Source organism: Schistocerca serialis, chromosome 8, assembly GCF_023864345.2.
Source record: "Schistocerca serialis cubense isolate TAMUIC-IGC-003099 chromosome 8, iqSchSeri2.2, whole genome shotgun sequence".
In the NCBI taxonomy this organism is placed as follows: domain Eukaryota; kingdom Metazoa; phylum Arthropoda; class Insecta; order Orthoptera; family Acrididae; genus Schistocerca; species Schistocerca serialis.
Genome location: NC_064645.1, coordinates 371,677,589 through 372,831,021, shown reverse-complemented (window position 1 = coordinate 372,831,021; position 1,153,433 = coordinate 371,677,589). Strand labels below are relative to the sequence as shown.

The 1,153,433-nt window shown below is 42.4% G+C and overlaps 1 protein-coding gene across 1 annotated transcript; it reads right to left on the bottom strand.

Moving 5' to 3' along the window:
- Positions 1-428,304: 428,304 nt before the first annotated feature.
- Positions 428,305-1,055,276, bottom strand: LOC126417022 (lachesin-like). Its single transcript, XM_050084912.1, has 9 exons — positions 1,055,198-1,055,276; positions 647,367-647,500; positions 629,174-629,381; positions 547,692-547,862; positions 528,205-528,333; positions 476,848-476,986; positions 432,482-432,630; positions 428,452-428,514; positions 428,305-428,330 (listed from the first exon to the last, which is right to left on the bottom strand). Exons 1-9 carry the CDS (start codon positions 1,055,268-1,055,270, stop codon positions 428,305-428,307), a joined length of 1,092 nt encoding a protein of 363 aa, XP_049940869.1. The 5' UTR covers positions 1,055,271-1,055,276.
- Positions 1,055,277-1,153,433: the final 98,157 nt, after the last annotated feature.

Below are 1,153,433 nucleotides of genomic sequence, written 5' to 3'. Positions count from 1 at the left end.
TAAACCAATTGCAACGATGGAGCAGTTCGCCAAAGCCGGAACTGGCAGTCTGCACCACGTCCAGAATACTGTGTTTAAAGGACCTGGAACGAGAGAGGAATCATTACCATCCAAGTAGAAGAATCACCAACCGGACTACAATCAAGAAAACTGTCAAAACTACACGCCTTATCGGGCAGCAGCGGCATGGCGAGGAAACGTACACTGCCTTTACATACCCAACCCCTGGGGCAGGTAACTGGAGCGTTAGCGGCCACCAGGCAAGAAAAATTACATTGGTTTAACTAAACAAATTGTAACAAGTTGAGACTAATGACCTCAGCAGTTGAGTCCCATAGTGCTCAGAGCCATTTGTAACAAGTTGAACGCAGTAAATAATAATGAGTCAAGGAAAGCTAATCAGATCCGCCTTCCCCAAGCACTCCACTCTCTGCTCTTCACCTACGAGCAGCAACACGAACCCAAGTCACTAGAGAATCGCGAGATATCACAATGGTGGAGGTTTCTCTACTTGGATTGAAATGCACTCATCTTAAGGCTTGCTGGATGCGGTTTATGACGAAGTCGTGCACCCTCGTGACCACAGCCATTCCATCTGGCAGAAGAAGAAAAAATCGCAACCATGCCAACTAACCGATACCGTCTGGCCCGCAAAAGAGGACGGAAACCTACAAACAGCAGCAACGCGTACCACAGCATGGCTCAACCTACTAATGCCGATAATTCCAAGGGAGAATACAATCAGTTTGATTAATATAGAAAGTGATATATTGACTGAATGGTATCTCAAGGAGGAATGTCATGTTACTGTAACTGATCGGCGATGGTACTGCAAAAATCTTCGATTGTTATTGCCTCAATTGAGAGAAGTTTAAGACAGCGAGAGGTCTAGAAGGAAAAAAATGAAATTGGAGCGAATGAAGCACTTAATGAAATATTTTGGGACTAGTACTAAATTGAGTGATGGATCGAACAGGATATGTGTACTCTAGAGATAGAACAGTAGGGACAAGACGTAGAGAATATTTTATTGAGGGGACAGTGCTTGGAGCAAAAAAGAAATGATTAATTTTCAGCCTGTCATTGAAATAAAAATAAATGACAAGAAAGTAGACGCACTGCTCGATTCAGGAAGTAATGTGTCGGCTGTTTCAGTAGGTTTTGTACATAGGGTAAAGAATAAGAAATTAGTATTACTACCTGTAAATGGTGTAGAAATTAAAACGGTAGTTGGTGGTTTAAGTAAGTCGATAAGGCAAGAAGTGCTCTTGGAATTCAATTCGAGGAGAATCATTTTTGTATAGGATGCTTTGTAGTGAATTGAATTGTAAAAGATGTGGTGCTGGCAACAGATTTCTTACGTAAATATAAAACTTCGCGTCACTGAGTAGGAAGGTGCTTGGTTTTTCAAATTGTGGGTAGGAAAAGGAAAGTAAAATTTGAGAATCTTTTGACGGGGGACAAACAGATAGCGCACAACATAATACACATGTTTGGAATGAGGAGAACACTATGTGTGACAAGATAAGGGAAGTGGCAGGAGCAGTGAAGGGTACATAGGAGGTACAGAAAAATGATTTATGTGAATTGTTGTGCCGTTATGAGTACATACTTGTATATTCTGATAGTCCCGTTAAAATATTAGACTTCGATTACTCCATTAAAGTGAAGCCGCTCGAGCCGATTAAGATCAAGCCTTATATAATTCGAATTGCTGATCGGGAAGCCGTCAGGGCCAGGTTAAGGCAAATGCTAGAATTGGATATTATACAACAGTGTGGGAGCGATTATTGTAATTCCACTGTAATTGTAAGGAAAAAAGAGAAATCGGTTAGAATCATGTTAGACGTGCTTAAGATAAATAAGGTAATTGTGAGAGAACTCGACCAGCCTGGTAATACGGAGGAACTGCTGCAAAACTTCAGGAACATGAAATTGATGTCTAGTGTTGACTTGACCTCAGTATTTTAGCAAGTTCCATTGCCAGAAAAAGCAGACGTTACACAGCATTCTTATTCGAAGGACGAAGCTGCATGTTTAAGGCTTTACCGTTCAGCTTCACGATTTCAGTGGCTGTATTTTTGAGAGCGCCAAACCATGTCTTAGGATAATGCTTAATGAGTAAGTTGGTGATATACGTGGACGACATTGTAATAGCGACGGAATCGTGGTAGGAACACTGTAAATTGCTGGAGGATGTGCATATGGCCTTAAGACGAGAAGGGATGACGTTAATGATTGCCAAATGCGTATATGTCTCTCTTACATCTGAAGGAATTTTGCCGGGTACCGAGAAACTAAAATCAATCAGGGGTTGTAAAAGTCCAACCAACACAAAGCAATTAATATCGTACCTCGGATTATGTGGGTTCTATCGAATATTCCTGGGGGATGGAGGAATGAAAAACCCAAATGTATGTAAATTATTAAAGAAAAAGGTATCCTGGAAATGGACCGAGGAATGTGAAAAGATATTTCAGAACGTAAAGGATAAACTGTGTGCGAGCAAGATGCTCTATTATCCTGACGTGACACTTCCGTTCTGTTTGTCATCGGACAATTCAGGTTATGGGATGGGCTGCGAAATCCTACAAGAAAAACAAATCGACGGGAAGATACAACAGCGGAGTGTGGGTTTCGCCAGCCGCATGCTCAACAAACACGAATGCGGGTACAGCATATCAGAGAAAGAAATGCTTGCAATCATGTATGGATTCAAAAAGTTCCCTATGAATTTGGAAGGTAGAGAGGTAACAGTGCTATCCGACCATAAGGCCCTTAGCTTTCTGCAAGACTGTAGAATAATAAACGACCGTTTGATACGCTGGGCAATGTTCCTGTAGCAATCTAGTTACGAGTTACGCGCTACATTAAAGGGACCGAGAACTGTATTGGCGATGCTCTGTCGCGGCTGCCCGTTCGAGAGGAAGACAATGAAGGGGAGGGAACAAAGAACGAATTTCAGCTGCTGTACATATAAGGAGTATCGGCGGAAAAGCGAATTCGTGCGGTCTGCAGGGATGTTCCAAGACCGCCAAATGATGACCCTGAACTGAAGAACATCAAAATCAGCAAGGGCTACGAAAAAATACGGCGCTATTTCCAGATCCACAAGTGTGTGCTGTTTCGCAGAAGAGACGAGAAGACGGATCACTGGAGACGGTGTTTCCTAGACTAAAATGTGGAACAGTTGATAGATTACGTCCATGTAAGTCAAGGGTCATTTCGGGACCCAGAAGAGCACGGAACTTAGAGAGCAACACATCCACATTAATAACCTCGGCAGACGAGTACGCGCAAACCTGACCCCCCTGTGATCGATCTCAGAGAGTAAAATACTGAACTACTACTCAGCAAGGCGAAATGCAAAGTACGATACCGACCAAGGTAGAAGAGTTATTGGCGGTTGACAATTTTGACCCGCTGCCCACAGGACGTGGTGGTATGAAGTACATATTTGTTGTTGTGGATCTCTTTTCAAAATTTATTCAACTTTATCCGATACGGAAAGCCAACAGCATGACGCTTATAGCCAAATTAAAAAAGGATTTCTTTAAAAACGTAATCAAACCAGAAAGGCTGTTATCTGACAACAGATCCCAATTTACAACAAACATTTGGAACAAATTTATGAACGACGAGGGTATAAAACACATTAAAATATTCGTGTACCACCCGGCGAGTAACCCTTGCGAGCGGTATATGCGAGAGGTTGAACGACTGTGTCGGACTTAAGCGAGTGAGAGACACTCAGTGGATGGAATACGTACGTTCATTGGAGGACGTTCTAAACAGCCTGAAAAGTAGCGCAACTGGATATTCGCACTTAGAGGTGATGACGGGAGTCAAATCGAAATTTCTATTAGCGGAAATTGTGGAGTTCCCGCAGCGCCTGGCTGAGTCGTCCGCTGAGAGGGAGCGGGCGGTAAACTCTCGAATGGAGAAGTTGGCAGCGGAAAGGAAGAATCGGCATTATGGGCGGCACAAACCTATTAAATACAAAATAGGTACCCAAAGAAAAGCCCAGCGAAGTGTGTGGAGAAATAAAAAAATTGTTTGAGCTGTACTATGGGCCGTCTGTACTGGCAGAACGTCCGCCTCCTAATGCTTACCGACTCAAATACCCTCTTTCAGGAAAACTTCTAGGATTAAGAAATGTGACAGAATTGAGACTGTACACTGAGAAGGGGAAAGTAGTTTAAGAAATATGTGAATCTGCGTGTTTTGGTGCAAGGTCTGTGCAATTGTAAAGTGATAGTTTAGACGCACATATGGGTGAGAGGAGGTCGAAGAAAATTATTTGGTGAACGGTATCAAGTCAAAAATCCGTACACAATATGAATATAAATTTGGTTTTTGGGGGTATATAAGGGATTTATTTAGGCTGTTTGCAGCTAGGGTGTCGATTTAATTATCATATCATTCAAGACAAGCTGCACGGTCCTCAATGGTATCTGTTCTTTCGGGAACAGATACTACCTTCAAATATAGTTAAAATATGGCTACCCAGTCATTGACCTTCGTGTGCGAACGCACACGCTATGCCCCCACTGGTACGGGACATGGTAGATTAATCTGCCACTAGTATTGAATGTAATGGGCAAACATCTATTAGGCGCACTACAAATGTAGTGGTGTGGAGATGTTGGAAATGTGGGTCTCACGTGGAGCGTGCAAGGGATAAATCCCTGCAGGCGCACTATCCTCTGTGCCCTCGGTGGCTCAGCTGCATAGAGCGTCTGCCATGTAAGCAGGAGATCCCGGATTCGAGTCCTGCTCGGAGCACACATTTTCAGCATGTCCGCAATGATGTATATCAACGCCTGTTTGCAGCTAGGGGTCGATTAAATTACCATTTTATTCCTGTTTTGTTGATCGGAATTTAAAAGAGCTTTGGAGGACTTACACTCAAATAAGGCACAAGGGATAGTTAACATTCCATCAGAATTTCTAAAATCATTGGGGGAAGTGGCAACAAAACGACTATTCACCTTGGTGTGTAGAATATATGAGTCTGGCGACATACCATCTGACTTTCGGAAAAACATCATCCACACAATTCCGAAGACGGCAAGAGCTGATAAGTGCGAGAATTATCGCACTATCAGCTTAACAGCTCATGCATCGAAGCTGCTTACAAGAATAATATACAGAAGAATGGAAAAGAAAATTGAGAATGCGCTAGGTGATGATCAGTTTGGCTTTAGGAAAAGTAAAGGGACGAGAGAGGCAATTCTGACGTTACGGCTAATAATGGAAGCAAGGCTAAAGAAAAATCAAGACACTTTCATAGGATTTGTCGACCTGGAAAAAGCGTTCGACAATATAAAATGCTGCAAGCTGTTCGAGATTCTGAAATAAGTAGGGGTACGCTATAGGGAGAGATGGGTCATATACAATATGTACAAAAACCAAGAGGGAATAATAAGAGTAGACGATCAAGAACGAAGTGCTCGTATTAAGAAGGGTGTAAGACAAGGCTGTAGCCTTTCGCCCCTACTCTTCAATCTGTACATCTAAAAAGCAATGATGGAAATAAGAGAAAGGTTCAGGAGTAGAATTGAAATACAAGCTGAAAGGATATCAATGATACGACTCGCTGATGACATTGCTATCCTGAGTGAAAGTGAAGAAGAATTAAACGATCTGCTGAACGGAATGAACAGTCTAATGAGTACACAGTATGGTTTGAGAGTAAATCGGGGAAAGACGAAGGTAATGAGAAGTAGTAGAAATGAGAACAGCGAGAAACTTAACATCAGGATTAATGATCACGAAGTCAATGAAGTTAAGGAATTCTGCTACCTAGGCAGTAAAATAACCAATGACGGACGGAGCAAGGAGGACATCAAAAGCAGACTCGCTGTGGCAAAAAAGGCATTTCTAGCCAAGAGAAGTCTACTAATATCAAATACCGGCCTCAATTTGAGGAAGAAATTTCTGAGGATGTACGTGTGGAGTGCAGCATTGTATGGTAGAGAAACATGGACTGTGGGAAAACCGGAACAGAAGAGAATCGAAGAATTTGAGATGTGGTGCTATAGACGAATGTTGAAAATTAGGTGGACTGATAAGGTAAGGAATGAGGAGGTTCTACGCAGAATCGGAGAGGAAAGGAATATGAGGAAAACACTGACAAGGAGAGGGGACAGGATGATAGGACATCTGCTAAGACATGAGGGAATGACTTCCATGGTACTAGAGGGAGCTGTAGAGGGCAAGAACTGTGGAGGAAGACAGAGATTGGAATACGTGAAGAAAATAATTGAGGACGTAGGTTGCAGGTGCTACTCTGAGATGAAGAGGTTAGCACAGGAAAGGAATTCCTGGCGGGCCGCATCAAACCCGTCAGTAGACTGATGACAAAAAAAAAAAAAACCTTTCTCCTTATTATATTCTTCATAACATTACATCTTTTAGCGACTTTCTATTTATACATTTTCTTGTTGATTTTCGGACTGGTCGTTCTGTAGTTATCGAAGACAGCGTCTCACGATGACAGTTTGATGATTCATTTCAGAATGGCGACCGGTGTAGACTTCTCTTGACAGCTGGCTCCAGGCAGAGACAGATACTGTTCGGCTAAAATGGGCTGTATTTATGCGAATTCAGTTGCTACTGCTTCTGTAAGAGCATCGCGTTCCCTCCCCTAAACAAAGCAGAAATGAGGTGTGGGAAATCGTTGTTGGAAACATCACATCGTCGTGTCCCAATATTTCCGCTGCCAGCGGTACCACAGCCACACACCCGAGGCTGCGCCGTGCTTTTGTAGCTACACTGCTTTTAGGAGACCCATTGATGATTTCGGCAATCAAAGCATAAGCGGAAAATGGCTTCTTATGCATGAATACACACGGGCTCCTGTACCTGAGGTTTGTCTTTACCCCTGCTTTCATATTTTCGTGCTAAGTAGATCATGGAAATGTTATAATAAGCCAAGCGAAGCCATGGCATAATAGATTTCAAAATTACACTGTCTTTATAGGAATGAGGAGTTTCACCACACGACCGGCGAAGAGAAGGACATTTTGATAAGAATGACGCAATGACGAAATGCTAAGACATCAGAAAATAGTTTCCATGGTGAAAAGGCAGGTGGTAAAAATTTTTGGAAGTTTTTGGTAAGGTCTTATGAGACCAAACTGCTGAGGTCATGAGTCCGTAAGCTTACGCACTAATTTAAGTAAAACTAACTTACGCTAAGGAGAACACTCTCACCCTTGCCCGCTGGAGCTCTAGGACCTCCGACGGTGGGCGCCGCGCGGACTGCGACAAGACGCCTCAGACCGTGTAGCTATAGCGCGTGGCCTAGGTGGTAAGACCTGTGGGGAGCATAGACACAGGAATTCATGCGAGAAACATTTGATGGCGACTATTGGAAGTGGTATCCTGAGATCAGGAGCCTAGCACAAGAGAGAAATTCAGGTTAGGCTGCATCAGACAAGTCAGACTGAAAAAAAAAAAAATCTGTGTACATATACGAAGCCTTGTATGGTACAGAAGGGGTGTGAACAGCGTCATGTGAACAGCGTCAGATTTTGAGTGACCTCGGTGAAGGACACGGAAATGAATCATAACTTTGTGAAAGAGACTTGTATCTGACAGAACTTGAGAGAGACGTCATCGAAGGTATTCATGTGACCTCACGTCGAATCGAACAGTACCCAGATTTGTTGGCCATTCGGAGGTGACAGTGATCCTTTGTTGCACTTTACTGGAACATTTGGGCGGGCCAGGTGTTTGCGGATAACGTCTGACTAACGCAAGGGAATATTGATGTTCTCAGCACGAAGTATATTGTAAGCCTTTCACATCCTGTCATCCGACAATAATTAATATAGGACTCCCTGTAACACGGTGTGCCATCCCACGCCATTGTTTGGAAACTGCCAGCATCGTGACTTGGGAATTACAGGAGTCGCATATAAGCTGCGATAACACAAAGGGCTGAGTCTGGAATGAAGCCAGTAGGGTAGATTGATATTTTAATTACCGTACGCAAAGAGACCATTGGAGACCATTGGAGACGGAGTACTAGCTCTGATTGGGAAAGAATGAGGAAGAAAAGCAGCGTGCCCTTTCTATAGAACCATCCCGGCATTTGCCTTAAGCCATTTCACTACGTTTAAAGTGGAATGTTGACCAGGAAGCACGGGTTGCTTATGAAGGCCATCTGAATGTGTTCAGCGGTTCTGCACAACCGCAGACGGATATTGGCAGTGAGTACTGGGGTGACAAGCGGAGAGATGCCTTTCTTCCAATGTTTAGGAGTGGTTTAGCTATGTTGCTGATTGTGTCACGGTTCGGGAAGCCATGGAGTGTGATTCTTGCCACAGCTGGTAGTGACTGAGGGAGGTCTGATGCCACAATGGCACGTCACGGATTTCCTACGTCCTCTCATGCGGTGTACTGTGGAGCCGTTCTTCAACTGGACAACGGTCGTCCACACATGCCCCGCGTCTCTAGGAACCGTCTGGGTGATTCTGAGGTGCTTCAGTGGCCGACATGATCCCCAAATCTGTTCCTCATAGAACTACTGGGGCAGGTCGGACGCTAATTCCGTCCATACGCCAGTTTCCAGGACCTATTAAAACAGTCTTGGGCAGCTTCCATCAGGAGAGGATACAGCAGCTTTATGACCCTCTTCCCAACAGAACCAGCGCATGCATCCTGACATAACGGGGTACAACGTCATACCTATAAGTAGAGTTTTGTTCAGAAGTTCTCTGAAAATTTAACTCAGTGTTATAACCGCTCAAATGACATCACACATACTTGAGTCATGCACGACTCGTGTTCATCCCATTAATTTTTTGTCATCTTCTATTACAGTAGTGCCGTCTCGTTTTCTTATTCCATTTACTGGCGTCACTAACTTCCTGTCATACTTGCCCATGAGTGGCAGCAGCAGCGCGTATCCATAAGCTTACTGTCGTACCATCTCTGGAGCGACCAACAGCATTTCTGGGTCATCGTGTGTGGGTAGTCAGTGAGTGAGAGACGCACCAGCAGTGCAGTCGCGACGGGGCAGCAGTCGCGGACGGACCAGCAGTCCAGTCGCTCGGCTGGCGTGGAGCAGCAAGCACACCCCCGTCGCGCGGAGTCGGGCTGGAGCCGCTGGCGGCGTGCACGCGCAGTTGGAGTGTGAGGTGCTGCTTGCGAGTGCTGCGAAGTTCGTCGCTCACCGGTCTTGGACATGAAAGTTGAGTCCTCACTTAACTTACTATCGAGCCTCAACCGCTTACATTTCCTCGTTTGATCCTGGTTCTCGCTTTTGGGACATTCCCGCAAGAAACTTGTGAGTATTTAAGTCGGCTAAGATTCCAGTCGTCTTGCTGTGAAATTGAACTTAATTTATTCCCTGTTACGGAAGTTCACCAGCAGTATCTTCTGCCTTGTGGCCGTTGACGTTCCGGTTACCTGCCCTGGTCGTTGACGTCATTTTAGAAAGTGTATTTTCCTCGTCGTGTTGTTGCTGTCCAGTGCGGCGTGCAGTTCGACAGCTGAGGTCTTGTTGGTCGTTGTGGGCTCCAATATTCTGCGTGCCGTGTATTGAAATCTTGTGGTCGTTTTGCTGGTTGCGTGGACGGGAACTGATTTGGTTGATTGGTCAGTCGGTTGTCTGTCGGTTGGGTCATTCAACAAGCTGCCTGTCTCACCTAAACAGGCGTTAGTGTTACAATTCCAGGCTGACCCTTGAAAGCCGGCCGGAGTCGTCAAGCGGCTCTAGGCGCTATAGTCTGGAACCGCGCGACCGCTACGGTCGCAGGTTCGAATCCTGCCTCTGGCATGGATGTGTGTGGCGTCCTTAGGTTAGTTAGGTTTAAGTAGTTCTAAGTTCTAGGGGACTGATGACCTCAGAAGTTAAGTCCCATAGTGCTCAGAGCCATTTGAACCATTTGACCCTTGAAATCGTTTGAGCGCCGTTCCTTGTGTGTTATGTAGTAATTGCCCTGTTTGGATTTTAGTTATTTGGCTGATGTGTGGCTTTCAGCTGAGTATCCATATCTCTTAAATTAATGTTATTGTTACATTTTTATATGCAGCGTTCAGCCGAATTTTACTGTATAAGTTTTGAGATAATGCCTTCTGCCTTTTAGATTTAAAATATTACTAGGCCTTAAGCCATTGAACATATTTTGTTGATATGTGGCCTTCAGCCGAGTATTAATATATCTTAAATTAATGTCCTTGTCTTGCCCTTGAGACATGAGATTGTTATTCTTCGTTTTATATGAAATGTTTTAAGATACGACCTTCTGCCTTTTGAATGAAACTCCTCTCATTGCTTGATGTGCGACCTCCAGCCTAGTTCTATTAACATTCAATTGCTAAGGCATTCAGCCGATTAGACTGAAAATCTAGAAAATATTCTTGTGCGAAATCTCCAGAAGAGCCTTGTATTTCAATTTTGCTTAAGCCTTCTGCCTTGGATTTTGAATGGGGCCTTCAGCCGATCTAATCGAAGGAGGTCCATTAAAGTTTTGAGTGTTTCGTATCCTTGTTGTAATACTGTGAGTTGATAAATGAAGTTTGTATGTTGAGTGCAACTGACAGGAGCTCATTTTGGCCCCTTTCCACAACCTAATCCGCTCTGTCCTGCTAGCCCAGGCATTTCAATTCTTTCAACCCAAAATATTTAATTTCTTTTCTTCCACTCAATCTGGGTGCTTAACTTTTTTTGTCAGACTTCGTGAATCAACATACATGATTCATAATCTTGCAGAAAAAGAAATTAGATTTTGAGGATGGAATCTCGTCAAGAAAGCATTGTTCCCCGTAAATTTACAGCGTTGCCACACTGATGGCAAGGGTTTCGTATTTTTCATGCACGCATTGCCTGCATTGCCTTATCGTTTCCCGGCACTTCCTGTTTGTTATGTTCCCAAAAGACTTCTATCGCTGTATTTTACTCAGCATTTTTCAGTATCGGTTGACGCAGAAAACGTACGCTTATTCTGCGTTTCATTTCGTTATTGTGAGTGATATTTGCCATGCACAAAACTACATGCACAGAATTTTGTTTGTCTATAGAAAATATTCGAGCTGAGACGAATACCAAATGTAATATAGTATTGTACTCATAAGGCATGTAATATATAATTTACGCCGATATTCTCAACTGAAGTCGTATTGAGCAAATGAAAATAAAAAAAATTGAAAGGAAAAATATTTGCATAATTTTTTTCTTTTAGAAATGTTATACGTGTATTCTTTTTATTTTACTTGAACCTGTATACCTCACAAGATACAATCTAGGGCAGATTTACTTGCAGGTGTTTCATCGTATTGTTTCCTCGACAGAAAATACCGTAAAGAATTAAAAAGAAGGTACTGAGGAAACAGAAGTGGATAGTGAAAAACAAATGCGGGTGAGAAAGAATCACTCTGCGAGAAACATTCCAGAGTCGTGTACCCGGCTTTCCACGAAAACGGGTGGATATTAGGTTCTACATACAAAGCAGATAAAACACGGAATAGGCAGGGCAATTTAACAGGGAGTCACAGCTGCTTTTAACTTGGCGAGTTCGCCACAAGTCATAAGAGTTCTTAAAAACAGTCAGAGAACAGACACCAGTTCTCAGCAGTAACTCTCGAGGTACACTTTTCCAAGAATATAAACAACCGCAATAGCTTCGTCTGCAAACCGGAACTTTGATGCAGACAAAATACGCGGATCTTCGCGTACATAAACTTTTTCCCTATTCCAGGATACCCAAACCGCGTCCTTGATATACGAGGGGCAACTAAATACTGAGTTATGTTATTATTTCACAGAACGTAAATAAAACACATCATCTCCTAAATAATGGCCCTCAGATTTAGCGCACTTAACCAACCGTTTCAAATTTGAACTGTAATAGTTATAAACTTTTCGTGAGAATACACTTTGCGAGTTTATTACAAGTAACAGCTGTGTTTTCAATGTTTTCCTACTAACCATGGAGGGCATAAATGTTCCAAATAGTTTGTTGTTAGTCACTGATTATTTTGAAATATGTGTGAGAAAATGTGATGCTATGATATTCAAGGCCATAATATCAAAAACTGTTTATAATTATTTCTGTTACGAAAAGGCATTTTGTTAATATCAGTAGTGGAACGAAGATAAATTTTCAGTGCATATTCTTCCTCATCTATTGACACATCGTCGGGTGCAGTTTCTGCAGGAAACCAGGAATCGAGCGTCGAAAGGTGTTCAGCGTATTTTCCTCTTCATATGTGGAAATATTGTTAGAGAGTCAGCACCAATAGACACAGTATAACACAAACTTCACCCGTCGAACAAGTCTTCAAGTCTTCGACTTCGGTGTATTCGCATACATTCCCATATCGCTTGAGTTTCTTATTTCTATCTGTGTCATGTTGTAACAGTCTCAAATTAAAATCTGTGTCTACCACTTGATTCTGGCCAAGGTTTCCAGTTGCTCATAAGATATAAACTGAACTGGAAATCGCTTACCAAATATTCTAAATTGGGACTAACTCTGTCCCAACACCACATCGTCAGGTATTAGGCCAAAAAGTCTCTCATATGGGTCATTATTCCAACTGTCCACAAGAAGTTGTTCCTGCAGTGAGTGAAACATTAATTTTCCCAGTTAATAAAATCGTTTATGTGCGGTCCACGGGAAAATAAATTTGTTGTGGCCTAATACCACCATAAAGAAATTTATTTTCACAATTTCTGCAGCTAACCACTTCACTAGATCCATGAAACAGTATTTACCAAACTAGACGCTCCACCCTAGGAACCTCTTCCCATGCCATGAGGAATAGTCAACGTACTTAGAAGCACCTAGTGGGCGACTCCACTGCCGCCATCCTTCAGCTCTCACAACACTTCTCTTTACTTTGGGAATCCTATCTTGTTCTATAGCAAGTGATAAGTATCTCTAATACGTAATTACACACAACACTTTATACAATGGTGAACCAAAACATTGTGACCACATGCATAATGTGTTGATCTACCTCTGGAACGCAGTACACCACAGTTCTGCTTGATATGTGTTCAAAGCAGTCCTTGCGTATTTTCCGAAAGTATGTGGCAGCATTGACCTCGTGTAAGTCACACAAACCCCATTATTTAGGAGATTGGACGCGGCCGATGGCATCCGGATGCATTCCGTGAAGTCAGAATGAGGTGAATTAGGCGGCCAAGATATCAATTTCGATTTCATGCTCCTCAAACCACTGTAGCACCATTGGAGCTCTGTGAAGTGAACACTTATCCTGCTGGAAGAAGTCATCAACATAATGTGATGCATGTGGTCCACAATAGTATTCACGTACTCACAGCTGCCACGGTGCCTTGGATAACTACCACATGTCCAATAGAGGCGTAGGTTATTGTCTGAACAGCCAATTACTTCCGCCTTTGGCCATGGGGCTGAGCACGTTTTGAACAGCTGTTCATCTGGTTGACGGCGTATCCAGACACGACCATCGATATGTGTTATCAGAAACGTGATTCATACGACCAGTTGACTCGGTTCTATTGATCAAGGTTTAGTCTCGATGATCCTGAGCCCACTGCAAACGCAACTGATGATGGCGTTGGGTAAAATGAGAACGTATGGGTGTCGACAACTGTGGAGCCCTGTGTTCAACAATGTACACTGAATTGTGTAGTACGAAACGTGTTTGCCTTCACCAGCATTACGTGTCTGGGTTTGCAGGTGAGCAAACCTCCGACGTCCAAGACTGCCATCAGGCGTGGAAGTGTAATACCTTGTTGTTTCTAAATGGCTCCAACGCTTGGTTCCAACGCCCTTCAACCTTATTCCATGCTCGTGGCAGTAGTGTAGAGGGCTGGTCCTTGGTTCGTACAGTCATCGGGATTTTGTCGGCAAGGTCGATGCTGTATGCCTGTAAGCCACAGAAAAGTGTAGCGGTTGTATATTAATTACTCGTACTTACACAATTGTCTTCCCCAAACACAGGTGGCTTATGTGCTCTTTCTGGAGACTAGAAATCTACTCTGTAATAATCAGCATGGGTTTCGGAATAGACGACCGTGTGAAACCCAACTCACGCTATTCATCCACGAGACTCAGAGGGCCACAGACACGGGTTCCCAGGTAGTTGCCGTGTTTCTTGAATTCCGCAAGGCGTTCGATATAGTTCTCCACAGTCGTTTAATGAACAAAGTAGAAGCATATGGACTATCAGACCAACTGTGTTATTTTATTGAAGAGTTCCTAGATAACAGAACGGAGCATGTCATTCTCAATGGAGAGAAGTCTTCCGAAGTAACAATGATTTCAGTTGTGCCGCAGGGGAGTGTCGTAGGACCGTTGCTATTCACAGTATACATAAATGACCTTGTGGATAACACCGGAAGTTCACTTTTGCGGATGATGCTGTAGTATATCGAGAGGTTGTAACAATGGAAAATTGTACTGAAATGCAGGAGGATCTGCAACGAATTGACGCATGGTGCAGGGAATGGCAATTGAATCTCAATGTAGACAAGTGTAATGTTCTGCGAATACATAGAAAGAAAGCTCATTTAGCTACAATATAGCAGGTTAGCAACTGGAAGCAGTTAATTCCATAAAGTATCTGGGAGTAGGCGTTAGGAGTGATTTAAAATGGAATGATCTTATGAAGTTGACCGTCAGTAAAGCAGATGCCAGACTGAGGTTCATTGGAAGGATCCTAAGGAAATGCAATCCGAAAGCAATGGAAGTAGGTTACAGTACACGTGCTCGCCCACTGCTTGAATATTGCTCAGCAGTGTGGGATCCGTACCAGATAGGGTTGATAGAAGAGATAGAGAAGATCCAACGGAGAGCAGCGCGCTTCGTTACAGGATCGTTTAGAAATCGCGAAAGCGTTACGGAGAAGATAGATAAACTCCAGTGGAGGACTTCGCAGGAGAGACTCTCAGTAGCTCGGTACGGGCTTTTGTTGAAGTTTCGAGAAAATACCTTCACCGAGGAGTCAAGCAGTATATTGCTCCCTCCTACGTATATCTCGCGAAGAGACCACGAGGATAAAATCAGAGAGATTAGAGCCCACACAGAGGCATACCGACAGTCTTTCTTTCCAAGAACAATACGAGACTGGAATAGAAGGGAGAACTGATAGAGGTTCTCAAAGTACCCTCCGCCACACACTGTCAGGTGGCTTGCGGAGTATGGATGTAGATGTAGATGTAGATTGAGGGCACAGAATGTGAGCGGGCAATGACGTGTGCATTCCTGGCAGTGGAGTGGTGGCGCTGGCTCACGCTGTTGGCTGCTACATCATAGGCGGACGAAGTCCCTGGTAGCGCCACCAACAAAACCACTGCGGTGTGATGATCAGACCAGTCAAACGACTGAAAAAGCAAAAAAAAAAAAAAAAATTGTACATACGAAGCTTTGTAGGGTACGGAAGGTGTGTGAACAGCGTCAGATTTTGAGTGACCACTGTGATGGTCACGAAAATGAATCGTAACTTTGTGAAAGAGACTTATCAGTATCTAACAGAACTTGAGAGAGACGTCATCGAAGATCAGTGCCCCAGAGAGGAGCCTTACAGAAACACTTGGACTGCTTGTTGCCTTTCATAGGAAGGCTGCAACCCCCCACTTAAGGCAGCGTGTGTCTGCTGAGGGAACCAGGGCAAACTGCAGCAGTGGCTCACCGCTATGATGATGGCTGACGGTATGGTGCTAGGCAGTAATGATTAAGCCTCCTGGATGGTAAAAGTCACAAAACTCGATCAATCTCGGCGCGGCGTAGGCACTGCAAGTCTCAATGGCTTAGTCTCTCCAGTAGAACTTGATCTTCATGGTAGTTCAAGGTTGGCTAGGGGAGTGGAGGGTCTATCGAAAAACCTCTGCTCTCGACGTGACTGCTGCAGCAGTATAGAAATTCACCAGGACAGAAGAGGTATGTATGCTGGGCACACTCGAGTGAGCTGGTATGCTGTGGCAGCAATGATACCACGAGTCATGTTTCTCCCATTTGGTCAGCTCTCTTGGTCGCTCCAAGGTTTCTCTGCCTGGCATTTCACACACTCTTTTCTGCAGCGTCGGTAACAGAACAGTTACTCTTACGATAGATCTGGGCTTTCTAGCCACAGACTATGCAGGCACCGTTATGACGACGGCCTTCTAATACCATGATGTCATTGGCACTACGTTCACTTACATCAGCGCTCAGTCAGTTCAGAGTACTGCAATAGCTTCGTTATTGACTGCTACTCGATCAGCGTTTCTCTGTTGCTGTCATTTCACGGTCACTAACTCGTCCGCGCTGCTTCCGGCGTATCTAGGAAACAATTTTGAGAATATTTAATGTCCGTCGAGCAGTTTTATTCTTAAAAAATATGTCAGTGGTTACATAACACAGTTTACGTACAAACTTGAAAGACAGCAAGGCTTTCGGGCTCGCCTTTCTTTCACCTGAGTTATTGCCGGCTGGAGTGGCCGAGCGGTTCTAGGCGCTTCATCCTGGAACCGCGCGACCGCTACGGTCGCAGGTTTGAATCTTGCCTCTGGCATGGATGTGTGTGATATCCTTAGGTTAGTTAGGTTTAAGTAATTCCAAGTTCTAGGGGACTGATGACCTCAGGTGTTAAATCCCATAGTGCTCAGAGCCATTTGAACCATTCTGAACTTCAGTTATTCAGATCATGCAGACGTATGCAAATGCGGCACTTATATCTTGTTCGGACGGCACTGTGTCCGATATGATGCGGGGCCCTGAAAATTGATTCCTGTCAAGGAGAGTACATTCTTCGGATTCTGCAGGTATCCAAGACGATGTTTTCCGTGAACCTTCCTATGAGATCCATGTCTATAAGGATCCCGAAAATAACCTGCCTCGCTCGCTGAAATTGGCCCGTGTGGCAGAATACCCGACGCACTTTCGCTGGGACAGACCTTTCGTTATTTAGAAGTCAGATAGGGACCCACACAAAGTGGTTCCCACTTAGGAAGGGAAGCAGCCAATTACCTAGGAAATCTACAGTGACATCAGGAGATGTACCAGGGGGCATCTGTCATAGAAAGCTGCGGGAATGGAGGAATGGACTTTGCCTGTCTTCTGGAGGTAGGTTGTATTGAGACCGGAGATTCATGCGATTGGCGTAAAGAAGCGCTGTCGCCTTTCGATTGGCAGTTCTAGTTTTTCGAAAGTCCTCCACATGGAGTGTTTTGGGAAATGATAGTAGACAGACTGGGAGAGGGATTCGGCCTTAGACCACGAGCTGAGTCTGGTCAGATATTTGGTCAAGAGCCGTGATTCATATTGGGTAGTTGAGCTGGAGATGCGTTCGTGGATCTTGGGATGAGAGGAGGAGGGTGAAGTCCACCTTTCGACTTGATGCAGAGTCGACCTGGGCCCAGCACTGCGGACTACTGCAGGTGTATGGTATGCGGTTTGCAGTTCTGGCAAATTAGTAACCTTTAATATGTATTCCTGGTGTCCGCAGCATGCTATTTAAAAAATCATCAGTCGCTATTCAATTTACGAGTATCGTACTAGCTTGTAACTTAGTAGTTCACAATCACTCTTAACCAAAGTACGTTCAGTTAGATCGCTGTATCCATTTTTAAAGTGGGAGGCATAGTGTAAATTATTCTACCCATTGCTCAGTTCTGTCAAATGTACATCACTACGTATTTTATTGTATGAAACAGGTGCTTGAATTTAATAAATTTTTTTAAATCTCGTTTTATGTCTTATTTCACTCTTGATTCTTTGTAATAGCTATACCACTGTTTTGAATGTCATCTCTTATTCCTAGATCGTTTACTAATTTTGTTCATTCATGTGGGGGATAATAGAAGTGATTTTTGTGTGTAATACCGATGTTAACTTAGTTTCATTGCAAAGGCATCAAGTCAGTCATTTTTTATTTATTTATTTACACGCCAGGTTCCGTAGGAACAAATTGAGGAGCAAATCTCCAAGGTCATGGAACGTGTCAGTACATGAGCTTACAACATAAAAGTAATAACAGATAAAAATAAATGTTCATGAACCTGAAAATAAGTCAGCCCATAAGTTTAAGTAAACGCTATCAGCAATACAATAAGAATCAGCTTAATTTTTCAAGGAACTCTTCGACAGAATAGAATGAGTGACCCATGACGAAACTCTTCAGTTTTGATTTGAAACCGCGTGGATTGCTGCTAATATTTTTGAATTCGAGTGGTAGCTTATTGAAAATTGATGCGGCAGTGTACTGCACACCTTTTTGCACAAGAGTTAAGGAAGTCCGATCCAAACGGAAGTTTGATTTCTGCCGAGTATTAACCGAGGGAATGCTGCTTATTCTTGGGAATAAACTAATATTGGTAACAAGAAACGACAATAAGGAATATACATATTGAGATGCCAATGTCAAAATACCCAGACTCGTGAACATAGGTCGACAAGAGGTTCGTGAACTCACACCACTTATTACCCGAACCGCCCGTTTCTGAGCCAAAAATATCTTTCTAGAATGGGAAGAGTTACCCCAAAATATAACACCATACGACATAGGTGAATGAAAATGAGCAAAATAGACTAATTTAGTTGTCAAAGTATCACTCACTTTTGATACCGTTCGAATAGTAAAAATGGCAGTATTAAGTCTTTGAACAAGATCCTGAACGTGGGCTTTTCACGACAGCTTACTATCTATCGGAACACCTAGAAATTTGAACGGTTCAGTTTCACTTATCATATGCCCGTTCTGTGAGATTAAAAAGTCATGTCTTGTTGAATTGTGTGTTAGAAACTGTTAAACAGAGTCTTACTGTGATTTAACCTTAGTTTATTTTCTACAAGCCATGAACTGAGGTCATGTACTGCACAATTTGAAACCGAGTCAATGTTGCACACAACATCCTTTACTACCAAGCTAGTGTCATCAGCAAACAGAAATATTTAAGAGTTACCCATAATACTAGAGGGCGTATCATTTATATATATTTAAGGAACAGGAGCGGCCCCAACACTGATCCCTGGGGCACCGCCCACTTGACGGTACCCCACTCAGATCCCACATCACAACAGTTTACAACATTTTGAATAATGACCTTTTGCTGCCTGTTGCTAAAGTAAGAGGTGAACCAATTGCGAGCTATTCCCCTTATTCCGTAATGGTCCAACTTCTGGAGCAATATTGTGAGATCAACACAGTCAAATGCCATTGTTAAATCAAAAAATACGCCAAGCGTTCGAAACTTTTTATTTAGCCCATCCAGTTCCTCACAGAGAAAAGAGAATATAGGATTTTCGGTTGTCAAACGACATCTTAAGGAGAACTGTACATATGATAGCAAATCGTGTGATATAAAATGATCAATTAACCTTACATACAAAGCCTTTTCGATAACTTTTGCAAACACTGATGGCATAGAAATAGGTCTACAATTATCTACATTATCCCTTGCTCCCCTTTTATAAAGTGGCTTTACTACTGAGTACCTTAATCGCTCAGGAAACTGACCATTCCTAAAGGAAAAATTACAAATGTGGCTAAATACAGGGCTAACATGTGCAGCACAGTACTTTAATATTCTGCTAGCAACTCCATTATAACCATGACAGTCCTTAGTCTTCAGTAATTTAAATATTGACTCACTCTCCCTCTTGTCTGTATCACAAAGAAGTATTTCAGACTTCAATCTCAGCCGGCCGGAGTGGCCGTGCGGTTCTAGGCGCTACAGTCTGGAACCGAGCGACCGCTACGGTCGCAAGTTTGAATCCAGCCTCGGGCATGGATGTGTGTGATGTCCTTAGGTTAGTTAGGTTTAATTAGTTCTAAGTTCTAAGCGAATGATGACCTCAGAAATTAAGTCGCCTAGTGCTCAGAGCCAAGCCATCAGTCTCAGAAAGGCATGTGCTAAGAAATTTATATGATTTCCTGTAGAAACTAAATTTTTATTTTATTCACCAGCAATGTTCAGAATATGATTGTTAAATACTGTTCATTTATCTGATTTATCATTAACAGAAATATTATTATTGCGAACTGTCCTTATATCATCGACCTTTTTCTGATGACCAGACACTTCCTTCACAACTAACCATATGGCTTTAATTTTATCCTGTGAATTAGCTATTCTATTTGCATACCACATATTTTCTGCCTAGCTAATAACGTTTTTAAGCACCTTACAGTACTGTTTATTATGGGCTACTGTAGCTTTATTGTGACTACTTCTAACATTTTGATATAATTCCTGCTTTGTTCTACATGATATCCTTATCCCACTAGTCAGCCACCCGGGCTGTCCATTACTGCTAGCACCCCGTTTAGAACGTTTTAATAGAAAGCAACTCTCAAACAGCATCTGCGTTTAGGTCATTTATTGCGCACAGTTTCACAGTAATTTACCTGAAAGGTGGTTGTGTACCGTAGAACATTCCAGGGCAGGGGTTAATTATAGATATCCACACATTACTTTCCCACTGTAGCACTTCGTAAAGTGAGGTCACTTAACATGGCCTATATTGACTTACTATTGTTTCCTTGCTGGGAGAGTTAATGAAACGTATCTGTGAAACCCCTGAAAAAGTGAAATTTAAAAGGTTCGATCTGTTTCGGTATATGACACTATTATTGTCATACCCCGTCAGCCGTTGATCATCCTCATTCTAGAAAAAAGTTATAATAGCAACATCACGTAAAATACATGTTCTCACATCATTTGACGTTATCATTATAAATATTTCTTTTTCCGTGAGGATGATCGACAACCCCAGTCGGTCCTACATAAACAGTTTCGTCAGCTTTGTGTTATGAATTTTGCCAAACATATGTACACTTTTAACACCTGGAAAAAAATTGAGGTCCTACCTCTGTCAACATCAATTACATCAATATGTTTTCCCAGATTGTGGACCACATTGACGCTGGAATGGATCCCTAATCTATTTCTGCACTGCTCAGGAATGAACACCATTCTTTGCGGTGCCACGTGCCCTTAGCTTTATCAGACGCTATTCAATCTCGCGCTGGGCAGTAGCCACATTCTTCCCCTACAGTGTATGTTCGTAATGTGAAAACAGTACACAGGTGCCAAGAGTTGTTGTTGTACTGAAGACATACGTAAGCACAAAATGATTTATATTAATTACTTAGTGTAAATAATTATTTACCTGCATTTATGTTAATCGTCTACAACAGTTCAGCACCCTCAGTGCAAGGAAGGGTGGCTGTCTGCGTGGGTGGCACAAACATGTAATAGAGGCAAAGTGGGGAGCCCAGGAGCCTATAGAGAAAGGCAACTGCAAAGGTGACAACTTGTTTACAGACACACCTGCACTGTGTAGCACACCAGAGTAGTGACTGGCTGGCCACTGAATTCTACTGGGCTGGCTGCTTGCACTCTCCATGTTTGCTGACGCGGATTCTCCACTGAATGGTGGTAATTCCGCTACGTAAGCCGGCAGTGAGATTCCCACGCCAGCAGCGAGTGCACTCGACAAAGGCGTATCTGATATGGACCCGGATCGTGCCTGGCTGCATCACGGAGCGGAGCGCCCACATCTAAGAGATGCCTGTACTGCGATGACGGATGATGGTGGCTGTGTGTGTGGACAGCGAACCACTACCCTCTGTGCATGAATCAGCTGTGCTACTGCCGGCGTTGATCTGGGAAGGACGGCCGGGGCATTGGACGGTGTTGGAGGGGGGGGGGGGGGGGGGATGAAGAGAAAGTTTGGTATGCAGAACTGTTGTCCTCCTGTGACCTTCAACCACTGGCTTCTACGGCGCGTTCAAGTGGTGACCTCGTCCAGCGAAACCCTGTAGTCCAGGTAGAGCTACGAGACTGAGAACAATTTCATTACAAAATCATCAATACTTGGAAGCGGCGTGCTTTTTTTGCATATGGATCACTACCAGCCACGTATCCTAATACGCCACTTCCACTGTCAGTGTGGAAATTTGCCTCGCCTCCTTGCTGCAGGACCCTATACAATATCACTTAATTCGCTGTTTCAGCAGGTGAATCTGCCTCGCAACATCACGTCGACCTTATTGAATTATTACAGTGACAACATCCGGCACTTGCCTGCTGTCGGCGCTGCTGCAGTACGCCGCTCAGGCTCACACTATTATGTCTCTATCTGGTCGGTGCGCTACATTAACCGCCCCTTCTTCCCCACGTCTGTGAATTTGACCCAGTCCCTTAGGACGACCTTCAAACCAGTTTCTTATTATGCGTCATGTTCGTACAAAACAGAGAAAATTTAACGAAAACAACTGGCGGCTTGACCACATCGGTCAGATACAGCAACCAGTCTTACTTACTACGCTACTTATTGTTACTTTTCTTATGAGAGTATTTATCACAACTGTCCTGCCCTTCTGGAAATTTTAACGTTCGTGGTTTCTTCCGTTGCTTCTGTGTCTCTTAATCCAAAATTTACAACTCTTCTGCATTCACACTACAAGTTTACACTTTCACTGTTTCTTACCCTTTAGGGACCCAGTCTGCTGGGATCTGGGCGAATTGTGGTATAAGCCCATGATCAACTGTCCACCTCAAATAAATGAATAAACAAATAGAAAATACTAGCACAGCAGTTAGAACCACTGTGGTGGTCAGTATCACTGTTATGCATCATTGTCCTCCTTAGAAACGCTCATTGTGGTTCATTACCTGAATCAGAATTTACAGAGCTCTCTCGAGCGCGAATGTGCCGTTAACATCCTTCTTTTATCGATCAGCCGGAGTATTTCTTCTCTTTACCCAGAGTTTCCTCTCAGGTACTTCCCTTGTACTGATGTTTTCCTTTCCAATTTCTGCGGTTACCCTTTTAGACGTGTCCATTACAGTGAAACTAGACTTCTTACTGAGCTATTTCATATAGCAGTTTCCTTAGCTTCAGAGGATACAAGCATATCTCGTCATTCGTTAATCTATAACTGGGAAGGTGAGCATTCATAACATAACCCGAGACATGGGGTGTTCACAGCGCCCTACATGAATACGATACTGAGGTTTCGATTAATTTCTTAAATGATTTATTAAACAATAAACATTGCATTTAGTCTCCTATTAATTCATTTAAGTACAATTTTGATTACTAAGCTACTCGAATAATTATGCGTAACTGATAAGTCAATAATATGTGTGAAATGGTTTCAAATGTTCGTATACATACTATTTTTCAAATTAATCCAATAAGAGAAGCTTTAACCATTTTAAAATTATCGAGAGATGTTAAAAGAGAAAGCAACAGACCTATTTGTATGACTTAAAACAATAATCCACGTCAAAGGTCTAGAGAAAAACATTTCAAAACTGAACATTTTCATCAACACTGGAAGAAGATTCTGAATCGGTACATTTACTAGAGATATTTTTTATCTGATTTAAACACATACACTGGTTGCACTTGCAACAGATGAACTTCGCTTTTTTGTCAGCGTTTCTTGGACAAACTGTGCATCTTCCTGATGCACGTTTATTACTTTGAACTGCTGGAATAAATTTTTCCGTACTTGAGGTCTTAGCTGCCTTCAGCGTAATGGATATTGGTACAGCCGAGTTTTAGGCTCTTTTTAAAACCTGAGAATGCACAATCTCCTGCCTCACCTGTCTTGTAAACTACCTTCTTTCCACAGCAAAACTGTGGATGTTACTCTTCATTACAACTTGAGTATTAATGCAAGCAATATCTACCATCCGAAAGAACACCGCTAATGGCCGTCGTTTTAAGAACCTTCCACATCGCAGCGCGTCAGCAATCGTTAGTTAACATATTAAAAAAACTAAAAACCCGCCTCGATTGCGAAAAAAGCAATCGAGGCGGGTTTTTAGTTTTTTAATAGACCATCGTTTTGTTTTTCTTGTTACGGTGTATGTTGCACACAGCCTGTCAACTGTATCAACACCGCCTTTTGTAACGTTGTAGAAGGTAATGATCTCAGGTTTTTTCCTTTCACCTGTTGTTTGTCAATACTCTTGGAACTTGAATGCATTGTTGACAGCAGTATAATATTTTTAAATTTTTTAGGTACGTAAGATGTCCCCTCTGTAAGCAAAAATTGTACTTGCAGTTTCTCTCCCTTTTATGACAGTCAATTCAGTAGGAAGCTGAGGGTTACTTTTCTAATTGTGTCAACAAATGATAGCCGCTTTTTCAGTAATTCTTCAGCAAGCAAGATACTAGTGTACCAGTTATCTGTGGTTGTTATTCGTCCAGTTCCTTGAATACCCTCAGTAAGTCTCAAAACGACTTCTTTACGTGAATTAGAAACCTAGAAAGGCCCTTCAGGCTGTTCTCCCACATACATTTCTATTTGAGATGTATACCAAGTCCTTGCATCACATAATGTCTGTATTTTTATTCCGTATTTAGCATGTTTGCTAGGAAAATACACCAGAAAGGGACATGTACCTTTGAAGGGAACCAGTTGTTCGTCAGTTGTGGTATTCCTTCCAAGGCTGTAGGCATTTTTACAGTTTTCGTTGATCAAGTTGAATACTTCCTGTATTGCACCCATTTTATCCGTTTCCTTACGTTACCTCCTTTCACGAATATTATCAATTCTCATACACCTCATAAGGAAACAAAAATCTGTCCAGTGACACAGTATTGTGAAATATTTGTACTCCTAGTCGCTGTGAAGAAAACAGTTCTTGTAAATTCATGTTAGCTGCTCTATAAGAACCAGCAATTATAAGTAGTCCAATGAAAAATAGTATTTCCATTACATCTGTTTCCCAGCATCTATTTTCCTTCTTGTAGAAGGCCTCAATGCGATCAATTTAAAGGTTGGTGCCTCTGCTATTGAGCGAATAATTTGCTCGTTTATTAACACATCAAACCATTCTACAGCAGTCTTTCAGTCTTTAGCAATTAGTTTGGCACCAGGAAGGTGAGTTACTATATTTTGCTTCCTTGTTATGATATTGTTAGGATTAGGTGTAGTCATGTAGTCGTCCATTTAGCTGCTTAATTCTTACCAAGCATAATGCTTTCCTGTGTGGCTGGAAAGGAGGAAGCTGTATCTTCACTAGCATCGTCATCAGATTGATCACTTGCAGTTGCATGATCGCTTTCTTCGCACTATTCTTCTTCATTCTCATCCGAATCTTAAAACTCTGGAATCACACAGTCTTCATTAAAAACTTCCTCCAGCAGCCTTCTAAGACGTTTTTGCTCCTCCTCATGTGACATCATGATATACACTGGTCAACACAGAAAGTCGTACTACTAGGTAGGTGGGGTGTTACCACCACCCCAGCGTTTAAACCTTGTTGTGCACAGTCATGCGTACTTTTAAAAACACGAACAAAGTTTTCCCAGCAATGTGCATCCCTTTGAACAAAGGGAAAAAGGCGCTCAACAGTGTGCCAAACATGGTTCACTAAATTGCAGTTAACTTTCACATCTGGAGTGCTGTGAACACCCCATATCCCCGGGTAAAAGTACATCTGCTTCCCACTTCCTTGCGCACTGGTTCTTCCTAACTAGTCTCTCAAACTTCAGACAACACTTCATCACTACTAAATTGTGATATGAGTCTATAAATGCTCCTGGGTGCACCTTACAATCTAATATCTGTTTGCAGAATCTGTGTATGAATATGATTTAACCTGATTGAAACCTTCCAGTATCTCCCAGCCATTCTCTAGTATACCTACCCCTGTTGTGATTCTTAAGAAGATTATTGGTTATTACTAATTGGTGTTTACTACAGAACTCAATAAGTCTTTGCAATCCCATATTATCTAGTAAGCCTTTCTTCTACGCCTTCCCCAACAACCGCATTAAAATCCGCCATGACAGTTAGTTTCTCTTCTCCCTATATTTACTGAATTAACCCTTCAACGTCCTCACATACTTTCTCTGTCTCTTCATCTTCGGTTTGCGAATACGGCATGTATAACTGAACTATCGTTTTAAAGTTGATTTGCTGTTGATTCTGATGAGATTAACCCTATCACTGTCTGCACCTACCTTCCTATTCATGACTAGTCCTCCTTCCATTATATGATTTCTGCTGCCCTCGATATTAATCTATACTCACCAGTGGCGGGGACGTTTTGTTTACTAATCAGAAACGCTACTCCAGGACCACAGGTGTAACAGCTAAGACATCGATACATAGAATACTGAAAAGCGCAGAAAATTGTTTAATAATTATATTCGCTAAATAGAAATTGACATTATTTAACAAAAAACAGTTTCTACTCTTGTTTTAAATATTAACTGGAAAAGTTAGTGAATATTTCTGTTACTCAAACTTTCTCCAATACCATTAATAAGTTAGCATCACTGTTAACATTGAAACTCAAGTGGAGAAAATAGTTTTACCTTGTGCGAAAGTTATTGTCCTTGATACGAGGGCTATCCACAAAGTACATTACGTTTTGGAATTAAAAATAAATAAAGTACTGGAAATTTTTTTTATTATATACAGATTAAAGCCAAACTTAAATACTACTTTTCTACGTAGTTGCCATTTAAATTAAGGCACTTATCGTAGCGATGGACGAGCTTGGAAATTCCTTCGTCGTAAAATTCGGCCGCCTGCGCCTTCAACCACTTGGTTACCTCTTCTTGAAGCTGCGCGTCGTCATCAAAACGCTGCATAGCTAACCACTTCTTTATTGCTGGGAATAAGTGGAAGTCGCTCGGTGCCAGGTCGGGACTGTACGGCGGATGAGGAAACAACTCCCACTTAAAAGATTCGAGAACTTCACGAGTGGCATTTGCCGTGTGGGCCCGGGCGTTGTCGTGAATCAGCAAGACCTTTGAGCCCAACTTTCCCCTGCGCTTATTTTGTATTGCTCTTCAGAGGTTGTGCAGAGTTTGGCAATACCTTTGAGAGTTTATTGTAGTGCCTCTTTCCAGGAAATCCACAAAAACCACACCTTTTCCGTCCCAAAAGACAGTCGCCGTCATCTTCCTTGCCGACATTGTCTGCATGCATTTCTTGGGTTTTGGCGGAAATTTGTGTGCCCCCACTGCATTGCATGCTTAACCCATGTTTCGTCACCAGTAACGATGCGATCGAGTAATGAGTCGCCATCTTTCTCGTAAGCGTCCAAAAACGTTAACGCTGCAGCCATTCGCTGATTTTTGTGAATCTCTGTCAAGATTTTTGGTATCCATCTTGCTCAAAACTTGTGGTAGCCAAGCTTTTCGGTAATGATTTCGTGCAACAAACTTCGTGAAATTTGTGGAAAATTCATAGAGAGTTCCGTTATTGTGAAATTACGGTTTTCATGGACCGCGGCATCGACTTTTTCGACAAGTTCGGCAGTCACTATGCTGGGTCTTTCACTTCGCTCTTCGTCGTGAACCTTAGTTCGGCCATTTTTAAATTTTATGACCCATTGACGCACTCCACCTTCAGTGACTATGTTGTCTCCATTCACTTCACAAAGCTGCCGATAGATTTCTATCGGTGTACAGTTTTTTGAAGTCAGAAACCTTATTACAGCACGCTCTTCACACTTCGCGGCATTTTCAATTAACGCTGACATTTCAAACTGTCGCAGTAACTCAACGGAGTACAGCACGAACCTCTCACTAGCATGGCAGGATGCCGACTGAGCGGCGGAATGCCATGACACCAAGATGGCCGCGCTAGCCCCGCCCCTAACGGACACAAACGAAAACGTAATGTACTTTGTGGATAGCCCTCGTATTACAAATATTCAGCAATTGACACTAAGATTATATAATAACAGATCATTCATACTGCTCCAGATGACAGTAACTGTGTTTACAAGGAATATGTAATTCTAATGAAAGCTCACACAAAAATTACATTGTCCAGATCGCACAGAACACCGTCCAGCCTTTTACAAAAGGTGAATGTTCGAAGTGGTCCAGTCTTACACGTTTGGACCCTTGAGTCAGGAAGTAGTAACTCGAAAGCGACACTGTTCCATTATACCATATTATAATATTTGGCTCCAACTCGAAATATAACTTATACTGGCCAAGGCCAAGCAGTTCTCTTCCACTCATTTCTCTTGAAGCAGCATTATAAGTAGGACTAGGGTTTGTACTATCTAAAAATGATTATTATTTGCTGGAAAACTATGTTCTACACCAATAATTTTACAAATAATATGCAGAATTATATAAAAATGTCATTCCAGTATTAATAGGACAAAAATTTTTTTGTTGTACAATGAATTTGTTAGTCACTTTGTGGTAATCTACTATTTATTTAAGAATAAAATGTACATGAGAAGCAACCTAAATTAGACAACTACATTTTGAGATGCGTTTTATTAACAGTATCAGGACATAGTTAACTTAAAATGTATGTTTTGTTTAGTTCGTCACCTATAGTTAAACTTATGAAGAGATACCCTTCGTTTTCTTCTATCACCTTTTCCATTTACTTTGTCACTTGTTTCCAACATTGCTATACATAGGTTCTAACGTATTCACAGCTTTTTTCAATTACTCCATCTTCTTCACTAGTGGCACTTTTACTTGCTCCAAAACAGTTATGGCAGCAAGAATAAATTCAAAATTTCGTTTCTATGGACAAATATTTTCCTGGTGTTTCAGCATTAGACATTATTTATTACGGTAGTACAATTGATGTCGTTTCACAGCTACAGAATGAATCAATGATTCGTCTTACAATGTTTCCGTTCTGGCAGTAATAGTTGCTGGGATCATTGCAGGACCCCAATCTTGTCAAAATTAAAGTAGGTGATAAGGAAATATCTGGAGCTAACAATAAAAACCCTGCAACATGCTGAGCACTTCAAAAAATATATTCTCATATAGCCAATAAATCTGTCGTAATCACTGAGTTTACCACGAATATTTGCTGGAACTCTGCGTAAGGCATTGGATATGTGTCACGTGCACCATTCTACTGTACGATGCTTTGGTGAATCGGCAGCTTTCATTATATGAGGCTTAGCATCAGTTACGAAGAGTAGTACATTGCATGCATAACGCATTCGGACCAATTTCCACAATATCTGCACTATATCTTCCCTTTTAAACTGTGGTTTCGTTAATACAGACCCGTATTACTTATTTTCAGCCCTTTGTCTCATTTGTTGCACTGGTTTTTCGTAGCTTCAGCTGACGTAGTCCTTTCTTAATGTGGAATAATCTGGAAGGGATTCGCTTCAGTATTCTATAATTCACGAAATTTTTAATGTTCAGTTTTCTTAAAGGAATGTTAGCACAAAGGAGAGCTGTTCAAAGTTCTTCACAGAAAAGTGACTATGATTGGAGGAATTCTCCTAAAGCATTAGCTATAGTGTTTTCCCATTTTCAATCCGTTGTGACCCAAGTGCCACATGCTGCTGAATGTTGCATGACCTATCCGCACTTACTGTTACATCACTCACTTTAGAATAGAGCAATATACCCGTGGTCTAGGGGTTGCCAGCACGGTAGCTCAGCGTGTTCGGTCAGAGGGTTAGCTGTCCTCTGTAATAAAAAAACTGAGTTAATCGATCAACAACGAACTTAAACGGATGTCTTACGACGTCCGCCCCGAGCACATGCAACGAACAAACACGAACAAAATGAGATTTTTTTTTTAAAAAATGGGATAGCGTCTTTGATTCATAATCAAAAACGTCTTCGGTCCCGGGTTCGATCCCCGCCACTGCCTAAATTTTGATAAATAATCAGCATTGGCGGCCGAAGACTTCCGGCGTAAGAAGTCAGCCTCATTCTGCCAACGGCCTTGTCAAAGAGAGCGGAGGAGCGGATAGAGGTTCAGGGCACTCTCTTGTCCTATGGGTGGGAAATTGCCCCTAAAGGCGGAAGAATCAGCAATGATCAACGACATGAGGATGCAGAAGACAATGGAAACCACTGCATTAAAGACACGTAACGTGTATCCACAGGACATGTGGCCTGTAATTGAAAAAGTGTCATGATGATCTCTCCATTGGCAAAAGGTTCCGGAATTGTCCCCCATTCGGATCTCCTGGAGGGGACTGCCAAGTGGGAGGTTACCATGAGAAAGAGATTGAATAATCATCGAAAGAATAACGTTCTACACGTCGGGGCGTGGAATGTCAGAAGCTTGAACGTGGTAGGGAAACTAGAAAATCTAAAAAGTGAAATGCAAAGGCTCAATCTAGATATAGTAGGGGTCAGTGAAGTGAAGTGGAAGGAAGACAAGGATTTCTGGTCAGATGAGTATCGGGTAATATCAACAGCAGCAGAAAATGGTGTAACAGGTGTAGGATTCGTTATGAATGGGAAGGAAGGGCAGAGGGTGTATTACTGTGAACAGTTCAGTGACCGGGTTGTTCTAAAGAGAAGCGACAGCAGACCAACACCGACAACGATAGTTCAGGTATACATGCCGACGTCGCAAGCTGAAGATGAACAGATAGAGAAAGTGAATGCGGATATTGAAAGGGTAATGCAGTATGTAAAGGGGGACGAAAATCTAATAGTCATGGGCGACTGGAACGCAGTTGTAGGGGAAGGAGTAAAAGAAAAGGTTACAGGAGAATATGGGCTTGGGACAAGGAATGAAAGAGGAGAAAGACTAATTGAGTTCTGTAACAAGTTTCAGCTAGTAATAGCGAATACCCTGTTCAAGAATCACAAGAGGAGGAGGTATACTTGGAAAAGGCCGGGGGATACGGGAAGATTTCAATTAGATTACATCATGGTCAGACAGAGATTGCGAAATCAGATACTGGATTGTAAGGCGTACCCAGGATCAGATATAGACTCAGATCACAATATAGTAGTGATGAAGAGTAGGCTGAAGTTTAAGACATAAGTCAGGTAGAATCAATACGCAAAGAAGTGGGATACGGAAGTACTAAGGAATGACGAGGTACGCTTGAAGTTCTCTGACGCTATAGATAAAGCAATAAGGAATAGCGCGGTAGGCAGTAAAGTTGAAGAGGAATGGACATCTCTAAAAAGGGCCATCACCGAAGTTGGGAAGGAAAACATAGGTACAAAGAAGGTAGCTGCGAAGAAGCCATGGGTAACAGATGAAATACTTCAGTTGATTGATGAAAGGAAGAAGTACAAACTTGTTCCGGGAATATCAGGAATACAGAAACACAAATCGCTGAGGAATGAAATAAATAGGAAGTGCAGGGAAGCTATGACGAAATGGCTGCAGGAAAACTGTGAAGACATCGAAAAAGATTTGATTGTCGGAAGGACAGACTCAGCATACAGGAAAGTCAACACAACCTTTGGTGACATTAAAAGCAACGGTGGTAACATTAAGAGTGTAACGGGAATTCCACTGTTTAATGCAGAGGAGAGAGCAGATAGGTGGAAAGAATACACTGAGAGCCTCTATGAGGGTGAAGATTTGTCTGATGTGATAGAAGAAGAAACAGGAGTCGATTTAGAAGAGATAGAGGATCCAGTATTAGAATCGGAATTTAAAGTAGCTTTGGAGGACTTACGGTCAAATAAGGCAGAAGGGATAGATAACATTCCATCAGAATTTCTAAAATCATTTGGGGAAGTGGCAACAAAACGACTATTCACGTTGGTGTGTAGAATATATGAGTCTGGCGATATACCATCTGACTTTCGGAAAAGCATCGTCCACACAATTACGAAGACGGCAAGAGCTGACAAGTGCGAGAATTATCGCACAATCAGCTTAACAGCTCATGCATCGAAGCTGCTTACAAGAATAATATACAGAGGAATGGAAAAGAAAATTGAGAATGCGCTAGGTGATGATCAGTTTGGCTTTAGGAAAAGTAAAGGGACGAGAGAGGCAATTCTGACGTTAGGGCTAATAATGGAAGCAAGGCTAAAGAAAAATCAAGACACTTTCATAGGATTTGTCGACCTGGAAAAAGCGTTCGACAATATAAAATGGCGCAATTTGTTCGAGATTCTGAAAAAAGTAGGCGTCAGCTATAGTGAGAGACGGGTCATATACAATATCAACCAAGAGGGAATAATAAGAGTGGACGATCAAGAACTAAGTGCTCGTATTAAGAAGGGTGTAAGACAAGGCTGTAGCCTTTCGCTCCCACTCTTCAATCTGTACATCGAGGAAGCAATGATGGAAATGAGTACACAGTATGGTTTGAGAGTAAATCGCAGAAAGGCGAAGGTAATGAGAAGTAGTAGAAATGAGAACAGCGAGAAACTTAACATCAGGATTGATGGTCACGGAGTCAATGTGGTTAAGGAATTCTGCTACCTAGGCAGTAAAATAACCAATGACGATCGGAGCAAGGAGGACATCAAAAGCAGACTCGCTATGGTAAAAAAGGCATTTCTGGCCAAGAAAAGTCTACTAATATCAAATACCGGCCTTAATTTGAGGAAGAAATTTCTGAGGATGTACGTCTGGAGTACAGCATTGTATGGTAGTGAAACATGGACTGTGGGAAAACCGGAACAGAAGAGAATCGAAGCATTTGAGATGTGGTGCTATAGACGAATATTGAAAATTAGGTGAACTGATAAGGTAAGGAATGAGGAGGTTCTATACAGAATCGGAGAGGAAAGGAACATGTGGAAGACACTGGTAAGGAGAAGGGACAGGATGATAAGACATCTGCTAAGACATGAGGGAATGACTTTCATGGTACTAGAGGGAGCTGTAGTGGGCAAAAACTGTAGAGGAAGACAGAGATTGAAATACGCCAATCAAATATTTGAGGACGTAGGTTGCAAGTGCTACTCTGAGATGAAGAGGTTAGCACAAGAAAGGAATTCATGGCGGGCCGCATCAAACCAGTCAGTAGACTAATGACCAAAAAAAAAAAAAAAAAAAAAAAAAAAATACGAATAGTTGAATATACTTTCTCACTATACTGAGACATGAACTGTTGTAACTTTGCTTATAATTTTCCTTGACTCCATGCATTTTTTTTCTGAACGATACTGCACACACTTAGTAGTGCAACAAGACTGAATAACAGAATGAGACACTTGTCTCCAGCCTTTGGTCAAGAATTGCTTATACAGCTACCTGCTTATAGAATAACGTTATACTAAACAAATTCACTGTAGATTGTGGGTAAAGTCCATATTGTGCATTTAAATGAAACAGGGGAGAAAGGTAGATAGTCACAATAATCCAAGGAACAAAATGGGGATGAAAAAGAGAAATGTAACACAGAAGAAAGAAACTTCATGAGAAAAGCTCTCCCATTCTTGAAAACATGTGCAATATGACCAAGAAGTTACTGAAATGTGCTATATCACAGAGAAATGATCATACGTGCATCAATATGTCCTAACAAATCGCAGTATTTTCCTTAGTTCATTGATAAAAAAGCAATTATATGTACTTTAGTAAAATTCCTGTTTTACCGTAAATTATATCACCTATCATCAAAACTAAGGGTCTATTTATTAGTAACCAATACACTACGGCACAGGGAATTTGCAGTACCACTCGCAGCCAAAATCAATTGCTGCATACATATTCGCTGCACTTGTGCCATTCTCAATTGCGTCGTTACCTACTCCTTGCTCTTGTTACACATGGTCCCAACATGAGTCGGCTGCTCTTACTGGAGATTAGTTCCACTCTTATTCAGTCTGACTAATTCCGTATATGCAAAACTGATGCCATTGTTACTGAGTCTGCAGTACAGATTTTACAAAAATATTTTTAAACAATTGAGACATTTAAATTTAACAGATCTATTTCTGACATTTAGATTGGTAGTGTAACCTACTCCTTGCTCTTGTTACACATGGTCCCTACATGAGTCGGCTGCTCTTACTGGAGATTAGTTCCACTCTTATTCAGTCTGACTAATTCCGTATATGCAAAACTGATGCCATTGTTACTGAGTCTGCAGTACAGTTTTTACAAAAATATTTTTAAACAATTGAGACATTTAAATTTAACAGATCTATTTCTGACATTTAGATTGGTAGTGTAACCTACTCCTTGCTCTTGTTACACATGGTCCCTACATGAGTCGGCTGCTCTTACTGGAGATTAGTTCCACTCTTATTCAGTCTGACTAATTCCGTATATGCAAAACTGATGCCATTGTTACTGAGTCTGCAGTAAAGATTTTACAAATATATTTTCAAACAATTGAGACATTTAAATTTAACAGATCTATTTCTGACATTTAGATTGGTAGTGTAACCTACTCCTTGCTCTTGTTACACATGGTCCCTACATGAATCGGCTGCTCTTACTGGAGATTACTTCCACTCTTATTCAGTCTGACTAATTCCGCATACGCAAAACTGATGCCATTGTTACTGAGTCTGCAGTACAGATTTTACAAAAATATTTTTAAACAATTGAGACATTTAAATTTAACAGATCTATTTCTGACATTTAGATTGGTAGTGTAACCTACTCCTTGCTCTTGTTACACATGGTCCCTACATGAATCGGCTGCTCTTACTGGAGATTAGTTCCACTCTTATTCAGTCTGACTAATTCCGCACATGCAAAACTGATGCCATTGTTACTGAGTCTGCAGTACAGATTTTACAAAAATATTTTTAAACAATTGAGACATTTAAATTTAACAGATCTATTTCTGACATTTAGATTGGTAGTGTAACCTACTCCATGCTCTTGTTACACATGGTCCCTACATGAATCGGCTGCTCTTACTGGAGATTAGTTCCACTCTTATTCAGTATGACTAATTCCGCATATGCAAAACTGATGCCATTGTTACTGAGTCGGCAGTACAGATTTTACAAAAATATTTTTAAACAATTGAGACATTTAAATTTAACAGATCTATTTCTGACATTTAGATTGGTAGTGTAACCTACTCCTTGCTCTTGTTACACATGGTCCCTACATGAGTCGGCTGCTCTTACTGGAGATTAGTTCCACTCTTATTCAGTCTGACTAATTCCGCACATGCAAAACTGATGCCATTGTTACTGAGTCTGCAGTACAGATTTTACAAAAATATTTTTAAACAATTGAGACATTTAAATTTAACAGATCTATTTCTGACATTTAGATTGGTAGTGTAACCTACTCCTTGCTCTTGTTACACATGGTAACTACATGAGTCGGCTGCTCTTACTGGAGATTAGTTCCACTCTTATTCAGTCTGACTAATTCCGCACATGCAAAACTGATGCCATTGTTACTGAGACTGCAGTACAGATTTTACAAAAATATTTTTAAACAATTGAGACATTTAAATTTAACAGATCTATTTCTGACATTTAGATTGGTAGTGTAACCTACTCCTTGCTCTTGTTACACATGGTCCCTACATGAATCGGCTGCTCTTACTGGAGATTAGTTCCACTCTTATTCAGTCTGACTAATTCCGTATATGCAAAACTGATGCCATTGTTACTGAGTCTGCAGTACAGATTTTACAAAAATATTTTTAAACAATTGAGACATTTAAATTTAACAGATCTATTTCTGACATTTAGATTGGTAGTGTAACCTACTCCTTGCTCTTGTTACACATGGTCCCTACATGAGTCGGCTGCTCTTACTGGAGATTAGTTCCACTCTTATTCAGTCTGACTAATTCCGTATATGCAAAACTGATGCCTTTGTTACTGAGTCTGCAGTACAGATTTTACAAAAATATTTTTAAACAATTGAGACATTTAAATTTAACAGATCTATTTCTGACATTTAGATTGGTAGTGTAACCTACTCCTTGCTCTTGTTACACATGGTCCCTACATGAGTCGGCTGCTCTTACTGGAGATTAGTTCCACTCTTATTCAGTCTGACTAACTCCGCACATGCAAAACTGATGCCATTGTTACTGAGTCTGCAGTACAGATTTTACAAAAATATTTTTAAACAATTGAGACATTTAAATTTAACAGATCTATTTCTGACATTTAGATTGGTAGTGTAACCTACTCCTTGCTCTTGTTACACATGGTCCCTACATGAATCGGCTGCTCTTACTGGAGATTAGTTCCACTCTTATTCAGTCTGACTAATTCCGTATATGCAAAACTGATGCCATTGTTACTGAGTCTGCAGTACAGATTTTACAAAAATATTTTTAAACAATTGAGACATTTAAATTTAACAGATCTATTTCTGACATTTAGATTGGTAGTGTAACCTACTCCTTGCTCTTGTTACACATGGTCCCTACATGAGTCGGCTGCTCTTACTGGAGATTAGTTCCACTCTTATTCAGTCTGACTAATTCCGTATATGCAAAACTGATGCCATTGTTACTGAGTCTGCAGTACAGATTTTACAAAAATATTTTTAAACAATTGAGACATTTAAATTTAACAGATCTATTTCTGACATTTAGATTGGTAGTGTAACCTACTCCTTGCTCTTGTTACACATGGTCCCTACATGAGTCGGCTGCTCTTACTGGAGATTAGTTCCACTCTTATTCAGTCTGACTAACTCCGCACATGCAAAACTGATGCCATTGTTACTGAGTCTGCAGTACAGATTTTACAAAAATATTTTTAAACAATTGAGACATTTAAATTTAACAGATCTATTTCTGACATTTAGATTGGTAGTGTAACCTACTCCTTGCTCTTGTTACACAAGGTCCCTACATGAATCGGCTGCTCTTACTGGAGATTAGTTCCACTCTTATTCAGTCTGACTAATTCCGTATATGCAAAACTGATGCCATTGTTACTGAGTCTGCAGTACAGATTTTACAAAAATATTTTTAAACAATTGAGACATTTAAATTTAACAGATCTATTTCTGACATTTAGATTGGTAGTGTAACCTACTCCTTGCTCTTGTTACACATGGTCCCTACATGAATCGGCTGCTCTTACTGGAGATTAGTTCCACTCTTATTCAGTCTGACTAATTCCGCATATGCAAAACTGATGCCATTGTTACTGAGTCTGCAGTACAGATTTTACAAAAATATTTTTAAACAATTGAGACATTTAAATTTAACAGATCTATTTCTGACATTTAGATTGGTAGTGTAACCTACTCCTTGCTCTTGTTACACATGGTCCCTACATGAGTCGGCTGCTCTTACAGGAGATTAGTTCCACTCATATTCAGTCTGACTAATTCCGCACATGCAAAACTGATGCTATTGTTACTGAGTCTGCAGTACAGATTTTACAAAAATATTTTTAAACAATTGAGACATTTAAATTTAACAGATCTATTTCTGACATTTAGATTGGTAGTGTAACCTACTCCTTGCTCTTGTTACACATGGTCCCTACATGAGTCGGCTGCTCTTACTGGAGATTAGTTCCACTCTTATTCAGTCTGACTAATTCCGTATATGCAAAACTGATGCCATTGTTACTGAGTCTGCAGTACAGATTTTACAAAAATATTTTTAAACAATTGAGACATTTAAATTTAACAGATCTATTTCTGACATTTGGATTGGTAGTGTAACCTACTCCTTGCTCTTGTTACACATGGTCCCTACATGAATCAGCTGCTCTTACTGGAGATTAGTTCCACTCTTATTCAGTCTGACTAATTCCGCATATGCAAAACTGATGCCATTGTTACTGAGTCTGCAGTACAGATTTTACAAAAATATTTTTAAACAATTGAGACATTTAAATTTAACAGATCTATTTCTGACATTTAGATTGGTAGTGTAACCTACTCCTTGCTCTTGTTACACATGGTCCCTACATGAGTCGGCTGCTCTTACTGGAGATTAGTTCCACTCTTATTCAGTCTGACTAATTCCGTATATGCAAAACTGATGCCATTGTTACTGAGTCTGCAGTACAGATTTTACAAAAATATTTTTAAACAATTGAGACATTTAAATTTAACAGATCTATTTCTGACATTTAGATTGGTAGTGTAACCTACTCCTTGCTCTTGTTACACATGGTCCCTACATGAATCGGCTGCTCTTACTGGAGATTAGTTCCACTCTTATTCAGTCTGACTAATTCCGCATATGCAAAACTGATGCCATTGTTACTGAGTCTGCAGTACAGATTTTACAAAAATATTTTTAAACAATTGAGGCATTTAAATTTAACAGATCTATTTCTGACATTTAGATTGGTAGTGTAACCTACTCCTTGCTCTTGTTACACATGGTCCCTACATGAATCGGCTGCTCTTACTGGAGATTAGTTCCACTCTTATTCAGTCTGACTAATTCCGTATTTGCAAAACTGATGCCATTGTTACTGAGTCTGCAGTAAAGATTTTACAAAAATATTTTTAAACAATTGAGGCATTTAAATTTAACATATCTATTTCTGACATTTAGATTGGTAGTGTAACCTACTCCTTGCTCTTGTTACACATGGTCCCTACATGAGTCGGCTGCTCTTACTGGAGATTAGTTCCACTCTTATTCAGTCTGACTAATTCCGTATATGCAAAACTGATGCCATTGTTACTGAGTCTGCAGTACAGATTTTACAAAAATATTTTTAAACAATTGAGACATTTAAATTTAACAGATCTATTTCTGACATTTAGATTGGTAGTGTAACCTACTCCTTGCTCTTGTTACACATGGTCCCTACATGAATCGGCTGCTCTTACTGGAGATTAGTTGCACTCTTATTCAGTCTGACTAATTCTGTATATGCAAAACTGATGCCATTGTTACTGAGTCTGCAGTACAGATTTTACAAAAATATTTTTAAACAATTGAGACATTTAAATTTAACAGATCTATTTCTGACATTTAGATTGGTAGTGTAACCTACTCCTTGCTCTTGTTACACATGGTCCCTACATGAGTCGGCTGCTCTTACTGGAGATTAGTTCCACTCTTATTCAGTCTGACTAATTCCGTATATGCAAAACTGATGCCACTGTTACTGAGTCTGCAGTACAGATTTTACAAAAATATTTTTAAACAATTGAGACATTTAAATTTAACAGATCTATTTCTGACATTTAGATTGGTAGTGTAACCTACTCCTTGCTCTTGTTACACATGGTCCCTACATGAGTCGGCTGCTCTTACTGGAGATTAGTTCCACTCTTATTCAGTCTGACTAACTCCGCACATGCAAAACTGATGCCATTGTTACTGAGTCTGCAGTACAGATTTTACAAAAATATTTTTAAACAATTGAGACATTTAATTTTAACAGATCTATTTCTGACATTTAGATTGGTAGTGTAACCTACTCCTTGCTCTTGTTACACATGGTCCCTTCATGAATCGGCTGCTCTTACTGGAGATTAGTTCCACTCTTATTCAGTCTGACTAATTCCGTATATGCAAAACTGATGCCATTGTTACTGAGTCTGCAGTACAGATTTTACAAAAATATTTTTAAACAATTGAGACATTTAAATTTAACAGATCTATTTCTGACATTTAGATTGGTAGTGTAACCTACTCCTTGCTCTTGTTACACATGGTCCCTACATGAGTCGGCTGCTCTTACTGGAGATTAGTTCCACTCTTATTCAGTCTGACTAATTCCGTATATGCAAAACTGATGCCATTGTTACTGAGTCTGCAGTACAGATTTTACAAAAATATTTTTAAACAATTGAGACATTTAAATTTAACAGATCTATTTCTGACATTTAGATTGGTAGTGTAACCTACTCCTTGCTCTTGTTACACATGGTCCCTACATGAGTCGGCTGCTCTTACTGGAGATTAGTTCCACTCTTATTCAGTCTGACTAACTCCGCACATGCAAAACTGATGCTATTGTTACTGAGTCTGCAGTACAGATTTTACAAAAATATTTTTAAACAATTGAGACATTTAAATTTAACAGATCTATTTCTGACATTTAGATTGGTAGTGTAACCTACTCCTTGCTCTTGTTACACATGGTCCCTACATGAATCGGCTGCTCTTACTGGAGATTAGTTCCACTCTTGTTCAGTCTGACTAATTCCGTATATGCAAAACTGATGCCATTGTTACTGAGTCTGCAGTACAGATTTTACAAAAATATTTTTAAACAATTGAGACATTTAAATTTAACAGATCTATTTCTGACATTTAGATTGGTAGTGTAACCTACTCCTTGCTCTTGTTACACATGGTCCCTACATGAATCGGCTGCTCTTACTGGAGATTAGTTCCACTCTTATTCAGTCTGACTAATTCCGCATATGCAAAACTGATGCCATTGTTACTGAGTCTGCAGTACAGATTTTACAAAAATATTTTTAAACAATTGAGACATTTAAATTTGACAGATCTATTTCTGACATTTAGATTGGTAGTGTAACCTACTCCTTGCTCTTGTTACACATGGTCCCTACATGAGTCGGCTGCTCTTACTGGAGATTAGTTCCACTCTTATTCAGTCTGACTAATTCCGCACATGCAAAACTGATGCTATTGTTACTGAGTCTGCAGTACAGATTTTACAAAAATATTTTTAAACAATTGAGACATTTAAATTTAACAGATCTATTTCTGACATTTAGATTGGTAGTGTAACCTACTCCTTGCTCTTGTTACACATGGTCCCTACATGAGTCGGCTGCTCTTACTGGAGATTAGTTCCACTCTTATTCAGTCTGACTAATTCCGTATATGCTAAACTGATGCCATTGTTACTGAGTCTGCAGTACAGATTTTACAAAAATATTTTTAAACAATTGAGACATTTAAATTTAACAGATCTATTTCTGACATTTGGATTGGTAGTGTAACCTACTCCTTGCTCTTGTTACACATGGTCCCTACATGAATCGGCTGCTCTTACTGGAGATTAGTTCCACTCTTATTCAGTCTGACTAATTCCGCATATGCAAAACTGATGCCATTGTTACTGAGTCTGCAGTACAGATTTTACAAAAATATTTTTAAACAATTGAGACATTTAAATTTAACAGATCTATTTCTGACATTTAGATTGGTAGTGTAACCTACTCCTTGCTCTTGTTACACATGGTCCCTACATGAGTCGGCTGCTCTTACTGGAGATTAGTTCCACTCTTATTCAGTCTGACTAATTCCGTATATGCAAAACTGATGCCATTGTTACTGAGTCTGCAGTACAGATTTTACAAAAATATTTTTAAACAATTGAGACATTTAAATTTAACAGATCTATTTCTGACATTTAGATTGGTAGTGTAACCTACTCCTTGCTCTTGTTACACATGGTCCCTACATGAATCGGCTGCTCTTACTGGAGATTAGTTCCACTCTTATTCAGTCTGACTAATTCCGCATATGCAAAACTGATGCCATTGTTACTGAGTCTTCAGTACAGATTTTACAAAAATATTTTTAAACAATTGAGGCATTTAAATTTAACAGATCTATTTCTGACATTTAGATTGGTAGTGTAACCTACTCCTTGCTCTTGTTACACATGGTCCCTACATGAATCGGCTGCTCTTACTGGAGATTAGTTCCACTCTTATTCAGTCTGACTAATTCCGTATATGCAAAACTGATGCCATTGTTACTGAGTCTGCAGTACAGATTTTACAAAAATATTTTTAAACAATTGAGGCATTTAAATTTAACAGATCTATTTCTGACATTTAGATTGGTAGTGTAACCTACTCCTTGCTCTTGTTACACATGGTCCCTACATGAGTCGGCTGCTCTTACTGGAGATTAGTTCCACTCTTATTCAGTCTGACTAATTCCGTATATGCAAAACTGATGCCATTGTTACTGAGTCTGCAGTACAGATTTTACAAAAATATTTTTAAACAATTGAGATATTTAAATTTAACAGATCTATTTCTGACATTTAGATTGGTAGTGTAACCTACTCCTTGCTCTTGTTACACATGGTCCCTACATGAATCGGCTGCTCTTACTGGAGATTAGTTCCACTCTTATTCAGTCTGACTAATTCCGTATATGCAAAACTGATGCCATTGTTACTGAGTCTGCAGTACAGATTTTACAAAATATTTTTTAAGCAATTGAGACATTTAAATTTAACAGATCTATTTCTGACATTTAGATTGCTAGTGTAACTCTCATTTATTTTTCAATGTTTGGACAATGGTGGAAAGGAATAATGTTAAATATTTCAATAACAGTGCTGCCTTATGGTGTCATTCTGTGCTATAGTGACAAGAACATCCCTGCATTTTCCTTTTTAAGCAAAAACACGAAGACGTAACGTGCCGTTTTTGGAGGGGGATTTGAATCGCTACATCGTATCACTTCAATACCGTACATGGGTCTTGTTAACTGTAATTAGCTGCTGTTCCACCATAAATAGCCTCAGAAGCTACTGTAATAGGCTGACACTTCATGCATTCGAATCTCAGTAACCGAAGCTGTTTCCGCAATACAATGTCTGTTGGTGCCTAGAACGTAAGCAGATGACGTGATGAATGGCACCTAGCTCTAAATGTATAAAAGTGAATGTTAATGCAGATGAATAGGAAAAACAAACTCATAATATCTGAACACAGCATTATTAGTATGCTGCTTGACACAGCCACTTCGATTAAATATCTAGTCGTAACGTTGCAAGGCAACATGAAATTGAATCGGCATTTAAGGACTGTAGTGGGAAAGTCGAATGGTCAATTTCGATTTATTGGGAGAATTTTAGGGTTCAAATGGCTCTGAGCACTATGGGACTTAACATCTATGGTCATCAGTCCCCTAGAACTTAGAACTACTTAAACCTAACTAACCTAAGGACATTACACACGTCCATGCCCGAGGCAGGATTCGAACCTGCGACCGTAGCAGTCACGCGGCTCCGGACTGGGCGCCTAGAACCGCTAGACCACCACGGCCGGCAGAATTTTAGGGGAGTGTGGTTCATCTGTAAAGGACACCGTATAAAAGACACTAATGCGACTCACTGCTGAGTTATTTTTAAAGTGTTTGGGATCCGCATCCGGTCGTATTAAAGGAAAACATCAAAGCAAGTCAGAGGAGGTCTGCTAGATTTGCTACTGGTAGTATCGAACAACACGCAAGTATTACGGAGGTGCTTTGAGAACTCAAACAGCAGTCGCTGGAGAGTAGGTAGCGTTCTTATCAAGAAGCATTGTTGAAAAAATTTAGAGAACCGCCATTTGAGGTTGACTGTCGAATTATTTTACTACCAGCAACGTTCATTTCGCGGAAGGATCAGGAATTTAAGATTCGATTAGGGCTTGTAGGGAGGCGTGTAGATATTCGTTTTTCCCTCGTTCTGTTTGCGAGTGGAACAGAAAAGGAAATGGCTACTAACGGTACCAGGTACCCTCCCCTACACACAATATGGTGGGTTGTGGAATATTTCTGTAGATGCAGATGTATACATAGATGGAGATCAAGTAGTCTTAGTAAAGCTTTTTCCAGTATCAACCTGGAAATGCAGTAGGGCATACGTCTGTGGAACAAATAGCATAGATGTTGGCATATCTCATGTCCAGCTGCATAACCCCTGTTTGTTTACCTGATATTTTGGCCGAAACGTATACGGTCAAATTAAAATGAAACAAATTAGCCTTCGGTCACAATTTTTAGTCTTATTAACCAGGTTTCAACACTTCTAAGAGTGCCTTCATCAGAATTTAAACGTTTAAAGTAGCCTGTAACATAATTACAAATTAATGGAAAAAAAATTTTCTTATATAAAACTGTAAGTACTGACTGACAATATAAGGCAGAGACAGTACTTATATGTCAGGTGTAAAATATATAACAGGCCATAAGGGCTTTAGTCACAATATTTTTTTAAACTGATTGTATATACAGGGTGAATCACTTAAGGTTACGCTGGATATATTTCGTAAACCACATCAAATACTGACGAACCGATTCCACAGACCGAGTGTGAGGAGAGGGGCTAGTGTAACTGTTTAATACAAACCATACAAAAATGCACGGCAGTATGTTTTTTAACACAAACCTACGTCTATTTAAACGTTAGTTTTGTTAGCACATCTGAACATATAAACAAATACGTAATCAGTGCCGTTTGTTGCGTTGTAAAATGTTAATTACATCCGGAGATATTGTAACCTAAAGATGACGCTTGAAACCTCCGACGTTCAGTTGCTTGTTGTAACAAACACAGGCCACGGTCGGCGAGCAGCATCTGCAGGGACATGTTTACGATGACGACCGTGTTTACGAGTGTGGCTGTAGTGCACTGTTGTGGTTTGGTCTAGCTGTCGCAGTGTCCGCACGTAGCGCTTGCTGCTATTGTTATTCTGCATTCGTCTCCGCACGCAGACCAACTGTAGTACACCGTGTTAGCAGACGTCTGTGATAGTGTAGTGTTGTTGGAACTGTGACCATGGTGTATTCGAACTCTGAAAAGGTTGAGATGATACTCATCTATGGCGAGTGTCGACGAAATGCAGCTGAAGCCTGTAGGGTGCATGCAGAACGGTACCCGGACAGAGAGCATCCAACGTGCCGCACATTGCAAAACATCTACCGCCAACTGTATGCAACAGGTATGGTCGTAGCACGCAAACGGGTCCGTAACAGGCCCGTCACCGGAGAAGCGGGTGCAGTTGGTGTGTTAGCTGATGTTGCCATGAAACCACACATGAGTACACGGGACATTGCGATAGCCGGTGGACTGAGTCAAAGTAGTGTCATGCGCATACTGCATCGTCACCGCTTTCACCCGTTTCATGTTTCGCTACATCAGCAATTACGTGGTGATGACTTTAATCATCGAGTGCAATTCTTTCAATGGGCATTAACAGAGAATGCGTTGCAGTTCTGCCTGTATACCAATAAAGCGGGTTTCACAAACCACGGGGCAGTGAATCTACGGAACATGCATTACTGGTCCGAGGACAATCATCGCTGGCTCAGACAGGTAGAGCGACAACGACCGTGGACTGTAAATGTATGGTGCGGAATCATTGGCGACCACCTCATTGGTCCTCACTTCATTGCAGTCGCCAAAACAGCTACAACATACATCGCGTTTCTTCAGAATGATCTGCCAACGTTGCTCGAAAATGTCCCACTGGAAACACGTCGACGTATGTGGTATCAGCATGATGGTGCGCCTGCACATTCCGCAATTAACACTAGGCTGACCTTTGACAGGATGTTCGACGGGCGTTTCATAGGACGTGGAGGACGCATTAATTGGCCAGCCCGTTCTCCTGATCTTACACCCCTGGACTTCTTTCTGTGGGGTACGTTAAAGGAGAATGTGTACCGTGATGTGCCTACAACCCGAGAGGATATGAAACAACGTATTGTAACAGCCTGCGGCTACATTACACCAGATGTACTGCGGCGTGTACGACATTCATCACGCCAGAGATTGCAATTGTGTGCAGCAAATGATGGCCACCACATTGAACATCTATTGGCCTGACATGTCGGGACACACTCTATACCACCCCGTAATTTGGGGGACTGATGACCTTCGCTGTTTAGTCCCCCTTAAACATCCCAACAACCACCACCACCACCCCGTAATTGAAAACGGAAACCACGTGTGTCCGTGTACCTCACCCCTCATGGTAATGTACATGTGCGTCAGTGAAAAAGACCAATAAAAATGTGTTAGCATGTGGACGTAATGTGCTGTTCCAGTCTCTTCTGTACCTAAGGTCCATCACCGTTCCCTTTGGATCCCTGCGCAATTCGGTGCTCTCTGATACACACGATCGAACAGCGGAGGAGTGGTACTCAAGCGTCAACTTTAGGTTACAATATCTCCGGAAGTAATTAACATTTTACAATGCAACAAACGGCACTGATTACGTATTTGTTTATATGTTCAGTTGTGCTAACAAATCTAACGGGGTTCCATTTAAAAAACGTAGGTTTGTGTTAAAAAACATACTTCCGTGCATTTTTGTATGGTTTGTATTTACCAATTACACTAGCGGTAATGTTAGGTGACTCACCCTGTATAGGATGGTCGATTGATCGTGACCGGGCCCCATATCTCACCAAATAAGCGTAAAATACCAAAAAACTGCAAACAATGAAATTTGTCTAGCTTGAAGGGGGAAACCAGATGGCGCTGTGGTTGGCCCGCTAGATGGCGGTGCAATAGGTAAAACGGATATCAACTGCGTTTTTCTAAATAGGATCCCCCATTTTTTATTACATATTCGTGTAGTACGTAAAGAAAAAATGAATGTTTTAGTTGGATCATTTTTTTCGCTTTTTGATAGATGGTGCTGTAATAGTCACAAACATACGGCTCACAATTTTAGACGAACAGGTAGGTTTCTTAAATTGAAATACAGAACGTAGGTACGCTTCAACATTTAATGTGATACATATACCTTTGCGAACTTATCATTTCTGAGAACGCATGTTGTTGCAGCGAGATTACCTGTAAATACAACATTAATGAAATAAATTCTCAAAACGATTTCCGTCAACCTCAAAGCATTGGGCAATACATGTAACGACATTCCTCTCAACAGCGAGTAATTCACCTTCCGTAATGTTCGCACATGCATTGACAATGCGCCGACGCATGTTGTCAAGCGTTGTCGGTGGATCACGATAGCAAATATCCTTCAACTTTCCCCACAGAAAGAACTCCGTGGACGTCAGATACGGTGAACGTGCGGGCCGTGGTATGGTGCTTCGGCGACCAATCCACCTGTCATGAAATATATATATATATATATATATATATATATATATATATATATATATATATATATATATATATATACGAATATTTACTGCGAAATGATCAGTCATTGTACTGATATATAATAATCATCACACCCAATGGCTGAATAGGTAACCACAATGCCACAAGTCCATGACTGTTGTAAGAGGTCCGAGCAGATGTAATTTCGATGTATTGCTCATGCGCTGCCTGCGATATGCAAGGTATAAGAGAATCTCTGACCAGAGAGCAGTGTTGACTGCAGTAGGAACTGTGTAGCTGTAGCAGTAAGTTGTTGCTAGTCTGCAGTATGCTCTGGCCTGGTCTGGTGTATCGTGTTGGCTGTCCCGGTCGTGGTACAGCGATGCCGGAGCCTGAGTATTATTGTATAAGGTAAAAAGCTGCCTCGCGCATATGTGGTAATGTTATCCCAAGTCCCATGTAAATGTTTTAAAAATCTCGTAACAATAATTTTTCTCATAAAAAAATGACTTTTAACAACCATTCATTTCAATTAAAGAATTTACTAATTTCTCCAATCCATGATCGTCCCGATAATTGCAAAAGTAAAATCAGTTGTTTCCCTTTTATAAATGACAAATCTATCGGCCAGCATTGCACAGGGCTGTGAGAGAAAAATTTATTGTAAGAGCAGATATATATGCGTTATCCGGCGACTTCATTGAGATAAGAATTTTTCTCTTTTTTATTCAGAATGATCTTTCAGGGCCATGACACAGCACTGCTGACGTCCAAAATTTACCAGGTTAAATTCACAGTCAATTATTGAAAAATTATAAGTGAGTGACAATTTAATTGAGAGGTTAGTTACATTGTATTATTACCAGGTTACTGAATTTATTTTTGTTGGGACGTTACACTCAATGTGAACGACATAATTATAATTTCTACTGTTGAGAGGCTTGGGAATTTTTCTGTTGAGGTTACACTAAACGTGAATATTATTAATGTTAATATTTTCTGTTTTGAGGTTACACTAAATGTGAATGAATTTTGTGCGGAGGTTAAATGAGAAAGAATTTTGTGGGGAGATTACACTTGGCGACAACCGGCCAGGATCGTATTTTTTTTTGTGAATTTCTGAGAAGTTGTCATACATCTGCTCTTATTTACTGAATTTTAAATGTAGTTTGCATCTGGGGCAACGCATTTACTAATTTGTCACTCTTTCTTTCACAGGTCATCGGCAATTTATTGCTCTTTGTTGTAATCGTATGTTTTCTATTTTTGATTTGCCTTTGTTTCATTTTTGTGCTTGATTTTGATTTGTGAAAAATGCCGCGAAAACCTGTCAACAGTACATCGCGTTGTGCAATGGGTGAAATAGCCGACTCAAATAATGTGACCGATAATTCTTGCGACACACAGTGTAATAGTGATAATCGTCTAATTACAGATAATCAGTGCCTTCCGATCACTGGGATTGAGTTAAATCCTAATGATGGGCAAACAAATTCAATTATGTCCATAGTAAATGTAACAATTGATGACGCGACACGTTGCGTTACAATAAAGCTGTCCAGTTTGACACGCCTAATTTGCAAAATTTACGTAGCGGACAGGTAATTGTTTCTAACGAAGGTGAACAATGTATTCGAAGTACGTCAGATTTATTTGATTCCGAGGTAGTGACTAACAGTGCATATCCAATTGGCGAACCTTATCAAGAATCAGAAAATGACCAAATGATTACACAAAACGTGACAAATGCACATACACCATAACACAGCATAGAAAACAAAGTTGTTAATTTTGGCTTGGATCAAGTTATGGCAGTATTGCTACAACAGAATGAAAGACAAGACAACAACTTCAAACAACTTAATGAAAATCTTAAACAATTGAATGAAAAATACGACAACCTTAATGAATCGAAGAAACAACTTAATTAAAAACAAGACAACCTTACTGAAAATTTCGAACAGCTTAATGAACAGAATAAACAACTTAGTGAACAAATTACAGCCGTTGCCGTGCAATGTCATGATACCAAAGAACAATTACGTGAGGAAATTAAAGCTTGTGCTAGGAATAGTAGTGAAGAAATTATATCTGTGGCGCAAGAATTAAGTAATACACATGCAGCCACAACTAAATTACTTAGAGACGAAATTAGTGCAGTCGCTAAACAATGTTCCGAAAATGCCACACAGTTACGCGAAGAGTTTAAATTAATGTCAGCAGAACTTTCACGCACACTGGACGCGAAAGTAGACACGAAATTTGAACAAGAGAACAGCCAAATTGACGAACGTTTTAATCACTACCTACAAAACAGTGAAACGCGTTACCGTAAATTTATACAGGAACAGAATAAGGTAAAGCAACAAGTCATTGAAACAATTACTGCACAGAGACCGGAAGATAAGCGTAAATTGTTTACGAAAGCAAAAACATAAGTAGACAACAATATTGCTACAGTATCAGACGAAATCAAACAATTGAACACCGAAATGCATGATGAAATTTCCGATCTTAAAACAAAAACAGACACACACACATTAGACTTTCAGACAATGACCAACAGACTTGAAAAGTTGGAACTAATACAGGATCCCGATGCCATCAAAGCAGACGTTAAAAAATTGAACAAAACGACGCGTAAAATACAAAAACAAATTAATGCTTGTGATACCAAAAACGATGATTAGGTAAATGCACTGACTGGAAAATATGATGAATTGGCCAGTCGTATTGATGTTATCGAAAATAATAACGACACCAAATCAGACGATACGTCACCAATTTCGTTTAATCAAACGCCCGAATTCCAAAATTTACAGCAGACAATCAGTGAGATAGGTTCGTCCAATAATACATTACGTAGAAAATTGTCATCTTTACAGCAAGAAATGACAGAGATGAAAAATGTTTCAGCCTTTAACACGACACAGCATACGCCACTCTCCGAACATTTCTCACACTCAGACAGCCAGTATAATTTAGGTAATTTACAGAGAGTACGTGACTTAGATTCCGAACAGTCACAGACAAACAGATTAGCATACAATCCTGAAGCTGTTCAGACATTCCGAGACGATAATTTTGATTACAAGCACTTTCTATCCGTTAGGAAATTTAAAGTATTTAAAAATGACAGAACACAGATTCACCCCTTGGATTGGATACAACAATTTAGCTTTGCTTTTCCACCAGCTTGGCCCGTAACGCACAAACTTGAATTTATTTGCAGTTTTTTGGAAGGCGAACCGGCAACTCGTATGAGACCGATCGCGAGACAATGTTACTCCGTAGAAGAATTTCAGAATGCTTTTCTGTCAGCGTATTGGTCGAAGACGACACAGCGCAGAATCAAGGATCAATTAATTAGTTTACCAAGTAATGAGAACTCAAATTTTTCCACTGTCACGCAATTTTTTGAACACATGGTCCAACAAAACCATTACTTAAGTGAGCCATACAGTGAATCTGCACTTATCCAATTATGTATTTCTAAATTACCACGATCGTTAAGAGTATCACTTTTAACAAGTCAGCAGAAAGAAAATATTTCGTCATTCAGAGATCTGTTGAAGCTTTTGGAAGTTCAGCAATCAGATTATTCCTTCATAAACAAGAATTTTTCACATCATAACCAACGCCAACGAACCTACAGTAATTACGATCAGCCACGCTATTTCAATAACAAAGGTAATAGACGCTCCAGGAACGACAACAACCAGAACTTCAATAACAGACAAAATTTTAATTTTCAGTATCGTCAAGATTTTCAGCAATGGCAGACACATTTTGGTAACAATAGAGGATTTTCCCAACAACAGCAACAAAACCAGCCGGTTAGCATACCTAACGAACAATGTAATGTGCAAGGTCAACCAAGCTTTAATGTTTCGCCGCCTACACGTATAGCGTCGGCTCCGCCAAATAGTAACGCACAGCAACAAGGAATCTGTACGTACAGAAAACACATCTTTTCAACTCCTATCGCAATGCGCCGAATAGAAATGACTATCATGACAGACGTAAAAGTAATGAGCACAATTTTCAGCGTAACAGTCGGTCTTACTAGCAGCAGAATCATCCGCAACAACAGATTATCATGAATGAACCAGACAGTCGGTATCATCCCGAACGTAATACGTCAGGAAGAAATAACAGAACAGTACAAATAGTTGAAATGCCACAGCATCCTCCCGCGAATAACAGCACGACAGAAAGAATTTGACTAGATACAGTACAGGTTGCATCAAAATGGTTCAAATGGCTCTGAGCACTATGGGACTCAACTGCTGTGGTCATAAGTCCCCTAGAACTTAGAACTACTTAAACCTAACTAACCTAAGGACATCACACACATCCATGCCCGAGGCAGGATTCGAACCTGCGACCGTAGCGGTCGTGCGGTTCCAGACTGTAGCGCCTTTAACCGCTCGGCCACTCCGGCCGGCCAGGTTGCATCTTCCAGCAACGCAAGCAATACTTTTGACACAGAGAATCTTGTTCACGAAATTGTTATTACTTTTGACGACATCCGAGACACACTTTTGCATGAAAAACCAGTTGTTCAAAAAACTATTTCCCACACTGTCATTGAAGTAAAGATTGGATCATCCAAATTTTCAGCAGTAATCGATTCTGGATCACCTATGTCAGTTATAAATGAAGAAACTTTCAACGAATGTAACAAAGAGGATACCTATCCTACGTTACCATTAGGCAAAACTAAAGTAAAAGGAGCAGTATCTGGTAAAGGAGTAGATGTAAAGTTACAGACACACTTATCATTTTGTATTGCAGGTCATACGTTTCACTCAAATATTTGGATTGTTCCCTTACTGACAACAGACGTTATTTTAGGTACGAATTTTCTGGTACAACATGACGCAATTATTGACTTTCTAAATTCCTATTTAATGTTAAAGGATGAAAATGTACAACTGGCATTAGAATTCCAGCACTCTTTATCTGCAGAAGAACAAACAATTAATCGTACAAAGGTCATTTCTGGATCACGTAACATAGACTGTCATTCCACATTGTTCACAGATACGTACATACACAACTACAATACTCCAGACGAAGCCGACTATGACGTTATGCTGATGATTTCTGATAAAGTTAAACAGAGCAGTGCAAATACAGACGACGAACGTTCAGAGCTACGCAAAATTCTTTTACAGCAAGCTCCAGTGTTTGACAACATTCCTGGTACTACGTCCGGTTTTATGTATGAATTTCAAGTTAAACAGCACGATACATTTAAAGTCAAACATTATCCTGTTCCATACATTCACAGAGATCAAGTTAAGAAAGAATTGCAAGCTATGCTTGACCAAGGAATTATTGAACCGGCAGTTAGTCCGTACATTAACCCGCTCCATATTGTTAAGAAAAAGGATGGTTCACTTCGGCTCGTACTTGATTCGTTCAACATCAACGACATTATTTTTAATGAAACAGATCGCTCACAGACACTAGAAGAACTTCTACAGAAATTTCATGGTACTGCTATTTATTCCACATTAGATTTGAAATCGGGATTTTGGCAAATTCAGCTCCATTCGAACTGCAGAAAGTACACAGCTTTTCTCTGTTTTGGTGACTGTTATCAATTTTGTAAATTACGATTCGGGTTAACAATTTCTTCAGCAGCGTTTATTCGCGGTTTGAATACTATACTTCCGACAGAACTTAAAGACAGAATCACAACGTATGTAGACGACATTCTTATTGCAGAAGCTAACTGGTCTGAACACAATCTGACTCTTGAACAACTGTTACAAACTTTTCGTGCACAAGGACTCACAGTTAATCTTAGCAAATCACACTTTGGCAAAACTTCTATAACATTTCTTGGTTACGTAATTTCAGCAGATGGTATCGCCTGACCCGGAAAAATTCAAGCTTTACGTGACATTACTGTTCCTACGACGAAGAAGCAATTACGCAGCTTTTTGGGTTTAATTAACTTTTTTCGTAAATTTATTCATTACTCTGCTGTAGACACCCCTATATTATGTCAATTGACAGGTAAAAACACTATTTGGTCCTGGGATAGCCAAGCGCAGTCTGAATTTGTGAATCTAAAACAACCTTTGTTGATTGCACCACTTTTATCACACCCAGATCTTACTACAAATTTTTCCATTGCCACCGACAGTTCTAACACCGCTTTAGACACACATTTTTCAGGAAATTGAAGAAGACTGTTCTACAGTAGTTAAAAACATCGCCTTTGCGAGTCGCATTCTGTCACCTGCTGAACGCAATTATTCTGTTACAGAACTTGAAACATTATGTGTTGTATGGGCATTTACGAGATTTTGGCTTTTTCTTTATGGAAGACATACGACCGTTTACACAGATCATAGAGCGATACAGTTTTTACTTTCCGCTAAATTTACGCACGACAGATTAAGCAGATAGAAACTTTATTTACAGGAATTTAATTTTACAATTGTTCATATTCCCCGTACGCAAAATGTTGTAGCAGACGCACTATCCCGTTCTCTCAGCAACAATCAGCAAGACATCGCAACCAACTTCTGCCAAGAAAATTTTAGTGTCATGTATATTCAACAAGTTGCATTCGAAAATTTTATTTCCGCATCATTACGAGACATAGAACAAGAGCAGAGCAAAGACAACGTGTGGAAAGAAATTAAACACCTTTGGCAAGAAAGGAATAATGTTACCATCAGAAACCATTACACTGTACGCAATAACATTCTGTTTCGCCGCTCTCACCCTGACAGCAACAATTGGTTATTATGTATTCCTGACGAACTTGTTAACAAATGAATTTGGTATACTCATTTAAGTTACGCACATTACGGAGCCAGAAAATGTTTTCTTATACTGAGACAGAACTGTTATTTTGCCAACATGGAGAAACGTATTCGACGAGTTTTAGCGTCATGTAAAATCTGCCAGAAAGCTAAGTCAGACACAACTTCACATATTTCTCCGTTACATCCTATTGTACCCGTTAAATTGAGACACATGGCCGCTGTAGACATTTTTGGTCCGATTCCCAGATCTAAGAGAGGTTTTTGTTACATCTTTGTCACTGTTGAACTGACTGCTAGAACTATTTCGAATGCATTTGTAAAACATTTTTATCCCTTGTAGGACATGTATTGAAAGTAATATCGGACAATGGACCACAGTTTCGATCTGCTATATGGACACATATGTTACGAGCAAGAAACATTTCTCCGATCTATATATCCAGGTACCACGCTTCTTCGAACCCTTGTGAACGATTAATGAAAGAAATTGGTAAACTATGTAGAATATACTGCCATAAAAAACATATTGATTGGGATACACACATACTGTCATTTCAGGATGTAATTAACTCGATACAAAATGAATCTACTATGCTATTTCCGACTGTTATTTTGAAAAATGTTGAACCACCTAACAAAATTAAAGAATTAGTATCCTTTCCTACATCTCGTCGACTACGCCATCATGAAATAATTGACATTGCACTCAAAAACATCAAACGTGCCGCAGAGCGCCGGAGAAGACAGCAAAAACAGGTTTGTACACGACGTGACTTTCACATTGGACAGAAGATATTAGTACGTACACACTATTTATCCAACAGAGGAAAGAGTAGATGCAGTAAATTTGAGCTTCTATACGCAGGTCCATATCGAATTCGCAGCATTCCTCACCCCAGTGTAGTACACGTCGAAACTTTGAGAACCAGAAAAAGCAAGGGCAATCACCATGTCGCCAATATTAAACCCTTTATTGAATGAACATACTTTATGATTTATCACACTGTAATGCAATTTTCTGATTTTTGTATGACCACTTATGCAATTCTATCTATGTGATTACTTACTGATGATTATCATATTTTTTCTTGGCAAGTGCCCGGCAAGGTAAGGTTAGCAGGTCGCTTTTCTTGTCGTTATATTTCAGACCGTGCACATTTTCCATTTTTCGTGTATGTATGATTGTTTTCCTGTTTTGTTTGTATGCACTACGAAATCTTTAAGATATAACAAACACCAGTTGACTTTGACATTTTGCCTTATGTTATCTCAATATCATGACTATTCTACAGTTTTTGTCACTACATTGTGAAACTGTGTGTACATTTTTTGCACTTGAAAACTGTCCATGTTTTTGACATAATACGTTTTCTGTCATGCTATGCTGTATGCTTAATTGTAACACTTGAAACAAGTTTTCATTTAATGAGTATATGATTTAAATGCAAGATATTAATCCTTATTCATCATTTTCCGAAAGCAATAACGTGTAAAAGAAATAACTGAAACAAACCACAGTGGATTACTACGAAATGGGAATTTCACCATCAGAATGAAGGAAAGAAAATGCTATATCTTGTCACGAAGAGTAAATGGATCAGAATTAACAAGCATTAACAAGAATATACTATACACATCGTATGATAGCAGTCTTAACTAATTATTTTTCTTTCAGAATACAAGGCGATTGATGCGGGCTTTCAGATAGAACTACACATCTTAGTTTTAGTGATGAAATATGCTAGAAATAAGAAACTCTATACTATGAGTAGTTGTATGAAGTAAATAGTAATATGAAAGTGAATAATGACGTGTCTTTTTTGCAGATGATAATGAATGATGATGAATAGTTATATGAAGAATATGCTAATATGAATAATGAAGTTTTTCTTTGCAGGTGATGATAGTCATGAAGTTATGGTTATATGAATAATGAAGTTTTTGCTTGCAGATGAGAATAATGATGAAGTTTATATATTTACTATTAGTTAAGAGGTGCTATGTAGTTATTTATGTGTTTGTTGCAGTTCGTTTGGACAGTATGCCTAATGTCGCATAGTATAATGACTGAATGTTTTGGAAAGGACAGCTAGAGTACATACATATTGAGTACACGTTTCATTACCTGTTAATTCGAAGTTCACTACTTTTCAGCATAATATGCGTTTCTTCTTTCAGCTCAATAATCCATTTTGTATTTTTTCCAGGAGAAGTTATTCATGAAATTTATGTGCTATAAGCAGTTAGTCATTAAACCTGTTCTAGTTCTTGCATTTATTTTTACCCAGTTGTGTCTATCATTGATGAATGTGATCACATATACTGTACTTGTTTCATAACCATGCTACAGCTGACTCATGACGAATGACGTTATTAATCCTTATTTCCAGCAATAAGTCAAAAGCATATATTTTCGTACCCCAGCAATTAATTATCGATCTCAACGCAATGCATTGCTAGCACAAAAAAATTTATCACCAGTCCGAAATAATGCTGCGAGTTTAAGAGATATTTCTAGTTCTAAATATAATGCAAATTTCTCAGATGTATTGAATCCATTATATCTATGTATTATTGGACCACAGACCTTGAGTAATAGTTACAGTGTGTTACATTTTAAATATGTCCTATGTCACTTGAATGATGAGTTCTGAGTAATACTGAATGATGTTTTGTAATAATGCATAAATGCTATGCCAATAATTTCTGTAAATAATATTTTTGTTATACTCTATAAATGCTATGCCAATAATTAACTCTCATTTTGAATGATGACTTCTGAATAATACTGAATAATGTATTATAAAACTATATGAATACTTTGTAACTGGCCAATGAGTGCCAATAATTACATCAATCAGATGAGTTATGAAAAATGTTTTGTAATATTCAATACTTGCTACATGTTTAGTAACTGGCCAATGAATGCCAATGATTACTATAATTAGATGAATTATGTAAATGGTACGCCATTAATTGATTCTTGCTTTGAATGATGACTTCTGAATTATGCATAAAAATTGTATGTAACTGGCCAATGAGTGCCAATACTTGCTGTTATCAGATGACTTATGAATAATGTTCTTTAATACTCCATACATAGTACAGATATGTTTAGTAACTAGGCAATGAGTGCCAACAATTACTCAAATCGGTTGATAGACTAGTGTAAGTCTCAATGATGACTAGCATAAGACTTAATGTCCTTCACCTTCTGACCTAATTACCAGAAATTACTGCAATATCCGTTTGTTATGTCCATCCTCATGATCATGGAGCACTATATTAGGATTTTGCACTAATTCTACGTTGGTGAAAGAGTATGGATTCTACAAGGATGTGGTGTTGACACATCATGCTGTCCACCACCTTGAACGATGGAGATGTTATTATGGACCTACTGTTTGGTGTACCTAATGTACTACCAAAATGATAACATTGAATATTGATACGACATTTCAGTGTCTTGGCTACTCTGATTAATACTTCAGGGAAGAGAACTTCAGATTGTCTCACTTGGTGTTGTGCTTCTGTAGAAAGATATGGACTTTCAGTGCAGCTCGTGCAACCTACTGTGCTACAACCATGATGCAATCCTTCCCTTTCCCTTCCAAGTTCTTGTAAAATGGTAAAAAAATATACACAGTGCGTGTGCACTTCATGTCATTTGCTAATATGTTTTGTACTCATTGCGTATACATTTTGTCATTTCTTGATATGTTCTGCACTCAGTGCATGTGCACTCTACTTCATTTCATGTTCTGCACTTATATATATGTATATACTCTGTGACTGTAAACTTGGTTAATTAAGTAGATTACAGAAAAATTTGTTGCTCATGGCAAGTCCAATTGACTCACCATCGCTGCCAAATTTTTGCCCCCCCCCCCCCCCCCTCCCAGTGGCGGGTTGTGTAAGAGGTCCGAGCAGATGTAATATCGATATATTGCTCATGTACTGCCTGCGATATGCAAGGTATAAGAGAATCTCTGACCAGAGAGCAGTGTTGACTGCAGTAGGAACTGTGTAGCTGTAGCAGTAAGTTGTTGCTAGTCTGCAGTCTGCTCTGGCCTGGTCTGGTGTATAGTGTTGGCTGGCCTGGTCGTGATGCAGCGATGCCGGAGCCTGAGTATTATTGTATAAGGTAAAAAGCAGCCTCGCGCATATGTAGTAATGTTATCTCAAGTCCCATGTAAATGTTTTAAAAATTCGTAACAGTAATCTTTCTCATAAAAAAAATTACTTTTAACAACCATTCATTTCAATTTAAAGAATTTACTCATTTCTCCAATCCATGATCATCCCGATTATTGCAAAAGTAAAATCAGTTGTTTCCCTTTTATAAATGACAAATCTATCGGCCAGCATTGCACAGTGCTGTGAGAGAAAAATTTATTGTAAGAGCAGATATATATGCGTTATCCGGCGACTTAATTGAGGTAAGAATTTTTCTCTTTTTTATTCAGAATGATCTTTCAGGGCCATGACACAGCACTGCTGACGTCCAAAATTTACCAGGTTAAATTCAGTCAGTTATTGAAAAATTATAAGTGAGCGACAATTTAATTGAGAGGTTAGTTACATTGTATTATTACCAGGTTACTGAATTTATTTTTGTTGGGACGTTACACTCAATGTGAACGGCATAATTATAATTTTTACTGTTGAGAGGTTTAGGAATTTTTCTGTTGAGGTTACACTAAACGTGAATACTATTAATGTTAATATTTTCTGTTTTGAGGTTACACTAAATGTGAATGAATTTTGTGCGGATGTTAAATGAGAAAGAATTTTGTGGGGAGGTTATACTGTTCTTGTCCACATGTGTACTTTCTCTCTTGCTTACGCTAGTGGAGTACACGTGTAACTAACAATGACTCAAGTCACGAGTGTTTGGTTAAAGAGACAGCTGCGGTGACAGGCAAGCACATTGAAACGGCGAGGTCAGAGATAACTTCATAGGTCTCACTGGTACAAGCTTGAACCAAATATACGGAGCTCATTCCGGATCTTACATCCGTGTACTACCTGTCAAATTCCTGTCTTCAGTCTCGCGTTGACAGGCTGCATGTTGACTCTACCACTTTTCTGAGGCAGCTTTCCTGTCCGGCACACCCATCCTGCCGTGGCCAAGCACACCACCCTGTGCTATGCTGAGTCTGCCACTGCTGCTGGTTAATCAACGCACGCCATGGAGTCAACGCCTTTAACCACTGTACGAGCGTCACACTGAATAAAGGAGGTATTTGTTAAATCATCTCTTCTGAATCCCCGACTGCTGTGTTACCACCGTGAGTTATAGGCGATTGCTTGGCAATTAATCAATGTCCGTGCCCCTGAAAGTACAACAATAACGACATGTAGGTAGTCTTCGAAATGTGGAAGTAACGTAGAGTATTTTGTTATCCTGGAATGAGTAACAGCACTACTTCTCGGTTGGATCTTTTCCTATACAATGCCTGCTACAATGACAGTGATACATATTCTATTTCCTCAATATTTTGATGAAATGCTTGTTAATTGTACGGAAAGCTTTTTTTAATTTTGTAAAAATTATTTTGAATCCTAATTTTACCACCGTACAAGACATTCTAATGCTTTAGTTGTATTCGGAAGAGTGGTATGTAAATCACCGACCTGCTAGATGTAACAAGATTCTATTTATTTTCCCATAATAGATTAAGGTGAAGAGTTAATTGAGTTTCCCAAAAGAGCACACTTAATTTTACATTCGTTGTCGGCGAATAGTTACTGCCTTTCTTTCTTCCATTTATGTCATGTCGTTACAGATGCTTTCATGCGATAAATGCATGAAATCAACCAATGCCAATGAAGAGATGACCTGGGTGTGCAGGAGGCTGGATAATATGTTTCGTATCAGCTCAACACGCTCCCTTTCCTAAATTAGTACGAAGAATTTTTCTTCTCTCGGAAATCTGCCGAGCATAGAAAACGTTCAAGTTATTCTGCAGACACTTTCTAATGAGATCTTTTAAGACAGCCTGAATAAATTACGCAACAAACTTTTCTCATTTCCCTTTGATCTTGTGAAATTGGGTTTAAAGCCTCGTTATCGATACTAATTTTCTTTCACGCCTTATTGCTACGCGCTGACTCATTTTGTGTACACAGTTTCTCACTTTATTGTGCTCTATATACTCATATGAAACTGTTTCATTCTTTCGGTGTGCATATTCTCTAGCTCTTCAGCCATCAACTTCTAAATTTCTTATACTGAATCCATACTTTACTTTACTATTTCCAACTACTTATGTATGTTAGTGTCTTAGTATATATGAACATTTATCTTTGCTAGCCGCGCGGGATTAGCCGAGCGGTCTCGGGCGCTGCAGTCATGGACTGTGCGACTGGTCCCGGCGGAGGTTCGAGTCCTCCCTCGGGCATGGGTGTGTGTTTGTCCTTAGGATAATTTAGGTTAAGTATTGTGTAAACTTAGGGACTGATGACCTTAGCAGTTAAGTCCCATAAGATTTCACACATATTTGAATACATTTTTTCTTTGCCGGAATAGGAAGTCTCCAGAGAGCGGAAATACGTTGAAGAAACGATTCGTAATTCATAAATAGCCTATGAACTTTTTTTGTGGATGTGGAACACTGCGACCGTCATGAATAAATGTCCGTAGAAATAGCTACATTCAGTCGCATTTTGTAATGGTTCAACTATTTAATGTACCATGACTGGTTTCAAGCAGCCTAACAATGATAGTTTTTAACGCTTTGTAGATGTGGCAAGTCAGAGAAAACGAAACACATTCCGTGCTTACTTGTCTTGTCGTTTTCTCTGCCAGACCACGGCTACGCAACGAGGAGCATAATGCACCAGAATGGTGCAGTCAGTCATTAAAAGTGTGTACCATCTGACGATTAGTCGCTATGTGACTTGAAACCGTCATGTTAAAGAGAAAATAGAACCACCACATCCGCCCGCGGTGGTCGAGCGGTTCTAGGCGTTTCAGTCCGGAACCGCGTGACTGCTACGGTCGCAGGTTCGAATCCTGCCTCGGGCATGGATGTGTGTGTGTTGTCCTTAGGTTAGTTAGGTTCAAGTACTTCTAAGTTCTAGTGGACTGATGACCTCATATGTTGGGTCCCATAGTGCTCAGAGCCATTTGAACCATTTTTGAACCACCACAAAAGCGACTTGTTTCCGTTATTTTCGAAAACGTTCGTGCTAAATCCTTTAAAGGATGGTGCTATGTCACCTGGAGCTCTCTAATTTAACTACATCGGGAAACGGTCCGGTTTGAAGACAACATATTACATGAAGCAGTGATTGGTTGAGGGCGTACTCGAAAATACATTTACAGACATTGATGACCAGTCCTTACATCAAAACAAGGAAAAGGAATCCAGTAAACATGGGCTCTACAGTACGTAAAGTAAGGTCCTATCGGCCGCAAAATGAAAACCACAGTGAAAATAAAAAAAAATTTTATTCACAACACTTAGACACACCTTCCAGCTACCTCTCTAAATATTCACCGCTCCGACTTATACTTTAGTCGTGGCGTTGTATAAACGTACCAGTACTCTGGTCACAGAAATCAACCACCTGTGCTTTTCGCGAATTCTCTACGCTGGTCTGCCTTTCGTTGTTTGTGCCAAAATGTTGCCTTCGTAGCGAGCGGTTCATTTGAGCAGAGATGAACAACGGATGGAACCTATTAAGGTCCAGCCGGAGTGGCCGAGCGGTTCTAGGCGCTTCAGTCTGGAACAGCGTGATCGCTACGGTCGCAGGTTCGAATACTGCCTCGGGCATGGATGTGTGTGATGTCCTTAGGTTAGTTAGGTTTAAGAAGTTCTAAGTTCTAGGGGACTGATGGCCTCAGAAGTTAAGTTCCATAGTGCTGAGAGCCTTTTGAACCATTTTGAAGTTAGGCAATCAGGCCGTTCCACACGCAATTTCATCCAACACATCTGATACAATTGGCGTCATTTGTCCTCGTAGCGTACCTGATAAGCACGAGACTGCTCAGCCTTTTGCTCGCGTACGATCCCCATGCCCAATCTATGTTCCTCATTCCTGTTTGGTTTTATGAAATCAAGCGAAGAACACTGTTGGCGATATCGTCTCTGGTAGGCCGCTTCAATTTGTGCGCGCTACGACCTCACTGGCTAATTTCAACGCTAATTAACTTGGAAATGGCGCATGCAAAGTTTGTAAATAATTCTAGACAGTTATTTCTCAGCACAAGCTACCCTGCAACATCCTTACAAGCCTTTTACATTGCTTGTGGGCGCCATGTTTGCGAGCATTAGATGAGGTACGAACGATGGTACAAAACCACCAGATTGTGCAATGAAGTGTCAGCATTACTTCGACTCCATTACTGAACACAGGTTTTTATACTAATGATGTGTTCCAGACAGAATGACATAAATTTTGTCCTCCCTGGTGAATACTCTTGATGATGTTGATTCCATGAGCAAATTAAGATAGACTATGTGATCAAAAGTAACCGGACACCTCAAAAAACATACGTTTTTCATATTAGGTGCATTGTGATGTCACCCACTTCCAGGTTCTCCATATCAACGACCTCAGTAGTCATTATATATCGTGAGAGAGCAGAATGGGTGCTCCACGGAACTCACGGACTTCGAACGTGGCCAAGTGATTGGATGTCACTTGTGTCATACGTCTGTACGCGCGATTTCCACACTCCCTAAACATCCCTAGGTCCACTGTTTCCGATGTGAGAGTGAGGTGGAAACGTGAAGGGACACGTACAGCACGAAAGCGTACAGACCGACATCGTCCGTTGACTGACAGAGACCGAAGACAATTGAAGAGGGTCGTAATGTGTAATAGGCAGACATCTAACCATACCATTGCACAGGAATTCCAAACTGCATCAGGATCCACTGCAAGTACAATGACAGTTAGGCGTGAGGTGAGACAACTTGGAATTCATGGTCGAGTGACTGCTCACAAGCCACACATCACGCCAGGAAATGCCAAACGACGGCTCGCTTGGTGGAAGGAGCGTAAACTTTGGATGATTGGACAGTGGAAAAATGCTGTGTGGAGTAACGAATTACGGTACACAATGTGGCTATCCGATGGCAGGATATCGGTGTGGCGAATGTACGGTGAACGCCATCTCCCAGCTTGTGTAGTGCCAACAGTAAAATTCGGAGGCGGGGGTGTTATAGTGCAGTCGTGTTTTTCATGGATGGGGCTTGCACCTCTTGTTGTTTCGCATGGCTCTATCACAGCAAAGGCGTACATTGACAAAGGCGTACATTGATGTTTTAAGCACCTTCCTGTTTCCCACTGTTGAAGAGCCATTCGGGGATGGTAACTGCATTTTTCAAGACGATCTAGCACCTGTTCAATATGCACGGCCTGTGGCGGAGTGGTTTCTTTACGACAATAACACCTCTATGATGGTCCGGCGTGCACAGAGTCCTGATCTGAATCCTATAGAATACTTTTGGGATGTTTTGGAACGCCGACTTCGTACCAGGCCTCACAGACCGTCATCGATACCTCTGCTCAGTGCAGCACTCAGTGAAGAATGGGCTGCTATTCCCCAATAAACCTCCCAGCATCTGATTGAAAGTATGTCTGCGAGAGTGGAAGCTGTCGTCAAGGCTAAAGGTTTGTCAACACCATATTGAATTCCAGCATTATCGATGGAGGGTGCCACGAACTTTTAAGTCATTTTCAGCCAGGTGTCCAGATGCTTTTGATCACATAGTGTATATCAAATTAGCTCGAACAAAATTAAATGCAGCGGAGCTTCGTTCGTCTAAAGGCAAGCTCTATCATATATAGTTTACGAGCCTGAAAAGATGACTTTTTTGTGGTAATCGTCTCTTCATGAAATGTGCAAAGTAATATAGGCGAGAATTAAATGGCTATTACTTTTCTTTCTGAATAATATTACACTTTGCTCACATAAAGGTAATACTTTCCGTTCGCCGCATCTGTGGAAAGACATTTGTTCAATTGAAAATCAAATACACGTAGGTCAGCTTTATGTAAAATGCAAGATCAGACTGTGCAGTCCTCGGCAAAACGCTTTAGAGGAGTACTCCTATGTATGAGATTTACGATTTTAAGTGAGAAAGAGTCACTTTTACATCTGGAAATGCCAGTACCGAATTTTAGCAACTAGTCATTTGAATGTGGTGCCATAACCGTTGTATATTTTCTTCTAGAAGTGTTATCACGAGAGCCGAAGATGGCGCCTTTCTCATCCGGTGCAGTCGACAATAACAACCCCTCGTACAGTAACGCACAAAATATTTCTGTTTCAATAAAAAAATAAAGCAACACATAGTGCACTCAGAGGGTTCAGAAAAATTAACGCATAGCTTTTGGTCCCAAGCTAACCATATGTCTATAAACAAATAATCTGAGTACCTTTTTGCAGGCTTTAACATTACATAGATTTTGAATTTTTAAAATAGCTTATAAGAACAGAGTCTGAGATTAATGAGAGAAGTCTAAGCTGGGATGATATGAGCGGGATAAACTGAGTTGGTAAAATATCCAGTGATTTAGACGCAGTGGCACTTACATTGCTTCAATTACAAGCCAATCTTCTATTTGAAACTACTAATGAAATAAGCTACTCGGGTGATTATGATTTAGTGCCGTTTACTTTTTTAACATCCATGAATACAAGTCACAGTAGTGATTAATGGCTGGAATCGTGTACCGTATAACTAAAGCATTTTACTTTCGTACAAACAGACGTCCATTTTTGTGGAAGACACATTTTAGATAACTTGCCAGCAGACACAAAACGTGTAGCTGCCAATGCAGTTCAGTTTAAGAAGAGCATAAAGGTTAACTGCTCCTACTCCATTAATGAATATCTTAGTGTGATCTACTGATATGTGCGTGTTAGTAATAATATCATAAAAATAGTATAATCTGACTTCAGCGCTAATTCATTGCAGTAATTTGATCACTGTAAACGAGTGATGCAAAAGGATTTTTCTGCTTATTATTTGTAGCCTTTTAGATGGATATATACTTAAAATTTTAAATATATTCGCGTTAACGTATATGGACAACCACCAGCTGTTTAATGGAATCACGGGATCAAGTTACATTCCGGTACATGTTTTCACTATCGTCATTACATTATAGAGATGTCGTTTGCCCACATTCGCTAATTAGATTACATATCACGCATTTCATAACAACTGTAATCGCCGTAGTATCTGTTCCTTCTGGCATGCATGCATGTCACTACCAATTGGTGGTAGGTTTCGAAACACTTTCTGCAGTGAAAACTCTTAAACTGTTCCAGATACTGATAACAGAAAAATGGGAATAACTGGGAAGATAAGTAATAGTAATGGTGAACAGGAATTAAAATCGAACAGAAAACTTGTTTGAAAATGGAAGAGGTAACTGAAGTAGTGAGTTAAGAAATAGTTTGCTGGACACATATACAGAATGCTTTATTGAATTTGAGAAATATACGGAAAACCCCAGAAGTACAATGTTCATGACAGACAACATAATACTTTTTAGGCAAGTAACACAAAATGCAGGATTTAAGGAAAGAGAGAGGTCAGCATCGGAAGCTCGCCCAGGAAGAAAAGGAACGCCACGCCAGAGAGACGAAGGAAGTCTAGGAGCAATGTATCGCGAAGAAGAGTATTCGTAGTCGATTCACTGTACCCTCTCTGAAATTATTATTCGAATGAATAGATGATGAAATTTAAAGAACTATATTTCTGACAGACTTCACATTGTAGGGTCGCATTTATTTATCTTAGAAATATTTACTTCGTACTCGAAACAATTTATTAGGATCGTACTGCGACGTGCGGATTGTTGAAAGTGGTATATAGCTGGAGTTTATGTTGGCGTAACTCCTTAAGCAAATGTAATTAATTTTATTAATTAGCAAAAATGCAGAATGACTGCAGAATAGACAAGGACCGCAGCATCCTGTGCTATGATTAACAAAATTAATTTATTGATAATCATAAACTATCCAGAGCACATACAGATTAAACAATGCCCCAAGAACTGAGCGCTCAGAAAAACAAAATAAGCCTTACAAACTAATACAATTATCGGATTTTTAATTAACTTATCACATTAGAATCACTCAATATTGCAAAAGGGGGCACAAATGAATGTAATATTTAAAAGTCCAGTACCTAATATAATGGACACGAATGTCAATCGATTGGATGCTCTGAGTTCCTTCAGGAATCAAGGTCTTGAACTGAGATATACAAATAGCAACGAGAAGTAAGAGAATACAAGAGACTTGGGGTCAGAACTCATTCCAAAGCAAGCTCCGAACACCCAGCCAAGGCCGACGCTCCTTGATTACTAAACAGATTGATAATGAACGACTAAATTCACTATGACGCCAACGATCTAAACATCAGACCAGAGAGTCAATGAAACCGGACAATCCAGTCCAGTTTTCACTAGGCACAGCTCCTACTGTTGGTACTCCTTCTGTTGGCTACATTAGGTCCAACAGCACAGTATGGCAATAAACATGCACTCCTTTAACTGTCATGCATGAATACATGACAAAGCAGCCACCTATGCACTACCGGCTGCTCTCAATTACTTCGATTTGGGAAGTCCAGCACCATCCGCTGCCCCAGCCGGAACGATGCCTCCTGTTGACAGCAAACAGGAATCATCTTTGGCTGCTGCCTGCAGACTGCCTCACTATCCCAGTACATGTTTCTTACTTCGTATCTACAAGAGGCGATCGTCGCCCCCCCCCCCCCCCCCCCCCGGCTGTTTGTTTAGTAGAGTGCTGTTCGCTAGCCGATTCCCATTTCTCTCTGCTTCACTGCGATTGCCTGTCGCCGACTGATGCGGGAACTCTCAGCTCTTGCCGTGTTCTGCTCTCTGCCTCTCACGCCTTCCGCTGTCAAACCAAATTGAACGCACGCCCAGCAGCGACGATAAAGACGAATGTGGCGCGATTCACGGCACTGCAACCCCGGCGAAACTCTTTTCCAACCCCTCCACACATCACGTAGCAAATCGCAGTGAGATGAACTGTGAACACAGAAACCCTGTAACGAGCCGAAACAATAGGTTACAACTAAGGCACACAGACTGAAACTATACATCAGTCTGGTCATATGCTGGGCTGTAGTGAGGATATAAGGCCATGTACTTGTTTTCTGTTGCCTTATCCTTCGGTATGACCGTTACTGGAGTCACAAAATCGATGTCTGATAAGACCCCCGAAAGTGTAGCATAAGCTTTCCCATGGGTTTCGCATTTGCCTTACTAATTTTTCCGAAATTGCCATATGTGCTGTCTCCCACCTTGAACGTATTTGGGCACCTCCCTCGGTTATAGATGTATGCTACCAACCCATTTTCTTAGGTGTACTACTTCTCCGTAATTTCTTTACGAGGTATTTCTCTTGGCAACATCTTATCAATAGACTATAGATTGGGTAATGGGGAATTCATCAGAAAGGCAAACATTAATCTATTTGGAGTACTCTTGTACATTTCATGTTTGCTAGTGCTGAATGATAAGAATGAGAAGAAAAATTCGGAGTAGGTATTAAAATCCATGGAGAAGACATAAAAACTTTGAGGTTTGCCGATGACATTGTAATTCTGTCAGAGACAGCACAGGACTTGGAAGAGCAGTTGAACGGAATAGCCAGAGTCTTGAAAGGAGGATATATGATGAACATTAACAAAAGAAAAACGAGGCTAATGGAATGTAGTCGAATTAAGTCGGGTGATGATGAGGGAATTAGATTAGGAAATGACACACTTAAAGACGTAAAGGAGTTTTGCTATTTGGGGAGCAAGATAACTGATGATGGTCGAAGTAGAGAGGATATAAAATGTAGACTGGCAATGGAAAGGAGAGCGTTTCTGAAGAAAAGGAGTTTGTTAAGATCGAGTATAGATTAAAGTGTGAGGAAGTCGTTTCTGAAAGTACACTCCTGGAAATTGAAGTAAGAACACCGTGAATTCATTGTCCCAGGAAGGGGAAACTTTATTGACACATTCCTGGGGTCAGATACATCACATGATCACACTGACAGAACCACAGGCACATAGACACAGGCAACAGAGCATGCACAATGTCGGCACTAGTACAGTGTATATCCACCATTCGCAGCAATGCAGGCTGCTATTCTCCCATGGAGACGATCGTAGAGATGCTGGATGTAGTCCTGTGGAACGGCTTGCCATGCCATTTCCACCTGGCGCCTCAGTTGGACCAGCGTTCGTGCTGGACGTGCAGACCGCGTGAGACGACGCTTCATCCAGTCCCAAACATGCTCAATGGGGGACAGATCCGGAGATCTTGCTGGCCAGGGTAGTTGACTTACACCTTCTAGAGCACGTTGGGTGGCACGGGATACATGCGGACGTGCATTGTCCTGTTGGAACAGCAAGTTCCCTTGCCGGTCTAGGAATGGTAGAACGATGGGTTCGATGACGGTTTGGATGTACCGTGCACTATTCAGTGTCCCCTCGACGATCACCAGTGGTGTACGGCCAGTGTAGGAGATCGCTCCCCACACCATGATGCCGGGTGTTGGCCCTGTGTGCCTCGGTCGTATGCAGTCCTGATTGTGGCGCTCACCTGCACGGCGCCAAACACGCATACGACCATAATTGGCACCAAGGCAGAAGCGACTCTCATCGCTGAAGACGACACGTATCCATTCGTCCCTTCATTCACGCCTGTCGCGACACCGCTGGAGGCGGGCTGCACGATGTTGGGGCGTGAGCGGAAGACGGCCTAACGGTGTGCGGGACCGTAGCCCAGCTTCACGGAGACGGTTGCGAATGGTCCTCGCCGATACCCCAGGAGCAACAGTGTCCCTAATTTGCTGGGAAGTGACGGTGCGGTCCCCTACGGCACTGCGTAGGATCCTACGGTCTTGGCGTGCATCCGTGCGTCGCTGCGGTCCGGTCCCTGGTCGACGGGCACGTGCACCTTCCGCCGACCACTGGCGACAACATCGATGTACTGTGGAGACCTCACGCCCCACGTGTCGAACAATTCGGCGGTACGTCCACCCGGCCTCCCGCATGCCCACTATACGCCCTCGCTCAAAGTGCGTCAACTGCACATACGGTTCACGTCCACGCTGTCGCGGCATGCTACCAGTGTTAAAGACTGCGATGGAGCTCCGTATGCCACGGCAAACTGGCTGACACTGCCGGCGGCGGTGCACAAATGCTGCGCAGCTAGCGCCATTCGACGGCCAACACCGCGGTTCCTGGCGTGTCCGCTGTGCCGTGCGTGTGATCATTGCTTGTACAGCCCTCTCGCAGTGTCCGGAGCAAGTATGGTGGGTCTGACACACCGGTGTCAATGTGTTCTTTTTTCCATTTCCAGGAGTGTATTTGTATGGAGTGTAGCCACGTATGGAAGTGAAACATGAACGATAAACAGTTTGGACAAGAAGAGAATAGAAGCTTTCGAAATGTGGTGCTACAGAACATTAGATGGGGAGATCACATAACTAATAAGGAGGTATTGAATAGAACTGGGGAGAAGAAACGTTTGTGGCATAAATTGACAAGAAGAAGGGACCGGTCGGTAGAACATGTTCTGAGGCACCAAGGGATCACAAATTTAGCATTGGAGGGCAGCGTGGAGGGTAAAAATCGTAGAGGGAGACCAAAAGATGAATACTCTAAGCAGATTCAGAAGGATGTAGGTTGCAGTAAGTACTGGGAGATGAAGAAGCTTGCACAGGATAGAGTAGCATGGAGAGCAGAATCAAACCAGTCTCAGGACTGAAGACCACAACAACAACAACAGTGTTGAATGTACACATCAGCCATTCTAAGATTTTTTCCAAGTAACAATGGTCAAAATAATGTGAAACAAGCATACTGGAATGCAGATTATGGCTCAGAAAAGGATGGATTGGATAGCAGCGAATGGTTGTGGAATGTCAAATTCCATCACTGAAACAGAACTGCTTAAATGCTCTCGACGTAAAATCCGTTGAATTATCAGTCAATAAGGTTTAACGGGGACTAAAGGTGCAAGTATCCACCTAAACAAGTACACTCCTGGAAATTGAAATAAGATCACCGTGAATTCATTGTCCCAGGAAGGGGAAACTTTATTGACACATTCCTGGGGTCAGATACATCACATGATCACACTGACAGAACCACAGGCACATAGACACAGGCAACAGAGCATGCACAATGTCGGCACTAGTACAGTGTATATCCACCTTTCGCAGCAATGCAGGCTGCTATTCTCCCATGGAGACGATCGTAGAGATGCTGGATGTAGTCCTGTGGAACGGCTTGCCATGCCATTTCCACCTGGCGCCTCAGTTGGACCAGCGTTCGTGCTGGACGTGCAGACCGCGTGAGACGACGCTTCATCCAGTCCCAAACATGCTCAATGGGGGACAGATCCGGAGATCTTGCTGGCCAGGGTAGTTGACTTACACCTTCTAGAGCACGTTGGGTGGCACGGGATACATGCGGACGTGCATTGTCCTGTTGGAACAGCAAGTTCCCTTGCCGGTCTAGGAATGGTAGAACGATGGGTTCGATGACGGTTTGGATGTACCGTGCACTATTCAGTGTCCCCTCGACGATCACCAGTGGTGTACGGCCAGTGTAGGAGATCGCTCCCCACACCATGATGCCGGGTGTTGGCCCTGTGTGCCTCGGTCGTATGCAGTCCTGATTGTGGCGCTCACCTGCACGGCGCCAAACACGCATACGACCATAATTGGCACCAAGGCAGAAGCGACTCTCATCGCTGAAGACGACACGTATCCATTCGTCCCTTCATTCACGCCTGTCGCGACACCGCTGGAGGCGGGCTGCACGATGTTGGGGCGTGAGCGGAAGACGGCCTAACGGTGTGCGGGACCGTAGCCCAGCTTCACGGAGACGGTTGCGAATGGTCCTCGCCGATACCCCAGGAGCAACAGTGTCCCTAATTGGCTGGGAAGTGACGGTGCGGTCCCCTACGGCACTGCGTAGGATCCTACGGTCTTGGCGTGCATCCGTGCGTCGCTGCGGTCCGGTCCCTGGTCGACGGGCACGTGCACCTTCCGCCGACCACTGGCGACAACATCGATGTACTGTGGAGACCTCACGCCCCACGTGTCGAACAATTCGGCGGTACGTCCACCCGGCCTCCCGCATGCCCACTATACGCCCTCGCTCAAAGTGCGTCAACTGCACATACGGTTCACGTCCACGCTGTCGCGGCATGCTACCAGTGTTAAAGACTGCGATGGAGCTCCGTATGCCACGGCAAACTGGCTGACACTGCCGGCGGCGGTGCACAAATGCTGCGCAGCTAGCGCCATTCGACGGCCAACACCGCGGTTCCTGGCGTGTCCGCTGTGCCGTGCGTGTGATCATTGCTTGTACAGCCCTCTCGCAGTGTCCGGAGCAAGTATGGTGGGTCTGACACACCGGTGTCAATGTGTTCTTTTTTCCATTTCCAGGAGTGTATTTGTATGGAGTGTAGCCACGTATGGAAGTGAAACATGAACGATAAACAGTTTGGACAAGAAGAGAATAGAAGCTTTCGAAATGTGGTGCTACAGAACATTAGATGGGGAGATCACATAACTAATAAGGAGGTATTGAATAGAACTGGGGAGAAGAAACGTTTGTGGCATAAATTGACAAGAAGAAGGGACCGGTCGGTAGAACATGTTCTGAGGCACCAAGGGATCACAAATTTAGCATTGGAGGGCAGCGTGGAGGGTAAAAATCGTAGAGGGAGACCAAAAGATGAATACTCTAAGCAGATTCAGAAGGATGTAGGTTGCAGTAAGTACTGGGAGATGAAGAAGCTCGCACAGGATAGAGTAGCATGGAGAGCAGAATCAAACCAGTCTCAGGACTGAAGACCACAACAACAACAACAGTGTTGAATGTACACATCAGCCATTCTAAGATTTTTTCCAAGTAACAATGGTCAAAATAATATGAAACAAGCATACTGGAATGCAGATTATGGCTCAGAAAAGGATGGATTGGATAGCAGCGAATGGTTGTGGAATGTCAAATTCCATCACTGAAACAGAACTGCTTAAATGCTCTCGACGTAAAATCCGTTGAATTATCAGTCAATAAGGTTTAACGGGGACTAAAGGTGCAAGTATCCACCTAAACAAGTACACTCCTGGAAACTGAAATAAGATCACCGTGAATTCATTGTCCCAGGAAGGGGAAACTTTATTGACACATTCCTGGGGTCAGATACATCACATGATCACACTGACAGAACCACAGGCACATAGACACAGGCAACAGAGCATGCACAATGTCGGCACTAGTACAGTGTATATCCACCTTTCGCAGCAATGCAGGCTGCTATTCTCCCATGGAGACGATCGTAGAGATGCTGGATGTAGTCCTGTGGAACGGCTTGCCATGCCATTTCCACCTGGCGCCTCAGTTGGACCAGCGTTCGTGCTGGACGTGCAGACCGCGTGAGACGACGCTTCATCCAGTCCCAAACATGCTCAATGGGGGACAGATCCGGAGATCTTGCTGGCCAGGGTAGTTGACTTACACCTTCTAGAGCACGTTGGGTGGCACGGGATACATGCGGACGTGCATTGTCCTGTTGGAACAGCAAGTTACCTTGCCGGTCTAGGAATGGTAGAACGATGGGTTCGATGACGGTTTGGATGTACCGTGCACTATTTAGTGTCCCCTCGACGATCACCAGTGGTGTACGGCCAGTGTAGAAGATCGCTCCCCACACCATGATGCCGGGTGTTGGCCCTGTGTGCCTCGGTCGTGTGCAGTCCTGATTGTGGCGCTCACCTGCACGGCGCCAAACACGCATACGACCATAATTGGCACCAAGGCAGAAGCGACTCTCATCGCTGAAGACGACACGTCTCCATTCGTCCCTCCATTCACGCCTGTCGCGACACCACTGGAGGCGGGCTGCACGATGTTGGGGCGTGAGCGGAAGACGGCCTAACGGTGTGCGGGACCGTAGCCCAGCTTCATGGAGACGGTTGCGAATGGTCCTCGCCGATACCCCAGGAGCAACAGTGTCCCTAATTTGCTGGGAAGTGGCGGTGCGGTCCCCTACGGCACTGCGTAGGATCCTACGGTCTTGGCGTGCATCCGTGCGTCGCTGCGGTCCGGTCCCAGGTCGACGGGCACGTGCACCTTCCGCCGACCACTGGCGACAACATCGATTACTGTGGAGACCTCACGCCCCACATGTTGAGCAATTCGGCGGTACGTCCACCCGGCGTCCCGCATTCCCACTATACGCCCTCGCTCAAAGTCCGTCAACTGCACATACGGTTCACGTCCACGCTGTCGCGGCATGCTACCAGTGTTAAAGACTGCGATGGAGCTCCGTATGCCACGGCAAACTGGCTTACACTGACGGCGGCGGTGCACAAATGCTGCGCAGCTAGCGCCATTCGACGGCCAACACCGCGGTTCCTGGTGTGTCCGCTGTGCCGTGCGTGTGATCATTGCTTGTACAGCCCTCTCGCAGTGTCCGGAGCAAGTATGGTGGGTCTGACACACCGGTGTCAATGTGTTCTTTTTTCCATTTCCAGGAGTGTATATTGCCACATGCGCCTTTGTCGTCGACGTAGTAAACAAACAAGGGAACCTGCTCAAGAAGTCCATGCACACCAAAATGTACTTTTCTTCTAATCGCGAATGTGGGAACGGTTCCACAAAGACAGTACATAATCTTTTCAATTGTTTTACAGTCTTGGATACCTACATTCCCTGTTTAGTACCTTGTGGTGCCTAACTGACGTAACAAGTTGTGCATGTCCTCACCAACGTCCTAAAATCTGCGTAATTCCTTTTCCTAACGATCTCTGCACGCAACTTGTACAGCCCCATGTCGCTACTCATTGAGAAATGATGCTAACAGACGATTAACTAGGGAACCAATTCTGTCACAACCACCATCCTTGGACAATGGTTGCCTTCAGCCATACAAAACACTTCATCATTTTGAGATTGTACAGCTTCACAGCTTCACCACCTCCAAACTGGTCAGTTTATCTCACAAGGGGCGCAAGAAATAATTCTCTTCCTGATGCTTTTCAGTGTCCTGAAACAACACCACGAGACGTTGTAATATAGGATTAACCAGTTTAACCATGTTTTTTGGGATTCTAGTATTTCATTTCCATCCACCACATGGTCTCATTGGAAAATTCTACTCAATCTATCTGCAATCACACTATCGGTTTCCCTGACATACTTCAAATTGAAATGATGATATCTAGGTCACCTATCTAGCTATTTTTCATATTATTCTACTCTAGGTAACGCCCAGCTCGAAGCCTGATTGCCGGTTTCGAGTTGAAATGATCTATGTTCGACATAGAACCTCCACTTCTGGATCAAACGATGTGCAATAAAGCATTCCAGAACATGAAATGAAATTAAATATCGTGTGGCTAGGGCCTCCCGTCGGATAGACTGGTCGCCTGGTGCAAGTCTTTTTAGATGAAGGCACTTCGGTGACTTGTGTGTGGATGGGGATGAGAAGATGATGATGGCAACACAACACCAATGCCCCGAGCAGAGAAAATCTCCGATCCACCGGGTGTCGAACCAGTGTCTCTTTGCATGGCAAACCAGCGCACTGACCACTCAGCTATCGAAGCGGACTTCCAGGTCATAAACTGTACATCTGCTTTTTCTCACAGTAATACACCAGACGCCTTTGAAACCAGCCATCTACCTTCTGGACATTCTAGCAGAAGCGCTTCAGCCACCCCCGACAAAGAAGCATGAACGACGGATTTCTCATAACTGGGAACTGCCAATAACGGAACACAAACTAGGGTTTCAATCACTCCTACAAAGTCCTTTTGCTGAAACACCCTCCCCCGCCCTCCACTCAATCTTCCTCCACTCCTTCTTTGACGGCAGTGCCGAAAGATAAGGTGGCTGTGTGTCAGACACTCTATCCATTACATCAGTACAATACTCAATGATAACCGTAAGCCAGAACCTATCCTGCAAGACATACATGAATTCATTGCACAAATTATCCAATTCATTCCACTGTCACGGGGGTAAATAATCTAACTGTACCCCATCTCCCTTCTGTGAAACAACAGCTACTGGAAACACGATACTGTCGAAACGAGAATGTCCCATTCCCGAAGAATGGAAACATAAAATTTCCCTCTCCTCTACTACGGGTTTACCCTGTAATACGAATGACATCAGACACCAAAATTATATCAGCAGAAAGCCATCAGCAATCCTTAACTTATTACTACGTGTGAAATCAGAATTCTTAATTTCACATCCACCCAGCCCTAGCATATGGAACGAACTAGAAAACTTCCTAACTCAATTATACCCATCCACACACCGCTCTGAGTGTTTTGAACCATTTGTCACTTGAAACACTTACAGAGATGCCAGATTCTTGATTGATATGGCAGCACACAAAGAGGGGCGTGTTTCTCAGAGTGTGCTTACATACTTTCTGGGGTGGCGACCGAGCTAATATCCCGAGTTACTCCGTTGTGAAACCGTCGTCTATTCATCCTAGTATCCCATCTTCTCTTGGAAGAATCGCCCTGAGACCTGAGAAAGAAAACAACCACTTTACCTTACCTAGTTAGATCTCTAACCGTTCCCCTTCGAATCCACTAGCTCCCTCACCTTCTTCCCCGGATACTAGTGCTCTCGATTCTATATTTGTTTCATTCAAACTTGAATGTTTGGGGTAACTGAGTGAACATTATGCGTGACCGGTCTACTGGATTAACTCCCTTTACGACATTTGCAACACTGTCTGCATCTATATCTGAAAGACACAGTTTGAGGGAAACTGTTTGTAACTTATTCATATAAGCTCCAAGTGGTTCCTTCACTCCGTATTCCTGATCATAATGTATATAGACTAATTTTCTTGTTCTCCTAGCCGAAATCACATTCTTAAGCAGGCGTACATGAATACTCCTAACGTACTATTTGGTAATTATGGCTTGAGCAACACACTGAACTACACCTCCCTCAGCGCGTTGGTATGCAATCTGTTCATGTCCTAAACCAAACACATTCTTCTCTTCATTTAATGACAACAAGTAATACAAAAACAGCAACGTTGACGGAATCGAATCAATAGGAAACTCTCTTCGTCGTCCTTACAGCGGACGCGATAACTTGGCGAACTGTTTGCCTGACTCTCCAGTCTCAACCCATTGAGCTATTAATTTCCTCACTTGATTGCTATCTCCGTCCTATACCATATCTTCATTCAACTTACTACCTTGTAGCAATTTCTCTCACAACGTATCAGAATCAATTCTACCTATGCCGCCCTCACCAGAAATCCTTCCAATACTTCTTTGCTTACCCCCTCCTTACTTAAGAGCTTTAAATCACTCAACTTGTTCATATAATCACTCACCCTAACTTGTAACTTTCTGAACAGCGCATGGGCGTCACCTCACCTTCAAGAAATTTACCAACTTATTCTGCTTCAATCAGAGCTAATTGGATGGTAGCAGATTCATTATTACTGTCTTGTCGGCCCCTTAATATTAACCACAGCTTCTCCCGCACTACCAGGTGAAGCTCTTGGGTGAATTCATACACTGTACCTGCAGGAGCCTGTCCATGAGTGGCTACCTCATCGACCAACTCATCCCTTCTCAACCAGCTTTCACCTAGGGTGCCTCTAACTGCCATTCCTGCACACCACAACAAAAGAGGCTAAGGACACAGAACCAGGATATCACCCCCTTAATACTGTCACTGTTTCAATGTAACACAACTCACAATGACACTCTAACATTAGTGCGGTGCAGGTACTAATGGGCATGTTAACTGGCTGGTGGCTGTGTTGGTGAAACTTCTTAAGAAAATGCAGTCTGTTTATTAATAATGAGAAACAATTTAGAGTACATGCAGAATAAACAACGACTTAGGCACTCAGTGCACAGAATAAAATGCCAAGAAAGGAGACGATATACAAATTAATGGCCCAAAAACGCAGCTCTCACAAAAACAAAATAAAATTTATAAGTAATACAGATAACGCTCTTTTAAGTAACGTGTCTCAGTAAAGTCACTCAGTATTACAATAAAGGGGCATAAATGAATATAAACGTTAAAAATTCACTACCACCCAATATGATACAGAATGCCAATAAATCAGACCTTCTGAGATCATTCAGGCTCCAGGGGAGTGAATGGAGGTACGCAAATAACAAAGCAAATTGAAAGAATACGAGACACTTAGCACCAGTACTCACCTTAAAATCAAATTCCAAATATACTTCAAATAAAAAGAATAGAGTGGTAAAATTCACACTAGATCATATGATCTATACAACAGAGCAGTAAAGTAACATAATTCCATAGCAAAAGCAGTTTATGATTATCTGAAAAAAAAATTGGAAATTTGTGGTAAGTTCCAATGGGACCAAACTGCTGAAGTCATTGGTCCGTAGGCTTACACTCTACTTAATCAAACATAAACTATCTTACACTAAGAACAACATAAACACCCATGCCCGAAGGACGAATCGAACCTCCGTGTTGGGGAACCACGCGAACCGTGGCAAGACACTCTAGACCAAGCGGCTACACACGAGCGGCTATGATTATCTGACATGGGTAGCGAAGAAGAAGGCGAATTCCTGTGTTTGAGATACCACTATCCTTTTAGAACACTTTAATGAGTAGATTACAAGATTTTTTTTTTACATGGATAACCAGAGTCGGCCAGTGAAATGGCCGTATAAAGATTTACAGAACAGATGATGGCCATTCGATTGGCTGAAACCGGTTATCTTTATCATAAAACTACCTACGTAGGTAATGAGGTGTTTTTGAAGTATGCTAGATTCCGAAATGGAAATTTAATTTTTACTGCTATAATTCAATTCTTTTATCTTGGTGGTTCGTGCATGCCCGCCCAGACGCGGAAGATTGCTGCTTTTCCAGTTGTACGCGCCAAGAGAAGCAGCGCCATAGTATAGTTTAGGGGGGAGCGCGCAGTTTATGAAGTAAAGCCACCACGGCGGCAGTAACCCTTTCGCTGCTACAGAGACGTGCTCCCCGCATTCCCCGCTGTGCGCGATTATGTCATCATTGCATTGCGCGCCTGTGCAGACACATGGTGTTTCGACTGCTTTGACACACTTTATCATTCGATTTCATAAAAACTATTTGGCCCAAAAATTTTATTTTTACACATCTTCTTGACTGATACCTTCCCCCCACAAATGACTCAATTTTGTTTCGATATTCAATGCAGTTTTTGTGCAGCATTAGATGTAGTAAACCATTGCACGAAATATTGAAGAGTTTGCAGAGGCAAAAGTCCATCGCGTATCCTTCCCATATAGTCGATTTTAGTTGTCACTACATATTTCAAAAAGTTACATTAAAACGAATAAAATTCATGAAGTAAGACACTTCGATATTGTTTTTCAATAAAGAAAATAATAAGCACCGAACAAGGTTTGAACTCAGAATGTTTCACTCAGCAGCCATACGCTTTAACCATTACTCTAATGCAGCCTGTTATTCAATGCAGCTCCCGGAGGACTTTAAAATATTACGAAAAATGCTGACAAACACTGTTGGTGTGACTATGAATTACTCACATTTCGTCGAAGTACAATAGGAAATAACAATTACCGCTGTTCTTTATTGCGAAAAAGCGGCTAGTGAAAATGATACAAACACCTTTCCTTGCTATCGCCTGAATTAGGAGGCTTATTGCTTGTTTGGTTTAATTAATTAATAGAATAAGAAGCAATTGGTATAAAGAATGCTTTTTCCAAACTTTCTATAAAAGCAAGTCAGCTATCAAGACTTTGCTTTTGTTCAATTACTTTATTTATGACTGAACGTTTCTAAAATTGAAGACACTCGTCCGTGCTCTGCACTGCAGTCGAGCTCTGGCAACGTCGTTCTCTGTTCATTGGCTGACTGTGTTTTGTGACGTCAGATGCGCAGAACGAACCTAAACTCGGCCGCCGTCATAAATGACGAGCACTTTAGTACTTCATTAGAATACATTAGGCGCAATAGCGGTCCCCTTGCGTTTGCTGCGTAGCCAACAGGCATTTCAAATAGGCCAGCCTTGGCACGCTCGTATGCACCACGCCCAGCACTTACCACAGCAAACACACAGTTCACTGCCATGCATAAAACACTCCGTAGAATACACGCATTTCGCTCCCGGCAGCACTGGACACATTCGATTCACGGAACCCAGTACTCTCTGCTGCTCCAGTCGGTAAGACGCTCCGCGTTGACATCCTCGACCGTCTGTCCGCCTGGCTGCTGCTCCGCTACACGTTTTCTCCTTCGTCTTTCCAGGACGCGGTCGCCGCTCATTCGAATGCTGCTAGTGGTGTTCTGTTCGCTGGCTGATTCACATGTCCCCCCCCCCACTCGCTCCTCCCCCCCCCCCCCCCCCCCACTTTGCAGCCGACAGTTACGGGCCCTTCGCGTCACTCCCAGCCTGACGGCCGTTGTGGGAGAACGGTTCTAGGCGCTTCAGTGGGGAACCGTGCTGCTGCTACGGTCACAGGTGCGAATCCTACCTCGGGCATGGATGTGTGTGCAGTCCTTAGGTTAGTCAGGTTTGTTGTTGTTGTGGTCTTCAGTCCTGAGACTGGTTTGATGCAGCTCTCCACGCTGCTCTATGCTGTGCAAGCTTCCTCATCTCCCAGTACGTACTGCAACCTATATCCCTCTAAATCTGCTTAATATATTCATCTCTTGGTCTCCCTCTACGATTTTTACTCTCCACGCTGCCCACCAATACTAAATTTGTGATTCCTTGATGCCTCAGAACATGTCCTACCAACCGATCCCTTCCTCCAGTCAAACTCCTCTTCTCCCCAATCCTATTCAGTACCTCCTCATTAGTTATTTGATCTACCCATCTAATCTTCAGCATACCTCTGTAGCACCACATTTCGAAAGCTTCTATTCTCTTCTTGTCCAAACCACTTATCGTCCATGTTTCACTTCCAGAAACGATTTCCTGACACTTAAATCTATACTCGATGTTAACAAATTTCTCTTCTTCAGAAACGCTTTCCTTGCCATTGCCAGTCTACATTTTAAATCCTCTCTACTTCGACCATCATCAGTTATTTTGCTCCCCAAATAGCAAAACTCCTTTACTACTTTAAGTGCGTCATTTCCTAATTTAATTCCTTCAGCATCACCCGACTTAATTCGACTACATTCCATTAGCCTTGTTTTGCTTCTGTTGATGTTCATCTTATATCCTCCTTTCAAGACACTGTTCATTCCGTTCAGCTGCTCATCCAAGTCCTTTGCTGTCTCTGACAGAATTATAATGTCATCGGCGAACCTCAAAGTTTTTATTTCTTCTCCATGGATTTTAATACCTACTCCGAATTTACTTTTGTTTCCTTTACGGCTTGCTCTATATTCAGATTAAACAACATCGGGGAGAGGCTACAACCCTGTCTCACTCCCTTCCCAACCACTGCTTCCCTTTCATGTCCCTCGACCCTTATAACTGCCATCTGGTTTCTGTACAAATTGTAAATAGACTTTTGCTCCCTGTATTTTACCCTTGCCACCTTCAGAATTTGAAAGAGAGTATTCCAGTCAACATTGTCAAAAGTTTTCTCTAAGTCTTCAAATGCTAGAAACGTAGGTTTGCATTTTCTTAATGTAGCTTCTAAAATAAGTCGTAGGGTCAGAATTGCATCAAGTGTTCCAACATGTTTACGGATTCCAAACTGATCTTCCCCAAGGTCGGCTTCTACTAGTTTTTCCATTCGTCTGTAAAGAATTCGCGTTAGTATTTTGCAGCCGTGACTTATTAAAGTGATAGTTCGGTAATTTTCACATCTGTGAACGTCTGCTTTCTTTGGGATTGGAATTATTATACTCTTCTTGAAGCCTGTGGGTATTTCGCCTGTCTCTTACATTTTGCTCACCAGATGGTGGGGCAGGTTTAAGTAATTGTAAGTCTAGGGGACGGATGACATCACATGTGAAGTCTCATAGTGCTCGGGGCCATTTGAACCATTTGAGCTCTCAACCTTTGCCGCCCTGTTTTCGTGATATCTCGCGCGTTCCGTTGCCAGAGCAGCTTCAATACGCACAGTCAGCGGCGACGATGATGGGTGTGCCGCAATAGGTTATTTGACTGATTTCTGGAAACTGGCTTAAAAGATTATGTCATTTTATGTTCCTAACGCGCTCTTTCCCACCTGAACTTCAGTATTCTTCTATAAAAACTGAAATGAAATTGAAACACTTTGAAAGTCCACCAAAACGCTCCATTCGATGCATGTGATGCCCGTGACGTAACTGGCTATCTCTCTGCTCCTACTGTAATAACGCTAATTTACAGTGATGTGTCGTTCTGAAAACTGTTTCGGAAAATGGGTCACAAACGGTGTGTAGTACCTTACTGTACAATTACATCCATAAAATCTTCTTAAAAGTGGTTTTTGAGTGTTCCAAGAGAATGAGAAGATGTGAATAATGTGGTAGCACTGGGCCAGCAAATTGCCACCACGTTGACGCACTAGTTCATGAACTTAACTAAAAATGTGGAGCATTGTGAAGTTAACATTAACTTACGTCCGAGATATACTTCCCCACTATTATAACGAAGGATACTGTCATTCAACGAAATTAAACTCCAAGTAAAAATTATCGTTTTACCGATCTACAGCCGGCCAGAGTAGCCGAGCGGTTCTAGGCGCTACACTCTGGAACCGCGCGACCGCTCCGGTCGCAGGTTCGAATCCTGCCTCAGGCATGGATGTGTATGATATCCTTAGGTTAGTTAGGTGTAAGTAGTCCTAAGTTCTCAGGGACTGATGACCTCAGAAATTAAGTCACATAGTGCTCAGAGCCATTTGAACCATTTGAAGCGATCTATACGTCAATTATTCAGTAGATCAGTTGTTACAGTGCAAGACCGTCGAATTTTACAAGATTACGTCCATAGATAGCTGGTTCGTATCTACCCCTAAAGAACACTTTCACTTATTTGTAAAACAACTCTTCAGTCCTTTCATATGAACACCAAATCACAGTTACAAAATTTCACCACACCGATAAGAAACAGAATATTATTGTGTTTTCCTTGCTGTTTACAAAAATGTTCGAATGTGTGTGAAATCTTATGGGACTCAACTGCTAAGGTCATCATTCCCTAAGATTACACTCTACTTTAACCTAAATTATCCTAAGGACAAACACACACACCCATGCCCAGGGAAGGACTCAAACCTCCGCCGGGACCAGCCGCACAGTCCATGACTGCTGCGCCCCAGACCGCTCGGCTAATCCCACGCGGCCTTGCTGTTTACATGTTCTTTCATCTACAGTCGCTGTTCACAGACGTCACGTTCCAAAAGATATTTTCTAGTTAATGTGAGTACACAGTTTTTTACTTTATTAGAACCAATGTCCAGCTAAGATCCTTATTGTTCAAACTTTTGCAGTTTCATAATCTTACATGAGGATAAAGTATGTCTTCTTCAGACGCTAGAGATAGTATACACTCACAAACATCATACCCATTACGTTTGTGTTACTTGTATGTTGTACATGCTTTATATGTCTTCTCATAACCCATCGTCCTACGCCTCGTGGCGCTGTGGGCGTATCGTGTATCTTCACTGTTAGCAATGCTTTCCATAAAATGAATTTATCCTCCGTTGTCCATTTCTCAGACTAACATTACCATGAAGCTATTAGTAATACATCCCAAAATCGACACAAGTGCTACAATCGGTTCTTGCCAACACTATTTTCGTATTCCGCGTGAATGTTTTAAAAAATACATTACCCTTCCAGGCCACTAACATGTGAACATCTCCTCCGCAGCTGGATGCGGTATCTGTTTCCCGACCGAACGTTTGATGGATGATGTGTTTCTGCTGTGTACCTTCTACAGATGAAATCACTTTTGCCAAGAATAATTTCATTGTGTTTTGCGTCGTAGCTCATCTATTAGTCATAACATGTGGACTCATTTGAGAAAGTGGTACAATTCCTTAGTTTTAAGAGAGTTTAATGAAATTTCTGGGAGCAGGGAAAAGAATACATGTCGCTGCATATATCACCGCTCTAAATGGGGACGCATAAACGTATCAAATTTCGCGAGGCCTCCACTATCAGCGTTCACAAAATTCCTTTCTGTTGCCACTTAAAAGTTATAACTGCGTTTTACATTACTAAATAGGTAAACTGTTTGCAAAAAAGTACCTAAAAAACTCGTACCTTCATCTAGCGCCCCTGTAACACGTGTAGAGTTTCGTCTTACTCTTAGTTTGTGACGTCACAAGAGCATCAGCCACTAACGGAGCTCTTTGGATCACGTCACAAGATCTTGATATTTAACGATTTTCAAGCTTTAAGTACATTTTGTGAAAATATTGACAGTATATGTTGCTTACATGTTATAATCAAACAATAATTTTTAATATCGTAAAATATTCAATGCACGACACACGACAACGGTAATCACAGTACAAAATTGTTAAGGCTTCCGTGGCCACTTGTCGACAAAGTGCATATTAGCTTCTGTCTCGGGCTTTTCGGCCGACGTTCATCTGATAATTTTTACCGACGTTTCGCAAGCACGACTGGCTGGCGTTGTCAAAGCTTCAGCCTCCATTTCCAATAGTGAACCGGAGCCGAGCTCGCGGCCGCGGACTATATATACCTGGCGTTCCAACGTTCGAGGGCTTCTCCGCGGTCATTTCCGGTGCGGTTTTCCTCTTGATTTTTTTACCATGTAAGTAGAGAAAGGCAAAAAACTACCATTTCTAGATCTGCTGGACACAAAGAATGGCGAAAACTGACACACATGGACCGATATCACAGGTTCGAATCCTGTCTCGGGCATGGATGTGTGTGATGTCATTAGGTTAGTTAGGTTTAATTAGTTGTAAGTTCTAGGCAACTGATGACCTCAGAACTTAAGTCACATAGTACTCGGACCCATGTGAACCATTTTTTGGACCGATATCTGCACAAACTATCAAACCATCACCCGAGGCAGAAAGGAAGCATGATTCATACGTTCGTAGCGCCTGCAGGACGAATATGTGAGCCGCAGCACCTCAAACGCGAAATGCAACACCTGGGAAGTGTTCTGCGGAGCAATGGGTACTCCACAAATGATATTAGAAGTGTAACAGAGCCAAACACTCGGCGAAGTAAGAAATCAGAAAAAGAAATGTCTGGTACGGCCTTTCTGTCATACATTCCCCGATTGGTGGACAGAAACCGCCGTATATTGCACAAACACGGCGTAAAGACAATTTTCAAACCGACAAGAATGTCTTAGATTGGCAAAGGATATCAGGGACCAACCTGCAATGTCGGGAATATACCGCTTACCAAAAAATGTGTGTGATATCTTATGGGACTTAACTGCTAAGGTCATCAGTCCCTAAGCTTACACACTACTTAAGCTAAATTATCCTAAGGAGAAACACACACACCCATGCCCGAGGGAGGACTCGAACCTCCTCCGGGACCAGCCGCACAGTCTATGACTGCAGCGCCTTAAACCGCTCGGCTAATTCCGTACTACCGTTTGCCGTGCACGTGCTGAAAAGTTTATGTCGGAATGACTGTACGATCAATCAACACCAGGATCAAAGAAAATATGCGACATTGCCGGTTGGGGCAGGTTGAGAAATCGGCCGTGGCAAAGCACGCGCTGAGTGAGACCGACCATGTAATAAAATTCATCGATAGGGAAGTTCTGGCTGTAGAGAAGCACTATCACAAGCGCTTGTTCAGATAAGCTGTAAAATTACACAAACACGGGAATAGCTTCAACAAGAAAGAAGAAAGCCTAAGGTAAACTGATCCTGGCTTTCCGTACCGCCGCGAACGACCGTCGCAGGTGGCAAGAGGAGAACCGCACCACCCTCGGACGTTGGCGCGCCAGGTACACATATTCTGCGGTCGCGAGCTCAGCTCCAGTTCACCACCGGCAATGGAGGGTGAAGCTTTGACAATGCCAGCCACTCGTGCTGGCGAAACGTCACTAAAATTATCAGACGAACGTCGGCCGAAGAACCCGAGACTGAAGCAAATAGGCTGTCTGTCAGTCACAGTACAGGTCTCAAACTTTGTATACAGATCGCTGTTCTACGGTTCACGAACCTATCACAACTGTCGTGAGAACATGGTCACTTTGTCTAATCTGGCAGGTTCCCTGCGCCATGCCAGCCTTTAATACAATGTCCGTTCGACTGTGGCGCGTCATAACGTCCGTAGATTCGCCCAATTCGATTAGATAAAGCAGTTAATATACCGCGATTAAGTGTTGTGTCGACTACTGTCACAACCGACACCAACAGGGAAGGAGAGAAGTTGCGATAGCGAGTGGCAGGAATCTAAATCATTTTATTACAATACTTTATTTCCAAAATGAAAATAAATGTAACTTGAGGTGCTGTTTTTGCATCCTACAAGCAGTTATTGTTCACTATTACTACTCACACAACACAAGCCACGTACTACTCAGTACTGATGTTCTCGAAGTCTGCGAACGAATTGCACCGGCCAGCGATGGGCAGCTGGTTAAATCAACGTTGACAGGGGGCGCTGACCTCTGGCTTCCTAGAGGTGTGGCCCTGGCCGCTCTTTCCATTGGCGCGCGAGTCAAAGCCTTCGTGCTGGTCGCTATGCAGTCGATGCTTTAGGACTGCAAAACAAGATTTTACATTTTGATAGTAAATCATTAAGCAATAAGAAACCAACCCTATACTGTTTTAACCTAGTAAAATTCTAATTAAATTGAAGCAATTCAGAAAGATAAAACACCAAACTGTTGGCTCCACCCCTCTTACTACCGCCGTCAAAGTTGTATCAATTGTTTCGAAGAACATTTCACAGGCGTGAGACCGACTGCATGGTCTTCAGGATACCTCATCCTTGGAAAAGAAGCGAGCGAGTTTAGAATTCATAATCTATGCACATACGTGTGTAGTGGGCCATTGCTGCGCGGGCTGTAATCCGGCTGGGTCTCAAACGCTATCCGTTTGTCACCGTGTCCAAATAGAAACGTGCGTTGCCATCAGCTACGAAAAAGAGGCGGCTAACAGATTGTAAATAGCGGCCTCTGCATCACTTGCTCATCAGGCAGCTGGCGTGACGTTAGGAAAATAAAATCGATGTAGGGACTACAGGAAAGGTCGAATTTTTTTAAACAGGCTGTAGGTTGAAGAAGCAGAACTGGGTGCTAGATGTTTCCGACTTTAAAGTAAGACGAGGGCTTTATGTCTTAATATATTCATCCTGTTTTATTTCGCGATTAGTGGCACTTCTTTAAAGGCGTGTGTATGAAGAGCTGTACGCAGACAGTCATGTGATAGATGCTCGACTCAAGAACCGTTTAGCTACGCATACCATTCCTATTTATTAAATAACGGTAATGATTTTCTTCATAGCCGCTATCGTCAATCTTTAAGATGGATTATATTACAATGTTCATCACTGGGTGGTTTTATTAATGTCGCAAACGCATTTTGCGCTTGATGAAGAGCTAAATTTGTTGATTCTGGAGTCATATTTTCGAGATAATTGTATTATTTCCCCTTAAGACGTTTTACCGTACGGCCTGGTTACATATTGCACGGATAGCTGTGACATCCACGGTAAATACATTTATGTGATTTATTGTTAAAAGTACATTAAGATCTGAATATAGCTATTACCGTAGTTTACGAACTATAAACCGCTACGGATTATAAGAAGCACCTTAATTTTTAAGCTATTTTAAAAAAAATAACGTTTTCACTATTTTTATTATTAGACTGTAAAGCCTGACTAAAAAGAGATTATTAGTATGTTAAACCGAATTGACCTTTAAAATCTCTGTCGTCTGTACTTCATTTCTATCTTCTTCTCCTTCATCTTCGTTACCATCGTTGTCCTCTTCATGTAAAATATAGTCTTCACTGCTATCTAGAGCGTTACTTACGCCGCACTTGTTAAAAGACTTGACAACAATTCCTTGTCTCTCTCTCTAGACTACGACTGCCTTATCCACTGACACACTTGGTCAATTGTAGATCGTTTCAAAGCTTCCTTCCACGTAAATTCATGATGGGTTTCATCCATCATCCATTAGTTCCATTCCTTTCTCATATACACTTTAAATGGTTTATTTATCGAGACAAGAAGAGGTGGCAATTGTGAAGAAAGTCCTCCCAGAAAAACAGCAAGCTCTGTATATCCGCCTCAATTTTTTTGCACGCAATTTTTCAAATAACAGCTAAACTAATCAAAATATCCACGGGTATGCTGCCGGTCTATAGTGTCCAACGAGTACAATATTTCGGCGATCAAACATGTCGCCATCATCAGGTGAACTGACGGACTGAGCTCCTGTGAACGTGCCGGCACGGAGATCCGTACGCTATGGCTGCTCAGAGGGAACTGGGTTCGGTCGCGGCGGCGAAATTCGCACCAATGACGACTTCATAAACCGTGACTGTGGCTATAATCTTAGCAAGGCTTGGGAACCAGCGATCGGGTTAATCAAGAGTAAATCGAGCAGACGTATAGTTGTGACGACCACGGCGGAGAGAGCCATCACACCGACGTCATCTCAGACGCCGTCGCAATCTGTTCCACCGCGCGACCGTGGCGCTGGGCGCGGACGGCGGAGGGAGCGCGCCGCGGGCGGAGGGTATTTAAATCGCCCGCCGCCGCGACCGAACCCAGTTCCCTCTGAGCAGCCATAGCGTACGGATCTCCGTGCCGGCACGTTCACAGGAGCTCAGTCCGTCAGTTCACCTGATGATGGTGACATGTTTGATCGCCGAAATATTGTGCCTGTTGGACACTATAGACCGGCAGCATACCCGTGGATATTTTGACTATCAAATACGCCGGGAGAAACTCAAGAATCACAACAGCTAAACTGATTTAGCACAAGAAGAGAACTCTTCTACAACGAAGCACGTTTCCTTCTCTTCTACACTCTGTTAATCTACAATTTCATACCTCCCTCGTACATCCAGCCATTGTCATGTACCTTAACAACAACACATGACGATATTTGAGAAGATTTTGACAGTGTTTTGAGTTTAAAAATGTTCATTCGATTAAGTTAAATACCGCCAGCACAACAAGAAAGGACAACCGTATAGTGCATTTTTTCACCTTTACTTGTCTTTATAATTACAATTTTAGCAACAGTTCTGTTAATTGGCACATCAAACGTCTCAATTTTGCATTTGGTCCATGATGCTTCATAATCCTATAGCACCAACCAACTCCACCCTTAAAGTCTCTTAAGTTCAAATCGTGCTAGCTCGCGAGCGTGTATGTGAACCATTTTTGTATCAGTTCCAACGTCATTTTTACGGTGTCCTTGAACCCATTTCAGTACGTTATCTTCTAGTTTTGTCTGTTTGCCATTCCACCCTCTATTTGCATATGTTGTCTCCCTCATTTTTTCCGATCTTTTTTACTACCCCGCCAATTGTGAATGGTTTTTTCTGTTGGTGGAGGGCTCTGATTCCATGGTTTCCTGCATATGCTCTTACTTTCAATTTATAGCCCACAACATACGAATACCGTTTATCTTTTTTCTAATGCAAAACTAGCTACTAACAAAAATATTGTACAGTTACCGATAACACAAATCACTTTAAATTCAAGTTCACTGGCACCGTTGACTACAATGATGCATCATAGGCTAGACGGTGTTCTAGATTGTGATGGGGACGAGACGGAGACAGTGTTTTAAAGCTTTTGAATCCTCGCAATTCATATTCGTCTCATCGGTGCACTGCTGCTGCCACGTAAAGATTGTTTTCCCGCGGCATCGAAGAAATGGGCATTTTTTAGAAGGGCGGGAATTTTAAATCAAACACTGGACGTTCTTATAACAATTTCGACTATAAGACACACCTGAATTTTGGAGACAATTTGTCGAAGAAATAAGTGGGTCTGATAGTCCGTAAAGCGCACTATCACACCATTGTAATGGTGCTGTACTACAATCTTGTCTTGAAACTGTGACTGTTAAGCCAAGTAATAAATGATTTTGACAGCAACAAGAATCAATTATCTGAGACGACTTTTAGTTCCCTACGGCACAGAAACTGTACATTTTCCAGTGTACGTGCTTCAGTAAATCCTTATTAGCTAAGTCTTCTGTACATCGTGTAGTGTGTGTGTGAGAGAGGAAACGTGGAACTCTGTGTTGTCCTTTGTTCACCAATCCATAGGGATCCTTTGATAAAGATGATTGGCCTTGCAAGTTGGACCAAGGGTTCCGAAGGAGATATCAGTGCTCCGTATCCAGTCTCGCTACATCCCCTTTGTAGTATTTTGTGACATCTAGGATCTGATTTCCATCAGCGGGCTCAGAATGACCCTGCATACTATGAGAAATCCCTGTTATGTTTTTATATTTTTGATTTACATCTTCATCCCTGTTCCGCGAATTAAGGACGTCTTCATGACTAAGAATACTAATTATGCAAAGTGATGAGTTATTCTGGTTTTTCATGATATTTCATTACCTCTGTACTAGCGTTTCTGAGCTCTTGTGGATATAGACGTGAAATAATATTCCTTTCAGCAATGTAAGTGCGTAGGTGTTACCTAAAAGCACAACAAATCCTCGTCTCAAATGTTCACACTTTGAATGCTGACATTTTTTCCCATATTTAAGTGCAACTTAATTCAACACCGGTTACCCTTGGTGAGCTGCGAATACTGTTTTAAAGCGTAAACTTTTTTTATATAAATTAGATTTACTCTATAATTTTGCAGCTCCATTTTCCCTCTGTGCAGGAAACCAACTTCACAGTTTCAAAGTCTTCACAAGAACGGATTTTCGTTTTCTCAGGACTTATTACTGCGTGTCATCCTCTTTCACCTTTTTGTCGTAGTGCAGTGGAGAAGGATGCGGGTGGATAAACATGGAGATTGAGACTACAGTCTAAGCCACTAGAAAGAGTTTTGTTTTATGAGCGTTAGAAATGACAAACATATATAATCCCTTTACATTATTTTCGTTGTTAATGGATTGATGCATGCTCATTTTTTATCTATCGGAATGAGTACTATGTGGCTTTCTTTTCTTCCAATTTTCTGCACATGAAGTGTTTCCATACAAGTAGAAAACCGGCAATAATGGTAAAGGTAACGTATACAAATTGTAGATATACATCGTACGATCCTCAAAATGGAATTAATATTCGTATTTACAGAAATGATGAACACTGATGTAAGCGCTCTTAATACTGAAATAAAGTAAGGAAGGTTAAACTTTGACGTAGATCGATTTTTTCATCCTAAGTGATAACATCTTAATTTAACTGGAGCAAGAGCCGGAAGACAATCAAGCATCATCTTTTCCGAGTGAGACATTCACGCATTATCAGCAATCGTCTTTAACACAATGCAAAAACCATTGTGTTATCTGTCTCCGGCAGCAGATATTTAATAAATTGTAAACATAAAAGTCTAAAATTGAAATTTCGATGTGAAAGCAAAGCATTTCTGTGCATTAGAAGTTGTAGTGAAACAGTGTAGGTATATTAAATGCGTCCTTACTAATTTCGCTAACATTCGCTTGTATGCCGACATTCCAATCCTGGTGGGGCTGAAATTGAAATCGTCTTCACTTCTCTAATAAGGACAGGAAGTGGCACGTAACGTTTGTAGATTTTTCACTGACATTCAGTACTAATTCTAAACCTCTGCGCACTATAGAATAAGACTGCCTTGGTGGGTGAACCCTCCGGCGGATGTCAATGCTAAGCTCGACGAGGTATTCCATTCGAAGGAATATTATGTGCCGTCTTTTGCCACTACAGTATTTGTTGGTGCATCACATTTTCCCACTTGTGGCTTTACGAGGGCATGTCAAGCGTTATCGAACAAGATGGGTTTGGTGGTCCAGTTGTTATGGTGGGGGAGGCATAATATAGCATGGTCATAGTAACATCCAAATCTCTGAACACAGAACACTCACTGGATAGCGTTATTGTGACACTAAAGTCCTTCTCCATGATCTTCCTTTCACGTCTGCACTCAACGTTGACTTCATTTTTGTGGACGGCAGTGCACAACCTCTTAGAACGAGAGGATATTATACTAATAGATTTGCCTTCCCGTTCACCCGACTTAAATCCCATGGAACACGTGTTGGATGCGTTCGGCAGAAGTATTGCAGTACGTCCGTCCAGCAGTTTTCAACCTCGATGTCAGAGGAATCAGTCGGCACGCCACAAGAATTCCTTAATAAAATTGTGATCGGCATGAGGGCATGTTGCACTTCCGTCCATAGGATCTTACATTCTATTAAAAACCATGTCGCGCTGTTTGTAATATCCCGGAGACCATCGTAAATTACCGTGACATCAATGTTATTACTTTTCCTTTTAATATGAGAGTCATTTCTGTTAGTTTCCTTGCGTATTTCTATCATATCTCTTCTGCATTGTAATGTTGCAGCTATTTATATATCTCTGTTGTATACAGCTGTGTGGTGTGATGTTTACACTCGATACACGTTCTCAAAAATATTGGCTCATTTCTGTAATCATTCCTATTTTTAAGGTATTCAGTTTCAACTAGATCCCTGATAAGTGTTAGGTGGAAGAACTAAATATAATATCTAATACACGATAACCCTTCTATTTCTCTTTCCATTTTCCATCTAATTCATTACAACCTGTACCTCTTCCTGCCGCTTCTGCACACCGTATCCGAGCTCCACTTCACTCGCCATCTCCTCTTCCTCCTGGCTCCTCATGTTCTCTTTCAACTCAACCTGCCCACTAACCATTTTCCAACTGCCTCCCACACTTCCCCTCACCCCATCTCTGTCAAGTCCTCCTCCTGTACTCTCCCTCTCCTGCTCCTTCTCCCCTTCCTCCTACGTATGTCCTCCTCCCCTCTCCCTGTCCTTTATCATTCCACTCCCTGTGCACCCACTCGTCTCTCCCTTTTCTCTCCCAATCTCTCTGCTCAATTTCTCCTCCACCTCTCTCAGTTCATCTCATCATCCCTCTCTTTTCATTCCTCCTACTCTCACCATCCTCTTCCCAATCTCCCTGTCCATCTTCCACTTTCCGACTGTCCATCTCTTCCTCCTCCATCTCCTTCCCCCACTCTATATCCTCCTCCCCCTCCCTCTGTCCATATCGCTCCATTTTCACACCCACTCCAATTGGAGAATACTGTACCCCCACACTACTCCTTTCCAGACAGTAAGATGTATGTTTGGTCGGAATCTATCCAGTGGTTTATGAGGAGGTGTGGAACATGTACATATATGCATTTTTATAATATATTTAGCCAAAGAATACCTCCTTACTAGAGATTTGGTCCTGCTTATGGATGCAATACGGCACAGATTCTGCGTGGAGCGATACGAAGTGTCCTAGACAGGTTTCCGGAGGTACACCTCACCACACATCTCTGCACAGACACACAATTCCCGAAGAGTACTTTGCCTGTGGGCTCCGAGATGACGTCCTATAGCATCCCAGACGTGTTTGGTCTGGCTTAGCACTCTAGCACGATTTTAGTCTACTGACACTGACAGTTATCATGTTGTAAATTGCTGTCACCGCTAATAATGAAGAGATTATTGACATCATCACTACTGCAGATTGCCGGCCGCGGTGGCCGTGCGGTTTTAGGCGCTGCAGTCCGGAACCGCGGGACTGCTACGGTCGCAGGTTTGAATCCTGCCTCGGGCATGGATGTGTGTGATGTCCTTAGGTTAGTTAGGTTTAAGTAGTTCTAAGTTCTAGGGGACTGATGACCTAAGATGTTAAGTCCCATACTGCTCAGAGCCATTTGAACTACTGCAGATCCCATGGGAGCTCTGGTAAATGTTCCCTATAAGTAATATTGGCACTGTATGTTTCCTGTACCCTTCACCTGAATAACGGATTACGCAGACACGATCCTACACCTGTTGTAAGCAGAAACTGATTCATCTGACCAGGCGATACATTTACGTAGAAGAACGTTACAATTTCGTTCATTCCGTGTTCACAGCAGTCATAATTGACTATGTTGTAGGTTCAACATGGCAATACATACAGATCGTCTGGTGTTCAACATTGCGATCTGAATCGTGTGCTGCGAATCAGTTGTGCCTACATCACATTTTTATTCTGTCGTCGACTCCACCCTTCAATTTGTCCTACTACAGAAATCAGCCGATCCCCCAAAATCCATGTTTAATGAAACGTGGAAGTCCAGCGTATCCTGAGGTAGCATCAAGGTTTTCGAATACAGATTACCTATGAGAATGAGTTCGGATGTGCCCTCAATTAAAAAATATTCCTTCTCAAACACAAGATATAGCCACAAGAATCAAACTAGTAACACGATTTGACTGCAACCAGTTTGCAGAAAATTAGCTACGTTCTGAGAACTTGCTTTTTCAAAATGGCTCTGTGCACTATGGGACTTAACTTCTGAGGTCATCAGTCCCCTAGAACTTAGAACTACTTGAACCTAACTAACCTAAGGACATCACACACATCCATGCCCGAGGCATGATTCGAACCTGCGACCGTAGCAGTCACGCGGTTCCAAACTTAAGCGCTTAGAACCGCACGGTCACACCGGCCGGCACTTGCTTTTTAACTGAATTTTCGTAAACCAGAATAACTGTATGTTACATCTCACCATGCATGAAAAATGTGTAAAGCAGCATATCTTATAACCAGGAGCGTTATTGTGAGCATGTGGGCAAAGTCTGTTATCATAGTTCAAAATTATATCAGATAAACCACTTTATGTATAATTAAGGATTCTAGCCATGCCTCCTGCGTCAACACCAAGAAATACCTACTCTGCTGGAAGATCGCGCTCAGCACGTGGAGTTCACAGTAACAGATATAAGTTTTGATACTGATGGCAGTAATAAATCCATGAAGGTTCTATGAACAGCTGTTAGCAAGTAGTAGACTTAAATTCCCGTGGAATGCTGAACGCAAGTCGCCGTAAAATCATCTAAATAGGAAAGTAATTGGAAAGCAAAAATCTGTTGAAAATAGTATTTCAATATAAATCCATATTACTAAAGTAAGTAATTAAGTAACAGTATCACTTGTAATACTAATGATCAGAAAACATGTGGTACACAAAGTTCCAACACGTCAGAAAATAGAACAAAGTAAGGTCTGTGCAAGTCGCAGAACACTGACAAATACTCACTGAAACTGTTCTGTCACTCTGATCAATCAGTAACTAACAGATTATGTATCGAGACTCGCAATATATTCTTACAAAGACACACAACTGAAACTCCAAATGTGAGACACGCATCCAAATCATGAAAGTTTCAGTAATTTCTCGATACCATTAGCGAAAATAATCATGCGTTAATCATACGCTGGGTTTGAATGATTACAAAATGGTATCACATATGTGCTCTTCCTGCACACAGTCAAGCTGCATCCTACCACAATGTCGCGCAGCAAACAGCAACCCGCGCCATCAGACTCCTCAAGAAGGCATACTCCAAGCACGCCAGTACACAAAGAAACTTGCGACAGCATTTACATGGAGGCGGGCCGTGATCTGATGGATCGGTCCTGCTGGAACTCATTGAATACTACCTGAGTACCTCACAGCATGACACAAGTATAATGAAGTTGTTCGCAATCGGTAACCAGGTACGAAATTGCATCATTGCAGAAAATCTGCTTTACCTAATACGCGAAATAATTGAATAGTGAAAGTAGAAAATTAAATTAGCAAATATAACAGCCAAATTTAAACCTTATCGCCGACTCCTGGCTTCCCAAACCTTCAAACACTCCCCTTACAGGATTACGGTAATGCCAGTGAACAGTTGATCGGCTTCGTCGTTTTCGAAGTGCTCGTTTCCGGGCATCGGGCCATGAGGATCTGCTCTTTGGAAAGGTCGCTAGATGATTGCCCCATTTGTGGCTAGAATCAAATGTTCAAATGTGTGTGAATTCCTAAGGGACCAAACTGCTGAGGTTATCGGTCCCTAGACTTACACTCTACATAAACTAATTTATGCTAAGATCAAGACGCACAAGCATGCCCGAGGGAGGACTCGAACTTGCGGCGGGAGGGGCCGTGCAATCCGTGACATGGGGCCTCTAACCGCGCGGCCACTTCGTGCGGCTAGCTAGAGTCGTTAACCATTCGTCTTTGCTCCACTGATGTACTTGCACCAGGCAGCATTTAATCTCATGTTAGGCAATAGTCAGTGTACAGAGTGAGTTTGGAAGAAAGGCACACCCTTCACTGATGACAGTATTAGTTATACTGTCAAAGAAATTTCAAATGAACGTAGACCATTTTCTTAACGGTATCCGACAGGCACCTGTCTGAAAATCATGAGGAGTCTCAGTCGCACGACCTTGTTCACCAGCACTCAAGTGCGAATATAATCAACAGGATCGTAGTGTGATCGTTACTGACCATTTCAATGCGCACCTCACTTGCGTAGTCCCGTAAGTGTAATGTTTATTAACTCACGTCTCGATACTACGGGGGCTGCACTGGTGTACTACACCTCTGTTACTTGTACAGTCAAAACAGTACGGGTAGTATAGTGAAAATCCCATGCGGAGTACGGTGACACGATTTTTATCTATTGGTTTTGCAGTGGAAATTCTCGATCCACTATTCGCGAATACCAACGATGATTTCCTACTCGCAGAGTTCCGGATAGCAGTGTATTAGCAGAGTGTTTGACACATGCAAGTTCTTGAGAAGGTAGACTAGCTACCAGCTCTAGAATAATCACTGCTCAGCTTGGTATTCCACAAACACGTGTGACGCGCACAATACGTGAACAGGGTTTGCAACAATGTCATCTGCAGAGTGGGCAACATCTGCACGTCGGAGATGACGTCAAACTAAAGGATTTCTGTGAATCGATAATTGACACTTAACGTTGGATTCCATGTAATCTGTTCACTGGTGAGGGAGCATTTACATGCAACGGCATCTGTAGCACTCGCAACTGTGACGAGCGGGCAGATGACAATCTGCACGCTACAATGGAAACAAATTTTTTTCGCCGTGTGGAGTGATATTATTGCCAACCAACTCGTCGTTGCAGTTGCTTTAGATAACCATATTAATGGAGTACGGTATATTCATTTCCTTCCAAGTGTGCTACCAGAATGCTAGGGCAATATTCCTCCGCCAATCTGTAGTCGTAAATAGTTCGAGCACGACGGAGTTCCTACTTATTCCGTACGGCCAGAAACACAGTACGTCGCTGAAACGTATCCTGGGGCGTAAGACTGGCCGCCGTAGATTCATTTCTTGGCCACCGAAGTCACTCGATCTCATTCGATTAGATTATTGTTTGTGGGGTTGGCTTAAGCGCGAAGTATACAAGCACAGTGGAGGAACTTTTAGATCGTATTTTACGTACGTGTGCTCAACTAAAGGACCGTATGAATGAGCTCGTATGAACAACACAATAGCTGCCTACAAAAGCTGCAAATGCATTGAAGTTAACAGTGGAAAATTTGAACATTTATTGTTGGGAAATGCACACAGTTAAATTAAAGTAAGATCTCTTTGTTTCATTTACTTTTACCTGCATTAGTCCTGTTCCCTGTTTTATCGTTAGTTTCGTAAGGAACTGTCAAGAACGGGACATACGTTCATACGACATATTTTGTTCAGAATCAAAAATTCTATCAGTCCTCAAAGTATGTAAGTTTCCTCCTAACTCACCCTGTGAAAGAGAAGGCTCAAATGGCTCTGAGCACTATGGGACTTAACATCTGGGGTCATCAGTCCCCTAGAACTTATAACTACTTAAATCTAACTAACCTAAAGACATCACACACATCCATACCCGAGGCACGATTCAAACCTGCGACCGTAGCGGTCGCGTGGTTCCAGACTGAAGCGCCTAGAACCGTTCGGTCACAACGGCCGGCAAAAGAGAAGGCTCTCTGAGTTTTAGCAACCAGTGAGATGATATGCCTTTCAGGTTTCTTAGTGTGTTGAGTTTTCTACATCAAGGAGAGGACTATTTGAATGTATTATGAAATTGCCCCACTTCTTTTTCAAACTGTTTGGATTTGTCTTACTTTGATGACGCACTGTCCGTTTGCTTTCGTTTCTAAATCTTCTTCCAACCTTCGTTTAGTAATTCTTCAGACGATTTACCGACAAAAGTGGTTAGCATTGCCAAAGATTCACGTTCAATTCCCGCCAGCTCTCGTGCTGCTTGCCAGAAAAATCATCAAACACAGGTCGGCCGAAGTTGCCGACACGAAAGCCAACAGGGAATATGTCTTTTTATTTATTATCAGTCAGCCACTTTCTATTTAGATCTTTATGTTAGAAGAGAGACAGTGTCATCGTGCCTATATTCGGAGTCGTTGAGGATAATACGATATACAAAATTGCGTAGAAGATGGCAGGACTTGAACTTGAATGGAAACGGGAGTATACGTTGAAACATCCCCGTTGAAACATTAATGAATTACTGTGCTGGTAAACCCCTTACGTTATTTGTTTATCAAACACCTGAGCAAAACTGAACATACTCAGACATTTCTCTCTTTACTTACTCTGATCATCACTAAAGTGACACACAATATTTTTAGCGGAACGCAATCTGACTTTCAATAATCCCTGAAAGTGGATGGCCCTGACTAACAATAACCTATACCTTTCATGAATCACTTACGTCACAAAAATCTTCGTTACTCAAACTACTACAATACAGCGTGCGCTAATACTGCCAGCTGAATAAAAGATTCTAACTACTGAAGGCACTAGCTACTGATAGGCATAGTTAGCAAATGAAAGATTTTGATAAAGAACAAAAAATGTATTTACCTTAATAATGTTCAAAATTCATCATATATATGTGTATATATATATATATAATCAGTTCATGATATCGAATGTTATAAAGTTACTCTTTCTGATGGACACACGTCCAGATCGTCCGCTCTCCAAATTCTGCCATCTCTCTTCCCACATCCACCATTGCTGGCGGCTCACCTACAACTGCGCACGCTACGCGCTGTTCACATCCTACTGCCCAACACTACAATAGCAAATATTCCAACAATGCAAACCAGCCACAGACTTCACACAGCACAGTTAGTGATTTTCATATGGAGCGCTACGTGGCTTTAACCAACATAAAAACCTAAACAGCCTACTTACAAAGTGCGCTGTTTTGAGAATTTTTATCCTTCTCTCTCTTCCCTTTTGTACGTTTGAACCTCATTCGTTTTAGATTATTTCGAGAAGAGCCGTAACAATTACTGTGTAGCGCGCGTGCACTCTCTCTCTCTCTCTCTCTCTCTCTCTCTCACACACACACACACACACACACACACACACACACACACACATATATATATATATATATATATATATATATATATATACAGGGTTATTACAAATGATTGAAGCGATTTCACAGCTCAACAATAACTTTATTATTTGAGATATTTTCACAATGCTTTGCACACACATACAAAAACTCAAAAAGTTTTTTTAGGCATTCACAAATGTTCGATATGTGCCACTTTAGTGGTTCGGCAGACATCAAGCCGATAATCAAGTTCCTCCCACACTCGGCGCAGCATATCCCCATCAATGAGTTCGAAAGCATCGTTGATTCGAGCTCGCAGTTCTGGCACGTTTCTTGGTAGAGGAGGTTTTATCACTGAATCTTTCACATAACCCCACAGAAATAAATCGCATGGGGTTAAGTCGGGAGAGCGTGGAGGCCTAGACATGAATTGTCGATCATGGTCTCCACCACGACCGATCCATCGGTTTTCCAATCTCCTGTTTAAGAAATGCTTCTGCTTTAGCCTTTTCCGTAAGATTTTCCAAACCGTCGGCTGTGGTACGTTTAGCTCCCTGCTTGCTTTATTCGTTGACTTCCACGGGCTACGCATGAAACTTGCCCGTACGCGTTAAACCGCTTCTTCGCTCACTGCAGGCCGACCCGTTGATTTCCCCTTACAGAGGTATCCAGAAGCTTTAAACTGCGCATACCATCGCCGAATGGAGTTAGCAGTTGGTGGATCATTGTAGACCTTCGTCCTGAAGTGTCATTGCACTGTTATGATTGACTGATGTGAGTGCATTTCAAGCACGACATACGCTTTCTCGGCTCCTGTCGCCATTTTGTTTCACTTCGCTCTCGAGCGCTCTGGCGGCAGAAACCTGAAGTGCGGCTTCAGCCGAACAAAACCTTATGAGTTTTTCTACGTATCTGTAGTGTGTCGTGGCCATATGTCAATGAATGGAGCTACAGTGAATTTATGAAATCGCTTCAATCATTTGTAATAGCCCCGTATATATATATATATATATATATATATATGGGCAAACATGTATATAATCTGTCGACCCACTATTGCACTTTAGAAGCAGACATGTGCAAAACGAATTTTCTTATAGTAATGGTCCGACGTAGAGTGATTCAGCTGCTCCTGCCGCTTCTATGCAACCTGCAATGCCTTAAAAGCTGTGTGCCAGGTTTTCTTGTTCTCTCGCTCACTGTGTGCAAAATGAGAAGCACCTTGTAGTCAAATTTTGTAGGGGCGTATGTTTACGTTGGAAGCATTGTTTTCTGAAATCCTACAAAAGGGAGTCGGTCACTTTTTTCTGTAGGACTATTAGCCTGAGAACTGCAAGCAAAAGAATAAACATAGTTTTGGAATGCATTGTGGATTGCATGAAATCCAGTGGTAGGGCAGCTGAATCACCAAGTAAATGCGGCCATCGAAGTAAACTTTTTCTTCATACTATGATTTTATATCAGTCAAGGTTGGCTGCTGTTTCCTAATCCTTTGCAACGCGCAGCATTCCATCAGCCTCACTGCTTCAGTACGTCCGTGCCCTCCTTCCGTCTCAACTTCTCTTCACAAGGAACAGCCACAAAACATACTCGTGCCTGTGCAGCGGACTTTACTGCACATAAAGACGTGAGCGCGGCTTATGTCACGTCCTGTTTGTGTGAGTGCCTGGCGAAAAACCGGCCGCCTCCCCCCCCCCCCCCCCCCAACACCCAGGCGAGCGCTCTCCGCCCTACCACTCATATTTTATTCTGCCGCTGCACTTTGTTTGTTTCTCCGACTCTCGGCTTTTGTGGGCGGCTATTGTGGGGTCCAACTTGCCCGTGAGCGCGCGTCTGGCTTCTCCGCCGAGACGTATGGAGTACCGGCGAAAGAAACGACCGGAGGTGTTTGCTTTGCCCGACGAGCATACCTAATAATTAAAGGCGCCCTAAGAAACGGCCATATTTTTCATGATTTATGTGTCTTCACGTTGTCAACCATTGTTGTTGGTATTTATAGTTGACTGACCACCATTCATTTGTGAAATTGGGAACCACACAAAGGGAACAATTCAAACGTCAAATGTGCTGTCATTTAGATACATGCACTCACATTCTTCCGCATTCCCTATTCAGTAACACATCATGGTGATTTCGAAGGAGAATATGTCGAAAGACAAAAGTCCCATTCATATAATACTTCTGATAACCAAAATACGTACCATTAATCCGCTGCTCTATGTTGATTATAAGTAAACTACTAATGAAGATGGACTAGTTCCCATACACTGAAAACAGTGGGGTTTTTCCGTTTGTTGCCTACCTAGTTCAAGCATATTCATAATATTAACACAAGTAAATTATTTCTAGTGTACTGAGATGAGGCATCTTCATTGTGTTAGACTTTACCCTGCCATGTTGCATGCTGTATGCATTGAATGTCAAACCAAGAGAATAAATAATGAAATTATCTACTGTGTGAGGCTTCAGTTTTACGTCAACGTAGAACCGCACCACGGGTAAATAACTCAGCCTTGCATTCCAGTTTTAAAGAGGACATAAGACATGAGTGGGTATGAGAGCCGAAATGTACTGTAGTTAGTTTTACCTTGATTACAACCTTATTTAAACTGCTTTCAGTACCACATTCTTTCTTCTATCTAACATTTCTGAATGTTGGTACAGTGTCGAGAGTTACCTATGGGGGTCTCGAGCACGGTGATTTCTGGCACAGTAGCCCTTCATAACATCCTCCCGGCAGTCGACCACTGGGGAAGACACGAAATGTCTGGTGCTCACCGGACCGTGGCTAAGCCGCTTACAGCGGAAACAAAAGTGGTTCTCTGGTGTCACTTTCGGCGGGAAGCGTTGTAAAGAATAGTGTACCCCGAGCAAAGGGAACAGAGCAAGGTGAGCCATCTCCGTTACCCAGAGAGAAAGTGGAGTGGGTGACAAGTGACCTGAACAGCAAATAAACATTCAGCTGTAAGGCAGCGGGACACCATTTGCTACTCAAAATAATGTCCTCTCGAGAATATTCAGAGGAATACAGACTCACCATCTTCCGTGGCAACGTAGATGAAAGCTGGTTTCTCACGATGGGGGCAGGATAAGGTTACGATTGTGGATGGGGCCGTAATCACTCACTCTCGGTTGCTACAACAAATACGTAAACTTTATTTAAAGAAATTAAAATTTTAAAACAATCTCTTGAAAATCACAATTGACTGTATGACGGCTGCAGGCCTATCACAGGAAAAATTCCACCACTTTGAGGCCGAAAGCCACCGACAATAACCTCAAACAACAAACACCTGAACTGAGTTAGAAGTCAGAAGAACAATTCCAAATAGCACGTATTCAGATAAATACTTCGTTTTAAAACAAACTGTAATGCGGTTTTAGGACTTATTACAAAAGAAGTGAAACTATTACTCGGTCGAAGGCCACAGACAATTTCAGATAAGAATCGGCTGAAGGCCTGAATTAGAAGTCAGGAAAACAATTCCAAATAGCACTTGTAAAATAAATACCTTGCTTTTAAAACAAGTTTGCTTAAAAAAGACTTATTGCAGCACAGCTGAAGGTCTTATCACGAAAGAATTGAAACTATAGCTCGGCTGAAGGCCACACCAACAATAATTTGAAAATTACAAATATCCTTAAAGCAAACATCACAATCTAAGGATTCAGGCAAGTGGTTCTCAGTAAGTGTTCAAGGGTCGGCCTGGGAAGGTACCTCAGGCATAAGTTAAGGTGAGACAGGCAGCCGCGCGGCCTCAGGCGCTGCAGTCATGGACTGTGCGGCTGGTCCCGGCGGAGGTTCGAGTCCTCCCTCGGGCATGGGTGTGTGTGTGTTTGTCCACAGGATAATTTAGGTGAAGTAGTGCGTAAGGTTAGGGACTGAAGACCATAGTAGTTAAGTCCTATAAGATTTCACACACATTTGAAATATACATATTTTTTTGAGACAGGCAGCCAAGAGTTGTACTCATGTGACGCGATGTCAACTCAAACTAGGGGCAGTAACCAATCCGCCTAACGTCCGATCACTGGTACAGCGATGGAATATTTTTAGGCAAGGGCGAAGAGACAGACGGCACTACATCCTCAGAAAACACCCAAGGCCGAAGAAAACTGTAGAACCAAGGAAGACCTACCCCAAAAATATATGCACAGTATAATACAAGAGGCTGCCGAACTACACGCCGTGTCGGACAGCATCAACACGACGAGGAAAGGTACACTGCTGGAAAAGTGTGCTAACCTCCACGGCAGGTAACTGTGGCGTTAGCGACCACAAGACAGAAAATACAGCTGGTTGCACTTCACTAATAAGAATGATACTAAACTGAATAATTAATAGAAAAGTAGAGAAACACCGCTGTAACATTTCCCCGGCTCGAAATACTTCATTCGTTGCCGCCAGGATCAGCGGTCTTGGAGCAACAACCCGCCGACCAAAGGCGAGATCTCAGAATAGCCGAGGTTTGCATTAGCAGTTAACTCTCCAGTCAACTTAAACGTCCAGGATTCGGTAGGCAACGAAGTCGTTGCTCTCGCAGCTACCCCTCTCCGATCCCGCAGTGACAGCACGTCGCCAGCGGTCCCGGCTTGCCCTCATGCTGCACAGACCAGCTCGCTGTTCCGCCCCAACCGAACTGATCTCTGTTCGCAACCCCTCACCAAATCTAGTAGGCAGACAGCATTGCTCATTCGAAACCACAAGATACACACGGATCCGGGAAAACAATTCCACCAACAATTCACAATACTAAAACCAGTCACTGTGAAACAACACGGACGAATTATAATTCGGCAAAAAAACAGAGAAGCCAGAAGTGGTCGTAAGACCAAATGCACGTTGTCTGCTGCGACGACCGACCGAACGGTCGTCCCCACTCAAGTCAGGCACGAGAAAGATCCCAGTATAAATCGTCGACTGACAACTTATTGCCATGAGGTCACTTCGATGGGTGGACACACACACACACACACAAACACACACAAGTGAAAGTTGCACTACTCGACTATCACGGTCCATTCAACTAATACTCGCTGAACCCGGTCCTTCACGTGGTCATGCACTGTGGCGACCACATCCTTCCGTCAGACAGTGCATGTGTGTCGCCAGCGGTCGGGCCAGTACTGTCTGTCCGGCCCTCACTGCTGCTCCGTCCCAACTCCAATCTCGACACACGACGACCCGGAAATGCTAGAGGCCGCTACAGAGATGGTACCACAGTACGGGCTATCGATAAGCGCCGGTGCTGCCACTCACGGGCAGGCAAGCCAGCAACTTAGTGACGCCAGTAAATCGAATAAGAAACGAGATACATAACGCAATGACTAGACTCCAAGGAATGTTGTTGTTGTGATCATCAGTCCAGAGACTGGTTTGATGCAACTCTCCATGCTACTCTATCCTGTGCAAGCTTCTTCATCTCTCAGTACCTACTGCAACCTACAACCCCCTGAATCTGCTTAGTGTATTCGTCTCTTGGTCTCCTCTACGATTTTTACCCTCCAAGCTGCCCTCCAATACTAAATTGATGATCCCTTGATGCCTCAGAATATGTCCTACTAAACGATCCCTTCTTCCAGTCAAGTTGTTCCACAAATTTCTCTTCTCAACAATTCTGTTCCATACCTCCTCATTAATTATGTTATCTACCCATCTAACCTTCAGCATTCTTCTGTAACACCACATTTCGAAAGCTTCTATTCTGTTCTTGTCCAAACTATTTATCGTCCACGTTTCACTACCATACATGGCCACACTCCATACAAATACTTTCAGAAACCACTTCCTAATACTTAAATCTATATTCGATTTTAACAAATCTCTCTTCTTCAGAAACGCTTTCCTTGCCATTACCAGTCTACATTTTATATCCTATCTACTTCGGACATCGTCAGTTATTTTGCTCCCCAAATAGCGAAACTCCTTTACTACTATAAGTGTCTCATTTCCTAAACTAATTGCCTCAGTATGACCCGACCTAATTCGACTACATTCCAATATCTTCATTTTGCTTTTGTCGATGTTCTTCTTATATCCTCCTTTCTAGACACTGTCCATTCCGTTCAACTGCTCTGCCAAGTCCTTTGCTGTCTCTTACAATGTCAAGTTTTTATTTCTTCTCCATGGATTTTAATACCTACTCGGAATTTTTCTTTTGTTTCATTTACTGCATGCTCAATATACCGATTGAATAACATCGGGGATAGGCTACAACCCTGTCTGACCCCCTTCCCAACCACTGCTTCCCTTTCATGTCCCTCGACCCTTATAACAGCCATCTGGTTTCTGTACAAATTGTAAGCAGCCTTTCGCTCTCTGTATTTTACCCCTGCCACCTTCAGAATTTGAAAGAGAGTATTCCAGTCAACATTGTCAAAAGCTTTCTCTAAGTCTACAAATGGTAGAAACGTAGGTTTTCCTTTCCTTAAGCTATTTCCTAAGATAAGTCGTAGGGTCACTATTGCCTTATGTGTTCCAATATTTCAACGGAATTCAAACTGATCTTCCCCGATGTCGGCTTCTACCAGTTTTTCCATTCGTCAGTAAGGAATTCTTGTTAGTATTTTGCAGCTGTGATTTATTAAACTGATAGTTTGGTGATTTTCACATTTGTCAACACCTGCTTTCTTTGGGATTGGAATTATTATATTCTTCTTAAAGTCTGAGGTTATTTCGCCTTTATCATACATCTTGCTCACCAGATGGTAGAGTTTTATCAGGGCCTGGCTCTCCCAAGGCTATCGGTATTTCTAATGGAACGTTGTCTACTCTCAGGTCCTTGTTTCGACTCAGATCTTCCAGTGCTGTGTCAAACTCTTCTCCCATTTTATCATCATCTACATCCTCTTCCAAGCAATAAACGGCATAACAACGAGCCGCGCACGGCTCGTTGGACACTTAAATTTTCCGTTTCCTTTTCGACAAATCTTTCGAAATGGGTGGAGGTTCGCCACACCGTGAGAATTAGACCAGCCAGCCTCTGTTCTATGCAGGAGTCGCTGATTGATTGATCCAAAATTGCCATGCTGGTAGGAGGCAAGAGTTTACAAGAATTTGCTGTAACTGGAAGGCGGTTTTGGGGGCTGCCACACGACTGGCCGCAAGGGAGTAACGTGAGCAAAGCTCCAAGCTGAGATGGGAGGCCAGAGAGGCGAGGACCGGGCAGTTTCATTCCGGGACAGCGAGTGACTTGGCCATTCGTGTTACGAGTCTAAAAGTTTTTCTTTTGGAACGTTATCTGCCACGATGTTACGCGGAGTCTGCAAGCACCGCCAATGTAGAGGCAATCCTGCGCACGCCTAATGTGATACTCTGTCGAGCTTCAGAGGCGCACAGTCGCCCACCCCGCACGCAGTCCAAAGTGGTTAAGATGGGACATTGCAATGCGAGAGATTGGCACACACGGCTGGAATAGTTTGGAGAGACCACCAGGTAAAAGTTGAGCGCGATTATTTTGAAGAACATTTTGGACAATTTGAACGAAAGATCTGGCCACCCAGATCGCCCGATATAAATTCCGTCGAACATTTATACGACATAATCGATAGATCAATTCGTATGTAACATTCCGCATGACTTATCTTAGAAAATAGATTAAGGAAAGGCAAACCTACGATTTCAGCATTTGTAGACTTAGAGAAAGCTTTTGACAATATTGACTGGAATACTGTCTTTCAAAATCTGAAGGTGGCAAGAGTAAAATACAGGGAGCGAAAGGCTATTTACAGTTTGTACAGAAACCAGAAGGCAGTTATAAGAGTCGAGGGGCATGAAAGGGAAGCAGTGGTTGAAAAGGGAGTGTGACAGGGTTGTAGCCTATCTCCGATGTTATTCAATCTGTATATTGAGTAAGCAGTAAAGGAAACAAAAGAAAAATTCGGAGTAGGAATTAAAATCCATGAAGAAGAAATAAAAACTTTGAAGTTCGCCGATGACATTATAATTCTGTCAGAGACAGTAAAGGACCTGGAAGAGCAATTGAACGGAATGGTCAGTGTCTTGAAAGGTGGGTATAAGATGAACATCAACAAAAGCAAATACGAGGATAATGGAATGTAGTTGAAATAAATCGGGTGATGCTGCAAGAATTTATTAGGAAGTGAGACGCTTAAGCTACGGTCACGGGTTCGAATCCTGCCTCGGGCATGGATGTGGGTGATGTCCTTAGGTTAGTTAGGTTTAAGTAGTTCTAAGTTGTAGGGGACTGATGACCTCAGAAGTTAAGTCTCATAGTGCTCAGAGCCATGTGAACCATTTTTAGGGACGCTTGAAGTGGTAAATAAGTTTTGCTATTTGGGGAGAAAAATAGCTGATGATGGTCGAAGTAGAAACGATATAAAATGTATACTGACAATGACACGGAAAGCGTTTCTGAAGAAAAGATACTTGTTAACATCGAGGCTAGACTTAAGTGCCAGGAAGTCGTTTCTGAACGTATTTGCATGGAATGTAGCCATGTACGGAAGTGAAACGTGGACGATAAATAGTTTGGACAAGAAGAGAATAGAATCTTTCGAAATGTGGCACTACGGAAGAATGCTGAAGATTAGACGGGTAGATCACATAACTAATGAGGAGGTATTGAATAGCATTGGGGAGAAGAGGAGTTTGTGGCACAACTTGACTAGACGAAGGCATCGGTTGGTAGGACATGTTTAGAGGCATCAAGGGATCACCAATTTGGTATTGGAGGGCAGCATGGAGAGTAAAAATCGTAGAGGGAGACTAAGGGATGAATACACTAAGCAGATTCAAAAGGATGTAGGTTGCAGTAGGTACTGGGTGATGAAGAAGCTTGCACAGGTTAGAGTAGCATGGAGAGCTGTATCAAACCAGTCTTTCGACTGAAGACCACAACCACAACAACTACCCGCTCTCGTGCAACATTTTTTTCAGTTGTGGACGGCTATAGGGTCAGCATGGCATTTCTGCAGGATGGGCTGGGTTGTTTGGGGGAAGAGACCAAACGGCGAGGTCATCGGTCTCATCGGTTTAGGTTAGGGAAGGACGGGGGAGGAAGTCGGCCGTGCGCTTTCAAAGGAACCATCCCGGCAGTTGCCTGGAGCGATTTAGGGAAATCACGGAAAACATAATGCAGGATGCCCGGAGGCGGCTTTGTTCTCTTGATTATTTTTGGGAGTACCATATTTTACTTTACATTGATTGCCTGTAATTATTCTTTGTTTAAATGGTGAATATTTCTTTGTTAAAATTGCTTAAGTATCCTTAAGTATTTTTATTAAAGATAGTGTTTTGTGGGATCAATTGAACGGTAATTAGAATTATATATTAATACCTTCAGCTGCTGACGGTCGTTGATATATATCAACGGAGACAGGTGAAAATGTGCGCCCCGATATGGGTTCGAACCCGGGACGCTCTATACATCTGAGCCATCGAGGGCACAGAGGATAGTGCGACTGCAGTGACTATCTCGCGCACGCCCACGCGCCTCTCGCGAGACCCACATTCTCACCTTATATGTCCACACACTTCATTCGTAGTGTCCCTACATTATATCCATATAAGTGTGCAATTGAACCGTTGTCCTGAATGCGAGACCAGTGTACTAACCACTGCACCATCTTCTCGGTATTTCTGCAGGAGACTTCCTACAACTTACTGAGGCATGGCCACGTCTACTTACTGCGCTACGCGGGGCAAAATAAGGTCCTACACGATATTTGGAGGAATCACATGACTTCTGTCACCTCACTGTATGTTACTGTGTTCCTTTGTTTGCATGAACATTTTTGGACTTCCTTCATTTGTCGAGCAGTTGAATTATTTCACCTGTTACCCTAGGCATCTTCGCAGTTAGCTTCCAATGTTTGTGTTTCCAACATAAGTGATTGCCGTTTTTAGAGATACCACTGCACTTTGAATGAACTGGCTACTGCTGTGTTCTATATAGAGGTAGCCATATCTTTAGCGCACTTCAAACGAGTCACGTCATTGCTCAGTACTTTAGTATTCCCCCACACTTCGACACTGAATCTTCCACTAGATTCTCTGAAACCACTCCTCGTATTACTAAACTGTGGTCTGGGTCTGTACCCGCTCCTAGGGTCTCCTTACTGTCCAGTATCTGATCTCAGAATCTCTGTCTGTTGTGTATGCCAACTACAGTCTTCCAGTAACACCACGCCTTTTCCAAGTATACCTCTCCCTCCTGTTTCTTTCAACAGTATATTTACTTTTACCAACTAAAATTTTTTGGAGAAAAAAATCAGCTGCCACTAAACCTAGACTAAGATTTTGCGCTTAGCCTTTCATAATTTCTAGTTTCCCTATCACATTAAAACTTAAGACGATAGTCGGCTCGTAAAATATTGCATTTACCTTAGCTCTCCCATCATTTTCCCATGTCGCCTTCCCCTTCCCAGTCCGCTTCTGGAGATCAGTATACCGAATTAATATTGGATCTTCTACCTATTGAGAGATAATCATACATTTTTTTCGGTTACAGGCCACATGTTCTGTGGATACACACTACGAGTGATTTCCACTGCATTCACCATCTTTATGCCGTTGGTCATAGCTGAATATTCCACTTTTCAGGGACAGTTTCCCACCCCAAGGTCAGGAGAGTGCCCTGAACCTCTGTTAACTCCTCCACCCTCTTAGAAAAGGCCGCTGGCGTAACGACGGCGACGTCTTACGCCGGAAGTCTTGGGCAGCTGTTGCTGATGAATTTCATTTAAAATAGGAACAGCGGCTAGATTAAATCATGGCCTCAGGACGTTTTGACTAGTAGCCAAGAGGCCAGTTCTGGACCACTAGTGTAAGAACTGTATACAGAGTGTAAAATTCCTCGTGACGCGGGCCGGCGTGGCCGAGCGGTTGTAGGCTCTACAGTCTGGAGCCACGCGACCGTTACGGCCGCAGGTTCGAATTCTGCCTCGGGCATGGATGTGTGTGATGTCCTTACGTTAGTTAGGTTTAAGTAATTCTAAGTTCTAGCGGACTGATGACCTCAGAAGTTGAGTCCCATAGTGCTCAGAGCCATTTGAACCATTCCTCTGAACAGGAAGCTAGGTAGTGCAGTAGCATTCGTGTTGTCATCCGAATCGACAGCAACAGTAGTTCAGCCACACATGCTGCGACCATAAGGAAAATTTTATTTTGCAGGTCCCTCTTGATCACATAATTTTTTTTAAATTTCACTATGGACAGTTTTGGTTACTGCCATCTTCAGATCATAAAATATTCTGATGTAGTATCAACATCAAACTAATCACGTAGGTACATAGTAAGTGCTGACGGCTGACGCTGACCCTGGCCGTCTCGGAGGGAGAAAAGTAGACTGTTGTGGTAGACTATTAAAAAAATTACGCTATCAAGACGGATCTGTAAAATAAAGTGCCAAAAATATGATCACGGACTCATTTTCAGTCTTCATGTCTTCAACTGACCATAAGAAAAAATGAAGAGACAGAGAAAGTAATTGAGATCATTAAAGGGTTACTTTTTAAAAGGACAAGGTAATTTAGAAAAAACATAGGTGACTGGTACTTGGTGGTAGAGGTAGGAATAGAAGACAGAGTTATGGGAGAGTACGGGTTCAGTTATAGGAATGAGAGAACAGTAAGACTAATTCATTTCTGCAATAAATTTCAGTTAGCAATATCGAACACACTGTTCAAATGTCACAAAAACACGAATAGCATTTGGGGAAAGCTCAGAGACACGGGAAGAGTACAAATGGATTATATTAAGGTTAGACACAGATTACGATACCATGTACTGGATTGTGAGGCATAACGTGGTGTATATATACTCTCGGATCAGCATTTACTATTGATGAAATGTACACTAAATTTAAAAGAATAGTCCCAAAGAATCGATGCGGAAAGAAGAGTGATAGAGAGGTACCAACCAGTGATGGAATTCATGTGAACTTCTCTAAGGCAGTAGATACTGCGATACGGAATACCACAATAGGCAGTTCCGTCGAAGGGGGATCGGCATCACTAAAACATTCAGTCACAGAATTTTAGGTGGCGGACGTAAGTACAAGGAAGGCAACTGTGAATGAACTGCAATTATGGACGAAAAGGACGTACAAAAAAGTAGAGGCGAAAACAGAAATACAGCAATAAAAGTCACTTAAGAATGAAGTAAATAGTGTCAGTGGAAGAGCCAAGATAAAATGGTTGCTGAAAATGCCAATCATTATAAACTGAAATGATCTTTGGATGGACGTATTCAGCGCATATAAAGGTAAAAAAAATTCTGAAATTAAAAGCAAAGACATGAATCATAAGATTACAATTTCGCTGTTAAATGCTGAGGAGAGCGTCATTAGGTGGAAAGAGTAGGCTGACGGCGTGTAGGAGGGAGAGAAGTAGTCTGATGTGGTAGAAAGTAAATTGGAAGTCAATATCGAAGACACAGCGGATATAGTATTAAAGTCAGACATTGGCAAAGGCCTTCAAGGTTTTTGATCAAATATTATAGTTAATACAGTATTGTAGCATTACAGATGACACTCTTTCTTTTTATGAAAAGTGGTAACTAAACGACTATTCAAGTTTGTGTGTAGAATCTTTGAGAATAGAGACGCACCAAGAAATAAAGAAGAAGAAAAAAAATATCATCTACCCATTCCTGAACATAGCCAGTATATGAAGGTTTCAGAACTATCAAAAATGGATTTAAATGGCTCTGAGCACTATGGGACTTAACTGCTGTGGTCATCGGTCCCCTAGAACTTAGAACTACTTAAACCTAACTAACCTAAGGACGTTACACACATCCATGCCCGAGGCAGAATTCGAACCTGCGACCGTAGCGGTCACGCGGTTCCAGACTGAAGCGCCTTTAACCGCACAGTCACATCGGCCGGCTCAGAACTATCGTACAGTCAGTTAAACAGCTCATGCACCCAAGCTACTGACAAGAATAATAGGTAGAACAATGGAAATGACAATTGATGATGTATTAGATGGTCATTTTAGCGTTAGAAAAGGTAGTTCTGACGTTGCGGTAGTTAAGGGAAATAGTACCTAAGCATAATGAAGACACGTTTGCCGGAGTTTTTGACATAGAATTAGTGTATTGTGTTATGGGTAGATAGGAGTAAGCTGTAGGGAAAGTCTGACAATATACAGTACGCACAATAACCAAAAGGGAACAGTAATAGTGGATGATCAAAAACGAAGTGCTCGGGCGAAAATGGTGTAACGTAGGTGTTGCGTATTTCGTCCATTGTGCTCAAACAACACCTGGGGGATTTACTCTACATTTTATCAACTTACAGTGTCCCTCATGCCATGTTTACCTTAGCGCTCTTATCTGAACAACATAATAGTAAAACACTTTCTCATTATAAGAAAATCCTCTCTGACACATACCATCATTCAGCCACTTTCCCCAAGTCCTTCTCAGTAGCAGGAGCCTTATTCTGGAACAACTTTATATTCCAGAACTGAATAACATCGACAGCTTCAGAAGACAGTAATACAGGTATATCCCTTAACGCAATAATTATGATTACCACTGTACTTGCACACACTTGCTACCATTGCACATTCTTCTTCGAACCAGATCTTCCTTGCTTCCAAATATTCTTAACTTCCTTTCCCCAAAACACTATATATATGAAAACATCTGCTTTGTAAACCTTAAAATTGTTTTTATATCTGCTGTTATTATTATTATTATTGTTGTCGCTATTTTTAGTATTGTTATTATTATTGGCAGCAGCTGTAGTAGTGGAAGTAATGCTAGCATTAACTTTATTAGTCGATAAGCAGTATTATTTACCCACACTGACGTCAGTTTAGTCATTAAAATTCCTTTAGTTCAGTTTGTCATATTAAAATTTACCTTTCTTAGATAGGTATTATGTAGAAGTGGTACTGTATGTGTGAAACGTTGGTCCGATGTAAGGGCTCACGTCAAATAGATGAATAAATAAATGTATAAATAATGACCGAAAGAAAAGTAAGGTTCTAGATTGAGATGAAAATTCAAGTGGAAACCTTGTCAATGATAAGATTGTGTTGACCTCAATATTCACAGTGAATATGGAAAGAATTACAGAACTTATTGAACGGACTGAAGACCGACCAAATAGGACAGAACACAGACTAAGAACAGGATTAAGGAATACAATAAAAATAGCGCCAAAAATTGTGACCATGAAGCAGACGAAGTGAAGTAGTTTTGCTACCTAGGAAGAAAAAATCAAGAACTGTAAGAAGCACCTAAGAAGTACTTAAGAGGAAACTAAAGCTGGTAAATCCGGCGTCACAGGCTAAATTAAGTATCTGACTTGTCTCAATGGGGAATGATTATTTGAGGTTGCTATGGCATCAACAACAGCAACTGAGGGAAGTGACGTCATGTTTCGGATAAATTACAATGCTTTTCATAGTTTCTGGAGTGTATAATATTGCTGTTAAAAAGATCCAACTTTTTTTTAGTTTGCATTCATAATGAGTCTTCTGTGATTTAAAGCTTACGTTCAGCGAATATCCCTACGGTCTTTCTTTCCCGTGTTTTTGCGTCGACCTACCGCCTAGAAGTTTATTGCATAACTCATCGAAAGAAAATATTGTAACTAATATTACGTAATAATCGTTTAAATATGTGATAGTGCTTTTTAGTTTATCTAAAAAGTAGCGTCGGGTGTGACAAAAGCGAGTGTTGCCATAGATTAATTAGTGTGGGAGAGAAATGTCAGGACTGTGAGTTGATGTTTCAGTGGGATGATAGCACAGCGGGGGAAGCCATTAGTATGTCAGATGGGGCCCTCACACGTTGTAGTAGGTTATGTACTTGAAAAACGAAAATTGTGGAACAGGGGGAATAAATTTCTACCCCTCAGGCTGCTTAAGATATGGAGTATTTTAAATGAGTTAGATCGGAAGGGGGAAGAGAAATTGGGACAAGATTAGGACAAGATTACAAGTAATAACCAAAAGGAGAAAGACTCGCATCACACTTCAGATTCTGGTTAGCAATTGTTTGATCTGTTATCTGCGATATGGGAACAGCCTTTGTGTCACCTCTTACTTTTTACATCCGTGAATGACCTTCCATTTAACATTCAACAAGCAGTACTCGTATTTCTTGTAGACGATAATAGTGTTATAATAAATACCATTCGAGAGAAATCTAGAGAATAGATTGTGAATAATGTTTTTCAGAAAATTATTAAGTGGTTCTCCGAATATGGAATCTCCCTATATTTTATTAAAACACACAGTATTCAGTTCTGTACAACAAAAAGAGTCATACAATTGATGTAGTAAATAAAAAGGAGTCAGTAAATGGGGTAGTATGCTCCAAATGTTTGGTTGTACATATTGACGAAATCTTGTACGGGAAGAAGTATATTATTGAGCTTCTCAAACAGTTCAGCTACGTTCATTCTTCATATAATTGCTAATGTTGCAAACGAAATAAACAGCCTCCTGACATAGCCATTGTATTTATGCTCTATAATGTGTTATGGAATAATTTTCTGGGAAATTCAGCACCTAGAAAGAAAGTACTGGCTGCACAAAGGCGAGAAGTAAGAATACTGCGCGTTGCGCCGAGGTTGTCATGTGGGGACCTTTTAACGGAGTTTGACTACACTGTCGAAACACATATCCACGAACTAAAAGTTTTGGTCATGTGTCCATCATCAAATATAACCTAAAATCATTTCTCCTGCCCAAATCCTTTTATTCCATGCGATAATTTCTATTTAAGAACTGATAACCATTAATAAACAAGAACTTGTTTTAAGTGTAGTTGCACGAGTAGGACTAAAAACGAAAGCACTCATTAATATTAAAGATAATCATGTGTTCGCATACCTTAAAGTGATTCGTTCCACGCAGACGATATTATGATAGTGAACTGTGGACTGTGAGAAACATGTTGGTTGGTTGTTGTGGGGAAGGAGACCAGACAGCGAGGTCATTGGTCTCATTGGATTAGGGAAGGATGGGGAAGGAAGTCGGCCGTGCCCTTTGAAAGGAACCATCCCAGCATTTACCTGGAGCGATTTAGGGAAATCACGGAAAACCTAAATTAGGATGGCCGGACGCGGGATTGAACCGTCGTCCTCCCGAATGTGAGTCCAGTGTCTAACCACTGCGCCACCTCGCTCGGTGAGAAACATGTAAAGCAAAATTAAGAGGGCTTGTAGCAGACAGCAATGGGAAAGCTGAAGTTTAAAATTTCACATTTAGGAAACCATCCATGCATGAAGATCATAATAACATACCGCTGTTTGGCTGTCGTACGGACTCCCACACGGAGAATTTGGAATTGGCATTCGTGTCGTAGAGAAGTAACTAAAATGTTGAATACAAATAAGCCGCCATGTCCGGAGGGAATACCATTTCGGTTTCGCAGGGGACACTCCGGCATTGGGCCCTTCCTTCACCCACATTTATCGTGAATCTCCTGCTCAGTGGAAAGACTCGAGCGACTGGAGAAAAAGCGGAGGTGACTCCTGTATAGGAGACATGTAAAAAAACTGACCCGCATAATTACAGACCAATACCCATAACATAAAGTTGCTGCATAATTCATGAACACATTCTGAGTTCCGATATAACAAATTTTCTTGAGAAAGAAAAGCTTCTGTCCACTAATCAGCACTGATCTAAAAAGCATCGGTCGTGCAAATCTCAGCTTCCCTTTTACGTCTTACAAACCATGAATGGAGAACAACAGAAAATTTAATTATTCCTAGATCTCCGGAAAGCGTTTCACACGTGGCCTCACTGCAGACTGATGACGAAGGTGAGAGGATATGGTTTAGGTTCTCAAATGTGTGAGTGGCTCAGTAGGCAGTTGAGCTGAAGATCAGTGGACATCTCTAATACGCTCAATTGTGAAGCTGGAAAGCCAAAAACAGGTAACTGCAAAGAAACCTTGGATAACAGTGTCCATACATCCCCATCTACATCTTCATCTACGTGATTACTCGGCAATTCACATTTAAGTGCTTGGCAGAGGGTTCATCGAAGCAGAATCATACCATCTCTCTACTATTCCACTCCCAAACAGCGCACGGGAAAAACGAACTCCTAAACCTTTCTGTTCGAGCTCTGATTTCTCTTATTGTATTTTGATGATCATTCCTACCTATGTAGGTTGGACTCAACAAAATATTTTCGCATTCGGAAGAGAAAGTTGATGACTGAAATTTCGTAAACAGATCTCGCCGCGACGAAAACCGTCTTTGCTTTAACGACTTCAGTCCCAACTCGCGTATCATATCTGCCACACTCTCTCCCCTATTACGTGATAATACAGAACGAGCTGCCCTTTTTTGCACCCTTTCGATGTCCCCCTTCAATCCCATCTGGTAAGGATCCCACACCGCGCAGCAATATTCTAACAGAGGACGAACGAGTGTAGTGTAAGCTGTCTCTTTAGTGGACTTGTTGCATCTTCTAAGTGTCCTGCCAATGAAACGCAACCTTTGGCTCGCCTTCCCCACAGTATTATCTATGATGTCTTTACAACTGAAGTTGTTCGTAATTGTAACACCCTGGTACTTAGTTGAATTGACAGCCTTGAGAATTGTACTATTTATCGAGTAATCGAATTCCAACGGATTTCTTTTGGAACTCATGTGGATCACCTCACACTTTTCGTCATTTAGCGTCAACTGCCACCTGCCACACCATACAGCAATCTTTTCTAAATCGCTTTGCAACTGATACTGGCCTTTGGATGACCTTACTAGACGGTAAATTACAGCTTATCTGCGAACAACCTAAGAGAACTGCTTCAACTGATCGATGAAGGGAGGAAGTAAAAAGAAAATGTTGAGAGAAATTAAGGAATACCGAAATAAAAGTCTCTCAGGAGTAAAATTAATAGGAATTGCATGTAAGCGTATTGTCATATCGCTGGCTTAGTTGTGGAGCATCTTTGCGGGCAGCCCCGTCTGTGGAGTCGAGCGCGGGACACGGAACTGTTATGTTGTGTAGTGTGTAGCTCTGCATGTGAGAAGCATCGTTAGTATGGAAGTTGAACTGTTGATACAAGTGCTATTATAGTAAAGTGATAATATATGGAGATGTTTCAGAGGAAAGTGCGTCAGGAAGTAATTGAAAATGAGCAGTGCCGTAAAGAATGTATTTATGTATCCTCTCGTTGTGTGTCGCACAGCATCGATCATCCGCGCCGTGTTCGGTCTCCCGGAATGAACCAACGTAAATCAGTAAAAATCAGTTACCATAAAAGAGTGCAGTCAAGTGCCAGTGTCTTGTAGCGAGCGTGAGGACATGCGTTCGGTCATTGCCTTCCGTATTTATCAACAATCAGCCGCGCCGCCAGGGTTACTTGAATGCTCGTACAAGTGATAACAAAGAAACTGTAAAATTAACTTTACGAGCAGTGTTATGTCATTACTAGTGTCAAGGAGGACTATTACCAGATATCTGTATGTGTGACGAACGTAAGAACTTTCGTTCGATCATTCAGCTCCCGCATCATCAACAATCACCCGCGTCGTGTCGGTTACGCGTACGTTCGTCCAAGTGATATTGTGGACAGATAATCGTCAAGATTGTTAATTGGGATAAACATTTACGACTTAGAACGTAAACAGTGCAACCTGTGATTCCTTATCGTCCCAGAAGATATATGTTCATACCAGACGTAGAGCAGTGTTGTGTTTTGACGTTGAGTGGCTCCCCTAACTCGCTTGCATATTCCGATAGATAATTCCAGGCAAGCCAGGAGCAGTGTGGAGCAGAACAGTACGACCGCTGCGGGATTACGAGGTACATGGTGTGGACAGGGCGCACGGTCAAGAAAAGCAGAAACGAGAAGTCAGTTTAAAGTAACCCCCACCCATTAGTACCCCCGGGCGTGTTACATGCAGGGAAACTGTGTCGAAATGTCTGTATGAAAAATATGAAAAAATTGGAAATAATTGTCGAAAGGACTAACTCAGAATATAGAAAAGAAAGGGTGGTAGCATAAAGGGTGGAATGGGGATTCCACTGACAAAAGCAAAGGGGAGAGCGAACAGGTGAAAAAGTACACTGACGTACTCTGTGAGGGGGAAGACTTGTCTGATGTGTTAGAAGAAGACACAGGAGTAGATATAGAAGAGACAGGGATCGAAAATTATAATCAGATTTTAAAAGAGTGTTGGAAGAGTCGGGATCAAATAAGGTAGTGTATAAAACTTTCCATTCATAAAAATCAGTTATTATTATTAACTGTTCTGAAGTTGCATGACCGAAACTGGTGCTAGGGAAATTTTGAGATCATATGGAGACTTACTCAGGCATATTTTCATTGACCGCCATTCTTGGTTATTTACACCAACAATGTGTTCTGTGAGTGATAATTTTCGGACACGGAATTGCGGATTCTCTTTCGCAGAGAGTTAGTTATTAAGACAAGGGGGAAGCGCGGATTCTCTTTCGCAGAAAGTTAGTTATTAAGAGAAGGGGAAAGCGGGTACTGAAATACTGTGAACAGATGTAGACGTAATTATGTGATGCTTCTGCCAGTTACATCTGTTTGGACTTCTGACGGCAACTCTCCTCTACCGATAAATTCAGTGCAATTATTGAACTTGCGCTTAATTAAGCTCAGATCAGTACGCCATATGATGAGAACCGCTGCAGGAGTAAACTAGTGGTTGAAATCGAACGTCACTCGCTCACCCCCTGGCGTGATTACTGGATTTTCTGAAGAGCATCCAATTACCCATAACAAGCAGGTGGGAACTGATTTTGCTTTCCGGCTGCAGAAACAGCGAGAGAGAGAAGGCATGACTCAACAGCCCTCTGTAGTTTGCAGCTGATATCCCGAGATGCCTTTGGGAAACGTCAGCAAGTTCTCCTTCAAACAAAAAAATATTCACGCAGAGAAAAGTGGAAATTAAAACATCATTTTTTTTAATCATAAGTCTTCTGACTGGTTTGTAGCAGACCGCCACGAATTCCTCTCCTGTGCCAAACTTTTCACTTCAGCGTAGAAATTTCACCCTACGCCCCCAATTACTTACTGCATGTAGTTAAGTCTCTTTCTTCCTCTACAGTTTTTACCTTCTACTGCTTCCACTAGTACCACAGAATAACATTATTCTCGTCAGAAACTTGGGTGCACGAGCGGCTAGGCAGACAGTGGTATAATTCTCGCACATATCGATTCCTGGAGTCTTCAGCGTTTTGTTGATGATACCTTCCGGAGGTCATATGGTGTAGCACCAGATCTATGTATCGTACACAACAACGTGAACAGTCGTCTCGTTTCCAATTCACTCATGATTTCAGATATTCATCTGGAATGTAATCTCCCCCTTCTGCCTTATTCTATCTTAACTCTTCCAAAAGTCTTCTAAAATCTAATTTTTGATCCCCTATCTCTTCTGTATCTACTCCCATTTCCTCTTCTAACACATAACACAAGTCTTCCCCCAGATGTAGGCCATCAATGTACTCTTTTCACCTTTCCGCTCTCCCCTCTTTATTTAACAGTAGAATTCCCATTGCAGTCTTAATGTTACAACCTTTCCTTTTCCAAATGCTGAGTCAGTCCATTCGACAATCATTTCTTTTCCGATTTCCTCACATTTTTCATACAGACATTTCGCCATAGCTTCCCTACACTTCATGTTTATTTTAGTATTTAGTGACTTTTATTATGGTGTTCCTTAATTTGCCTGAACGTCTTTCTTGTATTTCTTCCCTTCGTCGATCAACTGAAGTATTTACAATGTTACCCATAGTTTCTTCGCAGTTACCTTCTTAGTACCTATTTTTTTGTTTCCAGCTTCACGTTTTCGCGTTTTAGAGATGTCCACTGCTCTTCAGCTCAACCGCCTACTGAGCTATTCCGTATCTCAGTATATGTGGTCTCAGAGAATTTTATTGTGTAGTATATCCATATCCAAATACTTTACACGTTGATCCCTCGTGACTACTATCTTAAACTTCAACCTCTTCATCTCTACTAAATTGTGATACGATTCTATATCTGCTCCTGGGCACGCTTTATAATCCAGTATCGTAGGAGGCGTGGTTCTAGTGGAATTGAAGCTGTGGGAAGGAGTCGTGAGTCGTGCTTGTGTACCTCAGTCGATAGAGCACTTGCCCGCGAAAGGCAAAGGTTCTGAGTTCAAGTCTCGGTCCGGCATACACTTTTAAGCTGCAAGGAACTTACAGCATCTTATTTCTGAATCTCTGCCTGACCACGATTTAATCTAATTGAAATCTTGGCATATCTCCTGTTCTTTTCCAAGTGTTTGTCACCCTCTTGTGAATACCGAGCATAGAAATCGCTATTACTAGCTGAAATCTAATGGGGAACTCAATTACTTTTTCTCCCATCTTATTCCTAAGACCAAGCTCACATTGTTCCGGAACCCTTCCATCTACCCCCTCTCCTACAATCGCATTCCGATCCCCCATGACTGTTACATTTGTGTATGGCTTTACAAACTGTATTACCCGCTCATTATCCTCATACACCTTCTCCATCTCTTCATCTTCTACTTGCGACGTCGGCATGTATTTCTGATCTACCGTTTTTGGTCTGGGTTTGGTTTCGATTGTAATGGGATCAGCCCTGTCACTGATCTATTCTCAATAACTCACTTTCTGTCCTACCTTCCTATTCATAACGAAACCTACTCATGTTAAACCATTTTCTGCTGCTGTTGATGTCACCGTATACTCATCTGAACAGGAATCCTTGTCCGCTTTCCATTTCACTATATGTACATTGATCCTTAGCATTCCCCTTTTCTGGGAATGTCTGCATCTGACATTCCACCCCCCCCCCCCCCCCAATTCACGGAACGTTACTCTTTCGATGGTCGTTCAGTCTTCTTCTCAGTGTCACCTCCGCTTTCACAGCCCTGGAGAACCAAATGGGGGACTAGTCAACAAAGTTTTGGCAGCGGACTCATCATGACAAATTTTTGAAATACGGACCACATAAATCAAATAAGGATGTGTTTTGTTATACATGCTGGAGCGCCACATGTAATGTATAAATATACACACATCAAAAAAAGTTTTGCATCGCCTTGGTTCCAAGAGTTCCCGATACTGTACTGAAAATTTCCACCCTTTTTACTGCTGATAAAAAGCACACATTAAATGTAGTACCACCATACAGCGAGATCTTCAGAGGCGTTGGTCCAGATTGCTGTACACACCGCTACCTCTAATACCCAGCAGCACGTCCTCTTGCATTAATGCATGCCTGTATTCGTCACGGTATACTATTCAGAAGTTCATTAAAATGCTGTTGCTCTAGATTGTCCCCCTCATCAACGGGGTTTTGGCGTAGATCCCTCAGAGTGGTTGGTGAATCACGTGGTCCATAAACAGCCCTTTTGAGTCTATACCTGGCAGCGATAGGCTTCATGTTTGGAGAACGTGCTGGCCACTCTAGTCGAGCGATGTCGTTATTCTGAAAGAAGTCATTCACAAGATGTGCACGACGAGGGAAAAGGGGGGGGGGGCGAATTTTCGTCCATGAAGACGAATTCTTCACCAATATGCTGCTGATATGGTTGCACTATCGATCGGAGGATGGCATTCACCTATCGTAGAGCCGTTACAGCATCTTCCATGACCACCAGTGGCGTACGTCAACCACACATAACGCCACCCCAAAACAGCAGGGAACCTCCACAATGCTGCACTCACTGGACAGTGCGTCTAAAGGGTTCAGCCTGACCGGGTGGCATCCAGACACGACTCTGACGATTTCCTGGTTGCTGGTTGAAGGCATATGTGACACTCTTCAGTGAAGAGAACGTGATGCCTATCCTGAGCGGTCTATTCGACATGCTGCTAGGTCCACCTGTACCGAGCTGAATGGTACCCTGGTTGCAAAAATGGACATCGCCATGAAAGTCGGGAGTGAAGTAGCGCATCATGCAGCCTATTGCGCACAATTTGAGTCGTAAGACGACGTCCTGTGACTGTACGAGAAGCATTATTCAACATGGTGGTGTTGTTGTCAGGGTTCCCCCGAGCCATAATCCGTAGATAGCGGTCATCCACTGCAGGAGTAGCCCGTCCTGAGCGAGGCATGTCATCGACAATTCGCGTGTCTCTGTATCTCCTCCATGTCTGAACAATATCGCATTGGTTCACTCCGAGACGCCTGGACATATGCTTTGTCGAGCACAAAGTAAGAATGCGGACGCGATCGAACCGCGGTATTGACCGTCTAGGCATGGTTGTACTACAGACAACATTATCCGTGCACCTCCTTCCTTGTGGAATGATAGGAATTGCTCGGCTGTCACACACACTACATCTAACAGTCGCTGCTCATGCATGGTTGTTTACATCTTTAGGTGGGTTCAGTGACATATCTGGACGTACAAAGAGACTGTGTATGTAATGCAACATCCACAGTCAATGTCTATCTTCAGGAGTTCTGGAAACGGGGCTGATGCAAAACTTTCTTTGATGTGTGTATATATAAACATTATACGGGAAATCTACGTAAAAACTTTGCTCTTCCTTTGACTGAAATCTTAAACCTCCGAAAGTCCTTTATCAGATGATTCGAAATTTAAAATAACGTTGCATTCCAATAACGTCGTGATATATATATATATATATATATATATATATATATATATATATATATATATATATGGGGCTTGAGTGTGTGTGTTGTCTTTAGCGTAAGTTAGTTTAAGTAGTGTGTAAGTCTAGACACCGATGACATCAGCATTTTGGTCCCATAGGTTTTCACATACGTTTGAACATATTTGCGTGTGTGTGTCGGTGGAACGTAGTTAGCAAATGGTTGTATTTATGGTTTATCAGATTATCAATGAAAAACTTCAACGGAATCTGAATTATAAGACAAACAAGCCTCAAGGTCAGAAAGAGGGGGGAGATGGACAGAGAAGTGCCAGGAAGTAAACAAAAATGGCTCTGAGCACTATGGGACTTAACATCTATGGTAATCAGTCCCCTAGAACTTAGAACTACTTAAACCTAACTAACCTAAGGACATAACACACATCCATGCCCGAGGCAGGATTCGAACCTGCGACCGTAGCAGTCGTGCGGCTCCGGACTGAGAGCCTAGAACCGCTAAACCACCGCGGCCGGCAGGAAGTAAACATAAACAGCGGAAAGGTGGAGATGTCAAAGAGTGGGGGCAGCAGCAGATGGGGAAAGGGGGGAGGAAAAGATGGTTTTAAAAATTTGTGAATGAGGGACTGAGAGAAGGGGCAGTAAGAGATCGAAAGAGGGGTAGAAATGATGGAGAGAGTAAGTGATGAAAAGAGGGGGAGGGAGAGGAAGCAGAAAAAGATGTAGACAGAGTTCCAATATGTATTAGAAACATGTGCGTTCTCTTATCTTCCTTCATCGTTTGCAATTAGCCAGACTGAGCCACAGCAACATATAGCCAGGAACAGCTAGTGATTAATAAAAAGAAAAATTCGCTTGCTTTGTTATCATTAAATTTTTACGTAGCAAGTAAAACAGAGCAAACGATGAATATTATAGATTGCGGATATTTCTCGCTATAACTCTGGAATACGGCAGGGAGTACGCTGTTGCTGCATCTGACTCCGGAGTTGAGCGTACACGATGCCGTTCCGGCGGCCTATTTGCTAATGCATCGCGGCCTTCGCTGTGACCGCTTCAGTTCGTTACGGACTCGTGGGCGATGGGACGGCAGCTGCGGTCAGCTGGCCCCGGCTAAAGGGGTGGGGGTGGCGGCGGAATCGTCAGGCAAGGCAAGCGGGCCGGAAGGGGCGGCTCGGGTGTAGAAGACGCCGGGGCAATTTGTGCCGACGGCCGCGTGCGCCGGGCCCCCTACACGGCTACGGGGCGGCTGAAGCCGTAGGCAGAGAAGCCGTCTGGGGACCGCTTCATCGCCGTTAGATAGCGCTGCTCATGTGCCGACACTTTGCCCACACGGTTGGCGCGAGAGCGTGAAGGCACCAGTGACCTACTGACCTCGCCTGTTCCACAGCTACATAGAGTAATTTTTAATCTTGCAGAAAATATTTTATATATTAATTAAGAGCAAGATGTATGAGACAGGCGAAATACCCTCAGGCTTCAAGAAGAATATAATAATCCCAATCCCAAAGAAAGCAGGTGTTGACAAATGTGAAAATTACCCAACTAACAGGTTAATAAGCCACAGCTGCAAAATACTGACCCGAATTCTTTACAGACGAATGGAAAAACTGATAGAAGCCGACCTCGGGGAAGATCAGTTTGGATTCCGTAGAAATGTGGGAACACGAGAGGCAATAGTGACCCTACGACTTATCTTAGAAGAAAGATTAAGAAAAGGCAAACCTACGTTTCTAGCATTTGTAGACTTAGAGAAAGCTTTTGACAATGTTGATTGGAATACTCTCTTTCAAATTCTTAAGGTGGCAGGGGTAAAATACAGAGAGCGAAAGGCTATTTACAATTTGTACAGAAAGCAGATGGCAGTTATAAGAGTCGAGGGGCATGAAACGGAAGCAGTGGTTTCGAATGGAGGGAGACTGGGCTGTAGCCTATCCCCGATGTTATTCAATCTGTATATTGAGCAAGCAGTAAAGGAAACAAAAGAAAAGACCGGAGTAGGTACTAAAATCCATGGAGAAGAAATAAAAACTTTGAGGTTGTAATCCTGTCAGAGACAGCAAAGGACTTGGAAGAGCAGTGAACGGAATGGATAGCGTCTTGAAAGGAGGATATAAGATGAACATCAACAAAAGCAAAACGAGTATAATGTAATGTAGTCGAATTAAGTTGGGTGATGCTGGGGGAATTAGATTAGGTTCAAAAGGTTCAAATGGCTCTGAGCACTATGGGACTCAACTGCTGAGGTCATTAGTCCCCTAGAACTTAGAAGTAGTTAAACCTAACTAACCTAAGGACATCACAAACATCCATGCCCGAGGCAGGATTCGAACCTGCGACCGTAGCGGTCTTGCGGTTCCAGACTGCAGCGCCTTTAACCGCACGGCCACTTCGGCCGGCTTGGATTAGGAAATGAGACACTTAAAGTAGTAAAGAACTTTTGCTATTTCTGGAGCAAAATAACTGACGATGGTCGAAGTAGAGAGGATATAAAATGTACACTGGCAATGACAAGGAAAGTGTTTGTAAAGAAGAGAAATTTAGTAACATCGAGTATAGATTTAAGTGTCAGGAAGTCGTTTTGACAGTATTTGCCTGGAGTGTAGCCATGTATGGAAGTGAAACGTGAGACGATAAATAGTTTGGACCAGAAGAGAATAGAAGCTTTCGAAATGTGGTGCTACAGAAGAATGCTGAACATTAGATGGGTAGATCACATAACTAATGACGAAGTATTGAATAGAATTGAGGAGGAGTATGTGGCACAACTTGACTAGAAGAAGGGATCGGTTGGTAGGACATGTTATGAGACATCGAGGGATCATCAGTTTAGTATTGGAGGGCGGCGTGGAGGATAAAAGTCGTAGAGGGAGACCAAGAGAGGAATAGACTAAGCAGATTAAGAAGGATGTAGGCTGCAGTAGGTACTGGGAGATGAAGAAGCTTTCACAGGATAAAGTAGCATGGAGAGCTGCAACAAACCAGTCTTTGGAGTGAAGACCACAACAACAACAACAATTAATATTTACCGATAATTACCTTTTTTAAATTATGTAAATTTCGTTTCTGGCTTAAGTATTGTGATATAACACTTTCGGCTTTTATGCTACTGTCAAGCATATACAAAAATATAATACCAAAAATGGTTCAAATGGCTCTGAGCACTATGGGACTTAACATCTGAGGTCATCAGTCCCCTAGAACTTAGAACTTCTTAAACCTAACTAACCTAAGGACATCACACACATCCATGCCCGAGGCAGGATTCGAACCTGCGACCGTAGCAGTCACGCGGTTCCGAACTGCCCAACTAGAACCGCTAGACCACCGCGGCCGGCTGTAATACCAAGTATCATGGGAAACATAATAAGAAAATACCAAGGTAAGTGCCGGTTTATCCACCAATGACATTTCCTCATACCACCTCAAGCCTTCTTGTCAATCACCAGTCTTATATTTGCTGTAGTCTATGCTAATTCGCTCTAACATGTTTCAAACTTCTTATATAAGATCTCTAATAACCCTTCTGCTTATCGCTGTGATAAAATCATTTCTTTGGCCAATAGTATTCCTTCGTTGTTATTGAGACATCTGGTCCTTCTCGTTTGAATGGAGTTTGCCTTTAATGTTAAAGACTTGTTGTTGGAGCTTGATATGGAACAGCCGAAGTGGCACTGGGTGCTGTGCCCTGAGGTTGAGCCGAGCACACATTACAATGCATACGAATTAGAGTGAGACCATTGATACACGTCAGTTTTGCGTAGCGAGCTGAGTTCGAAAATGTTTACCTGCAGCATATGATCGAGTCACTTTAATGAGAATAGCACCTATGTTAGACGTCAGTGTGCAGCTAACACTCACATACGGCAGCTGGCAGCACTAGCAGTGGAGGGTAAAAAGGGTGGTGGCCTGATGTGGAACACAGTACAGTCGTTGTCGTAATGCGGAAACGCAGCTGTACAGGGTGTTCCATTGATCGTGACTGGGCCAAATACCTCACGAAATAAGCGTCAAATGAAAAACTACACAGAACGAGACTAGTTTAGTCTGAAGGGGGAAACCAGATGGCGCTATGGTTGGCCAGCTAGATGGCGCTGCCATAGGTAAAACGGATATCAACTGCACTTTTTTCAATATTAAACCCCCAATTTATTATTAAATATTCGTGTAGTACGTAACGAAATATGGATGTTTAGTTAGACCACGTTTTTCGCGTTGTGATAGAGGACGCTGTAATAGTCACAAACATATGGCTCACAATTTAGACGAACAACTGGTAACAGGTAGGTTTTTTAAATTAAGATACAGAACGTAAGTAAGTTTGAATATTTTATTTCGGTTGTTCCAATGCGATACTTTTAACTTTGTGAACTTATCATTTCTGAGAACGCATACTGTTACAGCGTGATTACCTGTAAATACTACACTAATGCAATAAATGCTCAAAATCATGTCCGTCAACCTCAATGCATTTGGCAATACGTGTAACGATATTCGTCTCAACAGCGAGTAGTTCGCCTTCCGTAATGTTCGCACATTCATTGACAATGCGGTGACGCATGTAGTCAGGCGATGTCGGTGGATCAAGATAGAAAATATGCTTCAACTCTCCCCACAGAAAGAAATCTGGGGACGTCATATCCGGTGAACCAATCCACCTGCCATGAAATATGCTATTCAATACCGTTTCAATCGCACGGGAACTATGTGCCGAACATGCATTATGTTGGAAGTACATCGCCATTCTGTCATGCAGTGAAACATCTTGTAGTAACATCAGTAGAACATTACGTGGGAAATCAGCATACATTGCACCATTTAGATTGCCATCGATAAAATGGGAGCCAACTATGCTTCCTCCCATAATGCGGCACCATACATTAACCCGCCAAGGTCGCTGATGTTCCCCTTGTCGCAGCGATTGTGGGTTTTCCGTTGCCCAATAGTGCATATTATGCCGGTTTACTTCACCGCTGTTGGTGAATGACGCTTCGTCGCTGAATATAACGCGTGCAAAAAATCTGTCATCGTCCCGTAATTTCTCTTGTGCCCAGTGGCAGAACTGTACACGCCGTTCAAAGTCGTCGCCATGCAATTCCTGGTGCATAGAAATATGGTACGGGTGCAATCGATGTTGATGTAGCAATCTCAACACCAACGTTTTTCAGATTCCCGATTGTCGCGGAATTTGTCTGCTTCTGACGCGCGGATTAGCCGCCACAGCATCTGAAACACCTACTTGGGTATCATCATTTGTTGCAGGTCGTGGTTGATGTTTCACATGGGGCAGAACACTTCCTGTTTCCTTAAATAACGTAGTTATCCGGCGAACGGTCCGGATACTTGGATGATGTCGTCCAGGATACCGAGGAGCATACATTCCACACGCCCGTTGGGCATTTTGATCACAATAGCCATAGATCAACACGATATCGACCTTTTCCGCAATTGGTAAACGGTCCATTTTAACACGGTTAATGTATCACGAAGCAAATACCGTCCGTACTGGCGGAATGTTACGTGATACCACGTATTTATACGTTTGTGGCTATTACAGCGTCATCCGAAAAAATTGGTCCAAGTAAAACGCTCATATTTCGTTACGTACTACACGAATATGTAATAAAAATGGGGGGTTCCTATTTAAAAAAACGCAGTTGATATCCGTTTGACCAACGCCAGCGCCATCTAGTGGGCCAACCATAGCACCATCTGGTTTACCCCTTCAAGCTAGAAGAGTTTCCGTGTTTCGTTCTTTGTAGTTTTTTCGTTTGATGCTTATTTCGTGAGAAATTTGGCCCGGTCACAATCAATGGACCTTCTTGTATATCAGATGTCCCAACGGGCAGGATCATAGGCTTTTTACCCAAGGGTGAAAGTATTTTTTAATCTTCTTAGTTTGTAGACTGTTCGCGTATCGCCGTCATTGGAGTATGCGATGAAGGGCAACATGGCGCTATCCAAACCCGGCGCCGTGGCAACTGTGATGTGCCTCGGATCATATACGATAGGAGTGAACGACGGGCATAGAGATGAGTGAAGGTGAATAGAGTCGTAACTGATGAGCAACCGACAGCATAGAAGAACCAAGGGGCTATCAACAGTGTCTCCTCAATGAGCGAGCATTGCTGCGTACGGGCCACTGTAGAAGGTGTCTGGTTCATGTAACCATGCTGACTGCTGTTCACCACCCACGAAGGCTGGAATTTTCCAGCCAGTCCACAACGTTTGGTCCACTGAGTGGAGATATGTGGCCTTTGCAGGTGAGCCACGTTCTATGCTGCATCAGAGCGATGGCCGCTGGAGCGCACGGCATGAAACGTCTGAAGGCAGATACGCTACAACAATCGTCGGCAGGGTCCAGGCAGGAGGACGGAGTATTATCGTCTGGGGAATGCTTTCCTTTCATTCCCTGAATGATCTCATCATGGCACTACACGTCGTGGATCCTCGAGCGAGAGTCCTACCGCAGCTACTCACGGCACTGGACAAGCGTGTCTCCACATCCCTGGCAGTACCTTCCAGAACGTTATTCTCTGTCACAACGGTCCCTCGTTGCTAAAGACGGCTTTTCAGCCTTTTAACAGATCGTCACATTAATGTGAGTAGAGAGCGTAATCCGCGAGTAGGTTTCAGATCTGCGAAGTAGTAGAGGCTCATATGTTGCTTTCACGAACTGTATTTAAGCTGGTTACTGCATCACATACTGCTTTATATCACTATGTGCTATAAGAGATCCAAAGATGTTTACCTTTCCTGAAGTGTAAAGATTAGTTTTGGAAGGAATCAGAATCTCGTATTTCATAAAAGTCACTTTGACTTGTGAAGTTAAGTGTTGGTGATGAATGTTGAAATGTCCCTATTTGATCGTAAAGCCGACTTCATTTTACCGAGAACCATATTACTCTTTATATTTAACCTACTTAAGTGCCACATTGGCGGGCTGTTGTCTTGTTGCCTTACGGAAGCTAACCACAAGAGCCAAAGCAATTTTGCTATGGCGCGACTGAGAAATACAGCAATGAATAGGTATTCTCTGCATGTCAGTAAGGTTTCAGGTGCTGAGAAAATCTAAGTCGTCCTGTGCTGGATTGGTGGCTCCTGTGAGCCACTGTGTTGCGACTCCTGACTCATCTATTACCAATTATTACCAGTTGTTGTAAGAAAGGATTTGGGAATTAACCTTTCTATTAATTATTTCCGGAATTGTGGGTTAATGTGCACACAAACGGGGAAACTGCGTCATTACACAGCTAGACCTTACAAGCGGAAAGCTAACACATGTTTAAAATAACCTGTTGCATAGACGAAGTGTTACTGTCATATATTCCTTACGAGTATTAGATATGCAACCCTCTGTATCTTTTAGTTTCACAAAATTTATGAAATTTATTGTTGCATTAATATTTTCTTTTTAATTTATGATTCAGACTGCGCTAACAAATTAGTTTTATCGGGCATGAGAAATATCCACTGCAAAACCAAATTATAGATCCCTATAATTTTTTTTCCACTGCAACGTAGAAGTTCGAAATTCTGTTCAGAAATGCCTACAACCTTCCTCCGAAGAGGGGCAAAAGCGGCGACGATCCAAACACTGGTGTAGGCACATGCCAGTCTCATTGACACTAATTTCACAGTTCTCCCCACCGTCAACGTGGATGTATACCGCCGAGGGGAGGTCGCCATACGTCTCTTTCCTTTCCCTTGATGATTTTGCAACGGTCAGCAATACAACGCTCAGCTTTGAAAGCACATGGTTTTCTTATGGTGGCCGAGTAGATCATTTCGGACACATCTCTGCCGAGATTGGACGTGAAAAGGTATGAGGAGGTGTAATAAAGGGAGTGAATTGAACCACATCGTACTTCCCTTGGGGCGTTTCTTTTCACGCTTTGCTCTGTCGGAAACTACACAGTCTGCAGCAGGATGTACGACAGGACATCGCTTTGACAATCTTTGACACTGATTACGCACCCCCCCCCCTCTCCCCAGACGACTGAACACTGGTACTGCAGTCGAACAGTAAGCGATCTCACGCCTTTGCAGTGTAGCGTGATCATGTATCTGCTGTGGTATAAAAGAAGTGGCAGCTAGAGGCCGTTAACACTGCAGTGGTCGCGTGGGTTACATTTGTAATGCATTTTTGGAAACGTAAAAAAAGAAAAAAAATTCAAACTCCAGTAGCGAAAGTGCTTCGGCCTGTGTGTACTTTAAGGTGGATTGTTGGTTAACCCTCTCAGTATGATTTGTGTGTGTGTGTACCAGGAGCTCGTCAAAGTCGGCGATTTACCATTCTGATCCACCCGACCCATTATGTTTTGAAACACAGTTTAGTTCTTAGTCCTTTTTTTCACTTTGTTTATTGGAATACGTTTGAATACGTTTATTATTATAACTATATATTATCTTACAGCTTATAAAATTATGGATCAGTGACAAGAAGCTGGAATTCTGAAGTGGCTGATGGACACTGAGGACGAGGAACATGTTACTGACTGAAGTTCTAATGACGACGATGATGTTCCGGAAGAGGAGGGCCATCAACCTGAGTCTGAGGAAGAAGGTGAAGTCCCAGGTGAGGCAGCTGAAAATAGTGCCGAATCTTCATGTCATGAACCGTCCTGGAGAAGCAGGTGGGTTCACTTCTACACTGGTGTAGATGAAAAGATCTGATCGAAGACTCCTCCTCTTGATATAGGAAGAACTAGAACTCATAACACTTGTGCCTCCTGGTTCTAAAGGAGCCGCGCGACAGAAAACTGCTATCGAAGATTACATGTCCCTTTTTTTTTGGACGATAATATTATTTATATGGTAACCAAACGGACCATCATAAAAATAGCCTATACCAAGAATATTAGTCTAAATGTCAAAATGGAGAGAGGGAGAGAGAGAGCGAGAGAGAGAGGGAGAGAGAAGGAGGGAGACGCTAAACATAATGATCCACCAGAAATACAAGAAATTATTGGGATTCGCCTGAAGGCTGGAGAGCTGAAAATAGACAGACCGAGCACTAGATGAATAGTTGGATGAATAGTTGACCATCTTAAATATAGAGCAATTGATGCAGTTCATTTGTCTATGCCTGAGCAAAGGTTTAAGTTCCGTATCAGAACTTTGCCATTTGATGACGCTGGTGTCACGAACTTCACATAGAATTTGAAAACCTGGCCCCAATACGAGAAATATTTGATTCGATCCTTACAAACTTTCGATCGTATTTTGTTGCAAGTGCTGAAATGACTTTGGATGAACAGCTTTTGACATTCATGGGACGATGTCCATTTGGGCAGTATATTCCAAGCAACGCCGCAAAATATCGAGTGAAGGTATTTGCTCTTGTGGATGCTCACTACCCACATGTTTTCCACTTGAAAATTTACCCAGATCAACAACCTGAAGGGCTATATGGCTTGAGCAATGAACTTATCAAATCAGTTAACGTAGAGGAAGGTATCAGTGATCATAAGGCTGTCACAGCATCTATGACGACGAGTCCTACATGGAATGTTAAGAAAGGTTGGAAGAAATATTTGCTCAGCAAGAGTGATAGGATACAAATTTCAGAATATCTCAACAGTTAGCATCAAACATTCGCTGATGCGGACGAAGATTTGGAGAATAAATGGGAAAAATTCAGATGCATCGTTCAATATGCCCTAGACAAGGATGTCAGAAGTAAGTTTTATAGGAATAGCAAAGATCCACCATAGTTTAACAGCCGTGTTAGAAAAGCGCTATGTAAACAAAGAGCACTTCACCTCAGATTCAAGAGAAGTAAAAACCTAGCTAACCAACAAAAGCTGAACGAAGCGAAAATGAGTGTAAGGGGAGCAATGAGAGAAGCGTTCAATGGTTTTGAATGTAAGACGTTGTCAAACGACCTGAGTAAAATCCCTAAGAGATTTTGGTCGTATGTGTAATCAGTAAGTGGGTCAAAATCATCTATTCATTCCCTCAGCCACCACACCGGCACCGAAACGGAAGATAACAGGGGAAAGGCCGAAATACTGAATTAGGTCTTCCGAAGGTGTTTCAACGCGGAAGATAGTAACACTGTCCCTCCTTTCAATCGTCGTGCGAACGTCGTAATGGCAGATATTGAGATAACCGATCGCGGACCACAACTTTTCTCTTTGACTTTGAAGAAATCGAAATCATAAAAGCAAGAAATGCAAAATGTACATCACACTGTTTAAAGGTAGATGGGCCACGACTGACACGGTACGGAAGGACAAAGAAAAATTGCCCAGGGAATTTCGCGTGGCAAAAGGAAATCCAACAAATTCTTCAAAGTTTGGTTTCCGCAACCCCCCTCCCTCCCGCCCACTACACATTGGTTTCTTGTGTGCCACAGCCTGCCAAAGTGATGATTTTTATGTTAACAATATGAGACAAAAATTGATGCTGATACAGGATCTCAACGGAAACCAAAAATAATAACGTACCACAACCGTACGAAGAACGGTGTGATTCTAGTTGACAAGATGTGCTTGCTGTACGATCTATCCGAAATTGAAGAAGATCGCCTCTTAGTGTTTTCTATGAATTTCTGAGCCTTAGCACCCAGAATGCACTTTGCATTTATATAACGAACCAAAACAACGCTGCTGTTCGACGTCCAGAATTTATTGCTGACCTGTCTCTGTCTCTGATGAAATCTCTGGCTCACCGAAGATTAGAAAAGAATGTTTCCTAGAAATCTGTCCTTCAAAGTAAAAGAGTTTCCTGGCATTCCTAGGGTGGATAGTCAGCCATCAATTTCAGGAATGGCACAGAGCGCTCCTGTGGGAATCTGCTATGATTGCGAAAATCGCGAAATAGAAGTACATGAAAAGTGTGTATTGCGTACAATAAATCCATTCGCGCCGATCCTTTCAAGACTGTATGTCTTGTTCCGAAAACTATGATTAGATTTGTATGTATACCAATACGTATTTTTTCAAACTAATTCAAAGGTAATGACGTCAGCTTGGTTAGAATTGTGACTAGTTATTAAGATCTTGCTTTTCCAAATACGAGGCAATATGTTTACTTTTTGTTGATATTTGGTAATCAGCATTTCTGGGGGAACACATAAAACACTCAATAAAAACTATCAAAATTCAATGACCTCAATTTTTGTTGTGAAAATGTGATACATATACAATCCACGCGACCACGAACGTTTCTCTTTAGAGCGCAACAACTGCAGTGTTAAAAACCATTCGAGGATATTGGAATAATCGGACACAGTAAAGGATATGTAAGCATCCTCACCCCTTCATTATCTAGTGGACATCGACACGCATGTTAATAAAACGGAGGAGAGGCTTTCCAGCACGGAGTAGATCAGCGACACCGTCTGTGACACTCGCTCTAATAACGTTTCAACACTCCCGCCTTTTGCATGCGGCCAGCAGGTGCTTAGCACCACTCAGCTGAGGCGTATCGAAAGCGCTGCCTACCCCGCCGACACCGAGGAATGGGTGTGCGGTTCTCCTGTACAGGGATATTTTTAATGTGTCCAACAAAGGTGCACGTGTGGCCCTGAGGTTTTGCCGAACTGCGAAACCTTTTGAGGGTGTAACGTGCCAGCCTGCTCTATCAACTGAGTGAGATCTATACGTCCTGTTTTGGTTAGCACTGTCAGAAGACGCACCGTTTCCCGATGTTAACGTCAGTATTACATTACAGTGTCTGTGATAAGTACTCAACGTAAACTGACACGAAATGTGCACGAAAAAGAAAACAAAGCAATTTAATAAACAGTTTGGACATTAGTTCCTGACTTACGTCACATCAAAAGTACGTACTGAGACAATTCACTGGCTCTGAGTTGAGACTAACTGAGGATTGTAAAATCTCTTACCTTTTTAAAATAATTTATACTTTTAGTATTAATAAGATTATGTAATTTGTACTAGACGTGACACTCTAGAATCACGCGCACTGCTCAGTGTCAAATTACTCTAAATAATCAAATACGAGAGCAATTTACTAGCATTTTCCAGCAAGCAAAATTCGCGAAAGTATCTGAGAGTTATTACTGCCTTTGTAAGGCACCTACATCAAATTATCACACTTTCAAAACTATGATATATCCATTTATGATAATACACTGTAGTCATATAAGATTTGCGTACCTATGCGCTTCGGGATTGTCACCCCGTTAATTATATATAATTATTCGAAATACACCAACTATTAATTCATATTCTCTTCTTTCAGTTCTCTATCACGTTGAAACCTATATCACATTGATAAGATGAAGAACATGCACAGTTCAGATAGGGAACAGTAAATATGCGCGTATTTTTTTCATTGAAAATTATATCTTTGGTTGTGTTATTAGCTTGGTTCGCTACTACTGATATTATATCAGAAATATCTGTAACCGCTGAATGCGGTCGTAAAACCAATTACGTAAACTGTTGTTTTGTAGGGCGGGTAACGACAGCCTACTTCGACATTTTTACAAAGAAAATTCCGCGCTGGCTGTATGAATGATTTTTATTACATCTGCGACCAGTTTCGCACCACTTACCGGTGCATCTTCAGGCAATATAAGCTATTTATAACATAGTAACGTTGAACACTGCCCTGTAGCCACTCCCCACCATTTACGTCCAATGTACCGTCATCTGGTGAAAGCGGTAGTTAAAATTTAATGTTCAACGTTACTATGTTATAAATAGTGTATATTGCCTGAGGATGCACCGACAAGTGGTGCGAAACCGGTTGCACATTTAATAAAAATCATTCATACATCCAGTGCGGATTTTTCTTTGAAAAATTACGTAAAGTCAAGTCTTTAGCCCCATAATAACTTAATTATGATCAAAGAACTTCACTTATTATTTCTTATACTCTTCACTTTCATTTACAGTAAGATCATTAGCAGCAGATAAGAAAGAATATCAGGTTTCTTCATATGCAGTATTTCACGACTAACGTACTCGCAAAAATCTTTTTCTTTTTTGTTTGTCCGAATGGTTGGTGGCTTGCATTGCAAGTTGATCATTATCATCAGACACGTTTAATTGTCGCGAATATCTTACGATAATAACTTGTGACAGGACAACGTTTCGTGGAACACATACAGGAAATCTATCAATGCTGAAAACGTTTTATTGAGCTTCTTTATGTTTCAGTCGGAGCGTATCCTTTTTCTGTTTTATTGGCTATTCATGTATTATTTGTACATTTCTTACGACGAATCTGACAGATTGATGGCAAACAGAAATAGTCTCCACTGTCAGAACCGAATCACACAACAAAAGCAAAATAAAAAACCTAAGAGTCATTGCCACTTACAATCTACAGTTATAAAAGACAGCATATTCAGGAGTTGACAGATCACGAAACCAGAAACAAAATTTAAATTATGGTCACTCTTAACACAATGTATTGGTAACTTACAAAATAGCCACACTCGTCTATCCTCATGGTTCCAAAGTCTCGGGGGCTAAATCTTTATATACGTTAGGAAGCATCTCAACTATAAAAATAGCAAGCACATGATGCAGGACTAAATAATAACGTTTCTGGATTACTTGTGGCGAGAGACTGTTACAACATCTATTCATCTCAAGACGACACCACGCTCGGGTATACCAAATTCCCTTCAATCCTCAAACAAAAACAAAACTCACACTCAACTACCCTAGAGCGTACCTACGTTTCCACTAGTTTGCCTTACAAAAACAAACGGAATCTCCATCCGGCCAAGTCAGACATATGTTCCCATACCCCAGAAAACGACATTCAATAGGAATCGCAAAAGCGAACCGTTTCTAGTTTCACTATTGGCGTCGTCACTTCCATAGATGTCCCTAGTGCGTGCTGAAGCATTCAAGAAATAACTTGCCTGTTAACAAAATCTCGCGACACATTCCCTTCGAATACACCAAAATTCCGAGACAGCATTCTCACGCACAACATGCTAACCGCAATCTCAATACGCCGTTAGACTTACTGCACCGAGGCTGAAGAAGATCCACCACATGAGCCCATCCACCTTGTATCGTGGCCAATAGGCGACTACCTGTCTCTCTATGATAATCAAAGCGCGAGCCCTACTTGATGGCGAATATGAAACGATTTTTTAATATTACAGTAATGAAATCTTTGCAAGGCATAGCTGTCGCAGCTTATCTACTGTCCAGATTGCAATATCTGGCGAGCGATCTTTGGAATCAATTGTAGCTGCCACACTCTCCCTCCCTCTCTCTCTCTCACTCTCTCTCTCTCTCCCTCCCTCTCTCTGCTTTTCTGGGTAGCTGTCGACGTGCAGCCATCCCCGTTCCGATTTTCTGCAAAAAAAGTTACACACCCAATACCTAACGGCCTTTCAAAAAATATTTTACATGAGATCCTTTAGTATTACGTTTCTTCATGTGACTTTGCAAAAGATGGAGGAAACCAGTAAACCACTTTCGTACAACAAAATCTTTTGGCGTTAAACAATGGACCCTTCGCTGTTTTATTCACCGCAACCTCCCATGCACATTCCCCAGCATGGCCTGGAAAGAGAGGGACGAAGAAGCATAAAACCGTTTCGTGTTTCAGATCACGTTAATATTCTGAGGAAGGACTTTGAATGGTCCTTAGTGGTTCAGTGGTTCCACCCTTCATAGCGGTGTGAGAGTTGCAGTCACACTTGACACCAAAGGGGTGATATCACATGCAGTGTAGTTACAGCCTGACAAATGGTAGAATAGTATGCGGGGGTGTCAGGAGTGTGAAAGAATGTCAAGAACGTCGCCCTCCTGACTCACGTCGTCAAAATCGGGGTGCTCTAAGGTACTTGAGTGTAATACGTTTTCGACGGTTACGTGCTGAGTAAAACTCTGAGGAACGGGAAAAACCCACCGTGGTTCAACAACAAAGTCAGGAAACTACTGCGAAAGCAAAAAGAGCTTCACTGCAAGTTTAAACGCAGCCAAAACCTCTCAGACAAACAGAAGCTAAACGATGTCAAAGTTAGCGTAAGGAGGATTATGCGTGAAGCGTTCAGTGAATTCGAAAGTAAAATTCTATGTACCGACTTGACAGAAAATCCTAGGAAGTTCTGGTCTTACGTTAAATCAGTAAGTGGATCGAAACAACATATCCAGACACTCTGGGACGATAAAGCCGTTGAAACAGAGGGTGACACGCCTAAAGCTGAAATACTAAACACCTTTTTCCAAAGCTGTTTCACAGAGGAAGACTGCACTGCAGTTCCTTCTCTAAATCCTCGCACGAACGAAAAAATGGCTGACATAGAAATAAGTGTCCAAGGAATAGAAAAGCAACTGAAATCACTCAACAGAGGAAAGTCCACTGGACCTGACGGGATACCAATTCGATTCTACACAGAGTACGCGAAAGAACTTGCCCCCCTTCTAACAGCCGTGTACCGCAAGTCTCTAGAGGAGCGGAAGTTTCCAAATGATTGGAAAAGAGCACAGGTAGTCCCAGTCTTCAAGAAGGGTCGTCGAGCAGGTGCGCAAAACTATAAGCCTATATCTCTAACATCAATCTGATGTAGAATTTCAGAAAATGTTTTTTGCTCTCGTATCATGTCATTTCTGGAAACCCAGAATCTACTCTGTAGGAATCAACATGGATTCCAGAAACAGCGACAGTGTGAGACCCAACTCGCATTATTTGTTCATGAGACCCAGAAAATATTAGATACAGGCTCCCAGGTAGATGCCATTTTCCTTGACTTCCGGAAAGAACTCGATACAGTTCCGCACTGTCAGCTGATAAACAAAGTAAGAGCCTACGGAATATCAGACCAGCTGTGTGGCTGGATTGAAGAGTTTTTAGCAAACAGAACACAGCATGTAGTTCTCAATGGAGAGACGTGTACAGACGTTAAAGTAACCTTTGGCGTGCCATAGGGTAGTGTTATGGGACTATTGCTTTTCACAATATATATAAATGACCTAGTAGATAGTGTCGGAAGTTCCATGCGGCTCTTCGCGGATGATGCTGTATTATACAGAGAAGTTGCAGCATTATAAAATTGCAGCGAAATGCAGGAAGATCTGCAGCGGATAGGCACTTGGTGCAGGGAGTGGCAACTGACCCTTAACATAGGCAAATGTAATGAGTTGTGAATACATAGAAAGGAGGATCCTTCATTGTTTGATAATACGATAGCGGAACAAACACTGGTAGCAGTTGCTTCTGTAAAACATACATCTACATCTACACAACGGTGTGTGGCGGAGGGCACTTCACGTGCCACTGTCATTACCTCCATTTTCTGTTCCGGTCGCGTATGGTTCGCGGGAAGAACGACTGTCTGAAAGCCTCCGTACGCGCTCGAATCTCTCTAATTTTACATTCGTGATTTCCTCGGGAGGTATAAGTAGGGGGAAGCAATATATTCGATACCTCATCCAGAAACGCACCCTCTCGAAACGTGGACAGCAAGCTACACCGCGATACAGAGCGCCTCTCTTGCAGAGTCTGCCACTTGAGTTTGCTAAACATCTCCGTAACACTATCACGCTTACCAAATAACCCTGTGACGAAACGCGCCGATCTTCTTTGGATCTTCTCTATCTCCTCCGTCAACCCGATCTGGTACGGATCCCACACTGATGAGCAATACTCAAATATGGGTCGAACGAGTGTTTTGTAAGCCACCTCCTGTGTTGATGGACGACATTTTCTAGGGACTCTCCCAATGAATCTCACCCTGGTACCCGCCTTACCAACACTTAATATTATATGATCATTCCACTTCAAATCGTTCCGCACGCATACTCCCAGATATTTTACAGTAGTAACTGCTACCAGTGTTTGTTCCGCAATCATATAATCGTACAATAAAGGATCCTTCTTTCTATGTATTAGCAATGCGTTACTTTTGTCTATGTTAAGTGTCAGTTGCCACTTCCTGCACCAAGTGCCTATCCGCAGCAGATCTTCCTGCATGTCTGGGAGTATGCGTACGGAACGATTTGAAGTGGAATTACCATATAAAATTAATTGTTGCCGAGGCGGGTGCCAGGTTGAGATTCATTGGGAGAGTCCTTAGAAAATGTAGTCCATCAACAAAGGAGGTGCCTTACAAAACTCTCGTTCGACCTATACTTGAGTATTGCTCATCAGTGTGGGATCCGTACCAGATGTGGTACAGAAGAGATAGAGAAGATCCTAAGAAGGGCGGCGCTTTTCGTCACAGGGTTATTTGGTAAGCATGATAGCGTTACGGAGATGTTTAGCAAACTCAAGTGGCAGACTCTGCAAGAGAGGCGCTCTGCATCGCGGTGTAGCTTGCTGTCCAGGTTTCGCGAGGGTGCGTTTCTGGATGAGGTATCGAATATATTGCTTCCCCCTACTTATACCTACCGAGGAGATCACGAATGTAAAATTAGAGAGATTCGAGTGCGCACGGAGGCTTTCCGGCAGTCGTTCTTCCCGCGAACCATACGCGACTGGAACAGGAAAAGGAGGTAATGACAGTCGCACGTAAAGTGCCCTCCGCCACACACCGTTGGTTGGATATCGGTGTATAAATGTAGATGTAGATGTTCTCCTACACTTTTCACCGCCAGACACTTGCGCATAACACTTGATAAAGTGCATAAACAAAATAATCTCGATGCTTCCACCCGACAAATGTTAATTAGAGTACAGTCTAGGACGCTGAAGTCAAATGACTACTCTAGTGCCTGTCGTAATTTCCTTAAAATTCACAAGTATTTATTGATAAGTGAATACAGTTCACTGGTGGTGTCTTCCAAACAGTTACGCCGTTTTAATTATTGCTCGTGCCCCCAACAGCGATAGTGAACACGCTATTAATTTTAATAAAATGCTGAAGAACATCGATTGAATTTAGCTAATCGATCAGTCTGCTAAAACACGGCCTATACCCCATGATCTTTCACTCGACACTCGCACGAAATCCTAAGTGTTGGATGCCACAAAATATTCAAAGTCCCGACTGGTTTAAACACTGTTAAAGCCCCGTGTCACTGTTTCAGAATCTATCACCTAAATGTGGTGAAAGTGATTGGAGTACAGCCTGACCGTATCAGAAACTAAGTCCCGTTGGTATTGCAAAAACAGTCCGGTATGGTCAAAAATAAACGGAGTCCCACAGTAGCGCTTTAGCGGGTAATATGACGGCACTCGAATGGAAACAGTGTCCCAGAGCTACTAATTTGCAGCAAAGTCCTGTTTTCTTACAGAAACAATCACCAAAAGACAAAACGCATGAAAAACGTAAGTTCCACACCAGAAATATCCTCAGTCCTGATTCTTCGCGAATTGTTCTGTCTTCCGTTTGCACGCACACGTGAAATTCGGCTGAGCTCAACACTTGTGGAACCACAAAACATATCACCGAAGTGTCGCGTCGAGCAATACAGGGCCGGCGTCGGCAATGGAGCTGCGTGAAGAACTGTGTGCTGGTGTTTTGTGTCGGCTCCCTCGAAATACTCTGGACCCGAAATTCCCCAAGCTACGTCATGTAACGGCTTCCCCTTGATAACCACTTCTTTGGGTAATGTTTACATATAAGAGCAATCTTAATTCAGTTTGCACCATTATATGCGCGCTCAGATTGTCATCAAGAAACATATTACACAAATTTGTAGCTGCAATAGTTTGCCCAGAATCAATTTCTTAATGTTTTGCAATTATCTTTACAGAGAGCGAAAATAGTTTTTGTCCATGTGTGCCACTAAATAACATTACAGTTCTTTATAAAGCACCACTTCCCATATGGATTAGATGCACTGATCAGATCTTACATATATACAAAGGTTAAACAGATATAAGCAAAACTACGTAAAAATTATTAATAAACAAAGACAATATCAAACGTACGAGAGGCAGAGGGGAGCTGTAGAAACGAACGCCGAAACCAGGGTATTCACCTCGCATGATCCGGGCGCAATAACAAGACGTTGACCATGGAAGGATGGAACAGCTCTTGATGTCTAGGGAAGGAAGATCACCATCTCGCAGGCGATATCCTTTGAAGACGTTGGAATACAGATATCCTGTGACCAGGGTCTAAGGCTTTCTACTCCAAGGTTCGTCAGTGGCACTGAGAAACGTATCATTTTAGAGCTACGTGCAAAACTAAAGAAACAGAAGACCACATCAACAATGAACGTGATCAGACGAAATTTATGTGATGAAGACTGGCAGCACGTTCCTTGTGGCGGAGACGTACACAACACTCGAGCTTCGCCGTAAATACGATAAAATGATAAGTCTGCTTTTGAATAAAACATGGGGAAGCTAATGGTCGTATCCCCGTAGCTGTAATACAGTTTCTGCCATTATTGTGTCGGCTCCCTCGAAATACTCTGGACCCGAAATTCCCCAAGCTACGTCATGTAACGGCTTCCCCTTGATAACCACTTCTTTGGGTAATGTTTACATATAAGAGCAATCTTAATTCAGTTTGCACCATTATATGCGCGCTCAGATTGTCATCAAGAAACATATTACACAAATTTGTAGCTGCAATAGTTTGCCCAGAATCAATTTCTTAATGTTTTGCAATTATCTTTACAGAGAGCGAAAATAGTTTTTGTCCATGTGTGCCACTAAATAACATTACAGTTCTTTATAAAGCACCACTTCCCATATGGATTTGATGCACTGATCAGATCTTACATATATACAAAGGTTAAACAGATATAAGCAAAACTACGTAAAAATTATTAATAAACAAAGACAATATCAAACGTACGAGAGGCAGAGGGGAGCTGTAGAAACGAACGCCGAAACCAGGGTATTCACCTCGCATGATCCGGGCGCAATAACAAGACGTTGACCATGGAAGGATGGAACAGCTCTTGATGTCTAGGGAAGGAAGATCACCATCTCGCAGGCGATATCCTTTGAAGACGTTGGAATACAGATATCCTGTGACCAGGGTCTAAGGCTTTCTACTCCAAGGTTCGTCAGTGGCACTGAGAAACGTATCATTTTAGAGCTACGTGCAAAACTAAAGAAACAGAAGACCACATCAACAATGAACGTGATCAGACGAAATTTATGTGATGAAGACTGGCAGCACGTTCCTTGTGGCGGAGACGTACACAACACTCGAGCTTCGCCGTAAATACGATAAAATGATAAGTCTGCTTTTGAATAAAACATGGGGAAGCTAATGGTCGTATCCCCGTAGCTGTAATACAGTTTCTGCCATTATTCAAGTAATTCATTTAACAATAATATTCCAGTTATTAATTTTATGTTGCATAAGTATTAGTGACACTTCTCACATTGCGTTTCAGCCAGGTACATAGTCCCTACAGCCAGGAGGGAAAGCTTCAGGGATAATTAGATTACGTAATGCAGGAGTAAGAAAAATAACGTTGTGAAACACACAAAAAGTAGGTGTGCAAGTATATGGTGACGACAGCGTTGGTGATACCGAATTCTCATGTGACATCATACTTTCGTGTTACATAAAATGTGGATCTGTACTGAAATGAATGTTAATTGTAAAATATCAGTGAAAAAACTTAGACAAGGAATTAGTGTTTCAAACCAGAAAATGATTATTCTGGAAAATACTTCTGGATAAATAACGCTTACATGACATTCTAATCTAATTCCACTTAAGAACAATTCCATACCAGGTATAGGGAAACATTTCTTCTCTAAGACATTCGGGAGGAAGGAGAAAACAAGGTAATGGTCAGTTGTGTTTTACTTTTTTCGAGTAGTAACGACCTCTAAAGGTAAAGCCACCAGACGGGTTGTTCCAGCGCTACGTTAGTTTATGGCACCAAGATTTAAGAAAATGTCAAGGCTCATTCAGAGCATCAGTGGACAAAGAAAAAGTGTTCGATGAAGTGAAATGCTGCAAGGTGTTCGAAATTCTGAGCAAGTTATAAGGAAAGACGGGTAATATATTGTACTGTACAAGAAGCTAGAGAGAGGGAAAGAATGGAAGACAAAAAACGGGGCGTCTGCATTAAATGGTTTTAAGACGACGATGCTAGACTTTCGCACTTACTTTGATCGCTATGCAAATAAGAAGCAATGACGGAATGAAAAGAAATGTTCGAGAGTGTGATAAAAAATTACGATGAAAAGATATCGGAGATAAGATTCCGTTATGAAATTGATATCTTCAGTGATTGTTAGGAAGAACTGCAGGACTTATTGAATGGAATGAAAAATCTAGTGGGCACGCATTATGGATTCAGAGCAAACCGAAGAAAGAGAAACGTGATGAGAAGTAGCAAAAATGAGATTAGCGATCAGCCATCATTAAAATTGGTGACAACGGAAAAGTGAAAGTGCTACAGTGAAAGCCAATTAATATATGACTCATGATGCAAGAAGATCATGGAAAGCGGACTAGCAGATGCAAAGAGAGCATTCCTAGCGAAGGGAAGTGTACTATCATCAAATACAGGCTTTAACTTGAGGAAGAAATTTCCGAGAATGTGCATTTGGGGGCTAGGATTGTAAGGCGACGAATCATGGCGTGCGGGAATAGCGGAACGGAAAAGAGTGGAAGTGTTTCGGATGTGGTGCTATAGCAGAATGCTGAAAATTAGGACTGATGTAGAATTACGACGTTCTCCGCATAAATGACGAAGATGTGTATACAGGGTGGTCCATTGAACATGACCGGGCCAAATATCTCACGAAAAAATTACAAAGAATGAAACTTCTCTAGCTTGAAGGGGGAAACCAGATGGCGCTATGGTTGACCCGCTAGATGGCTCTGCCATAGGTCAAACGGATCTCAATTGCTTTTTCTTTAAACAAGAACCCCCATTTTAATTACATATTCGTGTAGTACGTAAAGAAACATGAATGTTTTAGTTGGACCACATTTTTCGCTTTGTGATAGATGGCACTGTAATAGTCACAAATACATGGCTCACAATTTTAGACGAACGGTTGGTAACAGGTGGGTTTTTCAAGTTAAAATACCGAACATAGCTACCTTTCAACATTTTATTTCGGTTGTTCGAATGTAATACATGTACCTTTGTGAACTTATCATTTCTGAGGGCGCATGATGTTACAGCGCGATTACGTGTAAGTACCACATTAATGCAATAAATGCTCAAAATGATGTCTGCCAACCTAAATGCGTTTGGCAATACGTGTAACGACATTTCTCTCAACAGCGAGTAGTTCGCCTTCCGTGATGTTCGCACATTCGTTGACAATGCGCTGACGCATGATATCAGGCGTTGTCGGTGGATCACGATAGCAAATATCCTTCAACTTTCCCCACTGAAAGAAATCCGGGGACGTCAGGTCGTGTGAACGTGCGGGCTGTGGTATGGTGGTTCGAAGACCAACCCACCTGTCATTAAATATGCTATTCAATACCATTTCAACCGCACGCGATCTATGTGCTGGACATCCATCAAGTTGGAAGTACATCGCCATTCTGTCATTCAGTGAAACGTCTTGTAGTAGCCGGTAGAACATTACGTAGGAAATCTGCATACATTGCACCATTTAGATTGCCATCGATAAAATGGGGGCCAATTACCCTTCCTCCCATAATGACGCACCATACATGAACCGGTCAAGGTCGCTGATGTTCCACTTGTCGCAGCCATCGTGGATTTTCCGTTGCCCAATAGTGAAAATAATGCCGGTTTACGTTAACGCTGTAGGTGAATGACGGTTCGTCATTAAATGGAACGCGTGCAAAAAATCTGTCATCGTCCCATAATATCTCTTGTGTCCAGTGGAAGAACTGTACACGACGTTAAAAGTGGTCGCCATGCAATTCCTGGTGCATAGAAATATGGTACGAGTGCAATCGATAATGAGGTAGCATTCTCAACAGCAACGTTTTTGAGATTCCCCGTTCTCGCGCAGTTTGTCTGCTACTGATGTGCGGATTACCTGCGACAGCAGCTAAAACACCTACTATGGTATCATCATTTGTTGCTGATCGTGGTTGACGTTTCACAAGTGGCTGAACACTTCCTGTTTCCTTGAATAACGTAGCTATCCGGCGAACGGTTCGGACACTTGGGTGATGTCGTCCAGGATAACGAGCAGCATACATAGCACACGCTCGTTGGGCGTTTTAATCACAATAGCCGTATATCAAGATGATATCGACTCTTTCTGCAATTAGTAAACGGTCCATATTAACACGGGTAATGTATCACGAAGCAAATACCGTCCGCACTGGCGGAATATTACGTGATACCACGTTCTTATACTTTTTGGCCAGCGCCATCTGTCCAAAGCGAAAAAAGTGGTCTAACTGAAACATTCATATTTCTTTACGTACTACACGAAAATGTAATAAAAAATGGGGGTTCCTGCTATATGAAAAAAAACGCAGTTGATATCCGTTTGACCTATGGCAGCACCATCTGCCGGGCCCACCATAGCGCCATCTGGTTTCCCCCTTCAAGCTAGACAAGATTCGTTCTTTATAGTTTTTTTCGTTTGACGCTTATTTCGTGAGATATTTGGCCCGGTCACTACCAATGGACCACCCTGTATTTTGAAATCACTGGCAAAAAGGACGGGTGATACGGTGTGTGTTGCGACACCAGGAAATAACAACAGTACCTGAGAGAGCTGTAGCGGATTAAAAACTAAAGAGGGAAGACAGAGATTGGAATACATCCAACAAATAATTGAGAACATATGGATGGCTCAATTGGCTCTGAGCCCTATGGGACTCAACTTCTGAGGTCATCAGTCCCTAGAACTTAGAACTACTTAAAACTAACCAACCTAAGGACATCACACAAAACCATGCCCGAGGCAGCATTCGAACCTGCGACCGTAGCGGCCTCGTGGTTCCAGACTGTAGCGCCTAGAACCGCACTGCCACTCCGGCCGGCTATACATATGGATGCTAGTGCTACGTAGAGATGAAGAAATTGCGAGAAAGAGGAATTTGTGACGGGCCGCATCAAACCAGTCAGATGACTGATGAATAAAAAGAGAAGAAAAACGATCTTTCGGCCCCGCTGACATTAGATGCCTCTAAGAAATTGTAAGCCACCTTAACGTTATTGTTTAGCTAGAAGACAGTAAATATCAGGCTCCTTGGGAATGCTCCGGTAGCTAAGGTGCATCTGATGCCAGCGCAGCCACCAGTAATTACTCAGCGATTCTCTGTGGCGAAGCGGCGATGACACAGCGCCTCGGGGCGTAAATACGTAATGTAATCTGAAGAGCAGAGCGCGGAGTCGGCGTCTGCGTCAGCGGGGCCTCTGGTGGCGCCACCAGCAACCACCGACTTCCCCGCCACAAGCGGCGTCCTTAATTAATGTTGGAAGCTTGTATTGTGCGCCGCCAGGCCTTCGCGGCAGCTTTGTCCCTAGTTCTGCATGCAGACTTTGCGATGCATACAGGAGCCAGAAGCGCAGTTCGGCTCTGGTGTACAAAGTTGTATGACAGATACAAACAGTGACTATTCCATTCCGGATTACCAATATCTGGAGGCCAGCTCCTACTTTGAGGTAAGGTCGTCTTGGCAATTCGTTGCTTTTTCTTTGCGAAGTATGCTTTCCCTAGACAATGTAAGTGTGGTGTGCGTACTGTAAGGCATTCAGTACACACACCATCAGATTATTTGACTTTTCGCTCTAACGAAGTGGGTGAGTGTCAGCAATATGTCTCGTGGTCTTATCGTGGCGTGTTTATCTTCTTCCGTTAGGTCAGACGATAGAAATGCCACTTGCACGCTTAGAGTAGCAGATTGACGGTGACCAACTTTAAACAGAACTTCATTAATTTTCACACACAATTTTTAAAATAATAACAAGCATATAATTACTTAACTTGGTTCTGGATGCTATTTACAATTGACAATCTGAAGTTCCTTTGGTACTGATACGTTAATCTTATTCTCACATATATCTCTGATACTTGACAAAAGTGTCTATACATTAATCCTCATGGCAATGTACAGGAATATGGTCATGTTATTAGGCGCAGACAGAAACTTGACTATAAACTGGTACAGACAAATGCAGAACTCGTACAGACTGGTACAGACTAATGTAGACTGGTACAGACTAGTGCAGACAAATGCGGACTCATTAATCAGAGGCCTGTACACTCCTTATAATGCCTCACGCATTCATGTATCACTGCGCGAGTGTGATCCTCAAGGAGATAAGGTTCTACGTTAGCAATCTCATTGTCTGCGTTACATATTAATACGCAGATCGGCGGAAGCAGAATTTGGTCCGTCTCTATGGCATCGCCATCTCGTAGTGCGGAGATGGACGAGCACTGCGCCTGCGCTGTTGTGCATAGCGGAGCACGCTCTAGTGGGAAAGTTGTGTACGCGCTGACTACGCGGAACTATGTACACAACAGTAAGCTAACTAATCTGGAGCATCATCGTAGAAAACAAAAAAAGTAGGGCAGTATTACTGATATGTTGTGATATTCAGGCAGCGAGGTATTTATCATTAACAATACTAATACTCCCTCACTCATGCTTGAGAGCTGGTGAACCTTGTAATTTCCCGTCCCCCCCTCCTGATTCCACCTAGTGTCCACATTAAAGAATGTCCAGTCCAAATAATCATTAAGCAAAGCCTTTTATGAAGGTTTGAGAAGAGCGAAGATTTATTAAACTTTCTAGTTTACTTAGCTTGTCATGTTCAGATGGGTCTAGTTCTTCTCGTCTAGGGTCTGATTCTTGAAGCTGAAAATCTCACATCATGTCCTCACGGTTGGTCTGAACTTAATAAAGTCGAAGATTGTTGTTGCAGCATTTTCTTTTACGTAAATATATTTTCTCACATTTTAGCATATCAAACAGTATTCTGATTTCTCACATTAACAAACCCTAAATGACACTGTTCGCACAAAAATACATCAGACGCTAGCTTAAGACTCTCTCACTCAGCGGAAATAACAATATTCCTAAGGGTTTACAATTTTTCTTAAGAAAGGAGTTTCTACTAGTTACCGTTACATTTTTAATTGCGATTATTATTTCATAAATGAATCCTAAAATAAACATTATAAACAGAACAAGGTTGTGTAATGGAAAATAGAAATTTTAAGTGATCCAATAATACGTAATTTCAAATATTTCTCAAAAAAAGTTCTCTCTGCAGTCACAGCCACTGCTTATCGATTATAACACCAACACTAAAATATTTTATAAAGTAATTCCATTTCATAAATTTCAGCTTGAAATATAGTACACTGCGTATAAAATTATATGACAGTTTACAGAAGAGCAGCTGGGATAATACTGACCCGTCAAAATATAATACTGTTATCGACAACTGAAGATGAGGGAAAGTAATGCTAGGGGAGGATCTCTCGTTACAACAGCTACAGGATCCTCTTAACGGTCTTTCTTCAAACTTCCTGGTCTCCTGCAACTCGCCAGGTGATCCAGCGTACGATCTCTCTTCTAATTTACCTGGTCCATCTATAATCTCTGTAGCCTTTCTATCAAGACCTTCCCTTCAATTTTACCTTCATGATAATATTTTACTGGTTGTTCTCCTATCGTTCACATGCACCAGCATCGATTCTTTTGCGGTCTCCTTCAGTTTTCGTACTTTGAGACCCATAAAGTGAAATTGGAAACACCAGAGATTTTAGCAGTCTCAGTTTCGTAAGTCTGGTTGAGGATCCGTATTTCCAAATCGGTGTCAGTTTCAGCTGAGCGTTCCTACCCAGAAGAATTCTGCGCCGTATTCCCTGTGTCAAGCCAGCGTTTTTCTGAACTACTGAGTTCGGGTAGATAGAGTGATCAATCCTCACATTGTGATATTCCATCAGTATCTCGTAGTGCCATACCTTTGTCATTATAAACTTGCTGTTTTGCTTATTCAATGAGTACCCAAATTTCTCACTCTCTTCCTAAACTCTATTGCGTAGTTACTTGATTTCTAGTTGTGAGTCTGTACACATAGTGTTGTCGTCGGCGAATTTTAAATCATACAGGCATCGACGGAAAATACTAAATTGTAAACTTTGGTGGCGGCTGGATGATTGTGCGACGGTGCTGCGCAATTTCACCATGCAGCTGACAAGAAATAAGGGACATGTCGATACAATGCTATAAAGCCTTTGCGACCACTGTATGCCAACGAGCCCTATTTCAGTAATGTTGGGAACATTAGGACACGACTCTCCTTGACTGGAGTAGAAATGCCTTCAGTAAAGAGTTCTGCTAGTTCTGCTTTGAACTGAGCACCGACGACGAGCGAAAACATGTCTGGAGGCGCCTCGGACAGAAGTGGGGTGCCAACCTCACTGATGCCTGCCGTACGGTCCGAGAACCAGGAGTGATGAACTGGGGTGACACTTCATTTCTTAACTGGATCTCTTTGGCACCCTTACAGCAGAGTGGTAATTCGACGATATTATGCGCCCCATTTTGTTACCTTCCGTGGCAAACCATCCTGGGCTTACATTTTAGCAAGATAATGCCAGACTGCACAGGAAGAGAGTTTCTATTGGTTGTCTTCGTGTTTGGCAAAACCCACCTTGAACTGTACTGTTCTTCTGAAAACCAATCTATTCAGCCAGATCACTATGTTATCACTGTCACTGGGTTACTAGTCTCGGCAATATGTGTTACCTTCCTCAGATCCATAAAACCAGGCAGTGGCAGCTATATCGTACAATGTCTCTACTGTATTATACATATTGTATAGCCCTCATGTCATGAGTGGTGTAAGCACTATACCACGCAAACACCACTGCCCAGTTTTTTGGCTCTGAGGATAACAACACGTAACTAGTAATCCGGTAATTGTGTTAATGATGCGATCTCGGCAAATAAATTGGTTTTGCAAAGAAGGCTACAGTAAAAAATTGTAGATCGCCTTCCGCACTGAATAATCAGGTCAGGTTGCCGAAATCGTACCTCGTCAGAATGGTCTACGGATCCCTCTCCAACTGAGAACGTTTGGAGCGTCGTGGGCAGGGTCCTCCAACCAGCTCGTGATTTTGGCGTTTTAACGCGCCGATTGGGAGAATTTGGCACGATATCCCTCAGGATGACATCGAAGAACTCTATCAATGAATGTCGAGCCGGATAAGTGCCTGCGTTATGGCCAGACGCGGAGCAAGCCGTAATTTACTTGCTCGATTTCTGAAGCCCTCTCTCTTGAGTAATAATCAAATTGTTCTGAAATTGTATATATCTATTTGTCTGTACATGTACATCAAATGTACCAGTTTCCGCCCCATTCCCACAATTCATTCGTGGTGCGTCTTTTCTCTCTGTCTTTTTTTTTTTTTGTTAGATTATACTCATCACAGACGTTAAATAGAAGTTGTCTTAGTTACGATCTGTGAACCACAAGTTCTAACTTCATATCAGTTACTACCTGCCTTCCGCATGGAACACGCCTATGACACTACTGACTACTAGTGTTAGACACATACGGTTGCTGTCAACAAGTATGGGCTTGAAGATGATGATGTAACATCTTCGAAACTAGTTGCCAATAAAACCAACACCTTAATATAGCTGGAGGAATTTCGTCATTTTTTAACATATATTATACTAGCTGACGTCCCAAGTCGTTCGTTTCAATTATGGATGTACGAAGATTAAATACAACTTGTGATAAAAGGCACCCCTGCCCAACTCCGGTACAGGGTTGAAAAGGACCTGAAATTTTCTCATCTGAACTTCATAGCAACGTGAGCACCCCCACGCCGCATATTATGCGATACATGGCTAATAGTAGGATGATAAGAGCAACATAATACAACAGCCGCTACTTTCAGACAGGAACTGAGAGCAAAGTTATATCTCGAAGTCCTTCTCAGTAGCAGAAACCCCGAATCTTCAACAATCACCCTCATTGTATTAGAAAACTGAATAACATATCCGCTTTCAAAGGATAGTTAATGACATACGTACTGGAGCAACAATTGCTACTACCATACTCTGCATACGCAGGGATTATCCCATAGCATCTTAGTTGCCCTTCAGGTATTCCTCACACCCTAGTATTCTTAGTTAGAGCAGTATACTGACATTTCCCTTCCCCAGAACTATCTATATCACAAAGTATCAATTTCGTACGTCTATACTTTTCATACCTTTCATTAATATTACTGTTGTTACTATTAATATTATTACTGTTATTATCATTAACACTATTAGTGGCAGCAGCAGCAGTATCAGTGCCGTCAGTATTAACTTTATTAGTTTTAGCCTATACTGTTTTTTCACATTGCCTCTACATAAAAACAAATCATTTTATTTCTATTTGTTATTTGTTACGTAATTGTAATGTACAGAGTACATGTGTGAAACCCTGGGCTGACGTGAGAGAGGACCCTAATCCGATACGGTTAAATAAATAAATAGACTGGAAACCAATAAACACGTAAGAGTAACTGAAATTGTGTCTACCTTTCTTCAGCATACAGAATAAATAGGGAAGGCGACAAGGGATGACCGTATCTAAATCAGAGAGATACTAACGACTGTGTTCTACCACCTAAATCTTTAGTACTTGTTCCGGTATATTGTGGTACACACTTGTCCGGAAACATCTCTCTTCCAAAAGGAAACACAGTGACGAAAAAGTCATTGCAATACCAAGGATTTATGCAAGATAAACGACTGTTGATAGGAGTGTTTCTACATCTGAAGTATAATGTCTACTCAAATTTCGTGCCAGTAGCGTAGGTGATGCTCGTAGCGCCACTATGAGGATTCAGATCAGGTTTGCCTTAAATACACTCAGTGAAGGTCATGAGCACTAGTTATCTTTAAGATTGGACTTAGGTGAGTTGCTGTTGCTCAAAAATAACTTCACGGCAACAAAGGCACCATTACCAACAACTCACTGACTTTGAAACAGGTCGTTTAATTGGGATACGAGAAGCAGGATGTTCCTTCTGCGATATTCCAAGATGACTGGTAGGAATGTAGCCACTGTACATGATTGCTGACAGTCGTATACACGGGAATGTGCGGACGCAAGAAGACAGGGCTCTGGGCTGCCACGCGGCGCTACCGAGAATAAAGTCCATAGTGATGTGCGTGAGGCAGTGGCGAATTGCACTGCGTCAGCAGCAGCAATTCGAGCAGCAGTTGACATTACAGTGAGGCACTTTGTGAAGACTTCAGTAGTGTCAAGCGAGAGCTCGTTGGAGCGCATGATGGATGTCTGTTGTGTTTGCCGGTGGAAGCTGGTTCTGGATGGGCGCCAGCTATAGCCGTGTGTTGGTCAGATGGAGCCCAGGTGAGGGCATGCCACCAATCTGTCCGTGTGCTAGACACACTGAATAGATACTAGGTAGTGTCGGAAGTTCCATGCGGCTTTTCGCGGATCATGCTGTAGTATACAGAGAAGTTGCAGCATTACAAAATTGCAGCGAAATGCAGGAAGATCTGCAGCGGATAGGCACTTGGCGCAGGGAGTGGCAACTAACTCTTAACATAGACAAATGTAATGTATTGCGAATACATAGAAAGAAGGATTCTTTATTGTATGATTATGTGGTAGCAGTTACTTCTGTAAAATATCTGGGAGTATGCGTACGGAACGATTTGAATGATCATATAAAATCAATTGTTGGTAAGGCGGGTGCCAGGCTAAGATTCATTGGGAGAGTCCTTAGAAAATGTAGCCCATCAACAAAGGAGGTGGCTTACTAAACACTCGTTCGACCTATACTTGAGTATTGCTCATCAGTTTTGGATCCGTACCAGCTCGGGTTGACGGAGGAGATAGAGAAGATCCAAAGAAGAGCGGCGCGTTTCGTCACAGGTTATTTACTAAGCGTGATAGCGTTGCGGAGATGTTTAGCAACCTCAAGTGGCAGACTCTGCAAGAGAGGCGCTCTGCATCGCGGTGTTGCTTGCTGTCCAGGTTTCGAGAGGGTGCGTTTCTGGATGAGGTATCGAATATATTGCTTCCCCCTACTTATACCTCCCGAGGAGATCACTAATGTAAAATTAGAGAGATTCGAGTTCGCAGGGAGGCTTTCCGGCAGTCGTTCTTCCCGCGAACCGTACACGACTGGAACAGCAAAGGGAGGTAATGACAGTGGCACGTAAAGTGCCCTCCGCCACACACCGTTGGGTGGCTTGCGGAGTATAAATTAGATGTAGATGTAAATGTACACCTGGGGTACGATTTCTTGTGACGGGAGCAGCACTCTAATGGTTACCTCACGCACCCTGACTGCAAATTTGTACGTCAGTCTGGTTATTCGACCTGTCGTACTGCTATTCATGATCAGCATTCCAGGATGTATTTTGCAACAGGTAAATTCTCGCCCAAATACCGTTATTGTAACCCGACAGGATCTAGAGTGTATGGCCTCCCCGACCACGTGTGTCCTGTCGACCACATTAGGGACACAATCGGACGACAACTGAAGCGTCAACACAAACTGCATTTGCCGACCAACTGCAACAGTCATGGAACTCCACCGCAAAAACTGACATAAGTCACCTTTAAGAGAAAATTTGTGGATGTTTGCGCTTGCATTCTGGCAGCAGTTACACCAGTTGTTAACGTAGCAGCATTTCACATTTTCAGTGGGTTTCCTCAAACTTACGTTAAGCTGTGATCTTGCAATGTTAATCACTTAAATATGTTACCTTGACACATGTATTCCCGAAATTTCAATGTTGTTGTTGTGGTCTTCAGTCCTGAGACTGGTTTGATGCAGCTCTCCATGCTACTCTATCCTGTGCAAGCTTCTTCATCTCCCAGTACCTACTGCAGCCTACATCCTTCTAAATCTGCTTAGTGTATTCATCTCTTGGTCTCCCTCTACGATTTTTACCCTCCACGCTGCCCTCCAATACTAAATTGGTGATCCCTCGATGTCTCAGAACATGTCCTACCAACCGAACCCTTCTTCTAGTCAAGTTGTGCCACAAGCTCCTCTTCCCCCCAATTCTATTCAATACCTCCTCATTAGTTATGTGATCTATCCATCTAATCTTCAGCTTTCTTCTGTAGCACCACATTTCGAAAGCTTCTATTCTCTTCTTGTCTAAGCTATTTATCGTCCACGTTTCACTTCCATACATGGCTACACTCCATACAAATAATTTCAGAAACGACTTCCTGACATTTAAATCTATACTCGATGTTAACAATATTTTCTTCTTCAGAAACGCTTTCCTTGCCATTGCCAGTCTACATTTGATATCCTCTCTACTTCGACCATCATCAGTTATGTTGCTGCCCAAATAACAAAACTCCTTTACTACATGAAGTGTCTAATTTCCTAATATAATTCCCTCAGCAGCATCCGACTTAATTCGAGTACATTCCATTAGCCTCGATTTGCTTTTGTTGATTTTCATCTAATACCCTCCTTTCAAGACACTGTCCATTCTGTTCAACGGCGTCCGGAACCGCGTGACTGCTACGGTCGCAGATTCGAATTCTGCCTCGGGCGTCGATGTGTGTGATGTCCATAGGTTAGTTAGGTTTAAGTAGTTCTAAGTTCCAGGGGACTGATGACCACAGATGTTAAGTCCCATAGTGCTCAGAGCCATTTGAACCACTGAACCGTTCAACTGCTCTTCCAAGTCCTTTGCTGTCTCTGCGTTAGTTAGTGTGGCGATTTCTTTCCCGTCAGTGTAATGTCACTGTCTGAAACTCGCATCTACTCTGAAGAACCGAATGACTGTCGCACAGAAATGTATTTTTTTTTTTTTTCGCGTAGTGCTGAGATTTTACTGCGGACGTACGTGACTCTGTGACTGTGGCAGAGGCCCATCCTTATCAAGGGACATCGCAGCGTCGCCGCCTCTAGAGGCGCAGCGGCTAGCAGTAGCGGCAGCCGGCGGCTGCTACGATAAAACGGAGAGACGGCCGCCTCGCATTAATCATGCAGGGAGCGGGCCCGGCCGAGGACAGGCCCGCGTGATTTAGCCCGGACCGTTAAATGAAAGCGCCGACCCCTCCCAGCGTGACAAGAACGACCTGTGTGCTTCACGGCGAATAAACGGGCCATTATCGTGCGCTGTCAGAGGTCACGTTCGTCCATCTTCCCCATAAATAAGCCCCGGCTGCAAAAGCGTTTACTGCGCCGCGCACGCAGGGTCCTAGATCGAGTTTACAGATGCACGATAAACCAAAGCAAAAATTTTATTTTATTTTCTGCGAATGCAGTCCACTCGTGAATTGAAATCAAATGAGAAACGAACATTCAGTAATATTTTATATTTTTTCCATCTCTTATAATTTTCAGACTTTTGACAATCGCAGATAAGACTTTCTCAATTGGACTGTTCATTTGTTTCATTTAGTGTAATGTTGCAGTTTGATTTCTATAGTCAAGGTAGAAGAGGACTTCGGGGAGGATGTGTTTGGATTTCAGAAAAACATGGGAACACACGAGACAATATTGAGTCTACGACTTATCGTACAACTGACCCTTAACATAGACAAATGTAATGTATTGCGAATATAATGAAAGAAGGATCCTTTATTGTATGATTATATGATAGCGGAACAAACACTGGTAGCAGTTACTTCTGTAAAATACTTGGGAGTATGCGTGCAGAACGATTTGAAGTGGAATGATCATATACAATTATTTGTTTTTAAGGCGGGTACCAGGTTGAGATTCACTGGGAAAGTCCTTGGAAAATGTAGCCCATCAATAAAGGAGGTGCCTTACAAAACATTCGTTCGACCTATACTTGAGTATTGCTCATCAGTGTGGGATCCGTACCAGGTCTGGTTGACAGAGGAGATAGAGAAGATCCAAAGAAGAGTGGCGCGTTTCGTCACAGGGTTATTTGGTAAGCGTGACAGCGTTACGGAGATGTTTAGCAAGGGAGTGAGACAGGTTTGTAGCCTATCCCCAAAATTATTCAGTCTGTACATTGAACAAGCAGTAAGGGAAACAAACGGAAACTAGGAGTAAGAATCAAAAGTTCAGGGAGAAGAAATTGAAACTTTGAGGTTTGCTGATGACACTGTAATTCCGCTAGAGGCAGCAAAGGCCTAGGAAGAGAAGTTGAACGAAATTAATAGGGTCTTGAAAGGAGGATATTAGATGAACATCAATAAAATCATAACAAGGCTAATGAACTGTAGTCGAATTATATCAGGTGATGCTGGAGGAAATAGATTAGGAAACAAAGCACTTGAAGTAGTAGACGAGTTTTGCCATTTAAGGCATCAAAATAACTGATGATGGCCGACTAAGAGAGGATAATAGAATGTATACTAGCAATGGCAAGAAAAGCGTTTCTGAAGAAGAGACATTTGTTAATGCCGAGTATAAATCTAAGTGTTAGGAAGTCTTTTCTGAAAGCACTTGTATGGCATGTAGCCATGTTTCGTAGAGAAATCTGGACGATAAATAATCTACAAAAGAACAGAGTATAACATTTGAAACGTGGTGCTACAGAAGAATGCTGAAGATTAGGTAGGTAGATCACGTAATTAATGGGGAGGTACTGAATAGTACCGAGGTGACATCTGATTTTTGGCACAACTTGAATAATAGGTGTAGTCATCGGGTGTCACCTGAGTAACAGATCCAACAGGGACGATTTAACCCCTCTAAAGCTGGCCAGTTCGGCTGTCGGTAATATAACTGTGAAGTGAAAACGAGAACGGGCAGAGCTCAAATCGGCCTACTGTCCGACATGTAATATCGAGGATTACGAAGAAAGGTTGTAAAAATATAGGAAGAAAAAAGCGGAAGGAGTTACTCGTGAGTTCAAAAGTGCTACCAGCATGCATCTGTCACAATGAGCACAGGAACTTAAAGAGAATGGTATGCGATGTTGGAGCAGCTCCTCTTGAGCCATACATTTCTGTACTTAGTGCTACGCGACACTTGATGTGATATAAAGAGCAAAGCCAATGGACGGTCGATGGCTGGAAACAAGTGATTTGCAATGGTAAATCACGCTATACGCTGCGACAGTCCAGTGGAACGGCTTGGGTTTATCGAATGCCCATAAAACGTTACCGGCCATCATTTATGGTGCCAACAGTGATGTACGGAGTAGCTGGTGTTACGGTACGTGTGTATTTTGAGTGGTCATGGTATGGTCCCCTTATTGCTCTTAAGAAATAGCCAAATTCGGAACGACATGAAAATATTTTACAGCACTGTGTACTCTGTAAAGCAAAGGTGCAGCTCGGAAACGATGATTGTATCAGAATGACAGCACACACACTGTGACAAACAGCGCGTGTCAGGCAAGAGGTCGTGGACGACAACATTCTTCATAGATACCGGCCTGAACAAAGTTACGACGTTAACACAATGACCATTCCTCAAAAGACGTTCAGACACCACAGTGAAGGGGTTACCAGTAGAATTTAAGCCATAATAATAGAGTAGGTTAAACAAATCCCACGAGTAAGTGTACTGATACATTTTTCAGACAGTGTATATTGTACGTCACATCAGTATTAAGAAAAGCATCCGACAGCTCTCTACCACTACAATAGCGAATTCCAGAATTACATGTCAACTCCGTGAAAATACTGAAGAACTCTCATGCACCTCTTATGTGTAGAGTATCATAACTGATGATCTGGGTCACCTTTGCGTGCTGCTAACGGACAAGACCCAGCTGCGGTAAGGTAGAATGCCAAAAATGAAGATCCTACGTGCCCTATGGTAGGGACACCCTACTGGATTACGCTGTGAAAAAAGCGCGAGGAGAAAATAAATACAAAGAAACCAACAGTGACGCACATTAGTTGTGTATTTTCTGTCCTTAAGCCTTTGTGCAAATAGTACACAGGTAGCCCACAGAGACTGCGCAAACGATTCAAGACCTACGTGCAATATAATTCTACCACTAGTAACTCCATGGAGGCGAGAAATGAAGATACGAAGTTCTGTATCACACCCGGAAATCGGTCATCACAGGTGTTCGCCGTCCATGTGACTATCGCTGAGGGAACTCGCCGATTCTTTCTTTTTTAACATAGGATTTATAGGCCAGGACTTCTGTTCTCCGTCTATCATGAGAGGGGTAGTCCAGCTGGCCAGTCGCGCGTGACGGGTTTCCGACAGCATCGCGGAAGCATCTTAAGTGTGCTTTTCTCCATGTGTGGCCTCGAGGGAGAGTTCCTTGCTTTCTTACGTGTAATTAGTGATAAAGGTGTACGCTCGAAGGCTTTCGCTCGGTTTTTCTAAGCACAGGTAACCGTTGAGCTATGATTTCGCAAGATTGTGATATAGCTACCACGTATTTACAGTAGGCCTGATACAAATTGTGTCACTGGTATCTTCGATGTGACGTCAAGAGACCCGTCGCTTAAGGTAACCACTGCCTTAATCGGTACCGCCTGGGCGAACGACACAGTCGTTTCTACGGAGGGACCCAGAGAAGTAGCATTTGTGTTCAGACCGTTTGTCCACTGCATAAGTTAGTGCATTTGGCTTCGCCTCTCGGTTTCTCCTACATTAACACAGGCTGCTCTGGTCAATAAAATTCTTCCTGGCTGTTGACCGCACTGTCAATATAAAAAATTATCCGTTGTTTCGGCGACTATTGCAAGTGGGCTTCCTCAGGACTTTGTGCTGAGTGGACTGAAACGTCGGACAATTTTATGTATTGACAATGCGGCCAGCAGCCCAGAAGAATGTTATTGTCAGTGACAACGGCCGCGGAAGCCTACGCATATATTTGAGTGGCTCCTCTTGTCGTAGACCATGACACCTCCCACTGGGAAAATTTAAAATAAAGAATATCCCGTTACTCCTGGTCTATGACACAAAAATCGATGTAGTATCCAATTCAGGCACGATATCTTCACCTTTTAAATTCAGCTTACTTATCTATTCAGACCGAATGAACGCAGGCGTTTCACAGTCTTTGCATTTTTCTATAAACTTCAATTCACATGTATCTTTGATTCATTTATCTACTGGTCTTCGTCATTCCATAAATCGGTAAGCCTTCTGATCCTGGCGCTATAAGTAATCAGGAAAATTTTATTGTCCAAATAACAATTAATTTATTTCTTACAACCGTCTAAATACACTCACTTAAAGAGAAAAATTTATGTAAACAGACTGTTGAAATTTCTCGTATGGGTTGTTTCAGTGGTTTCGTGGTTGCATGCCGATCGTAACGCAAAAATTTGTTGATGTATTTCACTGTAGTCGTTCTCTCCCTAACAAGGTATACTGTCGTTTTGTTTGTCTATGATAACTGAGTCTCTTTCTAGGGCTATAAACTTGTATAAATGTGTTGAGGAATCGACTCTCCTGTAGTGGTAGTAGTCTGTTGATTTGCCAGGAGCGCTACTTTCAGGACATAACTCAGTGTATGTCCTGACAAGAACACTTGCGCTGGATTAATTATGAATGGTTCCAATATTCCTTTTTGCGCGTTTACTACCACTGATATTACTAGATCACACTCGCGCTAAAGTTCGCTAATTATCGTTGTTAATTGAACCAGCTGTTCGTTTATTACTGTTTCTACAGTTAGTTGCTCTATCCTTCGGTTTGTACTGTTTGTGTTTTCGTAAATACACTCCAGGAAATGGAAAAAAGAACACATTGACACCGGTGTGTCAGACCCACCATACTTGCTCCGGACACTGCGAGAGGGCTGTACAAGCAATGATCACACGCACGGCACAGCGGACACACCAGGAACCGCGGTGTTGGCCGTCGAATGGCGCTAGCTGCGCAGCATTTGTGCACCGCCGCCGTCAGTGTCAGCCAGTTTGCCGTGGCATACGGAGCTCCATCGCAGTCTTTAACACTGGTAGCATGCCGCGACAGTGTGGACGTGAACCGTATGTGCAGTAGACGGACTTTGAGCGAGGGCGTATAGTGGGCATGCGGGAGGCCGGGTGGACATACCGCCGAATTGCTCAACACGTGGGGCGTGAGGTCTCCACAGTACATCGATGTTGTCGCCAGTGGTCGGCGGAAGGTGCACGTGCCCGTCGACCTGGAACCGGACCGCAGCGACGCACGGATGCACGCCAAGACCGTAGGATCCTACGCAGTGCCGTAGGGGACCACACCGCCGCTTCCCAGCAAATTAGGGACACTGTTGCTCCTGGGGTATCGGCGAGGACCATTCGCAACCGTCTCCATGAAGCTGGGCTACGGTCCCGCACACCGTTAGGCCGTCTTCCGCTCACGCCCCAACATCGTGCAGCCCGCCTCCAGTGGTGTCGCGACAAGCGTGAATGGAGGGACGAATGGAGACGTGTCGTCTTCAGCGATGAGAGTCGCTTCTGCCTTGGTGCCAATGATGGTCGTATGCGTGTTTGGCGCCGTGCAGGTGAGCGCCACAATCAGGACTGCATACGACCGAGGCACACAGGGCCAACACCCGGCATCATGGTGTGGGGAGCGATCTCCTACACTGGCCGTACACCACTGGTGATTGTCGAGGGGACGCTGAATAGTGCACGGTACATCCAAACCGTCATCGAACCCATCGTTCTACCATTCCTAGACCGGCAAGGGAACTTGCTGTTCCAACAGGACAATGCACGTCCGCATGTATCCCGTGCCACCCAACGTGCTCTAGAAGGTGTAAGTCAACTACCCTGGCCAGCAAGATCTCCTTATCTGTCCCCCATTGAGCATGTTTGGGACTGGATGAAGCGTCGTCTCACGCGGTCTGCACGTCCAGCACGAACGCTGGTCCAACTGAGGCGCCAGGTGGAAATGGCATGGCAAGCCGTTCCACAGGACTACATCCAGCATCTCTACGATCGTCTCCATGGGAGAATAGCAGCCTGCATTGCTGCGAAAGGTGGATATACACTGTACTAGTGCCGACATTGTGCATGCTCTGTTGCCTGTGTCTATGTGCCTGTGGTTCTGTCAGTGTGATCATGTGATGTATCTGACTCCAGGAATGTGTCAATAAAGTTTCCCCTTCCTGGGACAATGAATTCACGGTGTTCTTATTTCAATTTCCAGGAGTGTATATCTGCGGGGCTCTTCCATTCCGGCTGAGATTACTTCCTAATTTGATGCCACACTGATTGTCATTATACCCGGTGAATGTCACCGTAACTACTGTTACCTGTTTCAGCCGTTGTCTGTATTTCGTTCATTTGGTCTATTTTGGTTTTAAAATACGAAACATGTAGCTCGTCGAATGTGTCAAGTAGCACCAGACATTTAGTATACCCTGTCTCCATCTCAACTTTCGTCGTGCTGACTGCCCAGTCAGCCTTTGTGCAACGGCTTGTTGTTGCATTTTACATTCCGCATTGTCTTTATCCAAATTTGTGAGCTTCTGTTCACAGAATCCTTAGATAAGTGTATTAATCACTCTGTCTCATGGAATTTTTTATCGTCCATTAAATTTATGTAACTCACATTTTTCCAAGTTACATATAAATCTGTACCTTGTTTTAATTATCGTCACATGGCTCTAGTGATTAGTAAAAATTCTCAACTTACTTAATAAACGGAATCGTGATCGTATTTAAGTTGTTAATTTTTGTGTTCTTAGGTGACCGGTTTCGACCTTCTAAGACTTCATCATGAGATCTACATTCCTTAACGACATTAGGAATCGTTGGCGTGGAGCAGGTCCATCCATGCAGTCGTGGAGAACACTGCACTGGATGAACTACGTTATTCTCAGCTTCGAGATTGGCCGTGGTTATAAGGAAACTTCCGGTGATGGGGATATTCCTACAGACATACTGTGCTACATATATTACTTCATGTGGAAGAATGTAAATAATGAAAGGACCAGCAGTTTTTCAATGATACAACCCATTCTTTGCCAGTCACCCTAACGATGAAGCTTTACAAATGGTTGCTCTCTCTCGAAGCAGCTCGATCGCTCATCCACAGCTGTCAAACGGGGCTCCGTAACAGACCGCAGCAGTGCGGACACAGATAATTGTTACTTCCCAGCAGTAACAAGCAGCAATGACGTCGAACAGTTGAATCGAGGATGCAGAAAGCCTGACTCAGTGGGGAGTTCCACACATCAAACATGGCTTGGAGCAGACACAGAAAGATTTCGTCAACGGAAGAGATACGAGGAGATTCTTCAACTGGTTTGTGATATTGTGACACAGCACAGGTAATTGTGTGTGTGTGTGTGTGTGTGTGTGTGTGTGTGTGTGTGTGTGTACATGTTGTAGCACAATGTGGAAATTCTGCAGCCAACAAGGGATGAATGCCAAGTTCGTAGCACTCCCTGGGGCGCTATCTTCTCAGAGTTGCATGTGAGACAACTAACAATAAAGAAAGCGTCTCTTAAGGAAGCTTTCAAGACTTCTTGCTCACAGCCATACAGCAGAATCCTTTACACATCACCCCGCACATGTGTTATTGCCGTTATTAGTGACCACTCGGGATCACTGATATCCAGTTGTGATTTTCTTTTTGTGTTGGTCTTCAGTCTTTTGGTTTGATGCGACCTACCCCTCCTGAGCCATTCTCTTTGTCACAGAGTTGCAATAACGGGTAGCCAGGGAAGCCATTACTGCAAAAAGAGATTTTTTGTCAGCTACAGAGTACATATATACTTAACAAAAGTATAATTTCAAGGGTCAATTATAAAAAATTAATTTCTGGTCACTCCGCTATACAATCACACTATATCATACTGACGGATTTCAGACATGTTAGATGCAACATTCAAATCAACATGCAGTATTGAAATTTTAATGTAGTTGTAAATTATCATTGGCAGTTTCCAAAATGAAATTTTCACTCTGCAGCCGAGTGTGCGCTTATCGGAAATTTCCTGGCAGGTTAAAACTGTGTGCCGGACCGAGACCCGAACTCGTGACTTTGACTTTCGTGAGCAAGTGCTCTACCAACTGAGGTACCCAAGTACGACTCACGACTCCTCCTCATAATTTTACAATTTTAGAGCACTTGCCCGCGAAAGGCAAAGGTCCCGAGTTCGAGTCTCGGTCCAGCATATAGTTTTAATCTGCCAGGAAGTATCATTGTCAGTTATTTAGGAAATGATGTTGCGTGGTCATCACCGACGATAACACATAATCGATCTGGAGGTGACGGAAAGACTGATAATTACAACGAATATGAATCTCTAAATATTATTGTTTGTGGAAAAATTAGTCACCTGCAGAAGATACAGTTTAACCGTGTATCACTGCCTCCAGTCTTGATAATGGTCTCAATTCGGCGAGAAGGAGTCCACAGTTTTCTTCAGGCATGACAAATACAGCTAAAGCCACACATACACTGATACGCCAAAGAAACTAGTATAGACATTTGTATTTAAATACAGACATATGTAAACAGGCAGAATACGGAGCTGCTGTTGGCAACGCCTGTATAAGAAAACAAGTGTCTGGCGCAGTTATTAGATCAGTTACTGCGGCTACAATGGCAGATTATCAAGATTTAAATGAGTTTCAACGTGGTGTCATAGTCGGCGCACGAGCGATGGAACACAGCATCACTGAGGTAGCGATGAAGTGGGGATTTTACCGTAAGACCATTTCATGAGTGCGCTGCGAATATTAGAAATCCGATAAAACATCAAATCGCCGACATCGCTGCTGCCGAAACAACATCCTGTAAGAACGGGACCAACGACGACTAAAGAGAATCGTTCAGTGTGACTGAAGTGCAACCCTTCCGCAGATTGCTGCAGATTTCAACGCTGTCACCTTCCTAAACATTCAAAGACAATTCATCGATATGGGCTTTCGGAGACGTAGTCCCACCTGTGTACCCTTGATGTCTGCACAACACAGAGGTTTACGCCTCGCCTGGGCCCGTCAACACCTAAATTGGACTGTTGACGAGTGGAAATATGTTGGCTGGTCGGACGAGTCTCGTTACATATTGTATCGAGCGGACGGACGTGAGACAACCTCACGAATCCATTGACCCTACATGTCACCAGGGGATTGTTCAAGGTGGTGAAGATTCTGTAATGTAATGTAATACGGCTCTGACAGGTGTCACGTACGTATGTATTCGGTCTGATCACCTGCGTCCATTCTTGTCCATTGTGAATCCCGACGGACTTGGGCAGTTCCAGCGGGACAATGCGATACCCCACACGTCCACAAGTCCTATGCAGTGGCTCCAGGAACCCTCGTCTGAGTTTAACCTCTTCCTCTGAATACCAAATTCCACAGACATGCACATTACTGTCCACATCTGGGATGCCCTGCAACACGCTGTTCAGAAGAGATCCCCACCCCTCCTACACTTACGGATTAATGGGCAGCCCTGCAAAATTCATGGTGTCATTTCCCTTCAGCACTACTGTAGATATTAGTCGAGTCCATGCCACTTCTGTGTGCTCGCGGGGGCCCTACGCGATATTAGGCAGGTGTACCAGTTTCTTTGGATTTTCAGTGCAGATAATTAATGCCCGTAGAACTTCCAAATTGACGTTATCACGATTAATTAGTTTTGCCCTCTGTTACAAATATTAGGCGCCATCTTTTGTGCGATAATGCGCGATTCCATCGAGTTGCGACAGTCTAAAAGAGCGTCCGACAAACGACGGACGTAAGTGTGTAGTACGGAAGTTGTCATGTCGGAAGATGGTAGTGGCAACAGCAGACTCATGAAGATATAGTGTATCTTAGTAGTGTTTAGTGTATCTGTGATTGTAAAACAGTTAAGATTTATAGACGCCAGGAAGGCATGTGCCCCAGACAGTAACCCCGTAAGATTGTATGTTGATTTTGTTACAAGTGTATCACCATTCTTATCCATCATCTACCAGAGATCTTTGGAAAAGCGGAAAGTTCGACGGGTCTGGAAGAAGGCCCAGGTCATAGCAATCTATAAAACTGGTATAAAATCGGATGAACATAATTACCGGCTAATTTCAATGACATGGAATTGTTGTATCATGGAACATATTTTGTGTTCAGACGTAATGACCTTTCTAGACTCTGAGAAGCTCATCTGCAGAAACCAGCACGGTTTTAGGAAACAGCGGTCATGCGAGACACAGCTGGTCTCTTTGTGCATAATATACAGCAGGCTCTAGATACCGTCTCCCAGGTTGATGTCATACTCTTCTATTTTCGATAGGCATTCGAATCAGTTCCGCACTGTCACTTGCTCCAAAAAGTGCCCGCTTAAGGTCTATCCGATGACATATGCGGTCGGACAGAAAGTTTTCTAACAGGCAGGGAGCAGAATGTCGTCCTGAACGGGGTACCTTCAACAGAAACAAGAGTAAGATCAGGTGTGCCCCAGGCCAGCGTGATAGATCCTCTGCTTTTTACGATTTACATAAACGATCTGGTTGATGGTATTGATAGCGGCATTACACTGTTAGCCGATGATGCTGTAGTCTACAGGAAAGTAGTATCACACGAAAGTTGTGAACAAATCAGTGGGGATTTGTGTAATGACTGGCAGTTATCTCTCAATATTAGTGAGGGTAACCTACTGCGTATAAGAAAGTGAAAATGCCCATTAATGTGAAAGTAAAAAATAAGTGCCCAGTCTTTGGAAGCGGTAGCATCCGTCAAGTATTTGGGTGTCACTACTCGAAATGATCTCAAATGCAACGATCAGATTACACAAGTGACGGGTAAGACGAACTCTAGATTGCGGTTTATTGGTAGAATCCTGAAGCGATGCAGTCCTTCAACAAAGGAAATCACAATAGTTTAGTTCGTCCAGTCTTAGAGTAATGATCGTCTGTATGGGACCCTTACCAGTTGGGTCCGATTCAAGAGATATAGATGGTCCAAAGATGAGTGGGAAGATTCGTGACTGATACATTTAGGCATCGCGAGAATTACAAATCTCATAGAAAGTTTAAAGTCGGACACACTTGCAGGCGGACGATGCGCTGAACGGAAGGGGTTGCTCACTAATTTCCAGCCGGCCTGAGTCGCCGAGCGGTTCTAGACGCTACAGTCTGGAAGTCTGGAACAGCGTGACCGCTTCGGTTGCGGGTTCGAATCCTGCCTCGGGCATGGATGTGTGTGATGCCCTTAGGTTAGGTAGGTTTAAGTAATTCTAGATTCTAGGGGGCTGATGACCTCAGAAGTTAAGTCCGATAGTCCTCAGAGCCATTTTTGAACTGATTTCAAAAATAAGATCATCACCGAAGATGTAGAGCATATATTATTACCAACAACTTTCAAATCATGCAATGATCACCATTCAAAGGTAAGGGAAATTAGAGCTCGTACTGAGGCTTTCATACAGTCGTTTTTTCCTAGCGCGATCAGCGAGTGGAACAGTGGGGGGAAAACACGACTTTGGCGAGAATAGAGCCGTCCGCCACACACCCCTTGGTGGCTATCGCTGTATATGAGTAGATGTTGATATGTAGATGTATATATAGAAAAGTTGGCAACAAAGGTCACCGACGTTGTTGGAATAACGATCCTGGTTCATCTCAGCAGTAGCCGGAATGAGTGGCCCCAAGCCATGGTACGAAAAAGCCTGAACGAGTGACCCCAAACCATGGCACGAAAAACACCCTCCGTCCCTCCACACACGGAGACTTAAACGACTCGTCGGTGCAATCAACGCCCTTCAGAGCGCCCTGTTTCATGTGCAGCTGTGAGCAATGGCTTTTCGTGAGGTACCTGACTCCAAATGTCAACTGCAAGTAATTAGCTTCGCAATATTTGGGTGGGGACAGGTTGAGATGGCCCTTCATTCGCATACAGCGATAATTTCTGTCGCCTTAGAAACTGTCATTGGAAGAGTGCGACTATCGCCTCCGGCCCACGACCGTGAGGATATTTGGCCGACCAATATTCTTACACGCGTTGTACACCATTCCCTGGAGAATGTACTCTTAACCGTGAAAGGCTGTCTGAAGAGGCATCTGAATGTTCTAAGTCCTCAACAGTGCTATTTGCGTAAATAAGTAGCGTCATTAATACCGTTTTCCTTTTCAAGATTCTACTTGAAATTTGTCCACAGCCACGGGAAAAAAATATTGTCAGCTTTCAACAAATTAACAGGAAAAAAGTTTTTGGTACAAATGTCATTAACACTGAGGCACTGTTTTCTTCGTGATAATACAATTACAGGAAAACATTAGGTTTTTAACTATTAGTGTTGTATTCAACAAAACTCCAAAAGCGAACACAGCCTCGCACAAAGACAGTGCGCCAACTACTAAAGCATTTTTGAAACATTTTCTCCATAGTTTTTCACCGGGACCAGGTTTAAGCCGGAACACAATTGCGCTGAAAACGCGTTTTGTGAGAAAAATGCCACTTAGAACACTGGTTGTTCTTCATATTAGTTACATGCGTACATATGCACGGCCTCTACGTTTATCATTTAGACTAGAGGGATTTAGCGCCTTCGAAAAGGAAAGAAAGATAGACCGCTGGAATTTGGTCGCTGGCTAATTGCAAATCTCCGACTAATCCTGCAAATATTTTTTAGTAATGAAGCCCCATCCACTCTTCAATTTATTGATAACACTCGCAGTGAACTGACGAAAGCCCACATGGCTTTGTGGAGACACATTTTCAGCATTGCCTCTCTGTGCGTGGGTGGTGTGCCGTTGTAGACAATCAGTGGATTCTGCCTCTTATGTCATCGGATCCCGTTAGCCAAAATTTCTCTAAATCCAGGTTCTAGCCTTACTGGAAGAAGTTCCTTTGGCTTCCATGATGAGTGTGTTACTCCAGCGTGGTGGAGGCTTGTATATGCCATGAGGTGATTCATCAACTAATTTCATTTACTCATCAACTAATTTCATCTACCGGAAGATGGAATCGCAGATGTGGTCACACTTCTCAACCGCGACGTTTCCCGGAACATAACCCCCTCAGATTTTTCCCTTTGGTTCAAAGGCTAAGTGTAAAAAGAAAAATAAACACAACTACGAATTCATTGATCGGATTTTGAATATTTCATCCCTCATAAAAGAACTTCAAGAAGACTTCATAACAGCTACAGTCGGCGTTCGCAATAGAATTTGAATGTGCAGTTGTCAGAGTTGAGATATGTGAAAACTAAATATGAATGTAAACATTGGTCTTTACTCATAACGTTCTGTGAGTTTTTGTTTGGCTTACATTCTGGCAGCTGTATCTTAATAACCACGTGTTACGTGGAATGTTTTTCTCGAATTACCATACACTACTACCTCGCAAAATATTTAGTATTACTCCGGAAACACCCTGTATATGTCTCTTATCGCTGATAGTTAGAAACGTCAATTCCATTCTTGATAACGTAAAACTGCTGGTGCTTCCTACTTCTGGAGCTTCGCACGTAAGCAGAAACTAAAAGGTTCTTTTTCCAAAATCCGTAAGTTTCCCATGCTACTCAAGTATTACGTTGTTTCATTCATGAATGGGGTTCCAGTTGTCATCTGTCTTGCGATTCTTCCCTGGAAGACAGCGGTATGCTTTTGGTTAACAATGTACCAGATCATTATTCATAACAGAAATAATTAGCATATTATGCACGGCGAGAAGTCTTCCGCACAGCTACTTATTTGTGGCGTTTCCTACGTTCCTTCGATTTTAGTAGTATATCTCTGAAGTTGTAGATCGCATGCACAATAATGGAAGAAAGGGCTAGTGATACTTATTTTATCGTTTCCCCTACGTGGGTGAATTTTAGCTGTGATCGTTGACTTTTTAATCCTGTTTCCTTCAGTCTCGATTGCAATATTGTTTGAGTTTTAATAAGTGCGACGAAGCAGTGTTCTGACTAACTTTCTACTGCCCCCTGAGATATGTTTAAATAATAATGCAAAGGCAGTACCGTCCTATGATGCATGGCTTCCTTCTCCCAAATGTGGCCAGATGTATTTCTACTTTTATTGCGCAGATTACACGTTAGCTGATAGTGTAAAAGATTTTGATATCAACGTCGTTACATAACTTTTCTGTGTCCTATCAGACGAAGGGACGGATGTGGAAATTATTTTACATACTAATGACCCGTGAATTTACTTTCAAAACCTTTTCTTAAAAATTTACTTCATTTACTAACGATTCATCAAGAACATTAACACATTTAATCACACCATGTGAGCGTGGAAGTAATTTCCAGTGGATAACTGATGAAAACAAAGTAAATTTCTTTAAACAAATTTAATTTTTTTCCCTAAAAGCTCTTTTCTTTAAACAGATTTAAAATTGTAATCAGAAAGCACCCTCAAAATATCAAGTTTCAATTTTATTCAGAGGCAGAAAGAACAAATCTTGACAGTATGAGCTTTCGGGCTGAGAACCCTGCTGCTGCATTTTGACACGGCCGTTGTCACGACGGCTCACAACCTTTGAAAGACTACAATGGTGCAAATCTGCAACACACCAGATAACTTTAAACTAAAAATTGTAACAACTCACACAAGCACATAAACTATGCACCCCGTAGGCTGGATGGTAATGGTACAAAACAATAACATTAAAAAAATTAACTTGCCACCGAAGGTGCAAGTTGATTTTAAAACAAAAGAAAACACTCTTACGGTGTAAGGGTGGCAACTTTATATACTAAAATGAGCATTTAAATAAAATCCCATGAAATTCAGTCTTACATAAAATATACAAACATGCTTTACATTACACATATACCGCCTCTCAAGATGACAGGCAAGATAAAAACATATTTCAGGAATTCGGCCGTTACACTTCAAGCAATAATTTCGTTAACACCGAATCCGACAGAGGCAGCTATTAACGTACGGCAGACCGACAGACAGACAGACAGACACTAAGTGCCTAACAAATGCGGACGAGAGACAGACGAGCAAGGTGGGGACGAGAGACTGACCAAGAAAACAAGTATAATTTAACAAGTAAATGAAACAACACATCGCGAATCACTTAACTTCTAATAAACTGCGATGTCTGGCGAAGACCTGGCGCAGCATACCCAAAACGCGCTCCCGAACCGTCCGCTGCCAGCCGCTTCAACGGACGCAGGAAGGCGCGCCGATCTCCCGTCTCACGGCGTCGCAGCTCGCGCCGGCCAGACCGATGTCGTGGGTTGACTCCTGTTGCCCTCGTGTTGGCCGCGACGCCACTACCCCTCGCTATACGGCGCGGCCCACTGGACTCACGTGGTGACCTCACATGCGCCGACGCTCAAGACGGACAAGTCATGTCGTGTCCCAGCGCGCGACCGACCAACCGATCGATTCAACCGCCAATGACCATTGCCTGAACAAACTCCAGCAGTCTGGCGGCCTAACACACTCCGGATGACAGACAGACACTGACTGCCCCACACTGACCCGGCTGACCAACTGACGACTGGCGAGCTCATAGCGCCCATTAAATGCACGTGATTAGGCAACCTTTCCCCTTTCCCACCAGAGGGAGACACCAAAGCTGCGACTGCCACAGCGGCGCCACCGCCAGAAACGGAGGGCGACTGCTTCACACTACGCGCTGCGGCGCTCTCTTCAAAACAGCTGTTTTTACCACGGCTCAACTAAGCTTTCTTATTATGGCGTTAGTAGATCTGTATGTCTTCTGGGGTAATAACGTGTCCCGTTAATAAAGATATTGTCCACTCGTTGTTTACATTTTAAGCGTTGATTACATAGCACTGTAATAAGCGCGCTGATAACGTATATGAGTGGCCGAGACCATAACAAATATTTAGAAACATTTGAACACTACACGTCCTCTGTTAAATACTTATCTTTGTAGCTGTATGACCTTTCGGCTTGATTCTGTTCACTGAATATTTATAGACTAATGCTATAACATCTGATTAAGCACAAATCTCATTCAAGGGACATAAAGTAGTAACTAGTTTCTTCTCCTTAAAAATGTAGCAGAATTTCGTTGGATTTTTACATATAGATACAAAGTATTCGTTCCTCAGAACTGTGTCGTGTGTGTGTGCGCTCATTTTCGAACTTCATGTAGGCAACTATTCAGAAACTTGGACGTACTAACAACAGCTTCACAATGTACGCTGATCAGCCAAAACATGACTACTGACCACCGCGAAGTTAGCCTGGTGACATTGCGAGCACGTGACGCCGGAAAAAAAAATATATGTAAGCGGAGCGGACGGGGGATCGCCCAAGCTAAGAAATGGTTAGAAAATGGGGTAATACATTGAGATAAGCGACTTTGACGAAGGGCAAATACACAGAGCCTGTGAAAGAAATCTCGAAATCGGCGAACCTGATCATATGTTGACGTGGTACAGTCGTGAGCTTCTCCGGAAAGAGGTAGAAGAACAGTGAAACTACCACTAGGCGCTCAATGGTTAGACGTCCACGACTCTTCGCAGAACGTGGGGTACGGAGGCTTGCCTGGTCTGTAAAGCGTTGGTCTGTGGCATCGCTGCGGAAAAGCACACTGTGGGTGAATGGTTGGTTGGTTGGTTTTTTTTTTTTTTTAGAAGCGGACCAAACAGCGAACAGCGAATTAATGAGTCCCATCGGAGTAGGGATGGATCGGGAAGTGAGGCGGCGGTACCCTTTCAGAAGAACCATCCCAGCATTTGCCTGAAGCGATTTAGGGAAATCACGGAAAACCTAAGTCAGGACGGCCGGACGGGGAATTGAACCGTTGTCCTGCCGAATGCAAATCCAGTGCGCTAACCACTGCGCCACCTCGCTAGGCGTGGGTGCATGCAAAAGTGTTTCAGAGCACACCGTTCTTCGTACATTGGTCAACATGGAGCTCCGCAGAAGAGCACACCTACGTATTCACATGTTGACCCAACGAAATCGACAGTTACGATGGCAGCGGGTGTGGGACCGTCATGATTCGACCGTCGATCAATGAAAACGTGTTGGCTCTTCGGGAGAGTCACATTATTTCTACACTAGGTCGATGGTCGTCTCCACAACCGCCGGCATCGTGGTGAACGGCGGCTTGAAATGTGCAGCGCACCATGGTCGCAGGCTGTTGGGAGCGGTATAATGGTGCAGGAGACATTCTCCTGGAGCGTTGATAGCTGCGAAACATCGGTATCCCTTCATGCTCGATGTTTTCCCCGACGGCGATCTCACCTTTTAGGAGTATAATTGTCCGTATTTCGGAGCGACAACCATGCTGCAATGGTTTTAGGAACACTACATTGAACACATGCTGATGTCTCGGTGACCAGATTCGGCTGAAATAAATCCTGCGGAGCCCATCACGGAAGCTATCGCGTCACCGCGCATGGAAATCAGCGGCCGGTTGTTTACAAGAATTACATCACATTTCCGTAGACATCTGATGCATATACCCGCACAAACCTACCAGTAAACTGTCCAACCCCGGACACGTTGATATGTGATTTATTTATTTTCAATGACGGACATACAAGCTGTTAAGCAGGTGGTCTAAATATGTTGATTCAACAGTATAATCATCGTTGTATTTCATTGTGAAGGGGTACCTACAGTTTGAAAGTTATAACGATATTCACAACTAAATAAGCATTACTCTTACACTGAAAGGAAGAAACTGTAAATAATTGAAATCTGCCTTGCGTATTAATTGTCCTGATATTGACTTAACGTCTCGGAAACCAACTGAAGTAATTTATCATCATCTTATGTGTAACAGATAGTCAGATAAAAACTACACACACGGAAAAAAGTAAGTTAACTCTTTATTGTGTCAAAAGTAGTTGATATAACTGTCAATACATTTGTTTCACTATCAGACTGGTCGGCCAATGGCTTCAAGTAAAAGTGTTTGCTGTTCTCTACGGAGCCATGATGTACCCATCCATGCACCTCTTTGTCATAAATACAAACACCCCACGAATGTCTTTCTAAAGGGCTCCAATAATATGGAAATCGCTTGCCGAAACATCGGAGCTCCATGCAGTCATGGCGATTATCTTTGAAATAATAAGCAACTTACTAACTTGTTTTCTATCTACCTGGTTTACATTTGTCTGCGCTCGTATGTCTTCTGTCTTTCTTTGGACGCTACCTTCGCTATTTCTAGTTTCCCATTGCATTACGTCCGACTCTCGCATTAAATAAAAGGAGTTTTTATTTCTCTGTGCATTTCACTTTCTTTATATTCAAAGGAGTAAATATACCTGCTGATACCCTCCACGTCACATCAAGTTGTCACAAATACAACACACTGAATATGCAAACGCCTCATTTAGTACGATGAAACTGAGAAATTCTTTCTTTGAATTAGAAATGCTACTTGTTAGATTGATGATAATTTCACACAGCCGGCCGGGGTGGGCGAGCGATTCTAGGCGCTAAAGTCTGGAACCGCGCGACCGCTACGGTTGCAGGTTCGAATCATACCTCGGGCATGGATGTGTGTGATGTCCTCAGGTTAGTCAGGTTTAAGTAGTTCTAAGTTCTAGGGGACTGATGACCTTAGCAGTTAAGTCCCATAGTGCACAGAGCCATTTTTTTTAAAATAATTTCACACATTTAATATGTCAGACTTTTCCCTAATTTCCGTATTTCGATATTACGTTTGAACGAAGATGGAGGATTCTCGATCCATTTATTTCATTTTAACAACTTCGGAGTAGCGGTGCACCTGTACCGCAGTCAGAATTCTGAGCCACAAAAAAGCAGCAACATAAAATACAATTTATACACTCGCAGAGCCATTTAAAGGTAAACTCCATTTAGTCACGCTCGGGCTTTAGTACTAGTTTCAGGTGATGCATCATTCTATAACTGGATAACTGCTGCTGTTTGTTTTTGATTACGCGATACTAATTGCAGGACGCTGGCTACGCGAGTCCGTGGAGATTACGTGGATATTTATGCCTTCCCAGGAGCTGCGGCAACAGACTTTTGTTGTTGCAGCCTTGTTCGCAACGAAATCACGCTAGCGACCACGGCTGGGCGAAGCAGAGTATTTGCAAGCATAACACAAACGTTACTGATCCGCGGTTAATTCATAGCTTAGCTATATGATTTTTCACATATAAAATAGATTGAAGCACTTAAGAAATGCAATGTTGTTGGATTATATTTCGTAAATGTACGCACTGTAGCTTATTTTTAAAAAAAGTCTCGTTCCAAATATCTTGGAGGAACAGCTATTAGAAAATAAATGAAAGCTTCGACTCTCCACCTGTTGGTGATAACGCGGTATTCTGTTATCGCCGTCTATGATCTACACACTCAATATAATAGGCGAGTAGCTGGAAAACTGGAAACGAACAAAACTAGTGTGTATGAGATGAATTGCTACGGGAATACGCTGAAAATTTGGATATAAGAAACGAGAAGTTTCGGATACTGAAGCAACGAGGAAACGAATACGGTGCAAAACTAACTAAAGTGAGTTAAACGTTAGATCATCACTGAACAATTTCCCTGGTAATGTCGACATCCTATCCCCTTTCTTCTGAGTCATCTGATTGGTTACATGAGGCACGCCGTGGACTACTCTCCCGTGACAAAGTCTTAATCTTAAAGTGAGACCTATAGTCTACATCCTTCCTGGATGTATTATGGTCTCTGTATTCCTCCAGAGTTTTCAACCGTTACAGCTCTCTCTAATTCCACGGAAATTATTCCCTGATGTCTTAAACAGATGTGCTATTATTCTGTCGCGTCTTCTTGTCAGTGTTTTCCATATATTCTTTCCTTACAACTCTGAGAAGGAGCTAGTTTTCAGCTTTGTTCTGTATCAAGACATCTCAAAGGCTTCGATTCTTTTCTGTTGCAGTTTTTCCTCCTGTTCATTGCTCATATCCATAAAGTGTTATGCTCCAAATGTACATTCTCTGAAATTTCTTCCTGAAATTAGGCCTATGTTTGATTCTAATTGTTGTACCGGAGCCATGGTAGCCCCTGAGGGCCGGCAACCCATATTACACCACACAAGACGAGGTTGACTATGCCCAAGGCGTACCAAAAGCACCATGGTAAACACCGGCTACTTACATACTAGATAATGGAAACAGACATTCCGAGCACAACTTCCTGAAGGGAGAGCTCGAGCCACGGCCTGCAGGAAGTATCGCTACGCCAAAACCTGCTTGGCTGGAGACAACTATATAGGGGCTAGAACCAGCCCTGACGTTCCTCTTCAGTGCCCCTCCCCCCGCCCATCTCCCCCTCTCTCTTCCCCTCCCTACCTCCCTTCTTCCGGTCTCCCTCATCGCCTTGCGCCTGGCAGATCCTCCGTTTTGATCATCGTCAGTGTGCCACGTCAGTGTTGTGTTTAGTGCTGTTTCTCCTGTGCGTCGAGAGGTGTGATTTTAATTGTGTGCTGCCCTGAGGTTCGCTGTCAGTGTTTGTTCTGTGCTATGCCATCCGTCGATACTTTTATGCTCCCGTCATAAAGTGCCTTGCGTTCTTTTAATTGTCCCTGTGTGTGGTTTTTTGTGTGCGCTACTTTTTTACGGTTTTTATCTCAATTTTACAGTAGCCCCTTTTTTTGTCTATTGCCTTCCATGATGTTCCCCCTTTTTTATATCCATGTTCGCAATATTTTCTCCTTTGTATATTTTTAAATGTCTTCTATTGTTTGTTCTCTGTCTTTCGGCTGAAGAGCAGCGCATATGCTGCTGCCAGCCCGCCCCGATGGGGAATTGAATGCAATAAAGGAAAAAAAAAAACTGAAGTTCAGTTCACGCTGGATGTCGACTTCGTGTACTGCGACCATTGAAAATAACGTCTTCGTCTCGGAATTGGACTGTTTGTAGTGTGTGAATGTGTTACCACGAACCTTTGTGGAAAATTAGAAGTGAACTTTTGTTTGCCTCCATTAGGAGACTTTTTTCGTTATTGTTACCTTTCGTTTGAATGTTCAGGTATCAACCTTGTGAACTTAAATCAATAAAAGTTGCGTTTGTGAAAATTTGCGAATTGTCAGTCACAACACTAATAGAATTCTTTCGTACAGGAATGCCATTTTGGCATGTGCTAGTTAGGTTTTCACATCCTCCGTGTGCCGTCCGTTGGTTGGTCGGTTGGTTTTGGGGAAGGAGACCAGACAGCGAGGTCACCGGTCTCATCGGATTAGGGAAGGACGGGGAAGGAAGTCGGCCGTGCCCTTTGAAAGGAACCATCCCGGCATTTGCCTGGAGCGATTAAGGGAAATCACGGAAAACCTAAATCAGGATGGCCGGACGCGGGATTGAACCGTCGTCCTCCCGAATGCGAGTCCAGTGTCTAACCACTGCGCCACCTCGCTCGGTCTGTGCCGTCCGTCACAGGTTACTTTGCTCACTAGGTAGCAGAATACCTTAGCTTCATCTACTTCATGATCATCAATTCTGATGTTTAGTCTTTATTACTACGGCCTTTTTTCACTGTACTCTCAATCCATTTTCTGTACTCATTAGACTGTTCATTCTATTCCGCAGATCCGGTAATTCGTGTTCACTCTTACTGTGCATAACAATGTCATTAGCAAATCTTCTCACTGATGACATTTCGCCGGCCGAAGTGGCCGCGCGGTTCTGGCGCTGCAGTCTGGAACCGCGAGACCGCTACGGTCGCAGGTTAGAATCCTGCCTCGGGCATGGATGTGTGTGATGTCCTTAGGTTGGTTGGGTTTGAGTGGTTCTAAGTTCTAGGGGACTGATGACCTCAGCAGTTGAGTCCCATAGCGCTCAGAGCCATTTTTTTGATAACACTTCACCTTGAATTTTCATCCCTCTGTTCAACGTTCCTTTATTTCCACCGTTGATTCATCGATGTAAAAATTGAACAGTAGTGGCGAAAGATTAGATTCCTTCCTACACACTTTTTCATCCGTACACATCGTTCTTGGTCTTCCAATCGTACTATTCCCTCTTTATTCTTGTACGTATTGTATATTACCTTTCTTTCTCTACAAATGAAGCGTAAAAATCCACCTGGCTGTTTTCAGAACAAAAATAAATAATCTTTGCTTTGTTAAATAATGCACAGTCACACTCCGACAGAAGTAGACCGATAAAAAGCGTTCAATGTAGTGAAAATTTAAGCAGCTGAATTGTATTCGTGATAAATTGTACTTCAGTTAGCATGGAAAACAAATGATAGCTTCAGTCGCGAATACAAAAACCTCCCGCTAATTTGCACTGAATTTAGGTAGCATCAGAAGCCGCTTAGGCAGAAACTGTTCAGCAGAACTAAACAGATCTGCACAGCGCAGTATACCATGACATGTCAAAGTTCGCTGAGTAGTAACGAGATTGTATGGTACACCCTAAACTACGAACCATGGACCTATTTTCTGTAGGCAGATGATAAGGCTGTGAACTACAATGCATGCTCTCTGCAATAGGCGAAAATAAAATCTGAAAACTGGTTTAAACATAAGGTCCGTTTTGCAGGTCGACATTTTTTGTTGATTTCTGCAAAATTCCACCCAGTCAAGCAGAAATACTTGGAGCTCTACAGGCATGCCAAGCTAGGAATTTCTCGGTTATCTACGTGGAATTACTCTGCCATACAACACGTATATGATAAATATATTTTGAGAATTCTTCTTTCAGCAGACAACAAATTCTGTCATCAATTTCTTCTCTTGTTAGACATGGGTTGCGGAAAATACATTTTTATTTTAGAAGTCACAGAAAGCGAGCTTCCTGCAGGAATCATCTCACGCTGAAGAGACAGTACTGCATATTACACCACGCAGTGTATTTATTTTATACAGAAAATAGTGTCTTAAACCGTTCAGGTCTTTAAAACTATATTTTTTATTGTTACTGAGTTCGTGAATCGGTATATTTCCTTTTTCGGGTTCTGAGAGATGAAAGTTGGCACACAAACCCACCATAACTTCCACTTATTTGTGGAATAGCCCAATTAGCAATTGAATATACAACCAATGTCAGCAATTATTTGGTGGATATGTAGCCATGTCTCACATTCTCTATGGCGCTTCCTGTTTGTTCACCCTGGAGATCAGTCCGTGACGTTTCAACTCTGATGTTATCACTCTATCCATTACTCTGGACAGTATTTTTCGTGTATTACTTTCCTCGTCATTTACTCTTCATTTCCTTTCTTTTTAGTATACTTAATGATCTGCAAAATTATATGATATCACATCTGAAGCTGTTTTATTCTGTTCTTTTTTCGTTTTCTTACAGTCCGTTTGAAACTGCACTGTGCTCCGAATGCATCAAAAAAAAAAAAAAAAAAGATTGATTTGAATTGTGACACGTCTGATATATAAGCAATCGCCATGAAGTAACACTTCTGCGGGTCCCCTAAGGTCTTTTCGGTACAGTCGTCTGACTGTAGAGGATGTTTACCACAAGTGACAGTTAGAGAACATTGCCCTGTATATCAGTACATCCAGATGTAAAGTAATGCCACGATTCTGCACACACAAGGAAACAGGTTACTAGAGCTCAATTAGTCGCCCCATTCAGGAAGATCAACAGGTTCTGATGAAGGGTGTTCTTATGGTTTACCACTACCGTCCCAAAGCAGATAGAATTCGCTCACTGCAATGGGAACTCAGAGGTTTTTTAAAGATTTCGTTTGCTACGATTGCTGAATTTAGTTCTGCTTATTTTCACCAGTATTAGGGACGAGGGAAACAAGCGAGTTTACATGTAACGCGTTTCCACCGATGTTATTACCTATAGCAACAGCTGATTTCGCATCAGTAAACAAGTGTGATACCATAGAGCTAGTGATCTACTGATGGCGGCTACATCAAGGCAATGCTGTAGTAACAAATGAGGCAGAAACAATGTCACTTTCCTCACAAAGTGAAAGAGGAGAGAAATTATTGTAATTTACAAGTAAAGTGACAATCATATATGTAGTGTGTGTGTGTGTGTGTGTGTGTGGTGTGGTGTGGGGGGGGGGGGTCGCAGGTGTGTGTGCATGTAATATTGTAGAGCTTTGTAAATCTGATATGTAAGTAGAATATTGTCTGATTCATATAATGTTATTATTATATATTTATGGGCATAATTCTGTAATGAAGGTATAACTGTGTCATGAAGATTGCCGAAGACGGAATCTCTTAAGCAAAATATTTGGAAGTAATCATTCCTGTGGTAAACAAATCTTAGTCATTTCTGTGGGACTGTAAAACTTGGATGGCAGCCAGCAGTTAAGTTTCGACAGTATTTTCCTGAAAGGCACATTGCGTGGGTTACTACAGCAGATGGAAGCTGCCTCATTATAGTGAGTGGAATTGTAGTCCACCAGATGACAGTTTATTTGTTTAACGAGGCAATATAGTAATCAAATGCAAGTTGACTCCTTCTGCAAAAGACAACAAGAGAAATGCTTCGCCATAACTGGTTTCTACATGTGTGTGACAGGAACTTGACACCAGTCTATCCTCAGTTGCTGTTTTCTGACGACGCGTGTCCACGTAAAATGCACATGAATGAGGATGAAACCCCTGTTAATTTAAATAATTACCAGCCATCAAAGTTCTAAGCATTGAAAAAAACATTGCAATTAGCTGATAATTCAATTTAGCGTAAGTTACATAACCTTCGTGGTAACTCATTTCAGTTAACACCAGAAGGTAGAATTAGTTTTCAAAATGTAATCTGATTTAACATACTTACCATAACAATGAACTCTGGTATCTTAATCTCGTTTACAGCACAGGAATTGAGACTTACATTCGTTAAGTCAGTTTATTCAGATGGTAACTAGAAGCCATTTTGTTAGAAATTCTCATTTCATGGTACTTTAGAAGCAGTATTACAAGAGGTAACTCCAGTGCGAACTGTTTTACACTGAGTAACCCATAATATAAAATCGTTAATTATGATGTAAAGCGTGTAAGGAAATCATTGCACGAAAAACCGTATTTGTGAGGTAAATATGGTCTCAATGCAAGCTCTGTTCAATTATACAGTTTACAGCAGTTTTTTCACATCGAACTACTGCTAATACCTATCAGTGTTCATCTCGGTTAGAAAACTGTGGAAGTTTGGAAATATGAATGGGAAGCATACCGATAGTCCTTGGACACTGCAGCAGTGCGGTCGCATACGGTGTCATACCGGGGTATCATTGACATAGGCGACCATGGCCTCGAGCTACATATGTAGGTCTCCAAAGAGACACTGAGGGGCCCTCAGTGACACGTATTGTAAGTAGGCTGTTTATGTTTTCTTATTGGTAACGCCACGTACCGTTCTATATGAAAATCACTGGCTATGCTGTGCGCAGTCTATGGGTAGTTTGCATTGTTGTCTGCCATTGTAGTGTTGGACAGTTGGCTGTTAACAGCGCGTAGCGTTGCGCAGTTGGAGGTGAGCCGCCAGCAGTGGTGGATGTGGGGAGAGGGATGGCGGAGTTTTGAAATTTGTAATACTGGATATCATGAATTGCTATGTATATTATGATTTTTCAACACTATTAAGGTAAATACATTGTTTGTTCTCTATCAAAACCTTTCATTTGCTAACTATGCCTATCAGTAGTTAGTGACTTCCGTAGTTTGAATCTTTTATTTAGCTGGCAGTAGTGGCGCTCGCTGTATTGCAGTAGTTCGAGTAACGAAGATTTTTGTGAGGTAAGTGATTTGTGAAAGGTATAGGTTAATGTTAGTCAGGGCCATTCTCTTGTAGGCATTACTGAAAGTCAGATTGCGTTGCGCTAAAAAAAAAAAAAAAAAAAAAAAAAAAAAAAAAGTTGTGTGTCAGTTTAAGCACAGTCATGTACAATTTTTCAAAAGGGGACTTTTCATATGATACTTACAGTATTAGGAGTAAGTTTCTCATTTAGCAAAACTCTACACAGGAAAACTTCTGGAAACAATAAATTACTCTTTGATCACGAAATATTTACTTGCGTTCTCTCCCATAAAATGTAGAACTGTTTCTTTCCTGCCTTTCAACACCACAGTGAGTTTTTCAGATATGTCCACTATAATATCAACTGTGAAGACACTATGTGTCTTTTTGGTTTTATTCTATTTTTACAAACGCAACGTGGATAAGTAACAACATAACATCTGGAGTCAAGTTAATTTGCTCAAGTGCTGTTTGAAGTCTTTACAATAAGCTAGGGTTTCTTGACTGGCCAGTCAAATATTTCAAGCATTGATATTAACCAGTTTCGTTGATCTACCACGGAAAAGCCTACTTTGCAATATTCCCTCACGAAAGCGGAAGTGGAAAAATATTCAGATAACAGAACATTATTTTCCATCAAGGAGGGAAATGCCGTGTGGCTAGGACCTCCCGTCGGGTAGACCTTTCGCCTGGTGCAAATCTTTCGAGTTGACGCCACTTCGGCGACTTGCATGTCGATGGGGATGAAATGATGATGATTAGGACAACACAACACCGAGTTCTTGGGCGGAGAAAATCTCCGACCCAGCCGGGAATCGAACCCGGGCCGTTAGTTATGGTATTCCGTCGCGCTGACCACTCTGCTACCAGAGGCGGACTGCGTCAAGGATAAGTATTTATGAGAAATCCATTGTATAGTTGGAGGGGCTGGGCATGGCGTACATAATGGCGTAATAGCCTGTTTTCTTGAATATAGCTTCCAAAACATGGTGACAACTTGCTGTGGAAGATATTAAATCATCTACAGAATGGTGTAAGCATAGGGCATATCGCTGTGATTAACTATTGTGAGTTTACATTGCCGCACGATGTCAAATGGGAGCATTATGTGAAACTAACGACCTTTCTTTTCACAACGTTACTTGGAAGCCAATAACAGCAATCCCCTTGTAGTTAAAATTTTATTTGATTATCCATTTGCGGCGCTGACTATTATTAGAGCATCATTTACACAGTATTGTGTCACATGATTTTTATCTTAACGTGGTGAGAAGGGGCACTGTGCTCCAAAAAAACTGCATCTATGTTTGGGAATATGAAGTCACTGAATCGCAGAAATGGTCATAACTAGCTGAACGTACCCATTTCCTGCCAATGATCGGCGTAAACACACATCATAGGATTATGGAGCTACCATGAGCTTGTAGGGTGCCTTGTTGACTACTTGGGTCCCTCACTTCGTGGGGCTTGGGACACACATACAACTCTGCCATTAGCTCTTACCAACTGAAATCCCGTCACAACTTACCAGTCCACTGTTTTCCATTCGTCTAGGGTCTAACCGATATGGTCATGAGCCCAGGGGAGGCGTTGCAGGCGATGTCGTGCTGAGCGGGCCGCTGTGGCCGAGCGATTCTTGGCGCTACAGTTTGGAACTGTGCGACTGCTACAGTCGCTGGTTCGAATGCTGCCTCGGGCATGGATGTGTGTGATGTCCTTAGGTTAGTTAGGTTTAAGTAGTTCTATGTTCTAAGGTACTGATGACCTCAGATATTAAGTCCCTTAGTGCTCAGGGCCATTTGAACCATTTTGTCATGCTGGTAGCAAAGGCATTCGCGTCGGCCGCCTGCTGTCGTAGAACATTAACGCCAAATTTCCCCACACCATCTTAACAAATACGTTCGTCGTACGTTCCACATCGCTTTCTGTGGTTATTCCACGCAGTGTTGTTTGTCTGGTAGCAGTGCTCTCGGTCGTTAAGTAAAGGCTGTATGCCACCTCGTTGCTCTTGGTGAAAGGTGCTGCCTGAATTTGATATTCTCGGCAAAATCTTGACACTGTCGATCTCGGAATATTGAATTTCCTAACGATTTCTGAAGTGGAATGTCCCATGCGTCTTGCTCTAACTACCATTCCGCGTGGGGAGTCTGTTTATTCCCACTGTGCGGCCACAATGACGTCGGGAATCCTTTCACGTGAATCACCTGAGTACAAGCAGCAGCTCCGCCAATGCACCGCTCTTTTATACCTTGTGTACACGATACTAGCGCCATCTGTATATTGCATGTGCATATCGCTGCCCCATGTTTTGGTCACCTGAGCTTCCATCAGAACAGCAATTTCTTCAGACAGTGGAAATGTGTTTTAACAATTAAATGAAGGGATGGTTTCACTATTTTCGTTTTGCATTCACATTGTGCGAACTTTTCCTCGCGGTTGTGTACGAAAGAAGCACCAGAACAGCCCCATTTGAAAGTTGAAGTTCTTGTGGAAACTTCAGCATCCTACAGTGTTCTCAGTTCGTGCAGATGGCAGCTGTATGATTTTATTTCAGTGATTACAAACCTATTCGGACGTACCCATTGGATAACTGAGGAAGCTGCTGTAAGACGATGCCGTTGAAGAAGAAAATGAGTGTACTCAACGGAGTGAAATCCACCTCCAGGAAGTCAGAATTCCCATGCAGTATAGCAACTTATAAATTTCGACAAATTCATGACCCAACTAGATGTGGAGTTAGTTTGTTTGTTGGATGGGCTGTCTTGGTGTACCTAAGGTCTGGATTCGATTCTCACTTCTTGCGACCACTATTAACAAACACAAATAGACTTCCTTCACTTCTGGCAACGCCTAGAGCCCTCTTGCAGTTTGTATTGTCTCTTGATCAGGAAGCAAATATTGTGACTGTGTCAGGCGCCTCCCTTCAAATCTCATGAGGACCGTGCCTAATCATCATCATCGCTTTCCTCACAATGTATGGTGGACGCAGGAGTTGGCCAGAGACTAAAGAAACAGACTGGGAACTTCAGATGGCCAAGCACGTAGAAAAATTAACATATTTTGCGGTGGTCGTTCTAGGTATGCAACATTTATGATAGTGTAGCTTCAAGGCAGCGATTGCCCCAACGAAAGGAGTAAAAACAAATAATCTGTTTGTCACCGGGTTCAGTCCTCTTGCTGAAACCTTTGTTATGATTTTCAGTTTTTCCATTACGTCTAATGCAAATAAACCGAAATAGTGCGAGTTTACTGCATTTATTAATGTTTTCATAAACGTCAAAGAAAAGTTTTGGTCTGAGTATTCAAGGGACGGTCGATGAGCGGTTGTTGTTGTGTCCTTCAGTCCGGAAACTGGTTTGATGCAGTTCTCCATGCTACTTTATCTTTTGCGAGCGTCTTCATCTCAGAATAACTATTGCAACTTAGATCCTTCTGATTCTGCTTACTGTATTCATCTCTTGGTGTCCCTCTACGGAATTTACTCCCCACACGCTCCTCCGTTACTAAATTGATGATCCCTTAATGTATCAGAATGTGTCCTATAAACATATCCATTCTTTTGGTCAAGTTACATCACTTAACTCTTGTCTCCCAAATTCTATTCAGTACCTCTTGATTATTTACTTGATGTAACTATCTAATCTTCAACACTCTTCTGTAGCGACTCAAGTAGAAAACTGTTTATCGTCCATATTTCACTTCCGTACATGGCATCATTCCAGACAAATATCTTCATCAAAGACTTCCTACCATATAAAGCTACACCCATGAAAAATGTTTTGATTCACACCTGTTCTGGGAGTCCCGGAACCTGTGCAAAAATCATTTCCGCCCTATTTATTGCTCGTAAAAAGCACACATTGCATGTTGTACTACCTTATAGCGTGACCTTCAGAGTTGGTTGTCCAGATTGCTGTACACAGATGTACCTCTAATACCCAGTAGCATGTCCTCTCGCATTGATGCATGCCTGTATTAGTCGTGACATATCATCCACAAGTTCATCAAGGCACTGTTGGTGCATAGTTTCGCAATCCTCAATAGTGATTCGCCGCAGATACCTCAGAGTGTCTAGTGGGTCACGTCCATAAACAGCCCTATTCAATCCATCTCAGGCTTGTTCGATAGGGTGCATATTTGGACAATATGCTGGTCAGTCTAGTCGAGCGATGTCATGAAGGAAGTCATTCACAAGATGTGTACGATGCAGGTGCGAATTGTCATCCGTGAAGACGAACGCCTCGCCAATATGCTGCCGATATGGTTGCACTGTTGGTCGGAGGATGGCATTCACGTATCGTACAGCCGTTACGGCGCCTTTCATGATCACCAGCAGCGTACGTCGGCCCAACATAATGTCACCCCAAAACAGCAGGGAATCTGCACCTTGTTGCACTCGCTGGACAGTGTGCCTAAGGCGTTCAGTCAGACCGGGTTGCCACCAAACGCGTCTACAACGATTGTCTGGTTGAAGGTATATGCGACACTCATTCATGAAGAGAACTAGTTGACTGTCCTGAGCAGTCCATTCGGCATGTTGTTGGGCCCATCTGTACCGCGCTGCATGGTGTCGTGGTTGCAAAGATATACCTAGCCGTGGACGTCAAGAGTGAAGTTGCGCATCATGCAGCCTATTGCTCACAGTTTGGGCCGTAACACGACTTCCTGTGGCTGCACGAAAAACATTATTCAACGTGATGGCATTGCTGTCAGGGTTCCTCCAAGCCTTAATCCGTAGGTAGCGGTCTTCCACTGCAGTAGCAGCCACCCTTTGGGCGGCCTGGTGGAATGACTGGAATTCATCGGCTGCCTGACCCCCTCTGTCTAGTAGGGGCTGCTCATGCAGGGTTGTTTACATGTTTGGGTGGGTTTACTGACAGCTCTGAACAGTCAAAGGGACTGTCACAGTGATACAATATCCACACTCAACGTCTATCTTCTGGAGTTCTGTGAACTGGGGTGACGTAAACCTTTTTTGTTGTGTGTATTCTGTGTTAACAACATTCTCTTCTTCAGAATCGCTTCTATTGAATGTGCCAGTCTACATTTTATAAACTCTTTACTTCGACCATTATGTTATTTCAAGGTGAAGAAACAAAACTTTTAAAGCTTGCCTATGACATTGTAATTCTGCAGTGGTAAGGTCTTATGAGACAGGATTCTTCTCCAGTATGTGGCGAAAGGATGTGTGCTATGCATGGTTTGTTGCCAAATTGTATTATTGAACACAATCCTATATTAATGTAACCTAAAGTTGTCTTTCTAAAGAGAATGAGGGATTTGATTGTAAAAATTTTGCGTTGATAATGTGTGCCGGATGCTAAGAAAATCACCACATCCTCGCTTTATAAGATGAATATGGTTCAGGAGATCAAATCATAAACAATAAAACAATGAAAAGATCTAACTATATATGTGAAGTTCTCCTGTATGCCTTACAATCTCTTCCCGGAAGTTCATTTGTAATCCCAAATTTCTTTTCCCCTTCCCTTTCCTTTTCATGCGTTTTATGAAAATATTAGTAATTACAATACATTAAGCAGTATTTGGGTTAAATTACAGTAAACGAAAAAACTGAAAATTAAAAAAAAAACCATAGACCCTTGGATTCCTGTTTTTTGCTCATTCCCCTGTGCCATCCTCTGCTTATAACCTAAGGTAACATAAACAGCTCGTGCCTGGCACGACGCGCCCAAAAAATGCAATTTTTAGGATTCCATACTTCAATCGGAAAAATCGGAACCCTTGCAGGACTTCTTTAATGTACGCAAGTCCGTCTTTCTGTCTGTCTGTTCCACTGTTAAAATCCCTTCCGCTTAGGAACGTGTAGAAGTATCAAGTTGAAGTTTATGCCACACAATGAAGTCTACGGTTCCATGGCGGTGTACAAAATCGAAGCTTCTGAGTCAATGCAATCCTAATACGCGGCCATTTAGGGTCACATATTTCGGTACTCGCTAACTCACATATATGGTACTTCCCGTCGGCTTAGAATCATGAAAGCTTGCAAGATGTAACGTTTCACATTACAACTGGAAAATGGAAATGGAGTCCCTTGCTTCTTGACAGAGCGTAGAGGACCGACGTTGGTGACACGCACCGCCGTACTAGGCCAGGTCCTAATGGAGGTGGTTTACCGTTGCCTTCCACCGAACGTAATGGGGATGAATGATAATGATGACTAAGACGACACAACAATACCCAGTGAAAATCCCTGACCCTGTCGGAAATCGTACCCATGACCGCGTGCTCGAGACGCGAGAACGCGAGACCACGAGCCACGAAGAAGATGAGAGCTAAAGGAAAATTTTTTAAAAATGCACTTGTAAGTACGTACACGAAATATAAATATTTTCGTCATTTTTTACCTGACTGTCTGTCCGTCCGTGCGTTAAGACCCCTTTCTCTCAGGAAAGAGTATACATATGAAGTTGGAATGTACCTCACATTTTAAGGCCTATAGTCCCTTGACGGAGTTACAAATGTAAGCTTGTAAGTCAGTGCAGTCGAAAGGTAACGGCTGTTTGTCTCATGTATTTCGATAATCTTAATCTCAGTCATCAAAACTGGTAGGGTACTGCCCTTTGACCCAGAATAATGAAATCGGCATGAAACAAGTTTTAACAGTACAAGTAAGACATGAAATATTCGAAACGTTTTATTTTCTAATGATATAACAAAAAAAATTTGTTTACTTAAATTTTATCCAACATTAAACTTAAATTCAAAATATTCTCGAAAATTTTTCAATTCTCGAAACCTATATCTTTCCAATATCAGTGTCCGTAATAGGCAATAATCGTAGAGATTTTCCATTCGCGGATGTGTTAACTGACGGTATAAATAATTACGTTTATTGGGAACCCTCACTGTGTGACTTCATCTCGCACCTGCCCAATTTTTTTTTTTTCATATTCCAAACGATTGCTCATCTGGAGCTCCCCATTTCAGCCACTTTCAAATCTGTCCAACGCCTGCACACTCAATAAATTTGGACGAAATTGGTGGTGAGTAGGCTTGGCCCCTCGTCAAAGTCCACAGCGGTCGCTCCACCTCTTGTTTACACAAAAGATAGAAGAACTAACTTTAGAATCTTACTTTGTTCACCGACGTATATTCGTAGTGATCCCCCTTTCTTTACTAAGGAGAGGGTTACCAAACCTTCTGGCGGATTAAATCTGTTTGCCGGACCGAGACTCGTACTCGGGATGTTTGCGTATCGCGGGCAAGTGCTCTATAATCTGAGCTACCAAAGCACGACTCACGACCCGTCCCCACAGCTAAGCCATGTCTCCGCAATATCCTTTCATCCAGAGAAGTGCTAGTTCTGCAAGGTTTGTAGAAGAGCTTCTACGAAGTTTGGAAGGTAGGAGGCGAGGTACTGGCAGAACTGAAGCGGTGGGGAGGGTCGTGAGTCGTGTTTGGGTAGCTCAGATGGTAGAGCACTTGCCCGCGAAAGGCAAAGGTCCCGAGTACGAGTCTCGGTCCGGCACACAGTTTTAATCAGCGAGAAAGTTTCATATCAGCGCACACTCCTCTGTAGAGTGAAAATCTCATTCTGGAGAAAGTTACCAGTAAAAGGAGAGGAACGAGAAAAAAACGTATGTAGCCGTTACGCACGTCAAGCTGAAGCACGACCTGCAGGATGCTCCTCAATTCTTCAGTATCGGCACATTCCTTGCTCTGAAAGTTCAAGAATGATGGTAGCAGTTGTGACTGTATTTAAGTGTCGTCATTGTGCCGGGGCAGCGAGCGTGGCTGTAGTACGGCGTTAGTGTGACGGCGAAGGTAACATACAGTGTTGGGGTTGGGGTGTAAGTAGGCTGTTTAGGTTTTTATGTTGGTAACGCCACGTAGCGCTCTGTGTGAACATCACTGACTGTGGTGTGTGCAGTCTGTGGCTGCTTTGCATTGTTGAAATATTTTCTATTGTAGTGTTGGGGAGTTGGATGTGAACAGCGTGTAGAGTTGCGCAGTTGGAGGTGAGCCGCCAGCAGTGGTGGATGTGGGGAGAGAGATGGCAGAATTTTAAGAGCGGACGATCTGGACGTGTGTCCGCCAGAAAGAGTAAATTTGTAATATTGGATATCACGAACTAATATATATGGTGTATAAAAAGGTACGGCCAAACTTTCAGGAAACATTCCTCACAGACAAAGAAAGAAAATACGTTATGTGGACATGTGTCCCGAAACGCTTATTTTCCATGTTAGAGCTCATTTTATTACATTTTATTACTTCTCATCAAATCGCATTAATCATGGAATCGAAACACACAGAAACAGAACGTACCAGCGTGACTTCAAACACTTTGTTACAGGAAATGTTCAAAATGTCCTCCGTTAGCCCTCACATGCATCCACCCTCCGTCGCATGGAATCCCTGATGCGCTGATGCAGCCCTGGAGAATGGCGTATTGCATCACAGCCGTCCACAAATCGAGCACGAAGAGTCTCTACATTTGGTACCGGGGTTGCGTAGACAAGAGCTTTCGAATGCCCCCATAAATGAAAGTCAAGAGGGTTGAGGTCAGGAGTGCGTGGAGGCCATGGAATTGGTTCGCCTCTACCAATCCATCGGTCACCAAATCTGTTGTTGAGAAGCGTACAAACACTTCTACTGAAATGTGCAGGAGCTCCATCGTGCATGAACAACATGTTGCGTCGTTCTTGTAAAGGCACATGTTCTAGCAGCACAGGTAGAGTATCCCGTATGAAATCATGATAACGTGCTCCATTGAGCGTAGGCGGACGAAACTAAAATGAGCTCTAACATGGAAATTAAGCATTTCCGCACGCATGTCCACATAACATCTTTTCTTTATTTGTGTGTGAGGAATGTTTCCTGAAAGTTTGGCCGTACCTTTCTGTAACACCCCGTATATATATATATATATATATATATATATATATATATATATATATATATATATATATAAAGAATGACTTTTGAACACTATTAAGGTAAATACATTGTTTGTTCTCCATCAAAATCTTTCATTTGGTAACTATGCCTATCAGTAGTTAGTGCCTTCAGTAGTTAGAATCTTTTATTCAGCTGGCACTGTTGGCACACGCTGTATTGCAGTAGTTCGAGTAACGAAGATAGTAGTGAGGTAAGTGATTCATGAAAGGTATAGGTTATTGTTAGTCAGGGCCATTCTCTGGCACGGATTTTTGAAAGTCAGATTACGTTGCGCTATGAATATTGTGTGTCAGTTTAGTGTTCAGCAGAATAGATATAGAGCGAAATGTCTGAGTACGTTCAGTTCTGCTCAGCTGTTTGAAAATCAAATAATGTAAGAGGCTTATCACCACAGCAATTCACAAATTTTTCTAAGAGGACTTTTCATAACTCTCCTCTGCAGAGTGAAAATCTCATTCTGGAGAGGGTTACCAGTAAAACGAAAGGAACGAGAAAAGAACGTACGTAGCCGCTACGCACGTCAAGCTGAAGTACGACCAGCAGGATGCTCCTCAGTTCTTCAGTATCGGCACATTCCTTGCTCTGAAAGTTCAGGAGTTATGGCAGCTGTTGTGACTCTGTTTAAGTATCGTCATTGTGCCGGAGCAGCGAGCGTGGCTGTAGTGCGGCGTTAGTGGAGTGACGGCGAGCGTAACAGACAGTGCTGGGATGGGGGGGATGGGCCGGCGTGGCGTGGCACTGCGCGCGCCGCTATTGTGGGGGCGGCGGCCGCACAGTGGACGCGACCGCAAGTGGCTCTGGCGCCGGGGGCGACTACTGTGCGCCCTGCAGGCCATTAATTGTGCGCCGGGCTTTGTGTTCGGCGGGCGGGGGCGGCGGCGGCGGCGGCGCGCCTGGAGCGTCCGCGGCCCGCACAACTTTGCCCGAGGGCCACGCATGCAACACGGAGAGCGTGCGAGGCCGCCACTGGCTGCTGCATCCTCTGTGTCTAGTGTGGATCTGCACATTTGTATTAGTGGCGGAAACACGAAACATCTATTGTCTGCACGTAAACTACATATATTATACTTCCTAAACAACCGCGACAAATAATTTCCTGACTATATTTTGTTAAAGTGGAAATGTGCAAATACGACACACCACATACAAACGATATCGTGGCAAATATGGCAGTCATTAATTTAGCTTCAAAAATGATTCAACAGTGAAGTATTACCAGAAAACTTTCGTCCCCTTTTTTCACCCCCCCCCCCCCCCCAATTGGGAGTTTTTCCAAAAGCTCTGAAACAGTTATTTTCTTAATTCCAACTGACGAGTGAAAGAGTGAAATACGTATTTTCGTAAATTTAACTTTAAAAATTAGAATGAAATAATTTCGTAAAACATGTCATATGCTACTACACCCTCTTCAGGGATAAATTCTGAAAAACACTGGGACACTTTATTTTTATTTGTAACGAAGAAGACATATACCAATTATCGTAAATGTAGCTTTAAAAACACTTCAGTAGGTTTTTAATAACGATTGATTTCGAAGATACCTTGCAACCCATATTTCACCACAATAGGGGTTAAATTTCCTAAAATACTTATGTTTCTTTATTTCCAACGCAGAAACCAAATTTCGATTTTCGTAGGTGTAGCCTTAATAGCGGCATTTTTCAAAAAAACTTTCATCCCCTAGTTCATGCCCTTAGGGGTGGAATTCCTAAAAGTTCTCCTCAAACGACGTCTACTGTGTAAGATCAACAATCACTGGAAATTTTAAGTTTCACTCGTTTGGGCTGTGCGATCATGAATGAGTGAGTCAGTCTGTCGGGGTATTGTCTTTTATATATAGAGATAACACATAATGTGCCCAATAAGAAAGGCTGCTAATTACAGTGTAATGACAGACTACTGGTGACGCACTGCTGAATAAACATCGGAATATTCCTGGAATAAATATACCCGGTGATCAAAAAGTCAGTATAAATTTGAAAACGTAATAAACCATGGAATAATGTAGATAGGTAAAAATTGACAGACATGCTTGGAATGACATGGGGTTTATTAGAACCACCCCATATTGCTAGAGGCGTGGAAGATCTCTTTCGCTCGTCGTTTGGTTGATGATCGTGTACTCAGCCGCCACTTTCGTCATGTTTGGCCTCCCCGGTCCCCAGACCTCAGTCTGTGCGATTATTGGCTTTGGGGTTACCTGAAGTCGCAAGTGTATCGTGATCGACCGACATCTCTAGGGATGCTGAAAGACAACATCCGACGCTAATGCCTCACCATTGCTCCGGACATGCTTTACAGTGCTGTTCACAACATTATTGCTCAACTATAGCCATTGTTTAGGAATGATGGTGTAGATATTCAGCATTTCCAGTAAAGAACATCATGTTGGCTTTGTCTTACTTTGTTATGCTAATTATTGCTATTCTGGTGAGATGAGGTGCTATCAGTCGGACATTTCTTGAACTTTTGTTTTTTGTGGTTGTAATAAAAACCCCTTATCATTCCAAGAATGTGTGTCAATTTGTACCTCTGTATCTACATTATTCCGTGAATTAATCAGTTTTCAAATTTATACTGACTTTTTCATCACCCAGTACATCTGAAGTTTGAATTGTACAACCAACGACAGGTGAATGTCTTTGTCTGATGAAAAAGGCGTTTGAGAACAACACAGGAAAAAGGATTAAACCTTTAATTTTTTTTGAAACTGAGACAATCCACAGTCTCTAAGTACAGAAGAAATAAAAATCTGAGAGCAGATCATAACAAGTGTATCCAGAATTTGACGTCGTTTCAGATTAATCTTATGAAAAAGCCGCTAACTGTCATAGGGCAAAGGTTCTACCACACATTGCTTTAGTATTTAAGAAGATATTTCCCAAATTTTTGAGTGAAATATTGAAAAGAGGTAAATTATTATAAATGATGACTTATTTATTGGTATTGTTAAGCGTATATAGTTTCGTAGCTAGATACAACTTAGCCTAATGCTTACTCCGCACTGTCAAGACAAACTGTGGAATAATATTTACAGTGTAGAGGTGGCTGTACGGACATGTACGGAAAATTAGTAAATAAAAAAATTATATCTTTTTCTGGCATGGTTGAAGCAGTTATTCAAACTAATAACGGTACCTAGAAAGGTACATGTTAAGTTCTTGGAAATTAAGCTTCTCCAAGCGTATAAAATGTTGAAACAACTTACAGGAATTTAACCGAAGGACGTCTTCAACAACTCTCGATACTTCGCTAGTGAACGCCTGCTGTTTAACAAAGCACAGTGCAACAATAGATCGTTGTACACTAAAGCCTAACATCTTCGCTGACAAGGAACTAACACGAAGTGAATTATATTGCCTTCCGAAAATGCATACGGAAACGATTCCTCTTATATCTATTGTCAGCAATAGTTGTTCTCCGACTCAAAATCACCATTCTACTCTGTTGAGCCCACTAGTAGGTTTGTGTGCAAAAAAAGTTAGAATCTCGCTCGATCTTTTACGTCGATTAGAGGTACAGCGCTTGAAAGACTCAGTAAACATAAATTTGTCTTCCTAGGTAAGCATTATTAAATCTCATTTTCCAAATTTCTCCGACATCCAGGCACCCAAATTGGCGAGACCTTACTTATAATTTGGAAATTACAACAAACATAAAACTATCCGAAACGTAATCCTAACGCGTACACACACATAAATAAATCCCCTTTACACCTGGTAAAACCCGATTTATATGCATACTGTGCACTGATTTTTTGACTTGGTACCGTTCACCAAATAATTGTTTTCTCCCACCTCCACGCACCCAAATGTGCGTCTAAACTATCTCTTTATAACTGCATAGACGTTGTGCCAAACAATAAATAAAATAAAGTAACATATCTTTATGCGACGAAATAACAAATAAGGGTCAATAAACTCAGGAATAAAACATTGCAAATTGTTGTTGTTGTTGTGGTCTTCAATCCTCAGACTGGTTTGTTGCAGCTCTCCATACTACTCTATCCAGTGCAACCTTCTTCGTCTCCCAGTACCTACTGCAGCCTACATCCTTCTGAATCTGCTTAGTGTATTCATCTCTTGGTCTCCCTCTACGATTTTTACCCTTCACGCTGGCCTCCAATACTAAATCGGTGATCCCTCGATGTCTCAGATCATGTCCTACCAACCGATCCCTTCATCTAGTCAAGTTGTGCCACAAGCTCCTCTTCTCCCCAATTCTATTTAATACCTCCTCATTAGTTATGTGATCTACCCATCTAATCTTCAGCATTCTTCTGTAGCCCCACATTTCGAAAGCTTCTATTCTCTTCTTGTCTAAACTCTGTATCGTCCACGTTTCACTTCCATATATGGCTACACTCCATACAAATACTTTCAGAAACGACTTCCTGACATTTAAATCTACACTCGATGTTAACAAATTTTTCTTCTTCAGAACCGCTTTCCTTGCTAGTCTACATTTTATATCCTCTCTACTTCGACCACTATCAGTTATTTTGCTCCCGAAATAGCAAAAGTCCTTTACTACTTTAAGTGTCTCATTTCTTAATCTAATTCCCTCAGCGTCACCCGACTACATTCGACTACATTCCATTATCCTCGTCTAGCTTTTGTTGATGTTCATCTTATACCCTCCTTACAAGACACTGTCCATTCCGTTCCACTACTCTTCCAAGTCCTTTGCTGTCTCTGACAGAATTACAATGTCATCGGAAAAACCTCAATGTCTTTATTTCTTCTCCATGGATTTTAATACCTACTCCGAACTTTCCTTTAGTTTCCTTTATTGCTTGCTCAATATACAGATTGAATAACTTCGGGGATAGGCTACAACCCTGCCTCACTCCCTTCCCAACCACTGCTTCCCTTTCATACTGCTCGACTCTTATAACTGCCATCTGCTTTCTGTACAAATTGTAAATAGCCTTTGTAGTGTAACGACGTAAGTTTTAACCGAAAATAAAACTTCTTATATATACAATATTTAACTATTAATATTATACATCTTTCTCACATTTTCCGTAATCTAAAGTCCTTGCTCTTAGATAGATTCAGTCCTTTTATGACGATATTGTTGTGACTATTTGTCATTTACTTTTAATCATGCTATTATTGTAGTTCATAACTGAATATATGGAGATTACTCCTTTTCATTTAATAGTTGCTAGTAAATAATAGTTTAGTAAGTTCTTTAACGTTGTTACATTAGGACAGAGCGTTCAAATTGTGATAGGTTATTTTCAGTTTTATTCATATACCAGACATATTCTTTCCAAAATATATATTAATAATAAGTTTCTCACAGTAACTAATAGTACTATTTACTTTACGTCGTTCTTTTCCATAATGCTTTATTTATGCATGAGGTCAGGATGAAATCAAGCAAACCTTTCTTCAGAATCTTGGCACGGCTTTCTTTACCTCTGGACACCTTGTTGGGTAATGGCAATTTCTTTAGGAGAAATAAGCGAGAGAGCCCCGTTTGGTGTGTTCTATATTAACACTATTACAAATGTCTACTAAGGCACTCTGCTATGTTCTCGTGAGCCATACAACTCTGGACGCACATGGTCCCTAACATTATTTGGTTCCTACTATCCGAGTAATATAAAATATACAAAATTCCTTCTGACCTAATAAAAAAAATTTCTTCCATATAAAACCCTTTTTAGTTATCTTTCCATTTTGGAAGTACCAGTAGATTATTGTGGAACACTTGTTTACACTTCCTGTTATTTCTTTTAAATAACACGTAACAATCACGAAAAACTTCACATGAATAAACTATGAACGCTCGTCTGTATGTAACATATACTAAATATTAACTTATTTAGGAATGAAGGCTTTAATTTGATCGGCACTATATAATCCTTTAATTACACCTGATGAAGGTTCCATAAGAAGTAACGCTTTGGGATGTACAATCTTATGAACAACATATGAACCTTCAAAGATAAAGAAGAATTTTCTACATTCCTTATTGATCTTCGAACTTTTAGGATGAGATCGTACTAATACAAGGTCTCCTACCTGAAATGAGGGTTCTATAGCATGTTGATTATAACTTTTAATTCTCTGTTCAGCATTTTTAACAATATGTTCGCTAATTTTGTCGCTAGGAATGCATTGTTGGATCTCATTTACTGGTGGCCAAGGAGAGCACCTAGTAAAAGCTCACCTATAATTCGTTTGCCTAAAATTTCTATAGGTGATAATCCTGACTTTCTATGATAACGTCACCTACAACTTGACCTTCATTAATTACTTGAGGGTGATTTATCTCATTATCGTTGTTGTGTAATTTCCAAATCTTAGAGTTATTATTTTGTTGGCTCTCTTTATCTTATGATTGACGTTTTATATAACAAAACCGGATATGATTGTTGTTGTTAAATTTTCGTGGTTCTGAATTATTATTCTTTCGGGAATTGTTACTTCTACCAAATCAAAATTTCTTCCCATTCTCTATTAAGTATATCTAATTGTTCTAAATATCCTAATAATTCGCAAGGTTGTGACCATTCCCTTTCTATCATTCTTTCCTTTACATAATACGGTAACCTACTAATTAGGACTCGTATTAGACGACTTTCAATAATTAGTTCTTCAATTCATTTAGCACGGTTTAAATGCCATTGGAAATAATTCCTATAACCTCCACATCGTTTACAATAAGGAGGAGGGTCTAACAATTCTAAAGTTAAGTGTTGTTGTTTTCCTCTTGACCAATAATTTTGTTTAAACTACTTAACAAATCATCCCAGTCCCTAAATTCAGTTCTACTGAGTACTGCCCATTCCGCAGCCTCTGTTTCTAGATGTCCTATTACAAATTGAATCCATTTTTCATTACTCCATTTAGGAGATAATGAAGTTTCAAAAGCTTTTATAAAGATTGTAGGGTGAAGTTCGCTTCCTGGTTTGAATACAGGAAATCGACTTACTACATTTGAATTTGTCGTTATATCATCCCAACGTTCTGCGAGAAACATAGTTGGATTTTGTTTAGATTGCAGAGACGGAGTTGCGTCGGATTTGCTTGCCGTGATTTCTTTATATGTATTTTTGTCGTCCGAGCTAGCAAACACGATGCGACTGTTGTCTCTGATTACTTTATTACTTCTACTGCTTGAAATGTTCTCATTATTATCGAATTCCGATAACCGTTTAATAATTTCCTGTATTCGCATTTCTATACTGGATACACGGTTAGCTAATATCGATTCTTCACTGTGTTCACGATGTGAACGCTGTTAACCTTCGTCAATATTATTATCTTTGGAAGTCTCAAGGTTACTGCATATTTCAGTAATTAAAAATTTCATGTTTTCTCTTTCAGTATGATCTTTTTCTACTCGATGAGTTAATGTCTCTAATTATACATTATCTATTGAAGAAATCTCTACAGGTTTGGTAGAAACCTCTTTAATAGATTCTAATAATTCTCTACGAACAGTTTCTGTTTGCGTACAAAATTCATCTCGTAACTTCTCGTTATTTTTCTCTATTTCATTTACAACTAAGACATTGACATTATCTAGTCTTTTGTTTAAGTCAGTAATATCATTTCGCATGCGAGCTTTTCCCTCACGCGATTCCTGGATATGTTCTTCTAACCTTTTACAAATACCAGCAATCTTATTACTAAGTCCTACTAGTTTTTCCTGCATTTCAAATTTAGAAGCCTCTATTTTATCACTTAATTCTCCACCGGTTTCATTAAGATGTTCCTGTAACCTGTCTGTAGATTTTGTTGGCTCCCCTTTAAGTTCCCCCTTTAATCTAGCCGTAGATTCTTCGTTGGATTCTTTTAATTTAGCGATCGCCCTAAAAAGGGATCTCATGCTCCTATCGGACACGCATTGCTCTTCGTCTGACATTTCTCTTCCCGACATTATTGTAAGATATTAACTAGTTACACACGCAGACTTGTAATCAACAATCCTATTAAAAGCACACTCCCTATGTACAACACTCCACTTCCAACATAAAACAGACTCACCGGAGACTAATATTGTAGTTTGTAGTTCTCGGTGATCAGTGTGCTGCTATGGGCTGCGGAAGTAACAGCCGTCGATGCAGCCGCTGAGATGCTGCGACCCCGCTCCCGCAACTGGCAGGATGCTGAGTCGAACACCGGAGACATCACTGGCTGCAAACACGCCCGGCCGCACCGTAGACACGCGAAGCCCTCAGCAACACCTCTAATATCAGCCGGAGGAACGCCCCCCCCCCCCCCCCCCCAGCTGACGCACTGGGCCTGTTAGTTTATGGAGAAAAAGGTTGTCGGGGTTTGCAGCGTTCAGCTGCTGCCCAACAGATGCGCCTTCTCGTGGAATAACTGTGTGACCGTACTGCTTGGCTGCGCTCCGTCAGTTGCCCACACCCGCGAAGTCGCCGCTGGCTGGTGAAGGCTCCACGAAGACTCGCGTTGACTTCCGAAGGACTCTTGATGTTTTAATTGTCTCGTACCTGTGTGCCTTAGATGCACACAAGTCCTGTTTATAAGGTCGCCACAGTGTAGTGTAACGACGTAAGTTTTGTATAAATGTTTTTTTTTTGACATATGACCATGTGCAGTCTTCGTCAACCTACGTCAGTTACAAAACACTTCAAAATTATTTAAATTCTTTTTAAATTTGTCTCTGAATTGTTCTTGAACGAAACTGTACTTAAAACATTATCATTTGAGTCGTATGCGCACACTCAGTCGCATTGGTTTGCGCAAACGTTTTTCAATTTAGATGTCGTTTGTTTCTTCTCAGAAATTATATTAACGCAAGTTATCTGCTTTAATAAATATTAAAACCGCATTGAATAAACTGTTAAGACTCAAACTCGCGATAAACGTTGTCAAAAATTAATAATCTTGCCAAATAAATCAGTAAAACGTCTTCCTCGGAACATGTATTTAAACTTTTGTAGTATACACTAGTTTATTATTTTCATATATACTACATACAGACGTGAATATGAGCCTTGACAAGATAGGACTGAACATTTACAAAATAATTAAACTTTCTGTGACGTCATTGTTATAGAAACATTACAAATTCGTATTTTTTCAGTTTTTAGAAGCACGACGCCATAGCTCGGTTTCAGGGTCTTCTGTTGCTCTTTCGCTGTCGACCCGCGACGTATAGTGGCCAGCAATTTTCTCTCTCGTCCCGGCAGTGAAGATTCTGTCTCCGTTCGTTGCGCCGCCCTCTCCGTACATGAAACATAAAAACAAATACAAAACTTTAGATAATTCACAAACATTACAAAAATTACAAAATACATTAACAAAACACTAAATTAAACGTATATTCACCTGAAAACTGGGCTGACACTGGTGGATGGGTGACGCTTCAATTTCGCGTCCCACTACACTTTTCGCTGTCTGTATTTTACCCCTGCCACCTTCAGCATTTGAAAGAAAGTATTCCAATCAACATTGTCAAAAGCTTTCTCTAAGTCTACAAATGCTAGAAACGTAGGTTTCCCTTTCCTTAATCTTTCTTCTAAGATAAGTCGTTAGGTCAGAATTGCCTAACGTGTTCCAACATTTCTACGGAATCCAAACTGATCATCCCCGAGGTCGGCTTCTCTGATTTTTTCCATTCGTCTGTAAAGAATTCGCGTTAGTATTTTGCAGCTGTGGCTTATTAAACTGATTGTTCTGTAATTTTCACATCTGTCAACACCTGCTTTCTTTGGGATTGGAATTATTATATTGTTCTTGAAGTCTGAGGGTATTTCGCCTGTCTCATACATCTTGCTCACCAGATGGTAGAGCTTTGTCAGGACTGGCTCTCCCAAGGCTGTCAGTAGTTCTAATGGAATGTTGTCTACTCCGGGGGCCTTGTTTCGACTGTGGTCTTTCAGCGTTCTGTGAAACTCTTCACGCTGTATCATATCTCACATTTCATCTTCATCTACAGTCTCTTCCATTTCCATACTATTGTCCTCAAGTACATCGCTCTTGTATAGACTCCTTCCACCTTTCTGCTTTCCCTTCCTTACTTAGACCTGGGTATCCAACATAGCTCTTGATATTCATGCAAGTGGTTCTCTTTTCTCCAAAGGTTTCTTTAATTTTCCTGTATGCAGTATCTATCTCACCCCTAGTGAGATAAGCCTCTAAATCCTTATATTTGTCCTCTAGCCATCCCTGCTTAGCCATTTTGCACTCACTGTCGATATCATTTTTGAGACGTTTGTATTCCTTTTTGCCTGCTTCATTTACTGCATTTTTATATTTTCTCCTTTCATCAGTTAATTTCAATATTTCTTCTGTTACCCATGGGTTTCTACTAACCCTCTTCTTTTTACCTATTTGTTCGTCTGCTGCCTTCACTATTTCATCCCTCAAAGCTACCCATTCTTCTTCTACTGTATTTATTTCCCCCACTCTTGTCGATTGTTCCCTTATGCTGTCCCTGAAACTCTGTACCTCTTCTGCTGTAGTCAGTTCATCCTGGTCCCATCTTCTTAAATTCCCACCTTTTTGCAGTATCTTCAGTTTTAATCTACAGTTCATAACCAGGAATTTGTTGTCAGAGTCCTCATCTGCCCCTGGATATGTCTTACAATTTAAAACCTGGTTCCTCAATCACTGTCTTACCATTATATAATCTGTCTGATACCTTTTAGTATCTCCAGGATTCTTCCATGTATACAACCTTCTTTCGTGATTCTTAAACCAAGTGTTAGCTATGAGTAAGTTATGCTCTGCGGAGAATTCTACCAGGTGGCTTCCTCTTTCATTTCTTAGCCCCAATCCATATTCACCTACTATGTTTCCTTCTCTCCCTTTTCCTACTCTTGAATTCCAGTCACCCATGACTATTAAATTTTCGTCTCCTTTCACTACCTGAATAATTTCTTTTATCTCATCATACATTTCATCAATTTCTTCGTCATCTGCAGAGCTGGTTGGCATATAAACTTGTACTACTGCAGTAGTCGTGGGCTTCGTGTATATCTTGGCCACCATAACGCGTTCACTATGCTGTTTGTAGTAGCAAATTACACATCCAAAAAATCTTCTCTTCCATTTCTAGAGTACACATATCCTGTTTGATCCACCCCTCAATTTTGTACTTGTCCCAAAATAATTCATTAAATGATTCTTTCGCCCAAATTTCATTTATTCTCCCTTCTAGATCTCTCGCTATCTTAAGCTTCTTTCGAGTCCACAAATGAGGCACTAGCGATCGTAATGTTCTACCGTACCATCGCCAATCAGTTACAGTAAAATCACATTCCTACTTAAGATACCATACTGTCCAAATATCAGTTACTATATGAGAATCAACATAATTATATTCTCCCTTAAAATTATGGACATAAGTATCCTCAACATCATTATCATGAAATAAAGCATTACTTTTTACTTCCACGTCGTTACAGACACCTTCACAAACAGCACTTCCGACAGCCGCTGATACATCATACAACTCGCTACATAAAACCTCATTTACCTCCGTCGACAAATCACCAATACAAGAACCATTCATAGTTTCACCATCCTCTGCCGTTGCATAACATAAATTATAGCTGCAGAGTCGTGCAATTTCAGAATCAACAGTACCATTAAATTCCGCTGCGTTTTGATTTAAACCTGAGCACAATACCTTTTCCTCCCCTACACATTGCTGCACACATTAATTTCTTATCGCACATCAAATTCAGATCAACATTCATTCTCAAATAAACTTTCAAGATCCACAGATCCATGCATACTCTCGGGTTTACCTTCATTAGCAGAAAGATACGCAGAGATCCCTTCCTCTCAAGTATCATTGGTTCAAATGGCTCTGAGCACTATGGGACTCAACTGCTGAGGTCATTAGTCCCCTAGAACTTAGAACTAGTTAAACCTAACTAACCTAAGGACATCACAAACATCCATGCCCGAGGCAGGATTCGAACCTGCGACCGTAGCGGTCTTGCGGTTCCAGACTGCAGCGCCTTTATCCGCACGGCCACTTCGGCCGGCTCAAGTATCATTACCAGCAGCTACAACACCCACACAAATTCATCAACAGCTGACGAGACTAATGCTACGCCGCCCTTATTAACCTCCTTAACAACTTTCGCCGTCACAATACCACTTATAACATCATTACCTTCATCACTATAATCGTTACAGCTGGTTAGTATCTCTTTAGAATTATGTATACCATCTAACTCTACCAAATTCGGCCGCACCTCAGCCCCCTTTAGGCACTTAGAATCTTTCACTGTATTAAAATTCACGCACTCTTTCGTCTCGTATTCATAGAACAAATCATTTAGCCCTAAATCGTCGTCATCGTCTTTATCGTTATCTCTCATTATCTTAGGATTATTCCTTTGACCTACGATCTATTTTGGAAATTTACCTATTTGGTTCTCATCTCTTACTAATTTCATTTCAAAATTCGGACGTCTTTCTGCCGATTTATTAACACCTATCACATTTCCGTTTACTTGCATCTTATTCATCGCCGGTTTATTTTGCCATCTCGGGACCTGAGATGCGGCGAAACTTTATTTCAAGTTCCTCCATTACGGTGGTTCAATTCGCCAGATGTCGGTCCCTCAAATCTACGTTTTTCGTGTCAGTCCCCGTCACGAAAGTATCCGCTCCCATTACCCCTTTGAAATCTATCATTGGATGTGCTCCTGTTACCGCTTCCCTTATCAAAACTGTTGTTTGCGTTCCGTTGATAACTTCCCGGATGCCTTTCATAGTAATTACTCTGAGTGTAGTTATGATCTCCACTCTGAAAACTATATGTCTGCTTACTTTGCGGTTTAAATTTCAACGCCCGTTCTAATTTTTCTACAAAGTCCAAAAATTCGTCTGTTGAGTTACTAGGACTGTGCACTAGATCCCACTGCAAATTTTCCGGTAACCACCTTTCCAAAAACGTAATTTAGGTATGCACTCCCAGCGGACGTTTCACAAGCATTAATCTCGCAAGTTCACTTTTACAAAATTCTCGTATCGACCTGTTCCCGCATTTAAATGTTGGCCCGTTGAGAAACTAATTTTGGTGTGACGTTTGTTTCGCTTCCCTTCAGAACTTGTTCAGGAAACTGCTTTCAAATATTTCATAGGTAGTGAACGAATCACTGTGTATATTTGTCCACGATTGCAGCTCACCTTCCAATTATCTTTTCACGAATTTTATCTTCGCTTCGTTGAACATACCCCTTATAAAGCCGTGCCTGCATGCTGCTAGAGAATTTACTGGGTGATATTTCCCGTCGTCTGCTAACTGAAGCTATTTCGGATTGAACCGAATCAATATTTAAATTACGTCCACCATATCGGTTTTAACAGAGACAAGTTTTAAATTTACGTCATCCATATCGGTTCTAACAGAAGCAATTTTTGATTCCATGTCGGTTTTAACAGAATTAATTTGGGCTCCCAAATCTCTTACCATTTGCATTAATTGCGACATCAACTCTTCCCCAAATTCATCTCTCATGCCTGATTTCGGATTATTTGCCCTACTAAATTCACCGCTGATCACGCTCTTCCTCTCCGACTTTGGGCTACGCAGCTCGCTTTTATTTTCGGTCCCACATAAAATGGTCAACTGCTTAATGTTAGCGACGTCTACTATTGGCGATTGAACTACAGAATCATACATAATCTCGCTATCAACCAAAGTACTTAGCTTTTTCGTGCTGGATCCTTCTGTACTGGCATTGCTGCCGATGTTGAAGTCGAAGCCGACGCTGAAGATTTCGTAGCCTCTGCTGAGGTACTGCAACGGCCGCTACGCGATGAATCGCCGGTGAAGATGCCGCTGCTGGCTGGAATCACATGGTTTCGATGTAGCCTCTTCTTCCGTGTTGCTTTTTTATCACTCCTAACCACTGCTAAAACTCGGTGCACACAAATTTTGCAAAATTATTAGCTCAGAGCACCCACGCAAACTGCCTAATCTGCCACAGACTTGCGACCTAGGTCACAGAGCGTCGTTAAGTTACAATTTTAATGTCACAACTATTAAAGAAACTTGATATTCAGACCTGAACAGATCTCACATTTAACTCTTGCCTATCGCAGTTCAGATAATGCTTTTGGAAACACTTTGCTGAATTCAAATCCAATTCTAAACTTTCCAGTGTTCATATTCCACAACTATCACTTTCCAGACTCCAATCCTGTTCCCTCACTTTGCAAGATTCTTATCCCTCAACTAACACATTCCAAGTTCCTATCCCGGACGAGCCCCCAGTTGCGAGCTAAAATCCCAAAGAATGTTCGGGCTCAAATGGGGTTGCTCTTCGTCGATATGTCTTGGATCAAACTCGTCTAGTGGTTGAGCCGCACGTGTCGCATTACACGCCCTAAACTAGACATTTGTGACCCTTTGGTTAAACTGTCTGGCTGATGGTAAGTTTGCGAAATACAAGGTTAACGTATAATAACAGTAATAATAATATCGGGAACTAAATTAACGCCCATAAATGATGCAGACTACACAGTTGCGATTTGGTTAGTATAATGTTTATTCAGAAAGCAAACTAATAGCGAAAGTGGTCGTATTTAGAATTACTATTACACTCGACGCATATCAATTTGACACAGTTCGATCATTCACGATCTCTTCGTGAAACACAAGTGCGATATTCCATACGAAAAGTTAGAGTTCATACCAGGCTCGCGGCTGCTCACCGCTCAGAGACTGTCCCGCAATACCACACCACGCTAAATTTTCTAAGTCGTTTCATTTCCTAGGTACCTAAAGACCGACCGGCCGTTTTCGTGTCTCCACCAGCACTATCCCTTTGGTGTCTAAACCAGCACTGTCCCTCTCTGCCCGTCTCCAGCCGCGTTTTCCTGCCGCCGAACATGGTCACTCAACTGACTAGGGCAGTTCCATTTCCTGAAGCCGTCCATCTGATTGGCTACAGCTAATTCCACATTACTTTGCATTTTAACATACATAAATAATCAACGCTTGACCACTTTCACGTTCTAAATAGAGTAATAATAACATCCATTATATAATAAACGTTAAATTCTTTTACAAAAAATTAATACAATTTACTTCTTAGCATTGAATGCTACGGCTAGTAGCCTTGCACCAATGTGCTTTCTGAGAAATAAATAAAGAACAAAAGTAACTATTATGCACGAAATATTCTGCTACCTAATGATTCAATAAGGTGTTATGCTGTTATCGTTCAATGTGTTTTGTGTGGAGTATATGATGATCTGATGTCTAAATAAAAATACTGATAATTTAAGTATACTATATCATTTAAATAAATAAAGTTACAGAGTCGATATAAGCAACATTTGTCGTTTTAATGATGCACTTCTATATGAAATGTCGATCGTTAAGATGGGCTAAAGCGTTCAGATTATAGCATTCAGGACTTTGTTACAAAACTTGTGAATTTCACTTTAACAGTAAATCCTAAACAGTTATAGATATAATAAATATTCAAGTTTTAGTGGGATCTACTTGAAAATTTATTGAGGATAGGAGATTAAAATTACTGTGGCTTGGTTCCCTGCATTACTACAGAAATAAATAGATTCCTTAAATGTTCACCTGTATGTCCGATCTTAGGTCCGCACATGGCTTCTTTTTGGTGTCTATATGACGTAGGTTCTCGTCTGTCTCACTCGCACATTACAGCACTTAGGCCACAATAGACAACAAACGCCTGTGAGTTTCGCCATGTCGTGGTGAAACAGCGCCCTTCGTGGAATCCGGTCCTGTACGATGCGGTTCGTTTCACAATTCCTGAAGGCTGACTCTTTCGGCCATATACGTAAATGAGAGTGAAATTCTCGTTAACTCACAATGTTCTATTACAGTTGTATATAAGTTTGAGTAACTAAGACAAGTGTTAAATTTCTGGCCATGGGTGTAGAAATTGTAAGCAACAATAAATAAAGAGATAAATAATGTCTGTGTGGAAAAAACGGCATTTGTTGAAGACTCCACCCTTCCGCATGTCCATAAGAAGTTTAAATATTTTACTTAAATGAATACTCACTGGCTCGGAAAATAGATGTTCTCAGATTAAGATCTAGACGCTACGACCATTTACTTGTTGAACACATTAATCAATGGAAGGCAGAAAGTGTGGCGACGATAGTTACGATGCCACAACGTAGGTGCTCGCTCTCGTAAGCTGGTACTACGAGAGAAGACTAACTACCCCGCCCACAGCGCCCTCTTGTCCACTCTGTGGAGCTCAGGGAGTGCCGTCTTGATTTAGGCCTAATTCGTCAATAGCAGACGGCCTGGAAATATCGCTTCCACTACCGAGTGGGTCAGCTTGCTGTTGAGACTTTGTATTAGTTACGTTCGATTAAAGTTTGGATAGCAACGAGTATTTGTTAGCTTTGAGATTATATAGCACAGTCATCCTAACTTCACCGGATTGGACATGGACTACGGCTTCACACCTACGTGCTCATCCCAGCCAAAGTTATGTATGCATTTGATATTTACTTGTGTTTTTGACTCTATTAAAAGTGTTAGAGTTACACGCAGTACCGAAGTGCTTCACCTCTCCTGCTCCTACTCACTTCCTTCACTCTCGCCCTATGTTACAGAAGCAGTTCACAGGAGCAGACCCACGCACCGATGTACAGCTATGATTTTAAATTCTTAGATTTGGCCAGGGGCTACCATGTTTCACTTCACTGTTGTCTTCGATATATTTCGACGTAGAGTACATCGTTCCTGCAGATAGTAAAAGTTACTGCAGGTCACATCTGTCAGCCAGTTGTCTTTCTATCTCTCTCTCTCTCTAGTTTTTTTCTAACTGTCATCTGCAACCCATCACGAATATTCCTGTCCTGCACTATTATCTTCGTCTGGGAGTATCACTTGCACATATATGTGGGATGTATACTAGTTTGTCTATTGCCCAAACTATTTACCCATAACTGCTCCATCTAGTACCACTGACGCTACACCCTGATGTCTTAATACATGTCTGATCATGCTGTCGTTCCTTATGGTCAATATTTTCCGTATGTTCCCTTCTTCATCGATTGAGTGGAGAACTTCGTTTCTTATCTTATCATTCCAAATAATTTTCAACAACTTTCCATAGCGCCACATCTCAGCCGTTTCGATTCCTTTCTTTCCCAGTTTTCCCACTGTCCGTGATTTGCTACCTTACAGTGCTGTGCTCCACACGTACATTTACAGAAACCTCTTACAACGTAGGCCCTGCCTTTTATACTAGCAGACTTATTTTGGCCAGGAACACACTCTTTGGCGGTGCAGGTCTACTTTATATGCCCTCTTGCTTAGTTTGCGAAGTGTCATTTTCTTTCCAAGGCAGCAGTATTCCTTAACTTCCTAATTTTAGTTTTATGCTACTCTCACCTTTGCTACCTCGGATTCGTTTCGTCTTTAGTCGATGAGCTCTACACAGGTATGCTGCAGTCATTAAACTGTTAATTCCATTCAACAGATCCCGTAATTTTTTTACACTTTCACTGAGCGTAGAAATGTCGTCACTGAAGCTAATGTTTGATATTTCCTTCATTTTCGTCATTGAGTCATCAAAGTGTAGACTGAACAGGAAGTTCTAAACACTCCATCTCTGTTTTAGAAATTTTTTAATGTCGGAAACTTGTTCTTCGTCTTCCATTTTAATTGTTCCCTTTCTATTCTTGAACTTACTGTGTAATGGCTAACTTCACCTACACTTTATTTTTGGATGCACGAACTGTTAATCGGACTGTGTGATGGATCTCGCACTTTTCTTCCAATTCTATCTTCGGGATTGTGTGGCTAGCATTTATCAGAGAGTGTGATGTTATCATTCGAGTAGCTTAGATTCTACAGCGCTTACACAATAAAAAAATAATGACTGACTGAATAACACCAGATTACCTCTGAAGCAGGCTTGAATGTTACTCCTTCACTGATACAGATATGAAGGAGTGTTGTCGACACTGTCAATACTCAACAGTCGAAAAACTAACCCAGAGCCTGCTGCTATTTCGTCTAAGTAAATAAGTAATATACTGACTGCCTTCGTTGAATCTACACTTGGCTAAATGTCACGTCTACTTTTTCTTGTGACGAGCAAATTAATTCCACATTTGTATACACACAGTTACACTTTCATTAAACAGATGCAAATATAAAATCACAAACATATCTATGCATCAATTCAAATCGGTTTGTTTATACTCTTCAGACTGGATGGTCTTGCGTCAATATGAGTGACATTTATTGTGTCAAATTAATAATGCTTAAAATCTTATGAATCATTGAAGCTGTAGACAACTCTGTACCTAGAAGTAAAGTTCATAAAAAAGTGATACCTTAAAGCGCCTAACATCACTATCGAAATATACGTAATTGAATTTGTCAGTTTCAGTTTCTGTTAATATATTTAACGTGAAGTGATACAAATAAAGGGCTCTTTGCAAAACAAAATCAAATAGAAAAGTTACTCATGGTGTATTAAGGCAAGAATGAAACACGTTTAATACATTCCTAGTAACATCTATTTTCGACCTATTTTGTATCTGTATCGATATTTCTATGTCAATTTGTAGTGTTTCATACACAGTGTTTTATCTATCATGGAAGTTCCTTGACTGTGCATTAATATTTTAGTTACGTAAGCTTTTGAGCGACGTTGTTTAAATTATGCTTGTGGATGTAAATAACTACTGGAATGATTGTTATATAATATAATGGCCCATAGTCAGGGGACGTGGGGTAGAAATAAAATATGTGGGGAAGCCCGTCAACTACGGAAGTAGCCTGGTAGAGTGGAAAAAATGTGGTTAGCGCGCAAGTGGCAACTCGTCATTTGTGACGGGCAAGGAGTCTGGGCTGAACAGTGCCGTGGTTGACATCTCGCTAACAGTAGCTTATCATTGTGGCTCATATTCTTCGAGTTTTTAGGCCAGAAGAACTTAAGAGCTCTGACGAGATTATCATCGGGAATTATGGTGTTCACGATTATCTGAACGCTGACAAAGATAAGTGCCGCATTCTCTTATAAAATGGAGTTTTCCCGCAATTACGCTCAAGAAACTCTGAAGGCTACCAGTGGCGTACCATCCATTGATGATGGCCCACCCGGTGCCATGTCACAAATCTCCTTTTCGGGCACCGTAAGAGTTTGTTCATACAATGCTTAGCTTTCATTACATGGTCCAGCGCCCTCCTCTCTAATGGTTCAGCACAATTATCGGCGACGATTGCAATGAGGTTGTTGCTACGTCATATGGAGGATTCTCCAGGCCAAGCTCAGTGATGGATTTGACATGCAGAGAAATTGAATATTTTATAAAAGTAGTTTGATATAAAGGGCAAATTAAATCTTCACTGACGCATCTTCCAGTTAGCTTTTGCATCATTGGGGGCCACAGTTTCCGAAACACAGTCCGACAAGGACGAGAAAGAAAGCTCTTTGAGTCAAAAGCGTTTACAAAAGCGCCGAAGACTATATATAAGACACAGGTGACACAAGAATCACTGAATTTGCATAATACAATTAGATGAAATATGTTGTTGTTGTTGTGGTCTTCAGTCCTGAGACTGGTTTGATGCAGCTCTCCATGCTACTCTATACTGTGCAAGCTTCTTCATCTCCCAGTACCTACTGCAACCTAGATCCTTCTGAATCTGCTTAGTGTATTCATCTCTTGGTCTCCCTCTACGATTTTTACCCTCCACGCTGCCCTCCAATGCTAAATTTGTGATCCCTTGATGCCTCAAAACGTGCCCTACCAACCGATCCCTTCTTCTAGTCAAGTTGTGCCACAAACGTCTCTTCTTGCCAATCCTATTCAATACCTCCTCATTAGTTACGTGATCTACCCACCTTATCTTCAGCATTCTTCTGTAGCACCACATTTCGAAAGCTTCTATTCTCTTCTTGTCCAAACTAGTTATCGTCCATGTCTCACTTCCATACATGGCTACACTCCATACAAATACTTTCAGAAACGACCTCCTGAGACTTAAATCTATACTCGACGTTAACAAATTTCTCTTCTTCAGAAACGATTTCCTTGCCATTGCCAGTCTACATTTTATATCCTCTCTACTTCGACCATCATTAGTTATTTTACTCCCTAAATAGCAAAACTCCTTTACTACTTTAAGCGTCTCATTTCCTAATCTAATTCCCTCAGCATCACCCGATTTAATTTGATGAAATATATGTGATTCGAAATAAAAGTCAAATTATACGAGAAAAGTTCTAATAACACATAAACAATGAAAATAAATAAAATAGGTAAGGATTCTTAAACATTTCAGTTAAATTCTTGCTTACTCTTGAGTTCGTATTACATTCATTAATAACGGCACACTCGAATATTATCGTCAATAGGTAATTCATTGACTACAAATGAGAACAGAAAACAAGAACTGACTTATTTTTCTTCAGTTCAAACTTCCGGGCAGAGAGCTTGTGGCCGATGTATAAAATTTCCACCTAACGTTTCGTCTCCATCTGCCGTAGACATCTTCTGAGGTCGTCAGGCTACTGCCACTCGGGCACCAGGTACTCTCGCATTTATAGAGCGCATAGAGGGCACCACCATCCGTCACGTGATGCCGACGGTATGCCTATCTTTGGAGGCGTCATCATTCTCAATTAAGAGCAATCGATTGTCATCCTGCTGGCGCAACGTCGACATCCATATTTTGTCCAACTTCAAAACTTCCTTTTTTCTGTTAAAATTATTATGGTGTTTGTGAATATCTATTGCCTCTCTATAATGGGATGTTCGTGCTAGAACGCTTACCTCATTAAAATTAATTTCGTGGTTCCCATCTCGAAAAACATGCTCAGCTGCCGCCGATTTTTCGATGTGTCCTAAGCGATAGTTTCTTTTATGTTCGGCTAAGCAGGTGTTTACACTTCTTTTCGTTGTTCTAGTATATACTTGTCCACTACTGCATGGAATTTTTTACACCTCAGGTGTTGCTAGGGGGTGTCGGGCTTCTTTTGCAGTTCTTAAATATTCCTTTACCTGCTTGGTAGGGCTGAAGATTGTTTCGAGCCCATACCTGGCCAGAACTTTCCCGATACGGACCGTGACTTTATTAATGAATAGTAGGAAAGTTTTCCAGTAGGTGACCGTTATTGCTATGGACTTCTGGCCTCTTTTCTTCTTTGATGGAGGGTTCGATCTATTTTCTTTCTGGTATATCCGTTTCTCATGAAGGCTAACCGTAAATGATTTAATTCATCTTGCAAGTAAGCCGGCTCGCAGATTTTGTTGGCTCTGTCCACCAAGGTTTTCATGACATCTCTTTTTTGCCTAGGATAATGGTTTGATTCCGTGTGGAGGTATCGATCCGTGTGAGTGTTCTTTCTATACACCTTGTGGCCCAGCGTCCCATCCACCCGTTCAATTACCGACACATCAAGGAAATTGAGTTGATCGTTTCTCCGTCGTAAACTGTGACTTCGGGTTAATACTGTTCACATGCACCAAGAAGACATCCAGCTCCTCTTCGCCATGAGTCCACACTACAAATGTGTCATCAGTATAGCGGTACCATTTAGCTAGCTTTTTACTGGCAGTCTGCAGCGCTCGCTGTTCGAAGATCTCCATAAATAAATTGGGAACAGCTGGGTTGAGAGGGTTTCCCATCGCCACACCGTCGATCTGTTCGTAAAACTCGTTGTTGTACTGGAAATAAGTTGTCGTCAGGCAATGTTTAAATAAGGCCACCATGTCAGTCGGAAAAATACCTGCTGTATATGAAATAGCTTCGTTTACAGGCACCATGATAAACAATGACACTACATCGAAGCTCACAAGAATATCACTTGGACTGACGTTAATCTCCCTCAGTTTTTCAATGACTTGCGCCTAGCTTTTAATGTAACTGTCCGTTCTGCCAGTGTATGGTAGCAGCAAGCAGGCGAGATACCTGGCCACCTCTTGTGTGGGAGATCCCATAGCACTCACAATCGCTTTCATCGGGATCTGTGGTTTATGTACCTTTGGGTGACCATATATTCTGGGTGGATTAGCTTCCGTTTTGTAGAGTTGTTTTTTATGATCCGAAGAAAGAGAAGATAGTTTTACCAGTTGATTGGTATTTCTCAAAATTTTGGTTGTAGGACCTTTCTGAAGCTTTCTAATAAGTAGTGCGATCCAAATATCACTAATCTTCTTGTGATAATCTTCGGTGTTCAGCAAAACCGTAGCATTTCCTCTATCAGCTGCAAGTACAATAATGCTCATATCCGCATTGACCTCCCTCAGTGCCCGCTTTTCCGCTAGAGACAAATTGTTGGTAGGTGGTTTCGCTTCGCGTAATATTCTGGCTGTTTCAGTCCCTAATTCATCCGCGGAATGCGATGATAACAAACGGATTCCTGCCTCCCCATTCGCTATAATGTCCTCCGTAGGAACCTTTAGTGGCGTGACGGCAAAGCTGGCTCAAATGGCTCTGAGCACTCTGGGACTTAACGTCTGAGGTCATCAGTCCCCTAGAACTTAGAACTACTTAAACCTAACTAACCTAAGGACATGACACACATCCATGCCCGAGGCAGGATTCGAACTTGCGACCGTAGCGGTCGCGCGGTACCAGACTGAAGTGCCTAGAGCCGCTCGGCCACACCGGCCGGCACTGCAAAGCTGCCTCCTGTCGATAGAACTGAATGATCCTGTTTTGTCAACTCTTTCCAGACATGTTTTGTCTTGCCAGTTCGGATACTTACATTACAAAGAACAGTAATAGATGCTGTTAACAACTGGATAAGCACCATTGCCGCAACAACTGGGGAGACTGACAGCAAATATCAACGAATAGTTGGAACTATTAATTTCGTACAGTAATTTATTAGATGCGAAAATTTGTCTGATGGGGTCCTAGATACATGTGAAGACTGGTAATCTGTCGTCACACTGAACACTTCGCGTTGTCCTTTAGAGGGATAACGTTTCACGGGATACCTGTTTCTTCCAAACACGTAGAAATCCAAACGTTTCCCTTAAATAACCTAATTCACGTATTCACGTGATGTTTAACTTTCTTAAAATACTCGAGTTTTCTGTCAGTTTGTTATTTTCCATTCACCAGTATTTATCTGTCTCTGACGTGCGAAAGATGCTCGTAGGTTCACTGAGGATTTCCTTACAAGTACTGAAAAGAAACGTTCTTATTAAGACGAAAGCACCTCTTGTATTGAGATACGTCCTTTGACACTTTAATACCCACAGGCTTGTAAAACACCTTCGGCTTCCTAGAATTCAAAGCGGCCTACTATATCTTTTATCTTGGACGCAAACCAAATAGCCACGTCCTTAATTCTGTGCATTTGAAACTGAATAGTGGTACGTGGTGAAACTAGTTACTGAGAGGTTTTCTCAGATCCACAGTTCTAATCCTGCTTGTCAGGTACTTGCTCTTAATTTCTCCAAAATGTTGGACACACTTCAATTATTTTGGTATAGTGTTAATTTTATACGAACATGTATTCAATGTGAGCAATACAAAATACAAAGAGGACGAGATTTAACCTCGATTTAAGTGCATTTTTTTCCCGGAAATAATCGGTAACAAAAAGAGATATCTCTTTTCTTAATGATCTGCCTTCTGGCAGTACACATGTTGGTTTCCTAGTTCCCTCATCTACTTACACGACAAGCTTGTTCAGTGAAAATATTTGCAAGTATAGTTTTCATCTGTACAGTCCTGAGCTGTTACTTATGTTTTGGTATTACTTATTTTTTGGTACAAAGTATATTGTGTAGCCAAATGTCTCTAAGAATCTCCACTGCAAGTGAGTTTTGTACGGATTTTCTCTATTCATTCGAGTACCGGTATGTACGTGAGTACAGTGCTTCAACTTTACACCCGTGTTCTCTGTCAGAATTAGTCAGCCAGGAGCAATGAGCGATCTACTACGTGCAGAGGATCTCAGTACATTCGTAGCAACGCCCAGATCGGCGTTCAGCCGAGTGTATCTGCAGATAAATGTTGAAAAGTAACGCGACTGTGTGGCTTATGGAGTAAAAACGCTTCGCTACTTTGTCCTAATTCACATATGAAATGAAAAACAATCCAATAGATGTTATTACTATCACTTCTAAAGCAGTGGATAACGCAGGCATCAATATTTGTGTTCAACACAAATCAAACGAATAGTGGTAGATGAATAGAGGAGTACAGATACGATATGATTTCGTTTTTATTTATTAATTTATTGATTTGTAAGTTCCATTCTCATTGTTTTCCATATATTCAATTAGCTTCCTACATTCTTCAGTGGCACCGCATCTCAAAAGCTTTGATTACATTCTGTGCCAGTTTTCCCACAGACCATGTTTCATTACCATACGTTCCCAGAAATTCTTTCCACTTCACGCAAGGGAATCAGTCTACGGATCTTTTCAACTGTCGCACGAACGCTGAGATGATGAATATTGAGTGACAACTAAATAGAGAATCAGCTAAATTCGTTCAACGTAGGTAAGGAATCTGGCCGTGGTGGGTTACGAGTATCTGGCCTTTCGTATACCGATTACGGAAAACAGTTGTAGCTTGTGAACTGTCTTTCACTTTAACCTGTGAATTCGTAACAGAATACGACCCCGGTTTTTAATGTTCCGAAACATTATCCCTTTATGTAAAATATGACCCGCATCTACATGTACCGGTATATGCCATGTACCTGCCGTTCGCCTATAGGTATCGGCAACCCCTCAGACACTGAAGCTTTACGGGGCTGCACAAGAACAAAGCGTTGCCTCCCCGGACTGAGTCGATGACAACAGGGACGACGGATGGCAGGACAAGTGTTACCGGAGGTCCTCCGTGCCAGCGACCTATTTTCTCCTCCGTGTCACGTGTCCCGAACTGGATCGGTACGAATTTCTCAGCGCCCCGGCTATATGAGACGGCGCAAGCCAACACCTCGTCTGGCCGCTCCACCGGAGCCCTCGGCCAATTCATGCGCCGTATCTTAACAGCCAATCAGTCGGAGCCCGAATAGAAGCCACAGCAGTGGGCTCTTCGACTATCCAGTGAGATCCCGGAACGTACCTAAGCCTCCGTCTTTAGGAATTATCGATGACAAAGACTTCACGTCGCACTACGTTTATTCATTGTGTGTTCCAGGAGTATGCCTGATAGTGTCTGAGAAATTGTATTATTTTTTGTTTAAAAGGATTCTCCTTTGTTATTAAATCTCTCTATCGTGATCGTAATATACCGTTATTTTTTTATACTTATGTTTTATTATTATTTCCTATCAGATTTCTCCACGCGGGAGACATAGTAGTTTACTGGCATGCTTTTCTAGTTTCGTAGTGGCAAGAACTTTCGGATAACACTACGGAATAATTACATGGGAGTTAAACAAGACCTAAACGTCTATGAAACTGAAACCACAATCGTTACAATGGACCTCATAAGCTACTCAAATGTGCATAAATTGCGCCGTATAGACGTCTCCGTAAACACTACAGATCTTCGGGATAGAGAAGTGCCCATCGAAGCGAGTATGAATAAAACGCATGAAATGTACCTAACAGCAGACTTTCAGAGTTTGCCGCCTTTTTAGAGGCAGCTTTTCACATACTGCTGGAATAACGATGCTTTTGAATCTACCGAGATATAGTGCAGGTCATTGATGCTATCAGGGATGGCTATCGGATATGCAGATGCCGTCACTTCCGTAGAATTCACACATCATGTTTTATTCCAAAACAGTACGATCGTGTACATCAAAAATTGTCCTGTAACAATGAAGGGGAGCCGGAACGATGAAAATGACAAAAATAAACGTTTTTTCTTGTTTTTCTCATTATAAAATTATTTGGAGTTTTCTGAACAATACAAATAAAGTTGCACCCTTCTAAGTGAATTCTAAGTGTGTTTTTTATCGCTGCAAAGCTGACGCACCGCGTAAACCGTTGTAGCGACTTGGTGTGTCACCTCTAACAGCACTGTTCGCTGCCCGCAAGCAGGGAATCGTTGCAGAATTAGATAGTATTTTGTTTTCCTACGTTGCAAGGCTTTATCTCTGTGAAAAGTGACTGTTCATATCGGTAAACATAAACGCTATGCCATGTGTGTTGACTTGTGGAGTTTGCATTTTGTTGTTTAGCTGCTCAATTTTGAGTATTTGACGAAATTTGCTCGTACTTGTTTTGCGTATTTGATTTGTGGATATCAATATGCCCCGTTTCTGCAATCGAGTGTTTAAGAAAAGGCACAATGAGTGGAATAAGAAATCTTTTGTTGTTTCAGAGGGAGATGCTGCGCAGACTGCTTTACCGACTAATCAAAATCTATGTGCTAGAACTTCTTCCAGCAAGAAACTTTGTGACAGCAAAGAAAAATTTGAAGACTATTGAAGTGACAGTAATGATGTGAATGAAATAATTAACATTTCCTTGGTCTCTAATATTTTGAAACATAACGCATTATGCCACGTTTGCAAAGAAAGAGGACTGGAATTTAAAATAACTTCACACAAATTGGATTGGCATGGAAAATGTTGTACATGGAGTCAAGTATACTGCAACAAGAGGAATGTAGGAAAAGGATGACATCGAAGCGAGCGGAATAAGGAAGGTAGTCAATTTTTTCTCGTTGACTTCGGATTGTAGTGTATGTCTACTGAGGTGGCAGTGATACACGTGAGTTGAATACTGTATTTGATGCTTTTGAGGAGGACAGAGAATGATTCATGTCTAAACTTACTCACCTCTGTATTAAAGGATAACAGAGAGTATACGGGATGATCGATTGAGACAGAGCTGTAACTAGGTACGATTCAAACGTTGACTCATTTATTCTAGAGAAAGACAAGTTGCTGAAGGTCGATTTTTTTCCAGTGTTCTATCTGGAAGCCTTAGTCACGTCACGTTCTGCGTTCTAGTCGTATGGAGCTGCAATACTTTACACATGATACATTAGATGATTTACGTAAAAATGTGTCGACTACGTTGCGTATAAATATCACTCCGTTCTTGTTCTTCTCAACTGTATGCTATTAAATTAAGGCACTTTGAGATCTGTTACTATAGATCGATATGGTGTGCTAAGCTCCAGGACTTGGTTACGTCTCGAGAAATGTGGCGCACTTCGAGGGGTTAGGACCAGGGAAGCTCTATTCAATCAAGACAGGTGAAGCGTAGCTATTTTCGTCTGCTCGGTTGAGGATTAATTGGGGAGCGATGTTGCGGGGTAGGCTGGTCAATGCCGAGGTGAGGACGGTCTTTTAACGTAGGAGGGCGAGATTGCACTGTGACCACCGTACGCAGAGAGATTGATCGAATACTATGTGCAAGGTCTCAGAAATATGTACAGCGTTGTCTGATATAATTGGATCGTTTTTATGTGTTCGAGAATTAAGTGTGAATGGACGTACTGAGCAGTCATCTATCAATTCTCTAAATGATACATGCAAAGCAGACGAGGTATGATTTAGCTATGATACTGAAATTAGGTTGTACAGAGTTTCAGGGAGAGCATAAGGGAACAATTGACAGGAATGGGGGAAAGAAATACAGTAGAAGAAGAATGGGTAGCTTTGAGGGTTCAAATGGTTCAAATGGCTCTGAGCACTATGGGACTCAACTGCTGTGGTCATAAGTCCCCTAGAACTTAGAACTACTTAAACCTAACTAACCTAAGGACAGCACACAACACCCAGCCATCACGAGGCAGAGAAAATCCCTGACCCCGCCGGGAATCTAGCTTTGAGGGATGAAGTAGTGAAGGCTGCAGAGGATCAAGTAGGTAAAAAGACGAGGGCTAGTAGAAATCCTTGGGTAACAGAAGAAATATTGAATTTAATTGATGAAAGGAGAAAATATAAAAATGCAGTAAATGAAGCAGGCAAAAAGGAATACAAACGTCTCAAAAATGAGATCGACAGGAAGGGCAAAATGGCTAAGCAGGGATGGCTAGAGGACAACTGTGAGGATGTAGAGGCTTATCTCACTAGGGGTAAGATAGATACTGCCTACAGGAAAATTAAAGAGACCTTTGGAGATAAGAGAACCACTTGTATGAACATCAAGAGCTCTGATGGAAACCCAGTTCTAAGCAAAGAAGGGAAAGCAGAAAGGTGGAAGGAGTATATAGAGGGTCTATACAAGGGCGATGTACTTGAGGACAATATTATGGAAATGGAAGAGGATGTAGATGAAGATGAAATGGGAGATACGATACTGCGTGAAGAGTATGACAGAGCACTGAAAGACCTGAGTCGAAACAAGGCCCCCGGAGTAGACAACATTCCATTGGAACTACTGACAGCCTTGGGAGAGCCAGTCCTGACAAAACTCTACCATCTGGTGAGCAAGATGTATGAAACAGGCGAAATACCCTCAGACTTCAAGAAGAATATAATAATTCCAATCCCAAAGAAAGCAGGTGTTGACAGATGTGAGAATTACCGAACAATCAGTTTAATAAGCCACAGCTGCAAATTACTAACACGAATTCTTTACAGACGAATGGAAAAACTAGCAGAAGCCGACCTCGGGGAAGATCAGTTTGGATTCCGTAGAAATACTGGAACACGTGAGGCAATACTGACCTTACGACTTATCTTAGAAGAAAGATTAAGGAAAGGCCAACCTACATTTCTAGCATTTGTAGACTTAGAGAAAGCTTTTGACAATGTTGACTGGAATACTCTCTTTCAAATTCTGAAGGCGGCAGGGGTAAAATACAGGGAGCGAAAGGCTATTTACAATTTGTACAGAAACCAGATGGCAGTTATAAGAGTCGAGGGACATGAAAGGGAAGCAGTGGTTGGGAAGGGAGTAAGACAGTGTTGTAGCCTCTCCCCGATGTTATTCAATCTGTATATTGAGCAAGCAGTAAAGGAAACAAAAGAAAAATTCGGAGTAGGTATTAAAATCCATGGAGAAGAAATAAAAACTTTGCGGTTCGCCGATGACATTGTAATTCTGTCAGAGACATCAAAGGACTTGGAAGAGCAGTTGCACGGAATGGATGGTGTCTTGAAGGGAGGATATAAGATGAACATCAACAAAGGCAAAACGAGGGTAATGGAATGTAGTCGAATTAAGTCGGGTGATGTTGAGGGTATTAGATTAGGAAATGAGACACTTAAAGTAGTAAAAGTGTTTTGCTATTTGGGGAGCAAAATAACTGATGATGGTCGAAGTAGAGAGGATGTAAAATGTAGACTGGCAATGGCAAGTAAAGCGTTTCTGAAGAAGAGAAATTTGTTAACTTCGAGTATAGATTTAAGTGTGGGGAAGTCATTTCTGAAAGTATTTGTATGGAGTGTAGCCATGTATGGAAGTGAAACATGGACGGTAAATAGTTTAGACAAGAAGAGAATAGAAGCTTTCGAAATGTGGTGCTACAGAAGAATGCTGAATATTAGATGGGTAGATCACATAACTAATGAGGAGGTACTGAATAGGATTGGGGAGAAGAGGAGTTTGTGGCACAACTTGACCAGAAGAAGGGATCGGTTGGTAGGACATGTTCTGAGGCATCAAGGGATCACCAATTTAGTATTGGAGGGCAGCGTGGAGGGTAAAAATCGTAGGGGGAGACCAAGAGATGAATACACTAAGCAGATTCAGAAGGATGTAGGTTGCAGTAGCTACTGGGAGATGAAGAAGCTTGCACAGGATAGAATAGCATGGAGAGCTGCATCAAACCAGTCTCAGTACTGAAGACCACAACAACAACAACTGAAATTAGGAAAACATGCTGTCACATGATTGGCCAGTGTCGGACTTGCTGTAAAATTTTTTGCGATATCAGTTGTGATGGATAATATTACAGTAGATCCGTGGTATCTTATCCATAACATTCGTGCATTGGTTACCACATAATGATTGAGCGACAATGCTTGTATGAGTTGGGGAACAAATTTTGGTTGATGGACCGCAACTTCCGGGGTTGCTAGCACCGAAAACGGTGATCCCGTACTTGTGCGCAAAATGAAAAATCACTAGGGATGGAAGGGAGAGTTATCAACTATTGGGTCACTGCGCACTTTTGAGTTTAAATGTAGAGGCCGTCAATCACTTTCGGGGGGTAGTTTGGAAAGTCGCAACAACGCCACCAGGCTCTTCTAGTTTCCTTGTGTTGTGGCTGTCCTTTATTTAAAATCATTCAATGTTATGCTATCGACTGTAAGAATATGATTTACAAGGTGCAAGGTATAGTTTCCTGTGAGAGGCCGTGCATCAGTCCATGTTAATGTCTGTGCAGGGCAGGAATTCTAGCTAGTCACAGGTCTATGGCGCGCTAAAGTACTAGGACTGTGCTTCATATCGACGAGTACGAGGTGACTTTTATAATATAATATTAAAAATATTTTTGGTCTTCTAATATGCGAGTCTGGAGATGTATGTATAAAAGAGAAGCAGGCTCTGATCAGAAAGACTGACGCGTTTCTGCCAACGGCAAAAGGCTCTCGTATTAGCTGAACTGTTCTGAGTGTGACTTGGGTCGACTGAGGGTGCCGTGACGTAAAATGGCTATTTTGTACCGTATAGGAAAATGAATCTTATCTTTATTACAAGGACAAGGTGCGAGTCGGAATACTGTTATCATTGGTCTGTGTTTAGGTATATAATATTAAATGCCCTATGCTTGGTGAGAAGGGTGTGTATGTAGGTAAAAGTATTTGCTTATTTGACTACATGTACGCATAGTTTAGTACATTTCATTGTTCACCGATTACGACTATCTGTGGAAAATGGAATTATTATGGTCTATTGAGCTGGGTTGTATGTGGGGGGCGTAAATGCTTGTACAAAATTATTAGAACCGGGTGGGTGGCATATAAGTAGATTAAGTTCCGTGAAAGTGTGTCTTGAAGGACTGAGCGAGTGGATGACGCGACTCATCTACGACTGTATCATTAGGACATATAAATAAATGTCGGATAACCTAAATTGAGGTCTTTATTTTTCTTTTTATTCATGTGTATGACTCCTGCTTGGAATTATGTTTGTCTATTTGTTGTAAATGAATACTAATATATGCTTAGAAAAGGGGAATGTTTTTTATTATTAAGTGAGTTTTGGCAGGAGTGAATATGCTCTTATATATGAGAATGTTTGAGATTTGAGAGTGGAAATTGTCAGCGCAGCGTGAGTGACGTCTGGTTCGCTGGCTGGGGAAGAGACGGTGTTTACATGTCGAGTTGGAGATGCAGGGGAGGATGGAGATCTGGGCTATTCAGGAATCCACTTGTGCAGTGTATGTGGTTAGACAGTAGCTGGAGAGCAGGTATAGAGAGAGCCCACTTCGGCATGATGGTCCTGGGGCTGAGTGGACTGCTGTTTAGATGGACAGATATGTGGCTTTGAAATGCCGCCGACGGCGCTCGCATTACCGGCGAATGGTCAAGAAAAGGTCCTGTTGCAGTAAATGAGGTCGTTTTATTTCTGAACAGGGTGCCGAAGGTAATGGATATGTCATTCTCGGACTTAAATTGCAGATATCAGATGCGCAAAGATCTGGAAATGGGATCAGTTGAACGATGTGTAGGGTGTGACTAAAGCCAAGTTGGAATTTTACTGTAGCATCCAGGTTCGGGAAAGGTGATAGGTTTCGCACTGGGTGCAGCCATCTTGAATAATGGTAATTGCGTAATCATCTGACGTGATGACAGAACGCTCTGGTGCTTGTGATAGGAGCTAAACACAGTTGAACTTGGAGCCATTTTTGTTAGGTAAACGAATTGTATGATCTTCCGCCAAAATTCAAACTCCCTACCAAAATCGGACATCTTCAATGAGGCTCTGTGCTGGTGGGGATGCACTCCGGACCTTGTGGCGAACCCATGCGCATGATATAAATAATAATAAATAATAATAATAAATGATCATAAATGATAATAAATAATAATAAATAACTGGAGCAGCTATCCGAATGCAGAGACCTGTTGGAGTGTATCAATATGTAAGAGTTAACTCTGATGTCCTCTAGACGACCAAATAGCGACGCAATAGTATGTGTTGGGCGGCTTTGGTGATCAAGTCATAATTTGAGAAGATGATTGATTTGGGTTGGAGTGTTATTCGATGGGATGTAGATTGTTCGCTTAACTAGTTCTGCACATTTGCTTCCTTTATTTAGTTGAGTGAAGATCGATTGACTTGTAAATTATAGCCAAGATCTCGAATATGTTACATGACTTAGACTGGTATTCGAGAGTGGAAATATCATTTTGCGTATGTTTGTTTCTAGTTAGTCAGTGGTTTACAGCATGTTGCCCACAGATGAAGTTCGGTGTTTGTAGAGAATTAATTTGAAGTCTATATCTTGGGAAATATGATGAACTAGTGATCGGTAGGGTGTAGCCTAGTGGATGATATTAAGAAGTACAGCTAAAATCGTCTAATATTATGGGGAAAGTACATGTGTTCTTGCAGTCTATGAGTGTGAGGTTGTTTGTAGAAAAGCGAACAGACAAGGAAAGAGAGACAGTAAGGCGTTTGTGCTAAGGGGGTGATGATACTGAATTTATAAAAAGAGTTCTGAGGGTGACTAAGGTCCGTTGATGTGAGAGGGAAGAATAGCTCTGAGTGTCGGGTCTGTAGAGAGAAAGAGCAGGTTGACGATGCTTTCCTAAGATTGGAGAGCGTTGGGGTATATAGACGCTGTAGGAATAGGAAATTTTTTTCGTATGTTGCAGAGATAACTGGATAAGTACACTGTTTTGTGTCAAAGGTGTATATTCTGTATTGTAAAGTTAATGTGGTATACATTGTGTAGCGTCTGTATATATGGCATTGTAAAGTTAATATTGTTAATGTTATGTGATGAGTAGAGCGGAAGTCGTAAGGACGGTAGAGATATTTCCAGAGTAACAGGGGTCAAGAGAGTGTATTTCCGATACTTAGCTCATTGTCGAATGCCAGTCGTAACATTTAACTGTAAGTATAATGACATCAACGACTTCGGTATTCGAGAGTGCGAATATCATTTTTTGGTCTGTTTGTTTCTAGTTACTCAGTTCAAATGGTGCAAATGGCTCTGAGCACTATGGGACTTAACATCTATGGTCATCTGTCCCCTAGAACCTAGAACTACTTAAACCTAACTAACCTAAGGACATCACACAACACCCAGTCATCACGAGGCAGAGAAAATCCCTGACCCTGCCGGGAATCGAACCCGGGAACCCGGGCGTTGAAAGCGAGAACGCTACCGCACGACCACGAGCTGTGGACAGTTACTCAGTGCTTTACAGGATGCTGTACTTCGAAAAATTTTGGTGTGTTCTTGTAGTCTATGAGTGTGGAGATGTTTCTAGAAAAAAAGCGAGAAGGCAAGGAAGAAGAGAAAGTAACGCATTTGTGTTGAGTGGGAGCGATCGCTGAAGTTGTGGAACAATTCTGAGAGGGACTTCTGTCCGTTGATGTAGAAGGGCTGGTTACCGTTGAGTGTCACGTGTGTAGAAAGAAAGAGCAGGTTCACAGTGCTTCCTTAGGAATGGAGAGCATTGGGGCATATAGTCGGTATTGTAAATTTACTGTGGCTTACACTGTGTAGGGTGTGTATATAATGGATTGTAAGTTAGCATTGCTTATGTTATGGGATGAGTAGAGAGGATGACCGTGTGTGTGTGTGTGTGTGTGTGTGTGTGTGTGTGTGTAAATTGTGGGGGGCTGTGGAGGTAATTTAGCGATCTCTGTAAAAGCAAGCACAGGAAGCCTCAAAATGAAAAGCAGGATGGTACTTCGATAACGGGTCCCTAGGAAATTAGGCCTGTAAATTCGATAAGAAGGAATAAGAATGATTAATCGGTTGTTCTGGGACATGGGAGGGTTGAGACCTTTTGCGTATGTTGCGAGCTGGAAGGGTATGAGGTTAGGAGCGCATTCAGTATTATTTTCTTGAAGTTCTGTTAGGGTAAGAATTTGAATTTACAAGTAAGCTGAGAAAACACGAAAGCGAGCGTTAACTATTTCTGGGGGGCACTATACAATTTCGGAGAGGCTGACTGGGCTCTTTTTTTTCATGGTATGATGATCGTTTTAGATTGTGAGGGGGCGGGGGGTGGGGCAGCACTAGCCTGTGTGTGGTGTGTGGACGGTGTGTGTGTGAACTCGCTCTCGGCTATTCTGAGAAGAGACGTGAAGGTGGAGACGTGTCACAAATAGACCGGCAAGCAATGGAATGCGGCCTCAACATGTGTGTTGGACCGCACTGATTTAGAGCGGTGACAGTCGACGCGCGCGGCCTGGCTTGGATAGTCTTGTTCGGCGTCTACGTGATATGAATTTGTCAGGTGTTAGATGTGAATGCGGTTGTCATTCAGTCATGTTTGAGGGGTCGAAAAGAGACCTTTGAGTGAACTGAGGGCTGTCGGACGCGTGATTTAGCGTGGGACTGGTTGATTGCGCGCGTCTGTTGAGTTACTTTGCTACGCGTTATTTGGACAGATTACGAGTACTGATGATGTTTACAGTTACGTGTACTGCATTATTTGGGAGCAGTTTGATATTGTGCACTGAAGTTAGGAGCTGTTTGCGTGTCTGTCGACTGTGCAACATGACACCATGTAAGTCCGGGCAAGTGTTTCTTGTTTGAGAGTGATAGATGTACTCGATGCCTAAATAAAATGTACGTTAAGTATTTGTGGGACGATATAGAATATGAGAGAGTTCGAGTTGGTTATTATTTTTTCTACTCGGACGTTTTGTTAGATCGAATTGCTGAGGTGAGTAGCTACGAGAGCGCGAGGGATGTGATTGCAGCATGTCTCCGTCTCTCAGCGGTTAACTACAGGTGTGCCGAGCGATGTTCTCGGCTTAGGTACTGCGGGGTGTGCTCTGGCCATGTCCTAGACCGTGTGGATTGAGCAACAGTATTCGGGCCATAGTTTAGCTAGAATATTTACAGAGGAGTATGTCGGACGCGAGTATAAAGGTCCAGGCTGTGACGTGGGCGGTCTCGCGCTCGTGGTGTGTGAGAGAGGCCAGGCCGACGATTTTAAATCATCACAGGTGACTTAGGTTAGTGGCTTCGCTTGCCACAATTTTCTTGTGTTGATAGCGAAACACGAACTGACCATCAGAATTCAAACTTGGCTTATTTGTATATAAAAAATGTGATATACGTTGATGTAGGTTGGTGCACGTTAGTAAACGGCAGTACACATTAGTACATGTTAGCCAACGAACATGGGTCGGTAAGGGCCGTGGAGGTCGCTAGGGACTCTAACTATTTCATTCCAAGTCCAGATGGGCGTGGCACTGGTGAAAATTGATTCCCGGTCTAGGTGGACGTGGACGTTATCCGCGTCAGTGAGGTTAATTAATTGATCAATTTAATTAAGTAGTCATGGGAACTTTGTTACATTCACATGCGGAGGTACTAAGCACGGCGCGCGCGAAGACTCACGTGTACAGGAGTGTGTTTTCGCGACGATCTTCGATTAGGTAAGTGCCGAATGTGGATTGAATAATGAGAGTGGGTTGATCAATTAACTTAGCGAGGGACGTCGTGGCAAGCGCATGTGCTGGACCACTTGTGGAGACGTCAAGGCGGATTTTAATCTCGAGCAAACTTTGGCGATAAACGTGAGGCAGTGCATTGTTTGTCAAGCAGGCGCTGGATCAACCGACCGACCGTTATGAAGGCTGCATCGGCAACCTTCCCAGCGAACAGCTTAGGCGCCAACTGGTCGGTGGGGGCGGACTCCACTGTCCACGGAGACATGTTTACATCGCTGGACCAGCGCGGACGTGCGATGCGAGTTGGCGGCAGTAGGCTGTGAAATGAGCGGCCGCTGGACCGGCAGCGGGCGCATCAGACGGCCGTCACGTGAGGCGACCGCTCTCTTGCCGGTGGCGCGCGGTCCGGTGCGGGTCGGCGGCGACCATATGAACTAATTCAGTTGAACTGGGGACCTCGTGGCGGATGGACTGCGACCTCTAGAATGTGTACAAACTCTGTTGGAGAACAAGTGATGACGGTACTGTTTGAAATAAAGTCTTCAGTCCTTTTACGGCGAATTTACAGGAGATGCCTTACGCTAGTAAAAGTGCACTTTATTATTATTTGACGCGATTTTCATAGCTTAGGAGTGAAACAATAAGTGACAGCGAATAATTTAAACTTCGTAGGAGAGGTGAACCTAGGTTAGTGCATATGGCCCAATTGGGTTCTTTTTTATGGTAGGTGTGACGGATTATCGTGTTTGAATTTGAATTTGTGACTGATTCTTTGCTATCTATGTAAGGGAATTGGCTTTCTTGCCACAAAAATCGACCATCTTCAATAAATAATACAAAATGATAATAAATGCTAATAAATAATAGTAAATGATAATAATAATAATAATAAATAGAAGTACAGTTTTCCAGAGATTATAGCGTGTGAATTTGAATATGGTGGGATTTTCTATGTTAGTGGAGGTAGACTAATAATAATAAATATTAATAAATGATAATAGAATAGAATAATAAATAATAAATGATAATAAATAATGATAATAAATGATGAATGATAATGAATAATAATAAAGAAAAGTATGGTTTTGCAGCTGTTATCGTTTTGGATTGTGAATTTGGGGTGAATTTTCTCGTGGAGGTAGGCTAATGATAATAAATGATAATGGATGATAATGAATGTTAATAAATGATAATAATTAATAATAAAGAAAAGTAAGGTTTTGCATGTATTATCCTGCTGGAATTCAAACTTCCCGCCAGTTTTTCTTCTGGATGCTTAGGTTAGTGGACATAGCACAAGTAGTATATTTTCCCGCCAAAATTCAAATTTATCGCAATTTATTCTGGAGGTTAGGTTAGTGGACATAGCACAATTGGCCTATTTCCCCGCCAAAATCGGCCATCTTGGATGACGTTACGCACTGTTGTCAAGTCTACATGCCACCATCTTGGATGACGTCATCGCCGCCATCTTCAATAAATTTGGCTACAATGGAAAGTGGGGCGGCACATAGTTTGCCCCACTACGTTCCTCGTAGTTCTAATAGAGGAAACAAGGTGTATGATATAAATGTTAGGCTAGTGTATGGCTTTCGTTGCATTGACAAGGGAAGTGAGGCAGCGGCGATATTGTGTGGATTTATGAACTTGCCAAAACCACCAACCAAGTTTGCTGGGATCTTCTGCTGAAGATATTGCTCAAGAAACAATTAAGAAAGCAGTTGAAGAAACTGTGACAGATAATGGGAATTGTAGAGATTTAACTGTTACTTTAGATGGATCACAGCAACGTAGAGGTCATAAATCTCTAAATTGAGTTGTGACAACTACCAGTGGAGACAGATGGAAAGTAATTGATACTGCTTTTCTCTCAAAACATTGTGGATGTAAGGGCAATAGCAAGGACGATCTTAGTGAAAGTTGTGCAGCAAATTTTCACTGCACGAGTGGAGTGATGGAAGTAGAGGGAGTGAAAGCAATTTTTTCCATATCACCGGAGTGGTATAATGTACGATACACTAACTATCTAGGAGATGGTGATTCTACGGGATACAAAGCTGTAGAGGAAATCAAACCTTATGGCAATGAAATTCACATTAAAATACAGGAGTGCACTGGACATGTGCAGAAGTGCATGGGGGCTCGCTCGTACAAACTAAAGCAGACATTAGGATCTCAGAAGCCTAGTGATTGTAAGACCCTTGGAGGAAAAGGAAGATTGACAGATGAAGCAATTGATAGATTGCAGAGGTATTATGGGTGTGCAATCAGACAAAATACGAGAAGCATTGAACATAAGAGGCGAGCAGTATGGGCATTATTTTTTCATGCTGCATCAACAAATGAGCACCCACAACATGCACTGTGCCCCACTGGTGATGACTCATGGTGTAAGTACCAATCAGGAAAGGAATATGCCCATAAAAACAGTTTGCCAAATGCTGTAATTGGTGTAATTAAGCCCATATTCAGAGATTTATCACAACCAAGTTTATTGGTAAACTGTTTACATGGGAAAACACAAAATCTAAATGATAGTGTAAATAAGTTCATTTGGACTAGGATTCCCAAAAGAATGTGTGTACAGATAAAAACATTGAATTTTGGAGTATATGATGCAGTGGCAACATACAATGAAGGAAAAATTATCAAATATTATGTGCTGAAACGTTTAGGTTTCCAACCAGGACACAACACCAATTCCACAATGCGCTTAATTAATGAAGAAAGACTGAGAGGTGCAGGAAGAAGAGACAAAAGCTTGCAATATGCAGAAAAAGGGGAGAAAAGACCAGTGAAAAGGAAACCAACACTGTAAAAATGAGAGGATGGTGATAATCCATCATATGGAGCAGGAATGTATTAAAAAACTTTGGAAGCCATTTCCCATAACCTTAAAATTTTCATCTTTGAGGAACATTTTTTCATATACTGCTAACAGTATATAAATTAAATTTATACACAATATTGTTTACGTCTTTTCCTTCATTTTTACAACTAATTGTAAAAAAAATATATATAATTAAAAAGTTATAGAAGAAAAAGTGCAAAATGTTAGAGAAAAAATAAGCATCTGCTTATAAAATTGTGAAACAAAAACCAATAAATATTTCATAACATGGCACTATAGCTTTGTAGAGAAATATTCACTGAACATGTAGTCCAAATTTCAGACTAATATGTTTAATGGTTTTAGGAAAGTGTTCCTTCTATTTGCTAAAATTAACATGGAGGAGACGGATCGTTCCAGCTCCCCTTAACATAGTATCCTTAAACAAAGAGTCTCCGAGCATTCCTCCTTTTAATAATGGTAGTGATTTCTCAGTGCCATACGAATTAAGACATGTAAGTCATCGTTTGTTGACTAGCAATTTACACTCATATCAAACAGATGTTGTAATGTGGTTGCATTATTTTGTTCTGAAAGCGGTGCTGATATTCAAGACCATAAAAGTGGGTTAAAAGCTGTGAGCTATCTGAGGAAGTTACCCTTGCATTGCTGCACAGCTGTTTCACCAGGTATCCAGTCTAGCTTACCAAATTCCCAACCAGACTAACATTAATTATAATATTTTAGTACTGAACTTATGATAACTGGTGATATATATATATATATATATATATATATATATATATATATATATATATATATATATATATAAAAAGACAATTTAAATATAAAGAAATAAATCAGTTTATATTTGGACATTTATTTTAACATTGATCATTGTTCCGTTAAAATTTCAGCATATCAAACTTTATTCATAACTAAACTGGTGACTTACTTAGCATCGTGAAAATGTGAGTTTGTAATCTTACAAAACACATCAAATAGGAAGAGAGAATTGGGAGACTACGTACAACACTGCATTCATAAAATAACACACGAAGAATGTTGAGACATACCCAAGAGGAAATTAACCACAACCAACCGCGTTTGTAGCGCAATCCTGTCTGTCATGAAATTACCACAAACTGGTATACTAAATTCATACTACCTCTCTGTGATATCTTCCTAGAAAGAATAGCTGAGGGCTACTTTGATGCTTACACCACATGCTTCATGTGTTCGACTTGGTTTACACAAAGAGTGTAGCTCCACAATAATTTTGATAATTAAACTAAATTACATCGAAACGCAATTAACAAAAGAGATACCTCAAACTGGTTACTAACATCTTACTACTAACCCGATGGGTCAAACAATTGTATAAGCACATGGTACTGGTCTCAAAAAGTACACCCCATGTGGGTTGAACATAAAGAAAAGTTGCTATATCGAAAAATATTGTCAAGACGAGACGTGATAATCTCACGCACATTCGCATTTAAGACTGATGATCTTAGTTAGAGTTTCTGATCAACATGTGGTTCCACTTTACTCACAAAGTAGTGACAAAGCAACTACCGGAAAATATTCTGAACTTCACACTCGAATTACACTGCATTTCAGTTTAAGATAACATTAGATATTTTGGAGCTAAACCTGAAACAAAGGTGATTAAATTTTCAATTAGGCTGAACTTAAGAAATCCATTGTCCTACGGACTAAGCAGACACACACTTAGCTGGAGATCTTACCACTTCAGATGCTCGCTGCGGACAGACTGACCTGGGTCCTTACCGAGCGTGCTTAACAGATACAAACGGAAGTGACCAGAGAGGCAGCTTCCTATACCAACATGACAAGGGACGGACAGGACCATACTAAGAATAGAAACCTCTCTGCTTTTAGAAAGCGTAGCTACCTGTTCCGATGATGGTCCTACTGTTCTCTGGCAGACAGGCTTGTCTGCTACCATCAAGCATGTATCTAGAAATACATTTGCTCATTCATCGTCTCACACAGAAGGGAAGGGGGATGACAGTATCTTATCAAATACAGTATATAAAAGTAAGCGGATGTAGGTTCCATATGAGACTGTGTGACATGAATTACATATAAACTGTGTTTTAAAGTGTAGTAGTGTGACAGATCGTTCTTGTTTATGTGTAAAAGTAAGATGTCTCCTCCCAGATAGTCAGAAACGCCACAGTAAATTTAGAAGAGGAATTTATGCCGTAAATGGCAACAGATTTAAGAAATTAACATGAAAGGAATCCAAAAGAGACCTTTCTTAACCCCAACACTCTGGGAAAAGACTGTGCAGGGAATTTTCTGGCCATGTTTGGGCATTCCCAAGCAGGCTTCTCACACCCAACTTAAACCAAAAACGTAAAGAAAAGGCAAAAGCTCACCAGCTACCAGCTAAAACACAATAATTTCAACACATCTTCAGAATGTACCAATTTCAAAGAGAAAAAAACGATCTCTGACACCTATTTAAAAGATAGTGTAGTCCTAATTCGGTCAGCAAGTAACAACAATGGTCCCTGTGCCGTTAATATGAAAACAATTTCTGGTTGTTACCCTTATGGAGGTCACCAGTATTTGCTCATTGCAAGAGCCAACTGATCACAGGAAAATTTAACACTGTTTATTAACAAGTAAAATTTATGAAAATAGCAAAGGTGCCACAGCAATTAAAAAAATATTAAAATAACATCAGTATTATAAAGCACAACATTACAATGCACAATCCGCAATAGCAAAAAAAAAAAAAGATAAAAGAAAAAGATGTTTTACAAAGTGGTTATCGCAAAAAAATGCTATATCTTATAAAATTAATAATTTGTAGAATTAAAATAACTGTGTGGCACTAATTTAATCACTTCAGTTAGTTAGCAAACAGTGATCATTGTGTCATTATACTGAAACTACAATTAATTATGTAATTTTTACCCTTACGGGGCTCCTCACTATAAATATGCCCCATGCAAAGGCTAATCGATCACAGTCCAATGAGCATGAATAGCTATCTGACTGATAAACGAAGCAATGCCACGGGAATCAATTTTCGAAACAAAATATCACAAATCTAATACAACACTCAAAAACAAACATTGAGAAATAAAACAGCTCTGAAAGTACAGTAGTCAACATCTAAAAAAAACACCAATAAATAAAACACCTACAAAATACGAGAGTCATTCTAATAAAAAATCACCAATAAATCGAACTCCTGCAAAATACACGATCAAAGTATCTCTGAAAGAACACATATATATGCATTGGACTAAGTACCATATAATCACTGTTCACTGGCGCACTCAGTGGTTCCACTGTTCCGTGGCACAATATAAGAGGGGGGGAGGGGTTCGTCGCCGCAGCTGTCAGCAGAGATTTTTGTCCATCTGTTGCGTGCAATCCCGTCGTCCCTGCCCTCTCATGAAGTTTCTCTTTGTGGCCCGTGTCACGTACATCTCAATTTGGTTCCATGTTTGTGCTGTCAAATTCGTGCGGTATCCACGTTTGACACGCCAGGTTGATATTCCTGGGCAAGGATGACACTTAATGGCTCTTCTTTGTGCCACCCTTAGCTACCAGAGAACATCGAACTATGATTTACCGTCGCTTGACAGTGAGCATCCGCCAGGAAATGTTGATAGTCGTCGTTGACGTCTGCAAGTTTCTCTGGACAGTACCTGTCAAAAGGCTCCACGCCACTGTATCCCCTATCTTCTGTCGTTTCACTGCTGCCGTCTCGTCACGGTCGCGTGCGTGTGGTGCGTTGCCAGCAGATGGATTTCCACGTGGTGGACCACTCGTCCATCTCAGGTCATCGCCTCCACGAAGGGTCGCACTGGTGTGGCCGGCCATTAGCTCCGGGTGCAAGGGAAAGTGTTTGCCATGTACCCTTCTTTTGTTGTCGACCGCGCTCTCGAAGTGCCCCGGTTGACAGTGTGTCCTGCTGGGAATCCTGCCTGTTTACAACCAGCCCTCCTCCTCGTTGCTCCCTCTGTCTCGTAAGAGTTTCGCCGGTTCGCTTTCACGTTCTCAACTGCATTCACAGAAATTGTTCATCAAAGTTATGTGATTACAAAATGTCATACATAATACCACTTAGTATTGTCTTTCACAATTTTTAAGAACAAATGTAGAGTTAATTTTCTTTATTATAAAAAAGGTAGATGAATCGACAATATAAAAATGAAAGTTAAATGACATGACAATATAAAAAATAAATGTGAAATGAATTCACAGTATAAAAATAAAAATTAAATGAACTGACAACATAATACCTAAATCCACATCACTAATGTGGTTCACTTGCGTTTTAATAAATCAAATGCTACTTATTAATTCACTAAAATGAATAGGATTATGCTTTGTGCAAGTATAGGTCAGGGCAGCATAGGTTTCACATGTTAATTACACACACACATGCACACCTGTTGTCCATACTACAAACCAACTACCCATAAACATGTATTACTCAAAATTCTACTTCAATCCACTACTAATTAATCCAACAAGCTACTTCAGTGCTACTTCAACACAGTGTTTATACCACTACAACATTGTTCTAATTCGTCCTGGTCTTGACGCTCGCGGCATATGTCTTGTCACATGATAAATATCGAGAAACTTTCCTTAAACATACATAGTAAAAAGAACAATGGTTATTTGCACGCCAAAACATTTATACCAGTTGACACACCTGATAAGAGACTCGCAATTATACATTTATCATACTCATATGTTTATACATAAAACAGTAAGACAATTTCATCTAAAATTAAGTTATCACAAGAATTAATCACACAGATGACTCTGAGATGGGTAAAAATATTTTCATCCTACAGATTATATTACATTTTCTTACCCATTTTGCTCCAATTTCGTTCCTTCTTTAAGTAACCTTTCGCTTCCAAATCAGTTATTTCGCCTGTGGTGGTTATTCTTGATTCATTTCTCATGAATGGCAAAATTGTGGTCTCCTCTATTCTGTAAAACAGTTTCATCTTAACATATTGAACTTACAACAGACACAAATGATCCGAATCCTCCTGTAGTTTAGATGACAAATGTTTTGCTTCATCCTTATTACTTTAAACCAAGCTTTCTTTCGGTCCCATAATCAAAATTATTTAATCTTCCTCTTTCTTCAAGAGGGACATTTCTTCAGTTCAACTCATATAGGCTGCAGTGCATCCCGCACCAGCGAAAACAGTAAGGTTTAATGCTCACAGCATCAGGAAAACACATAAACGTCACTTTTCTAGGACAAGTATTAAAGCAGAATTATTTTTCGGGCTCTGGCTCAACATCAGTCAAGACTACAAAAAGGATCCATATTTCCGTTCCATTCTCCATTTGCTACAAAACTGCTCGTCATTTGACTGCCATTATACTATTTCAGGGCCACGTAAACTACACAAACCACATCTCTTCTTTCACCTTCAAGGGAATCAATCTACTTACGAAATCCACAGACAGCACTTTACGTACTCAGCTATAAGGAACAAAAAAGATAAATCATCAATATTGACATATTAGCGGATATTGGGAAGCCATTGGTTAAACAATCGTATTATCGCATCCTGTTTTCAAGATTCCAAACTTACTCATTCCTTTCTCAGAGTTCTCCTATCTTAAAATATTCATACAGCACGCATACTATAGTAACTGATTTATACTGACAGATATAGAATAGAAATAGATAGATAGTAGCACTGAAAGCAGAAGATCGGAAACAACGCTACTAACAGCTGGGGACCTGGGTTTACCAGACCCATAATACCCACAGATCGGATATTTCCCTGAGTTTGCATTAATTCAACACAGATCTTGCTTCTCTCAGGAGCGACTCTTTTCAATTTACACAAAAAAACCATAAACAGCATTTCACTCCTTCACAAAGAAACCTTTTATCTTTACATTTGAACCAACTTAAATCCTAATTGCACAAGGAAAGAAAAAAAACTAAAAACATCACTTCAATCAATCACATAGAAACATCTTTATCATTATTTTACCAACATATTATTAAAAATGCATTTGTCACAAATGTAAACTAATCAGTTGTTTCTCTTCACCGTCCTCTCTACTCCTCACTGTCCTTTCTGCTCAATGTATGGTTTTACGTTTGACACATGGTGTAGCCCTTTTGATTTCTTCGATCGAAGAGTTTCAACTGCTATGGCGTTTTCATGGGGAATCTTCCTTATCCGATACGGGCCGTTCAAGAGATTAAAAAAATTCTTGCAGACACCTGACCGTTTGTTACACAGCTTGTGTGACCTGATAAGAACTTTTTGTCCTACATGAAACACTGTTTATCTCACGTTTTTCTTATACGCCTTGACTCTGGCTTCTGCTGCACGCTTGATGTTGCGTAAAGCTAAGTCAACAATTGCGTTCCGGCGTAGTCTCTGCTCTAGTGGTCAAGGCACCACATCTTTGATTTTGCTCGGGGGCTCCTTGTTTTTTAGCCCAGTGATTGGCGGAAGCTTTGTTGACGTATTAGGCAGCTCATTAATTATGTTCTGAAATCCTTTTCGGTGTATGTCCCACGATCGGTGGTCACGACTGCAGTATAACCTCCATGATTTTCCTAATTCACGCATAATACGCTCACTGGGTTTCGAGCTGGGGTAATATATAGGTTTAATTCTACTCCTTCGAAGCATCCACTGCCAGTACTGCGATCTAAATTGTGGTCCATTATCCGAGATAACCCTTTTCACACGCCCAACTTCATGCAGAAACTGCTTTGCAAATGCAGTTGCCACTGCCCTTCCTGTGGCTCGCCTCAATGGAGTCAGACACACAAACTTGAAGGTTAGCTCCATCGCTACGAAAACATATGCAAAACATGCTTTAGATCGTATTAGTTGCCCAAATAGATCCACGGCCGCGAGGTCACCAAGTTTGCTTGGTATTATTGGGTGCAATGATGGAGCATACGTCACTGTGGCCGCCTTTGCTCGCTGACAAGGTTCGCACACTCTAAGTACACAACGAATACGCCGTAGCATGTTATTAAAATAGCATGTCTCCTTCAGTTTTTCACAACATTTCTGTGCTCCCAAGTGACCATAACTCAAATGTATGTACCATATAATTTTGTTTACGAGTTCCTCCGGAATCACCAACACCCATCTGGAGTCGCCCGCGGCTCGTTTCTTGAATAGTATTCTATTGCGCACTTAGTAGTACTGGCGTATTCCTACATTCTCGTTGTCCTCCCACTTCTTCTTTATATGTTTCAATATTTCGTCCTTATCCTGTTCGTCCGCTATACTCCCTAAAGAGGTGGTAACAAAGTTCTCGAACGCTACATTCTGTAAGTATAGGATGCTAAAATTATTTTCACCGAGTTCCCCTTCTTCTGTGTGAACCAAACCTGTAGGAATGCGCGATAAAGCGTCAGCAATTACATTTTTCTGTCCCGGAATGTATTCTACAGTGAAATTGTATTCCTGTAAGTATAGTGCCCAGCGTCCTAGTCTCCCAAGCGTGATTTTTGTGCTCATTAGAAATTGGAGTGCACGATGGTCAGTGTACACCCTGGTGGTCCTCCCAAATAAGAAATACTTAAATTTTGAGAATGCCCAAACTATCGCGAGTGCTTCGAGTTCTGTCACGGAATAATTTTTTTCACATCGAGAGAGCACCCTGCTCCCAAACGAGATTGTTTTCCAAGTTGTAATACCATCATTTCCTTCCGTTTGAAACAGTACCGCACCTAACCCTGACAGGGAACTGTCCGTCATTAAACAGAATTCTTTTGTTAGGTCGGGATGCACGAGGATGGGAGCCTCTACCAAGGCCGTTTTGAATTTATAAAATTGATCCTGTGCCCTGGATCCCAGACCCACAAAGCGTTCTTCCCTTTTAGTCCACATAGACGGGGTGTACCAAGTACACTAAAATTTATAAATCGCTTATAAAAATTACACGGGCCTAAGAATGCTCGTAACTGTTTTTTAGTTGTCGGCATTGCACACTCCGCTATCGCCGAAATTTTCTCCGGGACAGGTTGTATTCCATTTGCTGAGACAATATGGCCTAAGAATTTTATGTTCTCTCGTGCGAACTGTGACTTATCTAAGTTGACTGTTACACCTGCCTTCTCAAAAACATCCAGTAGTCTGTTCAGAACGTCATTATGATCCTCCCACGACTTTTCCGCGATTATTATGTCATCCACGTAAATTGTCACTCGCTGTTTCAAATCATCAGGCAAAATGCTATTTAATCCTCTTATAAAAGCAGCTGATGAGACGTTTAGTCCGAACGGGAGACGCCGGAATTGGAAACAATTTCCATAACAGAGGAACGCTGTATATAATCTGCAAGATGGGTGTAGCACGATTTGCCAAAAACTCGAACGGAGGTCGACAGATGATAGCACCTTTACCCCGTGGAAACGTTATAAGAGTGCCTCAAGGCTCTGAGGCCTGTCCGTTTCCGACATAATAATTGTGTTTATCTGTCTCGAGTCTAGTACCAAACGAACCGAGTTGTCGCGTTTTGGTACGACAAGCAAGGGTGAGTTGTACGAGCTTACTACCCGCTCAATTATTCCTTGTTCTAACATCTTGTTCATTTCCTTCTCCACCTGGCCTTTATGCGCCGCGGGAATAGAGTATGGTCTAACAGAAAACTTCTGATGGTTACATACTCTGAATTGGTAAGTAAAACCCTTAATCGTCTCCGGAGTCTCAGAAAATACCCGTTCATGATTCCTAAGTAGGTAATACAATTTCTCCTTTTCCCTGTCCGTGGTTCTGACACCCGCGATGCTCTTTCTGACAAGGGAACCTGCCCATCGCACCCCCCTCAGATTTAGTTATAAATTGACACAGTGGATAGGCCTTGAAAAACTGAACACAGATCAATCGAGAAAACAGGAAGAAGTTGTGTGGAACTATGAAAAAATAAGCAAAATATACAAACTGAGTAGCCCATGTGGAAGATAGGCAACATAAAGGACATTGTACTCGGGTGAGCGCCGTGGTCTCATGATTAGAATGAGCAACTGCTGATCGAAAGGTCCTTGGGTCGAGTCCTCCCTCAAGTGAAAATTTTACTTTCTTTATTTTCGCAAAGTTATGATCTGTCCGTTCATTCATTGACGTCTCTGTTAACTGTAATAGGTTTAGTGTCTGTGATTTGCGACCGCACCGCAAAACCGTGTGATTAGTAGACGAAAGGACGTGCCTCTCCAATAGGAACCGAAAACATTTGATCGCAAGGTCACAGGTCAACCGATTCCTCCACAGGAAGACTCGTCTGATATATTCTTTACGACACCGGTGACGGCATGTGCGTCACATGACAGGAATATGTTGTCGACCCACCTAACTGGCACACTTGGCGAATGGGTAAAAAGATTCTTCTACCTTGTCCGATTTAGGTTTTCTTGTGGATGTGATAATCACTCCCAAAGAAGTGATGAAAACGTAAGAGTTTGTCACACAAACTGCATCAAATGAATGCAACAGTTTCACAGTCGCACAGTTTTCCCTGTGCTCTGTCAAAACATACGTTTTTTACGTTTTCAAATGTTTCCATGCGTACACCGTCAAATACTGTATATGTCCAAGCAAATCTGAACATGTTCTGGAATTTTGGAGAGCGAAGTTGATTATGTGTGAGTGCCTGAACTTTCATAATTATCTGAAAATAAAAAATTAAGCTTTTCACTCGAGAGAAGAGTAGAACCCAGGTCCTGTCGTTCCGCAGCTGCTCACGCTAACCACGGGACCACGGCGCTCGTAAGCTAACGCGCTCCTTGATGTTGCCTACCTTGCACATGGACTACTCAGTTTGTATATTTTGCTTATTTATTTCATAGTGCTACACAACTTCTTCCTGTTTTCTCGATTGATCTGTGTAAAGTTTTTCAAGGCCAACTTATAACTAAATCTGAGGGGGGTGTGATGGGGAGGTTCCCTTGTCAGTGCATCAGCAGAAACAACATCTTTCCGCCGCTCACCAGACGTAGAGCGCGACTCACTTACATAGTTCACGAGTAGCTCCAGTCTGGGTTGCGACTCGGTTTGAGCTTGAAATTTTAGGCAACTAATTTCTGACTCGGCACGTAATATGCATTCATCAAATACTAAATTAATTGGCTGATCCCCATCTTGAACTGTCATTACTCGTCCACCCATGTCAATTACTGCATGGTGGGCATTCATAAAGTCATTTCCTAAAATCATTGCCACGTTCAGCATTGGGAGCACAAAGAAGTTGTACTCAAACTCCCTTCCCTGGCAGGTAAAATTAAGCCGAGTCTGCCTTCGGATATCTACGCTCTTACCGTAGATTACGCCCTTCACCTTTATTCCTCGCACTTGAAAAACGGGCCAAGTCACAGTCCCTTCGCATTTTTGAAATGCTGCCTCGCTCACTATCGAGAAAGGGCCTCCAGTGTCAATGACACACTTAAAACATATTTCGCTTACTGCAACTGTCACGACTGGATTTATTACCGAAATTTTAGCACTCGTAGTTTCTTGCAACAAATCCTCTATAATATCTTCCCTCTCTATATACCGTATGCACTAATTTGCCAGGTCACTCATTTGCTCCGATTGGGCGCCTTCTGCGCTGATCGTTTGTCATTGCCGGTTTTGTTCATTTCCATTTGCTGGATTATGTCTAGGGTTAGCCGGCCGAATTTCAACATCATGAGGTGCTCCTCCTACAGTCCTATTCCCACCGTGTTCACCGTAGTATCGATTCTGGTTGCCATAACTGTTGCCTTCACGATCCTGTCCACGTCCTCGATCATTTCCGTTGTTCCACCTGTGTTCGCGACTGTTACCCCAGTTTCTATACGGCTGGTCCCGATTATTGTTCCGTTCGCGTCGCGACGACCAGTCTCGCCGTTGATTAGTACTACGGCCACGACTGCGATCGCTCTGCTGTGCCCCGTAATAACTTTGTGCCTGATTAGGCTGGCATTCTGTTGTATTATGTTCACACTGTTGGAGAAGTGTCTGAAACGTTTCCACGTCCTCTTTGCATCGTCCCGCGAGAATGACGTGGCGCAAGTGCATTGGCAATTTGGTGATGCATATCCTAATTAGTTCCGCAGGCCCGTATGGGTTGTATAGAAATTGATTTGCCTGCGGCATGTGGTCGAATAGGCGTGCTGGGCTGCCGAAACCAGACTGGTTCAAATTTGGCAGCATAATTATGCCATGCTTGACCATACCTTGTGCCGCTTCCGACCAATAGGCGGACAGAAAGGCTTGTCGAAACTCCCGAATGGGGTTGCAGTGACGCGCTGCCGACCTCATGCGAATCGCTGGTTTGCATTCCAAATAGCCACACATATATTCTATCTTATGTGAACTTGCCCAGTCGGGGGGAAGGCAGAACTGAAATTGCTTGAGCCATGCTATTGGATGTATTCCTTTTTGCGAATTTCGAAATATCTCAAACTTTCTCACCGTAAGGAAATGTTTGAAATCAAATCCCCGCATTTCCTCCCGGCGAGGCCATGGAATGTTTCAATTTTTCTCATGTCTGCCCCTCAAAATACATTCTTCCCTGTCCTCAAAATCTCCCTCGTGGCCGGAGTCCCTCTCTGCACTGTTCGTACAGCTATTTTTAGTGCTATTGGCGAGTTCGGAATCACAGCCCATGCAGCTTTCCAGATGCGCCACGCGTTCTTGTAATTCGCCTGTTACAGCTTTGTGCCGCCTGTTCACTTCCAACTTTCCGTTCTGAAATCTAAGAAGCGAACGCACATCTTCGGTCTCTACGACCGCTACCGGTGTAGTATTGTTATCGCTCTCTGTCACCTTCATCGTGCCTACGATGTCCGCCAATGCCGCAATCTTATCATGTATTTGTCTGTTGTCCTCTGCCCCAGTCTGCTTCAATTGTTCTACTTGCTGTTCGAGTGCATGAATCGCTTGACTGTTGTCCGCTACTGTGTTGCTAACGGATGCGGGACAATGCGTATCCACCTCCTGGACCCTGAAGAGTACCTGCTGGTATTCCCTTTGGCATTCTTCTCTCAGAGCTTGGAAATTCCTAAGTAGCTGTTTCTCACTCTCTTTCGATTCCGCATCGCGACTCCGCTTGCCCTGTTCTAAGGCTTGCAGACGATCATCGATTTGTTCAAATGTACGGCCTAATTCCTTCATAATATCACTTTTTATTTCACTTGCCAGATTGTTTATTCTATGTGAGGTATCATCGGACACTCTCTGCATTGACTTGTCGACTTTATTTGTCTGCTGGATTAGCTTTTCGTCTATTTTTTCGCCTAGCTTGCCGATAGATTTTTGAGATATCTGCGTCATTTGTTCGCCTAGCTCGCGGATCGATTTTTCATAATTCTGCGTCATTTTTAGCCTAGCTCTCGGATCGATTTTTCGGATGATTCTTTTTGTTCTCGGAACGATTTTTCTGATTTCTCTGCGTTTTCTTTATTTTGATTCAATAAGGCTTTTATGGGTTCTGCCAAATCAATTTGGTTAGGTGGAGGCAAATTAATTTCTGGCTCTGCTGTGAGCCCATTCGTCCTGTTTTGCTTTTCCTCTGAAGTATTCCCCATCGCATTTTCGGAAACGTCCGACGTGTTAATATTCGAAATCAGATTATCCCCTTGTTCCATATTGCTTAAGTTGTTGGATCACCTACTTTTAGCTAGGTTACGTGTCTGCATTAGTTCAATTTATACCCGGTACGCAACACACTAATCAGACTAAATGTATCCCCTAAAAATTACGACAGTCACACGAAAGGTACCCAACCAAGAAAGCACTTTTTCACACGCAAAACAAATTTATATCTTTGATCGAGGGTTGAGTTGTTTTGGGGAAGGAGACCAGACAGCGAGGTCATCGGTCTCATCGGATTAGGGAAGGACGGGGAAGGATGTCAGCCATGCCCTTTGAAAGGAATCATCCAGGCATTTGCCCGGAGTGATTTAGGGAAATCACGGAAAACCTAAATCAGGATGGCCGGACGCGGGACTAAACCGTCGTCCTCCCGAATGCGAGTCCAGTGTCTAACCACTGCGCCACCTCGCTCGATTTTGATCGAAGTCAGTGCAATTTACAAGCGAGAAAAAAAAACTCATACATATAAAACACACAAATATAGAAAACAAAAGAAGAAAATCAACCCAACGCCGTTCAACAACGCCGTGATTCTTTTGAAAGTCGGCTCAGAAACAACGCAGAACTTGTTTGAGCGCTACAGGGAAAAAATTAAGATTATACAACGATCGCAATCTAGCGTTTCTGAGCTTCCAGAGTCTACCGGAATCACAGAATAGGGTCGCTATGTGTAATGTTGTTGCATTAATTTGTTCTGAAAGCGGTGCTGATATTCAAGACCATAAAAGTGGGTTAAAAGCTGTGAGCTATCTGAGGAAGTTAACCTTGCATTACTGCGCAAGTGTTTCACCAGGTATCCAGTCTAGCTTACCAAATTCCCAACCAGACTAACATTAATTATAATCTTTTAGTACTCATCTTACGATAACCGGATATATATATATATATATATATATATATATATATATATATATATATATATATATATATATATAAAAAGACAATTTAAATAAATCAGCTTATATTTGGACATTTATTTTAACATTGATCATTGTTCGTTAAAATTTCAGCATATCAAACTTGATTCATAACTACACTGGTGCCTTATTTTGGATTGTGAAAATGAGAGTTTGTAATCTTACGAAAAACATCAAATAGGAAGCCAAGATTGGGAGACTATATACAACACTGCATTCATAAAATAACACACGAAGAACGTTGAGACATACCCAAGGGGAAATTAACCACAACTACCTGATTCAATTTTCACCCAAAGAAGTTACGTTTGCAGCACAATCCTGTCCGTCATGAAATTACCTCACACTGGTATACTAAATGCATACTACCTCTCTGTGAAATCTTCCCGAAAAGAATAGCTGAGGGCTAATTTGATGCTTACACCACATGCTTCACGTGGTCAACTTGGTTTACACAAAGAGTGTAACTCCACAATAATTCTGATAATTAAAATAAATTACATCGAAACGCAATTTACAAAAAAAAATCTCGAGCTGGTTACTATCGTCTTACTATTAACCTGATGGTCAAACAATTGTATAAGCACGTGGTACTGGTCTCACAAAGTACACCCCACGTGGGTTGAACATAAAGAAAAGTTGCTATATTGAAAAATATTGTCAAGACGAGACGTGATAATCTCACGCACAATCGCATTTAAGATCGATGAACTTAGTTAGAGTTACTGATTAACACGTGGATCCACTTTACTCACAAAGTAGTGACAAAGCAACTACCGGAAAATATTCTGAACTTCACACTCGAATTACACTGCATTGCAATATAAGATAACATTAGATATTTTAGAGCTAAACCTGAAATAAAGGTGATTAAATTACGTATAAACTGTGTTTTAAAGTGTAGTAGTGTGACAGATCGTTCTTGTTTATGTGTAAAAGTAACCCATTCCATCGCCCAGTCTCCTCCCAGATAATCAGAAACACCACAGAAAATTTAGAAGAGGAATTTATGCCATAAATGACAACAGATTTAAGATATTAACTTGAGGGAATCCAACAGAGACCTTTCAATGTAGTGCAAATCAAATTGATGGATAATTCGAATCGTCACAATCTCAAACTGTCTGCTATTATCTACTGGAGCGATCCGATGTAGTTGGATCCTAAGGAAATACTATTCAATCAGGAAATAAGCAGCTTACAAAATAAATGGTTCATGAGTTAGTACTGTTGTCGTTGAGAATGGTCTGATGCAGCTTCCCAAGCTAGTTTGTCCTGTGTAAGCCTCATCTTATCGGTCTAATACAAGAACCCACATCCACTGCAACCTTTAGTTAAGATCTGGTGTCGATATAATATTTATATCATTTGACACTTCTCTCCATTAGCAAGTTAACTATTTCTTGTTACTTCGTCATGTAGCCTTTCAACCTGTCCCTAGTTTTGGATAAGCGGTAAAAGTCTTTTCTCTCTAATTACGTTCAGTAAACGTCCACCTACTTAGCTGAGTGGTAACGTGTTTGCCTACAATGCAGCGGGTTGGGGCTCGATTCCCGGCCGGGTTGGAGATTTACTCAGCTCATGGGCTGCGTGTTGTGCTGCCCTCATCATCCTTTCATCATCATCACAGACGTGCAAGTCGGCCAGTGTGGCGTCATCTGAAGTAAGACCTGCACCCGCAGCCCGAAGTTTCCCTGATGGGGTCCAAGCCATCAACGCCACACGATCATTTTCTTTTTTATTCAGTAAACGCTTCATTAGTTGTTTGATGTGCTTACATAAGTTTAATTATTCTTGTGTAATAATACTTATCACAAACTTCTATGGTGGCTTATGTGCAACACTTCGGAAGTGTTGCTCGGAGGACCAGTAAAGGAGACAGAGAATATGAGCGCCTCCATTCGGTAGGAGTGAGGACAATACGAACATGACTATCCAACTGTAACGGCTGGTCTAAATGACGTACGAAAAACAGTTTTGTTTCTACGAGGTCGTGGTGGAAAGAAACGCCTCCGAACATTTTGCGTCAAATTTCCTAAGACTTTTTTAATAAAACAAACCTTATTAATATTTTACATCTTTAGTCTTCATGTCGACATATTTGTTTCTCAACATAGTCTCCAGGGCAAGGAACGCATTTCTCCCAAGTAGACAGCAGTTTGTTAATACCTTCGATGTACAGGGTTCGACTTTGTTGACAGGACCACAACTTCATCTGTACGTGAACAGGTTCATCACTATCAAAGTGAAGTCCTCGAAGGTTCTCTTGAAGCTTAGGAAACGGATAAAAATCTGAATGGGCTAAGTCTGGATTGTGTCGAGGATGGTCGATGACAGTTAACCCAACGCGTCCGATTGTTGCAGATCTCGCAGCGCTCGTGTGTGGCCTGGCGTTGTCAAACTAAAGAAGAGGGTGTACCATGTGTACGGCGAACTCTTAGAATTCGTGCTTTCATTGTTCTTGGGATCACGCAGTTCTCAGGCACCGATATACACTGACGGAAAAAAAATCACGACATCTAAAAATATTTAATCTAGAGTGTTAAAAATTCGGGAATACATTTGTCTAGAGAACATATTTAATTGATTAACACTTCTAAATTACTGGTTCAAGTAAGTGTGAGCAGCCGTTGCTAATGTGAAACACTGCTATATTACGAGGGCTATTCGGAATGTGTGGAATGATCGGTCTGGAAAGGGAAACCACTGTGACAATCCGACGAGGCTTTTCACAGACGTTTTGGGCAGTATCTTTCGTATGCCCGGTGATCGCATCAAGACGCTCTTTTCAGTTGTAAGCGTACTTTGAGCGAGTAAAGGCGCCTAGAACAACAGTGTCTCCCTTCAAGTAGGAGGGCCCGCCGAGTGGCTACGCCTTAATGAATGCAGCGCACCTAACACATCTGCCGTGCACTTCCTTCCACATGGCAATTCTCAGCAACGCTCTGCAGGGGCAGTGAAGACGCACCTGCAGCCGTTTCGACGGGAGGTGTTCGACCACCAAAACCACAGCCCTAATTGGCTCGTCCTAAGTATCATCGCTGTTTACATGAAACGCTGGATACGAAGACAACACTGGGGCGCAGGCTACGCGCTATAGACCAGCATAGAGAATTATTGGAAAGCACTGGCGGCTGCCTTCTACGACGATGCTGTTGGAAATTTGGTATAACGCTCTAAGAAATGTATAAATCGGAGCGGCGGCTATGTCGAGTTGTACCTGGAGGGTGTAGCTAAATGTGTAAAGAAAACAGTTTGGATGTTCACTGTGGTTTCATTCCTTACTTTCCTAAGAACCCTCACAATAACCGGGGCAACCGTCAATATGTTGAATTGAACCATTCAAAAGGGCATGCATTGTGTTGTATCAATGCCAAATATCAATCTGTGGGGGTGAGTACCATGATTAGTCAACCCAGGGTGAAAGGTCTCTGTTGGATTCTATTCAAGTTAATTTCTTAAATATGTTGTCATTTACGGCATAAATTCCTCTTCTAAATTTACTGTGGTGTTTCTGACTATCTGGGAGGAGACTGGGCGATGGAACGGGTTACTTTTACACATAAACAAGAACGATCTGTCACACTATTACACTTTAATACACAGTTTATACGTAATTCATGTCACACAGTCTCATACGGAACCTACTTCCGCTTTCTTCTATATACTGTATATAAGATACTGTCATCCCCCTTCCCTTCTGTGTGAGAGGATGAATGAGCAAATTTATTTCTAGTTGCATGTTTGATGCTAGAAGACAAGCCTGTCTGCTAGAGAACAGTAGGACCAACATCAGAACAAGTAGCTACGCTTTCTAAAAGCAAAGACGTTTCTATTCTTAGTAAGTTCTTGTCCGTCTGTTATCATGTTGGTATAGGAAGCTGCCTCTCTGGTCACTTCCGTTGGTATCTGTTAAGCACGCTCGGTAGGGGCCCAGGTCAGTCTGTCCGTTGTGAGCGTCTGAAGTGGTAAGATCTCCAGCTAAGCACGTGTCTGCTAAGCCCGTAGGACAATGGATTTCTTAAGTTCAGCCTAACTGATATTTTAATCACCATTATCTCAGATTTAGCTCTAAAATATCTAATGTTATCTTAAATTGCAATGCAGTGTAATTCGAGTGTGAAGTTCAGAATATCTTCCGGTAGTTGCTTTGTCGCTACTTTGTGAGTTAAGTGGAACCATGTGTTGATCAGGAACTCTAATTAAGATCACAAACCTTAAATGCGAATGTGCGTGAGATTATAACGTCTCGTCTTGACAATATTATGCAATATAGCAACTTTTCTTTATGTTCAACCCACGTGGGGTGTACTTTGTGAGACCAGTACCACGTGCTTATACAATTGTTTGACCCATCAGGTTAATAGTAAGACGATAGTAACCAGTTCGAGGTTTTTCTTTTGTAAATTGCGTTTCGATGTAATTTATTTTAATTATCAGGATTATTGTGGAGTTACACTCTTTGTGTAAACCAAGTTGACCACGTGAAGCATGTGGTGTAAGCATCAAAGTAGCCCTCAGCTATTCTTTTCAGGAAGATTTCACAGAGAGTTAGTATGAATTTAGTATACCAGTGTGAGGTAATATCATGATGGACAGGATTGCCCTATGAACGTGACTTCTTTGGGTGAAAATTGAATCGGTTGGTTGTGGTTAATTTCCCTCTTGCATATGTTTCAACGTTCTTCGTGTGTTATTTTATGAATGCAGTGTTGTATGTAGTCTCCCAATCTTGGCTCCCTATTTGATGTGTTCCGTAAGATTACAAACTCACATTTACACAATCCTAATTAAGGCACCAGTTTAGTTATGAATCAAGTTTGATGTGCTGAAATTTTAATGGAACAATGATCAATGTTAAAATAAATGTCCAAATATAAACTGATTTATTTAAATTGTCTTCTTATATATTTATCTGCGGTTATCGTAAAATGAGCACTAAAGGATTATAATTAATGTTAGTCTGGTTGGGAATTTGGTAAGCTAGACTGGATACCTGGTGAAAGAGTTGCGTAGTAATGCCAAGTTAACTTCCTCAGATAGCTCACAGCTTTTAACCCACTTTTATGGTCTCGAATATCAGCACCGCAATCAGAACAAATTAAAACAACAACATTACAAGGGACGCTTAATGCAGTATTTGGATGATTCTGGAATTGTAGTCAGATGATGTCCTATTTGTGCTCTAATGGAGACGGATGTAGTGATCGAGCCCGCCAAGGCAACACGTCGAGAATCAGTAGAAGATGATGGGTTACAACAGTGGTACGTGAGCGAGCGTTATCCTGTTGCAAAACACAACTTGAAATGTTATTCATGAATGGAAGCATACCAGGACAGATTTTCAGTCGGCATGCGTGTGGTACCCACGAGAGTGCTCCTGCTGACATACGAATTCGCACTCTGGACCAATACTCCATGTGTAGTTCCAGTGTGTCTAACACACAGACAGGCCGGTTGCAGGCCCTCAACTGGCCGCCTCCTAACCAAAACGTGTCTGTCACATGCAAATACAGTACAGTGCCCCAGAGCCATATGAGGAAACTGGTGGTCTTCCCTCTCGGTAGTGCCTCGAGGCCGTCCGGAGCCTGCCTTTTGTGACTGTACATTCCTGCCACCACTGCTGCCCACAATTATGTACAGTGGCTACATTCCTGCCTTGCCTTTAAAATTAAATTTGAAATATTAACAAGGTTAATTTTATTTTAAAAACCCCTAAGCGTTTTCACATACAAAATCCGGAGGCATTACTTTGCAGCATGCCCTCGTAGGACAGCGTAGTTCTTACGGACATCCGTACTTTCCTGGAAAATAGCCCATTAGAGCGTTTATAGACGTAAGAGTAATTTCGCGAATGGTATGTTGCAACATTGTTGAAAACATATACGAGTGGTAACATATGTAGTTGTAAGCCCAGTCATTCCTTTAAAAGAGCATACTCATCGCTCTGGAGCGTTGTAGATGGTATTGAACTAATGCCGGTCGGTCACATGAGCCTCCACCACTGACGTAATTCTTTCAGATGGTGTGCTAATCAGTCATGTAGAATCAGTGTAGTGAAACTGATTACACTTAGGGGAACCGAACGGCAAATAGTACCTCTCGAGGTTCGACGTCGCCACGACCACACCGTGACTGATGTTGCCTAATTTACTGGTGCACCAACGCAGACTGGTCAATTTAACCGCAATGTATGGTGTATCAGTTCCCCCCCCCCCCCCAAATCCCTGTAACAGAGATAAGAACGATGATCATAAAAAGATCGTAATCGACCGGGACTGTACACGAGTGCGACGCTCCTTCGCGAAAGAGATGAATACTGTCAGTAAGCATATCTCATATTCAACTAGTTTCCAAGGGAATGTCGCGAAGCTAGCTGCATGCAGTGGGTATTTGGAGTCTTTTATCTCGCCAAACGCCATTCCTCATGGTGGCTCATAAAGTTTCACGTTTTCAGTAGACCGAACAACACAGTAATTGAGCAATGGCAGACAGGAAATAAGTACAGTAGTCAGACTAGTAGTGGTTTTATCTCTTTTGAAGTGATGCGGATCTTCGAAGGCACCGTGAGGCGCTTAACCCGCAGTATGTTGAGTCTCAAAAAAAAAGAAAACTCTGTCCACAGGTCCTCGCCCGTTCATCGGCACCGACAGACCGTCGTGTCAACCCGCATCACGATGTGGTATGGAGGGTCCGCCAAGGGGTAGGCAGCCATGAGAACTAGACTGAATATCTAACGACAATATAACGTTCTACGAGTCGGGGCGTGGAATGCCAAAAGGTCGAACGTTGTAGGGAAGCTAGAAAATCAGCAAAGGGAACGTTAAGACTCAGTCTAGATTTAGTTGTGGTCAGTGAAGTGAAATGGAAAGAAAATATGGATTTCTGGTCAGGTAAGCACGGGCAATGCCAACAGCAGCAGAAAATAGTATCACAGGATTAGGATTCTTTATGAATAGGAAGGTAGAACAGTGAGTGAGTTACGGTGAATAGTTCAGTGACACGGTTGTTCTCACAGCATCGACAGCAAAGCAACACCTACGACAGTAGTTCAGATACACATCACGACGTCGCATGCCGAGGATGAAGAGACAGAAAGAATACACAAGGGTACTGAACGGGCAATTCAGTACGTAAAGGGAGATGAAAATGTAATAACTATTGAGGATTGCAATACGGTCGTAGGGGAAGGAGTAGAAGAAAGGGTAATGTTAGAATATGGGCTTGGAATGCGAGAGGAGAAATACTAATTGAGTGTTGCAATATATTTCATCTAGTAATAGCAAATACAAGAGATACGAGAGACACGGGAAGAATTCAGTTAGTTTACCTCATGGGCAGGCAAAGATCCCGTAATCATATGTTGGATTCTAGGTATATGGAACAGATATAAACTCAGATCACAATTTAGTAGTGATGAAGAGTAGGCTTAAGTTTATGATACCAGTCATCAAAAATCAGTAAACATAGATGGGGGGGGGGGGGAGTATAGAAGAACAAAGGAATGAGGAGATACGATTGAATTTCTCTGAGGCAATAGATACTGCGATAGCGAATGCAAGAGGCGGTTCAGTTGAAGAGGTATGGTCATCTCTTAAAAGACCAATCACAGAAGCTGGAAAGAAAAAAGGTTGAAAAAAGGTAACTATGAAGAAACCTTGAGTAAGACAGGAAATAGTTGGTTGGTTTGGGGGATTAAAGGGACCAGACTGCCATGGTCATCGGTCCCTTTTTCCAAAGACAAAGAACACCCACAGAGAATAAAAACAAGGAACAGAAGAGATCACAGACGATACAGAACAAGAGATACTGAGACAAAGACAAGACAAAACAAACTAAAACCACACAGAGTGTGACGGTGGTTGGCCGACCATAGACATAAAAAAGGAAAGGCCAACCACTTAGAAACACATTAAAAAATCAGTGTAAAACCATAGGCCAAAGGCCAGAATCAACACAAAACAATAAAATAAAACAGAAACACTCAGAGTAAATGATAAAATCCCCCTGCCCGAATAAAACGTAAAACTAAGTCAGCCATAGTGGAGTCGTCTGTTAAAAGGGCAGGGAGCGTAGCAGGCAGCGCAAATGTCTGCCTGACCACAGCTAAAAGGGGGCAGGCCAGCAAAATGTGGGCCACTGTCAAAGCTGCCCCACAGCGACATAGAGGAGGGTCCTCCCGGCGCAGTAAATAACTGTGTGTCAGCCGGGAGTGGCCAATGCGGAGCCGGCAAAGAACTACTGAGGCCCTGCGAGTGGCTCGCAGGGATGACCGCCACACAGCCGTCGTCTCCTTGACAGCACGGAGTTTCTTGCGCAGTGGCAGTTCGCGCCATTCATCGTCCCATAGCGCCAAGATTTTGCGGCGGAAGACTGCCCGCAAATCAGTCTCTGGGAGGCCAACGTCCAGAGATGGCTTACTGGTGGCCTCTTTCGCCAGGCGGTCAACATGTTCGTTACCCGGGATACCGACATGACCGGGGGTCCACACAAAGACCACAGAGCGGCCGCAACAGGCGAGAGTATGCAGAGACTCGTGGATAGCCATCACCAAACGATAACGAGGGAAACACTGGTCGAGAGCTCGTAAACCGCTCAGGGAATCGCTACAGATAACGAAGGACTCACCTGAGCAGGAGCGGATATACTCTAGGGCACGAAAGATGGCGACCAGTTCAGCGGTGTAAACGCTGCAGCCATCCGGCAAAGAACGTTGTTCGGAAAGGTCCCCTAGAGTGAGCGCATATCCGACACGACCAGCAACCATCGAACCGTCAGTGTAAACAACACCAGAGCCCTGATACGTGGCCAGGATGGAATAAAAGCGGCGGCGGAAGGCCTCTGGAGGGACTGAGTCCTTAGGGCCCTGTGCGAAGTCGAGCCGAAGGCTAGGGCGACGAACACACCATGGGGGTGTATGCAAAGTAGCCCGGAAAGGAGGTGGAACAGTGAAACCCTGGAGCCCAGAGAGAAGCTCTTTGACACGGACCGCTATTGTACAACCAGACCGGGGCCGACGTTCTGGCATACGGACGACCGACCGCGGGAACAGGAGACGATAGTTTGGATGCTCGGGCGAGCTTAGAACATGGGCAGCATAAGCGGCCAGCAAACGTTGGCGTCGGAACCGCAGTGGAGGTACACCTGCCTCCACTAGTACGCTGTCCACAGGGCTGGTGCGGAAAGCACCAGTGGCAAGGCGTATCCCGCTGTGGAGAATCGGGTCCAGCATCCGTAACGCAGATGGGGATGCTGAGCCATAAGCCAGGCTCCCATAATCCAGACGGGACTGGATTAACGCCTGGTAGAGCCGCAACAGTGTAGAGCGGTCGGCGCCCCAGCGGGTGTTGCTCAAGCATCTCAGAGAGTTTAGATGCCGCCAACACGTCTGTTTCAGCTGCCGGATATGAGGCAGCCAAGTCAACCGGGCATCGAAAACCACCCCCAAAAACCTGTGGGTCTCCACCACAGCAAGGAGTTCGTCGGCAAGATAAAGCCGCGGCTCAGGATGGACTGTTCGGAGCCGGCAGAAATGCATAACGCAGGTCTTGGCTGCCGAAAACTGAAACCCATGCGCTACAGCCCAAGACTGCGCCTTACGGATAGCGCCCTGTAGCTGACGTTCAACAGCTGCAATGCCAGTAGAGCTGTAATAAAGGCAGAAGTCGTCAGCATACAGGGAAGCGGAGACAGAATTTCCCACGGCCGCAGCAAGCCCGTTAATGGCTATTAAAAACAGACAGACACTTAAAACAGAGCCCTGTGGCACGCCGTTCTCCTGGACGTGGGAGGAACTATACGAGGCCGCGACTTGCACGCGGAAGGTACGACACGACAGAAAATTGCGGATAAAAATCGGAAGAGGACCCCGAAGACCCCATCCATGAAGCATAGAAAGAATGTGATGACGCCATGTCGTATCGTACGCCTTCCGCATGTCGAAAAAGACAGCGACCAGGTGCTGGCGGCGGGCAAAAGCAGTACGGATGGCCGACTCCAGACACACCAGATTGTCGGTGGCGGAGCGGCCTTTACGGAACCCACCCTGAGACGGAGCCAGAAGGCCCCGAGACTCCAGTACCCAATGCAAGCGCCGGCTCACCATCCGTTCAAGCAACTTACAAAGAACGTTGGTGAGGCTAATGGGACGGTAGCTGTCCACCTCCAGAGGGGTCTTCCCAGGTTTCAAAACGGGGATGACAATGCCTTCCCGCCATTGCGACGGAAACTCCCCCTCGACCCAAAGACGGTTGTAAAGATCTAGAAGGCGCCGCTGGCAGTCCTCTGAAAGGTGTTTCAGCATCTGACAGTGGATGCCATCTGGCCCAGGAGCGGTATCAGGGCAAGCAGCTAGGGCACTGCGAAATTCCCACTCACTGAATGGAGCATTGTAAGATTCCGGGTGGTTGCTGCGAAACGAAAGGCTCCGACGTTCCAGCCGCTCTTTAATGGAGCGGAAGGCCTGGGGGTAATTCGCAGAAGCGGAACTCATAGCAAAATGCTCTGCTAAGCGATTTGCAATGACGTCGGAGTCGGTACAAACGGCTCCATTCAGTGAGAGCGCAGGGACGCTGGCAGGGGTCCGATAGCCGTAGACGCGTCGAATATTGGCCCAGACCAGCGAGGGAGTGACATGGAGGCCAATGGTGGACACATACCGCTCCCAGCACTCCTTCTTGCCTTGGCGGATAAGGAGGCGGGCCCGCGCACGAGGCCGTTTGAAGGCGATAAGGTGGGCTAAGGAGGGATGTCGCTTGTGACGCTGGAGCGCCCGCCGGCGATCTTTAATCGCTTCAGCGATCTCAGGCGACCACCAAGGCACAGCCTTCCGCCGAGCGGACCCAGAAGAACGGGGAATGGCAGATTCGGCGGCAGTAACGATGCCGGTGGTGACAGATTGAACCACCGCATCAATGTCATCAGTAGAGAGAGGCTCAAAAGCGGCAGTGGAGGAAAACAAATCCCAGCCAGCCTTATTCATAGCCCATCTGCTAGGGCGCCCAGAAGAGTGACGCTGTGGTAGTGACAAAAAGAGCGGAAAGTGGTCACTACCACACAGGTCGTCATGCACACTCCATTGGACAGACGGTAAGAGGCTAGGGCTACAGATGGAAAGGTCAATGGCGGAGTAGGTGCCATGCGCCACACTGAAGTGTGTGAAGGCGCCATCATTTAACAGCGAGAGATCGAGCTGCGACAACAAATGTTCAACGATGGCGCCTCGACCTGTGGCCACTGACCCACCCCACAGAGGGTTATGGGCGTTGAAGTCGCCCAATAGCATGAAAGGCGGCGGCAATTGGGCGACCAGTGCAGCCAGGACATGCTGCGAGACATCACCATCCGGTGGAATGTAAAGACTGCAGACGGTAACAGCCTGTGGCGTCCACACGCGTACAGCGACAGCCTCTAAAGGCGTCTGGAGAGGGACAGACTCGCTGTGCAGAGTGTGAAGGACATATATGCAGGCGCCACCAGACACCCTTTCATAAGCTGCTCGGTTCTTGTAATAACCCCGATAGCCACGGAGGGCGGGGGTTCGCATCGCTGGAAACCAAGTTTCCTGGAGAGCAATGCAGAAGAAAGGGCGAAGGCTGAGAAGTTGGCGGAGCTCAGCTAAATGGTGGAAAAAACCGCCGCAGTTCCACTGGAGGATGGTATTGTCCATGGCTGAGAAAGGCGTGAAAGGACTGGGAAGGCAATTTACGCCGCTTGTTCACTCACTGCCACCGATTCAGTACCCGTACGAGAGGCATCCATGGCGTCTGAGGGACCAGCGAGATCAAGGTCCTCAGCGGACGCTAGAATCTCGACTTCATCCTCAGACGCAGAACGCGAAAGGTGCGGTGGGGTCGGTGCCACCGCAAGTTCTTTGGCCTTAGAGGTCTTTCTCTTGGACTTCTCTCGCTGAACCTTGGGTTTCACCGGCTGGGAAGGCTTCACCGATTCAGTCTCCGGGACAGAGGAGGATCGTGAAGCCCTACGCCCGGCCGCTGGTGAGGACTTATGCCACTGGTGGCTGTCATCCTTCCCGCTGGTGGAACCCTGGGAAGGGAGGGTCCCAAGGGAACTCTTACGGGCGAGAGTAGATGAAGAAGTTAGACGCTTCTCCGGCTGAGAAGCGGGGACGGACGTCCCCGACGGGTGGGAGGAGGTTGCTCCTGAGGTAGGTGGTGCAGGAGCAACCTGTTGGGTAGAGCCCCCCACGGGCAAGGGGGCAGGAGGAGTCTTACTGCTTATCGAGCTGGCTGGAAGTCTCGAAACTGATGGAGCTAGCACAGTTGTTGTAGCAGCTGCATAAGAAGATGTTATTCTCACAGGATGGAGTCTGTCATATTTCCGTTTGGCCTCAGTATAGGTCAGCCGGTCCAGGGTCTTATATTCCATGATTTTGCGCTCTTTCTGAAAGACTTTGCAGTCAGGCGAGCAAGGTGAATGGTGCTCCCCGCAGTTGACGCAGATGGGAGGCGGGGCACATGGAGTATCGGGATGAGATGGGCGTCCGCAATCGCGACATGTGAGGCTGGAAGTGCAGCGGGAAGACATATGGCCGAACTTCCAGCACTTGAAGCACCTCATCGGGGGAGGGATATAGGGCTTGACGTCACATCGGTAGACCATCACCTTGACCTTTTCCGGTAACGTATCACCCTCGAAGGCCAAGATGAAGGCACCGGTAGCAACCTGATTGTCCCTCGGACCCCGATGAACGCGCCGGACGAAATGAACACCTCTACGTTCTAAGTTGGCGCGCAGCTCGTCATCAGACTGCAAAAGGAGATCCCTATGGAAAATAACACCCTGGACCATATTTAAACTCTTATGTGGTGTAATAGAAACGTTGACATCCCCCAACTTGTCACAAGTAAGTAACCTGCGGGACTGGGCGGAGGATGCCGTTTGTATCAGTACCGACCCAGAGCGCATTTTAGGCAAGCCCTCCACCTGCCCAAACTTGTCCTCTAAATGCTCGACGAAGAACTGAGGCTTTGTGGAGAGAAAAGACTCCCCATCAGCTCTCGTGCAAACTAAGAATCGGGGCGAATAACTGTTACCTCCATCCTGAGACTTACGCTCTTCCCACGGCGTGGCCAGGGAGGGGAACGTTTTCGGATCGTACTTCTGAGCATTAAATTGAGCCCGAGAACGCTTAGAGACTGCTGGCGGCTGGCCGCCAGCGAGAGATGATGTACCACGCTTCATTGCGGGTCATCCGCCCTGATGCCACCTACTCCGACCAAGTGCCCTCCCCACGGGCGCCACCCAGCCACAGCAAAGGCCACCTGGCAGGATGGCCATTGCCGGGAGTCCTGATGCCCCGGGGAGATGGGCATCTACTCCTTGGCATACGTGGGGAGTGAACGGCGCAGGCATCAGTAGAGCGATCCCTGTGTTGTCAGGGGGCTACAACCAAGAGGGTACATGGCGGCCCCACCACAACGGACTGGCTACCGTGCTGGATGTTAGGTGACATGTGGTCCATGGGCGTCGTCAGTGCAGAAAATGGCCCTGCACAGTGCTTGGCAGAAAGTGCACGCAGGGGCGCATCGATGCCCAAGAGATGGAGAGCGGGGAAGACTGCAATGCAACGACGAATAAGATGGCGAAAGTTCTCAGCACAACACGGACACAATGCACCAAGTAAGGCGCCCTTCCCCAATCGGCTCGCTCTTCGGAAAAATTTTGAGATATGGAGGTCAAACCCGACAGGGGACCATCACATAAGGCCGAAACGTTTGAGACTCCTTTTAGTCGCCTCTGACGACAGGAAGGAATACCGCGGGCCTATTCTAACCCCCGAACCCGCAGGGGGGGACAGGAAATACTTCAATTGATCGATGAAAGGAGGAAATACAAAACGTTCAGCGAAATTCAGGAATACACATATATAAGTCGCTGAGGAATGAAGTAAATAGGAAGTGTAGGGAAACTAAGGCTAAATGGTGACAGGAAAACTTAGAAGAAATCGAAAAAGGAAGGATTGTCGGAAGGACTGACACATTTGTAAGAACGTGGAAGCAATCTTTGGTGATATTAAAAGTAAGGTTGGTAACATTAAGAGTGCATTGGGAATTCCACTGTCAAAATTCAGAGGAGAGAGCAGACAGGTAGAAAGAGTACACTGAAGACCTGTATGAGGGGGAAGACTGGTTTGATGACGTGATAGGAGAAGGAAGAGGAGTCCATATTGAAGAGATAGGGGATCCAGTGTTAGAATCAGAATGTGAAAGAGCTTTGAAAAACTTAAGTTCGAATAAGTCAGAAGGTATAGATAACATACCGTCAGAAATTCTGAAATCAAGGGGGAAATGGCAACAAAGCGAATATTCACGTTGGTGTGTAGAATGTATGAGTTTGGTGGCATACTATCTGATTCTATCATCCAAACAATTTCGAAAATTAAAAGAGACGGTAAGTGTGAGAATTATCGTAGTAACAGTCTAACAGCTCATGCATCCAAGTTGCTCACAAGAATAATATACAGGAGAATGGAAAAGAAAATTGAAGATCTGTTGGATGGTGATCAGTTTGGCTTTGGGAGAGGTAAAGGCACGAATTCGTTGTCACTGATAATGGAAGCAAGACTGAAGAAAAATCAAGACTTTCAAGGATTATTCAGCCTGAAAAATGCGTTCGACAGTGTCAAATGGTGCAAGATAATCGAAATTCTGAGAAAATTTTGCGTAAGCTATAGGGAAAGACGGGTGATATACAGTAACTACAAGAACCAAGAGGGAACTATAGGGGTGGGAGACGAAGAACAAAGTGCTTCGTTTAAAAAAGGTGTAATACAGGGATGTAGTCTTTCGCTCCTAGTGTTCAATCTATACACCGAGAAAGCATTGATGAAAATAAAAGGACGGTTCAAGAGTGGCAATAAAGTTCAGGGTGAAAGGATATCAATGGTAAGATTCGCTGATAACGTTGCTATCCTCAGTAAATATGAAGAAGAATTACAGGATCTGCTGAATGGAATGGAGAGTCTAATGAGTACAGAATGTGGATTGAGAATAAACTGAAGACAGACGAAAGCAAGTAGAAGTAGAAGAAATGAGAAAAGCGAGAAACTTATCATCAAGATTGATGATCACGATGTTAGGGAATTCTGCTACCTTTGAAGCAAAATAACACATGTGATTCGGAGCAAGGAGAAGATACGAAAGTAGTCTAGGAGTAGCAAATGGGAATTCCATCCATGAGAAGTCTACTGGTATCACACACAGGCCTTGTTAGCATCCGCAGACGAAAACATAAATGTACGGGAGGATCATGAACTGAAGAGGACTGTATAATGATTCGAATCCATTTAGATCGTAACGAAACACTAGATTTGAGATAGCCACTTATTATTCATAGGTAAGTTAACAACCAAAATATACACCTTTGCCGTTTACGTGGCGCGCAAGGCCACGAGCTAAGGACAGCCGCCCGACCACAGCGCATTAACCACTGCCATATCTCTCCCTTGCCGCAGCGAGAGTGCCGTTAGGAGCCTTTGGAGGAGTGACCCACTGACCACTGTCCCTTATGTGCAAATATCTCCAGAGAGGGCAGCACTGCCCAGAGACTCAGTCAAATTTAACAACCGAACATACCGTCCGTCAAAGGAGCATTAATTTCTTTCCAGCGTAATAAAACTAACACAAGGCCTGCTAATTCATAGAAAATAACACAAATAAATACACGCAACATTGCCTCCTTCAATGAGGTATTCTGTCGGTAGAGTTTGTAACTGGTACCTGGAAACACTATCACATAAACAAATAAACATTTAAACATAAAAAATGACGTAAAACACTGAGCTTGCTGCAAGGTACGCACAATACAAAAGGGTGGCAGGTTATCTTGTACTACGACCAATGCACCAGGCTGCACATTCTGACTAGTGTCCATCCATTTGGCCCGCTGCTGCAGATGATGTAGGTAGTCAGATGACAAGCGCCGCCAAAAGATCTGGAAGCGTTGCTCCAGTTGTTCCCACCTTGTGAGCAACCTCATTTTGACTGTACCTGGATCTGGCTGAGGGATGCTTGTAATTCAGGCTCCAATCATGAAATAACCTGGGGTGCTTGGGGATCAGTAGGCTGACAAGATAGTGGCGTGAGAGGACGAGAGTTCAAGCAAGCCTCGATCTGGCGAGTAAGGATTGTCAGATCTCCGGAAATTGGACATATGGTTCCCATCTTTCACCGCACGTGGTGCTTGAAGGACTTCAATTCAGTTTCCCATATTCTGCCATAATGTTGTGACGCAGAAAGAATAACCTGTCAGTCGACGCCTTCTTCGCGCATGAAGCTTTTCACCTGCATCTGCCGGTAATGACTGCTCACAGCAGCTTGTAACTCGCGGAAATCCCGTCTAGCTCCAACGAAGTTTTTCCAATTGTCGCTGTACGGGTTATGGCATCTCCCCGCCGTGAAAAAAATCTTCTGAAGGCCGACAGGAATGGATCAGTCGTCATCTTGCCAACTACCTGCAAATGCAGCGCTCGTGTATCCAAGTACACAAAGAGGGCAACGTAGAACTTTTAATTTAATATGGATCCCCGTGAACCTGTTTTCACATCGAACAGTCCTATGTAATCAGTCCCACGCCTGAAGAAAGGCCTCACAGCTTCGACACGTATGGTGACAGGTCTCCCATGGGCTGTTGTGCTGGATTCGCCTTTCATCGCTGTTAAGTCGAGCACTGATGCAGAGCTCGCCGGACTGAATTTCGTCCTTTAGGGATCCAGAACTACTTTCTGAGAGACGTAAGCAACAGTTGACAAACAGCGTGGGAAAGACGAGGATATTTATTAGTGTGTCGTGTAAAATGATGGTTATGTGGCTGTAAGAGTTGATGCTTCTCTTCATATGACAAATCAGCATTTTGTAGCCTGCATCAAACCCATATCAGTCTCATGTCATCGAGGATAGGATGCAAAGATTTGAGCTTGCTATTTTTATCCACCAGCTTTGTGGTCTCAACTGGTAGATTTGCGTTGCGTATATATCTTCTTGTGCTATCCTGACACACCGTAGCAAAGCGTCCTGCAGTTCATTGTGTGGCAATTCAGCAGTTACTCTCATTTTATTTGGAGTCTTGCAGTTATTAATGAATCCAAGACAGTATGCCATTATCCGCTGTAATCGTGGCAACTTTGAGAATCGACAGATGATACCGTCTTTAATTGCTCTTATGATGTGACAGAGGACTTTACCTCTTTCATCTGACAGCTTCTGGGCTGCAGAAACACTAGAGGTGTCTATCACAGGCTACGAAGTGATTTCTTTCTCAAGCTAAGCTGGTACTCCCCACTACAGTCTGTTTTCTTGCAGATCTGCAGGAGACACTCGCGAAGTCAAATCAGCTGGGTTTTCCATTGTAGATACATGGTTCCACATGGCAGCTGCTGTATCTTCTTGTATCTCAGCGACACGGTTCCCCACTAATGTCTTCCACCGCGTGGGTGGAGACGCTAGCTATGCCAGTTCTATATCTATATCCAGCGAGCGAAAATCATGTTATAGTAGTCGCGACAGCAAGAGCGCACCACAGAATTCTAGGCGAGGTACGGAATACTTTTTCAATGGAGATACACATGTTTTCGAGCTTAATAGTTTGACACATGTGATTCCATGACCATTAGTGGACGGTGGTCATGGAATCACATATATAAGCCGTAGGTCTTCTCTGAAGCTTCCCAGATGCGTGCAGTTGTATGATAAGTTTTCCTTCTGTAATGACTCTACGATCAACACGAATATTATCTGTCACACGAACCTCTCTGTATAGTGTCTGCCACAAGCAGTTAAGCTCTTGAAGCAAGGGCTTGTCCCATGTTAAGTGAAGCTACCACAGACGTTGCAGAATGATTTTGAATGTGATAACAATGGGACTGATTAATCCCAAAGGATCAAAAATGGATGCGTGACAGCCAGTACAATGCGTTTTGTAAAGCCGCGGACCTTACGTGCTGGCTTGACATTATTCACAATTTGGAACTGATCAGCAGCTGGGTAACAGAGTAAACCTAACGTTTCAATACCCTCGTCGTTATCAAGCCATAATTTTTTGTTTGAGTTTTTACAGTATATGGGTGCCGTAACCGTTGTTTGTGGCTATGAGTCGTCCTGTTTGTAATTCTTTTTCATAGTTTTCTTTGTCGTGTGGGATGTTATTTAGCCTGTTCAACAAGTGTCGTGGGGCCGCTAATTTTTGATTTTGTGGGTGGTTGTATGAAGTATCTATAATTATGTCCGTGGCTGTTGGCTTTCTGAAGAGTCAAATGTGTGTTTACTGTTGTCTCTCTTTATTTTTATGTCCAAGAAATGTATTTCATTTTGTGTTCCTTTTTCCATTGTGAACTGAATATTTTTATGTATGTTGTTTATATCTGTATGCAGTTTACCAAATTCCTCTGTTGGTTGATCTACCATACACATTATCCCGTCCACACACCTGTACCAGTAAACAATTTTGTGTCTTTACTTTGTGATGATTGTATCGAAGATCGTATTTTCCATGTAGTTGGTGAATATGTTTTCCAGTGTTTCTGAAATTGGGGATCCCATTGGAAGCCTGCCTTCTTGTAAGTAAAATTCCTTTTCAAACTGGAAGTAATTTTGGGTTGTCATCGCTTTGAAGGCTCCAGTTATTTAATTAACATTGTCTGCAGGTAGGTTTTTGTATGTCAGTAAGTTTTCTTCAATTCGTTTTATTGTGTCTGCAGTGGGTATTGAGGTGTACATGTTCTCTATATTGTTTTTGGGAAGCGTAAGGCTTGTGAACAAGTTCGTTTTTGTTTTTCACTGTTCTGCTGTTTTCCATTTCATAATGTTACATTATGATATTGTTCATATATTTTGCCACATAGTATGGCGGTGCATTCATGAAATTAATAACAGGCCTCAATGGAATGTGAGGTTTGTGGAACTCGGGCTGGCTTCTGGGTGTTGGTGCTTTCGGGTTCTTCTGTGTGTATGTGTCTGAAGTCTTTGAGGTTGTTTTACGTATGTCTGGAAGCGTGCTGTTGGATCAGATTTCAGTTTTGTGATATTGTTAGAGGAGGTTTTTCTATATATTGTTCTTTATTGATCAGTACTGTGCTGTTCCCTTTATGAGCTCTTGTGACTTTGGTGTTGTTAGCTTGTAGTTTTTCGTTTAATTCCTTGGTGGTGCTTGAAAGGAGGCAAAAAATCAAAAAATCAAAACGAGGATTGGTACCTGGAATGTCAGAACTCTGCTACAAGCAGGAAAACTAGAAAAACTTAAAAGAGAGATGGAAAAGAATCATATGGATCTCGTAGGAGTTGCTGAGGTAAGATGGAATGGACATGGTGTATATGCCAACTTCAGAACATGATGACCAAATTGTAGAGGAAACGTACAATGTAATAGAGAGAATAATGGACGAAAATAAAAAATGCTGCAAAATAGTAATGGGAGACTGGAACGCCATTGTGGGAGAAGGGAAAGAGGGAAACATAGCAGGCAGTCATGGTCTTGGAAAGAGAAATGACAGAGGTGAATGATTAATTGACTTCTGCAGGGAAAGGCAGCTGATGGTGGCAAACACATGGTTCAAGAACCATAAGAGGAGGCTCTACACTTGGAAATCACCAGGGGATAAATATAGAAACCAAATCGATTTTATACTGGTAGAAGAAAGATACAGGAATGGAATCAAGAAGGTGCACACATTACCAGGTGCAGATGTTAATAGTGACCACAACTTACTTATGGCAGAAATAGAAATAAGAATGAAAAAACTGAAAAAGGCGACAATGGTGAAGAAATGGGATCTAGAGAAGATAAGGTCCAACAAAGAACAAATTACAGAAATGCTGTCTCGGGACTTTCTAAACACATTACGAGACAAAGAAGCACCTGATAATGCCAACGAGTACTGGAATATGCTGAAAGAATGAATCATTAAAGCAGGACAGCAAAATATAGGATATGTAAAAGGGAAAAGGTAAAAAAAACCATGGGTCACACAAGAAATGATTTCCAAGATGGAGGAGAGAAGAAAATTTAAAAACAAGAACACTGAAGATGCAAGGAAGATATACCGAAGATTAAATAAAGAACTGCGAAGAGAAACAGAGCAGGCTAGGAAAAAATGGCTAAAAGAGGAATGTGATGAAATTGAAGAACTGGACAGGAAAGGAAGATACGACTTACTATACAACAGAGTAAAGACTATGACATGGGAACAAAATAGAGCAGGAAGTGCTACTATGGAAATTTTGAGTAAAGACGAAGAGGTAGTGTATAAAGATCGTGACGATGTCCTCCAGACATGGGAAGAATATATAAAAGAGCTATATGACACAAATAGCAAACCAGAAACTCTGGAACTTGAATCACACAACAGTGTAAGTGATGAAGAGAAAGGACCGACCATCATAATGGAAGAAATAAAGTCTGCCATTGCTGCAATGAAAAATGGCAAAGCATTAGGTACAGATACAATACCGGGAGAAATACTAAAATGCTTGAACCACAATGGAATAAGAGAAATATTGAGGTTATGTAATAAAATATGTGACAGTTGTGAATGGCCTGAGGACTTTTTGACAACAGTAATGATTCCATTACCGAAAAAACAAGGAACCAAGAAATGCAGTGAGCACAGGACAATCAGCCTCATTTCACATGCAGCCAAAGTGATGTTAAGAATAATTAATAAAAGACTTGAAAAAGTAATAGAGGAGAATCTCGGCGAGGAGCAGTTTGGCTTTAGACGGAATACGGGCACCAGAGATGCAATAGGGCTCCTAAGAATCTTGGGAGAAAGGTTTATTGAAAAAGGAAGAGACCTATATATGTGCTTCATCGATTTAGAAAAGGCATTTGACAATGTGGTTTGGGACAAGCTGGCGACTGTTATGAGGGAAAAGAGAGTGGACCGGAAAACCAGAAGACTTATGAACTCATTGTACCTTAATCAAAAAGTTTCAGTTAAAGTGAGATGAGAAAGTACAAACTGGATCAGACTAGGGAAAGGAGTAAGACAAGGATGCTGCTTATCACCTACTCTTTTCAACCTGTACTTGGAAAATATGATTGACCAATGCTCATTAGATGACAAAGGAGTAGAAATTGGAGGAAGAAGAGTAGGGTGCTTGAGATTTGCTGATGACATGGTCCTTCTAGCCACAGGGGAAAAAGAATTACAGGATTTGGTGGACACCATTGCAACTAACGGAAAAAAATATGGAATGAAAATTAACACAAATAAAACAAAAGTATAGGCAATAGGAGGAAATAAGGAAATAAAAATTGTGCTGTATGGAGAAACACTAAAACAGGAGCAAAATTTTAAGTATCTTGGAAGCAGGATAGACACCGACTGGAAGTGCACCACAGAAATTAAAACAAGGATAGCAATGGCAAAAGAGGCGTTTTATAAGAAAAGGAGAATCTTCTGCAGCGGTATGGACAGAGAACTCAGAAAGAGACTCATAAAATGTCTTGTATGGAGTGTTCTTCTATATGGTGCTGAAACATGGACTATGAGGAAAAAAGACAGAGAAAGGCTGGAGGCTTTTGAGATCTGGACATGGCGGAAGATGGGAAGAACAAGTTGGATGGACAGAGTAAAAATGAAGAGGTACTGAGAAGAGTGGGAGAGAAAAGGCAGTTACTAGATTTAATAAAGAGAAGAAAAAGAAATTGGATTGGGCATATATTAAGAAAGAATGACGGACTGATAAAAACAGTTTTAGAAGGTTATGTAGAAGGGAAAAGGAAGCGAGGAAGGAAGAGATTCCAGATACTGGATGACATGATGGACGGTACAACATACAGCAGCCTTAAGAAGGAAGCAATGGAACGCAGAAAATGCAGAGGCAATATAGCAGATAACTGATGATGACGATCTGTTTGGAGTTTACTGTTTTGTTCTTTCTTTGACATGGTGATTATGTTACCTATTTCTTTCTGTAATAGTTATTGTGTTATCGCAATATTTATTGAGTTATTCTCTTTTTTCTCTTCCTCTTCAGGATGTTTCCTGTTTCTACAATCAGGTCTTCTACGCAGTGGTTATCTATTTTTGTACTGAAGTGGTGTTTTGGTCCCTTTCTCTAATAGCTGTGTTTCTTTCTTTCTTAATTCTGTATCAGTGAGATATATTAATTGTGCGTAAAATTTGTTGTGGTGGGTGTTTTGCGCTTTGTCATGCTTTTCTTTCTGGTAATTTTTGTTAGTGAGTGTTCTCATTTTTCGTTTGTGTTTGTTCTGTGTATAATGCTTTGTTCTTGCTGTGATGTATTAAATTTTTTGTATTACGTTGATCATCATTGTTGTGTTGTTAATAAATGCTGACTCAAGATGTACGTCATATAACTATCTATTAAGTATGAATAACTTAGTATTTGTTTTAATTTCTTGGCCAAGTCTTTTCTGCAAATGATGTCGTTCTTTGTGCTACCAAATAGTTGTTTCCGACCTTTACATAAACATAGGTCCGAAGTACATTATTTATTTTGCCGATCTGATTGAATTCAATGTATTGGATCGTCTTGTGGAGTCTGAGATGGATTTTCTTGAAACTGTTGTATAACTTGTCGGGAAATTCCTCACATGGCTGTATGATCGTAGTTGCTTCCTTTTCCCGTCTTTCCCTTAGTTGCTTTAAATTCTTGGAGGTATGTACCGCCTATGCAACTAATTGAAGATAGTTTCTTTATTGCCATACGCGTTTCGCTTCATTTATTTGGGAAACATCATAAGTGGCCTGTAATACATGGTTCCTTTTACACATGCAATAAACGTATTATGTAGTAGATACAATATGCTGCTATATTACATTTTTCGTGTCTTTCTCTAGTTTTGTGGGTTAAAATCATGTGTTCCCCAAATCGACATGTGTTTCCTCAAAAGTAAGGCTGTGAAAACGCACCCCGTCCATTATAAATTTATTCAGAGCCGGGATCAAGTAACCTGCCTTACACACAGACCGCGTATTTTTTGAATAAAGATTGTAGAGATGCAGGAAATTGTGTGTCATTGCTGGACTTCAAGACACGAGCCAGCAGAAACCGAGAAATCGAGATAATTCCTGCTACCGAAATGCTGATCTTTAGATGATGTAGTGTACAAATGGCAAAAATATTTACATTGCACAAACTGCATCTGTAAGTAGTTTATGCGAGCTGATTAAGCTGCCACTATCGACAGGTTTTGTGCAACTTGTAATGCCTTCAAAAATCACACGTGAGGTTTTCGTAGTCTCTCTCTTGCTATGTGCTGATAAAAATGAACAGGACCACTTTGTAAGAAATTTGACATTGTCCAGTTTTGTAGTGGGATAAGTTTTCGATTGTGGCCACGATTTTAGAGTTATTCAAGAAAAACGCTGTTGAGGGTCACTGTTCTACCTCTCTCTTGAATAATTTGACAACTAAGGCCTCTGCCGGCCGGTGTGGCCAAGCGGTTAAAGGCGCTTCAGTCTGGAACCGCGCGGCTGCTATGGTCGCAGGTTCGAATCCTGCCTCGGGCATGGATGTGTGTGATGTCCATAGGTTAGTTAGGTTTAAGTAGTTCTCAGTTCTAGGGGACTGATGACCTTAGAGGTTTAGTCCCATAGTGCTCAGAGCCATTTGAACCATTTGAACTAAGGCCTTTAGAAGAACCAAGGAGCCGTTGAGAGAAACAAAGCTGGCTATACATGGAAAAGACTTGTGGCCATAAATGTGTTGTGGAAGAGGTTTCATTGACGTTCTGGGATTCCGAATTCGATTCGGAGGCAGGAATATTAGCGGAATCCGAATCATCACCTTCGGGAGACGTCCACACGAGGTGTTACAGGCGGGTGAACGGCGCGCCCTCTAACGAACGGGAGTTAACCCTGCGTAGCCCCTGGCTAGAAGCTTTGAAGTCCCACGCTACTGAATGCCGACACGGTAACTCAGCGTGTTCGTTCAGAGGGTTAGCTGCCCTCTGTAACAAAAAAAAACTGAGTTAATGGATCAACGACGAAATGAAATGGGTGTCTTCCGACGTCCGGCCCGAGCAGATGCAACGAACGAAAACAACAAAATGAGATTAAATAATAATAAAAAAAGAAGCCATCACTTGTTGTGTGAAAATGAAGCCTTCGATCACGCGCCTTTACAATTCTTTTACAAAAAAAAAAAAAAAAAAAAAAAAAAAAAAAAAAAAAAAAAAAAAAAAAGAATTTTCATCTGGGTTTACACTCATGCATATCTCTCATGGTACTTCAGATTTCTGTCGTGACGACTTTGGCTTTTTTTGTTTTCTGTTATCCTGTCGATTCACACAGCCCGACAAAAATATCTAAGGGTCCAGAAAAGGACGAGGAGACGTATAAAACTGCACGGGATCAGGGGCTATGTTATTTCAGATTCTACAAAACAGAGTCAAATTTGAGAGAGTGTGGTAGTATGACACTAATTATCAATATGACTTTGCCCCTCCTCTCTCCTGGATGCATTCACTTGCTCGGTTGGGAACGTTGTCGTGAAATTTCTGTATCCTCGTCTGAGGCAAGTGACCCATAACTGTAGTAACTGCTCAGTGATATCCTAGATGTTGGGACTAGAATGGATTTGACGTGTGATAGATAGATCTTTGTACCTTCCAGGCCATGGGAGTACATCATAAATTCCGTGTTATGGAGTGGTCAGCGCGGCGGATTGCCGTGCAAAGTGCTCAGATTCCTTTCCCAGGTCGGAGACTCTATCCGCTCGGGGACTAGGTGCTATCATCATAATTTCATCGCCGAAATAGCGTCAACTATGAAGTCTCCCAGGAGGTAGACCCGTCTCCCGGCCTAGCCACATGCGTGGTCCTAACATCATACAGACAAGTCATTGACGAACATGTCGTTTTTGGGAGAGCATTGACCGGCTGAAAAATGTCAGAATACGGTCACAGCAAAGGAAACACATGAAGACGTAGGGCGTCCGATTTTGGCGACAGAGGTCCCACAACTACCGTGAGCCGTGACCTGAAGTCATACCCAATGGTTAACCAGCCACGGTGCCGGGATTAAGACCGCTTTGCCTCTCTAAGACACAGGAAGGATGGGATAGATCGCCATGTAGCCGTCATATCACCGATGAAGCTCATCAAGAGAAGTGAAAAACCGAGATCTATTGGTGAACACAATAAAACACAATTCATCAGTAGGTGATGCTTACCGGTCACGTAACCACTGCACAAGCAGCCGTTTCTGTTGCGATGTTAATGGCAGCCTGCGCACCCCTAGTCCACCTGATAGAAGACTGCCCCAATGGTGAGGGATAACAAAGAAAACCGTAGGCAGTCCACTACTTCTTTTCAGATGGCATGCCAGAGAAGCTGTTATGATGTAACTGGTGGACAATAAGGCGTGGTGGTAGCTAGACTCGGTCGATGGGAGAGGTGACAGCGAATATGCCAACCTACTCATTTCCATACAGTCCAAAATCGGGCGACTATCATATCCGAATGGCCCACAACTCTGCGTATCGTACAATTCGACCAGCCAGCTAAAAGGAGGGTCCCTTCCAAATTCACATGAGTCTACGGTATCTGCGGGTCCTTCAGTCATCACTCAACATCTGACACTGTTAAAGCGTTTTAAACACCCTTGCAGGACAGGTAACCACACTAAACCCGAGCAGCCGGCCGTCAACCTGTTCAAAATGGGTCAAATGGCTCTAAGTACTATGGGACTTAACATCTGAGGTCATCTGTCCCCTGGAACGTAGAACTACTTAAACCTAGCTACGCTAAGGACATCACACACATCCATGCCCGAGGCAGGATTCGAACCGGCCACCGTAGCTGCAGTGCGGCTGCGGACTGAAGCACCTAGAACCGCTCTGCTAGAGCGGCTGACCGTCAAACTGTCACAGAGAATTTCCAGCCCAATCATTTGCATACCCTCCGAGCACGTCTGCTGGGTGCTTCATTGTTTTCATCAGTGAGTGCACATCGGCACTCTATTTACTCGGTCTCCAGTTCCCGTGTCTTGTGCTACCAACACTTTCCCGCTCCAGTTTATGACTTCCGCAGCTCCGCTGGTCTAGGCAAGTGAGCAGACGCAAATGTTATATCGTGATCGATAGTAAGCGTTACTTTTTTTTTTTTTTTTTTTTTTTACGTACCGGGTACTTAAAACTGCTCCGCAGCAACTGACAGAGTTCGATTAGGGTCTATAATTATCGCATGGCAACGAAACTTCGTAGATATTGTAATGCACTGTTGAGGAAACGACTTCACCTCGGAAAAAATCTGGTGAAAATGTAGCGCTGTGACTGCCAGGAAGATGTACAGAAATGTTTCCGTATGTAAAGTATTAGGAACGTGATGTTGGCAAAAACGTCAAACAAGCGAGAAAGGTATAATTTTGATTTTATTATTACCAGCCGCATACATAATTTGTTCAATATGAGCACTGGAGACGTCAGAAAAATGCTTCATCCGTACAAAGAAGTGATCAACGGTTGCTCGCAATTCCAGTCGAATCTGAGCGACGAGTTTCAGTATATAGTTCAGAGTATTTGGAGACAGAACGTGTCCTGGTAGATGCGTTCTTTTAGATATCCCCAGAGCCAAAAGTCACGTGGACTCAGATCAGGAGATCTTGCAGGCTTTACATCTGGAAAACACCTGGAGATAAGACGCTAAGTGAAGGTTGCATTAAGCAGGTAGTTGAATAGGTGAGCGAAATGAGTTGTTACCACATATTGCGTGGAAACAGTGGTTTCCACACAGTTGCGCTCTTACAACGCAAGATTCAGATGCTGTACTAGGAGGTATCGATACACTTGGTAGGCCCTCTGAGCGTATTCTCCCGGAGAACGAACGGAGAATCAAGGTGCTTGTGGATCCACACCACGCAATAACATATAGCGAGTACAATGGCTGCTGGTTAAAAACACACTGTCTAGGCACAAATTCGGCAGTTCTGTGCATATACTGCATCCTGTAGTTTAAAAAGTGTCTTATTACTCCATAGTATACGGACTGAACCATGTCATAAACTTTGATTAGCGTCAGAAATCAAAGAGCAAATTCAGAACATTACTGGCTATCATGTGGTTGCTGCACCGTCAGGATCTTGTACTGGTACCAGAGTAAAATAGACCGCAAAACTTCCCGTACTGTTATCATTGGATGGAAAATTCTCATGACACAGTACGAGCGCTAGCACTTGCTGCATGGTCAGTTACAGCAACAGCAACCACTTCGACAACATCCCTTAAGATAGAGCGCCTTTCTCTTCCAGATGCCATACCAAGGTACACCGCGATTTAGAATTTCATTATAATCTTCTTTAAACTATTTAATATGATGGAACCTCTCCTCATACTTTTTGGTCGGCGATACTCTCTCAATGAAGCACTGTAATTGCTGCCGTCCACATACAACCGTTTCAATAATAACGCACTCTCTATCTAGTTGATATCCACACTCTTCAGTGACGTTATGGCTTGTAAGATGATAGCATGGACGCCAAGCTGGCTTACAAACAGTGTGCAGCACCAGGTTTGCATCTAGTGGCCAAAACTGCAACTACTTTTTCCAGCAAAAATCGGATCGGTATTAGCGAATTAGGGTATCGAAAAATTTTCTCTGACAAACGATAATTACAGCCGACGCTGAACTTCCTTTAGTGGCTGAACATAAATTATAACTATATTCGTAGAGTTACTGTTTGGCTTGTTAGTGTTCCGGTTGCAATGGGTTTATTTGCCGATTATCATTTTTATTTGTAGTTCACAGTTAGCATTGGCGGCCGAAAAATTACGGGATAAAAAGTCAACACCATTCTGCCAACGGCCTTGTTTAATAGAACGGAGGAGCGGACAGAGTGTCAGGGCATTGTCTTCTTCTTGGGGTGCGAAACTACCCCTAGAGGCGGAAGAATCTGGAATGCTCAACGGCATGTGGATGGAGAAAGCTATGGAAACCACTGCATTAATGAAACGTAACATGTATCCACAGGACATGTGGCCTGTAATTGAAGAAGTGTCATGATGTTCCCTCCATTGGCAAAAGATTCCGAAATAGTCCCCCATTCGGATCTCTGGGAGGGGACTGCCAAGGGGGAGGTGGCCATGAGAAAGAGAGTGAATAATCGACAAAAGGATAGCGTTCCACCAGTCTGGCCTTGCTGGGGTTGGAGTATCATAAGGTTTAATGTGGTAGGGGAGCTAGAAAATCTGAAAAGTGAATTTCAAAGGCTCAATCTGGATACAGTAGGTATCAGTGAAGTGAAATGGAAAGATCACAAGGTTTTCTGGTCAGATGAGTATAGAGTAATATCAACAGCAGCAGAAACTAGTATAACTGGAGTAGGATTCGTTATGAATAGAAGGGTAGGGCAAAGAGTGTGAACAATTCAGTGATAGGGTTGTTCTTATCAAAATCTATAGCAAAAGAACATCGGCAATGATAATTCAATCATATAGGCCCACATCGCAACTGAAGATGAAGAGGTAGAGAAAGTATATGAGGATATTGAGGGGGTAATACAGTACATAAAGGGAGATAAAAATGTAATAGTCATTGGGGCTGAAATGCAGTTGTAGGTGAAGGATCAGAAGAAAACGATACAGGTTAGTATGGCTTGCGGCTAGGAAGAAGAGAGGGGAAACACTAATTGAGTTCTGTGATAAATTTTAATTAGTAATAGCGGATACTCTGTTTAAGGTTCACAGGAGGTGACGGTATACTTGGAAAGGGCAAAGTGATAAAGGAATATTTCATCTGGATTACGTCATGGTCAGTTACAGATTCCGAAATCACATGCTGAATTGTAAGGCGTACACAGGAGCAGATATGGACTCAGATCACAATATAGTTGTGAGAAAGGGTAAATTGAAGTTCAGAGGTTATTATGGAAAAATCAAAACGCAAATAAGTAGGATACGGATGTACTAAGGAACGACGAGACACACTTGAAGTTCTCTAGGCTGTAGATGCAGTTCAGTGATAGGGTTGTTCTTACCAAAATCGATAGCAAAATGATTAGGCAGTAGAGTTGAAGAATAATGGACCTCTAAAAAGGGCAATCACGGATGTTGGAAAGAAAAACATAGGCACAAAAAAGATAATTGCGGAGAAACAATGGATAACAGATGAAATAATTCAGTTGATCGAGGAAAGAAGCAGGTACAAAAATGTTCAGGGAAATTTAGGTATTCAGAAACACAAGTCGCTTAGGAATAAAATAAATACTAAGTTCAGGGAGGCTAGGACGAAATGGGTGCATGAAAACTGTGAAGAAATGCAAAAGAAACGATTGTCAGAAGGACTGACTCAGCATATAGGAAAGTCAATACAACCTTCGGTGACATTAAAAGCAACTGTGGTTGCATAAAAAGTGCAACGGGAATTCCACTGTTAAATACAGAGGAGAGGGCGAGTGGGTGGAAAGAGAACATTGGTGGCATCTATGAGGGGAAGATATGTCTGATGTGATAGACGAAGGAACAGGAGTTGATTTAGAAGAGATAGGGGATCAAATATTGGAATCGAAATTTAGGAGAGCTTTGGAGGACTTAAGATCAGATAAGGCAAAGGGATCGACAACATTCCACAGAATTTCTAAAATCATTGAGGGAAGTGTCAACAAAACGACTCTTCACGTTGATGTGTAGAATGTATGATTCTGGTAACATACCATCTGTTTTTCTGTTAAATGTGATACCCACAATTCCAAACACTGCACGGGCTGATATGTGCGAGAATTATCGCACAGTCACCTTAACATCTCAGGCATCTGACTTGCTAACGAGGATAATATACAGAAGAATGGAAAGGGAAATTGAAGACGTGCTAAATGACGATCAGTTTGGCGTTAAAAAAAGTAAAGGCACGAGAGAGGAAAACCTTTCGTTGCGGTTGATAATGGAAGAAAGACTAAAGAAAAATCAAGACACGTTCATTGGATTTGTCGACCTGAAAAAAGTTATCACAATTTAAAATGCTGCAAGATGATCGTAAGTCTGAGAAAAAAGCTATAGGTAAAGACGGACAGTATTCAATATTTACAAAAGCCAAGAGGGAGTAAAAAGAGTGGAGGCCAAGAACGAAGCGATAGATGTCAAAATAATGTAAGAAATGTATGCAGTCTTTGCCTCCTGCTGTTCATTCTGTACATTGATGAAGTAATGACGGAAATGAAAGAAAGGTTAACGTGTGGAATTAAATTTCAAGGTGAAAGGGTATCAGTGATACGATTCGCTGATGAAATTGCTATCCTGCGTAAAAGCGAGGAAGAATTACATGATATGCTAAATGGAATGAACAATCTAATGAGTGCAGGTTATGGACTGACAGTAAATCGAAGAAAGACGAAAGTAATGAGAGGTAGCGGAAATGAGAGTAGCGAGATATTTAACATCAGGTTTGATGCCCACGAAGTGAATGAAGCTAAGGAATTCTACGACCGAGGCAGCAAAATAACCAATGATGGACGGAACAAGGAGGACATCAAAACCAGACTAGCCTGGGAAGCTGGGCATTCCTGGACATGATAAGTCTACTAATATCAAACATAGGTCCTAATTTGAGGAAGAAATTTCCAAGAATGTACGTGTGGCGCGCAGCATTGTATAGTAGTGAAACATGGGCTGTGGAAAAACGGGAACAGAAGAGAATTTAAGCATCTGAGGGATGGTGCTGCAGGCGAATGTTGAAAATTAGGTGGACTTATGTAGTAATGAACGAGGAGTTTTTGCACAGAATCGGAGAAGAAAGGAATATCTGGAATACACTGAGAAGGTGAAGGGACAGGATGATAGGACGATTGTTAAGAGATGAGGGAATGACTTTCACTGTACTACCCGGAGCAGTAGAGGGCAAAAACTGTAGAGGAAGACAGAGACTGGTATACATCCAGCAAATAATTGAGGACGTAGGTTGCAAGTGCTACTCTGAGATGAAGAGGTTAGCACGGGGGAGGAATTCGTAGCGGGCCGTATCGAACCAGTCAGAAGAGTTTATATGTTGCCAGTTTGTGACTTGGAGATAGTGAGTGGAACTGTGGACACTAGAAAAGTGAGTGCCAAGTGGAGAGACCGAAACATTTCCGACATGTTCTTCTGTTTGAGATTATTAGAAGGGCGGCAGCAGCGAAGGCAGCCAGAAATATTTGCGCCTTGGACGGGGAAAATGCCACTGGATAGCGCAGAGGAAGAAAATGTTTTCCTCGTTGAAAGGATAACTTTCCACGTTCAGGGAGATCTTCAGGTTTTGATGAAGATCGTTTAAAGGAATTAATCCACTATGATTCACGTCACTGTACTCGGGAACTGGAAAATGTGACGAAATGCGATTATTCCACCATCGAGCAACATTTACGTGCAATGGGAAAGATTCAGAAGTATGGTGTATGAGTAGCGAATGCTCTAAGCCAAAATCACGAAAGTTGGATGGTGAGCACATGTACATCTCTGCTTATTTGTAATCAGTTGACTCATAAACAACACTGATCATTCCTATGCTTTATGGTTACTGGTGATGAGAAATGGTGTTTTGACGCTACGAAGAGAAAAAGAAAGGAATTTTTTGAGCATTAACAAAGCAGAAACTCTTCGTACAATGAACTGCATGCATCCACAACGGATGATGTTCTGCATCTTACTGAACAACGGCATTGTGGTGTACTCTGAATTGCCCACGCAATGGGGAACTAACATTGTTCACATTTTTGTAAACAACTGAGAAGTGATGCACACGCAATCGAAGAACGAACAAGAATACTGCGTGAAGTAATACTACCACACGATAACGCTCGCCTGCATCTTGCTAGGCTGACGAAAAACCTATAGAGGATTTGGATTGGGAAGTTGTTCTGTACCAACGTTATTCGCCTGATAGTGCGCCGTCAGATTTTCACCTTTCCGCTCTCTAGCGAACAACATTCAAGGAACTTCCATTCCGGATGAAAAATTTTCTCCGAACATGGCTTGGCGAGTTCTTCGCATCAAAACTACGTGATTTCTACAGTCGCGGAATCAAAAAGTTACTCCTGCGCTGGTACGCTGTTGTAAATAGATAAGATAGATTGATAACAGGGGATCAAAAAATCAGTATCAATCTGAAATCTTAATAATCCACGGAATAATGTAGATAGAGAGATAAAAATTGACACACATGCTTGGAATGACATGGGGTTTTATTAGAACCAGGCGCCCCACCCCACATTGCTAGACACGTGAAAGATCTCTAGCGCGCGTCGTTTCGTGATGATCATGTGCTCAGCCGCCACTTTCATCATGCTTGGCCTCCCAGGTCCTCAGACCTCAGTCCGTGCGATTATTGGGTTTCGGGTTACCTGAAGTCGCAAGTGTATCGTGATCGACTGACATCTCTAGGGATGCTGAAACACAAAATCCGACACCAATGCCTCACCATAACTTCGGACATGCTTTACAGTGCTGTTCACAACATTATTCCTCGACTACAGCTATTGTTGAGGAATGATGGCGGACATATTGAGGATATCCTGTAAAGAACATCATCTCTGCTTTGTCTTAATTTGTTATGCTAATTACTGCTATTCTGATGAGATGAAGCGCCATCTGTAGGACATTTTTTGAACTTATGTATTTTTTTTTGTTCTGATAAAACCCCGTCTCATTCCAAGCATGTGTGTCAATTTGTACCTCTGTATCCTCATTATTCCGTGATTTATTCAGTTTTCAAATTTATACTGACTTTTTGATCACCCGGTACTTACGTACGAGGGGGGACCCAAAAGAAACCGGATTTTTGTCATAAAAAATTTATTGATGAACCGTTTTACAAAATTACTTCAGTCACCTTCAAAATACTCTCCATTACACGAGATGCACTTCTCAAGTCTCTTTTCCCACTGTTGGAAGCATGTTTGAAACTCTGCAAGTTTGAAATTGTCCAGTGCCCTTTGCGAAGCTGTTTTAACCGCCTTGACATCGTCATAACGCTACCCTTTTAGCGTTTTTTTCATTCGTGGAAATAGGAAAAAGTCGCACGGGGCTAGATCCAGCGAATATACGGAGCGTGGGGAACGACACACCAGCTCTGAGATGGCAAATAGTGGGTCACTGTAAGGCCGTGTGTGCTGGAGCGTTGTCGTGATGCAGAAACCAGTCAGCTGATCGCCCAAGTTGCGGGCGTTTTCTCCTCGGATCCTCTCGCAGACGCTTTAAAACATCCAAGTAAAAGTGTTGATTAACAGTCGGGCCAGGGGTTACGAATTCCCGATGCACAATTCCACGAACATCAAACAAGACAATGATCATCGTCTTCACATTTGACCTCACTTGCCTTACTTCTTTTGGTCTGGGAGAGTTGGGAGTCCTCCACTGGCTTGACGCTTGCTTGGTTGCTGGGTCATACCCGTAGCACCACCTCTCATCCCCTGTAATAACTTTGTTCAAGAAGTTTGGATCACGTGCAATCTCTGTTTTCAAGACCTGACACACATTCATGCTGATGGTTTTTTGCTCCCGTGTGAGAAGGCGCGAAACAAATTTAGCAGCAACACGTCTCATGTGCAAATCCTCACTCAAAATCCGCTGGCACGAGCTCCAACTGATTCCTGTCTCTGCTGATATTTGGTGGATCGTTTGGCGACGATCCTCGTTGATCTTTTGGCGGACCTTTTCAGTGTTCTCCTCAATTCGCGATGTTGAAGGGCGTCCAGAACGAGCTTGGTCTTCAACACAACACACATCTCACCACGTTTAAAGCGCCCAGACCACTCGAAAACCTGTGTGAAGCTCATAGCGTGCTCCTGGAAAGCTTTCTGAAGCATTAGGTGTGTCTCCGTTGCGTTTTTTTTAAGCAGGAAACAAAATTTCACACACAGTCTTTGTTCTTTTAAAGTTGCCATAACGACTTCGCAGAGGTAACCCGCCAACAGTCAGAGAAACACAATACCACACTTGCACGTTCAGCACTACACTGGCGCCGTCTGCACAGCTGTTTCATGAAGGTCTCTACTAACACCATCTAGCGTGAGAACTCTGCACTACGTCTACGAGTGGCAGCACACTCGGAGTCCGGTTTCTTTTGGGACCCGCCCCGTTTTTTTATATGTCTATGTCATGAAAAAAGCTATATACGTATGCACGAACCCAATGTATGAAGGGACGTTGCACAAAAGTTGCGAGGTGAAAAACAACTCTTTTGGAACGTATTATTTGTAGTTAGCAAGTGAGATGAATAAAGTAAAGAGGATCGCTACTGCAGTAGAGGAGTAATCATTAGCGACGGTTCTGGTGGAGGAGTAGCCCCGGCCCCACCGGTCAGGAGGAGCGTGTGGGGAGTCCAGACCGCTACCCCCACCCCCTATCCGCCACGCTGCTGACTCGGCGCCTGGCCCGCCTTTTCTTCTTCTCCCGTCGTTGCCGGAGCTGCTAGCACTGCCCCGGTCCCTGTTCCTGCTGCTGCTGCTGCTGCTGCTCTGAATGGCAGTCAGGCGCCGCCGTCCTGGCACGGCCAGGGCTGACCACTAATCCCGCGGCCTGGCGCTCATTTGCGGCCCCCGCCCCACCCTAGAGACTTGCTGGGCCGCTGCTGCTGCTGTTTCTGCAGGCGCTGTCTTCCCAGGCTCTTCGACTCAAGCGGAAATTCTAGATAGTTTGTACTGAATCAAATTCAAATGTCCTTCAGTTTTGTATCAGTTTTAAATTCCACGCATAGATACTTAATATAGAATGTCGAATCAAAACACCTTTGAGCTGTCTAAATTTCCAATTGTTAATGTCAAAGGAGGCACCAGAAATCAGTGACTAGTATTCGTAGCTTTCCTCTCGACATAGCAGTCCTTTCAATCATCACTTGTCTGCTTGAGTCGACGAGTGAAGATCGAAGAGATTGTTCTGTCAAAAATCTATGGATACCAGTCACTGAATGCTGGTCCCAATTTTGACCGGACTCGATGTGGGAATCTTCCTACTCATGGGCCATTGGGTCTAAAGATGGCGTATTGTAGCGCCGACACTGGCTGCTCAAATAAAATAATAACTGGACATGTAGATGGCTGGAAATGTTCTGATTCGACTTTTATATTGAGGGTCTGGTCACACCAGACCCATACATGTAACTTAAAAGAAATGAAATGGCGGTTGAAATACGCAAAGTAGTAAGCGCTGTTGAGCAGCGTCTCGGCCACTTTGAAAATGAACCGTTAAGACTTAACAAGTTGGTCGAAGAACAGGCACGCATGATGACAGAGGTTTCCAGGGTTTCGAAACTCAGTCATATTGGGACCGAGAAAGGCTGTTGTCCCAAATGGAGGTAGCGAGCGCGCAGTGTCCGGAGATTATCAGGATCTAAGGTGTAATTTGCGCTCTCCAACGAGAGTTGGAGCGAAACAAACACGAAAATACTTCTGAAATGCAAGACCTGAGAAAGGACCTCGCGAAGGTCGTCAAAATGGTAGACAGCGAATCGGGTGCAGGGATTAGTGAGAATATCGAGAGTACTCTGACGGCTGCTGTGGGCAGCAGCGAAGAAATGCAGTCCTGCTGGAGTTTCAGTATGGACAATACCTAATAAATATTGATCCATGAATTAAATGAAAGTGTTGCAGCTCTCGAAACATGCGCGGAACTTGGCCGAGGGGCGGCCGCACGACATAAAGCAACTAGAAAACGAAGCGCTGAGAGAGATTTGGGCATAAGGACTGATGGAACCGCAACGGCAACGATGTCGCTGAATACATATGGGGACGGACAAGAGATTCTCGGAAACGATCTCCGCGAAGAGAAAGTGACGGAATCCATCACGTCGACTAGACAGAACAGTTTGCGTTTCCGCTACCTCTAACGTGGCGCTGCACCCATAAAACTGAGTTCTTGTGTGGTTTCCTAGCGGGCGAGCAGTTATGACATGGTCCGTGATTTTAGACAAGCTTTCATTTTGACCTGCTGGCCAGAAGCGACACAGTACAGGGTAAAGCATAAGTATTTATGACACCCTTATTGAGAAACTCAGGTTTCACCATTGCGGCTCATCAATTTGATCACATGGTGCAAGTTAATCAATACTTGTATGGCTCGTTCGGACCAGCAGAGCTGATCCGGATTTGTCTAACGAAGTTCCTCGCACATATGCGCCACATAATCATTGGCGCAAGGTGAAAATATGATGTGGAACCGTTTAAAGGAATGCTGCAGGAACTAGAATATGATTCAGAGACATACGCGTCTGATTCCGCGGATGAACTCTGTGGTGGAGACGCGAGACGTGGGCAAGAAAGAGTCTGAGGACGTGACGGAAACAGAAGTAGTAATAACAAGTGGTAATCCCGTGGGAATAACTGGATAAATGAGCGGAATGACAACCGTCATTTTGAAATTAAGACGGTGCAGCCAAATTATCATGCAAACGCTGGAAACGATGTAAACAGAGATCAGGACAGAGACCAGTTACGTAGAGAGCCTAACTAGGATAGAAATGTGGGTGCGGCAGCACGATCTGGGTTGGAAATTAGGCCTGCACAATCCTCGTAATGAGAATGAGCGGCAAGAAATATGACATTTGGACAGTGCGGAATGGAACGAGATTCCTAGCGTCAGTAATATGAGTATCATGTACATGGAAAGCGACGATGTACGGGAAGATTTATTACGAGAGGCTCTGTGCAGGGAAGTGCCAGCCATTACCAGCCATTACGCCCGTTGGCACTATCTCAATTAGAGAGCTGCAAGCAAATTTCATTTTATACACAAGGAGTCCTTATTCAATTATTGGTGAGGGCACAGTCTGGGAATGTGACAAGACCGGAGATTGGCCTGTTCTTCCGGTGCAAGGAGTGAAACTAAGGAGAGCGTTTTACGGGAAAAGCGTGGTGATCAAATAGCAAGCTCGGATTTTCTTCAAAGTCAAGGGTATGAATTTGAGTTCGAATTTTATATTGTACTGCTGATGAGGGTGGCGGTCATTCTGAGGACGGACTTTATGTGTGCGCATGATGCAATAATCGACTTCTATGAACGTTTTATGACGATAGTGGTTCAAGGTAGCCCCGTCAGTTTAAGTTTTTAGAGCATGTGCGGCGCAAAGATTGTGAAGTGAGTTGCCTGAAATTTCCCACTTTTGCACAATCGCCACCCAAAGTTGAGCTCAACGTTAACCAGATGGATGGGTCAGTTTCCGTGCGGACAGTGCTTTTGCCAGTATTCTGAATGAGAGGATTTCCTGTTCCGGAAATGCGGACGCGGTCAGGGAAGGTTTGTAGAAGCACCAGTGACAGTAAACGGTTTCATTGACAGACTCAGGGTACGTGTACACAAACCTTTTTGTCGTGAAGCCGTATCCTAATCCACTTGCGTATCAGGAGGGTGTAGGAAAAGATTTACAAAAGGTGTTAAAGCAGGGAATTAATGAGCGGGCAAAAAGCTCATACAATTCGCCCATATTGGTGGTGCCAAAGCAAGATAATTCTGTCCGTTTAGTGTTGGACTCCTGTCAAATAAATACCGTAACAATGCCGGAAACAGACTGGCTATAGTGCCTGGATTAGCTTCCCCTTCGCTTCCATGGTGTTGTATTATAGTGATCGATCTCCGATCAAGCTTTCGACAGATTTCCCTCGATCAGTTCTGCTGGCGATATACTGCGTTTTTGTATTATGAAAGTTGTTTCCACTTCCACCACCTTCCGTTCGATCTGAACGTATCTTCCACAATGTTCTTTAGAAGATTAAGCAACACACTACCCGGTAATTACATATTCAAATGGCTCCAAGCACTATGGGACTTAACATCTGAGATCGTCAGTCCCCTAGACGTGTAACTATTTAAACCTAACTAACCTAAGGACATCACACACATCCATGCTCGAGGCAGGATTCCGACCTGCGAACGTAGCAGCCGCGCTGTTTCGGACTGAAGCGCCTAGAACCGATCTGCCACATTGGCCGGCCTACTCGGCAATTTGAAAGGACAAGTAACAATATGTGTTGATGACATTTTAATGGCTGCAAAGTCCTGGGAGTAACACAGCTGGGTTCCGAAAAGACTTTTCGATTAACTTCTCATGGTTGGGATTCACAGTGATATAATATTTCTTAAAAGACAACATAGTCGCCGTTGAGTCCATAAAATAATTGAGTAAATACATTTTCTTGCCAACTGGCTTAGCTCCACAGGTTGTCAGTGCACCTGAACTTGTACGTGTGATAGGTTATTAGAACGATGGTAATTGATTTCAGATAGTTTTATATTCTGACATAATGTATCTTTTGCAGTGTTACTTGAAAATGGCTATAAGGCCGAAATTGCAACAGTAATAATAAATATTTTATACAGTCAACGGCGACTATGGTTTCTTTTAAGAGACTTTTCGATGTTTATGCGTACGCTGGGGTAACCGTTAAGCGCGAAAAATCGCAATTCGGACTCAGAGAATGGTTCAAAAGGCTCTGAGCACTATGGGATCCAACTGCTGAGGTCATTAGTCCCCTAGAACTTAGAACTAGTTAAACCTAACTAACCTAAGGACATCACACACATCCATGCCCGAGGCAGGATTCGAACCTGCGACTGTAGCGGTCTTGCGGTTCCAGACCGCAGCGCCAGAACCGCGGGGCCACTTCGGCCGGCCGGACTCAAAGACATTAAATTCTCATGGAGATGTTGTGTCTGCGAATGGGATCCGGCACAATCCAGATGAAATCTTTGCTATTGCAGGATGAGCAACTACCACAAAAAAAACAAAAAAAAAACCTCACTGAGGGGATATCTAGGGCTCCGTAATTTATCAACGGGATTCTATCATCCACTCCACGTCTGTGTTCCCTGCAGGTTAAAGATACTATCTGGATATGAAACCAAAAGGCAGATAACGAATTTATCACCTTAAAGAGTGTTAAATAAAGCACCCCATTTTCACATCGCGATTTTAATCAGGATTTTTGCTTAATGGCGAACTGTTCGATAAGTAGTTTGTTTCTAACAGGTGGAGCAGACGACCCCACGTACTGGAAGACCGGGTGCTCATTGGTAGTGAGCGAAATTATTCAGTAACGGAACTCTAGGCGCTGGCAGTCGAATGAGCGTTCAGAATGTTCCGTTATCACCTGTTCGGTCTAACTACGAGTGTTCACTGATCACCGGTCTTTAGAATTTTTAATGAGCTCAAAAACTGGATAGGGAAGGCTAGGGAGGTGGACCTTGTTGCTGCAAGAGTATCGGTTCACTGTAGAATACAGTCTGGCAGGAAAGAGTGTGATTGCAGACGCCCTCTCGCGCGTTCCAGTAAGGCTAAAACAAACTGAGGAAAGTGATTTAGGAGAGAATAACTGCAGTATCATGTACATGAAGGGAGTTGTATTTGAAAACCATGGCACTGCCTCGCTAGGTTAGATTGGTGGCGAGCAGCACAATACTGGTCCCAACAGCCTGGGTCCGTGGACTCCATTCACCTCGATGACGGAATTTATGGAGACGACCATCGACCTCGTGTAGCAAAAATGCGATACACCCAAAGAGCCACAGATCGAAGGTCGAATCCCTATGGTTCCATGCACACTGCAGTCGTAATTGACGATGTCATTGGATAAACTTGTGAAAAAATTGGAGAGGTTGGCTCCGGAGCTCGATGTTTAACAATGTACGTTTATCGACATGCTCCGAGACATATGTGCGTGCACCAGCATTGTGCTCTTTCGATAGAGATGCCTCAGATCGCCCTCTATCCTTCTTTACAGGGCAGACAAGCCTCCGGACACTACGTGAAGTGAAGAGTCGTAGACTTCCAAGCCTTTGGCGTCTAGTGATAGTTTCACTGTCCTTCTACATCTTTCCATAGATGCTCACGACAGCAGCACGTGAAAATTTCGCCATCCTTGCTTCTATCGCAGGCTGTAAGTAATAACAATTTTCCCTTTGTCAAAATCGATTATCTCAATGGATTTTCCCATTTTCAGAGAATATCTTCGCTACGGTTATCCGCCGCCCGTGTCTGATCCGCTTATATACTTTTGTTACCTTGCCGCATGCCCACAATACTACCTGGCGGTGTCCAATGTCACGGTGGGTATTGATCATAATGTTTGGGCTTTTCAGTGTGTTTTGAGTATCTTGACGCTAAAGATATAAAGTTGCAACATTACAAATTACCAAGAATAAGGAAACTTGTTGCAAGGTCGCAACATTATTCTCGAAGAATAACTTAGGGAAACGGAAAGCATCATTTCAGTAAATATCTGAGGAACTTGGCCCAACTAAAGGTCTAAATTCTTTAAAAATAAACGAACTCAGCGAGAAAACTATATCAAGTAACCAAATTGCAACAAGCGAAATCCTACTCCAGAAATCTAACAAGAACAACCAACTTTCAGGTAGTGTTATTAAGGTGAACGAAGGAAGGAAAGAGGGACAGGATTATAACAGAATAAACAACTCTGAACAGACACTGACTGAAAAAAAAAGAGAAAATGATCTGATGAAATTTAATAATAATTTGATCATGCAGACGACTGAAAACAGCATACACATGAATATTTTAAAGAACACTATGTCCACAGATAGATCTAAAATTATAAAATTCAAGAACAAAAAAGGGGTGATAGACATTTTATACAGATATAATATTACTGAAATTGTTAGATATTGCTACTAATAACTACAGCCTGAGGAAGATCAAGAATCTCCGAGTGATACAAAGGAATAAGCGCTTAAACAGCTACAAGTAAACACGCCCTTGGAGAGGATAAGATAATAAAAAAACGCGTAACTACGTGGAAGGAACCTTCTGGAAGCCGTGAGGATACTAGTTAACAAGAGCATCAACTCTGGAAGAGCACCAAAAAAAATGGCAAAACGCTAAACTGTCGATACTCTTAGAGAAGGGCGAGAAGACAAACTTGGAGAACTATATTCCTGTTGGTAACTAAAATTATAACAAAGCGCATGACAAGGGGATTTATATGAACCTAATGAGCAAGCAGGTTTTCGGGAAGTTCTTTTTTTTCTCTGCTTGATAAAACAACTGACTACAGGGATTTATAGACCATCCAAAAACTCCCGACGTAATGAAGACATGACCAATCATCAAGGCCCTTCAAAATGAATTCCGCTTCAGTCTGGAACAGCGCGACCGCTACAGTCGCAGGTTCGAATCCTGCCTCCGGCATGGATGTGTGTGTGATTTCCTTAGGCTAGTTAGGGTTAAGCAGTTCTAATCTCTAGGGGAATGCTGACCTACCACGTTGAGTCCCATAGTGCTCAGAGACATTTGGACCATGCTTTGAAAATGAATTCACGGTGCATACAGCTCTCTAAATACATCTATGGAAGACAACAATGGTAGTTACGGTGGATGCATACTTTATCACCAGTGAGATCTCAGTCAGCAAAGATGTTCGCCAAAGTGACACCATGTCTCCGAAACTATTTTCCCTTGTCTTGGAAGATGCATTTAGGTCGTAGACTGGGCCAACATAGGATAAAAAAATCAATGGCATCTGTGCTTTGAAGTTGTGCTCATAAGTGAACGCTTAGAAGACTATGATGCAAGAAGAAAGACTTGTTTGCGTCTGCAGAGATTTCCTTGGAAATGAACGGGAATAAAATAAAAATATTCTGAGCGCAGCCAGTTGTAGTTGGAAGCCAATCTGTAGTGGCTGTTGATGAAAACATATATTTGATTACGGAAAAAATGAAAATGCAGAACTTCCTCGCATAATACGACTGTGCTGGGCAGCATTCCAGAAACTATGATTTATCTGACCAACAAAGACGTCACAAATAATGTTAATGCTAAGCTGTAGTATAAGCATATTCCCAGTTACAGCCTAGGGCCTGGGGACTATGACCCTGACAAAGGCAAGTCTGTATATTAAATTTGTCACGAGCCCTGGAGCGACAGATGCTAAGAATCAGCCTCAGGAATAGAACTTTTTCACAAGACGTGTGAAGAAGGATAACAGCAACAATCGTCTTAGAGAGAGAATCACAAGTCTGAAGTGCCAATGAACCAGACATGCAGCTCCAAAGGATTGCATGATCACAGAATTATTCTATGGAGACCATGTTGTCAGGAGACAAGTATAAGAAGACCCCAACAGAGACGGCTAGATGACGGTGGCTGGAACACGATGGTAGCAGGTGGCTAAAAACCGCAGATATTTGACACATATGGAAAACGCCTATAAACACCAGTGTACTACGAAAGCCGGAAGAGGGAAGAAGAATTCCGGATGAGGAACAGCGACTGGTAGCCAAGCATCTTCGTGCTAGTTTATTATGAAACTGAGCTACTTGGTAGACAAATTTTTCATTTAAATACCGTCAGCTGCAACGAGTGATTAAGTAACGCTTTTTAAAGGAAACAGAAACTGTGAAGCAGAAATGTAAACCCGTTTTTGAATGGATGTCTTAAAAACTACAAGGCTAAAGAAAACGTATAAAGACTGGTGTTTTGTAACCACTGAAAACTAATCAACCACACTGGGATAAACATTAAAAAAGTTTTTTTCTGACGAAAACTTGGTAGCACATTTTGAGCGGATTAGGGATCCATTTCAAAATGCTCAGCAAGGTCCCTTAACGGCCTAAGAAGAAATCTGCATAGAGGTCATGGCAAGTGACGAAATCAAAAGACAATTTGTTAGTAAATCACTCTTTGAATTTGGGCGAGGGTGGATGATGTTCAGCACTGAAAACAAGTGCATGTCGTATACTATTACCATTTACTATAAGCTACCTTTGCGAAATCAGATTTTTTGTGTTGGCTACTTTGAAACAAAATGTAGACTTCACGGAAACATAGAAAAAGATCTCTGACCGTCTGTTTATGACCTTCAACCTCCCTTCATACAACCTTTCTCTGCAGGCGCAAAGGAGTCGTAGCAAAACCCAAACTTGTTTAAGATGTAGTATTGAAAAATTAATTATTAAATGCAATGTGTAATAATAACACAGTTCCATTTATAAGTGCATTAAGAAAATTTAATTGTGAGTTTTAAGTACTTCTTACATAAATATCTATTTTGCTTTGTCTCTCTTTCAATAAATTAATCGGTTTTTGGATTCATGCCATCTTTTTCAATAAGCTCGCACTCCCCCTTAGTTTGATCACGATCCTTAGCGGAGCGTCCTCCAAAGGCTGAAATAGCTACACTAAAATAACAATCTTCTTCCTACACGGTGTTGATTCGTTACATCCGGGGTCAGGGTTTTCATCTGCCTCGAGATGACTGAGTGTTCGTGTTGTCCTCATCATTTCATCATCATTCATCAAAAGTGGCGAGATTGGGCTGAGCAAAGGTTGTGAATTTGCACGGGCTCTGATAACCGCGCAGTTGAGCGCCGCTCAAGCCAATCATCCTTATTACCAGATATGCAATTATTTGCTTCTGCCGTGAAAGTGGCGTTCAAACCTGCTTAATTTATGCGTTCATTTTCAAATCTTTTAGTTGATTTCTCCAAACAATTTTACTGAGTGAGCTGTGGCGCCCATTGTGTTAGAAGACTGTTCTGTCTGGCGCCACTGGCTCACGGTAGTATCGACTATCCCTTTTGCGGCCCCGTTGTCATTATCCATGAGGAAGAGTTGGTATCTGGGGGTTGTGTCCTTAGAGGGTCGTTGGCCCGAGAGACAAATCCCTATAGCCCCTTCTTTTTCTCTCGTCCCCGGCCTGCAGTCCCTCGGAGGGTCCCTCCCTGAGGTTTTTATTCCTCGTGAGTGTTCCATCGTTTCTAGTGTCTCGCTCAGTGTGATTATTTTGCTGTGGCCGACTTTTAACTTGTGTTTGATTGCAGTGATTTGAAGTGTTCAACGAATTGCCAGGTGTGTTCTTTTAACTTTATGTCGACTTTTTAACTGTCCCCCAGTTCATGTCCCCACATTTTAACTCCCATCATCTCCATTTACTGTGTTTTTATGCCCCCCTTTTATTCCCCCCCACCCCGCTTTATTCAGCTGAAGACCGGTGGACTGTGCCACTGCCTGCCCTCCCTGCCCATATGAGGCAGGGACATGAAATTACAATGAAGAAAAATAAAAAGACCCGAGAGCGAGGCACGAAGTTTGGGGATTGGCGGTAGTGTTGCGACAAAAGGTAGTCACGAGGTCCGAACGGCCGAAGTCACGAGCGGCGCAAGGAAGGTCTGTGCAGAGCGAAGATACGAAGTACTTTACGGGGTCAGCGTCGACTACAAGCAGCAGATCGACATTACGTCGGTTGGTTGGCGTCATTCGCGCCGGACGACCGCTCGTGGCCTAGTTGCCCTCTTCTATCTTGCATCCATCGGCACCACTGTCCGCCCCCGGTAGCTGAGTGGTCAGCGCAACAGAATGTCAGTCCTAAGGGCCCGGGTTCGATTTCCGGTCGGGTCGCAGATTTTCTCCTTTCAGGGACTGGGTGTTGTGTTGTCCCAATCATCATCATTTCATCCCCATGGATGCGCAAGTCGCCGAAGTGGCGTCAGATCGGAAGACTTACACCTGGCGAACGGTCTACTCGACAGGAGGACCCAGTCACACGACATCACATCGGCACAACTCAGTAACCGCTGGGCGCACCGCGAATCCATGGAACTGCTTGCTGATAAAGGGGACTAACATTCTACAGTACTCGTGGTGATTTGTTTCATTGTCTAGCTGCCCTCCTTATTATTTTCTGGTTTGTACCTAACCCTGAGAGTTTTACTTGGTCAGCTGTTTGGTCGTAAATATAGGGATTAGTATTGTACTAAGACAGTAGTTCTCGCTTGATAATTTGTCCCGCTAATATATTGCCTTTCCTTCTGCTTTGTATCCGATCGTTAATGTTCAAATCAATCAGCTTTTAGTCGTAAATACAGCCGGAACAATTGTACAAAGACACAGGTTGCTGTTAAACAAAAGAGGGTTCAAATGGTACAAATAGCTCTAAGCACTATGGGACTTAACATCTGAGGTCATCAGTCCCCTACACTATAAAACTACTTAAAGATAACTAACCTAAGGACATCACACACACCAATGCCCGAGACAGGATTCGAACCTGCGACCGTAGCAGCAGCGCGGTTCTAGACTCAAGCGCCTAGTACCGCTCGGTCACAGCGGCCGGCGACAAATGAGGGATCTTGCGGTTAGTTTTATCTCTTAACCGGTTGAGTTCTTTGATTGTAATTGCATTTGTATGTCATTAGTTATTGTTGTGTCTAGACAAGACAGCCTAGACACAATGAGAGGAAGCCGAAAGGCACGCGCTAAGTTAAAACAGGATGGCGTGAGGTCTGAAACAGGATACGTAATTAATGCTATAAAGAAAAGTACGTAGCTGCTGGAATACTTAACTTTAATCCATCCTTGTGGTACATCTGGAGATTATGGTGATACAAGTGAGACTCTTTAGCTACATGCAATGTTACTAATGGCGCCTTGCTAGGTCGTAGCCATTGACTTAGCTGAAGGCTATTCTAACTATTGGCTAGGCTAATGAGCAATGCTTCGTCCAAGTAGTCGCTAGCAAAGTCGTCCGTACAACTGGGGCGAGTTCTATTCCGTATCTCGAGACCTGCCTTGTGGTGGCGCTCGGTCTGCGATCACACAGTGGCGACATGTACTAATGGACCGCGGCCGATTTAAAGCTACCACCTAGCAAGTGTGGTGTCTGGCGGTGACACCACATGCCTCCCCCGCAAATCGGCGAACGGTCGTGTGATAAGGCCTCCGCCCGCCGTGGGGAGGATCCCATGTTGACGTATGCGATGAGGTGGGGAGCCTAACAACAGGCGAGGCTGTGCCACCCGCACCCGGCCATTCGGTCCGAGGGGATCTAGGTAACGCCTGAAAACCTAGTCCAGCGTGCACGTCAACATGCGGTGTATGCGCCCGTAAAGAGACAGGAGGGGCCGAAGGGTCGACCTCCATTGCGTCGGGGTATCCGACGCGCGATGACGTCATGTGGTCCGGAGCGGGCAAGAGTTCCATGGTGGAGGACAGCTGGTCACGGGAAGCGATCGGCAGCGCGTGACCCATGGAGGCGCTTGGCGGCTGCAGCGAAGCGTCCACTGCGGGCGGCGCCGGCTGGAGGACAGGCGGCGGCGGCGGAGGCGGCGGCGGCGCGTCGCCATGGGGCAAAATGGAAGGCATCGTCGGTAACACCTGGGGATGAGGCGAGCCATTAGATGGGTCCCCAGGGCGCTGACCGGACGGCACCGTCGCTGAAAGCAGACGGGGAGCGGCAGAACCCGTGCGACGACAGAGGCGCAGCTGATTGAGATGCCGACGCACCTCACTAGAGGCCCCCAAAACCAAATACATCGCGCGGCCGAGGCAGCGAAGAATGCGCCCTGCGAGCCAACGCCGTGAACCTCGATAGTTGAGATAGAATACAACGTCGCCTGGAGCAAAAGCAGAAGTCCGCCGCTGCACAGGAACCTGATGCGGCGGATGCAGCAAAGACATCAAAGTTCGATGAGGACGACCGTGGAGCAACTCAGCCGGCGAGCAACCATCTCGGGGCTGAGAGCGATACGAAGACAAAAAGAGCAACAACGCGACCTCCCGAGAATGCGACTCTTTCAACTTCAACATCTGTGACTTGAAAGTCCGGACCAATCGTTCAGCGGCACCGTTTGACTGAGGCGAAAACGGCGCGGATGTCAGATGTTGAATACCATTGGCCTGGCAGAATGACTGAAATTCTGCGGACATGAATTGTGGGCCATTGTCGGAAACAATAGTCTGTGGAAGGCCATCAATGCAAAAGATAGCAGATAACGCTTGGATGGTGGGAGATGACGTCGTGGAAGACATCCGGACAACAAAAGGAAAATTACTGAAGGCATCTACCACAACCAACCATCTAGCATTCCAGAATGGACCAGCAAAATCGATGTGCAAGCGTTGCCAAGGGGAAGTGGCTTTCGGCCATGCAAAGACTTTCCGCGGCGGTGCGGATTGTTGTTCGGCACACGCCATGCAAGAAGAACACATATTCGTAATCGCAGCATCGATTCCGAACCAAGTACAGTGCTGACGAGCAAGTTGTTTCGTTCGCACTATACCCCAATGTCCTTGGTGAAGAAGCCGTAAGACAGAGGACTGTAACGAACGTGGGACCACGACTCTGGACTGATCATTATCAGAACGCAACAACAAAACACCACGGCGAACAAAAAGTCTCTCCTTGTGAGCAAAAAATCGGCGAACCAACGGATCCTCGATCCGAGACTTGGACAAAGGCTATTGCGTAGCAACAAAACGCAAAACGTTAGCAAGGACCGGGTCAGCAGCTGTAGCTGCAGCTACGCGACGAAAATCAATCGGAAACGATTCGACCACTTCGTCGGTTTCCGAATCAATGAACATGCAAGCAAGTTCGGAAGAATCTAATGCTCTATCCTCAGCAACAGGCAAACGGGACAACGCATCGGCGTTTCCGTGTTTAGCAGTGGACCGATACAAGATATCGTAGCGGTACTGCGAGAGGAAAATAAACCCGCGAATGAATTTCTGCGCTGTACGCGGAGGTACAGGCTAGTTCGGATGAAAAAGCGACGTCAAAGGTTTGTGGTCTGTGATGAGGGTAAAGTGACGACCATACAAGAAATCATGGAACTTAGTAACACCAAACACGAGAGCCAAAGCTTCTTTCTCTATCTGTGAATAATTTCTTTGCGCAGACGAGAGCAATTTGGACGCAAAGGCAATAGGGCGATCATGCGATCCATCTTTGTGCGCAAGCACAGCACCGATCCCGAAATCCGATGCATCTACCATCAACAAAAGGGGCTTCTGGGGATCGAATGGCGTAAGGCAAATATGAGAAAGTAACGCCGATTTCAACTGGCGAAAGGCGCGTTCGCATTCCGTCGTCCAGACGAACGGAACACCTGTACGGCGTAAGCGATGAAGCGGAGCTGAAAGGGAAGAGGCATTGCGCACATTCACTCACACCTTGTGATTCTAAATCGTGTAATGTTCTTGTGACCTCATCACGCAATGCGTGGGGAACACTGCGCGCTCTGAAAAATTGCGGTTGCGCGTTGACTTCCAGTTCCAAATGTGCTTCATAGTTCTGAGCGCAACCTAAGCCCGGTGCAAAAATGTCTGCAATTCTTCACATAGCCGGCCGAAGTGGCCGCGCGGTTCTGGCGCTGCAGTCTGGAACCGCGAGACCGCTACGGTCGCAGGTTCGAATCCTGCCTCGGGCATGGATGTGTGTGATGTCCTTAGGTTAGTTAGGTTTAACTAGTTCTAAGTTCTAGGGGACTAATGACCTCAGCAGTTGAGTCCCATAGTGCTCAGAGCCATTTGAACCAATTCTTCACATAGCCGAGAAACACTGGCGGAAGGCACAGTCTGATTCACTGATAGGACCTGATTTACAATAGACCAGTTAAACAATTGAAATAAATCTAAACCAAACAAGTTCACTGCAGTAGAAGAACGAAGAACGTAAAATGACACAAGTTTTGTTTGTCCCTTGTATGTTGCAAGAAGAGTGCACTGTCCTAACACAGGGATATTCTGACCTGAATAACTATTTAACTTAACATTTGCGGCACGCAACGGAGGCTTGCCCAGTTGTTTGTACGTGTCGTGATTGAGCAATGAAACTGCAGCTCCGGTATCGAGCTGGAATGGTATCACGTGGCCATGAATGTCCAAATCTACAAAATGTTTATTGTCCTGCTGACGACAAGAGCGACTGTCTTGTGCAATTTGAACTGACACTAGACACAACATCACTAGTACCGTATTTTCTACTGGTAGAGTGTTCCTTGTGCCTATACCTCTTTTCCGGCGTTACGTGGTATAAGAAAGGCCACTGGTATGTTGTTATCTCGTAGTTGTGACGCCGCGTTTTCCGTAACCTTGCCGAAGTATGGGGTGTGCGGTGGTTGGAGGCGTCGGCCTGCGTGCGGGATCCCGCGTTCCCCCGTGTGACTGTAGCTGTTCCTGGTTTTATTCTTGTTTAAATCTGTACAAATTTCTCAAAACTCCCTTATTAAATTTGAGCCCAACACTAATAACTGTTAGAGCTACTTATCAATTCAATAAGATGTGTTTAAAGAAAAAGTGCATCCCAAGCTACAATAATCACAAGGTGTAATTGAACGTGTGCAGGCTTCTCTCTGAGCCTCACCCTTAGTAATTTTGCCAAAACCTTCCGGAAAACTGAGACTTTGTGTGGACTTTGAAAGCAAAGTGATCCCATCCTCGTCGCCAAAAACTGTTGTGTCTAGACAAGACAGCCTAGACACAATGAGAGGAAGCCGAAAGGCACGCGCTAAGTTAAAACAGGATGGCGTGAGGTTTGAAACAGGATACGTAATGAATGCTATAAAGAAAAGTACGTAGCTGCTGGAATACTTAACTTTAATCCATCCTTGTGGTACATCTGGAGATTATGGTGATACAAGTGAGACTCTTTAGATACATGCAATGTTACTAATGGCGCCTTGCTAGGTCGTAGCCATTGACTTAGCTGAAGGCTATTCTAACTATTGGCTCGGCCAATGAGCAATGCTTCGTCCATGTAGTCGCTAGCAAAGTCGTCCGTACAACTAGGGCGAGTTCTATTCCGTATCTCGAGACCTGCCTTGTGGTGGCGCTCGGTCTGCGATCACACAGTGGCGACACGCGGGCCCGACATGTACTAACGGACCGTGGCCGGTTTAAAACTACCACCTAGCAAGTGTGGTGTCTGGCGGTGACACCACAGTTACGATGTGAACAACCTGTTGTACTAAGCTGTTCGTTTCCGTGTTTCAAAGACCTGGTCATTACTGGTGTTTTTTAGCTGGATCTTGTGGTTCCGTCGAGTGAGTTCTTATAAGCATTCACAAGTAACGTTTTAAGACGTTCCTTCAGAGCGGTCTTAATAACTGACAATCAGTTTAACTTCGAAAATATTAACAGCCAACTGAAACCAGGTCTTTCGTCTAAATAAAGTTATAAGAAGAGACGGGTTGAGATCCATTCGCACCTTGGTTGCCGATTGAAATTAAGAGGCTGGTTGCTTTGAAGTAAGCCTTATCATTGTTATAATGTTTGCTAATCTGTTTAAGCACAGGTGTGCATCTTAGCCCCGAGCCTCTCGACATACAGCTTTCAGATTAAAAAATTAAGTAATTTGTTTTGAGTAATTGAATCAGTCTTGTCATCAATGGTGCTTATATAGTTTTCATGTGTTGCAGAGGCGCATTCAATAAAACATACTCTGTCCAGCGCGGTAGTAAACACCGCTGTTTTACCCGTTAACGGGTGGGCTGCAGGTCCGGCCGTCTTGTAATCGTTGTCATTTTGTTTGCTGTTTTGCATTCATCACTTCAGATTTATTTTGCAAAGATTAAAAGCATATTGACCTGAAGGTTTAAGGTCAAAAGAATTTTGCAGATTTGTTCATTTTATTATAGAAAATTTTATGGTTAAATATTTCGACTATATATTGTTAAATAAACAGGTTGTGTGAAAACAAAGCTATATTAGTGGGTCATCCCTTCCACGTTTTCCTTAATTCCAGCAAGTACCACGTATCACTGAGCGATTTGTTAATAAGCGTTTCATTGTAGACATAATATCTACAAGTGTGAAATTAGAATCGTGAAACGGCAGTTGTTTCACACAGTTACTGGGAGACTATAAACAAAACAAATTACGTTTTATATAAGTCTGCAGGCTTTCGTGGCCGTTCTCACTGAAGTTAAAATTTTCTTGGTTATTAGGCCGCTTCATGTTTCTTCTAAAATGTTCGATGTTTCAACCCCTCGGCGGACAATAATATTTTGGGTAAATATTCCCCCTCTCTTGCTCTGTCTGTTTCGAATCTAGCCACTGATGACGACCAACCAGTAGCGGTAGCAGGCATTTCAACCAATAACCCTTCTTCAGTATAAGTGTGGAATAGTGCCTTTCTATCCAATGACAGGAGATGAGCTATCAACGCCCTTTCTTCTGCATCAGAGAGGGAATATTAGCCTACGACTATGGCCCACCAATGGTGATCATACGAATTTTAATCAGTACTATCACTTCTCCAGCACGAACGCCGTAAAACTCCCATTTATAACTGCACGCGACACTCGTCTCTGTCAGAGTTCTTGTAGTAATGGACACCAAAAGATCCTGAGGAAGATCCCAGCAGAGGGGTCGAAACGTCGTACATTTTAGATGAAACTTGACGTGGCCTAATAACCCAGAAAATTTTAACTTCAAATTACGTTTTCCACGTCTTAAGAGCAAATAGTGAGTGGCATGACTCACAGATGATCTTCCTATACAACTCTATCATGTAGTTTCATATTGATCTGAAACATTTTCTTAAGTTCGGAGTTCTTTATTTCTATTAGAACATCGAAGTTCAAATCGACTGTCGTACCAACAGCCACATACTCTGATCCTCAAGTGAGTCAAATAGTATGTAGTATTGAAAAGCAGCGTCGTAAGGAAGTAATTGGAAAAAGATTCACGATTGTAGTGAGGAGGTAAGAGTTGTGTCGGCTACCATGCGAGTCAGCACAGACACGAGCAGGGAAGGGGAGAAGTTGCGATGGCTGGTGGCAGGAATCCAAAGTCATCTGTACTGAACACTATCAAATTAATGGAAACTTTCTTTGTATTACGGAATGAGACAATACTTATCTCCCTGCGCTTTCTGGGTCTCCTACATGCATTTACATCGCCAGCCTACTACTACTCTCAGAAATCAGGCTACGTAAAGTATTCCTGCTACTCAGTACTGATGTTCTCGATGTCAGTGACCAGCGCTGGGCGGCTGATTAAATGAGCGTTGACAGGGAGCGCTGATCTCAATGTCTTTCGCCCGGGGAATGAGTTTCTGTGTTGTCCTCGTCATGTCATCATTATTCGGCAAGTGCCGAGACTGAAAATTCAAAGATTTGGAACTTGAGCTGTTAACCACCATGTTGAGCGCCCCATAAACCGGCATCATCACCATGTCTACGTCGTCCCGGAGGTGTGGCGCTCCTCGCACTCTCCATTGGCGTGCGGGTCAGCGCCTTCATGATGTCGCTTCCACATCGAGCTGGTCGGTGTCCAGTCGATGCTTTCGGGCTGCACACTAATAACTAAGGCGTGATATTCTTTGATAAATCAGTCTTCGAACAAGGAAAGAATCGTTCGTTTGTCAGGCATCTACAGATTAGTTTCCTTCTCTTACTTTATGTGTTCCATTGATTCACGAAATACAGTGAAAGCAACGTTTCAAGGGAACAGGAACGGCGATTGATTCTCTAGGTAAATATAACTAATGTAAAGATCAGGAACTTGCAAAGAAGCAGAGACCGTTGCATAACAAGTGGAAAACAAAGTATTGGCCTACAGATCGAGGCATGATGAATGATGAGAGTTTAACTATTATAAAGGGCAATGTGTGAAGCAGTCTACTACTACAGAATATCATCGAAACATCTCTCACAAGACCTGTAAATACCTTGTTCGTTTATAAACAGTTATGGACGAGAGAAGAAGCGAAAGTCAGGTGAAAAGCAAAATCGGAAATCGAACGTCATTTCCAAATATTCCTATACAAAGGAAAAACCTGGAGTAATGCACCATTTTAATTCCCTACCTCTTCTAAGATAAGTGAGATATCATTGCCCCGGAGGCATTGAGGAACAGCTCAAGTTGTTAAAATTAAACAAAGCTCCAAGTCTGCTAGAATATCTATAAGACCCTATAACGAATTGGTGGCTTATTTAGTCTCTCTATTAACCATCAAACGCTGAAGATCACTGGAAATAAAGGCCGTGCGCAGTGAAAGGAAGACATCTCAGATATATAGTTTTGTTACCGTGCCACGTGTTCCCAGCGCCTTCAGGCGACAGTCAACGTGAAGGTGGGCACTGGTCATAATGTTTTGGCTCATCCTTGATGGTCTGTGCAGAACTGCTTCATTTCTTGTGTTATCAGTCTGCTTGATTTTCTGCAGTCCAAGCGCTTTGATTCTATTATGTATCGGTATCGCCACTGTCCGTATGTTCGTATGGAAAGCCTCCAAATGTCCATTACTGGCCATTAATAGTGCTACACCAAGAAGAAATGCGGATGATAAACGGGTGTTCATTCGACAAATATACTACACTAGAATTGACTTGTGATTACATTTTCACGCAATTTGGGTGCATAGATCCTGAGAAATCTGTACCCTGGCCGTAAAGACAGCCTTGATACGCCTGGGCATTCAGTCAAACAGAGCTAGGATGACGTGTACAGGTATAGCTGCCCATGCAGTTCATCAAGAGTAGTGACTGGCGTATTGTGATGAGCCAGTTGCTCGGCCACCATTGACCAGACGTTTTCAATTGGTGAGAGATGTGGAGAATGTGCTGGTCAGGGCATCAGTCGCACATTTTCTGTATCCTGAAAGGCCCGTACAGGACCTACAACATGCGCTCGTGCATTATCCTGCTGAAATATAGGGTTTCGCAGGGATCGAATGAAGCACAGAGCCACGGGTCGTAACACATCTGAAACGTAAGGTCCACTGTTCAAAGTGCCGTCAGTGCTAACAAGAGGTGACCGAGACGTGTAACTAATGGCACCCGATACCATCACGCAGAGTCATACGCCACTATGGCGATGACGAATACACGCTTCCAATGTGCGTTCACCGCGATGTCCCCAAACACGGATGCGACCATCATGGTGCTGTAAACAGAACCTAGATTAATCCGAAAAAATGACGTTTTGCCATTCGTGCACCCAGGTTCGTCGTTGAGTACACTATCGCAGGCTCGCCTGTTTGTGATGCAGCGTCAAGGGTAACCGCAGCCATGGTCTCCGAGCTGATAGTCCATGCTGCTGCACTCGTCGTCTAACTGTTCGTGCAGATGTTGTTGTCTTGCAAACGTCCCCATCTGTTGACTCACGGATCGAGACGTGGCTGCACGATCCGTTACAGCCATGCGGATAAGATGCCTGTCATCTCGACTGCTAGTGATACGAGGCCGTTGGGAACCAGCACGGCGTTCCGTATTACCCTCCTGAACCCACCGATTCCATTGGATACTGACCAACGCTGCAGCAATGTCGCGATACCATAAATCGCAATCGCGATAGGCTACAATCCGACCTTTATCAAAGTCGGAAACGTGATGGTACGCATTTCTCCTCCTTACACGAGGCATCAGAACAACGTTTCACCAGGCAACGCCGGTCAACTGCTGTTTGTGTATGAGAAGTCGGTTGGAAACTTTCCTCATGTCAGCACGTTGTAGGTGTTGCCACCGGAGCCAACCTTGTGTGAATGCTCTGAAAAGCTAATCATTTGCACATCAGAGCATCATCTTTCTGTAGGTTAAATTTCTGCGTCTGTAGCACGTCATCTTCGTGGTGTAGCAACTTTAATGGCCAGTAGTGTACATACTCGGGTATTTATTTTTCCTCCACTGACATTTTCTCGGGGTCTCCGTCCATGGTGTGGATCTTTGGTACTGCACATTAGGTAACTGGGTACATTAGCTAGTGAGTGTTGGAGCTCCCCCACTATGCAGGGTGCAGGAGCGCCGGGACGGCTCACCCTCGCGTTCGGGTCTCGTGGGGAGCTGAGCCCCGGGAGAATCTGCGGTGAGGCCGCGGTCTGCTCGCGACGGCCACAGCGCCAGCCTCCAGCTGCGTCCCTGGAGCTTCCAGTTGCCGCGACACGTGGAGACCGCGTTGTCACACTCCTCCAGCATCCGGCGCCGCACCGAGCTGCATAGCAAGCAGGCGCATCTGGTGCGGGTATCACGAAGGCGTGGCGCCAACGAAGATTCACTGCTTTGTACTTCAGGGGAAGCTAGGTGCATACTAAATGCTCCGACATTTATCTTTCGTCTCTCTTTCTCAGTGCATTTCTTTCGTACACACATGGACAGTAGGCCGCTGTGTGTGTAAAAGCATATTGCCCACGAGCTTTTATCACTGTTTCTCATTTCCGTGTGCCGCCAAAGGATTATTGATGTGGGCGGTCTAACATACATGGTATTTGGTAACAGTGTTATCAAAACGATAGTTTCTGCTTACCATACAGCGGAGATGTTGTATCGCAGATAGGAACAACAAAAAGACTGTTAACAACTAAGCTCTCAGCCAAAAGGTCTTCTTCCGAATTAGACAACGCACACACACACACACACACACACACACACACACACATCCAAGCAAACGCAACTTACATAAACATGACCAAGTGTGTGTGTGTGTGTGTGTGTGTGTGTGTGTGTGTCTATGTTGTCTGATTCTGAAGAAGGCCTTTTGGCTGAAATTTTGCTTGTTAACAGTCTTTCTCATGTGGCTACCAGCGACTCAATATCTCCGCTATTTTCTGAGTAGCATAGTATTGTCGTAATTCCATCGTGGATTTTCCATTGTTTGATTAGATCTGGTAATGTTCAGGAAGCCTCCTAAGAACAGTGGTGTGGTCTACTCGAATAAATGACTGTACCTAGAGAATACAAGACAGTAACTGTTAAAGGTTTTCTGATAAAACGATTCTCAAAATTTGGATAGAGCGTTTGCCACTGATCGAATCTTCTTATTTATAATTATCCTCTTATTTATAATTATAATTTGGTATGTCTCCAGGCATGAAAATTCTCGCTTAAGAAATATCTGTATCCATAATTGTGATTGTTGGTATGTACTAACAGTGGAAAAGATATACTGCAAGATATTTTTCAAGTATTCTTTTCCATTTTATAGAACATTGCAAGGTTTTGATGTCTTATTATTTTTTATTTTAATGACCCGTTTTCAACAACAGTTCACGAAATGCATAAACTTCAAACACAAACATTACTGAAAAACATTTCCATCTTGAAACCACAAGTTTCACTACACGCTCTACTCTTCACAACTGAAAACTGACAAAAGCAGAGTGATCAGAGATATACAGAGGGGTCCAAAAAATGTATCCACTGTTTAAAGGTCCATAACTTGCAAACTAATTGACGGAGTTGTCTCATTTTTGGTGAATGTGTAGCTTAAAGTCCAACTAAAGATATCACTGTAGGTGTTCAAAATGGCCACCATTAACATCCACACACAAACGATGCCGCCAAAGTGCAGCACGATCTACTGACTTCAACGTGTTCAGTTGGATATTTGCACATGAATGAACGATGGATTCTCGAAGTTTATCGACTGTGCGTGGCTTTTGAAGATAAACGATGTCCTTTAGTGTTCCCCACGAGTAAAAGTCCAGAGGAGTTAGCTCTGGGGAACGTGGTGGATACTCCATAGCTCCTCTACGGCTTCAAATTTGTCTCGAATGCGACGAATCGTTAAACATGTCAGTGGCTGTGTTTGATACTCATTTCGCCATTGCCGTTGAACTTCATTAATGTTTTCGTACTTAAAATATCACTTCAAAACTGAGTTCCTTTCTTGAATGTAAGCCTTGCGTCAGCCATGTATACTCGAGTAACTAGGTGCAACTAAGAACAAAACACTGACTATCTCGCGACTGTCATCAGACAAAACAAAACAACCCAATACCACGCTTGTATGGCGATTGCCGGTACTGCAAACTATTACACTACCAAAGATGAGATAACTCCGTCAATTAGTTTGCCAGTTATGGACTTTTCAACAGTGGATACATTTTTTGCACCCCTCTGTATTTAACTATACAAAGGCATTGTTTTCTAATAAAGTCGATATATGCAAAGGCAGTTTTACGTATAAAATGTAATTTTGATCTGATTATTATAATTGACATAAGTGCTACACGTGGACGTAATAAATGCAGAAATAAAAATAATAAACGTCATACACGTTCTTCAAATGTATGAAATATGTTTGACAAATTCTTTAGTACTACAACAGTCGATCCAAAACAAGTCGTAATTATAGATGTTTACGTTTGGGACATAAAATTTAAATTTTAGCATCTGTTTGTACACAAAGGAAAATTAAAAATTAATTTTGTGTGATGTATCTTACTGCAGTGGGTGGTGAGTTTATTGTACTTAACGTGTTGTACAGTACAAAAAAAATCTTATAGTTATTATACATTTGAAGCAAGGCTGCGTGCTTGTTCCAACACTCTATGCACTTCACACGGCGGCTTTGCAGTATGAATGATCTGAAAACTACTAAGGCATGGAGATGAAGTTTCGTTTTAATAGAGTTCTCTTCAACCTGGCGATACTTCGTTCGCAAAGACGTACCCAAGTTTCTCGAGCCGCAGAACCACACAATTCTCATGACACTGCATCTCCTAGTCTAACACCAGCAGAGCTACAACAGGCAGTCAACTGATTTAAAACTGTATGTGCTCACTTTGGTCTTATCGTCAATACCGAAAAACCTAAGGTACTGCTACAACTCATGATTAACTCTCCCGAGTTCATCATCTCCATTTTGGTCATAGCACTGAAGCTGACTGTTCACTTTTCGTACCTCGGAAACACAATGTTACGAATTGGAGCTCGTCATGCAGAAAATGGGAGTTTAAAACACAGAAGAGTCGTGCAAACAGACGTAAATCTGCGCATCAAATTCACGACGTTAGGAGCTGTTGTCATTTCCGCCCTGCAGTATGACTGCGAAACTTTTGAACACACTACCGCCGTGATATGGAAACACTTCAGCGCTTCCACCAACAAAAAGGGATCTTTAACGTTGAGTGGGAGCACGCTGTGACCAAGACAGTAATTTTCGAGAAAGCGTATATGAACAGCCATCATCGCTCATCGAGTGAGATGGTTAGGCCATTACCAGGCCATGAGTAATGTCGGGCTTCCCCGTCAAATCCTTTATGGGGAACTCTGCTTAGGCAATGGACCTCGAGACGCACCTCTGAATCGCTTGAAGGACCAATTAAAACAAATCACGAAGACAACATGGGAAGAATGTGCTGTGGATCGCTTTGTGGAGGAACACCATATCAACCGCTGTAAACTTGTTGGAAGCAGAGTGACAGAGACAAGCCAACAGTGCTGTGCAATTTGTGTGGACTCACGTTATACGCCAGGAAAGGCCTACTCAATCAACAGAAACAAAGTCGAGCTGAAACGCTCATCCTAAGCAGAGAGAAGTTACACATACTAGGGATCGAACTGCAGTCAACAACAAACGATGAAATGGTGTGGGGAGAGAATGTAGCACGGTAGGAGATTTATGGAATGAGTCTGCAAATCTTTTTTTTATTCGCTCTCTGGTTGTTATTTTTATTCTCTCTCTGAGAGCGTGTGTTTTTTTTACTAATTTTTGAAGGATTAAAACTGAGTGCTCGATTGTGACTGCACAGCAAAAGCGCTTCGGTTTGTAGGGTGTAACATGTCGGTGCGCAAAGTAATTATGTCGGCTTACTGCGAGACACTCAGACAGCTGAAAGCACAGTTACGTAAGGTCGTCCTCACACGGACCACTCTCTCCTCCTGCATGACACCTGCCAGACCACACACGAGCGCTGGTATCACTGACATCGCTCATCATCCTTACAGCACCGATTTGGCGTTATTCGATTTTCAGCTGTTTCCAAACATATCCTCGAGTACCTCACTTTGATAGTGATGAACCAGTGCAAGCGGAGGTTAGACTGTAGCTCCATCAATAAAGTCAAACAGTCTACAATGTGAGTATCAACAAACTGGCCTTTTGTTAACACAGTTGTGTGTAGAACTATGTTAAGAAATAAATATAAAGACTTGGAGAATAAATATATAGAATGTTAGAAAGTTTGTTTTATTTCAAAATCTTTTAGAGTTTTCACATAAAAAATCGGAAGTCACATATAAAACACTGTAACAAAAGCCAGAGGCAGCGTTGAACCAAAATTATGCTTCTGTGTAAATATACCTGTACTGAAAGCTGATTTAACAAGAGTCTTCTGAGACCTCCTTTGAGAATGGTTGGGTAAGCGAGACAGATATCCAGCATCTCCAGATACACTATCAGAACCGTGAAAACATTAATTGGTATGCCAGGTAAACACCTTGTTAAAATACGATGCGATTCAGTCTCAATGAAAAGAAGATACCAGTCAATCCCGAGGTGACTAAGATAGATTCACTATACAAGATGAAATTGGATAATATGAACGAAGCTTTCGTTTTAAGACGTTACTTATCCTAATTAATTCCTGTGCTGGAGTTTTTGGAGATTTTTGGCTAACGGATAAAGATTTTTGAAAACGGGGTAATGAATCTTCTAGATAAATGCCAAGAGAATATTGAGATAAAATTTATTTACTCGTTTGATTTCACCTCACACCTGATTTTACCTATAGAAGTAGGGTAATCTGAACCTCTGTATCTAAGAAACGGATAAAGACACCTGGAAAATTTTCCAAGTTCTTCGAGATAGAAATCTTAGGAATTTCAGCCATCTGCTGTGATTAACCGTCTTGGAATGCTCTGATGTATTTTAGTCCTCTGGCTACGGCGAAAATATAGTAATAAAAACACTTATTTGGATTTACCGGAGGAAACGCCCATGAACTAAGGTGCCTCCAAAAATCCCTCAAACCCCTTCAAGCCCACCGTAGATCACATCAAATGCAAAAAGAACCAACTGATTGCTCCATTTGCCTAAGCAGGACTTAGTTTTTATTATTCATACTTTAACCCTGTACCATAGGATAGTGACAACAAGACGATTCTTCTGTTGGATGTACAGATGGTCCCTGGCCTAAAGGCCAGCCAGATCTTTTGACCATACGTAGTAGTCATCAAGAGAATTCGTGGTATGAGCAACGGAAAATCGCGTTTTTGTGAGCGATGTGCTGTAGCTTCCGTACAGATTCTACTTATCATTGACATCGCTCGCGAAGGTCTGTGAAACGAACTGACCAGGACTATTGGCGGATGATATGAATTCGTGTTGCCTCAGTCAGCAGACGTCTTCATTGGTGCACTGTTACGGATACGGATATTATCTGTGAGACATCGTAACAGCTTACAATTATACGTGGTGTTTAAAATTATGACCAGCTTAGCGCATGACCATTTAATCCAAAGAGGCTTACTTTAGTCAAAAATTATTTCTTCAAATACGTTTTGACTGAAGTGAGCCACTTTGGAATAAATTGTCATGCGCAGATCTTTTTACAAGCCACTGATAGGGGTACGGAAATTTTTACTAGTATTCCCTGAGGAACTTTCCCTGTACGTTGTTTATATGCTGTCTTACGATAAAACACGAATTGGATAACATGCATTTACTTCTGCTACGGCTAGGCACATTTTCCATTTCAGACAATTTAATGTTTCTCCGAATACTATCTCCAACATGTACGCTGCACTTGTTTACGTGAATCAACGGTGGAGATGTCGTCGTGTGTGTGTGTGTGTGTGTGTGTGTGTGTGAGTGTGTGTGTGTGTGTGTGTGTGTGTGTGTTTCGTGAGTGGCTGCACGCGCTAGGATTCGAATGCGCGCACACACACACACACACACACGCACACACACACCAGTCCGAAGCCGCAGCTGGGAAATGTGTGCATTGAGCGAAGGGAGGGCATCTTTGTCGCTGTCCGGCTATCTGTTCCAGGTCATTACGTCCGGACTAATGGGGCATGTACAACTGGATCTGATGGGCGGCCACGGCTATCTGCGCCGTGTATCTGAGACGCTCCTCCACGTTTTGTGTCCGGGCGGCACGCAGGCCGGCTAATGTGTGCGCCCACAGCCACGTATGAAGGCGTGTTCTGCTCTAGCGACAGTGCTGCTATCAGGTAGGCAGGCGTCCACACGAGTAACGAGCACAACGCTACCTCGTCGCCATATTATTCCTTCCGCACCCGTATCTAACAGAGGCAGGAAGTCCTAACATATAAAGGAAATGTACACTGCTCTGAAAAACATTAGGACGAGACAGACAAAGATAGGTAAGGTATTAATAACTGGGAGGAAACTAATGAACTTGACGAACATGTTGCACGAGGTTGCCTGTCGTGAACAGCAAGCTGGATTCCAGGCATGAGCTCACGTGCCGAAGTTCAATCTTAGGAGATAGTACCAGCTGGCTGGCTAAGGGCAGTAATGCGAGACACCCCTCCATACAGCAGAACCGTCAGGGGTGGTGCACGGTATACGACACCGCCAACCAGGCGGAAGTGGGAGGGTAACACAACGGAAGATGGCGTGTCGGTTTATATGACGCATCTGCCGGGGATCAACACTAATAGTAGCGAGGGTTGAAATAAATAATAAATTTAAGGCCTTTTCTTTTCATGAAATTGCTTCTTCTGTTGCACCCACATCTGTCTTCGGTAGAGAACCCCCGACCGCGACCAAATCGTCGTAGACACTCCATTACCGTCCGTATTATGAAACTTGAAGTACCGAGAGCTATGCGTCAGGCGTCGACTAAATAAACGGTTGTGGCGTAAAGTGGCTATTACATAGGTCGCTCTCGCTGCGGGCACACCCTTACAAATACCTGATATTTGTGTAATTTCTGATGATGTGCATTTCTGATTTAAGATAATTTTAGTTTTATCTACATTCAGAGAATTATGTGAGGATTGTAATTTTTTTTACTGAAAGGATTGTCAATGACCGAAACCGGTGGTAATAGATTTGACAAGAGAGCCTTGTTTCATGAATTTTTCCGAGCATACAATATGATTCCGTGACGATTTTGCAAACTTTCTGGGATCATGGAGATATATCACTTTTAGGTTAGGCAAATTTCTTAGCTGATAGTATGGAAGAAGGCAACAAAAAAAGTCCAGTAAACGGGGGCTGAGCTACGGGTACTTGCTCCTTTCTGTTACTGTTCAACACATGTCTTCTACTGAACATGCGCCAATAGCTCTTAAGGTACGCAGTTTAGAGCCCAATTTACTAGATAATTTTTTCTTCTGCTGGTCCTTACTACTTCCTCCAAAAATGTGGGAATCATATAGCTTGTAGTAGATCAGATGTGTTTCAAAGTATCGAATATGAATAAGTATTCATAGCCCTTGAGGTGCGCATTTACAACCCATGTTTACCAAGATTTTTTTTCCTTGTTTTGAATCTTTCTTCCACCTGTAGAAGTTGCCTACCCTGCAATCTCAGCAACAACAGTACCGGTACATGTATTCCTCCGTCGCAGGTACCTGACATATTTTCAAGTATAACACTCGACTCGGTAATTTGAGGACCTGGGTCCGTTCCTTAACTTATACATTTACCTGTATCTATTACTCCTGAAACCTTGTAACATCATAATGTTAACTGTCACCTGAAAAATATGTTCATTGGGTGACTTTTTTGTTGTTGTCATTAAATAAGAACTAACCTTATTACGGTAAATTGATATTTTTTTACATTTTGGACCGTCTGACTACAACTGAATGAAACACAATTTTGGTGTGAAATAATACCTATTTTGGCGAGCAGTCTCTTTTTCGTGGTTCCTTGTGAGAGAGGGACGATTTCTATCTTATCATGTCTCTTATTAAGTGTAGTATGGAGCCTGTACTGACGTGTGTTTGCACATGTACCACATGTCTGTTTTCAGGGAAAAGAATAGCTCGCCAAAATAAGTATTACACACACACACACACACACACACACACACACACACACACACGCACACGCACACATACACATACACGTACACGCTCGCCCATACACAAACACATCACAGACACTTCAAAAATTACACTCGAAAGTTGTCAATAACATTCGATCCTTGGCACTAACATCCGACAGTCGGAAAAAAAAATATAAACATTGCATCAAAACGAGTGTTCAGTTCCAAATGCTGTGAAATGTGGAAAAAACCCAAAGTAGCAGATATAAGAAGAGAAACAACACCAAAAATGGAACAGGAACGTAATGTGTAGAAACTCGTCCATGCAACCTGTAAGTAGAATTTAAAATATTACTACATCATAGCGAAAACCAACCACGAGAACTGTTTATAACCTATAGGTACATTGCCCCAAAATGTAAACTAAATAGTAAAATTTGTACATATTCCAAGCCACTGAAGATGCCTTGCAGTGATACGAAAATTGTGTTTCAACGGTACAAGTAAGCAGATATGGATCGTTTTAAATTGTGAGTGTTTTGTGTATCAGATGTTTTTTCGATCTAAGGACATTGGAGCAGAACCACATGTCTTCATCGCATATGTCTAAATAGTTGTCTGGCCACTACTTTACAAAAAAAAAAAAAAAAAAAAAAAAAAAAAAAGATTTTTTCGTTAATGATGCCGAAAGTGAGAAACGGAAAAGTCATTTAGGACCATATTTTGCCAATACTTACGCAAACGTAGTTTCGCTATAACTGGACCTATTCAAACGTAGCAAACGTAGGTATGTCAAACACACATTCTACGTAGCTTATTTACCTGGTCTTTACCGACAGTCTGAAGTCAATATGGTTCAAATGGCTCTGAGCACTATGCGACTCAACTTCTGAGGTCATCAGTCGCCTAGGACTTATAACTAAGTAAACCTAACTAACCTAAGGACATCACACACATCCATGCCCGAGGCAGGATTCGAACCTGCGACCGTAGCGGTCACGCGGTTCCAGACTGAAGCGCCTTTAACCGCACGGCCACACCGGCCGGCTGAAGTCAATACTGCACTTCTTGTTATTTAACTCTTGCCATTGATAACGTAAAAATGATGCTGAAAAATCAACCAGGAATTACATTTGATGCCTCCGTATGCTCTGAACTGCTCATTTCTGTCCGCAGGTGAACTTTGTTCTTAGGGAGATGAGCAATACCTTGTTCAGTATATCAATTTGGTGGTTCGAAGCTGTACAACATATTCCTTACCTCGGTACGTAACCATGTCTGCTTTCAATGTACACTCCAGCTTCAGCTATTACTGCTGCATTGTGGAAGAAGATTCTTAATATCATAGTAGTCACAGAGACTACTTGTTAATTTCGAAGCAGCCATTAAGATAGTCTTTAAACGGAAAACTTAGTAATAAACTGAGTAATACAGGATTTTCCATAGCGTATTCCATTCGTGGAAGTACTTTTTGAAGCAGAGCATCACGTTTAGGACATCAGTAGACTATCGTAAGCTGTTCGTTGTGCATCAAAGTAACATCAACCCGTAGCTGTGCGAGCCTAAGGCACGTTATTTATTGAAATTTTCAATATTATATTAGATAATTCACTGACATCGTGGAATATGCGCTGACTTTTCATAAAGACGTATAAAGAAGCTGTGAACTTGGCTCCTTGTTTGATGCACGTGACACAATAAAATCTGCCTCATTTGTTGACACCCATATTCATGCTTAGGAAGTATCCTAAGACTCATAATATCAATGGATCATGAAGCTATCTAAGTATCTAACCTCTAAGATAAATATACGATATTTCTCTTTCTCCTTTTCTTTTGTAATTAAAATGTCTTTATATTTTAGATTTGCCATTAATGGACAAAGATGCTGCTACGGTTAGAGACACTGGACATCATACGTTTCGCAGCCGTGACACAAGTGACGGTAACAACGCCATGTGATTGCTGGTTACGAAAGTCCGGCGTCTGGGGAACTATGCAGGTAACGATGAAACTGACCGCAGAGGACGTAGAAGTCAGTTATCTTCGGGCATCCACCTCGAGCAGACAATAACAAGATATGTTAAGCCACCATCTTGTCACTGCCACTGTTGCTGCACTCTGATTACATCGCTCCGCTGCAGTGGACTTTGTCTCAGTACGCTGCAGGACTTTCTTAGCAATGCCCCAACACAGGCGTGAGACTCGTCTGCATACCTGTGCTGCCATGACTTACACAGTCTGGAACACTATGAACTAGCTCATGTTACTGTTACGTTTAAGAGATTGCGTCAGTACACGCTTAACTATTGGAACTTCCTTCTGTTTATTATAGAGTTAATTTTTCCAGACGCAAGTATCGGGACAGCTATGAAGTACTGATCTTTAATGGGCTATATCTAGTGTAAAGTGTTTAATTACTGCCATATTTTGCAGCAGTATCGATTAATTCACCAGCTAAATTCGTAGATGTTTCATAATTTTAAAGAATCTGCATGTTTTTGTAATATTTCCGTATCGTACATTGACACTGAGAATTCAGTTGAAATCCCACAGTAAAGCTCCTTTTACACGACCAACTTTCTAGTCTCATCTGACCATTTGATACTTCAGCGCCTCAGATGTCTTACTCCTGTACTAAGCCTCGTCTGTTTCGAGTGGTCTTATTCGATTACACACCAGTGACAAAACTGAGTGTGTGGTGCGAACTGTCTACTGCGCGGTTTGGCATCTGAACGGTGAAACGGAGGTGATGAGGGACTAGACATTTTATGAGAAAATCGAAGTATAGTAACGTAATATAGGATCCTCCAACAATAATAGAGTTTATTAATGATCAAAGCCGAATTCCAGTTGAAGCTCTCTACAAACGTCACGTGGTAAATTTTTTACACTACTGACAACTGGAAGAACAGAATTTCAGAATGTATACAATTATGTGTCGTATGAAATATATACTTTCAAACACATTAAGCAATATTGGGAACACAGTAAATTGCGTCTTTTTCTTTATCTTTTGTATCTTGATTTCTTCTTAAGTATCAAACGACAGAAATTTATATGTCGTAAAATAATGCTGACGTTTTCGTTATTGCAATAATTTTCATTAACACACGATTTTTCTCTGTAAACCGTAAATACGCTTCTGATTTCTCCACTCTTGTAGGAGAACATTATTCTGTGATTTTTCAGTGTATCATGAAAACAAAGCACAATATAAACTACTACAACAGGAACGAGTTTGGCCGGATTTGGTGAACTCTCTACGTTAGCATAGCCGCCATAGGCCCCCGTTTCGGCGCATGCACAGTGTGCAGCAGACTAGGAAATTTAGAGCTCCCCAAAAGGCATAGTGCATAGACAGCAGACGTCATGGAAACACTCGCGTCGTGATTGGTCCCTAACTCACACGCAGGCACAAAGGGTGCACGCAATCCGAAGAGTCAGATATGACCAGAACGTCGCTCGTGCAAAACGGGCCTTACCCTTACTTATGATGTTGACATCACAATGAAGACCTTTTGTCAGCCACTCGAGGTCGTGAGGATAGCTCCATAGTTCGTAAGGAATAAAGTATGCTGTGAGAAATATGGTGGACTTTCATATTTAGTTTTTCAGTAAATCTTTATGGTACGTTAAAGACTGAAACTGATATTTACTTTTCCGTAAATCTTTATGCTACGTTAAAGACTGAAATTGTCACTAAAATTAAGGCAGAGATAACTGTACTATGTTGGAAGTGATTCGAACCAGCACTCGTCACACGCGTACACCACGACGCTGAGTACCATGGTGTGACACGCTCGTTGTCTAAAATAACTGTGACAGTTCCCCACCTCCTCAAGTGGCAAGATACAATTCTATCTTCTGGCGACATAAGCGGCGATCCCAGTTACGGGACGTGTCACTAAAAGAGACGCACCTAAATCTGTGTAAGGACGTCTGCAGGGCAGATAATGAGCTGGCCTTGGAAGACCTCCTTTGTTAGCGGTAGAGCTTGTTTAGTAGCTTTGCGCCCCTGAAAAAGGACACCTTTCGATAATGCACGTAATGCTATTCTTACAGCTCTTTCTTTTACGAGGACTTTTTCTTTTTACCCTCCTTTCATGGGATTTACCTTTTCCGTCGGAGATGCTTGTTAGTATACGTCTAAGCAAAAGAATGGAGCACTTATTTTACTGGGTGACTCAAAAGAACGGAAAATTGTGGAGTGGAGATTAATAGATGATAATAATTACTTTTGCACACAATTATATATGCCGATATACACTGGTGTTGAGTGGAAAGCTACCGAGCCTTATTGAATTCATTAACGCTTTTAAAACCCTAATGAATTTGTTTTCAAAGGCATACATCCACTGAAAAGACTAAATTTCAATTACCAACTGAAGGCAAACATCTCAAAACTGCCATAGTATACAATCACTTCCTTTCAGTAAAGAATATTAAATGAAGTAAAAAAAAGTACGTTTACATTACAAAGAGCAAAACATATGATCGAATGATTATGTCACAAATATCAACCATTAGCTATTGCCATCGGAATAGCCAAAATGGCTGACACTGGTGGTTCAAATTTATAATGGTAGAGGTGGTGGCAGAGGCGACGGCAGTTTCAATACTTCCTCCTTCCCTACAACATATGACGGCGGTTGCCGCTCTAGAATCTTTAACAAGATCATAGTTAACAAGAGATACAATCACCTATCCTGTAACACAGAGACAACTCGCTAATAATTTTGTAAAAAATATACGACAAATGAAGAAATTCTTCTTTAGTTCTTTTTGTAGATGGAAACAATTTAGGAACATTTAGCGTTGCAGCGCGCCAGCAATCGCGAATAATTTAATGGTTATAAAGAGTCCGCCGCGATTTGAAATAGAAACAGGATGTTGACCAAGTTTTCGGGGCGGATAACCACGCCTTCTTCGGAACACACTAAAGCTACAAACTGCCGAAAGAGGCATGGTCCAACATTAATACAGAACGCCTCTTTAGGTAGTCTGTAATTTAAGTGTGTTTTACATCTAAAATCTACGTGATTACTCTGCTATTCACAATAAAGTGCTTCACAGAGGGTTCAATGAACCACCTTCATGCTGTCTCTCTACCGTTCCAGTCTCGAACGGCACGCGGGAAAAACGAGCACCAAAATTATTCTGTGCGAGCCCTGATTTCTCTTACTTTATCGTGTTCTGAAGAAGGCGTGGTTATTCGCGCCGAAACCTACGCAAACAATTTCGTCAACAGCTCTAGCTCGTGATACCAGCCAACAGGTAACTATAGACCGGCCTCAGAAATAAGGTAGCTAGATTCAACAATTTTCACTGACTATAAAGTCCAGTTCGTAAATCAGAAGAATTACATCTTCATTCTATACCCTTAGATACTAAAATGTTTAGAACAGTGACAGCCACAAGCCCACACACAGTGACAGAACTGGACTCATGTAGTACCAGGCAAAACCTTCGTAAATAACACCCACCCACACATACACACACACACACACATATATATATATATATATATATATATATATATATATATATATATATATATATATAAATAACAACGTGCAACCAGGATACAGAGTCAAAATTGTCACCAGATGACACCAAGGGACGTGCACACTAATCGGTTGGTCACTGTGATTTCTCGTAAAATCCAGCTCCCATTAACAAACGCTTGCTTAGAGAGCGCCGACAGAAGGGTGTAACGAAGGTTACTCGTAGTCGAAAACCCACGGGTCCATCCAGCAGACACCACCGCGTCCAGTAGTCGTAAAGGCCAGACCCGACTCCAGCCCGGCACCAGAATGGAGACAAACTGTTTGCAACTTCAGTAGCAGAGGACACGCCGAATACCGTGCGTTCCGCCTTAGTAGCTTTTAACGAGCGACCAACACTCGGCTGCGCCAAAAGCGCAATGAGCAAAGGCATCACTCTTGCCAACGGGCCACTGTAGACGCTCTGCCTCAACAAGAGGCCGCCTCACTTGTGCTCTTCACCACCGTGTCATACTCTCTCTTTTCTCTAGTTCGTCGCAACCCTTTCCCACCTTCCCCTCCGATCTTCCCTTTACCGGCAACAGTGACGCTCTACGTTCTGTTGCGGCTAGAGGGATTCCAAATCCGCGGAAATTACGCGAAATTAAACACGGGCGCATGGCACAATATAGTATTATCACTTGGTAAAGAAATACGTCCATGGCAGAAGCAGGTGACAATTCATATTTGCCACAACTCTAAAATGTAGGAAGGTCACAATCGTAGATTTCTTTTATTTAGTGTTATGCGTTTCAAAGTTTCATCATCAGACTGGAGCTATGGAATAAAGTGTACAAGAAAATTAAAGATGGCAGATATGTACGTAGGAACGTAAGTATGCATCTAAGTATTCCAGATACAGATATTTTAATTAGTGGCTTTCTTACAGTTAAATCAAACTTTAGTAAAAAACTCACGACAATGAACACATAGACTAAATATAATACATACCTCATTTCACATTGGCATTTTGACAGTGCCGTTGTCTATTCGTAGAAACAACACCAAACTGACTGTGGCGATTATGGTATCAAAGACGTAAGCGAAGGCCGGTAGGTGGATCTTAAATCAGTCATGGAAATGAAGTCATTACAGTAGTCGACATATAATAAATGACATACTAAATAATAATTTAGATGGGACTAGATTAATGGCATCAATACGAAGTAAAAGGAACTACTACTAAAATGCAGGGATTTTTGTAATTTTTTATTAGGTTAATAGTTTTTATTGTAGTGATTGAATAATAATTCCCCCTAAATCAGGACTTCTGATGCCTTATCTCATTGTAAACAAAGACATTAGTGAGAAGAACCCACAAATGGGAACGAATTTTTCAAATCTTTGCAGTCTTTCAAACGTTTATATGACTCATGAACTCCTGTCTTACACATAATAGTTTTGGCAATAGTCACAGTCAACATGTCGAATGCAGTGCTGCTCCTTATTCCGTTTTCCAAGAAAAAAGTAATGCAAATCGTTTGATCCACCATTTTCGAAAGTAAAAATTCGCCAAGCACTGGGAAACGCGTGTAAACTTATCGACTGTCAACAATAAACTAAGTTTCCAAAACAGCTGAAAATGCAAATATACGTGAGAAACATGCGTACCAACAAAATACATTTTTTGAAAAATCGAATGTATAAAAGCCTCGACACTAAAAAAATTTTAGTTACTTTGATTACAACTCGTATGTGATTGTTACACGAGAAAAAATTTTGGGAGTTACTGACAGTCATTCTTTTCATTGGTTTACAAAGAGTGATGATGTTTAGATTAACTGGTATCAATAACTGAAAGTCATTTATACAGTTGCTTTCATATTGAAAAAAAGGGTAGCCTGTGCTATTCCATACCACAGTCTATAACTGGAATCTTAAAAGAAACTTGCTTTAACATTACTTGTGAGGCGTTTCGTCAAAAACAATTTTCAATTACTAAGTTTAAACAAGTTAGTTTCATAACGCCAGATTCCGTTTTGTGTTGAGTGGTGTAATGCACAATGTGCAAAAAGAATTGTGATGATCGTAACATGAGTACTTTTCATTGCATCGAATGTAAGAAATGTGTGCACATGTGGTTATGGAATCTCATGCATGCGCGTCTGCTCCACAGCGCTGGAGGGAACTGTAATTTCGTTGCGCAAAGAATCGTTTATAGTCCCTAAAATAATGGAAAATAATACAAGGAAATGTGGCGACAGACGATTACACAGAGGAAACGGACAGATATTACACTATCTGCCATACACGCAAATCTTTCATGCCAATTGATACTGTTGTCCTGCACGCACGGAAAGTGTTCACTAAAGCTAACGGACCACTGGCATCATGAGTAATAAAAACACATACGTTACACGTTTCCCTTAGTTTTTCTTAGATGTATTTTCAGGTGCAGCGCTGAGCTCTACATTTATTTTCTCTTAAAGCTTTGTTTCTAGTATCTTAGAATTCAACTGTTATCCACAGAGATCAGGCTTTTTTTCTAAATTTCTACACTCATGGTCTAAACATGTCTGTCTCATGATGAGACTCCGCATTCTTCAAAAATTTTTTGACTATGACTTCGAGTATGTTGACGTCTGGTTACCAGTTGTAATCAGAAATTAATTAATCCTGCACAAGTTGGTCAAAGGCGTTCATATGTCTACCCGCAAAAGTTGGCCTCCATTTTATTTTGGCTGGCAGTAATTTTATATCGCAACGTATTTCGTTCTCCGTGCTGCCTCCCATCGTGTTTAATACGTGAATCATGAATATTTTAGGACGGCCATAGGAGTTTCTCGATGCAAGTTCTCGGTTCATTATACTGTAAAATTACTTGGGGACGGAATTGTTTTACCTAATAAGGCACAACTACGGACGCCTGCTTCCTCGTCCGTGGCTCTTGAAACGAATTCATTCATATTTAACAACACAGATGCTGCCGCAACATGGCATCTGTCTCGAGAAATATGTTCATCAAAACCCTTTAGGATAGTAGACCGCGTCATTTTAAAAACCTAAAAGAATAGCTCTAAAACTACCTTTCGACCTTCTTGGTGCGATCCTCTACAGGACAGCTCAACTTATTTGTCCTTGAGGGGACCACTGCATAGACGTTTGTTCATCGGTCTTTTTATGTTTTTTGTTTTAGTGTTTTCCAACGATGAAAACAAAGATTGATATTACCAATAATGATGTTGTTCATGTTTAAACTGGCCAGCAAAGCGTGAACGTTCAAAACAGATTGCTTTGCATTGCATACAGTTTCTCTGGGTTTGTGACCGCATCGTCAATATATAAAATTACCAACGTTTTGGTCCCTGTTGCAAGTGACATTCTTCACAGTGTTTTTATTTACTACCTTTGTTTATAGATTGCTTTGTGTACATTAATACTAATCAAGAATGCGTCATCCCTGAAGCAACATGTAAGAGACAATCACACCTGAATTAGAAGAGTTGAAATTGTAATTTGCTACCTCAGAACTGGAGAAAGGCATTTAAAAAATGTTGTTCATTATCTCAGCTAATTCTGGAACTTAGTAAAAATCTGCTGGGACAGAGTGTTGCTTTCGTTTCGAAACAGATAATAACTGGAGGAAATAGCAGGTTTTGCAGCATGCCGTTGCCATACATAAATTAAAACTTCTGTACACTCCATATGACACAGAATACTTAAAAGTTTCAATCTCAAGACTGAACTACGCAGCTGATCTTTAAAATTGTTGTTGTCAATATGAGTCGACAGTATGAAGTGTCGGGAAAAGACTTTTTGCTAAAAAGTCGAAAGACAAAGCTAGAAATTGTTGCAGAAGTGTCTTAAAAATAAAGCGACTCACTGTTTGAAAGGAGTCCGTGATGTGGGAGTTAATGATTTTTCCCAGGGAGGCCACGTAAGTGATGACAGCTCCCGTAATATCTGAATTTTAACCCTGTGTCATTTATCGGACCTACTCTTTTCTCACATGCCATGGTCTTGTTTCGCAGCTATAGCACTACTTATGGGAAGTAAGCAGGTCCCCTCCGTATACCAACAACACTGGCATGCGTTGCTACGCGAAATCTTCAGAGAAAAATCTTCGGAGAATGTATGGACTACTCCAGTTCAGTTCGTAGTGCAACGGAATTTACTGCATAAATCTCATTTAAATAACCAGTGCATGAGGAGTGTGAACTTATATATACATTTTTCAGACAGGGGCCATCATAGCCGCTTAATTGATACAGGATGCGAAAAAATGGTGGAGTGAAAGAGGGGTGGAGGGTGGGGGAGAGCGGGATGCGGAAACAACAGTTAACTACTTGACATTGAATTTGATATGCATGTATCTTTATAATCTCCATGAGTAACAACAGGAACACGAATTGAAAAACAGAATTACACAGCGACCAATGAAAATCCAAGGTCGTTGAACATACTGATTTAATGATTTGGCAAATCCTAGGGGAGGTTTAGGTGAAAGGAAAAATATTACCATCTCACGAATCATGGATGAAGATGACAAGCCACCATGATCGCACAAAGATTATTCATGTGTGGCCAGAGAGGCACACGATTACTTATTTGCATAATCCTTAGTAAGCCCTCGGTCACACAGTTAACGCCTAAGACGACACGCCTAGAAAAACCTATCAGTTCCCATGCTTCTTTCGTGCTGCGGAATCCTTCCGCGTCACACTAGGAAATCAACTGCGGGTGAAGTAGTCACTGTACCACCGCGAAGCAAATTAGTCTGTCCTGTTGAATGAAAAGTTCTCTCCAAATCTGGAAGGCTGCAAGCCCTCTCTCCAAAGCACCAAGACCGCATTCCTTCCAAACACCCACTCCAAATCCGTTTTCCTCGAACACCAGGCAAAAATCTCCTCAGCCAATCGGAGCGTTTTCTTAAATGTTCTCCAAAGACAGTGCTTGTTACAAACAGTTCAGTTCCCCTCTTAAGAGTAATTTTTATAAGATGTTCAATAGCCTGTCTTCTCTCGTCCGTAGTACTCGTGAGGTGGCGTCCAAGCGCACTTTCCTACTTTTTGGTAACGGCTAATGATATCAATTTGCGGTGCTTTTAGAGACACGTGATCATTAACCTCGAAAGGGGCTGGCTCCTGAAAGTCAGCATCAATTCTTATCCAAATTGGAACGAATTTCTCCTGCAACTGCAGGACTCCTACAGTAGAAGCAGACATTGCGGTCAGGTAGGAACATAGGATATTAATATCTACAGAGTGAGCGTTCGGATGCGCAGAACGAGTAATCTGTCCGTAAAGTCTCCTGCAGCTCAAGTCACGTGGTTTTGGGACGGAGCAATTTAGCCCACATAGCGCTTAGCGTAATTGGAGTGTTATTACTTCGCTGGCGCAGACAGATCACCTTCAGAAGTACCTTAAGACCTTGCATACGTTTTTTTATAGACTTTTATCAATCTGATACCTGGAAATCAAGTCAGCTTAAAGATGTGAAGAGCAAGCTATTGTGCTTTGTCGCCACAGTGCGATAGCTTAGATTCCACTTTGATTATGTTTTTTTCGGTACTGGAAGGTGTGACATCCGTATGTTTTTACGTATTCTGTTGCACTACTTAATATTGCCGATTCTCTGATTTAATTAATCATGTTACAATGACACTCTGCAGGGCATCAAAGTGTCTTGAAAAAACAACACATGATAGCTTTGAAGTTTTTACAAAAAATAAACAATTTAAACCACCATTTACACCATTACTTTCAATTCTTCTTTACTTAGTTTTCTGTTTTCTTTCTCTTTTTTCTACACAGAAGTAAAATATCTAAAAAATTTCACTATCTCATCAGAAAAGCAAAATCATACACTGTGCACAACAAAACGGGAGATCAAAGCTCGAATGTTGAAGGAATAAAATAAATAACAGGCAACAATACTTTTTATGTCTTGTACTGCAGTTACTCATATCGTCGAAACTGGTTTAATATTTTGACTCTTTTTAATTTTTCGGTAAAGTGGAATACAAAAACCACATGAACACCGAACTGTCACGAAAAAAACATCGCATTTGGAACTATGAGACTATTGCACCAAATAAGCGAATCACGAGAAATTCTTGATTTTCTGTGTAACCGTATTTGGACCCTTTTTAATTTTTCGGTAAACTGGAATACAAAAACCACATAAATGTTGGAAACTGCCTCATGCGCAAATACTTAGATAGCCACAACTGTCTGAGAATCTGCATAATTTTGAGAATATAAATCAAACGGTCATGTGTAAATTTTATCTGCATATGAACGTAGTAAAAATATGTATTCAACGACAGGCAGTATACTTGAACACACTTGCAGATTTATGTAGCACTTGTCTCTTAAGCACATGGCCAAAAGATCACAGAAGTTTGCTCAACAGTTCATGATTTTATAATATCACGTTTCGATATTTCTCCAACATATAAAGTACCTCATATCAATATTACATTTACAATTATACGTAGGTTTTATTCACCAATGAAAAGTAACTGGTCCTGCCTTCACATTCTTCCCTTTACATCCCTAGCAACAACTGTACTGTACCATAGCTGTTACTAATGCTCAGACGTGCAATAACGTATACACTGACCAGCCAGAACATCATGACCACCTACCAAACGGCCGGTATGTCCACCTTTGGCACGGATAACAGCGGCTACGCATCGAGGCGTGGAAGCAACGTGGCCTTGGTCGGTCGCTGGAGATAGTTGGCACTACATCTGCACACACACGTCACCTAATTCCCGTAAATTCCTGGGAGGGGTGCCGATGAACTCTGGCAACCATTTAGTAACTTCCCAGGTGTGTTCGACCGGGATCAGAGCTGACGAGTTGGGAGGACAGCGCAACATCAGTTGGAACTCGCCGCTGTGTTCCTCGAACCATTCACTCACACTCTTGGCCTTGTAGCATGGAGGATTATCATCTTCAAAACTGCCATGCCATCGGGAATTACGATCTTCATGAAGGGGTGTACGTGGTCTGCAAAGAGTGTATGACGCTTCTTGGTCGTTATGGTGCCGCGCACGTGCACCATTGGACCCATGGATGCCAGCCCCATCACAAAATCGTGTGAATTTGTTGAGAACATTCTTAGTAGATTATACTCATTCCATAGACGTACAGGGTGTAAATTTTAAGTTGACGAACAAGAATCGAAAAATAAGCTTCACACGAAAAAATGTGTAGAATGCAGAGCTGATTATTATCGAGGGGGACCTGCTGGTGCTAGAATTGGCCCACCACCCCACCCCTCTGGGGGTGGGGCGGGAGGCAACTTTAAAATTTCAAATGAAAACCCCCGTTTTGAATAGCAAAATCAGATTCTACATAAAAAAACTACGTACATTTTGTCTTAAACATTTGTTTAGATTCTTCGTAGTAGGCGCTGTAATTCAAGAAAATCTATGTTATCATTTTTGCGTTGATAATGGTTACGCCTAATAAAAAATGTGTTGACTAGTTGGTAAGTAGGATGTTTGGTTAGTCAGTTAGCTAGTCAGATGATTTGTTTGATAATTAAAAGTTGTGTGGCCTCATGACCACGAAACAAAGAAAACTGATCCGAATCTGCGAAAAATATTAATATTTGGTCAACATTTGTAAAACTGTAATTCCTCTGTCTCAAACCCCACCCATTGGAGAGAGAGGGAGAGTTTTAGCTTTAGCGAATCATAATTTACGAAGTAATAATTTATTTTATTTATCTTTAACCATTTTCCTCGCAAAAATGAGAACACCGATTTTCTTGAAATACAGCGTCAACTACCAAAAATCAAAACAAATGGTTAAGACAGAATGCACGTAGTTTTTTTATGTAGAATATGATTCTGCAATAAAAAATAGCGGTTTCCATTTGAAATTTTAAATGGTGCAGCCACTTGCTTGTCTCCCTCCTGCGGTACAAGTGTCAAGGAACTGTTCCCTTTTTTTTTTTTTTTTAATCTCATTTTGTTCGCTTTTGATCGTTGCATCTGCTCAGGGCGGACGTCGTAAAACATCCATTGAAGTTCGTTGTTAATCGAGTAACTCAGTTTTTTTATTACAGAGAGCACGTAACCCTTTGACCGAACACGCTGAGCTACCGTGCCGGCTTGTGGCCACCTACTGCCAGGTACTCCATGGAAAATAATAAACTTTGGATTGTACACATTTTTTCATGTGAAGCTTATTTTTCAAGTTATTCTGGTTTGTCAACTTAAAATTTACACCCTGTATATACTCTATGGGTGGCTCTCACCACACTACCACCTTCCCAGAGCACAATGGTGCAGCCACTTGCTTGTCTCCCTCCTGCGGTACGAGTGGCAAGGAGCTGTTCCCCTGGAAGACGACGGATTTGTGCCCTCCCATAGGCACGACGAAGAAGGTACCGGGATCTATCAGACCAAGCAGCGCTCCAGTTCTGGAGGTCACGTGCCCATTTCAGTCGCTACTGCCGCTGTCGTGGTGTTAACACTTGCACGTTCGTGGCTCGTCGGCTGCAGAGTCCCCTCTTTAGAGGTGTTGGGTGCAATGTGTGTTCAGACACGCTTGTACTCTGCCCAGCATTATAAGTCTTACTACCGCAACTCCCGACGATTCTGCTCATGAAACCACAAGATGCGAGCATGTTATTTTATTACGTCGAATAATAGAATTTACGCCAGGAAAGGCTCCTCGCAGGGTTACCAGACGCCAGGAAATTCACGGGCAGACCCTACACCTTCTTCCGGCGTCTCAAAATGTCCTACCTTTCAGAAACAAGCAGCTATACTTGGAAAATTTACTGGCAACTCGGAAATTAGGAATGTTTAATTGTCTGTCAACCACAGATGCAATTCGTTGTGAGAAGATAGCTACAGTGGCTACAGCCAAAGACCACAGTCATGCATTAGTAACACTGAACGTGAGATGAAGTAACCCAGCATTTTGTAGCGTGTCCTTCTTTACTGGCAGAATATAAAGTGGTAAGTAGCATTGAAGGCCTGTAACACGTATGCGATGCATGAAGGAAGATTTATCTGTGGAAAGAAACGACACAAATGCGATTGAACGATGCGGTTCCAATTATCACAAATATCAAATTCTAATCAATTATAGTATTGTATTGTATTATCGTCATTCACTTTCGTAGGCAGTCGCTTTTTACTTTTCTTTTCCATGTGTCAGGCCGTGGTCGCTATTGTACATCGTTATTGCTCGGAAGCATTTCCATCGTTAAGATATTGTACTGATTTCTCGTAAAAAGTGGTAGAAGTATTAAATCTCATATCGTAAAAAAGAGTTCACAGGTTCGACTTTGTATGAACATAATATCTAAACGACATGGCGCGAAAAGCTATCTCTCATTCTGCTCTCAATGTATACACAATCCTGTAACATAAAACTAACGCAACATGATTAATATGTTATCGCTTAAAGAGACCTAAAATCAATGCAGACGGATTTACCAGAAAGTTCATAATCAGTATTCAACAAGTGAGACAATACACAGACCCGAAATACACATACTTCTGTTTCACAAGTGACAAGTGAAATGAAGTTCTAGAAAAGCAATCCCTCACTTCCCGAGCTTTCGTTTGAAGATAAAACTGAAAGAGATTTAGGGACTATCTTTACCGTTTCTCATGTACACGTCTGTGAATTAAAATCAATATTAGCTCTCTAATATTTGTCCTCATAGTCATTTCCTATGACACGGTTCTCATACAGAGTATGTGTTTCAGCACAGGAGTTTTAAAGAAACGAAAAGCAGTAATTTTTTGCAAGAAAAATAATATCTCTATTACAAGTTTCAATTTGCACTCCTAGGTAAGGCAAAGCGATGCTTTACATCCACCGACCCTTTTTGCATTTTGGCTATCGAAGATTAGGGAAGTGGAAAGTTAAGTTAATTCACAGTGCAAGTCTCAGAAGCCGCAATGTTGAAACGAAAATGCAATGCAAGAAGCATTGCCGTTAAAGTATCGTTAAAGAGTAAGTGTTCCAAGGCAGAAAGAAGCGAGCAAAAAACAAAGCTTCTTTGTCCTCCAGCGACGTGTTCTACTCCTGCACACAGACGTGAGAATATAAAATACTTCCTTCTTTCCTATCTTTCGTCTGTTTGATTTGGACTGTAAAAGTGCTATGGCGATTTTTTAAAAAGTTTTAATTTATAATAGCAAGTTCTGGCAGATGATCATTAATACAGTGAATTTTTCTCTTGTAGATGTTCAAGGTTTGGAAGCACACCTGGCTTCTAAGAAACATAAAACTTCACAAAATGTTTCCGGTACGTCAGATATTAAGTGTTTCTTTGCCTGCGCAGTAAGCATACCTTGTTATCACTGCAGAGGCAACACTTGCATTTCACTTTGTTAATCATCATGCGTCATCCAAATCCACTGATAGCACTCCTAAACCTAATGCAAAACTGTACTGCGATTCTGATATTGTGAAGAAAGATTCACGCACTAGCACGAAGACCGAAGTGATTATTAAAGAAGTGGTCGCTGCCAAAAGATAAAGCTTAGTAGCAATTCGCGCGTCTGTAAAAAAGACAAATGCGCGAAGGATACAACAACCGCCGTCATACCTTAGCAAAAGATCCTAAGGTACCCGGAGAAATTTCCAGTCAAACGTAAAATTTACTAAGCTAGTCTATGTAGCGTCTAGTCGACCAGCAGGAAATCTAAAAAACAATTGACGCAGATTTGCGACAGTTTGACCGTCGTTCAGGCCCACTTTGGAAGACCAAGAAATTAGAATCTCCGGCTCTCAGAAGCAACAGAAAGAGTTGAAAACAAATAAATCGCCGACTCCAGACGTAATCTCAATTCTGTTTTACAGAGAACCCACGGCAGTAATATGTTACTCAGATTGTATTTGTAGAGGAAATTCACAAGGGAGTGAAATAAAAGTGCAGGTGAGTGCCGTAAATAGGTGGGTAATTACAGACGCATATCCTTAATGTCGGTATGCCGCAGAATTCCTGAAAATATTCTAAGTGTGAATATAATAAATTTCCTAGGGCCGGAAAAGCTGCAATCCATAATCAGCCCGGATTTATAAAGCATCGCTCGTGCCAAACTCAGCTTGCACCTTCCTCGCACTATACTTCGTGTTCGTTGCGCAAAATGTACATTGCCAGCAATAGAATGGTTCTGCAGTAAGCTGCAAATACTTTCTCAAGTGTGTTTCGCTAGACGAGAGGAGAAAATATAAAAATGCAGTAAATGAAGCAGGCAAAAAGAAATACAAATGTCTCAAACATAAGATCGAAAGGAAGTGCAAAATGGCTATGCAGGGATTGCGAGAGGACATATGTAAGGATGTAGAGAGTTATCTCACGAGGGGTAAGATAGATAGTGCCTACAGGAAAATTAAAGAGACCTTTGGAGAAAAGAGAGCTCAGATGGAAACCCAGTTCTAAGCAACAAAGGGAAACCAGAGAGGTGGAAGGAGTATGTAGAGGGTATATAGAAGGGCGATGTACTTTGGGGGCAATGTTATGGAAATGGAAGAGGATGTAGATGAAGATGAAATGGGAGATATGGTACTGTGTGAAGAGTTTGATAGAGCACTGAAAGACCTTAGTCGAAACAAGGCCCCGGGAGTAGACAACATTCCATTATAACTACTGACAGCCTTGGGAGAGCCAGTCCAGACAAAACTCTACCATCTGGTGAGCAAGATGTATGAGACAGGCGAAATACCCTCAGATTTCAAGAAGAATATAATCATTCCAATCCCAAAGAAAGCAGGCGTTGACAGATGTGAAAATTACCGAAGTATCAGTCACGGCTGCAAAATACAAATGCGAATTCTTTACAGACGAATGGAAAACTGGGAGAAGCCGACGTCGGGGATGTTCAGTTTGGATTCCGTAGAAATGCTGGTACACGTGAGTCCAAACTTACGCTATTACGTATTTTAGAAGCTAGATTAAGAAAAGGCAAACGTACGTTTCTAGCATTTGTAGACTTAGAGAAAGCTTTTGACAACGTTGACTGGAACACTCTCTTTCAAATTCTTAAGGTGGCAGGGGTAAAATACAGGGAGCGAAAGGCTATTTACAATTTGTACAAAAACCAGATGGCAGTTGTAAGAGTCGACGGACATCAAAGGGAAGCAGTGGTAGGGAAGGGAGTGAGACAGGGTTGTAGCCTCTCCTCGTTGTTGTTCAATCTGTATATTGAGCAAGCAGTAAAGGAAACAAAAGAAAAATTCGGAGTAGGGATTTAAATCCATGGAGAAAAAGACCTGGGAGAGCAGTTGAATGGCATGGACAGAGTCTTGAAAGGAGGATACAAGATGAACATAAAAAAAAGCAAAACGAGGATAATGGAATGTAGTCGAATTAAGTCGGGTGATGTTGAGAGAATTAGATTAGGAAATGAGACACTTAAAGTACTAAAGACGTTTTGCTATTTGGGGAGCAAAATAACTGATGATGGTCGAAGTAGAGAGCATATAAAATGTAGAGTGGCAATTGCAAAGAAAGCGTTTCTGAAGAAGAGAAATTTGTTAACATCGAGTATTGATTCAAGTGTCAGGAATTCGTTTCTGAAAGTATTTCTATGGAGTGTGGCCTTGTATGGAAGTGAAACATGGATGATAAATAGCTTGGATAAGAAGAGAATAGATGCTTTAGAAATGTGGTGCTACAGAAGAATGCTGAAGATTAGATGGGTAGATCACATAATTAATGACGAGGTACTGAATAGGATTGGGCAGAAGAGGAATTTGTGGCACAAGTTGACTAGAAGAAGGGATCGGTTGGCAGGACATGTTCTGAGGCATCAAGGGATCACCAATTTAGTATTGGAGGGCAGCGTGGAGGGTAAAAATCGTAGAGGGAGACCAAGAGATGATTACACTAAGCAGATTCAGAAGGATGTAGGCTGCAGTACGTACTGGGTGATGAAGAAGATTGCACAGGATAGAGTGGCATGGAGAGCTGCATCGAACCAGTCTGAGGACTGAAGACCACAGCAACAACAACCTTCTAGCTACCTTTTACATAAGGTCAGCCAGGTTAGTAGCTAGTTCTATTGTACGAATGCCCTGAGGGGAGAGAGAGGATACAATAATTACAAAAATAACAAAAGAAGAATGCCGCGAAATGTGAATATCGTTTCACAACGCGGTTTATACTGGTAAAAGAATTATGTCCTTTATTAAGTCCGTGCAAAGCATCTGCAGAACACGAGCAGTGGGCTTATTAATAAGTGGTTTAATTCTTGCACGAATGAATGGACGAATGTTTATAATGCCAGGAGCGGCCGTGTGTCTGATTTTAGCAACTAACTGGCACAGTGATATTACAAATATTTTCTTAAAAATCAGGATCACGGCATAGCAATTGTCGAACATCTTTGCATGTACATCTCGGAGGTTTCCGAAAGGACCGATCGGAACAAATAGGGTACCACAAGTTATGAGCTGTTTAGATTCGGAAAGTCTCGGGAGGCAAAATGTTGCGGATACAAAAAAGATGTCAATTCGTTAAGATAAAAAATAAACGTTAACTGCACAGAAAATAAATCCAGTATTATAATTATAGCCTAATGGAGGTTATTTTCCCTCGTATTTAAAGCACAACAGGCCGCCATAAGTATATTTGGCTTACTTTTGACACGACGCTGGTACAAACTGCATACAGTAGGCTGCTCTGTAAAACGACATGCTCTAAATGTAACGACGTTGTACACTAACGATGTACGTGCTCAGCTGATCAGGAATACCTGTGTCATAGCAACTACGTCGTAATTTTTAACGAGCTGTTTTCCGCGTTGCAAACACAGTTACTTCCCCTGTAATGGTTGTGTATCGACAATACGCTACATCCCACGCCGAAACGCCATGGGATCTTTAGCCAGAAAATGACTAATTTATGGTAAATTGTGGTATTGTGGTACACAAAGGACAGCACACGCGCATCGCTGTAAACATTTCATACTCAGCTCTGGGCTGCAAAAGAATGGATGAAAAGTTTCAGAGAAAACTTCGATGACTTTAAATAACGGACAGTAACAAATAATCAACAGCTAATTGCTGTTTGCGGCTGTGATGAAATCCTACTAAAATCTTTTTCACGTTATTCCAAAAAGTTTTTTGATAAGATTAGATTAGATTAGATTTATTTTCATTCCTAATGATCTGTAGTGAGGCGGTCCTCCAGAATGTAGAACATGTCAGAAAAACAACAATACATGACAAATATTTACAACTCAAACAAATAAGTTAATGTACCATTCCACAGGTACCAAGTGTAATGATGGTCACTTTTTAATGAACACTATATGAAAGAATCATTCTACAAATACTAATACACTGAATTAAAATAAAAATATTTCATTTATTTATAAGGTAATAAACGTGTAATACAACCACTATAACACTTATTTACAATGAACACATTACTGCACTGAAATGGTACAGAAGTTAGATTGTACTTACACACACACACACACACACACACAGACACACACACACACACACACGGCGGCTGGTCTGGCCTCTTCTGCCTGATCTTAGTAAGAACAAAACTTTAAAAATTCACAGTTCATGAATACATGCAGGATTTCTACTAGCCCTCGTCTTTTTACCTACTTGATCCTCTGCTGCCTTCACTACTTCATCCCTCAAAGCTACCCATTCTTCTTCTACTGTATTTCTTGCCCCATGTTCTTGTCAAGTGTTCCCTTATTCTCTCCCTGAAACTCTGTACCACTTCTGGTTTAGTCAGTTTATCTAGGTCCCATCTCCTTAAATTGCCACCTTTTAGCAGTTTCTTCAGTATTAATCTACAGTTCATAACCAGTAGATTGTGGTCAGAGTCCACATCTGCCCCTGGAAATGTCTTACAATTTGAAACCTGGCTCCTAAATCTCTGTCTTACCATTATATAATGTATCAGAAACCTGTCAGTATCTCCAGGCTTATTCCATGCATACAACCATCTTTTATGATTCTTGAACCAAATGTTAGCTATGATTAAGTCGTGCTCTATGCAAAATTCCACCAGGCGGCTTCCTATTCCATTTCTTACCCATCAATCCATCTTCACCTACTACGTTTCCTTCTCTTCTTTTTCCTACTATCGAATTGCAGTCACCCACGACTATTAAATTTTCGTCTCCCTTCACTATCTGAATAATATCTTTTATCTCATCATTTATTTCTTCAATTTCTTCGTCATCTGCAGGTTAAACAGTAAATACAACAGTGCTCTCTGTTATAGCACAGTGTCAGGGAGACATTTTCAAACATTTTTCTCCTCTTAAAGGCATATTAATAAGGGCACATTTGGTCTCGTTGATGTACCTTCCATTTTGTTGCACGTTATAAATAACCAAAAAGCGAAGTATGTGATTTGCTATCGCAATCCAGCATCTCCCTTAATACGGAATGATGAAACTGTTGTTTCTTCTGTGTTCTCTTCCCCAAAAAGGTGCGAACAGATTTTGCTGTCTGGACCGTTTGTAGTATGTCCTTCTCAGAGCGTTCAGCCAGAGCGTACTTCGAGCTGCAATGACAGGAAATGTAAAGTCATACTACAGAAAAAAACCACTACAGTAAAAGTAAGCATTGTAGCTAAAGTTAATATATATAAAAGAAAATATCGCTTGAACGATTCCACTTAAAAATGAAATGTAATTATTTTACACTATAGACCATCACAAGAACTACTAATACGTCAATAAATATTTCTAGCTGGCATATTTCATAAACACACGTCAACTGGAAGCTAATGTTTGGGAATACTAACTTTGCGGAAGTAGGCTTCAAGTTTGTGACATCGTGATAACTACAATTATTATATCTCAATGGTTATTACACGGTACTAGAGGGAGCTGAAGGTGGTAAAAACTGTATAGGATGTCATAGCTCGGAATACATGCAGCAGATAATTGAGGACGTAGGTTGCGGTTGTTAATCTTATATGGAAAGCCTGGAAGAGGAGAAGAAGTCGGGGTCCCATGATTTAAAGAAAAAGGGCTGCACAACAAAAGAATAGCGGCAGCAATAACAATTTGCGCACGAGCGCGTCTTATCTCAAGTGCGTACTAAACAGAGACCATGACTATGGTTATGTTATTCTCTGATATAAACAATTTAAGGTCACTGCAAACTATCGAAGCGGTAACAGTCCGTGTCAGTACAAATATTACAACGGGCTGTCTCTCTACCTGTCACAGCCTGCGATGCCGCTTATATTCGATGATCCCAATATGGATGAATATTTCGGTCATCCCAATGTAGATGACATGGGGAGTATACCCGACCCTGCGTACTTTTCCATCTTGTGGTTTGCCCATCTGAGACCCAAGATGATAAGCGAGTCGGCCAAAGATCCCGGGACAAAGTCAACAGGCAGTGCCTCGGATAAGTTCAGGTTATGTCGGCGGAGTGCGGCTCAGTTAACGTTATATGAAATCTGAGGTTACAATGAACAACTTGCTTTAAGTTTAGAATAATTTCCGGGGTAGTCTTTTGTTTGTATGCTTTCGGATATGGATCTGAAACATTACCTTGGCTTTACAAGATATGTTAGTTTCATATCGAAAATTACAGTTTTTGCTTCGCCGTCAGGGGTCGGACACAATCTGTGCGAAGCACAGACTAGCCGCTGTGTCGCCCTAGTGGCGTGTGGCAGTCTCGGTAAACAAGTTCTGTGGAGATTTCCATGGCCGGTTGATTAAATACGACTTCTCAGCTACGAGCAGGCAATTCGCTTACTTGTTTGAGGCTGTTTGTCACGCGCCGTAATAGTCTGTTGTTTATGACCCTGCTGAGATTGTCGGGCGAAGTTCTGCAGCTCGAGTATTATCAAACGATAATTCCTCTGGATAACAAGAGGAAAAGAATTCGCGGTCAGGTCCCTCTCAACGCCGTCTTGTTCTATTCCTTTAATAGCGTTCCCATAGACGAGAAATTAATCCCTGATCTACTTTTCTGCTCAGTTTTTAGAATTGAGACTAAGCAGATAACTGTTTTGCCTAATGGCTCCAGTTCTGCATACGAAGAAAACACACAACAGTGGGTTTTTGTACATGTATAGAATGTCAAGCTCAGAACAAATATTAATCGAGCAATAATAGATGAAAATCTAAATTGGACAGTTATGTTTCCAATTAGTGATTTCAGTGATCTCCTGCAAAGCCTTTCTTAGGAAAGCTCAAGGAGCCTCAGACTGGTTTTAAATGCCTTCGTCCCTTACATCTATGATGTGGGATTCCTTGGCCACATTGCACCGTCATGTGCACAGGTATCCTGGCTGAGTACAGACAAACGCAAAGACTTACATACTCTCTGTCTTGTCTACTGTCTTATGAACGTTCGCATGTTCTCCACATCTTTCCACACCTCACCGCTCGTGTCTTAGCAACATGGCAGATTTACCTGTTCCAACGGCAACAAAATACTTTCTGTCCCACTTTGTCATGCAGCAAATTTCTCGAAGTCCTTATCAGTAGCAGCAACCCGACTCTCGAATAATCTCCCCCATTACATTAGAGAAATGAATAACATCTCCGTCTTCAGAAAACAGTTTATGACATATCTGCTATAGCAGCTTTAATGATTACCATTGCCCCTATACACATTCGTTGCCGTTGTGTACTGTAATAGTCCCAGTTTTGTGGAGCATATTTTACATTAAATTTTATCGTATTGATAATGAACTGTATGTAAGGTAAAGTCTAATGAATGTGTTATATGTGACGAGGAATGTTGTGTGATTCTTTTTTTTCCCCCTTGTAATGTTGTGGTAGTTGAGACAGACGTATTGGAACAGTATAGAAGCGAGGAGGCGGTTGGTGCAAAACCAGAACACACGACCACACGGAGTAAACGATCGGGCAGCTGGCGACATTAGCACAACATTTTTGGCAGGTACAACATACGTGTGGGGGGAGTCAACAATTGATTTGATTTTACGATTCAGTTCCCCAAGTTTAATTCTGGTCCTCACTGGGGTGAACTGTTTAAACGAGAAATCATTTGAGTAAGCAGATAAAGTGGTCTTACCTACCGGAAAATGAAAATTACGAGTGGCTAGTACAACGTCCTTAGCTCACGCGGTATGTCGGTCCAATGGCTGAAGAAACTCTAGCTTACTTTGTTTATCCATTCGGATGGTGCGCGACCTTATTTCACTTGAGCGAGCTTGCCGTGGCATTTGCACAGCAATTTCATGTTCACATCACCATCATTTTTAGGCAGACAAGAGGGTAAAACCTGAAATAAAACATCTTTTCATTGTTTTAATTATTTATTTGAGAAGAAAATAAGTGAATAAACAGTTGTTTTATTAACAAATGGCTCAAATGGCTCTGAGCACTATGGGACTCAACTGCTGAGGTCATTAGTCCCCTAGAACTTAGAACTAGTGAAACCTAACTAACCTAAGGACATCACAAACATCCATGCCCGAGGCAGGATTCGAACCTGCGACCGTAGCGGTCTTGCGGTTCCAGACTGCAGCGCCTTTAACCGCACGGCCACTTCGGCCGGCTTTTATTAACATAATGTACCTCAATAAAAATCTTCAATAAGGACAAATTCCCATCTGCTGATCGTTAGCGTAGCAACCAGCTCAGGATTTTGACGAGCTCAGGATTTGGCACGAGGTCCCTGAGCAGTACATACAACAACTCTATGAATGCCAAGTCCAATAAGTGCTTGCATAAGACCCATTGGTGGGCCAACGCGTTACTGACTTGCGTAATTGGTGAAGCACTTCCTTTTGAATAAATCAACCAATTTATCTGAAATGGTAATTATTTGTTTCTTTGTACACGTACGTCACATCAACTGAATTCTGTGGCCTAAAAATAGCTCATTTCTGATACGTCGTTCTTTATGTTTATTTTCATTTCCCTTAAAGCATGAAGTGTAACCATTTATTGATAATTTATTATGAATTGTTACATTAGTGGTTTACATTATGACCTAACATGTTTGTTGTGAGGTGCATACAAAAAGGATCGATATACGTAACTGACACACATTTCTCAAACTATACTTGTACCTGATGATTTGCCCACACGTATGAATTCTTAATAATTACTTTGTCCTTGTAACAGGTTGACGTGTCTAATAGCATAGTTAACACTGTTTTGGAGCTATTATTTTATATCGTAAAGGGCATCTCTGAAGACTGTTTTGAATCTTGCCATTAAAGAATCCAAGTACGGCAAACAGTTTTTCTTGAGTGTTTAGTGACATGACATTCAAAGTAGAATTTCTTATTCCATGCAGTTTCAGTAGTAACGTTCAAAATTAACGACCACGAGAAAATTATTGAGATCTCATGATTAGATGTGTTGTTTCCAAGTTATAGTATTTGGCAAGCAGTTGTGTGCATCGTTTGGAATTCGATTCACATGGAATTCTCCTGTTGCAGGCTACCGAAATTTCTTAGCTAAAAGTCTCATCAGTCTTACCTGAATTTTCAAACATACGGTATTCTCAGTTTACTATCCCTCTGAAAATACAGGACAGGAGTTTGTGAGTCAAGTTACTGTCAGGAGCACCGAAGAAGTGGTCAGGTCACTGATGACACGATATAGAAGTAATGAGAAACTTTACTGCTGAAGTTTAGAGTCCTACAAGGATACTACATTGGGACAGAATTTATGGTCCGCGAAGTTCAGAACTCAACTGTCGATTCACAAAGCAGGTACAACAAGTCTCAAGGAATCTCGAGAAAGTCGACTGTAAATTTTTCCGAGTATCCTTAATATCCTGCAGAAAGATTATCTTTTTTATGAGCGGCGTGGCTCTTTTCTGGAATGTTCACCTACGACATGTGTGGTCGGCGTTTGTTTCCTGAACAACGTAAAATTTTAGACAAAGATGCTTGTTCCATGAGCATTTCTGTTAAGCGGAAAATATGTAACGATGAAAAAATTCAGTTCGTAATTTTTTAAATTTAAACAGTCTTTTACAAAAGATCGTTCTATAATGTTTTATATTAGCAATAAAAACTGGATTTTTGTGTGCAGGATGTAATTGGAAATAAGAATAATGCGTTATTCATAAAAATAACAACTATACACCTGTTAATTAACATTTCTTGAATCTTTTGTATTTAAATGGAGTGGGTACTGGAACTGAACTAGAAAAGCGATAAAATTACTGAGAAAACTCTCGAACCAGCAATTTCCAGTCTTCAGTGCTACCGACTTTTTTCAAACTTTGTGTATTTTACGCATTACGGAAATGCTAGTATATGCTAGTATTTTATAATATGAATCTGTTTAAAAATTTTCTTCCGCCGGGAAGTGAACATAAGAACTCTATACGGCCGGAAAATGTTCTGGAACAGAGACATACAGCCAGTCGAGAATAATCGTACTTGCTTTGCGTATTGAAGCAGGACGGAAAACAGCAAAGCCGGTTTTTTCGAGAACTTTTAGAGTTACATAGAACTGTTTTTCATTTATGTATTTATTTTCTTAACCTGATCTGATTAGGGCTATCAGAGCACATCGGACCAGGGTTTCACACATACAGTACCTTTTTACATCATTGATACCCAAGCAACAATAATTGTACTATGAAAAATAGTATTAAAATGATTTGAGTGTCTATAGTGGCACTGTGAGTAAATAAGACTATGAACTATTAAAGTTAACACTGGCAGTAATTCTACCACTGCCGCTGCTGCTGCTGCCACCACTAATAGGACAATAAAATTAGTAATGACAATAACACTAACGACAGTGGCAGACATAAAAGCAATTTGTAGGTGTAGAAAAGTGTTTTCTGATATAGTGAGTTACGGGTAAAGGATACTTAAGGAGACTCCTCCGACTAAGAATAATGGAAAATGAGGAAGATCTGGCTGGAAAGAAGGATACAACATAAGTAACACAACACTTGAAAGTCGAGTAAACTACTGGTCTGGTTAATATCTCACTATGAAAGTCTAAGGTTTCAATGGTTGCAGTGTCAGTTAACTACCGAGCAATCACGCTGGCACGCTAGGTACGTACATATCCTTGTGTGAGATGTATTCAGTTATCGTTAACCAACACGTCTGCCGAGCTTAGTACGGTGTAATGCTCACTGCTCGTATAACGTCACTTTACGAATGAATCTAGAGAACGAAACGTCTACACCGTATGCAGCAGTTCCGCCTACACCACTACTGGTAGTTCGTGATCTACCTTGTGTTACGGTACAGGTTTTCACGCACGTGAGTAAACCACCTTCAGTGACGGCAGATAAAACTCTGCAAGAGGTCTTTTGATGTGAGATTTATTCTGTTCCAGGATCGTGATAACTGATGTAGCTGCACTAACACACGCAGCACTAACGAACACGTCGTGACAATTTAAAATGTAAGAAAGATACGCTAACTCTGTATTGACTTATTTTCTATTAGGAGATCACGGGACCACGCAATTCGATCGCTTCTAAAGTCTAAACATATCGATAACCACTGAAACCGGTGTTACCTCGGGGCATCATAAAACGCCCAAAGGACTAAAAGGAAGGACTGGACCTTAGGGCAGGGGAGCATTCATCTTTTATTTTTCACAATATTTATTAAAGTCAATGAACAGAAAAAACAATTGTCATAAGCTTCAAGTGAGAATATATGTAGATGAAGCCCATCAGCGGACTTTCAATACCCAAGCAAGTGTAACAACTCTTTAAATGAGAAAGACAAGACCTTAAAAATTGTAACTTTACACGGGAACTGTAAATAGCTATTTTGTATTGTCAAATAGTGAAGAAATAACATATACAATAATAAAGTCCCAGTAAGAACATTTACACGTAAAGCCCATCAATTAGCTTTAATTACTAACAAATGTATAACACCTTATCAAATGAGGAATGTAATACCTTGTTATAGTAAATAGAAACCACTGCGCGCCCAAAGTGCTATGGTATGTACACTTACAGAGAGTTGTAAAACCTCCCCCAGTTATATTCATTTAAAAGAATCACTCTTCTTACAGATAGTTACTAGTTCACGGTATCTGCCAAGTGTGGAAATGACCGTCCTGCAGAGCGGCCAACGCGGGCCACACTTGATTGTAGCGTTCGGATTCGATTTATCGGCCCGAACGAGGGCGCGAAGTGCATTAGATGCGTCTGACTTCACTTCTCGGATGCCGATATTCGAACCTCCGCACCAGTGTTTCATGGAGTTAGCGTACTGTGGTACATCATACTGTTCAAGAGGCACAATATTGTATGGAACAAACTCAACACTCAGTTTTAGCCGGCCGCAGTGGCCGAGCGGTTCCAGGAACTTCAGTCTGGATCCGCGTGACCGCTACCGTCGCAGGTTCAAATCTGACCGCTACCGTTGCAGGTTCAAATCCTGCCTCGGGCATGGATGTGCGTGATGTCCTTAGGTTGGTTAGGTTTAAGTAGTTCTAAGGTCTAGGGGACTGATAACCTCAGACGTTAAGTCCCATAGTGCTCAGAGCCACTTGAACCATTTGAACTCAGTTTTAGAACATTATACACAAGAAGCTCCACGGCTTGGATGGTAAGGCGGAATGCCGACGCTACTAGACACCAAGCAGCACAAACAGTTCGATCAGAATGGTAGAGCACATTGCGTAGCGTCCGACCGCAACATGGATTACTAAGAGATTTTCGTAACTGAGCACTCGCTAATAAAAATGGTTCATATGGCTCTGCGCACTATGGGACTTAAATTTTGAGGTCCTCAATCCGCTAGAACTTAGAACTATTTAAACCTAACTAACCTAAGGACAGTCACACATCCATGCCCGAGACAGGATTCGAACCTGCGACCGTAGCGGTCGCGTGGTTCCAGACTGAAGCACCTAGAACCGCTCGGCCACACCGGCCGGCTCGTGATAATGGTAAATGGTTCGGTTACTGCACGGGTTTGTGTATTGCTACATTGGTACCGAACTCCTGTTGTTGTTCCCTGGTTCAAATGGCTCTGAGCACTATGGGACTTAACATCTGTGGTTATCAGTGCCCTAGATTTAGAACTGCTTAAACCTAACTAACCTAAGCACATAACACACATCCATGACCCAGGCAGGATTCGAACCTGCGACCGTAGCAGTCGCGCGGTTCCGGACTGATGCGCCCAGAACCGCTCGGCCACCGCGGCCGGTTCTTGTTCCCTGTTCCTGTGATTTTAGGAGAGTATCGCTCGCATGGAAACATTAATCATTTTCATAGAGTTGTGACTTGATTGTGTGTTTTAAGTTATGGTGGTTTTGGACTGACTGGTGTTATATAAATTTTCTTGTCGGTCAAAGTGTCGTTATTCCTGACGTTCAAAACTTTTTTTTGCCTGGTACATTCTGCACTAAATCGCCAAGTCGCTTTCTTCAGTTACTTGGAGCCCGAGAGCTTATGCAGAACAAATCTTGTTCTGTCTATTTTGGTGGGCTATACCTCCAGGCCAAGCTTGTGTTTAACGTAGATGAGATTCATCAGGCAACCGTTCATGTCTGAATTCCACCTATGTTTACCGTCCCACCCGACGATTAAGTATTTGTCGTTTCCGCCTCTTGGCGTGATTTGAAGCTGAATCTCGGTTTGCCGCTGAACTTCTTTGCAATCAGCTATCGGTAGGGTATGGGTCGCTAGGCCAGCCACCTTATCTTTTAGAGTGTTATCACAAATGCTTCTTCTACGCTTCAAATGGCTCTGAGCACTATGGGACATAACATCTGAGGTCATCAGTCCCCTAGACATAGAACTACTTAAACCTAACTAGCCTAAGAACATCACACACGTCCACGCCCAAGGCAGGATTCGAACCTGCGACCGTAGCAGCAGCGCGATTCCAGACTGAAGCGCCTGGAACCGCTCCGCCACAAAGGCAGGCTTCTACGCTTCCAGAGTGTAATTTGATGACTTAAGTTTTTAGTCATTTTACTTCAAGGTTTTCTCTATTCATCAGGCTATCATTGTATGTTTGTGCCTTGCGGGGTGTATATCCACGGATTGCTTAGGAAAGGAGGCTATAGTGAACAGCGTATCGGGCCTGCCCTAAGTAATTTCGGGGCCGTACGTCTGGACCACATTACCCGATGCGTGGTGCTTTCATTTCAAGCAGATTTGTCTTTGTTTCCATTTAATGAACTCCTTTTAGGTAAATTTGATTTACTTTTTGTATATCATTCAAACAAATTACAAACAGGCAAGCAATAAGCATCTTTGATAATTTTTTCATAATGTGAAGCCACAGTCATAATATATTTCTTTAAAGTCAGTACCGCCATTAGACTGTTTTTTATTTGCAGTGTTACGTATACACGATCATTATTTCGGCTTGAAAGTGCCATTATCAAGTGTTTTAATGTTATACAGGGTCTAAGATGGCATACTGTCGTATTTAAAATACACCATTAGACATATTGTCAGTGATAAAACAAAGCAGTAAGCTTTTACCAGAAATATTGACCCTTAGACAAAGTGTCTAATGGTGTATTTTAAATACGACAGTATGCCATCTTAGGCAGTGTATAACATTAAAACACTTGATAATGGCACTTTAAAGCCGAAATCATGATCGTGTAAATGTAACACTGCAAATAGAAACAGTCTAATGGCGCTACTGACTTTAAAGAAATATATTATGACTGTGGCTTCACATTATGAAAAAATTATGAAAGATGCTTATTGCTTGCCTGTTTGGAAGACTGTCTTCCTTTCATATACTTGTTAAAATATTCTGTTTCTTGGGGCATTCTAGATTTTTGTACTTAATCGTTAGTCGTTTTAATAAGAAAAAGAAAAACTTTTGAATAGATTGTTTTATCGATTCGTATAACTCACAAGATTGTTGAAATTTTCCCTCGCAAAATATTTAATATCCTCTTTTAAACTGTCATTTATAGTTTTTGAATCAATGATAAACTTTATATATCTTTGTTTATTACCCAAATGTTGACAATTATAATTACGTAGTAAATCATCCTGGCTTACTTGCATAATTCTCTCATTTAAATCGGTTTTTATTATTTCTCTTCCTTTAATTCTGTCTACCTTTTGGCATTCAGAGGGTGGTATTATATTTATTGATAAGTCGGGACACATCCTTTTTCGTTTTGAACTGAAGAATACTTTGTTTTATAGCTCAGTTATTCGTCGTTATGTTACGAGGGCAGACAACTATCTCCCTACTGTGCGGACTGAATATTAAAAAAAGTAAATCAAATATAAACTACTAAAACTCACCGGCTTTTAACTCCGACATTTAACACTCCGGTGGGCACCTGCGGTACACGCACCGCAAATTTCAGTTTTAAAAGTGTCCACTGATTGATGATAGCAGTCGGCTTCGATGTAATCTAGTACACAACCTTCATCATAGATGGAGTGTGTATGACCTCGTTTGAAACCAGACCACGCCGTCGCTTAGCTGCAACACCGTTGTTAACTTTAGTTCGGACTATTCTGCGTGACTGACGCCATGCATCTTATCATGTAACTATTTTTTCAGTCTTATATGTTTACTACCTGGAACGTGATATTGAAAGGGATACTGAAGTGATCCTATTAGTAATAGATGAAACTTAGGAAAATGAGTTGACGGGTGATGATTCTGATGCCGATTTTGATATGGAATAAGGAGTTAGAGAAGCTGACGACCACAACAGCGAATCTGAACAGTGGTTCGTGGAAGATGACAGGAAACTCCTGCATGTAATGTTAGAGCAGGTAATTACCCATATAATGTTGGAAAAGCAGTGAAAGTATCTGTGTTAGTCAGCCCCTAACTGCAGGAAAAGTGGTAAAAACATCATCAGCATTTCACCTGGGTCAAAAGGAACTGCTAAGAATGGACTTACACATGTATTTTATCTGTTTATCACTGAAAGCATGACAGGAGACATTGAAGCTCGTTCCAACAGACGGACTTTCGAGCTCGAGACTGTAAGGACACTACAGAAAACGAAATTGATGCCATTTGGGGGCCATTGTTTTTAATTATCAAAAAGAAAGGAAATCATGCAAACTGCAGTGAACTGTGGCCAAAGGTAATGGTATGACTATCTTACGATCACTTTTCAGTTCCGGACGTTTCCGTTTTCTTCTTAAAGGTGTTATGTTTGACAACATAATAACAATAATAGAACGAAAATCGACAGGGAAATTGACACCTATTCGTGAGTTTGACCCAAAATTTATAAACAACTGTATTGCTGGCTATAATATAAGCGCATTTATTGCAGTTGATGAAATATTGCAAGTATTCATACTCCGCGAGCTATGGTAACAATTGTATCGATAGTCTTTCCTACGTAATTCGTGTACTGAACGATGGAAAAATACACTGTCTTTACGGCTTTGTAGGTAATCTCTCTTCCGACCTACCTTACGTGAGATATGCATTGAGGCAGTATAATGATCACATACTGTTCTTCGAATAAAGGTTCCCTAAATTTACGCAATTGTGTTTCGGTAGAATTACATAGCCGTTCTTCCACAGACTGCCATTTAAGTTCTAGGGGCCTTTCTACGGCATTTTCGTTTGCGCTACATCATTCTATTTGGATCTCCATCGCGTCTCTTACATCGTTCGATGTCTACTGGCATGTCTACCAGGTAAGAATTCCAAATACTGGAACAATACTCTGGAGCTGGTAGCACTAGCGTCTTGTACGAGATTTCCTTTCCAGATTCACTGAATTTTCCCTCAACTCTTCCAGTAAACTCAAATTTCCATTGGCATTCCCAAATACTGATTTTAGGCAATGGTCCCTTTTCATAGCAAGCATGTCCGGACGGTCGTGGTCGTTGGCACGCCGTTTCTGGAATTCAGATAGAATCCGACCGATAGTTAACATCGAGTACTGGTGTGCCGGTCAGCCTGGATGTGGTTTCTGGGCTATTTCCATCATCCGACGGGGGAATACTGAAGTGATACCAATGTCGCGCCTCAGCTCCACGACACGCAAACATTTCGATACCGTTCAAACACTTTCATGTGCGTTAACACTAGACACAGATGAGTTGCACACATTTCTTCTCAGGGGGGAAAGCGTCAGTAACAAGAACATCCGGCCACCCTCTACTACTGACATTTTAAAATTCACAATAACGTTCCAAGCCCTTGAAGACGCGGCGTAAGGACAGTAAAATTAAGTCCTGTTTCTCATCGCTCCTCAGTATCTCCGCTAGCCACACGATTTGTTGGGCTCACGATGTTCACCACCACTCTTTTAATCAAATAACATTGCTTCGTTACTTTAACGTACATTTCTCCACATTTAATCAGAACTGTTATTCAGTACACCGAGGGGAATTATTTCCGGGTCGTCAGCGAATAGCCTTGTAGTGTTGCTGATCTTACGTAATGCACCGCTGGTGTATATTAAGAGTAATGTCCTTTTGTACTTCCTGGAGGGACACCCGATATTACTTATGTTTCATGTGAAAAAGTTTCCTCAGAATGTAGCGTAGTGTGATCTGTCACTTACATATTCCTTCAGTATATCAGATATTTGCTAAGGTACTTCGGATCATGGTATGTTTGTAGACAGCTATGTCAGTACGTTACAGAATTTTGTAATATTGTTTATGCTCTCATATTATGACTGAAATTCTCCTCTGGAAGAATCACCGTGGATTTCGTAAGAAAAAGGAAAAAACCGATAGTGTGAAACCCATTTCGCTTTATTCGTCCACGAGACGCAGGTTGACGCACTGTTCGTTGAATTCTGGATACTGTAAGACACTGAAACCTAGTTAACAAAATACGAGCATATGGAAGAGCAGACCAGCTGTGTGAGTAAATAGAGGAGTTGTTAGCAAAGAGTGAAGGTATTAACAGTTGATCCTGAATAAAAACAAACGTAATGTATTGCACGTGTATCGGCGGAAATACCACTAAGTGATTACACGATTGCTGAACGATCAATGGAAGTAGTCACATCCATTGAATACCCGTGTGCATGCGTACGGAACGAGTTAAAGTGGAACAACAAATTAAAACTAAAAGCAGCTAGACTGAGATTTTCTTTGGAAGAGTTCTCAGGAAGTGTAATCCACCTACAGAGTATGCAGCTCACGAAACACTCATTGGACCAGTACTTGCCTATTACGCATCAGTCTAGGATCAGTACCAAATATTATAAAGAGAGGAATTGGAGAAGATTCCAAGAAGAGAAGCGCGTTTCGTTGCAGGTATGTTTAGTAAGCGCGAAAGTCTCACGGAGACGATAAGCAACTCCAGTGGCAGATGTTACATGTGAAGTGATCTCCATCATGGTGTAGTTTAATATTAAAATTGTAAGACTGCACGTTCCGAGAATTTTCACCCAACATAATACTTCATCTTACGAAAATCTGGCTAGGAAACCTTGAAAATATGTTTTGAAACAAACTGTCAAACGATTTGTCTAAAAGCGAGAAATAAAACAGACGATAATTTGAATCATCGTACATCATTTCGATCATCATTCACAGGCATGTAAAATTGTCCTCTAACCCATCTTTTTCTTATTTTTAGGCTTAACTTTTCACTAAACATTCAGCAGTATGTCAAACATTTCTTTAATTTATTTTATTTATTACTTCTAGAGCATTCATTTTACGAAACATATGACAGCTTTAATAATGAGCATTGGCGGCCGAAGACTTCCGGCATAAGAAGTCGCCCTCTTTCCGCCAAAGCCCTTGTCAAAGAGGGTGGAGGAGCGGACAGAGGTTCAGGGCACCCTCTTGTCCTAGGATTGGGAAAATGCCCCTAAAGACGGAAGAATCAGCAATGATCAACGGCATGAGGATGCAGAAGGCAATGGAAACCACTGCATTAAAGACACGTAACGTGTATCCACAAGACATGTGGCCTGTAATTGATGAACTGTCATGACGATCTCTCCATTGGCAAATAGTCCCCCATTCGGATCTCTGGGAGGGGACTGCCAAAGGGGAGGGTACTATTAGAAAGAGATTGAATAATCAACGAAGGGATAACGTGGAATGTCAGAAGCTTCAATGTTGTAGGAAAACTAGAGAATCTGAAAATGGAAATGCAAAGGCTCAATCTAGATGTAATAGGTGTCAGTGAAGTGCAATGCAAAGAAGACAATGATTTCTGATCAGATAGTATAGGGTAATATCAACAGCAGCAGAAAATGCTATAACGGTGGTAGGATTCGTTATGAACAGGAAGGTAGGGCAGTGTTACTGTGAAGTGCAGTGATAAAGTTGTTCTTATAAGAATCGATATCTGGCCTATGGCGACAACGATAGTTCAGTAATACACGCCGATGTCGCAAGCTGAAGTCGAAGAGATAGAGAAATTGAAAGGGTAATATAGTAAGTAAAGGGAGACGAAAAACTAGTAGTCATGAGGGACTGGAATGTAGTTGTGTGGGAAGGAGTAAATGAAAATGCTACAGGAGAATGTGGACTTTGGAAAAGGAATGAGAGAGGAGACAGACTAATTGTGTTCTGTAACAGGTTTCAGCTAGTAATAGCGAATACTCTGTTCAAGAATCACAAGAGGAGGAAGTACACTTGGAAAAGGCCAGGTGATAAGGGAATATTTCAGTTAGATTACATCATGGTAAGGCAGAGATTCCGAAATCAGATACTGGATGCAACTTTTTATGCGCGTTATAGCTAGCATGTGAACGGTACTTCTTGGTACTTTATTGAGAGAGATAGCACTAGCTGTTCGTTAAATATTTGTTAATCACTGATTAAGTTTTTCTTGATTACCCTGATTCCTTTCGAGTAATCTCTTTCTTTTTTTTTTTCAAACGCGAGACGTTACGGTGGTCAATTTTATACCTCATTTGCCCATTTCCCACTCTTAGTTTGGGTATAAAAGTTCAAACGAAAATTCTTTGCATAATTTTCAGGAAGGCTTATTCCACTCTGCTCAAACTTATGACCACTTAGAGCGGTACGGGCTCACAGGGCTACCTACCAACAATCATTCTTTCCGCAGATCATTCGCAGCTGGAGCAGAAGACGGAGGAGGGAGAGTGACGTACAAACTACCTTCCGCTATTCACCTAATGTGACTAGCGAAATATAGACATAGCCGCAGATGTAATCGATGTTTTGTGTGTCTGTGTTCAAATTGTTCAAATGGCTCTGGGCACTATGGGACTTAACATCTGAGGCCATCAGTCCCCTAGAACTCAGAACTACTTAAACCTAACTAACCTAAGGACATCACACACATCCATGCCCGAGGCAGGATTCGAACCTGCGACCGTAGCGGTCTCGCTGTTCCAGACTGAAGCGCCTAGAACCGCTCGCCCTCTCCGGCCTACTGTGTCTGTGTGTGTGAGTATGTTTGAGAGAAACATACAACAGGGAGAGAAAGCGATTAGAGTGAACCCAAGATCGGAAGGATGGGGCAAAATCACTACAGTGGTCCGATAATAGATTTCTTTCGAGCTACCGCGCCCCTTCAGGAAATGCCTAACGTGAGAGATAACGTAACCCGGCGCAACAATACCGGACGGCAGCGACACTTTTCTTTTTGCCGCCCGCGCCACGACTTCTTTCCCCCTGAAAGCTGCAGCAGACGTGTCTCGCGCGGGACACAGTGTTTCTTGCTGGCGGACCTCCCCAGCAGCGATAGCTGGCGGCCGCCCCCATTGTCCGGCTGCGCTGGGACAAAGTCGGCCGGACCCACCTCGCCCTCCAACGCCACGGCAGATAAAGGCTCCCGCCAATCAGCGCGTTAGCGGGCGGTGTCGGCACCGCTGTATTTAGCCGCGAGCATTGTCCGCCAGTGCGCGAATCTCTGCCTCATTTATCCAAAGTTTGCCCCTCTGGGAAGCACCCAATCTTGCGTTTCGTTCCGCGGTTTATCCTTTCCCTTAACTACGCCACTATGTAACGCGGCCATTTCCTCAACATCGTTTTGAGTGTATGGAACCCGAAATTTGAACATGTTTCCTCAAAATATCTGGGACAGCTGAAAATCACACAGTAGATCATTTCCTGATCCACTTCCCTCTGCATCACCCGACTTACTCCGACTACATTCCATTATCCTCGTTTTGTTTTTGTTCATGTTTATCTTATATCCTGCTTTCAAGACCATGCCCATTCCATTCAACTGCTATTCCAGGTCTTTTGCTGTCTCTGACAGAATTACAATGTCATCGGCGAACCTCAAAGTTTTTATTTCGTCTCCATGGATTTTAATTCCTACTCAGAATTTTTCTTTTGTCTCCTTTACTGCTTGCTCAATATACAGATTGAACAATGTTGGGGATAGGCTTCAACTCTGTCTCACTCCCTTTCCAACCATTGCTTCCCTTTCATGCCCCTCGACTCTTATAACTGCTATCTGGTTTCTGTACAAATTGTAAATAGGCTTTCACTCCCTGTATTGAATTATAGAAAGTTAAATGGTTTAATAAGAAATTAAAATGCTAAATTACCATTCTACAATAATCTAATTTTTTAGCCACCTGTTTTATTGAATATCAAATGATAAACCTTATAGAACACTGCTTTTGTACTTATAACTGTATTTCACTCTCAGTAATGTACGGTCTAAAACACATATGATAGTAAGCTACCCATTATCAATCATTCATTATCCGATTTCTAAATCTTGGTTGAGAAATGGGGTCATTTCACAACGATTATTAGGAATTATGAGAAATTAAATCATTTATTAAGAAATTAAGATGCTAATTTACCATCCTACAATAATCAGACGTTTTTAGCCACCTATATATTTGATAGTCAAGTGATAAATGATATGGAAGAGAAAAATCATTGGAAACGGAAACTGGGCGTATTTTTGTTCCAATGAAAATAAATGTATCATGGAAAAAATCAATTCATAAAATGATTTGAGGCGAAAATTTCTACAGACACTCACTCAATCCAGAATATTTGGGATAAATTAACAGAAGAAGTCCAGACAAAATGGTTCAAATGGCTCTGAGCACTATGGGACTCAACTGCTGAGGTCATTAGTCCCCTAGAACTTAGAACTAGTTAAACCTAACTAACCTAAGGACATCACACACATCCATGCCCGAGGCAGGATTCGAACCTGCGACCGTAGGGGTCTCGCGGTTCCAGACTGCAGCGCCAGAACCGCGCGGCCACTTCGGCCGGCGGTCCAGACACAAACTGACAAAATAGAACACATAGAAATTAATCAAGACCCAGAAAATTTGAAAGCACATGTTAAGAAAGTAACCAAAAGTAATCGAAAATTACGAACACACCTAATGGTCCACTTCCTATCACAACTCCTACCTTGTCCACATACTTGTGTGCAGCTAACTCTACTGAACACCTCCTCCTTTCCACTTTTCCATCCCCCCTGACTTCTGTCCTGTACTGAATTTTTGTTATATCATATGTCATTTCAATCTGCTCGTCTTTCATGAACCGATTAGCTTCTAATCATATCACACAAGGCTTTAGATGTACTAAATTACAACGAAAGGCATATTCCGAAAGTAAGGTCCGATAGGTCGTGAAATGTAAACTGCAGTGGAAATCCGATAATGCTTTTCACAAGTGTCTTGGATACATGTCTCTAGTGCGACCGTTGATAGCATCACATGTGTCATTTGTATTCTGAGCACACAGTGAGCACATCAAGATTCCCAGAAAACTCGCCCGCCAAGTACGAGTGCCTATGAGAGATTTCGCCTGATTTGATGCAGCCCACACAACACGAGTGTCACGCATTTCCTACTTCACGACGGTTCTCGGTCGCACTCTGCAGGGGTAATGAGAACGCCCCCGCAGCGTTTCCGATCGGAAGTGTTTGATCGCCCTCCATACAGCCCGGAATTTGCTCCGTCTGATTTTCGCCTCTGCTGACATGAATCACTGGCTATGAAGTCAACATTTGGGCACAGACAACGAACTGCAGATCAGCGTAGAGAATCGACGAAAAGTGGAGGCGGCTGCCTTCTATGACGAGGGTATTGGAAAATTGGTACAACGCTACGATAAACGTCTCAGACGGAGCGGCGACTATTTAGAGACGTTACTGAAAGATGTGGGTAACTGTTGCAAATAAAACACTTTCGATTTTCACTGTGGTTTCCATTTTGTGACTGATCGGACCTCACTTCCGGAATATGCCTCGTATTAATTTGTATGTTCGACCGAAAGGTCGCTTCATCAAATGCCGGTTGGATCATGGAATTTTACCATTGATTTTTAACCAAGAAATCACGTCTCAATGACACAGAGATTCGAGAGGAACGAAACATGTTACGGATTTCCTGTTAATCTCTAGATAGCCTTTTTTCCGTTTAGATAACTGGCAAGGGGACGCAAGTCGCCCAAGTGATGTCTAATTGAAAGAGTCGCACCAGGTCTTCAGCCACGCGAAATTATTAGTACCAAGATCTATCCCTGTGATACATGTTGTAACTTACCATGTACCTTTCCCTCCTAATATATCAAGGTAAATATATTGTGTGTTCGTGTATATAATTTATTTGACTAAAATTGGCTGAACTATCATGAACTACAGATCCTGCCTGATTTCTCTGTGCATATGTGAAAGCTACTGCCAGGAACTAGTGTAAGGATTTTGGTACTAGTAACCAACTGCTGTTGGAGTCGGAAAGTTCTCAGGATGCACGAATGTTATCTGTTCCGTGGTTAGTTGGCTGTTGGGTGACATCTCTCAACAATGACTGGAGCTGCGAGCTACTGCTACGCCTTGTAATTGTACTTCAATTACGTAACCATTACGGCACTTCACCTCAACCTCTCGAACCAGCAATATTCTACTGTGTTTCTGTAAAATAGTTAACATTTTTCTCTGTCAACATTCAGATTTGATTTCATTAATGTAGAGTTACTTCGATACATCGATATGTATATATTGCAATGATATTATTCTTATGTGTATTCTTTCTTCTGTCACTATGATCATTGACGTACTTGTAACTCTGACTTTTGGGCCCATAAGCGGCTATTAGAGAGTCAAGGTTTGGTCGTCATGTTAAAAAGACGCCAATTGTAGTCAGTTTATGATATGTGAACTTTAACAGTGAGAAAGATATTTTCAAGTATGTTTTATATTGTGAAGTGATGTTTTGGAACGTGTTAAGTGATATTGCAACAAAAGTAATAAAAAAGGAGTGCAAATTAAATTCGGAGTGCTGATTACTTTTTTACATTGTCCTAACTTGAAAAAGTTTAATCTTCAAGAATGGTTTATGAAACACATCTATAAAACTTTTGAGTATCGCAGAATAACACCTAGGCCTCTTTGCATCCGAGCTTGGAATCATCACTACTTCGACGATTGAGCCATGAGTTCACAACGAGATTAGCGTGGGAAACACGGAAAGATGAGTGCCTCGTTTATCCACTAGATCAAGAAATGACATTATTAACTATGCTCTAATATCACCTGCCACATAATATAACTTTGTTGTTGCCCGAAAATGCAATATTTAGCAGCGTGAGCAACACTACAATCATAATTAATTTTTGACCTTTGTTGTGGCAGGGTTGTTAGAGACTGCAACTGAGGGAGATGGCGCCTTACGACTGCTAGTTAATGGCCGGCTCCTACAACCACCATCGGACACGAAGCGACCGCGCAGTACGCATTACTAGAAGGTTGGGATCCGGCAGTCCACCTATACCCTTAGGATACTTTTATGTTGCATTCTCGCTACTGACACCTCGGTGCTCTCCCATCCCACCCTGCTGCTAGCCGGTAGCATTGCTGCACCAATGTCACAGCCTCACCGTTTGCTACCCACCACCTGACCAGAGTGATAACAGCATTAAAGGCGGAACTGCTGGAGTGGCGTTGGTGCAGCCAATTTCGGATCAAGTTTCAGTGCATACGGCGATGGCTGCAGCTTGATATCATCGCCTGGCAAGGATCGTAGTGGGCATTGGGGTGAGTGGCGATACAGCAGAATAAATGGGCCGGCAAGACGCAGTGGGTGTGAATCATCATATTCAGGCCACGCCAGCGAGCAGCGAGCGATGAGGTGTATTATAAACGCAACCAGAGGGTACGTTTACGCTGCAGCCGCACTGCTGGACCCACGATGCTGGCAGCTGGCAAATCGCATCCAGCTGCTTGCTGGTGCCTTGTTGCGTCCACGCTGCTCAATCGCTGCGCAGTGAGTCAGAACGGCGAAACGGAACAAATTCCCTTCCCCGGTATTTACACTGTAAAAACAGTTGGTGGTACGTAACACTACTCCACATCATTCTATGAATTTAATTTTTCCTTAACATCTTTATTTTCTTTGTAACAAAAATACGCCCACTTTCCGTTTCCAATGATTTTCTCTTCCGTAACGTTTATCACTTGAAATTCAAATAAATAGGTGGCTAAAAACATCTGATTAATGCTGAATGGTAAATTAGCATCTTAATTTCTTAATAAACGATTTAACTTCTCATAATTCCCAACAATCGTTGTGAAATGACGCCAATTGTCAACCAAGTCAACTTGATTTACAAGTCTGATAGTGAGTGATTGATAATGGGTAGCTTACTTTCACATGTGTTTCAGACTGTACATTACTGAGAGTGAAATACAGTTAAAAGTACAAAAGCAGAGTTCGATAACGTTTACCACGTGATATTCAATAAAATAGGTGGGTAAAAAATCTGACTATTGTAGAATGGTACTTTGGCATTTTAATGTCTTAATAAACCATATAACTTCCTATAAAACCTAAATACAGGGAGCGAAAGGCTATCTACAATTTGTACAGAAACCAGATGGCAGTTATAAGAGTCGAGGGCCATGAAAGGGAAGCAATGGTTGGGAAGCAAGTGAGAAAGGGTTGTAGCTTTCCCCACGTTGTTATTCAATCCGTATACTGAGCAAGCAGTAAAGGAGACAAAAGAAATATTTGGTGTAGGATTTAAAATCCATGGAGGCGAAATAAAACTTTACGGTTCGCCGATGACATTGTAATTCTACCAGAGACAGCAAAAGACATAGAAGAACAGCTGAATGGAATGCACAGTGTCTTGAAAGGCGGATATAAGATGAACATAAAAAAAGCAAAACGAAAATAATGGAATGTAGTCGAAATAAGTCGGGTGATGCTGAGGGAAGTAGATCAGGAAATGAGACACTTAATGTAGTAAAGGAGTTTTGCTATTTGAGGAGCAAAATAACTGATGATGGTCAAGTAGAGAAGATATAAAATGTTGACTGGCAATGGCAAGGAATGTGTTTCTAAAGTAAAGAAATTTGTTAACATCGGGTGTAGATTTAAATGTCAGGAAGTCGTTTCTGAAAGTATTTGTATGGAGTGTAGCCACGTATGGAAGTGAAACATGGACGATAAATCATTTGGAGAAGAAGAGAGTAGAAACTTTCCAATTATGGAGCTCAGAAGATTGCTGAAGATTAGATGTGTAGATCACATAACTCATGAGGAGGTGTTGATTAGAATTGGACAGGGGAGAAATTTGTGGCACAGCTTCACTAGAAGACGGGATCGGTTGGTAGGATGTGTTCTGACGCAACATGGGATCACTATTTTAGTATTGGAGGGCAGCGTTGAGGGTAAAAATCGTAGAGGGAGACCAAGAGTTGAATACACTAAGCAGACTCAGAAGGATGTAGGTTGCAGTAGGTACCGGGAGTTGAAGAAGCTTGCACAGGGTAGAGTAGCATGGAGAGCTGCATCAAACCAGTCTCTGGGCTGACGACCACAACAACAACAACAGTTTCTAGCAATCGTTGTAGAATGACGCTATTTGCCAACCAACTCCACTTGATTTACAAATCTGATAATGAAAGATTGACAATGGGTAGCTTACTATATAATGTGTTTTAGATCATACAATACTGAGAGTTAAATACAACTAAAAGTACACAAAAACGTCTTTAAAATGATAGTCACACTGACAGCTTTCTCTGTTTACAAGTGAATGCGAGTTATTGAGTAGTGTCAATGCCGCGATCAGAAGTCACTGAGTTCACGCGGGTGTAGCATAGTCTCAGACACTGCAGGATGAAAAACCGAAATATTAGCGATCAGTGCAGTCTAATGTCAGTCCATAGTGGTATTTTGGTGAACCAGGACTAGGAAGCTCCAAACACATATGAATTTTTACTTCCGTATCTTCAGATTATACTGGACAGTCATCTGCTACAGTTTTACAATAGGCCACACGTTTTGAAAGGCAGATAGTTATTTATTGTGCACATCCTACAATTTGTAGAATATGCATTCTGTTTTTCGAAGTAGAACAGAATAATAATCAGAGTCCTGAGTTATTCAGTTATCTGACGTTCTCCTCTGATTTTTTATCGGAAATATTTGCAGTGGCCTGTAAATAAATCACCGTTACACCAGACAAATTGTCCAGCCGTAAATACTTAGTGCTACACGTGCAAAGCCAGAGTGTGTTGCCACTTATTACAATTAGCGCAAATTATTACTATTGTTGTTATTAAAAAGAATAGTAAGGTGACCAGATCTACAGAAACGTCCGCTGTCACCTTCCATTTCATACAGTGAAAGTCTTTATTAAAGTAAGAGGGAAATTAACCACAGAGTATGGAGCGCTTTGATTAGATGTAAGCTCCACTCGGAAAACGTTATCAAATGAGTTTTGCATTGATCGTCAAATCATTTGCATTCATGTGCTTTAATAAGTAGAAACCTTTACACATGAATTACAGATTGTACAACATGGTGTTATCCGGGAAGATATACGCCATACAGTTCGTCCTAGGAGGGCAGTTGAAGGCGAACCTGAGTAACGGGGAGGCTGGTGATGGCCGCTGTGATGAGCACTGACGATTGAGGTTAGAATACATCAAGATCTAGGTAAATAATTTATATTTTCTGGACAGGATATTGAGGGCAGATCACAGTGCACAATACTGAATATAAAAGTACTCAAACAATTTTACTTTGACAAAATCTGATTGTTGAAAGCATGCCGAATAATAGGTAATAACAGTGTACAGCAATGGTATCCTAACATAACAGTCGTAATAATAAGTCTTCACGCAGAGGAAATCACTGTAGGTCTCTTTTAATTCAATAAATCATTTCCATACAAATTTATTTCAAGGATGTATCGAGGCACCCCAACGCAACTAAACTCGTCTTAAGGTAACAAAGAACTTGCAGTATAATTTTTCAGATGAAGAAGGTAGTCAATGTTGTTTGCAAGTCGCAAAATCTCTTTGTAACTTTCGTTGCAATCCGATTCCATTCACATGCAATCAGATTCAGCAACAGAGACAGGCATATATACTCTGTTGCGAATAATATTAGAATTTGACAAGAGGCTTATGGCATGCATATAGCACTTAGGCGACCGTACAGAAAAAACGGTTACTGTATATCGAGACAGCATGCATACTAAGCAGTTGTATATATTGAGACTGTTTTCTAATTTCTTTTTTTTTTCTTTTTCTTTTTTCTTTTTCTCTCTATTTTTTTTTTTTTTTTTTTTTTTGCTGTCTTGTTCGTGGTCCGATGCAAGCGAGATCTTTAAAGCCTTAATCTGGTCGACCGGATACGTAGTTACTTAATTAATCAATTTCTCAGAAAACTGTATAATCTCTTCTTTCACGTTGTAGCACTTCCTTTGCAAACATTGTTATAAAGGCAGTAGCTGACTTCTTTCCGTTAACCTTGAAACACTGTACCTATCCTCACCGCCCACGAACACTATACTGACGGACTGCATACCCAACCTGCAAAATAAGTATAATCACTCTCCTAATGCGAGAAATTCTTTTACACTAAATTCTGAGTAACAATATTTCAAAGACAATTCATTTGATACATTACCTACAACAAGGAAATGAATGGAGTTTGAGTGAGTTGCAAAGGAATATGTTACATTTTTCACAGTTAACAGTTGTCTCTCTGTCATCCTTCTTCGAACAAACAGAACAGCGTCCTTCTGGAGCAAATTCCTGTTTTGGCATGAGTTGTAGGTTTGTAGACTGAGATTCTTTCCCCCACAAGTAATCTCATCACCATTTTCCACAGCCATTTTATTATGATCATCATCAAGGCACCCATCATCATAGATCTAAAAGCTTCGATGTTCGTCTCCTCCTTCATCATTATATTTATAATTAAGACACAGTATTCTGACGATCTTCTCATATGATTATACACTCCTGGAAATTGAAATAAGAACACCGTGAATTCATTGTCCCACGAAGGGGAAACTTTATTGACACATTCCTGGGGTCAGATACATCACATGATCACACTGACAGAACCACAGGCACATAGACATAGGCAACAGAGCATGCACAATGTCGGCACTAGTACAGTGTATATCCACCTTTCGCAGCAATGGAGGCTGCTATTCTCCCATGGAGACGATCGTAGAGATGCTGGATGTAGTCCTATGGAACGGCTTGCCATGTCATTTCCACCTAGCGCCTCAGTTGGACCAGCGTTCGTGCTGGACGTGCAGACCGCGTGAGACGACGCTTCATCCAGTCCCAAACATGCTCAATGGGGGACAGATCCGGAGATCTTGCTGGCCAGGGTAGTTGACTTACACCTTCTAGAGCACGTTGGGTGGCACGGGATACATGCGGACGTGCATTGTCCTGTTGGAACAGCAAGTTCCCTTGCCGGTCTAGGAATGGTAGAACGATGGGTTCGATGACGGTTTGGATGTACCGTGCACTATTCAGTGTCCCCTCGACGATCACCAGTGGTGTACGGCCAGTGTAGGAGATCGCTCCCCACACCATGATGCCGGGTGTTGGCCCTGTGTGCCTCGGTCGTATGCAGTCCTGATTGTGGCGCTCACCTGCACGGCGCCAAACACGCATACGACCATCATTGGCACCAAGGCAGAAGCGACTCTCATCGCTGAAGACGACACGTCTCCATTCGTCCCTCCATTCACGCCTGTCGCGACACCACTGGAGGCGGGCTGCACGATGTTGGGGCGTGAGCGGAAGACGGCGTAACGGTGTGCGGGACCGTAGCCCAGCTTCATGGAGACGGTTGCGAATGGTCCTCGCCGATACCCCAGGAGCAACAGTGTCCCTAATTTGCTGGGAAGTGGCGGTGCGGTCCCCTACGGCACTGCGTAGGATCCTACGGTCTTGGCGTGCATCCGTGCGTCGCTGCGGTCCGGTCCCAGGTCGACGGGCACGTGCACCTTCCGCCGACCACTGGCGACAACATCGATGTACTGTGGAGACCTCACGCCCCACGTGTTGAGCAATTCGGCGGTACGTCCACCCGGCCTCCCGCATGCCCACTATACGCCCTCGCTCAAAGTCCGTCAACTGCACGTGCGGTTCACGTCCACGCTGTCGCGGCATGCTACCAGTGTTAAAGACTGCGATGGAGCTCCGTATGCCACGGCAAACTGGCTGACACTGACGGCGGCGGTGCACAAATGCTGCGCAGCTAGCGCCGTTCGACGGCCAACACCGCGGTTCCTGGTGTGTCCGCTGTGCCGTGCGTGTGATCATTGCTTGTACAGCCCTCTCGCAGTGTCCGGAGCAAGTATGGTGGGTCTGACACACCGGTGTCAATGTGTTCTTTTTTCCATTTCCAGGAGTGTATGTTTCTCACCATTTTCCGCAAAAGTGATTAATAAAATAAGAAAGTTTGTTACTCTCGTCTGCGATCTTATACCGTAGGATTGTCAAGGAGTGGCGTTCAGGGTAACGGTTGTGCAGGTGGAGTCTTAAATTTAGAAATGTTCAATAATTAGTGATATAACTGGACTTAATTTGTGGCCCATTTATTGTTCCTAATTCCAGGGGCATGAAAAGAACACAAGTGCAACTATTGACAACTATTTGCGCTGGAAAATGGTCACTAACTGAAACCGATTGTTCCACTAAAATTAAATTACGCAGCAGTATCACGCGCTGCAATGTGGTATTTATATGATAATGCAACTGTGCTCTGTGCCTGCACAAACGCTATGGAAAGTCACATCTACTTTGCATGTGCAAAGTGGGAAAGGGAAAGACAATTGCATTTGCTGGAAAAAGGCAGGAAGTAGAGACTCCCATGAGGGCCGCGGTTCTACTTTCTAAGAGCTGCTCTACTTTTAGTAAAGTAAGTTTTAAATTTCTACAAGTTGTTAACATATCTTTGCAGTAGTAATGTATCAGTTGTAGCCATGTCAACAGCCTTTCCGTGTAAATACGTACTAAGTACGTACAGTTATTCAACTTAACCGTCGAAGTATTTGTGTCGCTATTTCTTTTATTTTGAAATTATGGAGGTAGAACAACTATGTTAGACAAATTACCAGGTAAAATTTTGCACAGCATGTCAAAGTCGATTTGTTAGACGTGTACGTTTATATTTGTTCAGAACAGCACTGTTGCTGTGTTACTATATTGTTCCTATGTTTTCCTCTTCTTGAAACGAATCACAGCTATTATTCAACGTTTTCCATAAATGGCAAATAATAATAAGCTTAAAAAGTCCTTTGGTGCACCTGCATCTTTTGAAATTTTCTTATTCATTTACGTTCTGTACTTACGTCAGTTATTTAGTCTTCATCTGGGTAAAATGGTGTTAGATACCGAACGCCGATGACGAGATGAAGGAGAAAAAAAACTGCTGCAAAGACAAACGCGTCGCCTACCTCCTTGGTAACGGGAAGGTAATAGTACGGTTACCAGTGAGTCAAAGAGTCACGGGATCGCTTTAGTTTCGTATGCTGGATTCGGCGTCCGCAGTGAACATCCATGCGGTTTTGAAAAAGAGAGACGGTGAAACAGCGCTCGCTTTTCAGTCTTTCTAAGCTTCTGGTTTGCTTGTTCCTTATCTGCAGTTAAGGTAATCTCATCGTCAGCGAAGAGAACAGTGTAGAAAGTTTTCCCTTCCCTGAACATTCCCATTTCACAGCACTTTTAATTCCACGTTTTAAGGGCTTGTGCAAGAAGTTTAAAAAAATCGACACTATTCTTGCCACAGCTTTTTTGAGACTGAAAATAGAACGTCTGGGAAACTACATTTCCTGCTTCAACCCTTCTAGGCTAATCTATACAGAGATGCTATGTAGGTCTAATATTTGTGTATGACGCATCTGCACTTTTAATGTTGGTGAACAATGCATTTCGTGGAACTGTGTGTTTGGCGTTTTGCAGTTTCAAAAAGACTAAGTTAGTCCCTAAGCCCTTAGCTGGTTAGTTCTCCATGGCATTCTTCAAAGCGCATATCCCAACTAAGCATGAACGGACCAGTTTAGATCCGACGTTCTCTCCTGCTTCCTATCCTGTCACTACTATCTTTCTTGGTGTTAAAATGTATAATCGCGTCTGTTGTGTACAGCTTCATACACAGTGGTAAGGAGAGGTGGGATACAGGTTGCTGTGGCAACTGTCGTCGAAGAAAAGCTCGACAGGAGCAGAAATGACCAGTGAACAAGAAACACAGCAAACAACAGATTTACTTAAGTTACATTTTTATAAACGTTTGGAGACTCATTACAACGATGGAACAAAAAATCAGGTGTTACAGTGTGTTGGCTCCAAGAGAGGGTCGGCAGAGCCGCTGTCGCTGGCCTTCATACAGTGTATCGTGACTGCAGAGGCGCTCATATTCCACAGCTGCTGGCGATGTGGCTCAGCGGGCGCGCTCCACTGGGTCCACTCTAACCTGCACAACCCGTATCAGCAACGGACGAAAATATGCGGTTCCGCTGCCGTAATATGCAGGCAGGCTGGTATCGACATGTGGTACCATACTAGTGTGGTCGGAATCACACTAATTCCTCAGCAGTTATTAAAGTCCTGCAAGTTACAGTTATTTTGTAAACAGAACATTATAGTAGAACATTAAAGCTATCCGTCATTCACTAGGAATTGACCGAGCGAGGTGGTGTGGTGGCTAGCACACTGGACTCGCATTCGGAAGGACGACGGTTCAATCCCGCGTCCGGCCATCCTGATTTAGGTTTTCCGTGATTTCCCTAAATCACTCCAGGCAAATGCCGGGATGGTTCCTTTGAAAGGGCGCGGCCGACTTCCTTCCCCGTGCTTCCCTAATCCGATGAGACCGATGACCTCGCTGTCTGGTCTCCAGCCCCAAAAACAACAACACTAGGAATTCTGTCTCCTCTTAAGTATTAGGCGTATACTTTCACCAAGTCACCGTACCGTATTGCTGGAGGTCTTGTCTTTCCAAACAGTATGTTCCTAAGATATTTCACGTTTTTAAGTTCTTGATCACGTGTTATTTATGAGTTTCTTCATTCTCTCCAGTTTATATCCTTTGTTTACTGTAAGAAACGATATCTGTCTTCTACAAATAACCTACAGTAGTTCTTTAGTTACTTTCCAATACTCATTGCAGGAATCCCAGCGTTGCAAATATTTGGATTCTCACCCTTTTCTTACAGGTGTTTCCCAAGTTCCTCTAAATGCTCTCGACGGCCTTCTAACAAACTTACTCTTGGCTTTAGGTAAAATATTGTGGTCGTCTGTTATCTTTGACTTTTTTTACAGCAAGGTATCCCTCAGATTTTGTGCTACTTACACAGATGATGGCGGGACCACTGAAAAGTTGGGAAACAGTTTATTGGCCGTCAAATATGAACACAGTATGGAAAACACGAAACAAATTTTTGTTGTTTTGCTATACTATAGCATTTTAAATTAATCAAAAGACATTTTTTTATCTTACCTGAGCAATTTCGTGTCCATGCTCAATATTGATTCGGCGAAGCAATTGTGCGAATGTATGGGAATTCCTTTTCAGTACGGTGATTCAATTGTGGTAATGTCTGGGAAGTTCTTTTTGGCATGGAATTACTGATAGTACAAGGTATGGAGGAATCCGCTTATGATGAACAAGTTAATGGAAGCATTTGTACACGTGGGGGTTTAGAATAAATATTAGCAAAACAGAATACCTAGTAGAAGAGGAGATGGGAGGAATATAGCAGTGCCCTAAGGAACTGTTAAAGGCAGTGAAGCAGTTTAAATACTTATTATAGATTATTCGTACCTCGGCAACCTGTGAAGCAAGTGTTGCAGGCAAGTTACAGCAGGAGAGAGGAGCAGTTATGATGCTATGTGGCTTTTTGTGGAACAGGACAGTATCAAAAGACAGAAAGATAAGGGTCAAGCAATCAGTAGTTTAATGTACATTAACATATGGGGTAGAGGAAGAGAATACAGCAGAGATGGATGCAGTAACAAGCGCAGCCAAGATTTGCAGATCAGAGAGTAGAAAAAAAGGAAATTAGGAAGATAATCGGTATGAAACAAGCAGTCGTGAACAGAACTGATGTAAAGTGTTCCACGTGTGACATTTACGACGAAAGGAGAGAGGTCGATTGCCAAAATGAACAATGGTCATCTCTGGCTAGGAGAAAGTGCGATCGGCCGAGAGTGGCATGGAGAGTAGATCTGAAGGGGCATGATGGTTAAGAGTGACTGCGATGATGATATGGGTACTCCCTTAAAAATAAAAGTAGCCTGAATTACTACAGGTTTGAACATGGCTGTTACTCAGAAACCGCGTAGTTTCAACATAGGATTATACAGCCAATAGGTTGCACTTAAGGGGTAGGTACATTGACCTAGGTTTCGACACCTACTAGGGGTGTCTTCATCACAATGGTATGTTGCTAAATCCTGTAAAACAAACGTAGACAATCAGATATGACAAAAAAAGCGCATTAATCAAGATGGCAATTTTAAAGATGCAAAAAAGATTACTTATGTAAAATTAAATTGCTAGAAAGCAACAACCAGAATTAGGAGCAGCTGTGCTGTAGTCAAAAGCTAAAGTAAAAAGTTGTTGCTTTTGCCACGTGTGCCGAGCTGGGAACATGAGACTAATCGGCCGACTTGCTGCCACGTAAACAAAACGAGTTGCGACGCCTATCAGGCGCGGACAGTAACACGTGCCAATTTGAAATATTATAACAGAAATAATAGAAAAAAGCACAGTTAATTTTAAAAACAAAATATCAAGAAAACGAGCTTAATGTCTGTTTAAAAAAACACAGTACCTTAAAACGGTGTTGAAAGTAACCTGAATGTTTCGTTGAGTACTAAAGACATTTCTCTATTTTGTAAAATTCTCGGTTTGTTACAAGTGCTGTGCAGTGTCGCTAGTGAACCGATCAGTGAAATGTAGACGGGCGTTGCTCTTCTTCAATAATACATTTGTATCACATTGTAGATAGCCTACCCGTGGTCTAGGGAAGCCGGCACGGTAGCTCAGCGTATTCGGTCAGAGGGTTAGCAGCCCTCTGTAATAAAAAAACGGAGCTAATCGATCAACAAATAACTTAAACGGATGTCTTACGACGTCCACCCCGAGATGATGCAACGAAGAAAAGCGAACAAAATGAGATTTAAATATAAAAAAAGGGGTAACGTCTTTGATTCATTATCAAAACGTCTTCGGTCCCGGGTTCGATCCCCACCACAACCTAAATTTTGATAAATAATCAGCATTGGCGGCCGAAGACTTCCGGCATAAGACGTCAGCCTCACTCTGCCAACGGCCTTGTCAAAGAGGGCGGAGGCGTGGATAGAGGTTCAGGGCAGTCTCTTGTCATAGGGGTGGGAATTTGCCCCTAAAGGCGGAAGAATCAGCAATGTTCAACGACATGAGGATGCAGAACGCGATGGAAACCACTGCATTAAAGACACGTAACGCGTATCCACAGGACATGTGGCCTGAAATTGAAGAAGTATCATGATGATCTCTCCATTGGCGATAGATTCCGGAATAGTCCCCCATTCGGATCTCCGGGAGGGGACTGCCAAGGGGGAGATTACCATGAGCAAAATATTGAATAATCAACGAAAGGATAACGTTCTACGAGTCGGGGCGTGGAATGTCAGAAGCATGAGCGTGGTAGGGAAACTAGAAATTCTGAAAAGGGAAATGCAAAGGCTCGATATAGATACAGTAGGGGTCAGTGAAGTGAAGTGGAAGGAAGACAAGGATTTCTGGCCAGATGATTATCGGGTAATATCAACAGCAGCAGGAAATGGTATAAGAGGTGTAGGATTCGTTATGAATAGGAAGGTAGGGCAGAGGGTGTGTTACTGTGAACAGTTCAGTGACTGGGTTGTTATAATCAGAATCGACAGCAGACCAACACCGACAACGATAGTTCAGGTATACATGCCGACGTCGCAAGCTGAAGATGAACAGATAAAGAAAGTATGAGGATATTGAAAGGGTAATGCAGTATGTAAAGGGGGACGAAAATCTAATAGTCATGGGCGACTGGAATGCAGTTGTAGGGGAGGAGTAGAAGAAAAGGTTACAGGAGAATATGGGCTTGGGACAAGGAATGAAAGAGGAGAAAGACTAATTGAGTTCTGTAACAAGTTTCAGCTAGTAACAGCGAATACCCTGTTCAAGAATCACAAGAGGAGGAGTTATACTTGGAAAAGGCCGGGAGATACGGGAAGATTTCAATTAGATTACATCATGGTCAGACAGAGATTCAGAAATCAGATACTGGACTGTAAGGCGTACCCAGGAGCAGATATAGACTCAGATCACAATATAGTAGTGATGAAGAGTATACTGAAGTTCAAGACATTAGTCAGGAAGAATCAATACGCAAAGAAGTGGGGTGCGGAAGTACTAAGGAATGACGAGATACGTTTGAAGTTCTCTAACGCTATAGATACAGCAATAAGGAATAGCGCAGTAGGCAGTACAGTTGAAGAGGGATGGACATCTCTAAAAAGGGCCATCACTGAAGTTGGAAAGGAAAACATAGGTAAAAAGAATGTAGCTGCGAAGAGACCATGGGTAACAGAAGAAATACTTCAGTTGATTGATGAAAGGAGGAAGTACAAACATGTTCCGGGAAAATCAGGAATACAGATATACAAGTCGCTGAGGAATGAAATAAATAGGAAGTGCAGGGAAGCTAAGACGAAATTGCTGCAGGAAAAATGTGAAGACATCGAAAAAGATATGATTGTCGGAAGGACAGACTCAGCATACAGAAAAGTCAAAACAACCTTTTGTGACATTAAAAGCAACGGTGGTAACATTAAGAGTGCAGCGGGAATTCCTCTGTTAAATGCAGAGGAGAGAGCAGATAGGTGGAAAGAATACATTGAAAGCCTCTATGAGGGTGAAGGTTTGTATGATGTGATAGAAGAAGGAACAGGAGTCGATTTAGAAGAGATAGGGGATCTAGTATTAGAATCGGAATTTAAAAGAGCTTTGGAGGACTTACGGTCAAATAAGGCAGAAGGGATAGATAACATTCCATCAGAATTTTTAAAATCATTGCGGGAAGTGGCAACAAAACGACTATTCACGTTGGTGTGTAGAATATATGAGTCTGGCGACATACCATCTTACTTTCGGACATGCATCATCCACACAATTCCGAAGACGGCAAGAGCTGACAAGTGCGAGAATTATCGCACAATCAGCTTAACAGCTCATGCATTGAAGCTGCTTACAAGAATAATATACAGAGGAATGGAAAAGAAAATTGAGAATGCGCTATGTGACGATCAGTTTGGCTTTAGGAAAAGTAAAGGAACGAGAGAGGCAATTCTGACCTTACGGCTAATAATGGAAGCAAGGCTAAAGAAAACTCAAGACACTTTCATAGGATTTGTCGACCAGGAAGAAGCGTTCGACAAAATAAAATGGTGAAAGCTGTTCGAGATTCTGAAAAAAGTAGGGGTAAGCTATAGGGAGAGACGGGTCATATACAATATGTACAACAACCAAGAGGGAATAATAAGAGTGGACGATCAAGAACGAAGTGCTCGTATTAAGAAGGGCGTAAGACAAGGCTGTAGCCTTTCGCCCCTACTCTTCAATCTGTACATCGAGGAAGCAATGATGGAAATAAAAGAAAGGTTCAAGAGTGGAGTTAAAATACAAGGTGAAAGGATATCAATGATACGATTCGCTGATGACATTGCTATCCTGAGTGAAAGTGAAGAAGAATTAAATGATCTGCTGAACGGAATGAACAGTCTAATGAGTACACAGTATGGTTTGAGAGTAAATCGGAGAAAGACGAAGGTAATGAGAAGTAGTAGAAATGAGAACAGCGAGAAACTTAACATCAGGATTGATGGTCACGAAGTCAATGAAGTTAAGGAATTCTGCTACCTAGGCAGTAAAATAACCAATGACGGACGGAGCAAGGAGGACATCAAAAGCAGACTCGCTATGGCAAAAAGGCATTTATGGCACAGAGAAGTCTACTAATATCAAATACCGGCCTTAATTTGGGGAAGAAATTTCTGAGGATGTACGTCTGGAGTACAGCATTGTATGGTAGTGAAACATGGACTGTGGGAAAACCGGAACAGAAGAGAATCGAAGCATTTGAGATGTGGTGTTATAGACGAATGTTGAAAATTAGGTGGACTGATAAGGTAAGGAATGAGGAGGTTCTACGCAGAATCGGAGAGGAAAGGAATATGTGGAAAACGCTGATAAGGAGAAGGGATAGGATTATAGGACATCTGCTAAGACATGAGGGAATGACTTCCATGGTACTAGAGGGAGCTGTAGAGGGCAAAAACTGTGCAGTTCAATATCGTGTTTAGGAAGAAACAGACTCACAGATTACAAAAGAAAAACATATCTATTTTTTTGCCGTAATTGAAGATTTTTTCCCTCAAATACTCCTATTTTTCTCGATTACTTCTGCATGGGCAGTGGGTTAAATATGCGGTGGGCAAATATGAAACGAAAAGAATCGTGGACATTATTGTTCACACACGAATAATCAAGACCTTCTTGATTGAGTTATGGTGTTCTTTAACCAAAAGACATTGAAGTATTGTAAACAAAGAACTTTGCACATAAAAACGGTGCGGATCAATTTAGGTGATATGTAACTAGTCCCCAATAGTTACTCAAAATTATTCCGTGTATACACTTAGATGTTATCAGTAACAAAACTGAAAGAAAGTGCCCCACTTAAACAACTTTGTTATGGTGGATCAGTGAACTTTTACTACTATAAGACAAGGTCACCGAATTATTCTCTGTAAACATAAGAACGCAGACAAATGTTATTTATACAGCGAAAAATCATGTACAATTCCCGGGTCTTCTATATGACTACTAACTTCTCCTTTCATTTCCGATTATTAGTATTTGCGATAGAATGTGAATCCCACACATTGCGTTGATTAGGGTTCATGTTGATACTTGCATAGTTAGTTGCGCCTTAGGACCTTCCAAATCGACGTTTGTTTACTAGTGCTTCGCTTGAACAGGGATCGAGCTATTCACGAGACAGCTGGCAAATGCTCGAGTTTTCGTTCGCGCGTCGTATGTTCGTACTACCTCCTCGACGTATCTTACAATTAATGCGCTATGGATTTAAATAATAATAATAACTATAAAAACACACGTACACCTCAGTTTTCTTTATGGTTTAGTGGCAGCAGATAAATAAAGCTCAAAGACTCTGTTCCGTCTATCTATCGAGCTCTCACGGCTACTGTCATGTAGTAACCATCAAGATGTTTCGTCTGAGAGTGAGAGTTATTCTCACCAACGCAAGCTCAGTCACTTTGATATAATTTGTTTATTTGTGATGAGTTTAATTCTGAATGAGTTTTCAAGTCTCAGAACTCTCATTTGCTAACCCCTTGGTAAATTATTATAATTCTATAATAACGAAGAAAAAGGGTTGTAATGGATACAAAAACAAGGAACAGATTTTGCAGGACAAGTGTTTGAGTTATTACTTTACTTGGAAACCTTAAAGGATTATTATTCACACGTATTGTATGAGAACTCACACTGAAAATTTATTGAAATATAAGTGGCTCTTACATGTTACAGCGGAGTTGTACCATTTCCTGCGTTTGATGAAACTGACAGATTTCACGCGTAAGCTACAGCTTTACGTTATGGTTAGTTAAAATTTTTTACCGTATCATCTACATACGCTCTTTACGAGTGAAATGTGATTATGCAAGCAGCGCTCAAAACCTTTATCGAGTTCTGAATCGTACAGAGAAATGTTGAACCTACGTGAAACTGAGTATCGTGTTTTCAGCCTTATTGAACACCTCTTACTAAGATAGGATATACATATTGTGTGTGTGTGTGTGTGTGTGTGTGTGTGTGTGTGTGTGTGTATGTGTGTTTGCGTGTGTGTGTGTCTGTGAGATGTCTGTTCTTTTGGAACGGTATCGACCTCTTACATGAATCGGTGAATATCCGCCATTAATGAGGATAATAATCAAGGGGAACTACATCGGTAGTGCGTGGATAAGTTGAGAATTTGATTTTATCAGGAGACGTACTAGGGTTCCCCGTGCAGCTGCAATGACCACCGTGTCCGGATGAAGCAAAGTTCAGCGCATCTGCGTTGTAAGCAGGAGAACTGTGTGCGAATAGCGGTCCGCAACAAATATTCAACTTCTACATCTTCACCTATACTCTGGAAACGTGAGGCGCATGGCAGAGGGAACTTCCTACTTTAGCAATTATTAGGCTTCCTTCCCGCTCTATTCAGGTACGGAGGGCAGGAAGAATGGTTGGCTGAATACGTGTGCGTGTAGTAATTATTCTAAAGATATCCCCACGATACGTAGGCAGTTGTACGTGTCTATAGTCAAATTTAAAGCTGCTTTTTGAAAGTTTAATAGATTTTCTCGGGATAGTTTACGTCCATCTTCAAGAATTTTCCAGTTCAGTTCCTTCAATATCTCTGTGACACTCTCCCACGGATCAAAGAAACCAATGACTATCCGTGCTGCCGTTCTATATACGTTCAATATCCCCTGTTAGTCCTATTTCATACGGGTCCCTTACACATGAGCAATGTTCTAGAACCGGGCGCTCGAGTGATTTATAATTGTAAGCAATCTCCTTTGTAGACTGGTTGCACTTCTCCAGTAATCTGTCAATAAACCGAAGTCTATCACCTGTTTTACTCACAACGGAACATATGTGATCTTTCCATTTTATATCCTTACAAAGTTCTACATCCAGATATGTGTGTAAGTTGACCGATTTCAACAGTTTCTCGTTGATATTGTAGTCATTGGACACTGTTTTTTTCAGTTAGTCAAGTGCACATTTCCACATTTCTGAATATTTCAAGATAGTTGCCAATCCTTACAGCGCTTTGAAACCGTGTCAAGATATGACTGAATATTTATACAGCCTCTTTCCGACGGTACTTCATCGTAGACAACTGTATCATCGGCCGGCCGCGATGGTCTAGCGGTTCTAGGCGCTCAGTCAGGAACCGCGCGACTGCTACGGTCGCAGGTTCGAATCGTGCCTCGGGCATGGATGTGTGTGATGTCCTTAGGTTAGTTAGGTTTAAGTAGTTCTAAGTTCTAGAGGACTTATGACCACAGATGTTGAGTCCCATAGTGCTCAGAGCCATTTGAACCATTTTCTGATCTGTATCATCTGCAAAAAGTCCGAGGTTGCTATTAATATTGTCTGCGAGGCCATTGATATATACTACGAACAATAAGAGTCCTAAGACACTTCCCTGGGGCTTATTTGAAGTAATTTTTATTTTATTTGTTTATTGACACATCAAGTTCCGTAGGACCAAGTTGAGGAGTAAATCTCCAAGGTCATGGAACCTGCCAGTAGATGAAATTGTAACATAAAAGTAAAAACAGAAAAAAAATAATATGTATGAACCCGAAAAAAGTGAATTCATAAGTTTATGTAAAAGCAATCATCAATGCAACTACAAGTTCCAGCTTAGTTTTTTAAGGAACTCCTCCGCAGAATGGGAGTGACCAATGAGGAATCTCTTCCGTTTCGATTTGAAAGCGCGTCAGTTACTGCTAAGATATTTGAATTCGAGTGGTAGTTTATTAGAAATGGATGCAGCAGCATACTGCACATCTTTCTGCACAAGATTTAAGGAAGTTCGATCCAAATGAAGGGTTGATTTCTGCCGAGTATTAACTGAGAGAAAGCTGCTTATTCTTGGGAATAAGCTAATATTGTTAACAAGAAATGGCAGTAAGGAATATATACACTGAGAGGCCAATGTCAAAACACCCAGGCTCATGAAAAGTAGTCGACAAGAGGTTCGTGAACTTACACCCCTTATTGCCCGAACCGCCCGTTTCTGAACCAAACATATCCTTTTAGAACGGGAAATGTTACCCAAAAATATAATACCATATGACATAAGCGAGTGAAAATAAGCGAAGTAGACTAATTTTCGTCTCGAACGATCAGTCGCTTCTGATACCGTTAAAATAGTAAAAATGGCAGCATGAAGTCTTCGAACAAGATCCTGAACGTGAGATTTCCGAGTCAGTTTACTATCTGAACACCTAGAAATTTGAACTGTTCAGTTTCACTGATTATATGCCCATTCTGTGAAATTAAAATGTCAGGTTTTGTTGAATTGTGCGTTAGAAACTGTAAAAACAGAGTCTTACTGTGATAAAGCGTTATTTTATTTTGTACAAGCCTTGAATTTAAGCCATGAACTGGACTACCTGAAACCGAGCCAATGTTGCGCACAACATCCTTTACTACCAAGCTAGTGCATCAGCAAACAGAAATATTTTCGAGTTACCCGTAATACTAGAGGTCATATCATTTATATGTATAAATAAGGAACAGGAGTGGCCCCAACACTGATCCCTGGGCAACCCCCAATTGACTGTACCCCACTCAGTCCCCATATCAAAGCCATTCTCAACATTGTGAATAATGACCTTTCGCTGTCTGTTGCTAAAGTAAGAGATGAACCAATTGTGAGCTACTCCCCGTATTCTGTAATGGTCCAACTTATGAAGCAATATTTTGTGATCAACACAGTCAAACGCATTAGTTAAATAAAAAAAAAAGAAAAAATGTGCCTAGCGATCAACACCTTTTGTTTAACCCATCCAGTACCTCACAGAGGAAAGAGAATATAGCATTTTCAGTTGTTCAACGACTTCTAAAGCCAAACTGTACACTTGCTAGCAAATCACGTGGTATAAATGATAAATTTTCCTTACATACACAGCCTTTTCAATAACTTTATCAAACACTGATGGCACAGAAATAGATCTAAAATTATCTACATTATCACTTTCTCTCTTTTTATCAAGCTGCTTTACTACTAAGTTCCTTAACTGTTCAGGAAACTGACCATTCCTGAAGGAAAAATTACAAGTATGGCTAAATATAGGGCTAACAGGTGCAACACTCGATCATAACCGTGAGAGTCCTTATTCTTCAGTGATTTAGTTACTGACTCAGTCACCCCTTGTTCGTATTACAGAGGAGTATTTCAGACATCAATCTCTGTAATGCATTTGCCAAGAAAGTTATATGATTCCCTGTAGCAAACTAAATTTTATTTAACTCAGCTGCAGTGCTCAGAAAATGATTGTTAAATATTGTATATATATTTGATTTATCAGTCACAGAAATATTTTTACTACGAACTGACTTTATATCGTCGACATTCTGCTGCTGACCAGACACTTTTTCACAACTAACCATATGTTTCTAAATTTATCCTGTGAATTAGCTATTCTATTTGCATAAAACAAATTCTTTGCCTTCCTAATACTGTTTGTAATGGGCTACTGAAGCTAAATTGTGACTACTTCTAGCATTTTGATATAATTCCTGTTTTATTGTACATGATATCCTTGTCCCACTAGTCAGCCACCCAAGCTGCCTATTACTGTTAGTACCCCGTTTCGAACGTTCTAATGGAAAGCAACTGTACTCCGTTTAGAACGTTCTAATGGAAATCAACTCTCAAAGAGCATGCGAACTGTGTTAACGAAAGCATTATACACAACTGGACATTAAAATTGCTACACCACGAAGATGACGTACTACAGACGCGAAATTTAACCGACAGGAAGAAGATGCTGTGATATGCAAATGATTAGCGCTTCAGAGCATTCACACAAGGTTGGCACCGGTGGCGATACCTACAACGTGCTGACATTTTCCAACTGATTTCTCTTACACAAACAGCGGTTGACCGGCGTTGCCTGGTGAAACGTTATTCTGATGCTCGTGTAAGGAGCGGAAATGCGTACCATCACGTTTCCGACTTTGACAAAGGTCAGATTGTAACCTACCGCGATTGCGGTTTATCATATCACGACATTGCTGCTCGTGTTGGTCGAGATCCAATGATTGTTAGCAAAATATGGAGTCGGTGGGTTCAGGAGGTTAATACGAAACGCCGTGCTGGATCCCAATGACCTCGTATCACTAGTAGTCGAGATGACAGGTATTTAATTCGCATGGCTGTAACGGATCGTGCAGCCACGTCTCGATCCCTGAGTCAACAAATAGGGACGTTTGCAAGACAACAACCATATACACGAACAGTTCGACGACGTTTGCAGCAGCATGGACTACCAGCTCGGAGACCATGGCTGCTGTTACCCTTGACGCTGCACCACGGACAGGAGCGCCTGCGATCGTGTACTCAACGACGAAGCTGGGTACACGAATGCCAAAACGTCATTTTTTCAGATGAATCCAGGTTCTGTTTACAGCATCCTGATGGCCGCATCTGTGTTTGGCGACATCGCGGTGAACGTACATTGGAAGCGCGTATTCGTCATCGCCATACTGGCTTATCACCCGGCGTGATGGTGTGGGCTGCCATTGGTTACACGTCTCCGTCACCTCTTGTTCGCATTGACAGCACATTGAAAAGTGGACGTTACATTTCAGATGTGTTACGACCCGAGGCTCTACCCTTCAATCGACCCATGCGAAACCCTACATTTCAGCAGTATAATGCACGACCGCATGTTGCAGGTCTTGTATGGGCCTTTCTGGATACAGAAAATGTTCCACTGCTGCCCTGGCCAGCACATTCTCCACATCTCTCCCCATTTGTAAACGTCTGGTCAATGGTGGCCGAGCAACTGGCTCGTCACAATACGCCAGTCACTTCTATTGGTGAACACTTGTCAGTTCTAGTATAATATATTTGTCCAATGAATACCCGTTTATCATCTGCATTTCTTCTTGGTGTAGCAATTTTAATGGCCAGTAGTGTATTTATCATCTACATTATCAGCACTACGAACATCCTGACACCTTTGTTTCTTGAAAAGGTTTAAAAAACTCTCTGTTGCTGCAGGATTAACTTCCATACATAATTTGTAATTATATGTGACATTTGTTTGACTACGTAAGCCTTTTAGTGTTAAAATTTGTCCATCGTGGTCTGAAAGGCCATTCACCCTTTTACTAACAGAAGTGCCCATCTAGTAATGAAGACTTAATAAAAATATTAGCTATGGCAGCGCTACTGTTCCCCTGCACCCTAGTTGGAAAAAACACAGTTTGCATCAGATCATATGAATTTAGGAGATCTACCAAAATTCTTTTTCTTGCGCCATCATACACCAAATTTATGTTGAGGTCACCTCGTATAACTAATTTCTGATACTCCCTACAAAGTAAATCAAGAACCCTCTCTAGCTTGCGCAGAAATGCTCTGAAGTCAGAGCTAGGAGGCCTATAAACAACAGCAATTAAAATTTTAGTTTACTAAATTCAATTGCCCCTGCATAACATTCAAATATCTGTTCAGAGCAGTGTCGTGATACGTCTACAGACTCAAATGGAATACTGCTTATTACGTACACAGCCACTCCCCCGGCCATGGTCGCAGGTTCGAATCCTGCCTCGGGAATGGATGTGTGTGATGTCCTTGGGTTAGTTAGGTATAAGTAGTTCTGAGTTCTAGGGAACTGATGACCTCAGAGCCATTTGAAACATTTTTGAACCACTCCCCCACCTTGCAAGGAACTCATTGAAAAACAGCCAGCTAATCTGTATCCTGGTAAAGGAAGGCTCTGAATTGCCAAATTATTTAAGTGGTGCTCTGCCATACGAATAATTTCAGAGTTAACGTCTATAAGCAGTTCACTAAATTTATCTCTAATACCTCATATATTTTGATAAAACATGCTAATTCCTTCTCTACATGGAAACGTGAAGTCCTCTGAAGGTGAGCCCTTAGTTAGAGGATCTTTGTTTAAGCGGGTATACCTATCAGCTGCAGCTCTAACATCAACTACTACAGCAATTTTTCCATGAGTGATCCCACCCCCATCCACTACGCTGTCACCAATTTGCCATCCTCCGCTTCCCATACCAATTGAGGTGTAGGCCATGCCTAGTGAAATCCGATCAACCGATAGACCCAACTGGCACCACTGAAATGTGACCCATGCCCTCTGCCATCAGCACCATCCCCATCCCCATCCTCATGTTAACCGGCCTAACAGCCGCATTACGATCAGGCCGATCATGCCACTGAAACAGTTGCACGAGATGCACATTACTGCCATCGGTTTGAGTAGCTATATTTACCAGGTCACCTGCTACATCATATTACCCGTTCCTATCAAGACTGTTCCCTGCTCCACCCACTATCACTGCCTGATCCCCTTCGTAAAATTCCTACATAACTCGCCTAATCTGTCAGTCACCTGAGCCAACCCTGCACTATGCTACACAGTGCTGGTGACCTGGTAGAAACTCCCTTACACTTGCTACACCTTCTACCCACACCTCTACCGTGCCAACTACCTAGCAGTAGAACCTTCTTCTTTTTTTAGACTTTTCAACTGACCTAGGCCTCCGAGCTGCTGAGGACTGCTGCTTGTTCCCTACATCTACAGCTACAAAAGGCTCCTCTCCATTCAGCTCTGACAGTTGGTCAAATCCATTGCATATACGCAAAGTATAACTGTCTGAACACCACCATCTCCTCCTATCTGCCTTCTTGCCAGCTGCGAGTTACCATTCCCCACCACCATTCACCCTCCTCAACCTACCTAGTTCCTCCTTTGCGCGATGTAACTGCACCTGCAGGGCACATATCTTACGCTCTTGCTTATCTATCAACTTATTTCTAGTACAGAATCTGCATTCTAAGGAGAGGATCCTTCTAGAGTGTCCACTGGCTTCCCCACTGCATTCCCCCCAATGAAAATACTTTGAACAAATCCCACAGAGGAATCTACTACTCGAAAACCTACGACAGAGCCCACATTTCTCACTCATGGGAAAATTTTACGTTTATTGAAAAAAAAACTATACATCTACGTTACCTAAGTTCAGTTACACCAGTAGAACTATTTATAGAACTAACAACAGAGGTCTCGAAATTCTGTGTCTACTAATAAAGCAATTACTTGTATTAATACTACTACAGCAGAGCTAATAACAAAACCAACAAAACTTCACAAAAATTTATGGGTAAAACCATACATTCAAGCAGCCACTGGAACACTCAACGAAGTTAAAACACCGAATTAAAATTTTACTGTATTATTTCACTAGACACAATAAGCAACTTCAACTGAAAATTAAAGCACGAAATTTCCTAAACGACTCCAACGTACAGGAAACTCTAAAAAAAAAAAAAAAAAATCACGAGCGGCCTTTCCAAAAGTTTATTAAATCATTATTTCGCCACAAACAGCACGAAAAACCGCTGAAATTTAATTTAACAACTGTATAACAGTGCACAAATAACTTTTCTCAGTACTTAGCTTCATAACCGCTACAGGTGCAACTGCACGCCGCAAAATGCAAACACACTAGTGAGGCGTGAGGTTTGGACGAACGAAGTAAGCACACTCAGGAATAAGACCACTCGTGTCAAAAACGCAGGAAGAAAGACTGAGATTAATGAAAATACACTAATAAGTTACTTTTACAACAAATATTAACACAAATAAACTTTAAAATAACTGAAGACAATTACTTCATATAATATTGACGAGCAATTTCTGACGACGACTCTCCATCCAAGATAACATGGTGCGTCCTCCCTACCAAAAAGTCCTGTGTTCAGTCAAAAATTTCACCTAATATCCCATGCTATCTTACTTTTGATAATAAGTGCAGATGTGGTACTGAGTCAAATGCTTCTTCCAGTCACACAACACACAAAAGCCCTCTCCATTGATTTCAGTCAACGCCCAAGGGCACCTGATATCACTCTTTTATTTGTGTCTTGAGAAATAAAACACGTTTTAGACATAGTGGCTTGATAATATCAAATTCTTGATTAAAATGGTAGCCATTTCGTCACTAAAGGCTATGATTGCAGATTTTTCGTTGTTGTTGTTGTTCTGGTCTTCAGTCCTAACACTGGTTTGATGCAGCTCTCTATGCTACTCTATCCTGTGCAAGCTTCTTCGTTTCCCAGTACGTACTGTAACCTACATCCTTCTGAATCTGGCTAGTGTATTCATCTCTTGGTCTCTACGATTTTTAGCCTCTACGCTGCCCTCCAATGCTAATTTTGTGATCTCTTGATGCCTCAGATCATATTCTACCAACCGATCCCTTCTTCTTGTCAAGTTGTGCCACAAACTCCTCTTCTCCCCAGTTCTGTTCAATACCTCCTCATTAGTTATGTGATCTACCCATCTAATCTTCAGAATTCTTCTGCAGCACCACATTTCAAAAGCTCCTATTCCCTTCTTGTCCAAACTATTTATAGTCCATATTTCACTTCCATACATGGTTACAATCATACAAATACTTTCAGAAACGACTTCCTGACACTTAAATCTATATTCGATGTTAACAAATTTCTCTTCTTCAGAACGTTTTCCTTGCCATTGCCAGTCTACATTTTATATCCTCTCTACTTCGACCATCATCAGTTATTTCGCTCCCCAAATAGCAAAACTCCTTTACTACTTTAAGTGTCTCATTTCCTAATCTAATTCCCTCAGCATCACCGGACTTAATTCTTCTACATCCCATTATGCTCGTTTTGCTTTTGTTGATGTTCATCTTATATCCTCCTTTCAAGACTATCTCCATTCCGTTCAACTGCTCTTCCAAGGCCATTGCTGTCTCTGACAGAATTACAATGTCATCGGCGAACCTCAAAGTTTTTATTTCCTCTCCATGGATTTTAATACCTACTCCGAACTTTTCTTTTCTTTCCTTTACTGCTTGCTAATATACAGGTTGAATAGCACCGGGGAGAGGCTACAACCCTGTCTCACTCCCTTCCCAACCACTGCTTCCCTTTCATGTCCCTCGACTCTTATAACTGCCATCTGGTTTCTGTACAAATTGTAAATAGCCTTTCGCTCCCTGTATTTTACGACTGCCACCTTCAGAACTTGAAAGAGAGTATTCCAGTCAACATTGTCAAAAGCTTTCTCTAAGTCTACGAAAGCTAGAAACGTAAGTTTGCCTTTCCTTAATCTTTCCCCTAAGACAAGTCGTAGGGTCAGTATTGCCTCTCGTGTTCCAACATTTTTTATTAACACATATAAACTTTAAAATAACTGAAGACTAATACCTTATACAACATTGACGAGCAATTTCTGACGATGACTCTTATTTCGAGATAACATTGGGCGTCCTCCCTTAGCTCAGTCACAAATTTCACCTAGTATCCCAAGAAATCGTACTTTCGACAACAAGCGCAGGTGTGGTACAGAGTTAAATGCTTTTTCCAGCCATACACCACACAGATGCCCTCTACATTGATTTCAGTTAATGCCCAATGGCAGTTAATATCACTAATTCCTTTGTGCCTTGAGAAATAGAATAAGTTGCAGGGACAGTGGCTTGATAATCTCAAATGCTGGATTTCAATGGTAGCTATTTCGTTACCAAATCATATGACTGCAGATTCTTCGTTAGCTAACTTAATATTTTTGCGAAATTATGCTAGAGAGACTGTGAATGTTTAAGCTGTCTAAATGTGTTTACAAATCGAAGTGGTTTCGTGTGCAATAGCACGGAAAGATTTCACGAATGACTGACGTGCCGAAAATTTGCCAGGAATATTCGCTAGCGCTTCTAGAGATCCACCGCAGTGATACCTGCTGTTCCAGCTCGGCAGTGGCGTTAAAAGACACGGGCGTAGGCTATCATCCTTACGTTGGAGATTTCATTTCTCGTTTTGGAGCACAATGCAATTGCGAGCGAAGGGAAAGACAATCCGGAGGGCGTCGCGCGTAGAGAACAGAAGGGCAGCGCCCTTCCGCCGCCGCCCTGATTCAGAACAAGTGGTCCGCGTAAGCCCATTGCGGCTGTGTGCGGCAGACCGCGGCGATTACAGCGCACCCAACGAGCCGAGGTCGGGGATTGGTGGAAGGGCACGGAGGCTGCGCCGGTGAGAAAATGGCTGGGGGAAGGGGCAGGTTGAGACCGTGTCATGCCCGGTGAGAAATCCCGTAATGTAGTGCGGAGCGGGCCGTAAGCCGCGAATCTACAATGCACGCGCCGCGCCGCCGAGGAAAGATGTGAGTGCTCCGTTCCAGTCTCGGTACATGTGTGTGCGTCTGTGCATGTGCAGTTGCCTTCTGCATTGTGAGAGGTGGTTGTAGGGGGCGGAGGGGGCGGAGGGGGACGGGGCAGGGAATAGAACGCGGGGGTGGAACCTCGGCGCCCGAGACGCCGGCGTCCCGACGGGGAGAGGCAATTTTATTGAGGAAATTCTCCGAGGAACTGTATTGTACGCAGAGCGTGGGTGGGGTAAAGTGAGGTAGGAGGGGGGCGGGAGGGGGACGTGAAGGGCGAGCCTCGAAAGGGTTTCTCGCGAAAAGGGCAGGCGGCGGCGGCGGCGGTGGCGCGCCCGACAATAAAGTCGCGGTGAGGGCAGCGCCGAGGCGGCGGGCCTGCGTACGAATACTTGCCGGAGCAATTACCCAAATAACTTACCAGGCGAAAGCCCGCCGCGCCATCAGCTGAGCACCCTCTATTTATCTGTAAGTTGTATCCTCCCACACGTAGTGCACTTCACTAAGGAGCAATCACTCTGAGAGCAACATGACAACGACATCTTGAATGTTACCTGTGTTCATAATATTTCTTGTGACTTGCTAGGTGAAATATGTCGGTCAGACGTAATGTTCAAATGTGTGTGAAATCTTATGGGACTTAACTGCTAAGGGCATCAGTCCCTAAGCTTACACATTAAATAACCTAAATTGTCCTAAGGGCAAACACACACACCCATGCCCGAGGGAGGACTCGAACCTCCGCCGGGACCAGCCGCACAGCCCATGACTGCAGCGCCTTATACCGCTCGGGTAATCCCGCGCGGCTGTCAGTCAAACGGGGAGCAGTTTTAATGTAACATTCATGGGGGTGTGTGTCCTTTACGGTGGTATCCCTCTTTGAACGCATCAGATATAAGTTTAATCCGTGATTATCTTGTTCTTCTCATCCCTTCAAGTATTAGGTGATTTCATCTGTTCCGGTTAACAAGGTCCAGCCATCTACTCCGTGTTCTTCCACTTTGTCTTGTTCCATGTGGCTGTACTCCAGAATTAGTTTTGGAAGTTATTTTCTGCCAATCTGTCTACAGGAGGCGTACAATTAAACTTTCTCTACTTGAGGCCCCCCCCCCCCCATTCCCCATGAAAAACGATTGATCATAGGACAATTAAATTTTGTGGAAACATTTGTAACTACATGCGGGAAAGAAATAACTAATAAACGATTGAAAGAATCACAGTTTCCACATGTGATGGTAACATTTGTTAATTGTGTACCGTGCTTACATTCCAGGTCATAAACGTCTCGTAATGTGACGTCCAATTGCATCTACGACAACCTGCAAACTTAGTAGAGATTGTGAGCGTCTTGCTGGTAAGCCATGTCTATTGTTGATAAACCGTGCCCTTAATGAAACCCTACATCCAGAAATCATACAGGTTCAAATCTGGTGATGTTAGTGCCAACACAGTTTGGAGCAAGCGGCCAGTGATTCGATTTCCCCCAAAAGTTTTTCAAGCATTGTAAAGAAAGAGGACCTCTCCGTATTCCTTTAATGCTTCTGTTTCCCTAAGAGCAGCAGGGCTATTGCTACTGTTTTCATAATACAGACTTAGGAGTAATTCAGATCACGCCACTCCATGAACATCGCATTGGCACAGGTCAATGAAACGGTACAGATTTTTAGAACATAAAAAGCAGACTTGGCTGCACAAGATAGATTTATTTATTCGTATATTTACAACTGAATTCGTCATTTTGCACGCGTTTCGCTTGTTCTAGGCATCATTAGACAATATGTGGAAATTCCAAACTGGTATAAATATAACTTGCTATTAAAGACAATAATAAATCAATAAACTGAAAATAACTAAAGGCTAACAGACATGGATAGGACTATGGAGCACTGAGCCACAACTACGTTTCAGGGGGTGGTAGAGGGTATAAATTTCAGCTCAAAAATGGTTCAAATGGCTCTGAGCACTATGGGACTTAACATCTGACGTCATCAGTCCCCCAGAACTAAGAAGTACTTAAACCTAACTAACCTAAGGACATCACACACGTCCGTGCCCGAGGCAGGATTCGAACCTGCGACCGCAGCGGTCGCGTGGTTCCAGACTGAAGCGCCTAGAACCGCTCGTCCACAACGGTCGGCTAAATTTCAGCTCATAAATTACTGCATCCTAACTGAGATTAACGATAAAAATTCTTGCTATTTGCTACAGTGACTTCGAGATTAATTAATAGTCCCGCAGAAATGTAACAGGCAGATAGTAACTGTAAATGCTTCATTACATCACAGATAAAGTTCTTCCTACTCGTGACCGAGGCGTCAAACGTGCATAAGGGTGCCAAAGGACTTGGAGGTAACAGCCAGAGAGCCACTGTCAGTGCTTTGTTACATCACCTACAAGCATCACGTAGAAAGGTAATGACAGTACGAGAAAAAAAGCTACTAAAGCGTGCAAGTGGTAGCTGGCTTAATAAAACAGGCCAAGTCGTCGAGTAGAAAGAACTCAAGAGTGCAAAATACACTCATATAATGAGCAGGCTAATACACCTATGAAAACGCATGAGCACTAACAACAATAAAGAAACTGCTAAAAGTTTTTAGTAAAAGTATGAACCACCGAAGCTGTAAACAACGCTAAACCGTAAAAACAGCTGTAATACTGATGACGTATTCATGAAGGAACCATCCCATGAACACAGACGTGGTCTGTTTACACCTCTGTCAGCATGTGCTCTCATGCCGCAACTGGACTGCCTCACAAGTATCAAAGCCCTGAGCAGCTATAGGGAGAAAAGGGTTACAATGTGAAGGGCAAAAATTTAACTAAATAATAGCTAAGCTAAGGCTTAAATAAAATAATCAGTGAGTAATATAGATGGCAACCATCATTCGAAGATTCGCTTCACTTTAACAGAATATTCTGATGTTATGAACCGACTTGTTCGTTAATTATATTCGTAGATTTGGAAAAAATTTCACTCTTCCAATAAATTCACTTTTTTGTCTTTTTTACTGACGTGAAGGCTTTAAAGTGGCACAATGCTGAAGACAGACTAAGTACTGTTGGAAATTTAATTTCTACTTTAAAGCTGTTAAGACATAGGGTGTTCATACTTTTGACAGTCTCATAAGTTATGTAGATTTAAGTATGGGGTAACAGCCCAGCTGATTATTGAAGATCACAGTAAGAAGCTTAGGAAAGTTAGACAAATATATAGAAGAGCTTCCACCACCTCTTCCGATGAGCGTCAGCATTGTGTCCTGTTGATGAACCATTTATTAATCTCACAAACACTACACTCAACCAATCACAGTTGACGCTGTTAAACGAAGATTTAAAATTTCAATTAACGCTACGGTTAGATAATAAGGTGGATGCCTTTCTCGTAACCGATGTAAATTTGGGGTTAGACGGAGCCTCAATTGAAAGAGACATATCTATCCGTATAATGGTCAAAGCGAGTGAGATAACCCAGGGAGGAATACACAAAACATCCTCGTCACAAGAACACCGAATCTTGATGGGTATGAAACAGAAAAAGGCAGGAATGATGCCATTCTAGTTAAGGATGATAAAGGTAACTCGGGTGCAACTATTTACAGCCAGACGATATGGCCGAGCGATTCTAGGCGCTTCAGTCTGGAACCGCGAGACCGCTGCGGTCGCAGGTTCGAATCCTGCCTCGGGAATGGATGTGTGTGATGTCCTTAGGTTAATTAGGTTTAAGTAGTTCTAAGTTCCAGTTCTAAGATGAAAGGAGAGCTCACCATCTGCAGCATCATCGACAGGACTGACTGCGGACCTTCGGTACAGAGCCGAGTGGAGGGTCTGAATCAGAGACTGAGACGGTTCTGCGACCGTGTGGGATACAGATTCCTCGACTTGCGCCATAGGGTGGTGGGGTTACGGGTTCCGCTGGATAGGTCAGGAGTCCACTACACGCAACAAGTGGCTACACGGGTAGCAGGGGTTGTGTGGCGTGGGCTGGGCAGTTTTTTAGGTTAGATGGCCTTGGGCAAGTACACAAAGGGCAACAGCCTCAACGGGTGCGGGGCAAAGTGAGGACATGCGGGGACCAAGCAGCAATCGGTATTGTAATTGTAAACTGTCGAAGCTGCGTTGGTAAAGTACCGGAACTTCAAGCGCTGATAGAAATCACCGAAGCTGAAATCGTTATAGGTGCAGAAAGTTGGCTGAAGCCAGAGATAAATTCAGCTGAAATTTTTACAAAGGTACAGACGGTGTTTAGAAAGGATAGATTGCATGCAACCAGTGGTGGAGTGTTCGTCGCTGTTAGTAGTAGTTTATCCTGTAGTAAAGTAGAAGTGCATAGTTCCTGTGAATTATTATGGGTGGAGGTTACACTCAACAACCGAGCTAGGTTAATAATTGGCTCCTTTTACCGACCTCCCGACTCAGCAGCATTAGTGGCAGAACAAATGAGATAAAATTTGGAATACATTTCACATAAATTTTCTCAGCGTATTATTGTCTTAGGTGGAGATTTCAATTTACCAGCTATAGACTGGGACACTCAGATGTTTAGGACGGGTGGTAGGGACAGAGCATCGAGTGACACTATACTGAGTGCACTATCCGAAAATTACCTCGAGCAATTAAACAGAGGACCGACTCGTGGAGATAACATCTTGGGCCTACTGATAACAAACAGACCCGAACTTTTCGACTCTTTAAGTGCAGAACAGGGAATCAGTGACCATAAGGCCGTTGCAGCATCCCTGAATATGGGAGTTAATAGGAATATAAAAAAAAAGGGAGGAAGGTTTATCCGTTTAGCAAGAGTAATAGGAGGCAGATTTCAGACTACCCAACAGATCAAAACGAAAATTTCTGTTCCGACACTGACAATGTTGAGTGTTTACGGAAAAAGTTCAGGGCAATCGTAAAATGCGTTTTAGACAGGTACATGCCGAGTAAAACTGTGAAGGACGGGAAAAACCCATCGTGGTACAACAACAAAGTTAAGAAACTACTGCGAAAGCAAAGAGAGTTTCACTCCAAGTTTAAACGCAGCCAAAACCTCTCAGACAAACAGAAGCTAAACGGTGTCAAAGTTAGCGTAAGGAGGGCTATGCGTGAAGCGTTCAGTGAATTCGAAAGTAAAATTCTATGTACCGACTTGACAGAAAATCCTAGGAAGTTCTGGTCTTACGTTAAATCAGTAAGTGGCTCGAAACAGCATATCCAGACACTCCGGGATGATGGTGGCATTGAAACAGAGAATGACACGCGTAAAGCTGAAATACTAAACACCTTTTTCCAGAGCTGTTTCACAGAGGAAGATAGCACTGGTTCCTTCTCTAAATCCTCGCACGAACGAAAAAATAGCTGACATCGAAATAAGTGCCCATGGAATAGAACAGCAACTGAAATCACTCAACAGAGGAAAGTCAACTGGACCTGATGATTCTACACAGAGCACGTGAAACAACTTGCCCCACTTCTAACAGCCGTGCACCTGAAGTTTCCAAATGATTGGAAAAGAGCACAGGTAGTTCCAGTTTTCAAGGAGGGTCGCCGAGCAGATGCGCAAAACCATTGGACTATATCTCTGACATCGATCTGTTGTAGAATTTTAGAACATGTTTTATGCTCGCGTATCATGTCATTTCTGGAAACCCAGAATCTACTCTGTAGGAATCAAGATGGATTCCACATACAGCGATCGTGTGAGACCCAACTCGCTTTATTTGTTCATGAGACCCAGAAAATATTAGATACAGGCTCCCAGGTAGATGCTATTTTTCTTGACATCCGGAAGGCGTTCGATACAGTTCCGCACTGTCGCCTGGTAAACAAAGTAAGAGCCTGCGGAATATCAGACCAACTGTGTGGCTGGATTGAAGAGTTTTTAGCAAACAGAACACAGCATGTTGTTATCAATGGAGAGACGTCTACAGACGTTTAAGTAACCTCTGGCGTGCCGCAGGGGAGTGTTATGGGACCATTGCTTTTCACAATATATATAAATGACCTAGTAGATAGTGTCGGAAGTTCCATGCGGCTTTTCGCGGATGATGCTGTAGTATACAGAGATGTTGCAGCATTAGAAAATTGTAGCGAAATGCAGGAAGATCTGCAGCGGATAGGCATTTGATGCAGGGAGTGGCAACTGACCCTTAACATAGACAAATATAATGTATTGCGAATACGTAGAAAGAATGATCCTTTATTGTATGATTATATGATAGAGGAACAAACACTGGTAGCAGTTACTTCTGTAAAATATCTGGGAGTATGCGTGCGGAACGATTTGAAGTGGAATGATCATATAAAATTAATTGTTGGTAAGGCGGGTACCAGGTTGAGATTCATTGGGAGAGTCCTTAGAAAATCTAGTCCATCAACAAAGGAGGTGGCTCACAAAACACTCGTTCGACCTATAGTTGAGTATTGCCCATCAGTGTGGGATCCGTACCAGATCGGGTTGACGGAGGAGATAGAGAAGATCGAAAGAAGAGCGACGCGTTTCGTCACAGGGTTATTTAGTAACCGTGATAGCGTTACGGAGATGTTTAACAAACTCAAGTGGAAGATTCTGCAAGAGAGGCGCTCTGCATCGCGGTGTAGCTTCCTCGCCAGGTTTCGAGAGGGTGCGTTTCTGGATGAGGTATCGAATATATTGCTTCCCCCTACTTATACCTCCCGAGGAGGTGACGAATGTAAAATTAGAGAGACTAGAGCACGCACGGAGGCTTTCAGACAGTCGTTCTTCCCGCGAACCATACGCGACTGGAACAGGAAAGGGAGGTAATGACAGTGGCACGTAAAGTGCCCTCCGCCACACACCGTTGGATGGCTTGCGGAGTATAAATGTAGATGTAGATGTAACCACGGACCTTGCCTTTGGTGTGGAGGCTTGCGTGCCTCAGCGATACAGACGGCCGTACCGTAGGTGCAACCACAACGGAGGGGTATCTGTTGAGAGGCCAGACAAACGTGTGGTTCCTAAAGAGGGGCAGCAGACTTTTCAGTAGTTGCAGGAGCAACAGTCTGCATGATTGACTGATCTGGCCTTCTAACATTAACCAAAACGGCCTTACTTTGCTGGTACTGCGAACGGCTGAATACAAGGGGACACTACAGCCGTAATTTTTCCCGAGGGCATGCAGCTTTACTGTATGATTAAATGATGATGGCGTCCTCTTGGGTAAAATATTCCGGGGTAAAATAGTCCTCCATTCGGATCTCTGGGCGGGGACTACTCAAGAGGACGTCGTTATCAGGAGAAAGAAAACTGGCGTTCTACGGATCGGAGCGTGGAATGTCAGATCCCTTAATCGGGCAGGCAGGTTAGAAAATTTAAAAAGAGAAATAAATAGGTTAAAGTTAGATACAGTGGGAATTAGTGAAGTTCGGTGGCAGGAGGAACAAGACTTTTGGTCAGGTGAATACAGGGTTATAAATACTAAATCAAATAGGGGTAATGCAGGAGTACGTTTAGTATTGAATAAAAAAATAGGAATGCGGGTAAGCTACTACAAACAGCATAGTGAACGCATGATTGTGGCCAAGATAGACACAAAGCCCACGCCTACTACAGTAGTACAAGTTTATATGCCAACTAGCTCTGCAGATGATCAAGAAATTGATGAAATGTATGATGAGATAGAAGAAATTATTCAGGTAGTGAAGGGAGACGAAAATTTAATAGTCATGGGTGACTGGAATTCGTCAGTAGGAAAAGGGAGAGAAGGAAACATAGTAGGTGAACGTGGATTGGGGGGAAGAAATGAAAGAGGAAGCCGTCTGGTAGAATTTTGCACAGAGCATAACTTAATCATAGGTAATACTTGGTTCAAGAATCATAAAAGAAGGTTGTATACATGGAAGAACCCTGGAGACACTAAAAGGTATCAGATAGATTATATAATGGTAAGACAGAAATTTAGGAATCAGGTTGTAAATTGTAAGACATTTCCAGGAGCAGATGTGGACTCTGACCACGATCTATTGGTTATGAACTGTAGATTAAAACTAAAAATACTACAAAAATGTGCTAATTTAAGGAGATGTGACCTGGATAAACTGAAAGAACCAGAGGTTGTAGAGAGTTTCAGGGAGAGCGCAAGGGAACAATTGACAGGAATGGGGGAAAGAAATACAGTGAAAGAAGAATGAGTAGCTCTGAGGGATGAAGTAGTGAAGGCAGCAGACGATCAAGTAGGTAAAAAGACGAGGGCTAATAGAAATCCTTGGGTAACAGAATAAATATTGAATTTAATTGATGAAAGGAGAAAATATAAAAATGCAGTAAATGAAGCAGGCAAAAAGGAATACAAACGTCTCAAAAATGTGATCGACAGGAAGTGCAAAATGGCTAAGCAGGGATGGCTAGAGGACAAATGTAAGGATGTAGAGGCTTATCTCACTAGAGATAAGATAGGTCCTTCCTACAGGAAAATTAAACAGACCTCTGGAGAGAAGAGAACCACTGTGACACAAATAATTATGTTACTCTCTTGCTATGGCTTTCGCAGCATCGTTTTATTCTCGCTCTGTGGCTTAACTTATTACATGTTACTGTGACACTGTGTCACGTTATTTTAATATCTACTTGTAATGCTGTTAATATCTGCCATCCTAGTTTTCTTTTTGTATAAAGGTTTCCCTACCTTCCAATCCTTATTGTCTGTTATACACCTTACCATTGCTTCTTGTGTTTTTTGGTGGACTATGGCTCGCCATGACGCTTCCCCTGGTTCTGCTCATGCCCTGCTGAGTGGTGTTTCTAGGATGAGGGTTGCTTATTCTGTCTACACTGCACTGGTGCTACTGACCGATTCGCCGGAGAAGACGTGCCACGTGTGTCCAGGAAGCTCGTTTAGTTTTGGAGTTCTCTTCCACGGTTGTGATGCAACTATTCATACTTCCAGTGTTAACGTCTTTCTCTAGTTACACTGGTTAGTTTATTCAGGATGATAGCCTACGATATGAGGCTAATTTTGTGCTCCAGAATATGAGACATCTAATATCTGCCCTTACGGAGTTTTTAAAGACATTATGCACTGAAAAGTCCGTATACCTCACATGCCAATCGGAGTTATATTTTCTGTTTCTAGCTAGTTCTACAACTAACTACAATATCTGGAACACATGAAGCATGAAAACGACCATCCCAAACTTCATAAATTTTTTATTAAACAAGTCTCAATACGTTTCGTTCTCGTGGGACGTTTACACAGTAGTAGAGGGTGCTCTGCTTGTGAGTCTTCCTGATACACCAAAGGCTTCTGGTTGACCATATCTCGAACTTGTAAGGTGAGGTTCCGGTTTCGAGTTTGGTCCAGTAGACGATAATTACGCAGGAAGTTTCAAAAATATCCTTTTTGTTTAAATTCCTTCGATAACTTTGGTAAAGACATTTTTTTTCCCACAAACCTGCTACAAAACTACAGGCTACCTCAGTTATCTTCTAGTCTTCTTAAACTTACAAAATCTACCAAACAAGGACGAAATATTGTAAACTACTTCCAGTAAAATAAAGTCTTAGAGCTTCGCTGAAAAGTGAGAGATTCATTCTGGAAATCTACCCAATCCTAGTCATGTTGCTACTTGCCAGTGCTATCCACGAGACCTAGTACAGCAGAGTATGTGACTGGGCGTACTTTCCCAGAACCGAAGCAATGAAGAAGGTATTGCTGAAATATGCCTACTGGTGCAATCGGCTGCGCGTTAACCGTCTAATGAGATGTCCGAAGACGGCCTTGTAAGCCGAAAACCGGTAACAATAAAAGTAATATTGTAGAACAAAAAACAAACTGGTGCTTTTCATTTATTACAATGTTGTTCTATCAAGAACAGACAGAAGATTCTGTTAATAACGAGAAATTCATTGTTCTAATCCCGGTCTGTCACACAGTACAAATACGACAGAAAATTTGAGTTGAAATGACTCTAGTTGGTGATTTTGCTAGATACAGTTTTTGGGCAGTGTTTATAGGATGGAGGAAAATAACGAAAAACACACTGGTGACCAAAATTTCAGGACGAAAATATCTATCGCATAATGTAGCGCAACCAAGCAACAAATTTCGATGAAATCTGGACGATACATAGATTGAACTGTTGTAATATGGTTCAGAAGGCAACGGGAAAAAAAGGCAATAAAATGGAATAAGAATGACACTTTTACCCAAAGACATTAATTACACTGGAATCACTGGTATTCATGGTACTTCTCCTGATGTTACAAAAGGCAAGCCATGTTCGTAATAACCTATATGATCGCCAAGGGAGACAGCGCATGCTCTTGAACGTGCTCCCGTGCTGGTTGTTAAGGAGCTGTGGTGATTCGACGTTCGACTGCTCCGCCAGTGTGAACGGCAACAGCTGGGTTGTCTCTGAGGCACGTGGACGCTCAGCAGTGCGTTTCCTCTCAGCATCTCAGAAGTCGTCGACAGGATTCATGTCAGCGGAACGGGCAGTCCAGTCCATTCTCCCATTGTCCTCTAGTTCCAAAAGTTTATCCACCGACACTGTTCGATGCGGTCGCGCATTTTGATACATAAAAATGAAGTTAGGGCCGAACACAACCATGAAAATACACACTTTGGGATGGGGTATATTATCACAATAATCTTCACAAGCGTTCAGTGCCCTCGTCCGTTCTTCCCCCCAACACCATAATCGTAAAGCACTAAAGCCATCACATACGACAGTATCTAGAAGCATTATGTCTCCCCATCTCTCGCCATATGAGGGTATGTCCAGAATTCAGTCCTAATTTCTGGGCTACACTCGTCACAATTCTTCCACCTTTCTCACGTGAAGTAGCCCACACGCAGTCTCCGGGCCGTGAAGAACACCATCGTAGTACATCGTAACTGTTCCCCAGTGACAAACACGGTCTTTCCCCATCCTTTCAGCCGGCCGGGGTGGTCGAGCGGTTCTAGGCGCTACAGTCTGGAAGCATGCCACCGCTACGGTCGCAGGTTCGAATCCTACCTCGGGCATGGATGTGTGTGATGTCCTTAGGTTAGTTAGGTTTAAGTAGTTCAAAGTTCTAGGGGACTGATGACCTCAGATGTCAAGTCCCGTAGTGCTCAGAACCATTTGAACCAAGTAAAGAAAAAACAGAAGTCGTCGGCTCCCAACTTCTCTGTAGCAAATTGATTTATGTTTCTTTCCCTACAAATTCTACAACCTCTCTTTGCGGGGGCGGCCCCATTTAGCACCATAGCCGCACTAGCCTTACGCTGTCATCCAACTTTTTGAGCACAAATGGGAGATTAACTCTCTCACACTTTTCATTGAGTAATTAATACATTACATTATCTAGCTCTCCCTTAAATTTTGCAGAACAGTATATTTTGATCCTGTTTGATAACATTCAAAGAGGCCCTAAGCTTCATCCGTTTGAATCAATGCAGACATAAGCACATACATTGTGGATCCATCTTATTTTGCACGCGCACAAGGTCCACAGACCAGAGAGCGAAGCGTATGATAATTCCGTGTATTATAACTTCCCGAAAGTCTGCGATTTCCGCACCGCCGCATATACAGCATTCAACTGAAGAATTAGTACGGACACATTGTTCTTCACGAGAAGACATTTTTAAAAACGAAGGATGTTGCATGCTACAAGACAACACACACATACACACACACAAATAATGATTTGCCAGGTAACATTCGGCCCATGAATTGCGATCTAAAGTTTACGTTTTACCGTGTAATCCATCGTTGGTCACTCATTTGCCAAGAGCGAATGGCTAGACAGACTACCAAAATACACGCACTACGAAACAGAACATCGCGCGGTAAAGCTGCGTGAATGTGATGCGATAAGGAAAGTATACAACCGCAGTGAGGGTCTAGTAAAAGTGTTGTTGTTGTTGTGGTCTTCAGTCCTGAGACTGGACTGATGCAGCTCTCCATGCTACTCTATCCTGTGCAAGCTTCTTCATCTCCTAGTACCTACCGCAACTTATATCCTTCTGAATCTGATTAGTGTATTCATCTCTTGGTCTCCCTCTACGATTTTTACCCTCCACGCTTCCATCCAATAATAAATTGGTGTTCCCTTGATGCCTCAGAACATTACCTACCAACCGATCCCTTCCTCTAGTCAAGTTGTGCCACAAACTTCTCTTCTCCCCAGTCCTATTTAATACCCCCTCGTTAGTTATATGAACTACCCATCTAATCTTCAGCATTCTTCTGTAGCACTACATTTAGAAAGCTTTAATTCCGTTCTTGTCCAAACTAGTTATCGTCCATGTTTCACTTCCGTACATGGCTACGCTCCATACAAATACTTTCAAAAACGACTTCCTGCCACTTAAATCTATACACGATGTTAACAAATTTATCTTCTTCAGTAACGCTTTCTTTGCCATTGCCAGTCAACATTTTATATCCACTCTACTTCGACCATCATCAGTCATTTTGCTCCCCAAATAGCAAAACACCTTTACTACTTTAAGTGTCTCATTTCCTAATCTAATTCCCTCACCATCATCCGACTTAAATCGACTGGATTCCATCATCCTCGTTTTGCTTTTGTTGATGTTCATCTTATATCCTCCTTTCAAGACACTCTCCATTCCGTTCAACTGCTCTTCCAAGTCTTTTGCTGTCTCTGACAGAATTACAATGTCATCGGCGAACCTCAAAGTTTCCCTACTCCGAATTTTTCTTTTGTTTCCTTCATTGCTTGCTCAATATACAGATTGAATAACATCGGGGAGAGGCTACAACCGTGTCTCACTCCCTTCCCAACCACTGCTTCCCTTTCTTGTCCCTCGACTCTTACAATTGCCATCTGGATTCTGTACAAATTGTAAATAGCCTTTCGCTCCCTGTATTTTACCCTTGCCACCTTCAGAATTTGAAAGAGAGTATTCCACTCAACATTTTCAAAAGCTTTCTCTAAGTCTACAAATGCTAGAAACGTAGGTTTGCCTTTCCTTAATCTAGCTTCTAAGATAAGTCGTAGGTTCAGATTTGCCTCACGTGTTCCAATATTTCTACGGAATCCAAGCTGATCTTCCCCGAGGTCTGCTTCTACCAGTTTTTGCATTCGTCTGTAAAGAATTCGCGTTATTATTTGCATCAGTGACTTATTAAACTGTAAAGTAAAGGTATGCATCGAAAATGTGGATATAAACTGATGGAAGCGACTATCACCAAGGGATAATTCATATCCCGATCACTAGGGAACGACCACCTTGCCAAACGGTGAAGTTAGTCTACTGCTTGGCTGTTATTGTCGTGGATGTCTATGGTGAGTGGTTTGAGGCGATAAAACATGTGGTCGGAAACGTGTGGAACTTTCACGCGTCACAGCACGTGGAGATCGGTAGCAATCCCGCTGTGTAAAATAGGTGGTGATCTGTGGCAGATATTACGACTGAAGTGCTTGTGCAAGTGCAATTGTTTAGTAGCACAACGTTAAGCGCACATTGTTAAAGATGGGATTCTGCAGCAGGCGATCCCTACCTGTTTTTATGCTAACACAACGACATAGCCAATTGCTATTGCAGCCGGCACAAGATCATCGAGACTGGACCGTACATCAATGGAAGCGTGTCGCCTCGTCGAATGAATCACAGTTCTTGTGATGTGAGTTCGATGGTCGTATACGGATAAGCCGTCAAACAGGTGAATGCCTGATCGAAATACAAATTACGCGCTATGAACGCAGGCCGCTGAGGACGTTCTTCTAGTCTTCCACGGTACCTGTGGTAGTAATCATAGGCATCATCGCATTACTGTCCAACAACCACTTGCATCACTTCCTCCTTCATACTTCCCCTGACAGCCATGGCGTCTTCCATAAGGAGTCAAAACACCACATTCGTGTTACAGCGGCATGAGGAGTATGACAGTGAACCGACGGTGATGTCTTTGCAAGAAAATTCGCCTGAAATGAACACGATGGGACACATCCTTGATGCTTGCAACATATGTTCTGCTTCGACAAACCATCGACCAGTCGGGATCTGCGGGACGTTTGTGTATATATCCGGTACCAAATACCTAGGAAAACCTGTCAAGGATTTTTCCAGTTGCCGGCCGCAGTGGCCGTGCGGTTCTAGGCCCTCCAGTCTGGAACCGAGCGACCGCTACGATCGCAGGTTCGAATCCTGCCTCGGGCCTGGATGTGTGTGATGTCCTTAGGTTAGTTAGGTATAATTAGTTCTAAGTTCTAGGCGACTGATGACCTCAGAAGTTAAGTCGCATAGTGCTCAGAGGCATTTTGATTTTTCCAGTCCATGTCAAGCAAGACGGCAGAGGTATTGCGTTCCATTACTGGACCAAAACGCTGCTAAGCAGGTGATCATCTCATCTGGATCATCAGTGAACATCCACAATAAGTTAATATACTGAGTGCGATTTTCGCTCTCTTCCAGCTGACAATGTGGCAAATTTGTACCAACATCGACGTCTCCATCCTCATCTACGTGATTACTGTGCTACTCACAATAAAGTGCCAGGCAGAGGACTGCAATGAACCATCTTCAAGCTGTCTCTCTATCGTTGCACTCTCGAAAGGGACGCGGGAAAAACGAGCACTTAAGTTATTCTGTGCGAGCCCTGATTTCTCTTATTTTATCGTGATGATCATTTCTCCCTATGTATGGTGGTGCCAACAGAATGTTTTCGTAATCGGAGGAGAAAACTGGTAATTGAAATTTCATGAGACTATCCCGTCGCAACGAAAAACGCCTTTGTTTTAATCATTGCCACTCCAATTCACGTATCATGTCTGTGGTACTATCTCCCCTATTTCGCGATAATACAAAACGAGTGAACTTTTTCGATGTCATCCGTCAGTTCCACTTGATGCAGATCCCACAAAGCACAGCAATACTTCAGAATAGGATGGAGTAGCGTAGTGTAAGCAGTCTCTTTAGTAGAACAGTCGCATTTTCTAAGTGTTCTGCCAATGAATCGCAGTCTTTGGTTTGATCTACCCACAACGTCTTCTATGTGTACAGTTTAGGTTATTTATAATTGCAATCCGTAGGTAATTAGTTGAATTTACAGCCTTCATAACTGTGTGACTTATCACATAATCGAAATTTAGCGGATTTCTTTTAGTATTCATGTGAATATCTTCTCACTCTTCTTTATTCAGGGTCAATTGCCACTTTTCGCACCATGCAGATATGTAAATCATTCTGCAATTTTTTTTGTCATCTGATGACTTAACAAGACGATAAATGACAGCATCATCTGCCAACAATTTCATACGACTACTCGGCTTGTCTTCTGTGTCGTTAATATAGATCATATTTATGACACTTTTTTCCAATCGAACTCTATACTTTTTGCGTAAGAAACAGCGTTGTAGAGGACCGAAGCAAAATACTTTCGTAAAAGTGTTGTAGGGTGGATATTGTCCCACTATTTTGTCTTCCGTGCACCACTAATTCGTTTAAGGTTGTTAGCAGATACGGTCAACGAGGTCAAAATATTGTAACAATAGCTTTACTGCTAGGGTCTTATTTATATTTAAAAGATGAAATAAGACGTGTGATAATACGAGGAGTTACCTGTCACCTTTGCCACTGAGAGTGGCCTCTAGCATTTTCTCAATAAACTGTCCGGTCATTCAGGTTTGCGTGAATTACTCCGTCGGAGGCCTGTAACTATTCTAATGAGCCTTTGCTTGTCGCAATGTTTCTTTGCGTACAAAGCAGATAGCGTTGTCAACTGTACATCTTAATGACTCCTCTGGAGATAGTACAGTCCAAGGTTACAACTGGACGGCTTGAATTCGGTGCTGGGGATCTTTAGAAGCATGTAGTATACACTGCAAGGGATACGTCATTCCACGCTGTTTCAGCTCTGCGGCACTGTTCATTAATCATAGTGACTGGTGACTGATGGCATGTCAGGCTCTTGCCAATATATGACCAGTTGCTTTCAATGGGTGTGATAGGTGGAATATGCGCTTGGTTAATATGCAAAGCTTTATTTTCTCGCTTCATTGTGTTTGTTCTCTTCTTTAAATGTGTTACACTATTTTACGTGATTGCCTCAGTGTCACAGACCCCAGCCCATTAATTAGGAGTCGACTACAAAGGAAAGTCTGTAGCATGTTGAGTGACGAGTATGTTACGTATACAACAATGGAAGTGTTCAATTCCGGATGAGACGGATGTGTTGTGCATAGTCGTTTTACGTCTTTCTTAACACTTTCATGTATTTATAAGACATCTTAATGCAATATGTGTATGCTCCGTTATGACAGACGATAATAGCCATGTAATAATCATTACGTAGAAAGGGGTCACTACGGGAAAAATTTAAAAAAAAGAAGAATTGTAGATTACCTAATTCTTGAGTGTTAATAACTGCCTTAGAAATACGCTACTTTACACTAAAATTTCTGTCTACGAAAGCATAAAAACTGATGAAATTTACTTTTCGAGCGTTTACAATGTAGTTGGTATAATACACGATTAAGTCTGTAACATCTGCGTGCATATAGTTAACTAAATTGAATACAAAGCGCATCTCTGGGAGCACCGACTCTAACTTGCCTGTTCATCATTGAGCTTGGGTGACAGATACAGAAATTCCGTGGAACTTCAACTCTACACACAGAGCGAGGTTGCTTAGTGGCCAACACACTGGACTGTCATTCGGGAGTACGACGATTCGAACCCGCGTCTGGTGATCCGGAAATAGGTTTTCCGTGATTACCTTAAACCTCTCCAGGCAAATGCCGGGATCCAGAGTACGGAGTTGACGTTCCATCACTCTTCCAAGTTACTGAAAGATTTATGTTTAGGGAATGCATTAACTGGTGTCCTAAAGACAAGTAGCGGTGTATCTGTATTCAGACATTCAAACATTCAGACTTCAACGTGCAGAATGGTTGGTCTATGCAGTTCTGTACCTGCAGCTGTTTCTTGTCTATCAAGAGTTGTATTTGTATATACTGTTCCATGTGTGCTTACTTCAGTCACAGCAGTGGAAAGCCACAAATATAAGTTTCGTTTTCTACTAAATAAAGTGTAACGTTATTTGACTGTTGCCGTTGGTAAATTAACTTCTTTTCCGGGTCCACCTTCGCGTACAAGTTAAGAATACAACAAGTTCGCTCATGCGTACGTCCTTCGTGATGCTCTACCGAGAACCTGGACTAGCCTGGAAAGACGCCATTGTTCCAATTGTGTGTCCGATATTGCCATTAGCCGCTCCACTATTGGTGACCCTCACTCTGCTATCGCATCAAGGATGGCCGCAACAACAGTTGCCTTGATGAAGGTCTCTCGTGCTTCAGACGTCGCACTGTCTATGTGGAAATTTTAATAATTGGAACCAAACGTTTCATGGCGTGTACATGGAATTCGAAGGCGTGGACGGAAACATTTAACAGAAGGTACTGTATCTGCTGGTGTAAATAACTGGACTAAAGATCTGCTTCATTTCTCACATATTATTAATGAAAATACACAACCTCAGGCATCTCATTTAAAATAGTTATGGGAAAATTATTCGCAGTTGTTTGCTTATGAAAATGAGAACCAAACTTTTCAAGGAAGGTAGAGCGTACAAGGTGATCAGAGGGTGTAAAAAGCGAAATAATGAAGGTGAAAAGATGGGTTAAGTACAGTAGGTGGTGGTGTGTTTGTTACTGTTAGGAGCACTTTATAATGTAGCGAATTGATGTAGATAGTACTTGTCAGTTAATATGGGTCGAGGGCATTCTTAGCAACTGGAATAACGTAATAACTGGATCCTTTTACCGATCTCTCATCTCAAGTGACACAATTGTTGAAAGGATCAAAGAAAAGTTGAGTCTATTATCAAACACATAATGACTTCACACAATTACAGTAGGCGGTGACTACAATTTATCCATGATATGTTGGCGAAAATACATGTTTCAAACCGGTGGTAGCATATACCATCATTCGAAATCGTGCTAGACACATTCTCTTAAAATTATCTGGAGCAATTGCTTCATGAGTCCAGTCGAAAATGAACTGTTGTGAAAACACACTTGACCTCGTAGTAACAAAAAATCCTGAGCCAATAACATGCATCAAAACGTATACAGGGATTAGTGAACACAGGCTTGACGTAGCTAGACTGAATACCGTGACTCACAAATCCACCAAAAATAAAAGAAAAGTATATCTGTTCGTCAAATAAAAATACACATCACGCCTTCCTATGAGACAATCTCAGCTCCTTCCTAAAAAGCGATGTAAATGTAGACCTGATGTGGCTTCATCTCAAAGATGTAGTGTCGACAGTAATTGCAAGTTTTATTCCAAATAATTAAACAAGTGACGGAGTTGATCCCCCTTGTTTCACAAAACAGATCGGAGCACTGTTGCAACAACAAAGAAAAAAATTATTCCAAAAATAAATGAACGCAAAACCCCACAACTTTCGCGATCTTTTACAGAAGCTAGAAAGTTAGCGTGGACATCAAAGCGTGATTCGTATAACTAATTCCACAACCAAACTATATTTCGAAACCTGGGAAAAATCCAAATAGATTCTGGTGGTTTGTGAAGTATGATAGCGGCAAGACACACTCAATGCCTTCTCTGCGCCATAGCATTGGAAATACTATCGATGACAGTGCTGCTAAGGCAGAGTTACTAAACACAACCCTCCGAAATTCCTTCACCAAAGAAGGCGAAGTAATATTTCCGAATTTGAATCAAGAACAGCTTCCAACAAGAGTGGATTAGAAGTAGGTATCTCCGAAATAATAAAGCAACTGAAACCATTTAATAAAAGCGAGTCTTCCGGTCAAGATTGTATACTAATTAGGTTCCTTTCAGAGTACGCTGATGCAATAGCCGCATACTTAAGAACTACATACAACTGCTCGCCCGACGAAAGATTCCAACACAAAGACTGGAATGTAGCACTTGTCACTCCAATATTCAAGAAAGGTTATAGGAGTAACCCACTAAATTACAGGCCCATATCATTATCGTCGATATGCAGCAGGATTTGGGAAAAAGTTTTGTGTTCCGACAATATGAATTATGTCGAAGCGAGCGGTATGTTGACGCAGCCACAGGGATTTAGAAATCATATTCTTCCCTTTACTCACACACAAGCACATCTTCAGTTACACTGTTTGCTTGTAATAAGTGGATGAGGTACTTGTCAGAAAGCTGGAGAAAGCATGAGTAGACGAAGGTTGCAAGAACATTAGGAAGGAAACCCAGAGAAGGAATAAAATTAATTCTGAAGATGTTATTAGCGTTTGGTGAAAAGGAGGTAGAGGGAGGAAGAATCTATGAGTAGTAAACAACCAGTGACGATGGTGATTTGCTGAGTGTGATATTCTGTATTATGGAGGAAACACAATACCGTCTGACTTCGAAAAGTTGCAAGAGATTCAGAAAAGCATACATGGAGGTACTGTGTCACCAAATACATTCGTGTAAAGAAATGAACGAACGCAACTGGAAATGAGAATAAATTTTCGAAACACATTGTGCTAAACAGGAAATAAATGAACTGTCGCAGTTTTCATTATTGAAATAAAGAATGTGACAGCTGCATTCCTTACCGAAACATCTAATATGAGGGACGAAATTATTGCATCCGAACTTTCATATGAAAACTCTTGCAGATTTTTGAAATAAAACATACTCTATTAAGGTTCTACATCTTTATTCTTAATGTCTACATATTTGCGGCCTCTGTAGCTAGAGATCTCTGAATTGCAGCATCACGGTGACTACCGCAACACCGTCAATGCATTGGAAATAGCGTTCAGTAATCGATTTCCGAATTCGAAGAAGTCGTCCACACATGGTGCCCCATCTCCTTCAGCATGACAACGGCAGCAAACAGACGAGCGCTGTGACAAATGCCACAATCCGACACCTTGGGATCACTGTCACCTATCATTCTCCTTACAGTACAGACATGGACCCATCTGACTGTCATCTTTATCCAAAACATGAAGAACTACTTCGAGGATTTCACTTCAAAAGTGACGAAGCGGTCGCAAGCAAAGGTGTGGTTCCATCAGAAAAGTCAAACATTCTGCTGTGACGGTATCAGCAAACTGGGGTTTCGTAGTGAGAAATAAGCGCGTAGTCAGGATTACTATGTTGAAATAAATGTTCAGACATGAAGAATAAAGATCTAGAATGTTAATAACGGTTGGTTTACTTAAGGGTTTTTAAGAATTTTCACATAAAAAATTCGGAAACGTTCCTTTTTAACACTATCTTGTAAATACTGATTCTAGATGTGATGTAGAGAACCTTATTAGTTATTTAGAAACATATGGAAATCATAATCAGAATTGTCCAGGCGTAAATCTTAGCAGAATGGGAACAAAAAGACCAAATAATTGTGACAGGTGAGCCGGAACTGGAGGCTACTGTTCACCAGTCCACCACATAGACGTAAAAAAGAGAACCAGGAATTATTTACAAATCATACTCTCAGTTAGTTGACGTTCAGATTTACAGTATAATCTCGGCAGTATCTGGGGTTACGCCTGAAAATAATCCAGGACAACAGAGTACAGGAGCTAAAAACTGCCTGTAAAGTGGGTTGCAAAACTGCAGATCTGTTAGCTAAACCATATGATAGAAAATAAAATAGACCAGTAACCGAATCTGACGTAATGTGATTGTTTCGTACCTTTGGTGAGGAGGAAGATCTTGAAATACGAATATATGCAATGTGTGGTGGTGTAGTAGATTTATGATGGAAAAGTGTTGACTGAAAACAGTAATTTCAACTCCAAAAAAATTTGGGTTTATCACGATGGTAACTTGTCTCATCGTAAGAGTAAGGCGTTCGACGAAATGGATGAGGAACTTTGTCAGGAAGCTGGAGGAAGCATGAGTATTCGAAGATTGCAGGAACATTAGGAAGGAAGCCCAGAAGAAGAAACAAAAGAAGTTGAAAAGAAGTTATTAGTGTTTAGTGTAAGAGATATAGAGGGAGGAAGAATAGCGAGTCATTTATTGTGTGGCACGAGGATAGAGAATAATGATGATCTAGAAATCGAATTGGAGAATTAATATGACAATGATGAAATGGAAGGCGAGAAAGATATGGAGGAAATTCCGCTAATATTCTTGTAGTCCCTAGTGATAAAAAAGTTTTGAGGAAGAGTCTAAATTTAAATGTAAAGCTGAAAAATCTGAACCTGTAGTAAGCGTGTTAGTGCAAGATGAGGTGATGCATTGTTTTCTAGATTGCGAAAGTATTTCTAGTACACTTAGTTAGTTTCATGGATCATTTGCACGACAAATCATAATAATTTTGATATCGGATAACAAATAAATTAGTAAATATTCTACATACTGACCATTTCTTTTACATACGCAAGCGTCTTACTAATTTCTACCCACACTCTCAAACATTACAATAATATAAAGTTTTCTACAGAAGAGGAAGGTTTTTCAGGGGAAAACATTTTCAGTTTTACTCTTGCAGATTTTACTTTTTTGTCAGTCAGACATTTTATATCACTGAATAAGTGATAAAAATTTTGCATGCTGGTTTGTTCACTCCTTTTTATGCTAAAGGAAACCTTAATGTGGAGATTGGATGTCATTTATTTCTTCTAATATGGAAACTGTGTACATCATTGTTGCTTTTAGACTGTAGTAGATCATTTGCATTAAACACCATGGAACAGCGTCGGGGGGATCAGATAGTGCTACCGAATGTACCTTCCGCCACACGCCATGAGGTGGCTTGCGGAGTAAGATGTAGAAGTAGATGAAATAAATATACTGTAAGACGTAGTCAAAATGCTTAACTACTTAAACAGTGGTCAACAAGAGGTTCATGGCTGTGCACGACATATTATTCTCGCAGCACTTTTTTGAGCAATGAACACTTTCTTACTTTAAGTTGAATTACCCCAGAACATTATTCCATGAAAATGTGCAAAATATGTCAGCTTACTGATATGTCTCTCGCCAAGATTTTCTGTAATTCTTAGTGCAAATGTTGATGAATTAAGTAGTTTTGGGAGTTCCAAAATGTACTACTTCCAGTTTAAATTTTCATCAATATTGACACATATTTTTTTGTTTCCTCCCCATTCAAATGGCTCTAAGCACTATGGGACTTTACATCTATCGTCATCAGTCCCCTAGAACTTAGAACTACTTAAACCTAACTAACCTAAGGACATCACACAACACCCAGCCATCACGAGGCAGAGAAAACCCCTGACCCCGCCGGGAATCGAACCCGGGAACCCGGGCGTGGGAAGCGAGAACGCTACCGCACGACCACAAGCTGCGGACCCTCCCCATTCATTATTTCCTCACAGTGTGTTAGTCTTATTGTTGGTGTAGTACACCCAGAAGGACATAACTGTGTATGACGTGTTTTTTTTTATTGAGAGTGAGACTATTCGCTTAATACCAGACAATATTTCTTTTAAGAACATTATTAACAGCTTTCTCTGTTGCTGTATGTATGCAAGGACTAATTACAATACTAGTGTCATCAGGAAAAAGAACTAATTCTGCTTTTGTATAGTACACTGAAAATCATCGTTTACATATATAAGTTACAATGGCGGAGTTAAGAGTAAGCCTTTTGGAACATGATGAATGTTTGTAAAAAAATAAAAAAAATAAAGGAAGTGGAAATGTTGCCCATAAGGACTTGTAAAAAGTTCTACTACACTGTAACTTTGTGATCATATATGGTCTGAACGGAGTAGACTTTTTCAATAAATATAAATATAAGGTAGGTTTTACTATAGATTTTGCAACATTAGAAGTAGACTAGAAGGAAGTGGTAGGACCAACTCTAGTATCAGTGGAATTAATTATGGTGATAAGTGAAGGGATGGCTGTTCGTTGCTGCAAAAAGACAGAAGACATTGTGTACTATAAGGCCCCAGTTATTCATCGTTTTGTTCTTAATCATCCTTTTGCTATTTTTCGCTAATATTATTTTGGATTTTGTGATTTGAGTATATCCCTTGTAAGGCTCTGTTTACCAAATTTGACATCGTGTATGCCCAAATGTTTACAAAATTGCTAAAGTATTCTTCCTACTATATTTGCACATGTGTGTGGTAACTTAAATCTCATTACCTGCTATCCTTCCTGTCTTATAATTTTGATGACACCATAGTGCTTTGTTAACTTTTAAAAAGAAGGATAAGTTAACATTTTTTTAACCTTTGCATTGATTCAGTTTATCAATGACATCGGAAGCGTGTGTCACCCAAATGGTAGACACGTGGTTTTTTTATTATTTCAAGCGACAATTGATGAATTGGAAAGTGCTGTTTATAAGTGAGTTATTAGAGAGTATGTCTTCCTAGCATTTTGCTCCTTTACGGCCCTTCTTGTTGGTTGTGGAGCCGAAAGTTCAAAATTGTGTATAATAGGTAACCAGTGAATGGAAGTTGATCTGACAGCGCCAATAATGGTCCTCACAGTCTCTAACGCAGTTACAGCTACTTTATTTGCAGAAGTTAGTTTTCCTTAGAGCGCCACAACATTGTCCAGTTAATACATTAGGGGAATGGTAACATTGCTTAATATTTCTGATTCTCCTCCTAGATGTTTTAAAGGCTACTTCGTGCAGCTTATTTACTGTTGGGCCCACCAAGTTCGACAAGATCGTTCCGTGATGCTGAAACGACCAGTCTAATCGAAGATGATACGCAGTATTTACAGGATCCCCTAACACCCTTCTGTGTGCGTCTATCTTATGCAGACGCTTAGCTGAGACTTTTCTTATGTGGGGTTCCACCGAAATCTCGATTTCGAAATGTACTCATTCAGTATGTCAAGGTGACTTGGTGAGTGTAACTTCACAATGATTCATATTTTGTTTTGACAGCTCATATGCGGAATTAGTAGCTGAAATGTCGTGAAAAAACTGGAGCCGGTGCCAAGACTTATCCTGACATACAGGGTGAAAAGTATTTAAACCGACAAATTCTGGGAGGTTGTTGTTGTTGTTGTTGTGGTCTTCAGTCCTGAGACTGGTTTGATGCAGCTCTCCATGCTACTCAATCCTTTGCAAGCTTTTTCATCTCCCAGTACCTACTGCAATCTACATCCTTCTGAATCTGCTTAGTGTATTCATCTCTTAGTCTCCCTCTACGATTTTTACCCTCCACGCTGCCCTCCAATACTAAATTGGTGATCCCTTGATGCCTCAGAACATGTCCTACCAACCTATCCCGTCTTCTGGCCAAGTTGTGCCATTAAATGGCAGGCACTATTACAATTTTCTCTCCAGAGAATTGCCAGATTTGCTGGAAACCGTTCCGCACCCTACAAGAAAACGCATGTGGTTCCAACATGACGGGGCGGCGGCACGTTTCAGCCCTCGTGTGCATCGATTCCTGGACCGACGTTTCCCAGAAACGTGGATTGGTAGAGGTGGTCCTGTACCATGGCATGTTCGATCCCCAGACATGTCCCCTTTGGACTTTTTGTGTGGGGAGAGATGTGCAACCTTGTTTACGCAACTCCTGTTGCATCAGAAGAGGATTTGGTTGCCTGGATAGTAGCAGCAGCAGCAGCAGCAGCAGGAACAATTCAGGTTATTCCTGGTGTTTTCGCCCGTGTCAGACAGAACATCCTACGGTGTAACCTTTGTTTACGTGTCAATGGAGGCTATTTTGAAAATATACTGTAATTTAAATTGGGTTGTGTTAATGTGTTGTCTATTGGTCATAAAAAATGGAAAAGTGTTTGTTGGTTTAATTAATTTGCCGCCAAATAAATCTTCCTCTAACGGTTTAAATACTCCTCATAGGGAAAAATGACATTAGGGAAAAATATTTGTTTTGATGTTCCCTAAAACCCCCCAGAGTTTGTTGGTTTAAAAACGTTTCACTCTGTATAAAGGACGGTCGAGAAGTTTTCGTTCGAAGGCAGTACATTCCAGAATCGGTATGCCAATCAGGAAAAATCACCATGACCGCTGAAACAATCATCCCGAAGACGCACCGAGTTGTAGATACATACCGTGGCCTATGTGTGAAGAAGTGCCTGCCTGCGGCACAGCCTCGTCTGACTTTTTTGAGGGACCGAAGGCGTGATAAACGCATGGGGAGAGGTCAGGACTGTTTGGCGGGTCCTCAAGTGTCTCCCACTTCAATTATTGTGACTTCCGCTTTGCGACATTAGAGATATGGGGACGTAAAGCAGCAGCACCGCTTGTCACGTAACATTCCACAACGGTGGTTTTGAGAGACATGCTGCCCTATTCGCATTCTTCATTATACGACGAAACCCTATCGGTGTTGTTCTTCGGCAGCAAAGAACAGGAAGCGTTTAGTAATAACGCCGCCGTAGTTTACGTTTCCTCATTTACCACACTGGCTGCGGAATGACACAAACGCCACACTAATACCTTGACTACATATATGTTCCTGCATACCTGCATCGGAGTCGCGCTAGGTTCCATATACGCTCCAGCAAAACCCTCAGACCAAGTTTTTTTATCGCCCCTCGTACAGTTGTTTAGGTTCCTATATCTGTTAGCCTTTTGAGGTACCCAAAAACCTCCTTGGATCAATTAGCTTCCAAAAAAGAATCGCATCAACAAATTAGAGCTTTGAGCTTTCTCTTTATACGGCACTGTTAGCTGCAGGATATTTGAAGCTTCTTTGAAATCCAGACTTCGCCAATGTCGTAAGTGTTACATCTCCGCAGTCCCTGCTTACCAGTTACTTCTTGGATTCGAATCAGAACTGGCATCTCCAGTAATTCATAGGTTCGGCTCGGTAGAGCTTAGGTCGGTAATAAGCCACATTGGTTCTTGATTTGACTTATTTCAAAACTGTGATTACTTTAACTTTCTTCTACATCTTAAGTTTCCAGCAAAATTTCATTGGAGGAAAGAGTTAAACAATGTTTGCTTCAGTGGCCTGTAGCTTAAAGGTGTTACTCAAACACTCCTTCACACATGCATGTTTCTCTGTACCTAAGTACTTCAGTTTTATGTTGATGCACTTCTCATTTCCAACATACTGTACGTCGTTTATAGAATCTACATTGTTTTTTAATGATGATAAGGGAGAGGACTCCCTCTGTCCTACAATTATTTCCACGTAAACAATGTATTTTGATTACAAATCACGTTTATCAAATTAGCACACATCACATTATGCCTGCAGCTCTGTCAAGCTCAATACGGGTGCATACTTAATTCTTGTTGTTGTTGTCTTCACTCCGAAGTCTGGTTTGATAGAGCTCGCCATACTGCTTTATCTTATGCAAGCCATTCCATCTGGTCTCCATATAAGGTTTACCACCAATGTACGTGGTATCTACGTACATTGCTATCTTCCTCCTTGCCTGAGTAACGCAAAATATTTCATTAGTTACCAGTGTACACTAGACTGAGTGAAAAGTTTACATGATACTGCGCTTTCTTTTAACTTAAGACTCCTATATTAAACATTTATTGGTAATTACTTGTATTTATCTGAGCACGTTCCTTGCGTTGCCCATTTATTTCAACTTTTTATTGTGCTGGGTCATCGCCTGTTCTGAATTGATAACTAAAGTTTATTGATGTTGGGTTTGTTATATTATGGAAATCTGCATTCCTGATTTGTTTGAACTCATTACTATTTTTTAAAGAAATACCCTGTAACCATTTGTAGAGTTCTTTTGAAAATAAATTTGCCTTTCTTGGTTAAAGAATTATGTTCCTCGTGACGTGACGCCTTACCACTTTCGACTCTTGGCTTGTTTTGCGCCAAACCGTCTTTAGCCTGCATAAAGCGCATCACTTGTTGGTACCGCCTCAACTTATCATCGACTTTTATGAGCTACGAGAATGAAGAGCTGCTGCATAGTTTGTATAGTTTTCTTATATTGTCGTATTAAAGTGTTGTTGATATGTGACTCCTGATGGTCGAGAAAAACTGTGTCCTGTCAAGTCAGCGATTTTGGAACGCCCAGCCTACTGCTGAAGGGCGGGGTGCAGCAAGGATAACAACGACGAATCAGCTGGCCGGTATGAACGTTTGCCGGCGAATGCTAAGAGGAAACACTTACTGTTAAAAAGAGAATTAGCGTGATATGTTTGTTCGCAGTGAATGGTTCTTGGTTTGTCCTTCTAGAATTTCTGTTATAGTCTAGTATTGTTCGCTTAGTGAGACTAGAGAGAAATTTTCTCGAGAATATGATGAGATCGGCTCACACGTACGATACGTAAATTAGTCTGCAATGGGGATAGAACTCAAGTGTGTTCAAAGCAGTTCTGAGTCGTTTGGAAAGATATTTTGCTAGGATTATCGGCCTTTGTAAAAAAATGATTATTTCGCAGATTTTGATGGAGTGCAGACTCGCCAAGCACAGGAAAACTCCGATTTATTGAAGTGTGGGATTAGGTTCTCCTAGTTGAGATTAATGGTGCTTTGTGCTGCTTAATAGCCATGCGGTGGTAGGCGAACCGTGTTTGAATATTTTTGTGAGATTGTCCGTTGGGAAACGTGAAGTCCTTTAGTTATTTTGAGGATTAGGAGTAAGGCATGCACGAAGAAACAGTATCGTTGTTTCATTATTTGGGTTGTGTAGGTGTACGCAAGCACTGGGGAATAGTGGTTTAGCGATATGTAATTGGGATTTATTGTGAGACTTCAGCGTGAGCGTCGTAATATAGTAAATTCCGGAAATCTGGGTGAATGCACTGAATCTGTAGTCTATCTTAAATAGAACGGTCCTCCTACGTAGTAACTATTTACGGAGAAACAGCCAGAAGTTTATTGAGAATTTAATAGCTTTACCCCTGGTCTCTAAACGTCAAATAAAGATACATGTATTAGTAAACACGGTAATTCTGCCTGAAAGAGATCATCGGCTGCCGTGTTTTGAGTTTTCAGTATTAGTGGGTCGCCGCAGTCAACGCCTGAATTGGTTGAGTTTTGTCTGATTATTTGAAGTTGGTTTGGTTGGTTTAGGATAGCTGAAATCGGCTTGTGTCAGTTAGTGTGTAACGGTGCACTGTGAGGAATTTGATTAAGTCAAAACTGCTGTTAAGAGCATTCGCATGACATGGACGCAGTGTAGTACTGTTTATTAGTTTGATTGTGAATTTGTGATACGTTGTCGTATTTTTACTTGTTTGCATTTCTCTTTTGATTTAGATAGTAGCGTAATTCTACACTGCGTAATCACACTGATGTGACAATCTGTTAAAAGCCTGAAGACGCCCTTTTCACACTACGGAACACTGCGAGATATGCTGGCGTAAAGTCAATGAGGTTATGGAAGATAGCGAGAGGAATGTGGAACCATGCTGACTCCTGTCCCGTGGCCTGCTGGGCTGGGTTTCTCGGTTGAGGATGGCTCTAACCGTCCAGTCGAGGTGGTCCAACTGATTCTCTACTGGGTTTAAATCCAGGGAGTTTGGTAGGCTGAGGGGTACGGTATACTCATCCAGCACCCGTGCACACATCGGTCAGTGTGGCATATTGCATTGTACTGCTGGTAAATGCCAATATGTCGAGCAAAAATAAACTCTGTTTAGGGATGAAGAAGGTCCCAAGGAGTAGATGCATACCTGTGCTGGTACATGATGCCTTCCACAATGACTAAATCGCCCAGGAGATGCTACGAAATCATTCCCCACACTATATCGCTCTCCCCTCCAATGATTGTTGCAAGGTGTTTGATTTCAGACGTTTCACGATGATGTAGCGCTAAACGTGACTCAGTGAAAAAGCCACGTGTCGCCACCCTGTGGACATTCAGTTGCGATACTACCGTGCAAATTCCAGCTACTGCAGTCAACAGGAGTGCACTGCCCAGGCGCCTGCTGCGGAGGCTCGTACGCAGCAACTTCCACTGAACATTCATTGGGGACACACTGTTTCTAGCCTCTCGCTTGATCCGGATGGTCAGTTGCTTAACAGTTGCACGATTCGCTGGTACACATCTCCACAGTCGTCGTTTATCCTGTCATCTGTGGTATAAGGTGCACCATTGCTGCCTCCTTTCCAGTTTTGGATAACGCCGTTTTCGAAAGCACAGTGTACATTAACCACGGCAGCACGGGAACATTATGCAAATTTAACTTTTTCGGAAGTGTTTCCACCCTTTGCTCGACGGTCAATGATCATTACCATTTTCGACCTCAGATAATTTGCTACGTTTCCACGTTACGACAACGACTGCAATGTTTGCAGTGTCCATGTAGCTTCCACTGCTAGTGCTCCGACTTGTTGTCTGTGAGTCATTATTGCACGATGACGTCAAACATAGGCAATGCTCACATCAGTGTAAACGGAACACGGATTTGGTAGTCCTGTAGGTGTTCGCCTAGTACACGGTCAAAGTTAGTAGGAATAGATTGTAGTAATTCAAGTGAGTTATTCTGCCAATTGCATTATACACACATCAAAACAGTTTAGCATCATCTCGGTTCCCAGAACTCCTGAAGACAGACGTTCTCTGCGGATATTGTATCACAGACGCAGTCCCATTGACTGTTCAAAAATGTAAACTGAGTAGCGCCGTAACAGCTGTACGATACGTGAATGCCATCCTCCGACCGACAGTGCAACCATATGGTCAGCATATTGGCAAGGCATTCGTCTTCAAGGACGACAAATCACGCCCGCATCGTGCACACCTTGTGAATGACGTCCTTCAGGACAACTATATCGCGCGACTACAGTAGCCAGCGTGTTCTCCAGACATGAACCCTATCGAACATGCATGGGATGGATTGAAAAGAGCTGTTTATTGCTGACGTGACCCACCAACCACTCTGAGGATTGTAGCGTCGCAAGTTTGTTGGTGTCTAAGATTGCTGTGGGAATATATGTCAGTGAATGAGAGTGTGTACATGGGACATTTGCCTCATTTTAATGTTGCATTATATACCTTCTTAAATAACCTGAAAGAGTTACGCAAGCCTGTCGTGGGAAAATGTTTACAGGGAATTTATCCACTTTGCTGATGACGTACGTCTAGATGTGATTGCTATTGTAACAGAACAGTCAGAAAGTGAGCTGGAGTAATATCTGTATCTAAAGATTATTTCCTGATTTATTGCCTTTTCCTTTTCGTTTATTAAACATTACATTAATATTTGTATATCAGAATGAGGTAGATGAGTCTGTATGTAAGGATTGGTGCACGTCAGTTTTGGCACGAGTATGATCATGAATGAGCATTCCGACTGGCAGCCAGTATGGTTAGCCAATCAGAATTGAGGCAGTACCCACTCGTTACCTGAGGGTTAATCAGAGAGTGAGGCCGCAAGAGGTTAGTCTCTCGCTAGCTTTGGACACGGACTGTCATGTTACTAGTGCCAGTCAAAATAATATGTAAAATGAAGGAATATTGAGTTCCTCGCATTTGATACGTGGCATGACTAACGCTGATGTAGTTATGGATAGTTTTGTGAAGTTTGGAAGTTCTAGAACTGTTTAGTTGGACAGATATTCGTGTGTGAAATTTGGCCTCCGTAGTATAGGCGTGGCAATGTTGCAGTATGAAACTACCGAGCATTTTTTGGCGAGTAGTTTCCTTTTTGAGAAATCCACAAGAAGGACCGAATGGAGTAACTCTTGTTAGTGGTGAAATTAACGACTGTGAGATTGTTGTTTAGTTCGGGTCGGGTTTTGACAGATTTCTGGCTGCTGTGCATGCGAAATGAGTGAACGAATTGTGAACGTGAATAAAATAGCCAATAGTTTAAATGTGGACACAATAGTTACGTTTCTTTGGCTAGATGGACAAAATAAAACTTTTTGTGTGGAAGTTTCGGACATTATTTTCCAGAAGTTACTAGTGAAGTGTACAAGACAGCGAGAACAACTGACGATCCGCAGTTGTAGATTACGGGCCGACAGCTGAAAATCGACAGGCGCCATGCTAAGGACGCAAACCGGAGGACGGAGCAGTTGGCAGCTGTGAATGGAATGCTGGCCCTTAAACTGGATAGGTGGAAGCAGGGTCTGGAGAATGGACCTGAAGTATCACCTAGCCGTGCAGTCATCCAGATGAGGCAAAAGATAGGTAACGATCTACTTAATATTTTGTGTGGGCAGAATGGCTGAAAAAAATCAGGAAATTGTAGATGAGAAACTGAGTGTTGATTTAGGCAATGTAAATTACGAAAATGATTCAATGACAGTTGATTTTGGTTTTGATGTATCACAATATAATTACAGTGGATTACCTGAGTCAATTCCATCTAACTACGGTGTATATAATGAACTGGTGGAAGCTGATGCTAAATGTATACTGGTTACTGTTAAGGAAATAAAACGGGGAACCAGAGTCAGTTGACTATGAAGCAAAATACAGTGTGTCAGGGATGTAAATGAAAATTTTGACCATGGTGAATGGGTTGGATTCCGAAATTAAAACGTCACTGAGTTCTGATATTGCTGAAAAAGTAAGTAAAATGGGACTAAATATTGATGCTAAAACGAGTCATATGGATTGCAAAATTAATAAAATAGGTTCAGATATGAAATCTTCCTTAGGTTCAGAAAGAAATAAGCTACACACTGAAGTAGAGGGGCTAATGTCAGAGGTTAACTAAGGGTTCAACAGTTTGACATCTGGGATGGAATCCAAAAGGGAAGATAAAATTTAGAATTTGAGGGATACTTGGAAAAATGATGTGGGTTTGTTTAGTAATAATTTGGAAAGTGAGGTTAATCTGGTTAGATAAGAATGTAACACTGCTATTTTAACAGTAAAAAGTGAACTAACTATACAGATTGAGCAAGTTGCTGAGGACAACCAACAGTCAAATCAACAGTTACATGTAGAATTAGACAAAATTAATGAACAGGTTGATAATGTAGAAAAGCACTGTGAAGAAAGTCAAACTGTGTTAGCAAGAAAATCAAAGAAGGAAAAGATGTGTGTGCAAATATTGGTATCAAGTGGCTAGTAAAATTACTAACATAGAAACTAATATCCAGCAATTCAGTACCAATGTGAATGAGCAATTGTGTGAGCATGACGGTAGACTAACCAGAGTAGAGCAAAATCTTAACAAACATATTGGCTGTGTAGTAACTAACTGTGTAGTAGAACCATCTGAAATTGCATATGTAACTCATCAACAATTTTTGGAATTTGATCCAAACAAGAATGTGCACCTGTCATAATTTGGAAGCGACTTTGATGATGTGTTATCTACAGTATGGTATGACTAGCAAAAAATAGATTCTGTTACATCTAATTTAATGGGAAAAGCTAGAATTTGGGGTAATTTAGCTTCTGATAAGTATGAAAAGTTGGCGGACTTGAAACAGGCCTATTTTGAAGGATATTGGGGAAAAAGGAAACAAATGAAGGTTTTGAATAAATTTTGGTCAGGGGAAAAATATAATTCCAGAAGAGATGACATTAAAAGATTTGTTCAAAAGTGGGTAACTACCTTATCTTATTTAAATACAAAAGTAGAGACAGAACAGATAATCATGGGTATTGAGAAGACCGGTTTATGCATTATCTTGAGCGAGTGGAAAACACCTTAAAAGAAGAGTGAAATAACAGAACATAGTAAACGTCTCCTGTTAGGTCAAATAACAACAGAACTGAGGTCAATGTAAACAGAATAGACGTACAAAGAGGTAACGGTTATAGAGGCAGATACCGCGGGAAACGGGCCTATGTTGGAAATAGGTTCAATGACCGAGTACAATACTTTGATTGCCGTCAGCGGCAGTAGTAGTTTCTTGCAAGAGGGAAAGCTCAAATGAAGATTGTGGGAACCATATTAAGAAGGAACTAAATAATGAAAGTGAAGAATCAGATCAGGAGGTGGAGTTGAATCAGCAGTGCGAAACAGATGAGAGGTCTACCATAGACGGTTGAAGTAGCATTATTATCGGGGAAATATTTGGGGACGTACCCAAGGAAGAGTATAATAGAGGAGGTTGTATATAGGTTGAATGAAGTAATTTTGAATAGTGAGGAACAAGGGTCAGAAAAATAGGAAGGAGTAAATGCTTTTGAAAATTCTGACAACACCTGGGAGGGGGTTGCAGAATTAGAGGTTATTAAAGAATGTTAGAAGCTATAGAAATATTTTGATTTACCAATAGTGGATAGGATAGTTAAAGCTGCCACTAATAATGAAGTCAAAGAGGACCCAGTGAAGGTATGTGTACTTTCCACAGAAGGGGTAGGTTTCGATAGGTGTGAAGTAGTGCAGGATTTACTAGATGAACAAGAAACTGTAACCAGAAAAGAATATATTGGACAACCTATAATCGAGGTGATAGTGTTTGGAGATAAGATTCCTTGTCTAATTGATACTGGTTCAGAAGTGTGTGCTGTATCACAGAATTATGTGAATGTTCTCCCAAAGACTAAACAGACAGTTGTAATGCCAGTGAGTGGTCTGACCATTATTGTAGCTACTGAAAAAACTAGGAAAGTGGTTAAACAAGTGGTCCTATTACCCATAGCTGTACGTGGGGTAGCATTAAACAGAATGTTCTAGTTATATGTGGACTCAGTGTGTAAATGTTGGTAGGTCTGCCTTCTTGCATAAATATGAAAGATAGGCAAATTTTGGGTCCAATGGTGAAATTATAAGAATAAGTGGAAAACCTGTAGTTATTCCCCTTATACGAGGGTCACTCCAATAGAAATGCATACTATTTTTGTAAAAATACAGTTTTCATTCTGCATGTGTGAAAGTCTTACAGTTTTGTAGATACATCCTTCCCGATTGTTTACAAACTTAGTTCAACCTGTTCCCGTGAGTGGCGCCGTCACAGCATGTCTTCAAGATGGCTGCTACACTTTACGTTCGTCAATAGAAAAGTGCAGTCATAGAATTCCTGTGCTGTGAAATCAAGACACTGGGAAACATCCATAAGAGGTTGAAAAAGGTGTACGGAGATGCTGCTGTCGATCGCAGTACAGTTAGTCGGTGGGCAAGCACGTTACGTGGTGAAAGCGGGCACGGCAATACTGAGGATTGTCCTCGCAGTGGCAGGGCTCATACTGCACACACTCCACACAATGTGCAGAGAGTTAGCCAATTGGTGACTGCTGACAGACGCATCACAGTGAACGAAATGTCACGCTACGCTGGGATAGGGAAAGGAAGTGTCTGCAGAATAATGAAAGTATAGGCGTTAAAAAAAGTTTTTGCCAGGTCGGTTACCAGGATGCTGACAGTTTCCTACAAAGAAACAAGAAAATCGGTATGAGGCGAACATTTGGAACAGTACGAGAATGGTGGAGATGAATTTTTTGGAAGAACTGTGACAGGTGATGAAACATGGCTCCATCATTTTTCACCAAAAACGAAGACGTATCCAGTGGTGTGGAATCATGCAGATTCACCGAAGAAAAAAAATTAAAAACCACACCTGCTGGAAAAGTTATGGCTACGGTGTTTTTCGATTCCGAAGGACTCTTGCTTGTGGACATCATCCCAAGTGGAACCACCATAAATTCTGATGCATATGTGATAACACTTAAGAAACTTCAAGCCTGTCTGAGTCGTGTTCGACTACATTAGCAAAAGAAGGATGTTTTGCTATTGCACGACAATGCATGGCCACAGGTCAGTCAAAAAACCATGGAAGCGATCACAAAACTCGGATGGACAACACTGAAACACCCGCCTTACAGTCCTGACCTGGCTCCATGTGACTATCATCTCTTTGGGAAACTGAAAAACTCTCTTCATGGAACAAGGTTCAAATGGTTCAAACGGCTTTAGTCGCTATGGGACTTAACAGCTGACGTCATCAGTCTCCTAGAACTTAGATCTACTTAAACCTAACTAACCAAACGACATCACACACATCCATGCCCGAGGCAGTACTTGAACCTGCGACTGTATCAGTCGCGTGGTTCCAGACTGAAGTGCCTAGAACCGCTCGGCCACACCAACCGGCCGTCGAAGAAGGTTTGAAGATGATGACTCCCTTGTGAACGCTGCCAAACAGTGGCTCCAACAGGTTGACCCAGGATTTTACTGTGTGGGTATACAGGCGCGGGTTCCAGAATGGCGCAATGCAGTTGAGAGGTAGGGAAATTTTGTGGATAAATGAAAACATTGTTCCTAAAGGATGTATCTACACACTGCAAAACTTTCAAACATGTAGAATAAAAGATGGATTTTAAAAAAAAAATAGTGTGCATTTCTTTTGGAATAACCCTCACAGGTAAAAGACAGTGTGTACACAAAGAACTAAGTGATATTGAAATTTGATTCTGTAGGACCACAGATCTAATCAAGGGCTATTATGAATATGGTGAAAGAAAGGAAGTGGATCCTTCTGAGATAGAAAATGTCAGGATTAGGATCGATGAAAAATAGGAAGAATTAATAGATTTGACTGACATACAAACGGATAATTTGTGACAAATTTTGAACATTCATTGTGAAGTGTTTCCAGAGCCTCAGTGGGCGTTGCACTCTATGCAATGCGAAGTGTGTGTTGAACACTAGGTGCTCGAGTTATTGACAATACTATTTCCGTTTATTTGCGTGTTGTCAAACTTCCTCTTCATCATTCAGAACCAATGTCTGTTATCTTCCTTTCGTCCCTATCATTGTAAACAGTTTACGAACAGAGTTTGTGGAGTAGTACAGAGTATAAAGAGAGCCAGTGTCCCAGTAGAAACTACGAAGTGACTAATTAGATGAGAGAGAATTGCCTATTAATGACAGAAAAGATTTCTTTAAGGTGACTATACACTGATATGGAGAGTAATACAAAAGTTTTTGTAACCTGTAAAGATGTTGCAGTGTAGGTAATGTGTTCAGAGGCATAAGAGGATGGCCTGTCAAAAGGCTAGAAGGTTGTTTTATATTTGTGATGACGTGAGAACCACAGAGAGGTAAACTTATGTGTATTTAACATTGTCAGTAATGTATGTTTCCTCGAATACAGTGAATAAGAGGTGTTGGAGAGCCACATAAGTTACCATGAGCCAAGCTTAATATTCTTCTATAAGGGCCTGTTTTGTATGTACTATACATACGTATTGTAATTTGATCATGAGATGATGTAGAGCCACAGTAATCGGCTACCAGATTTTGTACATCTCTATAAGAATTTTTTTTTTTATTTTCTTTAATATTGTGTAAGAGAAGGGTAGAACCACAACGGTGGTATGAGTTATGTTCAAATTTTCTACATGGACTTCTGGTATTCTTTGCCAATAATAGTGTATTCCTTGTGTTGTTGTTGTTGTGGTCTTCAGTCCTGAGACTGGTTTGATGCAGCTCTACGTGCTACTCTATACTGCGCAGGCCTCTTCATCTCCCAGTACCTATGGCTGCCTACATCCCTCTGAATCTGCTTACTGCATTCATCTCTTGGACTCCCTCTACGAATTTTACCCTCCACGCTGCCCTCCAATACTGAATTGGTGATCCCTCGATGTCTCAGAACATGTCCTACCAACCGATCCCGCCTTCTAGTCAAGTTGTGCCACAAGCTCCTTTTCTCACCAATTCTATTTAATACCTCCTCATTTGTTATGTGATCTACCCATCAAATCTTCAGCACTCTTCTGTAGCACCGCGTTTCGAAACCTTCTATTCTCTTCTTGTCTAAACTATTTATTGTCCACGTTTCACTTCCATACATGGCTACACTCCAAATACTTTCAGAAGCGACTTCCTGACATTTAAATCTATACTCGATGTTAACAAATTTCTCTTCTTCAGAAACGGTTTCCTTGCCATTGAAGGTCTACATTTTATATCCTCCCTACTTCGACCATCATCAGTTATGTTGCTCCCGAATAGCAAAACTCCTTTACTACTTTAAGTGTCTCATCTAGTTCCCTCAGCATCACCGAGATTAATTCCACTAAATTCCATGATCCTCGTTTTGCATTTGTTGATGTTCATCTTATACCCTCCTTTCAAGACACTGTCCATTCCGTTCAACTGCTCTGCCAAGTCCTTTGCTGTCTCTGACAGAATTACAATGTCATCGGCGAATCTCAAAGTTTTCATTTCTTCTTCATGGATTTTAATACCCACTCCGAACTTTTCTTTTGTTTCCTTTATTGCTTGCTCAATATACAGATTGAATAACATTGGGGATAGGCTACAACCCTGTCTCACTCCCTTCCCAACCACTTCTTCCCTTTCATACACCTCGAATCGTATGACTGCCATCTGCTTTCTGTACAAATTGTAAATAGCCTTTCGGTCCCTATATTTTACTCTACCAGCTTCAGAATTTGAAAAAGAGTATTCCAATTAACTTTGTAAAAGCTTTCTCTAAGTCTACAAATGCTAGAAACGTAGGTTTGCCTTTCCTTAATCTTTCTTCTAAGATAAGTTGTAGGGTCAGTATTGCCTCGTGTGTTCCAACATTTCTACGGAATCCAAACTGATCTTCCCCGAGGTCGGCTTCTATCAATTTTTTACATTCGTCTGTAAAGAATTCACGTTAGTATTTTGCAGCTGTGAGTTATTAAACTGATAGTTCGGTAATTTTCAATTCTGTCAACACCTGTTTCTTTGGGATTGGAATTATTATATTCTTCTTGAAGTCTGAGGGTATTTCGCCTGTCCCATACATCTTGCTCGCCAGATGAGAGAGTTTTGTCAGGACTGGCTCTCCCAAGGCTGTCAGTGGTTCTAATGGAATGTTGCCTACTCTGGGGGCCTTGTTTCCACTCAGGTCTTTCAGTGCTCTGTCAAACTCTTCACGCAGTATCATATAACCCATTTCATCTTCATCTACATCCTCTTCCATTTCCATAATATTGTCCTCAAGAACATTGCCCTTTTATAGACTCTCTATATACTCCTTCCACCTTTCTGCTTTCCCTTCTTTGCTTAGAACTGGGTTTTCATCAAACCTCTTGATATTCATGCAAGTGGTTCTCCTTTCTCCAAAGGTCTCTTTAATTTTCCTGTTGTCAGTATCTATCTTACCCGTAGTGAGATAAGCCTTTGCATCCTTAAATTTGTCCTCTAGCCATCCCTGCTTAGCCATTTTGCACCTCCTGTCGATATCATTTTTGAGACGTTTTTATTCCTTTTGGCCTGCTTCATTTACTGCATTCTTATATTTTCTCCTTTCATCAGTTAAATTCAATATTTCTTCTATTCCCAAGGATTTCTGCTAGCCCTCGTCTTTTTGCCTATTTGATCCTCTGCTGCCTTCACTATTTCATCCCTCAAAGCTACGCATTCTTTTTCTACTGTATTTCTTTCCCCCATTCCTGTCAATTGTTCCCTTATGCTCTCCATCAAACTCTGTACAACCTCTGGATTAGTCAGTTTATCCAGGTCCCATCTCCTTAAATTCTCACCTTTTTGCAGTTTCTTCAGTTTTAATCTATAGTTCATAACCAACAGATTGTGGTCAGAGTCCGCATCTGCTCCTGCAAATGTCTTACAATTTAAAACCTGGTTCCTAAATCTCTGTCTTACCATTATATAATCTATCTTATACCTTTTAGTATCTCCAGGGTTCTTCCATGTATACAACCTTCATTCAAGATTCTTGAACCAAGTGTTAGCTACGATTACGTTATGCTCTGTGCAGAATTCTACCAGGCGACTTCCCCTTGCATTTCCTAGCCCCAATCCATATTCCCCTACTATGTTTCCTTCTCTCCCTTTTCTTACTCTCGAATTCCAGTCACCCATGGCTATTGAATTTTCGTCTCCCTTCACTACCTCAATAATTTCTTGCATATCATACATTTCATCAATTTCTTCGTCATCTGCAGAGCTAGTTGGCATATAAACTTGTACTACTGTAGTAGGCATATGCATTGTGTTTGTCTTGGCCACAATAATGCGTTCACTATGCTGTTAGTAGTAGCCTACCTGTACTCCTATTTTTTTTATTCATTATTAAACCTAGTCCTGCATTACCCCCATTTGATTTTGTACTTATAACCCTGTATTCACCTGACCAAAAGTCTTGTTCCTCCTGCCACCGAACTTCACTAATTCCCACTATATCTAATTTCAACCTATCCATTTCCCTTTATAAATTTTCTAACCTACCTGCCCGATTAAGGGATCTGGTATTCCACGCTCCGATCGGTAGAACGCCAGTTTTATTTCTCCTGATTACGACCTCCTCTTGAGTAGTCCCCGCCTGGAGATCCGAATGGAGATTCCTTGTGTAATATGTGTATATTGTGAGGACTTTACTGGAGCCACAGAAGCTGGCGAGGACATTCTTCCGAGATTTGGCTAGGGACTATCCTATAGAATAAATGTTCTTTTTAAACGGTATTATGTAAGATGTGAGTAATGTTTCAGTGATTTTATAACACCGTTTTTCTCTTTTTGTAAGATGTACATAGAAGGAGCTGCAGGTCTGCAGGAGGAGGACTGAATTATTTTCACTACTTAATGACTTTGTATTTCCTTATGTAATGTGTAATAATGTTTCTTAGAGCCACAGATGATGGAGGAGATAATTTTTCAGTCTATCTATTGATGTTGTATTTTGTTATTTGTGTATAATAGCTTATTTGTGTCAGGGCAAGAAGTAAATTTGGTTTTCGGAAACAGAGTTAAGATAGAAGTCAGCAGTATTTGTAAGAGTAACTTGCTTAGTGATCAAAACAGATTTTGAAAAATAAAAAGATGTCGGTGGTGGTGCCAATTTTGGGTACTATTGGTTTTTTTGAGGAACAGTTAATTAACTTTCTACTGAAATGATTAGTACTGAATTTAACTACTGTATATAAAACTTTGAGTTTTCGGGGACTATTAATTTGTCTGAGAAAAAAAGCTGTGTGTTAATAAGAAGTAAATTATGGAGGACTGTTAAGTTTTCGAAAAATTTTTCATGGAGTTCTTTGATTTTGAATTTGAGAGCTTGCTGATTAAAGTATGTATGTGTGTTAGAGTAGGATGTATAGATTAAGAATGGACTCGTAGTCATACTGAATATTGCTGATACGAAAATACGACTGAACCTGATACGAGATTGAGAGAGAACCCGATTTGAGACAGAGCAGGTCACTGTATCCCAGAGACGAGCCCATGATGTGACCTGTATGTAAGTTTTGGATAGAAGTGATCCGCACCCATTTTATTCATCGGAGACAGTTATCAGAACCCCAACGTGTTGTCAGAGAAATGTTAGGTAAAGACATTACCACCATATCGAAGTGAATATATTGGTAATAGGAAAGGACACCGTCCACAGTCCCGAAATTATATTTGTTGTCAATTTTTTGGACGCTGATAGAGCGAAGTGTTCATTGATTGCTTTTGCTTGAATTCATTATGAATGTAAAAGAACCTTATGTTTGAGGAAAAAAAGTTTTGTAGTTTCGAGAGTAAATGTAAAATTTTACCGAATTAAATACTTCGTTAATTCAATTATGAAAAAAGGGAGTTCAAGAATAATTTTGTAAGAAAAATGTGATATGAGAAAAAGATGAAAATTTTCTATAAATCAATTTTAGTGTATGCTATTCAGTCCTAGCCCTTGATATTCGATGTAACTATGTAGAATACTGTCATGTAGCTTAGATATTTGGTTAACTGAGGAAATCAAAAAAATGGTTCAAATGGCTGTGAGCACTATGGGACTTAACATCTGAGGTCATCAGTCCCCTAGAACTTAGAACTACTTAAACCTAACTAACCTAAGGACAACCCACACACCCATGCCCGAGGCAGGATTCGAACCTGCGACCGTAGCGGTCTCGTGGTTCCCGACTGCAGCGCCTAGAACCGCACGGCCAATTCCGGCGGCTGAGGAAATCAAATTTTGATTACAACTGTCAGTGTAGTTAACGAAATCTTTATAAATAAAACATAAAACTTGTCCTCAATAAGAACCATAAAATATGATGAGGAGAGATGTTAGGACCTTAGCGAGTGTGTAGCGTCGCAAGTTTGTTACTAGCGGACGTTTGTTTTAGGATAGCTAGCTGCATGTAACTTCAGGGGCTGAGATCTGCTTGCCTAAGTGGGAGACACACGCGCACCTGTCACTACCTGCTGTGGGAAAGCTATCCCAGGTCTCTTACTGTACACGTACATTCATCACCTACAAGAACCTAAATAAATGGTACTAAATATTATTCAAATATTTTCAAAATAGGCACCCTACCTTTTGACATTCAGGAGGAGTTTCAGCTTAATCATCGTTTCAGAGATAGAAAAAATGTCTAAAAAGTCATAAACCGACACTCAGGGAGCTAAATTCAGTTTGGAAGGGTAATAGTATATCCTTTTGGTATTATCTAAAAACATAAACAGAAGTAGCAGGATGCAGAATAAATTAATTGAGATTTTCGTATTAAAACCTTAATTATTTTTCGTTTTCGTAACATAAGAAATCAGACAAGATTGTTGTGGGAGTATATGTCAGTGAATGAGTGTGTACGTCGGACATTCTTCAAATTTCAATGTTGCATTATATACTGTCTTAAGTAACCGTCAAGAGTTATGCAAGCCTGTCGTGGAAAATGCTCACAGGGAATTTATCCACTTTCCTGATGACATATGACTAGGTGTGATTGCTGTTGTAACAGAGCAGCCAGAAAGTCAGCTAGAATATTAACTGTATCTAAAGGATATTTCCAGATTTATTGCCTTTTTGTTTTCGTTTATTAAACATTACTTTAATATTTGTATATTAGAATGACGTAGATGCATCTGTATGTAAGGATTTATGCAGGCCAGATTTGGCGCGAGTATGATCATGAGCGAGAATTCTGATTGGCGGCCAATTGGTTAGACAATCAGAATTGAGACGGTTCCCTCTGATTACCTGATAGTTCACCTGGTTGTGAGGCCACAAGAGGTTAGTCTCTCGCTAGCTTTGAACGCGGACGCTCGTGTTACTAGTGCCCTTCAAAATAATGCTTAAAATGAAGAAATATTGAGTTCCTGGCCTATGATACGAGGCGTGACTAACGCTGATGTAGTTATGGATAGTTTTGTGAAGTTTGGGAGTTCTAGAACTGTTAAGTTGGACAGATATTCGATTGTTAAAATTGGCATTCATAGTGTCCGCGTGGCAATGTTGCAGAATTCCACCACTGAACATTTCTTGGCGAGCAGTTTCTTTTTTGAGACGTCCACTAGACAGACCAAATGTAATAACTCATGTTAGTGGTGAAATTAATGACCGTGAGAACGTTGTTTAGTTCGGGCCGGGTTTGGACAGGTTTCTGGCTGCTGTGCGTGTGAAATGAGTGTACGAATTGTGAAGGTGGAGAAAGTAGCCAATAGTTTAAATGTGGAGTTAGATGGACAAAATAAACCTTTTTATGTGGAAATTTCAGACATTATTTTCCAGAAGGCAATCCATTTTCTTACCGCACGATAAATTTTAATGACAGTTTTTCTACTGAATTTTATTTCGTTGCTAGAGTTGTGCGTCTTCGGTAACTGTAGATATTAGATGGTGCTTTTTATCAACGCTGCTTTTACATCTTAATGTAAATATTTATATTGCAGAGTGGAGGGACATCATCGATCAGACACCGTTCTGAGGTAGGTAAATACTAATTTGCAGCCTGCACACGGATTCCTGAAACCCTGCGACGCCGCAGGTTATACGCCGAATCGCCAATGAGGAATGGGACATTCTGGACCAACAGTGCCTTACTGATATTGTGGACAGTATGCCACGCGAATAGAGGCATGCATCAATGCAAGAGGACGTTCTAATTGGCATTGGAGGTACCTGTGTGTACAGCAATCTGGACCGCCACTTCTGAAGGTATAGCTGTGTGGTGGTAAAACCGTCAAATTTGTGGTTTTCATGAGCAATAAAAGGGCGGATATGATGTCTATGTTGATCTCTATTCCAATTTTCTGTACAGGTTCCGGAAGTCTCGGAATGAGGTAATGCAAAACTTTTTTTGATATCATTAGTTTAGTACCAACTTGTAAAGTTATTTTTGGGGGACGGAAGCTGTTATCTGATTTTAGTGACTTATGAGGAGAAGCAAGTTATCATTTTATTTTGCGGTTTTTGTGAAGTTTTTGTGAGCAGAAGCGTTATTATTTTTATTTTTATCCACGTGATGTACACACGTATTTCAGAATACCTTCTGAGGTATGTTATTGTTGCTCTAGTTTGAGAAGAGATTACAGTATTACTGCCGAATTTTTATGTTATCAGATTACCGAAATGCCTAATCAAGTGATTAAGTGTAAAGGCTTTCCTCTTTGTGTGTGCTCTGTTGGTGTAATTTATCATTTCATAAAGTATTGATTAATGCTAAGCTCATGTTTGCACAATCACAGTCGAACACCACTCCCACACAATTCCTGCATTACATTCATACAATGTTTATCCCTAATTATCATAGCCATATTGCTTGATATGAACTTCACCAAGTTTTCTGCTGGCGAAACACAGCCCAATCAGTTTTATTCCGCTGTTCTGCAGCAACGATTCAATAATATATTGACTCTTTAGGAAAAGGGGTGTTCAATATGACCCTAAAGCACAGAATATTATATCGAAGGAATATTTTCTTTTTCACCAATACTTAATGCTCAAATTCATATCATAATATCTGCCCTCACTAATTTCATTGCGTTTCTGTTGATTAAATTTCCGTGTTTACTATAAGGTAAATATTTAATTCCATGTAGTAATTTTGTTCTATACATTGCTTCTGATACAAGTCAGTCACGATAAAACTTAACGTATCTTGTAACACTACGTTACCAGAATAATTGTGAATACTCAAAGAATGAAAGCTGACTTCAAAAATACATGAATATTTGCTTTTAAACGTGTATTCAAGATCGGGTTCAAGATAGAAATGGGATTACTGTTATCAGGGAAATGGACAACAATATTTTATTTATCTTTATTATTGACATAGTGTTCATACATTAGGAAGTCAAGAATTCTATCCTCATAAAACATAAAGTAATTTTCTTTTATAAAATACACTGTCTTAAATCACTTTCGTACTGATATGGTACTGTTATTATCTACAGCAGGCTTATTTAATGAGTAAAATACTGGACAGCAAGGCGCAATATTTGAGAAAAAAATGAAAATTGTGAAATAAAGATCTGTTTTAAACTTACGGAGGACATGACAAAATTTCCTAATTATCTTTGGCACAGTTAATAAAGTCTTTGTACAATAGTTTCTCTCCAACAGAATACTTTCTTTTAAACGTAAGCTATTTTTCGTTTGCGTGGACGTAATATTTGAGCAGCAGTGGCACAATCTATAGCGACTTTAAGTCTCTCAAAATCTTTAGTCTTTGCCAGTAACATATCTCCACTTTTTAAAAAGTGAAAATAGATGTGGTGTGAACAATAGCAACATCATCCAAACACCATCATCAGTAAGCGGTAATACATTTAACAGGGTTGCGTCAACGTCACACCAGATTACGGCTCTGGGAAATAAGAATAAAGATACATTACCAATAAAGGATACATATTTTCACTGCTTGTGGTAATGTTCAGATAATCATACCAGCAAAGAACTGAGTAAACAGAAGCTATAGTGAACATTACCTGGCTTTTCCTGGATCAAACATTCACGGACGCTGGAAGGAGTGACACAGGTAACAGTTTTTAGTGCAGTGCTGGTAACAGAATATAACGACTCAGGTTTTCATACAGTTGTTGAATCGAACCGTGTCGTTCCTTTTTATCTATTGAAAACAGACTCTGATAAGTAACATTGTAGTATTGAGGCCCACCAGAATTTACTGTCCCTCAGACATGAGCTTTAGAGTTAAAGACTTTTGATTTTCTGAAAAAAAAGACGGTACCTTGTATCATATTTGGTCACCCTGTAACGTTGCTGATATTTGACATTAAAAACGACAGAATTTTGGAAGATCTGACTTCAAATGTTTGAAGTTGAAACATTTAATTATCAAAATGATGACTGATTGCGCTTCGTAATGATAAGGTGATGCTTTGTGACTTAGGCTTCTAGCACAATTCGGAAACTGCCGAAGCATCTGTCGGCGGACAAATATATTTTGACAAAGGAAGTACTGAAACTTGTAGGTGAAATGGTTTTGATCTGGGTGGAATACTTGTCGTGTATTTTGTAAGTTAGAACTGTAGTCAGTTGCACAGGCTAGCTATAGAAACGTAAATAGAGGTTCGTCGCAAAATTTGATGTGCCATAGAGGCACCACAGCAAAAATTTCGAAACGACAAATTACTTCCGTCACAAATCATTTTTAATAAATTAACGCTCGGTATTACGTTATGACTTCAGTTGTTGTTGAACCTAATAACCAAATCTCACTGATTTTAGTAGAATTCTCTGAATTTTTGTTACATCCGATCTGTTGTCATTTCTTGTAAGGACGCTACATAATTCGTTGAACAAGTTTTAGTATGAGAAGAATGATTTCCATTTAGCAAAGGGATCGATTTGTCTTAAGTTTGGCTGTTTTTAGTTCACGCTTTGTGAACGATTATGGTATACATTGAATGTAATTAACACGCTTTGTGGTCATTTATGATATACTTTAAATGTAATTGACTGAAAATCGATTCTTAGCAACAGAATAAAAAATAAATTATGACACGTACTACCTGACACTGTCTGTGTCAGTATCACTGCAGATTATAGCGAAATAGGAAATGAGTACGTGTTTCAGTTGCTTCGATTTAAGTTTATCGGTATTTGTATATTTGAGAAAACATTTTCACAGCTTCATTATTGAGGCAATGAAGTCACAGAGCCAAAAAAATCTCTGCGAATGATGGTTCGTTGTAATCGTGGTATCGTACTAATGAAACTTCCATTGGAAATAAAGTCTTTAGAGTTTTACTAAATACCCAGTATCCAAGCTAAGCATTTTCAGACGTGTCGTCTCTGGCTTTTCGGTTGATATATTCAATTTAGTTTTTGCTGTCAGTAATTGGAGTCAGCCAAAAAAAATACGGCTCCTTACGTCTTTCATATGTCCCTCTGTGTCGACGGAAAGCGTCAATCTATTTCCCGTTGCAAACATAATGGTTATTAAAGCGGAATTTTATGTGTCCATTCGATCAGAGGACAACCCAAATTAGTCCAGTGCGATATTCGATTTATCTATACGTAACAGTAGTGACAGTAAAACACGAAAGAGTAACGTGAGATCCAGTAGCGGTCCATGTGCCTCCCATGGTCCGCGTCGCCATGAAGCAGGGCTAGCCAGTCGCAGTTGGAGTACTGGTTACTAATCGTTTTCTACGCTCCTTATTAATACGTACTGGTAAAACACTTACCACACTGTAGTTGACAGGACAAACAAATTATTCCGCTTTAAAAGTAATTTGGTTTCAAAGTGGAAACAAACCTTCGCCGTCCGTCGACAATGGGAGTAGCATGGAAGACATGGTGAGCAGTATTCTTTTGGGGCTGCCTCTACCTACACAATGAATTAACGAAATTTCTAATATCTACCAAAGCACCAGAGAAAAGTGCCTCACGTCTCTTAGCAGCAGCACCCAGTCTCTGGAAAAGAATCATTACTGGTCCGAAAAAAGCTATGCAAGTTACGACAGGCTATATCACCTAGTGATGGCATTAACTAATACTTATACATTTTAAAAAGAATATTTGATTCGTGGATATTGGTGAGTTTTCATACGTATAATTTTTGAATCGGACATCGTTTGCAGTACTAACTCATACATAGGATGATTCATGAAGCTGCGCATGAGCTGAAGAAGCGGACAGAGGAGTCTAAATACAAAAACTTTAAACAGGAAATTACGGTCTTGAAAGTAATGCTGACCCAATGAAAACTCGGGAATGTGAGCAATAACAAGGATAATCATCACACACGCATCTGTATATGTATGATTGGAAGGAACTAGTAGGAGCTCCTGCCTATACAACGATTGGATCTGGAGGTCTAATTTCATGGTTCCCACACATTGGTCTGTTGCAGCTTGACTGCTTACTTTATTTATTTTGTGAGCTATTACTAAAAAGAAAAGAAGTCGTGTACGTGTCACGAGGAAAACTGTAAAGTCTGTTGTGATTTATGCAATGCCTGGTGTACTTAACGCAGCACCGCACAACTTTCTATGGATATGTCGTGGCTGTATTGAATGGGGTGGTCGCCATTTGAAACGCCTTCTGTAATGTACAGCATTGTTGAGTGAACAATACGATCTTTGCTGAACTTAGGGTGCATGTGCATTGACTTTTCTTGTTGTTTCTGTCAATCATAACCACCACAGGTCAAGATTACTTGTAAGACAGTAAGTTAGTATTGCATAGCTGTACTTCACTCCTCTAGTAGCTCTTTCAATTTGTGCACGGCCTTTTCAATCCTTCAGTACCACAACTCTTTTATCATAACCTGGGGCAGTCTCATGAAAAAACGAGACAGATGGAAAAAAGTAAACAAACTGTTTATTATTTTAAGATTTTAATACATTTATCCCATTGTGAATCAAGACTGTCAGTTCTTTCATGCAAAAATGTTTCCGCTTGCTTACACAACCGTTATTGGCTCTGGAACCATGACTGTACCCATGTCTCCACCTCTGCCTGAAAATCGACGTCCTCGAATTTTTTTCTTCAGGACAGCAAAGATAAGGAAATCGCTTCGGGAAAAATCGCGACTTCAGAAGGATGTTTGATGGCTTTCCAGCGCAACTTCTGCAATTTAATAGAAACCAACTTGACAACGTGTGGGCGAGGATTTTGTTATCAGGTTGCTTCAACTACGCTGCAGAAGTCTTTCTGGAGATTCCTCATACATCAACCACTCTGTCCGGATATCTTTCTATGCGATTTCCTTATTTTTGGAGCCCTGAAGAAATACATTGTTGGCCGACGATTTTCAGGCAGAGGTGGACACATGGATAGAGTCACGATTCTGTAGGCAACGGCACACGTTTTTCTTTGAAGGCGTTGACACTTTTGTCTCACAGTGGGATAAATGTATTAGCTGTTATTGCCATTGCTTTTTAAACAACAAACAGTTTCTTTACTTTTTTCCAATGTGTATCTTCTTCATCAGACCGCCCATTTATAAGACTGCCTTTATAACAGAAGAAGCAAAATTGTATCTGTATGCAGATACTCTGTTTCCAAACACCGTACATTGTAGTGGGGTGTCACCGCCAGACAACACACTTGCTAGTTGGTAGCCTTTAAATCGGCCGCGGTCCGTTAGTATACGTCGGACCCGCGTGTCGCCACTATCAGTGATTGCAGACCGAACGTGGCCCCACGGCAGATCTAGTCTAGAGAGACTCCCTAGCACTCGACCCAGTTGTACATCCGACTTTGCTAGCGATGGTTCACTGTCTACATAAGCTCTCATTTGCAGAGATGACAGTTTAGCATAGCCATCAACTACGTCATTTGCTACGACTTAGCAAGGCGCCATATTCAGTTACTATATGTCTTCTGAACAGATAATATTGTGAATCACGTACCGTCAAGAGCGACGTTCCTCTTTAATGGATTAAAGTTAAGTACGAAACTAATTACGTCCGCTTTCTGAATTATAATTCCTTGTCATGTTCCAGATCTCAAGTCAGTATAGTCCTTGCCTCCTCACGCCAGCCTGCGTGAGCTAAAACGCGTGCATTTCGGCCTCCAGTAGTAACACGGTGTTGGCTCTTCTGCCAACACAACATGTACCTTTTCATACACATGTATACACATTGCAAAATTTCATACTTTTACATTTCCCACAATCAGTGTTCTCTGCAATAAGTTTCTCATTTGTGTAGTGATACTCATGTTATGTGAATTTTGAGAAACAGCTTGCGACGATAGTGGGGTCGAGAACAGCTGAGAATGATGGTGATGGTATGTGTGTGAGTGTGTGTGTATTTTCATCCATTTGTACAAATGTCGACAGTATAAGGACAATAATACATAACACAGCACCAAATAGGTCATTGGAAACAAAATACTGTGCTATGCCAGTTCGTAAAACTGGATGTTAGCCACAAGGAATGGATGAGTGATGCATTGAGAGCATCAGTTCACACATACTTGCTTTCATATAGAGCCTTTCCAATAGACGATTTTTCACTGCCACTGATGGAATGAAGCTGGAGTCTGGAGTCTGATAACGGTAACTGAAGAAAGCACACTGTAGAGGACGCGAGCTGCGTTGGATGAGTGTCTGATGCTGGTCGAGTTTTAATTGACAAAAAGTTAGTTCCTCTACGACACTGGCAGCCAGTGTATCTCAGTCTCACTAGTTTCATTTGAAAATTCCGCAAGAGCCAGCAGATTTGCTACTCCGATTCCAGATCACAAAACACGGCTGCTGTAGCCACTGCGAGGCCTGCACAGACGAGACGTGCGCCTCCAGTCTGCAGAGTCTGCCGCCGGAGGAGTTGGAGGAGGCCGCCGGAGTTGGTGCCTTCTCTGGCGTCGGCGGTGGAGGCGGAGGCGGCGAGGGCGGCGGGAGCGTCCGTCACCTGCAGGAGACGGTGGCGGCGGCGGCGGCGGCGGCGGAGGCGGCCACGGCGACTGCCAGAAACAGAAGCCAGTGAGGGGCGCAGGGCGCCCGCAGCACCGACCCCGACGATGACGCCGCTCCCACTGGCCGCAGCGCAGCCTCCTTCAACCCTGTAGGACGGCCACGGCAATAATTAGCAAACAATGATACTGACATAACCGTACAGGTTCCCGCGGCCACAGTCCGGCTGTGGTATCGCGTCATACTGCTCCATCCTCCCACTTTAATGCGACCACATTGCAAAAACCTGGACAAGCACCGGTTACAGCGCGTGACGTGCAGAACGAGAGTCTACATCTACATCTACAACTACATTTATACTCCGCAAGCCACCAAAAGGTGTGTGGCGGAGGGTACTTAACGTGCCACTGTCATTACCTCTCTTTCCTGTTCCAGTCGCGTATGGTTCGCTGGAAGAACGATTGCCGGAAAGCCTCCGTGCGCGCTCGACTCTCTCTAATTTTACATTCGTGATTTCCTCGGGAGGTATAAGTAGAGGGAAGCAATATATTCGATGCCTCATCCAGAAACGCACCCTCTCGAAACCTGGACAGCAAGCTACACCGCGATGCAGAGCGCCTCTCTTGCAGAGTCTGCCACTTGAGTTTGCTAAACATCTCCGTAACGCTATCACGCTTAGCAAATAGCCCTGTGACGAAACGCGCCGCTCTTCTTTCGATCTTCTCTATCTCCTCTGTCAACCTGACCAGGTACGGATCCCACACTGATGAGCAACGCGCAAGTATAGGTCGAACGAGTGTTTTGTAAACCACCTCCTTTGTTGATGGACTACATTTTCTAAGGACTCTCCCAATGAATCTCTACTTGTCAGCAATTAACTTTATATGATCATTCCACTTCAAATCGTTCCGTACGCATACTCCCAGATATTTAACAGAAGTAATTGCTACCAGTGTTTGTTCCGTTATCATATAATCATACAATAAAGAATCCTTCTTTCCATGTATTCGCAATACATTACATTTATCTATGTTAAGGGTCAGTTGCCACTCCCTGCGCCAAGTGTCTATCAGCTGCACATCTTCCTGCATTTCACAGCAATTTTCTAATACTGCAACCTCTTTGTATACTACATCATCATCCGCGAAATGCCGCATGGAACTTCCGACACTATCTGCTAGGTCTTTTATATATATGGCGACAAGCAGTGCTCCCATAACACTCCCATGTGGCCCGCCAGAGGTTATTTTAACGTCTGTAGACGTCTTTCCATTGAGAACAACATGCTGTATTCTGTTTGCTAAAAACTCTTCAATCCAGACACACAGCTGGTCTGATATTCCGTAGGCTCTTACTTTGTTTATCAGGCGACAGTGCGGAACTGTATCGAACGCCTTCCGATAGTCAAGAAGAGTGGCATCTATCTCGGAGCCTCTATCCAATATTTTCTGGGTCTCATGAACAAATAAAGCGAGCTGGGTCTCACACGATCGCTGTTCCCGGAATCCATGTTGATTCCTACAGAGTAGATTCTGGGTTTCCAAAAACGACGTGATACTCGAGCAAAAAACATGTTCTAAAATTCTACAACAGATCGACGTCAGAGATATAGGTCTATAGTTTTGCGCATCTGCTCGACGACCCTTCTTGAAAACTGGAACTACTTGTCCTCTTTTCCAATCATTTGGATCCTTCCGTTCCACTAAAGACTTGCGGTACATGGCTGTTGGAAGGCGGCAAGTTCTTTCACGTACTGTGTGTAGAATCGAACTGGTATCCCGTCAGGTGCAGTGGACTTTCCTCTGTTGAGTGATTTCAGTTGCTTTTCTATTCCTTGGATACTTATTTCGTTATCAGCCATTTTTTCGTTCGTGTGAGAGTTTAGAGAAGGAACTGCAGTGTGGTCTTCCTCTGTGAAACAGCTTTGGAAAAAGATGGTTAGTATTTCAGCTTTACGCGTGTCATCCTCTGTTTCAATGCCGTTATCATGTCAGAGTGTCTGGATATGCTGCTTCGACCCACTTACTGATTTAACGTAAGACCAGAACTTCCTAGGATTTTCTGTCAAGCGAGGATCTGTGAGTGAGGATCTGGAAGGTAACAACCGGGATTGCAGCCATTCCGACTCGAATTCCGTGTACAGCTGCGCAAGGTTCCTCGATCAAGGATCCATGGACGGAAAAGCCCGAGAATGTCCATTCGCGGTATTGGCGTGCAAATTGCAGCTTTCGTCGCCTGTGAGCAGCAGTCAGAACGGCTGCATGAACCAAGCGCCTGCTGTGGAGCCTCCTGAGCAGCGATGTTCACTGAACGGTCGTTGCGGAGACACTGTTGGTAGCCCCTTAGTTCAACTCGGCCACTGGTTGCTCAACAGTTGCACGTCTATTTAGCCATACACATCTCTGCCACCGTCGTTCACCCCTGTCATCTATGGATTGTCACAAATACATAAAGGAGGCGAGCCTTAGAAGTCGTTAGAGGATAGAATGAAGGGATGAGGAAAAATACTGCAAGCATACAGACGGTGTAGGAAACGGTTTCCACCCTACTCCCATCATCAGGCGACATATTCATGTAGCAGTTAGTTTTGCTCCTTTACGCCAATGATTTTAAGCACCGAGCTACCCAAACAGCCATAGCAAGGAACTAAGAAAGCGAGATAGGCAGGATAGGCGAGATAGCAGTGCCCTTACCCTATGTGGAGAATGTCACTGACTGGGTTGGTAAACACCTTCACCAGGTTCATCGTACCAGTTTTGAACAGCACCATTTTGCCACGCACCGTACACTTAAACTACTGTGGCACGCCAACAGTTTAGGAAGTTGGGTTTTTCCGAAATTGTTCCACCTCTGTCCCGCCAATGCCCATGCCGTTTTGGATGTCAGACAAATAGCTCCGTTTCCGCAATACCGGATCTGACCCACTGCTTCCTGCGACACCTTGGTACGCTCTATATGCCCTCCACTGCAAGTGCTAGCGCCTGCCATCCGTGTGTGGTTATTGCACGTTGACGTCTAACATTGTTGTGTTGTTGTTGTGGTCTTCAGTCCAGAGACTGGTTTGATGTGGCCCTCCATGCTACTCTATCCTGTGCGAGCTTCTTCATCTCCCAGTACCTATTGCAACCTACATCCTTCTGAATCTGCTTAGTGTATTCATCTCATGGTCTCCCTCTACGACTTTTACCCTGCACGCTGCCCTCCAGGACTAAATTGGTGATCCCTTGATCTCTCAGAATATGTTCTGCCAACCGATCCCTTCTTCAAGCCAAGTTGTGCCACAAATTTCTCAGCTCTCCAATTATATTCAGTACCTCCTCATTAGTTATGTGATCTACCCATCTAATCTTCAGCATTATTCTATAACACCACATTTCGAAAGCTTTTATTCTCTTCTTGTCCAAACTATTTATCGTCCACGTTTCACTTCCATACATGGTTAAACTCCATACAAGTACTTTCAGAAACGACTTCTTAACACTTAAATCTATACTACATATTAACAAATTTCTCTTCTTCAGAAACGCTTTCCTTGCCATAGCCAGTCTACATTTTATATCCTCCCTACTTCGACCATTAGCAATTATTTTGCTCCCCAAATACCAAAACTCATTTAATGCTTTAAGGGTCTCATTTCCTATTCTAATACCCTCAGCATCACCCGATTTACTTCCACTACATTCCATTATCCTCGTTTTGCTTTTGTTGATGTTCATCTTATATCCTACTTTCAAGACACTGTCCATTCCGTTCAGCTGCTCTTTCAGGTCTCTGACAATTACAATTGTCGTGTAAGAACGCTTAACCACTACTCGAGAGGGGCGCATGGTAGCCGCGTGGTCTGAGGAGACTTCCCAATGTTCGCACGGCTCCCCCCGTTGGAGCTTCCAGTCCTCCCTCGGGCTGGGTGTGTGTGCTGTCCTTATCGTAAGTTAGTAAGTTAGATTCAGAAGCGTGTAAGTCTAGGTACCGAAGACCGCAGCATTTTGGCCCATAGGAAAAAAAACAAAGAAACCAAAAAACTACTCGAGAATGACTTTCAGGCTGCAAACCTTGTGCAAAGAGCACTCTGAACCTCCAAAACCATTAGTCCAACCGAGAGCGCTGACAGGCTCGAAAAACTGGACCACATTTGGTTACTCATATGACGGAATGAAGTCATCGACCACTATATAATGCTTCCCTTCCTTCCACTCACAGCTCTAAGTGTAGTCATTCCGCCTGCACCTCACTGATACCGACAGAGAGCCGGGTCCGTTAGTTGCAGGATGACCTGGTTACGTCTGCCTGTGGTGGACGGAGGGAGGGTAAACTTCAACTTCGCTTACATCCACTCCTGCTGGTCACAACGTTGGCTGACGGAACACGAGGGCCGGGCATGCATTCCTTGGATGAAGAACTAGTATGTCCGACTGCAAGCGGTTGGCTACGACTTTAGATTCCGCGATGGGTGCTGACGGACCACTCTACACGCTCCTGCGATGCGGACACAGCACACTTGCTACCAGTCGGCGCCGAGTAAGAGACAGACACTATACGAGGGTTGGGACGTTAATAGTGGCAACTATTTATTTACAGCTCGTACAAAATGATACGTTTCTCATAGTTTCACTGACCTTCAGAGTAGTCACCAGCATTGTGTATAACCCGTTGCCAGCGATGTGGAAGTAGTAGGATACCCTTTGCAGTGCCAGTTGCGTTGACAGTTCGAGCGGCGCGGTCTATTGCCTGACGAAATTTTAGCAGTACTGAAGCAAATGAAGTGAAGTGTTTCCTTCAGTTTAGAAATGGAGTTAACTCAAGAGGGCTTAAGTCAGGGGAGTAGAGTAGGTGGTATAGCACTTAGCAGCGCCATCAGTCAAACAAATCAGTAACAGCTTGCACTGTACGTGCTTGAGCATTGTCCTGCAAAATGATGGTCAGGTCCTGCAGAAAGTATCATCACTTCTGTCTCTATGCTTTTCATTTTTGGAACAGAACCTACAACCAGCTTAGAGACAGAAGTGATAACACTTTCTGCAGGACCTGACCGTCATTTTGCAGGACAATGCTCAAGCTGTTACTGATTTGTTTGACTGATGGGGCTGCTAAGTGCTATGCCACCTACTGCACTCCCCTGTCTTAAGCCCCCTTCAGTTCAACCCGATTTCTAAACTGAAGGAAACACTTTACGGCATTCGCTTCAGAACTGCTACAAAAATGGTTCAAATGGCTCTGAGCACTATGGGACTCAACTGCGGAGGTCATTAGTCCCCTAGAACTTAGAACTAGTTAAACCTAACTAACCTAAGGACATCACAAACATCCATGCCCGAGGCAGGATTCGAACCTGCGACCGTAGCGGTCTTGCGGTTCCAGACTGCAGCGCCTTTAACCGCACGGCCACTTCGGCCGGCCAGAACTGCTACAAATTTGTCAGGCAATAGACCACGCCGCTCGAACTGTCAACACAAATGGCACTGCTAAGAGTATCCTACGACTTCAACATAGCTGGCAACGAGTTATACACAATGCTGATTGATGACTACTTTAAAGGTCAGCAAAACTTTGAAACATGTAACTATTTTGTACGATCTGTAGACAAATAGTTGCCACTATTAAAGTTCCAATCCTCGTAAAACTCTCGACAACAAATGGAACGTTAATTTAGCTCTGTCTCATTGACGCCCAAACCTTGACACAGGTTCTCATCACTGCCTATGTAATTGACCGCTCTCAACCTTCGTATAGGATTACATCCAGTGAATATCTACAGCAGAGTAAGCCTGACTTTACATCACTGCATTAAAAACATGTTGACGTAATGTGGAACGAGAGGGAAATTTATTGTATTAGGTTACCTCGGTGGAGGAAGAGGGGATTTGCTGTGGGTGATTGCCTTCCGAATTGTGTCCCACAGTAGAGTATCATCAGCAATTGAGGTGTGGACTCCTACGAAACGCACACTGTGTGTCTCCACTTACTCGCTGGTAGCGCCCGCGTCTCGTGTTGTTAGTGAGTGGCCTCTGATGGCTGGCAGCCACGATAGGACAAACTGGAGTCCACTTTCTCGATTCGTATTGCTAAGATGTTTTAGTATTTCGATGGTTTCTCTGATCTTGGATTTTACAATCCCCAGTTACTTGACAAGTAAGCAGGTTTCATTAAATTTTATTTCCTTGGTACAGTCGTTCTTGTGTTCGATCACTGTACGTTTGATTCGCCGCCAAATTTGAACGTACCGCTTGCGCTTTCGTGCGTACGTTGCTACTGGAGTGCTGGTCTTGCCAATGTACACAGTGGTTATAAAACGCTTTGGCTGCTTTAGCCAGCATAGACGAAAAACTATTTACCGTATGAGTACCAAACTTTATGGGAATCATGCTCTGATTGTGCGTAGCAGCTTTTGCTTTGACAATAACACTAGTGTCATCACTTGCCGTTAGGCGCCGGTACTGGTAGGGCGACGTAGGACGAACCCGGTTTCCAAGGATCAAGAACGTGAACGACACACGTCACTGTGTTCTGCTTCGCTAACGTGTGGTCCCTGCTTTATGGGAGAGAGATGCTTTGGACTCAAGTGTTCTGATGGAGAGAACATATGAAGAAAATCAAATCATTGCCCGAACAATGCAAACTGCATAGCCACCATCACAAGATATGAACTATTATAATTTCTCGCTGTGTGGTTACCTTAAAAACAGTCTTTATCAGTGGGACACTTACAGACGTTGGAGGTTGAAAATGAGCATAGCAAAGGAGGTAGCGTATTCCACGCCAGAAATTTTTCGTGCAGCAGTATAGCACTCTCTAGTGCAGCTCCAGAGTGTCGTGGACCCACATTGGGCGACGTTTGTCATCCCTAGCATCTACCTTGTCATTCGTGGGGCGTCGCACATCCTGTATCTTGTGGCTGCTGTAGTTTCGACACCAACCAGGCGAAGGTGTTTACCAACTCGGTCAGTGACAATCTCCACATAGGGTAAGGGCACTGCTGGTCGTAGAGTATCAATTTCCTTCCTATCTCGCTTTCTTAGTTCCTTGCTACGGCTGTGTGGAGCGCTTTGTGATAAAAATCATTGGCGTAAAGAGCAAAACTAACTGCTACATGAACATGTTGCCTGATAATGGTGCCTATCTCGCTTTCTTAGTTCCTTGCTACGGCTGTGTGGATCGCTTTGTGATAAAAATCGTTGGCGTAAAGGACCAAAACTAACTGCTACACGAATATGTTACCTGATAATGGCAGTAGGATAGGAACCGGTTCCCAAACCGTCTGTATGCTTGCAGTATTTTCCTTGTCCCTTGAATTGTGTAGATGGCAAACATAACTCAACCAAATCGTGTATGTTTGGCATGAAATGCACTTATAGGACTCGAAAATTTTCAAATACTGGCACGTTTGTGAATAATGGATTTATGTCGAAGATCAAATGGACCAAATGGCTCTCAGCACTATGGGACTTAACTTCTGAGGTCATCAGTCCCCTAGAACTTAGAACTATTTAAACCTAACTAACCTAAAGACATCACACACATCCATGGCCGAGGCAGGATTCGATCCTGCGACCATAGCGGTAGCGCGGTTCCAGACAGTAGCGCCTAGAACCGCTCGGCCACCCCAGCCGGCTGTCGAAGATCACTATGATTTCCATGGGTGTAATTGATTCTCCTTGCATGAGTTCTACATTGTGTAGTTCATTCCATCCTCTACCGGCTTCAAAGGATCGCTTCCTTTATGTGTATTTTTGGCACTCCATAAATTACAGAATGAACTGGAATACTGGGAATGACGCTCTTAGTTTGTTAGTATTACTTGTTCAGTTCTTGAGTGATAATGCACGGTTTCTACGGTAACAGTAGCGTTGTCATATATGCTGCAATATCACTATTTTGTTGATCTTCCTTATTTCTTTAGATAGCTGCCCCTTCGTCATACTAAGGCTTTACTTCGGTAGCTTGTACGTAGCAATGTTCAGACAGATTCCTTCCTAATTTTCTCAGCTTCTGTCGTAGATGCGTGCCAGAGTACTGCTTCCTTAGACGCAACGATTTGCTCTTTTGGCATTCAGCCAGCTGGCTGTAATGGTACGTTCCAATGGGCACCGAGCAATATCACGAACGCAAAAGCACTCGCGAGTTTTGACCACTGAGGGCGCGTGGTCGCCGGCGCGAACTGGGCAGAGCCAAGCCATCAGACGTCAGGAGTCAGAAGCGAGGTCAGCTTGTAGACGACACTATTCCTCATGCCCTGTCCAAAGCGTATTCCCGACAGTTATGTCTGTGGAGGCAGCAGGTGGCCTAGTTTGATCGGGAACAAGAGGGCGGTGCGCGGTCCTTTGTGTCAACTGCGAAAGCATGCATCCGACTAAGAGACGATTCAGAATCACTGTTTCAATGGGAAGTGCATAAAGCACGATAGTTATAAAGAAAGCCGGCCGGAGTGGCCGAGCGGTTCTAGGCAGGAACCACGTGACCGCTACGTTGAACCATTTGAAGATATAAAAGAAAGACGAGCATGCGAGATTAAAGGTCTCGATGGGACGAAACACATAAGTTTACAATGATCTATGTAGTACAATTAGTTTAAGAGTTACAGAGCAATAAACGCGAATGTATTACTGTAATTTAAGAAAATTAATTATATACACCATTATAGGTGCAGAGCTGTGAGGTAGCTCAGAAGAAGCGTATTGTAAATAAAAATGCTTATTCAGTATCAAATGTTAGTGTACTTAGTAATTTTCCGCATTATGTTTATAATTTCAGTGAAAATATTATTTGCTCTTTTTTTTTACTTGGTGATGTACAGCTTTAATGAATGTTAAAGGCTGAATTATGAAATACACGGCTGGATCAGTGTTTTTTTATGTAACACGATTGATTTCAGTGTTGGGTCAAATAATCATCGGTTCCAAGAAACATCTCCGCTCTGCATTTACACAGCTGGGATAGCAATTATAACTTGTGGACTGCTCCAATACAAGTGATAGTTTTATGTGCGTCACATATATGTGCTGTCGACAGGAGACACACTTGGGGATGTGCTTGTTGCCGTGTACTTTGAGTAATTTGTAATACAGTTAATATTATATGTTTTAATTTGAAATTAGGAAACCGATGCAGCTGGTAAAGTAGAGGTAATGAGGCACCTGCTGAAACTTATGGTGCACTCAGTCTGATTCGAGAAAATCGGCATAAAACCATACGAAAAACCATATAGCTGGTAATATTTCCCTTCCTCAAAACATGACTGAATAATGGTCCTTTACCGGTATTAAGTGACACTAACTGAATTCTGTTCGGATTACACTAAGAATATCAATCACACAAGATTTGTGAACACATCACGAGATGCTCGATAGAAAGACACGTAAATTTATGTGCTACATATACACGGTGTTCGGAAATATCCGTCATAAACTTGGAGGTGAGTGAGTACGTAATATTTTGAAGAGGAACCCATGTACGGAAACGTACCGTTTCCTTTCTACGATGGTTTCCAATTCAGACGTTTAACTCATCGACATCTGTATCAGGAACTGAATTAGGTGTGGCGCAGTACAATTATTAGGTGACAGATCGAGAGGAAACATAATGGAACTTCCATCAGAATGGTATTGGACTTAACAGTACTACTGTTGCTACAGTATGACACTTCCAAATACGACGAGTGTTGCTGATCTTTGCCCGCATCTCGTGGTCGTGCGGTAGCGTTCTCGCTTCCCACGCCCGGGTTCCCGGGTTCGATTCCCGGCGGGGTCAGGGATTTTCTCTGCCTCGTGATGGCTGGGTGTTGTGTGCTGTCCTTAGGTTAGTTAAGTTTAAGTAGTTCTAAGTTCTAGGGGACTGATGACCATAGATGTTAAGTCCCATAGTGCTCAGAGCCATTTTTTTGCTGATCTTTGACATGTTATCAACTGTCATCGCACTTTTCTTTCTTTTCCTTTTTAGCTTCTCTGGACTTTCAAACATTTCGGACGAAGTTCGACATTGAATATTTACATTTTATGTGGGTGTACGGCAGCAAGTTTAGCGTTCATTAGTGGTCACTGAAAGTAAAAATGTTCGCATTAAGTTATCGTTCTCAGAAACCAGTAAATAAAGTCTGATATAGAGTCCCTTGCTACTACACTTTATTAAGAAAGGCATCCCTGTTACAATAAACGATGGCTCTGTTAGGTTTCTCTGATCCCCTCTCTATACACAAATGATCTGACGAACAACTGAGCAGCAATCTGCTTCCGTTTGCTGAAGACACTTTGGTATAAGGAAAGATTTCATCGTTGATAGACTGTTGAAGGATAAAAGACGACTTAGATATAATTTCTAGTTGGTGTGATGAACTCCAGCTGGCTCTAGACGTAGAAAATAACAAATTAATACAGATGAATACGATAAACTATGCCGTAATGACAGAATACAGCAACAATAGCGTGCTGCTTGAGACAGCCACGTCAATTAAACAGCTAGTCGTGTCGTTGCAAACCGATATGAAATGGACGAGCATGCAAGGATATTGGTGTGACCCAATCTCCATTACTGCTCAGGCGATCCAGGTCGAGTTAAAGGCAGACATCGAATGACTTCAGAGGACGGCTGCCAGATTTTTACTGGCAGGTTCAGTCAACACGCAAGTATTATGGACATGATTCGGGAACTCAGATCAGTATCCCTGGAGGGAATGTGAAGTTCTTTCCAAGGAACACTAGTGAGAAAACATAGTGAATCGACATCTGAAGCCGACTTCAGAGCGATTCTGCTGCCACCAACGTCCAATTCACATTTTGGGTAAAGACCACGAGGATTACTGCTCGTTAGAGGCCATATAGCAGTTTTTCCCCGGCTCTGATTGCTAGTGGAACAGAGAAGGAAATGACGAGTCGTGATACAGGGTACCCATCACCACGCAGCATATCGTGGCTTACGGAGTGCGAGCGAAGATTCTCCACTCCTCTCTGGGGCCCTATTAGAACTATGATATCTATTAAGTATCAAAAAGAGAGCAGCACGAAGTTTGCACGGCGATGCGTGCTAGTCGGTCGACAGAGAAAGATATTATCACGGATATGAGTAAGTGGACAAATGCAAGAAATTTTTTTTAAAAACTCCTTATTATGTAGCTAAAATACCATTAATGCGTGCCTATCTGAAATACAGATGTACAAAAACATTTTAATATGCTCTAGCTAAACGCAAAATGTTATCTACGGAAAGCCTTTTCGCCTTTGCATTAATAGATGAATAAAATGTTATAAGTATGGACTTACCTCCAACAACGGCGAGTTGGTTGTCCGTCGAATCACGTACTGTTCCTGAGTGCAGTTTTATCTCTGAAATTATTACAAACGCATAATGTAGCACAAGATACTTCAGAAACAAATTAACGAAAAGAGCAGGAAAAAGCGTCTACATGTCACATACATGGAGCAGCCATACACATATGTGAATCTAAGAAGCGAGAGCGTTCAATTCGAAATTTACAACGTCATCAACAAATACTGGACATGACAAATGTCATCTGGAAGCTATAAACTTTTGGTGGATAGTATATTCAGCAAAGACCAGTTTTTAAGAGAAATGGAAAGCATGTGTGATAGCAATCACTATATAAATGGTGATAGCAGACCTATTTGCTGATCGTGCTGCTCTGTTTAACATGTGTTGTTATTTTTATGAAGGTCGCTTTATAACGTCGTATAAGATGTGGGAAGGGGCTATAATATTCTATGAAACTAGCTTACTTACAGGTGTAAGGGAGGATTATTTCTGCCAGACTAGACACCTAACCATTTGGGTACGTGACGCGTTACATACGCTACTGCTTTGGCTTAGGAGCAGACGTTTCCCATGCCGATGGAAGAGTATCAGATGTAGTGGAAAAAATTGACGGTCAGGCTAAATTACAAGCTATTAGTTACGGCTGCCACTATCAGTGACGGAGAAAGCAACCTTTACATAATCTTTTGCCTATATTGCATTTACAAAGGACAGTTAAAAAGTGATGACTAACTAATCAGTAATAACTATCTTTATTTCATGTGCATTTTATTTGCGGTTTTAACACAAAGTGAATGTACCAGTAATAATCATCATCCTGTGATATACATTTGCGTAGAAAGCAACATGACTAACAAATTTGGTGCTGCATAACAAAACTGAGCCACATGAAAAGTAATCGCATATGCGAATATGGACAACCATCAGCTGTATGACGGAATGACGATAATGAAAATTTGTGCCGAATCTGGACTGGAGCCCTGATTTCCTGCTTTTCATACTCTTAGGCTAACCGGACACGTTCTACGGACAGAGACAAAATTCCATATATTTCCAACCACGTCTCTAAGACCCGCACTCTTGCATACATTAAGCTTATTCCCACACAGGGGAAACATTTTAATTGAAAGTCACTTGCCGATGTCGAAGCATAAATACCAAATTGCAGTGCCACTGTTGTTCCGAATTACGATTTAGTGTCCCATTGGATATGCACGCATAACCGAAAGACGACCGCTCGCGGTCAGCGGGAAATCTCGGTTGGAGTCGCGATTCGTCACAAATTTTCATTGTCGTCACTCCATTACACAGCTGATGGTTGTCCACATTCGCAAATGTGTTTCATAATGGGTGTGCCACCGCAGTAGCTGTTCCTTCGGACATGCATGCATATCCGAAGGAATGTTGCATTGTAATTCTGAACAACACAGGCACTACAATATCGTGAAACTGAGCCAAGTTGCTCGCAACACTCCTACAAGGCGCAGGTTGAAGAACTAGTTGTATCAGTAAAAATTACATAAATCATTAACCTGCAATTATAAGATGTATAACTTTGCTGCCGCCGTTTTTTCCCCAACATTTGAGGCTTTAATAAAACAAATTGGTTACACATATATCATTAAAAGTATTTTCCATCGCTGGCCACTACTTTCTCCCATCTTTCGGGCAGTGTACGAATCCCGTGTCGAAAAAATTGTTCATCTTTTGAAGCGATCCGTGAATCAGTCTAAATTGTGACTTTTTCATGAGATCGGAAGAGTTGGTCAGCCAGGCCATGCGCCATTGATCTAAACAGGTGATACTTAGAGGGAGCAATGTCTGGAGAATACTGCGGATGCGGTAGGACTTGCCATTTTAACTTTTCCAAGTACGTTTTTACCTCTTTTGCAACATGGTGTCGAGCGCTGCAGTGCTTCAAAATCACTTTATCGTGCCTCTCGCTGTATTTCGGCCATTTGTCTTTTATTGCTCTGCTCACACGCATTAATTGCGATCGATAACGAGCACCAGTGATTGTTTCACTTGGTTTTAACACCTACTAGCACACGACGCCAAGCTGGTCCAAGCTGGTCCTACCAAATGCAGAGCAAGATCTTAGAGCCGTGAATATTCGGTCTGGCCATCGAAGTGGAAGCATGGCCGGGATATCCCCATGATTTTTTGTGTTTAGGGTTATCGTAATGAACCCATTTTTCGTTCCCGGTCACAACGAGATGCAGGAAACCCTTCCGTTTTTGCCTCTGGAGCAACTATTCACAAACACACAAATGCCATTGAAAGTCTCTTGGTTTCAGCTCACACGGGACCCAAGTTCCTTCTTACTGAATCATGCCCATAGCCTTGAGACGTTTTGAAATGGCTTGCCGTGTCACTCCCACTAATCGTGCCAATTCTTCTTGAGTTTGATGCGAGTCTTCACTCAGCAAGGTCTCTAGTTCTGCATCTTCTAAAACATTCTGTCTTCCACCACTATGCCGGTCTACGACGTTAAAATCACCGTTCTTAAGGCGTTGAAACCACTCATGACACGTTCTTTCACTATTAGCGTCATTACCATTCGTACTTGAGAGCATTCGATGAGACTCAGCCGCTGTTTTCTTTATATTGAAACACAACAGTAACAATTCCATAAATGACGAGAATTAGGCTCGTAAACTGACACTCTCAATCAAGAACAACTTTATGATGCAGACACAAATCGACTAATGTTTGAATGAGGTTATGTTGACCGAGGTCCAAGCTAACTGCTTGACGTCTGCGATTTATTTCTTTCGACCGCTACTTACCGTTGCCGCCACATATCGGCAAACGGCGGAAGAAAAGTTGTACACCTTGTATATGAAAGACCAGTTCACCTAAAAGAAAAGAAAAAAAAATACAACGGCACAAAAGCTGACAATTATTCTACAGCCTGGTAGATAGGACTATCGTGAATTATGATATATATAAACGGATATCCCTAAATCAGGTAACTCGTCGAGAACGAAATAAAATGCTTCTGTGTGCAGCCCGACCGACCTGAATGCCCCAATTTAATGCCAGAACATAACACGAGTTATGGTTTTTACTGAGACAACAGATTCGTTCAACCTGCGTCTTGCAGGAGTATGGTATACAATGTGTCTGAGTTTTGTTGTTTCTGATACCACCAAATTACTTATTGATGTAGCTTTCCACACGAATGCGTGTCACTGCATGACGACTAGTATTGGTGTAATCACTGTGTGTTCAACCAGCATTTAATAAGTGCATGGTCTCAAGATGGCTATTACTTATAACCGAAACTAGCCAGTCTTCATATTTTCATTGCCTCATGTAAGTGCGATATTGAAAATAAGACTATCATAATTTCTTTAAAATTTTAAGAAAAATTCAGAACATTTGCCGCATCCGCAACATGATGTTGTTCATCTTGTGGTGTGTCAAATGAAAATGAGTTCAATCTGAAACAGCTGAAAAGGTTGAGAGCAGCGAAGAATGTGAATCAAAAACGAGAGCTCCTATGTAGATTTCTCGGCTTTCCAAACCATTTAATGACAAAAATGCAAATATGCACCTAGCAGTGCTAAAGCGAACCGTTAAACCTAAGTACTTACAATAGTCTTTGCAAACATCTAGGGCTTAGCAGCGATCACAATGTAACAGTAATAAAATACTGTATAGAACAGTCTTGGAGGCATTAAAACACATTCATAACTGGTGACTGGTTTCGACCCGATGAGGATCATCTTTATGTCATACTCCTGTGTCGACGTGTGGAGACGATGGCACGCAGCAGGATCTGTAGATACCCGCTTAAGTTAGTGACATCAGTGGCTGGTATCCACAATTCCTGCTCCGAGCCGTCGGCTCCACACGTCGTCACTGGAGTATGGTGCAGAGGTGATCCACATCGAGTCAAAACCGGTCACCATTTATGAGTTAATATGCTTTTTCTGCGATAAAGCCTGTTATATACAATATTTTATTAAACTACGTATGACGACTGCCGGTGCTTTAGCCTGTGACAGTACTCACCGTAGAGTCGCAGAGTGCCCTCTCCGCGGCCCAGCGAGTTGGTGGCGACGCAGTTGTAGGTGCCCACGTCACTGCGGCTGAAGCGCCTCACCACCAGCCACATGTACACCTTGTAGGATATCCGGCTCTCGCGCACCACGTACTTGGGCCTGCGGCAGAGTGGATGGGCCTCAGGAGACGCTCTGGTCCATGACGTGTTTTTACAGATTGGTAAAAAAGAGGCAACAGCTTCTTCCTGCGAACTATGGACACGTGTCGTCCAAAGCGATGTTACTGATCTGCGTTCTGAAGTGTTGCGTGACGTAAAGTGACTGCATCATGGTATCACGGGAGATACTGAAAGTACCCTTTGCGAAATGCAACGAGTTTGTGCCGGCGTTTCAACATGTACTGGCGACACCCAACACTTTGTTTCCGATATCCAGCGTGAGGAAGACTAAGTCGATCCCGGCAGCTTTTCTATCTATTGGCGACACGTACAAGAGAAACTACCTGAACAGTTTTATATTTATATACTGACACAATGACAGGAACAAATAATATACACGAACACACCAACACACCAACACCCAATCCCACACACACAAACACGCAGGTTACCTACATTCAAACTTACAAGGAGTGACTAAGGTATGGAAGCACAAAAGACCCAACACATTACAGTGTCCAATTTGATGGCACCAACATGGCTTTCGAAAACAATGATCGTCTGTACTCCATCTGCCTCTGCCCCTCCGCGAGACGCAGAAAGCAGTAGATACATACGTTCTTTTTTTTTTTTTTTTTCTTTATTGTATTTCAATTCCCCTATCGGGGCGGGCTGGCAGCAGCATATGCGCTGCTCTTCAGCCGAAAGACATAGAACAAAACAATAGAAGACATTTAAAAATAGCAAAGGAGAGAAGAAGGCGAACATAGATATAAAAAGGGAGAACATCATGGAAGGCAATATACAAAAAACGGGGTGACTGTAAAATGGAGATAAAAAACTGTTTAAAAGTAGCACACACAAAAAGCCACACACTGCGACGATTAAAAGAAACACAAGGCACAGTATGACTGGAGCATAAAGGTGTTGACGGCTGGCATAGCACACAGCGTAGCACTGACGGCGAACCTCAAGGCAGCACACAATTAAAATCACACCTCTTGACGCACACGAGAAAAGCACGAAACACAACACTGACGTGGCACACTGATGTTGATCAATACAGAGGATCTGCCAGGTTCAAGGAGATGAGGGATACCTGAAGAAGGGAGGGAGGGGAAGAGATGGGGGAGGGGAAAAGGGGGGCGCTCGGAAGAGGGCCAGGTAGGGAGGGATGTGGGAAGGAGAGAGTCAAGTATGGGGTGCAGGGTCTCAGGGGAGGGGGGGGGATGGAGGAGAATCCGCTCTGGGAGAAGGAGGAAAGAGGAGAAGGGGGCCCTGGGGAGGGGGGGGGGGGGAACAAGGCCGGGTTATAGTTGGAAGGAAGGGTATATGTCACGGCGAAGTTCGTCATCCGGGAGGGGGAGGCGGTGGAAATTGCCCTGATGAAGGAGATGGAGGGTGTGGAGGTGGAGAGAGGGAGGGATACAGCGATAGAGGCGCGGCAACGGGCGGGGGGTGGAGAGGAAGGAGGAAACCAGAGGGTGGGGGGGATCAACCCTGCGAACAATGTAAAGGATGCGGAGATGTTGGAGGAACAAGAGGAGGTGGGGGAAGGGGATCAGTTCATACAGGAGCCGTGTGGGGGAAGGAAGGCGGATACGGAAGGCAAGGCGGAGCGCATGGCGTTCAAGGATTTGGAGAGCCTTGTAAAAGCGGGTGGGGGCGGAGATCCAGGCGACGCTGGCATAACAGAGGATAGGACGGATGAGGGATTTGTAGGTGTGGAGGATGGTAGAAGGATGCAATCCCCATGTCCGGCCGGACAGGAGTTTCAGCAGGCGGAGGCGGGAATGGGCTTTCTGCTGGATGGTCAGGAGATGAGGGGTCCAGGTGAGGTGTCGGTCAAGGGTGAGGCCAAGGTATTTCAGGGTGGGGGTGAGTTGGATAGGACGACCATAAAGGGTGAGGTAGAAATCTTGGAGGCGAAAGGAGCGAGTGGTACGGCCTATGATGATTGCCTGGGTTTTGGAGGGGTTGAGACGGAGGAGCCACTGGTTACACCAAGTGGTGAACTGGTTAAGGTGGGTTTGGAGGGTACGTTGAGACCTTTGAAGGGTAGGATAGAGAGCCAGGAAGGCGGTGTCATCAGCATATTGGAGAAGGTGAACTGGTGGGGGTGGCTTGGGCATATCAGCTGTATACAAGAGATAAAGGAGAGGGGAGAGGACAGAACCCTGGGGGACGCCAGCCGTGGGATAAAAGATACGGGAGTTGGTGTTGTGGAGGGCGACATAGGAAGGACGGTGCGAGAGGAAGGAAGCGACCAGACGGACAAAATTGATAGGCAGGGCGTAGGTTTGGAGTTTAAAGAGGAGACCGGGATGCCATACACGGTCATAGGCATTTTGGAGGTCAAGGGAAACAAAAATGGCGGAGCGACGGGAGTTGAGCTGGAGGGACAGAAGGTGAACAAGGTTGAGGAGTTGGTCATCAGCAGAGAAGGAGGGTCGGAAGCCACACTGGGTAAGGGGGAGGAGGTGGTGTTGAGCAAGGTGCCGATGGATACGGTGGGAGAGGATGGATTCAAGGACCTTACTGAAGACGGAGGTGAGGCAGATGGGACGATAGGAAGAGGCGGCAGAAGGGGGTTTGTTGGGTTTGAGGAAGAGGAGGACGCGGGAGGTCTTCCACAGGTCAGGGTAGAAGCCAGTAGAGAGGATGACATTATAGAGATGGGCGAGGACAGTTAGGAAGGAATAGGGGCTTTCTCGAAGGTGACGGTAGGTGACACAGTCGTGACCAGGGGCCGTGTTGCGTTTGGACTGGAGGAGAAGTGTAATGTCTTGTGCTGTGATGGGAGTGTTGACGTCCGAGGGGGGCAACTGCCCCAAGTACTGGAGACTAGGAGCAAGTGGAGCGACTGAGGTATCAGCACGTTCCATGACGGTGGGGAAAAGAGAATAATCAAAGTGGGGATCATCGGGGATGGAGAAGACCTCGGAAAGGTGGGAAGCGAAGTGGTTGGCCTTACTGAGGTTGTCTGGAAGGGGGCGATCGTTATGGAGAAGGGGGTAGTGGGGAGCGGAAAGGGAACCAGTAAGACGATGGAAGGCAGACCAGTACTTGGAGGAGTTGATAGGGAGGGTGGCATTGAGTCGTGTGCAGGTCTGGCGCCAGTCCCGGCGTTTTGTTGCTGTAATAAGGTTCCGTACGTGTCGCTGTATGTGCCGGTGGCGTTGGAGTGTATCCCTGTCACGAGTGCGGAGGAAGGAGCGATAGAGGCGGCGGGATTCACGGAGGAGGAGGACAGCCCGCGGAGGGAGAGTGGGACGGTGTGGGTGGATGGTTTTAGTAGGAACATGGGCCTCCACGGCGTCAGTAATTACCGTCTGAAGGAAGGACGAGGCGCGGATGATGTCGTCAGGATGGCGATAGGTAAGAGGGTGGCTTTCGACCTGGGTGGAGATGGAGTCCCGGTAGGCAGCCCAGTTGGCACGGCGATAGTCATGGACGACCTTGGGAGGGGGTGCAGGTTGCGGAGCTGGAGGGGGGCGGTTTGCAGACGTTATGGTGAGAAGGACAGGGAGGTGATCGCTACCTGTGGGGTCAAGGACGGCGACTGTGATACGCCCAAGGAGGTTGGCGGAGGCAATGACAACATCGGGGGTGGTGTTACTTTCGGGTCGGGTGTGCTGGGGAATGGGAACAAGGTCACCCTGGATTGTGGAGAGGAACTGATGCCACCGCCGAAGGGTAGCAGGAGTGCGGCTATGGACGTTGAGGTCGGCGGCAATCACATAGGTGGAGAAGGTGTGATCAATGTGTGAGATGAAGTCATAAGGAAGAGGAGCAGTGGAGCGGACATAGATGGTGGCACAGGTAATGGTGAGGGAGGGGAAGAAGACGCTAAGGATAAGGTGTTCAGTGGGGTCATTGAGGAGAGGTTGTGGCCGGACGGGGATATGCTTAAGGTGGCCAATCGCGACTCCACCCTGCGCACGAGGACCAGGAGCATCAGTGCGGTGGAGGATATAGGGGGAGGAGCGGACAGAATGGTGGGGCTGGAGAAAGGTTTCATTCAGGAGGAAGGCGTCGACCTGGTGGTGGGAGAGGGTGTGCATGAGGAGGTATTTGTTGGAGCGGAAGGAGCGAATGTTCTGGAAGAGGATGCGAGACTCGTGCCGCGCCATGACGGGAAGGAGGGAGGGAAGAGAGGGAAGGGAAGAGACTTAAACTAGGGTGTCGAGGCGGGTGAAGGTGAAGTGGGCTTGGTTGTGGGAGTAAGTGGCGAAGGTGTTCAGGTGGAACACAGAGCGAGCAGCAAGGGATATTTGTTGGAAGGTGTGCGGGCGCTGAAAAGGGTGAATGTTTTGGAGTACAACGGTAATGAACCGGATGATGTCCTCGGCCGTGGGGGGTGGACGGAGGGAATTGTTAGGATGGACAGGAGGATCGACGGGACGAACTGGGACTGTAAGTTCAGGGGTGGCTGGAGGGGGTTTAGCTTTACACTTGTAGGAGTATGTGGGATGGGGGCCATTGCAGGTATTACAGGAAGGAGGAGCAGCGAGGTTGGGGCAGTTCTTGAGAAAGTGGGAGGCCTTGCAATGGGGACAGGTGGGGGGGTTTTTGCAGTTGGGAGTCAGGTGGTCATTGTACATCAGGCACCGTTGGCAACGGTAGGATTGGGGAGGGGATTTGGAGGATTCAACAGGGTGGCGACGGTGGTATATCAGGGCACCCTGGGTGAGGAGATGGTCTATGGACGGGGCGGACTCTGAGAATACCCGCATGAGGTAGGTGGGACCAGAGGCATTGTGGATACGGCGAGCAGAGCGGATGTCCAAGTCCGGGTGGGAGTTCAATTCTACCAACACTTCATCCTCTGTGATCACCGGGCTGAGCTTGGTGATCACAGCGGTGTAGGTGGGGGGGCGACGGGGAGGCTGGGGCTGACGAGGAGTGGAAGCGGAAAGGAAGGGTGTCAGAGAGGCGTGGGGGCCAAACATAACTCGTGGGAGTTTTCGCAGGAGGTCTGTGTGAAATGATGGGGATGGGGACTTGATAAGGACTGAGTCCCTGCGGGGAATGAGTTGGGAGATGGGAGCACCAGGTAAGTACTTTCGTATTTCCTTGGTGAGGGTACGAGCGTCGAGGAACTTAGGATCGGGAGTGGACAGGACAAAGGTGTGGAGGGTGGGGGCCAAGGTAGGGGTGGCAGGAGGAGGGGTGGTGTCCATGGTGACGGCAGGGGGAGGGGGAGGGGGAGGTGGCGTTGATTTTTTGTGGGAAGTGGCGGGAGCAGAGTCGGTAAGGACGCGCTTTTGGGGTTTTTTGGAGACTGGAGGCTGGGAGGAGGGGAGAGGGACGGGGAGGAGAGGGAGGTGGCGGGTGGCAGATCCCTGTGGCGTAGTGGAGGCACCGGGAGAAGCAGCTGGTTCAGTGGTGGCGATGGTGGCTCGGCGCAACGTGATGCGTGCGGGAGATGCAGAAGACGAAGCGACGGGGTCGGTGAGAGAGGGGAAGCCAACCACCTGAGGGGCGGCAGCAGAGGCGGCAACAGAGGCGTACGTGAGGGCGGGGGTAGTAGTGGGAGCTGTTGAGGGTGTGGAGGCTGGAGGAAGGGTGTAGAGGTGTGGGTATACAGCAGGGGAGGAGATAGGGGGGTGGGTAAGTGGAGGAAGGGAAGGGGAGGTGGAAGGAGGGAGGCCAGAGGCGGCACTCCAGGAAGTGACTGTGGGAGAGGGGGAGGGGGAGGTGTAGATGACGGTGGAGGTGGGAGTACTCATTGCAGACGAACGGCGACGGACAGACGGACGTGCAGCAGGCGGCGTCGGCGTCGGCGATGGGCAGCGGCGAACAGCAGGCGGCGTCGGCGTCGGCGTCGGCGTCGGCGTCGGCGTCGGCGGCGAACAGGCGGACGAACAGCAGGCGGCGGCGGCGGCGGCGGCGGCGGCAGCGGCAGCGGTTACGACGACGGCGATGGACAGCCAGCAGGCGGACGGACGGACGGACGGACGGACGGACGGACGAACGAACGAACGAACGAACGAACGAACAGCGACAGCAGCGGGCAGACAGACAGACACACACACAATCTTCGAAGACGGAGATTCCACCCTGAGAGTAGCCCAGGCTTTGCAATCTGACGCTTTCGAAGGAGGGGATCCAACCCTCTAGATGTACATACGTTCCTTCACCTCCAGAAGGCATTCGATACGACTGATGCACAACGTACGAGCGCATGGAATATCACACCATCTGTGTGACTAGATTGAAGCGCCTTTAGCAAATAGAACACAAAATGACATTCTGAACCATCACTTTTCACAATATACAGGGTGGTCCATTGTTTGTGACCGGGCCAAATATCTCATGAAATGATAATCAAACGAAAAAAAAACTACAACGAACGAAACTCGTCTAGCGTGAAGGGGGTAACCAGATGGCTCTATGGTTGGCCCGCTAGATGGCGCTGCCATAGGTCAAACGGATATCAACTGCGTTTTTTAAAATAGGAACCCCCATTTTTTATTAGATATTCGTGTAGTACGTAAAGAAATATGAATGTTTTAGTTGGATCACCTTTTCGCTTCGTGATAGATGGCACTATAATAGTCACAAACGTACAAGTATGTGGTATCACGGAACATTCCGCCAGTGCGGACGGTATTTGCTTCCTGATACATTACCCGTGTTAAAATGGACCGTTTACCAATTGCGGAAAAGGTCGATATCGTGTTGATGTACGCTATTGTGACTAAATGCACAACGGGCGTGTGCTTTGTATGCTGCTCGTTATCCTGGACGACATCAGCTAAGTGCCCGGGCCGTTCGCAGGATAGTTACGTTAGTTACGGAAACAGGAAGTGTTGAGCCACATGTGAAACATTAACCACGACCTGCAACAAATGATGATGCCCAAGTAAGTGTTATAGCTGCTGTCGCGGCTAATCCGCACATCAGTAGCAGACAAATTCCGCGAGAATCGGGAATCTGAAAAACGTCGGATTTGAGAATACTAAATATACATCGACTGCACCCGTACCATTTTTCTATTCACCAGGAATTGCATGGCGACGACTTTGAACGTCGTGTACGGTTCTGCCACTGGCACAAGAGAAATTACGGGACGATGACAGATTTTTTGCACGCGTTCTATTTAGCGACGAAGCGTCATTCACCAACAGCGGTAACGTAAATCGGCATAATATGCACTATTGAGCAACGGAAAATCCACGATGGCCGTGACAAGTCGAACATCAGCTACCTTGGCGGGTTAATGTATGGTGCGGAATTACGGGAGCAAGGATAATTGGCCCCATTTTATCGAAGGCAATCTAAATGGTGCAATGTATGCAGATTTCCTACGTAATGTTCTACCGATGTTATTACAAGATGTTTCACTGCATGACAGAATGGCGATGTACTTCCAACGTGACGAATGTCTGGCACACAGCTCGCGTGCGGTTGAAGCGGTATTGAGTAGAATATTTCATGACAGGTGGATTGGTCGTCGAAGCACCGTATCATGACCCGCACGATCACTTGATCTGACGTCCCCGGATTTCTTTCTGTGGGGGAAATGTTCAAACGTACCTACGTTCTGTATTATAATTTAAAAAACCTATCTGTTACTAAATGTTCGTCTAAAATTGTGAGCCATATGTTTGTGACTATTACAGCGCCATCTATCACAAAGCGAAGAAAGTGGTCCAGCATTCATATTTCTTTACGTACTACACGATTATGTAATAAAATGGGGGTTCGTATTTAAAAAAGCGCAGTTGATATCCGTCAGACCTATGGCAGCACCGTCTAGCGGACCAACCATAGCGCTATCTGATTTCCCCCTTCAAGCTAGACAAGTTTCGTTCGTTGTAGTTTTTTCGTTTGATGCTTATTTCGTGAGATATTTTGGCACGGTCACTTTCAATGGTCCACCCTGTATAAATAATGATCCTGCAGGTAACGTCGGAAGTTTCATGAGGCTTTTCACGGATGATGCTGTTAAATACAGAGAAGTCGCAAAGGAAGAAGGAATGAAGGATGATTGGGTTTAACGTCACTTTGACATCGAGGTCATTACAGACAGAGCATAAGCTCGGATTGTGTCAAGGAAGGGGAACGAAATGGGCCGTGCCCTTTCATAGGAAGCATCCCGGCATTCACTTGGATCGATTTAGGTAAATCACGGAAAACCAAAGTCTGCGTGGCTGTGTTTGGATTAAACCGTCGCCCTCCCGAATGCGAGTCCAGTGTGCTGACCAGTGTGCCACCTCTATCAGTAAGGAGAAGTCGCGACACTAGAAAATTGCGATCAAGTGCAGGAAGTGGCAACTGACACCCAACATAAATCTTCTTTTCCTTTATATTTCCTTAATTATGTTTCATCATGTCTCTATTCTTCTCCTCCCTTCACCATGAGTCTCCTTCATACTCCCTGCTGCCAGCATTCCTATCTAAAATCTGTCTCTTCAATAATGTCTAATTATAACAGTACTTGTGACCTAAGAATATAAACTCTATATGTATGTATTTTTCCAGGTGTACCTTTCAAATTGTTTATTTCACTTTTGTACTAGATGTAGTTTAACATGCCTACTAAAACATATGAATGTAAAATAAGTAGAATGCCTGGTTAGATGTAAGAGAGGGCCTGATGGCCCTAATCTTGCCAGGTTAAATAAATAAATAAATAAATAAATAAATAAATTAATTAATTTAACGCATTACAAGCAAGTACACAGAAAGTCCCTTTATTTTATGATTAAAAATTTCAGAAAAATCACTGGGAACAGTTAATTCCATAAAATATTTAAGGGTATGCTTACAGAGCGATCGGAAGTGGAGCGACTACATAAAATTAAGCGTAAGGAAAGCATTTGCCAGACAGATTCATTGTAAGAATACTCAGGAAATGTTCGCCGTAAACAAACGAAGTAGCCTACAAAATACTCGTTCGACCAGTATTTTAATACTGCTCGCTAGTGTGGCACTCATAGTACAAAGGACAGAAAGAGGTAGTGAAGAAATCCAAAGACGGGCGTTGACATATATGTCCCGACTCGAACTCGGGGTCTCCTGCTTACATGGCAGACGCTCTATCCATCTGAGCTACCGAGGGCACAGAGGATAGTGAGACTGCAGGAACTGTCTCGCGCACGTCTCCCGCGAGACCCAAATTCTCATCGTATATGTCCACACACTACTATCGTAGTGTCCCCACCCAAAACACTCATTACTCGTGGAAGATATTCTTACCAATTTCCGCAAGAGTTCGGGTAGTATGTGTGCATCCACACAGAAGAAGAAGGTCATGGCCACTATTACCAGAACTATATACTTACATGTCTGTTCTTTCGGACATGTCCTAAAGAACAGACAGCATATCCATTTACACTATGTTCCGTTAGCGGTTCGTTTAGTAAGCGCGAAAGGTTGACGGAAATGCTCAGCCAGCTCCAGTGGCAGATGCTGCAAGAGAGGCGTTCTGGATACAGTATTGTCTACAGTTAAAGTTATGGGAACGCATGCTTCTAGAAGAGTCAACTAATTTATAGCTTCCTACAGGAAGTCCTGTACCTCGCGAGAAGACCAACAATATAAAATGAAAGAGATTCGACCGCACACGGAATCTTACCAGCAATCGTTCTTCCAGCGAACCATACGTGACTGGAACATGCAAGAGAGGAAGTGACGCTACTACACCAAGAACCCTCTACCACACACCATAAGGTGGGTTGCGGATTACAGATGAAGATGTAGAAAACCTTTGGCATTCAAAACAGCTTCTAGTATTCTCGGGATGAATCAATACGTCTACAGTTTTCGAGGAAATGTTGTACCATTCTTACCGCAAAGTAGAGGCAAGTTCAGGTAATGATGGTTGAGGTGAAAAGCAGTCATGCGCACTTCACTCCATCGTAGACCACATTGGCTCGACAATATTGAGATTCGAGACTGTGACAACCGGGGGAGATGCGTCAATTCGTCGTCGTCCTCCTCAGTCTTGTGTTAGAAGTGGTCCTATCGTCTTATAATACGGCATCAGCATTGGGGAACAAATATTTTTCCAAGTTATGGAACGCGAATTCTTTACAGACGAATGGAAAAACTAGTAGAAGCTGACCTCGGGGAAGATCAGTTTGGATTCCGTAGAAATATTGGAACAAGTGAGGCAATACTGACCCTACGACTTATCTTAGAAGCTAGATTAAGGAAAGGCAAACCTACGTTTCTAGCATTTGTAGACTTAGAGAAAGCGTTTGAAAATGTTGACTGGAATACGCTCTTTCAAATTCTGAAGGTGGCAGGGGTAAAATACAGGGAGCAACAGGCTATTTACAATTTGTACAGAAAGCAGATGGCAGTTGTAAGAGTCGAGGGACATGAAACGGAAGCAGTGGTTGGGAAGGGAGTGAGACAGGGTTGTAGCCTAACCCCGATGTTATTCAATCTTTATATTGAGCAAGCAGTGAAGGAAACAAAAGAAAAATTCGGAGTAGGTAATTAAATCCATGGAGAAGTAATAAAAATTTTGAGGTTTGCCGATGACATTGTACTTCTGTCAGAGACAGCAAACGACTTGGAAGAGCAGTTGAACGGAATGGATAGTGTCTTGAAAGGAGAGTATAAATGAACATCAACAAAAGCAAAACGAGGATAATGGAATGTAGTCGAATTTAGTCGGATGATGCTGAGGGAACTAGATTAGGAAATGAGACACTTAAAGTAGTAAAGAGTTTTGCTATTTGGGGAACAACATAACTGATGATGGTCGAAGTAGAGAGAATGTAAAATGTAGACTGGCAATGGCATGGAAAGCGTTTCTGAAGAAGAGAAATTTGTTTACATCGAGTATAGATTTAAGCGTCAGGAAGTCGTTTTTGAAAGTATTTGTATGGAGTGTGGCCATGTATGGAAGTGAAACGTGGACGATAAATAGTTTGGACAAGAAGAGAATAGAAGCTTTCGAAATGTGATGTTACAGAAGAATGCTGAAGATTAGATGGGTAGATCGCACAACTAATAAGGAGGTATTGAATAGGATTGGGGAGAAGAGAAGTTTGTGGCACAACTTGACTAGAAGAAGGGATCGGTTGGTAGGACATGTTCTGAGGCATCAAGGGATCACCAATTTCATATTGGAGGGCAGCGTGGAGGGTAAAAATCGTAGAGGGAGACCAAGAGATGAATACACTAAGCAGATTCGAAAGGATGTAGGTTGCAGTAGGTACTGGGAGATGAAGAAGCTTGCACAGGACAGAGTAGCATGGAGAGCTACATCAAACCAGTCTCAGGACTGAAGACCGCAACAACAACAATGGAACTAACCAGACGAAATGGTTACATAATATTTGGCAGTAATACAGCCTTGTAGAGTAACCAATGGGGGCCATGCAACGCCACAGTGTGGCTATTACTATCATCACCGAACCCCTGCCAAGTTTAACTCCTAGGACGTAAGCTCAGCCACATGTTGGAAACGGTGTGAAACAAGTCTCTTCCGAGCAAATGAAATTCGTCCATGGCGCCATAATGCACTTGTTATGGCTTCGGCACTGCGATTTGCTGTTGAGAATTTGCACCACCGGTGAGCCGTTTGGGACCCAAGTTCGCCCTACAATTCCATGTTTATGGAGGTCCATTCGTGTTGTGGTGCTGACAGGGTTTGCGACTGCGACATTCAGTTCTATAGTGCCTTTTACAACTGTTGTAAGTAGGCTATTTAGGTTGGTAACGCCACGTAGTGCTCTGTATGGAAATCGCTGACTGCACTGTGAGCAGTCTGTGGCTCGTTAAACTCATTGTTGGAATATTCGCTTGTGTAGTATTGGACAGCTGGATGTGAACAGCGCGTAGCGTTTGGCAGTTGTTGGCGAGCGGACAGCAGTAGTGGATGAGGAGACAGAGATGTCAGAATTTCCAGAACGGACGATGTGGACGTGTGTCCGCCAAGAAAAGGAAATTTGTAAAAATCTCTGTCATGAATTGATAGATGTATATATGATGACTTTTGAACACTATTAAGGTAAATACATTGTTTGTTCTCTATCAAAATCTTTCATTTGCTAACTATGCCTATCAGTAGTTAGTGCCTTCACTAGTTAGAATCTTTTATTTAGCTTGCAATATTGGTGCTTGCTGTATTGCAGTAGTTCGAGTAACGAAGATTTTTGTGAGGTAAGTGATTCATGAAAGGTATAGGTCATTTGTCAGTCAAGGCTATTCTTTTGTAGGGATTATTGAAAGACAGATTGCGTTGCGCTAAAAATATTATGTATCGGTTTAGTGATGATCAGAATAAGTAAAGAGAGAACTGTCTGAGTACGTTCAGTTTTGCTCAGCTGTTTGAAAAACAAATAACGTAAGAAGTTTACCAGCACAGTAATTCATAATTTTCCAAAGGGGACGTTTCACTGTGGCCCTCTTATTCTTCGTCAGAATTTTCTCAAGTGGCCGACAGTCACGATACTCAACGCACACGTCCGTCCATAACGTGACTTAGCCGATGATGTTCTCCCGCCTTCCTTGTATGCAGTATAAATATTCGATACGATCCTCTCGAAATACCGAACAATTCGCCTATCTCGGTTACGGAAGTACGCACCGTAAGGTCAACAACGATTTTCCCAGCTTCGAATTCACTTAGTTTCGACATAATGCACTCACTACTGCAAGAAAAACTATTATGCCCACGATTGAGACATGCGTTTAGGAAATTACAGAGGTGCCGTTCTTGTCCAAATCCGAGGCTTCTCCAAAGAGTAAGTTCCGATCGGTCGCGAAATGGAAACCACTGGGAAAATCCGCTAAAGCTTTGCACATATGTGTTGGGCAGTGTCTCTAGTGTGCCCGATAATCGTGTCGCGTCGCACTTTTCAGTTCTGAGCGAACGGTGAGCGTGTAAAGATGCGTAGGGAATAGCGTCTCCCGGCAAGTATGAGAGCCTGGTTAGAGATTTCGCCTGTGTCATGCAGCCCACATAACACAACTATCGATCAGCTCCTTCTTCGTGCCAATTCTTGGCCGCATACTGCAGGGGCAGTGAAGACGCTCCTGCAGCGTTTCTAATGAGAAGCGTTTGATCACCCACAATACAGTCCGTAATTGGCTCTCCCTGCGTCTCATCTCTGCTCACAGGAACCGCTGGCTATGAAGACAAAATTTTTCCGCAGACAACGAGCGGCAGACCAGTGCAGATAACTGGCCAAACGCACAGTCGGCTGCTTTCGATGACGAGGATATCGGAAAGTTGATACAACACTTCGACAAAACTCGAAGTGGGAGCGGCGGCTATATAGAGAAGTAAGTGTTAGGTGTTCCTAACTGTTGCAAATAAAACGTTTCTGGTTTTCACTGTGGTTTCCATTTCGCGACCGATCAGAACTTACTTTCAGGACGACCCTCGTATAACAGTGCAACCTGCAGCGCTGGCTATCCTCTCAATTTATTTCAAGTATCTATTTCTCTCGGTCTTTCCATATTTTTGCTGAAACCCTGTACATAAGCACACATGATCAAACATTTAAAGCTTTTCTGACAAAATGACATCATTGACGCAAATATCTAGCAAATATCGTCCTTGGTCAATGTAACATCTATCCACCTAGCTGAACTTCCTGCTGCCTCAATTTCATTTACAATGTACCCAAAATTACGGCTGGCTCCTGATTCATTTTCGTGCTTTCTACTCTTGTATATCTCTATTTCTCGGTGGAGAACACTCATTATTTGATTGTTTTACCGCATTATAAGGATGTAGTAAGTGTAAACTAATAATACACGTTCACTGTAAGATTTATTTGTAATAAAATGGGAAGTTTTCATTTGAACATCCGTCTTAGTTCACTGGGGCATTTTTAATCTTCAATTTTAATCTTCCATTTTTTTTCAGTGCAGTCTGTCGTCTTCATTTGCTCGAAATGTTCAAATAAGGAACAAAATTTTGTAACCTCTTCAATTCTGCTGTCGTTAGGTATCTTGCTGACTAAGTACAAAAACTTATCTCTTCACTTTTACTAATGTAATTCCGTGAACATCAACTGATTTAATTAATCTGAACTCGATTACCTTTCTTCTACATTTGTTGTTCATCTTACACAAGAATATGTGGTAGACCTGGTGCGACCTGTTTCGTATAGTGCATCCTTCCAAAACACACTGACCCAAGTACAGATGGTGTTTCTGGAGGGGACGCTAAGCAAGTCCTGTACGTGCAGAAAGTTTTTTTGCAAAAGGAACGTGGTGCGTTGTTCCACCAGGATAATGCTCGCTCACATACTGACTGTGTAATGAAATGAGCTCTCCAAGACGTGCAGGAACTTCCCTGGCCAACACGATCTCCAGTCGAGCATGTGTGTGACATGATAGGACTCGTCAACCAACAACTCCTACAGAACTACCTGAGTTGACCGTGTAGGCGTGGGATAACGTATCCCGTGACAGTATTCCCCATCTATACCAGAATCACAATCTCCATTGCTGCCCTTGAAGGCTACACACCGAACTAATGTAGGTGGTTCAGCACGGGTCAATACCTGTTACCTCAGAACCGCTTGCGCTGTTGATTTATAAACGTAGTCATGTTATGTACTCTGTATACACTGTTGCAGCAATAAATCTTGTTGAACTGAAAACTTGTAAAGGGATGTATTAACTCTGATGCAGTATAGTAGCATAAATATTCCAATAAATGTCGCTCCGCTAACAAGCCGCTTGCGAGGTAGTTGCGAATACTTCTGGGAGCAGTCGCTGATTTCGGAGAGAAATATTTTCCCAGTTCTTACTGATGTTTTTGAAATGTAAACTATTCGATTAACAACACGTGTAACTGGACTCCAGTTTCACACATCGTCATGGTGCAGGCGAATGGTGTAAAGTCTTTTACTGGCCACGTGTCTGTGCTAGCCCTGTTGGCATGTGTCGCCACCACAGCTAGTTCCCTACTGCAGGGAAGAGGGTTCTCCCTAATTAAACTAGATTTTTTTTTTTTTTTTTTTTTTGCTCATCAGTCTACTGACTGGTTTGATGCGGCCCGCCACGAATTCCTTTCCTGTGCTAACCTCTTCATCTCACAGTAGCACTTGCCACCTACGTCCTCAATTATTTGCTTGACGTATTCCAATCTCTGTCTTCCTCTACAGTTTTTGCCCTCTACAGCTCCCTCTAGTACTATGGAAGTCATTCCCTCATGTCTTAGCAGATGTCCTATCATCCTATCCCTTCTCCTTATCAGTGTTTTCCACATATTCCTTTCCTCTCCGATTCTGCGTAGAACCTCCTTATTCCTTACCTTATCAGTCCACCTAATTTTCAACATTCGTCTATAGCACCACATCTCAAATGCTTCGATTCTCTTCTGTTCCGGTTTTCCCTCAGTCCATGTTTCACTACCATACAATGCTGAACTCAGACGTACATCCTCAGAAATTTCTTCCTCAAATTAAGGCCGGTATTTGATATTAGTAGACTTCTCTTGGCCAGAAATGCCTTTTTTGCCATAGCGAGTCTGCTTTTGACGTCATCCTTGCTCCGTCCGTCATTGGTTATTTTGCTGCCTAGGTAGCAGAATTCCTTAACTTCATTGACTTCGTGACCATCAATCCTGATGTTAAGTTTCTCACTGTTCTCATTTCTACTACTTCTCATTACTTTCGTCATTCTCCGATTTACTCTCAAACCATACTGTGTAGACTGTTCATTCCGTTCAGCAGATCATTTAATTCTTCTTCACTTTCACTCAGGATAGCAATGTCAACAGCGAGTCGTATCATTGATATTCTTTCACCTTGTATTTTAATTCCACTCCTGAACCTTTCTTTTATTTCCATCACTGCTTCCTCGATGTACAGATTGAAGAGTAGGGGCGAAAGGCTACAGCCTTGTCTTACACCCTTCTTAATACGAGCACTTCGCTCTTGATCGTCCACTATTATTATTCCCTCTTGGTTGTTGTACATATTGTATATGACCCGTCTCTCCCTATAGCTTACCCCTACTTTTTTCAGAATGAACAGCTTGCACCATTTTATATTGTCGAACGCCTTTTCCAGGTCGACAAATCCTATGAAAGTGTCTTGATTTTTCTTTAGCCTTGCTTCCATTATTAGCCGTAAGGTCAGAATTGCCTCTCTCGTCCCTTTACTTTTCCTAAAGCCAAACTGATCGTCACCTAGCGCATTCTCAATTTTCTTTTCCATTCTTCTGTACATTATTTTTGTAAGCAGCTTCGATGCATGAGTTGTTAAGCTGATTGTGCAATAGTTCTCGCGCTTGTCAGCTCTTGCCGTCTTCGGAATTGTGTGGATGATGCTTTTCCGAAAGTCAGATGGTATATCGCCAGACTCATATATTCTACACACCAACGTGAATAGTCGTTTTGTTGCCACTTCCCCCAATGATTTTAGAAATTCTGATGGAATGTTATCTATCCCTTGTGCCTTATTTTACCGTCCTCCAAAGCTCTTTTAAATTCCGATTCTAATACTGGATCCCCTATCTCTTCTAAATCGACTCCTGTTTCTTCTTCTATCACATCAGACAAATATTCACCCTCATAGTGGCTTTCAATGAATTCTTTCCACCTATCTGCTCACTCCTCTGCATTTAACAGTGGAATTCACGTTGCACTCTTAGTGTTACCACCGTTGCTTTTAATGTCACCAAAGGTTGTTTTGACTTCCGTGTGTGCTGAGTCTGTCCTTCCGACAATCATATCTTTTTCGATGTCTTCACATTTTTCCTGCAGCCATTTCGTCTTAGCTTCCCCGCACTTCCTATTTATTTCATTCCTCAGCGACTTGTATTTCTGTATTCCTGATTTTCCCGGAACATGATTGTACTTCCTCCTTTCTTCAATCTACTGAAGTATTTCTTCTGTTACCCATGGTTTCTTCGCAGCTACCTTCTTTGTACCTATGTTTTCCTTCCCAACTTCAGTGATGGCCATTCTTAGAGATGTCCATTCCTCTTCAACTGTACTGCCTACTGCGCTATTCCTTATTGCTGCATCTATAGCGTTAGAGAACTTCAAACGTATCTCGTCATTCCTTAGTACTTCCGTATCCCACTTCTTTGCGTATTGATTCTTCCTGACTAATGTCTTGAACTTCAGCCTACTCTTCATCACTACTATATTGTGATCTGAGTCTATATCTGCTCCTGGGTACGCCTTACAATCCATTATCTGATTTCCGAATCTCTGTCTGACCATGATGTAATCTAATTGAAATCTTCCCGTATCTCCCGGCCTTTTCCAAGTATACCTCCTCCGCTTGTGATTCTTGAACAGGGTATTCGCTATTACTAGCTGAAACTTGTTACAGAACTCAATTAGTCTTTCTCCTCTTTCATTCCTTGTCCCAAGCCCATATTCTCCTGTAACCTTTTCTTCTACTCCTCCCCTACAACTGCATTCCAGTCGCCCATGACTATTAGATTTTCGTCCCCCTTTACATACTGCATTACCCTTTCAATATCCTCATACTTTCTTTATCTGTTCATCTTCAGCTTGCGACGTCGGCATGTATACCTGAACTATCGTTGTCGGTGTTGGTCTGCTGTCGATTCTGATTAGAACAACCCGGTCACTGAACTGTTCACAGTAACACACCCTCTGCCCTACCTTCCTATTCATAACGAATCCTACAACTGTTATGCCATTTTCTGCTGCTGTTGATATTACCCGATACTCATCTGAACAGAAATCCTTGTCTTCCTTCCACTTCACTTCACTGGCCCCTACTATATCTATATTGAGCCTTGGCATTTCCCTTTTGAGATTTTCTAGTTTCCCTACCACGTTCAAGCTTCTGACATTCCACGCCCCGACTCGTAGAACGTTATCCTTTCGTTGATTATTCAATATTTTTCTCTTGGTAACCTCCCCCTTGGCAGTCCCCTCCCTGAGATCCGAATGGGGGACTATTCCGGAATCTTTTGCCAATGGAGAGATCATCATGACACTTCTTAAATTACAGGCCACATGTCCTGTGAGTACACGTTACGTGTCTTTAATGCAGTGGTTTCCATTGCCTTCTGCATCCTCATGTCGTTGATCATTGCTGATTCTTCCGCCTTTAGGGGCAATTTCCCACCCCTACGACAAGAGAGTGCCCTGAACCTCTATCCGCTCCTCCGCCCCCTTTGACAAGGCCGTTGGCAGAATGAGGCTGACTTCTTATGCCGGAAGTCTTCGACCGCCAATGCTGATTATTTATCAAAATTTAGGCAGTGGCGGGGATCGAACCCGGGACCGAAGACGTTTTGATTATGAATCAAAGACGCTACCCCTAGACCACGGGTGTCAACTAGATAGGTCGTCCAAATACTACTTGCTGGTCTTCAAAGGAGAGATATTTCCTGATCATAGTCGTTGGAGGAAAGATCTTTAATATCCCGACATGGAGCAGCACCTTTCAGGCGTCTTGTAAGCAGGAACAGCGTAGTGGCCAATGACAGTGCTTGCTTTTGCTCCTGTTGGATGGAAAGAGCTCTCAGAAATGACGGAACGTGGAGGCTTCAGGTAGCTGGAAGTTGAAAAGTGACGGAAATCGCTAGGGTTATGCGCCACTAATGACTACCATTTGATCAGTGCAAATTGTGGAGTAGAACAGTCCACGAGAATACATCGGTTCACTCAGTGCTCAACGCTGAGATTAGCTTCAGTGCAGAACTGTCTGCTTTCCTCCCGTCCTCTACAAGGTTACCTTGGATAGCAGGATTCACATTCGCGAATAAAGCCGTCCCCACTGTTGTTACAGTGCATCATGCCTCGGTATGTTTCGATTCCGTATCCTGTTTGTGTCTGCCGAAACCAGTTTTTATACAGATCACTCTCATTGTTTGCGGTTCCCGTCGGGCGACCGAAGTTAAGCGCTGTCAGGCAGGGCTAGCACTTGGATGGGTTACCATCCGGTCCACCGAGCTCTGTTGGCATGCTGGGTGCACTCAACCCTTGTGAGGCAAATTGAGGAGCTACTTGATTGACAAGTAGCGGCTCCGGTCTCGTAAAGTGACGTGCAGCGAGGAGAGCAGTGTTCTGACCACACGCCCCTCGATATCCGCATCCATTAACGCCTGTGAGCCGAGGATGACACGGCGGTCGGACGGTGCCGTTGGCCCTTCATGGCCATTTTTGGTAGCGGTTAAGCTTACTTTCACTGTTCAGTTTCCCGAACCGATTGGGATCATAAGATGTGGGATGGCAGGTAAAAATTATTGTGGTTTGCTATTTAATTTTTGGACATACTACTTGTTTGTTAGTTTTTCATTCCACATCCTTTTACAAAGGCCAAAATTCTATTTGTGTCAACCGTCAGAAAGGAATGCAAGATCTGCTGTTCACAGTCTTCTGTTGACACGTTTACTTTCCAGCTCTCAGAAACGAAAATCAGTGTTCAAACTCTGTAATAATTATGCAAAGGAGTCAAGAGTGACGACGGTAAATGAAAGTATACTGCCCGTTAACTGATTAGCATATTCTGTCTAAATTTCACATGCACAAGTGTCAGTATTGAAAATCATTAATGCTAGCCTTACTGTACACACCACTCGATACAGTTGAAAGACGATTTCTACCCTTCGTTCAAGGTTATGACAAATTTACTGCTCTCATTAAAGGTTGAGGACAATCTCGAACGCTTTTCACAAGATTTGCCGTAATGTAACGGGCGGCACACAAAGCAGAACCCCAAGAACGAAACACGGGATTTCCAGACAAATTCTTAATCTAAGTAAGTTCACTTTTAGACAGTTTCACGGGGTATACGCGATGTGTCATTCGATCAACACACAACAATGTCAGTCCTCTTCAAAGCCATCCGAGGCATAAGCAGCCACTGTCGCGGACAAAATCACAATACATTCTGTAGCGGTGCGTGGCACCTTTCTGTATCACTGACCACGATCGAATAATTTCCAGGTACTCATATTTCGTTCGTTCTTATTCAGGGTGAACGTTAATAAAACAGACTAATTACATGGACGGATTTCTGACTGGACATTGTACGAAAAGGTCCTATCAACGTGTTTACTGAAACGCGTCTTTACTACTGTGGTGTTGACTAATGACAGTTCTTCTAAGCATGTGCTGCATGTTTCTTGTATGTTGCAGGTGATAGCGGCAGCAGCTGTTGTAATGCAAGATACACGTAATCGTACTTTGGCTTACACCATGTTGGCGGTCCACTTGCATGGAGCTTGTGCTACACCTCGTCTCAGTATCCTTTAGAAACTAGAAACGGGTCATCAACATCTGCTGTACGCTCAGTCTGCAGCCTTCCTGTACGTCCCCCTCCCCCCCCCCCCCCCTTCTCAGTCCGAAAGGACCCATGATCGCACTAACTCCCAAAAATGGCTAGAAATATTGTGTGACGTGGTTAGTGTCAGGTGAAGGCACTTGGTTTGGTATAGCCATGCTGTTTGACCGCTTCCATCTGCTTGGCCGTACATGGACACCATCTCGGCTTCTTTCAGACATGAATACCGGACCATTCGACTGCCGTTAACAATACGCTGCGTCAGTCACACAGCTTGCAACACAAGAAACACACGGCGCGTGGTTCAGATGAACTGTTATTCGTTAGCGCCGTATACCATGGCAACAATCCATTTCCAGAGGCATTTTCACCGGACCTTTTTTCTTCAATTCCAGGCAGGAATCCGTCCCTGAACTTTGTCAGTTTTATTAATGTTCACTTTGTTCATGCTCGGTACGTACGGCGAAGGAAGTAGTCGCTCGAAAATCGTTTCCTGTGTCGACAGCAGTGGCCGGCCGGAGTGGCCGTGCGGTTCTAGGCCCTACAGTCTGGAACCGAGCGTCCGCTACGGTCGCAGTTTCGAATCCTGCCTCGGGCATGGATGTGTGTGATGTCCTTAGGTTAGTTAGGTTTAATTAGTTCTAAGTTCTAGGTGACTGATGACCTGAGAAGTTAAGTCGCATAGTGCTCAGAGCCATTTGAACCATTTCGAGAGCAGTGCCCCGTTGTCACTGTCTCTAACTAGAAAAAGTGAACTGATGGTAGATTGAGGCCTCTGAACTATATCTTTGCGTATTTCTCTTTCTTTGCGGGATTACAACATCAGAGTAAAAGTTAGTACATTTACATAATTACTTTTATCAAATATAGTGCTTTCATTTTAGCTTCAAAAGTTATATTTAAATCAAATTAGTTTTCCTAAATTTTAAGAACAGAAATTGGTTTTTACTTAATATTTCAGAAAGTAGGTGAGGTATATTCATTGAAATATCTACCATATGTCTTATGATACACTAAACATGAATCTAGATGTAGATGTTTCTAACTTCTCTCATCCCGAAAATGGCATCACTTTCGTTTTATCGACCGATAATGTCAGATTGTGATCTGAGGATCTCTGATGCAACTTATTGACCCCCTTATGTACATTGAGAGGTGTCACACTACTCTCTCACTTTAAAAACATTGTCAGTCAGATTAAGGTTCATACTTTAGGTACTGATCTCAGTGTTCCCCAGTACTACATTTGCTATATGTGGTTAATGACTTTTTACATGAGGAAATTATGGACAGAATGTTCTTCTAACTGCCTGTGTACACTGTAGAGAACGGGGACCCGAGGGGCTGTAGTGGAGGTTATGGAGAATAGAGAGAGAGAGAGAGAGAGAGAGAGAGGGAGATGGATTGCGGGCCATAAATGCTGAGTGAAGTGATCAGGCTATGTGAGTGATTACGGGGAGCAGCGCTCAGTGGATTGTATTTGCAGAGTGACTTCTGGACGAAGCCCTAATCTCCTTCCACTGAGGGTTGGAGAGAAGGGCGCCAGTTCGGAAAGTATTTTACCTGGGCCAGGTGGCAATTCATCATGAAGGTAGTCAGCTTGTGGAAAGTGGGTGGAGGAAACCGTATAAGAGAGATGGTCTTAAACTGAGCTTTCGTGCGAACGGTGAGAAGGTCATAAAACTCTGTGCATTTCTCTATTAGAAGCTGTGACAATATGGACAGACCAGATGATGCACATGTTCCTTGCAGGCAAGACTGTAGCCCCCACCCCTGACACCAGGAAGTCACCATGTTCTGTTTGCGAGCAGCAAAAGCATATCTTTAATGGGCACATCTGTCTGGTAAGGTTAATGACCTCAAGTAACATTAGATCTCTCTGCAAATGAGGGACTGTGGTTCCGTCTAGGTAGAGGTTTTTTGCCAAAATATGGTCATGCTTACCATGAGAACGATGCCTCCATAGAGTAAAATCTTCTGACTTGAGAGATTAGGAGTCGCTGATTGGCTCCTCTCAGGATGTGCAAAGTGGAGGCTTACTGCCCCCAAGCGTGGGAACCTGTTGCCGTGCCTGGTTTAGCTACCAGGTCAACAGAACAATAAAAAGGGGAGATTCAATGAGTATAGGATAGTTCTACTGGTATGTGCAACGTGGGGGCGGCTTCGTTTTCCCTAATTCTGCTCCCCTGCCGAGGCCGTGTGGAATGCGGTTATGATTCTTTGTTTTCTTCATCTTCTGGTCCTGCCCTGGTGAAGAACTTCAGATGTTTCCCGAGTGGGTGAGACTTGTAGTGTTTATCTTTTAGTGGACTGGGAGCCAGTGGCACTTTTCTACAGTACCGACAGTGAAGCAGCACATCATATCATGTTTCACGAGGGTAAACGTATTCGACCTGAGTCGGCTTCCGCGGGCATGGATGTGTATGATGTCCATAGGTTAGTTAGGTTTAAGTAGTTCGAAGTCTAGGTGGTTGATGACCTCAGATGTTAAGTCCCATAGTGCTCAGAGCCATTTGATCCATCTGAATCGGCTGTCTGACGTTTGACAATTCCAGCGACCACCGTCATGCTTGTGAGTGAAATTGACCTGGCCAACCAGGAATGGGTACACCTCAAACTGAAATCTGTCGAGATTTCAGGGCTCTGATAAAATCTCCCGCGTTAAGATAATCAGAACGCCAGACCGTATAGTTCACAAATTTTCATGGATGTGTCAGAACATTACGGGTGCTGCAGTACGCCATTCCTCACCCACAGAGCAATGGTTGCTGCTGCCGCCTGAATCAAAGTGAAAGGGCAAAATATGGCTAAACCGCTGTAGGTCGGTTCCTTGTTTTCAGGTAAACCATAGGTTGTGGTATACTTGGGCATAGATGCTTCCATTAGAAGAGAGTTGTGCCTCACAGTGGATTCATGTAAAGAAAGTTAGATTGCGATGAAAAGTGGATTAACTTAGAGGACAGTCTGTATAGGTTTCAGCCCAATGAATGCTTTTCCTATCAAACACCATTCCTTTTCTGATTTGTATTTATCATTTGGTAACATTTATAAGCTGGTTGTAGCTACGAAAGGATTAATAAAAGCCGGCCGCGGTGGTCTAGTGGTTCTAGGCGCGCAGTCCGGAACCGCCGGGCTGCTACGGTCGCAGGTTCGAATCCTGCCTCGGGCATGGATGTGTGTGATGTCCTTAGGTTAGTTAGGTTTAATTAGTTCTAAGTTCTAGGGGGCTTATGACCACAGCAGTTGAGTCCCATAGTGCTCAGAGCCATTTGAACCATTTTGATTAATAAATGTTGTTATTATTTTGTAAACTTACATACTCCACTGTTCTCATTCATACTCCTTCAACTATTCAATTTTTTATTATTTAATGTAGTGGAACACCTGTAATTTAAGGGAGAGAGAGAGGGGGGGGGATAGAGAGAGGGTCTTGGAGAAATACAGCATCCTTGTGGTACATCATCTTTGTGTTCATTGGATTTGTTATATTTCCCGTATCTATAACAATTACGGTGAATTTGTATGGACTCTTAAAAGCATTTATGAGGAGAATAGTTAACCGCTTTCAGCCATGATATTTCACAGCATGTCTCTTTTCACATTATCGAATGCTTTTCTGTAACTTGCTGCAGTGTAAAAACATGGTCAACAGTTGATCATACTTCTCAAAAATCTGATTATTCATCAGGCATTAGCTTTTCCATGACATGTTTAGATCCTGCGTTCAGGATTTTGGCACATAACTTAAAGGATGAATCCAGAAGGCTTTCCTTCTTATTTATACAACATTGATTAAATATGCGAAGGTGTCTTCGGTGCTGGAATGAATCTTCATTTTTCCACAGATCTATATTAATGCGATCTAAACTTCCACCTGTTGTCTCACATCAGTATCGTCCACGCTCTTTGTGACATGCAGTTCAGGTAACGCCTGAACTAAAGGATCATTATGCCACCATTTTTTATAATTACTTTTCCATTCGTTCTCTCCTACATTATTAACCGTGCGTGATCATTTTCTTATCTGTTGAAGGATTTCAGTTTATAAGCGATACTTTGCTATGTAACTCATCGTCTGTATTGTTAATAAAGTGTTCCTAAGATTCTGCGTGCTTTTTCGGAGTTATTTATTTCGCATTATTTTTCTTCTGTTTGAATTATTTATAATTCTCAGCAGAGGAATCTCTTCATATAGTCCTTGCAACCTTCTTGTTCTTCTTTAATTGCTGTTTCAGTCCTCTATCACCTAAATCCTTAGTCCTCCACTTTTCTTGTACTCCCTTCCTCAATACCTCCTTTGCTATGTTCGATACGGTTGCCTTTAAGTTTTTCCCTTCTTCTTAAAAGTCACTTGCGCACAGGTAGAATCTGGTTTCATAGCTGAGGACTACGAACCACCATTCCATCTTACAAGCAGCAGTCGAGTAGTACACGTCAAGGCTGTGGTGTGAGCGGATGTCGGGCTAGAGGTGCGCTTGCCCGTAATCCCATAGCTAACAACCAGTTCGCAAACAGTTCGTGTTGACGTGTCTGGGCTCTCAACACATTTTGTCTGTTCTGCGATAGCTGCACAATCTGCCGCTGTTGCCCTTACAGAACCTCGTCTGTAGATATGAGTAGGTTACGTTGTACATCTGACGCATCTCGTCGAACTTGTGTGGCGATACTACGAAAGGACCCCGGAAGTCCATAGTTTGACCCTTTTCACACACGATCACTTTGATGTAGGAAGCACAAGTGCTCCATTGTGGCATGGTTTCGTGCTTGTTTGACACGTTTGCACCACAGTGAGTCTTCTGGCTGTAAGCATTCCATATTAAGGGGTAGACACAGATGGCGATTTGGTAGCTATGCCACTATGCTATCTACAGACGGACAATGTATAATCCATTATCAGTATATCTACTATTCCCCAGGCGGCACATTCCTTCATCGCATCAAAATCGACGCCAACTGCCTAGGTGTATAAAATATTTTTCCGGCAGTGTAGTATCAAATACTTTCATCCGGGTCAGTTTTCGCTATTAATTATGACTGTTAAAATCTGTTATGTGCGGAAATTAACTACTTTTCTATACTTGTATTTGCAGGACTGATTACGGCAGCTCCCCCTCCCCCCACTCATGACGACCAGAGAAACATTCTCCAGGGTACTCGCGTGTGTAGGCGTCAGACACAGCACTAGAGGGAACCGCCTGTGAGGGTGTGGAGCAGACACCACAGGCGTCGTCAGTATTCCGAGCCACGCGCCCAGGTGTTTGTCCACATAGCACGGCGGGGGCGAGTCGGAAACGGGACGGCTGCCGGCAGCCGTGTTGACCGAGGGGTGTGTCCGCCACCTCAGTCTCGGTGGAGCGCGCGAATCGCACACAGAGGACAGGTGGACAGAGGGAGGAAGAGGACTGTGCATTTTCGGTACCAAAGTGAGGACCGAGGAGGCGAACGGCCTACAGATGTAGGCCGCGGATGCACAGTAGAGGCGAGGCCGATCCGTCAATACAGCCTGCAGCGCGGCGACGCGTCCGTCACGGCGCCGCGTTAGTCATTTGTGCGCGTTAAATATGACAGCTGCCTAATGAGCTGGCGGTCGCGTAACTGGCGACAAGCTATTACTGCCGGGAAATTGATTTGGGCCTAGAGCGCGGCGCCGCCGCGCTCTGCTCACGTGAAGTCTCCTCGCTGGGTCCTGAATTATGGCCATAATTAGCGGACGTAACAGGTCCCTCTCTGGCTGCGCCCTCCCTCGTCTGTTATACGCGCTCCCTCTCCCTCCCTCTCTCTCTCTCACACGTATAACGTCGGCGCCGCCAATGGCGCAATTAGCCACTCTGCCTGCGTTCCTCACTTACGAAGCCATACATCATCGGTATCCAGTGGTAACAACAACACGTAAGCTTTCCGCTTTTATACTTCCTACCAGTGTCCAGTGCTCCATTACTTTTTATGAGATCGTACTGTTTCTGCCAACGGTTTAACATTTGGAATAGTATAGTTCTGTGGCTCCCAATCTGGAGGCACTTACCCACTGAAAAGCAACAAGAAATTGTTTGAGAGGTAGGAAGCAAAATCGTTCCATCGTATCTCAGTTACGAAATCATTTATATTATAAGATCATTTATGTTACAAGTAATAATGTAGGACCCTGTTGATGAGTAAATGCGTTTACAGCTATTACAACAAATGGCCGGCCGGAGTGGCCTGAGGTTCTAGGTGCTACAGTCTGGAACCGAGCGACCGCTACAGTCGCAGGTTCGAATCCTGCCTCGGGCATACATGTGTGCGATGTCCTTAGGTTAGTTAGGTTTAATTAGTTCTAAGTTCTAGGCGACTGATGACCTCAGAAGTTAAGTCGCATAGTCCTCAGAGCCATTTGAACCATTGAAACAAATGTTTGAAGAATACTTTTTCACCTGTTTCCTGAGTCATCACTCTACTGAATACTTTGGTGCATAGTGCCGCGAATTCCTCTCTCAAAGTACCACTTGCAGCCTACGTCCTCAATCATTTGGTGTATCTACTCCTACATCTGTCTTCCTCTTCCGCTTCTACCATCTAAAATTCACTCTGCGGCCAAGGAAATTATTTCCACTTCTCTTAGGAGATTTTCTGCCATCCCATCCCTTCTTATCGTCAATGTTTTCCATGCATTACTATCCTCGCAGATTCTGCGCAGAACCTCCTCAGTCCTTACCTCATCAGTCCACAGAATTTTCAACATTCTTCACTAGTGCCATACGTCAAATGCCTCAGTTCCCTTTTGTTACAGTTTTCCCAGTGCCCATGTTCTACTTTAGGCAAAGGCCTGGCCGCAGTGCGTACACCGGTTCCCGTGAGATCACCGAAGTTAAGCGCTGTGGGGCGGGGTCGGCACTTGGATGGGTGACCATCCAGGCCCCCATGTGCTGTTGGCATTTTTCGGGGTGCACTCAGCCTCGTTATGCCATTTAAGGAGCTACTCGACCGAACAGTAGCGGCTTCGGTCAAGAATACCATCATAACGGCTGGGAGAGCGGTGTGCTGACCCCACGCCCCTCCTATCTGCATCCTCCACTGAGGATGACACGGCGGTCGGATGTTCCCGGTAGGCCACTCGTGGCCTGAAGACAGAGTGCATGTTCTACTTTTATGCAATACCGTGCTCCGAACTTACATTCTCAGAAATTAATTCCTCAAATTGAAGCCTATGTTTGATACCTATAGTAAAACTAAACTTATGGTCCCCGAACAAATTGCGAATCTTGTTTCCCATTCTTCTATACATTACTCTTGTCAGCAACTTGGATGCATGAGCTGTTAAGCTGATTGTGCGGTAACTCTCTTACTTGTTGGCTCTTGAAATCTTGGGTATTGTATGGATGGTGGGTTTCCGCAATCCGAAAGTACATCGTCAATCTCACATATTCTTCACACCAACCTTAACAGTCGTTTTGTGGCCCCTTCCCCCAGTGGCTTTAGATATTCTGATGGGATGTTATATATCCCTTCCTTCTTATTTGTTCTGACGTCTTCCAAAGCTCTTTTAAATTCTCATTCTAGTACTGGACTCCCTGCCTCTTGTTATCAACAGCTGTTTCTTCATCTATGACGTCATCAGATAACTCTACCCACTCTCCAAGAGGCCATCAATGTATCCTTTCAACCTATCTGCTCTCTCCTTTGAATTTAACAGTGGAATACCTAATGCAATCTTAATGTTTCCTCCATTGCTTTTAATTTCACCGAAGACTGTTTTGACTTTTCCATACGATGAGTCATTTCTTCCGACGATCATTCCTTTTTCGATTTCTTCAAATTTTCAATGCAGCCATTTCGCCTTAACTTCGCTGCAATTCCTATTTACTTCATTCCTAAGTGACGGGTATCTCTGTATTCCTGAGTTTCGCTTAACATTTCAGTGCTTCCTTCTTTCATCGCTCACATGAAGTACTTATTCTGTATCCATGGGTTCTTTGCTGTTGTCTCCTTTGTACCTATGTTTTTCTTTTCAGCTTTTGTGATTATCCTTTTTCGAGATGTCCATTCCTCTTCAGCTGAACTGCACACTGAACTGTTATTATCGCAGTATCGATGGCCTCAGAGAACTTCAAGCGTATTACTTCATTCCTCAGTACTTCCATTCCCCATTCTTTTAGGCATTGTTTCTTCATGACTAATCTCTTAAACTTCAGTCTACTCTTCATTGTGATCTGAGTCTGTACCAGCTCCTGGATAGGTTCTACCTGACCATGATGTAAGCAAACTGAAATCTTACCGCGTCTCCCGTCCTTTTCCTCCTACTCTTGTGATTCTTGAACAAAGTATTTGCTATTACCAACTGAAATATATTATGGAACTCAGTCATTCTCCTCTCTCACTGGTAGTACAAACCACCTATTCTGTTGTAACCCTTTCTAGTACTCATTGTCTACGACTGCAATCCGATCCCCCTTGACTATTACACCTTCATCTCCCTTTACGCACTGAATCACCCGTTCAGTATCCTCATATACTCTCTTTGCCTCTTCATATTCTGCTTGCGACGTCGGCATGTATACCTGAACTATCGGTGCAGGCATTGGTTTGCTGACGATCCTGATGAGAACAACCCAATCTCTGGAACATTCATAGAAACTTACTGTGAGCCTACATTCCGATTCATAACGAATCCTACTCCCATTATTCAATTTGCGGCTGCTGTTGATATTACTCCATTCACTTGACCAGAAATACTTGTATTCTTTCCATTCAACGTTTTTACACTTGCTGTATGTAGATTGAGCTTTAATAGCTCCATATTCAGATTTTATACCTTTATTAACGCGTTCAAACGTCTGACATTCCACCTCCCGACTCGTAAAACGTTATGCTTTCGTTGGTTATTCAGACTTTGCAGTCCTCTTTCGGTGATCCAGATGAGGAGCTGTTCCGGCAACTTTTACCAATGGAGAGATCATCTTACCATTTTTCAATTACAGGCCACAAGTCCTATGGATGCACATTATGTAGCTTTAATCCAATGGTTCCTTTGCCATATGCATCCTCAGGCCTTGCTCATTCATCCGCCTGTTATAGACACCAATGGCAGGAGTGTACCCTGGACTACTCTCCGCTCCTCCGGGCTCTTTGACAAGGCTGTTGACGGAATGAGGATGACTTCTTACGCCGGAAGTCTTCGGCCGCTATCGATAACGCTTTTTCACAATTTAGGCAGTGGCGGTTTTCTAACCCGGAACCGAGGACGTTTTGACTTCCTATCAAAGACGTTTCCCTCCCTCCTTTTTTTCGTCTTCGGTCTCGTCATTTGGTATAGACGGACGTCACAGGACACCCCTTGAAGCTGACCGTTGCATACTATACTGAGTTTTGTATTACAGAGATTAGCCACACCATTGACGGAACACGCTGAGCTACGGTTCCGGCTCCCCTAGAGCACGGGTTTTGTTGTTCACATATCTATCCGGTAAACAGTTACTCAGTGCCTTGTATAGCGCATATATGAGAGTAAGAATGAGACACGTAGTAAATGTTAGATGCCTCATGAAAATTTCCTTTCCAAGCTTTTGGTAGAACTGAAGTGGACGAGAAATTGCTGTGTTACTTATTGCGATACAGGCAAACGAAATGATCGACAGGGTAACGAAACAGAAAGTACAAAATGCTGCCGTAATGTGGTAAACAGTTTTACTACTATAATAATTATTATTATTGGCTGGATCTGAGCACTATGGGACTTAACTTCTGAGGTCATCAGTCCCCTAGAACTTAGAACTACTTAAACCTAACTAACCTAAGGACATCACACACATCCATGCACGAGGCAGGATTCGAACCTGCGACCGTAGCGGTCGCGCGGTTCCAGACTGTAGCGCCTAGAACCGCTCGGCCACTTCGGCCGGCTAATTATTATTATTATATTTATTATTATTGTTATTATATACTATTATTAGTGGACAGTATTCAGGTACAAAACAAACCAGTAGCAGCCTGAAGTCTTTCTATTTCTGACAATTCAGAGGTAAGGAGTCGAGCAGTCAAACAATATACAAACAATAAATTATTTATAGTTTTAGCTTGTTGATTTTAAATGAGGTGCAGAGAGTGGTTGAGGCAGCTGTTGCAAGGTAAAGGAGCAGTAAAGAGGCAGCACAATTTGTACAGAGTGGTACCGTATGTTCCTCTTCTGAAAAGGATTTGCCGGCAGTGCTTACAATGGAAGGACAGTTCTAAAACACACACACACATCACACACACACACACACACACACACACACACACACACACACACACACTCACACGCACACACATACACAAAGGCGCCCGCGCGCGCTCCAAGTAACACCAAATGTAGAAGCGGTTGTAAAAATAAGAAGTAACTAATTGTCTAATTGAATCAATATTTCCTGGTTTAATAATACACCGGCAAAAAATAAACATTATATGGGGTTCGTAGCCTCAATAATAAAAACATTGGAAGAAAATTTGTTTCCATTTTAAAGTTTACTTAGGCGTTATTGCTAGTGATAGAAGTGTGTACACGGCAGGCAGTGGTAACAGCTAATATCTGATCGCACTCGTGCATAATGGTCTCAAAAAGTTAGGATACCAGTGGTACAGCTGAACCACACAGCAAAATTCTGAGATGAAAAAACAGAAGACAACAGTGTAGATGTACGAGGCCTATTCGGATAATAAGGTCCGATCCGTTGCTAAATGGAAGCCACTGTAAAAATCAAAAATGTTTGGAACAGTTAGTTACACCTTCCCGCTGCGTCTCTACATAGTCGCTGCTCCGATTTAGACGTTTGTCGTAGCGTTGTACCAACTTTCCAGCACCCTCGTCATAGAAGACAGCCGCCTGTCGTTCCTGCCAGTTCTCTATACTGGTCTGCAGTTCGTTGTTTGTGCCAGAACATTATGTTCATAGCCACCGATTCATGCGAGCAGAGATGAAACTCAGGGAAAGTCAATTACGGATGCTGTTGTGGCTGATCAGTCAAAACTCCCATCGAAAACGATTCAGGAGCATCTTCATTGCCCCTGCTGAGTGTGGCCGAGATATGTCATGCAGAAGTAAACGCATTAAAGGTATGTTGTGTGGGCTGCATGGCATCAGGTGAAATATCGCCTACTTGGCGAGAGAAACTATTGTTTTAAGCATCTTTACCTGGTCACCGTGTTCTGTTCTCAGAACTGAAAGGAGCGACGTGACGCGATCGAAGGGTGTACTAGAGGCGGTGCCCAACGCATCTGTGCAAAGCTTCATCGGATTTTCACTGAGGTTTTCATTTCGTATCCCATCGGACCACACTTTCCGAATAGTTCTCGCACTAATAGCGCGTGATAAGTATGATTATCCTATGAAGGATTACTTTTGTCATGAAGAAGATCATCTTTTCTTATGTTACAAAGTCTTTGTATCAAACAAGTAGGGACAGTAGACCACTCACGGGGAACTAATTTTGTGACAGGCAAACCTGCTGACTCTTCCGTACAACGCTAGGCGTCCGTTGATATTTTCTGGCTTTGCAATGACGAGATTTCACTGAACTAGGAGAGTCTGCTAATCAGGTGTGCAGCATGATACGTACACCAGTAAACTGATAGTGTTTACGGAAAGAAAACTTTATAATGACTGCCTCTAACCGGAGAAAGAAATCTTAGAAGTACAAGAGAAATTTTCATTTTTGAGGGACTACAAACTCTGATTCTCAACAGATGACTGGATTATAGGCAATGCACAGGGGATACACAAACCGCAGAGTGCTTCCTCTCATGGTATAATCAATACAACATCACACATAGTGTCGCCGCAAAGACTCAGTGAACAACTTGCCTCCGACAAAAGTGGTTCCCCATGACATGATCTTCCACCTCTAAGCATTTGATGTCAAGATTTGTAACTGTGCAGTCCGACTAATGTACTTTGTAGACTGACTGTCAGACACAGGTTTTTGCTTCTTTTTATACAACTTGTATAAATAATACATTGTGTTCCGTTTCCTGTGATAAAGTCAGACAAATGTCCTGTTTAAATCATTCTGTGGCGTAATTGTATCTCCCCAAATTGGATTGGCCTGGAACCATTAATTAAAGGAAAGAATACTTCAGAAAGCTACTGTGAATAAGCGGGCTATCTGTTCTGGCAGTGATGTACAAGCTTCTATCTAAAGCTCCCTTAAACTTAGTTGAACAGTAAACAGGTCATTTGATTGGTGAATATCAAGCAGGCTTTAAGAAGGGCAGATCGTGTGCTGAGCAGGTTTGTCGTTTCAAGGCAACATTAAGGATACGTCAAAGTAGCAGTACACACGTCACCTTCGTGTATTTCAAGAAGGAGTTTTACCCCGCAGACAGACAAACCGTATTGGACGCTTTAGAGGAGCTCGCGGTAGTCTGGAAGACTAGAAAACTAATAAACCAGATCCTCCCACACACAGCATCTCAGGCGACGTCTCCTGGTGAAATTTATGACGTTTATGAGGAGTTCGATGAGGAAATGGCCTCTTCCCGCTTCTTATTAACGTTGAGTTAAACTGTCACCAGAGAATAGGGGAAAGAGGCGGAGGGTATGAACATGGGGCCCTCGGGACAGAGAATCAAAGTGAAGTGCCTAGCCTTTGCTGGATATCTAGGTGTCTTCACTAAGACTATGGAAGAAATCACGTTCGAGAAGCACTATCAAAGAAAGACCTTCAAATACAAGTATCTTATGAAAAGATTCAAGTGATGGAAAATTTACATACATATACCAGAAGATCCACACTGCAAACGACCCAGAGGATTGTTTCACACGCATCTTCTTTTAAATATCTCGTAGGGATCATAGTACTGACTGGACAAGGCAGAGAAGCCAGTTACGAAAGAGTCACCAAACTCCATAACGCTTTCAGAATAACGTGGAATCACTACAATAAAAGATAGATATCCAGTAGTGTGAAACCTCGGCATTACCAAACAATTATCATGCCTTAGGAACTACATCCCTAAGAGTCTATTCAGAGATGCATGGAAACCGAAAGGTAGAGGTAAAAATTCTAAGAACAACTTGTTGTCCCACTAATATTAGTGTCATATGAATAGCATTAGAGAACACAATGTCTGTGGAATCACAACTGCAAATCACACGTTCGAACATAAAGCGAAAAGTACCAGTGAAAACAGTTGTCAGAGAACGCCAGAAGCAACACAGCGAATTCATTAAGACGTTTTGAGAAGAGAAGAAACTGTCAGACCCAGCTAAAAAAATTCAAACTTGCTTTTTAACTAGGGATTACGAAGAAAGAAGAAGTACAGGAAGAAGAAGACGACGAAGATAAGAATAGCGGTTACCATTATTTGCAATTACGAGGTGCGTTCAGTAAATGACTCAACACTTTTGCCTTTCTGTATACAGTTTTGTTTCATTCATGACTGCAGTGCACCATACTATTCCCCACTCTTTGGTCTTCAAAACTCTGTTTCTCAACATTATCTCCGCTCATTGCTATGGCCTTACGCCACCTTAATGTGAGGGCCTGTACGCCTGGATGGTATCACATCAATAACCTCCCCATAATCTACGTAATGATTCCCGTGGGGTGAATCGTCCATTAAGCCAGACACGTGGATGTCGGATGGTGCGAGATCCAGGCTGATGGGTGGTTGGGAACGACAGTACAATGAAGTTTTGTCCGGTGCGCAAACTTGTGTGAAGCCTTGCATTGACATGGAAAAGGCGGAATCCGTTTGAATTTCTGCGGCGACGAAAACGCTAAAATCGTTTCTTCAATTTCCTGACGGTAGCACAATACACTTCACAGTTGATGGTTGTACCAGGAGGGAGGACATCAAACAGAATAACCCCTTTGGAGTTCCAGAAGACTGTCATCATGGCTTTACGAAATGAGGGTGTGGCATTGAACCTTTTCTGCCGTTTTGTTTCTGGATCGAAGCGATGAACCCATGTTTCAGAGCTCTTGACGATGTCCGCCAAAAAGCTGTCACGAGCAGCCTCGTAACGTGCAACCAATTCCACACAGATGTTCCTCCGTTGCCGTTTATGGCGAGAAACCCAGCCGGCATTTACCTTTGAGTTCCGCAGCTGGTGAACGACTGTGTCAGCAGTACCAACAGAAACGCCCAGTTGAGCAACAAGGTGTTTGATTGCGATTCGTACATCACCTCGAATAAGAGTGTCCACTCCTTCCAACACTGCAAGAGTCACAGCTGTGTACGGCAGGCCGGCAAGCGGGAAATGCGACAGGTTCGCACGACTTTGCGGCGATGATGATGGACGCCTCGCCCAACGATTCTCAGTGCTTTTGTTCACTACCACGTCTCCGTAGTCATTCTGCAAGCGCCCATGAATATCTGCGATGCCCTGGTTTTCCACCAGAAGGAATGACAGCTGTCTGTTTGGAACGCACCTCCGCTGCTGTCAGCATTTTGAATGCAGCGTTTAGCGCCTCCACCTACCAGAACTTCATGAAACTACAGAGGCTGAAACGGGAATATTCCACTATGTCGTTTAAAAAATTCCGCTCTTTTCAACCGAAATTGGCGGAGAAAAGGAACGTATTGCACTACATATTGAACGCCTCTCGTCCGTTTCTTTATAGTTTTAACAAATTTTTTTAGCCTAACGGACTCAGACGTCTTGAGTGAAGTACAACGAAACAAAAGTAGCAAGTAATGAAGTCGGTGGAAGAAAGTGCTGACACAGGAGAACACAGTTTTAGGTTACATGTGTTAATGTTTCATTCAGTCTCTAAAACGTAAATAGCAATGAAGTTACATATAATTTTTTCTACGATATGTTAGACTATTCTTACAGCTAGATAATCTGCCATAGGTGTGAAAGAGTTTCTAACAAGTCGTGGAAAACTGTTTACTTTTAACATTGTTCCTACTACTGAGAGTAAGCAGTGCCTTCATCTAAAAGTACCTGGAAAAGTTTTGCCAGAAAATAGGTGATTTACGGATTTGCATCAGTAGCTAGAGCCCTGTCACAGTCTCTTGCTACTTTTCTTTTGTAACAGAAAATAGAATATTACAGAGTCAAAAATTCTCACATAAATAATCTACACTATAAAACGAAACGACGTGAGGTTATTTGTTACCTTATTTATTCACTTGAGAGCATTCAACATAGCAATGATTCACAGTAGGTATGCATAGTAGGTATGCAGGTATTTGTCTTAGGATGATAATTTTTGTGGTAAATTTTTTTGTCTAACTATAAGATGGTAGGAATTGCCTCCTTGTCACTTTTTTGCAATGCAGCATCTGAAAACTCTCCATTCACTTCATGTTTGACCTTCACTAACATTGCCACCTCCTTTCCACTCCTCTTTCGGTGAATCTAGGTTAATCCTTTTCTTATAGGCCAGCTAGGGACAACATGCCAATATTAATTCCTTTATCATTGTTTTCTTATCTTCTGATATTACATCATATATTCCCCATGGTTTCTCTTCCTATCTTATGGACATTTAATATCAGGTTTTTTCCCTCCTTTAACCTGAAATCCTTCCATATTCAATACTGTTTTCGCCAAACATTTTTCTGTCGGTTATTCCTTCTGGTTTTGTATCATTTTGTATCATTTTCTTCCATATCCTTTTTTTAGTTCATGGATACAACTAGTGGACTTTTTATCCCAAAATACTTGAAAATAGTTTTGGTTAAACTACTGCCGTTCATTAGTGTCCAAATAATACTAGTCTTATTTTTGTCTTTAATTCTGATACGTTTTCTACGTTTCGATTGATTTAATTACTACATAATTTCCAATCTTCCATAAATTTTCGTATGCCTAACATTTTCCTTTGTAGCATTCATAATCTGTGTAAATTATAGATTAATTTTGGTCATTCACTTTCATACTGAGATTCTGGCTTCACTACTGTACTGTAATGCCCTATGTTAGCAGTTTCAGACAGGCAAGGTTACTTGTAAAAGTCTCTGGTTATATCATATGCCCTTCCCATTTTATGCACCCTTCCCACTACAGGAGTTTCTTCCGAACTGTCTTCTTGGGTTAACACCTTAATACTTTTAATTTTTTAACATTTTCAATTAGGAAAATACCTATTTTCAGTAACTTCTGTGCATTTTTAATGCTTGTAAGAAAATTGTTTTCCTGTGCAGGCTGTTTCTTCTGAAAGGTCAATTTGTGTTGCAGCAGATATCACATTTTCAGAAAGTATAGCAAAGTTACTACATGTCCGCAAATGTGAAAATGACGTTACTGTTGAAATCTTGTTTTCATTCAGTTTTTCGTCACTAATTCTCACTATTTTTTTCTACAACGCAGTTAAACAGAACTGATGATAGGCCACCAACTTGCCGTACACCTGTGTTTCTTTCAAACGGCAGAGATAGTTGTCCCATAAATTTTATCTAAAAATTATTCCATTCCATCTTGGCGTGGTTGTACAGCAACCTTCTACTGCTACTACTTAAAAAACAGTCGCAGGTTGTTTGAAGAACGACGCGGTTCGCTCGGATAGTGAATCATCAGGTTATCTCTGGGGACGACGACATTACATCTGGCGTGTTCCTGTCCCGGGTTACTATAAAAGCAGAACAAGCTTCAAACACGTCAGATTAAAGTTACATAGAAAAACTTAATGTAACTAACTTAAAAAAATTAGAATTTTTCTGCCAAATAGCATCCATCAAAGAAGGTATGACACCGAACAAAACTTAGTAAAAGGTAACCCATACGAAAAAAATATTAAAAATTAATGAAATAAAGCACCTGAATCAGACATGAGCAGAGAACGAAGGAGAAACCGAAAAATGCTTATTACCTCATCGAGGCGACGGCAGCAGTAGTAGCGCAGAACAAGACATCGCGCGCAAACCGAAAACAAGGCGGTGCACTACAACGACCCCAGAGCGCGATCGGCTTTACCCGTAGCGCATTCATATGAATGATTGCAGCTCATGCAGATTATTAAGCTAATGGTAGCGCTAGGCACCCTCTGGCGTTGCTTTCGGGTGTCCATTCAATGTGACAACCGAGTAAAACTCAAATAATAATGAATAAATTAAGAAATTTTATTGTTACTGCCTGCAAATGTTCCACGAATTAGATTTATTAATTTAGATTTTAGACAATTTTTTTTTATCTATACCCTGTCTGCCAACGGAATCAAAGGCCTTTTCGAAACCAGGAACGTGACTACGTTATCTCATGAGTTCAGTATTCTGTGACACTAATGATCGTCTATGCATTGCATATGTCTTCGCTACTGATCTCCCTAGCCAAAAATCATTTTGATGTTTACCTCAGTGACAGTCCAGTGTAATTTTTAACCTGTCTGGCATATTTTATATGAGACTGATGGCAAAGTAATTCCTCTGTAGTTGTTAACGTTTTTTCTATTGCCATTATTATGTACTGGACGCATCAAGAATACATTCCACTCTCATGGGACTTTTTTGTGTTGTCCAGCTGTCCTCGGAGATTACTGTTAACTGGTTTTATATTTTTGGTAGATGCCATTTGGAAAGTACCGCTGTAATAGAGACGTCTCCACTAGTTTATTGTTTTCTAAGTTTCGAAATGCTCCTTCAGTTTTTTAAATAGTCGCAGTTATATCTTCTTCTTGGCTTTCACGAGTGTTCATTGTAGGTTTTTCTATTGTTACAAGGTAAAACAGAGTAGTAACTCTAACAACCTTAAAGATGTTTGCTGATACATCTTTCATTAAATGTATGTACTGCTAACATTGAAGTATTTCCAAGAAATTTAGCAGATGATTTGTCAACACCTTTCGACGTTTTATTGGTGGCAATACATCGCTAACCCACAATGGCCTTTGTTTCAGCACTGGATGAATATTCAGGATATGCATCACCGTTATCAAAGAAAGGATTACTTTTACCTTTAACAGCCTCGCTAAGGATCCATCTCCTTACTCGATTACAAGCTTTCTACCGCCATGGTGACACTATTGCATGGCACTGTGTTCTTTGAAAGGGAATAACACAAAAGGTAAGAGAAAACAATGTACAAGTATATAGCCGACAAATCCTTTCTAGGAGCGCAATGGAGCTACTTGTGTCAGCATGAACTACAGCTGAAACCACAACAGGTAGCATGATGACATTAATTCCCACTAAATTGAGGATTAGCACTTTCTTCCGCTAACCTCTTCAAATGTTAGCTTGATTGCAAATATTTAGTTCTGAATCACATAAGTAGCACTTCATACATACTGTCTATTACCGATGAATGTATGAATAAATTGGGGAATACGTACAATATGTGATCAAAACTATTCTGACAACCCCAAAAACATACGTTTCACATATTAGGTGCATTCTGCTGCCACGTACTTCCAGGTACTCCATATCAGCGACCATATTAGTCGTTAGACATCGTGAGAAAGCAGAATGGGGGCCTCCGCGGAACTCACGGACTTCGAACGTGAACAGGTGATTGTGTGTCACTTGTTTCATATGTCTCTACGCGAGATTTACACACTCATAACCATCCCTTGGTCCACTGTTTCCGATGTGATAGTGAAGTGGAAACGTGAAGGGACACGTGCAGCGTACAGGCCGACTCGTCTGTTGACTGACAGAGACCGCCGACAGTTGAAGACGGTCTCAATGTGTAATAGGCAGACATCTATACAGACCATTAAACAGGAATTCCAAAATGCAGCATCCACTGCAAGTACTATGACAGTTAGGCGGTAGGTGTGAAAACTTGGATTTAATGGTCGAGCGGCTGCTCATAAGCCACACGTCACGCCGGTAAATGCCAAACGACGCCTTGCTTGGTGTAAGGAGCGTAAACATTGGACGATTGAACAGTGGAAAAAAAATTGTGTAGAGTGACGAATCATGGTACACAATGTGGCTGTCCGATGGCAGTGTGTGGGTATGGCAAATGCCCGGTAAACATCATCTGCCAGTGTTTGTAGTGCCAACAGTAAAATTCGGAGGCGATGGTGTTATGGTGTGGTCGTGTTTCTCATGAAGGGAGCTTGCACACCTTACTGTTTCGCGAGGCATTATCGCAGCACAGTCTACTTTGTTAAGCACATTCTTGCTTCCCACTGTTGAAGAGCAGTTCGAGGATGGCGACTGGATCTTTCACACGATCGAGCACCTGTTCATAATACATTGCCTGTGGCGGAGTGGTTACACGAAAATGACATTCCTGTATTGGACTGGCCTACACGGAGTCCTGACCTGAATCTTACAGACCACCTTTGTGATGTTTTGGAGCGCCGACTTCGTGCCAGGCCTCACCGACCAACATCGATACCTCTCCTCAGTGCAGCAGTCCGTGGAGAATGGGCTGTCATTCCCCAAGAAACCATCCAGCACCTAACTGAATGTATGCTTGCGAGAGTGGAGGCTGTCTTCAAGGCTAATGGTGGGCCAATATCATACTGAATTCCAGCATTACCGATGGGGTGAGCCACGAACTTATAAGTCATTTTCAGACATGTGACCGGAGGATACTATTGATCACACAGTGTATTTTTATTACTAACTGTTTAAAACTGGTAAAACGAAGACAGTGCATGCTTTCGAAAATTCTTGACGCACACACACACACACACACACACACAAACACACACACACACACAAATCGTGCTATATCACATCAGGTTAGCTGTTTAACTCTAACTGTCAATTACATGTAAAATGCAAAGTTATTACGATGAAATAGATTTCATAAATTCACTGCCGCTACGTTAGTTGGCATAGTCAGAAAACGCAACACTTGTACGGGCAAATTTCACGTCATGACTTCCACGCTCTGCTGACGTAATCCCTTGCAATTTTTTGTGCGTGGTAGCGTGGGAAATTCAGTGTTTCGCCTCCTCTACCAACGAAACTCCCGAAATTACGAGCCTACATCAACAGTGCCTTTGAACAGACTGATGTGGTCGTGCTGTGCCGAACATGGGAAGAACTTGATTATCGATTAGATATCTGCAGAATGAGTATGGAGGCACGTACGGAGGACTTTTAATAAATAAAAGAACACTTTTCCAGCTTTTCTATGTGTTAGTGATGTCCTGCACCAACATGTGAAATAATATAGATACAGCGAATCTGTGAAATCGCTTCAATGATTTATAAAACCCTGTTTGTTCGGCAGGTAATGATAACTCACAATGCAAAGCTGTCGTCACGCAGGCATAAATGTCAGGTGTAACCATTTACTCATTTACTTTGTTATGTAGGACGTTTTCTTATTTTGCTACACTACTGCCCATTAAAATTGCTACACCACGAAGACTACGTGCTACAGACGTGAAATTAAGCCGACAGGTAGTACATGCTGTGATATGCAAATGATTAGCTTTTCAGAGCATTCACTCAAGGTTGGCGCCGGTGGCGACACCTACAGTGTGCTGATATGAGGAAAGTTTCCAACCGATTTCTCATACACAAACAGCAGTTGACCGGTGTTGCCTGGTGAAACGTTGGTGTGATGCCTCGTGTAAGGAGGAGAAATGCGTACCATGACGTTTCCGACTTTGATAAAGGTAGGATTGTAGCCTATCGCGATTGCAGTTTATCGCATCGACATTGCTGTTCGCGTTGGTCGAAATCCAATGACTGTTAGCAGAATATGGAATCGGTCGGTTCAGGAGGGTAATACGGAACGACTTGCTGGATCCCAACGGCCTAGTATCACTAGCAGTCGAAATGACAGGCATCTTATCCGCATGGCTGTAATGGATCGTGCAGCCACGTATCGATCCCTGAGTCAACATATGGTGACGTTTGCAAGACAACAACCATCTTACCAAACAGTTCGACGACGTTTGCAGCAGTATAGACAATCAGCTCGGACACAATGGCTGCTGTTACCCTTGACGCTGCATCACAGACAGGAGCGCCTGCCATGGTGTACTCAACGACGAACCTAGGTGCACGAATGGCAAAGTGTCATTTTTTCGGATGACTCCAGGTTCTGTTTACAGCATCATGATGGTCACATCCGTGTTTGGCGACATCGTGGTGAATGCACATTGGAAGCGTGTATTCGTCATCGCCATACTGGCGTATCACCCGGCGTGATGGTATGGGGTGCCATTGGTTACACGTCTCCGTCACCTCTTTTTATGCCTGCGGAACCCTACATTTCAGCAGGATAATGCACGACCGCATGTTGCAGGTCCTGTACGGGCCTTTCTGGATACAGAAAATGTTCGACTGCTGCCCTGACCAGCACATTCTCCACATCTCTCACCAATTGAAAACGTCTGGTCAATGGTGGCCGAGCAACTGGCTCGTCACAATACGCCAGTCACTACTCTTGATGAACTGTGGTATCGTGTTGAAGCTGCATGGGCAGCTGTACCTCTACACACCATCCAAGCTCTGTTTGAATCAATGCCCAGGCGTATCAAGGCCGTTATTACAGCCAGAGGTGGTTGTTCTGGGTACTGATTTCTCAGGATCTATGCACCCAAATTGCGTGGCAATGTAATCACATGTCAGTTCTAGTATGATATATTTGTCCAATGAATACCCTTTTATCATCTGCATTTCTCCTTGGTGTAGCAATTTTAATGGTCGGTAGTGTACATTTTGTTCTCAAATTCGCGTATTTGTTTTCGCAACTTCAGTAATTACTTGTGCTACACGCTAATGGGCCCGTTTTAAATTATTACTGGTTAACTTTACTGACACGCCCAAGAAACAGTCTCGTATTTCTTGGTCGTGCTTAGCTGATTTAACTTCGCTCAAACATGTACTGTCGACAGTTTCTTGAGTAATATATGAGGAGACCAAAAGCTGAATGTTGTCAGTTATGTTCTTGATAATTGAACGGCAAAAGTTAAGTTTCATAAAGTGCTGGAACGGCTGCTGTAAACTTCATAGGATACTTGAGTTCTATGGTAAACACAGATGGCCCACGAGTTTTCGTAGATGTAGCGTGACATTAGTTTTGTGCTCGCGATTAACGTGTTCCTTTGTTTGGCATAGCTGGTGCCTTTAGCGGATGCGTTACCAGTGTTATGCAGTATGCATAAAGACGTATGAAGGCTGCCGGCTGGGCGCCTCAGAGGCATCGCTTAAGGTAGCCTTCAATGCCGTCGTGGCCTGCGCCGCCGACCATCAAGGGCCGGCCCGGCGCAAACTTCCGATATTAGTTTCTGTTTACGATGGATATTAGGCGCAGCAAGTGCCTAGGCAAACTTGTGGGCCGGGGACCTTTATTGTGAATCGGTAGGCGGTGGCTGGTAATGGCGTCATGGGGACTGCGTGCATCGAAGGGTCGGAAAGAGGAGTGAGGGCTAAGGGTGGCGAGGGGGGGGGGGGGGTGGGAGGCAGCACCCTGACGTTTACATCTAAGAGAGGGAGAGAATGTGGAAATAAACTCCTCGGTACTCTTCGGTGTTGCTGCAAGTGGGAACATCATGAACCGCAGTGACTTCAGAGCAATTACTGTCTTTGAATAAAAGTGTGATTTCTCATCGCTTTATTCTTTCAGTCACCTCCTATACTATACTCCAGAAATTCTTTCTATGTATCGTCCAGTTTCATCCACCTATATTACTGGCAGTGACATAGCACGCGAAAGTTTCTTTAGTCTTTGCGTTTTCCTAAATAGTCTTATAAAAAATCAAATAACGTCGTTGGCTTTGGTGCTTATTTGAATAGTAAGTCCAGATGTTCCCATTAAAATTATAAAGTCTGAGTTGTGCTTCAAAGTGCATAAACGAGAGGATTTGAAATGGTATATTTTGTCAGCACATAACGTTTAAAGTCGAATGCGACGCTTGTACAATTAAGAAGAATCGAACTGGCCACTAGTAATGCTTCAGGCAGTAATATTCCTGTAACAACAGTCCCAGCCACTTAGTCATTAACGAAAATGAGGCCCACATTTTACTTTCACAAATTGAGAGACAATGGGAAACTTTTTGTTGAAAAATTGGTTACCAACTTGGGGCCTTGCTGTAAGTTCCAGTTCAAAGTCGTTACTGCAGAGTGAACTGCACAAGTAACAACTTTCAAAGAGTTATATGTTAAAAATTTACTGGTGTTAAGTGCGGGTGCTCAAAACATTACGACTATTATAACGCAACAAGAAGTCCGGATTGCATTTCAGACTCGGATCTGAAAAGTCTAGGTATCTGACGAAACAAGTAGAAGAGCATCTCCTTGTTTCTGGAAGACAAACACGCGGGTGACTTCAAAATGCAGAGAAAATGTTAACCCGTCCTTTTGCAAGAACACCTGAGAAGCAAATGGTTCAAATGGCTCCGAGCACTATGGGACTTAACTTCTGAGGTCATCAGTCCCCTAGAACTTAGAACTACTTAAATCTAACTAACCTAAGGACATCACACACATCCATGCCCGAGGCAGGATTCGAACCTGCGACCGTAGCGGTCGCGCGGTTCCACACTGTAGCGCCTAGAACCGTTCGGCCACCCTGGCTGGCACCTGAGGAGCATGACGCAATGGTAAGTGCCAGCTAATTCCCCAATTCTGTTAGTTCAATTTGCCACAATCATGTGCAAATGTGTTACTATGCGCCAGCCTACAGACAGGTTACATCCGTATAATTTGTGAAAGAGTTTGACAACATGTTTCTTAGTTTTAGGAGTGGAAGAGAGAACACGTCATATGTTTATTTATCATGTACTGTGGGACAAAGCGATTCAAAGATAGATAGTCATGGAACGCTTTAGCACATAGTTCATAAGTACATAGTTCGTTTACCACGTCTGGTTAGAAAATTTGCAAACAAGAGAATTAAACACCTAAAAACACAATAAAGATGTCAGTTAATATATGAATAAGTAACATATTACAGAGAATAATTCTGAATTGCTGATACAGAATAGGCCGACTGTGCCGTAAGGCGAAGTTTTCTCAGTTTAACAGTTCAAAAGCAGATTCCAACACAAAGTAGATAGAGAATACATAGTTCCTCGAGGATTCCATTTCTACTTAAATAATTAATTACATTTAATTTCAAGTTCCTGAATATAATTTTAGATTGGAAATACGAACAACAGGCATTCTTAATGAAGAAGCACACAAATGCTTACCCGTCGAGCAGCATCTCTCCCCTGTTCTTGACCCAGTAGTTGATGGTGTTGGGGAAGGCCTCCACATAACATTCCATCTGCACGTCGGTGCCAAGGGGGGCTCCAAGCAGCTGGTTGGGGACCTTCACCGACGGAGCAACTGGAACAAAAGCAGCAAGTTTCGGTCAGAAAGACAGTGATACACAAGTACCGCAAAAGATGCTGCTCTGACACCGTAATCAATATTTTATAGTTGAAATGTTTTTTGATAAAGTAATTGCTGTTTAAAATAGAATAGTACCAACAATGACATAACGAGAAGGAGATATCCAATGTTATATCCTAAAAGGAAGGAAAACTTTACATTTGAAACAAATAACTTGCCAACATCTTTACATGGTAACGTGCTAAACATGGGCTTTATAAATACACTAGCTGCGCCCCGCATTGTTATCTGCGGTTAAGCAGTTGCTTATAAAGAAATTCTAATTTCGAGACCTCCTATCCACGAGTGTGCGCCAACACAAAAAATTAACTCTTGGAGGTACTGAAGCACGAGCAACTTGCGGCCAAGAAGACCGCACGATATCGGAAAACATACCACATTTTGAGACGATCGGAAAATCTGACAGGATACACGGCGCTCACAACGCACTCGTTTACTGAAAGAAAAAGTCTTTTGCGACCGAATAGTGAGTTACAAAATAGTTCAGGAAAGGAAAAGAATAATTTGACTGTTTGCAGTGTGCCTACCACGGAAAAGATCGTAATTACCTTTGTGCATTTGTAAATCCGGAAATTACTGTAATACATCTCTGTAAACAACGTTCCGACACTTCTTATTCTCTTTTACGGTCCATAACTGACTCTTATTCATAGTGATCGAGAAAGACACTTTCAAAGTGAACTGCAAGCGTTAGAAATGGAAAGGCAGATTTGTTGGGATGATAGGAATTTCTGGTATAATATTTATCTTTGTCAAAATAGTTAATAACAATCTACGCATAACATAAAGCATTTGATAGTTAACTGTCATGATAGACTTTTTCGTCACGAGGGTAACCTGTGTGTTAGTTCAGTGTATAGGCTACCTCCATTTCAAGGGTATTCCACATTTGTCCAGCCCCTTCAGCGTGAAGGCATAGTAGGCATAGTAGTCAGGGCATAGTATAAAAATTACAACCCACGACATAAACTATATCCATTGTGCATTAAATTACATGCCAGTTTGCCGGAGTTTTTGTACGTGCCCTCGTACGTAAACACTTTTAGTTCGGGCTCCTGTCACACTTCATTCAAGAGTACTGTGTAATAAGGGTAGGCTCTGCAGAGAACACATCGGTTCTCTGTATGGCGTCCTCAACACTAACTACGTAATACGTAAACTTCATAGTAGAGCAAATATGGTGTCTAATGAAACCTAAAATATGCATCGGAATAAAATAAAATAATAACAGAAAATCAGTACGTTGTTTTTATTGTAGTTTTAATCAAAAAGTCGGTCAATGTGGCCAAGTGGTTCTAGGCGCTTCACTCCGGAACCGCGCTGCTGCTACGGTCGCAGGTTCGAATCCTGCCTCGGGCACGGATGTGTGTGACGTCCTTAAGTTAGTTGGGTATAAGTACTTTTAAGTCTAGGGGACTGATGACCTCAGATGTTAAGTCCCATAGTGCTCAGAGCCATTTGACCATTTTTTGTAATTAAAAATCTATTTGAAGTAGCAGGGAGATCAGTACTCTCTACATCTTTTAGGGATTGGCAAATCACACCAACCGTCTACCGTGCTGATGTTTGGTGCCATTTATGCATTACTCAGTATATAAGGGGAGTCACATATCTTTTCATGAATATTAAAGAAAAATACAAAAGAAAAAAATATTCAGATCAAATCAGTTCGAATAGTCAAAGTATATGGTTATTTATTTTATGGTTTGTAGACAAGATTTGCATATATTCTCGGTTTTCAAGTGGTATATTGAAATGTTCATTTACACTAAACTCTCCTTGTGTGTGGTTTATTGTGTGGTAATAAGGTGGTAAAGTGCTGTGGAAGATTTCTTGTTTACGTAGTGTAGCTGAAACGTTCTATTGTAATCCAAATGTCTAGAAAGAATAACATTTAAGTTCGGTTCTCACATAATTATTTATCCGAAATGAGCACTCCTTAATTTCTTCCTTTAACAAAACTTTTAGAGTTGTAATACTTAATACTCACAATTATAAGCTCCTTTCCTCTTGATCAGGACAAGAGCAAAGTTGAAGTCATTAACGTTACATTCAATAAAATATATAATAAATATCAGAGATAGTTCAACGACAATGTTCTCTTTTCTCATGCAAGGAGGAACGTCTTTGGTTTCTACACACATCACAGTACATGACACAGATTTTTCCGTAATAAAACGTGATACAACAATAGCATACATCTTATGCCTCCCAGTGGTTTCTAAATGTTTTGTGTACAAATATTTTATGAATTAACGTTACCTATGCTTTTTAAAAACGAGCAAAACTGTTGACTCACAATGATTGACTCTGTAATTTTTTACATCTTCTAACGTTAATTGTTAATTGTGGCAGCAAATGAGTGTAGCAGTATCATTATTTTTACTTGTATTGTATTCTATTCCTATGCATATTTCAAATTCTAATAGAGACCATAATTGCTGTACTATTAAGTTTACTTACGTAGTTAATGTAGAGGGCGCTATGTAGAGAACCGATAAGTTCTGTGCAAAGCCTACCTGACAGGAGTCAGAGCAAAAAGTATATACGCCCAAGGGCATGTATAAAAGCTTTGAATTACTGGTATGTAATTTAATGTACAAGCGATATAGTTTCTGTCATGACTTGTAATTTTTTGTGCTATTCCCTGACTATGTACTTCTTATGTTTTTAGCATTATTAGTGGCTAGTTACTAGCCGAAATCTAGATCTGCTTTAGTAAAGCTGGAAAGGAAATTACGAGTGTTCGCCGCTCTCTGTCATTTTGAAAGTCATATCACAGTCGTTAAGCGCATTCAACTTTCATAATGGAAGGTAATTTGATTATATTACCATATTGGATGGAGCATACTGTTGTGCTCATTGGTTGTCCAATCTACCGTGCTGTCTCCAGCGCTGTATCTGTATTTTTCAGTAAAATGTTTGTGTACATTGGCTCTTCCATGTGTGTGTGTGTTTGTGTGTGTGTGTGTGTGTGTGTGTGTGTGTGTGTGTGTGTGAGCACGCGCGCATATATGTGTCCGTGTGCGCTTGTAACATTGGGTGAAGTGAATGGATGACCGAAGCTGCTTTATATAGTTAATGTCGAACGAGTTCTTACAGTTCGTAATCGGATTCAGAATAACGTATGTGAATATCAAAGCTGCCGCATTACATTTGGAGAGATAATTTAATTGCTTTTGAGTAAGTGTTAATGAGATGAGCCGCAAATTTCTCACGTATTTCATGTGTTTTCCTGCTCCCCTTTCCAATATTGCTAATTTGCTACAGGCGGAAGCAATTGGTGTTCATATCGCTGGCGGATACGAACTTTTCATTAATAATTGAATGCGAGATGAGAAACGATCACGCGTCAGTGTCTTTTAACAATATTTTACTAATGCTTTAGGAAGTGAAACTTTTAATGTCCACCAATAGCCAACATCTGTATTAGAGAGAGATAAGGGACTGGATGAGTTTTTGATGTAGTTTTCATGAAGTAGTTTATGTACTTGTAACAATTATATCGATTAGTGGCAGGTTTATACTAGGTAACTATCTACGATCATGGAATGTGTGTTCTTCGTTAGTTAAGGTCATTGATCTGTTTTGAAAAATATGTAAAAATCAGCCAACCGGTTGCATAGGTTTTCTATATACTTTGACCAGGTTTCGTCACCTCTAAGGGTGACTTCATCACAAGGTAAGGTAATTACATGATGAACATATCATCAAAGATGTACAGTGATTTAAGAGCCGAGTTGCGCAGGTCATACATTAAAATATAAAACATAATGTTCCTCAAAAGGTCAAACATTAAAACATAAGTAACACTGGTGTGGTGTGAGGAGACTGAGACTATGACAGGAAGTGCTACCCAACTGCTGACAGTCTACAGCAATATTTGGTCAGAATTTAGCACGATGTCCCTCAGGAGAACCTCTAACAGCTCTGTCAACCTACGACAAGCCGAAAAATTCCATGCTTACGCCCAGATGTGGACCAACCAGTTCTTAGAGGCCGTATTACGCTCTTCAGTTGTAGGAAACTGCTGTCCACCAGTGTAGTAGTGCATTGTCTCTGTTTACTAACGGAGCGATACACCTGGAGTGAGTACACTGATACGGTTGGTGCGTACTACGTAGCGCACCACAACGGACGAGCTGCACAGCGGATTTATCAACAACAATATAATAATCGCCGTATCATGCATCATACGACCTTTGCTCCTGTGTACCAACGTCTGCGTGAGACCGGGTTATTTAGCGGATTACCTGGACAGGGACGCCGTCGCACGGTAAGAACGCTGCAATTTAAGGAAGCTGTCTTCCAGCATGTGAAGGGGCATCCTTCAATCACCACTCGTGCAATTGCACGTAACATGGGGACCAATCAGACGAATGTAAGAACAGTCCTTCGAGAGCAATTTTTACGTCCATTGCACTTACAGAGTGTCCACAACCTGCAACCAGTTGATTATCCACCCAGAGCACAGTTTTCGCAGTGTTACCTAGATCAGTGTGACATGCATCCTACAGTTCCATCCTCTGTGTTGTTTACCGAGGAAGCAACGTTCGGTCGTGATGGAGTCTTCAACATGCACAATTCACATGTTTGGAGTGAGTGTAATCCACATGTCACAGTTACTAGCGCTCATCAAGGGTGGTTCTTCGTTAATATGTGGGCCAGTGTTGTTCGGGACTGTTTAATTGGGCCGTACATGCTACATAGGCCATTAAATGGCAGGCACTATAGGAATTTTCTCGCCAGAGCATTGCCAAAATTGCTGGAAAAGTCGTGCTCCCTACAAGACAACGCATATGGTTCCAACATGACGGGGCGCCGGCACATTTCAGTCATCATATGCGTCGATTCCAGGACCGACGGTCCCAGAAACGTGGATTGGCAGAGGCAGAGTGTTTGTTGGTTTACTTAATTTGCCGCTAGAGAAATATTGCTCTGCCGGTTTACATGTTCCTCATAGGAAGAAATGACATTAGGGAAAAATATTTGTTTTGATATCCCTACAACCTCCTAGAGTTTAAATATATTTCACCCTGTAGGAAGCTCTGATTATAGGAATTACGAGTTAGTTGTTTGCTTGATCCGCAGAAGGGATCCTAATTGCTTTTTGGTTTTGAAGAGTGTGTTACTGTTGGTGGTTTATTGCAGTTTCCTTGATAAAAAAGTTGGCAAAACGAGATGGTTCTTGCTCTGTAGATCTAGCAATTTGTTTGTTCAAAATGGTTCAAATGGCTCTGAAGACTATGGGACTTGACATCTGAGGTCATCAGTCCCGCCGGCCGAAGTGGCCGTGCGGTTAAAGGCGCTGCAGTCTGGAACCGCTAGACCGCTACGGTCGCAGGTTCGAATCCTGCCTCGGGAATGGATGTTTGTGATGTCCTTAGGTTAGTTAGGTTTAACTAGTTCTAAGATCTAGGGGACTAATGACCTCAGCAGTTGAGTCCCATAGTGCTCAGAGCCATTTGAACCATTTTGAATCATCAGTCCCCTAGAACTTAGAACTACTTAAACCTAACTAACCTAAGGACATCACATCCATCCATCCACAAGCAGGATTCGAACCTACGACCGTAGCAGTCACGCGGTTCCGGACTGAGGCGCCTAGAATCGCTCGGCCACCGCGGCCGGAGATTTGTTTGTCTGTACATGTTCATCCACTTTTCCGATTTCCATTCCATTCGGTTACTTCCTTCGTGGTGTGTCTTTTTTGACATAGAGTGTATATTACTGTAGTAAAGTACTTATAGAGAAGGAGACCTTGTAGCTGTATTGCTTGCATAATGTCACAGAGGGAAAGAGAGATGGGGAGAGATAGACAGAGGTGGTGGAGGAACGGACAGAGGCACACAGATGCGCTCACAGCTGAATGAAGAGTTGGGGAAACAGTTGTGAAGTTATTCGAAGGAGAGGGGTAGCAGGATAGAAAAGGAGGGACGCGAGTGGCAACGAGATGAGAAACATACGGTTCCTGTGAGGGTGGATCAACATGTCGCCGGCAGGTCGCTCTCCGCCCTTACGACAATCTCCCCTCTCTCCAGACAACCTCCCCTCTCCCCACTTTCAATAGAACGCCCTGTGACGCCATCCACACTGTTCTGGAACGCGACTCGGCTCCATAATCTGTGAGCTCTTTCTGTCGCACTTCACGTCAGCTCCTTAATGCCCTTCCGCTGTTCCACCTTTCACAGCAGTCTGAATTTCTCTCTCCCCCCTCCATTTCCTCTGCGCTTCGTCGTTTTTCCGACGAGGAGGCTACGCAGCCGGGGCAGGCTTCCTGCGCTCTGTCGACGGAAGGCGTCGCCATATCGGAACGCATATTCTCTCCTTACGAAAAGGCTGGCCCGGTCTTGGGTCTTCTCCGTTGGCAAGCACTGCGGCTTCAATTTATGCAGAGCCAATATTTTCTAGAAATCAATGGCAGAACACCCATTCGATGTAAGCGTCGTATCTCTTTTCCCGAATGGTTGTGATAACCCTCTGCGAAGGCTCTTCCTTCCCCTTATTTTTGCCGTCTACAGATCGCTAGTGCAACCTTGTGCGATTCCTTATATTCCGCTCTCCTTCACCTGCATAATATGTCTTAAATTTATTGTGGACGAGTGGGCTTCTTACTATCTGCTCCCAGCTACGGAAATACTGTAACAACACGACTTTCTGGCTGCGTTCTCTTGTTGAAATATAATCGTTTCCACGTTTTCAACCCGTACTCGACGTTTCTACTCCCTTTTCGTTTCTATGCTTTGATGTTAGGCGTATGTCCAACTGCTACTCTGTGTACCATACCCCGTGAATTTATAACGGACGCTCTTCTTCACTTCTGTCTTCTTGGTCTTCTGTCATATTCGTAAATATTCTGTGTCTTTCCTGCCGTCTATTAGCAATCGAAAATCTCCCGTCTTTTCATACTTGTTCTCTAGGCCAGTATTCGCTTTGGCACTACCAATGTCCATCTATTTTCCTGTCAGTTAAGTGGTCTTCCTTCTGTATGTATTCATGTTCCAGTTGTTTGTGTGTGTTTAGGCATTTAATACGTTTGATGAAAATAAACAGAACAGTTTGTATCTAGACCACAGCTGGGCAATTAGTGGCCCACGACAGGCTTCAAACCGGTCTGCGGAATAAATTCGCATCGTTACTCCTAACTGTTTGTTGAGCATGAATTCCTGTCTCATTGCCGTATGTTGTTCCACTTGTCATTCTCGTATTAACATTAATAAATAATTCTTATCCGTTATGTACATATTAGGACGCTACAACTGTTGAAACTTAAGGTAATTAATAATGAATTAGCTGCAACCAGTCATGGGCACCTTTTTCATATATTTATTTATTTATTACCAAAGGCATTGCAGAATTTGGCAACCGAAGTTTTTGAGGTAGCTATTTTAAAACGTCATAAGTAAACATACGATGTTCACGACGCGTAAATGAAAACATCTGAAGATAGGGTGCACAAAAAGTGAATGATCTTTCGCAAATGTGTGTTTTAAGCCATGTTTCTTGGAATGACGTGTCAAGAAAGGGCTGCCCTTCCCATATGTGCATCTGCCCCCATGCCCCCACCCCACACACATCAACGTACTCGACGTTTTATGCCCTAGGAGCGCTGCTGTCACGTCACGTCACTTGACAAGGCATCCGGCGAGCTCAGTATGCAAATTACGCCTGCGCGTTAGCAAAAGTTGCCCGTGCCTGATCTGGACGATTTTGGCACACCTCCTACGAAGCATACTTAGCTTTATAACGCTGACGATCAGTGCGTATAAAATCACAGCGTTATCTGTATGTAGTCACAGTAGGAACCATTGTACAGAAACTGTTTTCAGACTAACGTTTTTGCCGTTTGCTTGTATCGAGTTTGTCAATACCTGTTGCGTGAAACGGTTGTGCAGTGTGGGTTAGAAAATGGAAGTTATTTGACTAGAAATACATGTAAATATTCTCCAGTTTGATGTAATCTGGAAACATTTTTAAATGGCTTTTTCTCTGAAACTATGCCATTTTATGTACAGAACTGTGAAACGTAACTGGTTCATACTTAGGGGATGTAGGATTGTATACGATAGAAAATCTCATGAGAAGTCCCTTCGCAGCAAAAAGTCTTGGAGGGAAATGTAAACAGTGGAACACTGCGATTTTCATGAGAAGTCTTAGTGACTCAGATGGATAGGTCTCGACGATTCAACAATCCCACGTCATTATTGAGGCAGAGATTTCTAGGAAGGCGGTGTAATTATGCCCCGGCTCTGGATTGTTATTAGCGGATGTCTCATGGCATTTATTGGTAACTCTGAAATCAATTTACGACGCCAAGAAGATATTTTACTGAGAACATTGCCTCCCGAATCGCCAGAGAAGATAGCAACTGAATTCGTCTCAACGAAGAGTAATAATTTTGTAAATGGATGCACGGACCACTGTTTACTGAAGTGTTGAATTAATAAGTGATTAAGACTACCTTTGTCTCATGCACCTTGTTTTGCTATAAGTCACTAACGTTGATAGGGCCCGATACATGTTACGAGAAAGTTCCGAGTTTTCCTTATATGAGAAAGTGAAAGCGCTCAAATGATCAGTTACAGTAATTAAAAGTATTGGTAACTTTTTGGAGCAACGAGTTTTTTTAAACGGCCTTTCGACTGAAGTACTTCTGGTAATAGTTAAGAAATTCAGTCCGATGTATAAGCTTGTTCAATTACAGTCTCATTATCAAGTGAAACTTATAGAGATAATTATCATTTACAGGAACAGCAAATTTACTGGAGAACGGTGATCATAGAAACAAAACTTTAGTCACAACAGTGTCATAGACTACAACGGTGATATTGGGATAACAAGTTTGTTATTTTATGTGTATATTTCTGTATGTGTGTGTATTACTGTTTTGTTATTGAAAGAGTTAATGGGGAATTATGAGTCAGATCAGCTTCAGGGTCCTCCTCCATCCTATGGTCCGTCAATCAGTAAGTCACAGTGCACGTTCAGGAAAAATTTACTTCATTATTATTGAACTATTAATTATGTTAAAGTAATGAGTTTCAGTATCTTAAACTATAGCATATCTGGGATCCCCATGTACAGCTCAAGTTCTGTGATATGCTGAAGTTTACATACAAACTAAGAAAGCTGTTAAATTTCCTTTACTATTCGTCTATGGTCACAAATTCTTGTCATCCGACTACCGGTTTCGGTTTGTAACGACAACCTTCAGATCTGTTTTATAATAACGTGTTCTAATTTACTGCATAATGACAATCTTCAAAGCCGCGCGGAGTGGCCGCGCTGTTTGAGGCGCCAAGTCACGGACTGTGCGGTCCCTACCGCCGGAGGTTTGAGTCCCCCTCGAGAATGGGTGTGTGTGTTGTTCTTAGCATAAGTTACTTTAAGTAGCGTGTAAGTCTAGGGACCGATAATCTCAGCAGTTTGGTCTCTTAGGAATTCACACACATTTGAACATTGGAACACTCTTCAGATCTGTTTTATAAAAAAACATGTCCTAATGTGCTGCATAGACCGAAACTGATAGACTGATGACAAAAGTTTGTGACCATACATGAAAAGTAAAGGAAATTTATTCTATATTCGGGTCACTGTTTTATTCGCGACACTGTCGCAGCTTGGAAGAAAGCTATTATTGTTCATGTTAGTCAAACAGCTTGGTAAGTGTTTCAGAATTACAGTCCTTCATTACTGAAGTGTTAATACCATCTCATGTTCAGGTTATCAGTACATTACCTCTGTTGAGTGGTACTTTGTAATTAACATTATCCTTCTCACTCTAAATCAGACGGCCCACGTTGGTGAGAATTAGTTTGTTGCCCCAACTCGGATAGCAGCTCTGCTCATGACTAGTTATGTTGCTAACTCTTGCTAGTATTTACTGTTGTTGCTTTTGTATCTATTTCTAATTGAAGTACAGATCAATAATTAATTTCAAATGTTCAAGTGTGTGTGAATTCCTAAGGGACCAAACTGCTTAGGTCATCGGTCCCTAGACTTACACAATACTTAAGCTAACTTAAGGGGGGTAGGACGTCAAACGGGCTGACTTGGAGCGCGAGAGGCACCACAGGATATTTTATTTTCTACTGTCTATACTTTTACAAATAAATTCATAAGATTTTGTCAGAATGACCATGAAGGATTCAGGATTCACACGCAAAGCAGTGGAAGTGCAAAAACATACGAAAAGATTTTTTTTTAGATATGAAATTTGTTCATTTTTCACTTACTGTTGGCTGCATTTGTTGCTATAGGTACATTTTTCTTGACAAGTAAGAGAGATTCTTTGATGAATTTTGCACGCCATACAAACCATACCTACAGGTGTATAAAACTCTAGAATATTCCAAATCTATTAAAAACTGTGGTAAAAATTGAGATAATTAACTACAAAATTTGATTTTATCTAAGCATAAAGTTTAAGACGTAACAGCTCATTCATTTTTTCATAAATTAAATTGATTCTAGAGTTTGAGACACCTACACATATGGTTTGTATGCTGTGCAAAATTCATCGATCAGTCTATCTTACTTATGAAGAAAAGAGTACCTATAGCAACAAATGCAGCCAATAGTAACTGAAAAAATGATGAGATTTCACATGTAAAAAAGATTATTTTGTTATGTTTTTTAACTTCCGCTGCTACGAGTGTGAATCCTGAATTCTTCCTGATCATGCTGACAAAGTTTTATGAATTCACTTGTAAAAGTATAGACAGTAGAAAATAAAATGTCCTGTGGTGCCTCTCCTGCTCCAAGTCGGCCCGGTTGACGTCCTACCCCCTTAAACTAAGAACAACAAAAAGTAGTTCAAATGGCTCTGAGCACTATAGGACTTAACATCAGAGGTCATCAGTCCCCTAAAACTTAGAACTACATAAAAACTTAACTAACCTAAGGACATCACACACATCCATGCCCGAGGCAGGATTCGAATCTGCGACTGTAGCGGTCGCGCGGTTCCAGACTGAAGCGCCTAGAACCGCTCGGCCACACTGGCAGGCTAAGGACAAAACACACACACACACACACACACACACACACACACACACACACCAATTCCCGAGGAAGAACTCGAACCTCCCGTGGGAGGCAGCGCAATCCATGACATGGCGCCTCTAACTGCACGGCCACTCCGCGTAGCAGTAGTTAGTTTACCTTTTGGACTATCATTTACTCGGAATTACTTTTGTGCTTTTGCTGGCGACCGCATTTCTTTCCACGACCGCAGCAGTTCTTTCGAATCCCACTAAAGTAACTGACGCATCTTTTCAATACGTAACGCTTCAGGTGACAAATTACACTTCGATTTCTTTCCGCTAACAAACCAAAACTAATGGAACTATTGTTAGTAAGAGAAGTATATAATGCCAGACGGCTGCACACCCTAGACCATTGAAACGGTGTGACCGGCCAACCTTTCTTCGACCTGTGAACTGGACGCAGGGCGCTCATTTAATGTGGACTCGGCAACCAGTTCCAGATTGCCAACAACACGCAAGGATTATGTGCAGCAGTGCAGTCAGTGCAGTAAACGAGACAGCGGCAGAAGTAAATTTCTGGCCAGCTGCCACGCAGACCTGCCTCTAGGTTGGAAACCAGTTGGATGAGTATAATTAATTAAACGTTGATTGTTGCATTTCGTTTTTGTGTGTGTAATAAGTTACTGTACTGCTTAATGATCTCTGATGTTAATTTCTACAATGTTAATTTCCACACGGCATTCTTAGACTGTATCGTTGGTGGTAGTATTCTAATGCGTCAGAACTTCTGCCAACCTAATTGAAATGCTTGACTACTCGAGGTTGTGATGCCGCGCGGGATTAGCCGCGCGGTCTTAGGCGCTGCAGTCATGGACTGTGCAGCTCGTCCCGGCGGATGTTCGAGTCCTCCCTCGGGCATTTATGTGTGTGTTCGTCTTTAGGATAATTTAGCTTAAGTAGTGTGTAAACTTAGGGACTGATGACCTTAGCAGTTAAGTCCCATAAGATTTCAAACACATTATAACATTTGAGGTTGTTATGCGACGTATGTTCACATTAATGCCATTATTATACGAGTATAACATTACACTACTGGACTGAACGATAATTTTCTTGACTGCTTTCTTGACTATTGTTAGGCTGTGTTATTTGAGATTAAAAAAATGGGTATGAGCACTATGGGACTTAACATCTGAGGTCATCAGTTCCTAGAACTCAGAACTACTTAAACCTAACTAACCTAATGACATCACACACATCCATGCTAGAGGCAGGATTCGAACCTGCGACCGTAGCAGTCGCTCGGTTCCGGACTGAAGCGCCTAGAACCGCTCGACCACCGGTACCGGCATTTGAGATTAAATTCACCGTTACTGATTACAATGGAGCCCTATTATATGTGAAGATTACGTAATTACAATGATGTTTTAGAGACTACATTTATGTATTACACTAACGTGGCAGTGATCTGAATGAAGAAATCGACTGCTGAACGTGCTTTTAGATAAACGCACAGTGACTGAACCATCAATGTACACCGTACTTTAAGTACATCATAATGACATTCAACAAAGTTCAGTGACCGATTATGGTGCATATGGCTCTGAGCACTATGGGACGTAACTTCTGAGGTCATCAGTCCCCTAGAACTTAGAACTACTTAAACCTAACTAACCTAAGGACATCACACACATCCATACCCGAGGCAGGATTCGAACCTCCGACCGTAGCGGTCGCGCGGTTCCAGACTGGAGCGCCTAGAGCCGCTCGGCCACTCCGGCCGGCGACCAATTATGTCTGTATCAGTCTGTCCCAAACCTTTGATTGACTAGGTTTCACGATAAGTTTAAATTTACCTTTTTGTGCGTATTAACTGCACAAGTGTACGGAATAGTACATGAAGATTAAGAACTGTGAATGTGAACTAAGAGACAGCGTATATGTAATCCCAAGAAACTAAAGCTCCGACTACTGTTCCCGTCCCACTATTCAGTAGCAGCCGTGCGGCGTTTCATTCTCTGCCGTATGGAGTCATTACGATACGGTGTGGGTGGACATACTATCAATATACCGCTCTCTTGGCCGTAGTAAGCCTTGAATCCGCTACATCTCACTCAAGTAGCTCCTCACTTGGCATTATGAGGCTGAGTGCATCCAGTCCCTGTCTGCAACAAGGGAATGCTCCACACAGTAATGGGACCTGCAGCCAGGTCCTTCACATCGTGGTCAGACACCTGACGCTTCGCTATGAAGACGCACATATGTAATCATGACCTACTCAATGACGAAGAGTGCTGTCGAATGTAGCTTTGAGATGGACCGCTGGGAAGGACTTAACTCCCGTTTTATACTCAATTACATGATGTACTAGCACACTGACACTCGGAATTTTCGTTATTTTGTAACAGCCTTTGTGTTTCGTCCTATTATCATTTTTGTTCATTCCTGTTATACTCCCCACCATCACTTAAGCGGACATTGTTTTATCCTAAGTCACTCACCTTGTCAGGGTCCGATACCTGTTACGAGAATGTTCCCTTTTATGAAAGAGTGAAAGTGCTCGAATGATAACAATAATTAAAATAACTGATAACTTTTTGGAGTAACGAGATTAGATTTTTAAATAGACTTTCGAGTGAATTCTCCAGGTAATAGTTAAATTTAAGAAGTTCTGTCCTATGTGTAAACATGTTCAATTACAATTTCATTGTCAGGTGAAACTTATAAAGATAATTATCATTTATCTGAATAGAAATATTAATAGAGAATAGTGATTACAGAAACAAAATATTGGTCATAACAGTTTCAGAGACTACAACAGTAATCGAGAATGAGATATTCGCTCTGCAGCGGAGTGTGCGCTGATATGAAACTTCCTGGTGGATTAAAACTGTATGCCAGACCGAGGCTCGAACTCGGGACCTTTGCCTTTCGCCGGCAAGTACTCTACCAACTGAGCTACCCAAGCACGACTCACGCCCTGTCCTCACAGCTTTACTTCTGCCAGCACCTCGTCTCCTACCTTCCAAACTTTACAGAAGCTCTTCTGCGAACCATGCAGAAGTAGCACTACTGATAGACAGGATATTGCGGAGACATGGCTTATCCACAGCCTGGGGGATGTTCCTAGAATGAGTTTTTCACTCTGCAGCGGAGTGTGCGCTGATATGAATCTTCCTGGCAGATTAAAACTGGCACACAGCCAGACCGAGACTCGAAGTCGGGACCTTTGCCTTTCGCGGGCAAGCGCTCTACTAACTGAGCTACCCAAGCTCGACTCACGCCCCGCCCTCACAGCTTTACAGAAGCACCCCTGCGAACCATTCAGAACAACAGTAATGTTGGTATAACAACTTTGTAAACAATTATTTTTGTTTCCAGAATGAGATTTTCACTCTGCAGCGGAGTGTGCGCTGATATGAAACTTCCTGGCAGATTAAAACTGTGTGCCCGACCGAGACTCGAACTCGGGACCTTTGCCTTTCGCGGGCAAATGCTCTACCATCTGAGCTACCGAAGCACGACTCACGTCCGGTACTCACAGCTTCACATCTGCCAGTATCTCGTCTCCTACCTTCCAAACTTTACAGAAGCTCTCCTGCGAACCTTGCAGAACTAGCACTCCTGAAAGAAAGGATATAGCGGAGACATGGCTTAGCCACAGCCTGGGGATTGTTTCCAGAATGAGATTTTCACTCTGCAGCGGAGTGTGCGCTGATATGAAACTTCCTGGCAGATTAAAACTGTGTGCCCGACCGAGACTCGAACTCGGGACCTTTGCCTTTCGCGGGCAAGTGCTCTACCATCTGAGCTACCGAAGCACGACTCACGCCCGGTACTCACAGCTTTACTTCTGCCAGTATCTCGTCTCCTACCTTCCAACTTTACAGAAGCTCTCCTGCGAACCTTGCAGAACTAGCACTCCTGAAAGAAAGGATATAGCAGAGACATGGCTTACCCACAGCCTGGGGGATGTTTCCAGAATGAGATTTTCACTCTGCAGCGGAGTGTGCGCTGATATGAAACTTCCTGGCAGATTAAAACTGTGTGCCCGACCGAGACTCGAACTCGGGGCCTTTGCCTTTCGCGGGCAAGTGCTCTACCTACTGAGCTACCGAAGCACGACTCACGCCCGGTACTCACAGCTTTACTTCTGCCAGTATCTCGTCTCCTACCTTCCGAGTTCGAGTCTCGGTCGGGCACACAGTTTTAATCTGCCAGGAAGTTTCATATCAGCGCACACTCCGCTGCAGAGTGAAAATCTCATTCTGGAAACATCCCCCAGGCTGTGGCTAAGCCATGTCTCTGCTATATCCTTTCTTTCAGGAGTGCTAGTTCTGCAAGGTTCGCAGGAGAGCTTCTGTAAAGTTTGGAAGGTAGGAGACGAGATACTGGCAGAAGTAAAGCTGTGAGTACCGGGCGTGAGTCGTGCTTCGGTAGCTCAGATGGTAGAGCACTTGCCCGCGAAAGGCAAAGGTCCCGAGTTCGAGTCTCGGTCGGGCACACAGTTTTAATCTGCCAGGATGTTTCAATTATTTTTGTATATATTTCTTTGTATGTATGTTATTGTTTATTTTTGAAAGGATTAATGGGGAATTATTTTATGAATCAGTAAATTTAAGGATCCTCCTCCTTCCTATAGTCCAATAACCAGCAAACCACAGTGAAATTTCGACCACATTATCCGATGTTTGCTTTCTCGCCAGATAGTGTCACTTTCGAGGTCTAGTGAGGAGCCAGCAAACTACTACAGGTTCAACTCGGCGTATCCTGTCACCTTTATTTTGGTTTGTTCTAGCGCGAACGCCCCAACACACATACGTCATTGTTTGATATTTAAAAGTTTCTCACTTTGTACTTTGTCTGTCCACCAGATTGAATATTGTTTTATGTCTAAAGCATCCAACCCAAAGAAAATCAGCAACAAGACTACCATGAACAATCTTTCTATTTATTTGCAACCTAAGAATTGTTATTTCGATTTCCCGAAATTATAATTAACGTTTTTGTCAGTTTAGTATTGCCTTCAACCGGCTTGTCATTTAAAAAGTCAGAAAATTTGCTCTTAAGAACCCAATCTTTTTCGGGGTACTGGAAACGTTGAAATGCAGAAACGACAGATATCTGCACTGATTTCCATCTCCGTTTCTACAACACGAATCTTTAGCACTATATTCGCTCGGGTATTTTGACATTTCTGGAGGCCGAAAACCTCCTCTGTAGGGAGCAAAAGGATTCTGAAAACATGATAGATTGAAACCTGGACTCGCTCCGTCAGTCCATGAGACCCAGAAGGCAGTAAATGCCGGCGGCCGAGTTGCTACCGTCCTCCTCGACCTCCGGAAAGTATTCGACACAGTTCCGCAATGCCACCTCATAAACAAAATACGAGTATAGGGAATAACACGACAGATGGCTGATCTGACTGAGGAGTTTCTTGAAAACAGAATACAGTTTGTTACTGTCAAGGGATGTCATTCTGAACGTACATAAGTGTTCAGAGGCAAAAATAGCTTGGAGCACGCCAAAGGGGAGTACTGGACTGCTGAGAAATAATTGTTATGAAAAAAAGTAGAAATTTTGGGCCTTTCCGAGTTAATTAGCATTGAAATTAGCCAATAAGGACGTTGCGGGTGAAAATCAAGGCGCCCGCGAGAGGCGGTGTCTCCAAACGTGTTCTTCATTTGATATCCTACAAACCGAAGAAGAGAGCGATACAAAAACTGTCCATCTGACGGTAATAAGGATAGAACACAAGCCAAAGGCTAAGCACTCCCTTGCGGTGTCATCTAAACTATTACGATAATTGACACTAACTGTATTTGGTGGGCCGCTTGAATTAGCGCACGCAAAGCCCTGATTCGTTAACTTCAGTGCTAATTAGCTCGGAAAAGACGCAACGCATCGAATTTTCTTCTTAACAATTATTTATCAGCACATCCTATCCTGCAACACACTCACAGACTTTTCAGTGTATTTCTGACCAATCTGTATATAAATGGCCTAGTATACAACGCCGGAAGCTCCGTGAAGCTTTTCGCTGTTGACGTTTGTTGCAGTCAAGGCCAACTGTCTCACAACGTGATTAAATGTTACTTATTGCGAATACTTCAAGAGAAAGACCTTACTCTATGATCACACATTTGTAGAGCAATAACTGGAAAAACTTGCTTGTATTAAATATCTAGGAGTGCGCGTACGGAGTGTATTGGAGGGGAACGACAACATGAAATTAATCGCGACTAAATCAGAAAGCAGACAGACTCGTTATGAGAATGCTCAGGAAATGTAGACCATTAACAAAGGAGGTAGCTTTCAGAACACACATTCAAGCAGTACTCTGGATATTGCTCGTCAGTGTGGGATCTGTACCAGATTTACTTATAGAGAGAGAAAACACAAAGAAGAGTAGAGCCTTCCGTTACAGGTTAATTTGGTAAACAGGAAAGCGTCACTGAGGTGACCAATCAGCTGAGTGGCAGACGCTGCAAGACATACATTGTGGATCACGGTATGGTATGTTGTTAAAGTTCTCAGAGCGTACGTTCCTTGAGGAGGCAACAAATATGTTGCTCCATCGTACGTGTATCCCGCGAAAACACCATGAAGATGAAATTACACAGTATGAGTCCTCAAGGAGGCATATAGTCAAACGTTCTTCTCGCGAACTATTCCAATTATGTTACAGGTGCTAAATGAAACTACTAAGCGATACTCAACTTTGACAGATTTTATGGCCTGCTCTGTGGGGGCTGACAAGCGAAATGTCACATGACAGCAATATTGTATAATTTTTCTTTACCGAGCCATGTCTGTTACTTGCACAGGGGGTGAGTTTAAGCAAATAAAACATTCAGCCACCATTCGACAGTCTTTGTGGACTCAGGCCGTCATAGCCTCCAGAATGTTTACCTGAAGGCAAGGAGAGGTTATCACAGCAAAACATGGACGAGGCACTGCATGTAGAGACAAAGAGCTGACCGGTGTGGCCGAGCGGTTCTAGGCGCTTCAGTCTGGAACTGCGCGACCACTACGGACGCAGGTTCGAATCCTGCCTGGGGCATGGATGCGTGTGATGTCCTTAGTTTAGTTAGGTTTAAGTAGTTCCAAGTTCTAGGGGACTGATCACATCAGATGTTAAGTCCCATAGTGCTCAGAGCCATTTGAACCATTTTCAAGATACAAAAATCCGTTGCGTGTCATGCGTTATGATTGACGGCGTTTGTGCCCTGGTCGAAGCTGACAAAATCTCCGTGTGACCACTTATGAATTTAAATGTACACATCTGGTAGTCAATAAGGTTAAGTTCAAATGGCTCCGAGCACTATGGGACTTAACATCTGAGGTCATCAGTCCCATAGAACTTAGAACTACTTAAACCTAACTAACCTAAGGACATCACACACATCCAGGCCCGAGGCAGGATCCGAACCTGCGACCGTAGCAGTAACGCGGTTCCAGACTGAAGCGCCTATCACCGCTCGGCCACTCCGGCCGGCAGGGTCAAGGAAAAGGCAATCAAATTACTCAACAAACCTGAATTTATAAGCCACATCTTTCAGTTTATCGTCCTAAAGAATGAGCCGCAGCACGATAGTTCATAATAAATCCATTTACGAAGTAATGGGGAAGTAGAACTCTTCACAAATGAACCTCTTCATAAAAGGTTCAAATGGCTCTGAGCACTATGGGACTTAACATCTATGGTCATCAGTCCCCTAGAACTTAGAACTACTTAAACCTAAGTAAATTAAGGACAGCACACAACACCCAGTCATTACGAGGCAGAGAATCTTCATAAATGAACCTCTTCATAAACAGACGTGATACTTTATCTTAGTACTTATAACGCTTTGTTAATGTTGGGGAAAGGATCTGTGTGGCTGCTCCACGGCAGACATCCTGAACACTGCTCCCTGGCTGAAATCTACCAAGCTGAACCACTATTTAATCTCCTGCCTCACCGTCCGTATCTCCATCTCAACGTTATTGCGACCCTTGATTGGACACCCAGTACAGTCTCCGTCATAAAGTCTCAACACTAGGTATCGCGCTGGCATGTGTTATCAAGCCTGTTATGCCAAAGGCGGACCCTTCAACCGTCTCCATTGCTATCATACCCACGAGGCTGTTGCTTTGCAGGCATCCAGTGCAGGCAGGGGGAACGCCATCAGAAGATACCCGCCAATAAACAGTTCACGTTATGTGCAAATGTCCCGCCCCATATCTCCGACGATCTTGTCGTGAGATAGCGTCAAAGTTCCACACAACACGAGTGAGTGACACCATCACCACCACCACCACCACCACCACCACCACCAGCAGACAGCGAATAGTTGTATACCCAAAATTCCAAAGTCAAGCACTTAACCAATACATCGGATCCCACATGCCATCCTCCACGATAAAGTGCGCACACTACCGGCGGAAGAGATATGACCTGCGCATATCGATTCACACAAAGAGGCAATGGTAAACATCCACTACCGAAACCGCACACATCGGAAGAGAAGCGCGGGGCGCACATTGTATTCATGTGGTCCTCGCCGCTGGGTGTAAAGAATCCGTAAAGAGACGGAGCACAGTACAAACATTTGCGTGTACGGGAATGCTTGCTAGTTACAGGATTGCTCTTTAGCAGTTACCGCTGTGTCTCTAGAGCTCGAATGATTTTGCGGAGGTATCTTTGATGTGTTCCTGGACTCCTTCAGGCTCACATAATTACAGTATTCTCATTGGAATAAATTCTGTTACAAATTTTTATAGTTATTGCAGCTTTTGTCAGTATAGTACATACTTCTTTTCATTCTTCTAAACAAATTTGATTTAGAACATAAACTGCCACAGAGAGTCGCAGAAGAGATTTTTGTTCTTTTTATTCAACTGACCGTTCACTTAGTCGAATTTATTGTTTCCATCACTGTGTTGAAATTGAGAACGAGGCTGTCTGGATCACTTAGTACAAGGGTCACTCCAAAAGAAATGCACACTATTTTTGTAAAAAATACATTTTTCAACCTGCATGTGTGCAAGTTTTACAGTGTGTAGATACATCCTTCCCGCTTGTTTTCAAACCTAGTTCAACCTGTTCCCGTGAGTGGCGCCGTCACAGCATGTCTTCAAGGTGGCTGCTACACTTGACGTTCGTCAGAAGCAACGTGCTATCATAGAATTCCTGTGCTGTGAAAACGAGACAGTGAGAAACATCCACAAGAGGTTGAAAAAGGTGTACGGAGATGCTGCTGTCAATCGTAGTTTAGTTAGTCAGTGAGCAAGCAGGTTACGTGATGAAAGCAGGCACGGCAGTATTGAGGATTGTCCTCGCAACGGCAGGCCTCGTACTGCACACACTCCAGACAAGGTGCAGAGCGTTAACGAACTGGTGAATGCTGACAGACGCATCACAGTTGGGATAGGGGAAGGAAGTGTTTGCAGAATACTGAAAGTGTTGGCGTAAAAAAGGTTGACAGTGGCTCACAAAGAAACAAGAAACTCGGATGGTTAACACTGAAACACCTACCTTTCAGTCCTGGTCTGGCTTCATGTGACTATCATCCCCTTGGAAAACTGAAAGACTCTCTTCGTGGAACTAGATTTGAGGATAATGACTCCCTTGTGCACGCTGCCAAACAGTGGCTCCAACAGGTTGATCCTAAATTTTACCGTGCGGGTATACAGGCGGTGGTTGCAAGATGGCGTAAGGCAGTTGAGAGGGATGGAAATTATGTGGAGAAATGAAAATATTGTTCCTAAGCGATATATCTACATACTGTACAACTTTTAAACATTTAGAATAAAAGTTGTTGTTGTTGTTGTGGTCTTCAGTCCTGAGACTGGTTTGATGCAGTTCTCCATGCTACCCTATCCTGTGCAAGCTTCATCATCTCCCAGTACTTACTACAACCCACATCCTTCTGAATGTGCTTAATGTATTCATCGCTTGGTCTCCCTCTACGATTTTAACCTTCCACGCTGCCCTCCAATGCTAAATTTGTGATCCCTTGATGCCTCAGATCATGTCCTACTAACCGGTCCCTTCTTTTTGTCAAGTTGTGCCACATACTCCTCTTCTCCCCAATTCTATTCAATACTTCATCATTAGTTATGTGATCTACCCATCTAATCTTCAGCATTCTTCTGTAGCACCACATTTCGAAAGCTACTATTCTCTTCTTGTCCAAACTATTTATCGTCCATGTTTCACTTCCATACATGGCTACACTCCATACAAATACTTTTAGAAACGACTTCCTGACACTTAAATCTATACTCGCTGTTAACAAATTTCTCTTCTTCAGAAAGGCTTTCCTTGCTATTGCCAGGCTACATTTTATATCTTCTCTACTTCGACCATCATCAGTTATTTTGCTCCCCAAATAGCAAAACTCCTTTACTACTTTAATTGTCTCATTTCCTTATCTAATTCCCTCAGCATCACCCGACTTAATTCGACTACATCCAATTATTTTCGTTTTGCTTTTGTTGGTGTTCATCTTATATCCTCCTTTCAAGACACTGTCCATTCCGTTCAACTGCTCTTCCAAGTCCTTTGCTGTCTCTGATAGAATTACAATGTCATCAGCAAATCTCAAAGTTTTTATTTCCTCTCCTCCATGGATTTTAATATCTACTCCGAATTTTTCTTTTGTTTCCTTTACTGCTTGGTCAATATACAGATTGAATAACATCGGGGAGAGGCTACAGCCCTGTCTCACTCCCTTCCCAACCACTGCTTCCCTTTGATGCCCCTCGACTCTTATAACTGCTATCTGGTTTCTGTACAAATTGTAAATAGCCTTTCGCTCCCTGTATTTTACCCCTGCCACCTTTAGAATTTGAAAGAGAGTATTCCAGTCAACATTGTCGAAAGCTTTCTCTAAGTCTACAAATGCTAGAAACGTAGGTTTGCCTTTCCTTAATCTTTCTTGTAAGATAAGTCGTAAGGAAAGTATTGCCTCACGAGTTCCAATATTCCTACGGAATTCAAACTGATCTTCCCCGAGGTCGGTTTCTACCAGTATGGATTTAAAAAAAAAAAAATATAGTGTGCATCTCTATCGGAGTGACCCTCGTATATCTACCTCAGCACTTCGCAAGGCACTTAACGGTGTGCGGAGGAGGGTATTTCTGGTACCACTAAATGAAAACCCTTCCTTTTTCCTTTCGCGAATGGCTGATGGGAAGAATAGTTGTCGATAAGCATCTGTAGTAGGTCAAATCTGTCGAATTATCTCGAAGAGGGCATCTCGCGAGACGTATGTGGGAGGAGTTAAAATGTCGTCTGCCTCTTCTCGGAAAGCACTCTCTCTAAATTTCAGTAGTAGGTCTGTCCGTGATGCACAACGTCTCCCTTGTAACATCTACCGCTGGAGATTTTCTTTCTGTAACGTTCTCGAGCCGACTACACGGCCCAAGACGAAACGCGCCGCTCCGCTTTAGATCTTCTCTATCCCTCCTTTCAGTCATACCTGCTAGGGGTCCGAAACTGATGAATAATACTCAAGAATCAGTTAAACAAGTGCTTTGTGAGGCCACCCCTTTAAAGGTCGAATTACATTTCCTTAAGAATATACCTATTATGATCCTTAGCCTTACACCTGCTTTTCCTGCTGTGTTATGCGGTAATTTCACTTAAGATCAAGCTGGATATTTGCCCCAAGATATTTTACAGTGGTTACTACTTCCAGCAGTTTTGCATCACAAGTCGACTTGTACAGCAATGTATTTCTTTTCCTATGTATGCACAATATGTTACATTTCATGGTCAACTGCCAATCCATGTAGCATTCAGCAATCCTCTGGAGACTCTTCTGCACGTCGTTACCGACTTCTGCTATTGCTACCTTCTTATGGACAACCACATCATCTGATATCGGCCTTATGAGCTTCTGACACATTCTACTAGTTCATTTATAGACATTGTAAACAGTAACGTTCCTGTCACACTTACTTGGAGTATCCCAAACATACCTTTTACGCATGTCAATTTTGTTCCTTTAAGAACGACCTTTTGAGTTATCTCTGCAGGGAAGTGTCGATTCCTGTCCCGAATCTGGTCTGATACTCGGTAAACACTTTCTTTTTTTTCGCTAAACGGCAGTGCGGGACGGTGTCAAAAGTCTTCCTAACGTCGAGGTACACGACAGTAACCTGAGCGATGGAATCCACAACTCAGTGGACATCATGCAGGAACAGAGTGAGCTTCGAAAGCTATCGATTTATGGGATACATAACATACTTTTTTTTAATAGAGTGGACTTTAGTTCTCCAAAAACGTCATAATACATGAGCATAAAATATGTTGTATGATTCTGAATCAGATTGGCGCCAACGATATAAGCCTATAATTATGTGCATCTGTCATACGATAATTTTTTTTGCACTCCTAAGTACCCTTCGTTGCTCCGATGGCCTACGACAAATTGCTGGTGGGAAGGGATCAAGATCTTTCGCATAGCTTACGTAGAACTTTCAGGCATTTTATCTGGAACTGATATCTTTAAAATAAAAAGCGATTGCAGCTGTATTTATATTCTGCGGTCTGTTATCTCCACATCTGCCACTACGAAGTTCATACAACGATTGAAATGAGGGACCGCGCTATGATCCTCGGAAATTAGAATTCCGTATTTCGGCCTCCTCTCTGTCTGAGCCGTGCTCACTCTGAACTATGCGCTTCCTTGAACTTGGCTGTGCATCCGCATTTGGTTTCCCGCCGTTGTTGCGGTTATGCCGTGTTTCTTCCTCCTTCTACGTGTGGCAACAGCGGTGTGTAACGATATTAGCGCTGTGTACCATATTTGGTCTTGTGCATATACTTTCCGGCTAGGGTGTGTGCGGGCAGTCGGTCGGTTGGCGCAGACGAGGAAGGGTATCTCCATGTGGCGCAGTCGGCTGGGTTCGCTGGCGGTCAATGCACGGTGTCGGAGAGTGTGTGGAGCTGTCCGATCGCTACGAGCTTCGTGGCTCACCGGCCCAGGATGTGAAAGTTGAGTGGTGTCTTAAGGACCCATGCCACGTCCGTTCACCTTGTGTCGTTCGTTTCGTCGGTTCGCTGTTGGGGAGCTTTTCCTCTGAGCAGCACTGAGTCGTTGTAGCAGTGAAATCGAGCCGCCGTGCGGTGGTGTTTACTATATTGGTTCGCTACAACTGAAGTGCACCAACGGAATTTTCTGCCTTGTGGCCGTTAGTGTTCTGGTTACCTGCCCTGGCCACTGACGTAAATTCAGGCAGTGTTCATTTTTGGGGAGTTAACTATATTACCTTATTTCAAATTCAAGTGTACCAGCGGTATTTTCTGCCTTGTGGCCGTAAGTGTTCCGCTTACCTGCCCTGGCCACTAATGTAATTTCAGGTGGTGACCTCTCCTCATCTGTTGTCGCTGCCCAACATGGTGTGTAGTTTTAACAGCTTAATACATATTTCATTGCGGATAATCACGTCTGTAACAGTTCGGTTTTTGAGTTTTCATGTACCGATTGGTGGCTAGCAAGTCGTTTTGTCGTTCGGTCCGTGACTGTCTCTTGGTTGCGTTACCGACGGATCAAGTGTAGTTGGCTCCACCTCCTGTCTCACCTAAGTGATCGTTATGTTACGAGGACAGCTCCCCCCCCCCCCCCCCATACCCCTGGAGGCTTCTGAGTGCCATTGTCTACACTGTCCTTTACATGGGTGTTTAATGGTAATCTATTTTATCTAATGATATTTTTAAAAAAATATTTTGTTTTTATGTAAATCAATTTCCTTCAGCCTGTATGAGTAAGTTTGAAATCTGGCAAGTGGATAATTTACTGAAAGTTACTGTTGTTGTATTATCTTTTCTTTTATTGTGTGGTCAGCCACTTTAAACTTAAAGGTTTCAGGTATTTTGAATTTTTGGAAAATCAACTGTGGGCCTCCAGCCGCTTAAAACCTTGTTCTTAAATTTAGTTACTGTCGTTACGGTGCTTGTTCATTTAATGTGCTTTCGGCCACTTAAGACTTAAAGGTTTCAGGTATTTTGAATTTCTGGAAAATCAACTGGGGGCCTTCCGCCAAAAAAATGGTTCAAATGGCTCTGAGCACTATGGGACTTAACTTCTGAGGTCATCAGTCCCCTGGAACTTCGAACTACTTAAACCTAACTAACCTATGGACATCACAAACATCCATGCCCGAGGCAGGTTTCGAACCTGCGACCGTAGTGGTCGCTCGGTTCCAGGCTGAAGGCCTTCAACCACTTAAAGCCTTGTTCATTATATTTCCCCTTAAGAGAAAACATAGCGGCCTTCTGCCTTAAAAGATTATAGTAATATATTTTAAAATTTTGAAATTTACTTGTGGCCTTTAGTCGTTTGTTTTGCACCTTGTTCATGTTTGTTCTATCCGCATTTGACTTGAGCCTTTCAGCCTGTATATATTATTTGCAATTTTAACTGCATGTCTTCAGTCACTTGAAATTTATCTTGTTGATATTTTAAGATTTCTTGTTTGGAGGCCTTCAGCTGTGAAAAAATTGGATATTGAAACTTGTAGTTGTAAAGGTTCGGCTATGTGCCGTTTTAGTTCAAATGTGTTATTAAATTACAATAAATTACAGTTTTCGAGTGAAACTGACCGCCACCTTATTTGGCCCTTTCCATAATTCTAATCGCCTGTTCTGCCCTGCGGGTTGAGCGGGCGTTTCACTGTCATTTTCTGTTTCGGTGCCATTAATGTTACTGAGCAACTGGATCGATGAATCCGAGCCGCTCACTGCCCTTACGTAAGGTTTCCTGTCAGACTGTGTGACTAACTTTAACTTTCAAAAACAACTAACACTACAGTAATTGCTCTGCTTCCGCTAATTTTCGCTTTTTGCAGCATTTTATTTGACAATTGGGTCTTGAGTTCTCTTTAATCTGTGACGAAGCTCTCTTTGGTTACGTAGCAATTTTCTAACGCGGCTATTAAAGCACGGTGGGTCTTTCCCATTTCTTAAGGTCTTGCTCGGAACATATGAAGGATGTTTGGAAAATACGGTCTGATCGGACACGAAATTGAAACCACAGTTAAACTCAAAAATATTTTACTCACAACACTTCGCTACACCTTCCAGCTACCTGTCTCCACAGTCGCCGCTCCGGCCCAGACATCTGTCGTGGCATGGTACCAACTTTCCAATGCCCTCGTCACAGGAGGCAGCCGCCTGTGCTTTCCACCTATTCCCCGTGCTGATATGCAGTTCGTTGCCTGTCCCATAATGTTGTCGTCTTGGCGACCGGCTCATGTGAGCTGAGACGAATGTCAGAAGAAGCCAAATCTGGTCTGTATGGTGATGATCACTTCACATCGAAAACCCTAAAGGGGTGTCATCATTGTCCCTGCAGTGTGTGGCCGAGAATTGGCATGAAGAAGGGAATGCATCACACGAAATCAGGCGAAAGCTCTCAGCAACCACTCATACTTGGCAGGATACACTATTACTCTAGACACTTCTATTTGCTCAGAACTGGAAAGAGAGTCATGTCACTATCAACAGGCATACTGGAGACACTGAGCAACACACCTATGCAAAGCTCTTTCAGACTTTGACTGTGGTTTCCATTTCGCAACCGAACGGACCTCACTTTCCAAATATCCCTCGTACTTGTCTAACAACAGGGCATACTGGACGATGCTTTTCAGTTTTCCTATTTTTCCGTCATTCTTGACGTTACTTATCATACAGCTATTCATGGATTCTACAATAATCTTATGATCAATGATATTCTCCTCTACGTAGACTGGTTCAGGCCTAAGATCTAAGACCTTACCTTGACGAGTTGGTACTCTATCAGCTCGAAGCAGTTTTCCGACAAGACATGCAGAATGACCTCACACCAATCGCTGTTTATGCCACCAGTTTTGATACCTGACTCCATCGTTCTATAACTGTAAAACTGAAGTCACACTCTGTTACAAAAGCATGATCATGAAACTTATTCATGACATTCGGCAAGTTCTCTCTGAAGTGCTGTACCACAGCTGCTCCTGACTCAGGTAGTTTAGAGAAGCGTCCGATAAAAATTTTTGGCTCACCTTTCACGCATAACTTCACCCAGATTAATTCACATTCGGAATCTGTGATAATCACTCTAGATATTGTGCAATTCTTAACTGCTATAAATACGACGCCACCATCAACAACTGACCTATCCTTACGATAAATATTCCATTTAATATTTAGAATTCCATTGCTATTCCCTACCTGTTTCAGTCAGTTTCATGGTCGTATACTTTTATTAGGATTGTATTGTATTGTATGGAACCGGGGACCTTGAAACGACGGAGAGGCTTCAACCCCGCTGTAGCCCGCAGCGGTACACAACCCCACTACAAGCTACAGCAGTCCACACTCACCCCACCGTCGCCTCACACCGAACCCAGGGTTATTGTGCGGTTCGGCCTTCCCCCCTCCCCCTCCCCGGGAACGTCTCACACCAGACGAGAGTAACACCAATGTTGCGTGGTAGAGTAATTATGGTGTACGCGTACACGGAGAAAGTGTTCGCGCAGCAATTGCGGACTTAGGGTAACTGAGGCAGAGTAAGGGGAAGCAGGTCGCATTCACCGAGGCAGATGGAAAATCTTCTTAAAAACCATCCACGGACTGGTCAGCATACCGGACCTCGACACTAATCCGTCGGGCGGATTCGTGCCGGGTACCAGCAACCCTTTCCAACCGGAATTTATCAGGATAATTAATATACTTCAGCCTCAGGTGTGATCACGTATTCTAAGACAAAAGTAAAATACACGACGCACCACGAGGGATTTATTAGAGTTCAGAAATATTGGATGATTTCAAAGTGGTTCAAATGACTCTAAGCACTATGGGAATTAACATCTGACGTCCTCAGTCCCCCAGACTTCATCTACATCTACATGATTACTCTGCAATTCACATTTAAGTGCTTGGCAGAGGGTTCATCGAACCACAATCATACTATCTCTGTACCATTCCACTCCCGATCAGCGCGCGGGAAAAACGAACACCGAAACCTTTCTGTTCGAACTCTGATTTGTCTTATTTTATTCTGATGATCATTCCTACCCATGTAAGTTAGGCTCAACATAATATTTTCTCATTCGGAAGAGAAAGTTGGTGACTGAAATTTCGTAAATAGATCTCGCCGGGACGAAAAACGTCTTTGCTTTAATGACTTCCATCCCAACTCGCGTATCATATCCGCCGTACTCTCTCCCCTATTACGTGATAATACAAAACGAGGTGGCCTTTTTTGCACCCTTTCGATGTCCTCCTTCAATCCCACCTAGTAAGGATCCCACACCGCGCAGCAATATTCCAACAGAGGACGAACAAGTGTAGTGTAAGCTGTCTCTTTAGTAGACTTGTTGCATCTTCTAAGTGTCCTGCCATTTGGCTCGCTTTCCCCACAATATTATCTATGTGGTCTTTCCAAATGAAGTTGTTCGTAGTTTTAATACCCAGGTACTTAGTTGAATTGACACCCTTGAGAATTGTACTATTTACCGAGTAATCGAATTCCAACGGATTTCTTTTGGACTCATGTGGATCACCTCACACTTTTCGATATTTAGCGTCAACTGCCACCTGCCACACCATACAGCAACCTTTTCAAAATCGCTCTGCAACTGATACTGGTCTTCGGATGACCTTACTAGACGGTAAATTACAGCATCATCTGCGAAGAAACTAAGAGAATTGCTCAGATTGTCACCCAGGTCATTTATATAGATCAGGAACAGCAGAGGTCCCAGGACGCTTCCCAGGGGAACACCTGATATCATTTCAGTTCTTCTGGATGATTTTCCGTCTATTGCTACGAACTGCGACCTTCCTGAGAGGAAACCACGAATCCAGTCGCACAACGGAGACGATACCCCATAGGCCCGCAGCTTGAGTAGAAGTCGCTTGTGAGGAACGGTGTCAAAAGCTTTCCGGAAATCTAGAAACACGGAATCAACTTGAGATCCCCTGTCGATAGCAGCCATTACTTCGTGCTAATAAAGAGTTAGCTGCGTTGCACAAGCACGACATTTCCTGAAACCGTGCTGATTACGTATCAATAAATCATTCCCTTCGAGGTGATTCGTAATGTTTGAATACAGTATATGCTCCAAAACCCTACTGCAAACCGACGTCAATGATGTAGGTCTGTAGTTCGATGGATTACTCCTATGTTGTTGTTGTTGTGGTCTTCAGTCCTGAGACTGGTTTGATGCAGCTCTCCATGCTACTCTATCCTGTGCAAGCTTCTTCATCTCCCAGTACCTACTGCAACCTACATCCTTCTGAATTTGCTTAGTGTATTGATCTCTTGGTCTCCCACTACGATTTTTACCCTCCACGCTGCCCTCCAATGCTAAATTTGTGATACCTTGATGCCTCAAAACATGTCCTACCAACTGATCCTTTCTTCTAGTCAAGTTGTGCCACAAACTTCTCTTCTCCCCAATCCTATTCAATACCTCCTCATTAGTTACGTGATCTACCCACCTTATCTTCAGCATTCTTCTGTAGCACCACATTTCGAAAGCTTCTATTCTCTTCTTGTCCAAACTGGTTATCGTCCATGTTTCACTTCCATACATGGCTACACTCCATACAAATACTTTCAGAAACGACTTCCTGACACTTAAAACTATACTCGATGTTAACAAATGTCTCTTCTTCAGAAACGATTTCCTTGCCATTGCCTGTCTACATTTTATATCCTCTCTACTTCGACCATCATCAGTTATTTTACTCCCTAAATAGCAAAATTCCTATACTACGTTAAGTGTCTCATTTCCTAATCTAATTCCCTCAGCATCACCCGAATTAATTTGACTACATTCCATTATCCTCGTTTTGCTTTTGTTGATGTTCATCTTATATCCTCCTTTCAAGACACTGTCCATTCCGTTCAACTGCTCTTCCAAGTCCTTTGCTGTCTCTGACAGAATTACAATGTCATCGGCGAACCTCAAAGTTTTTATTTCTTCTCCATGGATTTTAATACCTACTCCGAATTTTTCTTTTGTTTCTTTTACTGCTTGCTCAATATACAGATTGAATAACATCGGGGAGGGGCTACAACCCTGTCTCACTCCTTTCCTAACCACTGCTTCCCTTTCATGCCCCTCGACTCTTATAAATGCCATTTGGTTTCTGTACAAATTGTAAATAGCCTTTCGCTCCCTGTGTTTTACCCCTGCCACCTTCAGAATTTGAAAGAGAGTATTCCAGTTAACGTTGTCAAAAGCTTTCTCTAAGTCTACAAATTCTAGAAACGTAGGTTTGCCTTTTCTTAATCTATCTTCGAAGATAAGTCGTAAGGTTAGTATTGCCTCACGTGTTCCAACGTTTCTACGGAATCCAAACTGATCTTCCCCGAGGTCCGGTTCTACCAGTTTTTCCATTCGTCTGTAAAGAATTCGCGTTGGTATTTTTCAGCTGTGACTTATTAAACTGATAGTTCGGTAATTTTCACATCTGTCAACACCTGCTTTCTTTGGGATTGGAATTATTATATTCTTCTTGAAGTCTGTGGGTATTTCGCCTGTCTCATACATCTTGCTCACCAGATAGTATAGTTTTGTCATGACTGACTCTCCCAAGGCCATCAGCAAACTGTGTGAGAACTGTGATACGGGTGAACTGTGAGAGACAAGAGAACTGCATGAGAACTGTGATAAGTAGGTTTTGAACTTTGTTTGAATTGTTTTTGGAGTTTAGTTGAACTCTAATACCTGTTGCTTCAAAACCAAATTTTCTCTTACAATGAAAGAAGCACCGGGAATTGAGGAATAAGTAAGGCTGCCGCACTATGAGAATAAAAATTCACGTTGTGTGCGCGGACCATGGGATGACGATACAAATCGTCACTTCAAGATTCTTCGTGGTAAGAGACGGCGAGGTGTACAGAGCAACACATTGATTACTCCTACTACCCTTCTTAAACACTGGTTCGACCTGCGCAATTTTCCAATCTGTAGGTACAGATCTATCGGTGACTTAGAACTACTTATACCTAACTAACCTAAGCACATCACAAACATCCATGCCCGAGGCAGGATTTGAACCTGCGACCTTAGCAGCAGCGCAGTTACAGACTGAAACGCCTAAAAGCGGACGGCTTTGGATGATTTATTGAAGAGTTAGAGCGCCACAAGTCAATCAAGCGTTGGTCCGCCTCTGGCCATTATGCAAGCGGTTATTCTGCTTGACATTGATATAGAGATTCTGGTTGTTCTTCTGAGGCATATTGTGCCAAATTATGTCCAACTGGCACTTTAGATCGCCAGAATTCAGAGTTGGTTGCAGGGGCCTGTCCATAATGCTCCAAACGTACTCAGTTGTGAAGAGCTCCGGCGACCCTGCTGGTACCAGGTTTGGTGAGCACGGAGACTGATATTTCTGGCTTTGCAGCCATCATATTCAGGTACAAGAAGCTCTTCTTAGAGCATCTGAGAGAGCTGCGGTGGCAATATGACGTAATGTGATGCGAGGTACCTCTGAGAGATGGTTTGTTCGATACGGGTATGATGAGAAAGACCACCTAAATTGTGGTCTTCCTCCGCGGTTGGCTGCCGAGTTTGGAAGTTGCGCGCCAAAATGATAATCTTCTGTTATTAATATTAGACAAACTAAACAGCGTATTTATTTGCATTTCAAATTAAAGTATTTTTCAGTGGCGTGCTATCATTCAGTGCTTTCACAGTTATTAATAACCAGCAGAAAAATAAACAGCTACTAAACGAAAAGGGAGACGAAGCACTTCTGTGAACTTCGGATCGCACCTAATATGGATGGCGGGCAATGTTGTTCGGCTGCAAGATCAGAGCTGGTCTGGCAGTGTCGGAGGACAGACGTATCGTCTGCTGCGGTCTGTGTCAATCAAGACTTTATTAGTCATTTCTGGTTATTTGAACACATAGTTGAGAAAAGTTTGATAGTAATTACGGAAATACGCAGTTCATTATTGTATTGAAGAACGGAAACTATTTGTGACTCTATAAAGTGGAATGTTATTGTGAAGTTTCTCGTGTTTTGCCAGGAACAAGTGAGTGGCATCCCGTATAAACAAACTTGGAAAATTAGTTATTTCTCAGATATTTGTCCCTCGCCAAGAGTTTATTACAGTCCCAAGATAACGGATGCAAGAACTACGTGCTGTTTTCTGCGCAGGAGACAACAACTATAGATTACTGCAGGATGGTGAACATTTTCTAGAACTTATTCATTCACCTCCGGGCTGTGGAAGCAATCAGGCAACTCGCGTGACTGCAGTCCTAGTATTAATGAGATCAGTGAGTCGTCGTCTGTGGTAACACAGAGGAGGTATGAAGGAGAGAAAAATTCGAGGAAAAGGGTTTATCATATGCACGTATATATCTCCCGCTCTCTCCTTCTCTCTCTTTTTCAACTTGCCGTACATGCCATCCCTGAAGGAAATAATCTTTGAAGTCGAAATGGTTTGGAATTATGAGGCTATACTTTATTAACGAAAAATGAGAACTGTAACCAACGAGCAAACTGTGTGAGAACTGTGTTACGGGTGAACTGTGAAAGACAAGAGAACTGCATGAGAACTGTGATAAGTAGGTTTTGAACTTTGTTTGAATTGTTTTTGGACTTTAGTTGAACTCTGATACCTGTTGCTTCAAAAAAAAAAATTCTCTCACAATGAAAGAAGCACCGGGAATTGAGGAATAAGTAGGGCTGCCGCACTATGAGAATAAAAATTCACGTTGTGTGCGCGTCCCATGGGATGACGATACAAATCGTCACTTCAAGATTCTTCGTGGTAAGAGACGGCGAGGTGTACAGAGCAACACGAGATTACCATGGACAACTGGTGCGGCGAAAGCAGGCAGCGGCCGGCGTTGTTAACACTACGCGGCGCGTTGGAAGTGACAGATTCAGCACACCACAACAGCGGAGTTGCAGCCGGCGGTGCAGCCCACATCTATGAGGATCAGCGACAGTAGGTCGAGGAAAAAATGTAGTGTAAGTGTTGCGCTAGCATATAGCATTGTAGGATTTGTGACTGGAACATTAGTATGAGTAAATTGTCTGGAGAAAAGGAAGTAAGTCGTGATACAGCATCAGCAGACACTTTGGCAACATCGGAAGATCAGCATATCAGGTCTACGCTAAATTTAATTTTGCAAGAACAAAAAATAGCACGAAAAGAATGTAAGCAGGCAGTAAAACAATGTAAAGAAGAATTAAGAAAATCACAAGAAGAATGTAAGGAGGAATGAAGTAAAGCACGAAAGAAAATACAGAAAGGCTTAAAAGAAGTTTACGTAAGAATAGCTCAAATTTATGTATTTATTTATTTAGATATGCATTTATTTTACCTGGCAAGATTAGGACCTTCAGGCCCTCTCTTACACCTAACCAGGCATACTCAGATTGAACGAATTTCAGTTTGTGCAGAACATTATGGACATACCACGTGTTATACAGTATTAATGTTAAAGAAAAAAATAGAGATTATAACAGTAGTACAATTATAATTATAACAATAAAAGATAATTATAACAATCAATAATAATAATAGTAATAGTAATGACTATGTGTGTGAAAGTAAACATATTTTTCTTTTATGAATGTCAGTCCTATTGCTAGTTGGGAATTTTCTCGTTATGTTCTTGCAGCTTGTGAGTTATTCTCATCGAGCAGAGCCACAAGAATGGGGTGAAAGAGATATAGAAGAGGTAGAAAGGTTACAGGGAGAGAAATAGAATGGTAAAGTTCGAAGCTATGATGGAGAGGAGAAAGAAAGAGATGAGAGGGGCACAACAATGGTGGCTATACCGTCTATAATATGCAAGATAACGATATACACTCCTGGAAATTGAAATAAGAACACCGTGAATTCATTGTCCCAGGAAGGGGAAACTTTATTGACATATTCCTGGGGTCAGATACATCACATGATCACACTGACAGAACCACAGGCACATAGACACAGGCAACAGAGCATGCACAATGTCGGCACTAGTACAGTGTATATTCACCTTTCGCAGCAATGCAGGCTGCTATTCTCCCATGGAGACGATCGTAGAGATGCTGGATGTAGTCCTGTGGAACGGCTTGCCATGCCATTTCCACCTGGCGCCTCAGTTGGACCAGCGTTCGTGCTGGACGTGCAGACCGCGTGAGACGACGCTTCATCCAGTCCCAAACATGCTCAATGGGGGACAGACCCGGAGATCTTGCTGGCCAGGGTAGTTGACTTACACCTTCTAGAGCACGTTGGGTGGCACGGGATACATGCGGACGTGCATTGTCCTGTTGGAACAGCAAGTTCCCTTGCCGGTCTAGGAATGGTAGAACGATGGGTTCGATGACGGTTTGGATGTACCGTGCACTATTCAGTGTCCCCTCGACGATCACCAGTGGTGTACGGCCAGTGTAGGAGATCGCTCCCCACACCATGATGCCGGATGTTGGCCCTGCGTGCCTCGGTCGTACGCAGTCCTGATTGTGGCGCTCACCTGCACGGCGCCAAACACGCATACGACCATCATTGGCACCAAGGCAGAAGCGACTCTCATCGCTGAAGACGACACGTCTCCATTCGTCCCTCCATTCACGCCTGTCGCGACACCACTGGAGGCGGGCTGCACGATGTTGGGGCGTGAGCGGAAGACGGCCTAACGGTGTGCGGGACCGTAGCCCAGCTTCATGGAGACGGTTGCGAATGGTCCTCGCCGATACCCCAGGAGCAACAGTGTCCCTAATTTGCTGGGAAGTGGCGGTGCGGTCCCCTACGGCACTGCGTAGGATCCTACGGTCTTGGCGTGCATCCGTGCGTCGCTGCGGTCCGGTCCCAGGTCGACGGGCACGTGCACCTTCCGCCGACCACTGGCGACAACATCGATGTACTGCGGAGACCTCACGCCCCACGTGTTGAGCAATTCGGCGGTACGCCCACCCGGCCTCCCGCATGCCCACTATACGCCCTCGCTCAAAGTCCGTCAACTGCACATACGGTTCACGTCCACGCTATCGCGGCATGCTACCAGTGTTAAAGACTGCGATGGAGCTCCGTATGCCACGGCAAACTGGCTGACACTGACGGCGGCGGTGCACAAATGCTGCGCAGCTAGCGCCATTCGACGGCCAACACCGCGGTTCCTGGTGTGTCTGCTGTGCCGTGCGTGTGATCATTGCTTGTACAGCCCTCTCGCTGTGTCCGGAGCAAGTATGGTGGGTCTGACACGCCGGTGTCAATGTGTTCTTTTTTCCATTTCCAGGAGTGTATTTGATGCCTTTGAACAAAAAACGCTACAAATCTTGAAGTTCAAACAGAAGGATGAAGTAAGGATATAAATTACGAAGAAAAGAATGGCGTAAAAATTGGAAGTTTGTTACTCGGAAATAAACCTAAAGGTTGATCATGAAATCAAAAAAGTTTAATAAGAGTTTGCAGGGTAAAATTGGGATAATATAAACAACAATTCATAGAATTAATAATGTAAGACATGAGTAAAGCAAAGTTATCACGAATAATTTACAGAGTATCAAAAATGACCAGAAATGCTTAGTCTTGATATTTCACATGTAGAAAGCTCTTGCAAAGGAAACAAGTGCGATGCAGGGGAAATTGAGCGAAACAGAGCAAAAAATACTTCCTGAGATGCAGGACAAAATAAAAAACGAAGTAAAAATTTGGTGTAAACAGGAATGAAAGAAAGGCATTGTTCATGTAAGTGACGTAGCAAATCACGCTAATGTGTGTAAATTTCATCTTTTCTCTATGTAGGGAACTATACATCCTGTAGCCTCCATTAGTCAGTTTGAGGGCATCATTCCTGAAAGCATGACTGAACAACAAAAAAAAGAATGTCAGAAGGAGAAGTAAAATAATGGTAACGCGAGACAGCAACACATGTAAAACATATAAAAAGTTTGTTCAACCATTCTTGAATCAAGACTGGTTTTACAGCACAAAAACCAGTGCGTGAGGTGAAGTATTTGTAGATAAAAGGTTTGATAGTGAAAAAGTCATCATATCGCAAATAGACAAGAGTGAGGTACTACAAGGTCCTGTACTGAAGTTCAGTGATATCAAGCTATCAATAAACATAGACTTGACAACCAGCTTCTGACAAAGGCCGATAGCAAAAGGTGGTAAAATGTGTACTGAATTCGTCTAAGAAGGAAAAAGTTACCATTTCAGATCTAAGAAGCATCATGTGGGCGTAGATTACGTGGTTGAATCTGAGAAAGTTGTGAATGAAGTACCTCATTCTAAAACGGAAATACCGCCACTACAAGTATTAGATGGAATGTCAATGAATGAAATGAAAAAAACGTTACGAATACTGATCTCAGGGGGCAATGACGTTCTTTGCATTGCTAGGTAATTGACGATGGGCATGTGCCCGAGTAAGCTGAGAGCATACTTCATTCTCTTTTCCTGTTGTTAGTTCTTTCCTTTCTTTCATTCAGAATTATATCTGTCTTCCGTAACATTTTTCACTATCAAAGTTATTATGAACAAATCTCCTTACACTGATTGTGACAACAAAAAAACCAGCAATGACACAAACAAAGTAACCCATCAGAAGAAACATTTGAATTGGACGAATGGAAAACAGACATTTTACGGAATGGGACAGGCCAGAATATACGAGGTATAGGATTACAGATACACAAGTAAGAGAACACATTATGTAATTATAACAGTACACCTGTACCATATTAATGCACATAACGAAAAACATGGAGTAAGTGGGACAATTTTTTTGAATATTTCAACAACGATACACAAACCCTTAATTCTGATAATATTTTAAGAATGAGAAAGCTAGACGAGGGCAATTACATAGGCTATAACGCAGATGAAATAACGCATTTAAAGAAGCTGAATGCTGCAGAAGAGGACGACGGTAAGACAGTTAAGTGAATGTGACAATGTACAATAGCAAAATTTTTGATGGCGGAAAGTAATGGAAATTCTTAACTGATGTCTTGAGATGATGATCAGATTGTGCCAAAATAGACATATAGTTACTTTTATTATGAACTGAAAGGGCGAAGTGGTTTCCACTGTAATGAATTATGATACAGTGGTAAAGCAGGAATAGTGCTTCCAATGACGTTTACGGTAAATGGAAAGTCTTATTTATTAGGCGACTGAAAAGTCTGCCAACAGTTTATAAAGAGAGAAAGGAGGTAAATGGTGAGTAATAAATTAGGTTACCGAGAAGTTACCCTATTATTTAGGGATAGAGAGGAAGGAGAAATATAGTACTAACGTGACGGGGAAGTCGGCGAATCATTTATTAAGGATAAGGGAGGAAAAGCGAAAGGAAGGTTTAGTAATGGGCAAAGTGGTTTCCACCAGCTATTTTATGAAGTGCAAGGGGTAGACATATTGTTGACATAGGACACAACACTGGTGTGGAAATCTCATAAAAGGCATAAATGTAGTGTTTAAGGTTTAAATAGAACACAACATAATATGAAGTACAGGGAGTAAAATTACACACAGGTTTTGAAATATGAATAGAAGGTATAAAATGTCTTGCTAAGAATTAAATAACTAGCCCCTACATATTACAAAGTCACCTAATGATCAGATATGAACGTCAGCCGAAAATACACAGTCATTACATGAATAGAGTTCCACTAGTACTTTTTGTAGCATCAATTACACTCAAATGTAGAAGGAATGATACCTCATACTTTGGAATGAAGCAACGATTTGATAAATGAGTGTTTGTGCATTGTGCTCTAAACAAGATTCTAAAAGTTTCTCTGGATGTAGCTGTTAATCACAGTTGTAAGCCTCCGTAGGAAAGATTTGAAGAGCATAGGATATGAAGCCGGCTAGCGGTGTAGTTTATTAGCGAAGCAAGCGCTGATCTCTTAAGGAGTGCGCAGTGCAATGCCCTAGCTGTATGGAGCTGTAGCTGTGACCACAAAGAAAATATTGATGAAGCACTGTCGTAGAAATGTAGAACGATGTAAACAGTTGCTATGTTTATAAACACTCTAAATCAAGACAAAACATAATCTATTTCGTATTTACATTGTAATAGTGCATGAAAACATGTTTATTTATAATTTGTTTGTAGCATTTTGTATTGTTTCAAGGAGTTATTCTGGAGGTGTATGGTGAGGTTGGAGGTGGGAGAATGAACTGTTAGTTGTTCAGGTCACCACCGCTTTGGATAGCCTGTAGTTTTACGACGCTAGACTACGTCATTGACAACAGAATCACCAGAATGGGTTGCTGTTATTTGGTGAAAGGTGTGAGTGTCATGTTATTCCGTATACATGTATTGGTGAAATTTATAGGTGTTTTTTTTGTTTTATTTGCAACCATATGAAGTGGACGTCTATATGACGAATTCAAATATTAATAAATGCAGAACGGCATGGTGCCGCCATAATAGTGAAAAAAAGTGCAGAGAAGGTTTCATCGAATTGAAAGGACGGCAATGTGCCGATTGTAATGATATAGCAATTTAGCTTCTTATGAGAAATACTTTGTTGAATTTAATGTACGGCATTACTTTGATAGCAGTTTGACAGCAGTACAAAATTTTGTGATTGAAACTTGGCTAATAGATAATGGACTGCTATAGAGTATTCAAGCAGAAGTGACAGATTGTCAGTTAGCAAAAAGACTGCTAATAACATAAAGAAGCAGAATAACGCTACTTTGAAAATCTTTACTATTAAAAGAATAATATAGCTAATATAGGAAATGTAACTGAAGATTAATTATTTTGGGACATAAGGTTGCACAAAAATCTATTGGCGGTATAAATCACTTTCTTCTAATCACAAAATAATTAATTCTATAATTATAATAGTTTATTAATAATTTGAGAATGAAAACATATAAAGTAGATTCTCTTTCAGAAAAACAATACCGAATTGCAAGTATAGTGGAATGGTCTGGCTCTTGAGTGATGGTAACTGAAAATTTAGAAAAATTTTAGGAAAAATTAATTTAATTGCAGAATTGATTTTTGCTTGCTCAGTTTATAATAAACACTAAAGACAGAATTTCTTACATTTTAGATCGGTATTAAAATTATATTCCAGTGTACACTGACTAGACAGAGCAGGGTGACGTGATTCACCATGTATGATACATGCTTATTTACGATATTCGGGGCACTGAACGATGTAGGACGCCTCACAGACACAAAATGTATCATCTGAATGGATTACTGAGGGTACTGACAGCTGTTCATTGTATTTCTGCAGCTAAGATGTCAGCCATTTTATCATCGATACCTTGGTTCACCTTCATCTCGCGAAGCAGATTATGTTCTTCTGGCTAACAGAGAAAGCGGGATTTCAAGGAAGATACAGCCGCCAAGAAGGTATTACCGATGTCTATAGTGTTAGAAGTGTAAATCTCCGCACGTATTTCGATCATTTTTGTATAGAAGCATCAAATACGAGACTGAGTAATTGCAGTTAAGGTACAGGCCGATCTCTCAAGAAAACCCTTCCACCCAGAGGAGTAACAAAATCTTCATTGCCCGCCTTCCCCGACTTCGGAATGCACAATTCCTAGTGATATATTACATCTCTGGCGAGGGATCTTAACGGTATTCCGTGCTTCTGGCGTAAACATTTTTGTTGAAATGGTTCAAATGGCTCTGAGCACTATGCGACTTAACTTCTGAGGTCATCAGTCGCCTATAACTTAGAACTAATTAAACCTACCTAACCTAAGGACATCACATACATCCATGTCCGGGGCAGGATTCGAACCTGCGACCGTAGCGGTCACGCGGTTCCAGACTGAAGCGCCTAGAACCGCACGGCCACAACGGCCGGCAACATCTTTGTATCCTGCATTCTAGTGTAGTGTGTTGTACATTATAAAAAGTGGAAAGCGATTAGTTTACCAGCTTCTCAGCTCTCAATTCTAGCCGATGAAGAGCCCTTTATGTCAATATTTTCGTTTTATTTCTATGTCTATTTTCGATCTATTTATTGTTTTACTACCGGTAATATTTTAATGTATCATCAGGCTGACTAACTCATCCACTTTCTTCCTTTATGTTTACAAGGGATCGGCTAACTATTCGTTCAGATTTACCGTTCTATGTTTCTCTTCGTTAATCTGTTTGGTATAGCAAGTTTTATGGCTAACAAGGAGAGGACGCCTACTCGTCATCGCCGAATTAGTCCAAATGCTACATGTAGCACGTGGTGAGACATGAAAGTACCCCAAGTGGGAACTTCGGATGGCCAAGCATTTAGGAAATAAAAGGAATTGTGATACGGATCTGTCACCATGTGCACCTTATCAATTGTCCCTGTGACACTCGTTGAGGAAGCGGTGTTTGGTTCAGCGGTAGTCCGTCTTCGGCGTTGTAACGGCCCGGACGTGCTTAGCGCTTCTGTCGCGCCCCCGTTTAATGCGAGCTTTGTGTACATCCGTGAGGCTTCGCATAGCGGTATATTGATTACTGCAGATCACGATGGCTCTTTCTCACAGGAAGGCGACTATCAAGTTCACGTTCGACGCACAATACACGAGAACAAAAGCACATGAAACCGAAAGTTTGATGCGCGTAGTGGTGAAACTAGACCCCCGGGAGCTGATAGGAATTCACCTATCAACAGTAACCAGCGCCGTATACGTCCGCTCCCGTTAGCTGAGTGGTCAGCGTGGTGGAATGCCATGACAAGGGGCCGGGGTTCGATTACCGGCTGGGACAGGAGATATTCTCCGCTCAGGGACTGAGTGTTTTATTGTCCTCATCATCATTTCGTCCCCATCTCTGACGCGCAAGTCGCCCAATGTGGCGTCGTATGCAATAAGTGCTTGCCCTCGGCGGCTGAACTTCCCTGAATGGAGGACTCCCGGTGCACAATGCCGTACACTCATTTTCCATTTCGGCGTCGTATACGCAAAACTCATAGACGAGGCAGCGTGCAACAGACTTATTCGTCGATCCACCGACGGTTACCACTTTTGCACACCGACGGAAACGTGGGTGTGGTTTCTGTTGATCATGCCGGTCTCGGAGTGAGAACGGTACGCGTATTCGAACTTCTTTTCGAAGTTCCTGTGGACTTGGTTATCGCAGCACTTCGCCCTTACGGCACGGTCCTTAATCATGCTGCGGAGTAATGGACCAGCTTCGAGATATATCCCGTACTCAACGGAGTGCGTCTAGTAAGAATTGAGCTCTAGAAGCACATACCATGTTATCCTTCTATACGATCGTCAACCGAAAACTTGCTTTGGCTCCGGACAGGAAGGCCGTGTTCGAACAGATTGTCTTCAGAGCTCCTCGGGACACCCAGCACCCGCCACATCACATTACATCGCTGCCTGTTACGTAAGTGGAAGCACAACGGAACGAAGTGGGCGACGCGCATGACAGGCAGTTGTCCATAGAGTCTGGGAGTATCGCCCCAGATTCCACGTCACGTACGGCTCAAATGGACTTGCCACACCGTCAGCCAGACGCCCCACAGAAGCTGCAGAGCCACGGTCCTACCACGCTCTTGTCGAGGCCGTCTTCAGAAATGGAAGCGGATACGAGAGAGGATCGCACTGAACAGCATTCCTTGGCAGACGTGGAAGCTCTACCACGAATACAGCGGCTGAAGAAACGAAAGAAGAGACGGCTGTCCACAGAAGACGAGCACTACATCCGAGACAACGAACAAGACATTGGGAACGAACATGATTCGTTCCCACCTGCAGATGAAATTTTGTCAACAGCGAGAGTCCTCATCAGTGCATTAGGAGATTGTGCACAAAAAATGGAACAAACTGATGAGATGCAGGAGGTCGACGTTCAGTCATTGGCTCCCACCGACAATTAGTCGGTAGTGAACCTTGTTCACGTCGGCCAATGAGGCCGTGCCGTGTGGTACTGGTCCTGAAAGAACGCTCTGTCGACGACCGTTCAGTAGATGCGTGACTTTCCAGCAGAGCAGAACCGATAAGATGTCACACGTCTACGGTATTGGTACAGTTAACATCAGTGGTATTCCCACCTCAATAAAGATACAAATCCTGCAAGTTTTGTTGCAGGCAGCGGACATCGACATTGTTTTTTTGCAGGAAATACGAAACGATGTTCCAGTTGAGTTTTATAGTTATGACGTCTATCGTTTAACAGGTTACGACGGTAGCGGTGGCACGGCCACATTGTTACGTGAAGGAATAGTGGCGGAAGATGTGGAGTACTTGCCATTGACCCGCGGTGTTGCCCTGACTGTTGGGATACCCGCTTGGTGAATGTTTACGCACCGTCTGGCTCTACCAAGAGACACGAACGAAGATACTTTTACACAAAGGAAGTATCGCCGCTATTTCGAAGACGTAAGGAGAATTATTGTTGTGTATATAGTTCCGGGTAGTCAGCGCATACACTACTTTCCCACTAGAGCACGCCCCGCTATGCACAACAGCGCAGGCGCAGTGCTCGTCAGTCTCTGCATTACGAGATGGCGCTGCCATAGAGACGGACCAAATTCTGCTTCCACCGATCCGTGTATTAATATGTAACGCAGCCAATGAGATTGCTGCTAATGTAGAACCTTTTCTCCTCGTGGATCACACTCGCGCAGTGATACATGAACGCGCGAGGTATTATAACGAATGTACAGACCTCCGATTAGTCAGTCTGCATTTGTCTGCACCAATCTGTACCAGTCTACATTTGTGTGTACCAGTCTATAGTCAAGTTTCAGTCTGCGCCTAATAAGATTACCATATTCCTGTACATAGCCATGAAGATAAATGTATAGACACTTGTATCTGCGATATATTTGAGAATGAGATTAACATACCTGTAGTAAAGGAACTTCAGATTGTCAATTGTAAATAGCATCCAGAACCAAGTTAAGTAATTTTAATGTTTGTTATTTTTTTAATAAATGTGTGTGAAATTTAATGAAGTTCTGTTTAAAGTTGGTCACCGTCAATCTGCTACTCTAAGCATGCAAGTGGCATTTCTATCGTCTGACCTGACGGCAGAAGATAAACACGCCACGATAAGATCACGAGACATATTGCTGACACTCGCCTACTTCGTTAGAGCGACCAGTCCAATAATCTTATGTTGTGTGTACTGAAGGTCTTACAGTACGCACACGACAAATGTATCGTCGGCGGCGACTTCAACTGCGTTCTGCAACCCGAGGACCAACGACCACACTTCGTTCCTTGCCCGGTGCTAAAAACTCTGGGCCGGGATCTTGAACTGCATGACATATGGGAAATGACGCATGGCGACAGCTGCGGATATATGTACCTTAGAAGCCGAGGTGTGGCCTATGGCCTTCACGAGGCTTACATCTGCACCATCACTCTGCCACGACAGAAGACATTGCGCATTATGGGCCCGTGGGAGGTCAACATAACCCACCTGCTGCATGAGAACTGTTTACGGGAGGCTGAAGTCACATGGCGACAATGTCAACGGCGTCAACGTACGCACGATTCGACGCTCAAATGGTGGCTCTGCTACGTCAAACCGGCTTTCCGCAGAACGTTCACATGATATGGCCAAGATATGTCACATTGGCAACGGGCGACTTCCGAATTTTATTTCACAGTTGTAGGTCAGTTGGCGAAACAACCACCGTCTCCCGACCGTCAGCAGGCTGTCCCACGTATCATAGCACAACTGCTGCCTCTTACGGCAGTGAAGATGCAAGGGGTTAAAGAACGTGCGAGGATGCTCGACGGGTTACGCAACGAACGGCCCTCATTACACTGTATACTGAGAAAAAGAAGGCAGTGGCGACGTACACTCATACGGGATTCGAAATGGCAGACAGATCGCGGGCCACGTTACGGAAGGACATTGCACGTGCTTTTGCTCACCACTACCGCACTTTCTATACGGTGGACAGAGTAGGACTGGCAGACGTGCTTCGACAAATGCCAGCGGAAGAGCATCCCACTGAAGCTGACGGCCTTATACCTGATATTACCATAGATTATGTGGACGCAGCCCTAAAGTGTGGTGCGTCAAATAAATCCTCTGGACCGAATGGGCTCCCTCACGAGCTATACCGTAATGGGACCGACATGGGTACAGATGTGCAATGAACTCTTTAAAACCTACCTTACGTGTACCTATCGAGTTCACAGAGGATATCATGATACCGGTTCCAATTGGTGGTCATAGACTAGAAGACTACCGGCGTTTGATATTACTGAATGGAGACTACAATATATTTGCACGTATCCTCCGTGCTCGCCTTCAAGCGGCGATAAAGGACAAAGTACATTTAGATGAAATTTGTCTAGGTGGGAAGAACAATACACATATAGTGCTGAGGGCATACGGGATTGTCATAGCATTGATGTCTGCATGTCGATTACGAGGAGCCCTCGTGACAGTGGATTTCGATCACGCCGGCCGCGGTGATCTCGCGGTTCTAGGCGCTCAGTCCGGAGCCGCGCGACTGCTACGGCCGCAGGTTCGAATCCTGCCTCGGGCATGGATGTGTGTGATGTCCTTAGGTTAGTTAGGTTTAATTAGTTCTACGTTCTGTGGCACTGATGACCACAGAAGTTAAGTCCCATAGTGCTCAGAGCCATTTGAACCATTTTTTGACTAACGGCGCGAACTCGAGAGTCTTGGTGAACGGTATTAGCTCAGAACCTTTCACGATCCAGCGCTCAGTGCGGCAAGGTTGCTCCCTATCGACCATCTTGTTTGCAGTTGCTCTTGATCCTGCACTACACGGCCTTTTACAATGACTTGAATGCGTCCAACTATGGGCTGTATCTTTGCAATGCCGCGCACACGCCGACGACGTCGTACTTTTGGTTAAGTCCGGAGCTGAAATCCAGGCTGCGCTGGAATAGCTTCAGCAGTATGGAGCGGTGGCGGTTAGATCGATGTTTGGAAGTGGGCAGAGGGCAGCCACAAGGGACAGCAGTGTCCATCACCATGGTCCCCACTCTTGAGTGTTTGAGAGCGGTATTCCATGGAAACATACGGCGTACAGCGGCGTCTAACTGTCGACGGCTACTGCGACATATTCACGCATTGGTACAACATGCATTCCGCGACATAGATATGTTCCAGCGCGCACATTATGTCAACGTATATTTGGCACCGGAAATTGTCACTTGCCACACATACTGCCGTTGCCCACCACGATCGGATCAAGACTGCCGTCGGCCTTCGGACATTTCGTAAGTGCTGACGTCCTCTGCAAAATCTGCTACGATACCTTGACGCTGCCACAGAGAGGAGGAGGCACAGGACTCGTAAACGTGAGAAAAAGTGCGCGTGCGCTGTTTCTTAGTACGATGCGACGCTATTGGAGAACCGAGGACGTCACCTTAATGGGCGCTATGATCAACGAACTGGCTCCCCATTCACTTTGTCCATCAGTCAATGTAGGCCACATCACGGCACCCTTCGCACACCTTCGGGACATCTTCGTCGATTACAATTACATTCAGGACAGTTTGCCGGAGTTGCCCACAACGAAAGACATATATCGAAGCTTCCTTGAGCAACAATCTCGCAATGTGGCGGAACAGAAGTACCCGGCGATGCAGTGGCAGAGAATATTGAGAGCGGTCCATCTTCCCTCTCTCCGTACAGAGGTACGTGCATTGTGGTATGTAGTGGTGAACGCCAAATCCCCGAACCGTATCGACTGCACTCAATTCTTCTGGTCGGCACGCCGATATGCCCCCACTGCGCACTCGTCGACTCCGACGAGCACAGTTTCATCTGTTGCATCACAATCGACTGTTGCCTTCTGACATGGTGATCACGGCTGACGACCTACTGTTCCCGGACGAAGTATACTTTCCCACCGCCAGGACAAACGCCGTAAACTGGACAAAGGGGATGGTAACATGTTATTTGTCATAGGCTTCTGGTACGTACTGCAAGAGCAACATGTCATCTTGCGGCGACACGTGAAATACAGAACATGTTTTTCCAGTTACTTGGGTTCGCTATTCACGGCCCCTGCGGCTAGTTGAGGTGTTCCGGGTATGAGAAGTGAAATGAGAAGATGGCTCAACGTTCAAGAACTGACGTTCAAGCCTGATGTATTCAGGGGACTATATTTAGTTTTTAAGTTAGCGAGAAGCCGACCTGGATACTCGCCAACAGGGCCGTTGCAAGGTCCCGTTTTTTTATTTCTTTTGCTAGTGAACTCTTTAAGTGTAGATGGCGTTACGAGCCGTTTTTACGTTTGGATTTGTTGAATGGCACTTTTAGTTTCTGTATGTTGTGTTTAGCAGCTAGGGAAGACAATAAAAATCAATAGACACAAAAAACACCTCAAATAAAACTTAAAAAAATATACAAAATTCCCTTTCATACCTTGGATTCGTCCCCAGAAAAGGAGACGCGGTGGCCTAGCCTTGGGTTTCGACCCCTGCCCACCCTGCCTTCGCCAGCCTCTGTCCTTTTCTTTCCTTAAAAAAAAAGTAACTCCCCAGGATCATATTCTTCTCGTTCAATTTTATAAAAGAGTGCCAATATTTTTGAGCTCCTTGGAAATGGGTACATTACTGACGTCATAATTAACCCGCATTTCACCCTATGCCTATACTTTCTGCGCTTATTTAAATTAATAAAATAACCTATACGATATTGTGGTTAATTTTGATGTCAGTAGTGTACGCATTGCCAAAGAGCACAAAAATATTTGCCACCGCTGAGCCCAACACCGCTTCGTAAGTACACTCTAACAGGGACAATTGATAATGTGCACATGGTTATGGATCCGTACCAAAATTCCTTTTATTTCCTAAACGCTTGGCCATCTGGAGTTTCCACTTGGGACGCTTTCTTGTCTCACCAAGCCCTACATGTACCATAAACTTCAACGAATTCGGCGATGATGAGTAGGCGTTCTCTCCTTGTACGCCCTTCCATCATGTTTTAGGGGCGAAGTTCTTTCATGAAGTCCGTGTAGGAGGCTCTCTGAGAATGAGAAAAAGTGACTGAGAATTAAACGATGGTACTTCATGTTTAAAACATTCCGATCACAGTCGTCTGTTGAAATTTTACTGAGGGTGGTGATTATCTCGAGGGTGAGTGCATCAGACCGGGAAAAAACATACACACAATGAAGGGCATAGGCTCCTCATTGGACAGATAATCGATACAACAGCTACCGTTGGCCCTTAACAAAGACGTTGTTGTCGAAAGGTGAAGTCGTTGTGCCCCATTATACCGAAAGTGTTTTATCCAATAATCCTCCCAATTCGATTGCGTAACTTTTTACGAAAAATATTTCACAGCCCATAAACTGGGAGCTAACCAAGTTTACAGGACTCATAAACTAGCCACGTCGAGGATTGATCACGAAATTATCGGGTAACACCATGTCTAGACTTGATAACAGCATCAGTTACGCGAAGAAGGCAGTCTACAAATTTCTTCAGGCACGTTTTGCATATCTAGCTGAATGTATCCATAAATGATTAGACCGAGTAGCGTTACCACGTTGCAGGGTGCTAAGTTTGCTAAGTTTCACTCATTGTTCCAAATAGTGGCGCACACTTTGCATGGGTTTAATGTCATGTGATTGTAGGTCAGCCGAACTGTGATAGCGGTCTGAGTTTTTGTCAAATGAAGAACGTAAGCATACAGCCCTGTGCAACGCTTGGTCGCCTACAGAGTTGAATTAAGCGTCCTGTTTCATTTTCATATTGCCTAAATGAAAGAGCCCAGGTCATCGCACGGAAAACACGCCCAAAACGTCATAGCTCGACTTCAGACCTGAACTGCACGCTACTGCGTCTTAAACGCCTCATTCGGCAGTCGGTGACTCGGTGTACAACCTCCCATCACGTATATAAACCTGCACACGAATATCTCAGGTCAGTTGCCGTTGGGTATAAATTGGTGTAGGTGACGCACAGTACGTACACTGTTCAAGCCATCCCACCGAAGACTGCACTAGTTAAGATGGCCCTTTTTTGGATTGCCTTAGTGAAATGGCAAAGTAGGGTTTCTTCTTACCTGTAATCTGTGAAGCTCTTGTAGATGATGTCCCGAAAAGCGGGTGTGGTATAGCATTGGCCTCTTCAGAAGACGCAGGCAGGCGGGCTGTGATTCTTATCTGTGGTGTGAGTAGCTAGTTCCTATGAAATTAGTCCCGGAATGACTTTACGATGCGTTTATTTGCTAACACCGTTAACAGTAACAGTTTAATATCATAAAAGAATTCCTTTTACAAAGTTAATAAGTTCCGAGACCGTGGTAGAGCCGAATGATGTAAATGAACAGTACCTGAATACAGTTTGTAGCCGACTCTCACATATGGACAAGTTCAAAGTGCGTCCTATCGCATCTGGAGCGTAGCCGGAAGCTCTTGCTTACATCATAACGCTTCGCAAAGCTTCACATATATCTTCCACAAATTAAAAATATTCAATTATTTATTGAATTTGCAGATGTACTGCATAGTGTTACTGTTGCAGTGAGGCGCTGATGACCCGTAGGCTACTCTTAGTATCAGCTGTGCCAGAAAGTGATCTTAATATTGAATATATAATGGAGTAAAATCGGTGCTTCGCGCTAGAAAACTTGTGGGTTCCATAGATCTTTACTATCGAGTAAAATCCGTTCTCAAGGCTCACTGTCCCGACTGTCATAATTCACAATCGTGCCGTATTTTTTCGGTTGCTACCTCTGCCTCTGTGATAACCAGCTTTCTTCTCACTGCTGACTTATTCTGCAGCACTACTTAATGTATCGAATTAACGAATGCCTGTTCTGTTAGAAACTGATTTTCATTGACGAGGAGCAACACTTGTCTCCGGCCTCTGTCGGTTACGATCTTTCTCCAGTCGCTGATTTTACGCAACGTCACGTGATTAAGTGCCGTACCTCATCGTTGTCGACACGTTGGACAATCTGTGCTCATATACCTTCCTTCGCGATGTGGTCACGTGCAAGTTCAAGCACGATGTCCTTTTTCTGCAGATGTTTACGTCGACCCATCTCAATGCGCACATGTACAACTTTTCAGTGCCATAACATTACACCTTCCCGTGTGTCTTTCAAGGGGTTACCATAGTATTTAATTCTCTATTAAAATACGCCTTTCCAGGGCACACTGCCTTAACGAAAGCATCTTCAGTATTGGGTGGGAGGTCTGCGAACTTCGGTAAGACCCACAGTAACGACAAGAGGATTGGCGCCTAATAGAAAACCAGGTCGTAGGCCAGACAGATATATTTTAATTTTTAGGGAGGATACAAGTTTACAGAGGACACCTAAATCACAAAACAGAAAACTAAGTGGTTCCATTATCTAAATGATACCATTACAAAATCTATCCGAAATAAAGTAACAACAGAAAGTTAACGTGAATTTTATAAAGTTATAACAGTACCACTATTTCTCTATGGGAGTGAACGTTGGGTAGCGACAAAAAAATTTCGTTAGATATACATATACGCACATAGACACATCACAAAAAGTTTTCCATCACACCGGTTCCCAGAACTCCTGAAGATAGACGTTGACTGTGGATATTGTATCACAGACAAAGCCCCCATGATTCTTCAGAAATGTCACCAAATCCGCCCAAAGATGTAAACAACCATGCATGAAGAGCGACTATTACATGGAGGGACTCCGGCAGCCGATCAGTTCAAGTCATTCCACCAGGAAAGAGGTACACGGCTTGTGTAGTCTGTAGTTCCGCATTGTTACTTTGTGCCAGGAAGACGTCTCAACAAGGAAAGTGTCCAAGCGTCTCGGAGTGAACGAAAGTGATGTTGTTCGGACATGGAGGAGACACAAAGGAACTGTCGATGACATGCCTCTCTCATGCCGCCAATGGGCTACTACTACAGTGGATGACTGCTACCTGTGGATTATGGCTCGGAGGAACCCTAACAGCAACGCCACCAAGTTGAATAATGCTTTTCGTACAGCCACAGGACGTCGTGCTACGACTAAAACTGTGCGCAGTATGCTGCAAGATGCGCAAATTCACTCCCGACGTCCATGGCGAGGCCGATCTTTGCAACCACGACACCATGCAACACGGTACAGATGGGCCTAGCAAAATGCCGAGTGGACCGCTCAGGACTGGAATAACGTTCTCTTCACCGATGAGTGTCACATGTGCCTTCAACCAGACAATTGTTGAAGAAGTGTTTGGAAGCAACCCGGCCAGGCTGAATGTCTTAGACACACTGTCCAGCTAGTGCAGCAAGGCGGAGCTTCCCTGCTGTTTCGCAGTGGCATTATGTGGGGCCGACGTTCACCGCTGGTGGTGATTGAAAGCGCCGTAGGGGCTATACGATACATGAATGCCTTCCTCAAACCAAAAGTGCAACCATATTAGCAGCATATTTGCGAGGCATTCGTTCTCATGGACGACAGTTCACGCCCCCATGCATATCTTGTGAATACGTCGTTCAGGATAACGACATTGCTCGACTAGAGTGCCCAGTATGTTCTCCAGTCATGAACCCTATCGAACATATTAAAAATGGTTCAAATGGCTCTAAGCACTTCAGGACTTAACATCTGAGGTAATCAGTCCCCTAGACTTAGAACTACTTAGACCTGACTGACCTAAGGACATCATACACATCAATGCCCAATGTAGTATTCGAACCTGCGACCGCAGCAGCATCTCGGTTCCGGCCTGAAGCGCCTAAAACCACTATCGAACATGCCTGGGATAGATTGAAAAGGGCTGTTTATGGACGGCTTGACCCACCAACCACTCTGAGGGATATACGCCGTATCGCCGTTGAGGAGTGGGACAATCTGGACCAACAGTGCCTTGATGAACTTGTGGATAGCATGCCACGAAGAATATAGGCATGCATCACTGCAACAGGACGTGCTACTGGGTATTAGAGGTTCCAGAGTCTACAGCAATCTGGACCACCATCTCTGAAGGTCTCGCTGTATGGTGGTACAACACGCAGTGTGCGGTTTTTCATGAGCAATAGAAAGGGCGGAAATGATGCTTATGTTGATTTCTATTCCAATTCTCTATACGGCTTCCGGAACTTGCAGAACCGAAGTGATGCAAAACTGCTTTGGAAGGCCAGCAAAAAACTGAGCCACCACATGTAGCTGCCACAGACCGAGAAAGTCCTAACGCAAAGCGAAAACAAAAAATAAAGAACAATAAGTGGTAATTGTGTCATAGGCACCTGCAGGGGGGTTTTGTGCTGCTTGCTTTGGATACGCAGCGCTGCCCATACTCACAGTTGATGCTGAGCACGATTCTCCTGCTGACACTGGGCGGCACGTCGTTGGAGGCGATGCACAGGTAGGCCGCCATCTGGCGACGGTCCAGCCGCCACAGGTGCAGGTCGCTGCCCACGTACGACTCCACTGGAAGGACCAGAAAAACAAGTCAGATGAGAAAACATGGTCGGCAGTTCATACACAGAGTATACCAGAAACGTTTTGGCATATTAAAAGTGTGTGCCGGACCGAGACTCGAACTCGGGATCTTTGCCTTTCCCGGGCAAGTGCTCTACCATCTGAGCTACCCAAGCACGACTCACGCCCCGTCCTCACTGCTTCAGTTCTGCCAGTGCCTAGTCTCCTACCTTCCAAACTTTACAGAAGCTCTCCCGCGAACCTTGCGTAACTAGCTCTCTTGAAAGAAAGGATATTGTGGAGACATGGCTTAGCTACAGCCTGGGGGATGTTTCCAGAATGAGATTCTTGGGTAGCTCAGATGGTAGAGCACTTGCCCGCGAAAGGCAAAGGTCCCGAATTCGGGTCTCGGTCCGGCACTCAGTTTTAATCTGTCAGGAAGTTTCATATCATCGTACACTCCGCTGCAGAATGAAAATGTCATTCCAGAGAATACACGATTTTACCAAGAAAACTCCCGAGGTTGTTTCGGTTTGTTTTCTGAGGATTTTCGCTTACGTGATCAGTGTTCTCCGATGGCTCGTCACAATAATGCAGTAATGATTTATTCGGTTTGTTACCACAGTTACCTCAATTTGAGTGGAAATACCTCCACAACAGCGAAAACTTTTGTAATTTCAATCAGCGATATGCAGAACACAAAGCACAGGCTGACGCAACAGCCCTTAGACAGAAACTAATGTGCAGAGTGTTTGTAATTAAACTTTCGCCACTTGAGAGGGCCATCACGGAAAACGAGTGATCTCTGGAAAATGAAACTTTGTGGAAATATTTGTAAGGACATGCGGAAAAGAAATAAAGACTGAACCATGCAAAGAAACATATTTCATTTGCCACATAAGAAAGTAAAATTTGTTAATTGTGTACCTCATGTACGTTCCAGGTTACTAAAGTAGCTCCATGTGACTACCATATACATCCAGGAACCGCGCTAGAGATACCGTTTCACAAATGTTCACAGAATGTTCAGAATTGCGTCCAGCAGTCTCTGCCATGACTTCTCCAACAATTTGTGGCGCAATTGGCCGTCGGCCTCTCCCTGGAGCAATTCCGAAATCGCTAGTTAATTCGAACTTTCGAATCATGTTCTTCAACTCCGGTGTGGAAAGAGGACCTCTCCGTATTCCTTTAATGCTCCGACACTTGCGAAGAGCGACATCACAGTTGATGTTGTTTAGATGTAATAGCTTTACGAGTAAAGACCTGCCCATCTTCTCCAGACCGACGTCTAGTGTCTGTAGCTATAATGCATAGAGATGCTTATGGCGGTAGTATCGCGTGCAAGACGTATAAAAGGGCGGTGCATTCGTGAGGCTGTCATTTGTACTCAGGTGATTCATGTGAAAAGGTTTCCAGCGTGATTTTGGCCCTTGAACGAGGAATAGAGCTAGAAGTACTAGACATTCCATTTCGGAAATCGTCATCAAATTCGGTACCCCGAGAGCAATTGTGTCAAGAATGAGCCAAGTATTTGGTTGGTTTGTGGGATTAAAGGGACCAGATTGCAACGGTCGTCGGTCCCTTGTTCCAAAACTTAAAAACACCCACACAGAGTAAAAAAAAAAAAAAAAAAAACAGATAATGGAGACAACAGACGACACAGGACAAGAAAGACTCAGACAAAGAACAGACAAAACGAATTAAAATCACACAGAGTGTGACAGTGGTTGGCCGACCATAGAGACAAAGAAGGAAAAGCCAACCACCGAGAACACATTAAAAATTCAGACTAAAACCGGAGGCCAAAGGCCAAAATCAACACATCATATAGACAAACACTTAGATCATGTGATAAAAGCCCTTTGCCCGAATAAAACGCAAAACTAAGTCCGCCATGGCTGAGTCATCTGTTAAAAGTGCAGGGAGCGTATCAGGCAGCGCAAACGTCTGCCTGAGCAGAGCTAAAAGGCGACACTCCAACAAAATGTGGACCACAGACAAAACGGAGCCGCAGCGACATAGAGGTGGGTCCTCATGGCGTAATAAGTGGCCTTGCGTCAGCCGAGTGTGCCCAATGCGCAGTCGGTAGAGGACAATAGACTCCTTGCTAGAGACCCGCATGGATGACCGTCACACAGTGGTCGTCTCCTTGATTTTTTAATTATTTATTTATCGTTTCGTGGGATCAAATTAAAAAGAAGTCTCCATGGTCATGGAACGAGTCAATACATGGAATTATAACACGATAGTAGAAACAGATAATATGAAATATAAAAATCATATTAAGGCGATAAGTCTTAAGTTTAAATAAAGAAAATCAACAATGTAACACTGGAACCCGCTTAATTTTTTAGCTCTTCCAGGAGCTCCTCGACAGAATAGAAGGAGTGAGCCATGAGGAAACTCTTCAGTTTAGACTTAAAAGAGTTTGGGCTATTGCTAAGATTTTTGAGTTCTTGTGGTAGCTTATAGAAAATGGATACAGCAGAATAATGCACTCCTTTCTGCACAAGAGTCAAGGAAGTGCATTCCCCATGCAGGTGTGATTTCTGCCTAGTATTAACTGAGTGAAAGCTGCTAACTCTTCGGAATAGGCTAATTTTGCTAACAGCAGACGACATTAAAGAAAATATATACTGTGAGGGCAATGTCAGAATCCCAGACTATTGAATAGGGGTCGACAAGAGGCTCTCGAACTTTCACCACATATTGCTCTAACAGTCCGTTTTTGAGCCAAAAATACCCTTTTTGAATCAGAAGAATTACCCCAAAAAATAATACCATGCGACATAAGTGTATGAAAATATGCGATGTAGACTACTTTTCGTGTTGAATTGTCACTTATTTCAGATACTGTTCTAATGGTAAATAAAGCAGCATTTAGTTTCTGAACAAGTTCCTGGACGTGGGCTTTCCACAACAGCTTACTATCTATCCGAACGCCTAGGAAATTGAACTGTTCCGTCTCGCTTATAATATGCCCATTCTGTCTGATCAAAATTTCGGTTCTTGTTGAATTGTGAGTTAGAAACTAAAAACTGAGTCTTACTGTGATTTAGCATCTAATTATTTTCCAAAAGCCATGAACTTATTTCATGAACTACATTATTTGATTCTGTTTCAATATTACACACAAGATCCTTCACTACCAAGCTTGTGTCATCAGCAAACAGAAATATTTTTGAATCACCTGTAATATTAGAAGGCATATAATTTATATAAATTAGAAACAACAGTGGACCCTGCACCGACCCTTGGGGAACGCCCCACTTAACAGTGCCCCATTGGGACTGAACATCACTACCACTCTCAATATTACGGAGAATTACCTTCTGCTTTCTGTTCTTAAAGTAAGAGGCGAACCAATTATAAGCTACTCCCCTTACTCCATAATGGTCCAACTTCTGCTGTAATATTTTGTGGTCAACATAGTCAAAAGCCTTCGTTAAATCAAAGAAGACACCTAGCGTTCGCAAGCTTCTATTTAATCCGTCCAAAACTTCACAGAGAAAAGAGACTACAGCATTTCAGTTGTTAAACCGTTTCTAAAACCAAACTGTACATTTGACAGCAAATTATGTGAATTTAAATGCTCCAGTAACGTTGTATATACAAACTTCTCGATAACTTTAGCAAACACCGATGGCATAGAAATAGGTCTAAAATTGTCAACATTATCCCTGTCTCCCTTTTTATAAAGTGGCTTCACTACCGAGTACTTTAATCGGTCAGGAAACCGACCACTCCTAAAGGAACTGTTACAGATATGGCTAAGCACTGGGCTAACATACATAGAACAATACTTCAGTATTCTGGTAGATACCCCGTCATATCCATGAGAGTTCTTGGTCTTTAGTGATTTAATTATTAACTCAATCTCCCTCTTGTCAGTATCATGGAGGAGCATTTCCGGTAACAGTCTCGGAACACTTTTTTTTAAGAGCCCTATGTGATTCCCTGTTGGGACTAGGTTTCTATTTAGTTCACCTTCTGTATTCAGAAAGTGATTATTATATATTGTACATATACGCGACTTATCAGTAACATGGACATTCCCACTACGCAGTGATTCTATATCCTTGACCTATCTCTGCAGACCAGCCACTTCCTTTAGACTGACCAAATGGTTTTAATTTTATCCTGAAACTTAGCTATTCTATCTGCATACCACATACTTTTTGCCTTCCTAATGACATTTTTAAGCACCTTACAGTACTGTTTGTAATGGGCTGCTGTATTTAGATTTTGCCTGTTTCTAACGTTTTGATATAATTGCCACTTTGTTCTACAAGATATTCTTATCCCTCTAGTCAGCCACCCAGGCTGCCTGTTTGTGCTAGTACCCTGTTTTAAACGTTCTAACGGAAAGCGACTTTCAAAGAGCACGAGAAAAGTCATGAGAAAAGCATTATATTTATCATCTACTGTATCAGCGCTATAAACATCTTGCCACACTTCTTCCTTGATAAGGTTTACAAAGGTCTCTACAGCAACTGGATCAGCTTTCGTAAACAGTTGATAACTATATTTAACATGTGTTGCAGCACAAAAATCTTTTAAACTTTGTGCATCATGATCTGAAAGGCCATTCACCTTTTTGCTAACAGAATGCCCTTCTAGTAATGAGGAATGAACAAAAATGTTGTCTATGGTTGTTCTACTGTTCCCTTGCACTCTCGTTGGAAACAATACGGTTTGCATAAGATTATATGAATTAAGGAGGTCTACCAGCATCCTTTTCCTTGCACAATCACTTATACAATTAATGTTGAAGCCACCACATATAACTAACTTTTTGTATTTCCTCTATAGTGAACCAAGAACCTTCTCTAGCTTTAGCAAAAATGTTGTGAAGTCGGAGTCTGGAGGTCTATAAATAACAACAGTTAGAAGTTTAGCTCCATTAAATTTAACCACACCTGCACAACACTCAAACACCTTTTCAGTGTAGTACTTTGAAACATCAATTGACTCAAATGGAGTGCCGTTTTTCACATACATAGCTACTCCCCCACACCACAAAGAGCTCCTAGAAAAGCTGCCAGCCAACCTGTATCCTGGTAAAGGAAGCCTCTGAATTATCTCCTTATTTAAGAAGTGTTCAGATATACCAATAATTTGAGAGTCATCATCTAAATGCAGTTCACTAACTTTATCTCTAATACCTTGTATATTTTGATTTAATATACTAAATCCCTCATTACTCAGATACCTAAGCTTTGTCAAATGTGGTTCCTTTGTTAGAGAGACTTCCCTTAAGCAGGGATACCTATCAGCTGACTTCAATCTAAAAAAGGTGCAGCTCTAACACCCACTACCGCAGGAATTTTCCCATGAGTGATCCAACCACCCCCACCTATCCTCTCACCTGTAAGCTTTGCCAACCTCCCCTTCCCATATCTGTTGAGGAGCACTCCATGTCTCGTGAAACCCGTCCTGCAGTAGGACGGAGTTTGTTGGGCCTGGGCAGGTTGCGCCATTCAGTGTCCCACAGTTCGAAAATTTTGCGGCGTGAGAGGCCCGCAAATCAGTCGCCGGGAGGCCAATGGCCAGAGATGGTTTACTGGTGGCCTCTTTCGCCAGGCGGCCTACATGTTCATTGCCGGGTATCCCAACATGACCTGGGGTCCACACAAATACCACAGAGCGGCCGCAACGGGAAAGAGCATGAAAGGACTCCTGGACAGCCATCATCAGACGTGAGCGAGGGAAACACTGGTCGATAGCTCGTAAACTGCTCAGGGAGTCGCTACAGATAACGAAGGACTAACCTGAGGTGGAGCGGATATACTCTAGGGCACAAAAGATGGCGACCAGCTCAGCAGTGAAAACGCTGCAGCCAGCCGGCAATGAATGTTGTTCGTAGTGGTCTCCTAGACTCAGAGCATAACCGACACGACCAGCAACCATCGAGCTGTCAGTCTAAACAACGCCAGACCCCTGATACATGGCAAGGATGGCTAGAAAGCAGCGGCGGAAGGCCTCCGGAGGGATCAAGTCCTTCGGGCCATGTGCCAATTCGAGCCGAAGGCAAGGGCGAGGCACACACCGGGTGGGTGTATGCTGAGGGGCCCGGAAAGGAGGTGGAAGAGGGAAAACCCCAAACTCAGAGAGAAGCTCTCCGACGCCGACGGTGATCGTACAACCCGACCGGGGCCGACGTTCTGGGAGATGGATGACTGACTGCGGGAACAGGAACCGATAATTATGATGCCCGGGCAAGCTACAAACATGCGCAGCATAAGCGGCCAGTATTTGTTGACGCCATAACCGCAGTGGAGGAACACCTACCTCCACAAGTATGCTGTCCACAGGGCTGGTCAGGAAACCACCACTGGCAAGTCGTATCCCGCTGTGTAGGATTGAGTCCAGCACCCGCAACGGAGATGGGGATGCTGAGCCATAAGCCAGTCTCTCATAATGAAGACGGGACTGGATTAACGCCTGGTAGAGCCGTAAGAGGGTAGATCGGTCGACGCCCCAGCGGGTGGGGCTCAAGCATCGGAGAGCCTTCAGATGCCGCCAACACAACTGCTTAAGCTGTCGAATATGAGGCAACCAAGTCAATTGGGCATCAAAAACCACGCCCAGTAAACGTTGTGTCTCCACCACAGCAAGACTTTCGCCGGCAAGATAAAGCCGCGGCTCAGAGTGGACTGTTCGTTGCCGGCAGAAATGCATAACGCAAGTCTTGGCAGACGAAAACTGGAAGCCATGCGCTACACCCCAAGACTGCGCCTTGCGGATAGCGCCCTGCAGCTGACGTTCAGCAGCGGCAATGCCAATGCAGCTATACTAGTGGCAGAAGTCGTCAGCATATAAAGAAGCCGAGACAGACGTTCCCACCGCCACAGCGAATCCGTTAATTGAAATTAAAAACAGGCAGACACTTAAAACAGACCCCTGCGGTACCCCATTCTCCTGAACTTGGGAGGTACTATGGGAGGCCGCATCTTGCACGCGGAAGGTACGATGCGCAGGAAAATTGCGTATGAAAATCGGCAGCGGACCCGAAGACCCCTATCATGCAGTGTAGAGAGGATGTGATGACGCCATGTCGTATCGCACGCCTTCCGCATGTCGAAAAAGACAGCGACCAGGTGCTGACGGCGGGCAAAGGCCGGACGGATGGCTTACTCCAGGCTCACTAGATTGTCGGCGGCAGAGCGGCCATTACGGAACCCACCCTGAGACAGAGCCAGGAGGCCCAGGAGACTCGAGTACCCAACTCAAACGCCAGCTCACCATCCGTTCGAGCAACTTGAAAAGAACGTTGGTGAGGCTAATGGGGCGGCAGCTGTCCACCTCGAAAGGGTTCTTGCCAGGTTTCAAAACGGGGATAACATAGCTTCCCCGCCATTGCGACGGAAACTCACTCTCGTCCCAGATACGGTTGTAAAGGTCGAGGAGGCAGGGAAGGCAGTCCACTGAAAGGTGTTTCAGCATCTGACAGTAGATGCGACCTGGCCCAGGAGCTGTATCAGGGCAAGCAGCTATGGCACTGTAAAATTCCCACTCACTGAATGGAACATTGTATGATTCAGGATGGTGGGTGCGAAATGAAAGGCTCCGACGTTCCATCCGCTCTTTAATGGAGCGGAAGGCCAGTAGGTAATTCGCAGAAGTGGAACTCAGAGCAAAATGCTCTGCCTAGCGGTTTGCAATTACATCGCAGTCAGTACAAACTGCTCCATTCAGTGAGAGCGCAGGGACACTGACAGGGGTCCGATAGCCTTAGAAGCGTCTTATCTTGGCCCAACCTACGATGGAGAGACTTGGAAGCCAATGGAAGAGACATACCGTTCCCAGCACTCCTGATTGCGTTGGCGGATAAGGCGGGGGCCCGCGCACGCAGCCGTTTGAAGGTGATGAGGTTTTCTATGGAGGGATGTCGCTTATGACGCTGGAGCGCCAACCGGCGATCTTTAATCGCCTCAGCGATCTCAGCCGACTACCAAGGCACAGTCCCGCCCCGAGGGGACCCATAAGAACGGGGAATGGCAGATTCTGCGGCAGTAACGATGCCGGTGGTGACCGAGTGAACCACCGCATCAATGGCTTCGTTAGAGAGAGGCGCAATAGCGGCCATGGATGAGAACATGTCCCAGTCAGCCGTATTCATAGCCCATCTGCTAGGGCGCCCAGAAGAGTGACGCTGTGGCAGTGACAGAAAGATCGGAAAGTGTCACTACCACACATGTCGTCATGCACACTCCATTTGACAGATGGTAAGAGCCTAGGACTGCAGATCGAAAGGTCGATGGCGGAGTACGTGCCATGCGTCACGCTGAAATGTGTGAAGACACCATCATTTAAAATGGAAAGGTCGAGCTGTGCCAATACATGCTCAATGGTGGCGCCTCGACCTCTTGCCACTGACCCACCCCAGGGAGGGTTATGGACGTTGAAGTCGCCCAGTAACAAGAATGGTGGCGGCAACTGGGCTAGCAGCGCAGCGAGGACATGCTGTGGGACGTCACCATCTGGTGGAAGATACGGACTGCAGACTGTAACAGCCTGTAGAGTCCACACCCGAACAGCGACAGCCTCTAAAGGTGTTTGTAGAGGGACAGACTCGCTGTGAAGAGAGTGAAGGACTTAGATACAGATGCCACCAGATACCCTTTCATAGCCTGCCCAGTTCTTATAATAACCCCTACCGATAGCCACGGAGGGCGGGGGTTCGCATCGTTGGAAACCAAGTTTCCTGAAGAGCAATGCAGAAGAAAGGGTAAAGGCTGATAAGTTGTCGGAGCTCAGCTAGATGGTGGAAGAAACCACTGCAGTTCCACTGTAGGATGCTATCGTCCATGGCTGAGAAAGGCATGAAGAGACTGGGGAGGCAGTTTACGCCAGTTGTTCACTCGCTGCCACCGATTCAGCACCTTTGCGAGTAACATACATGACGTCTGAGGGACCAGCGAGATCAAGGTCCTCAGCGGACGCCAGGATCTCGACCTCATCCTCAGACACAGACCACAAAGGGTGCGGTGGGGTTGGTGCCACCGCCAGTTCTTTGGCCTTAGCGATCTTTCTCTTGGACGTCTCTCACTGAACGTTGGGATTCACTGGCTGGGAGGGCGTCACTGATTCAGTCTCCGGGACAGAGGAGGATCGCGAAACCCTACGACCAGCTGCTGGTGGGAACTTATGCCACTGACTGGCGTCATCCTTCCCCCTAGTGGAAGCCTGGGGACCCAAGGGACCCCTTACGAGCGGGAGTAGCCGAAGAAGTTGGACGCTTCTCCGGCTGAGAAGCGGGGATGGACATCAACGATGGGTGGGAGGGTATTGCTCCTAAGGTAGGTGGCGCAGAAGCAACCGGGTGGGTAGTTCCCCCACGGCCAAGGGGGCAGGAGGAGTAGTACTGCTCGTTGATCCGGCTGGAATTCTCGAAAGTGATGGGGCTAGCACAGTTGTTGTAGCAGTGGCGTAGGAAGATGTCATTCACACAGGGTGCAGTCGGTCACATTTCCTTTTGGCCACAGTATAGGTCAGTCGGTCTGGGTTCGTATATTCCATGATTTTGCGCTCTTTCTGGAAGATTCTGCAGTCTGGCGAGCAAGGTGAATGATGCTCTCTTCAGTTGACACAGATGGGAGGCGGGACACATGGAGTATTGGGATGTGATGGGCGTCCGCAGCCTCGACATGTGAGGCTGGAAGTGCAGCGGGAAGACATATGGCTGAACATCCAGCACTTAATGCACCGCATCGGGGGAGGGATGTAGGGCTTGACGTCACATCGGTAGACCATCACCTTGACCTTCTCCGGTAATGTATCACCCTCGAAGACCAAGATGAAGGCACTGGTAGCAATCTGATTATCCTTCGGACGGCGATGAACGCATCAGACGAAATGGACACCTTGGCGCCCTAAATTTGGGCGCAGCTCGTCGTCAGACGGCAAAAGAAGGTCCCTATGGTAAATAACTCCCTGGACCATATTTAAACTCTTATGGAGTGTGATCGTAATGGCAACATCCCCCAACTTGTCACAAGCAAGTAACCGTCGTGACTGGGCATAGATGCCGTTTGTATCAGTACTGACCCAGAGCGCATTTTGGACAAGCCCTCCACCTCCCCAAACTTGTCCTCTAAATGCTCGACGAAGAACTGAGGCTTTGTGGATAGAAAAGACTCCCCATCAGCTCTCATACAAACTAAGAATCGGGGAGAATAACTGTTACTGCCATCCTGAAACTTACAATCCTCCCACGCCGTGGCCAGGGAGGGGAACGTTTTAGGATCGTACTTCTGAGCATTAAATTGAGCCCGATAACGCTTAGAGACTGCTGGCGGCTGGCCGCCAGCAAGCGATGATGTACCACGCTTCATTGCGGGTCATCCGCCCTGATGCTACCTATTCCGACCAAGGGCACTCCCCACGAGCGCCACCCAGCCTCAGCAAGAGCCACCTGGCAGGATGGCCATTGCCGGGAGTCTCGATACCCCAGGAGGATAGGCATCTACTCCTTGGCATACGGGGGGAGTTAACGGCGCAGGCATCAGTAGAGTGATCCCTGTGTTGTCAGGGAGCTACAACCAACAGGGTACATGGCGGCCCCACCACAACAGACTGGCTACCGTGCTGGATGTTAGGTGACATGTGGTCCATGGTCACCATCAGTGCAGAAAGTGGCACTGCACAGCGCAAGGTGGAAAGTGCACGCAGGAACGTATCCATGCCCAAGAGATGGAGAGCGGGTAGGACAGCAATGCAACGACGAATAAGCTGGCGAAAGGTCTGATCGCAAGATGGACACAATGCACCAATAGGCTTGCTCTTCAGAAGAATTTGGAGATATGGAGGTCAAACCCGACAGGGGACCATCACATAAGGCCGAAACTTTTGAGACTCCTTTTAGTCGCCTCTTACGACAGGCAGGAATAACGCGGGCCTATTCTTAGCCCCGGACCCGCAGGGGGGAATGAGCCAAGAATACCGTATTTCCGGCATTACGTCTCACCACTGACAACGCAGTGGCTGACGACCTCCACTTAACGACCGAGAGGAGAGGCGTTGGCGTACAGTTATCAGTACGAAGAGGCAAAAAAGCTGCATCAAATAGCCGCAGAAATCAATGAGGGACGTATGACTGACGTGGGTGAGTGTGGCGAAATCTGGCGTTAATGGGCTATGGAAGCGGATGACCGACGCGAGTGCCTTTGCTGACAGCACGACATCGCCTGCAGCGCCTCTTCAGGGCTCGTGACCATATCGGTTGGATCCCAGACGTATGGGAAACTGAGGCCTGGTCAGATTGGTCCTGGTTTCACTTGAAGGGAGCTGACTGCCAGTCATGGGACATTTATGGGACGTAATCGAGAGGTGAGTTCATGCACAAAATCAAGCACCTGCAACGGTTTCGCAATTATAGATGGCTCTAGAGGCAGCATGGCTCAGTATTTATGAAAGAGACTCTCAACAATTTTCTGGGTATATGCAACGTCGAGTTGTTGCACTACGTCGAAAAGAGCAGGTCCGAAGCGATATTAGATGGTAATTCATGACTTTTCCCCCCTCAGTATAAGTTCTTTTGTGACGATTCCACATTGGAGATCAACATTGTTTGTAGACGTTATAGAAACACTGAGTGGTGCATTTATTGATGGTTGAGCAGAAAGTAGTACTCGGAATGTGAATCAGTGCAAGGAGGAATACTGTAACAAATGTAATGTCCAATTGGAAGAAATTTGTTCGCCATGACCAGTGACCAAAGGAGAGAAAGAGGACTCAAGTTTAATGTAATTGCGACATCGAGGTCATTAGAGATGGAATTCAAACTTGACTTTGTCGAGAATGGGAACAGAAACATGCTGTGCCTTTTCAACGTAACCATCCCGGGATTTGGCCTGATCGAATTATGGAAATCACAGAAAACCTAAATCTGAATATGCGGACGCGGATTTGAATCGTCATTCTCCCGAAAATAGTGACGTGCGAGAAACGTTGCCATTCAAGTCAAGACATGCCGCAAGGGTTTTCCACAAAGAACTGTTCGCGCAGTAGAATTTTTGGGATGAGGGAGCGCATCCTGATGATTCGTCAGTATTCTAGAGTAGGATTTGTGTGGAATGGGATTCAGACTAGGTGTCTTCCTTGAATATTAACAAAATAGCAATTTGACGAACTGAATTCACACATGTGGGCAAGTTTATAGTTCCTGAATCGTAGGCGTTAGAATAAGACAATATACGAAATAAAATTTCTGCTGCGCAAGAATGGTCGACCTCTTGGCGAAAAACACAGATACCAAAAAATGAAAAAAACTTGCAAACAGAACCATATAACACAAGCACAGCCCTGATATTAGTTGGCCTTTGTCATTCATTTACACTTAAATAATGAAGACAAAGTGGTCCAATCCGACTTGTAAAAACCTAACCTGAAACTTTTCACACAGGAAGAATGCACCGAAAGAAATGCGCTGACAAAGTTTTAGCTGCTAAAGCGTACAGGGAGTCTCTAAAACACGTTAAAGTTACTCATATTTGCCTCATAAAGAACCGCTTCTAACAATTGTTTGTGCAGCCATTCCTGCCCGCCGCGCCACGAATCAGCGACAGATTGTAGCCCTGCATAGTGCAAATCCACCGCACATGCTTCAGTTTTAAGCAGTTACAACATTTCAAAAACAATCCAATCATTACTTTTTTGAATAACTGTAGCAGGTTTAATTTTTACACAAGTGACTAGCACAGGAAACAAAATCAAGGCAGCGTAAGACGTTACATGAAGACAACTTACATCAATGTGGACGTAAATAAGTTGACATGAAATATTTAATAACAATTTCTAAAGCACATTTCTTTTGATAACTTTTGAGTAACGTATATAAAATGTGAAGTGTCTACTGAATGACGAAAGGAAAACATTATCTTTACACCGGGCACAGCTGATAAAAGGAAAAAAATAATCCGTTTAGGCACGTCACAGTAATTACTAGTTTTGTTTAGATAGAAGTATGATGGAGTAAGAAATGTTTGTGCTCATTGTTCTGCATATTGTACTGCGTACCAGTCGTACTGTATCAAATTCGTAAAATTTGGTGACACCAATTGATATTGCACAGATGACTGAAGTGTATCAACGCTATTCCGCTGATAAACCTGGAACGACAAAGACCTATCAGAAATTACATTGTCTCACAACATTCTGAAAAATACTTGACAGTGTCAGTAATTTCTATACTGAAGGGCTGAAACTCTTTGTCGTAGGGTCCAACAAAAGCGCCGATCGATTTTATGTAGCCTGTCTGGTAATAACGCATTTCGGAGGTAATATTGAAAACCAATCTCTTCCATTTTTCCAGATTTTACTACGTCGCTTACGAGACTTTTACGTCCAAACAGTCCTAATTTACCTAGAGCTTCCTGAAGACATGTACGAAGATGCGGAAACAGCCATCCACTCATACTTATCACCGGCATTGTTGTATATGAGTGTGACACAGTACTTATCGATTACACAAGCGAATTTGCCATTCTTCGGGCGAAATAATGAACTACGGTTTGCACGCCGTTCTTGCCCAAAGCCTGACTGGTTTGACTTTATACACAGCATGTTAAGGTATAACTAGAAGCTTCGTCTTTGCGTCAGCTATGAATTTTTCTATTGTAGTATCTATTAATATCTTATACCCTACAAGTCTAATTGAAATAAACCTTCTAGTTTTCCGACTTACCTTTCGTACCATTTTCTGAATGTTTTTAAATATGTCGAAGGAACATGGTAACAAGCAGTTTTAATCACACCAGCAATTCAGTGGGCTCAGCGACGTATATCTTCGTCGGTAACTGCACTGACTCTCACGAGCAGTTGTAAATCATTCGAATACTACTTCTTTCACAATTTTACGAGTTTCATTTTGACGAGTATTTCGTACATAGTGTAAATCCTTATTCATTTATACAACTGACGTTCAGATTTTACGAAATGAAAGCCTATTTGCACATTCCATAACTGTAAACGTTTTCTCCCTCCTTCGTTTCACCAAAAGATTTACAGCCTTTCTCTGACACTGAAAGCTTTCACCGTGATTTATTCTTTGGGCTAGCAAGGTACTGTGTTTTTGTTCTGGTCTTCAATTTGTAAAAAAATCATCGCTCGGACTGCAATTCACGGAATCGTGTTATTCACGTCAAAGCAATATCTTCAATTTCGACGCATTTCGAATTAATGTCCGAGAAATTAACTACCAAATAACGCATACATAGATCTTCAGGAGATGTAGACGATATCGATTGAATACCACGTTCTTCATATTAATTAGATTCCACAGTGCTGTGAAACTTTGTAATCTGGACAAGAACGAATGCTGGCGTACATGAAGAAAACACAAAGAAAACGTATTCAGCTTTATCTCATTTGTTAACACTTACGATACCGCAAAGAAAAATCTTACTGATTATGTGTATTAAACGAGATTCAAATGAACAGTAACTGCAGAAAATTGTGCCCGATAAACCGGATAGGAGATGCGCATTACAAATAACGATTGCGTTGTGACGTGTTATCTGTTTACCGATTTGCCGTGAATCAAGGCTATACACACAGCGCGTTGCGCAGGTGCTGTGTCTCGCATCTACGATAGAGGTGAACATTCTTCCAACTACCTGTCGAGCAACGATCATGGCAATATTCAGTTTTACTTTTTAAATATTGGCAGTATATCTTCGCACCTAAAATTTGAAATTGTATTTCTTTGGAGTAATTAAATGTCAGGACAGTCTTCGACATTTCAGATTGGACAGTTCCCTTGTAAGTCGACAACCGCTCGCTTCGCCAACTACTAACTATTACAAACGCAAGCACCAACGAACTAAAATATTAGCTACAAAAAATTAGGAATTACAGATCTCTGTAGATCGGCGTACGCAGTTCTGCTTACGCTCAAATCGTAATACTAACAGGTAAGATTGACGCAAATCTCGTTTAGAGAAAGCAATCGCACGCCCAACATGCAAGCAGGCTCAGTAGCCTCAACACACCGCACTCTTCACATGGTCCTTCAGTATGGAATATGACTGACAAATCATTACACTCAGTGCGCACTGCTTGTGCCCGTCACCGCACACCAGAGTTCCTTGAATCAAATAATCGGCCAATCCTCTGATGTCGGTCACTAAAGCACTATGTTGTGCTCCCCTTCTAATATAGAAACCCGTCTCTGCAAATTCTTCGGAGTCACTGTCCTCCCGGTAGAGAAATATACCATCTACCCTCCTACCATGTTCGTGTAAACGCTCTTCAGCAACGCTTCACATTGATTGTTAATGGCGCTCCAGTTGGCTGGCCACCAATTGTGCCCTCTCTCTCGCAGCTCTGATTGCCACCAGTTCGACGCCTCTGTCTCGCTACTCCCTTTAGACAAGTCGGGCACAAGCAACCATACAGGCCTGGCACCACCCCACAAATCTCCAGCCGCTTACACCACGACTACCGACAGAGGCTATTCTTTCTGACGCCGCATCTCCTACCACGCTGCCAGCGTTTCGCCAACTTCGGCCGCCGCTTCGACCGCGGTCAAGCCCAACATTGATCGCCGGAGACGCTACAGGCTTCCCGACCGCACTAGTGCGGTCATAGCAGTCGATTCCTGGACATGTTTCCCTTTGAGAGTGTACTGGGCCAGGTCAGCTCAGAGTGACACCGTGCTCTTTAAACGAAACACTCACGCGAGATCTACCCCACAGAATGAAGAGTGTTATACATGCGGACTCAGGACAGCAATATTTGATAACAAACACATTCAGAAATGGGCCATTTGGAATATAAATAACTTGGAACTATCGAAGGCAATACACATTAACATAGGTCGGTGTCTGGTCTCCCATTATGTCTTTTGTGAATTCAAGTCACATATCATCATAGAATAACACAACGATTTAACGCGAATGTACATCGGTTGCACTGAATGATCAGGAACGGCGATACATTACAGAATGGCACAAGAAACGTTTCCCGAGAACACCAACATGTTGCTCATCCACAATGAAAGTGGATGGTAATGGTCAGCTAGGACACCGCCTGTATCACGAACAATTTCCGTTTTGTGCCTGTCCACCACATGCACATGAATTTTTGCAAGGCTGGAACAATTGCAACGGGAAACCGGCACTTTGGAAACCAATAGATCCGTTTATGGTCGTGACAGTACACGCCACGCTGTCGGCTGGGAAAGGAAGTCTTCCAAATGGTCGACCAGAACTGTGAACGAATACCTGCAACATCACAGGTTCGGTAGACGTATCCCAGAGCAGTGTCTGGTGAGTTCTCCATGAACAGAAACTTCATCCAAACCGCATCCAGAGGATGAAGGCAATGGGTCGGTCCAGCTGATTTTTCACCACTTATCGACTACCGCGCATAGTTCGATGGATCATTTTTTCCACAAATGAAGGGCATTTCACAAACGAATGTCTGCCCAACCGACGTTTAGAATCAGGAAAACCCTCATCCCACATATCCCCATGGATTTCAACATCGTTTCGATATTAACGTGTGGGCCGTATTATCCATGGTCGTCTGAATATCCCGCGTATTCTGACGTCCCACCTAACGGGTCATAGCTACTTGGCGTTCCTGTAAGGCGTACCGGTGCAACATTTGGAGGCTTGGCCATTGCATATCCATTGGACTATGTGGTTACAGCATGACGGCGCGCTAGCCCATCCTACACGTGACATTCTGCTACACGTTCACCATACATTTGGGGAAAAGTGGATATATGACGATGAACCGATTCGTTGGCCTCCACGATGACCCAAACAGACACATATGTACTTTTCCGGTGGAAATACGTGAAGGATATTGTTTACGAGACTCCATTCCCCTGTAATGGCTGCAGCAGAAGTCATTCTGGACACTCCAGGACTTCCGGGCCGTCTGCATGTGAACAGTGCTCGCAGCTATACTTTGTGCTATGAAACTCGTGGTCATCACTTTCAGCGTATGTTGTAGTTAACGCTGGTGCGCGTTGGTTGATGCACTTGCAGTGTGTGTTTCGACATTCTATCAAAGTCGTTTGTCCCCAAACTGGCACATTTATGGACATGAGCTTATTACCAAATATTGCTCTCCCGTGTCCCCTCTATAACACCCATAACTGTGTAGTAGAAATTCTAAGTCACCTTGTAAAATGAACAGTAGCAAGAGGAAAAACAACACCGGAAAATAACGAGCGGTTCCCACGAAGCGGCTGATAGCAGTACATGAGAAATATAAGTTTCCGAGTTCCTTGCTGTGAACTATAAAATATCATTAAACAGAGAAATACTCCGTATGTAATTGAAGCAAGCCTACATCCTGAAGTTAGATGGCCATCAGAGGTTCTCTTTTTCCTGTAAAAAATTAAAAACATTTTCATTTACATTTGAGCAGTTTTTTCACTATTGTGTGTAATATGTCTCACACCACTCTGAGGAAGCTTATTGGCACTTAAAATGTATTTTTTTTCTTATCTGATAGATTCATATCACAGCACGACAACGAAATGTCCATTTTTTATATTTGTTACACTTACTGTGGAACTTATTTTTTAAATATTTTGCAGCATAAACTTTGAAGGCTTTTCAATGAAAAAGGGGTCACTGGCTACTTTACATTTGGTTTATTTTCGATGGCACATTGATATTCACTAAGTATAGTTACCATATTAAAATTGCTTATGGAGTTCTAAGGAAAGTCACATATCACTGTAGTATGGACAAAACAGAAGTTAAAGTATTTTATACGTGCACGCTGTCAACACGCAAGTAGCTTGCAGCTCAGTCGAGAACACTTCGTAGAAGTAGACGCACGTTTCTCTAATTATTATCGCTAACTGCTGAAGAAAATGATGAAGACGAAGACATAAGAGGCCAATAGTTACATAACGGTAAAGCTGATATACCTAATACTTGATAAAAAGCTTGACAAAAGTTTCTTCGTAACACTTGGAAATAGTCATTTATTATACCAATATAATTCATATTATATAATATGTTAAAGAGACAGTAATTGAAAATTTTTCCATAAATTATATTTTGATGTAGTCTTCATCTAAAGTAATACCTATGCGTTACATTCAGGTTGAAAACTTGAATGAATATTCCAACACTGATACAGACGCTGAAACTCGCACAGATTTTCCGATGACAGCTGTTTCTGATTCTTGAACTTTTCCCGACGTGCTGAATCGAAATTACAGCCGTTCCTGTTGGAAACAAAATAAGATTCCTACAAGGAAAAATCCGCTATTTGCAAAACAAAGTAGCCTCAGAGTCATCTGAAACTAAGAGCTGTTTCAGTTCACAGCTTGCGTATGTGAACAGTAATGAATTTAAAATCTCATGTGATAAGTTTTTATGTAAAGATTTATTACGATTTGTTCCATTAGCTTTTCCTTTCGTAAAAGTTTTCATGTAGTCGATAGATCACCTCCGCTTGGTAAGCACATCCATTCCAAGCCGTAGTAATAAGCACCTGTCGCTTCACGTTTACGCATTTTCGAGGTTTCAGTATGGCGTTGAGCGCAGCGCTTGGCTTCATACGATGGAAAGAAGCCGCCCTCTGCGTTCCCTTTTATATACTCTCTAGTCTGTGGCAGCACAGTGAAGGCTGGCTGGGTGGGGCAGAAAGGACGGAGCGCTACCAGTTTGAAATTCACCACACAATGTGCACCTCTCAGCACGTTTTTGAAGTTTACTCCGAAGAATACGGCGCGCAGAGTATACAGTACAGAAGTAATAAAACAACTGTCATAGACCAAATGTATAAGAAATGGGGGTAAAATAAGTTTGAATTTAGAGTACAGTCCTCTTATGTATTACTATGCCTACATCAGTGACGGTGGTCTCCTCGAAAAATTGCAGTGAGGCGACTCTGTTGCTATAAAGTGGCACCTGTTTAATTGGATAAGATTCGGAAATGTGATCGTCACTTTGAAAAAATGCTACGGGCATATTTTGTCAACAAAAAGGGTAAGCTGTTTAATTCAACAGAAAATAAAATATACATATCCAAAAAAAATTGCTTATCTCAAAGTTCAGAACTTTCAGTGCTCTACCATTTACATAATTTTGATAACGAAACTTGGGAACACCCTGAGGGATGAACAACCAAAATCAATCTAACAAACGGCACTTGATATTTCATGTAGGTAAAATAGTTTTACAGTCATGGTATTAGTACACTGGAAGAAATTTTTGATCGAGACTTGTCATTCTTGGTCTGTAATGTGGAGAAAGTATACTCCATATCCACAGAATTCTGTTCGAGAGAAGAGCGCCTTTTGTTTGCACTATACTTTGAACACAGAGTAGATCGTTGTAGTTCTGGCTAGACGTTAAGTAATGAGGCCGGAAAGCACACATGATACCAACCTTGCGTGAGGTTGCGGGCTCCCAGCCGCAGCATTATGTGCTCGCCGTCCTCCCGGCGCCACGATATCCGAGGGGTTGGCCGCCCTGAGGCCCGGCAGCGCAAGGTGGCGTTTTCACCCTCGGTGACCGCCATGTCGCCGCTCGTCTCTTCAATTAAGATGTCCGGTGGGACTGTGGACAGGAGGAACATACAGGAATTAGATCAACTGGTCAGCCAAACAGTTGGAGCTACCGTTTTCTCAGCACAGCGAATACTCTGCTATAAATGCCGTAAAAGTATTCCACGATCTGTTACCATTACAATGTGCTTTATTGATTGTCCTGAAATTACTAAGAAATAAACGAAGGAAGAAAATGTCGAATTTAACATTCCGTACATGATGAGCTCATTCACATTGTGAGTTTAGAGAGCTAGTTGTGCGTCTCAGCGCCTCTAATTCAATACAGCATTGCACAACGATGAGTGCACTCTTGTTTTTAAATTAGTACCATGTAAACATGAATGAAGCTGTGATCTTTGTTGATATGACACAAGTTACATAAATATATATTTGCTTGTATTGTCTTGTTTCCAAAGGTGTAAATGATATCACAGTATCATGTTTTATTAATATTTACGGTAGTATGTATGTTACAAAGTTTTGTAAGGTGCGAATCTAGCTAGTGTGAGGAAGCGCTCATTTAAGTAGGTTTGTTTGTAAGAAATATAATGTATTTTCAGTTATGGCCGCTTTTAACATAGTGTTGTAAGAAGTGATGAGCATAACCGTTTGCAAGAGATCATGAGCATAGCTAAGGTCGTCAGGTTTCCGACGTATTAAATAGGCGGCACTACTGCCTTTCGTTGTCTTCTTCGAGTTCACTCTTTTGTAGGCAGACACCCTGTTTGCGCGGAGAGTGGGTTGATATGTATGGGCAATATTCAGTAGGGGCTGAACTTAGTTTCTTGGCGCCAGTGCAGCAACACCGTTTCAACACACTGAAACTATTACATGTGACATTGTTTAAGCACAGTATGGAACCAGAATGAGATTTTCACTCTGCAGCGGAGTGTGCGCTGATATGAAACTTCCTGGCAGATTAAAACTGCGTGCCAGACTGAGACTCGAACTCGGGACTTTTGCCTTTCGCGGGAAAGTGCTCTACCAACTGAGCTACCCAAGCACGACTCACGGCCCGTCCTCACAGCTTTACTTCCGCCAGTACCTCGTCTTCTACCTTCCAAACTTTACAGAAGCTCTCCTGCGAACCTTGCTACCAGGGCTACAGATTATATCTAGCCACACAAGCGCAACTGCTGATGAAGGATGACAAATACAGACAAAAGTCCGCGAAGTATATACCAGCATTGAGAATAACAACACTATGAACGACAAAGACGATGAAAAAAAAACGAACGAGGAATGACGAAGTAGATGTATGCACTGCGTCCGATTGTTAATAACGTTGATGGCAGTGTTTTTTTTTTTTTTTCACGTCCATATACTCCACGTCACAACCAGTGTGTGGCGTCCGGCAATTGGGCACTCAATGGTAAGAGAAGAAACTGCCGACATAGGAGATCACATGCAAACGGGGAAAAAGAAACGAGACCAAGGTATATGCTTGGGGTATACCATAATAGGCCATCCCCGAGATGACGAGCGTTGAGTGCCGTCAACAAGCCGAGATGTCTCACGCAAAGAATAGCGGAAACAAACAACTAAAAAACATTTTTGTATATTAAAAAACCTTTTTCTATATTAAAAAAGTAGAAAACAAAAGAACAAGATGAAAATAAAAGTTTTGCAGCAAAGAGTCATCAACAAGGAATGAAACGTTTCCTTTGCTGCAGAAGAAACGCACCTTGAACTTTCCACTGCAGTGACAACACGCTTTATTATCTTGATGCAGAAGAAGCATCCTTTGTGTTAAACGTTCTTTTAATGGCATTGAAGCCAGGCCGAGAAGGCAGAAATTGGCGAGCGCAAGGATGGGTTGAAGGGGAGGAAGGAGAACCTACAAAAAAAAAAAAAGAAAGGACTGATGATAGGTTCTTATACGTATGGTCTGGGTTCGATTCCCACTTCTGTCAATGATTTTAGATAGGGAGTGGAAAAAAAAGTAAAAGAAAGGTGGCTCAGATGGATAGAGCGTCTGCCATGTAAGCTGGAGATCCCGGGTTCGAGTCCCGGTCGGGGCACACATTTTCATCAGTCCCCGTTGACGTATGTCAACGCCTGTAAGCAGGTAAGGTTTTCATTTCATTGTAATTTCATTCTAACCAGCTGCTTGGTCACCGATGGAATCGGTTCTTTCGGACATGTCCGAAAGAACAGATACCATCTTAGTATATATATATATATATATATATATATATATATATATATATATATATATATAGTTAAGACTCACCGGTCACTTGACAATCTTCTTCTTCTGTGCGAATGCACAAACAGTGCCCGAACTCTTACGGGAATCGGCAACGCGCCGCGAGTATTGAGTATAATGGGCGGGGGCACTACGAATGTAGCGCGGGACAATACGTTGAGAATGTGGGTTTCGCTGGAGGCGTGCCAGAGATAAATCCCTGCAGTCACACTGTCCTCTGTGTCGTCTGTGGCTCAGATGGATAGAGCGTCTGCCATGTAAGCAGGAGATCCCGGGTTCGAGTCCCGGTCGGGGCACACAAAATCATCTCTCCCCGTTGACGTATGCCAACGCCTGTAAGCAGCTAAGGGTGTTCATTTCATTGTAATTCCATTCTAACGAGCTGAATGGTCACCGATGGTATCTGTTCTTTCGGACATGTCTGAAACTATATAATACCTTCAACACCATACAGGGACAATGGTTTACCTCACTTAAGAGTTTATTAGTTGACTGAAAAATTAAAAACGGCAAAAATGTGTCAAGGAAAAGGAAAGGGCTTGATATCCAGTCACATTCAGTACTGACGATAGCACGGCGCATGTGGGTGACCAGATTTTCAGTGACTAACAAGTCAATGTTAATGAGGTGCGAAACCAAACGCGTGTTCGTCATGCTTCTCCATAAGGTGTCTTCTATAATTGGCTCAACATACGCAAAAGCATTGTAATATGGACATCCAAACAAGTCGATAGAATGTACATGTGTATTCTTTTGAGAACCTTTCAGTAGCTACTGGACTTTCACACTAATTAAGGTGAAGCTGAAGGTGAATCATAAGTTCATCACATTGAACTAGAGAGCAAACTTCAGTGCATGGGTGAAAACGCCTTAGATCTCCAGTCAAAGAGAAATTAGCGGCTCATCCTTCTGCTGGTATTGTGCACTCAATTTCTTGGGATATACAAGACCCAATTTTGGAACATTTCCTGGGAAAGAAGGTAACAGTAAACAGTTACGGTAACAGTGAAGTGCCTATCAAAAAACTGAAGCCGGCAAGTCGAAAAAAAAGCGGAGACCTATAACGATGTATACGCACGACATTTGCCCACAAATGCTATTAAACCTCGCTAAGCACGCATTTGCAGGTGTTGGAAGTCCTTGCATTCAGTCCCGGTGCCGCTTCTTTCGATTTCTATTTGTTCAATTTGTTTTAAAAGTACGGGAACCGGCGCAAAAGTGTCTTACAGTACAGTGCCAAAACTTATTCTGAGAGTATTGGTAAGCTTATGGAACTAGGGCTCTAGTGCATTTAAATGCAGTATGACTGTATCAAAAAGTTATAATTTAATTTCTGTACTGTCGAAATAAATTACAAAAAAATATTCTGCTGATACTTTGTTACAACCTCGAAAGTAATTTCTATGTGTTAGTCTTTGAATATGGACCATGCTCGTTTAAGAAGAAGAAGCCCACACTACTTCCTGTTAACGACGAATGGCGTCGAATTAAAAAATTGAATGAAGAAGTCTGGGATGTGGCAGCAAAGACCTGCCGGTGTGGCCGAGCAGTTCTAGGCGCTTCAGTCCGGAACCGCGTGACTGCTACGGTCGCAGGTTCGAATCCTGCCTCGGGCATGGATGTGCGTGATGTTCTTAGGTTAGTTAGGTTTAAGAAGTTCTATGTTCGAGGGGACTGATGACCTCAGAAGTTAAATCCCATAGTGAGCAGATCTATTTGAACCATTTGGCATTCGGAACATGGAGCCATTGCTGGTATCCGTGTACAGCAGCTCCAGGATAACTCTCAGAGTGTGGCACAAGCCGTAAAAGGGCGCACGGTCAGCTTTACTTTGAGTGGATGAGTTTTTGGTTCCTGAAGCTGGCCCGAGTACAGCAGCACCGACACCTCTCTGAGGATATGCTGGGGATACGCCACAGCAGTATGCTGATGACACAAGAGAGCTGCCCTGTTGTTTGATGATCCAGTACTTGGTAGGGCAGCAGTCGAGCGACAAAGTCTGGTAATAGGCGACAGGGAAGACAAGTGCCAATTGGTTGCGGGCGCTGGCAGCCAGTACAGTAGCCCCATGTATAAGGAGTGCAGGGTGGACACTGTTAGTATACGTCCGGCAGCTGAAGTCAGGAATATGTAGTCGTTCTGTGGAGAGCTGCCGAGGTAGCACAACAAAGCAGCAGTAGAGAAGGGTGTGAACAGTATGGACAAAGCTGCAAATTCGTGTTGTCAAAAGTGCGTTATCCTGGTGGAGTTCAGTCCTGAGATTGCAGCTAACAGACTGACTGATGTTGGTTTCTTTTTCTGTTGGGCAGACAGTGCTCCAGGGCAGGCCGTGCTGAGAATACACAAGTGGATACTTCTGTAGGAGTGGTACTGATCACTGGTTCACAACACGAGTATCATGCCATTGGTGTTCTACAAAAGCATCGCTTGTGCATTCTCGTTGCGCTTCACATTCGAACTGTGACAGCAGTCGGAGGCAAATGTTGATGGTGTTGAGACAGCAACAAATTTGTGGCTTGTTGTTGCTTCAACACCATCAACATTTGTCTTCAAATAACAGCCACGATCTCCTACCATATCATCATATGACAAAATGGCAGTCGGAGGGTTCAGTATGTTCCTGTTTAAGATTTGTCGGAATGTTTTGAAGATTTATTGGAATTTGACACCAACAACCTTGCCATGTGCTGATCCCATCAGATCACCAAAGTTAAGAGCCGTCGGGCTTGGATATCACTAAGACACGTGGCTGTCCAGGTCGACCTTGTGCTGTTGGAAGTGGGCTGTACTCAACCCTTGAGGGATAATTGAGATCGTACTTAACTAAGGAGCAGAAGTTCTGGTCACGAAAACTTACACCCTACAGTCTACATTCAGTGAAGCCTACAGGCTGAGGGTGACGCAGGGGTAGGTCAGTACTTCTGGACCTTAAAGGTCTTTTCGGACATTTATTTGACTAAGATAAATGGGATGTAGTCATTCAGAATCGTTAAGTTGTGTTAAAATGTTTGTTGGTGTTACATGTATACTCTAAGACTGACAAGGAATAATGCAAATGAGATGTAAATCAGCAGACATGATGCAAATTTACAAACAAATTATTACAGTTTCGTTTCCATCATTTGTTGAAAAGAAAGATATTTACGAATTGACCAAATCAGTAACTCCTTGGTCATGCTATGGCATTTATGCAAGCAATTATTGTGCTTGGCATTGATAGAGTTGTTAAATGTCCCCATGAGGGATATTATTCCAAATCCTGTCTAATCGGTGCTTTAGATCGTCAATATCGCGTGATGTTTGGTGGGCCATTACCCATGACGCTCCAAATGTTCTCAATTGTTGAGTAATCCGGCGGCCTTTCTGGCCAAGATAGTGTTTGTAAAGCACGAAGACTAATAGTAGGATATCTCGCCGGGCGTTATGTTGCTGAATGTATGAAAGGCAACCAAACAAGGTGTAGAAATCTGTCGACGTACCGCTGTGCTGCAAGGGTCACGTGAATGACAACCAGATGTTTCCTCCTATGCAAAGAAATGGCGTCCCACGTTCAACTCCTAGTTGCCGAGCAGTATGGCGTGCAACAGTGCGATTGGTGCCCCACCGCTCTCCGGGGCGTCCCCAGGCAGGTGTTCGCTGGTCATCAGGAACTCGTGACAGAAGACAATTCTGTTCCAGTAAGTGAAGCTCCAGGCCGCTTACGCTTGCATAAAGGTGAGAAGTAAGGTGTTATTGACTTGCTCAGTTCTTGGAACTCTTTCCCCTGAATAAATCATCGAGTTTTTCTAGGATTGTAATCATTTGTTTGCCCATCTGTACTAATTACTCATTAATGAAACAACAAGTTCACTGTTACCAGTCACCGTTTTATTTATTTCCACGACCCGTTTCAAAGGTTTAAACCGCCATCATCGGGTGGATTTACATTAGTTAGTAAGACATTTCTGTGTGTGTTGTGTTACGATTGGATGGAGGAACTTGTGTCACTGCCTAGTGGAAAAACAAGACACTATTTGAGAACATGGTTTTGGATTTCTTCCGACTAAAAATTAAACTGTTATCTAATGGTAAACATAACTTAAGTGAAACAGAGTACCTCCAGTGGTCACAGGCTCAAATGGTTCAAATGGCTCTGAGCACTATGCGACTTAACTTCTGAGGTCATCAGTCGCCTAGAACATAGAACTAATTAAACCTAACTAACCTAAGGACATCACACACATCTACGCCCGAGGCAGGATTCGAACCTGCGACCGTAGCGGTCACGTGGTTCCAGACTGAAGCGCCTTTAACCGCACGGCCACACCGGCCGGCCGGTCACAGGCTCCTTTCGCTGTCGTAACACATCAAATTTGTAAACAAATATGGCGTCAGGAATCTGCTGGGTGCAAGGTTCGTATAGCAGAAGGGAAGACAGAATCGCCAAGCAGAAAGAATATACATCGCAACAACATTATTACAGAATAATTATCTAAAGGATTTGGAGGTGTTTGTTTTGAGGTGTCGAATATATGTGTGTGTACTTCAGGTGGCATATAAATCCGATTTTGACAAATAGCTTAACATTCGTACTCGTTTATAGAATCAGGTGAAATGTTAAAATGACTTAAACTTCATACTTGTTAATAACAATTAGGTGAAATGTTACAGGCCTTATGTACAATTATCATATTGGCTACACCAGTAAAATAATACATAGACGACAATATCTGACTGGGATTAATAGACAGATGTGAGAGGCTGGAAGCAGAAGGAGAGGAAGAGAGAGACACAGAGAGAGAGAGAGAGAGAGAGAGAGAGAGAGAGAGAGAGAAAGGGTGAAAAGAGTGATTGCATGAGAGCAAATATTTACATGAGAAGGGGTCTTACGATTACATATATCAGCTGGCAAATTTTGTTGTTGTTGTCTTCAATCCTGAGACTGGTTTGATGCAGCTGTCCATGCTACCCTATCCTGTGCAAACTTCTTCATCTCCCAGTACCTACTGCAGCCTACGTCCTTCTTCATGTGCTTAGTGTACTCATCTCTTGGTCTCCCTCAACGATTTTTACCCTCCACGCTGCCCTCCAGTACTTAATTGGTGATCCCCTGATGCCTCAGAACATGTCTACCAACCGATCCCTTCTTCTTGTCAAGTTGTGCCACAAACACCTCTTCTCCACAATTCTATTCAATATTTCCGCATTAGTTATGTGATCTACCCATCTAATCTTGAGCATTCTTCTGTAGCACCACATTTTGAAAGCTTCTATTCTCTTTTCGTCTAAACTATTTATCGTCCACGTTTCACTTCCATACATGGCTACACTCCATACAAATACATTCAGAAACGACTTCCTAACACTTAAATCAATACTCGATGTTAACAAATTTCTCTTCTTCAGAAACTCTTTCCTTGCCATTTGCCAGTCTACATTTTATATCCTCTCTTCTTCGACCATCATCAATTATTTTGCTCCTCAAATAGCAAAACTCCTTTACTACTTTCAGTGTCTCATTTCCTGCCGGCCGGTGTGGCCGTGCGGTTCTAGGCGCTTCAGTCTGGAACCGCATGACCGCTACGGTCGCAGGTTCGAATCCTGCCTCGGGCATGGATGTGTGTGATGTACTTAGGTTCGTTAGGTTTAATTAGTTCTAAGTTCTAGGCGACTGATGACCTTAGAAGTTAAGTCGCATTGTGCTCAGAGCCATTTGAGCCATTTGTCTCATTTCCTAATCTAATTCCCTCAGCATCCCCCGACTTAATTCGAATACATCCCATTATCCTTGTTTTGCTTTTGTTGAAGTTCATCTTATACCCTTCTTTCAAGGCACTGTCCATTCCGTTCAACTGCTCTTCCAAGTCCTTTGCTGTCTCTGACAGAATTACAATGTCATCGGCATACCTCAAAGTTTTTACTTATTCTCCATGGATTTTAATACCTACTCCGAACTTTCTTATGTTTCCTTTACTGCCTAATTACTTATACCAAATTCCGTTCCATTCATATAATTACGTCATGCTACGTCGTCTTTTACTATAGGGCCTTGTGTTCGATATTGATAGACCTGTCTATCTTGTCTGTATTCCAGCAAATGAAGGCTCTTTCTTGTATTGTTATAGCTGTCTCTTCCTTGCTACCTTTAGGTATGGCAAAATTGATAGTAGCTTAAGGTTTTTTGGTCAGTTCTCATTTATATTTAACTTGTGAGTTCTACACCGAACTTGTGGTCTAGGTGCAGTTGGAGGTGCAGGTGACAGCTGGAATCAGTGGCCTGTACAGCTGTACCGTACCACGCTGCAGCGGTCTTAGCGGCTGCGTGCCGCCAGCCTTATGCTCCAGGACAGGCAGCCAGCCAGCCCGTGGTTTGTCAAGTACCCCTCCCCCTCCCCCCCACCCGCCATCTCCTCATCCTCCTGTGTGGGGCAGGCGTTGCTTGTCCTGCGCGCAGAACGCACGTACGCATGCGAACCATGCCCCCAACGGCGTGTGGAGCCGCGGGGGGTCGCCCCTGTTGTGTCCGACTGTGGGGAGTCCACGTTTGCGTGTTTAGCGCTCCCAGCCGCCCGCAGCGTTGCTGGAGAGGACGCGTGCAAAGCGCCTGTTCAGCCTGTACGGTGCAGCGCCTACCTAACTCACGCAACCGTAAACCACACAGTCAGCCGCAAAGATTCCGCGGCCTTACATTTCAAATAGTAGGTACTTTAATTACATACTACCAAACATAGGCCACTTTTCTCTCGCGAAAGAAAACAAGAAGTGAACTACATTTGTAGTGAAGTGTCGAAAAAGTAATTTGCATGAATTCGTAAAAACACCTTTGAATTTAAGACACAGTCGTACAAAGTAATAAGCATAGTGTAAAAATTAATAAGTACAATAACCAAATTAGGAAACATGATCCCGGACAGTTTCTGCTCACTAAGCGCAACTACTTTGCGTTTCTACAACGCGATTTTGTTAACGTCTCTAACGCAACGCTTCTTCATAACTCTATCGCTTTCGATTACTGCTGTTCGCGCTTCTCAGTAAACAGCTATCCAAAGCACTGCCAGATTTCAGGGATTCCGTTAAGCCGACCCTACTGTAGGTGCGTCTTAGCAGTGAAGAATAAATAACTCAAATCTTCACGCATGATTCAGCTGTTTGTTTATGGCTTCACATTCCATCAATCTTGTGTCATAAAATGATAAATTTGTGTAAGTACGTTCAGCAGCATATGTGGGTACCGTCAGCAAAATATTTTGCGAATAGAGTGAGTGGCAAAGGAGTAATGAATCTAAACCACATGAATGACGCGGTAGTTTTTCACGCATCTCAGTGTTTATGACGTCATTTCTCCAGATCTGCGTGTCATAAAACGATATAATGTTGCAGTGACATTCAGCGGCGTATTTGGATGCTGTCTGCAGAATGTGTTGCGAATACAGTTGTTAGAAGACAAGCAATAAATTTAAACGTCATGGACAATGCAACAGTTTTACCTCCCGTCTCAGTGTTCATCACGTCATATCTCCTCATTTACATGTCATACAATGATACAATTTCTTAATTACATTGAGCGGCATATGTGGGTATTGTCAGCAAAATGTGTTGTGAATACAGTTAGTAGAAAAGGAGTATAAATTTAAACGTCGTGCAGAATGCGGTAGTTTTTCGCGCATGTCAGTGTTATGACGTAATATCTCCTGAACAATGAAGGTGGTTCTTACCCCAAAAGCAATTACTACTTGAGGTAAGGGATGTGTTTACCGCATTTGGTTGTAGTCAGTCCTGTGATTTAAAAGGATACGTGAAACACACACAGACCCGCACACACACACGCACACACACGCACACACACACAAACACACACACACGTACTCACATATATATATACATAGAAAACACATTTTCATAATATGTATAATCTGCGGAGCGTTCTCTTAATAAATGTAAACAATGGCATACAATTTCTTAAGTAACACAATAACAAAATGTTATCATATATAATGTTCCACGCCTTAACACTGTGCTGTACTTTCCAACTGTCAATAATTTAACTTTTCTTGAATACAGGAATAATATTGGAACTAAATGCAACTCAATACTTCATGAGATATCTCTTCAGAGTTACTACTATTTTCAAATGTTCTTGCTATTCATCAAGGATTACTACGATGCACTCAGGACAAATTAGTTATCATTCTCCTTCAGCATCTTCTGCAATTCTTCTTTCTTTGTTTTTAAGTGTAAATTTGTTTTTCATTAACTCAGTAGGATGTCAACCCAGTTACGCTACCGTGTGAGAATTACATCCCACACGGAACCTCCAGGAGGAATTCTACTTTAATTATGACCACGATGTCCATCACTGAAATTAATCTTACCCTCAAAAGATGACGATATAAACCCCTTCACTAAAACATTCCCCACCGCCATATTTGCAGTATGCTGCAAATGTTCTGGCCACTCCTCTACATTTGAGGCCCTCTCCTGTAAATGTGCTAAGGCACATTTTTGTTGTTTTAAGAAAGTTCGGTAAATTTCAATATAAAGTTTTTGAGATAAGTCGTATTTAAAAAAAAAAAAGTTTCTTTAGAGTTGAAATATTTTAAAATTTCTTAATTGTATCGGAAATTTTATTCTAGAAGATGGGTCACATTGCCCACTTATAAACTGAATGAAAATTTCACAAAACCTCAAATCTAAAACCTCAGAATTATTCCAGTTTATAGATTTAAAACTTGAATGAACAGTTTTTCCAGTTGTAAAGCATAAAAACCTCAAAAATAGTCTATTATTCAGCAGACTGTAATATTAGTGTTATTGTCGCCTTACAACTTCACACAAACAATGCTAATGATGGCCTATAAGATATCTTCCAAAATACGATTACTGAAATTCACGTAAACTGTGATAAGGGATACAAGTTTTCATCGTTTACTTACTGAAATCATTATTCACATTTTTCTGGTTAACAACACTTTGTGAAGCGCTTTTGCGTTTAGTAACTTATTCAGGACCTTTGCCTTAGTCGTGATTATCCATATCATATTGAGAATTGCACAAAGTATTCATAAACAACATTACCCTGGCCCGAACACTGCAGGCATTATTACCACTAACCTGCAAGATTTTGGCACTTGCCAGTGTTTACATGCACACATCTGGACAAAGATGCCGAAGTGGCAGTCTGAAATTAGGACTTCCATTTCTCAGTTTATAGTGGAATTATCAACTAATATGAATAAAGCACACCATATACCATATTTTAAATGCAATAACTTTTGTTCCTGGCCGGCCGAAGTGGCCGTGCGGTCAAAGGCGCTGCAGTCTGGAACCGCAAGACCGCTACGGTCGCAGGTTCGAATCCTGCCTCGGGCATGGGTGTTTGTGATGTCCTTAGGTTAGTTAGGTTTAACTAGTTCTAAGTTCTAGGGGACTAATGACCTCAGCAGTTGAGTCCCATAGTGCTCAGAGCCATTTTTTTTGTTCCTGATAGACTGCACTCAACAATGTTTACAGTCGAGGTCCCCTACACTATAGTACTTCCATTTATTGCAGAGACGTTTACTTTACTCTCATTCGTGAATAAATAATTCCACCACACTGCATCTTTGCTTACGTGGCCCGTTGAAAACTTAACACGCCTCCGTAGCGGATGTCTCTAACGCACACCTGTGCGATGGCATTAACTCGGAGGTGAAGTAGTTCGAATCCTGGTGCTGGAAAATTTTAACTACCAGCATTTTGGACAGCAACGGGAGGAGAGATGGTGGGGTCAATTTCCTGATAATCAGTTCCTTGCGCCAATGTATTGGTTTATATTCCAAAGCTCTCCTCAGTGTCTCATCAAGTGAGGGCATGTGACACAGTTCTCGGTGATCTATCCATCTGATAGGGACGTTAAGCTCGGAGACCGAGTTGGTACGATTCAAGATGGGTACGCTATGTGCCGGAGCCCCTTCATACACTACAACGCAGACCAAACACAACAATATGCAAGCACTTATCAAAGCCATCCACACAATATAGATACAGAGCGAATACTTCATAACATTTTGAGGAAGGCAATGGTAAAGAGCTTCCACTAGGACCTAGCCTTGCCTACAGCGGAGAGGCAAGATTCCTGCGTATTCTTCCCTCCTGTAATTTCCTGAGTATGCCACTACTCTGACTTTGTAACAGAAGCCTCTTCCTTGATTCAGATCCTAACTTTACTCTTCTCCTTGGCCGCTCTTCCGCTATTCCGTTCTTTTTTGATAACGCTCCAGACAGTTGAATCACATTCTTTCAGCAGCTAGATTAAAGTTTTATGCGCACTTAAATCCAGATTACACCCTCTCTCTCTTATAATTAAAATCTCCGGTCTCTTTCATTCAACAACCCTCCATGCACCGTTTTGGTGCCCGAATTTTTTTGCACTGTCTTCATGTCATCATATAATTTCCGTAACCATACTTGTCGGCGTATTCGGTAATCTAGCATGTATGCATCTTATGGAGCATTCATTGGGTAAGTGATGACTAGTTTTACCTGTTCGATCGTCTTCTTCGAGACCTTCTAGGTAGCACGTCAGCGCTGAAGAACATCAAGTGAGCTCTTGTGAGACACAGGGCGTACAATATCACAAACAAAGCGCTTTTCAAAAGGGAGCTCAAGTTATACTCTCAGCAGCTTCCCTGCTGTAATCATGTTGGTATCTCTTCTAGGGGTTAGGAATTTCAACTGTACCGTTAGAAGGCGTATGTTCAATAATTAAATTCGTCAATAATCCTAAAACACTAGAGGAAAAACTCATTTCTATTACCCAGTAGTAAAGCTGTCAGTGATTCAGATCGGTGTTGTGCAGCAACAAAAAATTTTCATCTTCTCCCCATGTTATAAGTATCACACTGGTAGCAAAGAAAGTTTAAAGTTAACCTAAAATCATTTCTCCTGAAGATCTGTTTCATTCGGGGGACGAGTTTCCACTTAAAAATCGGTAGCCGACAGACAGTTTTAAAAATGAAATAAAAATAAAAAATAGCCCTAATTTGTAATTGTAGTTTCTTGAGTAGCACTAATATCTAATTACGTACGCATATCGTTTAAACTTTCTTCTTCAAAATCACTCCGATAAAGGAATAATTCAAATGATCTTTGGAAGATGCTACTAACTAACAAACGAACGGACGAACTTGTTTACGAAGCCAGGTCTATGCATTTCAATATGAGATTTTAGCTCTCTACTCTCTACAGTCTTCAGAAGAAATAATGCGGAAATAGTTGTTGAATGTCATTGCACTTTTTGTGCACAGTCGCAATCTTTTGAGTTCATTTGTACCTGCATGTTAGAAAAGTTTATTTCTTTAATTTTCCGAATTTTGAAATGTGTTATGTCTGCTTATGCTAATTTATTTCCTTATTTTTGGAGCTGGGGTAAACGTATTTGTCTAGTTTCGACACCACCTGCTACGTAATGTTAGATTTATCCTTTGCATTATCGTTAGTTTACTTTGACTCCATAACCACGTTGGGTTTTAGTCACATATGGACTGGTGTGCCAGGCTGTGTACTACGTTAGGAGTTTGTGCTTCATAGCTCGCCGATAAACGTATTTTATTTATACCTTTTGAAGTCTTTGACAAATCTCAGCGATAGTACCACAAAAGCAGTCCGCATCCCACTAAATTATTTATTTTTAATTCTGGTAACCGGTTACGGACGACAGTCAGATCTTCAGACCAGAACATTCAAGTGAGGTGATGAGCTTGTTCACCGCTGAGCAGCAGGTGATGGGTACCAGTTCGTACTCACAGCAGCTCCGTGAATGCGAATATCTTGTCATCTAGAACCTCTGATCTGAAGATATTCCCACGATCAAAAAACCAGTTAACCGAACTAAAATAATTTACTCCGATCAGGACTGCTTTTTTTGATAAATTATTTTATGTAGCTTTTCCTTTTTAATCAGTAACAGGGTGTCTTCCCGTCACTGGTGAGAAATTTATGATATGTATTTTTCCAAATGTTGTCGGTCGAATTATTATCGAGAATTCATTTCTATTTTAGTTCCTTTATTAGCTCAGTTACCTTTCCTTCATTAATTGCACTATAGGTATAATGTAACTCTTTCGAGAAAATTTCTTGTAGTTTTATATGTAGTGAATATGATCTAATATTTTTGGCGCAGACGTGGTGCTGTGCATGAGAGCAGAAATCTGTTAAGTGTGCCATTTACGAATGATAGCATAAGGGGTTTCTGATGCAGTTCTCATTCACTCAAGATGGTTGATCCTCCTCAGACCCCCTGCTCCAGCCATCCTAGGAAATCCCCTTCCCCCTCCCACTTGGGAAATCTACACACACCCCACCTTCCCCTCTCTTCCCTCCACCGAATCTGGGCCACTTGTTAAATGGATCAATAAATTACCCACTCCCCCTCTGGTAAATCCCCAGTCAACCCTCTTCCTCAGGAAAATCCCCATCTTCCCCTCTGACCCCTCTGAGAGATCACACCTGTGTGCTGCACCAGGGCTTGGGCCTTGGACTTTTGCCTTTGACGTTCATAAGGTAAATGAAGAAGTCCTGCCACAGTTTTGGTAACAAATTAAACGAGTAACTAATGAAATTCATTAATTAATAAACCCTTCCCTCCGTTCTCCACCTGGAAACCTGGCAGATAATTCAAAGTCAATGAGGAATGTAAATTTTCGTGGTAAATTTGAATTTTCACTGTAAATTCTAATGATAAATATGTTCCATTGCAGAGGATATAATATTAATAACAATAATATATTTATAACTTATAAAAATTCAATTTGCATATTCCAGGTGTAGAAGGTTGTAGGGTACTCTCTTCATTTCATTATCTTTCGTATACTGTTGCAGTCTACCTGTGACATTATAGTCCATAATGGCCTACCCTGAATACTGGTCCAGTCTAATTCACTACTCCTAATGGAGAGAAAGTCAAAAACTTCTAGGACAATTCAAAAATTGGCCGAGAATTATAAAATCAGTGGTAAAATGCAAATTTTGTTGTGTGACTGCTGGATGTAGAGACGAAATTTTCGCTATTAATGTAGCAGTACTTCTAGCCAGTTTAGCCAATAACCCTATGTGGTAAGGATAGGTAATAACACGACAGCAAACTATCACTGGAGTACAGGGGAGCAGCCGCCTGTTGATCTACAACTGTGCAGCTCCTGGCAGAGACCCAAAGAGGGGTAAAAATATGAGGATAGCGACCCACTGTGTCACTGCTGCTATTTTCTTCCTTTGTTATTTCACCCCCCCCCCCCCACATCCAGTATGGGTGTGATGTTGGCTGTCAGTACCACAAGACTCAGCACTTCAGCAAAGAGAGTTCATAAAAAGAGAACATATGTGATAGAGAAATAAATATGTGAGGAATTATTACATTGAAAGTTAAAAAGGTTAATGACAGACAGTTGAAAGGATGAAGAATGTATATAATTAAAAAACACAGTTAGGATGAGGTGAAAGTCTTCAATGAAACAAACACTGGACCACTGCACTTTTACTGAACATCTGAAGGACCTGTACAGGGTGAAAAAGTTTTCTGTGAGGAGAGAATATGTTCCACAGAGGTTTGGAGATGGGAGGTTTAGGAGACGGGGATCTGTTAGGTGGGGAAACTATGGAGATGATAGGTAGGAGTTCAAGCAGAGTGGGAATACAGATATTGGGAATGACAGATGGTAGGAAGAGTAACACGTGGGGAGGGTAATGGCGCAAGAAGAAAGGTATATGAGTGAGTGTAGAGGGAAAAAGAAATAGGAGCCTGATATAGAGTGGGATAGGTGGGGAAGGCTGATAGTTGATAGGAGGGCTGGTCTGATTGTCTGGGAGAGGGGGTTCAAGTTGCTTTGGGACAGGATATGAAGTGTGTGGAGGTGTAGGGATGGAAAGATGTGTTGCTGAAGGTGCGGCAGCATACCAGGGATAGCAATCAGACTTAATGATGGGATTATTGGAGACTAGTTTTCAAACAGTATGAAAGAGGTATAGGTGTTTGATGTGGGTGAGTAGGGGTGGGAATTTGACGAGATGGTAGGGGATACAGGTGGAAGGAGATAAACGAATGTGGAAAGTGAGGCGGAGAGCATGGCATTCAAGGATTTGGGGGATTTATAAAATTCTAGTTGGGCAGAGATCCACACAACATTTGCATAAAAAAGTATGGGTCAGACCAGGGTTTTGTAGGCATTAAGGATTGTGGAGCAGTGTAATCCCGAAGTTCACTTTCTTAGTAGTTTACTGTGAGCTTTCTGTTGGATGGTTAGTAGGTGTGGGTTCCATATTGTGTGCTGATCTAGGGTTACTCCAAGTTATAATAATGTTTTAGTTAGTTTAATAGAATGGTTGTAAATGATAAGACAGAAGCAATGGAAGTGGAGGGTGGAAGTCTTACAATTATTGCCAGGGTTTTGGAGGGGATGATCATGAGGAGCGATTGGTTACACCAGGAGATAAACTGAGTGAGGTAAATTTGAAAGGATCATTAGAATTACTGGAGTGTTGGGTAGAGAGTAAGAAAAGCAGTGTCATCAGTAAACCAAAGGAGAAGGACTATTGGGGATGGTGAGGGCATGTCAGTGGTGTAGAGGGCTGGAAGGTATGGGAATTGATGACAAAGGGTGGTTAGTTAGACAAGAAGGATGCCATTAGGCAGACATACTGGAAATGCGCACATCTGGAGTTCGAAAAGGAGACTGGAATGACATGTAAAGTCATAGGCTTTTTCTATATCAAAGGAGACATAAACAGCGGATTTATGGGGGTTGAGTTGGTGAGTAAGGGATGGGTGAGATGCAGGAGCTGGTTGTCAGAAGAGATATTGGGATGGAAGCCATTCTGAGTAATGGGAAGAAGATGGCGTTGGTTCAAGTGTTGCTGGATGCACTGGGAGAGGATGGATTCACATACCTTACAAAATACTTAGATGAGGCAGACAGGGCAGTAAGAGGACATATCAGTATGAGATATTTGGGGTTTCAGGAACAATAGGATTTTGGGTGTTTTCCATAGTTGAGGATATCAATCTTGGAGTTGGGTTGCAAGAGATCAAGTGTGATGAGAAAGGAAAGGCAGCATTCTTTGTTGTGTCAATATGTAACACAGTAATGAATGGGGCAAGTGTTGCGTTTTTTGTCGAGTACATATTTTATGTTAGCTGCTGTAATTGGCGTATTTAATTTCGTGTGTGGTATGTCGTGCAGGTATCACTGGGGTGGTGGTATTTGTACGTCCATGGATGGTAGAGAAAGAAGAGAAATCAAAATGTAAGTCATCAAAGATGGAGAAGATGCCAGACACATAGGATAAAAAGTGGTTGGCTTTGGTTAGTAAGGTATGGGTTAAAATGAAAATGAGTGTTTGGCGCCATCGGCCGGGAGGCCCCTTGCGGGGCAGGTCTGGCCGCCTTGGTGCAGGTCTTAGATTCGACGCCACTTTGGGCGACCTGCTATCCGGATGAGGATGAAATGATGATGAAGACAGCACAACACCCAGTCCCTGAGAGGAAAAAGACCCCTGACCCTGCTGGGAATCGAACCCAGGCCCGTAGGATGGCAACCCATCACGCTGACCACTCACCTATCAGGACGGACTGTTATTGGGTTATAGCCAGTGAATCGATTGAATGCTTTCCAGTACTTGAAAGAGTTAAGCATAAGAGTAAAGCATTGAGGCAGGTGCATGTCTGGCACCAGTCCAGGAGTTTTCTTGCATTTAGTATATTCCTGATAAGTGTCTGTATTTACCAGTTACGTGAGTGTATCACAGTAAGAGGACATATCTAGGAAAAGGAGTGGTAAATATGAAGGATTCTCATAGGAGCAGTAGGGCTTTTGGATGGAGGGAGGGGTGTTCAGAATGTATTGCCTCGTTAGTAATGTCAGCTGATGAACTGTCTCACGAGGTGTGCTGCAGGAAGGACACAGCATGAGGGAAATTGTCAGGTTGCTGGAACGACAGCAGGTGGCTTCCAACCTTGGTTTCTATGGATTCCCGGTATGCATTTCAGTTGGTATAGGTGTAATCTTGGATAACTCCTAGATGGAGATTTTAATCCGGTGCATTGGGCTGGGGTTGTTTGAAGGAGGTGGTGAGTATAGCTTGGTGGTCACTTTCAGTTGGATATAGGATTTCTGCAGTGAGGCGTCCAAGAAAATTGGGAGATGCTGGGATGGGTGTGGTGTAGGATGTGATGCCACCACTGGAGTTCTGCTGGGGATCTACTATGGATTTCAAGGTCTGCAGCTATAGTATATATAGGAAAATGTACGATCTTCATGGCTGAGGGAGTCATACAGTATTAGGTCAAATGTACATTGTGGCGTCAGTAATGGTTAGGGTGTGGAAATGAAGGTATGAATAAGATGTTTGGTGAGAGTATTGTATAAGGGTAATGGCTGAACAGGGACGTTCTCATTGTAGCCAACTGCAACTCTGCCTCTGGCCAGGGGTTGGGGATCATCTTTGTGGTGGAGGATATAGGTAGATGTGCAGATGGTGTGATAAGGATGAATGAGAGTTTCCTTATGCATAAATGTTTGGATATTGTGTTGGCACAGACTACGCATTAAATGTTTTTGTTGGTGGGGGGGGGGGGGGGAGTAGCGGATATTGTTGTACAGGATCTTTTGATGGTATTGGTGCCTCGTAAGGGATAAGAGTGGTTTGTATGTATGAGGTATGAGGAGCTTTACACACGGGTTTCAAGGTGGTTGAAAACAAACTACACCTGGTTGTGGGTGTAGGTAGCTTGGACGTTGAGATGGAAGATGGAGCAGGCAGCGAGACAGATTTGTGGAGTATGTGTGGACATTGGAAAGCATGGATATTTTGGAGGACGATTGTAATGCATTTTATAGTGTATTCAACAGTGGGAGTTGGATGGTGGGTATTGCTGGGATGAATAGGGCTATCGGTGGGATGGACTGCGACAGAGAGCTCAGGTTCGACAGGTTGAAGCTTAGCTTTGCATTTTGAAGAGTAAGTTGGGTGGGATTCCTTGCAGGTGTTGCAGGTAGGAAGCGGTGCTAGGTAAGGGCACTGGTTAAGAAAATTTTTGGCTTTCTAGTGTGGACGCGTAGGTGAGATTTTACCATCTGCAGTAAGCCTATGCTGCTACAAAACCCTGCCCCGATGTCTTGGAGTCATGTAACTATTGCATTTGGGAATGCAATACACTTGTACCTATTTACGAGTTGCAAGTCACACCCTAGCCAACATAAACAATGGGAATTGACATGTTACATATTCATATCGCTCGCTGTTTTTCACGTAGAATGGCATGTGATATCGAACAAGATGTCAGAATACGTAGGGCCGATGTGTCCACCTCCCACCTCTCACCCCCTCTTGCTTCGTCTTCAACACTCTGTGGAGGGCTTTGGTTGTCACTCAGCTGCACAGAAGTTCCACGCTCAGGCATTAGTCAACTGTTATGTGATGGAGTGAGTGACAAACCACATGTGTTGGTGAATGTTTAAAATCTGTGGTTCCAAAGAACACTGCTGCGTGATACCAGAATTGTGGATATATTTTCGTGCAGGGTAAATTGCTGAGGCCGATACCTGCCTTGTGGGCTTTCTTCATGAAATATAAGGCCAAGTAGGAGGTGTTTCCTTCTTAGTGTGAAAACCGTTTTCAACAGCAGGGCACAGCTCATATTGCCTCTAGGTACTCCCTCATACGGTATAAAAAAATCTTCCTTTATCAGCGTAATACCTGGTATATCATGCTCCATGGGGCTAGAATACTAAACACATTTTTGGCTCATGACTGAGCGCTAAGAGTGTGCCCTACCTCTGTCATGGGATACTTCCCCACTTTCGAGCTCTCTTAAGGTCGTCGAATGATTCGTCACAATACTGAGTCTCTTAAGGAATGCGAATAGCAACACATAGGAGTTGTAAATATCAGATTAATACCACGTTCACGTTACCAGTTCTGGAATACAGCTGATTTTAGTGCGATGGCTATCTCCCCCTATTTACACGAGAGACTCAAATTTCGTTTAAAGATCTCACTGGAACACTAAAAAACATGAGTTCCGCTACAACTCACAAATGATATTCGTGGTGCTCGCGCTTTCACTTGCAGCCACCCAACTGATAATTAAATTAGTCATGGAAGACCCAATCCAGGGTGAGTAATTTTTTCCAGTTGTCGGATTACACTCGCCGGGTAACTCAAATGGAAATCCCTGGAGGGAAGACGATGTGTCTTTCGATGAAAACTACAGAGAAAATTTAGAGAACTCATATTTGGAACTGATTGCAAAAGGATTCTAGAACCGCCAACATACATTTCGCATAAGAACCACGAATATAAGATACTAGAAATTAGAGCTCATACAAGGGCATACAGATAGGCTTTCTTTCCATTCGTCTATTTGTGAGCGTAATAGGAAAGGAAATGCCTCATTGTGCCATGGGATTCACTCTGCCATACACCGTACGATAGCTTGTGATGTATACACGTATATATAAATTTAGTCTACCTTTTAAGATGTGAGCCCATCCATTTATAGGTATACAAATGTCATGGAAGAATAATGTCTTTTATTTATCTAGAAAATAAATGACGGAACTTCTGCTGCCGTCTCTCAGTAAAAACACTTGTTTTAGCATCTAATTTTCTCATCGCAGTCACTTTTCAAGACGTATGTGTGAGGCTGTAGGTGAAGGATGTCTAGTCCCCGCCTTTCGGTGACTAGGTAGAGAGCTATCACTGTGGGACCAAACCACATGCCCACACCCAACATACAGAAAAAAAGAAAAAAATATACTTCTACAAAAATTTTTTTTGTATATACATTTACACACAGAAAACAGCTCTTTCGTTACCTTTTTTTTTTTTTTTTGGAATAGTTTTAGGAGTTGCAGTTGAAATCTATATTTGAATCGTTCATTTTTCTCTCCAGACAGTAACATGACAGACAGAAAGACGGTATGTTTTCCAGTTCCAACACGTATTTATTTGACTATCGTAAACTATGTTTTTTATGGCTTTAACAATGAGTTCTCTTCCTTCCTGCAATTCATCCTGCTGTTAGCATTCTGGAATTTTAATTTCGTCTCTTATAACCTCATGACACACTGTTGTTTCCTGCATGACACAGTTATTAAAACACCCCTCATGTTTTGCTGTCAGTGATGTTAGATCTTCTGCAACAAGTTCTTGTGGAATTCCCGTATAGCACTTCATGTTTACAACTTTTACAAATGAGTGGCCATTAAACGTAGTAATTTTTTTTTATTTTAAGCTCTGTAAACGGTCATGCCGTGGCTAAGTGTATCACGTTAAGTCCACAACATTTCGGTACGATGTAGCTACCCTTCTTAATCAGATCGAAAGGTGAGTGGAGCTTTGTAAACAGATTTTTCGTGTACGCCTTAATATGTTAAAGTGTCCCAGTCTGTCCTTCCTGGCCAGAACCGCACCACGTGACTAGTCTCCAGTGCTGTTTAATGTAAACGCATATATTTTACATTCCTTAGTTGTAGCTAGATTTCTCCATATACTGTGTTGAAAGACTTATGTAATCCTTGTTTGGACATCTCCAACAGCTACTCCTTTTTCCAACTCAGTTTACATTCTTCCTTCATGGCTTTTGCCTCCGACATGTACTCCAGTTTTCGTTTCTAGACTTAAGTATCCTCCATTTCCAATTTTTCATTTTCGTGCACATAAAACGTTAACTATACTTAGGGGAGTGATTTTTTCAATAGGGAATGGTTTCAGTCCGTTAGACACATTAGTTCTTTTCCTTGACACTTATTTAATAACACTGTTTCTGGGAACCAGACCCAATTCGGACAGTGTCCATATTTGATGGTACAGTGCAGTACAATGTTGTAGATTTTGAAGAATCTGTTTCAAGTGCTTTAATATAAAACATCTGTATAGCGCTTATATAATGTTTTTTAAAGTCGTTATTAAGAATCTCCATATAGTTCACAGGTAGACAATTAAAACTGCATGCAGACAGAACATAGCTTACAAGCTATTTCCACTCTTTGACAGTCTGGCAGAGTTACTTGTTCACCGATCAGTTTATGGGCATTCTTTTTACACTAGTAAACAAACTGCAGAACATTGTTAAGCACCACACAGCAGTTTTTCTGTAAGTTATTAGTTACCTCACAGAAGATGGATGTGACTGACACAGGGTTCAGTGGATCAGACTGTAAGTTGTGTTCGTTAGAGTCTAATACACTTAAACACTCCTGCATAAGGTCAAACACAAGATCCATTCTGTAAATATATATTGTAGCCACCAGCTTGGTAATGTCATGCTCCTTAGCTAAGAAAGACCTGAAAGTTTCTCCTCGTTACGCGCCTGGGCGCTTTGTAAGATCTGTAAGGTGGTCAGCGATAACTGTTTACCTTTGGACTTGTGATTTTATATATAAATGTATTATATATCTATGCTATATATTTAGAGGGCATCCACGTTAAGCAGTCCATTCCCACTTCCTTATTGTTGTGCAAAAGCACGCTGCTGCTGCTTTCTTGGCAGCCTCCTTCCCTGCTGAAGTTGGCGGTTTCATATTAGGTAGTCGTAGAGCTTCATTTCACTAAACATTCCAGCAAAGTCTAGCATTGCGCCTCGTTCAAAAGGTAATACTCGTCTACACGTAGCCGCCGCAATAGTCTAGTCAGCTTCTCCATTACAACATCCAATTTAAACATTGGCTAATTCCACTTTATATGGTATAGCCACTGGATGTTTGTGATTCCTGTGGATGTTAAAGCCACCACACACCTCGAGAAGTGTTTGTCAGTTGGACTGATTGTTAAAGCCATAAAAGAGATAGTGTACAAGGAAATAAATAGATACGTGTTGGAATTCGAAAACTTATTGTCTTTGTATGAGTCAAGTTACTGGCTGGAAGGAGAAATAAAAGATTGAGATGTAGATTTCAGCTATACGTGGACAACTGAATATTCTAAAATAAATAACATAGCAGGCTCTAGTAATCATAATGCAGCTAGAAAGTAGATAAATAAATAAATGCAACATATTGCTGTTTCTAGTGTCTCTATTCGTTATCGATTTATTACGTGGATTAAGAGCATATTGTTACTCAAGATGTGAAGTCCACGTATTGAAGTATACAAACCGTTTTACAGAGCTGTCAAAAGTAGCCATCGTTGGTCAAAACGTAACATACAAATACGAAACTAGATAAACACTATGTTCAAACCACAGTACATCATTACAGTAGTAAATGGGTGGTTCTGAAACAGTTAATAACATCTGTACATTTAAAACTATTCACAAAAGTTTGAAATGAAATATTCTGTACCGTTAATATAAGTACCTGTTATATACAGAGTCATCTATTAACAGGATGTGTTAGGTGTATGTGACAGGCGCTTTATGCATTTCGCACTATCGTCATAACAGAGCACTGGTATTCTTCCGATAATTTTAAATAGTATCCTTTTTGAGTACAGCATTCACATTTTGACAATAACGTTCCTCAAAATATTTCAGAAACCTTTTATACCAGTTCAAAATAGTATGTTTTGCACTGTATTCTTTAAGTTATTATACAACTTATAAAATTTTTCTAATATTCATAAAATGTTAGTCTAACTACAACAGAAAGAGAGGGCAATAACAAGAAGGTATAAATTATTTTAGCCGAGAGGCCAATAGCTTAGCTGTCAACTTCATAACAATTTTTGGCCTAGTGTAGAACTGTGAATTAGATTTCCACTGTCACGTTGGTGGTAACGAGTCAGCATACTAAACTCCTTTAGTACTTGACGTTAATAACATGAGTAGCATCTGATATTGTTTATTGTCATGTAAACTGTTCGAATGTCACCTGCGTTGCTGTTTCTAATTTTTGGCCAACGCTTTACCTTCCTACGAAAAGAATGAAGCAATAATTAATGTTTTTTTCCTTGTACAATTTTCTAAACACATTCACTGTTATGAGAGTTGGCTATTTGAATTTAAGGGAAAAATAAGAAATAACTAGCCCACTCGCATAAAAGAAACAGAGAAATAGTGAATATCTTTTTGACATCTAATCGACATTTAACTTATTTACAGGACGAGCCCTGTAGTTAGCCATATTTATAACTTTTCCTTTAAGAATGGCCAGTGTTCTGAATAATTAAAGTACTCAGTAGTAAAGCCAGTAATAGAAAGAGCGAAAGGAACAATGTGGACGATTTCAGACCTATTTCTATGTAATCAGTGTTTGCTAAAATTAGTGAAAAAGCTGCGAATTTAAGGATAATTAATCATTTCATTTCACATGGTTTGCTATCAAAGGTGCAGTTCAGTTTTAGAAGTAGTTTAGCAACTCAAAAATTCTCTTTTCTCTGTGAGGTACTGGATGGATTAAACGAAAGGATTCGAACGCTCTGCATCTTATTTGATTTAACTAAGGCGTTTGATTGTGTTAATCACAAAATGGTGTTTGAGATGTGGGACCATTATGAATACGGTGAGTAGCTCACAATTGGTTCTCCTCTTACTTTAGTAATAGGCAGCAAAATGTCATTCTCCACAGTGCTGGGAATGGTTATGAAGTGACGTCTGGATGTAATACAGTTAAGTGGGGAGTGCCCCAGGGATCAGTGCTGGGCCACTGCTCTTCCTCATTTATAAAAACGATGATGCCTCTAGTATTACAGGCAATTCTAAAATATTTCTGTTTCCTGGTTCCACTAGCTTGGTAGTAAAGTATAATTTCATGTACTGGCACGTTCCATGACCTTGCAATATTTGCTCCTAAATTTTGCCTTAAGGAAGTGAACGTGTAAAATTAAATAAAAATAAGATGTTTACAAAAAAAAGCGACATTAAGACCTCCCTCACGATGACGTCGATATTCGTCTCATGTGATAATCATTAGCATGAATAATTTATCATCACCTAACTGTTCAAAGCTTTTTCATGAAGCGTTCCCTGGATTCACTTCTATCTTGGAAACAAAGAAACTGTAAAACCGTTTTTTTCGGTTAAAACGTCACGAGAGATTGAATTGACTTTCCGATCCTTTCTAAACGTTTTCCTGTTATTCTAAATGCGAGATCTGTCACCTGCAGTTAAGCCTTGTCCTCGTCAAGGGCCATCTTCAGTTTTCAGTTTTTACTCACATGATTTTAGTAAAATGATTCAGCGGAGCGATAATAAGACTCCCTATAAATTATACAACGCATTTTTTTCCGAATTTTCATAACCAAACGCGCTGTGGGAAATAGGCGAATGAGGTATTTATTTGAACTGCGTTAAAACTCCACAAAGCCCCAGAGCCCGATGAATCTCTGTTAGATTCTATACCGAATTCCTTGTTGAGTCCGCTCCTCTGTTGACTGTCATCTATCCTAGATCCCTCGAAGAAAAGCACAGTGCCCATTGGTTGGAAGAAATCATAGGTCGGACGGAGTGGCCGAGCTGTTCTACGCGCTACAGTCTGGAACTGCGCGACCGCTACGGTCGCAGATTCGAATCCTGCCTCGGGCATGTATGTGTGCGATGTCCTTAGGTTGGTTAGGTTTAAGTAGTTCTAAGTTCTAGGGGACTGATGACCAAAGAAGTTACGTCCCATAGTGCTCAGAGCCAAATCATAGGTCATAACTGTGTACAGGAAGGGTGGCAGAGGTGATCAACAAAACTACCGCCCAGTATCCTTCACAGCCATTTGTTGTCGTATCTTAGAACATATTCTGAGCTCAAAAGGAATCAGATATCTTGAATAAAACGGTCTCCTCCATGCTGAACCACAGCAGTTTCGAAAACATGAATCATGTGATAACCAACTAACCATCCTGAAAGCCATAGGACTAGGCAGTCATGTAGATCCAGTGTTTCTCAATTTCAGAGAAACATTGGGTCCTGTACCGTAGTCAAGAAAATTATAAGGGTAAGGGTTTTATGGCGTATCAGGCGATATTTGTGTCTGGGTTTAAAATTTCTTAGTAGAAGGGACGCAACACGTTATCTTGCATGGAGACTCATCGAAAAATGTAGCCGTAACTTAGTATGGACCCCAGCGAAGTGTGTTGATGCCCTTACTGTTTGTGTTGTAGATTAATGACCTCACGGACAGTCTTAATAGCAGCCTCAGAATGGATGCGGTTATCTACATTAAAGTACAGTCTCAACGAAGCTGCACAAGTGAGTCTTTGATAACATTTCAACTTTTCAATGTGCGCAAAGGCTTGCAACTTGCTTTAAATGCCGAGGTATGTAAAACCGTGCTCGAAAGAAACGAAAAAAAAAACATAGGATCTTAACAACATATCAATGAATCACAACTGGAATCGATAAACTCGTACAAACACCTTGTACAGCACCTTGTAGGGACATGAAGTAGAACGATCATAGAGGCTCAGTCGCGGGTAGAGTATGTTGCAGATTTCTGTTTCTTTCTGGAATACTAGGAATAGGCACTCAGTATCTCAAGAGAGACTCCTTACATGACACTCGTGCAGCCCTTCCTAGAATATTGTTCAAGTGTGTAAGACTCGTACCAAACAGGACCACCAGGGGATACTGAACGTAAACAATGAAGGACTGCACAAACTGTCACAGATTAGCTTGACACGTGGGACAGTGTCATAGGGATGCTGAAAGAACTGAACTGGTAGACTTTTGAAGATAGCAAGCGAGGTGGCGCAGTTGTTAGCACACTGGACTCGCATTCGGGAGGACGACGGTTCAATCCCGTCTCCAACCATCCTGATTTAGGTTTTCCGTGATTTCCCTAAATCGTTTCAGGCAAATTCCGGGATGGTTCCTCTGAAGGGGCACGGCCGCTTTCCTTCTCAATCCCACCACTTTTGAAGATAGACGACAACTATCTATAGAAGTTTCAAGGGGTGAGGACAAGATTATATTCATCACAGCACGGGAAGAGGCATTTGAACAATCATAATTCCTGCGCTCCATACATGAACCTAACGGGAAAAAGCCCTGATAATTGATACAATGGGATGCACCCTATGCCGTGACCTTCACAGTGTTTCGCGGAGTCATATGTAGATGTAGATGTAGAGGTATAGTTTAGCAATAAGAGTTTTAATAGCTTGAAAGTGATCAGAACAGAATATAATTAGTGGTTTGAGGAAACTATTTTCCAAGGTTACTTGGCCAAATTGTATACCAAATTCAAAAGGTGTTATGTAGATTTGCGAAAACATGTTTAATTGGCCGAAAATTTAATTAATGATTTCAGGAAAATTGAAATGTTTCAAGAACAGCTGCTGCTAGCTATCTAAGTGAAGCGCGTAAAAGTAACAAACTTCTTTGGTTTCTCTTGATCGGTATGCGCTTAGTAATAATACAATACTGATCGACAATGAAGTATCTTATACTTCATGCATTTGGCAAAATACTTGAAAATTTAAAATACGTCGAAGGGCAATTATTTCGTGAAATGATAAACCTAGAAGTAAGAAATAAAATACATTAAATTACGCTCTAAATCATGTGCATAAGATGTGGCGTGTATTGAGAATTGGAATTTAAAAGTTTGACTTAGGATTTTAAAATTTTAAATAGTACCAGCTGATATTAAGCTGATGGTGTTTGACTCACGAGACTCTTAACCTCGCTAATGTATCAGTATCTAAGCTGCAGCTCATACGGTTCAAAAGCGCTTCAGGTGTTTCTCTAGTGTATTATATTTCCTACTTTTGGACAGATCGTATCACAAATCTGACCATTTCTCAAAGTTTTCCCCAGTTTCATTCAAATTTTCACCTTAAATCGTTGTTGCAATAAATTACACATTGCGAAAGTCTTCACCGACGTTGTACCACGTTCCGCATAAATAAAAAGTTGCTTGGAAACTAAAGGAGTTGAACGGAGTGGGTGTTCAGGAGATAGTGACAGCAGTAGTGTAGCCAACAGCATGGCTCTAAAACTTCCTTCGGGCATAGTATGTCCTATTATTTCTTGAACAAATCAATTACATATATCTCTAATGCAACTATTCCGACAGTGGATGGATGATTAGCTAGATAAATGTTACAGACAATAAAAATGGGCTTCTGCTGTTTTTCAGGATCTTTGTTTCGAGCACACAGCAACTGAGCACGTGAATTAACATCATATGACTTGTGTTGTATTCTTAAAATGTGTCGACTTGTCTAAACTTTTGTGGGTGTGTGACCACGTCCTCAATGACAGCTATTGCCAAAAAACTGGTCTAAATGATTGGTTAAATATGATGAAGATGCTGATAACTTAACTCACGTATTAACTCATAAAGTTATTAATTTCATATTACAGAATTAAGCAAACGGTTTAAAAGGTGTTTATGTAATAATCGCGCAAAAATTTAAAAAACATTAACAAAACGTATTAAAGTGATTTCTACATTTGTCCAATGCACTTTAACAACGAATGATCAGACACGTTGCGATACGAACTTAAAGACGTTCCACAGACTCTCCTACGTGCCTCTCTGACCACTGTTGCGTTGTGAACTGAAAACTGAAAAGCAAATTTATAGTAAGTTTTCCGAAGTGTCAATACCAGTGTGCTTTATAAGATTTCCATCTGTTTTGGAAAACAGTTTTTTAAGGTATCTTCATTCACATGTTTCTACTGCATCTGCAGCTCTTTAGTCTCATGTACCTTACTTCCTACTTTTTTGACCACAAAGTTTTTATTCTCTGAATCGCATTGATTAAAACTGTACGTTTTCAGACGCGGAATCACTTGGTGGTGAGAAAACTTTAAGCTCGTTACTCAGTTCACTCAAAAGATACGGTCATTTACGTCACATATTTGGAATCTTTCAGACTCACTCGTCAGGTACTAAAGGGTACTTCTCATTGGCCTAAAATCATCCAATACGGTAATAAGAAAGGGTTTGCAAGGCATGTAAGGGAAAAAACCCAAAACGGTAACAAAATATATACTTTTTTTGCCATTGCCCCGTGCCTTTTTCACAGGGACGGGCAGAGGTGTCTGAATGAAATTTCGTTCGAATACTACCGTTTACGATCCCTTGGCAGTGTAAATAATTTGAGCTTCTAAGTCGACACGTCCTGGTATGGCACATATTTTGGTATTCTTAAACTCACTCATCAAAGCCTATAGATAAACTGTCTGTATATGAATATGACGGGTCTGTTGGTTTAGCGGTTAAGGGTGTGCCTAGAAAAATTCATGTCTCGGGGCCGCCTCTTGGTCGGATCACGGATTTTTAATCTTCATTTCAACGTAGTCTTCACGTCTCAGCGATGTGCGGAATCGCCAGAAACAACAAGTCGTTCAGATTGCTAGATAAACTGTTTCCCCCTTTCAGCGGTTGAATGAATGATGTCCAGTAGAAAGACTTGCACTACACTATTTAAGTCACACAAAACTATTACTGTCACCGATGTACGTCTCTACGTTCGTACAGAATCCTACCTGCACCCTGTTGTTTCTTACGGTAAACACAGAAATGAATTTAGTAACGCGTGTAAAAGACAATTTTTGCGTTCTGAAACAGTAAAATTTGTAGCATCAAAATGAAACAAAAATATTCTCTTAGCATGGCATGAAATACTGAAACGCAACAGCGTGATAAAGAAAAGCGTGCATTTTTTTAAGTGTTCGCAACGTATTTGAAGCCTCTAAACAACAACAAAGAGGATGGTCCGGTTCTATCAGTTCTTGTTTCCATTTGAGAGATCAATATTTGGCAGGAGAATTTTCAGAGATGCGCAGATCTAAATCAGTAACGCACGCTGTGTCAGTACCTATCTCAAATGCAGTACAAACTTTAGCTCTTAAAGCTACAGTCCAGCAAGAAGCTTCTGCTGATACCGTGGAGCGACCAAATGGAACATGGAGCTGCCATAGCGCGCTCCGACAGCTAACACGTAACACGCCGCAACTGAAAGGCTTTTTCAGTGGCGAACACAATGGACAAAAACCTCGAAGCTGACGACCTGGCGACGAGCACACGATACCGCGAGCCGCATACGTGGAGTGGTGGCAGTTGTCCTTTAACCCGCTTCCACACCGCATAGAACAGGTAGACTATTGGTTCTCGGTTAATGTCAGGAAAATCAGCTAATTCTGTTGCGTTCAAGTTGCTTTCGTCAACCGCAAAACGGCGAATTTTGATGATATATACGTCCCATAGAAACCAACAGCACTGTCAAATTGTTCACTAATGAGATTGTTGCCTACAAGGTAGTATCGTCGTTGGGCGGTAGTAAGGAAATGTAAAAAAGTTTGTACAAAATTGCATTTGATATTGATGAGTGGTAGCTTTTTTTGTAAAAGCAATATGGTTTACATGACAAATAAAACACAGTATTATAACCTCCGCAAATAATAGTTGTGGCGAACATCTGGAGCACATTACGTCAGTAAAATAGTTGTGGGCAAAATGCTAAGAAGCTATCTATGGGCTTGGGGGGGGGGGGGGGGGGGAGGGGAGATGAGCGAACGAACATGTACACTTGACAGCAAAAAAAGTGGGCCACTGCCGAATACAACCAACATAACGTAGCTATGTTGCAGGTCCTGTAAACACCAAAACCCTGTGGGGTACAGTCGTTTGACTACACACAATGGGTACCGCAAGGGACTACTAAGAGACCAAAGGTCTTTATGGCACTCAGTCTAAGCGTCAACTAATATCGTCATACAAAGCATACTAGAAGACACGTTCTTAGCGATGAGACATCCCATAACACTCATAAACTAACCTTAATTACAACAAGTGACATTCCTAAAGTTCTGAGAAAACGGATTATTTTACATATATCGTACAGTATTCCTTAGTCAAAATTAAATACTTGAGACAATATATGGAGTTACAAAGCTATACGGCAATTGGAAAAAGGTTTTTCGCTCTCTAAAAGGTTTTCAATCCACGTGCTGAAGGTCGCTCAACGGCGAGTGGCTCTGGAAACTGGATATTGGACGAACCAGTAGAAAAACGCGATTAACGGCAACAAGCACGCTAAGGAAATGTCATCATTAACAGCGAATCACCAGTAATATAATTGTTCTCGTAACATATTAACAGCTACGTGAACATAAATTTGAACTTTAAATGATATGACCAACGTCGTCGTACTGGACCTGGATACAAACCCAGCACCTATAGCCATTGCTAACTATGCAAAGCTTTCTTTGTGCCTTATTGAGATCGGATCACTAGGCATAAAGAGACTCGAAGTATAGACGTTTGCACCAGTATCAGTTATCAATTCAGATCCTGAAAATAAAAACGAAAATGTTTGTACTGACCTGGGAATCCTGTCATAACAGTTACCGTCCTGAGAACTACCCCCAACGACGTTTGATATGGTGTCATTCACAAGGAACAAGGTATGCTCATGTTTAAAATTGTAATGCCATCATATAAAGCTTGTCACAGGGATGCGAACCCAGCACCTAATCGGATTGTTAACGAAGTACAGTCATGCTCAAAAGTATCCGAGTGACCTGGATTGCATTTCGCTTGATTCCCATGCAACCCATTATGTGCAGCTGTCTAGCAGGTCCTCTAGTCGCTCCTTGATACATTTGTTTGACTATTGAAAATGGTTCCAGCAAGTCACCACTAGAAAACACGGCTCTGTATCGCAATAACTAATGATGTAAAGTAATACCACGATACTAAAAGTATCAGGAAACACCTCATCACAGATAAGACTGTCCTTAAGGCTTTAAAACTCACATTTAGTGCAATAACTGACATACCTGAAATGTTAGCACTCTCATTATTACGTCAGATAGGTATTGCACGAAGTACGTTCGTCGTATTCATGATTTCCTCATCAAAATAACATACCACACTTGTTATTTAACACAAAATGTCATTAAAAATTTACGTTATTCACGAGCAGCTAATTTAAAATCTGTATGAACTTCAAATGACACGACGAACCGAATCGTTCTGCATATGGATTCTAATCCAGGTCATGCAAACTAAGATTTCGTGACTCACGGAAATTAACAGTCATTCCTGACTAGGCATAAAGAGAGTGATACACCTCGATTTTAGACAGTATCAGTTAACAAATATCAACTTTAAATTACATAACGTAAACATTTTTAACGGTCGCGAATTCCAACCCTGCATCTATTGTCCCTGTTAACGAACTACGAGAGATGTTAAATACTGCTTCTTCTCAAGTAACTTACTTGAAATGCAGTGGGGTAAAGCTTTGTGTTGGACAGGGATTCCAACCCAGATTGTTATCGAAGCATAATCAACTTTGACATATCAGATTTTCTCGGCAGTAGATAGATGTATTAAATGAAATGACGAGACGAAACATTAATTTTTCCCTCCCAGGACTCCAACCCGCCACATATCACTGTTATATTCTAGAGAAAAGGAACGTTAAGTATGGGTTTGTTACACCAGCACCGACATGTGAGCATGTTTGAGCTAGAAATAATATGACAAAGAGGTCAGTGCTGACTAGGAATCGAACCCCACACATATCGTTGTTGACCACACACAAAGAGACGTCAGCTAACGAAGTTTTCTCCACTAGGAGCTCGGAATAACATCCTTGAACTTACAGTGATCTCGCAAATAGTTCTGTGTCTCACTGGGAGTAAAAAACGTCAGATATCGTTAGTGTTGACAACGAATGAAATGCATTACAAATAAAAATTATTATCCACCAGCAGATATGTGTTCTCATGCTAGAGCTTGATAATACATAGTGAAAAGCTTAGTGCTGGGCCAGGATTCCAACCCATTCATGCGCAATATGTGGGGATGTTGAAGAATCTGCAGTTTTGAACAAACAACAAGTTGTAGTCAAGCTGTCTTGTCACGAAAGGATCAAATTCCACGTTAAGGGCGGTCTGAGCTGCATTCCCAGTTCATAACCAATTTTATCGACATACAGAAGCGCAAATAAAAGGTGGAATAAGTGTCCTGTGACCATACAAAGAATTTGTTTCGTCACTCGAAATAAATAACTAGTACTGGTGATAGAGTTTCTACATGTCGCCACTCCTTATTTTATTGTGGTTCCACCTAACGTCTACTTGGTAGAGGAGGAATTACATGTTTAATGTGATTTCAGACCACAATGACATTATACTCTCTTCACTTGGCGTAGCCAGAAGAGAATAGAATCTGCCTCTCCCTATCAAAAAAAAAAAAAAAATCGTCAGAAGTTGGAATCAAACCCAGACCATCGTCATTTGAAACTATCATCAGTCCAACACACCACCAGACCCTCTTCTCTACGACTCATTTCTCTATCTTAACACCTTTGCGGTACACAAGATGAGAATTCTGACACACATGCTCCCTGTAGTGGTTAGCAGGATGTTCAGTACATCCATTTATTTGGTTGACCGAATCGCCATGAACTAGCTGCCTTGGGTACCCAGTGCATACATTCGATTCTATTTTATAATCACCGAAATAAAATAACGCAACTGCCACCTGCACAGAACTGCCAACAGTGTGGGATGCAGAAATTTAAATAGCAAGTGTTCCTTTCCATTTGAGCAACTCTATTGCGCTATCTGTTTCTCGAAACCATCGTGCAGTGCAATAGAAATGCTGTAACTGTCTGTCTCTCAGAAGTCTAGATCCGGCCGTATGCATTATCTCACAGCACTGTGGAATGCCGAAGTTCTGGAGGAACTGTTGTTCATTGCAGAGGTGCTGCAGCTACGTCACAGCTAGTAGCGTAACGGTAAGCGTCGCGGACTGTTGATAAGAAGTCGCATGTTTTATTACATTCGCTACTACATTTTTTTAAAACGCAATTGTGCTGTCTGCTGAAGTTAACAATTTAATGGAACTTTGAACATAATTCTCTTCACTTCTCAACCCAAAATAGTCGCATGTCGGAAAAAGGCTAATTTTTGCTTCATTTTGTTCTTTTCATGTTTAATAGACAGCCAGACAGCAGATGCGTCTCGAAGCTTATGTATTATGTATGGGGAGAGCGCATCGTGCCAAAATTGTCAGGAAAGTATTTTCTACATTAGCTGTCGTCTGGTGGTGGCATTTTATTCTTCTTCAAAACTTGTTTGACAGCTTGAACTCAGAACAAGTTTTCTACAGGCGTGTAAACAATACACTGCATGTGCATTATCAGACTGTTATAGATAACATCAGAGAATTCGCATATATCGTTGATGATTAATATCTCTCTCATGTTTAGTATTGTTTTAACGACACTAAAAGAAACCTTACGAAAACTGTGCGCTGTATTGTAAGAAATGAAATAAAACTACCCACGATAACCTTACGTTAGGGTAGTTAGGTTTAAGTAGTTGTAAGTTCTAGGGGACTGACGACCACAGAAGTTAAGTCCCATAGGGCTCAGAGCCAGCCATAACCTTACGACGAAAGTCTGTTTCAACAAAACTGAGTGTCTGTACACAATTGTGCCTCTATCTGCACGAATTAGTAAAACACCGTTCACTTAGATTTCGATTGGGTCTGTGTTTAAATGGTATGCTGTGTCATACTCAACAGGTATGCAAACGTGGCATTTCATAAATAAAGTTACGCATTCCTAGAAACCTATAATTTGTGTGACTGCTTGCAGCTCTTACACAGAAGGGTTAAAAGCGTTACATTCAGCGAGGCTGGGACCGCGAACCATAGCAGTCACAGTTCCACAGGTCAGCACGTCAACACAGAGCTAGCGGATAGATACGGTTCGCACCTTCCACTTACGAGGACAACAGTGACTAGAACTCGTAAACCGCTATTTACAGCACGAGATTAGTTGGGATTGCCACGTTCATGACTTTGCTGGGCTGAAAACCGTAAATTTACAATCTTCTGTTACACCTCAAACGATAACAACTCAGGTAATTCAATGGAAATGACACGAAAAATCAAGTGAATTTTGAGGCTTAATTCCGTGCACACCAGGAAGTAACTCGTCGATCACAGGGCTGCCAAACATACCTTGCGTTGTTGCCAAATCTCAGTTACATTACCAGCAGGAAGAAGACGAACCGATGTGATCCTACAGTGGGCTGGGAAGTGACCATAGCTGGTGCTTCAAAGACGCTGCTGCTACGGCCTGGAATACGTAATGCGTCTGATTCGCATTTTTTTAAACTAGGTTTAGGGACTGGAGCTTAGTTGCTAATAATACTCAGAAGTGACTGCTACTAAACATCATAAATCAATAACTCTCATAGTTGTTGTTATATTTCTTTCGTAACAGTACTCAAAACTAAGAAACTCATTCACGGACGTTGTCGTGCCTCGCCGATAGTCGAGCACAACAAACAAATAAAATTAAAAAGAGAATGTGGGTGTGTGGGTGTGCGTGAGAGAGAGAGAGAGTGAGAGAGAGAGAGGGAGAGAGAGAGAGAGGGGGGGGGGGGTAAGAAATTGTTGTAAAGAAATTGAATACTGGTATGTAAAGAAATCTTTCATTAAAATGACTGTTTCCACATCATTACGATATGCCGTATTCATGATCTATGGAACAAGTATTAATCAAATCTAATCTAATCATATCATATTGCTGACTATCCATGAAGAGTCATGAATTACCGAAATTTTCGCCTATATCAGTAACCAAATCTAAACTTGAAAATAAAAGACGACAGTTTTTGTAATAAACCGGGACTCCTATCAAGACCCTTTCATCCCTGTTAACTAACCATGAAAGATGTCTGATGTACCTGAATTCAGAAGTAACGAAGTTTAAAGATGAAGCGCATAATGTGAAGTTCTGCGACGGAGATATGAACCCAAGACGTAATCGGATTCTTAACTAAGTAAAATCAAATGTTACGTATCGGTTTTTCTTGCCAGCTGCTAGGTGTTTAAACTAAAATAAAGACACTAATTTTTGTGCCTGAGCGACAATCGAACCGCACACCTATCGTTCTTCTTTATTGTCCACGAATATTACTTAAGTATCAATTGCTTACTCACCAACAGTAAGATGTGTGCGTGTTTGTCCATAAATTGTTTGCAATATGAACAGACATTAAAAATGCACGTTAATTTTCATTAGCAGGCCGGTGTGCACGTGATAGGGCTTAAAATGAAATTATGAATATTTTTGTACTGGATCAGGATTACCTCTGGAGGAGACCTAGAGAAGACTGCAGTCTTGGGAAAAGGAATGAAATGATTGAACTATACTGTTCCGAGAGATTCAGATCCTCGAAAGAGGAGATACGAATTCGAATCACAGTCCTGCACCAAATTTTTCAACGTCTCTAGTTCAATCAAGTACAAGTAAAATAAGAGCCCTGTTCCTTTAGACGGCTATCAGTTCATCAAATAAAATAAGATTTTCTAATGTAAGTAAGTGTACTGGTGACAGTATTTCTGTTTACTCTGACCTCCACGTATGTCATTTTCCAACGTAAACCGGCTCTGCCGTGTTTGGAATGAAGGAATGTGATGTTTAATGCGGATTCAGGATTATAACAGCTTTCTCTTGAGGTTACCAGAGGTACAGTAAATATGTTTGTGCCTCTTAAAGTAAATGCCAGAACCCACGCATTGCACTTGTGATAGTTCGTTCCACCAGACCATTGTGGCCACATTTCCCAGCCTCAGAAGTGTGCTGTAATGGATGATGTTCTTAGCTTACTAAACTAGTCACGGTGGAAAAAAAAAAAACGCGATGCTATTAAATGGTTAAGTAGAAGCAAGCTTCTGACGTGGAGGCTATGCTATTCTCATGTCAGCAGCATGTAAAGACTCTTCTAGGCGTCATAGCCTCGATTTGAAGCCATTTTGAAATTTTCACTAATTCAGGAAATTTCTTAGTTCCAGAAAATCCACTGTGATTATCACCGTCATTATTACTATCATTTGCTTCATACCGCTGCTGGAACACATATGCTTGAAGATCATTTAAGTCCTTTTGGTCATTATAGAAGTAGTTGCCCAAGAACAAGTTCTTTCCCTGTCTACGGAATCCTTTTCATGCTAATATCAATCATCAGCAATTACTCGTAGATCACATTAAAACTAAAGTAATTGATGAAGACGTTACATGATAACGAAAACGCGCTGCCTTTCTTCATTTACTTGGGCCTAGAAATGGCTGTCGAATACTGCCAAACGAAAAGCCAAGGGATCTTACTGCCATCCAATACACGTCGCTGTCGGTTCTTCCATATGATTTGGTCGACGTGACCTGTTTCAAGTTGTGTATGACACAGAATGTTTTAGAAAATCAATTGTTCCTTTGCCATAAATAGAAAGATTTTCATTCTAAGCTATCCACGTCCAAAATTTTCACAATATTAGTTCAAATTTAATATTCGCTTCCATAATGTAAGGAAAGTATTTCACAGTTGCAAAACCCGCATCCGACTCACTGTCCTTACACTTAGTCGCTGGCCATAAATTCTAGCTCAAAGTGACACCAGATTAAATAACCTAATGTAGCGAAGACTGTTTCCCAGTGCTGTTTCGCACCGGAAAATATGCAATTCACTCATTGGGCTCCATAAGTACATTGTAACAGTAATTTCTGTGTATATGCAATGCTTACGGATTGTAGAATTTAGTGGTGCTCTCTCTTCCACTTCTGTGTGCAATATGCCTGACCTAAAGGGGCCGTTTATCATTAAAGGCCCTGGGCGGTGCAACATCATATTGACAACAGTAACATACTTATACCGAGAACCTCATTTTTCGTTTTACCCGATTTTGTAATCATTCAAGTAAAACAACATGACCTTCGACTGGGAGACATTTCGTCCCCCTTTTCCTTCTGTGAAATTTGTCAGTAAGCTATTTGCCTTCGAAACAGCGAAATGCGGCAGAGTACGGCTGGTAAACGATTTACAAACCACGATTTAGTGACGTTAATCTCGATTTATTTAAACATTGGCGTAGCTGAAGGAATTTAGTTTCTTCTTAAATCGTCTTATGCAGCAACGTTCACAGATATCTCAAATAGGAAAAGCTCTTTATCCAGGTACGAAGGTTGTAAAACAAACTTCCCACAGTTTGTGTCAGGTTGATCTTTTCGTCTGATAGCACTGCGTAAGTATTTTGTGTAAGAGGTATTTAAGTAGTGATCCTGTAGCTGTGGGAATCATTGGTAGAAAACGAGTTTCACACTAATGGGTAAAGTAGTAATAAATATTCAAAATGATGATCAACCTAAGTCTGTGTTCATCCACAAACAGAGGCGTATTTGTAATACTGAAGCTAGACTAGGTATCCTAGTCTTCCTTGAGTGGGCATTGGAAGGCGTTTAGACACACGTATACGAGGGTAATCCCAAAGGTAAGGCAAGTGCCAACGCAGGCACAAACGAGAGATCCTTAATTTTAATGGCAAGCAGAAACCACAGTGTTGGCTGCATGATGGCAAGGTGATAAAGAGCAAGACTATGGATATGAAGGTCTGAGGTTCGATACCTCACCAGTCGCACGATTTTTATGTGCCGTTTTACACCTATTTCCCCTGGGGCAGTGTTTGTTGATGTGAAAAATGCCGAGTTGCACTGTGGTCCGAAAGCCACGTAAAACTGTAGGTTCCCCTATTAACTGGCTAGGTAAGTCAACTCAAAGGTCGGATGAAAGCAACAGCATACCACCTCCAACAAGTCCGTACCTATTAAACCACTGTGGTGTTCAAACCACTCTTGCGACCGATGAGTGCTTTACTTTCTATGGGTTCAAAAACTAATGATCTTCGGGTTATTAACATTTTTGTGTTTTCATGCTGTAGCTTTGATACCAGTAAACGTAAGTAACCGGCAGAGCACTGTCACCGTTCGAGTTGTCAAGGTGGTAGACGACGATGCTGTCGACCCCAGTTAAAATTTTGGTCATGGCTATGTTTCAGTCGAATACCTCTATGGGCCTTTCGGCGTATTTCAAGATATACTTTTATACACTTGGTACGCTTCCTAATTGATATCTGATAGAGCTGTATTTAGGAACATGAATCAGATATGTTTTCCATGCAATATATCGGACAACACGTCAGTGCAGCGAGATTTCGTTTATGTGTTGCGCATGGTGCAAGAAATATTTGTTTTTTGCTTGATTCTGTGATAGGTTTCACCCCACTGAATGCGAGCAAGCTCACGAATAGACTGTCAGTAACTGGAATTACGCAATAACGCACTTAAAGGTTGTATTTTTGCATTATGTATCCCGATGAAAATAACTGTAAACAGGTTATATGCCAACTTGCTTATTATCGCGCTTCTCGATGCTTTCCTCAAAAAATTAAAATAAAAATAAAAAGAGAGAGAGAGACAGAGAGAGAAAACAGAAATGTATTTCAAATATCAGCTCAGTGACGCCATGTTCATCTCGTGATGTAAAGCAAGTATAGTTGATAGGTAATATCTCGTTGTACTACCGATATGTTTGGCCACAGGGTCCTTTGTTTTCTCTCTGCAAACAACTAGAACAGAATTCAGTAACAAAGTGGTAAGAACACCTACTCAGTGCGCCAATTAAACACTCAGCCATTCTTGGTTATTTTGTTAATCGTCTGTAATGCAATAAACATCCTTCATTATTGATTTGCAATTACTACCATTGTTATTGTTATTCGTCACCCCACAACAGCTTTCCTATCACTCATTGCCGTTGATGCACGTACGAATGGATCAGGATGAATGGAGAGTGGGATGTTTCGTCACGGAGAATATACACATTTATCTCGGCGTCTTGTGTCAGGGTAATATGAAAATCTCAATAAGAAAAGACGACAATAACACCCAACTATTTCTGTCCACTTAACACCATGACGACAGACAAATTGGCGTCTCACTGTATTTTGATTATAATTCGTTAGCCTTTTTGCGACCTCATTTTAATACCTCGTGGCAGCAGGCATAATATTTTACTTTTTGAACACCGAACAATAACACACAAAGATAGTAGATGGAATGATACAAAGAAAAGATCAGACTCATGGGTGTGGATCCGGTTCATCATAAGAAGACTAAACAGGAGGGAAACATTACGAAAGCAATGAATACGCTGTTTAGTATACATTATTTGCATAGTTCTGAAGAAGAAAATGCGCAGATCTGCACAGTGCCCGCATCTGCACTTTAGTTTCTGTCTTAATGGGCATAATTTTTAGTTTCCTCTCTTCTGAATTATCTAATGAATTGATCATTACGTGGTACAGAATAATTAGGTAACTGTGTTTCTTACAGCTTCCATTCGCACCAACATTTTTCTGCATTCTCGTGCAATTCATGAAATTCTACTTGTATGATCACTAGACCTGCACATAGATGCAATCGATTTCGAGGTGCAAAGTGTTTGTTATCTTACTTTTCGTGACAGGTTGGAAAAGTTGATTTTCAAAGACTTTTATTGTACTGAAATAATCTTTTGTAACAAAGTAACAAGGTAAGTGTTTTACTCGTATATATTTTGTGGGAAACTGTAATCGTGATGGAAGATTACACACCTGAATGTTTGACACAGCTGGTAGGAGAAAACGCTGCATATTAACCAAACCCCGCGCCTCCTCTCCGTATCCTTCTATGACACGAGCACAGGACTCTTCTCCTATAGCGCTACAGAGCTGTTCCTAGCACAGCTGAGAATTGGCAACATCGTCACAAACGTTTGGCAACACTGTGACAGAGCAATCACTTCCACGTATGGTACTGTACTGACTCGCTAAATTCACTTCAAATTCCCTTTCCATTTTAATGACTCGTGGTATATAATCCTCACGTAAACTAAGACACTGAGACAGAAATTTCAATTTTTTGGCTAAAGAAATGCTATTCTTCACATAAGTGACAACTTTTAATACCTTTCACAATGCGTTATGAGGCTGAGCGACCTATACCATGACGAGAGTGGCGTGCTGGAAGCAGTGTGTCCGTAGCCCCGTGGTACCGCCCGTGTCTCGTGTTCCAACGGATAAGAAAATCGTGAATTCTAACCGTGGTAGGAGCAGCGCGTGCGAGCTTTTGTTGTGTATTATTTCATGGAGCTGCGAATTCCCAGAAAAAATTCTGTAACAAAATCAGATGAAAACCTTTACACATCAAATCCTCTTGGCAGTACGACTCAGTACGTTCTGTTAATGGTCGTAGATCTCGGCTTTCTGACTGCCAAGCTGCTATGCAATACAAGCGTCTCTGAAGAAATTCGAATCGACCGTCAACGATACGAAATTCAATAATGTTCTTCACTTAAGACTCTCATGCCAGGGTGATAAGTATGAAGAAAATAATTTGATTAGCAAATCGCAAGAAAATACTTTCAGCTCAAAGTGCAATGGTGAAAAACTTACAATGCTGCACAACAGGTAACGCCTCTTTACGCTGCTGACAAGCAAATTTTGGGTTTCTAGGAATACGTAACTTTATTTATGAAATGCCACATTTGTATACCTGTTGAGTAAGACACAGCATACCATTTAAACACAGACACAATCGAAATCTAAGTGAGTAGTATTTTACTAATTCGTGCAGATAGAAGCACGCTTGTGTACAGATACTCAATTTTGTTAAAACAGACTTTCGTCATAAGTAATCTATAACAGTCTGACAATGCACATGCAGTTTATTCATTACATGCATGTAGAAAACTTGTTCTGAGTTAAAGCTGTCAAACAAGGTTTGAAAATGCATAAAATGCCACCACCAGACGAGAGCTAATGTAGAAAATACTTTTCTATTTTGGCACGATGCACTCTGCCCATACGTAATACAAAAGCTTCGAGACGCATCTGCTGCCTGGTCGTCTATTAAACCTGAAAAGAAGAAAATGACGCAAAAGTTAGCCTTTTTTCCACATGCGACTATTTTGGGTTGAGAAGTGAAGAGAATTATGTTCAAAGTTCCATTAAATTGCTAACATCAGCAGACAGCAGAAATACGTTTTATAAAAATGTAGTAGCGAATGTAATAGAACACGCGACTTCTTATCAACAGTGCGCGACACTTACTGTTAGGCTACTAGCTGTCACGCAGCTGCAGAATCTCTACAAGTGAACAACAGTGCCTCCAGTACTTCGGCATTCCACAGTGCTGTGAGATAATCCATGTGGCTGGATCTAGACTTCTGAGAGACAGGCAGTTACAGCATTTCTTTTGCACTGCACGATGGTTTCAAGAAACAGATAGCGCAATAGAGAAGCTCAATTGGAAAGGAACACTTCCTATTTAACTTTCCGCATCCTACACTGTTGGCAGTTCTGTGTAGGTGGCAGTTACGTTATATTATTTCGGTGATTACAAAATAGAGTCGAATGTATGCACTAGGTAGCCAAGGCAGCTAGTTTATGGCGATTCGGTCAACCAAGTAAATGGATGTACTGAACATCCTGCAAACCACTACAGGGAGCCTGTGTGTCAGAATTCTCAGCTTGTGTACCGCAACGGTGTTAAGATAGAGAAATGAGTCGTAGAGAAAAGGGTTTGGTGGTGTGTTGGACTGATGATAGTTTCAAATGATGATGATCTGGGTTCGATCCCAACTTCTGACGATGTTTTTTGATAGGGAGAGGCAGATTCCATTCTCTTCTGGCTACGCCAAGTGAAGAAGGTATAAAGGCATTGCGGTCTGAAAAGCAACATGATACTCCTTCTCTACCAAGTAGACGTTAGGGGGAACCACAATAAAGTAAGGAGTGGCCACATGTAGAAACTCTATCACCAGTAACCATTCTTATATTAGTCATTTATTTCTAGTGACGAAACAAACCCTGTGTATGTTCACAGGACACTTATTCCATCTTTTATTAGAGCTTCTGTATGTCGATAAAATTGGTTCTAAACTGGGGATGCAGCTCAGACCGCCCTTAAAGCGGAATTTGATCCTTTCATGACAATACAGCTCGACTACAACTTGTTGTTTGTTCAAAACTGCAGATGCCTCAACATCTCCACATATTGCGCATGAATGGGTTGGAATCCTGGCCCAGCACTAAACTTTTCACTATGTATTATCAAGCTCTAGCATGAGAACACCTATCTGCTGGTGGATAATAATTTTTATTTTTAATGCATTTTCATTCGTTGTCAACATTAAAGATATCTGACGTTTTTTACTCCCAGTGAGACACAGAACTATTTGCGAGATCACTGAAAGTTCAAGGATGTTATTCCGAGCTGCTGGTGGAGAAAAATTCGTTAGCTGAGGTCTCTTTGTGCGTAGTCAACAATGATATTTTTCGGGTTCGATTCTCAGTCAGCATTGAACACTTCGTCATATTATTTCTAGTTCAAATATATTCACAAGTCGCTGCTGGTGCAACATACCCATACTTAACGTTCCTTTTCTCTGGAATATAACAGCGATACGTGCCGGGTTGGTGTCCTGGGAAGGAAAAATTAATGTTTCGTCTCGACATTTCATTTAATACATCTAGCTACTGCCGAGAAAATCCGATATGTAAATGTTGATTGTGCTTCGAAACAATCCGATTAGGTTCTGGGTTGGAATCCCTGTCCAACACAAAGCTTTACCTCACTGCATTTCAAGTAAGTTACTTGTGAAGTAGCAATATTTAACATTTCTCGTAGGTCGTTAACAGGGAAGATAGATGCTGGGTGGGAAATCGCGTCCGTTAAAAATGTTACGTTATGTAATTTAAAGTTGATATTTGCTAACTGATACTGTCCAAAAATGATGTATATCACTCTCTTTATGCCTAGTCAGGAATGACTGTTAATTTCCGTCAGGCACGAAATCTTAGCCTGCACGATTGATTCAAAGGGCTCTGAGCACTATGGGACTCAACATCAGAGGTCATCAGTCCCCTAGAACCTAGAACTACTTAAACCTAACTAACCTAAGGACATCACACACATCCATGCCCGAGGCAGGATTCAAACCTGTGACCGTAGCAGTCACGCGGTTCCGGACTGAAGTGCCTAGAACCGCTCGGCCACAAAGGCCTAGCCTGCATGACCCGGTTTTGAATCCATATGCAGAACGAGGCGGTTCGTCGTGTCATTTGAAGTTCATACATATTCTCAACTGGCTGCTCGTGAATAACGTAAATTTTTAATGACACTTTGTGTTAAATAACAAGTATGGTATGTTACTTTGAAGAGGAATTCATGAATACGACGAACCAACTATCTGACGTAATAATGAGAGTGCATTTCAGGTATGTCATTTATTGCAATAAATGTGAGCTTACAAGCCTTAAGGGCAGTCTTATCTGTGATGAGGTGTTCCCTGATATTTGTAGGATCGTGGTATTACTTTACATATTTAGTTATTGCCATTTCTAGTGGTGATTTGTTGGAACCATTTTCAATAGTCAAACGACTGTACCAAGGATCGATTAGAGGACCTGCTAGACAGCTGCGTCATGTAGGTCGCACGGGAATCAGTTGAAATGCAATTCAGGTCGTTCGCATACTTTTGAGCACGATTGTACATCAGAAGTTAAATATCAAATGTTTTCACCAATAGCGATATGCTGGAACCTTAATTAACGATAGAATTATTTTTGCCTGACTGGGATTCGAACCTAGGATCTTGCACCCTCGTTTTCTGGCCAGGAACAGACGATAAATAGTTATTGTTGGTTCACCAGTAGCGAGATGGGCGCATGTTTAGCTAGACATCAGGCGGCTAAAATTTCTGTGCTGAATGGAATTCAAACCCCGCACACGTGGTCATGAAGAAACTTCAACTATCAAATTCTTTTCCAATAATAGCTAGGAATACCATGTTTGTACTTTCACAATGATATGATGGTGAATACTCTGCTGGCTAGAAGTTGAATCCACAATATGCCGTCGTTGGTGATCACAACGAACACAACGTCAAACCCAAATCAGTTTTCACCAGTAGGATGGAGAGGAATGTTTGAACTAGAAAAGATGTAAGGAAACGTTTGTTCTTGTAATGTTGTGATAAAAAACTCATCATCTGGCTGTGAGTTGAAACGAACACGTTACAGCTGACAACGCACGAAGAGACGTTGAAAATGCAACTATTTTTCACCAGTAGTTCGGAGTGCACATGCTAGGGCTTGAAATGAAATAATGAGTATTTTGTGCTGATCAGGATTCGAAACCAGATAGGTGCCTTTCGAGGACGCCTAGAAGAGTTTGCAATCTTCGGGAACACTGAAATCGATTTCTAATCCCAGTCCAGCACGACAATTTTCAACGTCTCAGTTTCAAATAAAGTAAGAGCCTTGTGAACTTACATGGCCATTGGTTCATTAAATGAAATACGTTTTCTAGTTTACGACGGCTTGCTGGTGACAGAGTCTCTGCCTTACGGGGTTTCTCCATCTGTCACAGCTCAAACGAATGCCCAGTCGGCAGCGAAGGGATGTTATCTTTACTGCGGATATTGAACTGCTGATCATACTGGCGTTTTGCACTTGGCGTTACTAGGGGTGAAGGTGAGCTACTTGTTTGTGTTAAAAATCTACGCCTGACGTGAGATGTGAACCTACACGTTTTACACGTCAATGCAAGATTAATCCACCAGACCACAGAACCCCCGGCCAAGCACATAATTATGAATTGCAGATTATTCATTTAGATGTGGATGCAGATGTCAAGTGACGCGTAACAGGAAGGAGAGCGGGATCTGAGAATGGATAGAAGTGCAGAAGTGCAAAATATAAGCGTGAAATGCTTGCAAAGTATTGCTTACTTAGATGTGTGCCACAGTTCGTTTTATCTTATGACCGAGAGATAAGGAAGGACTGTTCTCAGAACGAAGGATAGGTTATAGGGAGGGGGAGATCAAAGAATACGGTTTCATAGGTGGTGAGAGGGATGATAGAGAGTAAAGACAGCAGCAATTAAAAGAGAAAATGTAGCGTCATTGGAAACCGCTAGATTTGTTTACAAAGTTTTGGGGGAGTGTAATAGAAGGGCACTTGCGGCGATAGTGTCAGAGAGAGAGAGAGAGTGTGTGAGAGAGAATAGAAGAGATATTAACTACGAGGTAACATAAATTTTCAAATGTGTGTGAAATATTATGGGACTTAACTGCTGAGGTCATCAGTCCCTAATCTTACACACTACTTAACCTAAATTATCCTAAGGACAAACATACACACCCATGCCCGAAGGAGGTCTCGAAACTCCGCCGGGACCAGCCTCACAGTCCATGACTGCAGCGCCTTCGTCGGCCGGAGTGGCCGTGCGGTTCTAGGCGCTGCCGTCTGGAACCGCGAGACCGCTACGGTCACAGGTTCGAATCCTGCTTCGGGCATGGACGTGTGTGATGTCCTTAGGTTAGTTAGGATTAAGTAGTTCTAAGTTCTAGGGGACTGATGACCTCAGAAATTGAGTCCCAAAGTGCTCAGAGCCATTTTTGCAGCGCCTTAGACCGCTCGGCTAATCCCGCGCGGCGAGTAAACATAATATCAAATCGTTGGCGTATTGTGTGGAGGACGGAGGGTGTATTCATGGATGGAGGGGAAGAGAGAGACATATTTCAAATAACAAAAACTACTGTGACAGAGTCCATCTACGCTGATTAGTTTGTAACTGTGTAGACAGGGTATAAATGAACTCAAAATAGAATACTTAACAAACTGTATGTTCAAAAGAAACCCACTGGAATTAAAAGTGCTACTCAAAGGAAAGCTAACCCATATTGTATCTTTTCTGTAGCCACGCGATCTTCCACTAGCTCCCAATGAGGAAAAATGACGAAATAGAAGACATAACAAAACATTTCAAGAACTCTAATATTTTATCCAGAATCCTTCATTATTTTGTATTTCTATCACGCGTCTTGGCATAGAATGTATAAGCCGTCGGACGTAACAGCCTGAAGAAACAACTTCCTCCCAGGCTTCCAGGATGCAGTCCAAAGAGCGTCCGCAGTAGTTGGTTGGTTTCGTGGCCAGTTCTCTGTTAATGTTCTGGCGACCTCAGCTCACATGTTTTCCATAGAGTTCATATCAGCCGCCCGTGGCGGCCAGTCCATTACGTTGACGCCTATCGTGGAGAGCCGCCGCTGAACAAATGCAGACTTGTGAATGGGAGAATGGTCCTCTTCCAATGTGACGTCCCCTTCTGCGTATAGCATTCGCACTGACGGAAGCATCACATTTTCCAATATGTGGGCATACTACGCGCTGTCCAGAGTTCCTTCTATCCTGTGAAGAATTCCCGCCCCTCTCGCAGAATTCCAACCCCATCAGGTAACAGATAGCCGGCCACTTCTTCTCGTCGTGGTTACATATTCGCATCGATGGTGAGTCCCTTGCGGCCTGTAAACGATTCGTGGACCGTCGTTATTGGTGGAAAACACCTTCTCATCAGTGAAAATGACGTTGTCCCACGACGCCCTCAGATGGAGCTCCGCAAATGCTAGCCGGTATAAAACGTTGTCTTCGCTGAGCTCTTGTTTCACGGCGGATCGTCGTCCATGCAGTCCAGCGTCCCTAAGCCTTCGGCGAATCGTGTCATTGGAGCCGAGGAAGTTGGGCTCCCGCCGCAACTGCTTCGGGTTCAGAAAGGGATTTTCTCTGCTCCTAGACACTAGGTCCCTGTCTTCCTGCTGTGAGATCACTCTCTTCCTGCCTGAGCCAGGAGCCCTGTTGGTGGTGCCTCTTTCAAGGCAGATCCTCCACCATCTCGTTGCAGGGGTATGTGGTACGCCATTTCGTCTGCCAGCTTCACTGATGGAACATCCTCCTTCCTCAATGAGAGCGACGACTCTACCTCGGCCGGCCGGAGTGGCCGAACGGTTCTAGGCGCTTCAGTCTGGAACCGCGAGACCGCTACGTTCGCAGGTTGGAAACCTGCCTCGGGCATGGATGTGCCTGATGTCCTTAGGTTAGTTAGGTTTGAAGTAGTTCTAAGTTCTAGGGTACTGATGACCTCAGATTTTAAGTCCCATAGTGCTCAGAGCCATTTGAACCCTTTTTTGACTCTACCTCGAATAGACCTCTCCCAGGGAGTTATAACGGCAGACAGCCTGATGAGTATTTCTGCTTGCCGCTCTTATACTGATGCCCGCATCTCGTGGTCGTGCGGTAGCGTTCTCGCTTCCCACGCCCGGGTTCCCGGGTTCGATTCCCGGCGGGGTCAGGGATTTTCTCTGCCTCGTGATGGCTGGGTGTTGTGTGATGTCCTTAGGTTGGTTAGGTTTAAGTAGTTCTAAGTTCTAGGGGACTGATGACCATAGATGTTAAGTCCCATAGTGCTCAGAGCCATTTGAACCATTTCTTATACTGATTCCAGGAGAGGAGGTAAACATATTTACTTCAAACGGAGCGGCAGAGGCAGTGGCGTGCGGCGCAGCCGTGCTGGCTCATGCCGGGCTGTTGGCCCACCAACGCCACCTCCAGCTCGCTCACTTGCGTCTCGCCTCGGCCAGCCTGGCTGGCCCGTAGCTCGCGAGCCGCGGGTAGTACAGACCCGGGCCGCATGGCCACGATCACCCCTTGAAGGATCAAAAGTTACACCTAAGCTACCCAAGTCTGTAGTACAGACTAACGCAGCTACAGGTATTATGCTACAACATGTGCAGGCACACCTACAGTTGACGATTTATTCAAATATTTGACGAACAATACTTTCAAAAATACATTCATTTTAAACATAGCTACCAAAAAATACTTCACCTAGATAGCAATAGCATGACGCAGGAAACTACACTTTCTTGTAAGCGCTGTGCATTAGATGTAGCCTTAAGAAAACCTGTATTCAACCACGACAACTAAGCGGAATGTAAAAGTAAACAAATAATAGTATATACTTAGTATATAACACACGTTTTGTGCACTTATAACATGCACTCAGTGTCTCTGAAACAATACGTGCTGCATGACGGAAATTACTTTCTGCTGAGGCACTTCATTTACATCTCAAGGATACACGACTACTAGAGAACATTGCTCTTTACGGCAGTCAATCCACTTGTAAATTAACATCATGATATCGAAGATATTAGGCAACACGTTACTAGGGATGAGTAAGGCCTTAAGGTTTGCAACTAAACATGCTACTCCTAGCTACTACTGAATATGAAGTTGATTATTAACGTGTCTTCATAACCATGTGAGTGGCATTCGAGTCTCAGTCAGCATAGACGTTTTCGTCACCTTATTTCTAGTTAAACGTGCGCACATATCGTTGATGGTGGACCAACATTGGACATTTCTCGTCTGTTCCTGGTTAGACAACGACGGCGGTAGGCGCCGTGTTCGAATCCCGGTCAGGCAATACAACTTCAGTCGTCATTTAAGGTTCCAGCCCCACTACTGGTGACAAACTGTGATATCTACATTCTGATTTTATGTACTTATTCAACAATCCGATTACGGTCTGGGTTCGCATCCTTGTCCCCAGCATTGCATGACGGCATTTCAATTTTAAACATGTGCATCCTTTATTCCTTGACAATGTAAAACTATACATCGTTTTTCGAGGTTAATTACCAAGAAGGTAGTTGTCATGTTAGGTTCCTGCTTTCGTACAAACATTATCGTCATGTACTTTCAAGTTGAGAATTGATAACTGATACTGGTGCAAACGTCAATATTTGAGGTCTCTTTCTGCCTAGTGACCGAGTCTCGATAACACACAAAGCTATGCTTGATTAACAATGGCTTTACGTTCTTGGTTTGCATCCGGATCGGGAACGAAGACGTTGGTCATGTCATTTAAAGTACAACTTCGTGCACAAGTAACTGTTGATGAGTAATGTGCACAATGATATTACTTGTGATTCGCTGTTAATGTTGGGATATTCGTAGAGTGTTTGCCGCCGTTAATCACATTTTCTTTTAACTGCTTAGTATTACATAAAGTTGATGCAAAACCACTCCCTGTTGAACGTTGAACGACGTTCAGCATGTGTTGGGTAAACCTTTTAGACAGCAAAGAACTTGTTTCCAATTGCCAAACAACTTTATAAATCCATATACTGTCTCAAATATTTAATTGTGCCTAAGGATTAGTGAGTGATTTATGTGACAAAACTAGTTGTCCCACAACATTTGAAAAGTCACTTATTGTAATTAAGATTAGTTTACAAACGTTAAGGACTGTCTGATCTCTTCTGTACTATGGTGGTGTTACTTTACATCTGGGCTGACTGTCACAATGACTGGTGTTCTCTAGTAGTCTCAAGCGGTACCCATTGTGTATCTTACAGTGACTGTACTGTGGAGGGTTGCGACTATGTGCAACACAGATATGCCACGTTGGTTGCATACATTCAGGTGCAGCCTACACATTGGAATTCAGGGGTGACCCACTTTTTTTGCTCTCAAGTGTACATCTGAAGATATCAAGGAGGCATTACTGCAAACACGTCGCTAGTAACATATCAGGTAAGGATAATAGCCTATGCAGATGTGCAACAGTAATACTACAGAAACTTAAATGGAGCTCTTAGGAAGTAAGTCGACTTTGTTCTCTGGAAATGGTGATGGATACATTAAAAGGTGCGATGTTCCTTAAAAACTATGTTTTAATGCTCATGTTAGCATCGTATATCTCACATTATGATCACTATACAGAACTAGACAACATAGATAAATGCCTTCAGGGAGGCTGTAGTAGGTAATAGAGATGGTTCTGAGATATTTTGTAGGTGTTTCTTGTACCATTACTTTAGCCACTCATTGGTGTTACCTCAAACATAAACAGTGTTATTTCAGAACTAGCTGAGGACCTGGAATTGCCAACGTATGTACGAGGCATATTCGTAAAGTAAAGTCCAATTAACTGTGAAATGGAAACAACTGTGAAAATCAAATGGAACTTTGCACAGATGTGTTGGACAGTGTCTTCAGTTTGCTTGTCGATAGCTTCACATCACTCTTTTCACTTCGGAGTGCAAAGTGATCTCAAAAAAATCCCTAAAACAACAGTGTCTCCCGAAAAGGATGTGGATTTGGGAGAGATTTCGCCTGAAGCTATACAGCCCACATAACATATATGTCATGCATTTCTTTCTTCAAGACAATTTTCAGTCGCATTGAAGACGCTCCTACAGCGTTTCCAAGGGGAAGTGTTTGATCACCCACATTACAGCCCTTAATTGGTTCCCTCCATTGTTCATCTCTGCTTGGATGAACCGCTGAGTATGAGGACAACATTTTGGCACAAACAACGTAAAGCAGACCAGCGTGGAGAATTGGTGGAAACCAAAGGCGGCTGCTTTCTGTGACGAGCGTACTGGAAAGTTTGTGCAACGCCAAGGAAAATGTCTAAATCGGAGCGGCGACTGTTTAGGGAGGTAGCTGGAATGTGTGGCTAAGTGGTCCGAATAAAAAAATTTTGATATCATTGTGGCTTTCATTCCGCGACCGATCGGACCTTACTTTCCGAACAGAACCCAGTAAATGTTCCAGTTAGAAACCGTTCAAAATCAAAGATCGCACAAAATTTTTTAGATTCAAGGTAACTGGTTGTAACAGTCTTATCTGTCATCTTCAGGTCTTTAACATTTTTTGTAGTAAAACATGTTCACTTTACGCTGAACCTAATGTACAAGATGTCATGTTTGTAAAACTCAGCATATTATAAACGTTAGGCACCGCTCAGATATGTAAAAATATACAGCAACTGGTCCAAAATGCCAAGTCCATATACATAGTGAATGGTTTTTATCAATTACAGCTAATCGCCCTTCAGTTCTTTCAACAACTCCCCTCACGTCTCTACGTACATTCCATCCTCTTTCCTTTCTCTGTCCATGTCGTCCTCTTACCTCTCTCTGTCCATTTCTCCTCTCCTTGTGTCTGTTTATCTCCTAGCCTCCCTGTCTGTATCCTCCTGCCACCTCTCTGCCTGTCCATCATCTCTTCCTCTCGTCCCCCCCACCCCTTTTCCCCGCATATCTCAGAAAACGCTCTCAGCCCATCCTAATAGGAGGATGGTGGATCTTACCGCAACAGTACTTCTTTCCATATCGTAACTAATACGTGTACCAAATATTTACCCGCGACTTTGACCGCGTACGGTCGTGTCAAATATATGTCACATAAAAATCCACTATCTTGCATATGTATTTGTACACATATTTCACCTCTATCTCTATCAAATTTCGCCCTAAGGTTTCATTTGCACGTAGATCAATGTTTATAACGTCGTATATCTTGAACAGTGTTATGCAATGATATTTTTTGCACGTATAGTCAGCGAAATGTGTGGATACCTTCTGAGAAATGCGTTGCAAAGAGAGTTAGCAGAAAAGAAACAACAATTTGAACCGTCATGCAAGAAACGACATTTTTCACGCATCTCAGTAGTCGACGTCGTATCTCGTGATCCATATGTCGTACAATTGTGCATTTTTTAGTGTCATTGAGCCGGCGAATGTGAAAACTGTGTTCGATATATGTCCCGAATGATGTTGCTAGCAAAGAAGCAATCAATGTTAACGGCTTGGGTAATGCACCAGTTTTTCAGGTATCTCTACGTTTATAACGTTGTATCTCCTCATCTATGTGCCGTAAGCTGATATAATTTTGTTGGTACATCACTGGTAAATGTACAAATTGTGTACAAAATGTTTAGCTGCTATAGATTAGGATGTGATAGACTAAAACGTCATGTTTCATGCCGTAATTTTATTGCGCGAAAAGTGGAAACTTAGTAAGCGATGAGGCGTTTTTCTTCCTTCGTCTTAAGGTAGTTATCAACGAGAGAACGTTTCCCAATCGTTTGAAATCACGTGCTAATGCTTGCTGCAAGTCGTTGAGTGCTCTCATTCTTAAATACTCGTTGAACAAACTATAAGTAATGTCTAGTTGTGCGCTTCACTGCTTTACAACGCCACACCGCTTTGACAAGTAGTTGGATCTTACACCCATAGCGATCCAGACATTGATATGTGGACCAACTTTGGTTGAAATCGATACAGTAATTTAGTAGCAGGTGTGGGACATACTGAAATGTATAGATACGTTCTCGTACGTGTAAATCTATTTCTATTGTTTATATGGATTCTCGTGTTAAAGTGTTGCTCTTCCTTCTCTATTTTCATGATGTAGTTTGCCGTGGTCACCGCCGCCTTAAAGGTACTAACAGCCTTGTTCATAGTGAAAGGCGGCATTCAATACCAATATCGTGCAGGTCTGTCGTTTAATAAAGATGACTTGAGGTGCCAAACGAGCGAGGCGTTGCCTCAGCAGGCTCTCGTAACGGGAAAACTTGCGAATGATTACTTCAGACCCGTGGGAACGAATGCGTTTGTTCAAATTTTAGACGTAGAAATGATGGGAAATTTCGAGCAATAGGGAACAGTCATTGTGACTCCTGTCTTCTGATTTTAGGAGGTGTCTGGTACAACTTTATAACTAGTCTTGTTGATTCAGCAGCCCAGCCTCTCCAAATATTTTCAGAGTCGGTGCACGGAGGCTAAGCAGACTGTATTTCGTACAGGGTCAATCACAGAATAAACGCAGAAATGGTGCAGCTGTCACTGAGCTGATGTGTGTTGAGTACAATGTGACGCGTCTGTGCGGACATAGATGACAAGTTATGGTGGTAGCAAGTCCAGATTTACATAATTAGAAACTTCCTGTACTTTTAATGTCATCTGTAAGATGCATTACAAGCCTCTCGCGAGCGATAATTTTGCTAGAATTGAACTGGATTCAAGTGTGGTCTGCCTAACGTGCTCCTAATCTGGTCATGATTCACTTCTACATCGTGATGCCAATTTATTTTGGCATTTCTTTCCTCTGAGAGTCACAAGCCAATTTTTACGACTCAGTTTTTGCTAGAAAATATTGAATATTATCTTTGGTTATTCTGTGAATGTTTGACTCTTTGCGTGTGAGCACATGTTGCTAGACTGACGCCAACTGCTCTCGCTGAATAGTGACGTTTAATACAGTTCTTTCTATGGGGTCATAGTTTTAAGGTTTTGTAAAGGTTCCGTGTTGAAAGAAGTTCTGGAGTACGCTCCACTTCGTAAATAGATGTCCTTTAAGCATTGATCTAGTTCCCTGATGTGCGTATCAGCACACCTTCCCTTCTCCAGTGATCACTAATCTCGTGTACCCCGAAAGAGCAAGTAACTTGGAAATATTTTGTAAAATTATATCCCTGATATGTCGATTTGAAGTATAGTAATTTTATCTCTGTGGTGCGTTTCCTTTGTGATAGAACCTAGAGCCAAATGCGATTAACACCTCTGAGACTTCAGATGACTTGGCATTCAGGGGAAGCATAGGATATTAAGTACTGTTTTGTTCAATAGAGTGCTCGCAACCATGAAAAGTTCATGTTATATGGGGAAAGAACTTCACCCCAGAGAATCAACGTTTGGTTAGTCAATAAATGGTGAGCGTCTTGTATTAGGACTTCACGAAGATGTTCCTAGTTTTACGATCAATCTGGCATCCAGTCGCATTCGATATTGAACCCATAGAAAATATCTTGGGATGTCTGAAACGCTGGATGAAACTCAGTACTCAACACCTCCGCTATATTGTATATCTATTTTTGCTTTCAACAGGCTGTAGCACAACTGATGGAACTTGTGGACTCTCTTCTTCGCCGAGTTGAGATCGAAGTACGTAAAGAATACACTGTGTGGGCGGCGTTTTTACAAGAGCCTGAAAATTATTTTTGCGGTCAACCAGAAAGCGATGGAGAGCATACTCACCATAATTTCCAATCTGCAAGTTGATATTATTCTTGTGCTCACTGAAAGAAAAAGTTCCTATTTGCTACGTACACAGCGGAATCAGGAAATGATGACTATAAACACAAGTTTTGAGTTCTAACTGACAGACATATTCAGTAAAAGCTCACACGCACAGACATAATAATGTCCCTGCTAATAATAATAAGTCCCTATCCGAAACAGCAGTATTAGGTGTTCAGAGGTGGCCTCTACAGTGGTAAGTTCTAAGTAAAATGGTCTATCGCCCTGCCTGACTTCTAATCATCAAAGTTAATTGCTCATCTTAAAGGTGGAAAATAATCTCGCCACTTGCCGGGCGGTTTATTCGACGTAACGGAGCACACAATAACCTTTATTTTTCTTTTCACTCATTAGTATTCAGACTGGTTTGATACGGCCCCTCGTGAATTCATATCCCGTGTCAACATCTTTATCTCGGGCTAGCGCTTGCAACTGACATCCTCAATTATTTTCTGGATGTATTCCAAACTCTGTATTCCTCTACAGTTTTTGCCCTCTACATCTCCCTCTAGTGCCATGGAAGTCATTCCCTCATGTCTTAACAGATGTCCTCTCATCCTCTCCACTCTCCTTGTCTTCTCGACATATTCCTTTCCTCTTCGATTCTGAGCAGACTCATGATTTACCTTGTCAGTAGATCTAATTATCAACGTTCTTCTGTAGCCTCACATCTCAAAAGCTTTGATTCTCTTCTGTTCCGGTTTTCCCACAGTTCATGGTTCGAAACGTAAATTCGCAGAAGTTTCTTCCCCAAATTAAGGCCTATGTTTGGAAATAGTAGACTTCTCTAGCCCAAGAATTCCGTTTTCGCTATTGCTGGTCTGCTTTTGAAGTCCTCTTTGCTCTGTCCCTCATTGGTTCATTTGCTGCCTATTCGTGGTTCAAATGGCTTTGAGCACTATAGGACTTAACATCTGCGGTCATCAGTCCCCTAGAACTTAGAACTACTTAAACCTAACTAACCTGAGGACATCACACACATCCATGCCCGAGGCAGGATTCGAACCTGCGACCGTAGCAGTCGTGCGGTTCCGGACTGAGCGCCTAGAAGCTGCCTATTCGTAGGACACCTTAACTTCATCAGCTTCATGATCATCAATCCTGATGTTAAGTTTCTCGATGTCCAATTTCTGATACTTCTCATCAATTTCGTCTTTCTTCGATTTACACTCAAACAAGATTCTTTATTCATCACACTGTTCATTCCATTCAGCAGATTATGTAATTCTTCTTCACTTACACTCACGATAGCAATGTCATCAGTGAAACTTATCATTGAGCCTTTAACATTGAATTTTAATCCCACTCCTGAAACTTTCTTTTATTCCCAGCATTGCTTCTTCGATGTACAGATTGCACAGTAGGTCATCGAATCTTAATATTCCCTCTTGGCTGTTGTACGTATTGTATGTTATCCATCTATTCCTACAGCTTACCCCTATTTTTCTCAAAATTTCGTGCATCTTGTACCATTTTTTTTTTTTTTTTTTTTTTTTTACTGTCGAACGCTTTAGCCTGGTCGACAAATCCTTTGAATGTGTCCTGATTTTTCTTTAGTCTTGCATCCACAATCAAACGCAACGTCAGAATTGCCTCTCTGGGGCCTTTACCTTTCCTAAGGCCGAACTGATGGTCCTCTAATATATCCTCAATTTTCTTTTCAATTCTTCTGCATATCATGCTCGTCAGCAACTTCGACGCATGAGCTATTAAACTGATTGTGCGATAATTCTCGCAACTGTCAGCTCTAGCATTCTTTGGAATTGTGTGGATTACATCCTTCCGAAACTCAGATGGTATGTCGCCAGTCTCATACATTCTGGAACCAACGTGAATAGTCGTTTTGTCGTCACTTCCCCCAATGATTTTAGAAACCCTGATGGTATGTGATCTATCCCTTATGCCTCATTTGACCTTAAGTCCTCGAGAGCTCTTTTAAACTGTGATTTTAAAACTGGATCCCCTGTCTCTCCTAAGTCGACTCCTTTCACTTCTTCTACCCACCAGACAAATCTTCGGCCTTCGGTGTACTCTTTCCACGTATTCGCTTTCTCCTCTACATTTAACAGTGAACTCGCCGTTGCAGTCAATATTGCTACTGCCGTTGCTTTCAGTCTCACCGAAGATTGGTTTGATTTTCCTATATGCTGAGTCAGTCCTTTCAACAATCACTTCTTTTTCGATTTCTACACATTTTTCATGCAGCCATTTCGTCTCAGGTACCCTGTGCTTTCTGATTATTTCACTCCTCAGCAACTTCTATATCTGTACTCCTGAACTTCCCCGAACATTTTTGTACTTCCTCGTTTCATCGATCAACTGAAGTACTTCTTCTTCGCAGTTATCTTATTTGTACCTACGTTTTTCTTTCATATTTCTGTGATTGCTTATTTTAGAGATGCCCATTCCTCTTCAACTGTAATGCCTACTGAGATATTCCATATTCTGTATCTATAGCCTTGGAGAACTCCTTTCCTTAGTATTTATTCTTCCTGACTAATTTCTTAAATTTCAGCCCATTCTTCATCACTACTTCATTGTGATCTGAGTCATTGTATGCTCCTTGGTATTCCTTACAATCCAGATTCTGATTTCGGAATCTCTGTCTGACCATGACGTAATCTATCTGAAAAATGCCTTATCACCCGGCCTTTTCCAAGTGTAACTTATCCTCTTGTGATCATTGAATAGAGTATTTGCTATTACAATCTGCAATTTTCTACAAAACTCAATTTGCCTTTTCCGTTTCTCGTTCTTTGTCCCAAGGCCATATTCTCCTGTAACCATTTCTTCCACTCTGTCCCCTGCAACGGTTTTCCAGTCCCACATGGCTATTAGATATGCATATCCCTTTACATACTGTATTATCCTTGTAATATCCTTATATTCTGCCTCTGTCTCCTCATCTGCAGCTTGGGACGTCGGAATGTATAGCTTAACTATCGTTGTCCGAATTGGTTTGCTGTCGATTCTGAGTATAAAAAACCTGTCACAGAACAATTCACAGTAACACACTCTCTGCCCTAACTTGCTGTCCATAACGAGTCCTATTCCCAATATACCATTTTCTGCTGCTGTTGGCCGGCCGTGGTGGTCTAGCGGTTCAGGCTCTCAGTCCGGAACCGCGCGACTGCTGCGGTCGCAGGTTCGAGTTCTAGGGGACTGATGACCACAGATGTTAAGTCCCATAGTGCTCAGAACCATTTAAACCATTTTTTTTGCTGCTGTTTTTATTATTCTATACTCTTCTGAGCAGGATTCCTTGTCTTCTTTCCGTTTGACTTAAATGATCCCTATTATATCTAGATAGAGTTTGCATTTCCCTTTTCAGATTTGCTAGCTTCTCTTATCGTATTTTCTAGCTTCCCTACCATGTTATAGCTTCAGACATTCCACGGCTCGACTCGAAGAACATTATCCGGTCTTTGGTTATTCAATGTTTTTATCATGATCACCTCATCTCCGGCAGTCCCTCCCCAGAGTTCCGCATGGGGGACTATTTTGGAATCTTTTGCCAATGGAGAGATCAAGATGAGATTTTTTTTCTTTGCAGACAAATGTCCTGTGGATGCCTGTTATGTGTCTTTAATGCAGTTTTTCCATTGCCTTCGTCATCCTCGTGTCTTTGATCACTCGTGATTCTTCTGCCTTTTGGGGCAGTTTCCCACCCCAAGGACGAGAGAGTGCCCTCAACCTCTGTCTGCTCCTCCTCCCTCTTTGAGAAGGCTGTTGGCAGAATTATGGTGACTTCATATGCCGGAAGTCTTCGGTCGCCAGTGCATATTATTAATTAAAATTTAAGCAGTGGCGGTTTTCCAACATGGGACTGAAGACTTATTAATTACTGATCTCAGATACTACCCCTAGAACACGCAATTTTCATTGTATCAGATTCCCCCAAGGACACTGACAACCTCCGCATCGTTTTCGCTAAGAAAGGGGAGTGACTTTAAACAGAGATCTCTAACCATTTATTAGAGAGCAGACACTTCACTCTGCAGCATGTGTGGCTGTTGGGTGTAACTACACTCCTGGAAATTGAAATAAAAACACCGTGAATTCATTGTCCCAGGAAGGGGAAACTTTATTGACACATTCCTGGGGTCAGATACATCACATGATCACACTGACAGAACCACAGGCACATAGACACAGGCAACAGAGCATGCACAATGTCGGCACTAGTACAGTGTATATCCACCTTTCGCAGCAATGCAGGCTGCTATTCTCCCATGGAGACGATCGTAGAGATGCTGGATGTAGTCCTGTGGAACGGCTTGCCATGCCATTTCCACCTGGCGCCTCAGTTGGACCAGTGTTCGTGCTGGACGTGCAGACCGCGTGAGACGACGCTTCATCCAGTCCCAAACATGCTCAATGGGGGACAGATCCGGAGATCTTGCTGTTTCCATTCGTCCCTCCATTCACGCCTGTCGCGACACCACTGGAGGCGGGCTGCACGATGTTGGGGCGTGAGCGGAAGACGGCCTAACGGTGTGCGGGACTGTAGCGCAGCTTCATGGAGACGGTTGCGAATGGTCCTCGCCGATACCCCAGGAGCAACAGTGTCCCTAATTTGCTGGGAAGTGGCGGTGCGGTCCCCTACCGCACTGCGTAGGATCCTACGGTCTTGGCGTGCATCCGTGCGTCGCTGCGGTCCGGTCCCAGGTCGACGGGCACGTGCACCTTCCGCCGACCACTGGCGACTACATCGATGTACTGTGGAGACCTCACGCCCCACGTGTTGAGCAGTTCGGCGGTACGTCCACCCGGCCTCCCGCATGCCCACTATACGCCCTCGCTCAAAGTCCGTCAACTGCACATACGGTTCACGTCCACGCTGTCGCGGCATGCTACCAGTGTTAAAGACTGCGATGGAGCTCCGTATGCCACGGCAAACTGGCTGACACTGACGGCGGTGGTGCACAAATGCTGCGCAGCTAGCGCCATTCGACGGCCAACACCGCGGTTCCTGGTGTGTCCGCTGTGCCGTGCGTGTGATCATTGCTTGTACAACCCTCTCGCAGTGTCCGGAGCAAGTATGGTGGGTCTGAGACACCGGTGTCAATGTGTTCTTTTTTCCATTTCCAGGAGTGTATATCCCCGATTAACAGCTACTTTTGTTATGTAAGTGATTTCCTAGCTGAGTTAGTTTCTTACAAATGAGTGTCATAGCTATGAGAGCTTATCTGATATAATGTTTTGGGTACTTCGTACGCCAAACTTTTTGTGATTCAGCTGTAGCTTGTTCTGTAATCTTCCCAGCTTGATGAGGCAGTATGTCCTCTTTTCATGATTATGACTAACTTTTTGATATTAGCGCACTTCGGTAGTAATGTATCATCTACGTCTAGTGTTCAGATTGTTTACAGATTAAAAGACAGGAGAAACGTAACGTAATTATTAATATTGTCACATAGAAAAATTGTGTAGGTAATAAATTCCACATCCCTAGCATAGCTGTTCAAATAACGGTGTCATAAAGAACACTTATTTTCTGTATTTGGCTGTCAGTGGAAACCGAAATTGTTATTACACTTTAGACGTCACATCCCTTAGTGAAAACTCTTTTGGTAGGTGCCTAGCTCTGACGTCATCCGAGCCGCAACGTACGCATTCATTTGACTGATGTGGACAGATTGATAGTTCAGTGTGAAGTGTCTCTTCATACTGCCTCACTAGCTGTATTCATATAAGGGCGCAGAAGACTACTGAGCAACATCTGCTACCAGCTACTCTAAAGACAGGTAACGGCATCTGAATAATCCCTTTCTTGGACATATAATAATTAACATCTCTCTCGTTTAATAATTTACAATCCTCCCTAGTTTTGTCTAATTAGTGTTAAGTTTGCTTTAGTTACTAAATTTTTTTTAGCTTAACTGCATTTTAACATTGCCGGCTGGAAGTTTTAGACTGGAACTAATAGTACAACATGACCTCTGAACTGGCACTTTAAGATTCCTTGTAATGATTATTATTTGCAGTAAAGTCTTAAAATTTCCTACAGATGTATTACAGCCTGAATGTAATCGAGTGCTCTAATTAGAACTTTCTATAACTATTACAAATGATACTTTATCTATCATGAATAGGGATGTTTTCATTTCAAATTTAGTGTTTATTTAATAACTGGAAAGCTAATAGAGCTATCTTAACAGAGTCACATAGCCGATCTTTTTGTGTTTTAAACTGATGCTACGAATTTTCATCTTGCTGAATCGTATATTTAGCGCGTTAAATTTTTCGTAAAAATGTCGATTTTGACCAAAACATTGCTTCGATCAAGCTGAGAGTTGTAACTTTTCATTGCAATGTATATTTGCATGTTCTTGACAGTTTTTTTTCTAGCTTCATTATTTTGCGCCACTTATTTTTTTCTTAATGTATTTACTGAAACATTTACATTAGATCGATAAGAGTCCTCCAAATGTTAACATCAATATACTGAGGCATGCAATGAAACAAGTTTGGAAAGGTTACTTTAATTTTTTATTTCATTATTATATCATGGTGCAATACTTTCTACGCCACACACAGGTGGTGTAGCACTGGTAGCAGTGAACTGGGGCAAGTGTCGGCAGTCTCGCTCGCCTCTGTATCTCTCACAACGATACAGCTCTTGTTTCGTCACAATTGAAGCAAGCAAAAAAGCGAAAATCGGATCGAGGAGGGTTAAAAAGGAAACGGACAGATGATCATGCACAGTTAGGAATAGAGGCAGCTAGATAGGGAAATATAAATGAGCTGAACAGTACTACCAAACAGCTATAAATGAATAATTTTTGACTTTAAGAACCAGATACGGGCAATGATGGGGGTGGTGATTATAACCCAAGCGGAACTGCTAAAGATAAGAGGAGCATTTCAAGCAGCTATTAAATAGTGGAGCAACCAAGAGAAATAACTGGGAGATGTTTCAGAAGAACTCAAAGTGGATCTCAGATCTGGAGTCGTACAGTGGCGAAAGGCAGAAATATTTTGAGAAGCCTAAGAAATCATATACCAGGCCTAGAAATCAGAGCACTGGAGCTTGTAAAACCTGAAATTGCTGTTAAACCGCTATACCTCTTACTGTAGCAAATTTGGCTGTAACAGAAATGTTTGAAGGAGTGAAAAATGGATTTGTTATAAATCTGTTAGATTATAACAAGTGGCATGTTATTAAAATGCTGTCAGTACCCAGTATTGTCTTCACCAGAATTTTCTTAAGTAGGGTTAAACATTCACTTCAAAATCGATCACATAAATAATATGCCGGTTTTTGGGCACAACGCAATTATGTCGATATTATTAACACCGTTACAATCATCTTAGAGCAAAGTAATGGCTTTCAGGCTACCATATAACCGCAATTTATTTTATGGCACAGAAATTCCTAATGATGGCTTCAGATTACTTTCATCAGAATCTTAAATAAAACTTGAATGCTGAAATAATTTAATGAAATGGTGGCCATGTCATTATTGCAGTCAGTATTGATGGGTGATAGCAAGAGTTTATTGATCGTAAAATAGGACAAATTAAGCGATATGACAAATAAATCAGGAACTGTTGCCATCACAAATAGAAGCAACAAATAATAAGCCCTCCACTGGATGGCCTCTGGTTGGCAAAAACTAAGGTATATCGGTTGAATCTATTTATCATGGCTCAAAACATGGATAGCGCAATCTGAAGTCATCTAACGCTTAATAGACTTTGGAGGATTTACTGTAGTTATGCTACAGCGGTGTAGCTGAGAACAAGTGGCGAGATTGTGATCCTGATTGCCTTACGAAGCCGGATCAGCAATATTATACCACTTTCTCAATGGGTAGCGCTGTCTCAGGTGAAGGTCATGGTACGCTGCAGCGCCTGTAATTCGCTATCATGGGCATGAAATACGCAAAGTGACGGCAGGCGATCTGTTAGATAGATCGCAATTACTCTCTGATGGAGCAGAGAAATCTTGTCAGATTCCGCCGTGTGACATTCTCGCTCTCCCGTGGTACCATGGACCAATTTGACTCAATTGTAAGGCAGAGTTCACAAGGAGGTGAGAGTTAAGGGTGGGCGGTTCTGACATGAATGAGACAACCCTCGGCACAGTGAGTTGTCTGAGGTTACTGAGTTCTAAACTTTCGATACAACTAAGACTGGACCACAGGTTCCCCAGTCCATACCAGTGCCAGTGCACTGCTACGCTCGGGGTGAGTGTCTCAAGTGCAACCCACTCATCACAAGAGTCAAGACCAGAATCTCCTCTACAGAGTGGACGCTAAATCAGAAGCAACATTTCTTCGCTCAACCGTTTCCATCAAATCTTGAAAAGCGCTCCCATGCAACCACCCCCTTAACGGTTCTGCGTCAATCACAAGAATCCACGAGCCCCATGCCTCCCCTATAGCTCATCTAATTTACCTCCCAGCAATTCCTAACCTAAGTTAAAAATATTCTTTTCCCCCCTGAAGAAGCGGTCAATCTCTGACTATTGCGTTTCTGTGCAGGCAGGAGAGGCACTCATAAATTGTTTTTCCCTCAGCCACTTTAAGCCGTGTGTTTAGAGTTTTCTTTTAGGCCTAATGGGACAAACGTTATGGCATGTGTCTCAGCCAAATTGGTTTTGCGTCCCACCATATATCATTTAAGAGCTGTCATAAATGCTTCATTCCATCCTAAAATTCTTCCAAAGGTCTGAGGTTTCCGAAAAACTTGGCAGGGAGAGGGATGATACTAGCTGATTGGCTCCATCAGTAGCTTCCAGTTGAAGGTGAACGTGGAAAGCTGTGGATTTTTATGGCACCAGCTATTTACACAGTGGGCGATAGCGACACTTTTGCAATGACTTGGCTGGATGACCCACTTCTCTCTTGCGCCCCTGTCCCTGTCATGGCCAGAAACGCCTGACACATAGATCTGGGTAGGAAGTTTTCTGCCTCTCTGGCCAAAAGCATTGCCTGCACACCGGTATGGCAAGTTCAGTCCCCAGTACGTGTTTTGAGATGTTCTTCTCCGTAACAACTCCACGTGGCTCTCAAGCCCCAAATGTCTACAGCAAGAATTAATGTTAGATAACCAAACTTCCTGCTTGTTCTCAATTCCAGAAAATACATTTCGGAGGAGAGTTACCATACAGGTAATAACGTACATGCTCTCATCAATACCCGCTCATGTTGAAAACTTCTTGTTGTGTGACAAAATGAAGTTTAGGGTGTAACAACAACATTAAAGAGTAGCCTTAAATATGAAAAAAGTGAGAGAGTAATTTGTCCTCTCTCAATTTCGGTTTCCACAGACATCCAAATCAAAAAAAATATGTTTTCTTTCCAAGACTATTATTTGAACAACAATGGTAGGTCGTGAAATTTGTTACCTACATGATCTGTTGATGTGTCATCCGTTGTTGCGTTGAGGTGGAATATTCAAAATACTGTTACGTTTCCTTGGTCTTTTAGTCTGTAAACAATCTGAACACATGACGTAGGTGAAACATGACTTTCTAAGTGCACTAGTATCCAAAATTTAAGCATAATCAGGAAAAAAGACTTACTACCTCTTCTGGTTGTTGGAACGATTACAGAACAAGCTACAGTTTAATCATCCTCCAGAGAAACTCAAGCGGATGGGCGTTATTGTCCCATGAAAGGGGATCTAGACCTACAACACTTCTAAAAAGGCTAACATGTGGTAACAGTACCTCATCTCGGTACCTCTGTGACTTTACAGTTCCCTCACACCATCAACAACAATGTGCAGATCAGTACGGCTACTCAGTATGATGCTATCCACATGATGATGCCATCACCACCAAATCAATCTCCCTCCAAGATGTTCCCGTGGTTCTACCAGCTTCCAGCGTCTCTCCACAGTAATGTGCGACGAAAATCGTTTTGCAAACCCAAACGGGATTCATCTGTGAAGTAAACATTCCTCTATTCTTCACAGTCCAGTTGCTGACTCCACAATACACAGGTCTGTTTTCTCTGTGCTGGAGTGAGCGGGATGCACAGGGCCGGACCTCTGGCAGAAAGTCTGCTGTTCTGAGCCTCCCATACACAGTTTGCCCAGATATGGCAATTCCTGAGGCAGCTGCAAGCTTTCAGCGAATGTTCTTGTAGGTGTACTCCGCTTGCGATGGGCAGTTATGGTCAGATATCGGTACTGCTAATGGGTGTTATTCTTCGTCGAACTAGTACTGGCCTACAACGAACATCTCTTGTGTTTCAGCACCATTACAAAAGCAACGAAATCATACTTTGTAACACATTCAAGAATACTGGGATCTCGGACTGTATCTAGCCAGCAACCAGGCGCCCCAGGATTCTACCCAGCAAAACAGGGTCCAGATAGCGTCATTGTGGTATTATAGTGCTAACTTCACCAACGACACTACACTCTGCTCACCATGAACGGACACACAAAACTGTGAAGCGAGTGGTCTCATGCACCATTTGTGTTCATCTCTCAGTTACGCTACTATTCGCAGACTGAAGTACAGATCGAACTAGAAGGACTCTTAGGTAAACATTCATGGTGTTGTTGGGTGACTGACCACCTTCTCTTTTCATTTCCGTTATTTCGAGATTATGCTTAACTTTTGGACGTTAGTGAACCTTAATTTCTAGAATCAATTTCCGTTGTTCTCTATGCGTTACATGGACGCGTGAACTCCTAGGGAGGCAACGTACAATATTGAAACACGGACAAATGAAAGAAAGGTGCGTAAGGTAGAGATGGGGGTTGAGGACTGGGGAAGAATGGAAAGAAAGCCATCCGTATCGTTGTCAGCGGAATACTCCATGTGTTTGGTAATATGTGTGCAAGGAGAACGTAAACCTTGATACCAAACAGGAATTTAAACCTAAATGTAAATGAATATCTAGTGTCTTAATGACAACCGAATATTATTCCGTCTCTAGGAAAAGAAGTGAAGACTGTGAATGTACGTCGCAGGTGAGTGCACTTAAGCAATTTTAAAACTGTTTGCGTTTTCTACGTGTAGGAGGGTAGCAAGAAGATGTGCAAGTGAAAAGAAACGTAAAGAAAATACAGAAGGCAATCACAGCAGAATATTTAGTGAGATATCAAACTCTGGAAAGAAAATTTTTTCCCCTGTCTGCATATAAATCAAGCAATTTATATTCATTGTTTTTTTTAATTGCCTATAGCAAAAGATGTACATCTTCCCCGAGACGAGTTACCAAACTGCAAAAGAACTTTTTGATAAACCTTTGTGCATTGATATTTTAATTAGTGTACAGTCATCATCTGGTTTTGAGTTTAAAAAAAGTTATCTGAAAGAAATGAAGGACGTGAAGAAAACCTATTGCTCGTAACATATAACGGAGAGAATTATTGCATATTACCTCGGCAAACGAATATAAATTCGCGCCCGAAAACAAAAGCAATTTACTTTTCCGTACAGTTGATTGCCTTCCTGTCATCGTAACACTGGGCTATTTGATCAATTTTGACATCTTTGTGCGTCTTCAGTATCCCTTCCTTCAAAGCTTTGGCGTTTGCACACCCCTCGTAGCCGTTTTCTGTAAGGATACTCTTGTCTACGATTTCATGGACATCGATTTCCGATACACTTTGTTTTTGGTTGTAACAGTGAGCTCTCCTTTTTGTCTACTGAATTGCAGAAAGTTTGTAATTCTGATCGACAAAGCTTGTGCAGTGAAGGGAAACCAACGGTGTGGCACGAAAGTAAGGAGGCATAATCCTTCTCTTGAATACCATAGGATATAGCTTACAAAGCCAAAGCGAAAGCGAAAAACTGTCGTAGGAATAGTTTAAATTGGATCGATCATACACGTAATGTTATAGGGAAAGCGATCCGAAGACTGCGTTTTATGGGCACACTTAGAAAATGTAACAGGCTTACTCAAGAGACTGCTTACAGTGCCTTTGGCCGCCATATTCTGGAGTATTGCTGTGTGGTTTATGATCCGCATCTGATACGATTGATGGAGGACATCGAGGAAATTCAAAGAAGTGGAGCTCCTTCTTTATTATCTTGAAACAGGGGAGAGAGTGCTACGGAAATGAGACTGGAATTTGGGTGGCAGCCATTGAAACAAAGGGGATCTTTACTGCGGCAGGAGCCTCTCATAAAATCTCAGTCACCAACTTTCACCTCAGAGTGTGAAAATATTTTATTGGCGCCCACCTACATAGGGATAAATAATCATAATGAAATAAGAGTAATCAGAGGTCGCACGGAATGACTTAAGTGTTCGTTTTTCCCGCGTGCTTTTTGAGAGTGAAACAGTTGCTTCAAGCTGTTCGATTAAAGCTCTACCAGGCACTCAATTGCAAACTGCAAAGTGATCATGAAGATGTAGATGTAGGTGAAGGTAAATTCCAGCTTTACAAACACGAAAACGGGATGGACGCAGTGGTAGAGTGGGTAAAGAAATCTTTTTGTGGAGAGAGATTGCAGAGATAGATGGCAGCAGCGAATGTTTCAGAAGCACTGTGGTGAAATGAAGGATAGCTGTCTTCAGAGAAAGAGCTTGTCTCGTATGCAATGTTAATATGGAATTTGAGTGGATGTTGGTCATAGTGTACTCTAAAGTCTAGAAAATCACAATGAACGGCGAACGAAAATTCACGAGGGAAAGAAAGTTAGCCAAAACCTGTTCTCTCTACATCTCTCTGTTAACTGCGTAAGATGTAAGACCAGAAGAAAAACGAAGCCAGGAGCAAGTGGCAGAAGCGGACAAAAGAAGGTAGGGTTTCAGTGATTATGAGGTAGACGGCATCGAATGTGTATCTGATTAGCAGACTCTACAAAAGTCCTTAGTTCTTAATACTTCGTTTACCTGTGTATAGTTTCCCCAATAATATCTTAAATATATAATTATTCATTCATTATACAATGTATGGAAATAAATCTTTGGGCAAGTAAAATACGCAGTGATTTAAGTAACGTGTTTTATGACTAATGTTAGTGGCTACTTTGTTAACACATATATGAAAAACCATTAACAAAGGACATAGAGACATTAAAAATACAGGAAGTAGCTCTCTCGGAGCGTAAAGTACCTTTTTGAATGCCTTGACATATCTGAATGGCTTATGAATAATTGGTTCAAATGGCTCTGAGCACTATGGGACTTAACATCTATGGTCATCAGTCCCCTGGAACTTAGAACTACTTAAACCTAACTAACCTAAGGACAGCACACAACACCCAGCCACCACGAGGCAGAGAAAATCCCTGACCCCGCCGGGAATCGAACCCGCGAACCCGGGCGTGGGAAGCGAGAACGCTACCGCACGACCACGAGATGCGGGCTTATGAATAATTGATGTGTATATCACTGTGTTGTGTCGATCCAGTCGTCTTCCTTCTTTGTATCCTTACTTTAAAAAGTGGAACTCATATAAAGTAATTGTTGTGTCAAAGAAAAGTCTTCATCTGTAAAGCACCGAAAAAATAGTGTAAAAATCTGAAAATTTCAAAGCACAGAGCTCGATGCAAGACTATTAACTTTGAAATTAAACTATCTATAGCAATCAAACAAGTGTTATAAGGCCAGACATAATGAATTCGAGAGAAACACCAACTTTTAATAATTTTTGTTATTTATGTAAGTCAGAGCTATGAGAATCATTATATAACCAGAAATAGTTTCACCATTTACAGGCCATATATACATATTTTAATAACTGAACAAAGTATGTGTACAAATAGGCAAGGCGTTGATTGTACTACTAAATACACGTAATTGTGTAAGAGATTTACGTAAAAGTCGTACCTCAACTGAATGTTTACCATTAATATTAGCGTCACCAATGAAATATTGGGCAAGGAAGTGTCTCAGGAGCTGCCCATGAAGGCATCAAACTGTATTTTAGATGGAAATGGAGGAGAAGAAAGGTGGGAGATTGTGCAAAACATTTACGAAGGGACACTGTTTAGCAGAGGAACGCGGAAAAACTCAGGTTTTAAAATTACAATACAATGTATTTTATCCACGGTGTTGACGTTCGTATGTATCTAAAGTCGTGTCTTGACTGATCTGATGTGGGAAATGGTAGAGTCGCTACTGAATTACAGGCAAGAGAGTGCCTCAGGAAGTACCCACGTAGGCGTCAATCTCTATTGCAGAAGCGAAGGGGTGAGAGAAAAGTTACGTTCTCCAAAGTGTTTACGAATGCATGTGTTAGGTGGAGGAACCCAGGATAACTCAGTTTCTAAAATACTAAAATTTAAATTAAGATTTTAAAATTTTATGCACGATGTTAAACTTCCGTTCATTTGGAGAACTTTTTAAAGGAAACTGTAGTTTCAGAATAACTAATAAGTTTCAGAAGCAGTGTTCAGTGCCCATTGGTCACTGAATGATCTGAAATTGACTAATCGATCTCCAACCACTATTGACCCTCAGATGATCTGTCAGGAACCCGTAACTATTGCGGAAAAACTGTGGCAATAGTCTCAGGAACGGCATTTAAATATCAAATGATTAAATTTGTAAGCTCTTTAAGTTTAAATAATATCACATCTACAGCTAAATTCACACTTAAATCTTGGGCATAGGGACTACAGATTAACTTCAAGACTGGTTGTGGACCGTTCCACTCTTGGAGAGCACCTGAAAAAATGCCAAAATTTTCATGTAGGGACTTTGATTTCTTTTACTGCAGTACGGAGGTCATTTCTCCATATGTACGTGGGAGTAAAAAATACGAGCTGTCCTTCTTCTAACGTTTTCTATGTTCTCTGTCATTACTCTATGGCAAGTATTCTAACCTGCTCAGTAATGGTTCCAGATGAGGTTGAACAAACATTGCAGCTTCTAAGCGCTCTGCCAATAAAACAGTTTCCCCGCAACTTTATGATTGTCTGGCCTGAGACCCTTACCGTTGTAGGATGGCAATGTGTTAGATATGGTGGCGAAGGCTAGATGGCACTCTGTGTGTTAATGAAGTAGCATTGGCAAGACATACCTTTATTCATTTTAAGCGTTACATTTGAATTATGGTCCCCACATCCTTGGTGAGGGCAGCGGATGCACCATACTCCCTTGTAACGTGCTGGAATCGTCCAGCAGATTCTTCAGGCCATCGCGTCCATCATGGATACTCATAGAAGGTCTCGACGCCTTACACTGCTATGGGCATGTAGTGTAGGTCGCAGAGTTTGTGTCTTCGTTTTATACGCTCATCAGCGTTCTTTATCACGTCTCGGTGCTACAATAACAGATTTCAGTGCTTCAGTTAGTGCTTTTCCATCCTGTCGGGGGTCCTTATTCTTGTGGCATTGTGCTGTGTTGTCAGAATGATATTATGTCTCTCCTCAGTGAGAAAAATTTGGTAAGTCCACGATTCAGACATCTCTCTAGAGTCAAGAGAAGCAATAATTTCCAAGTTGTGTAAAATTATTCGCAGTATCAGCTCACTTCCTGCTCGCCATTCTGATTGCTACACACTGCACTCGTCCACTTTCACTTGGATTAGAGCTGGACGGAGGAAATATTAAGAAAATATTTTAATTTGCCCGTAGTATCTTTCTGTGGTGAGAGAACATTTTGTGTGTGATGCAGCCGATTTAATTTTTTGTAACTGTAATATCTAGGTATTCAGACGAATCTACAACTTTTTAATTTGTGGCTTTTATTGTGGTTAGCATCCTACCTCACAATTTTTGTTGTTTACAACCAGTTGCCATTGTTTAGACTAAGCATATCTTCAGACAACCAACTTCCAGTAGACCATTAGCTAATAGCTGTCATTATGTATTTATGTAGCAGTTCGACACCTTCAGTTATGAGACTTGCGGGCAGATTAAAACGAAAACTCTAACTTGTAATCCTGGCCTTTCATGTGTAAGTGCTGTGCTGATTGAGCTAACTGACCATGACTCGCAAATTGTCCTCACAGTTTTACTTCCGCCAGTATCTCTTCTCCCACTTTCGAAAATTCACATGAGTATTTACAGGAGTAGCACTCCTGGAAGAAAAGGTACTGCGGAGACATACCTTAATCAGAGCTTGGGGGATGTTCCCAGAATGAATTTTTTCTCGGAAAATATCCTCCAGGCTGTGGTTAAGCCATATCTTTGGAATATTTTTTGTTTCAGAAGTTTCACAGGAGAACTTCTGTGAAGTCTGGATGGTAGAGATTGAGGTACTGGCGGTAGAGAAGCTGTGAGGACTGGTCGTGAGTCACACTTGGGTAGCTTATTCGGTAGAGCACTTGCTCGCGAAAGGAAAAGATTCGGAGTTCGAGTCTAGGTCTGACACACAGTTTTAATCTGCCAGGAAATATAATACCAGCAAATAATCCGCTGCAGAGCGAACAATTCGTTCTGAGCTCTTCAGCTATATTTGTAGGTGTCATTGCGTTTGCAACAAATTTTGGTGTTACATTAGCTCATCTCTAGGTGATCATGTGGATACCACACAACCATAGTCACATATCTCATAAGTGTACCATAAGATGATTCACTGTAGCAGACATAGACTTGTTTGTACCATGACAACTATAATGATGGGAGACTGATGACCTCAGATATTAAGTCTCATAGTGCTCAGAGCCAACTATAATGATGATTGCCCGGTATCCACGATTTAATCTGGCCTGAAGATGGTGCAATGTAATACCACAATCGATTTCAGTAAAAGTATTTCTGCGTATCTAGCTCAAGGTGTCATCCCTTCTACGCACAGATGCAGATAGCCTGCCTAAATCGTTTTGCAATTATTTTTGTTCTAGTGGTCTTAAGCGCCTTATTTTGTCCTGTAGATCACGCTTTGGGCTGTTGAGTATGGTTTTCAATGCCAAGTGTCTGATGTTATGTTGCGTTTATGTTGCGTAATGACATGGAGGAGTGACAGTGGAAGTTGGCGTAATAAGTACGGCGCGTGAGGGACCCGCGGAGGTGTGGCAGTTGTTACAGGCGTAGGACGGTGCCTGACGGTGACAAATGAAAGCCTCCGCCAGGCCCGACGATCGAGCCGCACGCCGCCTTATTAGGGCTGGTAATTGCCTATTGAACTGCGGACTTGCCGCAGCTGATTTAACACGCGGGCCCCATTAGCAGGGGGAGTGGGAGGTTGTAGGGCTGCTGCCAGGCGGCGGCTCTTCTGGCGGAGAGGGGCGGAGGGGAGGGAGTAGGGGAGGGGAGGGAGACGCCCTGCGTGTGGGCCTCACACCTCCATAACGCCTGTGCGCTTTACAAAGTACTCCATTTTTCAAGCTGGAAGGAAAAATGCTGATGGCGGCACAGTAGTAATTGTGAAGAATCATCGACAGACGTGGAGTTAACTTCAGCCACGCCCCTGTAAAGTGTATTCTGACATCTGCTGTTCACAATGAATATTGGAAATGAAATGAGCGTATGGCATTGTTGGCCGGGAGGCCCCATCGAGGAAGTTCTTCCGGCAAGTGCAAGCCTTGTATCAGTGGACGCCACATCGGGAGACTTGCAGGCCGTGATGAGGATGAAATGATGACGAGGACAACACAACGCCCAGCCCCCTAGCGGAGAAATTCTCCAACCTTGCCGGGAATCTAACCTGGGCCCGCTTGCATAGGAGGCTAGCCAGCTAAGCAGGTGAAGATATTGAATATTAATGAAGTAGCTGTCAATGTTAACTGTAATCTCACATGTTGGGCATATGATACTGGCATCTGTAGTGAAGTACTGTCTGTAAAACTATGCACAAATGTTCCCTCATAACTTGATAAAATTTCAAAATGGTGCAAAGGTTGGCAATTTGTATTAGATGTTCTGCAAGTCTTATTTCAGTGGACGCCACATTGGGTGACTTGCAGCCCGTGATGAGGATGAAATGATGATGAGGTAAACACAACACCCAGTCCCCGAACGGAGAAAATCTCTAACCTGGCTGGGAATCGATCCCGGGCTCGCTTGCATGGGAGGCTGGACAGTTGAGCAGGCGGACATGTTGGATATTAATGAACTAGGTGACAATGTTAACAGTAATCTCACGTGTTCCGAAGATGATACTGCCATTTGTAGTGAAATACTGTCTGTAAAACTATGCACAAATGTTCCCTCAGAACTTGATAAAATTTTTAAATGGCGCAAAGATTGGAAATTTGTATTAGACGTTCAGAAATGTAGAAAGGTGCACTTCGTGAAATGAAAAATACACAGTGCCCTATGACTAGAGTATCATCGATTCACAGTTACTGGAATCAGTCAACCCATGCAAGTGCCTGAGTGTAATAGTAAGGATACGAAACGAAATGATCAGATGGGCTTATTGTAGGTATGTTATGAAGCAGACTAAGATGCTTTGGAATGAGGTCTGCATTGCTTTATGTCCTTTGGTATAACCTTGAATTACAGTTAATGAGACCAGGATGTGGTGCTAGGAAACGAGTAGTTATAAGATGCAACTGAAATGTCTGAAAGGAGCTATTGGTCAAATGACATAACGAACGCCGGAAGGTCCTTTTCAGGACTCATAACTTCGTAAAATTGGATCATCTTTGCGCATTTGTCAACTTGATATCGAAGGGATAAGTGGAGCGAAATGCCAATATCTCTATAGGTTTTCACGGAAGTATCGCATCGTGCTTCACAAAAGGCAGACAGGAGACGAAGAACAGTTACAGAGCAGGGGAACAATACTAGGTTTAAATTAAAAGCCACTAACTTCCACTCAAAGCATAGCCTTGCAGTGTATGATTACGCCAAGAACCAAATGCTGGTTAATACACACTGAAAATGACACTTCTATTACTATGGTAACAATTGAAAATTTGACCATAGTCAACGTATAAAAGACATAGAGACTAATTGCCCTAACCCTCTCTCATAATATTTCAGCAGCAATCAGCTTTATACCTTTCTGGTTTAAACAGCCATTATCATCTGTGGGCTTAGAACAAGAGTGAGTTTAATAGTGAAGTGTTTGAAAACTAGATGGAAACTGAAAATCTGAAATTAATTGATGATGCTGGAGACCTAACTATTACTCATTTAGTTCGCTGGACTAGAAGATGCACCCCTCACCTTTTTTTAACAACTCAGTCTCATTAGTCACTCAATCAAGTGCGGCGTACAGTGTTAATGATTTCCCCTACAATCAACACAGACCTTGTTTCTTACCGCTGGGGAAGTCGATACATGTGACACGATCACATCCTAATCTGAGACGGAAGGTAAAGAAAGACAACTGAATACGAAGAGTGAAAAGACGCTAGCATTAGATAGATAAAATGGAACTTCAACAACTAGAGAAGTATTGTTCGGATTATCGAAGGGGTTACTAGACGACGCATTTGTAGATGTGAAGAGCAGATCCTTCGCTCAAGAGAGAAATTACTAACAGAGTACGAGAAACACCGTCTGACAATGTAACAAGTGTCTCATAGCACTTGGTTGAGGACAGGAAAAAAAAGGGATGAAGCAGTAGAATCCTTAGATAATACCCCTTTAGCAGGAAAGCCTCGTCCATCAGTAGGAACCTACATTCATCAAATTCTGCAACCAAAAAGTCAAATAACGTGATCAATTTGTTCGAATTTGCTAAACACCTGGTATCAGTATCCAGGAAAATAAATGACGGACTAAAAGGAATAAAAATTTATAATTGAATACCAAAAGAAGACCTGTCGCACGTACTTCTAGATTCTTGATTCCAGTTCAAGATGTGGAAACAAAATATGCAATCAAAATAATGAAACTTGTAAATGTAGCTGGGTTTAAAACAATACACCCTGAATATCTACCTAACTGATGAACAGCTACATTGGAATAGATTTCCAGTATCCTAAAAACGTGAAATCTTCCACCTATGTTGAAGTATGTCGAAGTACTAGAAATAGTGAAACCAAGACCATACGAAACTAGGAAACTATCGTTCACTAATTCTTCTACGAGTCACATAGAAGCTTCGTAGGCGTCTAACCACACTAATTTTTTTTTAAGTAATCGACAGACACGTCTCTATAAAACTGGTTGGATGCAGATCAGGGGTAGGACTAGTAACGATCAGATACTCTCTCTCACACACAACTGATATCGCAAGTGAATGTGAGAAGAAATAAGTAGGTGTAGCTGATTTTTAGTATGTGCTAATGACACTTTGTCGAGAAATACTCCTTTTGAAATTCAAGAGTGTTATCCCATATCGTTAACTTGCGGACCTACTTACCAACATGCTGAACGACGGATCAGATCTACTATGTCTGTTCTTGCGGACGCAACTCTCCACGCTCCTCTAACCTATGTAAGCCTCTTTACCCTTGAAAAACTTTCTCAACCTACATTTATTTGAACCAGCAAACTGCATTCATCTCCCGACCTTCCTCTGTAATTTTTACCTTCTCACTTGTCTGCAATAAAAGTTTTATGATTCCTTCAAGTTTCTGGTAGCGTCCTATTAATTCATCCGTTGTTTTATTCAAGTTCTGCCACAAATTTATTTCCTTCCATATTCCACTCATTACCTCCTCATTGGATCCACTCATCTAAGCTTCAGGAATCTGCTGTAGCACCGGCTACCAAACGCTTCTATTCTTTTTTTGTCTGAATTGTCTGTTGTCTCATTTCACTTCTGTACATGGCTAGACTTCAAATACCTTCAGAAAATATTTTATAACACTTAAATTTATATTCGTTATTAGATTTTTTTCCTTGAGAAACTATTTATTTTTCATTTCTAGCCTCTATATTATATCCTTTCGACTTCGACCATCATCAGTTATTTTGCCGCCCAAATTTCGAGGCTCATCACCTACCTTCAGTGTCTCATTTCCAATCTGATTCTCTCGCATTGGAGAATTCTTGATTTTCGTTTCTTGATTTTCATTCTATATCCCTGATTCAAGTCACTCTCTATTATGTTTAGCTTCCACATGCTTTGCTCTCTTTTATAGAATTACAATGTCATCGGCAAACGTCAAAGATTGGAATGCATCTAACAATTACTTGATGTCGTAGGATGCAATCGTTTCTCAGAGAAAAAGAGGCGGTGCTTCGACAAGCCCGAAAAAAATGGGTTATGAAAGTAGAAAGTGAATTTTACGATAACCGTATTTCTTAACAGCCTTAACGTGGTTCACATAAAAGTCTGTCACTGAGGTAATAAATTACAAAATATGTCAATAATGTTAAAGCTGCATCCAAAGAATTCCATAAGATTTGTACAACCTTTGTAGTTTTAATCTGTTGCACTTTAACACTGAAAAAATATTTAAACTTTTTATATATGCTTTATTCACTCGATTAATCACATCTGGAGCATTTCCTCGAGACTGAAAACTCCATATAAAGGCTCAAGAAACGACAAGTTAGAGAAAAAATTCATAAGGTCACGGCTGACAAAGTAATTTCGAAAGATAAGATGTCTGACATCAAGAAACGGTTTCATTGTTTTTTGGAGCAGTGTAGGACGTAAAAAGAAACGTAATTTCACTAATTCGTCAACTCTCATAAGCTGTTTTGAAGATTGTGCGTCGACCGTTGTGTATACATCTGAGTTCAGGATTTTATTTGTTGCACCACCTCACTGTCACCACAAGCAAAGGTCGAAGTAGATATTAATAAACTGATTGAGGTCACACTGCGGTGAATCCCTCTTCTTGCATATTCGATTAATCTCTCGACAACACTCCAACGTTCCTTTACGACAACCCAGTTCTCATCTCCCGTTAGACAGAGTTAGCAGTTAAGTGTGCGTCAACAATCATCGGGATGCGTCATCCACCGCTATGCGTCTGGGCTAATGAAAGCACCAGCTATTTACTATGGTTTCCATTATGGAACCATCGATAACACGCATGAAGTTTAACGCATATTGTAATAATTAATGAATCATAATGCGAGTTAAATAAAGGGCATGAAAAATTAGTTGAAACAGAATAATAAAAACTTAAGTCAACACAATGGCTTAGTTAATGTGAATACTGCGTATCGTTGCTGTTGTTCACAAAAAAGAAGTATGATAATCTTACATTAAATCATGAAAATTATGTTGTTTTCCACATTAATTAAGAAAAAAAACTACATAGCCAAGAATAGTCAAGATTGTGTGAATAGCGAATAAGTCATCTACGCCGAAAATAGAACTGAAGTCCATGATCTGAGGATTTGTTAACATGAACGTCAGCACTGATACTGTTTCACTGTCCGTCAAGGACCGTCATGAATGTTCTTGCCATTTAAAGACCTCCTGCCGCAAAAACACACTTCACTCGAAAACACGTGAAAACTTATTAGTTACTCCTCAAGATTCCTGCTCAAAATTCTATCGCCCATAAAATTTTAGTTTTGACATGGTGAGGCTGCACTCGCAGCGCCCAGACATTAAGCTGAACTCCTGCTTAAAGCTACCCATGTGAAACCAATGGATTCCTCACAGGTAGGCCGCCAAAGACGACAAGGCACTGCAGTGCCATACATTATCACCTGAGGAAACCAGACCCATTTAGCACGTTCAAATTATGTTTAGCATTTATTTTTAAATTACTCTTAATGAACAAAGTAAGAGCATATGGACTATCAGACCAATTGTAAGATAGGATTGAAGAGTTCTTAGATAACAGAGAGCAGCATGTCATTCTCAATGGAGAGAAGTCTTCCGAAGTACGAGTGATTTCAGGTGTGCCGCAGGGGAATGTCATAGGACCGTTGCTATTCACAATATACATAAATGACCTTGCGGATGACATCGGAAGTTCATTGAGGCTTTTTGCAGATGATGCTGTTGTGTATGGAGAGGTTGTAACAATGGGAAATTGTACATAAATGCAGGAGGATCTGTAGCGAATTCACGCATGGTGCAGGGAATGGCAATTGAATCTCAATGTAGACAAGTGAATGTGCTGCGAATACATAGAAAGATAGATCCCTTATCATTTAGCTACAATATAGCAGGTCAGCAACTGGAAGCAGTTAATTCCATAAATTATCTGGGAGTACGCATTAGGAGTGATTTGAAATGGAATGATCATATAAAGTTGATCGTCGGTAAAGCAGATGCCAGACTGAGTTTCATTGGAAGAATCCTAAGGAAATGCAATCCGAAAACAAAGGAAGTAGGTTACAGTTCGCTTGTTCGCCCACAACTTGAATACTACTCAGCGGTGTGGGATCTGTACCAGATAGCGTTGATAGAAGAGATAGAGAAGATCCAACGGAGAGCAGCGCGCTTCGTTACAGGATCATTTAGTAATCGCGAAAGCGTCACGGAGATGATAGATAAACTCCAATGGAAGGCTCTGCAGGAGAGAAGCTCAGTAGCTCGGTACGGGCTTTTGTTAAAGTTTCGAGAACATACCGTCACCGATGAGTCAAGCAGTATATTGCTCTCTCCTACGTATATCTCGCGAAGAGACCATGAGGATAAAATCAGAGAGATTAGAGCCCACACAGAAGCATACCGCCAATCCTTCTTTCCACGAACAATACGAGACTGGAATAGAAGGGAGAACCGATAGAGGTACTCAGGGTACCCTCCGCCACACACCGTCAGGTGGCTTGCGGAGTATGGATGTAGATGTAGATGTAGATACACAGTTTTATTAAAACTAGTTGTATTGAAATGAGCGCCAACCAGCGTTATTGACTTTATGACCTTAAGAAACGTTCTACATTACATATTACTTGTATATTAATGTAAATATTATACAGTGGAATTATGCAAAACTTCCAAATAAAGAAAACAAATAAATAATCGCAAGTGGAAAACTGCATGAAATCATGAAAGAGCGGAATTTCCTGCTCTTTCACATTGTGCTCTTGGTTTTTATGTGGGACGCACCAGATCTGACGTACGGACGATGTAATTGCTGGTTATCCTCCATCCGACACCGTAATTAATTTTCTGTCGAGGAAATATCTTGCATATCTAACACAAAGACGTTTAGAAAAAGGATAAAGCCATACTGTAATGTATGCGACGTGACGTCACTATATGTGTGATTGTGGAGTACATTTAGTTCTAATCCACTACACTGAGACGTTTTAATGAATATCGTCGTTACTTTGGATCCAGTTAAATTTCAGGTAAATTATATTAGTACGTGTTCACTGTACAGGTCAGCCACAATTCGACCTACTGTTTATGGATGCGGCCGTATTGATTTACCTACAGAATAATTTCAAATATTTCTTCAATCGCTGCTTATGAAATTAGACGGACAATACCGCGGTTCGATCGCTTCCGCATTGTTACTTTGAGCCAGGAAGGGCTTTCAACAAGGGAAAACAAGAGTTCACGCATCATCGTGGTGCATTGAAATCGTGAGGCCGAGATGCACAATTCGATATCCTCATTTCTTACACTAGAGCATTTCAGTATTTTTCTGATATTGGCGAAGTGTTGTCCTTGGCTGTAAAGCGATATTGATGGGAATTAGCCACGGGTCCTTAGCCACGGGTCCTTATCCACCATAAGGAGCAGAGCGCAATCAGAGAATTTCTCCCATTACATGCTTACTTGCATTATCCTGCCTTTCCGGTCAGCGCTCAGCACTTGTCAATCTTACGAGGATCCACCTCGTCGCTGCGATCAGCTATACTCGAAGGCCAAACTAAAGCCAATAACCCACGTACCGGTAAAATAGCAGTTGATATTTGTTAATGGTGGTTCGTTTCACGTTTCTGCAGACGAATCTGTTGATGATTCACTCTGACACTTCATCCGTCTTCTTGGGCCAGAACTATTTTTCATTGCCATTTTCATAATTATTATTTTGTACTTTCGTACAAGCTTCAAGTTAGTGTTGAAAGGGTACAGACTGCAGCCTAGGCAGAAACGCGTCTTCTTGTGAGACATGATTTTAGCAGGCACTGGTCGTGCTGTTATCTTCTGTTCTCCAAATGAAAACACCATGTCAAGAATGCTTAGAAGTCTCAGGGGAAGGGAAGATACAAATCGCACAATTAAGGACATTGTATGTCTAATGGCAACTGTTAAGAGAAACTGAGACTTCACACACCAATCAGAAAGGCAGGCGTAAAGAAATAAAATACAAGTGACGGTACATTGTGCCATCACAACTTTAGGTCAGCTGCTTAGTGTTGGTGAACGTATGGAGTTATTAATTCATTCACAAACCTACACACGTAAAAAAGGTTCTACAACACCCCAGTTCCCCGAACTTCTCAAGACAGACGTTGACTGTGGATATTGTATCACAGACCCAGTCCCTTTGACTGTTCTGAGATGTCACTAAACCCGCCCAAAGATGTAAACAACCATGCATTAGCAGCGCCTATTAGACGGAGGGGGTCCGACAGCCGATCAGTTCCAGTCATTCCACCAGGAAGAAAGTACACGGCTCGTGTTGTCTGTAGTTCAATCATGCCTAGAGGGTCAATACCGCGGTTCGATCACGTTCGCATTGTTACTTTGTGCCAGGAAGGGCTCTCAAGAAGGCTAGTGTCCAGGCGTCTCGGAGTGAACGAAAGCGGTGTTGTTCGGACATGCAGAAGATACAGAGAGACAGGAACTGTCGATGACATGCCTCGCCGAGGCTGACAAAGGGCTACTACTGCAGTGGATGTCCACTACCTACGGATTAAGGCTCGGAGGAACCCAGACAGTAACGTCACCATGTTGAATAAGGCTTTTCGTGCAGGCTCAGATCGTAGTGTTACGATTCGAACTCTGCGCAACAGGGTGAATGATGCCCAACTTCTCTCCCGACATCCACGGCGAGGTCCAACTTCGCAAACACGACAACACGCAGCGCAGTACAAATGGGCGCAACAACATGCCGAATGGACTGCTCAGGATTGGCTTCACGTTCTCTTCACCCATGAGTGTCGCATATGACTTCAACCAGACAATCGTCGGAGACGTGTTTGGAGGCAACCCGGTCAGGCTGAACGCCGCCACACTGCCAGGGAGTGCAGCTAGGTGGAGCTTACCTGCTGTTTTGGGGTGAAACTATGTGGGGCCGACGTAAGCCGCTGGTGGTCATGGAAGGCGCCGTAACGGCTGTACGATACGTGAATGCCATCCTCCGACCGATAGTGCAACCATATCGGCAGCATACCGGGGAGGTATTCGTCTTCATGTATGACAATTCACGCCCCTATCGAGCACATCTTCAGAACGACTTCCTTCAAGATAACGACATCGCTCGACTAGAGTGTCCAGCATGTTCTCTAAACATTAACAGTATCGAACATGCCTGGAATAGGTTGAAAAGGGCTGTTTATGGACGACGTGACCCAACAACCATTCTGAGGGATCTACGCCAAATCGCCAATGAGGAGTGGAACAATCTGGACCAACAGTGCCTTGATGAACTTGTGGATAGTACGCGACGACGAATAAAGGTATGTGTCAATGCAAGAGGACGTGCTGCTGGGTATTTGAGGTACCGGTGTGTACACCAATATGGACCACCACATCTGTGGGTCTCGCTGTATGGTGGTACAACCTGCAATATGTGGTTTTCACGGGCAATAATAAGGGCAGAAATGATGTTTATGTTGATCTCTATCCCAATTATCTGTACAGGTTCCGGAACTCTCGGAGCGGAGGTGATGCAAGACTTTTTTTGACGTGTGTATAATTTAATCTGCACAGTGAGACGAAACAAGTGATAGATGGTTAGTTTTGTGAGCTAAGCAAACTACTTCAGAAAAATAAGCGGCAATGAGGTGGGGTTGCCTTACCGTGCACGTCGATGCAGCCGGTCTGCTGCTTCATGACGCTAGTGTTGATCTGGCAGGTGTAGCAGCCGCGGTCCGACTCCTTCAGCTGGCGCACGTGCAGACGCCACGTTCGGAGCTGGTCGTGCGAGACTCCGACCCGCGAGTTGTGTGTCACCACCTTGTCGTGCATTGTAAGCACGGTCTGGTCTTCAGAACGCAACCAGCCCACCTAAAAAGGGAAAATGCGGAATTGTACCCCGCCTCACAGAAAAATAGGTTTACTGTAATCCATTCACACAAGTCAGTAGGTTGAGAAAGTCAATGGAAACATCCCTTTTCTTCTCAATGTGTTTGCGAATGAGAAAAGCTTAGAGCAGCATATTATGAGGAAAGAATTCCTTAATACTCCATTGCATACTAGATTTCGTATCACGAGATACAGGTGTGGAGAAAACAATAAAATTCAATTGGAAATGTCCTGACATTAATGAAAGTTAACGATTGTTTTATCTAAATAAACACATAATAAAATTCTGAACATGGCTGTCTTTCAGCAACGACTTATAAATTTCAACGGAGAAATAATACAGCCAACCGACACCCCTAAGGCGTCTTCATTAGAATGAAATTTTAAAATTTCATTGAGATGAGGACATACTCAGTTGTGTCGAAAACTAGGACAGCGCACTAAGCAGTTTTTGGCAACGGGTTGGCTGCATTATTTCTCCGTTTAAGTAAATAAATATTTGACGTTCCTGAAATCGAATTCAGCATACTTTCGTTTAAAAGTAAATTACATTTGAGAATGTTATCAGCACTGACAACTGATTCTAATGTACCAAAGTTTAAAAAGAAGTTAACTCGCTCACACAAAAAGGCAAATGGGCGTTCCTGAAAGTCCATAAAGTTTCCTTAATGTCTCCTTTGACAATGTCATTGAGCGCAAGTAATCGGCAGATTCATTTCAAACCACATGTAAAAGGAAGAGCGTTGTCTGACCAAAACACTGAATCATTACATCCAGTTTAACCACGTAAAGCAGTTAGACATGTTGCCCAAACCTCAGTGTTAATTGGTGTCCACAGGTGTATCTGTTATGTTTCAGCTGGACCTATTACTGTGTTGATATAAACATTTGTCGTAGTAGTTTTCATTCAGTATCTCATTCATTACTTTATTCATGTGTTGCGAGTATTCTACTTTGGAGTGGTGTTACTAAACGCTCTATTTCTCAGATCTGAAGACAGTATGCTCGGTTTTCCAGGTAAGGAACATGGACTTTTCTAAGTCGTGGCAGTACCCACTACGCTCTGTGGATCTGAAATTTGGGTTCCCACGCGAAAGGGTATCACCAGCGTCCAGGCTGCGCAAATGCAATTTTTCCATAGTATTAGAGATGCTCCACAGAATATTATGACAGAATCAAAATACCGAGAATGGATTACGAGCAGATTCAGTGCAAAAGAACACGGGTCTAAACAGAAAAAGGTGGTGGGAACATGTAGATAAAATGTATGAAAATAGGCTTCGATCGCAAATTTTCGACTACAGACGTAGAGGGACCAGACAGAGGGGAAGACCACCGAGGAGGTGGCCGGACGTTGTTGGCTTGAACAAGTGAATTCAGATGATGAATGAAGGAAATAATTAATGATAATAATAATAAGACGAATCACTGTGAAGTAAATAAGCATTTTACTTTATGAGATTTACCTGTTACTGAAGTATTCTACGGAAAGATCGGTATTTGACGAAACAGGGAAAGATACTGGGTTTGTTACTTTAAAGAGGAACAGAAATTTCAACACCAGGAAACTGTAACGAAGTGTTGACACAATTGCACGGTACTGACGGATTGTGTAGTCCCGGAATTTAATCCACAGTGTAAATCAATGTGGATTGTAAATTGGTAGAGCGTTCCCGGACTGCGACTTAACGTCAACAGCTTCATGTCATGGCAATCGAAGATACGAACATCGACTTGTTGAAAAACACTCCTTCTAAATTAAAATCTTTTAGTTCCAGCAACATGAGCTTCGTTCCATTACAGTCCGTTCACCACACGACGCAGAGTCACATTATTCCAGATGTAATGTTAACGAAAAATATTGACGGAGTAGGAGATACAGGACTTTGAGCCTCGCAGCTTTTGGCAATGATAATTATCAAGGTGTATTTCTCATAGACAAACGCACTACTACCTGTCTTCGCTGTATGGTTTGTAAGAGCATTAAACATTTGAGTCGTGACACTCTAGCAATAACAATTTTTACTATCACATCACATACTAATTAAGACTGAATCCAGCCAACAACAGTCCGCTGTTTAGTTTTGCGATAATGTATCAGAAAAAGCTGAGAAAGTCCTATGTAAGTTTCGGATTAGCGTCTCAGGAGAATACCATCACCATGTGCAGTAAGACTTCAGCTTCTTTCAGTGGCTTTCTTAAGGTTTGAGACATATTGTAATAGGATTTGGGACTTCAGATAAGTTACATGAGCAAGTGTGTGCACGCGGATCACAGAACCTTGCATCAGTGATTAAGTAACGCTCTTATTTCCCCATAATCACAAGATCTCATTCACCTCATTCCATAGCTGTACCCATCCTTGAAACAAAATCATTCTCAAACTCCTTCTGTGACGCTGCTGACCACTACTGTAGATAGCTACCCTGCACTCTCAGCTCAGTTCAGTGTCCCTTTGCCAGCATGGAAGCACTCCAATCGCAAATCTCATTACTTGTTCCCAAATCTTTTACGTACAGATAATCTCTTCATATCTTTGGGCTACAGTCACGTAATAATGTTTGAAGGACATTTCCCCCATTTGACTCTAAAACTTCATTGTTTTTTATATTATTATAATGAATCGGCCTTAACCCATTATCAAGTACAACTGTGCTGGGAGTACAGTTAGAGTTTGTTGAGTGAAGTCATTGTCAAGGTATGATGAACAGGGTGTCCCATGTAGATAAGTAGAAAATCAATGAAATATAACTATCAGGCACAATGTTGGATTTAGGCAGTTTCCCTCATGCCACTAGGTGAATACCGGTCTGATGCATAAGTCTCGCCTGAGCTACACGATTCGCAAACATTTTGAAAATTTTTGTTCACTTCCACATAAATAAAACTCCACGCAGACAGTTCGGGTGCACATATCCCATTTGAGAGTGTGACGTAGGGGCGAGACGATGGCCATCCGGCTACCCATTGAACTAACCGTTAGTAACCATGCCGACTCTGCTCCGATGTGGGACAAAGGATGAGGACAAGAAGAAGAAGAATATACGCTACAACACACGAAATGCAAGCGAGCTTACATCTTACAAGCAATCAAAAACTCAGAACAATAATGACAGAACCATTGACAGGAATAGTTCCTACATTAGAGTAAGGTAGTTTATATTCGCTCGTGAAAAACAAAACAACTAAGAATAAATACGTGCCTGTACATATATGCCCACCGGCAACACTGGAGGAGGAAAACAGAATGGGCGAAGGAGAGATAGTGGTATAGGTAGAGAAAAAAATGGGAAAACGAAAAGAGACAATATAACTGGGAAAGGCGGAAGCATTTGCTTTCCCGTTTTGCAGAGAGAACTGGTCACATATATAAAATGTGTGATATTTCCGCTATCATGGTTTCGACCTTAAATAATTATCAAGCACAACTTTGTTGGGTGTATAATTGGACTTTGTTAAGAGAAGTAATCGTCAGAATGAGGACCAACTGATGTTCAATTGGTAGCTCAATTGTTTTATGACTGAAACATATGTTTGCTAACGAGTGGTTCAGTTCTATTATTGCAAGGAGAATCATGTAACATTTCACTTCTTACAACAACGGACAGGCAAAATAATCAAAAATTTAAGAGGTAATAAGCAGTTTTACTGGCAACCGTTGTTCGTTTGGAAAAATGGAAATGAAGTCCCATGCTTCTTTACAGAGCATAGGGGAACGATGCGGGAGACCCGCACCGCCTTACTAGGCAAGGTCCTAATGGAGGTGGTTTGCCGTTGCCTTCCTCCGACCGTAATGGGGATGAATGATTATGATGAAGACGACTCAACAACACCCAGTCATCTCGAGGCAGGAAAAATCCCTGACCCCGCCGGGAATCGAATCCGGGACCCCGTGCTCGGGAAGCGAGGACGCTACCGCGAGACCACGAGGGGCGGACTTGTTCGTTTATGAAATAATTTATTTTCTGGTACAATCATGTCAGCAAGATGTTACCGGCTTTGGTCATTAATGGTCAACCATAGATCATACGAAAGAAGTAGAAATTAAATCTTACGCAATGTGCTTTCTCAAAATTATTGTGTTTCAACTACATCCTCATATGATCTAAGGACAGCTGATGATGCCCGAAACAGATACTCCCTTTTTGATATTATATAATATTTTGTGCAAAAATAAACAATTTTTGATAAATATTTGAACTCTCACTGATATTTCCATCACGTCCTAGGGATAACAAGCGCTTGAGATAAAACATTTGTTCGCACTCTGAGGAAGAACCTCGCCACACCGTCTGACAGACGTGCACCTTATGAAGAGAGAAGACCCAGGTTCCTCAGCCAGCAGCTATTGCACGCCAGGAGACACTGACCGATCTTGTTGCTGAGGTGTATGGAAGGGGCGGCGCCTATTCAAACACATTGTTAAACGAGAGATAAAAAGCTATATGCAGTTTACCAAGCAATGGGGCGCTACCTAGAAACTATCCTTTTCAGGGCCTGCATGTGGTATGCAATGGACGCACTCACAGTGCCCAAGGCGCCAACTATTAACTGACAACAGGCAGTCTGATATGCGAGTGAGAGCCGTGTGGCAATAACTTGCTTGTAGTCTTCCTACATGAGATTTGAGGACAATGGAAAATATTTAATGACTATGTTGAACAACAATTTAACGGCTCAGAAATAAAAAATGCTCAGCTAACGGGTCTGTGGCCACGCCCAGGGAGGTAGCTGTGACCAGTCCAAAGAGATCATCCCGGAGGTCATCTGTCGTTGCAACAGCGGAGGCGAAACTTCTGACTGGCATCTGAGGTTGCGTTGTTTGTAAGCAAGAGAAGAAACTGACAGTACAGGACACCTTCAGGCCAACAATTGCGATGGTAAGCATAGCTGCAGAAGCATCTTAGGACAGCGACGTCTCTGTTGCTAGCTATTTGCCGTTCCATGTAACTGGTGATGTTTGAATTCAGACATGTTTCAATCTTATCGTTGCGGCATGCATATCAGAGAAGCTATGATACCTCTCGGCAAAGTGCTAGAGTTTAAATGCCAGCTCCTATGAAGTACTTATCCTCTGATTTTAGGACTATTGTTCAGGAGGAAAGTATATTTTTTCGTATCTACAGCTCGATAAACCCTGAGCCTATTTTCGATGTTAATTATAGTTATTCTGATAATTATGATTAAGTAAAATATTATATGAAATTTCTAAAGTTTGCAGGTATGAATACACATTGAGTAGCGTTTGTATTTGGTTCATTTTAGGTCGCGTATTGCAGCATATGAAATTTAGCCAATATATTGAAATTGTATTTCAATTTGGGATCAGAAGACTATCTACTTCCATTCTCGAGGTATTGGGTTTTATGTCTGGCGTATAATGCATGCTTGGTGTGCCCAAAGTTATGTGCTTAGGGAATAACGTGGTTTTAACAATAATAACCAGCATAATCATCATATTTCATGAACCGTTCAAGATATGTAAATGAGTTTTTTAACGATACCATGTAAAGAGGCACATAACATTTTGGTCAAATGTGTAAGCAGACCTGAACCATGACTCTTTATAAAATTCAGTGCTATCTTCTTTGAATTCTCATAGCCAAAACCGAAGTTGGGCAAATGGTGTATCCAAATGACTAGAATGAGTTCTACTTTTGAAAAAAAAAAAAAATGCTTGAAAGTAATCTGGGATATTCAGACAAACATCTTGATATGTGTAAAAACTGAAGTATTTGACTATTTGACGCACAGTTGCTCCTGATTGTGCGAATGAGGTATCAGATATTTTACCTATTAAAATCCTAGCTATTTTACCCATGAAAAGTTACATTAATGTGATATGTAACTGTAAAAAACTGCTTCCTTCGAATCAAGTAGTTAATTAGGACATTTAGATAACAGAAGAAATTAGGAAGCAAAATGACGTGTCAAACGTCATACTTTATGAACAGAACTGCAAAAGCTAAATAAATTAAAGATTTGGTCAAATGTTTTGTGGAGGGTTCTGTCTAAAAGCGAAATATGAAGTCATATAAAGAAACATTTCACACAAATGATGCTCAAAACTATGTAGAGCTAACTAAGCTTATGAAATGTTTTTCTAACCTATCATATTTTTCTCTTCCACACAAATTGTTTCACAATACATTTGAGCAACTTTCACCAGAAAAGATGATTTATGCACAATTTATGCAGGGTATTCCTATTATTTGAAACATTTTCCTTGGAATCAGCGATGGTTCCTCATGCGATGTCAGTAATCAAATATCGGCAAAATTTCTTGGTAGTTCCATGTGTTTTATGAAGAATTTAGTGTGCCTCATATATTGGGATAGGTATGTAAACACCTAATTTACCTTGGTAAGATATTGAAAACGTACTCTGAGATGGAACGTAAAGAGTATAGATAAAACTTAGTACACACAGGATGTGATGCGGTTGTAGTTAAGTTATTATGCTATCTCAGCTAAAATCTAAGCAGCGGTTCCTGGGTTCTAACCTAGGACACATTGCATTGTTGATTAATAGCTAATTATGCTACTCCTAGACCACATGGATCTTAATTCAGCATTTAGTTTAATTCCGTACTTATCGCATAGCAAAGGACGCTATCCCGGGACCAAGGGCACCTTAATTCAGTTTTCCTCTGAACGTATGCCCTGCTGAAAGTTCGTGGACACATAAGAACCGCTCCATCATAATCTATTGCTAAGAGAGTCACGCATATTTATGTGTGTCCTCGTATATCAGATGAAGATATAAAAGTTCAAATTTTTCGTAAAGCTCCCTCTGTACAGTTCATGCACAACTGTTCTTGTTCGCCTTATTTTCCTACGTGAAACTGATTTTGGTGCCATAATCACGAGCAAAATGATTGTACCGCTTATGGTCGGCAGTCCTAGAAACAGCTATTCGGCTGTTGCAGCGGGTGTTTGTCGCTCGCACAGTACGCACGAGCGTGTCGGCCGATACGGCTGCGTGTGGCAGCTCAGGCAGGACGCGCGATCTAAGTGACAGTCATCAATGCGCCGCCGGACAGACAACGCAGGCAGCTGCCACAGGACCGTGCGCTGCCGGCTAACACCTCCATGCTTCCGGATGACGGGAGATGAGAGCAGCTGACACCTACGCGCCTGCACGCTGGCTTCACGCCGCTGTCGGCATGTCACTAGCCGATTCCAGCGCGCCTACAGTTTCGCCACCAGCAACCCGCTCAACGCCCGGTAATTTCACTACAGCTCCCTCTTCAAAGTCCATTTGGCAGTTCCATTTGTCTTTTACGCTACTGGCCATTAAAATTGCTACACTACGAAGATGACGTGCTACAGACGCGAAATTTAACCGATAGGAGGAAGATGCTGTGATGTGCAAATGATGAGCTTTCCAGAGCATTCACACAAGGTTGGCGCCTGTGGAGACACCTACAAAGTGCTGACTTGAGGAAACTTTCCGACCGATTTCTCATACACACACAGCAGTTGACCGGCGTTGCCTGGTGAAACGTCGTTGTGATGCCTCGTGTAGGGAGGAGAAATGCCTATCATCACGTTTCAGATTTTGACAAAGGTCGGATTCTAGCCCATCGCAAATTGTGGTTTATCATATCGCGCCATTGCTGCTCGCGTTGGTCGAGGTGCAATGACTGTTAGCAGAATATGGAATCGGTGGGTTCAGGAGGGCTGGATCCAAACGGCCTCGTATCACTAGCAGTCGATATGACAGCCATCTTATCCACATGGCTGTAACGGATCATGCGGCTACGTCTCGATCCCTGAGTCTACAGATGGGGACGTTTATAAGACAACAACCATCAGCACGAACAGTTCGACGACCTTTGCAGCAGCATGGAATATCAGCTCGGAGACCATGGCTGGGGTTACCCTTGACGCTGCATCACAGACAGGAGCGCCTGCGATGGTGTACTCAACGACGAACCTGGGTGCACGAATGGCAAAGCGTCATTTTTTCGGATGAATTCAGGTTATGTTTACAGCATCATGATGGTCGCACCCGTGTTTGGCGACATCGCGGTGAACGCATATTGGAAGCGTGTATTCGTCATCACCATACTGGTGTATCACGCGGCGTGATGGAATGGGGTGCCATTGGCTACACATCTCGGTCACCTCTTGTTCGCACTGACGGCACTCTGAACAGTGGACGTTACATTTCAGGTGTGTTACGACCCGTGGCTCTACCTTTCATTCGATCCCAGCGAAACCCTACATTTCAACAGGGTAGTGCACGACCGCATGTTGTAGGTCCTGTACGGGTCTTTCTGGATACAGAAAATTTTCGACTGATGTCCTGGCCAGCATATTCTCCAGATCTCTCACCAACTGAAAACGTCTGGTCAATGGTGGCGGAGCATCTGGCATGACACATTACGTCCGTCACAACTCTTGTTGAACTGTGGTATCGTGTTGCAGCTGCATGGGCAGCTCTACCTACACACACCATCCAAGCTCTGTCTGACTAAATGCCCAGGCGTATCAAGGCCGTTATTACGGCCAGAGGTAATTGTTCTGGGTAGTGATTTCCCAGGATCTATGCACCCTAGTTGCGTGAAAGTGTAATCACATATCAGTTCTAGTATAATATATTTGTCCTATGAATACCCATTTATCATCTGCATTTCAATGGCCAGCAGTGTAGCAGTTACGATTAAAAACGCTGATAGTGGCTCAACGAATCTCGTTACTGATAATGGGCATTGCACGAGTAATAGTAGTTCCTAAACTGTACTTGTATAACGTTGGTCCAAAAGCAGTTTTGTTCCTAAAAATAAATTTTTCTGATCAATCTTCCCACATTCTTGCCGCTCGCAATTTCAATCCATTTATTTAAGATGAACATTTCTCACTCAGGTGTTATTTACCATAATTATCAAATGCTTAAAATATCAACAGTGGGTTGTTATTTTCTAAAATTCGTTCTTTTGCGTACCATTCGTAAAGTAAATATAGCAGAGCTGAATGACTAGTGCTGTCATAAGAACCCATCGTCTTGCATCGTAAGGTAGCTTGTGGAATGCAGGCAAAGATGTAGACATCACGATCATGACAACTATTGCAGTCGAATGAGCACCTTACATCGAAACTTTATACGTTTGTAAATGAAAGAATTAACATATGCAATTGTTTGTTATCAATTAAACATCGAGAAATGTTTGCATGACATGAAGAAGTGGAAGAACTGATGAGTGTATATCGCACTATCAAATCACAGAAACCAGCATTTGTCGGCAATTCATGTTTGCTTGTCCTCAGTTAACTGTGCTGGCGTAAGCTCTCGCCAGCACACCAGTGGGTAAATATGTAGGCGAAGATCGATAGTAGGCGATGGATCAAGAGTAGCTGTCACGAGAGAGGCCAGAGACACCCTGACAAGCAACATGCTGCCACCGCCTTCTCAGCAGAATGTATTAGGCCACCTCAGCTAACCAGAGGGCTTGACTCGACTCTCTAGTCTGGCTGCCGTCAGTTCAATTGTAGAGCGGGCTCAGATCACATCAGTAGCTACGACGGTACATAGAGACCAGATTAGTTACCATAGCTGGACCAGCTGTGAGACTAATATTTCTAATTGCAAGGTTACCGATTTTGTCTGCAAGGGGCCTATTGCCGAAGAGGTTGTACTACACAATATGGTCTCTAATAAAGGTAAGTATCCAGTTCATGTAAATAAAGAACCGCATTAATCCACGTGTGCATTTGTGCCCTAGAAAGAGAAGACCGGTCACCCATAGCAACATCCACTCCCTTGCTTCCTTACAGTATAAGACTCTACTGTTGCGATGAGGATACTACATAAACAAGTTCGGTCGTTCATCACTAAGACTGCTACGGGTCCAAGAGTAACTGACCGTTTGCTCACCGCAACAAAGAAGGCGATGTCTTTTCGCTAGGAATAAAACTCCCCGTACACAGGTTTCTATCCGTCTCTGTCAGGTGTCATAATACGCCGGGTCACATAAATATGGCCCCTTAAGGCACATTAACTAATCGTTAACATCAGTTCTGTAGCTATCCAGAAATTAAGTGATGAGACTAGCCTACAGTATTTATTTTCACACAATGTTGCCATCTTACAGTTTTTTCACTCTTTATCCATCGATTTTTCAGGAAACTACCTAATACTTATGCCTGATAAATTTCTAACTACATATAATATTTCTGCTGGTATATAGTCGGACAACTACGCTCTCATTGTGAGAGTCTCACAGATAGTTGAAAGCTTAGCTACAGGTTAAATCATTGCATTCATACGTTATTTACTTAATTTTGTGGAACAGAGAGTGTCTTATTCGAATGAAAACAAGTTCCAGCCGAGTACATCCAGTTGAAAAATCAAGAATTAATCTTAAAACATGATATTAGGCAGCAAATTCTCCATAACGAGCACATATTATTTATGGCGGAAACCAAGCTACTGAGCAGATACGGTTGGCACACATCGGTATGTTTTGAGGATCCTCTTTAACGCTGATACTAAGATATTGGGAAGAAAAAGCAATTCTCATAGGGCTTTAACGGGGTGTCGGTTGATAGCATAAATTCCAAGTAAGTTTTATCACGAGGGAAAGTCGCAAGTGATTAGTAGCAGTGACATATTACAGTTTCTTAAAACAATGTGTTCATCGAATTGACATTTGATTTGGAATTGCAGCGGTGTTGTTGCCTGGAAGACTGTGCCACTGCCGAAAATGTGGCTCTGGGTTGTAGCCCACTACATCCAGAAGAATTTTAACAATGTGGTTGCTGACCAAAGTATACTACATAAAATGCCACCATGATCGTGGACCAGAAATATCTTTAATTTTACTGTGATAGCGGTTATCCAATAATTTACAATGTGATGCACGCATCAGAACACCTCTCTACACCGCTATAGCTAGTACAGCTTCTGTGGTATCTGATGCTATATTTGTACGAAGATACAGCTACGCAGAGACACCTGCTGTTGCCTAGTAAGATGGCAATAAATGTGGCTCTAGCTGTCGTTACATAATTTCATAATTCCAATGCTAGCTATCCTTGATATATTACACGAGCTGTCTATTACCCACATACGGAATTTTAGTGACATATAGTTGCCACTCTTTGAAAACATTTAAGAATGAGATTATCACTCTTATTGAAATAAAGTGCTCCAGATGCCATTTCTGTTGTAATTTCGTAAACCTACCCGGTTTAGATTCAATTACGGGCTATTTTCTAATGTATTAAGTGACTATCCGGGGAACAGAACATCTATATAATAAAAGAAACATTTATTGCATGCCCATGTTGTACCCGGGATAAACACGAAATACACTTGAAAATTGCTTGATACGAAGCGGAATTTGTGAATAAAAATGCAAGATATTTTCCACAGGCCTGTTTCCAGGCCTTAAGTAAGATTATCGAGAAATGCGACCAGGCTTTCGAACCCCCAGAACAATCTAAATCTACATCTACATCTATATCTGTGTCCTCTTATATAAAAAGGCATGGCGACATGAGTCTCCTACAGTATGGGATAGCACCACAGCTGGCACTCCTATTGCGCCCGATCGATAACTTGGTGGTACAGGTAAGATTTGGAAGGATCGACGTTATGCTCTCTATGGAGGTATCGCAAATAATTGTATTCCACTTGACAATGGCCAAGGACTACTTGGTCGAAAGCTCCTCGCACTGCTAATCTTTCATTCAACGGAGACACGAGTGATTGTTAAACTGTTTCTGAATAATAGGCCGTTTTCCGACATAGTAACAAGATTTTTCAACAACAAATTCCCTTCAAAAGAAGAAAGTAGTAGATCACTCCGAAAAGTTTTTCTCACTGATTTGTCGTTGACAATTTGGTTTCGTCAAACAATTTTCAGTGCCACAATGAAAAGTAATTTTCTTCCTCCCATTTCTTCGTGTGATTTCTCCTCCAGTCTACAGAGCTTGGATATCCTAAATTCCCTTCGTAAGGGGAGAGCAATAGTTCACTTTGCAAAAGGTTTCTGAGAAAATTACATATTCACTGATTTCTTGTTAACAGTTTGGTTTCGTCAAACAATTCTCAGTGCCACAATGAAAAGTAATTTTCTTCCCTGTTTTTCTTTGTGTGCTTTCTCCTCTAGTCTACAGAGATTGGGTGGAATTTCCAAAATACTATTTTAAAGATAATTAGTGGTAGAATAAATATCTCTAGGAAGTACAACATAATTTCTTTTCTTTATGGGACCATTGGCTTCCCAAGCACGGCTAAACTTGCTGTCTTTTATCTAGTCAAAATTTACATACCGAAAAAATCGAATATTAGCGCCAAATCAGTTGAATTCTTTTTTAAATCATTAAAAAAGTGTTGAACATTTTTTGTCAGTCATACTACAGGTCAGCATTAAGAAACGAATTCTGATTTTTTTCCAGTTAGGTTGTTATTTATTTGATCCTTCTTGCTTGTCACAACCGGTTTCGCTTATGAAGCCACTGATAACCTTTAAATTTCCTACATCTCTAAATTAGTAGCGCCTTCATAAGACCATTTGGCTATGGTATGTAACGTGAAAAAGGAGCATTAACAATTCGGCACATTTCGTACAGAAATCGCATTCGTAGTTATTCGCTCACATAAAACACAATATGACTTGAATGTATTCGCAATGCGAATACATTTAATCCATTTGATAAGGCTGTCATTCGCGGCAGTGTCTGTTCCTTCAGACACGCAGGCGTGCCTAAGAATTTGCAAAGTACATCGTGTAACACATTCTGCGAATACCAACATATAACAGTTACTTCTAGTATGCCGCTAGTGTCAATTACTTCACACAGTTATGGTTGACGATTAATATTCTGTATTGTTCACTTACTCGAAATTTTCGTCGGTGGTTGGTGTTAGGATGTTCTCCACATGGAGAATTCTCAAAAGAAGTAGCGTCGAGTGTGAAATCAACTGACAATTCCGCACTGTTGAATGTAAGGTAACGAGAATCCTTACGAGCCCACACCAGCTGAGGAGTACATCTCGCAGACTGTAACTCGTCAAAAATATTTTTTAATCGCCTGTTATTCCTGCCATTCGGTTTGAACAAAGCGTAAAATTTAACAATACTTTGAAGGGTTGTGTAACGGAAACTTTCAAATCAAATGAGCTGACTAGGCTACTAGATGTTACGTGGCAACATATAAACATTAGTGTCAACAGGACCTTCCGTTACGAACCGTTTAGACAATCCTTCATAGCACTGAGAAATTCTGTTCCTTGGGTCAAACTCTGATGCAAGGTCATATCGAGTTATTCAAGCAGCTCTCACGTTTTCTGTTGGTCCGTGTCTCTATTGAACATGCCATGCTACGTCTGCTCATTTTCGCCACAAGAGATGGTGGTCAATCGCTACTAGTTCTGAAGTGGACGGCTCCACTGAATCTCATGGCCATTCGTTCCAGTAACGTTCACAATACGACAGTCACATAGTCATGTTTTTGTTGCAGAGGAACGTAGTGGATGGTCTTGGAAGTACGGATCTCGGGGAAGTTGTGTGAAGTTTTAAAGAGCCTGTTCCTACACCAGTGCTACAAAAACCCGTACACTTCCCGCGATGCACGAACACAGCTGTTCCGTGGCCACTGCAGCCTCCAAATGATGTCCCACCGTCTTCAGATGCGACAAGAAGTCACGCACGAGGCCTGTGACCACGATGTTAAATGGAGATCACTTCTTACGTCACTAGAAAGGAACTGGCCATGTTGTTCAAAAATTCTTATATCTCGAGTGCGGCCCTTCTTCAGAATGTCCGCCAAACAGTAAACTGCTACACTTGTGACAGAATAAAATAAATACAAGAACCCTTCGACTCTCACCCCTGCGTGGCGTTTGTTTAAATGGCTTGTAGTTCTGTGAACTCAGCCGAACCTCTTTTGTTCTATTTTAAACCCACTGCCATGGCTGTATTTTTTGCATATCACAAGGCTGTTTAAACTTTGTCCTCTACACTACTGTGAATCTCTTTTTGAAAGACGTGTATGCATGTTTTTCAGTTATCTCAACATATTTCAACATTGTTAGTTTCCTTCACGGTGGTGTTCTGTTTTCTTACTTTATGGTTGTTCATGAATGACAGCTGATACTCGCTGATCCAATTGTTCCGACATACGCAGGGACATTAAATTACAGCAAGCTTTGTCTCTTAGGACTGATTAGACTCTCAAAGTTAGACAGATTTTTATGTTTAAGGAATACACTATAAAACAGGAAAAGTGACATACCACGAAGGAACCATCCGAATGGGATTGGAATCGCTACATGTGATGTATATCTACAGTAAAATAAATGATTACGATTTCAGAAAAAACTTATGATTTTTTTCAGTGGAAATGGGTTCCCAAATCGGTCAAGTCATTAATGCTTCGGTCTATTGATGGACCTTATGCAAGCAGTTATTCGGCTTGGCACTGATTGATAGTGTTGTTGGATCTCCTCCTGGGGATATGCTGCCAAATTCTGTCCGACTGTCGAGTTAGATTGTCAAAATCCCAAGCTGGGAAAGGCCCTGCTCGTAATGCTTCCAGCGTTCTCAACTCCGGCGACCTTATGGCCAATGTAGGGTTTGACGGACACAAAGATAAGCAGTAAAAACCCTCGAATACTCTGCCGGAAAGAAACGGGGCGTAGAATATCGTCGGCGTATCGCTGTGCTGTAAGAGAGCCGCGGGGTGACAACCAAAGACTGTCGGGCCGTATGTCGGTATCCCAACGCTGCCCAGTGAGTCTCCAACACGTCTTCGGCCTGTAATCTTATTGACTGGAGTGGATTTGCCTCCGTTTGATGAGTCCCGCTTCGAAATCTTCCCCGGGGTCTAGCAATATCGTGTCTGGGCACAGCCAGACAACCAGGGCTCATGGTCACTTGCCCTCTCCCCGATTGAGAACGTTTGGTGGATTATGGGCGGGGCCGTCAGACCAGCTCTGTATTTTGACGTTATGACGCGCCAGTGGGACAAATTTGGCATGATATCCCTCAGAAGGATATTTTACAATTGTATCAGTCAGTGACAGGTCGAATAACCGCATGCATAATGGTCGGAGGTGGGCCAACGCAACGTTGACTCGCTCAGCCTGTGAAATCCTTTCTCTTGAGTAAATCATCCATTTCCTCTGCAACTATTATCATTTGTTTAGCTGTACATGTACATTACATCTACCGATATCCGATCCACTCGGATGATTCGTTTTGCGTCGTACTTTCACTTTTTTTATTCTTTTATTTTCATAGAATGTACGAATAACTAAACCTCATGTTCTAATTTTCCTTGGCATAAGGCTTTATACAACAATTTTTCGTTACTAATTGGACTACGTTGTCCTGTTTGTAAGAACTTTGCAGTTTAAGTTTTGTACTTCTCTTCCGTAGATGCACCGATGTTTAGAGTTACAATACTTCCAGATGCACACATTATTAGAAAACCCAGTGGTGTATTAAGGAATCAGTCGGCGCAGTGACACCATCTTTGTAATAAAAGTGCTTCTCTCCATCACTGCTGTGTTCCTTTATCTACCAGCCAGCATGGGTGTCTATGTAATCTAGTACTGATTTTGTTGCTTCACATTTTTTGGTTCTTTCTATGGATTTTGTAGTGTGATTGGTTTCTTACTCCCCCATTATGCTGGTTCTCCCCAACCCTTCTCCCTCTCCTGTTAGCCTCTCTTTCCAAGCCCATCGGTCCCAATTGAGCCATTTATGCATTAATGTACTATTGCGTATACGTTTTTGAATTTTTTGTATTGAGTTTCATGTGTAGGTCTTGCTGTACAAATTTTCCAAACCGTTGTTACCTAGCTGTTTATTTCGTTCTATGGACGGTAGTAGCGCCACTTTACGGTACCCACACAGCCACACCACCCGCTGGTATATTATGGTAGTTAGGTTTTGTAATGGCCACTCACCATGAGCTGAGCACTGATTGCGAGGACGTAGGTATGTGACGTTATACTTTGTGTGAAGGTAACTGTTAGTATGATTATTTTATTTCTTGAAAATTTTTTGTAATAATGTTGGTATTTATAGTCACAATGACTATTCATGTTTACACATGTACTCACGAGTTTGTATTTTGTTTTGCAGATATCCTGAGGATGGGATGCCCTGAAACGCTCGGTATAAAAATTTTGGAGCAATTTGGCCAGTCCATACCTAGTGACCCATTTAGCACTGACGTAAGAAGTGCTCTAAGTGTCACATCATCTGCCTCTTTCGTGGGCCATGTTCAGGACATCCACAAGATGCTCCAACAACTGTGGCTTCACAGGGCATAATACAGCGAAACTAATAAAATTATGCTATCTACGCCGGAATCATCGTACATCACTGGTGATTACTCTTATGGTGGATATAGCTGAATTAAACTTTGCCGAAGACAGCCACACTTCCAAGTATGATTGCCTTCTATTGTCAACTTGGCTTCACAGCCCGTGACTAATAAAATCTTTTAATTTGAGAGTTAATTACAAATTGTATTCACTATGGTTTGTTATATTTAAGCAAAAATCTGTTTCTGGGCACCATAAGCTGGTATCATCAAGCATACTATTTACTGGTGTGGAGAAGAAAGGACACAAATGGAAAATTGCCTTGGAACAGAATATGTATGAAGACCAGGAGATGGCGAATGTTTATACACCACATCCGGGAAAATGGAGTTGGAAAAGGATAATGGTAATGATGATGATAGTAACAATCGAATCTCTTCAAACATTTAAAAAGTTAGAACCATATAATCGAGAAAAGCGAAACTACATTTCAAATCTTGCGTGTAATATCATATGACTTGCCATGAAAATGCTGGAAAATTTGAAACATACATACACATATACACATGACAAGTTTTCCGCAAAACATCAGACATAAATATTACCTATAATATTTTATTGACATTCTAGAACGTGGAAAAGGATAAAAAATAAACAACCAAAGATTCCACAAACCACTAAATTATCTGTAACTCAAACAATACCGCTGAATAGCTGTAATCTAGAAACACACAGCATTGTTGAGACCTGTCAGTTGTGAAATTACTATGTGACTTTATTTTGCCATCATAAAGAACAGCGGCAGTTGATATCAGGATTCATCAATAATGCAATATGTACATCATTCATGGATAGACGTAAGTATACATGTACAAATAACCCTGTATACAAATATTGCTGAAGTAAATGAAATTTACCAGTTGTAGTATTCGCAGGTGTAGGAAAGACAGCTAAAATAGGGCAGATGTACGAAATATAATTAAACTATTAGCAGGTAACTGGGAAGTGTGGTGTGCCTACTGTAAGACCTTCGGTACACACACCATCAGATTATTTGGCTTGTCGCTCTAACGAAGTAGTCGAGTGTCAGCAACATGTCTCGTGGTCTTATTGTGGCGTGTTTATCTTCTACAGTTAGGTCAGGCGATAGACATGTCTCTTGCACGTTTAGGGTAGCAGATTGATGGTGACAAACTTTAAACACAACTTGATTAATTATCACACACAAGTGTGATCTATGAGGAGAAAAGGTTCTATGTTAGCAGCAATCTCTTTGGCTGTGTTACATATTATTACGCTGATCGGCGGAAGCAGAATTTGGTCCGTCTCTAAGGCAGCGCCATCTCGTAGTGCGGAGACGAACGGGCGCTGCGCCTGCGCTGTTGTGCTTAGCGGGGCGCGCTCTAGTGGGAAAGTTGTGTACGCTCTCACTACGAGGAACTATGTACTCAACAGGAAGATTTAGTTTAAACATGATTGATACGAGGAAGGTATTCTCTGAAAAGGAAGTATATGCACTGACACAACTACATGGTGAGATAACACCTGGAACTAGCTTAATAGCCCGAAATAGCGACCATGGCGAAAGGATAATTTTGATACCAGTCCAGGTGGAAAACATTGTCGTTACCATAAACCTGTCATACATGATGTAAGGCAGAGGACGCGATGTGGACTGACCTTGTACTTGCCCAGGTGGTCCACCACGCAGCTGAGGATGACCTCCTTGCCAACAGGCGCGGTCAGGTTACCAACGGGCGCCACGAACTCTGGCTCTGGTGGCACCAGCCGGGGCGGGGACCACGTATCTGGCACTGCAACAGGTGAGAGGCGGAGCCGGGTGTCAGCCACTGTGCGACTCGAGATCCACTGTGCTTGTGAGCCTGATATAAAAGCCAGAGATTGTGTTCCTTATGTACAGGGATTTCTTACTCACAACAATATGACATAAATGTAAAGTGGAGTTAAGTACACACATCAAAAATGTTTCACACCACCCCATTTCCCAGAACCCCTGAAGACGGTCGTCGACTATGGATAGTGTGTAACAGACGCAGTCCCCTAAAATGTTCAGAGATGTCGCTAAGCCCGCCCAAAAGATGTAATCAATCATCCATGAGCAGCACCCATTAGACGGAGGGGGTCCGACAGCCGATCAGTTCCAGCCATCCCACAGTGAAGGAGGTACATGGCTCGTGTTGATTGTAGTACAACCATGCCTAGACGGTCAATCACGGTCAATCACGTCCGCATTGTTACTTTGTGCCAGAAAGGCTTTCAATGATGGAAATGTCCAGGCGTCTCGAGTGAACGAAAGGCATGTTGTTCGGACTTGGAGGACACACAGTGAGACCGGATCCTTTGATGACATGTCTCTCTCAAGCCGCCCAAGGGCTACTACTGCAATGAATGAATCACCACTACCTATGGATCATGGCTTGGAGGAATCCTGAAAGCAACGCCCCCATGATAAATAATTCTTTCGTGCAGCCATATGACGTCGTGTTACGACTCAAACTGTGCGCAATAGGCTGCTTGATGCTCAACTTCACTCCCGACGACCACAGCGAGGTCCATCTTTGCATCCAAGACAATATGAATTGCGGTACAGATGGGCAGAACAACGAATGGATTGGCATCACGTTGTCTTCGCCGATGAGTGTCGCATATGCCTTCAGCCAGACGATCGGCGGAGACGTGACTGGAGAAAACCCATCCAGGCTGAACGCCTTAGACACACTGTCCAGCGAGTGCAGCAAGGTGGAGGTTCCCTGCTGTTTTGGGGTGGCGTTATGTGTGGCCGATGTATGCCGCTGGTGGTCATGGAAGGCGCCGTAGCGGCTGTATGATACTTGAATGCCATCATCCGACCGCTAGTGCAAGCATATGGGCAGCATATTGGCGTGGCATTCGTTTTCATGGACGTTAATTCACCTCCCCATCGTACAAATCTTGTGAATGGCTTCTTTCAGGGTAACGACATCGCATGACTAGAGTTGCCAGCATATCCTCCAGAAATGAACCCTATCCAACTTGCCTGGGATAGATTGAAAAGGGCTGTGTATGGACGACGTGAGGGATCTACTACGAATCGCCGTTGAGAAGTGGACAATCTGGACCAACAGTGCCTTCATGAACTGGTGGATAGTATGCCAGGACGAATACGGGAATGCATCAGTTCAAGAGGACGGGCCACTGGGTGTTAGAGGTACTGGTGTGTACAGCAATCTCGACCATCACCTGTTGAAGTCTCTCTGTATGGTTGTACAGCATGCAATGTGTGGTTTTCATCAGCAATAAAAAGGGCGGAAATGATGTTTATGTCGATGTCTATACTAATTTTCTGTACAGGTCTCGGAACTCTCGGAACCGAGGTGTTACAAAACTTTTTTTGATGTGTGTGTTTGGCACCACGAGAGGCGGACCCACCAGTATGAAAGCAGGCAAAGTGTATCGCGTTTTCAGTAGAAGGCGCTAAGAGTTGATTGAGTCTGTCAGTGGAGCTCAGAGACTTCGAATGTAGCCGATATTTCGATATTTCCTGAGTAACCTATTACTCATGGAATTCCACCCTTCTCAAACAGCGCAGTTAAAGTGTTGGTGATGTAATAGAAGTGCAAATGCCAAACATAACAGCAGATAAATCATTACAACCAGACTGGGACCGTCGAGCACTGCTGAGGGTGGTTGCATGAATCCCATGGTATCAGCGGAAAGGCTCGTTTGTGAGTTCCAACTTGCTACCAGTATTTCAGCAACCACAATGATTGTACATAGGAAGGAGGTTTAGACGAATGGGATACAAACTTCGAGCAGGTCCTCATAAACAACAGATTTCTATTGCCATTGTTAAGCGACACTTGAGGTGCTGTAAAGAGCGACGTCTCTGGACAGTATCATCATGACAATCAAACATATGTCTTTGAGCAATGTCTGAGGGACCTGAACCCACTGTAACATCTTTGGGATGGGTTGGAAAGTCGACTTCACCGAAATGGTTGAAATGGCTCTGAGCACCATGGGACTTAACATCTTAGGTCATCAGTCCCCTAGAACTTAGAACTAGTTGAACCTAACCAACCTAAGGAGATCACACACATCCATGCCCGAGGCAGGATTCGAACCTACGACCGTAGCAGTGGCTCGTTTCCGGACTGCGCGCCTAGAACCGCGAGACCACCGCAGCCGGCGACTTCACCGAGACACCAGCGTCCAGTATCACTACCTCCTCTACTTTCTGCTCTTGAGGAAGAACGGACGTCCATTCCTTCAGAGGTATTCAGAACCCTCATCAACCAGATGCACACAACGAAGGAAACACGCACTCTGTATTAACGTTCACGTGTAGGTGTTTAGCTACTCCTGATAAGATATTGTGGACTGACGCTATTATACAGTTTGTATATTCATTCTGCACGAAAGACTAAGTACCAGTAATCATTTTCATGAATCACATAAGAAGAGTTTTGTGAATAACACCAGGCTGTAGACTTAAAACGCGACTAGGTAATTAATAAAAAGGGAAACGTACAGGTTTCAGACTTTACAAGAAGCAGTATGAGCACATTTTGAAGTTCATTCTGGCTATGAATAGCCTTCAAGCAAATCTCGTTCACCAGCAGATACTGAAACCATGAATCGGACAGAACTGTCCATAAATCCGTAAGAGTCCTGGAAAGGAGAGGGAGGGAGGGTGGGGGTCGAGATATTTTCTGAACAGTACATTGCAGAACATCCAAGACAATCTCAATGATGTTCATGTCTTAGGAGTTTGGTGGCCAGCGGAAGTGTTTAAACTCCGAAGATTGTTCCTGGAGCCATACTGTAGCAATTCTGGACACGTAGGGTGTCGAATTGCTGGAATTGTCCAACTACGTCGGAATGCACACTGGACACGAATGCTTACGTGCTACCCGTCAGAGTCGTAACCAGACGTTTAAGGGTCCCATATCACTCGAACTTCACACACTCCAAACCATTACATAGCCTGCACCGGCTTGAACAGCCCCCTGCCGACATGCAGGGTCCATGGATTCATGAGACTGTCTCCACACCCATACACGTCCATCCTCTCGACACAATTTTAAACGAGACTCGTCCGACCAGGCAACATGTTTCCAGTTATCCACATTCCATTTTCGGTGCTGACGGGCCCTAGCGAGGCGTTGAGCTTTGTGTCGTGCAGTTCAAAATGGTTCAAATGGCTCTGAGCACTATGGGACTTAACTTCGGAGGTCATCAGTTTCCTAGAACTTAGAACTACTTAAACCTAACTAAACTAAGGACATCACACACATCCATGCTCGAGGCAGGATTCGAATCTGCGACCCTAGTGGTAACAAGGTTCCAGACTGTAGCGCCTAGAACCACTCGGCCGCCTCGTCCGGCTGTCGTGCAGTCATCAAGGGTACACGAGTGGGCCTTCGGCTCCAAAAACCCATGTCGATGATGTTTCGTTGACAGGTTTGCACTCTGACACTGGCTGATGACCCAGCATTAAAATCTGTAGCAATCTGCGGAAGTATTGCACTTCTGTCACTTCGAACGATTGTCTTCAGTCGTCTTTCGTGCCGTTTTTGAATTACGTTTTTCCGCCCGCAGCGGATTCCTGATATTCACGCTACACTCTTGAAAAGGTCGTACGGGAAAATCCCCACTTCATCGTCACCTTGGAGGTGCCACGTCCCATCGCTCGTGCGCCGACTGTAACACCAGTTCAGAGGAATATAAATCTTGATAACCTGCCATTGTAGCAGCAGTAACCGATTTACCAACTGCGCCAGACTCTTGTCTTGTATAGGCGTTGCCGACCACTGCGCCGTATTATTCCTGTTTACATATCTCTGTATTTGAATACGCATCTCTATACCAGTTTCTTTGGCGCTTCAGTGTATAAAAACATTAGAAATGTAGCATGTAGACGGACGTATTTAAAATAAAAGAAAAATTCAACATCATAAACACAACACAACCAGGGGTAAGTACAGTAGTACCAGTAGATCAGTGACATAAAATACACAAGAGAGCAGTAATGAAAATTTGATGTCCAAGTAGAGGTCTGTACGCAAATTGAAACACAAAATTACACAGACAGTTACAACCGAGTTGATGCCAATGGTAATGGAGGCCTCGCAAACTCTTAAAGAAAGTTTTGATACTTGTGGCTTTATTCAAACGTGTGTGGGACTTCATAAGGGACCAAACTGCTGAGGACATCGGTCCCTAGATTTACACACTATTTAAACTAACTTATGCTAAGAATAACACACACACCCATGCCCGAGGCGGGACTCGAGCCTCCGGTGGGAGGGTCCGCGCAGCCCGTGACATGGCGTCTCAAACCACGCTGCCACTCCGCGAGGCGCTTGTGTCTTTCAAACAGTTTGAGAGCAAGGTACGAATGTATTATCAAAATGGTGGAGTAAAACAGGCACACTGGTGGGAAGGGGCTAACCACAACCGATATAGGTGCGCGGAGCAACACCCGAGGCGATTCGTGGTCGAGACGTTAGGTTGTAAGGCCGCCAGGTGGCCGTTCTTAGAGTGCTCAAAGACGTGCCATTCACAGTCACGAGCGTAATAAACAGCCTTCCGTAAGGGTTTGATGTTGTGTGTAGCTGCTTTTCTGCAATGCTCCTCCTGGCAAAGTGATCAACATTTTCATTATGACGACATCAGTCTGTTAATCGAGAGTAAATGGACGTCAATGCCCAAGTTTTGCGCGTCTCTTATGGCCGCCAACAATGTAGAACATATCTTTTGCTCTGTTTGTCAAACGCGGGATGCTGCAGTCTATGCAGCACATTTGGAGAGTGTAGAAATATCACGACGAACTTGAATGTCCGGGTACTATATAAAATGGCCTCCCAGAAGGCAAGTAACTAGGCCGTTTAGATAGCAGATTCAGGTGGAAGACATTTGGTAGGCACCAGCAGAGGGCTGAAGAAGGTGCGACCACACCCACCTCAGACTTAGAACCGTTCGTATAGATATGAAAGTATTGCGGCCATTTTATGCTGAGAGCATGCTCCAAGTCACGAATGATGTTGATCTCCGTTCGGAAATCGAACTGCAGGTATGACACTGGGGCTGGAGTGAAGAAAAGACTAAAAGAAAAACGAAAACTGGGAAGTTATGTGTCCTGTAGAACGAGTAGAAAGAGATGTAAAGCCAACGATTTCATACAAGAAGAGACACGATAGAGAGTCTCCTGTGTTTGACGTTTATAGTCCAGTGCGACTGTGAGCGATATTGCTACATATCCCTCATCTACACAACCGAATTTTCATACAAGCCGAAAGGAGAACAGTAATTCTTTAAATTTTAAAGTACACATTTTAAAATATAACTACACAATGTTAAAAAAAATATTGCATATTTTAAGAGGTGGTAGTACGACCAAAACAAGACAAATAATAAACCTGACACGGGTTCCAAATTGCATAGAGCTACAAACAGTTGTTCGGTAGCAAAGACATGTTTCACAATAACGAAAAAATGCACATCTCTTAAGGCATGCATCTCAGACACCCTGTTCACTCGACAATTACGCAAGAGAGGAATAAATAAACCTCAGTAATGGAAAAAAGACAATTGTTGCAGGCGAACGAAATGCCCTTATGATTTTAAATTGAATACGGTGCTCGATTAACAAATTTACGAACACATATTTATCAATAACCAGTCACGAAACTAGTATTTTCGCGTGGCTGGAAATCATTTACAATATTTCTCATTACATGAAAGCAGATGGACCAATACCCTCACGACCTCGTACATCATATAGATCTACATGTACATAAGTACTATACAATTCAAATTCAAGCGCCTGCCAGAGGGTTTATCGATCCACTTTCAGACTATTTCGCTACTGTTTAATTCCGGAAAAGCGCAGAGGGAAAGCGAAGCGAGCAAGCTCTAGTTCCTCTTGTTTTACTACGATGATTATTTCTCCCTACGTAGGGCATCGCCACCGAAAGATTTTCGTAGCCAGAGGAGAAAGATGTTGACATGAATTTGGTAGAAACATATCGTTGCAACGAAAATTGTGTTTTTTTTAATTGCACTCTAACTCGCGTACGATATCTGTGATACTCTCTCTCCTGTTTCGCGATAATACGAAACGAGCTCCCTTCTTTGAACCGCTCCATGTCCTCTGTGAATTGCGGATCCCATGTGGCAAGGTTGATCTTTTGCATCATCTAAGTGTTCTGCCAGTACAACAGAGTCTTCGGTTCGCATTCAACATTCGATGTGATTGTTCCTATTTAAGTTGTTCGTAAGCCTAATGCCTAGTTATGTCATTGAATTGGCGGCCTGAAGAAATTTCTGATTTATCACGTAACTGAAATTTAACGGAGTTCAAGTGGTTCAAATGGCTCTGAGCACTATGGGACTTAACATCTGAGGTAATCATTCCCCAAGAACCTAGAACTACTGAAACCTAACAAACCTAAGGACATCACGTATATCCATGCCCGAGGCAGGATTCAAACCTGCGACCGTAGCGGTTATGCGTTTCCAGACTGAAGCGCCTAGAACCGCTCGGCCCACAGAGGCCGGCTTTAATCGGGTCCGTTTAGTACTTTCAGGTGGATGACTTCACACTTTTCATTGCACTATACGGATATCTTATCTAGATTATTTTTCAATTGGCTTACGTCGATTGCTACGAACTGTGATCTTTCTGAGAGGAAATCAGGAATACAGTTCGCAAAGCTGAGACGATATTCCACAAGCACGCAGTTTGTTTAGAAGCCGTTCATGAGGGCTGTTGTTAAATGCTTTCTGAAAATTTAGAAATGTGGAATCAGTTTGCGGTCCCCTGTCGATAACACCCATTACGTCCTGTGAATAAACTGCTCATTGTGTTTGACAAGCATGATTTTTCCTGAATTCATGATGACTCTTTGCAAACAAATTGTTTGCATCGAGGTCATTCATAATGTTCGATCACAGTGTGCGGTCCAAGAAGCTAACGCAAATCAACATCGGTGATATGAGTCTCCAGTTCACTGTAGTACTCGTATTTCCTTTCATAAGTAATGGTGTAACTTATGAAATTTTCCGGCCTTTAGGTATTGCACTTTAGTAGAGCGAGCGGTTGTATGTGACTGCAAAGTGCGAAGCTATTACATCAGCATGCCCTGAAAGCAACCTAACTGGTGTAGAGTCAGGACCGGAAGACTTGTCTTTACTAAGAGATTTGAGCTTATTCTTCGAAATATTACAAGTATACATAAAGAATTTTTCCGATAGGACCAACAGCACTCTCATATTGCTTACAGACAATGCTTTTCTCGTTAGGGAAATACCGTCACCGAAAGACCGTCAAGAAATATGCAGCACCTTCAAAAGAGTTTATACCTTGTGGTCTGAATTGTAGCTACCTTGTGGATAAATGCCAAATCATGGAATTCGATTGCAGTGAATTTGAAGCTCTGCTGAAGTGCGACTAGTCCTTAGAACCCAGACAAAAGAACAGCTCAAACACGCAGTGTAATTAAATACAAATCCTTGGAAGGAAGGTGATTTAGTTCTCGAAAGTATATTGGGCACCACTGAAGTTCTTGGAAGAAGACTACCAACTTTTTAGTCGTTAAAAGCGTACGTCATGGGTAGGAAATACTACAGTAAGCTGGCCGTAGATGGTGTTCCAAAAATGGAGAGCATAGAGACAGAAGTGATAACACTTTCTGCAGGACCTGACCATCATTTTTCAGGACAAAGCTCAAGCATGTACAGCTATTACTGATATGTTTGACTGATGGAGCTGCCAAGTGCTATACCACCTACTGCACTCCGCTGACTTAAGCCTCTTGAGTCTAAATTGATTTCTAACCTGAAGGAAACACTTCACGGCATTCGTTTGGGAACTGCTACCAATTCGTCGGGCAATAGACCGCACCGCTCTAAATGTCAACACAACTGGCACTGCTAAGAGTATCCTACGACTTCCACATCGCTGGCGACTGGTTATACACAATGCTGGTGACTACTTTGAAGGTCAGTAAAACATTGGAACAAGTATCTATTTTGTACGAGCTGTAAATAAATAGTTGCCGCTATTGAAGTTCCAACCCTCTCATGAGTATACGAGGCAAAGAGAGACGCGGTACTGTTGTGTTGTTCTGTAGTTCAAACAATAATATATTTAAAGTAAATATAGAAACAAAAATTTCTTCACATATAATGATGAATGCTTTCGGTGCCCAGGACAGCAATAAAATTGACTAGTGAGTTCGAAATGTGTCCGTGATGTTTCGTTCGGATTATTCTTTCCTCCCATCTTACAACGAAGTCGCCTTATCAGAAGATGATACGACAACGTAAGCCTTCCGAAACGTCGGAGACATGTTTGCTATTGTCATAACAAAAATCGCAACAAAATTGTGGTCTCTCCTCTGTATCTTGTGTTCTTTCACTTAGGAAGTACCGGAACCTATTTGTACAATACGACACTTAAACGTAACGTAAAGAATAATACAAACTGCAGATGTTAGCGATTGCATCAGTTAGAGAATGACGAACATTGTGAGCGCTCACTGACGTGAAATAACGTGAATAGCATTGGCTCATGGACTCTGCTATGCAAACGACATTTCAGTTTACTTGAGACATGTAAATTGGCTGTAACTTATAACCGTTAGAGTATAACAGTATTTATTAATTTATTTTTAACGTGTGGGACGAAAATGGAAATAAGTGGAAGTGTAACTAGGATTCGATTCAGAAAAGTAACCTGCTGTTATTCATACGAGACAGTGCAATGGATTTCCTGAAAATCACGCAAACAGAACCAAGATCGCTTTTACGTCAATTTTTCAATACACGAATCCAATAACTCTCACCTCCACTGGAAATATCTGAAGAGTTAGCCTATGCCGTCATGGATGACTTAAATTCAGAGCTACAGATTCCTTAATGCTCAATAAAATACGGATGCACGATGTACTTATACTTTTTCTTGGCGACCTCGCTGAAGTCGAAAATGCGTGGTTGGTATCTCCAGATCAGCTTTAGCAGCTCTGTAGAAACGTTATACATTGTGTCTTGTGAAGTGAATCGAAGTAAATCATTGAGCGCTGCCAGTTAAAGTGAAATATGTCTTCCCCGTTTATTGTTTCTTCTTGCTTCACCTATGTTTCACGCGCATTATGGTTCACAGATGGGCGTTCACGCTGCGCAGTGCTTTGACACACACACACACACACACACAAGTCTTTCTCCATTGCATGTCAAGGAAGGAACACCCTTTCTTGTTTTCTGGTATCAAATGTGCTGCACGTTTTCGGAAGTTAGGATAATGTTTATATTTATGGATTTATTTACGAAGGTCTTTGATATTTACTCTAGACTGCTGACTAAATATTTAACAGGTGTTGGTACTATTAAATCAACATGTACACTCATGTATATTCACATTCTAAACAACTACAGTTTAGTACTCTTATCAACGATATACAAAGTAGAGTGATATGATTAATTGCTGTTGGCTCTGATAAAGACAATATTCCAATTTAATGTGCTCCTTCTTCTCAACATATCCGGCCGGAGTGGCCGAGCGGTTAAAGGCTCTACAGTCTGGAACCGCACGACCGTTACGGTCGCAGGTTCGAATCCTGTCTCGGGCATGGATGTGTGTGATGTCCTTAAGTTAGTTAGGTTTAAGTAGTTCTAAGTTCTAGTGGACTTATGACCACAGCAGTTGAGTCCCATAGTGCTCGGAGCCATTTGAACCTTCTCAACATACTCTTTTCAGTTATAAATGCTTCTTTAGCGTCGTAGCATCCCAAAAGTGATTTTAGTAACCATATTTGAATTGTGCACGTTTCTAAAATATTTCTAATGTTAATCATTGAATTTTATCCCCGATCAACAGCGTCGACATAATGTAAAATTAATTTCGTTCAATCTGTCCATTAAACATTTCAGTATGATATGATCTATCGAATAGTGATAACTTTTTTATGAACACGTTAACTTCGATGTTATGTGTATCACCAGTTCATGTATCAATTTCCACACCACATTAATTTGGTTAAATTTTTGACTTTTTATACAAAACGTGGTATTTGCCGAAATAAACCAAGTAATAGCCGTAAGTAACTGCTTCTTATAATATTATATTTATATTTTTAGCTGGTGCCAAACATCGTTGTAATTACTACTCGTCAGAAACATTTCTCTGCTTTGTCAGTGCGCGAGGATGGAAAGCGAATATTATGTAATTGTATGAGAATAAATATCAAGCGTAGTAATTTGAAATGCATCTACTCATCTATCGGTTTTATTTACATGCATTCAGCTTACATAGTGTACTGAACAATCGGTATACAGATATTTCATTACGCAAAAAAGGTTAAATTCCTCTAATTGCTTCTTGAAACTTAAATAATGAACTACCTGCAGGGAGCTTCCTATCGAAAATGATAACTGTAGGAATGAAGCTCAGGCCTCGTCTAAATTAGTTGCATTCAGTGTCACTCTCGTATTAAATTTTGCTTGTGACATAGGTCACCATTTCTTGTAAATAATAAAAAAAGACAAAAGTACGTAGAATTTCCAGTTTAATAATGCCTCATGTACCAGAACACCGCAATTCAAAGCCTAAATATATGGAAATTTTGATTTTTGTTGTCAGTCAAAACGGAACAATGCTGTAGAAACCTCACAATGCACTCCCGGTGACAGGACATCAATAACAGTGTAACATTACAAACACGCTGCAGAATGGACCGGAACGCACGACAAATGTTTGCTAGCAAATGTTTGGTGCAATTCTATAACTGAAAGTGTTAATACTTTATTTTCTCCTGTGCATGTAGTCCCTTTCCCGTTTTCTGCACTGCTAATACTTCTTACCTTCCTTTAGTTAGTTTTTGGTGGATACTGATAATTATTTTTGCAGAATGTGAAGATCATTCAGTACAGACAAATGTGTGCTGTTAAGGTCTCATCGACAGTTCGCAAAATATTTCAATATCATTAGCTTTCATACGAAGGCTTTCTCTAAATTAATGATTCCGAATTTTTTACGTGAAATCTCTTAAACCTTTTCAAATAACAAGACGTCATTAGAATTCTGCGTTTTTATTCTTCATGTCTGAATATTTCCGGCCATAACGTAAGTATGTCGGTGTGTGAGAAAAGAAGAGTTCATCCACTCATGGAGCACCATCTCCTTCAGAATCATAAAGACAGACCTGTATAGGGACACTACAACATCCGCAACGATTCTGTGCCTTGGGATCACTGTCACCGATCATCCTCCATTCAGTCCCGACTTGTCCGCATCCAGTTTTCATCTATTTTTAGAACTTAAAGAACGCCTTGGAGGACTCCAGTTTCATAGTGATAAAGCGATGCAAGTTTAGGTAATGTTGTTCTCCGTCCAGAGAATCAAACATTCTACAGTGGCGATGTTGAAATACTGGTCACTTGTTGGCAGAAATGTGTTCGCCGTTAGGGTGACTGTATTGAGAAATAAATGTGTAGACATGAAGAATAAAGATCTAGAATGTTAATATCATTTTTTTAATTTTGCTTCACGAGTTTACACGTGAAAAATTCGGAGGTATTGCTTTCCAGCACGTCCAGGTAGATAACTTGCAACAGCTGCTAAATATTTGAAGGAAAGTATTTACATAGCCATCAGCTGTACACATACATCTCTACTCTTTTCCGGTTTCCGTTTCTGTAGCCATCACCAATGAAAGAAAAGCAGTACACCAGTTTCAACAAAAGTTCGTACTACTATAAATGACTCATCAGCAATCGAAATACAATGATGTTCCACAGTGTCAAGTAAAATACACGTAATTTGATAACCCTCGTAAATCACACAAGTAGGTTACAATCCAATGTACAGCAGGTTGTGTAAAGATTGCCAACAGTTATCAGAACTGGTAACTGTATGCAGTCTTACTTTGGACACTCACGTGCGATTTCATGGGACCTGCGATAGTATTCGAAGGCACCATTACAGTTGTGGAATGCTTGAGAATTACTGAGGAAACTTGAATCCTTTCATCCTTGACATCTTCCTTGAGGTCAAATGTACCAACCAGCACGATATACGTTCGTTTCACGCTATTGTATGTATGAATATACACTCATGTTCAGAAAAAAAAACAGAACACCTTGATCGACTAGGGATAGGACGTTCATATTCACAGGACACGTGCATTAGTACGTTCTGGAGCATGTGTCGAGTTCTCTAGTACGCACAGTGTCTGCCATGAGCGCTGATACCTTGTTCCATAAGTGATGGTATCGCACATGTAAGGCGCGAACGCCGCCCGTTGTGGCCAAGTGGTTCTAGGAGCTTTAGTGTGGAACCGCGCGACTGCTACGCTCGCAGGTTCGAACCCTGCCTCTGGCATGGATCCGTGTGCTGTCCTTAAGTTAGTTAGATTTAAGTAGTTCTAAGTTCTAGAGGACTGATGACGTAAGATGTTAAGTCTCATAGTGCTCAGAGCCATTTTTTGAAGGCGCGAACTGCATCTTGTGGTATAACCATCGACGCTGTATTCAAGTGGTTCCAAAGTTTATCTGTGGTGGTTGGCACTGGGTCACAGTGCTGCACCCGTCGTTTCAGCATATCCCACACGTTTTCAATTGGCGGCGAGTCTGGTGATCTGGCGGGACAAGGCAAAAGGCTGACATTCTGTGACAACAAGATAGCACGTGTTCATGCAGCAAAATGTTGTCGTGAATTGTCTTGCTGAAAATGGTGTCTTGCGTGTTATGCAGAAAGGGTATGGCTACGAGACGCAGGATGTTATACACATAGATCACACTGGTCACAGTGTCCTGGACACGCACCAGCTATGTTTTGTGGTTGTACCCAATAGCATCTCATACAACGAGGCCATGAGTTGGTGCTGTATGATCTGTGCGAAGGCAGTCATTGCATGTTGCATGTTTTTGCTATATGACAAAGGTAGGCGGAGAAGTGGAGGACACCCGCGTAACCCATACCGTAATATACCATGACGGACTGTCGACCGTAATATCGGACGATGTGTTACACCGTTGCACTTGACCCGTTCACGGCCCGTGTTCATTCCGTTTCTTGCTTGACAGCTTCTCTTTACGGAACTGTCTCCTCCTTTCTTATTCGATATACTGGCGTCACTAAGTTGCTGGCTTGCCTGCCCGCGAGTGGCAGCAGCAGCGCGTATGGATAAGAGCACTGTCGTATTATCTTGGAAGAGACCGCTAGTATTTGCGGCTCGTCGTGTGTCGGGGGTTCAGTCGGGAGGCAGCCCTAGTGAGGTCCGGACAGCCAGTATTCGCCGACCGCTTGCGACACACATGCACTGCCCGACGGAAGGAGACTGTGGCGGGAACGACCATTGGTTGGTCGTTCTGTCGGTCGTGTCATCGGGCGACGTGTATTTGATCTTTTGACCGTTTCTGGGCCTTGTCAGTTGGTTATCTTGCCGGACGTGGGTCGGTTCCTTCAATGTGCAGAGATGTCGGGTGGCCAGTGGGCAAGTGTTACCTCTGCTTGGTTGGGTCCGAGCCAGTATGCCCGGGTCGCCGTGCCTCCGAGTTCCGATTGGACATGGAGTTGAGTCGGGTTGGAGGTGAAGTGAGGTCCGGACAGCCAAGACTCGCCCGACCGTTGCTGACACACATGACTTGTGTGGGGACGACCTTGGTTGGTCGTCCGGTCGGTCGTCTCATCTGACGACGTATATTTGGTCGCCGACCGCTTCGGGTTCTCTGTGTGTGTCGACTTGTCATTCGTCCTGGTTGTTCCACAGTGACTGCTTTTACGATTGTTCGAGCTATTGTGGAAGTGTTTTCGTGGAACTGTGTCTAGTTTGTGTAACTTCGACTGAGTAGTTACGTTAATGCTGTCTGCGTACTGGAGTAGGCAGTCGGTCGGTTGGGACAGTGCAGCGAGGAAGTCTATTACCGTAGTGTTCCGCAGTGTCTTTTTCCTCGCCGTGTTGATGCTGTCCGTAGCGCGTGTAGTTTGACAGCCTTTGGTGCTGTTCATATTTTTGAGTGGTTATTGTGCCTTGGCTGTTTCTAGACACCAATTTAGAAGACGTAGTGCTGCTGGCATCTTCGTCCTTCGCTGGTATTTTCCGTTGTCGTGCCGTTGGTCGGCGCAGCGGATTTGATAAGGTTGTGGTCGGTCCTTCAGCCGTCCCTGGGTGGGGTTGCCATCCAATTATTAAGTCTTATTCTTGGCGGCCTGTCTCACCTAACCTGTTGTTAGGGTTTCCTCCTCAAGCCGACCCTTGGAACACTTCTGAGCACCACTGTTCTGTTGTTTGTGATTGTGATTTCCTTTTGTCGCAAATACTGTGCCAGGCTTTCAGCCGTCTCTTAGTTTAGTTGTTTTAATTTTAAAATAAGGCCTTGAGCCGATTTAAACTAAGCCTTCAAGATTGATTGGTTTAAAAATGTTTTACAAAGGAGATTTACCACCATTTGAAATCTTTGTTATCGAGGCCTTAAGCCTCAGTTATTCTATGTCTAGTGTGTGGCCTTCAGCCGACTATTTAGGTAAAATTTTGTAACTAAGGTCTTCAGCCGTGTGTATTCCTTAAGGCAATTTTAATAACTTGTGTTCAGGCCTTCGGCCGTATTCTTATTGAATCCTTTTCATGGCATGTTTGATTAAGTCTTTTTAGGAAAATGAAGATGTGTGTTTAGTACAACTAACAGGAATTGATCTTGACCCCTTCCCACAACCATAACCTGATCCGCTCTGTCCTGCAAAACCCAGATTTCACCGCTAGTGACCCAGAGCCGAGAAGGACTCAGATCTATCCTGAAATGCCGTTCAGATGATGTATCGATCATCTTGGGCGTTGGTCTGGGTTGTGCGACCTGACGCATCTCGTCGTGTTCTGCGGCTTTCAGTGAACCATACTTCACACAATCGCTTCCGAAACACTTCGTCCCACACGAACAGCAGTCTCCTGGAGGGATGCATCACATTCTCTCATTTCGCTAATGCGCACTCTTCCAAACCCACTGACATGACGGTACGATTCGCGCGTACGTCTGCGAGGCATCCTGAACGTCTGCCAAAGTCACACTGATCCATTAGTTTCTGTTTATAGCGACAACGAGAACTGCAGCCATTTTAGCGTAATGTGGCATGCCCTGAGATATCGATATTGTCCTTGAACGCGCGGGCCGCCGTGGTTCAAATGATAATCATTACTCCAGGACATACTAATGTACATGTCCCGTGAATATGAACGTCCTACCTCTAGTCGTTCAAGGCGTTCTGTTTTTTCTGAACATGAATGTACTCAACATAGAATGACTAATATTACAGAAATACTAAATATAGAATGAGATCAGGGTTAACTTATAGTAATTAGATTCAAGTGGATGTAGGTTGCAGTAGTTATGTAGTTTTGAAGGGGCCTGCTGTGAACACATCTGTGAGGAGAGTAAAATCAAACTATCCTTCAGAGTGAAGACTACAACAACAACATGTTGTAGAGTAAAATTAGAGCATGAAAGCCTAGTGGCATGGTGAATTTTTCAAGCAGCCGTTCTGGTGGATGATGGCGTATTTGGACATGATGATCGACCTGCTGTAACAAGAAACGTGATTCATCTGATCAAGCTATAGTTTTCCAATACACTACGGCCTTACCTCGAAGATTCTGTTCCCAGTGCAATCACAATTGTCAGTATAGTTGGTTCAACAGGGAAACAAATAGGGGTCGTCTGTTTTGGAGACCCACGTTCAAAAAAGCGCGCTGTATGGCATGCTCCAAGCACTGTGGCTTCGGATCTTACACAGATCGCCGCATATACTACTTTACAGAGAGGTGGTGAGGCGAAGATTTCCAACAACCTGAGGCCTACTCGTGGACTGAAAGCTCCTCAAGCATAGATGTTCGCAACCAAAGAGTGTGCATACGTGCAGGGGCTGTGGAGCATTATCTGGAGCTCACTGGGGTGCCACAGTAATCGCCATATTTCAGGAAGTCATTGGGTACGAGTAACTAAACTGGGGAAGTACCACGGCGCGCAACTGGCGTTCGGCTGAAATCAGTAATCGGTCACTTGACTTCCAGCGTTCGCTGTGTGATGCGACAGCGTTGTTGAGGATTCGACTGCAGCTAAATATTTAAGACAAGAAAGACTGTAGCTGTGACCGATTCTTGTTTCATTCGCAGCCATTTAATCTATACTCTCAGGTTGCTGCCGAACCATTCCCATCGGAGAACACCCAAATATTTGTGATAAGAAAGAATTTAAATGTCATTGTGTTGGCAGAAATTTCATCTTTGGTTTTCTAATGAAGTCACGAAATCGAAGAAATTCATTCTACATCATGCTCTTCTTTGTACATAACACCGAATATTGCAGAAAGTACTTTCTCGCACGTGTTACAAATGCGAAGGTGGAGAGAAAAAAAATATCGTTTGCCAGAACACGAAAACACTTCCTTCGATTCCGTAACTACACGTCTCTAACCACATGACGACAGTGATCGCAAACAATTTCGAACACAATTGTCGCTTAGCGTGGAATCTCCTGAGCACTTTTACGGTTGATGTGCCTTTTACTGACGTTTAGCTACAACAAACCGTACCTAGAGTTTCGTGTTTGTGATAATTCTGTAACTCACCGTTGCTTTGGAGCGGTTCACTGTCGTAAAGCGCAAATGTTACGGAGAAAAACTAAATACGATGATTGCTCTCATAAGTAGCGAGCAAGGGACGTCACGAGCCGGAAGCAGTTGCAGCTTCCTCATTTTAATCACTCGTCATTCTGCTGTTGCTTTTAGGGCGAGATATTGCAGCTGCGCACTTGTAAGATAAGCAATTGCCACATTTCTTTTATAAATCACGCCAAACGTTTTCGCTTTGTATAACTGCACCTAAAAAATGCAATAAAGCTACGAATACATTTTATTTGTGCGTACTCCGAATGCATCATCTTTCAGTAGCTTTAAATATTCTGCACATACTTCAAACGTAGCCGGAGAACTTTTATGTGTTTAAGTTCACGTAGACATGATAATTTATTTATCCACGTAGGTTTCGTAATATCCTTATGAAATGTCATGCACCATTTCCTTTTGTTTTGACTTCCGAGAACACAGCTGATGGTTGCTCAGTTGGCTTCACTGGTCGGGGTGTTGCCTCTCTGACATACTCTGCCTCCATGCGCACGATAATACCACGCGAAAAGCAGCGATGTTTGTGAAGTAACCGTCCCAGGTGTCGAGCCACAACAATTCGTCCTTCCTCTAAATCGCTTTTGCGAATGGACTTTGCCATTTATGCCCTTATCTTTTCAAAAATGATTGGCTGTTTGTCTCTACTCCCAGTCAGAATACTGATAATTCAAAAAAAAAAAAAAAAAAAAAAAAAGGAAAAATGGCGGATTGGATGTCGCTGTAGATGGTGGTCATTGTTATTTGGTTTATTGATGTAAATCTGTAAACCGTGTCGTCAGTTCCTTTGCAAAGTCAGGACGGTTGGAACATACACGGCCGAAATATCAGTGGAAGAAGCATTAGGTCTCCTGACTGTCCAAAATGAAACGGCTAGTTCATTGTGCTGCGAAAGGGAATCTCCTTGAAAAAAGTTCTTGCAATATGTGTAAATAACTGTATTCTCTACGTTTCACCTTTGTAAGAGGCTGTCGATGTATGAAAAACTTCGATGTGCTTAAACCTTATCCTCTCACGATTCATGGAAATAAGAAGGTTATTCGGAAAGTAAGGAACGGTCGGTCGCGAAATGGAAACGACAGTGAAAATACGATGAGGTTTTGCACAGGTGTGTTGGGCATTGTCTCTAGTATGCCCGTCGATAGCGTTACGTCGTTCTTTCTACATCTGAGCACACAGGGAGCACATAAAGATACCTAGGACAATAGTGTCTCCCGCCAAGTTCGAGGGCCTGGTGAGAAATTTCGCCTGAAGCTATGCAGCCAACATTACATAACTGACGTGCGTTTCCTTGTCCAAGGCAATTCTCAGCCGCAGTCTGCGGGGACGAAGATGCTCCTGCATCGTTTTCAATTGGAAATGTTTGATTACCCTCACTACAGCCCGTAATTGCGTCTTGGCTCACATGGACCGCTGGCTATGAAGACAACATTTTGGCACAGACAACGAGCTGTAGGCCAGCGTAGAGAATTGCCGGAAAGCACTGGTGGCTGCCTTCTGTAACGAGGGTATTGGAAAGTTGGTACAATGCTACGACAAACTGTCTAAGTCGGATCGGCGACTATGGAGATAAGTAGCTGGAAGTAGAAGCTAACTGTTGCAAATAAAAAAAAGTTTAATTCTCACTGTGGTTTCAATTTCGCAACCTATCGTTCCTTACTTTCCGAATAGCCCTCGTACTAACTTCCGTTGTGCACTTTGTGAGAAGCATACATTGATTTTTCTATTTATTTGCATTCCAAGAATGTATTTTCAAGAATGGGGCACGCGTCTTCGAGCTAACTAAGCTGAGAGTTGAGGCGTGTTATTCAGAAAGAGCTCAGTACTGCTGGTATAAATTCGTCCAACACCGTGTGCTTGAGAGCGAGCCTTCTGGAAGGTAGTGACCGTTTTGTGGGGGCTTCCGCGCTTGGTATGTAAATGAAACATAATTGTGTGTAAGTGGAGAGCCGCGTGGCCGGTGTATCGGTTTGTCCGGCCGGTACCACGCGAAGCGCAGATTTGCTGCGCTGGAAGCCGCCGGGCGTGGCCTGATTAACACTCACGCCACGCCACACCAGCTTCGGCGCTCGACGCCCACAGCACGGACGTCAGCGGTCTGCCCTCGCTGATAAGCTTATCTCCTGGCCCACCACCACTGCCACGGCAACGACTGTTCCCTTTACCACTTCGGAAAGTAAGGAACGATCGGTCGCGAAGTGGAAATGACAGTGAAAATCCGATGAGGTTTTGCACAGGTGTGTTCTGGTGACGGAGCAATTCAGTACATTATTGCTCAAAGTAGGCTTCATGCCTGGCGAAAACGAGAATTTTAGCATTACAGCATTGGATCTGAAAGAAGTTCCACCACGGTTATTTCAAGATACCTTGATGGCATCGGTAATGGTAATCATTTTTTATTTTGTTACTTAAGAGGGTTGCCCGGAAAGTATTGCACCGCATTGTTTTCTTCAACAAATTCATTATTGAACATAATGAGAAATACACACACGAAAGAGTTGTGTTATATCTAAACACACTATTTTTCCACGTAATCTCCATCCCTTTCTGTGGTCTTTTTCCAGCGCGATATGAGGGCGTGTGTGCCCTTTCGGTACCAACCCTTGTCCTGGTGGCGCAGCCAGTGCTTCAATGTGCGAATCACCTCCTCATCGTCCTCAAAATGTCTTCCACGAATGGCACCCTTTAATGGCCCAAGGAAGAGGAAGTCCAAGGGGGCTAGGTCAGGGTTGTAGGTTGTATGAGATAACACTGGTCAGCCCCGTTTTGCGATGTGTTCAGCAGTCCGCAGACTTGTGTGGAGCTTAGCGTTGTCGTCTAGCACCAAAACATCTCATGGGTTGCTGTGACGCCGAAGCTGCCGGAAGTGCGTTTTGAGTTTTGTTGTAAATAGGCAGTTTAGGTATTTATGTTGGAAACGCGACATAGTGCTCTGTATGAAAATCACTGACTGCTGTGTGTAGTCTGTCGCTGGTTAGACTCATTGTTGGAATATTCGCTAGTGTAGTGTTGGGCAGTTGGATATGAACAGCGCTTAGCGTCGCGCAGTTGGAGTTGAGCTGCCAGCAGTGGTGGATGTGGGGAGAGAGATGGCAGAATTTTGAAAGCGGACGATCTGGACGTGTGTCCGCCAGAAAGAGTAAATTTGTATTACTGGATATCATGAACTGATTACATAGTGACTTTTGAACATTATTAAGGTAAATACATTGTTCTCTATCAGAATCTTTCATTTGCTAACTATGCCAATCTGTAGTTAGTGCCTTCAGGAGTTAGAATCATTTATTTAGCTGTCAGTATTGGCGCCCGCTGTATTTCATTAGCTGGTTGGGTTGGGTTGTTTTGGGGAAGGAGACCAGACAGCGAGGTCATCGGTCTCATCGGATTAGAGAAGGACAGGGAAGGAAGTCGGCCGTGCCCCTTGAAAGGAACCATCCCGGCATTTGCCTGGGGCGATTTAGGGAAATCACGGAAAACCTAAATCAGGATGGCTGGACGCGGGATTGAACCGTCGTACTCCCGAAATTTCAGCAGTTCGAGTAACGAAGGTTTTTGTGAGGTAAGTGATTCATGAAAGGCATAGGTTATTGTTAGTCAGGGCCATTCTTTTGTATGAATTATTGAAAGTCAGACTGCGTTGCGCTAAAATATTGTCAGTTTAGCGTTGATCATAATAAGTAAAGAGAAAACTGTCTGCGTACGTTGTGTTGTACTCAGCTGTTTCTGTATCAAATAACTTAGTGTACCAGCACAGTAATTCATAATTTTACAAAGGGGACGATTCATATTGTTAATGTGTTGACGTATGCTTCTGAATTAACGGCACCGCCACTTGGCGTCACTTCAATGATAATCACACATTCACAGTCCCAGAAGTCCGTGACGATGACGTTACGGGCGGAATTTTTTCTTCTGTGGTGAGTGGGAATGGCACCATTCAGTTGATTGTCGTTTTGTTTCGGGCACAAAATGGTGAACCCGGGTTTCGTCACCTGTCACAATCAGGGACAAGGTCTCTCCCTCAGCTTCAAAACGTTGCAGCAAATCAAGACAATCGTGTTTTTCTGTGCGATTTGTCAAGCACCGTTAGGCATAGCGAGGCCCACCTTGCACACACTTCTGAATATCCAACAGTGCGGATAATTGCATCCACACTTCCTTTGCTCATTGACAGATGCAGAGCCAAATGCAGAGTCGTAAAGCCTATGTCCTCGCGAATGACAGCATCAGCTCGTTGCAACATGTCAGGTGCGACAGGCACGGATGGTCTCTCCGACCGTTGAAGGTCTTGGTGCTCTGCTGAACTGCCTTCTGATGACCTCACACTCTGTACCCAGAAACTAAGTGCACTTCTGTCGACAGCAGATGCTCCATAGACTATGCTTAAGCGTTTGTGAATATTCCCTACAGTTTCTGTCTCTGCAGTGAGAAACTCTACGACGGCACGTTGCTTGTAACGTGCATCACCTACCGACACCATTTTGAAACTGTACTGCTGCTAATCTGTCTGTCGGAAGTGACGAAAACTTGGCGTGCTCGGTCAGGAGTCTTTAAGTAATACATACGTAGCGTTTCACATTCGTAGCATTGTTTTCGGCTGAGAAAAAAAAATGCGGTGCATTACTTTCTGGGCAACCCTCGTAGTTCATATCCAAGTGTTACACGACAATCTCCATTGTCTAAGGTCTACATTTTGTAATGGAGCTTTGTAAAAATATAGATAACTCTTGATATGATCTCCTATGGGACTATGTGAAATAAAGCAGCTCAGAGTCCCTCATTTACCCACAGCAAGTGCGAGCACTGGATTGTATACTAACAGACGTCATGTCAGGATGTAACTGTGGCAGTTGCGTTTTTATATGTCACCGTTATTACACAATCCAACGACTCTTGCAGTCGGTAAACGACGGACCATGAGCTACTTTATTTTACATAATCCCATACTCGATATTATAGCGTGTGTCTGGGGCCCCCATACCATTTTGCGCATGCTTCCATGGGAGCGTATTACGGGAGCGTTTTACGTTATTTTATGGTGTTTTATGTTTAGCGACCGCTTCCTCGCGAAAAATTGCTCGCTATGAATGGTGCCTCATCCTGTTACACACACAGACACACACACACACACACACACACACACACACACACACACACACATACACACACACGCACACAACAATGCAACTGGTCGTGCCTATAAATGAAAGACTTACAGATAAAGTGGTCTTGTCTTTTTAAAATGAAGTCTTTAATTTAACCTGTTGCTAGCTGCATGACTTATGTTGAGGGTGAGGTTTAGAATTGGGAAGCACTGAAGATACACACAAGAGACTCAACAATGTGGCACGCCGAAACCGTCCTCTATTGACAGAGGGAACATGGGCTACGCAGAAATGGCAGCGGATAATGGACGTGAGTCGGCTGCTGGTGTTTCTTGGGGAAAGTCGCCTCGGCTAGCGTCTTACTAGCGCCGGGCCTGTTGTGCAGGTTATTGCACTTACCCGCTTAGAACGGCTGAGCTGCAGCCATTCGTTGCTTACGAAGGAACTCTTTCGGCAGGAGGATGCAGAGAAAGCGCATTAAGCCTATAAACGTCTTCCTGCTGTCCAAAGAAACACCGAAAAGCAGCTCATAAGAGACTGGAGAGCTGCAGATAGTCTCGAGCACTGTTTCTTTAACTTTTCCCACAGCCCGTGATGCGATGTAAGCTGTTGCTTCAAAGTGAGATGACTGGGGAAATTGATGGGGCGTCAGGAAGTCGCAAACACTGCGTGAGATTCTTTAGAGCTGTTGGGAGTAAATCGAGATGGAGTGCTATGTTGTTACCAGGAAACAATTACGCCATTGGCGGACCAACATAAATTTAAGAGGACTGGTTGTTAAGGTTCGCCGGCCGTAGTGGCCGAGCGGTTCTAGGCGCTACAGTCCAGAGCTGCACGACCGATACGGTCGCAGGTTAGAATCCGGTCTCGGGCATGGATGTGTGTGATGTCCTTAGCTTAGTTAGACTCAAGTAGTTCTCAGTTCTAGGGGACTGATGACCTCAGAACTTAAGTCCCATAGTGCTCAGAGCCATTTGAACCTCTTGTTGAGGTTCTTGGCGGAAATAAGAGGAAAGTTGGTTCTTTACTGACTAGAAATTAAGACTCCGTCTCCAAACTTGTCACTGAACGCATCGGTATACCACCGCATTCACTTTGAATTGGAGCAGCGGACAGGGTCCGATGTTGGAGTCCTCTGCAGAGCGGATCGTGCTGTCCTCGACGCCAATCAGACTTTGAGTAAAAATCTGCTCATATCACACCACTGATAATGGCTAGGTTAACTTGTAGCTTCGGCCTGTTACAACCATTACGGATAGCAGTTCAGACATTCGTCAGTGCATTCCCATTTATGGGATTCTTCGTTTCTTTGAACTGACAGGCAGTCACTAAAACTGATGTGTTGTCTGCTCGAGTTGAATTTCACAAACTCACGTATAGGATATTCACCAAATACTGACCCCCGTCGGGTAATGTTTCTCACTGATATTTCACTTACCTACGTCTCATAGTTAATGTTCTTTTTTGCAATTCTCATGATTTCATGATCTATTTAGATGCCTCTTCATTCTCAATTCAAGACATAAAGTCTAAAAATGTGTCTGTGATCATATTTTTGGCATTTTATTTTACAAGTCCATCTTGATCACATAATTTTTTTTTTTACATTTCAATATTGTGATGTAGTATTACTCTCAAACTAAATATGTATGTACATAGTACTCACTTACTATTTACCTACAGGTTTAGTTTCAAGTTGATACTACATCAAAATATCTTATGATCTGAAGATGGCAGTAGCCGAAACCAGCCATAGTGATATGTAAAAAAAAATTATGTGATCAAGACGAACCTGTAATATAAAGTGCCTCTTCATTCTCGGGCATTTTGTAATAAACTAAATGTCTTTGATTCCAGCAGATGTTGCATCTCTTGTCACATAAACTTTTCACTGATAAAATACACTGAAGCGCCAAAGAAACTGGTATAGAGATACGTATTCAAATACAGAGATATGTAAACGGGCAGATTAGGGCTCTGCGGTCGGCAACGACTATATAAGGCAACAAGTGTCTGGCGCAGTTGTTAGAATGGATACTGCTCCTAAATGGCAGGTTATCAAGATTTAAGTGAGTTTGAACGTAGTGTTATAGTCGACGCACGAGTGATGGGCCACAGCATCTCCGAGGTAGGGATGAAGTGGGGATTTTCCCGTACGACCATTTCACGAGTGTACCGTGAATATCAGGAGTCCGGTAAAACAGCAAATCTCCGACACCGGTCGGAAAGAGATCCTGCAAGAACGGGACCAACATAATAGTTCAACCTAACAGAAGCGCAACCTTTCCGTAATTTCCTCCAGATTTCAATGCTGGCCCATCACAAGTGTCAGCGTGCGTACCACCCAAAGAAACATCACCGATATGGGCCTTAGGAGCCAAAGACCCACTCGTGTACCCTTGATGATTGCACGATACCAAGCTTTACGCCTCACCTGGGCCTGTCAACATCGCCATTGGACTGTTGATGACGGGAAGCATGTTGCCCGGTCGGAAGAGTCTCGCTTAAAATTCTATCGAGCGGATGGACCTGTATAGGTACGGAGACTAACTCATGAGTCCATGGACCCTGCATGTCGGCAGGGGAGTGTTCAAGCCGGTGAAGGCTCTGTAGTGGTTTGGAGCGTGTGCAGTTGGAGTCATATGGGACCCCTGATACGTCCAGATACGACTCTGACAGGGGACACGTACGTAAGTATCTCGTCTGAACACCTGCATCCATTCATGTCCAGTGTGCATTCCGACGGACTTGGGCAATTCCAGCAGGACAATGTTACACACCACCCGCCCATAATTGCTACAGAGTGGCTCCGGGGACACTCTTCTGAGTTTAAACATTTCCTTTGGCAATTCTGCCTGCTGGCAGATGTCCTACACCATATCAGGTAGGTGCTCCAGTTTCTACGGCTCTTCAGTGTATATATTCCCCAACTTAAGATTCACTACTACTTCCACGCTATTTCACAGCGTTTATTATTCGTGGTGAATCGATAAGCCGTGGCCATGGAGGTATAATAAAGGATTACGCTGCTACAGCCTTACACTGTACGTTGGTTTGAATGGGGCACCGCCGTATTAGTATGTCAGAATTATTACCACACGATTGCTCCTTGTTCTTTAACTCTCTCTTGTGCACGCAACTATTGTCCATTAATGACAATTACAGTGCTTTATTGAGTAATACGGCGTCGGGAAGACATTTTAAGACGATTTTTTGATTTTATAAGCCCATTTGTTCCAGTTGAATGATGCATTTTCTCATCGTGAATGTAACTTTAATTTGTTATACTTTCAAATAACCAAGAAGAGGACAATGTGGTATGAAAAGACTACTATCATAATACAGCGTTTTGCCTAAAAACTGAGTGCCTATTCCCGGTGTATGTTCAGTGTCCTCTTGCTACTGAAAATATAGTTAGACATATTTGGTAGATTTCCCAACTTTCTTTCGCACAACGTTCACAAGAGAGAACGTCGAGTTGGACTGACAGGGAATATTAAGTTAAATGACAGAAATAAAACCACTACAGTAAAAGTAACCATCGCAACTAAAAATCTTGTATGTAAACGAAAATATCGCTTCAACGAGTCCACCCACAAATGAAATGTGATTGTTTTATCCTTTAGACTATAATCAGAACGTATATGTGTAAATGAAGATTTTACCTTGAAATCTAACAACTCATTATGGTGAAGTTTGATAAAGTTTATTACAGCAAAAGCTTTCTGGTACAGTACAAAATAAGTTCCCTAGATAACCGTTCGGCAGCATTTCCGCACACGCGTTGAGTGTGTCCTGCGTGCCGATACGTGAATTCGTTTCGGTTCATCGCCAAAGGCACAATATTTGAATTTTAATAATGGTTGGCGACTAAACTAATATCGGTCCACAGGGACTAAATGGGCGGAGACATTTCCATCCTGCTAAATTTCCTACCTCGGTTTGAGAGGTTTTCTTTTCAGAAATCATTCTGAATGCATTGCTGTCGTTTATTTGTTATTGTTATTCTTGGTCGTGTCCACCTTTTGAAGAGTCCGCGAGTAATGCCTAGCAACAATGCCATGACTGGTACGCAAATTTTGCGACTATCATGTCAGTCTTCCGTTATAATTGCCTTGGGCGTTATAGATCTGCCTGGCGCCGCCCCCCCCCCCCCCCATCCTCCGTCATAGCTTCCATCTGTTGATACTTGGCAGCACAAGTGCAGACGCCGGCCGGAGTGGCCGTGCGGTTCTAGGCGCTGTTGTCTGGAACCGAGCGACCGCCACGGGCGCAGGTTCGAATCCTACCTCGGGCATGGATGTGTGTGATGTCCTTAGGTTAGTTAGGTTTAATTAGTTCTAAGTTCTACGCGACTGATGACCTCAGAAGTTCAGTCCCATAGTGCTCAGAGCCACTAGTGCAGACCGCACACTCTTGAATATTGAGCTCCTGAAGATGAGTAGTTAATTCTGTAATAACTGTCTATTAAGTTACTATCACGCTGTATGGAAGTTAATTAGAGTCCATTTCAAGTTAGCTATTGAAGATTTCACTCACTTCAATATATTTCTCGAATTTAAAAAAAATACATAACCCAAGGGCATGTTTCCGCGAACTAGAGGCGTAGGTTTACATACAAATTTGAGACGTTTGCGTAAGTATTAAGTGAAGAATTTAGGTTGTTTTCGTTACACATGCTTTAGTAATGCCTTATCCACTCCGTGTGTTAAAGGTTTTAACTTTTGTCTGTACTTCTTTTCAAAACGCGTAAAGTCCATTTCACATATTAGCGATCTAAGGCCTAATTTTTCGGATGTATAAGATTTGAGCTTCAATGTTATTTTAAGTGAATTACGTTACTGTATTGATGGTATACACATATTTCAGTATTTCACATAACATTAGTGACTCTTGTGATCTATAGTTAATGGAATATTATTGTTATTGTCCAGATAAATTTTGTAAAATTATTGTAAACAACCATGAGCAAGAAGTGTTTGAGCTGCCATAGGTAAATTAGTTCTGGGGTTCTATGCAGCGCTTGTGACAAATGGTTGCATTAGGGGAATATAGTGGCATGGGAACTGAGGAAGTAAATGAGTCTTTTCCATGGCATTGTAGAATATGATCAAGGGATAGGATAATAGCCGAACAGGAAGGGAAGATTAGAGCCCTCGATGGTTAACTGGATTGTAATAGGGAGGAACTGATGAGGTTAAGGGGAGAGAGGGGCGAAGACAGGTGGAAAGTGGTAGCAAGGAACAGAGGCCACAGAAATAGGAACAGTGTATGACAAATTCAACATGGGCACAAACAATGTATTTGCCATACTACCTCTATTAACTAAGGAAGAGGCTCAGGTAGACGTTAGTGTAGTTAATACACAACAGACATTCATCAGAAATCCGACTGTTAGAAAAAAGTAAAAAGAAAGTTCTGCTGTCAGGTAGTATCCAGGGAAGAGATGTGGACCAGATCTTGAGGGAAAAACTAGGTGATAGGTACCAGGTCACAAGTTTTTCTTAGCCCAGTGCTGGTCTTGGCCAAGTGACAGACGATGCAGATTAATTGTGCAAGAGTTTCTAGAAAGCAGGATCATATTGTGATTGCAGGTGGAGCGGGAAACAACGCGTATTGATATGGATCTGGGCTGCAATATTAAGTGTGACGTGATAAAAATAACATCTGCAACGAACTATACAAATGTTTGTTTGGCTACTGCTTTCGTGCTGTACGATCGGAACAGCTCTGTCAGGAGGGTCAATGTGGTGCTAGATCAGCTGCTTCAGGCGGCTACTTTGTCAGGTATAGGCTTGGTTCTCCTGCTGATCATATTGCTAGGTTGGACCTCACAAGGCATCCCATGCATCTCAATAGGGACGGGATGATAGCAAAATCTTTAAGGAGGCGGGGGGGAGGGGGGGGGCGCTGAAACTCATGGGAGTACGTCTTCTTTAGTTTAAGATCAGTGTCCAATGATTTAGCATCGAATTAAGTTAAGCTTAACGAGAAGCTCAGACAAGAAGGTTATAGATATGTGAAAATATCACAAGATTCTCGTAAAAGTAGAGGAAAAGATAATGTTGGTACCACACAAGATTCTCATCAAAGCATAGTGAAATATAATGTTCGTATATTGCATCAGAATGCCAGGAGTTAAATAACAAACTAGATGCGCTTGATGTTGGTTTAGAAGTTTTGGAAACTGAGGGTGCAATAGATGTACTATGCCTGTCTAAACATCAAATAGTCACAGATATGGATGTAAGCATTCAGCACATGTAAGTAGAGACACTATGTAGATACGAGGAGTTGCCATATACGTTAACATTTATCATAGCGTGAAAAACTTAAAAACTAAATAGTTTTATGTAGTTCAACATATAGTTACAGGTGCATGTGAGTTCAAACCAAATAATAGTTTTGTTATAATTATAGCTGTGCATAGGTTGCATTGGGAAATTTTATCTATTTTAGGAAAACTTGGGTTCTCTGTTGTGCTATCTGTCTGACAGAGGGATGAAATTATTGTTTGTGGGGATTTCAAGGTAGATTTTCTGAAAGAGTCCAACAGAAATCTTGACCTTCAAGTATTACTTGGGTCTTTCAATTTGACGGCAGTTATTGATTTTCCTGCTCAGGTTCAGGAGAGTAGCACACTGATAGGTAATGTGTTATAGACCAAGATAAATTTAATCAAATAAAAATTTGCCCTGGTTAGATTGATCTACCTGATCAAGATACACAGCCAATTACAGTATATGACATAGCTCCATACAGTTATTCAAAATAGTCGTATGAAGTAGTGTGTTCAGTGAACGATTTAACAATTCCAAATATTAGGGAAAGCTTGCAACAGTTAGAAAGGGATGAGGTGTACAGGGAATATGATGCTAATCTAAAATTTATACTATTTTACGATACCTATGTGAGTGTATTTGAAAACAGTTTCCCTAAGAAAACAGTGAAACATTATTGTTGGAAACCATCTAAACAGCCATAGCTCACTAAAGAAATAAAATATCTTCCAAACAGAAAAAGGAAATGTATCTTATAGCTAGAAGGACTAATGAGTCAGAAACAGTGAAATATAATAAAAACAACTTCACTGCACTAATATAAATTATTAAAAAGTCCAGAAATATGTGCATTATGTATGAGATCAGCACCTCTGATAACAGAAGTAAACAATTTGAAATATTACTAAAAATAAAGCAAGGGAACTCAGAGCATAGGAAGACTATTTCTATCAGCACTCAATGAAAAGTTTCTTAACAAAAAGTCGGAAGTATAAAATATTTCAACTATCATTTCTTATGTTTTGTAGATAAAATAGGATCCAGGTATTCATTACCAAATGCAAGGCTATATAATGAAGAGGCAATATCTATGCAATTTGATAATATTTAAATTCAACCCACCTCCTCTATTGAAATTAAGAAAATAATAAATTTGTGCCAAAGTAAAAGCTCGCGTGTAATTTATGGCATTTCCAGTGGAGTACTAAAGGCCTGTACCCAACAGATAAGCACGATTCTCAGCCACATATATAGTAGTTCACTGCAACAGTAATTTTTCCTCATAGACTGAAGTATGCTGTTTTTAAACCATTGCATAAAAGATGGTATAGGTCAGATGTTAACATCTATCGCCAAATCTTACTTCTGATAGCTTTATCGATAATTCTAGAAAAAGCAATGCGTTAAACAGTAGTACATTGGTAAAAATGAAGAACTGAAAATGTAAATTTGACTTTCGGAAAGGCTTTTCAACAGAAGATGCTGTTCTTGCTTTCACTGATCAGATGTTAAATGCTATGAATAGCCAAACATCATCCATTGGGATACTCTGTGTTGTCTCAAAGGCTTTTTACTTGGTAAATAATGAAAATCTTCTAGCTTGAGTATAGTGGTATAAGTGGGACAGTGTACAAACATTTTAAATCACATTTAACTGGAAGAATGCAGAATGTTGAAATTAACAGTACAAGTAGTCTACACAAATCAACACATTCCTCTACCTGGGGAGGTATCAAGAAAGTCATCCGTAGGGTTTAGTCTTGGGTCCCTTATTGTTCTTAATATACATTAATTACTTTCCACTCTATATTCATGGAGATGGAAAGCTGCAGATTTTTGCTTATGATACAAGTATAGTAGTCACACCCAGCGAACAAGAAAAAGCTGAGAAATTTGTAAAGAATGTCTATCAGAAAATTATTAAGTGGTTCTCTGCAAATGAACTCTCACTAAATTTTAGAACACATAATACGTTCAATTCTGTATAGTAAACAGCATGACACCATTGATAAATATAGACTTTGAACAGAAATCTGTTTCTGAGGTGTCATATTTAAAATTTCTGGGTGTGTCCATTGATTAGAAGTTGAACTGGAAGAAGAACATTGATGATCTGCTGAAACGGTTAGGTTCAGTTACTGATGCTTTTAGCATTATTCAAATTTTCGTGATAAAAATATCAGTACATTAGTATCTATGCCTATTCTCATTCACCGCTTTCATGTGGTAGCATATTTTGGGGTAATTTATCATTAATAGAAAAAGTATTCACTGCACAAAATCGTGTAATCAGAATGATAGCTGGAGCCCACCCAAGTTCACCTTGCAGCCATGAAAATGTTGAAAATCAGGTGGACTAATAAGGTTAAGAATGAGGATGTTCTGTGCACAATCGGAGAGGAAAGAAATATGTGGAAGAAACAAAGAGAAGGCTCTAAATGGTTCAAATGGCTCTAACCACTATGGGACTTAGCATCTGATGTCATCAGTCCCCTAGACTTAGAACTACTTAAACCCAACTAACCTAAGGACATCAGACACATCCATGCCCGAGGCAGGATTCAAACCTGCGACCGTAGCAGCAGTGCGGTTCCAGACTTAAGCACCGAGAACCGATCGGCCACAGCGGCCGGCTCAAAGAGAAGGTACAAGATGATAAGACATCTGTTAAGAATCAGGGAATGACTTCCATGGTATTAGATGGAGCCATAGAGGGCAGAAACTGTAATGGATGGAGATATAGGAATACATCCAGCAAGTAATTGAGGTCACAGGTTGCATTTGCTACTCTGAGATGAAGAGATAGGCACAGGACAGGAATTCGTAGCAGGTCATATCAAACCAGTCAGAAGACTGATGACTGAAGTAAAAGAAAATTATACTGTGTAATGAAAACATATGTTGAAATGACATGTTCCACATCATTAGGAAATTTCATATTCACGTTCTATGGAAGAAGTATTAATGTAATCTGTTAACTTTATTATGTAGTCACATGTGTCTCCTAAGTGTATTATGGAGTGCGAAAGCCCGAATTCTCTGTTGTTCAAATTGTTAATTCTCCTCAGCTCGGGCCAGTAGCCGTGGGCACTTGGTATCAAATAACTTGTATCGTGTTGCAAACAGGAATTGGTGAAATTTATTCTCATGTTGTTAATTGCTAGGCCACTGTAAGTGACATTTCTGGAATTCTAGCAAACTTATTGTTTTAACAAGTAAATTAAATGGTCCAATTTCAATGAAATGGTTTAAACGGTTTAGATACATTAGTTTCACGTTTTATGATGACAAAATTTCGTCTGTCCTATTCAACTTTCGTACCTTGATTTGTGTTTCATTAAACGTCATTATATGTTAATAAATGTTGTTTTGAAACTTGCCAATGTTCCGGGATATGTCAAATACCAGCTTAGCCCTATATATATCCACTTGAAAGCACATGGATGGTGAATATAGTGTCACAGTTTCACAATTCCGTTGCGCACATGTATTCTAGCATTAGGTTTTGAGAGTGAGTCAGAGTCATGATTGTTTCCGATTGAGTTAACTTCACTCTCAGACAGACATAAGGGTTTGCTAGAGCTTTTTGTATTACATTGTATGTTAAAAATTGTTCCTGTTCATTCACAGATGTAGCTGTAGCACTTAAGTACCGAGTGCTTTCCTGCAAAAGATATTTTTGCTCATATGTACAGGTTGGAGTCATTACGAACGATTCAGAGAAATTCGATGAAATTTGAATATGGTCCAAACCAGTGATGTACTTACGCTTTTACAACCTTCCTGTTTTCTGTGCAGTATACGTGTGAATATAACGGATCAGTATGGTAAGACCATACGTGTCTCCCACACAGTATTGTTGACCACGCTACAAATTTCGACACCAAAGCAACGTAGCGGCTGCTCTGACGCCTGAGGCTTAGGCAACCGTTTCACATCCTCGGGTGCAGTTTGCAAACCTTCAGGCACCAGCGCAGCAGTCAGGCTGCATTGGTGTTGAAGTTTGTGATAAGCACATTTGCAACGGGATCATTAAAGTTTCCTGGGTAGCACTGAGGGTGTTACCGATCTGGGACGGTCCTTGAGGGACACTTCTCTGGCTTATTCGCGGAAGTGATCAAGTAACACTCCTGCGTGATGACGCCACAGGTGAGCACAAAATAGGACGGTTGGAAAAGCTTAAGTACCCTTTACTGCCTCGGATCACGTTCGAAATCTGTCGGACGGATTTTAAAGGTCCCTATTGACCCTACCATGTACAGGAGAGAAAAAAAATTGCAGTTGCGCTGCACTCCAAAGGGAGTGTGATCACTTTCAACGAACATGCAGCGCTACAATGACCTTAGAGTTCATATGCCCGAGGTATCAGCGGTGTCAAAGGAGGTAAAGCGCATCTTCCTGCGCCTCAACGCAATGTGAACTCTTGTTTTCGATAGGTAAATGTGCGAGAGTCAGTGCCCCATGGAAATGGAAGGTTTCACTGACCCTTTAAGAAACGCGTGTGATTTCAATGCTGGATGGTGCGGTGCTGACCTCCATCGCAGAGACGTCAAAAGGAGCGGTTAAAAGTGTGTAAAGGAGCTGTGATGGCTTTCCCATCGTGTGACACGTCCACGGTAGCGTAGGGCAGAGTTTTTGTGAAATTTGGTGGCAGTGTGACATTTTTAACTCACTTGGCAGCTCACACGAACTGCTGAGCTGCGACCGTTTCTTCGCATGTGTGGACACCTTGCTGTTTCAAGCGTTGTACTGCCAGAGGGTGACGTTGCAGGGCGTCATCCACTTGCAGCACTACAGAATAAGGTAGCAGGCACCTTTGTGCGTAATTTCTAACTTACACGTCCCAATTGGAGGCAATTATGTCGTTTCGGAAAAGAGTAGAAGCTACCTCAGGAAATATTATACCCTCCATACCAAATGATAGCCTTAGAGAATTTGTCCTTGATTACATTATTATTATTATTATCATCATGATAAATGTTATTGATCGTCAAATTATGCGTTATGTCATAAACACATAGGTCCATAGCATTACAGTGAGGATATCCTCCTCCTCTGCGTATTAACAGCTTCACTCCTGTGCAGAGAATTGTGTTTGGCACTGTTAGGCGACGTGCGTATTAAAGATTTCTTAATCTGCCGGCACAATGTAACAACAATATCGATAGTAAGTAGGTTTATACTATCCAAATGTGTATCTGATTATGAAATGTTTGTTGTTTGTTAATTAAGGTCATTGATTTGCGTCAAGAAATTTAAAGTTTGTAATGTACGTACGAAAAATAGGTAATGTTGTTTAAAATAAAGAAATATTACAAAATATGTATGTTCATAAAGAGAAATATGTATATTGGGAGCTGTTTCATGCTTAGGGAACTTGTATTGTGAAATATAAAAGCTGTAGGGAAGGCCCTCCGCAACGGAAGTGGCTTGGCAAGACGTAAAAGGTGGTTTTGGCCGTCGATCTGGGCAGTTCCTTGGTGGGATCGGTACGCAGTCATTGGATAGCCGTTGTACAGAAAACATCGAGGGTGCCGAAGGAGGCATTTGGAATCCGTTGTGTATGGAATATTGCCTAGGATGCGGATTTGGCTATTGCATGGTGCTCTTGGCAATTAGGAATGGCTCTAATACGATACAAATCCGACGCCAAGACGAAATTATAAGGATAATTCAGCATCAAGAGGAGTGGGTATAGTTAGCCACCACGTCGCTTGCCATCACTACCTCGCCACTGCTCCACCAACTTTAGATTCATAGATATGTATTAGAGCATGGTCCAGATAATTTGTGTGAGTGTTTTTCAACAATAATCCAAGAGCTATAGACCTGTGTTTGAACCATAACGTTATCCTTATCATGAACCGATGCAGGACCCTATCCTAAGTGTGCAGAAAACCGAGTGTACTGTTTCTAACAAGCTAGTAATTTGTTTCTGTGTATTAAATGTGCAAAAGTTCAGTGCCAGGGTGTGTAAATGTCACTGTGTAAAACACCTTCTTCGCAGGCGATGGAAAAGGCACATAAATTAAGATTATTTTAAAGGTAATTTAGCCATAATTGATACCATAAACTATTATTTTTTAAAGGTTTTTCGATCTCAATGTTGAGTAAATTGCTTTAAAGAATGAAAACACAAATTATTCCAAGTGGGGCTATACATGAATTTTGGAGGAATTGAACTTTGTTTGCCGGCCGAAGTGGCCATGCGGTTAAAGGCGCTGCAGTCTGGAACCGCAAGACTGCTACGGTCGCAGGTTCGAATCCTGCCTCGGGCATGGATGTTTGTGATGTCCTTAGGTTAGTTAGGTTTAACTAGTTCTAAGTTCTAGGGGACTAATGACCTCAGCAGTTGAGTCCCATAGTGCTCAGAGCCATTTGAACCATTTTTTTGAACTTTGTTTCTGAAATAATCATAGAGTTTCCTATTGAGAAAGTAGCAGTTTATGGGTCCCCACCATATTCTTTTCATATTAGAAAGATATTTGGAATATGATCACTACTAAAAAAATCTGATACATTTCTATAAATGGGAATATCAAAAGTGTATATGTAGTGTAATTTAATTTTATTTGTGGTAATTATATGTCAATTAAGTCAGAAATCTTTTCATGCCCAACTTCAGTTCAGTGTTTCGTTCTGTAAAATCTCAGTAATGAATCATGGAATGATAGCGATTGTAACTTTTGTTATAACAGTGGGGCACTATATTGCTTTCTGTGATTACGGGTTGGTGCATTAAAGATAACTGCAGCTACCCATAACTTAGATCGCCCTGGAGCGGCGGCCGATTTGAAAGGCCGTAGGTTACATTTTTAACATATTGCTTATTTATTGAAAGTGGCCAACGATATGGGACCGTGGGTCCACCTTGATGCAAAACACTATTGTTTTTTATTTATATGTTACCAAACTAGTTTCAACTACAAAATCACAAGCATCATTGGGTTCTTTCATTCTAAAACATGCAGAAAGCAGCATACTTAAAAACACATCGTTACATGTGTCGTTTTTGGCTCAAAAATACAAGGTGTACCAAGAAGAATCATCCGATTTGGGATGTCTATATTTATGAAACTAATAAATATATACAAGAAATTTTGTTTTTCGATGAACGGCCCACTCACAAAGCATTTTTTATTTCTAACACCTTTTCATAGATGTTCAATAAGCCCTCATTGAGATGCACGGCGTATGTCAATGTGGTATTCAAATTATTCCCCCACTGCAGCGAGCGTATCTTGAGTTTCAGCTTTCACATCTAATGCTATGCGATGTCACAGGTCATTGACCATTGTTGGTAACGAAGGCACATGAGCACAGTTTTTTATAAACCCTCACAAAGAAAAAATCACTTACAGTCAGGTCCAGTGACCTCGAAGGCCAGCAGTGTAAGGCTGAACTATTTGGTCTAGAGCGACCGATCCATCATTCAGTAATCCTTTGGTTTACAAATTACAGCACTTCCAGAAGCCAGTGTGGTGGTGCCCCATTCTTTTGGTGAAAGACGCCGTTCGAATCTGTTTGGAAATGTGGAAAAAGGAAGTTCTCAAGCATATCGAAATATGTTCTTTCTGTAACAGAGTTCTTGGCAAAGAAAAATGGACTATAGGACTTATCACTTCAAACGGCAAAAAACACATTAACTTTTGTAGAGTCCCTCTCATGTTGTGTAACTTCATGTTGTTGTTCCGTAACCAACATTTTCATATTATAATGGTTCACCTCTCCCTTTAATGGGATTGCTGCCTCGTCACTAAACACTAAGCGAGAAAGAAAACTGTCATCCTACATCTTACCAGGAACGAAGTTCAGAACTCCACAAGTTGCTGTTTGTTACCTTCACAAAGAGATTTCAGTAGCTGAATTTTGTTTGGTTTCATGTGTAAACTTGTCGCACACATGTCAGACTGACATCGGGGACATTTTGAGCTGTTGAGATGCACAGCGAAGCGATTTCTGTGGATTCCATGTGAAACCATGGCGGATGCATTCGACGTCTTTGTCAGACACTCGGGGACGGCCCAGCATTTTGCCTTTACAGAAACAACCTGCTCATGCCATCGTCCAATGCTCTGTGCTGTAGGAGGATCGACACCATACCTAGTACGAAAGTCACCCTGAACGGCTGTTACTGACCTGCACTGCGCAAAACATACAACACAAAACGCGTTCTGCCGTCCCGACACCATTTTTAGTAGAACTGAAGAGGGCTCAGACTGCTGCTACCTAGCGGGAACCATATAAAACTCGACAATTTGCTCTTTCCAGCAGTACGTTGTTCACGCTCATGTCTCAAATAACACAATACTTAACATTTTTCAAATCCGATGATTCTTTTGGATACACCCTGTGTTATGTTCAGTGATTCGTTTCATAATACCTTATTTTGGAGTCAATAATAATTTTGTGGTTTAAATTGCATTCCCCGAGTGTAATCAATTATTTAAGGGAACTAGCTCATTATTACCCCATATCCAGTGATTTCTATGTGCTGTAACATCAGTGAAAAGTCATGGTGCGTGATTATCGGCGTAGCTATATTACAAGAGAAAATAGTCGGAATTAACGCCGAAATTGCCAGCAGACGCCGCTTCATGCAACGGATGGAAGATGCCAGGTACTGTGCCACCTTAATTACTAGCCAGGTCGATGTGGTGGCTTTTCAGTACATTGCCAAAGTAAAAAATTACTCGGTTCCGTCCGAGCAACGTGATTCTCAATTAGTGTTTTCAGTAACTATATTGACAAGCGGATCTATATTGTTCTTTAATTAAGCGTACCGTCAGCACAATGCAAGCTCAATAACACTAAATTCAGTAATTACAATTTGTGTAGTTTACATTAACCTAAAACAAGTTCAAGTGTTTATCACGTGTGTTTATGTATTGTGAAACGATTTCCGGTTGTGATGTTTGTGGTGTCACCGTCAGACACCACACTTGCTAGGTGGTAGCCTTTAAATCGGCCGCGGTCCATTAGTATACGTCGGACCCGCGTGTCGCCACTGTCAGTGATTGGAGACCGAGCGCCGCCACACGGCAGGTCTAAAGAGACTTCCTAGTACTCGCCCCAGTTGTACAGCCGACTTTGCTAGGAGAGGTTCACTGACAAATACGCTCTCATTTGCCGAGACGATAGTTAGCATAGCCTTCAGCTACGTCATTTGCTACGACCTAGCAAGGCGCCATTACCAGTTTATATTGAGATTGTTATTAATGTACCGTCAAGAGCGATGTACACCAATTATGGATTAAAGTTAAATATTCCAAGATCTTCGTACTTTATTTGCAATTCTCAAGACATTGTCCTGTTCCAGACCTCACGCCAGTCTGCGTGAGCTTAAACGCGTGCCTTTCGGCTACCTCCGAGTGGCTTGGCTGTCTTGCCAAGTCACTACAGTGTTGTTTTAAATGAATAATGTCCTCCTGCTAGACAATATCAAACATACAGAATTAAGTGCTCCCTGTTCAGTCACTTCAAAGAGATTATCAGTGCTACTAATAATCAAATACAGACGTCCAAATAAGTTTGATACGCGCCATTATCATCATTTTTTCCAAAAAATCCGTGTAGTAGTTGGATCACCATAGAGTGTCTATTCAAACCTATTACACGCGAGAGCCGCTTTCCGGAAGTACGATGTCACATTGTCTAATAATAATACAGTAAATCCGGATAGGGGCATCGCATGATCTAGAGGGCTGTGATATGACACAAGTCCTTCACTCTTCTCTCGCTCCAACAGTGATACTTGTATCACTCGCAGTTTGGAGGAGCTCATCGCAATAGTTTACTCTCAGCGTATTCAGATGAAGGCAGGTAATTAATTTCAGGTTTCTAATACCCGTAATACCGCATTCCTTTTTTTTTTTTTTTTTGCTTTTATGATATGAATAGTGCCACACAGCACACTGCATCAAATTTCACGTTCCTACCTTCAATTCTCATTCACCATTTACGGCGTTTTGTGACCAAATGCGGCCGTCGCACGACTAAACTCATTCTACTTTGACGAGCGACGCCGTTTAAATTGAAATTCCGCTCGCGGTATGTATTCGGGATCGTGTAGGTAATCGATATACCCGGCGGGCCGCTTCGCGTGCTAATTATATGCCCCTAATAACCATAATTGCTCCCACAGAGAGCCATAAAGTGCCCAGGAGCTTTTATTTTACATAACATACGACACGCAGGCTATTAACACTTTATGGCCAGAAAACCAGGGTTTGTTCTTTAATCCTTTATTATCGATGTTGCCATGGAAATAATGTAAATTACACAGTAAAAAACGCTAGGTCCCAGCAGGCAATGGCTATAATTTCTGTTCGCCGTTAAGTGACATTTCAAACACTTTTCTATATCTTCCTAGGGCTGAAAAAAGAACGATGAGAGTAACTTTAAAACACGAAATAAATGTCAACAGTCCATTTGGGACGAGTTTGTCTGCGTTAAGTGCAAACAATAACACCCTCGTGAGGTATCGGAGAATAACAGTTCGGAAAAAAATAGTTAGCTTTAGTGAACGCTGGTAGCGGTGTATTCCTGCATGTTCAGGCGAGTTGTGGCTTCAGTTTTACGCAAGACATATTGCATAGAGACCCAGACGTCTTCTTCAGGTTCTCTTAGTCGTGTTGTTATGTTTATTCGCTTGCTGATCTCCAGCTAGACTGTGAACTGGAAGAGTCTTTCAACGAAAAATCTGAATTTCTTTTAAAGAATGTGTTATGAGAATGGAATACAACACACATTTATTTTTCAAAGTAATCTCTCTACAGTTGCCGGCCCGGTGGCCGAGCGGTTCTAGGCGCTTCATTCCGGAACCGCGCGACTGCTGCGGTCGCAGGTTCGAATCCTGCCTCGGGCATGTATGTGTGTGATGTCCTTAGGTTAGTTACATGTAAGTAGTTCTAACAAGGGAATCTCCCCATCGCAACCCCCTCAGGTTTAGTTATAAGTTGGTACAGTGGATAGGCCTTGAAAAACTGAACACAGATCAATCGAGAAAACAGGAAGAAGTTGTGTGGAACTTGTAACGCCGGAAATGCGTATCCTCCTATTTCCATCTATTGTACTATTATTTTTTTTCCTTGTTCTGTTACCTCAAGATATGACATTTCTGTCTCTTTATATATTGTAATTGTTTTACTGTTTGTATATATATATTTATGCACTCATGTCGATGTATAATTGGTTTGTTTCGTAAATATTATTTGTATTTTTACGCTGGGTCTTGCCTGGGGAAAACTGCTATCGAACGATTACGTCGATAGGTCGTGTGACGAATCAAAGTGTGTAGGATCTTTGATAGTGTTAACTCTGCCGCGTGGGGCGCGGGCAGTAGGGGTCTGGCTGGAGTAGCGAGTGGAGCAGGTGTGTTGTGTGACGCTCCCGCGAGTTGCCGCGCTTTCGGGGTTTGGCAGCATGTAATTGCGCTCGACTCGCGATGATAGTTTCTGACATGTGTCGCGGACGGGAAGCATTAGCTGGCGCACATCAAGAGCCCGTTTCGCCTGGTGACCGTGTCGAGAAGAAGGCGCGCCAACATCCAGCTTCTGCAACAGCGACGGCCGACAATGAGTGACTGTCGCCACCTCCTCGATCGACGGCTTCAAACCTTCAATCAACCAACAAGGAAGACTAAAAGCACGTAAAGTTTCAGAACTGTATGGCAGACCTCAGCTTTTCAAATTGTTCCATTTGCCTCGCAAAATTACAGCAACTTAGCATGAACCTCTGTTGCTCATTGTCCCAGTTGCATTGCCAAGCAGGGTCCCTTCCTTTTCCGAAATGAACCCGAGTGTCGTTGAAATTCAAACGTCAGCATAATTCCATTTCACTGCTTTAATTTCAAAGTTCAGTTAAAGTCTCAGAGCTGGCTACAATATTCAGATTACACAAGCACGAATTAAGAGTGCGAGCTTTGTTACCGTATTTTAGCTTACCTGTGACTGCAGCTCAGCTTGGTACGTACTACATTTTACTATTGTTAATTGTTCAGAATCATTTAATTCAAGATCAAAGTTAAATCTCTTATTTCTAAATTGCGTAGATTCAAGTAGCTTTTGAAACGATTGTTGAGGTAGTCCAAGACTAACTGTATTTTACTGAATTTCGATGTGCTTCAGAAAGAATGCTCACTATTAACTTCAGTCACTAAATTAACTTTCGATTTTCCGGTTTCATTAATTCTTTTGCTAAATTAAGTGTAGCGAAATTTATTACTTCTGACAAACTTTCAGTTTTCACACTACACGTGTCAACCTTCAGTTGCCACGCTTCTAGTGCTAATTATATGTGTAATAACCTTTCTTTTTCAGTTATTACAGTAATTGTCCATAGGACTGGCGACCGTGATTTACCCAAAATCTCAAACATCTAATTACCGCTAGTTAATTGTTAACGTAACGGCCGCACATTTACTTTCTTCATTAACTTTACCCCTTTTCAAAATTAATTTCCACCAGTTTCATTTGCATTTTTCCTTTCATTTAGATGTAACCCTTTCCTCCCTCTTTACCGATAGACTAACTTCGGTGACGATTGCTTTTCCCAAATTTCCATTAGGTACACGCGGTTTAATTTTTCACTGTCATTAAGGTCGATAAGTGAGGGGGGAGGTTACACGTGGCGACCTCGTGACAGGACAATCTTCAAATTTGAGGTTGTTCTGGACACGAATTTTGCATTGTGCAAATCTCGTAACAAAGTACTGGTTACGAAATGGTCGATACGTCAGCGAGAATATTCGTGTGAGGAATCCTAATTAGAGTTGAGATTTTGCATTTATATTGAAAATTATTAAAATGAGTGAAGGCAACAATTACCAAAATTTGGTAGACTTAGGTACGGAACAATCGGTCGAACAGTGGGAAACGCGCACAGCGGTACCCATTGTTCCGGGGCAGGCGGCTAGCATGAAAGATGCGACCACCGAAACGCAACAAAGAGCAGAAATGGAATTCCAGACTTTAGAAAATGTTTCGGAATCGGAAGTGAAAATCAAATCTGAATCCCCTGATGACGAATACGGGGGGATAATGAAAGAGGAAGCCGCTACGGAAGTAAAACCGGTGGTTTCCGGGAATTTAACTGATTTATTGAATGTTTTGATTAACGGAATCAAGAGTCAATCGGCAGAAATTAAAGATCAGGCTGCCAAGCAAGAAGCTCAGGCTGCCGAGCAAGCAGCTCAGGCTGCCAAGCAAGTGGCTCAGTCTGAAAAAATTGAACGAATGCTAGACAATCAGAACAAAGCTATTAATGTTGTTAACAACAATGTTGAAGTTGTTAACACAAAAGTTGATAAAATCAATGACGATATTGTCGTGATTTATACCGAAATCGGTTACCTTAAACAGGAAATGATAGGCGTTCAGGCGGAAATTGCGAGCATAAATACTCGTTTTGATTCCGAAATTAGCAGAATCGAGAAAAGTGTAGGAGACGCAGTTGCTCCGATCATCGAGAATAAGGTGACGGAACAAATTCAATTAGTGAGAAAAGAGGATCAACAGAAGGTGGAAACTTTAAAGGCTTTAGTGTCCGAAGTAGACACTAAAGTGAGGGAGCAGGCTAATACCTGCGAAGAGAAAAAGAGGGAAGTGGAAACGCTTGCGACAACCACTTGCCAAGTAATTACGAGGGTGTCGGAATTAGAAAAGAAACTTGATGAAAAACAGAGCTATGTGCCAATCTGTGCACATAGTTCGGAATTGTTGACGAAAGAGGAGCGGTTCGACCCCTTGAAAAAAGGCGGTATACACCCGACGGATTTCATTAAAAATTGTGAAAGAGTTTTACCCAGATCATGGACTAACGAGAGAAAAATTAATGCGGTTATTGATGTGCTGGCTGGTGATGCCAAGCGTTGGGGCTTAAACCTCGACATTACGAACCTGACTTTTGACGAGTTTAAAAATTTGTTTCTGGCTGAATACTGGTCAGAGCAAAAACAGCAAAGTGTCTGGCGCGAATTTGTCGTATCGAGGCCTTTCGATGCGAATTCGCGCGGTTCGATGAGGGAGTTTTGTGAGGGCTGGATCCGCAAGTTGGAATATTTGCGTGATCGCCGCACGGAATCCGAAATAGTCTGGGAACTCTACAAGAAGCTTCCAGATGATACAAAACGCTACGTAGGAAGCAATTACAGGACAATCAATGATTTCCTGGAAAGAGTTGAGGACGAGGACAATTGGCGCAATAATCGCGACAGTGGTAGAGGCCGTGGTAACAACAACGAGTACCACAGCAACCACACCAACGATAACCATGGGAATAATGCATACCGCAACCATGGCAGCAATAACAATAATGGTTCGGACCGTAATAACAATCGGTACAATGCAAATAATAACCGGAATGACGGAAACCAGTATCATACTAGCGTGATACGGGCTGCGCAGAATAGTAATAACGCCAGAGGGTGTGACCAGCCGCCTCAGCAGTGTCCGGGGAGCGTATCTGCTGGGATGAGACAGGGAAACCATTAGCCGCGCCGGTGAGGGGCCGACCGCGCGTGGAGAAATTTTGGCGGCCCAATAACAGGAGAAAACCCAGGTGTCGTCGTTATGAAAATTCCGTATGGAATAATCAACGGCGGGAGAGTGTGCCAGTGTTAGGAGAAAGGAGTGCGCCCACAAGTAGTAGATCAGCTGTAGACACGGCAGTAGAAAATACATTCACTGTCAGTGAGAACAATTTAAGTAGTGTTCCGGAAATCGACTATAAAGTGGCAGCTGTAATACCCACAGCGGAACTGGAGATTGAGTTTAAGAATGATTCGCAATTGTTGAGAGAAGATCAGATGTCGGATAACACGTCCGTCATCGAGCGAGGGGATGCAGAGAGGGATGAGGTCTGGTTAAGGCAGTTCGGTCGCTTATACGACGAACTAAGAGATTATAGGGGTCTGTATGAGAGAAGTGTTTATGGGGAGCGCGTGCAGGATTTGCCGCGTCTCGTCCCGCAAGAAGATAGTGTTTGTGAAATGATAGAAAGTTCTGGCCCTAATCGGCAGACTTTACTAGAAATAGTTGATGTTAAGGGGGAGCACGAGCAAGATTCGTCGTGTTTCGTCCCGCAGGAGTTAGATGTTGAAGTAGTAACGGAAAGTTCTGGCCCTAACCGGCAGACCTTACCGAAAGTTTCAGTGGTAGAAGTAACCGACCCGTCCGACGCAAACCTCCAGTTTAAACATTGCGAGAGTATTAAGGAGAAAGATTGCGAAAATTTTAGTGATAGCCGGACACGATTGGTAGAAAAGCACATAGATTACAGCGTGTATGAGGTTAGAGTTGACATTATACAGTCAGACGATAGCAGTGTGGGTTGCGCAGATCCAGAGGAAGTAATTGCAGATACTACTGGGCACATTTCTCCAGGTAGATTGTCAGATGAGATCAATCTGGCCAAAGAGGAATCAACGAAGGTGACAATTAGTGAATCGATAGCAAAGCAACACTCACTAGTTGACGAGTTACAGGAAAAGGTTTCGGTATTGGAGGCGAAGCTACAGACTATGCCTCAGGACAGACGTGTTGAAATTAAAACTGTATGTGAACAGAGGCTGAAAAAGCCGCCAGATAAACCGGATTTGGGATCAAAGCCGGATGGTTTTTTCTGGAATGACCTGGATATAGACGAGGATTTACTGTGGGAAAATAAAGAAACAGTCGAGGACAAGTGTAGACAGATAGTAGTGTCTGTTAATATGCACGACCTACAACTAAACGTGTTGATTGACACCGGTGCAGAATTGAGTGCTGTATCTGGGAAAATATTTGAGTTACTGAAAGACAGACCTGGCATCGTAGTTATGCCAGTAACAGGAGTGAAAATTATCGGTGCTACTGGGAAGGCCAGTAAACCGGTCACGAAACAGATTTTTGTCAACTTCGAGATATGTGGGGCACGATTTGAACAAGAGTTTGTCGTCGTGCCAGACTTAACTACGGAAGTAATTATCGGGTTAGATTGGCTATTAAAGTACCGTGCAGTGATTAACTGCGAAAGCAAAACGTTGACATGTACGTCCCAAGATAAAACAATAGTAGTTAGTTTTGACGAGGCAGGAGACGGTGTGCATAGGCAATACCAGCCTATACACATTGTTAACTGGCCGGATGGTATTGACGTAGGTATGAATCTGAACTACTGTAATGTGAGGAATTTCGGCATTGACAAAAGTGTAGAAAGTGAATTGGAAGAGATAATCAAATTCCCTCCACGAATTAACATTAGTATTGGTGTGAAAAAAGATCGTTTGCGAGAAGTAATGAAGCTTAAAGCCGATGCTCGCATACGTCGTCATGACGCTAAAGCGCGTTTTGCTAAGTTTGCAATCGGAGACTTAGTACTTGTAAAAGGTCATGAGAAATCGAGCGAGTTAGAAGATTTAAAGATGTGCCATGTTGCGATGCTTTTGCCTGACCTAGAGATCATTAAAGAACTTGTAATTAACAAGTAATTAATTTTGATTAGACGTTTAACCAACTGAAAAATCCAAGCTGCTAGTTTAAGTTTTCAGCTGAGTCACAGTAGATTAAGGAATGTAAATATGCTTTTGTAACTAGCTGTCAGATTTCATGAATGTGTGTTTTATTAGTCATTCCCGATGTACTTAGACGCTGTTTTAAGTTTCAGGCTAGTACATGCGTGTGATGATGGACAGTGTTGAGTTATCCACTGTGATAGTATTAAGGGACTCCTTGAGATTACTCGGGAGTGAGTTTTTCCGAAAGAATTCAGTGAAACGGACGTTCTGGAAATGCTGTTACAAGGGCGAGAGAGATCAAGCGTGCCGCACAGGCGGGCGCAACAATACTGGCGGGGCGGAACCGCTGTCGGCCTTTGTGCCGCTGTCGGCACTTGTGCCGCTGTCGTCATTTTTTGTACTTGCGAGTACGGAAGGCGGAATTGTTTTTCTTCCCGGACAGATGATGTGAAAGAATTCTGCTGTCAATACTTATGTTTTTTTCGATCTACTGAATATTATTTTCTTGTTTAGCATTAAGTGGACTCTCATGGCAAGCGTATCAATTACGAAAAGGTTATATACAATTTGTATTCTATGTAATTAATAATTAATTTGCGTATTTTGATCTACCTGTTTTTATGACCATGTACTGTGATTAATTTTGCAAATAGTATTCCATTTCTCATAGTGTTACGAATTTTTAAGATTTTGGAATAGCTAAACCATTTTCTATATTTTCTATGAATTTTAATATGTTGTCAACCTGTTTTATTTTGTGCAAGGTGACAGAGTGGGATAAGATTAGGAGTGTCTCCACTCAATTATTATGGTCTAAAAATTGATTTATGGTTAATTAGACGAATGCTAACTTTTGTTGATGTTTTGAGCATATGCATTTCCGCTGTTTCTTTTTTGGGACATTTTCTGAGTCTGTTTACGTTACACGAACATCCTCAAACAATGTGGGGCACGTGTAACGCCGGAAATGCATATCCTCCTATTTCCATCTATTGTACTATTATTTTTTTTCCTTGTTCTGTTACCTCAAGATATGACATTTCTGTCTCTTTATATATTGTAATTGTTTTACTGTTTGTATATATATATTTATGCACTCATGTCGATGTATAATTGGTTTGTTTCGTAAATATTATTTGTATTTTTACGCTGGGTCTTGCCTAGGGAAAACTGCTATCGAACGATTACGTCGATAGGTCGTGTGACGAATCAAAGTGTGTAGGATCTTTGATAGTGTTAACTCTGCCGCGTGGGGCGCGGGCAGTAGGGGTCTGGCTGGAGTAGCGAGTGGAGCAGGTGTGTTGTGTGACGCTCCCGCGAGTTGCCGCGCTTTCGGGGTTTGGCAGCATGTAATTGCGCTCGACTCGCGATGATAGTTTCTGACATGGTGTCGCGGACGGGAAGCATTAGCTGGCGCACATCAAGAGCCCGTTTCGCCTGGTGACCGTGTCGAGAAGAAGGCGCGCCAACATCCAGCTTCTGCAACAGCGACGGCCGACAATGAGTGACTGTCGCCACCTCCTCGATCGACGGCTTCAAACCTTCAATCAACCAACAAGGAAGACTAAAAGCACGTAAAGTTTCAGAACTGTATGGCAGACCTCAGCTTTTCAAATTGTTCCATTTGCCTCGCAAAATTACAGCAACTTAGCATGAACCTCTGTTGCTCATTGTCCCAGTTGCATTGCCAAGCAGGGTCCCTTCCTTTTCCGAAATGAACCCGAGTGTCGTTGAAATTCAAACGTCAGCATAATTCCATTTCACTGCTTTAATTTCAAAGTTCAGTTAAAGTCTCAGAGCTGGCTACAATATTCAGATTACACAAGCACGAATTAAGAGTGCGAGCTTTGTTACCGTATTTTAGCTTACCTGTGACTGCAGCTCAGCTTGGTACGTACTACATTTTACTATTGTTAATTGTTCAGAATCATTTAATTCAAGATCAAAGTTAAATCTCTTATTTCTAAATTGCGTAGATTCAAGTAGCTTTTGAAACGATTGTTGAGGTAGTCCAAGACTAACTGTATTTTACTGAATTTCGATGTGCTTCAGAAAGAATGCTCACTATTAACTTCAGTCACTAAATTAACTTTCGATTTTCCGGTTTCATTAATTCTTTTGCTAAATTAAGTGTAGCGAAATTTATTACTTCTGACAAACTTTCAGTTTTCACACTACACGTGTCAACCTTCAGTTGCCACGCTTCTAGTGCTAATTATATGTGTAATAACCTTTCTTTTTCAGTTATTACAGTAATTGTCCATAGGACTGGCGACCGTGATTTACCCAAAATCTCAAACATCTAATTACCGCTAGTTAATTGTTAACGTAACGGCCGCACATTTACTTTCTTCATTAACTTTACCCCTTTTCAAAATTAATTTCCACCAGTTTCATTTGCATTTTTCCTTTCATTTAGATGTAACCCTTTCCTCCCTCTTTACCGATAGACTAACTTCGGTGACGATTGCTTTTCCCAAATTTCCATTAGGTACACGCGGTTTAATTTTTCACTGTCATTAAGGTCGATAAGTGAGGGGGGAGGTTACAAACTATGAAAAAAATAACGAAATATACAAACTGAGTAGTCCATATGCAAGATAAGCCACCTCAAGGAGAGTGAGAGCTCAGGAGCACCTTAGTCCCGTGGTTAGTGTAAGCAGCTACGGAACGAAAGGTCCTTGGTTCAAGTCTTCCTTCGAATGAAAAGTTTAATTCTTTATTTTCAGACTATTATCATCCGTCCGTCACTTTTTGGGAGTGATTATCACGTCCACAGGAAAACCTAAATCGGACAAGGTAGAAGAATCTTTTCACCCATTCGCCAAGTGTACACGTTAGGTGCATCGACAACATATTCCTGTCATGTGACGCACATGCCGTCACCAGTGTCGTATAGAATATATCAGACGTATTTTCCTGTGGAGGAATCGGTTGACCTATGACCTTGCGATCAAATGTTTTCGGGTCCCATTGGAGAGGCACGTCCTTTCGTCTGCTAATCGCACGGTTTTGCGGTGCGGTAGCAAAACACAGACACTAAACAAATTACAGTGAACAGAGACGTCAATGAACGAACGGACAGATCATAACTTGGCGAAAATAAAGAGAGTAAGCTTTTCACTCGACAGAAGACGTGAACCAAGGACCTCTCGTTCCGCAGCTGCTCAGGCTAACCACGGGACGACGGCGCTCCTCAGCTCACACTGTTCTTGATGTTGCCTATCTTGCGCATGGACTACTCAGATTGCATATTTTACTAATTTTATTTTATAGTTCCACACAACTTCTTCCAGTTTTCTCGATTGATCTGTGTTCTGTTTTTCAAAGCCTATCCACTGTGCCAACTTATAACTAAATCTGAGAGGGGTGCGATGGGGAGGTTCCCTTGTAAGTTCTAGGAGACTGATGACCTCCCATGTTAAGTCCCATAATGCTCAGAGCCAGTTGAACCTCTACAGTTTTACGCTCTTGTGTCAGGGCTGGACAGACTTCTCAGTACAACGTGAAAAGAATTCTTGGGGGAATGTGAGTACCAAATTAAGCACTTCACCCTACACTACGTCATCATCAGCGAACACTGAGTCACAAACGTGCCGCTTTCGGTGCATACAGGAAATGGAATAAGCAGACGTACCTCAGGTGCCCCTGCACATATTCATGCTCCTTTCTTTCATTTATGCTGTCGAATGTTTTGGAACTCGCCTGGCACACACTTTCTTGAATATCAACAATTTGGTGGGCTGATCCGAGGCTAATCTTCATAGTTGTAGCAAAATCAGTTACGGTAATACGCATAGTTTTCCTTATCAGTTAATTAACTCTCGCAGTGTTGTTATCCGTGATTAGACAATGTGTTCTGGGCATGATGAATGTAGAACACTTGCTACACCCTGTTTGAATTTATCTGCCTGCTTGTACACTTGCGTTTGACTCAGATAGTTTTCAGTACAGTGCACTGCCATCCGATGGCAGAGTTCGATTGATTGCAGTCCTATAGCTAACAGAAATCGGACGATACTCGGTAGCACCACGATGGTGAAAACTTTCAAGGGCGCCCCCATCTTGTTAGGATGATACCCAGCATCCCGTTTGCAAAGCGGACTGCCAACCCCATATGATGCAAGTTTTGTCGAAGTTTTGTATCATTTCATACAAAATTTCCACTTATTTGTTGAACTAACGTTGTATTTACAGCTGCCCGTGAATTCGACTCCAGACGTCCTTTACATCCCTTGACGCTCATTGGTTCCTCAAAGCCGGCACTGACATTCCGTGCAACGTACATTCTCATAGCGTTTCTAGGCTCGGTTACTTACGATGGCCGGTATCGTCTTACTAAATTGACTCTCGGCCCCCAAGGATTGTTTAATTAGAAATCTAAGTCCCTCCTTCTTAATTAGGCAGGTTCCGGAACTTCGAGTTTACTAGCAGTTTTCGGCGACAGCTGAATTGTGATCAGACTAGTATTAAGGGGCCTGAACGTAGGTCTCTGGGGGATCGTTCAACTAGAAATCGATAAAATCACAAAAATGGTCACTAACTGTTTGTATTTATTAAAACAAGCCATTTTTACCAGGTTTTCTTAACTAACTATTAGCTTGCGATAGATCGAATGCGAAATGAGTATTACATTGAAAGTTGTTCGTATTACAGCTGAGTGGCTTAAGCCTAATAAAGGACTAACAAATTAGGATAAATGGCAAAGAAAGTAGTAGGAGTTTCGGGTTGTATCTGAGTACTGTCAGCCATATCTACATCCAAATATGTACTCTGCTAGGTGCGGGCTTTCCGATAAGGAAATGAAATGAGGTTGGTTGCCCTCAACTACAATATCAAAAGATTTGGCTGGTTTCGTTGTTTATGGGCTGGGATACGTATTTGCCGCATTACAGGCCAAATACTGCTAAGACTACAGTATACGATAAGAATACACACATGAATCGAATGGTCGAATATTTCTATCACTCGGCAATTGCGAATTATGAAAGTAACATATAAATTTATAAATGTAAGGTTGCAATTAAATAAAATCTGCAGGTACTGTCTTAACGACTTTAAATGATGTGTACGATAGTAGAAGTACTATTGAGAATGAGGTATATTTCCGCAAAAGACTTATAGGTCTCGATGGTTCAGCACTTAAATAAAATATCAGTTGAATAACAGGCAAAGAATAGATTCCTACTGCACGTAATTAGGTATGAACAACAACATAGCTCTCGAGATATTCACTCCTAAACGTACACTACGCCTTCACTGCAGAAGCCACGGGTATCTCACAAGTCCACAAGTCGGCACTCCAAAGTATATCTATCTGCTGCGACCACGCGCAAACCGCTCCACTCTCCAAGTCCTTCCCGAGACTGTGCTTCCGTCGCGCCGTACTGTTCAAATGTTCATATGTGTGTGTAATCTTATGGGACTTAACTGCTAAGGTCATCAGTCCCTAAGCTTACACACTACTTAACCTAAATTATCCTAAGGACAGACACACACACTCATGCCCGAACGAGGACTCGAACCTCCGCCGGGATCAGCCGCACAGTCCATGACTGCAGCGCCTGAGACCGCTCGGCTAATCCCGCGCGATCCGCGAAGTACTGTCCGTGTCCAGCACTCACCGTGTCCTCTCCCGTACTGTTCAGAACTACCCTCAGAGGCCCCCTGTCCTCTCTCCAATTTCCACCCAGTCTCCCCATTCACGAGTTCTGTGATTGGCTAGGACGCTCCCTCCATGTCTCCTAACCAACACCTACCCACAAACGTATTAAAACGTATACGAAATGCTAGATTTACATTTGAATACTTGAAATTAAATGAATAATCCTACGGCTGGACCATAAACACGCTCTAACACACATTATTTATTATATAAACAAATCAAATAAACATATCAAAGGAATAGCAACAAAAGGTAGGCCAGTGCCTAATGTCTCTGTACTTTCTAAAACACAGTAAATATTTAACCAGTTTCTTCATGAATAGTATATATCGGATATAAACAAAGACATAGATGAATAAATATATTTACAAGCATGCTGCTACCGTTTTTTCGTCTGACTGTGGAGAACTTACGGCCTGACGCGATCGAAAGTAATCGGCCACTTTGACCTCCAATAACTCATGTACTATTCAAGATACATGCCTGTAATTCATACCAATTTAGGTTCAGACTGATATCTTCTAAAGACATGTAGATCGACGAAATCGGATCTGCCGTTTGGATTTTCGAAATTAGGTGTTACTTGTATAATTTACAGTCAGATTCTACACTTTAAACTAATAAAGTTATTGAAAATCTGATTACACCATCAGAATCGTCGTGCAAATAATAGTAACGTACACGATTCTTTTTTAATAATCATGATACATCTAGCTACTATTAATTTCTATACGAAGTGTGAAATGTCTGTCATTAAGGTTTCACAAAGTCCGCCCTCTTTGGCACTCCCAGCGACACAGCGTCACAATGGACTTCCCAGCCACGTGGCTGGACAATGCGCTGGGGCTACCCTTCTACTCCGGCTAAAGTTCGGCACCACGTGTTTGCTGCCGGGTCCCGGCTGGCCGATCGGCCAGTGCGGCCACTACTTCCTCCGAACATAGGATATATTCAGAGTACAAAGGCTCGCCCGTTACTTGACTGTGGCAATGGGTATGTCCCATCGCATCAGTTATTATGACTTTTCTCCGTCCCGGTCTCGTATTTTGCGGGGGAAAAACGATTATTTAAATGCTTCCATGCGTGGTGTAATTAATCATTGTACTAACGATTCCTCCGGGAGCGATGCACAGGGGATTTAATATGTTTCTGTAGTCATCATTTAAAGTCTCTCATGTAACTTAGTAAGGGTTCTTTCTCGGATTTGTTTTCGTCAATCTTCAAGAACCTGCCATTTGAGCTTCTTCAGCGTGTCTGTGATATTCTCCCACGTGTCAGACAAATATGTGACTTTTCGTGCGTAACTGTGGCGAAAATGATCTTCGTACATGTGAGGAGCAAGACATCCAATATTGTGAGATTCACCATACAAAAGTATCATCTCGGTATTTTCTACATACGTTGGCTCAACCGTGTTGCTCTGACCCTCACAGACAAGTGAATGGGACTCGAACCACATAAGAGAACCCGTATGGGCGTCAAATGACATGAGCCGATCTGACATAAGCGCCTCCCACCATGACTACACTCTTGCGGATTTTCGGATCTACCTAGCAATTACGATTTCCAACGGCTTTAGTACGGAAACGGTACATTTCCGAACGTAGGTTCTTTTTCTGAATACTATGTACTCACTCCCCTCTACAAGTCCTAATAATTTGTAATGGAAATTTACGACCACCCTGTATAAACATTCACAGTCAGGGCAGTCCTCACAATCACCCTCATTAGCTTTGGGTCCTTTTTCTTCTCCCTTTCATTTATCTTCACGTAGTTTCCTTTGGTTCCTCCACTCTTAATTTTATTTTTCTTAAACAGTTTTATCCTTGTTATTTTTTCTTTGGAAAATTTCTATCCCTCTTTTCCCTTAACAGTGGCTTCCATCCCTTATTCTTCACGGTGGATTAGTTAAGAAAGCTGCTTTCTCTTGCGATTCATCCTTTTCGTGCAACTGTTAACTTTTTGAAAAAAACATTTCACGTTAAACACAAATGAAGAGATATTTACGATCAAAAACAGTCTTGATCACAAATTATTTATCCCAGTGACCTGTTTCGACCATAACTGTGGCCGTCTTCAGACCAATCAGTAAGAACCTCCTTCTGGTGGTAGTGATTTACCACCAGAAGGATGTTCATACTCATTGGTCTGAAGATGACCACAGTTGTGGTCGAATCCGCTTACCGGGATAAATAATTTGTGATCAAGATTGTTTTTGATAGTAAATATTTGTAACAGTATTAATCACTGTGCACCCCCATAATGTATTCAAAAGTAACCGATAAAGAGGTCCGTTTGTCATCCTAGAGTAACCAGGACTGAGCAATCTCATCAAATCAGACCTCCATAGCCAGAATATCATCATTACAATTGGCTGAAACCTCGCCAGCATTATCGTCCAACCTGGTATGCATGACTTTTTTTAAATGGTGTGTTATGTGCAGGAAATTTCAATTGTTGAGGTCCTGTTGAATGTTAGAATTAAAGGTATCCATCACACCCCTATCTGTCTACTACAAATTTGCACGAAAGACGAATTATGGTACATTGATAATCGATTGATGTTTCATTCTCTGGAAAAATTACCAATCTGAATGCCGAGAAAGCAATACAACGCCTTCTCAACCAGGTGTCCTGAACCAACCCTCTTCTTCGCCATGTATTTGTTGTGTAGTCGTCGAAAGTACGAATGGAAGCTGCTATTTGCTGATGGTTGATTCTGACATTTCCAGGTTGTACTCACTAGTGAGCAACTGTAGACAAACACTACGTTTAACTCTGTCTTTGTAGTCGGCGGAATTAATCCTTTGTCGATATCCGTTGCCCAAATCATATATTTGTCTTTTTAGGCCTAACGCAAAGGAATGTGAATGCGTGCGAAAAATCAATTTTTGTACAGACAGAGGCTGTAAAAAAATTTATCAAAAAACGAATAGAATTGCTGTAAAGCAGTTCATTGTTGCACATGTCTCCCCAACTGTAATGTCTGTGAACTATGTTCCGTGTGCACAAATTAGATACGTGCATGACCTCGCCTAGTTCAATTCTTTCCCTTCGTACAACAGCCGTACGTGCCTAGTATACACGGAGAGTTGGACAGCCTTAAATGTACCTACTGCGCTCTAACATAAGCAAACATATGACCATAGTGGGAAGCTATAAGAAGGGAGTATAGTTGTAAGACTACCGTAGGCTGTCGTAGACTATCAAAAGCAAGCGTAGACTACGGTAACTTTTCCCAGTAGCTTTGGCCAATTGAGATCACAACCACGTTACATGTTCTTTAAGCCTTTTGCATACCTGTCAGCCGTTACCTCATTCCGATCGCTTTGTTTACATTTCGAGATCAGTGCCTTATTAGATTTCCCTAGAACATGGAAGCGGTGACCCGTCTAGATACTGAGTGAGCGTACGTAAAGGGCCACATTACCTACAGAACATACGCTCATCAGCCAGAACAATATGACCACCTATACTCGTACAATAGATGGTACACCCACCTTTGGCACGGATAATTGCAGTGACGTGTCGTGACACGGAAACAATGAGGCCTTGGTAGGTCAGTGCAGGGAATTGGCACCACATCTGCACACAGATATCACTTAAAACATGTACATTGTGGAGAGGGGGTGAAGAGCCACGTTTGATGACATCGTAGATGTGTTCAATCGGTTTCAGAACTAGCTAGTTGGGGCCCAGCACGTCATTTGTAACACACCACACCCCTGGCTTTGTTGAAAAATGCAAATGCTTTTGGGAAACGTGATCGTTATGAAGGGGTGTACTTGGTTTGCAACCAGTGCACGATAGTCCTTGGCACTCATGGTGCCTTGCGCGAGCGCAACTGGATCTATGGATGCCTACGTGAGTGTTCCCCAGAGCACAATGTAGCCGCCGCCCTCTGTCCCAGAGTACAGGTGTCAATGAGCTGTTCTCCGGGAAGACAACTGAGTCGCGCTAACCTATCCGGATGATGAAGACGGTATCGCGATTCGTATGACCGTGCAACACTCTGCCACTGCGCTAGCGTTCAGTGCTGATGGTCACGACCCATTTCAGTCGTAGTTGCCGATGTCGTGGTGTTAACATTGGCACGTGCATGGGTCGTCAGCTGCAGAGGCACATTGTTAGGAGCGTTCGGTGCACAGTGTGTTCAGACACACTAACTCTCCGCCCAGCATTAAAGTTTGATGTTAGTTCCACCGCAGTTCGCCGCCTGTACTTTTTCACCAGTCGGCCCAGCCCACGAAATCCGACATGTGTAATTTTAGTTCCTCCGCAGTTCGCCGCCTGTCCTTTTTTACCAGTCCGCCCAGCCCACGATAGACATCTGTAAAGAGGTGTGACCGCCCAAACCCCTGACATCTGGATGCGGTTTCACCTTGGTTTCGCCACGTCTTGAAGACATTCACCACATCACTCCACCAACACTCGGCAAGTCTTGCAATCTCCGAAATGCTCGTGCCAAGCCTCTGGACCATCAAAACCTGTCCTCGCTCAAACTCAGATCGATCTCGCACCACCCCCGTTCTGCAAACGGGTAGCACGCTCATTGATACTACATGCACGGTGCGTGTGTCTGACTAGAAGTTACTTCCCACGAGGTGGCGCTGCCATCGCCTGGACGGGCTTACATGGATAGTAGGTCGATGGTCATAATGTTCTGGCTGATCAGTATATTTGTCCTTCACGGTATTCTTCCTGTCTGCTATTTAAAAGTAAACAGTATTTATAGCAGAATAGGAGTTGTAAATGTTTAATTCACACTTTATTTGAAAACTGTTGATTCCTAACGTGAAACAGAGGGGAGTCGATGTAAAAATAAAAAAAATTAAACAATTACAGGTTTATTACATATCGATTTAAGACGCTGTTTCCTCAGAGACACGTAAATTAAAAAGGATCCCAAAACAAAAACGTACCAAAAATATTTTAATACTTCATTGAGCTCACATAAAAATGCTTAATTTATTTATAAAAAACTTTCACAGTTACCAATAAAACAGAAAGCTCTTGCTTTGATCACGATAAAGAACGTTCTATTGAGCAAAAGACACAACAATAATATTGTTTTTTTAAGTTTGTGCACGTAAACTATTCTTGCTTGGTTATATAAAAGCGCGTACATTACGCGATAAGCTAATTTTTATTAGTTATTAAGTGTTATTTATATTTTGGAAGAGTATAGAATGCAGAATGGACTAACAGTGAGCGATGTGCAGTGATAACAATGCGCTAAACAAATAAAGGAAAAACGGAAGTCATCGGCTCCCAACTTCTCTGCAACACATTGATTTATGTTTCTTTCCCTACCAGTGCTACAACACTACCGGTAATCCTGCCATTCATTACCTCATCTATGTATTGCACCAAAACAACCGAACTGTAGTTCTAGTAGAGCGCAGATCTAGAAGGAAGTGAACCACGGTCTCCTTCTTATGATCTGAAAATATCCAATGACAAACGAAACCGTTATTTTTTTGCTGAATTACATGTGTTCGAGCCGAAGAAAGCATTATTTTTAAAACTGCAGCGCGTGGACAAAAATAAGGAAACACCAAAGTCACAACACATTATCGCACTAATAGGGTGTAGGAAATCCACTGGGATTCAAAACATCTTCCAGTCGTCTCGGAATGGATAAATATAGGTCCTGTGTGGTTTCAAGGTAATGTAAAACCTTTCTTCCTGAAACGTAATGGAAAGTTCACATAACGATGAAGAAGATGGATAGCTATCACTCAACATTCTCTCCATTTTCTCCATTTTCTTCCTTCTTTTGCTTTTTTTCAGTCATCATTCTTTTGACCTGTTTGATGCAGCCCGCCTTAAATCTCTCTCCGTTGCCAACTTCTTCCCCTCAAAGTAGCACTTGCTATCTACACCCTCAATTATTTGTTGGATAGATTCCAAGACCTGTCTTTCTCTATAGTTTTTGCCCTCTGCAGCTCTCTCTTGTACCATGGAAGACACTTCCTGACGTCTTAGTAGATGTCATATCATTCTGTCCCCACTCCTTGTAGTATTTTCCGCATATTACTTTCCTCTCGGATTCTGCACAGAACCTCCTCATTTATAACATTGCCAATCCACCTAAATTGCAACATTCGTCTGTAGCACCAAATCTCAAACGCTTCGAATCTCTTCTGTCTCCGGATTCCCAACGCCCGTGTTTCTCTACCATTCTTAGAAACCTCTCCATCAAATTAAGACCTGTGTTTGATACTAGTAGACTTCTCTTGACCAGGAACGCCATTTTTGAAACTACTAGTCTGATTTTGATGCCCTCCTCGCTCCGTGTGTCATTCGTCAGTTTGCTGCCTAGGTAGCAGAATTCCTGAACTTCATCTACTTCGTGACCATCAATCCTGATATTAAGTTCCACGCTGTTCTCATATCTGCTACTTTTCTTTAGTTCCATCTTTTTTCAATTTACTCTCAATCAATATTCTGTACTCATAGAGAGCTCATTCCATTCAGCAGTTCATGCAACTCTTCTTCACTTTCACTCAGGATAGCAATGTCATCAGTGACACGTATAATTGATATACTTTCACCTTGAACTTAGATCCCACTCCTGAACCTTTGTTTTATTTCCATCATTACTTATTCGATCTACAGGTTGAAAAGTAGGAGCCAAAGACACCACCCCTGTCTTACACCCTTTTCAATCCGAGCATTTAGTTCTCGGTCGTCCACTCTTATTATTCCCTCTTGGCTCTTGTACATATTCTATAATACTCGCCTCTCCCTATGGCTTACACTTATTTTTCACAGAATATCGTGCATATTGCATTATTTACCATTGTCGAACGCTTTTTCCAGGTCGATAGATCTTATAAACTGTTTTGATTTTTCTTTATTCTTGCTTCCATTATCAACCGCACCGCCAGAAGTGCCTGTCTGCTGCTTTTTACCTTTCCTATAACCAACATGATCGTCATCTAACAAATCCTCAGTTTTGTATTCCATTCTTATGTATATTATTCTGGTCAGAAACTTGGATGCATGAGTTGTTATGCTGACTGTACGATAACCCTCGCACTTGTCAGCTCTTATGGTCTTCGAAATTGTGTGGATTAGGTCTCTCCAGACTCATAGATTCTACAAAACAACGTGAATAGTTGTTGTTGTCACTTCTACCAATGGTTTTACAATTTGTGATGGAATGTTATCTATCGTTTCTTCCTTATTAGATCTTAGTCCTCCTAAGAACTCTTATTCTGATTCTAATACCGCATCCCCTATGTCTTCTAAACAGACTGCTGTTCTTCTATCGCATCAGAGAAATCTTCCCCCTTAGAGAACTCCAAGCGTTATCTCGTCAGTCCTTAGTACATTTGTATGCCACTTCTTTGCGTACTGATTCTTTCTGCCTAGTCTCTTAGACTTCAGCCGATTCTTCATTATTACTATATTGTGAACTGAGTATATATCTGCTCCTGAGTATGCCTTACAATCCGTATCTTATTTCGGAGCCTCTATCTCCCCATGATGTATTATAACTTAAATATTCCGTATTATCCGGCCTTGTGCATGTATATCTCCTCTTCTTGTGGTTCTTGAACAGAGTATTCGCTATTACCAGCTGACCAGAAGCCAATTAGCCTTTCTCCTCTCTCAGTCCTTGTCCGAAGTCCATTTCTCCTGTAACCCTTTCTTCTGCTCCTTTCTAGAACTGCATTCCAGTCCCCAATGCCTATTAGAATTTCACCTCCTTTTACGTAGTGTATTACCCTTTCAGTATCCTCATGAACTTTCTCCATCTCTTCATATTCAGCTTGCGACGTCGGCATGTATACCTGAACTATCACTGTCGGTATTGGTTTGCTGTTGATTGCAATAAGAACGACTATGTCACTGAACCGTTCACAGTAACGCACTGCCCTACCTTCAAATTCATAACGAATCCTACTCCAGTTATACCATATTCTGCTGATGTTGATATTACACTATACTCATCTGACCAGAAATGCTTGTATAATTTCCTTTCCACTTCACTGACTTTGCTCTATCTAGGTTAGGTCTTTCCAATTCCCTTTTAATATTTTCTAGCTTCCCTACCACGTTGGAACGTCTGACGTTTTACGCCCCAACTCGAAGAAGGTTATCCTTTCTTTGGTTACTCAATCCTTTTCTCATGACAGCCTCCCGCTTGGCATTCCCCTCCGAAAGGGGGAATATTCCGAAATCTTTTGCCAGTGAAAAGATCATCATGAGACTTTTTAAATTACAAGCCACATGTTCCCTGGATACACCTCTTGTACCTTGAATGAGGTGGTTTCCATTGCCTTCTGCGTCCTCATGCTGTTGATCATTGCTGATTCTTCCGCCTTTAGGGGCAGTTTCCCATCCCTAGGACAATAAAGTTCCCTGAACCTCTGTCCTCTCCTCCAAGGCCGTTGGCATATTGAGGATGACTTCTTATTCCGGAAGTCTTCGGCCGCCAACGCAGAATATTGATGAAAGTTTAAGCGGTGGAGGTTTGAACCCGGGACCGAGGACGATTTGATTACTAATCGAGGACGCTACCCCTGGAGTACAGTGACTCCATAGAAGACTACAAAAGCCCAACGACATCTGTAGGTGGTGACTATGATGACGAAGGGAGACACCATCATCCACACAAAACAAGATCTGGACGATGATACTTGTGAACAGGTAGCCGGACGTCTTGTAACACAGCAACATCACTGGGGAACAAACATCGTACTGAATGCGATGGACCTGATTAGCCAAAATATCCACATAATGCTTGGCCGATGAGGCTCAAAAAAGGATCAAATGGCTCTACGAACTATGGGACTTAACATCTGAGGTCATCAGTCCCATAGACTTAGAACTACTTACAACCTAATTTATATTAACATATACCATTAACTATATTAACTAATTTATATTAACAATGAAGAAATTCCTCCAGCTGTATTTAAGGAAACTAGTTGCCACTAGTTGTTCCTCTAGTATGCAGTGTAAATCTTGATATGGGACCTCGTGGAACACGAAGAACTTGAAAATTTCCATTTTAGGTCAATTGGTACTTTTAGGACTTTAAAAGTTTAAAAATAGCTATAAACTACCTGCCGCCTTAAACTGTACAATTCCGTTCAAATAACGGTCGTGGACACTCCGTATCGACGAACATGTCTAGCTTGGAGTACCAAATACTTCGGCTGCCTTCTTTACCCACCATACGAGCACCATCAATTTGAATAAGTTCGACTTCTCTTAGCTGCGATACATTTTGGCACTCATAGCTACACAGAACACGGTCCGGAACACGACTGACACTTCAATGTACTGAGGATACTGCACGGGTAGCTTTCGTGGTAAAATACTGCGAGACTTACAGGATTTTATCCGCAGCCCTTGGTCTAGCGGTAGCATTCTCCCTTCCCGCACTCGGGGTCCCGGGTTTTACTTGCCTCGAGATGAGTAGGTGTTGTTGTGTCGCCTTCATCATTCATCTCCATTACGGTCGGAGGAAGGCAATGGCAAACCACCTCCGCTAGGACCTTATCTAGTCGGCCGTGCGGGTCTCCAGCATCGTCCCCTACGCTCCTCGGAGTACTGGACATCATAACCATCACTTACAGGATTTGCTAGCACTTGAATTATGTTCAAATATGTCGCGCTAACATACATTGCAGTTAATTACAGACCTTACATGTCCTTCTCATTGCCAACGCGCTATTACTGAAACACTGCAAATGCACTATTACTGCGTTCCCTGTTCCACTCTGGAATATCGGATGAGAAGATTGATTATCGGGAAGTCCTTGTATTAGCTCAAATTTCTCGAACTATCTCGTCGCGGCCTTTTCGCGAGATGTATGTGGGACAAAGTAATATGTTCTCCGAGTCTTTCCGAAAATTGTTCACTCGAAATTTCCCTAGTTATCTCTGTGTGAGGTACAACATCCCTCTGGTGACGTATGCCAGTGGAATTTGTTGAGAATCTCTGTAAAGCCCTCGCACCGACCGAGCGATGCCGAGACAAAACGAACCGTTCTACATTGGATCTTGTCTGTCTTTCATATCTGTTCTACCTTTTAAGAATCTGATTTATGAATTACAATTAACAACCGATCGAACAACCACCTGGTAAGCCACTTGCTTCGACGATGAATTACATTTCCTTAAGACTGTTCCTATGGGTCTGAATCAGGCTTCTGCTTTCCCGACTATTTATTTTATGTGCTCATTCCAGTTAGGGCCCCTCTGGATAGTTACTCCTACATATTTCGCGGTAGATCCTGCTTCCAGCAATCTGTGTAGTTCTACAGTAGTGAATTTCTTTTCCTATGTATGTGCCATATGTTGCAGTTATCTACGTTCAGGATCAACTTTCTATGCCTACACCTTTCATCAGTCCTCTGTTGGTCATTCTAACAAGTTGATACCGTTTCCCGGCATTTCTACTTTGTTGCAGACAACTGTGTGATCTGCGAACTGTCTTAAAGAGCTTTTGACACTTTCTATTCGATTTTTTACACACATTACAAACAGTAAGGGTTCTGTCACCCTTCCTTGGGGTACTCCACGCAGTGCCTTTACGTTTGCGATTCTGTTGAGAAAGAAGTGTTGAGTTATCTCTGCAAGAAAGTTTTGAATCTAGTCACAAATCTGGTTCGCTACTCGATAAGCTCGTATTTTTTCACTAAACGGCAGTTTCGGATGGTGGCAGCTGCCTTCCTCAAGTAAAAGAAAACGGTAACAACCTGAGTGCTTTGTCTACAGCGCTATAAATATCTTCAAGGAAGAGCTGGGTTTCGCAGGATCTGTGTCTGAAGAAGCCATGTTGACTTACACAGGGGAGATTTTTGTTCTCCGAAAACATCATAGTTCTTGACCATAAGACAATTTCATAATTCTACAACAGACTGACGTCAACTGTTATATTTAATAGCTGAAATTTGTTCCCAGATTTCAGCTGCTATCGTTCCGGAGGAAATACCAATTTACTCAAGATGTCGGTAACCATTAACATTCGTTCAAGTTCTTAACGAGCTTCGTATTTTCTGTGAAACTGTCTACAGAAAAAATGGTTCAAATGGCTCTGAGCACTATGGGACTTAACTTCTGTGGTCATCAGTCCCCTAGAACTTAGAACTACTTACCTACCTAACCTAAGGACATCACACACATCCATGCCCGAGGCAGGATTCGAACCTGCGACCGTAGCTGCCGCGCGGTTCCGGACTAAGCGCCTTAACCGCGAGAAACAGAAAAACCCATCGTGCAGGCATGTAAGGCTGTACCATGGTAGGTATCACTGGGCTGAAAAGCAAGACAAGATCCAGCTGTTCGCTGTTTCACGAGATTGGTAACAGCTTACCGGACTGCGGCCACACTATGATTGATCTACCCGCCTCCATGTCGAGCCCATGTAAGGGCTAAGACAAACAGTACGGTCGATGTTGCCTCGACACCATTCACAAAAACGTCTTGCCAGAGCCATTTACCGCCCTGCAAAAGTAGCAGTTAAGTGTTCATTCCCTTAAACAGAGCATGGCACTTTGCAAAAACAGACATAATGTCTGATGGGATAGCAGCAATCAGTGATTGTATAATGTTACTTATAACCCGTCTTGATTGTGTTGTGAACATAGTTCCGTGTAGTCAGCGCGTACACAACTTTCCCACTAGACCGCGCCCCGCTAAGCACAACAGCGCAGCCGCAGCGCTCGTCCATCTCCGCACTACGAGATGGTGCTGCCTTAGAGATGGACCAAATTCTGCTTCCGCCGACCCGCGTATTAATATGTAACACAGCTAATGAGATCGCTGCTAACGTAGAACCTTTTCTCCTCGCAGATCACACTCGCCCAGTGGTACATGATCGCACGAGGTATTATAACGAGTGTACAGACTTACGATTAGTCAGTCTGCATTACTCTGTACCAGTGTGCATTGGTCTGTACCACTCTATAGTCAAGTTTCAGCTTGCGCCTAATAAGATTAACATATTCCTGTACATAGAAATGAAGATAAGTGAATAGATACTTTGTCAAGTATCAGAGATATGTGAGAATAAGATTAACGTACCAAGACCAAAGGAACTTCAGATTGTCAATTGTAAACAGCATCCAGAATCAAGTTACGTAATTTCAATGCTTTTTATTATTTTAATAAATGTGTGTGAAAATTAATCAAGTTCTGTTTACAGCTGGTCACCGTCAATCTGCTACTCTAAGCGTGCAAGTGGCATTTCTGTCGTCTGACCTAACGGCAGAAGATAAACACGCCACGTTAAGACCAAGAGACATATTTCTGACTCTCGCCTACTTCGTTAGAGCGACAAGTCAAATAATCTGATGGTGTGTGTACCAAAGGTCTTACAGTACGCACACAACAAATTGCAAAATTTTTTTTATTCATATGACCGGTTTCGGTTCATTCAGAACCATCTTCAGATCTGATATTTCAGTTACAGGAGTAACCCGTCCAAATCCAGCAACTTTCACATGCTGCGTCACATCAGCATGCAACGCAGAATTGGATGTCTAACGGCTTACTAGCCAAACTCCTGCAGCTTAGTCCAAACAACGCTGGAAACATGTGGGCGGATGTTACACTGCAACAGAAGGATGCTGCCCGTCTACTTTCCTAGGTGTATGGACTTGGTACACTTCAGTGTTTGAAAGTATCCACGTACTGGTGTGCATTAATTCTGGCGCCGTGATCCAGTGAGGCAGTGAGTACACAGTGTTTGTAATTTCAGAATAATTCTCATTATGTCTTTCTTTTAAGTGGGGATCAATCCATGTGCTTCTGTGTTAGTTCTGACGCTTGCCATTCCACTCAAATTGATGTCACCTTGTCTCATTTCCCACGCCAATAGAGAACAGTCAACGCCAATCTCCATCGTGTTACCATTCCCAGTGCTGCTGCGATGTCGATGTTCTGTCAACTTCTGTCCTCCGACAGGTTGTGTGGATCCCACTACGCACAGATTTTCCGGAAGTGCAGAAGCTCTCTCTCAAGATGGTGTGGGCGGTACCGTGACAGATGACAAACATGACCCGAATGTCTTCCACCGCCCGCCGTCGGTCATTTCTGATGGCACCGTCCACAGCACGAATAACAGAAGCTGTAATGACACGATGAGCCCATCCTGGTCGACAGCTGTCCTTCAATGACACCTGACCTTCTAGAAATAGCAAACGCACGCTAATGTGACTTACACAGCAGACATTCGGGCGTGAATATCACTCCCAGCAACCATTACGCAATGTGAAATCGTACAGTTCCTCTTTCCCGGTCTCTAGTGAAGTCTGACGCACATGCGACTCGCTGACCTCACGAGCAGACAAATGACACAGGGATGAACGTTTGCGCTGTCCCTCTGTGATTCTCAGTAGAGGGCACGTCTATACACTCACCTACATGTGTTACCGACGTCCGGTCCGTGTTCGGTATACACGCTGTAATGGGTATAGGTGCATATGTTCCCACTGGTGACTGAGGACGGTATACCGAACAACATTACATTAGTATTTACTACATCTGCACATTGATAACTATAGTTGTTAGGAAGACTCTGATTTTATGCTGTGTTTTTAGGTACGTTAGTACCTCCAAGCATATGTATCAAGAGAAAGCTATTAATGTTTATTTTCCTCTGGGCAGCAGATCACATGTTGAAGAATGGACACGTGGACATAAAGCGGTTAGTCAGTACTGGTAAGTGTAGTCCGGTTTGTGGTATAGGAGTAGTTATGACTGTGCAGAAACATCAGGTCCAAAAGTTTATGATATCAGATTTCCGCGTTTTTTTTTTGTTTTTTTTTTTTGTTTTTTTTTTTTTTGAGCCCTGAACCAGGCGGATCTTTATCGAAGTGCAGTAATCCGGCAATGTATGAACATGGATTCCTCGTCAACGAAGGGATGGATTACATCGACAGCACGACGCAGCTTTTAAGGCACTAGGTCTTCATCTTGATAGTGAACAGTGAGACATCAATGCCTTTCTCTACAGAGACTGAAGTGGAAATTCAAAGAAGAAACAGCGAGTAGATCACAGCCTTCCCAATGTCAAGTGTGATATCTGAGAAGCTGAAGAGTGACTTCAATGTTTCGTACCACCGGAAATAGACGAGGAGGGTGACTCATTCTTCCTGACGAAAGTCACAGCTCTGTACTTGGTGCTTCTACGACGCTACATATTGGGGAATTCTATTGAGAATTATTTTATTATGGAGCACAAACACTATTGTCATAGTTTTCCACTCAGTTGTGTTTGCTTTTCACTATATTCGCAGTGGATTTCGCAGTCTTTTTGGGTTTCATAATCATCCACTTAGAAACAGTTAACGGGATGGTGTAGATCGCACGTTTCTCCTGTTGCTAGTATCGAAGCGTCCTCTGACGTGGTAAATATAAAAAAAATCAAGTTAAAAAATGAAAGTTGACTAACAGTTTTCCCTGAAGACGAAGCTTTAGAAGGCATTGGAATCTAATGCTAATGAAGTAAATGAAAAACATATCCGAGTAGAAAATCATTATGAAATTAGGCCATGTGCTTTATAAGAAACTCCTCTGATGTAATGTTTCTTCGTAGCACGTACTAAACGCAAAAGCGTGCAGTTTTTCGGATAGCTCCGATTCTGTACTTTCTGGAACCCAAGAGCAATTACTTTGTAATGGACACAAAGACCAACTGCATAATTGTCCAGTCAGCTGTGTTTGCTGTTTATTTGGAGTCCATTTTGCAGCCTTTCCCGGCTACATATTCAGCCACGTTAAAACAAAGAAAAATAAGTGTTTTGTAACCAAAAGCGCTCTTACAATTACATCAGGTTCCTTCCACACATTCGTGGATGTGTGACTGAGCTACATCGCTGCGTTCAGTGACATGTTTTCGAATGATTTTAAATGTAGCGTCGTTTCTCGTCCGCGGTACTTTCAGGGTGTCGTAGGAGGAATAGTCAATAACCAGGGATGTAAAAGAAACGATCATTCGAAGCAAAAAAGTCTTGTAAACATCGTCTTGAAACTGCAGTCCTTAAGAGCTTTGAGCACTTTTCCATATTCGCTACTGACAAAAGCATCTCTGCGACTGAACAAGTGTCGATAGCTCTTAAGGTATGCATTTTGGAACCTGAATTTACTAATCTTTTTTCTGGTTTTGGTCTATACTATCTCTTCCCAAAACATGGAGAATCTTCCAGTAGAATAGTTTTGTTTCGCGTTATCAAAGATTTCAGCTCCTAAGGTGTGGACTTTAGAGCCCAAGTTTTCCAGACAACTTTACTTCGAATGGTTGTTCCCTGAATATCGACCATTCCTCCTGGGACCCCCTATATAATGTGCTACCCCTAATAATATTATTGTTTGGAATTTGTGCCTAAAACCTACCCAAAACATTGCCACTTTTCTTCTTCCATCTAATTCAGTTTCTTAAAAACCTCAGAGCTCATACGATCGGACTATTCCGCACCCTGACGGGCTATAGTATCATTTTATCGGGACCAAAGCTTAAAATTCTAAGATGATTCTAATGATTTCCATCGGTTTCAGTCACAACTATTGGTCCCACATAGAAAGGTTTGAATCACATTTGCTCAATAGTCTGTTGTTCCTTAGGATAAACGAAGAGAACAAAAAATTCTGTATGAAAACTCCACAGCCATTACCTACCTTCAGCTACACCGAAACAGAAACTGCGTTACTCTTTATGTGGCACATAGTGATTTCCACAATCAAAGATTCAAGTCTATTTTTCTGAAATGAGGTGAATTTTGAATGTTTATTACTTTTAACATCCATACAGAGAAAAATGTTGCTGTCGGCAGTACAGCTTCCTGTAACTTTGATAAAGGGACTTTCAGCAAACTGTAAAAAATGTAGCTTTTATTTACTTCCGGGCGACCGATCGCCTCTCGAGCTGTAAAGGGAAGCGTTCCATTCCATTAAACCAGATGAATAGCGCTAATCAGTTCCTCACATTCACCTCGCGGCGCGCAGGCTCACTGGAGCACGTCTGAGCGGCATATTTCACGTTGCTCGATCTGTTCTCCTCAATGCAATTGCAGGGGGCAAAGGAATCTCACGCGCTGCGACCGTATTTCAACGTCGCGTACGTGAATCCTCCAACGGGCCCTGGCGGTTGTGCAAGTCGAGCTAGGACCTGAAGCTGGTTCTCCTTTATCTTTAGCGTTCTGTGTGAAGACTAACGATCTGCGGCTATATTTAAGATCTATGGATCTAGGGACTGAACGGGGATATGATAGTGATAAACAGTTCACAGCAATTTTCGAATTAAAGTTGTATAACGCAGAGATTACTACTTATAATTTGTGAAAAATTTTGCTGTACGATTTGTTACATAACAAATTGACGAGATCAAGAAAATACAAAAACGGAGGTAATTAATATATATAAAAACATTTATTAACAAAGGTATTATTTTTTAAATTAATGAACAAAAATTTCTGACATACGTTCAGGCAAAAAGAAGTATTTTATTTTTTAAAACAGCAATTTATAAGTAAAGGTGTTCGTTAAGGAAACCCAAGAAAACAAAAGAAATGTCATCGTTTGAATAAACCATAATTTGGAAAATATTAGAGTTACAGAACTTCCTGGCTGATTAAAACTGTCTGCTGGGCCGAGACTCGAACTAGGGACCTTTGCCTTTCGCGGGCAAGTGTTCTACCAACTTTCTTTGTTTCTTTCTCCTTTTTTTTCATTTTGTTCGTTGTTGATCGTTGCGTTTATTCATTGCATACGTCACATGACATCCCTTAGCTACCCAAGCACAACTGACGCCCCGTCCTCACAACTTTACTTCTGCCAGTTCCTCGTCTCCTACGTTCTCAACTTGACAGAAGTTCTCCTGCGAAACTTCCAAAACTAGCACTCCTGAAAGAAAAGATATTCCGGAGACATGGCTTGCGGAGTCCTTTGCAAAGGTCCCGAATTCGAGTCTCGGCCCAGTACACAGTTTTGATCTGCCAGGAAGTTTCATAACAGCGCACACTCCGCTGCAGAGTGAAAATCTCATTCTCGATTAGAGTTATAGACTCGCGGTTTTATTGCGAAACGTTTAACGGTTCTGAAAATTCCTTTCCGTTATCCTCTGCCCTTTGTTTCAAATTTGACTTGTAGAGCATCAGAATGGCGATAGACGTGGAGAAGTGGCAACGTGTCATCTGGTATGGAGAATTCAAATCTGTGAGAATCTTAGTACGAAATCACAAAATTGCCGACACCAGTCTAGAACCGCATCACCAGCATAACTAAATACAGAGTGGATCAAAAATGTGAAGGAGGCAGATAGTGTTGAGGACCTTCCTCGAAGCGAAAGTCCGCCTGTATCTTTATGAGACTATCTTTATTAGGAGTTCAAGAATCCCACATAAAAAATCGTCGTGCAACACGCGAACTGTCCACAAAATGGTACATAAGCGGTTACTCCATTTTGCGTACAAAGTGAAAATGGTCCAAGCATCGCTGCCAAACGTTCGTCCTCTGCAGTATGTGTTTTCGTGTTCCATGCTTATTTTCATAGGCGCTGGCACTAGTTACCCAAAAATCTGTCTGTTTTTCAGATGAAGCGAAGTTCCACACTTGTAGAAACGTAATTCACCGCAACATTAGTATTTGGGGATCAGAAAACAGACACAGCGAATGTGAATACATCCGTAAAAGACCGAAGTTTAATGTTTTGCATGGCCGAACGCACAATATAGTGATAGGTACATTATTCTTGGCAGAGAAAGCTATAACTAAAATGTTTTCCTGGACGTGCTCGAGCAGTTCCTGCTACGACACATCGAAGAACTGCAGCCTTCCATTGCCTTCACCCCCACATTGCGCCAAATGTCACATTTCCTGGGAGGTGGATACTCTAAATTTACTATGTTAGATCATTGGATTACGTGCAGTTAAATATATCTTCCCCATTGGTGGTCAGTTTAGCATCTCTAACATCCTGTATATCTTTTAAAAATGTCTTCAATCTCAAAACTTCATTTTTTTTAAAAATTCGGTGTAGTTGAAATCACAAAAAACTTAGCAACTAATATTGCTTTGCTTTGCACTCACATTTCCTTCATTCATCCATCCTTCGGATTATCAGGCATTAGCAACATGAGTTAGGCATCAGGGACACACTGCCGCAGGGAAGGCTGGAAGTTTCTGAACTAGGCTTTTCCTTCTCTTATTTTAAGTGCTCTTTTTCCAGATAAGTACCAAAGAGTTTATGTCCGTGAATAACATGATTTTGTGATATCAACCTTAGATAACAGAGAGAGACAGCGCCTGGAGCATAAATTCTACGCATTATCCTCGGATTAGTGCTCAGTTAAGTACTATCTTATTTCTGACTAATTTTCTCCACTTCTTTTTCAGTTTGTTGGAGTTAACTCTCGATGCCAGTAGCTGGGACCTGTGGTCGCCGCAAAATTGTGATGAAAAAGCTGGTGACTGATCTGGAAGGTGTGTTGTCTACCGTCGACTGGCTTTATTGCCGCCGCCAGTCGGGCAAGTAACGGAGAGTTCGGGCGATTCCATGTAGCGAAGGCGCTGCAGTGTTGTCCAGCTACTGCGGTGTTGCTGACTGTGCCCAAAGAGAACCTTGCTCTGGAACCATGTGGTCACCCGACGATGTCTGGCACGTAGACATCAGATCTAGAGCTGTATCGGGTGGGGTTGAGGGGGTGGGGGGGGAGGGGGAGGGGAGAGGGAAGTTTGTGCCCTTGTAGCTGCTGGAAGGTTAGTCCCCTAATTCTAACAAATATGTTGCTGTGCTGTTGGAGTATTTTCAGCATATCTAATTAAAATATATAAAAATTTATTACTACGAGTATTCTAATTATTTGTTTTACCTATGTTTGTTTTATTTTTTAAAAATGATTTACATTCATGGATTTCTTATTTTTAGTTTACCGTTTCACATTCGTCCATTTTATTAATTGAAAACAATAACTAACTCAGTACTATAATATAAAATATTACAATAATGATAATGTGTAAAAAATGCTTAAAAGATAACGATTTCTTATACTATGCACATAAAATGAACGAATTTTCTTCACATTATGTCCACGATGCCCAAGACAATATAAAACCTAATTCACAAGGATTTCCAACTGTCACCGGTGATCCTTAAATACAATGATTTTTATCAGGTATATACCAGTACATTGGTAGATCGCATAACTAATGAGGAGGTATTGAATAGGAGTGGGCAGAAGAGAAGTTTGTGGCACAACTTGACTAGAAGAAGGGATCGGTTGGTAGGACATGTTCTGAGGCATCAAGGGATCACCAATTTAGTATTGGAGGGCAGCGTACAGGGTAAAAATCGTAGAGGGAGACCAAAAGATGAATACACTAAGCAGATGCCGAAGGATGTAGGTTGCAGTAGTTACTGGGAGATGAAGAAGCTTGCACAGGATAGAGTAGCATGGAGAGCTGCATCAAACCAGTCTCAGGACTGAAGACCACAACAACAATCAGTACATTGGTAAACCTTAGAGAGGAACATTTATTTTGTACCAGTGACTGCAGCTGCATTGTACTGTTGCTCAACAGAGACTGAGATCATAATCATTCAACAGAACTAGATCTAAAAATCTTCTCACGAAGTTCTTGGAACAGCAGAAGCTGTGCGTCGAGTCCTTTTCGATCACCAGATAACAAGCTCCTTGTTCTCAGATAAGAACTGTAAATGGTTCTTTCACATTGACCATCACAAGAATCTAACATTAAAACACATATGTCTGCCTTACTACGAAAAAAAAACGTATATGTATTTCAAACATCTTTTGAACTGGTCAGACCTTATTTACCAGATTTAGATGTTATCACCAGAAATTCTAGATTTCTCAAGTCAGACTCAGCATTGGTTTCTTTAAGACTATGAAAAGGCTGGTTGAAAGTGTGACCAAACCATATGGAGCGTCGCACCCAAGTACAAGAAACGGTTGGCGTTCCCAAAGGGCTCGATGACGCAGGTACGCCACTAAATGTACACAACTTTCGATGTTGGAAGAACATTGTCAAGAGAATTTCAGTCATAGTTCCGTTGAATGATAATGTCATCAGTCTCCACTTAAGGGCAGATGAAGGGAAAATTGTAAGAAAATTCGAATTTTTCTTATTGTATAATTTATTATATTCATTGCGTAAGAATAACATCGCAAAGTTTCATAATGGTTAGAGACATGTTTTAAATAAAGTTTGTTTGGGCGTCTGCGCTTGCCACACCCCCTCTTTCTATTCTGTGATCTACACATTCTCTATGGTAGAAATATGTAGAGCGTTAATTTTTCTTTCACACAATCTAAACGAATTGCAGTTGAGTCAAGCAGGATGTGAGAAAAGTTTCCTCTGTTTGTTTAAATCGTAAATTTTTTTAGTAGTACGTGCTACAAACTTATTTCAGATTTTAGTTTTGCATATGTTCGAAAAGGGTCATAGAAGTGGACGCATATCCGAAAAAGTGAGGAAATGTCGAATTTCACACGTAAAAAGTACAGAAAATTTAAATGAAACTGTTACAGATGCAGCTCCTGACGGTGAAAAACGATTTTCGACAATGTCACTGAGTTTCTCGAAGAAGAAAGTTAGTGAAGAAACTGATGATTCTCTGTAAAGTGCAAAAGAGGTGTTTTCCTGTGGATTTAGGTTAATACTTGCCCTTATGATTATTGTTTCGTGTGCATGTGGTATTTGTGGGTTAGAGATGATGACAGTGACAGTGACATAATTGGCATTGTAAGTAATACACATATTTTGTGTATAGTTAGTAAATTTAATGTTCAGTTCAAGACCTCTGCTATTCATGGGAAGATGTATGACGCCAATACGAGTTTGTGTTACGCCATGAAACGCTTAGATGTAGCCAGAGGAGGCAAAAATTTGTTCTGTGGCTTGATGAACATGCGTACACCAGCGGCTAGAGTCAGTGGTGACACCAGAACACGCTCAGTGATCTTCAAGTTGAGCGCAAGGAGAACATGAAGCTGTGGAGGAAACGGTAGATATTAACAATGAAGGGTAAGAAGGACACTGTGTAGTGAAGACAGGTCTGTGCGTCTCTTGCTATGGAACCTGGATGAAGAGGGGCCACACATTACTTCATTGTGTATCATCTGTCATTAGGGTGCATATAGGAAAAATCTTAGACTACAAAATTATGAATAAATATTGCTCCCAATGTGACACATGAGAGAACAGTGATGACAATGAAGAAGGAAGGTGGAGGCAGGAACACATGTGTGCAGCAAGAATTACCAGGGTTCAGGTGGTGGGACTGAAGCAGTTAGTATGACACTTATAATCCAATGCTGTGTGAAGTATCTAGGTGATGGAGATTCCAGTGCTTCTAAGACTGGTTTAGAGGGCTATCCTTACGGTTCACAAACTACCAAAATTGTAAAATTGGAATGTGTGGGAGCATGTTCAAAAGCGAATGGAGGTAGACTATTCAGAGTGAAGAAAGAAATGAAAGGCAAGAAACTAGAAGATGGGAACCAACTGGGAGGTGTTAACAGACTGACAGACAATGAAATTCACACTTTGCAAATATATTATGAAAAATCTATCAGAGATACTTGCATAGTGTGAAAACAAAGCAGGAATCCACGTAGGCAATATCCTCTCCCAAACATTCGATAGGTAATAATCCCCAACTTTCTGTTTGTGACATATCGTGGCGCCAATACCTTCAGCCAGAAGGCAAAGGAAAGCCATCAACTCACAAAAACGCTTTGTCACTTGCTGTTTTAGATGTTATAAAACCAACTTTTACGTACCCAGCCAATCCTGAACTGCTGAAAAAGTGTGTACGTGAAGATCACAGAATACAAATATGGGCAACAGTCACCTTCTGTGGATGTGTTGTCCAAAAACTGTATTTGTCTCCTCAGTTGTTGTGAAGATAGCTGTCTAGTGTTCCATAGTTGAAATTTAGGTTGGATTAACTGCCTGCACAGACAAGGCTTCCACTGAGGTGCATTCACACTGAAGACACTCAGAAGCATTGATGAAGCGTGACTGGAAAAACCCAAGACAGCAGACGAAAAACGCAGAAGTTGGCTAGGCAAAGGAAGCAGAGAAAGAGATTACTCGTGAAAGACGAGAAAGAGAGTAAAGGTTATGGATAAGGTTTGCATTAGTCAACAGAGGTATATAACATTATTGTCAAAACTTCAAAGAAAAACATTAAATGCGAATTGCTGTAAAATGACTTATGTTAGCTATAATGTACCTTTTCTCAGGAACTACCACAGCAACTTCCTAAAATTTGTCACTGTTCTTAAGAATTACTTAACGAATATTTCAGTGGAATTCTTTGGCGTTATCTATTCTCTGAGAAAAGTTCTTCTATTAATATGAAAAAAAGAGCAGGTCAGGGTAGCACAAAACTGAAAAAATTATTTCAAAGCCACTATGGCATAAAATAAAAATCATTTCCAACCGTTTTATTAGTCTCTTATGCAGATGTAAACTGCGAAATTACAGTTTTATTGCTCGATTAGTTTACGAGGAAAGATATTCTATAGAAGCAATTGTAATTAAAAATTCAAATCCTTATAAAATGCATGTCGATGAGCATTTACAAACAAAAATAGCACAGATTTTCAAGCATTATGTAGTACTTATTAATCTCAAGCTCTACTGTTTTACCTGTGATATTTATTGAGATATTACATGTTTAATTACAAGAATTCACTTTGCCCTACATCTGTCGTTAAGAAACAATATAATCAAGCACCAGTCACAAGTACATTATCAGTTCTCTTCGAGAAGCCTTACCAATGTTCTGAAATACACTCCTGGAAATGGAAAAAAGAACACATTGACACCGGTGTGTCAAACCCACCATACTTGCTCCGGACACCGCGAGAGGGCTGTACAAGCAATGATCACACGCACGGCACAGCGGACACACCAGGAACCGCGGTGTTGGCCGTCGAATGGCGCTAGCTGCGCAGCATTTGTGCACCACCGCCGTCAGTGTCAGCCAGTTTGCCGTGGCATACGGAGCTCCATCGCAGTCTTTAACACTGGTAGCATGCCGCGACAGCGTGGACGTGAACCGTATGTGCAGTTGACGGACTTTGAGCGAGGGCGTATAGTGGGCATGCGGGAGGCCGGGTGGACGTACCGCCGAATTGCTCAACACGTGGGGCGTGAGGTCTCCACAGTACATCGATGTTGTCACCAGTGGTCGGCGGAAGGTGCACGTGCCCGTCGACCTGAGACCGGTCCGCAGCGACGCACGGATGCACGCCAAGACCGTAGGATCCTACGCAGTGCCGTAGGGGACCGCACCGCCACTCCTACACTGGCCGTACACCACTGGTGATCGTCGAGGGGACACTGAATAGTGCACGGTACATCCAAACCGTCATCGAACCCATCGTTCTACCATTCTTAGACCGGCAAGGGAACTTGCTGTTCCAACAGGACAATGCACGTCCGCATGTATCCCGTGCCACCCAACGTGCTCTAGAAGTTGTAAGTCAACCACCCTGGCCAGCAAGATCTCCGGATCTGTCCCCCATTGAGCATGTTTCGGACTGGATGAAGCGTCGTCTCACGCGGCCTGCACGTCCAGCACGAACGCTGGTCCAACTGAGGCGCCAGGTGGAAATGGCATGGCAAGCCGTTCCACAGGACTACATCCAGCATCTCTACGATCGTCTCCATGGGAGAATAGCAGCCTGCATTGCTGCGAAAGATGGATGTACACTGTACTAGTGCCGACATTGTGCATGCTCTGTTGCCTGTGTCTATGTGCCTGTGGTTCTGTCAGTGTGATCATGTGATGTATCTGACCCCAGGAATGTGTCAATAAAGTTTCCCCTTCCTGGGACAATGAATTCACTGTGTTCATATTTCAATTTCCAGGAGTGTATGTCTAAAACAGATCGAGATATTAAGGGGATCACCAGTGAAAGCTTGTTATCTTACTGAATTTGGTTTTCCATTGGCTTTTCCATTGTGTATGTTATTTGAAGAAATTCCGATTTTATGTGCATGGTCGACAACACGTCATGCTTGAGGCATTCCTTTATTGATTATCATTATTGTCATTAATAATAATGAATTACTTTTATTTTCAATTAACATAGTACACTTACGCAAAACAGTAAGAAAATCCCCAGAAAGTAAAACGTAAAATACAAGTTTAAAATTGAAAGAAGTGTAAGGAAAATAATTATAAAAGTATCGCATGTCTAAATATTTTAGTTAATTATGTCGAAAATACACCGACTCACTGTGAACAGATAATTTTCCAAAAATTGTATTTAAGAAGACAGCTTTATTACACAGGGCTATTCAGTGATCAGCCAGAACGTAATGACTGTGACCTGCTATCGATGTGAACCGGCCAGGCGACAGCAGCATTAGCTGGCGAGGAATGACTGCTTTTCAGACGCACGCACGCTGAATGTAGCATCAGTGAGCGTGCTGATCGTGTGTATAACTGTGAAGCCGCGTGATCCATCTGATTTTCACGGAAGGCAGATTTTGATGGCGCGAGCATTTCGGAAATCGCACGACTTGTCTGCTATTCGAGGAGTACTGTGGTGAGTGTCTTCAACACGTGGCAAAACCAAGGTGAAACCACGTTTGTATGTCATGAGGTTTGGGTCCGCCCCTCATTACAGATGTTAGACATCATAGAATAGGCAGACTGGTGAAACAGGACAGGCGACGAACTGTGGCGGAGCTAAGATAAGACTGTAATGCTGGGCAGAGTACAAGTGCATCTTAACGGATTGTGTACCGAACACTCTTAGCGATGGGCCTCCGCAGCCGACGACCCATGCATATGTCAGAGTTAACACCTCTTCATCGATAACTGTGACTGAAATGGACACTTGAACTTCGGCACGGGACGCTGACGCAGTGGCCGAGTGTTCTATGGCCTGACGAATCTCGCTACCTTCTTCATCATGCCGATGGGATGGAGCGAATCCGTCGTCTCCCTGACACCTGTGCTACGGGACAGAGTCAAGCTTTTGGCGGCCCTAATATGCTTATGGGACCATTCACGTGGCATTCATATATCAAGTTGAGCTCGTGAAAGGCACCAGGACGAACAAAGAGTAACGGTCACTGGTTGTAGACAACGTACACCTCTTCATGACAATCATGTTTCCGACGGCAGTGGCATTCTTGAGCAAGATAATGCGCCATGTCATAAGGCCAGGAGAGTGATGGAGTGGTCTGGAGAAGAGAGTGGGGAGTTCCTTTGATGTGCTGGCCTCCCAGATCCCGTATCTGAACCCTGTCGAACGCATCTGGGATGTCATCGAACGTGGAGTCAGATCTCATCGGTCCCTGCCCCCAGTTTGTTGACTCGTGTGTGCAGATGTGGTGCAATCTCCCTCCAGAGATCTACTAGGGCCCCATTGCTTCCATCCCATGGCGCGTTGCCGCTGTTATCCGTGCCAACGGTGGACGTGACTATTAGGTACATATTCATAATGATCTGGCTGATCTGCGCATGTGCCTTGTAAGCTTCTTTAATTTATGCTGTAAAAAAAGTTTCATTATTCAAAATTAATTACTAGTGATGAAAGCTGTATAATGAACTTTTGTAATAATTTTAAATTTAGCAGAAGATTCCAAGAAAATTCGTTACATATGAACATTCTTCTTAGAAATATATTTTACATATAATAGTTTCGAGGATATTCCCTCTAAACCGAAAATTCTAGAATATCTTTCGGCGTGATTTTACTCCTTAGAAGTGGAATTGACCATAAACCAAAAAATTGGTATCGCACTAGTTTGCCCCTTCTACACACCTGTCAAGTTTCATAAAAATCGTTGACTGACTCTTGGGTATTATCTTTTGGCAGTCGTTCAGCACCAATAACTGCAGGATGGCCATCCAAGTACAACTGTGTCAGTCATGTGGCGTGTGGAAGCCATGTGCATTTACCGGTGTCGGGTACGACATTAAGTGGGTGTGTTACCTTTCTGTAGAACCAACTTAATGCTCACGAAGAACGTCACCGTGGAACATTGCTGTTTGTACAAAATTTTAAAAAACACAGCCCTCAGTCGCGAACACAATTAATTTTTGACCTAGGTTTCGGTGTCACAATGGACAGCTTCTTCGGACAAAATTAAAACTAAATGTTACTGCGTAACATACCAAAAAATACGAAATCTGCGTTCATACCTGACAGCGTCAGATAGCAGAGGACACATGGCAGCCCCCAGTGTCTTGCTCCTCTGTTGCATTTGATTTTAATTCGGACTATCTGACGCTGTCAGCAATGACCGAAGCTTTCATATTTTTTGGTACGTTATGCTGTAACATTTAGTTTTAATTTTGTCCGAAGAAGGTGTTCTTTGTGACACCGAAACCTAGGTCACAAATAAATTGTGTTCGCATCAGAGGGCTGTGTTTTCCAAAATTTTTTATTACACAACAGTCGCTGACTGATAGCCATGTAAAAAAAAAAAAAGAAAAAAACTGCTGTTTGTGTCAACAGCATTCGCGAGTAAACAGTGCGATTAACGAACCGTACTCCTCGGCGTTTGTTGCACTTACTTGATGAGGACATTCGGAAATATCGTCTGAGCCAATCGGGTTTTTTAAATGACGTGTATCATTCGATTTTTAGTTTTAGCTAAACCCGATTTTACTTAAAGGGCCTGTTGGTTCGTACTTGACTATTTACATAGCTAAAATTGTTTATATGGCAGTTCTTCGGGCCCAGTTGACTATTTCCTGTGTACCGTATTGTAGCGCTGTTAGTTCAAATGTTCAAATGCGTGTAAATTCTTATGGGACTTAACTGCTAAGGTCATCAGTCCCTAAGCTTGCATACTACTTAACCTAAATTTTCCTAAGGACAAACACACACACCCATGCCCGAGGGAGGACTCGAACCTCCGCTGTTAGTAATTTATGAATATTACGTGTGTCATTAAGTGTAACTCTTCTCAGATTAGGATAAATAGTTACATTCATCTGAAATTTCACGTGTTAAAAGAAAATTCATTATAACAGTTTACGCATTTCGCTATCTTTAAAGTCGGTTTATCTCTTCTGGGCGATGTATTCTAGTTTTTCGTGGCTTGCCACCTTGTCACTTCAGCTCCTTGCTTGCTATCGTTTTCGGTTCCTCATCCTGCACTATACAGTGGACTCATGTAAAGCGACACTGGAATGGCGAGGAGTGCACTGTATACCAGAGACAACCAGTCTCGTTGCATATTCTTCTACGGAAAGAAGCTTGTCTCAAAGAAGCAACGCCAGTAGCGTGAACCACAGATTGCTTTATGCAAAGAAGATACCTAGATGATGATGAACTGTTAAATTCCTATATTTGCGAAAGCCGCTCGGCACCACGCCACATCGTCGACATTAACCAAGATTCGATCGTGGGGAGAATAGACGCATATATTCTAGTAGCTCTATTAATACATAACAGAGCTCACTACGTTTGCTGAATACTGAATATTCAACAGAAGCTAAATTAGCATCATGAGTGTTCCAAGAAATTATCTTGAAGCCTGTATTGTTCCCAATATGCATAAAGCATTTACCGCGCAGAGACATGAACAGCATCAAATTATTAGCTGGCGGTGCGTTGTCATAGGATGATGGTTCTTGTTGCCGTATGGCCAGGCCTTCCCGTCGGATAGATGTCTTTCGAGCTGACGCCATTTCGGCGACTTGCGTGTCAATGGGGATGAAATGACGATAAGGACAACACAACACCCAGTCCTCGAGCGAAGACAATCTCCGACCCAGGCGGGAATCGAAACCGACATAACATTCCGTTGCGCTGACCACTCAGCCGCCAGGAGCGGACAGCATGATGGTAAAAAAAAATGCAATAAGACCTGGACGAAATTTGCTTTTGGCGTAAAGAACAGGGGCTCTCCTTGTAAGTAGGCTGTTTAGGTTTTTATGCTAGTAACGCCACGTAGCGCTCAATAGGAAAACCACTGGCTGTGCTGTGTGCTGTCTGTAGCTGGTTTGCATTGTTGGAATATTTGCTATTGTAGTGTTGGGCACTTGGATGTGAACAGCGCGTAGCGTTGCGCAGTTGCAAGTGAGCCACCAGCAGTGATGGATGTGGGGAGAGAAATGGCGGAGTTTTGAGAGCGGATGACCTGGACGTGTGTCCATCAGAGACAGTACATTTGTAAGACTGGATGTCATGAACTGCTATATATATTATGATTTTTGAACACTATTGAGGTAAATACATTGTTTGTTCTCTATCAAAGTCTTTTATTTGCTCACTATGCCTATCAGTAGTTAGGACCTTCAGTAGGTAGAATCTTTTATTTAACTAGCAGTAATGGCTCTCGCTGTATTGCAGTAGTTCGGGTAACGAAGATTTTTGTGAGGTAAGTCATTCATGAAAGGTGTAGGTTCATTTTAGTCAGGGCCATTCTTTTGTAGGGATTTTTGAAATGCAGATTATATTGAGCTAAAAATATTATGTGTCAGTTTAAGCACAGTCATTTATAATTTTTCTAAGGGGACGTTTCATCCATATGTGTGGAGAAGTGCAAGGTAAAGCCTTCCAACAATGAGATAACAACATTTAACATTTAAGATTAATGGTGGCCATCTAGAGCACAACAAGTCATTTAAAAACACTTTCGGGAAAAAAATGTGACACTCTCAGTGACAACGACAGTTTATTGGTAAATGATGTGACAGGTGGTACTTAATTGTAGGAGTATATTATAACAAACAGACCAATTGAAACACTGACATCACTACATGTCCTACTACCGTCTGGCAGCAACGCAGGCCTCATCCGCACATGCTAATGATCATACAGGTGCCGAATACCATTCCACTATTGATTGTCTCGAGCATATTGTGTCTTATGTTGCAATTCGGCAATGGTTCTTGCAGGCACTGGAGAACGAGTAACTTGTCGTTTCATCGTGTCCCTTACACGGTCAACATCTAGTTTTCTTGCTGGGCAGGGCAATTGCTTTACTCCATGAAGATCACGATTCATCGTTTCAGCCGTATGCGGACGTGCGATGTCCTGCTGAAAATGCACACCGCCTTCCTGAAGAAAACGTATCTGACACCAGTTACTTCACGCTGCAGAAATACCAAATGTGACAGTGGACTGAAACAGGTTGCTCCCCACACCATGAATCCTGGAATAAGAGCTATGTGTCGTGCGCGACTGTGCTCTGGAGTGGGCACCTTATCGAATCTGCGTCATAGATGTGGACGTCCATTACACGCATGCAGGTACAACCTACATTCATCGCTGACGACAACAGAGCGCCGTACCACTCTCCGGTCGATTCATTCACTGTACCAGAGTAGCCACGCTTGGTGCTGTGTTGTCAGTGGTAGCCTGGCCAGCCGTACGTGATCTTACTGCTGCTGCAAGCAGATGGTTGCCAATGGCACTCGGTGACGCAGCAGATGCCGCATGGGCCCGTATTTCATCTGTGGATGATGTTCGGTTGGCCACTGCTGCCTGAATAATGCATCTTTCCTGAGGTGTGCATGTACTACGTGGACGTCTAGAACTTCTTCTATTGTTGTGGTGATCTTCCCTGTAACACTGCTGAAAGCATCGTGCCAACATGTGCATCCAACTTCTGATGGCCAGTGTCAGCCCGTTCAAGTAGCAGAAATTGTTCAACAGGCGTATGTACTCCTCGGTAGGGCATCGTTGCACTCTACACTGTCTGTTGCAAACTATATTCACCTCTAAATAGCACAGTTACTGCGTGCAGAGTGAAAACAAGAGGTGCACCGACGGATCTCCTGAACGACATCTGACTGGCAAAAATCGTGACAAACAATTCACTACAGTCCCTCAGTATGCCCATTATTGTACCCAAGTGTCCAAACAACCATTGCTTACAAATTGAATGCCCTGGGCTCCGTAAGACAGATTCGAGTACAACATCAATTTCCGCTGGGGAACGCACACTTCTTAGTCGTCCTGTACGTTTCTTCTTGAGGACAGATCCAGGCTCTTCAAAGTTATTAATGGAACATCTTATTGCGTTTCACAAGATGCGACATAGTCGCGAATACAAAACGTGATCCAGGTACTGTCAAATTGTTTTATTCCAGTCTTCGCTCGCAATGTAAAATCCTCCAACGATGACCGCTTACAGTCAGTAATGACGACCTTCAGATCCGTTCTACATCATGTCCTAATGGGACGAAGTGTTCCGACGATGCCATTACGGCTTTATCACATTAGGACATGTTGTAGAACAGATCTGAACTGACTGAAACCGGTCATCGTCGAAGCACTTTATATTGTGATCAAAGACTGGAATAAAAAACATTTGATTTTATCGCGTGTTTCCACGGAACGGCATCATGACATCATAAATTATAAAAACGTCGAAACTCCCTCTGCTCCGCTACCTAACTATCATTGTTTTTATAAAACATCGTTATGGCTACCGCACGCGGTTGTCCGTTCCACTGATCCATCGTTACTGAAATGGCGGACTGTTTTCTCGCTGTCACGAACTCGCAGTGCTGCCACCTGCCCATGGCCCCCACTACTCGTTTCAGACTTTCGCGTTATTCTGAGTCACCCTGCATTACGTATGTCGTTAACCTCATTTACGTTGCTCTTTAACGTCTTAGCCTGTAGTTGGTTTTCTCTGAATGCATGGAGTGTGTTAAGGAGTGTTTATTCATGGAATTCGTTCCACTGTGACCTAGTAGAGCGGAAGTTTTTTTGTTTATTTAAGGGGAGGTTTACTATCTCTCGGTTCAAAAAATCGGTTTTCTTAAAATTGCATTTTTGGATCCGTAAAAGTGTTTAGAATCCACCCCTGAAACGGTTATTCCGAATACGGAATGGAAATGTTTGTTATTCGTGGTTGTACAAAAAAATGCACCTGCCTGATATCGGCCATTTTCATGCACCAGTTTTTTCTTTCGGAGGACGAGTTATTGTACCGGTGCTTGGGAGGAAACATACAAAATTCAAATGAAAGTTTGAAAGCGTGTGTTTGGAAGTTAGCCCCCAAGAATTTGCATTCTGGTGCGAAGACTGGGATTGCGACTCTCCTGGCAGTGAGCAGCTTCAACGAAGTGTTTTCTGCAATTCTGGAAACCATGACAATGATGGACGTCACCCTGGGACTCTATTCGACGCAGTTCGCCAAGCAATCGGACGACCACCGGGTTCAAGTGGCCAAAAACCGCTTGTCACCGGCTGTACGAGCTGATCTGGAGCAGCGCAGGGTGGCCCAGTTCGAGCAGAACGCCCTTTTTGAGGAAGAGGAAGGACTAGTTTATGGACCCGGAATAGCAGATTGAAAGTACGTTGCATAACATTGCATTTATATGTAGTCAAAACTTCAAACGCGTATTTCTAAAAATTACGTTTTTCGCGCGGTATGGTAACTTCAAATCTACTGAAGCGATTGGCATAATTCTTTGTTTCCGACGAAGCTAACTAAATTTTCTAGTAGTTTTACCACTTTTATTCCGCTCAATAAACTATAAATATTTTTACTTGGCCGACGAATTCGAAAAATCGATGAAAAAACCTATTTTTTTTCAAATAGCCGCCATTTTGTTTCCTATGGTCCAAATAACTTAAGCGAGTTACAACTCCTAAAGAATCTTGTATACTTCGATAACGTCAAATCAATTTTGATTTCAGACAAGCCGGCTGACCTGTGAGCTATCGCACGTGGAGGTCTATATCGAAGTTTAGTTTTGTTCCGACGGCACTTCCGCCTTTGCTCTTCGACATTTCCGGTCAAAACAATTCCAGGTCGTAGAGAAAATATCAATAAACATTTCGACTCAATTTGACATTGATATCTATAACTAATCCCGGGATAAAAAATTCTCAAAGAACATGCTTTTCTCGGGCCAAAGATAGTAAACCTACCCTTAAATTAGACCATTTCCAGTTTAGGTCCAGCTACTATGCAAACAGCTGTTGTTTATAAACATGTTTTAGTAACTCCGAGACATTGTCAATGATTTTTCTCTTATGGTGGGTTCTGTGTGATACTCTCTACATTATTACGTACCTGTATCTTGTCGCCTGCAAAGTTATTTTTGAATTGCTTTTGTTGCTGTAGCATTTTAAAGTGCAAAACTATAATTTGCACGTAATGTCCCTCAGAATAATGTATCGTGTTTTTATGTGCATATCTACAACAGTGAGAGGCTATTGGTACACAGAAATGTAAAAGGGTCCTACAGAGTCGAAAAATGTACAGAATGCTTGCTGGATAAAAGTACCCACTGACGATAACACAAAGGTGCTCTAACAATGATGACATAATGGTGCTGAAACATGTTTGGGAATTGATGGTAATCAGTTGTATGCTTAGTAGGTGGTGAAGCTTCCCTCTTCCTCTTTCTAAAGACTGAGAAACACTCATGTTCAGAAAAAACAGCAGCAACAGAACACCTAGAACGGCTGGAGACAGAACGTTCATATTCACAGGACATGTACATTAGTATGTTCTGCAGAAATGATTAGAATTTCAGTCACCTTGGTTCTGCACATGGTCTGTTGCCTAGTAGACACAGGCTCCGCCATGGGGCCTGACAGATTGATCCATACGTGATTGCATCGACACGTATAAAGCGCTAAAGGCGTCCTATGGTATAGCTATACGCGCTGCATTCACCTGGTTCCAAAGTTCATCAGTCGTGGTTGGTAACAGGTCAAAGAGTTACACCTGTCGTTTCACCATAACCCACACATTTTCGGTTGGCCACAGTTCTTGTGATCTGTCGGGTCGGATCCGGTGGCACCAAGAAGGCACGTGTTTGTGCAGCAAAATGTGGTCGTGCAGTGTATTACTGAAAAATGGCGTCTGTAGTGTTGTGCGGGAAATCTGTAGCTAAGGGTCGCACAGCACACAGAGCCCAGGACACGTATCAACTGTAGAAATTCTTCCAATATGTAGCATACAGCAAACCAGTGCTTAACAGTATTGTTTAAAAACAGTCTTGGTTGCAATTTTAGTTTCTTATTTTTCAACGACGCATTTCGCCTTTTTAGGCATCTTCAGGTTATCTTTTCTAAATGGACACGAGAGGCACCAAGATCTGCAGAACGGGTTCCCGTTCACAGGAGCGAGTAACGGAACGGGAACGCGTTGTGCAAATCTTGGTGCCTCTCGTCTCCATTTAGAAAAGATAACCTGAAGATGCCTAAAAAGGCGAAACGCGTCGTTGAAAAATAAAAAACTAAAATTGCAACCAAGACTGTTTTTAACTGTGATTTGTGGTTGTACGCCATAGCACCCCACACCATACGGCCTTGAAGTGGCGCTGTATGTCTTGTGCGAATGTAGTCACTGTGATGCCGCTCACCGTGTTTGCGGCGAACCAAAATGCGGCCAACATTTTGCGGCGAACCAAAATGCGGCCATCATTTTTAAAGAAACATATCTTTCATTCATCGATAAACAGTATCTAATGTCATTCAAGTTGCCAGTGACGGCTGGACGCGGTGGCCGAGCGGTTCTATGCGCTTCAGTCCAGAACCGCGCAACTGCTATTGTCGCAGCTTCGAATCCTGCCTCGGGCATGGGAGTGTGTGATGTCCTTAGGTTAGGTAGGTTCAAGCAGCTCCAAGTTCCAGGGGACTGATGACCTCAGACGTTAAGTCCCATAGTGCTCAGAGCCATTTGAACCATTTGCCAGTGCCGCCTTTCCATACTCCATTACCGTCTAGCATGTTTCTACACATTCGTCAAAGGTAGGCGGAGCAGTGGACTACCTGCATGTAACTCATGACGTAATAAACAGTGAGAAACTGTCACCCCTGATTGTGTACGATGTGTTACACCGTTCCACTGTTTCGCCAGAGCTGAGGAGGATGCAGATCTGTCCTGCAAAACGATTCGGATGAGATGTTAACCTTCTTGATGGCTGGTCTGGGTGGTGCAACATGACCAATATCGTTGTGTTTTACGGTCTTCCACGAAGCATTCTGCACAGACCCGTTGCACTACCGAAACACTTCGTCCTAAAGGCGCAGCAGTTTCCCGGATAGAAGCATTACATTCCCTCACGCCAATAATGTGCTCTCTTTCTAACTCACTGAGCTGATAGCACGGTTCACAAACATGTCTGCGAGGCATCCTGCAAGTCTGCTCATATCACAGTGATACATTACCTTCGGTTTATAGCGACAATGATAGTCGCAGGTACTTTTAACAGGTGCTGTAGCGCAGGGATATCGATGTTTAGCGAGAACCCTAGTGTAGATTTCCTGTGAACATGAACGTCCCATCTCTAGTCGTTGAGTATATGAGTGTATTTCTATAAAAAAATTCTCAGTACGTCACTACATGAAGAAACAATGAATACTAAGAATCGCAGCATAACCTGAATACTACGACGAGAAAGAGAAAGCTCCAACGATGATTAATAGTCTGCTTTTAGACAATATTCTGCAAAATACTGAGTAATCTTAAGTCAGCATTCCTTTATGAAATAATTCGCCGTCAAAAGTAAATCTTGGGGCTTTTTACATCAGACCATTGAGGCGATTGACGACGACATTGTTCGGGATAAATGACCGATCAGCTGAACAATATTCTTACGTAAGACTGTAAGAGAGAATGAGGAAAGGAGTGGAGAATACAACTCACGGAGGTTCTGTTTTATAATAAAGAGTAAATAAGGAAAAACACGTAAAGTGTCCGGTCGCTATAGACCGAACATAGATCCTCAATCCTTTCGATGTGATGACTGAAACAGAAGAGAAATACTTATAAAATTGTATGAGTCGAGGCAGGTGAGATGTTAGAAATCCAATTTGTATCACAATTACAACATAATCTACTTCACCCCACTACAGGCCTATGCCACTTACATGTTTACATCTCGACATTAGATAGAGAAAAAGGTGCAGATATGCGGAAGATACAAGAGACAACTAGTTTTATATGTAAAGAAATGACAAAAACATTTCTCGATACTTCTAATGGTGTCGATCGTTAAATACAGTTTCTGACCATTATGTAAGATAGTTATTAATCTGACTGTGTATATTTTTCCACAATGTCGGCAGAAATGTACAATAACTTACCTATTAGAATGCTTCCTTGGTATAGTTCTCAAACCATCACATGCTATGTTTACCGGGGTTGAAGATACTGAATTGGAGCAGAAGTTCGTAGAATTTTTCCATCAGCTTTAATAAACACAACATGAGCCGTGCGCGGCTCATGTTCGTGCTGTTACAGCTTGACACATTGTCTTGGCGGTACAGCCGTCTCGTTTCTTATTCGATTTACTGGCGTCACTAAGTTGCTGGATTGCCAGCCGATGAGTGGCAGCAGCGCTTATCGATAAGAGCACTGTCATACTATCTTAGGAGTGACCGCTAGTATTTCTGGGTCGTCGCGTGTCAAGAGTTGAGTCGGGACGGAGCAGCAGTGAGGTCTGGACGGCCATGATTCTTCCGACAGTTGCCAACACACATGACTTCAGTGGAGACGACCTTGGTTGGTTGTTGGGTCGGTCGCCTCATCAGACGACGCGTATTTGGTGGCCGACCTCTTACGGGCTCTCTGTATCCACTTGTGATTCCTCCCTAGTTGTTCTGGTTTTAATATTGTTCGAATAGTTTGAGTAAGTGATTTCCCGGAACCGTGTGTAGCTTGTGTAGTTTTGACTGAGCAGTTATTTTAATGTTGTCTGCGTGTTGGATTGAGGTAGTAGGTCGGTTGGGACAGAGTAGCTAGGAAGTCTCTGTGGCGCGAGGGTCAGGCTGGGGCAGTAGACGGCGTGCACGCGCGGTCGGATTGTGAGGTGCTAGCTGCGAGAGCTACAAAGTTCGTTGCCCAACGAACCTGGACACTGAAGTTCTCTTCATTCATTGCCGGTTGTTGCTTACTGGGTCGTTCCGGCTAGCAGCAACGTATGGTGCGTTGGAGTCTGCGAAATTACACAGTGGTCTTCCTGTATCGTCTTTAACTATTAAATTGGTGGTTACTTATCAGTGAAGTGCAAATGGTACAAATGGCTCTGAGCACAATGTGACTCAACTGCTGAGGTCATTAGACCCCTAGAACTTAGAACTAGTTAAACCTAACTAACCTAAGGACATCACAAACATCCATGCCCGAGGCAGGATTGGAACCTGCGACCGTAGCGGTCTTGCGGTTCCAGGCTGCAGCGCCTTTAACCGCACGGCCACTTCGGCCGGCTAGTGAAGTGCACCAGCGGGATTTGCTGTCTTGTGGCTATTAACGCCGCAGTTACCTGCCCTGGTCGCCAGCGTAGTTTTCCAGCAGTGTGTTTTTCCTCGCCGTGTTGATGCTGTCCTGCACTGTGTGTAGTTGGACAGCCTTTTAGTTAATTGTTCACAATTTTTCAAATGGTTCAAATGGCTCTGACCAGTATGGGACCTAACAGCTGAGGTCATCAGTCCCCTAAAACTTAGAACTACTTAAACGTAACTAATCTAAGGAGATCACACATGTCCATGCTTGAGGCAGGACTCGAACCTCCGACTGTAGCGGCCACGCGGTTCCAGACTGAAGCGCCTGGAACGGCTCGGCCACTGTGGCCGGCTCTATTTTTTTTCCTTTTTTTACTTTGAGTAGTTATTACTTACAACATGGACTAGTAACCAATAATATATTTTCCATTCACTTTTTACAGCTGTCTGCCAACACTGACTGTAGAAATCACGTGGTTTTGAAGAAAAGAACTCGTCGACCACGTTCGGGTTCCATTTTCATCCGGAAAGGAAGCTCCTTGTTCGATAGAAAGCGGAACAGGTGAAAACCTGAGCGCACAAGATCAGGTACACAAGGTGGATGTGAAATGACTTCCCAGGCCTACTCTTGTGTTGTATTTTTTTGTTAGTCTAACAGAACGCGAGGGCCGTTATCATGGAGTAGCATCATTTCACGCAGTCTTTCTGGTCATTGTTCTTGAGCTCCGTTTGCAAGACATCTCAGCTGTTGACAATAAATGTCACCAGTGAAACAATGCGTAGTACACCGTACCGTTCCTGCTCCACCAGATGCGTAACATCGTATTTTGTGGATGCGCGCAGATCTATGTACGGGGAGTTGCTGCTTTCATTAGGCTCAACCATTCCTTTATTCTCCTTATGTTAGCATGAAGACACAGTTCCTCGTCAGCAGTAACGAGATGCTGTTTTTACTGGGCTCAAGCATTCCTCTCTCTTCCTTATGTTAGCGTAAAGACACAACTTCTCGACGCCAGTAACAACACAGAGTCGGAATGGTCGGTGTTGTTCAAGACTCAATTTATGACGAGCAAACACATATGGCCAGCAGCTGATTTTTGTGATTTTGGCTTAGAGCGTGCGGTACCCATACACTCGATATCAGAACTTTCGCAATTGAATACAAATATCGCACGATGATGGAATGACAGTCCATCCACATTTGCCAGTTTTCGAGTACACTGATGTAGATTATTGAGGGTTAATGCGTTTAAACGTACTTCATCGAACCCCGTGGGTCTTCAGGACCGTGGAGAGTCACTGATGTCAAAACAATCCACCTTAAAACTGAAAACCATTTTCTCGCCGTGCTCTGACCAATGGCATTATCTACATACACGGCGCAAGCGCATCAGATTCCCAACGCTGCTGACATCCCTCTACTGAACTGAAACAGATGTTCAGATTCGTCCACTGGGTACTGCGTTTTCTAGTGTGCATAGCTTCACTCACTATCTACTCATGACAACAATATGTCAACACAAATAGTAACAGTGATCTAACTGGTGTCCGGGAACTAAGGACGAATTTGAATTTTGCACCACATTGTCATACGATGGTTGGCACCAGATTTTTTTTTTCATGTTTTCTGTCGGCAGTCCTTCGCACTAGTAGCCTGATAGCTTTTGTGTGGTGAGTATTTTTGCTTGAAGTTTATTTTCCTGATGGAGCAGATGAAAAGTGAGTGACTTATCCGGGTGATAAAAAGTTATTACAAAAACAGCGAATGTCCTACAGCAACCGTTCGTGAATTTCGTGCAACGCTCAGACGTAATGCTGGTCCAACCGACTCAGGAGTTCGGATGTTGATCCGGAAGTTTGAGACCGCGGGTTCTGTTTCAGACGTTAAGAAATCAGAACGACCGCGTTTTGTTCGAACACTTGGAAGCATGGATGAGTTGCTTGACAATCTGATCGTAAGAAAATCGGTTCGCCGGTGAGCTCAAAATTTGAATTTATCACAAGTTCACTTCATAAAACCCTTTCAAAAGATTTGAAAATGTATGTATGCAAGGTTCAACTTATACAAGAGCTGAAGCGTGCAGATCATGGAAGGAGCCATCGATTTGCTCAATGGGCGTACGCCCGACAAGAGGAGAACGAGAACTAAAAGGAAAATTTTCTCAGATGAGGCTTACGTCAATAAGCAGAACTACAAAATTTGAGGTCTCGAAAATCCTCGAGTGACTGTGGTAGGTGAGATGCATCAAATGGTTCAAATTGCTCTGAGCACTATGGCACTTAACATCTGAGGTCATCAGGCCCTAGAACGTAGAACTACTTAAACCTAACCAGCCTAAGGACATCACACACATCCATGCCCGAGGCAGAATTCGAACCTGCGACCGTAGCGAAGGCACGGATCCTGAATGAAGCGCCTAGAACCACTCTGCCACCACGGCCGGCTGAGGTGCTTCCACATCGTACGATTGTGTGGTGTGGGTTCTGGGCAAGTGATCGGCCTGAACATTTTTTGAAAATGGTAAGGGAGCTGCCGTCACTGTGAACGGCGACCTTTACCAAAACATGCTTTCTGATTGGTTTTTCGAATTTTTTGATGAAAACACGATCTTTGGTTTCATCAAGATTTTGCGACATGTCATACATCCGGTGAAACGATTGCTGAATGAAAAGTTTTCTCAAAAAATTATCTCTCTGCTTGTCAGCCAGGAATGGCCTGCCAGATTATGCGATCTTAAACTACGCTTCCATTTTTTCTGGGGGGTGGGGGGGGGGGGGAGGGAGGGGAGTATTGATAAAAAAGTGTACGTAAGCAAACCACAAACCATAGAGCAATTGATGAATGAAATTAAAAGGTTTGTTAACAGAATTCCACCAGAAGTTTGTGAACGTATCATCAAGAACGTCAGAAAACGCTTTGGTCCTTGCAAAGCGGCCTTGGATGTTCATATGGAGGAAACAATTTTTCATACACAAATGGCAGAATTTACTTAATGCGCCTGTAAGAAAATAAGTTCTGTATTTTCTATAGCACTTTAATATTCGTCCCTACTTCCCGGACACACCCCATTAATAAAAATTTACATTCGATAAATAAACCAATAGCAACCTGAATACCAAAACGCAAAACAAGGAAGCTAGGAACTCATGCACCACTCTAATACATGCTGCAGGAACTTCAAATCCAAAAGACGTTGTGTATTTGTCTCTCATTTTGCATCTACACTACTGTTAATTGAAATTGCTACATGAAGAGAAATGCAGATGATAAACGGGTATTCATTGGACAAGTATATTATACTAGAACTGACATATGATTACATTTTCACGCAATTTGGGTGCATAGATCCTGAGAAACCAGTACCCAGAACAACCACCTCTGGCCGTTATAACGGCCTTGATACGCCTGGGCATTGAGTCAAACAGAGCTTGGGTGGCATGTACAGGTACAGCTGCCCATACAGCTTCAACACGACACCACAGTTCAAGAGTAGTGACTGGCGTATTGTGAGGAGACAGTTGCTCGGCCACCACTGACCAGACGTTTTCAATTGGTGAGACATCTGGAGAATGTGCTGGCCAGGACAACAGTCGAACATTTTCTGTATCCAGAAAAGCCCATACAGGATCTGCAACATGCGATCGAGCATTATCCTGCTGAAATGTAGCGTTTCGCAGGGATCGAATGAAGAGTAGAGCCACTGGTCGTAACACATCTGAAATGTAACGTCCACTGTTCAAAGTGCCGTCAATGCGACCAAGAGGTGACCGAGAGGTGTAACCAATGGCACCCCATACCATCACGTCGGGTGATACGCTACTATGGCGATGACGAATGCACGCTTCCAGTGTGCGTTCACCGTGATGTCGCCAAACACGGATGCGACCATAATGATGATGTAAAATGAACATGGATTCATCCGAAAAAAAGACGTTTTGCCATTCGTGGACCCAGGTTCGTCGTTCAGTACACCATCGCTCCTGTGTGTGATGTAGCGTCAAGGGTAACCGCAGCCATGGTCTGTCCATGCTGCTGCAAACGTCGTCGAACTGTTCGTGCAGATGGTCTTTGTCTTGCAAACGTCGCCATCTGTTGAGTCAGGGATCGAGACGTGGCTGCACGATCCGTTACAGCCATGCGGATAAGATGCCTATCATCTTGACTGCCAGTGATACGAGGCCGTTGGAATCCAGCACGACGTTGCGTATTACTCTCCTGATCTCACCGATTCCATATTCTGCTAACAGTCATTGGATCTCGACCAACGCGAGCAGCAATGTCGCGATAAGATAATCCGCAATCGCGATAGGCTGCAATCCGACCCCTATCAAAGTCGGAAACGTGATGGTACGCATTTCTCCTCCTTACACGAGGCATCACAACAACGTTTCACCAGGCAACGCCGGTCAACTGCTGTTTGTGTATGAGAAATCGGATGGAAACTTTCCCCGTGTCAGCACGTTGTAGGTGTCGCCACCGACGCCAACCTTGTGTGAATGCTCTGAAAAGCTAATCATTTGCATATCACAGCATCTTCTTACTGTCGGTTAAATTTCGCGTCTGTAGCACGTCATCCTCGTGCTGTAGTAATTTTAATGACTAGTAGTGTAGCTTGATTAAAAGTTTTCGTTGAAGAAAGGAAATGCTTTCAGTTCGGATCACTGATGAGCGAACACAGTAGCCGGGCCCCCGTACGGCATTCGGGCCGCCGCCGACGTTGCGGAGCGCTTAGGAGCGGCGGAGGGCCCCCGGGAGGCGGGTGGTGCGGCCCCCGGAGGCTGTCAGGAGCGGTCCGCCCCCGTGAAATATTGCCGCCCCGCGCGCCGCCCATGATGTATGGGCCGGCGCCGGCGCCCGGGGCTCAAATCAAACGTGCAATTGCCGGCGCTCCTCAGCCGCCCCCACCTCCCAGTCGCCCGCGATTTCCACGCCACAAGTGACGACAGCTTCGCAATGACTCACGGTGATGGCACCCCGGCGGCTGCACAGGTGCCACTTGTTACCCGTAAATAATGTCTCCCAATGACGTGAGCCTTCTTACCGATGGAGGATTGTGTATTGGTTCCCTTCGGCACTACAGTTTGTCGTATTTACTCTCCCTGTATGTTACAGCAAACTTTTAATCTTCACATTCAGTGCATGACAAAAAATGTGGCCGGATGTCAATGAAAGTACAAGTACAACCAGCAGGTATGAAAGTGACTAGTACAGAACGTCAATGTGACAGAACGACTAGCAGAGTGCACTAGTGTTCCCTGGGTTTATTATTATTGCCAGCCATGGTGGAGCACATAAAAGGCATGAACACTACGAGATATTGACGTATAGTGTGAAGGACATGGCTATACTATGTACCCGTATGATATAGCCTTATCAACAGTTGACACTGTGAAAGGGGTTTTCTTGTGAGTCTTCATTTGGCCTGTATAGCATCTCTAGTTACGTAACCTGAATAATGTTATATTTCATGTATTTGTAATTCTAAGAACGAGACAGCTATAAGCCTACCAAATATTTTATACTGATAAATAATAATTAACACCTTTTTAAAAATAGCTTTTGGAAAGCTACAAACATAGCTACGCTGTTATTGTGACAATATACCTTCAGAGATATATTCCTTTCCAATATGAAAGAGACCAGGCAAAAGTCTTTATTTGAAGATAAACAATACTTGTAAGTGAAATCTCAAAACATTTTTTCAGTAATAATCCGTAAAGACTTATTAAGATGAAATTATTTATTATTGTTGACACATAGTAAGGATTAGCCCGTTACTTGGCTGAAACAAGATCGCGCACGTGGTCTAACGTGTTCCACTTCCTAATACGCTAAAGCGATGCTAATTATAAAGTTTCTAAAATTAATCTTTTTATTTAAATTTGCTTAAGTATTTCTATTTAAATTAGCTTAAGTATTTCTATAGAGAGAGTTTCTTAGGTTACTACTGGAATAAATAGTAACAAATAAGACTCTTTATATATGCACCAGCAGACCTTTCAACGTAAACCGCCGTCAATCAGCTCAGAGCAATACGGAATTCGGAATCGCAGTACTACATGGTAAAAAAATGAAGACGACAGCTACTTTTTACTGTGGTTAGTATCAGTAGTGTATGAATCGTTTCTCTTTGTACGAGTAAAATGAATGAAGTTTCTTCACTTAATTTACAGGACAGCATAAAAAGAATTCACTTGGATTTAAAAGTGTCACGGTTGATCCTGAAGTATATTTCAGCACATTGGTAAGCCTTGGCAAAAAGATCCGTTATGAACTAGTGAGTGCGGCTTGATTTATTGTTTCTCAAGTGGACACTGATGCCATAATCATTCAACTTACCTAGATCCCAGAAATGTTCATAAAGTTCTTCCAACATAGAAAGCCGTATACGTTGCACGGCTGTACCCTTGTCCTCGGGTACGACGCTTAGAATTTATTTTTTTTTCGAGCTAGTCACCCACCTTTCTCGTAGTTTTAAAAGAAACAAATCGTGTGTTGAGATCGAGAATTCGAGGGTCTCTCTTTGAAGCCACAGATGTTCTTACGACAGCAACGAAATGTGTTGAAAAAAATCCTGAGAAGGTCAAACAATATTTAAAATACGTTTTCCTTCCTCGTGAAGGAGAAGTATCTGTATTATTGTTAGACTCTTTTGGTGGTCAGTGTGAAAGAATCATTTACAGCATTTTACCTGAGATCAAGGAACTCTTTCTTATCTAGTGCTGCCAAAAGGCTCGACAACACAGGTACAGAAGTGGTACGTATACAAGTTTCAATATTGGAAGAACTTTGTGAAAAGTTCTCAGATCTAATTCTGCTGAGTGATTATGATATCAATCTCCACTTTAGAAGCAATATAATCAAGCTTTACTCGTTAGTACTTAATCAATTCTATTCGCCAAGACTTACCTCTGCGCTGAAATATGCCTCATAAAATTCAGGATATTTAGAGCATCAGCGGTGACAATCTGTAATCCTGGTGAAATTTGCTTTACATAGTCTTCTCCGTCGTGTATGCTATTCGAACAGATTTCGTTCATTTTATGTGTATGGTGCACAAAAAAGTTATATTGTAAGAACTTCCTTATAGATTATCGTTATCGTAATTATTTCCTACCACAGTAAAGAGTTACTTATTATTTTCAATTAACAAAGTACACTATGCATGGGAAACAGTAAGCTATAAATAAATAGAAACCATAAATGTAACCGAGAGAGGTGGCGCAGTGGTTAGCACACTGGACTCGCATTCGGGAGGACGACGGTTCAATCCCGTCTCCGGCCATCCTGATTTAGGTTTTCCGTGATTTTCCTAAATCGCTTCAGGCATATGCCGGGATGGTTCCTGTGAAAGGGCACGGCCGATTTCCTTCCCCATCCTTTCCTCACCCGAGCTTGCGCTCCGTCTCTAATGACCTCGTTGTCGACGGGACGTTAAACACTAATCTCCTCCTCCTCCTCCATAAATGTAAAATAAAAAATTTAAAACATAAAACAAATATAAGTAAAATAAATAATTGTAATAGTAATGAATGTGTTGTTATTGTAAGCCGGAATGTTGGAAAAACTCCGAAAGCAATTACGTTTCAGTTTTCAAAATTAATTAAAGGCTATGGGGTGTTTTGCAAAAATTTCAAATTATAACAAAAAATATTTATACCGTTTTGAAGAACAGATATCACATATCAACTCTTACAGGAAAAATATTTTTTGTATATTATCGTTTCGGAAGCTATACATCTAGACCCAAAATGTTAAGTTGTCTTTCGGCATGTGCTTTACCCCTTAAAAGGGAAATAGGCAGATAAAAATGTATTGCACAATTTATCCCCTCTACGTCCGTCAACTTCCATCAGAATCGTTTACTGGCACCTACAAATCTTTTCTTGTAAGCAATTACCGTCGCATGTTTGCGCTGCCGTTAACACAAGAACTCGAGCAGGTGAATTTTGAGTAGTGCCGTCACTTGGAAGCACAGACTGCTGATGAGAGGATTCGCAAGATATCCAGCGATTAGTCACACTTCTGCATTTCCCCGGATGAATATTATCGGTTCGTATGGCAGCAACCTTGGAAAAGTTTCCTTTCTTCCAAACGCTTTAAAGAGAATTTGTGGTGCTACCTCTGGAGTCATAGTGCAGGAACCCTTCGGGTATGACCCCAGGTCAAGGCTGGTAGCGAGTAACTCTGAAGGCCCAAGGGGCATCAGGAATGTCCTGCGTCCTCCTGTGTTACCCCTCACATGACAGTACCGTGCCGCGATTTTTCGTTAGCATATTTCGCGTCCCCACATGACATATATGTCTGTGAAATGTCTGTCTGACGATGAGGTGCTACTGTGGCCAGCGATTTACCCAGATCTGTTTCCAGTCATGTGTGGGACCATCTCAGACGTCAACCCCGCCCCATTGCATCGAGGATGTCAAGGAGCAAATGCACCATGTGTGGACTAGCTTGCCAGAGGAAAGAAAGGCTTTACGACACGAATCAGTGACGGTATACAGGCCAGAGAGGGCGCCACGTCCTGCTGTTACGTGGATTCGCCCTGCCTAGTTCTTCGTGAATCTGACTCGATATTGCAGTAACTGGGATAACGACAATGACCCTCTCAACCTGTGAAGTTTCATTTCGTTTGGTCCTCCTGTTGTCAGTGCTTCTACCCTTTTTCTCAGGTAATGTTCATAATACACTGCTGGCCACCGTAAATGCAACACCCTGAAGGAAGCATCCGAATCAAGTGAAATTTACACCATGGGTTTGCAGCGATGAGATATGCAACTGATTAGAATTTCAGCGCAGACGCACACCACGCGTGCCTGTGGCACCACCTCATAGCGCCATTTAAGGCTTGGCAATTTCGACGAGTGTACGTTCGGCACGTGTGTTTACCTTGTGGTTGTTTCACAAGACGATCAGTTATGCCTCGTAGACAACAGCGAACATCGTTTGATCAAGTATCCGAGTTCGACAGAGGAAGGATAGTGGCTTACCGAGATTGTGGATTATCATACAGAGAAATCGCTAGTCGTGTTGGACGAAACCAAACAACTGTAATGCGGATATGTGACCGTTGGATGCAGGAGGGTACGACGGACCGACGTGGTCAATCGCATTCACCTCGGTGCACCACTGCACGTGCAGATAGGAAAATTGTGCGCATGGCAGTGACGGATCGCTCAGTGACATCCCGAACCATAGCACAGCACATTGCGTCTGTAACGCATCATCCAGTGTCTGCGCGTATCAATCGACGCCGTTTACAGCAGAGTGGTCTGTCCGCAAGACTTCCATTGCTTCGTCTACCATTGACGCTGAACCACAGACGTCTCCGTCGCCAATGGTGTGATGACAGACGGATGTGGACGGCAGAATGGAATGACGTTGTCTTTACTGACGAGGCACGCTTCTGTCTGCAGCACCACGATGGTCGGATTCGAGTGTGGAGACACCGTGGAGAGAGGATGCTGGACAGCTGCATTATGCACCGCCACACTGGTCTTGCACCGGGTATTATGGTATGGGGCGGTATTGGATATTACTCTCGCACGCTTCTAGTACGCATTGCCGGTACTTTAAATAGCCGGCGCTACATATCCGAGGTGCTGGAGCCAGTTGTCCTTTCTTACCTTCAGGGCTCGGCCACAGCCATATTTCAACAGGATGATGCGAGACCACACGTGGCACGCATTGTCCAAAGGTTCTTCGTCAATAACCAGATTGAATTGCTTCCCTGGCCGGCTCGCTCTCCGGATCTTTCGCCGATAGAAAACATGTGGTCCATGGTTGCTCAACGAGTGACCCAGATTACATCCCCAGCTGCCACACCAGATGATCTTTGGCAACGTGTGGAAGCTGCTTGGGCTGCTGTACCCCAGGAACACATCCAACGTCTCTTTGACTCAATGCCGAGACGTGTGGCAGCGGTGATCTCCAACAATGGGGGCTACTCTGGCTACTGATTCTGGCAGGAACCACATGTCACAGACGTCTGTAAACGTAATCATTTGATACTTGGTCAACATGTTATCTACAAAATAAATTTTGTTGTGCTACCTCTTGTCTTTCTTGGTGTTGCATTTACGGTGGCCAGCAGTGTAATTCCTGTGCCGTCTATGCTATTTGCTTTTTCTGATACTTGTGTGCAACAGGGATTATTTGCCTTAATGTAAAAGTCAAGTTGACCTGTTTACCGGGCATGGATGCATTTGATGTCCTTAGGTTAGTTAGGTTTAAATAGTTCTAAGTTCTAGGGGACTGATGACCTCAGATGTTAAGTCCCATAGTGCTCAGAGCCATTTGAACCATTTGACCGGTTTTCAACTTAACAGCCATCGTACGCCATCACTCACTCACACGTTGATTTAGTCGAAAATTTCACCATAGTGTGAACGTTATCTTCAGCATAATTCTTTCACTCCGCCCCGCTCCTTCTCCAGGGCAGCGTCCGTTGTGAAATGTATGAGTTCTAGCGCACTGCTATGAGCCTATGGTAGTCCTTTGCATTGGGAATCATTTCTCAACTGACTGAAAAGGAGTTTGCCTAGTGATGCTGGAGAGACCTACGGTGTCGCAGGAAAAACAGACAATAATATCGCATGCTTTTGGAAGGAACAACGTTATAGTCCAGCTGTAAAAGTGGAGAAGCCGGTTTCGCCACTCGTAGAATTGAACCACAGCTTGCATTTTATGATCTGATGATGATCTGTGCGGATCTAAGCCATGTAATTCCTTAGACATTATATTCTTGTGTTCTTTATGTCATAAGGAGGTTGGGTGAAAGTCGGAAAGAGTACGCGCTTATTACACAGCCCAACGAAAAATTATTATTGAAACACTTTTTTTTACGTTGTTAGCCGACCTTTATAGATTTTTATGACCTGAATCCAAATCTAGCCTTACCTTTTTGTATCACCCATAGTTTTCAAGCAATATGCTTTTTATTATGTAGTATAACAAGCTAATGCTATATGGTAAACGGGAAAGTTAATTAAACGCTTTGTCACAACATAAGCATGGTTTGTATTTACAGTAAGCTACTTAAAACAAGGAAACTTGTTAATAGAGGTTTCGCTTGTCAGCTGGAATTGGTTTGTATTTTCTTTCTCTTTCTTCTTTGAAGCTTCTTCTGTAGCTTGTGCTACGATGACTCGCCTGCTGAACTTCTCCGTGAAGTGACGAACAGTAGTCCCCAATCATGTTGACGTTCCAGTGGCCTTAGTAGCGTTCCTTCACCACTTTAATGTCCTGGTGAAAACGCTCTCCGTGCTTCTCACTAACATCTCCCTTACTGCCCAGAAAGTAATCAAAGTGATTTTAATCTAGAGCCAGGCAGTTCAGCTTTTTCTTTTGTTAAGCCTAGATCCCTAACCAAATCGTTAAGCTTGGTTTGAGTAAACAATTTCGGCTCTAGACTTTCTATATTACAATGGAATTCATCATGATCTGTTCCATCTAAATCGGATTGTACATCAGAAAATGCTTTTGTTGGAGTGTAATCTAAATTATTGATCAGTACTATCAACACTGAAAAAGTAGCAATCATCAGAGTGATTTCTTGACTCTCTCCGTATCATAGGAGCAGCAAATCTAAAGGCTTTCTTCTCCTTCTTGGACTATTTTCTTAAATCTTCAACACACACATAACATACCTTATGCGGCGCCCAAGATTTATCTTGATCACCACGTTTAGATCCAAAGTATGATAGATAAACCTTTTTCACAAAGTCTGCAATGTTTGGTATTTTTAATGACAAATTCACCACAAATATAAGAAAAACTGTCAGCAGAGTTTTTACAACTACGATTACACATTGTACTGAGCACATGTACAGGAAACGGGAAAGTGAGTTTAGATTGACGGTAAACAAAACACCATCCGTTAACACAAAGAACGAATCGACCTTTTTTTTTTGCCGGCAAATCTTTTTCAGCAGTGCTAGCACCGTCATCTTGTACATTCATTACGCCTCCTTTTTAAATTCTTTTAACTGTATAAAAGCTGTTAAATATTTAAAATGTCACTTAATTTAATAAAATTAACTGTAAAACGTAAATAAATTGTAGGTGATACAGTTTTCTAAGTATCATATTTGGATTTCCCACCTTAAAAACACAAGAATAATTTATTTTCAGCAAAACGTTTTTCCATTGTTGCGCTGTGTTATTTAACAGTTCATGTCTAGAAGATGAGAAGTTTGTTATAAACTTTTCTGATAACAAAATATTTTGTGTTATTTTGGAACAACATGTATCAGCGTGTCTTTTTACACAAACCGTAAATGTCGCCGCGTGGGGTAGCCGTATGGTCAAAGGCGCCTTGTCACGATCCTTGCGGCTCCCCCCGTCGGAGGTTCGAGTCCTCCCTCTGGCATGCGTGTGTGTGTTGCCCATAGTGTAAGTTAGTTTACGTTAGATTAAGTAGTGTGTAGGCTAAGGGACTTATGAGCTCAGCAGTTTGGTCCAATAAGACCTTACCACAATTCTCAAAGAAAAAAAAAAAAGTTTTCCTTAAATGTCAGCAAATGTAAGACACTGTTCGATCCTACTCTTAGCCGTATCGTCCGGTAAAATTACGCGACATTCAGTGGGAGAGTACACAGTAACATAAATCACAAGAAAATTCACATAGCCCTTCATAAGCTGTGCTTTTTTCATGCCATTTACCACAATTATCACAGTAAATCCAGTCTTTCCTGATATGTTTCTTGTAGACTTCACTACACCCTGGGCAATTCAAAACATCAGATCTCTCTTTGGATTTTGACATAGTTGTTCCTGAAGATCTGTTGCGGCTAAGTCCAGATCGGCCCTAAGCATTGTACGTTGTTGGTACTGGTATTTTGTCTCTTCTTGGTGTTGTCTGGTTTCGCTTATTTGTCTAACAACGCATTTTTGAACAGAAACTCAGACGAAATCTCGGATTCCTCTAACATTTTCTTCTTTGTTGTAGACAGATCACATTTTGGCAGTGGAGGAATTCTGGATGAGCCCAAACCTGTTCGTACATCAGCTCTCTGAACTTCATTTGTGTCACATTTTTTTCCCCTGGTGACTGCACAGAGAAATCATTTCTCACTGGGCAGCAGCATTTGTATGCGGTCGCCTGTTAAACTCCTTTGCCTTTATATGTTGCTGGAAATTCGGTTGTCACACTGATTTCTGTTGTGAAGACAACCGGACTGAAGAGGAATATAAAATTAAAATTAAATAAAAATTAAATTACCTTTTGCTAGGAGGATTTCTGAGCTGTTGCGATTGCGGCTACCCCAGAATACGCAGCTCGTGCCAAAGCACGCACATCTAGCTGCCTAATTGGTCTTCTTGAATTAGTAACTGTTAGAAACAATGATGGTGCGTGATTGGGCGGGGGGGGCGTTAGGAAGCTGAGAGTTTGCGCGTAATCTTTCCCGTTATCTTACAGGGTACTCTTAACCGATGCGCCGCACAGTTCAAAAAAAAAAAAAAAATCAAAAATGGCACTCACTGCTTGGTTCCGCTGTTTGCCGTACTGTGCCGTGGTTTGTTTCTCACAGAACCGCGATTTTTTCGGCAAATAGCTTTATCTTCTATTGCACACCTAGGTGGTGTTCACTGCTTACGATACGCAAGTTAAAGATTACGTACTTGGAAACAAAAACTTATATTTATCTGCTACATATCTAGTGGAGTTCTTGAAGAGTGAATGTGATGGCGGTATAGAACGGACAACTGTATGTAGTTTTTCGTTGTCGATTAGTGTTGCCAAAGTAGAGAATACTCTTACCCCATACTCTTTCCCCATATGGAAATTAAAGACTGGTTACGAAATAAACATATTTAGTATGAGATGTGTTTTATGACTTACATATCGATGGATTTCGTGGACAAACAAAGAACCTGAGATCGTTGGAACTGAGTGTGAAAACAAAAAAATAAATTTCAACACGCGCCTGCTGGCTTTGCGACTGTGTTTCACCATAAAGAAAGTATTAAAATAGGACAGAGAGGGATGGGGATTATTCTAGCGACGATGAAGACCGCAGATGGAGTAATGATCTGAGTTCAGATTACCATTCAATCTCATGTCCCTACGAATTTTTACACACGAGTGTGATCGGACTGAATCCAACTGTGACTCAATTGATGTTATAGTCGCACCGTAGAGTGCCACCACACGATCCATGACGACGGCATTGTGAACAGAATACATCGACATTCAATCGTAGATGAATGTAACCGGGTCGCCTTAATATATCAGGTAGAGGGTTGTGTGCGTAGACGCCAACACCCAAGCTAACGGCTGATGTGGCGCCACGGTGAGGGAAGTGTTATGCTACAGGGAACTTTCACCTGCGCTTCGATGGGACATTTGGTAGTAATGGAAGGCACCATGCCGGCTTTTGACTTTTTTTTGGTCGTCAGTCTTCTGACTGGTTGGATGCGGCCCGCTACGAATTCCTCTCCTGTGCTAACTTCTTCATCTCAGAGTAGCACCTGAATCCTACGTCCTCACATACACTCCTGGAAATTGAAATAAGAACACCGTGAATTCATTGTCCCAGGAAGGGGAAACTTTATTGACACATTCCTGGGGTCAGATACATCACATGATCACACTGACAGAACCACAGGCACATAGACACAGGCAACAGAGCATGCACAATGTCGGCACTAGTACAGTGTATATCCACCTTTCGCAGCAATGCAGGCTGCTATTCTCCTATGGAGACGATCGTAGAGATGCTGGATGTAGTCCTGTGGAACGGCTTGCCATGCCATTTCCACCTGGCGCCTCAGTTGGACCAGCGTTCGTGCTGGACGTGCAGACCGCGTGAGACGACGCTTCATCCAGTCCCAAACATGCTCAATGGGGGACAGATCCGGAGATCTTGCTGGCCAGGGTAGTTGACTTACACCTTCTAGAGCACGTTGGGTGGCACGGGATACATGCGGACGTGCATTGTCCTGTTGGAACAGCAAGTTCGCTTGCCGGTCTAGGAATGGTAGAACGACGGGTACGATGACGGTTTGGATGTACCGTGCACTATTCAGTGTCCCCTCGACGATCACCAGTGGTGTACGGCCATGTAGGAGATCGCTCCCCACACCATGATGCCGGGTGTTGGCCCTGTGTGCCTCGGTCGTATGCAGTCCTGATTGTGGCGCTCACCTGCACGGCGCCAAACACGCATACGACCATCATTGGCACCAAGGCAGAAGCGACTCTCATCGCTGAAGACGACACGTCTCCATTCGTCCCTCCATTCACGCCTGTCGCGACACCACTGGAGGTGGGCTGCACGATGTTGGGGCGTGAGCGGAAGACGGCCTAACGGTGTGCGGGACCGTAGCCCAGCTTCATGGAGACGGTTGCGAATGGTCCTCGCCGATACCCCAGGAGCAACAGTGTCCCTAATTTGCTGGGAGGTGGCGGTGCGGTCCCCTACGGCACTGCGTAGGATCCTACGGTCTTGGCGTGCATCCGTGCGTCGCTGCGGTCCGGTCCCAGGTCGACGGGCACGTGCACCTTCCGCCGACCACTGGCGACAACATCGATGTACTGCGGAGACCTCACGCCCCACGTGTTGAGCAATTCGGCGGTACGTCCACCCGGCCTCCCGCATGCCCACTATACGCCCTCGCTCAAAGTCCGTCAACTGCACATACGGTTCACGTCCACGCTGTCGCGGCATGCTACCAGTGTTAAAGACTGCGATGGAGCTCCGTATGCCACGGCAAACTAGCTGACACTGACGGCGGCGGTGCACAAATGCTGCGCAGCTAGCGCCATTCGACGGCCAACACCGCGGTTCCTGGTGTGTCGGCTGTGCCGTGCGTGTGATCATTGCTTGTACAGTCCTCTCGCAGTGTCCGGAGCAAGTATGGTGGGTCTGACACACCGGTGTCAATGTGTTCTTTTTTCCATTTCCAGGAGTGTATTTTCTGAATGTATTCCTCTACAGTTTTTGCCTTCTAAAGCTCCCTCTAGTACCATGGAAGTCATTCTCTCATGTCTTAACCGATTTCCTATCATCCTGTCCGTCCTCCATATCAGTGTTTTCCGTCAAGTCCTTTCCTCTCCGATTCTGCGTAGAACCTCCTCATTCTTTACCTCATCAGTCCACCTAATTATCAACACTCGTCTGTAGCACTAAATCTCAGATGCTTCGATTCTCTTCTGTTCCGGTCTTCCCACAGTCCATGTTTCACTACCACACAATGCTGAACTCGAGACGTACATTCTCACAAATTTCTTCCTCAGATTAAGGCCCATATTTGATGTTAGTAGACTCCTCCTGGCCAGGAATGCCTTTTTTGCCAGTGCTAGTCTGCTTTTGATGTCCCGCTTGCTCCGTCCGTCACTAGTTATTTTACTGCCTAGGTAGCAGAATTCCTTATCTTCATCTACTTTTGACTACAAGAACATTATTCCAGATCAGGTACATCGTTTGTTCCTCGATGTCTTCCCCTCCCCTCACCCTCCCCCAACTATCCACCCTCCAAACATGTTTGATGTAGTCTTTCAGCAGTATAATCGTATTACAAAGCGACACTCGTGCTACAATGGCTTGAGGAGTACGATAATAAACTGACTTTGATGTCTTGGTCACCAATTCGTGTGATCTGATCTCCATGAGACCCGCATAGGACGTCACCTGATAGCTCGACGCCCATAAGCCACGGATCCGTGATTTACAGTAATTTCATGAACTGTGTGTACACATCTGTCCCCACTTACCTCCAGATACCTGCGAAAGGCTTGCTAAATTCGTGCCACACTTAATCACAAGTATATTTCCCTCCAAAGGTGCAACAACACAGTATTAAGCGGGCGATCATAATATTTAGACTTATCAGTACACGAGGGGACATCAAAAAGCAATTTATACGTTATTGTTAGATCCAAATATTTTGTGAAGTTCCAGCATATTGGTGGAGTATAGGACAAGCTACTTGGGCATTAAATTCTTATTTTCTTCCAATATCCATCACAGTTATGATAACAGTCATTTTGGATCATCACGCCCGTTTTCAAACCATGGCTTCAATGTAAGTGTAATCATCCAGTTGCAACGTCCCCTTTCCCTTCTATCGACAATGTTAGAAATATGTGACCATGTAAGCATGTGCCGAAACAATTGGAATAAAATTTTGAAAAGGCTATCGTTCCGAAGATTCAATATAAAGTCGAAAAATGAGGGGGAGGTTAACAACAAGAAGCCATCTGGGACAACTTATTCCACCTACGTAATTACTGTAAAATTTAGTATGGTTGTTCGAAAGGTTTGTGCTATCATTCACGTACTGTGCAAACGAGAAGGGGTACCACGTGGATCGGAACAGAATAATAGGAGTTACTGAAGTAATCATAGCTAAAAGCAATACGGTCGCCAGCCCAATTCGGCAAAATTTCTGTTCCGTAGGTGAATTAATGAGCCGAACAGTCAATGTAAAGAATTACTCGAACACGCGCAGCAACAGAGGGCTGCACGCACGTTAGAAAAGACAATTGAAACATTTACGTAACAAAGAGAGAAATAAAATAGTTTGCAGTCGAAATATCATTAACTAATAGAGCTGAAATTTTGAAAAAATACAAGATAACACTTAGATTAATGGTTACTTACTGTTGTATGGTACAATGGCGCTACCTCACAATGATGTCCACTATTTTCACACGAATTTTGGAAAGTGGTAAAAAATAATTAAAAGAAACACTTTTTACTTCTGAACAGGGAAGTAGAAATTGATAATTACTGTTTAAAAAGGTTATTATTATACTTTAGCACGACTGCAAGTCAAAATGTGAACTAGAACTTTCCTAACAACAAATTACAATGATCACTGATATTTGCACTCACTCATTAATTCTAGTTAGTGCTTTTGTTCATAGTGCTAGGAATCATTTTAATTTGCAACAATTAGATCACCTCAGATTAAAGTTCTTATTTAAAGTTAGTGAGACTGAAGTTACTGAATGCTTAAGTTCAAATCTTTGATCTAACTGAAGCATTTAGTTCATAAGCAAAATTAACTGGCACTGCAATTTTAATGTTTCATAAACGGTGCTCGGATTATTGTAACAATAGGACAGGACAGGAACCTACTTGGTGATGATTTTAGGAGAATCGCGAGTAAACAGTTTTGATTAACCTATGGTAATTATTCACACGCAAAACACCACAAAGCTGAGTAACGCCGTTACAAAACTAGTTGACAATAAACTGTGATGCAGCAATCTTACTTCAGTCCATTCTCGCCGTGACGACGTTGCTGACGACGATACTGCTGCTGGCTCCTTTCCATAACAATGAGCGAGCACGGGAGTTATTGAATGATATTGGCGTGATGGGTTCTTGATGTTGCTGCAGCAAATATTTCCACCGCCGACGCTCATCACTTGCCACGTGCCACTAAAAAATCACTCCTCCAGTACAGTGCACGCCATGCGTCCGCACTTCACCAAGTCTCACACCAGAGTTCTCTCTCTGTGTATCGCGCACTCTGACGTAACATCCTCCCGCGTCCAGAGACGCCGCTACTCCAACGATACTTATTCGTTGACAAAAACCTAACGTTTCCCTCATATTCCCTCAACGATTACTCAGCGATATTTACATAATATACGTAATTGATTATTCAGCAAAATAAACAAATTAATTCATACATCGTGTACATATAAATTTACATAAAGATAAAAGCAAGTATATATACAATAATAAGTGGTCAAAGAGCCCATCGGCATGAAAATGCTACATAGTTCCCACCAATGAGCATGTGAGTAACTAGATATTCATTAAACTTGACTAGTAATAGTCACATGAATACGAAATGATAAATTTTGTAATGGCATGGGAATCAATTAATTTTCAATCGATCACAGCAGACTGGTGTACACTATACTCATTAGAGGAGGAACGTTTGGTTACTCACACATACACTGGTGGGAATTGTAAGATTACACTTAAGCTATGGTGAAAGTAGACGTGATAGTGTGAAACTAGTCACCACAGAGAAATGACTATTATCACAACCGTGACAAATACCGAAAGGCATATAAAATAGGATAACTGTTACTGAATACTACGCTGAGCCTCAAAGTATACATGGATACATACTAATTTCCAAAATATTCACCAAGTCCCTGCAAACAAAGATCGGAGCTTTCCACCAATTGTGCAGTTCCTCGACAGTAGAGACCCGCTCCCAGGTCACGAAAACTTTCGAGAACCACTGAGTGGTCGCCCTCATCATTCATAAAAGCCCTTTCCAACTACCACCGCTGCATTCACTTCCTCGACTGCGTGGACAGTGTCGCTTGTGCTCAGTCGCGATGGCTTTCCTGCATCAGCATCACCAAGGTCTGTGAGGCCTTGGTCAAATTACTGAAACCATTTAGATATGGCTGGACACAACATTGCATTTGGTCCACAGACGGTTCACACGTTCTGTCTACAAGAATCGTAATGTTTCTCGTGTTTCAATTTCGGATTGCGTTTCCAGTTGCCGTGCAATTTCTTGTATACTCCGTGATGCACCTGCTATCTATACACCTGTATAACTGTGACTACAAGAAGCCCGGATCATGTACTCTTCTGACAAAACGCCCTTCTTGTTGTGGAACCTCTCTCTCTTTCTCTCTCTTCTCTCCGTCTCTCCGTGTGTGTGTGTGTGTGTGTGTGTGTTTGTCTCGTCACTTCCGTAAAGTCCTGTTCATGTGTAAAATAATGTGCGTTAAAGTAACTTTACTGAAAACATGAAAAAAGCAGCTAAACTGACACGTACTGAGATACAAAGGGAGGGAGAAAGAAAGAGAGGGAGACATTTCCAAATTTTGCTACAGACTGACTTGAGAACAAGTGAGCACCAGCTGGACACTCAGAAACAATACCACCCCTTTGCTAGAATTGTTGTTGTTGTGGTCTTCAGTCCTGAGACTGGTTTGATGCAGCTCTCCATGCTACTCTATCCTGTGCTAGTTTCTTCATCTCCCAGTACCTCCTGCACCCTACATCCTTCTGAATCTGCTTAGTATATTCATCTCTTGTTCTCCCTCTACGATTTTTACGCCCCACACTGCCCTCCGGTACTAAATTTTCCTGTAGGCAGTATCTATCTTACCCCTAAAGCCTCAACATCCTTATATTTGTCCTCTAGCCACCACCCCTTAGCCGTTTTGCACTTCATGTCGATCTCATTTTTGAGGCGATAGAATTCCTTTTTGCCTGCTTCATTTACTGCATTTTTATATTTTCTCCTTTCATCAATTAAATTCAATATTTCTTCTGTTACCCAAGGATTTCTACGAGCCCTCGTCTTTTTACCTGTTTGATGCTCTGCTGCCTTCAGTATTTCATCCCTCAAAGCTTCCCATTCTTCTTCTACTGTATTTCTTTCCCCCATTCCTGTCAATTGTTCCCTTACGCTCTCCCAGAAACTCAGTACAACCTATGGTTCTTTCAGTTTATCCAGGTGCCATCTCCTTAAATTCCCACCTTTCTGCAGTTTCTTCAGTTTTAATCTACAGTTCATAACCAATAGATTGTGGTCAGAGTCCACATCTGCCCCTGGAAATGTCTTACAATTTAAAACCTGGTTCCTAAATCTCTGTCTTACCATTACATAATCTGTCTCATACCTTTTAGAAGAAATAAAAACTTTCAGGTTCGCCGATGACATTGTAACTCTGTCAGAGACAGCAAAGGACTAGGAAAAGCAGTTGAACGGGTTGGATAGTGTCTTGAAAGGAGAATATAAGATGAACATCAACAAAAGCAAACCGAGGGTAATGGAATGTAGTCGAATTAAGTCGGGTGATGCTGAGGGTATTAGATTAGGAAATGAGACACTTAATGAAGTAAAGGAGTTTTGCTATTTGGGGAGCAAAATATCTGATGATCGTCGGAGTAGAGAGGATAGAAAATGTAGACTGCCAATGGCAAGGAAAGGGTATCTGAAGAAGAGTAATTTGTTAACATCGAGTATAGATTTAAGTGTCAGGAAGTCGTTTCTGAAAGTACTTGTATGGAGTGTAGCCATGTATGGAAGTGAAACATGGACGATAAATAGTTTAGACCAGAATAGAAGCTTTAGAAATTTGGTGTTACAGAAGAATGGTGAAGATTAGATGGGTAGATTGAAACGCCGGAAATGCATATCTTCCTATTTCCATCTATTGCACTGCAATATTTTTTCCTTATTTTGTTACCTGAAGATATGACGTTTCTGTGTCTTTATATATTGTAACTGGTTTACTATATACACTCCAGGAAATTGAAATAAGAACACCGTGAATTCATTGTCCCAGGAAGGGGAAACTTTATTGACACATTCCTGGGGTCAGGTACATCACATGATCACACTGACAGAACCACAGGCACATAGACACAGGCAACAGAGCATGCACAATGTCGGCACTAGTACAGTGTATATCCACCTTTCGCAGCAATGCAGGCTGCTATTCTCCCATGGAGACGATCGTAGAGATGCTGGATGTAGTCCTGTGGAACGGCTTGCCATGCCATTTCCACCTGGCGCCTCAGTTGGACCAGCGTTCGTGCTGGACGTGCAGACCGCGTGAGACGACGCTTCATCCAGTCCCAAACATGCTCAATGGGGGACAGATCCGGAGATCTTGCTGGCCAGGGTAGTCGACTTACACCTTCTAGAGCACGTTGGGTGACACGGGATACATGCGGACGTGCATTGTCCTGTTGGAACAGCAAGTTCCCTTGCCGGTCTAGGAATGGTAGAACGATGGGTTCGATGACGGTTTGGATGTACCGTGCACTATTCAGTGTCCCCTCGACGATCACCAGTGGTGTACGGCCAGTGTAGGAGATCGCTCCCCACACCATGATGCCGGGTGTTGGCCCTGTGTGCCTCGGTCGTATGCAGTCCTGATTGTGGCGCTCACCTGCACGGCGCCAAACACGCATACGACCATCATTGGCACCAAGGCAGAAGCGACTCTCATCGCTGAAGACGACACGTCTCCATTCGTCCCTCCATTCACGCCTGTCGCGACACCACTGGAGGCGGGCTGCACGATGTTGGGGCGTGAGCGGAAGACGGCCTAACGGTGTGCGGGACCGTAGCCCAGCTTCATGGAGACGGTTGCGAATTGTCCTCGGCGATACCCCAGGAGCAACAGTATCCCTAATTTGCTGGGAAATGGCGGTGCGGTCCCCTACGGCACTGCGTAGGATCCTACGGTCTTGGCGTGCATCCATGCGTCGCTGCGGTCCAGTCCCAGGTCGACGGGCACGTGCACCTTCCGCCGACCACTGGCGACAACATCGATGTACTGTGGAGACCTCACGCCCCATGTGTTGAGCAAGTCGGCGGTACGTCCACCCGGCCTCCCGCATGCCCACTATACGCCCTCGCTCAAAGTCCGTCAACTGCACATACGGTTCACGTCCACGCTGTCGCGGCATGCTACCAGTGTTAAAGACTGCGATGGAGCTCCGTATGCCACGGCGGTTCCTGGTGTGTCCGCTGTGCCGTGCGTGTGATCATTGCTTGTACAGCCCTCTCGCAGTGTCCGGAGCAAGTATGGTGGGTCTGACACACCGGTGTCAATGTGTTCTTTTTTCCATTTCCAGGAGTGTATATATATATATATATATATATATATATATATATATATATATATATATATATATATGCATGTCGATGTATAATTGGTTGTTTTGTAAATATTATTTGTATTTTTACGCTGGGTCAGGCCTAGGGAAAACTATGCTATCGAATGATTACATCGATAGGTCGTGTGGAGAACCAAGAGCCCGTTTCGCCTGGTGACCGTGTGCAGAAGACTGAAAGCACGTAAAGTTTTGGAACTGTATGGCAGACCTCAGCTTTTCAAACTGTTCCATTTTCGTAACTATAATTACAGCAACTTAGCATGAACATTGGTTGCTCATTGTCCCAATTGCATTACCAAGCAGGGTCCCTTCCTTTTCCGGAATGAACCCGAGTGTCGTTGAAATTCAAACGCCAGCATTAACGTAATATTATTCCATTTCACTGCTTTAATTTCAAAGTTCAGTTAAAGTATTCATAGCCGGCTACAGTGTTTAGATTACGCATGCACAAATGAAGAGTGCGAGTTTTGTTACCATATTTTAACTTACCTGAGACTGCAGCTCAGCTTGGTACGTACTAAATTTTACTATTGTTAATTGTTCAGAATCATTTAATTCAAGTTCAAGGTTAAATCTCTTATTTCTAAATTGCGTAGATTCAAGTAGCTTTTGAAATGATTGTTGAGGTAGCCCAAGACTAACCGTATTTTACTGAATTTCGATGTGCTTCAGAAACAAAGCTCACTATTAATTTCAGTCACTAAATTAACTTTCAATTTTCCGGTTTTATTAATTCTTTTGCTAGATTAAGTCGGAGTGTAGCGAAATTTTTTACTTCTGACAAACTTTCAGTTTTTACACTACACGTGTCAACCTCCAATTGCCACGCTTCTAGTGCTAATTATATGTGGAATCACCTTTCTTTTTCAGTTACTATAGTAATTGTCCATAGGACTGGCGACCGTAATTTCCCCCAAATCTCAAATGTCTAATTACCGCTCGTTAATTGTTAACGTAACGGCCGCACATTTACTTTCTTTATTATCTTTAGCGCTTTTCAAAATTAATTACCACCAGTTTCATTAGAATATTTCCTTTCATTTAGATGTAACCCTTTCCTCCCTCTTTACCGACAAATTAACTTCGGTGATGATTGCTTTTCCCAAATTTCCATTAGGTACACGCGGTTTAATTTTTCACTGTCATTAAGGTCGATAAGTGAGGAGGAGGTTACACGTGGCGACCGTGACAGGACTCGACCCTGCAATCTTCGGATTTGAGGCTGTCCTGGACACGAGTATTGTATTGTGCAAATCTCGTAACAAAGTACTGGTTATGAACAGGCCGTTACGTCAGCGAGAATGAGTAGTGGGAGTAATACTAATTATATTTTAGATTTGGCATTTATATTGAAAATAATTAAAATGAGTGAAGGCAACAATTACCAAAATTTGGTAGACTTGGATACGGAACAATCGGTCGAACTGTGGGAAACGCGCACCGCGTTACCTATTGTTCAGGGGCAGGCGGCTAGCATGAAACACGCGATCGCCGAAACGCAACAAAGAGCAGAAATGGAATTCCAAACTTTAGAAAATGTTTTGGAATCGGAAGTGAAAATCATATCTGAACCCCCGAATACGGGGGGACAATTAAAGACGAAGCCGCTACGGAAGTAAAACTGGTAGTTTCCGGGAATTTAACTGATTTATTGAATGTTTTGATTAATCAAATCAAGAGTCAATCGGCAGAAATTAAAGCTCAGGCTGCCAAGCAAGAAGCTCAGTCTGCCAAGCAAGAAGCTCAGTCTGAAAAAATTGAACGGAAACTAGACAATCAGAACAAAGCTATTAATGCTGTTAACAACAATGTTGGAGTTGTTAACACAAAAGTTGATAAAATCAAAGAAGATATTGTTGTGATTAATACCGAAATCGGTAATCTTAAACAGGAAATGATAGGCGTTCAGGCGGAAATTGTGAGCATAAATACTCGTTTTTATTCCGAAATTAGCAGAATCCAGAAAAGCGTACGAGAAGCAGTTGCTCCGATCATCGAGAATAAGATGACGGAACAAATTCAATTAGTGAAAAATGAGGATCAACAGAAGGTGGAAACTTTAAAGGCTTTAGTATCTGAAGTAGATACCAAAGTGAGGAAGCAGGCTAATACCTGCGAAGAGAAAAAGAGGGAAGTGGAAACGCTTGCGATAACCACTTGCCAAGTAATTACGAGAGTTTCGGAATTAGAAAAGAAACTTGACGAAAAAAAGAGCTATGTGCCAATCTGTGCACAAAGTTCGGAATTGTTGACGAAAGAGGAGCGGTTCGACCCCATCAAACAAGGCGCTATACACGCGACGGATTTCATTAAAAATTGTGAGAGAGTTTTACCCAGATCACGGACTAATGAGAGAAAAATTAAACCGGTTATTGACCTGTTGGCTGGTGATGCCAAGCGTTGGGGGTTAAACATCAACATTACGAACCTGACTTTTGACGAGTTTAAAAATTTGTTTCTGGCTGAATACTGGTCAGAGCAAAAACAACAAAGTGTCTGGCGCGAATTTGTCGTATCGAGGCCTTTCGATGCGAATTCGCGCTGCTCGATGAAGGAGTTTTGTGAGGGCTAGTTTCGCAAGTTGGAATATTTGCGTGATCGCCGCACGGAATCCAAAATAGTCTGGGAACTCTACAAAAAGCTTCCAGATGATACAAAACGCTACGTAGGAAGCAATACAAGACAATCAATGATTTCCTGGAAAGAGTTGAGGACGAGGACAATTGGCGCAATAATCGCGACAGTGATAGAGGCCGTGGTAACAACAACGGGTACCACGGCAACCACAACGATAACCATGGGAATAATGCATACCGCAACCATGGCAGCAATAATAATAATGGTTTGGACCGTAGTGACAATCGCTACACTGCAAATAATAACAGGAATGACGGAAACCAGAATCATACTAAAGTGATACGGGCTTCACATAATTGTAATAACGCCAGAGGGTGTGATAAGCCGCCTCAGCAGCGTCCGGGGAAAATATCTGCTGGGACGAGACAGGAAACCATTAGCCGCGCAGGTGAGTGGCCGACCGGGCGTGGAGAAATTTTGGCGGCCCAATAACAGGAGAAAACCCAGGTGTCGTCGTTATGAAAATTCCGTATGGAATAATCCACGGCGGGAGTGTGCCAGTGTTAGTAGATCAGCTGTAGACACGGCGGTAGAAAATACATTCACTGTCAGTGAGAACAATTTAAGTAGCGTTCCGGAAATCGATTATAAAGTGGCAGCTGTAACACCCACAGCGGAACTGGAGATTGAGTTTAAGAATAATTCGCGAGTGTTGAGAGAAGATCAGACGTCGGATAACACGTCCGTCATCGAGCGAGGGGATGCAGAGAGGGATGAGGTCTGGTTAAGGCAGTTCGGTCGCTTATACGACGAACTAAGAGATTATAGGGGCCTGTACGGGAGAAGTGTTTATGGCGAGCGCGGGCAGGATTTGCCGCGTCTCGTCCCGCAGGAAGGTAGTGTTTGTGAAGTGATAGAAAGTTGTGGCCCTAACCGGCAGACTTTACCAGAAATAGTTGATGTTAATGTCCCCAAGATTCGTCGTCTTTCGTCCCGCAGGAGTTGAATGTTGAACTAGTAACGGAATGTTTTGGCCCTAACCGGCAGACCTTACCGAAAGTTATAGTGGTAGAAGTAGCCGACCCATCCGACGCAAAACTCCAGTTTAAACATTGCGAGAGTATTAAGGAGAAAGATTACAAAAATTTTAGTGATTGCCGGACACGATTGATACAAAAGCACGTAGATTACAGCGTGTATGAGGTTAGAGCTGACGTTATACGGTCGGACGGTAGCAGTGTGGGTTGCACAGATCCAAAGGAAGTAATTGCAGATACTACTGGGCGCATTCCTGCAGATAGATTGGCAGATGGGATCAATCTGACCAAAGAGGAATCAATGAAGGTGACAATTAGTGAATTGATAGCAAAGCAACACTCACTAGTTGACGAGTTACAGGAAAATGTTTCGGTATTGGAGGCGAAGCTACAGACTAAGCCTCAGGACAAACGCGTTGAAATTAAAACTGTATGTGAACAGAGGCTGAACAAGCCGCCAGATAAGCCGGATTTTGGATCAAAGCCGGATGGTTTTTTCTGGAATGACCTGGATATAGATGAAGATTTACTGTGGGAAAATAAAGAAACAGTCGAGGACAAGTGTAGACAGATAGTAGTGTCTGTTAATATGCACGACCTACAACTAAACGTGTTGATTGACACCGGTGCAGAATTGAGTGCTGTATCTGGGAAAATATTTGAGTTACTGAAAGACAGACCTGGCATCGTAGTTATGCCAGTAACATGAGTGAAAATTATCGGTGCTACTGGGAAGGCCAGTAAACCGATCACAAAACAGATTTTTGTCAACTTCGAGATATGTGGGGCACGATTAGAACAAGAGTTTGTCGTCGTGCCAGACTTAACTACGGAAGTAATTATCACGTTATATTGGCTACTATAGTACCGTGCAGTGATTAATTGCGAAAGCAAAACTTTGACATGTACGTCACAAGATAAAACAATAGTAGTTAGTTTTGACGAGGCACGAGACGGTGTGCATAGGCAGTACCAGCCTATACACATTGTTAACGGGCCGGATGGTATTGACGTAGGTATGAATTTGAACCACTGTAATGTGAGGAATCTCGGCATTGACAATAGTGTAGAAAGTGAATTGGAAAGTATTGTAGACGGTGTGTCAAACGTAACACACGAACAAAGACGAGGCCTGTATGAAGTGATAATGAGGAATAAGAGTGTGTTTTGAGACAAACCGGGACTTGTGGAAGGATATAAATGCAAGTTGCGTGTAATTCCGCACGAACAATTCTTCGTGAGACCGTATGCTATACCACTGTCCAAAAAGGCAGCAGTGCAACGGGAGATAGATAAGATGATCGAATGGGGAGTGATTGATAGAAGTACGAGTCCATACAATAACGGTTTGGTCATTGTAGCAAAACGGGATGGTAGTGTGCGTATTGTGATTGACGCACGCACGTTGAATAGGGTCGTTCAACGTGAAACAGACAGATCAGAGAGTATGGAGGAGATTTTGCAACGTTTTCATGACGTTAAGTTCATGAGTAGCCTCGATCTGACGGCTAGTTACTGGCAGATAGAACTCGAAGAAGAATCTAGGCCATACACCGCCTTCTTGTTTGCGGGCAGGTGCTATCAGTATAGAGTACTGCCGTTTGTACTTTATATGTCTGTGTCCGTATTCATCAGGGCCCTAGATAAAGTGCTAGGGCCGGCTTTGAGTTCAAGATTAACTGTATATGTTGACGACCTATTGTTGGCCAATGCCACTTGGCATGACCATTGTGACCGGTTAGATGAAGTTTTTAGAGCATTGCGCCATGGCGGAATGACTGTAAAGGTAAAGAAATGCGAATTTGTGAAGCAGGAACTGAAATTTACCACTTCTCGTATTACGAAAGACCCAGAGAAGCTAGAGGCAATAAGGAATTGTCCTCCACCCAAGTCTAGGAAACAGTTAAAAAGTTTTCTAGGGCTCACAGGATTTTACCGTAAATTTGTAAAAGGACAAGTGTTTAATGATGAAAATTTGAATAACCTCTTACGCAAAAATGTTCCGTTTGTGTTGACTGACGGATGTCAGGCCGCTTTCGAAAGATTAAAAGACGAGTTGTTAAGATCTAACATACTATTTCATTCTGATTTCTCGCTACCCTTCCATCTGGGAACGGATTCGTCGAATTACGGGGTGGGGGTAGAACTGTTCCAAGAAGTTGGTAAAGGAGAAGATAAAGAACACCGGACGATAGCGTTCGCGAGTCGAACTTTATCAAAAAGTGAGCGAAACTACATGATTTCTAAGAAGGAGTGTCTCGCTATCGTGTGGGGATTCAAAAAGTTCAAGGGTTACTTATGGGACCGTAAGGTGATTATTCATACGGACCATAAGGCGCTCACTTATCTGAAGGATTGCAAACTACTTCATGAAAGACTGACTAGGTGGTCGCTGTATTTACAGCAATTCAACTATGACATCTGTTACGTAAAAGGGACCGACAATTGAATAGCGGATGCGCTGTCGCGGTTGCCCGAGTCTAATCAAAATATATTGAAAGATGAGTCAGATTGAGTGGTCAAATTATACTATTTTAAAGAAGTTGATTGACGTAAATTAATAGTGAACATCTGTAAGAAAGTACGTCGTCATCAGAACGAGGATGGTTGTTAAAATATGGTGAAAACCCGATTTGACGAAAGAAGTCCAGAAGGAGAGAAATTAAGGAAGTATTACAAGATACACGATCATATCTTGTACATACGTAAGGGTGAAGATAGTAATATTTGGCGGGTATGCTGGTCCACCAATTACGTCACGGAAATAATAGACTACTACCATTTGGCGTATGGTCACTGTGGACCAAAGAAATGTACGGTAAAGCTGAGTGAAGTAGTGCATTTTAACATTTTAAAACGCTTTACTGACAGAGTGAAAACTTGCGATTTATGTCAGAAGGTGAAGGTTATCAACTGTACGAGTCGTGGTCCTATGCAAAGTATAAGGCCTAACGACACCTCTGAATTACTGTGCGTGGACTTGTACGGACCTTTGCCCACGTCATCAGGAAACTTTGCTTACATTTTAGTAGTGCTAGAAGCTTTTTCCAAGTTCATCAAACTATACCCGATTAGGAAAGCTACAGCCAAATGGGTCTATGGCAAGCTTGTGAACGATTATTTTGATCATATTGGTAAGCCCAAGGCGATTCTATCAGACAATGGGGCACAATTTACTTCTAAGTTGTGGAATGAATGCATGGAAAGTAATGGGGTCCAAGTGATCCATATTACAGCTTATTGTCCGGCTGGTAATCCCGCTGAGAGGTATATGCGCGAGCTAGGACGACTTTGCCGTACCTATTGCCATCACAACCATAGGGCATGGGGCAAATACGTAGCAGTATTTGACAGAATTATGAACACCTTGAGACATGAATCTACGGGATTTTCTCCAGAGGAAATCCTGTTGGGTGACAGAAGTAAAAGTTTTGTGGAAGAGATAATCAAATTCCATCCACGGATTGACGTTAGTATTGGTGTGAAAAAAGATCGTTTGTGAGAAATAATGAAGCTAAAAGCCGATGCTCGCATACGTCGTCATGACGCTAAAGCGCGTTTTGCTAAGATTGTAATCGGAGACTTAGTACTTGTAAAAGCTCATGAGAAATCGAGCGAGATAGACCATGAAATCTCTAAATTTAAGTTTGTTTATAATGGACCATATAAAGTCATTGGTATACCTCACACAAATGCATATTGCTTAGAGTATTCAAGCTCTGGAAAACTATTAGGTATACGGAACATTGTAGACTTGATATTGTACCAACCTAGGATCGATTAATACCACACAATGGGTAATCTGTACAGTATGTAAATATAGAGTGCAAGATTTAAGGTTTTCTAGATTGCCATGCTTTTGCCTGGCCAAGAGGACATTAAAGAAGTTGTAATTAATAAGTAATTAATTTTGACCAAGTGATTTAAGAGGAATTGATTAATAATCAACTGAAAAATCCAAGCTGCTCGTTTAAGATTTTAGCTGAGTCACAGCAGATTAAGGAGCGTAAATATGATTTTGAACTAGCTGTAAGACTTCATAAATATGTGATTTACTAGTCATTGCCGATGTATTTAGACGCTGTTTTAAGTTTCATGGTAGTACATGCGTGTGATGATGGACAGTGTTGAGTTATCCACTGTGATGGTGTTAATGGACACCTTGAGATTACTCGGGAGTGAGTTTTTCCGAAACAATTCAGTGAAACGGACGTTCTGGAAATGCCATTACACAGGCGAGTGAGATCAAGCGTGCCGCACAGGCGGGCGCAACAATACTGGCGAGGCGGAGCCGCTGTCGGCTCTTGTGCCGCTCTCGGCATTCTTTGTACTTGCGAGTACGGAAGGAGGAGTTGTTTTTCTTCCCGGACAGCTGGTGTGAAAGACTTCTGCCATTAATATTTATGGTTTTTTTTCGATCTGCTGTGTATTATTTTCTTGTTTAGCGTTAAGTGGACTCTCATGACAAGAATATTAATTATCAAAAGGTTATATAAAAATGTGCATTCTATGCAATTAATTATTAGTTTGCGTATTTTGAACTACCTGTTTTTATGAATATGTACTCTGGTTAATTTTGTATATAGTATTCCATTTCTTGCTGATTTTATAATAGCTAAACCATTTTCTATGTTTTCTATGATTTTTAATATATTGTCAACCTGTTTTCTTTTGTGTAAGATGACAGAGTGGAATAAGGTTAGGAGTGTCTCCACTCAATTATTATGGTCTAAAAATTGGTTTATGGTTAATCAGGCTAATGCTAAATTTTCTTGATGTTTTGAGCATACGCATTTCCGATGTTTTTTTCCTTTTTGGGACATTTTCTGAGTCTGTTTAGGTTACACGAACATCCTCAGACAATGTGGGGCACGTGTAACGCCGGAAATGCATATCCTCCTATTTCCATCTATTGCACTGAAAATTTTTTTCCTTATTTTGTTACCTGAAGATATGACGTTTCTGTGTATTTATATATTGTAACTGGTTTACTATATATATATATATATATATATATATATATATATATATATATATATATATATATATATATATCGGGGCGGTTAGTAGACCCGCAACCGAGCGCCTCCCCAGGTGGCGGATAGGGGAATGCCTCCTAGATATAGGTGGTACCGAGGAAATGAAATACTCGGGGCGGACCAAAACTACTAGTAGCGTCTGTTCCCACAGTGGGCGGCTACAAATGGCCTCTGCTCCACATGTCAGTGGCGGCCTCAACCAACCTCCAGATCTGGAAAGTCAGGTTGTAGTCGGCAGCATGCCATACATCCAACTACTAAACATCATGATGGTACAACGAGAAAAATCTCATTACCCCGGGCCCCAGTCAATAGACTTGGATCGTCGTGAGCATCGGATTCTAGGGCTCATGGACATCATGAGAAGAATCGGAGCTTCTCAAGCTCCCTCAAGACCAAACGCAAACACTACATCGGCACACTCAACGTGAACAAACTGATGAAGACAGGAAAGATTAAACAACTGACAGACACTCTCGAATAATTTCAAATCAAAATATGTGCACTGCAAGAAACACGATTCACAGACGAAGACCATTTCAACAAGGAGAATTTCAGAATATACAAAGGAAAACCATCGAAACACCTGAAAAACCTAAGGCCTTTTGGCACAGGATTTGCAGTACACAGGTCCATCACGGTCAGCATAATCGACTTTTTGTCACCAAACGAAAGAATCAGCACCATCACAGTGAAATCAGCCAATAAATCCTACACAATAATCAACGCACATGCACCGACTAATGACAACAGCAGGAAAAACCCGGACGAAATTGATGACTTCTGGACGACAATGGGAGAAACTATCAGAAAAATTCCTGCACATGGAGTCAAAATAATACTGGGAGACTTAAACGCTAAACTCGGAAAAGAAAAGATATACAGACATATCACAGGAAAACATACTGCACACAAGGACACCAACAAAAACGGAAAACATCTGATAGACTTTTGCAAAAGCCACGACCTCGCCATTATGTCAACAAAATTCAAGAAACCAACACGAAAACTTACCACATGGAAATTCCCCAGCGGAAAGCAAGAACTACATATCGACCACGTAATAGTCCAGAAATACTCACAAAAAGAAATTTTGAACATAGACACCCGTAAAGACTACGTCGACTCAGACCACCAATTACTACAGATCAGGATTCGTCTTTTGCCCAAGAAAAAGCTCCATAAGAACAAAACTGTTAGACCAGATCCAGAATACGTTACTTTAAACCAGACACAAATATTACACAAAATTAAAATGGAGGAAACGACAGACTGGACACAACATTCACGAAGAATCCGAGAGGCCATGAAAGTAGCACAAGCACCACGCACACGGAAACACCGTTGGAGGAACCACACATGTGACCAAGCTATTGACCAACGAATCAGTGCATGGAAAAAATGTAGTAGCCATAAATCCCAAGAGAATTGGATGAACCTCTTGAAAACACAGAAGCAATCAAGCAAAATCATTCGCAGTGAAAAACGACAGTATGACAAACGGCGACTGACAGAGATCGAATCGGACTTTATGAAGAACAATACAAGAAACTTCTACAGAAAGTTCAGAGAAAATATGACTGGATATCAACCACCCAACTTGTGCTTCAGAAGACCGGATGGAACCCTAGAAACCAATACCAAAAACAATTGTGACATTCTGGCAAAATACTTTGAAAAACTGCGAAACACGGACCCCCTTATGGAAGAAATGATGACAGAAACGAGCACATACAATCCAGATAGTGAACCTCCAACTCTAGAAGAAGTTAAAGAAATAATCAAGTCACTCAAGAATCGTAGGGCACCAGGAGAAGATGGCATCATCGCGGAAATCTGGAAGTTACAAGACCCAGAACTCACCAAAGACATCCACAGGGTCTTGGAAGACATCTGGAAGACCATGAAAATTCCTGACGACTGGAAAACTGCCCTGATACACCCACTACACGAAAAAGGTGACAAGACTGACCCGAACAACTACAGAGAAATATCCCTACTACCGGTCACATACAAGATCCTCTCTAAAGCTTTACTGAACAGACTAGAATGCCAGACCGACCACTTGATTGGGGAATACCAAGCAGGCTTCCGTAAAGGGCGGTCTTGTGCGGAACAAATTTGGAACCTGAAAATGATTTTACAACACAAACAGAACCTGATCATTACCTTTGTTGACTTCAAAAAGGCGTACGACTCTATCGACCGGAAAACTCTCTTCAAAATTCTTGCAGAATACAAAGTACACAACAGAACACGGGCTATCATAGAGCAAACTTTAACCAACACAACCTCCAAAGTAAAGTTCTTTGGGGAACTATCAGAGCCCTTTGAAATTCGCACAGGTGTCAGACAAGACAATGGCCTGTCACCTCTCCTTTTCAATATGGTGTTAGATAAGGTCATAAAAGAATGGGAAACATCACAACAGGGGATAACTTTAGGAAACCTACAGATTAAATGCCTGGCTTTTGCAGACGATTTGGCGATTGTCACGAAAGGTATAAAGGAAACAAAAGACGCTATTGGAAAACTGCACGATATCGCTTCCAAAACTGGACTACAGATCTCTTACGAAGAGACACAGTTTATGAGAACAAAGAAACTCTCATCTCTGAACACAAAGTATAGCACGATTTACAAAACGGCAAACTTCAAATACCTCGGTGAAACACTACAAATGAGTGGACATAACAGAGACTCAAACGAAGAAAGGAAGACTAAACTGGACAAGGCATACAAAGTAGTGTGGAATCATTACAATAAGAAGTCTATCTCACAAAAAGCCAAATTACGCCATTACGACACGGTGGTACTCTCCGAGGCACTATATGCAGCAGAGACCACACTAATCCTAGGGCATACACGTATCAGACAATAAGAAAAAGTAGAACGGAAAATACTTAGGAAAATATTTGGCGCAACTAACGACAATGGAATATGGATCAAGAAACCTACAGAGGAAGTGTACAAACATACGGAGACAATCACAGAAAAATTAGAAAACGCAGACTACAATTCTATGAACACCTATACAGAATGCCATCACACAGGCTGACCAAACAGATCTTTGACTGGGTAACCACTAGAAACAACAAACGGGTGGCAGAGGTAGAAAACGACCTGAACCAACTCAGCATAACAGCAGACACAGTAAACGACAGAATAATATTCATTAAGAAAAGTAAACTACATGAGATACTATGTGACAAACGAACAGGCATAAAATGGACCGAAGAACGCAAGCAAGATGAAAGAAATATGGGCAACCAAAAAGGCACTCAAGATGAAGGCGAAGACACAAAGCCGACAAAAAGCACGGACAGGGGACGGAAACAGAAACACAGCGAGCAAATGAGGGAAGTTTGGGCAGCAAGGAAGGCAGCAAAGGAACTGGGCATGTAGTTTAGTCCAAAAGCGCTCTTTAAGGGCAAAACACCAATAATATATATATATGTATATATATATATATATATATATATATATATATATATATATATATATGTGTGTGTGTTTATGTCGATGTATAATTGGTTTGTTTTGTAAATATTATTTGTATTTTGGCGCTGGGTCCAGCCTAGGAAAACTGTGCTATCGATCGATTACATCGATAGGTCGTGTGGAGAAACAAAGTGTTTACGATCTTTGGTAGTGCTAACTCTGCCACGTGGAGCGCGGGCAGAGCAGAGTCTGCCTGGAGTAGGGTGGTGGAGCAGGTGTGTGGAATGACGCTCCCGCGAGTTGCCGCGCTTTCGGGGTTGGGCAGCATGTAATTGCGCTCGACTTGCTATAATAGTTTCTGACACGGAGTCGCGGACGGGAAGTATTAGCTGGCGCACATCAAGAGGCCGTTTCGCCTGGTGACCGTGTGGAGAAGATGGCGCGCCAACATCCTGCTTCTGCAACAGCGACGGCCGACAATGAGTGACTGTCGCCACCTCCTCGATCGACGGCTTCAAACCTTCAATCAACCAACAAGGAAGACTGGAAGCACGTAAAGTTTTAGAACTGTATGGCAGACCTCAGCTTTTCAAACTGTTCCATTTTCGTAACTGTAATTACAGCAACTTAGGATGAACATTTGTTGCTCATTGTCCCAATTGCATTACCAAGCAGGGTCCCTTCCTTTTCCGGAATGTACCCGGGTGTCGTTGAAATTCAAACGCCAGCATTAACGTAATATTATTCCTTTTCACTGCTTTAATTTCAAAGTTGAGTTAAGGTATTCATAGCTGGCTACGGTATTTAGATTACGCAAGCACAAATGAAGAGTGCGAGGTTTGTTACCATATTTTAGCTTACCTGTGACTGCAGCTCAGCTTGGTACGTACTAAATTTTACTATTGTTAATTGTTCAGAATCATTTAATTCAAGTTCAAGGTTAAATCTCTTATTTCTAAATTGCGTAGATTCAAGTAGCTTTTGAAATGATTGTTGAGGTAGCCCAACACTAACCGTATTTTACTGAATTTCGGTGTGCTTCAGAAACAAAGCTCACTATTAATTTCAGTCACTAAATTAACTTTCAATTTTCCGGTTTTATTATTTCTTTTGCTACATTAAGTCAGAATGTAGTGAAATTTATTACTTCTCACAAACTTTCAGTTTTCACACTACACGTGTCAACCTTCAGTTGCCATGCTTCTAGTGCTAATTATATGTGTAATCACCTTTCTTTTTCAGTTACTATAGTAATTGTCCATAGGACTGGCGACCGTAATTTCCCCAAAATTTCAAATATCTAATTACCGCTAGTTAATTGTTAACGTAACGGCCGCACATTTACTTTCTTTATTAACTTTAGCCCTTGTCAAAATTAATTTCTACTAGTTTCATTTGCATTTTTCCTTTCATTTAGATGTAACTTATTCCTCTCTCTTTACCGGCAGATTAACTTCGGAGACGATTGCTTTTCCCAAATTTCCGTTAGGTACACTCGGTTTAATTTTTTACTGTCATTAAGGTCGATAAGTGAGGAGGAGGTTACAAGATCATATAACTAATGAGGAGGTATTGAATAGAATTGATGAGAAGAGAAGTTTGTGGCACAAGTTGACTAGATGAAGGGATCGATTGGTAGGACATGTTCTGTGGCATCAAGGGACCACCAAATTAGGATTAGAGGGCAGCGTGGAGGCTACAAATCGTAGAGGGACACCAAGAGATGAATTCACTAATCCGATTCAGAAAGATGTAGGTTGCAGTAGGTACTGGGAGATGAAGAAGCTTGCACAGGATAGAGTACCATGGAGAGCTGCATCAAACCAGTCTCAGGACTGAAGACCACAACAACAACAACCTTTTAGTATCTCCAGGGTTCTTCCATGTATACAACCTTCTTTCATGAAGTTCAAAAAAATATGTTCAGACTTAGTTATAAATTGGCACAGTGGAGAGACCTTGAAAAACTGAACACAAATCAATCGAGAAAACAGGAAGAAGTTGTGTGGAACTATGAAAAAAAATAAGCAAAATATACAAACTGAGTAGTCCATACGTAATATAGACAACGTCTATGACACCGTGACCTAAGGAGCGCCGTGGTCCCGTTGTTAGCGTGAGCAACTGCGGAACGAAAGGTCCTTTGTTCAAGTCTTCCCTCGGGTGAAAAGATTAATTTTTTATTTTCAACTACCAAAGTTCAGACGCTCACACATAATCAACTTCGCTCTCCAAAATTACAGGATATGTTCAGATTTGCTTGGACATATGCAGGATTTGACGGTCTACACACGGAAAAATTTGAAAACGTTAAAAACATACGTTTTGACAGAGCACGGGGAAAACCGTGTGACTGTGAAACTGTTGCATTCATTTGTTGCAGTTCATGTGACAAACTCTTATTTTTTTCATCACTTTTTTGGGAGTGATTATCACATCCACAAGGAGACCTTAATTGGGCAAGGTAGAATCTTTTTACCCATTCGCCAAGTGTACAAGTTAGGTGGGTCGACAACATATTCCTGTCATGTGAAGCGCATGACGTCACCAGTGTCGTATAGAATATATCAGACGTGTTCTTCTGTGGAGGAATCAGTTGACCTATGACCTTGCGATCAAATGTTTTCGGCTTCCATTGGAGAGGCTCGTGCTTTCGTCTACTAATCACACGGTTTTGCGATGCGGTCGCAAAACACAGACGCTTTACTTATTACAGTGAACAGAGACGTCAATGAACGAATGGATAGATCATAGCTTTGCGAAAATAAAAGAGGTAAACTTTTCGCTCGAGGGAAGAGTTGAACTTAGGACCTCTCGTACCGCAGTTGCTCACGCTAACCACGGGACCACGGCGCTCCTTGGCTCAAGTTGTCATAGATGTTGCCTATCTTTCACATGAACTACTCAGTTTGTTATTTTGCTTATTTTTTTTCATAGTTCCACACAACTTCTTCCTGTTTTCTCGATTAATCTGTGTTCAGTTTTTCGAGGCCTATCCACTGTGCCAACTTATAACTAAATCTGAGGATGGTGCGATGGGGAGGTTCCCTTGTCAGCAACTTATAGAAACCCAGACATAAAGGATTTTCGAAAGCTAAGCGTTATCAATAATACTATATGAAGACGTTGTTTAACGTTCATACCATGAGTATCCAAATCTCTTTGACCCATTTACTAATTACTAATTATAGGTTCGGAGAACCCTAAGAATTGCCAGGAACATATTCTCTAATGTGATATTTGCAATTTTATTTTCGCAACACCTTGAGTCAGTCCCATGCAAATACCGCTCAAGAAGTTTTTTATGGGACGTCCACTGACAACGGAAAGCATTGGTTTGTTTACAGTTACAAATACAATGATTTTTAAAATGGAATTTTACCTGCCTATTGGACAGAGTGTTCCCAAATTAGTCTAGTGCGTACTTCGTTTTATCGATATGTGTTGACAGGGGAAGTAAAACATGAAGGACATCCAGTATTTCAGCAGCAACAGCATTGCCCTGGTCCGCACTGACAGCTACCGCCGTGCGAAAGTGCTGCTCAGTCGCTACTGGTGTACTAATTATTAAGATGTTCAAATGTGTGTGGATTCCTAAGGGACCAAACTGCTGAGATCATCAGTCACTAGACTTACACACTACTTGAACTAACCTTTCCATCGACGCCAGGTGGTGTATACATGAAGTGATGAGCAACATCTCTTTGGTTAGACTCTACCTAGACTAGCAAAATTGCTAATATCTGCCGAAACACCACAGAAAATTCGCCTATCGACTTCTAAGTGTCACACCTGGTATAAGGGATGGCCCAGTTAAAAGTTTCAGCGCAAACATCGCTGGTACGACACTAGATGAAAAACGACTGTTACGTGTATGAGTGTAAATCAAGGGCTCATAAAAGTAAATAGTATGAGAAATTCTAAAATGTAAGCAAATATTATTTTCAACGACAGCTTGGAGAGAGGGGCCTAAATACAGGCCTTCGAAAAGAATGGGTACTCAAACAAAGAAATTAATAGAGTTTTAAGACCTAATTACAGCAGGCCAAAGGACAAGGATGGTACACAGCAATCGAAGAATACGGTGTGTTTACCTTTCATTAGTAAGGTTACAGATCGAATCGGCATTTTGTTTAAACATAAAGTGAAACCGGTATTCAAACCTACCAGAAAAATAGGACAAGTACGTCGATCTGTTAAAGATAGAAGACCACCATTATCATCTAGCGGTGTGTATAAAATTCCGTGTACTTGTGGCAAGGTCTATATTGGTAGTACGAAAAGAAGTGTGAATACGAGGGTAAAGGAGCATAAAAGTCTTTGCTGACTGGGAAAAATCTGCCGTTGCGGAACGTGCACTTCAGTCAGATGACCATGTAGTTAAGTTTTCTGAAACTACAGTTTTAAGTGCTACCACGAACTATTATCCACGACTGTCTAGGGAGACTATTGAAATTTATAAACATGAAGATAATTTTAATAGAAAAGAAGAGGCCTTGAAATTAAGCGAGATATGGACAGTGGCGTTCCAGAATCGATGAGTGATTTTTATCTATGACGGACTATTATCGATAGCTACATTTTATCTTTGACTAGTTTTCCCTCTGCTACTATGTGCAAGCTAGACCACACCTACTTTCCTCGGTATTTAGGCCCCTCCCCAACGCCCGACTCGTTAGTCGACGGGACTCAGCAGGACCAGCCATACCTCTGAAGATGTCCAACGTAGTATTGGACGAATCGTTTGGAATACAAGAATTCCATGGACCGCGGCCATATAACCCGGAAGAATTATCAACAACAGTACCACCCGGTCATGAAAGCGTTCATTGTGTGATTAGCTTAGGTTTTCTTAAATGGATACTCCGTATTATTTTTTATTCAATCAATAACGTGAAAGATCACAAAAAGAATGGCGTTGCATGCGTCGCAATACGTCTATTACATATTGAGACATTGCAAAGCGATATTGAGACTTGAACTAAACAAAACTTACTGCTATTGCACATCCCGAGATGCAAGCATAAACCCCACATATCAACGTTTGTGATAGAAAACCCTATTATTACTTCCGGCGCTCTTGACAACAGTGAAACTAAGATTACGTACGTCAGTCACATCACCACGTTGGGCTACGTGGGGTTCACTCATGCATCTCGAGTTAAGTGTGTTTGTGTAAAACGTGAACGTTGGTAGTAAATATCTTGAAAATTTCCTGACCAACATACTTCGAATTTTTCACGCTTTCCTAATAAGCATTCAGACGGACACAAGCTAAATAACTTTAAAATAAAAATGTACAGGTCTTCTATTAAGTCTACCACAAGAAAGAAAATGCTGTACTGTACTGCGAAAACGTGTGATTTCGTTTTCCTTCTGGCATTTAGTTTTAACTAAGATACCAGGGCAATTCAAATAGGAGACAAGTTGTTTCTTCCATACACAATCCTTCTCCTCTAACGCTATTAAACAAAAAGTGTGCACACCACAATATGCAATTTCTTTTTATTCCTCGCTCTACTTTTTACACAATACATGAATGTTGTATTAATGGCTTATTGCCCTATGCTTGGAATACTACTACAGAATCTGAATACTACCAGTTACAGATTAAAACCAAGCGAACTTACTATACTCTCGGAACTGAGCTGGTAGTCTAGGGTTACCGTCCTTGATTAATATTCAAAACGTGTTCGAGCCACGCCACCGCTGAAATATTGAATAAATATCATCAGCACCAGATGCCGAGGACTTTCGACATAAAAAGTCGCACTCATCCTGCCAATGGCCTTGTCAAAGAGGGCGGAGAAGCGGAAGACGATCAAGCCACTCTCTTGCCCTTGGGATGGGAAACAGCCGATAAAGGCAGAAGATTCAGAAATTATCAACGGCATGAAAATGCAGAAAGTAATGGAAACCACTGCATTAAAGACACATTACGTGTATCTAAGGGCAGGTGGCCTGTAATTGAAAAACTGTCATGATGATCTCTCCAGTCGTAACGGGTTCCAGAATAGTCTCCCATTCGGATCCCCGGGAGAGGACGGCTAAGTGGGATAATTAGAAAAAGATTGAATTACCAGTGAAACGAGTGGGGGCGCGGTATGTCACAAGTTTGAACTGGTAGTGAAACTAGAAAATACGAAAAGGGAAATGCCAAGATTCAATCTAGATAAAATGGGGGTCACTGAATTGATATGGAAGGAAGACAAGGATTGGTTCAAAAGGCTCTAAGCACTATGGGACTTAAAATCTGAGGTCATCAGTCCGCAAGACAAGGGTTTCTGGTCAGATAAGAAGCAGAAAATTGTGTAACAAGAGTAGGAATCGTTATCAATATGAACGTAGGGCAGTGAGTATTTTACTGTGAAGGGTAGAAGTCTCATCAGAATCGACAGCAAACCAACACAGACAACGAGTGTTCAAATATATATGTGGACGTCGTAAGCTGAGGATGTTCAACTGGTAATTCAGTGCATCGAAGGAGATGAATATCTAATAGTCATGGGGAACTGAAATGTGGTTGTAGGGGAGGGAGCAGAACAAATGGTAAGGGAGACTGTGGGCTTGGTACTAGGAATGAGAGAGGGAAAATACTGAGTTCTGCAATAAATTTCAGCTAGTAAAAGCGAATAAACTGTTTAAGAATTACAAGACGCGGAGGTATGCTTTCGGAATGCCGAGAGATAGGAAAATATTTCATATATTAGGTCATGGTTAGGCAGAGTGTTCAAAATCAGATACTGGATTGTAATACGTAGTCAGGAGCAGTTATAGAACTAATCATAATTTATTAGTGGTGAAAAGTAGACTGAAATTTAAGATAGCACTCAGGAAGGTCAATAAGGATTAATCCACAAAGAAGTGGGATACGAAAGTACTAGGTAATGAAAAGATATGCTTGAATTCTCCTAAGGCCACTTATACAGGGATAAGGAATAGCTCAGTAGGCAGTTCATTTAAAGAGGATTGGACATCTCTGAAAATGGCAACCACAGAAGTTGGAAAGAGAAACGTATTTAGAAGACTTTACCTTATCCACGTGACATCCAGTTCCAAAAATTATGTAGTTGTCAATCATTCCACTATACAAACATTACCAACTACATCCATCCTCATTTCACAATGCATGTCCTACCAACAATGACTCTACGCAAAGAAAATCACGTCCAAACCCTTCTCTCTCTGCTCGTACCTGATAGTCCATCCAACCACAGAATCTCTTGCCGAGGGCGCAGAGCGGTGTCAGCGATATTAATACAGCGCTGCCAACATACAAACATACAACCAGGCTACTTACAGCGTGTCGGAAGATAGCCGCCCGCCATCCGTAGAGGAACAACGTACTAGGAAGCAACGGTTGCCGAGGTAACGGAAGAGATACAACACCATACCCCTTCTGATGACAACCTCCATCGGATGTTTGCACAGGATGGCGACTCTCCTGCTGATGGTGCGTTGTCCTCTGACACACCATCACTGGACGACGCGACGTCTCTCCCGTCCTCCGTCCCCTGTCGGCATCCACCTACAGACACCGACAAAGACTTTCCTCCGCGTGGGTCCGAAACGGTTGCCTGATTTTCTGTATGCGACGCTGCCTGTCGACGCACCTCTTATAGTGATCCACATAACTGGCTCAGTGAGGCGTCTCTCTCCCGAGCGGACGACGTTGATGCAGAGAATGGGCGCTCTGACAGAGAGACGGCACAACCTTCACGGGGGCAGTGATGTGGCGTTCCACGGCGACCAAACAGGAAGCACCTCGCGCTTCTCCACTGTTTCTATTGTTCGTCCTCCTTGTGATGGCAGCTTTTCATATTTATCGAACAGCTACGCCACAAACGGTCTTTGCTCCATGAAATGCTTTATGCTGAGCATTTTGCTGTTGCCTTCCTTCAGGAGGTGGAGGTTTTAAACTTTTGCGCTCCTCATAGCTTTATGGCTTACTGTGTGTTACTAGCTGTCAAAGTGGACACGTTTCTTGACGAAAATTATCGCAGTTATTACCGTGAGACATTTTGTACTGTGGTGAGCTTAAAGGGGCAAATTACTTTTGTCCAAATTATAGTGTTATTTTCTTACCGTTGGTGCCAGCTAAGCTACATAATGATAACTGGCCGAAACTAATAGCGAATGGTACAAAACAAATGACAGCTGAAGGCTTCATCATATATTTTATCAATTTACGACACACGTCTCCCACTCTTTCCCAACTGTGACTGGCGATACTCCTGTGTGACCGCATCCACGATCATACAGTTGCCTATCTGCCTGATCCCAGAGGTATAGCTCTCACCTTTAGTGTCGTCAGGGTCATCAACATCTACGCTCCACTTCCTCCTCCGTGGCACTCTCTTCCTGGGTCGGTCGGTAGAATGCATTAAAATGCATTACTCATGGAAGACGAATTCTTCTGAACGCAGAAACCCAAAGACCAACTGCCACATCACTCTCTGTGTGCAGTGGATGTGACAGAATTTCAGCACGTCAATCTAGTGGATTCATGATTATCGTCAAGGGTTTACACATTTCACTAGTCATTCTTCCACTCATTTCTATCGTGATTACATGTCCCACGACATTGTCGATGGGGTACAGACTGATAACGTCCGGTCTGTTGCATTCTCTGACCATCAATATGTGTAGCGTGGCTGGAGACCAGGGAAACTGAATACGATCCACCTTGCTTCATCCGACTGCCAGCAGCTCATCGAGACCACGTGGACAGTTTGTCGTCGACACCTGATGCATATCAGTCTGCCATGCCCAAAGCCTGCTCTCCGCAAAGCCTTTATTGGTTACAGAAGCTAGGTCATGGCGTGGTGGCGACAAACCCAGAATCTCTACTCCACTATTCCCCGGGAGTGTGCTAAAATGCCGTGAATCGTGTTCATATCCATCTCTCGACGTCACTTGCAAGGAACCACATTTGTGGGGTGCCCACATGACACGTTGGTGCTGGAGCGTCCATCTCTGTACCAAGTGATAATGGAATAGCGCCACCTACGAAGGACTTTAATGTTCTTACGACTGAACCCCCATGAACCATGGACCTTGCCGTTGGTGGGGAGGCTTGCGTGCCTCAGCGATACAGATAGCCGTACCGTAGGTGCAACCACAACAGAGGGGTATCTGTTGAGATGCCAGACAAACGTGTGGTTCCTGAAGAGGGGCAGCAGCATTTTCAGTACTTGCAGGGGCAACAGTCTGGATGATTGACTTATCTGGCCTTGTAACACTAACAAAAACGGCCTTGCTGTGCTGGTACTGCGAACGGCTGAAAGCAAGGGAAAAATACTGCCGTGATTTTTCCCGAGGGCATGAAGCTTTACTGTACGGTTAAATGATGATGGCGTCCTCTCGGGTAAAATATTCCGGTGGTAAAATAGTCCCCCATTCGGATCTCCGGGCGGGGACTCCTCAAGAGGACGTCGTTATCAGGAGAGAGTAAACTGGCGTTCTACGGATTGGAGCGTGGAATGTCTGATCCCTTAATCGGGCAGGTAGGTTAAAAAATTTAAAAAGGGAAATGGATAGATTAGAGTTAGATATAGTAGGAATTAGTGAAGTCCGGTGGCAGAAAGAACAAGAGTTTTGGTCAGGCGAATACAGGGTTATAAATAAAAAATTAAATAGAGGTAATGCTGGAGTAGATTTAATAATGAATAAAATAATAGGAGTAGGGATAAGCTACTACAAACAGCACAGTGTACGCATTATTGAGGCCAAGATAGACACGAAGCCATGCGTACTACAGTAGTACAAGTTTATATGCCTACTAGCTCTGAAGATGACGAATAAATTAAAGAAATGTGTGATGAAATAAAAGAAATTATTCAGATAGTGAAGCGAGACGAAAATTTAATAGTCATGGGTGACTGGAATTCGGTAGTAGAAAAAGGGAGAGAAGGAAACGTAGTAAGTGAATATGGATTGGGGGGCAGAAATAATAGACGAAGTCGCCTGGTAGAATTTTGCATAGAGCATAACTTAATCATAGCTTACACTTGGTTCAATAAAGAGAAGGTTGTATACATGGAAGAATCGTGGAGATACTAGTAGGTATCAGATAGATTATATAATGGTAAGACAGAGATTTAGGAACCAGGTTTTAAATTGTAAGACACTTCCAGGGCCAGATGTGGACTCTGACCTCAATCTATTGGTTATGAACTGTAGATTAAAACTGAAGAAACTGCAAAAAGGTGAGAATTGAAGGAGATGGGACTTGGATAAACTGACTAAACCAGAGGTTGTACAGAGTTTCAGGTTGAGCATAAGGGAACAATTGACAGGAATGGGGGAAAGAAATACAGTAGAAGACGAATGGGTAGCTCTGAGGGATGAAGTAGTGAAGGCAGCAGAGGATCAAGTAATTAAAGCCGAGGGCTAGTAGAAATCGTTGAGTAACAGAAGAAATATTGAACTTAATTGATGAAAGGAGAAAACATAAAAATCCAGTAAATGAAGCAGGCAAAAAGGAATACAAACGTCTCAGAAATGAGATCGACAGGAAGTGCAAAAAGGCTAAGCAAGGATCGCTAGAGGACAAATGTAAGGATGTAGAGGCTTGTCTCACTAGGGGTAAGATAGATACTGCCTACAGGAAAATTAAAGAGACCTTTGGAGAGAAGAGAACCACTTGTATGAATGTCAAGAGCTCAGATGGCAACCCAGTTCTAAGCAAAGAAGGGAAAGCAGATAGGTGGAAGGAGTATATAGAGGGTGTATACAAGGGCGATGTACTTGAGGACAATAATAAGGAAATGGAAGAGGATGTAGATGATGATCAAAGGGGAGTTATGATACTGCGTGAAGAGTTTGACAGAGCACAGAAAGACCTGAGTCGAAACAAGGCCCCGGGAGTACACAGCATTCCATTAGAACTACTGACAGCCTTGGGAGAGCCAGTCCTGACAAAACTCTACCATCTGGTGAGCAAGGTGAATGAGACAGGTGAAATATCCTCAGACTTCAAGAAGAATATAATAGTTCCAATCCCAAATAAAGCAGGTATTGAGAGATGCGAAAAATAACGAACTATCAGTTAAATAAGTCTCGGCTACAAAATACTAACGCGAATTCCTTTTAGACGAATGGCAAAACTAGTAGAAGCCGACCTCGGGGAAGATCAGTTCGGATTCCGTAGAAATACTGGAATACGTGAGGCAATACTGACCCTATGACTTATCTTAGAAGACAGATTAAGGATAGGCAAACCTACATTTCTATCATTTGTAGACTTAGAGAAAGCTTTTGACAATGTTGACTGGAATACTCTCTTACAAACTCTGAAGGTGGCAGGGGTAAAACAAAGGGAGCGAAAGGCTATTTACAATTTATACAAAAATCAGGTGCAAGCAGTGAAGGAAAGAAAAGAAAAATTCGGAGAGGAAATAAAAACTTTGAGGTTCGCCGATGACATTGTAATTCTGTCAGAGACAGCATAGGACTGGGAAGAGTAGTTGAACGGAATGGATAGTGTCTTGAAACAAGGATATGAGATGAACATCAACAAAAGCAAGACGAGGGTAATGGAATGTAGTCGAATGAAGTCGGGTGATGCTGAGGGAATTAGACTAGGAAATGAGACATGTAAAGTAGTAACGTTGCTATTTCGTGAGCAAAGTAATTGATGATGGTCGAAGTAGAGAGGATATAAAATGTAGACTGGCAATGGCAAGGAAAGCGTTTCTGAAGAAGAGAAATTTGTTAACATCGAGTATAGATTTATGTGTCAGGAATTGGTTTCTGAAAGTATTTGTATGGAGTGTAACCATGTACGGAAGTGAAACTTGGACGATAAATAGTTTTGACAAGAAGAGAATAGCAGCTTTAGAAATGTGGTGCTACAGAATAATGCTAAAGATTAGATGGGTAGATCACATAACTAATGAGGAGGTATTGTATTGGATTGGGGAGAAGACGTGTTTGTTGCACAACGTGACTAGAAGAAGGGATCGGTTGGTAGGACATGTTCTGATGCATCAAGGGATCACCAATTTAGTATTGGAGGGCAGCGTGGAGGGTAAAAATCGTAGATGGAGACCAAGAGATGAATACACTAACCAGATTCAGAAAGATGTAGGTTGCAGTAGGTACTGGGAGATGAAGAAGCTTGCACAGGATAGAGTAGCATGAAGAGCTGCATCAAACCAGTATCAGGACTGAAGACAACAAGAAAAGAGAACGACTGATGATGGGTGGCCCTTAGATGACCGAAGGGATATAGAGTCCACCCTCCATACATATTATGCTGCACCATGCAGAACGTCACCATCCTGCCAACATTACGATGGATTCTTCACTCATGCTTGGCTCGTGTCCTGGGGACGCAGCGATGGAACTTCTTGCCGATGTCAGGGGGGATCAAATCCACAATGCTTTCCCGGCAGGTTCTACGAACAAGTCGCCTGGCTCTGACTGCCTCCAACTAGAGTTTTAGCGAACATTTCGTCTCCTAACAGCACGACTGTGGACGTAAATTTGTCACGACTTTATGGCGCCTCTCGTGCAGATTCCACAGTGAGGGTCTCCTCATTCTTATCCACAAGCCACATTTTACATAGTGGATATGCGGTTACCAGCCCTAGAAGTTGCTTAACTGAGACAGAAAGATCTTTAACAGCTTAAAGGGACGGCCCGGTACGTGGTTTGCCCTAATCAAACGTCTTTTGGGGTGCCAATAATATACACATAGCCTCCGTCGCTATCGGAACATAATACCTCTCCGTCGCCTCTTCGTGTGCCTGGACCTTCGGCAGCTCTTGAATCAGCGAGACATTCGACTGCGTCGATGAGACACCTCGAATGGGTGCTCCACAACATGGGATATGCTGATACTACCATCGACGTCACAATGTGTCTCCTTCGTAGAGTTACGTTTCATGTAGTCTACAATGGCCGACCCGCCCTCTCGATCCGTAAATCGAACGCCATGGCTAAATGTGTGGGGCTTCCTTCGGACAGCGCTGCCCCGTTGCGTGCAGCTGCCACTATCCTATTCCTAGGACTCGATATTGCAATCGATCTATGGAGCACGCTTTTTCTCAAATGCGGGTGCCAACTGTTATTATTACGCGCTGGCCTCCTAAATCATGATTTACACGCCCTCGATCTTCTGCAACAGACACAATATGTAAATGTATTTTTGCCGTCATGCATCTTGCCTGTGGTACAGGTACATCCCACTACACCGTCCATGGCCTGCCGCATCCTAGCTTTGGGGTCATATGTTTTCCAAGGTTTGCTTTTGGAGATAAGGTATGAGACCTTCACCGTCCCACGATTCAGATACAGTTTAGGCATATATCATGACCCTGAGGTAGCGATAGCGCTTTTCGTCAACTCTTAAATAGTGCTGTGGCGCCGTTGTCCTACGTACCTTACCAGCCAGTTGCTGAAGGCGCTAGCACCACGCTAGACTTATTTATCATTACATTCTAGGCAAGCTGCACGGTTATCAGTGGTATCTGTTCTTTCGGGAACAGATACTACCTTCATATATAGTTAAAATATGGCTTCCCGGCCATTGACCATCTTGTGCGAAGGCACATGCTGTGCCGCAACTCGTACGGTTCTAGGTAGATTAATATGCCACGAGTAATGAGTGTGATGGGCAAACATCTATTAGGCGCACTACGAGTGTAGTGGTGTGGAGGTGTTGGGAATGTGGGGTCTCATGGGGAGCGTGCAAGGGATAAGTGCCTGCAGTCGCACTATGTGCCCTCGGTGGCTCAGATGGATAGAGCGGCTTCCATGTTAGCAGGAGATCCCGGGTTCGAGTCCCGGGCAGGCCACACATTTTCAACGTGTCCCTAATTATGTGTATCAACGCCTATTTGCAGCTAGGGTGTCGATTTAACTATCATCACATTCCAGAGAAGCTGCACAGTCATCAATGTTATCTGTTCTTACGGGAACAGATACTACCTTCATAATTTCGCTTAGTTTCAGATGACGAGCTAATTTAGAGTGGGTCGTATATAACCCAGTATGTAGAAAAGTTCAGGTAATGACAACAGCAGATGAAAACTGTCTTGGCTAATTTTACTTTAAAAAATGTTCAAATTTATGCGAATTCATAAGGGACCAAACTGTTGAGGTCATAGGTCCCTAGACTTAGACACTACTTAAACGAACTTATGCTAAGAACAACATCCATGCCCGAGGGAGTACTCGAACCTCCGACGGGAGAGGCCGCGGAATCCGTGACATGGCGCCTCTAACCGCCCGGAAACTCCGCGCGGCCATTTTATTTTACTCGAATAAAGAGTGCTCACCGACGTTGATACACAGTTGCTAAAGTAGTTTTGAGTTTGTATAAAAATCACAGTTGTTTATATAATAGGCAATTTTATACTACTGGCCATTAAAATTGCTACACCAAGAAGAAATGCAGATGATAAACGGGTATTCATTGGACAAATATATTGTACTAGAACTGATATGCGATTACATTTTCAGGTAATTTGGGTCCATAGATCCTGAGAAATCAGTATCCAGAACAACCACCTCTGGCCGTAATTACGGCCTTGATACGCCTGGGCATTGAATCAAACAGAGCTTGGATGGCGCGTACAGGTAGAGCTGCCCATGCAGCTTCAACACGATACCACAGTTCATCAAGAGTAGTGACTGGCGTATTGTGACGAGCCAGTATCTCGGCCACCATTGAGCAGACGTTTTCAATTGGTGAGAGATCTGGAGAATGTGCTGGCCAAGGCAGCAGTCTAACATTTTCTGTATCCAGAAAAATCCTTACAGGACCTGCACCATGCGGTCGTGCATTATCCTGCTGAAACGTAGGGTTTCGCAGGGATCGATGAAGGGTAGAACCACGGTTCGTAACACATCCGAACTGTAACGTGCACTGTTCAAAGTGCCGTCAGTGCGAATAAGAGGTGACCGTGACGTGTAACCAGTGGCACCCCATACCATCACGGAGGGTGATACGCCAGTACGGCGATGACTAATACACGCTTCCAATGTACGTTCACCGCCATGTCGCCAAACACGGATGCGACCATCGTGATGCTGTAAACAGAACCTGGATTCCTCCGAAAAAATGACGTTTGGCCATTCGTGCACTCAGGTTCGTCGTTGAGTACACCGTTGCGGCGCTCCTGTCTGTGATGCAGCGTCAAGGGGAACCGTAGCTATGGTCTCCGAGCTGATAGTCCATGCTGCTGCAAACGTCGTCGAACTGTTCGTGCAGATGGTTGTTGTCGTGCAAACGTCCCCATATGCTGACGCAGGGATCGAGTCGTGGCTACACGATCCGTTACAGCCATGCGGATAAGATGCCTGTCATCTCGACTGCTAGTGATATGAGGCCGTTGGGATCGAGTACGGCGTTGTGTATTATCCTCCTGAACCCATCGATTCCGTATTCTGCTAACCGTTATTGGATCTCGACCAACGCGAGCAACAATGTCACGATATGATAAACCACAATCGCGATAGGCTACAATCCGACCTTTATCAAAGTCGGAAACTTGATGGTAGGTATTTCTCCTCCCTACACGAGGCATCAGAACAACGTTTTACCAGGCAACGCCGGTCAACTGCTGTTTGTGTATGAGAAATCAGTTCGAAACTTTCTTCATGTCAGCACGTTGTAGGTGTCGCCACCGGCGCCAACCTTGTGTGAATGCACTGAAAAGCTAATCATTTGCATATCACAGCATCTTCTTCCCGTCAGTTAAATTTCGCGCCTGTAGCACTTCATCTTCATGGTGTAGCAGTTTTAATGGCCAGTAGTGTACATACAGTATTTTTACCTGAAAACACAGCAACTGTAAGAGCGGCAGAATTAAATGTTATAATCTACAGTCAGTAATAGAGGATATGTACAGGTTAGAAATGTTGGGGGAAGGTTAAGCTTTAACTACACTAAACAGGTTCAAATAGGTGAATGTCGCAGAAGGTATATAGAGATGAAGAGGCTAGTACAGTACAGGCAATGAAGAGCTGCATCGAAGCAGTCTTTGGACTGTATGTCGACAAGCAACATGTATCCCTCGATCCATGTCAGTGTTGTACCAGTGATGCGGACACCACTATTAGCCAGGAACGTCGCTTCTTCCACCATAATGTTGATTTGAGGGGCTATGGATTACGTTCTGCCAGTGCCATGGCGACTGCGGATACATGAGAGCTCTTCCAATATAAGCATGGCTTCCATACAAGCAGTCCAGAGGTTAGTGTTGATGTCCCGGCAGCGTGTATCGTCACCCAAGCAGCGGTGTAGTATCTCATTTACAACCGCTCTGAGCAGCTATGCTGTGATAGGAGCTTACTTCTTGTCACTTAGGCAGCTACGAAAGTGTAGTGCCATTGTATGTAGGAGCCCTGACCGCGACTATGTCAGACAACAGTACTGCTGAGTGCATTAGTCTGGCGACAAGCGACAGGATTTCGTTGGTGGCTCAGCTGATGGCCCTCGATGGGGTGCGAAGCCTATTCTGCAGTTCATGCTGCGCTGCCACTTACTATTTCCAGTTGTAAACTTCTGTTATCAGTATAAAGGTAATACTTCCCTCACGTTCATCAGCACACTCCAGTAAAGTTGCATTTCGGCTGCTGGTATACATTTCTCCCCCTGATATTCAATAGTGTAAATATAGAATGTACAGTATCGGTTTGTAACTTTATCTTCATCAAGATCAAAACGTAGCTCTGTGGTAAAATCAACTAAATACTTAATAGGCACTTGGGTTACCGTCACTGAATCTACAGTCATCAATGGTAAAATCTGTTTCATGATGGTCCAACTAATACATTTAGAATTCTTATTTGCTCCATCTTATCTTCTCTAAACACGCCCAGAATGAATTCTAATTTTGCAGCTGAGTGTGCGATGATACCAAATTGTGAAACTGTATGCCAGACCGAGACTCGAACTCACCTTTTGTGGGCCATTGCTCTACCGACCGAGCTATCGAAGAGCGACTCACTATCACCCCCCCCCCCCCCACCTCACCACCCTCCTCCCCCCCCACCCACATACACACATTTACTTCCGCCAGTTCATCATGTCGTACCTTACAAGCTTCACAGAAGTTTTCCTGTGGAGCTTGTGGGACTAGTTCTCCTGGAAAAAAAGACATTGCAGAGAGATGGCTTAGCTGCAGTCAAGGGGTGTACTCTTTCATGAAATTCCCTTGCAAGTTAAAACTGGGGGTGTGTGTGGGGGGAAGGGAGGGGGGGTGGGAGGGATTGGGTCGTTAGTGGAGTAGCCTGCGTGCGTACCTCAGTTGATAGAGCACTAGCCCGTGAAAGGCAAAGATCCCATATTCGAGCCTCCATCCGACACAGTTTTCATCTGCCTTGAATTTTCCTTTAAATATCGTTGTTTCTGTTGTGGCGTAACAAGCTAGCTACGCCACACTGAGAAGGGAGCCGAAAGGCACGCGTACACACACGCCGACTGGCGTCAGGTCTGGAACAGGATAAGTATTGAATTCTAATAAGAAAAGTATGCAGCTCCTCGAATACTTAACTTTATTCTATCCTTGTGGTACATCGCTCTTGATAATACAAATAAGACTATCTTCAGATACGGTTAATGGCGCCTTGCTAGGTCGTAGCCATGGACTCAGCTGAAGGCTATTCTAACTGTCTCTCGGCAAATGAGAGAAACGCTTCGTCAGTGTAGTCGCTAGCAAAGTCGTCGTACAACTGGGGCGAGTGCTATCCCGTATCTCGAGACCTGCCTTGTGGTGGGGCTCGGTCTGCGATCACATAGTGGCGACACGCGGGTCCGACATGTACTAAATGGACCGCGGCCGATTTAAGCTACCACCTAGCAAGTGTGGTGTCTGGCGGTGACACCACAGTTTCAACTTTAGTAGCTTTCGTCCATCCTCATTGTCGTCACACATTTCTTCCATCTTCATCATACCCATTCCATCAGATACAAAAAATCCTAATCTACTGGACGAATCCTGTGCATGAATGGTATTGTATTGTGTATTGAAACCAGGGACCTAGAAACGACGGAGAGGCTTCCTGCCGTAGCCCTCCGTGGTCCACAACCCGCAGTCGGCCGCTGTGGCCGAGTGGTTCTAGGCGCTTCAGTTAGGAACCGCGCGACCGCCACGGTCGCAGTTTCGAATCCTGCCTCGAGCACGGATGTGTGTGATGTCCTTAGGTTAGTTAGGTTTAAGTAGTTCTAAGTTCTGGGGGACCAATGACCTAAGATGTTAAGTCCCATAGTGCTCACGGCCATTTTCTGAAGGCCACAGCACTTCACCCACTCACCACCGCCTCCTCACACCGAATCTAGGGTTATTTTCCAAATGTTTTCGTGGTAGAATAATTATGGTGTACGCGTACGTGGAGACAGTCTATGTGCAGCAATCGCCGACATACTGCAACTGAGGCGGAAAATGGGGAACCACCCCGCATTCGCCGAGTCAGATGGAAAACCGCCTTAAAAACCATCCAAAGGCTGGCCGGCACACCGGACCTCGACACAAATCAGCCGGGCGGATTCGTGCCAGGGACCAGGCGCTCCTTTCCTCTCGGGAAGCAGCGCGTTAGACCGCGGACCGCGCTGCTAGCCGGGCGCGTATCTGCGTGAATGGTACTGAAAACGTCTTTCGAGGACAATGAGCTCATATTTAGTAGAATTTCGTAATTACTTTCGTTCAGGACGTTAATTTAAGTAAAATACTGCTAACGTTTATTTTACTCAATGTATCAATGTATTTGATGAAAAGTGATGTACGTATGTATGCCTGTATATATGTTCGCATGTTACAGATCTTTTCCTCAACCATTTGGTACAAAGAGTTAACATCTGGAAATGAACCCTGTCTTGGTAGGAATCACTTACATCCCATGAGGGTGGGGGTAGGGAAACAGGTGGTGCCATAGAAGCAAAACTCGGGAATGGGCACATTCTCCCGGGCGGACGTCAAGCCATGTTTCCGGAATCTCCTTTCTTCCGAGAGTGCAAGTACCGAATGTTTTGTAGGAGAACGTTATGAAGTTTGCAGGGTAGGAGACGAAGTACTGTCGGAAGGGAAGCTGTGAGGGCATGTCGTGAGTCGTGAGCCGTGCTTGGGTAGCTCAGTCAGTAGAGCAGTCGCAGGTGGAGGGCGAACGTCTCAGATTACAGTTCCCGTCCGTCATAGTTTTAATCTGCCAGAAAGTAGTAAATCAGCGAGCACCCCAATGCAGAGTGGAAATCTATTCTCGAAGAGTGCACGCACAGTGAAAAACAGCAGTAATTATGCTTTATAGACTAGTAACGGATGGTAGCGAAGTATAACGACATTAAAGAGTATCTGAAGAAGTAGTGTCTTTCCAGAATGGTGGTTTCTAAAGCAGGTAATAACGTATAGTCTGTTACGAATCGGTATAACAGATGAACAATATTCATGGACAAAAAAATATATACATTATGGTAGATATCTCAGCCAGACGTTTTGTTGAAATTAAATGCGCAGCTTGCTCTACTTTTAAATTGACGTGATTATTTAATGGAAGCAAATATTAATAATTTATTTCATTATTTGTTTAGATTGAAATCTCGCAACATAAAGATTCCAATATATGAAATGCGTAAAGATCTTGACAGATCGGTTTGCAAATAACGATGGTTACGTATCATGGCAGCGCACTGGTACGGTTAAAACTGAAATTAGAACGTGAACTCGCACTTGTTTTGCACAGTGCCCTCTACATCACAGTATCATATTGAAAGGTTAAATATATTGTGTACAAAGTTACTGTAATGGACTGAGTTAATACCTGTCTTCGACTATTATTGTAAGTTACTTTTCCGTTTTCATTTCAGGCAGAACATTTCTTGAAACTCTCGCTCGTTGACAGGTAAACATTATGCAACTGTAATAGCTGTCTAATAACCACAGCCTTATCTCTGCATTTCGTACTCAACGTTCCGTTTGTGACTATACGGAACCAAATTTAATATTGTTAGAAGTTATGAACGCAATGACGTTAAAGTTAGCAGAAGACATGAGTAAAGAAACAAGATTTAATAAACGATATCTAAGAGTGTGACCTTGTTGTTGTTGTTGTTATCTTCAGTCCTGAGACTGCTTTGATGCAGCTCTCCATGCTACTCTATCCTGTGCAAGCTTCTTCATCTCCCAGTATGTACTGTAGCCTACGCCCTCCTGAATCTGCTTAGTGTATTCATCTCTTCGTCACCCTCTACGATATTTACCCTCCACGCTGCCCTCCAATACCAAATTCGTCATCCCTTGATGCCTCAGAACATGTCCTACAAACCGATCCCTTCTTCTAGTCAAGTTGTGCCACAAACTCCCCCCCAATCCTATTCAATACCTCCTATTAGTTGTGTGATCTACCCATCTAATCTTCAACATTCTTCTGTAGCACCACATTTCGATAGCTTCTGTTTTCTTCTTCTCCAAACTATTTATCGTCCATGTTTCACATCCATGTATGGCTACACTCCATACAAATACTTTCAGAAACGACTTCCTGACATTTAAATCTATACTCGATGTTAACAAATTTCTCTTCTTCAGAAACCTTTTCCTTGCCATTGCCAGTCTACATTTTATATCCTCTCTACTTCGACCATCATCAGTTACTTTTCTCCCCAAAAAGCAAAACTCATTTACTACTTTAAGTGTCTAATTTCCAAATCTAATTCCCTCAGCATCACCTGACTTAATCCGACTACATTCCATTACCGTCGTTTTAGTTTGTTGATGTTCATCTTATATCCTTGTTCCAAGACACTATCCATTCCGTTCATCTGCTCTTCCCAGTCCTTTGCTGTCTCTCACAGAATTACAATGTCATCGGCGAACCTTAAAGTTTTTATTTCGTCTCCATGGATTTTAACACCCACTCTGAATTTTTCTTTTGTTTCCTTTACTGCTTGCTCAATATACAGAATGAATAACATCGGGGAGAGGCTACAACCCTGTCTCACTCCCTTCCCAACCACTGCTTCCCTTTCATGTCCCTCGACTCTTATAACTGCCATCTGGTTTCTGTACGAATTGTAAAAAGCTTTTCTCTCTCTGTATTTTACCCCTGCCACCTTCAGAATTTGAAAGAGAGTATTCCATTCAACATTTTCAAAAACGTCCTACAAGTCTACAAATGCTAGAAACGTAGGTTTGCCTTTTCTTAAACTATTTTCTAAGATAAGTTGTATTGTCAGTATTGCCTCACGTGTTCCTAACTGATCTTCCCCGACGTCGACTTCTACCAGTTTTGCCATTCGTCTCAAAAGAATTCGTGTTAGTATTTTGTAGCCGAGACTCATTTAACTGATAGTTCGTTAATTTTCGCATCTCTCAATACCTGCTTTCTTTGGGATTGGAATTATTACATTCTTCTTGAAGTCTGACGGTATTTCACATGTCTCATACATTTTGTTCACTAGATGGTAGAGTTTTGTCAGGACTGGCTCTCCCAAGGCTGTCAGTAGTTCTAATGGAATGCTGTGTACTCCCGGGGCCTTGTTTCGACTCAGGTCTTTCAGTGCTCTGTCAAACTCTTCACGCAGTATCGTATCTCCCATTTCATCTTTATCTACATCGTAAGCCTTGTCTGAGCTTATCAAATATGTATTGTTAATCAATTAAGCATCCCTTTTCCTCAACGAATATTCGTTGTACGGGCCTGAATGAAATATTGCATGCTCTTATTTGCTGCTAAAGCTTACCATCTGTGAAAATCTTGGCATAAAAAAGACTTTTAACTTTGGCGTGCAAATGGGCATCATGATGCCCAGCTTGATACCAATATTCTATGACGCTAACTTATTAATCTCGAATAATATACTCCAGTACCATATTATTTTATTACAAACATTATCTCATTCGTTTTAAAGCACTTTTTAACTGAATAATTTGTGTACAGCATTGTCGTAATAACAAAAGTGACCACTGTAGTACTCCGTTATCTGTGCTCGTTGTACAAACTCACTTCTCTAAAGAAATGTACTTTACCAAACGCCAATTGTATTTGACACTGTCGTCTTGAATTGCGATTTACCTATTCCTACTACAGTGTAACGTGCTCACTGTAACTAAAAATGTTTGCCGATATAAAATTGTAGGTTATGTGACGGCGTCTGCCCGTCGTGCAAGCGGGGACAAACATCCTGAAAACAAAATTGATTTTTTGGCACATTTGTTACACAAACATATATCCATAAATTGCTACGTCTATAGTGTACTTGTGTACAGCCGCTATAGAATAAAGTACGAAGTGCAGTTAAAATCTCAAGATAAAGTTAGAAGTTATTGTGTCCATGGTGATTTACCAGGCAAGAAGCGAACAATGCACTCTAACCTAACGTTCCACAAGGACAAACGTTTCAGGGAGCAGAATTATGTTTACCAAAACCTCTTCACTCACTGACAACTTGTAAGTAGGCTGTTTAGGTTTTTTTATTGGTAACGCCACCTCTGTATAAAAATCACTGGCTGTGCTGTGTGCAGTCTGTGTCTAGTTTGCATTGTTGACTGCCATTGTAGTGTTGGGCAGCGACAGCTGGATGTGAACAGCGCGTAGCGTAGCGCAGTTGGAGGTGAGCCGCCAGCAGTGATGGATGTGGGGAGAGAGATGGCGGAGTTTTGTAATTTGCCATGAACTGCTATATATATATTATGACTATTAAGGTAAATACATTGTTTGTTTTCTATTAATATCTTTCATTTGCTAACTATCCCTATCAGTAGTTAGTGCCTTTCATAGTTTGAATCTTTTATTTAGCTGGCAGTAGTGGTGCTCGCTGTATTGCAGTAGTTCGAGTAACCAAGATTTTTGTGAGGTAAGTGATTTGTGAAACGTATAGGTTAATGTTAGTCGGGGCCATTCTTTTGTAGGGATTATTGAAAGTCAGATTGCGTTGCGCTAACAAAATATTGTGTGTCAGTTTAAGCACAGTCATTCGTAATTTTTCTAAGGGGACGTTTCAAACTGTACGTAGCCTTTTGAAGTGTAATTACATCAGCTAAAATTTCTGTACCCCTTGAAGAAAATGAAAAATAAGAAAGTACACGAAGATTCCATTCTTACGTCAATTATCGTTTACCTCACGGATCTTCAATTTTCTGTTAAAAATTTATTTAAAAATTATGTGCATGAAAATTTGTATATGAGGATCAATCATAAATTCTTCGTTCCGTTTCACATCGGTTCATTTTTATAGATGTTTCGTCCGCATTTCCACAGCTACCCTTAACCCAATGACTACACGTACTCCAAATTCTTTCATTATTTAAAACTATAAAAGTGTGGAAGCTTCACAAGGGTTCACGTGGTTTCCGTTATTCATTGCGAGGTAAGAAACAACTAATAAATAGTAATGTTAATGACTTGGAATATGACTAAGGGTTTCTCTGACGATTCTAAAGATCTATGCTGATATATATTTTATTTTGAATACGTGGGAAGATTGTGAGATTCAAGGCACAAGAGAGCCACGAAGTTAATGTATGTAAAATATGCGGCCGCCATGTTCCTCTTTCATATGCAAGGAGTTCCTCTTTTCAAATACGGGACGTATTGATCCATCCGAATTCTCGGAGACTGACGTTATCCTGTACAACTCCCCTTTCATTCCTGAACAATAGGGCGGTGCGAATTGTATGAATGACGTCACAGTAACAGATCTGATAGCGGCCGAAGTTCGGACCAACAATGTCAGAGCAAGGTAAAGAACGAGTGTACATATTTTTCTGATACCTATGGTGTCAGTAACGCATGAAAGTAACACAGAATGAGGATGTAACTGGAGCCCAATTTCGTGCAGAAGCATTTATCACGCCATTCTTTAAAAGCATTTTTACACTGTGTTGACGTCGTTATAAGATTCTCTAGTCAGTTGAAGCTAAGATAATACAATTGAAGTTTCAATGTACATTATATAATGAAAAGGCTCATAGAATTAGGCATTTGGTTCCTGTAAGAGGATACATTTCCCTGAACGAAAAAGAGAGACAGAAAAGAACTCCGAAATATTTAGTACATTGAGGAATTACATCAATCCTCTGGATGAACCTCCCACCCTTTTCCTAAATCTACAGCAAACTATAACTCCTACTCAGTCACTAAGAGTAATTTTACACGACTTAAATGTGAAACAATTAAAACAGAACTACTCAAAGAATTTACTTCTCCGTATCATTGTCTGACTTGCTTGGTGGTAAATAAAAGGCGCTTACCTTGTCAATTGTTTGAAATTAAATGAATAATATGAACAGGAAGTAAGTCACAGTCGTGGGACAGCAGGTCTGTATGATGTTCCGTAATCGTGACTAATATTTCTAGGTTCCCCAGAACTTCACTGCCGATGATAAAAGCTAACTGAGAACTCTTCGTACTGCATTACTCCATTAACTTCCACAATCGTTAACTGGGGATCTTTTTGGCTTGCAGTAACTGTTCTACCATCTATGGGTTTTCGTCAATGTAAACAGTTCACGTGCCTGTCGAGACCTGTCTCGGGCTATTAACGGGGTTCGTTACAGTCGTCCGCTAGACATGTGGCATGTGATGACTCATTTGAGTGTAAACGCATGTGGTTTCAAGTTAACAACGCAAGTAGATTTTCTAAAATCATTACTTAGATGAGCGTATGAGAGATTTACGAATTCTTTGATTTTACAGACTTGTTGGAGATTATTTCATCATGTCTGATTTACAAATAGTGGTGGTACATAATTTTTTATATAATTGTCTTTATCACAAAGACTGGGAGATCAAAGACACAAGAGAGTCCGGTTTCAGCTGTACAACGTTTTTTACCATAATCTAAGATAAAAATGAAGAAAATTTAAAAAATACTGTTGCAAAATAACAAATTTACTATCTATGACTGTCTAATAATATTGCAAACAGAAGAAAAACCAAAGCAATTATTTTGATTATTACGGAGATTTCTAGCGCCGTAACTGAAACTTTGTTAGAATAACCATTTTTCTTTGCATATACTGATATCTAATAGTTGTAATCACTTCGTGAGCGTCACTGTTCTCTGCTGGAGCCAAGATGTCACCGGCTTTCCAAGAGTGAACTCTTTGAGAAAGTTACGTTCATAATATCGAAATATTTCCTCGTCGATGTCTGCGCATTCACATTATTACTCAGCTGATTCATAAAGGGATTAATATTATAGTACGTGGCTGATGAGTGGCTTATCGATGAGATGAAAACAACGCTTGATTTGTAAACTATCAGCTGTGACTCGTACACTTTCGTACACATGTCATACCTAGATCATCATCTTCAGTACAGTTGATCCTGCGGGGTGGTGTTATATCGGACAGCTAAAAGATGCACTTGTTCTTCAAGGAGAAGAACATTCACTATGCGTGGCAACATATTATCCAACCACTAAACGGACATCTTTCCTTTTATAGTTGTTGTGAAATTGTGTTTTTGTCGATCATTTATTTGAGTCAGGATATCTGTTGCTGTTGGTACCGGCTTTATTCGTCACTTTTGAATTGATGCCAGCCATTCGTTCTTCAACTCTCATTATTATTGTTGATTTCAGATATTTTCAAGTCGTGTGCTGCGCCAAAAATGCCTGTTACGTGAGGTGCAGTTCTCTAGCAGTAGATTTTCATCATTTCGTTACAGTCTGATCCGCCATCTGCATGACATGGCGGCAGTTCTTGTACGTCTGCCCATTCTTTCACTTCACAATCGCCATCAGATATCAAGAGGCCGACATTACTGGTAATAAAAATACGAAGGCAGCTCATTACAATCTGAAATTGAGCTGAGGGAAGAAGAACGGTTTCATAACGACATTTTCATGATCCTCAGCTGGAAGTAACGCGAGAGTCACCTTCGCAACAAACTTGAAACACAGACTTTTTCTTTTTAATGCAGACTGAAAGATTATTTAAATGAAAAAAAAAATGTTTTGGAAACTAGTCTACCACAAATCATAATCAAGACCCTCAGGTCAAAATAATTTGTTATACAGAAGTAAAAGTACACTCTGTGGCGGAAGCCCGTGGCCTGGTTATAGGGAGACTGTAGCCTTTCTGTATCACTAGAAAGAGGAGTGTGGGACCCCAGCTGCTTCTACCTCCGGGAAAGGTCCCTGACACTTATTTGATAGCAAGCTGAGTGGACCTGCGGCCGTACTACAAGGTGTACAATGAGAAAAAATTCCCGCCCTTTTCCAGGATTGAACCCCGGACCTCCAGGAATGAAGTCAGAGATCAACCCGCCTTACCAACACAATCACTCTCGAAAAGAAAATGATATATAATGACAATTGTGGGAGAGATCTTTCGATGTACATCCTTTTTTATTTAACTGTACTGACTACGAAGTATTTTTAACAACATCGGTTATGTCTATGCAACCACTGTCATCAGACCCTACAGCAGAGATAAACTAAAAAACTAATACAATAGTATCTACTACAATAGTATGCGGAACGTCATAAATCTTCTTCAGTAGCATTTTTAACAGCTTGCACCTGGTGAAAATGCCCTCAGAGGTTGTGAGAGCATTAGGAACCTCCATATTTAACGGAGTCAATCAGTACCCCTTTGAAACTTGGAGTAACGTGAGGACCGAAGAGCAACCTGTGATTACAGATTCGTCACCAAAACAGATAAGTCTGCAGTAATGTGATAAGATAATCATCTTCATTATAATGGTTAAGAGAATACGCTGTTTAGCTATGACAGACTGCAGCGGACAGTCGCTATCAAGCGAAGGAACAATTAAAAAAAAAAAAAAAAGTACTGTTTTCCGAAAGAAAAAAAAAGTGGAGTGTGTGATGTGGGACTGTAAACTGATTGTTGTGATTTTAGTCACTTAAAGTAAAAAGTATTGTGACGTTACTAGCTATTCACCATGATCTCCGTTTGAGTATCGACTATATTTTCTTTTTTCTAAGATGACTTTTCATTTGTAATAATATAGTTACACACAGCACCAACAAGGAAATTTACTAGGACATACTGAAAAGAAACGCCTCCAATATTCTTATGTTAATAAAAAGTCTTTTTTTAATAAAACAACCTTATTAACATGCTACATCTTTATTCTTCATGTCTACATTTTTTTCTCATAATAGTTACTCTGAAAAGGAAAACATATCTCACAACGAGAGACTAGTTCGTTGATACGATCACTTTGGAAAGTCTGTTGATGGAGTCACGAATCTCTTCTTGCACCACTTCATCACTCTCAAGGTGAAATCCTTCAGTGTATTCGTTATGGTTTCGAAAGAAACTAAAAACGTATGGGGTCGGGAGAGGACTACATGGAGGACAATCGAGGACAGTGAACCCACTGTGTCGGATGGACAGGGGTATCGCAAAGCTCGTGTGTGGACTGGGTGAAGTCTACGATTTCTAAACTCGATTACAGCACGCTGTTTCTGACGCACTGACATAGTTTCGTTACACACCGTCATGTTACACGTTACCATTGGGAACCCACCAGCGATAGCGGGAGCAAATACGAGTTGTCCAGAAAGTAAGTCCGATCGGTCGCTAAATGGAAACCGCAGTGAAACCCGATAAAGCTTTGAACAGATGTGATGGGTAGTGTCTCTAGTATGCCCATCGATCGCATCAAGACGTTCTTTTCAGTTGTGAGCACACTGTGAGCGAGTAAAAGTGCCTGGAACAACGATGTCTCCCTCCAAGTAGGAGGGCCCGCTAAGAGGCTTCGCCTCAATGAATGCAGCCCACCTAACACAACTGCCATGCACTTCCTTCTTCAAGTCAATTCTCAGCTGCACTCTGCAGGGGCAGTGAAGACGCTCCAGCAGCCTTTTTGATGGGAAGGGTTCCATCACCCACAACACAACCCTAATTGGCTCATCCTGAATATCATCTCTATTCACATAAAACGCTGGATACGAGGACAAAACTTGGGCGCAAGCTACACTCTATAGACCAGCATAGAGAATTATCGGAAAACACAGGCGGCTGCTTTCTATTATGATAGTCTTGGAAATTTGGTGTAACGCTCGGACAAATGCCTAAGTCGGAGCGAAGACTGTGTCGAGAAGTACCTGGAAAGTGTAGCTAACTCTTGCAAATAAAATGTTTCTGATTTTCACTGCGGTTTCCATTTAGCGACCAATCGGAACTCACTATCTGGACAACCCTAATATGTAGATATAACGAATAAAGATGTAGAATGCTAATAACTTTTATTTAAAAAGCTGAAAAAATTTTCTCATAAAATTTTCAATGGAATTACTTTTCAGCAGTCCCTCGTCGAAAAAATAAGAAATCGCGCAACGGTGTCTCTTGCTTAACTGAACTCAGTTCACAAACTGCTAATATTGAAAACGATTCTCAAGTTTAAAAGAAAAAATAACAATCTGCTGGTGAGAAAAGTGAAGTAGGTTTCAGACAGATGGTGCTTTCTGACACAGCCCTGATACAGTAGGTATTCGCATGGTGTTCCAGTTTAAAAGATGTCCTAGGTTCCCTACAATAAACACATTTTAGTCATACTGCTCATTAAGACGCAGCACACAAAAGCCGTTCTCTTACATTTCCTGTAAACAGAAACCATATTCTTTTTTGTTCCGCTGTCACGAAACTATTTGCTTCGTGACAGGTGCTCCATACACACGTGTTACCAAAATGCCAACCTGCTCAACGTATTCACAATGAAATCCAATATGATTGCGGCGGAGCATGACGTCCTATCACGTTGGTCAGATTCAGTTGCTTCTCACTTTTTTTTTTAGTTTTTCTTAGTGCTTACTTTGGTGGTACCCTTTTGTGAATTTTAGCGGTGTTCCGTGGTTGTACGTTAGCAAGAATCATTTACTATAAATTCAGTTACGAATTCCTCTCCTGTACCACCCTCTAACCACTGACCTCTTGTGCTATCAACCTGCCTCTTGGTGTTTTCCATATGTTCCTACCTTCGTCGATTTTGTGTAGAACATCTTCATTCCTTACCTTACCAGGCCACGTAAATTCCAGCATTCTTCTATATTTCACATCTCAAACGCTTAGATACGGTTTCGTTCCGATTCCCCCACTGTCCATGACACATAACTAAAAGTATTCTGCTGAATCGACTGTTTCTACGTCATCTGCACCCAGTATGTCGCCCATCGCTCACGGCTACGTAAGAGGCGGCACTCTTAAATCACCCGCCAGCGAGCCGCCAGGCATTTCCGCGCTTTCGTCGCAACTCGTACGCACGCCAACAGAGGACGACGAGTGATGCACATGACGTCACTGCTCTAGAGTCTGACTGTCCGGCGGATTCTCTGAAACAGCCTCAACTCAGGGAAATGCCCCGCAACGAGTGCTTCTGTGGCCTAAGGGACTTTAGTGAGGAAGACTGCAAAAATAAACATAACGATGTAGCACGATGCTGATCAGTAGTACTAATATTTACAGACTTACACTGATCAGCCAGAACATTACGGCCACTTACGTAATAGCCGGTATGTTCATCTCTGGCACAGATAACAGCGGTGACGCATCGTGGAAACAATGAGGCCTATGTTGGTCACTGGAGGCAGTTGGCACCACATCTGCGCACACAAGTCTCCTAAAGAGCGTAAGCTCCGGAGAGGGTGGAGGGGGGGGGGGGGGGGTGATGACTTCTGTCGCCACGTTGAATCATATGCCAGAGGTATTCTATCAGGTTCAGATCTGGCAAGCTGGGGGGCCAACACATCGCGGCTGTGTTCCTCGAACCGCTCCATCATACTCCTGGCCTTGTTAAATGGCGCATTACCTTGCTGAACAGCGTCACTGACATCGGGATATATGATCAAGAAGGAGTACGTGGCTTACATCAAGTGTGCGAGACTCACTGGGTGTTATGATGCCATGTTCAGGCTGTAGTGGACCCATGCATGCCTGAATGTTCCCCAGGGCAGAATGGAGCCGCAACCATCTTCTCTCCGTCCCGCCGGCGTGATGAAGAAATTATCGAGATTCATCAGACTGTCCAACGCTCTACCACTGCACCAACGTCCAATATCGATGGTCAATTGCGGATTTTAGTCGCAGCTGCCGATGTCGTGGTGTTAACATTGGCACGTGTATGGCTCGTCGTATGCAGAGGAGAGTTCGGTGCACTTGATGTTCAGACACATTTACACTCTATCCAGCATTAAAATCTAACGTTATTTCCGGCATAGTCGCCGCCTGTCCTGTTTAACCAGTCTTATCCGCCTCCGGCATCCGATATTGTAACGAGCGGTTGCCGCCCTACCCCATGACGTTTGGTCGTGGTTTCATCTTGTTCTTTTTTTTTCAGTTTCTCGTGCAATCCTGTTAGGGCAATGAAGAAAATTGGTATTCAAAGTGTTGTAAAACCTACTTTGCCCTCATAGGTTCTTTATGCATCATACGAAAATTAAATATCGAGGACTGGTTCAAAAATCTCCTCGCCGTGAACTGTACAGTCATGTTCCAAGAAAGTATGACGCCGCAAGAATGAATTACAGAGTCTTTATGGTGAACGATGCTCAAGTCACTTTCCTTACAGTACTTCGGCTTTACCGTTATATGTGGTTCACAGATTACTGTGAAAAGAAATAATTCATCGGTTCCGTGTATCGCATAATATACTGCCGAATATGACACACTAGATCACTATTAAAATTTTGTTTACTTATTACTCCTTTGGGAGATTATCATTATCAGCCATTTAACTTTCACTTATCAATAAAAGTTTCCTCTAAGTCCCTCCATTCATTGATTCTTCAGCCATATGTACTGCGCAGTGAATGGGATGTGGACAGTATTGAAATGTGGTTGTCAGGGAATCTGGAAGTAAGACATGACTTTACCACGTTTTATTGACGAAGGAAATGGATTTACTGTAAGAGTCTTCGATCACTGTAAATATTCTGTGAATATGACACACTAGATCACTATTAAAATTTTGTTTACTTATTACTCCCTTTCGGGAACTGCCACCATGAGATATCTTCTGTTAAGATTAGATCGACAGGCGTTGGTTGTAGAAGAACAAGCTATAAAAGATGAAAATTTAAACAAATTAAAAAGTATTTTTAAAATTAAACTCTCCAGAATGCTCAGAAATTGCAGCACGAAATTCAGTGTCAGTATTGGAATCTATGCCTGTTTCGGTCTTAAACTATCAATCCACTCCGAAATTCGTACAGCGATGTTGCGTGTAATCGCCAGCTACCTTAAAATCTTGTTTTTCTTTAATTGTCTTTCAAATTTAAGATTCATTATCAAACGATGACACATTTTAAATGATATATTGCTTTCAGTTTGTTAAGTATGATTCTAACAGATTGAGTCAAAAGTCATCAGTTCCATAAAACTTCAGTTTTTCTGATAGTGTATCACATATATACACAGTCAAACGCCTAGGGATGATCACAAAAAATACCAGCTGGCGGTATTTTATTAATTAGGCTTGTAATATTTGCTGGATTAGTGTGTAAGTAAGATTATCAGTTGAATAACCCTTCTAGAGTCCAAACTGTGATTTGGTAACTGGCTTTCTTTAACATGAGACTTCTCTTGAGTACAATAGTTTTTCGAATAATTTGGAAACATATGTCAATAAGGAATCTGGACATTAATTATTTAACTCACTGTTACCACATATGTTACGTAGAGGCTTTACAAATGCGTATTTTAACCGTTCTGGAAAAATTCCCTGTGCTATTGACGCATTACGTATGTTTCTAAGGACAACACGTACTAGAGCAGCTTTTCAGAATTCTGTTCAGAAATTCCATCAACATCATATGAGTTTCTGTTTTGTAGAATTTTTATAACTCTCTTACATTCTGTGAATGATGTTGGTGTTACTTATATTTGTTTAAAGTTTTGCGGAATGGCATTTGAAACTACCCCGTTTAATTCCTTCATTGGGTTTTGCGTGATTATCGAAGCCGCCAAAAAGTTAATTATTATAATTATATGACCGTGTGCTTAATGGATGAAAGGCTATCGGTTTCTCTGTTGTGGCTTCGGGGGTATTTCAACCGAGTGCGGCTGTTCTAAGACAGAATAGTCAATGATTGAAAGTTTGTCTATAATTAAGGACCACAAAGTTTGCGATGTACAAACTGATATATATTTTATAGTAACACACAAATTCTAAGGCAGTTGCTACCTTCGCCTTACACTTCGAATTACGGTTATATATTTTTATTGGTTGCTGATTTTCAGTATTTCGTCACACGCAATGATGATGGTTAACATTCACAACAATCCTCACTGCAATCCATGGTTGCTGCTGGCCGACGCGGTTGACGCGAAACACGTAATTCGGCACTTGTCACTTTCTGTTTCATATCACTCGCGAATCGGTATTAGTGAGGGTCAACCCCACGACGATCAGAGGGATGTGCTGACTCGTCATACTCTGGTGAATTTTACCGTTTACAACTCACTCGACCACCATTCTTGCCCGTCTCTCCAACACTACTTGTCACTCCACACACTCCATTACTACTCCGCACTCGACACTCGTCTCACTGCCTATTGCAGCGCTTGACAATCGACTCCTGTCTGCTATCGACCCGGGTGTCGGATACTAGCATCTATGTTCGTGGGATCACGGATCCCTTACATATTTCTAACATATTCTTTTGGTGCGTCAACTGAACCATTCAAGCCTATGATTATTGCTACGTTTAGAAAGTGGTAGTTAAAATACTTGTAACTTACGAATTGTCAGTCAGTTACATCATTTTCACTTAGTTTGTTATGATATCTTGTTCGCTAACTGGCTGTCCTATCCCCCTTTTACAAAAATTTACATTCATTTTCTGAATCATTAATAATTGTTCTAATTTCCAACGCCATCTGCCTGTAACAGGACTATAACCTAAAAGAATGAGTCTGACTCCAATAACCACAGGGAGTTTGCCTTGTGTACTTGTGGCTCCCCCTTCACTATGTACTGGCGACAGTGGCGAAGGAAGGATGCTATAAGGCAGACACTGTGAACTGGGACTGTATGGGTTTGTAGCTTGAAGACGTCTCGAGAATGCCCTTTCTTGGAAGAGACCTTTTGAATAGCAAGAGGGAAATATTTAGCGAATTGCCGTTTATTTAGCTGAGGGGTGATAAGTTCGGTAAGATGAAGAGGTTTCTTCTTGATAGAATAGCTAGGACAAAAGCCACATTGTATTTTGGGTTCCAAAGTGCTGACTGAGTCGTTAGGTAAGGATTGTTCTAAGAATTCAGCTGAAAAATGATTCACAATTTAGCCCTAAAACTGTTATATCCATCCTCAGTGGCGTTCTTCCGTTTGTAAGTTACTGTTGACCCTAAGAATAAGTTAAAGAATGATGACTGCGTTGTCACTAACAGATACATTAATCCAAAAGGATGATTTGTTTGTACAATTTATTGTTTACAGTACTCGTAAATGTGTAAAATATGTATCGTTATGGGTTCACATACAATTTGCGTTTGAAGTGAAATCTCGCGCCAATCATGGAAACTACTGGCTGGTCAGCTACAGAGGAGGTGATACTGTTATCTTGCAGGAAAAGCAGTAAAGTAAACAGAGAGCAGCGAAGCTTAACCAGAAAATATGCATATTATAAATATGTCGTTCATCACACTCTGTTGTCTCTATGTGAAGACTCAGGTACTAGCGCAGGGATTTTGATACGGTTTTCGCTGACTGACCAAACCAAGAGTGCGGTGAGTGTATACGTCTACATATTATAAGGTCATCTAGCCCCATATATCTAAAGAGTTAACCGTGCGGAGCTGGGACGCTTCACACGTGTTTTCCAAAGTTAACTTCCTATTTCAATTTTTTATAGGCTCGGAGCTTTCTTATTTCTTGAATTCCAACAAAACGTCAACTCTTTCGCCTGTCTGTCCTACTTCCGTTTTCTGTTAGTCATATTCACATCTACTACACGTTTTTTCCCTGACCCAATTCCTAGTTTTCCTTTCTCTCATTCTGATTCCCATTATGCATCAATTCCTTCTGGGTACAGCACTTCCCAACCACTTATTCTTAAATTTGCGTTAAAGACAATGTCTCACTTTCACGTAATATACATAGGTTGCTAGCTTTCCGTCTAAGGCGCACGGGAAGCTTCTCTTTGATACGCAATTACGACTTACACTCCAGGGCGTCTTTAGACCTGTGTTTCTTTCACCATTTGTCCAGTCTTCAAATACCGTAAATACTCGTTGTTGTTGTTGTGATCTTCAGTCCAGAGACTGATTTGATGCAGCTCTCCATGCTACTCTATCCTGTGCAAGCTTCTTCATCTCTCAGCACCTACTGCAACCTACATCCTTCTGAATCTGTTTAGTGTATTCATCTCTTGGTCTCCCTCTACGATTTTTACCCTCCACGCTGCCCTCCAATACTAAACTGGTGATCCTTTGATGCCTCAGAACATCTCCTACCAACCGATCCCTTCTTATAGTCAAGTTGCGCCACAAACTCCTCTTCTCTCCAATTCTATTCAATACCTATTCATTAGTTATATGGCTTACCTATCTAATCTTCAGCATTCTTCTGTAGCACCACATTTCGAAAGCTTCTATTCCCTTCTTGTCTACACTATTTATCGTCCACGTTTCACTTCCATACATGGCTACACTCCATACAAACACTTTCAGAAATGACTTCCTGACACTTAAATCTATACACGATGTTAACAAATTTCTCTTCTTCAGAAACGCTTTCCTTGCCATTGCCAGTCTACATTTAATATCCTCTCTACTTCGACCATCATCAGTTATTTTGCTCCCCAAATAGCAAAACACATTTACTACTTTAAGCGTCTCATTTCCTAATCTAATTCCCGTAGAATCGCCCGACTTAATTCGACTACATTCCATTATCCTTATTTTGCTTTTGTTGATGATCATCTTATACCCTCCTTTCAAGACACTGTCCATTCCGTTCAACTGCTCTTCCAAGTCCTTTTGCTGTTTCTGACAGATCTACAATGTCATCGGCGAACCTCAAAGTTTTTATTTCTTCTCCATGGATTTTAATTGCCACTCCGAATTTTTCTTATATATAGACTGAACAACATGTGGGAGAGGCTACAACCCTGTCTCACTTCCTTCACAACCACTGCTTCCCCTTCATGCCTCTCGACTCTTATAACTGGCATCTGGTTTCTGTACAAATCTCTAAGTCTACAAATGCGAGATACGTAGGTTTGCCTTTCCTTAATCTGTTTCCTAAGATAAGTCGTAGGGTCAGTACTGTCTCACGTGTTCTAACATTTCTACGGAATACAAACCGATCATCCCGGATTTTGGCTTCTACCAGTTTTTCCATTAGTCTGTAAAGAATTCGTGTTGATATTTTGCAGCCGTGATTTATTAAACTGATAGTTCGGTAATTTTCACATCTGTCAACACCTCCTTTCAATGGGATTGGGATTATTATATTCTTCTTGAAGTCTGAGGGTATTTCGCTTGTCTCACACATCTTGCTCACTAGATGGTAGGGTTTTGTTAGGCCTGGCTCTCCAAACGCTGTCTGCAGTTCTAATGGAATGTTGCCTACTTCCGGGGCCTTGTTTCGACTCAGGTATTTTAGTTCTCTGTCAAACTCTTCACGCAGTATCACATCTCCTATTTCATCGTCATCTACATTCTCTTCCATTTCTATAATATTGTGCTCAAGTCCATCGCCCCTGTATAGACCCCCTATATAATCCTTCCACCTTTCTGCTTTCCATTCTTTGCTGAGATCTGGGCTTCCATCTCAGCTCTTGATATTCATGCAAGTGGTTCTCTTTTGTCCAAAGATTTCTTTAATTTTCCTGTAGGCAGTATCTATCTTACCCCTAGTGATATGCGCCTCTAAATCCTTGCATTTGTCGTCGAGCCATCCCTGCTTAGCTATTTTGCACTCCCGTCGATCTCATTTTTGAGACGTTTGTATTCCTTTTTCCCTGCTTCACTTACTGCATTTTTCTATTTTCTTCTTTCATCAATTAAATTCAGTGTCTCTTCTGTTACCCAAGGATTTCTATTAGCCCTCGTGTTTTTACCTATTTGATCCTCTGCTACCTTCACTATTTCGTCTCTCAAAGTTACCCATTCTTCTTCTAATGTATTTCATTCCCCCATTCTTGTCAATCGTTCCCTCATGCTCTCCCTAAAGCTCTTTACAACCTCTGGTTCTTTCAGTTTATCCAGGTCCCATCTCCTCAAATTCCCACCTTTTTGTAGTTTATTCAGTTTTAACCTGCAGTTCATATCCAATAGATTGTGGTGAGAGTCCACATCTGCCCCCGGAAGTGTTTTACATTTCAAAACCTAGTTCCTGAATCTCTGTCTTACTATTATATGATCTATCTGAAACCTTCCAGTATCTGCAGGCTTCTTACGTGTATACAACCTTCTCTTATGATTCTTGAACCAAGTGTTAGCTATGATTAAGTTATGCTTTGTGCAAAATTCCTCGATTATACCACCTCATTGTTAATGTGGACCATTTGTTTCTTTTTCTACACTCTTTTGGTCTCATTAAAATTAAGATAAGTACCACTATGATACTTCTCTGTTATGGTATTCCAATTATTTATTATTTATAGTATGACATGACCACAGAATATTTCCAAGAATTGAAATTACACTGCAAATTAAACGACGACTGTACTGGATCAACGATCTCTCACGGTCCCCACCGGCAGCAGAGAAAATAAAACAAAAATCTAATTCCAGTCATGGCTGAGGCTATCCCCGACTCGTATCCTATACCAGCTCATCCACTTCCCACACCTTCTGGTCCTAGGAATCCTTCAGGTGCAATGCATCCGTCGCAAAACCCAATCCCGATACCCTACATCCCACCATGTAATGACCATTCCAGGCACCCCCATGAGCCACTAAATTCATATTCCACATTACATGCACCTAAACGCCCTATCCATACCTTCCCGCCGGAATCTGAACTATCTCCTACTCCCCAAGGATGAAATCCGTCTCAAGAGCACCCTCATTTCCCTCACTCCACCTTACACCAACTCTCGTTTTCCTCCATCCTCTTTCCGCCACCTTGCTGACTTTTAGTCGCCACCTGCTGTTTTACAAGTCCTCATGCTCACACTCTTCAATCCACCTTCATCATGACCATTATCATTTTCCTGAATGATCAGCATCCCCGTTACAGCAAGGCATGATTTACATTATCACCACCGACAATATTTTAACTGTAAAGAAAAAATGAAATGATGGTTTGGCATTATTGGCCGGGAGGCCCCGTCCGGGGAAGTTCGGCCGCCAAGAGCAAGTCTTATTTCAGTTGATGCCACATTGGGCGACTTGAGCACCGGTGATGAGGTTGAAATGATGATGAGGACAACACAACACCGAATCTACGAGCGGGAAAAAAATCTCTAATCCTGCCGGCAATCGAAGCCGGGCTCGCTGCACGAAAGGCAAGCACGTTACCACCCAACTAAGCAGTCGGACTCTTAACTGTAATGTAAAGTCGCCAAAGAAACTTTAACCTGTGGTGCACATGTCTACTGCAGTAGACAGCTGTTAGTGCGCTCTTATTTAGCGTTTTCAGTCAGCCCTGTGGCTGCAATTACACACAGGGCAAGAGCACCAGGGGGAGTGTCCAAGGGAGTGGACTGCGCGAATTTGCAGGCTCAATACTCATTGTAAACACCAAAGCAGCGACCTTAATAGTTTCTCACTGCAGTCTAAAAGTGCACCACAGCCTTAAGAACTATCAATGTTATTCAGTGGTTTGGTTCTTTAAGGGAATTCATCTATTGTCATTGTTTTCTTTTGTGAAAAAATTATAGACATTGTCCACCAATGTACTTCCAAAAAATTCATCATGTTACGTCATATTTTGTATCTATTTTCTTACGTAGATGTTACCTTTGGCTGAAGAGATTCTGTTTTCTCCCCGCCGTTGAAATAATAGTAATGAAAAGGGAAAGAGATTTATCTGACATCAAGAAAAAGTGTGTCCTGTGTGTCCTAAATTCCAAAGTTGTTCGAGCATCTTCCTTTAACAGGTACTGCGTATTTATTTAGTTCTGGGTACTTTCCTCCACGTTTGGTGAGAAGACTTCTGCTGATGTGAAGAACAACTGCCTGCCTACTCATTCAGTTTTAAGTTGCCCACTCTCTCAAAACGTTGTTTGGACAAGGCAGTAACATGTACAGTTTTCTTTTTATTGGCCTAGCTTTAATAGATACTCTCACGTAGGGCTTTTAGCTGATATTTAGCCTATTGTTTTCTCAAAACCAGGGAAATCCTAAACACAGTGGTAATTCGAACTCTATGCTTCGTCCACTAATTTCCTCCACGACTCACTCCCGCTTTTCCTACCTTTAACGCTGTTATTTTTTTTAACTTCTGTGTTAATACCATTCTCTTATTACCGCACGGGTGAATGAACCCTTCCGAAATGCATCGTGTTAGTTAAGTGCTGCATGACCCCCGGCAGCTCATTCAATCTGCCGCAAATAACTGCTATGTTTGTAAAGCCAGACTTGAGTATTTTGCGCATGAAAGCCCAATAAGCGGCCATTAGTCTATTTGTTGAAGCTAACTACAGTAGCTTTATTGTCTGGCCGAGTACGGCGCAATTAATCCGTTGGTTGCCTTGTAGCGTATTATTAGCCTTCCATGCGTGTCATTTTCATCAGCTAATTAATCACTCCTCGTCATCTGATGTTGATTACAAAGCAGCTCGTGCCATATTCATGTGAATCTGTACAGAGTCAGAATATCAATGCCGCGGGCACTGATTTTGCTCAGAGACGAAAAGTTTGTTCTTAATTGACAGTACCCTGAAAGTCTTTTTCACACATAAAAAACGTGTAATTTTGCTGCATGAACGAAAGGAGACGGTAATGAAGAATTTCCACGTATACATGTTAAGAGTGTTCAACAAAGAGTAAAATGATCATTTCACCCCTTCTATTGCGCCAAAATTTGTTTTGGCTAAGCGTACAATTAGAATAAATGTTTCGCAAGTTAGTCCCCTGGTAAGGATACTTATGATTGAAAATGTGAGCCGTTGACGGGATAACTAATGACCGTCCCAGCAGTTTAATTTTCTTTAGATGATCGTACGAGGGTATTACAGAAAGCGAAAAGTAGTGTATGTATTACATCATGATTCCTACGGAATTCGTCCTATGGGGCTGTCTGGAATACAAGAATAATTATTTATTTAAAGTAGAATAGGAAATTATCTTATTTTGTTCAACTGATTTTTGTTTATTTCGAACCTGTTTTTGGCTTGTTTGGCAATCTTCAGGAAACAACTGTATAGCGTCCTAAAGGGACACTAGTCATCAGGTAACCAATCATTATAAGGGAAGATGTAAGCAGCTTGCGCAGAATACTTGTTTTTTAACGTTGTGAACTGCAAATGGATTGTATCTATGCATACAGTGATTGCTAAGAATTATTGTCCCTTACAGACACTACTCAGTTGTAGCCTGAAGACAGCTCTGTAAGCCGAAATTAGTTAGAGATAAATAAAAATAAGTACAAGAGAAACGGTTTACTTGTTATTCAACAACAAATATGGAACTGTTCCACCAGGATGTGACGGAAGAATCCATAAATAAGAACAACATGTCTTAACGAACTTATAACGCCGATAATATCGGTGTTTCTTTACTGATGCGTAGTTTTAAGCTAAGAACAAAAGGCAGAATTTCGGGCACTGGATGACTCCTTCAACTAATGTATTTTTTGAAGACGTATCTTCCTACGGACGTGTTACGATCCTTGTTAGATGTTTTGACCTTCGTCATGTCAACTGCTATCACAACGATGAGCCTACACTATTTCGTCGGAATTTTACGCATTGTAATCACGTCGGGTCGGAAGTGAACGTTTAAGAATCGTAGGAAACGACAAAGATCCCAAGACATACGACTATGTTGGTCGTTATTCTGATTCGAGATTTGAAAATTGTTAAATAATTATGTTATACCTTTCTTTGTATACTTGAAACTGACTCTGGTGCTACAAATCTGAATCTCAAGTTTACATATCTCTCACAGCTACTTTACTGGTGTTTCTTGAATGAAAATTGGGCCTAACCTTTCCATTAGAATATTCTAAGAATCGTTGCAATTTAAATTATATTCTTTAAATTTTTAAAAGGAAAATTTAAGGGCAGATTTTCTCGTAATCATTGTAGCTCAGAATGACATAAGATGAAACACAACAAAAGGTAATTAGCCTTACACCATATTTTTGGAAAACGATTTCAAACTTAATATAAAACAGCACAAGCTGATGATGGATTGGCTCACTTGAAACACATTTGGGAGATATGAGAATGGCTGGTTTGTTGCTATGAATTCCTCCTTTGTGGCAGCCTCTTAATGTAAGAGTACAGCTTGCGCTTTACCACTTCAGTTATTTTTTGGACGTATTCTCCTATAGGTTTTGCCTCATCACCTCCCTCTAGTGCCATGGAAGTTATTCGCTGATGTGTTAACACATGTCCTATCATCCTGTCCCCTCATCCTGTCAATATTTTCCAAAAGTTGATTTCTTCCGTGATGCTACCAGAAACACTTTGTTCGTTTTCTTATGAGTGTACCAAAGTACGAACATCCTTCTATAGCACCACGTATAAAAAGCCTCGATTACCTTATTTTCCGCTTGTCTCACACTCCGTTATTATCTGCCACACATATGCTACCTTGCCATCGTACAGTCATTTTACACGTACCACTCTAGCCAGTGTTTGGAGTCATACCTCACAGACTTCATCCGCACAGCCTCAGCCAACCGCTATACTCGTCGTCCACTTAGGGTAAGCCAGCCTCTCCAGTGCCAAGGCCAATACCTTAGTGATCAAAAGTCTTTCCGACGCCTTAGCTGCGACATCCGACCAACAGTGTGCGGTCTGACAGGTCACATCGCTGCCATCTGTCGCGCACCAGACGACTGACTGCATGACCCTCACCATTACTGGAGTTTAAGGTCACGTGATGCAAGACGGGTTCCATGACAAGCGCCTACTGGTTCACCTCCACATCGCCAGCCAGCGGGTACCCTCTCAATTGGACATCGACGCTACCGCAATTTTCTAGAAAGGGCTATATTAATTGAGCTATGCACCCCTCCTGCACCGTCTTTCGTATGTGTCATTCAGTGATACGGATGCACCTTACGAATTACGTAAGAATTACGTTTCTGGTCTATAGACCGTGTTCATATGGTATCAAAAAGTCAGCAACTTTTAAAACAGTCCCCCTTCTGCCTGTTTGGTAAAGGGGATATCATTCTTTGTGCCGGCGTCACTCCATGGTTAGCATGTGCTCCTCTTTCATTGTATGCCATCAGGGAGTCCACACTGAACAAAATCGATGGCTCGTGTCCGCAGCTCGTGGTCTCGCAGTTCTGTTCTCGCTTCCCGAGCACGGGGTCCCGATTCGGTTGCCGGCGGGGTCAAGGATTCTCACCTGCCTCGAGATGAATGGGTGTTTGTGTCGTTCTCATCGTTTCATCCTCATCCATGAAAGTGGCGCGACTAGGCTGAGCAAAGGTTGGGAATTTTTACGGACGCTGATAACCGCGTAGTTGAGCGCCCCGCCAAACAAAACATCATCATCGTCATCATCGATGGCTCGGGCTATGGCGTGCTACACCAAATTCCATCAATTCTCTGGTCATCCCTAATCGTAATGGTCTCATGTCTTTCGCCCCCAAGAATATAATAAATGCCTCAGCTATTATATATCCAATACTATCACACGAAGAATTTTTTCTGCTCCTGGAGGTGGCCACAGATACTCGAAGATCGACCTCTGTGAAGCATATTCCATCTTTTCTTCGTGGAGAGTCACAAGCCATTATGGTAATCACGCACGATTTTGATTATACTAATACCGCAAGCTGCATTTTGGTCGAGAGATCTTCAATCAGTAACTGTTAAATTAGTTATGTACGTTGCTCTCTGTATGACGATGTGAAATACAATACATATGTAGAGGATGGTATTAGGGAAACGGAGAACAATCATAATCTATGACATTATATTATTTCATTATTTATTCATACATGGTTATTACACACTTATTGTGAATAGAAACCTTTAAAAACGATAATCAAGTTTTAAGAATTCTTCGAAACGTTTCTGTAAACACACCTGATTTTCTGACACAAGTGGCTAAGAAGATTACAGAAGAATTGTAAAAGCTTAGAAGAGAATGAAAAACGCCGGTTACTTATACGAACTGAATGATATGGTGTAAGCTGAGGGAAGTCTTTGGTAAGGAATGAAATATAAGAATTACCAGCAGGTATATTCTTAACTCTTGTATGTGGCTTTCAGATTAATGGAAAGAAATGTGAAGACAAAGGGGTGCTTCTTATGTGATTTAATACTGATTATTCGTGACGTGAAACTGTCACTGGGTCAACTCAAGGCCACTATTCCTGTTGCATTAAGTGCCATATTACTTGCTACTATGTGTAGCTGACATAACCCGGCAACGGAAGGAATTCTCTGACTTCTAGTATTGACATTGTCAGAATTGTAGGGTATGTTCACATACACACTTCACGAATTGACTTAGATTTTCTTCACGGAAAACAAACAAGTGTAGCAGTAAAAAAGTTAAATATTTGGCCATGTGATATGAGGCATGAATTTCTCGGTTTTGTGAAGATACAGACAGAAAAAGTTAATACGATGCTGAAGGTTTATTCCTTATGTTTCTGAATAGGTTCAGACGTGGACCTTAACAAACACCAGGAAAACGCACAAACTATGGTAAACTTTCAGGACATGAGTCATTTAGTATAAGAAATGAAACTAGGAAATATGAGGGAATACTTACTGGTAAACTACGTGAGAGTGTTGTATATTGATATAGCTCGAAAGATTTTCGTCTCTAGTCAACCCTGTCATAGATATTTAATATGTCTTCCATTTTGAAATTAAAGCATTCACTTTACGTGAGCTGCAGCTGTTTTCGGACATTACAAAAATTACTCCGTGAAAGCAAAATATTTCCAAATTTGAAAGAATGTACCAACGTACAGCACTGTAATGTGTCTGGGAACTAATATTCTGTTCTGCTACATCCGCGAGAGATGTGTGCTGTGGAATACGTGGGTGCTTAGACAAGAAGCAGAAATAACTAGAAGTACACGCAATCCAAGTGACACTGGTGCTGAGTAAACTTTAGCGCAGCAAGTGCAATTGCATTCCAGAAATCTGTTAGTCAGGGCAAAGCAGTCAGTAACAACTACAGCACAGAGAAATTACGAATAAGTTTGCTAATGCATTCCAGGAATTCCGCTGTGTAAATGAGCGAGATCAGTACAACGTCTTCCTTAAGCCGTGTTGGTGCTGGCGCTGCTCGCGTGTACAGCAGGAGGTGTGGCTTCAAGACGGCCGGTGATTGGCGAGGCCGTCACGTGGTGTTCTGCCAGCTTCGGGACGCGTTCCGGCTGCTGCGTGTGGTATCAGTGATGTACTACACCACATAGTAAAGTTAAAGTGTTGCAATCGACAAAATCTTCTCAGTACCACATTTTAACTACACCTGCATCTATATATGGACTGTGATTTATTTTCAAAGAATATTCTTAAGAATTTATTTTATTTACTAGCAAATCATCAAGAACATCATCACTTTTAATCACACTATGTAACCCAGTTCTAAGCAAAGAAGGGAAAGCAGAAAAGTGGAAGGAGTATATAGAGGTTCTATACATGGGCGATGTTCTTGAGGATAATATCATGGAAATGGAAGAGGATGTAGATGAAGATGAAATGGGAGATATGATACTGCGTGAAGAGTTTCACAGAGCACTGAAAGACCCAAGTCGAAAAAAGGCCCCGGGAGTAGACAACATTCCATTTGAACTACTGACGGCCTTGGGAGAGCCAGTCCTGACAAAACTCTACCACCTGGTGAGCAAGATGTATGAGACAGGCGACATTCCCTCAGACTTCAAGAAGAATATAATAATTCCAATCCCAAAGAATGCAGGTGTTGACAGATGTGAAAATTACCGAACTATCAGTTTAATAAGTCACAGCTGCAAAATACTAACACGAATTCCTTAAAGACGAATGGAGAAACTGGTAAAAGCCGACCTCGGGGAAGATCAGTTTGTATTCCGTAGAAATGTTGGAACACGTTAGGCAATACTGACCCTACGACTTATCTTAGAAGAAAGATTAATAAAAGGCAAACCTACGTTTCTAGCATTTGTAGACTTAGAGAAAGCTTTTGACAACGTTAACTGGAATACTCTCTTTCAAATTCTGAAGGTGGCAGGGGTAAAATACAGGGAGCGAAAGGCTATTTACAATTTGTACAGAAACCAGATGGCAGTTATAAGAGTCGAGGGGCATGAAAGGGAAGCAGTGGTTGGGAAGGGAGTGAGACAGGGTTGTAGCCTCTCCCCGATGCTATTCAATTTGTATATTGAGCAAGCAGTAAAGGAAACAAAAGAAAAGTTCGGAGTAGGTATTAAAATCCATGGAGAAGAAGTAAAAACTTTGAGGTTCGCCGATGACATTGTAGTGCTGTCAGAAACAGCAAAGGACTTGGAAGAGCAGTTGAACGGAATGGACAGTGTCTTGAAAGGAGTGTATAAGATGAACATCAACAAAAGCAAAATAAGGATAACGGAATGTAGTCGAATTAAGTCGGGTGATGCTCAGGGAATTAAGTTAGGGAATGAGACCTTTAAAGTAGTAAAGGAGCAAATTAACTGATGATGGTCGAAGTAGTGAGGATATAAAATGGAGACTGGCAATGGCAAGGAAGCGTTTCTGAAGAAGAGAAATTTGTTAACGTTTAGTATTGACTTAAGTGTTAGGAAGTCGTTCCTGAAAGTATTTGTATGGAGTGTAGCCATGTATGGAAGTGAAACGTGGACGATAAATAGTTTAGACAAGAAGTGAATAGAAGCTTTCGACATGTGGTGCTACAGAAGAATGTTGAAGATTAGATGGGTAGATCACATAACGAATGAGGAGGTATTGAATAGAATTGGAGGGAAAAGAAGTTTGTGGCACATCTTTACTAGAAGAAGGGATCGGCTGGTAGGACACGTTCTGAGGCATCAAGGGATCACCAATTTAGCGCTGGAGGGCAGCGTGGACGGTAAAAATCGTAGAGGGAGACCAAGAGATGAGTACACTAAGCAGATTCAAAAGGATGTAGGCTGCAGTAGGTACTGGGAGATGAAGAAGCTTGCACAGGATAGAGTAGCATGGAGAGCTGCATCAAACCAGTCTCAGGACTGAAGACCACAACAACAACATGTAAGCATGGAAGTGGTTGCCAGTGAGTACCTGATGAAATCATAACCAAATTTCTTTAAACAAATTGGAATTTTATTCAATTTAATAGTGCCTAAAAGCATGTTTTGAAAGAAACAGATTTAAAATTATAATCAGAAAGAACCCTCTAAATATCGAAGCCACAATTTATTCAGATGCAGATAGAAACAAGTTTTGACTGTATGAGCTTTCGGGCAGAGAACCTTCCCGCTCCCTTTTCACACGGCCGTAGTTACGAACGCTCACAACAGCCTCTGAAAGACTACACTGGTGCAAATCTGCAACACACCAGATAACTTTAAACTAACAGTTTTAACAATTTACACAAGCACACAAACGATGCACCCCCCGTAGGCGGGATGGAAATGGTACAGAGCACTATCAGTTAAAATATTAACCATGCCACCGACGGTGCAACTTGATTTTAACTTCTAAGGAAAGTCTTACGGTGAAAGGGTGGCAACTTCATATACTAAAATGATCATTTAAATAAAAGCCCATGAAATGCAATCTTATATAATATTCTACAAGGTTGGCCGAAAAATAGTTAAGATGCCCTACAGCACACAGATACCGCCTCTCAAGATCATAGGCAATAATATCAAAGTTTCCAAAGATCAAATGTATTTCAGGTATTAGGCCGTTACACTCCAAGCAATAAATTCGTTAGCACACCAATTGCGACAAACATGACAGAGGCAGCTACTAACGTACAGTAATTGAAAGGGAGGTTACCGAGCAACACGAACCGCAGGTTGCTCTAACCCGCCACTACTCCACAAGGGAAAAACGGACCACCCAATTTATAAACAGCTACCTTCCCGCAGGTGGACAAACGGAGAAGAATGGTGGGACGACCCCAAAGCAATACGGCTGGTGACCTCACCAAAAAGAAAACAAGTAGAATTTAACAAGAGTAAATCAAACAACATATCACCAGTCACTTAACTTCTAATAAACTGCGCTTTCTCGAGAAGACCTGGCGCAGCACCCTCAAATCGCTCTCTCGTACCGTCCGCTGCCAGCCGCTTCAACGGACGCAGGAAGGCGCGCCGATCTCCCGTCTCACGGCGCCGCAGCTCGCACCGGCCAGGCTGACGTCGTGGGTTGACTCCTGTTGCTCTCTTTCGACCGCGAAGTCACTACCCCTCGCTATATGCCGCGGCCCACTGGACTCACGTGGCGACTTAACATGCGCCGACGCACAAGACGGACAAGTCATCTTGTCATAACATGCAAGCTTTCACGGCCGGCGTCTTCATTAATTAAAACTTCCGCGCTGAATTGCCGTGGTCCATATATAAAACTTCCTCTCCTTCCTGACGTTTCGTTGCCTACTGCGGGCAACATTTTCTGAGGTGGGTCGGCGACTGGCTGCTAGGCGCTGGTGGTCCCGCTTATATAGAGCGCTTAGATGGCGCCACCATTCGTCACGTGCTTTCGACTTTAAAACTATCTGTGGCTAGTGTCATCTCTCTCGATTACAGGTAATCGATTGTCACTTCGTTGGTACAAAGCCGACCGCCATAGCTTGTCTAGTTTTAATCCTTCTTCATTTCTATTAAAATAATTTCCGTGCTTGTAGATCTTTATAGCTTCTCTACACATGCGAGTATAATAATGTGAGGTCCTAGCTATCACGTTTGTCTCACTAAATTTTATTTCGCGATCACCGTCTTTGAAAACGTGTTCCGCTACAGCTGATTTGTCAATCGCCATGTTATCAACAAGACACTTTCGGTTTCAGCAGAACAACCTCAGCGTAAAGGAGAGTTCTTTCTGCCTTACTGTGCAATAATGGTGCGTTGTTTTTTTTTTTTGTTTCATCCTTATTTTTATCTTTATTTTATTGTATTATTTACTTAGAACAGGTTTTATTGTAAATTTTGTAAACAACTACAACTACATTTACTTTTTAAAAAACCTACAAGGAAGTTTTTGTGTTGCAGGTGCACAACCTAATACTCTTGACAAGTATGCAGTCCTCAACAGTTAAAGATGTTTTGCGGAGTAGACGCTAGGCAATTTTTTACCAGCTGCCAAAACTGGAAAAAGGACAGAAGCATAACTAGAAACTATGTCATCAATAAGACACTGTTTTTCCAAAACCAATAAGTGCAAGTGCTAAGAAGGAGACCCAGAGCTGAAATGAGTAAACAATGAGTGAACATGAAACTTCCTGGCAGAGTAAAACTGTGTGCCCGACTGAGACTCGAACTCGGGACCTTTGCCTTTTGCGGGCAAGTGCTCTACCATCTGAGCTACCGAAGCACGACTCACCCCCGGTACTCACAGCTTTACTTTTGCCAGTATCTCGTTTCCTACCTTCCAAACTTTACAGAAGCTCTCCAGCGAACCTTGCAGAACTAGCACTCCTGAAAGAAAGGATAGTTCTGCAAGGTTCGCAGGAGAGCTTCTGTAAAGTTTGGAAGGTAGGAGACGAGACACTGGCAGAAGTACAGCTGTGAGTACCGGGCGTGAGTCGTGCTTCGGTAGCTCAGACACACGAACGAACTTACTGAACGTCCTGGATTACTGGCAATACTTGCAAGATGGACACACAAAACTATTACGGCTACAAAAGTACAAGGATTGGTATGCCAATTTCCTAGTAACGGTTTTTGCGGACCCGCCATATACCTGGGGTGTGCCGGGTGCGCAAAGATGAGCGGCGGTGCTGTCTTGTGAAACTGACCAAGTTAAAGTGATCGACTCAGAACACTATGCGAGTATGCGACTTGCGAAAAACTCACGCTTGAACAGTTATCAAATGGATGTACTTCAAATTTTGTTTTCATATCCAAAATACTTTTCTTTAGGGTGCTGGAGGTGGCCCCACTTCGATTTTGTTGTTATTTCATGCTGCATGGTAGGACGGCAGCAAGGATCCTTCCAGAACAGTTATCATGTGACAGGACGTACTATGTTTATTTTGTGAATAATAAAGGTTTCTGTTTCTCCTACCTTCCTTCATATAAATAAATAAATAAAAAAAAACCTCACTCAAAAAAAAAAAAAAAAAAAAGTTGGTAGGAAAAAAAAAAAAAAAAAAAAAAAGATGGTAGAGCACTTACCCGCGAAAGGCAAAGGTCCGGAGTTCGAGTCTCGGTCGGGCACAAAATTTTAATCTGCCAGGAAGTTTCATATCAGCGCACACTCCGCTGCAGAGTGAAAATCTCATTCTGTAATGAATGAACATAATTGACAAAGAAATTATTTGGCCCTACAAAGTTTTGTTCTGCTTATAATGAGTTAATTCCAGTCTGTAATTTTCTCTCTTATGACTTTTATGTTTTTTTCGTAACTAATAAATTTTTGCACATTCATTTGTTACATTTTAATGACATCTTTAAAAAACTCTGGTAATAAGTTCTAATTGTACTAGGCTTGACAAAGTTAACGAATTAGTGAGATTTACTTATATTCCCCTTTTATAATGACTTACCACCTTTTTACCTACAAAAAACTGAAATTATTCGATATTATTTTCTTTTTGGTTGCTACTATATGCTTACACGAAAACCTTTTAGAGGTATCTAACGACTGTAAGTAAGGCTACACTAAACATATATTTCAATAGGATTGGCTAAAAATTGGATTTGGTACACAAAGTTTGGTGTTAAACTCTTCTTTCCTGAAAAATTAAGAAGAACTGACTTACCCTATTTTCCCGTGGACCCTTCATATATTAATGCCGTAACTCAACCACTTGAAAATGGCACAAAACGCCGAAACTTGGGTCTCAATGAAATAAACAACAATACAGTCATATGGGTGTGTATTCATTTAAAAACTTCCCGAAACAGTTACGTTGCCCACATCGAAATCAGTGCTCTTTGCTGGAGTTTTCATTCTCAGTCTTATTCAATTCTTGTTAAATGTTCGAATCCACGACTAGCACCACTAACATTTTTTGGCTTGGACTTATATCAGTACACAAAATTTAAGAACTGGTTGCAGCAGCAATGACGATGGTGTAGAATAGAGGAAGCGGCTCACTACTGATTTCTTAATGATATGTATAGTACCTTGCATGCTCATCAAGCGCATCTATGTTGTCTTTTGTTGAGCTATCATTTGTGGTTACACGTATAACTAACTCTTTTCTCGTAGTGATGTTTAGTTGAAAATAAAATAACACCTTCGTTCTTCTTAAACAAAAGGAACTACCGTTGAATCCTTCTGTTAACAAACAAGTAGAGGCAATTCAGTTCTGTTCCTTGCTGGTTGAAGCCCTCCCCGAATTTCAGATTTGTTTTTCCGGAACTCCTTTGCCAATGGAACACCTATGAGAAAGTTGACAGTTTTTATTCCATCTCCCGGCGAAGACCAACTTGTCTTTTACCGTTCGTGCATCTTCAATTTTTTTGTAGGTCTTTGATTCCCATAATTAACTTGAAGATTACTAGTGTAAGACATTGCGCAGTTTTCAATGAGCCTGATTTGTAATTGTTTTGAGTGGGAGAAGTAAAAATATCTATCATTTCTCTAACACATGGCAGTTTATGAGGTTTATTTCTGTCATTAAGAGCATTTGCATGATGGAATCCTAGAAAATGCCAAAGAGCTTTAATCTTTGAAAACTGGTCTTTTGGAACGGAAAATAGGCTACAAACTATGCTGACAGGTTTCTTCGAAACATTCAGAGGACTCGTTATAGTCAGCAGTCAAATAAACGCATACGTGTAGTTTTTCACGAACGAGGATTTGTATATCTGTTATCAGTATCCAGTTGTTAATACGCAGAAACAGCCTTCTTATTAGAATTAACAATTATTATATCCCCAAGAAAAGATTTAACAATTTCTAGACTAACTCTGAGATCTTATAGTGGTTTTTCAACTCGAGAAGGGATTTTCCTTCCATTGCTCGTTGTACATCTCAGTGAACAGCATGGAAATACATTTTTTCAGAATTCTTCCCCATGAAATAAGAACCTGAGAGCTCATTGTTTTCTCATAGATACTCTGACCATTTTATTAGTAGTCCTAATGGTTTCATTGTCAATAAGAGTCAAAGAACTCAGAAACTTTGCAACGATCCTGCATTTCGTTTAATACCTCTTCATTTCAATTTCAGTTAATTTCTTTGTCGATCTCTGTCCTCTGTCATTAGTATACTACCTTTTCGACACTTCGTTTCCTGACTAACTGCAAAAGAGGAAGCTTACCAATTTCTACTAATAAATCTATTGAAAGAGCAGAAAAATAATGTTTCGCAGCATCAACGGGCAATTTAATTTGAAGTCAACACTGCAAAAGAAGGAAGAGTGCACAAGTACGAGGATAATCGCAAAAGGAATGTCTCCTATTTTTGTAAGTACATAGACCTGTTTATTTCTACCATGGTTCACATCAGTTTACAGCTTGAACGTTTAGCTATTTTTCGGCATAATCACCATTTCTGTCGATGCATTTTTGTAGACGCTGTGGCAGTTTCTGTATGCCTATGTCATACTAGCTCGTCGCCATCCTGTTCAGAAAGTTATGAACCTCTTCTTTGACCTCGTCGTCGGAGGTGAATCGCTGGACCACAGTTAACGCTGACAGGTACTGTGAGACTCTGAAGAAACTCAAACGGGCAATTCATAACTGGAGAAGAGGAATGTTGGGCAAGGACGTACACATTTTCCACGACAACGCTCGCCCACACATTGCTCGGCAAACAGTTCCTCTCCTGCAACAGTTTCAGTGACACATAATAACCTACCCACCCTACAGTCCTGACTTGGCGCCCAGTGACTACTACCTGTTCCCTAAGTTAAAGGAACATTTCGCCGCCGGCCGCGGTGGTCTAGCGGTACTAGGCGCTCAGTCCGGAACCGCGCGACTGCTACGGTCGCAGGTTCGAATCCTACCTCGCACATGGATGTGTGTGATGTCCTTAGGTTGGTTAGGTTTAAGTAGTTCTAAGTTCTAGGGGACTGATAACCATAGATGTTAAGTCCCATGGTGCTCAGAGCCATTTGAACATTTGGCCGGAAAGCGATTCAGCTCCAACGACGAGGTGAAAGAAGTGGTTCATAACTTTTTGATCAGCATGGCGGGGAGCCGGTATGACACGGCATACAAAAACTGCCACAGAGTCTACAAAAATGTATCGACAGAAATGGTGATTATGTCGAAAAATAGCTAAATGTTCAAGCTGTAAACTGATTTAGTCCATTGCAGAAATAAACAGGTCTATGTACTTACAAAAAAATAGGAGACCTTACTTCTGGGATTACCCTCGTACAAAACAAGGTGAGAGATATTACACAGATAACCGAACGCGCTGTAACCACGCTCCATATCTTGATTTCCGGCATCCAAAATGGGGTGCAACAAAAAACATCGATTAAATTTGTGAATGATGCGGGATAAGAGCATTACACAACTGTAAATGTAGCAGATATTCTTGAAGAATGGGTGTGATGCTGTCTAGCTGCCAGCTGATCCCAGACTGAATGCACCAGAAAACGAGTGAAAAAGAGAAATGCAAACAGAGAGAGAGGCAGAGAGAGAGTGAGGTACAATGATGTATCATGTAGTTAGCAGAGAGCAATTCCATCCATCAATGTAGGTTACCACGGAGCAGCTACTTCTCCGTGGAGTGCGTACTCAGTCGTTGCCTCGATGCTGAGGGCACCCTGGCCGAACGGTGTGGCCGAGTGGTTCTAGGCGCTACAGTCTGGAACCGCGCGACCGCTAGGGTCACAGGTTCCAATCCTGCCTCGGGCATGGATGTGTATGATGTCCTTAGGTTTAAGTAGTTCTAAGTTCTAGGGGACTGATGACCTCAGAAGCCATTTGAACCATTTGAGGGCACCCTGTTCCATCAAGGTATGTACTACACGTATGCTGGGGAGAAAAAGTGATAAAGGTATTGTGTAAGAGTGGAAACCAGTCAAGATTTGATTCTATTGGAATAATCAGAAAATACTTTAGTCTGAGGATTAAGGTAATAGATTGACGGAGTATTTGTTGCAATATATCGATAGGTAGTAAGTCAGTGCCCATCTTTGCAGCAGAGCGATCCTCGGGTATGACGACCATATAGAGGACTGGAACTGTGCCGTGGCAACTGGCATAACTATTTCTCTGGCTACAGAGATCGTAGCCATTGATAAGTGGCTCTGGCACCCTCACAGGGCGGCCGCAGCAGATACGTGAATATTATCAGTACTGCCGAGGCCAAACTGAGGGGGGGATGCTTGTGGGATAAGTTTCAGGAGTAACACGAAACTTCGAGTCCTTGACGGAGCCATGTTCAAATGGTTCAAATGGCTCTGAGCACTATGGGACTCAACTGCTGTGGTCATAAGTCCCCTAGAACTTAGAACTACTTAAACCTAACTAACCTAAGGACAGCACACAACACCCAGCCATCACGAGGCAGAGAAAATCCCTGACCCCGCCGGGAATCGAACCCGGGAACCAGGGCGTGGGAAGCGAGAACGCTACCGCACGACCACGAGATGCGGACGGAGCCAAGTGTGACGAGGAAACGTCACCAACTTGCACTCTTATTCAAGGAGCAAAGCACAAATGTAGGATATCTGCCGTACCAATTGAGTCCACTCAGCAGTTTTTCTTATAAATGTAACAGTACTCAGTAATGGCCATCGGGAAGTACAGATTTTAAACTTCCGCGCCCACCGTTTATCTGTCACTTTATCCACCTTATTGCATCTGCCCAACGCCCGAGTGTGAAATATTACAGGTCGGCCGGGGTGGCCGAGTGGTTCTAGGTGCTACAGTCTGGAATCGCTACGGTAGCAGGTTCGAATCCTGTTTCGGGCATGGAAGTGTGTGATGTCCTTAAGTTAGTTAGGTTTAAGTAGTTCTACGTTCTAGGGGACTGATGACCTCAGAAGTTAAGTCCCATGGTGCTCAGAGCCATTTGAACCTTTTTGAAGTATTACACGCTGGTCAGCCAGAACATTATGAACACCGATACACTATCGATATGAACCCATGCGGCTGTACCAGCGTCACCTGGCGAGGCACGACTGCTAGTCGGACACACGCACAGTGTATGCAGTATCTGCTTCCTGTCCATGTGTAGAATGGGGAAGGTGCGCGATCTACGTTTGACAGAGGGGACAGAATGCGATGTCCTGGAATTTCGGCACGAGCTTTACGGAAAATGACGACTTGTCGGGTGTTGTGGGAGTGCTGTGGTGAGTGTCTTCAACACGTGGTGAAACCAAAGTGCAACTACATCCAGACGTCGAGGGCTTGCGCGGCCACCCCTCATTACAGATTACAGACGTCGTAGGCTGGGCAGACTGCTATATCAGGACACGAGGCAAACTGTGGCGGAAAAATCACCAGACTTTAATGCTGGGCAGCTACAAGTGTATGAAGATACAGTGCATTGAACACTCCTAAGTACACCGAATAGTCCTAACGACGGACCTCCGCAACCGACAACTCAAAACAAGTGCCACTTTAACACCACGACATCGACAACTACGACTTAAATCCAAAGGTGACTGTCGGTGCAGGACGGTGGCGCAGTGGCGGAGCGTTGCATGTCTGATGAATCCCGATATCTTCTTCATCATACCGATTAGAGGGCCAGTCTTCTTCTAGGCGAATAGCTCCTTGGAACCTGTGCTGCGGGATGGCGACAAACCTCCAGCGGCTCCATTATGCCTTGGGGAACACTGACGGGGGCATCCATGGGACCAGTGGAGCCCGTGCAAGACACCATGACGGCCAAGGTACATCCTACACTGGTTGCATACCATTTACACCCTGTTTCCCGACTGCAATGCCTTTTTTCAGCAAGGTAACGCCCCATTTTACAAGGATAGGATTGTGATGGAGTGGTTCGTGGAACACAGTGGAAAGTTCCAATTGACGTGCTGGCCTTCCAACTTTCCGCATCTGAACCCGATCAAACACATCTGAGATGTTATGGAATGTGACGTCAGAGGTTGTGCCCCCCCCCCCCTCCTCACTCTACAATTTACAAGAGTTAGGTAACTTGTATGTGCAGGGATGTAGTGCCAAACCCTACAACGACCGATCAAGACTTCATTGCTTCCATTGAACGAGGCGTCGCAGCTGTAACCCGTGCCGTGGATGGACCAACTGGCAACTAGATCGATGGACATAAAGTTCTGGCTGATAAGTGTACAGTGGAATGACAGCCAGAGCCCTCTTATTTGAGGTAAGTTGAAGGCAAAGGAAGAAGAGGGGGATGATGAAGACACGTGCCCATAGTATTTGGAAATCTTGTTCGACAACACGTGGTTACCTTCAACGAGAAATATGAAGTGAGGTAAGCACGTGATAACCATCCTCACGCACATAACGTATAAGTTCAGTGCCATTTAAAAGATATTCTGATATCGATGCATTGCTGTTACATATACGGCAAAAACTAAAAACTAAACTCCTCCCGAAAAGGCCATGGTGGCCCAAAGATATTGACCGGCCGCCGTGTCATCCTCATCTCAAAGGCGTCACGGGATGCGGATATGGAAGGGCATGTGGTCAGCACACCGCTCTCCTGGCCGTATGTCAGTTTACGAGACCGGAGCCGCAACTTCTCAATCAAGTAGCTCCCCGGTTTGCCTCAAAAAGGCTCAGGGCACCTCTCTTGCCAATAGCGCTCGGCGGACCGGATATTTCTGGCTTAGTCAGCCATCATATTAGGCTCCAAGAAGCTGTCCCAGTGCAGTGGAGATGCAAGAAGTATATAGATGACGAAATGTGGTGTGAGGTACCTGTCACAGATGTTAGATTCGGTACCATTCCCGTGAGAAAGACCGCCTGCATAAAGCTACTGCTCTGTGATTGGCTGCTGGGCGCCGAAACGTTAAAGTATAGTTATTATTATTAGTTAAACTACTCATTGGAATGAGTTCACTTTTTAATATAAATACCTCTCAACAGCTGACTATCAATCAGTCATTTTAGAATTATTAAAAACAATTTAAATCAAAAACAAAAGACTGACGAAACTGCAGATGAAGCACTTCGGAAGCGTTCGGGTCACGCCTTTTCTGGCATGGCGCGCCAAGTGTTTCGGGCTGTTCGTCACTTTGGATTAGTCAGTTTAGAAGTATAGACATGTTGCCTATCGTAGGATGTGTTTCCAATTTTTATTTAAGTTCCTGTTCTCACTCTCGTTTAGGCAGTCCGAGATGTGCAGTCATGTTCTCTGTGGCAGGATGTGTTTGCCAGTATTCAGTATCGAAAGATTCACTCTGGTAGTCATGAGGCACAGACACGTGCCACAAATAGTGTAAAGATACACCTTCGTAAACATTGTGTTTGATCATGTACTTTGTGTATCAGAAGGTGTTATATTATGATAATGTAGTCTTCTCGTGTGGCTATATTAAAATACGCGAGTGGCATCCCAAAGAAACTGATACATTATTTCAGAACAGAACCTCGCCAAAAGTCAGTTTCAGCCTCAAGATACAGAACGTACGACCTGCGTGCTGTTTTTTGCGCTGGGGACATCAACTTGAAGACAGCAGGTTAGTGAACTATAACAGAACCTTCGTATTCCACACAGTGCAGTGGAAAGAACTAGGCGCCTCACGTGTACTGCGTGCACAGAACAAATGTGCTCAGTGAGACGTCATCTGTAGTAATGCAGAGGAGGTAAAGGAGGATGATCGTTATTAAGACCAACAATCAATTCATTCTTCCTTTCTTGCCGTATTGTCACCCATCCAAGTGCCAGCCCTGCCCGACAGCGCTTAACTTCGGTGATCTGACGGGAACCGGTGTTACCACTGCGGCAAGGCCGTTGGCTATACGTCACAAAAGCAAAATTTATAAACCTATGTAACTGAAAAATTATTGTGAGATGGAGTTTTACAATTAATCTCGTTGAAGAAAGATGCATTTCAATCAGGCCTCCTCGAGTTCATGCATAAGTCAGTTGTGTTTTGACACTGAAGGGGGATAGTCAGGTCGGTCCTGTTGGACAAACAGGTACTTTATTTCACTATCGACGAGATACGTGATGTAACGATGACCATTTTATATTTTATGACTGACAATGACTTCATCAAAGAGGTTACGTTCTTCCTCTTCGTTTCGTTAGGGCTTCGTAACTTAGATTTCATATTGATCTATTTATGATACATTTTCTGGTTCGCATCCTACAGGTTTAGACTCATTCTTAATTATTGTGCCGTTGCACAGAAGTTCTTTCGTTCAACTTATATTTAACCAATTGCATTTTGATTATAGATATGATTTATGCTGATGCTACGAGTTAGTTCGAGCTGTATATGTTACGTGAATTTTTTGTTTTAAAACCATCGGTTTAATGTTGGAATCTTGTGAATTCATTTTCAGAGGACAGTCACTTAGGATATTTGTTCCGAATGTAATAAGTTAGTATTTCTGCCGTGAGCGATACGTTTTTAATTTCATAATGAGGTCTCTTATAGGCTTTTACAAATAATTTTATTTTATACTTGTTTTTGTGTATTCCTACAGAGGTACATCCTGGCTCAGATTTGCTGTGCTGTTAGCATGAAACTTAATATTCGTGTTGCATCCAAGCAAATGTGGATGTGTGTCACTGCCTGATGATCAGTATGGTCCATCCAGTTTGTGTTCTACCTGCATACTCATATAGTGGTTTTCTTCTTACCACTTTTTACTAGAGCTGTGGGTTTTTTCTTTGTATTTCGTGCTCTTAAAATATTTTTATCACGAATATTACGTTGCAAAGAGGCTTCTCTAAGGCGACTTTCTGATTTTGATTGTTTATATATCTGAGCATAGTTCTCACTAACAACCGAAACTAGATAGTCGTCATCTTTTAATTGTCATATGTAAATGCGATCTGGGCATTAAAAGCGTTTTCAAATGTTTTTAAAAATTATAACTAAGTAGCTCATCTCCTGCAAATGCACTTCAACTTTAAAATGGAAACAAAATAACGCCCCGCAGGGATGTTAATAATAAAATATCGCTACGCCTTTTATTTAATGACACAATAATTTCTTTCATTAATTTACACTGCATTTGCGGATCGCAACATAAAAAATGTTCAAAGCAACAGATCTCAGACACTAGCTACAGGTTAGAAGCCGTGTACAGAGCATGTTACCAATGCCAAAACAGTTTTTCACAAATCTCTCACTCAATCAACTGTACAGTACTTCCCACTTGGACATTACGTGACTACAGTGGACCAAAGCGAGTGGCAAACAATCTGCGCGTGTTTAAGGTTAAAAGCTGTATTCTTAGAAGGTCTTACCTTCGTGCTACCAGAATTATGGACGAAATTTCCGGGCAGGATTGAAGGCTGGGGCTGGTTTCTTGTAAGTGTGAAGTGTGTAAATATGTCGTCGACATGGTGACGTTTCGCTGCTAGTGGCCTTAAGAACTGCTGCGTCCATTGGTTGGGGGTGGAGTGGTATCTGACGAGATGATGGGCAGCGTGTTTACAACAACACGGGGGAGCGGTAACTGTCTTATCCGGCCGGACGCACAGCAATTCCAGAGAAGGCAAAGGAACACCTTCTACTGCTCATTTGTAACACTACCTAAGTGCTTCCTCAATTAAGGCTGTTAGCGTGGTGGCTTTGTCATTGAAGCGGTGCAGCACGTTGCGTGCGAATTTGCTTTCTGTGTAGCCGCAGGTAAAATAGCTTCCTGAACGGAAGTCCGCTAATGCGGAGGAAAGGCTTGTTTAAACTTAAATCACTCGGGGCTTGCAGCAGGGTGAGATTGGATACACAGCAGACATAATTGTATTAGTACACGCATTGCGTGATTAGGCAAATTAAACCGAAGAAAACTGCGTTCACCACGAGAGTTTATTGAATTCACCCCTGTCTATAAAGATTTTATTTTGTTACTGCCTTGCGTGAATGAACTGGTTCAAATGGCTCTGAGCACTATGGGACTTAACATCTGAGGTCATCAGTCCCCTACAACTTAGAACTACTTAAACCTAACTAACATATGGACATCACACACATCCATGCCCGAGGCAGGATTCGAACCTGCGAACGTAGCAGTCGCGTGGTTCCGAACTGAAGCGCCTAGAACCGCTCGGTAATCGCGGCCGGCTATAGTGAATGAACTGCCACATATGGAATGATTGGCATATATGGATTGTATAAGAAGTTATTCAGACATAAGTGGGTAACTTGGTAGTGTCGCTGGCAGCTGGCGTCTTGGTTCTCGGATATAGGTAATATTAGTAGTAGAGCAAGGTTTAGTTAGATATTATATCAATAATCATAAATAAGTATTCTTTGGGACTTTTAGTTTTTTGTTGTCATTTCTGATTGCGGGAGAGTGCCAAACCTCTGAAAGTAGGAGAGGTGCTCAATATGTAATGCAAGCTATTTTTTTTCTGGAAGTTTTATTCAGAATTCCAATGGACATTATTATTCCCCAATCTTTTGGCTACAAAAGGTTGGCTACAAAACCTTAATTTTCAATACAATCTCTGTTCGATGCGACGGCCTTACTCCACTTTATTGGGAGGACATTTATGTCCTCATGGTACCACTCTACTGGTTGACGTGGGAGCCAATGTATGGCTGCATTAATAACCTCCCCACAATCCACGTAGTGCTTCCTGGGTTGGACCAGGAAGAACAGTCCACCAAAATTTTATATGCTTCTGACGGATGCACGTTGTCATGGAGAAGGAGAACTTCGTTTGTATTTTTGTGGCAACTATACTCTGGAGTCCTCTCTTCAGTTTCCTGAGGATATCACAGTACACTTCAGTAAATCGTTGCACAATGAGGAAGGAGGTCAAACTGAATAACCTTTCAGAGTTCCAGATGACAACCGCCATGACTACTGGCGTAAGAAGTGGCTTTGAAGTTTCCCTTCGGGGGGGGCGGTGGTGTGGCGCCGCTCCGTGGATCACCGTTTTGTTTCCGGTTCGAAGCGATGAACCCATGTTTCATGACCTGTGAGGATGTTCGACAAAGATCGTCATGATCAGCCTCATGACGAGCACGGATGTTTCTCCTTTGCTCTTCATTGTCTTCTGCTAGGCTTCAAGGAACTCAGCGGGCTCACATTTTCAGTGCCCCAACTGGTGGACGAGTGTGCCAGTACTACAGACAACGAGTCCGGCTATGCAACGAGATGTGTGCATGTGATCCATGAATCACCTCCAATGAGAGTGTCCGCACGTTCCAACATTGCATGAGTCACAGCTATGTACGGACGGCCGGCACTCAAGGGATCCGACAGTTTACCATGACCTTGTTCGAATGATGATGGACGCCTCTCCCAACGACTCACCGTGCTTTTGTTCACTGTCTGGTCTGCGTATACATTCTGAAAGCCCGCAGGAATATCTGCGATGCACTGGTTTTCCGCCGAAAGAAACTCAATGATAGCTCTCTGCTTGGAACGCACCTCTGTTACAGAGGCCATTTTGAAGGACACTTACAGCGCTGCATCCTGCAGGAACTTCATGAAACTATAGCAGCTGAAGCGGAAATATTCTACGAGGCCCCACAACAAATTCAGCATTTTTCAACCGAAATTACCAGACAAAAAGAGTGATACATTAACTGTTGAATGCCCTATGCATATGCTGTCTTCTAATGGCTCGGTTGTTTCCAGAACGATATTTTGTTCTTGTTAAAAAATGTATGTGAAATCTTATGGGACTTAACTGCTAAGGTCATCCGTCCCTAAGCTTACACACTAGTTAACCCAAATTATCCCAAGGACAAACACACACACACCCATGCCCGAGAGAGGAATCTAACCTCCGTCGGGACCAGCCGCACAGTCCATGACTGCAGCGCCTCAGACCGCTCGCTAATCCCGAGCGGCTCTAGTTAATTTTAACCTAATTGCTGGTCTACAGAAGATTATAGTTATTTTATTTCAAGTGGTTATTGTTCTGATAATTGAAATTTTTGATGGTGGATGATTTATGAAGCTAAATTGAGCCTCACCCCTGCGCAGCACTCTTCCGAACCCCACTGCACATAAATCCCACGATACAAACTAATGAAAAGTGGCGCCTCATACTTCTGAGCGTGATGTGTGTGGTGTCCTGCCCACTCGTCTCTTACAGGGAGCCTAGGAAACTGTTTTCTCCGCTAGCTAGACAACATATAAGTACATCATATTAATGGAGTTTATTACAGTAATTGAATTGACAACGGTTAACTTTGTATTTACAACGAGTTTCTTTAAGCAATTGGCGACATGCAAATAATCAATGTCCCCTGCTATATACAATGTACATGCAATTTAATCACAGATGTTGCGGCCACATGTAGTAAGCATTGCTTCACGTAGTGGAGAATGGCAAAACAGAGGCACGCCGCCGACCGAGGTGTTGCGAAGTAGGCAGGCAGAGATAGCCTTGCTGACAGCAGCAGTCTACCAACAGGCTGACGCAAGGATGCACATACACCGAGCGCCGAGCGAAGGGTTGAGAGTGGTGAGTAAGGGGAAGTGAGGCCAGCATGGTAAGCTACGCTGCAATATACTGCGGGAGTAATAACAAAAAGCTACCTCCGAGGGGAAAAAACGTCCTCCTGCCGGATATGAATAGTGGAGCACTAGCAGCAATAGACAGAAGCCTTTAGGAAGCAGTTTGGATCTGACGACGGAGGTGGTCTGTGTCCGAATCTTCAATCTTCGTAGGTGACAATTGGGGAAGTCTGTTCCAGCTCGCAGGAGTCATCTGTTCGCCACCAGATGTCAACTTAAGCTGTGGAGGTCAGCCCGAGTTCGGTCGGCACCATCGCTAACTACAGCGAGAACTTCCAGCAGGACCGGCCGCAGCACGGTCTTGGTCACAGGCGCCGCCGGGGACTGACGCCCAGACTTCACGGCAACCCGGCCCCACAGCACGTGGTCTGTCCACGACGGGACCTCGCGGACATCGCGACTGATGGCTTCCCAGCTGCCGGTGCAGCAGGCGTCGGCAGCTTTCCTCACGGCGGCACGGCTCCATGGGCGTGCTCGTTCTGAGGCGCCGAGCGGCGACGAGTTCATCTCAACCACAGGGCATCCTGCCTTCAGCGGAGCACTGGCGGCCTGAGCCTCCCGAGTGCGATGAGTTGCGCGCGTTGCTCCACTGCGTGAAGCAGCGCTTACTACATGTGGCCGCAACACACACGTCCATACGGATCGCAAGTCACGGCTCTTGCACTGCTCTCTTCCAGTCTGGGTCTACTAGTGTCTGGCCGAGGTTGGCAGAAGCGGCGCTTATACTATCTGTTGTGGTGTGATGTTAGTCAGAGTACTATTGGCTGACGTCGTCTCACAGCCTTCTCTGCAGTTACGTTCTTGCCCTTCGTGTCGACGCCTGTCGTGACGCTGGAACAATGTGGTCACTGCTGGGTCAGTACCCTCAGTACCCCATTCGGATTACGTTGTAAGACAGAGGACGAGCTGACGATCAGTTCTTTGAGTCTTATCACAGCCTTAAGTTCAAAAAAATGGCTCTGAGCACTATGGGACTCAACTGCCGAGGTCATTAGTCCCCTAGAACTTAGAACTAGTTAAACCTAACTAACCTAAGAACCTCACAAACATCCATGCCCGAGGCAGGATTCGAACCTGCGACCGTAGCGGTCTTGCGGTTCCAGACTGCAGCGCCTTTAACCGCACGGCCACTTCCGCCGGCCAGCCTTAAGTGTTACACCAAGTCACCAACAGTGAAGCGGCAGTTATTGCTAGAGGCATAGCCTTGTGATGATACTGGAAAAATTAAATGAATCGGGTGAAAGATACGATGGGCCAACTCCAAGATTCAAGACGTTGTACTTGGAGGGTACAACCTGCGAGTTTAAGAATCATGAGAACAAGGATTTCTCGGCGGCGGCTGGCATGTCAAGCGGCCTGGTGTAGCAAGTGCGGGGCACGGCTTGGCGAGCGACGCCGGCGCTCCGGTGACGTCATTAATCATGCGACGCGCGGCGTTCTGGGAGGCTGTGGCGGCTCGACGCACGCCGTCGCGCCCTTAATTGAAAACTCTCTCTCTCTCCCTCTCTCTCCCTCTCTCTCCCTCTCTCTCCCTCTCTCACTGTCTCTCTCTCTCTCTCCCTCTCTCTCCCTCTCTCTCTCTCTCCTCTGGGACAGGCCCGCTTAATAGGCCGGCGCCTCTTCACCCGCCATCGAAATAAAGGAACTCGTATAGCTTTCAGCTGGAGACTGACTCGCCAGCTTCGTTTCCTGAATGGAACAGCCACATGGGTACTCCGCGCCAACGTTGATGTCACTCAGTGATCGCAACTCTCGTGTGTCTGCTATTATCAAATTCTCTCCGATTTCCTCGAACAACGACAGTCTTTGCTTCTGACCGTTATCATGCCTCACACTGGAATGAGATATTCACCCTGCAGTGGAGTGTGCGCTGATATGAAACTTCCTGGCAGATTAAAATTGTATGCCGGACCGAGACTCGAACTCTGGACCTTTGTCTTTGGCGGGAAAGTGCTCTACCGTCTGAGCTACCCAAACACGACTCACGGCCCGTTCTCACACTCCTGGAAGAAAGTTCTGCAAGGCTCGCAAGAGAGCTTCTGTGAAGTTAGGAAAGTAGGAGACGAGGCACTGGCGGAAAGAAAGCTGCGAGAACGGGGCGTGAGTCGTGCTTGGGTAGCTCAGATGGTGCCGGCAGGGTACCTCAGCGTGTTCGGTCGGAGAGCCGGTTTTCCACTGTAATAAAAAAAACTGAGTGGAAGGATCAATAACCGAACTTGAACGGATGTCATGTGACATCTGCAACGACCAAAGCACAACGATCAACCAAAAAAATAAAAAATATATAAAAAAGTGTTAGAGCACTTGCCACGAAAGGCAAAGGTCCCGAGTTCGAGTCTCGGTCCGCCACACAGTTTTAATCTGCCAGGAAGTTTCATATCAGCGCACACACCGCTGCAGAGTGAAAATCTCATTCTGGAAACATCCCCCCGGCTGTGGCTAAGCCTAGTCTCCTCAATATCTTTTCTTTCAGGAGTGCTAGTTCTGGAAGTTTCGTAGGAGAGCTTCCGTGAAATTTGGAAAGTAGGAGACAAGGTTGGCGGAAGTAAAGCTGTGAGAATGGGGTGTCAGTCATGCTTGGGTAGCTCAGATGGTAGAGCACTTGCTCGCGAAAGGCAAAGGTCCCGAGTTCGAGTCTCGGTCGGGCACGCAGTTTTAGTCTGCCAGGAAGTTTCATCCCTCACACTGCTTGTAACGTCTGTACTGAACGAGGTCATCGAAGGGAGACACTTTATTTCGGGGTACAAGGCTACACTTTTAGTGCGAAACGTAAGATGTGTGAATGCCAATGCTTGTCTAGGAGAAACACAAGCGAAGGGATAATGTACGTGAGTGAAAAAATGCGAAAACATCGAACCGTCAGATAGCAGCTAATCTGAGTGACATAGAATCAATACAGGATTGGCTGCTCATTGTTCGATGAGATCTAAGTCAGTTTTAAGCATTATGTTGTAGGCTTTACAGGTACAAACTTTAAGAAACGATGGAGAGAAAAGATCTTTAGTAAATGAAAGAAGATGAGAAGTGAATGGTCAATAATTAATAACCTTAGCTGCCGTAAGAACACTCAGACATGAGCCAAGTATGAAGTTTAAGTGAATAAACATATCGGAAAACAGATTGTTCTTTATAAAATTCCCAAAAAGAAATCCACTGATCAGAAGGCTGCACAACGTTATAAATGTTAATATCTGGGATGCATAAGGTAATCCCAGACGCCAGATGTTCACTGATAAGACGTATAATTAGTTAGTTCGAAGCTACTGCCAGTTCAAATAAATGATACGCACCAGCTGGAATCAAAAAATGCGTTTAAACGTGCTGAGGACATAACAGTGAAAAGAAATATTATATAATACAAAATTTCATACTCAACTAGACGAAAGAACGAATAGCTTTTATATTGGTTTTTACGACAACTATGTTTTTTTTGTTGTAACTGGCATTGGCGCCCCAGGGCACGTATAATAAATTCCTTTCCTCAAAAATATTTCTCTTCTTCATACTTCCTTGTATTACCATAGATGACGTGTCACTAATTTCATTTGCACTAAGATTACAGCACACGCGAGGTGCCCATTTGCTTACACCACCCTGGTTGGAACTCATAAGTTCTAATATGTGTTCACCAACCTGCTGTCTTCTATAGTTGTTGGCGCATGGGCAGGGAACTGTACGTGGGTTGTGAATCCGTAATCTTGAGCCTGTAAGGAACTCTTATCGAAGAAATGCTGTTTCAGAACTCACTAAATTACCAATCAGTTTGGTTATACGGGAGGCCACTCGCTTTTTATTATCAGAATACGAGATACTGCACAATTACATTCCACTTTAGTCACAAAGCGTTTCTAGTCTTCAACAAATTAATAAACTGCATGTTTCCATAATTAATATCACGCTGTTCTCAATTACATGTCCAAATAACCATACATTGGTAATAAGGTCTTAACTAACAGCGACCGCGGCAGACAACATCTATATCTTCCGCCGCTGCCGAACCAGCTCTTACATTTACAAATTACACGTTGCAAACTAAGTGTTAACTAATACCGCTGTGGAAAACATGTCCGTCCTCTGCGACTGCCGGACCAGCTCTGATCTTACACCCCAACCACTTGTGAATAATTGCTTGCTTTTACAAGCAAATTACACAGGCTGAAACTGTGCTCAACCGACAAAATTTCGGAGGTTGTTCATCGACGTTAACTGTGTATATTTGTATACATCGATTTCAAAAATAGCTAGTTCAAATGGCTCTGAGCACTATGGGACTTACCATCTGAGGTCATCAGTCCCCTTGAAATGGTTCAAATGGCTCTGAGCACTATGGGACTCTACTGCTGTGGTCATAAGTCCCCTAGAACTTAGGACTACGTAAACCTAACTAACGTAAGGACATCACACACATCCATGCCCGAGGCAGGATTCGGACCTGCGACCGTAGCGGTCGTGCGGTTCCAGACTGCAGCGCCTTTAACCGCTCGGCCACTCCGGCCGGCATGTCGATTTCCAGTGAGGGTCCATACAGTAACTAGACTTCGATAAATTATTTACATTTATCTTCCTATGAATATTGTTCAACAGGGCAAATGTATTAAGGAAATGCATTTCGTCACGAAGCAAGCGGCTTACAAGGCGCTTTTCCTGCCGGTTCGTGAGTATTGCTCGTCCGGCTGGAATCCTTACTAGTTAAGACTGGCATAAGAAATAGAGAAAACCCAACGAACACCAGCCGCGTTTCGTCACGGGACGTTATGCGGTACGAGAGCGCTACACACATGTTCAACAAACTCCAGTGGCAGACGCTGAAAGAGAGGCGTTATGTGCCACGGAGCAGTTTACTACTGAAATTTCGAGAGAGCCCCTACCGGGAGGAATAGGAAAATATATTACTTTCTCCCACATACATCTCGCAAAATGACCACGACGAGAAAATTCGAGAAAGTAGGGTTACTGCACAGGCTTACCGACGATCATTCTCCCGGCGTACCATTAGCTAGTGGAACAAGGAAAGGAGACGGATGGAGGGGGGAGGGGCGGGTGGGGGGGGGGGGGGGGGGCAATCAATTAGTGGTACCAGAAAGTACCCTCCACCACACACCGTTAGATGGCTTGAGGAATATGATGCAGATGCAGATGTTTGGCGACGAACTTGCTCCTTCGTTTACGGTACTTGCTGTCGACACCAGTAACGCCACTTCACTCTTAGCCGACAAATTTATATTCAGTACTGCTTGGTTCTCTCTCGGGTTCCTTTTCCCCAGCAGTGTTCGTCGTACGTCAACAGCTGTACACCAGATTGTGGGTCGTTTCACTGCTGAAGAATTGGCCGATGTGCACCTCCTGTACGGGTTCAATGCGTGCAATACAAATCGTCGTTAATGATGAGCTATTCCCGCAACGCTACAGCAATCACATTAGAGTACTCTTGCATTTGAGGGATGTTGCGTTACACGGTGTTTGTTGTTCCATATACATTATAGGATTTTCCGCTGTTGGGAAACTATTTCACAGGAGCAAAGGCAAATGGGTTAAGATAACAAATGTGCCACATTTGCATTATTGCTTAAGTAACTAACCACCTGAAACCACGAGTTCCCTTATAGCAGGACATATCATGAGATAAACTTAGAAATTTTATCCGTCCAGCTGGAGTTCATATCGTACACTACTAGTATCAGGAGACCCTAAGTAATAGGGAACTGACTACCAGATACCAGGAGAGGTGAACCTGGCAGTACAAAAGGAGACTGCGAGTACTCGTGGTAGAGAAGCAGTAACGGCACAAACAGTCGCTCAGGACAGATCAGTAAGTTCGAATTAGACTAGTCAGTGGACGTCACCTACGTAAAACAACCATCAGGTACTCTTCAGCCCTTCTGAAGCTGCCCAAGACCACTGTTGGTGACCGTGACTGCGGCGTCGTTAAAAAAAATCGCATGAAATTTGCGGAACGAAGCACTCGTGAGTGAGTCATAAAAAAAGATATTATCAGTTGTCCAGCTATCAAATAACTGTGCGCTGGGAATTTAAAAGGATGGGGCACAGTGGGCCAGCAGCTGTTAAGCGACGGTTGAGTTTGAGTAAAGAGTGTAGCCAATGAGCAGTGGATGACTGGAACCGAGTGATTTGGAGTTATGGGCCACGCTGACCAAGTGGCAGTCTGGTGGAAGGGTTTGGGTTTGGCGAATGCTTGGAGTACCCGCAATCATTTGTAGTGCCAGGACTGAAGTATGGACGAGGTGGTGTCGCTGTATCGGGGTGGTTTTCGTGGTTAGGGAATGGTACTATTAACGGTCTTAAGAAACCACTAACTGCGGAACGAAAGAAAACATTTTACAGTATACTGTACTGCATGTATTAGAGGAACTGTTCGGAGACGATGGTTGTATCAGCATCGCATGCACCTCTTCGTAACGCAACATCTATGGGGCAATGGTTTGTCGTCAACAACATTCCTGAAATGGAATGTTGTTCCCAGAATCTCGACCTGAACCTCTGGGATGAGTCACAAAGTCGTCTTCGCTCCTACCCCTGCGCCCGACGTCTTTACCTTGTCTGGTGTCTGCTCTTCACGAATAATGGGCTGCGATCCCTCTGTGGACATTCAGACAACGGTCAGAAAGAGCCCATGGCTTAGATCCAGTCACCACAAAGCGAAAAGCTCAGCAAACCCCATTTTAATGTCACAAACTGGCTGGCTCTGAGCACTATGGGACTTAACATCTGAGGTCATCAGTCCCCCAGAACTTAGAACTACTTAAACCTAACTAACCTAAGGACATCACAGACATCCATGCCCAAGGGAGGACTCGAACCTGCGACCGTAGCGGTCGCGCGGTTCCAGCCTGACACGCCTAGAACCGCTCGGCCACACCGGCCGGGCGCACTAATTGGTATCCCGATACTTTTGATCACGTAAGTATAAATATTTTGTATCCGTATTGTGGAATGAAATACGATAGGTTCCTCTAACAATAGCCATCAAGTACAGATGCGTCAGTCGAGGCAAAGTTAAGTTTTGATGAACTTAACTGGTGAACTCATTTATTGTCTTCTTACGGAATAGTTCTATACGAAAGAAACTCCTACCAGCTGGATGAGTGGCTAAATTCGTTTCACATGGACGAGAGTCATCGACGATGAACATCGTTATGAAATATAACTGCTGATGACACATCGTTGTTACTGCGGTGAGGACCGTGGCGGGATTGCATAAATCTGAACAGCTTATTTAAACTCAAATACTGATATTTTAACAGATCCAGATGTGTTAGGAGTTCATGGTTTTGTAACATTTTTGCTTAAATAATCTGTGATGAATCACGTATTTTAAATGAACGCCTTCTTTTGGTGATGCATTCAGATTTGCACGTTAAAACACACACCAGTAGCTCAGAAGGAAGCGTTACTGAATTTCATTTTGAGTCGTTGTGCCACATATCAAACAGTTTGACATTAATTAATGCCGTTGAAACTAACCGCAGTGGCTACGGTAACTGAATAGTGTTTGTTCAGAGTCAAATGCGGATTACCTGTACTGTTTAACAATTCTTGTCTATGTATTTACACGAATATCGAATATATTTATTCATGCTAACAAGTGAGGGAGTTTTCCATCTGTATTTCATCTCCTAAACATGCGATTTCTCCGCACTGCAGCGAAAGTTTTAAATACTTGGTTGGTTTTTGTTACCGTCTATCTGAACCATGACTCTCCGTGCTACTCTCTCCGACTATCAGAAAATTAGGTTTAAGGAAAGAAAACAAAGACGCTAGTACATTCGTCTGAGTTGAATATGCACTACTTCAGGAATTTATAGTGGAACTTGCAGTAGCGAAGCTGCATGGGCTATAACTGAACGTATTCCATCAGTACTTCTGAATTAATAAAAGAAATACTAGCCACAAGACGACAGTGCTTTAAATGCAGACTTTTGTACATAAGTTACGATAAGATACCTTTAAGACAACAATTTAGTTTTAACACTCTTGAAAATCATAAAAATATTAGTTTTAGTAATGAAAGCTGGTTATTTATGAGTGTAGATTCCTAGTTTCTCGTGAGTCTTAAGTATGTATTTTGCTTAGCTGTGAGCTATAGTTTTCCTGAAGGGTCTCTTTATTTTTATAAGCCTCGCGTATTGTTTTGATGGAGGATTCAATGCAATGGCTAGACTTTTATCGTATAAATAGACACTGTTTTTCTAATCCATACTAAACGTGGTCTTTACACAATGCCTGAGTCCTTGAGGTCAAAACAGAGTGGTATACAAGAAAAGACATATGTGAGGGCGAGTTAACGTGAAGTACAAAACTAAGCTACCAACACACGATATGAGACGAAAATATTCACCTACGAGGCATGAACTCAGCAAATGACTGTCAACTGCTGTTGTAGTGCAGGTTGATGACGATGTTATCCAAATGTGGGGTGCGACGTCTGTTCGCACACTTTGCAATCACATTAGAAGAACGCACAGTGGCGACTGTCTGTATGTGGGGCACCAGTCTTGAGTACTGCTACGAACGCTCAGCGTGAAGTCGCAACTGAACTGAAATATATATTTCAAAACACCTCAAAGGACCAGTAACACAAAGACACTACATTGTGGATGTTGGACATTAATTGCTGAAGTGACTTTGACTACAAGAACTCGCCCACCACGAAACTTATTAGATTGGACACTGTGCATTAAAGAGTAACGTTTTATAAATGAAAAATGGAGCGGTCCGACCATGAGGGTAATTGCCTACTTAAATCGTCCAGAGCACATAACTCTACCTAATCAAACAAATTGATAGGGCCTAACGTCCGCATCCGTAAGTGAGTGGTCAGCGCAGCATAGTGCCATACGAACGTCGCGGCTTCTGTTTCCGCCCGGGTCGGAGGTCTTTCTCCGTTCGAGGACTGTGTGTTGTGTTGTCCACATCATTATTTCATCATCATCGACCAGCAAGTCGCCTCAGTGGCGTAAACTAGAAGGCCGACTAACTACCGGAAAGGGAACTCAAGGCCAAACATGCCATACACATTTCATGAAACCTGACGTTTTTCTTACAATATACTAAACAGTACGTAATAATTCTCTTATCAAACAAGTTTTATGTTAAGGAAATCATGTTTTTTTTAACTAATTGTTTTGCACTATTCACGATGACACCACGATATCACGCGAAGAATATAATTTCACACCTAGTGTAATGTAACGATGTAACCTCTACCATGTACCCATGATGTGTCAAGGTAACCTCATTGTAGTTTAGCCTGAATGTTATTAACAATAAGGTCTCAGCCTTTCAAGCTCGCATTATAATAAATTATTTCGTTAAGCTTGAGTCTAAAGTCTAAATGTATGAAGTATACTTAGATGTAAAAAAAAGGGGGGGGGGATGGGGTTATAGACTTGCGCTCTACGTTGTTTTGAAGGCAGAGCTGGTGGGTTCTGATGCCATGTAAAATATCCCAAAACATTAGTAGACTACTGTTTACAGTTGCTCTTGCTCGTTATTTCTGTAGTGTCCACGCAACAACTGTTTTAAATACAAAAAAATACAGTGTTTATGTGGTTAACATAGTGTCAGGAATGCAATTTTCAGCGTATTTTGTTCTTGAACGTGCGTTTGCTCCAGTAGTACGATCCATTTTACCTCGTTAATGTAATTTGTTTTTCTCCATATATTTCGAATAACCAAGAAGTGAAGGAAATAATGTAAAAAGCATGCTTTCGTAATCCATTTAATTCCAATTTTACTGTATTTGTATCGATAACATATGAATCTGGAGCCCCGAAACTAATGCTTCTCTACTTACTAGGACTGCTTCTTGTTCGTTACAATTTCAACTTTCAGCTGGTACGCACAACATTTTCAGTGTTAACGTTAGCAAAAACCTTACCTTCGTGTTCTTTGGTAGCCCATAAACGTGTGCAATATGGAAAGGAACAAGGCATGCTATAGTATCTTGTGCATGTCAATAAAGAAAACGATTATTGAAATATCATAGAAACAGAACAGCACAGAGGTAACCTTCATGCGGAATACAGTTGTTGTTTTATTAGATTGCCAATCCTTTAGTGTCAAGTAATTCACACATCTCCTCACTATGAAATACCACCTATGATGCCCAATTACCTGTGTGACCAATAATAGCAATATACAGGGTGAAAAAAGCGATATCATCCTTTTAGACATGTTCCATCATTGTCCATTAGTGTAAATGTAATTAGGGTAATCGTCTCAAACGCTTAGACTACCTAAACTTTAATATGTATGTAAGCTATTTTTTAATAATGACAGCCTAGCATGTGTGAAAATACACCTGCCTTTCCCACAGCAGTCTATTTGCTGCTTTTCCCGGAATATTTCTCCCTAGTAGCTGTCAGTTTTTCAGGAATAACCATACATATGACAATTGGAATGCACGTCAACATTGATCATCTACTTCAATGCACTATTGAATTTCATTTCGAGGTATTGAAAGTATATAAGTCTATACCATACTTTGTGACATACCACTAGTTACTTAGTTAATTAGTATCATTTTCCATGTATCATTTGCATGATTAATCGTAATGACGTTGAACGAGTCATTCTATACTAACATCACTTTGCTTGTAAACATGCCACCATGCTGATCATTTATTACCTTTTTTGGTTTTTAATTAAGAAAAGACAGATGTGAGTAATTCCTACCCATCACCATTCACACATTGCAATAACAGATAGCCTTCAGCGGAATCGGAAGAGTTGTCAAAAAGAAATGTTTTCAATTTAGTTTCAAGTTTTAGTTTGCTGTCCGTCAGGCTTTTTATATAACTGGCTAAGTGATCAAAGCTTTTTGTTGCAGCTTTGAGAATCGCTGTTGTGCAGATTGCCTTAACGTGGTGAATGAATGTCATCTTAATCTTCCAATATTGTAAATATGTACATCATTGTTCTTGTTGAGGTGCAGTGGCTTACTTTTAACAAATTTCATGAGGGAAAACCTATAGTGTGAAGCAGGTAGACTACTACCCCACGCCGACTAGTAGACAGTCAGGGCAAAAAAGAGTTTCCACATAAGCTTTCGGCCAAAGCAAAGCACACACACACATTCATACAATCACACATATAAAACTGACGCTGTCTGAGGCTGTTCTACCAGAATCTTCTTTAAATAGAGAAAAAATTAGAATAACGGATAATTATTGGCTGGCGGAATTTAGGTCGTAAGATGTTGCGCCAACAATCAGTACATGCTGTGTGGGGACGACATGGCTGATACTCTGATACAGTGTGGCACAGAAGTCGAGAAGTCGGACCGTTTACGATTTGAAAGCCAATAGAAAACACAAAGAAACCATAATTCACCTAAAAAAAAACCTTGAATGGCTCCGCTTACGGATGATGAAATGTGACACCTTTAAAATTCAGATTACGATCGAATCGATTAGCACACCCATAAACGACGCAGCCGGGCATTTTTGATGAAACAACTACGTCTCCACACAATCAAAGCGCCACATGCTATTTGGGCTACGACCACAAAAGTCGATGGATATTCACAACGTTCGAAACTGGGCTCGTGTACATCAGAGTGACATCCCGGGGAAGTATCACCGCGGTGAACCGTGGAGGTATAAACGCGGCGAACCTAACGTTTTTGGCTTAAAATTTGTGATGTAATAAGAAATCCCTTTTTATTACCTCCATGAAGGTATCAACGTAAACATGTAATATACGTAATACATTTTCGGTAATCAAATTTAAAAAAAAAACTGATTTGCGTATCCTCTCCTTGCTTTCATCTGTCTTCTGTCTTGCACACTGTAAGAACATTTTATTTGCTCGTAGTAAATTTGGGATGATAATAATAATACTATCTGGCTTTGTGTATGTTCTGTTTATCGGAAATATAGCAACTATGCTTTTACAAAGAGTATGTAAAGTTGTTTTTAATGTTTCATCTTCTAAATAACGTTGGAAACTGATGGTTTGGTGAAGTGCCGATTTGAGCGTTACCCGCTAGCCATTGTATGCAAATTGATACAGAGTGTATAAAAAATACGCGCAACAGATTTCAGTACATATTCCTCACACGTAGACGAACAAATTATATAATATGAAGCGATTTGCTTCTATGCTGAAGCTCATTTTCTACGACTCATTACTCGTGTCAAACACGAACAGAACGTAGGAACATACAACATGCAAGTCTCTCTCAGAAAAGATGTTCAATACGCCCCATGCGTGCATTGATACGCCGGCCGGAGTGGCCGAGCGGTTCTAGGCGCTTCAGTCTGGAACCGCGCGACCGCTACCGTCGCAGGTTCGAATCCTGCCTCCGGCATGGATGTGTGTGATGTCCTTAGGTTAGTTACGTTTAAGTAGTTCTAAGTTCTAGGTGACTGATGACCTCAGAAGTTGTCCCATAGTTCTCAGAGCCATTTGAACCATATTTGCATAGATACTTGCATCAACTCTCCTTCGTTGGAAGCTCGGATGCACTGAATATAGAGTATGGTTTAGCAGCCATCCATAACATAGCCACTGAGACTCGTGAACATCCTGTACTATGGTTCCATACACAAGCGCTTTCAAATGCCCCCCAATAGATAAAGTTTGTTGGATTTAGGTGCAGAAAGCATGAAGGCCAGGCAATTGGTCCGTCTGCACCTACACTATGTGATCAAAAGTTGCTGGTCACCACCAAAAACATACGTTTTTCGTGTTAGGTGCACTGTTCTGCCACCTACTGCTAGGTACTCCATATCAGTGACCTCATTAATCATTAGACATCATGAAAGGGCAGAATGAGGCTCTCTGCGGAACTCACGGACTTCGAACGTGGTCAGGTGATTGGGTGTCACTTGCGTCTTACGTCGGTACGCAAGATTTCCACACTCCTACACATCCCTAGGTCCACTGTTTTCGATGAGATAGTGAAGTGGAAACGTGTAGGGACAAAAAAATGGTTCAAATGGCTATGAGCACTATGGGACTTAACATCTGTGGTCATCAGTCAGTCCCCCAGAACTACTTACACCTAACTAACCTAAAGACATCACACAACAGCCAGTCATCACGATGCAGAGAAAATCCATGGCCCCGCCGGGAATTGAACCCGGGAACCCGGGCGCGGGAAGTGAGAACGCTACCGCACGACCACGAGCTGCGGAAGTGAAGAGACACGTACGGCACAAAAGCGAACAGGCCGACCTCGTCTGTTGACTGACGGAGACCACCGACAGTTGAAGACGGTCGTAATGTGTAATAGGCAGACATTTATCCAGACCTTCAGACAGGAATTCCAAACTGCATCAGGATCCACTGCAAGCACTATGACAATTAGGCGGGAGGGGAGAAAACTTGGATTTCATGATCGAGGGGCTCCTCATAAGCGACACATCATGCCGGTAAATTCCAAACGGTACCTCTATTGGTGTAAGGAGCGTAAACATTGGACGATTGATCAATGGTATAACGTTGTGTGGAGTGACGCATCACAGTACACGATGTGGCGATCCGATGGCAGGGTGTGTGTGTGGTGAATGCCGGGTGAGCGTTATCTGCCAACGTGTGTAGTGCGAACAATAAAATTCGGAGGCGATGGTGTTATGGTGTGGTCGTGTTTTTCACGGAGGGGGCTTGCACCCCTTGTTGTTTTGCGTGGCAGTATCACAGCACAGGCCTACACTAATGTTTTAAGCACCTTCTTGCTTCCCACAGTTGAAGAACAATTCCGTGATGGTGATTGCATCTTTCAACACTATCGAGCTCCTGTTAATAATGCACGGTCTGTGGCGGAGTGGTTAAGCGACAATTTTATTCCTGTAATAGACTGGCGTGCATAGAGTCCTGACCGGAATCCTACAGAACACCTTTGGGCTGTTTTTGAACGCCGACTTCGTGCCAGGCCTCACCGAGCAACATCGATACCTCAATTCAGTGCAGTGCTCCGTGAAGAATGGGCGGCCATTCCCCAAGAAACCTTCCAGCACCTGATTCAACATATGCCTGCTTTCACCAAGGCTAAGGTTGGGGCAACACCATATTGAATTCCAGCATGGCTGATGGAAGGCGCCACGAACGTGTAAGTCATTTTCACCCAGGTGTCCGGACAGTTCTGATCCCATAGTGTATATCTCCCGGTACAAACGCTGAGCGCGAGCGGCATTGTCGGCAGCTAATCCATGCAATAGACGGGCATCTCCCATCCCTGCATCGCCATGAGCCAAGTCCGTAATTAACTCTATGTAATAGCCCGTGTTCTAGCAACGGTAGTACAAATCACTGCAACAGTTAATGTTACCTGTAAGGAGGCAACGACGTACGTCGCTTGGCAATAGCACATGTAAAACAAAACATTGGTGTTGCATAACGTACCCAGATGTCATCAAGAGTGCATGTACTCCATGATTCTAACTTTCTGTTCTTGTGTGTTTCCCGTGATTAATGAGTTGAAGAAAATGGGTTTTAACCTGGAAACGAAGCATTTCCAGACCCACGTTCATTTAACATAATTTCTTCCTGCACGTGTGAGAAATGTGTCCAGCAATTCGTGGCATACATCTTTGTTACACCCTGTATTATTACACGTCGATGCATGTAGTCTAAATTTCTTTCACGAAGTTCGAACAATGCCTAAAGTAATGTATAAAGGCAGCCTCTTTGTCATATTATACTTCATATTAGTACAATCCACCATCACAGGCCTATATGCCCCTCCTACAACAACTCTGAACCTAACTATAAAGACAGATATTCTCTGCTATGTAACGGAGTCGCATTTGGGCCATACTGCATGTTAAAAATTTTAAAGACAATTAATTCTTTAGTGGTCTGCCTTCAAGAATAGTATGTCTGTGTGATCACTATAATGTATCTCATTTCCGACCAACTACGTTTCCGAAAATGCAGCATTAGCATTTCACGTTAGTTTCATTCTTCTTCTCCTTTCTATTTTAACGGGGGTATCTTACAGCCCCGACTGCCAGTCGACTTCCTCGACGTGCTGCGGTCAGCACGTTAACTTTTCTTAGGACTGTAGTTTCAACGACTTCGGAACGTTACGTAACACAGATGCATGTATAGAAAAAGAAAGATCTCTTGAAACTAACTCTTTAAATATTTTTACTAAACAAACCTACCGAATTTTCCCTGACAATGACAACTCAAATTTCTCAAATTTAACCTATTAATTTATAATCCACACCATACAAGCCCATCGCAATCTGACTGTTATACACTGACAACATGACTTCCAATAACGAACACAAATAATAACCCTGAATTGAAAGAAATACTAACAATAATACCAATTCAAAAAATATGAAATTAAAGAAATATTGAAACTAACTCCAACTCTGTTAACTGCCTAACTCATTTCAGTCACGTATTTCGATAGTGGAAACTCCCGTTCTTCTTTTTTAAGTAACCTAACTCACAGAAAATCGTCATAACACGAACTACAGCAATTACAGCAAGTAGCAACAACGGCCAGCTAAATAAAAAGATTCTACTATGGACTCTAGTTACTGGGAGGCATATTTTTAGTAAAAGATTGATTTTGTTGAACAGCAAACAATGTATTTAGAAAATCTTACCTTATTCATGTGACATTCAGTCCCAAAAATTGTATAGTTGTCAATAATTCCACTACCCAAATATTATAGACAGCACCCATCCTCATTTTACAACGTATATCCTACCAACACATAGTCTCCCCTAAGAATATTTTGTACTCTTCGCTATCCATTCGCTAACTGCTAGTCCGTCCAACCACAGAATCTCTTGTCGAGGGCGCAGAGCTCTGTCACCGATATTAACACACCCTATAGCGCTGCCAACACACAAACAAGACACTTACACTCTATTCCAGTCATATAAAATTAAAAAAAAGGGGGGGGGGGCTCTTTTCTGAGTAACACACTCATACTTTATAGACGTGTACTCCGATGTTTCGTGGAACATATAATGATGAACGAAATCGGTATGAGCACTACCCACTGTCTGGAACCATTGCAAGCACGTGCCGCAATAAGGAAAGCAATTCAGTGGAGCGAAGACGAATGGGAATCTTTCTGGCGACGATGTGGGAAAGAGGTGGAGCAATCCTGTGACACTTGTCCCCTTTACTAAGAGGGGACATCTGCGGCCCTGTAAATTGGAACGGATACGGTTAAACAGATAGGCTGTTCATGTGCTATAGTTTTTAGAAAATATGGACAGTGGTTGAAGGACTATGAAGCTGGGAGAATGTCGTGGATGTCCATATATCATCATAGGTCGGCGGATTACCCGCTCTGTAAGGCATGGCTGGTAGCGACCAGCGGCTGATGCGACGACAGCGAGCAACGATGGTGCAGACACATGTATTTCGGAGCTCACCGTTCATCGCACTTTGTTGAAAATGGTGCTCCGCTGCAGATAACGCTTACGAGTTGCCATGATAACCAAATGACAGTAGCAATTACGACTGTAATGTGTACGCTGCTGACTAGATTGAAGCGTGGATCAATGGAAACGAGGCCCCTGATCGGATGAATTATCTTTGTGAGTACACTATGTTGATGGTCATACCGTAATATGCCATTCTCCAGGGGACTGGCTGCTAGTTCCTTATAATAAATTTACAAGGTAAAATTTTCACACAAATAAATATAGGCACCGCGCCGTATATGCAGGCCAGTGGGATCAGTATTAAGCCATATAGCACATTGACATGGACTTCCAATGGACATGTAATAATAATCGAAAGCACTTTGACATCTGCTGATTAAACGGATACTCTTACAGACCACTTCCATCCCTTTATGCTTGACCTGGAATGGCGATGGAATCTTCCTGCAGGATGATTGTATACTTAATTAATCCCGTTTCATGTTATAATTTTTGTGAGGACCATATTAAGGAATTCTAGTTTATTTCTAGCTCGCCAGTTTCGGCTGATCGGAACCCATTGGAACACATCTGGGGCTCTACAGGGCGCTCGCTCCACGCCCGCAAACCACAGAACCAACAGTTTACGGGAGTTGCTTGACCTGCGCGTAGTAATCTGGTGCCTCTGGAAACTGGCCGAGGGCTCATATGTTTCGCACTACGCTGAAATGCTGCTGCCCTGCTTTGACGAACTCCCCATTAATTAGGTGGCAGTAATATTCAAGCATGTCATTTTACATAGCGTGACGAACTTTTCTAGTACATTCTCAGATGGTATGAGGGAAGGTAAACTGTTCGTATCCTGTGTTCAGTACTTGATGGCAGAAGAGCCAAGCTTGTGCATGGACTGAAATCTACAGCCTTAATGTACCTTACATAATTATACAACTAAAATCTAGTTCAAGGAAAAATAGCAAATGTTTGGAAGACGGTGAGGGTTCCAAATTCGGATGAGAAAGATGATAAAGATCCTGCAGTGGCAACATCCTTCCAGCCAATATGTCTTTTGAACGTAAAGAATCAAGAGAACTTATGTGTTTTTCTCAACTTCTTAGCCTCAGAATCAGGATTTCGTCTGATAACTTTGCTCACCCTTCGCTGCAACACACACTCCTACGAATGGTGAGTGCAAAGATTTTTTAACCTCTCCAGTAGTTCTCATAGCTTCTACAATTTACCTGTGGCTTCCAACTTCGTCTCTGCGGCAAGAAAATGCGCAAAATTTCGTTAGCTGTGCGTCAGGTCTTATTCCAAAACTGTTTTCTTGAATGCCAGTTGCGTCTTTAATGCATCCTGTATTTGTGGCTTCGAAATTGTCTGCGGCCAAAAATGAGAAAAAATACGTTATAGGACATTAAACTAAAGCTTTTCAATAGAATGAAGCCAACAGATCAAACTAGACACATTTGTGGGAATTTACGGTCTCTTACAGACTTAAATTTAACAAAGTTCTCACATTAAAAAATCGCAGTATTTTATCAGGGGTTCCAACACATCTCTAAATGTGGCAACATGAACAGGTACTTTCAAACATACGTCGAATAGGAAAAAAGTTCAACATATGACTTTATTTATATTGTCCAAATTATCAAGCATTAGTACCTTGTACATTTAATACCTTGTTTGAATAAGGTATCAGTGTATTAAAATTGTCGTACTTCGGCCGTACCGTTTGAGCTGCACAACGTAGCACATGTTATAAACTTGTAACGTGATTTAGGATAGGACAAAATATTTCAGTTGCTGAGAAAAGGATGCTATTTAGCGCCTAGCCTCTTTAAAATAGCTTTGAATGAAACACTGAAAAACTGGAAAAGAAAGTGCAAAGAGACGGGAATTAGAGTAGATAATGAGATCCTGTTATCCCCAAATTTCGCCGACGATCAGGTCATCTCCACAGAGAAAGAAGAGGATGTCTGTAATATGTTGACAAAACTTTAAGGGGAATACGAGCAGTGTGATATGAAAATTAGCTTTACGAAGACAGAACATTTGTTTGTATGAGGTATAGGGAGGGATCTTGTTATGGATGATGGAGCTATAGTAAACTTCAGTCGTTCGTATAAATTTTTAGGGACAATCATTTCGGATGAATGTGAAAGCACGGAATAGGAAAGGAAATGGTGGCAGTTAGGTACTTACACTCCATTAACCGAAATAAAAAGACGTCAAAGAATTTGAAATGGAGGATATACGAAAGTATAGTTGAGAGCTTTGCTCTGTATGGTGCTGAACTGTGGGAGGTGTCCAGGCTGAATGACAAGAAATTGCTGGCAACGGAAATGGAGTTCTCGAGACGAAGTTGTGGATTAACAGAAGGGACAAAAAAAATTTAAGTGCTATGAGGACGGATGGGAGCTACGAAGGGCATTGTAGACACATTTGAAAGTAAATGGGTAACACGGCAGGACATCATACAATAGTGCCAGAGGAAAGACAGCCTTCTAAAATATGGCACTGAAGAGATTCACAACAAATAAAAAGAGGAAGACCTCGGCTATATTGGAACGATAGAATGTGGCGTGCGATGAAGGACAGGGCCGCAGTAGGCGAGGACTCTTAGGAAACGGAAACTTGGATGCGAGTGACGCTGCGTGGTGTAGAAAACACATAGAAATATGATGAAGAAGAAGAACTGCTTTTGTATCCTTCATCATATTCGCTTAAGACGACCCTTTTTTATTTAAAGTCATTGGCCCGAAGTATATTGACTTTTGCCTACGTTTACCGAGCCCGACTGGAGCCCTAGGGGGTTCTACGAAGTTTACAGACTCTAACAAAATTCGCGAAATTCCTCATATTCCGCACTTTTGAAGTAATTCACATGAAAAACATATCAATAAAAGCTACTATCATGAAAGTTATAGTAACAAATTTAATTAAACCTGAAAATGATACAATGCGCGTTATAAATGTCTAAATTCATGCAATTTTAGCTATAAAAAGTCCGGAACCGCGCTGCTGCTACGGTCGCAGGTTCGAATCTTGCCTCAGGGCTGGATGTGTGTGATGTCCTTAGGTTAGTTAGGTTTAAGTAGTGTTAAGTCTAGGGGACTGATGACCTCAGATGTTAAGTCCCATAGTGCTTAGGGCAGCCGTTTGATTTGAACCGAAATGGCCAACACACGCAATATGTATTAAACATGCACGTGCGGGGGAATCTGGCCCCTACAGATAACCTTAGTGGTGGCATATAGCGTCTGTTGCCCAGATGACATCGTAATTACAAGTGGCCATCACGAAAGGCTATGGTGTGTTTGTTACAACGTGGAATATCGAAACCTGTAACTGCTTCTGCGACTAACTGGCAATGATGTGTCGACCACCTGGCCACTGAAGAACTCAGTTAAAATGTCTCTACACGATGCCTGCATGACGTGAGGATCACGTTGTCTGAAAAGTGTACCAAGTACCAGAAACATATCTTGACGGCATGAGAACTCCGATTCTAGTGAGGAAGAGCTCTTGCTATACTGGTTATTAATAACCCCGTGTTTCGAAGAAAACGGCCAACTGCCGAGACGGTTCCATATTTGCACTGATTTGGGCTGTCTGCTTAGTTGTCTTAGCTTACGAGACATTGAATACATCTGCGAGCCATAATCGCTTGTCTGGAGCCCCTCTCGTGTTCAAAATGTTCAAATGTGTGTGAAATCTTATAGGACTTAACTGCTAAGGTCATCAGTCCCTAAGCTTACACAATACTTAACCTAAATTATCCTAAGAACAAACACACACACACACATGCCCGAGGGAGAACTCAAACCTCCGCCGGGATCAGCCACACAGTCCATGACTGCAGCACCCAGACCGCTCGGCTAATCCGCGCGGCCTCTTTGAATTAAATACAATTATGATCGGCAAAAATTGTGCACAATACATGAGGCATCATTACATCCAGTTTCATATATTTCTAAGAACGGTCAAAATTAATTCATGTCGTAGTATCAGCACTAGTCTCAAAGGCTTGTTAATGCTCGTATATGGTAATAACTTGCGAATTATGGTGACGGTGCGTCACAAGATGAACAAGTTTGATCCAGAACGAGACCCCGAGGGACTGCCCTATCTGCGTATGTGCAAAGTTCACCGGCATGGATCCTGATAGACCAGCTGACTGCACGAAACTCGTCATAAATCTGGCGAGCCGGTCGCGAGCGGCAGTTGATTCAGTAGCCACTTTGTCTTCCGGAGAACCAAGTTTCTGCCGACCCAGCAGCGGGGATGCTGGTCACTCGCCAGTTACTCAGATTTAACGTTAAGCGTGCAGTCAACAAAACGTCGGCGACGCTGTCTCGTTTAATTAAATCCGGCTTTTTTATGAAGAGAAATGGAACCGCGGAAGCAGAAAGAGGAGAGACGAAGCCAGGCAGGGTTGGGTTGGGTTGGATGGGGGGTGGGGGCAGGGGGACAGCCGGTGGCACTGGGACGTGTGCACCGCTCGCGTCGCGTCACGCCGGCAGCGGCTCCCCCGTCCACATACTTCACTGGGAATTCCCTCCCCCAAGGCCGCTGTGCGTTTCGCGGTCCCACGGGAAATTACGTTAAATGGAAAAATGGAGGGACTTTTCAACGCGTGTAGCGGATTCAGTATTATGCTGATTCCTGATGCAGGCACGTGCTGAAAGCGGAGGTACGTGGCGTCAAGGCTACGTTTGTTGCAAACAAATTATACTGAAGTTTCAGCGGTGACTGTTGTCACTCGGAGATTTCATCAACTTTTCCTCACACAGTTCTTGTTAGGAGGTGGGAAAGAATATGGGTCGATAACACCTAACGTTGTCATATGTGATGCATTAAATTTCTTTTCCTTTCATTTCAGGCTGGGCACTTGAACACAACGTTCTAAGATGTTTCTTGGATGTATTCGACGCTCAGACCTCTCTTCACAATTTTTATCCTCTATAATTACCTCCACTACCGTGGAAGTTATCCTTCGATGGCTTCTATCTACATCCGGATCCCACTCCAGCTGCTGCCGGGTCTGGATCCTGATGAGTCATCTCCATTACTATTCTTCCTCCACCTGCTGCTAGGTCACACCTCTCCTTCCCACAGATATTCTCATTCCCGTTTTCCACCGTGTTCTTGTGCAACCTCTAGGTCTTTTTCCATCCATCTTTAGTTCTTCCATAAATTTTGGGAGTCTCTGCCCACTCATCCTCTTAATCTCTTTTTCCAATTTCTTCTCTCATACTTTCTTGTTTAAGGTCTTTTCTAATATCTACATTCCTTGTTTTGTCCATTCTTGTTTTTCCCTTAATTGCTCTGAGAAATTTCATTTCTCCTGCTGGCAGTTTTCTCCCGTCCATTTCTGTCATTGTCCAAATTTCTCCTCCATAAGTGTCAATAGGGAAGTAATAACTCTCATACATAAGGAGTTTTGCTTTCTCTGAAACTTCCTTATTCCAGATCAGGTGTTTGGTAGAAATTGCCTCCCTTCTGTAACCTCCTATTAATTTCGCTGGTTATTCTTCCATCACTGGATATTTCACTTCCTAAATATGTGAAACTATCTACCACTTTGAGGGGTTCTCCATTCAAAGTAATATTTCCGTTGATCCCTTTACCTCTTCCAGATTCCGTTACTTCACTCATATCTTTATTTATTTTTAATCCATACCTTTTCATTATACCCTCCTCACATCAGGTTGTAACTGTACATCTACCTCTTATCATATTATCTGGAAAAATCATCTTTTTTGTCTTTCTCTTTTACTATATCTCTAACTGCCCTATTTATTCCCTCCACCACAACATTAAAAAGTGCAGGAAATGCAATACTTCCTTGTTTAAGTGCTTGTCTTATTTCGAAGTAGTCAGAGTTCCCCAATGGTGTTCTAATTCTACAATTGTGCCCTCTGTACATTGTGTTTATTACATTAATGTATTCATCTTCTATATCTACCTTCTTCATTTCTTCCCAGAGTCTTTCCCTGTTAACTCCGTCATATGACTCTTCTATGTCTATCAAAACCATTATCACCCTTTTGTTATACTCCCAAATTATTTCCATCAGTTGACGGATAGAAAATATCAAGTCGATCGTGCTTCTTCCTTTCCCAAACGCGTGCTGTTCTTCACTCGGCTCCTTATCTCTCTTTTCACTTATTCGATTTAGCAAAATTCTTTCAAAAGTCTTGGCCGTAACACTTATAAGGGTTATTCCTCTGTAGTTTTTACAAAGTCTTTTATTGCCTTTTTTGGAGATAATAACAATGGCTCCTCTTCTCCAGTGGTCAGGTACTGTACTATTTCTCCACACACTTGATAGTACTCTATACAGCCACTGCATTCCCTCTGGACCTGCTGCTCTTACCATGTCCAGTGATACTTCGTCAAATCCTGGGGCTTTCCCCCCCCCCCCCCCCCTCCCTCAATTCATCTTCTTCACAGGTATTTCCATTTCTTCCGCATGCCTTAACACATGTAACATCTTCTTAACCCTTCTCTTGTCAATGTTCGCCCTCACCAACTTTTCGCAGAACCTCATCGTTTCTGTTTTATGAACCCACATAATTTTCACTGTTCCCCAGCACATTTTAAATTCCCCCTTGGTGTATAACAACTACGCCGCTATTGGCTTGTTGTAGCGCTGTCTGGTGACTCTGAGACAACTCAGACATGAGAACAGCACGAGATGGACAATTTCTAATGGGCGGCAGTTCAGTAGTATGCACCAGCAGCGGCAAACGTCGCACAGAGTGAGAAAGATGGTTTAGAAATAGGGCAGGAAAAAAGCTCAAACTGTGTGTTACATTACTCCTGTATATAAATCCAGTCGGAAAAAACGGCAACTTCAATAAATAATTAATATAGGGTAATGATATTCCGGGAATACATTTGTCTAAATAACATATTTAAGGGGGGTAGGACGTCAACCGGGCCGACTTGGAGCAGGGGAGGCCCCACAGGACATTTAAATTTCCACTGTCTATACTTTTACAAATAAATTCATAAAACTTTAACAGCATGACCAGGAAGGATTCAGGATTCATATTCATAGCAGTGGAAGCTCAAAAATGTGACAAAACACATTTTTTTTACATGTAAAATGTCATCATTTTTTCACTTACTACTGCCTGCATTTGTTGCTAAAGGTACACTTTTCTTCCTAAGTAAGAGAGATTCTTCGATGACTTTTGCACAGCATGCAAACTATAGTTACAGGTGTATGAAAATTCTTTAAGTTACTTAATTTATGAAAAAATGAATGAACTGTTGCAATTTAAACTTCATGTTTAGAAAAAAATTCAAGTTTTATAGTTAATTATAAGTTTTATAGTTATTGTTTCCACAGTTTTTTAATAGATTTGGAAAATTCTAGAGTTTCATACACCTGTAACTACTGTTAGTATGCTATGAAAAATTCATCGAGGAATCTCTCTTACTTAGGAAGAAAAGTGTACCTATAGCAACGAATGCAGCCAGTAATAAGTGAAAAAATGATGGAATTACACATGTAAAAAGAGGTATTTTGCTACGTTTTTGAACTTCCACTGCGATGAGTGAGAGTCCGCAATCCTTACTGGTCATGGTGACAAAGTGTTATGAATTTATTTATAAAAGTATAGACAGTAGAAATTAAAATGTCCTGTTGTGACTCTCCTGCTCCAAGTCGGCCCGTTTGACGTCCTACCCCCCTTAACTGATAAGATCACACGTTAAAGTAAGCGCCACAGAAAATTTGGAATGCTATTTCATTAATAACTTTCCGGTATATCCGACAGAACGTTGAATGGTGGCATACTAGCGTGCATGTGTTTTGTTGTATCGGTACAAGGGTGTCAGTTTGTGGGACAGTGTTCCATGCATGTTACACTTGGTCGATCAATATAGGGACGGTTGTGCATGACGCTGAAGTTGTCTTCTGATGAAGTCCCGTATATCCTCTATTGGAGAAAGATCTGGTGATGGAGCAGGCCAAGGCCACACGTCGATGCTCTGTAGAGCTTGTTGGGTTACAACAGTCGTATGTGGGCGAGCGTCATCCTGTTGGAAAATAACCCCTGGAATGATGTTCATAAAAGAAACCACCAGACTGACGTACAAATTAGCTATCAGGAGGCGTGGGATAACTACAAGAGTGCTCCTGCTGTCATACGAAATCACACGGCGGACCACAACTCTAGGTGTAGGTTCAGTTTGTATATAGCAAACAGACAGGTTTTGTGCAGGCCCTCAACTGGCCTCTTTCTAACTAACATACATCCATCACTGGCACAGAGGAAGACCCAGCCTTCTCCAGACTTCCACCCTGCCCTCATTCGACGTCAATGAAATCGCAAATGGCGGGTGTATGGTGTCAGTGAATGCACGCTACAGGGCGTCTGGTTCTGCGCAGTCCTTGAAATAACTTATTTGTAACAGTTCGTTGTGTCGGTCGGGTGCCAACTACTCCTCAGACTGCTGCTGCAAAAGCATCTCGGTAGAGCGACGTGGGCGTCCAGGGCCTGGTCCTCTTGCGACCATACATTCTCTTGACAACCATTGTCAGCGGTCATGTGTTGTGATTACGTACCACCAATGTTTTTCTACTATGTGACAGAAGGAAAATCCAGCTTCTTGTAATCCTATTACACCGCATTCAAACTCTGTGAGGTGTTGATAACGGCATATTTGCGGTCTTAAAGGGATTCTTGGCTAACAACTCACCATGTCCAGTCTCAGATGTAGTTAAAGCTCTAGAAAATTTGATTTCATCCTCATAGAGACGCTAATAGCACCGCTCTTAGGCGACTGGTGGGAAATTTTAATACATACATTTACATCTACATCTACATACATACTCCGCAATCCGACATACGGTGCGTGGCGGAGGGTACCTCGTACACCAACTCGCATCTTCTCTCCCTGTTCCACTCCCAAACAGAACGAGGGATAAATGACTGCCTATATGCCTCCGTACGACCCCTAATCTCTCTTATCTTATCTTTGTGGTCTTTCCGCGAAATATAAGTTGGCGGCAGTAAAATTGTACTGCAGTCAGCCTCAAATGCTCGTTCTCTAAATTGCCTCAGTAGCCATTCACGAAAAGAACGGCTCCTTTCTCCCAGGGACTCCCACTCGAGTTCCTGAAGTATTTGCGTAACACTCGCGTGATGATCAAACCTACCAGTAACAAATCTAGCAGCTCACCTCTGAATTGCTTCTATGTCCTCCCTCAATCCGACGTGATAGGTATCCCAAACGCTCGAACAGTACTCAAGAATAGGTCGTATTAGTGTTTTATAGGCGGCCTCCTTTACAGATGAACCACATCTTCCCAAAATTCTATCAATGAACTGAAGACGACTATCCGCCTTCCCCACAACTGCCACTACATGCTTGTCCCACTTCATAATTCATATCAACTTTAAGGGGCAGAAACGCGCCTACCAACATTCGTTTATGTTTCACAACTTCTTCTTGGTGTAGCGATTTTTCCCCTCATTGTATTTCCCCGATGACCATGCGAGCCTTCAAAAGTAAAGCTGACCTTTGGTTGTGGATTGCAACGTTAATTGCGGCGGCCCTTTAGTTGAGCAAGTGGAAGTTTATACATCATTACAATGCCTTCTCCTTAGACCTGGCCGCAAAGCTGTTGCTCTGTTTGTAACTAGCACGATACTTTCCCGTACGTCATTGTGTTGTACTCGTATTCCCGCCTTCGTAAGCAGTGGCATACCCCAGGAATGCAGTTTGAGGTATTACTCAACGGCAACAGCTTTTTATACAGTTGTCAAGACATTATAAATAAATGTGTATAATTATTTAGTGGCCATTTGTAAAACGCTCTTGTGATGGGTTCTTTTCGTCGTAATCTCACGTGTTCAAATATGTAAATCTTGCTTTGTTCGTTACGGTTTGTCTATTTACCTCAAGTAATTCCAGGAAACATTTCATGTATTTCAAATGTTACATTATCAGTTAACAAATTTTGTAGATCTACGAAGAAAAGATACTTTTCTTTTCCATAACGACTACTATTGAAGCATGAGTCGAGTTACATCATTCCTTGTTTTAACTTTGATATTTGTTCCTTACAAGATGCATACTTTCTGCTTCATTTCCACGTCTAAATGTCGACATTCTCTTCATTTCTGATTCTCTTACAGTCCATGATTCACTTTCATGCGATGCTGTGCTGAAAACGGAAATTGAAGAAATTTATAGCTATGGTTAAGTTCGATGTTTCACATTAGTGGACTTCTTTGGACAGGAATTCCTTCTGTTCTTCTGCTAGTTTACTTTTTACGGCCTCCTATCTCAGCTCTTTACGGATTACATTGCATCTAGGCTAGCATAAATCCTTCGCTTCGTCTATTTCATGGTCGCCACTTTGTAAGTTTATTGCAAGTCTTATTTCTGCTATTTTTCATTACTTTCATCTTTCTTCGAATTACTCTTAATCGATACTGTGTGGCCATTAGATTGTGCATTCCATGCAGTAGCTCCTGTAATTCGTCCTCACTTTCGGTGCTGATAGCAATGTCATCATTGAAATCCTTTAACCATGTAATTTTTCTCCCACGGTACATCACATCCGGCACTGATTTTTCGTTGTGTATATTGAACAGTGGGGCAGAAAGACTGCATCACTTACACACTTTACAATTCGAGCACTTCGCTAAAGAGCTTAAATTCTTTTTGGTCCGCCTTTGGTCCGGTATATATAGCATATTACCAATCTTTCCACATAGCTTACTCTTAGTTTCCGAAGACTTTCGAACACCTTGCACCACGTTACATTTTCGAAAACTTTTCCAGGTTGACAAGTCCTATGAAAACTTCTTCAGTTCTCTTGCTTCAATGACCAGGCGCTTCTGCTGAATTGCCTATTTTACGCCTTTAGTTTCTTTTCAGTAATGGCGTGCAATAGTGTTTCAATGAGATTCCTAAGTGCCTCCCGTGGTGATAATGCAGGACCAAATATCGAGCGTGCGGCCGTATTTCACGAAACGTCATTATTGTCGTTACAAGGACCTGATAATCACAAAGTTTCCAGTTTTCAAAGTATAGTGCCCGTTGGCAAAAAGAATGGGCTCTAAGCACTATGTGACGTAACATCTGAGGTCATCAGTCCCCTAGACTTAGAAACCTAACTAACCTAAGGACATCATACACATCCACGCCCGAGGCAGGATTCGAACCTGCGACCGTAGCAGTTGCGCGGTTCCGGTCTGAAGTGGCGAGAACCGCTCGGCCACCGCGGCCGGCCACAAAACCACATAAAAATGAAAACTACACATCGGCACTTAATTATTCTGCATTGAAAAACCGCATAAAAAGCAAAATGACATCCGTTTTTAACTGCCTCTGGACCAAAAAAATTATAAAAAGCAAAATGGCATCACTTATTAACTGTCGCGAGAGTGGTGCAAAACATGTTTGGTATGCTGTCCACCGGTTTCTGCCACAAGTTGTAACCGAGAAACAGAATGTTTCACGAAGATTGGAATGTTTCTGGGGTCATGATCAGAATGAGTTGAGCAATGGATGTCTTGTGTTCAGCTACATCCGTAACTGGAGCACCTACCACCACAGGTTTAAGGTAACCACACAGCCGGAAGTCATACGGATTAAGATCAGATCATCTGAACTGTCAATCTGAAGGGGAATGATGGCTGATAATTCTAGCATTTCTCAAATGCCTCTGTAGAAGTCGCTTCACACGCTGTTCAATCTGCGGAGCATCGCCATCTTGCATAACAAATATCTTTCCTACACGCCCACGCTGTTGAAGGCTTGAATGAGTAGGTGAGCAAAAGACTCCCATAGCGTTTACCAGTGACGGTACAGGTGGCAGCACACGCAGGACACACCTCTACGGCCATACGACAAAAGATGCCGTCACTCCGCACTACAGAGTCAACTATGCAGCATGAAATGATACTGGTTGATGCACGTGCGGATTTTCCGATGTACATATTCTGCAATTCTACGTATTGACATGTCCTTGGCGATGAAAATGGGCTTCTACTGTCCACAGAATGTTGTTTGGCCATTCATTGCCCTGCTACGTTTGATAAAGATATTCCAACGTTTGTTTCGCTGCAAGGTCAGCAAATAGCAACTCCTGAACACGGTTGATTTTGTGTCAGTCGCAATGCAGGACAGTTCACAGGATTTTATGCTCCGCTCTCGCGGGCTTGTCCAACGTTCGGGCACTTCCTCGAGCCCCCATGTTTGCACACCACCATTCAATCCCTCCTGCAGTCCAGTGGACACAGTGGACACATCTTTGACAGATGGTGAATCAACTGCGCCGGCCGCAATGGCCGAGCGGTTCTAGGCGCTTCAGTCTGGAACCGCTCGGCCGCTACGGTCGTAGGTTCGAATCCTGCCTCGGGCAGGTGTGATGTCCTTAGGTTAGTTAGGTTTAAGTAGTTGTACGTTCTAGGGGACTGATGACCGCAGATGTTAAGTCCCATAGTGCTCCGAGCCATTAGAATCTACTGCTTTTCTTCTTCTGCACCTTAGAACTTCAATTGAACTGTCCTTACGAATTTTCTACACGATTCTGCAGACCCTAAGCAGATATCCGACCGATGCACTTTCCTTAACATTGAGCGTTCGGAACTTCTGCTGAGATACTGGCGCACTGGCGCCGTTAAGACGAAAAGAGCTCTATCAACAGAGCGCGATCTGTCATGGAGACGGTCATTTTTGACGTCTCGGACACACACTGAGGCACAGCCATGTGCCGCAACTCTGTCGGTGTGCATATTGAGACGCTTACAGCACCACACATTGTTCAAATTTTAGTTACCGTTTATTGTTCCATGACAGTTCCCCCTGCGTGAATAATTTGCTGTTCAAATTTGACATCATTTTGAGCAGCGGATCTCTTTCTACAGCGTTTTGAAACTGGAACTTTAATTAGGGACACCCTGTACAGGGCATAGGTGTTGTTTGACACTTAGTTTAGATATATTCCCAGTAACACACTTTGCGATGCGTGCAATGTGCTTCACAGTTGCACTATACTGCCTCAGAGGAGTGTAATATTCGTGCTTCACAGTCGCATTATACACCATCTGACATGCGTAATACAAGTGCTTCACTATCGCCGTATAGGCCATTGGGTCGGACACAATGTGGTGTGCCGAACATCTGCCATTATAACAGCTTCTGTTGAGTACTGTTTCAATTAGATGTCTGGTTGTCTGTGGAGCAATGGCAGCCCATTCATATCAATTTCAGACATAAAGTCTGTAGTGTTGGCAGAAAAGCCAACACTGTTTTTCTAGAGGAGGCCGACATGCACGCGTTTAATTACACGCTGACTGGCGTGAGGTCTGGAACAGGACAATGTCTTGAGAATTGCAATAAAGTACGAAAATCTTGTAATACTTTACTTTAATCCATTATCGGTGTACATCGCTCTTGTACAGTTATAATCTCCATTTCACTATACACTTGTAATGGCGCCTTGCTAGGTCGTAGCCAATGACTTAGCTGAAGGCTATGCTAACTATCGTCTCGGCAAATGAGAGCGTAGTTGGCAGTGATCCATCTCTGGCAAAGTCGGCTGTACAACTGGGGCGAGTGCTAGTACGTCTCTCTAGACCTGCCGTACGGTGGCGCTCGGTCTGCTATCACTGACAGTGGCGACACGCGGGTCCGCCGTATACTAATGAACCGCGGCCGATTTAAAGGCTACCACCTAGCATGTGTGGTGTCTGGCGGTGACACCACAAAGTCTGAAATGAGTCCTTTATAATATTTTTGGCGCTTTATTTTACAGGTCCGTCTTGATCACACAAACTTCTGCACTTCACTATTAATGATTTCTCCTACTGCCATCTTCATACCTGTTGCCAACAAAAAGAATGTGTAATCAACTAAGTTCAGTTTCCTGACGCGATATCTATAAAAGCCCTGTGTTACATAAGAAAGATAAAAAGTGTTTAAATGGTTAAGACCCCCGTATACCAGCCATATACACCACACAATATTCTGATGTAGTATAAAAGACTAGCTAAACATGTAGGTACATAATAAGTGCTGGTGATTATCAGAACTCCTCTGGTATTTATACAAGCAAACTGAGGTCAGCAGAGGCCACTATAGCTAGGGTACATGGCTAACCAGTATCGCAAATGTAATGCTTAAAATGCAGTATGCGTGGTCATTCATTAAAATTATTTCACATGGCAAAACGAGCGTCTGACAATCAAACGTGTACTGACATACTGACATACGTGGAATTAATCCATACTTAAAATCCACACTAAACGTTCAAATACTAATAATGTGAAGCTCCTACCCTGGCGATCTAAAACATAGAATTGTATAAAAGAGAGTATAAAAAGTATAACGTCAAAAACATCTATAAAATTAAATCTTCCAGCCTGACAGATCAATTACCGTAAACGTATTTGTAAGGTAACTAACGAAGCAGTCACTATTAATTCAAAGTAAAAAAATCAATAGACGATAATACATCTGGAGGGTGGTCTCAATGGAAGCACGTCGTGGCTACTGTGTGTGTCGTGATTGTTTTCCTGTGGTGGAACTTGCGGAGGAAGGCCCATTCTCCTCGTCGCTGGCGGCCGGCGCACACGACCGCACGCCAGTCCGCTGAGGCGGTCGACGCTGCTCAAATTAGTAGGTTTCTGAATACATGAAAATGAGCATTTACGTTAAACTCACTCTGTTCATTCAGCAGTAATTCTAGTTGCTGTTTTCTGTGCACATAAATCTCCATTTCCTCGAGTAGGTTCTGTATCTGTCCATTTGGCGCCCTATGCATCAGTTTTATAATATTCTCTATATTTCCTATCGAATGTCTTTCTCTACCCAAATGTGTACCGAAAGCGCTCTTATTTTGGTTATACGTATGCACTCTAAAACGAGTCTTGAAATTTCTTCCTGTTTGACTAATAGAAAACTTGCCACAGTCTTGGCAGCTGATGTTATAGGCACCAGATTCCAAATATTTGTTGCTGTTGTTGCCAACTTTGTGGCTTAGCCTACAACCATCTGTACTTCTCGCATTTTTATTTTCGATGTTCTGAAAGCCTGCGCAATTCTGTCGGAAAATGCACTAACGGCTTCTGGGACAGTTTAATAAAGGAAGCTGTTGAAATAAAAATTACCGCAAACACCCTGAATAGAGGGGGTGGCTTGCAGCTCAGCGCTGCGTGGGATCCCACGATCGCACGGTTGAAGAGGGCACATCGACCGCCGACTCAAAACATGCCGATGTATGGCAATGTCACGGGCACCAGTGACGTCACAGCCGGCAGCTAGCGTATTATAAGGGCGCACAAACAGCCCAGTGGCAGTCATACCACTTGACAATGGCCAAGGAGTCATTGGCCGAAAGCTCGTGTAGTTTTAAGCAATTGACGCGGTTGGAAACCCGAGTACATTTTATTCAATCCTAACGCCGAGCGACTCTGCATTCATACATTACGTACCTCTATGGGGAGGAAACGTGGCGCAGTGTAAAACGTCTCGGAAAGCTGAGTGTCAAGAAGGCAAATTTGTTAAGTTCGCTAGCCTTCCTGCTGTGCTGCCGCGACGAGGAGACCATTCCACGATTCGCTATGGTATCCCATCATATCGACACCCCTGCCACCAGGAGGATATTTCGTTGTGCCAGCTTTGCATTATTACGAGAAAGAATTCACAACACAAGTCAACATTTGGATGCAAATGGACGTGCTCTTATGGCCTTGCACCTGCAGCTATCAAGAACACTCACAGCTTTGGACTGGGAATGGGTCGACGCTGCTACGGTTTCTCAACGGACGTCAGCACAGAACCGAACTACAGAGAAGCAGAAAGGAATGTTCGGCTGCCTTTCCCAACAACAACATGGTGCGGACCACAGATCTTCAGAACGCACCGTCATCAACTTGACGGCGAGAAATACAGACACGGGTGCAATGTCGGCACTTAAGAAAGGATTTAATTCCTCACTTTCACCGCGGGACATTCCTACCTGTGAAATAATAAGTTGTGTTGAACAGGCGTCCACAAGCTCCCACATGAAACAGCGGACGAAATACGGCGATAAACCAGCCGTACACTGACAAAGGCGAAGTTACCAGCATCCAACATGACCAGGGCTGAACGCAACGGCCTTCGAGTACTACGTAATGACAAAAGCAATGTGGTACTTCCTGCTGACAAGGGCAATGCCCCGTAATTACGGAGTTCGAGGACTATGATACGAAGATCTGTGCGCTCCTGAACGAAGATACTTACTGGAAGCTCCCACGAGACCCGACACCAAGAATAGTAAGAAAAGTATCAGAACTTCTTAAGCGATCTTCGGTGGGAGACAGTGTGGTTAAGGATATTCTCCCACAGGCGCCTAGACCACCTTCTGCTTATGATTTACCGAAGATACACAAAGACGGGACGCCATTTCGCCTTATTGTGTCTACAATAGGTTCTCCAACATACAAGCTGGCGAAGTACTTGGCCAAGCTCCTTGCTCCACATGTGGAACACTGCGTATATCATATAAAAAACTCAGCAGAATTTATCAGCAGAATCAACCGTCTACGCCTTAGTGAGGATGATATTATGGTCAGTTTTAATGTATTGGCGCATTTTACGAATGTGCCTATCAAAGACTCTTTGGACCTAATTTCCCAGTACTGTCTAAGTGACGTGGTTGAGCCATTTAGGCACTCTGTTACGTCCTCGTTTTTCGTGTACAACGGCCAGTACTACGATCAGACAGACGGCGTAGCAATGGGTAGCCCGTTGGCTCCAGCTGTTGCAAACCTCTTCATGGAAAATTTAGAGGATATTGCCATAGATACTGCGACATTGAAGCCGAAGTGTTTCTTTCAATTTGGCCATCTATCACAAAGCGAAAAATGTGGTCCATCAAAAACATTCATATTTCTTTACGTTCTACACGAAAATGTAATAAAAAGTGAAGTTGCCACATAAACGAAACGTACCGTTATTGCACAGCCGAGATGCAAGCGTGAACCCCATGTTCCTCATAATCGCGATGCAACTGACGTACTACGATGTAACAAACGCTGTAGTTATTGCTTTTTATACTGTGGTAATTAAGTGGACTGGAAACAATACAGATGTCCAGTGACACAACTAGGTACAACTACTGCAAGCCGTCGCTTGCTTTAATGATACATTTTTGTGTAATGTAAATGTTTTTATCTTTACATAAAGTTAAGCATTAGCTTCTCAATAAACTTCAAATCGTGAGTTACATCCTTAATGTTTATATACGAAATCAGTGGATTTACTCATAGCACATTTGTTGCCTATGTTTGCATTTACTGTCAGAACTCAAATTAATAGTCACGTCAGCTAATGTACTAACATTGAATCTTGAACTGCTCGTGTGCCCATGTATCACCGGAATAAAATATATAAAGTGAATAGTTGAGGGAATATGAATGAAAACAGTAGCGTATTTAAGTATACAAAAATAATGAGCACTTTTTATTAATTATTTTATAACTTCAACGAGCTGATAATTCTTACAAAAAATGACAAACACAAATCAGGCAATGGATTATGCTTTATTGGCAAAGCATTTATTCTGTTGGAAACTATACATATCCTCCCCTGAATTAATCCCTTTTACAAAGGAATCTGTCTTTCCTTACATAAATCCACTGTGTGGCCCAGTTCTTTTCAAATGGAGTAAACTACTCCAAGTACACCACCAGCAACGCATCATTTGTAAAAGGGAGCTATAAATATCACTCAACAGCCCCACGTCGGTGCAGCAGTGTTTTACCTTCTCACTTTGATTCAGGCGGCAGCAGAAAGCGGCACGCTGTGAGCTAGTAACGGTGCGCTGTGGCAGCAGTAATGTTCTGACGCAAACACGGAAATCTGCCAACTGCGCGGACTGGCATTCTGATTATTAGAACGTGAAGATAACTATCAGAACTCTGAAATCCCGCCGAGTTTCAGTGTTAGGTGCACACGTTCGCTGGTCTGCCCAAAGCAATTTGACTCACAGGCGCAATCGCGGTGCTTGCTGCAATTGTCAAACATCAGACGGGCGACTCATGACGAATAAATTCATACTCGTCATACACAATTTGTCCGAGATGATATACAGTTTCACTGCCGGTAGAACTGGAAAACGCCACTGGCTCTTAGCTCACAAAAAATTGCAGATCACAAGTCTCACCCACTAGGAAAAGACTGAAGTTCTCTGCCTGGGGAGGACCAGAACACGAAGAAGGCAAGATATCACAACCACTTTCCAGCAAGCCTCGGTACAGGAGATGAATTAGCAAATATGAAACCGCCTCTATACTGAAGAAACCAACTGAACTACATTCATTGACTCACCTCTCTTGACAGTTCTGTTGGCCTGGTAGTCAATCCAGACACACCGCGGTTCTCACGCTAGGGGAGCAAGCCTCTGCTGTGCATATCCAGAGAGGCGCCAATAATCGACTGAAATACTCTCTTGTCTGAAAGAGAGACTAGGGAGGCATCGTTCCCACGGTAATCATGGCCATGTTTCAGCAAATGGCGTATTCCTAGATAGGACCACCGTCCGTTATTTACAGAGAGGTCAAATCTTTGCAGGCCGACTATTTCCAATTTCCGAAAGCAAGTTACTAAGCTTCCCAGGTAGCTGTTCCCGTGAAATATACACTGCTGGCCATTATAATTGCTACACCAAGAAGAAATGCAGATGAAAAACGGGTTTTAATTGGACAAATATATTGTACTAGAACTGACATGTGATTCCATTTTCACGCAATTTGAGTGCATAGATCCTGAGAAATCAGTACCCAGAACAACCAACTCGGGCAGTAATAACGGCCTTGATACGCCTGGGCATTGAGTCAAACAGAGCTTGGATGGCGTGTACAGGTACAGCTGCCCATGCAGCTTCAACACGATACCACAGTTCATCAAGAGTAGTGATTGGCGTATTTTGACGAGCCAATTGCTCGGCCACCATTGAGGAGACGTTTTCAGTTGGTGAGAGATCTGGAGAATGTGCTGGCCAGGGCAGCAGTCGAACATTTTCTGTATCCAGAAAGGCCCGTACAGGAACTGCAACATGCAGTCGTGCATTATACTGCTGAAATGTGGGGTTTCGCAGGGATCGAATAATGGGTAGAGCCACGACTCGTAACACATCTGAAATGTGACGTCCGCTGTTCAAAGTGCCGTCAATGCTAACAAGAGGTGACCGAGACGTGTAACCAATGGCACCCCACACCATCAAACCGGGTGATACGCCAGTATGGCGATGACGAATACACGCTTCCAATGTGCGTTCACTGCGATGTCGCCAAACACGGATGCGACCATCATGACAATGTAAACAGAACCTGGATTCATCCGAAAAAACGAGATTTTGCCATTCGTATACCCAGGTTAGTCGTTGAGTACACCATCGCAGGCGCTCCTGTCTGTGACGCAGCGTCAAGGGTAACCGCAGCCATGGTCTCCGAGCTGATAGTCCATGCTGCAGCAAACGTCGTCGAACTGTTGATGCAGATGATTGTTGTATTGCGAACGTCTCCATCTGTTGACTCAGCCATGCGGATAAGATTCCTGTAATCTCGACTGCTAGTGATACGAAGCCGTTGGGATCCACCACGGCGTTCCGTATTACCCTCCTGAACCCACAGATTCCATATTCTGCTAACAATCATTGGATCTCGACCAACGCGAGCACGAATGTCGCGATATGATAAACCGCAATCGCGATAGGCTACAATCCGACCTTCATCAAAGTCGAAAACAGGTGGTACGCATTTCTCCTCCTTACACGAGGCATCACAACAACGTTTCACCAGGCACCGCCGGTCAACTGCTGTTTGTGTATGAGAAATCGGTTGGAAACTTTCCTCATGTCAGCACGTTGTACTTGCCGCCACCGGCGCCAAGCTTGTGTGAATGCTCTGAAAAGCTAATCATTTGCATATCACAGCATCTTCTTCCTTTCGGATAAACTTCGCGCCTGTAGCACGTCATCTACGTGGTGTAGCAATTTTAATGGCCAGTAGTGTGTGTTTTATGCTGCTCGCTAATAGAACCTGGAGACTTCCTGGGGTCAACGGAGTTACAGTCATACCTCCACTAAGCAGGTGCACCAACAGCTCTTTCTGTACCTTTCCAGCTTCTAGCATCAGAATGCTCGGAGCCTTATGGCCAGCCTACGGTTGGTACAAAAGCTCAGATTACAGCAGTCTCTCTAAATGGCTCCCTCCACCCATTATCCGCCAACTCGCCACTTTGCGATGCACTGTCGCCCTGCACAGGTAAAATGTTTCGTTAACCGGCGCCCTCCTGCTCTGACCCTGAATGGAAAGTGATGTGTGGTACGGTCTGGAGTCTCCGTGCAGGTGTGATCCACAGAGCGCTGCTTCCCAGTATCACTCGCACAGCCAGGTCGCTGGACACAGCATTTATGGCCCGCAATCCATCTCTCTCCGTGTTCTCCATCGCCTCCATTACAGCCCGTCGGGTACAAGTTCTCTGCAGGCTACACATACAATTATTTGAACGTACTGCCCACAATTTCCTCATGTAAAATAGTACTGGGGAACACCGAGATCACAACCTAAAACATGAATATTAATCTGACTTACAGTGTCGTTAAAGTGAGAGAGTTGCGTGTAACCTCTCACTACGCATTGCCCATTTGATAGATCCTTAGATATTAATTATATTTACCCTGGCAAGTAATAGTGTTTTTTTTACTAAGAATATGTCCATTCTGACACAGCACTAAAGATAAGAAAAGCACTAATGCACAGACCCTTCCCTTATTTTGCTCTGTGTGTGAAAAGTCATGTAACTTACAGATATAATTGTTTTAAACAATGTAAAACTGAAGACGCATTTGTAAACAACCAAAAGCAGCGTGTACCACTTATCTAGCGCCACATAGCGGCTTAGTCCACTTGGCTTCCAGTTTGTGCAACGGTAGTAGTTTGCATTTGTCTCGTGATTGAGAATGTGGACGAGATAGGGTGTATCTAACGAACAATTCCATATGTTTGACACAGCAGAATGTATCTAATGAACAATTCCGTATGTTTAACTTCTCATGGTTGGGATTCACAGTGATAAAATATTTCTTAAATGACATCATAGTCGCCGTTGATTGTATGAAATATTTATTATTACGATTGCAATTTTGGCCTTAGGGCCATTTTCAAGTAACGCTGCAAAAGCTACATTCTGTCAGAATATAAGTCTATCTGACATGAGTACATGTCGTCGTCAAAATGTCTGCGAGAGTCGTCGGATCTAGTGGGACTCTCGCAGTCAAAAGGCTACATTTTGACGACGACATGTACTCATGTCAGATAGTTTTATATTCTGACAGAATGTAACTTTTGCGGTGTTACATGAAATTGGCCCTAAGGCCGAAACTGCAATCGTAATAATAAATATTTCGTACGGTCAACGGCGATTATGATGTCTTTTAAGAAAAAATCCGTATGTTTGACACAGCACTGGTAAGCTAGAAAACTATGTTCTACTCATTACACTGCCGCTCCAATCAATGTTGAAATGTAACCTATTTTCATATCTTCTGATGCTAGTTTTGAAAATAATGCCCCCAACTTCCTCATGTAAAAAAGATATAAACCAAACGTAACAAATGTATTACAGAAGAGGCCGGACGAAGTGGTCGTGCGGTTAAAGGCGCTGCAGTCTGGAATCGTAAGACCGCTACAGTCGCAGGTTCGAATCCTGCCTCGGGCATCGATGTTTGTGATGTCCTTAGGTTGGTTAGGTTTAACTGGTTCTAAGTTCTAGGGGACTAATGACCTCAGCAGTTGAGTCCCATAGCGCTCAGAGCCATTTGAACCATTTATTATAGAAGAACCTTGAGATCATGACCTAAAATATGAATATTAATCCTACTGACAGCGTTGTTAAAGTCATTTAGAATTTTACATCCTGTAAAAGCGACGGAATGTCGAAACCCTTAATGTGACTTTGGAAATAATATGAAATATGGTAAAGACGTCAGAAGAGTTGTTAAAGTGCATGGTGAGATGGCCTTGAGGTACCAATTTTCGTGACGTCGTCTATAGCCCCTTTCAGGATTACCGTATTTTGTTTGCGAGTCTACAGGTGCTTAGCGTGGTCAGACCTTGCATGACATTTGCAGGCCAGCTCTTGCTTCAGTTTCAACGGACTCTGTTGCTGTAAAAGACGTAGCAGAAGCTACTACGAGTATAAGTCATGATAAAGAACAGGACATTTATCGACATTAAACTTCATAAGAATTCGTAACCGGAAGGAGTGCACCACAGAAGAACACTGAAGGCGGACGGCAAAGGAATTTGCCGACACGAATCGAGCTACCTCAGCGGCGGGGAAAAGCACCGGTAGCACAATTAACAAGTCTTTCGTTTCGTGTCTGCGGTATCTTCGGCAAACGCTGCTGCCTTTGCAGACGTCACGCGACGTTGCCCAAGCAAGAGTTACCGCCTGCAATGCTCTCCGTAATGGCCGGGCCTGCGGGATAATAGTTGAGCCGAGCTCCGCCTAATAGCCGCTTCTTTAATCTTCCGGCGCGCTCTCCTGGGTCATACATTAATAGCGCTTCGGTTCCGCCGGAGCCGGTGCACGTACACGCTGGATGTAATGTATAAACTTTAGTTTTCATAGGGATCTTAAAAGCAACCACGGTGTACGGTGACTTGTCTCAGCGATCAAATGCAAAGTTTACGGCGAACGTCCTCCTGATATCTTGACTAGATAGTCTTTTTCTACTGTTTATAAATACTACTGCTCATAAATTCGCTTTTTTAAAATCTTTGCTTTTATCTTATCTGACATTCAGTTAAGACTATAGATTTACTCTTTCGACGTGGTTTGCTTTAAAAAACCTGCCGATGATATATTTTCATGACTCAGGCTATCTATTATATCAATAACCCAATGTCGTAGTAGTTATACCACAAAATGGTTTTCTCAAGTTGCAAACTGCAGCTCTTTTAACTAAACAGATGCATTCTGATTTATGCCTGCCAAGGAATGCTGTACTTCATAACGGAAACTGTACTGTACTATCTAGGTCTGTGCATTGTCTTGGCCGTTGTCAGTGAAGCGGCCTAACGACCAACACTATTTGACCTTAAATGACAACAGCCACTTACATAGAACGCTTGTTTGCAAAAGATAGTTGTATCACCGTTAGAACCCTGGAGAACCTGCACAGTGAAAGAGGTTAATCACTTCGTGATCTGTATTTTCTCCTCTGGTATTATTACATAATCCCCGATTTAATCAGAATTAGTCAGCATATGTAGACAATGCAAATCATGGATATCAGAAAAAGCGCTAGTGAAACGCTTCTTCAGTAAGGAATGCAGAAAATATGCAGAGACTTAAATTATATTAGCTTCGTTTCAATTACTTAGCATTTTACACTCCAGTTAATTCTCTCGCCTGAAGAATGTTCAATCATGCAGTGAGATTACCAGATTTAAATACAACGAATCAGAAAGGTAATTTCGGGAAGCTAACGAAATTAGGAGACATTTAAGAATACTGGAGCAAAGGACCTATTTTTCTCCTTACGTAAACAAACCTGTCGTTTGGCCTAGTTCCCTCTAAGTAAAAAATAAAAGATGAGACTTATGACCCTAACGTCAATATTTAGTTTTACTTACAGAAACGTAACATGATGATCAAATGCTCATAACTTTATCTCCATAACCGTTTTTTCACTTACTATAGTTTATGCCCAAACTAGCCGGCATCTTTCCAAGTTATGTTTATGGAAGTCTGAATTCATTTGCCACTTTTTATGATACCAAATGACGCCCTTCCCCACCCATACACAGTCCTTGATACATTTACACGAGGAATAACGTACCTGAAATCTAAAGATCAAGCAGACCAAACCCAGCAAAATATCGCCCCCTAACATACTTACCATCAATATACAAAATATTAACTTCATATAGTGTGGTCCCCAACAAAAGTCCCTCCCCACTACCACTCTTCGGAGTACCCAGCTTCGTGAGGTGGACTTAGCATTCGTCCTGTGCACGTTTGTCAGTCAACACCATGAAGGGCCAGCAGTAGTAAGAGTATAGCCACTGCCCCCTGGGAGAAAAAACAGAAGAAAACTGTCACATTCGGATATATTAATCTATCTATCTATGCTCATTGTCATCATTATTACATGTGCTTTTCATTTATTATTTCTGTTTCTCCTACAGTCCAGTGGTCCCCTATGATGCAGTCAACTTACCAGATGTATGGGAGCAAATCAAGATTACATAAATCTTACATGATTTATAAAACTTCAGTATCCACCACCTGATTCTTTGTCCAACATATAGTCTGCATCAAAGAAACAGCAATGCACCAGTGATTTGTCGCAGCAGCAGTGGAACACACAAGAGCTCTTCTTCCAGGACCGTAAGTGCCCACTGTCATCAGCATTGGCATCGCTCATTGGGTGTTTACAGTAGCATACACCACATATCATACTGACATTATTTCGGTAGTACTGGGCGCTGATGACTACAAAGCTGAGCGCCTGACAAACCAAACATCATCATCATCATCACCTTCATCATCAGTAATGTACCATGAAAATGTGAGTGAGAGCAAGTGTGGGAGTAAGTGTGTGCTTGTGGGAATTCCCTTTAGAGGAGAGTTCAGCACAGTGGAAGTGTTTGCAAAACCAAAATTCAGAGATGTGAAGGTTGTGCTATGATCCCATGAACTGTGGCAGTTTTGTCATATTTTTTTCATCGGTGATCGGTGTTACTGCTCTCTCGTAAAATACAAGTTGGGAACTATAAAAAATTAGTTAAAATTTGGTACAGAGAACACTGATTGTTAAGAACCAATGTTTGGAAACATGATGTGTTCTATTTCTGTCAACCAATGTGTTGCAACTAACCACCTTGGGCAGTGGCAGTATGTATAAGGTTGAATATTTTACATGTTGTCGCGAATTCACTCTTGAACACTCTTCATATCTGCTGTGATTCCGTATGCAGTATGTATGAAGCTATACCGCCCCCAATGTCACCAAAGGCATTCATGCACACTTGTACATATTCATATATCCTAGAATGTTTTCTGAAATTAAAGAAATGGAAATAAATGCTTGTTTTCTCCTCTAAATCTTTCTTTCCTCATCTCAAGTAGGTAAAGATGCACAGCTAAGTAAGATCCACAATCGTTAAGGCACAATCAGTGGGACACTTGAACCTTAAAAATGTTTCTACTACCAACTGCCTAAGCTTTAATGGCTGTGCATTTTTAGTGAAATAGAACTGCCAATGTGTGATTTAGTTTTTGTAAATAAGCATATCAACAGAGCTACACTTCATAACATTCATATTTTCTGAGTTATTCACTAGATACACAATACATTTAACTATGTACAGAGACTGCATAACACTGATTTGAAACTACAGAGATACAATCATCTTCACTAGATAGTTTAGCAAAATACACAGAGACGCAACTATCTGTGCAGTATACCTTAGTAATAATAATAATGATAATAATAATAATAATTAACCCCATAGAGGCCGCCGGTATGTTCTGCCAGTCGTAAAAGGCGACAAAAAGATCAAACCACTAGTAGGGCTAACTCCCCATTTAGTGTGCTTAGTTGGTTCAGGACAGAACTAATGAAGCCTCGGACAAGCGCTGTCATGGTCGGGGACGACGCTTCAACCCTATGCCCGTCCACAATGGTAATGACTCTGCTAGCCACACGGAAAATGATTTAAATCCAAATAGAGGTGTTTTACAGGATATGCTTCCTGCAAGCACCCTAGAAGGAGAACAAAGACAGATGAGGAGATGGTCAGATGAAGTTAACCAACACCTCATGTTCTGTTATTACCAAGCAACAAACTTAGGAACCTACACAACTGGATACAGATCACAAGTATACACAACATTTATTACCAGATACCCAGAATTAAAAATTTTAACAGACAACGACCAGCTGATCAGATCTGTATAATAATCAAAAATAACAGGATAAACCAGTCAGAATTAGAAAACATCAAACAACAAGTACAACAAATACTGGAACAAAATAATGTGCAATCAGAAGAAGAAGAAAATACAGTAATCGACTCAAACATCCTGGAGCAAACAAACAAAGAACAACACACATCAATTAAACAATCAGAGGAAAACGAAATCTTAAGACAGCCACCAGAACAAGCACAAATAGAACACGAAGAGACACACATGTTAGATATAGAAGAAAAATTTCAGCTGGCATATACAGAATACAAAGACACAAATACAGACATTAAATTATTCTTGCATAGGCCCCCAAACAACCCACAAGTCGAAACAACAATAACAACTATCAACACAATCATACACAACAAAATAAATGAAAGTACTACTATGGAAGAGTTACAACTACTGGTTTATGTAGTAGCACTCACTACATTAAATATACAAAACTAGGCAGAGATCAGAACCAACCAACCCACAGAAGAAACCCACAAAACCAGCATGGCAACACAGGCTACAGATCAGAACAGAAAAACTGAGAAAAGACATCGGACAGCTAACACAATTTAATAGAAATGAAATATCAGACAAAAAACGAAAAAGGTTAGGTAAAATCTGACAACAAGAAGCGATAGAGCAATTAGATGAAAATATGCAGAAATTACAAGCATCGCCCAAACGACTTAGAAGATACAAAAAAAAGTGAAAATAGAAGAAAACAAAATCAAACATTCAACACAAACCAAAAGAAATTTTATCAGACAATAGATAACACACACATTAAAATAGACAATCCACCAAACATAACAGACATGGAACACTTCTGGAGCAACATATGGTCAAACCCGGTATAACATAATAGACATGCATGGTGGATACAAGCAGAAGCAAACATACAAGATGATACCACACAGGACTGAAGTGATAATTTTGCAACATGAAGTAACATGAGCAATTAATTCTATGCACAATTGTAAAGCCCCTGAAAAAGATAAAATAGCAAATTTCTGGCTAAAGAAGTACACCTCAACACATTCACATCCAACTAAATTATTTAACAGTTCCATTGCAGACCCATACACAGTCCCTAGTACATTTACACAAGGAAAAACGTATCGGAAATCTAAAGATCAAGCAGACACAGCAAACCCAGCAAAATATCGCCCCTAACATACCTACCATCAATATACAAAATATTAACTTCAGTCATTACACAGAAATTAATGACACATACAACACAGAACAAAATTATAAATGAAGAACAAAACGGCTGCTGCAAAGGAGCATGAGGATTTAAAGAGCAACTGATAATAGCTGCAGAGGTGACATATCAAGCTAAAACTAAACAAAGGTCGCTACACTACACATACATTGATTACCAAAATGCATTTGATAGTGTACCCCACTCATGGTTACTACAAATATTGGAAATATACAAAGTAGATCCTAAATTGATACAGTTCCTAAACATAGTAATGAAAAATTGGAAAACCACATTTAATATCCGAACAAATTCAAGTAATATCACATCACAGCCAATATAGATTAAGCGTGGAATATACCAAGGAGACTCATTAGGTCCTTTCTGGTTCTGTCTTGCTCTGAACCCACTATCAAACATGCTAAATAATACAAATTATGGATATAATATTACCAGAACATACCAACACAAACTCACACTTTTGCTATACATGGATGATCTAAAACTACTGGCAGCAACAAAGAAACAACTCAACCAATTACTAAAGATAACAGAAGTATTCAGCAATGATATAAATATGGCTTTTGGAACAGACAAATGTAAGAAAAATAGCATAGTCAAGGGAAAACACACTAAACAAGAAAATTATTAATCGGATAACCACAGCGATTGCATAGAAGCGATGGGAAAAACAGATGCCTATAACTATCTAGGATACAGGCAAAAAATAGGAATAGATAATACAAATATTAAAAAAGAGCTAAAAGAAAAATATAGACAAAGAGTAACAAAAATACTGAAAACAGAATTGACGGCAAGAAGCAAGACAAAAGCTATAAATACTTATGAAACTTCCTGGCAGATTAAAAATGTTTACTGGACCGAGACTCGAACTCGCGAGTTTGAGTCTCGGTCCGGCACACAGTTTTAATCTGCCAGGAAGTTTCATATCAGTGCACACTCCGCGGCAGAGTGAAAATCTCATTCTATAAATACGTATGCTATACCAATATTGACCTATTCATTTGGAGTAGTGAAATGGAGTAACACAGAAATAAAAGCAGTCAATACACTTACACGATCACAATACCACAAATATAGAATACATCGCATACATTCAGCAACAGAAAGATTCACATTAAGCAGAAAGGAAGGAGGAAGGGGATTTATCGACATAACGTAATGGACAGGTAGATAATTTAAGAAAATTCTTTATAGAACGAGCAGAAACTAGCAAAATACACAAAGCAGACACTCATATAAATACATCGGCTACACCATTGCAAATTCATAACCACTTCTACATCCCTTTAGATCACATAACATCAACAGATACAAAGAAAGTAAATTGGAAAAATAAAACACTACATTGCAAGCACCTGTATTATCTAACACAGCCACACATCGATCAAGATGCATCCAACACATAGCTAAGAAAATGCAATATATACAGTGAGAAGGAAGGATTCATGATTGCAATACAGGATCAAACAATAAACACCAGATATTACAGCAAGCATATTATTAAAGATCCCAATATAATAACAGATAAATGCAGACTTTGCAAACAACAAATAGAAACAGTAGATCACATCACAAGCGGATGTACAATACTAGAAAATACAGAACACACTAGAAGTTATGACAATGTAGCAAAAATAATACATCAACAACTTGCAATACATCATAAACTAATAAAACAACACGTTCCCACATACAAGTATGCACCACAAAATATACTGGAGAATGATGAATACAAATTATACTGGAACAGAACCATTATAATAGGTAAAACAACATCACATAACAAACCTGACAATGATGTCACCAATAAAAAGAAGACATTAACACAACTAATCGAAATATCCATACCGAATACAATAAATATACAGAAGAAAACAGGGGAAAACGTTGAAAAATTCATCCAACTGGCTGAGGATGTCAAGCACATGTGGCATCAGGATAAAGTTGACATTATACCAATTATACTATCAACTACAGGAGTCATACCACACAATATCCACCAGTACATCAACGTAATACAGCTACATCCAAACATATATCTACAACTACAGAAGTGTGTAATTATTCATACATGTTCAATTACCCAAAAGTTTCTAAATGCAATGTAACATATACCGTACAGATAAAAGTAAGTCACGCTTTATCAAGGTCCGTGTCACTTTCCATCTATAACAAGACATAACGTCTGAGAAGGGAAAGAAATAATAATAATAATGACTAAATACTTTTTACACTAATGCCACTTAATAATAATGACTATAAACTTGTTAACGTTAGTAATAGCTGAATGGAAAGGGAAAATTTTGGAAATTTGTGGTCAGGTCTTATGGGGCCAAACTGCTGAAGTCATCGGTCCCTAAGCTAATACACTACTCAACCTATCTTAAACTACCATACGCTAAGGACAACACACACGCCCATGCCTGAGGGAGGGCTCGAACCTCCTATGGGGAAAGCCGAGCAAACCGCGACGAGGCGCCTGAAACCGCTGTTTTTTTTTTTTTTTTATCAGAATGACTTGGTACTATCATGACACTTCAGCAGACCATAGTGAAATCATCATGTAATATAAGCTGCAAATTGGAGAAAAAATTAATTATTATAAGAGAGTAATAAATAAAAGGAAATAGGAAAAAAAATTTACCGAGAACGTAGCCGACAAACCACCATACGTATCAACAAATATTTTACACAGTTTTTGAGAAATTTTTTAATTTCTCTATTATTTTGTGGTTTTTTATATATTTTCATTGTTTCCAATAGAATGTAAAAGTAGGAGGAAAAACGAAACCAGATTACATTCGAAATAACAAACTGAGCAAATTCCCAATTTGATTGCAAGTATTGTACAGCCTCATGTGTATCTATAATTCACCTACACACATTTTAAAATAGAAGTGGAGTGATGCTGAGTCAAAACCCACACAGAAACGAACAAGGAAACCAGGAGAGGACAAGCTGAAGCAATCAGATGGGAACATAGATAACAAAGAAAAAAACACTTATGCCCAGAAAAATTCAACTGTGCGCAACTGTGCGCAATATGATGTGCGTAGTGTATGCAGACTCAGACGATCGAGTAAGGAACGCCAGTTGTGCTCTGATCCAAGACCAGTTTTGTCATATGACCTCCAAAAGTAACGCGATGTCGTATCGTATCTGGCGACGTACTACAACTACAAAAATCTTTGTAACCAAGCCCAATACGGAAAAGTCGCCCGTTCGTTGGAATCAAGTTATTTACTACCTGAAATCACGAGGACGCTACGTGCATCGGCAAAATCGGAAGACTGATTTTGAGCCAAAGTGTTGTCAAGGTTGTTTGCGGCGATTCTCTTTCAACGACGTTCGGGCAAGGGACTGCTTCCCATCGAGTCTTTAGGAATTTCATGGTGAGGACATGGCTCTATAATATGTCAGCCCCTAAATAGCTCACCGGAAGACAGAAGTCACGAATGTGTTTTAACTTAAAATTTATGCGACCAACATCAATAGAGGGTTCAAGACTAGCAGGACGGACACAGAGAAATAAATTAGACGTGAATGTGTGAGTTTCCTGAGTCATCGTCAAAACAGTACGACGCACATATAGCATCGGCGTCATCCTTCGTATATCAGTCAGGTCAAGCCCCCCAAAGGAACGAGTCTTCGTGATCACCTCATACCGTAAGCGAAATATGTCTTTTCCATAAGAAACGACCAGACATTTGTTGTAGTTTCTTCGTCATAATCGAGGGAAGCGGATAAACTTGGGCCACGTAGTAAGCTTTGGATAAGACATATGTATCCAGTATTCGGACTTACTGGAGCAGAGTAAAAGAACACCTTTCACGCTCTAGTATCGATTCCTGAAATTTTTCCGTAACAGACTTCCAGTTGAGCGCCGCCATTTTGAGTGGACAACGATCGATGATGATACCGGGAGACGTACGCCGATCCAACGCAGAAGCCATGGAACAACAGCGTCATCTAAACCTCGTAAAGGAAGAATCTTGCATTTACCTTCATTAAGTTTTGCACCTGAACTCCGACAAAAATCCTCGATTACAGCCTTCAGTCGAGGTACCTCAGCGGGATTGCGAAGTAGAACCTTCGCGTCACCCGTGTATGCACGAACAGCTTTAGCCCCATCGGAAAGCGTCCAACCTGTCAGCTAGGATGCTAGCGCCCGAAGCAGGGGCTCCATAGACAACACGAACAAAGTCATTGACATCGGACTTCCTAGATACTCTCCCATACGGATATTTACTGTGGGCGTTAGTTGGCCGATAACAACCACCGAAGCCGAAATACCCGTAAACAGATTTCAGAACACTCGCCGTGTGTCAACAGTGAAACCAGCTGCCACCAGAATTCGAAGCAGAAAGTCGTTATTAACACGATCAAATGCATCCAAGCTTAGAAAAGCAAGGGCACAAAGGACGGAGGTTACAGCAGCAACCGAAACAACGTCACGACACTCGACTATAAGGGTAAGAATGGTACGACCATTAGAGCCGACATCCCACTATACACTGCCCTCGCCACAGTCTTACAATCAAATTTTAACAAAGTAAGTGGTCGAAAGCTACGAGGGGCAGCACGTTCAGAGCGTTTCGGAATTAAAACAATTTTTCCCACTTTGAACGAGGTCGGCACTACACCCAGTAACACTTCAATCGAAAGGGAGGTAAAGGTAGCATCCAAGCGCTGCATTATGATCAGTTGTGATTGTCGTATCCAAGATGCTGACAAGTGGGTCGTAAAAGGTTTCTGTGGACTCATTGACGTCGTAGATGTCTACATAGCACTGGTGTAAGATATGCGCTATATCAGCTTGCGCCATTACGATACGTCCATCATTTGTCGTGAGAGAATGTATACAAGCGCGTCGGCGACGTGTCTGATGCCGAAGCAAATGATATAAGAAAGTCTGTTCTTCCTTCCGTCCCCAATGAACGCTGCTTCGATCAGATTTTTTAACTTTTTATTTGTATTCTCTTCATGGTCAACAACTTTGCCTTTAGACGCCTAACAACCGCAATTCGCAAAGGGGCGTGATCCGAAGCAGTTTAAAGTTCACGCAGGATAGAATAGTAATATTCGTAAGTTCTCCGAAAGCTTCGCACTTTGGCAGCACAGAAAAGTATCAAAATTTGCCTGAGCCTCGGTTTTGCTAGCTCTGTCCACCAGTCAACGGTGGAGGAGTATTTCCCAATGGACTGTAGCGCACGCTCCCACACGACTCGCATCACATCATCGAGAGAGGGATCAGCTAGGTGAGCAACGTTTAACATCCACGGAAGGCGAAACAATTTGACTGGTTGCCGTTCAAGATTCAGAGTTGTAGTCACAGAACAGTGATCCGTAAAGGAAGCTAGGACGACTTCAACATTAAGAATACTATCGCTCAGACAGTTTGATAAGTGAAACCTGTCTAATCTGCTACTATAAGTCGCTGTAAAGTGGGTAAATTTAACTAACGTCGGGTATTTACATAGGACCAATTCATGTAATTCACGAGAGATATTGAAATTGGGAGATTGATCAGCAGGACGCAATACACAGTTAAAACCACCACCAACAGAATACGTGGAGGACTCTTACGCAACAGATAAACAATATCCTCCTTATGAAAACGCGAACGATCCACTGCGTGACCAGTGCCAAAAAGGGCATATCAAAGAAGCAAGGTAAGATTAAAAAGTTGACAACATGTGCCAGAATCCAACATTTCCACCTCAGCAATAGGGATGCCTTCACGAAAGAAATAGGCGGCCCCCGTAGAATATTTGGGTGTTACATTAAAGATCATACGAAAACCAGGTAAGGAGAAATTACTAAATAAGACCTCCTGTAAGAAAACTGTGTCCGCACATGAATCTCAAATGAACTGACGCCGCGAAGCCAATCGAAATTCTAATTCCACACGATTAATATTTAAGGAAAGGAATGAGTAGGCTAGCGTCATTGATCACTGCTATACAGGGATGTACGGAAGGTATTGAGCAGGATTAGGTAGACAGCTGAGCGTAAAGGTCCACTGCAGAGTCCACAGATTAGTCAGACTTCGGGGAACCAGAACCCCCGTCATCAGAACCTTTTATCTTAGATTACTTACGTGCCACCGCATGGTCAGGTTGTATACGCTGTTTCTGTCGGGTAGGTGGCATGGCGGCCTCTGCAGACGGAGGTGTGGGAGGGGTCATAGGTACAATCTCCTGCCCCCTCAGTACAAGGGTCAGGGACTACAGGTCAAGTCACTAAGACAGAAGCATTCTATGGAACTATCCATACAACAGGTGATACTTGGTCGCTAATTTTATTCTCCTCAGGAGTTGATGTAGGCGGCAAATTCGGGAAACCCTCGGCGTCTGATGACGAAGGAGCAGGAGGACATTGCGTTATCTCAGACTGTAACGGAGGGGACAAAGACGAAGGGGGGGGGGGGGGGGGGGGACTCCGCTCCCTCTCCACACACAGCCAGTTCAGAAAGAGCCACTTCGCGAGCAAGAGGATTACTGGAGATAATTTCTGCGCTATTCACAGTACCACGGATGGGAGGTATCGTAGCATCGAGAGGAGCAGGGGGCACAGTCGATGCGGAGGAGGATGGGGCAGAATGTACAGCCATATCCTCACCACCATCATCTTGACTGCGACGTCGCTTGTTTATCACTGTTACGGGTTCTATTTTGGCGTCAATAGGATTCTGAACCTGTAGCGGAGGTAAAGTCGGAAATTCAGTTACACGATTATCAGAACTGCCTTCTTCTTCATTATGACCAGAAGCAGAAAGAGGTTCGACATCGGGAGTGGTAGGAACAAGATCAGCAACAGTCAATTTGCGACGCTGAATTAATGACAGATTTAATACAAAAACCCTCCGCGGACAATCAATACGAACTTCTCCACTTTCATTACGTAAAAAGCAGGTTCCCTCTTGACCAGTACACATGACACGAACGCGATAACCACAAACTTGTATATTTGATGGAATATTGCTTTTAACAAGCATTTCCAAGGAACTAATTCGACTATCACACTGTAATCTGTGTTGAGTAGACCAGCGTTCACCACAGACGTTTCCCACGTTACCATAAGGACTCAATATGTCCTTTAGAAAGTTGTCATCAACCTCCGGTGGGAGGTTGAACACTCGAACACTGGTATAGTCAATTTCAGCATCTGAGAGTGACACCATAGTAACAGAATCATCGTGGTGCTTGAACGGGGCTTCATAACCAAGTCGCGACATATACCTTTCAACTTGAAGGGGATCCATAAACTTCACGTAAGACACGTACTCGTCTGCGTCAAAATAAGCGGTGTGCACCTGATCAGAGCTCACATGAATGGTATCGACAAGCCAATTGTCGATGTCTAGAGACCCCGGCTGCACATGTCGCGTTGTTTTATTGAAAGTGAAGCTCACAGTACCTTTTCGTGGAATACACGTGGAAACCATGACAGACATAGCGGAGCGGCCGACGCCGCTGCAAGTAGACGAACACAAACAGGCAGTAAAGGCGGAGCGGAGGCGTTACGACTCACTCGGCTGACAGAACAACACTAACGAGGGAGACTTCACATACGCGACGCTGCGGCAAGTGAAATAAACAAGAAAGAACGTTCCCGCTCGGCGATCGAAGCGGAACGAGCGCTCGGCTACCCCGCGTGGCTGCATGAGGAGAATCTATATTGTGTATCATTACAAAAAGTTACAGCTGTGTTCTTTGAACGCTTTCGTATGCCCTTTTCTAACTGTTACGATTCTTCTATATCTCTTTTTCAGTAGAGACATTTTACATCATTTAATACAGTTAATACAATAGTAGAGATAGAGTTATCACACGTTAAGATTAATAGCTCTCTACACGGGAGACGTATGAAAAAATATATAACACTAATTGTACTGTGATGGCTAGTAATAGATGACGAAAAATATATACAATACACATGACACACACACACACACACACACACACACACACACACACACACACACACACACACACAAGCCGCCCGGAGTTGCCGAGCGGTTCTAGGCGCTTCAGTCTGGAACCGCGTGACCGCTACGGTCGCAGGTTCGCATCCTGCCTTGGGCATGGATGTGTGTGATGTCCTTAGGTTAGTTAGGTTTAAGTAGTTCTAAGATCTAGGGGACTGATGGCCTCAGAAGTTAAGTCCTATAGTGCTCAGAGCCATTTGAACAGACACACACATACCCACACAATTCCGTTGTTTGTCATCAATCGTCTGCGGCGTGCCACAAATCTCTCTCCTGTGCCAACCTCTTCATCTCAAAGTAGCACTTGAGACCTACGTCCTCAATTATCTGCTGGATGTATTCCAAACTCTGTCTTCCTCTACAGTTTTTGCACTCTACAGCTCCCGCTAGTACCATAGAGGCCAGTCCCTGATGTCTTAACAGTTGTCCTATCCTCCTGTACCTTCTCTTTGTCAGGGTTTCCCACATATTCCTTTCCGATCATACGCAGATACTCCTTATTCCTTACCTTATTAGTTCACCTAATTTTCAACTTTCGGCTGTAGCACCACATCTCAGATGCTTCGATTCTTTTCTGTTCCAGCTTTCTCACAGTCCGCGTTTCAGTGCAATACAATGCTGTGCTCCAAACGTGTATATTCGAAATTTCTTCATCGATTTAAACTCTATGTTTGATACTAGTAGACTTCTCTTCGCCAGGGATGTCCTTTTTGCCAGTGCTAGTCTGTTTTTGGCGTCCTCTTTGCCCCGTCCGTCATTGATTATTCTGCTGCCTAAGTATCAGAATTCCTTAACTTCACCTACTTCGTGACCATCAATCGTGATTTGAAGTTTCTCGCTGTTCTTATTTCTGATACATCTAATTTCTTTCGACTTTCTTCGATTTGCGCTCAATCAGTGTTCGGTACTCATTAGACTGTCATTCAATTCAGCAGACCATGTATTTTTTTTTCACGTTCACTCGGGATAGCAATGTCATCAAAGAATCTTATCATTCGTACGCTTTCCCCCTGAATTTTAATTCCACTCCAGAATCTTTCATTTATTTCCATCATTTCTCCTCCGATGTGCCGATTGAACAGTAGGAGCGAAAGACTACATCTCCGCCTTACACCCTTTTAACCCGATCTCTTCGTTATTGCTCATCGCTTCTTATTACTCCGTCTCGCCTGTTGTACATATTGTGCATTACCCGTCTACCCTTACAGCTTACCCCTATTTTTCTCGTAATTTCGAGCAAGTTGCACCATTTTACATTGTCGAAAACTTCTTCTAGTTCGACACATCCTATGAACACGTCTTTATTTTCCTTTAGTCTTGCTTCCATTATCATATGCTACGTCAGAATTGCCTCTCTGGTGCCTTTACTTAAAGTCTAACTGATCGTGATCTAACACAATTTTCTCTTCCATTCCTCTGTATATTATTCTTGTCAGCAACTAGGATGTATGAGCTGTTAATATGATTGTGAGATAGTTCCTGCAATTGTCAGCTCTTGCTGTCTTTGGAATTGTGTGGATGATACTTTTCCGCAAGTCAAACGGTATATTGCCAGACTCATACATTCTACATAGCAACGTGAATAGACGTTTTCTTGCCACTTTCCCTAATGATTTTAGAAATCCTAATGGAATATTATCGATCCCTTCTGCCTTACTTAATCTCCAGTCCTCAATAGCTCTCTTAAATTCTGATTCTAATACTGGATCCCCTATCTGATGCAAATCGTCTCCTGTTTCTTCTTCCATCACATCAGATAAATCTTCCGCCTTATAGAGGCCTTCAGTGTACTCTTTCCATCTATCTGGTCTCTCCTCTGCATTTATGCTATTAACAATGGAATTCCTGTTGCACTCTTAGTGCTAATGTTTTAATTTAAATGAGGTTGTCTTGACTTTTCTATATGCTGAGTCAGTCCTTCCGACTATCACTTCTTCAAGTTTTCACGCAGCCATTTCATCTTAGCTGCCCTCCACTTCCTATTTATTTCAATCCTCGGCGACTTGCATTTCTGTATTCTTGAATTTCTCTGAACATTTTTGTACCTCCTTCCTTCATCGATCAGCTGAAGTATTTCTTTTGTTACCCATCGTTTCTTTGCAGTTACGCTCTTTGTACCTACGTTTTCATTTCTAGCTTCTGTTCAAATGATTCAAATGGCTCTGAGCACTATGGGACATAACATCTGAGGTCATCAGTCCCCAAGAACTTAGAACTACTTAAACCTAACTAACCTAAGGACATCACACACGTCCATGCCCGAGGCAGGATTGGAACCAGCTGCTGTAGCGGTCGCACGGTTCCGGACTGATGCGCCTAGAACAGCTTGGCCACAGCGGACGGCTTCTGTGATTGTCCAGTTTTGAGATGTCCATTACTTTTCAACTGTACTGCCTACTAGAGTAGTCTTTACTGCTGCATCTACAGCCTTAGAGATCTTCAAGAACATCTTGTATTCCTTAATACTTCTGTATCCCACTTCTTTGCGTATTGATTCCTTCTGACCAATCTCTTAAACTTCAGCTTACTCCTCGTCACTAGTACATTGTAATCTGACTCTATATCTGCTCCTCGGCATGCCTCCTACCATGATGCACTCTAACTGAAATCTTTTGCAAGTATATCTCCTTCTCTTGTCGTTATTGAACAGAGTATTCGATATTACTAGCTGAATTTTTTTTTTTTTTTTTTGTTTCTCCTCTCTCATTCTTTGTCCCAAGCTCATAGTCTCCTGTAACCTTTTCTTTTGCTCCTTCCCCTACAACTGCTTTCCAGTCCACCATAACTATTAGATTTTTATCACCCTTTGCGTATAGTATTATCTTTTAAGTATCATCATATACTTTTCTATCTCTTCTTATTCAGCTTGTGACGTCGGCATGTATAACTGAAGTATCGTTATCGGTCATGGTTTGCTGCCGACTGCCGCCCCATGTAGCCGAGCAGTTCTAGGCGCTTCGGTCCGGCACGACGTTGCTGCTACCGTCGCAGGTTCGAGTCCTGCCTCGGGATTGGATGTGTGTGATGTCCTTAAGTTAGTTAGGTTTACGTAGTTCTAAGTCTAGGGGACTGATGACCTCAGATGTTAAGTCCAATAGTGCTTAGGGCCATTTGAACCATTTGCTGTCGACTCTGATAGAATAACCCTATCACTGAACTTTTCACAGTAACACTCTCTGTGCCCTACTTTCCTATTCATAACGAATCCTTCTCCCGTTATATCATTTTCTGCTGCTGTTGATTTTACCTATACTCATATGACCACAAATGCTTGTTTTCTTTCCATTTCGGTTGACTGACAGTTAATCTAGATTGAGCCTTTGCATTTTCCTTTTCTGATTTTCTAGCTTCCCTAAGACATTCAAGCATCTGATATTCCACGTCCCGACCCGTAGAACGTTATCCTTTCGTTGATTATTCAGTCTTTTTCTCATGGTAACCTCCCTCTTGGCAGTACCCTGTCGGAGATCCGAATAGAGGTCTATTCCGGAATCTTTTTCCAATGGAGAGATCATCACAACAGTTTTTCAATTACAGGCAACATACTGTGGATACACGTTGTGTGTCTTTAATGCAATGGTTTCTATTGCCCTCTGCATCTTCATGACGTTGATCATTCCTGATTCTTCCGCCTTTAGGGGCAATTTCCCACCCCTATGACAAGGGAGCTCCTTGAACCTCTGTCCGCTGCTCCGCCCTCTTTGACAAGGCCGTTGGCAGAATGAGGGTGACTTCTTATGCCGGAAGTCTTCGACAACCAATGCTGATTATAAATTAAAATTTAAGCGGTAGCGGGATTCGAACCGGGAACGGAATAAGACTTGATTATGAATCAAGAACTATCCCGAGACCACGTGTCCCACTCTTAAACAAACACAAACGCCTTTAGCCATGTACATAATTCATATTTCTACCCCCACTCCATGGGTCTCACACTTACACAAACAGAAATGCCTTGGGCCATTTACACAATGCAGATTTCTGTTGCTGAGAATACATACAATTTACACCTGGCGTGCACTCAACCATACATACACTGTAATTATAGGCACTGCCTACAGTGTGAGAATGAACTATCTCGATCATGTCCTCACAAATGAACCGTTTGTGATCATGATATGATGGGCTGATTGTCAGTTTTGATAGCGTGTGCACTACATTAATGATCAACCATGAGAGCCATTGAGGCCTCACGATGCACACACCTTGCAAGCCTTTAGGTAGTATATTTCTGTATAATGCGTTTGATGACTTGGTCTCATGTGTTTGCTAGACAAGTCACAAACAAGTCGGTGCACTGTTAATTGCTAACGTGAAAAATAAACAGTCCACCATTCTGATGCGAAGGTTGAAAAGTAAAGCCACTTCTGCTAGAAACAAAGGTTCCCACAGTAGTCTATATAGGTGTCTTCATCGTTACTAGGTCGTCCAAACGGTTGGTAAGCTGGTCGGTGATGCGGCCATTATCTTCACTGGTGATATGGCTAGAGTCCTGCTCTCCACTGCGTTGACGTCCAATCGAAGATCGCTGCCGATTGGTGGGCTGCAAGCAAGGCAACAGCTGGCTTTGAGCCAGGAGCGTGAGCGTGGTTAACTCTGACAGCGCTGTGCCTTATTTAATCCGACGGATGAATTTCCGTGCAGGTCGCGTGACATACGGACGAAGGATAGTTCACTTAGTTACAGCGCTGCAGTCAGCTGTGCGCTGCTGACAGACGATGATGGCGCCTCTCGCGGGGCCCACTGGAGTCTCGCCAGTACACAGAGGAATGTTTTTGTTGCTGTTGTCCTGCGAGCACACAGCGGGAAATGTTGCTGTTGTGGTCTGGCGTCTACACAGTGCTGTTTGTACGACCACATTACGTATGTTCATGTCCTCGGCATGGGACGCCTAGGCGTTAGGCAACCCTCCAGCCGCCGATGTATTTCAGGGAGGTATGGAACCAGACGAGTGGCCGGATACTACAGTACGTATACTCATACATTTTCTATCTAAGACAACAAACACCACGCTCTGTGGCCCATTTACCTCACCTCTCGTTAGACTGATAACACATTTGCTAGTTGGCTTCTTACTATAATAATTTGGCTGCATATCCAGATGTGTCGAATGAGTACAGGTGTCGCCCTACCACTTCGAATGAATCACAACACTGCACTCACACCTTGCACTCGCCTTCAAACAAAACTGTGCCTATCAAGTGATGACAGAGACAGTGGCCCCTCTTTCTTGCCCAGTTATTGAGTTATATCTCTGTCCAACCAAACCTCCTGGGAAGTTATTTTGTGTCAATAACAGAATAGAAAAGGGTACATGCTCCAGATTTTAACCTTTTAACTAATATGTTACACTTCATATCAGTTTCGTGAATTTGTTTCATTTTGGCATCCAGTAGGGGGGGGGGGCTCTTATTTGTCATTCCCTGCGTCATTTTGAATGTAATACAATACATAGTCATTTAAGGAAGTGGACAAATGACAATGAAACAGGAATATTTCCGTTGCTACATCTTCCCGGGCTTTGCGAAAGTTCCCCTTCAGGCAGTAGCACTTGACGTAAGTTCTACTGGTCACATACTAGCAGAAGTAAAGCTATGAGAGAGGGTCTTCAGTCATGAAGGATAGGAAGAGCAATAGCAAAGGCTGAAATTTCGAGTCCCCGTCAGGTGGTCAGTTTTAAACTGCCTGGATGTTGATAACCAGAGAAGAGTCCTTTCAAGATTGATAACTGTTCCCATCACATCTTCAGTATTTTACATGTTAGTTGTTGATAATCTCAACATTCCCATAATTAGCGCAAGACAGCCATGTCGAGTGGTCTACACACCGCAAGCATGGGGATCCTGTTTTGTGTTGGGTGTAAACTGCGGAGAGGTTGTATTAAGAGTGAAGGTGGGAAATACTAAGAATAGGAAGAGGAATAGAATGAAGCGGAGTACTTTGAACCTGGAATGGAGGTGGAGATGTATGTAAGGAATGACGAACTTGTTTGGACGATTGTGTTGAGAAACAGTTCCCTGAGGCACACCCCTTTCTTATAGGGAAGCACTTTTCTTGTTCCCAGCTGCTAAATGGAGCACTCTCATTGATTAGTGAGCAAACGCAACTGAAACGTAACATATTGTTTTGTTTGTAACAGATTTTCAGTGATCATCAACGAAAAAATGAAAAAGGCGTTAGTCTATTGTTAGAAGCTTTCCGATTTCAGACCATGTGTTAGCTGTGACGAGGATTACAGAAACAAATTGGCGATATTCGCGTGTGGGAGGACGGATGGGCGTTGCGTAGGTGGAAGTTTGCCTTGAGTACAAATTATCCTAGCAGCACCACAGAATCTCTGAGTGTGAAGAAATATTGTGAGACGAAATTAAGGGTGTGGAAATCATCCTCATACGCACGAACCATGCATTACTTCTTAGAGCGAGTCTGCTGAAACATATTCCCTGGATTTTTAGGTCTAAGACTCGTTCTGTCTAATGTAATCTCTGTGTTTCTGACCCAACGTTTCGTCGAGACTGTTGGTTATTAAGAGCAGCCTGGCAGTGGTGCAGGAGACGGGGACGGCTTAATTGTATCACGTCACTCTAAGCTTGCATTACTTCTTTTTGGTGTTAATTCTTCTCTCTCTCTGTCGTCTGGAAACAAAACTCATCTCCGCCCTGTGTGATGGTTGGTCATTTCTACCGGTAACTCTATGAAGGACCTTATTAGGTGCTGGGGCCAGAAGGAACAAAGCTTTTTGTGTGGTTTAATCCTCTATCAGCTGAAGCGCGTATTCTTATAGGACGACTATCCAATGAGTTCCACCCAATATTAGCCAAACAGCAGACTCTGTACACAATTTATCAAATTGCCAATACTAAACACTTTTAAATAACAATAAATTCATATAACTTACAAAACTTAACGAATGGTTAAAGAGTGAGCTTTAAAAACTATAACGGCAGCATGCCACCAAGAAATCAAGAACCTTTTACTATAGTGCTTTTAGAGTTTATCCAACAGACAAAATCCAATAATAAGTTAACTTGGCATTACAATTTAAAATGATTTATATAAAAACTCTGAGAAAGATAATGGCGCCTGGCCCCATAAAATGAAAGAAACGCAACACATAACCACACAACAACACATAACAAATATAATAACAAAATAATAATTTGATACAACCAATGGGCGATCTCTCAACACTTCGGAGCCATCCCACTAGAAACGGTCCCCGAAATAAACCGCTGAGAGCTCCCCGACATGCTCCCACAACTGCCCGTCACCTACGCACCTTGCTTATGTTCTGTAACACACGACAGATAATATCAACACAAGATAAAATTCAAAAATACATTATAACTTCCCTACAGCACATGATAACCACAGCGCCGTTAAATCGGGCGCTCTTTATTAAGTGCCGGAGGCCAATACACACAAATTTCCAACAATTGCCGGCTGGAGTGGCCGAGCGGTTCTAGGCGCTACAGTCTGGAACCGCCCGACCGCTACGGTCGCTGGTTCGAATCCTGCCTCGGGCATGGATGTTTGTGATGTCCTTAGGTTACTTAGTTTTAAGTAGTTCTAAGTTCTAGGATTGCTGCCGTGGTTTAGGGGTAGCGTCTTTGGTCCCGGGTTCGATCCCCGCCACTGCCTAAATATTGATAAATAATAAGCATTGGCGGCCGAAGCCTTCCGGCATAAAAAGTCAGCCTCATTCTGCCAACGCCCTTGTCAAAGAGGGCGGAGGAGCGGATAGAGGTTCAGGGCACTCTCTTGTCCTAGGGGTGGGAAATTGCCCCTAAAGGCGGAAGAATCAACAATGATCAACGACATGAGGATGCAGAAGGCAATGGAAACCACTGCATTAAACACACGTAACGTGTATCGACAGGACATGTGGCCTGTATTTGAAGAAGTGTCATGATGATCTCTCCACTCGCAAAAGATTCCGGAATAGTCCCCCATTCGGATCTCCGGGATGGGACTGCCAAGGGGGAGGTTACCATGAGAAAAAGATTGAATAGTCAACGAAAGGATAACGTTCTACGAGTCGGGGCGTGGAATGTCAGAAGCTTGAACGTGGTAGGGAAACTAGAAAACCTGAAAAGGGAAATGCAAAGGCTCAATCTAGATATAGTAGGGGTCAGTGAACTGAAGTGGAAGGAAGACAAGGATTTCTGGTCAGATGAGTATCGGGTAATATCAACAGCAGCAGAAAATGGTATAACAGGTGTAGGATTCGTTATGAATAGGAAGGTAGGGCAGAGGGTGTGTTACTGTGAACAGTACAGTGGCCGAGTTGTTCTAATCAGAATCGACAGCAGACCAACACCAACAACGATAGTTCAGGTATACATGCCGACGTCGTAAGCTGAAGATGAACAGATAGAGAAAGTGTATGAGGACATTGAAAGGGTAATTCAGTATGTAAAGGGGGACGAAAATCTAATAGTCATGGGCGACTGGATTGCAGTTTTAGGGGAAGAAGTAGAAGGTTACAGGAGAAAATGGGCTTGGGACAAGGAATGAAAGAGGAGAAAGACTAATTGAGTTCTGTAACAAGTTTCAGCTAGTAATAGCGAATACTCTGTTCAACAATCACCAGAGGAGGAGGTATGCTTGGAAAAGGGCGGGATATACGGGAAGATTTCAATTAGATTACGTCATGGTCACACAGAGATTCCGAAATCAGATACTGGATTGTAAGGCGTACCCAGGAGCAGATATAGACTCAGATCACAATATAGTAGTGATGAAGAGTAGGCTGAAGTTCAAGACATTAGTCAGGAAGAATCAATAGGCAAAGATGTGGGATACAGAAGAACTAAGGAATGACGAGACACGTTTGAAGTTCTCTAACGCTATAGATACAGCAATAAGGAATAGCGCAGTAGGCAGTACAGTTGAAGAGGAATGGACATCTCCAAAAAGGGCCATCGCAGAAGTTGGGAAGGAAAACATAGGTACAAAGAAGGTAGCTGCGAAAAAACCATCGGTAACAGAAGAAATACTTCAGTTGATTGATGAAAGGAGGAAGTACTAACATGTTCCGGGAAAATCAGGAATACAGAAATACAAGTCGCTGAGGAATGAAATAAATAGGAAGTGCAGGGAAGCTAAGACGAAATGGCTGCAGAAAAAATGTGAAGACATCGAAAAACATATGATTGTCGGAAGGACAGACTCAGCATACAGGAAAGTCAAAACAACCTTTGGTGACATTAAAAGCAACGGTGGTAACATTAGGAGTGCAAAGAGAATTCCACTGTTAAATGCAGAGGAGAGAGCAGATAGGTGGATAGAATACATTGAAAGCCTCTATGAGGGTGAAGATTTGTCTGATGTGATAGAAGAAGAAACAGGAGTCAATTTAGAAGAGATAGGGGATCCAGTATTAGAATCGGAATGTAAAAGAGCTTTGGAGGACTTACGGTCAAATAAGGCAGATGGGATAGATAACATTCCATCAGAATTTCTAAAATCATTGGGGAAGTGGCAACAAAACGACTATTCACATTGGTGTGTAGAATATATAAGTCTGGCGATATACCATCTGACTTTTGGAAAAGCATCATCCACACAATTCCGAAGACGGCAAGAGCTGACAAGTGCAGGATTACCGCACAATCAGCTTAACAGCTCATGCAACCAAGCTGCTTACAAGAATAATATACAGAAGAATGGAAAAGAAAATTGAGAATGCGCTAGGTGACGATCAGTTTGACTTTAGGAAAGGTAAAGGGACGAGAGAGGCAATTCTGACGTTACGGCTAATAATGGAAGCAAAGCTAAAGAAAAATCAAGACACTTTCATAGGATTTGTCGACCTGGAAAAAGAGTTCGACAATATAAAATGGTGCAAGCTGTTCGAGATTCTGAAAAAAGTTGGGGTCAGCTATAGGGAGAGACGGGTCATATACAATATGTACAACAACCAAGAGGGAATAATAAGAGTGGCCGATCAAGAACGAAGTGCTCGTATTAAGAAGGGTGTAAGACAAGGATGTAGCCTTTCGCCCCTACTCTTCAATCTGTACGTCGAAGAAGCAGTGATGGAAATAAAAGAAAGGTTTCAGTAGTGGAATTAAAAGGTGGTGGTGGTGGTGGTTAGTGTTTAACGTCCCGTCGACAACGAGGTCATTAGAGACGGAGCGCAAGCTCGGGTTAGGGAAGGATTGGGAAGGAAATCGGCCGTGCCCTTTCAGAGGAACCATCCCGGCATTTGCCTGAAACGATTTAGGGAAATCACGGAAAACCTAAATCAGGATGGCCGGAGACGGGATTGAACCGTCGTCCTCCCGAATGCGAGTCCAGTGTGCTAACCACTGCGCCACCTCGCTCGGTGGAAATAAAATACAAGAGGAAAGGATATCAATGATACGATTCGCTGATGACATTGCTATCCTGAGTGAAAGTGAATAAGAATTAAATGATCTGCTGAACGGAATAAACAGTCTAATGAGTACACAGTATGGTTTGAGAGTAAATAGGAGAAAGACGAAGGTAATGAGAAGTAGTAGAAATGAGAACAGCGAGAAACTTAACATCAGGATTGATGGTCACGAAGTCAATGAAGTTAAGGAATTCTGCTACCTAGGCAGTAAAATAACCAATGACGGACGGAGCAAAGAGGGCATCAAAAGCAGACTCGCTATTTCAAAAAAGGCATTTCTGGCCAAGAGTAGTCTACTAATATCAAATACCGGCCTTAATTTGAGGAAGAAATTTCTGATGATGTACGTCTGGAGTACAGCATTGTATGGTAGTGAAACATGGACTGTGGGAAAACCGGAACAGAAGAGAATCGAAGCATTTGAGATGTGGTGCTATAGACCAATTTTGAAAATTAGGTGGACTGATACGGTAAGGAATAAGGAGGTTCTACGCAGAATCGGAGAGGAAAGAAATATGTGGAAAACACTGATAAGCAGAAGGGACAGGATGATAGGACATCTGCTAAGACATGAGGGAATGACTTCCATGGTACTAGAGGGAGCAAAAACTGTAGAGGAAGACAGAGATTGGAATACGTCAAGCAAATAATTGAGGACGTAGGTTGCAAGTGCTACTCTGAGATGAAGAGGTTAGCACAGGAAAGGAATTCGTGGCGGGCCGCATCAAACCAGTCAGCAGTAGAGTAGACTGATGACCAAAAAAAAAAAAAAAAAAAGGTCTAGGGGACTGATGACCTCAGAAGTTAAGTCCCGTAGTGCTCAGAGCCATTTGAACCAAACAATTGTCGCTTCCTAAAACGAAACAATAAAATCCAAGCGCACATGAATAGTCAAACCACCGTCTTAGAAGTGCCTTAACGACACCAAATGCGTCTACTCTACCAAGTTAATAATAATACAGTAAAAAAAATACAGAACATACCACTAAATGGTGTTACACAACCAAATTGAGTAGATCGTGTTGTTCAGGTCCCAGAAGACCACATATACCAAGCAGCAGTAATTCACTACGTATATACTGTACAAAACCGCCCTTCTTAGGCAGACTTTACCCAACACATGGACTGCCAAATGTACCATACATGAACTCAACTCCAGGCAGGACTCCAGTTGAGCAAATAAATTAGTACCAACAAATTTCGTAACGAGCCACACACACAGAAAAAAGTTCCAATAACACCGCCCCACATCAGAAAAGTTCAGAAACCGCTGCTGGAGCTTCCAGGGGAAAATCTGAAGAGCCGACCGAGCCCACACCCTAACCTGGCAGGCGACTCCAAATTTCACCAACTAGTTGTCTCCGGGCCCGAATATCACAGGACCCCACCGGACCTCCACATCAGACAGGTAGGAAGAACAAGTACGTCAACTCCAATTAATGGCCAGCGCAGCGGCGAGTCGCCTCCGCCCCAGACCACTCTGCTCATATTGCGAGGCACAACAACCTTAGCGCTAGTCACCAGCAGGTCAGGCAGAGCGAACTTCACGTTCCGTGCAATACCCGGAAAAACACCTACCCTCTCTCTTTCCGCCGGCCACTGCAAACTCACGCCAGCGACGTCATAGCAAATCGCCACCGGAGCGCCACCCGCACCAGGACAGCGAACTATAATCGATTACAGTGCGCGCTCTGAACAAGGTCACAGGTTATCGGCGCGCGCCGTATCACCAGCCTCAGTCATAATTTTATGTTCCGGGCTTGAGAACAGGTATGGCGGAAACGGTGCGGGTGCATTGCACTACATTGTGTTCCAGTTTCATCGAATAACCGAGCGGCGGAGGCCATTAAGTTTATGGCTGTCGGGAGGCGTGCGCGTCAAGACGTGATAGATCAACTGCGCCTCGTCCATAGACAACCAGCTGGTCGGCGCGACACGGCCATTAATCGCGGCCGGAGTGCCGGCCGTGGCAGGTGACGGTGGCGCCTTGCGGCGGGGAAAGCCGGCGGCCGCAGGGACACTCATCAATCACACACGGATTCCCTGACACGGCGACACGCACCGGCGACAAGAACTGACGCCGGTCGAGTGGGGCGGGCACAACGGCACCGCAGGGCTGCGCCTCGTATCCTGAATTAATCTGCCGTGCTCTCCCCGTATTTTCGAAGGCTTAACACGAAACTTGAATTTTGGAACCAGAAGGTAGCTTCTGGAGTATGTCAGTGGCGTGCATCGGGACTGCTGTTGCTCATGACTCCTGTGTGTTCTGCTGGTTCTTCCCAAATAAAGGTTGTCCCAGGAGTAAAGGTCAATATTCACGGACGACTGGGATGATTATTCGAAACAAATACAACTGTAAACATGTCCTCGAAAGTACATATCCTTATAGCTATGAGCACATGATTTTTTTTTAATCGTATGGCCTAGGGCGCCCCGTTGGGCAGACCGTTCGCCGGGTACCGGTCTTTCAAGTTGACGCCACTTCGGTGACCTGCAGTCGGTGAGGATGATAGGATGATGATGAGGACAGCACAACACCCAGTCCCTGGGCGGAGAAAATTCCCCTACCCAGCCAGGAATCGAACCCGAGCCCAGATGTTTGACTGTCCGTCACGCTGAGCATTCAGCTACCGGCGGCGGACAAGAAAATGGCTCTGAGCACTACGGGACTTAACTTCTGAGGTCATCAGTCCCCTAGAACTTAGATCTACCTAAACCTAACTAAGGACATCACACACATCCATGCCGGAGGCAGGATTCGAATTTGCGACCGTGGTGGTCGCGCGGTTCCAGACTGTAGTGCCTAGAACCGCTCGGCCATCCCGGCCGGCGGCGGCGGACAGCACTTGATTAGTAGAAGAGTTGTGCTTCAAAGTAGCGAAAATGTACAAGTGCTCATAGCTCTACAGGTACGCACTTTAGAGCCCATGTTTATTAAACTTTTTTGCTTTGAACTATCGTTCCTGTCGTATACTGAATGTTCACAGTTCCTCCTGGACACTGTGCATAATTCAATCAATTAATTCATACAAATGTGTAGTCATATTCTCTTATCTTAATCCACTGTTTTGTGAAAGGTGTCTTTTCAGGTAGAAAATGAATAACAATTTCTATTAACATCAAACGTCATGGAAATACATCTACATCCAACTGAAGTGATACTGATCGTTAACAAATATTGGCCATTGTCCATGGCAGTTGTAGAAGACTAATGAATTTATGCTGTAACTCAAAGGTAAAGTAGTTGGATAATATCTTTAAGGTAATGGAATTTTTTATATTTAGTTGTAAGTATGCAGCAACGCGATGAGTGGATTTGGCTGAAACTTAGAATACTGACCCTTGAATATCGGAATCAAGTATTTTCCACCAGATTTAAAGTATACATTGATTAAGGATATCCGAGTTGTGAGGGGAAGGGGGCATACAGCAGTGGGGTTGGGGGGAGGGGGTAAACAAGGCCAGGCTACAGTTGGTAGGAAGGGTAGACGTAACTGAGAAGTTTATCATCCAGGTTGGGGGGGGGGGGGATTGTGGAGGGTAAGGAGATGGAGGGGTGATACAGCGATTTAGGCGCGGTAATGGGTGGGGGGGGGGGGGGTGAAAACGAAGTACATCTACATACATACTCCGCAAGCCTCCTGACGGTGTGTAGCGAAGGGTACTTTCAGTATCTCTATCGTTTCTCCCTTCCATTCCAGTCTCGTATTCTTCGTGGAAAGGAAGAATGTCGGTACGCCTCTGTGTGGGCTCTAATATCTCTGATTTTATCCTCATGGTGTCTTCGCGAGATATACGTAGGAGGGAGCAGTATACTGCTTGAGTCCTTGGTGAAGGTATGTTCTCGAAACTTCAAGAAAAGCCCGTACCGAGCTACTGAGCGTCTCTCCTGCAGAGTCTTCCACTGGAGTTTATCTACCATCTCCGTAACGCTTTCGCCATTACTAAATGATCCTGTAACGAAGCGCGCTGCTCTCCGTTGGATCTTCTCTATCTCTTCTATCAACGTTATCTGGTACGGATCCCACACTGGTGAGCAGTATTCAAGCAGTGGGCGAACAAGTGTACTGTAGCCTACTTGCTTTGTTTTTGGATTGCATTGCCTTAGGATTCTTCCAATGAATCTCAGTCTGGCATCTGCTTTATCGACGATCAATTTTATATGATCATTCCATTTCAAATCACTCCTAATGCCGCCCGCATCTCGTGGTCGTGCGGTAGCGTTCTCGCTTCCCACGCCCGGGTTCCCGGGTTCGATTCCCGGCGGGGTGAGGGATTTTCTCTGCCTCGTGATGGCTGGGTGTTGTGTGCTGTCCTTAGGTTAGTTAGGTTTAAGTAGTTCTAAGTTCTAGGGGACTGATGACCATAGATGTTAAGTCCCATAGTGCTCAGAGCCATTTGAACCATTTGAACTCCTAATGCCTACTCCCAGATAATTTATGGAATTAACTGCTTCCAGTAGCTGACTTGCTATATTGTAGCTAAATGATAAGGGATCTTTCTTTCTATGTATTCGCAGCACATTACACTTGTCTGCATTGAGATTCAAATGCCATTCCCTGCACCATGCGTCAATTCGTTGCAGATCCTCCTGCATTTCAGTACAATTTTTCCATTGTTACAACCTCTCGATATACAACAGCATCATCGGCAAAAAGCCTCAGTGAACTTCCGATGTTATCCACAAGGTCACTTATGTAAATTGTGAATTCATTTCAATAAGACTAAAGAAGAGTAATGATAGCTTGTAGCTAAATAGTAAATTACTGTGACTAACAGTTCCCACAGTACACAGAATTTGAATAGCGAAATAGTAATTACAATTTACCAACTTACAACAGGATGAGAAACTGAAGAACCAGAGTGCTTAACATAAGAGCCGGGCTCCAAATAATAACTCACCGATAGAAGCTCCATTTTGAAATGCCTGCTCCGTGCGTGTTTTTAAAATATCAGTGATCAACGTAGCCCTCCATTGTATTAAATAGGGCAGGATACTTGGATAGAAACATGTGAAACGTAGAATTCTTAGTACAAGCGACAACACATAAAAAGCATAAGGTACAAAGATATAGTCATTAGTGATACGTAAATTTACTTTTTCCTTCTGTCACTTCGTTTGCTTTCCTAGACGAAGCATTGAGATCTTTGATGGTGTAAAGAAGTTGTGTTTTGTGATAATGTTAAAACGTAGCTGCCGTTTATTTCTTGGAACTTTCTGGCAGATTAAGAAAGTGTGCCGGACCGAGACTCGAACTCGGGACCTTTGCCTTTACGGGCAAGTGCTCTACCAATTTTTTATTTTTTTTTTAATCTCATTTTGTTCGGTTTCGCTCGTTACATCAGCTAAGGGCGGACGTCGTAAGACACCCGTTTTAGTTCGTTGTTGATCTGTTCACTCAGTTTTTTATTACAGAGCGTAGCTCAACCCTCTGGCCGAACAAGCTGAGCTACCGTGCCGGCGCCAACTGAGCTACCCAAGCACGGCTCACGCCCCGTCCTCACAGCTTTAAATCCCCCAGTACCTCGTCTCCTACCCTCCAAACTTCACAGAAGCTCTCCTGCGACCCTTGCTGAACCAGCACTCCAGGAAGTAAGGATATTGCGGAGACATGGCTTAGCCTTCGGGATGTTTCTAGAATGTTGATAGAGCACTTGCCCGCGAAAGGCAAAGGTCCCGAGTTCGAGTCTCAGTCCGGCACACAGTTTTAATCTGCCAGGAAGTTTCATATCAGAGCACACTCCGCTGTAGAGTGAACATTTCATTCCATTTATTTCTTGTTATTTAATGGATAAATATGTTTTCTTATTATAGATTGAATACGGGGAGGCTTTAAATTCATTTGTTTATTTTATCTGTATTTTTAATGTTGACTAAGATGTGAAGAACTACGATGTAAAGCGTAGACATGAAAGCACAGAGAGCAATATCGAAAGCACAGTGGAGCAGTGATGTGAAGTGCAGGAGAATCAGTGAGTGTGCTCACGACAAAATGGCGAGACGCACGTAATTGATCTGAGATACAAAACTTAACAGGCAGTGAAGCGTGGAACTTAACGTCTGACGATTGAGATTACCGTCACAGTATGTAATAAAAGTTGAAGTAATCATTATGAGCTCTTTCTCAACTGGAACTAACAATGCATTTGCGAGTAGACGTTATAAGTAATGCCGCCACGTGGGTATACCAACTTTTACATCTAACCCCATCATGAGAGCTAAAGCTCCATAAAATTATTGTGTAACATATTTGTCTCCTTAACGAGCAGCCGAAATTTTAAAGCTGTAACAGTCACACCTAACGTAATCAGAATTGTGGTGAAGTGGACAAGCTTGCTACTCTCTTTAGACTTTAACAAAAATGGCAAGGTACTGTGACGCTGTACATAATCAGAATTGAGGATGAAGCGCGCAAGCTTGCTACCCTCTTTTATAATCTAGACTTTAATAAAAATGGCAAGGTACTGTTAATCTGAACGCAAGGATATGTTGTGAACTAAATGACAATACATTTATTCATCCTTAACATCCCACGTCACTCAAACATTTTTATTTGACAAACGCTTTCACTAATATGGGGTCTATGGTGGACAAAGTGATCAACTGGAGATCGACACACGACACTAACGGGATCACTAATCCCTTTATCTGATATCATACACGTGAATCCGGGTTATGGCACAAAAACTACGCCACCGTCACGCATCTCTACTCTACTATTCCGAAAAAAGAAAAATATGGTTTGAAAGAACAGGGTGCTGAGAAACATATATTGGAGCCATACGCCGTAGCAGCAAATACTTTACCCTCCTGCTGGTTAGGGCGGCACCACGATGCGTTCAGCGACTGAAGTGATGGACGGCTGCAATCTGTTATTAATGGCACGGTCACGCGTTCGGTTAATTTGGGACCCAGGTACTTCCCTATGAGCCACTGAAACCTCAGTGGATTCCTGTGCGCAGGTGGACCCGTTTGCTGGTCTGGAAAACCAATTTTGCTCCATTCCACGACTATGCTCGACGGAATACATCAAATGTTTAGACACCCCAATCACTCATTGTGTGCGTGATGCTAGGAGCAGTACCTCTAACGGTTCAGAAGGTGAATAGCACAGGCTCTAAGTGGCACACTAGTGACGGACAAAAGTCTCACCGATAAGGTAGAGACCTGCAGTTCACTACTAGCGAAGCTCCAGTACAAAAGTGATCTTCTCTTTCTCTCCGCTTTCCTCCTCAGCTCGACAGCAAAAGCCCAATTACATCTTCGATATCCCCCACTTTAGCACAAGCCCATCACGAGCTGGAGCATGGCATTTGAAGCTCGGAGAGCGCCCCTTGCTCTGCATACGCCGATTTCACCAATCAGAGACTTTAAAGTTAATTGGGAGAAAAGGAAAATGGATTCGGCTCCGCCGCCTCTTTCCCACGCATTTACGCCGTGTCTTTTGCTAACAACATGACCAGGATGGAACCCCACCCCTCCATAAAAAGCTTGTTATCTCCCCTGTTCATTTCCAAGTTTCCAAAGAACGGCCATAAACTCGCTAAAAGCTACGTGCTTTCACAAATATGTTCTGTAACAGAGTCTGGACGTCTGGGCGCCAGTGACCTGTCCCATGGAAATTCTCAGAATGCTCACAGTTGACTCGTCGGCTTCCCGCCTAACAAGGGTCCATCCTCTGCTTTATTGGTGGTCCACAATGCACTGGGCATTGCAGCGGCGACTAGTCAGTCTACCTGGACGCAGATTCCAACTGACCGGTGCCAACCAACATGTCTGTACAATGAGACCGTGGAACTCTGCCGTCCGGAATTGTTTTCACCCAGGTCCCGCAGAAAAAACGCCCTTCCCTCCGCTCACAGACGCCGTACGCTTTTATTGCATTCTTCGAAATCGGCACCCTAAAGCTTTCTGTTATTCCTTCCCTAGAGCTTGCAATCAAGAGCATTAACTACTGCCCACCATTTCATCATGATACATGAAGTCAAATCGTAATAAAGATCTTCTTCCCTAAGAACATGAAGCGGCATAACACCGAATCTGATGTGAGAATGTCCTGCAATCTCTCAAGCAGAAGAATGGTTTTACTGACGGTTTGCGATTCAGATAGTCATACAGAAACGTGACGAACAGTTGGATAGCGGATGATAATTATCATAAATAGCGTTTAAGGTACTGGAACGAGAACTATATGTAAGAAAAGTGCACACGCAAAACCTGTGAATTATCACCAACAATCACGTCTATTCAGCTGGTGGCCAGTTAAACGCCATTGCAGACGACTTCACAGCATAACCGGCAACAGACTCTACCAACATATTTCGCAGTGGAACTACGACGAACGGAGTTGCTGTAAGAACTTCATCTGCAACGTTGCAAGCCGCCGCCGTCGTCTCAAAATGCCGCTACGCCTCTCCAACGACGAACAAGTAAGCTGCATTGTTGTGCGCTCCTCCCAGTTCAGGACTAACAGAATTCAGGAATTCAAACTGTAAATTGCTTTTTTCATTATAAAAGTATTTTCTTTCCTTAAATTTTGCTAATTGAATAAAATTTTGGACGTGAACTATTAACTATCAGTGTAGCTTTGTTGGCCCACCATTAGTAACAAGTATTTCTCCTTTACTTGAGTTATCTCCTTCTATTAAATTAATGTTGCTGCAGTTGCATGATATTTTTTGTGTGCCTCTTGAAGGAATGTGTTTAAAACTTGTACGCAGTGTTATTACCAAAATGAGTTCGCGTATTTTAATGTTTGATACGGTTGCGCGCGTATATCACGGCGTCCGCCATTCGTTCTAGGGCACCAACAAGTGGAATTAAATCTGCTTGTTCGCTATTAGTCTAAGCTTCGCGGTGAGGGCAAAACTGAATGCAACAACTATCAAAACTTGCAGACTATCTTTACATCGTATTTAGTCATGTTACCACACTTCCACGATTATTAACTAGGTTGTTGTAGATTACAGGGATAAGTGAACATATGGATAGGCTTATGGTGAGGTGTTCACTTGATTAGTAACGGAAATCTGTGTGGTTTACATACTCTAGTGAATAGGTGGAATCACGTCTTCCTCATCGACGCAATTGCCAAGTAAAAACAGTTCCTCTGGGCCGAAGTAATCAGACATCAACTAAGTTAGGCTATTTCTGACAAAATCCTGTATACATACGCGGTCTACAATCCCTCGAAACACACTCATGAGACCGTTTTCTCCAGAGACGGGAAGTACTTATACGTTAAACGAGGGCCGAATTACTAGTACCTGACACACGTAGTAGCTACTGATTTAAATCCTAACAAAACACGACCAACTTGAAGTTACGGCTCTGTTCAAAATTTGACAGGAGAATAATACGTTACTCGGATTTGTAATGTAACCATGATACAATAATCACAATAGTTCTCACCAGTTTCTGGAGATCGCTGAAGAAAAGAGCCACAGTACTATATCTTAGCTCTAGAGACTAACTAGACATAGACTCATGGTCACAGGCTACGAGAGTAAAAAGGAAAATTAGAAACTGACAATTATTTTGCACCACAATGTCACCAACGCATTGTGGGTTCCTCAAACCTCGGCTAACATAAATCCAGAACGCCATGTACAAACATTGCTCACCTGCCTTGCTTCGAAACACACAGGCCTCTAGCAGTCGCAAAGCCGTCCGCGCTATTACTCAAGGGAAAGCCACATTCAACACACGACCGCCAACTGCTCTGGTCGTTGTCACAACTCTCTACGTCACAGAAAAGGGTGAATTATGGTGCCACAAAAACCTTTGGCCATTGCCAAACAGCATTCAAATTCTGACAGATAACCAACATTTAAAAACAAACTAAAAGAATTTCCGAATGACAACTTCTTCTACTCGAAACATCAATTTTTAAAATGAATTAGTAACTGAAAAAGTGAAAATTACATTCTGTAATGATAAACTGACACGTTCCACATCATTACGAAGTATCCAATTCATGATCTATGGAACAAGTCTTAACTTAATCTAATGTGATGTAGCTTGCAGCACATCATGTGGAGGCGCCACAAACACTCTGACGAGAAGTTTCGAGAGAACAAACGAACCAACCAAGGAGGTAGAAGGGGCTGCAAACTGCTCAACTTTGTCTAATCCATGACACGTACAATGACTGTTGTATGGGGGGGGGGGGGGGGGGCAAACGCGAACCAACACACTAATGGGCAGTTTATCAAAAATATTTGACTCATCTGTATATGATGTACGACGGAACTTAAACAACTAGTAAGAATGTCTCTAACAACTCGTACTCAAACGTAATATCGTGCTGTTTGAGATACGAAGCTGTCTAACGGACAATATCTGTCCGAGCGACGTACAAATGTCCATCCGCTGCAACATATGAATGCCTTGCCTCCTCAGTGCCTAGTAATTACTACTTATTCCTATATCTCGTCTCTTCGTTGTGAACGCTTTCTGATACGAGATCAAGAAACGTTTTTCTTTGAGGATTGGTCACTGATGATAAATGGATGGACAAATAAAATAACCTACAGCAGGGCTTACCAACGTTTTCATCTGGTGGACTCCTTCTTTGGTCGAAATCCATTGCGGAGCCCTAGTCTGTTCCCAATGACCCCCTCTCCCCCCCCCCCCCCCACCCCTGAAGTATTAATAGTCTTTAGTTTAGAGATGAATGAAAACAACTTGAAGGTCAAAATTCGACTTATGTAATAGGTAGTGTACTGACAAGGCAAGTTTAACATTTAATGATACCTGGGGCCGCATACGTGCCAGCGAGTGCTATGATTGGTCGACAAAGCTCGCTCCGCGCACGCATATAAGGTTTCAACGCATCTACCGCCGTGAGCCGGCGCACAAACGACCCCCGTATTGTTGCGAAACTGTCGATCAGAGAAGCCGCATTCTCCGGCACTAAACTGTCTATGCGTTATCACTTAGGAACAGCAAAGGCTGCTTGGGAATACGACCTGAAGTAAAAGTTCACTTTTTTTTTCACACGAAAAAGAATACTGATGAATTTGATTTTCACGTTTTTATTCAATAATTCTACTCATTATTTTACGATTTGGTGTAGCGTGGCCGCGGACCCCCTAGAAAGAGCCGGCGGACCCCTAAGGGGTCCGCGGACCACACGTTGGGAAGCTCTGACTTACAGTATACATTAGTATAAGTGAAGAAACCCTGGGTGGCAAAGAAATACTTGTTCATCGTTGAAAGAAGGAGGTACAAAAACGTCCAGGGAAATCCCGTAATACAAGGTGCTTAGCAAGGAAATAAATAGGAAGTGTAGGGAAGCTAGGGATGCATGAAAAATGTGAAGAACTAGAAAGAAGTGACTGCCGGAAGGAATGACTTAGCATTTAGAGAAGTTAAATAAAAAATCCTTCGGTGAAATTAAAAGCAAGTGTGGTAATATTAAGTGCGCAATGCGAGTTCCAATGTTAAATGTAGAGGAGAGAGTCGATAGGTAGAAAGGCATTGAATGCCTCTATGAGGGGGACGACATGTCTGTTAGAAGTAAGAAACGGGAATCGATGTAGATAAAGTAGGGGAATCACTATTACAATCAGAATTTAAAAGTAATTTGGAACACTTAAGATGAAATAAGGCAGAAAGGGTAGATAACATAACATCAGAATCTCTAAAATCATTTGGGAAAGTGACAACAAAATTACTATTCATGTTCGTGTGCAGAGTGTATGAGACAGAGATATACCATCTCACTTACGAACAAATATCATCCACACTATTCCGAAGACTTGAAGTACTGACAAGTACGAGAATTATCGCACAATCAGCTTAGCAGCTCATGCACCCAAGCTGCCAACGAGAATCATACGCGGAAGAGTGAGAGCGAAAATTGAGGATGTGTCAGGTAACGATTAATTATGCTTTAGTAAAGGTAAAGGCAGGAGAGATTCAGTTTCCATATTATAATGGAAGAAAGGCTAAACAAAAATCACGACACCTTCATAGGATTTGTCGAATTGGAAAAAGTGTTCGACAACGTCACGTGGTGCAAGATGTTCGAAATTCTGAGGAATATTTGGGTAAGATAAAGGGAGAGACGGGTAATATATAAAATGTAAAAGAGCCAGAAGAGAATTAAACCATGAACGAACTGCTCAGATTAAAAAGGGCGTAATATAGTGATGTACTATTTCACTCTTACTGTTAATGTGTTCATCGAAGAAATAATGATGGAAGTAACAAAGGTTTCAAGTCTGGAATTAAAATTCAGGGTGAAAGGATATCAATGATAACATTCACTGTTGACATGCTGTCCCCAGTGAAAGCGAAGAAGAATTGCAGAATCCGCTGCATGGAATGAAAAGTCTGGTGAGTACAGAATATGGAGTGAGAGTAAATCGAAGGAACACGTGATGAGAAGCAACGAGAACAGAAAGAAACTTAACATTTGGATTGATCGTCACGAAGTAGATGATGGTACCTAGGCAGTAAAAAATTCATGATGGACGAAGAAAAGAGGACATCAAAAGCAGTGACAAAAAGCGCATTCCTGGCCAAGTGAAGACTACTAGTATCAAACACATGCCTTAATCTGAGCAAGCAACATCTGAGAAAGCATATTTGGAGCACAGCACAGTATGATAGTGAAACATGGACTGTTCGAAAACCAGAACAGAAGAGGAACGGAGCATCTGAGACGGCGCTGTAGACGAACGTTGAAAATTAGGTGGACTGACAAAATAAGGAAGAAGGAGGTTCTGCACATTATCGGAGAGGAAAAGATTATATTGAAATTACTGACAAGGGGAAGGATAGGATATCTGTTAAGACTTCAGAGACTAACTTCCATTTCGATGGAGGGTGCTTCGGTGGATATAAACTGTAGAGGAAGACAGAGATTAGACGACATCCAGCAAATAATTGAGGATATAGGTTGAAAGTGCTTTTCTGGGATGAAGATGGTGGCACAGGAGAGAAATCCGTGACGAGTCGCATCAAACCAGGCAGTAAACATGGGTCCAATTGTGGTCCGTTTCCGAGGTAACTGCGAATGTATGGTAGTGAGGCGAAATCTTGGAGCGAAATAGCTTTCACATGATGTATCACTGCCAACTAACGCAGTAGCTCGATGAAGCTTGGACCATAAACAGAACGGCTACAATATAGTATAGACGGTAGATGAAAGAAATACGCAGTCACAAGCAGAGAAATAACACTTTTACATAAAGACGATAACTGCATTCAATCTGCCGCTATTTATGATGGCCCTCTGCACATTACAAGTTGCAGGACATGGTTACTTATTGAGGGTGTGATCACCATCGAAGACAATGCACTCTCTGCAACGTGCTTCCGTGTTAACCACAAGGTTCGTAAAAACTTTTCGTGGTAGTGCGTTTCATTCCTCCACCAGGGCGGTTGACAACTGCTGTACTGTCAGTGGCGCACGTTGACGAGCTCCAGTACTTCTTCCCACATCATCCCACATGTGATCGATGGGTTTTAAGCAACGAGAACGGGAAGGCCACTCAGTTCACCGAATATACTCTAGGTCCAAGAACCACACCACCCATACTGTTCGATGCGGTATGCACTAAAATCCCCAGAAATGAAGTCATGGCTAATGGACCACCGAAAAGACGCATGTGGGAAATAAGTGTAGAGCCAAAATAACGTGAACCGTGAAACGAATCTTGTAAATACATAAACGTTGTTACGAAATGACCATTTTGTATGGGGGCCATGTCGTAAAAAAACGAACTATCTTACAGGGGAGTCTATATTTAATTCGCAGAATGTGTGTAGCGAACATCAGCAAAGATTATGTGTGAATTTTATTCACAATTTTAAATAAAAGTAGGGAAGCGCGTTCTTCCTCTTTTGTTTATCGCTTGATTAATTCTTTTGTTTTTTAGTGCACAGAGTTGTTTGTCACTGCCCTGCGTAATGTATCATTATCATTGAATAAGGAGTTAGTTTTCTTATAGATGCAGCCATTCTGGCTTATGAGTTTTAGTATTTGGGTCTGTGTATGAGGACTGCGTACACATTTCTTGGAAGCAAAACAGCCACTGTTTATTGCGTTATGTCGTTTTACCACTACGTATATACAAAGTCAAGCTTTCCATTAGTGTTCTGTGAAGTACAATTTCATAATTTTTCCACGTCGTGCATGCACGTTAGCGTATTTTCAGGGTCAATGCTTTCAAAGAATAAGGATGTACAACAGCCAGAGTGGCCTAATACATCGAGAGGACATCAAAATCGCAATGGCGGTGGCTAGACACTAAAGCTTGTGAAAGTTGAACTAATAAATTTCGTGATGTATGTTAAACTAATAACAGCATTGAACCGTGATTTATTTTCAAAGATTATTCTTAGGAATTTATTTTATTTACTAGCTATTTATCAAGAACATTAACACATTTAATCACACTATGTAAGCATAGAAGTAGTTGCCAGGGAGTAACTGATAAAATCGTAACCAAATTCCTTTTAACAAATGGGAATTTTATTCGGTTTAATAGTACCTAAAAGCATTTTTAAAATAAACAGATTTAAAATTACAATCAGAAAGCACCCTCTAAATATCAAAGTTACAATTAATTCAGAGGCAGAAAGAAAAAAGTTTTGACTGTATGAGCTTTCGTGCAGAGAACCTTGCCGCTCCCTTTTGACACGGCCGTAGTTACGACCGCTCACAACAGCCTCTGAAAGGCCACACTGGTGCAAATCTGCTACACACCAGATAACTTTAAACTAAGAGTTTTAACAATTTATACAAGCACACAAACTATGCATCCCCCGTAGGAGGGATGGAAATGGTACAAAACACTAACAATTAAAATATTACCCACCGAAGGTGCCACTTGACTTTAACTTCTAAGAAACGTCTTACGGTGAAAGGGTGGCAACTTTATATACTAAAATGATCATTTAAATAAAAGCCCATGAAATGCAATCTTATATTAAATTCTACAATGTTGGTCAAACAGTTTTTAAGATGCTCTACAGTACACAGATACCGCCTTTCAAGATCATAGGCAATAATATCGAAGTTTCCAAAGATCAAAACATACTTCAGGTATTAGGCCGACTCCAAGCAATAAATTCGTTAACACACCAAATCTGACAGACATGACAGAGGCAGCTCCGAACGACAGACAGACACTAACTGCCTAACAAATGCGGACGAGAGACAGACGAGGAAACTGGGGACGAGAGACTGACCAAGAAAACAAGTAGAATTTAACAAGAGTAGACCACACAACATATCACCAATCACTTAAATTACAATAAACTGCGATTTCTCGAGAAGACCTGGCGCAGCACCCCCAAATCGCTCTTCCGAACCGTCCGCTGCCAGCCGCTTCAACGGACGCGAGAAGGCACGCCGATCTCCCGTCTCACGGCGTCGCAGCTCGCACCGGCCAGACCTATGTCGTGGGTTGACTCCTGTTGCTCTCTCGTGTCGACCGCGAATTCACTACCCCTCGCTATACGCCGAGGCCCACTGGACTCACGTGGCGACCTCACATGCGCCGACGCTCAAGACGGACAAGTCAACTTGTGTCTCAGTGCGCGACCGACCAACCGATCGACCCAACCGCCAATGACCATTGCCTGAGCAAACTCTAGCAGACTGGCGGCCTAGCGCGCAGACTCAAATGCAGGAACTAAGCCCCGACCGGGCGACCACTAGCTCAGTTCTCTTACTGGCGGAGTGGAAAGACTCTCATTTTGGCGGCCTTAGAGGTTGATCCGAATGACAGACAAACTAGCACTCCGAACGACAGACGGACACTAACTGCCTAACAAATGCGGACTAGAGACAGACTAGCAAGCTGGGGACGAGAGACTGACCCAGACTCACCGATTGGCGAGCTCGTAGCGCCCCTTAAGTGCACGTGAACAGGCAACTTTTCCCCTTTCCCACCAGAGGGAGACACCAAAGCTGCGATTGCCACAGCGGCGCCACCGCCAGAAACGGAGGGCGACTGCCTCACACTACGCAGTGCGGCGCGCTCTTCAAAACAGCAATTTTTACCACGGCTCAAGCATTGTACTATCGCATCTGTGATATATCTCTTCTGAGGCTGATCGTTGTTAACAACATCGCACACTTTTTCGTAACAATTAAATATTTGGCCAAAATTTACTCTGCCAGTAACGAAAAATACGTTACAACTTTTTAGTGTACCGTGTTCAAAGATTTGGAGGTGACTATTGCCATGCAACGTTATGAGGCACCACACCATAATATGTGGACCACCAAACTGTCATGTTCGACAATTTTTCTGGGTACATTGCGTGTCCCCATCTCTCGCCATATGACGGTAGGTCCAGAGTCACTATTCACACTAAACCTGTTCTCACCTGAGGAGAGCACGTGACCACACTCCTCGCTGGTACAATCCCTAGTCTCTTGGAACCATCGCAGACGGTCTCACCGTTGTGCGAGTGTCAACAAAACACAACGCACCAGCTTTTGGGCAAAGATGGCTGCCTCATACAGCCGCTGTGCTGCTGTGTGGCAGCAGATTTTGTGCCTCTGCGCTCTTGTTAAGTGTGGATGCAGTTCTACCACTGTATGACGGGAGTCCTTGCTACCTGTTGTAGAATGTAGTGGCCATGTGATGCTGTAGCTACCGTCGCGGATACCTTCCTTTCCATCGGTCGGCAGTACCTGTGGTTCTGAAAGCTACCCACGACCGTGAAATAATATTATGAGCAATACCAGACTCCTGTGCTACATTTCGTCCTCCTTCCAGTTTCCTAATGGTTTTTCCCAATGAGGAGTCATTAAATGTTGCTTTCCGGCCATGTTGTAATGAAGAACACCTCCCCAGTGCACAGTGCTCGCTGATTGACTTACATTGCCTTTTCACGTTCGTTCAAGTGCCTCGTTTTGGGACGGAAGGGGAGGGGGGAAAGTCACATTTGGCGCTATAATCACGCCAACCTCACGTCATTGCGATGTTCAATTTCCTGCGTACAAATGTTCAAATGTGTGTGAAACCTTATGGGACTTAACTGGTAAAGTCATCAGTCCCTAAGCTTACGCACTACTTAACCTAAATTATGCTAAGGACAAACACACACATCCATTTCCGAGGGAGGACTCGAACCACCGCCGGGACCAGCCGCGCAGTCCATGACTGCAGCGCCTAAGACCGCTCGGCTAATCCCGCGCGGCTTCCTGCGTATGACAGGGAGATTTCTGGCAGGTTGATCGCGCCCTTTCGTTAATTTCCATATAGTAGTTAATGTATTATGTTACATTTTCTAGCTCGTTGTTAAGATTTTCAGCATAGTGTATAGTCCAAGATGGTATAAAGAAATTTGAAATTTAATCCTTCCGATTAAACATCCACCTAAGTGGGTGCAAATGTCACCATTTTCTCTTCGTGCATCACCATGGAATGTCATATATGCATTATGCAGCGCTGACAGATTACGCTGCTAGTGTAAAACGTCTAATCTATCACTGTTGTCCAAGATGGGAAGGTCGAGCAGGAATGTATCATGTCCTTCAAGATTACTCGACCTCTCTGGTTGGAAGTCTACAGCACTGTAATGCTTGTCAAGTTTTACAATATTATCCGTGGGTATTCACTACAGAGACAAGCGTTGTGTGGCCTTCGAATGTCTGTCTGACACAGATCAACTTGAACAATAATGAGTGTATAATAACTTCTGACATGTAGTGTGCTTCAGTAGAATTATATTTCTGTTTTGATAGGACATTGGGGAAATTTCAATCCATTTAGACGAGGATTTAATCAGAAACTAACTCACCGAATCCATATTAATTTCTCAACGAGTCCACTCAGTATCTGTACAAGGAAGAGAAAAACAAAAATAAATTTTGGTGCGCATACTGTAAGACCTTCGGTACACACACCATCAGATTATTTGACTTGTCGCTCTAACGAAGTAGGCGAGTGTCAGCAATATGTCTTGTGGTCTTATTGTGGCGTGTTTATCTTCTGCAGTTAGGTCAGACGATAGAAATGCCACCTGCATGCTTAGAGTAGCAGATTAATGGTGACCAACTTGATTAATTTTCACACACATTTATTAAAATAATAACAAGCATAAAATTTACTTAACATGGTTCTGGATGCTATTTGCAATTGACAGTCTGAAGTTCCTTTGGTATTGTTACGTTAACCTTATTCTCACATATATCTCTGATACTTGATAGAAGTGTCTATACATTTATCTTCATGGCTATGTACAGATATATGGTAGTCTTATTGGGCACAGACTGAAACTTGACTATAGACTGGTACAGACTGATGCAGACTGACTAATCAGAGGTCTGTACACTCGTTATAAGACCTCGAGAGTTCATGTATCACTGCACGAGTGTGATCCGCGAGGAGAAAAGGTTCTATGTTAGCAGCAATCTCATTGGCTGCGTTAGATATTAATATGCGGATCGACGGAACAAGAATTTGGTCCATCTCTATGGCAGCGCCATCTCGTAGTGCGGAGACGGACGAGCTGTCTGCGCTGTTGCGCTTAGCAGGGCGCGCTCTAGTGGGAAAGTCGTGTATGCGCTGACTACGTGGAACTATGTACACAACATAAATATATAACAACAACAAAATATTTCTAGTAATGCGGAATTTTGGAAAACTATACATTTATGACTAATCTGGAACATTTTAGATATATCAAATATGGCCTTGTTTACCTGGCCAGACAAGGGTTACCAATAGTAAGTAATGGTGAAAAAGGAAACATTCAGACATTGGTTTCCTCCCATAGAGGATGATAGCCATACAGAACCAGGGACTCTGCGGTGGTTCGCAGGAGGCGCAGAATGCGCAGCTGTCCAAATACATTTGCGGGCGAGATAAACGGGGCACGGCCAGCGGACTTGCTGGAGCAATAAAACTGGCTGTGCGGTCTGACTGGTAGGGGATTCCCCCAGCGCAGGGCTGCACCGTGGAGCCTGAAGCTGCGCGGCGCAGCCGGCATCGCCAATTCATGGCCGCCTCCCCAAATCGAATTCTGCCCGCCGGCCACGCCGTGGACTCCACGCCGGCGCGAATTTATTGAAGTGCGCTACAGTACGCACTGGTGTCTAAGTAATTCGAAACTCACAACCAGGAGCCATCGCGTTGCGTGAACTTTGGCTTGAGGATTTCTTAGGTTACACTGTCTTCAGAATATGATACAGTAGAGTCTCGATAGTTCGAGTTTCCAATAATCCGAGCCTCTTTTAAAAAATAAAAAGAAATTAAAGAAAAGGTTGCAACGATCTACTTTCTTCTTTTTACTGACATATATAATGAAAACATCATTGCGAAAGATAGAGTACAGCTCAGTGACAAAGCAGACAGCAATGCAATTAACACCGACGATTAGCTCGCTGCCCTGTTGCGCGAACATCTGTTGTCAGTATGGAAAGAAATACCCCGACTGCTGCCGGCTGCTACCGATCAAAACTGGGGAGTTCATTCGCTGATGTACTTCCCAGTACCTGTTCTGTACAGTGTTGTGTGTCGTTTTGTTTGTTCACTGTGTGTTCCGTTGTACACCTTACAAAGATGAGTGCTGTAACCAAAAAGAGGAAATTTGTGCCTTTGCATCTAAAATTAGAAGCACTAAGACGACTTGACAAAGGAGAAGCAATAAAAAACTTCCTCTCGAATATGATGTCGGTGAAGTTACTGTTGGTGACCGGCAAAGAAACCGACTTAAATTGGAACAGTTTTCTTCACAGAAATGCTCACACGAATCTCTCAGTCGAAGAAGTATAAAGAAGTCAGACTTCGAAAAAACAAGTGGGGCATTGTTCATGTGTTTCACCCAACAGAGACAGAAGGTGCTCCGATTTCTGGCCCAATCATGCAAGAAAAAGTTTTGTTTTTCAGAAACCAGCTGCAGGAAGGAGATGACAACTTCGCCGCTAGTGTGGGCTGGCTCGACAAGTGGAAGAAGAGGTATGAAGTGCGTCAACTAGACGTATGTGGAGAAAAACTCTCTGGTGACGCTCAGGCCGTTTCAGAATTTATCGTCGAGTTAAAAAAAATCATATCTGACGAAAATTTGTCTAATGAACAAATATATAACTGTGACGAACCTGGGCTGGATTTTAAAATGTTACCAGCGAGAACACTTGCTTCTTGTGAAGAAAAAAGTGCTCCTGGGCACAAAAGAAGCAAAGAGCGGCTCACAGTTGTGGCAGCTTAAAATGCAACTGGAAACCACAAACTAAAATTAGTTGTGACTGGGAAGCCTGCGAAGCAAAGAGCATTCAAGAATGTATCCATCTCAGCTCTTCCGGTTGTCTATACACACCAGAATAATGCCTGGATGAATCACAAAATCTTCAAGAGCTGGTTTTTTAACTCATGTGTACCTGACTGCAAGAATTTTTTAAAAGAAAGGGTACTGCCATGCAAAGCAATTTTGCTCACGGATAATGCGTCCTCACATCCAAGTGCAGGAGAACTCCAGTGCGACGGTATCCGCGCCTTGTTTTTCCCACCAAACGTTACCTGTCTCAATCAGCCCATGGATCAGGGCGTTCTGGAATGTCTAAAAATGTATCGACGGCGATTGAGACAGTCAATCCTGCATTCAGAAAGCAACGAAAGCATTGTAGGAGCTTTGAAGAAAGTGTCTTTGAAGGACGTTCAATGGTTCAAATGGCTCTGAGCACTATGGGACTTAACAGCAATGGTCACCAGTCCCCTAGAACTTAGAACTACTTAAACCTAACTAACCTGAGGACATCACACAACACCCAGTCATCACGAGGCAGAGAAAATCCCTGACCCCGCCGGGAATCGAACCCGGGAACCCGGGCGCGGGAAGCGAGAACGCTACCGCACGACCACGAGCTGCGGACTTGAAGGACGTCGTGTACTGGATTAGCGAATCTTGGAGCGAAATAAAGTCAAACACAATTTCTAAGTCATGGAGAAAACTTCTACAGGAAAGTATCCCAGACACAGATAACGGAGGATTTAGCAGATGAGACCGATCAACCAATGTGTAATTTAATCATAAGATCGCCAGGGTGTGAAGAGGCAGAAGAGGTGGAAGTAGGCGACTGGTTAAATTCGGACGAACAGTTGGAAGTGACAGACTCTTCTATAATTGACATGGTTAACATTCCATCGCAGTGTGAGAGTTACGAGGATGACGAGGCAGAGGCTGCACCGATGATGAGTCACACCGATGGCTACGCTACTCTCGAGGCCGCCATATGCTACGTGGAACAACAGCCTGATGCGACAGCAACTGACCCACTGCTCATGAGGCGGTGGCGTGACATTGCTGCAGGGCAAGGTTGCACCTTCGCCAAACAAAAGACACTTCACTATTACTTGTCTAAATAAATACTTATTGTTATTCTGCCAATGCAAATGCATGTGTAACTACTTTTATTTTAATAAAGTTCATATTTTGACCTGTATTACTTACAATTTCATAATTTTTTCCCATTTAAATTTCGATAGTCTCAGTTTTCGATAGTTCGAGGTGGTTCCGGTTCAGTTCACCTCGAACTATCGAGACTCTACTGCATTCATTTCTAGCTACACCTCCACTCAGCAAGCCGTCTTACGACGTGTGGAACAGGCCAATTACGGTACCACTATCTTCTGCGCAATTCCCTGTTCCACTCACGAATAGTGCATAGGAAGGGAAACTATCGGTAAAACACTGTACGAGCTTCAATATCACTGATTTTCGAGATCAGTTCGGAAGGTGTGCATGGGAAGAACAATCTCCTTGCCTGACTTTTCTTGCAAGATATGCTCTAGGAACTCCGTCAGTAAATCTTCCTTTGAGCCAAAGTACCTCTCTCTAGCACTTGCACTGCATGTTCTTAAACTTTTGGCAGTGCTTTTGCGCCAAGATAATGTTCTTCCGAGGAAATACACTGCTCTTCGTTGTATCCTGTATTAATCCGATATGTCACAGGTGACAGATAAATGAGTAACGCTTAAAACTCGGTCTCAGTCTTTACAAATCGCTTCTTCTGTGTTTACTTAATGTTTCCTTAAGAGTCACCCACTGAGTTCCAGCCTAGCACCTGCTTTTCGATCTTTTATGTGTCATTTCAATTTAAGCCACTCTGAATGATTACACATACGTATTTTACGGTAGTTACTGTTTCTAGTTGTTTACTGCCAATAGTCTACTCCAACAATAGTGGATATCTTCTTTGATTCATATGTATTGTGTTATGTTTATTTACGGTGTGGGTCAACTCCCCGTTACCTCATAACCTCAGTTTCCAGAATGAGATTTTCACTCTGGAGCGAAGTGTGCACTGATATGAAACTTCCAGGCGCTCGGGATTAGCACGAGGGGTCTAGGCGCTGCAGTCATGGACTGTGCGGCTGGTCCTGGCGGAGGTTCGAGTCCTCCCTAGGGCATGGGTGTGTGTGTGTTTGTCCTTAAGACAATTTAGGTTAAGTAGTGCGTAAGCTTAGGTACTGATGAACTTAGCAGTTAAGTCCCATAAGATTTCACACACATCTGAAAATTTTTTTGAAACCTCATGGCAGATTAAAACTGTGTGCTGGACCGAGAGTCGAACTCAGGACATTTGCCTTTCGCGGGCATGTGCTCTACCATCTGAGCTACCTAAGCACGACTCACGCCCTGTCCTCACAGCTTTACTTCTGCCAGTACCTCGTCTCCTACCTTCGAAACATTACAGAAGCTGTCCTGCGAACCTTTCAGAACTAGCACTCCTGAAAGAAAGGATATTGCGGACATGGCTTAGCCACAGCCGGGGCTGTGAGGACGGGGCATGAGTCGTGCTTGGGTAGCTCAGATGGTAGAGCATATGCCCACGAAAGGCTAAGGTCCCGACTTCGGGTCTTGGTCCGGCACACAGTTTTAATCTGCCAGGAACTTTCATATCCTCAGTTGTGGCGCAGAATAGTAAAGGGTACGATATTAGGAAGTTTCAATAAGATTCAGTAACACTGAATCATGCCAGAGACAGAGGCAGAAGAAGTAATCGAGCTGGTTTGTTGCAAGGGATTCGACTCTTGACTCATTACGATACCAACTGCCAAGTGAGAACACGTATTCGGCAGAAAAAGAGACTGAGAGAGAAAACCAAAGGAAGCAAGACAAACATATCCTTCGGCTCGTAAGACTTAGTGCAAGGAACTCTATCTCTTACACAAGAGCACGTAACAAGGAACTGACACAGCAGTTAACAGCCTGTTAAACCTCGATTGGGCACGCCGTTTTTCAGAGCATGAGTGGGTGCGTGGCCCACTTTGTACAAATCTATTGAATAGCTGTCTTTGTGTTACCAAGGTAAATATGTATGAGCAAAATCACATTTCAAACTTAGTTTAATTAAACTATGATGAAATAAACTTACGTGATATGTGCTAAAATATGAACCTCTTGAAGCGTTAAACAGTGTAGCTGCATCAGATCGAAGTCAACCACTTATTCAATTACTAGTTATCTCGTAGACTAGTGAGTTATTGGCTCTGAGCACTATGCGACTTAACTTCTAAGGTCATCAGTCGCCTAGAACTTAGAACTAATTAAACCTAACCAACCTAAGTACGTCACACACATCCATGCCCAAGTCAGGATTCAAACCTGCGACCGTAGCGGTCGCTCGGCTCCAGATTGTGGCGTCTAGAACCGCACGGTCACTCTTGCCGTCTAAAGTTATTGTGGGATTAAGCTGCTAGCTCATAGTCTGGGTCACTTTCTTGCAAGCAACGCAAATTTTTTCTCCTCTAGCTCGCTGTTTATATTATATTACTGCTGCTCACTTGGACACAGAGCATCATGTGTTTGCTGAAGCAATAATAAAGAGTAGGTATGTGCTCACAAACTTGAAAACAAACAATGAAATGGTAAAAACAATTTTATTTATGGTTGGCGCACTTTTTGCACAGTCGTGCAGGTGGTATAGCAGAATAAGGAGCCGACATGCTGTCATTCCAAACTGAGCCTCATTCCATTGCCTCATGCTCTCTCCCATTAAATATTCCAGCATGCTGGCTCTCATCATAAGCTGAACGTTGGGACCGATCGCATTCTACATCTACATCTACATCTACATCCATACTCCGCAAGCCACCTGACGGTGTGTTACGGAGGGTACCTTGAGTACCTCTATCGGTTCTCCCTTCTATTCCAGTCTCGTATTGTTCGTGGAAAGAAGGATTGACGGTATGCCTCTGTGTGGGCTCTAATCTCTCTGATTTAATCCTGATGGTCTCTTCGCGAGATATACGTAGGAGGGAGCAATATCCCGCTTGACTCCTCGGTGAAGGTATGTTCTCGAAACTTCAACAAAAGCCCGTAACGAGCTACTGAGCGTCTCTCCTGCAGAGTCTTCCACTGGAGTTTATTCACAGTAAGAGTACTTGATTTCATGATTACAGTGCTGTAGTGAATCTATATGTGAAATCTTATGGGACTTAACTGCTAAGGTCATCAGTCCCTAAGCTTACACACTACTTAACCTAAATTTCCTTAAGGACAAACACGGACACCCATGCCCGAGGGAGGTCTCGAACCTTCACCGGGACCAGCCGCAAAGTCCTTGACTGCAGCGTCTAAGACCGCTCGGCTATTCCCGCGCGCCCAGTGAATCTATATATGATATGCCAGATGCAGTCTGTGAATTAGCTGAGGATACACTCAACATGATGGGCTTGATGAACTTCCTGCTGCTCGCCACCTACCATCTAGTGAAGTAGAACATGATTGTCTTTTTGACGACACCACATCACAGGGTTATTACCTGCAACGAACTTGAACATGGGTAACAGCAACAGGAACACTTAGGGTCCACACTCCTCTTCAACATACAGTGCCACCAGGTGCTGAAGCCTCCAATGACAGTAGGGAGGAAACCATTCAATCGCACTACTACTGACACCACGTACACTGCTGATGGATCATCAGGCGTCATCATAGAATTCAGAGTGTTACCGAAGACATCCCGGAAGCCAGCATGGATGCCAGAACGGAACCACTTTGTGCAGAGCAAGTGCCGTGCCACCACACCGGCAACCACCGCCGCACTGAGATCCGTATCGCGTCGTCTGGGCATGCAGATGCTGGGCTCAGTTGACTCGACAGATGCCAGCTAGAATCCAACATGCTGCTGCATGGAGCCTCAACTGAGGCTGATGTGGAAGAAAGACGCTATTCAAAAATTTTCAGTAAATAAGTGAAGTCTAATAATGTTTTACCAGCAACGAAGATGCTTCTTATATTCACAACAGGAATCCTGACTTTACTCAGAGGTGTCCCTGATACGCCCACTAAACCCGCTGGGCAAAACAGGTAATTAGGATTGTAGAAAGGGCCAAATAAGGTTGGGGTCAGTTTCACCTTCTAATTGTAATTTCATAACACTTTTAAAACCAAAGCGGCACATAGTTGAACCTTTACCAAATGCGACTCTTTCACTTCTAAAGGCCTCCAAACAAGAAATCATAAAAATCTACAAGATAAATATGGAGTTAAAATAGCAAATAAAATAATTAAAATATATTTTTGTTACAGGTAGGCTGAACTCCTCAAGGCAAAAGTGGTTAGACAAACATAAAGATGATGCAATACATACGGCCGAAGGCTCACAATTGAATTTTGAGTATTTTAAAATACATTTTCATAACCTTTCAAGGGTAGAAGTCCACAATGGTTTTCTTAAAGAGTAATTTCAAGAATAAGGTTCCAAGCGGCTGTGATAGATTATAAACAGACAATTAAACACCGATGAGAAAAATAATAAAGACAACAGCACTCAGAAGCCTCCAGGGAGGTCGGTCTGCCCTCGTTCACTTAGGCGAGACAGGTGGTGAGCCCAACTTCACTTTATCCGACGAAATCCAACCAGGGGACAGCCACGGACCGATCGACCAACGACTTGCTTCCCATCAGTCAGTACATGAGAACTCAAACAGAAAAGGTTACAAACGTAATAATGCACAATGGTGTACGTATTAGCTGTCAAAACTACACACCATGCAGGTCAGCGACAACAGGTGAGGAAAGGACGCTTCCTGAAATGACGTTAGTGGCCAGGGCAGGTAACCGGAACACTAATGGCCACTAGGCAGAAAATTCCGCTGGTACACTTGAATTTGAAACACGGTAATATAGTTAACTTCACCCAAAAGAACGCAGCCTGAATTTACGTAAGTGCTCAGGGCACGTAACCCTGGAATAGTCAAATTCGAATAGTCATATAATATCTCATTATATTTTCTGTAGAATGCAAGTCATTATGCTTCGTGCCACGTCACTTTCTCAGTTTTGGTACACATTTTGTAGAAAAGAACTTTCATTTAATAATTAATTTCTAATAATCCTTCCATGCTCTTCCTTTTTAGAAGGTGCACTGGCGCTTTTCTTTCATACCGGTAATTTCGAGTTTCGATTGTCGGACGTAATCTGAATCACGTGCAATGTTTACAAACAAAAATTCCATTCGTTTAATTGAATTATGAACCTACTGGTTTCGAATGACCAGGTCACACAAATTAAGTATCACATTGTTACAACGCTTCTCTGTTCTAAACACTGACTTTCTAATTGGAAATCTGTCGTTCCGGGTAATACGAACTTCTTAGCCTTCTGAACCCACATCCACTCTCTCTCTCTCTCTTCTTCCTCCATACTCCATATCATTTTTAGTGTCTTTCGTACTGCCCTACCACCAGCTACCTCGCATTCTCTGTTTCTCTAGCTATCATTATTTTATTTCAGTTCCGCGTTATTGTCACTGAATTTCTGTGTGTATGAACCACGATCAGCGAGCATCCTGTTATGTATCTAAAACCTATAATTATCAAAATCTAGCATATTGAAAATGATAATCGTGAATGGCAAAAATGAAAGAAAACAATGTCAGTAACTATAATGAAAATTCAGCGTTGGGAACTTAGATTATTTTAAAGTTACACAGGACAGGGAATAGGTTTCATCTCAGTGCTGACCCTTTCGTATCAAGATATCTCTTTACTATCCTTAAATAGTTTGTGAATGCCCCGGCCGGGGTGGCCGAGCGGTTATAGGCGCTACAGTCTGGAACCGAACGACCGCTACGGTCGCAGGTTCGAATCCTGCCTCGGGCATGTGTGTGTGTGATGTCCTTAGGTTGGTTAGGTTTAAGTGGTTCTAAGTTCTACGGGACTGATGACCTCTGCAGTTAAGTCCCATAGCGCTCAGAGCCATTTGAAACATTTTTCATTTTTTTTGGGTGGGGGGGGGGGGCGGGGTGGGGGATTTCTATGGTAAACAAAAATCTAAGTGAAATCGTGTGAGTGAATGTGTAACGTAATGTGTAACAACTTTTCACAACTTCTCATACACAGCCATCTAGGATTGTACGTTTGGGACCGTTAGTGAGTAACGATGACTGATGGATGCTTGAATTAGAAGAGAAGAGACAATATACGGGCAGTAATGTATGATTGATCAACGTTCAACAGAAATATCTCTATCAGAGTAGACGTGTACTCAATTACTCGAGCTATGTTCTGTGATTAATCAATGTTCTAGCAACGAAAAAAGTAGTAGGTCAAAATGCACAGAAGAATGTACTAAAATGAAACTGAAGACAAACGCTAATATGTAGCATATGAATGACGTTATTTGCATTACTGAAATGCTAGTCAGTACAAAGTAATCAGATATATGTGAATCGTGACAGCATATTAACGCATTAACCAGTGTGATTTCTACGGAAAGGTATGGTCTTTTATGAGGTGTATAGTTTTATATTCAAAGTTAATGCTTCCTGCATGATTTCTCTGAAAGCAAGTCATGTTTCCTGCACTGGTCTTTTCTGTGTGAGAGATTCCCATAAGATGTAATTGGGCACCACGCCTTACTCTGATGTTATTTCACTTTGCCAAGTAATATCCCATGTTAAGTTAACGTAAGCTGTAATGCGTACGATTTTCAGGTAACCTTGACGAGCTAGTGAAAGGAAAGGCGTGCTGTGAGGCTAAGTATATTTGCTAAGGCACACACACAGCAATTCTACGAACTAATTTGCTGACGTTGTCTACGTCATGTCGGCGCAAACAACCATCGAACCCGTAACAGCATTGCATCGCCGGTGGCCTATGCCATAAACCGCAGGAGCTACATCGGAGAAAACCACTGCAATTCAGAGCGCAGGCCTCGCCTATGGGTGGCAGTGGTATTGCTACAAGTGGTCGGAGTCATCACACGTCTACTCGCTTCCACAGTGTCACCTGATCGAGAATATGTATCACTATATAATGGCGGCTTAACAGTATTTAGGCCGGCGCACGTCTACAGCAAGTCAGCTCCTTAAGGACGAACTCATTGGGCTATTGCGCCGACTGCTGCCAGGGTGCATCAATCAGAAGCGCTCCTGGAGTCATCCCGCGAACTGTCGTCTTGTGTCAGCCAACCTGGCTCTAATCTACTTCTTCGCCGCGAAGAGGGGCAGCTCGTTGTCTTCGAACTACCTCGAGACATGACCTCTACAGTGTGGGCCCCCAGGACTGGATGTTTCTGGCGAACACTGCATTTTGCGAAACTTAACGCTCCATTCATCCTGAACCAGTATATTGGCTCCCGAAATCGGGATCTATGTTTCAGTGAATTACAGTCCACCGGACTTAGGAGTCTTTTTTGCTGGTCACGGTGGCCGAGCGGTTCTAGGCGCTACAGTCTGGAACTGCGCGGCCGCTGCGGTTCTTCATCATTGCTAGATGATCCAGAATTCTGCTTGGAATCACTACCACAAAGAAGGTCATCTTAATTTCCATCAACATTATTGGAAATTCCATTGACTGCCAAGCAGCTAAAATGCAAGGGAAGACTTATGACACAGGCACACATTGCAAATGGCCTCCTGGCATTGAAGTTGCTTTGTTCCTGATATAATTTCTATAGAAATGCCTTACACTAGCTTTGACTGTATGATTGATTTATACAACCAAAGACAGCATACTCTTGTCAAGGCATCAGGAATAATGATTAGGTCATAGTTTCCATCTTTCAGGGGCACTGATAACCTCAGTGTTGAGTGCCTGTAAGCTCGAAACCCACACCCACACCCACACACACACACACACACACACACACACACACACACACACACACACACCTATCATTCCGTTCAGTTTTTGTTTCACTTGATCTCCAGTGGGCCTGTAAAAACTATCTAATAGGAGAATTGGTTTTGAGTGAAGAAGATCTCGTGGCCATTTATTTCAGACTGCTTAAATCCAGTCCAGGACCAGTTCCTCTGCCAGCCACCCACTGTTGTGAACTCTTACAATAATACCAGCTGAGAAGCTTTCTCTCTTGGGGAGAATTTTCTGATTAAAAATCACATATGGTGTCAGTTTTGATCCATCAGCTATAATGCTCAGCATCACAGTACACCACTGCTTTTGAGAACCATATGCACAAACGCACACTACGTTCTCCTCCACTGCAGTGCTGTTCAGTATATCAGAATAGAATGGCATTTGGTCTGCATTCCTTATGTGGGAACGTAAATAAAGATTTTGTCATCAATGTTCGACCATGGAATGCTGAAAAGTTACCCCTGAGGCATTTTTTGTGTGATTGTTGTTCTGCAATGAAATGATAGATTATTTCGTATTTATTGACAAACCCAGCCATGTGAAACTTTGTATTCCAGTATCAAAATGTTTCTTCTGTGTGCTATTTTCCAGCCTTCAGTTAGAGTCATTTCAGTTGTAATGGCATATCCATATTTGTTTTGAACTACAAGATCAAACAATTCTTTTTCCTCATCTGGATATTTGAACTTTTGCTCTCAAAATGAACACTGATATTTCGAATTATGTAAGAGTTTCTCTTCACGTGCACACCACCAACGCGGACCAATGAACAACCACTTTGGTCCCCCCCCCCCCCTCCTGGTTCGATGGTTGGTTGGTTGTTTGGGGGAAGGAGACCAGACAGCGAGGTCATTGGTCTCATCGGATTAGGGAAGGAAGTCGGCATTTGCCTGGAGCGATTTAGGGAAATCACGGAAAACCTAAATCAGGATGGCCGGACGCGGGATTGAACCGTCGTCCTCCCGAATGCGAGTCCAGTGTCTAACCTCTGCGCCACCTCGCTCGGTTCATGGTTTGAATCCTGCCTCGGGCATGGATGTGTTTGATGTCCTTAGGGTAGTTAGGTTTAAGTAGTTCTAAGTTCTAGGGGACTGATGACCTCAGAAGTTAAGTCCCTTACTGCTCAGAGCCCTTTGAACCATTTTTAGGAGTCTTTTCACTTAAAAGACAGGGATTGCTATTTGTTTTGAGTGAATACGCTCCGTAGAAGGAGGACTGATGTTCATTTTAGTAAACTTATATGCTATCGTTTGTCTGGAACTTATTATCTCTACGTCACAAACGACTTGGGTCACTTGAACATCACTGAAGCGTTGATGCTCTTGGCTCATACTTTACACATATTTTGTCCTCCCTATTTCGATAGTTATTATTGTCCCAAGGCTAACGTCATGAGATGGACCCGGAATATGATGAAAGTGAGGAAATTCCCTCGCCTGTTTGGACTACTCTTTATCGCCAATTTTATAACAGTCTTGACCAGGTAACACTAAAATCAAAATTTAAAAAATATCGCTATCTTGCCGTCCCATATTCTATTCTTTCTACGTCTTTGCAAATCAGATAAAAAACATTATTCAGAAAAACTGCATAGATTTACAATAATCTAGACTGAACGTGTAAGCAACTGTAAAACGCGTGACGGAAGAATATAGACTCCATAAGTTTAATAGGTTTCAAATAAGAACTCTGTGATAAAATTGTGAGCGTGAGAGTGTCGCAGCGACTTTCGAAAAACTACGGTGGGAAATTCGTAAGCCTGCACGCTTTCGTGGTTGTTATTGCCAAACGTAAAAATCTTCTGTCAGGCCGCGTCATATTTCTCTGCAAATATCTTATTCACAATCGCCGTTTCGTCCCCTGCGTTGGAACCTTCTTCAACGTCTGGTTTCATCCTTCCCTAGCTGAACGCTCGGTGGAGATCTGCAACATGAGATGATTTAAAGGATGATCGCACGAAAGAGGGCGAAATAGGCTGTAAAGAAGAAATTCTAAGAGTAATATGTCGCGTCGCAACAATTTAGCTGATTTCCGAATTACAATTTTTCCCCATTTGCATATTTTAATGTTTAATTTCAAAGGCTCTACCGTATTATGACCATGGTCGAAAGTAGTTCCAGGAATAGAAAGCAATATTTTTTACCAATTTGGCGTGGTTGTTATGTCTTTTAGGCAATAAAATGTTTGATCAGAAATTTCCGAAAACATATTTACCCAAAACGCTTCTTCTTACACAAGTAACCGTCATGAGGAGGACGCTATAAATATAGAAGTACAGGCGATCTCATTTCCCTTGTGGCATCTGCCAAGGCGAGTACACTGTAGTAGTGGACCATATACCCTGTTACACTGTAACTTCTATAACGTCGTGGGAGGTGGTACACTGAAGTTTTATTATTTGTTCTTTTCAACTGTGGGGTAGAGGAGAAGAGAACAAGTTATCGGCACCACTGGCTTAGCGGGAATTACTGTTCGTATGCCCACCAGACGAACTATTAGATCCTAACTTAAAAAGAACGCTTTGGTTGTGTTGGAGCGCCCTAGAAGGTGTGGAAGTAGATGGTGAGAACATGTACCAGGCGTATCAGGCGATGATGTGAGCCTCCACCAGTGACGTAAGACATGTCAATGACGACGTGCGTATACGTGATTTGTATGTGACACACGATTGTATGAAATCTGAGCAGTAAAGGAGACGAGGGCAGTGGAAAAAATTTTGTAAACTTGAGGTAAGGTCTTAGGAAAACAAACTGTTGAGGTGATCGGTCCCTAAGCTTACACACTACTTAGTATAACTTAAACCAACTTACGCTAGGAACAACACACACACACACACACCCATGGCCGAGGGAGGACTCGAACCTACGACAGAGGGAGCCGCACGGACCGTGACAAGGCGCCTGAGACCGCGCGGCTACCCCGTGCGGCGGGGGACGTGGACAGAACGATAGAAGGGAACTGCAGTGTTTGTGTGTTTGTATTTCTCCATGAAGGCAGAGTTCATGAAGTTACACGCTTTATTGGTCTATCAACTCGAACTACCCAAGGTTTCCACAAAAATACCAATAAACACAGTATTATAACAGTAGTGAGTGTAAGAGGATCCTAAGCGACCCAGACATGTCACGATTGTGATGCGTTTTCAGTGACAGTTGTGTTCAAACGAGAAATGAACTGATGTCGTCAGTTACAGAAAAAAATTTGCATCACCTCGGTTCGATGGTTCCGGAACCTGCACAGAAAATTGGAGTAGAGATCAACATAAACATCATTTCCTCCCTTTTTATTGCTCATGAAAATCATACAGTGCATATTGTACACGACACAATGAGAACTTCAGAGGTGGCGGTCCAGATTGCTGTACTCACCTGTACCTCTAATACCCAGTAACACGTCCTCTGGCACTGATGCATACCAGTATTCCTCTTGGCATACTATCCACAAGTTCATCAAGGCACTGTAGTTTCACATTGTCCCACTCCTCAACGGTGATTCGGCGTAGATCCCTCAGAGTGGTTGGTGGGTCAAGTCTTCCATAGACAGTTCTTTTCAATCTATCCCACGCATGTTAGATGGTGTTCATGTCTGCAGAACATGCTGGCCACTCTAGTCGAGCGATGTCGTTATCCTGAAGGAAGTCATTCGCAAGAAGTGCACGATGAGGGCGAGAATTGTCTTCCATGAAGATGACTGCCTCGCCGATATGCCGCCGATATGGTTGTACAATCGCTCGGAGGATGGCTTTCACGTATCCTATAGCCGTTACAGCGCCTTCCATGATCACCAGCGGCGCACGTCGGCCCCACATAAAAGCCACCCGAAAACAGGAGGGAGCCTCCACCTTGATGCACTCGCTGGACAGTGTGCCTAAGACGTTCAGCCTGACCGGGTTGCCTCCAAACACGTTGTGACGCTACAACGCAGTTCTTGCTATGAATTTTTTCGCTTACTTATGAAACTGTTAGTATACGATGTATTGTCTAGTGTAAATATGTATTGTAACTACGATGTTTAAATTATGTAATATTTAACACTGGCAAGTAAGGGCATATTTAGTTAACGTTGAAGTCAGAGAGATTGTTTTGTTGTGCCGCTGGGCGCGGGAGCGCGCCAGCGGGCAGTAGTAGCAGTGACGCCGTGCTCGGAGTAAGACGTGCAGTCGAGTACTGCTAGTCCTAGCTGTGTTACATCTAACGGATAGTGTGTGGATCTAAGTACGACGGGAAAGTAATGGTCGGTATATCTGGAAGTATCGCCGGGCAAGTTATTATGCTTTAATGGGTATAGTGCTGAAGAAACGAGGACTTAAATTTGAAGCGCACTGTGGGCCCAAGTCGCAACAGTGAAAGCCCGCTGCCACTTTGTGTTGCTGCCGTGGACTTCCGTCGATCCACCGACAACGAGGGAAGTAATATCCACGTAATTTTCGTAGGATAAATTGTAGAAGGCTTGCCAGTGACTGTGCTTTTCTCTGAAGTTGAACAATTAATAACAAGCACTTTATAATCGAGGTGTTGTAGTTACATTCAACCCGACAATAACACTAAGTAGGTTCCTTCCGATCTTTACCTTATTGAACCAAGTGTGTCACTCCATTATCAAGAGAAAATATTTTAATTATCAAATTATCTGCATAGACGGTGAAGAGTAAATTTCAGACAAGTTATCGTAGTTAATTGTTGCACTTAATAAGCTTACGCCAACCGTAGTAACTTAATAACAGACTGAATTAATAAATTTGATTATTAAGATTTATTTCAATGCATATTCAGCTGAAGATAGTTCAAGGATATTTCATGAAACTGTAAAGCTTATTCCACCTAACAATCCCCCAATTAATGAATTATTATCATTCAAAACATAGTTAATCTATTATTGCCAATATATTTCATTATCAGTAGATTAAACTGTACAAAGTACCTAATTTTAAAGACAGAATGACAGTCCATTATTCAAAATCTCGATAGACCACTATCTGTGTTGCTAGCATTGCACTTGGCTGACAAATTATGAACAAAATAATTATCAAAATACTTATTGAAAGTTAACCATTAATGTTTAGGTGTAGTTAGATTGTTATGACATCGTTTTATATGACTACTGTGCCTAACACAGCTCTTACGTAAAAGTTCCCGTTCCACCTGCTGCGCTACAAACAGGTAAACTTTATTTTTGACACAATTATTCACGCTCTTAACAGTACTGTCGCTCATCAGTTGATCTGGCGACCGATTTTTTAATTCCTTTTACAACTTAATAATTTCTTTTGGCAAAATTCCACTGGCGAAATTTATTTCCAAATTATTTCCATTATTTCATTTACCGATCGTTATTGAATGAAATTACTCATTCAATAATGATCAAGTTATAACGTCTCCTGTTCCCCGCGGAATAATCATTATTTACTTCGGATTCGGATGCCTTATCCCGACGCGGGTCATAATTCATAATTGACGGTCATTGTCAAGTAGTAATTTCGCAAATCCCGGAAAGCAGGGGGGTGTTATAACATCTCCGACGATTGTCTGGTTGAAAGCATATGCGACACTCATCCGTGCAGAGAAGGTGATGCCAATCGTGTGCGAACCTTTCGGCATGTTGTTGGGCCCATCTCTACTGCGCTGCATGACATCGTGGTTGCAACAGTGGACCTTGCCATGGACGTCGGGAGCGAAGTTGCGCATCATGCAGCCTATTGCACTCAGTTTGAGTCATAACACGACGTCCTGTGGCTGCACGAAAAGCATTATTCAACATGGTGGCGTTGCTGTCAGGGTTCCTCCGGGCCATAATCCGTAGGTAAACCTTAGGCAGCCTGAGCGAGTCATGTCATCGACAATTCCTGTCTCTCTGTATCTCCTCCATGTCCGAACAACATAGCTTTTGTTCACTCCGACGGTTGCACTCTTCCTTTGTTGAGAGCCCTTCCTGACATAAAGTGACAATTCGGACGCGATCGAACCGCGGTATTGACTGTCTAGGCGTGGTTGATCTACAGACAACACGAGCCGTGTACCTCCTTCCTGGTGGAATGACTGGAACATCGGCTGTCGGACCCGTCCTCCTAATAGGCGCTGCTCATGCATGGTTGTTTACGTCTTTGGGCTTGTTTAGTGACATCTGACATCTCTGAACAGTCAAAGGGACTGGGAACCATGGGGTTGTTTTTGGGGGAGGAGACCAGACAGCGAGGTCATGGGTCTCAAAGGACTACGGAAGGATGGGGAAGGAAGTCGGCCGTGCCCTTTCAAAGGAACCATCCCGGCATTTGCCTGGAGCGATTTACGGAAATTACGGAAAACCTAAATCAGGATGGCCGGACGCGGGATTGAACCGTCGTCCTCCCGAATGCGAGTCCAGTGTGCTAGCCACTGTGCCACCTCACTCGGTGGGAACCATCCTTCGGTGTTAGTGGAGATATGTAAATTGATTAATATTCAAGAAAATCGGCGACAAATAGGCACTCATTACAAACGTTTCGTCGGAAACTCGACCCATGTCTCAACAGAGGTAGTAAATACTACACCAAAATATTAATAATGTAAAGAATAAAATTTCAGGAATTGATTTCTCTGAGTAACATATTTAAGTGGTTAACAGTGCAAGATCACAGATGTAAGTGCGAGGTAAGGCACCGCAAATGGGGAATGGTGGTACATTAATAACTGGTGTGTGCGGCAGAATGTAGAATGTGAGTATGCAAACGTGCATGCATTGTATTGTACAGGTGCTGGATGTCAGTTTGTGGGATGGAGTTTCATTCCTGTGGCACTTGGTCGGTCAATACAGTAACGATTAATACTGTTTATGGATGATTCTGGATTGTCGCCTGATGATGTCCCACATGTGCCAGATTGTAGATAGATCTGTTTATGGGGCATTTTAAGGTAGCATGTCGACCCTCTGTGCACCATGTTGGGTTACACAACGGTATGTGGTCGAGGTTTATCCTGTTGGAAAACACCGGTGGAATGTTGTTCATGAATGGCAGCACAACAGAACTAATCACAACAATGACTTACAAACTTACATCAGAGAATGTGGGATAACCACAAGAGTGCTCCTGCTGTCATGCGAAATCGCAGCCAAGACCATTTGGTTGCAGGCCATCAACTGGCCTCGTTCTAACCAAAACGCCGCCATCACTGTCACCTAGGCTCGTGCTTACATCAGAAAACACAACAAAACCCTGTCATGCCGTTCAATGAACTCTCGCTTGACACAAGAGAAGTTACAATTGGCAGTGGTTTGGGGTCATCGAAATGCAGGCTACAGGACGTCTGACTCGGAGCTGTCCTTGAAGTAACCGACTTGCAACAGTTCGTTGTGTTGCTGTAGAGCCAACTGCTGCTCATACTGCTGCTGCAGATTCAGTACGGTGCGCAAGAGCCATATGGTAGCGCTACATGGCCATCCGGAGCACGGTCTTCTTGGGACCATACATTCTCATGACCACCGCTGCCAGCAGATTAGATTAGATTACACTGGATTAGTTTTTCGTTCCATAGATCCGTGCTGAGGAGATCCTCGTGGATGTAGAACATGTCAATATTTTTTAAAGCTGAAATAACAATACTAATAGTATGGAAATATACAGTACATCATTTGTTCTACTAAAAAATTCGTCAATGGAGTAGAAGGAGGCCCCTTTTAAACTGATCTTTATTTGTAACTAAATTTTTTATGTTTGCTGGCAAATTATTGAAGATGAGTGTTCCTGAGTAGTGGACCCCTTTTTGAACTAAAGTAAGTGCTTTTAAGTCATTGTGCAGATCATTTTTGTTCCTGGTATTGTATGTATGGACTGAGCTGTTTGTTGGAAAAAGAGATATATTATTTAGGACAAATTTCATTTAGGAGTAAATATACTGAGAGGCAGTAGTTAGTATACCCAGTTCTTTGAAGAGGTTTCTACAGGACGTCCGTGAATTTACTCCAAAAATAGTATGTATTACACGCTTTAGGACTCTGAAAACTTTTGTTTGACTTGAAGAGTTACGCCAAAATATTATACCATATGACATTCTGAAATGAAAGTAGGCAAAGTATGCAAACTTTTTCATTTTTATGTCGGCTATGTCTGCTAACACTCGAATTGTAAATACAGATTTGTTAAGGCGTTTTTGCAGTTCTGTGGTGTGCTCCTTCCAACTGAACTTATTATCAAGTTGTAATCCCAGGAATTTAAGACTGTCAACCTCTTCTATTTGCTCTTGTTCATACTTTATGCATTTGCTGGGTGGAAACCTCTTACAGGTTCTGAATTGCATATAGTGAGTCTTCTTGATGTTTAATGTCAGTGAGTTGGCTTTAAACCATTTATTATTATCCATGAAAAAATCATTAGCAGATCTTTCTAGAACTATACTCGACATACTATTTATTGCAATACTTGCGTCATCTGCAAACAAAACGAACTTACTTCTGGCAGTGTAACTGATGAGAGATCATTAATGTACACAAGAAAAAGCAATGGCCATAAGATGGATCCTTGTGGGACACCACATGTAATTTCTTCCCATTCTGATGATGACTTAATTCACTAGTCCCTTGCACTGACACCCTTTGTTTCCTGTTAGCGAGGTATGACTTGAACCAATTTGCAGCACTGCCTGTGACACCATAGAATTCTAATTTATTTAAAAGGATGTTGTGGTTCACACAATCGAATGCCTTTGACAAATCACAGAAAATATCTGCTGCTTGTAACTTTTTATTTAATGAATTAAGTACATTTTCACTGTAGGCGTAAATAGCTTTCTCCATATCAGAACCCTTCAGAAATCCAAACTGTGTTCTTAATAATACGTTATTTGTGGTTTGTTGGTTGGGAAGCTGCCTGTACATGTACTGTAGCGACACGCCTGCCAAGTCTATCCGCACTATCGCAGAAAGAGTACCTAGCTTTTCGTAGCCCTATTACACGACCTCTAAATCTGAAAGATAATGTTTATTCAAATTTCGTGTGAGTAGGATAAGAGAGGTACCACTAGCGACTGGCGCGAAATTTCAATAAGCACCATATTTCAGTTATATAGACACGCCGAGCAACTTCATTTTACGTCGCACAACTTCTTCTTAGTGTTTATATTTCTTTCCGTCTTTGTAGTATTAACTTCCAAATTGTAGCTCAGATACTTGTATGACGCATTATACAAATGACTTCTGCGTGTCTCCACAGGCTTTGTGAATGGTGAAAGGAATTCCATCGTAGGTGCTAACCGCCTTGTACAATGTTAACTCTTACCAGATTATTGCGTAATAGTGTGAAACATTAATGCACGCGTGGTACCTGTGAGTGAGAGGTAATAAGATCCATATTATTCTCAAATTCGTAGTGAGGCAACTGCCAAAGTCTACAAGACACCTACTAAACATCTAGACGTATTTTTCCCAGTTGCAACAGATCTGATGGTCATATTTTTTTGAGGAAATAGGACCTTCTGTACATTTGATAAATTCGGCGAATACTGTAATTAGGTTAAGCAGTTAGTTCACTCTCTTTGACGTTGCCACACTCCCTCTCTTTTCTATCTCTTAAGGCTTATAAGAGGCATGTTATAAAATAGCTACAATAAAGATACATTTAATGGAAATAAGGATGGTGAAAGTTGTGTTGCTAGTCAGAAAATGCATCTGCAATTTTAACTCTAGGACTGACAAAGAAAAGCTTAAAAGCGAGCGCTAAATAGGATAAAAATTATCGGGTTTAGAGCAAGGCTCCCGCTGATATAAAAGAGGCGTAGAACGTCTTTGCTTCTGACGTCAACGGCTTTTTAATCACAGAAGATAACCGGAAGCTTTTAATTACATTCTATGAGGCACTTGCACTTTGCACTTTGTATAATTATGTGTGTAAAGGTCAAGAAAACTTAATACAGCGCCTCTGTAGCTTCTGGAAGAATTTCGGTATTAGCCCTTGCTTGTCTAAGGACTCCCTAAAAGAAGTGACTACTGAATGTGAGCGGAGCACTTTCTGAGAGAACATTCTTGGCTTTTGTGTTTGGCGTCATCACGTAATAAGACCAGAGCAAGGAAGTTCTTAATTCAAGTGTTTTATTCTTATTTGCAGTTTTTATGATTCACGCACTTGTCTATTTCCTTTATTTGAAAATATGATGTTAGGTAAAATACTGTTGCAAGGCAAAGGACAGTTGCTGATCGTAGTTTCTGCCGGATTATACAATGTACATACAACTTAAGGGAACGCGGCCGGGTGACGTCATCTACTATCTCCGATTATTCCGACAGGAGCACACCATGCCATTGTCAGGACAAAGCTGCAGCAAGTAAAAGCTGTGGAAGCGAATTTAATATCTCTTTTCACTGTAACACCGTAAAGATAAAACACACACACACACAACAATAGCGTTGACAAGTGAGGGAACAAGGTTCCATGCACAATTTAAACAAAAACCACCACCTTTGGTTATTTGCTAATCTAATTTCAACAGCTTCCTTTATAACACTATCCCAATAGCTGGAAGTGCATCGCAGAACATCTGCGTTGTTATATTCCGTATGATGACTGGCGGATTTGCTCGTCTGTTGTGCGTGTGCCGCTTATGCTCAGTACACCGTTCCTCCACAGTCCTGATACGGTGACCAGTATATGACATGCCGCAGCTGCAAGGAATACCGTAGACACCCACCTCACGCAAACCGAGATCATCCTTTGCGGAACCTATTAAGCACACTTTTGACCACATTTCCGCAAAATACATCCAAATCTGTACTAAATGCTCCCTGCGTAAGGCGAAAGGCCGTAGACTTTGATGTCACCAAAGCCGCGCAAAATTGGTCGATACGCAACGCACGTTTGTCTTTCACTGAAACCGTCCTCACGACAGATGACTTACAGATGGACTAATTCAGTTGATAAACTCTTAGGGTCCCAGATGGCATGTCCCCTGTGGACCAAGATACGAAGTACCCCTTCACATCCGGATGGTGACAACCGTTAGCCTGCAGATACAAGTTGGTGTGAGTAGGCCTCCTATAAAGAGCATGTCCCAAAGTACCATCCACCTTCCTCCAGACCAAAACATCAGAGAAAGGAAGACAGCCATCCCTTTCCACCCCTATCGTGAAACGAATATTCGGGTGTATTGAAAAGCCGTTCAAAAATCTCAATGCCAGGAGATCAAACAACAAAAGTATCGTCTACATATCTGAAAAACAAAAATGTTTTCGAAGCCCCCAGCTCCCCCGAAATCTTCCATAAACAAATTCTCAATAATAGGTAACAACAGGCTTCCCACCGCAAGTCTGTCTGTCTACTGTTATTACTGGTCATTGAACAAAATGTTAGCTGAAGCCAACACATGTCGAAAAAGGATCGTCAGTTCAGTGCCAAACCTAACCGCAGTCAATCGTAGCAAATCAGACAGAGGAACACGAGTGAAGAGACAGACAATGTCAGTACTTACTAGAATATCATAAACGCTGCATATTCTTAAGGTAATCTTGCTAGTTCGAAACAACAGATAAAATAAGAATGTCCCTAAAGGTCCACGTTGGATCCAACCTCTTGCTGCATAAATAGCCTCCCCATCAACCACGTACTGCTTCAAGCGGCTTGAATCCATCATTGAGCAAGACAGATGGATGTCGGAAGGTACGAGATCCAAGCTGTAGGGAGGATAAGGAAGAACAGACTAATGAAGTTTTCTGATTTCCTCTTCGATGCACAGACTTAGGGGAGAAATTGCGTTGTTATTGAGAGCTAGCTCTTTTGCATTTATAGTAACGTCAAACTCACTGAAATAGTATGTTCAATTTCCCGATGGTAGCACAATACACTTGTGAGTTTATTGTTGTATCATGAAGGAGGGTAGCAAATATAACCCCTTCAGAGTCTGTAACGTCCTTCGGATCTTCGGTTGGCTAACACTCAGCGGCAGAGCAATGAGATTGTTCTTTCTTATGTATCGGTATCGAAATTACAAACAGAACTTTGATGAACTCGCGACTTGTGCGAGATATTTACTTCACCAAATGTCGTAATTAAATCGTTTATAATCGATGGTTTACCAGTTGCTATTTAAATGTAAATGATAAGTTCAAATTAGTTCCAGAGACACCAAATTCCCTATAGACTGGTTGAAAAATCAAATCTATAATCAGTCGTAACAGTGTTATTTATTCCTAACGTCATGGAGTTTCTATATAAGTGCCGAGCGCTTCAGTCAAATAATACCGCATCACGTTATCTCTATGAATAATACTGTAAAACTTGAATGATAAATGCGTGATATGACACGATATGCTGGTTTATTAAATAATATTAGTCACTTCCTAACAGAGCCGTGAGGAAGAAGCTTTCAAAATGATTCAAATGGCTCTGAGCACTATGGAACATAACATCTTAGGTCATCAGTCCCCTAGAACTTAGAACTAGTTAAACCTAACTAACCTAAGGTCATCACACACATCCATGCCCGAGGCAGGATTCGAACCTGCGAACGTAGCAGTCGCGCGGTTCCGGACTGCGCGCCTAGAACCGCGAGACCACTGCGGCCGGCGGAAGAAGCTTTCCCACGTGTCGGGGGGGAACTATAAATTATATGCTTCGTAACTATCGCCAAGTTCCATAGTCCATTAGTTATTATGAATGAAATTGTCTGTCTGTGTTCACGTCTTAACTAGTGTTAACTTCAGGTTATCTAATTAACAGTCACTTCTGTCTAATATATGCAAGTCCTATATCTGAATTCTAAATAACGTAATATCTGAAGTCAAAGTATCGTTTCACTACGCCGGAGTAGATCCCAATAATCAATTCTGAAAAACAATCTAATTGTGCCTACATATATGAGCACTCAAAACTATGACCTGCTTCTGCTAACTTTTGGAACGTAGTGACAATGGATTGAATTATTCTTAGCCATTACTGACGAATCTCAAAGAGTACTCACACGGAGTATTCTTTGGGAACGTTGGTTCTACTTTGCGAATTTTAATTATAATGGTTTTGCTATTTACTATGATTTTGAATTTTGAGTTTGATTTTACTGGAATCCTATCCTTCTTTCGTATGTTAATAAATTACTAAGTATTAGATTTTTTATTCAATTACTGGTTAATATCCAAATAATAGTGTTAACTGGAAATTTGTTTGCGTGTTCGTTTCTCATGGAATTTGGAACTTGCTTGGGGAAATCTTTGCGAATTTTGGAGCTAATTTTTGATTTTCATTTCTCGTCCCAGAAGATCGTCGCCACGGCTATCGGCCGAGGGTGCGGCATTCAACTTTTTCTTCGGAGGAGAAATGGCGTGGCGCCACTCCATACATTGCCGTTTTGTTTCCGGTCCGAAGTGATTAACCCATGTTTCATTGCCAGTGACGATGTTCGACAAAACATTGTCACGGTCAGCCTCGTAACACGAAAGCAGTTCCGCACAAATGGTCGTTCGTCGCTCTTTTTGGTCTTCTCTTAAGCGGCGAGGAACCCCGCGGGAATACACCATTGAGTACCAAAAGCAGCCGTGGGCGAGCGGTTCTAGGCGCTTCAGTCCGGAACCGCGCTGCTGCTACGGTCACAGGTTCGAATCCTGCGTGTGTGATGTCCTTAAGTTAGTTACGTTTAAGCAATTCTAAGTCTAGGGGACTGATGACCTCAGATGTTAAGTCCCGTAGTACTTAGAGCCAGTAGAATTACCAAAACTGGTGGACGAGTGTGGCACCACTACCAACAGAGACCTCCAGTTGAGCAGCGAGGTTTCATTCTCATTCGTCGATCACCTCGAATGAGAGTGTCCACACGTTCCAGCACTGCAGGAGTCCCAGCTCTGCCCCACCTGCCGCCACGCGGGAGATTGGACACGTTTGTGTGACCTTGTTGCGACGAAGACAGACACGTCACCGAAAAAATCACCGTGATTTTGTTCACTTCCAAGGCTCTGTAGACATTCTGCAAGCGCCTATGACTACCTTTGTTGATCTGGTTTTCTACCAGAAGAAGCTCAATGACAAGAGTCTGCTTCGAACGCACCTTCGCTACAGACGCCATTTTGAAGGCCACTTATAGCGCCACAACCTGTCGTAACTTTATGAAACTATAGGGGCTGAGGCGGGAACATTGCACGACATCCCACTACAAATTCCACATTTTTTAACCGAAACTGGTCCAAAAAAAAAAAAAAATGTATTGTACCATTCATTGAACGCACCTTGTAGCTTTGAAGTTTTCCGTCGGACGCATGTAATTCTCTGTGTGCCAATAACTCTACCAAATTGTATTCGTTAAAAACAGTCTTGGTTGCAATTTCAGTTTTTTATTTTTCAACGACGCGTTTCGCCTTATTTAGGGACCTTCAGGTTATCTTTTCAAGATGGACGCGAGAGACACCAAGATTTGCATAACGCGTTCGCGTTCACAGGAGCGAGTAACAGAATAAAATGGGGGCTCAGGTATTCTGTCACCCGCTCCTGTGAACGCGAACGCGAACGCGTTATGCAAATTTTGGTGCCTCTCGCGTCCATCTTGAAAAGATAACCTGAAGATGCCTAAATAAGGCGAAACGCGTCGTTGAAAAATAAAAAATCAAAATTGCAACCAAAACTGTTTTTGACCAGTACTGTTAAGCACTGGTTTGCTGTATGCAACATATGGATTGGAAGAATTTCTCTACCAAATACTACACTCGATTTTAAAATACAGGGTGACCAAAAGTAAGTATACACTTGAAAACTTAATAGACCACGCAATAATGTAGATAGAGAGGTAAAAATTGACACACATGCTTGGAATGACATGGGGTTTTATTAGAACCGAAAAAAAGCAAAGTTCACAAAATGTCCGACAGGTGGCGCGTGAAAGGTCTCTTGCGCGCGTGGTTTGGTGATGATCGTGTGCTCAGCCGCCACTTTCGTCATGCTTGGCCTCGCAGGTTCCCAGACCTCAGTCCGTGCGATTATTGGCTTTGCGGTTACCTGAAGTCGCAAGTGTATCGTGATCGACCGACATCTCTAGGAATGCTGAAAGACAACATCTGACGCCAATACCTCACCTTAACTCCGGGCATGCTTTACACTGATGCCGGCCGCGGTGGTCGTGCGGTTCTAGGCGCTGCAGTCCGGAACCGCGGGACTGCTTCGGTCGCAGGTTCGAATCCTGCCTCGGGCATGGATGTGTGTGATGTCCTTAGGTTAGTTAGGTTTAATTAGTTCTAAGTTCTAGGGGACTGATGACCTCAGATGTTAAGTCCCATAGTGCTCAGAACCATTTGAACCATTTTACACTGATGTTAACAACACCATTCCGCGACTACCGCTATTGTTGAGGAATGAAGGTGGCCATATTGAGCATTTCCTGTAAAGAACATCATCTTTGCTTTGTCTTACTTCGTTATGCTAATTATTGGTATTCAGATCAGATGAAGCGCCATCTGTCGGAAATTTTTTTAAACTTTTGTACTTTTTTTTTGGTTCTAATAAAACCCCATGTCATTCCAAGCATGTGTGTCAATTTGTACCTCTCTATCTACATAATTCCGTGATTTATTCAAATTTATACGGACTTTTTGATCACCTGGTATATTGGTTCGCCTTAGTACACCGTACAAACAACTAAGAAATCCGAAAGAGAATGATGGAAACTAAGTAGTTTGTGGAAAGTGCATTTGAGACTTGAATGAAAACTGATGTGGATGTTGGTTTGATAGACGTTATGAGGAATGATGGTGGACATATTGAGCATATCCTGTAAAGAACATCATCTTTGCTTTGTCTTACTTTGTTATGCTAATTATTGCTATTCAGATCAGATGAAGCGCCATCTGCCAGACATTTTTTGAACTTTTGTATTTTTTTTTGTTCTAATAAAACCCCACGTCATTCCAAGCATGTGTGTTAATTTGTACCTCTCTATCTACATTATTCCGTGATTTATTCAGTTTTCAAATTTGTACTGACTTTTTGATCACCTGGTACATTGGTTCGACTTTAGTACACCGTACAAACAACTAAGATATCCGAAAGAGGATGATGAAAAACTAAGTAGTTTGTGGAAAGCACATTTGAGACTTGAATGAAAACTGATGTGGATTTTGGTTTGATAGATGTTATGAAAAAACAATATGTGGTATTCTATGTTAGGAGAAAATAGTTAATGCAAACCTATGCCACATGACATGATACTCAGATTACTCAGCAGCACAAGCATAACGGATAAAATGTCGTATATTTCTGCAAGACAAGTCTGCTCCATCGTTGTTAGCAACAGTCTACCCTCTGGTGCAGAAAACTTGAATTTCCTGCATTGACAGGCGCTGCTGAATGAGCAGTGGACAGGAGTGAAAGGAGAAGGCAAGCATTAACGGAGAGCAGAGGAATCTGACGGAAGTGTGGTGTAGGGGAAGCAGAGGCGGAGCGCAACTTTATTCTCCGTCCAGAAGACTGCCAGCGCAAAAGGGGATGGCTAACAGTACCAGAACAATCTGCATAACGAGATTTCTCGGATTTAAAACAGGACGGCGTCATCTGCTAGGGACAACAAGACTATGCTGGGTGCACTACGACAGGGAAGGGGTAGACGTCAGGGGTTATACCGTAAAACAGGAGAGGACATCGGCAGTCTGGGAGAACGGTGGGCGCTCCCCTGCGTCTGGCCTTCCCTGGAGTAAAAAGAACCCGCGGGGGCAGAAGGAAGGGGCGCACATAAAGAGACTCGAATATCGCATGCCGCGCCGGTCTGTCGTAAAGAGAGCGCTTTACTCCACTCTCTTACCAGCAGACCGTTTGCATTGTGCTCAGTAATATCCGCATTCAGTGTAATACCGCTCGGGCGCACCCAACACTGCCTGCAGTTTCTAGTTTTGGAAACAAATTAGGAAAGGTACAAGAAGCTTCTCACTTGTAGTAGCTACTATGGTAAGATAACTGATCTTCGAAAGCAGCGGTTCTTCGCCTCTCCGTTCTCATGGCTGTATTTGGGAACTAACTTAAGCTGCAATCTCCGATACGTTTACCGTGCTAGTGTAAGGGCACCTGTTATTAGTACTTGATTTCTGTTATACGAGATCCACTCCAAAAGAAAGGCACACTATTTTTGAAAAAAATACAGTTCTCATTCTGCATGTGTGAAAGTCTTACAGTGTGTAGATACATCCCTCTAGCTTGTTTTCATACTTGCCGTGAGTGGCCACGTCACAGCATGTCTTCAAGATGGCTGGTACACTAGAATTTCGTCAGAAGCAACGTGCTGTCATAGAATTCCTGTGCTGTGAAAACGAGACAGTGGGAAACATCCACAAGAGGTTGAAAAAGGTGTATGGAGATGCTGCTGTCGATCGCAGTACAGTTAGTTGGTGGGCAAGCGGGTTACGTGATGAAAGCGGGCACGGCAATATTGAGGATTGTCCTCGCAGCGGTAGGCCTCGTACTGCGCACACTCCAGACAATGTGCAGAGAGTTAACGAATTGGTGACTGCTGACATACGCATCACAGTGGACAAATTTTCACGCTACGTTGGGACAGGGGAAGGAAGTCTTTGCAGAATACTGAAAGTGTTGGCGTTAAAAAAGGTTTGTGGCAGGTAGTTTCCCAGGATGTTGACAGTGGCTCACAAAGAAACAAGAAAAACGGTATGCAGCGAACTTTTGGAACAGTACGAGAATGGTGGAGATGAATTTCTTGGAAGAACTTTGACAGGTGATGAAACATGGCTCCATCATTTTTCATCAGAGACGAAGAGGCAATCAATAGAGTGGCATCATGCAAATTCACCCAAGAAAAAAAATTGAAAACCACATCTTCTGCTGGAAAAGTAATGGCTACGGTGTTTTCGATTTCGAAAAACTCTTGCTTGTGGACATTATGCTAAGTGGAACCACCATAAATCCTGATGGATATGTGACGACAGTGAATAAACTTCAAGCTCCACAGAGTCGTGTTCGACCACATCGGCAAAAGCAGGATGTTTTGCTGTTGCACAACAGTGCACGGCCACATGTCAGTCAGAAAACAATGTAAGCGATCACAAAACTCGGATGGACAACGCTGAAACACCCGCCTTATAGTCCTGACCCGGCTCCATGTGACTATCATCTATTTGGGAAACTAAAAGACTCTCTTCGTGGAACAACGTTTGAAGATGATGACCGTCTTGTTCAAGCTGCCAAACAGTGGCTCCAACAGGTTGGTCCAGAATTTTACCACGCGGGTATACAGTCGTTGGTTCCAAGTTGGCGTAAGGCAGTTGAGAGGGATGGAAACTATGTGGAGAAATGAAAATATTGCTCCTAAGGGATGCATCTACACACTGTAAAACTTTCAAACATGTAGAATAAGAGATGGATACAAAAAAATAGTGTGCATTTCTTATGGAGTGACCCTCGTAACTACGGCAGCTATACGATGTACTCGGTACAAAGCGCAACTCTACTGTATCAAGTTACGTAATGATCCTTTACCTGCAACCAAAGGCTCTAAATATTTTGACTGTGAGCGACACTTGCAAGACAGGATATGCACTGATCAGCCATTATCTCCGACCTACTATCAATGTAAACCCGTCAAGGCGATAGCAGGGTCACCTGGTGAGTAACGAATGGTAATCTGCCACACGCGCGGTGCATGCAGTACCAGTGAGCGTGCTCTCCGTGTGTAGAGGGGGGTAGGCGCGCGATCTCTCTAAGTTCGACCGAGACCAGATTGTGATATCCCGGTGGCTCGGCACGAGTATATCGGAAACACCACGACTTGTTGAATGAATGACTATCTTCAACACGTGGCGAAACCACGTTGAAACCACATCTAGATGTCGTTAGGTTGGGCGACCACCCCTCATTAGATGTGTCGGACCTCGTACGCTTGGCTGACTTGTAATACAATGCAGCTTACTGTGGTGGAACTAACATCAGACTTCAGTGCTGGGCAGAGTACAAATCTGATCCTACATTGCACCGAACACTCCTGACGATGGGCCTCCGCAGCGGACAACCCATGCTTGTGCAATGAACACCACGACATCGGCAACTACGACTTAAATTGGCTGGTGCCCATCGGCACTGGTCGTTGGCGCAATGACAGAACGTTGCATGGTCTCATGAGACCCATGTATCTTTTTTCATTATGTCGACGGGAGGGCGCGAATTCGCCGTGTTCCAGGGGAACAACTCCTTGACGTCTGTACTGCGGGCTGGAGACAACCTGGCAGCGGCTCTATTACGCTTTGGGGAACTTTAATGTGGGCATTCGTGAGTCTAGTTCAGCTGTATCGTGTACTGGTTGCGGACCATGTACACTTCCTCATAACGATCATGTTTCCAATAACCCTGTTATTTTTCAACGAGGCAAGGAGCGTGATGTACTGGTTCGAGGAACATAGAGGCGAGCTCCAACCGATGTGCAGGCCCTAGATCTTAACACGTTCGAATCCTGGATGTGACTGACAGTGGCAATAGGGCTCACCGCCCTCCTTTCTGGAATTTAGGGGAATTACGTGATTTGTGTGAGCATATGTGGTGTCAGGTCCCTCCAGTGACATACTAAGGCCACATTGTCCCGATTGATCAGTGTATGTCGAAATATATGTTGCAGGCATCCATCTGTGCTATGTATACGACATGTATATTCCAAGGCCTCAGACTTTTCAAAGTGCAATGCAGCATTTTAATAATGATGCTGAAACGCAAGTTGGGGTAGTCCAAAAAGATGTATAATACTCTTAAATTATTAATTGAGCCACACAAACTACTAGACATGCAAGTCTTAGCTTTGAGAAACTGCCGCTGCACGTCACATGCCCTGGATGAGGGAAACAGAAAACAACACCACAATGCCCACAACCACAACGGAAACTCGTCATATTGAGGAACCATCTTATAAATGCAGCTACTTACATTTATAATCAAGGGTTGACTAACCATAGGATAGTTATAAGCCATCCAGCAGACTGAGGATAAAGCTTCAGAATTAATCCAATCGGGTATCCATGAATAGTAAAGACCAACGATCTGGAACCTGCTGCAAACTAAATTAAGATGACTCTAAACTCCGTGGGACTCACGTTCAATTTGAAGACTGCAGGAAGTGAAATGTCTAACGATTCCACATCTTGGCAACTGGCAGAATCAAAATAAATAAGACAAATGTGCAGCATATAGGAGGTTAAATAAGAGCTGCTCAGCAGATGTTATCACCCGAGCGAAAGCTCCATTCTTAAACTACTGCACGGATGAGAGTGAGGAAGTGATTCTTCAGACATAAAACTGTCCTCTCCAGAATCCTTGCCATTCCAAAGCTTCGCCTGGAGAGGAGACTGAACGGTGCTGCCAATCTGACAAACGAAAATGTCCGAGCTTCTACGTAAAAACATGGGAAATCAAGAGAAACATTCGACTCAGATCTTACAATGAGCATTATTACGACTCAGGTTCGATCAGCCTCTCTCCAAAGGACAGCTTCGGCAGCACAACGTTTGGTGGTGGGCGTGTCAGGCTGGATGGGACAATTTTCAATTTTCGGAGTGAGGTAATGGACTTTATCACACCAGGGAAACGCAGGCAGGTAGCTTCCTCTTTGATGAGTAGATACAAACGCCAATTTCACGCTCAAGCAATCTCGCAGGAAAGCTGTGGCGTTCAGCGACAGCCGTGCCCCGGTAGCTGAATGGTCAGCCAGACAAATTTTCAATCCTCTGGGCCCGGGTTCGATTCCCGGCTGGGTCGGGGAATTTTCCCCGCCCAGGGACTGGGTGTTGTGCTATCGTCATCATCATCCTATCATACTCATCGACCACAAGTCGCCGAAGTGGCGTCAAATTGACAGACCGGCACCCGGCGAACGGTCTGCCCGACGGAGGGGCCCAATCATACAATTAAATAAATAAATAAAACAGCCGTGACTCTGGCAGACGGATTAGCGCCAGCAATTGTCCACAATAAGCATTTAGGCAAACAGGACCATTTCGTCTACATGTGCAGCTACATGGATCCTCTACAAACCGCATTTAAGTGCCTGGCAGAGGATTCATCGAACCACCTGCACAATAATTCTCTATTATTCCAGTCGCGAACAACGTGTGAAAGAAACGAACAGCTACATCTCTCCGTGCGAGCTCTGATTCCCCTTATCTTGTTGTGATGATCGTTTCTCCTTATGTTAGTCGACGTCAACAAAATATTTTCGCATTCGGAGGAGAAAGTTGGTGATTGAAATTTCGTGAGAAGATTCGGCAGCAACGAAAAATGTCTTTGTTTTATTGCTGTCCACCCCAAACTCTGCCTGTGTCATGTCAGTGACACTCTCTCTCCTATTTGGCGATAATACATAACGTACTGCCATTCTTTGAACTTTCTCGGTGTAGTCATTTAATCCTATCTGGTAAGGATAGGACACCGCGCAGCAGTACTCCAAAAGAGGACGGACAAGCGTAGCGCAGGAAACTTATTTAGTGGATCTGTTACATTGTCTAAGTGTCCTGCCAGTAAAGCACGGTCTTTGGTTTACCGTCTCCACGACATTTTCTATGAGTTCTTTCCAATTTAAGTTGTTGGTGATTGTAATTTCTAGGTATTTAGTTGAACTTACGGCCTTTGAATTTCACTGGTATAGCGTGTAACCGAAGTTAAACGGGTTCCTTGTAGTACTGATGCGGATGATCACACATAATTTTGGGTCAATTGGCAATTTTTGGTCCACACTGATATCTTTTCTAAATCATTTTGCAATTTGTTCCTGGTCTTCTGATGCCTTTACTGAACGACAAACGACAGCATCATCTGCAATCAGCCTAAAACCGGTGTCCAGATTGTTTCCTAAATCGTTCATATAGATAACAAACAGCAGAGAGCCTATAACACCACCTTGGGGAACGCCACAAATCACTTCTGTTTACCTTCCGTCAGTTACTACGAACAGCCACCTGTCTGACAGGAAACGACGAATCCAATCTCATAACTGAGACGATATTCCATAATTATACAATTTCACTACAACCTTCGCTTGACCACCTTTACTGTCATTGCCTTTTAAAGTTTTGCTTATATATTTTGGGTTGATTATGACGTAGATAATTACATGTATCTCGTTCTGGTAGCACATACGTGGATACTCACATCATAATGTTTACCCTCATAGACATCTAGATAACCTCCCACCACCACTACCTCCACCACCATAATCCGGTATTTCCTACACGTCATGTAGAGTCGCTCTTTATTTTATTTATTTTTGGTCAACTCTTCAGGTTTGTTTTTCTTGTCGTTGGCCACACTGTTCTCTGCCTTACAATGTATGAAGTTTTACATGTCATACAGTCTTCGGTTTTCTGACTGAACTGTATGTTTCTCTGATATACTATGCATATATTCCAGTACATAGTCCAAAGTTTACAGGTCGCTATACCATCCAGCCATACGACTACCTATCAGTGAATTTCCACGTTTTGATCATTTTGGGATATGACCTCTTGCACGTGACATTTTAACGTTTCCTGCCTAGTGGGAATTCCGTATGTTGTACTACATTACCTTTACAGTTTGTTTCATTAAAATGATTTTATTCAGTAGGTGGCATTATATGAATTTGTGATTGGTATTTGTTGTTGACGTAGTACTGTTCTTGCTTTTGTATATGGTATACGATAATACAAGTGGGTACCGTGGGGTTGACCTCCGATAAATGATATTACATTTCACTATTAAATAAAAAATATAAACAAATATTTTACCTTCAGATTGTACTCATCAGTATACAACTGTGATTCTCTTCATTCAATTGATTCAGAAGCACTGACATCAACTTAAGATCCTAGTTGTCTGTCAATATGTGGCATCGTAGTTATCTATGAATGACATGTAATTATTGTCTCCGATTAGTAGGTTAACTTTACTAGTATATGGCTTACATATTTTGTTCCCTAGTATATATTCATACAGTGTACAACTGTTATCTCGTCTAATTCCATAATTTACGATTCACATTGATGTCAGAACTTGTGCAGTTTGGTCTTCGTTAAATGATTATGGCATATCACCTCAGTATATAATTGGTTTCTTAAATTTTAAACCACCCCTTTCGTTACCTAGTTGGCACTGTCATTATTGGTGTTGTGTATAAGCAGGGGAGTAAAGATGGCGTAGTGAAATACCGAGACTGGTGGCATAAACAAATTACATTCAACATGTGGGTGGCTGAAGGTGTTTTCAATTTTAAATTTCATACTGAACAGCCGAAGTCACTTAACCAGCTGGACTTATATAGCGGAATTGGTACGTACTAGATACGAAATCAGTTATAGACTTCGTAATAAATACTTGCATATGAATATGAATGAAATTGGTTCGAAACGGCGATTAAACGATAAATAAGGGCTTGTCGCATGTAAAGGAAGAACATGTTAAAATGGCTGAGGCCTGCATTATGAGGGCCGTGCACGCAGTCTAGGTACACCGCGGCCATACGCTGTGCGTATATAAAAGCTCACCCTTTGCCTGACAGTGGCGCTAGTGCCATGGACATACATACACACACAAGTACATACACACACACGCACGTACGCGTGCTCACACACGTATAGATGTGTTTGCGTCAGCCGGCTAGCCGTGCATCATGCTGCCGCTCAGAGGGACATTGTGTTAACTGGCATGTGGTAATCCGCACACGCGCCATAATCCTGGGGGGGGGGGGGGGGGGGGGAACGAAACAAAAACTAGAAAGCGCTGACGTACGGCAAGTGGAGGGCTGTTCGCCCGGTGAAATTCCACAGCGACACGGACTCGAGTGCTGTCAGCGGAGCAGCGCGTCAGCAGTCGGCCGGCCATGCGCCTGAGTTTACCCTGCCGCCCGGCCGCGGCGCGCGAGGCCGGAGCGTGTTCCACCTGCAGCCGTCGGCACACGGAGCGTGCCGTCGAACGTTAACGTTGAGGGTGCCGAGTTCAACGTGCTGCTGAACGCTCAGGAACGATGCGACTTGGGCACACGCTACGTGGGCCCGAACGTGGTGTACGCGATCGCAACGCACTCCAGCGGCAGTTGAGGGATGTTTCTAGTTCGTAAATCACACTGTTTACTCAACGGGCGACCGTAAAATTGCCACGTTAGCTCTATTAAAACGCACATTTCCTCCATCGTCCACGAAAAGGAAAGTACCATATCCAATCAATAAGGACAGAGTCTTATAAAAGTGCCATTACAAATAGTGCGGTACAAATTTGGAATACTACTCCGCATAAGATAAACATTATTTCACCATTCCTACATTTTAGTAAAACCCCAAGTTCAGTCTTACTTGATCACTGTTCCTGTCCAGTAGCAGAATCTTTGCAGCATGTGATTTACGAAGCGTAAAAGAAAAAGCAGCAAAATATCTTTATACAAGTAGCGCAAGCTGTCCAGTAGATTAAGCCAATCCAATCAAGTCACTGCTCAAAAAACAGGTGAACTTATATTTACATAACATCAAATATTATAGTATATACTTATATTAAACTAATAATAAAGCATCAGAACCTAATAAAAACGCAAATATCAGGAAAAAAAAATCCAGAATTGTGAAGACGCGAACCACCGCCCCCAACGAACAACTCAACACAGGTCACCGACGCTACACATTACGCGGAATCTACAGCACATTATTTGCATCTAATCATAGTATGTTACCTGTTGCTGAAAACTTTAATCTTGGATACGTTACTAATTGCAATATAATTATAACCATTTGTACCAAGAACAATGCGTGTTGGGTGGATCTTCTGTGTTTAGCTGCCTTCAAATAGCCTACTCTCGTAATACGCATGTTGCAATAATTCTTCTACCACGAATATGATGCTTCTCATTATTGTATTGGAACGAATCACACTGTTAACAACGGGTTCTCCTGTGATTCTCAATTTGCTGGTACTCAGAAACGGCATATATACATATAGGCTTAAAACGAATGCCAACATGGCGCCTGACAACTCTGTACTGAAGGGAGACGGCGTGCGTGTGACGTAGGTGGCGTTGTGCCATCTCATTGGTCAACGCTTAGACGCACGCGCAGAATATCTGACATGCCAGATATTGCTCTGCCCGTTCGGAAAGACTCCCGAACGTGCTATTCCACGCTATGACGTCAGAAACTCGGCACTCTCAACGCTCAACGTTCGGATACACGGTCCGTACGTCGACGGCTTAAGCACACGATCGGCTTGTTAAGGACAGGAGTGGTGCAACGCCAGGGTTTGCGCTGGCCGGAGTGTCGCATGACGAGGCAGGGGGGCGTGGTGCCAGCTGGCGGTCTGTCCAGCAGCAAACATCGAAACTAGGAATGATCGATACTTAATAAAAGAACCATTGTTACTAAGTTTTATATTGTGAGGGGTCTCCACTTACACGTGGACCCCATTTTGTAATATAATTCATTGAAAATGACCTGGAACGGTTGTTATATATAGAAGAGGTTATATCTTTGACACCACTGAACCAAAGATGTTGCGTGAGTGGCAGAATCGATTGTAAGTAGGAGTGCGCGGAGCGCACTGGCAGTTGCCGTTCCACTCTGTTACACGAGGGTCACTCCAAAAGAAATGCACACTATTTTTTTCAATCCATCTTTTATTCTACATGTTTGAAAATTTGACAGTGTGTAGATACATCCTTTGGGAACAATATTTTCACTTCTCCACATAATTTCCCTCCCTCTCGACTGCCTTACGCCATCTTGGAACCAGCGCCTGTATACCCGTACGGTAAAATTCTGGACCAACCTGTTGGAGCCACTGTTTGGCAGCGTGCACAAAGGAGTCGTCATCTTCAAACCTTGTTCCACGAAGAGAGTCTTTCGGTTTCCCAAAGAGATGATAGTCACATGGAGCCAGGTCGGGACTGCAAGGCGGGTATTTTAGTGTTCCCCATCCGAGTTTTGTGATCTCTTCCATGGTTTTTTGACTGACATGTGGCCGTGCATTGTCGTGTAACAGCAAAACATCCTGCTTTCGCCGATGTGGTCGAACACGACTCAGTCTACCCTCAAGTTTCTTCAGTGTCGTCACATATGCATCCGAATTTATTATGATTCCACTTAGCATAATGTCCACAAGCAAGAGTCCTTCGGAATCGAAAAACGCGGTAGCCATAACTTTTCCGACATAAGGTGTGGTTCTGAATTTTTTTTTTTTCGTGGGTGAATTTGCATGATGCCACTTCATTGATCGCCTCTCCGTCTCTGGTGAAAAGTGATGGAGCCATGTTTCATCACCTGTCACAGTTCTTCCCAGAAATTCATCTCCACCATTCGCGTACTGTTCCGACGTTCGCTGCATACCGTTTTTGTGTTTCTTTGTGAGCCACTGTCAACATCCTGGGAATCCTCGTGGCACAAACCTTTCTTAACGCCAATACTGTCAGTATTCTCCAAACACTTCCTTCCCCTATTCCAACGTAGCGTGACAATTCGTTCACTGTGATGCGTCTGTCAACAGTCACCAATTCTTTAAGTCCCTGCACATTGTCTGGAGTGTGTGCAGTACGAGGCCTGCCGCTGCGAGGACAATCCTCAATTTTTCCGTGTTCGCTTTCATCACGCAACCTGCTTGCCCACCGACTAACTGTACTGCGATCGACAGCAGCATCTCCATACACATTTTTCAACCACTTGTAGGTGTTTCCCACTGTCTCGTTTTCACAGCACAGGAATTCTAAGACAGAACATTGCTTCTGACGAACGTCATGTGTAGCAGCCACCTTGAAGGCACGATGTGACGGCGGCACTCACGGAAACAGGTTGAACTAAGTTTGAAAACAAGCGGGAAGGATGTATCTACACACTGTAAGACTTCCACACAAGCAGAATGAAAACTGTATTTTTACAAAATAGGGTGAGTTTTTTTTTTATTTTTTTTTTTTTTTGAGTGACCCTCGTATGTAGGTTGTAAGACTTACAGCTAATGGCTGGCTGAGAGAATTTAGTTATTGGTCTATGGGCGCAGCCTTTTAAGAAATGAAGTGTTGAATGCAATTGCTTATGCTCTCACAGAGCCATAAAAGTTAGGCCGCCTCGCGGGTAAATTCGTCATGTCACGGATTGTGCGGCCCCTCCCGCCAGAGGTTCAAATTCTCCCTCTGGCATGGGTGTGTGTGTTGTTCCTAGCATAAGTTAGTTTAAGTAGTGCGTAAGTCTAGGGACGATGGCCTCAGCTGTTTGGTCCGTTACGAATTCACATTCCTTTTTATTTCTCTTTTTTTTATATGTCGCAGTTGATTCTATAAATGTGCAAAGTATATATTATTAATTTGTGGGCGGCCGAAGTGGCCGTGCGGTTAAAGGCGCTGCAGTCTGGAACCGCAAGACCGCTACGGTCGCAGGTTCGAATCCTGCCTCGGGCATGGATGTTTGTGATGTCCTTAGGTTAGTTAGGTTTAACTAGTTCTAAGTTCTAGGGGACTAATGACCTCAGCAGTTGAGTCCCATAGTGGTCAGAGCCATTAATTTGTGAGGCTATAAGATTATCAGGAACTGAAGTGATACTGATCGTTAACAAATATTGACCACTGTCCACGGCAATTGTAGAAGAGTAACGAAGTTATACTGTAACTCAAAGGTAAAGAAGCTGATTCAAATTGGTAAAGTAATGGAATTTTTTATATTTAGTTTTAAGTATGCAGCAACGCGATGAATGGATTTAGCTGAAACTTAGAATACTGACCCTTGAATATCGGAATCAAGTATTTTCCACCAGATTTAAAGTATACATTGATTAAGGATATCCGAATAGTGGGGGAAGGGGGAACACAGCAGTGGGGGAGGGGGGGGGGGGGTAAACGAGGACAGGCTACAGTTAGTAGGAAGGGTAGACATCACGAAGTTTATCATCCAGGTTGGGGGGGAGTCATGTAGGGTGAGGAGGTGGAGGGGAGATACAGCGATATAGGCGCGGTAATGGGTGGGGGAGGGGGGATGAAAACTAAGTACATCTACATCTACATCCATACTCCGCAAGCCACCTGATGGTGTGTGGTGAAGGGTACTTTAAGTACCTCTATCGTTTCTCCCTTCTATTCCAGTCTCGTATTCTTCGTGGAAAGGAAGATTGTCGGTACGCCTCTGTGTGGGCTCTAATCTCTCTGATTTTATCCTCATGGTCTCTTCGCGAGATATACGTAGGAGGGAGCAATATACTGCTTGAGTCCTCGGTGAAGGTATGTTCTCGAAACTTCAACAAAATCCAGTACCGAGCTAGTGAGCGTCTCTCCTGCAGAGTCTTCCACTGGAGTTTATCTATCATCTCCGTAACGCTTTCGTGATTACTAAATGATCATGTAACGAAGCGCGTTGCTCTCCGTTGGATCTTCTCTATCTCTTGTATCAACCCTCTCTCGTACGGATCCCACACTGCGGAGAAGTATTCAAGCAGTGGGCGAACAAGTGTACTGTAACCTTTGTTTTCGGATTGCATTTCCTTAGGATTCTTCCAACGAATCTCAGTCTGGCATCTGCTTTACCGACGATCAACTTTATATGATCATTCCATTTTAAATCACTCCTAATGCCTACTCCCAGATAATTTATGGAATTAACTGCTTCCAGTTGCTGACCTGCTATATTGCAGCTAAATGATAATGGATCTTTCGTTCTATGTATTCGCTGCACATTACACTTGTCTACATTGAGATTCAATTGCCATTCACTGCACCATGCGTCAATTCGTTGCGGATCCTCCTGCATTTCAGTACAATTTTCCGTTGTTACAACCTCTCGATATACCACAGCAGTAGGACACCAAGGGAGTGGGGGATCAAGCCTGTAGACAGTGTAAAGGATGCGGATATGTTGGAGGAAGTGTAGGAGGTGGGGGAAGGGGATGAGATCGTATAGGAGTGGTGTGGGGGACAGAAGGCAGATATAGAAAGCAAGAAAGCAAGGCAGTGCGATTTTGTTCAAGGATTTTGATGGCTTTATTAAAGCGGGTGGGGGGGGGGGGGTGCTGGCTGAAATCCAGGCAATGCTAGCATAACAGAGGATAGGAAGGATGAGGGATTTGTAGGTGTGGAGGATGGTGGATGGATGCAATACTCATCCGGCCGATGTGCCAGAGCGGTTCTAGGCCCTTCAGTCTGGAACCCCGTGACCGCTACGGTCGCAGGTTGGAATCCTGCCTCGGACATGCGTGTGTGTGATGTCCTTAGGTTAGTTAGGTTTAAGTAGTTATAAGTGCTAGGGGACTGATGACCTCAGATGTTCAGTCCCATAGTGCTCAGAGCCATTTTGACGTGATCCTCATGTCCTGTCAGACAGTAGTTTCAGGAGATGGATATGGGTAAGGGCTTTCTGCTGGATGGTCAGGAGAAGAGGGCTCCAAGTGACGTGTCGGTCGAGAGTGAGTCAAAGCACCTCAGGTTGGGGGTGATCCACCTAACCATTTGGTTAGGTAGAAATGATGGAGGCGGAAGGAGCGGGTGGTGTGGTCTGTGATGATTGCCTGGGTCGTGGACGGGTTGATATGGAATATCTGAGCCCCTGCACTGCCGGCTTTACTAAATTCCCATGAGCGCCGATCCTCCGGTGTGACGCGTGTGCCCTGCACAAAGTGCTGTTGCGGCGACAGCAAAGCTCGCAGGTTGTGGGGGAGGCGCCCTAACGGCTGTCGCCTACGTCGATGTATTCTGGCGGGCCATACAAATTTTCGGACACCAAGGGGAAGCAGGCGAAAACGATACTAACATGTTGAATCAAATTATAACTATTTCAAATAGGCGATTTTGCCTGCCACTGAAAACAATCAATGTATACCACAAATATGTAGCAGCTTCTGCCGGCCGGCGTGGCCGAGTCGTTCTAGGAGCTACAGTCTGGAACCACTTGACCGCTGCGGTCGCAGGTTCGAGTCCTGCCTCGGGCATGGATGTGTGTGATGTCCTTAGGTTAGTTAGGTTTAAGTGGTTCTAAGTTCTAGGGGACTGATGACCATAGCAGTTAAGTCCCATAGTGCTCAGAGCCATTTTTTTGCAGCAGCTTCTGTCGTAGGATGTGGTCAAGTTTTGGGCTCATAGACTGTAGCTAGTGAAGTCAGCCTCTATAGTGAGAAGAGTTCAACGAGGAGTGCTACTAATATTAACAGGCTTCTGCTACACTACACCTACTTATTGTTAGCAATTCCAGGAATATGCCCAGTGAATTTGGTAACTAGGAAAAGGGGAGCCTTTGACTAATTAAAGAAATTCAATCAACTGCTAGTATGAAGGATACTTAGAACTTAGGCCAATCAGAAAACGGCAATAAAAGCATATTGCAACTGTGACAAAATGAATGGGACACTTCAGGTACAGGCAGGAGAACATACGAATTTCTCCCTTACATTAGGGAGGGATTAAAAATGAGATTTCTTGACCCGTCGAGTGGTTTTGTACATTACCTGACTGGACATGGCCCTTTTGCCACGTATCTATGCAAATTAAGAAGACGCCTGTGGCCGCGTGGCCACACCAGAACACACTCTGTGGGACTGCACGCTCTATGGAGACACAGTGTTTAATGGATGTCAGGCGTTAAGGATGTTGGATCTCAAAGCAGCTCTAAGGGGCACGTCCACCTAGCGCATCTTGGACAACACTGCAGCCGTTGTATCCAGGAAGGCCAAGGAAGACTTCACGTGACCTTCAACCATAAATAATCGTGCTGCCCTCCAGGCTAGACAACATATTCCGTAGATAGAGAGAATGTAACTGAGGTCTGCGACTGCAGAATGAAATACTGTCCCTGGAATCTACATTGCGTTGGTGCAAGTGATTATGGGAGGGTGGAAAGAAGGATCCTTTATTGTGCGATTATATGATAGCGGAACAAACACTGGTAGCAGTTACTTCTGCAAAATATCTGGGAGTACGCGTACGGAACGATGTGAAGTGGAATTATGATATAAAATTAATTTTTGGTAAGGCTGGTGCCTAGTGGAGATTCTTTGGGAGAGTCCTTAGAAAATGTAGTCCATCAACAAAGGAGGTGGCTTGCAAAACACTCGTTCGACCTAAACTTGAGTATTACTCCTCAGTGTGGGAACCGTACCAGGTCGGGTTGACAGAGGGGATAGAGAAGATCCAAAGAAGAGCGGCGTGTTTCGTCACAGGGTTATTTGGTAAGCCTGATAGTGTTACGGAGATGTTTAGCAAACTCAAGCTGCAGACACTGCAAGAGAGGCGCTCTGCATCGCTGTGTAGCTTGCTGTCCAGGTTTCGAGAGGGTGCGCTTCTGGATGACGGATCGAATATATTGCTTCCCCCTACTTATACCTCACGAGGAGATCATGAATGTAAAATTAGAGAGATTCGAGCGCGTACGGAGGCTTTCAGACAGCCGTTCTTCCCGCGAACCATACGCGACTGGAACTGGAAAGGGAGGTAATGACAGTGGCACGTAAAGTGCCCTCCACCACACACTGTTTGGGTGGCTTGTGGAGTATAAATGTAGCTGTAGATGTCGACTTTAAGAAGTAACAGTCATGTGTTGAATTTCTTGCTATAGTGGAAATGATGCTGACGGGCTGCCCGACGCGCAAGGAATCCAGCAGACAATGGCTGTTGACAAAGGTATGGGAATGAGGGCAGATCCAGTCGCATAAACAATCATTTACAAAATAAATAAACAGAGAAAAAATTCTACAGTGCTTGTAGTAGATTAGCGGTTAGGTAATTGATTGAGGTTTAATTGTAGCCGGCCGGTGTGGCCAAGTGGTTCTCGACGCTTCAGTCTGGAACCGCGCGACCACTACGGTCGCAGGTTCGAATCCTGCTTCGGGCATGGAATGTGTGATGTCCTTAGGTTAGTTAGTTTTAAGTAGTTCTAAGTTGTAGGGGACTGATGACCTCAGATGTTAAGTCCCCTAAAGTGCGCGTCATATATCTTGGCGGCCGAGTTTAGGTTCGTTCTGCGCATCTGACGTCACAAAACACAGTCAGCCAATGAACAGAGAACGACGTTGCCAGATCTCGACTGCAGTGTAGAGCACGGACGAGTGTCTTTAGTTTTAGAAACGTTCAGTCATAAATAAAGTAATAGAACAAAAGGAATGTCTTGATAGCAGACTTTCTTTTACAGAAAGTTTGGAAAAAGCATTCTTTATACCAATTGCTTCATATTCTATTAATTAATTAAACCAAACAAGCAATAAGACTCCTAATTCAGGCGATAGCAAGGAGAGGTGTTTGTTTCAATTTCACGAACTGCTTTTTCGCAATAAAGAACAGCGGTAATTGTTTATTTGCTATTGTACTTCGACGATGCGTGAGTAATTCATAGTCACACCAACAGTGTTTATAAGTAGTTGCGTCAGGTGTTAAAGTCCTTATGGAGTTACATTGTTCGATGAGCTGAGGTAGCGGAACGGTTAAGGTGTTGGGCTGCCAAGTGAAAGTTTATGAGTTCAAACCTTGTGCGGTGCTTAATATTTTCTTTATTTAAAAACGATATTAGAGTGCCTTACTTCACAAATTTTATTCGTTTGAATGAAATTTCTAGTGCTTTGCCTCTTAACTTTTTCGCTGCCGCAGACACGTGCTCCCCGCATTACGCGCGATTTTGTCATCACTGCACTTCTCGCCTGTGCAGACACATGGGGTTCCCACTGCTTTGACACACTTATCATTCGATTTCACAAAAACTATTTGGCTAAAAAATTTGATTTTTACACGTCTTCTTGCTTGATACCTTCCCCCCCATAAATGACTTAATTTTGTTTTGATGTGCAGCATTAAATGTAGTAAACCATTGCACGAAATTTTTAAGAGTTTGCAGAGGTAAAAGTCCATAGCGTATACTTTCCGTATGGTCGATTTTAGTTGCCGCAATGTTGAGAATGAAATGTGGACAAGATACCTAAATTTCATATAATATTTACTGTATAACAAGATCTCATTTAATTTAAGTACCACATAGGTGTCGTACATAATATTGAGAAATATTCCGTCTTTCGCGACTGTAATAAAAGTTTTATATACACACAGCGCGTTTGGCTTTATTTTAAAGCACTTCCATCGGTGAAAGGTATGGCACATACACAATGGTATTCATGTTCTATTTCTTGTTTTTGTTCCACAGTCGCAGTTTTACCAATGGTATTGAAATGTATCCCTCTTCTGCAACTGTAATAAGCGACTTATTTAGACCAGACGCGTTTCTCTCTTTTGAAGCATCATAAGAGGACTGTATTTTGTGTCCTCCGTTGCCAAGTCACCTTTCGTAGTTTTGTGCTGCGGTAGCACAATATTCAACGTTTGTGTTGGCTCATCAGTGTTTTAGCAAATAAATGATGTTTGTGTGTGCCACACACAAAATTATATTTGACATAGCTCTGAGCACTTCACTGACAGACGGTATATTCAAGTCCTAATGTTTTTGTAAGTCCACAGTTTTGTTTAATGTATTTTGTCTACTGCCTTTTGATTGATTGAAGTGCTTTAAAATAAAGCCAAACGTGCCCATTGTAAGTAAAACTTTTGTTACAGTCGCGAAAGGTGGAATATTTCTCAATATTACATACGACACTTATGTGGTACTTAAATTAAATGAAATATATAGGTGTCTTGTCCACATTTCATTCTCAACATTGTGGCAACTAAAATCGACCATACGGAAAGTATACTCTATGGACTTTTACCTCTGCAAACTCTTCAAAATTTCGTGCAAAGGTTTACTATATTTAATGCTGCATAGTAACTGCGTTGAACATCGAAACAAAATTAAGTCATTAATGGGGGGAAGGTATCAGTCAAGAAGATAGGTAGAAATCTAATTTTTGAGCCAAATAGTTTTTGTGGAATCGAATGATAAAGAGTGTCAAAGCAGTCGGAACACAATGTGTCTGCACAGGCGAGCAGTGCAGTGACAAAATCGCCCACAGCGCGGAATGCAGGGAGCACGTCTTTGTAGCAGCGAAAGTGTTAACGCGGCCGTGGTGGCTTTATTTCATGAACTGCGCGCTCCCCCCTACACGTAAGCTTGAGAACTTTGCTATACTATGGCGCTGCTTCTATTGGCGCGTGCGTCGTGTGCAACTGACAACGCAGCAATCTCCTGCGTCTGGGCGGGCATGCGCGAGCCGCCAAGATAAAAGAATTGAACTATAGTGCTCAGAGCCATTTGAACCATTTAATTGTAGTTTTTTGATAGTAGAAGTAGTCTTAAATTTTTTAATAAAAATTTAGAAATAAATAGTCAATACACAATTTATTACTATCCGAGGAAATGTGATTTGTATGACCTATTTTAGCTTTTCAGATAACAGATGTATTTATGAAGATTAAAGATATAAATGTCCCTTTATCGTGTGTGTTGACTTTGAATGTCTCCGTATTCCTGTGACACATTGCGATGGTGAGTCCACTGCCTCCCATACAATCTACACCGAGCGGTATATCAGGTTAAAACTGAAATCTTAATCATTCTGAACCGTATGTCGGGAGAAATGCTATGAGATGGTTGCTCTCTGAACTCGGACAATTTGGAGGAGAGGTTGATGAGGTTAATCGGACCAAAACTGCCATAAGTAACATGCATGAAAATGAATAATTATACGAGAATGCCGCTGACCGTCATACTTGTGAGTTTTTGTTAGACAGAGACGTGGAAACTCTGTATAGAGACGATAGTGATGCAACGGAAAAATTTCACGATGCAACACATGATGCATGCAACATGATCTACCAAGTGCCATGACTCATAACCGTTTCCCTCTATATTTTGAGCGGATGTCATGATCACTTGATCGTTGAGAACTTGACTGGTTTTGACTGTAGAATGAAAAACTTAGTGTCCTGCCTGAGAGCATTGAGAAATACATTTCATTTTCGAAGTAAATTAGCAAAAACATTACGGTGCATGTCATGGATTCACAACATTTTATGCATGTCGCGCTACAGAAACTGTCTGAAACCATGTGCCAGGTGGACATGCACCTCATTGGAGCTGTGCATACCAACGAGACAAACTGACAGCTTGTGATGAGTAAGTGGTTTTCGCAAACGAATATTTGGATTCGACGGAGAGAGTCAACCAAACTACATTGTGTGATGGAAACGTATTTTCCAACTATCTTACAGGCAGTGCAATTACATATGCGGAGCATAGTCATGCAGTGGATGTTCGACAGGAATTCAACGTCTCTGATGTGTAAAAAGACTTATGCATGTTTGTAATCTTTTTCGAGGAATTCGTGACATAGAAGATGGAAAAAGACGTGCGTCAGCTACAAATTTTTGACTGATGTTGACATGTTGCTCTTTTCAAATGCGAGATTCATGGTGGAATTTTCCAGTATGTTAGTAGGCACACCAAGGCCAATAACCTATAAATGGATGAAAATTTCAGTGCATCCAGTGATTTGAGTTCATCGTGTACCTAGATAGAAACAGATTATATGGTCACATCATGCTACTACTTCTGCTGATTGGAGGCTTTTGATGACTTTTCAATAGGGAAATTGTCGGGTTAAGTAAATTTATGGACGTGGCGACGGATTCTGGTTAAGATGTGGAGGCAGACATGACACATCCTGATAGTCTGCATGATGTTTACAGTGATTTCTCATTACGTCTGGAGTGCCTAGTTTTATGCACTGGTTCTCTCCCCAAATTGATGACACTGCTGGAGGGTAAAAACGAAATACATAATGCAGTAAAGGAAGCTCCAGCAACACATCAGGTTGGAAATAAAATTGAATGGAGTCTGCCGTACTGGTTGGAGGAGTATATTGACATTAATTCAGACAAGACGTCTCTCGGGAGTTGTGGCATTGAAAACAATTTTTTTAACTTGTGAATAACGCAGTTTTACGTAAAGCAATGGATAATCTTAAGAACCACAAAAAATAGACTTATTTATTCGTTGGGAGGATCGTTATGGCACAAACGCTACATTACTCGGCCAGAGCTTCAACGAGCGACGCTGTTCACTAAAGAACTCATCGTTGTGGAGATGACTACGGCTTCAGTAGATAAGAGAAAATCTGTTTATGTCAATATATGAACACTGGACCTATCTAAACTCCACGTGTACCACCTACATTATGAGTTAACGAAAACTCGTTTCGCAGTACCAAATTTACTTTATGTGTATAAAAATGAGTTCATCTATTACATGAGTTGTGATCCATATGACGTAATAAGATGCTGCCTTGACGGATTCTACGCTTCTGGATATGCGGACAATAATCCTCATGGATTAACGCGTGAAAACAATAAGATTAACGGCCTAATGGAAGAAGAGGTGAATAGGTCGCAGAGTGTGGAGTTTATGGGCTTTAGATCGAAAATATAAGTATACCTTACAGTGACAGGTGCCACCAAAAGGTGAGAGAAGGTTTCGTATCTTCCAGCCTCAATGGCTCTTGATGTTGACGACTACAATGAGTACCTGCCCAGTGGTGTTAACGGTGCTCTATCTCCTACTCCGAATATTGTGCACAAGTAAGCATGCGATCAAGGGATCGTGTGGTACACACTCTACCACAACTGAAAGTTGGTCTGTCGCCTCATGATGACAAACAACGTATTTCAGAATAGTACGGAAACATTTCCTTGCTCATACTATTCACCCTGGTGATAGAGGGAAAGAAACTATAATTTTTTTTCGTTGTTGTATACTATAGAGCAAAACTGCGTTATGTTGAATAGTATTCCACATTTGTCGTATTTCATATAGGGTTAAATGAATTTGTTGCGTACTGTGTGTGAAAGTGTATAAATTTAAAACGTGTACTATTTGTGCGTTTGAATTTTTTGCATATACATTATGTGATCGAAAGTATCCAGACATTCCAAAAAACATACGTTTTTCATATTAAGTGCGTTGTGCTGTGACCTACGGCCAGGTACACCACACCAGCCACCTCAGTAATCATTAGACGTCGTGAGAGAGCAGAATGGGGCGCTCCGCGGAACTCATGGACTTCGAACGTGGTCGGGTGACTGGGTGTCACTTGTGTCATAGGTCTGTACGAGAGATTTCCACACTACTGAACATCCCTAGGTCCACTGTTTCCGACGTGATAGCGAAGTGGATACGTGAAGGGACACGTACAGCACAAAAGCGAACATACCGACTTCGTCTGTTGACTGACAGAGACCGCAGACTGTTGAAGACGGTCGTAATGTGTAATAGGCAGACATCTATCCTGAACATCACACAGAAATTCCCAACTGCAGAAGGACCCAATGCAAATACTAAGACAGTTAGGCGGGAGGTGAGAAAACTTGAATTTCATGGTTGAGCGGTTGCTCATAAGCCACACATCAGGCCGGTAAATGCCAAACTACGCCTCGCTTAGTGTAAGGAGAGTAAACATTCGACGATTTAAGAGTGTAAGAACGTTGTGTAGAGTGACGAATAACGGTAAACAATGTGGCGTTCCGATGGCAGGGTGTAGGTATGGCGAATTCCCGGTGAACGTCATCTGCCTGCGTGTGTAGCGCCAACAGTAAACTTCGGAAGCGGTGGTGTTACGGTGTGGTGGTGTTTTTCACAGAGGGGGCTTGCACCCCTTGTTGACTTGCGTGGCACTATCACAGCACAGGCCTACATTGATGTTTTAACCACTTTCTTACATCCCACTGTTGAAGAGCAATTCGGGGATGGCGACTGCATCTTTCAACAAGATCTAGCAACTGTACATAATGCACGGCCTATGGCGGAGTGGTTACACGAAAATACCATCCCAGTAATGGACTGGTCTGCACAGAGTCCTTGTCTGAATCCTATGGACCACCTTTATGATGATTTTGAATGCTGACTTTGTAAGGGATCCGTGATCCCACGAATATAGATGCTAGTATCCGACGCCCAAGTCGATAGTAGACTGGAGTCGATTGTCAGGAGCTGCTGGAGGCAGTGAGACGAGTGTCGAGGGGTAGTAGTAATGGAGAGTTTCGAGTGAAAAGGAGTGAGGGAAAGACGGGCAAGAATGGTGCTCAAGTAAAATTCACCGGAGTATGACGAGTGAGCACGTCCCCCTGATCGTCGTGGGGTTGACCCTCACTAATACCGATTCGCGAGTGGTATGAAACAGAAAGTGACAAGTGCCGAATTACGTGTTTCGCGTCAGCCGCGTGGGCAAGCAGCAACCATGGATTGCAGTGAGGATTGTTGTGAATGTTAACCATCAGCATTGCGTGTGACGAAGTACTGAAAATCAACAACGAATAAAAAGATTAGACGTGTAAGGCGAAGGTAGCAACTGCCTCAGCATTTGTGTGTTAGTAGGAAATATATATCAGTTTGTACATCGCAACCTTTGTGGTCCTTAATAATAGGCAAACTTTCTATCATCTCCACTATTCAATCTCAAATTATAGTATTCCAACTAGAAACAGTGTAGTGTAACGTATTTATGGTAAAATTAGAAATCGCGGGAACGAAGCACATTATTTAGACAATACAGTGCAAAAGTGACTGAGAAACAGTAAACGGTTTGTTTTTACGAGTTGAAATGACAAGAGAAGTGTTAATAAATAATGTATTGAAGTATGGATACGAAAACCTGCGTGAATTACTATAAAATTAATACTCTAAGACAAGGCGCGTTTGTGCATAATCGAGAGTGAATCAGCCAAAATTCCGTTACGAAAGTATCAGGAATATGTTTTCAAGTGACTTTGTATCCGAAATTGTTTTTTGAACTGTTTACTGCATCGCAAGTCGCTTAACACCTGGAGAGGTACCTTGAGATAATTTGCTGAGGATCTATGGGAGCTGAATGAAACATTGGAGCAGCCGTTGAATGACGACATAATGATATCAGCAATTAAAAGGAGGTCAAGTCGTAGGATGCAAGAAAACCTATCTGGAAGCCTGATTAAAGATAAAGATACTTTAATGGAAGTATTGGAGCAATTAGAAACTATTCATACACAGGAAAACAATCAGATGCGTGATCTGAACCAAGGTGGAAATAATTACCGTCATAGTCAACTTAATGGCCCACCGAATTACAGGGGTACGGGTGGGGGTAATGGATATAGGAACCGTGGAAATGGTCAACAGTTTTACCACAATCATAGGAGAGATGATGATAACAGGAATTATGAGAGAAGGGAGAAGACAGACGAAGGGATTATGAGGTACGAATTTAAGAAAGTTAGGTGTAGGGAGCCAGTAACTCTTTTGCAGGTATACCAAGTGGCGGCTGGTACACTCCCAGCTGGGTGAGACTTTATTTCTCATTTCAAGTTTCACTCCTCTACCATCTTCATCCTTAGTTTAAGAAAGTTAGTATGTAGTAGTTAGGATTGGTAGTGGTCACCCAAGTAATTCAGTCAGGAACCATGTAGCAAATTTATAGTTGACTCGTAATATGTACAAGTAGTTAAGGTGTAGGGGGCCAGCAACTCTTTTGCTGGTGTACCAAGTGGCGACTGGTACACTCCTCTACCATCTTTCTCCATCCTTAGGTTAAGAAAGTTAGTGTATAGTAGTTTGAATAGGTAGTGGTCATCCAAATAATTCAGTCAGGAACCATGTAGCAAATTTATAATTGACTTAAAATAAGGATAAGTAGTTACTGTTGATGTAGAATGTGAGAGGTCAAAGAGTCAATAAGTTAAAAATCAGTTTAGTGTCAGTACATTACAAAATAAATAGTGCCAGAAGTAATAAAGGGAGAACCAGATCAGATACTTAATGTTTATAAAATGTGATGGGAAGCTAATTGGTCAAACAAGAGTTTGTGTAATCTTATAGAGTTGTTTTGTGAGGCATGAAAAGATCAAACTGTTGTAAGGAAGTTGAAGTAATGTATTAGCTTGTAATTAGGATGGCATACAAGGAAACAAATGCATGACGAGATAGTTGTTCGAATAAATGATGTGACATATGATGAACGGAGAGGCCAAGGAGCCTGGAGTAGTAAATTTATGTAGTTATTGCACCGAATATGGAGGACTGATGTAAGTTGAAGATATGTACTTATTTGCAGTTCAAGTTGCTGTTAAGTTGAGGGAATTATGTGTAATGAAATGTATTGAGTATGAGATGTTTGAAGTATTGAAGTGTATGGAGGATTGGTGTAGGTTGAAGATAGATATACATTTATTTGCAGTTGAAGTTGCTGTTAAATTGAGGGAGTTATGTGTAAAGAAGTGTATTAAATATGAGATGTTTGATGTATTGAAGTACGTCATTTAGCACATGAGCAACATCTGTTTGCAAGTTATTTGTAGGTATACATGTTGATCTGGAGTATGCTGATAAAAGAGAAAGGGTAAGTCATGAGTCATGAATAATTCATGTATCCAGCTAGCTATCAAAGTCATTTATGGTTATACTTAGGTCAGGCTTTAGAAGCAGGATTCTGGCACTGTATAATAAATAATAAATATCCGTATGGTGGATTTGAATTAATGTGAATATAAGAGGGAATACTGTACCTCTCATCTAAGCTTTAGTGATAACAACTCACATATGGCAGTAAATGAAATGAACAGTAATTTAAAATTTTTCATTGGATGACCACATTAGTTATAGTCATGCAAATAGTTACATAAGACATACTTAGTGCAATAATGGAGCATTTAATATAACTGAATTAATTGTAGAGGTATGGGGGACTGTAAAATAATTGCATAAGTCAAGGTGTAAATGTTATATTTTGTTTTGATATTCAATATTGCTTGCGTTAAATGCTCAAATGAATAAGTTGTGAATTTCTTCCTTAATATTAATGTATATTGGCCAAGTGAGTTATAAGTTAGAGTGATAGTAGTATGGACAGCACGAACCCCGCTGACAGGATGGCATACCAAAGGGGTAGCTGGCATTCAAGTAATTTGTTTTTTTGTCTTTTCTGTAGCAAGTAATAACAAATGTGTAGTTAATCGCTTTGAAAATGTAGATTTTTGATAATTGAATGTAAGATAAGTTTATAAAAATATTTACCATGCTATGTTAATAAAGATAGACTGATGTTGTATAATTTTTTTGTAGAGGTAGTTTGCTACCGGAGTCAATAGGGTTTATTTGTGATACGATGTAACTTTCATTATGTGAACCATTTATATGCTATGTGATGATTTTTTTCCTATTATTCTTTTTCGCCTGTGGCTGCAAAGAAGGTTTTTAGGGCGAGGATGTAAGGGATCCGTGATCCAACGAACATAGATGCTAGTATCCGACGCCCAAGTCAATAGTAGACAAGAGTCGATTGTCGAGAGCTGCTGGAGGCAGTGAGACGAGTGTCGAGGGGTAGAAGTACCGGAGAGTGTCGAGTGAAAAGGAGTGAGGGAAAGACGGGCAAGAATGGTGGTCAAGTAAAATTCACCGCAGTAAGACGAGTGAGCACGTCCCACTGATCGTCGTGGGGTTGACCCTCACTAATATCGATTCGCAAGTGATATGGAACAGGAAGTGACAAGTGCCGAATTACGTGTTTCGCGTCAGCCGCGTCGGCCAGCAGCAACCCTGGATTGCAATGAGGATTGTTGTGAATGTTACCCATCAGCATTGTGTGTGACGAAGTACTGAAGGTCAACAAACAATAAAACGATTAGACGTGTAAGGCGAAGGTAGCAACTGCCTCAGCATTTGTGTGTTAATTGGAATTATATATCAGTTTGTACATCTCAACCTTGGTGGTTCTTAATAATAGACAAACTATCTATCATTTCCACTATTCAATCCCAGAACAGCCGCACTCGGTTGAAATATCCCCGAAACCACAGCAGAAAAACCGATAGCCTTTTATCCATTAGGCACACGGTCATATAATCATAATAATTAACTGTTTGGCGGCTACGGTAAATTACACAAAATCCAGCAAAGGAATATTAAACGGGGGTGTTGCAACTTCATGCCAGGCCTCACCGACCGACATCGATACATCTCCTCAGTGGGCTGCCATTTCCCCAGGAAAACTTTCTGCACCTGATTAAACGCATGCATGAGAAAGTGGAAGCTTTCACCAATGATAAGGGTGGGCCAACACCATATTGAATTCCTGCATTGCCGATGGAGAGCGCCACGAACTTGTAAGTCATTGTCAGCTACGTGTCTGGATACTTTCGATCACATAGTATATACTAATATCGGAGATACTGCAGAAATTTAAAGTGCTATTGATGTGCGTTTCTCACACAATGGATTGGCAATCAGGGACCCGTAATCTGCCAGGAAGTTTCAGGGATCCGTACCGTTAGTCAATAAGCAGATTGGAAAATTCTTAGTGTATATTTTGTGGACACGTACACTTTTTCTTTAAAAGAAACAATGCCTACTGACTGTGATGAACTGAAAGTAGGGTACATTTGAAAACAGTGGTGTTAGTTGCAGGATTCTCGTGTAACTCATTTACGAGGTATCATAATTTGAGAAGTTTCTACAGGGTCACTTGTTTATGCTTTTTTATGCCTTTCAATCTGCGTAGGTACTAGGTACGATATTGTTATGTTTGCTTACACTTTGCTTGTGTGTTCCTACAGTGCATTCCTATTTCTAGTCAGATAATGTGTGATTGTCCAAGCAGTAGGTCTTGAGTGGACGATTGGATTTACCAACGTGGAAGAAGCCGATGTGTTCATGATGTATGGAGAGTGTTGGATGAATACAGTTCGTTCTTGTACGGTGTATGCAACAAGTTATCCCAGTGGACGTCAACTATTTCGGCAATTAAACTTTTTATTAACCTTTTCAACCACTTACGTGGAAGTGATAGTGTAACACCTAGACACGGTAACAGAAAGACAGAAGTGACGACAGAAGAGGATGAAGAGCGAAACTTCCCATCGCACGCCGTCAGATTCAGTGGCAAGATGTCTCAGTGCACAGCCCGCTAAAACTGAACGTTGGTCAAGCATTAAGATAGGAAGAATGTTTACTGAACTGTGAAAAAAAAGAGAGAAAAAAAAAGAAACCGTGAGCTGTCGAAGCTCAAGATGCAAAACATCCCGTCAATATCACTAGCCATTGCGTTGTGATTATGTGGCCACAGTGTTGGAATGTGAAGGCGGAGATCCACACAACTCTTCCTCTTGCTCTATATTTTTTTCACAAAATTATGGACTGTCGTTCCGTTCATTGACGTGTCTGTTCGGTGTAATCAAATTTGTGTCTGTGTCGTGGTTTAGCGAGCGTTTGCAACAGCGAGGTGTAAGGAAGCAGCCTCCAATACTGCGTATCTCCTATTTGTTCTATAAAAGTACCAAATGTTACGACTCTTGCGTTCAGTTTTGAAGTTTTGATCCTTGCATTCTGTTGTTGTAAAATAGTTCACAACCGTTAAATTGTTTTTCTCATTTCTGTGAGAGGTCTATACGGTACCTCTCCTGCTCCCACATGCGATGGTAATATATTCTTACCTGATGATTCATATTCTGTAACCAATGTATAATGTAACAATTGTCACGACTATAGAAGGAGAACAGACCCGTCAAAGACCGGCTACAAAGTTCATAACTTTATGGGAAATAAAACCTGTAGCACGAGATAGATCTGATCATGGATCTCTCGGTTTTCAGTCCATCGCCGTGACCACACAGCCGCGACGCCGTGATTCTTGCAGTTAGGTCAATGTTGCATATGTTAGCTTGGACCTTTTCCTGTTGCTATTCTGCTTCTTTCTCACAATTCAGTGAGCCTTCTTATTGCCTTCTTGCGTAATCTGTCTACATTTTTTGACGGCCTGTCCACAAAATCTGAGGGGGTGTTCGATGGGGAGTTTTGCTTGTAAGTATTATTACGATGTGTACACTACGAGCCCCAGACCGTTAATCTATTCTGCACTGCAAGTTGTAGATGTGCAGCCTAATTATACAGGGTGGTCCACTGATAGTGACCGGGCCAAATATCTCACGAAATAAGCATCAAACGAAAAAACTAAAAAGAACGAAACTCGTCTATCTTGAAGGGGGAAACAATACGGCGCTACGGTTGGCCCGCTAGATGACGCTGCCATAGGTCAAACGGATATCAACTGCGTTGCTTTAAATAGGAACCCCCATTTTTATTGCATATTCGTGTAGTACGTAAAGAAATATGAATGTTTCAGTTGGACAACATTTTAACTTTGTGATAGCTGGCGCAGTAATAGTCACAAACGTTTAAGTACGTGGTATCACGTGTAACATTCCGCCAGTGTGGACAGTATTTGCTTCGCGATACATTACCCGTGTTAAAATGGACTGTTTACTAATTGCGGAAAAGGACGATATCGTGTTGATGTATGGCTATTTTGATCAAAATGCCCAACGGGCGTGTGGTATGTATGCTGCTCGGTATCCTGGACGAAACCATCCAAGTGTCCGGACCGCTCGCCGGATAGTTACATTATTTAAGGAAACAGAAATTGTTCAGGCACATGTGTAACGTCAACCACGACCTACAACAAATGATGATGCCCAAGTAGGTGTTTTAGCTGCTGTCGAGGCTAATCCGCACATCAGTAGCAGACAAATTGCGCGAGAATCGGGAATCTCAAAAACGTCGGTGTTGAGAATGCTACATCAACATCGATTGCACCCGTACCATATTTCTATGCACCAGGAATTGGATGGCGACGACTTTAAACGTCATGTACAGTTCTGCCACTGCGCACAAGAGATATTACAGGACGATGACAGATATTTTGCACGCGTGTATTTAGCGACGAAGCGTCATTCACCAACAGAGGTAACGTAAACCGGCATAATATGCACTACTGGGCAACAGAAAATCCACGATGGCTGCGACAAGTGCAACATGAGCGACCTTGGCGGGTTAATGTATGGTGCGGCATTATGGGAAGAAGTATAATTAGCCCCCATTTTACCGATGGCAGTCTAGATAGTGCAATGTATGCTGATTTCCTACGTAATGTTCTACCAATGTTACTACAAGATGTCTCACTGCATGATAGAATGGCGATGGACTTCCAACATGATAGATGTCCGGCACATAGCTCGCGTGCGATTGAAACGGTATTGAGTAGCATATCTCATGACAGGTGGATTGGTCGCCGAAGCACCATACCGTGGCCCGCACGTTCACCGGATCTGACGTCCCCGGATTTCTTTCAGTGGGGAGAGTTGAAGGATATTTGCTATCGTGATCCACCGACAACGCCTGACTACATGCGTCGGCGCATTGTCAATGCATGTGCGAACATTACGGAAGGTGAACTACTCTCTGTTGAGAGGAATGTCGTTACACGTATTGCCAAATGCATTGAGGTTGACAGATATCATTTTAAGCATTTATTACATTAATGTCGTATTTACAGGTAATCACGCTGTAACAGCATGCGTTCTCAGAAATGATAAGTTCACAAAGGTACATGTGTCACATTGGAACAACCGAAATAAAATGTTCAAACGTACCTACGTTCTGTATTTTAATTTAAAAAACCTATCTGTTACCATCTGTTCGTCTAAATTTGTGAACCATATGTTTGTGACTATTACAGCGCCATCTATTGCAAAGCGAAAAAAGTGGTCCAACTAAAACATTCATAATTCTTTAAAGATTTCACGGATATGTAATAAAAAAATGGGGTTTCCTATTTAAAAAAACGCAGTTGATATCCGTTTGACCTAAGGCAGCGCCATCTAGCGGGCCAACCATAGCGCCATGTGGTTTCCCCCTTCAAGCTAGACAAGTTTCGTTCTTTGTAGTATTTTCGTTTGACGCTTATTTTGTGAGATATTTGGCCCGATCATGATCGATGGACCATCCTTTATACTTCCATAAACATAACAAGATACATTCAGATAAAAGTTCCATAGGGCTACTCAGAGAAGGGTGGAGAAGGGGAAATATTTTGTTTAATAAATTATGCTGATTAAGATTACGCTAAAAGCATTTGGTCTTAGACTGGACATATGTAAACTTAATTCAAGAATACAGCTACCAAGTCTGTTTACATTACAGTTATAAATAAACAGTGATATGGCTGGCTAAAGTGCCGCTTGTTTATACAATGACGAATTGTTTACATGAGGAAAACAATGGGGTTTTTGTCCCTGAATCGATAGAGCCCGAAAACTTCCACTGACGTAGGACATTTTTACAAAGAGTGCCTGAATAATAAAGACAGCCTCGTACCTGAAGATTTCGCATCCATCTCAGTAAAACAAAGAGACAGGAAATGACGCAAGATGGTCGGTAGCAGACTCTAACAGGATTTACAGAAAATTCACCTGCCCAAAAAAATACATGGCATTGAATTTCCAAACTGCACAAAATCTTGAAGGTTTTGTTCTGGCTTAAAGACAAGCGCCGGCAAGCCGGTCGGGAACGTTAGGGCAAATAGGGCTGTGAAGAAGACATCAGCCAATTGCACGTGGACCGACCCTTCTCTAGGACGACAACCCGACGGCAGCGCCCTATGCGGATAGAGATCTTAAGCGCTGCACCCTACTGGCTGCGGCCCGTTCTACTAGTTCTAGAGCAGAGCGTTCAAGAATAGCTTCAAGCCTTGTTATTTCGCTGCTATTGTGTAGCATCGTCTATACTGTCACCCTTTCATTCTACATCTACATCCACATCTATACTCCGCAAGCCACCTGACGCTGTGTGGCGGAGGGTACCTTGAGTACCTCTATCGGTTCTCCCTTCTGTTCCAGTCTCGTATTGTTCGTGGAAAGAAAGATTGTCGGTATACCTCTGTGTGGGCTCTAATCTCTCTGATTTTATACTCATGGTCTCTTCGCGACATATACATAGAGGTGAGCAATATACTGCTTGATTCCTCGGTAAAAGTATGTTCTCGAAACTTCAACAACGTCCCGTACCGAGCTACTGAGCGTCTCTTTTGCAGAGTCTTCCACTGGAGTTTATCTTTCAACCCCATAACGCTTTCGCGATTACTAAATGATCCTGTAACGAAGCGCGCTGCTCTCCGTTGGATATTCTCTCTCTCTTCTATCAACCCTATCTCGTACAGATCCCACACCCGTGAGCAGTATTCAGGCAGTGGGCGAACAACAGTACTGTAACCTACTTCCTTTGTTTTCGGACTGCATTTCCATAGGATTCTTCCAATAAATCCCAGAATGGCATCTGCTTTACCTACGATTCATTTTATATGGTCAATCCATTTTAAATCACTCCTAATGCCTACTCCCAGATAATTTATGGAATTAACTGCAAACGAGACATATGTATTTCTCAAAATTAAGTGTTGTCATTTATCTTACTATAGTGAAACCCTATTAGTACGATTTGCTTGAATGGTTTTCTAGTGACCCGAAAATAAGGTTTTATAATATTATCAGAAGCTTCCGTCGGTTCTTGGTAGAACAACATCATAATAAATGAAAAGCACCAGTTTGCTTTTGTTCTACAATATTACTTTCATTGTTAACCGGTTTTCGGCTTACAAGGCCATCTTCAGACATTTACTGAGTTTTATCACCAAAGAAGTTAAGTGGTAGCTGACAACATTGGAAGAGAAGTAACACATTGCTTAAGCTCCTTATGTATTCTGTATATTTACATTGACAACTGTCTCTTCTTTCAGTTGGTTGTATATCACTCTCCATGTCTCACACCTCCTGATGCAGCCATGTCTCACACCTCCTGATGCAGCCTTGTCTAGTACTAATTTTATTTTATTTTATTTGTTTTGTTTATTAATAGAAACTGTTATTTAGGCATGCCATTCCTATTTTGTGCTAAAGGTTTCCCTGTCTACTCCATTGTTATTAATGTACTGTTCTGTTTTTAATTTTTGATTGCAAAGATGTTACGTACTGTTTGTCTCTACTTCAGTCTAGATGTGTTACTTCTCTTCCAATGTTGTCTGCTAACATTTAACGTCTTTGGTGATAATACTCAGTAAATGTCTGAAGATGGCCTTGTAAGCCGAAAACCGGTTAACAATAAAAGTAATATTGTAGAACGAAAGCAAACTGGCGCTTTTCATTTATTATAAGGTTTTATAGCATCCCATATTTAACGAGTAGGCAAGATACGACAAGTTGTGCATCAGTTTTTCGAAATGGAATGAATATCAATTCTGCGAAGCACTGACCCAATGAGGAATTTTAGTACAGGGAAGGAGGCTGAATCGATTTCTAGGCTGATTCATTTCGTTTCTTACGAGAAGTGCGTTTTCCCACTGCTAATCGCCTTGATTCGCATCATATCTGCAGCAGGCACTGCTCATAAACACGGCAGATGAGAAATAGTGCCACGCGCGATTAGCCGAGCGGTCTCAGGCGCTGTAGTCATGGACTGTGCTGCTGGTCTCGGCGGAGGTTCGAGTCCTCCCTCGGGCATGGGTGTTGAAAGGTGGCTACACTGAACCACAGCGCCAGAGATCGCGCTAGAGAGTATCGTTCCGCCGCCTCCACTGGCAGTGATTATTGAGAAGTTGCGGTGGGCAGTGCTTGTCGAGAACTCGTAGTAGGCAGTGCTTGCTGAGATGTCGTAGTGAAAAGTTCTTGTCGAGAAGTCGTAGTGGAGAGTGCTTGTTCCATGTTTTATGCAGTTGTTTGATGGGATAGACAGCAGATGTTGTTCTAATGGAGATATTGTAATGATTAGAGTGCTTTTCATCAATATATATGAAGGTAACAAAACTGGCTTTATTTTTCATTATTTTAATGTCGTAAATAATGCGTCATTACAGGTTCAGTCAACAAAGCATCTGGCTTGTGTTCTTGTATTAGAGTGTAATTCAGGTTTTCTTGCGCAATTATAGTATTTCTAATTTTTTTTATCACTTCAGTATAAATGGTATTCCACACACAGAACAGTTATACTTGTGCTTTGGTTTCGTAGGTTTTATAGTTGCTGGGGACTTAATTAATTAATTGTGTTAACGAAAATTTTCATTTCATTCTTTGTTGTTGTTCTATGCAGTCAGATTGCGTACAAAAACTAGTCAGGGCCAACCGTTTACGACACTTCGTAATCGGACATACAGCGACTAAAAAATTAAAAAATATTTGCATTAAAATAATAATTAAGCCCCCATGCAGTGTATGTGTTTGTTCTTAGGATAATTTAGGTTAAGTAATGTGTAAGCTTAGGGACTGATGACCATTGTAGTTAAGTCCCATAAGATTTAACACACGTTTGAACGTTTGAGAAATAGTCCCTTCCGCAATGCTTCCTCTGTAATGCATTCAATATTTGTTCGTAGTCACTTGTTGACGTTATCTACCCTACTTTCTTATGGTGTCGTAGGCGATATTGCCCTGTGTGATAATTACATCGGTGCTCTACACTGTCAAATACTTGTGCCAATTAAATGAAGGCAGAGCAAGTAACGTGGAAAGAGCGAGTAGATGAAATGGTGACTCTAAATTCGGTTAACAGGGCCGCGCCGGCTTAAATTTGTTCACATTAGGAACTCTGGAGACCTCAGCCGGTGTAAGACACTGGAGGGAGGAGCAAGGAGAAGAGAAGAAAGAAGGCTACACTTCGTCTCCTCGCACCCCGGCACATTCCCATCGTTCTTCCATCCCCCGGGAGCCTGCAGGAGGTTCCTCGAGGACTCGAGCTCTTTAAGGGGGTTGGAGAGGGTTGGCCGGGGGGGCGACGGGGGGTTGGAAAGATCCAGGGCCGATATTCTCGCGAGCGCCGAGCGGCGCCGAATGCGCTACATCTGTGGCCCCCCTTGTTCTGTTCGCAGCTCCTCTGGTCGTTTTGCAGTCCATGTAACCGGCAAAGTTCCGCACGCGCGCAGATGTTATTTCGAGATTACTTGTGCTCCCGCGAATCTCTTGTGGGCAGCAAATTTCGCAGTGCAATGTGAAATTACGCCCACGAATCGGCGAAGAAAGGGTCGGAATGAGACCTACCTGGTCCCACGGCGCAAGCACCGAAATCGATGCGCTAGAATCCGTAATGTCTCCATCGTTCACTCGCATTTAGTTTCAGCCACCCTTTCTAATTATTGACGTCCCAATATTGTGGTGACACTGTTTGAATCTCTACCGATTCAATGAACTGAACAGATCGAGAGCGGCTTGCGTAAAAAAAGAGAAAGAAAATAAAAAAAGTATTTTTAAAACTTTTCCCAGTAAAAAGAAAAATTTAGTGTTTTCTTCCGATTTGATACCCTACATGTACAGCTGTTAGCAAAACGGCTACAAGTCTTCTGTTACGAGACAAAATGTATTTAATACAACGGAAAAACACAAAAGTTGTAAAGGACACTTTTAAATATTTGATGACTAGTTTCGGGATGAGACCCATTTCAGATCATCCAGATAGTCAAAGTGGTATTTATATACTAAGATGGTATCTGTTCTTTCGGACATGTCCGAAAGAACAGATACCATCTTAGTATATATATAGTTACGGCTCACCGGCCACGACCATCTTCTTCTTCTGTCCGAATGCACAAACAGTGCCCGAACTCTTACGGTAATCGGCAACGCGCCGCGAGTAATGAGTATAATGGGCGGGGGCACGAATGTAGTGTGGGACAATACGTTGAGAATGTGGATTTCGCAGGAGGTGTGGTAGAGATAAATCCCTGCAGTCGCGCTATCCTCTGTGTCCTCGGTGGCTCAGATGGATAGAGCGTCTGCCATGTAACCAGGCGATCCCGGCTTCGGGTCCCGGTCGGGGCACACATTTTCATCCGTCCCCGTTGACGTATGTCAACGCCTGTAAGCAGCTAAAGGTGTTCGTTTCATTGTAAAATGGTATTTCACACATTATAAATACGATGTCAAGATAACATATATCAAAGAGCTACACGTATATATTCCTTATTTGTCAACGGTTCTTATATTTCTGGTGTACCATTTTGACTATTTGGATGATTTGAAAATGGGTACCGATCATAAACTAATAATTAGGTAAGTAAAAGTGAAATTGGCAACTTTTACTGCATTTCATTGTATTCATTACCACAAATTCCTGCCGTGCTATTGCTCCAGTATGCTGGAGGTTCGTGAAATGTATTTACTGATTAATACAGCTAAGTACTACGTTTGTCCTCACACACCACAGATAGGCTAAGTTGTTCTGTTACAAGCATTTTGTCCGATCGTTGAACTCTACTTAGTAGTACAGTAAAACATGGACTGTGAGTATCTACTCAATTCGCTGAAGAATATTTCTTTCATGTCTAGTTACTTACTTTCAATCTTTTGTTAATTATTGTTTATATGTGTTAGATGAAATGTAACGAACTACATATAGTACTTTTGTTCACCAAATCAAACGTTTTCAGATTTTAAAATGCTCTTCTTTTCAACTCCGATTAATATTACGCTGATGTATCAGAAACCAATAATATAGAATCAGATACATTTTCCATCAACTACTTTACAGCCTGGTCGAGTGTTTTTTATTGCCACATAAAAACAACAAGTCATTCCTATTTTCAACATAGTCCCGTGTAATCCATAGCAGCGTCTCTTGTAGTCCTCCACCTACAAGATTTTGAGCTGCTAATAACAATTTCTTATCGGTAAACGGACTGGTCCCAGACTTTCAATTGGAAGCTACAAAGATGAATTACGTGTTCAAAACTTACTCCAGTAATCCGGCCTTGGAAAAGTGACCTACAGCCTAACGTGTCGTTTCTGGCGCATCTTAACATCATTGAGAGGTGAAGGCTAGGTATAAAAGACAGTAATTTCCTTGGCCACATCGGGATTCGACCATAAGACAGCCAACACCAAGAAGCAGACCGCTAATCCATTTTTAATACTAATACAAACAGCACTTCTTTCACAGATGTGCACAGAAAACGTAACTTTCTTCCATTACTACGGCAGGTATAATTAATGATGTTGTAGCTCCGAATTTCATTTAGTACGCTGATAAAACTATAACTCAATATACTGAAACGATATAACAATAACGCCGTCCGCCAATTCAAATCGGGTCTCACTTCCATTCTGTGAAATGACTTGAATGTATCTTAAGGACGATGTTTAATTTTGTAAACATAATCTTCCGTCGGTTCTTCGTAGAACAATACTAGGATAAATAAAAAGCACCAGTTTGCTTTTGTTCTACAATATAACTTGTATTTTTTAACCGGTTCTCGGCTTACAACGCCATCTCCAGATATTTACTGAGTACTGTTACCAAAGAAACTACAATGTTTGCAAACCACATTGGAAGCGAAATAACGCGTTTAAACTGAAGCAGGAACATGCAGTAAGAAACACTCTGCTGGCCCGCCGAAGTGGTCGAACGGTTCTAGGCGCTACAGTCTGGAATCGCGCGACCGCTACGGTCGCAGGTTCGAATCCTGCATCGGGCATGGATGTGTGTGATGTCCTTAGGTTTTTGGGTTTAAGTAGTTCTAAGTTCTAGGGGACGGATGACCTCAGAAATTAAGTTCCATAGTGCTCAGAGTAATTTGAGCAATGGTTCTTTAATAAACAAAACTACTGAAATTAAAAATAAAAATAGTACTTGACAAGGCTACATCAAGAGTTATAAAACATGAAGAGTGATACACAAACCACTTAAAAGTAGAAACAGTTATCAATGGAACTACAGAATACATGAAGAACTTAAGCAATATCAGTAAGACAAACAGAAATAAATAAATACAGGAAAATGTAGGTATTTGAGGGAACAAACAGTAAAGGCAATCTTTGAGAGTGTGGTGGTACTGCATTTTAACGTTAACATTATATTCAAAACAGTGGCTAAGTAACAGTTTGCATTTAACAAATGAACAAAATAAAATATGAACAATATATGATGAGACAACTACAAGAGATGTTAAACATGGACAGTGATACAAGCACCAGATAAAAGAAAGCCTGAACTATTGAAACTACAGTCTATATGGAAGATATAGACAACTTCGATAAAACAAAAGAAGTTAATCAATACAGGAAAATGGGAATATGCAGGAACAGACAGTGCAGGAAGTAATGATTAACAGAGATGATTATACATAATTTAGAAGAGGGTAAGTGTGGAACTGTGTCTGGTCATTAAGGATTAGATCTGGACGGTGAACAAGATGTTTGTTAATTTCCAGGGCTTCCAGCAGGTTGAATTTGTGGCCTTTGTTAGCTAAGTGAAGTACTTGGTGCCCTGCCTGGTAACTATGACACTCACTCAGTACATGCTCAGCAAATGTAGAGTCAGAATTCGGCAACCTCCAGCTGCATTTACGTTCAGCAAGCCTGGTTGCTATGTCTCTCCCTGACTGACTGATATAAAATTGGTCACAATCATAACACGTGATTTTATACAGCCCACTGTTGGCTAAATACTGGATCTTTTATTTGCTGTTAAAAAGAGTCTGGGCTGTCGCGTTATTTTCTATAAATTTTGGAATAATGTGTGTGTACATTGATGTCAATGGTGAGATCTAAGAAGTTTATGGATTTGTTGCCAATCTCCATTGTGAAATGAATATTTTTTATGTTAACTGTTGAGGTTTTTCAAAAATGTGTTGAGTTGTCTTGTAGTACCAGTCCATATACATAGAACATCATCTAGATATCTAAACAAATATTTGATATTTGCACTCAAAGGTTCTGTTTTCAGAAAGTTTAGTTCTAAATGGTCCATAAACATTTCAGCCGACAGTGGACTAACAGTGGACTCAAGTCCTTAAAACAGAAATTACAACACCAATATATCATTGCCACAAGATCTGATAAAGCAACAGTATTGTACTTTTGAGCAAATGTGATTATGTGGATAATGATTTCCTGAATACCACAGGCTTCCAAGTCATTCATAAATACTTGACTAAATTATTCAAAGAGTATGTTAAATATGCAATCAATTCATGCAAAAGCATATTCTCTGGTTTTGAATCCAAACTGTTAACTAATGTGAGCCCATTGCCTCCTACAATGTATGGGCTTCCTAAACTGCATTAACAAGCTGTTACTATTCGTTCAGTTGTATCATCTTCCACTGCACCATCTTACAAACTAGCTAGTAAACTGTATGTCCTAATTACGAGCAAGACTAAATTCAAACCAAATCATGGTATTTCAAACTCCTTGGACTTAGTATATAAGTTAAAAGGTATATCTGTCTCAGACAGTCACAAATTAGTATCCTTTGATGCCTGCAGTTTGGTTTCCAACATACCAGTGGTAAGATGCATTGATGTGCTCACAGAGCAGATGCACAAGTCTAATGTCAATCCTGTGAAAATAAGTGACTTGAGACTGACCACACAGACATGCTTGGCACAGAACTACTTCCAGTTCCCAGGGATTAGGGGCTTAGCTATGAGTTGCCCTCTAAGACCACTGTTGGGTGAAATATTTATGGGCCATTTTGAACAAAATTTTCTAAATACAGAACCTTTGAGTGCATATATCAAATACTGGTTTAGATATGTAGAAGATGACCTGTGTATGTGATCTGGTACTACAAGACAGCTCAACATATTTCTGAAAAACCTAAACAGTCAACATAAAAATATCCAGTTCAGAATGGAGACTGTCAACAAATACATGAACTTCTTAGATCACTGACAACAGTACACACACATTATTCCAAAATTTATAGAAAAACTACAACTACAGACACAGTAATAACTTCTTGCTCACAACATCCCATACCTCACAAACAGGCAGCCTTCCACTCAATGGTACACCATCTCATATCCATCCCCACGTCTGGAGATTATTTTAAAGCACAGTTAGATACAATAAACTTTTTGCCACAGCCAATGGCTACAGTCCAGTTCTTATTGACCACATCCTAAACAGGAAACGTAAACGGAAAATTGTGCCCCTCCTCTATGCCCCACCTGCTTCCCCATCCATTGTCTGCAAGAAATGGTGTACGCTACCATTTCTAGGTGAGATATCGCAGAATGTTGCCAAAGCACTGAAAACCTGCAGGTATAGGATTTCCTATTATGTTAATAACACGACAGCCCAGACTCTTTTTAATAGTAAAGATAAGATCCAGTAGTTAGCTAATAGTGGGCTGTACCAAAGCACCTGTTATCATTGTGACCAATTTTATATCAGTCAGTGAGGGAGAGACATAGCAACCAGGCTTGCTGAACATGTACGCAGCTGGAGGTTGCCGAATTCTGACTACATTTGCTGAGCATGTACTGAGTGAATGTCATAATTACCTGCTAGGGCACCAAGTACTTCACTTAGCTAACAATGGTCGTAAACTCAACCTGCTGGAAGCCCTGGAAATTAACAAACATCTTGCTCACAGTCCAGGTCTTATCCTTAATGACCAGACACAGCTCAACACTTACCCTCTTCTAAACTTTGTATAATCATATCTGTTGGTCTTTACTTCCCCCACTGTCTGTCCTACGTATTCACATTTCCCTGTATTCATTAAGTTGTTTTGTTTTATCGAAGTTGTCTGTATACTCCATATAGACTGTAGTTTCAATAGTTAAGGCTTTCTTTTAGCTGATACTTGTATTACTGTCATGTTTAACACCTCTTGTAGTTATTTCGTCAAATATTGTTCATATTTTTCTTTGTTCATTTCTTAGATGCAAACTGTTACATAGCCACTGTTTTGAATATAATGTTAACGTTAAAATGCAGTACCACCACACTCTCAAAGATTGCATTTACTGTTTGTTCCCTCAAACACCTCCATTTTACTGTATTTATTTCTTTCTATTTATCTTATTGATATTGCTTAAGTTCCTTATGTATCCTGTAGTTACATTGATAATTGTCTCTTCTTTTGATTGGTTTGTTTATCACTATGTTTCATACCTCTTGATGTAGCCTTGTCTAGTACTACTTTTATTTTATTTTATTTCTTTTGTTAAGAATAGAAACTGTTAGGTGGGCATGCTATTCCTAATTTGTGTTGAAGGTGTTCCTGTTTGCTCTATTAATATTTATGTACTGTCCAATTTTTACTTTTCATTGCATTACCACCATATTGTCAAAGATGTTACTTACTGTATGTTTCTGCTTCAGTCTAGACGTGTTACTTCTCTTCCAATGTTGAAACTTCCTGGCAGATTAAAACTGTGTGCCGCACCGAGACTCTAACTCTAATGTTCTCTGCAAACATTGTAACTTCTTTGGTAACAATACTCAGTAAATGTCTGAAGATGGCCTTGTAAGCCGAAACCTGGTTAACAAAATAAAAGTAATATTTTAGAACAAAAGCCAACTGGTTCTTTTAATTTATTCCTATGTGTAATTCATTTACGATTTCAGAATATATGCAGCGCTGAATGCACTGTAGACATAGAAATAACTAGGCGGTGCGAAGGAATTATTTGAGTGAGACAGAAATCGTCAGATGTGATTATACATACAGACAACGGAATGATTATTATTTCAGAAATACTAGAAGATTTACTGAAGGGAAAGGTCTTCAGTAATTGATCAAGTCAGTAATGCGTTCGTCCACCTCTGACCCCTATTCTAGCAGCTATCCTGCTTGGCCCTGATAGAGTTGTTGGATGTCATTCTGTGGGATAGCGGACGAATTTCAGTCCAACAGGAGCGTTAGATGGTCAAAATGCTGCCATGGTTGGAGGGACCTACGCATAATACTCAAAACGTTTTCAGCTGGGGAAAGATCCGGAGACCTCTCTGGCCAAGGTTAGATTTGTAAAGCACGAAGATTATCGTCTACGTGCAGTAAGGATGAGGCTGTGAGGAGAAATGGCACCCCAGACCATCACTCCTGATTCCGAAATGAGATTTTCACTCTGCCGCGTAGTGTGCCCTGATATAAAGCTTCCTAGCAGATTAAAACTGTGTGCCGGACCGAGACACGAACTCGGGAACTTTGCCTTTCGCGGGCAAGTGCTCTACCAACTGAATTGTCCAAGTACGACTCACGCCACATCCTGACAGCCTTACTTCCGCCAGTACCTCGTCTCCTACTTTCCAAACTTCACAGATGCTCAGTTGCTAGAGCAGTTGTCCGCGAAAGGCAAAGGTCGCGAGTTCGAGTATCGGTCCGGCACACAGTTTTAATCTGCCCGGAAGGTTCATCACTCCTTATTGTCGGGCCGTATTGGCTGGCGACAGTCAGTTTGCAAGTTGGTATCTCATCGCCATCTGCCTGGAATCGCATTGACAGGGGTGGGTCTTCAGCAATGAGTCCCGCTTCTAACTGAACGGTGATGACCAGCGACGATATTCTACGCCTCATTTTGTTTCTCTCGATGGCAAGCTATCTTTGGTGTACATTTCAGCATGATAATGCCCGTCTGCACACTGTGAGAGTTTCTTCTGCATGTCTTATCGTTTTCCAAACCCTATATTGGCCAGCAAGTTCAACCCGTCTCCCTCCAATCTGCTCTGGGTTTTGATGGTGTAAGGCTCCACTTATACAGAATAGGGCACGGTATCTCTCATGAAGACGTTCAATAACTCTGTCAAACACTGCCAAGCCGATACACAGCTTGTACAAGGGCCTCCAGTGAACGAACTCGTTATTGACGTCCACAATTTTTGAAGCTCTTTCTCTTGAATATATCGTCCATTTTTCTGAAATTGTGATTATTTGTTTGTCTGTACTCCTCATATACCGATTTCTGTCCCATTTGGATAACTCTTTCGCGTCTCCTTCTTCTTATATGTATTTATAAATACATATGTGGAGTGGAGGGAGAAGGAGATTACAGTACGCAAAACACATTGTAAAGGGTGTTGTATGTTACTGTTACATGGAGATGGATAGAGTGGAAAAGTCTTATAAAAGCTGAAAGCTCGTCAAGAGTACAAGAATAGCTAAAGTGGCAAGTATTCAGCTCTGCACCTTATGACAGTATGTGATCCCGGGTCACGGATTTTCTCTGCCTCGTGATGACTGGGTGTTGTGTGATGTCCTTAGGATAGTTAGGTTTAAGTAGTTTTACGTTCTAGGGGACTGATGACCGTAGATGTTAAGTCTCATAGCGCTCAAAGCCATTTGAGCCATTTTGAGAACAGTACGTGACTAAACATTTCGAAAAGCGACTAAGGAGCAGTTTTATTTACTACTGTGGCTGCGTGAACTAAAAGTATACGACAGAAATGCCACAACTGTTTCCGTAAGGCAGACTATTATCTTCACGAGATTGATTATCAGTTGTACTCTGATAAGTTAGAAGCGTAATAGTGTACCTTGTAGATGCAGTTCCGCGTTACTGTTTCATCTGTTTTCTTAACATGTCTATGCGGCCTGATGGCAAAGCTCTCCCTGAAAATGTCTGGCGACCTTCTAATTAACACTCACGGCTGTGGCTGCACATAGACTGGATTATACTGAAAAATACAAAAATAACTTGTAGGCCATACTGCTAATGATTCGCGCATCATATTTCAATAGCAATTTGATGCTCGCCATCGACAAGGAGACAACACAGATAAGCCTCGTGTTAATGTGCCGCGCAGGGAACATTGTCCATTTGTGGGTTTATTCAGTGTTCATCAACGACGCCGGATGAGAACGCGCCGAGCCACAACACTTCAATTTTCGTGTTACGTCGCCTCTGCGTTACTAGAGCAGTATGTTCTCAGGTTGCAATGACTCTCCATTGCGGGAAATTACGTCGTTACATAAGCTTCTTTACCGTTTCTCTCTGACTCTCTCGCTCTCCATTCATTAACGGATCGTGAAGTACCATTCAGTGCTTAATTAACGCCGAATGCGGATACGCCAGCGGGACTCCAGCACGTAAGGGGACCTGCCTCTCTCTCTTCTACCTGCCTTCCTGCTCGGATGAATAGCGGTGGCTGCGTTTTCCTGTAGGGAGCTTCCGGAGCGAAGAGGAAAGCCCCAGACAGTAAATCCGATACCAGCGGAAGAACACGATATTTTAGTAACGAGGTGCGGCCGGTCTGCTATTCAGCCTTCTGCGGCCATCTTACCAGTGCTCTGCCTCTTAAAGGGCTCGGCTGATCGGTAGGGACTGTAATTTTGGCTACAACGTATGTTTATCCGTGAATTAGAGTTCGCCTTACTACAACCAATGTTGTTGTAACATTTTGTTCTCCTTTATTATTACAACAGCAGTTGTAAAACTACCGCACGCCACCGTTGACTAGCGTAAGTGAGCGTAGTCTACGGTTGTTTTCCTAGTAGCTTTGGTCAGTTAAAGTCGTACTCGCGTTACCTGTACGTTACGTGTGTTGCATACCGATGGAGCGTCACGTCCTAACGACTGCCAACGGCCTTGCCTCAGTGGTAGCACCGGTTTCCGTTAGATCAAAGAAGTGAAGCGCTGTCAGGCTGGTCTAGCACTTGGATGGGTGACCATCCAGTCTGCCGAGCGCTGTTGGCAAAGCGGGGTGCACTCAGCCCTTGTGCGGCAAACTGAGGAGCTACTTGATTGAGATGCGGCGACTTAGTCTCGCAAACTGACATGTCCCCGGGGGAGCGATGTGCTGGCCACATGCCGCTCCATATCCGAATCCGGTTACGCCTGTGAGCTGAGGATGACACGGCGGCCGGTCGGTAACGTTGGCCCTTCCAAGACCTGTTCGGACGGAGTGGTAGTAGTCTTAATAACTGCTTTATTTGTCTTTGCGATCAGTATGTTACAAGATTCCGCTAAAAACCGGAAGCGGTGAACTAGAAACTGAATGACAGTATCTAAAGGGCCAGGTAACCTATAAACAATTATTGTTGTACATAGTTTCCTCCCATCTATTACTAACAAAATAAGCAGTTGTGGTTGACGTGGTCTTCATTCCGAAGAAAAAAATGGTTCAAATGGCTCTGAGCACTATGCGACTTAACTTCTGAGGTCATCAGTCGCCTACAACTTAGAACTAATTAAACATAACTAACCTAAGGACATCACACACATCCATGCCCAAGGCAGGATGCGAACCTGCGACCGTAGCGGTCGCTCGGTTCCAGACTGCAGCGCCTAGAACCGCACGGCCACTCCGGCCGGCCATTCCGAAGACTGCTTTGATGCAGCTCTCCATGCTTCTCTATTGTGTGCAAGCCTTTTCATCTCCAAGTAACTACTGCAGCCTAAATCCTTTGCAATCCGCCTAATTTATGCATTTCTTGGTGTCCCTCTACGATTTTTACCATCCCACACTTCCATCCAATACTAAATTGGTGATTCCTTTATCTCTCAGAATGTGTCCGGTCAACAGATCACTTCTTTTGGCCTAGTTGTGCAACAGATTTCTTTTATCTCCAGTTCTATTAAGTATCTCCTCGTTAGTTACGTGATCGCCCACTTAATATTCAATATTCTTTTGTAGCCCCACATTTCGAAAAATACTGTTCTCTTTTTGTCTAAACTGTTTATGTTCCTCGTTTCACTTCCATGCATGGCTACACTCCATACAAATACCATGGGAATGGCGTTCCTGACACTTACCTCTATATATTCGATGTTAACAAATTCCACTTCTTCAGAAATGCTGTTCTTGCCATTGGAAGTCTACAGTTTATATCCTCTCCACTTAGGTCACGATCAGTTATTTTGCTTTAAAAATAGTAAAACTCATCTACTACTTTAAATGTCCCATTTCCTACTCTAAATTCCTCAGAATCACCTGATTAAATTCGACGAAATCCCTTTATCCTTGTTTTGCTTTCGTTGATTTTTATCTTACATCACCGTTTCAAGACACTGTCCATTCCATTCAACTGGTGCTTAAAGTCCTTTTCTGCCCCTCACAGAATCTTACAGTTTTTTATTTCTTCTCCGTGAACTTCAACATAAAATTTATCGTTTGTCCTTGACTGCTTCTTCAATTAGACATAACGTCAGGGATAGGCTACAATCCTTTCTCCCTCCCATCTCAATCAATGCTTCCCTTTCATAACCACTGACTCTTATAACTGCTGTCTGGTTAATGTGCAAGTGGCAAACAGCCTGTCGCTCCCAGTGTTTCACCCCTGCTACGTTTAGAATTTCGAAGTGAGTATTCCAGTTAACATTGTCAAAAGATTTCCCTAAGTCTACAAATGCTGTAAACGTAGGTATCTCTTTCCTTAACCCATCTCCCAAAATAAGTAGTAGGGTCAGTATTGCCTCGCGTGTTCGTACATTTCTCCGGAATCCAAACTGATCTTCCACGAGGTCAGCTCCTACCAGTTTTCCCACTCCTCTGTGAATAATTCGTCTTAGTATCTTGCAACCATGACATGTTAAACTGATAGTTTGGTAATTTTCACACCTGTCAGTATCTGCTATCTTTGGAACTAAATTTATTACACTCTTCTAGAACTCTGAGAGTGTTTCGCCTGACTTGCACATCAGATGGAAGAATTTTGTCATGGCTAGTTCTGCCAAGGCTGTCAGTAGTGTTGACGAAATATCGTCTTCCCCCAGGACCTTGTTTCGACTGAGATCTTTCAGAGCTCTGTCAAATTCTTCTTTCAGCATCATACCTGTCATCTCATCTTTCTTCATCAGTTTGTCGTTCCCTTACTATATATTACCTTCAAGTGCATCTTCCTTGTATAGACCCTATATATACCTCTTCATCCTACTTTCAGCTTTCCCTCCTTTGTTTAGGACTGTTTTCCATCTGAGATCTTGATATTTATAGAACTGCTTCAGTTTTCTCCAAAGGCATGTTTGATTCTCATGTTGGCTGTACCTGTTATTCTCCTAGTGACATTCTTCTATAGCCCCGCTTAGCCATTTAACGCTTCCTGTCAATCTTATTTCTTAAACTTTTGTAGTTCCTTTGCCAGTTTCATTTGCTGCATTTTTAAAATTTCTTCTTTCATCAGCTAAATTCTATATCTCTTGTGTTGTCCAATGACTTCTACAACACATTGTCTTTTTACCTATTTAATGGTCTGCTGCCTTCATTTTTTCAAGTGTCTGCGTGTCTTCATTCGTCTTCTACTATATTCCTTCCCCTGTTCTTGTCAGCTGTTGCGTAATGCCCCCTCTGAAACTATCTACAATCTCTGATTTTTTAAACTTGCCCACGTCCCATCTCCGTAGTTCCCTAACTTTTTGCACTTTCTTCATATTTAGACTACATTTCGTAACCAATAAACTGTGGGCAGAGTCTACATCTGCCCCTCGAAATGTCTTATAGTTTAAAATGTGGTTAGTAAATCTCTGTTCAACCAGTGTATCCGATGTCTCCAAGTGTTAACGATGATTAAACTATGCTCTATGCAAAATTCTACCAGGTGACTTCCTCTTTCATTCCTTTTACCCAATCCATGTTCAACCACTATTTTTTCTTCTCTTCCTTTTCCTGCCATCGATCCCAGTCCCACATCACAATTAAATTTTCGTCTCCTTTACTGTCTGAATAATTTCCTTTATCTCATGATACATTTCTTCAATTTCTTCATCATATGTGGAGCTAGATGGCATAAAAACTTGCCGGCCGAAGTGGCCGTGCGGTTAAAGGCGCTGCAGTCTGGAACCGCAAGACCGCTACGGTCACAGGTTCGAATCCTGCCTCGGGCATGGATGTTTGTGATGTCCTAAGGTTAGTTAGGTTTAACTAGTTCTAAGTTCTAGGGGACTAATGACCTCAGCAGTATAGTCCCGTAGTGGTTAGAGCCATTTGAACCATAAAAACTTGTACTACTATGGTACGCGTGGGATACGTGTCTATCTTGGCTACGACTGTGTGTTGACTATTCTGTTCACAGTAGCTAACCGGAATTCCTATTTTCATATTCATTATTAAACCAACAGCTACATAACCCTACATCCACATGAACAGAAGTGCTGCTATATCTAAATTCAGCCTATCCATTTCTCTTTTTAAATTTTCTGCTATTAAAAGAGCTAACATTCCACGCTCCGGTCCTAGAACGCCAGTTTTGTTTCTCCTGTTGACGACGTCCTCCTGAGTAGTCCCCAGGTGCAGATCCGAGAAGGGAATTATTTTACCTCCGGAATATTTTATCCAAGAAAATGCCACCTCATTCAACCACATAGTAGAGCTGCGTTCCCTCTGGAAAGATTAAGGCTACAATTTTCTCTTGCTTTCAGCTGTTCGCAGTACCAGCACAGCAAGGCCATTTTGGTTGTTGTTAGAAGGCCAGATCAGTCAGTCACCCAGAACGTTGCTCCTGCAAGTAATTAAAAAGTATCTGCCGCTCTTCAGGAACCCCCGGTCAGTCTGGCCGCTCAAATATATGCCAAAAAACACCCCTCCGTTGTGCTTGTATTTACGGTACGGTTATCTGTATCGCTGAGACACGCAAGCCAGCCAGCCGGAGTGGCCGTGCGGATCTAGGCGCTACAGTCTGGAACCGCGCGACCGCTACGGTCGCAGGTTCGAATCCGGCCTCGGGCATGGATGTCAATGGCTTATCACTACCTCGTATTATAGCAACTGTTAACCAAGAGTTTCCAGTAACAACCTCGGTAGTAGTACAGGAGAAATGAATCTTGCATCCTACAAATGTGATAGGACCACTCAGAAGCTCTTCTTGAACAACATTATTAGGAACAAAACCGAAAGTATCCACGGTTTTATACACTGGCATCCTTTGCCTCCTGTAGTATCTTCTCCGACGGTAAGGCATGGCTGTGTGCTTAGGTTAGTTAGGTTTAAGTAGTTCTCAGTTCTAGGGGACTCATGGCCACAGTAGTTAAGTCCCATAGTGCTCTGAGCCATTTGAACCATTTGAACCACGCAAGCCACACGACGGACTTGCAAGATCCTTGATTCCTTTGTGGGAGGTGGTATTAATAGTATATATAGCAAAACTGAAACTGCCAGTGTTTAGTTCAGGTTTTAATCGAAATTTGTTGATTTCTAACGTGAAACATAGCGACATTGTGAAAACAAAAGGAGAACCATACAGATCTAACATATAGTGCTATAAAACACAGTTATCACAACGAAGAGGTAAAACGAAAGAAGATCACAAAACAAAAATAACTCAAACGTCACTTTATTACTACGTCAGACTCATGTAGAACATATTTCTGTTATTCGTAAGCAATTTACCATTTTCAATACTAACAGGAAATTGTTGCCTTTGATCGCGATGAGGAATGGCCTGTTTAGTACAAAATAACAACATTAATTATATTTATTTCCTATGTCTGAACTCTCTATTGTATATTACCACTGCGAAACAATCTGTGCACCGCGCTCAGGAAGGTGCCTGTGACGGTATTGTCTGGTAAAGTGCTGCTTCTCCTGTGTCTTCGAGGTAACTTCTACAGACACATAACACAATAAAACTGAAGTATCTGACAAGCAAGTCGAGAACTGTATGTAATAATAAATAGCTTTTAGAATACTGAAGTGACGCATTAGTAGACGTATTCCCAGTCAGTAACAGAACAGTGGACCTCTGGAAGAGCCAGGAAGTGTGCCCAGTTATACACCTCAGCAGGTAGGCTAACGAAAGTGATCCTAGGGTATTTGCACACGTGTTTGCTTCATGTACCTTACAACATTATTGCTGTATTTTAAGGTAACTTTATACACATGTAACTGTACTTCTTTCACGATAGAACTTTTTTTAATAGTAAAAGATATGGTTCAGACGACAGCGTTTACAAATTTGCTACGTGTTTGTATTTAACGATATGTTATTTCTTTATTCTTAATTTTTAATCTAAAGATGATCTGGTTGCCTGATTGGAACCAGATAAATGTACTGTGTAGTTATCGACACAGTGATTCATTTTTTACTGTTTCAGCTTGGTCCAGACGGAAAAGTTTCATACACTCGTGCCCTGCATGTGGGTGCATCCTCTCTACAGTAATCCAATTTACAATGAGGTCTGTAGGTGGCCGAAAACTTACACTCGCTCCTGAAGTTGCTAACACAGTTGGTCTATGTTCCCTCTCTGGAGATTCATTCAAAGTTTAATGTCATGTACAGCAATAATAGTAGTGGCAGTGGTAGCTGCTGTAATGGTTGCGAAATGCAACAAATGTTGTGACCAAATATATCGCAGTTCGGCCATCTTAGCGCGTGAGTTACCGTGTGATACATTTTCGGTAAGAGTGGTAAATTTTTGAGGTGGATATTCTCTCGCAGGTTACCTAAGATATAGTGAAACCTCAGAAAAATAAATATATGCTGTAGGGAAAGAAGTATAATACACGATATGTTAAGACCCACGAGGGGACAATGGGAATGGAAAACCAAGAAACAACTGTTCCCACTGAAGAAGGCGTAAAATAATGATAACGTGTTTCTTCTCTACTGTGCAGCTTGTATATCTAAGAATTAATGAATGATACAAAATAAAGGTTTAGAACCAAGATGAAAAGTCAGAACGACTGTTCACCTGACTTTACTGTTTCTAAGGTATCGTGTGTTTGATGTTCATGTCGACTTAAGGGTATAGAACAATACGGGGCACTGTGCAAAACTTTGGTATTGTGTTTGGTAAGATAATGTTAGTTTTGCATTGCCTTTTTTGTGCACTTTCATTATCGAGACAGGAAACTCTAAGTTGTTAGAGGCTGCTCAAATCTAGCATGAGACGAAAACAATACCTCCAAAATTAAATGATTTTACGGTTTTTAACATTTCTTTCATTGATTATCACGCGGTTCGATGCTGCGTCTGGCACGTATTCTATAGGAGAACTAAATGGTCTGTATTACTTGTCTGCCGTTTATATGTAACGAATCTAAGCTATTAAAACACTACTTGCAATTCTCAAAAAAGTGCATGATATGCGTATTTTGCCATAATTGTTATTCTCTGTGGATTTCTCTAATGCAACACAGAAAATTTCGTGCTGCATAAGTCACTCTCCCCTGCGGGAGCAATTTGACCGTTTTTACGGCCACTCAGCTCTCTCCCAGCACGCGTGCGTGAATTTATGTGTCGCTGTCAGTATTGAAAGCCCTTAATGACATTCTAGCCGCCCTGTGTATCGTTTGCATCGTTTAGTTCATCTGAATTGCCAACCTGTTTTCATTAGTATCTTCGATTTATTCAGCCTGTTGTTTGACGCTGCTAGTGACGCGGATAATTCTATCCGCCGGGGCGATACATACGGCATGAACCACAGCCAAATGGTGGTCCTGCAGCCGCACGAACGCTGCGCGTCTCTCATTCGCACTGCCAGTGACCGCCGCACGCCAGGGGACCTAGTGTTTGTTCGGCTTTTATTTCATAAATGAAAATACAGCAGTCACGAAACAGAGTCTGAAGTACTCCTCATTAATTAGTTATTTTTCCTTATCCCTATCCACAAAGATGGTGATTGGGGGGGGGGGGGGGGTGGGGAGGCATGGAACATCGTACATAACGCTCACTTTTCCTCCCCAGCTAGAGTGTAAAGCTTAAAAAAGTGATAAACACATTAAATACGGGTTTGATTGATTACAGTATATGAATTTTAATACTCTTGACACATTTTGAGTTAAGATAAAACCATATTTTTCAAGACTACATGACGTAAATGTAGAAGAGAACGTGGTTAGATGGGGAGAGCACATTGAAGAAATCTTTGAGGCGGGACGTTTGTATGATAACAGAAGAAGAAACAGGAGTCGATATGGAAGAGATAGGGGATCCAGTATTACAATCAGAATATAAAAGAGCTTTGGGAGAATTAAGATCGAATAAGGGGAAAGAGATAGATAACATTCCATCAGAATTTCTGATATCACTGCGGGAAGTGACAACACAGCCATTACTCATGTTGGTGTGTGGAATGTATGAGCCTTGTGAAATACCATCAGACTTTCGGAAAAATATCGTCCAGAGACTTTCGAAGATCGGAAGTGCCGACAAGTGTGAAAATCAGCATAAATGGACATGCAACCAAGTTGCTGAGAAGAATAAAGTAAAAATTAATGGGAATGGTAATTGATGATGTGGTAGATGATGATCAGTTTGACTTAGGGCAGGTAAAAGCACCAGAGAGGCAACTCGGACGTTGCGACTGGTAATGGAAGCAAGAGTAAAGAAAAAATCACACGTTCATATGATCTGTCGATATGGAGAATACTTCGACATTGTCAAATAGTTCAAGATGTTCTGCGAAGAATAGGGGTATTGTGTAGATATGGACGGATATTATGCAATATCTACAAGAGCCAAGAGGAAATGATAAGAGTGGGAGACCAAGAACGGAGTGCTCGGATTAAAAATGCTGGTAGACAGGGATGTAGTCTTTCGCCCGTACCGTTCAGCCCACGCATCGAGGAAAGTATGACGAAAGAATGGTTCAAGAGCGGAAGTGATATACAGAGTGGAATCATATCAATGATAAGATTCACTATTGACATTGCAAACCTCAGTGAAAGTGAAAAAGAATAACAGGATCTGATGAATGTGATGAGTACAGAATACGGACTGAGAGTAAGTCGAAGGAAGACGGAAGTAATGAGAAGTAGCAGATATGAGAATAGCAGGATTGGTGATCACCAAGTGGATGACGTTACGAAATTCTGCTACCTAGGCAGCAAAATAATCCATATAGGACGGATCAAGGAGGACATGAAAAGCAGAGTAACGTAGGCAAATAGGGTACATCTGGCCAAGTCATTTCTGCCAGTATCAAGCATGGGTCTTAATTGGAGGAAGAACTTTCTGAGAATGTACGTCTGGAGCACAACATTGTAGAGACATGGACTCCGGAAAAACCGGAACGGAGAGAATGGAAGCATTTGCGATGTGGTGCTGCAGAAGAATGTTGAAAATTAGGTAGACTGATGAGGCAAAAAATGGGGATATTCTCCACAGAATCGGCGAGGAAAGAAACATATGAAAAAAACTGGCAAGTAGAAAGGAAAAGATGATGACATCAAGGAAAAACTTCCTTGGCACTAGAGGGAACTGTAGAGGGTAAAAGCGGTAGAGGAAGACACAGATTGAAATACATACAACAAACAATTGTGGACATAGGCTGCAAGTACTGTCCTGAGATGAAAAGGGGTTGCGCAGGAGAGGAATTTGTGGCGAGCCGCATCAGTCCAGACAGAAGGCTGATGACTCAAAAAAACTAAAAAAGAAGTAAGAACGTAATTCCTACTTCAGTTTCCATTAATGGTACTGGTGATGGTTTACTTGTGACTGACAGCACGAATGGAGTGAACGTGATTTGTTGAGCAAGAAGTGAGTGGTTTCAGATACAGCTTTCAGTGGAAAGTAAGTTTGCAAGAGATAGATGATGAAAACAGTTGGCATAAGGATGCATTAATCTTTATGAAGGGAATGGAAAAAAGTGAACAGCGTCACTTAAATGATGATAGAAAGGAGAATTCGTGATATATGGGAGGCTCAATACTGCGCGCAGGTAGGGGACGAGTTTCTAGCGGACAGGATGTAGAGCGTTTGTAAGTTTGGGATTTGGTGCTAAAAGCGCAGCAGAGTTCAGGTATTTACAAGTGAGGAATGTTTGTGAGACTATTGTCTGTGCCTTGGAAGGACTGAACTTGACATGCCATTCATTGCACTGAGGTAAACTGGTTGAAATGTAGTTGAGGTTTCTGGTGAGAGGGGATGAATACACTGTTTGTCAACGAAGTTCGTATCCTGCGCCAGTTACTGTACAGTGCACAGTTACGATGTAGACACACATGGAGTGAGGCAGAAACAGCAGTTTGTAGGCGTCGTTGAGCGCTCTACTCTTTCTTAAGTTGTTCTCGTAGTCCCTACATGAGATACATGAAGAATATAGCAGAATTTATGCAAATTTTATTTTACAAAACAAAGGTTTTCTGATCAAAAAATAAATCTTTCTTCCAACGACTCCCAACCCTTGTTGGTTTAACAATGGTACTTACACAATTTCTGTGTCGCACATTCCACGTTTTTAGAGTATCACTATGAATCACGCGGTCTGAAAACTGAGCTTTCTATGACTGAACCACACCAAATTATGAGGAGGTAGTAGTGCAATGAAAACAGTATAATTGCATAATAATAACTGTATAGTAACTTATTTTTAAAAATCAAACTTCCATGTCCCACCCAAACGTAGTGATTAACTAATTTACATTTCCTGTGTAGTTCTGTGGGTTCTTTTACGAAAAAAGCAGGTCACCTACTTGAGAAAGTCCCCAAATCCGCTTACGCCAGGCTTTTTTATTTACTCTCCTTCACAAATTCACAGTACTCACCTGGAATCTTTACAGCAGGTCTGAATCTTCCATTCGACATTTCGAGTACTCATTTCACGACGTGTTACATCAGATTTACTTTGATCTGTCACTTAAACTGCCTGACAGGCTCCAAGAGATTAATGTAACCCCCCCCCCCCCCACACATGGACCATGGACCTTGCCGATGGTGGGGAGGCTTGCGTGGCTCAGCGATACAGATGGCCGTGCCATAGGAGCAACCACAACGGAGGGGTATCTGTTTAGAGGCCAGACAAACGTGTGGTTCCTGAAGAGGGGCAGCAGCCACTTCAGTAGTTGCATGGGCAACAGTCAACAGTCTGGATGATTGACTGATCTGGCCTTGTAACACTAACCAAAATGGCCTTGCTGTGCTGGTACTGCGAACGGCTGAAAGAAAGGGGAAACTACAGCCGTAATTTTTCCCGAGGGGCAACTTTACTGTATGGTTAAATGATGATGGCGTTCTCTTGAGTAAAATACTCCGGAGGTAAAATACTCAACCATTCGGATCTCCAGGCGGGGACTACTTAAGAGGACGTCATTATCAGTAAAAAGAAAACTGGCGTTCTACGGATCAGAGCGTGGAATGTCAGATCCCTCAATCGGGCAGGTAGGTTAGAAAATTTAAAAAGGGAAATGGATAGATTAAAGTTAGATATAGTTGGAATTAGTGACGCTCGGTGGCAGGAAGAACAAGACTTTTGGTCAGGTGAATACAGGGTTATAAATACAAAATGAAATAGGGGTAATGCAAGAGTAGGTTTAATAATGAATAAAAAAATAGGAGTGCGCGTAAGCTACTTCAAACACCATAGTGAACGCATTATGGTGGCCAAGATAGACACGAAGCCCACGCCTACTGCAGTAGTGCAAGTTTATACGCCAACTAGTTCTGCAGATGATGCAGAAATTGATGAAATGTATGATGAGATCAAAGAAATTATTCCAATAGCGAAGGGAGACGAAAATTTAATAGTCATAGGTGACTGGATTTCGAGAGTAGGAAAAGGGAGATAAGAAAACATACTAGGTGATTGTGAATTGGGGCTAAGAAATGAAAGAGGAAGCCACCTGGTAGAGTTTTGCACAGAGCATAACTTAATCATAGCTAACACTTGGTTCAAGAATCATGAAAGAAGGTTATATACGAGGGCAGTTCAATAAGTAATGCAACAAATTTTTTTTCTGAAACAGGGGTTGTTTTATTCAGCATTGAAATACACCAGGTTATTCCCCAATCTTTTAGCTACACAACACTATTTTTCAACGTAATCTCCATTCAATGCTACGGCCTTACGCCACCTTGAAATGAGGGCCTGTATGCCTGCATGGTACCATTCGACTGGTCGATGTCGGAGCCAACGTCGTACTGCATCAATAACTTCTTCATCATACGCGTAGTGCCTCCCACGGATTGCGTCCTTCATTGGGCCAAACACATGGAAATCCGACGGTGCGAGATCGGGGCTGTAGGGTGCATGAGGAAGAACAGTCCACTGCAGTTTTGTGAGCTCCTCTCGGATGCGAAGACTTGTGTGAGGTCTTGCGTTGTCATGAAGAAGAAGAAGTTCGTTCAGATTTTTGTGCCTACGAACACGCTGAAGTCGTTTCTTCAATTTCTGAAGAGAAGCACAATACACTTCAGAGTTGATCGTTTGACCATGGGGAAGGACATCGAACAGAATAACCCCTTCAGCGTCCCAGAAGACTGTAACCATGACTTTACCGGCTGAGGGTATGGCTTTAAACTTTTTCTTGGTAGGGGAGTGGGTGTGGCGCCACTCCATTGATTGCCGTTTGTTTCAGGTTCGAAGTGATGAACCCATGTTTCATCGCCTGTAACAATCTTTGACAAGAAATTGTCACCCTCAGCCACATGACGAGCAAGCAATTCCGCACAGATGGTTCTCCTTTGCTCTTTATGGTGTTCGGTTAGACAACGAGGGACCCAGCGGGAACAAACCTTTGAATATCCCAACTGGTGAACAATTGTGACAGCACTACCAACAGAGATGTCAAGTTGAGCACTGAGTTGTTTGATGGTGATCCGTCGATCATCTCGAACTAGTGTGTTCGCACACTCAGCCATTGCAGGAGTCACAGCTGTGCACGGCCGGCCCGCACGTGGGAGATCAGACAGTCTTGCTTGACCTTGTGGCGATGATGACACACGCTTTGCCCAACGACTCACCGTGCTTTTGTCCACTGCCAGATCACCGTAGACATTCTGCAAGCGCCTATGAATATCTGAGATGCCCTGGTTTTCCGCCAAAAGAAACTCGATCACTGCCCATTGTTTGCAACGCACATCCGTTACAGACGCCATTTTAACAGCTCCGTACAGCGCTACCACCTGTCGGAAGTCAATGAAACTATACGAGACGAAGCGGGAATGTTTGAAAATATTCCAGAAGAAATTTCCGGTTTTTTCAACCAAAATTGGCCGAGAAAAAAAATGTGTTGCACTACTTATAGAACTGCCCTCGTACATGGAAGAATCCTGGAGATACTAGAAGGTATCAGATAGATTATATAAAGGTAAGACAGAGATTTGGGAACCAGATATTAAATTGTAAGACATTTCCAGCGGCTGATATGGACTCTGACCACAATGTATTGGTTATAAACTGTGGAATAAACTGAAGAAACTGCAAAAAGGTGGGAATTTAAGGAGATTGAACCTAGATAAACTGATTGAACCAGAGGTTGTACAGAGTTTCAGGAAGGGCATAAGGGAAAAATTGACGGGAATTGGGAAATGAAGTACAGTAGAAGAGGATTGGGTAGCTCTGAGGGATGAAGTAATGAAGGCAGCAGAAGATAAAGTAGGTAAAAATACGAGGGCTAGTAGAAATCCTTGGGTAACAGAAGAAGTATTTAATTTAATTGATGAAAGGAGAAAATATAAAAATGCAGTAAATGAAGCAGTAAAAAAGGAATACAAACGTCTCAAAAATGAGATCACCAGGAAGTGCAAAATGGCTAAGCCGGGATGGGTAGAGGACCAATGTAAGGATGTAGAGACTTATCTCACTAGGGGTAAGATAGATACTGCCTTCAGAAAAATTAAAGAGACCTTTGGAGAAAAGAGAACCACTTGTATGAATATCAAGAGCTCAGATGGAAACCCAGTTCTAAGCAAAGAAGGGAAAGCAGAAAGGTGGAAGGAGTATATAGAGGGTCTATACAAGGGCGAGATACTTGAGGACAATATTATGGAAATGGAAGAGGATGTAGATGAAGATGAAATGGGAGATACAATACTGCGAGAAGAGTTTGACCTAGGGGAAGATCAGTTTGGATTCCGTGAAATCCTGGAACACGTGAGGCAATAGTGACCTTACGACATCTTAGGAGAAAGATTAAGGAAAGGCAAACCTACTTTCCTAGCATTTGTAGACTTAGAGAAAGCTTTTGACAATTTTGACTGGAATACTCTCTTTCAAATCCTAAACGCGGTAGGGGTAAAACACAGGGAGCGAAAGGCTATTTGCAATTTGTTCTGAAACCAGATGGCAGTTGAAGCGTTGAGGGGCATGAAAGGGAAGGAGTGGTTGGGAAGGGAGTAAGAAAGGGTTGTAGCATCTCCCCAATGTTATTCAATCTGTATATTGAGCAAGGAAACAAAAGAGAAATTCGGAGTAGGTATCAAAATCCATGGAGAAGAAATAAAAACTATGAGGTTCGCTGATCACATTGTAATTCTATCAGAGACAGCAAAGCACTTGGAAGAGCAGTTGAACGGAATGGACAGTGTCCTCAAAGGAGTATACAAGATGATCATCAACAAATCAGAACGAGGATTATGGAATGTAATCGAATTAAGTTGGGTGATGCTGAGGGAATTAGATTAGGAAATGAGACACTGAAAGTAGTAAGGGAGTTTTGCTATTTGAGGAGCAAAATGACTGATGATGGTCGAAGTAGAGAAGGTATAAAATGTAGACTGGCAATGGCAAGGAATGCGTTTCTGAAGAAGAGAAATTTGTTAGTGTCTAGTATAGATTTAAGTGTCAGGAAGTCGTTTCTGAAAGTATTTGTATGGAGTGTAGCCATGTATGAAAGTGAAACGTGGACGTTAAATAGTTTGGACGAGAAGAGAATAAAAGCTTTCGAAATGTGGTGCTACAGAAGCATGCTGAAGATTAGATGGGTAGATCACATAACTAATGAGGAGGTACTGAATAGAATTGGGGACAAGAGGAGTTTGTGGCACAACTTGACTAGAAGAAGGGATCGGTTGGTAGGACATGTTCTGAGGCGTCAAGGGATCACAAATTTAGCATTGGAGGGCAGCGTGGAGGGTAAAAATCGTAGAGGAAGACAGAGAGATGAATACACTAAGCAGATTCAGAAGGATGTAGGTTGCAGTAGGTACTGGGGGATGAAGAATCTTGCACGGGATAGGGTAGTTTGGGGGAGCTGCATCAAACCAGTCTCAGGACTGAAGACCACAACAACAACAACAAAAGTAACTGAGTTATTTTGCGTACCGTCTCTATTATTGGCATCATCCTGCGTTTATTTACATTTAAAGACAGCTGCCTAACACCTCGTAGAAATACTGCCTGAGACGATCTGTAATTCTAATGATAATGATTAATGAAAACGACCTCACCCATGTTATTACACATTTATAGTGTTACGACTAATTTCGTTCTAACAACATCTTCAGGCTGTCGGGTTCTGCTGAAGTCCTGACTTAATTCGGTGAGACTGTCGTATGTCGTATGCCACCAGACAGGCTGAATGTTTCTTATCGTTGTTTGTGAATTTGGACATTACATACGACAATCAGACCTAATTATATCATGACTTCACCACAACACAGTAACCTGAAGACGATTTAAGATTGCAACAAAGCAAGTGTTTTATAATACGGCTCTTGTGGTTTTCGTTAATCATTAAAATTAATGTCATTTCAGCTGTTGTGCTCCACATGATCAATATTATGCTCTGTGAAACCTCACTATCAACCAGAATGGATAACACCATATAGTTGTCCTGCTGACTGAACATTTTTTTATATCAAGCTCAAGATTGGATTCACGCATTCCATGGGACACACCCAGTGTAATACTAATTTTTTAACGATTATCATCCGATACATACCAGGGTTGTCCTGAAAGTAAGTATCAATCGGTCGCGATATAGACACCACAGTGAAAACCCAACGAGACTTTTCACAGACGTTTTAGGCAGTGTCCTTGGTATGACCGTCGATCGCATCAAGATGCTCTTTTCAGTTGTGATTGCACTGAGAGCGAGTAAAGGTGCGTAGAACAACGATGCCTCCCGCTGACAGCCCGCTGAGAAGCTTCGCCTTAATGAATGCAGCCCACCTAACACAACTGTTACGCACTTCCTTCTTCATGACAATTCTCAGCCACACTCTGCAGGGGCAGCCTTTTCGATGAGAAGTGTAGGATCTCCCACAACACAGCCCCAATTAGCTCGTCCTGAGTATTGTCTCTGTTCACATGAAACGCTGGATACGAAGACAACACTTGGGCGCAGGCTACGCGCTATAGACCAGCATAGAGAATTATCGAAAATCACAGACGGCTGCCTTATATGAAGATAGTGTTGGAAATCTGGTATACCGCTCCGACAAATGTCTAAGTCGGAGCGGCGACTGTGTAGAGATTTGTTAAGGACATTACAAATGTGCCCGTGTCAGAAAATTCGACATGCATTCCGCCTGGCAGCTGCTTTAGCGCCTGTAGGTAGGCAAACACAACCAAATAGGTGTCGAAGGGGTTGCCTAACGCTCGGGCGCTAGAGCCGCCGCCAGGCTGATTTAGTATCGAAATTTCTAAAGGTAAATTACTAAATCGCTCAGCTTAGGTGGGGGGGGGGGGGGGGGGCGGGAAGTGGCATTGAGGGTGCTGACGAACTAGAGGAGGGGTGGGGGGGGATGTAGCCCTTTGTTGTTTTATTCATGCACAATCACAGGGGGCCGTGAAACAGGGGAGTTGAATACCACAAGTACTCTTTAAAAATAAACATCAACGGTCACAACCACAATAAACTTCTTTTTTTTTTGTGAGATTACCGGTTTCGGTCTCTTTTAGATCATCTTCAGTCCTACCACTGAAATATGAACAAACAATATACACTACTGGCCATTAAAATTGCTTCACTAAGAAGAAATGCAGATGATAAACGGGTAATCGTTGGACAAATATATTATACTAGAACTGACATGTGACTAAATTTTCACGCAATTTGGGTGCATAGATCCTGAGAAATCAGTACCCAGAACAACCACCTCTGGCCATAATAGTGGCCTTGATACGCCTGGGCATTGAGTCAAACAGAGCTTGGATGGCGTGTACAGGTTCAACTGCCCATGCAGCTTCAACGGATACCACAGTTCATCAAGAGTAGTGACCGGCGAATTTTGACGAGCCAGTTGCTCGGCCACCACTGACCAGACGCTTTCAATTGGTGAAAGATCTGGAGAATGTGCTAGCCAGGGCAGCAGTCAAACATTTTCTGTATCCAGAATGGCCCGTACAGGACCTGCAACATACGGTCATGCATTATCCTGCTGAAATGTGTGGTCTCGCAGAGCCACGGAAGTAATACATCTGAAATGTGACGTTCACTGTTGAAAGTGCCGTCAATACGAACAAGAGGTGACACCCCATAATATTACGCCGGGTGATACGCCAGTATGACGTTGACGAATACACGCTTCCAATGTGCGTTCACCGCGATATCGCCAAACACGGATGCGACCATCACGATGCTGTAAACAGAACCTGGATTCATCCAAAATAATGACGTTTTGCCATTCGTGCAGCCAGGTTCGTCGTTGAGTACACCATTGCAGGCGCTCCTGTCTGTGATGCAGCGTCAAGGGTAACCGCAGCCTTGGTCTCCGAGCTGATAGTCCATGCTGCTGCAAACGTCGTCGAACTGTTCGTGCAGACGGTTGTTGTCTTGCAAATGTCCCCATCTGTTGACTCAGGGATCGAAACGTGGCTGCACGATCCGTTACAGCCATGCGGATAAAAAGCCTGTTATCTCGACTGCTAGTGATACGAGGCCGTTGGGATCCAGCACGGCGTTCCGTATTACCCTGCTGAACCCACCGAATCCATATTCTGCTAACAGTCATTGGATCTCGACCAAAGCGAGCAGCGATGTCGCGATGATATAAACCGCAACCGCAATAGGCTACAATCCAAACTTTATCAAAGTCGGAAACGTGATGGTACGCATTTCTCCTCCTTACACGAGCTATCACAACAACGTTTCCCCAGGCAGTGCCAGTCAACTGCTGTTTGTGTATGAGAAATAGGTTGGAAACCTTCCTCATGTTGCACGTTGTAGGTGTCGCGACCGGCGCCAACCTTGTGTGAATGCTCTGAAAAGCTAATCATTTGCGTATCACAGCATCTTCTTCTTGTCGGTTAAATTTCGCGCCTGTAGCACGTAATCTTCGTGGTGTAGCAATTTTAATGGCCAGTAGTGTGATTAGAAAGATGTAGTAATATATAAAATACGAGGGCTATTCGGAAAGTAAGGAACGATAGGTCACAAAATGGAAACCACAGTGAAAATTAAAACTGTCCTATTTGCAACAGTTAGCTACAACTTTCAGGTACTTATTTCCATAGTCGCCGATCCGAGTTAGACATTTGTCGTAGCTTTGTATCAGCTTAATATCATCCTCATGATAGAAGGCAGCCGCCAGTGCTTTCCGCCAATTCTCTAGGCTGGCCTACAACTCGTTGTCTGTGCCAAAATGTTGTCTTCATAGCCAGGAGTTCATATGAGCAGAGATGAAACTCATACGGAGACAACTACAGGCTGTATTATGGGTAATCAAACATTTGCAACTGAAAACGATCCAGGAGCATCTTCATTGCCCCTGCAGAATGCGGATGAGAACTGCCTTGTTCGCTGCATAGCTTCAGGCGAAATTGTTCACCTGGCCGTCATACTTGGCGGAAGACACTATTGTTCTAGGTATCTTAATGTGCTCCCTGTGTGCTCAGAACTAAAATGAACGACGTAATGCGATCGACGGGCATACTAGGGACACTGCCCAACACACCAGAGAAAAACTTCATCGGATTTTCTCTGTGGTTTCCATTTCGCAACCGATCGTTCCTTACTTTCCGAATGACCCTCGTACACCTTAAATAACGAATAATAAAAGAGGAAATTATATCCATGATAGTAGACGTTGTCGGTGAACCGAGCAGGTGCTACGACTCCCCAAATGCTAACTCCTATGGAGAGTGATGCAGATGTTGCTCAAACATGCGATGCTCCGCCCACCGCACACCCAATTTCGTCAGCGATGTGGAATCAGGCCTACATGACGTAAAATGTTTCTTATAGTAAAGTACATCCATAATGGTTACACGGAAACTAATAACAGATGAAGAAACAGGTACCTTATACACAGAAACTGCTATAAACAGAATTAAATCAATCTGCCTGATAATCAATCATAATCTATTCCGATAACGTCGATAGCCATCTGTGGGGATTTACCACCTCTAATTCGTAAATTATATGGCAGCAAAGATGGCGGATAGGCCACGCTAATCGTTCCTATGGAGATGGCATAGTCATGCCCATATGAGCCATCCAGCAGAAGAGGATCTGAGAACTGCAACATCGTCTGGATGTCGAATACATTCTGGTATACAACTCGACATGTATAAATACAGAGATACTGCCAACGAAAATACTGCTTGACCGACGCCGTTATTTATCGTCGAAACGGCGTGCAGGTGACTACGTTCACGTTTCACAGGAACCGATTACAAAGTGCCAAAGTATTGACATGCAAGTAAGACGACTATCGTAACATATGTCAGATTCCCCGCATGCCATTAACCAAGTAACTAATACGATATCAAGTAGAGTATATACCTGCAGCACAAAAAAGGAAAAGAACACGTAAGTTTCATCGAAAGAACTACAGCACAAAATCTCATTGAACCATTGTGGTAGTCAGACACATGAAACAATGAGCGTAAGAAATCTGAAGTTAAAAAACCGTGAACATAATTTATACAGTCATTCCATAAAATAGGAATTCAAAATGTCAGATGTACAGAACTATTCCATAAAAATAGGTGTTAAAATATCAGATACACCGAAATATAGGTTACAGCACTACCATATAATATACCATACCCCAATCTAAGTAGTCATACACGTAAAACAAGTGTATAGACAGTCAAAAGATAAAAGAAACTAAGACTGTAATTGTTTACAATCCAGAAAAGTCAGTAAAATAGAAGTATGGATGAAGTTAAAATTAATATTTGGAGAATTAAAAGAGGAATAAGTACCAAGTGAAGTAAGATAGCGTTCTTTAGATAGCCTAGGGAAAAAGATAGCGTTCTTTAGCTAGCCTAGGACACAAGCATCATATTGTATGCGCTGCCCACAAATTGGGCCTATTAAGATAGAAATCAGTAAAACATGTGTATAAAAAGTCAGCATCGAAGAGTTAAGAATAAAATGCTCAAAGTTTATTACAATCACGAAGACACTCCACAATACATAAAAGAAAGAATAAAAAAGGAGCAGTAAGTCTTCGAAAGGACCATAGAAATATTTTTCTCTGAAATCTAGTTGCTCGTTGAGTATGGATGAATGTTTATTTTTGTAGTGAGCATAAATTTCTATCTCTTCTATTGTGTTAAGTTACAATCCTTTAGATGCAATATAAAGGATTTTTAAATTCTTCATTATAGATCCTTCTGAGTGACTGTGGTGTGAAATGTTCTCAGAAATTACTAATAAGTACGGATTACGTTTAAACTTCGCCGACTGGTTTTAAAGGGTCCCTAGTGGTTCCAGCGTGCACACGAGAGGAAAACCTGGGGTTCAAAGAGGGGCGATCACGTTCGATTATGATGCGACCCCACAATGTCCTTAGAGAAGACCTGAGAAGTCCGATCGTTTCGGCTGTGTCAGGGGTTGTCGAGCACACCTTCCAATGGCCAAAAGAAAGCGGTGCTTTCATAGAAGCTCTTTATGCAACACCATGAGGACTTTTCGTTTCGATTGTGACCGGTGGTTTGTCTGGAATGTTTCCCTTGTGCACCCACAAGGAAACTATGTTGTTTCAAAGCTGGGTGTCGCTGTTCTGATACCCATCGCCGAGACGTCATACGAAGGGGTGAAATGTGGGTGAGAGGTGCTTTGGCAACCTTTCCATCGTATCACATTGGGCATAATTTTGGTGAAATTTGCTGCCAATATGGCGTCAGTAACCCACCTTACAGCTCACATGACCTTCCTAACTGTGGCCATCTTTTCGTATGTGTCGACGCGTTGCTGTTTCAACCACCGCGGCATCCAAGGGTAACGTGGCACAATTACAGGGAAGGGTTTCAGGCACCTTTGAGCCAAATTTTAAACTTACGTCTCACAATGGGAGGAAACTACGGTTTTCAGAAGATGCGATCATTTAATTATGTTGCGCAGTGTAGTATTCACTGATAATGTAGGCTAGAAAAGATGGAATTTCATTCTAACTCCTGTCTACAATTCACGGAACAATACCAAACTGTCTTCACCAGAGAATGACCATATGGTGACAAAATTTTGATGTAGTTGCGTTTGAATACTCTGGCAGAAGGTGAGCATAAACCACCAGAAAGGTAAATGTTTTCGCTAACATTATTGATCTTATTGGAAGTTAAACCTATGTGTTCTATGTGGGTAATGATCATCTGTATTTTGCCATTCTATGTCATCAACTCTCATTATTTTGTTTCGAATAGAGTATAAAAGTAACAAGTTTCCTTTTGTGCTTCCCATCATCACATTTCATGGTGATCGTTTAATTTGATATTTCACTGTGGACTGTATGACTGGCGTCATAACGTTTAGAACTATGTTCAAGTGCAGCAAGGACTGGCAGAATAAGTATATTCTCTGTTTAAGTACACAGAAATTTCCTTTTCTGCGAATGATTTCGATAAATGCACAGATTTTTTCCACGCGAGTGAGGTTGAACTTACATGTGACTTCTTCCCCAAAACTTTTCAAGTCGTATGTATCGGCTTAGCATTAGTTCGTGTTGCTTCTCAAGGATATCATTGTAAGGATACGTTATACATTGTAACACCTTGCCTCCTTTGGTTGTTAAAAATTAATACTTTCTACATCATTAGCTGACTGCTTTAACTCAGTCTATCAGGATGTCATTCAGGATACAGCTGCTAAGTCGACTGGAGTTACTGAAGACAAATAGCCCTAATTTTCTTTGTTTATTTTCTAGGAGGGAGATATCTTGTCGTTTATTGTTCTGTTTCTGCTTTCCCGTGACCTATATTAACACTATTGTATTTCTTGTCAGTTTTTTTAAGTGTTTTGGTGATAATCGGTATAGGATATGACTTTTACTCTTAATGCGTACGCATGAGATTCAAGTTTCCATTGCAGTGGTCAGAGGGCGAACGTGTTGGGTGGAGCTGACTGACGTACTGACCGCGCTCAACGAGTGTAACTCCCAGTGCGGAAGCATGTATGTCAGCCACAGCGCTATAAAGCTGTTTTGTACTGTGGGAGGTTTTATGCACTCGTGGAAATTTATCACCACTACCGCCGTGTGATACACACACCTTTTTGAACCACGCTCTAACAACCAAACATTTGAACATAAAACTGGCTGTTAAATTCAACTACTTTCATTTTATTTTGCCTTTATTGGTAAAGGACTGAGAGACATCTATGCCATTCATTTCGATTTTCGGTTCGTTGCTGTGATGGAAATATCTGTCCAATAATAGAAGTGCATCATTATAAAGACTATCGTTTTTTTTACGTTATAAATTTTCAGGTTTCATAATCGGAAAGCTATTCTTCGATAAAGCAGACTGTAACGCACACATTGACCTAAACCAACAAGTCTTTTGAATACATGAATTAGATGTCATCATTTTACAGATGTTTCACTCCTCGCCGATTCTGGAGCAACTTCCCTGTTCCGTATCTCTCGAGGCAACAACTTCCCAACGTTCATCTTCTGTACAAAATTCTGTTCAGTTCTCTTCTTTTCCGATTTTCACTTCCATACAATGCTTTTCGGAAAATAAAAAATCTGTGAAATGTCTCCCTCTCATTAACAAAGGTTCTTGATGCTAATAAATACTTTCTAGCCAGGAATGCCCTTCTCTCCAGGGCTGGTATGATTTTTATCTCCTCTTTGCCTCGTCCGCCACTTGTTATTTTGTTTCCGAGATAGCAAATTTCCTTCAGTTCATTTACTTTACTGTCCCGAATTTTGTTGTTAAATATCTCGCTATTCTCATTTATGCTACTCCTCACCACTGTTTCCTCTCTTCTGTTTACTTCAGTTCACAGCTTCCCCCGTCCTACTGCAGACTCAAATATCATCACTTAATCTTATTACTGACATCTTTTCACTTTGAATTTTAATCCCATAGTGAGACTTTCCACCCTGTCATTACTTTCTCGGAGAGTAGATTGAATAGCCGAAAAGCTGCATCTTTCTCTTCCACGCTTCTTGATCCGAGCACTTCTTTTCCAGTCTTGGTTTTTGTCTCTGGGTTGTTGTGCACGTAATTGTCTGATTGATTCGAAATTCTTACGTCAATTTACAACTTACACCTTTCTCTAGTCCAAAAATTCTTATCGATAGTCCTCACTTGTTTTAACTATTGCCTCCATTATCCAAAACTACGTTTCTAGTTGCTGTTTCTCCTTGGCTGCAGTATTTGGTCTTCACCTTTTCTAAAGCCATCTCCTGGTAGCGTACAAGATTCGCAGTTCCCTTCATAATGTTAAGTATATCATCTCTATCAGCCTCATTTATGCATACATATAGATTGTAGAGTAGTTCTTGCACTCACGTGACCTTGCATTCTTCGGGATTGTGCAGATCTGATGGTGTCCCTCCAGAGACATAGATTCTGCAAACTAACTTCAGTAGTCTTTTCACTGACACTCCAACCAATGATTTTGATATTCTGAATGAATCAAAGCAGTGCCTTCCACCATACTTGAGCTGAAGTCATTCCAAGCATTGTTAAACTGTGAGTCTAACAATGCATCTCCCTTTCCTTCAATAATGCTGCCCTTTACTTCCTCAATCATGCCATCAGACAAGTACTTACCATAGTAGAGGTGATCGATGTACTTTTTCCATTGTGGAATTTCTCTTGTATGCCTTTACTATCAGTTTCATCAAAGTCAAGTTTCACTTTTCTATACACTGAATCAGCTCTTGTAGCAACTATTTCTTTTTCGATTAATTTGTATTTCTAACAGCTATTTCTGATTGGCTACACTACACTCACCGTTAATTTTAATCCTAGGAGACTCCTATTTCTGTATTAGTGTCTTTCACTGGAAATTTTTGTATCCTTCTTTCATAAAGCGAGTGAAGAATTTCTTCCGTTACTCAACGTCTATTCGCAGGTACCTCTCTTGTACCTGTATTTGTTCGTCCAACTACTTCGACTGACATTTTTTGAAACGCTCATTCCTCTTCAACTGAACTGCCTGTTCTCGTATTTACTATCGTAATATATAATTTAACATCTCTCAGTAATCCAGTACTTCAAATTACTTCCAAACTGATGCGATTCTGTGCATCTGAAATCTACCGTTTATCATTACTAAACTGTGATTGAAGTTTATACCTGCTGCTCGATATGCCTTAAAAGACCGAATCCGATTTATAGATCTTACCATTATGGAATTCATCTGGAACTATCCAGCGTCTCCAGGTCTTTACCAAATGATCTCCTCCTCTTGTGATTTTTGGACGCGGTATTGTCTATAAACAGCTGGAACTTGTTGTGGAATTGAGTGATCCTTCTACTCCCTCACTCCTACTAACGAGTGCATATTCTCTATAATTATGCCTTCCGTCCCATCTTCTGCTATAGCGTTAATGCGGCCATGGTTATTAATCATCTCCTTTTATATTCTGGATTACATCTTCCATGTCCTAATATATACCCTCATGTTCTGCTTGTGACACCCACAAGTGTATCCGAAATACTCGCATTGTTGCTGCCGTTATTTCGCTGTCTGTTCCGATGACAGCATTCGCATCAATGGAATGTCCACCGTCCGTCACTCAGCCCTATCTTCCTTCTTTCGTTCTCCATTCTCTTCCGCTCTTGCGACTATCCTATATTCGTCTGACCAGGCATACCTACTTCCATTTCACTTCACCCTGACTGAGTCTTTTCCCACTTTCATCTGGCTTCCCTAGCACGTTCGTACTCTTGACATTTACTTCTTACTTTCCAACCTGATACTCGTGTAATATTACCCTTTCGTCGGTTATTGTCTTTTTTCTCGTGGCCATCTTCGTCCGCCCTGTTGCCTTGTTCGTCCTCTCCTGGTAATCGGAATTTGGGGTTAATCGGGAATGTGAGGTCAATGGAGAGAAGTTCTTCATAATTTTTTCTGCGACAGGGAATATGACATGTCGATACAGGGTGTATGACTCTGATTTACTTCTGCGGCCTTATGCCTTTTATCATTTTTTATTCTTCCTCATCTGAGAGACAGCCGCGACCCAAAGGCCAAGAGTGTGCTCTCAACAACTACCCGGTTCTATGCAGTTCGCGACAAAGTCGTTGGCCAAATGACATGGATCCTTAAACAGGAAGTATTCATCCATAATAACTAATTCTTTTTATTAAGAATTTTTACATTGGCTGGGATCTAAGCCGGTATGAGGATGTTTCAATTATAGCCCTATCTGTTGACCGTGGTTAGATTGCATTTGATGCCACGACAAAATGCAAAGGTCATGTAATTGTTATCTGCCGGTCCCAACAAACAATGAACACTTGAGCTTATGTTCAAAAGCAACCGTTCTTACCCAACATCCCTATGCAATACAACTGTTACCACCATGCAGTGAATGGTTCTCGGTGTTCGAACGATGATCATTGCAGATAAGCGTTATGATGCTTACTAGCGTTCATATTGTTCAGGCAATATATTGCTGCTTTTGTGATTAGCTGACGAGTTTGGAAATTATCACCCATAAGAAATCATTGACAGAAAAATGTTGAAGTCCTTGTACGTGAGTACGAGAGGATAAGTAAAACTAGATGTTTTATTAGTATAAAGGTACTGTAGTATCTACGAGGTTAAGTCGTAACTTTTAAGTCGCAATGATTCAAATTTCACTTTGAGAAAACGTGTTTTCTTGATTGTTTGTAGATAAGTGTCTGCAGTCATGGTCCGTAATATACTCGCGATAATAGTGTAGTATGCCGCCACGCAAAGCATAACAGACTGTCGCAGCCCTTGCATGAAATGGAGTAGCGCTTGATAATTTTATTTCTTCATGGGAAGATGAAAAAAGTTACACAATTTCATACCGAGTTGCTGGAAGTGCAGCATCGTATGACACAGTGGTTAGGTAGCACTGACGCTTCCAGCGCGATAATGAAGTTGGCTGATGAAGAGCGACGTGGCAGACCATGTCTGTTTGAAGAAATGGGAATCTCCAGAAAAATTTGGCCCTTGTGCCTGAAGTTCGGTGTATCACAGTCGAGGTGATTCTGCAAAATAGTGAAAATTAGTCATGGACAGTTTATCAACGTCCTGCACTGTAATGCCACCTCTTTTTGCTTTTAGAGGATACGGACAAGCAAGTACTTACAGTTTCAGAAATATTGGATAATTTATTCTAGAGAAAGAGTCAGTAAGGTGATAGTCCACTTTTAATCGTTATGTAAACACGCATTCGGCTTGGCGCTGACAGATTTGATGGATGCCATCCTGAGGGCTATCGTGCCAGGGCCTGTCCAGGTGCAACGTAGACTGTCAACATCCTAAGATAGCTGGAAGGCCCTGCCCATAATGCTGCCTGGGGAGTCTCAGGACACGTCTTAGCCTCTCCTTGGGGCACAATTGGAAGCGATACTCACCACTGTAGACAACTCTACTCTAGCCAGTGAGATTCCAGGCCAACGATACGTCTGAAGACGCCCCATACAGAGGTGGAATACCAACCTTACCGTCTCGCGGCATACAACCCGACAGGCAGGACTAATGGTCTGGGGTGTCATTTCATTTCATAGCAGTACTCCTTTTGCACCCTTTAAGAACAATGGTACGTTGACGATATTCTACGCCTTGTTACGTTCTCCTTCATGGCAAGCCACCCTGGGCTTACATTTCAGCCAGACAATACCGACCCACACATAGTGAGAGTCTCTACTGCTTGTTGTGTTCGTGCTTGCCAAACCCTATCAGCAAGGTCGCCATACATCTCCCCAATTGAGAACGTCTGGAGCGTTATGGGCAGAACCCTCCAATAGTCTCGGCATATTGACGATGTAAGCGCCAATTGAGAAGAATACCGCGTGATATCCCTCAAAGATATCCAACAACACTATTAAGTATGAGGAAGTCAATAACGCGTTGGTCCACTTCTGGGCTTTATGAAGCAGTTATTCAGCTTGGCCAGAGATTGACCACCGCGTTATAGACTTACTCACTTTGTGAAGATCTTTCTGTTGAATTCTTGAATAAATCGTCTAGTTTCTCTCAAATTGTTAACATTTGCAAGGAAGTGTACATCTCATTTACCGATTTGTTGCCATTTGGTTATTACGTTCATGCACTTCTTGTGAGGCGTGGCACCTTTATGTCGCTCCTGTCAGGAGCCCGTCTATTGGGAGAATGATTCACGCCTGCACAGTGACAGATGGTCTGAAGCGAGTTCAGTCGAGTACGTAGTTCTAATTTTCAACCACCAGAGTACAGTGGCGGACAGACATATTGAAGAAACAAGTCAAAAGAATGTCTTTGTGAATGTTTCTGTTTATTTCTTGAAGGCTTTTTTGTTTATTTAGGTTTATACAGTTTTGTACATGTTTTTAGTAGTGTGAATGATGCGTGAATGCGGTTTGAACTAATTGTGTAGATCACTGTTATACCGACAAACGCTATACGAACTAGCGTGAGAAATCTTTAAGACAGTGTGAATGCAGACGACGGAAATTTTATGATAAAAGGAAAGATAATTCGAGTGGAATTGAAAATAGGTAATAATGTAAAGTATAAGTAAAATATCAGAATGTAAAATATTTATTTAAGGAAAAAGTGCAATTCGAAAGTGTGTTATTTGTTGTTTGGTTAGTCATGAAAACCACGGACTAATGCGGGAGAATAATGTTTTTCTACCCGCCTTAAAGAAACCTGACCAATCAGAACGGAGTGTTCTTTGCGCGTCTTTTCTCTTGGAAACAGGCAATGCTTACAGCAGTCGAAAGATTCGGAGCCCAGCCTTTCAATGGTACGGTCGTGTGCAGTACGAGCTCCGAAGGAAGTTATAGTTTGCCGGTTTTAGTTGTGCTACATGCCTCAACTGCGTTTTAAAGTGGAAGCATATTTATTCCGGCGTGTTTTTTTTTTAGAAAGTACGGATTTTTGAGTAATTTTGTGTAAGCGAAAAGACAGTAATTCCGCGTGCAATATTGAGCATATTGGTGACTAAAAACTGGAGTGCTTTAGACACTGATAAACATAATAGTATGGCGAGCATTTTGATTCAAGAGCAACCCACGATTAGTAGCTGTTCAGATATCGGGAAATACTTTACCATAAACTTGCTAACGTGAATGAAAGGGTTTGTACATGACTGTGTTAGGATTAGCACGGGCTTGGCAGTGAACTTGTAACTCTAAACTTCAGAATATACTGAAGTGTTGCCAGTATTTCCCCTTTTCATTCTAAATATAGACCTTTTCCCGATTTTTAGAATATTTACGTTGTATGCAGCCTGGTGCGAGTCGCAGTACGGTAGGTTTGTGCTCGGCTTTCCTACCGGCGATCTGCTGCGACGAGTTCACAGGTAGGTGCTGGTTTAATCCCAGAAACGAACCGCGCCGCCGCACTTTGTGCATCGTATTTTCTTTATCTTGAAATGTTTTTTCAGCTTGCTGCGGTATCTCTAAACAAGCATTTAATATAGCAAAACAAATTAATTCATTCATTTTATGAAGTTTTGAATACAAATATAAAAACCAGCACTTTTATTAAAATCTATATTATTTGAAATTTTTTTACCTGATATAATCACACTCATATATGAAAAATTCGATGCCTTGACACTCAAAATATGGAAACGACCTACCATATAGCATGCCTCTCGAAAACTGATGACTCGACTGTCCGATAATCTGCGTCACAACAACAGAACGTAACTCAAAGATACCCCTGATACCATTACAGGTGGAAACAACAGCGAACGTTGCGATGCAATGGAAAGGTAATTCTGTTTGTCCGCTTTAATGGCCTTGCTGTTGTGCATTCGTAAACGGCTCATTATGCTCAGGCGGTGACAAAAGTCCACAATGAAGTTCTCCGCCGTCTCCGGGACACAGTTCAACTCAAAAGACAACAGCTCCGTAAGGTGACCAAATCACAGTCCGATGAGGACAATTCCCCAGCTCATCAGTCGTAGGTCTTCCACACTTTCCTGTCAAAAAATTTCATTCCTCCGCTAAGCATCACAGTGTCCATTAGCTCCTGGTTAATACTAAGGAAGTAACGTCTTTTAAACCTAAAGAGGACATAATGGAGAAGGTCATGCAAGATGATAGACCTCGTTTTCCTATCAGCCATCTGACTAGTTTGACGGAACCCAGTACGTATACCTCTCCATATGTCTTCCGTTATCTCCCGGATGTAATACAGTTTCTGCTTCGTATAGAGATTTTACTCGGTAAAATGCTTGGAAATTAGTCCTAACACATATTCGGTAGTGCTGTCCCTCCTTCTTGTAAGTGTTTTCATATTGTCCTCTTTATGATGATTCTTTGTGGAACCTTCTCAATCATTATTTTATGGTGTACCTCATTTTAAACATAGGGTGTTTCTTTAGCATCACTTCTCAAAATCTTCGATTTTCTTCTTTTTCGTTTTCCGACAATTACACACACACACACACACACACACACACACATATATATATATATATATATATATATATATATATATATATATATATATATATATACTGATATTCTCCAGATATATTTTCTCAGAAATTTCTTCCTCAAAATAAAGCTTATATGTCATGTTAGTAGACGTTTTCTATCCAGAAATGCCGTCTCTGTCTCTGATGTCTACTTTTCATGTCCTCCTTGCTAAGTCCTTAATTTTCGTTTTATTTCCAAGCTAGCAGAGCTTCTTAATTTTTTATACCACGAATTTCTCAGTTTTGATGTGACGTTTCTCGCTTATCTCAGTTCTCCTACTCCTCATTATATTCGTCTGCCTTGGGTTCACGCTCACTCCATAGTATTTGCTCATTCAGGTCAACATGTCTTGCAATTCATCCTCACTTTCACTAATTTGGCAGTGTCATTAACGAATCATATCACTGTTATCAATTAGTCCTCAGCTTTATACCCACTTCTGAACGTTTATTTCAGTGATTTTCTCATTTCATTGCATAAAAGGCACTTAAATAAAAACAAGTTTGATGAAAAAGTGAGTAAAGCGTTTATTACTTCTCCATGAAGACACTGACGACCTTGTCTCACAGTGGAATAGATGTATTAACCGTTATGGCGATTGATGTTGAAATTATGAACAGTTTACTTAGTTTTCTTTTCACCTTTCTGGGTTAGAGTTGATTACTGCTTTTAGGTAAACAGTAAAAGTGATAGGTTAGAAGATTCCTTCCTACAACGAGGGAGAGTGTTGTTGGTGTTGCATATTTATTTCCCTTCTTGAATCTTATACATATTGTACGTTACCCGTTCTTCTCTACGGATTACCCCTATTTATCTCACAATTTTCACCAAGTTGCACCACTTTCCATTTTCTAGCGCTTTTTAAAAGTCTACAAATCATATAAATGTCTCTTGAATTTTCTTAAATCTTGCTTCCATAATCAAGTCCAATGTCAGAAATCCTTTCCCCGTGTCTTTCCTAATCCAGTTTAACGTCTTTGGAAATCTTCAGGAATGTTGGCTGCATGCGGTGGTTCGTATTTACTGTTCCTGCAAATGAAATGCATCGTACGCAGGGATAAAACTAATATATACACTTCATTCGCCAAAGAACTACGTACCCATACCTGTTATCGAAGCTCGTTGGCCCGTTACTCAGCCATTATTGTTGTCATAGATATGATGTTAAATTCTTGTCACACTTCTAGAAAACTTAAACCTTTTGAGTTATCCTGTCCGCCTAATGTCATTAGTTTTTCGTGAACTGACGTCAAGAGGAAGAAACCGGCACGAAATTATAAAAGAAGAAACTGAACTTAACGAGACTTCTTCATATGGATGCGTTCAAGCAAATGATGTGGCAAAAGATTGATGAATATAACAAGTGACGCCAGTATTGCATTTATTCCTTCTGAAAGACACGGCTCACCATGAAAGCTGTAACACCAAGGAGAAAAGAATACTTATTGTTCATGTGGAGTATTGGAGAAAGAATTGGTGATTAAATTAGTAGATTTTGTGGAAGAAAACTTACTTTGTGTTCTGCCTTATAGCAGGTCTTATCATGGGGGAAGCCTCGTCAGAGAGGTCCACCCCACGAGCGTCTTGGGAAGTGATTCCAGTGGTGGTTTCCCGTTGCCGTCCACTGGTGATAATGAAATGATAATGAGGACAACAAAATACCCAGTCCCTGAGCGGAGAAAAATCTCCGACGCAACTGGGATTCGAACCCGGGACCCTTAGCGTGACAAGCCGCCGCCCTGACCCCTCAGCTATCGGGACGTAGTGTGGAAGAATAAATGAAGCTATATTTGCTACATAACAGGTGCCACCTCTCGTAAAAACAATGGCTGTTTACTAAGCCGAATGGAGAGTCGATGACAGGTAAGGATACGTAGTGTTACCCTGCTTCAGGTCTATATCTGTTTTCGTCATTAACAGTCGCTGGCGGATGGGAGCTTGCCGGACAGTGAGTAATGTATGACCAGATGTCTTCAGTCACGAAAACGTGCATGTGAGGTTAACAGATCGACACCCTCTGTATCGAGGTCGATCAGCAGGGCACGGGCAACGAGTGGTCTTGTGTTGTTTAGTTTTTGGAAGGTAACCTAACGGAAACCTCGAGGATAGGGCACAGCCATCGGCCTTAACACATCTGAAACATAATGCCCGCTGTTGAAATATCGTGCTGTGCGACCTAGAGGTGAACTTTTTGTCTAGGCATTGGCACCCTATACAATTACGCAAAGCCCTGGACCAGTGTCACGCTGAAAAAAATTCAAGTTACGTAGTTGGCGCCGCAATCTCCACGACCTGATACACAACAGTGATGCAGTACGCCGAACCGGGACTTTTCCGAATAGGCGCCGTGTTATCACACCAGATCTGCCTTTGGGTGCACCATTGTGGTCACTCCTCTCTGTTGCCGTGTCATGGAAGACTGCTGCAATGGTCGTCGTGCTGACTGTGGTGCTCCGGACACAATCGCAGTGTCCCTGTGGATATCTGTGTTCCTGCAAGGAAGTCCATTTCCAGAGTCGAGGGACGTGACGTAGCTGTATGATTAAGTCGAGTGAACAACAAGCCTTTAGTCTTGTGCGCCGACTTTGAGCTACCGCTGAAGTCTTGCACTGACTTTCGTACAGCTGTCATTAACTACTTCACACACACATGAGAGTCGTTACTTCTAGATCCATAACAAGGTATGATAGTCCACATTGTACTAAATTATAACCCACAATCTAATCCCTATCGAAACTCAATAGATGTTGGTAGACGTTGTCCTTCATGTTCGAGACGTGACACTGTCTATTCAAAAAGAAATAACAGTGAAACTGATTTCTGAATGAGAAAACTTCGAGTGTCTTCCATTTTGAACTAATGTAGATTGCGTTACGGCCAGCATTTGTTGTTGCTGCTATGATAGCGTATCCGGTTTGCGCTCGGTGCATGTCCTCGTTATTGTCTTCAGTCGGAAAACTGGTTTGGATGCAGTTCTACACGCGACTCTACTCTATGCGAGACTTAGCTCCGAATAAAAACTGCAGCCTACATCAATTGGAACCTTGTTGCTGTATTTATCTGTTGGTCTCCGCATGCAAATTTCACCCGCCCAACTTCTCCCCAAAATCCCTTGTCGCCTCAGAATGTGTCCTAAAAACCGATCACATCTTTTAGTCACGTTATTCCACAAATTTTTTCCTATAACTCTACTTAGTACCTCCTCATCGGTTGCACGATGTACCCACCTATATTTTGTATTATTCTGTAGCACCACATTTCAAAAGTCTCTTGTTTTCCTCTTGTCGAAACTGTTTATCGTCGACTGCTCACTGCCATACAAGCTGTTATCCAGACAAACATGTGCAGAAAATACATCCTAACAATTAAATTTATATACGATGTTAACAAATTTATCTTCATCAGGAACGCTTATCTTACAATTGCCAGTCTAAATTTTATGTCCTCTGTATTCCTACCATCGTAATTTATTTTAATGCCCAAACAAAACAACTCTACTGCTACCAGAATGAGATTTTCACTCTGCAGCGGAGTGTGCGCTGATACGAAACTTCCTGGCAGATTAAAACTGTGTGCCCGACCGAGACTCGAACTCGGGACCTTTGCCTTTCGCGGGCAAGTGCTCTACCATCTGAGCTACCGAAGCACGACTCACGCCCGGTACTCACAGCTTTACTTCTGCCAGTATCTCGTCTCCTACCTTCCAAACTTTACAGAAGCTCTCCTGCGAACCTTGCAGAACTAGCACTCCTGAAAGAAAGGATATAGCGGAGACATGGCTTAGCCACAGCCTGGGGGATGTTTCCAGAATGAGATTTTCACTCTGCAGCGGAGTGTGCGCTGATACGAAACTTCCTGGCAGATTAAAACTGTGTGCCCGACCGAGACTCGAACTCGGGACCTTTGCCTTTCGCGGGCAAGTGCTCTACCATCTGAGCTACCGAAGCACGACTCACGCCCGGTACTCACAGCTTTACTTCTGCCAGTATCTCGTCTCCTACCTTCCAAACTTTACAGAAGCTCTCCTGCGAACCTTGCAGAACTAGCACTCCTGAAAGAAAGGATATAGCGGAGACATGGCTTAGCCACAGCCTGGGGGATGTTTCCAGAATGAGATTTTCACTCTGCAGCGGAGTGTGCGCTGATACGAAACTTCCTGGCAGATTAAAACTGTGTGCCCGACCGAGACTCGAACTCGGGACCTTTGCCTTTCGCGGGCAAGTGCTCTACCATCTGAGCTACCGAAGCACGACTCACGCCCGGTACTCACAGCTTTACTTCTGCCAGTATCTCGTCTCCTACCTTCCAAACTTTACAGAAGCTCTCCTGCGAACCTTGCAGAACTAGCACTCCTGAAAGAAAGGATATAGCGGAGACATGGCTTAGCCACAGCCTGGGGGATGTTTCCAGAATGAGATTTTCACTCTGCAGCGGAGTGTGCGCTGATACGAAACTTCCTGGCAGATTAAAACTGTGTGCCCGACCGAGACTCGAACTCGGGACCTTTGCCTTTCGCGGGCAAGTGCTCTACCATCTGAGCTACCGAAGCACGACTCACGCCCGGTACTCACAGCTTTACTTCTGCCAGTATCTCGTCTCCTACCTTCCAAACTTTACAGAAGCTCTCCTGCGAACCTTGCAGAACTAGCACTCCTGAAAGAAAGGATATAGCGGAGACATGGCTTAGCCACAGCCTGGGGGATGTTTCCAGAATGAGATTTTCACTCTGCAGCGGAGTGTGCGCTGATACGAAACTTCCTGGCAGATTAAAACTGTGTGCCCGACCGAGACTCGAACTCGGGACCTTTGCCTTTCGCGGGCAAGTGCTCTACCATCTGAGCTACCGAAGCACGACTCACGCCCGGTACTCACAGCTTTACTTCTGCCAGTATCTCGTCTCCTACCTTCCAAACTTTACAGAAGCTCTCCTGCGAACCTTGCAGAACTAGCACTCCTGAAAGAAAGGATATAGCGGAGACATGGCTTAGCCACAGCCTGGGGGATGTTTCCAGAATGAGATTTTCACTCTGCAGCGGAGTGTGCGCTGATACGAAACTTCCTGGCAGATTAAAACTGTGTGCCCGACCGAGACTCGAACTCGGGACCTTTGCCTTTCGCGGGCAAGTGCTCTACCATCTGAGCTACCGAAGCACGACTCACGCCCGGTACTCACAGCTTTACTTCTGCCAGTATCTCGTCTCCTACCTTCCAAACTTTACAGAAGCTCTCCTGCGAACCTTGCAGAACTAGCACTCCTGAAAGAAAGGATATAGCGGAGACATGGCTTAGCCACAGCAGTCTACTGGCAGAAGTAAAGCTGTGAGTACCGGGCGTGAGTCGTGCTTCGGTAGCTCAGATGGTAGAGCACTTGCCCGCGAAAGGCAAAGGTCCCGAGTTCGAGTCTCGGTCGGGCACACAGTTTTAATCTGCCAGGAAGTTTCGTATCAGCGCACACTCCGCTGCAGAGTGAAAATCTCATTCTGGAAACATCCCCCAGGCTGTGGCTAAGCCATGTCTCCGCTATATCCTTTCTTTCAGGAGTGCTAGTTCTGCAAGGTTCGCAGGAGAGCTTCTGTAAAGTTTGGAAGGTAGGAGACGAGATACTGGCAGAAGTAAAGCTGTGAGTACCGGGCGTGAGTCGTGCTTCGGTAGCTCAGATGGTAGAGCACTTGCCCGCGAAAGGCAAAGGTCCCGAGTTCGAGTCTCGGTCGGGCACACAGTTTTAATCTGCCAGGAAGTTTCGTATCAGCGCACACTCCGCTGCAGAGTGAAAATCTCATTCTGGAAACATCCCCCAGGCTGTGGCTAAGCCATGTCTCCGCTATATCCTTTCTTTCAGGAGTGCTAGTTCTGCAAGGTTCGCAGGAGAGCTTCTGTAAAGTTTGGAAGGTAGGAGACGAGATACTGGCAGAAGTAAAGCTGTGAGTACCGGGCGTGAGTCGTGCTTCGGTAGCTCAGATGGTAGAGCACTTGCCCGCGAAAGGCAAAGGTCCCGAGTTCGAGTCTCGGTCGGGCACACAGTTTTAATCTGCCAGGAAGTTTCGTATCAGCGCACACTCCGCTGCAGAGTGAAAATCTCATTCTGGAAACATCCCCCAGGCTGTGGCTAAGCCATGTCTCCGCTATATCCTTTCTTTCAGGAGTGCTAGTTCTGCAAGGTTCGCAGGAGAGCTTCTGTAAAGTTTGGAAGGTAGGAGACGAGATACTGGCAGAAGTAAAGCTGTGAGTACCGGGCGTGAGTCGTGCTTCGGTAGCTCAGATGGTAGAGCACTTGCCCGCGAAAGGCAAAGGTCCCGAGTTCGAGTCTCGGTCGGGCACACAGTTTTAATCTGCCAGGAAGTTTCGTATCAGCGCACACTCCGCTGCAGAGTGAAAATCTCATTCTGGAAACATCCCCCAGGCTGTGGCTAAGCCATGTCTCCGCTATATCCTTTCTTTCAGGAGTGCTAGTTCTGCAAGGTTCGCAGGAGAGCTTCTGTAAAGTTTGGAAGGTAGGAGACGAGATACTGGCAGAAGTAAAGCTGTGAGTACCGGGCGTGAGTCGTGCTTCGGTAGCTCAGATGGTAGAGCACTTGCCCGCGAAAGGCAAAGGTCCCGAGTTCGAGTCTCGGTCGGGCACACAGTTTTAATCTGCCAGGAAGTTTCGTATCAGCGCACACTCCGCTGCAGAGTGAAAATCTCATTCTGGAAACATCCCCCAGGCTGTGGCTAAGCCATGTCTCCGCTATATCCTTTCTTTCAGGAGTGCTAGTTCTGCAAGGTTCGCAGGAGAGCTTCTGTAAAGTTTGGAAGGTAGGAGACGAGATACTGGCAGAAGTAAAGCTGTGAGTACCGGGCGTGAGTCGTGCTTCGGTAGCTCAGATGGTAGAGCACTTGCCCGCGAAAGGCAAAGGTCCCGAGTTCGAGTCTCGGTCGGGCACACAGTTTTAATCTGCCAGGAAGTTTCGTATCAGCGCACACTCCGCTGCAGAGTGAAAATCTCATTCTGGAAACATCCCCCAGGCTGTGGCTAAGCCATGTCTCCGCTATATCCTTTCTTTCAGGAGTGCTAGTTCTGCAAGGTTCGCAGGAGAGCTTCTGTAAAGTTTGGAAGGTGGGAGACGAGATACTGGCAGAAGTAAAGCTGTGAGTACCGGGCGTAACTCTACTGCTAGTTGTTTAATTCGACCACATTCCATTTCCTTCCTTTTGCGATGTTCATCTTATATCCTCCTTTCAAGTCACTGACCATGTCTCTGAAATGGTTTTGTAAGTCCTTGTCTGTTTCTGACAGTATTAAAATGTCATCGGAAGACCTCAGTTTTTCTTTTACTTATTCTCCCTGAACTGCAATTTGTTCTCCAACTTTTTGTTTCCTTTACTGTTGAATAACTTCCGGGATAGGCCACAACCCTGTCTGACTCCAGTTTCAAACACTGCTTCCCTTTGATGCCTCTCAACTCTTATAACTACCGTCTAGTTTCGACACAAGTGGTGTACAACCTCTTTCTCCACGTATTTTGCCATTTATACCTTCAGAATATCAAAGAGCGTATTCCACTCAACATTATCAAAAATATAAACATAGGTTTCCCTTTCCTTTCCCTATAATCTGGGAGAATTCGTAGGCTCAGTATTGCATCGCATGTTCCTATATATCTCTAGAATCCCAACTGATCTCTCCTGAGGTCGGTTTCCACTAGTTTTTTCCATTATTCAGTAAAGACTCGAAGTAAGTATCTTGCAACCACGAAGTATTAAATTCATAGTCGAAAATTTTCACATCAGTCAATACCAGACTGTAATAATTACATTCTTCTTGAAGCCCGGGGATATTACGCTTATCTCGTGCATCTTGCACACCAGGTGGAATACTGTTGTCACAGCTCGCATTCCCAAGGATGTCAGTAGCTCTGGCGGTACGTCGTCGACTCCGGAGTCCTTGTTTCGATTTAGGTCTTTCTGTGCTCTATCAAATTCTTCTCGTAGTATCATATCTGCTATCCGATTTTCATCTACGTCTTTTTCTTTTTCTATCATATTGCCTTCAAGCATTCAATCATATCTCCTTTGTATAGGTCTTCTGTATTCACCTCCCACTTTCAGATTTCTGTTCTTTGCTTAGCATTAGTTTTCTGTCTGAGCTCTTGACATTCATAGAGCAGTTTTCCATCCCTCTAAAGGTCTCTTTCATTTTCCTGTAGCCACTGCCTACCTACCCCTTATACGTTGCTGCATAGCCGTTTTTTACTTCCCGACAGTCCCATTTTCAGACGTGCATTTTCATTTCCTGCATTTTCATATTTTTTCCTTTCATCAGTGAGATCCAATATCTTGCATGAATTCCAAGGATTTGTACTAGATCTTTCCTCTCTACCTATTTGATCCCCTGCTACCTTCACTATCTCATTTCTCACAGCTACCCATTCATCTTCTGTTCCATTCATTTCTCCTGGGGTTCAGACAATATTACCAACTCGATATTCGAGGTGCCGCTGAGACAGAAGAGAACGCGAAAAAAGGGATGCGGTGACAGAATTCCCAACCACATAACCAAATTCTAGGCTCCTAAAATAGAATCTGTCAGTTGCTAGTTTCGCCCTTATCCGTCACCTGCAGTGTGGTCAGGTTATTAAAACATGGGTTCTGTGTGCATCTTGTAGGATTCAGGATGCATACTAATTAATTTTGTTGACATTGTTAACTGAAAATTTGCTCATCTGCTTTTATTTCCACTTATTTTTCATCGGTATAAATTCAGAAACATCTAGTCTTTTTCCTAAGAAAAATTAAACGATATCTTTCGAAACAAACTGTATCTAACGTATTAAATTACAACAAACAGTTATATACAATTGTGAACATCGTTATATGATGATCAGTTATAAACTCCCAAGTAATGTAATAACTAACGTAATATGCAATTATCTAGAGACGACACTAAAAATCATGTGTGCCCCCAATTGTAAAGGCTGTTCTCAAAATACGAGGACAATCATTAGATGAATAAACAGCGATTACAGTGGAGACATGTAAGGCAAATGACAAAAATTGTTCTTGGGAAGCTAATAATCCACATGCAAGAAATAACTGTTTTATTAACAAAATTATGATCGAAGACAATGTGTTGCTCGGATACAGTGCCAGAAACCATCTAGGCATCAGGTTCGACATCACAGTTATTAACTTTGATGGACATACAGAACAGTAATGATTAAGGCATACTATTTGCATCCATTTCTAAGTCAACAATGTATAAAGAGCATACAATAATATAACATCTCATTGAAAGGTTGTTGACGTTATGACAATCCATGTCTGAAAATGATCTAGTCATGACACTTCTACCTATTTCAAAACAACAGGTTAACCGATATGAACCCAGTCAGTTTATCTGATACTGGCTGTAGGATCGCTACAAAAAAGACATGAATATTACTGGACACAAGTCTATTAAACTAAGTGAATCGATAACAAATTTAAAACAAAGTAAACGTAGTGATTACAACATCAATATGCAATGAAATGTAAGACAAATATGAAATATGTCTACATGATAAAATCTATTTCCAACCAACATGGCAACTAAAATGAAAACTATCAGATCATATGTAAAGACGATTGGTCATGTGTACTATTCACGGATACTGCCATACAACCATAACTACTCAAGCTGGTTGTGTATAATCATAGGAAGACATAGCGTGGCCATATGTAGAGTGCACATCCAATATATTTACTATTTACTGAATACCAAACATCCCCACCGGCGCATGTCAATGAGCAGCGTATAATTAATGTATAAAAGTATCAGCTTCAATATGAAGCCCAAATCACCACAAAAATGAGTGGTCATCTAAGAGTGAAAAATATGAAAGAACGGGAATGGCATAAACGCAGTAAAAACCTTCATATATTTAAGTATCTGATAACAGTCTATGTATAACTTCTATACACAGTTAAGATAATGACCTATATTCCTAATTGTAGTAGCAGATTGTTTCATAGAGTCTTTAGACTCCTTAATCTGCACTCATTTTTGTAATTTAATGTTATGGAAACATTACGTCTTCGGTGGACGGAAACTTAACTCCTTGAATCTAACGACACAAGAAGAGGCCTTAACAGTGTACAAGCATATTTTGGACTCCGAGACACATGCTGCAGAAAGAGGAAAAATTCGTTCGCAGGAAATGTGGAACCATTCGACCTCAAATATTTCTTATCTATTCGGAATTTCCAAGCGTACAAAGAGAACAATACATTACATCCAAAAAGTGGGATAACCCAGCAGAACAAAGTGATGCCGGAATCGTGGCCACTGAAACACATACTGGAATTTATCTACGCATTTTTAGAGTGGACAATCTCGGAAGGTATTCAAACAATTTCTGAGAGCTGCCGCTCACATCAAGAGTTCAAGGATGCGTTCCTTTGTCACATATTGGTCGCAGGACACGCAAGAAACAATCAAGTAGGAGAGTATGCTGGGCAAAGACCCAGAAGTGACAGGATTCCGTAGTCCGGTGACGTTCTTTGAGTCGCTAGTTAAGAAGGATCGGTCTTTGGAACAGTCGTACAGTCCCAAGAAAATTTTGAGGCGCTGTTTCGTCAAATTACCTATGTACTACCAACAGCCCCTCATCGGAAGGTGCAACGATTCCACTGAATCATTCAAGAGCGGGGTACGTTAATTAGACTATGTCAACGAATTGCAAAACAAAAGAGACAGAAACGGAAATTATGACCGAAGCTGGCAGAAAGGAACGACAACAGACGAAGTGGGGGAAATTATCCTGGGGAAACGACAACTCGGACAATAGAAGGAGTAAGCAGCCACAGCCGTAAACGAGGCAATTTCAATAATAATTACAACGAATGGCAAAACGTAAACTGCTGAGAAGAACGAAATACAAATCAGTTCCAGCAGGATACTGGAGAACCACAGCAGTAATGAAACATCATAGCCAGATGAAGGCCACCCAAACCGTCACAGGGGAAATGAAGCAGAAGTCTAAGTAGAAACTGATGCCCGGCTGCTACGGACAAGCTCTAAACAAGGCTCAGAAACTATCGGAACGAGCATAATCAACACGTTAATGTATAAAGGCACAAGAGATGTAGAATAATGTATATACTAGTTCATTTAGGTCAGAATTAGTTTGTACATAGAACTTCAATGTGTAAGAAAGTTCTTGGTGGTATTGTGTAACGTAGTCCAGATTACCCGTATATTGAAATTCTGTAACAGACCAATTTGTAACTTTAACGTAACGTATCATTACGTTCAATGCCTACTTGAAAATTAAAGTGAGGATTCAATAGAAATTTGCCGTAAGTGACAACTCCTGGTATGAACTGACACCTTTTTGTGCCTTGATAACCGCTGCAGGTTGAGTGAATCAGGCGCAGGGTTCAACCATGATTTGCCATCATGGCCATGTGTGACACATGGTCATTATGTCCTTGGACCGCACTATCGTTCTCCATTATTGAGCCCTAAGGAATATAAGAATGTTAGTCATGAAATTCGCATTATGAACATCTAATTCAGCTGTATAATTCACGTATTAGTATTCTCCATAATATCACTAAGGCCTGTGAGAGTATTTGTGTCCTTCCCCGCTATGAACTGCTCAAGAGATGAGTGTACGTTGCTTTGCGTTGTTTAGCGATGTCGAGATTGCACCCAAGCCACTGCACTAGCTTTTCGGGTGAGTTATGAGTGCTACTAGCTGCCAACACATTAGGTGCGTGGAGATGCTAAGTCTGTTGGGATTCTGGGCCATTTCCAGTGGTGCGATGAGGCCTTCCTCCAGATATTTGTATTTTTCTGGCACCATGAAAGTACCATAAGCAAAATGGATTATGAGGCATGAGCACATATTGCGCCAGTCAAAGTATTGTAGCTTTATTGAGCTTGTAATGTTATTTTAACCTCACTGCCCTTTTTTTAAACTAATTTGGTCCTGACTTTATTCTGAGAAGCTCAGTAATGTATGTAAGTATCTAAAATGTAAATTTGATTAAAAAAGTACTTGAAGTGAAGTGAAGCTCAGCTGGAGAGCAACAAGCTCTTTAGCGCGCAATCCCCGCAACGATTATAGTTGTGAATCTTTGAGTATGGACTCTAAAAAGAAAGACAATCGACTTATTAAATAAAAAGAGGGCTTTTAATCTGTATCTTGCAGAAAGACGACGTGTTGCCAGAGCGTCGCTCAGAAAATTTTCTTACATTTAATGAAAACTGCTGTTTCAGTGATAAAACGGAGTAAAGTATGTGTCATAGTTGCTAAACATTTATGTATACAAATTTTCTGGAAGTAAAGAAACGAAATACCTTGTATTTTGGAAAAGGAGGTGCGCTTCATTGTCGTCGCCGGCTATCAATCGACAGAACTGTAAGTGTACGAAGTTCACTAAAATACAGGAAGGGAAATGCACTCTCTATAGTTTTCATTCAATACACAACAACCTCTCATAATTTCGTAATTGCAGTACCTGGATTATTTTCTTGTATAATTTTATGGTGCTGAACTCCAATGACCAATTTTGATGCAGCAGGACATGTAGTTTGAAGGAAGTTTGTGTGCTAAACAATCTCAAAAATTTTCAAATGTGTGTGAAATCTTGTGGGACTTAAATGCTAAGGTCATCAATCCCTAAGCTCACACACTACTTAACCTAAATTATCATAAGGACAAACACACACTCCGATGCCCGAGGGAGGACTCAAACCTCCGCCGGGACCAGCCGCACAGTCCATGACTGCAGCGCTTTAGACCGCTCGGCTAATCCCGCGCGGCTAACCAATCTCCTTTTGTCACGAAAATCTTATTTACTTACAACAGTGGTCCCTTAGGTATGAATAGCTACGAAAACTCAAAGCTATCCGCAATACGCCGGAGTTACTAACAGAGTCGTATTTTAAACCTTAAAGAAGAATAACTTCCTCCAAATTATAATACGTCACCAAATGATGCAGAAGCTGATCATTCAAGGAGGCAGCAACCTAAATTCAGGTACCAGATGCGAATTAAAGTAAAAATCTCAATTAAAAATCAATCTCTCTCTATCTCCAAACATATATATATAAATATTCATATTATTAACATCAAATGCCATTTTATAAGGCTCAGGAAAAAGACGTCAGCAGTACGAAAGGAATCATTGGTGAGGATGAGGATCAAGCTACATCAAAGAATTAATTTACCATTTTGTATTTTATTACAGCAGCGATCCGACACAAGGGAATTGGTCCTTTTCGTAACATGTAAGGAAACAAGCGCGCAGGTAATAATGCACACATCATAAAAGTTTTGCAACACCCCGGTTCCCAGAACTCCTGATGATACTCGTTGACTGTGGATGTTGTATCGCGGACACAGACCCTTTGACTGTTCAGAGATGTCCCAAAACCCGCCCAAAGATGTAAACAACTGTGCATGAGCAGCGCCCACTAGACGCAGGGGGTCCGACAGCCGATGAGTTCCAGGCACTCCACCAGGAAGGACGTATACGGCTTGTGTTGTCCGTAGTTCAACCATGTCTAGACGGTCGGTAACGAGGTTCGATCGCGTCCGCATTGTTACTTTGAGAGAGAAAGGCCTCTTAACAAAGGAAGCGTCCAGGCGTCTAGGAGTGAACCAAAGCGAGGTTTCTCGGACGTGGAGGAGATACAGAGAGACAGGAACTGTGTATGACATGCCTCGCTCAGGCCGTCCAAGGGCTACTACTGCAGTGGATGACCGCCGCCTACGGATTATGGCTCTGAAGAACCCTGACAGCAACGATTCCATGTTCAATAATCCTTTTCGTGCAGCCACAGGACATCGTGTTACGACTCAAACTGTGCGCTATAGGCTGCATGATGCGTAATTTCACTCCAGACGTCCATTGCGAGAGCCATCTTTGCAACCATGACATCATGCAGCGCGGTGCAGATGTGCCCAACAACATGCCGAATGGACCGCTCAGGATTGGCATCAAGTTCTCTTCACCGATGAGTGTCACATATTCCTTCCACCAGAATATCGTCAGAGACATGTTTGAAGGGAACCCCGTTAGGCTGAACACCTTAGAAACACTATCCGGCGAGCGCAGCAAGGTGGAAGTTCCCTGCTGGTTTGGGGTGAGGCCGACGTACGCCACTGGTGGTCATGGCTGTACGATACGTGAACGCCACCCTCCGACCGATAGTGCAACCACATCGGCAGCATAATGTCTAGGCATTCGTCTTTATGGAAGCCAGTTCTCTGCCCCATCATGCACGTCTTGTCAGTGACTTCCTTCAGGATAACGACATCGCTGGACTAGAGTGGCCACCATGTTCTCCACTCATGAACCACATCGAACAGGCCTGGGATAGATTGAAAAGGGCTGTTTATGGTCGACCCACCTACACCTCTGAGGGAACTACGCGGAATCACCGTTGAGGAGTGGGACAATCTGCACCAACAGCGTCTTGATGAAGATATGAATAGTATGCCACGACGAATATAGGCGTGCATCAGTGCAAGAGGACGTGCTCCTGGGTGTTAGACGTACCGGTGTGTACAGCAGACTGGACCACCATCTCTGAAGTTCTCGCTGTATGGTGGTACAAGATGCAATGTGTAGCTCTCATGAGCAATAAAAAGGGCGGAAATGATGTTTATGTTGATCTCTCTTCCAATTTTCTGTACAGGTTCCGGATCTCTCGGAACCGAGGCGATGCATAACAGTTTTTGATGTGTGTATTAGCGTTCATACTGTATCTGTTCAAAGAGGTTATTTTTGGATTGTTGTTCTCTTCCTAAGAAACTACTTGTAAGGACCGACGTAAAATCTTGGCACTGAAACATACTACGAGGACTGTGCAGATTTTTTGTGCTGTCAGGCCAGCTATCAATCCTTCACGAAGCAACATCCTGGGGCCAGAGAAACGGCCAGGTAGTAGTTTGAAGGAGAACGCCTGCACCGCACAAGAGCGGCCTGCCATTGATGTCACGTGACTTCGTAGACGACCTGGAAGACGGTCAGATGCCGGGTAAACGACAGCCAACAATATCCAACCACCGAGCGATTGTGAATAGAACCTCTACGCTGGAGGCTCGTCCCTGACGACATGCCACACCCTCAAAGGACCTGCAGGTGACCTGGTGCCACAAGCAGGCCAGGAGGGATCCTTCAGACGGATGTACCCTTCTGCAGGTGGCTGCGATCCCGACGAGTTGCTCCTGCAGTTGTGCACTATGATGCAGTTGGAAGTGGCCACTGTGGAGACATCACACGCTAACCACTGGCTCACTGAGAGACAAGAAATCATCGCTAGGAAACAGGTTGCACATCAAATGCAATGCTGTCTTACCACACAATCCAAGGGAAGACGGCACTGTTTCAGTTAGGAGATAGACAACAGAGAGGCTGAGTGGGAGATGTTGGGCGCTGTCTATCCACAATGTGTCTCATTCGCTTTCACCAGATGTTATATCCGGCACAAGCAACAGTGTGCCAGACTGCTAGTTGCTGCCAGATCGAGAAGTTGCCAACTTGCCAGGTGCCTTACTGATACTGCGATGAACTAAATGGGGGACCAGAGACATCCGTTGCGCTGAGTGAAGGGCGCCCTCACACTCGCTTAACCTCGCTGCATCTTGATGCTCCAACCAGTCCAGAGACCATTAGTATGTGTATTGAGAACTATGTTCTATCTGTGTCACTTCGCAAATGTTAAGTGTCTCCAGGGACCCTTGTGGAGGGAGTGAGAGGTTCTTTCATGACTCTGAGTTTGATATAATTCTGTATATTTTCTTGTGAAACTGATTTAGTTCTTGATACAGCTGCTCTAGTGATGGTAATTTGTTAAGCATTTATATAAATTCTATTTGAAATGGATGATTTCAAATGTGATGTAGGTAGTAGTAAGAATATTACACTGACCTAGGATCAACAGACGACGCTTGTTACTTGTTTGCTTAGATTTCGAGAATGAGTGTGTTTCTTAGATTACAATTATTGCCCATTTATGTATTATGGATGACTGAAACATGGTGAATGACTGAGCAGCCGTATATCACTGAGGCAGAGAACGATTCAAAATCCACGGAAATGTAATATGGTTAAGGACGTTACTCATCTCTGACTTTAGAAACTTTGTGAAAGAATAAAAATACTGCTGCAAGAGCTTTTTAACACCTTAGCAATTTCTTATCTGAAGGCTGTGGTGTAGCAATTACCCTAGGATCCTCAAGAATCATACTACACTCAGCAATGTTTAGCTGTACTTCTCGCAGGCCTGCAGCAATCTGTGAGTGACCATTGTACTGAATGAGATCAAATTAGGAAGATTTCCTTTCATGTATGGTCTAGGTTGTCCAAGTCGCTCCAACACATGTTATCATTGTGAGACATTTTATGATTTCCTCAGATCCGTATCACATTATGACGTTCTGAAGGGAGACACTGCACATGTGGAAATGGAGGATTATTCACTGTCCGCACTCGTGGTCGTGCGGTAGCGTTCTCGCTTCCCACGCCCGGGTTCCCGGGTTCGATTCCCGGCGGGGTCAGGGATTTTCTCTGCCTCGTGATGACTGGGTGTTGTGTGATGTCCTTAGGTTAGTTAGGTTTAAGTAGTTCTAAGTTCTAGGGGACTGATGACCATAGATGTTAAGTCCCATAGTGCTCAGAGCCATTTGAACCATTTGATTATTCACTCTCTCACTATTTTTCATATTGAAGGCTACTATTTAATGTTGATTTCACACCCAGTATATTATATTTTGGGACGTCAGGAACTTATCAACATCATCTGGCTCTTATGGGATTATGTACATTGTTAATGCATGCAGGATCCTTGGATCCTTATGGTGGCTCTCCTTTGATCAGTAGAGTTGAGGACAAGAAGGTCGTTTGGTCATTTAACATTAAATCTTGGAGTAGACGTTTGTGGCTTGGAAGAGACATGCAGCTATTAGGAAAAGGAACGTCTCGAAGCACTTGCTGGGGACGGAATGCCTGTCCCAAGAATTTCTCGCACCGATGTGCAGACAATGCTTTCGAACGAAGACACGAGAAGCTGCCTACCTGGAACTCTACCTGTTACCTGCCTGTAGCCACGGCAGGGGCAGGAACACCAGAGAAATTTAGGCTGGCCAGCCGAGGCGTTTCGACAGTGTCATGAAAGATCTTTGCGTACAGGGATGGTGGCCTTAAACATTAGCGGGTTTGCATGTTCAACGCGGACCCTGCGCTACTGAGGCAGCCGTCAGTTGATGTCACCCATCTGCTGAGGTATTCTGGAAGCCGCAGGTCTTCAAAAGAATTTTGGAATGGAACACAGCATTTTGGGTGGCTTACTTCTTAGAGTTCTTCCCATTCTTTCTACAGCATTTAGTTTTCCTACACATCCAGTTTTTTTCGTTGCTAGGTTACTTATATTGCTGTTTTGTTGTATGTTATTGAAAATACTTGTATTTCCTTCCTTAGTCGTTCAATTTAGTATTTATTCTATTAACCCAATTGCCTTGCAACTGTCTTTGCGTCCATATTGGTCTGTCCAACTCAGGCTAATGCCCTTTTATAACGATGTACTTTCCTGTTCAACTGAAATGCTTAATGTCGAATTGATTTTTGAAGAAGATATGGAAGTAGAAAACTTCAAATGCACTTTATTTTAGCACGGTAGTTCAGTATTCGGCTTTGAATTTTTCTGGTGATTGCCACACAGTTCATCACACTTTACATCATCGTGATTTGAGTCCATAACTGATCCAGAGTAAGCCTTAATATCCAATATCTGATACGGGAATCTCTGCCAGACGATGTAGTCCTGCTGGAATCTTCACGTGTCTTCAGTCCATTTCCAAGCAAATCTCTTTCTCTTGTCTTCTGAAACGTATTGCCGAACGCAGTCAGGATTGCTCCTCATTCTTATAAACCAGTTCTTATTGTCAAGTAACAATATCATCTCTGTGTTCGCGCCGTTAAGCGTCCCATTTGTCGATGGTTGTTAGAGTTCCGTCTCACTGTACAAACTGAGCAGCACATTGAATATCTTCATATAACTTTTTATCTCTTCATCTTCCGTTTGTGGCAAGGGCAAATATACCTGAGCTTTTGTTATTTTCGTTGGTAAGCTGTCATATCTTATGAGAACAATCGTATCATTGAACTTTCTACAGTATATCAGTCTTTACTGTATTTTCTTATCCATATTGAATTCTACTTCCGTTAAACCAATTTCTTCCCCTGTTGATATTACCGTACACCCTAAGTTCAAATTACCAGAAAACCTTATTGTTTTACTATTTCGATTGAGTGGCTCCCATAATATGCGTTTGCCTTTCCTCATTCATATTCTCTGGCTTTCCTACCACAATTATATTTTTGACATCCATCACCCATACTCGGAGAAAACTACCCTTTAATTAGCTACTTAATCTTTTTATCGTGGTCACCTCTCCTTTGGTTAAGCATTCCCGGAGATGCGAATGTTGGGCTAATTCACAATTCTTCTCCAGATGGAAGATCATAGTGAAGTATTTTCTGTTACGGACAATATGTCCTATAGATACGCATTATATATTTAATGCTGCAGTATTGATTTCCTCCTTCATCCTGAAGCCCTTTATGACTGTAGATTCTTTCACCTTTTGTGGAAAGTATCCCTCCCCAAAATACAACATGATGTTGCGAATTTCTGTCCGGTTTTCCACCCTTTTTGACGAGGCCTCTGGCAGGGCGACTGTGACTCCGCAGATCTCTCACTGACATTTTTGTTCAAAATCTAAGCATTTCTTGGGTTGGACTCATGTACTAGGATGTTTTCGTTACTAGTCAAAGATGCTATCACTAGAAAATGTTCTTTTTTTAAAAAATCCTGCAGTTCAGTTCTCCATTTCTCCTGCCACTATAGTTTCTTTGGCCTTATTGTCGACCAGGAAACAAAGTGTCCTTTGTGGAAATTTATGTGCTGTAACGTCTGAGATTCTCTTCTTCTGAGGCAACAGCTATTGTACAGCACTCAGAATACAACGCAATGCCTGATTTTGCTATGTGTGATCTTCTTCGTCCCCCGATAGTGGTTGTAGGGATAAATATTAAATCTGAGACCCACGTAAAACAAAGTTCACACACTAGTTTTAAGTATAGGAAGAAAAACTAACATAAATGGAATGCGAAAGACCCCTAGGTGGAAGAAAGAAAATCACCAATAGTTTATTAAGATACAATCCTTATTTACGAGTATTGTCCCATTGCAGGGAACTAGGAAATTAGAGTTAGATTTAATAGGACGTCTTAAGCATTCATGTGAGTTTTCTATCTACAGACAATTAGATTACAACACTCTAAATGGTATGTGATCTGGGCGGAATATCTTCCGATACTGGATACCCGAATACACGCTATGGATAATTCAAATTGACCTACTGACAATAGGAAATTTCCGTCCTCCAAGAGTTGGAGGTACTCGGCGTCGGACCAAATGCGACAAAAAATTAGAATGTTGAGAAACGCCTTGGATGGAACGTTCAAGTACCTTAGAGTTTCATACTGTAATCATTCGTCTAGCTCTTGTTCTGGTAATAAGCGTGGCGAATTTCAACACCATCATTGCAAGCTGATCGTATTAATCCTCTGAATGGGTCCTAACAGTGTCAGGCATCACTCAGTATTGAAAACTCGTTTTTGTACTACTGGTGCTAGTAACGTGGTTGGTTACCAGTGGCGCCAACCTGTTTGGTGAGCTTAGATGAACATTAATTTTCAAGCAAGACCGTCGTCGAAGATATACTTTCTTTACTTTTACTCTCACTGAGTCCGTACTGCTGCTGACCTATTTTAAGAACTCTTACCATAACCTTATAGCTTCGTTTATTATATTTGTTGTTTAGCTCTTGGTATATAAAATGATGCGAGGTCTATTGACTTAAACATAAACACGACTCAAGGAACAGGCCTTAGGCCTATTCTACTTGGCCTACTGGTGCCTCCAGGAGAGTAGTATGAGGACCGTTCTGTGGTCGTGGAACATGTGATTAGTGTGCCGCCAATCCCTCCAGCCGTTATTGCCAACAGATGAATTCTGATGATTCCGCTGCTGATTCTTTCAAGCTACTCCACTATTTCCCTCAAGAGACTCAGTGGATCCCATTGCAGACCTCCCTACCTCAGGAAAGATCTAAGAAGGTACGGGGAATACAAAACATATTATGCTACAGCAACCTTTCTTAGATCATTACCCCTGAGTGCAAGTAGACATTAGCTACCAACCCCGCCCTCCACCCGACGCCGTCTGCTGACCCCCACCGCCACGCCGTCCCAAACATCATCGCCAACTTTAGCACCTAAATAAACTGTAGAATGGAAATCATTTCTTGAAACACTTTTATTTTGAAAATGATGGAAGGTGAATTATATTTAGTCTGAGAGAGAGAGAGAGAGTGTGTGTGTGTGTGTGTGTGTGTGTGTGTGTGTGTGTGTGTGTGCCTGTGTCTGTGTGGGTGGGTGGGTGTGTAACAGAGAGAGAGAGAGAAAGAAGGAGAGAGAGAGAGAGAGAAAGGGGGGGAGAGAGAGACTGAACGACGAAAGACTTTGTGGTGCATCGAAAGTGCTACTCGTAACTCCCTCTCAAATAAGAACGATAACTACCCATAGTGAGGGTAGACACTTGTACGAAACATACTTCCCTGCATTAATCCTCTCCATTGCGGCACTTGCTTGATCTACACACTGCAACCACATTTAAAAGCAGTCAATTGAAAAGGAGTGCGCTATACTTACTCTTCGTAAATCATTTGATTTCTGCTGTCCTTACTTCTGGACTGGCTGAAACTGGACGACTTCTGGCTGTTAAGGCTTTGTGTCTAACCACTCTAATAACAATAATAATAATAATAATGTATAAGCTAAATAGTAGCGCTTGTGTACTTACAGCTGTCTCGTTCTGTCAATTAATTCATTTATCTAATTCGAAGCGAATGATGTAGCAGTTTCGGGAATGCTGCAGGTACTACCTACAACTTGAAGAAGACATTGAGATGTTTAGCATCTGTTATGCATACAGGGTGTTACAAAAATTTACAGCCAAACTTTCAGCAAACATTCCTCACACACCAAGAAATAAAATATGTTATGAGCACATGTGTCCAGAAACGCATACTTTCCATGTTAGAGCTCATTTTATTACTTTTCTTCAAATCACATTAATCATGGAATGGAAACACACAGCAACCGAACGTACCAGCGTGACTTCAAACACTTTGTTACAGGAAATGTTCAAAATGTCCTCCGTTAGCGAGGATACATGCATCCACCCTCCGTCGCATGGAATCCCTGATGCGCTGATGCAGCCCTGGAGAATGGCGTATTGTATTACAGCCGTCCACAATACGAGCACGAACAGTCTCTACATTTGGTACCGGGGTTGCGTAGACAAGAGCTTTCAGATGCCCCCATAAATGAAAGTCAAGAGGGTTGAGGTCAGGAGAGCGTGGAGGCCATGGAATTGGTCCCCCTCTACCAATCCATCGGTCACCGAATCTGTTGTTGAGAAGCGTACGAACACTTCGTCTGAAATGTGCAGGAGCTCCATCTTGCATGAACCACATGTTGTGTCGTACTTGTAAAGGCACATGTTCTAGCAGCACATGTAGAGTAACCCGTATGAAATCATGATAACGTGCTCCATTGAGCGCAGGTGGAAGAACATGGGGCCCAATCAAGACATCACCAACAATGCCTGCCCAAACGTTCACAGAAAATCTGTGTTGATGACGTGATTGCACAATTGCGTGCGGATTCTCGTCAGCCCACACATGTTGATTGTGAAATATTACAATTCGATCGCGTTGGAATGAAGCCTCATCCGTAAATAGAACATTTGCACTGAAATGAGGATTGACACATTGATGGATGAACCATTCGCAGAAGTGTACCCGTAGAGTCCAATCAGCTGCTGATAGTGCCTGCACATGCTGTACATGGTCCGGAAACAACTGATCCTCCCGTAGCGCTCTCCATATAGTGACGTGGTCAACGTTACCTTCTACAGCAGGAACTTCTCTGACGCTGACATTAGGGTTATCGTCATCGGCACGAAGAATTGCCTCGTGCATTGCAGGTGTCCTCGTCGGTCTAGGTCTTCCCCAGTCGCGAGTCATAGGCTGGAATGTTCCGTGCTCCCTAAGACGCCGATCAATTGCTTCGAACGTCTTCCTGTCGGGACACCTTCGCCCTGGAAATCTGTCTCGATACAAACGTACCGCGCCACGGCTATTGCCCCGTGCTAATCCATACATCAAATGGGCATCTGCCAACTCCGCATTTGTAAACATTGCACTGACTGCAAAACAACGTTCGTGATGAACACTAACCTGTTGATGCTACGTACTGATGTGCTTGATGCTAGTACTGTAGAGCAATGAGTCGCATGTCAACACAAGCACCAATGTCAACATTACCTTCCTTCAACTGGGCCAACTGGCGGTGGATCGAGGAAGTACAGTTCATAGTGACGAAACTACAATGAGCTCTAACATGGAAATTAAGCGTTTCTGGACACATGTCCACATAACATCTTTTCTTTATTTGTCTGTGAGGAATGTTTCCTGAAAGTTTGGCCGTACCTTTTTGTAACACCGTGTATATCTTTCTTTTATCATCAGCGATGTACGGGATAAAGCATAACATACACTACTGGCCATTAAAGTTGCTACACAACGAAGATGACGTGCTACAGACGCGAAATTTAACCGATAGGAAGAAGATACTGTGATATGCATATGATTAGCATTGGCACCGGTGGCGACACCTACAACGTGCTGAAATGAGGAAAGTTTCCAACCAATTTCTCATACACAAACAGCAGTTGACCGGCGTTGCCTGGTGAAACGTTGCTGTGATGCCTCGTGTGAGGAGGAGACATTTGTACTATCACGTTTCCGACTTCGATAAAGGTCGAATTGTAGCCTATCACGATTGCGGTTTATCGTATCGCGACATTGCTGCTCGCGTTGGTCGAGATCCAATAATTGTTAGCAGAATATGGAATCGGTGGACTTAGGAGGGTAAAACGGAAGCCGTGCTGGATCCCAACGACCTCGTGTCACTAGCAGTAGAAATAACAGCCATCTTACCCGCATGGCTGTAACGGATCGTGCGGCCACGTCACGATCCCTGAGTCAACAAATGCGGACGTTTTCAAGACAACACCCATCTGCACGAACAGTTTGACGACGTTTGCAACAGCATGGACCATCAGCTCGGAGACCATAGCTGCGGTTACCCTTGACGCTGCATCACAGACAGGAGCACCTGCGATGGTGTACTCAACGACGAACCTGGGTGCACGAATGGCAAAACGTCATTTTTTCGGATGAATCCAGGGTCTGTTTACAGCATCATGATGGTCGCATCCGTGTTTGGCGACATCGCGGTGAACGCACATTGGAAGCGTCTATTCGCCATACTGGCGTATCTCCCGGCGTGATGGTATCAGGTGCCATTGGTTACACGTGTCGGTCACCTCTTCTTCGCATTGACGGCACTTTGACTAGTGGACGTTACATTTCAGACGTGTTACGGCCCGTTGCTCTGCCCTGCATTCGATCTCTGCGAAACCCTACATTTCAGCAGGCTAATGCCCGACCGCATGTTGCAGGTCCTGTACGGGCCTTTCTGGATACAAAGAATGTTCGACTGCTGCCCTGGCCATCACATTCTCTAGATCTCTCACCGACTGAATACTTCTGGTCAATGGTGACCGAGCAACTGGCTCGTCACAATACGCCAGTCGCTACTCTTGATGAAATATGTTATCGTGTTGAAGCTGCATGGGCAGCTGTACCTGTACACGCCATCCAAGCTCTGTTTGACTCAATGCCCAGGTGTATCAAGGCCGTTATTACGGCCAGAGGTGGTTGTTCTGGGTACTGATTTCTCAGGATCTATGTACCCAAATTGCGTGAAAATGTAATCACATGTCAGTTCTAGTATAATATAGTTGTCCAATGAATACCCGTTTATCATCTGCATTTCTTGTTGGTGTAACAATTTTAATGGCCAGTAGTGTTATGTATCTTGTGAGAAAATGAAACGCCTACAGCCACCCCTATGATTTTATTTGTTTTGTAGCTACCAGTTTCGGCATTTCAGTAAGCCATCTTCAGGAAGTAGTTGATGCTGAAGGGGTTGGAGTGCTGATTCCAACGTTTTCAGATAGTCAGCGTAACCATTAGTGTTGGACATGGATGCGGTATATATAGGGATCCTGTCAACCGCTTTAGCATCAACTACAGCCTGAATAAACCGAGCGGTTCTAGGCGCTTCAGTCTGAAACCGCGCGACTGCTACGGCCGCAGGTTCGAATCCTGCCTCGGGCATGGATGTGTGTGATATCATTAGGTTAGTTCTAAGTTCTAGGGGACTCAGGCGTTAAGTCCCATAGTGCTCAGAGACGTTACGGTCTGAAGATGGAGTTCGGAAGTGCCAAAACTGGTAGCTACAAAATACATAAAATCATGAAGCAGGCTGTGGGCGGTTCATTTTTTTCACAATAATAAACGCCGTCATCCCCAAGACCTCCTGTCAAAAGGATGGATATACAAAAACATACGTGTCAAGTGGGTGGAATAAGCGGGGAATCTGTAACGTCCATCGTCTTACTGTTACTAATTGTGAAAAAGTAATTAGTGGTACCTTATATAATCAGAGTCTTACAAAATTTTGTTGTTGGTAATGAGGTTTTTAAAATAATATAGTTTCATGACAAACAGAATCAAATCGTTTACATTTTACCCTCAGAAAATTGCATATTACCTGCCAGTGGTAAATTGCTATTTTCTGAGGGTAAAATCCCCAGGTTGGGAACCACTATCCTGCAAGGAAGCATTTTTTGTTTTCTTTTTTTCTCCTGCATGTTTCTTCGTCAGTGGTTTTAGGTGAAAACTATACTTAGTATTTCGATTTATTTATTTATTTATCTTTTCTACAGAGGGTTCCAATCGGCTGACCGAACAGGCTGAGCTACTATGCCGGCAAGGTAGTCGGCTCACGTGTTCCTTAATCTGCTTAGAGCGGCCTGATTACGCCTTATCGCAGAATATATCCAGATTATATCATCAGGCGTTCCTTTTAATGTAAAGTTAACCTTATGACTTTGTAATGTAGCGCTTCACAAACTTGACACAAGCTACGTACCAACAGTGTCTGTGGCCATAACATCGTGTCAACTGTGTGTACATCACTTCTGCCGTGTAGTGCCCACCTGAAGGAGTAGTTAATTCATTGTGGTTACGGGACTAAAAGTTCATCACAGTGGCCTCTTTTTAGCTAATGTTGTGGCTTTTGGGTTGGTCCCGATACGCATATGATTACTTGAATGCAGCTCTCAGCCAAATACCACTGCACTAAACAGGGTCATACATAAGAGTTATACAATATATTCATGAGTGCGAGCGATTTAGCTGTTGTCAATAAGTGCACTGCTTTTGCTTGATTCATAAGCAAATATTATTGTGTAGAGGAAAAATTGTGCTCTCTATTACTGGACGGTAAGTGCTGATACCGATAGCGGCATTTCAAAATCTACGAAGAGCAGAAATAGGATTGTTAGGTAGCCTTCATGAGATGCAACACTCATAAAATTTTCTAGTTACGATACACGGAAGGAACAGTACTTTTGCAGAGCGTGTAAATTTTGGAATCTATTGCTTATGGAGATCAGTTGTTGTCTTACTGTAGATTATTCTTGCTGTGAAAGCTGAAACAGTTAAAACTGGTTACCTAAGTGATAACTTTCCGAAGGAGAGTACTAAGTGCCCGGAATCAGTAACGAAATTAAATTTCTTTTCTGTAACTCGTTGCTTATTATTTCATTATATACGATTACAGTTGCTGAAGATGGATAAAACATTACAGAAGAGACTGGTTTGGGCTGAGGAGGAGAATGCATATAGTTAGCACTAGTTCACCCAGATAATATAAGACATAATACAAACACTGTCAAATCTTTGATTCAGGGTTCCGTAACTTACGTTTTGGCAACTTAATGTTGCATTTCATCGGAAACCACTGCCATTATATTACTTAAATTTGGCATGCAATTTGTCAGTACTATAGAGAAACATTCTGTAGAGGGAATTTGCATTTACCACAAAAGTAACGCATTTATGTAAGAGAGCAACCCTAAGATTTGGTATATTTTTCACAGAAATTGAGAGAGCTGTAAACATCTAGCAAAGGAAGATACCAGTGTTCTGTTCCACAAATATATATTATGATGATATATCAAGCTTTGTAAAAAGTTACATTAGCTTTGTTCTGTCAGATTTTCCAAAAATAAACATTTATATTCACCTTGTTGCAAAACTTTTCTTTGTTTATACTTAAAAACATGTAAGTTCAATTAGCATGACATCTATAGAGGAGAGGTTTTAAGTATCCCCAAATCCCTCATGATAACCAAGTTGCAGCACTAAGCTAATTGCCATTGGCTCGTATTGGTGGTTCTATCACGGTTTGGTGCTACTGATTTTGTTGTAGCTTGATGTTGTTTGATTTTTCCAGCATTTCTTGTGTAGATACGAGATGTGGAGGAAGTACCATACTATTAAATCCATGATTATTTATCCTGAAACTTTCTGTGTGCTGTTAGTCTTGGTCTGCATGGGGCTGTCCGTTAGTTATCCTGGTTTTGTTGAACATTCATTTGTCTTTGTAACACAGTACCGGTTTAAGTCTCAAGCGACACAAGTCCCCACTTAGAGTGCTAAGCTGACAGCAGTGTGATAAGGGCCACTTCTGAAAGATTTCTCTACAGGACGTACCAAAATTAACAGTAGCCTCTTGGGGCGCCAAGTTGAAAGTAGCGCCAAAGGCGACTATGTGCCGTATCTGTATACATCGCATGTCGTAGTTAGTAGCGAAAACTATCGCTGGTAAAAGAGTACGAGGAATAAGACTTGGGAGAGGGGTGGGGGTGGGGGGGATCTGCACTGAGGATCACTCCTGCGGAAATATGTGTTCGAACCGGCTCTGTGGTGATCACCTATCGACGTTTTGCGTTAAACCGTTGGCTTTCGTTGTTTCCTTTCGGAAAGTTAGCACAAATATCGTCGTCTCAGTAATGCGGAATCCACATTGCTACTTGCATATTTTGCCACCTCTCTTATGGATTGTACATCAGAAATTTCTAGTTCGAAACAGGATACGAGCGTCTGAAAGTTAAGCATTATGTCACGGGCTAACAGTCTGTCGCTTCTTGGACATTGCCGCGTTGCTCACAAGCTGCTTTTCATTTCAACGCTATCGTATCGTCATATTGCTCACATCTGTAGCATTCCATTGGGTACGATACATATAATTTTATTTGAAGGTAAGGAAAATTCTGCCTTGAAATTTTTAGCGTATCGGTACAATCAACACAAAATAAAGGCTGAATTAGCTTTACGTCTCTTGCTTCGTTGTCTTAACATTCTATTTCCATTTTTTCTGTGGCTGTTCCGAACAACTCTCAGCAGCTTGCACCTCCCGTAGTGTCTCTTCAACTGCAACGGGAAGATTCTAACGGGTGTATGTTATTGAAAGTGCTTCGAAAAATTTCAAACTAAATGCCTTTATTTAGTGTTTTCGAAAAGATAAGTAGAAAAATAAGAAGAAGTGTGTTCCCTTCCAGATTGAGATCTCACAGATTTCCCCTGTGGTTGCATGCTAACGACGGTATCCATAGCGTCTTTTGGAATGTTGCAGAGAAGGCTGCAGAGAGTTTGCATTTATTGTGTTTAACTTCCACCACAAATTAGTTGTGTCGCAATGTTTTTCTTTGTTCAGCCTCATCCCCCAAGTAAGTTGCTCATCTTCCATACATTACATAAGGTCGTGGGAATTCAACTATAAGCAAACTATGTCTCCTGCTAATATTTCGGCTGCAAACCACTGAGCCACAGCAGAAGCGAGCTGCGAAGACTAGCACTCCTGTCCATATTATGTACCGGTAGGGTGAGTCTGCTGAACACAATTACACGGTAAATCATACTGGGTGAATTACCGCACCGGTGGCAGAGGTTATACTGCTGTGAGCTTTCTGTGAAGAATGTTGTATCCCAAATTATGATCGACAAGGCAATAGTACCGTTGTCTGTGAAAGTTAACTACTGCCAGTGCTACATTCGAAATTTTTCAGGTAAATACATCACCAGGATCAGTTAAATCATTCTTGAAACGTGGTTCATGGTCTTCTCTGAATATTAAACCATACAGGGAAGAAACAGCATTAAAATCTAGATCTCCTCAGGCATAGAGTGGTCAGCTTTAATACAGTGCTCTGGCATGGTGGATTTATCAAACAGCAGCACGACGTTGTAGCAGAGAGGAATAGTGCCGGTGTTCCACGGAATATTCCTGAATTGTACCTAAACGACATCCGATATGTAGTCAACACTGTCAGGGAATCTTATCTATGGCTGCAGATTTAAGTAGTCTTTCACAGAGTCAGAAAGCGTAACTATCCCTGATGTTGCTAGAATAATAACCTTGACTTTACGTTTGGACTGGATGTGACGTATCTCAGAAGACCGATTACGTATGAACGGTAGTGTGGCAATTGGTTTGATCGATTCCCCTTCACCTACCTGAGGCGCGGCACGTAATATTCAGTCCGAATTGCACAGCTGTGACAACCTTTCAGTTTCTTCAAAACATTACAATGAGGTGTTCGAGTACTTTCTGTGGATATACCTAATCAAAAATTGTACGTTATTTAGCTAGTTAGTTACATGTTCCATACATCACTTGAACAATTCTCTTATAAAAATGACATGGAACGAGTCAGTTTACAGGATATGTGTAAGAGATTAGTTTCAAAACTGATAAACACTTCATTATTTGCAGTTCTACTGATGCAACTACACTTAGTTTTGTTTATTTTTCTTTACTTTACTTCAGTTTACTTAATTTTTTATTTTTTAAGGGTTATCAGTTTTAAGTACAAATTTGTCAGTTGAATAGAAGGGGTTGTCCAGGAGAAATGATCTTAAATTATGTTTAAAATGAGCTTCGCTACCTATCAGAAATTTTAAGTTTTTGGGCAAGTGATCAAAACTTTTTGTTGGCTTATGTTGAACTCCTCTCTCAGCCACTGGCAGCTTTAAAAATGGGTAATAACGATCGTTTTCCCTCCAGTGTTGTAGGTACGGACATAATAGTTATTATCAAATTGTGATGGGTTATTCATGACGAATTTCGTGAGAGAATACATGTATTATGACAGCGCAGTTAAAATGGCTAGCTTCTTATAGAGGTTCCTACAAGTCCTCCGTGGACTACACCACATATTATTCTTACTGCTTGCTTTCGTGCTATTAGCACTATTTTGTTGAGAGATGAGGTACCCCAAAACATTATTTCCTACAACATTACTGAGTGGGAAAATGCAAACTACAATAGGATTTTCATTCGTTTGCTTCCACAATTACCACTCATACGAAGAGCAAAACTACCTGAAATAATTTTTTTGGGAAACTCAGTAACGTTCTTCTTCCAGTTCAGTTTGCTATCAATATCTACACCCAAAAATAGGGAACATTCTACCCCGCTTACTGACTCTTGCTCATGTGCTACGTCAATTATGGTATGATCCTGTTTTTTGTAATGAACTGATCGTGTCGTGCTTTTTAAAAATTTAGGGAAAGTCATTTTTAAGAGAACCAGTTAATAATTTCTTGGAAATTATCATTTACCTACTCTTCTGTTCCTTTCACCCTGTTGTTGTTGTTGTGGTCTTCAGTCCTGAGACTGGTTTGATGCAGCTCTCCATGCTACTCTATCCTGTGCAAGCTTTTTCATCTCCCAGTACCTACTGCAACCTACATCCTTCTGAATCTGCTTAGTGTATTCATCTCGTGGTCTCCCTCTACGATTTTTACCCTCCACGCTGCCCTCCAATACTAAATTGGTGATCCCTTGATGCCTCAGAACATGCCCTACCAACCGATCCCTTCTTCTGGTCAAGTTGTGCCACAAACTTCTCTTCTCCCCAATCCTATTCAATACTTCCTCATTAGTTACATGATCTACCCATCTAATCTTCAGCATTCTTCTGTAGCACCACATTTCGAAAGCTTCTATTCTCTTCTTGTCTAAACTATTTATCGTCCATGTTTCACTTCCATACATGGATACACTCCATACGAATACTTTCAGAAATGACTTCCTGACACTTAAATCAATACTGGATGTTAACAAATTTCTCTTCTTCAGAAACGCTTTCCTTGCCATTGCCAGTCTACATTTTATATCCTCTCTACTTCGACCATCATTAGTTATTTTGCTCCCCAAATAGCAAAACTCCTTTACTACTTTAAGTGCCTCATTTCCTAATCTAATTCCCTCAGCATCACCCGACTTAATTAGACTACATTCCATTATCCTTGTTTTGCTTTTGTTGATGTTCATCTTATATCCTCCTTTCAAGACACTGTCCATTCCATTCAACTGCTCTTCCAAGTCCTTTGCTGTCTCTGACAGAATTACAATGTCATCGGCGAACCTCAAAGTTTTTCACCCTAATGAGACTTATTACAACACTAGTATCGTCTGCAAAAAGTACCAATTTTTACAGCTGAATATTAAGTGGATGGTCATTCACATCTATAAGAAATGGGAGTGGATCCGAATTTTTTTTCCCTGTCACTGAAATTAGCCAACTCTCCGACATTGTCCGAATTCTTAACCTCAAGCTTTTGCATTCTGTTTCTCAAGTATGATTGAAACCACCTGTGTGTGATGCCATGAGATCCATAATGATTGAGTTTTCCTAAGAAAGTATCGTGATAGATGTAATTAAACGCCTTGAAAAGATCACAAAAGATACCAACTGGTGATATACATTTTTAAGGCATCAACTATTTGATGAATGAATGTATAAGTGGCATTCTCAGTCGGAAGCCTATCTGGAATCCAAATACCTGTGTACAAGTGTATCCGGAACACCACAGTCTGTCCAGTATGGCGACAGTTTGTCCATTCGCAAGTAAAATTCAGTATGAGTGGGCTTGAGAGGGATACCACGCGCCAGGGTGCTGCCAGTATTACGGCGAACCAAGACATTCAAAAAAGGAAACCATCCGCACTTTTCGAGTTCCATGGCAAATTGTATATTCCCATGATTGGTCCAAGAATTTACTGCGTTTATCCTTGCTGTAGGACCATATTTCAGATATGTCGTACGAAAGCCCCCAAAACTTGATAGGGCTCAATCTTGCATAGTTCAAAGCCTTCAATTTAAAATCTTTCATACTACGTGGGAATCTGTCTCCTAGACTTTGCTGTGTACGTTTGTATAAATGGCTCACCTTAGCAGCTTATAACGTGGAAGGGAACGGTTTGCCAACAGTCTTTTCGGCTTGCTCCGAAGATACCTGAAAGGTTTGGAGGCAGAATCTGGCTAAGGCCGAATTCCCAAAATTTTATTGATCTTGTAGAGCCTAGGTAACTGTTCTCGAACTATTCTGTAATTTCAACCAGACTCTCAACGCATTTCTTGAACTTTTACAACTCCTGGATGAAAAAGCGTCTCGGCTAAGAACGTTGAGGACCGAAGTAACCAGATAGATCAGCTCAAAAAGACTAACGTAGATGTCTACATTATACACCTCTTAGTGCCCATACAGAATAAATCTTCATACAGCACTTTTAGGGTGTGAATATAGGTGTACTGTACAATAACTAGTAGACTCGACTGTATGGTGACTCGAAGTTTATTACCCTGTGGACTAATTTTATTACAGACGATGAAAAGACTGACTGTTCAAACAATATTGAATGTATTCGTAAAGTCAGGGCTGACAAACAATCATCCAACAAACTGATACTACGCACTGAGATACATGCATATCTGAGATGGTGCAGCAGCGAGAACAGCTCTTATGAAGTTCAGCACCTCTTTGTCGACAAAATTCTGCCATGTGTGTGGGTCATCGATATTTTTCCCCAGGTGAACGAGTGCTAGGGAAGATGGCCACCTCTCTACCTCTGTGACCACGACTTGCTACATGACGTTTTTCTAAAAGAACATTAACATGAACAATAGCTAGGGGCGTTGCAATATAGAACTTCAGGAGCGGAAGTGCCATTTGGTGAAAACAAGTAGAATAGTGAGAAAAATAAGCCTGATATACCAAAACATATTTACCAACAGCGTGATTGCGAGATCGTCAACATTGGCAACGTGAAATAGCGCACAGATGTGTCACATGGGGTTCGGATCATGTGAATTTTGTGGCCAAGAAATGAACATGAGTTCACTATCACGCTTCTCAAACCACTGTATCACTATTAAGGGCTTGTGACACACAGACACTTATCTCCCGGTTGGATACCATCGCCATCGTGGATGACACGATGCACGTGCTTCACACTAATATTTCACAAATGCCATGCTTCCTTCGATTACTACCCCAGATCCTGTGTGAGGACACGTGAATGTTCACCGTAGCATGACTTTGCCTCCAAAGGTCTGTGTCCATCGTTCGGTATATGTTTCTAGCAGCCGTTCACCTGAATGACAGTTTATGCCGACACGAACATCGACATGGCGGAAAAAAGAAATATTATTCATGCGGTAGGGGAAAACTCTTTTACTGATCCAGTGTTGAAGCTCGGGGATAGCTTCGCATGATTTTACAGTCCTTCAGCCACTTTCCATAGATGCTCACGACACTAGGGTTGCGAAGAGATAACCAGTTTTTCCATTTCTGAGATTCCCATTCTCAAGCAACGGGGCACATCACTTTCCGAAAGTCACTTACGCTATTGGATTTCCCAAATTCCGCCACGTTTCAACGCCTGCATGATTCGCCATTCGTTTTTACTCCGTTTACGCACGTTTCCTATTGCGTCACGTAACAGGAACGCCAACACCCGGCATTCGATCTCGCGGTGAGCATTTGTCATAATGATTTGAAGCACTACAGTTTATTTTATTTGAGGAGCAGGTGGAAGAGTAGGTGAATTAAAGGAATTTTGTTCCGAAAGTACCTTAAAAATATTCGTTCTCTAATGTGCTTGTCCAATCTAAATTGGTCTTCTAATAAGAGATCGTTTCAAAAATACAAGAACCAGAAGACTACATGATTGTAAGGTGTAACGTATCCTGCAATTAGATGCTGTGTTGTATTAGAAAACTTCATTTTACATCTGATATCTGAAGTCTCAAACAAGAGGTGTCTGTAATTATAAGGTAGTAGACTAATTTTTCGAAATCTAAAGACTTATGACTACTTTCGCACTTTCCTCTGTGTCTTTCTGTAATGTTATAATTTGTTCATTGACACATACCATTTACAATCAATAATTTTTCCCTTGTGCCTCCAGAGTCATCTGTTCCTTGCTATATCAGTTATAGTTATGCAATTTATGTCTTCACTTAATTTATAATTTTGTGCTACATAACTATACTGATAAGACTTCCTGTACTTCTACATACTGTCACCCATATAGGAACATAAACATTCCTAATAGTATATAAAGCTTTGTTTGGTTTAATGAAGAAAGTTGTCGTAAATTCTATAATTTTTCCGTTTATGTCTTGAAACTTACATAGTGTTTCTCACTGTGTATATACTTTTTAAATATTGTTACTTGACTGAAGAGTAGAGTTATAGCTCATGTAGCGACACAATCTGAACACCAACTCACTTGTCGAAGTATGATGGAAGTAACTGGGCTTCGTTCTGAACATTGAGGAGAAGTGAGGAAAGCCAGTGTACCCTGACAATATGGCTAGTAGCAAACTGGGGCACCAACACCGTACAATAGAAGGGGCTATTTATCGGCATTGCAGTGTCTAATTGGGATACTGCAAGGTGACGTATAGCCATCATGTCTTCATATTATTTATCCGTCCCAACTTAGCAGCAACATGTAACAGTTACTGGTGTTGTACTTTTTGTTTCGACACAACGTCACTAAATACACAGCTAGACAGAAAAATCTGCAACACCCAGAAGATATATCCGGATGTCAATGCAACTTCTTATCCCCACACGTCATCAGGGGGTATATAAATGAGTAGGAATTCTCCATTACAGGTACAACACCAATTAGAGTGGATTTGCGTTGTTTGAGTTCAGTAACTTCATCAGATCTCGTAGTAAATGTGAGGTGCGTAGAGAGCGTCAGGTGTTCAGTGATTACTCTGGAGAACGCAGAGAAGCCCCATACTCGTGTGAGACAAGGTTATCAGCAGTTCTATTTGAAAGATGCCTAACTGTAGATCTTCTTTTGGCCAGCTGGTCGAATAACGTTTTGTCCAGATTTGTAGGAAATTTGGTTGTGGCGTTGGACCAATGTTGGATAGCCTGGGAATATAATACCACGAAAGTTCGTCAAGGTATCGGTAAACCATGTCTGGCCACCAGGAGGAATGATGTCCGTATAGTGCACCGTAGACATCGTAAACGCGTCAAATGTACACCTGCTTTTCGACAAAAAAAGAACTCTCTAACTCCCTACTTCATTCTGTGCCATCCCAGCCCATTGATTGAAGATTAGCAGCAGTCGGATGAGTCACTGTCCATGCATAGCCTGCCGTTCACACCATAACACGAACGGCTACGCAATGTGCTGTGATTGGAAAACGTCGGCTGCTGATGAATGGCGATGGGTTGTGACCAGAGATGAATCGCACTTCTGCACTACGACGTTAGTAATTTTCGTGGTGACATATGAAATAGTCTCTATATTCCAATGTTGTGGTAAGGGGAGCCGTTAGGTATGACTTCAGTTACGGGTGTTAGTGTCTGAGAGAACTCTGATGGCACATCGGCACCTCTTCGACATCTTGCAGTCTCGTGTGTTACCACTTATTGCACATTATCATGGTGCCATTTTTACAAGGGCAACGTAGATACATGGTATGTGTCTCTATCCACTCTCTGCGTGATATTCAGACACTACCATCGCCAGCACGCCCCAGAGATCCATCCCTGATAGGCCATTTGTGTAACCATCTGGGACGTCTGCTCCATACTAAAGACGGCATCCAGGATGTCAAGGACCAGTTTCAAGCCGAGGATCAGCTTGCACCTCAGTGAACGCATCGCATCCAACAATGTCGTACCGAAAAGTGGGCTTGTACCCCAATCTTCCTTGCAAATGTAACACGATTGAGGAACTACTGGAACGTTATCACATGCCTATACAAACCGTGAGGTTTAATTTCCTCCTTTCCTTCACGGTGCTTTACTACTATTTCTTTTTTTTTTTTTTTTTGTCAGGCAGTGTATCTAACGTATAAAAATTGGTTTTCAGAGATTTCTGTACAGTGAGCAAACTAAGAAGACCTTCGGCCGGCCGCGGTGGCCGAGCGGTTCTAGGCGCTCAGCCAGGAACCGCGCGACCGCTACGGTCGCAGGTCTGAATCCTGCGTCGGGCATGGATGTGTGTAATGTCCTTAGGTTAGTTAGGTTTAAGTAGTTCTAAATTCCTGGGGACTGATGACTACAGATGTTGAGTCCCATAGTGCTCAGAGCCATTTGAACCATTTATTGAATCCTTTTGAATAACAAAAATCGACGCTACATGACTTAATCATACGCTCTCACTCTTTCGTTCTTAACTGCTGAACATTTTAAGTTAACATTAACAGCAAAAAATGCTTCAGCAGTAATGTAATTGTTTACCAGACCATTATAGTAAAGATTCTTGGAAGTGTGGTAAGAAGTTACATTGCTGCCATTATGTTAAAGTAGCTGCTAGAGCTAAGAAGAAGTACTTTGTTATGGTATTGTTGGTATTGTTGTTTTCGTTGTTGTTGCTCTCGATGCTACTCTATCTGTATGCTTTGCAAGCCACTTCATCTCTGTATACTTACTGCAACTTAAATTCTTCGGAATCTGCTTACTGTATTCATCTCTTTGTCCCCTAGACCTTTCTTACCCCACACATTCTTTTTTTTCTCTCCGATAGTAAGCTGATGATCCCTTCATGTCTCAGAACGTGTCCTATCAACCAATCCCTTCTTCTAGTCACGTTGTCCCACAAATTTTTTTCTCCCTAACTCTATCCAGAATCTCCTCATTAGTTATATGATCAACCCACCTAATCTTCAGGATTCTTCTCTATCACCACATTTCAAATGTTTGTATTGTCTTGTTGCGTAAACTGTTTAGGGTCCAGGTTTCACTTCCATATACGGCTGCACTTCTGAAAAATTACTTTCAGAACTGACTTTGTAACACTTACATTTATTCTTCAAATTTTGTGTTTGTGGGGAGCCACAGCTTCCAGATAATTATATAAACATGGTCCACAGTAGGATATAATATGGTTTTTATTTAATCGTACAGTTAGCTAATTTCGACTACTTATCATTAGTGCTTGATAATGACAAGTAGTCGAAACTAGCTAATCACACAATTAAATAAAAGGCACATTACAGCCTACTTCAGATCATGTTTATGTTTATTGAATTTATTGTATGTTAATAGGTTTCTTTTCTCCTGGAATGCTTATCTTGCCTTTGCCAGTCTATATTTTATATCCTCTCTACTCCACCATAATCAGTTGTTTTGCTCCCCAAATTAAAAAGAAACTCATCTGCTACTACAAGTGTCTGGTATCCTAATCTAGTTCCCTCATCAGCGCCTGATTTACTTCGACTGTATTGCATTATCATGGTTTAGCTTTTGTTGACATTCATCTCATATCCACCTTTCAGGTCACTGTCCATTCCCTTCAACTGCTCTTCCAAGTTCTTTAGTATCTTAGACAGAATTACAATGTCATTGACAAACCTCAAAGTTTTTATCTCTCCTCCCTGATTCGTATTCAATTCGTATTCAATATTATTCTTTTCTTTCCTTTACTCTTTTCTCAATAGAGAGATTGAATAACATCAGGGATAGGCTATTATCCTCTCCCACACCCTTCTCAACCACTGCTTCCCTTTGATGCCACTCAACTCTTGTAACTATCGTCCAGTTTCTGTATGTTTTGTAATAGCCTTTCTCTCCTTACGTTTTACTCCTGCTATCTTCAGAATTTTAAATAGAGCGTTCTAGTCAACATTATCAAATGATTTCTCTAAGTTTCCAAGTGCTTTAAATGTGGGTTTGCTTTCCCTAAACCCGTACTCTAAGAGAATTCGTAGAGGAAGTATTGCCTTGTGTATTCCCACATTTCTCCTGAATTCAGACTGACCTTCCCTGAGGTCGACTACTTTCATCTTTTCCATTCTTCTGTAATGGTATTAGTTTCCGGGATATGCTGTGTCGGGGCAACATTGAAATATGCAACATTCACAGATCGACACTTCCTTTGTATAGTAGGAGTTGAATACTGTGGTTGTAGCTGCTTATGGTGTCCGTTCGATACTGAGTATTCAAGACGTAGGTAAGCAGCATGGAATCTGGATGGCATCAACTGCATATCAAAATGTTTCCCATCTGATGCATATCGATGGCTGACGATACCTGGCTGGCTTGGTGGAGGAGTACCTGCAACTTAAGGATACCGTGTGTCTAGAGCAAACAGTTCGCATCCCACATTTCAGACTGACAACACGTGCATCGAACATTCACAACCAAATGACTGCAACGGTAAAATAACCACAGGAGAAAGTCCATAGCGAGCCGACATTGTACATTCACTTACAATAGATGCCATCGCAAACCTCACTGCACTTCTTGGCCGTACGTTTAGGTCATAATTTGGTACATAATAGCAGAAAAATCACACACAAGGACAGCAAATTGTTATGTAAGGTCGTGAAATTTACAAGATTATACCAAGCAGATGATATAGCTATCACACCCAACAGACAAGAAATAACTGATGAAATTGTAAACGGTGTTTTTCAGAAAATCAATAAGTGGTTCTCTGCAAATGGGCTCTCATTAAACTTTGACACAACAAAGTATATACAGTTCCACACAGTAAATGGAATGACACCATTAATACATATAGACTTCGATCATAAATCGGTAGATAAGGTATAATATTCCAAATTTCTTGGTGAATGCACTGATGAGGGGTTGGTCTGGAAAAAACACACTGAAGATCTGCTGAAACGTTTAGGTTCAGCTACTTACACTATTAGGGTCATTGCAAATTTTACGATATACATTTCAGTAAATTAGCTTACCACGCCTATTTTCATTCTCTGCTTTCGTATGACATATTTTGGGGTAACTCATCACTGAGTAAAAGAGTGTTCATTGCACAAAAACGTGTAATCAAAATAATTACTGGAGATCCTGCAGACACTTATCTAAAGAGCAAGGGTTCTTCACTGTAGCCTCACAATATATATATTCACTTAAGGAATTTGTTATTATCAATCGGAACGAATTCGAAAGTAATAGCAGTGTACATGTATACAACACTAGAAGAAAGGATGATCTTCACTACTCGTGGTTAAATTTAACTTTGGCTCAGAAGGGGGTAAATTATGATGCCACAAAAGTCTTTGGTCACCTACCTAATAGCATCAAAAGTCTGACAGATAGCCATATAGCATTTAAAAGGAAATTAAAAGAATTTCTGAATGGCATCTCCTTCTACTCATTAGATGAATTATTGGATATAGTAAGTGGGTAATTTCCTCACCCCGCACCCATAAAAAAATTAAAAATATTAGATGTCATGTAATATTTTGTGTAATGTAATATCTTGTATAGACACCTTTTATTAACCTGACACGTTACACATCATTACGAAGTGTAGTTTTCATGATCCTTGGAACAAGTTATAATCTAATCCAATATAAACACAACTGCCTGTTATGCGTCGAAAGAATAATATATCTCATCTCGAAAGAGGCATCGTATAAAAAATAATAATAATAATAATAATAATTCTTGGTGAAAAACTGGTAGTAAAGGGCACGTCTGTCTGTGCTACGAATGGCTACCTCCTAGACACCCCTCCAACGTGGGCGGGGTAAATTTTCCATTTTCAAATGGGAAACCCCCCAGTTTTATAGCATGTTCGGACTCCAGGCCAAAAAATACGTATGGTTACTCAAACTATCATCACACATTCTTGGTAGAGAGTCCTGTAATAGACAAATATCAAGTGTGCCTGTTTTTGCAATTAAGAGCCGACGCATTAGATTCGATAAACCATTTACGAATTAAATGTAAACCTATGTGTCTTAAGGGTTAATATTTATGTTAGAAATTTACTTTAGTGCTGCAAATCTGACTGTACAGTCCAATATGGTTACCAATTAAAATGTCTGGTTAGAAACAATATTAAGCGTTATCCAGGAGCAACGATGTGAATGTAGGCCTAATAGTTATCTGTTCTCATCGGGATGCTTGATACCAGTGAGCTTCCTTGCCTCTCTGCTCTGGGTTGCTTGATTTCGGTAAGTATCGACGGAACGTGCGCCTGTCGCTATCGCTTCCTGGAAATTTTACCTTATTACAATAGTTGTGGTTTGTGTTCTGCAGGTAGACGTGTAGCGGTAGCACAAGACTCACGGCAGATGGATACAAACACACACCGATGTAAATCACTCTCATATCAGGGTTTGAGGGTGACCACCGAAATCAAGCATTCTGATGGTTTGGGGGACTCACCACAGTTAACCCCGTGCCGAATAGAAAACTACGTTACCATACAAGAAACTTATTTGCCCTAAATGATTAACATTTCGTGCAAATAAGTTACTTGTATGGTAATGTTGTTCTCTGTTCAGCACATAATATTATTTGTATTGTACCATCACTTCTGCAACACTGAAGTAACATTCGGACAGCTATATCTATCGTTAGAACACAGAGGTTTACATTTACATTGTAAAGGAATTGTAGAATCAGACGTGTCTGTTCTTCGTTTCAGCGTTAAGCACACTTGATACATGTAGATTATGGCACCATTTACCACGAAGGAAACAATGTTACGAGGAAACCGTACATATTTTTGAGGCAGAATCCGAACATACAACACAAACGCTACCGTTTTCGGTACACATTACCGTCATCAGGCCATCCCCTGACGTACAGTCGTCACGCATAGGTGCGTCAAATATGTACTGACATAAATTTTGACCTATTCCATATAAATTCATATCACTATTTGAAAACAGCTCTTAGTGTAAGCCAGGCAGAAAAGACATTGAACAAACATATACCATAGACCACGAGAGGAATTAAAGTATGTTTTGAAAGGAAAGTGTATTTGGCACACCTATTTGGGGAGCAAAGGTAACGATTTTTAAATGTTCTCTGTTTCTGGCCAATTTTCGCACACGAAGAAATGGTAGAATGATACAAATAAACGCTAAACGAATTTTCTTGAGAGAAGGGTACACTGAAGTGAAAAACGAAGACTGCTATGGAAGCGAAGAAGGTTATGGATGAAAGGCGATGACGTACACGGTAAGAAATTATTTCCTTCCTTTGTGCTTCAAAAGGAAAGACTATTGTGAGCGTTATGAATGGCACAGGCTTTATGATTAATGCCTTCCGCCGAGTATGAAAAATTTTAACGGCCGCACATCGACAGAAACAGCAATAAAACTTGTTTGGAAGACGTACGTGCATATTTGAACGTCGTCCGGTATAAATAAGAGCGACTCAAAAATCGACAGGGAGGGCAGAATTCGACAGCAGCGGGCCCGCATAATTCTCTCATAAACAGTGGCCGCCACTGCGCGCTTCCGGCGCTACATCACCCTGCGGACAACAGCGCCTATGCGGTAGGCATCCCTGAGTTACGGCTGCTTCCGCAAACAAGTGTCTGCCTGCAACCTTCTCTGCGATCTCTGCAGATCTGTGCGGCCCACAGCCGTACACAACCGCTAATCTCTTTCCTTGCACGAGCTGCTAATCCAACCAGAATTTTTTTTTTTTTTCGGTTGCTGTAATGGAACTGAAAGGGCGTTCAAATCCGGTACGAGTTTACATCAGTCGGCGTTGACGCAATGTTATGGAGAAGATCACCTCGACGCTACAGCAGGAAAAATGTGAAGTGTAACTGAGTACCTTCAAATTATTTCCTGTCAGCGAAACACAAACACATTTTCCGTTGCTGCCTTAAATAAAGAGAAAGCAAATATCGTTTTCCTCTTTGAATAAAGTTCAAATGGCTCTGAGCACTATGGGACTTAACTGATGAGATCATCAGTCCCCTAGAACTTAGAACTACTTAAACCCAACCAACCTAAGGACATCACACACATCCATGCCCGAAGTAGGATTCGAACCTGCGACCGTAGCGGTTGCGCGGTTTCAGACTGTGGCGCCTAGAACCGCTCATCCACTTCGGCCGGCTTGAATTAAGTGTGCATACATTATTTAGCAGATTATGCACTGGTAGAGTCTGTGGTAAAATCGGCGGCCTTAGTCACCTCTGGGAAAATGCCTATGACAATTTGTAAGCTTAGAGTATGGTGCAATAAAGCAGATCGGGAGGTGGCTGCCAAGGTGGTGTAGACAGTGCTTAAATTGGCCTGCTTAGCCACAACGGGTGGAATTTGCACACTACTTTGCTTGCCTTAGTTATTCATGTCTGGGTTACAATGGAGTTAGCAGCAGGAGCGTACAGATTCAAGACTGGAAAAAATTGGAAATATTTTAAAATATTCAAATGTGTGTGAATTCCTAAAGGACCAAACTGCTTAGGTCATCGGTCCCTAGACTTACACACTACTTAAACTAACTTATGCTAAGAACAACACACACACTCAGGCCAGAGGGAGGACTCGAACCTCCGGCGGGAGGGGCCGAGCAGTCCGTGACATGACTCCTCAAACTGCGCTGCCACTCAGCGTGGCTGAAGTAGGAATTTCGGAATCCGACCCTAATATAAAAAATGTCCTTAACATAGGTAGGGTCGAGGATACGACGGCTGTCTTCAGTAGTCCTTTCTGTCATAGGAAGTAGGGTGCAATGGAAGAGACATGCTGCAGTTGAGGTGACACAGTCTGGTTTACTGATGGACCGAAAATCACGACGATGATGTTGGGGCAAGGGCATATGGGGTGCAACCTCTACTGGAGAGCCCAGCCTCTCTGGAGAAGCTACAATAATCGAGGTGAAGGTATTCGCTATTAGAGTACGCGAGGAGGAAAGTCAATCAGTCCAGAAATCTCTATCAGTCCCTACGAAGGGATCAAAGGTCATTGCAGAATACCGTGAAACCCTAATGAGGCTAGGGAAATCAGGACGGTTAACGTGCTGTGTGCGCCCAGTCACTCAAATGTCAGCGGTAACGAACAAGCTGACAGGATAGCCAGGACAGGGCGGACGATCCTAAACTACATAGGTGAAACAGGAAGCGGCACATACGTAATAGCGAGCTAGCCATTACTTACATATATTATTTCGAAGGAAACTTTGTAAACGTCGGCTTGAACATGAGGCAGAATGAATACATGGTAGACGTAACAGCTGGCCATGGGAACTTCCAAAAATACCTATACACCAAATGTATAGAGAAGAAGACCCTACGTGCAGACTACATGTAACCGCACCGGGGTGAATCGTCGAATGCAAAGCCCTGGAGGCAAAAAGACGAAATACGGGTATTTAATTCCTGAAGAAATTGTGGCTGAGGAAATCGGAAAATTACGAGGGTTGTGCAGAGAAAGTAAGTTCCGATCGGTCGCGAAACGGAAACCACTGTGAAAATCCGGTAAAACTTTCCACATATGTGTTGAGCAGTGTCTCTAGTATGCCCGTCGATCATTTCTCGTCCTCTTTTCAGGTCTGAGTGAACAGTGAGCACGTAAAGATGCATAGCGTATAGCGTCTCCCGCCAAGTATGAGGGCCTAGTTAGAGATTTCGCCTGTGTCATGCAGCCAACATAACACAACTGTCGAGCAGTTCCTTCTCCATGCCAATTCTCGGCCGCACACTGCAGGGGCAACGAAGACCTTCCTGCAGCGTTTTCGATGAGAAGTGTTTGATCACCCAAAATACAGTCCGTAATTGGCTCCCCCTGAGTCTCACATCTGCTCATAAGAACCGCTGGCTATGAAGACAAAACTTTTCCACAGACAACGAGCTGCAGACAAGTGCAGAAACTTGAAGTTCGAGCGGCGGCAATGTAGAAAATCAGGTGGAAGGTCTACCTAACTGTTGCAAATATAACATTTCTGGTTTTCACTGTGGTTTCCATTTCGCGACCGATCGGAACTTACTTTGTGAACATCCCTCGTATTTATTTAATCCATCTCAGACGCACTGATATAAAATTCAGCTGCAGTGATTATCGGTTTCGGGCTGACATTCCCATTCTCAAACCACACGCCTTTCTATTAACCGCAATTATTCAACCAATACGCAGCCAAAAGGCACGAACAGCTTCAGTACGGTAAGGCATATAATGGGGCAACAAGTGCCCTCATTGCTCATAGCCTGTGTGTCTCTTGCAACTGTCTAATCGTACCTTTGGCACCACATAGTACGAATAATTACGGTTAATAGCAAGGTGTGTGTTTTGAGAATGGGCGTATCAGCCCGAAACCGGTAATCACTACAGCTACATTCTATATCAATGTAAAGGAGACCGACGAAATAAAAATTTATCCGATTCCCACGGTACTGAATAGTTGCGGATCTACCAGCATCCCTCGAATAAGGAAGAAATTGTGGCTTACACTGGTCTAATACTCTTCAAAGATACTGATTAGATTTCTTACAATAACAGGCAAAAATACCTCACATAAACTGAGTTTCGGTATGGACAACAGGGGGCCAGGTCCCGTGTTGTTTTTTCTCTCTGGTTAAGTCAGTCAATAAAATTCCATGTTATATTTTACACATTACGGAAACATAGTTGACCATTATATCCCGCATGACAACAAAATATGGCGCGGTAAGAATAGATTCACTTTACTATCAGCCTGACAACATTTTTCTTCACCAGCTTGCGGAAGAAAGAATCATTTCTATTTAAATGTAATTGTCTACTTTTTAACTAAGAGTGGTATAATGCTGTACCACTTTTAATACAATTTGTAGAGGAATCTCTCGAAAAATCAGTCGGGGAAATAAAAAGACACCGTTGCTACCAGAAGCACAGTGCGACAAACAACGTTAGTTAATTTGAGAGTTTGCCCTAGCGATCGTGACGCTTGAAAGCTTCTTCAGAGTCCAGAAACTTATAAAGAAGCCTTAGGATTTAATTAAAAAATAAAGTTGCGTAATTAACATTTTGTTCATTTGGCGTTACTCACGCAGTCATAGTAGACAATGGAAGCCCGTGTTACAATACCATGGCACATCTCTAGAGGAGCAACAACAAAATGAGGAACCCCAACAGTAGAGTAGAGTATAGTGCGATAATTCTTTTCGTAGAATTGCTGTTTTATCACACCAATCCACATGAATTCGTTAGACGTCTGGTTGAACCCGACATAGCTGCTACTAAGTAAAACCCCCATTTTTTTCGAGAGGGTAGAACTTTATGACTATCCATGGTGGATATAGCTGTCACCGCATGCATCCATACAAAGCAGAAGGTGCGATCGTCTGTGAGGGTAGCGATAGGTCGTTTGATGCTTCAGTTGTTTGCGTGACCTGGCTAAATGAAACGTTGGACACTAACTAAAACATTTGACAATGCATATTTTTATTATATGAGAGAAGATAAGACAATAATATAGAGTATTAATTGTCAGTAAACTTCTTTTAACTCTGGATAATATCACTTGGCGACTTCCTCGTTCCTTTATCAGCATCATTCTCGAAATCGAAAAGAAATGGAAACGAAAATCAAGACTGTTCTGATTACTAGAAACTATTTGCCCTGGCGTATTGATAGGAGATCGTTTTTCCATAGCGGACTACATGCTCCAGCTGTGGCAAGAGTCATAAAAACTCGTCAGCCCACTGTAAGTACATGACCAATTTGCTACAGACGTGTTCTTCCACTTCACTGGAATCCAGACACAACGAAACTTCTTCGTATTCACATGGATAATGACTCGCAGAGATGTTTCTGAATAGTGTAAGGGCCAAATTTAGATTGGTCTTGCACTGAGGGCGATCACTAATTTACCATGTCTGGTAAGCACAGAATACACAGCAGCACACTAGATTCATTTGTGACAGTCATCATGGACGACATCCTTCAGAGGAGCATAAGGGAGGGAAAAAGCCTACAAAAAACATCCTGCCCACTATCTTGACTTTTCACAATGTAAAGAGACCACTTAATATAGAATCCAACTCCACAGTACGGCACCATGACAAATAGTTACCACCTAAGGCAAACCGTTTTCTTTCATTTGTGCTTGCACTTTATGCACAACACCTTCTATTCAATCAGTAATTCCATTATTGTTAATTCCTAATCAGTGACGCCTTGAAACCGGCAATTTACAGGGCCTCGGGTCTTACTGGGACCGAAACGTCAGCAGATATTTCATGCATGACACATTTTGAGTTCGGCGGATTTGGCATTCTACCAAGTGAGTCTGTGACTTAAAATGTAGTAGGTTCGTTATCTGAAATAGTCTGAATATGTATTCAACCAGCTAGTTACGAACTGCAATCCTCTTACAGTCACGAACGAATGAGTTCCCATTTAATTAATTCCAAACATATTGCTTGACAAGTGTGGGAATGTACAATTCAACAGTTGAGCGTTCATTCCTGCATAAAGCACGTGACTTCCAATATGGCGTCTTATAAACGCATCGTCATAAAACACCAACTACATTAGATGCCTCTTGTCTTCTTGGAACTCAGTGTAGTGTTCTTAATGACCCAGGTATAACGTAGAACAGTTTACCAATTTAATATAAACGTTCTAGTCGTGAGAAGACAATCCCGTCTATGATCTAGATAATTATAGTAGACAAAGATTCTCATTACATTAACTTCTTTAAACATGTATTTTTCACATATTTTTATCAATATCTTGCACTATCTGGTCATGAAAGAGATATATACAATAACACTGAAGAACATATATTTCTGAAATCAGACAACAGATAATTTACTGATGCCACAAAGTTCTCCTTCGCACTTACGGAGGAAAGTGGTTACACAAAGGTCAGGCTATGTATCGTAATGTCGTCGCAATCATCATGCTTTTTACCTTATGGGAAAGCTCTGTGTTTCTTATATAAGAGCCGGTCTTAGTGGCCGAGCGGTTCTAGGCGCTACAGTCTGAACTGCGTGACCGCTACGGTCGCAGGTTCGAATCCTGCCTCGGGCTTGGATGTGTGTGATGTCCTTAGGTTAGTTAGGTTTAAGTAGTTCTAAGTTCTAGGGGACTGATGACCTCAGCAGTTAAGTCCCATAGTGCTCAGAGCCATTTGAACCATTTTTTCGTATATAAGAAAGTAAACATTAGATTCTTAGAGCGGCATTTCCCAGAACGAGGTGCAAAAGCTACTCAAAATTGTCGAGGCATATTTTGACATACGTTGCAGAGGAAAATGGATATAAAACACAACGAACTACGATCTGTAAATATTTAAAGCGTGCATCATTACTATTGCTTTTAGAGTGTGTTGAAAGAGAGAAAATGTTTTATTGCTGTTTTTCTTAAGGAATGTACTGCTCTTATGCATTTAAAGTATGTTCTTTTCCTCTCCCAGACGCACTGACGAGCGTTACAACTTATGAGATATGCGTGGTCGTGTTAATGAAATAATCACTGTAAGTTAATCAAAATATTTAAAACATAGGAATCTTTCTAGGTGTGTAAACGTGCAATGTTTAAAGTGATGAAACGGTTCTGTGACTACTGCACTGTCTTATGAATATATAGCTTTTAGACAGATGAAAGATACCTGCAATAACGTTAGAATAAAAACAGATTGACGTGGTCAGACATCCAGTCGGTGTGAATGGAATGGAAAAGAAATGGTACGATGTTAAATATCTTAACAGGAAATGTAATGAAGTAATGGAAATCGTTTATTTTGACAAAGGATGAGATAGTGTCGTAGCTCGAGGAGACGAAGTCGAATAGATACTCACTTTGGTAGGCGGAGACGGCGAGAAGAAAACTAGAGAGAACTAGCGCACTGGCTGAGGCGGTCGCGTAGACCATAGTCCAGACGGGATGGAGCGCTGCTGGTGTGACGGTGTGGGGAGCGTGTGCTCACTTGACGACGCACGCGTCCATGACAACTGTGGGACGTTCCGGAGGAAGCGAGCGGCGCCTTGCGGCCGAGCGGGCAGCCGAGGTAGCGGGGGGCGCGGGCACACTGAGCGTCCAGCAGGTAGCCGCAGGCCGGGAGCGAGGCAGCGGCGCGCATGCGCAGCAGCGCCTCGGGTGGCGGAGAGGGGGGCGCGATGCCTGCCGAGCACCTGCAGGCGCGTGGCTGCAAGGAAAGCCGCCCTCCGCCCTCTCCTGTCCTGCAAAGACACCTGCTGCTACCGTGGCTTACGTCATCAGTCACTGACGCGTATCTCAGATAACAATGGGTCTTAGGCATCCGATACTAGGGATGGGCATAACATACCGATATATCAAAATATAGATACTGTACTTCTACAAAATAATGGCATGTATAGTTGATTTTTAACCTACCGATCAGTCGATATGTAATACAGAATATCGAAAGCGATATTTTTATTGCCAGTTGAGGAGCTACTCGACCGAATAGTAGCGACTTCGGTCAAGAATACCATCATATCGGCCGGGAGAGTGGTGTGCTGACCCCACGCCCCTCCTATATACATCCTCCACTGCTACAGAAGAATGCTGAATATTAAATGGGTAGACCACATAACTACTGAGGAGGTAGTGAACAGAATTACAGAGAGAAGAAAATTTTGGCGCAACTTTAAAAGTAGTGGTATATTGAAAGGACACATTCGGAGATATCAAAGGACAACCAAATTCAGTATTTTGGGGCACAAATTGTAGAGGAAGACCAAGAGATGAATACATAACCAGATTCAGATGGATGTTAGTTGCAGAAGCTATATGGAGATGATGTCGATTGCACAGCGTAAAGCTAGAGTAGCAGGGCGAGCTGCATCAAACCAGTCTTTGGACTGAGGACCACAACAGCAGCAACAGTGCAGTGCAAGGTATACATCTGGCATCTAGAACGACTTATACCTACATAAATCGTGGAACAAGGAGACCTTACAGAGATCTTAGAATCTCTTGAAGTTTGTTGAGACAAATCGTTTTAGATCACCGGAGATCGACACAGATCATTGGAAGAAGATCCCCATAAAATTCTCAAAATCTGTCGTCAGTCTGTATTACAAGAGATAAAATACTTATAGATAGCGTGTTAAGGTCTTTTCGAGGAAAAAAAACTGCTCTGCAAGGATCAAAATCGCTGCCCCAAGAAAAGAAAATGGGAAACTAAGCCCCATCATGACGTGTTGACACTTGGCTTTAAGCAGGGGATCAGCGACCGACGCTTGTTTAGTGATTTTTCTAACATTTTGCCCCCACCCATTCTATCGGCAATGGAGGGAGAATTTCTGATACTGTTAGCCTCTCTTTCGTGTGAAACGTCATTAAACAAACGTCAGCCGCAAATAACGAGAGTGGACTCGTAGCCTCAGTTTATTCCAGCTATGAGATTTTTAGAGAAGACAGTGGTACCTAGGCCGAAGATGCTTCACAGTCGAACATCCTTTCATATCCACACATCAGAAAAAGTTTTGCATCACCTCGGATGCGAGAGTTACGGAAACAGTACAGAGAATTGGAATAAAGATCAACATAAACATCAATTCCGCCCTTTTTATCGCTCATGAAAACCACACATTGCATGTTGTATCACCATAGAGCGAGATCTTCAGAGGTGGTGGTCCTGATTGCTGTACACTACGGTACCTCTAATACCCAGTAGCACGTCCTCTTGCGTTGATGCATGCCTGTATTCGTCGTGTCATACTATCCGCAATATCATCAATGCACTGTTGGTCCAGATTGTCCCATTTCTCAAAGGCAATTCGGCTTCGATCCCACAAAATAGTTGGTGGCTCAGGTCTTCCATTAACAGCCCTTTTCAACCTGTCCCAGGCATGTTCGATAGGGTTCAAGTATGGATAACATGCTGGCCAATCTAGTCGAGCGATGTTGTTAACCTGAAGAAAGTCATTCACAAGACATGCACAAAAGCTGGGCGGGGCTTCGCCAATATGCTGCCCATATGCTTGCACTGTCAGTCGGAGGATGGCACTGACGTATAATAAAGCCGTTACGGCGCCTTCCATGACCACCAGCGGCATACGTCGGCCACACATAATTCCACCCCGAAACAGCAGGGAACCTCCACCTTGCTGCACTCGCTGGAAAGTGTGCTATTGCGTTCTGCCTGTCCGGGTATCCTCCAAAGACGTCTTCGCTAGAAGGCACATGCGACACTCATCGATGAAGAGAACGTGATGTGAATCCTGAGCGCTGCATTCGGCATGTCGTTTGGCCCATTTGTACCGCTCTGCACGTTGTGGTGGTTGGAAAGATACCCCGCCATGGATGTTGCACGTCATGCAGCCTATTGCACGCGGTTTGAGTGGTAACACGATGTCCTGTGGCTGCATGAAAAGCGTTATTCAACATGGTGGCGTTGCTGTCAGGGATCCGCCGAGCCATAATCCTTAGGTAGCGGTCATCCACTGCAGTAGTAGCCCTTGGGCTGCCTGAGCGAGGCATGTCATCAACAGCTCCTGTCTCTCTGTATCTCCTCCATGTCCGAACAACATCGCTTTGGTTGACTCCGAGTCGCCTGGACTCTTTCCTTGTTGAGAGCCCTTCCTGTAATAATGTAACATTGCGGACGCGAAAGAACCGCTTCATGGACCGTCTAGGCATGATTGAATTACAGACAGCACGAGCCGTGTACGTCCTTCCTGGTGGAATGACTGGAACTGATCGGCTGTCGGACCCCTCCGTCTAATAGGCCCCGCTCATGCACGGTTGTTTACATCTTTGGGAAGGTTTAGTGACATCTGTGAACTGTCAAAGGGACTGTGTATGTAATACAATCTCCACAGTCAATGTCGATCTTCAGGACTTCTGGGTACCACGCTGATGCAAACTTTTGTTGATGTGTGTATTTCCACCCACCGAACACATTATAAGCTTACTGGATAACAGACAATCTTTGCGAAGATGTGGGTTCCTAGAAAGTATAGCTTTTTATCTCAACAAAAAGAAATCGATAAAATTGAAGGTAGTGTCGATATCGCCCCATGTGTGTGTTACACAACCGTTTCCTCTTACGTAATGTAAAAGTGGAATAGTGAGAGTCTTCCTAAAATTCTGGAGCTTCTCGTGTAGGATACTTCTGCAGATATCTAAGACGAAATGCCAAACAATTTAAAATATGTCTATATCTTTCGCCATCAAAAAATGTATAACGTTTACGTACTACTGCCTCACAACAGGTGATTTTCGCTACACATGTATGCATACTCTCCCCGCCTTGCTGCAGTCTACTATCAATGCACATAACTCTCTCATGAAAGGTTTATGGAAACCTACAATTTCGCATGAAAGTAGGCTATGTCCTGTGTCAATGTTCACTCTACATTGGAATGTGCGCTGACATGAAATTTCGAGTCCTGGTACGCCACACAGTTGTAATCTGCCAGGAAGTTTCATATAAGCGTACAGTCCACTCCAGACAGCAATTACCTTCAGAAACGATCCGCCACATTCTGGCTAAGCCATGTTTCTACAGTATTCTTTCTTCCAAGAGTGATAGTCCAGCAAGATACGCAAGATAACTTCTGGGAAATTTGGAATGGAGGAGAAGAGGTACAGACAGTGTCAGAAAGCTTCATATCAGCTCACAATCGACTGCGGACAGAAAATGCCTTGTGGAAGCGATCCCTCACGTTGTGCCTAAGCCATGTCTCCGCAATAACGTCGTGGAAGTTACACAGGAGAAGTTCGGTGAAATTTGGAATGTAAAAAGGAAGTGGACTGTGAGGGGGAGACATGAGTCGTGCTTAGGTAGCTCAGTCGGTAGAGCGCTTGTCCACGAAAGGCAAAGTTCCCAGTATTGATTCATGATATGTCACAAAGTTACGATCCGCCAGGAAGTTCGATACCAGCGCACACTCGGTGACAGAGTACGAATTCCCTCCGGAAACAATGGCCGAGCTTGTAGCCAAGGCTCGTCCTTCCTTCCAGGAGTGCTAGCCCTGAAAGCTATGCATAAATTCAGGGAAGTTTGGAAGACGAGATACTGAAGGAACAGGGGGTGTGAGGGCAGGTCATGAGTGGTGCTTGGGTAGCTGAGTCGGTAGAACACTTGTCAGCAATAGTCAAAGGTCCCAGGTTCGAGTCCTCGTCCACCACACTGTTTTAATCTAACAGAAAGAATCATGTCGTCTTTCCACCCTTCGCCTACATTGCTTCAACTGCGCTGGGGCCACTTTCAATGCGATGTCTCAGTGTCTGTGCAGAGATTGTAGTCCATCAGACAAAACCAGAGGAAATTGGTATCTTAAGTCATCCGTCATGAGTTCCACTGTATTCCCGTCAGGTCTCTAGGCAGAAGAGTCCATTTCAAAAATGTTATTGTCCACAATACGTTGCATCATAGTTGCTGATATCTGACATTGTGCATTGTCATCGTGATAAAAGCAGTAAAATGGTTCAAATGACTCAGAGCACTATGGGACTTAACATCTATGGTCATCAGTCCCCTAGAACTTAGAACTACTTAAACATAACTAACCTAAGGACATCACACAACGCCCAGTCATCACGAGGCAGAGAAAATACCTGACCCCGCCAGGAATCGATCCCGGGAACCTGGGCGTGGGAAGCGTTTAAAACAATAATCGTCTCCAAAATGTTCCTGCCCTGTATGCAAAACACAAGGCCGTAAAAAGTCTTCATATCCTTCCACGTTATCTTAAGTGTAATAAGGAGACCGCATCTTAACCATAAAAATCTCTCCATACCAAACCACTATCACCTCCATATTTTACTGTTGGCGCTACACACCGGGCGAGGTGGCGCGGTGGTTAGCAAACTGGACTCGCATTCGGGAGGACGACGGTTCAATCCCGGGTCCGGCCATCCTGATTTAGGTTTTCCGTGATTTCCTTAAATCGCTTCAGGCAAATGCCGTGATGGTTCCTTAGAAAGGGCACGACCAATTTCCTTCCCCATCCTTCCCTAATCCGAGCTTGTGCTCCGTCTCTAATGACCTCGTTGTCGACGGGACGTTACACAGTAATCTCCTCCTCCTCCTCTCGGCACTACACATGAAGGCAGATAACGTTCCCAAAGCATCTGCCAAATTCAAATCCCCCGACCACAGTGTCACATACTAGTGATTAACCACTCCAGGTCGCTCGTTTCCAGTCGTCCAGTGTCTGGTGGCGTCGGTCTTTACGTAAGCTCAAGAGGCTCTTAGCATATACTACAAAAATATGTCGATTATGAGGATTCGCTGGACCATTGGACCCCATTCCTTTTAACACACAACCCATAGGGATCGCGCTATTTCGACTGCTGGAAGAACTTTGGAACTCAAGAGTGATTCCTTCCGCTCATTTAATGACATGTCCTACACCCGCTGCAATGCCTGACTGTCCCTGCTGGTCTAGGTTTAACTGTGGCTGTTATTTCACGTCTCCACTGCACAATTACATCACTTACCTTACTTCAAAAAAGCAGAGATCTTTCTAGCGGATTTGTTACTCAGCCCACGTTCGAAGCTACTGATGTCTCCTGACCAATCCCATTTTGCTGTTACTGCTTCACTGCTGACAAATAATTCTACCCGCCTCCTTTTATATTTGCGAGTCAACCTCCCGTGAGGTTCCACATTACATACTTTTCATCAGATAGTGTATATGCAAAAGTTCGTCCGTGTTAAAACTGTGTATGCAAACACTGATGCATGTTTGGTCAGAAAAAAGCGAGCGTTGGGGTCACCAAACACTGTGTCAGTTCTTACGTATGCTGTAGATCACATGATGTTTTCGTCAGAGCATTCCATACCAGTTATCTCGATGAATAGAATACGTTGGTGCGGATTTTTGCAAAAGTCTGTCTCAGGTAGCCGCAGGTAGTCATGAAGCTATGTAATTCATTGAAAACCAACACATTTGGAATCTGAGTGACGCTCTCTTCATTTGCCGAAATACAGGACACATTCCTCCAGATTTTTATGCTTCCACCGTAGTGGTTTACCTAGCGCGCTTTTCCTGACTATGAATTCCTTTGAACAGTAGTGTTCTACTCAGACTTACCGCCGATACTCGCGTATTAAAACTGTCACTTACAGTTTACCGTATTTTAAGCGACCGCGTTGTTAAAAACCGAAGTACGGTGACACACGCGTGAGACGAGTGTAGATGGCAGCGTCGGAAGGGTTCGACCTCAGAGAATTTAGGTCAATCAAATTGCGGACGTTTTCGCAATGGTCAGCTAAGGAAGACAGTAAATAAATTATTGTCAATGTATGTATCTATACGGATTAAGTTTAAAAAATTTGGCTCGCAAAAGAAATTTCACTCTTTGTACTATGTATATATATTTGGCACTGTTGGCTAATGAGTTTTCCGACAGCTATAAGCCATTACACATGACATTAGTAAACGCTTAAGTGACACGAGCGGCCGGGGGGCAGTGAGGTGCGACGGAGGGAATGGTGAAGGGAGAACACATTCCTTGCCATTGTCGTAAACTGTATCATCACTAAAATGCTCTGTCTTGTTATTTACTTGGCAAAATACATTCAACTTCCCGAAGATTTTTATCTGACTCACTATTTTTTCTGCAGTTAGTCGTACAACTTACTGTAATCAAATTTCTTAACAACAAGGATAGGACTATTTTATAGTGTATTATATCCAAGGTGTCCTCTAGCAGCCTTAACGCATGTAATTCGGCACTTGTCTCACAGTCCTTTGAGATTCGAGCTCTCTGAAGCTTTATCGGTCTAAGGCATCATTTCTTCGGAGAAATCCTACCCCTCTCCAGTTGAGCACCTCGTTAGTTATTCCATCTCTTCGCGATGTTTTCGGTTGTTTCTTACGATATTTCTCGACTTAACGATCTGAACTTTATTAGGGCTCACGCAGGTTCCCGATAGACGCCTTCATTTTATTTTTCGTGTTGGCGAATTCGTCATTTGTTGAGCATATCACAAAAAATCGAATATCCGGTTCCTCTCGTTCGTTTCTCCATTTATAAACCACGAGTCATTGAGCAGTGTGTGGTAGAGGGTACATAGCTTCAGATCATTCCTCTTTCGCCCCGTACCCTCTATACTTTTCACAATCGTGGAGAGTAGAAAATCCGTGGTCATAATCCTGTTCAAGTACTTCCTTCTTTAGTCTGATCACCATGGTCGGCACATGCATCTGAAACACGAGCCACCATATGGTGTATAGCGGACGGTACTTCTGGTACCAATATCTTTTCACCTTTCCTTTAAAGTTTTGACGATATGAATTTACAGTCTGAATAAAAGTCATCTTTGTTGCAAGAGGTTCAGTTGTCGCATAATGGTTATAAGCTTGAACATTTAACATTTCCTTCAGCTCACCAGGGTTAAAAAGAATGTATATCTACGTGACTACTCCGTTTCACTCGTAACTGCTTGGCAGAAGGTTCATGAAACAACTTGTAGACTATTTCTAGACAGTTTCCCACTCGAATAGCACACTGGAAAAAATTAACAGCACAATCTGTCCGCCTGACCTCTGTTTTCTCTTTCTTTTATTACGATAAAATTTCTCCCTATGTAGCTCAACAGAATATTTTCTTATTCATAGGAGAAAGTTGGTGATTGAAATTTCGTGAACTGGTCACACGTTACGAAAAACGAAATTGTTTCAATGGTTGGCACCCGAACTCACGTGTCGTATACGAGATACTCTCTTTCCTATTCTGCAATAATAAAAAACGTTTTGTCAATTTTTTTCCAGATGAAATCTGCTTATAATTCCAAACTCATTAATTAGCCTGTCTTCAGCCTTAAATCATCATTTGTTTTCATAAAATCGTTTCCAATTATGTCTATATGAACCAATGATTTATTTTCAAGACATCTGGAAGTTTTCGATTTGAGCCGATGATTTAATTTCAAGACGTTTGAGATCTTTCCACTACGGCTGTTCTTTCCGAGTAGTCATTATTACATCTTTCAGGACTGACCTATTTCTGTTTTACAGGCAGTATTCGAGCGCAGTGACTTGTATGATACAGTTACCCCATTATATCAATGTATACCCAATACATTGGCAAATAATGCGCTTGAAAATGGTCTGCAAGGCCGAAATAGGCCAATCGTGTAAGGTGTAACAAAGTGAATATTTTTAAAAAACAACGGAGGTGGATAAATTCAAATTTCCTTCTAACAAAAATATTTTGCTGTGCTACCCGAAATGAAAAAAATGAGCTCTATTTCCAGTTACTCTGATTTTCATATATTAAATTTAAAAGTAATTTTTATTCCGCGGCAGTAGGTGGCTATCTAAATTTTTAACATGAGTATGCCAGTCTTTTCTGTTTATCACTGAAAGTTCACGAAAATAATTTTATTTCCTAAAACATGTTTCATTGCCACGTCTGTTTTCTTCTATAAACTATCATTACCCAAATATACTTCTTGAAACTGAATATTAGTCGTTCTGTTCCCTGTCGGTCATTTCAATATGTCTTTATTTTTCTAAGATTTGCTTCATTTTATTATCATCCCATTTTGGTTCGCATTACTCTATCACTGTCAAGTTTACGTACTGTTTTGGTCGGTACAAACAGTAAGTGATTTTGTCTTAACCAACCGCAACATACCGTTATGGTAGTTTAATATTCCGTTAGTTATTACATGGAACAGGCATGACCACATCTCCAAAACAGAGAATCGTATCACCTGTTTATAGAGATGCAATAAAAGTTTAATGTTACTTACTTACAAACAGACAACTTGATCACTCCGAAATACACTGTTGTTTTGATTCAGAATAGTGTGATCGGTTTTGTTCATTCAACAGAGTACAATGACGCGTCAGCTACTCTCAGGTGCATTAGGGGTTCAGAAGTAGCTCTTCTTCGATAAAATCCACTGTCTGATATTACCCAACCTTCTCCTGCCTACTTTTTACATGAAGTGTCTAATTCTTAGCTTTATTTAATTTTAAGTTGTACGCCGTTAACGTGATCTATATTTCGGTGAGGATCTAATGTGCTTGGTCTTGGCTTTTGGCCAAGTGTACAGTGCCTTCCAAACGTCCGCTCTCTAACAACGTATCTCATTTGTTCCTTCCATGATGTATCTCTTTGCTACGTCTAATGCTTGTTGTATGTACATGAGATGCAGTACATCCCAATATGTGTTATTCTTCATTGTTCCAATGTCATGGACAATGGAACTTTTCCGTTTCTAGCGTTTCGCTCAGAGTTGCTCTGGACCTCTTCAGAGATTCTCCTGGTTCAGTTGACCTTAGCCAACTGACGTGCCGGACTACCGTGAGCGACCTAAATACTACGGAGAAGAAGAGTGGTAGAAGTTTACACGTGACTGGCAGAGATAACCGTTGTCAGAGGTCAATATTGACTATCGAGTGTCGCATGCACATGACAAAACCTAAATATCGATTCTGTAGAGTTGCTGTCCAAGTACGATAACGTTTCAAGCTTCTGTTTTCCTGTCAAAAATTTCCACAAACTGCTATGACTTTTCTATAAAGCCGTGGATAGTGATGCGTTATTGTTAAAAAAATGATTTCCGGAAACTTCACTTCATGGTTTCGTAAATCAAGAACATGATCTTCTGCTTGTGATTTTTCTGTTTTTTCTAGTCAGTAAAAACTTTCGTTCCTGCAGCTCTGTAGTGACACTTCAATTTGCAGTTACTATGTGTACCCAGCACACCTACACCGAATTTTATGTACCAAACATGCCGACGTCTATCACTTACAGATAGTAGTGATGTTATACCTTTTGTTGGTCTAAAAATCTGTCTGAAGCTGTATTTCTATGAAATCTGTCCGATCTGGTCATCAACATTTTTAATAAAGTGAAGAAAAACTTCCTTCCATAGATGCGATTTATCGTGGTCCATCGGCCTGCAGTTATTTTGTTGCAAGACTCTATTACGGCTTTTCCTGAAGAGCCAGTTTTCTCGAAATATTGATTCAGACGTTTTAATTCAGTGTACATGTATGCAGGGGTGCTAATGTTTTAGGCTCTGTCGACACAACTTTCAATCATGCCCCATTTACTGTGGATAAAGGTTCAAATACTTCTGCAGATATCTGTCCGTATGGGTTAATTTCAGGAAAATTTGTGTTCCAGACTTCCAGGGTCTCTCTCACACTAGAACATCTAAGAATGATATTTCCATTTCCATGGTAAAATGGATTTTGCGATTATATTATTTACTATGTTTCTTAAAGGTTTTTCGTCCTGTGACGATAGACGAAGTTAGTAGCCGCAAACGTATACTCGAGACGGTATCTGGTATGTTTCTTTGCGGTGCTGATTGTTCCAATTTTTCCTTATAAAAATTAGCGATTGTAGCAACCAAGGGGCCCATTGTGACACAGAGAAGTTACTTATAAAATTCTTCTCGTCATTAGAACTGACAGGTTGAAACACTATATCGAAAAAGAGCACTCAAATCCCCTCGGAAAACATTCGCTAGATTAGATTTAGTTTTCATTTCATAGGCGAAACTAATGAAATGATTGTCATGAGTGTGGAACATCTCAGAAAGTATAACATACAAAAATATAAATCATTTGAATATCATACTTACTACAATGATCATTTGTCAGGAGATTGTCAAAGTAGGTAAATACATTAGAGTTAACTGGAACAGCTAATGTTTACAGAATTAATACGCTGTTATAATGAAACATTGTCAGTGTCATTTTGAACAAAATTGATCAGCAATTTAGACGCTTAAGAAGTTTGTAATGAAGAGGTACAACACCCAAATATATTTTGTCCAAAACATTATGCTGAAGCATACAAGAATTATCCCAGAAGCCACAGGTAGCCCTTCAAGTTTCTCTATGAAATGAAACAAGTCTTTCATATACGAGTCAGGAATGTAAAAGGTTTATGGACCACAAGCATCAAACCCAAAAGATTCTGCATTAAGGCTTTCACTCTGTAGACCTGATACCAATATTGTTTAATTATCTAGCATAATGTTGGTCATTCTTAAATACACATAAGGCAATTCACAATACAAAGTTCGTTCGTATCTGCATACTAATGTTACATTTTATATTTGCATCTTTATACACATGTGGTAGCTTCATTGAATAACACCAGGTACATCAACCTGTCACTAATTGATGCAGTGTACTAGGTGTTTTTTTTTTTTTCTGGAGCTATCTTGAAGATGATGCTACATTATTACAGGCGATTTATTGTTCTCAAATTTTGTTTGCGTTTCAGTTACCTATGTCCTAAGTACATGGTCTCCTTCTGTAGGAGTCACCTCAGATTCTTCACCACTGCACGGTTACTGGTAGAGTTTTGTACCCATTACACAATATATGAATGTATTATTACCATTCTTCCGTCTCCTCGGTGTACTGGTAGAGTTTTGTACCCATTACACAATATTTGAATGTATTATTACCATTCTTCCGTCTCCTCGGTGTTCATAAGATATGGTATCATTTTCAGTAGATAAACCAAGTGACCACAACAGGTCTCAGCATCCCATTGTTATCACTTACTTTATTAGTGAATCAATTTAAACTTCACAGAGTAACAGAGGACTCTGGAATATTCGGCTCACACATGACACTTAGAAAGCCGTTTTGGACGTCTATTCATACAAAAATTACTGCAGACTACCACATCACCACACGCTTTGTAGCAGATGTGTTGCCATCGATTGGTGTTGGCATATATAAAAACCAGTACATTCGACCAAGTAACAATAGCTCGGTCGATATCGCAATGGCACACAGTTAAATCGAAGTCATTACCTACTTCATATATCTGTACTAAATGCTGCAATAAAATCCAGATGTGATTGCAAATTTCATATAAAAGCTGAAAAGGCAAATGATCTCATATGACCCTATTTACATCTTTAGAAGGTAAGTATTTCAAGGAATTTGAGATGGCTTAGTTTATGAAAGGGGTAATTACTATACACAGCCATAAGTGGTGTTTGCTGTGTCGTTCGTCTACATGAATGTTTTTAAAGTACTTTAATCGATAATGAATACCTCTTAGTAGCTGGACATTTGATATCAAATTAAAAAGGAGATGACACTCAGAAGAATACTTCGACACCCAGCACACACTGTGTACATAACAGCTGGTTTGTAAACAGTGGTAAACTATTATCAAATTCAAGTATGCTTTTACATATATTAACGATCGTCATTAAAAGAGTTATTTAGAACTGAAAAGTACACTGATACACTTATATGTCTACAAAAGCGAGAATCTTGGCACTACATCTCCATTTTTTCCCTTCCTTTCTTGCCCATTTTTCGGTCTTTGCCAATAACAAAAGTGCAGAAACACAGATAACTCTAATCACCGTAAAAACGCTTTAGTGGGGTTTTCACTGGTGTCCCAAAGAAGGCGCCAACGTTTTCCCAGTCTCGTCGTGGAATTCTCGAATAAGTCAGATACATTGTGCTGCTTGCACTAAAACTATTGGCAGTACTTTTATTCAACATGTGATTTTATTGAAAGTTCTTATACTTGTCGTATATTAAAGGTAAATTCTTTTCCGGAATGAAAGATTAGATACGATGCTGAGTAATAAGTGGAATAATTTCTTAGTAGCTTATCTGTACTGATAGGTACCCATTTGATTATACAGAGGACAAAAATACAGTATAGCTATGTCATGTTTATGTGTCAATTTTGAACTTTGAGTTTCTTTAGGTACCGTAACAGCTTCCCCCTATACGGTAGTACTTCTATGAAACAATCTATTCAGCTGTACATTTTTATGTTTTCGCTAACCAGTTTGACGGTAGGCTGTTTAACTTTTATAGCAGTAAGCTGCAGATCAAACTACAAGATATGTCTGAGGTACCGATATGATCTTGTCTGAAAGAGTTAACCTTCGCATAACAAATGAGATATATTCTTCTTCAAAAACGAATCAGAAACTGGTTTTGAAATACCGGTAAAGTAGTAATCTATATGATATATCCGAGCTTATATCAGGCATTATTATCACATAATCCACTGTTATTTTTACAGAAAATGAAGAAATGACTATTTTTAGAAAAGGCGTTGTATAACAATCAAAACTGACCGTCTGTCTGTGAATACACACACACACACACACACACACACACACATATATATATATATATATATATATATATATATATATATATATATATATATATATATATCACAGACCGTCGGTTTCGGTCAAGTGACTGTGATGAAGTCACACATTCACCTTTGGTTTGTTGGCTGATTTGGGGGAGGGTACAGACAGTGACATAATCAATCCCATCTGATTACGGAAGGATGGGGAAGGAAGTCAGCTGTGTCCTTTCAAGAGAATCCTTCCGGTGTTTGCCTGGAGCGATTTAGGGACGTGAAGAGAAGCCTAAATCAGGATGGCTGGACGTGTGTTTGAACCGTCGTTCTTCTGAATTCTAGTCCAGTGTGCTAATCAATGCGCCGCCTCGCTCAGTTGATAATAACCCAACATCAAATTTAAGAAATATTCACTTTTGTCAAATATGTAATTGTTTCCATTTACAGCATCTGACAGAAATAGTCTCATTTGTTATGTTACACATTCTTCACTATTCATTATGATCAGATAATATGGGAAGTCCTGATATGGATGGAGCAGACCGATATGTATTATGTATCATAAGTTTTAATTATCTTGATCGGAATATAATTTACCAACAACAAGATTAGGAGAATTGAAGCTGTGGAGGTGGAGGGGGGGGGGGGGTCGTGAGTAGTGCTTGGGTAGCTCAGGTGGTAGAGCACTTGCCCTTGAAAGGCAAAGGTCCCGAGTTCGAGTCTCGGTCGGACACACAGGTTTAACCTGCCAGGAAGTTTTACATCAGCGCACGCAAAATGATAACCGGTTTCGGTTGACTACAAAGGTCCTGAAATTACTTTATTCGGTCTGGGTGTAGTTGTTAGTCAGCAGAAACTGACTGTCATCTACTTATTATCATATTATATTGCAGTGAAGACAACTAAAATATATAGTAACTTCATGTGCATGTGTCAGATGCTGCAATATGTAACAACTACTTAATTGACTCTAAGAAGTCTTCCTTTATTATGATGTAGTTTAATTGTGACATGAAGATGGGCGCCAGATCGAAACAAATAGTTTTGGCGACTCCGCCGTGCTGCTCTCTAAATGCAATGAAGCTGTGCACCACTGTTTGCAGAAAATATTAATCTTTTTATTCACTTCGTGTTTCTCTAGTGAGACTACCACTGTGTGAGCAGAGTTTGATAGCCAGTAATGGTCTCAGGACTTGAAATTTCTAATTATCTTAGAAAATATTCCATGCATGTTATTGTATCTAATATTAAGCAATTTGATAACGTAGCAGGAAGGAAATGGTGTCAATTAGACCAAGGTCGCACAGAGATGAGTGACGCTGATCGGGAAGACCAATCTTGTACCATGCGATATACATGTTTTCGCAAGCTGAAAGAACATCTGCAGGGAAAGAGATTTTCCATTAATGAAGACAAACACAGAACGGCTCTTGAATGGCACCGTGACGTAGGAGCGGATTTCTATCGCCGAATAGCTGACCGATTGGTAGTGCGTTCGGACCGTTAGCGGAGTCTCGATGACTGTGTGAAAAAGTAGTGTCATGCATTTAAGTCACTTTGAAGTACAGTGCAGTATCAAACAGAAGTTCTTTTCCTTGACAAAGTATCTGACTTTTTGGAGTCTTCTCATGTAATTCATTTACATGGCTTTATTTTCTGCTCTACTGCACTCATACTCACGTCTTTAACTGCATTTTGTTTCCTGACGTGTTGTTCTGTTTTTCTCTTTCCAGGTGTAATTCCCAGAAGGTTTATTTCAGTTCTCCGTTAAGCAATCCCGAAATATTTGATTCTTTACATTAAAATCACATTATCGATTGCCAGGTATCAATAGCGGTAATATATAATGATTGCAGACTTTTGTTGCAGTAACGACAGAGGTACGAAAGATGTTAGTGATTACATATACCGGGAGATCAAAAAGTCAGTGTAAATTTCAAAACTTAATAAATCACGGAATAATGTAGATAGAGAAGTAAAAATTGACACACATGCTTGTAAAGACATGGGGTTTTATTAGAACCAAAAAAACACAAACGTTCGAAAAAATGTCCGACAGATGGCGCTTCATCTGATCAGAACAGCAATAATTAGCGTAACAAAGTAAGACAAGGCGAAGATGATGTTCTTTACAGGAAATGCTCAATATGTCCACCATCATTCCTCAACAATAGCTGTAGTCGAGGAATAATGCTGTGAACAGCACAGTAAAGCATGTCTGGAGTTATGGTGAGGCATTGGCGTCCGATGTTGTCTTTCAGCATCCCTAGAGATGTCGGTCGATCACGATACAGCTGCGATTTCAGTTAACCCCAAAGCCAATAATCGCACGGACTGAGGTCTGGGGACATGGGAGGCCAAGCATGACGAACGTGGCGGCTGAGCACACGATCATTACCAATCGACACGCGCAAGAGATCTTTCACGCGTCTTGCAATGTGGGGTGGTTCTAATAAAAGCCCATGTCATTCCAAGCATGTGTGTCACTTTTTACCTCTCTATCGGCATTATTCACCGGTTTATTAAGTTTTCAAATTTCTACTGACTTTTTGATCAACCGGTACATTAATTTTCCTGCATCCTATCGTATAACTATAAGATACAGTATATCAATATCTAAATGTATTGTACACAGACGTTAGTACGTACTTTAATATACCTCGCAGGTTGATGCTGGGCATGTTTTGTCTGGCACCAACTTTCCTTGTTAATGTCCACTCGCGCAGAAACGTGTTCGGCTGGTGCTCCGCCGGCTGGAGCCCGTTTGAACACTTGTTTGCTTGCTACACAGCAGGGTGAGCGATGGGGACGTGAGAGGGCTGCTCTCTGCTCTCCATGCCAACAGCACATTATACAGTAACATGCGCCAAGCGCCAGCTCGAGTGTATTTGTGCAGCGACGATATGCAACTACGCGTGCCACTTCTGTGGCCTTTCTAGATGACAGCATATTTTGAGGAGTAGGTAAGCAATTATACATGATGGTGCTAACCCAGGTTCCAGCCACAGAATGTATCAAATTAGTGGCCTCTCCTCCTCATAAAGCCTAGAAGAATACTTGACAGTCGGCCTGGGTGGCTGAGCGGTTCTAGGTGCTACAGACTGGATCAGCGCGACCGATACGATCGCAGGTTCGAATCCTGCCTCGGGCGTGGATGTGTGTGATGTTTTTAGGTTAGTTGGGTTTAAGTAGTTCTAAGTTTTAGGGGACTGATGGCCTCAGAAGCTAAGTCCCATAGTGCTCAGAGCCGACCAATACTTGACACCTGATTAAACTGGTAATAATGTATGCGTCTCTGATTCGGTTAAACACCCATTTACAGGCCTCAAGAGATATAAAATAATCATCTGTTAAGTAGTTCCTATCCTAATTGTCCATCTAGGTCAAGATTTACTCAGTAGTATTACAGGATTGGATCCATTTTTGAAAAGGTACCACTTTTAACAGTGTATATGCCAGTACCATGACAGTAACATGAAGTTTGTTGTTACTGTACCACCTCTGCCCTTCTGTGACGCTTTAATTTTCTGATAGGCGTACGGTGAGTTGAATCCAAATTATCAAAGAATATTGGTCCATAGATCGATCCTTGTGGGCATCCTTTAATTATTCGTTTTTCTATCTTCCTGACTCCCACCATTCACTCAGTACTCACGCCACAAGGACAGGAACAGATTCCATCACCTATCCGAACATATATTTTACTTTATGTGGTGACAGGTATTCTTAGTGACAGAATTACCAAGTTACGAGTTCAACGACACAGCCATAAAAAGGCGAAATGGTCTACGTTCTCGGCGTAGTCTGTATAATTACGTGCGGATGCACAGTGTTAAATAGTACCCGAAATGAATGTAAAAAATGTGAGGGCTCGTACAGGGGGTCATATCAAACATTTTTCACATAGCAATTCATGATCACATCCCATACAAGTGTACGGCACTAGGCGTCGTTGAACAGCGTCGCGCGCCGCCAAAAAGGGTAGGCACACAACATGCCATACGAGCTGTCATGGTAGCAGGTCTGGAGGGCAACGTTCAATGTATTTGTGGCGTCTACGTAAGCGAGAAGTTGGGGAGAACTTCAATGGCTTTTATTTGAAGACGGCTACAAATAACGTTCGAAATTCTGCTCTCCTGCTTGAATGCGCGCCATGGAATGACGCAGAATTTAATGGTGCTGTCTTTCAACATTCTTGGCAAAGGGGAGGCATCCATCGGAGGCTGCCATAATGCGCGCTATCAGCTCATTATCAGTCTCAATGGGTGATCCATAGATAACAAGCAGTAGCTAGCACACTGGACTCGCATTCTGGAGGACGACGGTCGATTCCCGCAGGGTGAACCAGACTCCGGAGTGCGGACAGGTGCTGCCCTCTAAGCGACACATATCCAACAGTCAACATGTTCACGCCCCATTAAGGGACAGAAAACCCGTAGTGTGGTACCGCCTGGAATACCCGCAACCATTTCGACCACAGCGTTTGCATATAAAGGTCATTAAACTTGAACCCGACTTCTCTTTTACCCTCGACGTCACAAATACATTGGAATCGTTGACCTGCAGACCTGCTACCATGACGGCAAACCGACTTTTGTTGCAACAACTTTAGAATTCTTCCAAAGCTCCGTTTCAAAAATTGCATTTATATATGAGTGGCTATGGAAGTGCTCTATATATCATACTGAGTATGTAGTCGCTGTTATTTGGTTGTTCGCGGAATACAAGTGAGATGTTGCCATACACCATTTCCGTATCAGCAGATAGCAATGATAGAATCTGCTAATCTATCAACTGAAATGCGGGGACATCAGTCTTCATCAACTATAGCAGGAAATTATACTGCCTAAATAAATGACATTATTAATGACGGGAGTGGAGGAAAAATACAGGGGAGTAAGAGACAGATTTAATTAAATCAGATACATGGTAGAACACAGAAAAATAGCCCGTGTGAGTGTAAAGAAAATGCAGCGAAATTACAGAAACGAAGAGCTGAAACAGCCTTGCCATTTGTTTACTATGAAAAACACAGTGAAAAATGCATTGACAGAAGATGGTGAAAGTGACCCCTGCAACATCTACACACAGCTGTGGACTTCAAAGCATAATCAGGAACAATCGGTGTAACGTTTCGATATCGATGGGCGACCTTCACTGCTGATATATTTCAAAAATGGTTCAAATGGCTCTGAGCACTATGGGACTTAACATCTGAGGTCATCAGTCCCCTAGAACTACTTAAACCTAACTAACCTAAGGACATCACACACATCCATGCCCGAGGCATGACTCGAACCTGCGACCGTAGCGGTCGCGCAGTTCCAGACTGAAGCGCCTAGAACCGCTCGGCTACATCGGCCGGCTCTGATACTTTAATTCCCTGTATTGGTTCATTTGCATCGTAGACCTTTCCCTTCAAGTGTCACCACAGGAAATAGTCAGATGTTGTATGATCCGGCGAACGCGGTGGCCATAAATATTTGCTGGCAGATCGTTCCTCAGTGAAGACGTCATTGACTTGTCCCAAGGAAACCTTAGACGTGAGGCATGTTGCCCCTGCTTGCTGGAAGAAGGCTATTGTCTTTCATATTCAGTGGTTCGAGCTCAAAACGTATAAAAAATTTCCAAATGTGAAGCAATGTTTAGGGCGGTGACAAAAATATAGGTCCAGTGATGCTCGTTCCTGCTACACCAGCCCAAAGGCCGATTATTTCATCATGGAGTGGTTGCTGACACGCAGTGATAATATTCGCCGTTTCTCAGTACCTCGTGTTTTGCGAATTCAAATGACCGGAAAGAAGAAATCATGATTCAAAACTCGTGATGTGATGGAAAGGGCGTATCAAATCGTCGTTGATGTTATTCAAAAGCTACATACAATAATATATACGTTTATGACTGTCATACTACGGTAATTGGTGGACAACCGTCGCACAATATGGCTTCTGATTACGAGCTTTCAATATCCGCTGGCTACTCCCAATTACATGCGCTTTTCGGAGCAATTTGCGTGTCGACTTCTTAGGGCTTTGAATAATTCTTCGGTAAATTTCTACAATTACTTCTGGTGTGTGAACTGAAGCAATTCTTTGCCGTTTTAGATTTTGCACAGATCCGTAGATGCGCCATTTTTTATAGAGACTCCCTTTGCTTATAATTGTCTGTATGGGTACGTGACACCAAAAATTTTGCGAGTCTTTTTAATCGGACCAGTCTTCATATATGCTGGCACAATTTAAAGTTTTCATCTATCGAGAAAGCCATTTTCAGGCCGCAAAGAGAAGTGTCTAACTTCACTGAGGAAATAAACTGAATGCTGACAGAAGAGTGCTAACAATCGATTATTGCATTAACTGTCAATTCTTGCAGCTGTAGCTCTATTCCAGGAGTCTAAATTTTGCTGCCTTCTTCAAAGGCGAGATGACCCATTTTTACTGAGCAACCTTACATGTTCATGGTAAAACATATAAATGCGACGTAGTTGAAAGACAGGAAGTCGCTTGGACTCGCCTGTCTTTCACTTTAATTACTGATATTGTGCAGTTAGGACACTAATAATTTTAAATTTTGCATTTGAGAAATCTTTCACGCAGGAGGATCGTACAAACATACCGCCGTTTGAGTCTCGTACAGATTCCCGTATGGACGACATCCCTGAGCTTGTGAAGCAGCTGAATGGGTTGAAAATAAATAAATCGCCAGGTCCTGATGGGATTCCAATTCGGTTTTACAGAGAGTACTCTACTGAATTGGCCCCTTACTTAGCTTGCATTTATCGCGAATCTCTTGCCCAATGTAAAGTCTCGAGCGACTGGAAAAAAGCGCAAGTGACGCCTGTATATGAGAAGGATAGAAGGACCGATCCTCAAAATTACAGACCAATATCCTTAACATCGGTTTGTAGCAGGATTCTCGAACATATTCTCTGTTCGAATATAATGAATTTCTTTGAGACAGAGAACTTGCTGTCCGTGCATCAGCACGGCTTTAGAAGGCATCGCTCCTGCGAAACATAACTCGCCCTTATTTCACATGATACCTTGCGAACCATGGATGAAGGGTATCAGACGGATGCCATATTCCTTGACTTTGAAAGCATTTGACTCGGTGCCCCACTGCAGACTCCTAACTAAGGTACGAGCATATGAGATTGGTTCCCAAATATGTGAGTGGCTCGAAGACTTCTTAAGTAACAGAACCCAGTACGTTGTCCTCGATGGTGAGTGTTCATCGGAGGTGAGGGTATCATCTGGAGTGCCCCAGGGAAGTGTGGTAGGTCCGCTGTTGTTTTCTATCTACATAAATGATCTTTTGGAGGGGGTGGATAGCAATGTGCGGCTGTTTGCTGATGATGCTGTGGTATACGGGAAGGTGTCGGCGTTTAGTGAGTGTAGCAGGATACAAGATGACTTGGACAGGATTTGTGATTGGTGTAAAGAATGACAGCTAACTCTAAATGAAGATAAATGTAAATTAATGCAGATGAATAGGAAAAAGAATACCGTAATGTTTGAATACTCCATTAGTAGTGTAGCGCTTGACACAGTCACGTCGATTAAATATTTGGGCGTATTATTGCAGAGTGATATGAAGTGGCACAAGCATGTAATGGCAGTTGTGGGGAAGGAGGATAGTCGTATTCGGTTCATTGGTAGAATTTTGGGAAGATGTGGTTCATCTGTAAAGGAGACCGCTTATAAAACACTAATACGACCTATTCTTGAGTACTGCTCGAGCGTTTGGGATCCCTATCAGGTCGGATTCAGGGAGAACATAGAAGCAATTCAGAGGCGGGCTGCTAGATTTGTTATTGGTAGGTTTGATCATCACGCGAGTGTTACGGAAATGCTTCAGGAACTCGGGTGGGAGTCTCTGGAGGAAAGGAGGCGTTCTTTTCGTGAATCGTTACTGTGGAAATTTAGAGAACCAGCATTTGAGGCTGACTGCAGTAACATTTTACTGCTTCCAACTTATATTTCGCGGAGAGACCACAAAGATAAGATAAGAGAGATTAGGGCTCGTACAGAGGCATATAGGCTGTCATTTTTCCCTCGTTCTGTTTGGGAGTGGAACAGGGAGAGAAGTTGCTAGTTGTGGTACGAAGTAACCTCCGCCACGCACCGTATGGTGGATTGCGGAGTATGCATGTAGATGTAGATGAACCAGTTAGGAAGTCACAGTGACCTGAATGTTGCTAATGAAAGAGCGTTGACTGTGGTTGGGTGCTGAGTTCATTGGTATCTCATCGCAATGAGTAATTTGAGTGACAGGACAAAGTTCGTGTTTGGTAGTACGTTTTTGTTAGACAGTCATAGCTCCAGCCGGCCATAGAAAACAGAAATGTCGCCTTTGTTGGAAGGGTCACTTTATTGATGTCCATTCAGATAACAAGGAAGGGGCGCAGGTGCAGGTGTATTCAGCAGGCTGGAAGCGTGGCGAACTGGAGAAAATGGTGAGAACAGCAGAGGGTCACCCAGCCATATGAAGAGAAGTGCCCTTAGTGGGCCATAATACATGTCCCAGGGGCACCTACACGATAGATTGAAGGGGGGGGGGGGCTTACCTGTTGGTATGGAGTAATTTTATATTCTGGAAGACGTACGGCGGCTTAAAAGAAGCCTTAAAAAGGCTTGAAAGGTAAGCACCTAACTACAATATATTTTTTCCGTTCCCTAAGAGCAAGGGCAGGACCGCGTCTGTCTCCTGTATCGGGCATAGGAGCGCTTGCATTATCCCCTTGGCTTCCTACAAGCTGTTTCACAGCTTGTTTAGCCGAATCGTGACGGACCGTCGATCTTATAATTGATCCATGTTGCGCATAGTGTATTCATCATATCCCACTGGTATCCACCCAGTGATTTTCTGTAGACCTTCCTGTGAGATCTAAATATATAAGCATCATGAAAATATTTCGCTTCGATGGGAGGCTGAACACATGATACACTGTCAGCTGGATAGGCGTTGCGCTTTTTAGACTCTGCGTAAGCACTCGCGCCAAATGATCTCCCACGCGATTAGAGGAACACTGTCTTGATTGGGAATCCGATGACGATGTCAAAAGATGTGAGGGAGGGCGTCTGCCGCAGAAAGTGATTAGATTGGAGGGCAGAAAGTTGGCTTTTTTCCTGGAGGTGTCTGTACTGAGAGAAGACAATTATGCGATTGGCTACCGCACTTAGATTTGTAGTTTTAGTATTTCGAGATGTGGAGTGTTCTGAGAAAGATAGTGAAGTGACGGAGAAAAGGATTTGGATTTTGGCCACGAGGCTAATCGGATCATGTACTTGGGCGAGAGTATGGATACACATTAGATCGTGTCTTCGTTTTTGATCGGGAGATGCTGTCCAGGATCCTGGAAAGACAGAAGTAGACTGAGGTCCACTGTTCGGGTGGGCGCGGAGGCGCACTGGTGGCAGCACTGCAGACTCCTCCAGTTGAATGTGGAGCTTTTGGTAGCTCTGACTCATGGACAACGTTTAGGGTGAATGCTCACTGTCTGCATTGTGCTCTTTAAAACAGCAACAGTGGCTGTTCAATGTTTGCTTACCGCGCTATCTCGCAGCGTTGTAATTCACAATCACTGACAAAGTCAGATAGCTGGATCAATATTTAAAGTAGGAGACGTAGTAAATTATTTCACCCACTCCACAACTTTGTCAGGCGTACATCAGCACATACTGTGTTTCATTAAACAGGTTCTTGAATGGAATATCTGTCTGTGTCTGATGTCATTCTTGATCTATGTGTAGTAAATCTGTTGTTACTTTGACTGAAATTCTCTATTCCAGAAGGTACCATTCTATGAAAATGTATTAATTTTGTCTATGTTGAAGGTAATGGGCGTGAATTTGGAATGTCATACACTGTACCAACTTCAGTTTCACTGGTGGTGCCACAAATCAGTTATTTGCATATAAATCTTCCATTGAGTTTAGTTTTACAGTGGTGCACCTTCAGAGTGGCCCTGTGCCATAGAACATTCCGGGGCAGAGGTTCATTATAGGTATCCCAACGTTACCTTCCAACCGGACACTTTCTACAGTCTTCGCATAAAGAATGAAACGTACGTGAATTGGGATGGCAATAATTAAAACAAAGGCGTTTTTGGTTGCGACAGAATCTCCTCATGAAGTTTTTAGCATCAACTTTCTCTTCCGATTGCGGAAATATTTTATTGGTGCCCATCTACAAAAGAAGACATGATTGTAACTGAAAAATAACAAAAATCTGATCTTGCACAGAAAGATTTGAGTGCTCGTTTTTTTCCGCGTACCGTTCGAGAGTCGGAAGGCGGACAAGTATTTTGTGAATTGCAGTGTAACGCAGATCATTTGGCCATATTTCGAGTCAACGACTTCCTATACGACAAAATAATGTACATAAAAGCAATGAGACTCAACCAAGAAACAACGATAACTACTGCAGACGCTACAGAGAGTGATAATAAAAAAATGTGATAAGAAATTTAGGAATCAACAATCATAAAAGAAAAATCGTGAGCCATGACGAGTGAAGAAATAAGAGCACATGGACAGAAGCAGTTCGGTAAAGCTTACCGCCACAATATTGATGTTCAGAGCATGAATACAAAAATAACACTTTTAGTTATAAAAGTTCTTAACTTGTCTGACTACCGTATTTCCCCAAAATTAACCGAGATTAGGCCAAAGTCTACAAACGAGCCTCAGGGAATAAAGGTGTCATACAGAACAAATAGGAAACTGTACCTGTCAGTTGATGTTGATGTTGTAACTTACCACAACACATGCCGCAAAATATTTAAGTCTGTAATATAGATATCAAAGCAAATGCATTACAAGAAGAAAATACTCACATCAGATAACAAAATAATGACAGTATCGGCTATATCAAAGTAGGAGATTGGCAGAACCAAAGATGAAGAGGAGCAGATAGCATTAAGGGTCAAAGATAATTGGTAAAACATGTGTGCAGTACTGTCAAACCTTGTAATAAGTAGTTCATATCTATTACTGAAAAGATGGGATTAGCAGGATCAGTAGATACTACCCTGGAATAGCTCAAACAAGGCATCACAAAATACTTTAATAACATGAATATGGCCCAATACATGTAATGTCCACAACGAAATGCTTAAAATCATAAATTGTAACGGTTATCATAAAATACCCACAAAGTTTCTGACTACAGTTACATACTAAGTTATCGGTCTATCCCGCCATTTTTCGGTGGAACCTATCGTGAATGCTTGCAATGTGCTGATATTAGGCCAATGTTGAAAAAGAGACGCAAAGAAAAACCGTCAAATTCATGTCCAATTTCAATTTTGCCAGCATTCTCGAATATTTTAATCAGTGTAATATACAATCGTCTTCTTCACGATATGACAACCACTAATATGTTGTCTGAGTCACGGTTCAGATTTCTAAAGGTTTCTGATAATGAGAAGGTGGTTTACACACACAGCCAATAAACTGCAGACTAGTCCTGTATTTTACGATCTCTCAAAGGCGTTTCACGGTGTAAATCACAATATCCTGTTAAGTAAATTATAATAGTATGGTGTCACAGGAAGTGCTGCAGAATGGTGCAAATCCTCTACATCTGGCAAGAAACATATGTTGTAACTACGAAAGGAAAGCGTATAAAGCAAACAGGTATAAACCAACTGCAGATGATACACAGAGTTTTCAATAAATTGGAAATCTAGTACACTCTTAGAAAGCTCGATTAAAGAAATGTCGATGGCCATTTCCAAATGGTTCCTAGCCGATTCCATGTTACTTAACTTCAAAAAAAGACACGATATATAATTTAAATCTTTTAAGGTCTTTCCCGCCAGTGTATACCTAAAAATGTAGACAAACATATAGAAGAAGTTGGGTGCGTTAAATTATTGGATTTAAAGCTAGATAATAAAATCAATTGGAGGAAACATACCACAGAAGCTCTGAAACACTGAACAAATCTGTATTTACAGTGTGAATGTAGTCAGACATTGGCTGTTTATAAACATAAAAACTTGCATACAATGCTTAATCTCATTACATAATTTCGCACACGATTAATTTTTGGGGTAACTCATCGAGCAAAGCTAAAGCTTTCCTATTCCAAAAACGAGTAACAAGAATTATTTTTGAAGTAAAGTCAAGTGCATGTTGCACATACCTGTTCAGGAAATCTGGAATTCTAACTACTGCTTGCCACTGTACTTATTTCTTTGTCCGATTTGTCATTAAAATGTATCTCTCTCTCTAACCTAAAGCTCCATTCATGAAACGAATGCAATAAATAAGAAGCACCTTCACAACGATTTAAATTTGGTTACTTTGGTCCAGAAAGGTGCCCATCATTCAGGAACACACGTTTTTAATAACGTGCCAGTACCCATGAAAAATTTCACTACCAGTAAATTTCAGCTTAAGAGAAAGGGTTTATTCATGACTAACTCGTTCTACTCCGTTGATGAATTTCTTGGAACAAACTGACCTGTATATGTAACTAATAATATAAAATAATGCTGACTTTCGTACTCATTGATTACAGTAGTGCGATCATTATAAATAACTGTCGTAAAATGATTTTTCTGTTGGATGATCCATATTAAAAACAAGAATTATGATATGCACGTTAGGGTACTGAACGTTTTCGAGTTTATGACAACTTACTTATTATCATTTAAATGAAATCATGTTAAAATTCTTCTAACTTGCTCCATATCAATGAGGACCATTTCGCCTGGGATCTGAGGACGGTACATTTTCCTTGTACATATTTGTTGAGTATCCTTGTTCTTCTGAATTATAAATGTCCTCGAATGTATATTTAATTCAGTCATCTATTCTTTGTCTTAAATACTTATTGTTTCTTCTTCGTTACTATACATCTGCACTAAAATAACATAAGAGCAATATATTGTTTAATATAGTTACGAAAAACCTCAAAAGTTCTTGATCGATTTAAATCAAATTTTTTTGTGATGGTCGAGTAAACACTCGCATGGCCATAACCGACATACTGTATGTCCGAAAACGGCACTCATTTGAAAACTTCTTAGGTAGGCCGATAAGCAACAGGGCAGTCGCGGTGAGAGGTGGATGCTTCTGATGCTGATTTCATTTGGCGTCTATCCTACCTCTCTGACCTCGTTCAAGACTCATTCATCTATCTCTGAGTGTTAGAGCAACATGGCTGAGTACAGCTACATGATCCTTCTGAATGGCGAAACTCACGGTAGTGAAAGAGCTGCTTGTTGCCTTTATCGATCGTTATCCAGAATGCCAGATTCCATTGGATACATTTTTCGCCAAGATTACGCAACGGCTTAGAGAAATGGTACATTCAATCTTTGCTGGCGTAACTGGTTCTCCAAGGAGATGCCGTAAACGCGAATTGCAGGAGGCCGTACTGCGTCACGTTGAAGAGAATCCATCAACGAGTACACTAGCAGTTTTTTAGGTTATTCATGAGTATAACTGTGAAACAAGTGATGCACTGAGTCACACCTAATCTATTATTCGTAAAAGTCGTCGCGTTACCTACACGTTTTCAAATGGTCGTAGCATGGAAACGGTACGTGGGTTCAAAATCAATATATTATCTACTCAGTCACACCCCTCTACAACCACTATAAATTGAGTATTTGACGTTATATACACACATTAAAATTTTTTTTTCATCACCCTGGTTCCAGGAACTCCTGAAGATAGACGTTGACTGCGGATATTGTATCACAGACTCAGTCCTTTTGACTGTTCAGAGATGTCACTAAACCCACCCAAAGATGTAAACAACCGTGAATGAATGAGCAGCGCCAATTCGACGGAGGGGCCCCGACAGCCGATCAGTTCCAGTCATGCCACAAGGAAAGAGGTACACAGTTCAGCTGTTTGTAATTCAGCCATGCCTATACGGTCAATACCGCGTATTGATCGCGTCCGCATTGTTACTTTGCTCTCAACAAGCTAAGCGTCCAGGTGTCTCAACGTGAACCAAAGTCATGTTGTTCGAACGCGGAGGAGGTACAGAGAGACAGGAACTGTCGATGACACACCTCGCTCAGGCCGCCCAACGGCTACTACGGCAGTTGATGATGACTACCTAAGCATAATGGCTCGGAGGAACCCTGACAGCAACGCCATCATGTTGAATAATGCTTTTTGTGCAGCCACAGCACGTCGTGTTACAACTCAAACTGGGCGCAGTAGGCCGCATGATGCACAACTTCACTCCCGACGTCCATGGCGAGGTACATCTTTGCAATCACGACACCATGTAGTGCTATATAGATGGTTCAACAACATGACGAATGCAGCGCTCAGGATTGGCATCTCGTTCTCTTCACTGATGAGTGTCGCATATGCCTTCAACCACACAACCCGTCGGAGACACGTTTGGAGGCAACTCCGTCATGCTGAATGCCTTAGACACACTGTCCAGGGAGTGCAGCAAGGTGAAGGTTCCCTGCTGTTTTGGGGTGGCATCTTGTGGGACTGGTGAACGCACTGGTGGTCAAGGAAGGCGCCGTAACGGCTGTACGATGTGTGAGTGCCGTGCTATGACCGATAGTGCAAGCATTTAGACGGCATATTGGCGAGGCATTCGTCTTTGTGGATGACCACTCGCGCCCCCATCTTGCACATCTTGTGAATGATTACCTTGGGATAACGACATCTCTCAACTAGAGTGGCCAGCATGTTCTGCAGTCATGAACCCTATCGAACATGCCTGGGATAGACTGGAAAGGGGCTGTTCATGGACGACGTGACCCACCGACCGCCCTGAGTGATCTACGCCAAATCGTCGCTGAGGAGTGGGACAATCTGGATCAACAGTGCCTTGATGAACTTGTCGATGGTATGCCACGACGAATACAGGCATCGTCAATGCATGAGTACGTGCTACTGGGTATTAGAGGTACCGGTGTGTACAGTAATCTGGACCACCACTTCTGAAGGTCTTGCTGCATGGTGGTACAACATGCAATGTATGATTTTCATGATCAATGAGCAATAAAAATGGCGAAAATGATGTTTATGTCGATCACTATTTCAATTTTCTGTACATGTTCCGGAACTCTCCGAACCAAGGTGATGCAATTTTTTTTTTTTATCTACGCAAATAAAAAGTGTTGTTTTGCTTTCTTCCTCATATTTGGTCGTAACAGAATATATGAAAGTTATTTTTACGCAGTATTGGCTTTTCGCTGTGTGTCATCAGTCTGCTGACTAGTCTGATGTGGCCCAGCAACGAATTCCACTCCTGTGCCAACCTCTTCATCCTCTTCTTTTACAACCTGTGTTCTAAACTATTTTCTGGATGTGTTCCAATCTCTGTTTTCCTTTACTTTTTCCATCTAGTACCGTGAAAATTATACCATGAAGTCTTGAAAGATGTCTTACCACCCTAACTTCCTTCTTTTCAGTGTTTTCTATATATTCCTTTCCTAATTTTCAGTTTCCATTCCACGATTAATGTGATTTGAAGAGAGGTAATAAAATGAGCTCCAAGATGGAAAGTAAGCGTTTCCAGACACATGTCCACATAACATATTTTCTTTCTTTCTGTGTGAGTAATGTTTCCTGAAAGTTTGGCCAGACCTTTTTGTAACGCCCTGTATGAGATGGGTTTGTTTGTAGCTTCTGTAATCGTTTGATCGACTCTTCCTCTAGTGTTAAGACCATACTTGAACTCTAAATTCTGTCTTCATTGGCAGGAGAAATTTTCAGTTTTCCCTCGCAGACCGGTGCTGGTGTCGCAGTCCCGGCACACGGCCGTAAACTGCGTTAGGCGCACTCGGCGCTCATCCGGACTGCGGCGCCCACTCATAACTGCGCTGGGGGCGGCAGGTGCCGACTGCGGCGGAGTCGCAGTCACAATCAGACCGCAGGCACCGGCCGCAGCGCCGGCAACTTGCAGCTAATTAGCCGGAGGGCCAAGTTGCGCTCGGCGCGCTAACTGATTCCTGATCGCGGTCTCCAAGTGCTGCGGCGGCGGCGTCCCCACTGCACAAGTTGGTCGGGTCCTCTCCGTCTGGCCGTCGCCTCGCCTCGCCTCGCCTAAGCCGCTGTGGACAGCGGGGCCGCCTGTTTGACACCCAAAGCGCGCGCCGCTCCTCTCCGAGCCACTTGGCCAAAGTTGGCCGACACGCCGCTCGGATCCCCTTTTCATTACTGGTCAAACGATCTTTACTCTGCCGAGCAGTTTCTTCACGCCTTCAGCGCGTTCCCGGTCTTTTCTGATTACCATCACTGGGAATCAAACTAATTTCTGATTTTCGCCAAACATTATTCGAAACACAGCTGTTGTTGTTGTGGTCTTAAGTCCAGAGACTGGTTTGATGCAGCTCTATATGCTACGCAAGCTCCAGCGCAAGCTTCTTCCTCTTCCAGTACTTACTGCAACCTACATCCTTCTGAATCTGCTTACTGTATTCATCTCTTGGTCTCCCTCTACAATTTCTACCCTCCACGCTGCCCTCCAATGCCAAATTTGTGATCCCTTGATGCCTCAGGACATGTCCTACCAACCGATCCCTTCTTCTAGTCGAGTTGTGCCACGAACTTCTCTTCTCCCCAATCCTATTCAATACCTCCTCATTAGTTACGTGATCTACCAACCTCATCTTCAAAATTTTTCTGTAGCAACACATTTCGAAAGCTTCTGTTCTCTTCTAGTCTAAGCTATTTATCGTCCAGTTTCACTTCCATACATGGCTACACTCCATATCAATACTTTCAGAAACGACTTATTAACACTTAAATCAATACTCAATGTTAACAAATTTCTCTTCTTCAGAAACGCTTTCCTTCCCATTGCCAGTCGACATTTTATATCCTCTCTACATCGACCAACATCAGCTATTTTGCTCCCCAAATAGCAAAACTCCTTTACTACTTTAAGTGTCTCATTTCCTAATCTAATACCCTAAACATCACCCGACTTAATTCGACTATCCTTCTTTTGCTTTCGTTGATGTTCATCTTATATCCTCCCTTCAAGACACTATCCATTCCGTTCAACAGCTCTTCCAAGTCCTTTGCTGTCCCTGACAGCATTACAATGTCATCGGTGAACCTCAAAGTTTTTATTTCTTCTCCATGGATTTTAATACCTACTCCAAATTTTTCTTTTGTTTCCTTCACTGCTTGCTCAATATACAGATTGAATAACATCGGGGAGAGGCTACAACCCTGTTTCACTCCCTCCCCAACCACTGCTCCCCTTTGATGCCCCTCAACTCTTATAACTGCTCAAAAATGGCTCTGAGCACTATGGGACTCAACTGCTGTGGTCATCATCCCCTAAAACTTAGAACTTCTTAAACCTAACTAACCTAAGGACATCACACACATCCATGCCCGAGGCAGGATTCGAACCTGCGACCGTAGCAGTCGCACGGTTCCTGACTGCGCGCCTAGAACCGCGAGACCACCGCGGCCGGCGCTTATAAGTGCCATTTGGTTTCTATACAAATTGTAAATAACCATTCGCTCCCTATATTTTACCCATGCCACCTTCAGAATTTGAAAGAGAATATTCCAGTTAACATTGTCAAAAGCTTTCTCTAGGTCTTCAAATGCTAGAAACGTAGGTTTGCCTTTCCTTAATCTCGCTTCTAAGATAAGACGTAGGGTCAGTATTGCCACACGTGTTCTAATATTTCTACGGAATCCAAACTGATCTTCCCCAAGGTCGGCTTCTACTAGTTTTTCCATTCGTCTGCTCAGAATTCGCATTAGTATTTTGCAGCCGTGACTTTTTAATCTGATAGTTTGGTAATTTTCACATCTGTGAACACCTACTTTCTTTGGGATTGGAATTATTATATTCTTCTCGAAATGTGAGGGAATTTCACCTGTCTCATTCATCTTGCTCAGCAAATGGTAGAGGTTAGTCATGACTGGCTCTCCCAAGGCCGTCAGTAGTTCTAATGGAATGTTGTCTACTCCCAGGGCCTTGTTTTGAATCAGGTCTTCCATTGCTCTGTCAAACTCTTCACGCAGAATCATATCTCCCATTTCATCTTCATCTACATCCTCTTCCATTTCCATAATATTGTCCTCAAGTACATCGCCCTTGTATAGACCCTCTATATACTCCTTCCACCTTTCTGCTTTCCCTTCTTTGCTTAGAACTGGGTTTCCGTCTGAGCACTTGATATTCATACAAGTGGTTCTCTTTCCTCCAAAGGTCTCTTTAATTTTCCTGTAGGCAGTATCTATTTTACCCCTAGTGAGATAAGCCTCTACATCCCTACATTTGTCCTCTAGCCATCCCTGCTTAGCCATTTTGCACTTCCTGTCGATCTCATTTTTCAGACGTTTGTATTCCTTTTTGCCTGAAATTTATATGAAAATAATTAGCTTTCGTCCCAAAAATATTTTCCTAATACATTTAAAATAATTTATTGTAAAGGTAACCTGTTTCAGTCTTGGCTGTCATAATATCAACACACGTCTCGCTAGCTGGTGTTGAGAGACATCGGGTGGAGGACGGTCGAGAGACACATTTGATGAATGCCTCTTTATGTGATGCGCTGGGACGCCAAGCGGAGCTCGAACATACAGAGTGTTAGGGGTGTAGGTGCAAATATTTTTGAAAAATTTTAATAAACATTTTTGGAACAGCGATTAAATTTTTTTTTTAATTTTTCCTTTTAAAATTCAGTCGTGATCGCACCACGTATGCCACAAGAACATAGGTGACCGGTTTCGGTCGTAGCACATGACCATCGTCAGACATGTAATTTAATTTAGGAAGTAATAGAAACCTCACTAGATTGACAGTAAAATATGACAAAATGCTTATAAGGATAATATACAATATGGCTTGTTATACCCATGGCATTCTTCAAAGATGGTAGGTGGAGCGTTCTTCTCAGCTGCTGTGATGTCAACTGGTGCCAGCAAGTGACGGGCATACGCTTAAATACGAGGATGCTCCGCCTACCTCTTCTCCCTTTACCTCACGTCAACCGATCAGTGTAAAATGGGTTAACATAATCGTCAAAAAATGAAAAGAAACAAAGTATAATAATAACATAAAAATATTTGTCTATAAAATATCTCCTTACAACCAAGGAATTACTTAAATATCGTATAAAATATCAATTAAAAGCTTTAAAATAACTGTACACACAATGTGTACTCAGTGTGCCCTCTATGGGCTAAGGTGGTACTACCACAATGGTTTAAAAGTCAACGATGTTGTGAAGGTCTTTGGCATTGCGGCATCATATCGATATGTGAGTTGTGACTCGACTGAAAGTATACACCTATGCTAGATTCAGTCTGTCTGCCTTATATTAACTTTATTGCCACTGGTGATATATGTAATAATGGAATGATCAGCTGCAGAGTACTATGATATCACATACACTTTTTAAAATCTCATGAAACTGAATTATTAAAAATGGAGTCATATTTCGTAATATTACTAGTTGGAAGTTTAAGACTGTGATATAAATATTTACGTACTGTTCTATGGTACATTTCTGACATGGATACAACTGGGTCCTATGATTTTCTGAACAAGAGAGTACATACGTGTTCATCGAATTTCGTCAAAGAGATCATAAAAATGTTTTTCAAGAAAATCCAACTGTTCATTGGGAAGTACTAACGGTTCATCTATACAATGGGCATATATCTCGATCTCCTCCAGAATATTTAATAATAATCCTTTATTAGCGTAATGAAGGATTTCCAAATTCTCTTGTACCGTCGCTTCGGCATGCTTATTAAACGTTATCTGATGACTGGACGAGCAAAATCAGTCTTAGGGAGGCGGAGCATCTTCATATTTAAGCGTATGCCCGTCACTTGCTGGCACCAGTTGACATCACAGCTGAGAAGAGTGCTCCACCTACCATCTTCGCAGGATGCCATGGGTATAACGAGTCTTATTGTATTTCATCCTTAAAAGCATTTAGTCATATTTCACTGTCAATCTAGTAAGGTTTCTATTATTTTATAAATTAAATTACAAGTCTGATGATGGTCATGTGATATGACCGAAACCGGTCACCTATGTTGTTGTAGAATACATGGTGCGATCAAGACTGAATTTTAAAAAGAAAAATTTTGCAAACAATTTTGTTTATGACTGAGGAAAATCCACTGAACTATATTACATCTGCATTTAGTTCATTTGTAGACTAGTAATTTTAGCTGTTATGAGCAGGAGGTTTTTAGGTTAATTAATACTCCACGTATGCAAGGCAGAAGCAAGCCATTAAAATATTGATTCTCCCCTGGGCAGCATACCAGTTACTGAGGTGTGAACATGTTGGCGCAAAACGGGAAGTCTACTTTGACAGACGTATTCTATTTTGCGGTCCTGTTGCGACCATAAAGTCATGTCACGTAATGAATTATGAGACGTTTCCGTGGAAGGACAGTTATAGACAGAGAAAGAACAACTAACACTCTGAGATGGGTAAATATTAGTGTATCAGTTGTCATAATATCTGTGTCTGTACCATAAACACACTGAAAGTCACGAGAAATATTGCGTGAATGTATCTGAGTTTTGATCGGCGTCTCTGCACACAACCTAAGGAGACAAGTAACAGTCTGATGACGATCATCAATACTGAAACCGGTTATCCTTAATATAGATTAGCTGCAGTTTGCATAAAAATTCTGTGAGACGTCGCTGACATTTGGATGCACCTTTAAAACTTTTCTTATGTCTTGAGCACACATTTATTTTTCCAACAACCTTACGCGTTTCGACGTTTCCTCGTTTTCAAAGACAGTGTTATGTCAGTGACATAAATTGGTTCATTAGATACATTGTAGCACGTCAACATTGTCAATCACGAGACTTGTTACGTGACTGAGAAAGTTGACGTAAAACAATGTATCTAATGAACGAATTTATGTGACTGACATAACACTGCCTTCGAAAATGACGAAAAGTCTATACGCTTAACATTGTTCGAAAAATAAATGCGTCGTCAAGGCATATGAAAAGTTATTAAATTAAATTACTTTAAAAATATTTTAAAAAGTATTTTTGGTAACAAGACTGATTATTTTCTTGGAGACTAATTTCCCTGTCTTGATTAGCCTAAATTATGGTAAGTGTTAGGAAGTATAGCTTTAGTAGATTGTGTTTGATGCCTTTATGAAATATACAACCAAATATTCCTCAGGGGTTTTCTGTGAGGTAATATAGGTTGTAAAAACCTAATTTTCTCTCTTAATTACTTACACTCAAATGTGTGTCATAGAGAGTCTATTATAATCAATAGCGGAAACAAACACGCGTAAAATAAAACGATATTAGAAATGATAGGGTTCCAGCAGGTGTGGGTTCGCAAACGAACCGGTTTCCTAGTAATTGCGATTGTGTGGTTACGAACAGCCACTATTTTACAAGTGAATAGGTGCAAATGCAACTTAAAGGAAAAGTTTCAGTTTAGTCTCAATGAAATGGGTCCCACCCAGGTGTACCTTACCAATAATTTCAGTACTACTGCAACAAACCCCATGTCACAACTTACTGTCCACTCGTAGACGTCAACTTGTCCCACATCTCGTACTTAACTCTGCAGCACAGTGATATACGAGGTATTACTAACAGCACCGGATCGTCACGTATATCGACAGGTGTTGGCCATAATCGATGTGTTCAATCTGGACGTTATTTTCGCGATAAATGTCTTACCCAAACAGGAAAATAGGCCAGTGCTCCATCGTGCAGGAACCACATCCCCTAATTATGGAGGTTTGAGCTCAATTACATGGGCAGTTAATAACAAAACATTTACAATGTACTATGTATTATTCTTTGCAAAATATACAATGCTCTACATAACTTCGAGATATATGAAGTAACATAACGTGTTAGCAATTCGGTGGAAATGAATGAAACTGCGGAAGCATCTTATCAGAGGTATCCTAGTTATGCACAGAACGCTCTGTTACCAGGCGTAGGGTCAGACTCACTATAGCTCCAAATGGGCACCGCTCCGCAACACGCGGCGGCTGAAGAAACGGGGAAAGACAGTGCGTGTCAATCAATGAGCCAATACGGTGTACAGTGGTAGCGTTTTTTAGCACATCACGGTCCAGAGTTGACATTTGGATGACTTGAAAGGAGGCAGGGTGAGGAGCGTTCTGAACCACAGGCACTGCTGCGTGAAGGAGAGGAGGTGGTCAACCACGGTCAACCACAGCACCAGATGACCGCTGCATTGTGAAACAGGCAAGAATGGATCCGGACTCAAGTCAGTCAGCGGGTGCTACAGCGAGGCACGCAATCTCACGCTCAAGAGTGGTACGGTGACTGCATGACGGTGCTTCCTTTGCTCGAAGACAAGTACATAGTTTTCAATTGACACCCTTACTCTAGTAGCAGTGTTTTCGATGGTGCCAAAAGCAAAGGGATTCGACCAACGAAGGGTGTGGACGCATGCTCTTCTCGGATGAGAGCAGATTAAGACTAAATAGTAATTCCGGACGTACCCTTACATAGGAGATCGTGGGAACACGTAATGCACCTAGTACCATTATCGAACATAATCGTTTGGTGATCCAGGTGTGACGGTGTGGAGATACATAATGTTACATGGGCGTTGAGCTCCAAATTTCTGAAAACGGTCAATGCACTGCTCGACGTTATTCCGACATTGTACTCTTTCACAAGCGTGTGTTTCCAGGGGTGCATTCTACATTGGCTTAATTTTTATGGATGAAAATGTGCGACACTATGGAACACCGCAAGTTTAAGATTTGTTTGAAAAGGGAAGATATTCGGTGGATGGACTGGAATGCCTGTTACCCTGACTCATATCCCATCAAGCCTGTATGGAATGCGCTAGGGGGACGTATCTGATCAGGTTCGAATGCCCCAACGACCATCCAGCCTTTATGGAGGAGTGACACGCTCTACAAGAATAACTCCTTGCCAACCTTCTGACCGGCGTTGTAGCACGTTACAGTCCATGGAAGATGATCACACAGTTTATTATGAACCAGCTTCTAACTTTGACAGTGTACAAGAGACCATCAAATAACCTGATGACTTCAGCGCATTTCTTGTCTTTAAATAAAAAAAGTTATTTTTGACTCTCTTCAATGCATATTTCCTTTAATTATCTTCTGTGCTGTACTGCACCAGTTCTTCCTAAACACGGTCCAAGTCCAAACACCTGCCCGTACACAGATATTTCTGCAAGCAGACGCTATTAACATGTGACAAGTTGACAGTCTTGGTCGGCCGTGAGACGTGTCCTCATGGTGAAGGCTGTAAAGACAATAAATTGCGTCGAATGGATGATCTGGATTCGAGTCCCAACCGGGCATAAATTTTTTACTTTCACCACTGAATTTATTTTAATGCCTGATGAAGCTGATGTGTTGATCTCTCTTGTCTTGTATACATACGACCATCCGGATACCCTTCAAGGCTCATCCAAATTTTCCACTAGTCACAGACTGCTAGCACCCGTATCGGTTAACCTCACTGCTCACACCAATTTTTGTAATCCAGGAAGAGTTCCGACATGTTGTGCATCTCCAATGTTGGTAGCCGTCTTCAGTCATCGCTTTATACGTGTGGGGTCTGTTCTGTTTCTATCGGACATGTCCGATAGAATATTCACCACTGAGTGATGCAGTGGCCGTATGTATAGCAGATAAGGGAAATCGAGACATGATCAACATTTTGCAGTGAAATAAATTCTGTGCTGAATGTTGAAAATTTGGGCTTACCTGGATTCAAAGCCAGATCTCCCACTCAGCGCGAGTGATTGCCTTAGTTGTCTCTGCCATTCAGACGTGCGTCATTGTCAACCAAAATCCCCCATTCGGCAAAGTGTCAGGTCCATAATTTACGGGAACTGCGCCATCCATGCATCTACTGCCACCAGCAACACACCTCCTTAAACTTATTAAGGATTAGCCATCATGCCAGACACAATTGCTGTTGCATTGCGTTCCGATAGTGGATCAATATGCTACTAATCAGTTGATCATGACATTTAGTTAATGCTCTACACCTACAAGAGTTTACGTTCACTGTTTATTGCAGACGGTAGGAACACAGATCCAATGAGAACATTTCACAGAAAACTTGGATTTAGCTCTATATTCGTTGAATGACTGACTAATATGAAGCATATAGAGGGAGATTTCATAATCTCCTTAACTTCAAGGCGACAAAGCTGCTGTCTTTTTATTTAAATGAAAATAGCACGCGTCACGTTGTACAGAACATGTACACTGAGGTGAGGGAAGTTATGGGGTACTTCCTAATACCTTATCGGACCTCCTTTTGACCGGCGTATTGAAGCAATACGACGTGGCATGGACTAAAGTCGCAGGAAGTCCTCGGTAGAAATCCATCCCACCTCAATAGCCGTCCATAACTGCGAAAGTACGATATTGCAGTTCCTGTGTTATTCCGAATTGTAATGCGTAGTTCCTTTGGGCATACATGCGCGGCCATAGGATTAGGCACTGCGATGACTGCAGGCTTATGGAATACAAGAAATGTATTAGCAGTTGCGAATACGGAGAACCATCATCTGTATAGTGGACTGACGACAGTGAAAATTTGTGCGGGGCCCGGACTCGAACGCGGATTTCCCGTTCATCGCGACCAGATACAACCTTCAATATAAATGCATGTCTTCTCGAAGAAACTTTGCGTCGTAATCTGGAATAACACAGGAGCTGCAATATCGTATATGAAACTTCTTGGGAGACAAAAACAGTGTGACGGACCGAGACTCGAACTCGGAAACTCTGCCTTGGGCGGGCAAGTGCTCTACCATCTGAACTACCCAAACACGACTCACGGCCGTCCTCACAGCCTTACTTCTGCCAGTACCTCGTCTCCTACCCTCCAAACTTTACAGAAGCTCTCCTGCGAAAGTTGCAGAACTAGCACTCCTGAGAGAAAGTACATTGCGGAGACATGGCTTAGCCACAGCCTGGGGGATGTTCGGAAGGTAGGAAACGAGGTACTGGCAGAAGTAAACCTGTGAGGACGGGGCGTGAGTCGTGCTTGGGTAGCTCAGCTGGTAGAGCACTTGCCTCGAAAGGCAGAGGTCCCGAGTTCGAGTCTCGGTCCGGCACACAGTTTTAATCTTCCAGGAAGTTTCATATCAGCGCACACTCCGCTGCAGAGTGAAAATCTTATTCTGAATATCGTATTTATCTACCGGCATCGGGCAAGCGACTTTAAAGTAAGACGTCTCCCCTGTACGGGAATTACGTCATGAAATGTACGAGCACAGGTTGTGGACACTTGTTTAGCGACATATGGAAGTCAGGGTCTAGCCTTGAGTCGGGTTCGGAAAGCCAAACGGCAAGGTGACCGATTGCGATACATAGGAAATGCCACTTCGATTTCCGTTACGGCATAGATTGTGATTGTCGTAAATCCATTATACAGCTAACGGTTGTTCATATTCACAACTGCAAATACATATCATGCATTTCGGATGTGTTACTGGTGCAGGATTTTGTGCACCACATGTTCTCTCGATTATGTCCCATAAATGTCAATGAGATTCATGTGGGATGATCTGGGTGGCCAAATATTTCGATCGAACTATCCTAAATGGTCTTCAAACCAGTCGCGACCCATTGTGGCCTGGTCACATGGAGTACTGCCATCTAATAGAATTCCGTTCTTGTTTGGAAACATGAAGTCCATGAAAGGCTGCAGATCACCTGCAGTAGCCGAACATAATTATCTCTAGTTGTAAGTAGGCTGTTTAGGTTTTTATGTTGGTAACGTCGCGTAGCGCTCTGTATGAAAATCACTGACTGTGCTGTGTGCGCAGCTGGAGGTGAGCCGCCAGCTGTGGTGGATGCGGGGAGAGAGATGACGGAATATATATAATGACTTTTGAACACTATTAAGGTAAATACATTGTTTGTTCTCTATCAAAATCTTTCATTTGCTAACTACGCTTATCAGTAATTAGTGTCTTCAGGAGATGGAATCTTTTATTCAGCTGGCAGTATTGGCGAACGCTGTATTGCAGTAGTTTGAGTAACGATGATTTTTATGAGGTAAGTGATTCATGAAAGGTATAGGTTATTGTTAGCCAGGGCCATTCTTTTGTAGGGATATTTGAAAGTTAGATCGCGTTGCGCTAAAAATATGGTGTCAGTTTAGTATTGATCAGAATAGGTAAAGAGCGAAATGTCTGAGTCCGTTCAGTTCTGCTCAGCTGTTTGAAAATCAAATAATGTTAGAGGTTTATCAGCACAGTCATTCATACATTTTTCTAAGGGGACGTTTCATAGTCAATGATCAGTGTAAGCACGGCAAACACCATTATGGAGCCACCACCTACTTGGACAGTGCGTTGTTCACTACTTGCGCCTATGGCTTCGTGGGGTCTGTGCAACGCTCGAACCCTACCATCAGCTCTTATCAACGGAAATCGGAACCCGGTTTTCCAGTCGTCCAGTGTCCCACCTATATCGTCACGAGCCCAGGAGACGCGGTGGAATCTACGTCGTGCTCTTAGCAAAGGGACTCGCGCCGGCCATCTGCTACCGTTGCCCATTAACGCGATATTCGCTCAACTGTCTTACCGGATACATTTCTCGTACTACCGACATTGATTTCCGCGGTTATTTCAGGCACTGTTGCCACTGCTCTCGGTCGTTAAGTGAAGTCGTCGGCCACTAGGTTGCGTGAAATTTCGTATTCTCGGCACATACTTGTGACTGTGGGTCACGGAATATGGAATTACCTAACGATTTCCGAAACGGAATGCCTCATGCATCCAGCTCCAGCTAGCATTTCGCGCTCAAAGTCTGTTAATTCCCGTCGTGCTGCGATAGACACGATGGAAACCTTTTCACGTGAATCATCTGAGTGCAAATGACAGCTCCGACAATGCAGTGACATATTTTATTTTGTTTACGCGATGCTTCCGAAATCTGCACATGTGCATTTTGCTAGCCCATGGCTTTTGTCACCTCAGTAAATATTGGCATGTCATTATGCAATTTAGTGCTGCTGGAAATCGGCAAGCTATTCCTGCATGGGATGCATGACACAATTAACATGAACAGTGACACAATTAACAAATGTGGAAGAGGTAGAACAGTTCTACCTTTAAAAAAGTGCTGGGGAAACACACACAAGTGAATCTCGTCACAGTGCAGCAAACATCCTAGAATTTAGCTGATCGTATTTATTACGGAAAGGCCGTCTAATCATAGGTGAAGTGTAGAACTGTAGGACGGTAAGCCACATTGTGAATACAAAACTTTTGTTTAAAATAATCAAGTGGAAAATTGGGAAAGAATGATTTGGAACAATGTTCGTGAAGTTGCAGCAAACTAAAATAAAATATCTTTAAGCTCTGTGTGTCACACGGGCAGCTTACAAAAGAAAGATAAAAATGACAAACATTTTCAAATCGTTAATTGAGCATTTTTAATGCCTATCGATATGCGTCAAATACGAGCCGAACGAAACTTACGGTTTTCCAAGTACAACAACGAGGTATCAGTCACCATCACAGGAAACGAGTCCTCCCAAATCTAAGTTCTCTTCAAAACTCCCTGCAATTCCCAAGCTTCACTCGGTGGAGGGAGGGGGGAGAGAGGGGGTTGAATTCTGTCGCCAGTCTGACGAACGAATACGCTACTTTTTCTTAGTAAATACATGACAAAACAGCAGTATGTCCCACTCAGTATCTGCAAAAAGCATCGATAAGATTGACGCGTTTGGTACTGGCTTCAAAGAGTCTGTTTCCGTCACACCACATCTCTTGCTGGGAACGCTCATATGAACTGAACAGGGAAGCAACGAACATTCTCACAATAGGGAAGTACCAGTAGGTGTGGTTCCTCTTAGATGTGTCGACAGACGGGCATGCTCATCTGCAAGCATCCTTACGGGAAAGCAGTAGCGGCCAGCAAAACCGTGCCTGTGACAGGCGGAAAAGCGCCAAGAACAGTCCACAATAAGCATTTCTGATAACAGAACCATTTTAATTAAGACTGCCCACCACCCAGCAGACGGTCTTTCTCTGCATGTGAGACCACACGAGAAACGTATTGTCGATCCTAGAGGACTACCGGGTCCTCCGTAACCACTCCCAGTAAAATGTACCATGCCTACACAGCTAATTATCACGGTATCGTACCAGACCTGAAACGAAATTTCAATGCAATCGGTTACACAGAATTATAGCGCTATTCATAAGAAAGTTACATTCACTGACAAAAATTTGCTACAGAACCATGATTCCAAGTAAGGTAGGTCTGTGTGGTGCTGTGTTTATCAGGAACTTGCTAATATGTTTAGTTCCAGTTGTACATTAAGCACTATTTAAAGTAAGATTGATCTCGAGAGTTTTATGCCTAGGATTAACTTTTTTTTGTGTTGCTGGCAAACTACAGAACTAAACTATAAGCCTACATTATGTTATTGAAGAAGATATGTTCAGATGACATTTGTAGACTCAGCAAGTTGTATCCAGTGATCTGGTACGAAAGGGGAAGACTTTGCCTGTGCTAAACTAACGGCTCTCCTATGAAATAAGTGTAGTTTTTTAAGCAAGAGTAATTTAATGCATCTGAGGCTTAAATATCAAGTGTCAACTTGTCATGAAAAAGATAATTGACCCTTTACTGGTGAGACAGGAGACGTAACGAACTGAAATAGCTATCCGCGGCTCAGAAGGTTTTCCATTGTCCATTTTCTACAGTGTTCATTCTCTGACACAGTTACCTTTTTCTGGTATCAATGGGAATAGGACACTCTCATGAGGCGACGGATACCGTTAGGGCAAATGCGTGTAAGGTACTTTTCCCAATTCTTCGTTTACAAACGAAACGTCCAATATTTGTTTTTGGTGTTTCCCTTATACATTCGATGACACTTCTAGTACCAAACACATTCATCATTTAAATTCTAGCAATAACTGAATAATTGTACAATATCATGTAGTGTGATGACGAGTGAGACTACTGCGTCGCTGAAACATAATATCAATAGAAATACAACACTATCTATATTACCGCCATCTATAAGACAAGTAATGAAAGTTTCACCTTTCCTCCCACTTCAAAATAGCGCCTCTCGTTTTCTTCTATGTATGCCTCATGCATTTATAAAACGATATTGAACTTTAAGCACATAATTTTGTCGTAGCTTATAATGCCTTTGCTGCCGTTCGTACTGTACCTATAACTCTGTCAAGGGAATTCCCTTCACAGTTGCACCAAACCAATTATGTCCAGTACATGTTCCCTTTTAATGTTTTGTTCTGTTCTGTGCTTTCAGACATCTGCCGCTTCTTCGCTGAACCATCATTTTCTTGCCATGCTATAAGATGCCGTCCAACTAACTGTTATCGGCAAGCTATTGTTCTCGGTTACCGTTCTTGGAACAGCAAGCGTGATCGATATTCCGTGTACCAAAATGAAGCTTGTGGTCGATAGCTCAGCGAAGTGTAACTTGGTATACCCGGAAAATGCATGTATTGTCAAACACCTTTAAAATTATTGAATTGAACTTCGAATAAGTTTAGTGGCAACCACTGTAAATTTTAAGCAAACGGAAATGCATCCTCTCCAGATTACATTTTTTGTACGTATTTATATATAAAACCACCAGAGCTTCACATCAGATTAATGCATGGATTCTGGAGACAAATGACACGATTAAACAGTAGACAACAAAGGCTACAGTCAGATTGTCATCATTTGGTGTCCTATACTTGCAATATCAAACAGGCGCTCATCTTATACCCTACCTCTTCTCTACTTTTTCAGGAAAACGTCGAATTTGGTAAAAAAAAAAATATTCAAACGTTTTGAATTTATTAATGCTTTTATTACACAACTGTCTAACAGCTAAAAGTTTCAAGTGCATCTCAGTCGCTCCATTCTAATTTCAGTTCGATGCCAGGGTTTATCGTTAGATTATTTGTACCGCTGTTGTTCTTCTCTAAAGTACAAGCTTCTCATATGGCATTTGTTGTTTGTTGTTGTGGTCTTCAGTCCAGAGACTGGTTTGACGGAACTCTCCATGCTACTCTAACCTCAGCAAGCTTCTTCCTCTTCCAGTACTCACAGCAACCTACATGCTTCTGAATCTGCTTAATGTATTCATCTCTTGGTCTCCCTCTACAATTTCTACCCTCCACGCTGCCCTCCAATACTAAATTGGTGATCCCTTGATGCCTCAGAACATGTCCTACCAACCGATTCCTTCTTCTAGTCAAATTGTGCCACAAATTTCTCTTCTCCCCAATTCTGTTCAATACCTCCACATTAGTTATGTGATCTACCCATTAAATATTCAGCATTCTTCTGTAGCACCACATTTCCAAAGTTTCTATTCTCTCCTTGTCCAAACTATTTATCGTCCATGTTTCACTTCCATTCATGGCTACACCACATACAAACGACTTCCTGACACATAAAACTATACTCGATGTTAACAAACTACTCTTCTTCAGAAACGCATTCGTTGCCATTGCTAGTCGACATTTTATATCCTCTCTACTTCGACCACCATCAGTTATTTTGCTCCCTAAACAGCAAAACTCTTTTGCTACTTTTAGTGTCTCATTTCCTAATCTAATTCCCTCAGCATCACCCAATTTAATTCGACTACATTCCATTATCCTCGCTTTGCATTTGTTGATGTTCATCTTATATCCTCCTTTCAAGACACTGTCCATTCCGTTCAACTACTCTTCCAGGTCCTTTGCTGTCTCTGACAAATTTACATCATTATCAGCGAACGTCAAAATTTTTAATTTCTTCTCCATGGATTTTAATTCCTACTCCGAATTTTTCTTTTGTTTCCATGACTGCTTGCTTAATATACAGATTGAATACCATCGGGGCGAGGCTACAACACTGTCTCACTCCCTTCCCAACCACTGCTTCCCTTTCATGCCCCTCCACTCTTATAACTGCCATCTCGTTTCTGTACAAATTTTAAATAGTCTTTCGCTCCCTGTATTTAAAACTGCCACCTTCCGAATTTGAAAGAGAGTATTCCAGTCAACATTGTCAAAAGCCTTCTCTACGTCTACAAATGCTAGAAACGTAGGTTAGCCTTTCCTTAATCTGTCTTGTAAGATAAGTCGTAGGGTCAGTATTGCCTCACGTGTTCCAACATTTGTACGGAATCCAAACTGATCTTCCCCGAGGTCAGCTTCTACCAGTTTTTCCATTCGTATGTAAAGAATTCGTGTGAGTATTTTGCAGCTGTTACTTATTAAACTGATAGTTCGGTAAATTTCACATCTCTCAATACATGATTTCTTTGTGATTGGAATTATTATATTCTTCCTGAAGTCTGAGGGTATTTCAGATGTCTCGTACATCTTGCTCACCAGATGGTAGAGTTTCGTCAGGGCTGGGTCTCCCAAGGCTATCAGTAGTTATAATGGAAGGTTGTCTACTCCCGTGGCGTTGTTTCGACTTAGGTGTTTCAGAACTCTGTCAAACTCTCCACACAGTATCATATCTCCCATTTCCCCTTGATCTACATCCTCTTCCATTTCCGTAATATTGTCCTCAAGAATATCGCTATACGTCTTTTGCTAAAGGGGAAATCATCATTTCACTTCTTCAGTTACAGGCCACATGTTCTGTTGATACATGTTGCATGTCTTGAATGCAGTTGTTTTCCTTCCCATCTTTTGTTATCGCGCTTTTTAGGGACATCCATTCCTCTTCATCTGTACTGCCTACTGAGCTATTTCTCATTGCCGTGTTTATAACCTTAGAGAACTTGAAGCGTTTTTCGTCATTCCTTACTACTTCCGCATCCCACTTCTTCGCGGATTGATTCTTCCTGAATAATATCGTAAGCTTCAGCCTACTGTCCATCACTACTATGTGGTGATCTGAGTCTATATCTGCTCCTGGATATGCCTTACAATCCAGTATCTGATTTCGGAATCTCTGTCTGACCATCATATAATTTAACTGAAATCTCCCCGTATCTCCCTGCCTTTTCCAAGTGTACCTCCTCTTGTGATTCCTGAACAGATTATTCGCTACTACTAGCTGACGTTCCTTAAAGAATTCAATTAACCTTTCTCCTCTCTCATTTCTTGTCCCAAGCCAATATTCTTCTGTAACCATTTCTTCTACTCCTTCGCCTACAACTACATTCCAGTTCCCTTTCAATAACCTCATCCACTTTCATATTCAGCTTGCGACGTTGGCATGTATACCTGGACTATCGTGGTCAGTGGTGGTTTGCTGTTGATTCTCATAAGAATAACCCTATCACTGAACTTTCACACACTCTCTGCCCTACCTTCCTATTCATTACGGCTCATACTTCAGTTATACCATTTTCTGGTGCTGTTGATATTACCCTATAGTCACCTCATCAGAAGTCCTTGTCTTCTTTCTATTTCACTTACCCCTACTATATCTAGATTTAGCGTTTGCATTTCCCTTTTCAGATTTTCTAGTTCAAAATTCTGACATTCCACGCCCCGACTCGTAGAATGTTATTATTTCGTTGATTATTCACTCGTTTTCTCATGGTAACCTCCCCCTTGGCAGTCCCCAGTCCCTTTCCGGAAAACCGAATGGGGGGGGGGGGGCTATTCCGGAATCTTTGCTGAAAGGGAGATCATCATTACACTTCTTAAGTTACAGGCCACATGTCCTGTGGATACATGTTAGGTGTCTTGAATGCAGTGGTTTCCATTGTCTTCTGCATCCTCATGCCGTTGAGCTCTACTGATTATTCCGCCTTTAGGGGCTGTTTCCCACTTCTAGGACAGGAGAGTGCATTGAACCTCTGTCCACTCATCCGCCCTCTTTCGTAAGGCCGTTGACGGAAGTCTTCGACCACCAATGATGATTATTAATCATAATTCAACTAACGCCAGGATTAGAACCCAGGACCGAAAACGTTTTGATTACTAATCAAAGATGATGCCCCAAGACCACGGGCACAATATATCGTTATGATCCTGAATTCCTGTTTCATTCCAGTAGCGACCTGTCCCTAACACTAGTTTCATGTTTATTAATTTTATACAAGACCCACAGCTATAGCACATAAGTCAGGCCAACATTCCTTCTGTTTCGTCCAACTTGCATCATTATCACACATTTGAATCGTAGAGGAGTGATTTGGATGTCGAGAGGGGATGGTTCATATCGCTCTGAGCACTATGGGACTTAACTTCTGAGGTCATCAGTCCCCTAGAACTTAGAACTACTTAAACCTAAGGACATCACACACATCCATGACCGAGGCAGGATACGAACCTGCGATCGTAGCCATCGTGCGGTACCAGACTGTAGCGCCTAGAACCGCTCGACCACCCTGGCCGGCGAAAGAGCTAGAATCGGCGAAGAAATCCTCTGGAGACGGGAATGAAATGCTGGGTTTCAACGACACATTCATCCAATTACGGCGTAAATCAATTGCCCCTATAGAGTGTTTCAGTAAGTGTGTCATGAGATTAATATAGAGGTTTCCTCTCCTAAGAACAGTCAGTCGGCAGATTGGAATTAATTTCCTCATTTTTCAGCTGCAGTTTGCCCATGCGAATACTGCTCATGACACCTTTGAAGTAAATCGCGGAGTCGACGTAATATGTCGATTTGTTTCCCGTTAGAAATAAAATCACTTTTAAAGCGGAGTTTTACGTGCCCATTCGATAGAGCGGTTCCAAATTAGTTTACAGAGTTAGTTTTTTGACATGTGCAAAGAGGATTAGTAAAAACAACAAAAGTAACCATAATTCCACTCCATCAAATGTGCATGTCAGATTCAGGTTTAAAATGCATTTTGTTTGTAACGGGAAAGAAAGTGGCTCTTTCCATTGACACTGTACATCACACGAAAGATGTGATGAGCAGTATTTGTTTCGGATGATTTCACATGGCACATAGCAAAAAGTAATTTTCTAATATCTGCCGAAACACCAGAGAATCTGTTTCCGACAATTATTATGAGAAACACCCTCTACAGTGCAAGACGCCACTAGGATTATGCCTGTATTTTACTAAATGGGACTGATGGCCTCAGAAGTTAAGTCCCATAGTGCTCAGAGCTATTTGAACCATTTTGTAACTTTTTCGGTGACCGGAAGCACAGCGCAGCTCGCTACTGACGGAAATAGAATTCCGTTTTCGCGTGCTTTTATCTCAGCGGGCAAATATTCACTATTCAGCAATGCATTGGTGAAACATTACAATTCCGCTTCGTTCAACTCCGTTTAACAGATGTTCATTGCTCGATTCGCAAAACTATTTTCAAAACATCTCGCTGATGTTGTGCGTGGTGATTTGAAAACCTCTGTAGGTACCGGACCATTTCCATGGGTTTGCGGTATTCCGTATGGACCACCTCTTTCTCGAAGACTACCACACCAGGGAAACGCAATATACAGTGCTCCTCCTCCTTAGCGAACTGAATCTTCGAATTTATCTTACTGAGATGTTAAGGAAAACAACTAATTTCATCTCAGCTCTGTGTCACACATGTACGTATCACCCAAGTTACGGAAACGCGTTCTATTTTGCGTTGGCAGTCTTTTAATTTTCTTTCCTCCAGAGAGACAGAGTTCACAGAGAACGTTCTTTGCTTGCTTGATGATCGAACGTACCGGTAACAAATCGAGCCGGATGCCACTCAATTGTTTCGATGTCTTCCTTTAACCCTACCTATGTTGAATCACAAGCACTGGGGCATTGCTAAAGAATGGATCTTCCAACAGCATTGTTCAACAGACAAATAAAGCTTAAATTTATTACCGTGAAATCGAATAATAACATAAAATATGGCACTGAACTAACTGACGGAAGGAGGAATACGGTTTCTGTCAGGTGAGTGCTTCTAAAGCTAACTATAAAAAACTCTCGCCGAAAGTGGCCACGTCAGTCACATATCCGCTGCCAACGCCCGCACGCCGACGATGGCTGCAGTTTTCGCCCGGCCGGCCCGGACTTAAATTGCTGTCCCTCCCTCCCTCTGCTGTTCCCCCCCCCCTCCCCCTCCCGCCCCCCCTCCCTCTACCTCTCCAGACAGAGCGTCGTCCAGACAGCTGCTCCTCAGCAGAGGTTCAGAGCAGCCACAGAAACAAATGAAAGTTTTAATTAATCTGCGTCTTTCATTATTCTCGTCTCGCGCTGTAGCTGCAGCTCCTGTACTGGTCGCTACTCCCAACGTTAAAAAGATGCCCGCGAAATGCCACGCTCTTTGCTTGCTTGAAAATTAATTACTAAAATTCTTCGGAGGGCCTGTGAGCGATGAAGTTATAAGGCTATTTTAGATGCTGTAAAAGGGACGTTCGCATTGAGAATATCAGTTGATTCAACAATTATCTCCTGACCGGCAACGGTTCTTCTGTGTGAAGTTTTTCTCCGGGGAAATCAGTGCGGTAGAGAACTCTTTATTGCCTGTGAATATAAACTAATTATTAACACTTTGTAGTCATCACTGAAGAACTATATTTACATCTACATGCAACTCTGCAAATCACATTTAAGTTCCTGGCAGAGAGTTCATCGAACCACCTTCACAATTCTCTGTAAATCCAATCTCGTATAGCGCGCGTAAAGGATAAACACCGATATCTTTTCGTACGAGCTCTGATTTCCTTTATTTTATCGTGGTGATCGTTTCTCCCTATGTTGGTCGGTGTCAATAAAATATTTTCGCCTTCGGAGGAGAAAGTTGATGATTGGAATTTCGTGAGAAGATTACGTCTCAAATTCCGTCGCAACGAAAAACGCCTTTCCTTTAATGGTTTCCAACCAAAATCCTGCATCATTTCCGTGATACTCTCTCCCATATTTAGCGAAAATACAAAACGTGCTGCCCTTCATTGAACTTTTTCGATGTACTCCGTCAGTCCTATCTCGTAAGGATCCCACACCGCGCAGCAGTATTCTAAAAGAGGACGGACAAGCCTAGTGTAGGCAGTCTCCTTAATAGGTCTGTTACATTTTCTGAGTGTCCTGCCATTGAAACGCAGCCTTTGGCTAGCCTTCCCCACAACATTTTCTATGTGTTATTTCCAATTTAAGTTGTTCGTAATTGTAATACCTAGCTATTTGGTTGAATTTATGGCTTTTAGATTAGACTGATTTATCGTGTAACTGAAATTTAAATTTAACTAGTTCTTTACTAAAATTGGCGATATAATTTTCAGCAGTGAAAATTCTCAGCTAGAATTGTTTTCTTCCTACGTCGAAAAGCAATATTTAAATTTTATTCTGGGGATATTTTCCACAAATCAGCTCGTATTCCATTATTCGTATATGGATGGAATAATGATCGATTTGAAAGCAAGTAGTTATTGTTTCAACCGAGTGGAGCTGTTTAGGGAAGATGTATCTACACTCCTGGAAATGGAAAAAAGAACACATTGACACCGGTGTGTCAGACCCACCATACTTGCTCCGGATACTGCGAGAGGGCTGTACAAGCAATGATCACACGCACGGCACAGCGGACACACCAGGAACCGCGGTGTTGGCCGTCGAATGGCGCTAGCTGCGCAGCATTTGTGCACCGCCGCCGTCAGTGTCAGCCAGTTTGCCGTGGCATACGGAGCTCCACCGCAGTCTTTAACACTGGTAGCATGCCGCGACAGCGTGGACGTGAACCGTATGTGCAGTTGACGGACTTTGAGCGAGGGCGTATAGTGGGCATGCGGGAGGCCGGGTGGACGTACCGCCGAATTGCTCAACACGTGGGGCGTGAGGTCTCCACAGTACATCGATGTTGTCGCCAGTGGTCGGCGGAAGGTGCACGTGCCCGTCGACCTGGGACCGGACCGCAGCGACGCACGGATGCACGCCAAGACCGTAGGATCCTACGCAGTGCCGTAGGGGACCGCACCGCCACTTCCCAGCAAATTAGGGACACTGTTGCTCCTGGGGTATCGGCGAGGACCATTCGCAACCGTCTCCATGAAGCTGGGCTACGGTCCCGCACACCGTTAGGCCGTCTTCCGCTCACGCCCCAACATCGTGCAGCCCGCCTCCAGTGGTGTCGCGACAGGCGTGAATGGAGGGACGAATGGAGACGTGTCGTCTTCAGCGATGAGAGTCGCTTCTGCCTTGGTGCCAATGATGGTCGTATGCGTGTTTGGCGCCGTGCAGGTGAGCGCCACAATCAGGACTGCATACGACCGAGGCACACAGGGCCAACACCCGGCATCATGGTGTGGGGAGCGATCTCCTACACTGGCCGTACACCACTGGTGATCGTCGAGGGGACACTGAATAGTGCACGGTCCATCCAAACCGTCATCGAACCCATCGTTCTACCATTCCTAGACCGGCAAGGGAACTTGCTGTTCCAACAGGACAATGCACGTCCGCATGTATCCCGTGCCACCCAACGTGCTCTAGAAGATGTAAGTCAACTACCCTGGCCAGCAAGATCTCCGGATCTGTCCCCCATTGAGCATGTTTGGGAGTGGATGAAGCGTCGTCTCACGCGGTCTGCACGTCCAGCACGAACGCTGGTCCAACTGAGGCGCCAGGTGGAAATGGCATGGCAACCCGTACCACAGGACTACATCCAGCATCTCTACGATCGTCTCCATGGGAGAATAGCAGCCTGCATTGCTGCGAAAGGTGGATATACACTGTACTAGTGCCGACATTGTGCATGCTCTGTTGCCTGTGTCTATGTGCCTGTGGTTCTGTCAGTGTGATCATGTGATGTATCTGACCCCAGGAATGTGTCAATAAAGTTTCCCCTTCCTGGGACAATGAATTCACGGTGTTCTTATTTCAATTTCCAGGAGTGTATATAGTTTGATAGTTTGGTAAGATAGCTGTTACCAATTATCTGAAAATGAAAAGTTTCTAATATCTATTTTAGGTCTCCCTCTGCAAAAACGTGGCCTAATTAAAGCGAAAACTTCGTTAATTCCGCAAAGTTCATAAACAGCTGTTTCATCTGGTGTAAGATCCTAAAAGGCAATTGCAGTGAGCCGGTAGTCAAAGAGCAAATTAAAATGGAGAGCAGAAGAATGAATAACTACAAATGACATATTCGTTTAATTACTGAACAAGAGCACACTATACGTGTGTATGCTAGATAACGAATTAGTAAATGACTATATAAACGTAAAAATGACTTACTAATCACTTCATTGACCGAAAAGAAGACAAACTGAGATACGTAGCAGAGTCTCACCAGAACAACTATACAGGGTGATCCATTGATAGTGATCGGGCCAAATATCTCACGAAATAAGCATCAAATGAAAAAACTACAAAGAACGAAACTCGTCTAGCTTGAAGGGGGAAACCAGGTGGCGCTATGGTTGGCCCGCTAGATGGTGTTGCCACAGGACAAACGGATATCAACTGCGTTTTTTAAAATAGGAACCCCCATTTTTTATTACACATTCGTGTAGTACGTAAAGAAATATGAATGTTTTATTTGGAACACTTTTTTCGCTTTGTAATAGATGGCGCTCTGATAGTCACAAACGTATGGCTCACGATTTTAGACGAACAGCAGGTAACAGGTAGGTTCATTAAATTAAAATACAGAACGTGGGTACGTTTGAACATGTTATTTCGGTTGTTCAAATGTGATACATGTACCTTTGAGCCGGCCGAAGTGGCCGTGCGGTTAAAGGCGCTGCAGTCTGGAACCGCAAGACCGCTACGGTCGCAGGTTCGAATCCTGCCTCGGGCATGGATGTTTGTGATGTCCTTAGGTTAGTTAGGTTTAACTAGTTCTAAGTTCTAGGGGACTAATGACCTCAGAAGTTGAGTCCCATAGTGCTGAGAGCCATTTGAACCATGTACCTTTGAAATTGTATCATTTCTGAGAACGCTGGCTGTTACAGCGTGAATACACGTAAATACCACATTAATGCAATAAATGCTCAGAATTATGTCCGTCAACCTCAACGCATTTGGGAATACGTGAAACGACATTCCTCTCAACAGCGAGTAGTACTACACGAATATGTAATAAAAATGGGGGGTTCCTATTTAAAAAAACGCTGTTGATATCCGTTTGACCTATTGCAGCGCAATCTAGCGGGTCAACCATAGCGCCATCTGGTTTCCCCCTTCAAGCTAGACAAGTTTCGTACTTTGTAGCTTTTTCGTTTGACGCTTATTTCGTGAGGTATCTGGCCCGGTCACAATGGACCACCCTGTATTTTAAATGCCACACTTTTCTAAAATTTTTGAAATGCTGACTTTCTTGCCGGTCCCCAGACTGCATACGCATGTATACGTACTCATACACATACGTACACACTCATACACTGAGCGAGATAGCGCAGTGGCTAGCATACTGGACTCGGATTCGGAAGGACGATGGTTCAATCCCGCGTCCGGCCATCCTAATTTAGGTTTCCCTTGATTTCCCTAAATCCCTCCAGGCAAATGTCGGGATGGTTCCTTTGAAAGAGCACGGCCAGCTGCCTTCCTCGTCCTCCCTAATCCGATGAGACAGATGACTTCGCTGTCTGGTCTCCTCCCCTAAAACAAACCCCGAGCACTCATACACACAAGGTGAGGAAACGTTTACCGCCCCACACTTGAACACAGAAACAGCACTAAAAAACAACGGTAGGGCAATTCGTGATAATCGGCAACGCTAACACCAACGAGCTAAATGGTGAAGAACTTCCTTTAAGTCAAACTGGTGCCGTGATACATAAAGAAGCAGTATTTCTGCTTCCGAAGCACAGCGTAGCACTTTCTCTGTTGCTCACATGTTCTTTTCTTTTAAAAAAATACGTTTAATCAGTATTTGTAGACCCAGAGAATATGAGAGTAAATGTAATTTGTAATTTTCCAAAATATGCACCTAGTTTAGGCACCATATATTTCGTATACTAATAACGATTGTTTCACTTTCCTCCTACTTTGCCTTTTATTTAACAACAGAGAGGGCTCTCATAAAAGAAGAAATAACAGTTGATCTTAACGTTTGAGGAGAAAAGCCATGATGGTGACGATCATATTTGGTTTGTGTGGCGCTCAACTACGAATTCCCAATCTGTACACAGTCAGCCACGTTCACGACCGATGATGGAATGATGAGGAAAGCACAAACGCCCAGTCCCTGGGCAGAGAAAATCCCCAAGCCGGCCGGGGATCGAACCCGGGACCCCGTGATCCAGAGGTAACAGCGCTAGCCACTAGACCACGAGCTGCGGTTAGGAACAATGGTATATTTAATGTGTCCAGTAACATTGCGTAATCAAAGAAGAACATTTTTAAGTATATCTAGTGATGATGATATCGTGTGAATTCCAAAACATGTCATCTTATCGTTTCTCCCTGACAAAATTGTTTTCATTTTCCGGTTAATTAAAGTTGGGCCTCCGCGACGTAACGCCTAAAACATGTTTCCAATCACAGCTTCCCACCCAGTTCCTCTTTCCATTTCTTCCCAGAACTCTTCACTAGCTCACTCTTCCCTTCCTCTGTCCATTTCTTCTATGATATTTTTTTATTGTGTTTTGTCCAGTTTTCTTATTTCCCAATTCATTTAGGTCGTTATTGTTTCCTTCTTTAAAAAAAAATGTTCAGATGCGTGTGAAATCTTATCGGACTTATCTGCTAAGGTCATCAGTCCCTAAGCTTACACACTACTTAACCTAAATTATCCCATGGACAAACACACATACCCATGCCCGAGGGAGAACTCGAACCTCCGCCGGGAGCAGCTGCACATTTTCTTCTTATACCTTTAATACCTTCTGGTCTTCTTCTGTTTCTTTCAAGTAACTGAGGTTTAATTTACTTACATTAAAGGTGTTAAAAATTGTTTAGTACGCCTGTGTTTATCCATCCTTCATATATGTCTGTACAACTTCAGGCGTCTTTTGCTAAATTTAGCTATAATGTTGTTTGTGTTTTCATAGAGTTCCCTAGTACTTTGTCTGAACCAAGATCCGTCTCGGAGAACAAAGGCGTGGACGTTTATAGCCTGTTCTGTCGCCATGAGCCGTTAGGAACCGTCTACTAGTATCAGGACTAGGATCATGTGTACCTGAGGCACCGTTACCACTGACGCTACGACACCGCCAACAACGTCCATTCTGGTGTCGTGAAAGACTGAACTGCATAGTGAAGTGACGCTCTTTTGTCTTCAGTCATGAGAGTAAGTTCTGTCTGTACGCGAATGATAAACGTAAACATGTACAGCGTAGACTTGGGAAGTAGCATACTGCGAAGTGCTTTCGCCCAGAATCAACAAAAAAGTGGTTCAAATGGCTCTGAGCACTATGGGGCTTAACTTCTAAGGTCGTCAGTCCCCTAGAACTACTTAAAAACCTAACTAACCTAAGGACATCACACACATCCATGCCCGAGGCAGGATTGGAAACTGCGACCGTAGCGGTCACGCGGCTCCATACTGTAGCGCCTAGAACCGCACGGCCACCCTGTTCGGGCAGAACAAACAGCTTATACCCCAAAGTTCATGGTGTGGGGGGCCATCAACTACAACTCGCAGTGGCTTTCGTGGTTCTGTAGCGCAAAGTGACCGCTACATTGCCCAGACAGTTTTCTTTGTGCTACTACCAGTTATTCAACAAGAAGATAATGTGCTTTTTCAGCGGGACAGCGCATTGTACATAAGGCACTGAGACGTAACTGCTCTTCGTGGTCTACAAAAACTGTAATGGCCAGCGATGTCACCAGATCTGTTTCCAATCGAACATTTATTGGACACTGTGTAGCGGGACATTACACGTGCTCCACAGCCTACGAGAATTCTTGCCGAAATGCAACAAAAGGCGCAAGATGCTTGGAAAAAATGATGTGAATTTGTTATCTTAGACAGGGGCAATGCTGAACTACTTGTGTTCTCAACTAACAATAAAGTTCCCTTGATCTTGAGGGTGTTGTATTTGGTTTTTCGCCAGTGTATGATAGCTGCTCGTTTAGACGACCGAGTTTCATCTTATTCCATTGAACTGATAGGTCACGTACACGTCATTTCTGCTCTGCTATGTGATCAAAAGTATCCGGACACCCCACAAAACATAGGTTTTTCGCATTAGGTGCATTGCGCTACAACCTACCGCCAGGTACTCCACATCAGCGAGCTCAGTAGTAGTTATAGATCGTGAGAGAGTAGAATGGGGTGCTCCGCGGAACTAAGTGTCTTCAAACGTGGTCAGGTGATTGGGAGTCACTTGCAGGATCCACTGCAAGTCCTATGACAGCTAGGCGGGAGGTGAGAAAAGTTGGATTTCATGGTCGAGCGGCTGCTCGTAAGCGACACAGCTGGCCGGTAAATGCCACACGGTGCCTCGCTTGGTGTAAGCAGCGTAAACATTGGACCACTGAACAGTGGAAAAACGTTGTGTAGAGGCACGGTACCCTATGTTGTGATCCAATGTCAGGGTTATAGGTATGGCGAATGCCCGTTGAGCGTCATCTGCTAGCGTATATAGTGCCAACAGTAAAATTCAGAGGCGGTGGTGTTATGGTGTGGTTTTGGTTTTCATGGAGGGGGCTTGCACCCCGTGTTGTTTTGCGTAGCGCTATGACAGCACAGGCCTACATTGAAGTTTTAAGCACCTTCTTCCTTCCCACTGTTGAAGAGCAATTCGGGGATGGCGATTGCATCTTTCAACTCGATCGATTATCCGTTCATAACGCACGGCCAGAGGCGGAGTGTTTACACGACCATAACATTACTGTAATGGACTGGCCTGCACAGAATCCTGATCTGAATCCTATAGAAAATCTTTTGGATGTTTTGGAACGCCAACTTCGTGCCAGGCCTCACCGACCGACATCGATATCTATCTTCAGTGCAACAGTCGGTGAAGAATGGGCTGCCGTTCACTAAGAATCCTTCCAGCACCTCATTGAACATATGCCTGCGAGGGTGAAAGCTGTCATCAAGGCCAAGGGTGGGCGAACGCCATATTAAAATTCCAGCATTACCGATTGAGGGGTGTCACGAACTTGTTAGCCATTTTCAGCCAGATGTCCGAATACTTTTGATCACATAGTGTATCTGCTCATACATTTACGTGCTACTTGCATCAACGCTCTTCCTTCTATGTATTGCAATTTGGATTAGTAATCAAACTACGCAACCTACTTGCAAAGAGAAAACATATGCTGAGGAGGAAAATATTCTGCCCCCACTTTGCAACGCAATACAGTACCTATCCTGCACATCATGGAGTCAGCAGTATTCGGTAGGTTTCCGGAGGTATGCAGAACCATATGCCTATGCACATTATTAGTAATTCAGGTAATATGGGGGCTGGGAGTACGTGCGTAGAGAGACGTCGCCGGATAGAGTCAGAGGTGTTCGATCCAATGTAAATCAGGCGATTATGATGACCTAGAGATCAATGTGAGCTCTTCAAATCATTGTGGTACGACTGGCCTCATGACGATGACAGTTTCCTTGTTGTAAGTTATCACCACTGTAGGGGAAGACGTGAAGATTTGTTTATATACGTATATGACTGAAAGAGCAGACACCATATCCATATAAGTGTATAGTTTTGGCAATACCGACCATGACCTTCTTCTTCTGTGCGGATGCACACATATTCCCCGAACTCTTAGGGCTTGGTAAGAAAGTTTTCCAAAAATAATGAGTGTGTTGGCTTGGGACACTACGAATGCAGTGCGTGGACATACAAGATGAGAATGAGGGTCTCGCGGGAGGCCTGCGCGAGATAGTCCCTGCAGTCACACTATCCTCTGTTCCCTCGGTGGCTCAGATGGATAGAGCGTCTGCCGGGTTCGAGTCCCGGTCGGGGCACACATTTTCACCTGTCCCGGTTGATATATATCAACCAACGCCCATCAGTAGCTGAAGGTATTAATGTAATTCTAATTTTGTTTGTATACGAGTCTCAACACGTCGCTCTTAGCGAGCCAAACTAACAGATTTAAAGTTAATATCTGGAGTACCCAAACGAAGTGTGATAGGACCGTTACTGTTTCTAACGTATACACGTTGATTCAGCTGCCCCCACAGATGTCGTCGTTTAATGCAACCCGCAATGTTAAATGCGGCCTTGATTCACCACTCTCGAAATTTCCCTATTCCCTCACTCGTTACGCTATAGAGAAAATGAACAGGATTAATTTGTAGGAAATCCAATGTAGCTAAATTTTGTACTCAGATACGTATTTGGTGGAGACCACGGTTTTCATGAAAAACATTCGAAAGTGACCTTCAAACGCACGTCCACCGCAAGACTCACCCCTTAATAGTGAGCATTTCTAGGAAGTTGTTCGTGGTACTCCGTCCTGCTGCTGTACAAAAATTTCTGACAACGCGAACTATTTCCGGTATTCAACCTTCTTTGGTTTCTATGTGTTGTGCTACTTCGTCATCAAGACACTTGGATATTTCTCCAACATTATTAATTTAAACGCACCCGTGAGGTTAATGAAAGGAAAACGTCTTTGTCAACATTACCATTAATCTATTTACTTTGGCAATTCCATCCAAACTCAATCCTTACAAGCGCAGTAGTTTCGTAGTCAGAAAGATGTAATTCTTTACTTTAAGCTGTTACGATTCATATAATTGTTACGTAAGATTTACACAGACGTCATTTTTACAATTTGTAAATGCTCGATTAAGCTTGTAGCACAAAAAAGTCAGTCAGTGAAGACCGAAATAGGACGAATTTGGGAAATATTAGTGCAGTAGGAAATGTTTGTACAGTGGCAGGAGGGAATGCTATTAACAAAATTTTAGCCAACCTGACAGGTCAGAGCTGAGTGTATAAGTGGGGGTGAGATTTAAGAACAGTTTTGTACGTTTTTCTTGAATAATTCGAAAACTTCCACTCTAGCATTCTGCGTGGTGTCTGTTTGTTCTACGTCGTGTCTCCCTACCACTTTCGTGCAACGACGCTCTGAGCGTGTTCTTTAGGGAATTGACTAGTTTGAACCTGGGACCTGTTGCTGGTAAGGAGACGCCAGACCACACAGGACATGTAGAGTTCAGAAGGGTTCAGTGAGACTAGCGATGATATAACCAAATACTTAATGATTTCGACGTCAGCTCCACTGCACTTCCTGTAAAAGAATCTTAATACTAACTAAATTTAGTGAAAGGGGTTCAAGACTTTCCTATTTTTAGTTAGCTGGTAAAATAACGTCGAAGAAGCAGTTAAGTTTACCATTGGAAATTTTATTCTACTCACAAAACATTGTTTATAAATTGCACTATTGATAAAAGGAAATGTTTTAATACGGAATGATAAAAACCAACAGCGTTCAACAAAAATGTGAACGAATATTCCCTGAATGGGTTTCCAAGTTCTGCAATGGATCGAAGGATGACCTATGCCATATCACATCTATAATCTAGGTTTAAATTAAGTTTCACAAAAGAGAAAACTATCAAAATGGTATACAGTCACCCTCAATTATCTTTAATTACTTATCTAACTTGTCGTAAATTACAGTGGCTGATGTGGCTTCTCAATAATTATATAACAGGAAAATAATCGCGTTTCAGATTTTTAATTCAAGTAGCAAATGTGAACACCATGAGATTTAATTGACGATCGACACTAGTATTATGTAAAAAGGGGATGTAACAGATGAGACTTCTGCAGTTCTGATTGAAGCTTTATGCACTCAAAAATGCGGCATCGCATGCGTTCATTTCCTTGTCGTTGGTTAGGCAGCGTCAGGGGGCGGCGGGCGACGCAGCTCCATACAGCTCGCCGTCTCGGAAGCAACTCTTCTCTTTACTACAATTTACTGAAGTTGGTTTAAAAAAAAACTATCTGGCTGTGTTTTCATCTGACCAATCAGGGTCTCAATGTTAACCTTAAGCTCTGCCTACATAAATTCTGTCCATCCAATGAGAAACGTTATACTTTTCGTGGTGGGGCAATGTTTTTAACGTTTGATATGTAACAGAGACGCGAAAAAGTCTCATGCTAAAACTGGCGGCTGGTGTGGCCCTTTTAGTGTTATCGTAAGATCTATACTGTTCTTCTGGAGGGCTCTATCTTTTGACATGGGCTGGGGGGTGGTCCTGGCGGTTGGCTGGAGACGTGGGTGTCCGTCCCTTATCGTAGGGCCTTCTAGCTTAACACGGTTCTGCTCTCAGCCTCTCCCCTTGGAACTGCATCTGTTTCACGGTGTTAAGCTATGACATGAATTTAGGCATTCTTGTGTTAGTCTGTGGTATTCCATTTGCTCACTCGTTAATCGTATTACTTTGGTTAATTAAATGTCACGATTTATTCGGAGCTATGTGACACACTGCTGGATTTGCTTATCATGTCAGGGTTTTCGTGGAAGGTGTTGGATTTGCCTGACACCTTACATATCACCACCCTTCGAACTTAATTATTGCACTGAAGTTAGGCAATGATTGTATAGTTGTCTAAGTCAGTCAAAAATTATTCCTTTATCAAAATTTTGTTGCCTACTGTTCAGCCATGTTATTCTGGTTCTATGCTAGATTGTATTACTAATTTATATTTTTACATTCTTCCACATTATTCTCAAAAATATGATTACATTGACAAGAGAAGAATATTTTTATGCTATTATTATTATTAATTTTTAATTATTTTCTTTCTTTATATAAGTGCGAAGTTTGGTTTTTAAGAAGTGTGTTATTGAAAGTGAGGAGTCTTTCACATCGATTTTCTTAGAAATATTTTTTTTATAAATGTAGTAATGAAGTAAAATCTATACCTAACACATTTTCTAAATATCATGTACAAGTAAAATGTTTTTGTTTCTAGACATTCATTTCAACATTGTTACACTAACAAATAAGAATTATTTCCAAGTATTGTTTTGACAAAGAAATATATATACACAAGTGTTGAGATATTATCCTAACAAATGGTACAAATGTTAAAAAAAAGAAAACATCCAACAAGATAATTTTTTATTCTTTGTTTTATAAGGAGAAAATAAGTAAAATATAGTTATTCTTTTATTTTTATGAGGAGAAAATAAGTGGCATATAGTTTTAGTGTTTATTATGTCTTACTTTTGTTCTTTATATACTGCCCATTTCAGAACCAATGACTTAGGTTTATCGGTAGTCTACTGTTTACTTAAGTCTATAGTCAATGACTGCTATTTTGTAGTTTATTAGGTGTCTGGTGTGCTTAACTTATTTAGTTTTTCACGTTTCTTTTGCACAATTCCTACATCACATAATTTGATTTCACACATTCACACAATCCTATGAATGTTTAAGCATAAGGTTGGCGAATGTCTTTGCATGAAGGTGATCGACTTGAGCGAGATGGATGTGGGCAAGTATTTGATGTACAGCTTCGTTCGTTGTTCCTTGTTGCCTTTGCAACGGTGTGTTGATGTTGTGGAGGTCCCATAATGGAATGGCCCTGTGAGTGCAGAATCTCGTGGTTTACTGGCTTTGTATGATGAAAGTCATCGTTATGTGTCGCTGAAATCGGTCGTTTTTCGTTGTGATACTTTGCAGACGGCTAGATCACAATAGGATAGGGATTTGGGATGGTATGTCGTCTATTCTTCACCCATCTTTTTTTTTGATCTCAATCTTGTGAATCTTCTACTTCTGCTCTTCCAGCTTTTTCTCTGCTTCTTACTTGATTCTTGGTTCTTCTCTGGGCAGGATATAGGAATATTTATTGATACCTAGTTGCTTTCAAGTTCTCCTCTTAGTAACAGTTTGATAAATTGTTTGGACATGTCATTTTTACTTTGTGGAAGTTTTCTTCAGTTTCGTGCATCAGTGTGCTGTTTAATAGCGGTAGTGTGACTTTTATACATACTTTTTTTCCAGTGGTGGCTTGCCCAAGCGGTCTTCTCGTCCGGCCGTTTTTTGCTCGCTCCGCTGAGTCGGGGGCATCCCAGGGTTTACGAGCGGTGAAGGTCCAGTGTTTGCTTGTCTGTCCCTGCACCGGTCCCTTCAGCAGTTGATTTACACGTGCCCTTTGTTGGTCTCACTGTCCTTTACCTTCTCTCGACACTTCTTCCTTGTAGGAATCGTGTCTTGCTAATTACACCCTTTCCTTTCTTGATACTTCTCTGGTTGCAACTTTTGGGTCGTTGCATTTGGTTTTTTGCTGGAGTTTTTTACAATGGTTCTTACAAAAAGTTTTACTTATATTCATCTAACATACGTCTAGTACCTACATTGTTTTACGCCTTTTTAAAAAGCTTTACAAATTTCGGCGCCCTTTCCATGTTACAATTCTAAGATATTTTGAGTCTTAACTTCTACAAGAATCCTCAAATTCGTTCTTTATTTTTGTGTAGTGTCGTGCTGTATAGTATTTTAGTATTTCATGCTGTTAGACTATCTACACTTTATCCTTTCACCTTAATCTATGCTACTACTGGTGTTATTTTTGTTTTTTGTTTTTATTGAAACTAGTTTCTTTTCCCCACCTTCCTCTTTCCTCATTCTTCTTTCTCCTGACGATCTTATCTGCAACATAAACTTGAAATATTGTGCTGATTATTTACCAGTAATAAAATTAATCTTCAAACTTTTTGATATGGCTGACATGGTGAAGTCCCAAGGTTTTGCCTGTTTTTGGGTTCATTAGTTCCACAGCATTATCATGAGCAATTCGGCTAATTATGATAGGTCCTTTGTATGCAGTGTAAAACTTATGTATTTTGTGTTTCTGTTTGTTGGGGAAATGGTGTGTTTTTACAAATACTTTCTGGCCTACTGAGAATTTTCTTTTAATTGCTGTTCTATCTCCTCTTTCTTTTCTTTTAATGGTTGCATTTCTGATGTTGGAGAGTGCTATTGCTATGTCTTGTTTGTGCTGTCTACGTGGTACAATAGGAAATCTAACATTTTCTCTGATTATGTTTGGGGGTTAAATATTTTTAAGTACAGTAATTGGAGGTAGTAGTGTAGTGCAATGTGGCATTTCATTTATTATTTCTTGAAAATCTTTAAAGTATATATCCCAAGCGTTGTGTCTTTTGCCTGCATATAATCGGCATAACGTGCCTATGTTCTTCATAGATCGTTCTGCTGGAATTACGCTAGGTTTGTGTTGTTTTAATGTGTTCTGCCATTGCACTGATTTGTATTGTGGGCCATTATCCGAAATTATTCGTTCCACTCGACCTACTTGTCTGAGAAAATCTTGTCTAAATGCTTTACTTATAGTAAGACCTGTTGCCTGATTTTATGGTGTCAAGGTAACATATTTAGAAGTAAGTTCCAAAACGACAAATTTGAAAATATATCCATTTTTTGTGCATGGGAGGGGCCCTATCAAATCTGTTGCAGCTATTTCTTTTAATTTTTTAGGGATTATTTGGAAACATAGGTGGTTTGGTTTGGAAAGTGACGTGTTTAGCCCTCATACATTTTTTGCATTTGAGTAATACTGTTCTAATTTCCATATTAGGAAAATAACTGGTTTGTTTTATTTTTAAAAAGCATTTCTTTGGTCCGAAGAGGCCATTACTTAAACGTGTATATCATATTACTCATTATTTAGTTCATCTGGGATATAAATAAACCATTCATTCGTTGCAACATTTCGTCTAAAAAATAAAACATTGTTTTTTACGAGATAGTGCTGTCGAATGTCTGGAAAATCCTTATTTCTCCTCTTGTGTTTGATTCCTAGTATTTCGGGATCCTTGTCTTGTTCTTTGCCTATGTTTTTCAATGCTGTCGTAATGTAGTTTTCGAAAGGTACTTGTTTCATATAGTACATTGTAAACTCGTCTTCTGCTGCTTCCAAACCTATGTTACTGGATGCACCCTGTGGACTTGGCGATAAAGCATCTACTAATACATTCGCTGGTCCTGGAATATGTGTAATAGTGAAGTCAAATTCCTGTAGTATTAACATCCATCTGGCTAACCTTCCATGAGTTTGTTTTTCTTCCGAATAGGAAGTATGCAAAACGTTGGAAGCCCCACACAATGGCCAATGCTTCCTGCTCCGTGACTGAATAGTGTTTCTCGCTTTTTGTGAGTACACGACTGGCAAATGAAATTGTTCTATATGATCTTAACCCTGCCTGTTCGTATTCTTGGAATAAAACAACTCCTAAACCAGTTTTCGGTCTATCAGTGGCCACACAAAATTTTGTGTTAGATCAGGATGTGCTAAAATCGGTACTGTTGTTAGTGCGTTTTTCACATTTAAAAATTCTTCATTGGCTTGTTGATCCCATACCCATGGCGTGTTTTTTCCACTCAATGCACATAGGCGTGGTGTTGCGAGAGAGTCGACCCAAACAAATTTTTTATAGAATCCGGTGAAACCTAGAAATCCTCTGAGAGTTTTCTTATTATATGCAGTACAGAATTTTTTCATTGCCATTAGTTGTTCTGGGTCGGGCATTAGCCCTTTCTCTGAAATTATGTGTCCTAGAAATCCGACCTCTCGCCTTCCTAATTTGGATTTTGTTATATTTACTGTTACCCCATGCTCTTTCATGATCTGTTAAAACTGATTTAATGTGTCGTTGTGATGTTCCCAAGAGGGTCCTGCTATAATCACATCATCAACATCACAAGTAATTTTTTGTAAAATTTCAGGACTGAGTATAGTATTATCACACAATGTAGGCTTTCACGGCCGGTACTATCTTCACTTAAAACTTCCGGGCTCATAGGCCGTGGTCGAAGTATAAAACTGTTTCCTGACGTTTCGTCTCCGACTGCGGGAGACATCCTCCGAGGTAAAGCGGCGATCTGCGAAGAGAACGGAAGGAAGCGCTGATTATATAGGCAGTACAGAGGGCGCCACTGTCGATCACGTGGCGTCGGCTATGAGATTGTCACTGGTATTGCCAACATTCTCGATTGAGAGTAATCGATCATCACTCTTGCAGTGCAACGCTGACATCCAAATTTTATCCTGTTTAACACCTTCGTCTTTCCTGTTAAAATTATTACGATGCTTATCAATCTCGATAGCCTCCCTATACAAGCGTGCATGACAATGCGAGGTTTTTGATATGACGCTTGTCTCGCTGAATTTTATTTCATGATCACCTTCCTGGTAAACATGTTCCGCTACGGCCGATTTATCCGTGGGACCCAGGCGGCAATTCCTCTTATGTTCGACAAGACGGGTGTTCGCACTTCCCTTTGTGGTACCGATGTAAACCTGTCCACAACTACAAGGAATTTTATATACCCCCGGTGTAGCCAAAGGGTGTATTGCATTTTTTGCCGACCTTAAAAATTCTTTTATTTTCCTAGTGGGTCGGAAAATAGTTTCAACCCCATACTTGCCTAAAACTTTCCCAATGCGATCTGTGATCTTACTAAAGAACGGAAGAAAACTTTGACCTTGGACGACTGTTGTTCGTCGTTACTCCTGATTCTCTGCCTAGAGCGAAGTGCTCGACTTTATCCTTGCTAGAATTCTTCACGAAAGCTGACCACAGATGTTCAATCTTATCTTTTACATAAACAGGTTCACAAAGTTAGTACGCCCTGTCTACCAAAGTTTCCATTAAACCTCTTTTTTGTCTAGAGTGGTGGTTTGAATATTTGTGTAGATAACGATCAGTATGTGTGGGCTTTCTATGCACTTTATGGTCCAACGTTCCGTCCCGTCGTTTAATCACAGACACATCCAGGAAGTCCAATTGCCCATTCCTTTCCGTCTCCATAGTGAATTGGATTTTCGGATTAATGCTGTTTAAATGTGTCAGGAAGGCATCCAACTGCACTGCTCCGTGCGTCCATACTACGAACGTGTCATCGACATAGGGATACCATCTGGCTGGTTTCTTACTGGCAGTCTGCAACGCCCATTGTTCAAAAGTCTCCATAAATAAGTTAGCCACAGCAGGACTGAGAGGAATGCCCATAGCCACACCGTCAATCTGTTCATAAAAGTTATTATTGTATTGAAAGTAGGTTGTGGTGAGGCAGTGTCGGAATAATGCCACAATATCGGTAGGAAAAATATCCGCTATGCATAAGATAGCTTCGTTTACCGGAAACATGCTAAATAACGACACAACGTCAAAGCTGACGAGGATATCATCCGGACCCACGCTCGTTTACTTTAACTTGTCAATGAAATGAGCTGAATTTTTAATATGACTGTCTGTCCTACCAACATAAGGCTACAGCATTGAGGCAAATTGTCTAGCTAACTCGTGTGTTGGTCCGCCTATAGCGCTGACAATTGGCCTCAACGGAATCCCAGGTTTATGAACTTTGGGTAAGCCATAAAGTCTAGATGGGTACGCTTCTGTTTCACAAAGCAGCTTCTTATCGTCGGAGCCAAATGAGGACGCTTTCACCAGTCGATTTGTCATTCTTAAAACCTTCATAGTCGATTCTTTCTGGAGTTTTTTGTAATTGGAGGGAACCGAAATATCATTAATTTTTCCATGATAGTCCTCAATGTTCAGTATGACGGTGGCATTGCCCTTATGTGCATTAAGAACAATAGTGTTTTTATCTCCATTTATATCCCTCAGCGCCTTCCTTTGAGCCGGCGACAAATTACTTTTAGGTGGCTTACATGTACGTAAAATCCTATCCGTTTCCATCCTAATTACGTCAGCGGACTGCTGTGGAAGCTGACGGATACCGGCCTCAATATTTGCTACAATATCCTCTGTCGGTACGTTTTGGGGCGTCACAGCAAAATTGCCACCTTTCGCTAGTACAGAAATTTGAACTTTTGACAAATCTTTATCGGACAGGTTAATAACAGTTCGAGAATTGTCCTCAACTGAACCTCCATAAATGTTGTTCTGTAAGTTATTGAACTTCTTCTTCTGCCTATTTGCTGATATTTCTGCACTAACTTCCATAGTTTTGAATGTTAGACCGTCAATCTTATTCCAATCACAACACTCCATAGTATTACTAAGAAACAAGTGGAGATGAAAAAGTTTACTGCTGGTTACCGCCAGTGCTGCCCGCGTCTGATGAATCCTCTCACGTAGCATTGCAGACTCCATACGGTTGTAAATACGATGTGCCTGGGCCGAGGGAAACATCCTCTTCACCTTCACAAATTTCGGAACCGTCGAAGTGTCCCTGCAGCGTAACAAAAAGCTGAGGGTACACAGTTGTTGTGCGTTCTTCTTGCGCATTCCTTCAAATCGTCGAACCGATGCTGACATATCCTCCCCGTAAAGGCGTTTGATCATACAATGTAAGCTTTCACGGCCGGTACTGTCTTCACTTAAAACTTCCGGTCTCATAGGGCGTGGTCGAAGTAAAAAACTGTCTCCTGACGTTTCGTCTCCGACTGCGGGAGACATCCTCGGAGGTAAAGCGGCGAACTGCGAAGAGAACTCGAGGAAGCGCTGATTATATAGGCAGCACAAAAGGCTCCACTGTCGATCACGTGGCTTAGGCTATGAGATTGTCTCCGGTATTGCCAACATTCCCGATTGAAAGTAATCGATCATCACGCTTGCGGTGCAACGCTGACATCCAAATTTTATCCAGTTTAACACCTTCGTCTTTCCTGTTAAAATTATTACGATGTTTACCAATCTCGATAGCCTCTCTACACAAGCGTGCATAATAATGCGAGGTTTTTGAAATGATGCTTGTCTCGCTGAATTTTATTTCATAATCACCTTCCTCGTACCACAAAGAGAAATGTGAACACCCGTCTTGTCGAACATAAGAGGAATTGCCGCCTGGGTCACACGGATAAATCGGCCGTAGCGGAACATGTTTACCAGGAAGGTGATCATGAAATAAAATTCAGCGAGACAAGCGTCATATCAAAAACCTCGCATTATCATGCACGCTTGTATAGGGAGGCTATCGAGATTGATAAACATCGCAATAATTTTAACAGGAAAGACGAAAGTGTTAAACAGGATAAAATTTGGATGTCAGCGTTGCACCGCAAGCGTGATGATCGATTACTCTCAATCGAGAATGTTGGCAATACCAGTGACAATCTCATAGCCGACGCCACGTGATCGACAGTGGCGCCCTCTGTACTGCCTATGTAATCAGCGCTTCCTCCCGTTCTCTTCGCAGTTCGCCGCTTTACCTCCGAGGATGTCTCCCGCAGTCGGAGACGAAGCGTCAGGAGACAGTTTTATACTTCGACCACGCCCTATGAGCCCGGAAGATTTAAGTGAGTATAGTATTACATCCCCTAAAAAACCCTGCTGATGATATATTTAAACCAAATGGCAATCGTTTAAATTGGTAACATCTACCGAATACGATAAATGCTGTAAATTTTCTACATTCTGGGGCCAGTTCTATTTACCAGAAACTACTCCGTAAATCAATTGATGAAAATATCTCAGTACCGTGGAAGTTTTGTATCAATTCCTCTCATTTTCTGGGCGATCTGTCTCAGTGATTATGATTGCGTTGATCTGTCTGGAATCAAGCACTAACCTGATGCTCCCATCTCGTTTTTGTACAAAATGGAGCAGCCTGTTATATGTGGAGGTAGCTGGTTCAATAATATCACCATCTAACATTTTAGATATCTCCTAATGTGATTGTATAGGGTGGCACTCTAAATGGTTTGTGCTGTTTTACTTCAAATTTGTACTGAAAGTGCTTAATACTGCCAGTCTTAGGTGAAAATACCTCTGCTTTATCTCGTAAAATACCCTCTAATTCTCCTTTACTGTGATCCGAAATACCTTGAACTTCTTGCAATTTTTCGTCGATTTCTTTATGGACTTCTAACATGAGTTGAGGCTATTCCCCCTTTTGTGCATGCCATTCTAATTCTTCATCCTCTTTATCTCGCATCACTCTTAATTGTTTGTTTATAAGTGGTATTTCTTTTAATTTTAGCTTTTGCTCAAAGAGAAGTGTGACATTCCCGAATGTTACGCTACCTTTCCCCGTATCTATTATCACTCGTCTCTCATTTAAAAAATCCCCCCAGTTACTTTAGGTATAATCACGAAGTTGGCTTCGATCTTTTGACCTTGGCACGAAAGAGTTAACCTTGTTTGTCTCGTAACTTCCGCAGCGTTGTTTCTAATAGGGCCTCTTACTTTAATCTTACGTGTTTTCAGAACTGGCAGTTCCTCATTGGTATTACACTACATGAATAAATTTTCTGAGACCGCGGTCAGTTCACTTCCGCTACCAATTACAATAGTGACTGGGATATGCTTTACCATGGCCTTCACAATTGGTTGAATATGAAAGGGTTGGTTCTGTTCTTCTTCTTCTTGCATCAACGTATCCTCCACTGAATCATACATGAGTCTTTTCAGGAATTTCCCTTGTGAATTCGAACTTTCTGTAGGATAAGCTTCGACTGCTACTTCTCTCTCTTTTATTTCTTCTTCTCTGTTTCGTCCTTCATTTATGCTTTCTTCAACATCCTCTACTTTTTCCTCATCCTCGTCTATCTTCTCCTTCTTCGTCGCTACTTCCACATAATCGCATTGAAATGCTCTAATTATCGCTTCATAACTTCCTTCATTATATACGTTGGGTTCTGTGACCACTAATAACTTATTTTCAACTTCTGTCGACTGCGCATTATCCTCATTGAATTCGCTTTCCCTGGTTTCTATCTTAAACAGCTCTGCAATACTCATTATTTCGTCCTTACCTCCTACATTCGTTGTGCATGCCTCTGGTAATTCATCTTCCTCGTCAGTATTCTCCCAATTTCGTCCCAACACGATATTGTTATTTTCCTGTCTTTGTTTTCATCTGGTCCCTGCGGATTTGTTTCTTCCTTCTTCTCTTCTCGTGATAAGGTATTTACCTCTCTGTTCAAGGTGCTGTAATTTTTCTGGGTCGGTGCGTCATTCTCTTTGGCATGGGTGCTTAGCTGTCAATTCGAACGTTTTTCGGGGTTTGGTGTTCTCACCTCCACTTCTATCTGTATTCTCTTTTCTTGCTTGTTGATATTGGTTTCTTTGTGGATAATTTGTCGGTCTATTGGTTCTCCAATACACGTTCCGGTTGTCATTGTTCCCTCTGTAATAGTTGTTGCCGTTCCTTGGTGAATTATAGTTACTGCCATATTCTCTCCTAAATCCATAACCGTTTTTTTTGTTGGAATCTGTTGTCGTTTCTTGGTGCGAAGTTATCACGTGGTTCGTAATTATTGTTTCTTATTACTGTATCTTGTGGATTCTACTGCTTTTTGCTTTCGTTTTCACATGCGCTTCGTCATTTTCTTGCGTCATCTTCAGAAAATGTGAACTCTAGTTCGCTTAGAATACCTTTAAATGCTTCGACGCCACTGCCTCCGCGACCTACTAATGATTGCTGGTATTTCAGTGGTAACTTCATCGCGCATAATTTAATCAACTCTCCATCACTATATGGTGCATCTAAGCATTGATTTTTCTTTGCCATTAATTCGAAAAATTTCACGGGACTCTTCTCTCCTGAATTTTCAAAATAAGGTTTCTGTAATAATTCGTACTTTACTCTGTTCTGTGCTTCGCTGGACCAATATCGTGAGAGAAACTTCTCTCTGAAATCTTCGTACGATCGGCATGTCGCTGCAACATTCTGCATGGTTTCTGCGAATGTTCCTGACATGTGTGTACATATAAAGTATAATTTGTGTGCTAGCGTCCAGTGTTCTGGTAATCCTACTCGGAATTGATCAATGAAAGTTCGTGGATGTAATGAGTTTCCTTCTCTAAAGTGTTGAAATTTTCTGACTGTGAGGATATGATCGTTGTCGTACTTCGTCATAGTTCCATATGAAATTCGCGATTCTTCGCCACTTTTGTTTCTGATCATTTCTCCCGTCGTTCTTTCCGGTTGTCGTAGATCCAATGGATATTGTCCACTGTAACTTTCGCCTACCCTTGCGTAGTATCGTTGGAGTGGTACGTAATAATTTTCTTCCATCGGTTGTGAACGTGTAGCTGAATGCATTGCAGTGTACTCTTCGCGACCTGGCTTTCCATTGCCACGTATTGGTTCGATAACTTGTCTGGCTAACCTTGACGCTTCATTGCACGATCCAGACTGTCTTGAAACATACATTTGTCGTTCCGCATGAATTTGTGGTGCCGTTTGTTCATCAAGAGTTTCGAAACGTGTTTGTTGCTGTGCAGGCTGTCTGATTTTAGGTATGTTACTTTCCGCCTGTGATTGGAATCGAAAATGCATGATATCTTCGTTAATTGCTTGTTTTTCCGGTGCTGTTACAGATACGGATGTGGTTGCAGACTCAATGCTTGTTCGATCTTGTTCACTACGCTCTTCAGTGGTTTGCAACAACTCGGTTTGCAATTTCTGAAATTATTGCTTCGTTTGCGCTTCTACTTTGAATATGCGGTTATCACATCTTTTCAGCGCTGCTTTGTAATACGTTTGTGTAAAACACGTTTATCTGTTTCTCTAATTTCTTGACTTTCCCCTGGGTGTTGTTACGTAATGTTTTGATCTCGTCCTGAGTGTCATTACGCAATGTTTGTACGTCCACTTGTACCTTGTCAATGTCTGTTCTCAATTGATTGTGACCTGTTACTAAGTTTCCTATCACTTCTCGAGATTCTTTTGCCTCGTCTTCAATATGACTTAGGTGTAACTGAATTTTCTTTGTTTTGTTCTTTAATCTCACGCATTTGTCTCGTGGTTTCTGCATTCTGAATTTGAATTTGGTTCGCTATGTCTTTATTTTGCCTTGTCATGGTTTCCGTAATTTGTTGTAATAATTCTGCCAGATTGGTGGGTCCTATTGCGTTTTCTTCCGACGTCCTACGCTCTGTGTTTTCGCCCGAGTGTTGGTTCGCAACAGATTGCATTGAACTGTGCGGTGACATGTTTCTGTTCGGTTTCCTTGTACTCTGTGGTGAGGGAGTTCTGATTACTTGTACTATGGTTTCTACGTATTCAAGACGCAAGTTAGAATCCTCATCGACTGTCTCTCTACTTTCCTGCTCCTCAGTCGTATGCTGACTTACGTTTCCAATGCCTTGTGTACATTATCCTCGTTATGGTGCGTTATCTGTCCTATTTCTCGCGATACTGCATCGTCTGTTGTACTGTCCTCTATTCTCTGTCCATCTTCATGCTGGGTTTCGATCTGCCATTGCTAATAATTCCGAATCCCTTATTTTCTGTTTTAAAAGCAATCTACGCGTCATCATGCGGTCATACGATCTCACGCGTTTCATAAACTTTATGTTCACACGACTTGACACTTATTATACCCAAGACTGACAATCCATTCACTTATTTGTTGGGTCAGAACCAACCTGTCAACGATGTAGCCGCCACCTGTGCACTTGCATTGGAGAGAATACTTAATTCTAACAATATTAAAATTCATAACTTAATTATGCTATTGTCTCTGCTAGAATGTCTCACTTTCTATTGAATACTTTCTTACTATCTATCGCTGCAGCTACTGTTTTCAACTATTAATGCCTTTAAAAAAATTATCTTTACGAAAATTTTTAACAGGTTATTTTTCTGACCTATTTGGGCATGTGGTGGACCTTTAATCATGGTATTTTACCATCCGCGCAGGGTTGCCATTCTCTAACATTCTGCGCGGTGTCTGTCTGTTCTAAGTTGTGTCTCCCTACCACTTTCGCGCAACGACGCTCTGAGCGTGTTTTTTAGGGAATTGACTAGTTTGAACCTGGGACCTGTTGCTGATAAGTAGAGTTCAGAAGAGTTCAGTGAGACTAGCGATAATATAACCAAATACTTAATGAATTCAGCGTCAGCTCCACTGCACTCCCTGTATAAGAATCTTATACTAACTAAATTTAGTGGAATAGGTTCAAGGCTTTCCTACTTTTAGTTAGCTGGTAAAATGACGTCGAAGAAGCAGTTAAGTATACCATTGGAAATTTTATTCTACTCACAAAACATTGTTTATAAATTGCACTATTGATAAAAGGAAATGTTTTAATACAGAATGATAAAAACCAACTGCATTCAACAAAAATGCGAACTAATATTCCCTGAATCGGTGTCCAAGTTCTACAATGGATCGAAGGATTACCTATGCCATATCACATCTATAATCTAGATTTAACTTAAGTTTCAAAAAAGAGAAAACTATCAAAAAGGTCTACAGTGACCCTAAATTATCTTAAATTACTGATCTAACTTATAGTAAATTACAGTGGCTGATGTGGCTTCTCAATAATTATATAACAGAAAAGTAATTGCGTTTCAGATTTTTACTTCAAGTAGCAAATGTGAACACCATGAGATTTAATTGACGATCGACACTAGTATTACGTAAAAAGGGGATGTAACAGGTGAGACTTCTGCAGTTCTGAGTGAAGCTTTATGCGCTCAAAAATGCAGCATCGTGTGCGTTCATTACCTTGTCGTTGGTTAGGTGGCGTCAAGGGGGGGGGGGGGGGGCGGCGCAGCTCCATACAGTTCGCCGTCTCGGAAGCAACTCTCTCTCCTCTTCTCCTTACTACAATTTACTGAAGTTGGTTTAAAAAAAACTATCTGGCTGTGTTTTCATCTAACCAATCAGGGTCTCAATATTAATCTAAAGCTCCGTCTACAAAAATTCTGTCAATCCAATGAGAAACGTTATACTTTTCGTGGTGGAGCAATGTTTTTAACGTTTGCAACGTAACAGAGACGCGAAAAAGTCTCCCGCTAAAACTTGCAGCTGGTGTGGCCCTTTTAGTGTTATCGTAAGAGCTATAGTGTCCTTCTGGAGGGCTCTATCTTTTAACATGGGCTGGAGGGTGGTCCTGGCGATTGGCTGGATACGTAGTTGTCTGTTCCTTATCGTAGGGCCTTCTAGCTCAACATGGTTCTGCTCTCGGCTTCTGTTCTCGTTCTCGCCTCGGAACTGCGTCTGTTTCACGGTGGGAAGGTATGACATGCATTTAGGCATTCTCGTGTTAGTCTGTGGTATTCCATTTGCTCACTCGTTAATCGTATTACTTTGGTTATTTAAATGTCACGATTTATTCGGAGCTATGTGACACACTGCTGGATTTGCTTATCATGTCAGGGTTTTCGTGGAAGGTGTTGGATTTGCCTGACACCTTACACCACCTCTAGGCAAAACGTATCCCATTACAAATATTAAACACATTAAATTTCCTACAAAAAGTCCTGTTCATTTATTTGGAGGTATTTTTACCAAAGCCAAGATCGCTTGATTTTAAGACCTTTTTCCAACTACTAGTTTCATTTCGAATGAAGGTCTTAAAATCAAGCGATCTTTGGTTTGACAAAAAATTTGTATAAACAGAGATCGCCACACCAACATGCGTAACTTTCTTAGTATGACTAATGCTTTGCGCATGTCTAGCGAGAGGATATGAAAATCTTGCGCGAGTTTTATGAAGGCAAGAAATAACATTACAGGTTACATAAAACGACATCGGTTGGGGCAGCTGACTCACCCAGTATACATGATGTAGTAGAAAGCGTTGAAGCTGTCTATAATAGGGTAGCAACGCCAGAAGACAGTATCGGTTAGCAAAATGACCTACAAAGTATTGATGAATCGTGCACGCTCTGGCAGTTGGCCCTGAACGTAAATTAATGTAACATATTGGACATAAACAGGAAAAGAAATTCAACTAAACCATTAATGACAAACTGTTGAAAACGGTACATACCGTAAAATGTTTAGGAATAACTCTCTAGAACGACCTTAGGTGTAACGACCACGTAAAACAAATAGAAAGAATAGCAGATGCCAGACTGAGATTCACTGAAAAGACTCTTGGTGAAATGTAACTCATGCACGTAACAAATGATTTACAAGGCGCTTTTTCGACTGATTCTTAAGTGCTGTTCATCAGTCTGGGACTCTAACCAGGAGAGACAGAAGAGACATGAAAGACCCAATGACGAGCGGCGCCTTTTCTTCATGGGGTCGTTCAGTTGGCGCTAGAGCGTTACAGAAATGCTCTACAGTCATCAAAAGAGAGGCGTTGTACATAAGGGGAGGAGGGAAGCAGTAAACTACTGAAATATCTACCATATTACATCCTCCCACATATATCTGATGAAATGACCACGATGAGAAAATTCAACGAATTACGGCTAACACAGAGGCTTACCGAAAATCATTCATTCAATTGTAAAATTAGGCCAAGTATTACAATGAAAACCAACTGAAACTGAACCTTGGAAAGACCCAAGTCTGTGCATTCCATCTTAGAAATAGGGATGCCAATAAGAAACTGAACATCACCTGGAGAGGAGAACAACTACTCGAATGCAAATCTCCGAAATACCGTGGGGTGAAGATGGGCCGTTCCCTCACATTCAAAGCCCACTGTGAAGAAACGAGTCTCAAAGTAAAAGCGCTGAACATCATCCGCAAACTTACAGGAATTAGCTTGGGTGCCCAGCCAAAATGATTAGATCATCTGCCTTGGCACTATGTTTCTCCGCCGCAGAAAACGCAGCACCCGTCTGGCAAAACTCTGCACATGCTAAGCATGTAGATACAGCCCTGAACGAGACAGGACGCATTGTTACAGGCTGCTTACGACCTACTCCTGTCATTAAGCTGTACCAAATTATGGGTATAGCACCGCCACGCATTCGAAGGCAAGCTGCAACTGAAGTGGAGAAGAAAAAACAAGAAATGTACCCTAGACATCCTTTGTTTGGACATGACCCTCAACAGCCAAGACTGAGGTCAAGAAAAAGCTTCCTACAGAAGACTATCGCAAATCGTTCATCTCCCGGAACTCTCAGAGAGGAGCTACGGCGAGACTCCCTAGCTGAAGACAATCATATAACGGTCAAGGAGGAAATAGCCGAAGGTTCACACCTGTCACACGTGACCTGGAAGACCAAGAAAAGAGTGCGAGTTGGGGCATCAAGGTGCAAAGCCAACCTCAGGAAGTGGGGCTTCCGCAAAGAGGAGGAAACTTGTCAGTGTGGTGACGTACAGGACGAACAACGTCTGCTGGTCTGCAGGAACCTACCGGCTGCATGCACCATCTGTGATCTTGCAGCAGCCAGCGAAACAGCTGTGATAACCGCCGAATACTGGGCACGTCAAAAAATGTAATCATCTTGCTGCTTGTTTATCTGATGCTTGTTTCTATATATTATTGACTCTGTGTCATAAATACTACTGTACATATTTAATTTTGCACATTTGTTACGTGAATCAATAGTTATTAGTTTTTGTAATTACTTTATATCCTGGACTCGAAAAATAAAATCAATAAATTCATTCGATGCGCTATTCCCGAATGGAAGAGGGAAGATGGGATCAGTTAGTGGTACCAGAAGTACTCTCCGTTACACACTGTCAGCCGGTTGGCTTGTGGAGTATTGGTGTAGATGTGTGAAGGGATGCATGTAGTCCGCAGTAATGTTCGTCTCGTTCGCAGCTATCAAGGTGCTTTTGATTACCACCACAAGTTCGGTGAAAGAGCACCAGCCTCCACGTTCTTTGATAAGATGTGGACGAGCAACATCTCATCACCAACTCGTGGTTTCGCCATCCCTTATCCACTGTCCAGAGAAGCTCACCATAGCAGCACGTGGCCAGCTGGCCAACTAAATCCAACCACTATCCGTCCGTGTTTCGGAAATAATCGATCATTACCATGTCACGTGCACGCAACGTAGCCATGTGACATTCCATCTCGCGATGAGCAGTGGTTCATCGGCGACAGCAGAACCCCTGCAACAATCATCAGAAAGTTCGAAGCCAGATGACAGAGCGTTATTATCTGATGAATATCAGCGTGGCATTCCTTGGGTGGTCTCATCACTCTGGAAGACACAATAGATCAACAGAAGTATGCATCTATGCTGGGGACCATGTCCACCCTTACATGCAGTTTGTTTTTCCTCGGCAAGACCTAAAGCGTGACAAGACGCCTCAGACCGCACGGCTACCCAAATGGTTCAAATGGCTCCGAACACTATGCGACTTAACATCTGAGGTCATCAGTCCCCTAGAACTTAGAACGACTTAAACCCGACTAACCTCAGGACATCACACACATCCATGCCCGAGGCAGGATTCGAACCTGCGACCTTAGCGGTCGCGCGGTTCCAGACTGAAGCGCCTAGAACCGCTCGGCCACTTGGGCCGGTTACGGTACCCCGCGCGATGGTTAACGTCTGCGACATTTGGGAGATCAAGTACAGTTCGTCAACCTGATCAATCCTTCTTTCTTTGAGAAGTATTGGTGTTGGGCTCTAAATTTACAGGGTTTTAACGATAACACGAACCATAAATGATTTGATCCTGTGTTCACTTACCCCGAGTTTGCGAATACTTCCACGTTTTGTGGTCACAAACGCTTCCCACCACGGACTGTACTCATCTTTTCCTCTCGGATGATCCATGGAATAATTTTTTTTTTTTTTTACAAGAGCCACGTGGGGCAGTAGCTGTTACCGTTCCCATATTACGGACAAATGGCCATCAACGTTTTAATACGCTCGGACACCATAAGATACCATGGATAGGTTTGTAACGTACCAGTGAAATGCTCTAGAGCATAGTGATTAGAAAGGGAACTTACCACGTATGTCGTTCATGGTCAGATAGTGTTAGTAGTGTTATCTTCCATCATGCACACTAGAACTGGCTGCCTCTAATTTGGAAGAAAAGACATTAAATTTCGTAAATTTCCTTTACTTAACGTCCATAGTCAAAAATTTTATGTCATCAGAGTACCAGTTTCGGTCAGTAATGACCATTTTCAGATCTGTTTTATAAAATCATATCCTGATATACTGGAACCACAGAGGCATTGTCAAACGCTAAACACAAAATCAGCGCAAGCATCATCAAATATATAAATAAATAATAGTATATACAAGAGTCATCTTGCCAACAGCGCTACTATTCAAAACAACAGTAGTGCTGCTGACAAGATGGCTCTTGCATATACTATTATTTATATATATATATTTGATGACGCTTGCACAGATTTTGTGATTAGCGTCTGACGATGCCACTATGGCTCCAGTATATTAGGACATGTTTTTATCTAACAGATCTGAAGATCATTATTATAGACCGAAACCGGTACTCTGATGACATAAAATATCTGACCATAGACTTTAAGTAAAGGAAATGTATTCTACATTCAGGTTCGTGTTAAATTGGCGACAATGTCGCATTTCGTGAAACTTATAACACCCTCCTGCTTCCCGGGATTTGCGAAATTACAAGTTTACAATGACCGTGAATTATGAATTTTGACCCGTGTCGGGATAAGGGATCCGAATCCGAAGCAAATAATGATTATTCCGCGGGAAACAGGAGACGTTATAACTTGATCGTTATTGAATGAGTAATTTCATTCAACAACGATCGGTAAATGAAATAATGGAAATAATTTGGAAATAAATTTTGCCGGTGGAAATTTTGCCGAAAGAAATGATTAAGTTGTAAAAGCAATTAAAAATCGGTCGCCAGCTCAGCTGATGAGCGACAGTATTATTAAGTACGTGAATAATTGTGTCAAAAATAAAGTTTGCCTGTTTGTAACTCAGCAGGTGGAACGGGATCTTTCACGTAAGTGGTGTATCAGTCTCAGAAGTCATATAAGACAATGTCATAACAATCTAACTACACTTAAACATTAATAGTTAACTTTCAATAAGCATTTTGATAATTATTTTGTTCATAATTTGTCAGCTAAGGGCAATGCTGACAACACTCATAATTATTTATCGAGATTTTGAATAATGGATTGTCACTCTGTCTTTAAAATTAGGTACTTTGCACAGTTTAATCTACTGATAATGAAATATATTGCCAATAATTGATGAACTATGTTTTGAATGATAATAATTCATTAATTGGGGGATTGTCAGGTGGAATAATCTTTATAGTTTCATGAAATATCCTTGAACTAACTTCAGATGAACATGCATTGAAATAAATCTTGATAATCAAATTTATTACTTCAGTCTATTATTAAGTTACTACGGTTGGCGTAAGCTTATTAAGTGCAACAATTAACTACGATAACCAGTCTGAAATTTACTCTTCACCGTCTATGCAAATAATTTGGTAATTAACATATTTTCTCTTGATAATGACGTGACACACTCGGTTCAATAAGGTAAGGATCGGAAGGAACCTACTTGGTGTTATTGTCGGGTGGAATGTAGCTGCAACACTTCGATTATAAAGTGCTTGTTATTAATTTTTCAATTTCAGAGAAACGCACAGTCACTGGCAAGCCTTCTACAATTTTATACTACGAAACTTACGTAGATCTAACTTCAATAGTTGTCGGTGTATCGACGGAAGTCCACGGCAGCGACACAATGTGGCAGCGGGCTTTTACTGTTGCGACTTGGGCCCACAGTGCGCTTCACATGTAAGTCCTCGTTTCTTCAGCAGTATGCCCATTAATCCATAATAACTTGCCCGGCCATGCTTCCAGCGGCACGACAAAACAATCTCTCTGACTTCAACGTTAACTAAATATGCCCTCACTTGCCAGTGTTAAATATTACATAATTTAAACATAGTATTTACAATACATGTTTACACTCGTATACAAACAGTTTCATGTGTTAAATAAGCGAAAAAATTCGTAGCAAGGACTGCGTTGTAGCGTCACAAACTAAATTTCTTTATCAACCTCACGTGTCAAGGTGGGTAGCGTATGTGAGTATTGTATAATCAAGAAGGTGGTTACATTTTCAAATTCGAATATTTTATTTTGCATTGTCTTACTGAACTGATAGAGACTGTAAAATGAAAGAGGCAAATAAAATCCAGTTTTTGGAGTTGCTCTATCTTGATGGTAGAGTTTCACGGCCTGATTTTTTTAGGAACATATTCCAGTATGTCATATTCTCAATTACACGGAGGACAAACTGAACAAAACCAGTGTACCTCGTACTGTAGTCACACACAATATATTTCCACCAGGCAGATATGAATCAAACAATGGGGCATCCATGATCTCAGTAAATACTGTCTGGCAAATACATTAATCACATAAGCATCTGTAATTCAACATTTTTATTAAGGTTTGTGGTTTCCTAATCAGAAGGCCACAGTACTGCTACAAAGAAATAATGACGCCACCACTCCTCTCCCAAGATGCAAAAGGAGCTCGGTGGGTAGCCAGCGTCCTAAGAAATCCTCACAACCATCCTTTGAATCCAGTCTCTCTCTAAATTTTACTTATTGTGTTAATGTCCTCCTTCTGAAACAAGACTGACGTGCTGCATGCGGTACGTGTCGACACTTTTCATACACACTCGAAAGAAATTAATTTAGATATTTCATAATTTCGTCTGTTTAATTCAAATCCCTTACATGATCAATGAGATATGTTGTAGCCACTTCATTTGATACCGCAATATTGACCTGGCTACCGTCACACGTAACGAGGATCAGCCTTTCTGGTAAACCGTCATCATAGACACTTAGGTGTGCGAACTCAAACCACTTTCCGATGTCCAGGAATTCACGGGGTTGAGTAACGGAAGGTGAAGCCGCTTTGTCGGAGTCCATAGAAGTTGGAAAAGGAGGCATTCGGCATGTAAATCGAAATAAAAGCTGGCAGCCGGTTCGCAACAGCGTTTCCTCAGTGTCGGCGGCCCGGGGAGGGTCCACTAATGGTTGTGCGGCGCGGAATGGCAAGGTACAGGAGGTCGAAGCGAAGTGCGTGGGCGGGCAGAGGAGGGGGGGAGGGAGTGAGGGGAGGCTGGCCCCAGCAGCGAACGCGGCCCCGTGTTGGCGCCGCTCAGCTTTCGGCTGCGCCTTCGATTTTCCAGGGGCAAATCCGATGCTTTCCGCTGCGAACAGCTGCGGACCTAAGAGGGATTTGCGGCGGCGCTGGCTGGCGTTCCTACGGTGCTGAGGTCACGGCGCGGCACTTTGTGGTCGGAACGCTGCTCTCGTTGCATACTCAGTCCACAGCCGCACGGCATTCGAAACTTCCCTTGCTTACGACGGGTAATCATCAAGTTCTTATTGTCATCTGAAAGAGGATAATTAGGACACTAATTGTTGGTCCGCAGGTATATTATGTGTAGTCTTGATACACTTGAAAATCTCCAGGCCACAGTTTCGCGGTGCGCCGCGAGAGACAGCAAATCAAAATGGCACATCCTGAATGAGATTTTCACTCTGCAGCGGAGTGTGCGCCGATATGAAACTTCGTAGCAGATTAAAACTGTGTGCCGCTGCAGAGTGAAAATCTCATTCTGGAAGCATCCTCCAGGCTGTGGCTAAGCCATGTCTCTATAGTATCCTTTCTTTCAGTAGTGCTAGTTCTGCAAGGTTCGCAGGAGAGCTTCTGTAAAGTTTGGAAGGTAGGAGACGAGGTACTGGCAGAAGTAAGGCTGTGAAGACGGGGCATGCGTCGTGCTTGGGTAGCTAAGTTGGTAGAGCACTTGCCCGCGAAAGACAAAGTTTTAATTTGCCAGGAAGTTTCATGGCACATCCTGTTGATACGGAGAACTGTTGTAGTTGTTGTTGTGGTCTTCAATCCAGAGACTGGTTTGATGCACCTCTCCGTGCTACTCTATCCCGGGCAAGCTTCTCCATCTTCCAGTACCTACTGCATTCTACATCCTTCTGAATCCGTTTATTCATCTCTTGGTATCCCTCTACGATTTTTAACCTCCACGCTGCCCTCCAATACTAAATTGGTGAACCCCTGAAGCCTCAGAATATGTCCCACCAACCGATCCCTTCTTCTAGTCAAGTTGTACTACAAATTTCTCTTCTCCCCAATTCTATTCAATACCTCCTCATTACGTTGTTTCGTAGGGCGGACAACCACAGCCAATCTCCGACATTTCTCAAAGAAAATATCGCACTGGCTATAGCTATGATTTTTGTTAAATCTGCGACCGGTTTCGCACCACTTATCGACGCATCCTCAGGCAATCTGTACAATAATTAATATAATAAGAGCTCATGCTGCATGCCCTCTGGAACAATTACGGCTGTAGTTTCCCCTTGCTTTCAACTGTTCGCAGTACCAGAACAACAAGGCCATTTTGGTTAGTGTTACAAGGCCAGGTCAGTCAACCATCCAGACTGTTGCACCTGCAACTACTGAAAAGGCTGCTGCCCCTCTTCAGGAACCACACGTTTGTCTGGCCTCTCAACAGATACCCCTCCGTTGCGGTTGCACCTACGGTACGGCTATCTGTGTCGTTGAGGCACGCAAGCCTCCCCACCAATGGCTAGGTCCATGGTTCATGGGGACAGTGTCTTGAAAGGAGGATACAAGATGAACATCAACAAAAGCAAAACGAGGATAATGGAATGTAGTCGAATTAAGTCGGGTAATGCTGAGGAAATTAGATTAGGAAATGAGACAATTAAAGTAGTAAAGGAGTTTTGCTATTTGGGGAGCAAAATAACTGATGATGGTCTAAGTAGAGTGGATATAGAATTTAGACTGGTAATGGCAAGGAAAGCGTTACTGAAGAAGAAAAATTTGTTAACATCGAGTATAAATTTAAATGTCAGGAAGTCGTTTCTGAAAGTATTTGTATGGAGTGTAGCCAAGTATGGAAGTGAAACGTGGACGATGAATAGCTTAGACGAGAAGAGAATAGAAACTTTCGAGATGTGGTGCTACAGAAGAATGCTGAAGATCAGATGGGTAGATCACATAACTAATGAGGAGGTATTGAATAGAATTGGAGAGAAGAGGAACTTGTGGCACAACTTGACTAGAAGAAGGGATCGGTTGGTAGGACATGTTCTGAGACATCGAGGGATCACCAATTTAGTATTGGAGGGCAGCGTGGAGGGTAAAAATCGTAGAGGGAGACCAAGAGATGAATACACTAAACAGTTTCAGAAGGATGTCGGCTGCAGTACGTATTGGGAGATGAAGAAGCTTGCACAGGATAGAGTAGCATGGAGAGCTGCATCAAACCAGTCTCAGGACTGAAGACCACAACAACAACATCGGTGCATCCTCAGGCAATGTGTACAATAAATAATATAATAAGAGCTCATACAAACTATTCGATCATCCTATCGTGAGGTATAGAGTGAACTTTTAAACAACCAGTTTTTTGAATGAGACAGGAAAGTACTCGCATACGCTATTCATAACATGGTAGCGTTGAACATTGCCCTGTAGCCACTCCCTACCATTCACGTCAAATTTCTGGTGAATACGGTAGTCAGAATTAAAAAATCATTTAAATTTTTTTTAATATCATGGTAGTTGCAATGACCGTGCAATCTTGTTTATCAAATCTTCAGCACCCCCCACTCTTCACATTTTGTACACGTCGTCCGGCCTCTGGCGATCCTCGCGCCACTGCGTGAGCGGTTTCCCGGTTTCGGTCAGTCAGTCAGGCCGTGTCCGCTCCTCTCAGTTTGCACGGTCATTGCCGCTCCCATCATTTGAAAATAATATTTTTAAAGATTTTTTAATTTTGACTACCGCTTTCACCAAATGCCGTTACATTGGACGTGAATGGTGAGTGTCCACAGGGCAATGTTCAACGCTACCTTCTCATTAGTTACGTGATCTACCCATCTAATCGTCAGCATTCTTTTGTATCACCACATTTCGAAAGCTTCTATTCTCTTCGTGTCCAAACTATTTATCGTCCACGTTTCACTTCCATACATGGCTACACTCCATACAAATACTTTCAGATCCGACTTCCTGATACTTAAATCTATACTCTGTGTTCACAAATTTCTCTTCTTCAGAAACACTTTCCTTGCCATTGCCAGATTTTATAACTTCTCTACTTCGACCATCATCAGTTACTTTGCCCTCCAAATAGCAAAGCTCATTTACTACTTTAAGCGTCTCATTTTCTAATCTAATTCCCTCAGCGTCACCCGATTTAATTCGACTACATTCCATTATCCTCGTTTTGCTTTTGCTGATATTCATCTTATATCCCCCTTTCAAAATACTGTCCATTCCGTTCAGCTGCTCTTCCAGGTCCTTTGCTGTCTCTGACAGAATTACAATGTCATTGGTGAACCTCAAAGTTTTTATTTCTTCTCCATCGATCTTAATTCCTACTCCGAATTTTTCTTTTCTTTTCTGCGTGACTTAACGACTGCGTCAGATATAGGGGAATTTTTGTCGCATAATTCGAGGAACCAAGAGACGCTGCAACAATATGTTGCTTAGTTACCGTAGTTATACGATAAAAATTTGCCTATATCCGACGAAGTGGTTAAGTCACGCGGGCGCTTCCACCGGGATCAAACATTTCTCAATGAAGAAGAACGAAGGTGGAACGCGACAGCTTTATCTAACAAACAGACATCACAAAATCCTTAAGACTTCTTTGAGAAATATTTTGTATCGATGGTTAACTATTAGCAATGTAGTGCATCTTCGAAAATACGTAACTGATGTTTTATTGATATAAATCAATAAATGCAATAGCATGCCAAAGAATACCCTTATTATTGGAACTTATAGTAGTATTGCTAGGGAAGGGGGACCCCACCCCCTTATCACGTCCGCTCCTCTCCCGCAGTGGTGGTAAGGTACCAACAACTATTAACAACGGACCAAACCGTCTTAAACGTTCTCCCTGTCAGAATCGACGGAGGAAAGCTACCCAGAAGAGGTGCCAAGACCCCCAAGTTCGTAAGACTGGACGTTCAGTAACAATTTACCAACTGAACGCAGAAGCAGTAACCAGATCAGAGGGTGAATGTGTATCCATAACAATGAAAGAACATGAAATTGAGACCATCTTACTCCCAGAAACCCAAGTAGAAGGCGATGCACCACTTCAGAGGAAGGATACCATGCTTTAGGCCTATAACAATCATCCTAAATACAGTTTGGCCACTTATGTAGAAGGATAACATTTCACATCTGCCGCTAAGATGGCGGACCTGTCGATAGTAAACCTGTACTAACTACTAGGATGCAACTGGCCTTCTCTAGCTTTACTCTTACCACAACATCCAAGTATAAATGGTGGAGACTTCAACAGACACCATATGCTCTGCGGATATCAAGAATGCGTCTAAAACCGACAAAATCTTATCGACTTGATGGAAACACAAAACATCAAATTTATACATGTTGCAAAAGACAAGACAGCCTTCTTTACCGGCGAATGGAACAAGGGCTACACACCTGACCTAAACTTTATCACGCAGTCTGCAAACGTTCCCAATGAGCTGGGTCGCACAGTCATTACCAGTTCCCCCTCAGTAAGTATTATCCAATAATTCTCCACACAAGATTGTTAATACTCATCATGAACCCCTGTCCAAACGAAGATGGAACTTTGATAAAGCCAAGTGGACAGAATTTTCCAAATGAAAAAATCCCAGCATAATGTGGACAAAGCTTATCTTAAACAACAGCAGCAGATCCATTGTAGTACTGAAAGTCGCAGCAAAACGCTCTTCACCAAGAGGTTATCTCAAAGAACATATTCTTGGCTTGAATGAAGAAGTGAGGGATTTATCAACACAACAGTGATGATACTGGTACGGCCTCCGACTTTCTACAATCACTAAATGAGAGCAGACAAGGAGATGGAAAGAAATCGTAGCTTCCTTGGATCATACTCACGCTAGCAAAAGAGACAAAATTTAATATAAATTTAGATTATGTGGACAATTACGTGATCTCCACCTGAAATTTAATGAGAGATAAATAGAGAGAAATCAGAAATTATACATTGAATAGCAAAGATAAGAGTGGCTCCACAAACATCTGAGTTATCCACCCCATTTCAATTGGAAGAGGCCATAGAAGCTATAAAGAAGACCTTGAACTGACCTTGAATTTCTGTTGCACTGTGGCACTGCTATTGTCAAATGGTTGAACACATTCTTTTAGAATATGTTAGAGTCACATCATCTGGCACCTCTCTTCAAGGAAACAAATATCACTGTGTACTAAAGCCAAACCAACATCCATCCAGAGCTTCCTATTGCTCTCCCTTGTGCCACGTTCAAGTTTAGGGAGAGGTTCATTCCTAAAAGAATGAGCTCAGCCATCAACAAACACCGCCCAATAGAGGAAGTGGGGTTTAGGCCAGGATGAGGATAAGACGAACAGGTGCAAACAATACTAGCTCATATGGTAAACGGCTTTCAGAAGCAGAGGGCTAACATGGGTGTTTCCTTAGATCTAACTACACCCAATGACACTGTTTGGGGTGACAGACTTTTGCTCAAATTCATGATTCATGTCTAATCGGCTACATACTTCTAGCATAATTGACAAGGTAACTGATGACTGCCAAAAGGGCTATATTTTGGCTCCATTCATTTTTAATTAGTATATGTACGAGCTTCGAGAAAAACAGACCAGGAAATTTATTGATGCTACGGTATCACCTGGCTAAACAGTGCTCAGAATAAAATAATTTACACACATCCCAGTCAAACAATGAGGTTCATCACAGGCTGCACCCATCCCGTAAACACGCACTTCCTATCGGTACTTAGTAATATTCCTCCACCCACTAGAAGATCGTATTCATTGCTGAACGTGTGGACAAGAATAAATAACATCCTTGCAGGATAGTAATTTAAACACACAAAGCGCCTACAACTGTCAATGGCAGCGGCAGTCATCTATGAAGCGTCACCAACTAGTCACATCTCCCTGGCAGCGACGAGCAGGTTTCCATCCATCCCGACGACACTCATGTATACTGCGTCGGATCAGAACTGATCGGGCAGATGTTGAGCATTGCTGTACTAATGAGGATGGACGTCCTCTCCTGATGCGACTGCGGTAAAGATCAGCAAACAGTACATCGCATAGCATTTGAATGTACAGTCAGAACATTCTGAGAGAAAATCGAATACCTTCACAGTTTTTTTGCAGAAGCTCTTGATTCGGTTTTCGATGTGAATTTTGAGCTTTGAACCAATAACGAACTTGGGACAGTGTGTATCTGTATCAAAGACATATACTCGTATTTGTTGTAAACAGTTCGCCATATTTCTTCGTCATCATACGATAAATAAACATAGAAATGAGTAACTGCTAGGGATAATAATTTATGAAAGTCAGAATTCAAGCAGGCCGCTGTGGCCGAGTGGTTCTAGGCGCTTCGATCCGGAACCGCGTGACTGCTACGGTCGCAGGTTCGAATCCCGGCTCAGGCATATATGTGTGTGATGTCCTTAGGTTAGTTAGGTTTAAGTAGTTCTAAGCTCTATGGGACTGATGACCTGAGATGTTAAGTGCCATAGTGCTCAGAGCCATTTGAACAAAATTTTTTTTCAAAATTCAAGCATTTAATTACGCACTGTTGGGATCCACAACGTATTTTCCTTTCTCGCCCTTGTTTGGTTGTCATTGTAGCGCCTCGTAGCGGACAGACCGACAAGACTCGCAGGCAGGGTAGTGTGGAATGCGGGCACGAACGTGGTTTCTGAGCATGGAAACGTGAAATAGTAAAATGCCTAAAAGTTCATCGAATGGGATGCATTGTGATAAGGTTATTGAGGATGTATGGAAAAGTCATCTATGAAATTAGTGTTCGCGAATTGCAAGAAGTTCCGGTTATGATAGTTGTTGGGTTACTTGAATCATAGTTGCAGTACTTCTCGAGGCATCATAGTGACCCATTTCTAATCTAAGTGGTTTGAAAATTTATTTTCCACTACAGTTTTCGATGACACAGCAGCTTTGAAGGTAAGGATTTTAGCACAAGTATTTTTCTTAGAAGTGTGGAAAAGAATAACAGCCAGCTATCGGCAAATGCTTGATGTTGTTCGAAGTTTAAGAATACAGTATTTTGCAAACTTTGTAAACTGTTACAATCATTCGCCTAACGACATTTCTATATCCTGCTTTTATGCTCATTACATATTTAATTATTATATTTCGAACGTGAAACGTCGTATCTGATTATTACGACATTATTTCACAGTCGTAAAAATATGTATCATTTTCAGTAGCTCAAGAACCTGTTTTTATATAAAGACTTATGACTGTGATTGCCTTATTTCTTATAAGTAGTAAGGTGGCTTGAATTTCACTTACAGCTTCTTAACAATTATTTTTTAACTATTGTTCATACTTAATGTTTTCAGTTTGGTGAACACAGAGCTACGTAATAACAGCTTGCATCTATCTTCTTTCCAAGGAAACTCAATAAACAAAATATATTGACTTCAGTATTTGAAAAATACATTTGGGAAAACAAAATAAACTTTCGCTCCTTCTGAGGTGACGACCGTTTTTATTAGTATAACATTTATTTGACACGGTTTCTCATACGGTAAATTAATAAGCGATCTCAAGCAGTCTCACGACAACCCTACTGTTGTTTGGACGATGAAGCCAAGTTATGTAACAGACAACTATGGTAGCAAATACAGTTAAATATCTTGGTGTTCATGAGCGCGCGCGTCTATTTGTGTATGAATGTTTGTCTCTTTGTGCGATGATGTGTGTGTGTTACAAATTAAGATCAATCCCCACATTTACCTTACAGTTTAGAATTTAGCAGTCGATTACTTTCAAAATAGTAATTTCATATTGACTAACACACAGTCAAAGTTAGTTAAAACTGTGATTAATAACTTTTGTGCAGTGTAGAGTAAATGATTGTAATCTGTTGAGTGAAATATAGCAGATAAAGTTTCGTAAACGGCTTGTAGAGAGGACAGAATTCTACTTTGCGGTACGCAGCCAAGGTCTCCAGAAGCCGCTATTTTTTAGTGCAAGGGATGGTGAGCTACTACTGTTCACCACGTATGATAAACCTTGGTTGGACGTGGCAGTTAAGCACGTTATCAAACCAAAGGGAGTAATGTGCACTAAGTCACACGTGTCGTTACGTAGCACTGAAGGAACCAGTGTTACGAAAGTATTAGGTTCGATTACACGCCATTTGACTGAGCGAGGTGGCGCCGATGTTAGCACATTCGACTTGCAGTCGGGAGGATGGCGCTTTTCCCGTCATTTCCCTAAATCGCTTAAGGCAAATGCAGGGATAGTTCCTCCGAAATGACACGGATGCTTTATTTCTCCGTCCTTCCTTAATCCGAGTTTGTGCTCCGTCTCTAATGACCTCGTTGTTGACGGGACGTTATACACTAATTTCCTTCTCCACCGGCCGAAGTTGCCGTGCGGTAAAAGGCGCAGCATTCTGGAACCGCAAGACCGCTACGGTCGCAGGTTCGAATCCTGCCTCGGGCATGGATGTTTGTGATGTCCTTAGGTTGGTTTGGTTTAACTACACTCCTGTAAATGGAAAAAAGAACACATTGACACCGGTGTGTCAGACCCACCATACTTGCTCCGGACACTGCGAGAGGGCTGTACAAGCAATGATCACACGCACGGCATAGCGGACACACCAGGAACCGCGGTGTTGGCCGTCGAATGGCGCTAGCTGCGCAGCATTTGTGCACCGCCGCCGTCAGTGTCAGCCAGTTTGCCGTGGCATACGGAGCTCCATCGCAGTCTTTAACACTGGTAGCATGCCGCGACAGCGTGGACGTGAACCGTATGTGCAGTTGACGGACTTTGAGCGAGGGCGTATAGTGGGCATGCGGGAGGCCGGGTGGACGTACCGCCGAATAGCTCAACACGTGGGGCGTGAAGTCTCCACAGTACATCGATGTTGTCGCCAGTGGTCGGCGGAAGGTGCACGTGCCCGTCGACCTGGGACCGGACCGCAGCGACGCACGGATGCACGCCAAGACCGTAGGATCCTACGCAGTGCCGTAGGGGACCGCACCGCCACTTCCCAGCAAATTAGGGACACTGTTGCTCCTGGGGTATCGGCGAGGACCATTCGCAACCGTCTCCATGAAGCTGGGCTACGGTCCCGCACACCGTTAGGCCGTCTTCCGCTCACGCCCCAACATCGTGCAGCCCGCCTCCAGTGGTGTCGCGACAGGCGTGAATGGAGGGACGAATGGAGACGTGTCGTCTTCAGCGATGAGAGTCGCTTCTGCCTTGGTGCCAATGATGGTCGTATGCGTGTTTGGCGCCGTGCAGGTGAGCGCCACAATCAGGACTGCATACGACCGAGGCACACAGGGCCAACACCCGGCATCATGGTGTGGGGAGCGATCTCCTACACTGGCCGTACACCACTGGTGATCGTCGAGGGGACACTGAATAGTGCAAGGTACATCCAAACCGTCATCGAACCCATCGTTCTACCATTCCTAGACCGGCAAGGGAACTTGCTGTTCCAACAGGACAATGCACGTCCGCATGTATCCCGTGCCACCCAACGTGCTCTAGAAGGTGTAAGTCAACTACCCTGGCCAGCAAGATCTCCGGATCTGTCCCCCATTGAGCATGTTTGGGACTGGATGAAGCGTCGTCTCACGCGGTCTGCGCGTCCAGCACGAACGCTGGTCCAACTGAGGCGCCAGGTGGAAATGGCATGGCAAGCCGTTCCACAGGACTACTTCCAGCATCTCTACGATCGTCTCCATGGGAGAATAGCAGCCTGCATAGCTGCGAAAGGTGGATATACACTGTACTAGTGCCGACATTGTGCATGCTCTGTTGCCTGTGTCTATGTGCCTGTGGTTCTGTCAGTGTGATCATGTGATGTATCCTACCCCAGGAATGTGTCAATAAAGTTTCCCCTTCCTGGGACAATGAATTCACGGTGTTCTTATTTCAATTTCCAGAAGTGTAGTTCTAAGTTCTAGGGGACTAATGACCTCAGCAGTTGAGTCCCATAGTGCTCAGAACCATTTGAACCAACCTTCTCCCCCTCCCCTACACGGGGTTTGATGTACAAAATAGTGACAAGCTGATGACTCTTAAGATCGGAGAGTTCGTTTATAAAGTGGCGCAATATTTCTCTTGGCAGAATCTGATTTGCAATAGGTGTAAACGGCCGGGTGCTATAAGGCGAGAGAGGTGAACATGGAAAAACTGAAACTCAGTCATGGTCAGTTTCCAATAAAGTACATGACAATTTGAACATGACCAAGTTCACCGTCCGCTAGTTCACGAGGCTACTCACACGCACCCAAAAGCATTGACGAAGCGAGAATCAGTCGTAAATTTTGCAGCTGTGTCACGCCAACCAGAATGACTTCTTCAGCCACCTAGTCACGAAGACGAGTGATGGGGTTATCATTGCGATCCCGAGATTGATGACCCTGAAAAAGGACTGGAAACTGGTGGACTCACCACTGCCGGAAAGTGCTTCATCGTGGAACACAATGATGAGTGTTTTTTGAGACCTTTTTCTGTATATCCATCGTGGAAGACGAACTGGGACTCTGATTTAGATTGGCAATTAATCTATGAATTAGTGTAAAACCAAGTGCAACTAAATATTGTGTATCTTTGTGTACACAGCTTAATAATGTACGTTACAAGAAGCAACTTGATATGAATACCAAAAACCAGTGTACGCAGCACTAGCATTGCATCTAGCTCCACTTGGTCCACAACATAATATTCTTGTAACACCTCCATTTGATGATGAGCCTGAAGTTGATCGAAAACATGTTCATAGTTAAATAAATCGTAATTGGTTGCATATTTATTACCAGTTAAATGGCCAATTTCTTCAGACTGCTTTGGTGTGATGCTAAATGACTGCTTCTGCCACGTAGTCACCAACGATGAGTGCTGCGTACATCACTCAGACCTCCAAAACAAGCACTGGAAACAGGTGGATTCACCACTGCCGAGAAAGGCGATGACCAAGCCACCATCGTGGAACATGATGCTGAATATTTCTGAAACTGTCTTGGTGTGGTGCTGAAACAGTTTGCTCCTAAGATGGTAGCCGCGACGGAAGCTTACTACCATACGGCCAGCTACTGCGAAACAATGTGTCACATAAGGCATCTAATTCTTTGTTCATGCTCCACAGCAACACACCACGTCTTTCTGCCCGGGACTTACTCATGCAGGTCCCTCGAGGTGTCATCTGTCACTTACCACGAGCACTCTGCTAGCAGTACTCTCCTCAGCCAGGGATTTCTTCCTAGGATTGGGCGGCGGGCATTTCTGAATGATGATAAGGTGATTGTCAAGGCGGAACGTTTCCTAAACAGCCAAATCGGGTTTCCCCATCAAATAATTCGTAGTCGAGAAGAAACGTCACCACCTGTGCGTAAATTCGTGAGCAAAGTCATGCCTTACACAGTCTCTTTACACCGAATACTGAAAACGGTGATTTGGGTTTTTATGGCACACATTCAATTTTCTGTACTGTATTATCAACCTACACCCTCTTCGACCTTAAATATATTTGCTGCACCCATAGCAGTAAAACTAGATCCCATTACTGCAAAACCCTTTCTGTCCCACGTCATCACTTTCATGCATTCCTTCTCACTACCAGAAACTCAAGTCTGGATGGCCTTCTCATATATCCTGATTAACTGCACCAGCTTCAACAAATATTTAATGACCTACCTAGTAAAGCAATAGTAATGGCTCCATTTGATGCTGTTCACCGGCTTTTTTTTTTTTTTTTTTTTTTTTTTGAGTCAGAGTATCACTTGCAAATTATGCCGTAAATTATCTGCTGAATGTATTCCAGTCACGTCTTCCTCTACAGTTTTTGGACTCTACAGGTCCCTTTAGTACAGTCGAAGTCAGTCCCTGATATCTTAACAGATATCCTACCATCCTGTCCCTTCTCCTCATCAGTGTTTTCCACATATTCCTTTCCGATTTTGCGCAGAACCTCCTCATTCCTTACCTTACTAGTGAACCTAACTTTTAACATTCATCTGTAGCACCACATCGTAAATGCTTCGATACTCTTCTGTTCCAGTATTCCCACATACCATGTTTCTCCCCCATACAATGCTGTGCTCCAAACGTATATCCTCAGAAATTTCTTCCTCAAATTAAGGCCTGTGTTTGATACTGTTAGACTTCTCTAGACGAGGAATGCCCTTCTTGACACTGGTAGTCTACTTTTGATGTCCTCCTTGCTCCGTCCGTCATTGGTTGGTTTGCTACCTAGGTGACCGAATTCCTTAACTTGATCCACTTCGTGACCATCAATCCTGATGTTAAGTTTCTCGCTGTTGTCATTTCTGCTTCTTGTCATTATTTCTGTCTTTCCTCGATTTACTCTCAATCCATATTACCCCTTAACATGCAGTCTTTCAACAACATCGTCCTCATTTTGCAATGCTCTTAACTGACAGAGTTTACCTAAAATTCCCTCCGTTAGAAAAAATTACTTTAGTACACCTATAACGTCCCAATTATTATTATAATTGTCATTATTATTATAAGTGGCAGCAGCAGTGGTGGCCACAGTAACAGTATTAGAGCAGAAAGTACGTACGTTGGCGGTTATTTGGTGTGTACTGTTTATTCACCTTGTCTTTAAACACATTCAAATTACTTTTAATTCTGTTATAGCATTTTATCACAATTTGTTGCATCTTAGGTGACTATTACGTAAAGTACTCTAGTCCTATGTATGAAACCCTAGTCTTATGTAAGGTAAAGCCTGAACGCCATTATCTGACCATATAAAATAAATAAACAAACAATTAAAAATACTTTCCGTTCAGTACAAGCCATTCTGGTTAGACACATCTCATTCAAATAAGAGGTGACGAAACAAATTAGCAAACACGACAGTTGCGTTGGAATGTAAGTGAGTTATATGACAGTCAAAGCAATGGCAGTACTAACTCTGTGTGCTTTTTTATTCCGATAATATTTTCTTCTTGTAGTTGTAACGATGATTAGAGGCTGAGAAGATGCTGAAGAGAGACCGACGGCTATACTGGCCTTGTCCCATGGGATGTAGGAAGCGGCGTTCTTCCAAGGAGGTCGGTGCACTCATGGCCAGGCCTAACGGAAGAATGGTGAACGTTTTGTGAACGGCCAGCAGCTGCCAGGCAGGCAATGGGCTACGGACTTCAAGTGATCGAGTACAACATGCAGAGATGCATCCACGATGTTCAAACGAACCAAGAGATGCGTCCACAGTACTGAAACGAACCCCCGCATCTCCTGTTCACACAGTCTAACTTGTGCGCCGTACTATGTTCTCACAGGCTTATGAGAATAACGTGCCTTGTGGTGTTTGGAAAAGCGTGGTTTCCAGCTGCAGATGAAATCTTCAGAAAGTGTTCAACGAAGATGGCTGCTATCTCACCAAGTGACAGAAATATTTTAAGCCGTTTCGTCTCTCTTCTTCATTCCTTTTTTTTTGACCATGATGGTGAAAACGCGCAGCGGGGAAAGCACGAGCGTACATTTCTAGACCGTCTATGACGTAGCTCCTGAGTTCCAATTTTTAGAGAGAGAAGGGCGGTAATACAGTTTATTAGGGGGATAGTTTTATATGGCCACAGGAGGAGGAATGAAAAACATTACCAGAGTACCCTATTGGCCAGTATTGGCGGAAAATTTTGTGGTTGGTCGGAAAATTTTATATGCTGAAGAAAACCGCTGCCAGGCCGAGAGGAGTTGCTTTTTAAGACAGCCTATCGGCAGAGATGGAAGGGAGCACTCTGGAGCACATTTTAGCAGCGTCTACAGGAGGAATGAAGACCTAAAATCCGGACTCTGGAGAGAGATGGAAGGCCATTTCAACCTGACGCAATAACAAATTGAAACAACTGCATGATGCGACTGGATAGACGTGTTAACTCACTGACTTTATGGAGGTAGTGAACTCTTGGGTCGCTCTTTCACAGTAATATCGTTCCCTTCATTTTCTGTTAGCTCACAGTAGGATAACAATAATAGCATCAAACACAATGTAATATGTGTCCAAATTTTTATCTACTGCAGACAGGGAGCGCATTTAAGACCGATTTTCTTGAGCACTGGCTCAACAAAGATGGCGGGAATGTATAAAAGTCGGGTTTGGCAGAACATCTCAAAATCGAGACACACACTTCCTCCTGTGTCCTTTATTAACACGAAAATTTTGCGCCCAGTTTACAAAGATTTCAAAATGAACTATTCGGAAGTATGTGGAATATGCATACATTCCCACCTAAAGTCAAAAAGATTTGTTCAATGATCAGCTTGCATTGAAAAATAGACACTATTCCGAGTGTAATGCATTTCTTAGAAAAACCTGAAAATTAGCCCGTTCCTGTTATATACTAGAACTACGTGCAATGCTTTTAAAGTTCACTGAACATAACTTCCTTATATACTTCAGTAAATCTTTTTACATGCTCTTATGTACGTTTCTTGCTGCTGACACAACAGCTCAACATGAACATAGGTGATGTCACGGCATTATACGTCTTTGAGACGATATTGGTATCTTCTAAACCAAACTAAAGCAATCATACGTAACACACATCTTATATTTTACACAAATGTTTGGCCTAGGTCTAATGATCCCTAATTTTGCAGTCTTCTGAAGGTGACAACTTTCTTGAAACTGGGAATGCGAAATAAAATTATCTGTGCAACTGACGACTGAACTTTATTCTAATGTAGACATTACAGTTGTCAAAAATTAACAGCTATGAATAAGTTAATAGATCGGGCTGAAGGTTTTGTTAAGGTACAGTAAGAACATCCATCACTACCAATGGTACATGCTATGTACCACATTGGTGGCAGTGAGAAGACGGATTGGTTCCTATATCAGCATGTATACAGGTACTGGTTCTTGAACACATTAATTATTATTAGATGTTGCCTCTCTTTTCGACCTATCCTACCTCCAGCAGAACTACCCTATTACAACAGGCTGTATACAAAACAAAGTTGTCATTGGGTTAACCTAACACAATATACAGAGTATACCTCAATATAGAGAAGCATCTGTATGTGGGCTGCTTTTTCTCATCATAGTGGTAGCCGAGTGGTTCGAGGCACTTCAGTCCCGAACCACGCTGCTTCTACGGTCACTGGTTCGAATCCTGCCTCGGGCGTGGACGTGTGTGCTGTCCTTAGGTTAGTTACGTTTAAGTAGTTCCAAGTCTAGGGGACTAATGACCTCAGATGTTAAGTCCTGTAGTGCCTAGAGCCATTTGAACCATCATGGTGCGTTGCACGAGCTCCACTGGATCCATGGATGTCCATGCTTTTTCTCTGCGCAGAGCAGTCTTCCCACAAATACGACACAAACTTACGACCTGACCTTTTCTGCACAGTCGTAGCTACGTCACTAAGTCGATTACTCATTTCAGTTTGGCGTATGCGCATTCACATTGCAACACCTAACCTGCTGCGGCTCCGGACTGAGCGCCTAGAACCGCTAGACCACCGTGGCCGGCGAATAGGGCCATCGTTATGAGTCTACGATTCTCTGTGTGCCCAGCATTAAGGTCTAATCTTAGTTCCGCCACAGTTTTCCGCCTGTCTTTTTTTGCCAATCCGCCCAGCTTACGACGTCCGACATCTGTAATGGGAAGTGGCCGTTAAAACCCACGAGGTGTGGATGTGGTTTCACTTTGGTTGCGCCACGGTTGGAAGACACTCACCACAGCAGTTTTCATAGCAATCTGCCCTCGGTCAAATTCAGACAGATCACGCGCCTTCCCCAGTCTACGCACGGATAGCAGGCTCACTGATTCTACATACACGGTGCGTGTGTGTGACTAGCAGTCATTCCTCACCAGGTGACGCTGCTATCGCCTGGACGGGTTTATATCGATGGCTGGTCGGTGGTCGCTGTTCAGTCTGATAAATGTGAGGGTGTCAGTACATCGTCCTGTGTCACCTATAGAAGTATTGGGACTTATGCTACACCCTATACTTATTGCCGCCTGTGTAAATATCAACTACGGGCTTCAAACCATCGCAAGGCAGTATCTAAACAAGTGAACGCCTCAGAGGTTGTTGGTATACTTACTTCACTGTCTGGAGCACTGATTGATGAGATGCTGGCGGCGTCGTCTTTATCAGTGAGGACGTTTTATGGGCTTCAAACCATGGCAAGGCAGTATCTAAACAAGTGAACGCCTCAGAGGTTGTTGGTATACGTTCTTCACTGTCTGGAGCACTGATTGATGAGATGCTGGCGGCGTCGTCTTTATCAGTGAGGACGTTTTATGGGCTTCAAACCATGGCAAGGCAGTATCTAAACAAGTGATCGCCTCAGAGGTTGTTGGTATACTTTCTTCACTGTATGGAGCACTGATTGATGAGATGCTGGCGGCGCCGTCTTTATCAGTGACGACGTTTTCAATTTCGCTGTCCTGCAGGATTTGGTGTCCTGGATCTGTATAATCGATATTCATCCATTCATGAACGTCTTCTTCATCACATTCGTGGCAATCTGTTTCTTTTAACATACCGAGAATTTCGGACATATCATTCTGTTCGTCATTTTCAGTCATACCTTGTGAATTTTCTTCTGTGTCCCAAATTTTATTCCAGACTTTCTTCAAATTCTCTTCCTTTACACTATTCCATGCTGCGCTGAACATGTAGGACGCGTCTTTCAAGTCCATATTCTTATGAGTTCTCAAAAGACTTTCTTCTCCATCCTCTTCTCTTTCTAACAATAACTTATGCAACAATTCTTTCCTGTAATATCGTTTGAAAGTCTCAATAAAGCTTTGATCCATGGGCTGTAATACGTTAGGTGGAAGAGATTTTACCTTTATGAACTCGTCTTTTTCGTTTAAAATACCACATGAGTTGGTGTATTGTCAAGGAGAAGTAGTGTTTTCTCCCTCTTCTCATTCTTTAGCTGATGAGCTTTTACAGAGGGTACGAAACGTCCAGAAACCACTTCATAAAAACCGGACTATCCATCCATGCACTCTTTTGTGAGGTGTACACAACAGGCAAGGCTGGCATATTAACACGCTTGAAACAACGCGGTTTTTTACTTTTACCAATGACGAACATAGGCAGTCGGTGACTTCCAGTAGCATTAGCACAAGCCAAAGCTGTAATACAGTCCTTGCTTGCTTCAGGACCAGGTGCTGCTAATTCATGACGTGAAACAAGAGTTTTTCTCGGTAAAGCTTTCCAATTAAGTACAGTTTAGTCAGCATTGTAAAGATTTTCGAGAGCATAATCTTCTTCCCTTATTACTTCCCTTTGTTTGACTTTGAAAGAATCAGCCGGCAGTTTTTCTCCCTGTATTGTAAGCTCACGAATGCGGTGTCTTGACTTGAAGCGTTTCAACCAGCCCGTGCTCGCTTTAAAGTTCGAAGGCCCTCCAAGTTTTTCGTTGGACTGCATTGCCTTCTCACACAGCATGGGAACTGAGATAGGTTCTCCTTCCGATCTCCTTTGTGTAAACCACTTGTAGACAGCATCATAGATGATCTGTGTTAGTTGCGAGCTTCATAGTTTTACGGCATGTTGATCCATCAGTAGAATCAAGCATAGCTATAAAATTTGCTATACTCGTCTTTTGTTTTTTTTATATCCGTGATTATCGACTTCCCCACATTGTACTCATTGGATAAAGTGGTTGCAGATTCACCTTCTTCTAACCTTTTAACAATCTCGTACTTGTCCCTCTTAGAAAGGACAACACGTTTACGTTTAAGGATTTTGTATCGTCAAGTTCACTTCTTCACGCAGCAGCACGCAAGTGGTCGTAACAGAAAACAGAAGGTGACTGCAACGTCAGAAGCTCTTCTTGGGGGCGCGCAATCCTTCAAACTGCGTGGAGCGGCACGCCTCTACTCTAAGCTGGCGCAGCTTTGTTAGTGCGTTACTTCTACTGCCAGTGCCAAGCCGACAGAAGAGTGCTGATTGTTGAAACATAGCGACTGGCGGATTAGCCGGTCAGCAGCGCATTGTGAAGGCCCCATTAGAAGCAATGTTCCGCCAGCGGTGGCCCAGTGCGGCGTCTACTGTGGGAAACTTGGTTTGATAGTGAGGGGGATGATGGACGTTAGGGTGGGAGAGTAACAGGTGCGAGCGAGTACACAGTTCGCTTAAGCGGTCGTTCGGTTGACGGACGTTCTTATCATCGACGCTCTACTGTACTTCAAAACTAAGACGGACGACACAATTGGTAAGAAGTTAGCTCAGTTTGCGTTCTGTATGATATGAGTAACGTAAGTTGTGCGAAGATGTGGGGAAAGGGTAGTGAAGGACGTGGCAGAACCCGCCTACCCGTCCCTTCCGTGGGACACTTTGTCAGGAGCAGAGTGGCGGCAGCAGGGCGCAGGTCCTCTTCCAGTGACTGGAATAAGCCGTGGCTTTCATCTGGGCGCTTCTTGTGGGCCGCGGCCTCCTACGGTAATTAGCCGTCTCTGCGAGGGCCCCGCGGTTGGAGCGACAAGGGTGGTGGCGGGGCGGGGGGGGGGGGGGGGGGAAGGGGGGATTAGAAAAGTGGGAGCGTTCCCAGCAGTCACGTCTTCCGCCGGCC

Excerpts from the sequence above, each read along its gene's own strand:
- LOC126417022 (XM_050084912.1), bottom strand. The coding sequence starts at position 1,055,270 with ATGGTCTACGCGACCGCCTCAGCCAGTGCGCTAGTTCTCTCTAGTTTT. Across the intron at positions 647,501-1,055,197 it reads CGCCGTCTCCGCCTACCAAA|TGCCAGATACGTGGTCCCCG; the intron begins GTGAGTATCTAT and ends CACCTGTTGCAG. Across the intron at positions 428,331-428,451 it reads CCAACTCGCCGTTGTTGGAG|ATAGGCACGCATTAATGGTA; the intron begins GTAAGTCCATAC and ends TCTGTATTTCAG.